The 1153433-nt window shown below is 46.3% G+C and overlaps 3 protein-coding genes, 2 non-coding genes and 1 pseudogene across 7 annotated transcripts; 2 read left to right on the top strand and 4 right to left on the bottom strand.

Annotated features, from left to right (window-relative positions):
* Positions 1–377120: 377120 nt before the first annotated feature.
* On the bottom strand, positions 377121–878394 carry LOC142576615 (uncharacterized). 3 transcript variants are annotated; one of them, XM_075686816.1, is made up of 22 exons: positions 878322–878394; positions 802722–802771; positions 800974–801101; positions 771140–771208; positions 762241–762408; positions 717091–717195; positions 656033–656241; positions 648450–648614; positions 600404–600475; positions 559417–559511; positions 533124–533358; positions 530160–530315; positions 503128–503193; positions 495244–495329; positions 493801–493859; positions 491672–491726; positions 461758–461825; positions 410567–410700; positions 406538–406600; positions 405161–405271; positions 382757–382821; positions 377121–377312 (listed from the first exon to the last, which is right to left on the bottom strand). In XM_075686816.1, exons 2-22 carry the CDS (start codon positions 802769–802771, stop codon positions 377141–377143), a joined length of 2331 nt encoding a protein of 776 aa, XP_075542931.1. In that variant the 5' UTR covers positions 878322–878394; the 3' UTR covers positions 377121–377140. The 3 variants fall into 3 exon arrangements, with proteins under 3 accessions (XP_075542931.1, XP_075542930.1, XP_075542932.1); XM_075686815.1 differs by lacking the exon at positions 878322–878394 and adding an exon at positions 852897–852987; XM_075686817.1 differs by lacking the exons at positions 377121–377312; positions 382757–382821; positions 461758–461825; positions 878322–878394 and adding an exon at positions 852897–852987 and having other exon boundaries at positions 405167–405271.
* LOC142576850 (U2 spliceosomal RNA) lies at positions 727902–728084 on the bottom strand. The gene has a single exon (XR_012826982.1). It is a non-coding gene; the product is annotated as a U2 spliceosomal RNA (small nuclear RNA).
* On the top strand, positions 739356–739537 carry LOC142576819 (U2 spliceosomal RNA; annotated as a pseudogene).
* Positions 852830–930225, top strand: LOC142576616 (monocarboxylate transporter 11-like). The gene is made up of 5 exons (XM_075686818.1): positions 852830–853042; positions 881601–881801; positions 905637–905780; positions 916559–917368; positions 928843–930225. The coding sequence occupies exons 2-5, from the start codon at positions 881606–881608 to the stop codon at positions 928989–928991; spliced, it is 1299 nt and encodes a 432-aa protein (XP_075542933.1). The 5' UTR covers positions 852830–853042; positions 881601–881605; the 3' UTR covers positions 928992–930225.
* TRNAS-CGA (transfer RNA serine (anticodon CGA)) lies at positions 918973–919045 on the bottom strand. The gene has a single exon. It is a non-coding gene; the product is annotated as a tRNA-Ser (tRNA).
* A 32652-nt stretch (positions 930226–962877) lies between the features above and the next one.
* Positions 962878–1002142, bottom strand: LOC142574414 (uncharacterized). Its single transcript, XM_075683503.1, has 4 exons — positions 1001925–1002142; positions 999768–999935; positions 976439–976546; positions 962878–963005 (listed from the first exon to the last, which is right to left on the bottom strand). The coding sequence occupies exons 1-4, from the start codon at positions 1002048–1002050 to the stop codon at positions 962925–962927; spliced, it is 483 nt and encodes a 160-aa protein (XP_075539618.1). The 5' UTR covers positions 1002051–1002142; the 3' UTR covers positions 962878–962924.
* Positions 1002143–1153433: the final 151291 nt, after the last annotated feature.

Genomic DNA, 1153433 nt, shown 5'->3' with positions numbered 1-1153433 from the left:
ATCTGACAGGTAATTTTAGATAAAGAGGCGCACCTGTATGTTGCAATGACTACGCCTTCAGCTATACATCGCTCGTGTACTTCTGAACTGGCTGCCGCGGCCACATTTCTGACTATAGACAGCATTCGTACTGGTTCTTCTTTAGGCTCGATGCAAAACTTAGGATCATGGCTTAGCACTGCTACAACCCTTTCAGGCAAGTCACACTAACCGATGCGGGTAACTTGCTTTGGTGCAACTTGCTGTCGCACTTGCGCTTTCTTCAACGCACACAGCTTTCTAAGACAACTTCTCCACAAAAATTCGGAAGTCCTTGTAGCCTCGCGGTTCAGCGTTCGGAAAAGTGGGTCACCATTCTGTCCCGGCACTAACGAAGCGGAGTAGGTGCGCAGGCAGTTCTGCAGGTGTCTGATCTGTCGCCACAGCTCGGAGCGCATGATCTTCATTATCCTTCTTTGGTGTCGGGCAGATGGGAAGCACGGCGCAAACAGGGCATGAACACCAGGTAGGACAAGACGGTGGTCCAGAGCACACGTGAGTTCTCTTGCATGGCATGTGGTCGCTGCTAAAAGGTTGACAAGGGTCGAGGAAGGGTTTCCGCATAAAGGAGGAGGGGAGAAAGGCCCAATGTACTAGAAAGTATATCGCTAAGTATGGACAGCTGGGCTAGTTGGTTGTGATTAGCATTATGAAACATCGTTCCAGCGCACAATTGAACACGGACGAGAAGAGAAAGACAACATGATTACCGGACTTCAACTAAATTTTATTCATGGAAAACAGGGCTTTATGTACACAGGGGCAGGGAGGGGGGTGCTGCTAGTGCGCAGGACCACCCAAAAAATTCAGCTGAAGTCCGGCGTTTGTGTTGCCTTTCCCTTCTCGCCCGTGTTCAATTGTGAGCTGGAACGATGTTTCATAATGTTAATCACAACCAACTAGCCCAGCTGTCCATACTAGCAAATATTTCAAGCGGGCAACTTACTCCGGGCGTGCAGTTGCAGAGCCGCATCAATTAAAGCGCACCGCAGGGTCCAGGAGACACTACGGAAGCGGTCGGCCGTAAAATAAACACTTCTGTGCCCACCGCGTTAGCTTTGTGCTTTTGGCAATGCTGTGTCATGAATTTGATCCCAATCGCGGCAGCGGCAGTTCGATGGGGGCGAAATAGAAAACGCACGTCCACTTATATTTCGGAACACGTTGAAGAACATCAAGCTGTCGATATTTATTCGGAGTCCGCAACTACGGCTTGCTTCATAATCCGAGTGTGGTTTTGGCACGTACAGCCCCATAATCCCCCAATTCAAGTTTAATACTTCTGCTACAGTGCAATGTGCTAAACCCTCTAGGAGGTTATAAGATATAGCGCACGACAACGCCTGAAGGAAACGCCTCTTCCGGCGTGTTCTGTGTACTACGCAGACAAATAGGGCTGGTGCACGCAACGTAACGTTTTACAATTTGCCACTCTCGTGTTAGCCTAAACGTTGAAAAAATTTGGCTTTAGCCATCAACCACACTGCTAATTATCGTCGATCAAAGCATCCAGCATGGAAAGCTTCCATTACATCGATTCCCACAGTGCGTGGAATCTGCATATTTTTACACCATCGCCTATTTTTCTACTTCACAAGGCTCTACATTTCCCATGTGCGGTCCTCAACACTTTACCTGGATTACCCGCTTCGCTTGTGCGTAACCCGGCTGAATACCATGTGACCTTAGTGCGCGCAGAAACACTAGGTCGTTTTCAGCCCCTTGAGTTGCTTCACATTCTCGATACTTCCAACGACACGGCCTGTAATGAGCTCGACGCCCTCACTTCTCCCGTGCTGCTATGCGCATGTTCATTAACACCATCGCAGTCGTCGTCGCCGTAAGACGTTCTTAAATCTGTCTTCGATGCCCATATGCCTCTTTCGTATGGCCAGCAAGTCCTCGCGCTTCTTCAGAATTTTCGCTCGTCGTTTCATTGCGAGCAAGCATCCGTGGGACGTACGGCGAACGTAATTCACAGCGCGCACATTGGTCCCCATCCCCCATCAGGCCAGCGACCACACTGCGTGTCGGCAGCCAGTCGAGAGATAATTAACGAGCAAGACCACGATATGTCGCACCGTGGCGTCCTTCATCCTGCCCACAGTTTTTGGGCGTGTCGTGTAGTATTAGTACGCAAGAAGGATGGGTCAATATGCTTCTGTGTGGATTACCGTTTGACTAAATAAGACCACTCGTAAAAATATTTCCCTGCTGCCTCGTATAGATGACGCCTTCGACTCTTCATAAGGCGGGGAGTACTTCTCTGCATCTTCACTGCGGCTGCTGGTAAGCCCTGATGGCCGAAGCTGACTATGAGAAGACAGCTTTCGTCACACCCGGTGGCTTGTACGAATTTAAATGTTATGCCGTCCCGGCTATGCAACGTGCCCACTACTTTCGAGCGTATGGTTGACACCATCCTTCGTAACTTCACGTGGAAAACATGTCTGTGCTACCTTCCTTCGCTTGCGTGAGATACTGACCTCCCTAATCTCTGTAGGCATCCAACTCAATATCAAAAAGTGCCGTTTTGCTGCCTGCAAATTAACGACATTGAGACACGCTGTGTCGAAGAATGGTGTGCTTCCTGGCGCAGTGAAGCCACACTCGGTCGCAGAGTTTCCGAAGCCCATAAGGCGATCCGTAGCTTAATAGGGCTCTGCTCTTATTTTCATCGTTTTATGCGCAATTTTGCAACTACCATCGCACCACTGACCAATTTTCTTACCGCAAGGAACAGCATCAGCGCGCTTCACTTCCGTGTGACGAAGCCTTCAAGATACTATGTCGCATACTTACCTCGCCACTAGAATCCCATAGCGCCTAGAGAGGTACACCACGACGCTAGTGGCATCGGGCTTGGTACAGTGCTCACATAACTGAAAGACTGCTACAACGAGTACATCGTGGCGCATGCGAGCCAGACATAATGAAGGCAGAAACAAAAAAGGAGGCTTGGCCGTTATTCGGGGTCTTGTTAAATTTCGCCCATACAATTTCCCCCTTTTGAAATTGTCACCAACCGCCACGCCCTTTGCTGGCGGCCGTCGTTGAAAGATCCGTCAGATCGCCTAGGCCGATGGGCACTTCGCTTGCAAGAATATGACATACGCGTTGTCTACCGATTGGGCATGAAGCACTCTGACGCCGATGCGCTTCCCCGATAGCCGCTACCTTCTGATGTAGCTTCAGTGTCTACGCCCTTCGCATCCATGTTCCCCATCGACGTCACTGATATGCCGGACGAGCAACATAAGGATCCCTGCTTTCAACTATCATGAATTTCCTCCATGATCCATCCGTCACCCCCTCTCCTCGAACCCTTCATCGCCAATCGCCTCACTTCGCTGTACGCGAGAACGTCCCCTACCGCACAAATTATTGGCCTGATGGCCGCAAATGCCTGCCTGCAGAAGCACGATAGTTGCGCGCTGACATATGCGCTCATTTACATGCTGTTCCTCGTAATGGTCACGCGGGCGTTCAGACATCGTGTACTTGACTGAGGCAGCGTTTCTACTGGCACGTCATGTATCACTTCATGCGCTAGTACGTACGCGCTTGCACGGCGTGCCAATGGCGTAAAATTTAACAGCACCTTCCTGGTGAGTTAGAGCTGCTGCCCTGTTCGGCTGGGACCTTCGGTCGCATCGAAGGGTTCTTGCAGCTCCTCGGGTAACCGATGGATAATGGTCAGTGTCGACCGCTTGACGTGCTACGACGAGAGTTGCACCGAAAAGTTGCGTTTTTCATCTTGCAGGACTTCGTTCTGCGACATGGCGCATCACGCGAACTGTTCGGCGACAGGAGGCGTGTCTTCCTGTCCGAAGTAATCCAAGCCCTTCTCGTTGCATGCAGCATCCTTCAACGCAAGCCTACAGCCTACCACCCGGAAACGAACAGCTTGACAGGGATGTTCAACCACACACTCGTTGGCATGCTGACTATGCACGTCGCCTTGAACCACAGTAACTGAGACACTGAGTTACCGCTCATAACCTTTGCATATAATTGGCCCACACAAGCTATTACTGGCTTTCCGCCCTTTACTCTCCCATATGGACCAGAGCCCTAGTGTACTATGGACCGACTGATCCCATACCTACTCGACGCTTCTGAATTCACGTCTGTGTCTGAAGCCGCCAAATACGCAGTACTCTCTCGTAACCATAACGACCGCCACTGAAGGCCACCAAAAGCTGCGGCATGGCAGTGGTGTGCCTGCACTCCGTTTTCTGAGTGGTTCCCTTGTTTGGTAGCGGGTACCACCTTGCAGCCTTGGCCTTTCAACGATGCATAATACAACGAGGAGGGAGAAGCCGAACAAATAACGGCACTTCCACTCCGTCAAGGTAGTGCCATCGCTCGTGCCATTCTCAGCTTAGAAGAGAGAGATTGACACGTGTACTTATATTTAACGGGCGACCACGTTTGGCCGCCTAACAAATGTTATCGCACAGCGCGGGACGCGTCTGCATGTATCCGAAGTTTCTGGAAAGTTATCGATGCTTCTATCCGCTGTCAGTTGTCGCCGAACCTTGTGTTACCTGATTTCATCGCGTGACTCGAGTGTTGTAGAACTTTGTGGAAGGCATGCGGGTCCCAACGATTAGTCTGGAACATTTGATGACTGCTGTATAAAAGCCGACGCACTTGACCCGCTGATCAGATTTTCGACGATCGCCGACCGTGTTCGCCGCTATCGTTGTGCTATAAGTGTATCCTGTCTTGTGGGCACAGGTTCGCCAAATAAAAGTTAGTTCTGTCGTTCACGGTATTGCTACTGTGTTCTTCAACGTCACCACCACGTGACATCTGGTGGAGGTGCTTTTCGTTCATGTACCGGACGCCCCCGACAAGATGTGATCCAAACCCGGACCGCAAAGAGAACACCAACGTAGTCCCGGAACCTCGAGCAAGCCGCCGTCTTCAACAGCTGCCCCCGGAGCACGCACTTCTACCTGAGAAGACCAAGAAGATTGTGGACAAGGCAACCCCAATGGCAGCCTAAGCGTCCCCCATCGTGCCGCAGCAGCCCAGGGAACCTCCGACGTTCCGCGGATCAACATTCCAGGACCCGGAAACCTGGCTCGAGACGTATGAGAGGGTCGCTACGTTTAACAGTTGGGACAGCGACGACAAGCTGCTGCATGTCTATTTCGCACTGGAAGACGCCGCCAGGACCTGCTTCGAGAATTGAGAAGCCACCTTCACGACGTGGGACCTGTTCCGAAGCGGCTTCTTGCAAATGTTTACAAGCGTCGTGCGAAAAGGGCGAGCCCAAGCACTACTAGAAACCACAGTGCAGCTGCCAAACGAGACCATCGCGATCTTCACGGAGGAGATGGCCCTTCTTTTCCGGCATGCCGACCCGGAATTGTCAGAGTTGAAAAAAGTCCGCTTCCTGATGCGGCGCGTCAAGCAAGAACTTTTCGCAGGATTTATTCGTAACCCGCCGAAGACCGTAGCTGAGTTTTCTGCAGAGGCATCGGCGATCGAGAAAACTCTGGAGATGCGCACCCGGCAATATAACCACCAGGGGCTCACACCGCAGTACGCCATCCAAGGACTGGATTCCGACGACCTTCAGGTGACCATCAGGGCCACTGTGCGCGAAGAACTGCGCAAGGTCCACCCTTCTTCGCAGCCCCAAGTGGCTTCGATCGCCGACATCGTTCCCGAGCGGCAACCACAATTACCGCAGCCCCAGCCAGAAGCGATGACATAGGCCGCCGTCGAACGCCGTCAAGGTCCCCCTCCGCGACCACGCCAGGGCCCTGCAACGACGCAATTCCGTCGTCCGCCGCCGCCGCCGCCGCCAGCACACCCACCCGTCGCCCAGCACACCTACGCGAGGAAAACGGACATTTGGCGAGCCCCCGACAACCGCCCGCTCTGCTATCACTGCGGAGAAGCCGGCCATGTGTATCGCCGATGCCCATACCGGGAGATGGGACTGCGAGGATTCGCCGTCAACGCTCCGCGCCCGCAGCAAGGTGAACGCCCTCGCGATATCGCCGACTATCTCGCCGCTACTCAGTGGAGCTCTCGACGACCGTCGCGTTCGCCATCACCAGGCCGCTACCTCTCGCCGCAGCGCCGACCATACACTGGCCCAGCCCGGGGCCGGTCAGCGAGCCCATATCCGGAAAACTAAAAGCAGCAACCGGTGGAGGTGCGGTTGCTGTTCGTCGAACTGACGAAGATCCTCCGCAGCCGACGAAGACGACAAAGAAACCATCTCGACGACCTAATGACGACACGCCGCCGTCCCGACGAAGTCAGGAAGCCAAGACTACACCGACGAAAGACGGCTTGACGACGCGACGTTCCAGCTTCAGTTCAATACGACGCAGCCGTGATCCGACGCCAAGACCCAACTGCAACGCCAGACAAAGAACCACTGACCTCTACGTACTTCACGACGGCCACGCAGTCACTGCCTTAGTCGACACAGGGGCCGATTACTCCGTAATGAGTGGACACATCGCCGCCTAGTTGAAGAAGGTTAAGACTGCATGGGAGGGCTCCCAAATTCGGACCGCTGGAGGACACCTCATTACGCCGACTGGAATCTGCACGGCAAGAATAACCGTTCATGACCGGACTTACCCTGCCACCTTCGTTACCCTCCAACAGTGTTCACGAGACGTCATTCTCGGCATGGACTTCCTCAACCATCACGGCGCAATCATAGACCTGAAGCCAAAATCGATAACGCTGTCACAAGATCAAGCGATACCGCCGGTGAGCTGTCGTAGTCACTACGCCTTGAGTGTGCTTGACGATCAAGTGAGCATCCCGCCTCGCTCGAGCATCGTTGTTTTGGACGGAACCGAAACACCCGCTGACGTAGAAGGCGTCATCGAAGGCGACCAAGGTGTACTGCTAGACCGTGAAATTTGCGTCGCAAGAGGGATCGCTCGACTGCATGGAGGGAAAACTGAAGTGTTGCTGACAAACTTCAGCCAAGAGTTCAAGCACATCAGCAAGGCCACGACGATCGCGTACATCGAGGAAATTCTGGAAACCAGTAGTGCGTTTTTCCTCTCGGATTCCGCCGCATCAACCCGGACGACGATGGTTCCCGAACAAGACTACGACATTAATCCAAGTTTCCCCGTGATTAAGCAACAGCAGCTTAGAAGTCTGCTCCGACGATACAAAGGCTGCTTTTCGACGTCATCGAGAATTCGACTAACACCAGTCGCCAAGCATCGCATAATCACCGAGGAGTGCGCTCGACCACTCCGCCAGAGCCCTTACCGAGTTTCGCCGCGAGAACGTGCAGCTATAAGAGAACAAGTCGACGAAATGCTGCGCAACGATATCATCCAGCCGTCGAAAAGCCCGTGGGCATCCCCTGTTGTCCTGGTAAAGAAAAAGGACGGAACCCTACGTTTCTGCGTCGATTATCGTCGTGTGAACAAGATCACGAAGAAGGACGTATACCCCCTCCCACGAATAGACGACGCATTGGATCGGTTCTGCAACGCTAAATACTTCTCGTCGATGGACCTCAAGTCTGGCTATGGGCAAATAGAAGTCGACGAAAGAGATCGCGAAAAGACGGCCTTCATCACCCCAGACGGCCTCTACGAGTTGAAGGTTATGCCATTCGGACTGTGCTCGGTGCCTGCAACGTTCCAGCGCGTCATGGACATGGTGTTAGCAGGATTGAAGTGGCAGACCTGTCTCGTTTATTTGGATGACGTCGTCGTCTTCGCTTGAAATTTCGTCGATCACCTCAGGCGGCTCGCGACAGTACTAGAGGCCATCAAGTTGTCAGGGCTCACTCTGAAGCCGGAAAAATGCCGCTTCGCTTACGATGAGCTTCTGTTCCTAGGCCACGTGATCAGCAAATCTGGTGTCCGTCCAGACCCGCAAAAGACAGCTGCCATCGCACAGTTCCCGTAACCCATCAACAAGAAGGCAGTGCGTAGATTCTTTGGCATGTGTGCCTACTACAGGCGCTTTGTCAAGAACTTTTCACGCATCGCTGAGCCTTTGACACGTATAACTAAATGTGATGTTGACTTCAAGTGGAAAATGCCGCAGGCCGACGGATTTGAAGAACTCAAACGACGCATGCAGTCGCCGCCGGTACTTGCGCACTTCGACGAGTACGCCGATACAGAAATCCATACTGACGCCAGTAGCCTAGGCCTCGGTGCCGTTCTAGTCCAGAGAAGAAACGGAGTCGAACAGGTGATAGCTTACGCTAGCCGGTCGCTGTCAAAAGCGACCGGTCGCTGTTAAAAGCGGCAACTATTCTACGACCGAAAAGGAATGCCTCGCCATCGTTTCGGCTACAGCTAAATTTCGCCCTTATCTTTATGGCAGGCCATTCAAAGTCGTCAGCGACCATCACGCGTTGTGTTGGCTAGCGAATATAAAGGATCCTTCAGGACGACTGGCGTGGTGGAGCCTCAGACTACAAGTATACGACTTCACTGTAACCTACAAATCCTGACGAAAACACTCCGATGCCGATTGCCTACCACGCGCACCCAGTGACCCGCCGCCGCAAGATGACGAGAATGACGACGCCTTCCTTGGAATTATAAGCGCGGAATACTTCGCTGAACAGCATCGGGCCGACGCGGAACTAAAAGGCCTCGTCGAATATTTGGAAGTGCACACCGACGTTGTCCCCAGAGCATTTAGGCGCGGATTATCTTCCTTCACGCTTCCAAACAATCTACTCGTGAAGAAGAACCTGTCACCAGTCCGCGCCAATTACCTTCTTATTGTCCCGTCAGGAGTTCGTCCGGAAGTACTGCATGCCCTACATGACGATCCGACCGCTGGACACCTCGGATTTTCCAGGACACTATCGAGGATACAAGAAAAGTATTATTGGCTGCGCCTGACCCCCGCCGTCGGCCGTTATGTCAGAACATGCTGAGACTGTAAGCGACGCAAGACACCGCCGACAAGGCCAGCCGGATTACTACAACCAATCGAGCCTCCTTGCCGACCATTCCAGCAGATCGGGATGGACTTGCTGGGACCCTCCCCGACGTCAATAAACGGAAATAAGTGGATCGTCGTCGCGACGGACTACCTCACCCTCTTCGCTGAAACAAAAGCACTGCCGAAAGGTAGCGCAGCCGAAGAGGCGAAATTCTTTGTCGAAAACAGCCTGCTGTGACATGGCGCCCCAGAAGTTCTCATCACCGACAGAGGAACGGCCTTTACAGCGGAGCTCACCCAAGCCATTCTGAAATACAGTGAGACAAGGAACAGGAGGACAACGGCCTACCACCCGCAGACGAATTGTCTTACGGAGGGGCTGAATAAGACCCTCGCCGACATTCTAGCAATGTAGGTTGACGTCGAACACAAGACCTGGGATGCCGTCCTGCCGTACGTAACATTCTCTTACAACACGGCGGTGCAAGAAACAACACAGATCACGCCGTTCATGCTGGTCTACGGCAGGAACCCGACGACGTCGCTCGACGCCATGCTGCCGCACGTCACTGACGAGGAGAACCTTGACGTCGCTACCTACCTCCAGCGCGCCAAAGAAGCCCGACAGCTCGCCCACCTGCGGATCAAGAACCAGCTGAGGACCGACGGCCGACACTACAACCTCCGACGACGCTTCGTCGAGTACCAGCCCGGCGACCGTGTTTGGGTGTGGACCCCGATACGCCGACGAGGACTCAGTGAAAAACTACTGCGACGATATTTCGGACCCTACAAGGCCATCCGACGTATTGGCGCACTGGACTATGAGATCGTGCCAGACGGCATTTCGCATTCACAGCGACGCCGCGCACGATCTGAAGTGGTCCACGTGGTGCATCTTAAACACTTTTACGGACGCTGACGAACTTCCTTATTTTGTTGTTTTCTTTGATGGGAGTGCTTTTCTTTTATTAATTTCGTTTGTTTGCAAAATCGGGTCGATGCTTTTTAAGAGGGGGGTATTGACACGTGTACAGTACTCACGGATTGAAATAGGACAATCGGAGCGCGTAACGGTCGTTACAAGCAGCGCCGCTCGTGGGTGCCCATAGAACCAAAGTGCTGCATTGTGGTATAGCACGAGGGGGAGAACATATACGGAGCAGAATTACTCCTTCCGGTCGCCGAGGAGCCGGCCTGTGGTTTAACATACTGCCAGTGTGGCGCTGCAAGGCTTGCGCGCCTTCGTGTGGCGACTGAAATGGCGCGACGGTGCACACCTGCGCCAGCAGACGACACTCTCATTGCACGCGCTTTGGCGATGCGGCACGCATGCTGTGCAAGCAAGACATGGGATTCAGCTGCGAGATTGCGCCTTGTGTACGTTCGTAGATATGATAAACATCTGCACAAAAGACTAGCTTATTTCGTGCGAACACCTGTGGAGTAGCCGACGAGAAACTGCCGTCTTTATTTCAGCCCCGAAATGATAACACCCGGCATTGTTGGTCGTACTGACGTCAGCAGAAGCCGCGCCACAGGTAGTTATATATGGCGAACACAAGACGCGCCTCCGTTTCAGACACGAGCAGCAATGCCAGGCATATCCATCTCGGAACGGATGCAGATTGTGACGGTCTGCAGCAGGTTTACCGCAGCAACAAATCGCCGATATGACCGTACGCCCCCGCTCGCCGGTGAGCAGAATTGTGCGGGCTTTCAGCACGGATGCTTGCTTGACAAATCTGCCCAGAGGACACCGACCGAAGGTGAGGACCGACTCTAACGACGAGCGTATAGTTGAAGCAGTGAGACGAAACCCGAAGATGACGGTGAAAGAAATACGAAACGACCTGGGGCTAGCAGCCAGCACACAAGTAGGAGGCGAGAAATTTCACACAAGTTGCCTTCGTAGTTGTGTGGCGGCGATTAAGCACTTCATCTCTTCAGAAAACAGGATCAAAAGGCTGCTGTTTGCACAGGAGCATCGGTCCTGGACAGCGGAAGAGTGGCAGAATGTCCTTTTTACGGACGAGAGCACGTTTACATCAAAATGGGACCAGCAGCAGCGAGCGTGGAGGACACGAAGCACGAGGCAGGTGGACTCCTTCATAAATTTGGGGGTTCCACAGCTTCACTAAAAAAAATTCGCCAATGTTTATCTTTTACATTCCCGTAGCGCATGATAGATGGGATAGATGGTAAGTAGCAGCTAGGTATGCGTTTTCATCAAAAACTAGGTTTTATATTCCGTGCACTCCGCTACCGCGAGGACAGAGCGCACGCCAAAAAACTTTTCACCAGCGCCTTGTTTCGTGGGTTGGACACAAGCAGTTCGTAGAAATGGTCACTAAAGGCAGTGCATTCTGCCAACATTCAAGAGCTGGACCCCTGTCGTCGCGGTTATCAATTGCAGTGAAGTGAAATAATTTCTTGTGTTCTTTCCGCTTCGTTCAGCCAGGTTCGACACCACAAATCTGCATCCTGTTGCAAGCAGCGGTCGATGTAGCGTCAATGTGTGGAGGTGTAATTACAAAGACGGCTTGGGTGCGCTTGTACGCCTGGACGGCCGCTTTAATGTCGCAGCATATTTAGACCTCCTCGACACCGTCCTTGTGCCGTACGCCCTGGTTGGCCAATTTAAGGACGGCTTGTTTTACTTCCAGCACGACCGGAGCCCAGTTCACACCGCAGCATCCGGGACTCGCCTGCTGGAATACAAGTGTGTGATGGTGTTGAACTGGCCTCCGCAAGGTGCGGACATTAATATTATTGAGAATGTATGGGCTGAAATAAAGAAGGCCCTGTCTCGTCGGCCGCTCCACAGGTGTTCTTCGGACAACCTGTGGGTGGCTCTTCAAGAAGAATGGGAGAAGCTAGCGCCTTCTTCCTTGGGCGATAGCCTCTACGAAAGCTTGTCACGCAGAATGGCCACCATATTCGCTGCCAGGGGCGAACCAACAAAATACTGAGACTTCGTTTAAATGTTGCACGAGCACAGGCCTGTGACTGCTTCTTTTCTTTTTTGTCGTTACAAAACGGACGAAATAAACTTTCTTTTCTTTTGTGCAAGTGTTGATCATGTCAACGAAGGCACGTACGGCGCTATCACGTAGCTGAATCCTGTGTCTTAATTGCACAGCATGCGTGCCGCATCGCCAAAACGCGCAAGCAAGATGCGCAAGCAGACGCCGCCGCAAAACGGGCAGTGCGCACCGCCGAACCATTTCGGTCGGCACACGAACGCGCAAGCCTTGCAGCGCCACGCAGGCAGTGTGGTAAACCACAGGCCGGCCCCTTGGCGACCGGAAGGAGCAATTCTGCTTTGTAGATGTTCTCCCCCTCGCGCTATACCACAATGCAGCACCTTGGTTCCATGAGCATCCACGGTGGGCGCTCCATGTAGCGACGGCCACGCGCTCCGAATGTCCTATTTCAATCCGTGAGTACTGTACTTATATTTAACGGGCGACCACGTTTGGCCGCCTAACAAATGTTATCGCACAGCGCGGGACGCGTCTGCATGTATCCGAAGTTTCTGGAAAGTTATCGATGCTTCTATCCGCTGTCTGTTGTCGCCGAACCTGGTGTTATCTGATTTCATCGCGTGACTCGAATGTTGTAGAACTTTGTGGAAGGCATGCGGGTCCCAACGATTAGTCTGAAACATTCGATGACTGCTGTATAAAAGCCGACGCACTTGACTCGCTGATCAAATTTTCGACGATCGCCGACCGTGTTCGCCGCTATCGTTGTGCTATAAGTGTAGCCTGTCTTGTGGTCACAGGTTCAACCAATAAAAGTTAGTTCTGTCGTTCACAGTATTGCTACTGTGTCCTTCAACGTCACCACCACGTGACAATATGCTGACGGGCTGCACACAAATTTTATCTACTAACGCCGGCACATCTGCGAAACCACTGCAGTAGCATGAGTTGACGAAACTGACAATGCTCGACAGTTTTGCTGCGCAAGAGGAAGCAATGGCCCATATGGTTTGACATGTACGCGTCGTTGACGTTGGTCCATGTTTGTTGTTTCTCGTCCACGTCTCGAATTGACCACATGCCGCTGACTAAACGCCGCATAGTCATAGAGGAGACCACAAGACTCATTCGACAACATCCGTACCGTGTGGCTCAGAAAGAACCCGAGACACTTAGATAAAATGATACAAGATGATGCCATCTAGCCGTCAAAGAGTCCTTGGGCAACGCAAGTTGTATTCGTAAAGAAAGGGGGAAGGAAAAGGGAAGGAGAGGGAAAGAGGGAAGAAGATCAACCACTGATTGGTTGATCTTCTTTTTTCTTTGTCCGGCCGCTCGTGTTACCACCGGCCAACATCGTATTCCTTGTCGGCCACTCGATGGTGTTTGGTGCTGCCCCTCCTCCGCAGTGTTTTCTCACTCTCGCCTCACTCATGACAGTATGCTACAGCTGGTGCTGTCTGGCACACGGCGTCGGGCCGTGGTCCAGAGCGTGTCTATATATGACAGAAGCTCGAGAAAGACGAATGGCGACGCGACAAACTATTTTACCTTTGCAATGCGTCGAATGTGCAGAATGTGCTCTGGCCCTGCCTGGGCGTCGGTACACTAGCGTTTCGACTGCTTTAATTACCCGTGACGCCCCACAAAACCATTGTAGAAATGGCAGTGCCTAGCCTTCTTCTAACTTGCAAGTCGAGAGAGAAGCACAGAATAGTATAGGAGAGGGCAAATGAGGCTCAGAACGGGTAGCACCAATGCAGTCGCCAGGCGAGTGTTTTATAATGGTATTCCCACTCTTCGGTCGCAATTCCCATACAGGGCACGGGAGTGGGGGAACATGACGTCAGAAAGCAAGGAAACGCTACTACTATAGGCACGACAGCGGTTGTGGGCAACCGGGATAATTTAAGTTCAAAGTAAGGTGCGGTATGTTTATGCTATTTCTGAAAAATAAACAGCACGCGAATGTCTCAAGTGGGCCCCTTTTATGCAGGATGTGCAGAAGCAGAGCCGCAATCGAACGCACCGTAGGGTCTCGGCGACGCTATGACAGCAGTCGCACGTCACATGAACACTCCTGTGACAGCCGCGATATTAATTTGTGGCGTTGCGGCTATGCTATTAATCGAGGTCGCGGGTTCGATATTGAACGGGGGGCAGTGTAATTTCGGCGAGGGCAAAATAGAAAAGGCTCGTGCACTTAGATTTAAGGATACGTTGACGAACGCAGTGGGCTCAAAATAATCCGGTCTGCCTCATACGGCGTTACTCATAATGAGATTGTGGTTCTCGCACGTAAAGCCCTGTTTCTCAGTTAAAATTTATTGCTTCACTCACGATGCGGTGTCAATATGACCAACTCTCTCCTGGGTTATGAAGAATACAGAAAGCTTACCTTGCATCGGTTTCCACAGTGCGTGGGATCTGGATATTTTTTATACCAATAAGTAGCAGTTCACCTGTACTATGTGTCGCCCTCCTAAATGAAAGCTGTATTTATTCCTGAAATGGCAGTTAAAGTACCTGTTCCCTAGCACTTCTCTCGTTGTTCTCTGTTCGGGTCCTTGTTTATGGCTGCTTTATGGCGCTAGGTACTACGTTGTTAGCAACTGTGTTTGTACCATAATGACCCTACTAAGCATTACGCATACCCGCAGGTAATGCGTAATAAATATTGAAAGGATGCGGTTACTTTATTTTTCTTAAATATTATTTTATCTTGGTATGCTTTTACAATACCATCGATGCAATATGACAAGTCATCGGCACCCGAAAATCAAAGAGGCCTGACTGTAATGCAGGTAATGATATCTCAGTTACGTTCGTAACTGCACTACCGAATGAGTGCCACAACGCTCAGTTACATACAGTTAAAACTAGGTAATAGTAATAAGTTAGATTTAATCACTAGTTTCAGCAGATAGTCAACAGCCCTCTCACTACACTGCCTGCAACTAATAAGGTACACTCTTTCTTGGAAAATGCAGGTAGACCGTATAACTAACAACGCTAATCACATGCTGGGAAACTTACGCCGCAATTTTTATCTTTCTTCTACTTCTGTGAAACTACTACGTTATAAATCGTTAGTTCGTACTAAACCTGATAATGCGGCAGCTGTCTGGGATCCCAGTGAAGAGACGCTCATCTATCAACTTGAATCGGTCCAGAACAGGGCAGCTCCCTTTATTCTTTCTAATTATAACCGCAGCTTCAGCGTCACTACTATGAAAGCAAGCTTAGCATTACCATTGCTATCAAAACATTGAAAAATATTCCGTCTTTGCCTCTTCCATAAGATACATTATGACAACCCCATTCTTAAGAATTATTTGATAGCCCTCCTTTGTTACGTTTCTACTCATATCGACTGTCTTCATAAGCGGCGCTATAACGTAAAGTGATTCCAAACATTTCTTTTTGAATTCTGCAATCAGCCTTCCGCAATTGGTCAAAAATTTTTGGGACTACCCCTACTTCTCCTGTTTGTCATGCGACGTCACGAAAACCACGATAGCTTCCCAACCGATATGATGCGTACACCCAGATCTCGCATCATTGGAACCAACAAAACAGTTCCGATTTGACGCCTTTTAGCCATTAAACTTGGGCTATTGGACAAAGGTTTTCGGGCTCCACCCACTTCACCTGCTTTCACGAGACTTCGCAAAACCACGAGGACTCACCGCGTCAAAGTGATGTGTACACGTGAAAGTTGCATGAATATGCTGAGCTAAACTGATTTTATTTCTGAATATCCGCAGGCTGCCTCATTCCAAAAGGAATAAAAGATGGCGGCCGCCGATATCTCAGGCACTGGCTACTCGGTGCTGCCGCAGAGCATAGGTTTATTTGCATGCATTAAATCTTTTTGCGTGGCCGTGGAACGTTCTCGAGCACATTCGGCACGTTTACGACCTCGCTCCACCAACTCTTCTTTGCTGAGGATCTGTTTTAGCGTCATTCTGAAGCTTCCGTTGCACGCCACCGCGAATGTCGACGAGCCACCGCAAGCTCAGTACGAGAAAGCAGACCAATCATAGACGCCGGCACCATCCTCTTCATCTGGTATCGATATTCAGTGCAGTGGCTGTGCTCCATCGAAACTCTCTTCACTTGAGCATGATCCTCGCCTCTTGTGAGCCACTCAGATAAGGCAAGCCGATCAGTGCGATTGTTTTTCAATAAAAAATAGTGACCTCCTATGAACGAGGGGAGCATTTGATTGATTTGTTCAGACAACCCTGCGGGTGACTGTCCGGTGCTTGCGTCGGCGGTTGCGCAAACTTGAAGTCAGGAGATCGGAATAAAAACATATTGCAATAGTTTTGCGTTATACGGCCCCTGGTATACCAAGCTTCGCCGCTCCCATACCAGACCGGGGCACATTCATTCAGGAAAAATAAGCTTTTTTCACTTATAACGACCATTCCAGGCGTTAAAGGTGGCGACCCAGCCAATACGATATAGTCGTTCCATTCAAATTTGCAATTCTATGGCAGTGAAAGCGTTCAGGTGCGCAAGGTGCATCGCGGATGCACGTAAGTAGGCTATTGTGGGTTTCATGTAGCTAAGTTTTGTTTCAAGGAGCATGCGCGTGGCGCAAACTGCGGAACAATTTCTTGAAGACGAGGGCTGCTGCAGTGGTTCTCAACTCCGAGGCAATGGCATTGCTTCCTGCTAGGGTTCGGCGGGGATAGCATGTTGTCGTGTCCACCAGCTTTCCTAGTTTTTCGCAAGATGAAATGACAAGGCAATCAGCATAGAGCGAGCGACTCTTTTTTTCTGGTCAAGAAGCAGCCACCACGAACTTAGTCTTGTATGTTAAGAAAAGATGGTATTACGGGCGAGAAGGATGTCATACATTTAGGTGTATTTTAATATCTACTTATATCTACATCGTTTTCGTGGAGTACTGACGTAATGCTCCTTTGTGTACTACTACTGGTCCCCGTCTCCACGGGTTGTATGTCTGAGCAAGGTATGCGGTTAAAATAGGTCTAGCTTCAAAGAAAAATTGCTCCTATGAGAGTTTGGTCACCTAGTTCATGTGCGAGTGGGGTTGTGGTTCACGTATTAAGGAACAAACAGCCTCCAGTAAAAAGCTGAGGCCTACTCCCAATCCATCGCAAAACCCAATATTCGAAAAGACTGTACTTCCACTTACTTAGCCTTGAGCACTTTTCCCAATGCTCTCTTTTGTGCAGTGTGCACAAAACGGCACTCCGAAAAATTGTAATATGTTGTGCAGATGTCTTCTTCCTAAATAAACAGAAAAATTATTTCAAAGCTTGTTGAAATCTTCATTGCATTTACAACACTTGTGCGCGCGGAAGAGAGAGCTACCTTAGATATTTTTATGTCCTTTAATACAACGGCTAGCAGTCGCAGACGACATCTAGACACATCTAAATCTTTGTTGTTGGCGAGCCAAGTCTTCTATGCATGAACAGTGCTCCTAATTAGGGGGTTGAAATTCCAACATAAACAGCATTTATAATGTTTAAAGGTCGAAGAAAGGAATAAATTGTTGTGATAATGTATGTGGCCATTAATTTTTTTGGATATACATGGTCCATATCAGCTTTACTACTGTATTGTTATGTGGGCAGTGTGTCTAACCATGTGCCCTGGGCATTGAGAAGAAAAATGACAACGAAGAGCGTCCATGAAGACGAAAATGCACTACTTGCCAAAAGATGATGAAGACGAAGAGCACGAAGCAGGAAGACAGGAGGCACAACTGACAACTAGAAAAAAATGAAGATATTGGAAAATTTAAAAGAGCTACGAAGAAAGCTAATCCTGGAGAGACATAAGGACCAAAGGAGATGAAAACAAAGTGTGAGGTTGGAAGGAATAGTCGCTGGTAAACCAAAGAGGAAGGCCAGACACCGAAACGGCCCGTGAGGACGTGCTTTCGGGTTTTGGGACCCAAGCCACTAAACCTTAACACGGCCGGAGCAACCACACCAGGTTCCTTGAACCGCTAGGCCTGTCGACTCAAGTGCTCGTAGTCAGAAGGTAAGCGGTCGGGCTGCAGGCTCGAGATAGCGGACAGCTGCCTGGGCAGGACGTCACTACCGCCTGAAAAATCCTCTTCCCAACTTAAATGCAGTACACTCAGTGGCGACGAACTCAAGTTGCTGAGAGTTGTGTGAGCCTGCTTTTCTCAACAAGAATCCGCATCGGAGGGGACATCAATTTGGGTAGCGTGCACTGCAAACAAATTTTGATTTCTGAACCTAAGTAATCGCAGAAACAGCTGAGCGTTGCTTGAAATGTAAGAAATAACAAAGAGCTGCGTTGGTAGCATGTGGTTGACGACAGTCCCGGGATGCGCGATGAGGGCGTTCACGGACTTTCTTGCGACTTCCTATGGCCTGCACCTTTTCGGCCAACGGTGCTTCCCTCGGTTTGTTGAAGTGATTCTGACATTCTGAAGCCAAACTAATGATTTCCTACTTCTCAAGTGATCTAGGGTGATCGCCTATGAGTCAAGTCTCAATATGTGCTAAATTTCCTAACACTTTCGAAAATTTTTAACCTGTGTGAGTGCGGCCAGAACAGCTAGGACGAACAAACTAGCGCTCATTAAGATGTTATTAAATGGATGTTAAAGTTACAGTTTCCATTGGGTGAATGGCTCCATCAAATGGCTCGAGGCAGGAGCTTACGCGAACGAGTGAAAGCCGAGAGTAGCCGAGTATATCACGGGCTCCACGTACACATCTTGAAGCGTTTTGCAATAGGGCTGATACGTCAGGTGCATGGTAAACTTCTTTTGCGCATACAATGAAGCATGACTGCCTCTGCTGTGATTTATTTTGCAACAATGCGTCAATTGAAGTAAAGCGGTTTGACAGTGTTGTACGTTTCTGTAATTCAGTGCGAGTTCAACAAGTGATGCACAAATTACCTCCTCGCGACTGTTGCCTCTAAGTTACAGAAACAGATCTCAAAGCTGGCGCTTTTTGCCGCTTAAATACGCCTGAAATGATTGTGGAGCCGGAACGAGCTTATGGCCGACTTGTTTGATATCATCTATAATTCTGGGGCTCGAGCGGCGAAGAACAGAGAGCGCGTACTGTGCGAAACCATGCCAGTTCAAGGAAGTGGCGCTGGCGGCCCGCTCATGTTCTACCTTATATAGACAAATCAATCTCGAGACCAGCGTCGAGATAACAACAGAATTTTACTGCCACAGCAAGAGGAAGACTAACGCGAGTCTACAACAGCATTCACTTCCCGCGAAGCAGGAAACGGGTTAGAAACGGCTAGGCGTTTGAACTGTAGCAGGCAGGTCGCGCAGCTCCACGATGGCTGATGACGTAGTTAGCGTGACACAGATGTGGGTGAAAGGCCTTTGGAAAATCTTGTTCAGGAGGTAAAGAAAAGTTTGTAGTGTAGTGTTTTGCTGCACAAGCAAATATTATTTGCAGCAAGACTGTTTCTCGTGAACAGCTACGTTATGAAGATTAGTTGTGTCTAAATGGCACACATGCGTTTAAATCTGCCTCGCGTATGAATCACGTTATTTAAGTTTCCCCTATAAACACAGTGGAGCATTTTAACGATGATTTCTAGAGCCCCTAAGTATCCGCACACATTAAGTTGAGCACGCCTATTAGACAGTACCCCTCCAATTGGCACGCGGTGTGGCCTCCACCGCCGTTACACTTTCTTGAGGAAAGTTGACAGTATTTATTGCATGCAGTTCCTGAAAGATGCCTATAACGCTCTGAAACTTGCCTGCGTAGTTTGCGGGAAAGGCCATACTGCTACTACATATCGACAGGGGTACTTATTTATCTTTTTCGGGTGAACGCTTTTCACCAGCTGACAAAGTTATCGCACTAACGCAGGACGCACCTGAATGTATCGAATGTTTCTCGTATGTTATCGAGGGTTCTATGCGCTGTCTGCTGTTACCGAACCTTGTGTAATCTGATTTCATGTATGCGCGACGCGAACGGTGTAGAACTAACTTTCTGAAAGTCACGCGGGCAGCACCGATTACTCTGGATCATTCCATTACTCGTGTATAAAGGTCGACGCACTTTACCGGCAGATCAGATTTCAACGATCGCGATGCATTCGCCGCTGTCGTGGTGCTTTAAGTCTAGCCTGTTTTGGGGGCCCTGCTCGCCCAATAAAACGCTTGTTTTGTTACTTACCGTTTAGCTGCTTTCTTCACCCTCACTACCACGTGACATCTGGTGGAGGTGCTTTTAGTTCATGTTCCGGACGCCCCGGCAATGCGTGATCTATTCACGGACCGCAAATACGACACCAATGTCGTCCCGGACTATCGACCAAGGCACCCGCTACAACAGCTGCCCCTAGACCACGGACTTCTACCTGTGATGACCAAGAAGGTCGTGGCCAAGACAGCCCCAATGACAGCCGCAGCATCCACCATCGTTCTGCAATAGCCCAGGGACCCACCGAAATTCTGGGGTTCATCGTTTGGGGAGCCGGAAAACTGGCTGGAAACATAGGAAAGGGTCGCTGCTTTCAGCAGCTGAACCTTCGAAGACAAGCTGCAGCATGTGTATTTCGCCTTGGGAGAGGTCCTCAGGATATGGTTTGAAAGCAAAGAATTGACATTGACTACGTCGGACCTGCTCGGCAACGGCTTCCTGCAGACCTTCGCGATCGTCCTACGCAAAGAACTTGCGCAAGCCCTACTGGAAATCCGCATGCAGCTGCCAAACGAGAATATCGCAATTTTGGCGGAGGAAATCACTCGCCTCTCCCGCCATATCGACGCCGACATGCCTAAAGAAAGCTCCTTTCTTGATGCCCGGTGTCAAAGAACAACTATTCGCCAGGTGGATTCGCAACCACCCAAGGATGCCGCTGAACTTGTTTCGGTGGCCACAACCATCGAGAAGACGATTGAAATGTGCACCAGGCAATATAACCGCCATGCGGTAACAACAAAGTGTGCCAAAGCTCAAGCGCCAGGCGCCGATGGTCTGCGCGAAACGATAAGAGCAGTCGTACGGGAAGAGCTGCAGAATTTCTGCCCCAGGTCGCAGCCCCAGGTGGCCTGAATTGATGATATACTAAAGGAAGAGCTTCGGCGGTCATTAGAAGTATCAGAAGTTCCGGCATCAGCGCAACCCCAGTCGGAACTTACGCCATCGTCGCACGCCGTCAACGTCCGTCAACGACTGCGCCAGCACCCTGTAACGCCGCAATTCCGTCATCCACCGCCGCCGCCGCCAGCACACCCACCCGTCGCCCAGTGCAGCTACGTGAGGAAGACGCACATTTGGCGTGCGACCGACCACCGTCCGCCCTACTGTCACTGCGGAGAAGTGGGTGACATCTACCGCCGATGTCCTTACGGCGACATCGAACTGCGAGGGTCCGCCGTCAAAGCACCTCACCTCAGGAAGGTGAACACGCTCGCGATATCACCGACTACCTCTCCGATAACCAGTGGAGCCCTCGACGACCGTCTCGTTCGCCTTCACCAGGCCGCTACCTGTCGCCACAGCGCCGTCGATACACTGGCCCAACCTGGGGCTGGTCCGTCATCCCATATCCGCAAAACTAAAAGCAGCAACTGATGGAGGTGCGGTTGCTGTTCGTCGAACTGACGAAGATCTTCCACCACTGACTATGATGCCGAAAAGGCAATCTCGATGACATATCAACGGGACACCGCCATCCCAACGAAGCGCAGAAGCAAAAAATGCGCCAACAAATGAAGACCTGACGACGCTACATTCCAGCCACACTTCAACACGACGTAGCCATGATCCGATGCCAAAATCTAACTGCAACGCAAGACACAAAACCACCGACCTCGACGCGCTTCCCGATGACCATGCAGTCACGGCGAGATGAGTGGGACGCCTTGCCACCCCGTGGAAGAAAATTAAGACTGCATTGGAAGAATCTCAAATCCGGACAGCTGGAGGTCACCTAATAACACCGATGGGAATCCGCAAGGCAACAATTACGGTTCATGAGCGGACCTGCCCTGGCACCCTCGTTATTCTGCAACACCGTTCATGAAGCGTCATTCTCGTCATGGGCTTCCTGAACCAACACTGCGCAATCATCTAACTGAAGTCGAAGTCAATAACGCTGTCGACAGACCAAGCGATACCACCGGATTGCTTTCGTAGTCGCGACGCCTTGAGTGTGCTCGAAGTTCAAGTGGATATCCCACCTCGCTCCAGCATTGTTATTTCCGTCGGCACTGAAACACCCGCAGACGTAGAACGCGTCATCGAGGGAGATCAGCGCATATGGTTTCGATCGTAAAATGAGCGTGGGTCGCTCGAGTGCATGGAGGAAAACCGAAAGTGATGCTGGCAAACTTCAACCAGGAGAAGCAGGTCAACAGGGGCGCTACCATCGCAAACATCGAGGAAATTGAATAAACGAGCAATGTGCTTGTCGCCTCGATTCCGCCGCATTTACCCCGACGACCGAAGTACCCGATTTAGAGGTCTGCATATAGCCAAGTCACCCCCTGAATGAGCAGCAAAAGCTCAGAAATCATCTCCAACGATATAAAGACTGCTTTTCGACGTCACCGAGGACTCGAGAAACACGAGTTGCAAAGCATCGAATAATAACCGAACAGTGCGCTAGGCCACTAGAGCTATAAGGCAACAACTCGACGAAATGTTGCGTGGTGACAGCATCCAGCCGTCGAAAAGCCCGTGGGCATCTCCTGTAGTCTTCGTGAACAAAACGGATGGAATACGTCGTCTCTGCGTCGATTATCATCGACTGAACAAGACCATCAAGAATGACGTATACCCCCTCCCACTGATAGACGAGGCATTGGATCGCCTCTGCAACAGTAAATACTTCTCGTCGATGGATCTCAAAACTGCCCGCTGGCAAACAGAAGTCTACGAGAGGGATCGCAAAAAGACAGCCTTCATCGCGCCAGGCGGCTTATATCAGTTCAAGTTTATGCCATTTGGACTGTCCTCGGCGCCAGCAACGTTCCAGCGCATTAAGGACATGGTGTTACCAGCATTGAAGTGGCAGACATGTCTTATTTACATGGACGTCGTCGTCGTCTTCACCAGAACTTTCGATGACCACCTGAGGCGGCTTGCAACAGTACTTGAAGCCATGTCATCAGGGCTCACTCTGAAGCCGGAAAAGTGCCGTTTCGCTTACGATGAGCTTCTCTTCATTGGCCCTGTCATCAGCAAGTCTGGAGTCCGCGGCCACCCGCCGAACACAGCTGGCATCGCAATGTTCCCAAAGCCCATCGATAAGAACGCAGTGCGCAGATTCCTTGGCATATGTACCGATTGCAGGCGCAGTGTCAATGACTTTTCATGCATCGCTGAGCCACTGGCACATCTAACTAAATATGATGTCTAGTTCAAATGCGAAACGCCGCGGGCCGACGCATTTCACGAACTCAAACGACGCATGTAGTCGCCAATGGTACTTGCGCACTTCGACGGGGACGCCTATAGGGAATTCCACACGGACGCAAGTAGCCTAAGTCTTGATGCCGTCCTAGTTCAGAGGACAGACGGACTTGAACGGTTGATGCTTTACGCTAGCCAGTCGCTGTCAAAAGCGGAAGCTAATTATTCTACGACCAAAAAAGAATGCGTCACCATTGTTTGGGCTACAGGAAAATTTCGCCCTTACTTTATGGCAGGCCATTCAAAGTCGTCAGCGGGCATCACGCGTTCTGTTGGATAGCTAATTTAAAGGCCCCTTCAGGACGGCTGGCGCAGTAGAGCCTCAGAAAGCAAGAATATTACATCACTGTAACCTACAAGTCCAGATGAAAACATTCTGATATGGACTGCCTATCACGCACGCCCTTTGACTTGCTGCAGCAAGATAAGGAGGGGTAGGCGGCTTCCTTGAAATAATAAGCGCGGACGCCTTCGCTCAACAGTAACAAGTAGACCCGAAACTAAAAAGCCTGGTCGAGTATTTGGAAGGGAACACCGACATTGTCTCTAGGGCATTTAGGTGCGGATTTTCTTCGTTCTCGCTTCAAAACTAGCTACCCGCAAATAACTTATCACCAGTCCACCCTAACTACCTTCTTGTAGTGCCTTCAGCGCTGCGTCGAGAAGTACTGCACGCCCTACATCACAATCCGGCCGCGGGCACCTCGGATTTTGCCGGACGCTATCGAGGAGACAGGAAAGGTATTACTGGCCGTGCCTTACCGCGGACGTCTCCCGTTAGGTCAAGACATGCCGAGACTGTCAGTTACGTAAGACACCGCCGACAACGCTAGCACGATTACTGCAGCCGATCTAGCGTCCTTGCGGACAATTTCAGCAGATCGGGATGGATTTGTTGGGACCCTTTCCAACGTCAACATGCGGAAATATGTGGATCGTCGTGGCAACGGACTATCTCACCCCCTTCACTGAAATGAAGGCTCTGCCGAAAGGTAGCACAGCAGAAGTGCTGAATTTCTTCGTCGAGAACATTTTGCTGCGACATGTTGCCGCAGAAATCCTCACTACCGACATAGGAACAACCTTCACAGCGGAGCTCAACCACTCCATTCTAAAATAAAGCCAGGCAAGCCACAGGAGAACAATGGCCTACCACACGCAGACGAATGGTCTTATGGAGTGCCTCAATAAGAGCGCCCAACAACCCTTGCCAATATGCTATAAATGTACGTCGACGTCAAACACAAGCCCTGGGATGCCGTCCTGCCATACGTAACCTTCGCTTACAATATAAGTAAGAAAGTTCTCGCCTTTCAAGCTTGTTTACGGCAGGAACCGCACGACTACACTCGACGCCATGCGGCCGCACGTCTGCGACGACGAAGAGAATCTTGACGTCCCCACCTATCTACGACCTATACGCCGACGAGGACTTAGCGAGAAGCTTTTACGCCGATATTTCGTACCCTACACAATCATTGGACGCATTGGCGCACTCGACCATATTGTTGTGCCAGAAGGCACTTCGCTATCACAGTGGCAGTGCTCATGGCCTGAATTAGTACATGTTGTGCAACTCAAGCTGTCTTAACAGCGCTAACAAAGTTTGGAGCTTTGCATAGCTGAACTTTGAGCTTTCTTGGATATGTGGCACTTCGGACTTTGTTTCATTGTTTGTTGTTACTTTTGTTTATTATTGTCTTTTTTATGTTCACCCGTCATGTTTGTAGCATCGGGACGATGCTTTTTGAGAAGCGGGAATTGATACGTGCGCTTTATCTTTCTCGAGTGACCATTTTTCACCACCTAGCAAATGTTATCGTGCAGCGCAGGATGCACCTGTATGTGTCGGATGTTTCTCGAATGTTATCTATGGTTCTATCCGCTTTTTGTTGTCACGGAAACTTGTGTAATCTGGAGTACATGTATTCGCGATGCAAATGGTGTAGAACTGTCTGGAAGACACGCGAGCACCACCGATTACTCAGGAACCTTCGATGACTTGTGTATAAAAGCCGATGCGCTTGACCGGCAGATCAGATTTCGACGATCGTCGATGGGTTTGCTGCTACCGTTGTTCTTTAGGCGTTGCCTGTTCTTGTGGGCACAGGTTCGCTATATATAACGCTAGTTACGTCATTAGGTGTTGCCTGTTTTTTGTGGTTACTGGTTCGCTCAATAAAATGCTAGTTCCGCCACTTACAGTTTCGCTGCTTTTTTCACCATCACTACCACCTGACAATATGCGCACTTCGCTTAAATATTTCTCAGAACCTTCCCCTTACTTTAACCTAATATGAAAAATGTGTCTCGTGTGGGCGCCTGGAAGCGCAGGAGAAATGCAATGTGAGCATTGAATTTGCTCGGAAGAAAATGGGAATAAAACACAATGGTAGAGAAAAAAACTCCTGAGCTTTCTAATGTATGTAGAAACGCTTAAATTTTGCACCTCATCAAAGTAATACCCCTTGTGAAGCAACAACAGTAAAGGCAATAGACCACTTTTACACGATTTTGTTGAGCCACCACAGATTTCAACTGGAACGCTAGTCGCGACACACATGAGCCTATTTGAATAATCGGCGGGTAAGCGGCGGCAGCTTGCTGTCTAATTTAACGCGTGCCGTCATGCAGCCGAGACGGACACTAAACCACGAAGTATTGGCTACGATTCGTTGAGACCCATGAGGCTGTTTCTATTTGGAAGTTGCCAGCGTGCTGAACGACGTTTACACATCGATATCAGATGACGGAATTGGGAAGTTGTGCGTGTGTTACAGCAAAGCCGTTTATTTTGTCGCCTGCTCAGCGAGACTTATGTTCCTTAGTACGCGACTGAAAGGAGGCACTATACGCAAAAGAATTACAAGACAGATGTATCGGGAAGCAAGCGGTTCTGCACATATTAAACATTAATTCTTACATTGTACTACGTTGTAATTGCCATAATATTTTGAATTTTTTATTGTGTTGGCGTATTTCGGTACCTGATAAATTTGAGCATGTTGGCATAAAAAAAGTTAAGCTGGTCTGTTTTAACTAAAAGCAGGTGCTGGAGACGTTCTTCTCTCTATTCCTTGTTAATATTGTTTCGTGTGTATTTATAGTATACCTAGAATATATTTTATAAACCTGTATACAAAGCATTTACTTTATTCGAATAATGAGTCTACTATGATCAGATAGGAAACGCAGTGCTGCGCATGTCAAGCATCTTGCTTTTTCTGGTGCTCGTATAGATAAATCAGGATAAACAAATCTATATAAGCATATGGCGTATTATTGTCAGATGCATTATTCCTACAGGTTTCGACAGGCACAGCTTCATAAAATTCCGTTATTTGGTTGGTTGCTAATTCAAACAGATCCAAAAATATGCTGACTTACATTTCTATTTAATTTTGTCTCTTGTTCCCCTATGTCAATATAATCCTCGTCAATCTTTTCCATGTCCTGCAAAAAATCACGCAACAATCAGATCGCCATTTCAATAAAACCTTTTTTCCTAACGGCTGCCGAACATCTCGCGTACAATTTTAATCGCGGTAGTTTGTATTGCAGGGAATTAAGCTCACAAAACAGGATTAGACATACCTGTGGAAGGAGGTGCCAGAGTAACAAACTGTAGTGGGCACTTCCGGTTAGTAGTAGTATGTTTGGATTTCGTAGCGAATGGACGTGCTTTTCGGGGCTCCGTGGCGGCAACGAAATCGTAGGTTTTTGTGCATGCTTCGAGCTTGCTTCTGCTTTTTATTTGTAGATTTTTTGCCTTTGTAATTGGGTGGTTTTGTTTTTCTTTCCTTTTTTGTCTCTCGTATTTCGGGTGCACGGGTGTGCTTCGCGTACATTTGGTTTTGCAAGATGGTTAGAGCGTCCTTTCGTGCCACGTACTACTACACGTGTAGCTGGGTGGGACGTTGAGTGTTTGTAGTCTTTAAATGGTAGCTTGGAGGTGGCAAGATTAATGGCTATTAGGTGGTTTTACTGTGCTTGATTTGGTAGGAAAGTGAGAACGTGGCCGCGTGGTTGAGCGCGTGCGAGAGAGTGTCATACCTTCGGTTTCCGCGGCATTGATTGCTTATGAAACAGTGGTGAGAGTTGCTTTGCGACATTTTGAGCATTTGGAAAAAAGATCACGCACTCTGCATTGATATAGTAGTATAGTATTTGCATCAGTTGTAGCATTATTATGTTATTGTAATATTTGCAAAAAGCCCTGCAATACATGGCGGGAAAGATGGGAAAGGAAGCAGTGCGCGGGGGGTCTCTCAAGGCAGTCAGGAAACGGATGAGAATGGAGAGGGCATCAAATCAACCGGCACAGAATGTGATGTCGATACTAGACTGCAGAAAATGGAGTCTTTCCAGGGAGAGCTTCTCAAACAGTTGCAAGAGCTCAATCAATCAGCTAAACAGGGAGCGTGACTGAAAAGGTAGTTGAAAAGAGACTTGAAGGAGCAGAGGAAATGCTGAACAGGGCTGCCATTGGGAACAAGAATGTGCGTGACAATGGAACGCACACCCCCGACGCGACAGGAAAAAGAGTTTCAGCGAAGTACGTGGAACGCATGCAGCGTGATGAAGGGATAGCTGGAAAGAGCGCTACCTACCTTGAGGCCGCCACGCGGAAAAAGCAGGAGCCCAGGGCACACTCCCCTTGTCGAGTCCGAATCACGCGGAAAACGACAAAGGGAAGCAGGGCGAGGTAAAAGAGGGTGAAAGGATGATTATCAACAGCGACTGAAACCTGGCTGTGTGCTCAAAAGCAATTGCGGAGAGGGTGATATGCGACAAAAGAGTGGTGGTAGGGACATTTCCAGGGCGGACACTGAGTTCTGTCATGGAGCGAGCATAAGAAAAGCTCGTAGAAAATGCCCAAGTGCGTAACCTTGTCATAGTAGCAGGTGGGCTAAATGATGCCCAAAACAGGAATGGCACAGGACTAGCCCAGCGTTTAGTGAAGGGGGTGGACGACTTGCCTGAGCTATCCCCTCAGGTGCAGATCGTGGTGCGTGAGGTGCCTGTACGTGACAGTCACGTACAAAAGCAGTAGTGGCTGCTAATGAGGCAATATGCAAAATGAGCCGATAGAAAGGCTTCGAGGTTGTCGAAATAAGCAGGGAAGTGAGAAGGTGTGGTGGTTTTAAACGAGACGGGATCCACTTCAATTACAGGCTGGCACGAGAAGTGGGCTGGCGACTTGGTGGTCGTGCTGTCGCTTTTTTTTTTTGGGGGGGGGGGGGGGGCCGCGCGCGCTCAGGAGGTCAGAGTAGAGAGTAATAAAGAAGCTCCCCTAGGAGAACATCAGAAGAGCATTGCCATCGACAAGAGAAAAAGGAGGAAAACAAGAAAAAGAGCTCGCCATGCAATAGGCTACACAAACATGCAGGGCGGCAGAGGAAAGGAAAAGTGAGCAGAGATTGAGGAGAAGTTACATAGAGAACAAAAGGGGTGTATGCGGTTACAGAAACGCGCCTTAGAGACTCAGAGGAGCCGCCACGTATTGAGAATTAAATTTAGGAAGAATGCAACAGAACTAAGTCGGAAAGAATGGGAGGGGCAGACGGAATGCTCGTGCATCAGGGAGCCAAAAGGAAAAGAGTAAATTCAAAATGTCAAGAGCATCTTTGGTTATCACGTACAATGAGTGGGGAAAAATTTGGCTGGGCATTACATATTTGCGGACCAGATATATTGGCACAGAGAAGAATAAAGAGTTAGTGGAATGCATAAGCGCTGATATTAGAGGTTTCGGGAATGCTGCGGAAATAGTCCTATTAGGTGACACGAATACCCACATACAGGATTTAGATGGCTACACCGACAAAAACGGGAAGTGAATGCTAGACCTTTGTGAGTAACATAACCTCGTTTTCGTGAACACAGGGCCTAAGTTTTAAGGGCAGCTCACGTGGGAAGTGGGAAACCGGCAATCAACCATTGATTACTGTCTGATGACAGAAGGAATTCATGATAAGTTGAGAGAAATGTTCATCGATGAGGAAGGGCATAGCAGCATACAGAGTGACCACAAACGCATCATGTTGAAAACGGGATATGTAGTTGGGAAAGAGTTGGGAAAATGACCAGTTCAAATTTGAACACTGAATAAATAGCAAATATAGTCACTAGCGTCGAGAAAGAACTTGGCAAACGGCGAAGTTAAAGGTGGGAACATGGTGAGCTTCTAAGGGGAATAACGACAGAAATACGGAAAAAGAACCAACATGTTCATCGGAAAGGAAGAAAGAAACCAAAAAGCTGGTGGAACAGGTAGATACGAGAAGCGATTGCCAGACGACAGAATGCATATCGAGAGCACAGGCAGGCAAGAAGGCACAGTTGCCGCAGAATTAAGTAAACAGTAAATGGTAAATATACCGGGAGAAAAGGTCTATGGTTCGAATAGTGGTACAAGCGAAGGTAAAGGGTGAAACTGAACGTCGGTTGTCAGGAATACGTGAGAAAAAGAAGGTCGCACCTAGAATATTTTGGAACCACATAAAACTATTAGGCAGGAAGTCAACAACACAACAACATATCCTAGACGAAAATGAAAACAGACTGGAAGGAGAAGCGACAATATATTACATACGAAAAGTAACAGCCAAATCTTTCCAGAGCAATGACGAGGTTGTGTTCGAAGAAAAAAAGTGGTAGCTGGTGCTGAGAAATTTCAACTGGAAGAAAGCCGAAGGGAAAATTCTCAAGTGCACAGCCACAGCGCTAGACGAGGTTCCCGTTAGGCTGTAGAATGTACTAGGAACAAAAAGTAAGGAAGCTCTGGTGAAAGCAGTGGAAAAAACTTTAAAACATAGACGAATACGAGACAGTTGGGGTACAAAGTAGAAAGAATTTAATTTATAAAGGTAAGGGAGAGAAAGATAGAATTCACTCGTATAGACCGTTAACCATTACATCGGTAATATACAGGGTAGCAATGCAGGCAATCAAATTAAAGCTTCAAGCATGGGCAGAGGATAATGGCATTTTGGGAGACCTTCAGAATGGCTTCAGAATAGGTAGGCGTTTAGATGATAACTTATTTGTTCTTACTAAGTGTACTAAGTGTATTGAAATATTAAAAGTAGAAAGCAGACCGTTACATGTGGCATTATTGGACCTGGACAGGAGCCTGTGACAACGTAGACCGCAACCTTTTGTGGGATATTCTAGAAGGGGAAGGCTTAGTTGACGATTGTCTACAGCTTTTGAGAGATATTTATCTAGAGAATACCGTTTGCGTTGAATGGGAAGGCATGAGCATTGAGGAGAAAGTTCATATCAACAAGGGACTAAGACAGGGGTGCCCTTTATCCCCACTGCTGTTTATGATGTACATGGTGAGAATGGAAAGGGCTCTATAAGGAAGTAATATCGGGTTTATTCTCTCATACAAACAGGCGGGTACAGTAACAGAGCAGCAGCTCCCAGGTTTATTTTATGCGGACAACGTTGTGTCGCTAGCTAACAAGCATAGTGATCTGCAACGTCGGGTTAATATCTGTGGGCAAGAAGGCAACAATTTCGGCTTGCAATTTTGTGTTAGAAAATCAGGTTTTGTGGTATTCAATGAAAACTGTGAACAGACAGTGGAGATACAGGGCCAAGAAATACCTCGGGTAACAGAATATAAATATTTTGGTATATGGATAAAGGAAGGCAATAGTTATAGGGAAACACAGGAAAAAACAATAACAGCGAAGGGGAAGAGAAATGCAGCCATAATGAAGCACAGAGTGCTATGGGGATACAATAAGTACGAGGTGCTCCGAGTTATGTGGAAAGGTGTAATGGTTCCAGGACTTATTTTTGGAAACGCGGTTGTTTGCGTTAAACCAGTGTTACAATCAGTACTCGACGGGAACCAAAGGTGAGTGGGTCGCCTCGCATTAGGCGCTCACGGGAAGACTACAAATAAAGCTGTGCAGGGTGATATGGGCGGACTAGTTTTGAAGTGAGCGAAGCTCACATTAAAATTGAGCATGAAGCACTGCTGAAGAATATGGAAGAAAGTAAATGGGCTGGGACAGTGTTCAGGTATCTGTACAGGAAAAACATCGATTCACAGTGGAGGAAAAGAACTAGGAAGCTTACCAGCAAGTATGCAGTCTGTAGGGTGGGCAACACAGCAAGAAAGAAGGTCAAGCGGAAAGTCAGAGAGGCTGAAATAATCTCATGGGTCTAGGTAATGAAAGAGAAACCTGCCATGAGTGACTACTTAAGAGGAAAGAACGAAATCAGGAAAGAAGCAATTTATGATAACTCAAAGGAAAGCTCGTTACTTTTCGAAGCGAGAGCGGGATGCCTTAGAACACGCACAATTGAAGCGATATATTAGACGGAAGAACAAGCATGTGCTTGCTGCAGTAAAGCTAGGCAGAATATGGAGCGTGTTTTATTAGAATGTGAAGACGTCTATCCAGCGTTCGATTTAGGCGCCACTGGCCTCCTTGAAGCACTTCAATTCAGCGAGAGCAGTGCAAAAGTATACATCTCCGCAATAGGCATTAGTAAGAGACGGTAAGAGGATTGGGGACAGAAAAGTAGAGAAACGGCAAAGAACGGAGACGTACGCAAGCAAAGTTCGAAACTACACGTACCTATAACAAGAAACCGCATGTTGTGGACGTCACTCCTAACACGCACACACACACAATATATATATATATATATATATATATATATATATATATATACATGACAATCAAACCCCGGCCCTCAGTCCCCAGCAGCAGCTACGAAGCAACTGACCACGGCACTGCAGAGGGAGCTAAAAATCCCTGGATCAAGACGGCCCGCCATTAGAATCTGAACCTGGTGACGTTCAACTATATAACGTTATCTAGGGAGGCGAGTCTAGCAGTGCTAGCGGAGGAATTAGAGGGCAGTAAATGGTATATAATGGGGCTCAGTGAAGTTAGAAGGAGAAATGAAGCATATACAGTGCTAAAGGTGGGCATGTTCTGTGCTACCGGGGCTTAGCGGAGTGACGAGAACTAGGAGTCAGGTTCCTGTTTAATAATGATATAGCTCGTAACATAAAGGAATTCTATAACATTAACGAGATGGTGGCAGGTCTTGTTGTGAAACTTAATAAGAGGTACAAATTTTTGGTCGTACAGGTTTACGCCCCTACATCCAGTCATGATGACCAGGAAGTCGAAAGCTTCTATGAAGACATGGAATCGGCAATGGGTAACGTAAAAAAATATACTAATGGGCCACTTCAGTGCCAAGGTAGGCAAGAAGCAGGCTGGAGACAAGTCACTGGGGGAATATGGCAAAGGCACTAGGCAGGGGAGAGCTATTATTACATAGGAATTATAGAACATAATAATATACAGCTAATCAATACCTTCTTCCGCAAGAGTCATAGCCGAAAGAGGGCGTAGAGGAGCCCGAATGACAAGACTAGAAATGAAATAGACTTTATACTCTGCGCTAACCCTGGCATCATACAAGATGTGGACGTGCTCGGCAAGTTGCCCTGCTGTGACCATAGGATGGTAAGAACTCGAATTAGCCTAGACTTGAGGAGGGAACGGAAGAAACTGGTACACATGAAGCCGATCAATGAGTCAGCGGTAAGAGGGCAAAATAGAGAAATTCCGGATCAAGCTACAGAACAGGTATTCGGCTTTAGTTCATGAAGAGGACCTTAGCGTTGAAGCAATGAACGACAATGTATGGGCATCATTAACGAGTGTGCAATAGAAGTCGGTGGTAACTTCGTTATAAAGGATACCAGTTAGCTATCGCTGGAGACTAAATATCTGATTAAGAATCGTCAATGTATGAAAGCCTCTAACCCTACAGCTAGAGTAGAATTGGCGGAACTTTCGAAGTTAATCAGCAAGCCTAAGACAGCTGAAATAATGAAGTATAATATGGATAGAATTTAACATGCTCTCAGGAACGGAGGAACCCTAAAAACAGTAAAGAAGAAACTAGGAATTGGCAATAATCAGATGTATGCGTTAAGAGACAAAGCCGGCAATATCATTATCAATATGGATGAGATAGTTCAAGTGGCTGAGGAGTTCTATAGAGATTAATAGAGTACCAGTGGCACCCACCACGATAATGCACGAGAGAAGGGTCCAAAGGAATTTGAAATCCCACAAGTAACGCCTGAAGAAGTAAAGAAAGCTTTGGGAGCTATACAAAGGGGAAGGCCGCTGGGGAGGATCAGGTAACAGCAGATTTGTTGAAGGATGGTGGGCATATTGTTCTAGAAGAACTGGCCACCCTGTATACGCAATGCATCATGACCTCGAGCGTAGCGGAATCTTGGAAGAACGCTAACATAATCTTAATCCATAAGAAAGGGGACGCAAAATACATGAAAAATTATAGACCGATCAGCTTTCACTCCGTTGACTATAAAGTATTTACTAAGGTAAACGCAAATAGAATCAGGAACACCTTTGACTACTGTCAACCAAAGGACCAGGCAGGATTCATTAAATGCTAGTCAACAATAGACCATATTCACACTATCAATCAGGTGATAGAGAAATGTGTGGAATATAACCAACCCTTACATATGACTTTCATTGATTACTAGAAAGGGTTTGATTCAGTCGAAACCTCAGCCGTCATGGAGGCATTAAGGAATTAGTGTGTAGATGAGCTGTATGTAAAAATACTGAAGGATATCTACAGCGGCTCCACAGCCCCCGTAGTCCTCCATAAGGAATGCTACAAAATCCCATTAAAGAAAGGCGTAAGGCAGGGAGATACGATTTCTTCAATACTATTCACAGTCTAAAGATTAGTCTGCAGAAGACTAAAACAATGTTTAGCCGTCTGTTTACGATAGGTAGCGAGCCACTGGAAGTGGTAAGGGAATACATCTACTTAGGACAGGTAGCGACTGCTGATCCGGATCACGAGACTGAAATTATCAGAAGAACAAGGATAAGCTGGGGTGCGTTTGGCAAGCATTCTCAGATCATGAACAGCAGGTTGCCATTATCCCTCAAGAGAAAAGTGTACAACAGCTGTGTCTTACCAGTACTCCCGTACGAGGCAGAAACCTGCAGGCTTACGAAAAGGGTTCTACATAAATTGAGGACGACGCAATGAGCTATGGAAAGAAGAATGAAAAATACCAACTGGATCCTCTCGTACCATATCAAATACTTTATTCATGAAGAGTTGGCCAGGCAGCACTCGCTGCGGCCTCACAGCGGCATACCTACGGCAACTTTGCCTCCAACGCTGCAGCAAGTCATCCGCACTCAGATATGTCAAGCGCTTCCTACCAGCTCCTACAAACCACCCACATAATCCTAAGAGTGTACCGCTGTCCCAAACCGTCTTTGCCACTCCCCCCATGTCGCTGCCGCTCAGTTATGCAGCAGTGGTTGCACGGCCACCTGCGCCGACAACTTCCTTTTCATCGCCCATGCATCCGTCTTAATTTGCAGTTGCCCGACTGTCACCACAGTTTTTTCATCCTACCGAGACGTGGCGCACTGACGACAGCCGGCATATCTGCTTCGCCGGCTTCATTGCTGACCATGTGCGCGCTTCTGTCACCGCCGCGCCCCGAATACGCGAACCACCTTTTACACGCCCAGCTACACACCACAATACGCCGTCACGCCTCCATTTTCACCACGACGTATCGACACTGATCGCCGGTCGGAAACTCGGCGTTCCCCTTCCCTTCGTCGGGGTTTGATTTCCCCCCTGCGTCGTCGAGCTCTCACTGAATAGGGAAACTGACTGGTTCAGTTCCTGAGGCAAGAACTGTAAATACATCGACGTTCTCAAGACCTGAATCTTCGCCGGAAAATGTTATTACTGTTGTTGTAGAGGGAGCGGCCGCTGTGGCAATAGTCGATACCGGAGCAGCCGTTTCCGTAATTCACAAGAACCTTTGTCGCAAACTACAAAAAGTGGCTACAGCTACCTCGTGCCTGGTGCTCCCCACTACCAGCGCGGAGCGAATTCACTCTTCAGCTCTATGCAAGGCCCATGTCGTCATCAACGACGTTCTGTACATAATCATGTGTTTCATGCTACCATCGTGCTCTCACGACCTCATCCTTGGTTGGCATTTCCTGTCGCGTCATCATGCTGTCATTGACCGTTCGCGTGCAGAAGTGTCGCTTTTACCAGAATGTGAATCACTGCTGACGAGCTCTCCTCACATTGCCGACAAACTCACTGTTGATGGCGACACAACCATACCCCTGAGTGGTGTATGGCTGTTGACCTGTCGTCTGATGCCGCATCTGACACCACTATAGTGTTCAATCCGGCTGATGTATTTGCTGAAGGCAAGGGCATTGTTCTTCCGTTTGCTGTGCTTACTGTGACATTTGCGTCCACTATAATGCTGGTCGCCAACTACTACCAATACCCGATCAGCCTACTGCGTGGAGAGACAATAGGATACTTCGAGGCGGTCGACTACGTCGACGATCCCGATGTTCCCACCGACTCCCGTTACGTTGAAACCATCGCTTCGGTATCAAGCGCATCACCTTCACTGGATTCTGTCAACGCCATCGACCTTGCTCTTTCCCCATCTCATCGCCGCCAACTTCTCGCTCTCCTTAACAAGTTTCTTTCTTCTTTCGACTGTCATCAGGCGTCCATGGGCCTTGCCACCGGCGTTCCTCACATCATCGACACCGGTTCCCACTCCCCCTTGCGACAGCGCCTGTATCGTGTCTCCGCCGAAGAGCGCCGAATCATCACGGAAGAAGTTGACGACATGCTCAAACGTAGAGTCATCTGTGCCTCTCAAAGTCCTTGGTGTTGACCTGTCGTATTGGTAAGAAAAAAAGATGGCTCTATTCGCTTTTGTGTCCGCTACAGATGCCTAAACAAGATAACGAGAAACGACGTTTATGCACAGCCTCCCATCAATGACGTTCTCGACTGTTTACAAGGCGCAGAATATTTCAGTTCCTTGGATCCCCGCTCCTCCGGGTACTGGCTAGTTCCAATGACCTAACCTGACTGTCCGAAAATCTCATTCGTTAGACACGATGACCTCTATAAGTTTAACGTCATGCCCTTCGGGTTGTGCAACGCGCCTGCTACTTTTGAGCATAGGATCGACACCATCCTTCGCGGCCACAAGTGGAAGACCTGTTTATGTTACCTCGACAACATAGTCGTCTTCTTAACCAATTTTCTGACACAACTAGGTCGTCTGCATGGGATTCTGACCTGTCTCGCATCTGCCTACCTACAGCTTAACCTCAGAAAGTGCCGTTTTGCTGCAAGCAAGCTAACCATATTGGGTCATTTTATCTCAAAATACGGCGTCCTCCCGGACCGAGGCAAGTTGCGCGCCATTGCAGACTTCCCAACGTCCACGTCAAGTTTCATTGGCTTATTTTTCTATTTTCGTCGCTTCGTACGCAATATTGAATCCATCATGGCGCTCTTGGCAAGTTTACTTTCCGCCAGTAACGTCATAGCAGCGTGGTCACCTGAGTCTGATGCAGCGTTTCAGCAGTTGCGCCCCTTGTTGACCTCACCACCGGTTCTTCACCACTACGACTCTGATGCTCCCACGGAAGTTGATACTGATGCCAGTTGGCGTTTGCGTAGTCTTAGCGCAACGGAAAGCTGGCTATGATGAATACGTCGTCACTTATGCCAGCCGTACTCTAAAGAAAGCAGAATGAAATTACTGCGTCACATAAAAGGAGTGCCTAGCGATCACCTGGGCACTAAGCAAGTTTCGCCCATCCTTTACGGGCGTTCTTTCACTGTAGTTACTGACCACCATGCCATTTGTTGACTTTCTTAATTGAAAGACCTGTCGGGACGATTGGGACGCTAGGCGCTTCGCTTGCAAGAGTACGACATCCGCGTCATGTACCGCTCCGGTCGCAAGCACTCCGACGCTGATGCACTCTCTCGCTCCCCCCTGACGCCTGATCTGGCGTCTTTGTCATCTTCCTTGTCCACCATATCACCGTTGACCATCACTGACATGCTCCAAAAGCAGCGCACGGACCCAACACTTGTAATGTTACTTGACTACCTTGCCGCTCCGTCTGATGTCCCTTCGACACGAGCACTGCGTCGCCAAGCAACCCACTTTTCCGTGCGGGACAACATTCTGCATCGCCGCAACTACATGCCCGGCGGTAAGAAATGGCTCCTCGCTATACCTCGTCATATGCGCTGTGACATCTGCGCGTCTTTTCAGGCTGACCCCCTAAGTGCTCATGCCGGCATCCTCAAAACTTACAGAAGATTGCGTCATCGCTATTACTGGCGAGGCATGTATAACTTCGTACAAAATTACATTCAGTCTTGTACTACATGCTAACAAGGCAAGACACCTACACAGCGTTTCACGGGACCGTTGAAACCACTATCATGCCCGTCTCATCCGTTCGACCGCGTCGGCATCGACCTCTGCGGCCCGCTTCCATGCAGCCGGTGTGAAAATCGACGGACTCTTGTCGGTGTAGATGACGTTACTCGCTACGCTGAGACAGCAGCTCTGCCAGCAGCGACAGCCCGTGACGTTGATTTTTTTTCATCCTTCGCAATTTTGTTCTTCGCCACGGTGCTCCCCAAGAACTACTGAGTGATAGGTGCAGTGTCTTCCTGTCGGACGGCATCCAAGCCCTCCTCTCTGAGTGCAGGATAATTCACCGCAAATCTACCGCGTACCATCCCCAAACCAAGGCTCGGACGGATCGTTTCAATCGCACACTTGGCAACATGTTGCGGATGTATATTCCATCCGACCACTCCAACTGGGACACCATACTCCCCTTTGTTACGTTCGCATACGACATCGCGACGCAAGTGACCACCGGCTTGCCCCCCTTTTTCCTTGTGTATGGCCGTGAGCCTTCATCCCCTTTTGACGCCATACTGCCGTGTCAACCTGACGCTACAGAGTATACTCCGCTTTCCGATGTCGCCAAGTGTACTGAAGATAGCCGTCAGCTGGCACGTGCCCTGACTAGTGAGACTCAAGAACTTCAAAAGACAAGGCATGACCGTACTCATCAACCACCACACAATTTTGCTCCTGGTTTGCTTGTGTGGCTTTAGATACCACCCCACAGTCCTGGCCTTTCTTCCAAACTCTTAGCGCGTTGTCACGGTCCATACCGTATCATCGAGGCCACTTGGCCAGCCAACTACATCGTCGAGGTGCTCACAGTATCGCCAGACCTGCGTCGTCGTGGGCGAGAGAGAGTACATGTCAACCGCCTGTAACCGTCTTACGACCCGCGCATCCTCTCCGCGCCCCGAGTCGCGAGGATGGCTACGCTTCGCTCCCGGGACATTGTAATGAAGCATACGCGCCCCTGTGTATGTGGCGACTGAAGAGGAAGGCGAAGGGCCGTGCCGTGATCACGAGCGAGCCCCATGCTACGAACATCCCTTGTAGTGCCTTGATATACCTAGTGCTCGTCAACGTAGTGAACGACAATAAACCTCGTCGCGCTTTCAAAAAACAGTACCAAGTACATTTCGTAATAACTATGGACAAAAGCTAGAGAATTCAGAAGCAGCTAATTATTGGCGCTTTGGAAGATCTCGCTCTAGCTAATGCATTCAATCAGTGCCCTTCCGCGAATCTCGGAACCCGCTGTGGTGGTTAGTGCCGTTGCGATGCTGACATTGAGTTTGCGAATTTGATCACGACCACGGTGGTTGAGTTCCGATGCGGCCATATTGCAAGAAAAGTCTGGAATTGGTGCGTTGCTAGGACGGTAAAGAACACCAGGTGGTGAAATTTATTCCGGACACTGCGGCACGCCTCGTAAAGCAAATGTGGTTTTGGCAGATATATGTTCATAACTATATTCAATTTAAACCTCACGAGCCTTCTACCATAGAATTCACTGCGTATGTCTCTGCATTCGCCAAGTTTATTCTTTCAATTTATAATGGTATACGTACATGAAATAAAAAAGCAAGCACACTCACCTTCATGATGCCTACTTCGAGGTCATATATACGCCCGCCATCGTCTAGGCAGCATGAGCCAGGCAGAAAAGAAGCTACCGTCCTGTATCCTTCTACTACAGTTGCGCGATATCTTGGGTTACCTATGTCATTCGCCCGGCCGATGAACCGTGGTGGAAGAATCTGCAAAAGGCACAAGTGGCGACTTTGTGCTTAAGTAAAAATCAACATGTTTGCGCACTTAATGCCTTCTAAACGAAATGACTGGACGCCATTAAGGTGCAAGCCATTACCTAAACTAGGTTTGGGCCAATGTTGACTCACATATGTAGTGCAGAAAAGCAAAATAGAGGCTTTCAATGCGAAAGCATTATATTGTTGTGTGTGGAAAGAAAGCGTGTGCGAGAGGTACGGGCATCGATACCCAGCACCTCCACCAGAATGTTGCGTGTGGAAAGACACAGACAGAAGAGGCTATTCACAGGGTATTTACACAGGAGCCAGGCAGCCAGGCCGACACTCGCTCGCACCAAGCGTACCGACCAACTTCATTGTGTTTCTCGCGGCGGCTCGTTTCTTGAGCACCGCTCGATGATATCGTAATAATATTTCCTATTAGGCACAAAATTTGGAGTGATCAAGCGATGGCAGAAAAAATGGCTGCTGGCGCAGAGTAAGATCACGTAAGAAATGCTCGGATTGACATCAAAATTTTCAAGGCCGTTCCTGTGAACAAAGCACATTAACGGCTTCGAAGAGAAAACTCGGTGCATTTGGGTCTGGGTGGGAACCAAATCCGAGCCTCCAGGCTGTGAGACTAGCACGCCTCCCCGACGCCTCCCAGGCTCTGCGATTCTGTGTGACTAAAGGGTCGCCTAAACTGCCGTAGTTGCTTAGTGGCTATCATGTTGGGCTGCTAAGCACGAGATCGCTAGTTCAAATCCCTGCCACAACGGCCACATTTCGATGGGGGCAAAATGCGAAAACACCCGTGAACTTAGATTTAGGTGCATGTTATAGAACCCCAGGTAGTCCAGAGTCCCCCCTTACGGCGTGCCTGATAATCAGAAAGTAGTTTTTGCACGTAAAACACCATTATTTCAGTTTTTTTAAAATCGTGCCTAATGCGTGCGTCACTACACACGTCACGTCGCAGCCATGTGGCTGTGACATCGTAGTGAGGAGACTTTAATTAGAGTAAGATGGTTTTAAGGTTGAGTAAAGTGAATTGAGGCGGAATAAAGTGAACGAAAGGCAATGAAGGTTTATTAAAGTGAGTTAAGATTGGTACAAATTAAAGCAAGGTGGAATAAGGTGGACTTCTGAAAGATTCGTACAATGTATGACGTCCCATATAACAGACAAAACCAATTAATTAGTGAGGTCAGAGCGCTTTCGCATTCAAATAACGTCAGGATATTTAGGTTACAGTGAATTTCTTGTTTTGTTAAAGCGGTTTCGTGGTCGCCAGATATTCGAATTCATTATACTTGAACCCTCTTACGTTTTAATTGTTAGTGAAAGAAAACATCAAGCAATTATCATACTCCGCGTCTTAGTGAAGGCTTTCAGATTCGCGCCCCGAAAAAGCATATTTCCAAGTGCGTATGCCGTGCGTCATAGTAAATACCCGAGAAACAGGACGATTTACTGTGTACATCTACTTTAACTGCACTAATGCCAGTGGTTCGCAGGAGGAGAAGGGCTTGCAAGTTTGGGTGCCACTATAATTTTTTTTGATAATATTATTGAAGGATATAAAAGCCTGAAAAGCACTGACTAGTCAATAACGCTTATTCCACGCCAATCGTGTGCTCATGCGAGACATCTTCCAACTACACCAAACTATTACAATTGATTTTTCGCAGTTTTAATGTCTATCCAAGATAGTCACGGTACACAGACATGGTTGATGAATCCAGGTCCACGTGGGCACCGATTTAATTTTCATATTAACTTCAAGTTCTTGTTGTGGGCTTACAGTAATAGAATATGCAAATGCTCTCGTTCTCCTTACACGCACTTAAGAGTGGATGTTTCAAACACGTGCACATATAAGGTGAATGTACACCTTAGAATGAGGCGGCAGGCCAAGTTCTGTTGCCTAATTTTGAGGTGTACGTATGTACCTTTAAGAGAACTTTTAGTTTACATTATCATTTTTTAGAGATCTGCCTCAAGAAACAAATTGTCATGATGAATAAGTAACGTACTGCGCAAAACACAAAAACTAAAGCGGAAAGAAAAATAGAAAAAAAATCAGTCTTGGTGCATATCTTGCAAGAGACCACAGTGAGCCAACATAAAGGCAAACTCATCGCACGCAGCTAAGCACCACTTCTGATACGTTTATTCTGTCAGCAGTGGTAGACGAGATGTGCACAGTTCTTTGACGTGCGAAAAAGAAGATACTAAACTTTAAAACCTATCACGCGACGATTAACTAATTGTGTTTTGCGTGCGAAAACCAGATCCTGATTATGAGGCACGCCGTAGTGGGGGATCCCGGAAATATGGAACACCTGGAGTTCTTTAACGTGCACGTAAATGTAAGTACACGGGCGTTCTCGCATTTCGCCGCATCGAAATGCGGCCGCCCAGGCCGGGATTCGATCTCCCGACCACGTGCTTAGCAGCCTAACACCATAGTTTATACGCAACCACGGCGAGATGACGTAACCGTTATAAAGAACAACAGTATTTGTTTTTTGTGAAAAGACAAATATGAAAATGAAACGATCACAATAAAGACAGAACAGCCAGACTGCGACTAAAACAGCACGCAGAATAGCATTACCAAATATCCATAAAAACTCAAACATGGCTATCGAAAGAATCAGCTTCTGTTACCGGAAGTAAAATGAAAGACATGCTTGCACAAGAGCCAGTATTTTGACTGATAAGAAAACCTAAATAATTCATCTTTTACTTTATCAACTGCTCTTGCCATAATCGTACTTTTTTTCATTTAAATGCGGTCAGCAGCCGCAACTGCTACAGTATGACGCTAAATGCGCATTCTGTTGCGAAAGCAATCTTATGAATACTCCAGGCGCAATTTTACCGCCCACGTTGACATTGTCGTCGTCGTGAAGTTCGGTATAAAGTCCAACGGCGATAAAACCGTCGCCGCGCACCGTATGTAGTACGTACGAGTGGAAGCACGTGAGGGCAGCCGACGATCACTGCTCAATCTGGAGCGCGCGAGGGAGGATGGCGGAGAGGGCTTCCTTCGCGAGAAAGGCCGTGGGGGATGGGAGCACGGTGTCCACCACACTTGAGCATTACGATTGGGCCCTTCCGGCAGCAACTGCGTATTTCGCGCCAGGCGGAAACAGAACTGACAATCGAGGCTCAATGTCATGCACGACACGGAGGAACGTGGATGGGGCGGGGGGCAAAGCGCTGGAGGTGCACGCGGTCCCGCCCGCCTTATCTTGAAAGCGATCTCCACACGGCTCATACCTTTGCGAGTGCAGTTTTGTCGTCATTGTTTTCACTTGCTTGCTGTTGCTGCCGCGCTTGCTTACGTCAGCGATTTGACAGCGAGTATCAGCAGTCATCGAGTGTAATGCAGTCATGTTTGCCTGTGTTGCGCTGACACCCTGCTTAGTTTTGTTAGTGAGCAAATGTTTCTATGCTTAGATGGCCTATAAAACTACTATTCTCGCGTCGTATAGCTGTGTATAATTTCGCCATCCCAATCGGTGCCTCACCTCTGCGGCAAAAGTGCGACTTCCTTTTTACTTTTTACAGGCAAACATTACTTTCGTATGGAATTATCAATACAATAATCTGTTTGATCTATTTCGTTTTTGCACCTGCTCCACAGATCCTTTAATTTCATGTACGTACCAGATGCATACAGCCATTTCTATTTTACACCTAGCACAGAGTACCCGTGAGGGTCTCATTCAAAATTATTAAGATTAAAACAACAAGGAGAAAGAAAGGAACTAGAAGTACAAGCGTAGCAGACGCGGTGCTTTTCTCATCTCAGATGTGATGCTTCCCCTCAAATCACCGTGGATGCTCCAAGCGCAACCATTGGAGCTGTACCTCAGCAAAAAATTGCATTAGAGTGGCACCCTCTAGGATTTTTTTTCTCGAAATCTTCAACTTGTTTCAACACTTGTTGAAAGTGGAGAAGTTCACGTGTTTTGTTATTTAGAGAAGACTCTTGGTTACGTGTACGTGACTCAGCAGCTTGGTCAACAGGCCTACGTGTCCGTATTTAATACCGACATACAGTGCATTAAGGGTGCGGACAGTGTCTCTGCAGACGCTCCATCTAGGATCGCTGCCATCAGCTCGCCTGTCCAAGCAGTAGACTGCGAGAGCTTCGGGACGGCGCAGCTTCAAGAGGTCGCATTCGGAGCATTACGATAAAGTCCCATTTCGGTTCGACTGCAGATGTTACATTACCCGCGGACCACTTTGGTATGACACATCAGCAATCCTTCCGACGCTTTTCTTACCCATAGCCTACAGCCATAGCCTCTGATTCAGTTTTTGCATGATACACACCACCCTGGTATCCGACCTACGCAGCACGTTAAAGCGGAGCGCTACGTCAGCACTCACATGAACACCGATATACGTAACTGGAGTCGCACTTTTATGCCCTGCGAATACGCCAAAGTGACGAGTCACACAAAGTCCCCGAATCATCATTTCCGGTCACTTGGACGAAGCTACGACCACGTGCACATCGCCATAGTTGAACCATTTTCTTGATCACGCGGTTGCAGATATTTGCTAGCAATTGTGGATACACGTTATGCTTTGGCATAGGGCCATGCCTATACGAGATTTCTGAATGAGTAGCCTAAGCCTCCGTGTCCGCGTGAGTATCACGCTTCGGCAGCCCCGCAATTAGCACAAAAGATCACGGGTGGCATTTCAATCCACCCTATTTACGTCGCTCGCTTATTTTCCCGGCACACCTTGCTGCTCAACGACTTACCACCCCTGCGCCAACGGCATAGTCGAGAGGCTACATCGTCAACTGGAGACTGCCCTTTCGGCGGGCGTCGGCCACGAATATTGCGTTCGCAATTTCCCCATGGACTCCTCATTAGACTTCCTACGGCCGATCTCGTTTTTGATCCTCTCTTGCGGCTTCCTGGTCGCTCTTATTCCTCTCAGGACGCTCCACCGCAATCACAACACTACCTCTGGCGCCTCCAGGACTACGTGAATGTTCTACGCCCAGTACCTACTCGCATATCAGTCCTCAACATATTTTTACATCATGACCTCACGTCTACCTCTCACGTCTTTCTCCGGGGCCATAACCTCTAAGGCACCTTTGACGCCTACGCTCGTCGGGCCGTTTCGCATCCATTGGTGAATAGCAAAGACAGCAACCGTTCTTCAGAATTATCTTCAAGAAGTTGTCAGTCTGCATCGCGTAATACCGGCCTACATCGAGACACCTGACCACACGTTACATGTGGACATTGATGCCACCCCACTCACTTCCCCATGCACCGTAGACTTGGCATCGCCTCACCATCGTGTCGGTTTCGTAGGCCAGTCTAGGTGGAAGCCCCTGTAGCACTCTCTTCTCGCAGCTTAAGGACGCTTGCCGAATTACTGAGCAAAAGGGAAAGAAGAAAATAAAAAGGCGCAGTTCATGGCGTGCGCACTAGCATGACTAGGCTGTCAGTTACGTTTTCGAGTTAGACGTCCTGTCATGGAGTGCAGTTCACACAAAAGTTATCCCCATACATATGTAAAATCTCCCGCTTCAAGATCACAAGCCTGCATGCGTTGAAAGTCATAGTACCGGCTTCTTGCCAATAGACGGAAATTCGCTCACTGATGATGAAACAAAAACGTCACAATTTCATCTAAAACGCGAAGGATTCATTGCGATAGGAACTTATTGGACAGTTATACAATTTCAAGTTAGCCGTATTAGCAGCTGTATGAACTGCTGCAAAGATGTGATGGCTAAATTAGAAAGCGCGTTGTCACCCGCACAGGGAACGGCGAATACATCTCATTCGACTGCCGTGGACACTCGCTGTTAGAACGTTAGCGCGATCAAAAGCGGCCAACACCGGTGAGTGAATTCTCCTTCGACACGCTGCATTATGTAACGGCGTGCTCGTGTCTGACCTAAGTGAACCGTTGGGATGCACATGCTTGCTAACGCTCCGAATGGTTGCCCAGCCCTAGTTAGGCATCTGGCTGCTGCGCACGAGGAGTCTCGTTCGGTAGCGACTGGCACAGAAGTTATTAGTCTTCCTTTTCATTAGAAAGACCGGTGGAATAAATACCATATAAACGCTATACAAATTACAAAGTGGGGAAAGGCTCCTATATATGCTAAGTGCATTCAAATTGGCATGATTTGAACCGTGCCACAGAAGACAAAGGACGGAAAGGCACCACGGAGAGAAGCGCTGACTTCCAACTGAATATATCTTTTGTGAAAGACGCATTTTTATTTATTTATTTATTTATTTATTTATTTATTTATTTATTTATTATTCATTTATTCATTTATTTAATTTTAGTTATTTAAAGATACCTTACATGCCCAAGGGACATTTAGTAAGGGTGTATAGTTAACATAATGAAAGCACAAGCAAATTCATTAGTAACAGGGTTACAAAGCAAGTGAACAAGGAAACGCAATGCAACATAGTAAATTGCAAACTGCAAAACAGGGTTCCAACACATGTTAACAGAAAACAAAATACGCAACACAACAGAATACCGTTGGGAAATATGTACTAAACGAGCGTTTGACTGCGAGAAGGAAACGCAACATATCACAAAACAAGCAAAGCAAGCACTTAAACGACGAAAGCACGTTACAGCGCTATTGTAGAAAATTACCTGAAGCTTGTGCCGAATCGTACTCAGGGTCGGCACAACGTTAAGCTATTCCAAGATGTATGTATTCCAGATATTACAAATTGGTCATTACCCTTCTGTTATTGGCCCTAATTTCTCAGGCTGCGCCCATTTTACCTGACAATCAAGCCAAGTCGCGAAACCTCAAAAACCGACACGTAAAAGTAACGTTACCGCACAAATTATGCTTAATAATGGCGAACAAACCCGACAATATGGTGGAATAACTGGCGACTGCCCCGTTCTGTTTAGCATGCGGCACTTCGCCGCTTGTGCGTGGGTGAAGGGGGACGCGTTCAACGCGCCGGACGATCTGTTTCAGCCGCAAGTTCGAAGAAACCAACTGTGCAGTGGGTGTGCGTTAAAGTGGCGGAGGAACTCGGAGGCGTACGTGCAACAACGGTGGAGCGAGTGGGCGCATAGCGCGTCCTCGCCACGGGCAGCTTTCAAGCCTCGGTAGGCACAGAGTGGCGTTAGCCAGCCTGCGGTCAGCGAACGCGTGCTACGCGTGGCCACCGAACACGCGGGGACTCGCAACAAGTGGGTAAACTATAACAAGAACAACAATATTAACAATAATTGTAATATAATAATAATAATTATTATTATAATTTTGTTTTACCATCTCTTCACACATGATGACGCAGGGGGACCGAAGCAAAAGCTGTCTTTCAACAGCTTCACACAGTAACGCCTCCCCTATTGGCAGCAGCATACAAAAGGACGTAAAAAGCTAATACAGAGAAAAGAAACACTGCTCGCGTTGATCACACTAAACTACAGAACATTATATAAGTGTGTTACACAAAGGCTGCATCCGGCACATGTGTTTTGAAAAAGAATTAACACCATACACAGGTGGCAAGAGAAAGCATTCGAATAATTTACATAATGCAATGGCATGACGAAGATATTAAGATAAAACCGATGAATCACTTCTAGTAACGCCATAATTCTGCAAAGTGATTAGGCTTTCGTTGCATAAAGAAACAGCCAAGAAAAGGTTATGAAAGAAAGTAAGCCCAGCCACGAGCGCTGCTTTGCGGTTTTTTTTCAATTCCGCTGGAATGTCTTCATGCGAAAACAAGCAGTGTAAGTTTGTTTCAGAAGGGAGTTCCCATAAGCAAGGTCTGCGTCACGTTCAGAAAGGATAGCATCCCAGTTTGCTCCAGATGCGCGTTGTATAAAAGTCAGAAGCTTTTTTCTGTGATTCCTTATTAAGAGAATCATTGTTTGTTCGTGTTTTTACTTTACCCCCAAACACAAGAATATCGGCAGGTCATCACTGATGTCTGAGATAATACACTACATTTAGCTGACCTACCGATAACATTTGTTATAAACCGATCAATAAGGGACGATCAAGTGGTTATGCACATTGGCAGCTCAATCGCATTAGAAAGCCTACTCCCTTCTAGTAAGAAGTGAATATATTTCTTGTAACTGTTGCGAGCACACATATTCATGTTCACATCTTCACTACAAACCACTGTAAGTTTTTTGTCGGACACAAAAGAAAATTTCCAATAAATTTGAGGAAAACAGAATTGTAACTCTGCAGAGGACGATAACAAACAACAAAACGAGTTTTCCGCAAGTACTAATAGAACTTCATAATCTGCTGTGCTTCGAGTAAACTGTGGTAAGAGTTCAGTTTTACCTTAATTTTTTTATTAACAAACAGACAGCCTCCACAACCTACATTGCGGTTTAAGAAGAATGTTTGATAGTTAGGAAACTTAGGTTCTTCTGAATCACCGCTTTCTGTTATCAGAAATACATTGAATGCCACTTCTATGTATTGTAGCAGGATAGTTAAACTAGGTGCTTTGTGTTTAATTCATTGGACATTTAGATGGATACATTTGAAATAAATTAGAAAAGCTGGGTCAAGGTTATTCGTGAAGTCACTAGGGATAACATATGTATCTGAGACGGAAAAATTGTCAGCTAAAGGGCTGGAAACCAAAAAAATGAGCTCGATGGCTCATGTTAGCTTAGCAAGCTCACTTGTCTCAGATACAACTGCATTCGCACCGTCAGTTTCGCCATTGCTATGTCAGACATGCATGTACCCTGCACTCTTCGCCCAACATTTCCCGTCCCTGAAAAGTTCCCGATTTCTGTTTGTCAAGCCTACAAGTATCCGTATTTCTTCAGTGACATTGATTTGTACACGTCTTTTTAGACTGCCACGCATCTATGACCTTTTGATTCGTGAATCGGTGGATGGTACTAGGAATCTCATTTTTTCTTATAACAGTCGAATGTTAGTAAAAACATCGTTGTCAGATGGAGGTGGCAGCTCATTCTTGGCGGCTAGCTAATTTCTCTTACCTAACAGGTTTTCGTTGTCTGTTTTTGCAATGCCATAAAATTCAAGGCTGTTTTGTCTATTGCGCCATTCGAGGTCATTGAGCGGAAGGGTAAGGCTTTCCAGCTCCCATTCTTCTATCTCGAGTTTTACGATTCTTATCCTCACATCTTTTATGTCATCATCCTTCTGTTCGATACGGGATAAGAACTGAATAATCTGATCGGACACCAACTTAACTGCAGTTGCAATGCTGCCTACCGTTTTTTTAGCGGTAGCAACAGATCGACCTTCACAGCGGGGCTCTTAAACGCTGGGTTATAGCGGTTTCGGTGAGTGGGCAAAAAAGAAGACGGCCACCCCAGAGCTCACGACCGGCCGATCCCGGTGATAACAGTAATGGTTTCAGGGTGTAAGTCCCGTGGCCACTGCTGCTGCCAAATTGTCCTGAGCAGTACAATGACGCCAATTTATAGCCGTTCGCTGCAGCGCACGCAGACTCGGGGTGCAACCTCCAGTGGTTATTCGGTTATGGAGCAAGGTGTCACATGCGTAGTCCACGTAAGCTACCCACGTCACCGAAGCCAGCAACCCCAAACAGGATGCAGTAGCCCAGTTGCGACGATGGATCACGAGTGTAACCCACACGTGTCGTAGCGGAGATCCTTCCGTGCGCAGAGTAGCCCTGTAACCGTACAGTAGTGGTTTTAGGGCGTAGGTTCCGGGGCCACTGCTGCTACCAAAAATGATGCCATGATGATGATTTCAAAGAAAGAGGGGGCCGTGAAAGAAGAGTTCCTTTGCTGCGGTGCAATTCCTGGCGTCATGCGATACAGGGGCGGCAGCCTTAGCGTCATGATCGCACCAATGGGCGAGCAGAAAGCGGCACTGATGTGCCGCAAGGGGTACTATGCCCTCAACACCATATTCATAAGTTAATGTCTTAATTTCTTGTTTAATTTGCCCTTCATAAGAACGTGCTTCCAACGCTCTGCGTTCACTTTCGCCATGTGTGTGACGCAGGCTTGAGAATTTTTGGCATGCGTACTCTGTGACCTGGTAGAGACCAGGTCACAGAGCACGCACATGACTACGTGGTTGCGTCGTCTGCCCCTGGAGGGACGTGGTCAAGGCCGGCGAGCAATTCCTTTGGGAGCAGAGGGAAAAATCGATACTGTTGAAATTCTGGCGGCACAGAGTGCAGTTTGCTCCAGCCGTAAGAGAATTTTCAGACCTGAACTGCTTATGTTGTATTAGCTTAACAAGTGTGTAGGTGACAGAGGCATTGAAGGAATATTGCAATTTTTATTGAGTATTTGCGCGAAAGAATGTCAGTACACACCTGTGAAGTACATGAAACTAACTTTTATTGTCTATGTGCAGTTCGAAGTATAGCGCATGCGTCCTGTCCCATTCTTTTTTGCGCTGATATTCCTTGAAGAATGCCGAACAATAGCCGCCTTGCTCAATGCAAGAAATTCGGATTTTACTATACACTCTAAAAACAAAGAGAGTTCCGGGCACTCTCTTTGAAGGAGTAGCTGCTTGTCCCATATTTCACTCTCTTTTCGAGAATAGATCGACCCTTTTGAGAGGGAGTTGGTCAACTCCTACTGACACAGTTTTGTTACTCCACCGCAAGGGATTGCTAGTACTCTTCCAGAGAGTGATAATACTCTTCCCACAGGGAGCGCTAGTACTCTTCCGCAGAGTGTGAATACTCTCCCCGCAGGGGTAATAGTACTCCGCAAGACCGAGTACTTCTACTCCCCCAAACAGAGTGCTTGTACTCCTTCAGAACAGAGTGCTAGTACTCTTCCCAATACCCTCTTGGCCATGGCCTGGCCAGGCATGCAGGCAGGAAATCAGATCAAATGAGGGCCACTGACAAGTAGTTCCCTAGGCGGCTCCTCAGAGACAGTGGCCCAATTCCAAGCGGCCTTCAGAATAGGCGTGAGCATAGTTACGCAGGATTTTCAAGTCATTTTTCCTGGCTATTTGCTGCCTACCATGAGGCTTGACTGCTCTGAAGCGGCCTATGCGTATGCGTCCCTAACGCCACTGCGGAGAAAAAAAGGTAATTAACACTTAATCCGCAATTATCTTGGCAAATTTCACAATCAGGAGTCACATAATCTAATTAGAACACAATTGTCAAGGGAAACACATACTTATGAAGAATCACAATGCTCTATACATCACGTGGATTCGAACCAGTGTACACTCGCATGTATACAATTCAAAGCACACATCCTAACCATTACACCGCAGCGCCACTACGCCCAGTCGTGTTATTTAGAGGTTATATACGTACCAAACGTATTTGAGGAATCGCCTGCGGTGGGTGGGGTTTCTCTGCAGTGTGCTGTGCTGTTGTGTACTGGAATGCGTTTGCATCATTTCCATTCCTTGCTACGACTAACGAAGGAAGACAACGTAGACGACAACGTGAGAACTATTCACGGCTTGTCGTCACCGCAGGAAAATAACAAATGTGCCGTTCAGCTCACGATCGAGTGCTTCTCCAGTCCATGCATTATATGTTCTCCGAAAATACACGGATACAAAGTATCGCGCCAACCGTCCACGTATGTGAATTTAATTCGCGCGTATACCGGTGAGCATTTTTGTTTATTTTTTCCGCCAGTTCCATTCGTATATGGCCAACTGCGACGCCAGTACCAGGCATTTCGACATGCCTCACGCTGCCGTGTGAGCGTTCTTTTCAAGTGCATTAGTTTAGAGTTTGGTTCAGTCCGCTGTGAGCTGTTGTCCTGCATTAGCAGCGGTTCGTTAGCGTTTTGAAGCGCATGCATTCCGGCATTTGGAGACTGCTTATACCGATAGCCGCGTCACATGTATTGGCACGCATGTTTACATGACTAATGTGTCCACTTGTTACGCGTGCACTGCTCGTATCCTGTGGCAGTGCTCGTTCTAAAAGGTTCGAAGACAATCTACACTCATGCGTATGTTCAATATATATGCACAGGATGGACTTGCCGGCTAGTTGGTTGGGCATTTTAGAAGAAGAAACAGCGCAACACAAGGACGACGCAAAAACATGGACCACACCACAAAGCGCTGGTGTGGTTGATGCTTTTTTTGTCCTTGTATTTGCGCTGTTTCTTCTTCCACGATACACGCACACCACAGGTACGCGAAAGTTCAGGAGCATAGGGGGTTAACTTTGTTTTCCTCGTTTCCTCTTAGTGTCAATGGCACAGTGCGTTGCCCAGAATTGTGCACGCTTACCCCCATATGCAGAACTGCATCATAACTTGAAGGCCATGCTTGACTTGATCTAAATGAAGCAAGTCGTGAACGCACCAAACGAAAGGCAGTGAGCGTCTTGGGGGACGCTCGCACTAGGCGTCCTTTATATCAAGTCAAGCGTGAGCTTTGTATTAAGATACATTTCTGAATACGGGGGTTAGTTATCTGCTTCTCACAGAAAATGTCGAAGAAACGCCCGCCAAAACCAGGCATATTCGTAAACTTAACTAGGCAATACAAAGCTCCATAGAAAAAAGGAAGAGTGGTATTAAACGCTATCAGTATTTTTCTACTCCAAAATGATTGCGCTCTCGTGGCTTCAATGTACAGAGATAGTGCAGCGTTAGCTAAAAGCATGAATTTCCGTACTCCATGCCAAAATAAACTTGTAAAATTATTTAGGTGCTAGAATCCAGGGTTTGTAGCGATCCTTAAAAACCCTTTATTTCTAAAATGCCATTTTCAAGGCATTGAAAACCCTTAATTTTTAGAACTACTGGAAAGTCCTTAAACTTGTACACTTGGCTAGACTTAGCAGACATTGCCAAGCGTTTCTTTTTTTTTCCTTCTGTGACACTCTCTCGCATGTCACAGAGGATTGTCTGTGGAGGTAATAGAAGGAAAGCGACATCCTTAAAGTTGAAATTACAAAGGAGCTGCAGATACCAGTTTTATACACATGGAACCGGCGACAAATGTACTTGGAGGAGCAGAAGCAGGATGCTCAACAGTTGAGGAATTCGAAGAGAAGCCGTGAAGAGTATATCAAGAGCTACAGACGCAATAAAAAGAAATTAGAAATGACTATTGCTTATTTGATGGTGGAAAGCTAAGGCAACAGATGACATCACATACACTGCCAAACCAAACAGTATGCAAAAGCTGCAAACGTTGCAGGTCAAAATAATTAATTCTGCTATTGCAGAAAAACTTTGAGCGCTTTCTTCAAATGCTTCCTTGTGTGCGTTTAGTATGGGCGGTGAAAGGCAAATTAGCAGTCTTTCAAGTGTTTGAAATCAGAGAAATGCAATTTGTTTTGTTTTCTTTTGTTTGCGTTAAAGTTAACAATGTTGTTGAACAAGTTATTGCCTGTCCAAACTACTAAACACATAGCACGAGGTCCTTGAGGTTACTGTGTCGGGGCCTCGAAAGTTCTTGAAAACCATTGATTTTTTTTCAATATTCTACGAACTCAGTAAAACAACTGTCATGGAGTAAAAACCTTGGCTGAACAGGGGCTTATACGCAGAGCACAGGAAGTCCAGAAATGCAGTAGTAGGCATGGAGGGCCCTGAAAAATATGTGCCACATCTGATCGTCTGCCTTATGTTTCTGCAGCGACTGTCACATTTTTTATAGAAGTGCACTTCCTGTTCTACTCCAATACACGCAACATTACCAACTCCAGTGTGGGGCAGTTCTTCAGCGAAAGCAGAACTCTTTCTGTACATCCCAGTCAGCTCTGTCATTTTTCCAGCATTGTAGTACAACATTTGTTAAACTCGTTTAGCAGAACATGAGCAGTATACTCTTAAATTAGCTGTTTCTTTGTATGCACAAGTTCAGGTCCTCAGTTTGGTTGCATGACAAATTGCCATACCTCAATAGATACAAGAAACAATTTTATTAAAATTTAATAAAATCCAAACAGTATAATTACAACAATATAATGATATACATTTCTTTTGGTACGTATGCAGCCCATGTCTTGGCACTGTATAAATTCAACTATGCATCGCAAGTACTGTGTCCTGACCACTATTAATCACATGTGTAAAACCATCACAGAATTCTTCAACAAATATCACAGTGATTAGTGACATACACTTTGTAACTGTTTTACATGAGCATAATGTATACAAATGATCCCTGTGTACCTACACATGACTACTGCCACCCGAGTACTATTACTGACAGGTGTAAAACCAACAAAACAGCTCTTTAAAAATATCACAGCGCTTAGTGACGTACATGCTATAACTCCCTTGTAAAAGCTTAATACAAACACGTGAGGACATAGAAAGCTAGCAGTGGGCTTACATGGGAATACCGCCGCCTCAATACTAATTCACAAGTGTAAAACCAACCAAGCAGTTCTTTAAAGAATATCACAATGCTTAGTGACATACACTTTGTAACTAGCTTAGATAAGCTTTATACAAACATGAGAACATACACAAAGCTAGCGGTGCACCTACATAGAAGTGCGGCCATCTGAACCTTATTATTTGCAAGTGTAGGCTCAACAGAATAGTTCGTTATAGTGACGCACATTTTGTAACTGCCTTATACAAGCTTAGTGCAAGCAGAAGAATGTGCAAAAAAAAATAAATTAAAAACTTGCTCTATGCATACACAAACAGATCAACACAAATCGTAAACACTGCTTTGAAGGCACATGTGACTGTGGCAAAGCGCAGCGCTATGCCGGTTGAAACTGCCATCCACAAAAGTATTGAGCAATGCTTAAACCACAGGCAATAATGTGCTGAAAGACTGCGTCTGTAACGTACCTATTTTAATTCAAATTTCTTGAATGTAGGGCTCTCTTGCAGATAAGGCATCTGATCCAACTGACCTGATTTTACACCTGCTACATGCATACAATGCACTCAGATATAACTGGTAATAATAATTATAAAAGTCACTTAAAAACTTGATAGTATGATGAAGATGCATGACTAGAAAAGTTGTCCCCCTCGTACTTGTTAAATAGGTGTAAGTACGACACATGTTCTTTTTTCCTCAATTTTTGCATTAATGGGCACCCGGGAACCTCGAACCGACACAAAAAACGATACTGCTATGTTAATAGTGTTATTAATAATCTTTTGTGAAAGCTTTTTTACAGACAAGTTGCAGTCTCGTTTCTGGAGGTTGAGCTGTATCATGCAAAATAACATGGAAAGTGGTCACATGGGAGCATGACACTGTGTCATAATGTTTGTTTCAGTTGACTCTCTTGCCCTACAAGTCGCTCCTCACTGTGGCCAGTGATGCAACAGCAGTGTCTGTGTGATTTTCATCACACTTCTGTCCTATGCCACCCTTACCAGAGTTGGCGGCACATACCCAAATTTCGATAGTGTTGCTTTCTCAGGTAGTTGCTTTTGATTTGCTCAATATCATTTGGCACTTCAGCTGCATCAAACTTCTTTTTTACCTCTTCAACAACAACGTCAACAACAATCTTATGACGCCTGCGTTGTCCTTCTAGCTGCCTACAAAGACCAGTCAATCTAGCAACAACACTGACAGTCTCTGCTATCTTCTAATGGAGGAGAGGTGTGCCCTACCATGTGTTCCACATTGTTGTCGCTATTTGGGCTGCCTGGGGAGGCAACAACTGTAATATGTTTGCATTTGCATATCTTAAAGTGATGCTTGTACTGTGTTATAACACCAAACCTAGTCTTGCACTTGCTGCACAAGAACACTGGCTCACAGTCATGGTGAAAAGCTTTTGTATGTTGAGCAAATGAGTTGTATGCACTACAAAAAAAGTCACTGATAGCACACTTGTTGCTCTACCAGGCCTGGTGCGGTTCCTTCTGACACTGCTGCTGATGCTGACGTGCTTCTGCTTGCCTCATACACTGGTGCAGCTGCAGAAGACATGGCAGTCTCTGTATCTATTGCTGCCGTGTCATCTGTCATGGTAACTTCAGGTGGTATCGGGCTCACTTCTGCAACAGAGAGGTCGTTTGCCCCTTGAGGGCTCTCGTCATCGGGGCCAATAATTTCGTAGGCATTGTCTCCTGCATCGAAGAACCAGTAGGAACAGCCTGAATTAATAAACATAGCTCTAAAAAGTACGGACATCAAGACTTAACCACAAGCTTCGCACATCAGTGACCAGGCTTAATGAACAATACTTGCAGGAAGAGTTACACAATTTTGCGTGTACATTACAGTAAAGCCTCATTAGAAGAGATACTCAAGAGGCACGGGAAACTTGTCTCTCGAAACCAAAAATTTTAAGACACTGAGGCGCCAGACTAGATCACTTTATTATGCATCATCACGAAAGTATGTTTAGACATATCTGAAGGAATAATTGCTCAGGGTGGCGTAAAGGGCCCCTAAACCACTTCTCGACATTTTTCAAACATTTCAAGTAAACACGCGTATCGAAATCAGAATGCCATCACAATCGACCATGCCAAACGCCACAGTGCTTAGCACTGCGGGAGCACAACAACATGAAGGAAACGACCCCGTGCGCCTCTCTGGACCTATCCTGCACCCCCCAGTTTGTCCTGACGTCACAGCCATTCTCTGATGATGCCACCAGTTTCCCGTGCTGTCAATTGGTCGAACGAAAGTGTACGACTGCCAGCAAGGCCTGCTAGCAAATACACATACTCTTTCCTCGTCGTGTTGCTCGCGATGCCATTGTGGGCAGCCAATGGGGGCAATGAACAGAAACGCCAACAGAAGGGTCTCCTTATGAGGCTCTTCAACACGAGTCACCATACAGTCCCATTGTATTGGCGAGGTCATTAGCACCACCCCTCGCAGGATGACGGGCCAGCACGGCAGCAACAGAGCTCGTTGGTGATGGCCTGTCCCGTAGCATTTGGGGGTGTACTAGGCGAGCAAAAGACGATACTGTCCAGATAGCGTGTACCAGATGAAAGAGTAAAATGAGCGGGGACTACTTTTCGATAATCAAACACACGTAGCTCCACTATTACTGCACCGTTTCGAAAAATTCTCGTGGCTACGTGTTCGTTGACTTATCGTGTACAACTGCAACACCGCAACTAAATTTCAACCTCGGTGGTTCAGGGGCCCTTTAAAGAAGACATTCACGGCTTTTTAGTGACTGTAGATTGTGTTAGCTTGCTTCCCAACTTCTGGAAGTTAAACACTTCACTTTGCAAGCCTTGTTGCTCCTAGTACCTTTGAGGGGCTCTTAGATGCTCGTCAGCTTCAACTGCCGACACGTTCTGCCCTGCACTGTCCTCGTTGCCCTCTTTTTCTAGTTCATGCTTAAAGAGACATGCGCAATTGACTTGTGTGAGGATTGCGTGATCTTTACGCCCTTCGGAGCATACAAGCTGCACGAAGTGAATGTGTCTGGGTTGCGTCCCTTCGAAGTAGTGAATACTTAAAAAGACATCCTTAGTAACAAAGGTGTCTCTTGTATACAGTGTTGTTAATGTGGCAAACATTGGAAAACCAACCAAACCATCTTCAGATGTCTCTTACAACGAAGTGTATCTTGTAATGAGATTCTACTGTACTGAATATTTTTCATCTATGGATAATCTGCATGTACATATAGTCACAAAGACATGTTGTGTGTAATGGTGAATCAGGAAACAGCTTGTACTCTTACTTTTTGTCCCCAACATAAGCAGCTGATAACAATATGATAAAAAGCAAGCAACGAGGCAAGCCTGAAACATAATCCTTCAGCTCTAAACACTTTTTGGGCCCACATCATTCCCTCATATGACATAAGGAAACAACTTGATTGCAGTAATGGCTGCATGTGATCTGAGTTGATTGACACAAACAATACGTAAGGTTGTCCTGCATGTAATTTTATCAGAGTGCTTTTTAGATGTGCTGCAGGCGATCCTGGCTGCACAATGCTTCTCATGCTTTTTGGCACAATTCCTTTCTTTTCCACTCCACTCTTTTTTCAGGTTTTCTCCCCTTTCCCTTCCCTCTTGTGTAAAATAGCACAACTGAAGTATAAAATCTGTTGAAATAATGTGTGTATCAAACCTGTTAACATGTGCGCTTCTCTGTGGTCTGTGTTGTATTTTTGCGCTGTACAAGTCAATTCAAGATGAAAGATGGAACGTCCCTGCCTTTAGTCTAATTGTATGTATACATACATATATATATATATATATATATATATATATATATGGCAGTGGTCCATCCCAACATGACTATAAATTAGCACATACCGACATGCTGTGAAACAGCTGTTGCAAAGCCACTGGTGCTGGCAATTTCCGCAGCACTGCAGTGGTACAGCCGAGTGCCACTTGTATAGTGACAAATGCATATGCATGTTAGCAACTCAGTAGTTGCTGATGGTTTCATAAGCTTTACACTACATAATAACGTAATCTAGACAACTTGGTTGGAACAAATACACATAATTAGGACACCATTTAAAGACTAACACTATTAATTGCCCCCAATCTCTCACTCACTAAGGGATAATACTACTGAAACATCGGTGGAGAGCTCAGATTAACACAGCCCATAAAGGACAAGCTTTCTTTGAGAAAACAGCTATAACAGCGGTTAGTTTTCTTGATCATTTTATGTGCTAGCTTTGATTTAAATGTCATGCAGTACATCCAGTCAGCCTCATGGTACAACTGATTTTTGCACTGTTTGTGTCAGTTAGCCGACACATACAAAGAAAACCGAATTCACACATTCATATACAGTGCCAAGTGCACTTCTGAAAACGCAGCCACCAGTTCCAATGCTGCTGAAAGGAAAGGATATATAAATTGCGAGACTGCATGGAACTACCACTTATGACTGTAAGTGTATGATCTGCTGATTGGAGAGGTAGTCACATGCTATTTCTAGTCTCCTTTAGAAGCATTACTAAAGGATCAATTAAAATCTATTCATAAGTCACGAATTTCACGCATCCACAGTTTGGTTAAATAATTTGCGAGAAAAAGACATGTTTACCTGGAATAGGAAGCTTTTTTCCTGCTGCAAAACTTTCCTTCGAATTAATGAACTAACTTTACAGCGTCATAATATATTGCGTTTCTCGCAACTACTTGCCGGCAGTGGCGAGTTAATGTTTATATCTGACTCATTGGGCGACAATACTGCCAAACACAAATGCTTCACGAACACGAGAACACGTCCCTCGCAGAGAATAGCAACCATATATGCCTCTGTGAGTCATGATCGCACCTTTGTGGTCAAAATGTACATTAGCACGACATCACCATCTCATTAAAAAAAAGCCTCACTACAAGCCAGCAGCCAACCGCATAATGTGAAATTGCAACTGATGTCCACTTACTGGTGGCCTGTGTTTGAGTCACTTCTGGCAGTTGACTGGGTGCTGAGAAATGCACGTCCTGGGTTGTCCCTACAAAACATACAGCGTTATGTCAAATGTCTCGTGGTTAGAGCGAAATTAGTGTAAATTACGCACTAAATTATGTACCCTAGAAATCTTTTCTTCGAGATGCACTTGTGCGTGCTTTGAATGAGTAGCGTTGTAAAATTTACGTACATGGCAGTTACCATAGTTGCTGAACGCGGATTTCCTTTGCCCTGTGTCGTATACAGTGAGCTACATATATCTGCCCCCCCCCTTTTTTTTTTGTACTAGCCTTACTGCGTGCCAGTGCACCTATACGTACGTCAGTAAACCTCACGACACAGAAATAAAAAAGAAGCGCCAATGACCCATGCCTGCATGTTGTACTGGGCCTAACCTAACCAATCATGGGCTGCTGCTTTTTATAGTAAGCACAGGCACCTGTGCTCATTGCAAGTATGTATCATGACACTAAGCAAATATTCAATTTCATTGTACCACGCTTTTAATCACATGGATCTATCTGTTGAGACGCAAAAAAAGCAGCCACTTTTCAGAACTAATCAGCTTTTTTTAAACACATTTCTAACTTTTCAATGACACTTGCTGCTATGTGGTTGTCTCCTGAGAGCATACTTGATTTGACTTTCCAATCAGAGACATTACATAAATGCACCATGTTAAGTTGACTGCCTAAGCACGTGAGACTTTTCATCTTGGTGTAACATACTCTATCTAGATTTTCTTGAAATTTGGTCAAATGGTACACCCAATATACCCACATACTAGTTTTTGTGTCCAAATTACATGCCAATGCATTTTGATTTTTTTGGCATTCGCTCCTCTGCAATATGTGAAGTCGCGTTGCACTGGCTCTTTCACATCCTCGTGTCCTTGCGATTGCCTTCTTGCGTTATATAAAGCGGGTGCCTGAAAAATATCGTGTGGAAAGTCAACACAAGGGTACGGCGGAAAACAACATCAATACAGTCAAGGCCATGGCAATAAAAGAAAGTCTTAGCTCTTAGTCTTCCTAGTGAAATGCATGCAAAACATCCAAATGACTGCAACAGTCAACTGCTAAACTTCTATTTTTAGATTTAACCAAAAAACAAATAACCAACAGTTCATCCTTGTTTATCACCAATGTTAGAATACTCCTGCTAATAAATAGAATATTGGTCATTTTCAGACGTCATAGATCTGGCATAAGTCTGGTGTATCGCAAACACCACTTGTGACACATCTCAAGCACGTGTCCAGTGTGCCCCCCGCACAATCTCTGGTTGTGCAACTGATGAAGCCATAATTTGAGGATCATAGCTGCAAACATGATGCTCAGTAGGGATGAAAATATTGTCCGTCAATTCAAGGGATATATGGATGTGCCTATAAAAAAGGGCAACAAGGCTTGTTATGGCAAGCTTACCCACATTTCAATACTAACAAGAAAGTTCACTGCGGCCTGCATCTCAGCTTACTAAAAGGCATGAACTTATTTTCATGTTTGAGGTGCGCAATGGAGTTCATTTTTGACAGACCCAACTACTGCTGCAGTTTGAAATCTAGCATTTTAGATTCTTGAAGGCATGTAAAAGTTGCAGTTAAACCGCAGTTATTAGTTTATTACGCCAACCTATTGTTCTGTGTACGACAGACTGGTAACACGGAATTGAAGCAACATTTTATTTTGATGTTTTATTTCTCTACTAAAAATATTCAAGCGATAAAAACATTTTGATCTGCCATGCAGTAGCAAAATGCACAAATTACGCTTGTAACCCCCAGAGGAGGGCTGATTTAGCTGTTCCTATGACATAACTCTGACACGCCAACTCATATTAGCGAATTCACAGGCATGTCCGAAACAATAAGCGTATGCATAGCGCCCCTGCAATTGTAATTCCACACAGCAGCCGTTATATCCGATGCCACTGCATAACGAGTTGCTCGAATATTCACCGAGTTCGTAGACATAAGCATCCTTTCAGTTTCGCACCGTGCTCGAAAACAGCAACAAGAGACAAAACCAGACCTATAATCACACCATTTCGATACATGAGCAAAAACAGTTCAGTCTTAGGAATAAACATTGTGAGACTTATTTAGTGCGCGACGGCGACGAGCGACGGCTTCGAGCGACGGCTTCGAGCGACAAAACAAGCCGTCCCTTGAACAGATGGCTCGGTTCTGGAAATCTAGAAATCGTCGCTCGTCGCCCGAATGGCTATGAGCGACTAGCCAATTGCGCGAAGCCAGAACTGGATGTACATCGCTCAAATACTATCGATTGTCGCGCGGAACGAGCAAATGATTCAATTTTTATACGTGCAAGGATAATAACCTACTGCAAGACCTCCGGAAATATTTTATGCTACTTTATATAGTAAAATACATCAACGTAAATTACTAAAGCACGCGTCACGCGTGATTGCAGCCCTCATACCGGCAACACTGGGGAGGCGTCGCTCAAGATCGACTTGTAGGCGACGAGCGAACACGACAGCCATCTCCATCGCGTCGCTAGTAGCTGCCGTGCGCAAGATCGCTTATATCGTGTTTTTACTTTTTTTCAGCATAAAACATGGATTCCTCATGCGTTTTCAGTAAGTTCAAGATAACGCGCCCAATTGACCTGTTGCAGCATGCAGCTGAATGCCTGCGGCAAAGTTTCTAACTAGCACTGGTGCTGCAGGTAACTTCAGTGGTCGCATATTCCCCCTGGGCGAGACACCGTCAAGCGCACGGTTTATCTATAACAAAAGCATGCTGCCAGCAAAATGACGCCTTCTGTTGATTCCTTATTTAAACAGCGTTCCGTACACAGTAGACTGCCAAACTGAATAAATTCGGACACACAAAAGGCAGGCTAATCACGCTCCGCATAGGCTCGGAATCACGGGCTGGTGAACAAACCATTTTAAGCGTCTTCTCGCCTGGCGTCTTATTGAACATACCATGGTTCTGGCAGCGTTTTTGATTTTCAAAGCTCTTACGAATAACAGCAAAATGATAAAATCACATGCAGTTATCGTGACGACTGGCTTTTTCGATTGACATCGAGAGACACAGCGCGTACGCCTAGTCCGTTGTCAATCGCGTCGGCTAAGCGCAGCGACGATTTCCTGGCAATAGCATGTCATATACGGAGAATGTGCACCTAAGTTAGAATTCACTTACCGTGGAGGATTTGTTGTTATATTGAATGCATGACGAATGACTGTCGTGTTTTCGCGGCGACGCGAGATGGCTGACACACGATCTCCCTTGGATGGCCTTCGTTGCTGCTCGCTGGACGGATCACCTTTCTCCGGTGCTGTGTTGTTCCGCGATCTTGAGCGCGCGCACGCGGTGGAACAACTCCGAGTGAAAAAGTAGAGCGCTCGCTGCTCGTTCCTTTGAACTGCGGCGGCCTGTTCTCTTAGAAGCAAGACGATGTGTTCATTCCTCAGCGTGCATGAGTGATACATTGCCATGTTCGGGGCCAGCCACCTACAGTTGAAGCAGAAGATTACGCTACGTTTTGTTCTCTATTGCCGCAAGAGTAGAACGGGCATTCTACTCTCTCTCTGAAGGGGAGAGTGAAAAGCACATTTCACTCTTTCGTTGGTGACAGTGTGAACAATGCATTTCACTCTTCTCGACATTTTGCGAGAGTAAAACAACGCTTTGAAGAGTAAATCGGCCGCTTCACTCCTGCGATAACATTCCTAGTTTTTAGAGTGTATACCAAGTATTGTTACTTCTGCTTATCAAAGCAGCATCAAGTGCTCAACTTGTACATTCTTTCATTACAGCCTCTCTGTATTGGACATAAGTTACACAGGCTCTTCAAAAGTAAGCTCAATTGTTCTTGGAGGATTACGTACTGGGTGGCACGCGAAGACCACCTGTGGAAATAAGTTGCCAGGGAACACAAAGTGAGAGAATAATTATCGGTGTCAGAAGCCCAATTAACTAAAAGTGAAATATTAACTTTTAGTTGACAACAGTAAGTAGGTATGTTTGCATTGAAAAGTTAGAAGCAGTCGTGTTTGTACACGGTACCGGTTGGAAGAATACCTCTACTGTGGGCGACTTCAAAATCCGGCTACAAATTTTAATTGTTCGCATGATTACGCATGCCAGAGAGTTAGGATCGCCGCAAAGCTTGCCCCTGATGTGACGCGGCTGTTGCGTGCGGCGTTTAGTCCGACAACGGGGCGTAACCAGTAGCAAGGATGATAACTATCCTCTTTCCCCGCTCGGATGGCGAAATAAGAAATCCAAGATTCCGGAAATGCTGTCGCAACACGCGTCCCTGCCACCTGTAACGATTGTGGCAGCTGTCGTGCCGAGATAATGGCGCGAGTGGAGAAGGCGGAGGGCAGTGCGCTTGCGTAATAGCGATTAGACAAGCGGGCATGGTCCTTGCCTGAGCTACGCAAATAAAGTGACTGCTGATCTCCAAGTACTGTAATTTTTATAGAAACGAAAAGCAACAACTCCGCTGCATCTGTCATCTGTCGGCCATCTGACGCTGTCATCTTGATTTCCCCAGCCGAGATGGCATGGGGAACAGTTATTATCTTTACCTATGCCTCCGCCCTGCGGACAAACTAAACCCAGCCACAGCCGCGAGCTTTGCGCCCATCATCGCTCTCTTGCATGCGTAATCATGCGATTGACAAAGAAAATTTGGAGTCGGATATTTCAGAGCACAGCCATACTAGAAGAATTCTTCCAGGCGAAACTGTGCACAAACACGACTGCCTCTAACTTTTGAATACAAACATACAGATTTACGGAAGTGAACAAAAATGTAATTATTCCATTTTAGTAACTCGGGTGATGACAGTGATAATTATTATCTGCCTTTGTGTCCTTCTGGCCGTATAACTTATTTGCACAGGTGGTCTTCGCGTCCCAGTGCCTAGTTTTAAGAAAACCATAAAGCTTAATTTTGAACACCCAGTATAACCCATGCTTCACACACTTAACCTTTTTAAACTCACTTGCTACCATTTTTATAGCCATGTAGATGACAGCGGCTACCCTCTGGAAGCATAACTCCTAACTCCTGTCCCAGGCCATCCCCCCATGCACATTGCATAACAGAGCTACAACACTGCACACACCGCCGTGCACCCGTAGTGAAGCAGCGCATTCGGCTTCTGAAGAGCGGATTCCGCTGCCTGCTGTGTGGCGTTCACTATGACCGGAGATTGCAGCCTACATCGTTGCAGCGTGTTCAGTGTTGCGCAATCTGTGTCTCGATGAAGGTGACACCTTGTTTGATGATGTCGGTGATGGCAGCAACGTCATTGAGGGGTGCACGGATGGCGTACCTCAATGTCTGTGCTTCTCGGGATAATATTATTAGATTATTTGGCACTACTCTGCAGCAGCACCAGTACTGGCTGTAAACTGTGCAAAGGCGGCTGCGCCGGCAGCTGCACCGATAGCAGCGATAAATATCTGCCTGCAGCGTCAAGCACATACCCCGAATATAGAGAAGGAAGCAACGTGAAGAAGTGAGGCCTATTAGTGAGTAGCCTGGTTTTGTTGCCGCAGCTGCTAAATTGTCACCAGTATTTCTACGTAGCCTCGGCCAATGAGCTGTCACTACTGGAAATAATTGCACGCTTCCACTGTGCGACTACATGAGAGAGAGAGAAACAACTTCATGTAGTCGCCTGCAGAACGACACCATTACTAAACGGCGCCGTGACGCGGGCCCTGACGTCTTTTCAGCGGGTGGTCTCCACTCGACTCCAGCGAGTGTTACTCGCGCGGTCGGTCGCCCTGAGGGGCGACGTTCCATCGGTTTCTCTCGGCCTTTGTCTTTCAAGAGCCGCCGAGACCTGCTGGACGGCCCACGTTTGGCTTTCGTGGTCCTAGCATTCCGCCGCAGCCGCGAGTCGCGGCGGAATCGTTGTAATTGTCGAACCTTCGTCGGGGCACTTGGTGCAATCCCATAGGATGTGCTTCAGGGTGGCCCTCTCCCGCTAGCACACGTGGCACACATCATTCACATATAATTTCGGGTATAGATGAGTAATTAACACTGGGGTGGGTAAGGAACCAGTTTGCAATTGTCTGAACAACACCACCTCCGCTCGGCTAAGCCCCGGGTGCGGGGGCGGGAAAGTCCTTCCAGCCGGGCGGTGGAACTGTGTAAGTTCGTTGAACGTCGTCATGCGGTCCTTCGCACTACACCACGTTGGACGGTCGGTTGCAGCGGCGCGGTTGGTTAGCGCTCGCGCCACTGCGTGTGCCGTCTCGTTGTGGTTATCGTGCTTCGCCGATGCATTGTTGCCCGCGTGCGCCGGGAACCACTTGATTCTAACATACCGATTGTCTCGTTGCAGGTCAGCCCCGCACAGAACGCGCACAGTCTCACCACACACTTTGTCCTTAGCACAGAACGCGTACAGCCTCCCCACACACTTTGCCCTTTGCATAATTCCGCACTGCACTTCGCGAATCGCACAACACCGTCTGGCACCCGGGGTCGGCAATGGCCAGGGCAATGCCACCTCCTCCCCCTGGCACGCCTCGCGGACCCGTAAGCTCGCCGCTGCCGTCGTCGCACCAGACGACGCCACGATCACGGCAGCTACGAACGCCGCGCAGTCTCTCTGGTATTCTGCCGCATCGACGAACCTTGCGTGCTCGTCCTTGGCGTGAAAGTCGATGAGGGCCTTGGCCCCTCGCCGCTCTTCTTTCCTTGTTAAACTCGGGGTTCATGTCTCTCGGGATAAGGTCTACCCGAATCCGGCGCCAGGTCCCGCCCAGGACAGAAACATCGCTACTCGTCTTTTTCGCCCCGGGCGTGAAGCCCAAGTATTGAAGTATGCGCCTGCCGGCTTCGGTCATTGAGAGCCGCTCCAGCTGGGCGGTTTGTTGCGCTTCCGCAATTTTCTCGAGGGTATTGTGTACCCCCAGGCTCAGGAGCTTGTTGGTATTCGTACACTCGAATAGTCCGAGCGCCGCCTTGTAAGCTCGGCGTATCAGGGTGTTGATCTTGTTCTTTTCACATTGCATCCAGTTGTGCAAGGCAGCAACGTAGGTGACGTGGCTGATTACGAAGGACTGCACAAGCCGAATCAAGCTTTTCTCCTTCATCTCGGCCTTGCGGTTGGCGACCCGTCTGATGTGACGTATTGCGTTGGCAATCTTGGCTGTAAGGCGGGAAATGGTCTCGCTGTTGCGCCGTCACTTGTCTATAATCATGCCGAGCACCCGAATTTCGTCTACCTCCGGGATCACTTGGCCGTTCCTCGTCACGATCTTAATGGGCTCGTAATCCCTCGCTTCGCTCTTGTTACGTCTTACATACTTCGGTGGTAACACCAGCAGTTCTGACTTGCTCGGTGAGCAGATCAAACCGGAACCGTTCAGCTGATCTTCGATCGCGTCGACGGCTTCTTGCAGCGTGCTCTCAATGTGACCATCGCTGCCTCCCGGAACCCACAGCATGATGTCATCGGCGTAGATGGTGTGCCGGACGTCCTCGACGTGAGAGAGTCGCTTGGCCACCCCGATCATAACGAGGTTGAATAACAACGACGAGATGACCGAGCCCTGGGGGGTCCCGACACAGCCGAGCCTCTTCTCTTGGAGCCGTAGATCGCCGGCGCAGAGCTCGGTAGTCCGCCCCGTCAGAAAGTGCTTGATGTAATTGTAAGTTCTTGTGCCCATGTTGAGTCTGGACACCTGGGCTAGGATCGCAGAGTGCTTCACCTTGTCGAAGGCGCTCTGCATGTCCAGCCCCAGAATGGCCTTGTTGTCTTTCGTTAGGGTGTCGTCGTCAATGACATCTTTCTTCAACAGAATCATCGCGTCTTGGGTGACGAGAAACGCCGAAACCCAATCATCGCGGTGGGGTATAGTCCCGACTCCTCAAGGTAGTCCTGCCACCTACACATGAGGACGTGATCCAACACGTTGCCCACGCCGGACTACATGAGAGCCTTTGAATTAGTAGTTCTTTATGGAGCACCTTGTGGTCAATAGCAGAATGTCGTAGCCACTTTCCTGGGAAAGCGGGTGTTTGCCAATTGATTAGGCGCTGCTGCTGGTGTTGTTGCTACTATCACCTTAATTCATTTCGCTACTGGCATCAGCGACACTGCCACCGCCACCTGCACACTGGGCATGGGGGGATATTGATCTTCGTCTCCTTTATTCCTGTTTGCGCTGCAGCAAAGCACAACACTTTTTGCTCCACCTCATGCACTGTTCACATGTACCTTGTAGACCCTGCGCAGTTTTGCCACACAGCCATGGCACAGTTCTTTTTTGAACTGCCAAGTCTTGCTGAAGATATGGCATGTCAAGAGCATTATTCTCGCTTGCAAGAGTGTTTACTTGTCAATAGTTGTAAAATTGCACATTTACTTGTAAACGTTCATTTCAAGTGCCAGTGACGTTGTTGAATACCATTTATTTATATCGAGAGTCTAAATAAAAGAATGTACCGCACATTCTGTGTGATTTTCAATAAAAGTAAAGAACAATCATTGTTATGCACAGCTGTAAATACACAGGGCACGATTTCTCGGTGACAAAAGCACGCTATGATATCCACTACATGAAATCCAGTACACTGTAAATTGGCAGTTAGCACATAATAAATTGCAGAAATATCTGAAAAAGAGCATATTGAGTTTTTTTAAGCTCATACTTAAACATTCACCTTCACGCAGCAACTTCACATCGCGCATGATTTCGTGAGTGGTGCCTGTAATACATTCAACCTGTGTGTACCTCAACGTATCACTTCTTTTCAATGGGTCCTGCCATAATAAGACCACCACTATAAAACAGCAACCGCTTGAGTTTAAAGAACCACACAAGTGAGCAAAAGCTAAGTCCTTCACTAATCTTTCACGTAACGATGGCTGCGAAAGCAGCCTGGCTGCGAATGTCCTTAAATCGCGGCCATATCTATGGCTACGTTAGCGATATCAAAAACTGTGCTCAACAAAAATGGGGCCTAGATTGTATTGCTACCACCGGTAAGGACACCTGAAATATCAATATAACTCTCACTATTACCAGAAATTTGCTGTTGAAAACATTTGTAGTAGGACCACTTGTGTATTACATAGGCACAAGAGCCTCGAAATTAGAAGCGTGATGCACAGATACGATGAAAATCCTAACGGGGTTTTAATACCAGTTATCACAGCAGGATAGTTATATGCACCTGACCTGCAGCAGATGTGCGGGCAACACTGTTGCGATTAAAATAAAAATGATCACTTAGCGTATATGTTCCTTGAAAAGAAGTACATAGTGAAACATCACGGAAACAGCAAAATGAAAGCACTCACCTAACCAAAATGGTGAAAAAAATCAGACATGCACTTCATACTACCTCTCACCAGGACATAATTGGACGGGAAGTAATACTAAAAAAGAAAAATTAGCATAGACATATAAGACCGCTTACGTGTGGCAGTGCGAAGGCATTATAGTCCCCTTTGCTGAAATGTTTCTTTTCCTCCCGTTCCTTGTCCACGCAAGCTCTGGTCTGGGTTTGAACTGCGCCTTGGTGCGGACAAATGAAAACGTGCGAAGCGCCTCAACGGGGACACTTCATTGGTTCAGTGGCGCAACCACCGTCTGACTGGCGGCGCTGTCAGGTGCCCAGTGACGCAGGCACTAGGCCAGACTGATCAATGTGACGAGTGCACTGACGGCCGCACTAGGCACAGGTTTAGGCAGCCAAAATGGTCGAGCCGCCGTGTCATCTGGCAACCAACCACGTGTTGCACCCAGAGGCTGGGGTTCTATTTTCAGCTATACATTCCAAATGTTCTTTTCTAAGCCATTAGTTTACTTTCTTTACAGGAGCCTCCCGTTTAAATATGAAGTAATTCCGAGCATGTTTGACATGTTTTCTCTTTGTGCGGTCATCTTTGGCACTATCGCTTGGTGGTGATGTCGACAATGCTGGATTTCCGAGTAATGAGGCACATAATGCTTTCGCATTAATATAGTTGGGAAAACTTGCGAAGTATAGCAGCACACATTTTTCAACCTTGCGACGTATTCTGCAACAATCACTACGGCGTTATCACGTTCACGTCACGTAGTGCTCCACCAGCGAATCAGTGCACGCCTGAAGGCGATACTAAACCCAAAAGTGATCATCGTACAATATGACGAGTTTTGTAAGTTGCTGTAGGCCTAGCAATCATATTGTGTTGCCACTGGTTCCCTGTGTGAGCAAACAGTCACATCCTCCTTGAATGCGACATATATAAAGACCTGGGCCATGCGGATTCGTGTTTCAAGGGACATCATGAAACAACAATCGGCTATCACGGTATTGTATGATCTGCATATAATTTCACAAGGCTGGCTTGAGTCGTCAAAGTAATATGTGAAAACATGTGAACACCATCACCAAATGCCGTGACATTGGCTACAGTGGGAAGCGAGGAATCCCTCTCTCACATTCTGTACGCTTGGAGTGTGTTCCTATAATCCTACATTAAGCCATCTGCCTGTCTGTTCCAAGTAACCTAGGCCACAGGATAGGGGGATGACATATGCCTCACCCATAAATTGTGCATTGAACAAACCTCTTTTTTTCTTAGTGACAATGTGTGCTCTTCCTTATTACCAGGAAATGTTCTGTTGTTCACTGCAAAATCAACGTGGTATATGACATTCCCTTTGTTGTGGACAAGATGATACGTGGCAGAGATATTGGAAGAGCAGAATCTAAAATTGCAGGAAGGGAGAAAGCGATTTTTCGCTTTACATTGTAGTCAATGATTGTGGAAGCGCACCGCTGTTGGAACAAGCCTCAGCAAGTGCTAAGCATGCAAGCGACAGTAGCAGATTGTTAACTGAAGCCGCGCCTTTTGCTAAATACAGTTGTGTCCGCAAACATTCCCTCCCCATTGCCGAAAACGGACTTGTTCACCTGGAATGCGCAGGACGTGGTACGCTGTGTTAATCTACGTAGAAAATAGATGTCTTCTTGCTTTGCCAACCATCGTTTGTAAGTGGCGATTGCGATTCCGTGAGCATAATGTGTGTTCCGCGAAAATAAAAATTAGTTCGAAATCAGCGCTTGTCAACGTCGTACCTTTCCGTCCTTTGTTTGCTGCCGCGCTCCGCATATCATGAATTACCAAATTCCTCGGCCTCACAGCTTGCTCTAAACTGTTTCTCAGGTTTCTCAGGAAAGGTTTCTCATTCGCATTTTTAATTTGTATTCTCATAGAAAATTGCTTTTCTTGCTCGATAGCCTGGTTCTTTGCGCAGGGTAGACTGAAGTGATCGATTGCAGAATATGGTTTCACTGCTCCACTTGGTCGTCATCGCCGTGTTACGTTTCTCGGATATGGGGACCTGGTCAGTTGCATTGGAAAGCTGTCTCTCGAGGTTAGCACCTGCTCCTGCAGAGCGCACAGTGACATAGACTCCCAGTATACGCGCACCGTAACTGGTGGTCTCCGTTCGTTCTTTGCTGCTGCGGCCGTGGGCAAATTGTACTTGTGGTCTTCCTTGGCCCGATTTGTTTTGAACAGAGACCAGCATGCGTGCTTACATATATGAAGTTGATAGCCACCTGTGTTGAAAGGGCCACAAAAGTCGCTGAAAAAAGGTGATGCCCACGAAAGCGACTTTTTTATATTGAGGCAAAGTGGCGCACCAAGTGTGAGCCACGCATCAGCGACGCCCCGAAAGAAAAGGAACGTCCAGTTTGAAAAGGAGTTAAATCTAAAGTGCCGGGTTATTCTTGCCGCTGTGATGGCTGCGGCTGCAGATGCCCGAGTCAGGCGATTGCCTCGCCATGCAAGTAGCTTATCTTCTACGGTGACTCTCGATGCAAGCAGTTGGGATACGCTGTCCAATCTGCGCTGTTGGTTGTCACTCGTTACGAGACCACCATCTGCGACGAATGCAAGCGATATGTCCGTAGTCTAATGGCAGAATGTGCCGTAAGTGACCCGGTACGTGAATCCTCACTGTTGTTTAATGGACCTTAGGCAATGTATAATGTATTGTCTGAACCTTATGGGTTATTGATTGCAGCCTCGGCGGATTCAGCCCACGGCCCGCCCTGCTTGCAGCTTTGATCGCCGTGTTGCCTCTTGGATGCCCTTCAGATCCTGCGCCACCTGCTTTATTATAATCTCAGGTGCTCTCCTGACCTGATGCGTACGCGGACTGGATCAGGGTGTCTAGCAAGTTGACATTTCTAAATTCCCTCAGTTTTCCAGGTTTTCTCTGAATGCGTTGATAAATTTCCTGATTGACGCAGGACTATGTTTTATGTCAGGAGAGGTTGAAACAATGTCGCCCGATGCTGTCACTCTGTAGTAAGATTGCGGAAAAAATTTAAAAAACGACCTAATCCAGTTTGAATACTGAGGAGTAGTGTTTATTTTATTCAAAAAGGGAATAGAAGGGAGGGCTTGGTAAAATACACAGAAATAAAACTGTCTTCGTAAAAATTGCAAATCGAGTCGCACATTCTCAAATAAGAATAAAAAGAAGATGCATACACATTCAAATATTATCGAATAAGAGTTATTTTTATTGTGAAGAAGACGCGCCTCGCGGTACAGACACATCGCCAACGCGCGGCTCGGCCCCGCTCGCGCTGTTGATTACTGTCGCCTTTTTTGGACAGTGCTTCGGGCTGTCTCGCCGTTCCCGGTCGCCGCGCTTTTGCCTTAGGAGCCGCCAATAAACCTCTTCTCAATTGGTGGAGGTGCTGGGACTCAAACCCCGTCGCTTGTAACCCTGGAGCTGCGATCACGAACGCTATCGCCCGCCATGACCGACACCTCATCCCAAACGGCGCCGACGCCACAGTCCGTCACTTGCACCGGCGTTGCACGACAACGCGACCCCAAGATCTTCAGCGGTGCAGACGACGAAGACGTAGAAGACTGGTTGGCGTCATATGAACGGGTGAGCGCGCACAACAAGTGGGATGATCCAGCGAAGTTAACCCACGTCATCTTTTATCTGGCTGGTGTTGCCCAACTCTGGTTTCACAACCACGAAAGTGACTTACCCACATGGTCAATCTTCAAGACAACCTTTACAGAAGTGTTCGGCCGACCCGCTGTTCGCAAACTGCGCGCTGAACAACGCTTGCGCGCCCGAGCACAGCAGACGGCAGAAACATTCACGAGCTACATTAAAGACGTCGTGGACCTGTGTAAACGAGTCAACGCGGCAATGCCCGAAGCTGAGCGAATTCACCATATCCTGAAGGGCATCGATGACGGCGCTTTCCAGATGCTTCTCGCCAGGAATCCGTGCACTGTGTCCGAAGTCGTCAGCCTATGCCAAAGTTATGATGAGTTACGGAAGCAACGCGCTTCGACTCGGCGTGCTCTGGGCAGCGACGACTTGGTGGCAAGCCTTGACAGCATGTACGACCCATGCTCATTACTTCAACGGGTCAAGGACTTCGTGCGTGAGGAAGTTGCCCGCCAACTTTCTTTAGTCCCCTTCACTCAGGAGCCCACCTCCCGTCTTCCAAACACGCTCCGCACTCTCATCTCCGACGAGGTCGCTCAAGTTGTCCCTTCCGCACAAAGCAAGCTGAGTGGCATGAGGCCCGAACTTTGTTACAATTGACATTCTCTCAACAGCTCATAAGTCAACTTCCACTATCCTGACAAACTCTCAGCCCACGCACCACACCTCACTGTTGTGTTTAGCAGCTTTAAAGAGTTTATCTTGACTTGGATGAGGGACGCCTGCATCTCGGCATCGGCCAAAACTGTTTTTTCAGCTCAATCTCCTTTAAAACGGCGGCAGCAGGCTTCCTTTCCCGTTTATTTCTTCCACCGCTCGTTCGCCCCAGGGACCATTTGAAGCATTGTCTTGGTCAGTTGTACACTCAACGTTCGATTTTTGGAACTGCCTAGGGGCCGCGGAAACGCCCGAAAAATCGGCCAGTTGGAAAAAATGAATGCATGTCTTTTACTGTCCTTGAAGGGTTCAAACCACCACAGACACATTCGAAAAAGCTCTGAAGGCCTGTTGGTACACTTAATAGGCACATCGGTGCTCGTACTGTGACAGGACATAACGGGTGCACGCGTGTATAATTAAGGAATACATACTGTGTCCCGTGACCATAGTCTTCCCACGCTTGTTACGCTTCGCCGCAATACGTTTACGCATGCTTCACCAAGTAACATTTCTGTAGAGAGGCGAAGCTGACTTTCGGAAACTGACCATTATGCAATTTACCATGCTTTCTGAGCTTCGAAGCCAATCGCGTAGACCACAAAGGCAGAATTAGTGTCGTTGCCAACAACGGCGAATACTTTCAATGAAAAATATGGCACCCAATGGCAAGAATCTTAATAGCGAACGTCGAAGCGGCTTTGCCTAGCAATGCCGCATTGTTGGCTACGGCTGCCAGCGAATCTGCGTCCCAGAGCGCCGTTTCGAGGCTTCGAGGTATTCAGAAGGGTAGCCGTGGTGGCTGGCTTTGAGTATAGCCATTACGGACGTGCGGTCGCGGCAAAAAGACCAGAAAATTGCGCGGCGAAGGGTTCTTGCGTCCGGAATTTAAGATTTTCTGATCCATCGACTCTGTTGGGTACGTGATGGTGCCGCGCAGCCTCCGAATTATTGGCCATACTGAAGATGGGTCGTTGAATGAACGCTGGTAACTCCTCCAGCCGATGACAGGGCGTCAAAAACAATTCGTTACGATTCCTGTCCGTTACTCTAGCCAGCATTACCGCGACTCTCCTTCCCTTTCAATAAGATTACAGCTAATTTTCGCTGATAGAAGCACAAATTCCCCGAGTTTTCCCTGAGTTTTCCCAGACTACACACAATCCGTAAGAGTTGCTGGTTTTCCCGGTTGGTAGGCACCCCGCGGATACATGTGACCACCGGCAGCAGGATGGGTAAAAAATGCAACCTATCGCCGCGATAAACAGCCCCCCACATTAAAGAGGGCACCCCATATCATCTGTAGCGCTAGCGTTTCTGTGCGCGGAGAATTATGCAACGCCAAAGAGGAATCTGCCGCCCAATACGACTATGTCCATATTGAGATAAAATTGGACACCAAGTGTGAGCTACTCATTGGCGGCTTCCGAAACAAACGAAATGCGAAGCTGGGAAAGGAGAACGCTAAATTGCCAGAGAGTCCTTGTGGCTGTTTTGGCTGCCGCAGCAGATGGCTGCGTGGCCCGATTGCTTCGCAACGCAAGTCACTCATCTTCAACGACGACTGTCGATGCAAACAGGTTGTACATTGTCCAATCTACTTGTGCTGCTTGTTGTCGTCGTTACCAGACGGCAATGAGCGATGACGAAGGTGAGCCGATTACGAGCTCGCGGTAATGATTCCATTGTATCTCGACACGCAAATTTTATTTCTGCTCGTGTGTGAGAATGTGCACTAGTTGTCTTCTGCCAATAAAGTCACACATTCCGTTCACTCACTGGCGCCTTGTTCTTTATGGGCGTCAGTAGGGGCTGTTTGGTCTCGAGGCAATAAGAAAACACCAGCTACACGGCAGCCAACGCAGTGACGCCTGCCCTAACGCCTGCAGAGCGAGTACGACCCGTGCCAGCGTATGCAACCGTTGATAAGGGACCGCATTGGATTTCGCTCATTAATATTTTCGCTTTTTGTTTGACAGCGCCATATGTGGTGCACCAACAGAGGTCCCATGCGCTTCCGCTGCTCATTTTGTACCACTAGTGAAGGTATAGTTTCCCTGCTCTAAAGATGGTTTTTTATTCTATGGTGATCGAGCCAGCGAACGCGGCGCAATCTCGCATGCGCGAGCGAGGAAGGCTGGGCGGTAGCGCACCCTCTTCTCTCGAACTATAGGTACTGGGGCGAGGCGATGGAGGAGGGGCGTTTTACGCCGGCAGCTTCTGCTTACGGCGCGGCCGTGCGGGCGTCGTATCGAATGCTATCTGCGACGTGCCCAAAGTGCGCGCCCTTGCGGGCCTCATCTTCAGAGCGATTTGCGATGTTTGCTGAGTGTGTCTAGCGCCGGTAGCTTCATATGCGCTGTGCTTCCAACGTTCCGTTCGTGTTGTAGCGAGAGATGCGCGAAGGTCTATTTTCTCGCTGCCGTGATTCCTCACTCCAGCGTTTTGACCGCAAGTTTCCACAGTTATCGAGCGAGATATGTTCATGTATACTTGTGCATGCGTGACATGGTGCTTGTTAATTTAGTTAATAAAGAAATGTTTACAAGTATATACGGCAAATAAAATGACTATCTTTACTTCGCATACGTGTCTACTAAGTTGCTATCGCAATCGATGCCTCGCCTTTCGGGCGAATCTGCGTATTTTTCGTTTCTTTAATAGTTACAAATCGTATAGATTATCGTGCTTTCAAACTTTCCACTCTGCCCATCAAAATAAGCAGTCAAAAGGAATGGTAAATCACTGTAAGCAGTCAAGGATGGAACTCGGTGTGGATGCATCCAAATAAATGAAAAAAAAATGCAATGAAAGCCGCCCCCATGTATCGTAAGTTCCTACAGGCATCACTTTATTCATTGCCACAAGAAATTTCTAATTCTGAAAGAGGCGCCTAAACAAAAGCTCATACGAAAATAGGATACACGTGACCCACGCGAACAATGCTGCTTTGCGCTTTTTCCTCTAGGATATAATGTGGGTGTAGTTCGGCGCAGAAGTGAAGACTTCCTGGCAAAGGAAACAGGATGATGAACGAATGATACGCACAAAAAAGAGCTTTCAGTCATACGGTGACCAACTGCTATACAAGCCTCACACAAGATTGTCTCGCTTACTATTTTGGCTTATGAGTGATAGGCTAATGTGGTCGCCGCTGAAATATAGACGTATTTTCAGTCGTGCCGTAGAAGCGCCTGCACTCCGACCACAAGAGCACAGAGTCCTCAGTGAATAGAGTGCAGTTCGGGGATTGGAAGTTCGGGAAATAGAGTGTAGCTTGGGGGGCGTTTGACCAGTTTTCCGGCATTGTATATAGTGCTTCATTTTATTTTTATTTTCATTTAGGACTTAGTTTTTGTTCGATATTTACTTGTGTTCACGTTTTCATTCACGTGTTTTGCACAATCTTCTGATGCACATGAAGTTCGCTCTTCTGCTAGGTGTCGCTGTCTTCGCGTTCTTGGAGCCTCCAACACTACAGTGCAATGCTTTGGCTTACACGCTTACTCATATGTTTGTTGGTTGTGTCATGTATGCGGCATTCGGTCTAGACAGTGTGCTCTGTAAGACTGCGCTAATGATATTCCTATAATCAAACAACTAATTGTTACTGCTCCAGAGATTAACTGCGAAGAACAATGGTTAAATTTCGCACTTATTCGGCAGCTATCTGCTGTGCGGGCAGCATAAGTGAAAGTAAACGTATAGCGACATTCACATGCAATGCGCAGACCATGTACTCTAGCCCAATGCATCGCTATGTAGAGTCACGCGAGGGCTGCTAAAGTAGGTGAAAACAGTGAAATACACATGCGCACGCACGGTTGGCGTGTATGTCATGTACGCTAGTAATTCAAAACAAATATGCACTGAGCAGAGACGTGAGGGGGCGCCTCGGCGTACGGCCACTGCCGGACAGAAGACTCGGACCGACGCGCAAAATGCACTCGGTTCCCCCTAGACCAGCTCGGTTCAGACCAAGGCTCCCTGCAACTAATCTCTATGGGCTGCGGGAGAGGGGCCGCGTGAACACTGTAACAGGTGATGATGCATTCCCAAGCTTGAGCTTGAAGTGGAGGACCCACTTTACGATCTCTTGACCTCTTTCAAATCCGACGTGGGGTGGCTTTCTGCAAAAAAGTTGCGGTTTCGCCCGCGAGGCGAAGCATTCATTACGATAGCAAATTACTACATAGCTGTAGGAAGAAAGGATATTAATTTTGTTGGCAGTATAAACTTCGAAACATTCGCTTAATAATTGAATTGCAAGCACATCGTGTGAGTGTGTAAGAGCAAACATAAGCACCTCACTCTTCATGAGCGCGGACGCATGCTGTCGAAACCTTGGTGCCAGCAACGCGGCAACAAGCAGCGAGTGAAATGAACTTCGTGCGGTCTACAGTTTCAACCCAAGAGCGGCGTGCACACAGCGCACACAATCGTGTGAGCAGTCCGCAGATCATGTTCGAGATACGGAGCGCGAGCCCGCGCGCGGCCGCACAAAGTGCACACTTGCCGGCGGAACCTCCCCTATACCGCGCTGCCTCCATGCTTGCCTTAGCTTGCCTGTATATATGGCACGCGACGTTGGGCCACGATTCTGAGTTGCGCCCGGCCGTGAAATGAGCAGTTGCTGCCGGAGCAGAACACTGGTCCCACCCTTTTCCCCGCACGGCCTTTGGCGCAACGGGAAACATGTGCGTTTGCTCTCCGCTGTCCTCGTTCGCGCACGCCAGATTGTTCTCGCTGTCCCCGTTCGCGCACGCTTTCGCTCAGACTTACAGCAAACCACGCGCGCCGAAGGTGTTATCGCCATTGGACTTTACACGGAACATCACGGATACGGCGATGGCAGAAATGCGATTGGAGTGTGCATATAATTGCTATCACAATAAAATATCAGGGGCGCTATTCCTACGGAAAACTGTATTGAAGGACCTTCTTTCATTTCTATAATATTTTGCATTCTAGCTCTGCCTACGAGCTCGGAGATTGAGCCTCTCGAAAATTGTGGTCCATTCATACTCTTCGAACGACAGAAAGCTGAGCTAGTTGGTAAGGATTCATTATGCAAAATAGAAGTGAGGCGTGCAGGCAGGACACAAGAGTAGAGAAGTGGACAACACGAACGCCGACTATCAACTGAAGGGGGCACTGAGGCGAAAAAAGAAAGAAGGCACAAAACTCATCTGCGCATGCTCAGGAAGGGTAACGCCACGTGTCAATGTCCTATCTGCACGCCTCACTTTTATTTTGCATAATCATACTCTTCCTTTATTCCCCTTCACACTCACGTCTACTCAAACCAATAGGTGTTCGTTCACGTTCACACTCGTTCATGATCACGTCTATTTAGGCACAGCTACATATTGGTGCTCATTCGCGTTCATACGTCTACTCACACTCACCGGCCCTTACGTTCGTAGTCAAGTCTACTCACACGCACTGATATTCACTCCCGTTCATACCTACGCCTACTTATGACCATTCACGTTTGTACTCACGCCCAATCACATTCACTGGAAGTCGATCACCAGCCCTCACTCATCCCTCATGGGTACTGCCTCGCGATCGTACTCATGTCCTCTCACATTTACTCACGTTCACGCTCACGGCTATTGAACCGATGTGGCGGCGTAGTGTGTATGGCGGTGCGCTGCTAAGGCCAAACACGCGGGTTCAAATTACGGTCTCGGCGGCAACATTTCGTTGGGGGCGAAATGCCAAAGCACCTGTGTATCCTGCGCTGGCTTGTTGTTAAAGAAATCAAAATTACCCCGGAGTCTTCCACTACCTGGAGTGTCACAATCATGTCGCATTTATGGCACGTGAAAACGCAAATTTCTTTCTCTCTCTCCTCGCACTTACAGGTACACACTCACATTCATACGCACGACCACTCGTGCACACTGGCACTTAAGTTTTAATTCACGCCTGCTGACACTCAACGACACTCACTGACGATCACATTCCCGCCTTTGAAACCAATGTGCGAGCGTACGGTTGAGTGAATATGTCGGCCTATGTATGCTACCACAGTTTCCAGAGCGTGGCTCGTGGCTGGTCCAGGCTTTGGTAGTCCCTCTGTTCAGCCAACAGGAGCTGCTTCAGCAATGACGGCCTCAACTAGCCTATTTTTCTGGTCCAGCTAAGACACTTGGCGAGCCCGTAGCTCATCGCGTTGGTCGGCAACCCGGTGCGATGTGATGGTTCACGTCAAAGTGATAATTTGGCCGAGTTATGTATTGCGTGAAGGGTTTCCATCTAGAAGACATGGAAAGCGCAAGTGTGTCCTGTATCCTTTTCTGTCGCGTCTTTTAGCGCCAGACCGTTTCTCAAACGTTGACAGTTGCAAAAGCAAAAGTGGGAAACGTGTCGAGATAAAACCTCGCGAAAATGAATACACCGCACTTGGGAAATCGTGGAGCCACACATCTGTCCTAGACTACAGAGAAACCAGCTCTCCCCCAACACGAGCGCTACTTTCCGAGACCCCAGCATAACTGCGTCGTACTCTGCCCATTAGACCGTAAACAACCCAGTAATTCAAGTTGCTGCCAAACGGTTTCCATGCGGTCAAACGAAAAAAAAAACAGCGTGGTAAAAAGCAGCGCAAATTGAGCACTGATGGAAAGAAGAAACACACGGACACACTTCCCGTCCGTGTTAAATTAGCGCTGCTTTTTACGGTGAACTTGCCCGAATATTAGCTTGTTACAAGAAGACCTACAAACGTACCGCTAATTGGCCAAGTTTCCATAGGACGGTAATCAAGTTACAAAATGGACGAACTTCGCGCTTGCGAAGATATGCTTACGTGTATTATTATAAAAACATAGCGCTATAAACATACAAGACGTAGAAAAGGAAACACAAACCACACGGACACACCTCGCAGATTCTTTGAGCGCGTGTGGTGCGCGTTTCTTCCGTTTCTACGTCTTGTGTGATTGTAGTGCTTTAAGTTTTTATAATAACACATTACCAAATAGGCCACCTCTCCATCCTTGTGCTTACATGTGATTTCAGCAAATCAATTCACAATGTGGACGCAACGATGCCGGCAAAGATTGTTTGAGCTAGCAGTATTGCACGTATTTGGCGATTCTGACCTGACCATGCAAGACCATTTGTTGGTATACAGCCTGTGTTTATTTCACTCTGTCTTTGAAAGCAAGAGCAATGCGCCATTTGCCTTTGTGCTTGTGATGTTCTGGTGCGTTGGCGTACTGCCACTGTCCCATAGCACGCGAAGGGAAGCTGTAATTGCCGGCGAGTACGAAAGTATGTATACCGTGTTCGCCAAAGGATGAATACAATAAATTTTTAGTCGTACAGATCAATTTAGAACAAAACTGTTCTATTTGTTTTAACAACAATGTCCGCAGGCCACTAGCAGCTGCCAGATTTTAAAAAGTTCGCAATAAATACAACACAAATTACTTCCCTTAAACGGCCCCAGTACACCACCATAAAATCGTGCGGCTTTGCCATATGAACACTGTAGCGGTATTTTGCGTACCGTTAGCGCATTGCGAAATGGAGAATATCCGTATGTTTCATCCGTATCCCAGATTTCATTTCCCAGTGGAAAAAAAAACATTAGTTCGTTGAAATCTTTCAAGGCATCGTAAACGTGACCTGCTTCCGACTCCGGTACCATGTAAGGCTTCGCTCTCGAGCTCTTGTTCCAAGCTTTATTGAGAGCCTCGGCGAATGCCTCTTTCGTCTTCATACCTGCAAAAGGAAAAAAAAAGAAACATTTATGAGCCGAAAAATGCACATGTGCGCTCTAAAAAAACAATAGACCATCGCCCCCTCGTTCTACTTTTAACCGTATGCAGTACAATAGCTTTTAGCGCGTACCTTAGTTTTACCTGAAACTCCAGAAAGGTCACTCTCACTTTGAATAGCACCTAGGATTAGCCCATGCTAACCTAGTTGTGGCGGAGATGACATCAGCGCCTGCGGCTGCAGCTACAGGGCATCGACGATACTTTTCAGCATTTCTCGACGCCTCGGCAGTTCCAACTAGTCCCGCAGTGTATGAAGGTGTGTAAAACGAATAGGTACTGCACAAATTATACTAATTCTCTGACTGAGGAATCTGTACTTACACCATCGTTGTCATCATATATAAAACAGTAATTGCATTCTTCTGTTTTCCACACGAGAGCAAGCTTTTGTTCGACCATACTGATTTCTGTTTACATGCTCCCTCGCATATTCTTATCCTTGCATCTATTAGCAGTGCTCAAATGCTGCACAGGTAAGAGCGTCGCGGGGGCGTCAATTGGAAATGTGCAAAAGTTCTTTCGAGGATGAAACAATAATAAGAGCCATGGTGTTAAAGGGAGAGTGTGTAGTGAACGACATACGCTTAATTGTTTGGACTCAAAGAACTGGCAAATATATGTAAGTATTGTCGCTGTACAATCCGGACCGAAGACAGGGAGACGTTCTTTAAGAAGAACAGGACAACCTGTTAAAAAATAAGAAGAGCTGAGCCATATCTTCTCCGTCTTCACCCAATGTCATTGGCACATTAGACGGAGGTCTTTACTGCCCCCATCATCGTTGTTGTCTGCATAGAATACAAGCGTCATTTGTCCCTCCCTAAGAGAGCATCGCCCTGACGCTAGACCAGAAATGCCACTTGCGCAAGTAAGGGTCTCTCGCATACTTATTCGCTCACATACGGCTTGCGGACAAGGACAATGACTCTGACATCACAGCGAATAAGTTGTCAGCTATTAATGCTTATTAGGGAAAACCATGAGGTATTTCATGTGACGTGACAATACACAAAAGGTTATGGTAGAAACCATCGAATGTGATCCTGAACTTCAGCGGTATTTTTGTTCTCTGACGAAAGCTTATGGTTCAATCAGCATACAGGGCATGGCAACCTCGCTGTTAGCCACTAAGGAAAACGATATGTCAACAGGGGACATCTGTGTGATCACAGCACCTCAGCTTAAAATCGCCAGTATCCGTAGTGTCTTTTGTGCAACATCGTTGCACTGTGAATAACATCATGCAGCAGCGCTCAACTGTTGCAATGCCGCCGGATTGGGCTCTCGTAGAAAATACACGACCTCTCCGTTTCCTTATTCCGCATTGCATGACGTCACCCATGCCCCCAAATTGTGCGCAGCTGTGTTTTTTGGTTCGGACGCTTGCAGGTGGCCGCGCGCTGGTCCTGGCTATACATCCGTCTCCTCTTTCTTTGCTAAGTAAATGATATTAACCTAACATTGCTACCAGGAGTGCAACAGACAGACAGACAACGAACTTTATTTAATCCTGAGGAGCTACCAGGACCTCCTAACGGGAGGCCATTGTAGCCGCTGGCCGCGCCCACGTAAAGGACAGAACGCCGTGGCGCTCCGCTCTTTCCTGGGCCCTCTGGATAGCCTGGGCTTGCTTTCGGAGTACCGTGCTTCTGATGGCCTCCTCCCATTCGGATTCGCTGGAGAGGAAGTCGTTAGGCAACGCGGGACATCGCCAGAGCATGTGAGCCATTGAGCGAAAGGTTTCAGTACAGTCGGGACAACTAGAGTCCACATCCGAGTACATCCTATTGAGGAATCCCCGCGACGGGAAAGATCCCGTCTGCAGCATTCTAAGTGTAGCTGACTGACCTCTACTGAGCTTCGGGTGAGGCAGAGGATAAATTCTCCGACCAAGTTGATAATGTTTAGTGATTTCATTAAATGTGAGGAGTGGATCGTTCTGCTGAGGCCCTTCCTGCCCCTCCAGAGCCTCCAGACCGTCGCGGCGCGTGAGTTCTCGCGCACGGTCGTGGGCAAGCTCGTTGAGGTTTGGGAATCCCTTGAGAACGTTCGTCCCCATGTGTGCGGGGAACCACGTGATATAATGAAAACCGGGGCAAGCCCTTTTCTCTAAAATAGAGGCCGCTTCTCGTGCGAGGTTACCCGACTCGAAAGCTCTGATTGCGTCCCTCGAGTCGGTGTAAATGTAGGAACGCTCTGTATCACACAAGGCCAGCGCAACCGCAATTTGCTCTGCTATACTCGCGGTGGCCGCTCTGACCGAGGCCGAGGACCGAAGCACCCCCCGCCCGTCTACAACCGACAGCGCGAACACTCTCCTGTTCCCGTACTGCGCCGCATCGACAAAGAGCGCGGAGTCTCTGTCATCTCTAACTTTCTTCAATATGGCTCGCGCACGGGCTTTACGTCTACCCTCGTTATGCTGAGGATGTACGTTCCGCGGGAAGGGCCTCACCAGGTAGGTCGCCCTCGTTTCTCGTGTCAATGTTATACGCCGGTCCTCCATTATCCTAGGAGCCATGCCAACCTCGTCGAGAATTCGCCTGCCAGCTTGGGTTGACGATAGCCTAACCACCTGGGCAGTGACCTGTGCCTCTATGATCTCGTCTATGCTATTGTGCATACCGAGTTGATCTAGCTTGTCGGAGCTCGTGGCAATAGGCAAGCCTAGCACTTTCTTGATGCTCTTGCGCATGAGTGTATTTAATTCGATCTTTTCCGTTTTTGTCCACACTAGAGCTGACGCCACATAGTTAATATGGCTCATGAGGAACGCGTTGTACATCCGAAGGAGGTTGTCTTCACCTAACCCCTTCTTTCGGTTGGACACCCTAGCAATTAGCCGCAACATATTCTCTGTTTTGGCTGTAACGTGGGTAATTGTTCTGGCATTACAGCCCCTCGCGTCTATGAGCAGGCCTAGGATCTTAACTGAGTCGACTCGGGGAATTTTCTGCCCATTATTCGCGTATAATGCCACGGGTAGCTGGTTGAGCGGTGTCAGACCCCGAACCCCTTGCCTTGCGGGTCTGTAAAGCAACAGCTCCGATTTACTCGTAGACAGCTTGAGACCCGTGTCCGCGAGGTAAGCCTCCGTCTCGTCCAAGGCCGCTTGTAGAGCTTGCTCCATTTCAGCTAGGGAGCCCCCTGGGCACCAGATCGTGATGTCATCTGCGTAAAGTGCGTGACCTATGCCCTGGAGGCCACCCAGCCTATCTGATAGACCCTTCATGACTATATTGAAGAGCAGTGGCGAGATGACTGATCCCTGAGGGGTACCCCGAGCTCCCAATTCGTACACGCTCGACCGAATCTGCCCCACCTGAATAGTAGCAGTTCTATTCATGAGAAAGGACCTGACGAAGGCCTGGAATTTGACTCCCAGGCCTATCCCGGCCGTGGCTTGCAGAATGTATCTATGAAACACTGTGTCGAACGCCTTAGTGAGATCCAGGGCGAGAATCCCTCTCACGTCCCGGGTGCCGCTATCAAAGATTTGCTTCCTTAGCATTAACATAACCTCCTGCGTCGATAGGCCGGGCCGAAAACCAACCATATTATGTGGGAAGAGATTTTTGCGCTCTATGTACCCGGAAACCCTGTTCACGATCGCGTGCTCCGCTACCTTGCCTATGCACGAGGTTAGTGATATTGGCCTCATGTTGTCCAAATGAAGAGGTTTTCCTGGTTTAGAGATGAGTGTCACTATAGCCGACCTCCATCCGTCAGGCACCTGTCCTGTCTCCCATACCCTGTTGACCTCCTTAGTAAGTAGTTCCACTGCTTTATCGTCCAGGTTTCGTAATAGCCTGTTAGAAACTTTATCCGGACCCGGAGCCGATCTGCTGTTTAAATTGTAGATCACCGCCCTGATCTCCGATTCTTTGAAAGGCGCGTCCAGTTCCTCTACCTTCGCGCACTCGATCTGTGGATAATCCTCTTCCTGCGTCGGCCACATAGGAAGGTATCTATCCGCGATCGCATTCAAAAGTGACTCTTCAGTATCTCCCTCCTGTTTGTGCCGGTGTATGACTTTACTAAGTGTTTGCCTTTGATTATGCTTTGTCTGCGCGTCACCCAGGAGGTGCTTGAGGAGGTTCCATTTCCCTCCTGAGCGCATGGACCCGTCTACTGCCGCGCAGACCTCGTCCCATTGTAGCCTATTGAGCTCCGCACAATATCTCTCAATCTCTCTATTAAGCTCCGCTACCTTTTTCCTCAGCCTACGATTTAACCTTTGTGTTTTCCACCTCATCAGAATTGACGATTTCGCCTCCAACAGGTGCGCTAGGTGCGGATCCATTCTTTGGACCTCCGCTTCTGTTTGCACTACCTTAGTAGCCCTCTCGACGTCCTCTGTTAGCGATTCGATAGCCTCGTCAAACGAGGAAAATGTGCTCGTTCGCTCCTTCCTAAGTTTCCTGAACTCCTCCCAGTCCGTGACTCGAAATACCCTGGCCGGTCGGGCTTCCACCGTCAATGTTACCGCTACTATGAAGTGGTCACTGCCCAGGTTCTCCTGCTTATTGGCCCACGTTACGTTACCTACGTTCCTTACACAGGCCAAATCAGGCGTTGTGTCTCGCGCAACTGACGTGCCCAGCCTAGTGGGGAACCCTGGGTCCGTGATTACCGAAAACGCAAGATCATCCAGGATCCTCGCCAGGTTCTCTCCTTTTAAAGTCCGTCTGACGTAGCCCCATGCATTATGAGGGGCGTTAAAGTCCCCAGCAACTATCAGAGGAGAGTGTTTGGCTATCGAAGTCGCCTTTCTAAGCAGGGAGTTAAACGTCTGTCTCTGGTCCGACGGCGGGCTATAGACATTAAGCACAAAGACGCTCTGCTTCAGACGCCCGTGCGGTATAACCTCCACGAAAAGGGCCTCCATCTTACCCCGTCCAGATTGGATTGGATGTTCAATAAAGGCTAGATTTTTTTTTATCATCGTAGCTAGTCCTCTGCCTCCCTCGTTCCTGACCGACACAGTGTTGAAGCCAGAAAGGGTAGGGTCGTCACATAGTGTTTCCTGTAATAACAAAATCTGCGGTTTTTCCACCTCATTCGCCAAAAGTTGCCGTAGCGGAGCCTTGCGCCTTTGAAAACTAGCGCAGTTCCACTGCCATATTACCAGCTTTTTGTGATCGCCCGCCATGATGCTACAACAACATACCTTGCTCCACCGCCGGAGCAACCTCGGAGTGATTCACTGCCTTGCTTTGCGCTCGGACCTTGGCTTTGGCCTTAATCGCCGCCTTTTTTTCCAGTACGGTCACTCTTTGGACCAAAAGCTTTATGCTTTCCTGATTTTCTCTACTTATCCTAAGTAGTTCCTCCAACATCTTTCTTTGCTGGACCTCTCCCTCAGACGTTTCCGAGTCGCTCTCGTCGTTAGGAAGGGGGGCCTTGCGCTTTGCTTTAGTGAGCCCTACGCGGGGTATATGTTCGACTACCTGTGGCGTCTGGTCGCACGCCTCAATTTCAAAGGACTTTGGGTTTGCCTTGGCGGCTTTGAGTCGGCGTACCTCCTCTCTAAGCTCCTTAACTTCTTTAAGTAATGCGTCCACGTGCGACCTACTACCATGCTCTGGCGAAGCCGACCGCGTTACCTCCGTGGGTCTCTGTAGCTCCTTCTTCTTCTTCCCTTTGACACGATCCGCCCAGGTAGGCTCCTCCTGGATCCGCACACTGGACACCGAGCGCCCTCTTGATCTGGAGCGCTGCCTGATTGCACCGCGCTTATGCGCAGCTGGCGTGCGAGAGCGGCTTCTTTCGGCGCTGCGCTCCTGCACAGCTGGCGTACGCGAGCGGCTCCTGCCGCCCGCCGTGATGACGTCGGTTCCCAGCTTCAGCTGCTCGGCGCGTCGACGTCGCTGCCGCCGTCTTCTTCTGACGATATATGGAACTTGAAATTTGTCCCTACACTCTTTGGCCGCTGTGGGGTGCGGGCCACCGCACAACGTGCATTGCGGATCGCACTGGTGATCTTCCGCCGGCGATCGTTTGCCGCAGGTGCGACACCACTTGCTTCCCGGGTTGGGACACACGTCAGCCCGGTGTCCCAGTCCTCCGCAACCGTAGCAGACTTCCGTGTGGCGTCAGTAGAGCGTGCAGCGAAACATGCTCGCGCCGCATGCCACGTAGTTGGGTACCCTCATTCCCTCGAAAAGTACCACCACCGCTGTAGTGTTCTTGATCCGCCTGGCCTCCAAAGCGCCCGGATTCCGATTATTTACAATTCTCGCTCTGAGTTGAGCCTCGCTGACTTCCACGTCGACTCCTCTTATGACTCCTCTACACGTATTCTCGGGTGGGGCCAGGTACGCCGCCACCCTAAACGTGCCTTCACCGAGCCTGATTTGCTGCACTCGGGCGTACGCGTCCGCGTTTTTCTCGTGAGGAGTACACACAACAAAAATGTTCTGGACTCCGTTGGGACACATCGTGTCCTCTGCGATTGCGGCCGGAGCCAAGGATGCCGCCATGGCCAAGGCTTGCTCAAAGCGTATTTTACTGACCTTGTTGACATTCAGGCCGTCGCGTGGTCTGACAATAATGCGAAAAGTGTCCCTCGGCAGTCGAGGCAGCCTGGAAGCAGCGGTGACGCGTCGTATCGCGTCGCGTGGTGCGGCGGTGCGGCCGCCGTCCCTCCGTCTGCCACTTGTATTTCCACCGTCTTGACCCGAAGAATATTCTTCTTCCCTGCGCCTGCCGGGCCGGCGGCCGTATGCCACCTTCCCTCCCGCGTCGCATGCCTCTTCTCGAGTAATCTCTTCTCCTTCCACAACGTCCATCCTGGATTCAAAGTCCCACATGCGCGGGAGTAGGCCTAAGCCTACCCTCGCCGTGTTTCAAACACTCGCAGAACGGCAAAATGTCCTCCCCCCGACGAAAATCCGGTAACGGCAGAGTCCTCTTGACGTGCCACGTCGATTAAGGCATAACTCGCCCGGTTTCGCAGGGAGATCCACTCGAAAACATTGATGAAAGCTGGAGCCGATGTCAAAGCGTCCGCACTAGTCGACTTCTTCTTCCTCTCCCCAGGAGTGCAACAAGTTTGATTTTTTGTTTTCGGGGAGAAAAAGGGCAGATTTGGTTTCGTATACACCGAAAGTTATGTGTAACGTTACAAGCATTTCGCCACAAACAAGTTATTTATTGATTTTGGATCAGTTCAATGCAATGTATAAGACGGCCCTTGGAGGCCGTAGTTATAAGCAATTCATTTGTGTGCCCCTGTTGGTGCCGCCGTTATGTATGTCAGAGTACAAATTCGTGGTCTGCGAGCTTCACAATTCTGTTGCTGTCATAGCGCTATATTTCAGTTCTTAGAACGGTGATTCCCAAGCGTTTCAATTGTCATTGCCACTTGTTTCACTGGTCCTGTATGGGGTTCTATCCGGTTTGCGCTAATTGCTGTAAAGTCGGTGTATTTCTCTGTGTACGCTGCGCAGAGAGAAATTTGGCGTCACGTGCCAGTGACGCCGAATAAAGTCGCTGTATCTCTGTAAAGTCGGTGTATTTCTCTGTGTACGCCGTCCCCACATGGGTGTCACGTGACAGTGACGCCGATGCTTATACGTTGATTTTGTCAGCGAGACGAGTAATGGTGTCACTACCCATCGCAAAAATATTTTAACGATATAGATAAGGGGCCAACACGCTGGATAAACCATGAACCAAGAGAACCAGACAGAGCTGATATTTCGTTACAGTCTGTACTAGACATTAGCCGACGGGGGCCCCTTAAGACACTTATGAAGACGTACTCGCGAAATCTGTTGACCCTGAACGCCGCCTTCTTTTTTACGTTTGCTTCGGACATAGGCCACGTACGGGACCATGACACATAACGCCGTAGTGCGTTGAATAGCAAAAGCCTCGAAACATTCCAGCGCACGCTGCTCGCGATAAGTGATCCCGACGCGCGCACTTCAAGCATCCGCTCGCACCTACACCTAGCACATTTGGAGAGCCTGACGCGTCTCGATACCAAGTCAGGCTTTCAAGAGGAGGACAGTCTCTGCCGGCGCAATATTGGCTCTCATCTCCGCCGCAATGCCTTGGAGCGTGTATAAAGACTTCCTGATTTTGTAGGAATCCTTCGCATTTTTCCAGAATATTCGAATCATAAGTATTCATTTAGTGAGAGCAAGTATTCTATTTCGTAATATATTGGCATGATAGTTTCAAACACCAAATCAGGCATTTCAAAGAAAGGTTTTCAGGAGCTCCTATCCACAATTGAAGTGGGAAATACACTTCAGTTCATTCAGTTCAGTTTCAGTTTATTATTCTTTAAATGCAATAAATTTTACTTGATCGAATAAATCGTTGTTATCGGCAAGCACTCTGCCAATTCCGGAGACGTTTTTTGCATGTTAAACGCTGCCGATCTCATAAATATGCACGCATACACACCCGCATATATAAAGACGCACACGCGCACACAAGCACGCAATCACTGCCCCCCATTCTGCACACAGAAAGAGACAATTGTAACCTTTTCTGTTTTCTTTTTACTTTTATAGAAATTTACTGCTATGTTTCGTTTTCTACTTCATCGACTGTACACACTCCCCTCTGTAATGCTCTCGGGTCCTGAGGGTAGTGAAATCAATGAAAGTAAGGATGAATACAGGAACGCGTGCACAGGTACATAAATGTGTACACAAAGAGGCACGCAAACTCAAGCACAAGCAAACATGGACATAAGCGCGCACAGGTGCACAAATACACACAAACGCACTTATGCAAAAACACGCACGACACACGCAGACACTCATACTCGAAGTTATAGACTGATACCATAAAACGCAGCACAAAGACGCATGAACGAACATACGCAAGAAAGCACACAATAAGCAACGACAAACACACTAGAACATATACACGCACAATCATAAACGCGCAAACACGCCCGCACGCGCACGAAAGCAGGCACAAACCAGTACATGCATGCACAGATAGACGCACATACGCAAACACATACACAAAACAAGGACGGATGCACATAATACCATGCCCAGAACCACGAAGATGTAGAACCACATGCACGCAAACAAAGACCCACAGGCAGACACGCATAACCAAGCGTAACCCGTACGCACGTACATAAATAACACTCATGTACACAATCGGTATTTCTACGCGCCAACGCGCATACCAATGCACTCAAACACATTTCCACAGTTACAGATACGCACACGCATAAACACGAACACAACATACAAGGCCACACATGTCATGCACGTAAACATGCAAACAACACCAACACGCGCAAACGCTAAGGCCCTCATATGTGCACAAAAGATGCTATCGCAAACGCCCACACACACGCAAACAAGCCTATCCAAAAATACGCTGAAGAAAGGCGTCGCGAAAGAAGCAACACAGTACATGGCCGTGCAAAAGAGAACCAATATGGCTCCGGCACTTTCAAAAGGCGGTATGGACAAGGAAAAACGGTTCTCCCTTGGCGCCTGCTCTCACTCGCCGGTTTCTCGCTAGCTATCACCGCACATGGGGAGTGCAAACGCCATCAAAGTATGTCCGAAGTAATACGAAAAAAAGTACGCAGATGCTACTCTGGAGTTGTCTAAGTACGCCTAATCATTCTGCCGCTGCCTAATCTCCACGCAGCCCGGAGTCATTATCAATGCTAACTTGATCCGACCAGTAAAAACCTTTATCAACAGTTATCCTGCTCAACCTTATCGCAATCGGCCCGATTCTTATGAGCTTCTAGCGCACTACTACGTGCCACAGTGGTCTGGTCCCAAAAGACGACGACGACACGCCCACCACGTTGACGCTGCGCGAGCAGTAGAATCGTCGGAATGAGGCTTCCGCCTGATTGAGCGGGCTCGGCTAAAAATATATTTTGTGGACATAGGCACTAGCGTCTGTCTGGTTTTTCTTCAACGTAACGCCGAAGCTCACAAGCTCCGCCTACATCAAGTGCTCGCAAGACTTAGCAAGTTGGGTCTTGTCGGTAATGGTCGAGTAAAGCCGCGTTCAGACTACGTGCGCAACGTAAGGATCGTGCACACGGATCGTATGCGTAAACACACGAAGCGCAAGTAGTTGGTTCACACTACTGTCGCAATGAGCACAAAGTACGCAACATTCGCAACCAGCCTGGACGTCGATGTAGGAGTGCCCGCTACTTCTACGACGAGCACAGATACGCCTGTTACGACGCCGCCAATGCGTGAAGCAATTTCATTTTGCAACTTCCGTTCGCGGGGCTTCTGGATTCCCCAGATTCCTCAAAGGGAAAACCGGCGAGCTGGCGACGCCATCGGACGCTGCTGCATTCTTGCCTGTGCTTTTGTGTATGTGCACCTCTGTCTGTGTGTACGTGTTGTTTGTGAAGGGATGTGCAGTGTGAAAGAGTCTGCGCTCTGCAGCGATGAGCTGCTGATCGAAGTGCGACAAAGGTCGCTTCTTTACGACCAGCGCCTCAAATGGTATCGCGACAAACAGCTGCAGAACGACGCCTGCCGTGATATAGCGAGTAAATTGAAACAAAGTGGTAATTTTATTCTTTTTTTTGTATGCGGCGATACGTGCGTCTGTCATAGGCTCCTCTGGTGTAGAGCAGTGCAATTTCGGCGCCAAGCAACCTTTGAAAATATTTTCTACGGTGCGCGGCTGGTTCACGCAGCCCGGCCACTATGTCGGCGTACCATCAAGTGCTGTGCCTTCAACGGCACTTCCCTTCTTCTGCTGCCCTCAATCTCAGAGGTGGCATACCATAAAAAAGGTTCTGGGCTCACTTCTACAGCGGCGAGCACATATTATTCCAAATTCAGCCGCTGCGGTTAGCGTGCCTGCAAGCACCTTGACAGAATTTGGCGTCGGTAATTGCATGGTTGAACGTTTCCTTTTTAATTCTGAAGCAGAAAATGAGCATTGCGGGCCATCCATTTGCTTATGTATAATATATTTGATTACAGTAAGGGGTTGACATGTAGTCGTAGAGAAGTTCCCGGGAAATTATTTTACGGCGGTTCTGTTTGCTGGCTTCGCTTCCAATCCTGGTGGTGATGCAGTCTTTGGTGGAATATATATTTGTTATGTTTCCTACTGCTATTTTTGCGACTCTAAGGTGTTTATACTGCTGGAGAGTTGCACGTTTGATACTCAAATTTATTCTAGTTGGGCAGTTCGCTTCGGCGCTTTTACTTGAGTCGTATAGTGCTATAAATTTTTGGCTGTGTGTTTAGTGGTTAATATGTACAGTTGCTACTTGCTTTTTGCCGTGTTGGGTAGTTGCTTAAAGTAGGCTCAGCGGCGATGCATATCGTAAACACAATGTTTGGACCTAAAAATGAAAGGAACGTGAATAGCAGAAGTGGTATTTCAGTAGATGAACGTGTTCTACAACGTGATTTATTATATGTAAACATTTTCTTTACTATGTACAATGCAGCAGGCCAACTTACATATAGGTGGAATTGCCTTCGGCACATGTTTGTTCGGCTGCAAAAGATCTACCACAAGTTTGAAAGCGGCGCAGCGGACGTTGAGAAGTCATGGGTTCTCAGGCTGCCCCTTATGTTCTTGGTCGATGAAATGCAACGCCGAAGGTAAAAGTTTAGTGTGAGCTTTTTTGCTGCACATTGTATAAGCAATGTGAGTCACGCCACAATTGGTATGAGGCGAATGAACACGCAAACACACACACCCAATCAGCAGAAAGAATTTTAATGCATGCCGAAAATATCAATCAAAAACATTTCACCAAAGCAATCAAGTTTTCTTTTTTTTGCGTTTTCACTCATGGTTTTTGCATTTCCACGCAAAACATTGTGCTTTCCGCTTGTTTTTTACTCTTTTCACTGGCGACCTAACATTTCCAAATCACGTGGGTGACATTGCGGTACATTTCTACAGTTACAGAGGACAACCAAGATTAAAGAATACAGGAAAAAATTTTGCAGTCAACACTGTGTACAATCAGCCATCATTGCCTTGTTAGTACAAAGTGGAATTTCCTAAACGGACCCGTGTGACACAACTACAATCAGCTGTTTTCTTTGTAAAGTTCATTTCTTGTGCCAAATAAAACCACATAGAATGTTGCTGAATATAAGAATGAAATGTGTTTTGTTTTCCTGCACAGCGCCATCGGCAACCTGATAAAAAAAGATGGGAGGGGACCTGAGGTGTCACTTGCTCAGCCACCTCAGTCTGTCGCTGACGCAGCGCCATCAGTACAAAGCTTGTGTGGCACATTTTATATAGACAATGCCCAGGAGACATCTCTGTATGAGAAGTTAATGCAAGAATGCCCCTCTCACGAAGTTTTTCCAAATGCAGGTGCTTCCTCTGCACCAAGTAGTGAGGCAGATACACTGCCTGTCGCAGGAGCACCACGGTCGGCAATGTTCTCTGGAGAAGTCTTTTGGAAATCAAGAAGTGCCTGCACGCCCATGAAAAGGCAGAAGAATGACCTTGACGACTTCATGATGTTTACACTTAGAGCAAATCAGCAGATGCTGAATGAATTAACGGCAGTTGCAGTGTCTGCAGACGATGAACACTTCCTAATGAGCTTAAAAGGTTTTATCGGTAAACTCGATGGCCGGAAGAAGAAGGAGGTTAAGCTGCAAATTCGCAGCCCCTTAGTTGAGGCAGCCTTCCCTGGGAAAGATACAGCGCCTTGAAGAAAACTATGTCGTTGACACTTCAGTGCAGCTGGTTGGAGCTCTTGTGGTGTTTTGTGTTTCGCGCAGGTGATCTCAAAAGTTAAGGTGATTTGTGATGAGAGGAAGTGATTTAAGTCATAGGGGTATTCCGGGGTAACTGCAGGGGATCTGAGAATGCGAAGTGTTTTCTTTTAAGCCCAGGTGATATCATAACTCATGCTTTCAGGAGACAAGATTTCTTATTTCATATTAACTTCGGTTGCTACGTAACTGAATTCCCGAATGAAGTTCCAATGTGCGTTTCATTCCCTGTATATTTTATTAGCGTGTAGGAATGTATCATTCCCTGTTTATGCTTACTATATCATCATCATCATCAGCCTGGTTACACCCACTGCAGGGCAAAGGCCTCTCCCATACTTCCCCAAGAACCCCGGTCATGTACTAATTGTGGCCATGTCGTCCCTGCAAACTTCTTAATCTCCTCCGCCCACCTAACTTTCTGCCGCCCCCTGCTACGCTTCACTTCCCTTGGAATCCAGTCCGTTACCCTTCATGACCATCGGTTATCTTCCCTCCTCCGTACACGTCCTGCCCATGCCCATTTCTTTCTCTTTATTTCAAATAAAAGGTCATTAACTCGTGTTTGTTCTCTCACCCAATATGCTCCTTTCTTATTCCTTAACGTTACACCCATCATTCTTCTTTCCGTACCTCGTTGCGTCGTCCTCAATTTAAGTAGAGCCCTTTTCGTCCCGCAGGTGAGTCCTGGTGAGGCTTACTATAATAAGGTTGTCAAATGAACTAACTCAACACTGAAACAGGATGCAGCGCAGAACCATCCAAGTGAAATAAACAATTACCAAAATCATGTGTGTAATGGCGGATGTTTAATACCGCTGACATCAAACTACATAGGTAATTCATAATGCAAAGAAGGGGTAAGGCATGTAGAGACGGACACAAGTGGATAACACGAACGCCGGGGTTCCTGTTGTCCACTTGTGTCCCTGTCTGCATGCCTTACCCCTTCTTTGCATTAGAATCTTCACCAACTAGGTCAACTTTCTGTCGTTTTAAGCAATCCAGCAACACCAAAACTAAACATATCATTTAGCGCAACTTATGATATCAAGTATTATGTTACGGAAAATGAATTGCAAAAAAATTGTACACGTGGAGCTTTGCCCTTAAACCCACTGCCAGCTCACTGAACCAGGGCCATGAAAATAGCAAAGCAGTCTATCACTTCTGCTGCTCTCTTAGAGTAAGTATTAGAGCCTTGCTAATTTATTTGTCCCCAGGAGATCCGTGTTGTTCCGTCATTATCCTGGGATATAAATACCTGCATTGTTTCTACTGTCTCTGTGGGGGGCAGTAACCACGTGGCAGCTTCCCCTACTGCATCAAGTAACTGCGTAGACAACAGCAAGCAGCTGAGATTGCAATCGCATTATCTTGCAGCAGACCCATGCGATTCCGCAGCACCCTCTATCATGGACATAAAATGGCGCAAGTGTTTTCTATGCACCGTCGTGCTATTTGTAGCCTGTAATTATATGCCCTTTTCGTCGAGTTCCGTGGTTGAACTCCCGGGTTTGGTTTCATCAAGTTCACTTCTAGGGGAAAGGCACCGTCTCCTACCATCACAAATGGCAGCACAGGGCCATCATTCGGCAAGGCCGCGGGGGATGGGAACATTATGTCTGCAATGTCAGCAAAGTCTCCTAGACCGGACGTAGAAAGCACGCCGCCGTCGCATTCCCTACCATGACACCCTATGTTAAATGTCGTAAACCTGTAGGCTGCAAGATAGGATGCCATGAGGTGGATACTAAAGCGGTGCTGGTAGTTAATGTACACAGAACCAGAGTTCGGTGGTGCATGCAAATGAAGGTGCTTTCCATCAATAGCTCCGACAGAGTTTGGATAGTTCGCTTCCACGTAAGCTCATCAGCGATTGCCTTTAGCTGCCACTGATCGGGTCGTCTGAGGACTGTCGGTTGCAGAACCTTCCATATAGCCTCGGACACTTCCGGAAATAGCTGTGAGACAGTGGATTTTCCAACCCTGAAGCTGTAAGACAGAGACTGGTGGCTGTTTCCACTTGCCAAGAACCTGGAATAGCAAGAAGTAATATATTGCCTTCAGTTAAGTCAAACATAGGCTCTTTCTTTTTTTTGCTAGCAAAAGAACTGTACGCAAGTAGCACTTCACACCTGCTGTAGAATCCATCACCATTAACAAACAGCGAAGTTTCCTTAGGAAAAAAATAAAAATTCGCCAATACATTTCTTTTGCTCTGCAGTTTCTTTTTCGCCACTACATTACACGACTTAAAACCTTTATAAAGCAGAAAAGCGCCGACAATCTTCTGTCGTAACGGGTTTTTGCCCCGCGGATACTCGCAAGCTCCGCACATGCACTCGTGACAAGGTTAGAAGCACGAGAGAATGCCTTTCAGATAAACGTGTCGCAGTGACTAGAAGAGTAAAGCTATAATTCTACATGCAACAGCAGCTTTATTTTGTCAGAAAACAGATTGGTTCGCTAGCAGCTAGTCAGATAAACGATAAACGTATAAACGCATCTAGCCTGCTGTTCGAGAAACGCGCCTATATCCACGCCTACCATCGGAAGCAGAGAAAATGAGAACCCTTCAAACACTACGCTCACCTTATCGCTAGAGCCAAACGCTCAGCTGATCCTCGCAGTTGCGTCTCTTGAACTGGAATGAGTGGTCTGACAAGGCTTTCGAGGAAATCAAACTGCTGTGGCGACATCCACACGAAGTTGTAGAACAGCGTCGTGTCGCCAGTCCTCAGCCTCGCAAAAAGATTGTGGAAGTCTCTGTCCGGGGATATCTGGAGGAACACTTGGCGAACCCACATATTTCTACGACGCCTATTACTACGTCGGTTAAACTCTTGCATGAATTTAAACTCATTTTAAGCCTGAAGCGCCTGCACGGCGGCGAGCACTCGTTTGCTAATCGGCACCATATTGAAAACTGTGTTTCTCAGTTGTTCGAGAGCGCTGATTGGCCGGTTGGAAAAAACATATCTTACCAAAATAGCGAACTTGAACAGTACGCAGTTTTTAGCGACGTAGCAGCAGTTGCTGCAGTTACGTAAAATGCGATAATTACGACATTCATGGCAGATGCGACTGTAGTCGGAACACGGCTTTAGGTGTAACGAAGTAAGATTTCCTCGGCCATCGCGTCAACGCACACGGCAATCATCCACTCTTGACCCGCGTCACAGCTAGCCGTGAGTTTTCTCAGCCATCCACCGCCAGGCCAGCCGATTGCGCAAATTTCATGGGCTCGCCAACTATTACCGCCGCTTTATGCCTCGCCTATACCACCGGGCCGTTCTTGAAGCCATCCACTCTTTGGCTCATCCTGGCATTCGCGCATCACTGCGACTCGTCACTTCTCCTTATCTGTGGCCGAGTGTCAATGTAGACGTTCGTCGCTCGTCACGCTCGTGCCTAAACTGCCAGCAGCCTCATGTGCTTCGCCACAATGCGACTCCTCTTAGCGCATTCCCATTCCCGGACACCCGCTTCAGCCATCCGCACGTGATATTGTCGGTGCCATTCCTCCCCGCGGGAACCATCGCTACCTGTTAAACTGCATTGGCAGGTTCACCATATCGCTTGAAGCAATGCCCCTCCTGGACATAACGGCGGAGTCAATAGCTCGAGCACTCATCACACTTTGGATTAGCCCCTACGGTGTCCCTTCTGCCATTACGACAGACCGTAGTCATCAATTCGACCCAAAATTGTTCGCCAATCTATCTCGGCTATTCGGCCTCAATCACATCAAGACTACCTCTTACCACCCGATATCTAATGTGATCGTGGAACTTTTTAACCACCAACTGAAGGCTTCGCTCATTGCTTTGACTTTGCCTTCATCATGGACTCTGCGCCTTCATTTCGTTATGATTGGCATGCGCATTGCGCTTCGCAGTGACTCTTCCACTAACGCCGCCCAGCTTACGTTTGGCACCATTCTACGAGTTCCTGGCGAATTCAACTACTCGCCCACCCTACCTGCTGACGTTTTCGGCCACACCTACCGTCTACGCGGCGCTATGTATACTGTCCTCCTCGCCCGCGACCACGATGTTCTTCCCGCGTGTATACGTCAACCCTGGTCTTTAGAACAGCACACACGTCTTTGTGCACCACGGCACTGTGCGTCCTACAATACTGGCGCCGTATGACGGTCCATTCAAAGTACTCAAGCCTGTACCTAAATTCTTTCTATTGCCCATCAACGGCCGGGAATATACGCCCTTCGTCGACCGTCTAAAGCCTGCCTACATGGACTCTGACGCTTTAGCCCCTTCCGCTGTCAGATCTCGTCCAGACCAGGCGATTCCGACTCACCACATGCGTTCTCAGATAGTGCCATTCGTGCTTCGCCTTCCATCCAGCTCGCGGCTTCCTCGGTAGAAGGGGGGGGGGCTTGTAGCGCACTACTACGCGCCACAGTGGATCGGTCACAGACGGCGACTACGACATGCCCAGCCCACTTACGGCTCGCGAGCAGTGGAATCGGCGGAATTAGACTTCCGCCTCATTAAATGGGCTCGGTTAAGAGTATAATTTGTGCATACAGTCACTAGCGCCTGTCTTGTTTTTCTTCATCCACAAACTCTTAGGTGCCCTTATCAACTTTATCAGACATGACCCGACCCTTATCAACTCTTATTGGTCTTTATCAAGTTTATCCGCCTTGATCCGAGCCCTATAAGACCTTATCGGTGCTTACTGATGTTGTGAGAATCGCTCGGACCAATGTAAGCCCTTAGCACTGTTCAAGACTTTGCCTATCAGCGTCAAACCATCATCAACCTTGACGAGACACCTGTAACCCCTCAACACTCTTTAGCAACTCCGTGACTGGTTATATCTCTGGCTGCACTACATGGTGTGCATGGGCCTTCAGACATTGGTAGCATTTCGGTCAGTGGAGGAACGTCCAAAGTGAAGACGCATCCCACAACCACAGAAAAGCATCGGGGATGTGGCGTGCTTGATATGTAATGTTCTAAAAAATAGGAATTTTCCTGACGTCTGCGCACAATGCTCCCAGATCGTTCTAACTATGGTCCTAGAGACGGCTTGTATTCCACCATCATCAAATCTGTCAACAAAGCCTACATAGAAACAGTTCTCCTTAGATATTTGTTTTGTACCGCAGGTACAACACATTTCCGTGGTTCAGACATATTCACTTTCAAAAGCGCGGGTGTTAATGCCAGCGCGTAAGACACTCAGCTTACGAGCTGGGGTCGCAGGTTCGAGCTCACCACCGCCAGCGTTCTTCCTTTCGAATTTATTTTGTTTCACGCATTATTTTCTTTATAGCGATTCGTCCTACGTGACGGAGAGATTTACAAGCTTCCTGTATGGGTAGGCATAAAAATGCTTACGCACTTAAATATATAGGCAGCGTATGACTATTCACTCTGTTAAAGTGCACGGGAATGGAAGCTTAAAGTTCACAGGTCCTGATGGCTTTTGTAACATTTTTGGCACGTTGATGATTACCATTTTCATTCCTGAACACAAGACGCTGCCACTGCAAAAGTTCGGAGTTGGCTTTCAATGTACAAGAAACTTTCAGAAAAAGAGCTATTCTTCTCTGGAGACCTCATTTTTAGGCTTCGAAACCTTACATGTGAAGGAACTGCCAACTTTATTTACGAAAAGCCGTTTTGCCTTTTTCATCGGGGCATTACAAGCTGGTTAAATTTTTCGCTGCGTGTGTGCTTTAAAGAAACGCATATCTTCGGTCATGTGAGCACTAGGCATTGGCTCCCCTCCCCTATTAGGTGCACGCCTCCAGACTGGCAGCGTTTCCGATAACTTCGTAAGCGGCATCGGGGGCACACTATTGTAAACCTTACACAGATTCGCCTGATCGGGGAAAACATGGTTGCGCACCCATCCTTTGGATTTGGTTAGCGAAGTTAATGCAATTAGCGACGTATACATTAGTTGTGTGTTTTACATTACTGGTGCACTGGTTATATTCGATTACCGGTTGCGCATATCCAATGCTACAAAGGGTGCTAGGACGCGAGATACTCGTCCAGCCACAGTAAAATGGCTCGCGTGTTCTAATTATAGGTGATGTAAGTTGTCGTGAAAGAGGTTCATTGAAAAAGACACCTAACAGTGGCACATACCCAGTAACACTAGTGAACGATCAAAAGTTTATTTGAAGAGCGGTACATACCACTGTCACAAAACCAGTGAGCCAAGTATTGTTCCGACTGATTCTGGTTCCCCAACAAATCACCCCCATGCTCTACCCATTAGTACATGGACAACTCAGCAACCTAAACTGGTGTAAAAGAGCTCACCTAAGCACAGACTTGCCACTGCTGCGTAAGGCTCCAAATAATGATAATGAATAAATAAATTTAAATTGAGAAATTCTATTTTTGTAATTTTGTATATTACTGAAGTTTCCCACACATTCTAGAAGGCCGCAGGACGCACCGGAGTTGCAGCAGTACTGGAAGCCTTAAGCACGCTTTGGTACTATGTCGGTTTGTAAAAAATGACAGTTTGCTCAGTCTGATATGCGCGAAGAGCCATTAACGACAGTTCCAAATAAATATTCTGTGCTAGCCGTGTGTGGTGTTCAAACCTCTACTTTCGTTCGCCCAGTCTAGTATTGGCCAAATAGGCCTCACTTTCAACGACCAAGTGTTGGACCGGGGCAATTCGCTGCGAGCTAAAAGAGGCACAAACATGGCTATCCACCACGTGAAGCGTGGATGTCATTGGAAGATTTCAAGTATGCATTTTTGTTAGTCCCACTACGAGCCACGTGTGCCGGAAATTTTCAATTCTTTTGCGATTCAGCGAAGTGCGGCCTCATAGATCAATGCTCCATCTCTCGGGCTCAGCGATAGAGACATCACGTGCTTTTCCAATTAGGACAGGCGCTGTGCATGGCAGTTTTATTGCTGCGTTTCTTTTTTAGCGCGCAGCTCTCGATAGTCCGTTCCGGCGGCGAGCGTCGTCGGCGCCGTAGTAACCGAGCGAATAAGCGCCGTGAAGAATGAAAGTGAACGCAGAGCGCAGCGGTAGCTGAAAGAAAGGCCATAGCGAAGAGCAGAGGACCAATGCGCAGGAGGAGGGTGCAGCGGTAGCATCAGGCTGAAACGGGACCCGCAGCCGCGTGGGCGATCGCACCTGAGCTTCCGACAGGGGGCAGCCAGGGTTTTGTGACCTGGGCAGTGCTACGCTCGACCGCAGCGTCTACTGCTGAGGTCAATCTGCGGTACCAGCGTATGGGACGGGGATCACTGCTCCTGCAAGGGGCGATAGCGAGCCACTACGAGTAAGGCTCTACGTGATGCTCCCATGGGCGTTGTCGTCGCTTACACTGGTGGCACGACTTCTCCGCGACGAAGGGCCGCTCTCGTTCTTGATGAAACGCAAGCTTGCGAGGAAAAGCGTAGCACCGGGCAAGACGGGCTGTGTAGTGACGATGGCAGCGATATGGCGCCCGAGCAGCGCGCGTCGCCTGTATAGAAACAAAGAGCTGAATGACCAGAGGTCTGTCTGCGGTGGCTGCTGTGAATCGCACCCGCGCGTCATCCAGCCGCTGCCTCTCTGGATCTCCGGATTAGCGAGGCAGACGCGTAACGCCTCGCTTCATTTGGAACGTGTCGCACGAGAGAGACTGTCCGCTCCAGCCAATATATCGCAAAATGAAATCACGTATAGAGCTCCACTCAAATTTCCCGTTAGGGAGCATCGTAAGTGGCGGTGAATTTTGTACAGCTTTATCATTCTTTATGTAGTTAACGAAGTTTTCGGGGGCTGTATATCTATCTGTCTACCCATTATATGCATACTTCTTTCTTTGGCTAGGGCTTTTCACTGGCTGATTAGTGGTAAGCGTTATCGTTCGGCGGAGGACACACCTGCATGCATCAGAAGTTACACAAATATATAGCTGTATCTGTTAGCTCATGTCACCAAAGCTTTTGTAATCTGATTATATGTGCGACGCCAAGTGTGTAGGACTTTTTGGAAGACGCGAAGGTACCTGCGATATCACTGGAATCTTTTAATGCATAAAAGCCAACGCGTTTGACCGGCAGATGAAATTTTAGACGATCGCTCACATTGCTCATTGCAATTGTTGTGTTTCAATGCTACTCGTTTCCCTGGTCACAGGTTCGCACAGTAAAAAGGTAAACTAGTAACTCGCAAAATTAACAGTGCCTCGTTCTTACCCTCAGTATAAGGTGACATCTGGTGGCGGTGTTTTCGCGTTCATGCATCTGACGCCCCCGAAAAGCAGTGATTCAAACACAAACAGCCAAAAGAGTACCAACCTCGTCTCAAACCATCGATGTAGTCTAAGGCTACAACAACTGCCCCCAATGGCACGGATTTGTACCCGTGACCATCACGCATACCATGGCTGGAGCCAAGGAAGCCACGATAACGAACCCCGCATCGTCAGCGGTCATGATAATACGACAGCCTTGGGAGCCACAAACTTTCCGTGGATCACCGTTTGAAGACGCTGGAAACTGGCTGGGGACATAACAGAGGACAACGATATTCAACTGGTGTGACGAGGGCAAGCTGCGACATGCCTAGTTTTCATTCAATGAGGTTGCTTGTACCCGGTTCGAGAGCAAAGAGACAAGCTTAGCGACGTGAGAGCCATTCAATCAGAAATTTTGTAAGGCCTTCGCGAGTGTCGCACGCAAGGAAAGGGTCGAAATTCTTTGGGAACTCCGGTAAACCTACGAAACGAGAACATCGCAATAGTCATGGAAAAGATGAGTCGCCTCTAATATATTTCATTTCATTTTTATTTCCTTAAAGACCCCCTGTAGGGGGTTTTACATAAGGGGTGGGGTTAACGTGAGAAAGTAAAACATTTTTTTTTTTTCATGATGACAGGTGGGATGTAACTTTTTCTAGGAAGGTTGATGGACATGTGATAGCTGCAATTTGATGGGGAAGGTCGTTCCAGTCGCTTGCTGTTCGGAGGAAGAATGACTTGGAAAATGTAGTCGTACGGGCACGTTGGCGTGAGACTTCCAGCGGATGACCAATTCGGCGAGACGTGCGTGATGGCGGTGCGCAGATGTATGGCTGCTGTTTGAGCTGGGAATAATAAAATTTGTGAAATAGGCACAGGCTAGAAATACGGCGACGGAGGGAAAGACTGCATAATTGGGACTGTAGCTTGAGAGATGAAACACTAATATAGGATGAGTATGAACGGTGAATGAAACGGGCGGCTCTGTTTTGAACAGCTTCTAAGGAGTCGATGAGGTAAGCTTGCTGTGGATTCCAGATGGCGGATGCATACTCAAGTTTTGGCCTGATTAATGATTTATAAGCAAGTAGCTTTACATTTTGAGGGGCGTCGTGAAGATGACGTTTAAGAAAGCCTAGTTTTTTATTCGCAGATGATATTACCTTTGTTACGTGCTCGCGCCATGATAAGTCATTGCTGATAGTGATACCGAGGTAAGTATAGGACGGAACGAGTTCGACAGGAGAATCGGAAATCTTGTAAGTAAATAAATGCGGGTTGTGACGACGATGGAAAGACATGAGTTTGCACTTTTTGGGATTAAGCGTCATCAACTAGTGATTGCACCATGATTGAATGCGGTTAAGATTGTCCAGAAGGGATTCTTGATCAGCTGCATTAGTAATTGGGGCATAAATAACGCAATCGTCGGCGAACAGACGGACGTGGCATGATAAATTTTGTGGCAGATCATTAATATAAATTAAGAATAAGAGGGGGCCAAGGACAGTTCCCTGAGGAACGCCCGATGTTACTGGTAGACGGTTAGAAGAGTAGTTGTTAATAGTAACAGACTGTGAACGATGTGTGAGGAATTCTTTTAACCATGCAATAATTTCTCGATGCAAGTTTAGTCTGGAAAGTTTTAAGAGTAGACGTTGATGAGGTACCTTATCGAATGCTTTGGCAAAGTCTAAAAAGATGGCGTCAGTTTGTAAGTTAGCATCAAGGTTGGAATGAAGATCGTGAAGAAAGATGGCAAGCTGTGTCTCACATGATAAGCCTTTTCTAAATCCATGTTGGGATGGAGTGAAAAAATTTATAGAGTCTAGATGCTGCATTATCTGGGAGTAGATGACGTGTTCCATCAGTTTACAAGGGATGCTAGTTAGGGAAATGGGGCGATAGTTGAGTGGAGAGTCTCTGTTACCTGATTTGAAAACAGGAACGACCTTCCCCATCTTCCAGTCTTCTGGGATGATACCTGTGGCGAGTGACTGAGAAAACAATAAGCATAAAAACTTGGATGAAATGTCCTTAGTGTTTTTGAGAAACTTAGTGTTAATTTCGTCCGTTCCGGCTGACGATGAAATTTTCAATTTGTCGATTGCGCACGAAATGCCATTTGAATGAAAAATTATGGCTGGCATTGCTAGTTCAGTAATGGATGGTAGTGAAAGGAATGTATCTTCAGGTTCTATCGTGAATACTGATGAAAAGGCAGTATTAAATATATCGGCACACTGAACATCACTAACAGAGTCGCCGTTATCATTAGTAAGGGTGATGTCGTGCGATTCCTGGGGATTTATCACGTTCCAAAATTTTCTCGGGTTAGTTGTTATCATTTTGGGTAAGTCGTTGTGAAGAAAGAAACGTTTCGCGCTTTTCACTTCTGCTAAGTACGCGTCTTCAGCGCTGTAGTACTTTTCCCATGCAGAAGAGCTGGGTCTAAGTTTAGCTGCACGGTACAGCCGCTGCTTTTTATTTTTGAGTCTTTTGAGCGTTTTATTGAACCAAGGATTTTGGGAATCAGAGTTTATAGTGCACTTTGGAATGTATCTGCTCGTTAGATCACTAATTTTGCGTTTAAATATTGACCAGTTTTCGTCGACTGTATGTTGATGGAAGTGAAGTTCAAAAGTGGGTAAGAGGGAGTTTAGTTCATTATTTATTGCGGCGTAGTCGGCCTTATCGTAAAGCTTGATTGTTTTTTTGGACACTTTCCTTTGAACGGGAGTAATGTTAAATGAGGCGTGAATAACTTTATGGTCACTGATTTCCCTCAGGTAAGTAATAGAAGCTAAGGTCTCAGGATGACTAGTTAGAATGAGATCAAGAGTGTTTTGTGAAGTCTGGGTGATGCGAGTTGGCTCAGTTATTAGCTGTGAAAGATTAAAATTGAGACATACGTCGACAAATTCTCGAGGCTCTTGAGAAACGGTAACGTGAGGTTGGTGCCAGTTTATAGAAGGGTAGTTAAAGTCACCGAAAAGAATAATTCGTGCACTTGGATACATAGTTGTTAATTGTAGCAAAACACTGTTAAACTCACGGGGGAAGTCAGGGCTATTATGTGGCGGTCGATAGCAGACACCAATTAGTGTTGTTATTGGCGCAGTGCGGCAAATGAGCCACATAATTTCAAGGTGAGAAGTGATGTTGACAAGCGAGAATGGTAGTTCTCGATTAATGGCGACTAAAACACCGCCACCTCGAGAAGCCTCGCGGTCGTTGCGAAAGAGGCGAAAATTTGGCAGATCATGCAGAACTTCAGAATCGCTGATGTTTTCGTTGAGCCATGTTTCTGTTAGTACAAGTATGTTGCTTCCGGACGACGATACAAGGTTAGATACAAGGTCTCGTTTGGGAAGGAAGCTGCGTATATTTGTGAAAATGACGGAAAGGCAAAGGGTGGTTCGGGAGTTGGTTCTAGGATGACAGGCTGATAGAGGGCATTGTGGGGACCGGCGCCGAAAAGTTATCTCCTATGCGATTTCCTTCACTGAGTTAGTCTTTTCGTCAAAGAAGTAGCGCTTGGGCCCGATATGAAGCGTCTTATAGCGGAGTGAGAATTTATTAGTTGTTTCTTTTGCAAATGCAACCAAGCGCTTTCGAATATTTTGGACGCGGCGGGTATAATCTTCGCCTACACTGAATTTCGTTCCTTTAAATTTGGGCCCTCTAGATAGAATGGTTTCTTTTGTCTTGGATGATATGAATTTCACAATGATAGGGCGTAGATGGTTTGGGGTATGACGGCCAAGCCGGTGGGCACGCTCTATATCTTTGGGATCTAAGGCTATTTCCATGTGTTCTAAGCAATGATCAGCGATAATTTTTTGAGACTCGGCATATGTTTCACGGGGGGATGAGTCAGGCAGACCGTAGAAAATTAGATTGTTCCTGCGGGAGCGGTTTTCAGAATCGTCAAGACGAAGCTGCAAGTCTTGAACCAAAAGAGCTGTCTGGCTAACTGCTGACTGAATTATTTCAACGTCTGATGTAACTGTAGACAGATTCTGGGAACGTTCTTCGAGTTCAGTGAGGCGGGTATTGAAATCGGATATCGTTTTGTCGATTGAAAGCATACGTCCTTTTATATCTTGCAGGTCAGAGATTAGTGTTGCCTGGCCATATGACAGCTTTTTCAATTCAGCCAGAACGACATCCAATTTTTCAGGTCCAGGGTTAGTTTCAACATCACCAGCAAGGAGTAATAAGGACCGTACATTATGACAACATTCGGCACAAATAGTGGTCAAACACTTCGGGCTCGGCAGCTGTATCAGGAAATAATTACTGGATTTCTTAGTAAATAGACTGACCGGTTCACCAACCTGCATGATGAAGAGAGTCAGATGCGATAACCGTGCCGTGGCACAGCTGCCGAGCCCACAGATTGTGCGAGGTGATTGCTGGTCTTTTATAGGTGGCTTGCCAAGTGATGTTGCTGCTGATGGTGTTTCCCAGTTGAAGTCGAGGGTCCAGTTTGTCACGTGTGGTAAATGGGCAGAGTCGGCGATGGCGCTGATGAAGCGGTGGCTGTCTTCGACAGCGCTCCAAGAAAACTCGGTTGGGGCCCGGGAGGTGTCCAGGAGGGTCCGGGAGGCGTCGAAGAATACGGTAAGCAGAAGGCAAGCGGAGGCGTGAAAGGGCAACGCTTCACCAACCTGCATGATGAAGAGAGTCAGATGCGATAACCGTGCCGTGGCACAGCTGCCGAGCCCACAGATTGTGCGAGGTGATTGCTGGTCTTTTATAGGTGGCTTGCCAAGTGATGTTGCTGCTGATGGTGTTTCCCAGTTGAAGTCGAGGGTCCGGTTTGTCACGTGTGGTAAATGGGCAGAGTCGGCGATGGCGCTGATGAAGCGGTGGCTGTCTTCGACAGCGCTCCAAGAAAACTCGGTTGGGGCCCGGGAGGTGTCCAGGAGGGTCCGGGAGGCGTCGAAGAATACGGTAAGCAGAAGGCAAGCGGAGGCGTGAAAGGGCAACGCTTCACCAACCTGCATGATGAAGAGAGTCAGATGCGATAACCGTGCCGTGGCACAGCTGCTATATATATATATATATATATATATATATATATATATATATATATATATATATATATATATATATATATATATATATATATATATATAGTCGCGGGTATAAAACTATTTACACGATGCGTATATATACAGCAGCCCAGAATCCCAAGAGACTGTTGTAACTTCGCCATCTTCACCGTCGACAACCTTGTCCTCTTTTTCCACCGTAACACGACGCCCGCCAGAAAAAGCACCGGGACGGGCCGTCGGTAAGGGCATAGTAAGGCTTAAGCCGAGAGACGTGTACGACGTCAGGTCATGTGGAACGGCGTGGCATGACGGACGTCACGGCGATTATCTTGTGACATTGGTCACATGACGTAGAACATGGTAAGGGCCTTTGTAGCACGGAAGGAGTTTCTCGGAGAGCCCCACTCAGCGGCAAGGGGGCCAAAGTAGCACGAGAAAGCCTGGTGAAAAGTATGTGTCACGATGGCGGCGATTGTAAGCGTGCCGTTCAGATTCCTGCGACGCCAATAGACGAGTACGGGCAAACTGGCGCGCATGGTCAGCGTGGGCGATGGCGCCGCGAGCATACTCGGTCCTCGACTTCAATACCAAGGGAAGTGGAGTGTCCAATGGTAACACAGGGTCACGTCCCAAGAGTAAGTAAACGGGGGAATACCCAGCAGTATTGTAGCGTGATGAATTATAGGCGAACGTGACATAAGGTAGCGCCACATCCCAGTCCTTGTGGTCGGGTGAAACGTATGTGAATAGCATGTCAGTAATGGCCCGATTATGTCCCTCAGTAATGCCGTTGGTCTGGAGATGATAGGAGGTAGCCAGTTTGTGCTTGGTAAAACATAAGCGTAGGATATCGGCGATGACTTGAGAGAGGAAAGTGCTGCCGCGGTCAGTAAGGAGCTGTCGTGGCGCGCCATGTACTAAAATGATATAACGGAGTAGGAAATCGGCGACATCGGTTGCGCCACTCGTGGGAAGTGCCCCAGTGATGTTATAGCGCGTCGCTTAATCAGTAGCGACAGCGATCTACCTGTTGAGGAGCTGGACTCAGGGAAAGGGCCAAGGAGATCCAAACCCACGCGAAAGAATGGCTCAGATGGATAGCCGACTGGCTGTAAGTACTCGGCAGGAAGCGTTGCTGGCTTTTTGCGATGTTGACAGGGCTTGCACGCAGCTACATAGCACTGTATGGAGCGTGCGAGGCCGGGCTAGTAGAAGCGGTGGCGCACGCGGTCGCAAGTGCGAGCAAACCCAAGGTGTCCAGCAGTTGGGGCGTCATAAAACTCCTGAAGCATGGTTTAGCGGAGGTGTTGAGGAACCACAATGAGAAGGGGAGCACCATCGAGATGAAAACTGCGTCGGTAGAATATCCCGTCGTTGAGGACGAACCGCCATAACGATATCAGTAGGAGCAGATTTCATTCGGTCAACGAGGGTGCTCAATGTAGCGTCATGGCGTTGCTCGTTGGCAATGTCCAAAAGCTGGGTAACGGAATAAGCTCTTGCGGAGGCGTCCATGTCGGCGTTGGCCGGCGTGTGTACAGAGTAACGGGACAAGCAGTCGGCGCCTTTGTGTAGGCGACCAGACCAATACACCACCGAATACCACCACCTATACACCACCGATGGTGTTGCAGCCGCAAAGCCCATCGCCCATGTCTCACTGACGCATCCTTTAAGGACGAAAGCCAGCAGAGGGCGTGGTGGTCCGTTACATTAGAAAAGGGCCTGCCGTATAAATAGGGACGGAATTTCGCCACTGCCCACACAGCGGCCAAACATTCGCGCTCGGTAATAGAACAGTTCCGCTACTCAGGTGACAAAAGATGTATAGCATACGCAATGACACGTTCATGGACGTGTCGATTTTATGACAGAAAACTAGGACGTCCTCAATGTAGGATACATACGACTCGGTAGCCGTTTGTGCAGGCGTGGAGAGTTGTTGCTTGGTGGCAAGTTATCGACCGGTCGGATTGTCAGAAACGTCCGACAGCTTCTCTTTGAACAAGTCCCAGCTGCTTAGCTCTTCTTCGTGGGTGTAAAACCACGTTCGCGGTGTTCCGTCGAGGTAGAACATGGCATTGGCAAGCAGCATGGTTAGATCCCACCTGCTCACCTTGCTGACGTTCTCATACATCTTCAACCATTTTTCTACGTCAACGCCTTCGAGGCCCGTTAACATGCCTGGGTCTTGGGGCTGAGGTAGAGGAACGTACTGGGTATGCATAGTCGGAATTGCAGCTGCAGATGGGGTGCCTTCCACTGGAAGCTTGGTTCCAGGCTGGGTGAGACGTCCTCTGTTGAGCTCCGTGGCGAAGACGCGCACCCCGCACCTCCACCAAAATGTCACGGGTATAAAACAACTTTATCGATCTATGTACACGATGTGTATATATACAGCAGCCGGGAATCCCGAGAGGCTGTTGTCGCTTCGTCGTCTACACCACCGACAAAATTGTCCTCGTTTTGCACCGTAACAATATATATATATATATATATATATATATATATATATATATATATATATATATATATATATATATATATATATATATATATATATATATACTCTAGTAAAGACAATCACCATCACCAGCGCTGGGCTCGGGGTTCGCCGCTCATACAAGGACTCATGCTGCTGCTTGACCGCCACTTGAAAACAACCACACTGGAACTAGCATCCCACGCGCAACCGTCTACCACGCCCGACGACGCATCCCTACAGGCCCCTCCTCCTCCATTGCTCGTCTGCTCCATTGTAATCTGCCAAAGGAACCCTGCTGTTTTCAACGGCGCTGATGACAGCGACATTGTGGATTGGCTCTCGTCGTACGAAAGTCTACGCGTCCACAACAAATATGCGATGGCATTAAACTGAACAACGTGCTTTTTTATTTCGCGGGTGTGGCCAGCTTCTGTGTGACGTCATTGATCACTGGAGGGTGCCACCGTGTCGGTCAATAAAAAGGCACGCATGAATGGGCTAGTCAGTGCATGGTATGCCCTCGACTGGCATGTTGTCCTTCACTCGTGGCCTGGAAATTTTCCCCGCCTCGATTATCTGAACTGGTGACGAGCGATAAACAACGGTCACGTCTGCGTTATGCGCTCCATGAATCGGCCATGTCTGTTGTCGTGAAGGTGGAACCATTCGACACGGGTACATCGGATTGGACCGAGTATTGAGAACGGGTCGAACTGTACTTCTCATCGAACGACATCGCTGAGGCGAAGAAGACTACGGTGCTTCTGACGTGCTGTGGATGAGAACCGTGCTCGCTGCTACGGAGCCTGCTAGCCCCTACGAAGCCTGCCAACACCACCTTGGCTAGAATTTTCAATGCTCTGAACAAGCACTACTCGCCAAAGGTATCAGAGGTTGTGGCCATTTTCAAACTTTTTTCTCGACAGTGGCGGGACGGAGAGTCAGCGACTTCATGGCATCACTAAAGGAACTTACCGATGACTATAAGTTCGCATCGTTTCGTGAGCGGATGCTGCGAGACCAAATCGTGAGCGGCATCAGTGGTGTCACAATGCAGACTCGGCTGCTGCAAACGGCAGATTTGGAGTTTCAGATTGTGAAGAAAACCGTCATTGCCATGGAAGTTGCACGGAAAGATTCCCGTGCATTCGGTACTCAGCTACCCCAAGCAACGCCAGTGCAATCCAAGGAGTCTGCGAATATTGTGAAAACCAAGCAGCAGGCAAGTGGGTCTTGGTTCCACTATGGGGTCAGCATCCGGCACCCCAATGCCGTCACGTGAGGAGCATTTGCTTCAAGTGCGAGCAGAGAGGTCATCTGGCCAGAGTATGCCGGTCAAGCACGTCACAAACTGCAAAAGCGAGGTTCCTGAATCGACTATAACCTGTCCACAACCGGAACTACGAGCTGGCGGCGACGGAATACAGGCCGGAGAAGGAGGGAGCGTACGACTTATGGACGCTTCAATCGGCCGGGTCAGAGCCAATGCGTGTTGAATTTTCCATCAATGGGGTGAAGTTGGCGGCGGACGGTCTAGCTCGAGCTAATAGATTCCGGGCTGGGCAGCAGCAGGAGTACCGCGCTAGTTACGCCGGGATCCTCAGTGACAGTTATTCGGAATTACTGCAACACTACAGGGGGACTAGATTCAAGTACCCACCGTCCCATAAAGCGTTGACGAAGGAGGAAGCAACAGGCTGGCGTAGGCTCCAGGCAAACACCTTCCCCAACCTTTTCATATTCAACAAGATGTTCCCAACGCAGTATAGGGGCACCTGCCCCTGGTGCGCGGCTACACCCACACTCTATCACATAACTTGGGAGTGCGAACGAAACGACGCATTCCGCAATAATAAACCCCCGAGTGCGGAGCATTGGGAGAGCCGGCTCGTCAGCTGCGAGCCCGCCGTCCAAAGAAGGTTGGTAAAGCACGCTAGGGACGCGGCCAAACTCAGTGGAGCCCTGGACTGAGGGACCACCCGTGCTGAAGAGGCTTCCCTTCGACGAGAAGACAGCGTGAAGAAGAGAAGACCTCGATCCGCGAGAATTCCATTTTGTGATTCAATAAATGTTTTTCTCTCTCTCTCTCTGGACATGGAGCTTGATACCGGGGCCAGTGTGTCAACTATCAGCGAGAGGAAGTTTACGCAGCTGTTTCCGTCGGCGAGACTGGAGACATCCGGGGTCCAACTCAGAGGATATTTCGGCGACACGAAGCCGGTGGTAGGTAAGTTTGTGGCAACTGTGAAGCTCAGTGAAAGCGACTGCGATCTACCTTTTTACGTTGTGAACGTCCCGTGTCCAACGCGGTTCAGAAGTTGGATAAAAGAATTTCAGCTCGGAATCGGCAAGCCAGAAACAGTCAATGCGGTGATGTCCGTGGGAGAAGTGGGGAGTCAATTCCATGAAGTATTCTCGGAGAGACTGGGCACCCTTGACGGCGTCACCGCCCAGATTACCGTGCAAGAGGGTGCTAAGCCAAGACTTTTTAGCCGCGGGTCGTCCCATTTGCCCTGCGAGAGAGTTGCCGAGGAGTTGTATAGGATGGAGCGTGAGGGATTCAACCCAGTGACGGTGCTGGAATCGTACGCAATCCGTCGCATCGATGAGCTGTTTGCAAGGCTAACGGGGGGACGCTATATTTACAAAGCTTGACCTGAGAGATGTGTACCAGCCGGTTAAGCTGCACGAAGACTAAAAAATTTGTCTCGATCAACAGACCGAAGGGCTTGTACCAGTTCACCCGACATCCGGTTCGGGTGTCATCAGCCCTAGCTTTAGTTCAGCGCGAGATAGAGAACATTCTGCACAATCTTGACCATGTGATGTTATACTTTGACGACATACTGGTGGCCGCCGCCAATGACAGTGACCATTGGGCTAATGTGTGCCGAGCCATGGAGCCACTGAGGAGAGCTGGGCTGCGGCTGAAGCTTCTTAATTCGAGTTCCTGGTACCTAAAGTGTAGTGTCTAGGGCACGTCATCAGTGCAGCCATTCTTCAAACAAACCCAGGGCCTCGGAATAGGAAGGAGCTACAGAGCTACTTGGGCCTGATCAACCTTTATAGACGTTTCATGCCAAACCTTTCTAGCGCGTTGCCCCCCCTCAACCGCTTGCTGGGGGCAGGGGCCCGGTGGTGCTGGACGTCTGAGGAGGAGCAACTTTCCGGAAAACCAAAGAGCTGCTTGCGCCGGCTAGTGTTTTAGCACATTTTGACCCTGCAAGGCCAACTGTACTGATCACAGATGCCTCACCTTACGGGCTGGGGGCAGTCTTGGCACAGTGCGAAACGTCGGGGGAAGAGCGTCCCATTGCTTTTGCGTCTAGAAGTCTGGCGGCTGCAGAAAAGATCTACAGCCAGTTGGACAAGGAAACGTAAGCGCTCGTGTTAGGGGTCGCGAAGTTCAGACAGTGCTTGTGAGGTCGTCCATTCGAAACCGTCACTGACCACAAGCCACTATTAGGTTTGCTCACAGCACAGAGACCTGTCCCAGAATCCTGCTTTCCAAGGGTGCAACGATGGGCCGTGCTGTTGTCTGGGTACCGATATACACTAAGCTACAGGTCTGGTAGCCACATACCACATGCACACGGACTGAGTCGCCTGCCATTTTCCCACAGCAGAGTTTTCCGTGGACTGCCCGGCTGACGTCTTCATGCTGGCGGCAGTATACCCGCGAACGCTGTCGTAAGCTGCTGTTGCTGATGCTACTGCCCGAGATCCAATGGTTTCGCGAGTGAGGGATGCCGTGCGGACTGGCCGCCAGCAGGACATGGGACCTGAAGGGAAACCCTATGATACACGGTTCCGTGATGAGTGTGCAAGGGAACTGCATGCTCTGGGGCAACCGTGTGTTTGTGTTGGTACCTGTGTCACTCCATTGCGACGTCTTGAGGTTGCTTCATGAGGGTCATCCGAGGATATTCTAGATGAAAACTGTAGCCCGGAGCCATTTATGGTGGCCTGCAGTGGATGACGATATCGCTGGTGCCGTCCAGGGGTGCGCAACGTGCGAGGAACAGCAGCGAGCGTCACGGCCAATACCCGTCATGCTCTGTCCTTCCCCGCACAGACTCTGATGAAGACTTCAAGTGGAGTATGCTGGGCCATAGCGGATCACTTACTTTTTTATTGCAGTGGATGCATTTTCTAAATCAATTGAGGTGTTCCCAGTATCTTCGCCATCTGCAGAAGCCACCATTACGTGCTTGAGACTCATGTTCGCGAACTAGGGGTTACCCAACGTTGTTGTGTGCGACAATGGTCCAGCGTTGATTAGTGACATGTATGCAACAATCTCTAAGAATGGGGTGGGACGAATGCTAGTACCGCCATACCATCCAGGGTCTAATGGCGCCGCAGAACTTGCCGTTCAGACCCTAAAGAGGAAGTTGCAGGAGGCTGGTCTTGCGGACCTTCGAGCACAAATTGCACGCTTCTTGCTGACTTATCGATCGACACCACATGAAGTCACAGGATGCAGTCCCGCGGAGCTACTGCTTAGACGAAAACTGAAGACTGCAATGGACCTGCTCCGACCGGGTCTAAGGGCCACCGTACAGCAAAAATAGCTCAAGCAGAAGATCAGATGCGACCAGCGAACGAAACCTCGGATTCGGGGACTGCTTGCGGATCAGGTATTCGCGAGAAACTTTCGGCCAGGGCCTGCATGGGTGCTGGCTGTAGTCACAGCTCAGGGAGCGTTTTCATCGGACCTCCAACTGGCAGACGGACGACGATGGGCGCGCCATCATGATCATCTCCGGCAGGCAAACTCACTACCCCAGGCTGAGCATAACCTACCGTCCAGCACAGTCACGGACCCTGACGTTCCCGCGCCCAGTCCTCACATATCCAAGCCGGCAGGGCGTGTTGTGGCACTTGACTCACCAGATCAGAGTTCTGAATTCTCCTGTCCAGGGGTATCAAATGAGCACCCAAGGCAGCCAAGGGCTGCAGAAGGTGCAGCGTCTCCTGGTCAAACACCTGTCACCATGCCTTCCCAAACGGGCTCCCGGGTTCGTCGGCCTGTACAGCGTTACTCCCCATAACTCAAGTGCTGTCATTGGTGCACCTAATCACGTTACATTTGTTTGGTTTTTATTAACTTAGGGTGGGATGCATGTGACGTAACACTGGAGGGCACCACCGCGTCGGTCAATAGAAAGGCACGCATGACTGGGCTAGTCAGTGCGTGGTATACCCTAGACTGGCGTGTTGTTCATTACTCGTGGTCGGGGAATGTTCCCAGCCCGGATTATGGTGGGTGTGGCCAGCTTCTGGTACAAGAACCATGAAAGGAATTTCCAGACGTGGTCAGTGTTTAAGACCTCTTTCGTAGACGTGTGTTGCCACCCTGCTGTTCGCAAGCAGCGCGCAGAGCAGCGTTCGCGGGAACGAGCTCAGCAGCTGGCTGAATCACTCACGAGCAACATGGATAACATTCTAGCCTTGTGCAAGAGAGTCGACGCGACCATCTCAAAGTCAGACCGAACCAAGCATAATATGAAGTCGACGGTGCTTTCAACATACTGCTTGTGAAAAATCTGCACACTGTGGGAGAAATAATCACACTGTGCGAAAGGTACGAGGAACTGCGAATGCAGCGTTCGTTGACCAGCGGACGTTCTTCGCACGACCAACATCTTGCTGGATGGACTGCCGTTTCCGACCAGTCAGCGCTGCTGGCTAAGATAAAGGCGTTTGTGCGTGAGGGAATCATCCGGCAGCTCTCTTTCACTCAAGCGCGCCATATTCAACAGCCTGCTTCAAATTTTGGGCCCTCACTCTGCCATGCTCTTGAGCAATAAATTGCTGGGGTCTTGCCTCCCCACCGCCTATCGATCCCTGCAATGGTGACTCTCAGTTAAGCTCAAGTCTTCACCGGACCCCGAGCATACGCTGCAGCGGCACCTCCACCCCATAATTACGCCAGCGTGATCCCTAGCCCCCACCAGATGTCGTTGTAACATTGTTTCAGTAGAGGAGAACAGAAATGCAGCCATAATGAAGCATAGAGGGCTATGGGATACAATAGATAGGAGGTGCTCAAGGGTATGTGGAAAGGTGTAATGATTCCAGGACTGACTTTCCGAAATGCGGTTGTTTGCTTGAAATCAGTGGCGAAATCAGGACTCGATGGGAGCCAAAGGTCAATGGGTCGCTTCGCATTGGGAGCTCACGGGAAGACTACAAATGAAGCTGTGCAGGTTGAGAAGGGCTGGACTAGTTTTGAAGTGAGGGAAGCTCACAGTAAAATTGATTATGAAAATCGACTGAGTAATATGAAAGAAAATAAATGGTCTGGGAGGGTTTTGATGTATCTGAACAGGAAAAACAATGATTCACAGTGGAAGAAAACATCTAGGTAGCTTGCATTACAGGCTTGCACGAGAAGTTGGCTGGCGACTTTCTGGTCACGCTGTTGCTTTTTTAGGGAGCCCACGGGTCCTCAGGAGGCCAGATTAAGTAGTTATAAAGAAGGTCCCCTAGGGGAACCTCAGAATAGCTTTGCCGTCAATAACAGAAAAAGGAGGAAAGCAAGAAAGATAGCTCGCCATGCAATAGGCTACATAAACATGAAGGGATGCAGAAGAAAATAAATGTGGGCAGAGATTGAGGAGCAGTTAAATAGAGAACAAATAGGGGTGATGCGGCTACAGAAACGCACCTTAGAGACTCAGAAGAGCAGCCCCTGTTTGACAATTATGTTCGGGAAGGGTGAAACAGAACTAAGTCGGAAAGAAATGGAGGGGGAGTCGGAATGCTCATCCATCAGGGAGACAAATGGAAAAGTGTAAATTCCAAATGTCAAGAGCATCATTGGTTATTCGCTACAATGAGTGGGAAAAAACTTGGCTGGGCGTTACGTATATGTGGACCAGAAATAATTGCACAGAGAAAACAAAGAGTTAGTGGAATACATAAGTGCTGATATTGAGTATCTCTGAAATGATGCAGAAATTATCTTATTAGGTGACATGTATGCCCATATACATGATTTGGATGCCTATACAAACAACGCGAAGTCAATGCTAGACCTTTGTGAGCAACATATCCTCGTTGTCGTGAATACAGGACCTAAGTGTGAAGGGCAGATCTCGTGGGAATTGGGAAACCGGCAATCAACCATTCATTACTGTCTGATGACAGAAGGAATTCATGATAAGCTGGGAGAAATGGTCATTGATGAGCAAGGGTGTAGCAGCATAGGGATTGACCACAAACGCATCATTTTGAAAATGGGATATGCAGTGGGGAAAGAGAGAAAGGAGTGCAAAATGGCAAGTACAAATTTGAACGCTGAGCAAATAACAAATATAGTCACTACGGTTGAGGAAGAATGTGGGCAAAAGGCCAAGTAAGCAGTGGAAATACAGGGAGGTTCTAATTGTAATAACGACAGAAATATGGAAAGAGAAACAGCATGTTCGTTTTTGTATTTGGAAAGATTGGATGCGCTTTGTAGATGATCACAAGGAAGAAGACAGGACAGGTGCAAACAAACAATTGAGTTTTATTCGAGGAAAACTCTTAAATATCAGATCATGCCAGTGCAGGTGCATCAGGGTATCAACAGCAGAAAAGAAGAGAAAAAACACAAAATCAGAAAAACCAATGGCGTGGCTCAGCAAATCATATAATCTAGGAAACGTGCCTCCCTATTGTAAAGCATGACCGATGTGTCACTGATGCAGGCTTGTCCCTTCTTTTTTATATAATATGCCTCTAGAAGTTCTCGTGCGTTTTCGTTACAGCACTTGCGCAGGATCTTAACCTGGTTGAGCAGAGGCCTGCATTTATGATCTAGGCATTGCATGGATAAATGATGCTCACGGTTTTTAATTGACCTTTCGTGTTCTCGGATTCACATGTTCAAACAACGGCCCATCTGGCCTATGTAGGTTTTGCCGCATGTCAAGGGAATCTGATAAATAACGCCAACTTGGCAATCTACATGGGGGTTCTTGTGTTTCACGCCGCAGACACCTTTCTGGAGTGATATCTCCAATGCGGGCGCAAAGGTGACTCAGCTTGCAGGGAGCCGAGAAAACGAGTGGGACACCATCCTTGGTTGCTGTCTTCTTGAGATTGTGTGCAGCTCTATGAATGTATGGAATTACGACTGGCTTCGAAGCTTTGTTGGCAACGCCAGAGCTTACTTATTGAGGCGCTTTTACCCTCTTGTCGCGCGTTTCAAGCACTGCCAGCACAACAACATCAGGGAAGCCACCCTCTTTCAGCCCAGAAATTTGCATGTTGAAGCTGGCCTGCATGGAATGCGTACATAACTTTTTCAGAGGTTGCTCAATAATCTGTTTAGCAATGGCCCCCAAACAGATTATTGAGCAATCTCTGAAAAAGTCATGTACGCATTTCATGCAGGCCAGCTTCGACATGCAAATTTCTAGGTTGAAAGAGACTGGCTTCCCTGATGTGGTTGCGCTGGCAGCGGTTGAAATGCTCGAAAAGAGGCTAAAAGCGCCTCAAAAAGTAAACTCTGGCACCAGTCGTAATTCCATACGTTAATAGAGCGGCACACAATCTGAAGAAGATAGCAACCAAGCACGGTGTCCCGCTCATTTTCTCGGCTCCCTGCGAGCTGTGTCACCTTTGCGCCCGCATTGGGCGATTCCACGCCAGAAAGAAGCAAGGTGGCTGCTCCTGTCTTCTTCCTTGTGATCGTCAACAAAGCGTATCCAATCTTTCCAAATACAATGAACCAACTTGCCCAACAACGCATTCTGCTAAACATGTTCGTTGGAAGGGAAAAAAGAAACCTAAATGCTAGTGGAACAGGAGGATACGAGAAGTGATCGCCGAATGACACAGAGCATACTGAGAGCAAAGGCAGGCAATCAAGGCGCAGTCGCAGTTACGACAGGATGAAGTGGCCAGTAAATGGGAAATATACAGGGCGAAAAATTATCTGGTTCAAATACTGGTGCAACCCAAGACAAAAGGTGAAAGTGAAGAAAGCTGAAGAGAAAATTCTCAAGCGCACAGCCACACGGCTAGACGAGGTTCCCGTTAGGCTGATTAATGAACTAGAACCAAAAAGTAAGGAAGGCCTGGTCAAAATGGTGGAGAAAACTTGAATATATAGTCAGCTAGCGACAAAGTACAATTAATTTATTTATAAACGTAACGAGAGAAAGAGAGAATTCATTCCTATAGACCGTTGACCTATTCGGTAATATACAGGCTAGCAATGCAGGCAATCAAATTAAAGCTACAAGCATTGGCAGAGAATAATCGCATTTTGGGAAAACCTCAGAATGGCTTCAGTATAGGTAGGCGTTTTGATGATAACTTATTTAATCTTACTCAGTGTAATAAAACCTCAAGAGAAGAAAGCAGAACGTTATATGCGTCCTTTTCAGACAATACAGGAGCCTATGACAACGTAGACTGGAACATTTCGTGGACTATTGGGGAAGGGGAAGGCCTAGGTGACGATGGTCTGCAGATTTTGAGAGAGATTTACCTAGAAAAGACCGTTTGCGTTGAATGAGAAGGGAAGAGGAGTGAGGGGAAAGTTAATATTGACACGTGTACTTGCCTTTATCGGGCGACACGTTTCACCGCCTAACAAATGTTATCGCATTGCGCAGGACGCGCCTGCATGTATCGGAAGCTTCTGGAATGTTATCGGTGGTTTCATCCGCTGTCTGTGACCAAACCTTGTCTAATCTGATTGCATGTGTGCGCGATGGAAATAATGTAGAACATTGTGGAAGGCACACGGGTCCCAGCCATTACTCTGGAACATTCGACGCCTGATGTATAAAAGCCGACTCGCTTTACCCACTCATCAGACTTTCATTGCTCGCCGACCGTCTTCGCTGCTATCGTTGTGCTATAAGTGTAGCCATTTTTTGTGGGCACAGGTTCGTCCAACAAAAGTTAGTTTTCTGTTTCACAGAACTCCTATTGTGTTCTTCAACGTCACCAGCACGTGACATCTGGTGGAGGTGTTTTCGTTCATGTACCGGACACCCCCGACAAGCCGTGATCAAAGCCCGGACCGCAAAGAGAGCATCAACGAAGTCCCGGACCATTGAGCAAGCCGCCCTCTTCAACAGCTGCAACCGGAGCACGGACTTCTACCTGAGAAGACGAAGAAGATTGTGGCCAAGGCAACCCCGATGGCAGCCCCAGCGTCCCCCATCGTCCTGCAGCAGCCCAGGGAGCCTCCGACGTTCCGCGGTTCAACGTTCGAGGACCCGGAAACCTGGCATGAGACATATGAGAGGGTTGCTGCATTTAACAGTGGAACAGCGACAACAAACTGCGACATGTCTTCTTCGCATTGGAAGACGCTGCCAGGACGGGGTTTGAGAACCAAGAAGCCACCTTAACGACCTGGGACCTATTCCAAAGCGGCTTAATGCAGGCATTCACAAGCGCCTACGCCGAAAACGAGCCCAAGCACTACCAGAAACCAGAAGGCAGCTGCCTAATGAGACCACCACAATTTTTACAAAAGAAATGAGCCGCTTATTCCGCCACGCCGACCCGGAAATGTCCGAGGAAAATAAAGTCCGCCTACTGATGCGTGGTGTAAAGGAGTAACTTTTCGCCGGAATGGTACGGATCACGAAGACCGTCGACGAGTTTCTTCGCGAGGCCACCAGCATCGAGAAGACACTGGAAATGCGGAACCGGCAATTCAACCGCCGCACTAACTTGACAAACTACGCCGGAGTTTAGTCACTGGCCACCGACGACCTCCACGAGGCTATGCGAGCGGTCGTGCGGGAGGAGCCACAAAAGCTGTTCCCTTCAGCACTGCCTCAAGTTACTTCAATTGCCCGCGCCGTCTGTGAGGAGCTCCAACAACAACTCGGAGTAGCCCCTGAATCGCCGCAGTCTCAGCCGCAAGCGATGACATACGCCGCTGTAGCCTGCCGTCACGTACCCCTTCGCGCCCACGGCAGGGCCCAGTGACGACAATGTTCCGTCGTCCGCCACCACCCCCTCCGCCAGCACGCCAACCCGTCGCCCCACGCAGCATTCCAAGGAAGACTGATGTTTGGCGCACCACCGACCACAGTCCGCTTTGCTATCACTGCGGAGAAACTGGGCACATCTACCGTCGATTCCCATACCGGGAGATGGGACTCCGAGCGTTCGCCGTTAAAGCGCCGAGACCACAGATTGGCGAACGACCTTGCGATATCACCGACTACTTCGCCGCCACTCATTGGAGCCCTCGACGACCGTCCCGTTCGCCGTCACCAGGCCGGTACCTGTCGCCTCAGCGCCGACCATACACCGGCCCAGCCCGGGACCGCTCTGCTAGCCCATATCCGGAAAACTAAAAGCAGCAACCGACGGAGGTGCGGTTGCTGTTCGTCGAACTGATGAAGATCCTCTGTCGCCGACGAATACGACGAAGAGACCATCTCGACGGCATAATAACGACACGCCGCCGTCCCGATGAAGTCAGGAAGCCAAGAATACACCAGTGGAAGACGACTTGACGGCGCGACGTTCTAGCTTCAGTTCAACACGACGCATCCGTGATCCGACGCTAAGACATAACTGCAACGCCAGACAAAGTACCACCGATCTCGACGGCCCCGCTGTGACAGCCTTAGTCGACACAGGGGCCGACTACTCCGTAATGAGTGGACAAATCGCCGCCCAGTTGAAAAAAAGTTAAAACTGCATAGGAAAGCCCTCAAATTCGAACTGCTGGAGGACACCTCATTACGCCGACTAGGATTTGCATGGCAAGAATTACCGTTCATGACCGGACTTACCCTGCCACCCTTCGTTATCCTCCAACAGTGTTCACGAGACCTCCTTCTCGGCATGGACTTCCTGAACCAACACGGCGCAATCATAGACCTGAAGTCAAAATCGATAACCTTGTGGAAAGATCAAGCGATACCGCCGCAGACCTCGCGTAGTCGCCACGCCTTGGGTGCGCTCGAAGATCAAGTGATCATAACGCCGCGCTCCAGCATTATTATTTCCGTCGGCTCCGAAACACCCGCTGACGTAGAAGGCGTCATCGAGGGAGGCCAACGTGTACTGTTCGACCGTGAATTTTGCGTCGCAAGAGGGATCACTCGATTCCACGGAGGGAAAGCGGAAGTTATGCTAACCAACTTTAGTGAAGAGTTTAAGCACGTCAAAAAGGGCACGACAATTGCGTACATTGAGGAAATTGTGGAAACCAGCAATGCATTTGTCCTCTCGTATTCTGCCGCATCTACAGCGATGAGCATAGTCCCCGAACCAGACTTCGAGTAAATCCAAGTCTTCCTATGAGTAAGCAGCCACAGATCATGTCTTCTCCGTCGATACAAAGACTGCTTTTCGACTTCGTCGAGGATTCGACAAACACCAGTTGCAAAGCATCGCATAATAACCGAAGTGTGCGCTCGACCACTCCGCCAGATCCCTTACCGAGCTTCGACGCGAGAACCTGAAGCTATTAGGCAACAAGTCGACGAAATGCTACGCGACGACATCATCCTGCCATCGAGAAGCCCGTGGGCATCTCCTGTAGTCCTGGTGAAGAAAAAGGATGGAACGCTACGCTTCTGCGTCGATTATTCTCGACTGAACAAGATCACGAAGAGGGACGTGTACCCCCTACCCCGGATAGACGACGCAATGGATGGGCTCTGCAACGCTAAGTACTTTTCGTCGATTTGACCTTGCGTCTGGCTACTGTCAAATAGAAGTTGACGAGAGAGATCGCGAGAAGACTGCCTTCATCACGCCAGACGGCCTCTACGAGTTCAAGGTCGGCGCTCGGCGCCTACAACGTTTGAACGCGTCATGGACACGGTGTTAGCAGGATTGAAGTGGCAGACGTGTCTTATTTATTTGCATGACGTCGTTGTCTTCGCAGGAAATGTCGACGATCACCTTAAGCGGCTTGCGACAGTATTAGAGGCCATCAAGTCATCAGGGCTCACTCTGAAGCCGGAAAAGTGCCGCTTCGCTTACGATGAGCTTCTATTCTTAGGCCACGTCATCAGCAAATCTGGAGTACGCCCCGACCCGCAGAGGACAGCTTCCATCGCAAAGTTCCCGCACCCAATCGACAAGAAGGAAGTGCGTAGATTCCTTGCATGTGTGCTTACTATAGGCGCTTTGTCAAGGACTTTTCACCACATCACGGAACCGCTAACACATCTAAACAAATGTGATGTCGAGTTCAAGGGGGAAACGCCGTAGGCCGACGCATCTCAAGAACTCAAACGACGCATGAAGTCGCCGCCGGTACTTGCACACCGATACCGAAATCCACACTGGCGCCAGTAGCCTAGGCCTCGGTGCCGTCCTTGTCCAGAGGAAAGATGTACTTGAACGGGTCATATCTTATGCTAGCCGGTCGCTATCAAAAGCGGAAGGCAATTATTCTACGACTGAAAAGGAATACCTCGCACTCATTTGGGCTACAGCAAATTTGCGCCCTTACCTCTATGGCAGACCATTAAAAGTCGTCAGCGACCATCACGCGTTGTGTTGGGTAGCTAACATAAAGGACCCTTCAGGGCGGCTGGCGCGGTGGAGCCTCAGACTGCAAGAATATGACGTCACCGTAATATAACAGTCCGGAAGAAAAAGCTCATACGCTGACTGCTTATCACGCGCCCCCATCGATCTCCCGCCGCAAGACGACGAGGACGACGACGCCTTCCTTGGAATAATAAGCGCGGAAGACTTCACTAAACAGCAGCGAGCGGACCCGGAGCTAAAAGGCCTCGTCGAGTATTTGTAAAGGAACACCGACGTCTTGCCTAGGGCATTCAGGCGTGGGTTGGCTTCGTTCACGCTACAAGACAACCTGCTCGTGAAGCAGAATTTCTCACCAGTTCGCGCCAGCTACCTTCTTGTTGTACCATCAATGCTGCGGCCAGAAGTATTGCACGCCCTACACGGCGATCCAACCGCTGGGCACCTCGGATTCTCCCGGACGCTGTCGAGGATACAGGAAAGGTATTACTGGCCGCGTCCGACCGCCGACGCCGCCCGTTACGTCAAGACATGCCGAGACTGTCAGATGACGCAAGACACCACTGAAAAGGCCAGCAGAATTACAACAGCCGATCGAACCTCCTCGTCGACCATTCCAGCAGATAGGGATGGATTTCTTCCCAGTTGAAAAACACAAGAGGAAATTTCAGTATGTTGTATTTTGGGACGTTGTTTCTGTAGTTGTTGCCTGTAGTTCTGTTGCCCGTAGTACTGTTGTCTGTAGTTCTGTTGTCTGTAGTGTGACGTCCTGTAGTAGAAAGCTCTGTAGTTCTTCATCAATATTTAATTAAAAATTGACACAGGCCTCCTTAAGGCTATCTAAATTTGTTAGTACAATAATTAAAAAAGTAAAAAAAATCAAAAAGAAACGTTCCCGTTGAGGATTCGAACTTGCGACCTCATGATTCCGAGCCCGGCATCTTACCCCTGCACCACTCCTCTTTTTTTTTTTACCGACATGGCAACAAGGCTACAAAACAAGACATTTTAACAATACACAACAGTCACGACAAAATCTCTGCCATTGGTTGGCGGTCACAGGGCTAAAAACGCTTGAAATTCACTAGTGAGTCATCACACTCAGCCATGTTGGTTTTTCTTTTTGGAAATTATACATTTCCTTAATATGACAAATGCTTTCAATGAAGTATTCTCTAACAGGCCAGCCGTTTACTTCGGCATGTCTCACGGCCATTCTAGTCTTCCATAAACTATGTAAGGACACCAGCATGAACATGTCATAGGGTACTTTGTCTTCATTTAGAGTAGGCAAGAAAGGAATCCCATATGGTGTAATGGGCAAGTCCTTCTTTAGAGTTCTCTTTAAGATGTCCCAATGGAACACAGCATCCCAGCAGTCAAGAAAAATGTGTTCTACTGTTTCGTGTTTCCGGCATAGTAAACAGTTGACGCTCCACGGCACTGAAAGTCCTTTTTCATATAGCCACGGTTTCACAGGTGAAGTATTGGTGTGGAGGTGGAAAAAGAAGGACTTTACCGACGGGCGTACTGGCATTCGTTTTACTCTTTTTAGTACGTCCTTTTCAGGTCCACTGCAAAACATCGAGCGATACAATGGCACCGGCAACATTGTGTCTACCAGGTCCTTATATAAGCGCTTTCGTGGTACCCTACTTAAGTATTCCATGGAAAACTGAACCTTTAACAGCTGAAAAGACAAGACTACCTCTTTTAGCAAACCACGCACTCTGCCTTGACTACACCGATACGACGATACAATAAACTCAGGTATAGCTTCGCTCAGCCTTGTTTGAAACACAGTTTATAAAAATGCATCGTTTTGGTTCCGTAAGAAAACAAACCTCGACACAATCTGCTTAATGAACAAATGTGCCAGACCTAATCGTCCATTTTTAACCGAACGAAAGAGATTAGTGCGACTGGTGCGCTCCCAGCTCGAACCCCACACAAACACTGCGAGTACTCTGTGTAAACGTTGTATGTTAGCCCTTGACATGCACAACGCTTGGAGCACGTAAGAAATTTTAGCAACGGCAAACAGGTTGCACACTGTCACACGAGAAAACATAGAGAAATTGTGGCGTCCCCATTTAAGTGTACATTCACGAACCCTTTCACTTTCGGCATTCCAGTAATCAACGGCGTCCCTGTAGTGCTCAAGCGGCACCCCTAGGTACTTTGCCGGCGTGACTGTCCAGCGGATATTTGCAAACGTACTCGGATGGTCTTCCCAGTTGCCGAACCATACCCCTAGGGATTTATCAAAGTTGATAGCACTGCTTGTCATTGTGCAGTATGATAAAGCCTCTGCGACCGCGATTTCGATGCTTTCTTTATCCCGACAAAACAACGCGATGTCATCCGCGTATGCCAGCACTTTCACTTCCGCGGACTGCACTCTGAAACCCGATATTCTATTGTCATTCTTGATTTTCCTACAAAGCGGCTCTAGGTAAATTGCGAATTAAAGAGGCGACAAGCCACACCCCTGGTGCACAGATGACCGGACGCTAAAGGTTTTGGTAACCTCCTTGTTTATAATGAGGCTGGCGGTACAGTCTTGATAGCACATTCTTAATCCATCTAAGATCAAATCCCTTACTTTTATGTGTTCTAGAATACTGGAAAGAATTTCATGGGCCACACGGCCGAAAGCCTTCTGCATATCTAACTGTAACATGGCACAGTGTTCACCTAGGTCGTTACAGTATTCTAAATTGCTTCTGGCAATATGAATGTTTGTGTAGATAGACCTTCCTTTAATGCCGCATGTTTGATGCGACCCTACTATTCTGGTGACCACTCCCTGTAATCGCTTTCCAAGCACTCTTGTTAATATCTGAGAGTCTACATTCATTAGTGATATCGGCCGGTAAGCGTCGACAGCTAATAATTTTTCTGGGTCCTCTGATTTCGGTATCAGAACTACGTGCGATGTCCGAAAAGAAGGAGGAACCTGTTTTTGCGCTTAGGCCTCCTTAAACAAGCGTAACAGGATCTAACTGACATCACTTTTGAAGGCTTTATAAAAGGCCGCTCCGAGTCCATCAGGTCCCGGGGACTTGCCTAACACTAAATCATCTATGGCTCCTTCCACTTCGGTGATGCTCAGCGGCCACTCCAGGCGCTTTTGAATGTCTTCCTCTAAGTGCGGCATGTTTGACAAAAAGTCCGTCTTGAATTCTTCTGTGACGTCGTTAACAGTCCCGAATAATTTGCTATAATGATCAAGAAACGCCTCTTCAATTTTTTGAGGTTGGCTCGTGATCTCGTTCTCGTATTGAATCATTCTGATTTCATTTCGCCTTGCGTATGCCTTTTCGTCAGATAAGGCTCGTTTAGTCGGTGTCTCACCTAGACAAACCCTTTCAGCTTGTGACTGCGCAACTCCTCACATGTCTTTCAAGAGTACATTTTGGCCATGTCAATAGTACGATGCACTGATGTTTACATTTGCATTTTAAGAGCGAAGATCCGCTATCACTCCACCGCGCCCACTGCCGCATCTCTAGAAGGGCAAAAGTGTTGTTACCATCGACAGGTACATCGTTGAGTGCTAGAACATCAATTTTGATGTATGATATCCATATTAAATAAGAAATTCAGGAATAGACAACGGTGACTGTTGGGGTTGTTACTGCTAATTTTGAGAGTTGTCTTTCGTTCTTTACACTTTTGAGCGCGCACATAATTCGTGTGTTCAATGCAAAATAGCTACCTAAACATTCGTGGATGAGTGTTCTTTCTGACAGCATACTGGTTTCTCACAGCAGCGCTGTACCAGAATAATGAGACCAGAGCGAAACAGCTTTTCAGGCAACTTTAAGGAACAACCCAAGACCTCCTTTTCGCTTCGCAAAAGCTTATGCAATATTTCTGGGAAATTAACTAATGTGTCAGTGTAACGGCACATGCAAGTCCACAGGCCTGTGTGCCACATCTTACCAAATGAAGTAAAACGGATACGCAGCCATTCCAGCAGATGGTATGATTTTGATGAGGCCAGCATGGCGTTGCTAGTGCCTCGTCGTAAGGCACAATTATAACAATTGGCCACGTCGACTTTAATGCCGGTGTCGGTGCTATCATCATTGCCAGCTTCAGAGAAGCACGACTGAATACCGCGCAAGAAAAAAGTACAGTGTACACCGCCAATGTGAAACTGACATACAATTTTAAAGCGTCGCGATGGAACGCGCTTCTGTCGAGGCGTCAGAACTTATGTCGCTGCTACAAAATGTAGCATATTTCTCTGTAGTCTCGACAGAGAGTTCCTGTTGCGACGTCAGAATCGCTGTTGCGATAAAAAGTTCTTGTTGCGACTTCATACACTCTTGTGGTCGTGACCGAACGTTTCTGTTGCGACTACAAAACTCTTGGCCGTCGCTACCGTGTGTTTCTGTTGCGACGTCAGAATTGCTGTCGCAAAGTCAGTCGCTGACACGACAGAAAGCTGCTGTCGTGACTACAGAATTCTTGTCACGACAGAACGTTTTTGTTGCTACTTCAGAACTCTTCGTCGTCGTGACAGAATTTCTGTCGTAACGTCAGAATCGCTGTCACAATAGAAAGTTGTTGTGACTACAGAACTCTTGTTGTCGTGACCGGAAGTTTCGGTTGCAACTTCAGAACTCTTCGTCGTCTCGACAGAATCCTTTTATTGCGACGACAGAATTTCTGTCGTAACGTCAGAATCGCTGTCACGATAGAAAGCTGTTGTAACGATTTCACAACTCTTGCTGACGCGACAGAACGTTTCTGTAGCGACTTTAGAACTCTTGGTCTTCGGGACAGAATGTTTCTGTTGCGACATCCAAATTTCTGTCGTAACGTCAAAAATGTCTGTCGCAACTACAGAAACATCAGGGACTTCTGTCGTACAACAGAAATTTCTGTAGTCGCGACAAGTATTCCTGTTGTCTTTTTCAACTGGGTTTGGCTCGTTTCCGACGTAAACATCCGGGAATGCGTGGATCGTCGTGGCGACGAACTAGCTCACCCGCTTCGCTAAAGCTAAGGCTCTACGAAAAGGCAACACACCCGAAGGGGCAAAATTTTTTGTCGAGAACATCCTGCTACAACCTGGTGCACCAGAAGCAGGGGGGGGGGGACACTCCGTATACATCCCATTGGCCGTTTTCGAGCAGACGCTCTTTCGACGCTAGCGCCAAGGTCCCCTTCAGTTACGGCCCTAACCAATGGGCGACGCATTAAGCAAAATGGCGGCGCACATGACTGTTTACGTTGTCATGGCAACAGCAACAGCAGCCGCGCGGCACCTCCTCTCCCAAACGATTTTCTTTACTTTTTGTTTTTATTATGCCGACCTGCTCCACTCTCTTTCCCCCTTTCCCCCATGCCTCGCGCGCCGCTCACTTTTTTTGTGTTTTTACCGGTAAGCGGCGCGTTTTTTCTTCTTTTTTATAGCGCGCTTGTTACCGCGCGCCACGCGCCAGCTCGCAAGCAATGCGCGCGCTACGCCGCGCATTGGCATTGCTTGCGAGCTGGCGCGTGGTGCGCCGTGGGCTATGCGTTCGCACGCACGCAGTCTTGCCTATACTTATATTATACCAGCATGTGCCGGGACATAAAAAAATTTTCACTTCCAACACAACAGATGTTTAGTCTCGCTTTATTGACTTCGTTTCCGAAAAGAGATTTTTCTTACAACGTGGTGTGATACACACTCAAAAAATGAGCAAAAGTGAGAGGTGCATGACATATACAAGAGTACTAAAGACAAGAGTTCACAGATGGTGAAATAACAAAAGAAAGTGCTAGAAAACGCGAAGGCCATTTCATGTACACACATATAAAACAAGATTTTTATATAACGTCCTCAAGACCGAAATGTAGACGAGCTCCTGATATGTGCACTAAGATATTGCAGAAAATTGGACGACGTGTATGACATAGTCATGACAACTATAAGATAGGAAAACTCACTAGTAATGGCAAAAACAATGACACGCAAAATACCTGAAAGATAGAATAAAATGCTAACATTGTTTGATTGAGAGCCATACCAAAACAAAGCTTACTTATAAATCTGCAGGAGAGTAGATGAAATGCTTGACATGTTCATTACTGCTGAACAAATTGAAAAAAAAAACATGGCAGAAAAAAATAACATTGTACTAAAACCTGAAACACACATCACATTATTTTGCATTTGGCCACAACTTGAGTAACGGTGGCAAGGGGAACAGAAGATAGTCGGCTTTTGCAGCAGCACATAGAAAACATTCGCAGAAAGGCTTATTCCTCATTCGAAGACCAGGTAAAACAGGCCAACACGACTTTTCCTTCTACCCGAATGCAATGCTTAGCAATAAAATTACGTCACCTAAGGCACTAAGTCGTACCTACTGGGCTCTCCCTTGTATAATAAACACGCACTGCAAAAATCTGCATGTAGGACACTTGCAATGCTCATGCTTTCCAGAGGAAAAAAAAGCGTATCATGCCTACACATGAAGGTTGTTCGCGCGGTTTTCCCATCGGGGGTTACTGAGATAGTACACAAACACTAACAGTAATTTTTCAGCTGTTAGTTGGTTTGTAGAGCGTGATACACAGAAAAAGCACTGAGGGCGGTATGGAAAGCTGGGCAAGTTACTGAAGTTGCAGAATGAGACTTGGCACAGAAAAACACAAGTCACAGACCAGGTGACAATGAGGAGGAACATCTATTTGTCAGCTTTCTCTACCGGGAAGAGGCAAGTGTAGCACAATCAAGCTGCAACGACGTCCGGAGCCTCATGGAGTACACAAATGGACAGGGCTGTATTCGTGTACATGCGCCTTCTGATGTCCTTGGGTCTGAGCGCTCACCAGTTGTCTTTAGGCACCCGGAGCAACCTTGCAGGACTTGTTTTTGAGGTATTTGTGCATCACTGCACGACGCACGAGCGGTACGAGTCGTGAAACGGGTGAAACATCGCGGAGCACAAGCACACAGCTACCGAGGACCACAGAACTGACGAAACTAGCCACGTCGGTCAACGCACAGCAGCGCACGCATCTCGATGACAGTAGATAACAAAGCTAGAGAAACGATGGAGCATGTTTTATTAGAATGTGGAGACATGTGCCTAGCGGTCAATTTAGGCACCACTGGCCTCCTTCAAGCCCTTGGATTCAGCGAAAACAGGGGGAAAGTAGGCGTGTCCGCAATAGAGATAAGTAAGATGGCATTGGAAGATTGGTGGAAGAAAAGTAGGGAAACGACATAAACGGAGACCTAAAAGAGCAAAGTTCGCAATAGGTGGTCAGAAAATTTGGTTGTGGGAGTTCATATTAGTTTTCTTCTGTATTTATTTTTAACCTAGGTAGGATATTATGCATTAAAATAGCAAGAGCTTTGTGGCCCAACCCACCGCCCCGTTATGAGGGGAACGCTCATAACATCCGTCCATCCACATCCATCTATCATCGCTCATGGAAACGCAGGGCGCGACTGTATTCGCAGCTGTTCGACTGTATTCGCATTGTTTCAAGTACAATGAAAACTTTTGTAAACGGGGTCTCTAAAGCACTTGTCGCTAAGGGCAACGAGCCCATTTTAGAGGCATTTTTCCTTCGCGGCTATTGCTGTTGAAAGCGCTCGCGTGTCTTCTGCTGCGCCGATGCGAGAGTGCGCGCCAGTTGAAATCCAATGAACGGAAAATTGTCCTGTCACCATTATGTTCGCTGTTCTGAAAGTCGATTTTTGATAGCAGTGTTTGCCACCATACAATGGGAAATTTTGGGCGCTGAAAGAGCCCCGGTGCGTGCTCACGTCTACTCGTTTAGCAGACTGCACGCAAGCCGTGTTTTATGGTCTAAATGGCACGTAATGTGGTTAGACGGCCTCTAATGCAAGACATAATGCGACGTTCCGTTCATAATGTTTTTGAGACGTATATTTGTTGTCACCGCAAGGAAGCCACAGATGGCGCCAAAAAGTTAGGAGCTGTGCCATGTGATTGTATCATTTTGGAACTCAAAGCAGTTAAATCGTGATGGTGAAAAATTAAACAAAAACAGCGCGCTCTGCACTGCGCTTCCTGCAACACGTTGAGCTCTGCAGAACCTGCATGCAGACATTGCTTCTCAAAGGGAGACTGTTTAAGTATCAGTTTCAGTTTATTTCTTTTTAAGGAGGAGACACATGTTTACACAAGTATACAGAAGGAGGTCCCAGAGCATGTGGCTGAAAGGGGACCTCCTGTTAGAAAATATATACATTATAGGAAATACACAGCATAAAACAACAATACAGTTGTCACTAAGTGAAATATTTTATACAAAGTATCAAATAATTATACAAAGAAACCTCGTTAAGGAATTATACAAAGAATCCTCGCCTATTGCTTAATTTTATTTGTGCTGCCAAAGGCGCTGTAACGTAAAGCTATTCCAAACTGTTAATTCAATCTACGCAATTAGCCCTACACAACTGGCCAAATAATTTCGGCCGACCTCTAGATAGCCTGTCTGTCACACAAGGTGACTGGCAGGGCCGTCACATGACGGCCCTGCTAAGTGACGTCACTTCACAACTCTGGAGGGGGCTTAGGCCCCGGAGCACTTCTCCCCCCTTCCCCGTAGTCGGCGCCTATGGATCAGTCATCGAATGTTCCAGAGTAATCGCTGGTGCCCGCGTGTGTTCAACAAGTTCTACACCATTCGCGTCGAACATACGATTACACAAGGTTCGGTGACAATAGACGCCGGATAGAACCATAGATTACATTTGAGAAATTTCCCATATGTGCAGGCGCGTCCTAGGCTGTGCGATTACGTTTGCTAGGCGGTGAAAAGCGGTCAGCCGTAAATGATAAAGCAGTACACGTGTCACATTATAGGGTCTTCGCGGCGAAGTCCCTTCGCGTCGTTTCATGAGAACGTTGTGAGCTGTCCGTCCAGCGTCTACTGCGAGCTTCGGCTCATGCTGGGGCTTGTCTTGCTTTCTACACAGCGGTCTTCTAAGCCCGATGTTGCCTTGTTGCATCCGCGCGCGTAGCTCTGCGATTCTCAGTTTCAGAAGCGATTAGTACCTTGTGAGGAGGCGCCATAACGTATACCGAAAGTAAACACAGATATCCCACCCGTGGCATGGTGCGCAAGGTCGTTTCAAATAGGTCGCGAAGCTTCGGGCGAAAAGCGGTTACGTACAGATTGTCACAGACATCAGCATGGGGGATTATGGGAGCAGCGACTGAAGCACGACTATGTTTCGAGGGAACAAACGTTGGGAAAGAAAAAGCGCTTTTTTAATTCAAGTGGGACACAGATTCATTCAACGAAAATAAAATTCCTAGTCAATTTTATATATTCGTGACGAATTAAGAAAATACAAGTTTAATTTTATTACTAGTAATAAATGCATTTCTTTTCAGCGCCCATCGCTACAGGGAGCGTTGACGCCACTATCACTCGCAATACAATGCACGTCTTGAAATGGGCGGAAAGGCGCACTCGTAAAGTTCACCTGTTGAAATACGCCCCCCTCGCAGTTCGTGCTTTTTTGCTTGTCGAAGTTTGTCTGAATTTGGTGACGCGGGTGGCTTCATCGCTTCTTAATCTGTTCAGTCAAAAGTAGTGAGTTACGACCGCCAGATAATTGTGTAGTTGTTTTCGTGCGACTGCGCTGGCCGACGGACTTGGCATCCGACGATAGGATCAGCGCTCGGCACCTAAAGCTTTCGTCGGCCTCCAAAGAAAGTATGTTCTGTGCAGGGATGCGATTTCGACAACCGTACGGCTGGGCTTTTCCTGCATCGGTTTCCACGCTGACAGCTCGAAACGCCCTTCAATTCGAATGGCGGGGCACTTGAATATATAACTCCAAAGGAAGGACAACCAAACAAATTTCGCGCCTTCGAAGACAAAATGACGTCACTTCTGCTTTTAACGGACATGGCTTCAATTTTTTTTTTCCGCCGGAAGTGTTCCCACCACATACAGATGGCGCAAAGGCCCATGAACCGCCGCTGGACCGCAATGTTTTGAATCATGCGTCTCCCCGCAGGCCGGCTGAGTCCGGTGAACAATAGAAGGCAGCATCCACGTGACCCTGCGTTCCCGGATGTTGGTTCCCTAAGTTGGTTTCCAACTGTCCCTATGCGGCCACTGAATACGTAGTGTGTCACGTGATTGGAGAGGTTTCTTTCCTGTATTACTGCCGGATTATACAACAACTCTAGTGCGTGCAATGACACAGAACCACGTGCTTCCAAACGCTGCCTTTCCGCTTTGGAATGGCGCACGTCTGTGATCGAGCTGCCATCGGCGATGACGATCGTCGCTGCGAATTTTGCAGCAAACTGTTCATACAGAGGAAGAACATGCTGCAACACATCAGGAACGTTCACAAAATGGCCGTGGATGTCAAGAAATTGATGAAATGCGACGTATGTGGCACTTCCCTGCCTACAATGGAGAAGTATTTGGTGCACCAGATCGCTGCGCACAACTTCGAGGCGGACTACGTGCACCTGTGTTCCGGAACAATATGGGTGAGGAACAGTTTTGTTAAGTTTATTCTCAGTCATCGTGAGCAAATGACGTTTAAACGCAATATTATATCTCGGACTGTTTTTAATTTCTTGTTGCGCAGTGTGCCTCCAAAAAGGCAGTTGTTTATGCCTTGTGCGCCTTTGTTTTCTCTTTCTCCATCTGTTTCGCGAAGAGCAGCTTTTGCGCAGGTGCCTAATTTATTTCCTTGCCGTATGTTAAAGTTTGTATCCTCGTTAAATATAATTTGTTTGTTTATCCATCTATAGTATAGTCATGTGTGCGCGCTCCCAGCGATGCGCTACATAACATACGTTTGGCATGGTCTGCTTTCCTGCACAGCAAGTGGAGTGAAATTTGACGTTTGTCCATCTTTTTTTTTTTTTAAGCGACAGGAGTAAGCTGTTCTGCGTTCTGACATTGCTCTGTGCCACATGCGTGTGTGCCCTAGTCTTCGCCTCAATGCATGTTGCAATGCGGCAGAGATGCAGAACCGGGACCATACTTGAATTTGCGGATGTCGCCGGGATGGTTTCCCAGCGTATTGTGGGCAAACTCTTCAGTCGTACATTTCATAGAATAGAGCGAAATGTGACGCTCGCGCACCCCACCCCCCTTTTTCATTCTTAAACGAGAGGAGAGATTTGCTCGGCGTTCTGACGTTGCTCTGCGCTACTTGCGTGCGTGGTGCAGTCTTCGCCTCAGTGCAGGCCGCAATAGGTCCGAATGCAGGCCAACGTAGGTCCCGGACCACACTTGCAATTGCGGCTGTCAGCAGCTTGGTCTCCCGGCGTACTTTGGGAAAATTCTTTAGTAATACCACAGTCCTTCAATTGAAGGGCTCTGGTTGTAGATTTCATAAAATACAGCTAAATTTGACGCACGCGCAATCCTTTTTTGTTTAAGAAGAGTGTGTAAGGAGGCTACTTGGTGAGACATCTTTTTGTGAACTTAAACTGCGCTTGGGAAAAGACACCAACGTAGAAGAAGACAGGACGAACGCCGACTAGCAACTGGTTTATAGAAATCACACATAATGCTGCCTCTTCGAACCAGGCGCACGCCCAAGCGAGATCACAACCGCGTGACGATGGAACACTCCCTCTCCAAGCCCCTATGTACAGTAAAAAATCAAGCTCTTCTTGAAAAGAAGGAGCTTTTCAAGAAGAAACTGAGAGAAGGGATTCACACTGTTCTGGGGCGTAGCTTGCACCACGTGCTCTCAGTTCGTCTTTGTCTTATCGTAACAGCATTGCTGTGAATGTACAGTCTGATTCAATATTGAGGAAGGAGTGAGCATAGATCATGCTTTAGTTTCATATTTGTTTCTTATTGAAACGAAACTAATATGATAAATTTTTGAAGTTATGGCGCATTGCATTTGAAATTAAATTTTAAGAGAAATTTGAGCAATATCAAGGGTGACCTCATTACACATTCGAGTTGAAGGTGAGGGAGTAAAATAAATGCTACTATAGCCCGTCTCCAAAGCCTTCAAAGTGATTATTTTTGTTTGCATCTCTCTTCCTAGAGTGCTTGTCACTAGCTAATGGTATTTTGTGCTATTGTTATAGAATTTAATGAATGGAAAGCAGAAGAAGAGGATAGCCAAAACTGCTGGTTCATTTTGCCCAGGGACCCCAAAAAGGTGGCCAGTGGAGAGACAAGGATCCACTATTACTGTAATAGATCTGGTGAGGCAAGGAAAAAGGAAGGTCATAGTGACCATCGGGAGAAAAGTCAGGGGAGCTGTAGGTCTGGTAAGATGTCTTTCATATATTACCGTCACAATGGACAACACTCAGAGTCCGACACCTGAAGGCACCACCATAAAAGTCAGGTATCAAAGAAACCATTATGGTCATAAACCAGAAATTCGGCACTTGAGAATGAGCGACAAGGAAAAGGCCAGCGTAGCAGAGAACCTAGAAAGAGGTGTGCGCATGAAAACCATACTAAAGCGAATAAGAACATCTGTGGCACCCAAGCTGAGGCCAGTGCACTTGGCAGAGTGCTGAACTCTGCATAAGATGAAACGGCAGTTTAACATTGCTGCTCCTCAACGTTGTCACACTAATGATGCTGTCAGTGTAGACATGTGGGTGCTTGTGACGAAAGTAAAAGGTGAAACACTTGTCCGCCTGTACAAGGCACAAGGTGCAGTGGACCCATGTGGTACATTTTCTTCCGCAGACTTTGCTCTTGTTCAGATGACAGAGCCTCAGAAGGAGCTACTAGAAAAAGTGGGCCCTGCAGGGACTGTATGTCTTGACTCCACACATGGAACTACAGAGTACCAGTTTCAGCTGACCACTCTTCTGGTGCTACATAAAGTAGGATCAGGTGTAGCTATAGCTTATTTCACCTGCAACCGGATGAACGAGCAAACTTTGACATCATTCTTCAAATATCTGGAGTCGACCATGGCCAAAAAAGTGGCCGCTAAGACACTGATATCTGCTGATGCCTCGCAATTATACAAAGCATGGTCCAGGGTGATGGGTGCCGCAAAACAAACTTCTCTGTGCCTGGCATGTGGATAACAATTGGCGTAAGAAGACACTCGTGTGTGTATAGAAACAGCTAAGGCCACATGTTTACGATAGTGTGTGGCTACTCTTATAGTTCCTCGCGGAAAAGGCATTTGAAGATTATTTTAAGCAATTCCTTTCTAGTGAGGAAGAAAAACTGAGGGACTTCCTGAAGTACTTCAAAGACCACTATGCAGTTAGGCCGCAAGAGTGGGTCTATTGCTTTAGGACTAGAGCAGCTGTCAACACTAACATGCACCTTGAGAGCAAGCACAGGACGTTAAAGCATACTATGCTGGAGAGAAAACAGAATAAGCTTGGTGACAAACTAATTTCTGCCCTCGCGGACTTGACAAATCATTTTTAATTAAAAGGGCTATCCAGATGATGAAAGGGGCAAAGGGTAAGAAGCTGAGCACAATTCAGAAGAACCACAGGTCTGGCAGTGAAATGGCAGCTTGTGCCAAATTAAATGAAGATGGCATAAGGACTGTGCCATCTTAGTCTATTAAAGGGCTCTCATATAAAGTGTCAAAAAGTGGGAGATGGTGCTTGCTGTCCTTTGAGGTGCAAGGAATGCGCAGTGTGTGTGCAAGTACACTCACTATGTGGTCATCGCTAATCCAACTAGCAGCAACAAGGCCCTTGAGAGCTCACCCGAAGAAGCATGTGAGGCAAGTCAGGCATTGCACATTGTACAGAGTATAACAAAGCTGGAAGCAGCCAAAGCAGTGTCAAGTTCAACACTCTTAAGAGCAAAAATGGACTCAGTCAGACAGGCAACATCAGATGTTGAAGTCTCTGAGGGTGTGGCTGAGAAGGCAAACAATTTGTTTGAGCCAGTTTTCATGCTTGTTGAAAGGGAAAGTGAGCCAAAACGAAAGATGCCAGACCATTCAAATGAAACAGCCAACAAAAAAGTTGTGCACCTGTTAAGATTTCACTCTACAAAAAACCCTAGATTGTCGCCGCCAGCATCTAGCCTTTCAAGACCCACTGAAGCTCAAAAGGAAGTCCTTAAATAACAGCTTAGGGACAGCAACATAAAACTGAAGAGATAACCACGTCAGCAGGGCACGACTACTGGTAACAAGCCTCCAGTGCAGTTAGGAAGAGAGAAGTGGTGTAGTAGTGCTGTGCTGTCATGCCTTATTGAAGCAGATTGAGGGCTCGCATGTTAACAAACCATGACATGTAGTCTCTGAAGATTAGGCCGTCTGTTTTTGTCTGTGGTGTGCAGCCATATGTCACAGCTGGATGGTATGTGTGTTAGAGCACGAGAGTTGCCTCCATGCTTGTTGTATGAGCTGCTGGTAAGTGTTCTGTGAAAATAGGTACAGACCCAGTGGTTATCTCTGGTATGTGGCAGCTGTTCGATGGTAGTGTGTTAGAGCACGCCTCCATGCTTGTTATATGAGCCGCTGGTAAGTATGTCTGTACATAGATGTAAGGTAGTGCATTGGATGGTGTGTAGTGTTTCAGTGTGCAAAAGCCTCAAATGTGTTTTGCTACTTATAAATTTGTGTAAACACTCAGTAGCGCAGTAGTTAAGATGTTGCACTGCTGAATCGAGCTTGCGGATTCAATCCCAGCAAAGGTGGCTACATTTCAGTGGTGGTGAAATGAAAAAAAGCGTGTAGTTGAATTTAAGTGCACACCACAGAACCCCAAGGTGGTCAAAAATAATACTGAGTCCCGCACTGTGGCATGCCTCATATTTCGATCTAGATTTTGTGTTCCATGTGATGTTCTTTATTTCCCATTTGAATAAACTTTTATTTTTCATATTACCAAAATAGAGGGCATACGCAATGGTGTTGTGTGCAGTCTGGATAAGTTGCTCTGGTCATGAGCACTAAATTAAAGCTTCTGCATATTTCACTGCAGCAGACGGTGTCTTAATGATTGTAAAGAATATGCAGAAAGCTTTAGGCCACTCTACATATCAGATCAGTTTTATATTGCATCCCTTATGGTGCATCTCTTACTTGATTGGGCATAATAACAATTGCGAATGCTCCCTTGCACATTTAATATTTTTCTTTTTTTCTTTTGGAAGAGTAACCTTAGAAGAATAATCTACAACAGTGCTCCTACCGTATTTTTCAATGTCTCCCCATTTCTTTTCTACACTTCAACTTCATTCTACGCACTATCACATTCTCCTCTTCATCCTACATTGAGGGTGCGGGAAAGTGAGCTAAGCGTGCATAAAGATTGCTGTGCAGAACCTAATTGTGGCACTGACGAAGACAAATCTTTGTCAAATGGTTCACTCCAGCTACATTCCCCCTCCAAACACTGTTTATCCCTTCAAGCCTTCATATTCCTCTGAGCTTTTGTCTTGTTTAACAGTTGTAACAGTCATACTATTTATTACTATCAATAGCCAGCATACATTTAGCACTGCAAAGTGCTGTTTAGAAGACGTGCGAGCTTCTACTTCCCTTATGATAAATACTCCAGACATTCAGTCTCTATTTGATGAAAATCTTTCAAACATTGCCAGTGATGACCACCATATGGGTTAATGTCGGCATGGGACTGAGGCTTTCCCGCAATTAGAACATTTATGTTTTGCTCATATCATGTGACTGACAGTTTCTGCTGTAATTTTTGCACTTAACTGCACTGTGAAGAGTTTGTTTCTGTGAATATGTGCTGGCCTGATTCTTCTTGTTCACGCATTTCAGATCTTGTGCTATGAGATGAGGAGGTGCAAAATAAGAACACCGTGTAGATTTCACAATGCCTTTAAGAAACCACGCAAAGCTTGGAGATGAAGCATTACATGCAACTTGAACCAAGTGTCTGGACGCAGCGAGTGAAAGTTGTTTTGTCATGAGCGAGGGTGTCGGCGTTACTTGTAACTACCTTTAAATAAAAGTTTGTTTCAAAACAGTGGCTCAACTCTGTGTTCCCCCGGTAAAAAACAAAACCATTGGGAGTTCCAATTCGCGTTTTAAACATAATTGACCAATATGAATAAAAAAGAACTTGATGAATCAAGATATATACTTGCCATACCATGGAAACACTTGAAACTCCTTTTGAGAAGCTTACGCATACACGAACACACTGCCGCGTCACCACGTCAAGTTTCAAGGCAGATTTTTTTTAGACTCCAGGAAGCTATATGCCTAATTCTATCCATTGTTTATTGCATTGTATTTGATTTTCTATAACAAATAAAATCGAATTCTCCATTGATTTCGCCCACGCTCACGTTATAATTATATGCTAATATTATTGACTAGTCTTTTATACATTTTCTTGGGGGGTGGGGGGCTGCACTGTAAAACTGCTGTCTCTATGTAAAACGTGCTGCCTGCAATATCACCAACCATGGCACGTGACTTTCGTAAGCCAACCAATGTTAAATGCCATCCCTGGATGTGTGCCCCATAGCAAAAAAGGAAGAGAAGAAAAAAGGAAAGAAAAGATGGGGCTCGTCATGCGAGCGTGACGTGAACCCTTGGCTCCGTCATGGGGGAAGATGAAGAAGGAAGATCACTTGGAGTCAAAGGGGTTGAGTGCCGTTGCTTTTAGCACTCGCCTCCTGGCAGAATGAAAATGCAACATTTCAATTTCTTCCAATTCATTTAATAATGAACTAATTAGAAATATTTGTTTGAGAAATTGCTCCTTTGACGGCATATTACAATTTTCAATGTACCTATAACTAAAATTTGCCATAGCGCCTAATGAGAGTGGCTTTTCCAGCCAAAATTAGATCCTGCAGACTATAGTACTGTATGGAAAATATGGTACATGGAACTGTAAAATTTAGTTTTCCACAGCAATTTCTACCTGTGCAGTTGGAGTTGGCTTTGTCGTAGCATAGATGTGAGGACCGTGAAACAACCTTTATTCTCTAAAGATCCTGTCCTGTAGTATATTTGAGCATTTACATAAAGGCATGGAGACCCTCAGTGTGTTGCAATCTAGGTGGCGGCATATAGGTGGTGTGTGCTGCCTGTAGGAATGCCACTGTAAGCCATCTATGTATTGGCGGATTTCTGAATTGTGGATGGGAGAAGGCTCATGGCTGTTCTGCCTTTTCACCAAGCACTGCAGAGCACAGTGCTGAATTTTCTGTTTGTGCAGTTGGAAGAAAATTATTCCTGCAGTGGCAGTGACTACACAGAATCCTACGAGAGTGGACAGAATTCCAATGTGACTGTGGTTTGAAATGGTCCAGCCCCTGTGTATACAAGCGCGGATTTCCCCAGACAAATGTGACGGTGCCTGGCTTTGAATGCAGTGTGCTGCTTCATAAATAGTGCAGCTGCCCAGTGCTAAGCTGCCTGAATTATGTGGTTGCCATAATGACTTCTCTGTACCCGTGGGACAAATATTTGCACTAGAAATAGTGACAGCAGCCATGCATTTCTTACTGACATAGATTTAGGTTCCACAATGTCATCTGATGCATGCACATGCAGGGATGTGGTTGGTGTGGCCATGCTCTTTTTTTCTCCCTTCAAGTATGGTGGTGAACTGCCACTAGTTACAGATGTCTGCAAGGAGTGCACACTGTGTCAGTGCTGCACATGAATTGAAATTACGATCACCACAGTGATGATAAAGAACACATTGAAAAGTAATCTGACAACACTTATCAAGACTGTCTACAAGTTTTCTGTGAGAGATTTCCTCAGGGTTGACAAAAACCATCTTAGGGACCATTTTATGGGGTGTTACCGCCCACATTATGAGATGAAAGAAAAGGAAGCCATTACGATTTTTCTGGTTGTGCAAGATGCTCAAATAGATGGCTTTGAACTGCAATAGACATAAATATTATCATTCTATCTGTCTGGGCACATAACTTCTTCGCCAACGTCTCTGTCATCTCTGTAGCACATTAATCTGGGATAGTAACTCCACTATGACGCAGGAGATGAAAGTGCATGCCAGACATGCTGACCGCACTGACTTGGAGAGTGCCACTTTAATGTAGCAAAAATCTGTGTTTTGGGCGAAATAAGAGCTCATAGGCAATTTTCATCTGTGATAAACAGAAATAAGTGCTGCCAGTGGTCAGACGTCATTGAGGTCAAGCTTCTCAAGCAAGTGGATGCCATCGAGAACACCATAAAAGCCAGTAATAGCCATTGTGCAGCAGCTTCAGATGGTAAAGTCCAGCCGGGGTTTCTCTGCGCAAGGTCACCAAGTGGCATTCCTAAGTAACGGATACTCTTTCCCCTAAACTGCTACCCTAGAGGGGCCAGAACGTGCACCGTTCAATCCAAGCATGCAGCTGTCATCAAAGCTTAGTTTAGTCAATTATTGAGGCTTAAGATGGTTTTAATGAATGTAGATTAGGAAACAATTGTAAAAGAATGTAAAAAAATTTGAACCGTGTTGACTCTTCGGTTGCATACTGTTGCTATTCCTGAAGTCACGTGCTCAAATGACTTATGCTCCAGGTATTTGAGTAAAAACTATGGGTGTGGAAATATCAATTTTTCAATTTCAAAGATAATTCGAATAATGAAGCCTAAGCGCGAAGCGAATATTTTTCGAATATGGATACTATTGGTATTGCAAAAATCCATTGTTTTCACCAACCAGAGCGGCAACATAGTTTACTGCATAGCAAATAGTGTACAGGGATATTATGCTTCGTGGTTAACAAAATTCTCTAATACAACACTTTTGTTTGACAATGTTATAACTGTAGTTACTTAAGGTTTCGTGAAGCAAGGACAACAGCTCAACATGTTTGAAGAGCAGTGACACCTAGTGCATGTCACCATTGATTCAGATATGGAAAAGAGCTTCTTAGAGCGTCTGGTATCAGCAGGTCGCTCTTCGCAAGCCGAGCCAACAGTGGCCACCACGCTTACACCATCGCTCAAACGGATCTTCTTTTTGGCCCAGATTGTCATCATGCAAATATCTTTGAACCTGCGATTGTGGCAGTGAAAATTTCTGCTGGTTGATAAGCTCCTCAGAGTCTTTCCGCAGTGCTGATGTGGAAGTGGCCCCTTCAGAAGCTTTTGTTGTTGAACGTATACTTGGGTTCCTTGGTGTTGAAATTATTCTCTCTTTCTCTAAATCCAAGGGCGAGATCTCGCATTCTGAATGTTTGCTTGCGCTCTCATTATTCGCCTTCACCGTGCTTTCGTCAGCGGTCGTCTGCTTGGTGAAGCGGGAGCACCAATTGAACACAGCCTACTCACTGATGTAGGAGGTCAAGCAAACATTCAGAAAGCTAGAAGCTTGCGCAATCTCATCCCAGGTTTTTAATCCAGTTTGACATTGAAGCATCCTGGTAGTATTAAAGTACTTTAGAATGAGGTTCCAGAAGCATTGCCAAGTTTGCCACTTGATGAAATTTGTAGTTTCCAAACAATTTAGGCTCTTAGCGGGATTAGCAGTGAACACAGAGGTTTTCACATGGCGATTGGTGTTGCCCAAATGCAAGAAGAGGTCACAGTATGGGTACTTAAGCTGATAGTGTCGGATAACCATAAGCACCAGGGCCCCGTGACAGTGTCCCCTTTAACTTCAGGTATGCTTCACTGCATGATGCTAAATATGCTTCGCCTCATAACAAGACTCTGCTGCAGCGAAGGTGACTTAAACTGACAACAGCCGAGAAGGTGCAAATAGCACTGCGCTGCCTGGTTCTTGCTGTTGGTCTTATTTTTCTTCTTTTCACAGTGTCCTTACTGTAAGTGCACTCCAGAGTTACAATGCAGGAATATGCATGTGTGCACAAGCTTTCATTCAAGAGTAACTCCCGATCATAAGTTACATCATCATGGTTTCGTACCATGACACAGTATCATAAGCGAGACATAGTAAAGGGCGCCTCAAAGGCTGCGGGAGAGACTAACCTTTTGTGTGAGATTGTGCTATCCTTGCTGCACACGGTGCAATATTATATGACTCTCATGTCTATAATGGCATTGTCGATTATGAATGTTTCCTTACTGCGTTAAAAAATGTGTAGCGTATCTTTCAGATAATAATGGCATTATAGCTTCAGAGTTGTTTAAGTTTGGGGTGCTTGTTCACTAAAAGCACATTATTAGAAAAGCTTTAGAATGTCTAGGTCATAATTGCATTTGAAGAACTGTAAGTCTTCCTACACATAGCAATTGGTAGCTTACTGTGCGATGTTGAAGGCGGTTTTTATTCATAGGCCCTACGCAGAGAGCAGCAACACAATGCCTGGCATGGGACCAGGGTTCGGAACAGTGTTTGCATTTCCAGTGCTCATAACTGTTTCCAGTCTTAATGCATAAATTTGCTTAATGAATTCTTTGTATACAGAAGGTGCTTGAATATTGGTTGCATGAAAAGCTCCAATGCACACTGTATACGTACAAGGTGTCTTTTATTACCATACAGATTTTCTTGTTTTAAAGTTATGAGCGTGGCAAATGTGGCATTCTTGCAGAGAAATTCCTCTATTTTGGAACTCCACAAATTTGGAGGCAGTCACATATTAATGCACTCTCATTTGTTACAAATCTTGAAAGTTGCACCTAATCATTGCACCATGATTGCCTGACGAGGCAGAGACCTCGTCAGGCAATCATGCCTTTAGTCTCTGCCACCCGCAGGATGATGTGATTTTCCTGCAAATAAAAATTGACTGACTGACTGACTGACTGACTGACTGACTGACTGACTGACTGACTGACTGACTGACTGACTGACTGACTGACTGACTGACTGACTGACTGACTGACTGACTGACTGACTGACTGACTGAATTTCACTGGTAAATCGAGTCAATATTGGAACCGAGTGTGCTGGCAGCGCAGAAAAGAAGGCCCCGCTATCTCATCAGATGGAAACACCCCCGACAACAGGCTGTAGAAAGTCTGAAACAACATCTTGGCCAGTCATTGTAGCTGCTGATACGACACACTTTGCCTGGCAAGCATGTGCGTCAGTGTGCTGTGTCAGGCTATCATTTAAGCTTTGTCTCACACCTCTTGACAGGGCACTGCCGCCAGATGTGGAGGAGGATGCACCAAGTTTTGATTGTACTCAATTGAGTGCGATAATGAGTATTTCGAAATAAGTGCCAGTTTTGAGATTTAGAAAAAGAAAGGTTGTGCATTCACATGCGACTGCCTCCAAATATGCCATTTAGAAGGCTGCGGCCAAGTTACTAATAAAAAAGTGACTGAATTTTTCAAAATTAATTTTCTGAAACTCGCATTATTAGCAGCAAAGTGTGTCCACCTCACCTAGAAACTCCTTTACAATAACGCCGGGCTCTCCATGCTCAAAGCTTTGTGCTAAATATCTGCATGGTTAAAAAAAACTAGATATGCATAATTGTTAATGTATGAAAATCGTGCACTATCACTTTTCAAAATTTTTGTCCTGCTATGCAACACCAGAAAAATTGGAAATAGAAGCTTCAGGTGACCTATTTGATGTGCAAGTTGCATGGCCATGTTATTGTTTTAATTTTTCACTAATACCTTTTACTGTGATGTCACCACTGCAGCAGCTCGATGGCTGTGGATTTTTATTCCAGCTCACAAAGCTGCACCCAGGTAGAGGCAGAATCCAAAGATGCTTGTGTACTTAAGTATAGCTGCACATTACAGAATCCGAGGCTCTCAAGATTCATCCATAGCCCTCTTGTAGCCCACGAGTTCCATATTTTTTATTGGGATTGAAGAGTAACGTTTGTGCTGTATCCCTCTATTTCAGACTAAATAATGTGCATGCAAAATTGTATCTTCATTACTTTACACAATAGCGCCAATATCTGTCATAGGTTGATTTTTTGATGTCTTTGCATTTGCTATAGCAAGAATTTTTAAACATCAGCCACAAAAGAAAAAATAAATGGTCAAGGAACCAAGTGGTGTGTAGCAGCTCCCTTCTTTTTTAATCGGCGGCAAGTTTTGCACCCGTGTGTTAGCAACACTGTTTCGCCAGTTGTGTACTCCAAAAGAAGTGTTACCTTTCTGCTTTGGAACTTTGTGGTTTTGTTCTGCCAGCTGCTTGACCAAAACAAGCAAAATGTACTTCGGATATTCCACAAATTCATTCTGTATGCATTTGATACAAGAAAATTTGTTTCAAGAATGGACAAATGCAGTGATGGTTGCATTGAAAACTGCAACATGCCGATTTTAGTTTCATGCTTCATTAATTTTCTCAAAGCCCTAAAGAAAGCATGCAAGGTATGAAAATGGAGCATGCATCGAAGTGCTGGCCTGCCGTGACATTAGTGCCCTCGGTCTAGAGAACTGATTAATGCTGCACATGCATTGAACATGGTGGCCATGACCATCCCTCATGAACTGGCATTCCCTGCCTAAACCACCTGGCCAACACAGCCTGTTAACAGCAAGAAAGCTGACGGGGCTTCCAAGAATTTCTATGCAGTATTTATTACTATCGCCCACTGAAATTGCGCCATTGCTTTGCTGACAATTGTCTTGACTAAATTGGAAGCCGAATCGGTTGTGTTCGATCAGTTTTATTTACATAGAACCTATTATTAAGTGGACCTTTCTTCGCCTCTTCAATTGTTCCACAGCTGCTGCTGCCATCTTGCACGCCACATCGAGGAGGAGGGGCAATGTACATGCCAGGTGCATGGGAGGATTTTCTAAGGAACTCTGGAAAGCTGTAATGAGATTGTGGGCAAAGTTTAAAAACCCAACTACAAAAAGGGTGTAGAGTATTGTAACCTTGTACATGTTCATCACACCACATGTTTCAGCTACAGCTGTAAGTGCCTTGTCTCATCAACCACACTCCAGTTCTTGCAATGTTCCGCTTTGTGATACTCAGTATGAACTGATCAGACTAGCTGCTATTCTAGTGGTTGTGCAGGCCACAAGGGAACAGTTCCTTTGTGCTTGTATTTGTCAATTTCTCTCTTTCGGTCTCGCCCAAGCCACACCAAAATGTTATCCAGAAGTGTCGTGCCAAAATGGCCTGGCAACATTTCGTACTAAACCGTTTCACCCATTTATTGCACTGATGCACACAGTGCAACCAAATGAAGAAATGACATCGCCTAGGTGATTAGTAAATTACCCTTCTAAAATACCAGAAGTGCAACTTTGCTGTGGCAAGAGCCTTAGCAAAAAGATAAGAGACACAAAAATGAAGGAAAAGCGACACCTTCAAGTTCCTTCACCAACTCATCGTGACAAGCACGGATTTTGACAGTGTCTGCTTGAGCTTAGTTATTTGGAGATACATGCAGTTGAATGCTTTTACGCGCATTGAGATGCCCCACTATGCTAGCTTGCCTTTTATGGCTGTAGAAAGTCGTATACTGCCACAAGTCTGCCTATTGTTCCGATTGGAATCTAGATTGAAGCTGCTTTGAGCAACGGGCGGTATTCTATTTCAGCGCTAATGATACATTGAGAGTAGTGTGCCTGGAAACAATCGACAAAAGCATTGCATAAGCTGCAGCACTTTGTGCTCGCTGAATGATCACACCAGAAGATAAAGCTGCTGTCACAAAGCATCCTTCGTATGGAGTCTCTTTAAAAGAAAAACACAGCTAGACATGGTGACAGTTGTGGGCAAACTAAAAATAATATGATAGTTCAAGGTGTGGTATGGCAGGTTTATGCTATTTCTGAAAAAAATAAACACGGCAAGTGTGTCCATGCCAACAATTGACACAGGATGTGCAGATGCAAAGCTGCAATACAGCACCACGGCGTCAAAACGACAGTATGTAAGTGGTGGTTCAGCATCAAAACTTCAATGTGCCTACACTGCAACACTGGGAGGTCATGTTGCGTGACAGAAGCCTGGGTGGCCAGCAGGCGCTGCTCTGTCGGGCACAGGACGTGGCAGCAACTAGTTCTCCTAAGGATTCAATAAACGGATTTCTCTACCTCACCCGCCATGCGATGCACTCTGTGAGGGAATGACAGTGCCACTACTCTCACAGGATATGGATGGCGCACAACACCACCTTGAGCATTGGAGCGCACGTCTGCCTGTGAGCTCTGCGTACTACAAACACAAGTGGTGCATGCAAGGTAACATTTAACATATCACTGCCAAATGTCATCAATGAACAGAAGCAGCAAAGAAAGCTGGTTACATAATTTTCACAGTGTGTCGGATCTTCATATTTTTACATCCTGTCTGCATGCCGCATTGTTCATTTGTTGGTCACTGTTCAAAAGTGCATAGTTGCATGGTACTTTTTTCGATTTTATGCACTATCTTTTGTCCTGAAAAAATAACCACAGCAGCTATCTTCATAAAAATAAAGCAGATGTTTCTCAAAGAGCCGTAAGTATTAAAGTTGCTCAAAAGGGTAGTTTACTTAATTGATTGCATTTGAGTACTGCAGGCCTAGTTTCTTTCGGTCTTTCTCTTTTAAAGCATCGGCACAAGTTAGCTGAAACACCCTGTATACTGGACGGCTTGCCTGGCTGCCCGCACCACCGAGGCGAAGCATTTAACATTTTTGTGGCGCACTTGCTGCCGTCTCGTGGCACCAGTCGTCCATCCTTATCGCGCACACGCCAGCGTCGTCACCACGCCACCGTCATGTGGTGTTCTGGCTGCGACAAAGCGGACAGCTCTGGCGGGCGGGAAAAAAAGTGGTCCGCGAGCGATCGAGCTTGCCGCCTCTTTTAACGCCTGCTTTTATCCACCTGACCAAGAGCTTTGCCCGGTTTAGCCGCTCCGTCTTCTGTGCGAACGTGCCTTTAGAGTAAAAAATCAACAGCTTACACTTCCACATCTTTTGCTCGGTAGCTTCATTCAATTTGCTTGCTCCTCGTCTTTTATATGTCTAGGCTCCTCACGTTTTAATGTGCCTGAATAGTACACAAATCAGAAACGCGAGTTTCTGTGGCCTAGCCTTCTCACACTTGCAAGGATACCATCCAACATTGACCTATTTTTCTTATGAGGTGTCCACTGATTGTGAGGATGTTGACATCGAAGGATCTCAGTGGTTCTCTAGCATTTTTGTGACAAATGGAATACAGTAATGCCGAGCTACAACTGACTTGATATCTGTCAGCACCAATGAACGCAGTAGTTAGTACTCACTAAATTGAGAGTCCAGCCGAAAAGCAGATGGACACCAGTGGTTTGAATCCCCATGTTGGCAAATTTAACTGGCTGAAATCAACATTTAAAAGACACGTACTTAGTTGCATCCCTTCAATCTGTGAGCATAATGAAGATCAAAGGTCAGGCTATGTGGATACAGCACCTTCTGTTCATGCAGCATACCTTTACTTTTCTTTACCAAGACACTTAGCATGCACATGCCTTGTGTGCAAGCCACATGTATTTACAACAGAAACGGCGCTTTCCACTCGTGAGCAAACGTTAGGAGGTAAAATATGGTAGAATTTTTTATCCAGCCAACGCATGCACGCTGAAATCCAAGTGGTACAGCCAATATGTGCCTGTTCATTCACTGCAATGCATTGAGACACTTCCGACAACGCACGGCTGTACCAGGAAAGGTTTTAATTTTTTTCACTAATGCCATGGACTTACGAACTTTTATGAATGTACCTTCAGCTTTCTTAGGCTTTCGAGTAGCTCGAACGTAAAGTGGCCTGTGTGTTATTGCTACTCAGCCGGAGTGCAATAGGAGCCAGTCAAATTAGTAAAACATGAAGTCAATGTGCACACAAAGACTACATGTACCCTTGCATGACTTTGTGCCACAGGTAGCTAACAGCTTCTAATTCACAGTTCTTGTAATATGCTTGTCGCAGCCATCTACAGTGATCTATTTGATTTAACCGGGATGTGTATGTTGGCTGAAAACAAGAAAATATGCTAGAAAATATATTAACACCGATGGATGCAATATATCCTTTCCGGTAGAGTTTTGCACAGAAAAGTTTGCAGATTCCATGCATATGTGAAAATCGGTTACAAGTGAAGCCTTTGTAATGTTCAGTAAAATATAACCACTCGTTCACTTCTATAGCTCTACACACAATGCATGTCTTGGTCTCGTTCAGTTCATTTTTGTCCATACTCGGTTGCTTTTGATGCTGGCTTTCTGACTTCTCTGTGGCTGACTTCTTAAATTTCCTGTTGTATACTTAATTTCTTGCCTCTTGTTCTACTTGTCTACCCAGTAGTACATGTTGAGCCGCACTTAACCAGTAATCCAAGTTGCTATTTGGACACATGCCAAGCAGCACATATCCAGTGCCATACACAGTGACCAATATTGGCAGGACTGCAGCTGCCACCACCCACTGAGCAAGGAAGAGGCAAAGAGGATTTCATTCTAAAACTATGTACATGGTTTTACCTTTGAATAGTGTGTGCATCTTTCATAGACTCTTTCATAGACTCAAGCAGAGAAAAGACCGCTTTGTGTCCGAGACATTACAAGTGCTTTTTTTATTAAGTATTTTTCACATAACGTAAAATCTCAAAGCTGACAACGATTATGTAATAGGAAAAAGTGGGAATATTACATCCCACTATACAGCCTCAAGGCCCGTTTGTACCTATTCGTGGTCACCTGTAATGTGATTAGAAGCAGTCAGAGTACCGAGTACATTATACATTGTTTGTGCCCGTTTTCATTATACTTACTGAGCATGCTTTGTATGAGAATCTTCAATCAGGGCTTTCCAATATCACAAGGGTTCTTAGAAAAAAGATGCTTCTTGAAAATTCTTGAGGGCTCATATGTAGCAGCTCGCATATGTAGGAATGCGATTTGTTCGCGATGCTGATGATTTGATCGCCTGTTTTGGTAGCTGTGGGCACAAGAAATTTAGACACCTAACCGCACCAAAATTCAGCTATTATGAAAACGCGGAATTTTGATCAAAAGAGTGCATTTGCCGCTGTGGTGGTTTGAAGGAAAGCGATAGAATAAACTAAACAGTGTAGAAAGGGAAGTAAACAATCTGCGCAATCGCTCTATCGCAATGTTTGACAAAGGAATGGACGAAAAAATGTGCTTAACGTGATTCAAAAACATATATCTACACAGGAATGTTCTATTGCAGAAATTACCCTTCACCGCTACAGAGGAGCGAAGTTGTCCTGAAAAGTGGGACCAATATTTTCCGACCGTCCAACAAACGGTGAAGTGCGCACAGTATGTACGGCAACACTTGCTTTGTTCACCGCAGTAATGCCACCCTGTAATGGAGACACAACTACGACAAACAGTCTACATTTCTTCCGCAGCGAGAAAAAGTGAAACGTATTTTTTACCGAGTCAAAAATAAGCCAAGCACGTTCCGGACGGTATGTAAAGGCATGCCGCTGGAAAAGGGGGGGTCCATACCTCGGGGTCCAAATTCTGCAAACACGGCATGCGCTTCAGCGTAGCCGTCAATTTGCGGTTGAGCAAGCGACGTTTTTGCATTTTCTGTTCCGCATCAGCATCTTCTAGGCAGCGAGGGAGCACCTTGAAAACCAGCACGACGGGGGCCACGTCTCGTTGAACAATCAAGGCCTAACGTTTAAAAGAAAACACAACTATTAGCGCTTAATGTTTCGAATTTTGTGTTTTCAGTAGACTTACTTTGATGTTGTCGCATATTTCTTGTGGATCCATGTTGCTTTCAAGGTCATTTCCGCCAACACAAAGAACGGCGAAATCGACACGCTCGAAGCGCATCGTGGATACAGCTTACGCCAGCCGCCCTGCATTGTAGCCAGCAAAACTGAATGTGCAGTCTTTAATAGACTCAATTAGGCGCAGGCGCGACCTATTTAAGAATTTAACCTAACTCGCCGACAATGACGCCGCGCAAGGACGGCATGACTGAACACGATGCAGCGAGGCGTAACAAGACGACTCGAACGAACCTTCTTGAGCAGGCAGAAACCACAGGGATTTAGCAGCAGCACCTAGCAGCGTCTTTCCCTAGGCGTATAAGTGCCTATCTGGGGGCAGGGAGTACGGAACTGGGTCACGTCACATCCGGTTTGCCTCCAAACCGGGTACAGCCGGCCTGCGGGGAGACGCTTGTGTTTTGAACGTATGGGCTCCTATGGAAGCTTCGCCACCAGGTATATTTACCTTGTGGTACGTTGCTGCTGCTGATGATGGTAATGATGATTTATTGGCATCTGTTTGGAAACTGGACCGCGAAAATAGTCACCTAGCCTGCTTGAGTTAACCAGGTCCAGCTACGTGCAGCATGCAACTGTTATATGCAACTACTACACGTCCGGACACCTGGTGGAATAGAATGCAACGGCAATGCAAAGTTTGTAGGTATGGACGCTAGGCGGCGCGCATGTCGAATGGCAGGATATAATGATAATGAGGATGCCGATGATTTAATAGCATTCCCTTCGATACGCGACGGTGAAAAAGAGGCCTAGCCTGCTTGAATTCATCAGGTATTCCGTGGGACTCCTTCTCCGAAGGCTAATGTGTGCTGCTTTCAGCTACTTCAGGTTGTGGCCTGTCTTCTGTGCTGCAGCTTCAACAAGGAATCTGCCTTCTTGTAATGCGAACCAGATGCCTGTACCGATAGCAGCCTGGAAATCAAGCGGTGCGCGTCTGCAATCAGCCTCAGGATTTTTGTCGCCGACAGCATCTCCCTGTTTCGCTGTAATGGAGCCGCATCGCGAAAGACAGCACTATTGCGCAAGATATAAACAATATGGCCAGGCGGTGCTACTTCAGTAGACACGTGAACTCCGATGGCTAATCTTTACTGTCTTCGGTTTCTTCAGGTGCGTAAGAACGAATTCTTATAGGTAAAACACTCTGTCAAACGATCGTTGTTGCTGGTCCCATGTCCAGACCTTCTTCGTGACATTATAATGGATGCATTGATGTTTTGGTAACATTATTGTTACGTTGTATCGGTGTCGAGGTCAATCCTGGTCTGAAACCTAATGGCCCCGACGGCAAGCATACTCCTGCCAAACCTGGGTGCAACACAGAAATACTGCCACATTTGTGATACCTTAAACAGCAGTCTGAGCACCTCATCAGCACATTGGATTTCATACCCAATCATGGTCGCCGGGCTGGCATTCCGCACACTGTAGTCGACGAGCGTAGCGTGGGCTGCCCGTCCTCTACTGGCTATTGATTAGCAGGTAGGCAAGTTGTCGTGTTTCTTCGGCACCCTTCAGATAGGTGGCGACGTCGACCTTGTCTTCATCGGTGACGTGCGGCAGCATGGCGTCGAGAGTTGCCCTCGGGTTCTTTCCGTAAACCAGTTCGAACGGCATGATCAATGTTGTTCCTTGCACTGCTGTGTTACACGTAAGCACGCGCCGCCAGCATTAATTTTTTTTCTAAATCTCCTGAAGAGTACGGGAGAATTCAAGGTGCCCAGCTCTCGGATGGTAATTCCTTGGCGTAACCGTGCGAAGGACCACAGGGAAGGATGAAAGGGTGAATGCGGAGCGCTGCGAGGGTTGCAAGACGGTGATAGGGAAGTTTTCGCGAGGAGGAAAGCGGAGGAGAAGGGTGCCGTGGAGCCATGAGATGGATAGCGGAGGCGGGTATGGCGAGAGCATGAGAATAAAAGCGCGGTGCCACGTAAGACGAGCTCTGCGGCAACGACAGCTACGAGATGGCGCCAGAGTAGCGCACCTTCGTCTGTTCACCGATGGCATGTGGCGAGCTCCTCCAACGATACCAAATACGGAAAGAAGGCTCTTCATGGGCGGAACTTTGTCGGCGATGGCTGGTATGAATTGCCCCCACGCGTCACTGACGCGCTGCAATCTACCGATTAGTGAGGCAGTCGTGCCGCACTTTGCTCCGTTTGCAACGTACCGAACGAGACATATTGTCCCCACCAGGGGCGTTATAACGTAAAACTATTCCAAACTTTTTTATTCCAATTCTGCTATCAGCCCTCCACGATTGGTGAAAAACTTTTTTCGACCACCCCCACTTCACCGGTCTGTTACGTGACGTCACGAAAACTGCGATAGCTCCCCATCTGATATGATGTGTACACACTGATTATGCATGATTTGACAGAAAAAAGAAAAACAGCCATTTCTGATTCGACCCCTTTTCGCCATTAGCCCTCGGCGATTGGTAAAAAGTTTTCGGGCTGCACCCACTTCACCTGCCTGTCACGCGACGTCACAAAACCTCACAAACTCACCGCGTCAAATTGACGTGTACGTGATAAAGATGCATTAATATGCCGAACAAAACTGAATTTTCTTCGGAATAGCCGTCGGCTGCCCCGTTCCGAAAGGAACAACAGATGGCTGCCGCCGATCACTGAGACGCTGGATACTCGCACCTGCCGGAGGGCATGGGTGAATTTGCGTATAATAAAACTTCTTGCGTGGCCGTGTAACGTTTTCGAGCACTTTCGGCACGTTTACCACCTCATTCTGCCAACTCTTCTTTGCTGAGGGTCAATTTTAGCGTCATTCTTAAGCTTCCTTTGCATACCGCCGCGATTTTCGACCAGGCACCACAACCTAAGTAAGGGAAAGCCGACCAATCGCAGACGCCGGCACCACCCTCTTCATCCGGTTATCGATTTTCAGTGCACTGGCTGTGCCCCAGCGGATCCCTCTCCACTTGAGCGTTCTCCTCGCCTCTTGTCAGCCAATTAGATACGACAAGCCGCTCAGTGTAGGCAATGTTATTCGTTTTTCAAACAAACAAAAGTGAGCTCCTATGAATGAAGAGAGTGTTTGATTAGTCTGTACAGACAACCCTGTGGGTGACTGCCTGGTGCTTGCGTCTGTGGTTACGCAAATTTGACGTCAGGAGATTGGAATGGAAACATATTAGAATAGTATTATGTTATAGCTCCCCAGGTAACACATCACGAAGTGAAGACACGTATAGAGCTGCATAAAATTTTTCTTTAGAGTATTGTAATAGTCGTGGATTTTTTCCACCGTAGTATAATTCGCTTCCACTTTCGAAAGTGACCGGCTAGCATAAGCAATTACGTTTTCAACTCCGTCATTGCTTTGAACCAGCACGGTACTAAGCCTATGCTGATGTCGGTGTCAATTTTTGTCTCGCGTATTTGTAGAAGTGTTAAAAAAGCCGTGGTAAGTGCACCCACCATTTCAGCGCCTCTAATGCCTCTTCATTCTGTGTGTGCTATTTAAAGCCGATGTCGGATTTCATGAAATGGGTCAATGGCTCTGCAATGCCTGAAAAGCCTCTGGGAATGCGCCAATAACAGGCACACCGGTCAAAAATCTGTGCATTGCCTTCTTGCCGTCCAGCTGTGGGAACTTAGCAATAGCAGCTCTATTCTACCAATCGGGACGGACTCCAGGGTTGCTGATGACGTGGCCTAGCAACAGAAGTCATTCGTAAGGGAAACGGTATTTTTCCAACATTAGGGTAAGTCGAGATGACTTGGTCGCCTCTAGTATTGTCTCAAGTCACCTGAGGTGGTCGTCGAAAACGTAGACAGGTCAGTCACTTCTGTCCTGGCAAGACTGTGTTCATCATGTGGTGGAGCGTTTCCGGCGCAAGGCAAGTCTGAATGGAGTGGCCTTGAAGTCGAAGAGGAAGTTCGGCGTGATAAACGTGATCTTCTCTCTACCCGTCTCACCGACTACAGTTTGCTAGGAACTAGTGCCGAGATCGATCTGCAAGAAGTTCTTAGCATTGCAGAGCTGCTCAAATGAGTCGTTTATCCATCGGACGGGGTATATGTCCTCCTTCGAGATTTTGTTCAAGATGCAATAATCGACGCAGAAGTGCAATGTTCATCCTGCTTTTTTACTCATACCACAGGAAGCGCCCACGGACACTTCGATGGCTCCATAATTTCCTCGGGCAGCATTTCTTCGACTTCCTGTTGTATGGCTTCTCGTTTCCCCGTCGGAACTCAGAAGGTGTTTTCAGGGTGTGGCCGAGCTCATTGTTCGGTGATTATGCAATACTCAGCAACAGGTATTTTTCGAATCTTTGATGACCCCCTAAGCTATTCTTGGTTATCGCCACGAAGACTCAAATTAATATCGAAAGCTGGTTCAGGAACACGCACCGGCGTTGTTGCTTCTGTAGAATCGCAGAAGACAAATTCACCGCTGTCAGCTTCAACTTCTTCAACGTATGCGATCAATGTACCCTTGTTCTGGTGTTTATATCCTGACTGAAGCTCGTCACCATTACCATTTTCTCCGTTTAGCTGGGCAATACGCTTTGCAACGACGATTTGACGGTCGAGTAGCAGGTGTTGATTGGTGTCGACGAGTTCCATGTCTTTGTCTTCTGGCCAGACGGAAATGAGGACGCTGGCGCGAGGTGCAGTGCTCACTTATGCGTCAAGTATACTCAAGATACGCTGACTGGAAGTCCTCTCTGTAAGTATCGCTTGGTCTGTGGACAGCGTTGCCAGTTTGGACTTCAAGTTTATGACTGCGCCGTGTTGATTAAGAACGTGCACACCGAGAATTACGTCGCGAGAGCACTCTTCTAGAATAATGAAGGTCCCAGGAACAATCTGGCCATCTGTTCTAACTCATTGCTTGCAAATTCTAGTAGGCGTTATAAGGTGTCCTCTATATATCCGGATATGAGGGCCATCCCAAGTAGTCTTGACTTTCTTCAACTTAGCCGCGTTGGATCCACTGATGACCTGAGCAGTCGGCTCCTGTTTCTACTGTGGCGGTGACCACAGAGACTTCGAGAAGTACATCGAAGTCGGTGGTCCTTCGTCTTGCATTGCAATTGGGTCGCACCATCGGATCACGGCTGCACCGCGTTGTCCCACATGCGTTTCGTGGTGTCGGCGGCAGAGGGTGTTAGGCATTTCCACGAACGGGAGCTGCATCTCCTTAGGTTGCAGCTTTCAGGTCTTGACTGAGGGCTGATCGACCGGTTCCGGGTTGGTGAACGTACAGGCGGCTCTGCGGCGAGATGTAACGAACACTTGACGGATATCAGGAATATCGTCGGGTTGCCCACTGGGTAGTCGGTGCTGTCACGAGGTCGTTCGTCAAGCTGTGGTCACGAAGCGTTCACAGCGAGTCCTCGTAGTTCAATTTCGTGGTGACCTGCTTTTCCACAGTGGTAGCAGAGCGGCGAGTGGTCGGAAGTGCGCCAAACGTCAGTCTTCTTTAAGTAGTTACCCTGGGCAACGAGCGGGTAAGCTGGTTGTGTTGACGGCTGCGGGCAGCGGAACTGCGACGTTAGAGGGCCTTGGCGCTAGCACGGAGGGGCACCCTGGCGACGGTCGACAGCGGCGTAGGCCATTTCTTCAGGCTAAGGCTGAGGCGATTCCGGCTGTACCTCAGCAACTCTAAGTGATCGCTGAATTTCTGTGACAATGTCTCCGATTGAAATCATCTGAGGCTGTTACCTTGGAAATAGCTTCTGCAGTTCCGAGTGAAAGCCACCCGGATTGTCTCACACATTCGGTGCTAAGTGCTTGAACATCGCTATTGTTTTCAGTCAGTCTACGCTGGTTTTATTGCCTCGTTCGCATATAGTGAGGTTTCTCCATGGCAGTGACCTCAGAATCAAATGCAGCAATGATGTAAGGCCGGTTGCGTGTCAATTCGGCGAACAGCTCTTAATTCACGACTGGCATCAGAAAGCGAACTTTTTTTCTCTTCTGACATATCCCAGTTCGCATGTATGAACAGGCGAGTCGGCTCTTCTGCGAAAATCGGGATGTTCACGTTCGGTAGTTTCACTCGCGCTTCCAGCACAATTTCGGCACTTTCATTTTGTACGACACTGGTAAATGTGTTCAAGAAGGTGCTGTGAAATATGTGACATGCCGTGACTGTTCACTCGATTTTGAAACACGCTCGAGCGGCGTCATCCAGGAAAAAGAATCCTTATTGACCCCTTATGTAATACCCTGTCAGGGTGTCGTTAATGAATAAAAATGAAATGAAAAGAATGCATTGCGCAGTCTTCTTCGTTGTTCCAATCGTTCAGCTTAGCTACACCGTCGTATGTTTCCAGCCAGCTTTCCGAGTCTTCGAATGAGGAACCGCGGAAGGTAGGGGGCTACTTGGGCCGCAACATGATCGGCGTAGGTGGTACTGGAGCTGCGGCCGTGCGCTTACTGGTCTTCTCGCGGAGAAGTGTGTACTCCGGGGCCAGGTTTTGAAGCCGTAGGCTAGCTCGATGGCCTGTGATGATGTTGGGGTTGTATTCGCTGTTCCGGCTTGTTTCAGGCCCTTGATGACGCGTCCGGTACATGGACGCAAAGCACATCCACTGGATGTCACGTTTTACTGAAGGTGAAAAACGACGCTGTGCAAAAACTGTCAATTAAAAATTTAACTCTTTCTTGGGCGAATTTTCGTCCAGCGAAGCGAGTTACACTCGAGCAAAATGATAGCTGTGATAAAACTCGGCGATCGTCGCAAATCTGATCTGCGGGTGAAGTGCAGCGGCTTTTATACATCGACTCCTCTAACGTTCCATGCTAATCACTGCTATCCGCGTACATTATAGAAAGTACTAAACAATTCACGTCCCGCATACAGCTTCATTACACAAAGTACAACGACAACACACAACGGATAGAACTATTGGTAACATTCGCGAAACTTGCAATGCATGCTGGCCTGACTTGCACGAGCGATAACCTTGAACATTTGTGAGCGGCAGAAAGCAGTCACCGTAGAAAAGGATGAATAAGTAGACGTGTCAATATATATATATATATATATATATATATATATATAAGACGATGCAGGCCTCAATCTTGCAATGAATTCAGTGGGTAGAATATGTGTAATGAATGCTAAGGTACCGAAGCCACCATTTGGTTATGAGGCACGCCATAGTGTGGGACTCGAGATGAGTTCTGACCACAAGAAGTCTAACTTGCCCCGGTGCATGGGACACAGGAGTTCTGGATTTCGCCTTCCACGATATGCAGCCGCCGCAGCTGGGATATGATCCTGCCACCACGTGCTTAGCAGCGCAGCACCAAAGCAGCTAAGCCACCGTGGCGCTGTAAGGCAGATTAGGGCTCAACACTGTTGCCAAGTTTCACAACGAGCGAAATAACGTGTCATGGCCTTAACGACTGAAAAATTAAACTACGGGGTTTTACGTGCCAAAACTACGATCTGATTATCAGGCACGCAGATGTAGGCGGCTCTGGATTAATTTTTACCACTTCTACCAAAAGATGCATGTGCATGCTTAACAAGTAGTTTGGCACAAATCCATGCGCGGGTGCTAAAATGAGCAGCATGGCGGAGGTTGTTTAACGTGCAATTAAATCTAAGTAGACGCGTTGTTTTTGCATTTCGCCCCCATCGAAATGTGACCACCGTGGCTCCGATTTGATCTTGCGATAGCGTGATTATCAGAGCAACACCATTGCCGCCAAGCAACCGCGGCGGGTTTGACCTTACCCATGCTACTATGGAATCTATGCATGGGCACTATGAAGACCATATTTTAAATTTGTAGTTGGAGTGGCGGATGAAACGGAACTTTTCATACATAAAAAGATCTTGTGCAAATCCTCTGCTCCTTCCAGATTGCGTTATAGACCATTGTTTGGACACTTTGTTTTGCTGAAGCTCGTTTTATCGCGACAAAATTGTGGAGCGGCTAATGTTCGGACAAATGAATCTATTGCTCATACCTTTTCGACAATCTTGAAGCGAGCCAAACATTGTTCTAAACCCCCTTTCATCATCAAGGAGATCGCCAACTGCATCAGGCTCCAACTTGTTTAGTTTACGCGTGCCTGAAAAAAAAGAAAAGAACGCAATGGTTATTTAGGCGGACTTCCGGATTGACAAGTACTGCTTATGTCATGGGATTAGCTTGTTCTTTTTTTGCCTCTAGGACCGCGTATCTGCATCTGACTAAAAGAAGCTTGTACAGCTTCTACAATATAATGCTCAATTGGGCCCTATCAAGTGGTTCGTCACGTTTAGCCTAATGAACTTGCACCATTTCAAGGTACCTTGCGAACAAATAATGCATTTGTATAATACGGTATTATTATTTTACTTCACGCTTTTTTAGTTATTGGATTAAATAGCCGCAATTTCCTACAAAAGGCAAAGAATCGATGGCAAAGGCAAATTGGCAGGCAGCTACGCAAAGAGGATAGTAGTTTATCGGTCGTTTGTGCTTGTAAACATTCCTTAATAAAAAAATTAACAATCATGGTGGCACTCGCGCAGGAGCAAATATGAACTCGTCTCCCTCGATGACCGCTGAAGTAGCGCTGGACTGAGGACGCGCGGCAGCAGCAGCCAGCGTAATGACATTCGTGATGCCTTTCGCTTCACCGCGAACTGAGCGACGAAAACACAGCACACACGAAGCCATCAGCACTCAGCGCTCTGGGTTCTCCATCGCAGATCGCTTCGAAGAGGGGTTCCGTGCGGCTGTGTCGTATACGTAGCAGCCACCGGCTTAGAACGCCATCGCCGATGAAACCGCTACCGTCGCATTGAGCCGCCATCGTAGGTTCACCCGCGCACGCTTCCGCTCGCACACACAGCATACGGTGCGCGGCGACCTTGGACATTATACGGAACATCACGACAACACCAACGGTAGAAATGCGCCTGGATAGTCCGTATAATTTATATCGCAATAAAATTAGGTCAGCACTATGTCGAAAATGCAGCGGCAAGCAATAGGTTAAAACATAGACACGTAGACGTGTGCCAAAGAATGAGCGCATTAGGGACCGTTTATTATCAAGATTTACCTGCAGTGCGATTCCTCATAGGGCTTTCTTAGGGGATTGAGGGGCATGTCGATCACATATTTATGTAATCCGCTTGCCGTTAATGGCCAGTGACAAGAGAGTTAAGATTAGAGCGGAAGGAGTTGTTACGCTATACCAGGCTGATTTGCATCAGTTCTGTTCCCCCGCCCTCACTAAGGGGCTAGCATGTAATGAAAGAGTAGCGTTCGCCAATGCTTTGCTTCGTGAAGGGATTAGTTAGCGCTTCTTATTCCAAATCTAAGCTGTGCAGACTAGCATTATAGGAACGCTTGCGAGGTCATACCTGATATGCTGCGAGGATTGCAAACCACAACAAAAAATGAGACGACACTAGTCGCAGTTGGACGTGCAACGAAGGCGTAGTGAAATCGCCTGAGACGGGTACAGACAATCATTCGGAAGAGTTCGAATCTAGAGCTCAGCTGGCACGCGGTAAATGTAAGGAAACTGGCCACTTCACCTGGAACTGTCCAAATAAAATCCCAGTATTCGCTTGCATAAGTACTCATCCGACTAGCATCGATCTTTGAGGTAGTTCATTCATTCACCTTTGAAAACTAGAGATGACGGATCTAATGGTAAATAGCAAAGAGTGTACAGTACTCAGAGGCTCCGTGGCCGCCACGGACGTCGTCCATCTGAAGTATGTGAAAAGTGAAGACTACGTGCCCGAATGCACGTGGATAAGGTAGACCGCCAGCGAGGACTCAGTGTGCCTGCCGGTGGCAAAATTACAGACTAAGGGACCTTTCGGAGATGTCGAGACAGTAGCAGCAGTCTCCAATGGGCTACCAGAAGGATGCCCTTACCTTTCCTCGAATAGCTCAGAGTCGCTGCTGAATAAAAGTGGGTGCACGTTTACTGAAGCCAAGGTCATGGGTTTGTCGAAGTCCACAGCCCACTAACTAGCTCAGCAGATAAGTCATGACGATGATCAAAGTGCGCAAATAGAGAATCAAACCGCTAGTTCCAGAGAAGTAGTTAAGCATTAAATATTTCCGATTTCCCCGAGTGTTGTTCAGGCAGAGGAGCCACCAAGGGGAAGAAAGAAAAGGCACTCGAGAATGAGCACCAGAACTCGTGCTAAGAAAAAGAGGCGTCGGAGATTCAAGAATGGCGAAGAGAAGACAACGCATCCGAGCAAGGCGAAAGCCACGAATACCTGTGGGGAGCGCAGGGAAAGAGTTAAAACGGCGCGTTTGTCGTCTGGAATGTTTCTAGTCATAGCGCGTCCGAGCCGCAGACAAGGGAAAAAGACAGTGAGGTTCGCCACGGAGGAGGACAAAATCCAAGGGGAATTATGTTTCCTCCCCCCCCCCCCTTGACTTCTTTTCGAGAAGCAACCTGTACGACACAAGAAAGCGCGGCGGTAAGGCGACGCGAAACAGTCATAATGGGCAGTGAATTCATAGTACAGTGTCTAGAAGTCATGCTGCCAGTTGGTCAGGTGTCGGGGATCTATAGGGAGTGAAATGGGCTTACGTGCCAATTGTATTCCCTGATTTATAAGACCGCCAAGTGCTTTCAAACTGCGCCTGCTTCGAGCACGGCTTAAAGAGATGGCACAATCATCGGCTATTCGGAATGAATAATGATTATACGCATTTTGTGGAGGCAGCTGTTTGTTTGCGTCTTTATTTTTAAAGCTTGGCTAAAATTTGGCTTGGCTAAAATAGCTTCGTTTAGATTGTTTGTTCTAGAAGCTCACTGATATTCTGAGAAGGATAGCTTGCGTGTGCATAAATACTGGAATTTTTCTTTTCTCGATATATCGTTCTTTCTTTTAGGCAGATAGGTTTCATTTTCTTGTCCAGTTGCGCTTGCAACCCCAACTCTAGGTTGTTTGTTAGAAGCTTGTGCTGGCGCGCTTCAGTATCAGTTCACTTTTCGAAAAGTTCGCGAGATTTATCTTTAAAGGTAAAACGCGTATTTAGAAGAGCCGTTGTTTAACCGCTAATATTAGAATGTGTTTTTACCGTTCATTTGCTCGGCACAGAGAATCAAAGCGTTGATGCGTCTCTAGCACGTGTATTCATAACACAGCAGCGTTTTCAGCATCACTTAGAACGTGCACGGAAATATTTTGAAATAAGACAATACAATACCATATGTTTATTTGACATCGTTCGGATGTTGGGTGTGCCGGAAAAAAGCCAATGAGAAGGCTTGACGAGGCCGACGCACACTGCAGAAACTTGACAGTGGTACACTAAAACATACACAGATCCAGCGTGAAATATTTTCAGATAGCAAACACACGATAACAAAGTTGGCATTGTTTAGCTATACCTGCATCGATTGAGATTGTTTGTTTAATACGTGCCGGAGGGTGCAGCACATCATCTGACAACCACAATTAGTACGGGTCTTAGGTACAAACCATTTCAAGCTAGTTCGTATTGAATGCTTAGGTTATTTACGTTGTAATGCGGACAGCTGTAACATAAAAGTTTTTTCACAACGCTTGCTTTATAGCTTTGGAGCAGTAAAGTTTCTTTGAACTGGGCAAGGGGGGTTATACCAAGTGCCTTAAAAATGGGTTCAGTGTGTTCTAGTTGCGGCGCCTTCACAGTATTTCGAATGGCTTTCTTCTGAAGGAGATGCAAGCTGTTGATATTGGTAGAAGATGTGGTAACCCAAACCAGAAATCCATAATTACCAACAGAAGAGTACAGCGCATTATACAACATTTGCTTAATACAGTTCAGCATTAAGTATTTCATCAAGTATCCAATCTTCGTGGAGTTTTAGGCGCGTAAATTACGCCACATTTTTGGTTATTTCTTTAGTGCGGCTCCTTTGTAGACGGTAAAAAGAATATGTTACAGTGTGAGTCGCACAAAAGTGGAAAATTTGCGAAACCTTACTCGGAATATGTGGATTATTTTGAGAGGAAAGGCTTGGCTTCACGGCCTGTGCTTGTCTCGGCAAACATGTGCAGAGAATGCATTTTCTATTGTGACGCCAGAAACCGTGGTCAAGAGGTCGTTAGCCCGCCAGGACGTTAGCGAACCAAGACACCCCCCTACAATATCACGCATACGGCTCATTCATACAGGTTCATCAGGCAAACAGCTTCGTTGTAAGAGCTGACACCGCGAGAAGAGGCGTTCAGCGCCTCTGAGAAAGACTGCCTGTGCGTAGTAGGTGCCATGTGAAAGCTTGGATAATATATTCGAGGCACAAAAGTGAAGATTGAGAGCGGCCATTACCCACTTGCATGGCTGAAGCAAATGTCAGAAGAAAAAAAAACGGGAAACTGCTAAGATGGAGTCACACATTGCAGGAATACAACTTCGGGTTGACGTATAAAAAAGGCACCTAGAATAAGGGTGCAGACGGTCGGAGTCAGGTATTTTAGACGACGAAGCCAAGGTATTCTTTTTACAAAACGTATTATCCATCTTATCGACAGAGGCAATTTATTTTTCGATTGCCGAGGGCTGACCACGATAAAATGAAAGGGAGGGATCGAGAGAGGGAGAACGAACTTTGTAAAGGGATACTGGCATCATAGCGTCCGATAGGCGTGTGGCTCTGGCATGCCGACCAGTGTGTGTGTGTGTGTGTGTGTGTGTGTGTGTGTGTGTGTGTGTGTGTGTGTGTGTGTGTGTGTGTGTGTGTGTGTGTGTGTGTGTGTGTGTGTGTGTGTGTGTGTGTGTGTGTGTGTGTGTGTGTGTGTGTGTGTGTGTGTGTGTGTGTGTGTAACAACGCGGCAATGACGCGAGTACTCGGACCCTCAAGCTGCAGTGGGTCCTCAGTCATCACTTCAGAAGGAAATCTCGCGCTTCGGGCAACCTCACAGCTGGTCATCCTCAGGTCAAATCTCCTGGTGGAGGAAGGGTCTGTTACGTCTCAACACAGCAAAGGGCATTCATTAGACGTTTACCACGAGGCTCCCCCTCCCCCCAATTCATCAGCGCCTATCCAGAAGTCAACGCAGCGTCGACGCCGACTGTTTACGGGTCAACAAAACACCCCTCTACCTGAAGCTGGCAACCTTAACTAATGATCAAAAGGGCCAACATGGCATGCTATCGTGAGAATTGCTTCGACGTCACATTTCCAGATTGCTATGCGCTTGCTCCATATGCAAGGGCGAAGAGGCAAAATAGGAGGCAGAGTTTGGCGGAACGCTGCGATATCATGGGCTGGATTTTGAGACCGACTAGAAGATTGGGATTGATCGTGATACAGTCATCAGATTTTCTAGTCAAGTCACCTAGGGAAGACGATGGTGTTAAAAGCGGGGACTTTTGCTGCGAGGGGGGCTTGACGGGTCCTGTTGTGAACTCCGTCGTTAATATGCACATGCCTGAAATGGACTTCCATATCTTGAGCCAGTGTACATAGCACAAAATAAACCGTTTTTCCTTCATTCCTACTACCGCACGTACTCATCGGTGGACTTGGTGGACTCCTGGCCCGAGCGCTACCTCCAGGCGCAATAATCTGTTGCTTGGTGGAGTCGAACCCAAGTTTATAAATTCAGACAAGGTTGCCTGAATATACATTGAATTATGCGGCATGCATGAAAAGCGCGGCGGTGCCGCTAGATGCGCGAAACAGGTTCGTGGCTGCAAACACGCCTCGCAAATTAGCCCTTTCGAACGTGGCATTATGGTGTGTCGCTATTTACTTCAGCGCTAATCGCAGTAACGGTTGCATCCATCATGAGATGGGTGCTACTGAAATTCGTTTTGAACGAGACAATGAGTTGTATACTTGTGCTGCCTAAGAAATATCGCTGAAGCTAGAGTAACTAAAGTAACTAAAGTAACTAACTGATGGCTACGCCCTGACTGCATCTGAAACAGTAGAAAGAATTCTTTTTGGATAGTTCTGCGTAGTACTCACCATCTAGCACCTCAATTACGTATTCCATGGCGTAGTCTTCAGCAGCCGATTCTGCGGTTTCGCTTATAGCAAGGCTTGACGCTTCAATTGCACGCCCTCCGCAAGCCCATTCGGAGAAGCCTTTGCATCGGGTCGCCGTCCAGTTGATCCACCCCATCATGCGTATTGCTGTAAAGAAAATGACACCATTGCAATATTCATCAGAACTCAGATCATCACAATCACTCCGTTAGAAGGCATAGCTTTTTTTCACTCTTTCGCCATATTTCATGGTCGGTAGCATCGAGACACCAACCGCCGACGCAAAGCCGCTGACGCCAACGGCGAGTGCTCTCGGCAGCCAAGCACACGAGCCCGGCAGTGGTTCCAGCAGAGTATGACAACAAAATGCCATATCTCGATGACCTCACTTATGACAGCACTCGTCGGAAGTCGGCAGATCAATCAGGAGAATTTAGACATAGCGTGTGTTTGAATTCTGGCCACCATTGGATAGAGTCCACGTAGACAGCTGAAGAGTCACGTTCGTGTCGGAGTAATGAAACACCCACTGAACCACCTAATAGGTGATGGCAAGGCTCTTCTGCAGCGTCACTTGACATCACGACGACAAAAAAATAAAGGAACAAGCTAAGAAAGGGACATATTATTTTTTTCGTTTTAAGAACATGGGCCTGCAAACTTATCAGAAACACAACGTGTCGTCTGCTTGGCACATAGGAAAGCAAGGCTTTATTTTCTTGTGTGCAGACAACCTTCTCATAGTATTTCCAAGCTTCCTGCTTAGCTGCCATCTTTCTTTAACAGCAAAGTGGTCTGCGTCGTTTTTGACTTCGATGCTGTCTTCGCAACACTCGAATTGACGGCTTCGTCAGGAATAGGACAAGACCTTAGAAAACCGCTACCCACTTAGCCGTCTTATTTGACGTCTGTAACACAGCCACAGTGTAGCAACGCAATCATTTCAATTTTGAGTACCCCGAATTTGTGCCTAAACGCTAGCGACCCCCGCGCATTTTCTGCTTCTGTGGGTACCGTCGATGAACTCTGCTGCCAAGATTCGCTGTGAAAAAAAAACGGCTAATGTGAATAATAATTATAAAGGTTATAGAGGCAGTTAAGTGTTTTCAGGTGCATTAAATACCAGAGCGTTCTGACTCTTCCGCGCATTACTTTTGACATGTTGTTGTTCTCGAATCGGGCAAAGACAATTGTGAGGGTGAGGCGCCCAGACTTAGAGGCTAGGCCTCGTCATTTCTGGGAGTGGCTCAGGTCGGTTTCCGTTGTAGGTCTACTCAATTTTCAAATTTGGCAAACTCGATTTTGGCGGTTGGCGGGCGAAATTTTTCAGGTGTGACAAATTAGTTTAGGTTGTAGGCCAGTTTGGTTCTTAACGTCGGTCACCTCAATTTTCGAATTGGCCACAGTCAATTTTGGGGATGGGCGACCAATATCTTGGGGGTGGGCCACGTCAATGTACCAAATGGCCAGGTCGGTTTTAAACGTGGGTCAACTAAATGTTCCAATTGGGCAAAGTCAATTTTGAGGGTGGGCCAGCCAAGTTTCGGTTGTGGAACCATACAATTTTGGCTGTTGGTTAAGTCGATATTGAAGATGGCCTATCTAAATTTCCTAATTATGCAAAGTCAACTTTTTCGGTGTCGGCCACTTCATCCGTCCGACGCCGTGGTTGTTCACCGTGGGATATCGCAGTGCGAACCGCAGCAGGTCCTGCGCAGAGAACGTCACGTCATGGCTTCTTCCCGTGAGTTTTGGTCCCATCGGATGATAAGAACGGAAGCTGGATTTTTCATTCATGAGGAATATACTACTTTCCAATTAAAAGCAATGAACGGTACAGCACCGCATTGGGTCCGCCAGCGTTTCGGGACAATTGCGCCTTTTCATAATGTGACGTGCGCCTCAAGTGGCAGCCTGTTAAAAAACCCAGAATAAAGCACGCCGGCTCTGCTATCGTCTGTCACCACCGTGCATTTGCATCGACGTTGTGACGACTGCAAGTAAAATCAAGCGGTTTCTTGCTTTTTAGGTCAACAAATGCAGCGCCCCCTTGCTGATTTTTGATCACATGTACAAGCATTTGTTCATCGCGCTTCAAAACTCAATAAATCATGTAGATGAGCACATTTTACCTTGTTTCTTACTGTGACCACCGTGGGCAAGGGTCTTATGCAGGGATGTGCGTTTTAATGCACATTGATCAAAAAGCCGGCAACGTCTATAGCAGCAAAACCGCACTTAAATTTCCATTGGACGCGTTGCGACGTCACGAGAGCGCCTCCACATAGCGGAGCGGGCGAGTCGGGACGCCTGCTGCAAAGCTAGAGTGCCAGGCGTTGCGGGAATGGAGATGGCGTTGCCACAACTCCACGTCACCAGCCCGCCTCGACGGAGCGGATATGGCGACGCGATGCGGCCTGTGGACACTCTTGTCTGGTTGCTTGTGTTATCCGCGCGTTTCTTTCCGCGCAAACTCTCGCCTACGTTTTAACTGCGCCTTGGCAAGGTGAAATCAAAACGCGCTGTGTTGCCCGCGAGGAGTTTATAACTCTAAGGAACCTTCCGCGACTATAAAATATACAATAATGCTTCCGCATTTACAACTCATAAGTGGTGAAGCGTATACCGATTTTCCCCTCAAAATGTTGTAAAAAATGTGTTCGAATCCATGCTGTGAAGATGGTTGGCCAGCGAAGCTGTGCTATCACCTGATCCGATAGACCAATTTGACGTAGTCTGGAACTAGGTCCTGCCGAGCCTGGGCACGTCGCCATTGCGCATGGTTACGGTGCTGTTCCTTTCGTCACTCTTCGTGGTCATGCTGCTCTGCAGATGTCCTAACTGTACGTGGCTTTCTCTGGGAAGGAACCGCTGCGTACTGCTTAGCTTGACAATTATACAGTTGTGCATATTGACGTTGTGGTTGCCGTCAGCACTTAGCGTCTCCACGCTTGCTCTTCGGAAGTCCTAACTATACGTGGCTTTCCATAGCACTATCACAACAAAAATAAAATGCGTTTTTATGTTGGTTCTTGTTTTGCATATCATAGTGTAGTGACGTCACCTTATGCTTCATCGCTCCCTTACAACGACTTAGATCCATTCGAAAATTCAGTTGACCCGCGTACAATATCGCCCAGGCTCACTACCAATTGACTTAGGCCACCTCTCAAGTTTGGATGGCACATCCGCAAATAATTAACTTTGCCCAATTGAAAAACTTAGTTCACCCATGTTCAAAACCAACCTGGCCCACTTCCACAATTGACTTAGCCCACCTCCGATATTTGGGCGGCCCACCTTCAAAATTGACTTTGCCCAATTTGATCACAAATGCAAGAGACCACATCATCAGACTAGCCGCGTGACAAACTCAGAGCCGTAATTTGAAATGTCATTTAACTAAGTAATGACCTCCTGCGGCCATGTCAGCCCACATGGACGTCGAAGTAATGTGGACGTCGAAATTGTTGACATGCCCAGGATGTTTTCGCATTCAATGCACGCCAGGACACTTAGGTGCCTTTGTAACTTTTCCACGGGGGAAAAAGAATTTCTTGCACTCATTTCGGATACTACGACATTTCGCTCTTACCTATATGACAGTCCCTTCAAAGTCATAAGCGACAATCACGAATTATGTCGGCTAGCAATATTAAGGGAGCCTTCAGGACGCCTAGCACAGTGAAGCGTCGGACGCAAAAAAAAAATAAGATCACCATAATTTATAAGTCCTGACGAAAGCACTAAGATGTTGGCTGCGTATTTAGCACCCCATCGACCCATCGGCGCAGGGCCAGCAGGACAAGGACGCCTTCGTGAGAACAATAAGCACAAAAACATCACTGAGGCGTAAAGAGCGGAGCGGGTGCGGAGCTAAGAAGCCCCGGGGAGTACTCATAAGGCAAAACCAACTTTCACCTAAGAGTTCTTATACGTTGAGTACCTTCATTTCCCTTGCAATGTGGTGTTCTGCTGAAGAAGTACTCCTCCCCAGAGAGCACCAGTTACTTTCGCTCTATGCTATCAGTACTCCGGTCAGAAGTTCTGCACACCTTGTTTCACGATACAACTGGCCTCTTCAAGTTTTCCCACACACTCCTGGGGATACATGATAAATTATTACTCGCCGCGCCTGACCACCGACGTACCTCACTACGTCAAGACACGTCGAGATTGACTGAGACGCAAGGAACCACCAATAAGACCAGCGGGATTGCTACAGCCAATTGAGCCCACTTGCCGACCATTTCAGTAAACCGTCGAGGACTTATTGGGGTTCTTTCTGACATGACCATCTGCGAATATATGGATCCTCATCGCTACCGACTACCTTACCCGCTACGACGAAACGAAATCCATGTCGAAAGGTAGCGCGGCCGAAGTAGCGAAATAATTCGTCGACAACATCCGTCTGCGACATGCTGCTCTATAACTGCGGATCACGGATAATGAAACAGCTCTTACAGCGGAGCTGACTCAAGCCTGCCTCGAATACACCTATACAAGTCACAGGGCGAAAACGACTACCACCCTCAAACAAATGGTCTTACGGAACGCTTAAAAAAGACCCCTACAGAAATGTTAGCAATTTATCTGCAGCGTGCTAAACATGACAGCTCGACCGCCTCCGTATGAAGAACTAGAAGGACAGCGCAGGCCGGAATTTTCGACGACGCTACGTGGTATACCAGCACGGCGACCATGTTTGGTTTCACGTCAAAGAAAACTTACTAGTGAAAAGCGTTCTCAACGCTTCTGTGGACCTTAGAAGATTGTTCGACGTACTGCTGCACCAAAATATGACGCGGAGCCACATGGAATAGCGCTATCCCTGTGGCGCCGCTCACGACGTTATACCAAGACATTATACCTGCCCTAAGGCACTGTAATAATATATTAAGGCGAAAGCCTTAAGTCGCTGAAGTCTGATTTCCGCCGTTATTGAAATATTGACCATCCGGCCTTATAGGAACAAAATCCATTGGATTCAAACCGACGACCATTGGTGGGAGTCGAGTCCACGACATGTCGTGTTAATTAAGGCGAAGTTGGTTCACCCGTAGTTAAATGTGGTAATTAAGGCACTCGAACCGGCGAGCTTTGGTGTTAAGGCACTCGAACCCATGGCATTTGATGGGAGTTATACCTTCGACCTCTTGTGGGCCCAGAATGAATGGCTCCAAATTAGATAGCGCCAGCATCGATGGTGGAGCTCACGACGCTTGGTGCTACGGAATAATTCATTAACGCAGTCGAACGCGAGGGATTTGGTGCGAGTCTGACCATGGACCTTTAGTGAGAACAAAATTTCATGGCAACAAAATTGATAACGCCACCATTGATGGTCGAACCCATGACATCTGATGTTATCTAACGCATACTTACTTAACGCAGATGAACCCGCGGCCTTTGGTGGGCCCGAAAATCAATGGCAACAAATTGGTGGTGAAACCGTCCATGTTCGGACCCACTACTATTGGGGAAGTCGAACCCATGATCTTTGGTGTTAAGTCATAATTAAGGCAATCGAAACAATGCCTTGTGGTTGGAGTCTATACCTTGATCTCCGGTGAGTCCAAAATTCAATGGCATCAAAATTGGTGGTGCTACCATCGATGGTCGAACTCACCATATCGGCCTACCGGCAATTGTACAAGTTGGATTTCATTTGACATCGAGAAGGCCCAGAGTGAAACCCACGATCTTTGGTGTTAATTAAGGCGAAGTTAATTTAAGGCAAAGTTAACTAAGGGAGAGTTAAATAAGGCACCCGAACTTAGGGCATTTGGTGGGAGAAAACAAGTAATAAGAAGTAACAACGCATTCGAATGAAAATGCGAAGCAGCTTCATTAATGGTAAAACAGACGTTTGGGCAAGTTGGTAAGACATATTTGAAACATAACAGCGCGTTGTTCACGGGGACAAGCGGAGAGAAAGCAAACAAGCGGACGAGCGCTGTCCAGCGCTCGTCCATGCCGTTTCTCTCCGCTTGTCCCCGTGAACACCGCGCTGTTCTGTTTCATTAATATCCCGTGCGCGCACAGGGTCCTCTTCAGCCTATAATAAAGTGAATGAATTTCAACTTTTTATTTGCTTCTTTGTCATTTTATTTGGTACGTGCGCTTTTCTTTTTCGCTCTTCTGTTATGTTTGTAGCATCGGAATAATTCTTTCAGGAAGGGGGCATTGGCATGGGGGACGTGCTAGTTTATGTTTTTTCAGGTGGCCTCCTTTCACCACCTACTATATGTTAAACATGTCGATCAGGGAAGAAGCACGGCGCATATAGAAAATACAGAAGCACAGCGCCTTTGCAACCTCCACTGAACACGATTGGCTAAAACTCTGGCCGCGACACTCTGGTGTCACGGCTAGAGCATTAATGTCGTTGCGTGTCGCCCCCGAAACATTACGCTAGGGTAAGTTATGTATGCGTAAAAGGCGTTAGCTTGGGCGGCGTACCCTCATAGCGGTTGCAAAGAGTATCGAACGTTGCCAGCGCCGTTTTAATCAACCATGTTAAACTGCGGCTGCTTTGGCGCACATGCCTTCTAGATTATTAATATACGCGGTTGCTTCTGTTGTAGTCGAACATTGTGTAAGCATACGCGACAAGAATAGGGTTATACATTGTGGAAGGCACGCGAGCAGCAGCGATTACGCTGGAATCTTCGCCTAGTCATGTATAAATAACCAGCGCGATTAAGCCGCAGAGGAGGTTCTCCGCAATCGATGCGTTTTCTCATCCTTATGGTTCTGCCAAAGTGTAACTCGTTTCCGATGGCACAGGTTCACCTAATGAATAGCTTTGTGAGGCCTTCGCACCACGTTAGTATTCTTCACGGTCGCGGCATCGTGATAGTATTTTATTAGGCCATACCATCCCGGACAAATGAAAACGGGAAATTTTAGATCCACCAAGTACAAGTTCGCAAGAACTTTCCATCGGAGGGAGAGAACACATTCTGTCCGGTGTCGTTTTCAATTCTTGTGACCACATGTTTTCTGCACTTCTAATTTAAGTAAAATAATCAGTTGATAGTATGCGCCGTGTCTGCTTATTTTTTTTTTAATTCTTCCACGTTGCTTCTCGCTGCCCACGTCAAGCTGACCCCCGTAACAGTAGAGTTAAGTGGTGTTGCTTCTTCAGCGCTTTTGAAGGGAAGCACCAGAGGACAAACATGTGTTGACAACAGTCCCAAGGGCAATATTGCGAGCTGCAGGTAGCGTTCGCTGCAAAAGCCGCGTTCTTGCCATGCATAGTTACGTTTTCGGCGTACGCCATCTTCGTTACCATGTGAATGCTGTTGCAAATACGAGCGGCTAGGCCACCGCAGTCAACGGACAGGCATCAACCAGTGAAATACATTAACGTATAGAAAAACGGGGTGGGGGAGAGAAAACGAACAAACTAAAGAAGTATGCGCGGTGTTCCACTGCGCAACAGCAACTGCTGTTTTACAGATTGCCACATTTCTTTTCCCTTAGAATTCGTAACGCTCCACGGGTTTTCTATCACGGGTGGGGGGACGCAGCTAGGGTTGAACATCTATTACGTCTGCTGGCGCTTCCTGAAGGGGTGAGACTGCGTCACTGAACTGCGTATCGGTCTCCTCCATACCATTGTTTGGGACTGCAGCGGATGTTACGTCAGGCATTCGTTTCCGAACCTGGATGCGTCTCGGGGAACAACAGCGTTGTCGGTGTTTCTACCGACACCATTCTAGAACCCGCCGTTAACTTGACGTTGCCCGGGGTCCACTTGTCTCCGGTTCCGTAATTTCGCACATACACAGCATTACCTGGCGCGCACGTCCACTGCGCTCCATCCATCAAATTCGTCGGGTGCGCTGGCACTTTCCTGGAGGTAAAAACACTTATCAAGTCTTGTCCGTAGTTTGCAACCCAGAAGCAATTGAGAGCGTGAAAACCCGAACTCTTGCTGCGCGTTGCGACAGTGGCATAGAAGTCTCGCTAATGATGCCTGCAGGGCCATTGCGCCCGCCTTCTTCAAGCCATCATTTACAGTGCGTACTGCATGTTCGCCAGTCCGTTACTCTGAGGGCGATAGGGCGGGGTATAAATATGAAGGATACAATTTTCTGCATCAACTGAACAAATTCCCAGCTGATTACTTGCGCACCATTATCTGAGACAGCAGTGTGAGGTAACCCGAAATGGCCAGAGTACGCAGCGCTTCGACAGCACTCCGGGATGTTGCCTTGGACAAAGGAATAGCTTCTATCCATTTAGTGTGTGAGCCGATGACTATCAACATCTCTTTGGAATTGGTCCTGCGAAGTCTATGCATAGCCTAGGCCACCTCTCATGCATTTCAGGCCAGCTTCGTGGCTCTTGTGCGGGTGGAATTGGCAGTGCTTGGACGCAGTTTCTACAACTCGAGACGATGCTACAGCACCCCCTGAACAGCAACCCCCGATGAACCCAGACCTCGAGCCGCTTTCGTGGTATTCCGCAAGGTCTGGTTCATAGCTGCTTGATTATCGTGGCCAGCCATCGACGACATACCTGTACACCGAAGAAAGCGTGATGTCAGTCGATGTTAATACTTATAGTTCCTTGACAGCAACAGCCGGCTCGTCCAACTGGTGTAGCATGAGCACGCACTCCATCGAATCTTCCTTGGCACCAACTTTGTCCTGCAATGCTTGAGGCAAACGACTCAGTGTGTCAGTGGTTAGTAGCTTTGTAGCGGGCTTGTAATGTAGATGATACTTGCAAGCACCAAGTGGAAGTGCCCATCTTTGAATTCTTGCTGCGGCCATCACAGGTGTTTGACGGTCCGGTCTCAGCCAGCCCAGCAGAGGCTGGTGATCCGTCACCAGGCTAAATTCTCGCCCAAGAAGGTAATCTCGACAGCTTGTGACACCAAATACAAGTGCGAGTGCCTCTCGCTCAATTTGAGAATACTTTTTTTCGGCAACTGTCAACCTGCGAGGTATGAATCCCATAAGTCGCTGCTCACCACCAATGCGATGGAAGAGAACCGCACCAATGCCGTAGGGTGACACGTCGGTTTCTAACAGGAGTTCACGGCCGGGATTGAAATGGGCGAGCACAGGCGCTGAACAAAGCGAGTCTTCAGCACTCCTAAAAACAGTTTGTTCTTTCGTACCCCACGCCCATCTCGCTTCTCTTTCCAACAGTCTGTACAGCGGAACCAGAGTTGCAGATAAATTAGGCAGGAACTTACAATAAAACGTAATCATGCCTAGGAATGTATGCAGTTCACTGACTTGCCACGGATCCGGCGTTAGCTGATAGCCTGGACGTTTTTCTCTATTGTATGCACACACTTGCCATCGATGCGATGTCTAAGATAAGTTACTGATGGCTCCTGGAAGTGCCACTTGTCTGAACGAATCTCTATACCCTTTTCGCGGAAGCATCGCAAGACCGCTGATAAGTTTTTGTGCTCCCCCTTTCTTCTGCTACGAGAACGTGATCCAGGTACGCCTGCACTCCCGATAGCCCTTGCAATATTGTTTCATTATTTTCTGAAATATTGCCGGCGCTGAAGAGATACCAAAAGGTAGCCTGTTGTATCGGAAAAGTCCCTTGTGTGTGTTGATAACTGTCAATTTCCATGCGTCTTCGTCTAAAGGGATATGATTATAAGCGTCTCTTAAGTCTAGGATGCGGAACTGCTTGCCACCGCGAAAATTGGCAATCATATCGTCGATCGCGGGCAGGGAGAATTGTTCTACCTCACATACAGGGTTCAATGTGACGTTGAAGTCACCACAAATGCTTACCGCCGCGTCTTTTTTTTTGGCCCCGTAACTATTTTCGTGGCCCATTCGGAGTGTGTGACGGGTGCAAAAGTTCCCGCAGCCACCAGCCTGTCTAGCTGATTAGCAACTTTATCTCTCAGTGGAAATGGAACTTTTCTTGCCTTGCAAAATTTGGTCTTGTGCCATCCTGGATCAGCAGGCGCGCTTGGGGCCCGGCCCCTTGACGAGTTCAAGCTCTTCTGTGAACAAATCCGCGAACTCTTCTTTGAGGGTAGTGCCCGTGCTCTTCGGACCGGTCAGTGCAGCGATATGCCAGACAGATTGTCCTTCGGCATCCAGCTTCTGCAGCAGTTCACGACCGCATAGGCTAGGGCCATTGCAGCCTAGCACCATCAAACAGCATGGAACTATGGCCTTGTTGTACGAAACGTGCAATGGTAGTATGCCGAGAACTGGAAGTTTTCCAACTTAGCAAGACAGCGTGATATGCGAATCCTGTAGTGGCGGCCACTGCCGACGGTGGACCTAGTAGACGTCCTTCGGTATAATACAAACTGGAGAGCCGGCGTTAATATCCATATTAATTTCACGCCATTCGACTTGAAATTTTTTCGTAAAGGTGGAACCAGTGTGCGAGCGGTGGTCACGGACCAAATTTGTGATGCTTCTTTGTCGCTTTTGCACTCGCGCCCTGTGCCACCACGACCATTGTTGTGTTCGCGTTTTCTGCAGCCTGCACATCCGAGCTAAATGCCCTTTTTGGCCGCACTTGAAACACTTGCGCTTGCGTACCGGGCAAGTGTCGCCACGGTGACTCGAACAACCACAGCACTTGCACTGCTTTTCGTTGCCACGTTGTTTAACCTTTTCATATGTAGGCTGGTGCTGTTCCTTCATCCTTACAACATTTCCTTGCTCCGGCGACGTTGTACCCATTCCTTTTGCATCTCATTCGGCATTTTCTGCTGCTAATGTAGGGAGCTTCGCATCCTTTAGAGTCAATTATTAGTTTGCAAGTAGCTGCATTTGTAGATTCTTTGATTGCACTCCGCATACAATCCGGTCCCTTAGCATCCTATCCCTCATAGAACCAAAGTTACAGTTTTGCGCAAGCCTCCGAATTTCTACCATGAATGTCTGCACTGATTCACCTTCCGGCTGATATCGGCTGAAAAACTTAAGCTCTCTGCAATTTCAAGTGGTTCAGGATCATAGTAGTCGTTAATTTCCTTCACAACTTCATCATACTTTGCGCAGCTCGGCCTGTCTGGCGCCAGTCTTCCACATAAGGTATCAGTTGTCTTCGTTCCAAGTGCGGCTACCAACAATGCTCGCTTCTTAGCGTCATTATTGATTTCATAATAGGATTCAGCTTTGATAAGGTAAGAAGACCACTTATCTCTGTCTTCGTCGAGCTCCGGCAGTGCGTGACTCATGATGGTGCGTAGGTACATTTCGTCGTCGTGGTCGTGCGTGAGTGAAGTCCTCGTGGCCACTGTTGCAAATACGAGCGGCTAGGCCGCACCGCAGTGAGCGGACAGGCGTCAACCAGCAAAAGACGTGGGTTTATTCCAAACACGTTAACTCATAAAAAAGCGGGGTGGGGGAGAAAAAAGGAACAAAGAAGCATGCGCAGGGTTCCACTGCGCAACCGCAACTGTTGCCTTGCGGATTGTCACAAATGTGATGAGACGAAGAAAGGCATAAGTTTAAGGGACGGGAAGAGAGCGGTGTAGATCAGAGAGCAAACAGGAATAGCCGATATCCTACCTGGCATTAAGAGCATAAAGAGGAGCTGGGCAGGCCATGTAATGCGTTTTGGGCTTACGCCAGCTTTATGACCGTGTGAATACGATGGAACGAAAAATATTAGGAGGAACGTTAAGAGACAGGAATAGGGTGGTATGCATCAGAGAGCTAACGGGCCTAGCAGATATTCTGATTGATATTAATAGAATAAATGAAGGTTGGCAGGCCATGCGATGCGTAGGTTAGGTAAGCGGTGGACCATGTGGATTTCCGAATGGGTGCAAAAAGAAGGCAAGTGCAGTCAAGGACGGCAGAAGAATAGGTTGCGTGATGATATTACGAAATCCCCAAGTGCAAGTTGGGATCGGTTGGCACCGCTAGTTAGAGATCGCAGGGAGAGGCCTTCATCCTGGAGTGACCATAAAGATATGCTGATGATGAATGCGTGATCTGGCATTAGACTACAGTAAAGTGTTCGCTATAATTTCCTGTTCGCTTTTTTTTTCGTCATCATACTTTGATTTTTTAACAGTAATACAATATATGTCGAAGCGCTTGTCTTATACCTTACTTTCGTCGCATTTTTCGAGCACGTACGTGCACACCCACAACTTAGCGCGCTAACTAGCCGGGTAAATTGTATAAAGTGTTATGCGATCACAGATTAGCAGAGCGAATCACACGAACGTTGCCGGCCTGACTTTGAACTTGAGGCTGTAAATAATGAAATTCCCGCAAAACTCTGGCACTATGGCCGTGCGCAGCTATCATAAGAACTGCGTCTCCTACGTAATGTTTCAGGTACTGGCAAGTTCCAGAGGGCCCAGTGATCACAGACTTATTGAGAAGTCGCAAAGAAACATTTAACTAATCTGGTCTTGACGAACAGAAGGGAACATAGGAAAGGTAGAAGTAAGCAGGACAAAGACACTTGCCACGTCACCTGTCGCTCGCGAATTTTCTCCCAAGGCTCTTTGTGTGCATACTACATTACACGGCGAGCAGCTTTAACTTCGACCGTCTGCCATAACGGAGTGATCCGTTCACGTATTCATGCGCAGAAACCAACGAACCCTTTCGATAGTTTCTTGATTTGAAGTTATCCACGCGGGTATACTTGCCGCATTAAGGAAGGCGTTACGAGGTGGCTCAGCACTTCGCAGCGACCATCTTACTACCGCTTTGACGTGTAAGCCCACTGATATGCACCGTGCTCAAGGCCGTACGTCGGGACCACATTTTGTTCTCTCTTTGCGTGGACACAGCACGAACCGCTCAATATAATTTTGAGCCGCGCAATGTTTTCCCCCACTAAATTAGGGAAGCCCACGGAATAAGATACATCGCAGACGAATTCTTTATTCCATGCAGCACTTACCTATTATTTCTTTTCCAAGCACCGCGGCCTAGGCCTACCGGTGTGCGGTATCGCAAGCGGGATTCACTGTCTCACATTTCCTCGCGAGAGCTATATTTCGTGCTGTAAATAGCTGCCTCGACTCGAAACGTTGCACGGCTAACCACAAGGTGGCTGGTTTGGATCGCGACAGTGCCGGCAACGCTGCTATGTGGTCGGCACGCGAAATAGTAGCCCCGTGTACCCCATTTTTCCATGTAACACAATCACATCGTGGATCTCCCTAACTTAGTTTAAATCTTTTAATGCCCTCAGAACCACATCATGCAGCAGGCAGTTACCATTTGGCTCTTTTGCGTTTTCTATAGAACAGATCCCGTACTCACAAATACATCTTACGTTCGAAAACATGCTGTTAATGTTTGGGAAGGAAACTTTTCAGGAAGTGCACATACTGGACCTATAGTTATCAAAGCCGCCAGCTCTATCGCAAACAACACCTACGAAAGAAGAACTTTCTAATTTCGGTACTTTGAAATCAACAACAGGTGTTACATACTAAAGTTAGAAACAGGAACATCAGGTTAAACGTATATGGGATCCCGTAGATGAAATATTATTGTGATAATAACGGTTCATCAATTCACAATTTCGCGTGTTCTCAATGAGTCCACAAGGATGGCTTGGTGGGCTAGTTGAAGCCCGTTAAATACTTAACAGAACACACATAGGGGGCCAGAGGGAAACAAAGCAGGACACAGCTCTAAACTACAACGCACACTTTATTAGAAGGAGAAACATATATATAAGCTCAAACAGCCGAGGCGCAGGCTAAGAAAGCCTAACACCAAAAATTTATTTAACGAAAAAGAAGACTATCATCATATCGCCCTCTGTCCTTTACGTAGCGTCATTCAGATAATTTCTTTTATTGAGACCGTCGCTGATGGTGTGTTACGTAATTATGTTTATCACAATAGATTTCATATGCTTCCATCACCTCACCTGTCAGCTTATGCTTCTCTTTCTTGCTCACTGTACACTCCGCGTGGACCGGTTTACAAGTGCAACTTATATAGCGTAATTACAGGTGACCCGGTGTGACAGTCTTCCCAACCAGATTCTTCTGTTCCTTAAGCCTGTCGTAAACACATCTAAGCGACTAGCCGATATACCCTTTCCCGCAATTCAAGGAGAAACAGTAAACTACGCCTTCCTCGCATTTAATAAATTGCTCTCTATGATTTATTTACCATACTATTTTCCTTCTAGCATAAAGATTGACCACCGAAAAAATGTTTGATAGTTTGTTGGAGGCAGAGAAGCTATCTACTATTTCTATTCCTATTTTCTTGAGATTGCTTGCGATACCGTGCTTATATGGCTACATGACGGACCTTTCTTTCATATATCAACTGTTTTTCTTGGCCACCACGCTTTCATTCTTTGAGGGAGCCACGAACCACTGACATTAGCAGATGAAGTTGGTAGCCAGCCGAAACCAAGCGAGAAATCCCAGCAAACGAACATCTCTCTGCTAAGTGAAAGCACAATTTGTGCAAAGAAATTCTTCAGCAAAAGAAGATAATGTTTTACGGAAGGCCAAGCTGCCAACCTGTGGCCCTCCTGTGAGTGGCGGTGGGTGGTATTTCCGACAGAATGAATCGTCGGTAGTTGAAGCGGATAAGACGACGAGCGGTTTTGGTGTCCTTTTAGCAAGTATAACTTGAGGGCTATCGATGCCATCAACGCCGTGTTCCCTAGCTGAGATGACGTCAAGCTATCCCGTGTTAAAGAAGTAGATAGTCCCGGCGTCTTTGCGACATCGGGAAAATCAATACGCTTGGGTGCATTCTTGTAACCAGAGAAAGCTTAAACGTGAAAGTATGATTTTCTGCAAAAGAAAAATCACAAGATAGGGTTCACTTTCGTGCCATCGTTTCCGGGAATAGAGCGTGGCAAGAGGGCGTTGATATGTTCTTGCGCTATAAACTCAAGTTTCTAACAGAGGATGACCTCTTTACAGCGAAGCTATTGATGCGGACCCGGTCCAGCCGTTTTCGGACTTCGCTAAAAAGGGGTCACGTGACCTGGCGGAAGAGGAAAAGAAGAGCTCAACAGAGGCAAAGGGAATGAACTGGCCCCTTTCCCGCTGTAGAGAATGCTATCTTATACGCGGATCTTATGCGGTTGTAACACGGTGCATTTTCGGCGATCGCGCCAGATCGGCATCAAATTTATCGACGATCGATTCCGGCTAGCCGATAAAGAAACAAATTTTATTCTTGTGGCTCGCGGCCAACTAAAAGTACCCAGCGAATAAAACGCGATACTAGCAGCCTGTGAGATGTGATTTCGCGTGAGACCTGCACGCGAAAAAAACAGCATGGCGAAACACAGACAGAAACCTCAATCCCAAAAAAAGAAAGAAATGGGAGAAGCGCAAAAAAATAAAACACTCCTAAAGCATGCTCACCATGCAAAGCACGCAAAACCGAAAATGAGGTGAAAGAATGGTGGAAAAAAAGGTCTACAATATAGAATCATTGCGACATTTCACTTGCATGGTGTAACACTCGGTATAACTGACGCAGTTTCGCTGTTCCACCATCTTCACGGACTAGAAGGGGCGAGGTTTTTTTCAGTTAAGTACTCTGACCAGCTAATTGAATTTTGAAAGAAAATACTGACGGGAAAGGTAATTGAGCTTTTTGTGTAGATATTGTTACAATGCATTTCGACTGGACCGTGCTCAGAAGGCAGACAGAGAGGAAGTGGCAGACTGCATCCTGTGCCAGCCTGCCCGATTACCACAACCGTTTCACCATGTAAGTAGTATTGTAATGAAGAAGAAGAGCACAAGAACAAGGCCAGCCAGATCGTCTCTTCCATGCCTGCTGTGCAACCAGTGGGCCAGCCGGATCGCCAGTGCTTGGCACGAGTGTGAGCCGTTCGGGCAACCAGCTGTTCCTGCTCTGCGTCACCTGCCTCCTCGGTTACGAAGAGACGTTACTCTCGGAACTGTTCAGTGCACCCATTACAATTGGTGGAAGGTGCTGGGTACTCAAGAACATCTACACCCTGGAACTCCGGCCTCGGACTCTGCCTCCCGTCATGCCTGACTCTCCCCAGCCGACGCCGCCGCCACCCCCCGTTGCCTGCTCTGGAGCTGTCCCGCAACGCCATCTAGCGGTTTTCAGCGGTACGGATGAACAGGACATCAATGACTGGTTGGCTACGTACGAACGGGTGAGCTTGCACAATTGATGGGATGATACTGCCAAGTTAAATGCCTTCATATTCTACCTTGCGGGAGTGGCTCACCTGTGGTTTAAAAATCACGAAGCCGACTTTCAGTCCTGGTCCGCGTTCAAGACCAGTTTCGCTTCAGTTTTCGGTCGCCCTGCCGTCCACAAGTTGCGCGCCGAGCAGCGGTTACGAGAGCGAGCGCAACAACCCGGTGAAACATTCACCTGTTATATTGAAGAGGTTCTCGACCTATGCAAACGTGTGGATGCGTCTATGCCGGAAAATGACAAATTGAAGCACATTTTGAAGGGCATCGCCGATGACATTTTCCAAATGTTGATCGCCAAGAGCCCGTGCACCGTAGCATAGCTCATAAACTTGTGCCAAAGCTACGACGAGTTGAGGAGGCAGCGCGAGTTGACTAGGCGCCCCTCAGTTGCTGAAGAGGCCCTCTCTTCCATGACAGCCTTCTCTGATCGTTCCTCCTTGCTCACACACATCCAAGCTTTCGTGCGGGAGGAAGTTGCACGTCAGCTTTCTCTGCTACCCTTCGCTGAGCTACAGCAGCCGCTGCCGCAACAGCCTCCTACACAGCTCGCTCCTACGCTCCGGCGGGTTATTGAAGACCCAGTTGCTGAGGCTCTACCAATGCAGCATCAGCAGTACCCTGCCGCCGCGCCGCTTACGCATCCGTCGCCGTGCAACCCTCTCGTCAACCACTCGTTTTGCTACATCCTCGGCCGCCACTACCCGTTCATAGTCCCGTTCATCGACCTGCTCCTGCCTTTACTAATCCTTGGCGCACGCAACACAACAGGCCCATATTTTATGCCTGCGGTATTCCCGGCCACGTTGCACGACTCTGCCGCCGCCGCATGCTGCACTCTGATGAGTTTGTGCAGTCGCCTTCCTACGCCAACGTTCAGCCTTTCCACGACACGTATTTTAGTCGACAGTCGAACAGGCCACCAGCCGAACGCCCGGTCCTTACACGTCGTTCACCTTCCCCGCGTCGCCGCACGTTGTCCCCCATGCCTCGGCGCCCTTCACCCACGCAAGAGGAAAACTAAGCGTCGCAGTTCAGGAGGCAAGAACTGCGTCACTATCGATCTGTACAAGTCCTCCATTGTCGCCTTCGAACGTTGTCGATCTTACTTTTGACGGCGTCCCTACCGTTGCGCTAATTGATATTGGAGCAGCCGTGTCTGTCCTAAACGAACGCCTCTCTCGCGCTTTACGAAAAGTTACGACGCCACTTTCTGGGTTTTCTCAACGCACAGCAAGCGCCCAGCCAGTTCAGCCTTCAGCAGCATGTACAGCTAGAGTTGTTATTCAGGGCGTTCTCTATATTGTGGAGTTTGTGGTTCTCCAGTCCTGTTCTCACGACGTGATACTTGGGTGGGACTTTCCTTCGCGAAATAACGCCATCATCAATTGTGCACGTGCTGAAGTCGAATTATCGCCTCTGTGTGACGTGGTCCTCGTCGGCGCCACTTCTCTTCCCGCTAAGCTAGTTCTTCGAGAAGACATCGCTATACCACCGTACTCGCCTGCCGTTGTTCCCGTCTTCTGTGGCGCTGTCTCTGGAGGCGCTGTCCTCTTCACTCCTTCAGAACTCTTCCTGACCCGCAAAGACGTTCCCCTGCCTTTCGCCGCGCTTGACATTTCAGCCGGCTTCAGCGCCATCGTTGTCTGCAATCCACTTCCTACAGCCCTGATGGCTCTTCGCGGCAAAGCACTTGGCCATGTTCAGCCTATTGATGACATCTTTATAACCGAAGTGCGGGATGCTTCGTAGGCAGAGCTCACCGACTTCTGTGCACTTTCGACTTCTGCTCCGCCATCACCGGACTTATTCACACCTTTCATTGCCGATGACCTTACTTCCGAGAAGCGCTCCCAGCTTCTTCACCTGCTTGACCAGTTCCGCTCTTCTATTGATGTCGCTCAGCCTACTCTGGGTCGCTCGTCAACCGTCAGCCACCACATCGACACTGGCTCCAACGCGCCATTGCGGCAGCGCCCGTACCGCGTATCTGCCAAGGAGCGTCAGGTGATCAGTGAGCACGTGGACAACATGCTTCAGCGCGGCATCATTCGACCTTCCAATAGCCCGTGGGCATCACCGGTGGTTCTCGTCACAAAAAAAGATGGTTCCTTTCGGTTCTGCGTCGATTATCGCCGTCTCAATAAGATAACGCGCAAAGACGTCTACCATCTGCCGCGCATTGACGACGCTCTGGACAGCTTCCAAGGCGCTAAATTCTTCTCTTTCTTGGATTTACGCTTGGGCTACTGGCAGGTCCCCATGTCAGCAGTTGATTGCCCTAAAACTGCATTCATTACGCCAGATGGTTTACACGAATTTAATGTGATGCCATTTGGCCTATGAAATGCGCCTGCTACCTTTGAACGAATGATGGACAATATCTTGCGTGGCCTAAAATGGAGCACGTGTTTGTGCTATCTCGACGACATCGTTGTGTTCGCCGCTGATTTCAGCACGCATCTTCTTCGCCATAGGCAAGTGTTGACATCCTTGACCAACGCAGGCCTGCAACTGAACCTGAAAAAGTGCCAGTTCGCCGCGCGCAAGCTCATGATTCTAGGTCACGTCGTATCACAAGACGGCATTTGCCCCGACCCATCAAAACTTCGCGCCGTGGCAGAATTTCCGAAACCTAAGACACTCAAAGAACTCCGCTCCTTCATCGGCCTCTGTTCTTACTTCCGACGCTTTGTTAGCAATTTTGCCTCGATAATATCACCTCTGACACAACTCTTAACTGGCGCCAACGACCTATCCTCCTGGTCTCCTGCATGCGACACCGCGTTCGTGACCTTACGCCGTCTCCTGACGTCTCCGCCTATAATGCGACACTACGACTCCACCGCCCCAACTGAAGTGCATACTGATGCCAGTGGTATTGGCCATGGCGCTGTCCTAGCGCAGCGGAAGTCTGGCTACTCCGAGTACGTCGTTGTTTACGCCAGTCGTGCGCTGACCAAAGCGGAACGCAATTACAGCGTCACAGAAAAAGAATGCCTGGCCATCGTTTAGGCACTCAGGAAGTTTCGCCCCTATTTACACGGCAGGCCTTTCAATGTGGTTACTGACCGTCACGCCCTTTGTTGGTTATCCTCTTTAAAAGACCCGTCTGCACGCCTTGCCCACTGGGCTCTGCGCATTCAAGAATACGAAATACACGTCATATACCGCTCAGGTCACAAGCACACTGACGCTGACGCTCTGTCCCGCTCTCCGCTGCCAGCCGACATGGCCTCCCTCTCCACCATTAAGGCGGTATCCTCGGTCGACATCGACACCTTCGCATCAGAACAGCGCAAGGATCCTTGGGTGGCCTCTCTTTTGGGTCACCTTTCTGGCTCGCCTGCACCTCCCATCTCCCACTCGCTGCGTCGCCAGGCTGTCCATTTTGCTGTCCGGAATAAACTCTTGTATCGACGGAACTACCAGCCCGATGGTCGCAAGTGTCTCCTGGTTATCCCTAGGGCTTTGCGTTCCGACATGTGCGCGTCTTTCCATACTGACCCACAATGTGCACACGCAGGCGTTTTGAAGACGTATGAGCGCCTGCGGCAACGTTACTACTGGCGAGGAATGTTTACTTTTGTCCAAAAGTGTGTCCGCTCGTCCGCGCAATGCCAACGCCGCAAATCTCCGCCTCATCCGGCCCACGGATTATTACAGCTGCTTCCGTGCCCTGCTCCTGCCTTCGACCGTGTGGGAATTGACCTCTACGGGCCGCTACCACTAACACCCGCTGGAAAACGATGGATTATTGTCGCAGTTGATCACCTTACACGCTACGCCGAAACCGCTGCTCTACCTGCAGCGACCGCCAGTGACGTTGCATCCTTTCTGCTCCATCGTTTCATTCTTCGTGATGGCCCACCTCGGGAGTTCCTGAGTGATAGAGGCCGTGTGTTTCTGTCGCAGGTGGTTGAAGCTCTGCTTGCTCAATGCCGCATAGTTCACCGGACCACCACGGCGTACCATCCTCAAACTAATGGACTTACAGAGCGTTTCAATCGCACCCTTGGTGATATATTCGCCATGTACGTTTCATCCGGGCATACAAACTGGCACATCATCCTCCCATTTGTCACGTACGCATATAATACGGCTACACAAAGTAACACAGTATTTTCTCCATACTTTATTCTCTACGGTCGTGATCCTTCCCATACCATCGATACGGTTTTGCCTTATACACCAGACGCGTCAGAATGTGCTCCCGTTTCAGCCGTCGCCCGATACGCCGAGGAATGCCGTCAATTAGCCCGAGAGTTCACCTCCGCTGACTAACAACGACAAAAAGCCAATCGTGATGGCGACGCTACGAATCCGAACTTCGCTCCAGGCACCCTTGTCTTGTTGTCCGTGCCTTCTACCACACCTGGACTTTCGACAAAACTTCTCTCGCAGTATGATGGACCATACCGCATCGTCGAACGGACCTCTCCGGTCAACTATGTCATAGAGCCGCTTGCATCTACATCCGACAAGCGCCGCCGTGGACGGGATGTTGTTCACGTGCGCCGCCTGAAACAATTCTATGACCCGCTCGTCTCCACGTCGTAAATCGCCAGGATGGCTCCGTTTTGCACCGGGGGTAATTGTAATAAAGAAGAAGAGCACAAGAACAAGGCCAGCCAGATCGTCTCTTCCATGCCTGTTGTGCAACCAGTGGGCCAGCCGGATCCCCAGTGCTTGGCACGAGTGTGAGCCGTTCGGGCAACCAGCTGTTCCTGCTCTGCGTCACTCGCCTCTTCGGTTACGAAGAGACGTTACTCTCGGAACTGTTCAGTGCACCTATTACAGTACATACATTTCAGCGTCGGGGTTCCTGTTCGTAATATTTGGTGGAAGTGCAGGGTAACGACTCAGAACGGAGCTTCGAAGTGGACGCCGCTTCGCTTCTTCCCCGATGCTGCAGGAGACGGTGCCAAGTTCGGCAACGCCTCCGTCGACTGTGTCGACTGTCGTACTCACACATCCGCGTGATCCAGGAACGTTCTGTGGCCCTGGTGGCGCCGACGTCGACGACTTGCTGGAGATATATAAGCGGGTGAGCAGTCACAGCAAATAGGATCCCACAGTGATGCTGACAAACATAATTTTTACTTGCTGCGAACTTAGTGAGTGTGGTTTGAAAACCTCGAAGGAGAACTGCATGAATGGGATACCTGCAAATAGAAGCTGCGAGATCTCTTCGGAAAACCACTGAATCGGAAGGTCGTCGCCAAGAAAGAGTTGGCATAACGAGTTCAGACGTCCATCGAAGGCTACGTCACCTATATACAAGATTTGCTGGCACAGTGCCACAAGGCCAACGCTCAAACGCCCGAGTCTGAAAAAGTCGGGAATGTCTAAAAAGGTATCGCCAATGACGCCTTCAATTTACTCATTCCTATGTGCTGTACTTCGGTAGATGAGATGAATATATGAGATGAATATTTACAAATAATATTAGAGTTATAATTATATTCGAGTGCTGATTGCTGTGCTATCGTTGTTAACGAAGCTTTCCCTCAAGTCTAAATATGTTAAGGCAGTTTGTTGTGTGCGTATCATGGCCATGCACGCTTATATCGCCTTCCGTTTCTCTACCACGGCTGCGCTTTAAAACCACGGCGCTGCAATTTCGCTTTCCTTTCCTTCCTTCTCCGCCTTTAAACTGGCTCTCTTAAGTACTACACGCAGAGACAAAGCAACAGCGCGCGCATTAGATCCCATAGATGAGATGAATATTTACAGGTATTATTAGGGTTATAATTATATACGAGTGCTGATTGCTGTGCTATCGTTTGTTAACGAAGCTTTCCCTCATGTCTAAATATTTTAAGGCAGTTTGTCGTGTGCGTATCATGGCCACGCACGCTTAAATCGCCTTCCGTTTCTCAACCACGGGTGCGCTTTAAAACCACGGCGCTGCAATTTTGCTTCAGAGACTTTCCTTTCTTCCTACTTCACCGCCCTTAAACTGGCTCTCTTAACTACTACACACAGAGACAAAGCAACAGCGCGCGCATGCGATCCCATAGATGAGATGAATATATATATATATATATATATGCATATATATATATATATATATATATATATATATATATATATATATAGAGAGAGAGAGAGAGAGAGAGAGAGAAAATTATCAGTCGTAGCTATCGTAGTATAGCCCTCTGGGCCGTTTCCTTTTTTTTTCTTCGAAAATAGTCCTATTAGGGTTATTATAATTACACGACGGTATTTCGCCCTCGTCAGCAGCAGTCCCTGAGGTAGTTATTCTGGCGGCTAGCTTCCCACGCTATGCGTACCGCCCTCGCACCTGTTTAAGCTTTTCCTAGACGCTAGAGTTATACTAGGTCCGCGCAACCTTGAGCGATCGGAAAGCGCGTTTTCCCCTCTTGGCCGGCGGAGAAGGGAGGCTTTGTTCCGGCCGCAGAGTCCTCCCCGTCTCAGTAAGGTGCCTGGTGGTGGTCTCGCGCGGACGATGCCCTCTCGGTGACCGCTTATTCCCCCTCATCTTTTGAGAGGTTCAATACTTACAAGCATTTATCTCACAAGCCATATTTATTTCAAGGGAGTTTTCCACGTCTCAATAATTTCTCTCGTCGTATTCGAGTGCTGATTGCCGCGTTATAGTTTGTTAATGAAGCTTCCCCTTAAGTCTAAATATATTTTAAGGCAGTTTTCCTAGTCTCTAAAGCCGCTCAAGTTCGCTCTTCTCCTCGGGCGGCCATTTTTCCAAGAAAGCATGCCTTCCAAAGCGACTATCGTGGACAAGATCAGTCCCTTTCCACGTAGGTATGAGGCTCGGAGCAGGAGCTATGGCGCTTGAAGGTAACCTGGGGCCTGACGGACCAACCGACTGAGCTATCTTCCCAGGCAACATCCAAGGGTCACGAGTACAAATCACCTCTTATGTTCCTTTTTTGCCCCCAAATTTTTCTTTGTTTTTCTTTTTGACGTCTCTCCTTTATTTTCTCACTGTACGGGAACCCTCCTTCAAAAAAAGATATATATGGTCAATTATATATGGCCACACATGTGCAGGTCATAAATACCAGATTCTCTAGCCGAGTGCCGTCCGTGCGGTATAACCGAGCTCAGATTGGTCAACCTTGACTGGTCAAATAGGGCACCACTGTAGGTGAAATGAGGCGCACAGCTCCTGTGGGACCCGCCGTGGTTGCTCAGTGGCTATGGTGTTAGATTGCTGAGCACGAGGTCGCGGGATCGAATCGCGGCCACGGCGGCCGCATTTCGATGGGGGCGAAATGCGAAAACACCCGTGTACTTAGAATTAGGTCACGTTAAAGGACCCCAGGTGGTCGAAATTTCCGGAGTCCTCCACTACGGCTTGCCTCATAATCTGAAAGTGGTTTTGTCAGGTAAAACCCCATAATTTAATTTTTATTTTAACTCCTGCAGGGACGGTAGGGTATCCGCCTCCCGTGCAAGAGGACGGTGGTTCAAATCCCCGTGCCGCCCACTTCTCCACCGGAAAACACACAAAAAACCGTGTGTTGAGAAAATTGCACAAACAGGCCTGGAGTGCGGCCTAATCCCGGTGACCAGAACCGGTAACGCACTCTCTCACCAGAGCAGGATTGGCCACCCTGGTGCAGAACTTGGCCACAACCTCCTATATGAGTACAACAATCAAACCCCGGCCCTCAGTCCCCAGCAGCCGCGAAGCAACTGACCACGGCGGCGGTCAGATCTGTGACGCTGCAGAGGGTGCTAAGAATCCCTGGCTCCGGACAGGCAGCCATTGGAATCTGAACCTGGCAACGTTTAACGTTAGAACGTTATCTAGTGAGGCGAGCAGTGTTATTGGAGAAATTCGAGGGTAGTAAATGGGATATAATAGGGCTCAGTGAGGTTAGGAGGAACAATGAAGCATATACAGTGCTAAAAAGCGGCCACGTACTGTGCTACCGGGGCTTAGCGGAGAGACGAGAACTAGGAGTCGGATTCCTGATTAATAAGGAAATAGCTGGTAACATACAGGAATTCTATAGCATTAACGAGAGGGTGGCAGGTCTTGTTGTGAAACTTAATAAGAGGTACAAAATGAAGATTGTACAGGTCTACGCCCCTACATCCAGTCATGATGACCAGGAAGTCGAAAGCTTTTATGAAGACATGGAATCGGCGATGGGTAAAGTCAAAACAAAATACACTATACTGATGGGCGACTTCAATGCCAGGGTAGGCAAGAAGCAGGTTGGAGACAAGTCAGTGGGGGAATATGGCATAGGCCCTAGGAATAGCAGAGGAGAGTTATTAGTAGAGTTTGCAGAACAGAATAATATGCGGATAATGAATACCTTTTTCCGCAAGCGGGTTAGCCGAAAGTGGACATGTAGGAGCCCGGATGGTGAGACTAGAAATGAAATCGACTTCATACTCTGCGCGAACCCTGGCATCATACAAGATATAGACGTGCTCGGCAAGGTATGCTGCAGTGACCATAGGATGGTAAGAACTCGAATTAGCCGACTTGAGGAGGGAACGGAAGAAACTGGTACACACGAAGCCAATCAATGAGTTAGCGGTAAGAGGGAATCTAGAGGAATTCCGGATCAAGCTACAGAACAGGTATTCGGCTTTAACTCAGGAAGAGGACCTTAGTGTTGAAGCAATGAACGACAATCTCATGGGCATCATTAAGGAGTGCGCAATAGAAGTCGGTGGTAACGCCGTTAGACAGGAAACCAGTAAGCTATCGCAGGAGACGAAAGATCTGATCAAGAAACGCCAACGTATGAACGCCTCTAACCCTACAGCAAGAATAGAACTGGCAGAACTTTCTAAGCTAATCAACAAGCGTAAGACTGCGGACATCAGGAATTATAATATGGATAGAATTGAACAGGCTCTCAGGAACGGAGGAAGCCTAAAAACAGTGAAGAAGAAACTAGGAATAGGCAAGAATCAGATGTGTGCGTTAAGAGACAAAGCCGGCAATATCGTTAATAATATGGATGAGATAGTTCAAGTGGCTGAGGAGTTCTTTAGAGATTTATACAGTACCAGTATAATACACCAGTATATATACCACGACGATAGTGGAAGAGAGAATAGCCTAGAGGAGTTCGAAATCCCACAGGTAACGCCAGAAGAAGTAGAGAAAGCCTTAGGAGCTATGCAAAGGGCGAAGGCAGCTGGTGAGGATCAGGTAACAGCAGATTTGTTGATGGATGGTGGTCAGATTGTTCTAGAGAAACTGGCCACCCTGTATACGCAATGCCTCATAACCTCGAGCGTACCGGAATCTTGGAAGAACGCTAGCATAAGCCTAATCCATTAGAATGAGGACGCCAAAGACTTGAAAATTATAGGCCGATCAGCTTACTGTACGTTGCCTACAAAGAAATGTAAAGAGAAATGTGCAGAATATAACCAACCCTTATATATAGCTTTCATTGATTACGAGAAAGCGTTTGCTTCAGTCGAAACCTCAGCAGTCATGGAGGCATTACGGAATCACGGTGCAGATGAGCCATATGTAAAAATACTGGAAGATATCTATAGCGGCTCCACAGCCACCGTAGTCCTTCACATAGAAAGCAACAAATTCCCAATAAAGATAGGTTTCAGACAGAGGGATACGATCTCTCCAATGCTATTCACAGCATGTTTACAGGAGGTATTCAGAGACCTGGAGTGGGAAGAATTGGGGATAAAAGTTGATGGAGAATACCTTAGCAACTTGCGATTCGCTGATGATATTGCCTTGCTTAGTAACTCAGGAGACCAATTGCAATGCATGCTCACTGACCTGGAGAGGCAAAGCAGAAGGCTGGGTCTGAAAATTAATCTGCAGAAAACTAAAGTAATGTTTAACAGTCTCGGAAGAGAACAGCAGTTTACGATAGGTAGCGAGGCACTGGAAGTGGTAACGGAATACATCTACTTAGGGCAGGTAGTGACCACGGATCCGGATCATGAGACTGAAATAACCAGAAGAATAAGAATGGGCTGGGGTGCGTTTGGCAGGCATTCTGAAATTATGAACAGCAGGTTGCCACTATCCCTCAAAAGGAAAGTGTATAACAGCTGTGTGTTACCAGTACTCACATATGGGGCCGAAACCTGGAGGCTTACAAAAAGGGTTCTGCTGAAATTGAGGGCGACGCAACGAGCTATGGAAAGAAGAATGATGGGTGTAACGTTAAGGGATAAGAAAAGAGCAGATTGGGTGAGGCAACAAACGCGGGTAAATGACATCGTTGTTGAAATCAAGAAAAAGAAATGGGCATGGGCCGGACATGTAATGAGGAGGGAAGATAACCGATGGTCATTAAGGGTTACGGACTGGATTCCAAGGGAAGGGAAGCGTAGCAGGGGGCGGCAGAAAGTTAGTTGGGCGGATGACATTAAGACGTTTGCAGGGGCAACATGGCCACAATTAGTACATGACCGGGGTAGTAGGAGAAGTATGGGAGAGGCCTTTGCCCTGCAGTGGGCGTAACTAGGCTGATGATGATGATGATTATGATGATGATGATGATGATGATGATGATGACTTCGGTAAATGACATTGTCGCGGAATCCAAGCGTTTGGAGCAGGTGAAAATCCGGCGTACTTATCAGTCATTTGCAAGGCTTCCCAATACGCCTGCAAGATCGTCTTGTGAAGACCGACAGGGCTCTCCTTCGCGGCAGGAGCAGCCTCCAGAGCAGCTTGCGGAGATTTTGCCCTGTTATCCGGAAGCCATGTGTTCCGCTGCTCTGTACCCACCTGTCAACGATACATGCGCTCCTATGGTTCCCCTTGTTCAGGCTATTGTGCGCAAAGAACTAACCAATGTCGGCTTGCAGCTAGTTTGTACCATGGCCAGTTATCGGCCAACTGAATGTCCTTCACTAGTGTATACTGAAAACCAACGGATCCCTCGAAGTTCTTGTAACATGGCAGTGTGCCATACACCGGATGGCCAACCTATTTGCTTCAGTTGTCGCCGCGTTGGTCACGTTGGTCTGATACTCTCGAAACCGCTGGTCCTCGATAATGTTCTCGAAGAGCCCTCGTACAGACGGGGTTTATTGTCATAACTTGTGCGCCACAAATGGAATGACAACATGGCGCCACCCATTACCGTCGCCGAGCAGTCACCAGCGCCGTTCGCCGCAAAGTCGTTGCCCGTCGTGCAGGTCACCTCAGTCCCGTCGCCCATCGCCGACATCCGGACATGGGCGAATTCCATCAGAAAACTAAAAGATGCAGCTCTCGGAGTAGACGCTGCATTGTCGACGTCTTTCACCAAAGCCTCTCGCCCTGCCGAACAGATGCAATATTCTCGATGTAGAAGATTACGGTGTGTTTGTCCTATCGCTTGTTAATACTGGAGCCCATGTTTCGATAGCGATCAACCATCTTCGTTGCCGCCTGAATAAAGTCCTTCCACCTGCCGCATCCGGTGTTGTCAGGGTCGCCGATAGAGCAACGCGCATTACCCTTGGAATGTGTACTGGCCGAATACCTGTTGCTGATTTTCACACTTCTGTTTTATTTGCTGTTCTGTAACGGTGTTCCCATAACTTGATCTTCGGCCTCGATATTTTATAGTACCAACCATTCAGCACTGGTTGGCTACACTGATGGCCTCCTTCCACTCGATCTCTCTATTCACTGCTCTCTTCCACAATTATCTGAGCCTCGTTTATGTTCTGTACACTTCGTACTGTTGCCGCCTCAAACCGCCATGTATATGCCTTTGACGTGCTTCCCATCTGTTCCTGACGGTGATTACGTGCTGACTCCTAATCAGTGGCGTAGCCAGGAATTTCGTTCGGGAGAGGCTCATGTTGCAGCTCGGCCTCCTCATAGAATTTGTCGAGGGATCCAATACATGAATAACAACTGCATTACCATTGCCAAAGATGGTGCAAACGAATTCTTCAATGCCACGCAATTGCACGATAAGTAAAATATGTATTTTTTCATAAAAGCTTTATTTGTATGTCCCAAAAGTTGTGCCAGAAATAGCTTATATCAATGCTTCGACGTTTTTTATCTATTTGTTAAGTAAAAAAAAATATCACACGAACTTTACAACAATTCAAGTTCAGAACCAGAAGAGCAGTTGATGCCGGTGATATGAAAAACGTAAAGGCCAATAAATTAACAAGTTAAAGACAAATATTTCAATGAAACTGTTATTCAAGAACGTTGTCTACATTTTTGTACATATGCAACGGCAAGGAAAAATTTCAATGGCGCTGTCCTTCGTTCCAATGTATTGCGCAGGAGAAGCTGTCACCAGTCGTGTATTGGGAGTAATAGCACCGAATTTACAGTCGCAACAGAAAACACATATAAAAAGCAGGAGTACTGCGAACTATACATTAGTAATGCGAAGATACAATGTAATATACAAATGCGAAGCTACACCTTAATAAAGGGCGATATATACCACTGTAAACAAAGTTACCTGGATGTATACACAAAACCTATCAAAGAAGGTATCTAAATATGCGTATGACTCCAATAAATCTACGTATGTAAGCAAAAGTTAATGTATATAATGCGTCAAACAAGGCAAGCAACCATGTTGCGCAATCACAAATCACAAAGAAAGAAGTAACAAAATCGAACTTTCCCTATGCGATAATTTGCTGCACGGCAACAATGTCTTTTTCTTTTTTTCTTTCGTGGGTCGGGGGCACCAAAATGATAATACGCAAAGGAAAGCATACTGGCCACAACCAAATGCTTAATTTGAACATCTAATGTGCCTACCGAAGGAATATCGAAAAAAACTTTCAGACGCTAGGTTCCCAGAGAAACGTACGCATACTATTCGGTATTCTACACCAGCAACGCAAAAGATCTTCCAAAGAGGTTGCGATCACATCAAAATGAAGATGATAGCCTCAGGCGAGCTCGTTGCAATCCATGGGGTCCCCACAGTGATGGCGGTGAGCGACCATTTTTTTTTCTCGTCTGCTAGCCAGAAAGCGCCCAAAATTCTTCAGGGCCAAACTACACTCGGCGAGAGTAAACGAACGCGCATCGAAGTGCGCCGCGCAGCGGTCAGGGCAACACGAGAAAAACGCAATCGCGCTGGGAGGCTCTACCAGCCCGTGGGTAGCGAGAAGAAAATTGAAGAGCTTCTCATCGGACCTTGCTGCGTGCTTTGTCAACTTGTCTGACTGTTGATTTGGCTTATCTTGTTGTATGGTCCGATGTACGATTATAGAAAAGTTGATGCACAATTGGTACCAAATGTTTATAAGAACACTTTGATGGCTCCACCGCCGCGAGTAATCACTGAAGATTTTAGTGCCTACCAGTATTTCTGCGGAAGCTCCAAGGTTAACTCATGGGGCAGAAGATTGGCGTCCATTGCCTCTTAACGAGAACTTTGTTAAATTATCGAAGCCCCACCTCTCTGCGAGGAACAGAGCAGCTGCCTCGGCCTTAACTTTGTTTCGCGCTCTTTTAACAGAAGGGTTCAATGGCTCTTGAACTTGGAAACGTGGTGATGTGACCACGTCCCCTCTTTTCTCATGATTGAGGGGCTGACTAGCTCCAAGTTCTCAGGAGCTGTCGAATGCGTCGACTGGCCGAAATTTAAATAAATCATGGAAAAACGCTGTTGAGATGACAAACCATCCAGCCTAGGGGACGCAATAAAATGTGTCTGACGTCTTTCCACCCATTCGATTTTGATAAGCTCCGCACGCACTGAACTATACATGAAGTTAGAGAAACTTCGCGCAAATCGCCGCCGTTCGGAACGAAGATATAGGCGAAGAAAGTCGATTCACGATTTGAGATTGGCCAGGCGCACACAGAAGAAAATACGACGTCGTATGAACAAGCTGGGGCTCGGTGCTGTGCCACGAGAAGTCCCCTAAACTGCTGCTGTTCAATATGCAGGTGTTCATCATCGAACTGATCGGCGCAGCTCTGCCCGCTACCATTTAGGCTCTCCGGCACGCAACCTCATACAGTCCGGAACCGTGCCTTGGCTGTACCGCTGCTGTCTTTCGTCGCCTCCCCCCCCCCCCCCACTACAACGCTTCTGCCAGCGCCGTCTGTGGAGAGCGCGATCAACTCTACCACCAGGAAAGTGCCTACGTCCCCAACACCCGTCGCCAGATCAGCTATAGAAGAGCAATGCCTCCGCGCGCAAACCTGTGGGCTCGGTGGCAGTGCCACGAAACAGTCCACTAAACTACTACTGTTTAATGTGCAGGTTAGTCAGTGTGATAGTCTTTACGCTAAGAAATCAAGCGACTATGTTTTGGTAGTGCCGCCGAGCCCTGCAGTGTCTGTTTGCCGTCGCTATGAATTGTATTCATGTCTCGCGCTCCTTGGTGCTACTCTCGGGTGACATAGAAACTAACCCGGGTCCAGAGATTAACGCTGTACTAACGGAAAAAAAGATGTCCGCTGGGCAATCGCAGTTAATTCACGAGATTAAAGGTTAAAAAGCGAACTAGTCGAGACTAACGATGCAATTTCCGAACTTAACAGAAGAATGCATGCCGTCGAATGCCACTGTCAACACATAGAGGACCTGCAGCGACAGGTTGAATCATTTAAGACTTCTGCGTCCGTGATGACCCGGGCAATCTCCGATATAGGAGCAAGGATCCATGACGCAGAAAACCGGGCCCGCCGCAACAACTAAAACTTCTTCGGTATCCCCAACCCAAGCGCATCTGAATCCACCGCTCATGCAGAAGAAATTTCAGTCGGCTATGTGCAGACCAATAAAACATGACTATGACTCCTGAGAAGATTGAACATGCACGTCGCCTCGGCCGCCATTCCGATAACCGAAACCGACCTACAATTGTAAAATTCCTTTTTTATAAAACAACAAAAAATCTGTCTAACGGACGCAAGTTGAAAGGGACTAACCATAGCACTCACGAATACTACTCTCGTACTGTACGAAATGCGTGGAAACATCTTTCGGCTTTTGCGATGACCAAATCATTTGCATTTTCATTATGCTACAAAACTCTGTATACATAATTTGCTAAGAACATGTACGACGAAACTACAAAATGTCTAAAAGAAGTCCTATCGCAAACGCTACATCACGTTATTCAACACAACGTTCGATACAGACAACCCATCCTAACACTACTATTTCAGCAATCTATTGTAACATACGTAGCTTCCTTTCCAAACGTGACGTTGTTTCTAATCTGGTTTTATCATTTGGATGTACTAGTTGATACCAACCGAAAGCTGGCTAACCACTGATGTATCTGACGCGGTTTCCATGTTTTTTCGTAACGATCGCCAGCACTCTAGAGGTGGAGGGGGCTCAACGCCGTTAGTAGTACGATACCCTGCTCCGTTGTTCACAACCTAAGTGACCTTGAAATATTATGGCTACTCTTTGGTGCAACCCCACATCCTATTTTACTTCGTGTTTGCTACCACCCCCGCTACCATTCACTAGCTTTACTAACAAGCTCCACTGCGTCCTAGATGTACTAATGAAAAAAATAGACTTACGCTGAGATTTTGCTCGTCGGAGACTTTAATTACCCTAATATCAATTGAGATAGGTATCCAGCCTCGTCCCATAGTAGAACCGAAAATGATTTCCTCCCCCACCATGGTGGCTCGGTGACTATGGTTTTTGGCTGCTGACCACGAGGTCGCGGCATCGAATCTCGGCCATGGCGGCCGCCTTTTGATGGGGGCGAAATGCGAAAACACCCGTACACTTAGATTTAGGTACACGTTAAAGAATCCCAGGTGGTCTAAATTTCCGGATTCCTCCAGTACGGCGTGCCTCATAATCAGAAAGTGGTTTTGGTACGTAAAATACCATAATTTAATTTAAGATGCTTTCCTCGAAATCTGTTTTAATTTCAACTTAGCCCAGTTAGTCTTAGAACCAGCACGCGTAGTGAAAGACCCGGCCAGCATGTTAGATCTCATATTAACTAACAATCCATCTAGCCTATCTTCGATATCTTATCTCCGGGAAGTTAGTGACCATCAAATATTCCCCACTGTCTTTATCTTTACCTTTCCAAAACGAGAATCGTGGAATAAAATAATACGCTTATAGGACAAAGGCAGCTACAAAGCCATTAACAACGAACCTATGCCCTTCTAGCCCACTTTCAGTGCTGAATTGCACAACCGCACACTCCAAGCAAATTCGTCGATCTTCCAACAAAAAATCACTGACCTTGCTACTTATCACATTCCAGTTATTCCAGTATGGACTAACATAAATAAACCTTAGTTCACAAAGAAATTATCAACGTTAGAAAACAAGAAAAAGAAATATTTTTTCGTTCGGCAAAGGAAAATAATTCTGCTGTGACCTGGGACAAATATTACGAGGCAGCGAAAGCTTATCTCTCGGCTATACGCAGCGAGAAACACTTTCTTCTATGAGACATTTCCTGGTTAAGCAGTAACCCCGTGAAATTCTGGCAATTTCTAAACGCCAAGACACGGGACGCTATCACTATCATCGACCAATACAAATACAGTAATCCCCGAACAAGAGCGCGCTGATGCATTTAACCGCGCGTTTTCATCAGTATTCACCACTGTACCTGATGATACGTTACCTATACCACCTTCCCCTGTGAATCTGTTATTTCACCCATCGAATTCACTGAACATGACAAAACGGCAACAATTGAAAAGCTAAAACTCTCATCGTCATCAGGGGCGTAAGGCATCAACTCTAAACTGCAAAAAATATTAAACACATCTCGCAGCGTACTTTAGGTTAATCATCTAGCCGTTTTTATCCCCCTGTAGGATCCCCGTCGCCTGGAAGAAAGGGCAGGTCGTTCCAATCTACAAATGAGGTAATAAGAACTCACCTCTTAGCTACCGACCAATTTCCCTAACCAGCGTACCATGCAAGATTATGGAGCACGTCATTTTCACCCAAATTATGCACTGCCTTCATACTAACAACTCCTTTCACCCACCCCAGCATGGCTTCCGTAATGGACTGTCGTGCGAAACACAACTTGCTATGTTCGTCGATGACTTACACGTTAATCTCCATGCTAACACCCAAATCGATGCCATTTTTTCTGGCATCGTGCGAAAGCATTTGATAAGTTACCTCACCAACTCCTATTACTCATGCTCTCGCAGCTGAGCCGGCACCCTGGCATCTTAAATTGGGTTATTGAATTTCTCACTAACCGTTCGCAGTCAGTGCATGTAAATAATCACACTTCCGCGCCCCTCTCTGTACCATCTGACGTCCCACAAGGTAGCGTTCTTGGGCCCCTACATTTTGCTAATTATAATAACGACATTCGACTTCATGTTCCTCTCAAATCCGTATGTTTGCTGATGATTGTGCTATCTACCGCATAATTACTAACGACTCTGACCAAAGTATTTTACTGACCTTAACAAAGTGCAAGACTGGTGAAACGATTGGTTAATGACCCTTAACGCCCATAAATGTAATGTGCTTCACTCGCCGCCATCATCCCTTATACCCAGCGTATAAGATTATTAATACCACGTTAGAAGAAAGTGAACGCATTTAAATACCTTGGCGTCACCCTTTCATAAGACTTAGACTCGTCTGCTCATGTAACGCGCTCTGCTGCTTCCGCTAACCAAACATTGGGATTCCTAAAACGTCATCTGCGCCATGCACCACATCACGTCAAACTACTCGCATTCAAGACGCTCGTACATCCGAAACTTGAATACGCATCACCCATTTGGTCGTCACATCAAACTTACCTTATCAATGCACTCGAAAGAATTCAGAATCGTGCGGCAAGATCCTTCATTCTTCGCATTCTTACAACACCAGCGTATCACTACTAAAAGCACAGTTCGCCTTAAATGCGCTACCCTCCCGGCATCGCATTTATTTGTTAATCCTCTTTCATAACTTTTATTACAGCTTTCTCCATCATGCACCATATGTGTTGGCCCCAAACCCTCGCCGTTCTCTGCGTCAGGACGTTCCTTGCGAGTAACCCGCCCACGCCGCCGTACTACAACCTTCTCTGCATCTTTATTTTGCCGATCATCAACCGGCTGGAACGGCCTGCTCCGTCACATAGACGAAATAAGCTGGTCATCGACGTTTGCTGATAAGCTTAATACTAATATTCTTCACTGAACTCATGTGACCACTAATTAGAGTAAACAGCATTTGTAAACCTTAGCCCTTACGTAATACCCCCAGTGAGGGGTCTTTAAGGAAATAAAAGTGAAGTGAAGCTGGTTTCACAGCGATGGATGTCTTTCTGCGTGTCTCTGGATCCGCGAAAGCCTTTGTCTCTTATATAGAGAACTGTTCGTGGCCTACGTGCAACCCCAGGACAGCGCCATCCATTTTATTCCCTGGCTCTTTATCTACAGTGCAGAGAGATTGAAGTCGTAAAATCCTTATGTAGAAGTGCCAGTGAAGCAAGTTCCACTGGAGCGCAGGCTCTCGACCACTCAACATTCGTAGATCATCACTGTATGGAGTGCCTTTTTCCCCTTGGCGAACTAGAGGCTGCGCTTGCTTTGAGCAGGCGTTCCTCAGCGCCTGGACCAGATGGCATTACATACCGCGTTCTGCGTAACCTTGGTAAACGGGCTCAAGAGGCGCTCTAGCTCCTGTACGACTCAGGTGAGACTGGCATGCTTCCACGGGAATGGAAGACAAGTCGCCTGATTGCGCTTCTCAAAGCTGGCAAGTCGCTTTTCGACATTGCGTCATACCATCCGATCACGCGCGCTATTTGTATAGGAAAAGTAATGGAACTGATGGGGACTCTAATGCCTCTGGAGTGGTACCTAGAAAGTATGTCGAATTCCAGAAGGCTTCTAAACGCTCGTCTGCTGCCTTGGTGCTAGATGTTAAAGGGGCTTACGCTAACGTTACCCATGAAGCCGTCCTTAAAGCGTTAGAAGCAATAGCACTTGGTGGCAAGATATGTCTCTGTGTTCGTAGCTAGCTACAGATGCGACCATTCATTGTGCTCACCAGGGATTACAATGGATGCGGAGTACCTCAGGGCGGAGTACTAAGCCCAACTCTTCTTATTCTAGCCCTTGTTGGACTACTCGATGTTCTGTGAAGCATCGTTCGACTCTTTATATACGCCCACGCCATCTGTATCTGGACGTCGGAAATGACACGGCTTCAGCTTCGTGCTTGTCTTCAGAAGGCAGCCTCATCGACATCATGCTACCTTCGTAAACAAGGTTTCTGGAGGTGACGCGGGAAAAGTGCGCAGTGGTGGCGTTTACCCGGAAGCCAATGTCTGCATATTGCATATCAACCAACGGACAAGTGATATCGTCCAGGATAAGTCACAGGTTCTTGGGCGTTGTGAATGACAGAGACTTGTCCTGGACTCCTCACGTGAACCACGTGAGAAAGCAACTGATTGCTATATGTCATCTGTTCAGGTTCCTTGCAGGAAAGAACTGCGGGGTGTGCACACTATTCATGTTGAAACTGTACAGGGTGTTGTTCGTTGGGTTTCTCCGGTACAGCCTACCTGTTATATCCAACATCTGCCAAACCGATCTGCGTACAGCTCACAGTATTCAAGCACAAGCTCTGAGGACGCGCCTTGGATTACCATGCAGTGGGTCAACGATTGGAACTGTTGCCGTCGCTCAAGACTATTCAATCACGATGCACATCGCCATCCACACAATGCGTGCACATGTCAGGCACTTGCTCGGACCCCTTGCCACCACCTCGCCACACTCACCGTGCAAAAAGCCCGTAGTTTTGACTTTCGCGACATCGTTACTGAGAAACGATAGGACGACTCTCTCCGGCTGATCATTGAGCGCTTGACTTCAGGACAATCAGGTCGCTGAACCAAAATATTTGTGCTCCATGAAGTTTTAATCGACGCAATATCATTTCTTATTGATGAGATTTACTGGTAGTTGTCCGTCGTTATCTCCGTTCTGTTGATCTATCTGAGCTCCACGACGCACCCATTGCCGCACACCTTGGCACCTTCCGCACTTACAACAGGGTTCGACGACGCTTCTTCTGCCCAGGCCTTTACCGCTCTGTGCGACGTTACGTTACGGCTTGCGACCCCTGCCAGCGTCGAATGAGGCCATGTAGGCGACCTGCTGGCCACCTTCATCCAATCGATTTTCCCACGGGGCCTTACTTCAGTGTCGGCATGAATGTTGCTGGCCACTTCCCCACATCCAAATAAAGAAACAAATGGCTAGCAATTGCCATAGACTATGCGACGCGCTATGACATTGCACGCGCCCTGCCTACCAGCTGTGCTGCAGATATAGCAGACTTTTTACATCAAGACTTGATCCTTCACCATGGCGCCCCAAGGCAGCTGCTAACAAATCGCGTCCACTACCTCCTGTCATAAGTTGTCGAAGAAACACTTTATTCCTGTGCTACCGAACACAAGCTCGCAACCACATTTCGCCCACAAACGAAGGGACCGACTGAATGACTGAATCGCACCCTTACAGAGATGCTGCCTGTGCACGTTTCATCAGACCGTCACGATTGGGACAGCACTTTACCCTACGTCACATTTGCGTACAATTCGCCACGTCATGATACCACCGGTTTGTCGCCTTTCCAGTTTTTTTTGGGTCACCATTCGGCTCTGCCTTTTAGATCTTGCTACGTTCGGTGCCGCCACACACGAAGAAATACGTTCATGACACCATTGGTCGGGCTCGTAGAGCTCGCCATATTACCTGTGATCGACTTATAGTGGCTCAGGGGTCACAAAAGGCTCGCTAGTATAGTCGCCACTGCAACCTTCACTTCTCACATGGAAATCTCCTTCTTCTGTGGACACCAAGTTGCCACGTTGGCCTGTCCGAAAAACTCTTGTCGCGCTATACTGGTCCCTACCGGCTATTGCGACGATTAGGTCATTTAAATTACGAAATCGGCCCTCTTCAATATACGGCGTCTTCATCCCAGCTCCAAACTGGTGTCATCCAAGTGTCCCGTTTAAAACCGTACTGCTCATCTAGTTCGCTGTGATTATAACATGCACCGGGTTGGCACTACAGCCCCCGCGGGCTATATTAGAAAGTCGTAGACTGTCTCCTGGAGCTGTGACCTTTGGGACGGCCTGCGCGATTACCACAAACTTTCCTTCATGTAAATAGTTGCACATAGATTTCTGGATCGGGCTTCCTCTTCGTAACAATCAGAAATCACCTTTTTTGCTCAATTCTACGATAACAGTCAGTGATCTGCATTCTAAACGCCATTGACAGCCACGGTGTACTGGGCTTTCTGAAAGCCACTGATATCACTGTCGGCGGTTATTTAGAGCTTTAAATTTTTTATGTGTGGCCAGCGTTCATTACAAGTCAAGATGTCACTTCCATGCAAAAAAGGGGTCTACATCTGTTCATGCATTGCGCTCCTCTTAATTGACAATTATCTTGCCTTCTACGGTCAGATTTTAAGTGAGCGCTTAGAAGTGGTCACTGAAACAAGTTTATGGGTATGTCGACGATTAAGTCATAATTTTAATAATTGATGAGGTCAACTTTGAAGTAGTTGTAGCGCGTGTTCTGGTCCTTTTTAGTGACTGTCTGATGCCACTGCCGTTAACAGATGAAGTCTCAGTGGATAACTCGTTAAGTTTCTTGAGTAAAGCTTCATTTTATTGAAGTACATGCATGCTGATTGTTTCAGCCTAGGGCCAGAAGGCCGCTGCTCCCATGCACCTCTATTCAGAAAAAAATATTTTCAAATGGGCATTATCTTGTCTGGTTGAAAAATATTGTTTTGGCGGGTCACATTTCATTTAGCAAAGAACAATTCTTTGCTCAGATTTCTTGCACGCTGCCAGCGCTTCATCTGCTTATATTAGTAGCTCGTGATTTACTCAAAGAATTGAAGGGTGGTGACCAAGACAGGCAGTTGATAAAGAAAAAGGCAGAAAGGTTCATCGTGGTGCCCAAAATGCAGAGTATCGCACACAATCTCAAGAAAATAGGCATGCGCGCTAGTGCAGATATCTTCTCTACCTTCAAAAAACTTTCAAAAATTTGTTCGATGGTCAATCTTGATTCTAGAAAGAAAGCAGTATGCTCAATAAATCACACGGAACACTTTATAATTGGGAGGAAGGCGCAATTTACCCTCTCTTCTTGAATTGCGGGAAAGGGTATGTCGGCCAGTCGGGTAGGTTTATGAACGGCAGGCTTAGGACATACAAGAATCTGGTGGGAAAGACTGTCGTATCGCGTCACCTGTGATCACACTTTAGATGGTTTACTTGTAAACCGGTGTACGGGCAGTGTACAGTGATTAAGAAATATAAGCGCTAGCTGACACGTGAAGTGAATGAAGCCCCCCCATATGAAATCTCGTGATAAACACAATTGCGTAAGCACGCCCGCAGTGACGCTCTCAAAAAGGACACTGAATACGTGAATAACGCTATGTAAGGGGCCGCTGGCGATGTGATCAGTTTCTCTTTCACTTTTTTGCGTTAGGCTTTGTTAGCCTTCCCGTTGGCTGTTTCAGCTTATACGTGTGTTGCTCCTTCTACTAAAGTATCAGTTGTAGTTTAGAGCTGTGTCCTGTTGTTCTTCACTCTTTGCCAGTCTGTGTGATCGGTCGATCGTTTAGGAATCTAGCTGAGCACAGGTGCGCAATTGATGATGAGGCCCTATAGCGGCGTTCTTGCCTAACACCAGCACCGCTCGCGGAATTCGTCATGCCGATTGTCATAATGATTCACTGGCGTCTTCGTATACTAGTTACTGAAAAGAGGATCATTTGAAAGTGCTAGGCATCAAAGCGATCACGAATAAATCTGTCATGCGGTGCGCAGTTCAAGGAAGAAGAGTCAGTGCTTGAAAGTTCTCGTATTTAAAACTAATAGGTGGCAAAACCATCGTTCCGACACTCTGCTAGGCTAAGTTCATAATTTTCTCAACGGAACACTTGTGACACGGGCATGCCTTCATCCCTTCAGCTAAGTTGGGCTATATGTCTCCTAATTAATCGGTGGAAAACAACAGGACACCAAAATACGAATCGCGAAAAAGATGGAGCCCGCGCAAAGCTCAATCAATGCATCTCGCAAAGGCTGTAAGAAGTAGCCTAGACTGAAGTAAAAAAGCGATGTGTCTCACCAAACTGTCTGTTCAGGGGATCGTCGTAGAACTTGGTTTTCCAGTACCGAGGTCGCAAAATTACGTCACCTGTAAACGAAGCAAATGTACTTGCTTTTAGGCTGACACAACGGGTAACCGAGTTTAAAAATGGGCCGTGTCTTCAGTAGACATGAATGCATTTTCCAATCTTCTGTTATGCGTGTTTTCTAAATGCCTCATTTCAGGCTAAAAATAGCCCCTAAAGGTATATTTTATTCCTATATGATTTCCTTTTTTCTTAATTTTATGTAGTGGGAATTTCAGTTAGCAGATCGCACAACATATTCAAGGCAGTCAGGATTAGATTATCGAAGCCCAGACAGACTGCACTGACTCTAAGAAACAACAGCAGCAAGCAGAATACGTAGGAGTACATATTTTACATCGAAACTCGTTTCCTTCGATATGAAAAAGTTTATTACGTAATTGCAGTTTTTAACAGTAAATGCATATTTACTAACGATTGTAAAGCATCCCATAGTCATATGAGCCTATACTTTACTTCAGATTAGTACCCTAAATGCGGTGTCGATAGGCAGGCTCTTCGTGTATCATGGCGTCACAAAAACAGGTGCTACTAGTGCGATATGAAACTCCCGATGCATACAAGCCTATTTGTCTCCTATCGCTTCCGCAATGTGAAAAGGCAGCTTTTCTGTTAGTGTCCGCAAATTTCCAGCAGCTCTTTTGTTCGCGCACTTCAGTGTCTGCATCAACGATGTGCCGTTTATGAACACGCAAGTGAAATGCACAGAGATCCGTAATCGTAATAGAAGATCATTCAAAATTATGTTCAATTCACGCCTCAATAACATTACTGTTTTGTGTTAATAAGATGTTATATTAGCCGCCGCGGGAGCATGCGTTTGCTAACATTGCACAATATCTTGTTCCTTTGTCTCGTAGCTGTGATGAAGCAGTTCAGTCGTCTTCGCTCAATTAACCAATTGCCTGTCAGGCCATACCACCCCATGGCAAACGGTTTAGCGGAACGATTTAACGGCACGCTAAAGCGCACGCTAGGAGGGGTGTGCCAAGAGCCACCTAGAACATGGGACCGTTACCTTGGCTCGCTACGTTTCGCGTACCGAGAAGTGCCGCAGAGCCGCATCGGTTAATCGCCATTTGAACTATTGTATGGGCGCTATGTCCGTGGTCCGATGGCTTTGCTAAAGGAATTGGGTACAAATCCCCGTTCGCAGAACGACACGAAGTCTTCTTATGAATATATCATGAAACTGCGTCAGTGGCTAGAGCATACGTGCGCCCGCGCTATAGAAGAGCTCACGAAAGTGAAGCGGCAACAGAAGACGCATTATGACAGGAAAGCCAAGATGCGAGAGCTCTATCCACGAGACAAAGTACTTGTTCTACTGCCTGGTAAAAGGAATAAGTTCATGCGCATGTGGAAGGGACCTTTCCACGTAGTAGAAAGGAAAAGTTCGTTGGACTATGTTGTTGACCTTGGGAGCAAGCCAATGGTATTTCATATAAATATGCGAGTGACCCAACAGCGAATAAATTCAGCTAACAGCGACAACAGTGGGTACAGATCACGCAACAGATGTAGAGCTTGAAGAGACAACGCCGCATTACCCATCAATCGTCCGATCGCAGACATCAAAAGACGTTGCCATTTCGAACCAACTGACTATAGATCAGGGACCTCAAGCTGAAGCTGTCCTTACAAACTACGACGATATATTCTCCGATCTACCTGGAACGACTGATGTCCTGCAATGTCATTTGAAACCGATTACTACGGCGCCCATACAAGTCCGACAATATCCCACGCCATTTTCAGTCAAACATGCCGTGGAACAAGAAGTCCAGGACATGCTGAAGTTAGGTATCATACAAAAATCAGTCAGCATATACGGCACCCATTGACGTGGTCAAAAATAAAGACGGCACAGCGCGCCTCTGCATAGACTTTCGACTACTTAATCTAACTGTGATTTCCGACTGTGAGCGCATTCCTAAAGCCGAGATGATGTTTGCCAAGCTCACTGGAAGTCATTATTTTCTAAATTTGACTTCACAAAAGGGTACAGGCAAGTACGCATTGCCCCTGAGTCCAAAGACACCACTGCACTATCATGCGACTCTCGACTATACCAATTTAGGTACAACTATTTGGCATTAAGACAGCACCTGCTGTCTCAACCGGTTGATGAGGGAGGTTGTAGGAGACATACCTCAGGTTTGCTATTACTTCGATGACGTTCTTGTGACCACAGAAACATGAAAATGGCATTTAAAGACTTTAAACTGCTTGTTTGACAGAGTGCGCACAGCCAAACTAGCCCTCAAACCTAAGAAAAGTGAAATCGGCTCCCCAACATCATGCCTCTTGGGCCATATGGTAGGACAAGGCGTTCCTTGAAAGGCACCACCAACAAGATCAACACTGCCAAACTACCTGAAAAGGATCTCAGCACCTTCTCTTCTTAGTACTCAGGGGATATTACCACGACTTTGTTCCGAACTACGTTGAGCTTGCCCGCTCACTCACCGACCTTAAGACGAAGAAGGGCTTTCCGAACAGGCTGAATAGGCAGACACCGCACGAAGAGGCATTTGTTAGACTAAAGGAGCTGTTGTCACATTCGCCTGTACTAAAGTCTTCAGACTTGAGCAAACACTTTGTGCTACGATCGGACACCTCTTCGAGAAGTCTCGGAAGAGTTCTTTTGCAAGAACACTACGGGCGTTTGCATCCCGTGTCCTACGCTAGCCGGAAGCTTCAGCCGCGTGAATCTGCCTACTCCACAATTGAGACGGAGTACCTCGCCATAGTGTGGGCGGTACAGAAATATCGTGTGCACCTTTACGGTAAACCGTTCACCCTGCAGTCCGACCACCAACCACTGCCACACCTCAATTCCGCGAAGCACTTGAACAGTCGTGTTCTACGTTGGAGTTTACTGCTTATGCATTGCGACTTTCATGTAGAGTACATTCATGGCTGTGTGAACATTGGTGCCGGCTATTTAAGCAGAACAGCTACACACCCAGAATAATATGACATGAAAGTTATAGCGTGAACTGTCTGATTCTTTATACTCCATAGTGCTACCATCCTCGACTTCTTGAGCTTGGGGAGAAATGTGATAGGTGTTAGCGCTGTTTGAATGGCGCGGCCGAATGGGCGTGACTGCTGTGGGCAGCGACGGACGAAGGGGAAAAAAAGGGCCGGTGTCTGGGCTGAGGTGGCAGCCATGCGAACTGCCTGAGCTGCGTGGCCTGGCCTTCCGTGCCGATTGAGCCGAGCAGTTCGTCTACCCAAGGCCTGTGTTCTTGGGTGTGCTTGCAGAACAGGCCGGGCTGTCCTTGGGCTTCAACCGGCCTGCTCCACTGCTGGTTGAGCAACCGACACCGGCGTTTTCCGGTGCAGCTAGGCCTTCCGAACGGACCACCCTGTGGTGGGCAGACGTCCCAACCCAGCTGTCACCTGAGTGACCTGTCATGTGCCGAGCTTCCGCCCCGGCCTCCAGCCCCTGCGCCACCCGCTGTTCCAGATAGATCGTTGCTCCACTTCGTGCCGTGAGTGTGTGATACCGATACGTGATCAGACGCCTTCCTGCACTGACGCTGTACTTGACTACCCAAGGGGCAGACACTCATTAAGTGAACCATGTGTCTTATCATGTACGTTACCCTAGTCCCGTATCCGTATCATCAAAGCCTCCCTGTGTTCATTGGGTCATCCCTTTGTGTTTGAGGCCTGGGCCCACGCCCACAGTATCCTATCACAGGGACATACATGTAAACGTGCGTGACGACAAGTGCTTAACGCTTACTTCCGATAGGGCAGTTGGCCATTTTGTGCACCGAAGTGCAGTTGTTGAAATATCATCCGGAAGAAAACGTACTGTTCGCTTTTCATGTCTGCAACTAATTTTATCGAATTTGTAGATGAATAATTTTTACTGGCGTTCGATAATCTCTTGGTATTTTCGAATTTGTCTTGATCGCGTCTTCTTTTCAATCTAAGGCCTACGTTCTTGAGTGGGTGAATGAAGGCAATGTGCGCAGATGAATTTGAGATTGTTCAAGAGTATGATCTCGTGCCTCATAGAAAGTTCTAGTACAATTCGTATTGCCTACGAGCACCTGAAAAACACTGCGAATTTCATTCAAGTGGCATTTTTACAAATAAGTTAACGCACCGATAGACATGATTTGCAAAAAAAAAAGAAGTGAATGCGGTTTATTACTTTAAAAAGAAATTCATTACAAAAATCACCTTTTAAAACTACAAAATGTTGCGGCACATGTTAACAGCGGGAAATTAAAGGGAATCGTCATGAAAGTCTAGCTGGAGTTTATGCATTTCAATATTGCCTTGTGCGCCAAAATCAGAGGCGCAAGATATTTGTTCGATTTACCTTATTACGTGCACTGCACCGCAAGCCAGCTATTTTGGCGCAATCGCTCTGTTACGTAAATGTGCGGCCTGAGATTAAGCTGCCGTCGCGCTCCTATATTTCACACGAGCCGATTCTGAGTGCTGATTTCTGCCACTCGCGATTGGACGCAAACCTACTTCCGCAGCCGGAGCACGACAAGGACAACCTAGGAGGTGCTCCGCTAGGAGCTAGGAGGTGCTGCGGGCTTTTGCTCAAAATGCCCAGTTGGAAAAATTGATCTGAGCAGTCGCATGTGGCGCTACGTTGGCTGTTCGTTCACATTTCGGGTGCACGTTCGATCTCTTGGTTTGTAACGCCCAAAGTGCACTTGATCTCTCTATCCCGTTCGTTACCCGTGTCGCCTGCGCAGTATGCTGAGTAGTAGTGGATGGGCCGATTGGACGACAGCAATGTGTAGACTCATCATCATCATCATTAGTTTTATTATTTTATTCATCATCATCATCAGCCTGTTTTATGTGCACTGCAGGACGGAAGCGTCTTCCTACGATCTCCAATTACCCTTGTCCTGCGCCAACCAGTTCCAACTGGCGCCCGCGATTTTCCTAATTTCAAGGCTCCTCCGAGTCCACGGCCGTCCTCGAATACGTTTCCCTTCTCTTGGTACCCATTCTGTAACCCTAATGGTCTAACGGTTATCTAACCGCCGCATTACATGACCCGCCCATCTCCATTTTTTCTCTTGACGTCAATTAGACCATCGTCTACAGCCGTTTCCTCTCTGATACAAACCAATCTCTTTCCGTCTCTTAACGTTTTGCCTAGCAACCTTCGTTCCACCGCTATTTGCAGGGTCCTTAACTTGTTCTCAAGCTTCTTTGTCAGTCTCCGAGTTGCTGCCGCCATGTCGGCACCGACAGAATGCACTAATTCTACACGTCCCTTTTTAATGAAAATGGTAACTTTGCAGTCCGGAGCTGACAAATTAGGTTGGATGCGATCCAACCAATTTTTATTCTTCTATAAATTTCCTTCTCATAATCAGTGTTCCCTGTGATTAATGGACCTAGGACAGGCCGTACCGGACAGGCCACCATTGAAATCTGAACTTGGTAACGTTTAAAGCTAGAACGTTATCCAGTGAGGCAAGTCTAGCGGTGCTATTGGATGAATTAGAGGGCAGTAAATAGGATATAATAGGGCTCAGTGAAGTTACGAGGACAAATGAAGCTTATACAGTGCTAAAAATCGGGCACGTCCTGTGCTACCGGGGCTTAGGAGAGAGGCGACAACAAGGAGACGGATTCCTGATTAATAAGGATATAGCTGGTAACATATAGGAATTCAATAGCGTTAACGAGAGGGTGGCAGATCTCGTTTTGAACCTTAATAAGAGGTACAAATTGAAGGTCGTACAGGTGTACGCCCCTACATCCAGTCATGATGACCAGGAAGTCGAAAGCTTCTATGAAGACGTGGAATCGGGGATGGGTAAAGTCAAAACAAAATACACTATACTGATGGGATAGTTCAATGGGAAGGTAGGCAAGAAGCAGGCTGGAGACAAGGCAGTGGGGGAATATGGCATAGGCACTAGGAATAGCAGGGGAGAGTTATTAGTAGAGTTTGCGGAACAGAATAATATGCGGATAATGAATACCTTCTTCCGCAAGCGGGATAGCCGAAAGTGGACGTGGTGGAGCCCTAACTGCGACACTAGAAATGAAATAGGCTTCATACTCTGCGCTAACCCTGGCATCATACAAGATGTGGACGTGCTCAGCAAAGTGCGCTGCAGTGACCATAGGATGGTAAGAACTGGAATTAGCCAAGACCTGAGGAGGGAACGGAAGAAACTGGTACATAAGAAGCCGATCAATGAGTTAGCGGTAAGACGGAAAATAGAGGAATTCCAGATCAAGCTACAGAACAGGTAATCGGCTTTAACTCCGGAAGAGGACCTTAGTGTTGAAGCAATGAACGACAATCTTGTGGGCTTCAGTAAGGACTGTGCCATAGAAGTCGGTGGTGACTTCATTTGACAGGATACCAGTAAGCTATTGCAAGAGACGAAAGATCTGATGAAGAAACAGCAATGTATGAAAGCCTCTAACCCTACAGCTAGAATAGAACTGGTAGAACTTTCGAAGTTAATCCACAAGCGTAAGACAGCTGACATAAGAAAGCATAATATGGAGAGAAATGAACATGCTCTCAGGAACGGAGGAAGCCTAAAAAGAGTGAAGAAGAAACTAGGAATTGGCAAGAATCAGATGTATGCGTTAAAAGACAAAGCCGGCAATATCATTACTAATATGGACGCGGTAGTTCAGGTGGCTGAGGAGTTCTATAGTGATTTATACAGTACCAGTGGCACCCACGATGATAATAGAAGAGAGAATATTCTAGGAGAACTTGACGTCCCCCAAGTAACGCCGGGAGAAGTAAAGAAAGCCTTGGGAGCTATGCAAAGGGGAAATACAACTGGGGAGGATCGGGTAACAACAGATTTGTTGAAGGATGGTGGGCAGATTGTTCTGGAGAAACTGGCCACCCTGTATAAGCAATGCCTCATGACTTCGAGCGCACCGGACTCTTGGAAAAACTCTAACATAAACCTAATCTATAAGAAAGGGGGCGCCAAAGACTTGAAAAATTATAGACCGATTAAGTAACTGTCTGTTGCCTACAAAGTATTTACTAAGGTAAATGCAAATAGAATCAGGAACACCTTATACTTTCGTCAACCAAAGGACCAGGCAGGATTCCGTAAAGACTACTCAACAATAGACCATATTCACACTATCAATCAGGTGATAGAAAAATGTGCGGAATATAACCAACCTTTATATCTAGCTTTCATGGATTACGAGAAAGCGTTTGATTCAGTCGAAACCTCAGCACTCATAGAGGCATTGCGGAATGAGGGTGTAGACGAGCCGTATGTAAAATTACTGAAATATATCTATAGTGGCTCCAGAGCAACCGTAGTCCTCCATAAAGAAAGCAACAAAATCCCAATCTAGAAAGGCGTCAGGCAGGGAGATACGATCTCTCCAATGCTATTCACAGCGTGTTTACAGGATGTATTTAGAGACCTGGATTGGGAAGAATTGGGGATAAGAGTTAATGGAGAATACCTTAGTAACTTGCGATTCGCTGATGATGTTGCCTTGCTTAGTAACTGAGGGGACCAACTGCAATGCATGCTCACTGACCTGGAAAGGGAAAGCCGAGGGGTGGGTCTAAAAATTAATCTGCAGAAAACTAAAGTAATGTTTAACAGTATCGGAAGAGAACAGCAGTATACAATAGGTAGTGAGGCAGTGGAAGTGGTAAGGGAATGCATCTACTTAGGACAGGTAGTGACTGCGGATCCGAATCATGAGACTGAAATAATCAGAAGAATAAGAATGGGCTGGGGTGCGTTTGGCAGGCATTCTGAGATGATGAACAGCAGGTTGCCATTATCCCTCAAAAGAAAAGTTTATAACAGCTGTGTCTTACTAGTACTCACGTACGGGGCAGAAACCTGGAGGGTTGCGAAAAGGGTTCTACTTAAATTGAGGACGACGCAACGAGCTATGGAAAGACGAATGAGAGGTGTAACGTTAAGGGATAAGAAAAGAGCAGATTGAGTGAGGGAACAAACGTGAGTTAATGATATCTTAGTTGAAATCAAGAAAAAGAAATGAGCGTGGGCAGGACATGTAATGAGGAGGGAAGATAACCGATGGTCAGTAAGGGTTACGGAATGGATTCCAAAGGAAGGGAAGCGTAGCAGAGGGCAGCAGAAAGTTAGGTGTTGATAAGATTAAGAAGTTTGCAGGGACAATATGGCCACAATTAGTACGTGACCGGGGCAGTTGGAGAAGCATGGGAGAGGCCTTTGCCCTGCAGTGGGCGTAACCAGGCTGATGATTATGATGAAACGTACACCGCCACATACTTTAGAGGCTGAGTGGCGATCTTGAATTCTTATTCTCTTTCCCGGATATTCATCCTTATCTTTGTCTTCTGCATATTAATCTTCAACCCCACTCTTACATTCTCTCTGTTAAGGTCCTCCATCATTTCTTTTACTCGTATGCATTGCTGCTGAATAGAACAATGTCACCGAGAAACCGAACGTTGCTGATATATTCGCCGTCGATCCTCACTGCTAACCCTTCCCAGTTTAATAACTTGAATACTTCTTCCAAGCATGCAGTAAATAGCTTTGGCGAGATTGTGTCTCCCTATCTAAGTCCTTTCTTTATATGTATCTTCCTGAGTTTCTTGTGTAGAATTAAGGTAGCTATAGAACCTCTGCAGATATTTTCCAACGTTTTTACGGAAGCGTTCTCTGCTCCTTGATTACGTATTGCCCCTATCACTTCTGGTATTTTTTTTTCAGAATCAAATGCATTCCGTAATCTATGAAAGCCACATTGTGAGGCTTATTGTACTCTGCGGATTTCTCGATAACATGAATAATGACATGAATGTGATACATTGTAGAGTACACTTTCCTCAAGTCAGCCTGCTCCCTTGGTTGACTATAGTGCAGTGTGGCCCTTATTGGTATTGGAAAAAAATTTGGTATTTTGTATAATACAGGAACAAGCTAATGGACCTATAATTTTTCAATTCTTTAGCGTCTTCATTTTTGCGGATTTGTAGAATGTGTGCATTCTTCCAGTTTTCTGGTACCTTTGCAGTCTACAGACGCTTCGTATAAACAACCGCCAGTTTTCCAAGCATTATGTCTCCATCTTTCATTAAATCGACTGTTATTCCATCTTCTCCTGCCGCTTTTCCTCGTTTCATCTCTTGTAAAGCCCTTCTGACCTCATGGCTAGCTATAGGAGGAGTTTCTGTATCCTGTTCTATATTGTTCGCTCTGGGTACAGCACAGGACAGTATAGAATTCCGCTTGATTTACTATACCTTCAAGATTGCTGATCATATTATCCTGCTTGTCCTTCAGTGCATATATTTTGGTTTGCCGGATGCCAAGTATCTTTCTTTAGGCTTGTAACGAAGCTCAGAAAGAGCAAAAAGGAAGGTGGAAGGGGCAATGAAAGGGAACGGAGAACAGAGTGAGCGCTAACTTCTAACTGATGGCTTATTTCGTGACACAGAGGCTACTTATACACTCGGCGAACCATGCGACATCAAGAGATTACACAAAACCGAGCAATAGGACCGAGAGTAACCATGCGAAAACATATTCAGACAGCCTGTGGCTGCAGTCGGAGATACGCCAATTCATTGCTTGATAATGCTAATGATATCAGTTTCCATTGGCGGCCTATCCGGACCCAGGGATTCTTAGTACCATCTGGCGCGCTAAAGGTTTGACCGCCGCCTTGGTCACTTGATCCGCAGTTGCTGGGGACTGGGGGCCATGGGTTCATAGAAGGAATCGTTTGGGAGGTATTGGCTCAATACTGCACCACGGAGGCCAATTGCTGTTCTGGTGAGGGAGTGTCTTTGTTGAAGCTTAGTGGGCCTTCCTAATTTGGTTGTACCTGTATTAGTATAGCCCTACTCGCTCGCGGCATCTTTCGCCGGTGTCAGGTGCCACTCCAAGCATGCAGATGTAATGCACTGGAGGAGTTCAATTTCAAGCCCACTGCCGTCAAATAAAAATAAAACTTATACAAGGATTCTAACTTGCGACTATGGCAATCCAGCATTTCACATACCTCAGTCAGGTAATCCAGTAGGCGGCGAGGCTACCTTATCGCCGACAAGTGCAGCCCAGACAGCTTTGTGCGCCTAAAAACTCATCTGATTTATCCGCGATAGATGTGTTTTCCTGATCGGGATGGCTAACTCAATAAGCAATGATTTCTAAACGGTTCTGGCCTCGTACTTATGGAATCGCACATGGCACTGGCTACTCGCCCCAGCCGGAGAGCATGGGTTTATTTGCGTGTAATAAAATTTTTGCGTGGCCATGTAAGGTTTTCCAGAACTTTCAGCACGTTTACGACCTCGTTCTGCCAACTTTTCTTTGCTGAAGATCCGTTTTAAAGTCATTCTTAAGATTCCGTTGCATGCCGCCGTCATTATCGACGAGCCACCGCAAGCTAAGTAAGAGAAAGCGGACCAATCGCAGAAGCCGGCACCACCATTTTCATCCGGCTATCGATATTCAGTGCAGTGGCTCGGCCACATTGAATCCCTTTCCCCTTGAGCATGCTCCACGCCTCTTGTGAGCCAATCAGATAAAACAAGCCGCTCAGTTCAGGCAATGTTATTACTTTTTCAAGCAATCAAAAATGACCTCCTATGAACGAGGGGAAAATTTGTTTGGTTTGTTTAGACAACCCTGCGGGTGATCGGCCAATGCTTACGTCGGCAGTTACGCAAATTTTACGTCAGGAGATTGGAATAAAAACATATTGGAATAGTTTTACGTTATACGGCCCCAGCCCTTCTCAAATCCTGCCCTCATTAAATGCAGGACAGTTTTCATAAGGAACTGGCGAGGCTTCATGGAGCTAATTATCCGCGCCGGGTCATGGATGTGGCCTGAGCGTAAGAACTGAGGAAGGTGAACGGCATCAGAAGCAACGGGACCATCTCAGCTCAGAGATAAATTAGATCCGCACCAGGGTCCGCACCAGGACATCCATACGATGTCCCACAACATCAACAAAGCGGCAAGTCGGCAAGCAGTGTTACTACCGGTTTTACCAGCGTCCCGTAAACTTGGTCGCTTGTGCCCTTACATTTTCTGCAAAAACTGATAACGTCGATGCCTGAAGAAATGCGCCAGGTTGTAGACGAAAGTGCAACTGGTGTGGCTTTCCGGAAACTGTATGGTGCGCTAAGGCCCAGCAAGGGAGTAGGAATTTTAAATTTAGAATAAGGGAAATTTCCGTTTGCCTGAACATTGCTTGACCTGGAGGTGTGAACCATGGTTTCACGCGCGGTAACCAAGCGCAGCAAAACAACTACTGCAAGCGAACTGTTGGAAGGTTTCCATTCATAAAAATTGTATGGATCGACCGTTGCATCTGCCTATTCGGAAAAAAAATTCTTCGTTTTATTAGTGTGTTTGTTGTGGTGGAGGTATGCGTTAACGCATTATTTTGTAATTTTGTTCTCGGCTGGGGAAGCTAATTAAGCCGGATGTGTATATAGCGGCCGCGGTGCCACTCCTCTGCTCTTTCTGTTGGCCTTAACTGTGGTGCAATAGCTTCAACCTATTCATTGAATGCTTTACCCACTTTCCTGGTTTCAAAAGGGTCTCGAATCCTGCCTCGGGCTTGTTGGAAACACATAGTCGACGGGTAGCACACGCTTCTGCGAACATCTCCGCCAAGTTTTGTAGTCGTGCGCGGGGCGTGGAGCTCGCAAGCGGAGCGCGAAGTAGCGTTTATCTCAAAACATCTCTCTTCAACATAAGCCTGCTTCTTACTTTTTCCTGGGCGCTTTATTTCGGAATAAAGCGCATTCCCATACGCAGCTGCTATTGGCCAAGAGCTGGCGTCATTCAAGAGGGATGTTCGAATCAGTGCGTTTCTTCCTATAGTTACTGTGTATATTTATTGCGGTAGTTTAGTAAGCAGTGCTAAGTTCTTCAAAATAGGCTTTGAAATTAGGATAATAATTATGCAGCTCCGGAAGAAGTCGGGTATCGCCTGCTCATGCTCGGTCGTGGTCTCCCGCGTAGGAAATAAATTGTGGCCACCCTCTTTGTAGAGCCATCGGGTATCGCTAATTTCGACTAGCTTTGAACGCTCGACTGGCCTGGAACCACGGCAAAATTAACGTCAAATTGCATGCACGCATGCCAGCGCGCGCTCACTGTTGGCCACTCCTGTTTAGACCCTATGTCATGCTTATTAATAGCGCTTCAAAAATGCCCAAGTTAGATGTGACTACTGTCCGTGCGCCAAGGTTGTGAAGGGCAAAGCCGGTCCACAGCAGGTAGCACGGATAGCATACGAGCGCTAGAACGCTCTCAAGCCCTGCCATACGCAAACCAAACCCTGTGCACACGCACTACAGTGGCCTCTAGATTGCGATCTGCTACGTAGCGTAGATGCCATGCCGGCGGCGGGGTGCCGCTACAAGTCTACTGGCTAAGCGATATTGTTTTGGAGGCGCTCATCGGTGGTTATTAGTTTGAAAGGACTGCTTGCTATCATATTGTGCAGCCTCCTCAATGGTCTGATCCAGTATCTTACAGTATCTCGTTTGGCGAGCAACGCGTCCGAAACGCATTTATCCTTTGGGCCATGGACCACAGCTACATAGTGTGAATGTCCGCAGTGGCTGTCATTTTGCGTCTTAACCGACTTGAATTGTGGTGTTGTTATCTCAATAAAACTATTTCAATTTCAATTTTACTTTCGTAAACTTGTAGTATATATTTCAAGGAAGACACACACAGATGGTCATAGACTGGATGAGCGTCTTCCAGGTAAGTACATCAAGAAAAATAAAGATAGAAAAACTGCAACAGCATCAGGTTATTGAGACCAACTAAACCAAATTTCAATTATTAGAACACAATATTGCAAACGAACAGAATAATGAAACAAAAACTCTATTTAGTCTACAAAAGTCAATCTGGAATAAACACAATATTGCAAAACACTGGAATTATTAAAACTTAAATATCTGCTCACCAAATTTAACTTTTCGATGAATGAACAGGACCCGCCTTCATACATGCAGGAAATGAATTCAATATTGAAACAGATGAAAAATTAGCAGTGAATGTGTCGTTAACAGTTCTAGGCATATATTAATAGGTAGTTATTTCGTCTAGAAAAGCCGCCTGATCTGCACATGAAACTGTTCAACGTATCTTGATTCCGCTTTCAAGACGCTCCGGCTGGGCTGCAATTCATGTCCCGTGAATGTACTTTGCCCTTGTGGGACCTGAACGTTCTCATCATATGTCGTTTACATTCTTTGTATCCGGAAATACGGATGCACTTACCGCCTGGTTTACCGTCACATCCACAGGCCATGGTGTACCGTATTTGGCTAGGCATTGCATTTACGAACGCATATGCTTTCCTTATTAGAATGGCCAACAACCCCACGTGTGATCCATGCAACGGCGATGAGACGCTCGCACCTATTGTCTGTGTCTCCCCGCGATAAGCGCCCACAGACAAGTGATCTGCAGAGTATTGGACCAGTCGGACAATCGTCCACTATCAGAACTGAAGGCTTTAGGTCAGTGCTCCCAAAGAACATCCGCGCTGAAGACCTTCTTCGCGTTATTAGGGTACCTGCGGTCTAGGGGGCTTCACGATGTATTAAGAACGGTGCCCTCTACCGCTCTATACTGTAAGCGGTTTGTTCATGCTCATCTGTCTTTCTTTCTATCTCCCCCTTTCACTCTTTTTCTCTTTTTGTTCCCCTTAATCCTTTCCCCCGTGCAGGGTAGCCAACCGGAACTACCTCTGGCTAACCTCTCTGCCTTTCTATGCATCATTTTCTCCCTCTCTCTCTCCTGATGTAGTAAAACGAGTCGACGGAACATGAAGAAAGTGAAGAGGGTGTAGAAAATGAAATTAAAGCTTTCTAAGCACGTATTTAAACACCCAAATACTATAAAGGTCACTGTTCAGATTTCGCACAAATAAAATGGTGTGCATAAAAAGTAACCAAGACGCGTTACATGTAAAACCGCTAAGGGATATACAACTATTGCTTGATTCTGAATTCCTTGATCTTAGGCTAAGTGATTCGCGTACGTTTTGGTGACATGTAATAGATTTTTATTAGTATAAAGGCGCAATAGAACGACAAAGAGGTTTTCAAACTAAAAAAAAATTACAAACGTTTAGCAGAATTGTAAGCCACTATGTGTAACCGAGGTTATATTGGCAGGTATAACCTGCTGGAGTATACAAACTGAATGAAGATACAGGCGGCTGCACTTTACGAGAAGGTAAGCGGCGACGCGCGAGGCCGAGACGAACTTCGTTCTCCTCTTCTTCAGTCCCCTCCTGCACCACACCATGTGGCATTCCTCCTCTTCAAAAAAAGAAGAAAAGCCTACGTAGGCTTGACCTGAGAGCGCCGAGAAGGTCTAGGAAGAACACATAGGTTATAGTCACAATCACTGTGGTGTGCGATATAGTCATAAGGCACTGATGGCTGAGTAACAACAAAAACTAACCTAATTGGCTGAAAACGTCGAATATTAGGGGCTATAGTACGGTTTCAACCGCACAACGTGCACTATCTCAGACTGCGGTTGTCGACGTCGGGGAGGCTGGCTTCCGTCAGGAAGGACTTCATAATTCACGTCACTAATTCGCTGAAACACTCTGTAAGGTCCGAAGTAGCGACTGTCAAGCTTCTGGGATAGTCCTTTTCGGCGCACGGAAGTCGAGACCAAAATTTGATCACAAAGCTGGAACTCGATATGTCGATGGCAGAGATTGTAAAGGTGCGCATCGATGCTCTGTTGTTGCTTTATGTGCACTCGGGTAAGGACGGGCTTCTTCAGCGCGTTGCACGAAAAGTTTGCCATCTTGGGTGAGGTCGAGATGATCGATGTTGTTGCACGGCAACATTGCTTCTAACATAGCCTGCACTTCACGGCCGTAAACGAGGTAAAACGGCGTCAAGCGTGTTGTTTCTTGCGTAGCAGTATTATAGGTAAACGTTACGTAAGGGAGTATCTCGTCCCACGTCTTGTACTGTACGTCTACGTACATAGCATGTCAGTTATCGTTTTGTTCAGTCCTTCGGTCAAGCCGTTTGTCTGTGAATGATAGGCAGTGGTCATTCGATGGGTCGTGCAGCTTAGTTTAAAAACGTCTTCAATGAGCTGTGCTGTAAAGGCTCTGCCTCGGTCTGTGATGACGTGCGATGGAGCACCATGCCGTAGGACGATGCTCTGTATGAAAAACTGGGCAACCTCGGAAGCTGTGCCTCGAGCCAGCGCCTTTGTCTCAGCATACCGCATTAAATAGTGCGTGGCCACGATTATCCACCTGTTGCCAGAAGATGACAGGGGAAACGGTCCCAGAAGGTCCATGCCAACCTGGTCGAAAGGTTCGCCAGGTGGGAAATTGGATTCAGCAATCCCGCAGGCTTCACAGCTGGCGTCTTTCGGCACTGGCATCCACGGCAGGCTTGGACGTACCGCTTAACAGAATAGGCAAGCTTTGGCCAGTAGTAGTATTTGCGCACTCTGTCAAGCGTTCGCGTAAAACCCAAATGGCCAGACGGAGGCTTGTCATGACAAGCGAACAACACTTCGGTATGTACGTCTGCTGGAACGACCAAAAGGTAGATCTTGTTGGTGGCAGCGGAGTTCTTGTACAAGACGCCATGTCGTAAACAAAAAGACGACAATCATCGAGCGATATGCCGGGGTATTGATGGGTTTCGTCCTTCCAGATGTTCAAATATAGGTCGTAGTGCATCGTCTGCGCGCTGCCGTGCGGACAAATCAGTAACGCTTACGGCCTCAAGCAAAGCGCCGTCATCCTTAATGTTGTGGTCGGTAGTGTCAATAGGGGCGCGCGAGAGTGCGTCAGCGTCTTCGTGTATGCGGCCCGACTTTACACAACGGTCACGTCGTACTCCTGCAAACGTAGACTCCACCGTGCCAGTTGTTCAGAAGGTTCCGGGGGATTTGCAAGCCAGCTTAACGAGTGATGATGAGTCACAACTTTGAATGGGTGGCAGTAAAGGTAAGGTCGAAATTTGGCCAGCGCTCACACGACGGCAAGACACTCTTTCTTCGTGGTGGTGTAGTTGGTCTCTGCACGCGATAGTGTGCGACTTGCGTAGGCGATCACTCTTTCAATACCTTCCTGCCGTTGTACAAGCACCGCACCAAGACCAACGCTACTGGCGTCTGTATGAATTTCCGTGTCCGACTCCTCGTCAAAGTGGGCCAAAACTGCTGCTGACACCAGACGCTGTCGAAGCTCGATGAAAGCAGTCTCTTGCTCTGAGGACCAGACGAACGATACATCGTCCCTCGTGAGGCGAGTCAGCGGCTCCGCCATGTTCGAAAAATTTTCGATGAAACGCCGGTAGTATGCGCAAAGGCCCAGGAAGCGTCGGACACCTTTCTTATGGGCCGGTGTTGGAAATGAGGCTATAGCGGCAGTTTTCGCGGAATCGGCGCTAACGCCTTCCGCGCTGACCACGTGTCCGAGAAACATCAGCTCTTTGTAGCAGAAATGACACTTCTGGGGCTTAAGGGTGAGGTTAGCCGATCGGATGGCTTCGAGAACTTGGCGCAGTCGTTTCAGGTGGTCGTCAAATGTCGCCGAAAAAACAACCACGTCGTCGAGGTAGACGAGGCAGCTTTGCCACTTCACACCAGAGAGAACGGTGTCCATCATTCGCTGGAAATTTGCTGGTGCCGAACAGAGACCGAGACGGAGTACTTTGAATTCGTAAAGGCCATCTTGAGTGACGAAAGCAGTTTTTTCGCGGTCTCGTTCATCGACCTCTATTTTCCAGTAACCGCTTTTAGTTCGAGAGACGAACAATCCTTAGCTCACCGCGACCTGTCTAAAGAGTCATCGATACGTGGTAGTGGGTGCACGTCCTCCTTGGTAACACCACTGAGGCGTCGATAATGAACACAGAAACGAAGCGTCCCGTCTTTTTCTTGACTAGAACGACCGGGGAGGACGATGGACTGTGCGAAGGCTGAATGACACCATCATCTAGCATCTCCTTGACTTGGGCTTGAATCGCCTCACGTTCGTTCGGCGAGACACGATAAGGCTGTTTTATGGGACGTGCGTCGGCGGATGTCGTTATTCGGTGCTTCGTGATTGGCGTTTGGCCCACCTTAGTAGACCGAGCGAAGCACACGCGGAATTCGTTCAAGAGTTTCTGCGGTGCGCTCTTTTGGTCGTCCGTAAGCTCGGAGTTTACGTCGATGTCTCTCAGCGAACCGTCGTCTGTGTCCACTTCAGAAGCAAAGCACTCGACCATGTCCGTTGATGGTTCGGCGTTGGCGATGGTAGTGCCACGAAAAATGTGCCGATGCTCAAAGGTAAAGGTGGAAACGAAGACCGTTAGCAACAAAGAAATGTTGCCTTCTACAAAGGCTTCACCGTCTTGTAGCTCCTAGGAGTTGACAGGAACCATAACACTCGCACGCGGCGGTATCGTGATGCTCTCGTCCGAAACGCGAAGTGCGCACCTGTGTCCAATGGCATCGGTCTGTGTTGCCCTTTGTGTCGAGAAAGTGACGCACCGCTCGCGGAGGTCAATAATGGCGCCATATTCTCGGAGAAAGTCCACCCCAAGAATTAAATCGCGAGAACACTCGCGTAGAACCAGCGAAGTGGCAAGAAAAGCAGCACCGCGAATGTCTACTCAGGTCATGCATAAACCAAGCGGTGTGATGACGTGGCCGCTTGCCGTACGAACTGGTGCTCCGTCCTAGGGCAACGTAACTTTTTTTTCAGAACGCTCGCCAGTTTTCCACTAAGAATGGAGTAATCGGCGCCCGTATCTGCAAGTGCACTCATGTTCCTGCCTTCGATCAACACAGGTGTGTCCAGTGAAATCTTGTTCGCCGAAACTGGTTGCGGCGTCATCATGTTTTCGTTGTCATGCGGTCGGCACGATACGAGGTCTTCAGCGCGTCACGTATCAGAGGCCCCGCCTCGGAAGGTCGCTGACGTCAGTTTTCCTGGTGTGGACTTGGTTATGGCCCTTGCGTCGTCCTCGAGTTGGTATCGCGAGCAGGGAAATGTCGCCGCGGTGAGGCTGAGCGTGACTGCCGCTGCGATGGGCATGGCCTGCGCTGCTGTTCGAGGAATTCTGCGGTGTCGGGTGGCCTTTCTTCGAACCTTGGTCGAGGTGAATCGATAGAAAAACTCCGCAGTCCGAGTCGTCGGTAGGGGCACTGCCGATACACATAACCGGCTTCGCCGCAGTGGTAGTACAGCGGTCGTAGATCGGGTGCTCGCCAAACCTCTGATTTCCTCGCGGATGTTCGGCGATCGTCGAAGTACGCTAGCGGAGTTGTCGGAGCGGCTTGCGCCGATTGCAACGCGACTGACGGCGCCACATAAGCAGGTCCGAAAGCTTGGACGGGGCTCAGTAATGTTTCTGCGCACGTCTTGCGCCAGGATTCGCTTGGCAGAGGTGGCGCTTCACTGCGGGAAAGAGATGACTGCAGTGCCCGCTGTGCTTCGTTGCGTACGACGCTTGCGAGGAAGCTGACTGGAGGTCGCGACGTACCTTGGTGCATCTGCAGGTCGTAGCGTACCAGTGAGCGAATCAGCTCGCAAAGCAACGCGATGTCGCACCCGAAGCCTACCGGCGTATCCGGAGTGCAGGTGGCATTTACTTGTCGGCTGTAGAAGTTCGACCATTGCTGAAGGGTCTTCTCCATCGCGGTGGCTTCGGTGAGGAACTCCGAAACAGTTTTGGGCATATTCCGAATAAGACCGCCAAAGAGCTGTTCCTTCACACCTCTTATCAGATGAAGCACTTTCTTCTCTTCCGACATGCTCGGATAGGCACGCTGAAAGAGACGCGTCATGTCCTCCACGTACACCGGGACGCTCTCGTTGGACTTTTGAACGCGTGACTGAAGGGCCCGATCCGCTTTTTCCCGGCGATAGGGGTTGGATTAAGTCTCCAGTAGCTTTCGCTGGAACTCAGGCCAAGATGACAGGGCACTTTGGCGCTTCATAAATCACTCCAAGCGCCATCTTGAAGGCTGAAATAGAATTTCCTAAGTTTGGCGTTGTTGGTCCACTCGTTAAACGCAGCCACGCGCTCGAACTCCTCGAGCCAGTCTTCCACATCTTCAAATGTGTCGCCATGAAAAGCCGTCGGCACTTGGGGGTTCAGCAGCGTTAGGTAAGTCGGTGTCACCCGTTCCGTAGAAGTCGCAGTGGTCGCATTCATCACTTTTTCCTGAAGGTTTCCAAATTCTGGGGCGACGCCTCGAATTAGCCGGCTTGTGCGGTGAACTGGAGTCAACTCCAACTGTAGGGCGAGGTTCTTGCTCCTCAGTGGGGTCTCCTACATAAGTTGAGCGCACCCAGCAAACTCCATCAAGTTGTCGCGTACATCCTGCTGGAGTATACAAGCTGAATGGAGATACAGGCGGTTGCACTTTACGAAAACGTAAGTGGCGACGCGCGATGCCGAGCAAACCTCGTTGCCCTCTTCTTCAGTGCCTTGCTGAGCCACATCATGTGGCAATATGATTACTGAATTCCATGTTTTTGTTGAGCTCAGCCCCGAAAAACGCATTACTGTCACTGGCATAGATGAAAATGCTGCCTAAAAAACAGAGGGAGAGCAAGGAATCATTTTATAAGAGGATGAGAATATAAAAAAATTTGATTCACTAGGGTCGACAATAAGTCTGTTCTGGCACGAGTCAGTGACACAATATTATAGCATAATCGTTAATTTTAGTGTTTAGTGCATCCAATTGATTCCCTGCAGTCAGAAAAGGATTATATACAAAAAGTCTGCCGTTAGAGCGTACAAGAGATTGAGGAGGATCATTGCATATACGAGTGATAGAAGTGGATACAATATCGAACCTTGAGACACCCTGCAATTTGAATTTTGGGCAAGAATAAATGTCTGACACACATTCTGCCATTTCACATTCTACTTAGGGATCGCGAATAAGATTTAAAGAGGACCGCTTATGCAAGTAGATTCCAGTTTGTCGGATAATGTGCTATGTACGATAGAGTGAAACGGTTAAAAAAAGTCGAGGGCTAATCCTCCCGCAATATAACCAACATCAACAGCAGCTTTATTTTGTCCATTAATGCTACTAGCGGTGACTCAGCTCAGTATTCTAATCTAAAACAAAATTTATGACCTGAAAGTATGTGACACCATTCAAGATAACTTCGTAACTGATCAAGAACCTTTTTAACGACTTTACAGAAAAAAGATATCGCAATTTGTCGATAGTTGTACATGGGGCATTTGTCACCCTTCCTAAAGACTGGAAAAATTTTAGCTTTTTTTTACTTCTCCGGGGCACAATACAATTTCATATATGATGGTAAATACGTAATACAAACGTCACTGATTTGTAGGATATCAATCTTATGTCATAAGTACCTAAGTTATCAAGGCGAACGCTAGTATTTTTTGAGCAGTGAAAAACCGTCTAAATTTCTTGAGGACAAACGGAGTAAAAAAAGGAGTAGCCTCCATTCCACGCCGCGAAAGTGGATGCACAGCGAAGCTGCTGCCGACGATAAGCACTACTACAAGCGACGTACGTTACGCCCACAAGCACATGTCGGGAAGGGGAGCATGCATCCTCAGTCTTCTAGGTCCTCCACCAAGGGCAAGAACACTAGCGCAACAAGAAAATGCGTCAGAAAAATGCGTAGTATACGACTTACACACAATCAGCAGACCTGATAGCTTCGGATTGTTATTCGAATATACGAGAAAACATAAATCTGTTACGTGGAAACAGAAAGACAAAGCGGTTTTTCAGCTGCCGTTTCACCTGCCGTTTCAGATCCGTGAGTAGGCGCAGACGTTAGGTGGCGGCACCATTAGCACAGCATACATTCTCATTCTTGTTGGCCTTATCGAAATAATTGAATTTGTCGAATACCATGCGTCAGAAAATTTCTAAATTACGACTCACGCACAACCTGCAGATATGAAGCATCGGAGTGTAATTACAATATACCATAAAATTATTTCTGTTAAGCGGGAGCTCAAACACAAAGCCTTAAAACTGCGCTTTGTTTGCGTGGGAGGGAAACAGCCCACGCGGACACGAAAAATCTCGACGAACTAGAGGCTAACAACTTCGTTGTAAAATTAATGCAACGAGCATGAGTACGAGGAACAAAGATGGCCTGAGGGGTGGGGTGCTCGTGCGCTGAATGAGGGGTTCAATGCATTTAACATGTCAGACGGGTTGTCGAACATATAGTTTCAGGAGTGAATTGTGCTTATCGGTGAGTTTAATGTAGATCTGATAAGAAAATAATTGTCTGCTTTCCACTCTAGCTTGCTATCACTACTAGGTCGTCTTATTTCGTCTTAAAAATATTTTAGCGGCTTTGATGAGTATAGCCTATATGTTAGAATAACTTTTATAGCGTATGTGTGGGCTAACAATAAATGAATGCCTTTTTGTCTTCTTATCAAAATTACCTTCGCAGCGCAAGAATTTGGTTGATTCGAAGACATCCAAGGGCAGGCAGAGCTAAATGTTTTTGGAAGGCGCGGCCTATGTGGAGGCTGTATATGCACTGGTAATGGCAGATGAAAATTTCGCGCTAGCAGTTTCAGCATTTTCACAGTCCCCCACTCAAAACCAATCAGATTGTTCAACAAGAATTGGGAATAGCGAACGAATAGCAAATAGCAGGCAGTTCAAAATGTGGACGATCTAGGCAACCTCCGACATCTTCTGCTCAGCTTGTAGACACATGGCCAGCACGTCCTTTATGTACGACAAGTAAGGATCAGTTGACGTCGCGGTAGGTACCGCCAGTTGTGTCTTGGCGGCAAGCTGTCGACTAAACGGGTTAGGTCGCGGAGATGCTGCTTGAATGGGTCGCAGCTGCTGACATCGTCCTTGTGGTTCCGAAACCACAGGCGAAGGCTTCCGCCGAGGTAAAATATGACATTGGCCAGCATTATAGTCGGATTCCAGTCAAGCTGTTTACTGTCACGCTCGTGCATGCTGGGCCACTCATCCACCTCAACACTGTCTGGCCCGGAAACGGTACCGTGATCGCGAGGCTGCGAGAGGACGATAAATTGTTTAGTCGTCGTAGGCGTAGCTGGCGGCGACGTGTCATCATCTGGCGGCATGGCGATAGATTCGAGGTGGCGCCCAAAGCGAAGCTTCGCCATCAAAAGTACCCGCACCTTAATCAAATAAATCTTACGTGGAAGCACAGTATTTAAGCAATTTACACAGTGTGTTTGTAAGGGGTAGCCAGCACTGGCCTACATGGAAGCCAGCCAACATCAAGCAAGGCACGTCATCGTCCTCAGATACGTCTGCGGCCGCTTATCGGTACGTCCTACTAAATCTAAAGGCGCCATCATCATATTCGAGAAGCGCTTATTAATGTTAATCAGGAAAAGTATATTATTGAAGAAAGTCTTTGGGCAGCAGCGGCAGCGCGCGACGGGCACAGCTTAGCTCTGCTCCTAATTCTGCAGCTGCTACCAAGAACTCACAAGGGACCATTTCTGGCCACTGGACCTCTAATTGGATCGCCTTTCTGGTTCTGGTCAACCAGATCAATTGCTGGTCAGCAGCCTAATCGGGAACAATATCACCTACAAGCGAGCGACACCATCGGTCACTGAAACTCAGCAAGGGGCGTTCCCTGTCATTTGGGTAGCCGCGGTAGCACGCGACAGTGAGAACTAAGCTTGGCTCGGAATTTTCTAGGTTGGTAACACTTATTTGCCTTTAAGTGTCTTGCTCTGTGCCGTGGCTGCCACAAGTTGGCTTATGTTGTACAGTGACTAGTAAAGATAGTCATGCCCCAGTTGCGCTGTTGTTTGTGCCGACTAGAAGTTGACGAGGATAGCCCTCAACTAAGCTTCTGTGTGAATTTCTTTTTCATCTGGGTGTATGTTCAGGTGTCACAGTAGAAATGTTCGGTGCAAAAAGTGAACAAGAAAGGCATGTAAATGGAAATGTGGTACATGTACACGTGATAAATGCGAGTTGGATATGGGAAAACAAGGAATTGAAAAAGAAACAGCGTAACAGCTATTCTCGTTGCATAGGATAATCGATGCGCGCCTTACTTTTACCCGGAAAATTTTAAGGTTTGGACACTTCTGCGCAGTTCTTGTCTGATAAGTTGATGAATTTCAGACACTACTGACTACTCATGAAAAACTTACAAAGGATCTCGAGATAATAGTCGAAGAAATTGAAGATAACCCTAGTAAGGATTTCACCCAAATCGAGCAGGACATAAGATGATCTGTAATACCGCATGTGGCGCCTAAACATCGAAATACATGGCATCCCTGTTAGTGAATATGAATATCTCATCGCGAAAGTAAGTGAAGTTGCAATGAACCTAAAGTGCCGCGGCTGACTGTAAATAACCTTACATATTTATACAGGCTATGTGCTTAAGCAGGCAAGACACACGGTGTAATAGTGCGGTTTCAGACCCATGAAGTGCGATATAAATGGCTGTCAAACAAGAAGTCGCTGAACTACGGAACTGATAACTTATAGGTCGGCAAAAACGTCACTAGGTACTCCCGCAACCCATTCAGAATGGCAAAAGAATGGGCAGCCGTGTCAGGCTATGCGTTTCTATGGCACGTCAATAGAATGTGCTAGTGAGGTGCGGAAACGGTGAAAAAGCGGTTGGGATACGAGGGAAGGCAGACCTCTTGCACGCCTCAGACAATCTAATTTATCTATGCGACTGAACACAGCCGTCGAGATTGTAATTTGAAATGTTGCTTTTAGTTTCAGATTTTTCTGATGCTGTTCTAGAGTTCAATACCTATTGTAAACTATCACTGTTTCACTTAAATGCTAGGAGTTTACGAAATGAGTTTAAGGAAGTGCAAATACATCTTTCTGACAAAAACCACCCCTTTGTCTTGATTTATTTCACCGAGACAGGATTCTTTTCCTGCGAAGATTACTTTTCACTTGATGGTTACGACTGCGTCTCAGCATCCCCATCTGGAAAATGGGCTAGAGGCCTGTGTACCTATATCCGCTCTGACTTGGCGTACCGAATAATACCAGTACTTCAAGTAATGAATGAAGGTCATGAATATACAGAGACAGAATGCTTAAATGTGCTGCTAAGAGATTTATTAGCAACGGACGCAGGCGAATGGGTAGCAGTCACAAGCATTCTGCCAAGGGCAGCAACCACGAGATCATACAGGTAGCGATGACACAGGTGCAGGCAATTCTTCCTTACAACCGCCCTCCGCCGAAAAAGGGGCCATGCTGGCGGCTTGAGGCGAAGTATTGGGTCCTAGTACGGCTTAATGCGAAAGACGCAGACAAGTTCGAGGCTGCGATGGCGCAGGTCCGTCGATGGCGTCGGGCGCTCTACGATGTAAATGACGAAGGACGTTTGCTGCAGGACGTAGTAAGTTCCAAGGTATTTTGCGACAAGTTTTGCGGAGAGGCCGGGTGTGGTAGCGGGTACCCTAAGCCATACAAAATAATCAGGAGAAAATGTTGGTACAGAACGGTCGGCAGATTGACGGGATTGCTGCTGCCACTGGTCCCCGGTGGAAAAAGAGTGGGCAAGCTGGCGGCATTCACCGGCATGTCGATCAGCTTCAGATAACAGAGTACTTTCGGACGCGTCGGGTGTATGTAAAAGAATCGCATCGAACATATTAGATGGTGCTCATCGGTATAGAAGAAAGTAAGGGGGAAATCCAGTGGTTGCTTGGGCCGCAGTATTGTACGCATACGTCACCAAAGCGAGAATTTGGCCCCGAGGTTTAATGATCAGAGGCGGTGTACATCGAGAGTACATCTCCAAGAGTACGGTTCATGCGCTCAGTCATGCCGTTAGTTTGTGAATGGTACGCTGTTCTGGTGCGGTGAACGATTCAGCATTCACTGAGTAGGGCCTTCACAGAATCGGAAATAAAGTCACTGCCTCTTTCGCACAGATTCATGAGAGTGACTTGTTGCGCTAGTTGGTACATTGTTATACTAGGAGACTGCCAGCAAACTTGAAAGTAGAAAAAAATCGAGAAGCAGACATACACAAAAAGACAGTAAGGTGGCTGCCACCTTACTGTCCTTTTGTCTGTGTCTGCTTCTCGACTTTTTCTACTTTCAAGTTTGCTGACATTCTCGTAGTATTTCGCTCAGAAGTTCGCAAGGGGCACCGTGGCGAACAACGAGATGCCCTAACAGAAACGATGGAACGTCGTGGGTGGTGGCAATCGGCAGAGCGGCTGTTTCAACATAACGGGTGAAGTGATCCACTGCAACTATAATCCAGTGGTTGCCTGCTGGAGTGGAGGGTAGCGGTCCGTATATGTCAATACCAAGACGATCAAAGAGTCGACTAGGCCATGGAAGGGGTTGTGACTGGTAGTCTTGTCCGGGAGCTAATTTTCGGCGCTGGCACTGAGCACAGGAGCGAATGAACTTGCGGTCGTAGTTATACATGCCGCGCCAATAAAATTGAATGCCTAGTCGAGCATAGGTCTTGAAGAGGACGGCATGCGCGCACTGAGGGTCTGCGTGGAAATCGTCGCAGATAAGGTCACGGAGATGGCGGGCTATCACAAGAAGCCACTAGCGACCGTCAGAAATGTAGTTAGGACGATAGAAAAGGCCGTCGCGATTGCAGAAGTGAGTAGCCTGGCTGCGAAGAACGCGTGATGGTGGAGAGCTGGATGGATAAAAAAATTCTGATGAGAGCACTGATCCAGGGATCCTTGCGCTGCTCCCACTGCATGTTGCGCAGTGCATGACATGTAAGTGTTAGCTCAAGGACGGATGGGCAAGCGCAGATAGCGCAGACTGGTGAGCGAGAAAGAGTATCAGCATCTGTGTATTTCCAGCCGGAACAGTAGAGAACGCGGACATTGTTCTCCTGTAGCTTTAGGGCTCAGCGAGCAAGTCGGCCAGACGGGTCCATAAGGGTAGAGAGCCAACAAAGGGCGTGATTCTGAGTGACGACATCGAAAGGGTGACCATACAAATAATCACGGATTTTTTCAAGGGCCCAAATATTGCCTGAACACTCTCTCTCTGTAAAAGAGTTATTAGCCTCGGCCTTTCTTAGAGGTCGGCTCGCCTAGGCAACGACACATTCATCAAACTCCGGTTTTCTTTGCGCGAGTACGGCGCCGAGTACAACGCCGCTGACATTGGTCTTGACCTCTGTGAGGGCTGCAGCATCAAAGTGGCGGAGGATAGGTGGCGACGTTAGCACGTGGCGTAATTTCGTGAAGGCGTCATTGCAGGCGGGTGACCAAGCGGAAAGTTCTTTGTCGCCACATAGAAGAGCTGTCAGAGGTTCCCTTATGGAATTTCGAATGAAACGTGGGAAATACGGCATTAACGAAGGAAAATTTGAATCTCCTATAACATCTTTGGTTGTCGAAAGTCGGTGACAGCGCGGAGCTTGGCTGAATCCAGAAGGATGCCGTCTCGCGATACACCATGGCCAAAAATGGTGTGCTTTCGTGCGCCGAAACGACATTTTTAAGGTTGAGTTGAAGTCCCGCGTCTGTAAGGCTGTGATGTGTTCGGAAATTAGCGAAAAATAGAACTGCGTCATCCAGGTAACATAGACATGTGTTCCATTTCAGACTGCTTAAAATGTTATCCATCATTCTCTCAAAAGTGGCCGGACCGTTACACAGGCCGAAAGGCATTACGATGAATTCGTATGATCCGTAAAGTGTTACAAATGCTCTTTTGGGTCGATCATCATCAGCAGCAGCAGCCTGGCTACGCCCACTGCAGGGCAAAGCCCTCTCCCATACTCCCATACTACCCCGTTCATGTGCTAATTGTGGCGATGTTGTCCCTGCAAACTTCTCATCCGCCCACCTGACTTTCTGCCACCGCTTGCTACCCTTCCCTTCTATCGGAATCCAGTCCGTAACCGTTAATGACCACCGCTTATCAGCCCTCCTCATTACATTCCCGGCCAATGGCCATTTCTTTTTCTTCATTTCAACTGAGATATCAATAACTCGCATTTGTTCCCTCACCCAATCTGCTCTCTTCTTATCCCCTTAATGCTACACCCATCATTCTTCTTTCCATAGCTCGTCGCATCGTCCTCAATTTAAGTAGAACCCTTATCGCAAGCCTCCAGGTTTCTCCCCCGTAGGTGAGTACTGGTAAGACACAGTTGTTATACATTTTTCTCTTTAAGGATAAGGGCAACCTGCTGTTCATGATCTGAGAATGCCTGATAAACCTACCCGCAGCCCATTTTTATTCTTCTGATTATTTCAGTCTCATGATCCGGATCCGTGGTCACTACCTGCTCTTGCAATCTCAGCGCTGGCCCCAGTTGTTGCAACTGGGCCGCAAGCCCCAAGGATAGCGTTGGCCTGGCGGCCTGGGGCACAACTGGAAGCATCCGAAGGTACTGGCAAAGCATGAGTCGACTGCTAACAGAACAACTTGTTTATTCTAGCATCGCAAAAGAGCGGCCGGTCAGGTCGACCGAAGTGGAGAGACGGGAGGGAACGTTACTCGACGGATGGAATCGGAGCCTCTCTCTCGGCGTCCGGGGGCAGCTGCTTTTATACTCTCGGAGTCGAGGGCAAGAAGGAAAGCCTCGTCAGAGGCGCACGTGACGGCGCCACGGACACGCTGAGAGACACGTTGAGACGAGTGTAGTGACGCATCCGCCGGGCCGGCGCCGCTCAGACCGGCTCTCTTCACACTTGGGGAGCTCCTCTCCCCGGCTGCCGCGCTTTGACAAGCGTGGGCACCAACATGCACACACACACACACGTACACACGAAGACACGTGGCATTGAAACATGGCTGGACGCGCTTGGCGGGGAGGTGTTGCGGCAGCGCTGAACGGGCCAAAATGTCCGCCGCTTTGAACGAAGCCCCGGCGTCCGTTGCATCCGCGCCGGCAATACCGCGCGTCGTAGGCGAAACGTAACAGACCACCCCGCCGGGAGAAAGAGATCCCGATGGACAGGGGACTGCATCCGCTGTCCGGAGGGATGTCGCTCGATGATGCTCGTAACCGGAGTCGGTCGTCCCTCGGCGTTTCTTGAGCGCAGCACACCGAGAAGGCCTCGTTGTCACGTTCAGGTTCACACAGGACACTGCAAAGTGACTTCGGGGGAGTTGCCATTTTTGTTCTCGTTCCGAGCAAGCATTTGAACTACGCCGAAACTCAACCGCTCAGTCAGCAAGCACGGCACAACCCTCAATAAGCCCTGCCAGGCTCTTTCCCCTTTTGTACTGCTGCCTAGTTCTTTACAGTAGTCTAGCAGCACTCAGAACGCGTCCACGTATTGGAAAATTCCACTAGAAAGCACGTCATGACCTTGAAACACTAAACAAAGGCAATATGTTAAAAATCCTGGCTCAGGTAGAAAACATCAGCAACAAACAACTTTGAGGCTGATTCCTACGTTAGGGGCCTCGACTTAAGCCATCTGCGTTACCGTTGAGACTCCCTGTTTTGTAACGCACCTCAAAGGAATATTATTGCAAAGCGAGGCTGCAGCGCAGGAGGCGGCCATTTGTGGAAGAGATGGTCTGCAGCCATTGGAGAGGGCAGTGATCCGTCTCGAAGCATGCGAAGCGGAAACCGCAGCGAGCGACCGTACACTAGCTCAGCTGGCAAAAACCCCGTAGCCGCATGCGGCGCGGTCCTCAATGCAACCATCACCCCAGGCAGACACAGCTCCCAGTCAGTTTGTTGTTCAAACCACAATGCTCTCAACACGCGCTTCATGACGGAGTGGAGCTTATCAACGGAATTCGACTGTGGGTGGTACACTGAGCTGTGTAACAGCTTTACCCCACACCTTTCGAGAAAGGCTGTCGTCAAAGCGCTAGTAAACTTTGTGCCCTGATCTGACTGGATTTCCGCAGGAAAACCAACTCGCGCAAATATGGACAGTAGTGCATTGACTATCTCAACTGAGCTAAGTTCTTTAAGCGGCACTGCTTCAGGGAAATTTGTCGCTGGGCCGATCTCAGTCAAAATGCGTCTGTACCCCGTGGCTGTTACCGGCAGAGGTCCCACTGTATCAATAACGAGCCGTCTAAAATGCTCCGTAATGATAGGTACCAATTTCAACGGCGCCCTCGATTTGTCCCTTGGTTTGCCCACCCGCTGACAGGTGTCACATGTCCTCACAAAGTGGTCTGCGTCCCGAAAACACCCTGGCCAATAGTACTCTTGCAAGAGACGGTCCTTAGTTTTCTTAACACCTAGGTGTCCGGACAACGATCCCCCATGCAACAAGCGCAGCAGATCTTGACGGTAGCACTGAGGCACGATCAGCTGATCGAACTCCACTCCCTTGCGGTCTAGATACTTCCGGTACAGGACCCCACTTCTTTCCACAAAACGAGCATTTTTCTTGGCGATACCTTCCTTGACATTGCAGCGCATGTTATCTAGGCTGGCATCCTTTCTTTTGCTCAGCTATCAAAGCCGACCGGCTGACTTTTACCAACCTATTGAGTCCATCTGACGTAGGCGCGATGAGCAAATCTACAGATAGCTCTTCTAACTTTCCCGTGTCGGGCATTTCCTCTCCAGTATCTGGTCCCTTCAACGCTACAGGCTCAATTTTATTCAGTTCGGACGAGCTCTGAATATCAGCTTGCTGCGCCTCTGACCCTTTTTCATTGTTGGACAACGTCGGCCCCGCAACTACCGCCTTTGCAGCGAGCTCCCGAACTCTCGATCTGGTTAAGGCCTGAACGCTAGCCTCACCAAACAAAAGCCCCTTCTCGTGCAGGAGGTGATCGGACCTGTTCGAAAATAGGTACGGGTACTGGGGGGGCAGCATAGATGACACTGCGGCCGCCGTCTCAAGTGCTCCGAAAGGTCCTTCAATAAGCACTTTTGCTACGGGCAGACACACGCTATGAGCTTCCACGGCTTGCTTGATCCATGCGCACTCGCCCGTGAACATATCGGGTTCTACGTAAGAGGGGTGAACTACATCCATTGTAGCTGCGGAATCACGAAGCACTCGGCACTCTTTCCCGTTCACGAGGAGGTCTCGCATGTAAGGCTCGAGAAGCTTCATGTTCTCGTCAGTGCTGCATAATGACAAAAACACGACTTTTGTTTTTGTTTCTGGACACTGCGCCGAAAAGTGACCCGGCTTCTGGCACGTATAACACACGCGCGCTTGCCTCGTCTCGAACCGCTTTCTGCGTTCGGCTTCGGCTGCCGCTGTCTCCTTACGCTCGGGCGGACTGCTTTCACTCGCATCCGCACTACGTGTGTCCCCCCTTGCCCTCATGGGCGTGAACTTCGGCCTCTCATACTTGGAGCCAAATTCACCCTTTTGACCGTCCTTAGCTCCGCGAGCCCGACGCGTCACGAACTCCTCGGCTAGCTCGGCGGCTTTAGCCACCGTACTAAGGTCGGGCCTATCCGAGACCCAGCACCGCACGTTCTCAGATGACCGACTATAAAACTGTTCCAGCCCGAAACACTGCAGAACTTTCTCGTGGTCACCAAACGCTTTCTCTTCTTTGAGCCACTCCTGCATGTTTGACATAAGCCTGTAGGCGAACTCTGTACATGACTCACTTCTGCCTTTCTCATTTTCCCGAAACTTCCGACGAAACGCCTCCGCTGACAGCCTGTACTTTTTTAGCAGACTCGATTTCACTTGGTCGAAATCCTCTGCCTCCTCCCTCTTCAAGCGAGCGACTACGTCGGCCGCCTCGCCGGGTAACAAAGTGAGCAAGCGCAGTGGCCACGTTTCCCTAGAGAACCCCTGCTTCTCGCACGTTCGCTCAAAGTTAACCAGGAACAAACCAATGTCCTCTCCAAGCTTAAACTGCCGCATCAGGTCAGTCATTTTGAACAGTACTCGTTCTCCTGCACCGTGTGCCTCACTTCCATTACGAGCGCGTTCCATCTCTACCTCGAGACGCTTCATTTCCGAAGCGTGGTCGCGCTCTTCTTTTTATTTCTGCTCTTTTCGTTCGCACTCATCTTTCTCTTTCTGTTCTTTAAGTTCGCGATCCTTTTTCTCTTATTGCTCTATAAGTTCGCGCTCCTGTCTTTTTGCCCTCTCCTCAATGGTCTCAAGGCATTCCGACAGCTCGTCATCCTCAGCTTCTAACTCAAGAATAGCCCTTAGCAGTTCTGGTTTTCTGAGTTTGTCTGAGACATCCAGACCCAACTGTCTTGCAAGCTCCAGCAGTTTCGGTTTGCGCAACGACTTCCAATCCATGGCTGTTCTGAACGCTGCTTTCTCTACTGCCTACTATTATCTTGCCGCAAACTAAACCGGCAGCAACGACAACCACAATTACCAGCTCTGTTTCTGACACTAACAAAAGCCTGGCAAAACTCAGAAGAAGAAAGTCCCGCACTTACCAAACCTCGCAGCCAAGAATTCAGCGTGGTCGTTCCGCTGCAGGCAACCAGTCATCACACAGGGCTCGTTGCTCTGCTCCCGGATGGTCGTTGTGCTGCTCAGCATACAGTCAACCGCATATCTTCGCTGCTGGCCTCCGTTGTCGCGATTCCACCGCTGCCACCAGTTGTTGCAATCTCAGCGCTGGCACGAGTTGTTGCAACTGGGTCGCAAGCCCCAAGGGTAGCGTTGGCCTGGCGGGCTGGGCCACAACTGGAAGCATCCGAAGGTCCTGGCAAAGCATGAGCCGACTGCTAACAGAACAACTTGTTTATTCTAGCATCGCCAAAGAGCTGCCGGTCAGGTCGACCGAAGTGGAGAGACGGGAGAGCACGTTACTCGACGGATGAAATCGGAGCCTCTCTCTTGGCGTCCGGGGGCAGCTGCTTTTATACTCTCGGAGTCGAGGGCAAGAAGGAACGCCTCGTCAGAGGCGCACGTGACGGCGCCACGGACACGCTGAGAGACACGTTGAGACGAGTGTAGTGACGCATCCGCCGGGCCGGCGCTGGTCAGACCTCCTCGCTTCACACTTGGGGAGCTCCTCTCCCCGGCTGCCGCGCTTTGACAAGCGTGGGCACCAACATGCACACACACACACACACGCACACACGAAGACACGTGGCATTGAAACATGCCTGGACGCGCTTGGCGGGGAGGCGTTGCGGCAGCGCTGAACGGGCCAAAATGTCCGCCGCTTTGAACGAAGCCCCGGCGTCCGTTGCATCCGCGCCGGCTATACCGCGCCTCGTAGGCGAAACGTAACACTGCCCTAACAAGATGTATTCCATTTGCGATTACCTTAGTGAATACTTTGTAGGAAACTGTATTTAAGCTGATCGGTCTAGGATTTTTCAAGTCTTTGGCGTCCCCTGTCTTATGGATTAAGATTATGTTGGGGTACTTCCGAGATTCCCGTATGCTCGAGGTCATAATGCATTGCGTATACAGGGTGGCCAGTTTTTCTAGAACAAGCTGCCCACGATCGTTCAACAAATCTGCTGTTACCTGATACTCCCCAGCTGCCTTTCCCCTTTGTATTATCTCCCAACGTTTTCTTTACTTCTTCCAGCGTTACTTGTGGGATGTCAAATTACTCTAGACCATTCCCTTTTCAATTATCGTCGTGGGTGCCACTGGTACTGTGCAAATCTCTATAGAACTGTTCAGCCACTTGAACTATGAGTTATGATATCACCGGCTTTGTCTCTTAGTGCATAAATCTCATTATTTCCTATTCCTAGTTTCTTCTTCACTGCTTTTAGGCTTCCTCCGTTCCTGAGAGCATGCTCAATTCTATCTATAATATATTTCCTTATGCCAGGTATCTTACGCTTGTTGTTAACTTGTAATGTTCTGCCAGTTCTGTATTAGATGTAGGGCTAGAGGCTTTCATACATTCGCGTTTCTTAATGAGATCCTGCCTCTCCTACAATAACTTAGCGGTATCATGTCCAAGTTACCACCGACTTCTACTGCACACTCTTTTATGATGCCCATAAGATATTCGTTCATTGCTTCTGCACTAAAGTCCTCTCCCGGAGTTAAAACCGAATACCTGTTTTGTAGCTTGATCTGGAGTTCCTTTATTTTCCCTCTTAATCTAATTCATTGATCGGCTTCTTATGCAACAGTTTCTTCCGTTCCCTACTGAAGTCTAGGCTTATTCCATATATTAGCATCTTATGGTCACTGCAGCGCACCTTGCTGAGGTTGATTAGATGGTGCCAAAGGGACCTGCCAGTATCCGGAACGTAAATCTAGCGAAGAAAAAGCTCTGTTCCTGCAAACAGTCGGGAGCGTCGTCGATGTGCGGTAACCGGTAATCGTCCTACCGCCTTATCTGACGTCGGTAGTCGACGCAGAATCGAATAGAGCTATCCTTTTTCTTAACGAGAACGACCGGTGACGCCCAGGGACCGTTTGAAAGTGGCACGACGCCACGCTTGAGCGTGTCAGCAACGTGGTGGTCAATGACACGACGCTCATAGTCGGATACTTGGTAAGGGCGTTGCCGTAGAGGTGCATGACTGTAGGTATCGATCTAGTGAAAAACGGTCGATGTGCGGTCCACACGAAAAATATGGCTGCCAAAAGAAGCGCGGCACTTCTGCAAGATAGCGATAAGTTGGCTTCGTTCTGGAGATGACGTTTCATTGTCGATGGAGCGGTGGAAAGCGTCGAGGAGTGTCTGATGAACCGTAGGGTCATAAGTTCGCTAAGGTAAGCAGAAGTAGGAATTGCAGGAGCCTCAAAGATGTAAAAGGCGTCGACCGGTTGAACGAGGCCTAGGAATTCACCATAAAATAAAGGTAAATGGCAGGCCGTGCGACTGTCGACGACCATTTTCGTGACGCCGCTGAGAAGAGTAAGGAGAGCACAGAGCAGCACAGAACATCTGCGGTGAATGAACACCTCAGAGGGCGTAAAGAGAACAGTGCCATCAGAAATAGCGGTGCATGACACAGACACAAGCAGGGAAGAGCATGGAGCGACCGCATTGTCGTCGGACACAAATAGTTTAGCCCTAGAAGGGCGGATTTCGATAGTCTCAATGTCGGGAAGTGTAGAAAGTTCGAGTCAAGCGTGACAACTGTCAATAACGGCGTTATTATTTGCAAGGAAGTCCCAGCCTAATATAATGTCATGCGAACACGAGGGCAGCACGTTGAATTTGATGGTATACAGTAGACATTGAATGAAGACGCGATCAGTACAGGTAGCGAGAAGCGTAATATTTGGGCGTTCGGGGTACGAAGCGAGAAATCGGAGAGAGGCGTCAAAGCCTTTCTTCGTTCGCGGCAGTGTTTGGCAAAAATTACGGATATGACGGCTCCTGTATTTACAAGTGCCAGGACGGTGATTCCTTCGAGAGACGCTTCAATTACGGTGGCTGAGAGGGACGAGGTCTTAGGCATTGCGACGTGGACGAAGTCCGTGCCTCTGGAACAGTGGCCATCAGTTTTCCTGCTCGGTAGACACGGGACGGTGCCGCATCGGAGAAAGCGATGGACGACGTGGAGATGGTGAGTGGCCGTTAGACGGCGGTTGCTCGGTCAGCGGAAAAGGAACAGGTAGGAAGGGTGGAAGGCGAACAGGAAAACTGAGCGGGGAAATGTGGCGCTCGCCGCATGTTCCGAAGAGGAAGAATGCAACGACGACAATGGCGCGCCTCGTGACCAGCACCAGCACAAGCAAAACATATTTGACGGTCATCGAAAGTGCGCCACTGGTGGGCGTAAGGTGCGAGTCCTGGTTGAGGATTCGGAAAATGCTGTCGGTCGGGTGGCAGCATAGGAGGAAAATGGTGTCGGTCTGGAAGCGCAATAGATGGCGGCAAAAATGCCGGCACTTGATGCATAGAGGGGGACAAGAGATTTTGTGGACGAGATCGGGAAACTGCTTCATCGTAAATGAGAGGTGCAGTGACTGGTGTCTGCTCAGTGGCTGGAGGAAGGGCTTGAGAGACTTGCTCTTGAATGAAGTCGTGGATCGTAGGAGGCAAAGCGGTTGGTGGTTCCGCGACAGAAGACATCAAAAACAGCTGCCGGGCGACCTCTGCGCGAACGAACCCCTGAATTTTTATGAACAGACCAGCATCGTTGTCGTCGACTCCAAGGCATGACAGAGACTGGGCTGGCGTAATGCGACGACGCGTTTGAAGCCGTTGCCTGCGAAGCTTGTTGTAACTCCGGTACAATTTTATCACTTCAACGACAGTGTGAGAACTCTTCGATAATGACATTTGAAATGCGCCGTCCTCAATACCCTTCATTATACGGTTGATCTCCTGCTCTGACATCGACGCGTTCACTTATTTCCAAAGTTCAACAATGTCCTCAATGTAGCCGTGAAGTTTTATCCGACTGTTGGAATCGTGTGCGCAAACGTTCTTCTGCACGAAGCTTTCGTACTGCTGTCCGAACAAAAACTTGGGTAAAGCTGGTCTTGAGGACCAACAACGAAATGACGTCGGCTTCGTGGTTTAGAAACCATAGTTAGCAACGTCCGTAAGATAGAATTCCACGTTTTGCAACTTGGTAACGTTGTCCCAATGACTATGGGCACTCACTCGCGTATAAGAGGAGATCCAACCTTCAACGTCTTTGTAATCTCTGCTGGAGAAGATAGGGGGATCTCGGTGATGCAAAGCGCCGGCAAAAACCAGGCTGGGCGGCATCGTTGGAGGAGTGCATGCGTCGTTGGGCATGATGGGGGTACAGTGCGACTCCGAAGTTCCAGAGGGGCCGAAACCCAGCACCTCCACCACTTGTTAAGAGATTTATTACCAACGGACGCAGGCGAATGGTTAGCAGTTACAAGCGTTCAGCCAAGGACAGTAGCCACAAGCTTACACAGGTACCAATGGTGCTAAGGCGCACGCTGCTCTTCTCCGTTACAGTAATATTGTCTGTTGCGTACAGATCACCGTCAACTTCTTTTAGAGATTTCTGGTCCTTCACAGAACGACTGTAAGAAAAATATTCACAGTTAAACCTTCAAACAGTCATCGTAGGGGATCACATTATCAATGTAACCTTAGGTAACCCTATGTGTAAAGATTTCAAGGAGATTTTAGACAGAAATAGATGCTGCAATATAATTAGTGTCCAGAAAAGACTACCACAGACTACTGAAGGAGCACATGACCTCTGTATCACACGTTTTGATTTTGATGATGTAAAAGTTGCTGCTTTAACATCATACATAAGTGACCATTTTCTTCTTTTTTGTTTTCTGCATGTGAATCCATGAGCTCGTTCAAAAAAAGAAAAGAAGAAGAAATTACGGGGTTTCACGTGCCAAAACCACCCTACAATCATGAGGCATGCCGTAGTGGGGACTCGAAAGTTCGAACTACCTGGAGTTCTTTAACGCGCACCTAAATCTAAGTACACGGGCGTTTGCGCATTTCGCCCCCATCGAAATTAGGCCGCCGTGACGGGATTCGAACCCGCGGCCTCGTGCATGGCAGCCCAACACCATAGCCAGACAGCAACCATGGTGGCTTCAAATGAAGAATACTTGGAAAGAATTCCCTTGGAACGTAAGGTTGGAACGTAAGGTTGTAAAGTTTGATAATATTGTGTCAAATTTTAACTGCACTGTTCTAACGAACGAGACTGACTCCAGTGAGTCCTACAAAGTCTTCATATCTTCATTTATGTCCCTATATAACCAGTTTTTTTCCAATCAAGCCTAAAAAATGCGTAAAATCGCTCAAACCGCGGATTACTATTGAATTATACGAACGGATTAAATTTCGCCAACAACTTTTCCAATTATTTCTAAACACAAAAGATGAGAGTCATCTTTTTGAATATAAAATAGACGCACAATAAACTGGACAACAAAAAAGCTAAAGCTGAATACTATATACATAAATTTCATAGTACTGACGGCGATTCCAATCTTGTGGGAGACATTCAAGGAAATAATAAACAGAAAACCCATGACCAGAATTATTCATTTTGATAAACTGGTGCCTCTGAGAAGGATATCTCAGAATTGTTCAAGAAATGGTTTCTTACAATGGGGCTCCTCCTCAGACGTCCTGCTTGATAAACCGTGGAAAGAGTACACCCCTGCAAACTGTCCCTCAACTCTCTTGCTATCTCCAATAGACCAACATGAAGTGAAGGGCGTAGTAATATCCATCAAAGATAATTCCGCCTATGGCCCTAACGAAGTTAAGCCAAAACCACTAAAACTAGTAAGTAGTATAGATTTAGTTCAACTGGTGCCCATTTGCGACCTTATTATGACAACAAGCGACTTTCCAAACAAAATAAACAATGAAGAGTGTCTGCAATTCATAAAGGGGGCTCTTTTGACGATTATACAACTATTGCTGGATTTGTATTCTCTCGTATCATCAACGATAGCAGAACACATCAATAACAAAGGTATAACAGTGTTTTTAAATATTCCCAACATATGCAGATTGGATCAGCACGGCTTATATAAAAATAAATCGGCGAAGAAAGTCTTGAACACATAAAACCTAAAGTGTTCTCCCTAAGCGTCTTTTTAGATTTTGCAAGATGTTTGACTGCGTGCAACGTGAACTGCTCTTACGCAAACTACACTTTTACGGTATGCGAGGCCTAGCACTTGCTCTAATACGAACCTATTTAACTTTCAGGTCACAGTTCATAGTAATACATAAAGTCAAATCGGAGATGGAAGCTATTAAATATGGAGTTACTCGGGGATCAGTTCTGGGACCTGTACTACCTCTACCGGGTAGAGGTGGTGGTGAGTTTGGCGGCTACTAAAGTGGCAATTCGAAGAGTTTATTTGTAGCCCAGAAGCACGGAAAATGGAAAGAATATATGAAAGGCGTTCAAGGTGTCGGCGAGAACAAGATGACGTCTTCGAGTTAACAAATCCATATAGACCACTTAAAGCTGTGCAAGAGCGTGTCCATCATACGCTTGAAGGTGGCTGGAGCATTGCACAAGCCGAATGGCATGACTCAAAACTGATAAAGGCCATATGCCGCAACAAATGCGGTCTTCTCATGGTCCATGTCATCAACGGCAATCTGCCAGTAACCGGAGCTCAGGTCTATCGATTAAAAATACGTCGCACCGTGAAGGCAATCCAATGCGTCGTGTATGCGTGGAAGTGGGTAGACATTCATTGTTATTTTGTTTAGATGGCGGTAATCTATGCAGAATCGCAAGGTGTTGTCCTTCTTTTTACCAAGACAACAGGAGATGCCCACGGCGTTCGGCCTGTGATACACGATAGGGCCGTCTATGAATAGGCGTGTATCGCCGGTATGTAGGCGATGCCTAACTAGGGAAACTTGTTCTGAAGACCGACCGTGAAGGTCAAATATGTCGGCATAAGTTGTCAGCAGATGACGAAGTACGTCAGTTTGCGTGGGGGTAAGGTTCAGCGCTATCATCTTGGTAATGTTGTGGTGTGCTAGAGGCGACGTGGCGGAATGAGAATTGCAGGTGGCGGAAGAGTTGGAGGAAGGTGGAAGAGGCGAGAGGGCAGAAAGGTAGTACTTGTGCGACGATGACAGTGTGGCGAGAGAGATCCCCTTGGGGACTACCTGAGGGCAGGAGCCGAAATTCAGGAAGGTAAGTTTTGTTGGCCGATACGGTCACTACAATGCGTTGGCGGGATAGTTGGTGCGGATGCATAAATACTTCGTTTAGCGCAATACAACGGACAGAAGAAAGGCGCCTTGTCCTGTCGCCTTTCTTGTGTCCGTTGCATTGCGCTAAACGAAGTATTTACGGTCACTACGCTGTGAGGAAACGATACGTCGTGCGAAATTGAGGCACTGAGACAGGGAGTGACGAGATAGTCACCATCCGGTACACAGGCGCTGGACACATAAGTGATACAGGTTAATGCCTGCGGATACAGACGAATAAAGTGGGCGCGACAGAGCTAGATCGGTACAGCGTTGGCAAGGTTGATAACATCAGGGAAATCACCCTATTGCAAAAACCAGCGTCTTCCAGTGAGAAACCAGCGCGCTTTTTGGCGCTGGGTCGCACTGGGTACGCTGGCACTCGCTGGGACTCACTGGCACAGCAGTGAGAACGCTGGATAAGAGCTGGGTCACACTGGAAGAGACGCTGGTTCCACTGCCATGACGCTGGGGCGCACTGGTTTGTGCTGTAAAGGCGCTGGTGCTCGCTGCAGTTCGCTGGTTCGCACTGGAAAATGCGCTGGTTGTGTTTGTGCCGCGCTGGTTCCAGTACGCAAGGACGCGCGCTGCTGAATATTAAATGCTTTATACAGTTTCATCGCTTGATACTAGTCTCTTGTCCTAAATAACGCTATATCCTGGGGTTATAAAACCCTATTTCGTGTCACAGCTTGGAATAAAGGTGCGTGAGCTGCCCTGTTCATTTATGCACATTTGAAACTGAAAATCACTTTGGTTTTCTTTTTTTCATTTTCCCTTTTGACTGGGCAGAGACCTAAATTCTTGAACGAAACCACGTAAACGCAGATGACGCCGCGCTTTTTAGTAGTTCGCACGTAACGTATGACTGGGAGCTGTCGCCGTTGTCGCAGTGTTGTGGAGTGGACATGAAATGCAGAAGTCGTTCAGACGCGCGCGAACGAACCCCGAGTTCGAAGCCTATATCTAGCTGATATTATCGCACCGATAACAAAGCTGAGGTGATTCGTGCGCTTGCACTTTCCCTATTGTACTAAAAAAAGTTCTGAGGCTCAAATACACACATTTTAGCTTTAGCCAACTATATATACCCGCGCCGAGATCGGTCCCCACCGAAGCTTAGGCGTAGAGTATCCGCCGAGTCCATCCTCACGCTATCGGCGCGTCTAGGCTCAGGAATCAAGAACTCTAACAAGGATAAATCACTCTATATTTCAGCTTTCGCATCGGTGTTCTTAAATAAACAATTTTTTCCTGTCCACAGTGCAAGCACAAGAAGCGATGACCGCCGATGTGACACGTCATAAACACAGGTATATGTGCTATCGCCGCAGGCTCCCAGCACTAGCCTGCGCTTCTCTGACGAAGGTATATGACTAGAAAGGCGTGTTGACTGGAACGCATCACTGAACTAAGGAAACGTTGCATATCCTTTGCGTGAAGAACAAGAAACGGCTATCGAAATCGGCAGTAACAGCTCATACACCGTCCCGGGTCGGCGGTTCATTTAGGACTTTTTTTCGAAGTTGAAATAGCAATCGCAAGTGAAAATCGATGTTGTGGCACTTCCAAGCATGCTGCTGAATACGGACAGCAACTTTTTCTTTCTGGTTCAGACGTGAGTTTTAGTTGCTGGGCGATAGCGCATCAACCATGACTGTACGAGACGTAGCTTTGCGAAACAAACTGCTTCTCGGCTTTTACATGGCAAATTATCCATATATTTCTGTCGGCTGGCGTGGCGTTGCGGTAGAGTGCAGGGCTTGTGATTTGTAGGTCGGACGATCGGATCCTGGGCAGAGCAATTTTATTTTCACGGTTTTTTTTGCATTTTTTATTGCACTAAAACGCTCTTTGTTGTTTTCTGTCTTCAAAAAAATATATGTGGCGTCCAGGCACTGCGTATTTAACGCGCTAGAGCTGTTTTTCGCGCGAGTACTGAGTGCCTCCCAGCACGCTGCGCCTTCCCAGCGCCCCAGCATCCAGCGCGCTGCACTGGGCCCATGATCCGGCGCCCTGGGTCCCAGTGGCACTGGGTTTTGCAATAGGGCAAGTTTGATTACACCAGCAGAGCTGTGAATTATAGCTGAGTGGGCCGATAAAAAATGGAACAATACAGATGTGTGGCAACCAGTGACGCTGACACAAGCGGCACACATTCCCAGCACAGAGGGAGTTCCCCCATCAGCGACTCATACGACGCCGGACTCGGCAGGAGTGAACACTTTCTTGAGCTGCTTCTGGAGATCAGCGTTCATGAGCGAGATGTATGCGCCGGTGTCGATGAGGGCAGTGACAACTAGGGCATCAACTTCCACGGAGATTGGGTTTTGATCTCTCGGCAAGGTAAGGAAAGGATTTGCAGGTCAAACTTTCAATGCGGTGTCAGGTCCGGTAGATGCATCCGCAGGTTTAAAGCAGTGAGCGTACAGAAGCGTGGGGTGATGAAAAACGACGGGCCTGGGGCGAGCGGGACCGACGTTTGTACGGCGACCACGAACGGCTCGAGCTTCTTATGGATGCAGAAGGGCCGCGGTGATGGTATGTCGCGTGATTTGGGGCATGAAATGGCTGGTTCTGGTTCTAATTGTGGCGGTAGGAGAACGTGGAGCGTGAAAACGAGGGCTGACGATAACGGCGATAGCGAGAAATGTGCCCCACGCCGCTACAATGGAAGCGTAGAGGCTTGTGTATGGTGTTCGCCATTTGGTCGGATCTCGATAATGTCGAAACGTCGGTGGAGGGCGATGAAGAGGCCCAGGGTTATCCTGAGAGCCTGTGATGGAGCACACGGGTTGAATTACTGCGTTGGCCAGTTCTTCGCGGACGACTGCGTGTATGAGGGAGATCATCCCTTCCGTATCCTCAGATGAGCGCTCTAAAGAAGATGGCGACGCAGCCTAGATTTTGCGCCCCACAATTCCGACAACACGATCTGTAGTAGACGATTGAAGAGCCGAATGAGCGTCTTCGCACGACGACATAGCGGCGGTGTTGGGAAGCCGCACGAAATTTCCGGTGATGCGACGGCTCTTTGCGTCTTCGAAACGTGTGCATTCACGGATAACTTCGCCTGCAATCGAGCAGTCTTTATAAACGAGTAAGTTAAATGCATCATCGGCGATGCCTTTCAGGATGTGCCTAACTTTGTCAGCCTTGGGCATACTGGTATTGGCGCGGTGTCAAATAGCTAGGACATCAAGGATGCACGCAACGTACGACTCGGTACCTGTCTGAGCCCGACAGGATAGGTCTTTCGCAACGGCGCACTTGCATCCAGCGAGCTTGCCGAAGAGGTCGCGAAGTTTTTGCTTGCATACGTCGCAGCTGTTCAAGTCTTCTTCCTGTGTGTCATACCAGGTGCGTGCTGGTCCCCGGAGGTGGCAGAGAAGATTTGCGAGCATCACTGTCGGGTTCCATCACTTGTGTGCAGCGACGCGTTCGTATGTGCTAATCCATTCTTCGAAGCGAACTTTGTCGGTGCTGTTGCCAGAGAAGGTGCCGGGGCCGCGCAGATTGCTCAAGACGATGAACGGTTGTGGGGCCGCGGATGCTGACGGCCCGGGTGCGCCGAGTGTTGACACCGTGCTGAACCCAGCGGCGTGGTCGTCTGTGAGCTCGGTAGGATGACCGAGGACAAGCCCGCTGCGGAGTTCCGTCTTCTGCAATAACCCGCACTTCCGCCAAAAATGAAACGGGCAGAGAGATAAGATTAAATGGGACTGTGTATACTCTGCAGAAGATATGGCCGGTACAACAAGTATGGCCGAATGTTAGGATAACCTCACTACCTCATCTCCTTCGTCTTGTTCGTGATCGTCGTCTTTGTCCCTCTCGTGGCACCGTGACAATATATATAATGTTGCTAATATTAAAGGACGAAAAGTGATGCTGCTTTACAGATATGATACAAATATACTTTTCTCGAGAGTCAACACACATTAGGCATGCGCAGCAGCAAATAAATGGCTTAGAATCTAAATACCTTGTTAATATCAAATAAAATGCAACTAAATATTGAAAAAGATAAGTATCTCTTGTTTAGATTGAAAGGACTGACAATTGTACCAGACTTACTTTTAGAATAAAACGGAGTGACTATCCATCACACATCTTCGATCCAATTTTTAGGACTCGTGTTCCAAGAAATACGAGCAAGCGGAAACGTTCCCTACAGTGAAAGCAGTGCATCGTACTTTGCCAGATATAGCATACTTCAGATAAAGTAATTGGTGAAACAAAAACTACCTCGGGAAGCCCTATGCCAATACTTATCAAACAGAATGAATGTTCAAGAAACCTATCAAGTTAAACCTTCCCCTTAGTAACTATGAAGAGAGCTTAACAATTCAGACCAGATCACGCACAAATTGTGGTTTAGAGAGGCTATCGTCAGAAATACCAGAACACCTCAATAAGTACCCTGACTTATTAAAATCATTAATTCCTGGAGTCTATCCTAAAACAATTCGAGAAGCAAGCTAACTGCCTATTTCTATTGGAGCAGGTGTGATATTTCGACCCCTGAGCCAATTCTTGGTATTAGTCTTGTACTTCATATTTTATGTCAATGTACAATAGCAGGATTTATCTCATTATTTGTGTGCATTGCGTATAAGATTTGATTTTCATTGATTTCCATTCCGCCGAAGAACCGCATACTTCAATGCATCTGCATTGATGTGGGTCCTCATATGATGTCTAATCATCGGTAAATGAGATCTGCTGCCAATGCTGTCAGGGTGGCATAGCCTATCAGGCTCTTCCCAGACCTTTTGCTCTGCCTCCATAGCCAATTTGGATGAAATTATCTCAAACAAAAGAGAAAAGAAAGAAAGAAGCCGCCGGAAATAGCGTAGTGAATGGCATTGTTCAGTATTTGATGGCAGAGAAGTCCAGAATGAAATTGCAGTAAAGAAAGCTGTCATCTCATTGTAGTTAGCATTTACTTTTGGGATGCGGAAGCTCACTATGTTCAGAAAACCGCGTTGTTTTTGTTGTAAAGTTGCGTTGGGGGTAGTAGCTTAATTGGAATTTCACTGTTTCTTCTTCTAAAAAATAGACGACCTTGTTTAAGTTCACATGTGCCGGTAAATGGTAGAATTTTAAGGGCGTGTAATAAATTCGGGCCTACCAGTTCTCAAGGTGTACGGGGGATTTCCGATTTGTGGAACACGTGCAGCCCCACGGGGAAACCTAGTAAGTAAGGTGACTGTTAATCAAAGCACAGAGAAATGACTCCAGAATGTGTTGCTAAAAACAATGTATTAATATAATTAGTGCGTGCATGCCAGAAGCAGTCTTCCTAATTACAGAATTTACAGGAATGTTGTATCTAAGTTTAGGATCTAATGTATTACCTAGAAAAGTAATAAAAGCGTAAGGGGTAATGACGCAGCTATTGATGTACACTTCAAGGATTATTGGCGTTTTTGGGGGGACGAGTAAAATAACATGAAGTTTGATTTAACAGGGTTTACTTTTTACACGTCATTGTCACACGAAGAAAAAACATTCGTGACATCTGCGTTTAACTTTGATAGAAAACTGTTAATCATTTTAACACAACTGCACATCGTTGTGTTATCGGCATGGAGGATGCAGTAAGAATAATTAAGTGAAGATTTCAAGCCATTATTGTAAACGATAAATAATAGAGGACCTAAAATTGATCCGTGTGAAACGCCCTCTTTTGTTATTATTGGACAGGATGAAACACTTCCATAGTTAACAACCTGGATTCAATTAGTATGGTAGCTTTGTAAAAGTGCTAAGGAAAATCCACAAGTTTGGAAGTATTCAAGTTTACCATACAAAATAGAGTGGTTTATAGAGTCGAAAGCTTTGGTTAACTCAATAAATACTGCCCCTGCACAAAGTGCATTATAAATAAACGGCTTTATGCTATCAGATAGTTTTATCACCACTAATTTGGTTGATAAGCTAGCACGAAAAGCAGAATCCTTCTCTGTCAGAAGGCTCTATTTTGTTAGGTGGTCCATTAGGCGATTAATCATGAACTTCTTAATTAGTTTACTAAGTAAGGGGAGGACGGTTAAGGACGGCAGTTAGAAAACGACATTTCGATCTGCTTTGCAGGTCGAAATGCAGGTGTTACTTTCCTTGTTTGCGACTCGTCGGAAAAACTGGTAATAAATGTACACTTATTAACATCAGAATGTACCCAAGATAACCCGAACAACAAGTTTCATTTTGAGATGCGTAACTTAATCTAGGCCACAGCTACTAGAAACACCTACTAGAGCGAAGAATTTCATCTGGTGAAGTAGTTAAAAAAAGGTGAAGAAAGTGTGGCAATCTAGGCCGGTTAGTGACTACGAATGCAGGCCACTCGAAAATTGATGCAATAAATGAACTTGCGACAGCTGTTAGATTAGTTAGTGCGCTCGTGCCGGCTGTAAAATCTTTTATAAGCTTCTCCTACTGCTTAAGGTTTAAAAAGTATTTCATTACGTTCCAATTTTTCTGCAGTGATTCTAATTTTCGAGAACTTTATTTTGATAGGAGATTCTTTTGGCCTCTTTAAATCAGACGCTGAGAGTTTGTGAAAACAGCTTAAAACTGACCCTTAGGCAAGGAAAGATAGTTGGAGCTTTACTTTTTGTAAGGGTTATCCTTTTCATTTAAACTGCGCTGCAGTCCTCTATTCTTCCAGAGGTTTCTAAACGTGGGATACCAACGTAAGATTGAGGATACATACGCACAAGTGCTTATAATATCTTCTAGTTTTTCAGTCAAAATGTTCAGTCCTCTTTGGCATAATATTGTTCAAATAATTGTCACTAGTCAGGGCGGGATACCGTACGCGCAAATTTCGCCGAGTCGAAAGAACACATATTAACCATGTTATTTGATATTTAGTTTGAAGATTTAATAAGCAACCGGATAATGGTATCTCAGAATAAAACTGTCTGCAACAGCTTCTTCATAGGAGATGACGTTCCTAAGCACATGGGTAATAAGCTTACTCCGACCGGAAGGAGTGCATCATGTCGGAAAATCCAGCAGCAATTAGAAGCCATCTCTAATGAAGCACTTCGAGTACTTGACGCGCCAATTTTGGTTAGTATTTGTAATGTAAATGTTAATGCCGCCTACAATTATTCCATTAAAATTAGTTTACTATCAAGTTCACCACGAAAAGTTATCTTAAGATGATGATGGCGAACAGTAAATTGAACCAGTGATAGCTCCTTTGTTACATAGAAGAAAGCCCTGTTCAAATTCAAGTCAAATTAATTCGTATTTGGCCATGGAAAACGCGATATCCCCACACCGTTTATATGATAATATTGCTAGAAATAAATATTGCCGATCCACCGTGGCAGTAGGCCAAACGAGGAAAAAAACGTCAGAATGATAGACCGGTATGCAAAAAAAAATATCAGAACATGCAGATACCCATGTTTCAGTAGACATACGAACAAGAAGTGGAGATCGGTTAAAGTAAAAAAAGATAACCATCTCATCATTGCTCTTGGGTAAGCTTCGTATGTTAGAGTGTATGACGGAAATGTAAGAGGACGAACAACTAAGATGTTGCTTCAGCTTGTGAAAAGTGTATTACGCCTTGGTGGTTCACAGTCATCAAAGCAATAGATAGTGTTTTTCAGTAAAAATGGCGAGATCACCGACACCAGATATGCAGTATGCTCGGCCAGATGTAGGCTTCCTAACTTTCATATCGTAGTTGGCAACATAAAGAAACTACCTTTGCTTTTCATTTTTCAGAGACGATGCTTGAGCAGACATGGGATTGTGCTCTGGACTCAGGTTGTCATTCATGGATACGGGCTTACCTTTATACATTATGCTATAGACCTGCTTGACAGACGCGTCTTCCTAGCCTTTGTAGCAAGATGAGCCTTCTTTTGTCGAGAAAAAAAACACGCATTATTGTACAGGCAGGGAGTGTAGCCGGGGCTCTGTGCACAAGGGATTCACCAAGAAAAGCCGAGTGGTGACGTTGATCATAAATGTCAACCGCATCTCAGCAATTAATAGCTTCTCAGGAAGGGTGAAGAGTATCACGGCCAATAACAGCATAACCGGATGGTAGGAAACACAGACACAAATAAATAGTTAGGGGAGGGTGTACAGGACGACAGCCACCTACTGGTACAAACACACAAATTTGTAAGGTCATTTAGTACTGGGTTAACACCTGCCATCAACAATATTCATGTATGCGCCGCTATGGACCTGCCACTCCGTTTTTCAAACAAACACATTATTCCCCTCGTGGAGTTACTGTCGCTTTCAGCGGCTCTACAGTTATCATATCGATGCAGGAGCGATAGTCATAAGATGTCAAGAGGCAATGTGAGTGCGACACTTTCCTTCAATAAATTTTTCATTTCATGTATATCGTTTTAGCTTGTTTCGACATTTCAAATAAATCTTAATTTTCTCTATGGTTTTGCTGGCTGCCTGAGCTTGGGACTAACGCTATTTAGGCAGTCTTTCTTACGATGACTGCCAGCGTTAAAGCGTGCATCACTGAAGCAGTATCTCTACAAAATCGAAAGCTAAAGACACATTTATTAATAATCTCTAGAGGATAAGTAGAGTGGGAAGTAGCCCGAGAACGTATACACATTAACACCTGTATGTGCCACCGGGCCATCACAGGCTACAGAGTAAGCCTCTTTGGACGCCAAAAGAAGCTTCATCGAACGCGACCTCCAAACAGTAGAAAATTTTCAAGCCATAGCTTTACTGGCCCTGTTAGGCGGAAAATCCTTGATGTCAGTGTTTTCGTGCAATGACTGTGCGTTAGCCGTTAGCGAAAATTTTAACGATTGAAGTGAAAAATAATAATGTTAGCTAACAGCTCAAAAAGTTTTCGTATTCACCCCAAATGTCTCAGGGAGGCTCCTGTAGCCAAAGGAAAGTAATTGAGCAGGAAATCAAATTGGGGTTTAGGTGTAAATCGGACGTAGTACCTTTGGAATGGGAAACGACAATCAAAGCTCGCTTGTTCCAGCTTGTTAGAGGGGGTCGTAGTAAGTGCTTCGCCGTCTTTGACTTAGTGGTGAGAAACAAGAGCATGAAAATCAATCAGATACATTTAGTATGAGAGACCACACAGAAAAAAGCGTGATTAAATCACAAGCCAAGATTGAAGTAACTCTTGTTTCCTGAATAAGGGAGGCCTGTCTTACTTAAATTGTCCAACTACTCCAATCGCCAAACACGGTTCCTTTCATTATTTGGCTGCTAACTCTGGCATAACTTCTGTTATTTCTTTATTTTGTTCCCACTCCTGTAACAGCCTGTCAAGGCTTACAGTATTAATTAATAAATATTAAATAGTAATTATTGTCCTAAATGCCTTAAAGGGCCAGACGCTGCTGCAATAAGGAATTATTGAATTGCTCAATTGAGTAAAGCTTTCGCACTTATGTAGCCAAATGCGGTACCTTTGAATGAACGCAATGTGATGAATATTAAGGAACTAATGTCTCAGGAATTAGCAATGAGAAAGAATTGCACATTTAGACAAATTTATTTGCAAAGTGCGTCGTAAATTCAAAAATATTACATCAACTTTTGTCCGAATCTTTAGCACACGTCTCTGTATGAGCGATGAACATGAAACTTTCATTTCAAAATATCCATTCAGAACAGCAAAATCTTCTTTTCAGAAAAACACAACCGAATGTTCCAAACAATGTGAAAGATGTCAAAAGCACGTAGATGCCTAGCATGCACCAGGTTCATAGCTGGGGCCCCCATGAGATGCACTAAAGTCCCTTTTTGTTCGTATGGTTGCTCGTCAACAAGGCAAAGTGAACATAGTGTTTATATATATTTATATGAAAAAATAGTGCTGATTCTCAGAACCAATGCAATGGGTTTTCGGATTCTCAATACGAGAGTATGGGGGGTTCGAGAACTCTCTAAACCTTTGAGACTAATGATGATAGGAAGATCATTTCTGTTGCAAAATGGTTCATAATGTTTGGGCATGCTCAGAATGTAAAAAAAGCATAAATAAATCTTGCGCAAGAAAATTGAGTTTGGAATCGTGCTGTACTCTTAATAGCGAAGCTTGAACATGTCCCAAGTTTTCCTGATGGGAATGAAGAAATAATAAAGTTCTTCAATTTGTCAAAATATGTTTGCATTCACCCGAAATTTAACAGTGTATTTCCTGTAACCAATGGAAAGTAATTGAGCTGGAAAGAAAATTGGGGTTTAGGTGTAAATCGAACCCAGTACCTTCGGAATACCGAACGGTCATGAAAGCTGGCTTGTTCTAGCTTGTTAGGGAGGTCTTTGACTTAAACGCTTCCCTAATCGTGACCCCCCTATACAGCCACTTTTCTCAAGCCGCGACTGTAGAGTTCGGCATGCCCGCATTTGAATGAACTTTTACCTGATTACATAAGTATTTATATGTAAAACTTTTATTTATTGTTAGAAAGAAGGGTGGACGTTCTGCCATTTATCTGTCGAATATTTAAATGTGGAGTGAACTGGCTGCAATTTAAGGCTTAGGAAAAAAAGCTGGAAGGCGTATCAACCTCCACTTCAAGTCCATGAACGACAATGTCTTCCTGAGGAAGTACGAGTGGACGTAGGGGCAGATCGAGTCACTGCGCACATCATTTTATTGCGTCCCTCCGCGCGTGTCGCAGGAGTCGGAGGAGCATAGAAAGCTTTTACTGCACTATCTTGGGATCAGCACACATTTTGACGTTTAATCACGAGCTATGCCATTTTAAATAATTTGACATGTCAGAATTAAGATCCGTTCATGAGGCATGTCGTTATGGCGGAAAAGTGTCCTAAAGGTGACAGTATCAGGTTATTGTGCAAGAAGTCCCCTGTTAGAATCCGCCCGTTGCACAACTTTATTACAGCAAAGGTGTCACTTCTGGTTGGTCGTGATTTTTCGCAGCGCCATCGTCACAGAAAAAAATATATTTCTGGGAATTGAAGGAAAAAAATGCATGCATCCTTTGGTATCACGCGTGCAACGTACATCCCAACATTCCTTTCAATAAAGAAGCATCCAAACCACACAACTCACAATAGGGCGCTGCTGCTAACAATGTAAAGCACCAAGCAATCCCCATGTACGTTTCTCGGTAAACATTACAGTTGCACAAGCTGCTATCGTTGCTAGTGACGTCACTAGCCTTGCAACTCATTTCTCTGTTGCAGCACCGCTGTTGGTAGGCAACGCATAGTGAGGATTGCCGAGGAGCAGCGTGAATACGAGGAAAGGCAAAGGGAAAAGAAACGCCAATTGGACCAGAGGCGGCGAGCTCCCGCTGGCCTTATTGCCGTAGAATCTAGCGCAGGGGAAGTCCGCACGTCCACATTGTCCTGTGCCTGAATAATGCCACGGAGGATGAATATAGAAATAAAGCACTGTATACCCTCCACAAAAGTTGTAGTGGTGCTTTTCAAAGGGCTCGCTGGACATATATTTTCGCAAGGCCCAGATGGCAAGTAAATTTTTTGGTTGATTTATTTTAAAAAAATATATTTCAGCTTAAGAGCTAAACAATGGATGCGATAGCAACTTGTTACAATTACACGAAATAAGGCTCTCTGAACACTTTATCAATAATGCGTTGTATTGCTTGGAGAGGTGCACAGGGTCATCTCTTGCTCCGCTCCGTTCATCCTTCCGTTTCGCGTCCCAGAATACCTGTACTGGCACCTATCTTTCGTTAGGTTAATTTTTCTTAATACGCAAAATTCTGCACGCTTACCGCGACGTACTTGTGGACGCACACACCTTCAAGGCGATATGTTGTCAGGCAGCTTGGGAGTGATGGTATAGTGCATACATTTGCCTAAGCATCGTCCGTCTGGCTTCAAATGGCTTCGTGACCTCATCCTTTCAAACCAAGTACTGTTTTATAAATATTTCAATACATGATATTGAAATTATCCGATGGCAGGATTTTAACGCGTGACCTCTCGTACAGAAGCCCGATATTGAAACAAATACACCATAAGGCTCTTTAACATGGCACGATTGGGGCGAAAAAAATCGTTCTGGCGTGCCCGTCGCAAAGCGGTTTTCGCCGATGGCTTTCACACGCGTTTGCAGCAGCGCGATTTCCGTCGCAGTGATGCGCAAGGTTGCCCCTGCTCACAAAGTATCCATGCCTACATCTTTAAATAAAAACAACAAATAAAGTAGTCAAATATTCGAATTTACCTATTATTATTCGACAATAGAATAAGTACACCATTTTTTAACGGTGACAAGCGTTGAGACCTTACGACAGCTTGCAGATACGGGGAATGAGGCGCTGCGCAACACCGCAAGTATGAGCGTGCCGCTTCTGCGGCGTCGGGGGAAGGGGGCGAGGTGATTTCGTTTAGTACATTCTAGTTTCGTTGTTAGTATGGAAGTCATAACTTTCTTCCTGGCTGAGTATTTGCTTTTGCAGAAGAACAAGCCACTCTAAATTGCTATAGCCACTATACACTGCTGTTTAAACTGCTTAAGGACGTACACTCTCGTTCACTGCAGTCTTCGAAGTGTCAAACCGAACTTGTTTCAGATGTCAAAGCCATTAAAAACAGACAGAAAAACATTAGAACTAAGTTAGCATGTATCAAGAAAAGTCTTGACGATTTAGAAGAAAAATCAAAATCCCTTGACCGTTTCGACACTAACCAAACACGCATGCAAGACAACGTAGATAGCCTCGCTGCTCAGAACAGCTCCTTATTAACGCGTCTGGATGATCTAGAGGACAGGTGTCGTCGCGATAATTTAATATTTCATGGCCTACCTGACTGGAAAGAAACCTGGCAACAGAGAGAAGAAAAACTAACCTCAGTACTTAACGCAGCTCTTGGCTCTTTTCCCAGCAATTCGATACAGCGTGCCCACCGGTTCGGCACTTACCAAGCTAACAAGTGTCGCCCCATAATTGCTAACTTTACTAACTACAAAGCGAAAGAATCAGTACTTTCATCACGCGCGCAGTTAAGACCTAGCAACACTGCAGTTAATGAGGACTTTTCACCCGCAACTCGACTTACACGTAAAAAACTAATTGAGTTTGCTAAATCACAACCGCACTCGCCACAGTTTAAACTCAACCACAAGAAACTGCTACTAAACAACAAATGTTGCATGTACCATTCTAACTCGAATAGTATTCAGGAGATACCAAGACGGAACGTTGGCCTAAACCATGTTTCAGCTGCCTCGCAACACGTTCCTACTTAGGGACACGTGAGGGGCAGTGGGCATGCGCAAAATAATCAAGTCAGCATCCTTTATACTAACAACGGAAGTGTTCTGAAAAACCGTGACTCATTATTATCCGCAATCGGCACGTGTTCAGCCCATATAGTAGCTTTAACTGAAACGTGGCTCTCGAATGACATTCAAGACTCAGAACTGTTTGATGATAGCAAACGATTCACGATATACCACTGTGACCGAACAGAGCGCCGTGGTGGCGGCATACTTCTTGCCCTTTCGAAACGCATCCCATCGTCACCCATTCACATCAGCACCAATCTAGAATCAGTGTGGGCTACAGCAACTCTGAACCATCAAAAGGTAATTTTAGGCGTTTGCTATCGTCCACCTTCCTCGTCATCCGCATTTACCAATGAATTGCAAGATATATTTAGTAGCATTACGACAAAGTTTCATTCTACACCTCTTTTCTTATTTGGTGACTTTAATTTTCCTAATAAAGTTTGGGACAGTGATATACCTATTATTGTCTTCTTCTGATTCAAAAGATTTCTTGGGTATTTGTACTACATTTTCATTAACTGAATTAGTCACACAAGCCAAGAGATTAACATCCACTTCCGCAAACATTCTCGATTTGATCTTGACCGATCGTCCCGATTATGCCTCTGCCATCCATTACTTACCGGGTATCAGTGACCACTTATTTCTAAATATTCACTTTAATGCTGCGTTTGTGAAACTTCCGAAGACTAAAAAAATAATTAGGGACTATGACAGAGCTAACTTCGAAGCAATAAGTAATGAACTCAGTCTATTAACATATTCATGAGTGATGTTGAATATCGTAGCGTGCAGTCAAACTGGAATATGTTTTCAGCAGAGGTAAATCGCTTAATCAAAACACATCCTAACACGTACTATAACATGCAACCCGCGCGCGCCTTGGTACAATAATCATTTAAAGGGACTATCCAACAAAAAAAGACGACTGTATCGTTCCGCGAAGCAATTTCGCACTGACTTACGGTGGAAAGCCTACACATTAGCATCTAACACCTATGTAGCCGCACTCAAATGGGCTAAAGAAACATTCTTATCAACCACATTATCATCTATGCTATGCTGATAACACTTCATCCAAAATTCATGTCGCTACCATATTACTTATCTCACCGTTCTGATCACCATCATAAAGTTAGAATTGGTGCATGTAACACGACACACTTTTTACACTCATTTTTGCCACGTACGTCGAAAGATTGGAATGAACTTCCTTCTGACATTGTTTCCATTAATAACAATGATCATTTTCGAAAAGCACTAGCTAACAAAGTACAATAGCAAACATTTGTACGAACTGCTCTTAGTGTTTTCCTTTTTCTTGTTTAATGTTACTTTTATATGTCATGTTCTATTACTGCATTTATCATACTTTCAGCTAACATTGTATAATTGGCAAATATTGTGTATAAGCTAATGATTTCCTTCTTATTTGTTGTATACCCCACTCCCCTCTCTAATGCCGAAAGATCCTGAGGGTAAATAAATAAATAAATAAATAAATAAATATTAGGTGTGCATGTATAACCAGCCGGCACAATTTGTAGCGATGAAGAAGTTGCGGCGGTGGCAATCGAGTGGAAAGCCTGCACATTAGCATCTAACATCTATGTAGCCGTACTCAAATGCGCTAAAGAAACATTCTTCTCAACCACATTATCATCTGTGCTGATAACTAACGTAACAAAAATTTTGGCGCGTCATACATCCACCTTCCGATGATTCTATCACTCTTAACCCTTGCTCTGGTAACATAAGGTACGTGCCTTATGTTGAAGCGGAGTCCTTCTCCCGACGTAGATTGCGTGAAGCTTCTCCTTTTAAACGAACTGTGTAAGCGGAAGAGAAGAAAAGTGTTTATGAAGCTCCTAAGCCGCAAACGCTGGTGGGTACGCCCTATTAAAACGCTGTTAAAACTGGCGCGCGACATTGCTCCACAGAGCTACCAACACGCGGTAAAACAGGAAAGCGCCTATTTTGACGGCGCTTTGTTTCGCCACACATTGCCCCACGCACATCTCGCCGATCGCTGCGACTCAGCGCGGGCGGGACGAAATTGTTGGAATGCAGTCGCGGAGAGCCCACGACGTCGCGGCGGTCGCTGAGCGACGGAATTCGCTGTGTCACTAACGGAAAATCGCACCATGTGAAACAGCGCATAGACACATGAACCGATAAGCTGCGTGGGACGCCCCTATGAATTCCTCGCGGGCAAGCGAGCGCATTCAGATAAACTTTGGAGCGTTTCCATTTGGCCTTGTCAAGGTGCGGTTAAAACGCAGGCGTTAGATTGCGCGGACAAGGCACGCGGAAAACGCAAGAAGCGAGAAAAATACATTCGCAACAACGGAACAAAGCTGCTGATGAGGACGCGTTGGAAGCTGGCGAGCGTGCTGGCTGGCAAATTATCAGACAAAAATTGCTGGATCTCCCATAATCAAGAGTGGATGTAAGCATAAAATGGCAACCGGTATAGCAGATTGGTTAGAGATGATACTAGCCGCAATCTTAAAATGAGTGTAACGCATGTTCACAACGGCACGCCCACCCTACCACACCGCACAACGCCATACTGTGCACGGGTTCATACTGACGCTGCCCAGCTAGACGGAAAAAAGCGGGTGAAGGTGGGCACGACAGACAGCGAAAGACGCCAGGGAGACAGAGCGCAATGCCCAGCTATAATAAGAAAAGCGCCTGAAGGAGGCGCCACGCTCCTTCTGTCGAGGCGATGCAAAACCTGAAAGAGCGTAAGTTTGCGCATGTTCGTATTCCATAACTTTTAGATTTTTAGCACACGCAAAGGGACGAGGGACAGAGGTGTCCACATTGTACCTCTGTTCCTGGTCCCTTTGCGTGCCCTAAAAACCTAAAAGTGATGCAAAACCCATCATTCCAGGCGACGCAAAGCCAGCGCCGCAGAACTCTGGAATTCAAAAGAAGACAGACAGCCTTATGTAAGCGCCGATGATTACAATGAAGTGTCCGGTTTCCTGGATCTGCCTTTTGAACATCGCTATTGGAAATAACTAATAAAACTTCAGCGTACTATAAGTTACAGTTTGAGTGATATTGTGAGCAAACTTTAGCAAGAACACTGAAGCAACATTTTTTATAAGTTGTTTGGGAAATATCTAGCGTATGTAATGTGGTCGTGCGGAAGGGATTTGGGGAAGAGACCGCTTTTGTTTTTAGGTTTTCATGGGTTGCATGGATGATTTTCATGGTTGCTCACAGGGACAACAGTTCTTGTTGTTATGCGGGCAAGTATCAGGGCTCCATATGACTTGAAGGTCGCAGACAACGGGACCTAAAACATTACACCCGTAAACATTATGCGGATCCCATATATTGCATTACCACGTACAGGATACCCACGTACAGTAGGAATCCAGGTAAGCCAAGTGTTCTGCCCTGTTTTCGTTCATTGAAAATATTTAGCGGTGGTGTTGACGGCAAAGTTTTAATTTCTTGAGCGTTTAGCGCAATACCAGAGTGGTGAGTTGATTGCAAATGTTACCTTGCATGCGCCAAACACGTTTCCCTGTGCGCCACACAGGGAAACGTGTTTGCCTGAGGCGCCCCTGTGGGCCATTATTCCTAAACCTCCGAGAATTTTAGTATTATCATTCCCTCACACAGCACATCGCACCGTGGCAGAAGTATTAAACATTAATTATGGGGCGGTACACGCGAAATCCATAATTGCAATATGAAGCACGTCGTAGCGAAGACTATGGATTATTTCGACCCCCTTGGGTTCTTTAACGAGCAGATAGACATAAGTACACGAGCGCGTTCCTGTTTGGCGCCGTCGAAATCTGGCTACCATGGTCGCGATCGAACCAACATTCTTGAGAAAAGCCATAGCCGCAAAGCTATCACGGTGGGCGCAGAAGTGTTGAAGTCATGTGCAATGCCTAGAGCGGGGGTGGGGGATTCTACGGTGCTACGATGTCGCCTAGACGCTACAGTGCCTTTAGTGCCTTTGGGACGGTACATCGTGTATCAGTTGTACGCTTCACAAATTTCCATGCTCTTCATTTTCAGAAATAGAGGAAACGTGCTTTACTGTACCTCGAACGTAAATTTATCCAATTTGACTGCAACCGTTTTCGTGTCTAATAGTAGCAGTTCCTAGCCTTCTCACGTTCCCGTTCTGCTCTTCCGCCCTCCCCCCTTCATGCGTGTCGCCCGCGAAGGGTGCCATGGTTATTTTTTATTCACTCGTTTTGTGGTTACGTTGGTTCTATCCCTTCTGCCTACCCTCCTCTACGTCCTCTCTACCATTAAATCCACCTCCGCTGTGAGCGATTGAACGTTGAAGAAAGGTAAGTGCTGCAGTTTCTGAAATGCGCTTGCATTAATGAAGCATTGTGGTGACGCCCATATAGCGCCCGTAGGGCATTGCGCACAATCGGCATGGTGCAAATGTCCTGAAAAGCTTCTCGCGTCGTTTTTCCTCTCTCCCACGGTCCTGTCATGTATACGCTCGAATGCACGCTCTCAACCACCTCCCGACGCGGCGTTCAAAGTAGTAGGAGGAGGCAAAAGGGAAGCTTCGTTTCAAAAAGCACTACAACATTTCTTTCTTTTACGAAACACCAGATTGAGGGTAAAAACGAGTTTACTGAGGAGATCGCCATAGCTTGCGCACTACACTTTAGAGTTGCCATTCTCCTAAGAAATGGTAGTCTTGGTTTCATGGGCAGGATATAACATTTATAAGTAATGAGTACCTAGAATGCTGCACACTATGTGACAATTCCGTAGTAGGAAATCATATTCTACTTTTTTTTGCATGTCCATTATATATATTCGAACATCGCGGCGACCAATGGTTTCAGGGACACATACACAGTAGCAAATATTGGCCCACATGTTTCGGCCGCACAACCACTGCGATAAGCCCATGCAGGACGCTACGAACATACCCGATAGCTAAAAGTGGTAGTAAGTTGCTCAGAAAGCATATGTCGTTAAAATATACTAATAATTCCTTCAATGCCACTGAACCCTTCAAACAAACACCTCTCTAGCCGCTGTTCGCTGTATGACTGACATGGTCACACTGACCATAATGCTTGGTTTCTAAGAATACTGAAATAATTAAGAACCATGTTCCGCAGTTTCTGTTCTGGTGGAATGATAGAATAATTTTCCGTAATACTGTTCTGTACAGCGTCCAATGATGCAACTACTACTACGCCATTACCGTAGAGCGAAAACGGTAGTTGAGCCAGGCGAAAGCATCACGTTGACTTTCCCCCTGCCAAGGACATAAGGGATTTTGTCAACATAGTCTAATGCACCTAACGACAGAACAGACGAGTATCTGAGCTTTCTCTGTAATTACGGATGTGGCATTTATTTCAGAGCAGGCTGATGACCTGTCACAAGCTGGAGTGCCTTGATGAGTGCTGAAAAAATTCAGTGCCCTTCCACTCTGAAGAAGGATTACCAGCGAAGCTCTGTATGAGGGCCTCTTAATGGCGAACTGCACTTCCGCCGTGGGTCGGCCCGGTATTGCACTATCTCCGCGATCAGGCCACTTATGGGGAGTTTTTTGCTTACAACGACAGGAAATTTCCTTGGACGGTAGATGTATACAGCTTCGCTGTAAAACTGGCCCGGAGCGCGCATTCCTGGACTACAGAGTATTTCGGCTCCTTGACTCCGAGATCATCCTGGACCGTTCATCCGCAACACCAGTAGTACAAGTTGTAGCCTCTCCACCAAGTGCTGTCTCTCGAGCGTGGCGGTCAATGACGCCTTCTGTTGTCTGTCGAGTTGCTCGCCAATGCCGTTTCTGTGTGGGTGGTGAGCCGTGGTGTTACGAAGGCGCGTGCCGAGCATTCTTGCCAGGGCAGAAAAAACCGAGCTTTCGAATCTCGAGCCCCGGCCACTAGTAATGCGCAAAGGGCAACCGTAAGCGACACCTACGTAGCAACAAATGCTTCCGACACGGTTTTCGCCGTGATGTTCTGTAGAGGCGTCGCCTCAGGCCACCATGAGTACCGTTCGACACACGTGAAGAAGTACCTGAAATCTTGGCAAGGCGAAAGAGGCCCCACCAAATCTAAATACACGTGATCGAAATGGCTCTCTGGTGCTCGATACGGCTGCACCACTGAACGCGTGTGCCAGGTCACTCTCATGGCTTGAGAGGCTTGGCAGCTTCCTCCCAAGCTTCAAACATCTTTGTTGATCCCTTGCCAGACGAAGCAGTCTGTGATAAGCCTCTGTGTCGCTCTGATACCGGGATGGCTTAGCCCGTCCAGCGAATCGAGTATTGGCCGCCGAAAGTGATGGGGCACGAACAGATGAGGAGCTGCCTGCGATAAGTTGCACATGGACAATGTTGTTTTGTAGGGAAGCGGCAGCCTCGGAGTATGCTGTGACGAGTCTGTTTCGTGTAATTGGCTCAAATCGGGGTCGTTTTGCTGGGCGAAGCATATCCCATGGAAATCGACAGGGCCAGCAAGCAGAGTTGCGATCGGCAACAGCGCGTTCGCTACCTGATTTTCGGTCCCAGAGATGATGGCGGATGTCTCTAGAAATTCGGCGACAAGGGAAAGTTGCCGAAGCACATGTTCTGAGTGCGAGGAAGTGTCGTTCTTGAAAACGAAGGTTAACGGCTTGTGGTTGGTTAGAATATAACAGCGAAAGCCTTCGAGAAAAAAGAACTGAAGTGGTTGACAGCGCCATATATGGCGAACAACTCCCTCCCAAAGGAGCCGTAGCGAGCCTCTGTAGGTTTGAGGCGCTTTGAGAAGTCCAGCAGCCTGCAGTCTTTGCCATCGGGCTGCAGCACTACTGCACCCACTGCCATCGTCGACGCGTCTACCATAAGGCGAGTTGGCACGTCGAGCAACGTATGAATCAGCAACACTGCAGTTGCCAACTGCGTTTTGGATTCCTGGAAGGAGTGTTCGTGCTCCGAGGACTACGTGAAGGTACGCGTTTTTTGTAGTCACGACGCAGCATGTCGGTAAGCGGCTGAAGAACCTGCACACGAGATTGTATGAAGCGCCTGTCAAATTTTATCAACCCCACAAACTCGCGCAACTTTCGGAAAGAGGTTGGAGATAAGAAGTCCTCGATCAATTGCACCCGTGATTCCAGTGGCTTGATGCCTTGAGGTGAATTGCGACAGCCAAAAAATCCAGGGCTTAAACTCTGAAATTGCGTTTCTTGGACTTTAGGATCAGGCCCTGTTCATCCAGTCGCGCATATAAAAGTAGAAGGTCCTCTTTGTTATCTTCGTATGTGCTGCTTGCAATGAGAATGGCGCCAATGTAAACGAAAATGAACGGCGTCCGCGCCTAACTTTGTTCATGAACCTTTGAAAAGTTTCCGCACATTATTCAAGCCGTAATGCATACGGACTTACGGAAATAGAACTGATACGTTAGTGACTTCTGTATTCGGAGTGTCACTGGGTTCGACAGGAATTTGGTGGTACACGCCGATCACATCGATCTTGCTGTATATTTTGGTGCCTGCGATATGAGCGCCGAAGTCATCTATGCGGCGAAAGGGATATTGATCAGGAGTAGTGACGGCATTTAAAGCTCGGTGATCACCACAATGCTGCCAGTTACCACTGTCCTGCTTTCGAAACCGATGGTGAGGTGAAAACCAATTGGTAGAGGAAGTACGAATAACGCCGAGCTGAAGCCAGGGTTAGAACTTACGACCGGCGACTTCCAACCTCCGCCCAGTGAGCCTCCATGGCTGCCTGGCAACAGGTGGGCCGGTGGTGGTGATATGATGCGCCCACTTGTGTTTTACGGGTGGCGCATCGTCTCGGGGCATCGTGATTTGGGGATACTAAGAAACTGTCTCATCGTGCGTTGAGACCCACCGAAACATGCGACTACCAAATGAGGTGACGTTGGACTGCAGGCCAAGTATAACCAGGGAGGTGACGTTATCCTTGAGGTGCCGATCACGCACACATACATCTAGGATGAAATGGCTGACGAAGTCCGCTCCAATTCTGGCGAAGCTGACGTCGGCGATCACAAACGCCTATCTGTGTAAGCGCCGTAGTCCTATGTCTAGCGTTATTGACCGTAGCCTATACGGTGCCATGGCAGTTTTGTTCACTGCCTAGAGCGCAGGTGTGGACTTGCCGCATTGGCTATCTGCGGCCGTGGTGAGAATGACCGACAACTTGGCTCCGTTGTGGACGAGTTGGCGGGTGCCGGTAATTTTATCAAAGTATGGGGTTTTAAGCGCCAAAACCCCTTTCTGACTATGAGGCACGCCGTAGTGGAGGACTCCGGAAAATTTGACCACCTAGGGTTCTTTAACGTGCACCTAACTCTAAGTACACGGGTGTTTTCGCATTTCGCGCCGGTAATGCAGTAGACTAAGAAGAATAGGCACCTTGCGCGAGGGCCGATATCGCATACTGCCGTTAGCGACTTGCATGTGCGTTTCGTGTCGACGAACAGGGCTAGGTTACTGGGAACTTGCTTGTTCACGAAAGCGACGGTGGTACCAGCACAACTACCGCGGTAAGTCTCTAGTACGCTGTGAAAGCGTGAAAGCGAATGGTTGTCCCTAAATTGGTTACCGGTGTTGCCACCGGTCCTTAGCTTCTACAGTGCACTGGTAGTGGGGTCGACTCTCTACCAGGCACGAGAGTCGGTCTGCTGTCTCTGAGGCTCTCGCAGCAGCGATAGGTAATTGTATCTCAGACTAGCCGTCGAATATGCGGTTAGCAAGTGCAGCTAGCTCATCGAGACTCGACTCGTCGCCAAGGCCAGTACCATGTGTACAAACTGTGGGAGACGTTGCAAGAACTGCTCGCGCAAAATTGGAAGCCGTCTCTCGTTTGCGGCGTGCTCACCGACTAAGTGACGCAAGTGGTGCTGGAGTTGACGTAGTACTGCTGCGGAAACCCGGAAGGTGGAGAGAAGTCATGAATAAAGGGAAAATCAGACATCCACCCGTTCGTAGCAATTGCTACAAAGGAAACCCATACGGGTTCCTCGGAAGAACGGTTGGGTAGCTGAAGCTCTGCGGCGATAACAGGAGACGTAATCGTGGCGTCGTCTGTATATTCAAGAGTAGCAGCAGCGTCGTAGTTGTCAAGCTTTCGAGAATAAACGCAAATGTCCACGGTCGCCACTAGATGGGAGTTCGGTTTGCCAGATGCATGTAATGCACGTTTTGACAATTTAGGAACGGAAGTTGATTTTCTTTATTCGAGCATAAAAGCAGGTTTGCTGAGTGGCAGTGGTGGTGCCCCAGTTGGGTAGCCCCTCTTCGCTTCCAAGAAAGACCCAGCAGCAATGGCCGCTACGCCGATGCAAACTAGATTTCCGGAGCAAGGGGCAATGACCCCCTCTGCGGGGAAAACGAAGTTACCGAGGGTCGCTACTTATCTATCCATGTGTGTCCGTGTTTACCTGTTTTCTTGGCAACTTCGGTCACGAGGAAGTCTTTCGTCTAATGGGTAAAGCAAGAAGCTGCTGTGCTAAGAGAACTGATTTCGAAACCAACCGCCAGAATATCTTGAGTCACCAGGTATGTGAAACTGGCTAGGTTCCGCTCATCAGCCCCACCGTTTAAAGCTAACTCATATTGCTCGACATGTGCTGCTGCTTATGTGCCGCCATTCACTGAACCTCTTTGACCGCCAACTTGCGTCACTTCGCATATGCCACTGGGTACGCGCCACCTCATCAGTCATAGAAAAATAACTTCGGATTTATCCGGTGCTTGACCGAAATCGATCCTGCGTCATATATATTTCAACAAACTTATCTGAATATGACCTAACACAAGCGCAGCCTGTGGACATCGCTGTCGGTGAGGCTGAATGACGCGACACGCTCAGGGCGAAGCGCAAGAGCCCGACTGTATGTACGATTCATGTATGACGCGTCTTTTGGGGAGAAATACGTAGCGCGGGTACTTTTCTAATCCCAGTGCCGACAATATTCAGCCTAACACAGCAACTGCTGTGTTATGAACACTTCAGTGATGGCTGTTTTAGGGCGACGATTAAGAACACTGGTGCTCCCTGAACACCACTCTTCTTTTACGATCAGTTTAGTAGGGAAGCGTAAGCATCGCAAGTCAGGCTTGCGCCATTCCTCTTTGGTAACGTTTGCGTGCTTGCCTTGGGGTTCCGCCTTGATAAGCACGTAGACGAGGAGGGCCATGATACAGCCTAAAACGACCATGATTGTTATCAAGAGGCAGCCTTCTAGTTTGGTTCGGTTTGGATTATCCGTGACCAAGTCATCCCTGCGAAAGAAATAATTGTTATCAGAATAACGTTGAAAGCAGCCATATTTCTAGTGACTGTGGCGATAAGCAGGAACGCTCATCGTGTAGTACCACGTGAAAACTGCTTCAGTAATGCATCGCTGGTTCGTAGAGCGGTATATGAATTTATTCTATTAGAACCTGCATGCCGATTCTAGATAACTGAGATCTTCTCCCCGTTTTACTGCCATTGCCAGTGCCTTACACACCAATAAATCTTGCCCTTGATGCGCTGGACAGCCCATTGAAACAGGCAAATAGAGCTTCGTACGTATATCCTTTTTATATAAAGCAGCCTCACAAAAAGCATGTAAGTAAGCGAAAACTCTTTCAGTTTTCTTGTAGAATGATGTCAATCTATTTTGGTGTGTCTTACAGTGTTCGATTACAGTGGGTGCGGACGCATCTATACGCAGCTGCAGCATTGTTGAAATAAAGAAAAATGACATATTGCCACATCCGAGATGCTTTCGACGCCGTAAGAGCAACGTGATTGCGTAGAGTGTATTTTTTGCCACTTGGGGGGAAGGGGGGACAGGCGGTTCGGCTTGCTGTCTGCGCCACTGGTTACGGCCAAGTTCTGTGCTTGCATCGAAGGCATCTAATTGGGCGAGGTACTTTCATTCACTTTATTTCCATAAATACTTCTCCAGGTGGCATCGCATAGAGTGTTAGGTTACAAACAGATTGCCGTCGCAGTTCGGTTTCAACGCACTCCAATTTAGTTACGGCCCAGTTAAGGCTCAGTTCCGGTTGGGAGAAACACATTCTTAGAACTAATTTCTGAGCCGTTTCCAACATTGAACCAGCTCAGAAACCGAGTGGGTACAGTAAACATTATCTTTTCTTAGGGTGGCGACACGCTACACATCTCCGCTGCAGTAGAAGGCGACAGGGGTGGTCGCATAGCGAAATTTTCTAAACAAATCGAATACAAATATTGCCCAAAAAGGAAAGTCAGTTATCGAATATCGATTATTCGCAATTTTATACAACAAAGATGGATTAAAAGTCCCGTGTATTCTGTTTCACACCAGAATGCCTGCTTCCATTATTTGACAGATGAAAGATGTGGTATAATACAATCCCATCTGGTGCACGATGACAACGAAACCTATCTAAAGGAGAACACCATGCCCTAAATGCATTATATAGAGCGTATTTCTCGCTGAAAGTAGTATAGCTAAACGTTATACTACGGCATCACGCATCATTTTGAAGCAATCCCATGTTCTGAAATTGATGAAATGATAAAAGGGGCTCTCTAGATTGAGACAGCGAATTCACAGGCGACCTAATACGAGACCTGCTTACTCGATGACCGGTGACCTCATTTCAGGCGTTTGCAAAAGAACTCGATCACCTGTGGAACAACTATGGTCCTGCTAAACCAAATCTATTCAGACGAGTCTCCATTTCCATCGGCCATTTTTTGTAGGCTGCAAGAACGGCTGTTTCCTCTGTATTGTTCGTAACAAAATATAAATTTTTGCCTTGAGCATGCACCACAGTTTCAAGCATAGAGATACCTACAACGCACACAGCGGCCACGCGGTTCCGGGCCAGACGCCTTTTATTTTTCTTGTACACGTTTGTACGTTTTCCTTCGTAGGCAAGAGCGCACAATGACATCGTATTTCACTAATTACAACTCCTACTTTCTGGTATGTAGCAAGGAAAGAAACTAGGAGTCAACGTTTAGCTCAGTTTGCTGTTTTTTCTTTCTTTTTCGTAAATACAGGTTAAACCTTCATATTTCTCAGCGATGAACGATGCAATTTGTACGAAGTATAGCGACGTCCTTTCTTACTCAAGTGTACGTGGTGCAGCCTTGAGCTGATAAAGCGAGGACAAAGATTTAGTAATTCCCAACAGTATGCCTGGGAACGATTGAAAAATTGGAGAGTGTCCTAAATTCTTGGAGGCGCCAAGTGTAATTGAAGCACTGACAACTCGTTGGTGTTACCAATTTTATGTTCGAGAACGTCATCAGTCTTCGTCGCCATGTGTCCTATCGTGTACACAATATGGTTGATCTAGTAATAGTTGCAAGCCGACATAAAGACAGTTTTTTTCGTGTGGGCGCTGCCATACTGTGGCACCCATGCGGCATTCGGCATGCTGCCTTGGGAGAGCGCTCCGTGCTATTCGTAAAATCTTGATGAAGGCTAGTTGATTGACATTTGTTGTTCATATTAGTTGGTATTTGTTTCCTCGTTTCCTTGTTTTACTCGCGCTGTTCACCCTCAGTTCTGCGTGTTATATTTCAGATAAACGCTGAGCGGGAGCCTGTGCCACATATTTCGGCGTCGCGCAGTTTTTTAGTATCACGTGGCGTCTTGAACATGGGAAATGCTTCTGCGAGACGTACTGAAGTAATTTAAGTGCATGGCTGAAGTTTCTGCAGAGTTGAGCCAGACGAAGCACTCAGTGCGATGTGTGCGCGCGTTTGAGCCTACAATGAGCCTTGCAGATAAATTTTATATTTCGGAAAATTTGTTTCACTAATGTGGCTTTACTACAACATTCTCAATGTAGTTCTAAGCTGCGCTTTAGCAGCACTGATTAGGTCCGAAACATATGGCGATCCCAAGAGCCGGGGGGCTGTTTACTTTGAGAGGTGGTTAAATTGTTACTGGGGGTTTCCCCGCACAGGTGCGAATCCTATCGGCTGCGCCACTGTAAGGGACCGATAGAGACCACACCCGGTCGCCGGGCTGGCTGTTCTATTCTGCTTCTTTGACGTCTCTCCTCGCACTCACTGTGCGAGCGCGCTAGGCCAAGTGTGCACTTCGTCTTCACAGTAGACAGATGGCGCGACTGCCCGGTTTTTTGAATGATGCTTCCGCGTACGAATAAACTGGTTTTGCTTAGATAAAACAGTATACGCTGCAGCGTGCATTACATTCTTTGACTGGTCGATTGCCCATCTGTGGACTGCGGGAGCACCTGAAGCAGTGGTAGATGCTTGGTTATGAATACGTTTCTTTTCAGTAGCACATTGTCTAAGCCTGGAGCATGATCATTCGAGGTTCTTCATTGGCGTTAGCACGTCCTTTTCTGTTTTTGCAAAAGAAGAGGGTAATAATAATCTCGTCCTCTACGACGCACTCACCAATCTTAAGGAAATTGTGCCTTAAAAACATCTTATGCGATCCCCTTCGCATATTACAATTTTACGGGGCGGGAAGGTAATTGCGAAGCACTAAGCCTCAAGGTCATGTTGGCATACACACCGCAATAATTGCGGTGCTGAGTGATGGCATCAGTATCATGCAGGAGGCTAGCATACTGGTGCTGGTGGCTGACGCAAATATTACAGCGACGCTGTTAAGGGCTAGTTCCCTCAGGATTGTGTCCGTGTCAATAAAAACATTCCAAAGGTAGCGCCATGCCGAGCCGACCCGCGGCGGATGTGAAGCAGGCGTTACTCACACCACATACGTGGGCCGACCATAAAGTTAATGCAATACCGGGCCGTTCCGCGATGAAGGTGAAACAAGCTTCAACCACTCTCCACACCTGACGCGATACCGAAGATAGTGAAGCATCGGTCCGACCGGCGGCGCAGATGAAACAAGCTTTAACCACTCTCCATACCTGACGCGATACCGAGGATAGTGCAACACCGGTCCGACCGGCGGCGCAGGTGAAACAAGCTTCCACCACTGTCCCTATCTTGCGCGGTACCGAAGATAGTGAAACACAGGTCCGACCGGCGGCGCAGGTGAAACAAGCTTCAACTACTCTCCATACCTGACGCGATCCCGAAGTTGTGCGACACCGGCCCGACCGGCGGCGCAGGTGAAACAAGCTTCAACCACTCTTCATACCTGGCGCGATACCGAAGATAGTGCAGCACCGGTCCGACCGGCGGCACAGGTGAAACAAGCTTTAACTACTCTCCATACCTGGCGCTATCCCGAAGTTAGTGCAGCACCGGTCCGCCCGGCGGCGCAGGTGAAACAAGCTTTAACCACTCTCCGTACCTGGCGCAATCCCGAAGATAGTTCAGCACCGGTCCAACCGGCGGCGCAGGTGAAACAAGCTCCAACCACTGTCCCTACCTGGCGCGATACCGAAGATAGTGAAGCACAGGTCCGACCGGCGGCGCAGGTGAAACAAGCTTCAACTACTCTCCATACCTGGCGCGACCCCGAAGATAGTGCAGCACCGGTCCGACCGGCGGCGCAGGTGAAACAAGCTTTAACTACTCTCCATACCTGGCGCTATCCCGAAGTTAGTGCAGCACCGGTCCGCCCGGCGGCGCAGGTGAAACAAGCTTTAACCACTCTCCGTACCTGGCGCAATCCCGAAGATAGTTCAGCACCGGTCCAACCGGCGGCGCAGGTGAAACAAGCTCCAACCACTGTCCCTACCTGGCGCGATACCGAAGATAGTGAAGCACAGGTCCGACCGGCGGCGCAGGTGAAACAAGCTTCAACCACTCTTCATACCTGGCGCGATACCGAAGATAGTGCAGCACCGGTCCGACCGGCGGCACAGGTGAAACAAGCTTTAACTACTCTCCATACCTGGCGCTATCCCGAAGTTAGTGCAGCACCGGTCCGCCCGGCGGCGCAGGTGAAACAAGCTTTAACCACTCTCCGTACCTGGCGCAATCCCGAAGATAGTTCAGCACCGGTCCAACCGGCGGCGCAGGTGAAACAAGCTCCAACCACTGTCCCTACCTGGCGCGATACCGAAGATAGTGAAGCACAGGTCCGACCGGCGGCGCAGGTGAAACAAGCTTCAACTACTCTCCATACCTGGCGCGACCCCGAAGATAGTGCAGCACCGGTCCGACCGGCGGCGCAGGTGAAACAAGCTTCAACCACTCTCCACACCTGACGCGATCCCGAAGATAGTGAAGCACCGGTCCGACCGGCGGCGCAGATGAAACAAGATTTAACCACTCACCATACCTGGCGAAATCCCGAAGATAGTGCAACACCGGTCCAACCGGCGGCGCAGGTGAAAGAAGCTTCAACAACTCTCCTTACGGGGCGCGATAGTGCACCGGTCCAAACGGCGGTGCCGGTGAAACAAGCTTCAGCAACTCTCCATACCTGACGCGATACCGAAGATATTGCAACACCGGTCCGACCGGTGGCGCAGGTGAAGCAGGCCTTAACCACTCCATATAGGTGCACCGATCCCCAAGACAATGCCAGGACGACCCATGGTGGAAGTGGAGTTCGCAATTATGGAGCACACTTACCCAGCTTCGCTGGTGAACCTTCTTCACAGAGTGGAAAGGCACTGAGTTTTATTATGCCAATTGGTACTTTGATGTTTCGGGTTTGGATTGGCTTGGCCATACACGAGCATTCATTTTTCTGTTTCAATTGCCACGCCATGGTATCTTATAGAGAGAATATATTTTCAATTCAAGGTAGCAATTCAGAAACCGCAATTCTCTTGTTCGAGTGCATACCTATATAGCGAAAACAGTTCGCAACACATACGCCCACTGTGGTTGACGATGGACGTTGCATGTTCGGAAGCCAAGACAAATTTCCCCTTATTGTAGTTACCGCTCCACGGAAAGGCTGCAAATGGTTCTTCGATGACATTACATGAACTCCTGACTGTTCGACGGCACGCCTTTGGCAGGACATTCAGGCAGCGCCGCACCTGCTCATACAACAGTGAGACAAGAAAAGGCTCGCTTAGCGTGGTTTCCTCCTAGCCGGATGAAAAGCTCTATTAGCCGCGCCATCCATATATGCCTTAACAACTGCCGCCGCATTAGTGTGTACAGACGTTCGATGATCTCGCGCATTGAAATTTACGAGACAGTGTTCCTCTGTGAACAATTTGTCCAAATTTTCTAGCAATGAATGGCCCTGATTGCCGTTAGCTATTGTTATATTGCCCTCCAATGCCATAGTATTGCACGAAACGCGCACAACGTCTCGATTTACTTGAATGAAGCTCAAGCTCTCACTAAACGGGGCACTGGCACTCACTTAGAGTCTCCGTTCTTGGCACACTTTGCAGGAATTTTTGTGTATGTTCAGCTTGCGTACCACCTACAATGTTGTCAGTGTAGCGCTAGTTATTTATTACTGCAATATTTGCAAATGTTGCAGTGGTTTAAGAAAGTCAATTCCTGTACAATTAGGTTAATGCAGCATGTGTAGCAAGTAAAGTAGCAACTTCTTTTCTTTTTCCTATTTTTATTCGCTCTGAAATGCAAACAGGCAATGAGCTCAATTAAATAAGCTGGAGCAGTGTGAGTGACAGTAGGCTAATAGGATCATCAGGTTGATTAGGACAAGATTGTTTTTATCGCCGTGGCACGGTTACGTGGACGACCGGGATCTGAAAAAGCTGTGAATATTTCAGGACGTAAAGTTTATAGCTAATTTTATTTCATCTAATTGTGGCCACTGCATTGCATCGAGCTAACAATGAAGAACGAAAGGAAATTAAACAAGCGGCCATGAATTCAGTGCTGTGGCGTCCTCCGTCTCCTGAATGCCGTGTCACAGGTGATGCCCGTATAATAACTTATTTTAGCTTTACTTTTGTACGTAAAAATTATAGTACAGAAACCCACGATCTAATTGGGAGGCAAAAATAATTCAACGCAGTGGCATCAGAAGGACACTCTAAAAGAACACGTCCAGTGGAATAATCACTATTTCAGTGCCAGTCACTTATCGCACTTATGACAATGCAGTTATCGTAATATTATCCCTACGGCATCAAACGTGATATTAGTCCATGCTTATGACAATTTTTTCTACTGTTGCGTGATGTTCACAGAACCCCGGTCATATTTCTTGGTATCACAGAGATGGTGGAGTGATCAACATATCCTGACAAATCACTAAGACGGGGTATTCACCTCCGGCTGCTACGACTTAATTCCTTTTAACAAGGTAAACGTGGTTTTCGTGATGTTCTCGAAGCAAAAATTGATAAAAATCCAAGGACGTATAAGCACTTAGGAGTTTTGAGTGCGAAAGAAATCATTAATGTTCATTTGAACGCCGCTGAGCAATCTTTCTAGCTTTGCTCTCGAATAATGTATCATAGCAGTACGTGCTGCCGCAGCTAGCAAGCAGAAGCAACCTGTAATGCAAATGCCACATGCCACCGAAGCCCTGCGCGACGAGATAGCGAGGAATTAGCAGCGACCACCAAAGCTGGCAGGCGTGGTCAGAATCTGAGCCCAGTGGTGGTGACAGATATGGATAAGGACCGTGCGCCGGCTTCCGAGAGCGAGTACTAGGGAGCAACGACGTCGCGGTGATACCCTCTCCCCTCACACAACATCCGGGGCGCTGTTAGCCCAGCAGGGGTCCCCTTTTGCCCACTGTGCTCCGCTGAGGTATGCTCGTAAGATGGTGCTGCTGCCAATGCGAAATTAGGCGCAGTTTCTCTGCTGCAGAAAATACGACGGTCTTTTCGCACTATGGGCCATTTGGCGCTTTCGCATCCATAAAACTGATGTTACGGATGAGGCGTGTTTATTTACAAATAATGGATGAGATTCTCGCAAAACAGTCCAGAACCGGTTTTGTTCTGCGCTCGGCACCAAAAGATCCGTCGTCCTCTTCCTTTTTCCTTTCGCTTTAATCAAGGCGTCACATTTCCCGTTTCGCACACCAAGCTCACCTTGGGAGCTAAGGCTGAGTGTTTGCGTGATATCGCTTGAGGCGTGTAAGATGCCCGAGTTGAGTGGCGCTGAAGTGGCATCCTGTGGCCTTACACGAGCGACCATGTACGTCAAATCACTAATGCGATCAATGACTGTGAAGGGACCGGTATACTGAGCCAGTAACTTTCGGCACAACCCACGCATGCGCTGATACGTCCACAGCCAAACCAAGTCACCCTTTTCAAATTAAACTGAGTGAGTGAGTGAAATAACTTTATCCGGTCCAGAGAAGGCGCAGGGGAGACCCCGCGCCACCTGGTTAGTCCCACGTAGGGACCGCCAAGGCGAACTTGACGGTCCGATCATGGGCACTGTGGACGGCCATGGTTTGGTCGTTGAGTTCGGGGCTGCCCAAGAGCACAGCCTAGTTATCCTCGCTGAAGGAGGAGCCAATTGTTTCACACTCCAACAACACCTGATACAATGTTGCCGTTAGGCCACAGGCAGGGCAGTCCGCACTGTGATACAGTTCAGGGTATATTGCATGAAGAACCGAAAGGCTGGGATAACCACGGGTTGTAAACGTCAAAGGGTCACCGTCCGCGCCCTGCATAAGGCAGGTTGCGGCAGCAGGAATACCCGTCTTGACAGATAGTACTGTTTCTTATCTTATTGAACGTGAGCAAGGGTTCCCCGCGGGGCCGGGGTACTACGGAGGCGGCGCTGTCAGTGAGTCCTCCCTCTGTCTTGTGGGCGCCTTCGTTAGGGTTAGAGAGAGGGCCCTCAGTCGACCCCAAGTTAGTGGCAAACGAAGTGTGAGAATGGGGAGAAATACTTTTAGCGCTCTGGAGAATGCGGGGGGCCTGAGGGGAGGCCATCCTTGTTTTGTAGGCCCTAATGGCTGCCTTCGAATCGTTATATATTGCATCCCTGCGACTATCGAGCACAGCCAGCGCGATTGCAACCTGTTCGGCTACCACGAACTTCGAAGTGCGTACCGTTACTCAGCAAGTGAGTCTGGCATTGGAGTCTACGATGGAGACGGCGAATGCCTCTTGTACATATGCCGCGGCATCCACGAAGCTAGCCTCAATGTGGTTGTTACGGACGTGCTCGAGTAGGGCTATACTGCTGGCCCGACGTCTGTCAACGTTGGTTGTGGGGTGCATTTTGCGGGGAATGGGGGCGACGTGCAGTTGAGACTTGATGTCACTGGGATTCCGCACGGCGTCGGTGCACTGGTCTACAGGATTGAGGCTGATCTTGCGAGTATATTGTGGCCCTCCGGTGTGCCGGATAGCTAGAGCAGCTGTGAGCTCTCTTGCGCATCGATTATTTCTTTGAGCCTGTTGTAGACTCCAAGCTTCAGCAAGTTTTCCGTGTGAGTGATTAGAGTTAAGGCGAGGGCTAGCTTAATGACCTTTCTGATGAGGGAATTTGGCTTGTTCCTCTCTGCAACATGGAAATTATGGATGGCCTCCGAGTATGAAAGGTCGCAGACTCAAAAGCATGCGTAATGCGTATGAGATTGTCGTACTTGATTTCGCGGTACCTTTGGTGATCCTCGGGATGAGGCCGAGAGCACTCTCCGTCTCGGCGGTCATCTTTCTGAGGGCGATTCCATTGGCACCGTGGCTCGATATATATCCCCAATATTTCGAACGAGTATACTCTGCGCACCGGGGACCCGTCACTAGAGAAAAGCTGTATTTCGCCTTCAGACGCCTGTTTCCAATCACGATGGCCGCCGCCTCTGGGTCTCTTCTTGTAGAGAAGTAGTCCACACTAAGATGGAGAACATCTGAGCCTAGTTGGGCGGAGGAAGCGCTCGGTCTCATCAATGACGCTCTGCATGGCGTCCTCAACTTGGTAGTTGCTCCTGCCGACACACCAGGTGGTGATGTCATCTGCGTAGGTTGTATGGTTGATTCCTTGAATCTTCATGAGCTCCTTGGATAGCCCGATCATTTCCATGTTGAATAGCGTTGTGGAGATGATTGAGCCTTGAGGCGTGCCGCGTGAACCGAGGGTGATATCTTGGAAGAGGTATCCTTCGATCTTGACCTTGGCAGTTTTCTCGCTAAGGAAGGATCGGACGAAGTCGTACGCCCTCTTCCCGATCCCGAGGCCGGCAGTAGACTGGAGAATGGAGACTGGAGTCGTCATACTGCTCATTCGAGCGATCTTGTGATGCCAGTGTACGCGGACATGCAGTTTGTCGGGCTTCTTCAGCACGGCACAAAGTTTCGCCAACTGAGCCTTCTGTATGGAGTCTTCCACGGCACTGGCGACGAATTGGCGACCACTATCGCTGATGGTTACGCGAGGCGGACCATGGCGAATAATTACATAGCGTAACAAGCAGGAAGCAACGGAAGCGTCTGTGGAGGAAGATACCGCAGCTGTTCCGCGTATCTTGTAAGGGGAAAAAAGGCACTGCACAGCTGCGCGGTGCCCGAGGGTAGCGCAAGTAGAAGAGAGTGAGTTCCATGGTTTCGCGCTTTGCAGTACTGTAGGCATAGGTAATAAACGGAAAGATGTGATCCCAGTTCTTGTGAATAGATGATTGATACATAACCAGCATATTGGTCAGAGTGCGTTCAGTGCGTTCGAAGAGGTCATTCATCTGGGGATGATACCATGTTGAGTGGCAGAAATGCGAAATGCTGGTTCTAAGCGACTCTTCCACGGCACTGACGACGAATAGGCGACCACTATCGCTGATGGTTACGCGAGGCGGACCGTGGCGAAGAATTACATAGCGTAACAAGGAGGAAGCGACGCAAGCGTCTGTGGAGGAAGTTACCGCAGCTGTTCCGCGTATCTAGTAAGGTCATAGACGCAGACGATGGCCCAGCAATGATGGTTCGAAGATCGTTGAAAGGTCCCTAGCAGGTCGACACCAACTTGCTCGAAAGATTAGTAGGTGTCGCTACAGGATGAAGAAAATCTTGTGGAGAGCTTGTGGGTCGCTTGTGACGGTGGAACTTGTCGGAGCTCGACACGTACTATTTAGTAGAATGTCGTGTCTTATGCCAGTAAAACCACTCCTGCGTTCGATGTACGGTGCAAATGAATCCACGATCGCCTGACATCGGATCATCATGTATGACACGGAGAACATACTATCGCAGGCTTTTGGTATATACTGCGCGCCACTTGCGGAGTAATTTGTTTTGAATGAAAATCACTCGCAAAGAAAGAAACAACCCCTGACCTTGAGACTGCAGCCGCCCAGAGTGAGTCCGGACATAACTAGTGCTGTTCCCGCTGGAAAAAATGGTGGCGTCAGGAAGCGTGTGAGAGAGCAGAAAAGCAGGTGTCGAAATTGTCCACGTTATACTCCGCTGTGGACAAAGGAAGACGAGCAAGACAATCAGCGTCGGCATGGCGCCTTCCACTTTTGTATGAAACCATAAGGTCAAATATTTGGAGCCGTAAAGCCCAGCGTACTAGGCGACTGGAGGAGTCACGGACGGTAACAAGCCACCATCAGGAGTGATGGACGGTTACAATTGTGAATGGGCACCCGTACAGGTAGCAACAAAACATCTGAACAGCAAACAGAGCCTCTAAGCGTTCTAGCTCTGTCACAGTGTGATTTCGTTAAGCCCTGCTGAAAAAATGGCTCGCATAGGCGGCTACATATTCATAATTTTTATGGCGCTGCACAAGCACTCCTCTGAAGGCGATTCGTTTGGCGTCACTGTGCACTTCAGTAGGAGCAAGTCAATCGAAATGACGAGGAATGGGCTCTGATGTCAGCAGAAACTTGATTCGAGAGAATGCTGTGTCGCATTTAGGTGCCCACTTGTATGGACTGTCTTTTCGCAAGAGACTGGTCAATGGGTAAACGATGTCCGCGAATCTGCAAAATAACCGTCGAAAGTAGGACCCTAATCCCAGGACACTGCGGACTTATTTTAGTGAATGAGTTGGCCTAGAGGCACTGACTGCTTCTGTTTTCTGGGGGTCTAGTCTGGCACCATTTTTGTCATTCAGGTGACCAAGGACTAGTACTTGTGGTTCGCCGAACAGGCACTTAGAATTCAAAACGAAGCTGGCCTTTTCGACACACTCTAATCTAAAAGTTGACTTCAACGGTCGTTATGCCTTTCGAAAGTATGCCGAAAAATGAGAACGTCATTTAGATATTAGAAACGTCCTCCACTTTTAGACCACGATGAATCGAGTTCATAAATCCTGCGAAAGTAACCGGAGCGTTGCAAAGCCCAAAGAACATAACATCAAATTTGTACAGACCATAAGGCGCCACGAATGCAGTCTTCTCCTTGTCAGCAGGGTGCATGGGGATCTCTGCCAATGCCTCGATAGTAGATGCAGTGAATTAAAGTAGGTAGCCAAATGCAAGCAGTCGATGACACCGTCCATCCGAGACAATAGATATACATATTTTTGGTGAGGGTGTTCAATCGTCCGTAATCAGCGCAAACCCTCCCAGAACCATCCTTCTTTTTAACCGAAATGACATGTTGCAATATTCTTGAAGGGCTCCACGATTCTTGCACAATGCCTTTCTGCAAGTCATCCTGAACTTGTTCGGCAATAAATTTCAGCTCCGATGGCTATACTAGGGAGGGTTCTCGCCACACTGGATGGGCAGATTTGTGTCGATCGTGCGCTGAGCTTGAGAACAAGGCAAATATGCTCGCAGCTCCTTTTCAAAGAAGTCAAACACAGAAGCATGTCTTTCCAATAGCGTTACCAATTTTTGTCGCTCGTAGGACCGTACGTTCTTACTAAACATGAAGAGAATCTGCGGCTGGTAGGAGCAACTGCATTCGCAAAGGGTCAAGAGTTTTTGAACTTCTTCGTCATCAAGGGCAGCGATAGAATTTTCGATAGCATCATGGAATACGGCGACCTTCATTTCTCGAGGAAGAATACCAAGCACTGGCGAACAGTTAAGTGCCCACCAAAACGTGGCTCGGTTGTTAATCGACACAATAAAGTGAGGCACTAAGATATCTTTCTTAGTACACTTCACAGGTCAAAGGGGGATACGGCAGAGGTGGAGGCGAACAAGTCAACGGGCCACATGGGCCATAGTGACACCTTCAGTTCATCGCAAACAACCTGTGTGTATTCTGTGCGCGGCAGCTCGTTACCGAGGGCACCTCTTCAGCTTCACTGCTGACTGAAAGTTCACCGGTGCCACAGTTGACCAAAGCAGCACACTCGACTAAGGCACCACACTCTTGGAGAAAGTCAATACCGAGAATACCTTCGTTTGTACACCGCTGCAGAACTACGACATCAGTTAGTAACCCCTTTCCGGCCAACAACACGCTAACAACGCTAACTGCAAAAGGATCAAGTATTTTCCCGGTGACACCAAGAAAGTTTGTAGATTCACGCCAAGAAAACATAACTTTTCTATCAATGCGGCCTTTGAAGAAATATTTTTAAAAACACTTTGAGCGCAAAACAAACTGGGACGAAGAAAAGGAGCAACACAAGGACGAGCGCATTTCTAACGTTGTGTTATTTCTAAGCTTGTGCCGTTCGTCCTTCTGTTTTTCTATTTCTTCGTCCCTGTTTGTTTTGCGCTCAAAGTGTTTCTAAAGATGAATCTTTTCCAACAACGCCGACTCGCAGTTATGCTTGAAGGAACGACCCATAATATTATTATGGTTGCACCAGAGCCAACTAAAGCCGTTGCACATAGTTTAGAAGAACTTTCTGTTGGGCGAGTTGGTGCATGATTACGTTTTAGAAAGAGGTGCGCCTAAGAAAGAAGAAACACAGGAAAAACGAAGTGTGCCTCTTCTTTTCTGTTTCTTCTTTCTTTCGTAGGCGCAACTCTTCCTAAAGCATTACTGTTGCACATGCTCCAACTATTACCATTTTGTTCTTAAGCATGTAAACTGTCGCAGACATCTGAGGTAAATTAGTTTGTGCGACCGCACCTCCATCGGTCGCGCTGGCTAGTTTCCTGGTGGTGGCGCCGGTGGAAGCCGCCTTCGCGGTGAAGGCGAGCAGTGCAGTCAGCCAGACAGCGGTGTCAAGCTACGGGCAAAAGCGGAAGAACTTTTGCGCCGATTTGGTTGCCGTGAGCTGCTCCTTGAAGAGGCGGACAAGAGATCGTCGTTGTGATCATTGCCGGCATGAGGAAACGTTGGTGGCAGATCGTACTGCCATACTACCGAGTTCCACCCACCTTCCGAGGCAAAGCGGGGGAAGATGCCGACGAGTGGCTCGTCCACTACAAACGAGTGAGCAAGTCTAATGGGTGGGGTGCTACCGCTCAGCTCACGAATGTGGTGTTCTCCCTGACTGATACCGCACTCGTGTGGTACGAGAAACACGAGGACGAGCTGTCGACGTGGGAACATTTTGTTGGCGAGTTAAAGGCGTGTTTAGGGGACTCAGTCGCCAAAAAGAAGCGCGCGGAGCAGACACTGTCGCAAGGGGCGCTGCTACCAGGTGAGACATGCACCATATATATCGAAGAAGTACTAAAGCTGTGCAAGGTAGTCAGTGCTCGCATCTCGCTAGAAGATAAAGTTGGACATTTACTGAAAGGAGTAGCTGAGGATGTGTATAATTTTGTGATTAGAAAGGAAAACCTCAGTTCTGTGTCCGACGTCATTCGGCATTGTAGAACTTTTGAAACGCTCAAGATGCGCTGGATTACGCCAATGTTTGGTCGGTTGGCAAACGTTGCGACGAAGATTCAAAGTTCTGTGGAGTGAGTGGCGATCCGTTGCGACCTATTGCGGTGCGTAGGGTAGACGTGTTTTTGGGAGGCCATGTTATTACGACAGAGTTTGTAATTATTCCTCGGTCGACCCATGATGTTATTCACGGTATGGACTTCTTACGGGAGTGTGGTGCTACTGCCGACTGCCGCACAGGGAAGGTATTCATAGGTGGTAGGATTCCGTCAGGACTCCTGGAGAGCTCTGAAGATCGCGAAACTACACTGTGTTCAGTAATGTGGAAAGTTGGACTAGTTGGTGATTAATCATCATACCTTGGTGAAGCAGCGCACTGACACGGACACAGAGAGGATGCACAAGACGACAATTGCTGCACTCGCAACTATTTTATTTCAGAACACCTACTTCATATTTATATACCTGAGCACCCTCAGGTGTCAAAGAAAATCAAGGCAAGATTAAAGGCATTTTTAAAAAATCATTTGCCCGCGCATAGTCGGGCGTCAAAGGTATGGCACCTATATATCATGGTGTGCAATCCTATCGTATTTGTTACACCCCTAACAAACATTTTAACGCGAAAGTGTTAAAGAGCTCGTGTCGCAGAAAAGCCGGTGTCGTCGGCGTTGGTGGCGTTGGCCGTGAGCGAAAAATCCAGGCAGGCAATTCATAAATAAAAAGAACTTGCAAGGTGGCTGGGTGGGAATCGAATTAGGGTCTTCGGAGTTCGGAACCAGGGTCTCCAGGGTCTCCGGAGCCATGAGTTCGAATGGTTCAAAGCGGGACAAAAGCGCCTCTAGTGAATGCGGTGTTGCCTTAGAAAAGTGCCGTACAAAGTTATACTGCGGTGTATATTGCTAATTATGAGCAATAAATTACAGAAGTCGCATTAAAACGAGTAGCGAGGTACGTTTCCGCTACATTTCTTCTGCGCTTGGCACACACGCAGAGCCATCTTGCGGAAAACACAGAAGGCCCCCTCCTCGCAATGTACGGCGCTGCCCAACAGGTGGTGCGCCACTGGCCCGCTTCTCCCCTTCGTCTCGTCAAGAGCATGCCGGGCGTTGCGAATGGGGTGTGATAATGCTAGCGCGTTCCACTCTTTAAGGCGAACCTTAAGCGTCCTCGAATTTTTTTTACAGAGTTCTTTTCTTTTAGTGTACTTCCAAAAAGGCAACCTCACCATGGCTTAGATGTACAGATGGCTGACTGATGCAACCCTCTCCCCTCTTGTGAATGTGAAAGGCTTCTACTATTTCCCTGTTCAGCTGATCCTTATGGTGCGATAAAACTGTTGTGTCGTTGTAAAGCCGCCAGCACCCATGTTGTGAGCAGAGCCCTTTAATGTGGGAATGAGAGTTTCCCCCCCGTGACCTTTTGTGTTCCAGAAGTCTTCTGTTTAAACACCGACCCGTTTGGCTGATATATACTTTTCCACACCATATGGGCAAACAGTAGACAACGGACGCCCTGCACTCGACAAATTTTTCCTTATGCTTGACTGCGCACTTACAACCATTTACTTTTATTTTTGTTGAAACTCTAAGATCCAGTCCGGCACATATTTTTCCGAGTTTGTTAGGTGCTGAAAAAACCACTCGTAGACCTTATCTGCCACCTACGCTTTTTAAGGTATGCGCAATTCTGTGTGCATATGGTATTGACACAATTTTTTTTACTGACCATCTTTTTTCGGTTACGATTTTTCTGATAGCCATCAGTGGTAGCCATCAGTGGCTGAACTTACATGTGCCGGAAGAACCTGACGGCCACAGTTCGGAAACGGTCCTTTTGTCAATGATAAAGCAATCAATCAATCAATCAAAAAGTGAGCTTTATTTAAACAAATCAAGTAATGTGTACAAAAATAGTTGGACCATTAGCCGATGTGGCTAGTAGCTGGTCCAATACACAAAAGTGCAGTCAACAGCAAAAGTTGGCGGGATGCGCGAGCGCGTGGCAAAGCGACCCTCCTCTCCTAGCGGTGAACCCCTGGTGTCGAGACCGACGCCTGCAGGCATGCGCGTCCCTCCGAGACTGCAAGTGTGCATGCTTCCGCGCTTCCTCCTTGCGCGCCGGTGATATCCGAATGTAGCCGCAAGGTAGCCCACTTGCGATATGCGCTGTGGCGGCTTCGACGGGCGAAACTGTGTGAAACGTGTTTAGAAGCGTGAACTTGCGGGCGCCACTGCGGCCGCATTTTGTCGAGTCACGAGCGCTGACGCATAGGTCTGGGCCGGTGGCGAACGCAACAAGTCATTTTTTTTCTGGGCTGCACCTTCTCGTGGCCAATCTTCGTTCTTTCTTTGTTTCTCCGAACTATGCGTTTTACCACTGAAGAGCGTGATAGAAGACGTGCTTTATAGAAGGAGACCGGCAAGACGAAAATGTAAATTTTCGTTGTATAAACGAAGTTCTGCCTATCGAAGCCGCCACGAGGGCTACCTCGCGGCTACATTCGGATATCGCCGGCACTCAAAGAGGAAGCGCGGAAACATGCGCACTTGTAGTCTCGGAGGGACGCGCATGCATGCAGGCCTCGGTCTCGACACCAGGCGTTCACCGCTAGAAGGAGAGGAATGTCGCTTTGCCACGCACTCGCGCATCCCGCAAACTTTTGCTGTTGACTGTACATATGCAGGTGAACCAAACACATATCTCCTCGGCACGAGTGAATAGATCGCTCAGCACGAGTGAACGCCGAACGTTAGTGGGTGTGCTTTCGAAGCACGTTTCGGTATTGGACGTTGCGCAGAAGGACAAAATACCTGCAATTGGCGCGTCTCGAACACGACATACCAGTAACACGGGTTCGGCAAATCCAATTAGACTAAAACCATATCCCGTTTCGCCATCAGAGCGCCAGATTATGAACGAACAAGTGCACAATAATGATGAAAAAGGGAGTCGTACAAGAGCCAGCGAGTTGAGGGAAGCTCCAGTGATTTTTGTTAAAAAGAGATGGATCTTGGAAATTTTGCGCCGACTATCGCCGTTTGAATGCTGTAAGAATAAAGCACGCGTACCCACTCCCATGTATTGACGACGCAATAGACTGCCTTCCTTCCGCCTCTTACTTTTCCTCACTGGATTTACGATCAGGCTATTGGCAAATTCCGATGCATCCTGACGACAAGGAGAAGGCTGCCTTTGCAACCCCTGATGGGCTCTTTGAATTTAATGTGATGCCATTTGGACTGTGCAACGCTCCTTCAACTTTCGAGAGATTTATGGCCAATGTTCTGCGCGGCTTGACGTGGAACATCTGCATGTGCTACCTTGACGACGTCGTCATCTTCGGCCGCACATTCAGCGAACACAACTCGCATCTGGATATTGTCCTGAACTGCATCAGGAACCTTGGCCTAATTTTAAACTCCAAGAAATGCCACTTGGGAGACCGCCAAACCCTCGTGCTTGGGCACCTCGTCGACAAGAATGGCATCCGCCCTGATCACCAGAAAACAGCGGTCGTTGTAGCGTTCAGTGCACCGCGCTCTGTCAAGGAGCTCCGTAGTTTTCAGGTGCTTTGTTCCTATTTTCGCCTCTTTACTCCTAAATTCGCCGACGTCACGTATCCGCTGACATGCCTACTACGAAAGGACGCCCCTTTTAAGTGAACTCCGGAGTGCGACTGTTCTATTCATCAGTTGAAGTTTCTGCTGACGTCACGACCGGTTCTCAACACTTCAGTCATTCAGGTCCGACGAAGCTCCATACGGATGCTAGTTGCAGAGGTATTGGTGCCGTCCTTGTTCAATGCTACGGTGACCGCGAACACGTGATCGCATATACAAGTCGCTCATTAAGTAGGCCCAAGCGGAATTACACTGTCAGAAAACAGGAATGTGTCGCGGTAATATTTGCGGTTCAACGGTTTAGTTCTTACCTGTATAGACGCCCCTTTACAGTTGTCACCGACCACCACTCATTATGTTGGCTTGTGAATCTTCGTGACCCTTGTGGCCGCCTCGCGCGCTGGTCGCTCCGACTGTAAGAACACAGCTTCACCGTCTCTAATAAGAGCGGTGAATGACACGCTGATGCGGAATGCCTCTCGCGTATGCCACTTAGCATTACGGACGGTGACGCCGACGACTTCGATCACCAGGTGGCTTCTGTATAGCCACGTTTTCCAGACTTCGACTGTTTCAAAGCTGAACAGCGAAAAGGCGCTAAATTCACCGCTACGACCGCCTCGACGACAGTAAACCGTTTCTGTGTACGTGGTGGACTGCTGTATAAGATAACTTTTTCAGCACTGGCGCACGTTTTCTGCAAGTGCTATGGACTAGCAGAAACCTAGAAGTGCACTAGGAGTGCACTCCTAGTTTATGCACTAGGAGTGCTATGCACTAGGAGAAAACTAGAAGTGCACTAGGGAGTGCACTCCTAGTTTATGCACTAGGAGTGCTATGCACTAGGAGAAAACTAGAAGTGCACTAGGGAGTGCACTCCTAGTTTATGCACTAGAAGTGCTATGCACTAGGAGAAAACTAGAAGTGCACTAGGGAGTGCACTAGGGAGTGCACTCCTAGTTTATGCACTAGGAGCGCTAAACTATGCACTAGGAGTGCCATGCACCTTCGTAGTTCTTCTGAGTGCTATGCATGACAACCAGACGTGTGGCCATTTAGGTTCGGCGAGGACACTCTACCGGATTCAGGAACGCTTTCATTGGCCTGGAATGTGACAGTCTGTTGAAACCTATGTGGCCAGCTGCATGCAGTTTCAGCGCCACAAACGGCCATCTAATGCTCCAGCTGCTCTCCTGCAGCCGATCCCGCCTCCAAACACGCCTTTCCAACAAGTGGGCATTGACTTCGTGGGCCCTTTTCCAAGAACAGCAAAGGGAAATCGTTGGATAGTTGTTTGCATTGACTAGCTCACACGCTACTGCGAGACGGCGGCCGTGTCCTCCGCAACTATCACTGACGTTTCAACCTTCCTGCTGCCGTATGTCATCCTGCGACATGGTCCGCCTCACGTGGTCATCAGCCAGCGTGAACGACAATTCACAGCGGATGTCGTAGATGAGCTGCTTCATTTGTGTGAATCCCACTTGCGTCACTCGACACCATACCATTCACAAACAAATGGGCTTACGGAGCGCACCAACGGAACAATTGTAAACATGCTGGCCATGTATCTTTCATCCTACCAGAAGAACTCGGATGACGTACTGCCTTCTATCACGTACGCGTTCAACACCGCCAAGCACGAGACTGCCGGCTACAGCCCGTACATCCTGCTGTACGCACGGCAACCCCAGCACACAATCGACACTATTTTCCCTTTCTATAGTCACGAAAATCCCACTGTCGCCGAGACTCTCTGCCTTGCCGAAGAAACTCGTCCTATTGCTCGTTTTCGCACTTTGGCATCGCAGAACCGATCAAAAGCGCGCGACGACATTCTCCACCATCCGGTAACCTATCGCCCTAGTAATTTAGTCTGGCTGTGGACTTTAGTACGGAAACGCAGATTATGCCAAAAGCTTTTGGTCACCTACGATGGACCGTTTCTTATCACCAAGAGACTCACGGAAGTCACCTGTAACATAGCTCGCCTCACGGCAAGTGGTAGAAGAACTGCAAAGACCCAAGGGGTCCATGTCGCCCGCTTGAAATTGTTCACGTCAAGACAAATGGGTTGACTCGCCCGGCGGGCTTCGTCTGCGACTATAGGAATGTTACGCGTGAGGAAAACGAAGACCGGTGAACGTGCTTGCGGTCCGGAGCGGGAAAAGAGGAAGAGGATGACGCTGAGTTGATCAACTTGCTGGCCACTCTCGCGCTTACCTTCACGACCTAAAGTAAACGGTCTCCTTCATATGTAAGAGTGATAAACGGTCTCCTTCGCGCGTAACAATATGAAAGACACTTCATGTCAAAACAATTATTAGTGACAGTATCTGCGTGAGGATGTGTTTACTGCAGGCGGGCAGCGGCAAAGGACAATGACAAAGCTAGGGTTGAAGTGGTTACGACGGACGCTTCCGAAACAGCAGCTTTGAAAAGCGGAGGAAAATCCACTGCAACGCCGACTTCACCCAAGCCCTATCGCACCCTCTCAAACACCACTTTCTCGGACGCAGAGCAACCACCAACTGATTTCGTTATATGCTATTTCTGTAAAGTTCTTGGGTTCCTAGCGGGCGAAGCCTCACATGCGCCACTATCAAGAGTGTGTTTCAAGTTTTTTCGCCAACTGGTCACTGGGTGGTACCGGACCCCTTAAGACTTCCTCGGTAAGGCTTATTACCAGAACTCCAACTTGACGTTGTACGGTGATCATTCGGCTCACGGTCTAAACCACATGAAAGGTTGCATAGAAATGCAAGCGATTTAATATATCGATAACGGTCTCTGAAGCCCCTTGAAGTGGCGTTGACCAAGCGGTCTGAAAGTTGACGAGCATAGTAGGGGCCAGCGCAGAAACGACGCGGCGTGGCGAGCAAGAAATTTATTGAGGAGGAAAAAATTGCTTATATCTACGTACGGATTTAGTGGTGTTGATAAAGATTAGGCATAGACTGCTCGACAAAGTTGATCATATCAAAGAACAAAGGTGACGGATCACTGCTAAAGCATGCCAAGCATTCCGTCTGAATATAGCTTCTCGGTAACACGACCGCCGAAGGCTGCGAAGGAACGGGCGTCGTTGGTGTTCGGCCAACTTGACCGGATGCCCCGTGTAGGGAACGCTTTCTCAAACTATGGGCAGTGTGGACTTACCATTCACTCTGCACGGACATTGACATCGACCCCTCCAACGCCTCATCCATCTGCAAACGAGAAAGCAGAAAGTTGCGATGTTCCTGCAATTGCCGTGTTTTCAAGCACAGCACCAACCTGAAATATTTTGCATTATACCTTCTGCAGTCAGGCTACATATACACTTAATCACAACAATGCGAGGTAGTAGAAAAAAGTTTCGAGAGTGACCCTGTTTTAAAAAAATTTATTTATTCGTGTGCAATCAAATCCAGCTTTCCAAACAATCCTCTTGCATGGGATTACAGCGCTACAAGCGATCCTTTCAATTTTCTAATATGTCCACGCAGACACTTTTCCGGAAGTAGTCGAACAACCTCCTGCGATTTGGTCTCATTTAAGCAATCGTTTAAAGACTCTCTTAGACCACCTAGCACGTGGACACCTGAAAACGAACAGTGCCCAGACCTCGATTTATACTTCAAACTGATATCAAAGGAAATTGATGCGGCATTGCCGGAAACGCAAAAGTTTGACCCCTGCTCAACACCAAATCCTTAAAGAACTTGCGAAAAGGAATGATATTGTAATAAAACGAGCAGACAAAGGCGGCAGTATCGTAATCTGGCCTATAGAAAAGTACAAGAATGAGGCCTCTAAACAACTGAACAACCACACCCATTACAGAAAACTTGACTCTAACCCAACCTCAGATTACAGCAATATTGTGTTAAGCACAATAGCGCAGCTCCGGTCCAGGGAACTAATCACGCAATCTGAATATCGCTTCATGATGCCCAAAAACAAAACAGCAGGCCGCTTTTATCTTCTTCCTAAAATACATAAAGTTCCGGTCGAAGAAATATTTACAGCAGAAATCCCAGGTCGGCCTATTGTGTCTAATAACAACACTCCTACTGAGTCATTATCTAAATTCTTAAATCACCACCTGTCAAACATACCCACCACCCTCCCATCTTTCGTTCAAGACACGCCGCACTTCCTTCGAATTATCGACGGCATCAACGCCAACCAAATCCTTTCCGACCGCGCTATTCTAGTCACTTTGGATGTTTCTGCCCTTTACACCAACATTCCCATGAGTGAAGGAATTCAAGCCGTTTCTAGATCCCTCGCAATCAATTCCCAAGCGCACGCTCCTGAAGCTTACTTATCGCTCCTTAGGTTAGTTCTCACGCTCAACTATTTCGAATTCGATTCTATTCCCCACTACCTGCAAATTTTCGGCACTAGCATGGGTACGCCATTCGCTCCCACGTATGCGAACATTTTCATGGGACAGCTTGAAGCAGACCTGCTGAAATACTACCCTTTAAAACCCCACACCTATCTTCGTTACATTGACGACATATTTATAATATGGGAACACGGCACAAGCGCCTTAACCAACTTAATTAGCCATTTCAATCGCTTTCACCCGAGTATTAAATTTACTGCTCACCACTCTCCTAGTCAGGTCATGATGGACACGATGGTCTTCCTGGACACGATGGTCTACATAGAAAACGGAAAACTGAGAACGACACTTTACCGGAAGACTACAGATAGCCAGCAATATTTAGACTACAACAGTCATCACCTGCGACATTGCAAGCAAGGAATTTTTGTCGGACAAGCGAAACGTATAAGAAGAATCTGCAGCGAAGACCATGATTATATCCACCACCTAAATGACCTTAGATCAACGCTAGCAGAAAGGAACTATCCCCAAGTTGCTCTCGATAGAGATTATGATGCCGCGTCAAGATTGGAGAGACAGTCGGAATTGGCGAAGAGACAGCCCACATTAAAATCTGACAGACCGCCGGCCTTTATAACAAAATATTCTAATGCACTCCCAAACATAAACAACATCCTAAGAAAATACCACCCAATATTATCAAGTAACGAGCGTCTGCGAAAAGCGTTCCCTGATGTACCCAGGGTTACCTATCGCCGAAACAAGAACATTAAAGACATGTTAGTGCACGCAAAAGTCAGCCAGCAGCATTCCCCCTAATAAAAGCATGTTGTCGCCCTAGGTGCAAAACCTGCAGGCACCTTCAAAGTGACATTAACATTAAAAGCGCCGCAAATAATTATACACATGAAGTCAAATCTAGCTTCACTTGCACAAGTTCGGATGTGATTTATATGCTTGAATGTTCCTTCTGTAAGAAACAATATATCGGTGAAACAGGACAATCAATGAACGTCAGATTAAACGGACATCGCGCGGACACAGCTAAAAAGCTTCCCAAAGCCGTCGCCGAGCATTTCAACCAACCAGGTCATAACTTTGATGAACTTAAACTCTACATCTTACAGTCAAATTTCCGTTCTGAACGAGAAAGAAAATACAGAGAATCATACCTTATCCATAAGTTCAAGACATTGCAACCAATAGGCACAAACGTTTCAAAGGGAGCTTTAGAATCTATTCGCTATGCTAAACCTCAAGCTATAGGCAACAATACTTAGTTTGATTTCTTGGCGTATCCCCTCCCCACTTTCCCTTTTTCTTCCCTCTTTTCTTCTTTTTTTTGTTTGTCAGCTGGCGTGTCAGACGCCCTGGACAAGCCGGCTAACGCGCGTGGGTTGACAGACTGGGGTGAGGGGAGGGGGGGTCCTGGCTTTGACCTTGTTCCTTTACTAATTCGACACGCTAACACACTTTCCCTCGTTTCCACGCGCTCCCGTCTCACAGCCCCTCCCCTTTAGAAGAACCCCACCTATATATACTGTGGCGAGGAAAGCATATGTCGCCTTGAAGAAGACAAGTCCACTTGTCGAAACGTTGGCTCCTGCATTCACCTTGTTCACGTTTTGCTCATCGTCTTGAATTGCCATCTCCCGCATTCCCCGTCTTTTCTATATGCTCAAGGAATTACACAAGCATTCGCAAACGACTCTACTGTCGTCAGTGAACTGGAGTACATACGTGCATAAAAGATTGGGTGGGGGGCAGGCTACTGTCGATAAATGAGAGTAAGCCTAGAATTGAAAACCTTGTCCAGTGCAATACCTGTAAGAAAACCCATCTAAAATTCGGTAAACATCTATTCGTTCACTGTTTCAACAAAGCTTTTTTGCGATACTCGAAAGGTCGCACTGAAAATATTGAAAATCCAACTTTTACACGTAGAACGAACAATGCATGAGACTCACTTGATACCCACTGCCGTGTTTGCAAGCTCAAAGCTAGCGCCATTCCCCAGTAGCCTTATCAAAATGGTAGCCTAAATTTGCCGCGTCGTAAAACACAGTAACAAAACCATGAGATTAGCCCATTCCTTCCTACAGCAGTTACAGAACAATTATTGTTATTGGATCAGTAGACAACCACTCACGTATACATAGAGCACGTGTACACATCAATATTGAGTAGAAATCGTTTGAGCATTACGAAGCAGCGACCTTCGTGCACTCTAAACGGCAAGGAAATGAAGAGCCGTCGTTCTTACTTGAAGAGCGACAGACAAGATCACTGCTTCGCGAATGCCTACGACATCATAAGCCGGAGGAAGATTGATTGTCTGCAGGCTAGTCGCGCGCATGGCAGGTACTTGTGCATAAGGCTGGCACCGGCACTGCACATACGGCGGGTGTACCCTCGCGTTGGTGCGCACATGAGGACAGCAGCATCCCTCCATATGGCACGCTGGAACAGCTACCACCCATCAAAACGGGCTGCCTAGCGGGACAAACGGCACTTTCGTCAACCAGCAGGCACTTGCTATCAGAGTTCCCCGAGTGGGCAGCGCTGCTACAAATGCATCGGCCGCCAGTGAACCCCACCGAGGGAGGGATTATCCATCAGCGAAAACGGACTCCCGTCCTGCAAGCGATGCGCGCCTTTGCTGTGTAACTGAGCATTTGCGCATGGTGTAACCGAGTGGGGAAGCAGTGTTCGGTTGCTGGCCCTGTCGTCATGTCCGAATTGCCCAAACCCATTCTCGTGGGAATCAGCATTAGAATTTATTATTGAAAGATGAGTAATATTACAACTATTTAGTCTGGAGAATCGGCTTTCATAGACTCTATCGGGACTTCCTGTCGAACAACAATTATCGTAGTTAAAATCTCAAAGCGGCAGTAACACAGCATAAGTTAGAAGACAAGCGAAAAAGAAAAGAACGCTGACAGAGCAAAATACAGAATTCATTCCATAGAATAACAATATTTAGCATATCTCATGGTAGGAAGAAAAATTATTTGGGAAAATATAACAGTTTATTCGCATTGTTAGACGACCAAAACGAAGAAAGAAAAAGAAACCAACAAAAAATTCGATACAGTAAAACTTCTCATTAGTCTGTCAATATTAAACGTATTTTTGGTTATCTTTGGAACTAGTGTATGAGATCATCCTTTTTTTCATTATGAATAGAAAAGCGTTTCACATTGATATGGAAGTGAATTCTACAGTTAGCATAGTTAGTGCGGACTTCAGGTAAAAACCGGTATTGAACACAAATCTGGAGCTACTTAATAAAGCAGCTTGTAAAAATGTGATCAGTGGTAGGTGATCCCCCTCAAATGCTAAGCTATTCACTTACCTAACCTATATCCGGTCAAACCTTGAATATGCTTTCGTTACATGGGATCCCTATACTAAAGTCAATGTCAACAAACTTGAGAGAATACAGAGAAAATCTGTTCGCTTTATTTATTCCAAGTTCAAAAGTTCGGATTCGCCGTCAGAGTTGACGTTAGCTAACGACATTCCTTCGCTTGAACAAAGAAGACAGAAACACGGGCTAGATTTTTTACTTAATCTAATTAATCGCAAATTGGGTCTGGACCCTTCACTATATGTAAGTCATCTCTCCACAAGGTATACATGACACCATCGCCCGGATACACTGACGCCTATATATGCTAGGACAGACAGCTATAAGTTCTCCTTCTTTCCCCGGCCCATTTCTGAATGGAATTCGCCGCCAGCCCCTTACAACATGTGCCTGTGTTTTGTGTAATTTATTATTGTCTTTCTTTTTTGTTTTTTTCATAGAATGTGTTCTCCTTGCTGTTGAATGAGCAAGGCAAGTCCTCGGTTCTCAAACTCCCTTGCCTGTTTTTTTTTTTTACATTGTTCTGTTTGCACCACGGATTGATTAATGTAGTTTGTTTTGATCTTTTGCACGAAGTGTTTCTGTAAACAATATATCATTGTAAAGTATCTCGCTTTCTCTCTCTCTCTCTCTCTCTCTCTATATATATATATATATATATATATATATATATACCAGTCTCGGAAGAGAACAGCAGTTTACGATAGGTAGCGAGGCACTGGAAGTGGTACGGTAATACATCTACTTATGAAAGGTAGTGACCGCGGATACGGATGATGAGACCTAAATAATCAGAAGAATAAGAATGGGCTGGGGTGCGTTTGGCAGGCATTCTCAGATCATGAACAGCAGGCTGCCATTATCCCTCGATCCCTCGAGAGAAAGGTGTATAACAGCTGTGTCTTACCAGTACCCACGTACGGGGCAGAAACCTCGAAGCTTACGAAAAGGATTCTACTTAAATTGAGGACGACGTAACGAGTTATGAAAAGAAGAATGATAGGTGTAACGTTAAGGGATAAGAAAAGAGCAGATTGGGTGAGGGAACAAACTCGAGTTAATTGCATCTTAGTTGAAATCAAGAAAAAGAAATGGTCAGCACATGTAATGAGGAGGAAAGATCACCGATGGTCATTAAGAATTACGGACTAGATTCCAAGGGAAGGGAATCGTAGCAGGGGGCGGCAGACAGTTAGGTGGGCGGGATATTAAGAAGTTTGCAGGGAAAACATTAGCCACAATTAGTACATGACCGGGGTAGTTGGAAAAGTATGGGAGAGGCCTTTGCCCTGCATTGGGCGTAAACGGGCTTGTGGCTTGTGATTATATATATATATATATATATATATATATATATATATATATATATATATATATATATATATATATATATATAATGAATGTCTAAGAACATTGCCTGTACATCTCTGGTACTCAATGGCTGCCCGTCCTGCAACGACCACAATGTGGTCTTCAGTATGAAATATTGAAATAAATGAATAAATAAATAAAGAAATTCAGAAAAAATAATTTGGTTGTATTAGAAAGCGCAAAAATTGTAATGTCGCTATATTATAGTAGCAGGAATTTGAGATTAGAAATGCGTAAACTGCACGTAATTATACTTAGGAGTTGGTTCTGAACTATCTGGAGAGACGAAATAAGAGTATTATGGGTGTTGCCTCAACATATTACATCATAAGTAATATGAGAGTGGAGAAAACAGTGGTGAAATGAGAGTAACTTGGTACGTGTAAAGTAAGAGCGTGTCTTAAATAATATGCGTATCCGCAAGCACGTTTTTATTTCTGTGGGAATAATGTGATTCCGATATTTCAAATTAGTCTAGTGGACTGCCAAAGAAACATCAACATAAGCTTGGAGGAAGACAATGGGGACCAAAAGTGCAATGTGACATGGATGCTACGTTCCGCTGATGGGAAAGAATAACACAAATTTAGTCTTAGTTGCATTATTAGATAACATGTTTACATTAAACCACCTTAGAATATTTTTAAATGAGCATTTCGGTTAGCAATCAGGGAATAAATATCTTTAAGAAAGGTGAATTTAGTGTTATTGTCAGCATAGAGAATGCATTTTTAGTAAGGGCACTTTGTTAAATCCATACTAAAATGTTAGATGTGTTAGACATTGGCACACCGTACCTTACATATATCATTAATTTATGTTTGTCCAGTGCAACTTTTCCCAAAAGGATGCAAATCGCTAAAGTGAGTGTTTTATTTAAAAAGGGAAACAGAAATTATATCCAAAATTATAGGCCCATATCCATATTGCCTATCTTTTCTAAGGGCCTGGAAGAAATCCTACATCGCCAATTCAATAATTTTTTCGAGAAGAACAATATAATAGCACATGCCCAATTCGTCTTCAGAAAGCTTAAATGCACCGAATATGCACTTTTGGAAGAAAAGGAATTCATCTTATCCCAGTTCGAAGAAAGAAGACTTCTGCTTGGCGTCTATGTGGATTTTTGCAAAGCATTTGATAATATTCACCATTTAACATTGATTGAAAAACTTCATAGCTATGGCATTCGAGGTTATTCTTTAGCACTAATTAAATCTTACCTAGCAAGCAGACAGCAATTTGTTCAGATAGACATGCATTGCTCAAGTATGAAGCCTATTTCAAAAGTAGTTCTGCAGGGAAGTGTTTTGGGGCCCCTTCTTTTTAACGCCTATATCAATGATGTAACGAATGTTTACCTAAACGCGAAATATATCCTGTTTTCTGATGACGCCAGTATATTTGTTTCTGGAACAAACTGTACAGATATAGAGTATCAAACGAACCTCATGCTCTCTAAGCTGAAGGACTGGTCAATAATGAACCAATCAGAAATTAATACAAACAAAACCAAAGCTGTGTTCTTTAGGCGTAAAAGTAAGCCAGTGAATTCAAATATTAACATTATGTACGGGGAAAAAACGATAGAAATGGTTACTGGTATGAGAACTCTCGGCGTAACGCTTTCGAGTAATATGCTTTGGGACGAACACATTGACGAAGTCACAATCCAGTTATCTAGGGTCATTGGCATGACGTGGAAATGTAAATCGCTATTGCCGTTTAAAGTTAAACTTCTCATTTATAACTCGCTTTTTTATTCGTACCTCTATTATTGCTTATTGGTGTGGGGTAGAACCACCTTTGTTAATTTGCATAAACTACTTGTCTTGCGAAAGAAGTTTGTTCGGCTGCTCTTTAATGTCCCCTACAACTCCCATACTATAAACGTATTTCAGGAAGCCAACATAATTTCTGTGTTAAAGCTATACCAGTACAAGTTAACAACTGCATTTATGCGGGAAGTAAAACTTAACTGCTCCTTTCTACGAGAACTTTGTAACCTTGAACTTAATGACAAATTTTATGTTAGCCGTCATAAAGAGATATGGCGGGTGGTCACACCAAGAACAAATTATTTAAGGGAACAGCTGTCACACACATTGCCAATGCTTCTAAAGAATATAATATTCTAGGCGTGGATATCACCCAAATAACGGCCCTACAACTGAGAGACTTGTATGTGCAGGATTGTTAAATTACTGGTTAAGTGTACAACCTCTCGGCTAGTATGTATATAAAGTGTACATATATGCTTCTGTATATGTGTAAGAAACGTAAGAAAACGCATAACGCAAACGTAAGAAACAGCAATGATTAGGGTACACTTGTTTCTTCTATTCAGGGGTATGCACCCTCCACCAGAATATAGTTCTTTTCGTCTTCCCCTTCTACCACATTGGAATGTGAAATGGGGGGGTGATTTGTAAGGTATACTCTTGCATAAACTTATGAGAATTTCTTCTTGTCTGTGCCACAGATCATTGTTGCTACTACTGTAAAAGCAGGGTACCTGTTTACAGCACCTGTAGGGAACAGTTCGTGAATCTTTAACGAACAGTATTGATAATGAATAATCGAATAATTTTTAGTAATTTTCAACAAATCTAGCACTCTTTGCTTTCCACTGTGGTGTTTTTCAAACTCTAATGTTGGCACAAGGTTTTACTACAGGATGTCATTTTGTGTGAAAGAGTGCACTTGTGTGCATAACACTTCATCGGCAACATTCTGCTGCACAGAATGTCATTAGCTTTCGTATGCATTGGTCACTATCTCACAAACCGGCTGCTCCTTTGTTAGTTGGAATGTAGCAGTAATGTAAAGCACATTTGATGTTCTAACAAAAAGAATTGTGCCCTCTTGTCCCCTAATTCTCCTCACTTGATGCATAGTGTTATAATTGTTGACACCATGAGAGTCAGTGTAGTGTATAATTGTGCCCTTGGTGGGGTGGGGGGTGTACAATAACTTAAGCAACTTTTCCAGATGACTTGAATCAGTATAGTGGAATGCTGGTTTTGTTCACTCACTGTTACCAAGTTTCACTTTGGTTGTAGAAACAAGTATAATGTAGTTTGATAGCGCTCCTGCCAACGCATACAACGTGCAGGCATCTGTGTTGAAAAGAAGACCAGCTAATGGTTTGCCAGGAGCTAAAGTCCATTTAGGTCATTAAATTTTGAGCTTACAATGGAAATAACTCGTGAATGAAAGCGCACCCAGGACAACCGCCCACAATATTTTCTTTCATTATAATAATGCTGAAGCTTTGAACTGCATTTGAACTGACTTTTTTAAAAAATGACCCATTTCCTTGTTCAAGTAAGACAAAGGTTCCACAGGAAGCCAGAAACTTGAAGCCGTCAACAGCAGCATGAATATAAACAGTGCTCGACATTTTTCAATCTTGCACCTGGTTATCATATTATCCATCCCATTTTTTCCACAGGCTGTTCTACTGTTTTATGGTCATACCGAGTTTAATTTTAATGTCCCTATTTTTTAATATTTCGTTAATATATCTTTTCTTCATCGGCTTTCAACAAAATATGTATTTATAATGTGCCTTCATTTACCATTTACAGTGATCTTAACCAGATGCATCTTGATACAAAATTTATTTTCCTTAATTCTTCGTTTCCTTTTTCCAAAAGTTCAAACTGTTTATCTTGATACCTTTTTGTCTTCTGAGAAGATTACATCTACTGGATTAATGACTGCTTACATGTGTACATCGTTTTCTGTTTTGGTCACCCCTACTCTTTGCAAGAACTCACAGCAATGCTCATACCCGCTCATCACAATCACCACTGCTAAGCACACCATTCCTTCCTTTATTTTAACAATTTGGCTTCTCTTGACCTATTATATGCACCAGCTTCTTCTCCCCCAATGACGCTAGGGGCCAGTGAGCTATGCACAATCCAAAACAACACAGCCAAGGAAAACATTTGCTACCCTGTGGCAAGCACCTATGTCGAAATGTTGGCTACAGCAGCATCCCCTGTTCCAACAATGTTGGTCTACTTACATGTTTTTCTAACACAGAAGTTACTGCTTCGTCGTGTTCTGTGGAATATACTTTCTTGGCGCTTTCTTTAGGATGGATATTCACGAATACTATATGTTTCTCTCAACAGCAGCAAGTTTATGCTTGCGAGCGTTTGTGGTCAAGAACAACTTTCACCTGACAAAAGTGCAAGACGAGTGATTGAAGAAAATAAAGTTGCTTCTGTGTTCTAAGAACTTGAGGACTGAAATGTTGCACCTTTTTGTATATATGCTATGCAATGCATTCATATCACAAAGTGCAAAGTGTTTTATCTCGGCAGCCATGTCAGTGTGTTGGCAAGACAATTTTCTCAATGGTGACCTGCTGTTTCGGCTATGAGCTGTCTTCATGACATTTGCATTAAAGAATATGTACTATCGTGGTCAAAAGTACCCTGGATGTGCGAGCATTGACCAAATTCCATTTATGTTCAAGACCGCTGAAAACAGTGGGTCACGTATGCACATTCCGAACCCAGATGTTAGCACGGCTGATCCTAGCAAATAGTGCGCCAGAAAATTCGGTCGACTCTCGCACGTCCTGGGCAATTTGGTCCCCGATGGCACATTCTCCGAACAATGGATCTGCTCTGCAAGAGGAAATACGGGAAGCACCTGTACTTTAATGGATATAGTACAGGTTCAGCATACGGAGTCTTGCGTTTTCTGAATACGGCAAGCACCTGTATTTTCACGGTTATAGTACAAATTCAGCATACAGTGTGTTCCGTTTTCTGAATACGAGGAGAACCGTACTTCAACGGTTATAGTACAGATTCAGAATATAGAGTCTTCCGTTTTCTAGATACACAAGCACTCGTATCTTGTATTACGGTCTCTCTTTTACAGTTGTCCGTTCTACGGAAATGACCGTTCTTAATTTACGGAAGAGTGTTCGGTCACAAATTACCAGCAGATTGTCTGTAAAGTAAGGCAAGTTTTTTTACAGTGTATGTAATAAAACCCAGATTACCATAGCTTCAGCAAATGGTTAACAAGCAAGGATTACCGGTTTTAGTATGAATAGCATAATTGAAGAATTAAGTGTACCTAAATAGGAGGCATATGTAAAAGCACTGTAGGATTATCTCGTTAAACACTAATAAATTAACAGCATACATGACATAACGCACAAAGCATAATTGGCGAACTCGAATATATATCATCAAATAGACATCAAAGAGAAATCTAATAGCATGACAATGAAAATGAGATGACGGAACACTAAAACAACGGTTGTGACTATGAACTAGGCATCATTATTCGACAGAATACATTTTTTTAGTTTCTGGAATGCATGAATTTTAGATTTTTTTATATTTAATGCGTGTGTCCGAGAATGTGGCATATAAATATGGATGCTCTGCTGGTCATAATATGCATTTTGAGTAAACTGATGTTCCTATTTTGTGCAAACCTGGTAATATTGGTATTTATTAGAGAAGATGGTGGTATCAAGCTATGGCATCGTAATTCATTAGACCGAACAAAAAGGTACCGGGGTTATATTTAACTAGTTTCCTGACGGAAAGAATGATTATTTCATAATATATATGCGGCGTTGTGGTTCTATGAGCTAAGTATAATTGCCCTAATAGCCTCATTCTGCAGGATTTGCAAAGAGTTTGAATGGCTTACCTAAGTGTTGCCCAACAAGTAACGCAGTAGTTAATGTGGCCATGAATAAAGGAAAAGTATAAGAATAGTACTATTTGATGGTTAAATATGTTTCGTGTTTTTAATTAGAAGTACCCTGATCTCGTAGGTAATCCTCTGTTTTAGTTGTTATATTGATTTCATACATTTTAGATTTATGTTCACTTCTGTACCAAGATAATTCCAAGAAAACTTGCAGGGATAGGACTGGTGTCAGGAAAAATGCTGTCTAGCAGCCAACCCTTAGGCTACAAAAAAAGAACATGTATGTAAGGTTGAAGCTCTGCGACAAGCCAGCTGTCTGTGAATATAGAAGCTTTAATAGGAATAAAGAATAATGAAAATAACAATCATAAATAGGGATAAGGAATAACAGTTGTGAATAAAGAATACTGAGGCAAAATATGTTTCACTGCCACATCTAAAGGAATTAGCATGCTTTCATTTGATCTCGCTTACGCGATGATACCTCACAGCAGGCACTTTGTTGCTGCATTCCTCATACAAATTAATTGTGAGCCTGTAGGTATTTGCAGGCTTCCATTTCTTGCATTGTGATTGGCAGCTCGTCAGGTTATGAAGTTTCTTCCAAACCAATGCACTGTTTGCATGAGCCTATATAGCCATGCATGCCGACATTTTCGTTATAGCAAGTCCAAGTCAATCATACAAATTCCTCCTTGTACAAAGGCCGAAATTTGCGGATTCTTACTTTTTCTGGCAGGTTTTATTGTTGTACTCATATAGGAGGTTCTGGCCAAGTACATGCACCAGTGTGGCCGTGGCCAATCCTGCTCTGGTGAGGAATTGCGTTACCGGTTCTGATCACCGGGATCAGGCCACACTCCAGGCCTGTTTATGCGATTTTATCAACACGTGGATTTTTTAATCCTGTGGAAAATTGCATGGCACCGGGATTTGAACCATGGTCCTCTTGCACGCGAGGCGGTGCTCTACCTCTACGCCACCGCTGCACCACTTAGGACGGCGCAACGATGGAAAGAAGAGTGATGGGTGTAACGTTAATGGATAAGAAAAGAGTAGATTGGGTGAGGGAACAAACGCGAGTTAATGACATCTTAGTTGAAATCAAGAAAAATAAATGGGCATGGGCAGAACATGTAATGAGGAGCGAAGAAAACCGATCGTCATTAAGGGTTACGGACTGGATTCCAAGGGAAGAGAAGCGTAGCAGGGAGCGGCAGAAAGTTAAGTGAGCAGATGAGATAAAGAAGTTTGCAGGGACAACATGGTCACAATTAGTACGTGACCGGGGTAGTTGGAGAAGAATGGGAGAGGCCTTTGCCCTGCAGTGGGCGTAACCAAGTTGATGATGACGATGATGCCTTTTTCCATTGCACAGCTCTTAAAACCCAAAATGTGCCGAATGTATGCACTTATGATGAACAAACAGCAATGCCAGCGAGGTACACGGCAATGGCGCATGGTCAGGACAGATGGGTGTAACATCACGTGCAAACTATGTATGCTGGTTTGTGGAAGCAGGCTTTTGATGATCAGATGAAATAAACAATAAAAATATCCCTGTGTTGATACAAGTACATGTAAATCACTTTGCACCGACGCCTAGTCTGTGGCTGTATTTTTTCGTAATGCATGAAGTGGTGCGTTCCACTCGTGGCTAAACTCCCTGTAGCAAAATGGGGCAAAGCAACAAATGTGTAGTGAGCGAACAACGCTGCCAAGTTACGCCTTTATGATTGTATATTTTTTTCTTCACTGTGCATATACACGAGTATTTTAGTGCAGTTAAAATAGGCACTCTTTTTTGGAGCATGTCCATCTCCTGGTCACGTGACATGCGGCCACGCTGCCGTGGCTGATGGAGTTCTGGACTGAGGACTCCACCCATGCCCAAGACGCGTCGAAAGACCTGCGGATTCCCTTTTCTTTAAATAAATAATCTCTTTCGGCAGAGACTAATAACTAATGAGACTAATGAGACTAAGGTACAGACTAACAGCTCCATCAAACTGTGGAAGATAGACCTGCCCTCAATGCTGACACAAAATAATTTCTGCAGACCGGTTTAGTTGATCGACCCATCTTTCGTTATGGTCTATAAAATGAAAAACTCCCAGATTATCTGGGAGAAAATTATAGGCTATAATAGTACTCAAGGTAGTGGCGATGAATAATTTTTAGTAATATGCATCTGAGTGCCTCTGCAGAAAATCATACTGTCTTTCTCGTTGCATCTCATTGTGTTTCTGAGGGCCCACTTCAGAGCAAACCTATCAAAACACTTCTGCGTCTCTTCGCTTTCAGCAGTAGCCGACTCTCGCCAGTGAGAGGAATGGTTTTAGCTGTACGGCATCAATCTCATTGACACCTTTTGTAATTCCTCAGCAAACATTCGTAAATTCCATGACATACACTTGCAGCGCAGCTTTTTAAGGCTGCATGAAATATTCATCAGCGTTACAATGAGCCTTCACACCGTCAGCCTCAGGCCCTCGCCTCCGTTGTGAGCCATCAATTTTAAACACGCCTTGCTTTCTATTTTCACAGAAAATAAGCTGAAAAAGTATGGCAATACAATCGAACACCACACGCGTGGTTAGCCTCGGTGGGCGCTTCTTAGTAGTCTATGCAGAAAGTCTTCCACAAAGCACATTCCGATGATTCCTAGGTGAGGCACAGAGAAGCTATTTTCGACGTCTGGATAGGTGGGCCAACGTAGCAAAAATACAGATTTGTTCTCTCGGCGATGACGGAGCGGTGCTTGTGGCAATTCATACAAAAATGCTTGTTTTCATGCGTGCTTAACTACGCTTTCTAAAACTCACGCAATACGTACTAATCAATGAAACACTCTAGAAGCACGCTTATAGGAATAGCACAGTGAACACAAGAAACAATTATCAGATCCGGTAACTGTAGTAGTGCCCCTTGCGAACCGATGAGGTGTTCTTTCTTGGACACGAAGGCAATGTGCCTACTCGGTTAGAGGGCCAGACAACGTACTTTGCTTCTTAAGGCACTATTTGGATCATTTCGCGTACCCATTGGCACTACTACTACAACAATCGGCTAGTTCACGATTCTTGTTGACTCAACACATTCATCCACAGACCTAGTCCTGCAACGACAATATCATGATTTGTCGCTGCGTTCACTTTCAAAATATGCATTCATTATTTGCATATAGTGTAACTTTATACTGTCACATTCATTGAACAATAACATAATACGTTTTTTTTCTGTGCTTCTTGTTTAATTTAACGCTCCTCCACAACAACGAAATAGGTTCGTTGCTGTCGAACAGAAACGCCGCTTCACAAGAAAGGCAACGTTTCTCTGAGATTTGGCAACGTTTCCCAATAGGTGGCGCCCAAGTCGCACGAACAACTTTCTCTGAGTAATAATAGCGGATCTCAAAGACTGCTTTGGTATAACGCCAGTGCCGGAAGCGACTAACGCACCGGAAATCTCCCTGGCTACCATGTTGGGAAGTTTTCGAAGAACGAAAAGGAAATGTAAACGCGCAAGTGATGAGAACCAGGCGTGGCGTGGAGCCCTTCGTTGGGGTTTCAGCGGCAGTTTTAGTCATCACAGCTCTACAATGAACATGTTTTAAGCTTCATCGTCAAAAGCCTAGTAGATTCTTATACGTTCATCCGCTCGTTTTGTGCGCTGTCTCTTCGCAGATACATAAGGAAGCAATTTTCGACGCGCACTGCCCAAATTGCAAAGTACCGGTACACACAAGAACTTTCAATTCACACTCGCACCCGATACGGGCTGAGGTCGATAAAACACACTGTTGCTCCACCGGTAACTTCGATCATGACCTAACTCCGGATCCAGTCAATCACAATCTCTGCGTCGCGATCGGTCGCATTGACTGATGTGTGCACCCCAATTGTAGCTGTAAGCAAATTCGTTAGGACCTGCTCGTCGATACCCTGCGCGACAAAGCTCGGCCAGCTCGATCCAGATTGCTGGGTCGTGTAGTAGAGAACATTGACAATCACGATAAAAAATTTGTTCTCGTTGCTGCTCGATGGCGGTCGTGTGTGTTCGTCTGACATCGGCTTACATGGGAAGAGCGCTTGCAAACTTCGTGCACACTTCTGTCCTTAAGTCAGCTGCTTTCATTTTTGCTCCGAACAGTTACTGTAATGATAGACGTGCCCAGGAACTTGGGTGCATCTTGCAGGGCAAGCTGAGTGCACAGTCTTTAGTTCCTTGGCCCATGGGCGTTTTTGAAGGCTGCTTTTGTCACTTGTCGAGCGGGACATTGAGCTCTCCAGCAGGTATGCATCGATGATTGAGCTACTGCTTTCGAAAGAAGTGAGGACCGGATGCACAAACGTGAGAATGTTTACTCAAATGAGTTAATGCCTACTAGCAAGAGCAATGCAAGGTTTTGGCGGAGGTCTTCTTTCTAGAACCATTGTACATCTATGTTATGTTTCGATTATGCTTCAAGGAGCATTGAAAAGAAACCGACATATTTATGACTGCATGACAATCAACACCTTGTCGACTTTCTTGCACAAGAAAGAACCAATAATATTGTTTCCTTGCACCATTAAGCATCATAGCGCTCGATGCATAATAACAGGCCGTTTTATGTAACTGTGGACAAAACATTGCACAACAGCCAATAGACGATTACTGAATTCAGGATTATACCTTATAGCAGTTTTTTTTATTTGTCATTGTATATCGTTTAAATGCCCCATCGTGAATGGCTTGTGAAAAGGAAGCAAATGGCGGTGAGCAGGTGCTGCAATGTAGTTTCGCCCCTCTAGTAATATCCCTGCATACGCCTGTGATCATAATGACTGCAGGATGAGAACACAATTATTCATCACTGCGCTATTGTACCCGCTAGCGAAATAAAATGTGAAAGTTGCAACAGCAGGTGGCTATCACAAATAGAGAAAAGGATGTGGCACGACCGATTTTCCAGCAAATTATAACGCCTTGGTGAAAATTCAGCACTAAAATGACCAAGGATGAAAGATAGACTGCACAAAACAAACATTAACTAGTCTTCCTACATTTTTTCGGTAGGATTGGTTAAAATAAAAAATAAAAGACAGGTATTGTACCCACAGTTCAATTAAGCAGTCAAGCTAACTCTATCAGACACTTCTGACCGTTATGTTTTGCAAGCAGCTTTAATTTGCTTCATGGCTTCTCTGTCTTTATGGAACTTCAGTCGTAAATAAAGTTGTGTATAGTCAAAGCAGCTAGTGTGTACCACTCTTATTGACAGATAATCATTAGGCATTTCGAGTAGTGATTTGTTGGACACATACTGTTTGGAATGATATTTTAACCCTAATTTAAGAGTTTCTTGCAGGATTACTACTTTGTAGTTTTTATTAACTAAGAGTTTCTTAAATATTGCGCTAATGATCGATTGAACCTTGGTTGAATTCGTGACTTTTTCTTGTGTCTGAAGAAACAAACAAGGAGCGGTGCAGTTTGATTTGCAGATAGAGTAGAAGTGGATTAGCTGGTGTAATTGCAACTTTAGTGGTTTTTGTCCTTGATTGAGTGTTTTCTCCAAAGCCGCTGAACCGTAAAAGGAGAGCACATGCATGCAAACATCACCCAAAGCCAAATCAAGTGCTGCTCCAAAGCGATTTGTGGGAGTGCGGGGATGCATGCGTGTTGTCCATAAAAAAACTACTGACAAAAATCAGTACTTAAAGCGGACAGCTCTGCTGGTTGGAAAATGGACATTTCGTGCATTACCATCACTTTAAGTAAGTATGAAAAAATAGGAGGAAAGACTCCAGGACCATAGTACGCTGGTTTTCGAGTGATTTTAGCAATTGAAAGGTGCGGGTACAAAGCTGCCCCTTTTGTTGTGTGTAGTATTGGGGTCATTTACTACATGCCCTGTCATGTCGAAAATATTACGTTGGCCAGACCGGTCACTGCATTAATGACAGATTGCGTGAGAACTAAGTGCCAGTCCGGGCACTAGCGGGATCTGCTCACTTAGCGTATCATTGTAAACGATGCCACTGCACATCTATATTTAACAGCCTGCGTGTTATAGGCAGGTGCAAAGATGAAAAGTGCCGTCTCAATCTTGAAGCCTTTCGCATTCAAAAAGAAAGTAATAACCGTGTGAGCAGAACTTCTATCACACTGTCAATGAAAAAACGTGATTAACTGTATCAAAACCTGTCTGCCCTGAATCTCTGATATGTGGCTTCAAGCATACGCATGATCAATGGATGTCTGTATATACCCGCACCTTTTCATGTACTACAATCAGTTGAAGACCAATGTCTTTCCTGTTCTGGCGTCTCTCCTTTTCTCTTAATCTTTCCTGTTCCTTTAAAGTGCAGCAAATGTATGAAATGCTGACAAACACACCTCATGCAAATCACAAGATCACGTCTCATTAGGCAATGTCAGTGTTAAATAAAACTCACTATTGTACATTTTTGTACAAGATTTGTAATTCTAAAACAATCACTTTGCTTTTTAAAAAAATATGGGGTTTTACGTGCCAAAAGCACTTTCTTACGATGAGGCACGCCTTAGTGGAGGACTCCGGAAATTCCGAATACCTGGGGTTCTTTAACGTGCGCCTAAATCTAAGTACACGGGCACTTTGGTTTTTAATTGCATCTGTGCTAACATCCACTTACACTAATCCGTGTCACTGTATACTGCCATCAGTATTTGATGAAGTTTTGCTCTTTTGTGATAATTCTTACACAGTGAGCACTATGTTCAAGGTGGGTCCTATAAGAGGAAAAAGGTATTTTATGCTCCATACTGTTGAATCAATGAAGGGAGCTCTTTGTTTTTTTTCTAAATCCTTGGCTATTTCCGCTGTTCAACCTAAAATTAGGGCACAATATTTTAAGCATTACAGGAGACAAAGATGCAACTTGCTGACAAGCATGCCGCTCCTGTTTTCATGTTGACTGCCACTGTCGTTGTGCGATTGAAGATGATGATGATGGAAGTTTATTGGCGCATTGACATCTCAGGCCAAAAAGCGCCAGGACATGTGTTTTGGTTTAGTAAAATTGCGAGTTTAGGACAACGCCATAAAATAAAGGCTGTATAGAAGCCTACACGTAAGATAAATCTATGAATACTAGTGCATCAATTGTGAAATAATTACTAAGATAAATATAACGCCGTAAATGCGTTGATTACAGTCACACATGTTAAATTATTCTTGATTGTCCGAGTCCCTTGCTGTACAATTCTTGCCTACGCAAGAAGTGCAAGAGGTCAGGCATACTTTGTACATCAGATTGTACCTCACCTGTGAGGCACAATCTGATGGTTAGGATGGAATGAGATAATTTCTAGAATGTTAGCTTCGGCAAGATGACTAAGCACTCTTTTAAACTTAAATAGTGCATCCTCTGATAAAAAACATTGAGGGATGGGGGGTACATGATCTGAGAAAAATTCCCTAAAATGAGCCACTCGCTCTCGGTGAAGTTGAGGACATTAAATGAGGACATGTAAGATGGTTAAGTTCTCACCGCAACGTGTGCACGTCGGTGGGTCAGTTGCAGTCAAGTGGTATTTGTGTGTGCCGTAAGTGTGTCCTATTCTGAATCGTGCCAGTGTGACTTCAGTGTGTCTATCAAGCTTCAATGGGAAAGATTTGGTTATCTGCGGTTGAAGCAGCTGGAGCTTATTTTCAACTGCCTTGTCCCATTCAGCTTGCCAATGATTACGGAGCGCCTCTCGTCCCACAGGTTTCCTGTCCACACCAGGTATCCAGCTTACATCAACGGAATTCCGATGAGCGGCTTGTCCAGCATTTTTGACCGCCATTTCATTGCCTGCGATCCCAGAGTGGCCTGGCACCCAGCATACAACAGCAAGGTTTTGTTTATACGCTACGTGAATGTGTTTTAGGAGCCGGTTAATTACAGGGTTTTGGCTTGCTTTGCCACAAGACAGGGCTGTGACAACGCTTAAGGAATCTGTGTATATTATAAACTTTAGTATCTTCTGTTGTACTATGTACTCAACAGTGCTCAGGATACTGTACGTTTCCACTGTAACGATGCTGCTATGATTATGCAAGGTTTAGAGTTGGAGAAGTTTGGGCCATTGGCTGCGCATGATACCGAAGTGTCAGAGTTTGAAGCGTCAGTGAAAAATGCCATAGAGTTATACTTCTCTTCAAGGGCCAAAAAATGTTGCTGGATGAGGGCACTTGGACAACTCCTTTTGTTAAGTTCTGTAAAGGAGAAGTCGCAGGTAACTGTACATTGCTCCCAAGGCGGGATGGGTCCAGCATTGTCGCTTTCCTGCAGATCTGTGAAAACTACGCGTTTTTCCGCAACAGACTTTACTGCTAACGGGAACGGCGGGGCGTCTGAAGGCCTGTTTAAATACAACTGATTTGTAGACTGATCACTTATGAGTGCTTTACATGGGTGTTGTTTTAGCGACATGGTTCTTATTGCATATGTGACTCCCAGATATGTACTTTGATAATCCAGCGACCACTGATCCGATTCTCCGTATAGACTTTGGACGGGGCTCGTACGAAAGGTACCAAGTGCTAGGTGGATACATAAGTGATAGACAGGATCGAGCAACTTAAGTGTCTTTGAAGCCGACTGGTAAAAAATACATCCATAGTCTATGCGTGACAACACAAGGCTTTTAAAAAAGAGATAGCAGGCAATACTTATCCGTTCCACACGACTGGTGAGATAAAATCTTTGAAAGGTTCATGGTTTAAGACATTTAAGCTTCAGCTGTTTTTTATGCTGCATGAAGGTTAGCTTACTACCGAAGATTACGCCCCAGAAATTTTTGTCCTTTGGTATTTACCAGGCTTCTCCCATGCATCGTAAAGCAATGGTCAGGACATACCCTTCCTACGTCTGCAAAACAGCACACAGGTAGTCTTCCCTGTACTGAATCTAAAGCCGCTTTCGTCTGCCCGTTCGCGGGCCGATTAACACTCAACTGTATCTGGCGTTCACATACGGACAGGTTGCAACATTTAAAGCTAATTTAGATGTTGTCCACATAGACAGAATAAGACACCATGGATAGTGTAACAGAGCAAAGAGAGTTCATTTTAATTATAATAGGTGTGCAACTTAGCTCTCCTCCCTGTGGTACACCATTTTCTTCAACAAAAGTGCGCGATAGTACATTGCCAATTCTTACGCGGAACTTCCTTTCAGATATGTAATTTTGCAAAACGTTCAGCATACTACCACAAATTTCATAGGACGGCAGGTCTTACAGAATACCGTATCGCCAGGCAGTATCATATGCCTTTTCAAGATCAAAGAATACAGATAGACAGTATTGGCTGTGTACAAATGCAACACGTATATATGACTCAAGCAGAACAAGATTATCAGTTGTCGACCTCGCCCTTCGGAAGCCAGATTGGTGAGGGTCCAATATGCCAATATATTATTAAAAAACACAAGGCGATGGTTAATAATTTTTTTTCAAATACCTTAAGCAAACAGCTAGTGAGTGCAATTGGTCTGTCACTATTAACTAAGGAAGGGTCTTTGCCGTGTTTGAGTATTCGCTTGACTATTACCTTCTTCCAAGATGAAGGTATATCACCAGTTGCCAAGATATTATTGTAAAGAAATAAGATGCAGTTTAGGGTCTCACACGGCAGATTATTATTTCATATGTTATTTTGTCAGCACTTGGAGCCGAGCTGCCACAAGAGCCTAGGGCAAGCTTGAGTTCTTGAAATGTTAGTGGTTCGTTTTATTCTTCTGATGACTTGTTCGAACGTAGAGGAATGTTTTCAGCTATTGTTTTATGGCGTAAGAACATTTCGGAATAATTTTCTGAGTTTGATACCCTCTCAAAGTGCTCGCCAAGAGTGTTGGCTTGATCTTCTTTTTTTTCACCAGAGCCAGTGACGAGAGGCAAAGGATTTAGACGTTGTCTTTTTAGTTTACGTACCCTGTTGTGTACTTTGCTAGCATCCGTGTATGAGTTTATTGATGATACGTAGCGTATCCAGCTTTCTCTTTTGGATATTCGGTGGATACGGCGGCCATTTGCTTTGCACCGCTTAAAATTGATTACATTTTCTGTTGTTGGGTAGCGTGAAAATCTGTTCCATGCTTTGTTCTGGCGTTTCTCTCCAATTTCACAGTTTTTACTCCACCACGTTTTTGGATTGACTTTATCTATGCAGGACTGACGAATGCAGTTTCGAGCAGAACAGATGACTTGTTCAGTGATGTAGCTGGGCAGTTCCTCTACACATAGGCGGTCCACACAGTTTACTTATGTTTCTAAATTTCGACCAGTCTGCACTATGAAGTGTCCATATTCGGGGTAACCTGGTCCATCGTTCCACTTTGTTGTTTCAAGGAGCATTGGGAAGTGATCGCTCCCATATGCATTACTAATAACTCTCCTTTCCAGGTATGGAAGAAGTGATGCTGGACCCTATGGCTAAGTCTATATACGAATACGTGTTGTGTGTGACTAAATAGTTGGCGCTGTCTTGTTAAATAGACAGGCTCCAGATGAAAGAAGGAACTTTTCTATTGCAGTCCTCTCGCATCACATCTTGAGTCACCCCAAAATGGGCTGTGAGCATTAAAATCTCCAATTACTATATAGGGTTCAGGAAGCTCGTCAATCCGCTTTTCGAATTCCGCAATGTAAAACCGTTTATCAGGCAATATATTGTCACGCGCTAAGGCAAGAATAAGCAGCAGGATCAGCAGCCAGACACGAAAATGTCAGACACAAGGAGGACGGTTCACCAGCTGGCGCAAGATCCTTGACTTCGTCGTCTTCAATCACCGTTTTTGCTGGGCACGCAGCGCTGGCTCAAAACACCAGGTGGCATTATTCCCCCTCCCAACGGAGCATCGACTCGATGCGCAAACACAAAACGTACATGGAAACTACACAAATTAGGTAAGACAAAAGAAAGTGCGGGGGGGGGGGGGGACGCGCTAGCACACATACGGAAATGCACACGGAAAAATGTGTTCTGTGGTCGGGAACAAAAAAAACGCTTCACAGTTCTTTGGAGGAAGACGCGAGGACAGCGAAAAAAAAGGTTGTTTCACTAGTACACTTCACCGTGTAAAATACGGCTTGAGGCGGACCACATGTACAGTCTCTGCGCGTGGTAAACAGCGCTTGGACGATGGCAGGTCTCCATCTGGGATCACTTCATAGTTCACGTCGCTTACACGCCTTAGTACTGTGTATGGTCCGAAGTACTTGCTGAGGAGTTTCTCGCTGAGGCCTCGCCGTCTAATGGGTGTCCAAACCCAAACTTGGTCACCAGGCTCATAGGTCACTTGTCTATGGTGGAGATTGTACCTTATTGCATCGGTACACTGCTGCTGTCTTATGTGCACGCGGGCCAGTTGACGCGCTTCCTCGGCGCGCTGAATGTACTCCTCGACGTCAGGAGCGAACTGGTCGAGCTGGTCGGTATCTTCATATGGCATCATGGCGTCTAGCATAGTTTGGACATCTCGACCATAAACGAGGCGGAATGGCGGGAAGCGTGTAGTTTCCTGCGTGGCAGTGTTGTACGCAAACGTTACGTACGGTAGGATTTCGTCCCACGTCTTGTGCTGCACATCCACGTACATAGCGAGCATGTCTGCCAGTGTTTTGTTTAGTCTTTCTGTCAAGCCGTTAGTCTGAGGGTGGTATCCAGTGGCCTTTCGATGACTCGTGTAGCTCAGCTTGAAGATGTCATCCAGAAGCTTCGCCGTAAATGCCGTCCCTCGGTCAGTGATGATGAATGACGGTGCGCCGTGCCGAAGCACAATGTGATGCATAAAAAACTGGGCAACTTCAGATGCTGTCCCGCGTGGTAGTGCCTTCGTCTCAGCGTAACGCGTCAAGTAGTCAGTTGCGACAATGACCCACTTATTGCCGGAGGAAGACAAGGGAAATGGTCCAAGAAGGTCCATTCCAACTTGATCAAACGGCGTACGCGGAGGGTCGATAGGTTGTAGAAGGCCTGCAGGCTTGCAGGGTGGTGACTTGCGGCGCTGGCATTCACGGCATCCTTTCACGTAGCGTTTGACGCAAGCAGTCAGTCTAGGCCAGTAGTACAGTTGCCGTACCCTGTCCAGAGTCCTTGAGTAGCCCAAGTGACCAGATGTCGGCTCGTCGTGGCAGGCTAATAGGATGTCGTCGCGAAGGGCTTGAGGTACTACTAGCAGATGTGGTTTGTCGCCGGCACCTGTGTTTCTTTTGTATAAGATGCCCCCTCGTAGGCAAAATGACGACAACCGTCGCGAAAGTGGGCGAGGAATGGACGCGATGCTGCCTTCTAAGTGATCGATGACGGGTCTTAACTCAGCGTCCGATCGCTGTTTAGCGAGCAGATCCGGCCCGCTGAGGGCTCCCAGAAAGGCGCTGTCGTCTTCCTCGTCAGGATTCTGAGATTTAATAGGTGCCCGTGATAACGTGTCAGCATCTTCATGTTTCCTGCCTGACTTGTACACGATGGTGATGTTGAATTCCTGGAGTCGCAGACTCCAACGTGCCAATCGTCCAGAAGGGTCTCGGAGGTTGGTCAACCAGCACAAAGCGTGATGGTCGGTCACAACTTTAAATGGCCGCCCGTAGAGATACGGCCTAAACTTTGTGGTAGCCCAAATAACCGCGAGGCACTCCTTCTCTGTGGTGGAATAATTGGACTCTGCACGTGACAGAGTGCGGCTCGCGTAGGCTATAACTCGTTCAGTGCCGTCTTGTCGCTGCACCAGGATAGCTCCGAGACCGATATTGCTGGCGTCAGTGCGTACTTCTGTGTCGGCATCCTCATCAAAATGACCGAGCACGGGAGGAGAAGACAAGCAACGTTGTAGCTCCGCAAAGGCGGTCTGTTGTGCATCAGTCCAGAGGAATGGCGTGTCGTCACGCGTAAGGCGAAATAGTGGATCTGCAATCTTCGAAAAATTTTCAATGAAGCGTCGATAATATGCACACAAGCCCAAAAATCGTCTCACACTTTTCTTATCGGTTGGAGCGGGAAAAGCTGCTACGGCAGCAGTCTTCTCAGGATCAGGCCGAACACCTGCCGCGCTTACCACGTGACCAAGGAACTTCAGTTCCTCGTAACCGAAATGGCATTTCTCTGGCTTGAGTGTAAGGTCAGCCGATCGAATGGCTTCGAGTACATTCCGAAGGCGTCGAAGGTGCTCGCAAAAGTTTCCGAAAAGACAACGACATCATCGAGATAGACGAGGCAGCTTTTCCATTTGAGGTCAGCGAGAACGGTATCCATCATTCGCTGAAATGTGGCTGGAGCGGAACAGAGACCGAAAGGGAGTACTCTAAATTCGTAAAGGCCGTCCGGAGTTACGAAAGCAGTTTTCTCGCGGTCACGCTCATCTACTTCAATTTGCCAGTAGCCGCTTTTCAGATCAATAGAGGAGAAATACTTCGCGTGCCTCAGCCTGTCCAGAGAATCGTCGACACGAGGCAACGGGTACACGTCTTTCTTTGTGACGTTGGTTAGCTTCCGGTAGTCTACACAAAATCGAAGCGTGCCATCTTTCTTTTTAACAAGGACGACTGGCGATGACCAGGGACTGCATGAAGGCTGGATTACGCCGTCTTGAAGCATTTCCTTCACCTGCGTTTGAATAGCATGTCGTTCGGTCGGGGAAACACGATAAGGCTGTTGCCGTATGGGGGGCACGTCGTCATAGGTGATGATACGGTGTTTCGTAATCGATGTTTGACGTACCTTTGACGACCGTGCAAAGCAAGAGTGGAACTCAAGCAACAGCTCGCGCAGGGGTTGTCTGTTCTCTTCAGGAAGCGTTGGACTAATGTCGACGTTGCGTAGAGGTGCTTCAGCAGTGCCGATTGCCTCGGAAACAAAACACTCAGTGACATCGGCGATCGGGTCGGCGTAGGCGATGACAGTACCGGGGAAAAGGTGCCGGTGTTCGTAGCTGAAGTTGGTGACAAGAACCTCACAGTGGCCATCGTGGAGATCGACAAGGCTTCTTGCTACGCAAACACCATGAGAAAGCAGGAGAGACCGATTGCTTTCTACGACTGCTTCACCGTGTATGAGCTTGTCACATGCCACTTGAACCAGGACACTTGCACGCGGTGGTATTCGTGCCGTGCACATGCCGAGTGGTGTGACGATGTGCCCGCCAGCTGTACGAACTGGCGTTTGATTCCAAGGCGTGGTCACTTTCTTCAGAAGGGTGGCCAGTTTTTCGCTGATTATAGAATAATCCGCTCCAGTGTCCACTAAAGCAGTCAATTCACGACCGTCAAGCAGTACAGGAATGTCCAAGGAAATTCTTTTTCTGGAATCAGCAGGTACTGTCGTCGTCGATGTATCGTCGGTCCGCGTACGCGTCAGTGGGGGTCCTTGAGCACGTCCAGACTGAGCGGCCTCGCCCCCAAAGGTCGCTGTGGTTAGTTTTCCCGCCGGGGGCTGGGCGACCGACCCTGCACCACGCTTGCATACGTACGGCGAGTCGGAGAAAACCGCCGCGGTGAAGGGGAGCGTGACTGGTGTCGAGCTGATGGAGATCCGCGCTGCTGGGCAACGTATTCTTCAATTGCAGGAGGACGCTGGCCGAACCTAGGTCGCGGCGAGTTCGCTGAGAATCCGCGTAGTCCGAGCTCTCGATAGGAGCACTGTCGGTAGACATGCCCAGCTTCGCCACAGTGAAAGCAAAGGGGACGGCGATCAGGTGCCCGCCACACGTCTGATTTCCTCGGGGCCTGTCGGTGGTCCTGGTAATACGAGGCAGCATGGACGGGCTCTAGCATGGCCGGGCGCGCGGCGTGATGCGGGGAGGGAGGGGGAGCAGGTTGCCTCAAAGCTTGCGAATATGACATATGTGGGCTGTCATGTCTTAGCGGTCGAGCTTCTGTATTGAAGGGTGGTTCTTTTAGCGCATGCTGAACTTCGTCACGGAGAACGCTGGACAAGGAGCTGAGCGTCGGCTGTGAAGGTACCGACAGTTTCTGGAGTTCTTCGCGGATCACGGAACGAATGAGCTCTCGAAAGAAATCGACGTGACCCCCGAGAGCTCCGAAGAAGTCCGTAGGTGAGGCAGTGTTCACTTGACGTTCGTATGATGGTGTCCGCTGGCGAAGAGTCTGCTCCATGGTGATGGCCTCGGAAAGAAATTCTGACACAGTCTTGGGAGGACTGCGCACGAGACCGCCGAACAGCTGCTCTTTCACTCCGCGCATCAGGTACCGCACCTTCTTTTCTTCCGACATGCTGGGGTCGGCTCGTCGAAAGAGACGCGTCATGTCCTCGACGTACATTGCGACACTCTCGTTCGGCTTTTGGATACGGGACTGGAGATCACGCTCAGCTCGCTCTCGGCGATCAGGGCTCGCATATGTCTCAAGAATCCGCCTTTTGAATTCTGCCCATGAAGTTAAGGCATCTGCACGGTTCTCGTACCATACACGTGCGCCATCGTTAAGGCTGAAATAGACATTTTTCAGCTTGTCTGCGTCATCCCACTTGTTGAACGCGGCAACACGTTCATAGTGCAACAGCCAATCTTCAACGTCCTCATGTATGGCGCCGTGGAAGGGATTCGGCGTTCGCGGATTGAGTAGCATACAATGAATCGGCGTTGTGCCTTCCATACCGGTTGGGGTGGTCGGAGCTGCCATTTTCTCTGGGAGGAGTCCAAACTCAGGGGCTTGTCCATGGATCCTTCTGCTGGCGCGGTGTACAGGCGTAACCACCGGTACGGGGCTGGAGCTCCTGCTGCCCGGAGGGGTTTGGTGCATAGATTAGATTACCCCGCACCTCCACCAGTTTGTCACGCGCTAAGGCAAGAATAAGCAGCAGGATCAGCAGCCAGACACGAAAATGTCAGACACAAGGAGGACGGTTCACCAGCTGGCGCAAGATCCTTGACTTCGTCGTCTTCAATCACCGTTTTTGCTGGGCACGCAGCGCTGGCTCAAAACACCAGGTGGCATTATATATGGAGCAAATCGTTATAACCTTATTGAACAATATAGCCCGAACAGCCACTGCTTCAAATGAACTCTCGAACGAAACATGCTGGCATGCTACTGACATTGGACTATGATTACCACACCACCTGAAGAAGAATGACCATTATTTCTATATTTACAGAAAACTATGTATTGTTTAAGAAGTTCTCGTGTATCGACTTTAAATGTGTTTCCTGAACACAGAACAGTCCTGGCTGAAATTCCTCTAGTAGATCTTTGATATCATCTAGATTGCGAAATAGGCCCCTGGCATTCCACTGAATTATTTGTGTAGCCATATCGAGGAAGCTTTTTGTTGTCTGTGTTCAAGAGCACGTGGTAAAGATAGATGGATATGTATACAAGGGCAGTAACCGTTTAGGTTACCGGTCCCTTTCTCAGAGCAGTTACAGGAATTATATCCCTCCTAGCGCGCTCCTCAGAGCGCTCATCTTACGGCGTCGATGACGCTGGGGTTCTTTGATCGACCTCCATGACCTTTTTTGAGGGGCTGGAAGACCTTTCATGAGGTACTGGAACTTGCGTCCCAGGTCGTGGAGTTCGGTTTAGCTTTGGGGCGTGCGGAACCGAGGTCTGCAGGCCCACCTTCGATGATGATGGATCAGCACTTGCTGCAGCCAGCAAGGGGGCGGTTGGAGTTTCTACAGAAGTACCAGACGTGGACCCTGTAGACTCCTGAAACCCCTGTGGCGCTGCCCACTGCCGCGTCACAGTGGCATAGCTTACTTGAGGTAAGTGCCCTAGCCTTTTCCTCGCTTCGTAGAATTAACTGTTTTTCTTTACTGTGATTGCGATTATTTATTTTTCTCTTTTCCAGCAAGGACAGCTCCGCGAATAAGCAGGATGATCACCTTTGCAATTGACACATAGTGCGGGAGCATTGCAGTTATCAGAAGGATGGTCATTGGCGCTAAATTTCGCACATGTTTCTTTGCCTCTGCATGATTGTGCTGCATGCCCGAACCTCTGGCACTTTGAAACACCGCCTAGGATTCGGTATGTACGGTCTGACGTTGATTTTCAAATATCCTGCGTAGAGTGGACTAGGGACAGTGCTGCTACCAAATGTCAATATCACATGTTTTGTCGGGATTTGTTGGTCATTGCGTCATAGTGTGATTCTCTGTACCTTCATTACGTTTTGCTCCTGAAATCCTACGAGGAGCTTTTCATCACTGAGGTTCAGGAAGGCTTCTTCTGATATAATACCTCTGTTTCTGTTGAGTGAGCGGGGTGGAGAGATTGTCAATTAAATGTCACCGATACTGGTGAGTTCGGCGAGCTTTTCTACTTGATCTTTATTGGTCAGTTCAAGGAGGAGGTCTCCGCTAGCCATCTTCGAGGCTTTGTAACCAGGTCCAAGTGTGTTTGCTAGGCATTTCGAAACTATAAATGGTGACAGTTTTCTTACGGCTGTGTTGCCTTCACTGTGAAGAATGGGGTATTTCGGAAATGAGTCTTCGGTTAGCTTTAAAAAGAACTGCAATGTAGCTTTGGTGCGACTTTTTTTCAGAGGCCGATCTGAAAGTAGCGGGAACGCTTCTCCCATTTGATGGTATGAAAATTCGGCAGCTATGGTAGCCACCCACCACCGAGGCCTACAAGGGGACGCTACAGGTTCCAAGAAACCTACGCTTGCCAGCTATACACCGCCACTAGAACCTAATGTATATACCCAAGGTTAAATTTATGACACACGGTTAACCCTTGCTGCCCGGAAATACGGAAGTAAGAATAAGTGAGTAGAAAACAGGAAAGATTGAAAGCCAGAGAGACAGAAAAAGAATGAACAAGGGGACAGGAAAAGGCGACTGCCGATTTCCCCCCGGTGTGTCAGTCCGGGGTTGCGTCTATGTGAAGCAGAGGCGAAAAGGGTGTGTTGCCTTCACCGGGGGGCCTTAAAGGTCCAAACACCCAGCATCAGCTCAACCCCCAGGATCCCCCTTTCCCCAGACACGGCTAAGCCGCACACGGCTACACGCGGGAGTGTCCAACCCTCGTATGATCGGGTACGTGGTGTCGCAACACTCCAAATGCCTCCTTACGCAGACGCCCCTGCGGGGATCGTTGTGCGATTGACATGTTGGTTTTCAGCGCTCGTTTTAGTTATGTATTTCAACTTTGGAAGGAAGGTTGAGACTATTCCAGTAGACTAAGTGAAGCAACCGCCCTGAGGGTTGAGTATTTGATCTAGGCGTAGGCCAACGCGTAACACTCTCCACAGCACTTCCAGATTGCTTGTTTTATGAGAAGAGCACCCGCCGCATTCATCACCAGGCGACGCTTGCACAAAGCAATTTACAGACAGGCCAATTAACCAAGTGGTAAAAAAGATACCTCAGGTCTCTATGTTGACACTCCGCGGTATTGAGCATTGGATCTGGTCTTGGGCTTCTCAATAGCTCGTTTGCATGGGGACAACTTTAAACCTTCCTTTTGTTAGTAGTGTACGAATATTTTTCGAAGGCAACTCCACTTTAACCTGCAGCTTGTTATTCCCGACCGCTGCTTGTTGAGCTCTCGACATTGATTCTATTGGCCTGAGCCTACAACAACCTCAAATACTTGTAGAGTAAATTGATCCAGTTGTTGTGTTTGTAAATGAAGAGTTTCGATGCCGTTTCAGCTTTTACTCAGATGGCAGCATTTTCATTTGTGAGCTTTTGCGACGGTACCTTGAGCTGCGTACGTGAAGCAGCATGGCGAGCATGACTACCGATTTTGCTATACGTGATCAAATTACTTGTCCCATTGAGCACGTTATTGCTTGTAATAACACAAAAGATGAAGGTTGTCCACAAATCAATGGCATTTCCACAATATGTGCCGTGGGGCTATTCTCTTGGAAGAAGTGGCTTCATACGCCGATTTATTTTCATTGCTTACGCATGAGGAGCATCACCGCAGCCTTTACCCACTGTGGGAACATGGACGTGGACTTTTGTTCATGCGTCTTTAGGCTGCAGCATCAGGTAGTTCTCAAGAAAATTCCTCACTATGTTTCGTTTACGGAAAGGAATGAAGCATTGCTTAAATTCACAAACGAAAACATGCAGTTTGCTGCTGAGTATCAAAGGGGACAGTCTAGCTTTTACTGTTTTCTTCTTTAGCTTAGTACATAGTTTTGTAGTGCATAGCTGAGCAGGCATTTTATTAGGGTAACGACGTTTCCAAACGTATTTTCAAGTCCGTTCGTTTACCCGAGAAGGAATCATTATGGCAAAGTGATATACAATACATACTAAGGAAAATAAAGAAAGTACTGCCTCTCCTGTTACCTAGCAGCAAACAGTGTGCTTATATTTGTGGGCACATGCTACTGCTTAATATTGCAAATAGGTATGCTTTGTTCCCATCACCGCAATAACAGTAAGAAACTATATTGAGAATTACCCGATGAATTTAGTAGGGCTGCAGTTCTGTCTCTCACATATTCCAAGTAAATATAGCTCAATTTTTTAATTGCACAGTCGACTTAGTCAAGGCAAAGGATATGCAACACACAATACAAAATCCAGTTCAGCTGTGGGCATTTATGATATTCAGTGCCATGATGATAAAACTTCTTGTCACAAAGTACTGCCAAGCAATGGTGACTCCACGAAATATCGACCCAGTCTCTCTAGCCATCCTGCTTTTCGTATGCAGCTCAATGTCCTCCTGCAGCAGCTTGTCGATAAATGTGATACTGTCATCTTGTTCTATTTTAGCCGTCATTTTAGCTTTTTATTAGCGTACCTTCTACCTGCTTTTGATTGCAGACACAGACGGAAGAACTCACTAGTAGAGCTACATGCCTTTTACGCCTCTATTTAAAATTATCTACGTGTGTCGGTCTTCCCTGGCGTGTTCTCATTGGCATGCGCATTGAAGTATCTGAAGTAGTGTGTACAGAAATTTTACGAAAAAAGAAAGCGACACAAAAAGTAACCAAGCTCTCACCAGAGCTCCTGGCTTCTAATCCACTAATCGGAATGTGAAAAGATGACACGATGTACACAAAACTGAAATTGATTCTTGGAAGTGGGAACACAGGTCTGCTTTCATGTCTTCGGTATGTTAGGACTAATTTTGTGTTAAAGACTCATGCAGCACATGCCAAATGCCGTAGCACGACAGCCGCTTGGCTGTGCAAAGGGCCATACTGAAATATACCACCCATCTCGCAGGGCTCAATTGTATAAAGATATAAGGCTACGAACAAAAATTAAGATGAGGTGCGAAAGGGAAGAGAGCCGGCTTACCAATACACTTTGGGCCAATTTATTTGGACCGCCTTAGTTTAACCAATCTTTCCGAAAATGTAGAGTGAAACCGATACTGGTGTTGTTAAGCCAGGTGTAGAGCTTTGGGCGTTATAGTGAAATCATTACAAACAAATAAACCATAGTCTTGCCATTGAAAAATGTTTGCACAAATTTGGTGCCCCCTAAGGAACCCCAAAACACTTTTTGAACATGGGAAAAAATTTTTCCAATCTGTAGAAGAGCCTCCCTTGAACATGTGAGCCAAATATTATTACACTAGATTCAGCAGGGAATTTACGATCTCGTGTAGAAACTGAAAAATCGCCTGCTCTCTCGTTGACAATCTCGTCCTCCAGCTACATCTCAAGCAGCCAAGCGAACCAACAGTTACAGATATTGGCTTAACGTTCTCAGTAATACTACGATTGCTATTGTCGGCTTAAATGAAGGAAAAACGCCAGTCTGTTATTTAAAAAAAAAAACAGAAAATGTATTTCATCTTTGCGCTACTGGTCTACGTATGCCAGTTGTGTGTAGCTGCCTCTGCTGAATGTGGCCTCCGAAGTCTGCCTGCATCCTAAATGTTGGTTAATATATACGTAGCACCGTGAATGCAAGCGAGTGCGTTGTTGACGCGCAGTGAGAAGTGCAGTCGACTCCTCTGATTCTACCATTGCAGAACGCCAAGCATTGGTTGAAGTGGCAGAATAAAAACAGGTATTTTTATCCCCCGAGGTTGTATGCAATGTTTTCCTGCTCGCTCTTGAAGCACAACCCATGCGGCATGCACCAACAAGCGCCAACATGTTTAAGAAGTGAAACAAACAAGAAACTGCTTACAGCCGCGCGCAAGAAGAAATCCGAGGTAAACTGGCAGTTCGTTTGGACATCAAAAGGACGGATGTTAGCACGGAAAACTAAAACTTCAAGGGTGATTCGCATAACTTTCCTAAATGACCTAGAAAAAAATGGCTTAGAGAGCGAATAGGCTACCAGGAACGCATACACTACATCTAAAATTATTTTAAGGTGGGATTTGAGTTAGTCAACGGCACTTAATTATTATGATATCCTTCGTATCAACAGAGAAACCACAGGTTTAAAAAGTTTTTCGACTATGCATATAAATGCCAGAAGTATAAGGAACAAGGTAGACGAAATTCAGAATATGATGTCGACAATAGAAAATAAAATTGATATTATATGTTTCACCGAAACATGGTTATCACAAAACGACCACATACCTATTCTTGATGAATATCGCTCGCAGCACATAACTAGAATCAGTCAAAGGGGAGGTGGTGCAGCTATGTACATGAAAGAGAGATTGCATTTTACCGTAGTGGAGAAATTCTCTGTAATTACTGAACACGTAGAATGTCTTACTGTATATATAGGAAAGACCATGACATAGGTAATATATAGACCTTCTGGCGGGAAAGAAATATTTTGCAATTTTTTAGTCACGTTGCTATCGCAAGCCTGTTCTAGCAATGAACCTGTGATAATCATGGGAGATATAAACATAGACATGAGCCCACATGACACATAGGCGTGGCATCTGAAATCAATTCTAGCTTGCCACGCCTGCACAAACCACAGTAAGTTACCAACCAGAGTTACAGAGAATAGTGATACGTTGATTGACATCTGCGTTACAAACTTAAATGAAGATGAAGTACTTGCTGGTGTTCTTACAAGTGATATAAGTGACCGTTTACCCATATTTTCTTTTACGAATTCCACTAACATTCGCGCTACCCGGACACCTTGTCATCATCGAATAATAAATAATTTTTCATTACAATATTTTCAGGAATTAATTGTAGCTGTAGACTGGCAGGCGGTCTACAATGAAAGTGATGTTAACGCAGCTTATGAAGCGATATGAACGTAGCAGAAAGAAGAAAGTACGAAAACCTTGGATAAATCGTCATTTCTACAATGACATAGAAAAGAAAAATAACCCGCCGTGGTTGCTCAGTGGCTATGGTGTTGGGCTGCTGAGCACGAGGTCGCGGGATCGAATCCCGGCCACGGCGGCGGCATTTCGATGGGGGCGAAATGCGAAAACACCCGTGTGCTTAGATTTAGGTGCACGTTAAAGAACCCCAGGTGGTCAAAATTTCCGGAGTCCTCCACTACGGCGTGCCTCATAATCAGAACGTGGTTTTGGCACGTAAAACCCCAAATATTATTATTATTAAAAGAAAAATACGATGTACCACCTTTTCATAAAAACACGTGATCAAGATCAGTTGGTCATATTCAAAAAGTTCAGAAATCACCTACAAAGCAAACTGAAGAAAGCGAAACAAGATTACTATCTACAAGTGTTTTCTAGCATACGTAATGAACCAAAACTGATATGGAACGCAGTGAATAATATAACAAGTAGAAAGTCGAATGTCACGTCCCAGATACCATTACTGCACAAAAGTCAAATGACGAGCATGAACGAACATTTTGTTCATGCTGGTTCACGCACGTCGACGGGAGGCGAAAGAAGAGTGGTTTATGCAATCGGCATCCCACTGGTGACCAGCTCCATTTTTTTACAACCCACATATAGCGTTCAGATGCAAAATCTATTACACACAATGAAGAGCACAGCCTCGTCTAGACCCGACGGAATTCAATCGGAGCCGATCAAATATGTCTCAAACGAAATGAGTGTCCTTCTAGCTTACAGTTAATTTGTCCATATCTTCAGCAATTATTCAGGATGCGTTGAAAACCGCTCCCATAACACCAATCCATAAAGGTGTTGCGAAAGATTAAGTCTCAAATTACAGAGCAATTTCGGTCCTAAGTATATTTTCAAAGCTTTTCGAAGGCGTCGTGGTTGACAGGCTGTGCTCTTTCTTGACTAAACACAATGTAATCTGAAAGTACCAATATGGTTTCCAAAAGAATATGTCAACAGTGCAAGCCCTTCTACATATTAAGGACAAATTAATTGAGAACATCGAAAAACAGGAGGTTACACTTGGCCTTTTTCTAGATTTGCGGAAGGCCTTTGACTCGATCGATCATACAATATTCCATAAACTAAAAATCTACGGAGTACGCGGCGTCGTTAATGATTTAATAAGAAGTTACCTAACGAATCGAAGCCAATTTGTACTGATAAATTCTATTACCTCTGACATTTTGCCTATAAAACAGGGTGTACCTCAGGGCTCAAAACTTGGCCCACTATTGTTCTTAATTTATGTAAATGATACTGTACGAATACCCTACTCACCTTACTTGGAAATGTATGCCGATGATACCAACGTGTTTTTTTTTTTTACATTCAGTGACACTTCTGAACTTTCTGTCAGTGTTAATGCCTATCTAAATCGCTTATCAGTTTGGTTTAGTGCAGATAGTCTTGAATTAAGTACTGCAAAAACAACATACATTTTATTCAGGGCTCGTAAAAGAACATACCTAATGACATCTACATTAATTGCAATGGTACTGCAATTAACCATGTCTAAGAACAAAAATTCTTAGGCGTTTGGTTTGACGAACATTTATCTTGGAGTTCGCATATAAGGATGCTATGCAATGACCTTTCTAAATCTGTCGGCATCATTAACAGGATAACCCAGCTGTTACCGCTTTAGCCCAAACAACAGTTATACAATACTCTCCTTTACACTAAACTCTGCTACGGGGTCCTGGTTTGGGGTAGAACTTCAAAAACAAACTAAAACAAGTGAATTCTTTTACAGAAACGAATCCTTCGTATATACTGCAATTACCACGGCCGTATTGTACACCTTGAAACAGCTGCATTATTTCAACGCCACTCCCTTCTTCGAGCAGACAGAATATATTATAAGAAACTTATGATCACCATACACAAACAAAAATTGTTCACCAAAATAGACTACGATGAATTACCTCGTTATTCACTGCGCCGGAATACCAGACTGTTACCAAAAACAAGAACAAATTATGGTAAACAAACATTCATATATCAGTCGACAGAAATAGTAAACAAGGTAGGAGAACTGGTAAACTTTAGTGCTTCAGAATGCTCCTACAAAAGACAGCTTAATGCATTATTACTCGCCGATGACATTTGCTTTGACTAATTATAAACATTTTCATTTTATTGCGTCTGTATGTAGGCATGTATGACCTAACAAAGAGTACATATTGATCGAATTTGTGCTGATGTTTATGCGGCTTACTGGTTCTAACGAACGATTATTGTAATAATTTTTGTTACTGACATTATGATCTCTTGTGCGAAATGTATGTACGTTATATGTGTATTCATTTCTACTGATTTTATCCGCTGTTGTAACCGTGGGGTCTGTGACCTCTGTCAGGCCTACGTGCCTTTAGTCCCAGTCTCCCGTCGCTCGGACGAGAAATAAAGTACATATGATGATGATCAAAACACTAACTATGTGTTAAATTCAGCGAGCACTGAGTTTTCAAGAAAGCAAACGCAAACAATATTTATTCTTGTGGCAGAAAAGAAGAGCCAAAGGGTGTAAACTTTTTACGAGTGTGTCATGCAGACTGCACTGCTATGTTTTGCTATAAATGATGTGCAATTTTATTTGAGTGTTGCTTTAATGCCACAAACATGCATTGCGTGAAAGCTGAAATTACACGAGTCAACATCCAGGTTAGGCCGTCAAAAAGTTGCATTGATGCCAATGTCATGAACGTGCTGCTCAACGCTGCCACAACGTTACGTACCAGCGTTGTCTGTTGATCAAAAAATCGAAATTAGCATCATGTAGGCAACGTTATGGGTCCTCATTTGGGCACATTCAAAAAACGTGACGTCACCATTTTGCGTCCCTTGGGCTCCCAGATGAAGCGTCGACTGCTCGGCGCACAGTGCCGAGGGCAGCAAAATGCAGGTATATTTTGCGTAACGCTCTATCAGCACCTGCATTGAGGTTCGCCTGTGCAGGTGTTTATGAACCTCGAATGGGCACTGCTCAAATACTTCGTGCTGTCGCGATTACTGCAAGAAATAGGCCACAGTTGAGTAACATGTCTTTTAATATGCACAAAAGGAAGTTCTCACTGAACAGGAAATCGTAAAATCAGAATTACGCATTCTTTAATAACGTACGTTCTGCGTGCCAAAAACGCACTATGCGATGTCAAAAGCAGGAATCACTGACCGTCAAGGCGGTCATTGTATACATTCCGAAACGCGTCTGTTTCGGCCTGCGATGGCGCGTTAGCATCACGCAGCCGAAGAGGGCAGAATCTTCCGAGGATATTCCTTCTTCCGTTGCCGTTGTTGCGGCGCGGCACGTTGCGTACATCGTTGCATGCGCGTTAATTTCACGACCTTTAGTTCATCCTGTTCCACCTGGTCACAGCAACATTCGGCAGACAACGGTCGAGATAACACAACAAAACACGAAGACTAACGCAAACCTGCCCACACAACGTCTTTGCCACAGTAAGAAAAATACGGAGCGACACGTGTAAGCGGAGAGACCCATAACAAAGCCGCCATTGTAGCACCAAAGCCTGGCCGCTACAGCAAAAGGAGGAGAACCTACCGCGCCACTTCCTCCACAATTTTCTACTAGCGCGCGCAGGTGATTGGGGCTAGGTTTCTTTTTTTCCTCTGTGGTTACGCGGAGACCAGCGCCTTGCCTCTAATATTTTTGTGAAGTACAAATAGGCGTCCGCAACAGCAGCGCAGACTGCTTCCCTAGTAGGCCGACTCGAACGCCGAGGTTGCCTCCGTTACGCGACCACGCACCTTCCGATGGCGGAAAGCGTGCTACTGGCGGTTGCGTTTCCGCAGTGGCAGGCATGGTGTCCTTTCACAATGCCTGCCACTGCAAGCTTAGAACGCAGCGTTCTTGCGTCGTACCGCATCACAACAGCCTCTACAACACAATACACTGATACCCGCCGATCCGCCCATGAAACACTGCTTATTTCAGGAAAAATCGCTGATAAACAAGCGCCGAGCTGTATCCGGAGAAAAATGGCGACTTTGTTAGTACGGAACATTCGTTAGTTCTGCGCACTTTTCTGCACAAAATATTTGGCGACAATCTCGCCGTTAGCATGCGCCAATATAATGACAGCGCAGTTTCAAATTGTGAGCCTACCCAGAAGATATAGCACTGTCTAAAAAACTGCGGCGATCGCCGAGGGCACTGGGTATGTGCTGCTAGGTATGTTCAGCTCTTGAAGGAATGTAGTGCCGTTGGGTATCACAACTTCAAATATTATATTTATGTGAAACGTATGGCAAAGCTGGCTAGTGTATCATAACGCAGAAACGGAGTATAGCGAAGTTGTGTACGCTGCTAAGAAGCACTCTAAGTGCCACATTTTGCCTGATTTCTTTTTAAGGATCCCAAAGCAATTTTAGAACGTGGATGATTGCACTGAAAGCCAGGACCTATCGAGCAATGCGGACTTTGGTGAATGAACCCCTGTAGGCATCTGAATTCATATTCTTTAAAAATATGTTTTCTGACTTGACGACTGTCTCATGATCTTGAGAAAGCAACAGACTTCGAAATATTGAATAAAGGGAAAATGAGACATCCACCCGTTCGTAGCAATTGCTACAAAGGAAACCCATACGGGTTCCTCGAAAGAAAAGCCTCATAGTTGAAGAAAAATTCGTCCTGGTCCGGGACTCGAACCCGGGACCACCGCCTTTCCGGGGCACCCGCTATACCATCTGAGCTAACCAAGCGGCTAGCAGATGGCAGAGCGAAGTCGAATTTGTCGACAACACGAAGCAAAGGCAAGAGTTTGACGTAGTAGTTCTGCGGAAACCCGCAAGGTGGAGTGAAGTAATGAATAAAGGGAAAATGAGACATCCACCCGTTTCGTAGCAATTGCTACAAAGGAAACCCATACGGATTCCTCGAAAGAAACGCCTCATAGTTGAAGAAAAATTCGTCCTGGTCCGGGACTCGAACCCGGGACCACCGCCTTTCCGGGGCAGCCGCTCTACCATCTGAGCTAACCAGGCGGCTAGCACATGGCAGAGCGAAGTCGATGTCAGTTCTGCGGAAACCCACCTTGCGGGTTTCCGCAGAACTACTACGTCACAAATGCTACATTTTCACAAACACTTTGTTCAACCTGACAACACTTTGCGGAATTCCAAACAATGCTGCACATCAAGCTGCCTGCGAAATGCATAACGTTGGGTCCTATGGTTCGTGGGATCAGCACTTTTTTTCGTTAGTGTCTGCACGCCTCACATTTGTAGCAATTGCTACGAACGGGTGGATGTCTCATTTTCCCTTTATTCATTACTTCTCTCCACCTTGCGGGTTTCCGCAGAACTACTACGTCAAACTTGGAAATATTACATATTGCCGATAAGTTTAAATTCACCTTAATTAGTTGATACCTATACTAGAGTTCAAGGAAGTTCTAAATCAGTTAAACTCTTTTTTAAGTGATATGAGCGCAAACACATATTCGGAAGTCGCACGGGGAATCTCCGAACACCATGCCTTTTTTTTTTCATAGTTTGAGATGTTTTCCATAATCCGAGTTGTGCAAATTTCATATCACCCAAAAATTGCAAAGGAGATGATATATGAATATTACACGAAATTTATTTTCAATACAACAATTTCGCTTACAGCTCATATAACATGCTTCGTCTCTTGGAGTGGTTTATGAACAGTGGGCTTCTTCGATTTTCCACTTCTGGCTACCCGCGGGCTGCCAGAGCCAGCCAGAGCGTCTTCGTTTTTCTCGGTTTGCTCCGCCCACCGCAATACGCACTTCCGCCGGGTGTTCGTTTTGCTCGGGCTTGACGGTTCTGGCTTCCCGCGGGCTGCCAGAACCGGCCAGCGTGATTTTGGTGTGGCTGCTCTCTGGAAGTTCTCTGACTAGCAGAAGAGTAAAAGAGGCGATGGGCGCTCGCCACCATCTTTGCCGGGCGCTTGAGGACTTAAATTTACCTCGCCCAGCCAACTGTCTACGGTCATCTTCAGATTTTCTTCTAGCATTATCTTTTTAGGTACTAATGCACCGTTCTACCTTGCGAAGCGGTGTGACACAAGCAGTGGTAAACCGCTTGAAGCTTTCGAGTGTGTATCTTAGCGTGTCCCCAAGGCTTCTTCGCGGCGGTAATCAGCGCGCCGCTCTCTCATGCGTGCATGTCATGTGCATCGTGTTCCACGCAAACTGTGGACACTCATTCACACATATTGCAATACATTTCCGCTTCGTCTTTCTCGGGTCATGTTCCTTTTCCCATATCTCGCGTATGTATGCGGAGATATCTCCTTTTTCTGCATTTAGTAATTGCGTTGTAGCTAGCCGTGTTCGCTCCGTTTCTCCCTCGTATGCTTGAGTGGCAGCTCGAAACCGATATGCGTCCGAACTGCTGGGCGTTGATGTAAGAATTCACTGGTTGAGTAACAGGCACACGTACATTGGCTTATTGCTCGCATGGTCACGAACAATGTTGTTTTTCGTGTGAAACGTTTCGCTGGTCACAGGCAGCGTGCATATTCAAGCGCCAGCCGCGTCCCCAGCTCCTTAGCTTCAAAATGAGAAGCATCATCAGCCACGACAAACTTTCGGAATTCCAAGTTCAAGCAGGTCGGCACGAAATTTTATACGCATAAGACGTACTCAATATCCTGCTTTTTCATGTCTTGTGAAGTGATGACACAACGCTAACTCATCAATGTCGTCGGTGGGCGACGTTATTGCTACGAGCAGGGATCCTCGAGCTATCGCTTTCGAGAATACAATCACTTACGCACGATTTCGCCTCTTGTCACTGGACGCTCGAAGGCCATCTGTTGCGCTGCACAAGGTGAGGTTGGGCCAGTGCGCGTCCTGTGCCGAGTTGCGCAAAATCGCGCGAAAGTTATCGTATCTCGGGATACAACTATATATTTTGAAGCTGGCAACGCATATATGGGCCGACTATGCCGAGCGCGCGCCGGCCTCGCCGGCCTCGGGAGGTTCTGGTGGTCTTGGTACTCCAGTCCACGTGACATGCTATCAGGACCGGAAATAGCTGTCTGCCATCTGGCTACCCGCGGGCTGCCAGAACTCGGAAAATCGAAAAGGCCCAGTGTATAGGACTACACCGAATCTTTTTGTAAATATTATCACCCAGAAAAGAAAAAGTAAGAGCCTCCAAGGTTTTAGAAAGCGAATAAAGTTCCAAAAGAAGCTTAAAGCAAGTCCCGAAAGCTACCGTCCCATATCACTAACCAGCATTCCCTGTAAGATTCTGGAGCATACAATATATTCCCACATAATTGATTCTCTTGAGACGAACTCTTTTTTTAACAACAGTGAGTATAGCTTTAGGAAATCGTTCTACTGCGAAACGCAACTAGCTTGCTTTACTAACGACCTCTTTTCTAACACCGACTTAGGATTTGACACCGATTGCATCTTTATCGATTTTGCCGAAGCCTTCGATATCGTGTGCCATAGCTTACTAATCCATAAACTTAGTCTTCTTAACATTGACCCGCTAGTACTGGACTGGATTAAAACTCTCTTGCTAATAGAACACAATACGTAATCGCGAACAATTCGTCGTCCGCGCTCCTCGCGGTAACGTCAGGCGTGCCGCAAGGGTCGGTTCTAGGTCCTCTACTTTTTTCTAATCTATATTAATGATCTTGCTTCCTGTGTGAGATTTTCAACTATTAGGCTTTTTGTTGATGACTGCGTTCTATATCACAAAATTATTGACCTCTATGATTCCCGTAAACTTCAAGACGACATTATACGTTTTGTTATGGTGTATCAAGTGGTCTATGAAGCTTAACTTAAGCAAATGTAAATGCTTGCGCGTATCACAGCGTACCAATGCTAATCTGCATACATATTTCCTAAATAATAGCCCTCTCTCAGTTGTCTCATCGTACAAATACTTTGAACTAAACATCACCAGCACCCTTTCCTGGCACATGCATGTCGACATTATATGTAGCAATGCCAATCGCATATTGGGTTATTTGCGCCAAACCTCCACAAAACGTTAGTTCGCTCCAAACTAGAATACGCATGCCCCATTTGGGACCCGGCTAACATTACACTCATAAACAGCCTAGAAGCCATTCAAGATTGTGCAACGCATTTCATCCTGACTACTCCCGATATGCTAGCGTTACCTCAATAGACAGCTTTAGTTTAGCGTACGCAACTATAGCGTACGCTATACGCTGTAATACAGCGTACGCTAAGCAGCGCACATTTTCTACAATTTTAGTTGTTCGGAGATATTTTTGGATCTCAGAGGCAATATGCCGTCGTTGCGGCTATTTCGCGCCTGTAGCGATAGGTGGCGCTGATATCTTGAATGCTTCTTTCGTTAAGCTTCGACTCGTTCGAAACGAGAAGTGATCTCGAAAACGCCACGAGGTTATCCATAATACTATGTCGTTGAAGCGGCCTGACACTAAGCGAAAGCCGTTTACACAGTCATTTACTACGAACGAAGTGCATTTTACAAAAGCAACACCAAATTCAATTCGAAGTGGGCAGCCGGGACCGCCGTCATGTTTCCCGCAAACTCCTCAAACAATGCAAAAACGCTAACGCTAACTCGTTTGCGTTGCGTACGCCCGCTATACCCGCTATTTCGTTTAGCGTTCAGCACATGCGCAGTGATGACCCGCTATATTTAGCGTACGGAATTGTATAGCATACGCTATACTAAAACTCTCTAATGAAAACCACACTTAAGTTGCCAGAAATTTCTTTCCGTCGTAGATGCTTCCGCATTTCGCTCTTCCATAAAATCTACCACCACAACCCTTTGTTGAAAGAACAGCTTATCACCCAACCGTCATACATATCAACTCGCTCTGACCACAGTTTCAAACTTGGTGCGCCGTCTTCAGTCTTCACGTACTAAACTTTGCAGTAATGCATTCATCCCTAGCACGAGCAATGATTGGAACCACCTTCCCACCACTGTTGCAGCCATCCTGGATACCGACACCTTCAAAACTACCATTCATAAAACGCCACGTTGAATACGCGTTTCTATATTGAATATTTTTTTTGCTATGCCCACCCACTCCTTTCTGTAATGCCTTTGGGCCTTGAAAGTATCTCAAATAAATAAAAAATAAATAAAAAGAGGATCGAGAAACGTTTGTCTAACAACCGGAACTATGAATAAAAATATTAAGGTATCCTTTCAATTTAAAGAAAAATCATAGTTCTGTCCGAAAGGCAAAGCACTTATTGCGATAGCAAATTAACCCTTTGAAGGTTAGCCGTACATGTACGGCCGCGATTTTCTGTCCCGCAAGGTATTCGCCGTACGGATACGATTTCGACCCTCCGTTTGAAATTTCGCGCATAATGACGATGCGTGCTCACTGGGAGGTGCTGCCACCTCTTAGGACTTATCAGAAGCGTTTGAAATACGTGCTTCCTTCTTGGGGAGATAAGCGGAACTGATTTCTAGCTTCAGCGCGTCGTGCAATGCGGCAACACCCCTCTTGCGGTTTCGGTTTAGCGGCGTGATTGCAACGGAGGCACGCGAAACGTCATTTTTCTTTTTGTCGGCACTCTCTTGCAGAGGCGGTGGAAGTCGATTTCTATCTTGATTGGCGCTGCTCTTAGCGTGTTTATAAATGGCGTTCGGGAGGTATACTCGCTCTCAGCGGCAACGCGCTTTCGCGGTTTCGGGTCCCGCGTGAGCGCAACAGAGCCGCGCGAAACGTGATTTTTCTCTTTGTCGTCGCGCTATCGCAGGGGTGTCGGAAGTTGATTTCTATCTTGATTGGCGCTGCTCTTAGCTTGTTTATCACCGCTGCTCACGAGGTATTCTCGCTCTCTGCGGCAACACGCATACGCGAGAGGGTGCCTCAGACCTCTGCCCAAGGCAACCGCACGCAGAAAAGATGTCATGTGTGCACCAACACAACTCGTCACTTACACGCATTTTAGGTGTGCAGACTGCGATAAGGCGCGCTGCGGAGACCCGTGTTTCAAGGAGTACCACACTCAGAAATACTATTGAACATTTTGCAGTTCTGAGTGATGCCGACACCAAAATACTGTTCCTAATTTTTTTTACTATTAATTCCAGACTTTATACATCTTGTACATTCAAGATCCGCAATAAAGTAATTTGACCACGTGGGAAAGTTTTTTTCAACGTCTCAAAGGGTTAATAGACAGCTGTACGAAGTAAGGATAGTTGTTTTATCGACCGTATAAACTTGTAAAAATTGCCTGACTAACTAAATTAGCAGTCACAGGTGTGTGTGACTCAATGAAGACGTACAAAGAAACAGACACCCAGAGACAACGTTCTCTTTGTGTGTGTGCTCCTTTCTATGTCCTTGTTCAGTTGCGTTGACGCATTCTATCATGAATTCAAACTAACTAGCCCGTTAGCGAGTTTTAACTAAAATAACCTGTATGGTGTCGCACGCGCACAGGTACACATTAGAGAGTTTTAGCAGAGCATTTACCGTCTGCTCCGCTCAGACCGGCCTATCATAACTTGCACACACCCGCTGGGCAGAACGTTACCGGGAACATTGACGCGCGTGCGCACAGGGCGCATAGCGGCAGCGGAACGTGGAACGCTAACCCCGTTCCGCTTGGAACACGATTTACCAAAGTGTCAGGGTGCGTCCAGCTGCTTTCGTAATCGTTTTCAGCCAAGCTGAAAGCACCTCACTTGCATCTCTGGGAGACGCGCTTGTTAGGTAAGTGAAATCAATGCATTCTATGCAGCCACCGGTGCGCGGGAAATGTCTGGGAAGCGGAGCGTAAGGAACGCTCTGCTAAAACTGTCTATTAACGCATCTGGCCAACGCCACACAGAGGTGGCTTTGATCAGGCTCGATGAGGGTGGAAACTCGCTGTGAAAATTAGGGAGTGAGGAATCGCGGCAGCAGCAGCCAAATTCAGTTTCATGCATGTCTCGATTCAGCGCGAAAGAAACGTGGAAAGCACAGCGCATACGAATGTGCTGGCGCTACGCGCACTCTGCGAACACCGCAGATCGCTTTGAAGATGAGGCCCACGCGGGTGCGCACTTTAGCAACGTCGCAGATCCCTTTCAATGAATGAATGAATGAACTTTATTCCCCTTTTACGAAAGGGGAGCGGCCGGGGGGAGAGAGGGAAGTCTAAGTACTCCAGTCCCAGCAGGCCTTCATCACCACATTATGTGGCTAGAAGTCCGTCTACCAGTCGTTGTAGGCCTCCGCTACCTCCTCAGCCCACCTCAGGACTCGGTCCTGCAGGGTGGGATCGGAGCTGCGCAGGGCAGCCTCCCACAGCTCCTCGCTACTAATTAATGGTTTGAGCGTGCAGGGGGGAGTTTTGATGGCGCATTGCCTCATGATATGGGAGAGATCTGCTATGGGGACAATGCAAAAGCGACACTTGGGTGTCGGGTATGTGGCGGGAAAGAGTAAGTGCGAAGTGCGCGGGGTAAGAAAAGTGCGAGTTTGTTGTTGTCGCCACAGTATTTCTCTCCGGCGCGTTCTAGACACAGAGATAGGTGGAGACAATAGGCGTTGTTTTCTGTAACGTGTGCAAATTTCATGGAATGTGACGAGTGTGTCTTTATAGGTGTGTTGTTGGGAGTCATTAGGTTCTAGAGTTACGCCCATATTTGCGGCCACTCGGTCCGTGAATCCTCGAGCACCGGCATGAGCCATTTCGTTGCCATGGAGTCCTTGATGTGCTGGAGTCCATACGAGAGCGATGTCTTTTTCTGGTGGGTGAGCTACAAGTAGAGAGTGCGCGAGGTTGGTAATGTAGCCGTTACTGAAGTTCCGCATAGCAGTCTTGGAGTCACTAATAATGACGTCGCTATCGGGTAGCCCCGATGCAAGTGCAATGGCGGCCTCTTCCGCGTCACCCGCCGAGGCGGTCTTGACTGATGCTGAACAAACAGTGTTGCCCTCGTTGTCTACGACCGCTAGAGCATAACGATGTTTAGGGGTGTAGGCTGCAGCGTCCACATAGTACACTCCTTCAGCCTGTCCATAGCTGCGTTGTAGCGCCTTGGCTCGAAGTTTGCGGCATTTGACGTGAAATTCGGGGTGCATGTTTCTGGGTAGGGGCTGGATGTGGTATTGGCCGTGTATGTTCGGAGGAAGTTGATGTCGCTTGCTCTCGTTGAATGGTAGAGCATGATGAAGTTGTCTCAGGATCTCACTCCCAGCTTCAGTGGTGGTGAGGCATTGCGATGATAGATGGGCTTCGGTTAATTCTTGAAGGGTATTTAGTGTGGCGGAGGCCATCACCCTCTGTGTGGGTGCTCTAATTGGAACACCAAGAGCGACTTTGTGTATCTTGCGAATCAAGCAATTCACGGTATCCTCTTCCTGCCTAGAAAGTGAGAGATACGGTAGTGCGAAGGTGATTTTGCTTAAGACAAAAGCCTTGATTAGCTGAATTAACTCCTTCTCTCGAAGCCCTCCGCGTTTCTTGAGATCCTCCCTATCAGGCGGAGCGTATTACCTACCGTTGTTTGTAGTGCTTGCAAGTTATGCTGATTTGCTCGGTTGCAATGGAGGTGTCCTAAGACGCTTATCTTGTCTACTTGGGGTATAGGGTGCCCTTCAATCGTGAGTTGGATATTCGGGGTGAAGTCCTGAAGCGTCTTGTGGGGCGCAGAAGGAGAAGCTGTGATTTGGTGGGGGAGCACCTGAGATTCATCTCGTGACCTACTAGTTCGACCTGATCAATTGCGGGTTGGGGAGTGTCTTGGATGTGCCCGTCAGAACCTCCGGTCATCCACAGCGTAATATCGCCCGCGTACAGTTTGAATCGGAGGTCAGGAATCTTCTTGAGAGTGAAAACTAAAGGTCGTATAGCCAAATTGAAGAGGACAGGAGAAAGTACTGCCCCTTGGGGCGTGCCAGTGCTTCCTAAACTTATTTGGTCGGATTGTTCGCTGCCTAATTGTAGCGTTGCAGTGCGCTTCGTGTGGAAGCTGCGTATATAGCGGTAGATTCGCTCCCCGCCGTTTATATTGCTAAGTTCGCGTAGTATGGCCAAGTGGGACACGTTGTTGAAGGCGCCCTTGAGGTCGAGGCCGAGCAACGCTTGTGTCTCACGTGCGTCGCTGGGTTCGAAAATGTCTTATTTGAGCCTTAGCATGACATCCTGACAAGAAAGAGATTCGCGAAAGCCAGTCATTTCCGTAGGGAACAAGTGATTATGTTCGATGTATTGGAGAGGCGTGGGTGGATTACATGCTCCAAGATCTTCCCTATGCATGAAGTCAGAGAAATTGGACGGAAGTTATCAATGTGAATTGGCTTATGCGGCTTTGGAATGAAGATCACTTTGGCTGCTTTCCATTGTTGGGGTATCTCCCCCTCTTCGAGACAGTGGCTCTAAGTCTCGGTGACTTTGCTTATGCATTGCTCATCGAGGTTGCGAAGCGTTTTATTGGTCACAGAGTCTCGGCCTGGTGCCGTGGCGGTTCGCACTTGGTTGAGGGCATGTCGGACCTCCGCTTCTGTGGTAGGGCTGAAAAGCTCTTCATTTGATTCACCAGCATAGTCGGGCATGGGTATTTGCGTAGGAGGGGGCATATGTTTGGAGGCCAGGTTGCTGAACGTGGCCGGCAGGTCGGCTGCATGTTCATGCAGCAATTTATTCATCTGATGGTTATTGTGCGCCCTAGACGTGGTGGGGTCGAGCAGGTGCCGGAGAAATTGCCAGGCCTTTTTAGTGCTGAGATTACCATGCGCTCCTTCGCCAGCCCTGAGTCCATTGCTGCACCGCCAATTTGATAGCGCATTGTTGGATGTGAGAGTCTAATTTGGCGATGCGGATTCGGAATTTGTGATTGTAACGTGCTGTTAGCCATTTCCTAAGTAAAGCTTGCTTCAATTCCCACATGTGTAGTAGCTTGGAATCAATTGTGGCCAGGGGTGTGTCTAGCGGGAGAGTGGTGGTATGGGCCTCTACGTCTGCCTGCAAGGCGTTCGCCCATCGCTCAATGTCGGATGGTGTCTTCGTTAGTGTTGCAGCGAGATTGTCTGAATTCCATCCAATTCGTAAGCCTTAGTGGTTTCGTGACTAGAGGTCTGTGCTTAAAATCTACACGGAGTTCGAGGATGTAATGGTGGCTTCCCAAGTTGTTTTGGAGGTTTTGCCACGTCGCCTGAGTGATGCGGTGAGTTAGGGTGAGGCCGGGATGAACCCCTACTGACGCTATTTCCTAACCGGTTAGGAAGAGTGAAGTCATTGTAGATGGTGAAACCTTGATTTTGTATGTGCTGCCATAGAGCTCTTCCCTTAAGAGTGGATGCGGAGTGGCCCCATATTTGATGGGGGGCGTTGAAGTCGCCCGTTACGACTAGCGGCTGTTTATTGGCGTCAGCTTTGGCCTGGGCAAGCATGTTCTCAAAGCGGTGTTGTCAAGCATTGGGAGGTCTATAAACATTCAACACGCACAGGGTCGGTTGTGTGTGGCTTTGAGGTAGAATTTTGATGAAATCGTGGGGGATTTCAGTACTGCTGAGTGTGTCCCGTTTAACAGAAAGGTGTCGCCTTACAAGTACGGCAGTGTTGGCTTGTCTATGAGAGGGTCTTGAAAACTATTGTATCCAGGTAGCGTGACTTTCCCGTGTGTTTCCTGCAAGGCTATAATGTCAGGGAGCTCGTTAAGACTCCGTAGAAATAGTGTTAGACATGCGCGCTTGTTGCGGAACCCCCTGCAGTTCCACTGCCAGATGACTAGACTACGGGCTGGCTTCATCATTATTGTCATTTTGAAGGATGCAACTTAAGACATCGCAGAGCGTCTTCCCCAGCTGTCGATTAGCTCTTGGAACCGGCAAAACTGCGCAGCTGCCTCACAAATAAATGCATCAAGCTTGCTTTGTAACCGATTTTCAAGGGCAACAAGTTTGTTTTCCAGGATGTTCATGCGGTCAGTGAGGACAAATATGGCGTTTTCAATGGTGTTCTCGGTGTCTGTTATTTCGGCATTCTTCCTTTTTGCGGGTGGGGGCTGCGTGTGTGATGAAGGCAGCATCGGAGTTGCGGCTTCTGTCGTAGCAGTGGATGCAAGAGTGTCCATTTGTTCTGTCGGAGGACGTGTGAGTGTGGGCGCAAGCGTTTGTGGGAGTGGTTTGGAAGTAGCAGCAGGAGTGTCAGTGATATCGATGGGGGGGGGGGGAGGGTGGAGCATTGCTTTGAGCTGCTTGATTTCCTTTTTAAGCATTTCGTTCTGATTTAGCAAGTATTTGATGAGAGAGCTATCAACATATTGTGAGGAGCTGCTATTGTGGGAGACTACTCCTGCCCAGTTCACCTTTGTATGGTTGATGGGCGGTGTCTCCTCGTTGCATGGAGTCAGCGGAGGCCAAGCTTGCTTCGATGATGGGAGCTGCGCCGCTGTTGCAGTGTTCTTGCGGCCAGAGCTGCTCTGCGGCGTCCCTTGTCCAGTGCGCAGATTGGGGGCCTGTACAGTGTTCCTGGCCGGAAGTGTCAATTTAGACTCTGGAGGTGCCTGGGGCGGTGTCCGTGGTTCGTAACGAAGTTTGCACTCTGAGGAACCAGTCTCGTGTGTTCCGGTGCACATGATGCAAGTGGGAGTACAGCTGCGGTCCTGAGGAGGACCTGGCGTGCCGCATTTTGGGCAGAGACGTATGGTCACATTGGGGCAGACGTCTTGGCGATGGCCAAGCTGCCGGCACCTAATACACGCCTCCACTTTTTGTCGATATGGTAGGCAGCGGAGGTCTGTGCGGACCTAGTCAATGTAGAAGGGGACCTTTGAGCCTTCGAAAGTAACCAGGATGGAGTCTGTAGAGCCCATTCTTCGAGCAGCTGGGATGTTGATTAGATCGCTTTCAAGACAACCGGGCGCCGGCAAAGCGTCCCTACGGCGTCCGCCACAGCGTCTACTTAGGCGACCGCGATTCGCGTGGCCAACGCCGTAGTAAATGCAGCGGTTGTCTCCACTGTGTACAGAGCGGCGGCGAGGAGGACAACGAGACATTGCAGTAGCCGCCGGAGAAGAACGCCTCTCCTCCCTCACCTCGCCGCCCTGCCGCGCGCGCCACAGGAGAGGGCACGCATCCGGGCCGCGTTCCCCGCTTGCACACGTGAGATTGAACCGCGTTCGCCAGCTCACCTTCCCAGTCTTTCACTCATACGGAACCTCACGGCGACGACAGAAATGCCCCTGGAGTGTCCATATAATTGCTATAGCAATAAAATAAAGTAGGCATTTAAAAGAAAAATTATTATGACGAATCAGTGCCTAACCTTATTGCAACGTAATCCGAGAAGTTGTATTGTACGGTGTCAGCAAAACCAGAGGGTTACGACTATTTCAAATACCGCGCAAACGAAATATTTACTGCACAATAACATCTGACGTTTACAATGACCACTCGGAATCTGTCTTTGCACGTGATAACAGCCGCCGTAATGGCTTAGTGGCTATGGTGTTGGACTGCTAAGCACAAAGTCGCGGGACAGAATCCCGGCTACGGTGACCGCATTTAGATGAGGGCGAAATGCGAAAACACACGTCTACTTAGATTTAGGTGCACATTAAAGAACCTCAGGTGGTCGAAATTTTTTGAGCCGTACGTGGCGGCGTACCCTGTAGGGGACCTCTTCGCGGTAGCCGCCGTGAACGGGAGAGACAACTCCTTGACCCTCGCGGCCTCCGTAAGGGCAGAGACCCTAGCTGCAGCTGGAGACCATAGCTGCGGCGCTGGTAATAAAGCAAGAAGACAGGGTATACAGGGAAGTCCATGTCGTTACCGAGTCGCAGCAGACCTGCCGTAACTTTACCAACGGACGAACACCGCTGCTGGCGGCTCAGATTCTAGGCCCAAGGCTGCAAGAATACCATCAAATTACGTGGACGCCGGGCCACGCGGGTCTGGAGAGGAACGCAAGGGCGAACGCCCTAGCTCGTGCGCTAATCAACCGAGCGGGGCAAGACCAATCGTCTCATCAATCCCCGCCCTTTACCTTCATGCCCCTGCCGTTCAATTACTGCGACAGACTCGAGATCCAGCGGCTCAACCGCAGCACAGAAGATGCCGTAGCTCTCCGACTTATTGAGACCAACATATTTCCAAACCTACACAGATACAGTAAAATGCTCCCACATACATATCGCGGCATCTGCCCCTGGTGTGGCGACACATGCCCTACACTCTTTCACATCTCGTGGGGGTGCAGGGGCAAACCTCAACACTTAAAGACGCCTAGCACGTCATTTGAGCGGTGGGAGGTACAGCTGACCGGCGATACCCTGGCGCGACAAGAAGCTCTCGTCCAGCAAGTACGTCGAGCAACCATGGCCAGTGAAGTCCTGGAATGAGGACACCACCCAATCGACCTCAAGAGCAACCACCTGGATGGTCCGAATAAATGTTTTCTCTCTCTCTCTCTCTTCCGAGTCCCCCGCTATGTACGGCATGCCTTTAACAAGTGATAACAATTATGCACCTAATTCATTGCCTCTTTACCAGCTATATCGAACGTCACTGTCACAGAGAATGGTATCCTGAACATACTTTGTAAAGTACACTTTACAAGATACCCTGGGTCAAACTACAATACCAATGCCTTTGTGAAATGATGTGCTGAGATGCAAAAGTATCCTTAGATTTTGTTGACTCGGTCAATAAATAGAGGTGAACTCCTGAAAGATTGGTTAAGTGCCAAAATGAGACCAATGCATTAAGAAGGCAAAACATATATTTTATTTATTACCGACCTATTTATTTTACTTCAACAAATTCAAAAGCGTTGAAGCACGTAATTCATAATGAAGGGAAAGTTTCTACACAGCACACGCATTTTTTAAATGACACTTACTTAGTACCCTTGCGTGATTTGAATGAGAAAGCGTCATTACTTGTGTAGTTAATTCGTTACGACCAGAATATGCGACATCCTACCTTCTAGCCCATCCTTCCGAACTGCACCATAACCTACCTTGCTCTACTTTGTAAAAGCCTGAATCCACTTTATGCCACCTTGCTCTAACTTTTGCCAACGTTAACCCACCTTGCTGTAATTTGTATGAACTTTAATAAACCTTAATCTACTTTAATGCCGATTGGTGCACCTTGCTCTAATTTGTACCTGCCCCAATTCACTTTATTCCTCTCTACGTCACAGCCGGATGGCTGTGACGTGACCTGTGCAGAGGTCCACGCACTAGTCGCATCCTGCGTCAGCAAGTACCGTGGAGAAGCCGTGATGTCGGGGAAGCGTGCGCGTGTCGCACCCAGCAAGACCGTGTTTGATTCTCACCCAGAACTAAGTGTACCAAATTTTCTCATTTACTTTGTTTAGACGAAAACCTCTGAGAAATTTGACGTCAATCTGTGAATTTTTTACATGTTTTTACTCTTTTCGCCGTCGGCCATATTCGTCCTACCGTCGCTTGGTTACGCCGGATTTTGTGCCTTGGGGCCTATAATGCTTTCTCATTAATAAATACCAAGGTAGGTATGAAAAATTCGTGTAAACCAACAGTCAGGTCATCGAAAGAGTTCATGATTTGGCAGAAACAATGAATAATGGCATAGAGGTGGATGTTTCTGCGGATTTTGATGTTTCACGCAATGTTATTTTTAAATTAGGCAAGATCTTTCACGATTATCCGTTAATAAACAAATTGCAGCGTACCTGACACTAATACAGTAATGCGTATGTTTCCTTGATCACTGTTCCAGACCAGTTTAAATCTTTTCGGGTGTTCCCCAAGGTTCCATTCTTCGCTCCTCCTTCTTTGTTGTATATATCAATGCCAATGGAAAACATACCGCTTAAAATTAAAGTATATGCAGAAGATTGCGTTTGATATCCGGAAATTGATACAACGAGCGACCAGTCGCTGTTATAACAAGCATTGCAGAAAGTTGCTTTGCGGGTGCGAAGAGTGGCAACTCATTTATGATCAATCACGACAGAACAGTGTTTACGAAAAAAAAGAATGAGGACGAAATAAGCCATGCACTTTAAATATGACACCCAAAACCTGTATCGTTCGTCATTGTATGCAGACTTTTTCATATAATCCGCATGACTTTCATGATTACTGGGTTTAAAATAATTTATTTTCAAAAACTTTCCGCCGTTAGACCAGCGCTTGCAATGTCTCCTTTATCGTGTTGCTTTTGTGCTTGCGCTGTCCAAGAATGCAAAACCTCGTGCTTCCCAAATTAAATATTTATAAAAATTTAGGTCCTTGGATATGGAGCAATCTTAATTGAATAAGCATAATAATTATGTTTTAGCCAATGAAAGCTCCACACTTTCATTTTCTGAAGTGACCTCGAAGGTTACCAATTATTTTAGTGCAGCTTAAGTCCGAAATTTCTTGTTTGAGCAATTCTGCACTATGCTGCAGTAATTTTGGACCCTTTAACCATGTTGACACGAATGCGCTCGAAAAAGTACAAAGATGTGTACTTGAAATTTTCTTCCGGGCATCAATGACAAATACCTTGCAAAATCCTGTCTTCAGGCTTTAGAAAAAAATGAGATTGCTGCTCTAGCCTGATGATTTTATACCTATTGATCAAGATATATGCAACAAAAATATTTTACTTTTATACGGAATACGCCACGACACAGAGACGATAGCTGCACAATCACTCCATTACGCAAACGCAGCACTACATTAAAGTATTGCTTTTTTCAGGCACAACAGTAGGCTGGAATAAGCTTCGTAATAATGCGGAGACAGAACAGTCATGATGGGGTTTTTCTTCTATCTAGAAGCCTGTAATTAAATTTCTTTAAATAAACCGTCTTTTTTATGATATTTAGTGTTTATAGATTATTGGTATTAAATAAAGCTCAAAGTTCAAAACTACGCACTCGTCTATTGTATGTTCATTGTTTTGATGTACTGAGTTTTTCTACTCTAGGTGATGTACAGTAATTATCGCATAGTGCAGTTTTATGGTTATACATACTGCGGGTATTATACTGCTTACTGTGATTATCCTATGTTCATTTCCTCTTTCAGCGGTGCGAACAATTCAGTGCGCCCATGTGCACTACAATCTTTCAGGGTTAAATGCAACTAGTGTGACTTTCTTGCTCTGAGTTGGCATTAGCATGAGCCCATTTTGTTCACAACATGCTTTCCACTGATGCATGACTTTGTTATACCATACTGCTAAAATCACTTTTGGTGATCACACTTTCTACGAAGAAATAATTAAAAATAGCAATGAAGAACGCTGAGCCTGATGAATCAACGGTGTGCCGCGAATATTGTTCTCCTACCTGTTGTGTTGGAGCCCGCTTAAAATATTAAAGCAATTTCCTCCTCGGAAACATCGTCAGCATGTGGTGCTGGCATCATGACTCGAATGTTCTGAAGCCCACGACAGTAACGATGCGGGGGCAGCAGAGGGGCTCAACAGCCATCGTCTGCGCGTTACGGACATGGAGGATGACACCACTCATACATATTCCTCTCTTTTCTTCAGCAATCTTCTTTAGCTTACGCTTGATCAAGAAATCTCATGGATGCATTGAAAAATTAGTGGTACCAATACAACAGGTCAACAGTAAGCATCCTGTGAACAGCCGACTCATTTCGATCGAAAGCCTTCCTTGTAATCTTGTGTAGCAGATCTTATATTTGCATATAGCTATATCTTTAGAACCCCGTGCATTTTTGCAGCAGCACAATCTGACTTTTGGTGAATATATTTCTGGAAAACAAGTTCATTCTATTCACTGATCATTTGCGTCCCATACTTGATGAATATTGCAAGATAGACTACGTCCTTTTGGACTTTGGTAACATTACAGAAAAATTCAGTCATGCCTGATCAATTCCTAAATTTCTGTAATTATAAACATTGGAATACCTGCACCGTTACTACAATACAGCCCCGCATTCACTCAAACTGCTTCTTTGGAAAACTCTTGTGCACTCAAAATTAAAACACGCACCCCCCCCCCCCCCCCCCAATCTGACGTACTCATGACGCTTCTCTATTTACGTCTATTAATAATTTAGAAATAACGTCACAAGTATTTTTGTCCAATTACCACCATGCGTCAATTATTAAATCATCAGCGAACCACATTTTGCCACTGCCAGACATACCAATGCACCATCAGTTTCAGCGCATTTGCCCTGTTTTCAAAACGTATACCACGATTTACCAATGCGTACTGAAGTTGGCATGCCATGAATTTATCCCTCATTCCGCACTCATGATTAGCGCAAGGTTACATGGACATTCAGCACTCTCTGCTGCTCATTTTCTACGCATCATTGCTGTGATGATCCTGTATTATCATTATGTGCATACTCCCCCAATTTGTTCCTTTTTCGTTTTAACAGAAGTTGCCATTTCTATGACTGTTTGACATTTGTACTGGTGATTTTCCTATAATAGTGTATGCTATGCCGTGTTTCAATATTCTATGCTGCTTTTTATATCCCGCAACCCACTTTCTTCTACAATACCTCGGTGAATGGGGCTTTGTGAACCTCTTTGGTACAAACTAATCACGTGAACATAAATGAACCTCTTTGACACCCACTTTTGTCAGTGGGCAGTGTGCACGTTCTCTCGGGTATATACTGCTCGAACTAAGCCAAAGGGGCCGAGTGCATGTGCCCAGTAATATGAATGTGGGTTATTTTTATGGGTATGTGCCAGCATCTATTTGCTGCTTTTCAATAAACCTCTTTGACCCCAACTTCTCGTCTGGCAGAACTAGGCCGCCAATCGTGCCTGCGCTACAACCACAGCTCGACGCCTAGGCCTCCTTACTTCATAACATATCGGTAAACTCATGTAGAAAAAGCACGATATAGCTGCTCGAAAAAAACGTCGAAAAAAAGCGTAGTGCAGCGACGATGCCTACGAGATGGCGCCAGAGTTGAGCGCGTCGTGCGGGACGTCTGTCCGCGGCTGCTGCTGTAAATCAATCCCGCCCGACACCCACGTGCTGGCTCTCGCGATCTCAAGATTTGCGAGCAAGTCACGCCACATTTCGCTCCCTCTGCAACGTGCTGCACAAGACATTGTACGCGCTAGTCATTAAATGGTGAAATGAAAACATGTATGGATCTGCGCTCAAATTTCCGATTAGAGAGTATCTTAAACATCGGTTGATTTTTGTCGTTCCATCCCTCTTTGTACAGTCCTTCTCTTGTTCTCTAGCTGCTATGAAAGCTGCAAGCTTCTGCCCGGTATGTTAGCAATGGTAAAATGCAATGATTGTACACTTTTCAGCGACAGTTGCAAGCTCCCAGGCAGTACTTGGTAATGCCTGCCGTACGCACTGTAACCAATTATTGCGATGGCAATAGTTTGGACGCTCCAGGTGAACATTTACCGTCGCCGTGATGCCCCCCAAAGGTCCAAGGGCGTTGACATCGTCGCCGCGCGCCGTATGCTTTATGTGCGAGTGAAAGCGTGCGAGTGGAAGCCTCAATGGCGGCGCATTCTCACGCACGCAAGGGGGGGGGGGGAAGCGGGGAGGAAGCGAGCCGTTTTCTGTCGCACGCAAGGCACCGGGGGGAGGAGAAGGAAGTGGGTGCTCTACTCCGTTGGCAGCGGCGTACGGCGAGGCTGCGCGTCGCCCAGCGGACCTTATTTTGAAAGCTGGCTGCAAGAGGGACACAGTGCGCCGAGTGCTGATAGCTTCTCTTGCGATGTTTTTTTCCTCGCTTAGTTCGCGCTGAAGTGAGAGAAAGCAAGAAGATCAATTCACTCGCCCCTCCTACCGCGCTCCCTCGCTCTAGCGAATTGAAAACGAGTGTCCGTGGTCGTCGACGGAGATGTGTTTATGCTTGCTCGAATGCGCGAGGCGCCAGGCTTGTTATTTAGTTAGTAAGCGAATGTTTACAAGTTCATACGACCGATAAAACTACTACCCCTACTTATATACATCTCTACTAATTTGCTATTGCAATCGATGCCTTTGGTGTGAAGCTGCGATTTTTTTATTTTCATGTAATTTTATTCTCATAATCAGAGCCCCTCTGAGTAATTGACCTAGATAAACTACTCCTGTACTGACTCTAAAGATTGGCGATTAGAAATCTTGTTCACTTGCCAGAATAGTCAACATTGCCTTTCTCTTGTGCTTATTACTTTTCAAACTTATGCTTACACTTGCTTGGTTAGGGCGCTCAGTTATTTCTTTCTAGTCTTTCCCATAGTTGCTGAAGAGGGCAATCTCATGTGAAAACTGCAAAACCAAAAGTTATTTAAAAATTCGCAGTTGATCTTGCATGCAGTCGCAGAGAAACCGTGGTTGGCGTCCATCGTCGGCATCCTGTGAGCGAAAATTGCTGTATATATTCTATTGGGCCCTAAAGTACTTCTTCTATCGCTAATGTTGCTAAACTCCTGGCCTTACATTGCTAACAAACTTATTCCTCGGAATTTTAAGAATGAGGACCCACAAACGATTGTCATCAAAGCGAGAGACCGAAGGCGACAGCGCAGGCATATTGTTACGGAACGATGAAAGAAGACAGAGGACGAAGAAGATTGGAGACGCTGGCTGCTGCGGGTTGTTGGTGGTCAGCCATCTTAACTACTCTCACTCAGCCTATATATATATATATATATATATATATATATATATATATATATATTGTAGATATAGTATTTCTATACTCTCATCTCCGTAATATATTGGTTGGTGGAGGTGCGGGGTACCATGGCAGGAAACTGAGCTCCGCAGTCGTCCTCGCATCACCGTCCGCACCATGAACGACGGTGAGCACGCGGCATCAGCGTCGTTGCCACCTCCGACGTCCAACGTCCAAGAGAGGATGGCTATGTACGAACGCGTGAGTGGAATCAACAGATGGGACCAAACGCTAATACTAGCTAACCGGTTGTTCCACCTAAGAGGCACGACAAAGGAGTGATACGAAAACCACGAATAGGAGTTAACTAACGGGGACCAACGCAAACAGAAGATGACAGAGTTGTTTGACAAACCAGCCGGCCGTAAGATTTCCGCAAAAACGAACTGGCCCCCCGTGCGCAATCCCCCGCGGAGTCCTATGTCTCGTACATCAAGGACATGCTGGCACTTTGTCGTAAAGCCGATCACGACATGATAAAAGCTGAGAAGGAGGGGCAGGTGCTTAAGATCATTGCTGACGGCGCCTCTAATCTGCTTATGTGCAAAAGCTGCCATACAGTTGATGCTATCATTAAAGAGTGCCGACAATTCGAGCAGGCCAAAAGCCTACGCGTCTTGCACCCATTCGTGAGACTTCCAAATAACGCCACAACATCGACGCGCGAAGATTAACCCGCACAGCAGCATGCATCGCCATCAGAGGACCTGTGGCGAATCTTCCGACGTGAACTGGATGCGATGGCGCCCGCAGCTATCTGTTAGCGTAGACCTGATGCTACCACATTTTCCGTTCCTCTCGTACAAGCCATCGTTCGCGAGGAACTTGAAAACATTGGTTTACATTCTGTATGCGCTGTCGCCAATCCCAGATCTAACGAACGCCCTTCTACTATTTTCGCTCCGCCGCGACGCTTCTTTCAGCGTTATCGCAACCCGACTGACTGGAGAACCTGTGCACGACCAGCCGATCTGTTTCACCTGTCGCCGCACTGTTCATGTCACCTGGCTCTGTCGCAACTCGTGACCCTCACCTTGCACGGCCACCAACCTGAGCCGTTTCGATGCAAATGCGCGCAATGTTTCGCCCACCGCCGAGTGAAACAGCGCCGACAACTCTGCTAGGAACACATGGCACAGTCGCTCAACATCGCCGAGCGGACACCAGTATCGTTCACCATAAACACGTCGTCCATCTTCCCGTTCGCCACAGCCACGTCGCCTTTCGTCCCCTGGGGCGTTTGGCCCGACCCTTTCGGAAAACGAAGAAATTCAGCTGTCGGAGGTGGTGCTGCATTGCCTACTACGGCAGCAAATCATCTGTCTGCGCCCACAAGAAGTGTAATAGACGTTAAAAGAGACGGCGTACCTGTCCAAGCACTCGTCGACACTGGAGCCCACGTATCTGTGATGAGTGCTAGGGCCGTATAACGTAAAACTATTCCAATATGTTTTTATTCCAATTTCCTGATGTCAAATTTACGTAACCATCGACGCAAGCATCAGGCAATCACCCGCAGGGTTGTCTGAACAAACCAATCAAACGCTTTCCTCGTTCGTAGGAGGTCACCTTTGTTTACTTGAAAAATGAATAACATTGCCTGCACTGAGCGGCTTGCCTTATCTAATTGGCTCACAAGAGGCGAGGAGCATGCTCAAGCGGAAAGGTATTCGATGGGGCCGAGCCACTGCACTGAATATCGATAATCGAATGAAGAGAGTGGTGCCAGCGTCTGCGATTGGTCCGCTTTCTCTTACTTAGCTTGCGGTGGCTCGTCGACCATCGCGGCGGCATACAACGGAAGCTTAAGAATGACGCTAAAACGGATCCTAAGCAAAGAACAGTTAGCAGAACGAGGTTATAAACGTACCGAACGTTCCCGAAAATGTTACACGGCCATGCAAAACGTTTTATTGCACGCAAATAAACTCATGCTCTGCGTTAGGGGCGAGTAGCCAGTGCCGGAGCGATCGGCGACAGCCATCTTTTATTCCTTTCGGAATGGGGCAGCCTGCGGCTATTCAGAAGAAAATGCAATTTTGTTCGGCATATTAATGTATATTTATCGCGTACAAATCACTTTGACGCGGTAAGTTTTTGCAGTTTTGTGACGTCGCGTGAGAGGCAGGTGAAGTGGGTGCAGCCCGAAATCTTTTGACGAATAACCGAGGGCGAATGGCAAAAAGGCGTCGAATCAGAAGTAACTATTTTTTGTTTTGTTCGGTCAAATTATGCACAATCAGTGTGTACACGTCATATCAGATGGGGAGCTATCGCGGTTTTCGGGACGTCGCGTGACCAACAGGTGAAGTGGAGGTGGTCCAAAAAAAGTTGTTGACCAATCCCGGTGGGCTGATTGCAGAGTCGGAATAGAAAAGTTTGGAATAGTTTTACGTTATAGCGCCCCTAGTCTACTTAGACGTTTAAAGGAGGTCCTCACCCCAGCAGCTGCCCGAGTGCTTTGTGTGCCCGAGGGCGGGGTGCTGGTTGTTCTTGGAATGTGTACTGCGCGTTTTATAATAGCAGGCCGCCATGCTTCTATTCTCTTTGCTGTGATCGACAACTGCCCTCACGACGTCATCCTTGGATTGGAATTTTTATGCACTAATTCTGCTCCCGTCGACTTTGCGACGTTCTTCAATTGGAACTGCCTCAACTCACCGATGCTCCGAGCAGCGCCACACCGCAATTATGTTCGCTTCACGATGTGCGTCTGTCACCCGAAGGAGCTACTTACGTCACTTTGACCGCCCAGCCACTGGTTTCTGACGGTGAATATCATCGACGTGCTTTTGAACCCCATCATCGACGTGCTTTTGAACCGGAACGTTGCTGTTCCGCATACGTTGGTTACTAATAACGACGTCGTTCTACCGCCGCTGAATTTGAGCCTGTGCCCTCAAGTGATTCCGGCCGGCATCTTCTTGGCCAGCGCTTTTCTGTCGCTACCCAGGGCCTTATGAATTCCTACGCCAAGATAACAACGTAAATTACGAGATTTTGCCGCTACACTTTGGTGCATCCTAAAGTCATACACATGTTGACGGCGTGCCCGTTTCGCGGCTGAAGCCATACTTCGGTTGCAATTCTTTGCCTACCATGCGCCGAGACGGCACTGCGCCACCAGGGGGTCCTTTTACGGAAGGATGAAAGAAGAGAGAGGACGAAGAGGATCGGAGACGCTGGCTGCTGCATGTTATTGGTGGTCAGCCATCTTAACTACTCTGACTCAGCTTGTATATATATATATTGTAAATATAGCATTTCGATACTAGCCACATCCTCGTAACATGTTAATTATTCTCACACTGAAATATTAAAAGTGTGTAGCAATAACAGAAGATCGAGCCACGTGGGATGCCGCGTTTCCACTAGAAAGCTCGCCTTCGTGCATAGCATTCACCGCCAGTGTCTCCCGGTAAACATCGCGGTTACATAAGCAGAAAATACCGGGAGGCGTGAGCAGCAGTTGAGGATCTTTGAAATCTTTCGCGTTCCACTCTTAAAGGCATGACTCCTTTCTTGATAGGTAATTTTCTGATTTTCTTATCGAGAAAGCTACGCATAGTAGTCTAAAGGTGTGGACCGATTCCAAAGATAGTACATTCTAAAGATGTGGACAGATCCGAAAAGTATTGCTGTTATAAAACCGCAAAGTGGGCCCTGAGTATATGTCCCCTGGGGCCGCTCGGTGTGTGTCTCTTCCACAAATCTCATTTTACGTCCCCTTGGGTCACTGGTTATCACAACAACAAATAACAGAACCATGTGTTACAGTCCCCACCAGTTAGCAACGCGTAGTATCTGGCGTTCGTGGCCAGGCTTGATTAAGACAGAGCCGAACCATTCCCTAGCTGAACGTAAATGCTTCTTGTAATGCAAATGTCAAATGGATTACGGTCTGCCTGAATTCTTTCTGATACATTTCCTTCCAGTAAAACCCCACAACCAGTTCGGCTATCTTATAGTTAATAAAAGCTTGCTCGCACTATCACCGAATCTAGTATCAGAGATGTTTCGACATACGTCCGTCGTTGCAGTACATTTCAGAGTCGCAAGAGACCAAAGAAGAACGATTTGGGTTCTTGTATTCCCTGCCGCCGGCAGAACAACATATTCGGAATATTTGTATTTGCGAAGAACATGCTTTCCTCATTTATTCCTGAAAATTGTTGGTTCAATATATTTTTCTGTCATGGGAGTACACATACATAACTTAGTTACTGTTCCAATGTTGCGAACGCTGACGGCAGTGCTTGATTATAGCTTGAGTATCACCTTTATGCGATCCCATAGATGAGATGAATATATATATATATATATATATATATATATATATATATATATAGAAAATTATCAGTCGTAGCTCTGGTAGTATAGCCCTCTGGGCCGTTTCCTTTTTTTTTCTTCGAAAATAGTCCTATTAGGGTTATTATAATTACACGAAGGTATTTCGCCCTCGTCAGCAGCAGCCCCTGAGATAGTTATTCTGGCGGCTAGCTTCCCACGCTATGCGTGCCGCCCTCGCACCTGTTTAAGCTTTTCCTAGACGCTAGAGTTATACTAGGTCCGCGCAACCTTGAGCGATCGGAAAGCGCGTTTTCCCCTCTTGGCCGGCGGAGAAGGGAGGCTTTGTTCCGGCCGCAGAGCCCTCTCGTCTCAGTAAGGTGCCTGGTTGTGGTCTCGCGCGGACGATGTCCTCTCGGAGAGCGCTTATTCCCCCTCATCTTCTAAGAGGTTCAATACTTACAAGCATTTGTCTCGCAAATCATATTTATTTCAAGGGAGTTTTCCATGTCTCAATAATTTCTCTCGTCGTATTCGAGTGCTGATTGCCGTGTTAAAGTTTGTTAACGAAGCTTTCCCTCAAGTCTAAATATTTTAAGGCAGTTTTCCTAGTCTCTAAAGCCGCTCAAGTTCGCTCTTCTCCTCGGGCGGCCATTTTTCCAAGAAAGCATGCCTTCTAAAGCGACTATCGCGGACATCAGTCCCTTTCCACGTAAGTATGAGGCTCGGAGCAGGAGCTATGGCGCTTGAAAGTAACCTGGAGCCTGACGACCCAACCGACTGAGCTATCTTTCCTGGCAACATCCAAGGGTCACGAGTTCAAATCACCTCTTATGTTCCTTTTTTTTCGAAATTTTTTTCTTCTTTTTAATGTCTTCCTTTATTTTATCACTGTACGGGAACCCTCCTTCAAAAAAAGATATAAGAGGTCAATTATATATGGCCACACGTGTGCAGGTAATAAATACCAGGTTCTCTAGCCGAGTGCCATCCGTGCGGTATAACCGAGCTCAGATTGGTCCACCTTGACTGATCAATTAGGGCACCACTGTAGGTGAAATGAGGCGCACAACTCCTGCGGGACCCGCCGTGGTTGCTCAGTGGCTATGGTGTTAGACTGCTGAGCACGAGGTCGCGGGATCGGATCCCGGCCACGGCGGCCGCATTTCGATGGGGGCGAAATGCGAAAACATCCGTGTACTTAGAATTAGGTGCACGTTAAAGAACCCCAGGTGGTCGAAATTTCCGGAGTCCTCCACTACGGCGTGCCTCATAATCAGAAAGTGGTTTTGTCACGTAAAACCACATAATTTAATTTTTTAATTTAATTCCTGCGGGGCGGTAGAGTATCCGCCTCCCGTGCAAGAGGACCGTGGTTCAAATCCCGGTGCCGCGCAATTCTCCACCGGAAAATACAAAAAAAACGTGTGTGAGAAAATTGCACAAACAGGCCTGTAGTGCGGCCTGATCCCGGTGACCAGAACCGGTAACGCACTCTCTCACCAGAGCAGGATTGGCCACCCTGGTGCAGTACTTGGCCACAACCTCCTTTATGAATACAACAATCAAACCCCGGCCCTCAGTCCCCAGCAGCCGCGAAGCAACTGACCACGGCGGCGGTGAGATCTGTGACGCTGCAGAGGGTGCTAAGAATACCTGGCTCCGGACAGGCCGCCATTGGAATCTGAACCTGGCAACGTTTAACGTTAGAACGTTATCTAGTGAGGCGAGTCTAGCAGTGTTATTGGAGGAATTCGAGGGTAGTAAATGGGATATAATTGGGCTCAGTGAGGTTAGGAGTACAAAATAAGCATATACAGTGCTAAAAAGCGGGCACGTACTGTGCTTCCGGGGCTTAGCGGAGAGACGAGAACTAGGAGTCGGATTCCTGATTAATAAGGAAATAGCTGGTAACATACAGGAATTCTATAGCATTAACGAGAGGGTGGCTGGTCTTGTTGTGAAACTTAATAAGAGGTACAAATTGAAGGTGGTACAAGTCTATGCCCCTACATGCAGTCATGATGACCAGAAGTCGAAAGCTTTTATGAAGACGCGGCATAGGCGATGGGCAAAGTCAAAACAAAATACACTATACAGATGGGCGACTTCAATGCCAGGGTAGGCAAGAAGCAGGCTGGAGACAAGTCAGAGGGGGAATATGGCATAGGCTCTAGGAATAGCAGAGGAGAGTTATTAGTAGAGTTTGCAGAACAGAATCATATGCGGATAATGAATACCTTTTTTTCGCAAGCGGGTTAGCCGAAAGTGGACGTGGAGGAGCCCGAATGGTGAGACTAGAAATGAAATCGACTTCATACTCTGCGCGAACCCTGGCATCATACAAGATGTAGACGTGCTCGGTAAGGTACGCTGCAGTGACCATAGGATGGTAAGAAATCGAATCAGCCTAGACTTGAGGAGGGAACGGAAGAAACTGGTACACAAGAAGCCAATGAATGAGTTAGCGGTAAGAGGGAAACTAGAGGAATTCCGGATCAAGCTACAGAACAGGTATTCGGCTTTAACTCAGGAAGAGGACCTTAGTGTTGAAGCAATGAACGACAATCTCATGGGCATCATTAAAGAGTGCGCAATAGAAGTCTGTGGTAACGCCGTTAGACATGAAACCAGTAAGCTATCGCAGGAGACGAAAGATCTGATCAAGAAACGCCAATGTATGAAAGCCTCTAACCTTACAGCTAGAATAGAACTGGCAGAACTTTCTAAGCTAATCAACAAGCGTAAGACTGCGGACATCAAGAACTATAATATGGATAGAATTGAACAGGCTCTCAGGAACGGAGGAAGCCTAAAAACAGTGAAGAAGAAACTAGGAATAGGCAAGAATCAGATGTGTGCGTTAAGAGACAAAGCCCGCAATATCGTTACTAATATGAATGAGATAGTTCAAGTGGCTGAGGAGTTCAATGGAGATTTATACAGTACCAGTGGCACCCACGACGATAGTGGAAGAGAGAATAGCCTAGACGAATTCGAAATCCCGCAGGTAACGCCAGAAGAAGTAAAGAAAGCCTTAGGAGCTATGCAAAGGGGGAAGGCAGCTGGGGAGGATCAGGTAACAGCAGATTTGTTGAAGGATGGTGGGACCACTGTCCTAGAAAGATTGGCCGCCCTATATACACAATGCCTCATGACCTTGAACGCACCGGAATCTTGGAAGAACGCTAACAGAACCCTAATCCATAAGAAAGGGGACGCCAAAGACTTGAAAAATTATAGACCGATCAGCTTACTGTCCGTTGCCTACAAAGTATTTACTAAGGTAATCGCAAATAGAATCAGAAACACCTTAGACTTCTGTCAACCAAAGGACCAGGCAGGATTCCGTAAAGGCTACTCAACAATAGACCATATTCACACTATCAGTCAAGTGATAGAGAAATGTGCAGAATATAACCAACCCTTATATATAGCTTTCATTGATTACGAAAAAGCGTTTGATTCAGTCGAAACGTCAGCAGTCATGGAGGCATTACGGAATCAGGGTGTAGATGAGCCATATGTAAAAATACTGGAAGATATCTATAGCTATCTATCTCTCTATAGATAGATAGATCTACTTATAGATAGATATCTATCTATCTATAGGTTACGGACTGGATTCCAAGGGAAGGGAAGCGTAGCAGGGGGCGGCAGAAAGTTAGGTGGGCGGATTGCATTAAGACGTTTGCAGGGACAACATGGCCACAATTACTACATGACCGGGGTAGTTGGAGAAGTATGAGAGAGGCCTTTGCCCTGCAGTGGGCGTAACTAGGCTGATGATGACGATGATGATCACCTTTATATTAAATACAGAATACAACATTCATTTTCACCTCTCCTTTGATATTCTGCCCTCTGAGATTAAACACAAAAGTCTAGAGTAAGATATTTGTTTAGAAGAATATCAAAATAAAATCACCACTTGGCAGATATTCTGCTTCCGATATCTTCATTTTCAACACATGCTACTTCTTCAATATTCTTGAATGTGCATGAATTGCCGGTTGTATATTTTTTACTGTCGAAACACTGTATTTAGTGTACTTTTACATTGTAGGTAATTATGTACGAGTATTCCTGTAGGCGTAACGCTCAGCGACCTGGGTGACCGGTAAGGTCTTTGAGGGACGAATCCAGCAGATCGCTTGGTGGTCTCTGTATACAAATGGCCGACCATATAAGTGAGGGCGGAATTTCGCCACTATCCAGACAAGTGCAACACACGCAGATTCTGTGATGGAATAATTCCGCTCAGCTAGAGAAAGCAGACGACTGGTGCATGCAATCATGCAGTCGTGGCCTCGTTGACGTTGCGATAAAATGGCATCGATACCATTACCACTCGAATAAGTGCGGACTTCTGTTCGAGCAGTCTGGTCGAAGTGCGCCAGATTGGGTGGAAATGTCAGGAGAGACATACGATTCAAGAAGGCGGTTGCTTGTTCAAGGCCCGAAGAAAATGAAACGTCTGCCTTCAAAAGAGCTATCAGAACAGGCGGCTTCCGCTGAACTGTGGACGAACCGGTGGAAGTACGAGCAGAGGCCTGCGAAGCTCCAGGTACCTTTCTGTTCAGTATGTACATCAGACGTGTCTTCCTGAGAACGGACGTGTGTGTGGTGGACTTCTTTGCACTGGACGCACGAAACACAGCACAAGATGCACCAAGTCGACGGCTTGAAATATTTTTTATTGACATTCGCGTTGAAGACCATACACTTCGTGCAATACGTCTGCTTCTGTCGGCGATCACAAGCGCTTGTGAGGTCTGAAATGGTACACCCACTTCCTACCTTCATATTCTGTATTTGTAGGTGCTGATAATTCTATGAAAAAATAACAAGAACTATAAAATGAACTGTTTCAATGCAGCTGCAGCCTAAGGCTCGCGCCCCAGCTTCACTTCGCTTCTAGGAAACACCATGTTTGTCGTGAAGACATCACACCTCATCCGCCTCGGATCAGCCAATGAGAGACCAGCCGGTATAGGGATTGAGGCCTTGCGCACGTTTCTCAAGACGTACGCTCAGAGTATGCAAGGCTGAACGGAGCACCTGAATGTAGTGAGGGCGTGTGTGACATAAACGAATCGCCGACGTAGTAATGCCCCGTGTATCGTTTATATTTCCAGGTCAGGCGAGTATACGTGCACCGTGCGGTGAGGACACGCAAGAGCGGCGGCGACATGCTCAGGACATGGACAACGGGCAAAAGCCGGACGTTAGGAGTCGGTGCCGCTAGACCAAGTCAGGAAAGTCGTCGGAAGTAAACGCTTCGGAGTCTCGGAAGTTCAGTGCGATGTGCGCGGATCGAAGAGTAGGCAGGGAAACCACCGAACGCGAAAGAAGGCCGTACAGCCCAATAGATGAACCTAGCAGGGTACTCGGTGCGGAGTGACGTGGATGCATGTCTCTTGGCAGTGATGCTCAAAGAGCTCTCTAACCTTGTAGGAACGTATCAAAGCGCCACAGAACTGTGATGCGCACACTCGTATTTTCAAGGGACACGTCCCGTGAAGTCTGTACTTTAGGAGAAGCTAGCCTTAAATTTTTACTAGCGAATTTTTGCTATAGGCACCCTACCAATCACCAGGCGGCGCCACCATTGGCAATCAGAAATCGCCTAAACATGGCTGTTCTGGCGTTAGTTGGGGCATTTCCTCCGAGATCAGGCAACACGCGATATTAAAATCAATGGTTGGGAGGATGGGGAGGGCGAGACGACCGGGTGCTTTCAAAACTTTGGCACGCGAGGTTGGTGCGGTGCTTGTTATGGCAATTTAAAACATAGCCGTGATCAGAACTATAAGATTCATCCATCTGCGAGGCTTGAACGCGCCTTCTTCAGGCGCTAACCTCAAGAAGAAAACACTCATCTTCCTGTTATCTGAAGAGCTCTCAAGCACTTTCTTCGCTTTCGTGCACAGCGTAACTAACAGGAACAGTGAACGATCGAGGAGGAACTTGCTTGAGTTAGGCAATTTCTGAGCTAACTTCTTCGGTTCTATCGTCGCAAGATGCTTGGAATGACAACTTGAGTGCGTAAAAATATTGTAGCTACGTAAACCTCTTCTGCATGGCGTCCTCACTAGATTGTGCTTGCTATAGCACAAGGCCAGCATGCCCAGCAGCCCACATCTTGTTACAGGAGTACGGAATCGTGCTTTTCTCCAACATATTATACTGGTTGAAGTGTGGTATTTTCACAGGGTTGCAATCAGTGTTTATTTTCTAATGCACAGAAAATTTGAACTTCTTCATAGTAGTAAACGTAGCCGCTGTTGCATAGCGCATGAAGCACTTCTTCCGCATATTAGTTAGAAGTCTCCGCAAATATACCATGTTTTGGTGGGTGTACTACGTAACGGTCCAATCGCTTTTGCCACTTCCTAAATGAGGGAAACAATACTTGAATTATTCGCACTGTACACCTTAGCGATAAATGGAAACACATTCTGTTCATTAAAATGAATGCGGAGATCTAACGATATAGAGATCAGGAACAAAAGAAAAACATCACAAATGAGAATAAGACATCTAAACCACATAGCAGACTACCATGCAGAGCACCTAAGGAATTATTAGAGCGCAATTAGTGTCGCAAAAATTCTATTTCAGTGGTACAGAAGAAGGTAAAAACTCGCTGCGTTACAAGCGTTCGCAGGCGATGTTTGTACGTCGTCTGCTACAACCGATGGCATAAACTGCTGCGGCTGATAACATGGCTGGCGAAGAAGGAAACAACAAAGTGCGTGCTCGCGAGCACCATGTTGCAGAGAAACCCGCAAATAATCCTTGTGAAGATTCAAGCTCGTCACGTTTAATTTTCAGCTCCGTACGAGCACGCAAACTTTTGATGCCGAATAAAACTCTGGTGAAACCAAGTAACCGAAAGACCCCCACCACTGCCCCCAACCCCGCTCCCGGCCTTAGCGGCGGCGAACATTCATTGGCAGATCTGTTCCAATTACTGCGGCGCGTCGTCGGAGCGCCTTTCTGCATACAGTGTGGTAGTAATTTTAGTAGCCTTGGCGGCACCAAAATTACATCAAGGTATCTCTCTGAGCGTAAATTTGGAAGCGCTACTATAACGGCGATATCGCAAGCCGGCCGGCCTCTGAACAATCGGTGTCCATCTCCTCGCGGTGGGCGACGATTGAACGCATGAGGAACGTGGAACCCTACGTAGCCGCTCCAAATGAACGGAGAAGGAGAAGCGTCGCTCACCTTTGCTGCTTGTGGCGACGCGTCGCTGTGCGCCATTGCTCGCTCCCGAGTTCGGCTTTGCAGAGCTTCCGGCCGAGACATTGGAAATTGGGTGCTGCTGCTGCGGTCTACGAGGAAACAATGGTGATGATAGTCCGCATTTATGGCGCGTTGCCACTATGGGGTATATGCCAAGAATCGGGCGGCAGAAGGTAGCATAAAGAATTCTGATACTAAACGGAGAAACAGGAACAGTTACAGAGTGAGCAGGCAGGGCAACTGGAACTGAGTTACGAAAAAGTAATCAAAAATAGAGAAGATAAAAACTCCCTAAAAAAGGATTTGTAGAACTAATCTCAATGACACGAAAAATGAATGGAGAAGAAAAATCTAAATGGAAAAATCACCTCGGTAAATGTATTGCTTCACTTAAAGAATTGCCCTCAGGGCAACAAACATCCCTATGACGTAGCCGAGTATATAGGTCCCATGTGATAGTATTATCGTAATACGTTACCGTATTCACATCTAGGGCAGCGAAACTTCAAGTAACCACTTTCATTGAATTTCATAATGTCGGCAGTGTAGAAAAGGGCCTCTCCATTCAATTTTATTCCGAGCTTCAAGTAGAGAAAATATAATCGCACTAGCTTTATTATTAGAAATAGAAATCTTGGATTGCGTGGCCTACATTGCCGTAAGAAATTTCAAATTAGTGAAGAACGCGCTATTCTTTTTTAGCATGAACTATGTTGAAACCCCGATGACGTTTTCAGCGATATTATGCTTAAATTTATTCGTAAGGATCATTTTATATCTTCACGTGCAGAGCCACCTGAGCTGTATGAGGCAAAACGTAAGTCCCCCATATCAGGGTCTAGCAAATAAACCCATCGTTTTCTTAAAGTGCAGCTTTATTTGCATCTTCCTTCGACTTTCCCACTGCTGCTGCTGCTCCTGCTGCTGATGTTGCTGCTGCTGTCTGCCACAACGCGTCGGGTAGCGGTTCAGATTGAATAGAGGGGCTTCACGTTCAGAGCGTGTCCTTAGAAGTCAGGAGCGCGGCAGAGAGTAAAGGCGACGGCAGAACTTCGTTTGGACCTTCGCACCGATGGATGGATGGATGGTTGGGTGGATCGATGGATGGATGGATGGATGGATGAATGAATGAATGAATGAATGCTATGAGCGTCCCCTTTACAACAGGGTGGCTGATTGTGCCACCCAGATGTTGTTAAACTGCCTGATGTCCTACCTATGTTAAAAAAGCAAAAAGAAAACAAAAAAAAAAGAAAAAGCACACCAAGAATTCCAATAAGCAAACTTTCTGAAACCCTATTGGAAGCTTTGTTTTTGTACGCCTCTTCTGTTTGTCGGTTCTCTACTTTTATTCCATCACTCTTCCAATCGTCTATTACTAATTTATGTTGCGGACTTGTTTACTTTCTCCTGCTCTTACTGAATCCAAGGGCTTCGAGGAGGGCTGAGGTGCCTAATTCAAATGCGGGCAGATAATTTCAAATTCTAATAAAATGTGCTCCAGCGTTTCCCTAACTTTACCGCAGCACGCACATGCTTGTTCTCCCTTCTTTATATTTCCTGTATAAGTGCGTGTTCTAAGGCATCTTGATCTCGCTTCGATAAGTAATGAGCTTCCCTCTAAGTTACCATAATTAGTTTCTTTCATGATTTTCTTTTTACCTCTTATTTAGTTACTCATATCAGATTTCTTTCCCAATGCCACCACCAATGAGATTACCTCTGCCTGTCCAACTTTTCGCTTGACGTTCTTTGGTGTCATGTTACTTACCATAAAGGGTGCATGCTTGCTGGTAAACTGCCTAGTTGGTTTCCTCCACTGTGGATCCTGTACAAATACCTCAACACTCTCCAGCACATTTACTTTCTTCCATATTCCTCAGTCATCCTTCATAATCAATTTCACTTTGAGTTCCCTCACTTCAGAACTTTTCCAGCCCATATCACCCTGCAAAGCTTCATTTGCAGTCTTTCCGTGATCGCGTAATGCCAGGCGTCCCACTGGCCCTTGGTTGCCTTCGAGTCCGCATTGTACACCTGACTTCAAGCAAAGAAGCGCATTTCCAAATGTAAATCCTAGAACCGTTACAGCTTTCCACATACCCCGGAGCACCTTGTACATATCGTATCCGCACAGCGCCCTATGTTTCGTTGTGGCCGCATTTCTCCTTCCCTTCGGAGTTGTTGTTGTTTGCTGTGTTTTCATGCATCTATTACCTTTGTTTATCCATATAACAAGGTATGTATATTCTATGAGGCGAGGTATTTCTTGGCCTTCACTTTAACAAAGAAAGGAGTGACCCTTGCTCGTTTAAAGGAGGAACGGCGATGTCCCCTATGTTCGTCTTTAAATGGAGCAAGTTTCCTGCGTCATCCATGGGAGCATCGGTTTCTCCCTCTCAAAAACCAACATGGCTGACTCCAGGCAAGCGAAGCGATGGATGCGACTAGGCCTTAGAACTCTGCTAGTTTGCAGCTGGAAAATAATGCACGCGCCATCAGCATAGTGTACGTTACTGATGTTTGCAAAAAAGAAAAAAAGACAATCTCCCTAAGCATTATTTGGGGCATACAAGCAACCAGGTGCAAGAAAGACAAACTTTTGTAGCGTTGCCTTCAGCTCGACTGCCAGGCTCATCACCCACCGTTGACGGCCGGCTGATCATGTCGATAACGCGGGCGGAGCATCGCTGTAACCCCTGTAGCAGCACGAAAAGGAATGCCATCGCTAGAACATCACGGCGTTGACCGCACGTAAACATAGAGATATCCATACATTAATCTGTCGCACCCGCCCACACACGTACACACACGTATATGCGGATGGATGGATGGATGATGGATGGATGGAAGATACGAGCGTCCCCTTCGGGGCACGACATCACTTTGGGTATATTCTCACACCCGTTCTACGCACAGGTTTCGGCGCTGTCCTTCCTGGAAGGTTCCTTCGCGGCCTTCGCTCCGCTGGGAATTCCCTTGCCACTGGTGCGGCTTTCATGAAGCCTCATCGATGAAGATGCGCTCGTTGAGTTTCATCGCTCCCAGCCAATTTCGGGCCAGCATCCAAATGTGACTGCGACCTCTGATCTCACGTGGCGACCAAAGCCTACCAGCGTCTCGCAATCCAAGAGGGGGGTACACTTAAGCAGCACTTCTCAGCTGAGCGTCCGGTGCACCATATCGCTTTGGCTATGTTCTCACACCCATTCTGCGCAGATGTCAGCTACTTAAAACCTGCTAAATGTTATCGTAGTTCTAATCGCTGTGTAGTAGCGGTGTCGTGCCCCACCAACTTGCTATATGTTTCAGCTCTTGTTGCTCTTGTTTCAGTTGGTTTCAGCTCTTGTTGCTATATTGAGTGTTCTGTTATTGTTCTCTGGAGATATTGAGAATAAAACTGACACCAGAACCAATGCAGCACCTACACTTTCTGACAGTGCCAAAATCGCTGAAAATTTTAAAGTCGTAGAAAGCTTGGAAATGAATCACGCGAGGTTTCTTCACGAAATACAATCTGTTAAAGTACAGCAAAATGCACTGAGCACGTCAGTGCAAGCACTTGTTAGCAGGATGAATCTTCTGGGAAATGATTTGCATTCTCTCAACCAGATTGATACGCGCAGAGCAGCCTCCGCTCAGAGCGCTCTTGACGCCCTTCGTCAAGATATGGTGAAGCCCAGGGCTTCGCTTGATGACGAGAGCAACAGATCCAGAAGAAAGAACCTCATTATTTTTGGCCTGTATGATTCATCCGATGAGACATCGTCTGAATCGGGGGGAGAAGTATTGTTTCTTCCAAACGAAACTTGGTTAGCAGATTACTCCAGAAAGTGTAGAGCGCGCTTACCGCCTTGGCAAATCCCACGAAAGCAAAAGAGACCTGCCATTATTAGGTTTGTTAACTTCAAGGATAAGGAACGTATCCTATCTCGTCGTATCAGGCCTAAGGGTGCTAACTTTGCAATCCGTGAGGATTTCAGCCCTGACGTCGGGCTGAAGCGGTCTAAACTTGTAAGTTATATAAAAACATTAAATTGTTCTTTCAAGCTTTGCTGGGATAGGCTATTCGTTAATAAGAAGTGCTGCGTATATGATGGTACTTAGGAGATTGTTCTTTAATTGAAGAAGTAGCAAATAGGCCAGTGCCTGACCAATGAGTCCTCAAAGCAATGTGGTCGCGCAGGATGTTTTGTTCATCCAATTTAAGAGTTTACCATTCTGGTCGTGAACTGCAGAAGCGTAAAATACCAAACCGATAAATTTGCACCCCTGACCTCTTCACTGAAACTTCACGTTATTATAGGTACGGATTCTTGATAATAGGTACTTGATTATAGGCTCAACAAATCTGTTGGTGGTTCCGAAGTTTTCCCGCCGGGTTTTCAAGTCTACCGTTCGGATCACAAAGCCCATGGCGGTGGAGTCTTTCTTCTTGCTGACTTGTGCTTCCAATCGACTCCCGTGTTAATATCCCAACGGATCGTCCCGAGTTGGTTGGGTGCATTAACAGTTTTCCAACTGTGCAGTTGCTGGCAGTTGGCTCCTCTTACCGTTCCCCGCTTCCACATCGCCTGAGACCATCACATCCCTTTCGGAGTTTCTCTCTACAATTAATAATGACTATCTTATTGGCGGTGATTTCAATATGCCTGACGTTAGGTGGGTTGACAATAAACCTGTCCTCCTTAATTCATAATGCCAATCACAACAAACTAGCCTTGCTGTCCATACTTAACCTTCTTAATTCATCCGCTCTATCTATAGCATTCTGCGAGGCAATGGTTACCAATGATATTTATCAGTTTGTCACAAAACCTACGAGGTGTGGTCCGATAAGCTCTTCTGTCGTAGTTCTGCTTTTTTCAAACGAGCCATTGCTTATGTCTGATAACGACGTCATTCCCGGTATTAGTGACCATGGGCGGTATAACGGAAAACTATTCCAAACTTTTCTTTTGCAGTTCAGAAATCAACCTTCTGCGATTGGTGAAATACTTCTTTGGACCACCCTCCTTCACCTGCCTGTCACGCGACGTGACGAAAACCGCGATAGCTCTCCATGTGATATGACATGTACAAAATTCTGCATGATTTGACCGAACAAAAGGAAAATAGTTATTTCTGACTCGACGCCCTTTCGCCATTACCCCTCGGCTACTGGTAAAAATTTTCTGGCTGCACCCACTTCAACTGCCTCTAACGTGATGTCACAACACCGCAAAAACTCACCCCGTCAAAATGACGTGTACGCGTGAAAGGTGCATTGATAAGCCAAATAAAACTGCATTTCTTTATGAATAGCCTCAGTTTGCCCCGTTCTGAAAGGAATAAAAGATGGCTACCGCCGATCGCGCTGGCACTGGCGTTGATTTGTTCGCAAAGTGCTTGGGGGACACTGTAAATTTTGTACTCTCGTGCGTTGCGTTGCTTTATTTGTGTTTCAAAGCACTACCCTTTGCTTGTTGCGAAAGTTATTACTAACAACCGCACCCGGGTGCATTCGCTTGTTGTCTCGTTGCAGAATTACTTCATTGATCCCACACATGAGGCTTTCGAAGCATTCGTGTAATATCTGTGGCCCTCACCTTGTTCTGTAATGTCCTATGCGCCTTTCTTCTCTGTTTCTTCCTGTAATGCCATGCATTACAATGAGAAAGTGGGCTGGGGAGGGAAGTTCCCGATCCGACAGTCTAAAAAACTGCAAGCGTATCTAACTTGCTGCGAAGTGAAGACAGCTTGTATAAGCGTTAATGTTGTTTTTAGATTTTTTTTCATCAGGGATGCTTTTCCTCAGCAATATCTCAATATCACATTGATGGACTTTCTAGGCCAATCTCTAAAGCTACTCCAGCACGGGGCGTTATCGGCAATAAATTTCCATTAGAGATTATGTATTGCGACGTGGTTGCCAAGTTCATAGATTCTCAATGATAGCCGCGGTCTCGAAAGCTCTGCCTTTCTCTCCTGAATGCTACATCGTTATCTGAGTACATAACTGTGGTGATTCAAAGAACATGCGGTAGAGAAATGAAAAGATAACTGTCTTCAGAGATCATAGATCCTTTAGGGCACGTATCTGCGACGGGACATTGAAATCTTCGAAGATCGTTGGGTGATAGAACCACTTGTAAGTCGAAGCGTCATTGCACATGATCCTAAACAATCAAGCCATCTTTAGCAAACTATCAATATACATTTCTCAGGACATGACTGTAACAGCTTGTGGATATTGGAAGTCCCGCGATCGCCAACGTGCGTCGCCGCTGAAAACGTAGCGAACGTACGTGAGCCTGATTATCTTGGTTAGGGTGCCGTTGTTGTGAATGAGTTGCCTGCAATCTGTTTAGAAAAGAAAAGGCTGCACAGACGCCTATGCTGTCTCTCGAAAAGTTGACTATTGCCCTTTTGGAGTCGCTTATGATAGTTTGCACGGAGGGATTCATGATGGCCAAAGCAATGGCAGTCTCTTCCGCTTCCACGGTGGACGCTGTTTTTATGGTTGCGGCGTTGAGGATACTTCCCTCTCCGGTCACGATGCTCACTACTTAAGTTTGGTGATTTTGCTTTGCTGCATCGACATAAGCGGTGTGCTGGTTGCTTTGGTACCTTTCTTGAAGGGCCTTGGCTCTGGCAGACCGCCTCTTGTCGTGTCTCCCAGAGAGCATGTTTTTTGGTAACGGTTTTATAACCAAACCACTTTTGATCGCACCGAGTAATGTTGTTCTTCCTGCTGAATTCATAACGGGATTCAGCCCGAGTTTACTTAGAATAACCCTGCCAGTTGCGGTGCGGGAGAGTCGTTCACGTTGGGCTGTTTTATGGGCCTCCACGAGTTCGTCTAGGGTATTGTATATACCTAGCTCAAGTAATCGTTCAGTGTTCGCATACCTCGGGAGACCAAGGGCAGCGTTATGAGTTGTGCGAATGACGCTGTTAACCTTTTCCTTGTCAGAAAGGCGTAGGTGGTAGTAAGAGAAGGAATACACGACGCGACTGATCAGGAAAGCCTGCGTCAAATGGCAGAAATCAGCCTCCTTCATACCGCGGTGTCCTGTGGCTACTCGTCTGATTAGGCCACACATTTGGCGGGCTGTCGTCCGTAATCGGACAATCGTCTCAGAATTATGGGTGTTATGTTGACTTAACATGCCCAGGACTCTTATGGTCAGTACGGACGGAACTGGGCCGTCTTCCATACTGACTCGTATAAGGAGGGGGCGTCCCTTTCGGTGGCGTGATTGGTTGATTTATCACGGATGACGTGAAGCTCCGATTTTGTCGGCGAGCACGCTAGACCATTCTGTCGCACAAAATTTTGTACGGTATCTGCGGCCGCTTGTAATGCTTCCGTTATTTCTCCATCGGAGCTGCCATTTGTCCAGATGGTGATATCATCGGCATAGATGGAGTGTTTGATATGCGGGATCCTTTCCAGTAATGGAGGCAGGTTTCGCATGGTCACATTGAAAAGGAAGGGGGAGAGGACCGCACCCTGAGGGGTGCCCCTTCTACCTAATTGAAATTGTCCGCATTTAATGTCCCCAAAATGTATTTCTGGAGTGCGATCCTTGAGAAAGCTTGTAATATAGCTATAAGTGCGCTTCCCGACATTCATTTGGACTAGATTTGGGAGTATTGAAGCCTGTGACACATTGTCGAACGCTTTACTCACGTCCAGCCCTAGAATTGTATGGGTGGCTCTGATAGGGCCCGGATGTAGGATATCTTGCTGAATTTGCCACATAATGTCTTGAGTGGACAGATTTAATCTGAAGCCTATCAACGTATGGGGCAGCAGCCCATTGCTTTCAGTGTACTCGTTTAGCCTGTTAAGATTGACGTGTTCCATAACCTTCCCCAGGCAAGAGGTTAAGGAGCTAGGGCGGAGATTCTCTAGCTCCAGCTTCTTGCCTGGTTTGGGTATGAAAATTACGTTTGCATCTTTCCAGCTGGTGGGTATAGTTCCCTCTTTCCAGCGGATGTTGAAAAGATTAGTGATTTCAGTAACCGACTGATCATCTAGGTTCCGTAGCATTTTATTGGTGATGCGGTCCTCGCCAGCCGCCGCTGTTGTTTAGGACAGCACGTACTTCACATTCCATAATTTCGCTGTCTAGTTCCCTGTTTTCCTTTCCGGTATAAGCTACGGGTAGAGGAATATCGGTGCTTGTATTAAAGTAGCGGTTTTTTAGATCTTCAAAAAGGGCATCATTATCTCCCGGGAAAGAGTGTATGATCCTCTGAAGGTTCTTTTGTGAGGCTGTTTTAGTCTGACTGGGGTCAAGTAGGTGTTTAAGCAGGAACCAGGTGTTTTTGCATCCTAGCTGGCCATTAAGGCGGTCGCATAGCTGGTGCCAGTGTTCCTGACTGAGCTTTCGTGAGTATTTCTCGATATCCCGTTCCAGTTGCGCGATGCGTCTGCGTAGGCCACGGTTGTGTTGCTGCGCGAGCCAGCGCTTCTGCAAACTCTGCTGCGCAGACCACAGGTGGACCAATTTAGCATCTGGAGCCGGGCCGTCCACCTCCTGGTCTACCTCCGTGGTCGAGTTAGCTGCGCCTTTGAGAAGAGTGGATATCCATTCTTCAAGGTTTGTAATTGTTGCGGGTTTGCGTCTATTGCGAACGTACCGGAAAGCGTCCCATCTAGTGTGCTTAATTTTCACCTTATTTCGCTTGTAGCCTCTGGAGGGTACCGTAATGGAAAGAATGTAATGGTCGCTACCAACGTTTAGTTCGGTATTCTCCCAGATGGCATTGGCTATGTTCCTGGTGAAGGTCAAACCAGGTGAGGTGTTTTGACTCGCGCTATTGCCTATGCGGGTTGGTCTTTCATGGTCAACAAGAAGAGTAAAACCAAGGTCTTGAGCGGTCTCCCAGAGTTTAGTGCCCTTCTTTTGACATTTTTGGTAGCCCCAGGCCGAATTGTGCGCGTCAAGATCTCCCAGCAGCACGAGTTATGCATGCTTTGCAGCTTTATATGCTTTGCCTATTAGTGTAGCTACTGCTAGGCTTTTATCCCTAGGGGGCCGTAAACATTCAGAATGTAGAGCGTTTGGTCCGATCGTCGTTTTGGCAGGATTTCAACGAAGGTATATGACACCGCCGTGAATTCAAGGTTTAAATGGTTGGCGGTCAGACTTCTGTTCACCATGATCGCCGTGGCCGGAGAGATATCTGGAGCGGTAATTTCGTTGTAAGCCGCAAAACCTGATAATTTTGCCGCTATCCCAGTTTCCTGAAGGGTAACTATGTCAGGTTTGGTTTGGTGATTTTGAAACGTGTATGCTGGTATATACGGAATTTGAGCGAAAGTAGAAAGAAGGTGGTTGTATCTTACATGCACGGGATGTCAAAACACGTTGGCGGGCTAGTTGGTGTGAATCCATGATGCAATGTGTAAGCGCGACTGAACCAGGACGTAGAAAGACACAGACTCTGTGTTTCTGTCTACGTCCTCGTTCAGTCGCGCTGACATATTGTATCTTTGTTAATTTTTTTAATATGCAAATGTTTACAAGCTTATACCGACTCTAAAACTACTATTCTTACTTCGTAAAGCTATCTACTAATTTGCTTTCGCTACCGGTGCTTCGTATTTCGGGCAGTTTTTTTTAAAGTGTGATTTCAGAATTGTAGTACTCGCACTTACACCGAACCGGAAAAGTGAATCACTGGAAGGAAACTGTAATCGGTGTGTAAGAGGTGCGTTTAGTGTTACGCCCTTGAAGCCAAACAAAACATATCGCCCAAAACAAATATGTCCCCGGCTGTTACGCCAGAAATACACACATCGTTTTCTAATATTCTTCATCGCAACTTGTTCAAGCTTCCTATTATAATTATGTATGAAATGTATTTGTCTTGAATTGAATTCTGGGATTTTACGTGCCAGAACCTCCATTTCATTATAAAGTATGCCGTAGTAAGACACCACGGATTAATTTTGACCTCGGTGGACACTGGCGTTTTTGCATTTCACCTTCATCGGAACGCGGCTGCCACGACCGGGATTTGATCCTGCGACCACTTGTTTAACAGAGCAACACCACAGCCGCTAAGCCACGGCGGTTGGTGAAATATACTTGCCTGTGTTGGTATTACGATGACCTTGTTTACCTTGCGTAAATACTCACATCCATGAGATATGCATATAGATTTCCGCCCTATCTACACATTGTACGCCGATATAGTTCTCACGGACAAATGTTTTAATATAACACGACGTTCGTAGACATTCTGATTTATCTTCGAACAGTAGTGCAGAGCCCATCAAGTTGTCGGAGCCGTACTTTTTGAATTCGTTTTTTCGCAGTTCATTAAAACGTTAAGGCTGTCTGCTTGTGACGCTTTACGCTTAACCTTGTGTTACTTGCCGCTGGCCCCACGTGTCTAAAATATAATTTTATGGTCTGTATTTTGCTTTTTCTTGTTACACTGTGACTCAACTTTTCTCTACATTGATACTTGAAATTCTTGGCAAGCCTACATAATGCCGCCATCCAATTTTTACACACCAAACTACTTTTCACTGCTGTTAGTATTATCATCCTCGGGAAAAAAGATGTTGCTTCCCATGCCTCCCCTCATCCGAAGCTGGTGAAGCGCGCTATCGCAAAACTGTTTTGTTAATGCACTCCGGAAATCGTGGCCTCTCCGGATGCCTGGGAGCTTATTGAGGCAAAAAGAGCGGCTGCTGGAAGCAAGGTACCCTGTCCCACGAACTTCTGTCAGCGCTGAAAAAAAAAAGCTAGGGAAACCGGGTTGTACATGCAAGCGCTTTCGCGAAAGTAGAAAGAAGGTGTTTGTATCTTACATGCACAGGGTGTCAAATGGTTTAAAGGACATTAAAGGCAAATACTATGTCGATGTGGCCTGTTTAAATACCATTCCAGAATCCTCGCAACGCTTGTTTAGTGCCAAGAAAGGACAGTTTACGAGAAAATTGCATCTGAAGTGTCCCAATACCTTTTTCGAAGTTCAAATCTCCCGCCACCCAACCGGGATGTGGTAACGTTGCACACTCCTTTTGCTTCCCTCGGTGAGTAAAACGGCGCCCGACGGACGGCCGTAGCGAACCAAGTTTGGATTTGCCGCTGCAGCTGCTTTTTCGCCAAGTGACGTAGACCGTTCAGGCCTCCCGCGACACACGTATCATGGAAGTTTGTTTCTCTGCTACTTGCAGTTTGTGCCAGATCGCGAGCCAGCAAAACCAGCGCAGCACTATGCGACAACGAAACTAGTGAAACGCGAAAGCGTGTGCGCTGCAGAGTCGAGTGGAAACGAAACCTTGTGAACGGTAATTGTTTCGTCTCATAATACAATACAAGTGTGTTTTTGCAACAAGTGGTTGAGTGCTGGTGAGCACTCAACCACTTAACTGTGGAGTGCTTTCGTCATTGGATAAGTGCTTGAAAGTCCCGGAGGAATATCTAATCATGTCCTGCATTTGCCTCGATTTCTCGAGTATTAACGCCCTGATCGCGATAACATTGACACCTTAAAGATTCTCCAGCGGTAATCTATCACTTTAGCTTGACTTAATATTTGCTTTTAGTGTCCCTTTAAAGCAAATGGGCCGAACCCCTATGAAAATAGTAATGACCTTTATGTTTCCTGTATGTTTCCTTCTTGTGCCCTGTGTGACCTTTATGTGAACTTGAGGAAACATACTATGTGGTTACGGCATGTTTACTCATTCTTTTTTAGAACTCGGGAAAACGAACTTTATCTTTCCTGTAGGATGTGTCCTTTGTGTTTACGGCAGGACGTTACCTGTGTGTGCACTCTATGTTACCTGGCTGTGTACTCCCTCTCTGTTTACGGCAGGATGTTACCTGTGTGTGCACTCTATGTTACCTGGCTGTGTACTCCCTGCAGCGCACATCCAGATAACATATAGTGCACCCAGTGATTATCTTTTAACACATCCTAGAGATAGATCATCTACCTCAAAGATGTATTATCTATTGGCGTATCCAAGTAAAAAAAATGGGAGGGGGCGCCTGCCTCCCCTTCTCTATTTATCTTGGCCACATCCGATGCATTGACGGCCACGCGCCATCAACAGTACATACGTACATCAAAGCCTCATGCAGAGAATTATCTCTCACGACAAATAACGATTGCGCGGCGGCTGGAGACGCGGTGCCAGGACGCGCAGTATTCGATGACGTGCGCTACATGACCCGAACAAGAAGCGGACGCCTCCGGGGCCAATCCGCCGCTTTGCTATGAGCGTATATGAATATACAACGTGCCATTTAAGTAGCTCTGCGTGGTGCTATATTGGTTTCATGATAGCGTCAATACACATAAATATAATACGTCCGTTACGATTGTCTCTATATTACGCTCCCTAAGATTTCTTTGCAGCCGTAGTGCGGCGCTGCGGCAGTGTGAAGGTTAGGTTGCCTCGGTTGCCTCGATGTGCGCCCGCTCTCCGCGGCATAGAGTTTCCGACAAAAATTTTTGTAGGAAACTCTATGCTCCGCGGGCGCACAAGAAAATGGCGGCCGCGCTAGCAGACAACGTGGTTGTCCTCACCCATAGAGTTTCTCACTATAACTACCTAGAGGGTACTCTGGCGCCACCGTCTATGGGAGTTTCTTAAGGGGGCACCGTGCCGTCATGGGAATGACGGTATATGTGTCTGCGAGGCTCGTGTTGGCTGGTGTTGTAAGAGGCTTCGTCTAAAACGTGGATATGGCTACGCAAATAACGCGTTCTCAAAGTAAAATCTTCAAATGTTTTCATTCACGCATATTACATCTTTACTCACCCACGATGGATGACCAAGCGAAGAAAAGCAAGAACAAACGACCAATTGTTTCAAAGCGAGCGCGAACCTTGTCGTCTGTCCTCCAACTTTAGCAGCCCGCTGATACTTTTTACGTAACATGTAGTCGTACACACAATAAAAAGTTCTCATAGTTAAACAAAACATGTTTTCGCGTAATAATAAAGCTAAAACAGCTTTTCACGTGCTGTTCTAGTAGGAAATTAATCATTGTGACAGACGGAACGGTACTTGCCAAGCGCGTCTTCAAGGTGTCCTGTCTCTACGAGAACGATGCCAATCCGAATCCACAATATACCGGCATTCCCATGCATACCACAGCGCAGCAGCGCCAGATTTCCCTCTAGGTAATGTAGTGGGAAACTATGTCCTCACCCTAAACGGAGAGCGGGTGCGCGCGCATCTAGGCACCTTAGTGACGGTTACGCCCGGTAAAATTGAGCTGGGCCACGTTGCGTTTGTGTGAGCGGTGAGAGTGCTCGTTGCAGTTAGACGGTAATTAAATCGTCTTTTAGATGTGCATAAACAAAATGTGTTCCATATCGTGTGCATTAACCATCAGGAAACTTCTGGACTCGTGTAACGCTGTTAGTTTGCCTTATGTTTCCTGTGATAAGTCAGTGTCTTCCGTCTACTACAGCACCCGTCCGAGCTGCCTTTGTCCTCGCCTGTCCGCGTTCGCTCGTGAAATACCTGGTACTCTGGCTTCGAATTATGGTGCGTGGAAGAATTTGTTGAAAGTTGTGCTTTCGTGTGCTGGTGTTCATCAACAATTCGAGACTGTTCGCGCTAGAAAGAGCGTCGTCGCGTGGTGCCTGCGGGACGAAGGAGCGTTCGCTGACCACATGTTGAAGGTAAGCAAGTCTCACGCTTGCGCGCATTCTCGCAGCTTATGGTTCATGTAGTAAGCTTTGTGCACTGACAACAGATCTTTCGGAGCGTATGTTCTCCATGTTGCTGTGCACATTTAGGAAACCGTTTCACGATGGAAGTTTCCGTGAAATGTATTATTTCTTACCGCTTATTTGCTTTCTGCAATGATGTACAACCAGCGCTGATTATTGGGAGTGTATGGGCAAACATTTACGTAAATGCTGAAAGCTACTGTTTCCCCGGTAGTTTCCCGGCAAGAAATTCTTCCGTGGATATGCAGTGCCGCAAGTTACATGTGCAATGTATGTCGATGTGTCGTGGGCATCGCCAGTTGGCACACGGTTACGGTGTTTGACACTTTAACAGATATTAGCTTGTGTGAAGATTATTTTATTGATAGTGTTCTGTTTGAAGTCCAGCTTCGCGAGAACTTGTCTGCATTGCTTGTGTTCTTCGACGTGCTTGCGTATTTGTCTTTCATATTGTAGGGTAAATATAGACCGACATTACAACAGCGAAATTTCTTTTTAATTGAGGCATATCATCAGACGCGCGTTTTCATTAATGTTTTCATCCGAAGAACAGGATGTGAGTTCCCGCGATTGTTAAAGACAGTGGCTTGTAGCACTGCCTAATAAGAGATGCGATTTTCTTGCGATGCTTTGCCCTCGATGTTTGCCACTCTTATAACCCACCTTCCACGGCTGGCTGTTCTAGTTAATAACGATAGCGGAATGTCGGTCAGATCAATGAGGAAAAGATGTAGCATCGGAAAAGGGATCGGTACAAAATCGCGGCCTAGGTTTTAGACCATTCATAATCGATTGTTCGTTTGATTTATTAGACATTTAAGTTTTGGTGATAATTTCCCAGGTAGTCTGATGTTTGCTGCTCGTTTTATTCCCGCCTGAATTTTACCATATACCAGTGTAACCACTTAAGATATAACTACGAGACATCTGTACAAGCAGGCACACAAAGGTAGCACACGAAGATTTATTGGCCAGTTGCCTACTCCTAAAGGTCATGTACTACTTCGCAGCTGCTGCAATAATGTTTAAAAGAATTTGTGAGCAGTTTAATACCTGAGTGGATTGGCAGCCCAGTCTGTTTCAAACAACAATCAGTTAAAAGCTTGTTTGTTGCCCTGATCTTTATATGTGATATTTCTGACTGCTGCAAGTTTCTTAGCTACCCGCCGTGGTTGCTCAGTGGCTATGGTGTTGGGCTGCTGAGCACGAGGTCGCGGGATCGAATCCCGGCCACGGCGGCCGCATTTCGATGGGGGCGAAATGCGAAAACACCCGTGTGCTTAGATTTAGGTGCACGTTAAAGAACCCCAGGTGGTCAAAATTTCCGGAGTCCTCCACTACGGCGTGCCTCATAATCAGAATATGGTTTTGGCACGTAAAACCCCAAATATTATTATTATTATTAAGTTTCTTAGCTGTGTGGAAACAGGTCAAGCTGCTCTTGCTTATATAAATATTTTTGAATAAGTGAAAAAGATTGGCTTTTGTTTTGTTTTTCAGGTGCCTTGTGAGCTCTCACCCAAGCACCACATTCCAGAGGTCTGCTGTGAGCAGACGTGGCAAATTGAAGTAACCTTCAGATAGTCCAATAAACTGTTCGTAGTTTCAGACAAACCTTTGCAAAGTATAGTTAAAGCATTCTTTTAAAAGTGCGAGCACTTATCCAACCTGATCTTTCCATCCAAACATTACATATTATATTAGTCACAAAGACATAACTAGAACAGCAGCAGCACTGCAGTGAGGAACGTACAGTGGTACTCCAAGTGTTAGACTGAAATAATCTATGAAGTCTAATTAGTTTGTAAATTTAGAACAAATTGGCATGAATTTCTGTGCCATAGCTGAGTTCCAATCCGTATGCTGCATCACGTAGGGAACAGTTACCTTACAATGAAAACCAATGCGAAACTTTTAAACTCAGAAAAAGTTTACAAACATAAAATGTGTACACGCAACTCTTCATCTATGCATATGTACATAAAATACAGGATTTAATCACTGCGGCCACATAAAGGATGCAAAAAGTTAGGACACACAAAGGAAACATAAAAGCAGTGGCCAAATTTCAACATGGAGGAAACAAAGAACGGTAACATAGGGGATACATAAATGGAGGACACATGAAGGAAACATCAAAGCAGTGGCCAAATTTCAACATGGAGGAAACATAAAGTGAGGCAACATATGGGATACATAAAGAGAGGACATATGACGGAAACATAAAAGCAGTGGCCAAATTTCAACATGGAGGAAACATAAAGGACATTTCCTGATGTGAACTGCGGGAAACATACAGTAAACATAAAGGACATAAACATTTTCATAAGGGAAAAGTAGAAGTGGACGCCGTAATTTATCGCTACACAAAAATATGTCAAGCTTTTGTGGCACTTTTGTAAGGCTACCGCTTCGCTTAGAAAGGATCGCCGAGGATGCGGGAGGAATAACCCCGGCCATTTGGGCAGTGCGTACAAGGTGTCTATATCGCTTCCCTTTCTCGTGCGGCAAGTGCACTATCGTGAGCAGTATGAGCGCCTACAGAGCAGCGCGTGCCCGATAGCCTCGAACCCTGCAATTGGTGATACGCGGAGGCCGCCGTCGGAAACAAAGTGGAAAGGAGGACGCGGTTGTAGCTGTTGGCACTCCCTCCATGGGTATCTTTACGCAAAGCGCGGAACTCGCATCGCCAGCGCACATTGATAAAGCTGCTTGATATTGCCGTTACTGATAATTTTGCACACCGAAGCGTGATCAATAGCAGCACTTTCTTGAAGCGTATAGAGTAGAGAGCTACTTCCCTGGGAATTCTGTCCGTCTCTCTGAAAAGCCTGACACGATGCGCTCCATAAGATATGCATCAGTCCTATGGGGACCTCAAAGTACCTTCCGCTAAACGCAGGAGCTGGGCTCTCTCTAAAAAAAAAAGTATGACTGAAAGAAAAAAGACTCCCTGTAAGTTACACGTAACCAAATTATCGGTTATCGGCGGCCAGTGAATTGCCGTAAGCTGCCGTTTTTGACAAACGCCGGTGTTGTGGGAGTGACAACAGTTAGCGGAAGTGCGACCCGTTTTCCACTTTGTGTTCGACAGCGCCACCCGCGTATCGCTTTAACTTAGTTTCGAGGCTTTTTGTCATGCGCTCACGTGTTCCCTCTCATATTGCTCACGACAGTAAATAGGACAGACAGGCAGATGCCTAAATGACATGTTAAGGGAACATAAGCAACAAAACTGAACTGGTATCGAGATGGGCATCTATTCGTGCACTGTGACGATTGCAGATAAGTATACGCGGGAAATTACCGAAGCAAGCTTGATTGCAAAAGAAGCTATTAACTGCGTAAGCGCCCCGTCCAATACTCTGATCTCCTACCTTACTCCTCCCCCCTTATCTAAAGACAGATTACTCCTATCTGGCAAATGCTGGGTTGCACGTGCGATGATTTCTGTTGGTTCTGTCAGTTTAAGTATCATGCACTTAGGAAATAAAATCAGTTGATAGTTGACGTCCTGCCGTCTTTCTTGTCCGTGTGAAACCAGCGTTGTGACCTCAATTCCTGCAAGAAACCAACTAGCCCAAAAAGTTACTCTTCGAATTCCATTTATTTTCTTGAATATTCTCGAACACTTTTGCAAAGCAGATGCTGCTCTGGATATCCCGTGGATCAAATGTTGGCCACCTAATGTGTGTCTGCGCCCGCCCATCTAAGATCTTCCCATGCGGACGTTTTCGGTAACCATCCTAGGCTTCCAGTAGTGCACTTACATTGAGGTTGGCCAACTCTGAGCGCTTGATCCATCAAATGCTCACCCATTAACCAATCCTCGTATTCCCCAAAGACGCTCGACTAAACACTATTCCTCCACTCTGCCGAGTAGAGCAAAGCGCTGCCCTTCGGCTTCCGAATAGCTATGGCCTCTCAACGAAGTGCGGTGCTCACGTCTCTCGAGTAGCGGCTATAGCTATACACTTCCTTGAGACAAAATGCTGTGCAGAAGAGGAACGTTCCAGAATACGGGCAAGACTACCGAGGAGCAGGCGGGACTTTTGGCTACGATTTGCAAATTATTTTCGTTGCCACTCAATGAAGCCAAGATTTCAGAAGTAGTTCAACGCGATGCGCATTCTCCGGTAGTGAGATCAGCGAAACGCAAGCACGCACATGAGGAAGCGGCTGAACGCGTACAACACAGTAAATGAGAGTGTATTTTTCGCAAGTTACATATCTGTGAAGCAAGGCTCACACGGGCTATTTGAGCGACTGGTATGCGCTGTAATTTACAGCCTTCAGTTAGGCAACGTCAAAATTAGCTGACAATATAAATTGACACAGAGAGCCAACACAAAGAGGTAGCATAACTTGAAGCAAAAGATACAATGATCATATGTGCTTTTGTGTATATCCTATATAACCATAGGCTAAAGAGCCCTAAAAGGTTGTGTACGAGTACCCGCATGCATTACAGACGCGTCTGTTGTATTTATTATTCCCGCCACATAAAAACATATCCAAAGACTGCCAATACTCGTCTAGCACCACCCTGACTCTACCGGTTCGAAAATATTTGTAATAAAATATGCTCAAAATGCATTTCTCATAGATATGAATTTTGTTAGCAAAAGATTCATTTTATAATGTCACGTGGTAGTGACGGTGAAGAAAGCAGCAATACGGCGGAATACAAAACTAGCTTTTATTGGGCGAACCTGTGCCCACAAAAACAGACTACACTTATAGCACAAAGATAGCGGCGAACACGGTCGGCGATCGTCGGAAATCTGATCAGCGGGTCAAGCGCGTCGGCTTTTATAGAGCAGTCGTCGAATGTTGCAGACTAATCGTTCGAACCCGCGTGCCTCCCACAAAGTCCTACACCATTCGCGTCAGGTGATGAAATCAGATAACATAAGGTTCGGCGACAACAGACAGCTGATAGAAGCTTCGATAACTTTCCAGAAACTTCGGATACATTCAGGCGCATCCCACGCTGTGCGATTGCATTTGTTAGGCGGCGCAACGTGGTTGCCCGATAAAGATAAGTACGCGAGTCAATACCCCCCTCTTAAACACATCGTCCCGATGCTACAAATATATGAGAGCGAAACACAAAAGGACACTTATTAAACATAAGTATCAAAATAACGAAAAGAAGCAAAGTCCAAAGGTCAGGTACGCGAAACGCCAAAGTTCATTAACGCTGGTAGTACGGCTTGAATCGCACAGCGTGGACTATTTCAGGTCGTGAGCGGCGCCGCAGTGATAGCGAAATGCCGTCTGGCACGACCTCATAGTCCAGTGCGCCAATACGTCCGATGATCTTGTACGGTCCGAAATAGCGACGCAAAAGCTTCTCGCTCAGTCCTCGTCGGCGTATAGGGGTCCAAACCCAAACACGGTCACCGGGCTGGTACTCGACCAAGCGTCGTCGGCGGTTGTAGTGTCGGCTGTCGGTCCTCTGCTGGTTCTTGATTCGCAGGCGGGCGAGCTGTAGGGCTTCTTCGGCGCGCTGGATATAGCTAGCGACGTCAAGATTTCCCTCGTCAGTGACGTGCGGCAGCATGGCGTCGAACGTCGTCGTCGGGTTCCTGCCGTAAACCAGCTTAAATGGCGTGATCTGTGTTGTTTCTTGCACCGCCGTGTTGTAAGCGAATGTTACGTACGGCAGGACCGCATCCCACGTCTTGTCCTCGACGTCGACGTACGTTGCTAGCATGTCGCGAGGGTCTTGTTCAGGCGCTCCGTGAGACCATTTGTCTGAGGATGGCAGGCAGTTGTCCTCCTGTGACTTGCCTGGCTCTATTACAGAATGGCCTGCGTGAGCTCTGCTGCAAAAGCCGTTCCTCTGTCGTTGACGACGACTTCTGGAGCACCATGTCACAGCAGGATGTTATCGACGAAAAACTCCGCCACTTCGGGCTGCGCTGCCTTTAGGTAGAGCTTTAGTTTCAGCGAAGTGGGTGATACAGTCCGTCGCCACGGCGATCCACTTATTTCCGGATGTTGATGTCGGAAACGGTCCTAACAAGTCCATGCCGATCTGCTGAAAAGGTCGGTAAAGAGGCTTGATCGGCTGTAGAAATACCGCTGGCCTTGTCGGAGGTGTCTTGCGTCGCTGACAGTCTCGGCATGTCTTGACGTAACGGGCGACATCGGCGGTTAGGTGCGGCCAGTAATACCTTTCTTGTATCCTCGATAGCGTCCAGGAGAAACCGAGGTGCCCAGCGGTCGGATCGTCATGTAGGGCGTGCAGTACTTCTGGACGCAGCGCCGACGGAACAGCAAGAAGATAGCTGGCGCGGACTGGTGAGAAGTTCTTCTTCACGAGTAGGTTGTTTTGAAGCGTGAAGAAAGATAATCCAAGCTTAAATCCCCTAGGGACAACGTCGGTGTGCCCTTCCAAATACTCGACTAGGGCTTTTAGCTCCGGGTCCCATCGTTGTTGTTCAGCGAAGTCTTCCGCGCTTATTATGCCAAGGAAGTCGTCGTAATCCTCGTCATCTTGCGGTGGCGGGTCAATGGGGGCGCGTGATAGGCAATCGGCATGCGAGTTTTCGTCCGGACTTGTATGTTACAGTGATGTCGTATTCTCCACCGTGCCAGCCGTCCTGATGGGTCCTTTAAGTTAGCTAGCCAACACAACGCGTGATGGTCGCTGACCACTTTGAATGGCCTGCCATAGAGGTAAGGGCAAAATTTCGCTGTAGCCCAAACGATGGCGAGGCATTCCTTTTCGGTTGTAGAATAATTGCCTTCCGCTTTTGACAACGACCGGCTAGCGTAAGCTATCACGTGTTCATGTCCATCTTTTCTGTGGACTAGGACGGCACCGAGGCCTACTGGCGTCAGTGTATATTTCGGTATCGGCGTGCTCGTCGAAATGCGCAAGTACGGGCGGCGACTGCATGCGTCGTTTGAGTTCTTGAAATGCGTCGGCCTGCGGCGTTTCCCACTTGAACTCGACGTCACATTTAGTTAGCTTTGTCAGCGGCTGTGCCCAAACCTGTGCCCACAAAAATAGACTAGACTTATAACACAATGATAGCGGCGAACACGGTCGGCGATCGCCGGGAATCTGATCAGCGGGTCAAGCGCGTCGGCTTTTATAGAGCAGTCGTCGAATGTTGCAGACTAATCGTTCGGACCCGCGTGCCTTTCACAAAGTTCTACACCATTCGCGTAAGGGGATGAAATCAGATAACATAACGTTCGGCGACAACAGACAGCGGATAGAAGCATCGATAACTTTCTAGAAACTTCGGATACATGCAGGCGCGTCCCACGCTATGTGATTACATTTGTTAGGCGGCAAAACGTGGTTGCCCGATAAAGATAAGTACACGTGTCAATAATGAGCCGAATGTGAATTATCACATTGCCGGCATTATGGACAAGTGTAAATATCGGTGTTGCAGGCACTTCTTACAAAGCAGACAAATCCAGAGTAAGGCCAGGTTTGATTTTTTCTGTTGCATAAAAAAACGGTACGGACCCCGATTGCACCGTTCTATGAATACTTGTTAATTCTCACCAAAATTTGCCTGTCTGGGAATTCCATAAATTATGGCTAGTCCAATTTATTTACAAATTCATATTATGTCCATTGCTTAACTTGATTTAAAGATTCCTCGATAAACTATGTTATTGTAATGTCATTTAGATGTTATCTAAACGTCGCCGTGCCAATACACTACTGCTTAGAGCAATATTCGCACAAGACTTGCTGCGCTGTCAAGTGCGAAAACTTATGACCAAATTGGATGAACGCTAAGCCTCATTACAACGTCCAAAGCCACATGTGCCTCGAGGCTACACACTAAAGTTATTTAACTGTAAGATTACGACAGGTAGCCGTGCTTTTGCTTCAAAAACAGAGCAAAATGTGACAGCACCTGTCTTGAGTGAAGGCGCCAACATACATACAGTACGGGTACAGAAATGTATTATCTGGGCCAATATGCACCAGTCGTTGAATGAATTGTGCTGAAAACGCTTTATATCACGCGTTGGTCTAGATCTGGCATCACAATTCGGTATCAAATGAAATACAATTTCAGGGAGTCTTTCTGCAAATGCACAGTACGTGTTACTACGAGCAAATACCGTTTGTAAATTGAAGGGAATCGAGGGTTGCCTGTGTAAACAGTGCACGCATCATTGAGACAATACGTCAGAGGACTGACAGTTCTCGGTAAATGCTAATTTTTAATTCGACAAGACTTTCTTGGCATTTCTCCAGCTTTCCACAGTCCACAAAGCTTCGTCAACACGCTGAAGTTCAGGGAAGAGACCACTGCATGGTGGCTTGAAAACTTCTCGCTGTTCGTTGCACAGCATGCTCTGGCCCAAGAGTTTGCTGTACAGCAAGGAATTCACCCTATATGAAAAAGAAAAAGAAAAAGAAGCATAAAAAGTGTTTTGTGATGTTACAGATACTTTGACATTTCCAACCTAACATATTAGTGTTATTTTGCAGCTAGAAATTAAAAATGAAGATTGCGCTCCAATCTATGCTATAAAGGTGGTTAGCCAGCGAAGATGTGCTATCGCCTGATCAAACAGGTTAATGCGACGTAGCCTTGAACGATTGAGTAATTGACTACTTGAAATATTTTACAAGACAAATTCTCTAGCCTCAGCTCGACGTCGTTGAGCACATTGACGTTGTTGTTCCCGTCACCATTCTTCGTGTTCGCGCTCCTCTTCGGGAGTATTCATGCGTGGCCTTCCCGTAGCACTATCACCACACAAATAAAAGAAGTCACTACGGGCGTTCTCCTTTTATATATGAAAGTGCAGTGACGTCACTCGCTGCTTCGTCAGCTGCAGTCGCCGCTTATCGGCAACTGCAGCTTATCCAACCGCAATCTTTACGGGAAACGCATGTGGCAAGGGCTACATACTTCGCATTGTTCGAACGCGCCTTATGTATGATGTATTTTTGACACTTGTTTTGTGCTTTTCTTTATTAAACCAGCACTGCGGTGTGTCGTGCATGCGTAAATACTATGGATAATGGCATTTTCAATTCAATTCATGGAGTGGTTTCCCGCTGAGGGTTCTTTCAACGAAGGCGAACAAATCTCGGGCGCCGACTCATATACACCTTCGGTGTAAAAAGAAGGAGCAGGTCATTTTTTTTATCTCACAGCTGGCTGATTATCGTAGTCATCAGAGTACACAAAATAGATTCTATTACAGCGAAGCTATAAGCATGTATTTGGGAGGGAGTCTTCGTCGAGTGCGAACCCAAAAACAAACGGCTGCTTGAAGGCTTCGTGCTTCCCTTTCCGCGTAACAGAATTATTTGTTCTCGTATAGTATTCGAATGACAACCGATGCTATCATGTCTGCAGGTTGTGCATAAACCCTAATTTACGATTTTTTGACACATTTTACTTTGGGGAATTCGATTAGTTCAATAACACACTTGCTCTGGGTGGAGGGCCTACAAGAATGGCGATATATTCGGTGCTAATGGTACTACCACCAGGCTACCGCTGCCCCTCGGGCAGACCTGGAACGACAACTGGGAACAGGCTTTGTCTTCCCGTTTGCGCGCAACAGAATAATATATCTAAGTTATATCTATACCATATATATAAGAATCGGAAGCTGTCACGTCTGCAGCTTGTGTGTAAGTCGTACTTTACTCGTTTTCTGACGTAATTTACATTTAAACATACATTTACTTCAATAAAGCACTTGCGCTTGTCGAAGAGCCTAGAAAAATGAGGATGTATGCTGCACTTCCTTGCACGTGGGTGTGCGCGTGCATGACGTGCGTGGCGTGTGGTAGCAGTACTCCTGTAACGTCGTCTAACGTTGGCAACAGCTTCGCTGTGCATCCGATTTCATAGTGTGGACTGGAGGCGGAATGATGTTATGAAGTGCGATTACTAACGAAACGTCCACACGAAGTAGTAGAGAATAACTTATTCGTTCTGAATAGACGGACACAGTTTAAACTCGTGTGCCATTTCTGGATAAGAATTATAGCTGCGGCGCGTGTCAGCGTTATTGACAGTTCATGTCATGCATCATCATCATCATCATCGTCAGCAGCAGCAGCAGCAGCAGCAGCAGCAGCAGCAGCAGCCTGGTTACGCCCACTGCAGGGCAAAGGCCTCTCCCATATTTTTCCAACAACCTCGGTCATGTACTAATTGTGGCCATGTCGTCTCTGCAAACTTCTTAATCTCATCCGCCCACCTAACTTTCTGCCGCCCCCTGCTACGCTTCGCTTCCCTTGGAATCCAGTCCGTAACCCTTAATGACCATCGGTTATCTTCCCTCCTCATTACATGTCCTGCCCATGCCCATTTCTGTTTCTAGATTTCAACTAAGATGTCATTAACTCGCGTTTGTTCCCTCGCCCAATCTGCTCTTTTCTTATCCCTTAACGTTACACCTTTCTTTCCATAGCTCGTTGCGTTGCCCTCATTTTAAGTAGAACCCTTTTCGTAAGCCTCCAGCTTTCTGCCCCGTACGTGAGTACTGGTAAGACACAGCTGTTATGCACTTTTCTCTTGAAGGACAATGGCAACCTTCTGTTCATGATCTGAGAATGCCTGCCAAACGCACCCCAGCCCATTCTTATTCTTCTGATTATTTCCGTCTCGTGATCCGGATCCGCCGTCACTACCTGCCCTAAGTAGATGTATTCCCTTACCACTTCCAGTGCCTCACTATCTACTGTAAATTGCTGTTCTCTTCCGAGACTGTTAAACATTACTTTAGTTTTCTGCAGATTAATTTTTAGACCCACACTTCTGCTGTGCCTCTCCAGGTCTGTGAGCATGCATTGCAATTGGTCCCCTGAGTTACTAAGCAAGGCAATATCAAAAGCGAATCGCAAGTTACTAAGGTATTCTCTATTAAATTTTATCCTCAACTCTTATTTTGTACGTATTTCACTTTGTTGAAGTAACTGACTAGAAAAATAAAGAAACAGGAAAGAACGTGATCCATGCGCTCATTTAGTAATTTTACGTTGCACATTACTACATTTCTCTATCACATGACTACTTTCGCGCATTTCCGCATTCGGCAAGACTGTTTTATTTATTTATTTATTTATTTATTTATTTCCATTTAGCTATCTTTTTGTTTATTTATATATGCTGTGATCTCTATCATGGGGGGCTATCTGACGGAGAAACACTGTTTTTGTTGAGGCCACTGGCGGATGTTCTTCCATATACAAGTTTTGGATGAATTTCACAGCATTTTCTGCATTCTGTCTAGTTTAATAATGGTATTGCCAATATATGGGTCCCAAATAATTACTCTCTTACCACTTCCAGTGCTTCCCTACGTATCGTAAACTGCTATTCTCTCCCAAGACTATTAAACTATAATTTTCTGCAGATTAATTCTAGAGCAACGCTTCTGCTTTGCCTCTCCAGGTCAGTGAGCATGCGTTGCAGGTGTTCCCCTGAGTTACTAAGCAAGGCAATATCATCAGCGAATCGCAAGTTACTAAGGTATTCTTGATTAACTCTTATCCCCATTTCTTCGCAATCCAGGTCTGTGACTACCTCCTGTAAACACGCTTTGAATAGCATTGGAGAGATCGTATCTCCCTGCCTGACGCCTTTCTTTATTGGGATTTTGTTGCTTTCTTTATGGAGGACTACGGTGGCTGCGGAGCCGCTATAGATATATTTTAGTATTTTTACATACGGCTAGTTTACACCATGATTCCGTAATGCCTCCATGACTGCTGAGGTATCGACTAAATTAAACGCTTTCTCGTAATCATTGAAATCTATATATAAGGGTTGGTTATATTCCGCACATTTCTCTATCACCTAATTGATAGTGTGAATATGGTTTATTGTTGAGTAGCTTTTACGGAATCCTGCCTGATCCTTTGGTTGACGGAAGTCTAGGGTGTTCCTGATTCTATTTGCAATTACCTTAGTAAATACTATGTAGGCAACGGACAGTAAGCTGATCGGCCTATAGTTTTCAACTTATTGGCGTTCCCATTCTAATGGATTAGGATTATGTTAGCGTTCTTCCAAGATTCTGGTGAGCTCGAAGTAATGAGGCATTGCGTATACTGGGTGGCGAGTTTTTCTAGAATTATCTGCCCACCATCCTTCAACAAATCTGCTGTTACCTGATCCTCCCCAGCTGCCTCCCCCTTTGCATAGCTCCCAAGGCTTTCTTTACTTCTTCCGGCGTTACATGTGGGATCGCAAATTCCTCTAGACTATTCTCTCTTCCATTATCGTCGTGAGTGCCACTGGTAATGTACAAATCTCTATTAAACATTCAGCCACTTGAACGATCTCATCTATATTAGTAATGATTTTGCCGGCTTTGTCTCTTAACGCATGTCATGCATAAAATTAACATTAAAACAAATTCGTCTGAAGGCGAGCATCTTAAAGAAATGTTTTAATACATTTCTAATCACATTCGTTTGAATGGCAATGCTTACACTTGTTTATCTCGGAAACGTATTGTTCTTTCAATGAGGCAAATGGAGAACACTAGTCTCTATTATTCCTATTCTTCAAGACAAATTTGATAATACCTGCTAGAAACACAATAAAGTTTTTGAAGTTTGACGATTTTCTGAGCGCTGAGAGATTTTTTTCTGTAATTTGAACATGAGCGCTAAGGATTCCAATTACTGCGGTGTATACGCGCTAGAGAGGCTATACATTCTCTGAGAACTCGAGAAGTCTGTAGCTTCTATAAATTTTGCTTAACGAATGACATCCAGTACAGTTTTATATGCACTTTTGATTCCACAAATAAGCTGGCTGTTTTAGTCTGTTTTGTCTTGATTTTGCAGATTATGCCACAACATTGTAAAACTGACTGGGCTAGAATTGAGGAAAATACCGAAAGAGGGAAAAAGGTTTTAATAATATTTGCTCGAAACAACCATGGCGATGGCTTGACATCCACGAACTACAAGTAGAGAGGCCGTCGTTGTACTACCATCTACTAAATGCGCGAATGCTTGAGAAAAAAAAAACTATTATTGCTAAAAAAATATTACACTCCAGTTCAATTGACAGAATTATTAAAGGCACTCTAAACTGAACCGCTTCAAAATTGAAGGGTTTTATTAAACGAGGTTTGATGCTCTCACTCAAGACGATCTCTGCAGTTACAGGTATTCTGTAACTATTGGCACAGTCTATACAGCAGCCTCTTGCGATGGTAGAGAAGGTTGAACCCCGTGATCGTGATTTTCTTTGAATTAAGTAATAAAACTAAGTTTTCAGGCGGACATGTTTTGGTACACTGCATGCTGTGGGAATTCACAGTGGTGGAAGCCTTGCGTGTCGCACTCTTGTTGAGATTTAGAAGCTGTGTGAGCGCGAATAATAATGTGAACGATAGCGTGATATTTACATTTAAGTTAGGTCTTCTATGCAATTAACAGCAACGTACGCGCAACTTCATTTCAATTCTAACACGCGAGTGGAGATAATATTCCGCGGAGCATTACCGATTAAAGCCACAAACATGAGTAAAAAAAACCGCGCCCGAATTTTTTTTCAGTGGTGGGTATATTAGTGTGGCTTCTATCCCCTGAATCAGATGTGAAAAAAAAATCCCGCATGCCGGGTCACTAGCTATCACCTCTGTACATAATTAAAGGTACATAAAATGAAGCCCGCGAATCGCCCGTACGATGAGAGGGAAAATTTTCTGCATCAATGTACCACATCTGATGTCCTTTGCTTTTCCTTAACAGCAGCAATGCGGCCAATGTTTCCCAGAAGCCTGAACTACTCTCGCACTGAGCACGACATTCTAGGCGTGACACTAATGACTGGAAAGTGATGTTACCTTTTCGGTGCTAGTTCTTGCTCTTTTTTAGATGCGAACTTGGGGTTTGCGGTGTAGCAATGACCCTGCACATGAAACAAAATAATACAAGGTGTTCACACAGAAAGACGAAAACTAAGCAAAGGTACAAAGCGCTGGTCTCATTGCAAATGAAACGTTTATCACCGTTGTTGCGATACTATAACCGAAACATTACATGGATCCAATGCTCATCTTGGAAACCATACGCAGCGAAGGTAGCGTGTCCAGATGAAAGTTTTCCCATTTCATGTGCACGTCTTCGGCGTAAGGGCGCTCGTCGACGCGCTCTCAGGCAGACAGCCGCGGCGAACGTGCGATGGTGGCTGAGCGGTTCAGAACATTCGGCGGCTGTGCTGGGGGACTTCGGTCGGGCTGCACTATCTGACAGGTATTTCGATATTTTCCATGCATGGGCTATTCGACAAAACTGCACCAGCACTCAGCAAGGAAGTTACGGAGGGCTCGAAAAGAAAATTTCCCATAAAAAAATGAACGCGTGAATACTGTTCTACCACAGCCTTTGCTACATTTTCGAGAATAGCTCTGCGACAACAACGACAGTGAACCGTAATAATACCTGCGGCAGGCTACGTTGTTCGTCGGACAAAGATACTCTTAACACACGTCGGGACTAATAACAGTGAGTGACCCTTACGTTTTCACGGCTACAAGCACACACGCACATACTTCGGTCGTCATCTAAAGCTTCATTCGCACGCTACAAAGCCGTAGCCGCGTGTAGCTAGACTTTCCATCTGTTCCTCTTGGCATTTGAAAAGAGTGACACCAATCACTGCCTCTGCAAGCCGTTGTCAATGCGCACCATTCCATCACTTTTAACTTTTCCATAAAATTTGGAACTCAAAATTACTTATAGGGTCGTCTTCCCTTAGTGGTCTTTTCGACCAAAGCAAATGTTGCCAACAGCAAAATGCGTTAATTCATTTAGAAAACACATACTCTTAGAGCTTCCCATGGATACGGATCTATTTATCTTACATCTCTCATTTTAGAAGTAGTAATAAAGTGAAAAGCAATTCAATTAATAATATACGCAATGGTACTTAAAAACGCTGACATAGCAAAATCACTGTGAGGTGCTAATAAATTGGCTAATTTTTGTAAATCTTTAACAAGACACCACCGCACCAGTGAGTGATTTATTGCGTTCCGCTAAAACAACGCTGACAAGGACCTGCGTTCTCGCAATTTTATTTCGGTATAATATCAATCCCACGGGCAGCACTGTTACCACGAATGGATGCACAGTACAATGTACACGCACTCCTGGGTACATAAGCAGTGCATCCGATTAAAAAAAAATTCTTGGAGTAAGCATTCAAACGCTGTGTTATAGTATACCGCAGCTCACTATGTACAAGCGGTAAGTGTTCTTAGAAGAGTATAGAGAATAAAAGAGGAACAGGTCCACCAGCACCATGACGTAAAGCAGGGTTTGGGTACGGGCTAGTCGGTATTGCACTGCAAATTTGACTACAGCGCTTACATGGATAAAAAAGACCGAAGGAACGAAGATAACAACCGCTTGTCGTGATCGTTCCTTCGGTCTTGTTGCCGATGTGCGCGCTGTAGTGAAGATAGCGATGGCCGAAACCTGGTGACGTGCCCGTTTCTATTGTCGCTGCCCAGTGATGTAGTATTGCGTCGTTTAGTCCTTGAGCTGCGTTACTTGAGGAATTATTCGAGAAATATTTCTCCTCTGCAACCGGCGGAGTGGTGACCTTATCTGACAAGCGACGTATTGGTGTGTACTCTTCGCCGGTTACAACGGAACATGTTTGTTTCGCAGTAAACACTCGTAACCAACAGAAGGTCCTTATGCGGATTAGGGAAGGTAGAATAGAAGAACATGCGTTCAAAATATTGCCCTAGTGCTTCCTCGGTGTTAAGGAAACACTAGCGATGGAAAAATAGTGATCTCTGGTACAAAAAAAAGGATGGAAAACAAGCATAATTTTTCTTGACTGGCAAAAAAAACTGCTTCATTAGATTGTCATTACGGTAATATGAATACATAACTTGCAGCTGTCCTCAATCGGCGCCTCAACTCGACATCATTGGAGCGCAAAATGCCGGCGTCACGCATGTCGGGGTTGAAGCCTTACAGACAGTAAAACGCGTTGTAGCTGAATTGGTTTACGGGCCACTGGTACGAGCGTGCCAGCGGAAATGGCGGCGAAGAGCCGCACGAAAGGAAGAGGGTTAGCTCAGCAATTCTTCGCTTGGTCTAGTGAACAGCAAATGATCTGGCCTTTTACTATATATATATATATATTGCGAATAATTATAACAATAAATGCCTGGAAATGCTTCTGTAGGATTTATTTATATTTTACAGACAAAGACGAATTTAAATACCCCGCATAATAAACTACGGGGGCCCGAACATTGATTCGCATGTGCATTTATTTCTTGCCACCATATGAAATCTCAAGATGACACGTGGACAAAACGCAATGAGTGCCCCACAGACGTGCCGGCTACCGCGCAGTATAGGCAGTACAGCGCACATAAAATGTACACATTTGCTACAAACACTTTTAGTAAATAAACAAAGTGTTGTACATAATGTTTAAGTGTACTGTCTAAATGAATCACCAGTTGAAGTAATAATATTGTCGAAGTTATACGCAACGAAGTACTATCAACATAAATTATTTGCAATATTAACATTACCGAAAGACAGCAGATGTGTGCGACCTTGGAGAATTACAACCAGATTTCCAGCGAAGCCCTTTCATTCGAACATTTGGAACACTTGGAAGTCTGTTTACGAGTGGTGAAAGACTTAGACGGCTGCGCTGGTATAATTACAACTACAAATGAGATCAAATTTTTGCGAACATACGGGGATCGATTTGCCAAGTTGTGTGGATTGCTAAATGCATTTAAAAAATGTACGCAAGTGTTCAAAAGTATCACGCAGCTGTTATTAGCCAGGTTTTCCAATGTCCTAAGAAAACACTGCGTTTCAGATATTTTATACTTTGAAGGAATAGGCAGCATTTTAGCTGCAATGTGTCGCATACGGCTCCGTCATGTGCTAGCTAAGTTAACTACGGTGAAATATGCAAAATCATTAATATTCACTTTACGTCCAAGTGCATTTCGTGTATTGAAGAGGGGGTTGAGAAACGACCGATCCAGTTTTTTGTGGCAACGTACATGCTACACTGTATATACAGGTAACGTTTTTATGTATGCGATATAACTACATGAAACTGAAGCTTTAATTCCAACTGTTCGAATGAATGGGCTTCGCTGGAAATCGGGTTGTAATTCTTCATGCTCGCACACATCTGCTGTCTTTCGTTAGTGTGAATATTGCAAATAATTTATGTTGATAGTACTTCGTTCGGCTAACTTCGACAATATTATTATTTCAACTAGTGGTTCATTTAGACAGTATACTTAAACATTATGCTCAACTCTTTGTTTAATTACTAAAATTGTTTGTAGCAAATGTGTGCTTTTTATGTGCGCTGTACTGCTAATACTGGCGGCAGCCTGCACGTCTGTGGGGCACTCATTGCGTTTTGTCCACGTGTCATCTTGAGATTTCATGTGGTGGCAAGAAATAAATGCAAATGCAAATCAGTTTTCGGGCCCCCGTAGTGTATGATGTGGGGTACTTAAATTAGTCTTTGTCTGTAAAATATAAATAAATATTGTCCTTGTCGACCACTTCTGTGCGTATTCTACTGGAAAATGTGAATTTATCCCGCCCATTTGGAACGTTGTCTACACATTGGCCATACCATCACCCTAATTGTCTCCAGATATAAATGAGATAACTTGTTCAGCCTACCGAGGACACTGGAGGAACAAACTAAGAATCTCTTATGATGCAGGCGAAGACATGGAAAACGGGCATTTAGTAATTAACTACAACATTTGCATATAAAGCAGCAAAGTAAAAGTAAAAGCCTGGGATACATGTTGATTACTGGCAGTATGACACCGCGGAAAGCTTCAATGAGTAACTTTCTACAAAGGCTGCAGTGAACCTTCCCAGAATTTTGCAGCATTAATAGCTGTGAATGGTATATCACAGTGCTTGTCTCTAGCTTGCACAGGAACAGAACCATGCGGACTTAGTTCCCCGCGTACAATTAGACGAACAGTGAAGGAAAGGTGGGATGGTAGTGAATTATAGCATACATACGCTAGCGACCGTCGTGACGTTGGACGTCCAAACTTCGAAGTGATGCCACGTGTTTTAAGGGCCTCGAAGGTTCGACAGTGATTAATAACGTCAGCCACTGATTCCATTCTCTCCGCGCAAATGAGGACAAGATAAACATCCTCGGCAATACCTTTGAGAATATGTCCCACCTTTCCTTCAGCCATGTTCGCATCCACCGGCTTGCACAACTTCAATATTCTGGTATAGTGTCTCCCCCTGAGAGATCTCCTGTTAACTGTTCAATCATGTTGTGGTCGAGCTTGGCTAGATGGCGCACCCCCCTTGGGTCACTTGTTGGGCATTTTACCAAGGGTAGTTTTCGGGCATTAAACGGCCGCTTGCCAGCCCACTCCTTTATGTGGTTTGCTCAAGAGCCGTCGTCTCTGCGCCTCCCTGTCACGCGTCGTCGGGCGCTCGCCTCGCACCCACCGGACGCCGGGCCGCCGCCGCCTGCCGCTGCCGGCAGAATTTTTGGCGACGAGGATGGGATCCCCGTTCCAGTTCCGACTGAAGCTCCGGGGGATCAACGACTTTCGTGAGTGAAGCGTTTCTTTCTCGTGTCCGCACGGCATGCAAGCGTCGCCGACGCACTTGGCCGCGCAAGGCTCCAGCGCCTAAGCCTTCTTCGACCCCGCTGCTCTTGCCTGCTCTGTTGCTGCTTCAAACCCCAGCTTGTCCCCTACCTGGCATGGCATCTTTCGCTCTGAACCCGCCTGTCTTCCTGGAGTTGCCTGGACCGCCGTCTATTTGGTGGTACCGATGGTTAAAAAATTTCCCAGGCCAACCTTGAAGCGGCTGGCAGTGGCGACTGCACGAACGCGCGGCGAGCGTCCGCGCTCACCGTTCTCGGACGAGGACAGCGCAAGTACTTCGTTGAGGAGGAGCAGGAAGCAGCAAGACAATCAACTGAAGTAGCTTCAGCATCAGCCGATACGGTTCCGGCCACGTCGGAGTTCCAGAAACTCGTGCAACGTCTTGACCGGCTGTTCGCCGCGTCAACGAATGTATTAGCGGAAAGGCACGAATTTACGAGCAGGAAGCAATTTGAGGGGGAAGGATTTCTCGAATTCCTTACGGCAATGAAGGAAAAGGTAGTCCAGTGCAATTTCGGCACAACTTACAACGAGCGCGTCCGAGATCAGATTATCCATGGAGTAGCGAACGCCAGCGTTAGCCCATGTTAGCGAAGCCACTGTTAGCCCATGGTGAACACCTTTCCCTGGACAAGGCGGAAGAAATTGGCCGCTCATTAGAAGCTCTGCATCGAGCGAACCACGCGATGGGCTCTGAAAATGTTCAAAGGATCGAAGCACCCCAACATGGCGTTCCGTCGACGGGCAAAGATGGCAGACTTCATCCAGGAGGACGCCAAGATGGCCGAATTCATCCGCGAGACGATGAAAATGACCGACATCTTCCGGGAGGCCGCCAAGATGCCCGACTTCTTACGAGAAGCCGCCAAGATGGTCAACATTTCGCACGAGGCTCCTCCGGGAACAGTGGTGCATGCGATCGGTTTGGCAGCACCAAGCATATCGCGTCTTACAAGAATTGTCCAGCAAGAAATCGGCGCTGCAACACCTGCCACATGTTCGGCCATTTTGCTTTAATATGCCGAAAAATCCGAACAGCTGTGCAATACGTCTCTTCTGCAGAAACATTGTCTTCGTCAACTTCCGCAGGGCAGCCGTCCGCGCCAGTTTTGACGGTAGGCGCTTTTGAAACTAAAAAAGATTTGGAAGTTCCGGCCGTAGTTAGCGGCGTCTACATGCGACTGCTGGTGGACACAGGAGCATTTGTAGCTTTGATGACTGCCGAAGATTTTAGAAATCACTTTGGTGGACAGGACACGCTGTCAAAAACAACAGTGGACTTGAGAACTTTCTCCAAGCAATGCATGGACATTGAAGGTCTGTTTCAAGCCACTGCCCTGTTTTTACAAAGATCGTGCTTCGTCACGTTCCACGTAACGACTAAAGGGACATCGCTGCTCCACGCCTGGGTATACAGATCGACGGTACGTCGCTGACAGGTCGTCTGGCATCGCTTCCTTCAGTACAGAGCCCCTCAGGTGTACCTCCGGTTTTTGATCACCTCTTCAGTGGCGAGTTGGGTCTCGTCGAAAATTTTGTGCGCCGAGTTCATCGGTGGCAAGGTATGAAACCAGTATCTTCAAAGTTACGCAGGCTACCCCTGGCTCTCCCTGACCAGGTCACAAATGAACTGCGACGTCTCGAGGACCGCGACGTCATCGAGCGCGTCGAGGCTACTGAGTGGGCGTCTCCGCTTGTTGTGGTGCGCAAGAAGGCTGAAGCCATCCCGCTCAGTGTAGACCTACGGGAACGGGACAGTTTTCAGCCTCAAGTTGAAGAAAGGATCTCGGAGAAACAGTGGCAAACTAAACAGTGTGTAGACAAACGTAGAAGAGCTCAGGTAAGTCGTATCAAGGTGGGACACACCGTCATAATAAGACTTAACAGGAAAGGATTTTTTAAGTACACTAAATCTCGTACAGTCAAGGCCCAGATAGGACCATCTACTTTAGTACTCAGTGATGGGAAGACGTGGAATGCGTCTAAGTTAACCCTTGTAGTAAAGAATTCAGAAGATAGTACATCGTCTACAAGTGATGGACTTTTTGTAGTCATATTCAAACTTGGATAGTCATCCCGATGACTAGTCTACAGTTACACCGTCTCTTCATAGTAATAAGCATCAGCTAATTAATTCGTCTGACTGTATCACTTTCGAGTCAACACAGTCAGCAGTCGTCTCTGATTCCGTGGGGGAATCGGTAGCCTCCCAGGACTTGTTGGGACGTCGAGAGGAGCTTCCTGGGCAACCAGCTTTGTGCGACACCAACATTCAAATGTCAAACCAGGGGGTCTTCGAAGTCGACCGGTACGCGTTGCAACCCCCAAAGTCCGTCTGGGGTACGCACACGTCCTCATCGTAGCAAGAAACGGCCTCCGTGGCTCGATTATTTTGTTTCTAAAGTGTAGGGCGTATTGCCATCCCTGAAGTGCCAAGGCTAGGGGCCTCGCCCTGACATTACAGAGATAGGTCACGTGTTGCTTTGTTCAATACAGATGTACAATGTATTTTCTCCGGTTCGGTGCAGTGAGACTTGTACCCTGTGTTGCTTATCGGGTTCTGTGTTGGTTTGTCTGCAGCGCAGTGTGACACATGCATATTTCTTTGTGCAGTGCCAAACGCACCGGAAGCACGTCAATGACTGTGTGTTATTGTGCCTCCAAAGACTGGTGCGCGTGTGTGTGAACTTGGCGGGACGGACAGCAATTATTTTGAGCTTAAGTACGTGTGCTTCGTGTGTGCGTTTCACTGAATAGTTACTCTTCTTTTCCAGGGGGGCTTGATGTAGTATAGTGCCTCCCTCTGAGACATCTCCTGTTAACTGTTCAATCATGTGGTCTAGTTTGGCTAGATGGCGCACCCCCCTTCGGTCACTTGTTGGGCATTTGACCAATGAGGTGGTGACATCTGGCTGGAAAGTCTTCGTGCAATAAACGGCCTCTTGCCGGCCTAGTCTTTTCTGTAGTCTGCAGAAGAGCGGTCGTCTCTGCGCCTCCCTCTCTCGCGTCGTCGGGCGCTCGCTGCGCGCTCTCCGGACGCCGGGCCCCCGCCAGCTGCCGCTGCCGACACAACAAATATTATTTTAATGTACGTTCTGCAAGTCTTGCCGATGATTTGAGCCCTCTGCGACAACGTCTACTCCCCACGTTTTTTTCTTCGTTGCTGGGTTTTCAAAGCATTTTCTAATTTCCTCCACAAATGGTTCCCAGGTTGCCTCAGTCTCTTCATGGTTCTCAACCCATACCAGCGCAGCAAAATCAAGGAACAGCCCCACGTTAGACAACTGGCTCGCGGTGTTCGAACCGTTGCATGGGCTCACCCGCTGATCTTAGCTGAGCCATTCATCCGCATCGTCGGCGGGTTTTCCTATGTAGGTACGCGGTTCGCTGTAATGTTAAGGAGATGCCCTCGCGGTCGATTGCTGGGTGTCTGCGTTCGAGCTCATTGCTTGAGGTAGTTCTGCCAGACCCGAAAGTCGACGGCTACTGTGAAGCTCGTGCTGTTGCATTCCCGTCGTTGGCAGACGGGAATACAACAGCCGCCTCAGGTAGCCCTAGGTAGAAATTGGCTTACACCACACCTTCCACAATAACTCCGAAGACGGATGGCGTTTATTTACAAGATAAAAAATGCAAAGGTATCGCTCAGCGAAGGCTTCTTGCATCTTTTCAGCCAATTCGATGAGAAAATCTGCTCAATTTAGGCAATTCTATTAGCTTTAAAAATAAAAAGGTTATCTCCTTTTTTTTAAAGTGAGCGCGTTTAATTGGGCTATTCAAACGAGGCTGCGGGTTATCGCCTGATGCTGGTGTCAGTGGTTACGTAAATGTTACGTTAGGAGATGCGGATAAGAGCAGATCGGAATTGTTTTACGTTATAGGGCCCTCCCTTACAAAAATGACTTTAGACTTTCTATAGAAAGTCTATAGACTTTTTATAGACGACCTTGCCTTTCTATAGATTTGGACTTTTGTTGATACAAAGTCTGTAGACTTTCTATAGACGAAAGTCGATACAGCGTCTATTTAGTTTTCTCTGTTATTTCTCTAGAGATTGTCTGTAGACGAGAGTCGATAAGATTGTATATTTCTTGTCTATTCACACTCTACCTAGTTCTTTACAAACACGCACTTGCACACATTCACGTACACCGCACCCCCATATATATATATATATATATATATATATATATATATATATATATATATATATATATATATATATATATATATATATTTTTTTTTTTGTTGCGTGACCGGCGGCTCGAGTCACATTGCGTGCGTGTAATCGCGGGCTTCTTCACGCTCGGACTAACACTTCTGTGGAGCTCGTATGGAGCAGCAGAAAGCTGTATCGGCAGTTTCTACTGTTGCTCTACATGTTTTTCGTTGAGAATATTCACTTAATTAACATAATTGAGAAGTTAATTAACACTAATTATCTAATCAGGGGAATGCAAAAAAAATAATCTGAGTATCTCCAAGCGATGGCAAACAACATTACCTTGGTTCTCTCCAGCTACGTAGCAATTGCATATGTTAAAGTCTGGCTAAAATTAAGTGAAACATCCCGTATACTTCTTTGCAATTCTAATTATTCTTCACGGTTTGCTATATCACAGCCGATGAAGGCCATAGGGTGGGACGTCACCAAAGGTCATGTTAACATGTGCGAACAGCCCGTATACCGATTGTGGTAAGGCGTGAGGGGAAGTATGAAACAACCGATATTGTAAAATTCTTATTCCTTCAGGTTTACATGCCGTCTATAGATTGAGAATAGACAAAAATCGTTAATCTGGGCCCAACCGGTGTACGCTGTAACCAAGCGCAGGTACCGGTGGATAATACGGAGCTGCGTTTGATATAGGACACTGAAGTTTTATACTGCTGAAATTGATGTAGAGCCTATTTGTAGACTTTAGTACACATACTGTATACCTCCGCATTTGTTAAACACATGATATGATCTACGTAGTCGCTCTCGGCAATCCCAAGACAGTCGTCACAGTTGTCATATTATGACTTTTGCGGTAGTAGAATAAAGAAAGGAAAACGCCGATCCGATTGTGATAATAGATGGTATGAACGCCAACTATACTTACAAGAGGACTTTGTGGCCGTGCGATGAACCAATGTCGCGCATGTGGTGTGCGCGTTGTGTGTCGTCCAATTCTGAGATACTTTTCACATTGTCTTCATATCCCGGCTGCATCACTAACATCGCGCGGTTTTTTGTTGACAGATATCCTGCACTATAAATCGAAGTTTCTCTTTCACTTAAAATATGTGCCAACTTCGCTGAGCCCGCCCAGTATTTCGCGGGCGGTACTGCGCGGCCACCCATATGGGTACCTCATTGCCGTACTGATTGCTTTGACCTATCATCGGAGCGGAAAATGAGCACTAACGTACGTTCGGGCATGACATTTGGCGTTACGCTGGGAGATATGCTACAAATGCGCTGTATTACTCATCGTCGCTGGCGATAATTCAAGCGCCTGAAGGGCCCTGTAACGGCTTTTACAAACAGCGCATTTATCCATGTGGGCGTTCTAGTCTCATACGATAGCCCACAGCGTTTGTACCTGCCAGCGCATTTACTTCGTTCATGAAAAAAAGATGAAAAATGGAAAAGAAAAGCAACCAGTTCCTGTGCGCTGGCGCGCAGAGAGATAGAGAAAGAGAGAGAGAGAGAAAGAGAAAAAAAGAAAAAAAGAAAAAGCGCTCACACTCCTCGGAGCACGCACGCCCGGCGTTCGGAGCTCCTGCACATGCGCGGAGCTCTTGCGCATGCGCGGCGGTGCGCCGTCTGTCCGCGTCAGTACGAATTCTCAACGAGTGCGCCAGACACGTAAACACTTGTGGCGGTGTGCGGTGTCTGCCTGAACGTAGGTGTCTTCTTTGTGGCATCACGCGTCAACCACACTGAACGGTAAGCTTTAGCAAAGATGTTTTGCGTCAATAGATGATAATTAGGTAAGCGCATTTCGTAGCGCGAACCGGCTGCATATAGCGTAGGCGACTCGGGTATAGTGTGGGCTTGTCGTTGACATGATTTGATAACGCGCTCTTGTTCCCGCTTCTACTATACGGAATGTTTTACGGCGAGCGATCACTCGGACTTGTTGGTTTAGCGTTATAGTTTAGGTGCGCAAATAAAGGAAGTACACCGTGTTTTAACTTGATACTGAGCTGCCACTAAGCGGATTGTGATTGCTGAGCAGCCAGCGTGGTAGATCTCATTTCGTGGCGCTCGATGCGGCCGCGATGAATACTGCTGCCCTCATGTGTACATGTGTAGTGAAATTCTCGTGACACGCTTTACGTATATATCTCGAAATTGTGTTAGCATGAAGAATTTTCAAACTGACACGTATAGTTGAATAACTGCTAGCGTACTTGGATGAAAGGCCGTGTTTGCGGGGCATGCATCAGCAGTGTGTGCGCTGCCATTTTCGTATAGTTTAAAATTAGCAGTATTTTTAACGCTCCTGGCAACCAATCTAAATAATTTTTGGAAGTTACCGCAAGCAAAACACGAGGTTTGAAGAAATGTCTAGCAGAAATGTCTAGATGCACCCAATCTATTTATATGCAACCACAACCGCTTTTGGAGCATGAAACCTGCGATAAGCTCAGTCACTCGCAGCTTCATAACTTAGACGAAAAAATTAGAGAACAATAAATTAGTCGCTCCGGGAAGCACCTTTACACGTTTCAAACTGAAGGCATTGGGTTTGACGGTAGTTGGAAGATTTGTTTTTTGTCTCTTTTATAAACAGCTTAGCAGCAGAAGTTATCTTTCGGGCTATATGAAAAGCGCTAAGCGCCTTTCGATGCTTCGGCGTTATGCAGTTTACGTGCTGTTAATCACTAGGCAGCTGCTGGCGCGGATTCGTATTGTGCCAGTCGTGCATGGCATGAAGGCCTTGACGTGCGTAATAAGTGTTCCGGTTTTATTACCGTTGCATGTAGTGCCATCGTCTTGGACAGACTGTATACTAAATGCGCTGTACAAAAGAAAAAAGAGCCACATTATTATCCATTTGGTGGTCTTTTCTTAGTAAATAACGCACAGATTATTCAAATAATTTAGTGGACATTGCATTTCTTCTACCCTTATCAACACACCTAAGAGAGCGTAACATGTTTTAGTTGATACGTAACCTTATCAATACGCCCCTATTCATGTGCATTCTACAGAAAGTGTGGCAAATGCATTCATGTCGAAGTATGAGTAAAGAAAAAATTGCAGACTATTCGAAACGGAAATAACTTGCAATTCTCAACATGATTGTTCAAAACTGCAGTCACTATGCTGAGCATGTTCGTCTAGCACGGGCATATTGCATTAACACCTGAAAAATGTGCACAGTCCAGCTGGGAATCATTGTTTCAACAATTACTATTATAGGAATAGTTTGGGATTCTCGCATTTCTTTTATTTAGATAAGTGCACTGTGTGTCACATGAACCTGTCTTTAAACGAAACGAACCGTCGCTAGCACCTGCGACCATTGCGGTTGTCTAAATGCTTATCATACTGTAACATAACGAAACGTCACAATGGTACTGATTCATATTCCCATGTAGTCTTTAGTCAGAGGTAAACAAAGTTAACTAGAGGCATAAGTGATGAGAATAAATTATATAGAAAACTACTATTGAACCGTAAAAATAACTCATTGAATAGTTTTCCCTTAGCTTGTTGCATTTGCTTTACGTGTCTGTCTCTGTGTCATTGTCTTGCGTGCTGTACTCGTGGGGCCATCAATTGCGAACTTGCCCAAGCCCTTGTCAGCTTTATTAAAGAAGGGATTCAAGTCAGTTGGATATAATAGTGCATGTCAAGTGACTGACGTGTTATTCATTTTGTGTAAATATTATAAACTGGCAGTACTTGGCAAGCATTAAACCACAATAATTTTTTATTGCACTTAAGCTGCGGGCATCATAGATTGCCAGAAAATTTTCATGAGAACCGCCAGGGAAGGCTTGGAAAAAGATCGGCAAATTTTAAAATGGCCACATAGGTATGCTGTTTTGTTATCTGTCATACAAAGTTTCCAGAGAATCTTTCTGTTAAATATATTTTTAAAACGTTTCACTTCACAGGAAAGTTGAGGGAAATTGGTTACATTCATTGAAAAAAAAAAAGTCGAGCATACTGACAAGCCATTTGTTATTGAATTTGTTTTTTGTGTTAACTAAAGGTCCTGAACCTCGAAACCCTAGAAAAATTTTTCATTTTTGAAAGCACCTTAAATAATTTACTGGGATAGAATTCATTCGAACTATACTCTCAGTTCAGTTTCCTAGGAGGTGCATATCTGTCGTGCCATGACACAAAGTGCTCGCGTGGTATTTCGGGTGCTCATGTGGTGTACCTAACTTAGAAACCTGTTAGCATGCCCAAGAGGCCTCATTACCTGTAAGAAACTAAGTGACCGTATTAATACAATTAATCTATCTGCCTTCTGTTGAAGTTATAGCCAAAGACACATTTATTTAAGGGTAGGAGAAAGACATTTAAATGTGTATTAAGCAAAATAAATTACAATCTGGCAGAATACTGTGAATACTCCAGTCCCGTCTTCTGAGCATATCCCTCTGCACGGGCATACTTAACTACCAGGGAATAAAATGTACAGACAGTCTAACTGGGTAACATTTCAGAAATAAATATAGAGATCATTTGGGATAAGTACACTAATGCATCATATATCAACTTCTCATAAAAGGGAACATACTGTTGCTGGCACGAGCAGCAGTTGTGACTGTTTAATTGCTTACCATACCACAAAATAAAACATTGTATAAAGGTACTGATTTGTATGGACAAGCATCCCTTAGTCATAGTTAAACCGCTTTAAGTATTGACTTAGATGGTTTGAGCAAATATATTATGCCGCTTGATGAACATACAAAGAATGCACACTTGTTATTTTTGTCTCATATTGCTGCATCTACTTATTTGCAGCATACACCTGCGTCACCTTTGGGTCTAATGACACAAAAGTCAAGGCAAGCCTGGCGACCATGCTCGCCAAGGGGAAGTAGTGTAAATATTTATACTCTTTCCATAGTAGCATAAGACATGTATTTTAAGAAATTCGTCTGTTATAATGCGCAATAAAACAGTTAATTAATTGCCGGGGCAGTTGTTTTCTTTCTTGCGCTGCATGATTCAGCACTTAATTCTTTATGTTTATGCAACAATATATGAGAGTACAGCTGGTTCAGGAGCACACGTATTCTACCAACATTAACGCATATGTGCAGATTAGAAGCAACAGCTGCACATGCATAACACATTCAAAATTTTATTGCTACGATATGTAAACACAAATGTAAACTAACTTGTAAATAGCAGATACCTATGGACTTATGGCCTTATACACTTTTCGTAGGCTTGTCTATAAAATGTCTGTGTCTATAGATTATAGAAAATGCATGTTTGTTGACAAATGTCGGCAGAATATAGAAAATGTGTATAGGATTATATATTTCTGTTTTTGTTGACTGAAGTGTATAGAATATCTATACACCATCTATAGACATCTTATAGACATAGTCTGCAAAAGTAGAACTGTATAACCCAATATGCTTTTGTATATAAACATTCTGCAGACATTTGTGTCAAATATAAATTTTCATTTATCTATAGAAAGTCTATAGACTGGTCTATAGGAATAGTCTATAGATAGTCTATAGACATTTGTCTATAGACGTTCTATATACTTCAGTCTACAAAAGTAGAACTAAGCCTATACACTTGTTCATAGACATTCTGCAGACAATTGTCTACAAACGTGAATTTTAATTAATCCATAGACACTCTATAGACAGTCTATAGACTCAGACTTTTGATAGACTAGTCAATAGAAAGTGTACGGCCATAAGTCTATAGACTCAGACTATTTATCGACTAGCCTATAACAAGTATATGGCCATAAGTCTATAGACTGTCTGTAGACTAGTCTAAAGAAATGTCTATAGATAGTCTATAGACTTCAAAGACAAATGTTTATAAACTGCCTGTGGACTTTATATAAAAAAATTTTGTAAGAGCTATCACTCAAGCACTGCGTCGATGCCGCCGAAACCAGTCATGCACAAGGCGTGGACGCTGTGGGTTTCCCACACGTGCTCTTGGGACAAAGGAAAGACAATACAGTAGTGCAGACAATCACAAGGGCATTTATTGCACCTTTCATAAATCAATGCCTGCTAGCTCGGTTGCTATTCACAAAACATGCCGATGGGCGCGCGGCAAACGAGCGAATATTTTCGCCCCATGCTGGACACGAACACCTGGTGGCCAGGTCGTTCGCGCGTACAGTCACGCGAACGGTGGCGCGTTCGAACGAGGCCTCGCGAGACGGTCTCGCAGAAGCTTGCATTGGCGCAGGCGCGGAATGTCCACGCTGTTTGCGAATCCCAAACTAAAGAGGAAGAGCGTTCTCTTTTCCGCGCGCAAGTAACACCGCTGTTACGTGGCGTTAGCACAGCCACACTCGCGCCATCTCTCGCGATGCGCTCGAACCACACCGACTGCCGCGGGCATCAAGCCACGCGGCGCAACCGGATTACAGGAGGCGGGAGCTACGCGGGAAGACAACATATCAGGGGACGGGTGAGAGTCACGCATCCCCACAATGCAAAAGCGCTCTTTGACGCTTTCCATTAGAGAGGTGGCACCCTCTCGCCGCGTCGCTGCAAAGTCGGCATGCTGCAAGTGTGTGAACATGTATTTGGACGAAATTGCGTGGATTATATAACGCGAGTTCCATTCCAGCCAGCACTATATAATTGTTAATGCATTTGTTTGCCGTTGAAGAACGGCGCATAGCTGGTGGCCTATTGGCGTCGAGAGCCACCACAGGAGCGAGCGGCGCTGCAATCGCTGTGACGTAGTAAACGACATCATGTGACTCGCCTTTGGTGCCGCCAGCCACGCCAGCGCTGCTCGCTGCCTTTCATCTAGAAGGCAGTAATTTGGTTTGTAGTTTCAGCACGGTTTGCTGCTCGGTGCTACTGTGCCCAACGTATTGGACGTAGCCCAGTGCGAGTTTTCATGCGTAGCACAAAACTAAGCTGAGCCAAGAAAGCAGCCCAGCATTCATTATTGCGTGTTTTGTAGCAAGCACTTCCACGAAGAAGATTTTGTTTAAGGCGTTGGAGCAAAATGTTCGGATAGTGCAACGTGGAAATTCCCGGGAATGTACGTATTACAATTTACGAAGTTTATTCGCGCCAGGATGGAAAAGACGGTGCCTTGTTTCCGGAGCAGTGCCATCGCAGAACTTTCCTCTCCGCCCCTTGGACTATCCAGAAAACACCGAGCTTCGCCGGAATCGGGGAGCTGGAGATAAGCTCGTGGCTGATTTCCTTCGGGTTGCATAACTTGTGGGAGGTTACGCGCAACGTTCAATGGAGAACCTGACGCTTTGCTAGTCTTTGTGAAGCACTCGGTGTGATTTAATTACGGAAATCTTTTATTTCGAGAGCAATTATATGGACACTCGAAGCGCACTTCAGCCGTGGCAGTCGCTGTGACGTGAAGGGCAATAACACCGTCACCACGCGAAATTACGCAAAACTGCCGCGGGACTGGTCCTCGAGGCACTTTGCGTGTATTCGCCGTCTTCTTTCGCGCTCCGAAGAACACTTATGTAGCACGCATTGAGCGACAGAAAGCTGTAGCAGCAGTTTTTCATGTTGGACCTACAATTTTCTCATTTACACTTTTAATCGAATAACAATATTATAGGAGTTGGTTAATTAAGTAGGAGTAATTATCTAATTGGGCGCAATTACTCATTATGATGTTGTTTTACGCTGGATATTTGAACATGGTCAGCCTCACGTACTGCCTCTCCTTCTGTTAGCAGTCGTGATGTGCTGAACAGCTGGCCAACGAATGCTAGAGACCGGCATAGTCAGTGCAAACGAAACATGCTGATCATAATTAAGAGTCCAGCAAGCGATGCACACTGGGCTTGCAGCGTGCTCAATTGATATCACGTCGATGAAAATACCCTGCGCAGCGAAGCGCAAATAGTGTAAGCATGGATTGAGGACAGAAAAATATAATCGTTTGAAGTTCCACTTAATAAAATATATCGGTGATAAATCATCGTTCAAGAAAATCTCCCAAAAGTTGCACGCAGCACTCACCACGACGAAAGCTGCTAACAGTATTGTTATTACGCCAAGAGTGCATATGGCTACCTTTAATAAAGGTCATGTGAACTCAATAACCAATATCAATGCGTCTTATGCGTCGCCAGTTTAATTACACGCTATAAACTAGGGCGAATCATTGCCGTGAATTATGTACGGCAATCAACGGAAATCGAAATCTGACCTCTCGGCCGCGCACCATGCGCGCAAAAGCAAGAGATAGCGGCGCGCAATCACGCTTGCCTTAGTAAACATAAATGTACACGAGATGTGCGAGTTCTTCGAGTTGTGGATTACTAGGTAAATTTCATAACAGCTCCCACATACGCGAGTGGCGTCTTCACGTTCGTCGTCTGTGGCGCCGCGTGCACACGCTCCGATGAGAGCGGCGAATGCCGTACATTCGACAGTTTTAGTTAGACGTACGTAGAGGCTTTGCGTACGTAGAGCTTCTACGTGTGAGCAGTGCGCATGCGTAGAACGTAGCGGGCGCGCGCGCATCTCACGGACGTACGTGAGATTCAATTCTTTACCCGCCGCGGTTGCTCAGTGGCTATGGTGTTGGGCTGCTGAACACGAGGTCGCGGGATCGAATCCCGGCCACGGCGGCCGCATTTCGATGGGGGCGAAATGCGAAAACACCCGTGTGCTTAGATTTAGGTGCACGTTAAAGAACCCCAGGTGGTCAAAGTTTCCGGAGTCCTCCACTACGGCGTGCCTCATAATCAGAAAGTGGTTTTGGCACGTAAAGCCCCAAATATTATTATGAGATTCAATTCTTTGCGTGCGTTTCTTGCGCACGTAGACAGCTTCGCGCGGGAGTTCCGCAAGATCACGAACAAGCGATAGAGGGCCGCGCGCGCGCAGACGGCTCGCATCGAGACACGGCGACAGGATTGAATTGGCTACCGCCGTGTTTACATTTCCCGATAGATGGAGCTACGGGATCCCTCTTGGCGTGCGTCGCGTACGTGTAGCTTTAAGCGTTTCAGATGGCGTGCACGTAAGGTACGTAGGCTTTTCACGTTTGCGTACGTGAAGCCTCTACGTACGTGTAACTAAAACTGTCTATTGGCTCGATAAGTACCTTTGCGGGTCTGCACACCATGTTTGCAGCTAAGACGCAAAAATGAAGCGCTTATAACACGAAAACAACCATGGCTGAACGGGCTGAGCTACTGGAGACGTCTAACACTTCACAATCGCTATCACGTGATGACGTTTTCTACGTCACGCAGAGATTCCGGCAGACGGCGCCACGCTATGTCCTCGACGCCATTACCTAAATGAACCAGCTTGGCGTCAAAGGGGTTCGTGAAGCACGGCACGTACACACATTCACAATGCTCGGTGACTAAGTAGGTTCGACTGTTTGCTTGGAACTTTGTTCAAAACAGACCGTCCATAGACAACTGTATTCCACGTACACATAGAAACCAGAAAGTTGGTAAAACAACTCAAATACCCTAGTTCAATAAGCAGTCTTTAGCATTTTAGCCCAATTTATGTCCGTCTGTGCCTACCCTCGTCGAACCTCTCACGATATCATGGGATATGCGGTAATCCGTGGTCATTAAAATGGGTGTATGTAAGGTGGTTCACGTGGAAAGAGGGAAAGTACACGCTATTTTCTCCAGATGTGTTGAAACCGAGCTCACGCCCCCGTTCCCACAGAGAGAGGAAAAAGACGGGGAAAACAGCTGCTGCCGTTGCTCCTGTGCTGAAGCAACCATCGGGCCAACTTGGACAACTACGTATGCACAACGGTATATGTGCCTCTCTTCAATGATCAAAAAAGTATCCTTCAAAATTTTGTGGTGCTTGACGAAGTGAACTTCGCGTGACACATACTAAAACTCGCGCCGACATCACGACGACGCCTCTAGATGGCCAAGTATTTCCGTAGGGAAGAGCGAAAGAGGAGCTCTGCTGCAGTGCATGCGTCCAACATTACGGGTTTCGGCGGTGGTCGTACGGTACCACTACGTTGATATTTTTAGCTTGCGACAGTTAAGCATAATGTAGTAGGAATTTTGTCGTTTCAATGTGCTAAACGTTATATTGAAATAAAAATGTGCTTTTTTGACGGTGTTGCCCCTTCCTCACACAGTCACTCTTTCATCTCAGCTGTGACAAACACGCTTGCTGATAACGCTGACAGTTCGTGCTTCAGCGCTTTTCGTGCAAAGCTTGGCGACCGTAAGGTCTGCCCGAAAAGTAATAATACTTTTTCCCGCAATGCACAGCAGCTGAATTGCGGCGCCGGCAGGCAGTACGGGTAGTGGAGTCCAAGGAACGCATAAGTGTCATTAAAGTAGATGGTGAGATGCGCCTGGGACAAAGGTTGACTCTTATATGAAGTATCTTTGTTCTTCTTGGACGGACTTCCAACACAGCGTACCTAAGAGCAACGGGATTTTTACTGACTGGCTAATGTTCCGACTACACTTCAGACAGAAGTAGTCAATCGCTTGACATAGAGGCTTCAACCCAAAGCAAAATGGTACTACATGGGCTTTCTGTCACAACAATACGCTGAGTCAAGAATCACTGATATTGAAGACGTATTTTGAGAAAAAAAAAATTGGGAACATTGCCGAAGCTCCTTACATTCCAGAGCTTTCCGCCACCATCTCCTTTTTGTCCCGTCGGACCAAACACCGCTCGAAAGGACAGCATATTCAGATCGTTATCTAAGTCGAAGTAGCCGCGATGTAGGCAGCAAAGAAGTGTCTTTAGCAGCCACCTATCCAGTAGGTGCAGTAATATTTTTCACAAATTCTGACAATGGCATAGCGATGTCCAATGTGCCTATTTCGTGGTGTTTCTGTTAGAAAAGTACAAATATGTTACTTGACAACCTGCACTGCAATGGTAGCCTGCAATGCGGCATTGCAGTGCCATTCGAAGGATGTTTGACAGCCGCCGACCTTAAGGGCTTGAACACCACTTCACAGCAGGACACAGAACGTTGTATCAGACATTTTTTTGCCAATTAACATCTCAGTGCGAGTCAGATTTAAGTAATGTTTGCTTACAATACCCAATTGCGTATTCAGTCCGTCATTCCACAGCTTCAGTGGCTGCGCAGAGAGAGTAACTAAAGGGTCCCTCACGTTTTAACTCGCAAAACATACGCCTAAAACTGGCACATCTTATTTTAAACACACCGAGCAGGGAACATTGTGATGGACTACTCATGAAGAGATTTCAGCACATGCGTGTCGCAGTTTAGCTTCATGCCCAACCATGATGGTATTGCCTGCTGTTGTTGCTTAGTGGCTTCGCTGCTGCGATGTGAGCACAAGGACTCGGGCTGAAATCCTGACCGTGGCGGTCGCTTTTCGATGGGGGCTATATAGAAAAATGCCCGTTTACAGTGCGTTGGGTGCACATAAAGACCCGGGTTGTCATAATTAGTCCAGAGTACCCCCCCCCCCCTACTACGTGCTTCACTTTGGTATGGAAAATTTGGTATGGAAACGTTAAACAATACAGATATTTTTTAAATGCGTAAGGATTTCTATGCCTACCCAACAAGGAAACCTGCCCGTCACGTAAAACAAATCGCTACAACGACAATGTTATATAAAACAATAGTTTCTATGAACTCTTTCCTATAAGATTTGGTGGTAGTAGGATAACAGCCATATCTAAAACCGCATGTAGAGCCGACTTGATGCATTGTAGACATCAGGAAAATTTCAATTTTGCGAAAATGTAATGCCAAACGCGCCAGATTCCTGTTGTGCTTCAGTGATTGCAGGATGCGCCTTCCGTTGGGGCGTTCTTTCACCGACCAAAATGCCGGCTATCTATAAGGGTTCATGCACTACCCGTAGGGCCACACAGACAGATAAGCAGTCGATCACTTCATAAGGACGATAATGATGATAAGAAGTGATTAGCGATTATATGGGTCTCACCATGGTTGATAATGGTTCGACGCGGATTATTCGATCAGGTGCGAAAGAGTGACTAGGGCTTGTAATGATCGGAGCAATTCTGATATTATTATTAACTGATAATGGTTTACATAGCTCAGATCAAGTCCGATAATGTGGAGAAGGACCAATAAGAGTTGGAAAGAGTAGAATCAAGGTCGATAAGATTGATAAGGACCGATAAGCGTTCGTAATAATCGGATCGAGTCCGATAAGGTTGACAACAACCTATAAGAGTTGAGAAGAGTCATATCTATTGCGACATGGTGCATAACGACAGCTAAGCGTTTATAATATTTATACTGGTCAGATCAAGTTTCATAACATTGATAATGACACCAGGCGGCATGGATATGAGCAAGTCGCGCAATGCTTAGGCATGCTTGCACAACTTCCATAGGAGTTGCTGTGTGTAGATTTTAACGGACGATATGCAACCTTCTGCTGCATATGGTCCAAAATTATTAACTATTTTTACTTAATAGTGTACATGCCATTCGAAATTTGTGGAGGGGTGCCACTTCGTAACTTAGTAGTGGCGCATACTGCGAGGGTGTGTTTGCAGGTTTGCACAAGCGGCCAAGGAAAGCTTGCTCAACGTGAAGAAAATCACCGGCGATTACGACAAATACAATACGTTAAAGATATTTCCGTTGCGCAATTTGGTATTATGATTATATTCGTACACGGTTTACATTAGGACTTGATGCTGTGACTAGCGTGGCTGGCGCGTCAATGCGTCTCGTGCGGCCCACTGCGAACGAAGCCACGTGTGGCGCCTCACTACTCGAGAGGTCGCGAGATGCACCGCGTGGGTGAGGGTGCGATTCCCAGCAGCCGTCGCAGACATGCCTCCGCTCATGCGGCGCTTTGGTTCCATATATGACATCGGTTTACGCCGTCGCCGCATGCCTTATTGATGGCGTCATCGGTGAAGCGAAGATGGGGCACTACTCTGGCGCCACCTCGTAGTGGTCTTCCCCGCAGAGCCCGTCTTGCCTTGTACTATGCTTTTCTTCCCACGCGCTTGGCCATACCCTCCTCCCGCGTTTTGCGCGTCATGGTTACGCTGCACCATCCCCCTTGCGCTCTTTTCTATCACCGTCTTTCAAGCCCGGTCCACTCCATGCTCGCTCTCTCACCCTTCGCTGCCCTGGTTCGCACGGTTACGTCGAGAACGCCGACGCTCCACGATGGAACGGGAACCTAAGAGCTGCGTTATAAAAGTTCGGCTATTTTCAACAATCCCTCTCCAGGAGACAGCCGTTGCTATGTATATGGTTAATTGAAAAAGCTGTGGTGCACATCGAAGAACACTGTCAAACACTATAGATAAAACCTCCTCATTAGAATCAGCCAACTAAGGTTTAGTTTAGTTTGAAATATGCATAGCACACTTGCCAGTTATCTGCATGGTCTCATGCCACCGTGTACTGAACATTTCACTTACGTTAGCTGCCGTTACGAAGAATAGCATTTCTTCGCTGAAAAACTTTATGTATGCGAGTCGCAGCTGCGTGTCCTTGTTTACGGTTTCATGATTGTACGCCATCCTCCACACCTGCGAAGCAAAAATACTGTGTTATAACTAACGCAAGATAGCCAATAACACTAATTACGTCACTTAACATCATTTACCGCTTGACCTCACAACGATACGTTATATTTTCTCTGGGAGCGAATAATCGAACGTCCCTTGAGGTTTCCCTTACATACTACTTGCACTAATTGGAATTGCGCATTTATTTTGATAAAGAACTGATCTCAATTTCCTAAATGTTCTAGCACTGCCTTCATCAGCAGGAGAATCTACCAGTCTGCTTCAGTCAATTTTTAAGATTATCAATTTGGCTTACACAATATTTTGCAGCAGCCCTCAACATAAGCATATGCGCAGCCCTTGTGCCACAGTGCTCTCTATTTTCTGTCACCTTTCAACGATACTGCGAACTGCCGTAGTTGAATAACTACCGCAGTGAACAGATCCAGTAGTTGATCTACCGTAGTTTAAACTGGGGGCATCTCAAAAATGTTACAGATTTGGTCCTACTATATTCGTTTAAGGCGAGGTTTTAGTTGACTGTGGAAAACTGCAGCGAAGCATATATTTTAAGGTTATTCTATGAGATAGTGATATGAGATAGGCGGTTTCCGGTATTTCCCACCTTCCTCACAACTTGGCCCAGTATACAGCGTATCGCCAAACAAGAACACCAGCGGTAATTGGCGGAAATCGTCGATTTGCTTTTGAATGTTGTTGCATAATGCTCTACTTCTTTCTACTGCGCAAAAATCGCTATGTTGGTACAATGCCACGCTATTAAACACAAGTACAGTGCACTATCCTTACACTTTGTTATTTTTGATCATTAGGTATTTGTTGTAATCCAATCTTTGCGGAATTGGATGACGTGGTTTGATAACTTTCATAAAAACGGACAATAAACCATATTTAGAACTTATTGAGCATGTGCAAAAAACGTTCGGAGAATATGTTCTGATATTGGCGCATAGAACTCTACCAGGATCTAAAAAAAATTTTTAGGGGATCGTGATCTTTCCCATAGGATTTAGGTAAAATGTGCTTTTGCCCTATCGCACAGTAGACGCTGAAATAGACGTACTTAGGGTTAATATAGTATTGAATACTGTGCATAACGCAATGTGTGCGACCTAAAAGGAAAATAATCAAAACTTTTTTGCCTCTTATTCTATGAAAACCTTTAAAAATATTAGCGACAAAGATGAAAATAGCGAACTTGTGCAAATTATCATGGAAGGGAATTCACATAGAATATTGTGCCATATTGATAAATTCAGAACTTACTTGGTAGGCCAGCTGCACAGCAGACTTTTCATAGAAGAGGTCCCACATCCTGTCTTGTCCATACTATTAAGAATAAAAAATAAATACATTTGGGTAAAATGAGTCTGCACCCGGAATTTGTTTGTGTGCGTAGTAGAAAATGAGTGAAATCAAGCCTCTACCGATATATCATCTATTCGTTATGAATAACGCTTTCCGGATGCACTAACAGGATTGTATACAAACGTGTTGCTTTCTTTTCATCACTCACGGTGTTTTGTTTTGCGTTCGAACATTGAGCCACTTCCCTCTCTACTGCCTTTACCATCGACGATTAATTTTAAAAATACGCACTAGTCACGGAATGGTTGAGCTGAGTACTGCATTACTGCTACAACTTAGGTATAGACACAACCTTGCGTCTGTGTTCTTCATAGTGTATACGCTTATTGTCTAACTAAGCTGCACAGAAAGATGCAATGATATACGTTTAATATTCAAACAATTAGCAGGCACAATTCTTTGCAGGTATTGTGCGCGTAAAACACAAGTCGTAATTACAGTCACACATCCGGCCTGTATATTGCCTTATAACTTTATTCCGCACACGAGAACTAATACCATTTCTAGCTACCACATTATGTGTGCCTATGCGCTAAAAGTTCGCTGAAATCGGGACAAGCAAACTTGAATATCCCAGTGATTGACAGCTTCCTGAACGAAGTACACACTTCGCGTGAGCCAAATATGGGCAACAAAAAGAAACACAAAGAAAAAAACATGATAAAAACCGGCTAAGGTTCCCGCAGTCCATTAATCTGGCACTCAAACAGCCCTCACACCGGGGCAACGCACGTTTCCTGATAAAGAACGCCCGCGCAACCTTTTTGTTCCCTATGCTCTGCGTGGAGGTATATTGATAGATGCTTATTGCGTGTGGCCGATGCACGCAGACGCCCCAACGAAGACTAAGCACCCTCCCACGGTCTCGAACTGTCGGCTGAACTGGCTAGCGCTTCAGTATCCTTTGTAAATACACATTGTTAAATAGTCTGCAGTTCTTATTCCTTCGTTCGCGTAACAATATCATGTGTGAGAGCTTGCCGTGTGAAAAGCTATCCGAATCTCGTTAGGAGTTCGTAAATACTTAGCTGTGATTACGTGAGTGGGTAGAGAATCCGTTTGATACTACTATGGATGTATGTTTAAAATCCGCGATCGCTAGCGCAATTAGTATTTGCTCGGCGGCAGAGACAAGGAGAGAGCGGGCTTTATAAACGAAGCAAATGAAAGCATTTTTCGTTCTTATGGGAACACAGTTAAGCTCTTCAACTGGAAACATTGGGACAAGCCATCGCTTTGCTGATTGAGGAGACGGCCTGAACAGCTGCAGGCTTGAAAATGTCAACGTTCAGGTACTTTTTAAGATTCCTTGGAATACTTATGCGCACTCATGCCTGCGAATGCATCGTCGCGTTTGCTGGTACGATACCTGAATGCACAATACCTGACAGCACAAAACCTTATATTTTTCATGTAGAAGGCTCTGTTTTGTTCTATTCAATTGTATTTTTATACTACTACAGTGTTGTTGCGAAGAGGTCTAGACCGAACTGCTACTACCTTTACCCACACATAAAAAGACGCTCTTATACATTTTTATGCTAAGCTTTTTGTAAACGGTAGGTGAAAAACCAAATAACACTGCAGAATGCAAGAAATATAGCTGATTATACACGTACACCGAATGACCGTTCCTCCTCTTGCAAAGTCCACAAGTCTCGGAAGTCAACCGCTGACTTGCCTGGTAGCATTAGATAAGCGGACACTAGATCACGAATCTATCGTCATCAAAAGGGCAAGTGTTATTTGTGTTTCACCGCAGAAGTGGCCAATAAGGTTGAATGTGATTTTAGGATACAAATGTAACTCTTTAGCAAAGAAATCCAGTGTGTTGGGCTTAACAGGTGCAGGGGAGGAGGACAATTCTGCTGTTTCACTCAATGTTTCATAAGATAAAAAGATGCATGCAAGTTCCATTATGAAATCATAGTCGCGAAAGTCATGACCACATGCAACGCGCGGCAGCTACTAAACCGACCCACAAAATGCTGGTGGCTTCGCAGTGCCCTCCGTGTAGCCGCGCCTTTCTCAAAGAAATGCAACAAATGTGACCATCAAGTTGCGGTGCAGTACAGAAAATCCTCGACCCGCCGTGGTTGCTTAGTGGCTATGGCATTGGGCTGCTGAGCACGTGGTCGCGGGATCGAATCCCGGCCACGGCGGCCGCAATTCGATGGGGGCGAAATGCGAAAACACCCGTGTGCACGTGTCCCGTGTGATTTAGGTGCACGTTAAAGAACCCCAGGTGGTCAAAATTTCCTGAGTCATCCACTACGGCGTGCCTCATAATCAGACAGTGGTCTTGGCACGTAAAACCCCAAATATTATTATTAAAATCCTCGAAATTTCTCAACAGGCTTAATGTCAAACTCCTGCTCTCTGTTCACCGTGTTTGCCACAGAGGCTGACAACGCCTGATTGCGTGTGGATCGTGTTATTTTGCAACCGACCTTCCTCCCGCAGAACCGGCATGTACGACAGCTAGGCAAATCAGGCTGCTTGTGCCGGACATCACTGGAATACTTTATAGCATTTTGTGACAGCACACCTTCTTCAGACAGGCTTCGTCTGAGCAATGACTGACTTTAGAAGCACGCGGCTTCTTTTTCTAGCCCAAGGAACACTCATTTTTCAGCTCAATATATCATAATATTCCAGTTGCAGTGCTAAATGGAAGGACATGGACAGTTTTTAGCGAGCTAATGTATGGAAACAACAGAAGGCTTTTGAGGGGTCTGACATGCTGAGGCCGAATTTCTGTTAAGGCCTTGCGCTTTGGCGACTTAAAATTTGTTTAACCCGCAGAAGGTGCTTGAAAGGCGTGCACTATGTAAGTGGTTCATATTCAAGAGTAATTCTTTCACGCTTGAGGCTTGCTTCTATTTGTTTTTGTTCTTTTTTATTTGTGTGTTTTTAAATATAGCGTGTCATGATCATGACCACGCATTATCAATGAGCCGCGATCAATTATGACTAGCTTTGTGCATGCTCTACGGACCGCCCGTGTGGAGGCCATAATTTACAAGTTAGCTTTCGTGTGCGCCACCCTTTTTTGTCAGTCCCATGTATCTAATGCTATTATGACTTAGCGATATGAATGCTTGGAGTAAATCAAGCCGCACTGTAGCCTGGAACACAGAGGGTACTGCATTAATTTCGGAACGCACTGAGGCGCCTTAATAGCGACCCTCCTTTACCATGAAAAAATCGTAAGCGATGGCAGAGCTGACAATTCTGGCAGTCGTAATTACTGCGCAGGGCAATTTAACCAAAATGACCAACCCCCCCTACTGGAAAATGGGGGCAAGCAAAGCTTGTTGTGCGTGTACCTGACTTTCGTCACGGTTAACTCAGCCAAAGGTAACGATGCCGGATTTCTTCGGCCTCCTGCTGCCAGTGCTCGCGATCTTCTCGTTGCTGTCGGATTGCTTGGTATCGGGCGGCTGTAACGGCTGGATCGGCGCGCCGACGGCAAGTACTTTCACGGGAGAGTTCTCGCCGCCACTCTTCGAAGGCTTCTTTCTTGTTCTGGGAACGCACAACTCGTGGGCGTCCCATCCGTTTTTCGAGAGTGAACTGAACGGAAACGAAGCCCGTACAGCGCGCGCGAAACCATTTGCTGCAGTTTTCTTCCCAAGTGGAAGCGTAATGGCTCCGATTGGCTGTGTGCGTGGCGTCAGCGCGCGCCTATGCAACTGGAATCCTTGCTAACCCACGCTCAACTTACCTTACCGCCCTTTCCAAGTCAACTTACCAAACCGCCCTTTCCTGCAGCTGTTCTGCTGCGGGAACAACTGGGTTTCTTGCTTGATCACAACGCCATCAAAACGAGTGAGCCAATGCAAGCTTCTCTTGAAAAAGCGCAAGCTCAAAGCGAACGGAAAATTTTTTCTTGGGCTTCAGGACTACGTTAAAATGCTCACTTACCGCTTTCTTGAAGCACATGACTTGCTTCACCACGTAAGATGCAATTGCGTCGACGCTCTTTGACGGCAAGGAGTCTGGTTTGCTCGAAGGCTCCTGTTCGTAGGCTCTTCTGGTTACCTTGCTCACGGACAGGACTGAAATGAAATAAGAACAATTAAATAAACGTTCCCCACTTAGACATCATTGTTTCGTCTCGTCTTGTACTATTGAATACCAGTCCAATGCTTGCAAACTAACTCTGGCTCTAGCAATACTCCTCTTCGGTGTGATAGGAGTGTATCAGTGTACTGAGTTTTACATTTTCTTGTATTGTCTGGCTTTGCTGAATACCTTTCGAATGCTTGCGAATTAGCTCTGAATCTAGCAATACTCCTCTACGGTGTGATGGGAGTGGATCAGCGTACTGAGTCTTAAAATCAACTTGCAACTGAGAGAACTAGGTTTTTGGTAAAATTCGCCTAGTCGCCAGCCATAAAGTAGTAGTAGTAGTAGAGACGTAGTAAGTAGTAAAGTAGTAGCTCGTTGTTCGCAATTAGCTATGTTGCAGACGCAAAATTCCAGTTTGTGAAAAGCTCTGTAGATATTTACTGTTATCGAAACTCATTGCATAAAATCAACGTTGGCGTCAGGCTTGTGGCGGTTCATGGGCACTGAGCAGGATGACCGTGAAGGTGGGAGATGAATGGCGTGCGATGTAAAGTAAAGAGAAGGTTCCTGTTTACGCCATGACCTTTTGGGCACTCCAACATCCTTACCCGAAATCACAAACATCTGCTTAATATATCCTAGAATGCCGGAAAAGAAGATGACTACCTTGTGGTCAGATGGCTGCGCTTCCTTAACGCAAAGGCGACAACTGTAGTACGGCTTTAGCAACCACCTAGGTAGACATTCCGCTGGTAATTTTCGGCCCCATTGTATCTTCGGAACGCATCATGGATATCATCTTGGATCGTGTTGTGACACACGTAGAGGATTCATTCCGCCGGTTCATACATTGCCACCAGAAGAAATGTGAACATATCATTCCGTGTTACAAAAAGGAAGCACAACTTCACCAACTCGCCGAACTGAAGGATGTACCTCCATAAATGCATCTTGCTACAAAGACATGAACACCCGGAAGGAGGCTTGGCACTTCACTCAAAGCAGAGCCGTCTTTCAACGTTCACAAAGAGAAGCTATGGCACAAAGTGATCCTGTAGCAAAACGAAAAGCCTCAGCTGAATTATACCTGTGCCGCCCGGCAGATAGTGTAAGAGTGGAGTTGAAGATTAATATGCAAATTACAAGGAGAATACAATGTTATGATCGCCAGTGAGCCTCTATAATGCACAGGAGTATGTTTGTCTTAGTCAATTACTCACAGGATACCGCAATCCTGAGAAAGAAATTCACAAAGTAATAAAAATGGGTTGGAGTGCATCCGGCAGATATTACCAAACCTTTATTAGGAGCTTACCACTGTCGTTAAAAACATAACTTTACAATCATTGCTTTCTACCAGTGCTAACATATAGGGCAATAACTTCGAGAATAATAAAGAAGCTGGAGAACAAGGACCGCGGAAAGAGCGGTGTTACGAAAAATGTTAGGCGTAACGGTATGATACAGAAGAAAGAGTGGCGTGGATCAGTCAGCAAACGGGGAAAGCCATTATTCTATTTGACATTAAGAGAAAAAAATAGAACTGGGCAAGCCATGTGATGCGTAGGGTAGATAACCGGTGGACAATTACAAAAAGTTACAGAATTAATGCCAAGGGAAGGGAAGTGGAGTCGAGGACGGCAGAATGTGAGGTGGAGCAATGCAATTAAGAAATTTTCAGAGGCTAGCGCAAGAAATATATCCAGAAATTGGGGATTGCAAGGAGAGAGGTTCTGCGTCCTGCCGTGGACATATGAGCATAGGCTGATGATGATGAGGGTTTAATAAAGCGAATAACTTTCTATGCCTCTTTTGACCATTGCCATTGTTGGGCGTGTTGAAATGCGAATTGTATAGTATTTTAGTGCAGACTAGGCAAATAACACGACATGTACACCAGTACGTGTTATCGTGGACTACGGGACATCACCGAGGACTACGCTTCCACCTTCCTGTGCAATAAAAATGGCGAATTATGAATATACGTGCGGCTTTGGACGACATGTGCACGTACTTTAAGTTCCGCAGTTTCCCCACCTTCCAAGTGTCGCGCCACTCGCCACAGACGGTGCTGAGCAGCGCGGCACCGCTGCTGCTCACTGGCACCGCCTGTTCACTGGATGGTCTGGCCACCGAAGCAGGCGAAGAGAGAAGAAGCCTTCAGCGGTAATGGATGGCCCGTTTATTGCCTGCTGCTGCTCAAACGATGTACCACGTCTATCAGCGATCGCGCATCGCGCTTTGACGCAAAAACTCTTCGAAGACGATGTCTTCCGTGACTATAAAGACAACAGCCGTACGTAAACATTACGTCCTGTTCTTCAGTTATGCTAATTAGTGAAGTCGTGAAAATGTCGCCTGTATCAACTACTTCTGCGCAAATTTTAAGCATTTATTATTAGCACGTCAATAAAACGAGGCAAATATCTGTTGTGTAATAAGAATTAATTTTTTTTGTCCCGGCGCATGATGGCAAGATCACCAGTTTCGCGTGAGCGCACAAGAAAAAACGTCACAGTTTCGCTCGAGAGGCGAAGCATCGATTGCGAGAGCAAATTAGTAGATAGCTATGCCAAGTAAGGATAGATTTTCTGCCGCACAAACTTTGCAACATTCGCTTGCAAACTGAATACCCAAGCATGGTGTCAGCGCACACGAGTAAACATGAACACATTACATTCGATGAGCGCTGACATTCACAAATTAACTAGCATAGTGTCAGCGTGCACAAGCTAACATGAACACATCACATTCGATTAGAGCTGACAGTCGCTTCGGAAAGGCTGGTGTGAGCAAGCGTGGCAGCAGCAGTGAGCGAAGGGACCTTCGTGCGGTCTACCACTCCGGCGCAAGAGCGGCGATAACACGGCGCGCACAAACTTTGAGCCATCTGCATATCCCATTGAAGATACGGCGTTCGCGACCGCACGCTGCCTTGCAAACTGCGCAATATCTGGCTGAGTCGAAGCCGCCTCGCTCTCCCTCCTCCCGTGTTGCCTCTCCGCTTTCCCCCATATATGGTGCCCGATATTGAGCCGCAACCGTCAGTTCCCCTTGCGCCCGGCGGACCTTCTTCCCGTCACAGGTGACTTTCAATATACAGCGACCCGGGGCGCAGAGGTTGCCCGTAGAAGAACGTGCCCCCTCCCTTCCTACCCTCCACCCGGAGCCATGCGCGTGACGGATGACGGCGCACTTTCTCTCTTCGGTATCAGAATCAGTTTATTCAAGACAAAGACTTATTGCGCGAAATTGAGCCACGATCACCGGCTCGCCAACGCATGCTTTCACTCACGCATACAGGACACTGATCGCGGCGACTATTTTATCGGTTTTCCTATTTATTCGTGCATGTGTCTGGAATAAACTTGTGAGTTAGCGCTCGTCCTTGTTTTTTCTCGGCTTCTACTCCTGTCTCCGCGCAAAGATTTTATGTGTTTTATTGCCCTTCGGGAACCTCACAATTTCGATGACGGCAGAAACGCGCTTGGAGTGTCTATATAATTTTGATAGCAATGAAAAAAAAACGACGCAAGATAGGCGCGGCAGGGAGAGGGGGGAGAGGGCGAGCTGCCATAAAAAGAAAAAAACAACTCAGGGTGGAAGCGTCGCGTGGTATAACAAATGTTAGATTTAAGCCGTTCAAATGAACCGTTCGTTTCAGCAACGTGAGCTGTTCCTAGCCGCTCACTGAAGTGAGCTGCTTTGCCCACCCATATTGCTCGGTAGTCGAAAAAATTCAAAAGCGTAGAGGGAGACTGTACAAGGGATCGAAACCTTCAAGAGCGTTGTAAGAGACGGGAATTATTGTTGCGCATAGTTGAAGGATGGCGCTAGTTTTTGTTGCCGAGGAAGCGGCAGAGTAAGTGAAATGCGCTTTCTTAGCGCATTGGTAGCGTCTCTGAGTGAACATACAGAAAGCATCTCCGCGAAGCCTCATGTTGGCGCTAGTAGTACCAGCGCACGAGGCGAATTGAAAGAGCAGGGCTATTCCTTTTTGCCTACACTGGCTACACTAGTGCAGATAGTGTAAGAAGTCGCCTTTTTTCTTTCCTTGGTGTAGCAAATTGTAGCCCTAATCACCTACACGAAGCTATTTCATAGCACCAGTGCAACATGAAACCTATGCTTTCTACACCTGCGGTTTCATAGGCAGCAGCCTAGCGTTGGAAATGCGTGGCATAATTTTCTGTGATGCTGTTCGCCCTGATATAGCAACGATATTGAATATGCAGTGCAAAGACGGTAGCGAAGTGCTGGCCTGACCATGTGTCACAGTAACACGTGGTCTCATCTTCCAAGATAAAATTATCTTACTCGGTGTCAGGATTGGATACTCAATCCCATTGCTCGTAACCCGCTCGCAAGATTTGAGTCCGGCATGAATTAGAAGGTAGCCGGCCCATGCCGTCGTCCAACTTATCCACGCTGAGGACGTTGATGAAGGGAAGGACTGCTTCTCATCGAGAACGAGGAATATGGGTTTAGTTACATATATATGGTTTAGTTACAGTTTACATCGGTTTAGATTTATATGCAGTTCATCAGTCTAGCATGATTCTGAGAGAAAGTACGTCAGTCTAACACGACTGCTTGACAGAGTGTCTCAGTCTAACATAACTGCGTAAGAAAGTGTCTCGAGCATCCGCACAACAGCGCCTCTCCCCGGGACGGGTTACACACACACACACACACACACACACACACACACACGCGCGCGCGCCCGCACGCACGCACGCACGCACACACACAGACACACACACACACACACACACACACGCACACGCACACACACACACAGGAGCATGGTCCGGAGGCGACGTCAGAGGGGCTTCGTAAAACTCGGAGCCGACCCGGGTAGCGCGTCCGAGTAGCACATTGTCTTGCGTCTTGGTCGGCGTGTGGGAAGGAGCCTATGACGACGTTCCCGCGGCAACTCCCCCGCCCGTAGCAGATCAGGTCCGCGTTGGGGAGTTCGGTAACAATAGTTGGCCCGCCGAACTCATTCAGTCACAACGGCGACGAGGCTAGAGCGTAATGGTGGCGGTTTCAGCACAAAGCCTCCTTCGTCAAACGCGTCCTAGCTGAAGCGACGGAGAGTGGAGGGCGCGCGTATTGTTCCCGACACAAAGTCGACTTAGTCACGCCGTGGCTAGAGGTGAGCGGCGGCGTTCCAAGATGAGGTTGCCACCGCTGGCGTAAATGGCTGGCAAACTTGCACTGCAGCTGACCGTTCTTTACAGCGCCTCCGTGGCCCGGAAAATCTCGACTGTCTAGCGCAGATAACCGCTGGGCAGGAAGAGAACGGTTGGTGGCCAGGGGGTGATGTCTTGGCTCGCAGTAACCACTTGTGCAATGATGTTACTGCCCCAAAACATCCAACAGGGACAGGTAACTGCAAAATGAACCCCACAACACGACCCTGCGCCGAGATGACGTATAATGGCCCTCACTTGAGACCCACTAGGCTTCAAAGAAAACATAAGTGCAGAAACAAAAATGCTGCACTTCGCTATGCCAATTTGTGAAGCAATTTCGTGCTGGAATATTCAGCAATCATGGAGGGAATCCTGCTAAATGAGAGGGGATCTTCTTGGCTTAACCAAATTACCACTAGTAACCCTAAGATTCAGGCGGGACCCTCAAACCTAGAATTCAAATTAGCCTGCTCAAACCATCCGCATTGCTATGCAACTTTCCCTTCTTATATCTAACGGAGAAGTTGCACTCTTGGAGAGTGAGGCTCCATCGGAGCAAGCGGCCATTCTTGTGTGACATTTGATTCAGCCACTTCAGAGGACAGTGGTCGGTCTCGAAGATGAACTTCGCTCCGTACAAGTAACACGACAACTTCTGGGCGGCCCAAACTAAACAAGCGCATTCCTTCTCTGAAGCGCTGTAGGCTTGCTCTCTTACATTTAGTTTACGGCTCGCATAGAGGATAGGATGCTCCTCGTTATCGTCGCCGACCTGACTAAGTACCACGCCCATACCTCTGTCGTTTGCGTCGCATTGAACTACGAATTCATTTGTGTAGTCTGGCGCGCGAAGCACAGGACGAGAAACCAATAACGTTTTCAAACTTTGAAAGCGTTCTCTTTTTCCTTATCCCAGTGCACGTTACCTGGTGCTCCCTTTCGGAGGGAGTCTGTTAATGGACTGGCCATTAGCGAGTAGTTCGGAATGTACCGTTCATAGTACCCCACAAGTCCCAAAACATCAACGAAGGTTTGTTTTCGTGCGCGGCTGAGAAAATTCTCCAATCGTAGCTACTTTCAGCTCGGCCTGCCGTCATATGCCCTGGCCGACAACACGGCCCAGATAAGTAACCTGCGAACAACCAAACCTACACTTTTCAGCTTTCATCGTTAAGCCGGCTTCCCTCAACCGTGAGAACACCTGTTTGAGGTGCGATACGTGTTGTTCCCAGCTGTCCGAAAGAATTGCTACATCATCCAGATATGGCAAGGCGAACTCCTGCAAGTCTTTTAGGACAATATCCATTAACTTAGAGAAGCTAAATGGCGCACTCTTCTGTCTGAAGCTGAGTGCGAGAGGGCGAAAAGTGCCTACAGGTGAGATGAATGCCGCATAGAGGCTGACGCTTTCTGAAAGGGAAACTTGCCAGTACCCCCGCATGAGATCTATAGTTAAAATGTATTTAGCTGCGCTAACTCCTTCAATTCGTTCCTCAATGTTGAGTATCGGGTACAGCTGATCCCTAGTGATGACATTTAACTTCCGGTAGTCAACACACGGACGAGGGTCCTTGTTAGGAGTTTCTACCACTATTAGTGGTGACGTGTAGTCACTCTCAGCGGGCTCAATAACTCCCAACTCTAGCATGCGCTGTATCTCTGACTCCACAATTTCTCTCTGTCTTGGAGACGCCCTGTAAGGCTTTGATCTTATGGATTCGATTGATGTCAGCTCTATTTCATGCGTTATTAGTTCGGTTCCACCTGCCCTTTTGCTAAACCTGTCGATACATTCCCCTAACACCCCGTTTAGCTCATGTAGCTGCTCGGGTCTTAGAGCGTGCGAGCTTACCGAATGGTTTACTACTTCTTCTAGCCCGATTTGAAGTTGGAGGGTGCCTTATACTCCTTAAACTTGGTACTAGTGCCATCCTGCTGTTTGATGGTATAGTTGACTCCGCTAGCTCTACATACGGCTTCATTAAATTGCAGTGATATATCCTGACCTCCTTCCTGCGACCGGGCATTTTCAGAGCACAGTTAGTATCTGAAAGTTTGTGCAACACTTTAACGGGCCCGTCCCAGTGATATTCAAGCTTGTTCTTTCTTGAAGGTTTGAGGATCATTACCTGGTCTTCGGCGTTAAACGTACGAATCCTCGCATTGTTGTCATAATAGAATTTGGCGTTCTCTTGAGCTACTCCCATGTTCTTTTCGACTAGTTCTTGGGTTGCGCTTAGCCGTTCCAGCAGATTTAGCACGTATTCAACCACTGTTGGACTCTCCCCTTTTTCCTCCCGCATCTCTCCTAACATTCTCAGTGGAGAACGGAGTGTCCTCCCATACACTAGTTCAGCTGGCGAGAACCCTGTCGCTTCATGTGGAACCGTTCGCAATGCAAACAAAGAGGCCGGCAGACAATTCTCCCAGTCCTGCTTATGCTCGTAACAGAGCGCACGCAAAACTGGCTTAAGCACTGAATGCCACCTCTCTACACTGTTTGACTGATGGTGATAGACAGAACTGTGTATTAACTTTACCCCGCACTTTTGCAAGAATGTGGAAGTCAGCGCGCTGGTGAATACTGACCCTTGATCCGCCTGAATTTTGGCTGGAAACCCAACTCGTGCAACCACTGTCAAAAGTGCGTCTACTACTTCGGTGCAGCTGCGCTCTTTCAGAGGGATTGCTTCTGGAAGCTTTGTAGCCGGACACAGCATGGTAAACAAGTACCTGTAACCTGATTTTGTTTTTGGTAGAGGCCCTACCGTGTCTATTACAAGTCGTCTGAAAGGTTCTGTTATTAAGGGCACTACCTTTTAGTGGAGCTTTCCATGTCTCTCCTGGTTTACCAGAGCGCTGGCAGGCGTCGCATGATCTTACAAAGTTTTCTACGTCTTTGAAGCAGCCTGGACAGTAGTATCCCATAAGCAATCTTTCCTTTGATTTGTTTATGCCTAGGTGGCCGGACCACCTATTTCCATGACAGAGACTCAAAAGGTCCTCCCTGTACTTAGTAGGTACGACTAACTGACCTAAAATCCTACCCTTTCGATCTCTGTAGTGCCGATACAACACTCCTCCTCTCTCATGTATCGTCACGTTGCGCCTAGCAATGCCTTCTTTAGCTGTGTCATGTAATTTAGCTAAGCTCTCATGATTCTTTTGCTCGGCTGCCAGTGACTCTCTATCCACGCGTAAGAGCTGATCAAAGTTCTTTGAGGCCGGTGATAATAACGACCCTGTCTCGCTTGCGATTGCGTCAGCTTGCTCTTCCTGCAGGCTTGAACTTTGACACTCCAGTGCTACGCTCTCATTGAGCTGGTCAGCTGGCAGGCATTCCTCCACTGATTTGTTGTCCCTCGGGCCTAGCTCGGATTCGGGTATAGATGTCATACCTTTTTCTGCTTCCGCTGGAGCAGCTTGTGCATTTTCAGCCGAAAGCGACACGATTTTACCAGCTTGGCCGCGGGTCAATACCTGTACTATGCCCTCTCCCAGTTTAAGCCCTTTGTCAAGCAGTAACTGGTTCGAACGATTCGAAAAGATGTAAGGGTACAGCAGTGACAAAAATTTGGAAACTGCAGCCTCGGTCACTAGCTCCCCGAATGGTCCATTGATTTTTACTTTGGCCATGGGCAGACACACGCTGTGTTCTTCTACAACCTGTTTGATTCATGCTACTTCTCCGGTGAAATCATCTACCGTCACGTTAGACGGATGGACAATGTCCATCTTGGCGGCACTGTCTCTTAGCACTCGGCGTGGTTTGCCATTAACTTGCAGGTCGTGAAGATAGGGGCTTAAAAGTTCCATATTCTCGTCTTTTTCCTCTACGTAGGAAAAATCTACGCTAGGCTTCCCGCAGGTTAGAGCTATAAGTCCCAGTTTGTGGCATATATAACAGGGGATCGGCCTAAACGATTCGAATTTTCTTTTCTGTACCTTTTGTGCGGTTTCCCCGTTCAGTTTCTCCTGGATCTTTTCTGCGGACCTTTCCTCCACGTCTACACGCTCCTATCGTCTAGTCTGCGAACCCTTTTTGAAGGGAATTGGTTTCCGCGGTCTATTTCGACCGTCCCAGTTTATGTCCTCGGCGTTCAACTTTCTACGGGTTTCGCACTCTTCGGCTAATTCAGCCGCCTTTTCCACTGTGTTTACATTCCCTCTGTCTTGCACCCACAGTTTCACAGCTTGGGGGATGGTATTGTAAAACTTCTCTAGACACATGCATTCAATGATCATGTCTCTGCTGTCGTACGCTTCCGCGCTTTTCAGCCACTCGAGTAGGTTGGCCTTTAAGCCGTATGCAAACTCCGGATACCCCTAGCTATCTTTTTTGCCTGTGTTTCTAAAGCTTTGAGAAAAGCTTCGGCTGAAAGGCGGTATTTCTTCAGAAGACTGGCCTTGACCTTCGCATAATTCAACTAGCGTTGTAAATGCGTGGCATAATTTTCTGTGATAATGTCCGCGCTGATATGCACGGATATGATTTGCACTCAGCGCTACCGTCTTTGCGCTGAGTGCAAAGACGGTAGCGATGTGCTGGCCTGACCATGTGTCAGAGAGAAACGTGGTCTCATCTTTCAAGATAAAATTATCTTACTCGGTGTCAGGATTGGGGGCTCAATCCCATTGCTCGTAACCCGCTCGCAAGATTTGAGTCCGGCATGAATTAGAAGATAGCTGGCCCATGCCGTTGTCCAACTTATCCACGCTGAGGACGCTGATGAAGGGAAGGACTGCTTCTCATCGAGAACGAGGAATATGGGTTTAGTTACATTATTTATATGCAGTTCATCAGTCTAGCATGACTGTGAGAGAAAGTACGTCAGCCTAACACGACTGCTTGAGAGAGTGTCTGAGTCTAACATGACTGCGTAAGAAAGTGTCTCGAGCATCCGCACAACAGCGGCTTATAAGCACTCGGTCCCCCTTGATTCCAAGGGGACGGGAAACGTTCTTTCATTCATTGCAAAGACGCCGCCTCTCCCCGGGACGGGTTACACACCCACACGTACACACACACACCCACAAACAGGTGCATGGTCCGGAGCCGACTTCACAGGGGCTTCGTAGAACTCGGAGCCGACCCGGGTAGCGTGTCTGGGTAGCACATTGTCTTGCGTCTTGGTCGGCATGTGAGAAGGAGCCTATGACCACGTTCCCGCGGCAACTCCGCCGCCCGTAGCAGGTCAAGTCCGCGTTGGGGAGTTAGGTAACAATAGTTGGCCCGCCGAACTCATTCAGTTACAACGGCGACGAGGCTGGAGCGTAACGGTGGCGGTTTCAGCACAAAGCCTGCTTCGTCAAACGCGTCCTAGCTGAAGCGACGGGGAGTGGAAGGCGCGCGTATTGTTCCCGACACAAAGTCGACTTAGTCACGCCGTGGCTAGAGGTTGGCGGCGGCGTTCCAAGATTAGGTTGCCACCGCTGGCGTAAATGGCTGGCAAACTTGCACTGCAGCTGGCCGTTCTTAACATAGGGTAGTGCGAGTCAGGTTGAGAGGTTAGGAGTTGTGGCCTTTGGGGTCATGCTTTTCTACCAGTTTTTTCGGATTGTGTTGGCCTGCAATGTCGCCGCGGTCATTCAGCACTGCATACGCGTACCGTCACGGAAATTATGCTGAAAGCGCTGACGGCGTCTACCGAGCCAGTGCGTAGAGAGATGACGAAACACACCTGGAAAGTCTTACTTGGAAGTCAGCCGCGGTGGCGCGGCCCTAATTTACGGAGGAAGAAAATTCTGCTGTGTGTTTTTCAACGCACGTTGCTGTAGAGAACCACCAACCAGCAACTGTTAGCTCAAGCGGCATGACGGGGGGAAACCGGCAGTGAGGAACTGGAAACGCTTCCGGTGTTTGACGAAATAAGTTGCTCCCGTAGGGGTGGGTGAAAGCAGGCCCACTCAAAGAACGTACGTATTTTTGTAGTGGTTGTTTGGCCGACGAGACCAAGCCTTTAAGAACGGGCGCTCGGAATGACACGAGAGAGTGTTCGGGGCGCAGCCCAGTCGGACGCTTTGGCGAGTAAATAAAGGATGTCCTCCACCAGACCATGGCTGTTCCTTCGCATTGCCTCAGGCCCTCTGGCCATCGAGGGGCGCCATCTCGGACAACACAAACCAAGAGCATCCATGTCTAACTGGCGCAGTCGACTTCCCGATCTGTAAGGCATACAGCGAAGGAGACAACGGAGCCTTCGTAGAGGTGAGCTGTTTTGCCATCGTGATGACCAGGCCGCCTTTTAAGGCGTTAGTCTGCCATAGCAAGAGAGGCGTGAGAAGGTCCCTGCCTCCAAGAACCTTGGGAGCGTGTTGGAACAGCTTTGAACCGCGAAAATGACCAGCAGCCTGAAGAAGCCTACGGGGAAGGTGGCGGGCTTACAGCGGAGCGAGAGCGAATCAGAAACGAGCGCCTGCATGTGGCAAGTGCGTCTTCACGTGATCAGCGCTTCGGCGAGGACAGCGTCATCAAGATAACTGCGACAGCAGAGGGAAGGCTTGGCGCAGTGAACAAGCCGACCACATCGGAGCACGGTGGATCAGCCGTACGTAGTTGCGGTCGGCAACAGTATTGTGTGTGAGGGCATGCACTCTTGCAATGCTTTATCGCCCCATCCAGATTCAGCGCCATTGCGAGCCTCGATACTTTTGAAGTGGAGAGACTTCGAGTCAAGCAGCGAGAGAATCAGGTGGCAGCGAGCGTCACTTCCTATGGTGAGATCCGTTTCGTGCTCTGTGTTGGTTCTCACCTAAGTGCATTTGCACTCCGTCACAACCTAGGAGCTTGGCAACATGGATGACACAGATAAAAGCTCGGATGCTAGTGGTAGCTCCAATGAATCGGGTCGCACCCACGAGTTGAAACTAGAAATCAAGGCCCTTAGGTTTCAGCTTGACAAGACGCAGACGAGTCATAGGGAAGCCGGCTAAGGAGTTACCAGCCGTCTTCGCTCACATGCCCACGAGCGAAACCATGTTCCCGAGGTGGTCTAATAGCGCGTTGTTGAAGACACTCCGTATTGCCGAGGAAATGCAGGGTGCTCTTATATTGCCTTTGCTTAGTGATACCGTAAGGAAGTACCCTTTCTCACATAGAACTCAACGAGAAGTATACTTGAGCTCAAAATGACTTTTACAAAGTACTGCAGACGATTCCAGGACATAGCAAAGGAAACAGGCAAGCCATAGTGTGAGCTAGTTCCGAGGTTCCAAATCAAGTTGTGCTATTATACACAGAGCAGAGATGAGTCATTTGAGCAGCTGAATGCTTTGCTTATCGCGGATAGACTGACGCAAGGCCAGGTGAAACGCTAGGTGCAGGCGAACGGTTTAACTGTGGGCTGCAAACTTTGACGAAAGCATGCGCCATTATGTGAATACAAGCTACCGGAAGACTATGGTAGCAAAAGAGCTGCCGCATATTCAACAGGGCGACATTATGCGAGTAACTTGCGCACGTGGCGCATGCTGAGCTTCGTTTGCGGAGAGTATGGACATATTCAAATGGATTGAAAGTGGCTGGGTGACATCAGACCTAGAAACATATTTCGCGCATAGCCACAAAAAGAAATGAAGGCGCATGGGAGATGACAACCCCTGTAAAGCACTCTGAATGTCTCACAAGCAATCGCATGCAGCTTGAAAAGAAGCGAAAACGGATTTTCGTTCCGGAAAGTCTGCACAGATCGTATTGACTCTGGTGCGGGCATCATGTAATAAGGACAAGAAAGGCACCAAGTGAGATCACATCACGGTGCATTTGGTCAAGCTGGTACTGCAGACGCTATGTACATTTCCCTCGACCTCCCGTGTCATTTGGGTAATGCTGCTCAGCGCGTACCTTTGCTCTGTGTAGTGACTACGGAATTAGCCACGAGCACTCACTTGATACTGCCTTCAGACGAATATGAAAGTCTGTCTCGCCGTAGACGAGTTGTGGCGTGACCTCAAAAGCGGTTAGTGCGGATTAGTGGAGCGCTCGCCGGAGCAAGAGTGTACTATTGCGAGGGTAAACGACGTAGATTCCACGATCCTACTGGACACGATAACACAGCGCGGCATGCTGTCGGGGAGGAGCCGAATAGAGCCATTTAGGTAGACGCGTTCAACTAGGCCAACGTAGGATTAGGAGATGAAAAATAGTACGATGGAAGCAGTGAGATCACCGAACAGGAGGAGGTGGAACCGACTTGAGAGCACCGAGGAGAGCAGTTAGCGTTGCTAACATGGGCACCGCCGGAGATCCGTTGCAGATGGATCGCACAGCAGAAAAAGAGCGACTTCGTGCCAGGGCCCGTTCATCCCTGCATGTGTTTGGAAGAAAACTTCAGTTACGATTTAGCGCACATCCTTGTTTTCTTTCTCAGCGTGTCCTCGTGTCCCCGCGCAAACGTTTTCAGTATATTTACTGGGAGTAATTTTCCGAAAAGACAACTGGAAACTGAATCGCTTGCAGATGCATACCACAAGGCAAAGGACAGGACACACGGCACGGTTATTCAGGGCCAGCTGTTTTCTCACCGGGAGTCTTTGGGCGACAAACAACATCTGCAACTAGTTGTGCCAAAGCATCGTCACATTGAAGTAATAAAATTATCAGATGGTAACCCGTGCGACGGTCATTTCTCAAAAAAATAGGAAAAAATACACCAAGCGCTTTGGCTTCATGGCTTCACAAAGTTGACTGCCCAGAACAATTGTCTCTCTTTCTATGTGTGTCGCGGTATGCAGATAACAGTAAAGCTCAAAGATGTGTTTCAGGAGGAATCGATGCGTTGAATCGTGGTAAAAGTACAGTGCCACGTATATCGTCAAGCAGTATAGCGTCGACGTTGCGTAAACATGACCTGTGCTTTCGCTCTTCTGAAAACGAAGGAGGGTTTGTGGTATTGACAAGGACCAAATGTGGTAAAATGGCCTTAAAAGCAATTTCGGCCGTCATGTGCTGGTCCTAAAATGTTTCGCTGAAAAAACAGCAGTCCGCAGGAAAAAAACCTTTGCGAAAAGCTTATCCTTAGCAAGTTGCGCCATACATTGACAATATTTCTTTCTTGAAAGTCACGTTCACCGTGAAAACCAACAAAGTGGAATTCGCTCTAAGGGTAATCATCTTCGAGAACGGCACGTGGTAGAAATCGGTTGCACTCTTTTTCAGAAGTAATTAAATTTTCTAAATAATTGACGACCCCTTCCAAATAAAAAATTCTGAGAAGGTGCTAGGTTTTTGGAAAATAATTCTGACAAAGCTTTTCCGGCCTGGTCGTTGGACATAAAGGATTTGTACAATTCTTTGCGCCAGACAAACTCTTCCTTTGCGTAAAAAAAGGGCATTGATAGCTTTGGCTCGGTAGCATTTCAGAATGCCGCAGGTATGTCCATAGAAGGTTTTTTTGAATTGCTATGCTTTTACCTGAAGACCACGCATGTTGAATGGAATGATCAGATCTTCCTTCAGAAGGAGGGGATCTGTTTAGGCTCATGCATAGCTCTTGTTCTTAGCTACATTTTAGCCCATTGTGACAGACTAATTTTTCACCGTCTCAAAGACTTTAAATAATCCGAATGTATTTAGATATGCGGACAATTTTTAATTTTAATGCAAGGAAGGAAACATGGTTTTGCAACCACTATAAATCAGCTCCTAGCGTTCTTTCGCGAATGTTCCAATCCTTTAAAATTAATTAAATTCCAGAAGACGGTGTTTTACGGTTTCTTGATTTGAAGCTTGAACTCGCTAATCATTATTTGTGCTGGGAGTACCATCCAAGGGCATGTAAACCCCTATTACCTTATCATTCATCCCTTTTGAAACTTGTCAAAGAGCAATAGCTGGACAATGCATAGATAACGCCCTGAAGAAATGTTTCATTATATGGCAAGAAGCTGGAAAAGGCAAGTGACATGATCTCTGTCGGAAGGGTATCCTGACAGTCTTCTAGTATATATAGCTGAGGGGGAGTTGAAAAAGAAACAAAAACAGAAAGATGCTTTGAAGAAGGAAATCGATTACAATACCTAGCACCACCTAAAGAAGAGAGGCAATCGTAGCAATATCGCTGTAGTGCTTGCCGCCCCTGGGAAACTAGGGAAACTTTGCCAAATGACTCATCCTTTCCTGAAAAAGGAAGATTCGTACACTGTCAAACACCGTCATCCCTTTGTAACGTGCGTCTGGCGTGGCGTATACAGTTCCCTTATCGTGTGGTTCAATCTATATCGGTCAGAGTGGAAGGTGTCTTAATGAAAGACTTCAAGAACATGGGTAGAAAGTGGGTAATTACCTCGATGGGAATCTTTCTGCACATTGTCATGACTGTGAAATACAGAACAGGAAGCCGTGTAAACCCTTGTTCAACATGTGTCGGATAGTAGCCAGAATAAGAATAAGGATGTTAGAGAGATAATTGAAGCAGATTGCATTTGAAAGGTGAGTGTGTCGTGCGTCAGCACACCTTCTGTTTTTCTGTCGTTCAATGAAACAAAGTTTCTGAGTATGGCCTCCTGATGTCGGCATTTCGGTCTTGTAACGTCCTGAAGGAATGATGCAATTTGTAAACACACGATCAGTTGGAAATTGGCGTTCGTGTTGTGTACTCCTCACTTGTCCTTGTGTATGCGCTCTTTACCGTGACTTGAAATTCAAATCCCCGTTTCCCTTTTCTTTTCCCTTTCTGGTCTCTGCATTGGGGGCGACAGCGGTAGTGAGTTTTGACGGCTTTGCAGTTGCACTTAAATTAAGTGTCGTGAATTATCCCCATTAAGTGGCAAAAAACAATTAAGTAATGAAATGTCTTTGCTTTTGAACTTTATTCTCATTACTATTATGTTATCTTCTACAAAAATTGGAAAGCTAATTATTTCTTCAATGTGCATAATTATTGCCACTTTCGAATTAACCTTATGTGCTATAATCTTGTGTTCTATAGGGAATCGAATTATTTTATTTGCGTATGCATGTGGTCCCTATACTGCAGAAATGTCTTGTCTGTGTTCTTGACAAAATTTTAGTGATTCTGATGCTTTATATGACGGTGCTATATTTGCTTGTATGATGTCTAATGTGTCTGATCTAGGATGTGCTGGAAGTTTGGTGTTAAAAGCGTTAGAAGCCATGTTTGCGGTCCAAAGTTTTAGTTAAGGCGTGCAATGATGCTCTTTTTCTCTAGTTCATTTTTTGAGACATAACAAGGACACTCCCAATACATCATAGAATGTTCAAATTCCTGGATTCCCTCACCCTCGACGATTCTGCATTGGGGGTCGTCCTCACTGTCGCTCTATTGGTGTCCTCTTTGCCCACAGTTGGTGCAACGAGAAGGCCGGTCACATTCAAAAGCCGTGTGCCCATGGGAGGCACACCTGGTGCACCTGGCGAAGATGTGGTCGAAGATAGAGCATCTTTACCAACCGATGTTGAAAAACCGCTTATTTCCGACGGCGGAAACACCATTGCGGTTTAGGGCGAAGACGACTGTCGTTCCTTGTCTTCTTTTCCACTTCTTTTTTTTTATTTCGGTGTCCTCTGGAGTAGAGGACAGATGGTTTTGCGTGATTACTCTTTCTGGGTGAGTTTCTATGTCTGTCTGTTCTTAGAGTCGGACAACGTTGATTTGAAGTCGATTTTCTTTAGGCAACTTTGCTTTCAGTTTTTTGAGATCAGTATTCTTTTGAAAATGGTTAAGAAGCTTGTTGGACGCTTCTTTTGATGAGGTCATAACCACAACACCTTCTCACCCATTCCTCATAGTCGCATCCTGCAATCAAAGCGTCACAAGATCAAGTTTCTTTCTGATGAGAGCGGCAACTTCATTTTTCTGTAGTGACCCAGCCGAGACGACAAGGGCGTAGGTCGGTCTTGGGCTTGCTTCTATCGACACACTTTCTTCTTTTCTTGTTAATGAATCCTTTCTTTCCATTCTTTTATCCGAGGACCTGCGCTCGAGCTCTTCAATCGTCCCTTTTTGGTACGCAATCTCTCTTTCTTGCTCGATGATGATAGTTTTAATTTTTTACTTTTCTGTGAGGATTGTTTCAATCAGTTGCGCGACCTTTTCGTCTCTTCCCGTTAGGGTGAAAATCCAGATCAGCGCCTTCATTGTAGTTTTGTCTACCTTTGAAAGTCTTGAAAGCGTTGTCACCTTTGCTGGTTACCGTTGAGATCTGAGAAGCTCTGGCTTCCCAGATCTTGGCTTCAATATATCCAATATTTCTTCTTTGTTGCCGTCATTTTTAGCTTGGTGCTCACTTTCGCCATCCCATGTCGTTACTCCTGAAACACCGTCTTCCTGTTCGGTTTCATCGAAGTCCTGGTTTAGCCTTTGTCTTCTTTCATGGGGTCCTTGTTTTTTTGGTTGGGGGTACTCGTCGCACCATTCCCCTTTCTCGGTAGCTCATCCTCATGCACATCCTCAGGAGCGTCCTCTTGGGATGCAATTTCTCCTTCGGTTTCTTTTTGTTTGGCTTGATTTTCTTTGAACTGCTACTCTAGCTTTCTTCTGACAACGATTCCCCACCAAATGAAGTGCGGCGGAACGTTTTTGCCATGGGCTCTAAGACAGAGCTGCCAGCTGGCAGAGTTCCGCGAGTTTCTTCACTCTTGGATGCATCGCATTTCTTCTTCTCATTGCTTCGGAGCATTTTGAAGTTTCTAAACTTTACACAGCCGTCAACTGCTTGAAAAGCCTTCCCCTCAAGCAAATGAGGCATGCTTCACTTCTTTAGGCTGTTAGGAGTTTTCTCGAGCCGTTTTTAGCGTTCCAGGGCCACTTGTGCCAAGAAGCGGCTATTCCGCCAAGTTTAGCCAGACATGACAAAAGACACGAGCAACGCTGTGCATTCTAGGACAGCTATTCGATTTCTAAGCTTTCCTTTGCCTGTACAAGGCCGTTGTTTTTCCACATTGTTCTTCCTAATTTTCTGAATCCAACGGTATGTTTGGCTTTCTCGCAGACCAAAAATTGGCGAAGTTACAGCCGTTTACATTGCTGGAGGTAACCAAACGACATAGCGGCCCCCACTGGTGACAGCCCAGGAGGAGCGACTTTTCTTCACTATGAACCCTCAAGAAGCTTATAACACCCTGTGGTTGAACAAAGAAGTTGCCGGGGTCCCTCTGAACGCCCTAGGGCAATTTTAGCCGGTGGAGTTGGCTTTTCACGTTGTTTACAAGCTCTGAGTACCTGTGCTGCACCCTTACAATATGGCGGCGCCCATGCCGGCGGGAAAACCACATCTAAAGAATGCTTTTTTCACAAGATTTTTGCTCTTCGAAGCGTTCTCTTTGCTTATGGAAAATTCCTCGTATCTTCGGGCACCTCGGCACTTCCTTTACCCCCAGTTTGAGCTGCAAGAAGGCTTGATTATGCCGTTTTTCACTGGGGTGGTGGTCAAAACAAGGATGGCCGCCCAGGGAGCCCAAAATGTGCCGAAAAAACGCTGATATCTCGACTTCTAGGCCGTTTTAAGCGGCGATTCCTGCGTCCAGAGGTGCGTGAAATGTTTATATATGAGGAGTACGAAATTTGAGAGTTGTTCTCGCTTTTTCTTGCTTGAATGATGAGAAAAACCCGCTCCCGGGCGAACCAGTGGCCGCAGGTGATGGAGCCGACGAGGATGATCAACCGGCCTAGACAGCAGGTGTGTACAGTCTGCTTCCAACTGGGCCGTCGATCTACACTGAGGAATGCTCTGCCCCGGATATCCACCTCGGAAAGACCAGCGGTGCTACCAACTCAACACCGAAACGTGTTTGCAATACACAGTATCAATGCTCCAGGCGCGACAATGCAACTACGGGCGAGAACTTTGGATCCCGCGTCAAGCTCCTGCTGACCAAGGACTGGGCGCGTCGGGCACATAAGCAAAGCGAACCAACTGAGAATCCGACATCATAAGAGGCGGCCCCACTAGCCAAGCCAGAGAGGCGCTCGCGGTCCCGATCCCGATCACTGCACCAGCGACTCCAGACTTGGTCTGGCACCGGCTCCCGTTCAGCCAGCAAGAAGGTGCCATGCTATGCCAGCCGAAAAGAGCACCACGTCCCAAAGAACAGACTGGCCTCGGCAAGCCACAAATCACCTCGCCCCGGGAGGTATGTTGCACCATGGGCCCGCCCAAGCTTTTCGCTCATCCTACCGCCCCGCTCTCGCTACACACAAAACAACTAGTCACATCACAGCTTACTGATCCTGATCCCGACACTCTACGCGCGGACTTGCGTCGGTAGAAACAGCAGGCCTTGCCGCGACACGTTAATAGCTCTGACAAGAAATAATAATAATCACCATCAGCAGCATTTTTGTGTTTATTGCAGGACGAAGGAATTACCGCTGCACTGTTCGAACTGAGTTCCAACGAGTGCCCACGAATTTCCTAATTTCATCGGCCCACCTAGTCCTCTGCCGTCCTCGACGGAACTTCCCTTCTCTAGGCACCCATTCTGTAACCCTAATGGTCCACCGGTTATCTAACCTGCGCATTACATTGTCATTAAGCGAAAAAAAATGGAGCTGGACAGGTCAATTCAAACATTGGCTATAGCCGTTTGCTCTCTTATACAAGCCACTCTCTTTGTCTCTTAACTTTATGCCTAGTATTCTTCGTTTCTTCGCTCTTTGAGGAGTACTTGTTCTCAAGCTTCTTTGTGAGTCTATGTCCATATGTCAGCACGGGTAAAATGCACTGATTGTACACCTTCGTTTTCAATGACAAAGGCAAGATTCCAGTCACGAGCTGACAATGTCTGCCCTATGTGTCTAAACCCATTTTGATACTTCTGTGAATTTCTTCCTCAGGATCAAAATTCCCTGTGAGTAATTTACCTAGGTAAACGTGCTACTTCACAGACTCTAGAGCCTGACTGGCGATTCCGAACTCTCGTTGCCTTGCCCGGCTATGCATGATTATATTTGTCTTCTCCACTTTAATCTTCAACCTCACTATTACACTCTACCTGTTTAGGGTCCTCAATCATTTTTTGTAACTCGTCTGCAGTGTGGCTGAACAGGGCAATGTCATCTGCAAAACAAAGGTTGCCGAGATATTCAACGTTGACTCTTACTCCTAAGCCTTCCCAGTTTAATAGCTTGAATACTTCTTCCAAGCACGCAGTGAATAGCGTAGGAGAGATTGTGTTTCCTTGTCTAACCCTTTTCTTTACAGGTATCTCCCTACTTTTCGTGTTTAGAAATAAGGTAGCTCTGCAGATATTTTACAAGATATCTATGTAGGTGGCCTGCACTCCTTAATTACGTAAAGTCTCTATTAGTGTTATCTCTACTGAATCAAATGCTTTTTCGTAATCTACGAAAGCCACATAGAGAGGGTTATTGCACTCTGCGGATTCCTCGATTACCTGAATAATGGCATGGATGTGATCCACTGTCGAGTATCCCTTCCTGAGCCGAGCCTGTTCACTTGGTTGTAAAGTCCAGTGTTGCCCCCATTCTATTGGAGATTATTTTGCTGACTATTTTATATAATACTAGGAGTAAGCTATTGGGCCTATAATTTTTCAATGCTTTAGCGTCTCCTTCTTTAAGGAGTTGTATAATGTTTGCATTGTTCCAGTTTTTTGAGACCATTGAAGTCAATAGACACTTCGTATAAAGCATTGTGTCAGCTCCACCTTTAAGTCAACTGTTAATACACCTTGTCCTGCCACTTTTCTCAGTTTCATGTCTTGCAAGGCCCTTCTGACCTCATCGCTAGTTATAGAAGGAGTCTTGGCAACCTGTTTATTACTGCTTCGAATGGACGTATTGGGGCTTCTCTGGTTACTATACAGGTCAGTATAGAATTTGACGGCTGCTTTTACTATACCTTCAATATTGCTAATGAAATTACCCTGCTTATCTTTGAGAGCATACATCTTGGTTAGTCCTATGCCAAGTTTCTTTCTCACTCATGTTATGCTGCATCCGTTTTTACGACTTCCTCAGTCTTTCTGATGTTATAATTTGAATACCCCTTATTTTCGCCTTGTTATCAGTTTTGATAGTTTTGTGAATTATATATTATCGCTTCAGTTTGACACGATCATTCTTTGTATTTTCTTTATTAGGTCTTGGGAGAGCTTGCCTACTGGCTGCCTTAGTGTCATAGCGCCCACTTCAGTTGCTCCCTCTGAAGCCAGCCTAATTACGATTTCATTACGGTTACAAGAAATACTGAGCAGCATTACGGAAGCCGTTACCACCATCCGCTCACGTTGTTCGAACAAACACTCCTAGACATCAAGATGGAGCTTCATCAACAAATGCAGTAGATGTTCCAACAGTTGGCGCCGCAACATTTTCCCGCACCGTCTCCAACAACATGCAGCATACAAACTCTACCCTACATACCTACCCCTTCACCCAAAAATGATGATGGTGACGGGAACTAAGATGAAGTTACGAACTGCAGAGGATTGAGGTGTCAGCGGAGTTTCCTGCAGCAGTTCGTTATCCATGTCGCAAGACGCAAGCGACCCTCTAACCCTCTAAGAAACACATTGACCACCCATACAGTTTGGGCGTTCGTGTTCAAGCGCCTCACGGCCTTAACGCACTTGATCAACACAGATATCTTCAGTCCGATGCTCAAATATCCCGCAAAATACCACGCGACTTATCCTTCAACTACACACATTACCGCGCTCGCACCACCACACTTGCCCTTACATTTTCATCAAATTAAACAACCCAACAATTTAGCAGCTTATATGTAAAAATTTCAATGGCCACCATGTCCTCTAGGGTTACCCTAGGGGCACCCTGAATGGAACGAGCTGTGGCACCTCATATGCAAGCTGCGCTACACCCTCATAATAGATCCCACACAACAGACGTGAGTTGCAACGGTGCCAGTTGCGACACTTTCCCGGACCGCATTATGGTCAAAGGGATCGGAGCACGCAACCAGCGGTGCACAATCAACTAAATCCTCAGCGGCAACCATTGCGTGATCGACATTGCTCTCCCACTCGAGAATGCACGTAGCTCAGAGAGAAAAATAAGACTCACGGACAGGCATCAGTTCCGACCGCGGCGCGCGTTCCCTCTCCGGTTCCTCTCTGGAATCTACCGCCGCCTCCGTCATCGACGATGGCGAACAAATCAAAATATTTTCGTCCGCGTTTTGTCCTCCTGCTACCGATGGTGGTTGCATCCGAAGGGTCCACAGTGACAATCGTTGCACAACACTATGCAAACGTGGCGTAGTATTGTGCTTGCACCTTGCGCAAGCACCTCCGATCTCATACCTCGCAGCCTTGGTTGTCCTAAGCGTTACTTATCAGAGCATAGTTCGACAAAGGTAACAGTTTCTAAGTGCGGAACGCCCCCTGCGTCGTAGCCCGATGTCGCTTGTTTGACAAGGCTGTCGGAGGAGTCTATAGTTCGTTGCATACAAAGAAGTCAACACTGTGGAAGCTAGAGAGATTTCTTGCAGTGGCTTTATTCGCAATTAAATATGGCTCGAAGTTTTTAAAGCGAAAGCTTTTGTAAGCGCGTCGAGCCGCGTTTCGCCATCGTCAGCAGTTTGACCTTCGTTTGACCACAGGTGGGCCGTTGCCTTAGCAACGCATCACGTGACTCGCCGCGCCGAGCTCCAATGCCACCGCCTTGGCGCATGCGCTCTCCGCAGCTGGCTCGCCGCCTGACCAAGTGTTTCGCCGTGCGCCTGGCTAAGAGGAACTCGCCTAGTCAGAGCAAGCTGGCCCCGAACACTTTCAAGTTCAACGAATGGACACAGAGGGCGAAAAAATCGAGCGCGCGGCGCTGTTAAAAAAACAGGTATAGTACACCAATTAAAAAGGTTCCCCACTGAGCGCACTCTCTCCCGCTAGAGGTGCCGTAGTAAGCGCAATTTAACCTCCAAACTTTCTTTAACAATAAACGAAGCGTTTTTATTACATGACACAGAGTACAAAATTATCATTCATAATTTACATTGCACTATTTATTACCAACTATGTGGCGTTTTTGCCATTTTAAACGCAAAATAGCGTTCAGCATCATTGGCCTCCCACGTGACCTCTGGGCTGGATTTAAAATTTTTACCGGTATGTTCACGTGCACGGCAGGTATGGATTCTTTGGTTCGTGCATCGGTTGGTTATTTTGTGTTAACACCAGTTTATTGCGCTTCGATATCTCGCGTTATTTAACTTCGGGGGTAAGCCCGAAAACTAGGTTTCAGTCGTGAGCCATGTGCAACACGTCTTCATTGAAATGGGAGCCGAATGCTGCTGCGACTGGGGCGGACATACCGGTGAGTCGTTTAACATCGCTGCTTCAATCGCTATGAAATATATTCGTCTCGGTAACTTACAGGCGGGTGCAAATTAATGAACTAGATGCTGCATTACATATGGACACTCAGGACCCTCTGTTGCTGTTTCCGAAATAAACTTTCAATTGCGAGGCCATCATTATACACACATTCACGTAAGAGAAAGCGATATTGGAACGCGCGTCACATTTTTCATCTCGTTGTAGGCGTAGCCATGGGTGACTGAGTAGCCTTATCAATATATGTTTTTTCGAGTCCGCCGGCAACTTCTTTCGTCCACAGAGCTGAATAACCATTTGATAAACTGAAACTTAAATACAGAATTTAATGTATTAAACAGTTTCACGCATGATAATTCACCTATATTTTGTACCTGTTGGTTCCAAATGTTCTTGCTGTTCAGTTTGGTCTACCTCGGAACATTTATTTTTGCAGCACTGAAACGGTGCATCACGTTCATGCAGAAAAAGAATGCGTCATTTCTAAAAGCTCCATGTCTTTCATCTGCTTGTATCTGGCACCAGCAGTTGATATATGCTGCTCTTCTAGTGTATAAACGAGCGCACAAATGTTCTCGTCTGTGATCTTAATGATACTTAAGCTGTTGACATGCATTGTAGTTAGGCAGAAATAAACTTTACGGGGAGTAACAATATTTATTCACCATACTGCGTAAGCACCCTAGAACAAACAGTGCACATTTGCATGGGTTCTGTAGTCACCAACCATTACAATGTATATGTCACACCTTTTCGCATTTTATACTGCAAAATTGTGCTTATTCAATTTCTGATGCGGTCAAAATTTCTATTCCCCACATGCAGTAATGAGGACGGCACCAGTATAAAGCAACACGCTCCATGCACTAAACAGAAGCTGCTGCCTGCCACAACAAGGTCATTGTGTGGACTTTGGCTGCTACTACAACGTAAACACCTGGTTTAGAAATAAATATGCTTGATATATGCTGTATTGGCTTGCTAGTCTTGAGATACATGTTATGAACGTTTGTTCCTCTTTACAGTTCAGTGTATTTGTTTCGAACATAAAAGAAAACACTACATGAGTATGGATAATCTCTGCTGTATCTCATGTGTCACGGTTCTGCCCCAAAAGAGTCTGTAACAAGTACATCTTGGCCATCACTGGAGCTCCCATCTACACCAACAGGAAGGGCCTGGAGTCGAATTCGCAAGGCTTTACACCACGAACAAAGAAGCCCATTCCAGAATTATTTGGATGAAATATGAAGTCTACGGACGACTGCGTCAATAGTGAAAAGAGCCTCCGCCATCATTCCACCCGCACGCATATTGGCCGAGTGATCCAGGTATCTCAACAACAAAATTTCTGTGTCTTCAGATGTACCTGCAACCTGTGAACAAGCACAGACGACGCTGGCCAAAAGAGTTCCGTCAGCTTGCCCTTAGTGAGATTCCTGGCCTTGCGAAATTCCATTTGTGCCAAGCTAATTTTTCTTCAACGAATGCAAGCTTCTTCATTCCACATTCTTGTTAGAGATCATTCCTCTTCCTCATCCAAACATTAAAGGTCAACCGATTCCTTATTCATACAGTCCCTGATTCTTGTTAGAGATCATTCCTCTTCCTCATCCAAACATTAAAGGTCAACCGATTCCTTATTCATACAGTCCCTGTCTAGATGCATAAAATATCTCTAGCAGCATCTTCTAGTGTATGTTGCCATGTGTAATTCCTCTCCTGAAAGAGCTGATGCGGCATTGGCATGTGTCTTGTATTAATCTTTACACTGTGTGCTATGTAGCATTTAACTTTTCCTAATGTTTATGGCTTTCAGTGCTTGCAAGGTAGAGTGGCTTCTTTCTTGATGGCAAGCTTTCTGATTCCCATATTTATTTGCTAGTCACATTCAGGATTTCTAGTCTTGCTCGACACCCTGTGTTTTTGCGCAAGCAACATTGAAGTGATTTATTGCAGAATTTGGTTTCGCTGCTGTAAGACTTGGTACTTGTCACCGTGTTACGTTTCTCGTATGTGGGAGGCTGAGGAGTGCCATTGGGAAACAGTCTCTCGAGGCAGGCACCTGCTCCTACAGTCCGCACAGTGCCATTGACTGCGAATTTACACGCACCGTTATTGGTGCTCCCTGTTCCATCCTTTCATGCTGCTGCCGTGTGTAGATTTTGCTTGTTGCCTTCCTCGCCCATTATTTGGCGTCAGCGGAGACTCTCATACGTATGAAGTTGATATCCACGTGTGTGGAAAGGCCTGCAAAAGTGGCTGCAAAACGGTGATGCCCATATTGATAATGTGGGGCACCAAGTATGAGTTACACATTAGCGACCTTCGAAAGAACAAGAAGAAACATGCAGGTTGGAAAGAAGGTAACGCTAAAATGCGGGTAGTCCATGTCGTTGTGTTGGCTGCGGCAGCAGATGCCTTGCGTCACCCCATTGGTTCGCAATGCAAGTTACGACGACTTTCGATGCAAACAGGTGCAGGTGGGACACTGCCCAAGTTGCTGGCGCTGCTGATTGTCGCCCGTTACCAAACCGACATGTGGGACGACGATAGTGAGCAGGGGTGCAATGCAGGATGCGCCGAGTTTGGCGAAACTCGGGATCTTCACGAGCTCTGGCGACACCCCAAGATGAAAGCACAAATGGTACCGAGACACAGTTTATCTTTCTACAAGCCTCCAGTTTCATTGGTTTATCTAGATTCACTCTGGGTGGCTATCATTCCTTGGACGTTGCCTTCTGGGCGGTCGACAAACTGGGGCTCACGTGATCATACCGTCGGTGCATGGTCGTGCCTTCTTTCACTTGTTTGTCGTTCCACCGAGTGCATTACACGCACAAGCGAGTTATAAAACAAATGCATCTAATACAATATTATTAGTTAGTTTGACGTGGTTTAAAAGTATTTTAAAGCTTACAAAATGTACACTGAATGTGTATTCGACTAATTTGTAATTTAGTACGCTTCGCATTATACCACGAGGGAACGCTGTGGTGGCGTCATCACATACATTCATCGGGCGAGCATGGCGGCTAAACATCGAAGAGGCCCAGTGTAAACAAACTCGTACAACGAGCTTGCAGTGCGCGACGTAGTGATCAGGCTCGACAATGACCACTATTTCTTGGATAGTTCTGTTCCTCCGTGAGCAATCTTTCCGTGCACCCCGAAAGACTGCGAATAGCTTAGGCGATTTTACAGATCGCAACGCGTACCTACTGTTCACGGCACAATCCTGAACAAACAACTTATCCGGTGCTGCTTCTGTGAGTGCGCTGAGTTCCTCCACTCTGCGTGACTGCGAGCGTCACGAATATTGCATAGTGTGTGCAAAAGGAAGACAGCCGATATAGCTACGATGCGACAAGGAGGTGGTGCCGACGATGGATCTCGCAACCAACACAGTGACGGAGGCATCGACAAACTGCAGATGAGTATATTTCTACTGTTTCATATTTAGCATAATAATAGTGCACGGATGAAGTCACTTTCGTAGTAACGAACTAAGTGTCCAGCAGATTAAAAAAGGCATTGAGAGCCAATGAGTGTTTGTGCTTTTACATGTACGTGGGCCCGCGAAAATATGGAAAAGATAAAGGTAACCTTCACTAACTTAGTGATATAACAGAAATTCATCAGTGACATTCAGCCCGCAGAATCTATGGAAGAGTATCTTTATCCAGGTAAAATATCAATAGCAGGTGCTGCTATAAAGCAGGAAACTTATACAAAAATTTCATGGGTTGAACAGCACATGGGAGGCATTCCCGAATCGTGATCGCCATGTTACCGATATCCTTGAAAAATGTTTAGAGTCGTTGCATTCTACCGGTTATGCAATATGGGACATAAACCTGGAGGTTAACAAAGAAACTTGAGAAGTCGAGGACTGTGCAGAAAGCGATGTAACAAAAATTGTTGCAGATAGCATTAAGGCAGGGAGACAGTGGCGTAGTAAACCGTGGCAACTGATATGCTAGTTGAGATTAAGAAAAAAAATGGAATCGGTGGGCAGGCCATGCACGTCTTCAATCACTTGTTGCCAATTTATAACAGCCGATTACATAAGCGTCACAGAATGGATGTCAAGGAGAGACAACTGCAGCCGAGGATGGTAGAAAATTACGTAATGGGACAAAAATGTGATGTTTGTATGCATAGGATGCAATCAGCTCGCATAAGACGGGATTGTAGGGAGCGCCATTGATTTTGCAGCGAACAAAAAAAGGTTTGTGGTGCTGACAGTGGAGACTCGTGAAGGTTCGTGGACACCTCAGCTGTTGGCACACTAATAAACATTACAATCGGCTCTGAAAAAAACAACCCGTTATAAAAAATAAAGCAATGTTGTGCCGACAAATTATTTTATTATGCATACACTAAAGGCCTCCACAGTTAAGGGCAGTTAGTACCAATAGTGCAATAAGCATTTTTATTTGTAAATAATGGTTGGTTTATATGCGGTTGATTCATTCCAACAATCCACTTTTTTTGCAGCAAAACATTCTGCTGCTGGAGGCACTCAACCGCCTCTTGGCAGTAGGCGAGCGCCAGGCACATGCTCTTGAGAGCGTGGCAAGGTCCAGAGGGCTGCTCTGCAACAGTAGGATCAGTGCACTCACTGCTTTCCAGTCGAGCCCCCAGAACACACCTTATAAAGGAGCTTTCAGTTTATTATTTTGTTTATTATTCAAGAACATGAATAAAAATATTGCAGTAAAGATTGTGCTGTGCATATTGGGACACTTGTAACATGCACTTGATGTCTCTTCAAAATGGGCAAACACGTAAGAACCTGGACCGTGTAAATGAAAAAGACACTAATGCAGCATATACGTCATTGTGCTGTTTGTTCTTTCTATGTGCAAGAATACAGTGGGTGTTGATTAGCCACAAGATGAACGGTGTGTGTATTTCGTAATGAAACAACAGGAAACGGCATGACTTTAATAATGCTATCACCTATAGACTGTGCACATGAATGCAACAATCCCCAATTTAAACGTGCCATTACATGCATGTTCGATACCACATATTCTTTAACAATGTCATATATTTGCATGTACTAATTTTCACACAGCTTAAGCCCATGCATAGCTCACTTGTGATGTATCCATTTCATAGGCCAAATAATTGTACACTTTGTCCTTTTGTGTTGTATGAAAAGCGGCATCCTCTAGTCGGATACAACTTCACAAGACAGGAGAGGCCCCACCCAGATGACCAAAGCGCCGCAGCCGATTGCCTCCACGTCTAAAGAAATAGTCCCTCTCCAATGAGCGGGTATTAGTGCGTCCAGCGGCACGACGTCAGTGTAGAGTGTGTGCCCATTGGTGCAGGCTTGTGTTCACCTGCCATTGAAGTGCAGATTCTGCGGCCTCCTAAAGTTGTATCCGACTATAGAATCACCTAATGCCTTGCACTGGTTGCATAGACTTTAGCAACTTGAAAGCACACAATGATCAGGAACAGAAATCTATAAAGGCACCCAAGTAAAGCTGGCTGGCCACACTTCCATTATGAGGGGCTGTAAACAGTTCTCGCCAAATATTCCCATGACATCCTTGAAGAAGAGGTGGTGTTTGGCACTTTAGAATCAAAAACAGATTACAGTGAATGTTGTGTACCTCATTAAAACAAACTGAGCTTGGTTATCTGCACAGCATGTAATGAAAGCATGTGCTTCACATAGCAAACAAAGTACTCTGTCCAGTACAATTGTCGAGTTCGCTGTAGCACCTATTATGTCATTAGTGTCAACATACAAATTTTCAAAGGCCATTCATTTCACCATTATTTTTGTATGTTGGTTCTATCAATTAGTGCTTGTATTACATGAGCAGGTGGATTTGAAAGCAAAGCTTTGTTTGCAAACCTTCAGACTTCCATAATTGTGTGGCAAAGCACTGGCATGGTGTCGAATAGCTCACACTTCCTCGGTCCTGCACCAAAGACGCCCAATGCTCTATTTGAAGTTAGATCGCGCAACAATTTGATGGCACACAAAGAAGAGTCACACACAGCAGAGCGTTCTGCTGTGTGTATTTCTCTTCTTCGGTCCTGCACCAAAGAGGCCCGATGCTCTATTTGAAGTTGGATCGCGCAACAATTCGACGGCACACAAAGAAGAGTAACACACACAGCAGAGCGTTCTGCTGTGTGTATTTCTCTTCTTTCTGTCCCGTCGAATTGTGGTGCAATTCAGCTTCAAGCTTCTATACCGATACAACGAGTCTTCAACCTAACCAATGATCTAGTTATTAAGCCACAATGGCGCAAATCTTTGAAATGTCTCAACACGAATTAGCTCTCCAACAAATCACCACAAGCATAAAATTTTGCTGCACAGGTGTATGCACGTGCCATATTCTGTACCACTAAACTCGCAAAAATCGAAGGGGCAAGCATTAACCAGCCTTACTGCTGCCGTTACCATCATAACCATGACACCAATAGAAAGACAGTGCTGAGTTTCAGTAAAGGGAGTGCCGGAGGGAAAGGCGTGATAGCGAGGCTTGAGGCTTACAATAAAAATAGCATTTACAAGACATGTCCAATGCCAAAATATGCTGCATATCGCTCATCCTACTTTGGCATTGTGGCAAGCTTTTACGCGTTTGAGCATGTCACAGTTTGTGTAATCATTGCTCTAAAGCTGTACAAAAGGTCTATTCGCTCTGCAATCTTTATTTTTATCATGGTGGGTTAAAGACCCACTTTTCATTGGCATCTGCACCACATTTCTCCCTATATGTAATTTTGCCTTGGTGGTTCACGACATCTTCACGCACACTAGGTTCTGCAGAGCATTGGATCTGCACTGTTCTACTGCTGAAGAATTGGAGCCCCATTATGAGACGAAAATATACGATTTGTCCATACAGAATAACGCTGACACCCCCCCCCAAAAAAAAAAGAAAATACACTGAACCACTGGCACATGCACCAACAATGAACACAGCAAACACTCTGAAGTATTTTCTTCATGCAAGCCAGCACACTAAGATTCTCAATGCATTTTCATTTTGCCATAAATGCATAGGCACAACCGCATCTCACACTGCAACGAATTGTGCAATGCCTTGCTGTTTCATAGTGCGGCCGATACATGACGCATGACCAAAATTCAGCATTATGCATACTAAGTAATTTGTGCTACGTACTAGGTAATCTCATAAAAAACACCAAGTTCTTTGTGAGATTAGCATTCACAGGGTACTTCACACAATTTGTGATATCCATTTATCTACTTATACTTCATTAACCTCCTTCCCCAAAAAGTGAGCCATATGGAAGGCACCCTGATAGACAAGTAGAACAATCGGTAAAAAGTCAGCAACCAGCGAGAAAGTCAGTATCATAGGCTGCCGCATGTGTGACGTCGGTAACACAAAATTTAAGTCGGCTACACAGAAGTGACAAATTTGGCAATATGGTGCGTCTAGACATTGCTTCAATGCTAATCACAGTAACGCTGACATTGAAGGCACCTTAGGCACCTTAATTCCTACGTACGTTCCGTGGACATGTTTCCGCGAAGTAAGAAGCGCTCTTTTATAAATGCCCGCTCAGCCGCAGTCTTCGGGAAAGCCAGCCACCGCTTCCGCACTGCCGCATCAATAAGCGCATGAGACATCTCTGACACAGAGGCTCACAGTAGTTTGATGAAGTCCAATGTAACGTTCGGCGCCGACGCTTCCCTGAAAACTCCCAGTCCCGTAGAAACGGAGGGCGCAGAGGACTTGCTCTTCAACGGTGAGCGAATGAAGCCCGCCACGCTGTCTCCACAGACGAGAGTCTTCGCCTAGCTCGTCACACAGCCAGCACACTGATGTCTTCGACAGGCAAAAATGACGCTGAAACTCCACGGCGGTCATGTACGCGAACGGGTCCAGACGGTCATACTGACGCTTGCTGCCGCTGGCTGCAATAACACAGGCTGCTGCTGCCGCCGCCATGTTCCCGAGTTGAACTCGGAGGGGGTTTCGCGATGTACGAGTTTAGCACGAGTTCGTCTGTCAATCAAAGCCAGAGGTCACGCCCCGCGCGAGGCACGTAACTCTTGTGCGCGCACCCACCACGGTTGGGCTACGCCCAACTTATCTTTCGGCAACAGCGACGCGGTGCCGAGCTGAGAGGCATCAACAATATTCACCACCGACATAAAACACGCACAACGCACTGTCATCGGTGATGTACTGCGCACTACTATCAAAAACAAAGCGTTGACTGTCGCTGGCTTATGCACATATCTTCTCGGGCTGAGAGGGCCCCACAGCACGGTTTCATTGCCTGCATTGTGGCGACGTAGCGCACAGTAAATAATTATCGGCACGTCACTGTAGCTGCTTGCAAGGCGTCGATGTGCCGAGGGTGACGACGATGCTGAGGAGTGCGCATCGCAGCAGTCGTTTGAGATGGCTGCTCTGTCATCGGTGATGTATCGGAGCCACAACGTCGTAAACACGATCAGCGTCCGAGAATCGCTCGCTCTTCTAGACCCAGTGCAATGGCATTTCTTCATCACAAGCACTGCGCACTGAACAGTTCCAACACCTTCCTCAGTTCGAAGTCTCATTTCATAACCGCACACAAGAGCCCTCACCTGCCAAAATGCGATTGCTGCGGTGTCGTTATGATATCCTTCTGCGATCGCGGCTGGCTCCAACATAAGTAATCCGCAAGCACCTTGGTGCGCACAAAACACTAAAATACTGCGTACATGCGCTCAGAGGCACTTTCACTGGGCAAGCGATGACAAGCGATGAATTGTGTCGATGGGAAGCACGCACTTCTTCGCAATGCATTGCCGAGGCTTCGCGCACAAAGATAAACTGGTACATTTTCACTAAACTGCGTCACTACGGGCACTACGGACCGCCATTTTGCATCGACAGCCGTTGCTGCCGTATTTATGACTAGTGTATCGTTTTTAGTTGGTAAAGTGGAGGCCTTAAGGCACCTGCGATGAACAGCCGTATCACGGCGCTGCGTTTCTATTCCCCTAAAAGAGAAAGAGTGCTCATGATTAACTTTATTGAGAATAGCACTGCAGCGCCCCTAGGCGACTTCTCACCGTATGAACTGCCTCGTGCGTGCGACCCGCTTCAATGTATCCTCTTCTAAGCTTTCGCCTCACTGTCGCCACTCGCGGCAAGAAGTGCAAAATTTAATAATTTGCTCGATCTCCGTTTGTCATCACAAATTTCTAGCATTCAAAACGAAAAACAGACACTTAAAGAAATAAAAATGTTCGTTATTTTATTTGCTGTATTTTAACGTATTCGTTTGAGCGAAAGCGTAGGTGCAAGAATGCGCCGCATGTACCCTGTTCGCATTCGATGGAGGATAGAAAGATAGTTGCCGAAAGAAGAGGCACGCCCTTAACGCGCCCGGGAAAGGCGTGGCAAGCGGCTCACGGCAAGTGTGCAGATAGACAGCGGGACAGTCACAGTATTGCTAAGTTGCGATAATCCGTTGATAACAATACGCGGCGCTGGCGCGTTTCGTTGTGCAGCCTTCTGCGCTTGAAACGTGGAAGCAGCGTGCCGCGCAGGGTGCGCTCATGTTGTCATACGCGGCTTTTTGTCTACATAATTCTTTGCCTGTAGCTTTTGCGCGTTCTGCGCTATCTCCGTTCACTGACTGCCGTCTAGCAAACTCGGGTAAAACTCGGGTGAACGAGAAACTCGGCTCATCCTGCATAGCACCCCAGTTTACGAGCTCACGTTAAAGGGAAGCTGAAAGGTTTTCCAGAAAAAATGAGTGAACATGTGTACATAATGGTTTTCAACCCTCCGAATTCGAATATCGTATCGACATTGAGCGAAAGAAAGCGCAAATATATTTTATTTCGACAAAAAGTGCAGCAGCGGACACGCCCAGCTCGCGCGTCTCGTTTCCGCCTGTGATTGGTCGGGCGCCTTGTGACGTCCTCTCTAGTGACCGACCGCTGCCGCTACACATGATGCGCGGTGCCAGGTAGTTTGGTGCTTTAATGGAAAATTAAGAGTTAATGGAAAATTTAGAGAGGCTGCGTTGTTCTAAGGAGTTCGGCGTTACTCCGTACATGTACGAGCCGATTGCGAAGAGCCGGCCTCTCGAAGAAGCAAACGATGCCGGTGCGAGCAGTGCTTTGGACGCGAACGAAAGTGAAGTCTTGGGATCTCCTCGTGTTGGAAATGCTCTTTGGTGAGTATGTTTTTTGCAAAGCGATCTAGTGATCTCGCCGATCTTTCGCCGATCTAGTGAGCTCGTTTCCGGTCAAACAACTGTAGTGTTGTGTTACTGCATGCCTCCTCGTGGAACGTAAGCGGGGATGCGATCGTTGGCATTTGTGCGCTGTCCAAAGCTGTCGGCAATCTACAAAGACGGTTTAAACGCGTGAAAAGCTTCCCGGTTCATGCAGTACTTGTAGCGACCTTCATCTGTGCGCCATCCGCACACTACTCGTAACCGAAGTCGTAAAGGCGGCGAATTCCGTCGCCTACGTGAGAGGGTCGGTTTCTCGCTGTGCGCGAGAGAAGGGGGGAACGTAGCGTCCTGGCGTGCGCCGGCTTTCCAGCACATGCAAACTCTACATTTGCACTGCGCTATGGTAGCTGCATGCAGGCTGTTTTACAACACACGGGCAAATAGAAAATTCGCGGCGCTTTGCGACGAAACCTGCGTCAAGGGCGGGAGATAAACATGCACCTTCCATTCAGCGTGCTAACACGAAGGAGCTCGCAGTAAATCAAAATCCAGGTTTGGGCGAGTTCGTGTATTCATAAGGCCATCCAACGCCAGTCATCATCAGTCAGTCCGCACTCGTGCCGTCTTTGTTTTCGTTGCTCCGATCTTTTCGCGCTGCGTTTAGAAATCCTGCTAGTGGTATGTAGTCCTTTCTTATTCTGTGGCCATATACAGCAACTGCGCAGGCCGAATTGCAGGGCTGGCCGTATACTACCACTCTACATACACGCAGACGCAGCAACAAAGGAATGCAGGGTCGATCGAAGCAGATTACGATGGCATGCACGCAGAAACAAGCACGGTCAGGCACGGTCGCGCAGGCTGCGAAGGAACAAAACACTGGAGTTGACGTCACAACACCGCGGTTTCCCGTCTCCGCTCGCATCGTCAGCGTCAGCAGCAGCGCGCGGCATTCAACGGGGGGCGGTGCTACAGCGCAATTTTAACCGACGATTACGTCGCTCCTAATTGAAAAAAGAAACCCCAAATTTTACCTACATGGTTTATAAGGTTCCGCATCCGTATATGAGCGTCTTATTGAATTCGAGAGACTCTTCAGCTTCCCTTTAAAGGTTTCAGCGCACCTCGGCATGCAAATTTTATTTCTGCTATGTACTAGAAGAAGCACTGCTTTTCTTCTGCCAATAAAGTCGCACGTCCTGTTCCCTGACTTGTGGCTTGTTTGTACGGGCGTCAGTAGAGGCTGTTTAGTCTCCTGGCAATTAAAACGAGGCAGCTGAGGCATGCCGCAAAGCCAGCAAGGCGAGCATGGCGCGTACCCAACGTACACCTCCGGTAAAAAACGGCCATATTGGATAGCGCACTAAAAATGTATTTCCGCTTCCTGTTTAAGTAGCGCCATCTGTCGGGATCCCCGCTAAGTACCATGCACTGCCGCTTCTTTTCTTACCACGGAGGAAGGTACAGTTTCCCTTCTCTAAATTTGGTTCTTTATTCTATTTTGCTAGCTTGACCGTGGGTGACAGTGAGGCCGGGCCGTCTTCTCTGAGCATTGCGCGGGAACTGGAAGCTTTGAGCCGTCGTTGCCAAGTGGCGTCTGACCACCCCGCGCATATCGCCCAACGAGCTCGTTCACTGAATAGGGTCCGGAATGCTGGAGGCGTCGCACCGTCATGATCAATCTATCTACTGGGTTCGCACCCTATCCGTTTGTGATTCTACGCTGCGCATGTTTGCGGCGTCCCTTCGCTTGTCTAGCACTTGTCCTTTCCCTGTGGCACACAACAGGCGGGGCACCGTCGAACGGTCCGTGTCTACCCAAGCTTAATCACAATCATATCTAGCCATCGACCTAGGCGGAGCATTCATAAGTAAAATAATTACAGATAAATCAAAGGTTAAGCAAGGGAAATCAAGACTTGACCAGGCTAAACCAAGCTTTCGCTCTGCATATCTAGGGCTCGCCGAGCTAAGCCTAGATATGCAGTTGCCTAGATTGTAAGACAGCAATTGTGCACAACTGTTCTTTATGTAGGTTCAGCATTGAATGAAACAATGTTTAACCCTTACGAAAAACACTGTAGTATACAGCTGCTAATGCGTTGTTTTAGATTGTTTTTATTTTTTGCTGTTCTTTTCCAGTTTTTTACTTGCAACCCGTCGCGAGAGCCTCTCGTGCATGCTTGCGCGAGGGAACGCTGCTGGCGTGCAGCGAATCACGGGCAGAACGCGCGGAGTGACAACTCTTCTTGACCGAACTTCCTCCGTACCTTCCACAGCGTTGACTCCTATGTCCGGACGGAGTGAATACGCAGATGGATACGCAGCTTCAGATGCCGTTTCCTTCATCGCAGCCTAAGGTTCCTCGATTGCCAGCGTCGTACGCGAGCAGGTCCAAAAATCACTCCGAATACCTCAATCGCCGCGGCCTCAGGGGGAAGCGATGGTGTAAACCGCCATCGCGCGCCGTCAAAGTATTCCTCCGCGCCAGGACGCTGTAATGTCCCGTCCGCCGCCGCCGCCAGCTCGCCCGCCCACCCACCCACATTTTGCCCAGCGCAGCCACCCGAGGAAGACGGACATTTCTCGCTCCCCCGACCACCGCCCGCTCTGCTATCGCTGCGAGGAAGCCGAACATGTCTATCGCCGATGTCCATACGGCGAAATTGGCCACTGGATGTTCGCCGTCAACGCTCCGTGCCCGCAGCAAGGTGCACACACTTGCAATATTGCCCACAACCTCACCGCTACTCAGTGGAACCTTCGACGACTGTCGCGTTCGCCGTCACCGCGCCGCTACCTGTCGCTGCAGCACCGACCATACACTGGCCCTGCCCGGGGCCCGGTCCGTCAGCCCTTATCCGGAAAACTAAAAGCAGCAACCAATGGAGGTGCGGTTGCTGTTCGTCGAACTGACAAAGATCCTCCGCCACCGACGAAGACGCCGAAGAGACTATCTGGACGAGATAACAACGACACGCAGCCATCCCAACAAAGCCTGGAAGCAAAGAATGCACCGACCAAAGACCTGACGTAGCGACGTACCAGTCACCCGTCAAAACGACAGTGCCGTGATCCGATGCCAAAACCTAACTGCCACGCACGACATACAACTACCGACCACGACGGCCCCACAGTCATCGCCTTAGAGGGCGCACGAGCCGACTACTCTGATGAGTAGAGTAGTCGCCGCCAAGCTGAAGAAAGTCAAGACTGCATGGGAACGCCCTCAAATTCAGGCAGCTGGAGGACACCTGATAACGCCAACCAGAATCTGCAATGCAGCAATTGCAGTTCATGGCCGGACCTACCCTGCAACGCTCGTGATGCAACAGTGCTGCCAAGACGTAATTCGCGGCATGGAATTCCTGAGCCAGCACGGCGACATCGACCTGAGGTCGAAGTCGATAACGCTTTCCACAGACCAAGCGATACCGACCTAAGGCCTTCTAGTCAACGTGCCTTAAGTGTACTTGAGGACCAAGTCAACATCCCGCCTCACTCCAGCACTGTCATTTCCGTCGGCAGCGAAACACCCGCAGACGTAATGGCGTCATCCAGGGCGACCAACGGATACTGCTCGACCGGGAAATTTGCGTCGCAAGAGGAATCGCTCGACTGCACGGAGGGAGAGCGAAAGTGATGCTAACAAACTTCAGGGAGGAGTTCAAGCACATCAACAAGGACACGACAATGGCATACATCGAGGGAATTATGTAAGCCAGCCATAGGTTTGTCCTCTCGGATTCTGCCGCATCTACCCAGACTACCATAGTTGTCGAACCAGACTTCGACATAAATCCCCGTGAGTGGGCCCCTTAGTAAACAGCAACAGCTGAGAAGTTTTCTCCGACAATACAAAGACTGCTTTTTGATGTCGCCAAGGGTTCCATGAACACCAGTTGCAAAGCATCGTAGAATAAGGGAACAGGGCTGTCGACCACTCCGCTAGAGCCGTTATCGAGTTTCGACGCGAGTGAGTTAAGCTATTAGGCAACAAGTCGACGAAATGCTGCGCGGCGACATCATCCAGCCGTCGGCAAGCCCGTGGGCATCTCCTCTAGTCTTGGTGAAGAAAAAGGATGGAACCCTACGTTTCTGCGTCGATTATCGTCGACTGAAGAACATGACGAAGAAGGCCTTCCACGGATAGACGACGCATTGGATCGGCTCTGCAACGCAAAATACTTCTCGTCGGTGGACGTTGAGTCTAGCTACTGACAAATAAACGTCGACGAAAGAGATAGCTAAAACACCGCCTTCATCACCCCAGACTGCCTCTGTGAGTTCAAGGTTATGTCATGTGGGTTGTACTCGGCACGTGCAACATTCGAGCATGTGATGGACACGGCTTCAGCAGGATTAAAATGGCACCGCTGTCTTGGTTACCTGGATGACGTCGTCGTCTTCGCCGGAAATTTTGACTATCACCTTAGGCGGCTTCCCACAGCACTAGAGGCCATCCAGTAATCAGGGCTCACTCTGACGCTGGAAAAGTGCCGCTTGGCTTAGGACGAGTCCGCCCCGACCGGCAGAAGACAACTGCCGTTGCAAAGTTCCTGCAGCCCATTGACAAGAAGGCAGAGCGTAGATTCCTTGGCATGTGTACCTACTACAGGCGCTTTGTCAAGGACTTTTCACGCATAGCTGAGCCACTGACACATTTAATCAAATGTGATGAGTTCAAGTGGGAAACGCCGCAGGCCGACTGATTTCAAGAAATCAAACGACGCTTGCAGTCACGGCCGGTACTTGCACACTTCGATGAGGATGCTGATACCGAAATGCACACTGACGCCAGTAACCTAGGCCTCGGTGCCATCCTAGTCCGGAACAAAGGCGGTCTTGAAAGGGTGATGGCTTACGCTAGCCGGTCGTTGTCAAGAGCGGAAAGTAATTATTCTTCAACTGAAGAGGAATAATAATAATAATATTTGGGGTTTTACATGCCAAAACCACTTTCTGATTATGAGGCACGCCGTAGTGGAGGACTCTGGAAATTTTGACCACCTGGGGTTCTTTAACGTGCACCTAAATACACGGGTGTTTTCGCATTTCGCCCCCATCGAAATGCGGCCGCCGTGGCCGGGATTCGATCCCGCGACCTCGTGCCCAGCAGCCCAACGCCATAGCCACTAAGCAACCACGGCGGGTTGAAGAGGAATCCATCGCCATGACTGTGGCTACAGCACACTTCCGCCTATTCCTATGTATGGCAGGCCATTGAAAGTCGTCAGCGACCATCACGCGTAGTGTTTGCTAATGAGTTTAAATGACGCTTGAGGGCGACCGGCGTGGTGGAGCCTCAGAGTTCAAGAATATTACATCACTAATCTACAAGTCCGAACGAAAACACTCTGATGGCCATTGCCTATCACCCGCCCCCATCGACCCGCCACTGCAAGATGACCAGTATTACGACAACTTTATAATAGTAAGCGCGAATGACTTCACTGATCAACAACAAGGAGACCTCGAACTAAAATGCCTCGTCGAGTATTTGAAAGGGAACACCGGCGTTGTCCCTAGGGCATTTAAGCCAATATTGTCTTTGTGCTCGCTTCAAAACCTACTCGTGAAGAACGAGAAGAAAGAGCTTTAACGCAGGGGCCCGATTTTTATTAGTCATATCATCAGATGCGAACCAACACTGACAGAAATGACAATATAGGGGAAATTAGTTGTGCTTAATAAATGAAGAAAAGAAACGATAAATTATGGAAATGAAAGTGGATGATGAAACTACTTGCCGCAGGTGGGTAACGATCCCACAACCTTCGCATAACGCGTGCGATGTTCTACCGATTGAGCTACCGCGGCGCCGTTTCCCCGTCAACTTTCTTGGGTACTGATGTTTCGTAACTCCTGGGAGCGTTAGCCAGCGACACCACTCACAAACCTTGGTGACGGATGGGTAATATCCTTTTTGCCGCGGGCGTCACGAGACCGTTATGTTTTCGGGTGAAGGCAACCGATCAATAAACCCACACATGCTACCTGAAGGCATCAATGTTGCCAGATTCGACACCCTCGTTATGTACTGAACGAGAAGAAAGGAGGTTAACCGAGTGTCCCGATTTTTATTAGACATATCATAAGAAGCCAACAAACACTCATACAAAGGACAACATAGGCCACATTTTATTTTATTTATTTATTCATACTGTCCGCACAACCAAGACAGGAGTTGCGGTTACGTTGCTGTCATCAAACTAGACATAGTCGATGTTTAAACAATTCAATACAATGCAATCAGGATAGGAAGGCACAGCGTATGAACAAATATGAAGCAATAAACATGAGTTACAATGAATAAGTCATAGCACTATATGGGTCAACGAAAAAGTAACGCACCGAAAGAACTGCAACCGACAAACTGCTAACAATGAAACGTATTCTCAACCGTTTACAAATAATTAGTAACAGCCTTTACAAAAGATCGTAAGTCAGTATATTCTGGTATATCATGTGGCAAGTTGTTCCAATCGTCTATGCTTCGAGCCAGGAACGAATTTTTGAAGGATTCTGTTCTATAATTAAGTGGTTTGATATGTTTTCGATGCTTTGTTCTGGGGTTAGCAGGTCTCGCTAGTGTGATGTTTTTCTAAGTCTACGTTATACTCTCCGCTTAATATGTGAAAAAAGAATGTCAGCCTGTTAAGCTGCATTTTTTGCTTGACGGTCATGAGGCCAGCTCTATTTCTCAGTTTGGTGACGGACTGGGTTCTTGCGTATGTGTAAAAAATAAACCTCAAGGCCCTGTTTTGTATGCGCTCACATTTTAGTGCGTTTTGTTGAGTGTACGGCTCCCAAACATGGCTTGCATAAGTCAGTACAGGAAGTACAGTCAAATTGTAGGCCATTGTTTTTACCTCTGGGGTGCGTCGTGAAGTTTTCGTCGTAATGACCAAAGTGTGCAAATGGCCTTATTACAGATGTTGTCGACATGTACTGACCAGTTCAAATCATGTGTGAGATGAATTCCTAGGTATTTAAATTCCTGACCCTCAGCTGATTCGGCTCCGCTAATGCTGTAGGGAAAATTAAAGGATCTTTTTTACGCGTCATACGCATACAAACAGTTTTTGATGCATTCAATTCCATTTGCCATTCATCGCACCAGAGACTGTCTTTTTGTGAATGGTTACTAAGCTCTTCTTCATCATTAGGAGTGCATATTTTAGCATCTATAATGGTGTCATCTGCATAACGCTTGATGGATATTTGCGGTCAAAACACCTGCTCCCATATCACTAATATAAATGAAAAAACCAAAGGGCCTATAACAGACCCTTGTGGCACACCCGATCGAACTGGTTTATTTGTACTGCAAACAGAATTTAATGAAACAAATTGTTCCCTTTCTGACAAATATGCTTCAATCCATTTTAATAGCTGGGTATTACCTAAGAAATGAGAGAACTTCATAAGCAGCTTTCTATGGGATATTCTGTCAAATGTCGGAAGTCGATAAAGATCGATAAAGATAAAGATATCTATTTGACCCCTTCTATCAATACATTGACCGATTTCATGCGCAACTTCAGTGACAATAGTGAATGTGGAGTAGCCTCGGCGAAAATCACGCTGGTTTTTGCCCAAAATCTCGTTCTCTTCCACAAATTTAGTTAGCCAGCCTCCAGTCTCTCGGAACGTCGCCAGATTCTAGAGATTTGGTATTGATATCCAAAAGGGAACATGAGTAACACTCGGCGTATCTCTTTTAAAAAAGCGTTGGGAATTTGACCAGGGCCAGGACATTTTTTCTCATCTAGTTTATGGAGCAGGTTCAAAATGCCGTCTTGTCTAATAGTTGGTTCAGATATACAGTGCCTAATGGAATGTAGTGTTTTGGGTGTAGAACCATCCTCCCATGGGAAGAACGATTCAAAATATTCATTGAAGAGGCAAGCCATTTCAGAGCTGTTCGTGATAGTCTTCTTTTCACCTGTCAGAAATTGAATGCCGGATTTGGGCCTTGAAAAGTACTTCCAAAATTTTCGCGGAGAGGATTTAATAATGTTGCTAACTGTTGTATTCATGTAACAATGTTGCGCTTTCATAATTTCCATTTTAAATTCCTGTGAAGCGGAATGAATACAGTGACGTGTTCTTGTAGAGAAATTCCTAGACCTCATTCATTTCTGGAGACGCTTTTTATGAATTATTTTCCGTGTAATCCATGGGTTTTTTCTGTTAACTTTCTTGGGGTGCTTGGCAACAAATAGTTGTATTGATTTCAATACCACACTTTTAAACTTCTCCCAAGCATCATTTACTGACGTAGTAATTAGCGAAATGAAATGGCTGAAATCATTATAAACTTCTTCTAAATGGTCCAATACTGCAACATCATCTGCTTTAGAGAAATCGGAGACTAGCAAAGCTTTATTCTTTTCTGCTCGGGTATATATGGTAGAGAACTACGTGATCACCATATTGTGGTCAGAAATCCCTTTTAAGACTTAACACCAGCACTTGGATTTGGTGACAGATCTGCTTAGGGATACCAAATCAACTAGCGATTCTCCCGATTCGTGGGTTCGTGTTAGCATAGTTGCTATTTGTGTTAAGTCAAGGGAAAAAGTCAGATTCAGAAGAACACGAGACACGGCCTGATCATGTTGTCCTTCCCGATAATGTTGGCCCTCGAAGCCTACGTTCACGCCGAACTTGATATCCGACTTATCCTTCTTGAACATAAATGCCCGTAGCATATTAAAAAACGGATTCCCTTGAAGCCTTGATTCTTGGATATGAAGCTGACTTTCTAACACTAACAGAAACCTGGCTAACAGCTGATGTTAAAGATGTTGAGATAGCTCCTGCCAACTACGCTATCATCTGGAAAGACCGGACAACACGAGGCGGTGGCGTGGCCATTCTAGTGAAGAAATCCCGTTTTTAATCTTACCCGATGTTGCGGGCGTTGAGGCTATCTTTTGTAAACTGCGCTTCGCATCATACTCTTGTCGTAGGCTGCGTCTATCACAGTCCTTCTTCCGGCCTCGACAATGTGCGCCGATTGCATGAATATACTGAGCAATATGCATCAGCGTCCAGATTAATAATCACAGGTGATTTTAACGTTGCCGAAGTGAATTGGCAAACAATGCAGCATCACTCACCCTGTCCGGATGTGTTACTTGACTTTATGTTATCGTTCAACCTTACACAAATTGTAACTGAACCTACACGTGCACAGGGATCCAGCTGTTCCATACTAGATCTAATATTCCTCAGCAATCACTTCATAAATGACGAAACAAGATTAAGTTGCTAGATGGTATTTCGGATCACAAAATTACCCATTGCACTATACCCCTTCATGACAGCGTTACCCCTCAGCAAATCATCGCTTACACCGACTATAGTAAAGCTGACGACACTAGTATACTTGGTTACCTGATTAATGAATAGCACACGTTATTGCAACTTTTCCATAACAGCACTACAGACATCGATACATTGTGGCTCGCATTTACCGTCATTATATCTCATTGTATAACGAATTACATACCAACTAGAAAAAATAAACTTACTAGGCGTAATCCATGGATAACGCGTGACGTTACACATGCGAAACGTAAAGTAAACCGAATGCGAAAATTGCTGAAAACTAATCCATCAAAATTTACGCATGAAAATCTCAGCGCAGCTATTCAACTTATGAAATCAAAAATTAAGACAGCCGAACAGTTCTACTTTACTAATGCACTCACAAACGTTTTGAAAACTGCTCCCACAAAGTTCTAGAGCTACATTAACCAAAAGAATCCTAACGACAACGAAGCCTCAAATGAAGATAACAGGAACTCTGCTAACTTGCTTAACGACTAATTCTGCTCCGTTTTCACTGAGGACAACGGCACACTACCTCAAGCAGTCTTCTCTAGAAATAAGCCACTAGAACCACTCACATTAACCCAAACAGGCGTACTTAACCTACTGCTTAACTTACACCCGAAGAAATCACCAGGACCTGATAATATTGTCACGTTGTAGTGACGTTAAAGAACACAGTAGCAGTACTGTGAAAGACAAAACTAGCTTTTATTGGGCGAACCTGTGCCCACAAAACAGGCTACACTTAAAGCGCAACGATAGCGGCGAACACAGTCGGCGATCGTCGAAAATCTGATCAGCGGGTCCAGCGCGTCAGCTTTTATACAGCAGTCATCGAATGTTCCAGACTAATCGTTGGGACCTGCGTGCCTTCCACAAAGTTCTACACCATTCGCGTCACGCGATGAAATCAGATAATACAAGGCTCGGCGACAACAGAGAGCGGATAGAAGCATCGATAACTTTCCAGAAACTTCGGATACATGCAGGCGCGTCCCGCGCTGTGCAATAACATTTGTTCGGCGGCGAAACGTGGTCGCCCGATAGAGATAAGTACACGTGTCAATACCCCCCTCTTAGAAAGCATCGACCCGACGCTACATACAAGCGAAATAAAAACACCCGTAGCAAAGAAAACAACAAAAAATAAGGAATTTCGTCAGCGTCCGTAAAAGGGTTTAAGGCGCACCACGTGGACCACTTCATATCGTGCGCGGCGTCGCTGTGAATGCGAAATGCCGTCTGGCACGACCTCATAGTCCAGAGCGCCAATACGTCGGATGACCTTGTAGGGTCCGAAATAGCGTTGGAGTAGTTTCTCACTGAGTCCTCGTCGGCGTATCGGGGTCCATACCCAAACACGGTCGCCGGGCTGGTACTCGACGAAGCGTCGTCGGAGGTTGTAGTGTCGGCTGTCGGTCCTCTGCTGGCTCTTGATTCGCAGGCGGGCGAGCTGTCGGGCTTCTTCGGCGCGATGGAGATAGGTAGCGACGTCAACGTTCTCCTCGTCAGTGACGTGCGGCAGCATGGCGTCGAACGTCGTTGTCGGGTTCCTGCCGTAGACCAGCTTGAACGGCGTGATCTGTGTTGTTTCTTGCACCGCCGTGTTGTAAGCGAATGTTGCGTACGGCAAGACGGCATCCCAGGTCTTGTGTTCAACGTCGACGTACATCGCTAGCATGTCGGCGAGGGTCTTATTCAGCCGCTCCGTAAGGCCATTCGTCTGCGGATGGTAGGCCGTTGTCCTCCTGTGCCTTGTTTGACTGTATTTCAGTATGGCTTGGGTGAGCTCCGCTGTAAAAGCCGTTCCTCTGTCGGTGATGAGGACTTCTGGGGCGCCATGTCGCAGCAGGATGTTTTCAACAATGAATTTCGCCACTTCGGCTGCGCTACCTTTCGGCAGTGCTTTAGTTTCAGCGAAGCGGGTGAGGTAGTCCGTCGCCACGATGATCCACTTATTTCCGGTTGTTGACGTCGGAAAGGGTCCCAGCAAGTCCATCCCGATCTGCTGGAATGGTCGGCAAGGAGGCTCGATTGGCTGTAGTAATCCGGTTGGCCTTGTCGGCGGTGTCTTGCGTCGCTTACAGTCTCGGTATGTTCTGACATAACGGGCGACGTCGGCGGTCAGGCGCGGCCTATAATACTTTTCTTGTATCCTCGATAGTGTCCGGGAAAATCCGAGGTGTCCAGTGGTCGGATCGTCATGTAGGGCGTGCAATACTTCTGGACGAACTCCTGACGGGACAACAAGAAGGTAGTTGGCGCGGACTGGTGAAAAGTTCTTCTTCACGAGTAGATTGTTTTGAAGCGTGAAGGAAGATAATCCGCGCTTAAATGCCCTGGGGACAACGTCGGTGTGCCCTTCCAAATATTCCACGAGGCCTTTTAGCTCCGGGTCTGCCCGTTGCTGTTCAGCGAAGTCTTCCGCGCTTATCATTCCAAGGAAGGCGTCGTCATCTTCGTCATCTTGCGGCGGCGGGTCATCTTGCGAGAGGTACTGGGATCGATACCCAGCACCTCCACCAGATGTCACGTGGTAGTGACGTTAAAGAACACAGTAGCAGTACTGTGAAAGACAAAACTAGCTTTTATTGGGCGAACCTGTTCCCACAAAACAGGCTACACTTAAAGCGCAACGATAGCGGTGAACACAGCCGCCGATCGTCGAAAATCTGATCTGCGGTTCAAGCGTGTCGGCTTTTATACAGCAGTCGTCGAATGTTCCAGTCTAATCGTTCGGACCCGCGTGCCTTCCACAAAGTTCTACACCATTCGCGTCACGCGATGAAATCAGATAATACAAGGCTCGGCGACAACAGACAGCGGATACAAGCATCGATAACTTTCCAGAAACTTCGGATACATGCAGGCGCGTCCCGCGCTGTGCGATAACATTTGTTCGGCGGCGAAACGTGGTCGCCCGATAGAGATAAGTACACGTGTCAATATTCCAAATGCATTCCTTCGCAGATACGCTGAGTGGATGGCCAAGTACTTATTAATAATCTTTAACAAATCAATCTCCTCAGGTACCCTCCCTAAGGATTGGAAAACAGCTAAATTGAAACCAATTCATAAATCGGGAAGTAAAAGAGAACCCGCTAACTACAGACCAATCTCACTAACATGCACTGTTTGTAAACTACTAGAACACATTATCTTAAAGCACACAACCAAACACCTTGAACAGGAAGAAATACTAACGGATTGCCAGCATGGTTTTCACAAAGGAGTTTCCACAGTCACACAACTAATTGAGCTTGTCCACGATGTATCGTTAAGTATTGACCAACAGAAAGAAATCGATGTAATCTTTCTAGATTTTTCAAAACCTTTCGATTGCGTAACACACAAGAAAAAAATTTATAACCGCGAACTTACCTTGGGAAAGGGCCCTATTCTGAACTGGATCAAGGACTACGGATCAAGGACTACCTTACTAACCGCACTCAATTTGTAGAAGTTAACCAGCAATATTGCATGAAATCTAGCGTAAGATCCGGAGTTCCGCAAGGAAGTGTTCTGGCTCCAGTTTTATTTCTCATATACATCAATGATCTGCCTTCTAATATTCCAGTCAATGTTAGACTTTTTGCTGACGATTGTGTTCTGTATCAAGTAATCAATTCGCATAATGACCATGTGGCCTTGAACGACGCTTTGTCACTTGTGTACAAATGGTGTAACGAATGGCAAATGATTCTAAATATTAAGAAATCAGCTATTTTATGAATTACTAGGAAAAAACTCGCATCAGAATTTAACTACACTATAAATAACGCCACACTTAACAAATTGAAGGAGTACAAGTACCTTGGCTTAACATTAACACACGATTTCAGATGGGAGCGTCATGTTAACAACGTTACCTCGACCGCACAAAAACAAAATTGTTTTTCTTGAACAGACGTCTTAGACTAGCACCCCCAAACACAAAACTACTAGCATATAACACATTTGTCAGATCTGTATTAGAGTATGCTAACATTGTTTGGTTTCCTTTCACCAAAGAACTCATTAACAAACTAGAAGCAATTCAAAGGAAGGCACTGAGATATACTTACAACAAACATAGGTTAACAGACTCACCCACAGAATTGTCAAAATAGGCCGTTATACTGACCTTACAAAAACGAGCCAAGCTTGCACGATTAAAATTTATGTATGAACTTATTCATAATGAATTGAAAATAGACAGTTCCAAATACTTATCTTTAGCACAAACATGGCTCACCCTACATAAACATTCACTATCATTAAACGAACACCCATTTCATACGGAAAGCCATAAGCACTCGTTCTTCCCTTTAATGACACGTGAATGGAATAAGCTGGACCCTAGTATTAAGGACAGCCCATTGTTAACAATTTTTTTGACATTAGGCGAAAATGAATTGCGTGCTTCTCAATTATGATGTACCTGTGTCACCATCTATTTTTGTGCCATTTTATTTCATTAGATTGTGTACATCATCACAATTTCTTTACCGAAACCTTAAACGTATCTTATGGGTTACTACCTTTTGTGTATACCTCACTTTTATAACTTGTATTACTTGCCATTATTAAGTACTATTGTTTATTTATGCAAATTGTTTACTTCTTTTCCTGTTGTAATTATTGCTTACCGCCATTGATATTTGACAGACTACCTCATTACCCCTTGTTACTCTTAAATTTAATGCTATGTATTATTGTATAATTTATGCGTACCATTTTGTTCACCTTTGTATATTTTCTACCTTTGATTACCTGTTTTTTTTCGTAACATTATTACAGTGTATAGCGTTACTTTTCTGCCTACTACATTGTCTGCCTCTGCTAAATGCATGTCTAATAAGTCTAATCTTATTATTGCGCTAATTATTATTGTTACACTGCAAGATAACTATGTATGCTCTTCCTGTTATGATCCCTGATGGGATCGACAGTATGAATAAATAAAGTAAATAAATATACCCAGTCAATATTCGGTAAATTAAAATCTCCGGCCAGTATTATCTTACAGGTGCTGTTGCCAAACTTTTCAAGTAAGAAATCATTCAGCAATAGCATGTATTCTTCGGAGGTGCCAGGGGGGCAATATACTGCAACAATTGCAAAATACAGACCACTGATCTCTGAGGTACCCACAATACACTCCAGTTCTGGAGGGGATGAAATTTAACGAGTACCATTGAAGTTTTATAAACAATAGGAACACCACCTCCTCTGGATCGTCTGTCTTTGCGACAAGCCGTATAGTTCGGAGGAAGGAAATCAGCACTTTCGATTAATTTATTTACCCAGGTTTCAGTTACAACTACGATATCCGATTCATGTTCCAAGAGGACAGCTTCCAAAAGTGAAGATTTCTTGCATATGCTCCGAGCATTGATGTTTAAAACTGCTAGTCTGTCAGGGACACTCGGGACTGCTGTCAGAGCTGCTACCCCTCTCGTAGGGCATTTCTCTGCCGCCTATGTTGCTACTTTTGTCATGACAATGCGGCTCCCGACAGGGCCTACGTGTGGAACTATTATCATCCCAGTAATTCGCCTGGCCGTCCACCTAAAGCATGTCATAAACGAGGCGCACTCGCTTCCCACTTGATTTCTCATTTTTAGCGTTTTCCCATATCCACCTTCTCCTGTGCACCACGCTCTTTGTGAAGTCAACGCTTATCGAAACGTTGGTGCCTTTTAATTTGGGACAGTTCCGCATAATTTCCAGTTTTTCCTTGAAGTCATACAGCCGGAAAATCACTGGTCGTGCTTTTGACTGCGTTTTTCCAAGACGGTGCATGCGCTCAATGCTCCGGGGAGAAGTACCAATAACAGAAAATATTTTGTTCTGCATCAGTTTCGATAAATCTGCCTGTGTTTCATTGTCTTGTTCAGGCAAACCGAAGATGATAAGGTTATTGTGGCGCTGGCGATTTTCCATATCGCCATCTTTTCTAGATACGACTGTTCATTCAGATGAGACATCGTCCGCTGTGTGTCATCAAGTTAAGAAAAAGAAGATTGAAGTTTAGTTAAGCGGTCTTCAATAAGCGTCATGGCGGCACCATTCTCTTTCACTTCTTTTTGAACTGCTCTATGATCATGTTTAATGCCACTTAATGTCTTGCTCTGGTATTTCAACGTTTGCATAATCTGTTCAAGTTTTTCAGCTTTAGTCAAACCAGGGCCCGGATTTAATTCGACATCACCACTTGTGATGACCTTGAGACATACAGAAGAACAATCACATACAAGCAGTGCTAGAGTGCGGGGCCATATGCCTCATATATATATATATTATATATATATATATATATATATATATATATATATATATATATACATACATATATAGCGAAAATTGAGGCCTTTAGTTTAGCTCAAGAAAAAGAAGATTACGATCAGTAAGGAACGAAGACATAAAGACGTGATATCAGTTCAAAAGGAAGTCATAGCCAGAGCGAAGCACAGCAATACCTGCGAGTATACACGAACGAAAGACAAACGCAAGCGCCCACTAAGATAACCTGAGTGTGGCAGAAGCGTAATGTGCAGCAATTATGCAACAGAGTCATTTGATGTTATTGTAAATATTGGGTGGCGTAACGAATCTTGAAAAGGGTGACGGTGCCAGCGCGAACGTTTGCAAATGCTATTCTGTACTTAAAATGGCACGTCTTCTCAGAGTTAGAAGTCAACCAAAGATTCTTGTTCCGGTTGGCTGTGCGGCCCTTAGTAAGCCCACTAATGAGGCAGTCCCGGCTGATATGAGTTGGACATGCTTTTTTGAAGTTTTGAAGTTTTAACGAAGAGAAACAAAATTAAAGCAATCAAAGCGAAATGCTAAAACGAGGAGTGTGTATATTATGCTTGACTGGCTGATCTACGTTAAGTGACTATTTGTAGCCGCGTAGTTTCTAAGGGAATGCAAAGAGATAGTCATCATCACCATGTTTATTTTCCAACTTGATTCCTTTCTGATAGTCTTTGGAGCGGTTTCATTTCATGTGCATCCTGCCGTAATAGATGTGAGTCGTACAATTCGGGTAGAGTCGGATTGATGAGTGCGACTGAGATAAGGGATACTTGAAGCATACCTCTAGCGAGATATCGAGTTTCAGACCTTTCGCCGCATTTTATTATGAAACGAATAGTGGGTCAAGTTCCACTTGGTTATGCCACCGGAAGATCCAAATGCCCCAGGTATTTAATTGCAGGAGTAATCTGTTTTCTATGAAGTTTTGGTAAGCACAGCGCATATAATGTTTTATTAACGTGGTGTGTAGCGTTGCCGCTTGCTGTCTTCAAAAGCCTATGGTTGTTAGACAGCCTGCTGCTAGTTATGCGCCCGCAAAAGCCATGGAGCCGCTATTAGCAACAAAAGGTTTCCCTCGCAACGAGTCAAATAGCAGGTAGATTTTTCAACTTTTAAGGTGCTTTATGTGTTTAGGATGTAGGGACAAATTTACAAATAGCTCTTGTGCTATACCTGTTTTTAAGATCACATGCCAGCCAATTGTGACGTTGGATATGATATTAAAGAAGGTGTCTGACCGATGGGAAAGTGCACTTGGGGACGGATACTGCGAATTCGGATACAAACTTATAGTGGTCCTTTGCCGGACTTAGTCTATCGCCGTCCAGCCTTTTTCGATGAAGGCAGCGAGCTGCTGCCGTGGTTGTGGTTGCTTGGTCAGCTTTGTTCAAGTCACGTAGTCTGCACGTGGCATGTTTTCTCACTCGCGATTTTTTAGGAGCAGGCTAAGCATTACTTTGCATCAAGGCATCAGCTACTATTGAGCCAACGATGCAGCGGAATCTCAATGTGTGGCCACAGTAATATTCAGCAGCAGAAAATAGCCCTTCAACACGTCCCGTCTTGATGAACTGCAGTAGAGCGCGTGCCCTGCTTATGTTACTTTACCCACCATATGTTCATGCAATAGCTGAAATCCTTCAGCTTATCTTATATATCTTTAACTATAACAAATACGCGTTTCTGTAGCAACCAACTACCAGAAACACAAGAAAATAAGTGCATCTTACAGTACTTGACAAAGCGTTGAAGCATAGCCTTGAAGATCTTCGGCAAGAATCCAGGAACGGAGTGTTTTCTGAAATGTAGGATACGGTTCAGTATTCCTTAGGAACGTTACGCTTTCCTACATGCAAAAGCTGTAGAACAAAGATATGTCGGTGTTAAAGACGTTCATGTAAAAAAATTATCACAAGTCGCGAAACGGCTGTGGTGGTCCACGCATGACGACATAGCTGAGGTCCCCAACTACGGATATAGAGGAATGGCGGTAGAGGCAGATTGTGTCCCGAAACGGACCACACCTCATAATTATTTTGCCTTTGCAAACAGTAAACAGCCGCCCATACTACTGCGAAAGGCCACTGCGCGGAGAGAAAAGAGCTACAATTTCAAACAGAAGCCTTTTCTCTCGAGGCAGCTATGCTTCCAGCCAAAGAGCATAAATGCATTTACGTAAAACGCACTGCCTCAGTGTGGCTAATTATCTCACAAGAGTTCGGTACACCGTCCAATGCAAAACGCGTTACGCTGTCAACGGGAGTGCGCCGTGCAGCAAAGAGATAAAGAGAAAAAGAAGGCCGAGAAATAGTTTAGAACATGATTGGACTCTAGTATATTACAGTAGAGTATAGTATACTATACTTGGAGCGTAGCCGTGATCATGACACAAAGTCGTCCAATCAATGTTGGACAGGTTGTAGTTAGCCGAAATTCTGACGCTGGCAGGCGTTTAATCACTACAATAAGCATCGATTAAAAGGTTGTGGCTTTCATTGCAATCAACCACGCTCGTAAATTGTTCTGGGTTCCTTATTTGGATATGCCGCAATTTATGACGTAGAAAGCACTTGTTAGCAGCGTACACGGTTTTGGTTTTCAATGCAATGTTTCATCGTACAGACCGATTAGTTGAACAAGCATAGACTGTAAAATACTGAAAGTATTGGCTAACCGGTTGCCAACAGTGCTCAAATATGTTGTTGGTGCTCATAACCGTGCAGAATAAAATTAAGGACAATTATGCCAAATATACACATAGCACCATCGATCCATGATTGCGGAGACGCAATGCAGCTTAGCGCAGCCATGCTGTAAGTTGACCTTGAGAAGTAATTCAACCACTTGACGCCCGATTTGCTTCTTTCTATACTTGACTATCTGGGTGCAGTCAATGTGATAGTGTAGGTGTGCGGTTGTCTTACGCAGGATGTACGACGAGGCTGATAAGAAATGAGTAGGTGACTATTTACCAGGGCAGTGCTCAGTCAGACAAGGGTGCCGTTCTCACCGCATTTCTTATTTTATATATAAATTCAACCTTCCTGTCTAAGTATATTTAGGAACAACACGATACGAGGTGAAGAAGCCTTCTTTTTACGCTACGACATTGCAACTTTCTGTCTTAATCATGAAAGTGTAATGCATACTGTCAATGCTGTGGAAAGCTTTTGTCAAGCGATCGCTAGTGCAGGAAATGGGAAACTTGCCTTGGGTTTGGCAAGACGAATGGGATATCAGGTCCCATTCCCAGGGTATTTATGACTTTCAAATGGCAAGAAACAAACAAAATACTTGCTGCAGTACTACTGCTACAACGAATTTTATTGGAAAACAAACAACTGGAGGCTCAAGCCCGGTAATTGAGATAGCATATTGGATTCACAGTTACAATACTTCCGCGCCAGCACAATGGACGAAGAAGTACACGACACGAGCGCTGTGACAACGCTCGTGTCGTCTACTTTTTTTGTCCCTTGTATTTTCGCTGAAGTATCGCAACGGGATGCGTTAAGGAAAAAGACACAAAAATGAAAAAGCTGGGATAAGTGAATTTTCACAGGCGCCACGACTCGCAAGTTGTTTCTCGTAAGCGACCTATGGTATCTGCTGCATTATTTGCATTGAAGTAAGTTATATGTACAAAAACGCACAGGGGGCTTCGCGGTCCTTATTCGGAGCTCTGTATGGGAAAAAATGAGCTGTACAAATGTTTTAATGACAGCGTGATGGAGAAATTGGTTGGTGGAATCTGTGTGTAAGGCAATCCGTCAGTCGATTTGTTTTCTTTTTTTCCGTGATGTAGATGAGACGTTTCTGAGAGCTATCACTCATGTGAGGCTGGCTAAATTGCTAGCAGAATTTTTTGTGTAGAACGCTTTGTTACAAAAACCAGTCACTAAACACAAAAAACCAGTCACTAAACACAAAGGACAAAGCTGTATTTCGTGCGTGTGCGAGGGTCAGTACGGCTATATCTGAAATAATTTGTTTCATCTTTCGGTTTCCTCTCGGCTCGTATTTATTTAGAATATCTCAACCAGAAGTCACGCAATAAATTGCAGAAAGACCTAGTCGATGTGTTATTTCCTCTGCTATGCTACCGTGCACAATATTGTCCAGACCCATGAAAACACGTTTTGAAGTGCGTTAAAATGCTCATCGCGCCAAGGACCAAAATCTTTTTTTAAGCTTCACACAGTAAGCTTACTCGTCAAAACATTGTTAGAAGATAGGGGTTTATTTATACGTTGCGGTACTCTTGTTTATTATGCAAAGAAGATCAAAGACAATTGAACACGGGTCTTTAGATTGCTGGAGGGGGGTGCTTCTCTGGCACTATATAGAGATGTCATTAACTCCGCAGAGAACCCGTTATCTCATGGTTCACAACAACGATCACGTGCCTTTTGATCTCGTTATGCTCCTGTGCCTGCACACGATATGGCGAACTCGGACGGCTGTACATAATGCAGACATTGATGTTAGACCTCTTTGCGAATATTTTCGCGAGTCTCTGTCCCACTTTGTTGAAGTGCAGAAGGTGGGGACGTATGTACGGGAATCGGCTCCCAGATGGGAAATTTTCTTAGACATGCCGAAATACTGATGACATGCAGTCAGCAAATCGCTGACGGTTCATCGTAGTACAATTTTGTTAGTCCGTTCTTTGAGTTCGTGAGCGCTGTGGCATGTGAGGCAATAAAGGAAAAAAGCGTCCGTGGCGTAGTGGTTTGTACACCGGCTTCTGTGCAAGACGTTCTGTGTTTGAATCCTGCAGTCGGGCAGTCTTATTCGTGTTTATGTGACTATTTATGAAACAGTACTTCTTTTAGAATTAGGAGTTTCCAAAGGCATTTCAAGCGAGAATGCAGAAGTTTTCGTAGGTCTATGTAACTACTCACATTCCCATGCTGGCTCAGCGACCTGGAGTTTCTATAGACGCTAGCGCTCTACTATTCATTGCATGAAACTTTTATGGTATGGGCTTTGGGAGAATGATTCCCGGCACCTAGCAGATTTCTGACAAAACACCGTATCGGAGGTGCATCCAGCCACAAGCAGGCGGAGGTAAAAGTGTATAAGTTTTTGTATTCACAGAAATGAACCTATTGAAGCCTATATGGCGCTACTGGTTTTAAAACCGAAGCTTTTCTTTGTGAACCATGCCGGTTTTTGTGGCCGTAGGGGCTGCCGCCTTGCTGTTCTCTTGCCGAATAGGCGAACCACTGGCAGCGGAGAATGTGCGCCACTCCGTTCTTTGAACCACCATCATACGGCACTCGCTTCCACGCACCGCGGAATATACTGGGATATTCTGGAAGGGGAAGACACATTCGACGACTGTATATAGCATTTCAGAGAGATTTACCCAAAAATATAGAATTTGCGTTGAATGGGAAGGGATTCGGAATGAGGAACAAGTTCATATCAGCAAGGGACGTAGACAGGGGTGCTTTCTATTCCCGCTGCTGCTTATTGTGTACATGGTCAGGATGGAAAGGGCGCTAGAGCGAATCAATATCGGGTTTATTCTCCTATGCGAACAAGCGCACCATATCGCGTACTCGGACGGCTTTACACAATGCAGGCATTGATATTAGACTTGTTCGCGGATATTTTCGCAAGTCTGCGCCTGCGTATGTGGCAAACCTGCCGCAGCTTCCTATCTGTCTAGAGGAATGCGAGAATTTGTTCCTAAATTTAGCGTTACAATGACCAGGCGCTATGGTATTCGATGAAAACAGTTAGCATACAGTGTCACTAAAGAGCCTGTAAATACCTCAGGTAAAGGAATATAAATAATTTAGCATGTGGATAAAGGAAGGGAATAGAATATAGAAACACAGGAAAAAACAACAGCAAAGGGGAAAAAAGGCTTCTATAATTAAACACGGAGCCCTATGGGAATACAATAGGTATGAGGTGCTCCGGCGTACGTGTGAAGGTGTAAGGATTTCAGCACAAATATTTGGAAATGCGGTTGTCTGCTTGACGTCAGGGGCACTATCAGGACTCCGTGGCAACCAAAGTTCAGTGGGACGCCTCCCATTTGGCGCTCACTGGAAAACTACAAATGAATTTGTGCAGGTTGACACGTGCTGCACAAATTTTGAAGGGAGTGAAAGTCATAGACAGACAGAACTTGATCAAGGTCCTCATGTACACAACCGCTGACGTCAGTAGAGACGCCCCCACGTCGGGACGGGTAGGCCGAGCCTCACCGCCACGTCGTGGGCCCTCTGGACAGCCCTGAGTTGATGGATAAGGTCCGAGCTCCTGAGTATGGAGCTCCATTCCTCTTCGGTGTTGCGTTGAGGACCCTGTAATGAGGGGCACTGCCAGAACATGTGATTTAACCTACAAGACTGGAGCCCGAATATCCCTCAGGCTGCCGAGCGCGGTGAGTTCGTGTGCTCGGACGTGGGCGATGTCATTCAGGTTGGCTATGGAGGCCAGATGTGAGCCGAATTGAGCCGGGAACCAGCTGATTCTGTGAGAGAAAATATCCCTATGACCTAAAATGTGAGTTGCTTCGGCCGATCCCGATTCGGACGCAAAGGACCTGACCGCTGTACGTGAATTAGTGTAGATCTGTCGCTTAGAATCGTCAAGGAGAGCGAGCGCGCTGCTCAGCCTTTGCGGGAGTGGCGTTCTTGGCAGAAGCGGAGTGGAGAACAGAAGCTGTGTGATCAATCGTAAAGGCCGAGAAGTTGGTAAATCGACCTATGTGCTTCACGTCTACGAAACATGCACACTCCGGGTTTGCACGAACATCATTGAGTAGGGCTTCACCACTGGCCTCCTGCCTCCCCGCATTGTGCTGTGATTGCAGGCTGCAAGAAAAAGGGGAGACCGTAATGTAAGCTCCTTGCTGTTTATTGAGATTATGTTCGCGTTCACCTTCCAGATCTGGACTACACCCCGGGACGGCCAGGAGGCTCCTGCCCGCGGCCGAGGAGGACAGCCCGGCCATCTGAGCCATGTGCTGTGCCTCGATTCTCTCTTCCAACGTTTTGTGAATAGCCAGTTACATGAACCGGTCCGTGCTAGTACACGAAGGGATCCCTAGCACTCTCTTGATGCTCTTGCGGATCAGCAGATTGAGCTTAGCCTTTTCATGACTCTACCAGCACTGCATGGCAGCAACCTAGATAATGTGGCTGAATAAAAAAGCGTTGAACAACCTTAATAAATTGTCCTTCCTGAAGCCACCTCGAGAGTTGGAGGCTCTAGTAATAAGCGAAACTATGCTCTCCGTTCGAGCTGTGATATTCTTAAGGGACTGCCAATTAGTGCCATTAGCCTCTAGAAGCATGCCAAGAAATCTGATGACCTCCACCCTAGGGATGAGATGACCAGAGCTGGTGCAAAGCTTTATATTGACGTCCTAGAGGCAGACACTTAGGTTTGACACTCTCTCTCTTGGGTCTTTACAGCAAAAATACCGACTTGCTCGGAGAGAGTGGGAGTCCGGTTCCGCTAAGAAAAGCCTCAGTCACAACCTGTTGGGGTGCCTCTACTTTACCCTCGCTGCCGCCCGCACACCAGATGGTGATGTCGTCGGCGGAAAGGGTATGATGTATGCCCTCAAAATGCGATAGCCTCTTGGAAAGCCCACAGAGAGCAATGTTATAATACATAGAAATGCTATAATCAATACATAATACACTGAGGAATATGGAAGAAAGTAAATGGGCTGGGAGAGTGGAGATACTTGCACAGAATAAACATAGACTCACAGTGGAGAAAAAGAACTAGGACCCTCCCTTACCAGCAAGCATGCGACCTGTGTGGCAGGGAACATACCAACGACAAGCCTCAAGCTCGGAGTCAGAGAGGCTGAGACAATCTCACGGGTGGCATCAATGTAAAACAAACCTGCTATGGGTAAAAAACGAGAAGAAAGGGGGTTAACCGAGGGTCTCGATTTTTATTAGTCGTATTATCAAAAGCCAATGAACACTCACACAAAGGACAACATTGGGGAAATTACTTTTGCCTAATAAATGAAATAAAGAACGATAAATTATCGGAAATGACAGTGGATGAAAAAACTTTCCGCAGGTGGCGAACCATCCCACAACCTTCGCATTTCGCATGCGATGATCTACCAATTGAACTACTGCGGCGCCGTTTTCTCATCCAATTTCTTGGGTATTTATGTTTCCGACAAGAACCCTGGGAGTGTTAGCCAGCGCCATCACACAAGAGACATTGGCAGCGGATGTAGAACATCTCTTCTGCCACAGGCGTCATGAGAACGGGATCTTTTTTGGCGGGTGAAGGCAACCGGCCCACCAAAACCGCAACCCACACATGCTACCTGGAGGCAATGTTGCCGGACTCGAGACCCTCCTTATGTAATACACGAGAAGAAAGGGGGCCCAATTTTATTAGTCATATTATAAGAAGCCAACGAACGATTACACCAAGGACAACATAGGGGAAATTAGGGGACGACAATAGAGGAAATAGGGGTACAACATAGGGTAAATTAGGGGAGCGCCACCACACACCAGCGCGGATGTTCCACATCAGCGCCGATGTGTGGCGGCGATCGCTAACACTCCCAGGGTTCTACTACATACCAGCCACAGGTCAACGTGACGTAGCCGTGATCCGATGCCAAGGCCTAACTGCAACGCAAGACAAAGAACCACCGACCTCGACGTGCTTCCCGACGGCGACGCAGTCACCGCCTTAGTAGACACATGAGCCGATTACTCAATCATGAGTGGATTCATCGCCGCCCAGTTGAAGAAAGTTAAGAATGCATGGGAAGGCCCGTCAATTTCCACCGCTGGAGGACACGTCATAACGCCGACTGGAATCTGCACGGCAATAATTACTATTCATGACCTGATTTACGCTGCCACCTTCGTTATCTTCCAACAGTGTTCACGAGACGTCATTCTGGGCATGCACTTCTTGAACCAACCGGCGCGATCATAGACCTGAAGTCGAAGTCAATAACGCTGTCGGACGATCAAGCTATACCGCCGGAGAGCCCTCGTAGTCACCACACCTTGAGTGTGCTCGAAGATCAAGTGAGCATCCCGCCTCACTTCAGCATTGTTATTTCGGTCGGCACTGAAGCACCCGCTGACGTAGAAGGCGTCGTCGAAGGCGACCAACGTCTACTGCTCGACAGTGAAATTTGCGTCGCAAGAGGGATCGCTCGACTGCACGGAGGAAATACGAAATTGTTGCTGAAAAACTTCAGCCAGGAGTTCAAGAACAACAAGGGCACGACGATCGCATACACCAAGGAAATTCTGGAGACAAGCAATGCCTTTGTCCTCTCGGATTTGGCCGCATCTACCCCGACGACCGTAGTTCCCGAGCCAGACTTCGACATAAAACTAAGTCTCCCCGCGAATAAACAGCAACGAGCGGACTCGGAGCTAAAAGCCCTCGTCGAGTATTTGGAAGGCAACACCTTTGTTGTCCCTAGGACATTTAAGCGTGGATTGTCTTCGTTCACGCTACAAAACAACCTGCTCGTGAAGAACTTCTCACCAGTTCGCGCCAACTACCTTGTTCCGTTAGCGCCGCGTCCAGATGTACTGCACGCCCTACATGACGATCCAACCACTGGGTACCTCGGATTCTCTCGGACGCTGTCGAGGATACAGAAAAGGTATTACTGGCCGCGTCTGACCACCGATGTCACCCGTTACGTTAAGACATGCCGAAACTGTCAGCGACGCAAGACACCACTGACAAGGCCAGCAGTTTTACTACAGCCGATCGAACCTCCTTCCCGATCATTTCAGCAGATCGGGATGGATTTGTTGGGACCGTTTCCGACTTCAACATCCGGAAATAATTGGATGGTCGTGGCGACGGACTGTCTCACCCGCTTCGTTGAAACTAAAGCTCTACCGAAAGGAAGCGCAACAGGAATGATGAAATTTTTCGTCGCGAACATCCTGTTGCGATATGGTGCCCCAGAAGTGCTCATCACTGACAGAGCAACGGCCTTTACAGCAGAGCTCGCCGAAGCCATTCTGCAATACAGCCACTGAAGGGCAACTGCCTACAACCTGCAGACGAATGGTCTCACGAAGCGCCTGAGCAAAACCCTCGCTGACATGCTAGCAATGTACGTCGACGTCGAGCACAAGCTCTGGGATGCCGTGTTGCCGTACGTGACCTTCGCTTATAACACGGCGGTACAAGAAACAACACAGATCACGCCGTTTAAGCTGGTTTACGGAAGAAACCCGACAACGACGCGCGACGCCATGATGCCGCACGTCACTGACGAAGAGAATCTTGACGTCGCTGCCTATCTCCAGCGCACCAAAGAAGCCCGACAGCTCGCCCGCCTACGGATCAAGAACTAGCAGCGTACCGACAGCCGACACTACAACCTCCGATGACGCTTCACCGAGTACCAGCCCGGTCACCTTCTTTGGATTTGGACCCCGATACACCGACGAGGACTTAGTGAGAACCTATTGCGACGCTATTTCGGACCCTACAAGGTCGTCCAACGTATTTGCGCACTGGACTATGAGACCGTGCCAGACGGCATTTCGCAGTCATAGCGCCGCCGCGCACGATCTGAAGTGGTCCACGTAGTGAGTTTTAAACCCTTTTACGCACGCTGACGAGCTTCCTTATATTGTTGTTTCTGTGCTACGGGTGTTATTTTATTTGTCGATGCTTTTTAAGAGGGGTGTATTGACACGTGTACTTGCCTATCTTTATCAGGGGACCATGGTTCAACGCCTCACAAATGTTATCACACAGCGCAGGACGCGCCTGCATGTATCCGAAGTTTCTGGAATGGTATGGATTGTTCCATCCGCTGTCTGTGACCGAGCGTTGTGTAATCTGATTGCATATGTGCGCGACGCGAATAATGTAGAACTTTGAAGGCGCGAGTGCCAGCGATTACTCTGGAACATTCGACGACTGATGGCCAACGCGCTTGACCCGCTGAGCAGATTTTCACGATTACCGACTGTGTTCGCCGTTGTCGCTTTTCTTTAAGTGTAGCCTGTTTTGCGGGCCACTGGCTCGCTCAATATAGGTTAGTTTCGTTTTTCACAGTATTGCTATTGTGTTCTTCATACGTCACTCCACGTGACAATATCGGCGATCCCTGTTTGCTCTCGGATCTACACTGCTCTCTTCCTGTCTCTTAACGTTACACCTAGTATTTGTCGCTCTATCGCTTTTTGCGTAGTCCTTAACTTGTTTTCAAGCTTCTTTGTCAACTCCCAAATTCTGCCCCTATGTCAGCATCGGTAGTACACACTCATTGTACACCTTTCTTTTTAATCATAATGGTAGGCTTCCAGTTAGGATTTGACAATATACTGCATCATAACGGCAAGTTGGGCCAGTTGATTGGGATGCATGGTAACGTTTGTAATAGCGCATCCAAGACAAGGACAACAGACGGAACAACAGAAGGAATAAAACGATGACAGGACGCAGCGCCGTGTCGTCGCTTTATTCCATCTGTTGTTCTTGTCTTGGGTGCGCTGTTACAAACCTTGCCAGGATTTGACAATGTCTGCGAAATGGGCTCCAACCAATTCACCTAGGTAAATGTACTCCTTCGCAGAGTGTAGAGGCTGACTGGCGGTCCTGAACTTTTTTCACCTTGCCCGCTTATTGATTATTATCTTTACCTTTTGAATATTAATCTTCAACCCCACTCTTATGGCCTCTCTGTTAAGGTCCCCGATCATTTGCTGCAACTCGTCCCCAGTGTTGCTGAACAGGACAGTGTTATCTGTAAATCGAAGGTTGCTGATATGTTCGCCGTTGCTCCTTACTCCTAAGCCTTCCCAGTTTAATAGCTTGAATACTTCTTCCGAGCCCGCACTGAACAGCGTCGGAAAAATTTTGTCTCCTTGTCTGTCACCTTTCTTTAAAGGTATCTTTCAACTTTCCTTGTGCAGATTTAAGGTATTTGTGGAACCCTTGTAGATACTTTACAAGATATTTACGTAAGTGACCTGTAATCCTTGATTACGTATGGCCTCTATAACTGCTGCTCTCTCTACTGAATCTATATACAGATACTGATTGTACTCTACGTAATCTGGATAACTTGATTGATGACATGGATGTGATTGTCGAGTATCCCTTCCTGAAACCTGCCCGTTCTCTTGGTTGACTAAAGTCCAGTGTTGCCCTCATTCTATTGGCGATTATCTCGGTAAATATTTTGTATAATATTGGAAGTAGTCTAATGGGCCTATAACTTTTCAATTCTTTAACGTCTGTCTTTTTTGTAGGTGAGTATAATGTTGGCATTCTTCCAGTTATCTGAGACCGTTGAAGTAGACAGACCGTGTAAAAGGCCGCTGTGCGTCTGTCTGTCGTACATGTTATTCTAGTCCGCGTGCTTGTAGTGCTCTTTTCTTCAAAACGCCGCTAGTTTTTCAAGCATTCTGTCCCCTCCATGTTGGAGTAATCGACTGGCAGTCCAACTTATCCACCTTTTCTCCGTTTCATGTCTTTCAAGGCCTTTCTAACTTCAACGCTAGTTATAGAAGGAGCCTCTGTAACCTGTTTATTGCTACTTCGAATGGAAGCATCGTGGCTGCTTTAGGTAATGTACAGGTCAGTATAGGGTTATCTCGCTGCTTTTACTCTATCTTCGAGATTTCTGATGATATTACCCTGCTTATATTTAGGTGCATACTTCTTGGTTTTTCCGATGCCAAGCTTGCTTCTCACACTTTTCAGGTTACGTGAATTTTTCGCTACTTCCTCAGTATTTTTGTGTTATAATTTCGAATAACCCTTATTCTCTCCTTGTCGATTAGTTTCGACAGTTCCTAGAATTCTATCTAATATCTTGAGTTGGACATTTTCATTCTTAGTCGTTTCTTGGTCATGTCCTTTTTCACTTGGGAGAGCTTACCTATTGGCTGCCTTTGTGCCTTACTCGCCACTTCAACTGCTGCTTCTAAAGCCAGGCATTGTTACGGTTTCATTCATTGCCTCTATGTCACATTCACCTCTCTGTTATAAGGCTGCATATTTCTTTGCAAGTGCCCACCTAAATTAATCTGCTTTTACCCTTACTGCATCTAGGTTCGCCTGCTTCTTCTTTACCACCTTATTCTTTCTCTTCAAAATAAGGTGAAGGTTAACCCTGAGGCAAAGAGGCAAGTTGGCCTCTTTGTGCCCCCGGATTGTCTCCGGCGAGGAAGGCGTGCGAGACTGCACGAAACGTCACGCCACCCAGTTTGTCAGGTGTTCGGTCGGGGCTGTGTATGAAATTCCCCTGACATGTGGAAAAGTTTACATTGGCCAGACGGGCCGTTGTATAAATGAACGACTAAGGGAACACAAGCTTTCTATGGTTAATGAAAAAAGGGTCAAATTTGCCCTTACATTGCGGCGCATGCCCTTTGGCTACGCCTGATAAAGCATGCCAGCCTTTGCTGGCTAGAACCAAAATCTTAAGGCGCAGTCGTAACCAGGTAGCACGTGAACTCGCAGAGGCTTTTTACATTGATAAGTCAGGTGATGAATGCGTAAGCGAATCTAGTATCAATTTGTATAAGAAAGAGAAAACGTTCTTGGCATGTGCGCTTAGGCAATGATTGGATAAGAATCTAGGTATATATGTATGTTCTTTCTGAATAAAATCAGTCGCGAGTTTGTGCCCGTCCATGTCCTTGCTCGTCCGTGTCTTTTTTAGCGCAGTTCCCTTCTTTAAGTAGTTAACCCTGACTAACCAATGATCATTGCACTTTACCCTACCTAACACTTCTAAATGCTGCACTATGCTGGCATTGGCGGAAACTATCAAATCAATTTCTTTTCTTGTTTCACCATTAGGGCTTTTCCAGGTCCCCTTTTTGCTTGAACGTTTCCTGAAGGAGGTTTTCATTATTTGTAGGTTATTCCTTTCTGCGAATTCTACCAACTTTTCTCCTCAACTGTTGCTAGAATCCACGCCATAGCTGCCAATTGCTTGTTCACCAGCCTGCCTTTTCCCCACTTCTTCATTGATGTCGCCCATTACTACAGTAGACTGAGTTTGCACTTTTCTTATCGCTAAATAAACATCATAAAAGCGTTCTATTTGTTTTTGTTTTGATTGGAGTTTGTAGCGTAGGTTTGTGCTACACTTAATCTATACCTCCTATTCAGCTTTATTAGGACTACTGCTACCCTCTCATTGCAACTGTGGACTTCGTCATTGTTCCCCGCTATGTCTGTGTTGATTAGGAATCCTACTCCGAACTACTTTTTATCTGGTAGTCCTCTATAGCAGAGGACGTAAGCATTTGTCAGCACTGTATAAGCTTCATCAATTCTTCTAACCTCACTAAGGCCAATGATACCCCAAACAATGTCTAATAATTCCTATAAGAGTACTGCAAGGCTAGCTTCACCTGCGATGGTTCAGGTGGTAAACGTTACCAGGATCAGTTTCCATTGGCGGCCTGTCCGGTTGCAGAGATTCTTAGCACCATCTGCTGCGTTACAAAGCTGACCGCCACCTTGGTCAGAGCTCCGCAGCTGCTGTAACTGGGGTTATTGGTTAATCGAATTGGTCATTTGGGAGGGAGTGGCCGAATACTGCACAAGGGGGTCAATTCCTGTTCTGGTGAGGGGGTGTCTTGTTGCAGCTTAGTGGGTCTTCCTATGTTGGCTGTAGCTGGATTAGTATAGCCCCTCTTGCAGGCTCTTCAAGCCTGGAGATGTAGTGTACGGATGTAAGTGAATTCGAGCTTCCCACCTTCAGAAAAAAGAGACGCGATGATTCGAATTTCTGGCTGTGGCAACCGATCATCCAAGCTAGCTAAGTCAGATAACCTTGCGTGCTGTCAAGCCACCTAATGTCGTAGAATTCCAGTCCAGCGGATCCTACGTGCCTGAAAACATGCTTGAATTATCCGCGGTATACGTGTTTTGCCGAACGCAAGAGGTGGCACAACATAGTATTTCTCAATAGTTCTGACATCGTACTTTCAGAGTCTCCCGTACGCATTCGGCCATGAACGCAGCTTGGCACACGAAATATTTTGTCAAATTAGAACACAACCTTAAACGAGTGTGAAAAGTGTGTGAAAAGCAGAGGAAAAAGCGAAAACGTTCAGTGCTTACCGGAAAGTCCCAGATGGACTGAGGTGCACCAAGCAGTTTACAGTCGCGTCTGCGTGTCTTTCGCATAGCAGAAGTCTTTTCGAACGAGACGGAACAAATACTTATGTGCCGCTGAAGGCTGCGACGTTATGCATAAATATGCTGTGGAAAACTGAAATTTTTCTGAATAGCCGCAGGCTGCCCGTTCCGAAAGGAAGAAAAGATGCCTGCCGCCCATCCCTCATGCACTTGCTCTCCGGCAGGTACGAGTGTACCTGCCGGAGAGCAAGGGTTTCTTCGCATACAATAGAACTTTTTGCATGGCCGTGTAACGTAGTCAAGGACTCTCGGAACGTTTACGATCTCGCTCTGCCAAGTTCTTCTCTGCTGACGCTCCGTTTTAGCGGCATCATTTACCTTGCGTTGCACGGCGCCGTGATTTTCGACCAGCCACCGCAAGCTAAGTAAGGGAAAGCAGACCAATCACCGACGCCGGTACCAGATTCTTCATCCGGTTATCTATATTCAGTGCGCTGGCTCAGCCCCATCGAAACGCTCTGCACTTGAGCCTCCTCCTACTCGCCTCCCGGCAGCCAATTACAAACGAAAGACCGCTCAATGTAGGCATCATTTTGAAAGCAAAGTCACCTCCTGTAAGCTAGGAGAACGTTTGATTTGGCTGTTCATTCGTTCAGGCCACGCTGCGGGCCACGGCCTGACGCTTGCATCAGCGGCTACTCCCATTTGACGTCATGGGATTGGAATAAAAACATAATGAAATAATTTTACGTTATAGGGCTCCAGGTAAAATTAGTTTTAAGCGTCCATGCAGAATATCGGTATTTACACTATTGCTATTGGAGAACGCAGGATAAGAGCTGGGCCACATTGAAAGAGACGCTGCGGCGCACTGGTTTGTGCTGTACAGGCGCTGGCTGTCGTTGCAGTTCGCTGGTTCGCACTGGAAACTGCGCTGGTTGTGTTTGTGCCACGCTGGTTTAAGTACGCAAGGACGAGCGCTGCTGAATATTAAATGCTTTATGCAACTTTATCGCTTAATACTAGTCTTGTCCTAAATAATGCTATATTTCGGTGTCGAAAAATCCTCTTTCGTGTCGCAGCTTGGAATAAAGGTGCGTGAGCTGCCCTGTTTATTCATGGACATTTGACACTGAAGATCACTTTCGTTTTGTTTTTTCAGTTTCCCTTTTGACTGGGCAGATAGCTAAATTTTTGAACGAAACCACGCAAACGTTGAGGACGCAGTGTTCTTTAGTAGTTCGCACGTGACATATGACTGGGAGCTGTCACCATTGTCGCAGTGGTGTGGAGTAGACATGAAATGCAGAAGTCGTTCAGACGCGCGGGAATGGACCCCGAGTTCGAAGCCTATCGCTGACTGATATCGCACCAATAACAAAGCTGAGGTGATTCGTGCACATCCACTTTCCCTATAGTACTAAAAAAAGTTCTGAGGCTCAAATACACACATTTTAGCTTTCGCCAGCTACCCGCGCCGAGATCGGTCCCCACCGAAGCTTAGGCCTAGCGTATCCGCCGAGTCTGTCTTCACGCTATCGGCGCGTCTAGGCTCAGGAATCAAGAAGTATAACAAAGATAAATCACTCTATATTTCATCTTTTGCATCGGTGTTCTTAAATAAACAATTTTTTCATGTCTAAAGTGCCAGCACAAAAAGCGATGACCGCCGATGTGGCGCGTCATAAACACAGGTATATGTGGTATCGCCGAAGGCTCCCAGCACTAGCCTGCGCTTCTCTGACGAAGATATATGACAAGACAGATGTGTTGACTGCAAGGCATCACTGAACTAAGAAAACGTTGCATATCCATCGCGTGAAAAACAAAAACGGCTATCGAAATCGGCAGTAACAGCCCATACAGGGTCCCGGGTCAGCGTTTCATTTAGGACTATTTTCTAAGTTAAAATACCAATCGCAAGTGAAAACCGATGTTGTGGCACTTGCGAGCATGCTACTGAATACGGACAGCAAATTTTTCTTTGCAGTACCGGCGTGAGATTTAGTTGCTGGGCGATATTGCATCTATCATGTCTGTGCGAGACGTAGCTTTGCGAAACTAAAATTGCTTCTCGATTTTCATGTGGCAAATCATCCGTTTACATTCGTCTGCTTGCGTGGCGCAGAGGTAAAGTGCCCGGCTTGGGATCAATAGGTCGGACGATCGAATCCTGGTCGGAGCAGCTTTATCTTTACGTTATTCCTTTTCTATTTTTATTTCACTAAAACGCTCTTTGTTGCTCTCCGTATTAAAAATATATATATGCGCTGTCCAGGCACTGAAAGCACTAAAAGCAAGGCAGACGTCAGTGCCTATCTAATACGAAATTCTATATCTGATATACTACAACAGGAGTCGCAGTGCCATTGCAGGTCGGAGACAAGGAAGTATCCTGCCAGTACAAGAGGGAGCAACGCCACGAGCACATGCTTGAACCTCTCGGGGGCCCGCACAAAAAAGTTCCTCTTTTTGAACTGCCGGCTTACAGGAAAGGCTCTTTGTCCTCAAAAAGAATCTGATGTGGCTTGCTGGGCAGGCCAGACGTTGGCACGCACAGCACGACGATTTTAGCCGTTTCGTTACTAAAATACTTAAGACCGATCAAAATAAGGTACTCGGCAGCAAACCCTTTCGGCTTCGACGAAACACCTCGATTCGACGCCACCAACGAGAAACGCGTAAGCGCAGCACCAAGCAAAAGAGCCTCCGTGAACCTGGATGTCGTAGCCATCTTTGTTTATTGGACAGTGTTGCCAGTATATCTGACAGATCTGGAGTTGCCAATAGTACGAGAGGAAGGAATTCCGCTTACGGACACTAAATAAAGCAGGAGGAGAGAGTGCTTGCGTTCACAGTGAAGTTCGCCTCCTGGTACACAGCCACCTGACATTTCTCTTTCTTTTCATCTTTTCTCTTACATCGTTCATTTTCCAACCAAATTAAACATTTTTCTATGGGAGGACCTACACTATGATCTGCCACAATTAATACCGAAACTTCTAAGGAGAATTCCTGCAATGCCATCGTTAACCATCAAAATACACTAGAGTGAGTGTGCTGCCTTCTAATGAATAATTTCCTCAAGAAACTTAGGATCGACCGGTAGCGGCAAACATGCTACTAAAGCCCTTCTTGCTTTTCGCCCAGTTTTTAGGGGTTGTCTGCTATCGGCGAGAATGCAGGCATGTACCCAGGGGGTGCCAGGGCCCCCCTCCCCGAAATTATGTAACATACGCCCCCGTTGCACGTCCACGCCACCACTCAGCCACGGGTGGGGCCGGCATTGCACCATCTTCGGGATCGGCCAACGTATGGGGTGTGCTCAATGCCTGCTTCACCTCCGCCACGGGTAAGCCCGGCATTTGACTACCTTCGGGATCAGCGCACGTATAGAAAGTGCTTAACGACTGCATCACCTCTGCCGCTGGTGTGCCCGGTATTGCACTACCTTCGGTATCGGCCTATGTACGGGGAGTGCTCAATGCCTCCTTCACCTCCACACTGCGGTGTGCGCGGGTACGAGCCACCCGATGGCTACAGTGCTTTTTAGCGTGCCGATCTTTCCCACAGATGGAAATTTAAACATGAATGAAAACGCGTACGAGCGCATACGGCTAGTATTACAAAATCGTGACCCGGGGCCCACCGCTGTTGTTGGAAAGTGTACAGTAATTCCATCCTTCCAGTACTATCGTATGGGGCAGAAACACGGAGATTAACATTGAAACCCAAATAAGGGATGAACAAGAATGTTAGGCCGAACGTGTCGTAGTAGTCGACATTAAGATGAAAAATTGCGACTGAGCAGGGCACCTAATTCGGAGGGCAGGTGGCCCATTAGAAATACAGAGTTGGTTCTAGAGCAAAAGCAAGCGTTGTTGAGGACGGCAGGAAAACTGCTGGGACTAATAAATAAGGATGATTTGAGGCCCAGCTCGTAATCAGCTAGAGTAGGTCAGCAGTAGTTAGAGATCTGTGGGAGAGGTCTTCGTTCTGAAGTGAGAATAAAAATAGGCTGATGACGTTTCAAAGCACCCGGAATTGGTCCGAAATTTTAACGCGCTCTTGCTCTGGGCAACTGTTCGATTCCTATTGCAAGGTCACGTTCGTAGGTTAACAGAACGGTGTTTTTCGCGTTTTGGACACCACTACCCTCACTTTGTCCTCGTACAATATGCGCAGTGACTGCTCCCAATAAAGTGCTTCATTGTAGGAAAATCGACAACTTGAGCCAACTTTATTCGAAACGAGCTAGAATGTCGGACCGTCATGTAATTTGTGTACAGTGCTGTCCAGTATACCGATGTGCACGTTAAAGTGTGTTCTTTCGGTGATGGTAAATTTAAGGGGAACTTGGTGCTGATCATTATGATTAGGTTGACTGAATACCTTTGACTTGTTTCAGGTGCCCCTTCGCAGTGACAGACAGCGTACTTAGCTGCTCCTGGGCCTGCCGTCACCAAATTATGATTACTGGTCTTCAAATTTCAAGTGTACGTTCCTTTGGGCATTTCGCCTCTGTCAGAATGGAGCCGCCTGAAGCAGCAGAACATAATTTTCATCTCGTGTAGGGCATTATCCTGTTTCGTCATCTGAGGAGAAGCCAAGAAGCGATGAATGCTGATACGATGCCAAAGTGTGATAGGTTGTGAAACTTGCACGTGCGGAGGTTACGTAGTGGTTTTCTGTTAGAATTTCGGTGTGTCGATAGCCACAGCTTCTTTCTGCATTTGTATTTTAGTGCTGCTTTCATAGCTATCCGTGTCGACGACAGGGATGCTATGCGAAGGAAGCGGGTATTTCATCGTCGGTTGACGCTAAATGACACCATCGACCAGCCCCTTATAGAGTTCCGGATGCGGAGGGAGCTGATAGTGAGCCTAGGCGCGGTGTTCCAACCGCTCCTGCAACCGTGAGCAGCGCGATCCCATACTGTGCCAGTGAACGCACGGGTGCTGGACGCTTTGTCTTGAGGTCAAATTAGCTGTATGTTATGCAGCTTCCTTTCCCTTTTATTCTCTAATTAGCGTGGAAAGAGAAGCATTTAGACGTTGTATAACTTGGTGGTAGTGTTAGCCAGGCAGACATGTCTGGCAATTACTCCTCTTGACTGTCTTTTTTGTGCACCATGCATGCCACCATATGTTCATCAGTCCTGTGTCTCGCAGAAAGGCGTGACGATTCCGTTATCATCAGTTTGACGGCGGGGCGGTGAAGGGACGAGCGTGGTTGCGGTTTTCGGTGCTGTAGCAGACACCCGGAAAAAGAAGCTGTCGAATTTGGATGTGCTATAATTTGCCGTGAGTATATGGCGTCACCTACAGATGCATGTGTGCGATCATGATATCAGTTTATCTCACTTTTTTTTCATTCTTGTCGCTTAATCCGAGCTCTACTACTTGCTCGCTCTCACACGGCGCCGCAAGTTGAATGCGCTGCCACTTCGGTTGCACGATTATGTTATTGTAAGATCGTTTTAGCTTAAATTCCGTACGAACCGCACAGCATACTGAATTCCGCCCTGTTTTTATGCGAAAAAATGCCAATTATTGATGTTATCGCCCCGGTCATGCGGTGGCGGAATTTTGATCGTTAATCTGACCAGATTTTTTTCCTATGGTCTTGCAATAAGTTCAAAAGTTGAAATGCTTTGCGTTTTAATTCGCCTGCGCCACACGAAAAAAAATTTATGTGCCTCGTACATGGCACCGAAAGCCAACCGTTATTTCTCCTTGATGACTTAATTTTCCGACTAATACATAGTGTGACCATCTTTCTCTTACCTCAACTAATTCAGCAGAATGTTCAGGGCTGTTTGGGTTATGGTTAGCTTTCAACCTATATAAGTTAGTAAATGAGCCAGCTCGTGTTTACACCTCAATTCGCTTATATATCAGAACGTGTCATGACCTCTTCTCCAGAATCTGTCTTCTTTCGGTTTCTTGGATTAAGTGATCATAACACAATACTTTTTACACTACCATTGAAGCTACCTCGTGTGCCTAAGGAAATTAAGTTTATCCGCGACTATAAAAATGCTAACTTCTCAGTTATGAACGTCAAATCGGAATACTTTGTTAATGAATTTCCCCCAACATCTGGGCATGATCTATTCCTGAAAACTGGTCACATTTTATAGGAAAGCTAAATGATCTAACCTAAAAATTTATTCCACTTCTTCGCACGACTTGCCTTAGGCGGTCATTGTGGCTTAAGATTTCCCCGAGACAATTACAAAAGAAAATGAACGCATCTTTCTTCAGTGGAAATTTCTTAAAACAGCTCAAAAATGGTCTATTTACCTCAAAGTTGACGCTCACTATAATTGCGCCTCGGCGGTGCCAAGCACACTTCCCGTTTTTTATGACACACTTCCTTCTTTAGCAGCCGCTAAATACGGATATCTTGGAGTACCATTACTAGGTCCGCAAAGAAAGACGAACCTCAAATGGGATAATAGCGACACCATTCCACGTCGCGTGGGCTGCGTCATGTTGAACGATGCCTTTTCATAAAAATTTTCTCATATTAATTACACTGGCCCACCTGACAGATTACAAGAACTTCTTGCTTATTGAAGTAGCAGTCCACTCCGAAGGAATTCTGAACTTCATTGAAAGAACTAGGTTTCATCAGCTGGAGTATCTACGGCACTAGTTTAAAGTTACTTGGAATTCATCTTGAATTGTCACCTTGTCAACATGGCTTTCGCAAACGCCACTCCTGTGAAACGCAAATAACGGCGCTCACAAATGACGTATTTTCCACTTTAGACTGGTTCTGAGTTGATTGCGTATTTATTGAATTTGAGAAAGCCTTAGGTATGGCCTCATATTCCTTGTTACTATTTAAACTAAGCCGATTTAACTGTGACACAAATATTCCATACGCATCGAGTGCTTTCTACATGGTAGGACTATTTCTTCCGTCGCCTCTGGTTTTCTTGAAGAAGCAGTACTAGGTCCTTTAGTAAGACGATTGGATGTTTTTCATCATAACATTTCTTGTTCAATTGTAGGCCTCCTGCGAGTCGAATAACTTAATTGTCGAAGGATAAGGTCACGTATACAAGTGTTCAATCCTTTATATGCCAAGCTCCTTTAGAGACGCAATCAATTTCTGGCGAAAAGGCTGAGCTTTCAACGTTTTTTGTTCATCATAGTTCACCGGCTTGTATTTCTCCTGCATTCAGGGCTCCCCGGGACATACATTTCCGCTTTAGTTTCGAGGGAAATCTTAGTATCCAAGCTGTAACGCGGTGTATTAGCGCAAAACAGCTGTATTTGTGAATGTCCATAAATAGTGGTTCCCTTGGCATGACCACTTGTGAGGATGGTGTCCGATTAAGACGTTCGTCTACGACAATCTGTGTAAAATGGGTAGAATTCGGTCTACGGTGTGGTGGCCATTCATCCTCTTCACACTTAAGCCAATGAGGTTCTGTTTACCAGACTGAGTTTCTTGTTAATCCACAGGCCAAAGCTCCTCTCGTCAAAAAGTCAGCAGGGTTCTGCTTTCAAATTCAAATTCAAGTTTATTTACCAAACAATATGCTGGAAGGTCCGCTGGGCTAAAAGCCGTAAGAACGGCTTGACGGGGCCCAGGTAACCGTTACAGGGCAGTGGCTATACAAGGTGCAGAGGAAAAGGTCTAAGATACGCCGTTACAAAGGCAAAAATGAAAAAGATGCAGATTACAATGCATAATATAACATTCATAAATCACACAAATACATTTGACATACGATGCACATGAAAATCCATATGCAAATTTCGACATATGGTACCACATTTTTACCACTCACACTAACACACTAAAGATGCTGCAAAAAAAATTTAATGTTGTTAATAACCGATTAGCAAGCAGCATATATATTATATATAGTAGATATTTATAGATACTCAATCTTTTACTAGCAAACAATAGAACAAAAGAAAGTACGTAACTGTTTTTTACTGCAACTGGTTGTGTTTTCATATGTGTTTAGTTTTGTTTGGACGTTGTATGCCAAAGTTTGATACTCATAAGTTGTACGAAACCGAGGTATAGACCATATATGAGTGTTTCTTGTAGGTACTGTAATAACACGACGCTCTAGACATGATAAGGCTGTAATAAAGTCCGAGAGTTCTCTGTTTGAAAAGTAGAGTGTTCAACAAGCGGTATGAGTATAATGTTGTCAACTCAAACTATACTGAACCTTTCAAATGATTTGCATGTGGTTCCCAGACGTTCAATGTTTCCAACGTAGCGAATTATCCTTTTTTGTAGAACAAGTATTTTATTTGTTTCTTTATGTTGTTGTGCCCCAAATCAGCGCACAATAATTTAAATGTGAGTTAAATAATGCGTGATATATAGGTAGTTAACGTGAGCATCCCAACATAAGTTCGATAAAAAGTAAACCCCCAGTATTTTATGCGTATGAACAATATCTATTTGCTGTGAATCAAGAAATAACGGCTGGTGAGTAGGCACTATTTTATTTTTAGCATGAAATATAACAGCTTTTGTTTTATTTAGATTAATCTTTAGTCTACTGATTTTTGACCACGAGGAAATCTTCGAAAGTACGTCGCCAGCTCTGGATATTAGATGAGGCAGGTTAATGTCAGAGATAAGTATCGTTGAATCAGCTTCGTATATTACGTACTTAACTACACGGCAATGCCTCTCCAATGTGACGTTCGTTTTGCTCTGAATCTCCGTTACCCTATGGAGACTGAACACTTCCATTCGGATCGCCGGTAATCCAGTACAGTGCTACAATTGAGTCAGTCCGAAACTACACTGATGCTATGCCCTCGGCTAGCTCTTGGCGCACGGACTTGTATATTCGTGCTCAGACGAGACAGGCTAGCAGTTCGAGTGCGGCAAGGCTTGGCTCCTTTATTGGCTCCACCCTGGACTTGCACAAGCCTCTCGTTGATCATTTGTCGATCATATTTTCTGCTGTGCAAATGTGGTACACGGCGCCGTAGGCTGAGTTACTGGCGTCCGCGAAAAAAAATGCAATGCGTCCTTGCCGCCAAATCCGTTTACGCCCGGTAAGTATAACAAGAGAATTTCAATGTCACAGCTGCGAAAGTTCATTGCGACAATTCTGACATTCGTGTAGAGTATCCAGTGGCAGCAGTTCGTCCCAGTCAACACACTTCTTCCACAGCTTCTGAAAACAGATCTTCACCTTATTGCGAAAGAGGTAAGCTTGTCGAGAGGGTCGTATAGGCGAGGGGTCGTATGTAGCACGAACCACTTGGTATCCGTTACTTGTTAAACGAATTCCGCAGAGTGTCCTGGACTAAACGACAGTACGTGGCTATCAGGATGCCATCCCACGACTTTGAGTACTCCAGGCGGTCGTTCGACGTCGACTTGTGTAGCTTCATAGTGGCACTTGTGAATATCGTGGTGGCTGCTGACCGCAGCTCGGACGCGTTTTCAATGGATTCCGCTCCGGTTAAAATGTCAACATATATGCAGCGCTTCCCGTATCAGACTTCTTGCAGATGACAGATACAGAAAATTTTCTAGCCACTCAGACACCTTCGTTCTTGATACCGGCTTTGACAAGATCTCCAGCTGGTGCAACACATTACGTATGTGCCTGAATGATAAAAAATCCAAAGCGATGAGAATTGCACGAAAGACTCACCCGCCGGACCCACACTCACATACAACAGCGATGCTCGCCTCTTTATTCTGCTAATAAGACTTCGAATTAACATTACTAACAATCTCACATGGTAAACACACTTCCAGTTGCAAAATGCTAACCTTACATCGCGTCATCTTCGCACGAATGTCTCTCCTGCTCCTGTCCAACTGAAGCTACTTCTCTAAAAGTCACTACTACGGTCCAACCTAGGGCGCGCTTAATCTATTTTGGACCAGAATACGAAATCACTCCCTAAAACTATCGAATTCATTCAGAATATATATGTGCCCTTCATCACAGATGAATATTTTCGCATGTCTAGTAACAGAACTATGAAAACAATAACATTAGGCTTCCCTAATTTTTCACTCGTCGGCTCACGAGTCGTCTGTTTTTTCCAAACATTTATTTTTTGCCCAGAACATGAAACTGTATCTTTATTGCTCCTAGCCATGTATATGCGCGGGTCCATCACCATATGAAAGCTTGTATTCCGTGGTGCAGTACTAACAGGTACTCTGTTTTCGCAGACTAGTCAAGATAGAAGCCACTTCACCACTACCAGCGTCTCCAATGTGGACGATGACCACTTTAAGTCCTGAATTATCGGTCTTTTTTTTAATGTGCATTTTGTGAATATATATGTATTTTACCCACTCCCCTCTGTATAGACTAAACGGCCCTGAGTTAATAATAAGTAAGTACAATACTAATAACCAAGATGAAAAATCAAAATCGACTTTCGTCTTATCACATCGTTAACCCTCAATTGTAGCTCCGTAATAGCAAACACCTGCACATGCGTTTACCGTAAGCGGAGCGATTGGACTTAGCGTCTTGTTTCTCACAATATTTACGTAGTTTAATAATATGCCTGCCTAAGCACATTCTTTGTGTGCGCGGCTGGGGAATACAAAGCGTTGTGCAGACCTAATACCTTAGCCTTGTGATATTTCAATTTCATCAGATGCGTATATTGCAAAGTAAAAATAAACAATATCAAGAAATATCTTAAGGCCGCAATATGGGCAGAAATCACATCAGGCAATAGGGAATGAACTAGCCTTGCAAGAAAGGTACATATTTCTGTTAATTGGCTTCTGTAACGCTAATTTGCGCGATTAGTAAATATTCTGGGAATGAAGTTTCTGTTTGAAGGGGGGTAGTCGTTATAAATTTGAAATTTTAAGGACATCTGAAAATAATGCTTGCATAACACATCTAGTACGAACTGAGAAATGTGTCAGTGCGGCACAGAAGCTGCGACAGTGCGGGCGAGACGCGTCCCGCTGTGTCCAGGTTTCCTAGAATATTACGGCATGCATGCATGTGGCGAACGGCAGGGGTCTATCACACGTCGCTCTACATGAAACGCGTTGGCCTGTTCTCCCCTAAGCGGAAAATGAGCAGTGCTTTCGGAAGTCGCAGGAACATGAAAGGGATCGGTCATGTGACATTGTAGTTTCCTGTTGCACGTGCTTGAGTACTTATCTCGCACGATCACAGCGGAATTGACTACAAAATAGTAATTATTTGATTACAAAGTCCAGTAGACGTTGCACGAGTGTCTTCACATTGTCTGTTGCAAAACGAATTTAATCTCACAGTTTAGATTTAAGGGAACTGGGTATAGGCTATGCTTGTTTATTTCAAGCGTAGCTCTTATGGAAGCATTTATTACGCGCAACAAACCAATACAAAAAAGTATGTAAGTAGACAATTGAAGCAAAGAACAACAAAGTAGTCAATATACAGTACGATACTATACAGCATACAGCAAAGCTAACCAACGGCGGCGATGGCGCAGTTGTGCGTCCGAGCGGCCATCTAATTCCTATCGAAGCAATAGCGAATCAGAAGTAAGTTCGCAAAAAATTTCATAATGAGTGATGGAGGCAATGCCTGAGAACATCGTTCCAACACCCAAGGGGGTCAATGAAACAAGATATTCTGTTCTAACAAGCATTAAGCTGCGACTGGAGGAAGCTCAAAGAGTAATCGAAAATGCTGTAAGGTGGTAAGGGGCTGCATGAAAACTTTGTTTTCTACCTACGTAGATGCGTTATACGACGCACCTTAAAGCTGCCGCACTACCATGGAAGAACATTTACGCGTCACCCATATTCAATCCTGGGAGGATAGCGGGCGGTGCGTACCGAAATTTTTAATTATGAAGCGTTTCGTGGGTGCCTGGAAAAAATTACCGAATAGTCGTTCTTTTGAAGAATTTACATTTGGGCAAAATGGTACTATCTAAATATGTTGAAGGGGCAGCGCAAGACGACAAAGAAAGAAGGCAGGAAACACACACGAAAGCGCTGAAGTCACAACAAACTTTATTAGAAGGCATACACAAAAATAAATACTACAACCTATACCCACATGCTCTCCCATTTATGGCGTCATTATCAGTACACAGCGAAATCATGTAATCTAAACCTACACTATGATGCGGTTTAAAATGCAAATTCACTGTGAGACAAATTTCATGAAGGCATGCTTACACAAAGCCATCCATTTTTCCTGATACGGTATGCCTCAATAATCTTCCTCGAAGTCTGATTTCTCTGTTTGTGCACTGATAATGACGCTATGATAATGACCACGTGGGTATAGGTTATAGTATTTATGGTTGTGATCATCATCATCACCATCAGCCTGGTTAAGCCCACTGCAGGGCAAAGGCATCTCCCATACTTCAACTACCCCGGTCATGTACTGATTGTGGCCATGTCATCCCTGCAAACTTCTTAATCTCATCCACGCACCTAACTTTCTGCCGCCCCCTGCTACGCTTCCCTTCCCTTGGAATCCAGACCGTAACCCTTAATGACCATCGGTTATCTTCCCTCCTCATAACATGTCCGGCCCATGCCCATTTCTTTTTCTTGATTTCAACTAAGATGTCATTTACCCGCGTTTGTTGCCTCACCCAATCTGCTCTTTTTTTATCCCTTAACGTTACACCCATCATTCTTCTTTCCATAGTTCGTTGCGTCTCGTGCTTAATTTAGGTAGAACTCTTTTCGTCCAGGTTTGTGCCCCATACGTGAGTACTGGTAAGACACAGCTCTTATACACTTTTCTCTTGAGGGATAATGGCAACCTGCTCTTCATGACCTGAGAATTATTTCAGTCTCATGATCCGGCTCCACGGTCACTACCTGCCCTGAGTAGACGCATTCCCCTACCCTTTGTAGTGCCTCGCTACCTATCGTAAACTGCTGTTCTTATCCGAGACTTAATAAACCCACCCTTCTGCTTTGCCTCTCCAGGTCAGTGAGCCTGCCTTGCAATTGGTACCCTTAGTTACTAAGCAAGGCAATATCATCAGCGAAATCTCAAGTAACTAAGGTATTCTCCATTAACTCCTATACCCAATTCTTCCCAATCCAGGTCTCTGTATACCTCCTGTAAACACGCTGTGAATAGCATTGGAGAGATCGTATCTCCCTGCCTGACGCCTTTCATTATTGGGAATTTGTTGCTTTCTTTATGGAGGACTACGATGGGTGTAAAGCCGCTATAGATATCTTTCAGTATTTTTACATACGGCTCGTCTACACTCTGATTCCGTAATGCCTCCATGACGGCTGAGGTTTCGACTGAATTTAACGCTTTCTCGTAATCAATGAAAGCTATATATAAGGATTGGTTATATTCCACACATTTCTCTATCACCTGATTGATAGTGTGAATATGATCTATTGTTGACTAGCATTTACTGAATCCTGCCTGGTCCTTTGGTTGACAGTAGTCTAAGGTGTTCCTGATTCTGTTTGCGTTTACCTTAGTAAATACTTTGTAGGCAACGGACAGAAAGCTGATCGGTCTATAATTTTTCATGTATTTTGCGTCCCCTTTCTTAAGGATTAGGATTATGTTAGCGTTCTTCCAAGATTCCGGTACGCTCGAGGTTATGATGCATTGCGTATACAGGGTGGCCAGTTTTTCTAGAACAATCTGCCCACCATCCTTCAACAAATCTGCTGTTACCTGATCCTCCCCAGCGGCCTTCCCCCTTTGTATAGCTCCCAAAGCTTTCTTTACTTCTTCTGGCGTTACTTGTGGAATTTCAAATTCCTTTATACTATTCTCTCTTCCATTATTGTCGTGGGTGCCACTGGTACTGTATAAATCTCTATAGAACTCTTTAGCCGCTTGAACTATCTCATCCATATTTGTAATGATATTGACAGCTTTGTCTATTAACGCATACATCTGATTCTTGCCAATTCCTAGTTTCTTCTTCACTGCTTTTAGGCTTCCTCCATTCCTGAGAGCATGTTCAATTTTATCCATATTATAGTTCCTTATGTCAGCTGTCTTACGCTTGTTGATTAACTTCGAAAGTTCTGCCAATTCGATTATAGCTGTAGGGTTAGTGGCTTTTGTAAATTGGCGTTCCTTCATCAGATCTTTCGTCTCCGGCGATAGCTTATTGGTATCCTGTCTAACGGCGTTACCACCGACTTCTTTTGCATACTCCTTAATGACTCCACTTCTTTAAGTGTGTGTACGGCCTATAATAAAGTTACTTGTAAGTTCAGCGCTGTCCTGTGTGTTTCTTGCCTTCTGTCTTTGTCGTCTTGCGGTGCTTTTTCAAGATGTTCAACTATTTCGTTCCACGTTTTCGCCCGTTAAAATGCTTATTTCGCTTTCGTAATCTTGTCGGCGAACGATACTTTCAAAATAGGTTGGTTATAATTGGATCAAATGGAGAGAATAATGCGTGTGAAATGCTATCGCAGAATAAATTGCATAGTCCACTTGCAGTTTCTGCTGATAGTTCTGTGTGCAATGGTTCCAGACTGTCAGCAGCGTAGAATTACCAGCCACGTATGATGTTTGCAGCAGGACTTCAAAGACCTCTACTTGAAGAAATAGTGGCAGCCTTATGTTTGACGTGCGTGCAAAGTACTGAAAGCTCCAGTTTATTGGGGAATTCGCAAAAAGTTTGTTGCTGTAGTGCCTGAAAGTGTTAAACGGTCGTTCTGCACAATGATTTGCAGTAACTTAAGAGAACTGTACAGGACCATGAGTTTACATTCGGTGCAGGTGCGAATTATGTCAAGAATGATCTGTGAAGCGTGTTTATAGCATCCGGTTATTTGCGGTCCTCGCAGAATTTTAATGTATACTCGTTTTTGCGTATTTTTGTGCATTCAACGAGATACATAGTAGGTTTTCCCGGTGTCCACAGTTAGTAAAGAAGACGCATCAATATTTAGTAAAAATAAAGGGCCTGCATATAACGGCCTTTGAAATGAATTGCGCATGGAAGCATGGTTTAAGTATGCTGACAGAACTGTAACTGCCACCAACATGAAGGTTGTTGAAGGTGCAGGCGAGGGTGTGGCTAATGTATATGTGAAATGGGTGAAACAACGAAATTACTGTAATAACTGTTTAAAGGGACTGCTCGAAAGCGACTGGTTCGCGTACTGGCGCACTGTGCCGACAAAACACCGAGTTGACATTTGATGAAATTGGAGGCACGTCAGGTGAAATGCGTAGCGGAAAATAACATTTTTGGCTGAAAACCGACATTTGTAAATACTTACAAAACCCTCGTTTATTATCATTTTCATGCGCCATGAAAAAATTTTCCGGTGTCCTTAATAAACTAAAGAAGTTAACCGCTGTATTTTTTGTACAGATATTTATCCACGTCGCTAGTATTGTCTATATTGTCTATATTTCGCAGAGCGTTATAAGTGTGCTTTACGGACTCGGTAGGGTTGACCTCGCTCTCCACAATGAGTATAAAAGAGACCTAAATCAAGTTTCGTGCCAGATAGGGGCATACGTTGTATGATGCACAAGCAAAATTATATGTGGCCAACGTTTTAACTATGTGCTTAAATTGCAAGCCTGTGTAATGCTTAAACTAATGCTAAACAGAAAAATGTTTTGAAATGTATTAGTAAATTAGCTTTCTTCAATACAACAGGAATTGCCATCGTGAAATGAGGCTTGCCAAGCTACAAAGATACAAGAAAAGCTCGCACATGGCGACGCCACCTTGAAGTTACAGCTCACTGCCGTGACGTCAGGAATTTTGAATAGTAGACTATTGGGCCCGTTAGTGGATTATGTGTCGTTGTGCGCAATAAGGGCGGAAAGAAACGATGTGAACATGACAGACACTCCACATGGCTTCTGTCTGTTTTTAGTTCTCTCAAGGACGCATCGTCATGAAATTAGAGTGATTCCACTCGCGTCTATTCATTTTCTGTCACGGATAATCGACTGCATTGCGTTCTAAATAAGCAACACCTGAACTCAACCAGTTATATTAAGACGTCTTAGGAGCATCGAATGAGACAGAACAGGCCAAATACAAAAAAGTACTTCGAAAAATAACGCTGACATATCGGCGCTCGTGTTTTACAAAATAAAAACAAATGGTTTTGTTTCTATAATACAAAGTACTACTAAAGTATTTAAATCAATGTTTTAAAAGAGTACGATAATCGCGATAACTGATTGAGCGTCCCTTCCATGTCTCTTTATTGCAAGTGTACAATTCCAACAGCTTCGCTATTACTTTGCTGCCATGCTGCGATGCACACTAGTGTTTTTTTCTTTCATTGCATGCGCCCCGCCCCCTCCAAAAAAAATACGATTCGGTTCTCCATTCCAGTGAATAAATCACCACTCCTAAAGTTCACATGCGCTCACGTCCTCATTTATAAAGTGGACACTATAGTGGTCGTTGTCATGTTCCAATTTCGTGTCTTCGACAAATTCGCCCCCCCCCCCCCATTATCGTGTTCCGCAGTCCTCTTCATTCACACTAACAATATATGTCTTGCCTATAAGGGGCATGTACACGCACAGGTGGGGTTTTATTAGGCTCTACTTACATTTTATTAGTGTCATTGTGGTAGTACGGTGGCACTGCCAAGCCCAGAGGAACATCTAAGAGAAGAAAGGAAAAATGTGACCTATAGCGATAAACTAAAACGGAAGCAGTCAGCGCCCTACACTAGTTCAACTCAGTTCTTCGGCAACACGCAAAGTGGATGAGCATTCATTAAGAAAAAAGTGTCATCCACCCGATTCTTGCATGAAGCTGCAATGGAAACCAGTACAGCTTTCTCAGACACGTAGCTTCACAGTTGAATAAAAATTTGTCCTGGCCCAAGGTTCGAACCCAAGACATACAGCTTTCTCTGTCGGTCGCTCCACTGTCTAAGCCATCCAGGAGGCTTGCAAAGTGCAGCGCTTGCACTGATAATTCCATAACAAAATGTATAGCGAATCTATTTGAAGCGGAGTGACTCTGACAATGACAAATGGGCAATGCAGAAGCCTGAGATGGGGCAATGCTCTTGAAAGCGAAAAATTGTCTTTTACTCAACTGTTGCGACAAACTACAAAGGAAACGTGTCCGGGTTTCACAGAAAGGAAAGTTCATGCTTGAAGGAACATTGTTCCTTGTTTAGGAACCGAAACATGGAATAGCTGCTTACTGAAGCGACTGATCTACCATGTCACGCAATTAGGAGGGTAGCAGATCGCTGCGCAAGGGCGAATTAATCTCCCGCCTGAGCTACAACACTCAGTAAGACAAATCATTTCTTTGGCATCCTGCAAGATGATAGAAGGTTCCTGAAAGAGATGGATAGTTATTTACCAGGCTATTGTACGAATGCATAGAAGACACCTGTACAGATTTCTAAGAAATAAAGGTCTAAAATTAAAGGAAAAGTTTCTTTGCCTAGGAATAAGAACAGGAACTTATGCCGATCTGAGTCAATCGCTCTACCATGTCAGCTTACCATAAATTTAGCATATTTCAGTGCAAGCGGGAAATAATCGAGCGCTTGAACCACAACACCAAGCGTGACGCATAGTTCTCCGGAATCCCGTAAAGAGGAGAAACTGTCTTTAAAGCAGAAATGTTGATTAAATTAAAAAAAAATTGTGATTTGCTCAACACTTGCACAAAGTCACTGAGGAAATCTGTAAACATTTCCTAGAAAGAAACGATCATTTTTCAAATAAAATGCTGCTTTGCCCGGGGATCCAACCAGGGTCTAACTTTTCCGGGGCGATCGCTCTACCATGTCAGCTCACTAGAAGGTTACGAGATCGCAACGCAAGGAGAATTAGGCGACAACTCGAAGCACATCAACACTGGGTATGAGAAAAACAGTTCTGCGAGATCCCGCAAAGTCGAAGAACGCACAACAACGTTAAAATTTTCAATGGAGCGACTGTTGCACTATGCCACAAAGGAAAGCTGTTAGGGTGTCTCAGAAAGAATAGGTCATTGTTAAAGTAACATTTCTTCTTGTCAGGGGATTGAACCGGGGCTAACACTTTTCAGCAGCGATCTCTCTGTCATGCTGGATGACCAGGAGGCATGCCTATTGCAGCAATATGTCGAATTATTCTACATCTGGCAGCAAAAGGACACTGCGTATGACAAATCAGTACTAATAACGTAAAGTGGAAGAAGACTCATGAAAGGAAAAAAAATCATTTACCGGACGGTTGTACAAAGCACATAAGAGACCTGTACAAAAAGAGGAAAAGTTCATATTGAATTTTCTCTTTGTCGGGGATCAAACCAGTGACAAATTCTTCCGGTACCATTGCTCTGCCATGAAAATCAACCAGAGGCTACCATATCCCAGCGCATGGTAGGATTATTCGGCAGGGCTCAGTGTAATAACAGTGACATTCTGGTCATTTACCAGAATGTTGCAAAAAGCTACAAAATAAACTTGTACAGATTTATCAGAAGTAGGCTTTTTATTTGAGGTGATATTTCTTATCGCGCGATCGACCCAGGGTATAAGGCTTTTGTAAGAGCAATAAGAGCAATAATAAGACAGACGGTTTGGGATAGTATTCTCATGTTCTCTACAAGACAAGCTCTATAAAGCGCAAATACTGTAGCCAAGGCAGCATTACCACTGGCAGATGGTGCAACATAGAAAGAATAGGCTGCTGCAGGCGCGTTGGGTATTTTTTCCTTACTTACAGATGCGATCATTCAACGGATCCTGCCAAGCTTCTCCACGGAAGATTGATCCGCTCCAACTGCACAAAAATACAGCGAAGGACTGTGTATTGTTATAATGCTTTGCGTTGAGTCTTTCAAGTGCTAAAACAATTTCAACACCATGCGGTCTTGTTTATTCTGAACAAGAAAGGAACCTCGAGAACTTTTGTTAGGGAGAACAATAATCCGCTAAACGAAAGAAAAAATAGCATCAGCGTGAGGCAAAGGCTTACGCGGTTTCGAAATTGAAATATGTTTCCAGTGATGTTTTGTACTATTACAAAGAACGAATTATGTGTTTGTTTCGACACATCTTTGGTACAATATAAACAAAGACTAGAGAAGAACTAGTGCACGTTGATCGAGCTCCGTTAGCAGGACAGGCAACAACCTTGGCACTCCAGTGAGCGCCTCTAGTGTCAAGGGTTCTGAACACTCATTTACTCGCGATTTTCTGTGGGCAGTGTTAAAAACGGGACGAGACGTGAAGGGTTCTAGGTCTTTACAACGACCATGACGTTTCCGACATTGCGTGCTTTTTCGAACAGATGAAGCACCAACTTGTATGTTTGCCGAACTGGCATTCAGCTTGTATCTGCCGCAAATTTTCCTTGGTTATGACATTGTAGTTCCTGTGAGGGACCAGGACACTGACAAACATTCGCACCAAATGGCAAGGTTTTCGGGCGGTTGTTTATAGCATATATCGATTGTCCCACGATACTTTAGCAAAACGTGAAAAAGAAAGCTTTTTCCGGGCGTGAAAGAAGCCCGCAAACACACGCAAAATTGCCGCGCGACTGACCGCTCGAGGCACTCTGCCTGGAGCGGTCATTCGCGGGCTTTCACGCTCGGAAAAGCACTTACGCAGCATCTATTTAGCAACAGATAGCTGTGTGAGGACTTTATTGCACTACAAGTTTTTGTCCGCAAGTAGCCACACCGGGCCTTAAAGAGCGAGCGCTGCATTTTGTGCTATCCTTCAGATTTTCCATCCTCATTTCTTTCCTTCCATTCGGGCAATCTCCACGGTTTTTTTTGTCGAGGATTTACATGCAATTTAGCACTATGCTGTGAACAAGCTTTCTTCGGGAGCAAAATGTCTAAGGTGATCCTTCTTGATTACGTCCTCATTTCTGCTATTAATAGTTATCTCTTCGATGCGAACTGCGCACCGTCATTTTTTTTTTTTCATCTTTTGGAAAAGAAAAACTTCTTGCGTACCTGAAGGCTCAACAAGTATCCGTCGCTAAGAAATCAAAATTGTATTTATCGTTCTTTAATCTGGTCTCATTATACGTTACTTTTATTCGTATTTTAAAGCACTTTCTCCTATAATAAATTCCAGTGCTTTGCAAATGTTAAACACCTTTATGCCACGGCAAGGCAGTTTATTATGATGTAAAGATAGGTAAATATTACCTCACTGCTCCTTCGTCCATTGCAACTTTCAACGTTTTGGCACGATTAAAAATAAGAGCAAATGGCGCAAGCTGCGCATCTGTTGCCTGAAAGATAAACACAAAGTGGTGTTAATAATGATTGTAAAAGATTGCTACGGAATAACAGAGCGGTTATTTTGAACAGCTAACTTCTAATAACCAAAGAGACTGAAAACTACAAGATTATTCAAGAAAAACTTGCAACAGATGGCATTAAAACACGCTAATACATACGACATCACGTCAAAACCTAACGGGATGCATACAAACAAACAAGAGCGATTTCTGTCAACAGTTCCGTTTGCATGCAGGTGTAATTGTTCTACGTGTGCTGTTACACTTTGATTTTCTATCAGAAAAAGAGGTTAGACATGTTCTTATTTTTGTTTTTTTATAGTGGAGCTGTTTACCTGACGAACCTCTATAAACGAGGCGCATTCATCTTGGCTGGCTAACGTCCTTAAAGTGATCATAAAAATGGCGGCACTGCGTGGTCTCGTGGAGGTGTATCTGGGCACGCTAATGTGCGTAAAAGAAACAAAATATGGCGGCGCTGCGTGGTCTCGTAGGGGGCGTTATCAGGGATGTCTAACGCTCGTAAAGTGAGCAAAAAAGATGGCGGCGCTGCGTGGTCTCGTAGGGGGCGGTATCTGGGATGGCTCCCGCACGTAAAGAGAGCAAAAAAAAAATGGCGGCGCTGCTTGGCCTCATAGGGGGCGGTATCTGGGATGGCTCCCGCACGTAAAGAGAGCAAAAAAATGGCGGCGCTGCGTGGTCTAGTAGGCGGCGGTATCTGGGATGGCTTACGCACTTAAAGTGGGCAAAAAAGATGGCGACGCTGCGCGGTCTCGTAGGGGGCGGCATCTGGGATGGCTCACGCAAGTAAAGTGATAAAGAAAAGTGGCGGCGCTGCGCTGTCTCTTTGGTGGCGGTATCTAGGATGGCTAACGCCCGTAAAGTGGGATAAAAGGTAGCGGCGCTGCGTGGTCTCGTAGGGGGTGGTATTTGGGATGGCTCACACACGTAAAGTGAGCCAAAATAATGGCAGCACTGCATGGTCTTGTAGGGGACGTGCCTGGGATGGCTCACGCCTGTAAAGTCGGCATGAGAGAGTGGGCATGGGAGCAGCGATACGATGTGGTTCACCAACGTCTTTCGTTTTTTCATCTATCTGTGTCCGGTCTTCTTCACTGGCAGCGTCGCTTGGTTTCAGTTCTGTGCTACGACGGAATGCTATCGGTGCTTTTTGACGGGAGTGCGCCGGCGTCAAGTGACAAATACTCCTGCAGCCTATGGAATGCTTGTAGTGCAATCTACAGGCTTGGCGACATGTTGCTTATTGCACAGTCCAGGTGTCCAATTCCTGTGAAGCTGTTTCGCTACGTTGAAGATTTTCTGGTGATCCTTTCTGCCCACCCTAATGAAGCCACAACCCTGTTCGATCAAGTGTTTGAAAAATTCAGGAGCACTTATAGAGCTTTGACGCTGACAAGGGGCCTGAAAAATGCCAGATCCGCTTCCTTGACCATGCACTACACCTCCATGAGGGACATACTTGTTGGATGTATGCCCCGCGTTCCAAAAAACACATTCTCCCCTACCCATGCAATCATTCAAAAGTGATGAAGCGCTCCATTCCCCTAGGGGCCCTTAGAAATGCGGTCGTTCGCTCTTGCCCCCACTCGATGTCTTGTAGCTTCTCCAATCAGGTCCAGCGGCTTAAAGCAAGTTGCTATCCTGCACAACTGCTGCCATCCTTGACGGAAATTTTATTATAAGAGGTTCGTTCCCCCAACAAACAGCGCGAAGCGGTTGATGACATAACCAAAACTGTTGCGATCCCGTATATACATGGTGGTTCCATCGCATCATGAAAGCCGCAGGCCGGACCTGTGTAAAGGTGGTGTTTACCGCGCCTAAGGAGTTAGGAAGGTTGTAAAAAAATTAACGAAAGCCGGAAAACACCTGGACTGTGCAATAAGCAACATGTCGCCAAGCCTGTAGATTGCAGTACCAATGCAGTGTATTCCATTCCCACCTCTTGCGGCTGCACATATAGGGCAAGCAGGACGTTGGATCAATGATCGTTTGCGTGAGCATGCGCACTGTGTCAAGCTTAAGACTAGCAGTAATCTGGCCGTTCATTGTGCAAAGTGTGGCTGCTCACCCCTCCTGGACGACACACATGTGTTTAAAAGGTACAGCAATCAAATGGCCAGAGAAATCTTTGAGGCATTTTCAACGTGTCAATTAGAAGCCGCCTGTGTTAGTTACCCTTCCATAGCTCTTCGTGACAAAGAACTTAAGGGCAAGCTGTAGCTCGGTCCCAACTCCAACGTGGTCTATTCAAGTACATGTTAACGCAAAACGTTTTTCTGAGATAACCACTTGACCGATTTTGATGAACTTTGTTGCATTTGAGAGAGAAATTTGAATTCTAGTGATTGCTGGAAGCGGAATTTCGATTTAGGGCTTGAGTATTGTTAAAAAATTCAAATATTCGACAGTTTGAAAATAGAAGCACGAAGTTTACAAATTCATAGCTCTGCATCATATCGCGGTTCTGTAAACGGCATCCATTAGATCATTCAAAGGGGACACATTCGATATGTCATTTTAGATGTTACGTTAATTTATTACGTTGGTTGCAAGGGTTCTGCAAAAGCTGTATTTCCATATTACTAAACTTTTTGATATTCATGTGTAGCATCAATTTTGTCCGCTTTAGATGTACTATTAGATGCAATTCACGGAATTGTATAATCATTTTTCGTTCTTGAGTTAAAGAGTTGTAAAGTTGATAGTTTCGTTTCTTGAATATTTAACATTTTTGCCAATATTCAATAAAAAATTGACCACAAACTAAAAAAATTCAAAACCAGCAGTCACTAGAATTTAAGCTTTTCTTTGAAATGCAACAAACGTCGTCAAATTTGGTGCAGTGGTTGCCGAGAAAAACGAATTCTCCTTTTACATGTATTTAGATAGGAGCACCCGAGCGAGAGCTTCCGCTTAAGTTCCTTAGAAGTTAATCAGTTTGGCCTGTGTCCATTATGTATATGGTTACATTTGTATTGTTTAATGTTATTGACGCATGCGCAGCAGGAGTTCACCGATGATGACTCTCCTTCCCTTTGTTGTTTTGCTCTCTTTATGCCCGTTGCGAATTATATATATTTGCGCAGGCTTCAATAAAGGTGTTGTTGGCAGTCAGCGCTTGTCCTGTGTCCTCCCTTGTCCGTGTTTTTGACGCTGTTTTAAATAGGAATGATCTGTACCAACTTGCTCGCACCCAAACCCTTCTGAGAATTTGCATTCATCTTTTTTCTTGTTTTCTCACGCATCAAGCAACTCAACGGTATTTAATATCAGTGGCTCACTTCGGCCAAGACTAACTTCTCGTAATATGAATTTGTTCACGAGTTGGGTCAAATAGTTTTTGAAGAGAAAACAGCCTTAAACGTCATTCATGCAGCTGCCTGATATGGACATTGGGCGAAAAAGCCGGTGCCCGTAGTCTGTGCTAACGTCGCATTGCCTGCGGCACCACGTCATGAGCTGCGCCTCGACGGAGCAGATCGGGAGAAAAAAATTTAAAACACCTCCTTCCACGCAAGTGCGCCAGGTGTTGTGTGAGGAAATAGGGCATTGCCGGTGACGCCATGCCACCCTCGCTCTCGAAAGCCTGCGTTATCCCCGCGCGTTCCTTGCCGGCGCAAACTCCCGCCTGCGTTTTAACCGCTCCGCGGTAGTCCCTAAAAAAGCAATAAAGTATTAAAAAACGCAAAAAATTCGAAAGGAATAACGTTGGCGGTATTGAGCTTCGAACTCATGGCCCTGCGCTCAGAAGCCGACTGTCTTGTCCAATGGGCTGAACCAACGCTCTTTCTTTCGTTTATTATAACCACATATATATATATATATATATATATATATATATATATATATATATATATATATATATATATATATATATATATATATATATATATATATATATGAAATTTCTGCGGCTGTTTTGCAGAAGAGAGTGCCCCGGGCGAGCGCACATCATCGTTATGCAAATTCTCTTTTTCTAAGAACGCAAGTGCCATGCATTCCAGAGTTTTTCGCTGGTTTCCTAACATAGAGTGAACGGGAATCGGGCATATACGTAGAGACCATCTCTTGCTGCAGACGCTTCTGCCAAACCTGCCATCTCTTGCTACAGACACGTTCGCCATAAAGCAGTGAACTTGCATCACAAAAGTGGGTCCACGCCTGTTTCGCGCTTTCTAGCGCTAGGATGTAGTCATTTCGCATCTCTAAATTTTAATACAAGCTTAGTAATATCAGCGTTTGAACACTGGTATTAATAATATAGCGGGCTTGCCCCCGGCGTTAAGGTGGTAGTCCAGATACAAAAAGTCAGTTTTTTTTCACAACATTTATTTGTTGTTGGTTTTTTACTTTTTAAACATGGCAACACATTTAGCACTATGTTGCAAAAATCATCTTCCCCTACTCATTAGGGCGGGATCGGAGTTTTTCAACCTGTACCCTCGCATTGCGCAACCGAAAATCAGTACTATTTCTTGTATATAAATTTTAATGAAAATATTTTCTGTTTTTGTTTTGTGCTCGAGCAGGCAGAAAACAAAAGGAGACTCCCGTGCATACCGTGGGGGCTCCAGCTATTAAGCTTGTGCATTTTAGGCCTCTGTGTAGTTTTGACACCTTTCACGTGGTTTAAACATTCGTTTACGTTTTTCTCAAAACAATGTTTTGCTCCATGTCATGTTACGCAAACTCTAGTACATCTTTTTTTAATTATTATTTCAATAAGAAATCTTGCAGGCTCATTCCTCACATAGATATGTGTGCAATAAACTGGGACACAACAATTTGTGCAGTATTTTTGCATTTGCAGCTTACTTTGCAAACAAATTTCGTCCATATTGGCATTTTTTCACTAGGCTAATTTTTTTTCAGATATTACATTACATGATAGATATTTATCACATTGTATTTATCCCAGCTCATTGCACAGGTCCGCGACATAGCCACATAAATGCCAAAGCTTTACTCCATTAAACAAACCATTAGTTATTAGTTATTTATCACTGCTGGCGCGACAAGTACTTTTACTACATTTTATGAGAAAAATCACCTTCCAAATATAAAATTAACAATTTTCTGCAATTTCTGTAGTTGCGTAAGCTAAGTAAGACTTGCTTATTTAGCAAAGATGGTTCTTTTAATTCTGGCTTCCGTCTTAAGGGTTTGTGTGTGTGTGTGTGTGTGTGTGTGTGTGTGTGTGTGTGTGTGTGTGTGTGTGTGTGTGTGTGTGTGTGTGTGTGCGTGGCCTATCACCTTAAAGGGAAGCTGAAAGGTTTTCCAGAAAAAAATGAGTGAACATCTGTACATAATAGTTTTCAACCCTCCGAATTCGAATATCGTATCGAAATTGAGCGAAAGAAAGCGCAAATATATTTTATTTCGACGAAAAGTGCAGCAGCGGACACGCCCAGCTCGCGTGTCTCGTTTCCGCCTGTGATTGGTCGGGCGCCTCGTGACGTCAACACTAGTGTTCGTCCGAACCTACCGCTGCCGCTACACATGAAGCGCGGTGCCAGGTAGTTTGGTGCTGTTTTTCTGAGACGGTAATGGAAAATTTAGAGAGACTGCGTTTTTCTAAGGAGTTCGGCGTTACTCCCTACATGTACGAGCCGATTGCGAAGAGCGGACCTCTCGAAGAAGCAAACGATGCTAGTGCGAGCAGTGCTTTCGACGCGAACGAAAGCGAAGTCGTGGGATCTCCTCGTGTTGGAAATGCTCTTTGGTGAGTATGTTTTTTGCAAAGCGATCTAGTGATCTCGCCGATCTTTCGCCGATCTAGTCAGCTCGTTTCCGGTCAAACAACTGTAGTGTTGTGTTACTGCATGCCTCCTCGTGGAACGTAAGCGGGGATGCGATCGACGGCATTTGTGCGCTGTCCAATGCTGTCGGCAATTTACAAACACGGTTTAAACGCGTGAAAAGCTTCCCGGTTCATGCAGTACGTGTAGTGACCATCTGTGCGCCATTCGCACACTATTCGTAACCGAAGTCGTAAAGGCGGCGAATTCCGTCGGCTACGTGAGACGGTCGGTTCCTCGCTGTGCGCGAGAGAAGGGGGGAGCGTAGCGTCCTGGCGTGCGCCGGCTTTCCAGCACATGCAAACTCTACATTTGCACTGCGTTATGGTAGCTGTATGCAGGCTGTTTTACAACACACGTGCAAATAGAAAATTCGCGGCGCTTTGCGACGAAACTTGCGTCAAGGGCGGGAGATAAACATGCACCTTCCGTTCGCCGTGCTAACACGAAGGAGCTCGTAGTAAATCAAAATCCAGGTTTGGGCGAGTTCGTGTATTTATAAGACCTTCCAACACCAGTTATCATCAGTCAGTCCGCACTCGTGTCGTCTTTGTTTTCGTAGCTCCGATCTTCTCGCGCGGCGTTTAGAAATCCTGCTAGTGGCAAGTAGTCCTTTCTTATTCTGTGGCCATATACAGCAACTGCGCAGGCCGAATTGCAGGGCTGGCCGTGTACTGCCACTCTACATACACGCAGACGCACAAACAAAGGAATGCAGGGTCGATCGAAGCAGATTACGATGGCACGCACGCAGAAACAAGCACGGTCAGGCACGGTCGCGGAGGCTGCGAAGGAACGGAACACTAGTGTTGACGTCACAACACCGCGGTTTCCGGTCTCCGCTCGCATCGTCAGCGTCAGCAGCAGCGCGCGGCATTCGACGGGGGGCGGATCTACAGCGCAATTTTAACCGACGATTACGTCGCTCCTACTTGAACCCCCCCCCCCCCCCAAATTTTACCTACATGGTTTATAATGTTCCCGCATCCGTATATGAGCGTCTTATTGAATTCGACAGACTCTTCAGCTTCCCTTTAAGATGTCATGCTGCTTGGACCGAAATTAGCAAGCCCCGATTGACGAAAGCAGTGGCGCAAAAATCACTGTGGCTTACACGGGAGCGCCTCCATTAGATTCCATGGCAGTCTGACAAGGTAGCATGACGTCACAGATCAAAGAGTGCCGGCCTTGCGGTATCTAGGAGGCGTTTTCCTGGCGTCTCAACGCGCCCGGCTTCCCCCGCGAGGGGATCATAATTCTATGCTCCACTCGGCGGCGGTCCTTTGGGCATTAATGCCCTCGCATTCACAACTGATAAGAAGTGCTTAGGTGTCCTCTGGACAAGCTACACTCTAAGAAAAGTTTACACCCTTTGGAGTTTTTTTTTTCCAGACGACAATATTCGTCATCTGCCTTGCCCACATTTCCTTCCTTGAAAACGCTGCGCTTGTTACTTTCCTGTCGGGAATGCTATGTCATGCTGATAACGCGCGCGCCATTCGTTACTGGAAAGGAACGGGCTCGCCGCGTTAAAGAAAGAAAATGCGGACAAGACAGATGACGTTTATTGTTGTGTGGCAAATATACACCCCAAAGGCTGCAACTGCTTTTTGAGTGTAGCGTGGACATTTGGACTACTCCGACATAGATGCCCTATACTGGGCGAAGCCCGTGCGAGCACAAGCAGTCAATTAATTTCACTTCTTTTCCAACATCTTAACTACCTGTGTTTTAATTGCGACACCTTCGCAAGTTCAATTCCAGTTGATGTCCAGAGATGCGCCTCGAATGCGCCACGCTAGTAACGCATCACAAAAATGTCCGTGGTGGCGTCTGCAGTTACCGTTACAATGGACATTAGCATCCGCCTGAACTTACCACAAACTGGCGTTTTTAGGCGCTCAATTCTGTTAGAGATGGCACAAAATACAACCTGTGCATTGCTGTACACAAACGTTAGTTCTTACACTGTTGCTGTTCAATGTTGCGGTGTCTGGATGAAAAAATGTCAATGTCTCCAATCCAGCAGTAAACTGGAAAAAAAATTTAAGGGTCATAAATGCACTGCACAATACAATGTATCAGATATAAATGGACACAAATCTATTGGACTGACGCGATTTAGGCGACTTCTTTAATCTGAGAATACCTATTAAACATACGAAAAAAATTTTTTTTCGGCTTTCACTGCACTGATGTTGACGGGGCTTGCTGCTTTGTAAAAGAAAAAACAAAGCCACGTGCGGAGGTTGTTTGAAGTAGGCTGTTGATTTAGGTAATCAATGAATAACACAAGTTTTAAAAATCGAAAAATCGAAGAAAAGGGTAAAGTCCAGTTTCACCATTACAAGTGATACGGAAATTAAAATTCGTCTACATAAATATAGAACGCCCATCACACATCCCTCTTGAGTTATACTACTAAAATTTTAAGCAGATTTTTGCGAAATCCTTGTAAGGTGACTAGAAACTTCATATACATTTAAACCAATATATCACACACGAGTGCTTCAGATCGTTACCTATCATCGCGAATTTTTTAAAAAAAACACACAGGCGCTAAATAAACAGTCCGTTTGCTGCAGTTATAGAAGCTGACTTCGTGTTCTAAAAGCAAACACACATTTTTTTTATCGGTGGCGCTCATTACTCAATGCATTTTCACGCCTCATATGTATTTGAATATGGAAATCTTAGTTGGCTTCGAGGTAAACCGTCCCCTTAGTGCACGTTGAATTCTCTGACTGAAGTTTGACCTGGGTAGGCTCGTACAATGTGTTTTTGGTGATGCGATGAAAATTGCTTCAAGCACTAACATGCATTTCACAGCAGGATAAATTTGGTCGCCTCAAAAGGTCACGGTGACTGCACACTGGACGCCTTTCCTTCAGCCAGTGTAATAAAGCTGGTGTGGAATGTCCACTGTATTTCGGCCTACAAAAAAGCTGTAAAGCAGTTTCTCGTTACCATTAAAATGTTCGGGGTTAATTGTTTCTCACGACCTGTTTGCATCTTACCATGTAACACAGTGCTTCAATATTGCTAAAAGGGATTTAGGTTATTGTGGCTTTAATAAGAGTTCACAAGGGTAAAATGAAAAAAAGTGGCGGAATAACCCTTCAGTGGTTCGGTTTTCTCAAATCGCGCGGATAGCGTGATCACGTTGTAGTTGCAGTGAAGATACAGACAGTAGAAATACCGAGCGCGACTTCACTGCTTTATTTGGCGAACTTGTGCGCAGAAAGACAAGTGACACTCAAACCACAGCTATAGCGACGAACACACTTGTTAGGCATCGGAATATACTATTTATACCTCACTCATCGTTTATCCCATCCTAACATTTAGTGCTCGCGTACGCTCCAGAATGTACAAAACTGTTCGCGTCTCGTACAAAATGAAACTAGACAAAAAATTATTTCGCTAAACAATGCCTGCCGTCATTCCCGAGAGCTTTTGTACATGACGGCGAGTTTTCCGCTGAACGATTAACATTGTTCAGTGGTAAAACCGTCAAAAAGGAGCACTTGGAAACAGAAACGAGCTATGCGTGTAAGTGCCCTTTCTGAAATGTTTACCTGAAGCTGCACGCAGACCATGAGTGCGAAAGAAGGGACACGAATAAAAAGGAAAATTTTGAAGCAATCAATAATTAAGCACCAGAGTGCGTTAGCGTGCGCACAATGGTTTCAGGCCCATGGCATGTGCACGACTTGAGGTTGTGGGCGGTGCCGCTGTGATTGCATAATGCCGCCGAGCAGGACTGCGCTATTGCGCCAAGATATTGGACGATTTTCTATGGTCCGATATAATGTCGCAGTAATTTTTCACGAAGTCAACGTCGCCATATTCGTGTACATACATAAACGCGCTTGACGGGCTTGTATTCTACATAGAGTCGTCGGATATTACTGGTTCGGCTATTAATTTTTTTTCTGGTTCTTAATGCGCAGCCATTTGAGCTCTCGGGCTTTTTTCGAATCACCAAAAGTTTATTTCACGAAACTCATTCGCATGGCCAACTTATCTTGGAATTGGCGCCAACGATTCCAAGATGCGCTAAAAGGATAGCTATGTTGAGGTAAATTTTTTTTCGCTGATGGTCGATAGTCTGGGGTGCCATAACTTGAAACTGTTCAAAACTTTTCTATTCCAATTCTGCAATCAGCCCTCCACGATTGGTGAAAAATTTTTTTGGACCACCCCACTTCACCTGTCTGTCACTCGACGTCACGAAAACCGTGACAGCTACCCACCTGATATGACTTGTGCACACTGATTATGCATGATTTCACCGAACAAAAGAAAAATAGTTACTTCTGATTCGACGCCTTTTTGCCATGAGCCTTCGGCTATCGGTCAAAAGCTTTCGGACTGCACCCACCACTTTCACCTGCCTATCATGCGACGTCACAAAACCGCAAAGACTCACCGCGTCAAAGAGACGTGTACGCGTTAAAGATGCATTAATAGGCCGAACAAAACTGAATTTTCTTCTGAATAGCCTCACGCTGCCCCGTTCCGAAATGAATAAAAGATGGCTGCCGCCGATCGCGCAGGCACTGGCTACTCGCACCTGCCGGAGAGCATGGGTTTATTTGCGTGCAATAAAACTTCTTGCCTCGCCGTGTAATGTTTTCGAGCACTTTAGACACATTTACGATCTCGTTTTGCCTACTCTTCTATGCTGAGGATCCGTTTCAGCGTCATTCTCAAGCTTCCGTTTCATGCCGCCGCGATTGTCGACAAGCCACCGCAAGCTAAGGGAAGGCGGACCACTAACGGACGCTGGCACCACCCTCTTCATCCGGTTAGCGATTTTCGGTGCAGCGGCTCCCATCGAATCCCTCTGCACTTGAGCGTGCTCCTCGCTTCTTGTGAGCCAATTAGATAAGACAAGCCGCTAAGTGTAGGCAATGTTATTCGTTTTTCAAGCAAACAAAAGTGACCTCCTATGAACGAAACACCATTTGATTGGTCTGTTCAGACAACCCTGTGGGTGACCGCGCGATGCTTGCGTGGGCGGTTACGCAAATTTGACGTCTGCAGAGTGGAATAAAAACATATTGGAACAGTTTTACGTTATAGGGCCCCTGGGGTCAAACGTAATCGCGCGGGTTGCTCCAATGGCGTCAATGGCGTTATTTCCTGCTCACCCTTGTTAGAGTCAACAGTTATGTACAAAACTACGGCATTCAATGTACTGTGGTCCACGTGGAAGTGCATCGCTAGTATACCAGCGTTTTCTTTCTTCATGCGCTCCGTAATGCTATTCGTCTGGCAGTAATGGGCGGTTGTACAGCGGCAGCTTGTCTGGCTGTGTTGTATGATCGTCTGATAAAGTTTCGCTGTACAAGGTGTCTCTCTATCGCTGATGAGGACACCGGCAGCACAATGTCGTCGCAGGAAGAATTTAAGCCTTCCGACCGCACTGTCCTTGTTCTGGCGTTTTCCTTTCGGTGTAGCGGTAATGTACTCAGTGGCAAGGACAACTGAAATGTTTTTGAATGCTGACGCCCCAATCATTGAGTCCATCCCGATTTGCTTGAACGGTTGGCATGGAGATCGACTAGGCTGCGGCAACCCGTCGAACACGACAGCCTCGTCGTGTCTTGATTTACTGGGGGACGTCGGCGGTCTGGCGCGTCTATTATTTATCATCATCACCATCATTAGCCTGGTTACGCCCACTGCAGGGCAAAGGCCTCACCCATACTTCTCCAACAACCCCGGTCATGTACTAATTGTGGCCATGCCGTGCCTGCAAACTTCTTAATCTCATCCGCCCACCTAACTTTCTGCCGCCCCCTGCTACGCTTCCCTTCCCTTAGGATCCAGTCCGTAACCCTTAATGACCATCGGTTATCTTCCCTCCTCATTACATGTCCTGTCCATGCCCATTTCTTTCTCTTTATTTCAACTAAGATGTCATTAACTCGCGTTTGGTCCCTCACTCAATCTGCTCTTTTCTTATCCCTTAACGTTACACTTATCATTCTTCTTTCCATAGCTCGTTGCGTCGTCCTCAATTTGAGTAGAACCCTTTTCGTAAGCCTCCAGGTTTCTGCCCCGTATATGAGTACTGGTAAGACACAGCTATTATGTACTTTTCTCTTAAAGTATAATGACAACCTGCTGTTCATGATCTGAGAATGCCTGCCAAACGCACCCCAGCTCATTCTTATTCTTTTGATTATTTCCGTCTCATGATCCGGATCCGCCGTCACTACCTGCCCTAAGTAGATGTATTCCCTTACCACTTCTAGTGCCTCGCTGCCTATTGTAAATTGCTGTTCTCTTCCGAGACTGTTAAGCATTACTTTTGTTTTCTGCAATTTAATTTTTAGACCCACTCTTCTGCTTTGCCTCTCCAGGTCAGTGAGCATGCATTGCAATTGGTCCCCCGAGGTAATAAGCAAGGCAATATCAACAGCAAATCGCAAGTTACTAAGGTATTCTCCATTAACTTTTATCCCCAGTTCTTCCCAATCCAGGTCTCTGAATACCTCCTTTAAACACGCTGTGAATAGCATTGGAGATATCGTATCTCCCTGCCTGACGCCTTTCTTTATTGGGATTTTCTTGCTTGCTTCATGGAGGACTACGGTGGCTGTGGAGGCGCAATAGATATATTTCAGTATTTTTACATAAGGCTCGTCTACACCCTGATTCCGTAATGCCTCCATGACTGCTGAGGTTTCGACAGAATTAAACGTTTTCTCGTAATCAATGAAAGCTATATATAAGGGTTGCTTATATTCCGCACATTTCTCTATCACCTGATTGATAGTGTGAATATGATCTATTGTTGAGTAGCCTTTGCGGAATCCTGCCTGGTCATTTGCTTGACAGAAGTCTAAGGTGTTCCTGATTCTATTCGCGATTGCCTTAGTAAATAGTTTGTAGGCAACGGACAGTAAGCTGATGGGTCTATAATTTTTCAAGTCTTTGGCGTCCCCTTTCTTATGGATTAGGATTATGTTAGCGTTCTTCCAAGATTCCGGTACGCTCGAGGTCATGAGGCATTGCGTATACAGGGTGGCCAGTTTCTGTAGAACAATCTGTCCACCATCCTTCAACAAATCTGCTGTTACCTGATCCTCCCCAGCTGCCTTCCCCCTTTGCATTTCTCCCAAGGCTTTCTTTACTTCTTCCGTTCTATTAATAGGGATCTCGTAACCTGGCTAGCGTACAGGAGAAATCAAAAGGCTCAGCGTCCGGATCATCATGTATGGCGCGCACAACCTGTTCGGACAGTGCGGTGGCACAAAAAAAACCTAGTGATACAGCCCATTCACGTATTCTGAAGAAGGCGCTTAGTAGGACGACGAAGATGATCGAAAAAGCACGTTCGTGGTTGTCGCTATTCTGCCATATTGGCTGTGGCTCGTGCGTATATATTTTGTAAATATGAGTTTGCCTACTCTTTATCTACGTCACACTTATAGCAGAACTACGGGGTAAGAACTGGTTACGATGGAGCTCCGCAATTGCCATCCCTTGATTTTTACGCAATGGCACGAGAGGCGACCTCTTCCTCAGAAGCAGCGCCGCCAGCGGTTGTGCTTGCGCAGCAAAGGTATCTAGGCACGCTTTCCAGAACCGATGACATAGATATTGAAGGCTGATTGGCCATCTACGAGCGTATAAGTAACACCAACCGATGGGCGAAGGTTATATCTTATAAACAAGAAACAGAAGAGGTCTGGTTCGGGAACTGTGATGCTCAAATGGAAAGTTGGGATTCCTGCAAGCAAAAGATGCGTGATCTGTTTGGAAAGACCATTGGTCGTACGGCCGCGGCGAAGAAGGCGCTCGCGTAACTTGCTTATACACCTACGAAGTCCTCCGTTTCTTATATGCTGCACGTGCTGTGCTTTGTGGCGAGGGGAGGGAAATGATGGAATCAGAAAGTCTGGGACATTTTTTTAAAAGGGATAATAGATGATTCATTCAATATGCTATTTCCGAAGACTGAAATAGTGTCGACTACGCCATACGAGAGTGCAAGCTTTTTGAGAACGCTAATAGCTGACGCATCATCCACCAGTTTGCGCGACTGCCCAACAAGACAACAGCATCGTCGTGTGGAGACGTACCTGCGCCAAAAGTGCCACTAGCTATGGAGCATCTGACAAAGATTATTCCGCGCATATTTGATGCTACGTCTCTTCCTTCCACGTACACTCGCGCCTTTGAGTCTGCGTCCCCGATTTTGCCGCCAGGCCACGCCATTGTTCGTCAGTTGCTGTGGAGTGTTCGCCTGGACGCGAACAACTTTCACTTTCTCTTGTGGTCAAAATGAACAAAAATCGACACTAAGAAGTTGGCTCTCTTAGTAAATACTAGACTTTTTACATTACTATTCACCGTTGACCCTAAGTTCGTCATTCTTCATTTGCCCATCTTAGTGCGTAGGCGTTAGCACAATATTACGACTGCGTTTCAAGAGGTGACTTCTGTTGTTGCTTAGAATCAGCTTTCGTCCTTGTAAAGAAAAAGGATGGCAGCTGGCGTTTCTGCGTCGACTACCATCACTTGAACAAACTCACACGTAAGGAAGCCTACCCACTGCAGCGGATTGATGACGCCCCCGACTGTCTTTCCGGGTCTACCTACTTCTCATCCATTGACCTCAGCTCAGGATACTGACAGATATATGTCGACGACCTGGACCACGCAACAAGATTTGTTACACTGGACGTTCTTTTTTTTTCAATTTAAGGTTACGCCTTCTGCCTTATGTAATACCCCCGCCTCGTTTGAGAGAACGATATGCTATCTGCTTCTTTGCTGGAATTGCTTGACACACCTGTGTTATGAGGATGACTTCTTCGTTTTTCTACCAATAGTTCAGAGACACCTAACTCCCCTATCAGCAGTGCTTGGCATTTTCCGACGAGCCGTCTAATTTGAACTCTTCGATGTGCAAGTTCAGCTGTTCTAAAACATTTCCCTGTACCGCGTCCGGGCAAAGACGTCCAGCGCATTATTAGCTTGTGTTCTTATTTCGCACGTTTTGTCAAGAACTTCACCGACATTACCTGTCCTCTAACACAACTCGTCAATAAGGAAATCGCATTATTATGGGTGCCTGAAGAAGCCGATGCACTTCGCAGGCTAACCAGATCGCTGACAACTCATTTTGCCATTTTGGCGCATCTTAAGCCCACAGCGCCTAGAGAAGTTTGCCTAGAATATGGAGACAGTATCCCCGCTGTTCTCACCCAGCGGCTGCAAGACCAGGAACGCATGGCGTACGCCAGTCGCCTCCTCTCCCCTAAGGACCGCACGCTCTCAATCACTGAATGCGAATGCCTTGCTCTAGTTTGGGCAGTCACAATATTTCGACCATACTTGATTGACAACACTGTTTCAGTCATCATGGACCACCATGCGCTGTCCTGGCTCTCTTCACTCAAATAGCCGACTGAACGAGTTGGTCGCGGAGCGCTAAACCTTCAAGAATGCAGCTTGGATCTCCTTCACAAGTCCGGCACCATGCACCAGACCGCCGATTCACGATCACGTCATCCTGTGGAACCTCTAGACTTCACTACTCCATGATTCCGACACCCGCGTCCTCGCCTTCTCCGACTTAAGTGATATACGGAAGCAACAGCTCAGCGGCGTAAAGTTGCAGTTCATCATCGGTTGTTTACGCTCTAATGACTTTGACCCATCGCTCTACCCGTTCGTGCTCCGCGAGAATATTTTCAACTGTCGCAATACCAATTTCTATGGCTCACAGCTTCTCCTCGTAGTACCTGCGACGCTCCGTTCTACTCTTCTCCACCAGCTCCATAATGCTCCATCAGCCGGCCACCTCGGAGTATCCCCCATGTACGACCGTGTGTGGCATCGGTTTTTCTAGCGAGGGCTTTACGTTCTGTGCTCTGGTACGCTGCTGGTTGTGAGCCCTGTCAACGCCTCATGCGTTCGACCGTGCAGCGTGAAGGCTAACTTCAGCCTATCGACATCCCAACTAGTCCGTTCTACCACATAGCCCTTGAACTCGTTGGACCATTTCCCATCTCGTTTTCACGGAACAAGTGGACCGCCGTACTCTCTTAGTCAAGTCATGCATAGCGTCCTCCATATAAGCGGTAGATTCTCGGTTCATCCCAGATCATCGCATATTAGCATACTTTAAAGTGAGATCTAGCGTTACAAAACGCGGCCAATGTGCAAACGCAACGTTTATGTGGTGCCCTGGGAATTCGGCGCCCAAAAATTGCACAGAAGCATCGAGAGAGCGTTACAAAGCGAAAGTTGTAAGGAGCGATGAGGAAAAAACTGTGAGAGAAAAAGGAAAGCTAAAGGCAAAAGGAGAGAACGAACAGCCTAAGAAAGAACTCATCGCTTCTGTGCGTAGCTTTGATGGCGGAGGAGGAAGACTGCACCGGCCGGGAAGGAGCAAAAACATAGCGTGAGCCGGTGGACGAGGCGATTCTTTTGGGTGTCAATTATAGTGATTTCTTCGTACCATCGACATTAAGCGACTGTGTTCGCGCTGTGAAGGCATCTGACCGCGTCGATGAACTCTCTCGGTGATCTAAGTGATGTTCAATTCCGCCGATGTTATGGAAACTGCAGAAGTCAGTGCAACTTCAACAACTCGTGGGAGCGCGACTACAGAGCGACAATCAGCAACAGTGAACGTCAATGTTCGCTGGATCAACGGACCCTGCAGTGTTTGGTGTACAGCTGTGAAGAAGTGCTGATTCGGTTGATTTTTGCTTACCATACTGCTATATTGTCGCAAGCTGCGTATAGTGCCAGCGTCGGAAACGCTCAACCACTTTACACTACGCATGCGCTCATTGTATTAAGGTGCCCTATAACGTAAAACTATTCTTATATGTTTTTATTCCAGTGTGCTGACGTCAAATTTGCGTAGCCGCCAACACAAGCATCGGGCGGTCACCCGCAGGGTTGTCTCAACAAACCAATCAAATGCTTTCCTCGTTCATAGGAGGTCACTTTTGCTTGCTTGAACAACGAATAACAGTGCCTACAGCGAGCGGCTTGTCTTATCTAACTGGCTCACAAGAGGCGAGGAGCACGCTCAAATGGAGAGGGATTCGATGGGGCCGAGTCACTGCACTGAAAATCGATAACCGGATGAAGAGGTTAGTGCCGGCGTCTGCGATTGGTCCGCTTTCCCTTACACAGGTTGCGGTGGCTCGTCGACAATCGCGGCGGCATGCAACGGAAGCTTAACGAGGATGCTAAAACTGACCCTCAGCAAAGAAGAGTTGGCAGAACGAGGTTGTATACGTGCCGAAAGTTCTCGACAACGTTACACAGCCACGCAAAAGGTTTTCTTACACGGAAATAAACCCATGCTCTCCGGCAGGCACGAGTAGCTAGTACCAGTGCGATCGGCGGCAGCCATCTTTTATTCCTGTCGGAACGGGGCAGCTGCGGCTATTCAGAAGAAAATTCAGTTTTGTTCGGCATATTAATGCATCTTTAACGCGTACACGTCACTTTGACGCGGTGAGTTTTTGCGGTTTTGTGACGTCGCATGATAGGGAGGTGAAAGTGGGTGCAGCCCGAAAGCGTTTGACCAATAGCCGAAGGCTAATGGAACAAAGACGTCGGATCAGAAATAACTAGTTTTGTTTTGTTCGGTCAAATTGTGCATAATCAGTGAGTACACGTCATATCAGATGGGGAGCTATCGTGGTTTTCGTGCCGTCGAGTCACAGACAGGTGAAGTGGGGGTGGTCCAAAAAATTTTTGACCAATCGCAGTAGGCTGATCGCAGAATTGGAATAGAAAGTTTGGAATAGTTTTACGTTATAGCGCCCAAGATTTAGTAGGGATTAACAGGAACGGACATTGCTGCTAATAATGCCAGTGTAATTTCAAATACAGTGCGGTAAATTGAAAAGTCGGACACATTCGCATGTCATTCACTATCGCACTGAAAAATCTGTGGATTTCAGTACCTGCGTCATTTCATAATGTTTTCAGAAAGCAGCGCTGCATTGTTAACTATATGAAAGAATAAAAACACAACAAGCTGGATATTTCGCTTACGGCTAGTGATTGCTATGTAGTGTTGATTATCAACTGTGAGGTGCGCACTGGCCCAAAATAGGCCTTCGTAAGGCTTTTATTCGGAGCTTTTGTGTCTCGGCTTATGAAATGTCCGCAATTTCTTTTTATTCTCAATGATCATATTTTTTTCTATACAGGATTAAAGTAGGAGAGGTGGACATTAATAACAACGCCACCAAATAAATCGAAACCCCTGGCTCTCCAGTGCAACTATAGAGTGGACAACAGCGCCGGTAAGCGAAAATCAGCCCCGTAATATCCGTTCATTGCAGTGCCCAGAGATCATACGTTTATGATGAAGCAAACGAAGAAAAAGCAGATATTTTGCCAGCGGAAAAGTGTGGTGGAGCGCAGAAAGAGACAAGACAGTATTACTCGAAATGGAATGACATTCAAGCCCTTGCATGCGCTGTGCTTTCACTACAAGTAGACACATTAACGCACCCTCTCACTAATTTCCGCCGATTTCGCAAGAGTGGAGAGTCCTTGAGTATGTTTGGGCGAATGTAAAATGCAAGTCCAATGTAATGCCAGTAAGTGGCAGGGACACAAATGAGTAGCCCTGAGCGCCTGGTGACAATGTGGGCCAATTAGTTGTTACTTGCAAGTGCGAAGAAATACGACTGTGAAAGAAACCATAAGCCCAAGCACACTGAGTTGATTTCGAAGAGGACAAGAGTATGTGAAATGTGTTTGGACAATGTGGTCTACGCAACTGAGTGAATTTTTTTTACTTTAGTTGCTTGCTCAGAGCTCACCCAATTAGTCACTAACGCTACCAGAATCTCTGTCAACACAGCCAACACTTTAGATTCGATCCTAACCAATCGAGCCGACTTCTCTTCAGCCATCACCTATTTACCTAACATAAGCGATCGCTCTTTGTTCATTTTCAACATTAACACTGCCTCTCCTAAACCTGCAAGAATGAAAAAGACCATACTAGATTATATTAGAGCAGACTTCGATGCCATTAACAATGAATTATCAGTTTTTACTCAAAACTTCTTCAGAAACTTTAACGAACGCTGTGTGCAAACTAACTGGCATATGTTCACGGCCAAAGTTCACGAAGTAACTCAAAAATATGTTCCAAGACGCACCATCACTTCTAATCCTCAAGCCCCATGGTATACCACCCATATAAGACGCCTATCTAACAAAAAAGCGCCGATATCGTACAGCCAGGCTATCACAATGTAACGCACACTGGGACGCATACAAGACTGCCGCTGATGCCTATATAACTGCGCTTAAGCAAGCAAAGGATAACTTCCTCTCTAACACTTACCATCGATGCTATCTACCAGCATGAAAAAAATTTGGCGCGTCATCAACCCGCATACCGAAGAATCCATTAACTTAACTGACGCGTCAGGTGACCCTATTCCGGCTCATTTATGCGCATCAGAACTTAACGAAACCTTTGTTCTGAACTTCTCGCGCACAACAAACACCAAACATCCCGTTCCACTACGGTATAATTTCCCAACTATGCCTCAAATTTTAATCGATTCATCTGGCGTTGGTAAACTCATTGATGCCCTAAAATTTCATTCATCGCCCGGTATTGACTGCATTCATGCTAAATTTTTAAAAAATACAATTGTCTACAGTTCCTTAATACTAACAAAGATATTTCAGCAGACTCTCGATAGTTCCGCTCAGCCAACACAATGGTAAGTCGGGAAGGTGGTTCCATTATTCAAGTCAGGAAATAGAACATCCCCTGTAAATTATCGCCCCATCTCTCTCACTAGTACTAGTTGCAAACTATTAGAACATGTGATCTTCACTAACCTTGTGAACTTTCTCGACACTAATTCATTTTTTACACCCGCACAGCATGGCTTTCATAGGTAATTTTCTTGCGAAACACAACTTGCCAGCTTCACTATCAAACTTCACCATATTTTAGATCGCGCATCAGAAGCTGACTGCATTTTCCTAGATTACTCGAAAGCATTCGACAAGGTATGTCACCGCTTATTATTTTTAAAGCTAACGGAACTGAATATCGACTACAATGTTCTGAAATGGATTGAATACTTTCTTCTTAACCTATCGCAGTTCGTTTACGCTAATAATTTGGACTCACCTTTCAGCGAAGTTTACTCGGGCGTGCCACAAGGGTCAGTGCTTGGACCCCTTTTATTTCTTATTTACATCAATGATCTCCCTTCCATTGTATCATCTAACATTCTTTTGTTTGCCTATGACTGTTGTTTTCCGCGAAATAAAATCCCCGACGATGCTGACAGTCTTCAGCGTGACCTCTCTAACATTTCTCTTTGAAGTAATGAATGGCTTATGAAACTTAATACTAATAAGTGCAAAATTATACGAATATCAAGAAGCGCCAACTCTCCGCCTGTATACTACCTAAATAACGTTGCGTTAGAAGCGGTTACTTCATATAAATACCTGGGTGTTCATATTTCTGCTGACCTTAACTGGACGCGCCATATTGAATACATTACTAACAAAGCTAACCACATGTTGGGCTACGTGCGCCGTAACTTTTCCAAAACTCTTTCTTTGAAATTACTGCTTTGTAAAACACTAATACGTTCTAATTTGGAATATGCCGCCGCGACATGGGATCCGCATCATGAAAAACTGATAACTTGAGCTGGTTCAATATAAAGCTGCTCGTTTTATCCTGTACAACATTACCGCAACTGTAACAAGCATGAAAGCTAATCTTTCTTTTTCTCTTCTAGCATCCCGCCGGCAGGCAATTCGTTTGAGCTTTCTTCATAGACTGTACCATCACCCCATGCTACGCGATTCCCTCATTTTGTCCCCCAGATACGTGTCAAATCGCATTGACCATCGTCACAAAGTTGGCATTGAAACATGTAACACAAACTGCATTTGAGTCTTTCTTGCCTCGCACATCACGCGAATGGAACCGCCTTCCCGCCGATATTGGCGACATAATTGATAACCAGCATTTTCGTTCTTGACTAGCTAACATTGTATAACAGGAGGATGATAATACTTGTTCTGTAATATGCATTGTATATATTTATGTATTTCTGTTTTGTAACCACTCCCCTCTTTAATGCGTTTGACCCTGATGGTTCAATAAATGAAATGAAATGAAATAACGTGTGATCATCTATTGCCACAGCTTGAATACTTTATTTACACTACGTATACGCACATAGTATTCAGATTGAGTAGGGATAGAATTTCGTGCTAATAAAGCCAGAGACATTTCAAACACAATGCTGTAACTTGAAAGGTCTGACACATTCGCATGTTGTTCACAATGTCGTGATGTGAAGTGTGTGATACACCCCCCTCCCCCCCCAGAATGCTCTGCTTCGTGTCGTAAATCATCGCCAACTAGTTTCACAATGCTAAGAAGGAAAACTGGAATTTTTGGTAGGTGTGATCTGATTTAAAAGGCGCAAAGACGGCAAAGAAAGAAAGAAAGACAACACACACAAACCGGGCGCCTTATTTGCTTCCAACAATGTTCAATCAGGAAAAAAGAACGACACTATTTTATACAAGAAACACTATCACTGTTCATCTGTGCACATTCGCGTTCAGGTTTTTTTTTTTTTGCGATAATGAGTTTGGTGCAGCATTTAAGCAGTCATCACCTGCCTCAATGATCTTTTTTGCCTGGATTAATAAGTTAACCCATTCGTCACGGCTCCTGGCAGGCATAAAAATTTGCCTTATATTTGCAATCTCTGCAATAACTGGCCAGGTGGCCCTCTCTCGCGTTTCTAACATTGTTTTGATGTTTCTTCTGCCTATCATTCGCGCATCGCTCGGCTTGTCCCATGTACTTTCTACCACATGACTAATAAACTTCATAAACGGCTTCTGCTGACAAGGTATTTATTTTCGTTATTTGAGACAAAGGCCGGTGCTTTGCGAAAAGAGGGTTGTCCATTATGCAAGTCTTTGAAACCTTGCGCGGGGCAGAAAACACCATCATTACATTAGCTTGCTCGGCAATCTTCTTCAAATTATGCGACATGCGATGCATGTAAGTACGACGACTGCCTTTTGTTTTTAGCCTGGTGGGTCCTGGGACAGTTGTCCGGTTCACAAGTTCTTCGGGATTTTTACTGCTACGAAAACTGGCACCAGTTGTCGGTAGCCAGCCTCTATTAGTCGTTAAATTTGCCTAAGAAAACTATCCGCAGCTTGAGGCGGGCGACTTGAAAACGTTCAGCAGGCAAAGTTAGCCATATTGCGTTTGACTAGGCAGTCCAGATTGACTGCCTAGTCAATCTGGACTAGATTGTCCTTCGTCTTCTTTGCATCTTTCGCATCACATCAGTTTTATATTGGTGACACATGCTCTTGGAGGGTAGGAGGAAGGAAGATAGGCAGGTTATCAACCGTAGGCACAAGCGAACTACTCTTTGTTGGGTGAAGGGTATATATAAAGAGAATGAGAGGAAACGGAAGAGCCGATATTTAAAAAGAAAAGAACGTGTGCACATCAATGGGATGCAGCACACTTTATGAACAGCCCGCATTTCATGTCCTAGGACGAAACAAGGGTGTTGAGCAAATCCCGGACACTGGTTCTTTCCCCCACAAGGTGCGATTACGTGCAATCGAGTTTCAATTTCTAGCCACACCACAATGATGGCAGTCACATAAGAGATCTCGGAACGTTATCTCACGGCCTCACAAGCTTACGGTTAACATTGAGACCTGTTTAGTCCAAGATCACTTGAACAACTATTGAACAAGTCATAGCCCTAACAGGGCCAAGATGAAATACTTTTTGGAGTTGTCTAACATTAAGTGGGAATGTCCTTTTCCTTCCAGGTGCGACGATCGACTAGAGGCCCAGGAGTCATGAGGACAAATAATTCAGTACACATACGAAAGATACCTAACGTGTTTGTGACGACGAATCAATTACGTCATTATGAAATACATATTTCAAAAGGCCTATATTTTTTTCTAATTGGCAATGTATACACAAAGAACTTCACTTGCATCACCCTGCATTCATCCAAACACTTCCACAAGTATACGGAGTAGGCTCCACAGGACAAAAAATATGTTGCTTGGTTCCCACAACCGTTCCTCCATTCTAATAGGTACATTTTCTTGTAGCACTTTCATTCGTTCTTTTTTCATGCTAGTCCTTGATAGCTACCTTTTCATTTTCTGCGAACGCGTCGCTGTCTAAGTTCGACATTATATAACCTATCTCTAAAAATGTGACCTTAGACTAAGCTTGGGACTTATGTGTGTTTGGTTCCTAATATTGTATTATGTGCGCTTTGACGTAATTTTGGTTCTGAGAAAACTTTTATTTTGATGAACGAGGATTCGACGAACTGAGAGGCACAACTTTTATTGGTCCCAACCGAAAGAAGGTCGATCATGTTCATGCGTTATGCTTATTTCACATTTTAAAATGTGTAAGCGCCAGCACAGGTTGTCCGCTTTTGTATTTCCTGTGCCTTTCGTCCTTTATTTTTTACCACCAGTGCTTGGTATATAAGTTCCCCTTCTGTGTTAGGAACATCATGTGAAACTATGCTGCACAATTTGTTGTATTGTAAATAAATCATTCCACTTTGAAAAATACGTTCTGTGTCTAAGTCTACATGAACACCTCTGCATGAATACCCAGCATGCTTTCAGATTTCATGCACAGATGAAGTGGACATTCTGCTAAAGCATATTTTAGGTGCTTATGCTTTGTTTACACTACGTAGACGCACATCGTATTCAGATTAAGTAGGGATGGAATTTCGTGCTAATAATGGCAGTGACATTTCAGACACAGTGCTGCAACTTGAAAGGTCCTGTACATTCGCATGTTGTTCACAATCTCTTGTGAGTCATAAGCTTATGAAAAACATATGCTTTTAATAAATGTGTACAGTTGATATAGCAAATATAATGAAAGCAGAGGCACTTAACTATTGTACACGATACCTAAATCATGATAGCCTTCGAATCAATAGGGTATGCAAGCGTGCACTCTCTCACCTGCTTGCAACCACTGCCTAGCACACCTTACTTTGAATGACACACAGCACAAAGCGTCGCGCCCGCTTAATACCGCGCGTCCACTTTAATGCAGCTGACATTTAACACAGTTGCACTGACTGACTAACACTGACTAGCACTGACTAACACAGTTGCACTGACAGTACAACGACAATACAGCTCCACTATTCGGAGACGTCGAATCAGCTGGCGGGATTTTGCCAGAACGTCGAAGTTTGTTGAAGCGAGGAATATCTCTATTCACTTCGGCTGGCCGCAACAGGGATGCCTATATGGCACAACTAAAAGTATTTTGTGCATTAATACGACTCGTCTCCCGCAGAAAGTGCTCATTGCTGTGGTGCTGATCATAGAAATGAAGCACAAGACAATGGGCACATCATGTTTATTCCAGGTTGACTTTGCGTCAAAGCCATCCACTGAAATGGTAGGAATGGAGCCGTTGTCAGCTTCGATACGCAGGCAAAATTGCGCCTCGTTATACATTTTCAAGCAGCTCAATCGTTATTTTGACAACAGTCGCCTCGATAACCCGGTGACTCTAGCGCTTCGAACCACTTGTCGAATTCCGACGAAAATGCCGAGATGGTTGTATCCCCCTTGGGTGCGCTGTAATTAGCCGCAGCTAGTCACAATTTATCCGGAGCTTTCCATTACTGCGTCACTCGTAATACACAGCAGTCTCGGGTTGCTATGTCCGCAATATAAATTCCTAAATCACGCAGTGATTTCTTCCCTCCTCCTTTCCCGACGGCACTGCAGGTATGACCACGGTAGCTAGTCGCAGCCTCACATGCGACGGGCAGGTAAATCGGTGAAAACAAGCTAGCGTGCGCAAAGTAATGAAGGTAAAGATTGTTTGCAATACAGTTACGGTCGGCTCACGATACGCTCACGCCTTGCTGCTTCTAAATAAACCCCGAATGATTAACTACAACGGAGCGGCATCAATGGCACGGTTCGAGAGCATTGTTTTCGTACTCACAAAAGCTATATCTGTCGGTCTTACGGACGGGGCATCCCTGTTGCGACCTGCGGAAGTGAATAGAAATATTCGTTGCTTCAACAAACTTAGACGGGCCGGCAAAACACCGCCAGCTTATTCGACATCTCAGAATAGCGGAGCCATATTGCCGTTATACCGTCGAGGCAGCCAACTTTGAAGCAACTGCAGCTACCTATAGCTGCAGGTGTGCACGTTGGCGGCGAATCATATTTGACCGAACCATGTGAACGACGTGTAATGTTTCTCAGACAAGGCCAAATTCCTGCTGAAACAGCGACTGCAGCGAACAATCCCCAGCATAGCGAATAAAGACCAAATATTGAAGAATAACGTTTACCTAGCGCAGCAGTTTTCCTTTTCTTGCAGCTTCTATGCTTCGTAAGCTAACCACTTTTGGCCTTCTTAGCGCCCATAACAGGTGCTCAAAGCGGAAGTCGCACACTGGTACACATTTAAATGCATTTTACCAGCCAACCCCATAAGCATCTGCAACACCTACACAAAGTCTATTGCCATATCCATTTTGCGGTACGTAGAGAAAAACGAACATCTCGAGCATTTCAGAAGAGAAGACGAGGTCCCTGCGTCTTAGTTATGCCGTTTGCCTGCAATTAAAGTGTCCTGCCCTGTTTCATTAGTTCGCTCTGCTTGTGAATCGTGACATTGGTGGAGGTGCGGGGTAAATGTTTGGGACGCCTGTCAACGGCCCCAAATCAAGCGCATGGCGTTTTCCGCGTGTCGAAACACCCGTTCACCGCGCCAGCCGTCGCCTACTAGGCTTAAGCCCAGAATTTCGTCCCCTATAAAGAAGTTTGCTTGTTACCACGAGCGCCCAAGCCAGGGCAGACCCAGGCATTGCACAGGTGACTCTTTTGACTCCATCTCCCGTGAGCTCCCACGGCAACGCCTACGAGGATGCAGAAGACTGGCTCGAGGAGTACGAGCGCGTAGCCAAGTATAATGAGTGGCGTGCTGGAAAGAAGCTATCCCATCTGTATCTCTAGAAGAGGGAGCCCACACATCGTTCGTAAATCGAGAGGGAATCTCGCCAAGCTGGTATCAGTTCCGCCGCCAGTTCCTCCATACGTTCGGGAGCACCGAAACGTGAGTCCACGCGCAGCATCTTCTCGAATCATGGATTCACAAGCCGAATAAAACGGTGGCCCTCTTCGCTGAGGACATGGCTCGCCTTTGTCGTCGTGCAGACCCCGATATTTTTGAGGCAAAAAAAAAACTGCGCCACCTCATGCGAGGAGTAAAGGAGCAGCTGTTTGCCGGTCATGTGCGGAACCCACCGACGAGCGTCAATTAATTTATTAAAAAATCGACGGCCATAGACGGCGCGTGACACCTACGCCGCCGCCAGTATGTTCACCTGACCAGCACGGGACCGGCAAGTGTCGCAGTAGTGACGGTGACAGATGAGCGTTCCTTGCGCCGGCTGATACGCGAAATTGTTTAGGAAGAAATTAAGAAGATCACTGCTATGCGAAATGAATGTACAGCTGCGTCCGTGGCTGTAGTTGTGCGTCAAGAAATAAAGCAAGCGTCTGCGGCTCCCGGGTCACATTCCCAAATGTGGCAGTCCAGCTACGCAGGTGTTGTCCTTCGACTGCCGCCTCCGATCCATACATCGCAGTCACATTCGCAGACATGGCAGCCCAGCTACGCTGACGTTTTCCGTTGACCGCCATCTCCGATGCAGACGCCTCAGTATCACCAGCAGTCAGCACCGGCATCACCTTGGTACCATGGGGAACAACCGACGCGACCATCGCTTCGCAGAAGAACCATTTGGCGCATAACTGACTAGAGGCCCTAGTGCTTCCAATGTCGGGAAGCGGGCCACATCTGCTGGGTGATTCCACGAGAGATCAACACGGGTCAAAAATTTTATATTTTAGATTTCATTGAATATTTTATATTTTATGCGCATATCACTAGGTAGCACTAAAGTGAACGTGGCTTCTTTACCAAATGAATATTTTAGGAGGAAAAAAATAACGAGATTCTTCAGTGTGGAGGTGCCTATTTAATGCACAAGGCGTTTTCACAAATTTACAACGATGTGAAATACAGTATGTTACAGCTACAAAGAATACATTCTTATGTGTAAATGCTAGACGTAAAGAAGGGTGAGCTAGCACTGTTTCAGGCTTCCATGCAAAACGGAAGTGTTGTAAAAATATTGCTTAATTTGCTACAATCTTCAAAAGTTGCTATATTTACGATTTTTTATCAACTAGACCATTACATATAGCCTTCTGAAATTTTCTGGACTGCGAGACCTTAACCGATTCAACAATTGTGCTGAATATACTTGCTCTATCACAAATTACCATTTCTACAATTCGCCTCAAATTTGAAGTTTTGACAAAAATGAACGCTATTTAAAAATCAAAATAAAAAAAACCCCATCGTAAATTTTTCTCAAAATCTCGTAAACAACTATTCACAGGCACGTGAAAAAGGATATTAAAAAACATGTTGCATTATTTTGTTTGTAATCACAATACAGGTGGTAGAAACGAGAGCTTTGCCAGAATGCAGCAAGGTGCTGAGGAAAAGGAACATCGGGGTAAAAAGAGCGTGCATAAGGCTCTGACTTGCCTAAACTTGACCGTAATGGCGACGTAAAGCCAGTTTTGACCTTATAATTATTACTTCTGCATAAAAGTGCGTTTAGTACACTACTTCTACGCTTGAATGGGAATAACGAAGCGTCAGCATAACAATTACGTGGCTCACTTTATTTAACAGCAAGTGCGTGCGCCTTGCAGCGTAGATAATTTGTGCCTTCTATTAATGCAGGGTGTTTATTTCTTTGTGTGCTACAGAATTAACAGTTAACTCTGTATAAATGTACACATGTAACAGAATGTGCGGCAGGTAAATGCCTCTAAAAATGTCGTACTGGTCAGTACATGAACGTCATTATACAACCTAAGAGGCGGTGGTGGGAGTGGCGATGCGGTTGATTAAGGCAGGGTTAGCTGGCAGATAGTTCCAGCGATTGCTTATTTTACCGCCTCTGAAGAAAAAGAAAAAGAGGAACTGTTAGAATACTATATAATAAAAAGTTCACAGTCCCTAAGGATCACCACTTGTCGGAAAGTTCAAAGTTTCTTAGAAAAGCTGGAAAGAAGCAAGACACTTCCTCTTTCAGATACTTGGGTCTTTTGCGAAACATTACCTGGTCCGCGCACTCTTGAGGAAATTGCCTCTGTGCAAAGCCTCAAGTAGAGCATTTATTTCTTCACTGAAGTATTGGCAGGGCCACATGAACTCTCGGCCAAACTTGCTGGTATACAATGTATGGGATAGTTGTTGAAGCACCACTGACGAATGCTAAACGATGATAGCGTGCTGAGAACACGTCCTAAGTTTACGAAGCGCTGCAGTACTGGCAGCTCTTTCCGCATTTTTCTATAAACCAGCTGATCCAGAGGGCCAGATCACGCAGTTCTAATGGAGCGAATCCAGTACGCAGTGGCACAGTTGCTTGCCTGTTGACTTACTGAGCTGTCAGTGCACACTTGTTCATGATCCGCACACGCCGCATGGAAGCAGGGAGAGGGCGCAAGGAACTTCGAGCATACCCGCTGTATACGCTCAGAAAGGCTTGATCCTTTTCCAATCACCTGCAGCAGTGGGAGACACTAATACAACGCTATCGAAATTGGTGGCGTCAGGCTCGCTTAACCAAATGTGCCATAACCGTATGCCCGGAACACGTGGCAAAGATTTCCACTGGTTCCTTTTGAGGCGGCGAAAGTTCTCCACTTCATCCACATCTGCATAGAGCAGTTTTACGTTTTCCAGCGTTGCGGCTATCTGCGCCACCATTTCAGAGGCTGACCTAATGACTGTAGTGCTGTCTGCTCCGAGATTGTACAGCGAGGCTTGGTGCTTTACTAAGCAACCAACACCATCGCAAGCGTTTTTGCCATGTCCTGTCGCCGAAAAAAAGCCACTTTGTTGACGCGTGCTCCTTCTGTGACAGCTGCCAAAGCTGATACTTGTTTTGAAATGGCTACTGGCGCCGTCAGACACGTATGTAGCATGTTTGCCAAGCTGAAGTTCTTCCTTCATGCACTCATAGATTTTTTTCCAGCGCAAAGCAAGCGTGTGCAGCATCATGACATACCTCATCACTGAGAACCGCAAAACATTGAATGGATCCTCTATTCATGACGACACACGTAACTAGCGAGACCTGTTTTTTTGTGCCAATGGTATGATTGTAGGTCCTTCGGTACAACAGCTGTCCAATTCTCTGCAAAGTCAAAGACACGGGATCCGTGCTGTTGATTCCGTTTGGCGTCGTGTATTGCTGATACTTGAATGCCCTTATATAATCATGGGTGATCCACTTGACAAGCCAAGCACCAAGCTCCTGGAGAAAGGTGCTGGAGAAGCTCCTGGAGGCCTCTGCTGCCTTTTTGACGAGGTCGCCATTTTCCCATTCCGCATTGTTTACCTCTGTCTCTTCAGGGATTACCAAAGTTGTAGTAGTAAAAGTATCCTCATTTGGGGGGGGGGGGGCACAATAATCACAGTCGCCCGGGAAAGAATCGGTCGTGGGCGAGGTGCAAAGACATAGTTCTTTGAGGTGGGTAATTGTGTAGGCACCTTCAATGAGTTCTTCTAGCGCGGAAACACACTGTGTGGCGTTGGCGCAATACATGCAAAGGTACACTTCTTGTTGTGGAGCAAGAACCCATTTCGGCCGGAGAGAATAAAGCTTTGAGAGCCTAATGGATGTATCCGGATGGGCTTCCTTAAAGAGACCATATGTCTCCCGTACTGAGCGGGTCACGAATCTCTTGGTAGCATACTGTTTGTTTCCATCAATCGAAACAGATACTACGTCCTTTTTGTTGGGAGTCTGCCGAGCATATCCATGCTCGTCTTTGGTATAATATTCCACGGCGGTCTAAACGTCTGTTGGGTTCAACCGTGTTCTCTCAGGTGCGTCTGATGCTGACCATATTCCACATTTCTGGCGCCAACGTCGGGATTTGTATATCATGTAGGCTGACAAATTTGGAATGAGAGCTTGAACGTTTCGGCGCTCCAGCTGGCTTCGCAGTAGAGTCAACAAGCGCATTCGCTTTTGGTACGAAGAGCACATGTCATAGGTTTCTATAAATTTGGCGAACCATTCGGTGCACATGCCGCATTTGGTACCTGAGGGGTCCAAATGGCGCTTGCACTATACGAAGTAAGATTTGGACCTTGCAGTGCCACCGAGATGAATTTGCTTTAGCACCGGGCGAAAGTTCCTTCGTCGAGAATCTGATTTCTGCTGACGAACGTGAGGTAGTTTCAAGTGGCACTTCTTTCTACCTCCCAGTTCGTCTTCTTACGGTAAGAATTCATCGCCTCCCGTGGGTTCACTTCCCGTTCTTCTACATCTATCAACTCAAAAAAGAGACGATTTTTGCAGCAGCCGCACCTGAAAGCGTGAACTAAATATGATCGCCAATGATGGCCGAGGAGAGGCATGACTCCACGAATTTATGCCGGAAATGCAGACATTTTAGAACGGCGTGGTCGAAATAATTATAGTTTACCAAAACTGGCTTTAGGTCGCCATTACGGTCAAGTTTAGGCAAGTCAGAGCCTTATGCACGCTCTTTTTACCCCGATGTTCCTTTTCGTCAGCACCTTGCTGCATTCTGGCAAAGCTCTCATTTCTGCCACCTGTATTGTGATTACAAACAAAATAATGCAACATGTTTTTTAATATTCGTTTTCACGTGCCTGTGAATAGTTGTTTACGAGATTTTGAGGAAAATTTACCATGAGGTTTTTTTATTTTCATTTTTAAATAGTGTTCATTTTTGTCAAAACTTCAAATTTGAGGCGAATTGTAGAAATGGTAATTTGTGATACAGCAAGTATATTCAGCACAATTTTTGAATAGGTTAAGGTCTCGCAGTCCAGAAAATTTCAGAAGGCTACAGGTAATGGTCTAATTGATAAAAAATCGTAAATGTAGCAACTTTTGAAGATTGTAGCAAATTAAGCAATATTTTTAAAACACTTTCGTTTTGCATGGAAGCCTGAAACAGTGCTAGCTCACCATTCTTTACGTCTAGCATTTACACACAAGAATGTATTCTTTGTAGCTGTAACATACTGTATTTCACATCGTTGTAAATTTGTGAAAACGCCTTGTGCATTAAATAGGCACCTCCACACTGAAGAATCTCGTTATTTTTTTCCTCCTAAGATATTCATTTGGTAAAGAAGCCACGTTCACTTTAGTGTTACCTAGTGATATGCGCATAAAATATAAAATATTCAATGAAATCTAAAATATGAAATTTTTCACCCGTGTTGATCTCTCGTGGAATCGCCCCTGCTTTCGTTGCCTTTATCACGTCGAAGGGTACCAAGCATTTCCATCTGCTGCTTCTCGTCGTGCTTTTGACGACAGCCGAGCAAATATCGACGCGAATTCGACGCGCTGACAAGCCGATTTTTCTGGTTACCGGTTGCGCTCCTCTTCTCCGGGACATCGTTTTCCAGCTGCAAGACGCAGTTCCGAAGACGCGGCCCGAGGGCGATCTCCCAGACCACGCCGGGGAAACTGAAAGCCGGGACCTCAGGAGGGAAGGCCGGAACACGTGGAAGTGCCGAAAATCCCCCATTGCCGTCGAACGAGAAGCCGATACAGGAGGACAATTTGACGACAGACGAGATTGCTGGCGCCGATGTTACGGTATCAATTGACGGCCACGACGTGACGGTGCTACTAGACACTGGTGCCGGCTTTTCTATGGTAACTAAAATATTGGCGGACGGACTTCGTAAAGTGAAAGTTGAATGGTCAAGGCCGCATATTAGAGGTGCTAGAAGCCAACTACTGACACCGACTGGCAAGTGTACTGCAAAATTTAACATAGGGGGATTCGTCATTCGTCGCAAATTTTGTTCGCGACTGCTCCAAAGATGTAATCTAAGGTATGGACTTCTTACGCGAGTATGGCACCGTCATCAACATACCAGAAGGTATACTAACCTTTTCTGGGGACAAAAGTGCATAACTATAATCCAAGTCATTGCGAATCATAGAGGACCCAGTCCCATCGTTATCTTGCCGTCTTGTTACTGTCTGGTGCGACACAGAGTACGACGGGGAAGGTAAGGCCTTGCAGATAATTACGCATTTGGTCACTCAAGATGTTGCCCCACCCACAAGCCTCATCACTAATTAATGACCAAACAGAACTATTGCTGACAAACTTCAGCAAGAAACAAGATACATTGCAACAAGCGCAGCAGTTGCTTACCTCGACGGGATGGCGGAATTCGGCGAATGCTTTGCATTACAACAAGCCGAAGCAGAGCAAGTCGCGTGGGCAGTTATGAATTTTCGCCCATATCTCTATGGCTGTTCCTTCAGTGTGGTCAGCGATCATCAGTCACTTTGCTGGCTGACGAACTTGAAGGATCCGTCCGGTAAACTGGCGCGTTGGAGCTTAAGGCTTCAAGAATTCGATAAGACAGTGGTGTACAAGTCCGGACGAAAGCGCTCCGACGCCGACTGCCTTTCAATGTCACCAATTGAGCAGGAAGTCACAGAGGATGACAAAGACATGGCTTTTATAGGTGTTCGGGACACTACCATCATTGCCTGTCAGCAGAGGGAAGACAGCGAACTGATTGCGCTTATTGATTTTTTGAAATGCCATGTTACAACTGCGCCCCAAACATTTGCAAGAAGGGTGTCATCATTCTGCTTCCGAAACGATGTTCTCTACAAGAACAAGTTCTTCTCTGCAAACGGAAGCAGCCGCCTACCTGTCATCCCAACGTCCCTCCGTCATGAGGCCTTGCAAGCCTGCCACGATGAACTGACATCTGGCCAACTCGTCTACACTCGAACACTGGCCCGAGTCAAAGAGAAATATTGCGGGCCAAATATGGCCACCTTCGCGAAGCATTGCGTGCGCACGTGCTTCGATTGTCAACGGCGCAAACCACCACTTATGAAACCCGCTGGGCTACTTCAACCAGACCACGTGCCGACGAGCTTATTTCCCCAAGTCGGGACGGACCTTCTCGGACCATTACCGACTTTCAATAATGGCAATAAGTAGGTAATAGTTGCCACCGATTACCTGACACGCTATGCAGAAACGAAGGCCCTTCCAAGCGGCACTGCAGTCGAAACAGTGCGATTCTTTATTGAAAAAGTAGTTATGAGGCACGGTACACCAACGGCGATGATAACGGACAGAGGGACTGCCTTTCGTCTGCACTCGTAAAGACAGTGCTTAGCCTCAGCGGCACGGCTTACCGAAAGACCACAGTCTATCACCCGCAAACAAACGGCTTAACAGAACGCTTGAACAAGACTATCGCGGACATGCTGAGTATGCGCGTAGACGTGGAACACAAAAAATATGGATGACATTCTACCATACATCACATTCGCACAGCACGGCTCAACAGGAAACTACACGAAAGACGCGATTTAGCCTTCTTCATGGCCGTGAAGTGACGACGATGCTCGATGCGATGTTGCAACACGACCTCGGCCAGTCAGGAACGTATGCTGAAGCTTTCGCTCAACGGGCTGAAGAAGCGAGACACCTCGCCCGCGCCAGAATCACCCGACAACAGGACTACGACGCTCGACACTACAGTCTACAGCCCCGATACATCACCTCTCATCCAGGTGACAGAGTCTGGGTTTGGAGTCCCATCCGTTGGTGAGGGCTTTCATAAAATCTCCTCGAGTGGTACATTAGTCCGTACAAGGTTGTACGGCGCCTAGGCGACTTGAACTATGTGGTCATCCCTAACAGTCCTGCTTCCTCCAGGTAGAGGCATCATCTACCAGAAGTCCAGCACATTGTGCGCATGAAGCCCTGTTGAGCGGAATGAAGCGTCCACGCCTCGTCTGACACATCTTCGTGCCGCTAGGTGAGCATCGGGAAGATGCTCTCTCTCTGGAGGGAGGCAAATGCGACATCCATGCACATGGCACGTTTCGGCGGTTGCAATCCGGTGTATGGGTACATTGCGTCGAGAATATTGGCCTAAAGTCAACAACCATTTAGGTTGCTTCTCCCGGAATTCTTGATGGCCAACTGGTTGGTTTCAAACGCACGTGGGTCCACAAACAGGCTCGGTGTAAGTTTCTAGCCAGACGGATACACATGGGTTCAAAAGCGTTTGGCATGGTTTGGTGATTTGAAGCCACACGCTCAATTCAAGGAAGGCTGTTGTGGCATTCAAATTTCTTGAGTAGCGCCATCGTGTCGCTTGCCAAGTTTTGACTTAAGTCATGGAAAAATGTCATGGAAATGCATGTTCCATTTTTTCCATAACTTACGCCATGGAAAAAATGGAACATGCAATGGAATATTACGGGCCAAATATGGCCACCTTCGCGAAGCATTGCGTGCGCACGTGCTTCGATTGTCAACGGCGCAAAGCACCACTTATGCCACGTTGCCGGATCGTGTATTGACGAATAAATGCTGATATGCGAACTGAGGGCTTTTGAATTGACAAAGTGGTAGCCCTTCCTTTTAAATTTGGGAGGCGATCGAGGTAATGCAGGGCTAAATTTTTCATTGGTGTAACAGACGTTTGAAGCCAAACAAAACGTGGGTAGAGATTGCCAATTCAACTGAACAGTGGCGTAAGCGACAGCGTCTAAATTGGGATACTATTCTTGCATGCTACGTGCAAGAACGCAATGCTTAAATGGATTTGTCCTGTCACTTAACACAATTCTTTATCACGGCTGACCTTCATTCACAACCCCAAGCTCTTTGATGTCTGTGATCGTTCATTCTTCGTATTGGTCTAATTGTTGCATTTACAGGTCATGAACATCGCATTATTAGTTTGTTCGTCTGCGCATGCACGTTCACAATGATCACTTACGAATGCTGCGATGTCGTCTTTCTTCATCAGTTCAGGTGAGAATGGGCTCTTTGGGTAAGCAAGCTGCGTTGTGAACAACGTAGTCGGGGCTGCACTCTTTCCTGATCCTCCAATGGTGCTCAGTGTGCCGTTGAGCTTACCCGCAGCCTCTTTCATCTGTAATGGAGCAAACGTATTACGGTTTTCTGAAAGAAAACATGTCCCGCGTTACGTCGGCAATACACTGACTGCACATCAATATATTGTCACACGTAATGATCGCTCCATGTCTGTCTGACCCTCACTCTTTGACCGTGTTTATTGATATAAAATAGTCTGCCAGAAAATATAGCTGTCTAGCTTGAGGATATGGAGACAGCACACTCTCGATCTCGCACGAAATAAAATATATGTTTCAGTGGCAAACTTCTTTGAGCAATGGAAGACTTCTTTTTTATCGCGCAGTCAATTTTCAATTCAATTTAGGATAATGGTTATCCGCCCCATTCAAGAAGGAGAAGTACTATGCTATCGACATTTATCGCTTCCAAATCCAATTATCGTATGTATCATGAAAAATGCATTTCTTAAAAAATGTGCTGCTTTATTTTACCGCTAAGTAGAAATAAATAAACATTAGTGATATTTTTAAGCTAGGAATTACGTGCACATCCTAATATATATATATATATATATATATATATATATATATATATATATATATATATATATATATATATATATATATATATATATATGTGTGTGTGTGTGTGTGTGTGTGTGTGTGTATGTGTGTGTGTGTGTGTGTGTGTGTGTGTGTGTGTGTGTGTGTGTGTGTGTGTGTGTGTGTGTGTGTGTGTGTGTGTGTGTGTGTGTGTGTGTGTGTGTGTGTAGGCGCGTGTGTGTGCGTGTGTGTGTTGAGTGTGTATGCAATTTTGACTCGGTTAAGTGTCAGAAAAAAAGCCGCCGCGTCACTGAGCTGGCCAGATATAACTGCTCTGCACCTGGTTTTCCGAAAAAGTCCTAGTTGACAGCCATGGGTAGCTGTACATTTATATCATTTCTGCAATATATATCCACTAGAAAGCATAGATTCATTACGTTGCTTCAACACTAGCCCGAACCACAGCCCTTTCCCGACCAGCCTGCGGTTTTCTGTCTGCAGATACTGCAACATGTTGTGATAATTTCTAGACAAAAGCTACATTTACGAAGGTATTTTAAGTGTTGTGCAGCACAGCTGCTTACGTAATGACGTAGAACTGTCTTAGAAAGATTTGTGTTAATCGGTATCTTTTGCCATTGGCCGGTCTTCTTCGCTGATACGTGCAGTGTTAGGCATGACCAGAATGATTTTTCATAAAGCTTCTGTCATAAAGGCTTCATAAATATACGTGTACTGATGCGGTTACCATAGTCGTTTACGCTACGACCACTTATATTGAGTTATTCAGTTACAACGGCAGTAGGTACCTTCAAGCACCCGTGATTTTGATTGCAATCATTCAGTAACATTAATCTTAAAAGTGCAGAGCGCCTAGTTTGTACTTCTTATTTGACACAAGGATGGCCTCATGCCCGAACAAGTTTGGAGCTGTGCGATCAAAATTCGGGCTTCGGAAAGTTCATAAGCGTGGCTTCGATGCCAGCGTCCTGGCACAGGCCGTGAAGCGCCACACTTGCGTAGCCGCCCCATTCGACTTCTGCGTCTTCTTCTCAGCAATGAACTCTCTTCCCTGGCGCTACGCTTCCTATCCCTTTATCAGAGCTGCAGTTGAGAGAGGGCATTACATTCCCCTCTCCCTCTAGGAGTGTCTTCCTCCTTTCTTTGGGCAAACCACTGGCGGCCGTAAGAGTACCGCAGTGTGCCAACTTTCGAATAACTCCCTTAGAATCAGTACTGTACGCTTCCACATTATGCCCATTTTAATCAGGCTTAAGACACCGTGACTCCTAGAGGTCGGACGGGTAGAAGCAAGCACATGTGATATTCCTAAGCAACAATGACTTTTTCATTGCTACTATCCTCATCTCTTAAAAGGTACTGCAAGTTAACAAATATAAAGACAGATGTTAGCTTGGCTTCTGACTTCTGAGAACCCGATTAGTGCCACCGGCACACTAAAAGGTAATTCCTATCTTTTTTTTCATGTTTACGAGTCGAGGGCTGGCTGTGCGACCGGACTCATTGCGATAGCTTTATATTTCACCAAGGAGAGTCTCTCGTGGCTCCAGTTGCTGCGGTGAACTTCTTTGCCATGCGTTGAACGTTGCTTCAGTTAGATTTTCATAATAGCGTGCGGCGCGAGCAAAGGCACGAAGAATTTGTCACTGTTGTGACCGCCGGTGAGAGTGTTTTGCAATATCACTGGTATTTAGCAGAAGACCAGCCCCTTCATTCTACCGCTGACATAGAGGCCCTCGAGGCAAACGATGCGGCGAGCTCCGGTCGGGTCTCCTCGCTTCAATAATTAGCAATGTTTGGCGAGAGCAGCCTGAAAGTCGCCACGCCGCGGCTTGTTTTGCTCTACTGATTTAAATATTTTGTGCACAATAAATTCTCTGGCTTTATACCACATTTACGTGCCTGTGTCCTTTTCAAGCACTCCTTGCTGTTGATGTTCGCACTACGCCAGTCAATTATCCAGGGTATGATTTGCGGTTTCTCGCAAAACGGTCTTTCGCGGGCAGCAAACTGAGGAGTTCGCGCCAGAAGGTAACAGGGACGGGGCAGAACCTCATAAAACCCACCTGCCTACGCCCATGAGCTATGGTGCCGTGTCAATGCTGATATAGTTACCCGTTAACTTTCTTTGCCATATTATGTTGCATTGCTTCCGATAGCAAAATGTTTCCACAAGCTGTCAAGCTTGTGGAAGCATAACGTCATCACAAATCGAAGCATAATAAAAGCTGCGGTGCCAAGACTGTCAAGTGATCAATCATGCTAACAAAAAAAAGGATAAGAAATCACGGAACTCTTACCATTTCGGTGACAGCCTTTAAGTGGTCGGTTTTGCTGAAAACGTATAGTAGTGTGTCCCGGTAATAGTGCTCGAGGAGGTGCATGCACAGTATGTCTTTGTGTGGCATCTCTGCCCTGCCGTGGTACATGGCCACCAGGTTGTAAATAGGAACCAAATCTGTATCGTCAGATGGTAGGAACGGCGAAAGCAGGACCATCAATTTTGTTAAAGCCCAGTTTATATAAAGACTGCCCCTGAAATAAAGAATAAAAGCCTTTATCAAACAATGATTGAATTATTGGGTTTTACGTGCCAAAGCAATGGTTCGATTCTGACGCACGCTGTAGTGGAAGACTACAGGAAGACCACCAAGGCATGCCTCCAGTGCACGAGACACGAGCGTTTTTGCAAATCCTCCCCGTCCAAATGCGGCCGCTGCGGCCGGGAATTCATCCCGTGACTTCGTGCTTAACTGCGGAACCCCATAGCCGCTAAACCATCGCGGCGGCCTATCCTGCCAGAGATAGCTCAGTACTCGCATACAATGTACGGAGCAGGACAGACGATTACCATTGGTCGAAACAAACAGCACGGCGATCTTTTTACCTTCTAGCAGGAGGAGTCGCGCATATCCTAGTCTCACTTTTCTCTATAGCAGGCAGCTTGCATCAACGGCCAAAAAGTACTTTATCACGCACGAAGAAAGATGTTAAGGTTCAGAACTTTACGTCACAAACTATTGCGTATTTATTAGGCGCAATGTGTATAATATCCGAGCCTATTTACAAACGAGCGAGTGGAGTGAAAGGTTCTTGCGCTCGCGACCAGCTGAGCGTGCAAATGGGCAGAAATTACACTAATTTTGACCTAAACTTGCGCCCACAAGTTGCTGTTTCAATATCATCACAATCATCATCATCATCATCATTATGAACCTGGTTACGCCCACTGCAGGGCAAAGGCCTCTCCCATACTTCTCCAACTACCCCGGCCATACGATAAATGTGGCCATGTTGTCCCTGCAAACTTCTTAATCTCATCCGCCCATCTAACTTTCTGCCGCCCTCTGCTACGCTTCCCGTCCTTTGGAATCCACTCCGTAACCCTTAATGACCATCGGTTATCTTCCCTCCTCCTTGCATGTCCTGCCCATGCCCATTTCTTTCGTGATTTCTACTAAGATGTCATTAACTCGCGTTTGTTCCCTCACCCAATCTGCTTTCGTCTCATGCCTTAAAGTAACACCCATCATTCTTCTTTCCACAGCTCGTTGCGTCGTCCTCAATTTAAGTAGAACCCTTTTCGTAAGCCTCCAGGATTCTGCCCCGTACGTGAGTAGTGGTAAGACACAGCTGTTATACACTTTTCTCTTGAGCAATAATGGCAACCTGCTGTTCGTTATCTGAGAATGCCTGTCAAACGCACCCCAGGCCTTTCTTATTCTTCTAATTATTTTAGCGTTGCAATATATGAAGAATTTATTTCGCCCAAAACATATCATTTCTTTAACCCCGGTAAATGCGCAAGCGGACGGGTTCTCTAGCGCACATTAAGCTATCGGCCTTCGGCACGGGTGACGGACAACACGGTCCCCATCGCAGATCATATTTAAGACAGGGCTCGCGCGGCCGCGCCATACGCCGCAGCCGCCGGACCGTGTTGTCCGTACGCCGCAGCCGCCGGAGCAGAGCTATCCGCCCCGTCCCGTCCAGTGGAAATAATGGCATATTGGGAGAACGTCAGAAGCGCTTCAGAATCGTAGGCGTCTGGAGGATAACTAATTTGTCCTTACCGAATATATTGAAATATCCAGAGAAGAAAGGAGACCTCTACATGTGGCGGAGTACAAAAGTACTAGGCTATAGAAGGGCTATTTTCGGAGTGTGTGACAACGTAAATGGCACCATACTGTGGGATATTCTGGGAAGGAGAGGCATCTGCAACGACTCTATACAGCTATTGAGAGAGATTTACGTATAAAACGCATATTGCGTTGAATGGGAAGGGATGAGGAGCCAGGAGCAACTTGATATCAACTAAGTACTGAAACAGGGGCGCCCTCTAACTCCGTTTGTGTTTATGCTGTACCTGGTAAGAGCGCTAGCAGGAAGAAATGTCGGGTAGAGCAAAAGCTTTCATGTTGGTTTTGTGCGAATGACGTTGTGTTACTCTCAAACAAGCAAAGTGATATGCAACGTCTGGTCAGTATCTGTGGTCATGAACGCGAGAATTTAGGGATGAAATTTAGCGCTAAAATTCAGCTATTATGATATTCAACGAAAAGTGTGCAGTGTCAGTACACAGCCTGAAAATTCCTCGGGTGAAAGAATATTAATACATCGGTATATAGATAAGCGAAGTCAATAGATATATGGGAACAGAGGAAAAAGTAACAGCAAGAGCGAAAAGAAATGCGTCCATAATAAAACACAGTGTAATAAAACATAATATAATAATAATAATAATAATAATAATAATAATAATAATAATAATAATAATAATAATAATAATAATAATAATAATAATAATAATATTAATAATATTAATAATAATAATAAAGTAATATTAAACATAATAGAACAGTGTAATTGGGTGTTGCATCTCAACACGGTCAGAGGCGTTAATTAGACGCTTGCCACGAGGCGACTACCACTCATCCACCAGCGCCTACCAAAAAGTCAACGTGGCATTGACACTGACGACTGACGGGCCTACAGAAGGCACCCCCCCCCCCATAACCTGAGATCCTGAACTAATGTAGAAAGGGCCAACGTCAAGTGCAAACGAAGTCCGGCGCCGACCATGGATTCCCAGGTCGATATCCTGTACCCTATTCTATGCGTCAGGTGAGCGGAGGCTTCAGAGAGGGGGATGCATCGGAGCGTTGCGATAGCATGGGTGTGTTATCGCAGCTGATTCGACAATTGTGATTGGCTGCGATACAGTCCTCAGTTTACCCTGTCAACTCGCTTAGGGAAGGCGACGGTATTAAAAGCGGAGGCATTTCGTGCAGTAAGGCCGAAAGTCCCGATGTGAACTCGTACGTTCAACTTGCTCGTTCATGGAGTGGGTGTCCGTAACTGGAGCTGTGTAACGAACCCAATAAACCATTTTTCCTTCATTCCAACTAATGGACGTACTCGTCGATGGGCTTGGTGGATTCCTTGCCCCAACGCCCCCTCGAGCCGCAACAAGGGATACAATAGTTGCCAGTTGCTCCGGTGTATGTGGAAAAGTGCAATGGTATACCAGGGCTTACATTTGGAAATGCTGTTGTTTGCTTGAAGTCGGGAGAGCAATCAGGACTCGATGGCCACTAAAGGTCAGTAGGAGACTCGGACTGAGCCATCACGGGAACGCTACAAATGAAGCTGTGCAGGTTGACATGGGCTGGAGAAGTTTTGAAGGGGGGAAGCTCAGAGTAAAATTGATTATGGAGAACGACTGAGTAATATAGAAGAAAGTAAATGGCGTGGGAGTGTGTTCAGATATTTTTGCAGGAAAAAGAATGATTCGCAGTGGAGCAACAGAACTAGGAAGCTTACCAGCAAGTACGCGACTGGCAGGGTGAGCAACACAGCTCTTTAGTTTTCGAAGCGAGATCGCAAAGCCTAGAACACGCAGTTATCAGGCGAACTACAAGAATGAAGAACCATGTGTTTGTTGCGGTAAAGCTGAGGAAACGATGGAGCATGTTTGATTAGAATGGGAAGATATCTACCCAGTGGTCGATTTAGGCGCATCTGTTATTCTTGAAGCCCTTGGTTTCAGCGAGAGCAGGGGGGAGCAAACATGTCCGAAATAGAGATTAGTAAGATGCGATTGTAAGATCGGTGTAAGTAGGGAAACGACAAACAACGTAGGAGTACAACAAGAAAGTTCCCAATAAGGGTTGAGAAAGTTTGTTGACTGGAATTCTTAGTGGATTTCTTTCTTTTAATATGGAGGACATTAGCGAATATGATAAGAGCTTTGTGGCGCAACCCACCACCTCGTTTCAAAGGGGACACTCATAGTATCCATCCATCCATCATCACCGCGCTCCTTCGTACTTTCCCCGGTGCACGATAATCCACCTCCGCTTCCTTCATCGCTTCGAAAGAACATTTGCCGATTGTGCTAGCTGCCCATTTACGTTTGCACGCAAGAATAACAGCATTGGCTGACGCGCAGTGTTAGATATCTATTAGTGCACTACTTGCACCGTTTCGACAGCGTTGCCTGTGAAGTGTGGAAAGAAACATAGCACTGCATATTTGGGTTACACATATCGCCCATGGATTGGGCACGTGTTGTCGGCAGCGTTATCGTGTCAGTAGTGTCAGTAGAACGCTGTTAGGTACACTAGTGCCGCTAAGTCCTCTAGCAGACACAACTCGAGCCGTCAAACAGCCTAAAAACCTGGCAGAACACATAAAAAAATTTCATTATGGGGTTTTACGCGCCAAAACGACTTTCTGATTATGAGGCACGCCGTAGTGAATGAGACCGGCAATTTCGACCACCTGAAGTTCTTTAACGTGCACCTAAATCTAAGTGCACGGGTGTTTTCGCATTTCGCCCCCATCGAAATGCGGCCGCCGGAGCCGGAATACGATGCCACGACCTCGTGCTCAGCAGCCCAACACCGTAGCCACTGAGCAACCACGGCGGGTCAGAACTCATGATGACTGTCCGCATCGACAGACAAACGGAGACAGACCGAAAGAAAAACAGACGGGCAGACAGACAGACAGACAGTCTAAAGTGCAAAAGTACACAAAGAAGCCTAGCAATGCTCATCACAATAGAATGAGTTACTTGCACCAATTATAAGGTAACTTCTGGAATATTCAATCACAGTATGGTTTATATTTGAAACGTAATAATAATATTTCAATATGACTTCATATCCTCAAGCATTGCTTCCTGTGATAGATAGTTATTGAAGTATTATTGCGCAACAGAAAAGACACGGACGTATGAGAAGAACACACTCCAAGGGCTTGGTTTCGCGCTTGGTGTATGTTGCTTTTTCTTTTACGTCCGTGTGTATTATGTTGAGCAATAATACTTCAGTAATGGATTGCCAACTTGCCTGGAATGCTGCTCTCATGGAAACTTACTTGAATTTATTTGAATCGACGCTTTAATCGACATGAGCACCACGGTCGCACAGACAGGCTTGGTCGTGCGCTGCTTGAGCGTCTTCCTATATACGCCGCGAAGCACGGCGTCACAAGCTTCATGCGATACGTTGACGGGGCCAACTGCTCTGTAAACGTAGTCGGTATGGTGCATGAGTAATGCCGACGTTCGTCAATGAATGCTCTTACTTTGTCTAGTCTGCGTAGAACTTGGCGACACTCTCGTCATCGCTGCCCACGTCATTTATCCCAGAACTCTCACGTGGACGCTTCTTCTATGACGAGGCATTGCATTCGAAACATCGGCATTCACCAACTGAATGCGCTTTGGATTACATAGGGGGTACGCGGTTGCTCCGTGAGGCCAGCGTTTGCGTCCAACAGACGAGGCAACCCTGCAACAGCTGCACCGATCGCTTCCCAGGGGGAAATCGAAACGTCGAGGGTCGCGTGCAGTCGGGGTAACTGCACTGCTGTTTGCTTTGGAGCGCTCACTACTCGCCGATCCGTTTTCCGATGGCAAGCGTGGTCTCGTAGACCTTCGCCTGCAGCGCAGTATTTCTGTGCCGTTCAGCGTGACAACGGATTTTTCTGGCGCATGCATTCTTTTCATCCGTGTGTCATGATAAATACTGTTGTCTTTGCACGTGCAGCCATAAATATTTGCAAGGTACGCACGTTTACGGCAGCGTCGCAAGTGTCCGCTTACAAGCTGATAAAAAACATTGCCGAGATTACGTGCGAAATACACGTTTGGTAAAACGACGTAGTCACAATAGCACGTGCTACGCAGCAGTGATCTGGTCTGATTTTTATGCCCGGACATCAAGTCAATGACGTGGTATTATGACGTGCACCAATGGCGAGGGCAGTGTTATCCTCTTCGTTACCAGTGTTCCCATTTTTGTGGCCACTTCTTCGAAAGCCAAGTACGCCTCATAGATGAGTTCGGAGGCATTAATCGCACGTAGTAATTTCCCAGCTTCAAGGCTTCTCTAGCTTCTGAGGACAGCGCCCTATGTAAGCTCAGGCGGCATTTGAAAAGAAAATACCTCCGAATATCGCATGAGATCATTTCGCAACTTGTGTTTACGTTTGGGTCGCGGCTTTCAGGCCCCAACTGGCTTTTTAATGCGTTAGAGTTGGAACTGTCAAATTGGGAAAAAAGTTGTACGCGAAGTTTTGGAAGCCGGTCACGTGTTAAAATTAGAGAGCGGATGAGGGAGCTTAGAAGAGCATATACATATAGAATTGACCTGACCGTGCTGTGGTCTGATCCAGCGTCATTTTGACTACGCTCCTCGAAGAGGCAGGTCGTCTGTCGAGTGAGCTCCTGGGCAACACTTTGCGAAGTGGTGAACGTGGTTGAAATTATGTATCTCTTTCCTCGAAGAGGTGTGAAGTAAGGCTTATGCATTCTTCGCGCATTTACCGCTAAATCGTCAGTAAATTCTTGTGTCGCCATTTTCTTACTCTGAGTTCCGGAAGTAGTCTGAAATAAAGTTTTAAACATAGTTACTGATTTGCTCGTCGTAGCGTATTGTTGGCCTGGCTTCTGCACTACAGCGGTGAACTGCGTCAGAGAACACACGACTGGCAAGAATACGATAATTGCCTGTGGTCGTCGCCGCCTCCTTCCTTGTCACGCGTGTGGTCTGGCTGCGCTTACCGCGATGATTCGCTTGGAAACATTTTTTTAGGCAGTCATAAAAGTAAATGTGACGAATGTGTTCATTTAAGGACGGACAATTGCAAAAATTAGCACGGATTTAGAGAACAATCCCACAACCTAGTTCCCCACCTGCGGCAAGTTGTTTTTTCATCCAGTTTCATTTCCATTAAGTTATCGTTGTTTATTTCATTTATTAAAGAAAAGTAATGTCCCCTGTGTTTTCCTCAGTGTCAGTGCTTGTTGGATTCTTATGACTAATAAAAATGGGGCCCCTCGGTTAGCCCCCCTTCTTCTCGTTTACAGGAAATTTTAACTGTGAAAAGGGGCAGACATTTCGTTATCGAATCGTAATATGTTGCAAGCTAGAGAACTAAAGCATAGACAACATATATTTCAAGACGGTTACACTTTTACTCCGAATCTATACCGTCTCTCACACGTAGTTTTGGAAAAGCTGAATTTATTTATTCGCTTGCTTAACGCGAATGAGTGCATGGTAATTTAGACATCTTTTACGGCTCCTTGCAGTAAGTGTTCAACTTGATTTTTTTCACCGACGTTGATTAGTTGATACATAATTTATAAAAATGTGTTTTCCCCAATTTCTTGCTTTTGTTTGAAACTGGGTGTCAAAAAAAGGCACAAAACGTAAGTCATGCGCCTTTTCTTTTTTCTTAAAATACAGAAAAACACTCCAGCGTCTGTAAATTTAATAGAGAAACATCTCTTGGTGATATTTTTGCGAACATGTGGTACTATACTGCTAAGAATAAAGGTATTCGGTGTTGTCTCAGAATTTTGATCCGCTGGTCAACGGCGTAAGTAATTATGCAAGTCAACGACGTGCTTTCTTTTTATCAGGCAAAGAATTTCACGGCGGCTGGACGCGATTGGAGTAACGCACGAGGAGACAGACCATTATCGTAAAAAGGCACTAATCAGAAGCTATTATTAGCAGTGGCACAGCCAGAAATTTCGTTGGCAGGGGGGGGAGGGGGAGGGCTCAAGTTGCAGCTCGGCCTCCTCCTTATAGAATTTCACACTGCATAGCAATTCTTCAACGGTACGCACTTCCAAGAGAAGTAAGATATGTAGATTTTTCTGAAATGAATATATTCGTATGTCCCAAAAATTGTGGCAGATATAATGGATATAAATGCTACCATATTTTGTCTCTTTAGTAAGTAAAGAAAAGGCCACGCGAACTTTAGAACTATATAAGTTGGAAACCAGCAAAGCGGTGCATGCTGGTGATATGAAAAACCTAAAGGCAATGAATCGAACAATACTTTCAAGAAACTTTTCATTCGAAAACCTTGTTTACATTTTTGTACGTATGCTACGGCCAGGGAAAAATCTCAATGATGCTATCCTTCGTTCCAATGTAGTGCGCAAGAAAACTGTCACTGGTTGTGTATTGTGAGTAATTGCACCGATATTAGAGTCGCGAAAGTGAGCACATAAAAAGCGTCAGTTATGCAAAATATGCATTAGAATTGAGAAGATACAATGGAATATACAAGTCCAAAGTCAAAGCATGATAAAGGGCTAAAGGGTGTCATTGGAAACAAAGTTCACTGGATGTATACAGAAGACCTCCGGACTAGATGTTTAAATATACGTATGAGTCTTCAACAAATCTATATGTCTAAGCAAATGTCACTATATAATGCGTCAAACAAGTAAATTTTCGTGATGCGCAAAAGCAGATTCACAGATCACAGAATACTAATGACCGCCCCCCCTTCCCTCCATGAACCCCCCCCCCCCCCGGTGCATCGCGCGCGACGGAAGGCGCCGCACTTCCTCCACGCTTTTCCCCGTTACGCACACAAGACTGAGCCACCATGGTCGGCGCACCCATCCCCCTCCCCCTCCCCCACGCTTTCACTCGCACATACAGCGTGCCGCGCGCGGTGACGATGTTATCGCGCTTGCACTTTGTACGGAAAATGACGGTGACGGCAGAAATGCGCCTGGAGTGTCCGCAAAATTGCCATTGGAATAATATAGTAAAAGTATCCAGCAACTGACGGGGTAGTATTACTTTGCGCAATAGGAGTAACAGAATCGAACTTTCACTATGCGACAATTCTCTGCGCCGCCACAATGATTCTTTTCTTTTTTTTAGTGTGTGCGGGGCGGAGGCACCAAAATGAAAGAAAAAACGCAAAGGAAACCATGTTGGCGTGAATCGAATGCCTACTTTGTGCATCTAATGTGGCTACTGAAGGAATGTCGAAGAAAGCGTGAGACGCTTGGTCCACAGACGACGATGCCCATACTACTCGGTATCCTACAACGGCCAGACAAAATACTTTCTAGAGAAGTTGCAATAACATTGAAGCAGGGTTGCCAGGTTTACTTATATGTACCCAAATCGGGCTACAGAAAAGAACTCAGTGCACTTCCATTCTGTGAAGAAGGATGACCAGCGAAGCTGTGTACGTGCACGGGCCCCTTAATGGCGAACTGCACCTCATCCGCGGGTCGGCCCTGCGCTGAAGTATCTTCGGGATCGGGCCACGTATGGGGAATGCTTAGCGCCTGCTTCACCTCCGCCGCGGGTCGGGCCGGTATTGAACTATCTTCGGGATCGGCCGACGTATGGGGAGTGCTTAGCGCCTGCTTTACTTCCGAAGCGGTCCGGGCCGGGATTGCACTATCTTCGGGATCGGCCCACGTATAGGGAGTGCTTAGCGCCTGCTTCACTTCCACCGCGGGTCGGGCTGATATTGGACTATCTTCGGGTTCGGCCCACGTAGGGGGAGTGAGTGGTCTGCGCCTGATTCACCTCCACCGCAGTCCGGAGCGGTACTGCACTGTCTTCGGGATCGGCTCACCTATGGGTAGTTTTTTTTGCTTACCACGCCAACAACACGAAAATTTCCTTGGACGGTAGAGGTGCGCAGCTTCATTGTAAGAAATGTTTGGTGTTGACTTGTCGAGTTGGCTATGTTACCATGTTTGGAAAACTGAAAATCTGCGACATGGCTTTGTTTGGGCAATACGTGCACATGGCGCGTAACCCACGCATAAGAGGTGCCTGTTATCGAATAGAAACAAATCTCGAAGGCCATGTTTTAGATGGCTAAGCCAGCAGCGGGGTTGTGCGTGTGTTTTGCGCGAAATGCCCCCCGTCCTCTTAGTGCACTGCTGTCTTAGCTGATGGTTTCGCTTTTTGATGCACCTGAAGTTAGAGCACGCTTCACCGTGCTAAGATCTGCGCCAGCAATATCGGCTAATATTTGTCTTATCATCTGACAACCGATTACCGGGCATTGGAATGAGGATAGGAGTAGAGGGTGTTTCACAGTACACTGTACAAACGTCGCTATGCTCAGAAAGGTAGAGAAATAACATAATGTCGGGCAATCATGGCGCCGGCATGAATAAAGGGAAGCACGGGTAGAGGACATGCTCAAGTGTGTTCATGGCCATCCTTTCTGGGTGAAGTATCGCACGAGGTACCACTTTCGGTTTGCTCCATGTTTCTCACTGTAAGGTTTACTGCCATTTTCCTTTACCTGAGAGAAGAATTTTAACGCAACAGCGTTAAATGTTGCAGAAAAGTTGGTGTCGGCGCTCAGTGTCGGCGTCGCTGTCCGCATGAGAAAAGTCAACCCGAGCAACGGGATATTAAACAAATTATTGTCAAAGTAAAACGCGTCAAAAAATTTGTTAAGTTCGATATACACGCAACCAGTAGGCACAATAGCGTCGGACTGTAATTTAAATAAATGAGAAAACATTTATCATATATATGAGAAAACATGACAACATTTCTGTGGCGCGGAAACTCAAACAAAAACGCCCTTTCTCGCTGCCGTTTCAGTCTCCCTTGTGGCGAATTCAGCGAATCGTACCGCCGCGCACCGGTCTACCCTGGGGCGACGATGATTGCATGAAACGGACAATAGGGGTGGTGCCCCAGGGTGCAGCAGCACGATTTGCCGAATTCAACATTACGGGGAACTGTGCGCTCGATTCCTTGCAACACCATCCGGATGGCGTCCGCGGCAGCGGCAGCGCCCGCCGTGCCGGGGACAGACAAAATAAGAAGGCTCGCTTTCATGCACAGCGTAAGCCGACAACGTTTTCAGGTAAACATTGCAGTTATATAAGCTGCAGCTGCCGGGAGGCATGAGACGGAATCGACGATGTTTGAATGTTATCGTTTTTCACTCCTAAAGGCCTCCTACATGTTTTTTTTTATTCGTGCTTACATTCGAGATTCCTGTCGTTGGGTTGGCCCTCGGCAGCGATTCGCCGGAGCCAACCAAAAAGTGTTCTGTGTCCAAGTGTGATGTCCATGTTGATGTAAAGAGTCGACCGTTACGGATCTTTTTATTTAACGATGGGTTGCACAAAAAGGGATTGCCGTAGTCGAATGAAAAAATGTATATCAAATAAAACCGCAAATAAGTATGGCTATATTTGTCTACAATCTCTTTCGCTCTTGTTTGTATTTGTCTACATTTGGGCTCCGATTTCTCTAGCCTTGGGCTACGGCGCCTTGTCCGACTTGGCAATACTGCGTTGAAGGTAATGCCCTCAAACGAATGCGTTGCAGTACCTCGAGTCCCAACGGGGATGGCGGCAAACCATTCTTTTTCTCGTCTGCTAGCCTGAATGCATCCAAAACTCTGCGAGAACAAAATCCACTCGCCCGGAGAAAAGTGAACGCGCACTGAAGTGCGCCGCCTGGTATTGGGGGCGACATGAGAAAAGCGCATGCGTTCTTTCTGGCTCCGGCAGCCCGTGGGTAGCGAGAATAGGAAAATTCAAGTGGCTCAATGTGGGGTCGTCGCGAATAAAAGTGAAGAGTACACGGCGGCCGCATTTCCATGGGGGCAAAATGCGAAAACATCTGTGTACTTAGATTTAGGTGCAGGTTAAAGAACCCCAGGTGGTCAAAATTTCAGCAGACCTCCACTACGGCGTGCCTCATAATCAGAAGGTGGTTTTGGCACGTAAAACCCGACCCTTTAATTTAACAGTAAAGTATAAAATTTAAATAAGAACGTGGTCACCTTTGCTTGCTTTAATGTCTTTACATGGATGCTTTGGCGCAGGTGAAAACAATGTTGATATCCTTTTCTGTGACTGACGACACAAACGAACCACAACGACGCTTAGTCTCATTGGACCTCGGTGCGTGGTTTGCCAGCTTGTCCGACAGTGTGTTTGGTTTGGCTTGGCTCATTGAGTGGTCCGATATGCGACTTCATAAAAGTCAATTCACCTTTGGTGTCAAATGTTTATCAGAACATTAAACTCAAAGTTCCGGAATTGAAATTCCAAATCATGACTTTGGAAATATTAACGGATCTTTCGCATCAAACGTTTGACAACCTTATACCCATAAAGTTTCGGAATTGAAATCCATGTGCTCCGCAGATTCCGTGGCCTAGCGCGACATGCCGTGACGAACCCGCTCACCCCGAAAAGCCCTCGAAACTTTGTGCTTGGATGGGGCTCCTTGGACGATGTGACTCCCGGTGCATGGGCGTTGCCATGAAATCTAGCCTGAATTGTCAATGTTCACGCCAAAATGCCTTGTCGAGCGTGAAAAACAGGTTCTATATTACATCCAATGTGATTTCCGGTTTACTGCTCGGAGGGTTGTTTGGTCGGTGGTGCATGACAGCACGAAAAAACTTCGAGCGCGGAGCTGAACCCCATAAGCTCCCTCCCCCCTTGCCCTGGCTACGCCCCTGCCCCTCTAGTGCCCCACTGGGCGACCTTGAAGGCGACATGGCTGGTCTGCGTCGCGTGCTTCTCGACGCCCTAAAGGGAATCTTGTTCCCGAGCGGCGAAGTATCCCCAACTGCAAGAGAAGAATGAATTCCTTGGTAAGGACCATTCCCGTGGCGTGGAACAACAAACTCAAGTCGTCGCGTTCCTCCGAGTGGAGGTGCGTTGCCAGCGCGATGAGCTGCGCCGTCGTGCATGTATCACACCTGGGAAGTCGCTTGTCGACTCCTACCTCGAGACATACCTACCTGTGCTTGTACACCCTGCAGCCCAACGAGCCGCCGTTTCTCCACGTGATATTGTGCTTGAGTCATAGCCCTAAGGCGTTCAACATTGTCTGTAGCTCAGCAGCCACAACGACCTAAGGCTATTTTTCTTTCTAAGCTAAACACAGAAACAACTTCCAACCTGGCGAAACACTCGAAAGCCTTCGATATTTCTGCCTTCTCTTGCCGGCGTCTTAGAACAAAATGTCAGTCGTATTCTTCTTTTCATGTAGCCGTCGATGATGAAGCCCTTAGGTGCCCTGTCAATGTGGCCAATGGGATGCGTGTTCAAGCCGCCTCGTGGGGTGCTACACGACGACATACTTCATGCTTCGGAGATAACCCGAAGGATCAAAGTGGCGTGTAATCTGGACATCTTTTTTCAAAACGCTCGTGGACATCACAACAAAGCGCATGATGTTTTTATGCAATGTCATTTCCAATTGTTTTCCTATTTTTGTTATTCCTGAAACACTGCTCTGCAATAAAATTTCCACTTCCGACTTCTTTCCACCCAACTGCAAGGTCTCCCGCAGTGACCGTGACTTCAGTGAATCTCATCCAAAAGGTGGTGACATACTGGTAGCTGTTGACAACTCGCTGGGATTAGATTCGGGGCAAGGGCAGTGAGATGCTACTTGAGTTAATTTGTCAAGAAGTCAGCCTAGGATTTGCGGAAAATCTTTGATTAGATCTTTCTAAGTACAGCCGAATGTTTCACCTGTGTTGTTTGATGAGGTCATCTCTTCTACTGAAAGAATATCTTCCCATAATATGTACAAAATTATCCTGCTTGGTGATTTTAGTGCAGCTCGAATTGATTGGAAGATGCTTAGATATTCTCCATAAAATCGTTACGTAGGAAAGAAATGCAGCGAGTTGTTGGACTTTCTGTCCTCCTGCTCTATTCAGCAGCATAACTTGATTAATTCATGTGGCCAGGTTCTGGACCTTTAGATATCGAATGCTGAAGTTTTAGATGTCTCTTGTTCTGACATGTCCCTAGTGCGTGCCGATAAGTTTATTTCCATCACTTCAGGTAACTCTGCGTCGCCTCTGTGTCATTGCTGAAGCAGAGCTCTTCCAGTGGCACAAATGAATCCCTTTCTTTGCCTTTAGGCGATGTGATTATCATGGTTTATGTGATTTCTAATCCCCTAGACATTAGCAATTTGTTAAAAACAAAACTAGTGTTGATGACCAAGTAGATCAGTTTGCATAGCCTGATTTGAGCAGTATCCGCAAACAGATTCCCTAGTACAGAGCTAACACTCTAAATATCCCCACTAGTTCACGCCTAAACTCATAATTGCCCTTAAACATATTGATCCCGCGCCCCCCAAAAACTAAATCCCAGTGCGTAAGGAGCGGAGAGAATTCCGCTTTTGTTTGGCTCTCCGCAAACGCCCCTACTAGCGGTATCAAGAATCATATATTGCATTCTTTCAAAAGGACGCCGCCGACTGGCGGCGTTCTTTTGTACATCCGCCAGCGCTCTAATATACGTGGATAGTGTTCTCGCCTGCTTGACTTTAGAGGAGTAGAAGTCCAAGCAGTCGCAGATTATTTTGCTACCCATATCTCATCATCATATAAAGCTGCAGGTGGCCGCGCTGGAGTGAGTCTGCGGCACACGACGGCTCCAACATCTAGTGCTGTGTTGTTCGACGAAAAGCTCATCCTCAAACGCCTTAAGCACTTGAAGCCTTCCCTATCCTGCGGCCCCGATGGTATCCCCTCCACAATTCCAAAAGGTGACGGGAGCATACGTGCTCCTGTATTTACATGTACATTTAACAAATCTGACTGCTTCCACTTTCCCTCAGACGTGGAAAACTGCTGGCGTTTTTCCTGTATTTAAGTGTGGTTGTAAAACCGATGTCTCGAATTATCGCCCGATTTATCTTCTCTGTGCCTCATCTCAGGTTTTGGAGCTTGTTCCTCACAACATATTGTAGTTTACTGTGAAGAACTCAGCCAATCCGAATCATCATGATCTCACCAACCGCTCCATTATCACAAATCTTGCAAGTTTCATGACACAGAAATCCGCGCCGGTACTTCAAAGGGGGAAGTTGGCGCCGTTTACTGTGACCTGAGGAAAGCCTTCGATGTGGTCTGCCACTCACTCACTGTTTCTGAAAAAGCTTAAAGGGACACTAAAGGCAAATACTAAGTCGACGTGGACTGTTTAAACACCATCCCGGAAACCTCGCAACTCTTGTTTCGTGTCAAGAAAAGGCTTAGTTTACGAGAAAATTGCATCTGAAGGGTCCAAATTTCTTTTTTGAAGTTCAAATCTCCCACCACCCAAACGGGGGAGTGGTGGCGTTGCATACGGCATCACCACCCTTTGCTGCTTGCCGTAAGCGAGTAAAACAGCGCCTGATAGACTGCGGTGCCGAGCCAAGACGGAGCGGTAGATTTGCCGTTGCAGCTGCTTTTTGGTCAAGTGGCGTGGACCTTTCGGGCATCCCGCGACATCAAATGGAAGTTGAACTCTTTGCTACTTGCAGTTTGTGCGAGTTTTGCGAGCCAGCAATTCAAGAGCAGCACTTCGCGATCAGGGAAGTGCTGAAGCGTGAAAGCGTGGGTGGCGCAGAGTCGAGTGCAAATGAAACCTTTCGGCCGCCCACGTCGTTGTCAACGGCGATTTCAATGACTTCTTTTTTCTAAAAATTATACAGAGCTGGACAAGGAGCATTTTATTTCATATTATAATACAACACAGGGACGTTTTTTCGCAACGAGTAATTGAGCAAAAGTGACAGAATTTAACTGAGGAGTGCTTTCGTCATCGGGCAAGTGCTTTGATGTTCGGGCGAGTCTGTAATCATGTCTTGCATTTACCTCAATTTCTGCATAAATAAGGCTCTGCTCCCAATAATATTCACTCCTTAGAGATTCTTGAGCACCAATCTAGCACTATAGCTTGACTTAATATTTGCAGTTAGTGTCCTTTTGTAAAGCATTGGGATGTTGAGTCGTCAGTTAGATCTCTTGCGCAGTTATCTTTTTGATAGATCATGTTATATTAACGCCAAGGGCCAAACGCCTTCTTTTTACATGGCACCAAGCGGTGTCCTTAAAGGATCAATATTGGGACCACTACTTTATAAAATTTTCAATTATGACGTTAATTCCGTTATTCGGAGCTCTTCTTTCCTTCGATATGCCGATGACGTCAAAATTTTAAAGAAACTTCACACTGTTGATCAGTGTTGCATCCTCACGTCATACCTGCTTTGCTTTTCTATCTTTCTGCAGATTTCTTTCTTATTCTGCAGATTCTGCACCGTTGTGCAATGTCTCTGGGATCAATAATATTGGTGTACTTTTTAATGCAGCCTTAGGCTTTTCTGCTCCCACTAAACGTGTTGTTATGCGGGGTATGCGTTCACATCACTGTTTACCGGCTATCGAAGCAATTGAAGTCTCCTACACCGTCCGCAAAATGTTCACAACTGTATGTCTTCCTCAACTTCAATATGCGTCGGTTGTCTGGATTGGCTTTTCCAGATCCAACAGTGACATTATTGATCGGGTCCAGAAAAAAGCTTTTAAGCATATAGTATCATCGCTTTGCAAACACTGACATTGTAGCTTGTTCAAACAATGTTAGATTATTGTCATTCTCCTTACTTCTCTCCCGACGTAATCGCGGTGACCATCTGTTTCTCTTCAATGTCCCTATCCCTCACTCACCCCGAGCTCCTCAGCTGTATCAAGAATTCCGCTCAAGATCACAAGAGAACGTACACCTTTTCATGTCTCTGCCTATCATCAACAACACGCAAACTTCCACACAAGATAGTGCCTTTTAATGCTTATCTTCATGATTTTGATATTTTTCATAACTCGCTGTTATCGTTCCTGTCTGTGCTTTGCCTTGTTTTGTCATAGTTGTAAGCATGGTTAAACTGCTCTTTTCCTCTTTTTTCCTCTTGCATTTACGTTGCACTTTGTCGTATATTTTTGTCTTTTGCAGATTTTTCTTTTATTTTTTGCTTTTTTAAATCATATCACCCTGCAGTGTTTTCGTTTTGTTTTTGGATTTCAATATATGCATACGCCAGCACTCAGATCTTAGGTTTGTTCATGGGGACGTTACATGAACATAATTGATTATTATTATTATTACTATCATTATTGAAGTACATAGACAACGAATACATCTTATGACTGTGGACTGATTTACTCATTTTTTTATGAAGTAGTGACATGTGCAAGTACCATTGAATCGCCAGACGAAAATTCCCCAATAATAACAACTTCACTGGGAACTAACTATGGCAAGTAGATGAAATTTGACGTAATGGTTAAATCATCTTAGCGGCAAATTTTCGTATGATTTTTTTCCGAGATACCCTCATTATATTGAGAGCTAGAGCATTCGCAAGAAACTCAAGACAGAGAGGCAGTTGGGAGCTGCCTAGCCGCGGTGTCGGAGGCACCTGTCCGATTCCCACGGCTAACTTTTTATGCTGGCGTGAGGCATAGACGGACAGATATTGACCACCGCCGGAGAGTAACTATATGCTCCTTCGCTGTAAGAATTCACAGTTGCGCCAAAAAGGCGGAGCACTGTTTGCGATAGCAAATAGACTGCTACACGCAGCAGTTATGTTATCGGTCGTATGAATATTCGCTTATTAACTGAATTAACAAGCATGATGTCAGCACGCAAGAGCAAACATGAACCCATCAAACTCAATGATTATGGACACCCGCAGTCAAAACACTGGCGTGAGCAAACGCAGCCGCAGGAGTGAGCGACGTGTCCTTCGTGCTGTCTATCGCTTCAACAAACTGAGTGGCAAGAACCCAGCACGCACAAATGTATGAGCCGTCGGCACTTAATTTTCGCGATACGGCGCGCATGACAGCTCGCGGCCGCGCAAAGTACGTAGTTGCTGGCGAAGTAGAAGCCCTCCCCCCCCCCCCCCCCCGCGCCTTGACTGCCGTGCGGTCTCGCCGCTTTTCGCCCGTTCGCTCATGAGTTTGGATCATGAGTTTCCCTTGCACCCGTTCGCGAAATACGCAGTCACTGCCAGGCCACAACGAGCATGCTGATACGTCTACATGTCGTCATAAATGAAAATGTATTTGCCTTTTACATGCTGGCATGACTGCAGCCTGTATGGCCGATAGTCAAGTGTAGGAGCCAAACGTCGTCGTCTTCGTCGGTCATTCTGCTCGCAGCACCGTGACATTACCTGGAGCAGCGAAAGGGCGCACCCGGCGCCAGCCATAAAGTGGCCGATTGGCATAGCTGGACGGGGGCAAGGTGAGCAACATCTTTGTGCAAGCATCGAGTGGGGCAATTTCTCAAGTGACTTTCCTGGCTGACTGGAGGTGGTGACAGGGGCCAGAGTATCGGGAAACAGCTTCTCTATTATTTTTAACTGAGGTTCTATAGCACGAATAGTTAACTAACCCTCACCAATATTTTACTTTTCTGATAGGTCCACATGCCGTGAAGGACTCGATGGAAGAATCAGTCGCCCAAAAGTGGAGTAGAGGTCTTGATGATGGTTACCACAAGGGACGTTGGTCATGCCTGCGATGCAGCGAGACGAAGGCGAGCAACCTGGCGGGCGCTTGCCGCTATTGCTATGGCGTCGCGAGTGTAGTGAGACAAGGACTTTGCAGAGGTTCGATAGATCATGTAGAAAGGCAACGTTCGTGCACGTCCAACGCGAGGACAGAAGTGCGAGTGGCAAGCTGTGTCACGGCATGAGAAGTTGTACGTCAACTTCACGAAGCAGAGACAATGTCCTAGTCACGACGACCTGAGCAAAAATACATCGCCACTAAATGAGTGATCATTTGATTAAGGCGCTCAGTAAAACCATGCAATTGCGGATGGCGCTATGTTTAATGTTTGTGCTTAGTAGCACAAGAACTAAGCAAATCTTCGTTAACCCTATACAAGAAGTAGGGTTCGCGGTCTCGGAGAAGCTGTCAGAGAGCTGCATGGCATCCAATGATTTCTCGCAGCAGGAAGTCAGCAACGTTTGCAGCGCAACTTGTCAGGCTAGTTCGTGTGATGGCGTAAGAGGTCAGGCAATCCGTAGCTACGACAACTCAATTATTTCCGGCAATTGAGATAGAAAAAGAGCCTAGGCATTCAACACTATCGGGCCAAAATAGTTCTGCAGTCTTATTACATCGCTTGTGGAGTTGAGCAGTAAGCAAAGTTGGCCTTTTACGACGTTGACATGACTAGCAGGCAGGGATATAACTTCGTACAGAACGGTAGAACCCAGGCTAGAAAAATCATCGGCTGACATGATCGTGTGCATTGCAGACATAAAGGTGGACAGCAATGGGCAAATGGTGGATTGCGTGAGTACAGCCTCTTGGAAATGAGAGGGAAGGACAATCAGCAGTTCGCTGCTCTCGGGGCGCATATTCAAGTGGTATAAGGTGCTATCCAGGACGAACATGCGAAGTGCAGGGCCGGACGCAAGCGAACACAGGTGCCTACTTAGATCTCGTAAGGTTGTATCGCGCTGCTGTACATCGCTATGTGCCCAAAGGCAGAGGGCGTGAAAATGCTGGCAGCTGCGTAATTCATGTCTGGGGTGTCCATAGGGTGCCGAGACAAGCAGTCAGCGTCCTGATGTAACCGGCCTAAGTTGTAAACGACATTGTATGTGGGCTCTTGATGACGGAAGCCCCAGCACCGTAGCCGAACCTGAGGGTCGGTGCCCAACAAAGATCGTGGTGATTGTTTGTAATAGTGAAAAGTCGACCATGTAAGTAGGAGAGGAATTTGCTGATTGCCTGAACAAGTGCATGAGCGCGGATCTCCGAAGGCGCCTAACGAAAGTGCTTACACTCGTATTTACACCGTAAGTACAAGTGTAAGCACTTTCATTGTGCGCGTTCGGAGATCCGCGCTCATGTCGGAGATGTGCGCATCGGTGTCAATCAAGGTAGTGACCGGTAAGGCATCTGTTCTGACGGCGCGTAAGTTCTGATGGAACGGCAGGGTAAGGAGAGGATTTGGAGGTTGGCGGTCCAACGCAGCATCACCTCCGGAATATATAAATGCCGGGGATGATCGTGGAGATAGGTGTAGTGACGCTGAATGGCTGGAGTACCTAGTCGATGTACGAGCGTGATGGTACACTAGGTCATTTCCAGTGACAAGTATCAAAGGGCAATAATCTTGAAATGGTAGTAAAATGGGGAGCCAGGAGAGGCGGGATGCCTATAACGATCACAATGAGAAATGCGATGCGGGCCACTGCATTGAAAGCAGGTCGGCCTATGCTCGGGCTTTGGCCCTTGGGCCGCATCCCGAAAGTACCAAGACGTCGCTGGTGATCGAGGAGGTGAAACAGTCGAGCTAAATCAAGGGCGAATAGCAAAACAGACAGGTGGGATCCTGCATTTGCCCGTTCTTCCTGGACAATAGCCTGAATCCTCAGAAGCGCGGACGAACGTGAAAGATGGCGATACCACCTGGATTTTGCGACGCACAATCCGCACAAGCCTATTAGCTGTGGATGACTGAAGGGACGGATGAGCGTGTTCGCGTGATGATGTAGCATCGGTGTTCGGAAACCGCACGAGCTGTTTGGCGATGCGACGGCTCTTCGCGTCTTCACAACGTCAGCAGTCTTTGGTGATTTGGTTAACAGTGGAGCAATTTTTCAACTTGAAAAAAGTCAGCGTAAAAGAAGCATCTGCGGTGCCTTCCAACATGGGGCTTACTTTGTCAGCCTCGGACTTATTGACATCGACGTGGCATTGCAGAGCTAGATAATCAAGCTTATATGTGATATAGGATTTGGTAGATATGCGAGCACGAAACAAGAGTTCCCGAGATGCGGCGTGCTGGCGACCAGTGACCTGACCGAAGAGACCACGTAGCTTTTGCTTGAATAAGACCCAGCTGATCAGCTCCTGCTATTGAGTCTTATACAACATGTGAGCTTCCCTCTGGAGCAGAAAAGCATGTTTACAAGCATCACGGTCGGATCTGAACAGTTCTGTGCAGGAATGCCCTCGTAGTTACCGAGCAAATCATTGATGTCCATGCTTGCAGTTCCACTAAGGGTCCCAGGGTCGCGAGGTTTGGAAAAGATGACCGACGGTTGCGGCGTTGCGGGCGCTGTCCGCTGCGGAGTTCCATTTGAAGCCGAAGCCCAGCTCTTCCACCAAAATGAGTTTATAAACGAGCATGGGCGCATCAATATGGCGGAATGTCTAGCCTAGCAGTACTGCATCGTTTCGTCTTATGCCCGCTGATGATCGTCGTCTTCGTCCATCGTTCTGTTCGTAGCACCATGACAATATGACTCGAAGGAACGTAGCCGGCTTAATGTATTTTAAATGAAGCTAAGAAGATAGTCACGTCAACCAAGTACGCAATGCACGTTTGCCACTTCAAACCTGAATGAACGTTGTCTGAATAAACGTTGCCCATTAGAAGATGAAAATTGCCGGTGCTGAACAGAAACCAGAATGGAGTACCTTAAATTCGTAGCTCCAGACGGCACGAAGGCGGTTTTTTCACGATCTCTCTCTTCAACTTCTACCTGCCCATGGCTTCTCTGTAGTTCCATGAAGCAAAAAAATCTATGTGGCACAGCCAGTAAGTGAATCGTCTAAGCTTGGTAACGGGTAGATGCCTTTCTGGTGTTATCTGGTTCAACTTACGGTTGTCGATACAGAAGCGCAAAGTGCAGTCTTTTTTCTTGACCTACACCATGGGGGACCCGCTAGTACTCTTCGAATCAGATCATGCTCAATCGTTTTCTTTACTTAGTTTTCGTGTTTCTTCACGTTCTTTCGGGACCATATGGTACGGATTTTGCCGAGTTGGTCTGTGGCATCTTCCTTAATAATCTGATGCGCAGTAACTGTTTTCGCTTGACCTTTGACGTGGAGGAAAAGCAACCCTTGTACTCTTGTATGCAGTCCAGTAGGTGCTGCCTTAAAACTTAAGGCCAAGAGAGTGGAGGTGAAGCTGACATACATTGTTGCCGGAGCCAGAAAGCCCGTGATATAACTGCACAGTGAAACAGTCCTTCAATTGTGTGATATCTGCAGCACCCAGTGATGGTTCACTTTGGGATGTGAACGCGTTACTTGATAAAATTCATAGGGAGCACTTCTGCAGTTCTAAATATTTGTCACAAATTCCCTTACAATTGAAGCGCATTGTGCGATGAGTAGTGTGCTGATCTCTTCCTCTATTGCATCCTCATAGTAGGGCCTCTCGCAAGATATGTACACAATGCAACACGTTCGCTGTGGGATCGTCATGCCATTGGCTACTCATAAATACTTCCTCTCTCTCTGATTGTTTCTATCTACATCAAGGCTCGCGGGAAGTGTCAAATCTTCCACGAAGTTTAAACTGCACCATAATCCAGCAAGAAATTTTTGCCCAAGGTGAGTTTCTTGAGGCAATCAGGGAGACTGAAAAACTTGGCAACAAAGCGGCAATCACCGATACGGAGGCTCGCATTGCATTTACGTATTTATGTGTGGCCCTGCCCATAGTATTTTCACCTTTCTAATACGGTCAACGAGATTCTGACGTATAATCCAGAGGTCTGCGCGGGTTCTCAGGAGTGTTGTCACGAGGTGTCCGTTGTGAAGATGGTATGATGTGTGGTGCACGACATGGTGCGGTGATTGGGACAGACAGGAGCAGACGACAAGGAATGCACGCACCGAGGCGAATGCCGTGCTGGAAGTAAGAAAACGACGACGCCGAAGAGCATCCAGCACGTGAACGCGCGGCGCAAGAAGAGCAACTAAAGGAAAAGCCAACCAATTAGGAAAGACCACGGGGCATCAGGCAGCCAATCGGAAAATGACTAATCGGCCAGAGTGAAAGAAAAGGCGAGGCGCGCTGGCGTAAGGGGGGAGACGCCGGAAGAGTGCCAGGAAGCGACGCCAGAGGGTCGGCCACCGGACCGGGAGTTGAAGACGGCCGTCGGGTTCCGGACCCGAGCCAACAGGACTTCACCCAACCGGGGCCTCCTGCCAACCCGTTCCTGCGCTTCGCCAGCCTACCCGAGCATGCCGCCAGCTGCTCAAGGGCGGTGAGCTGCGCCGTGGGCAGGACGAGAGCAGTTGGGCTACGGGCCCGAGTTCTACGCCAGCTGCCCGGCCAGAACGCCGCCCCCGTCTTTCGTGCCGCCTGCTGCCCGAGGCCGGCGTTCGAGCTTCCGTGCCCGTGGGCAGGACGAGAGCAGTCGGGCTACGGACCCGAGCTCTACACCCAGCTGCCCGGCCAGAACGCCGCCGCCGTCTGCTCGTGCCACCAAGCGGCCTGCTTTACCTCTCCAAGCCAGAGCTGGCGTGCTCCGGTCGCCCGGTCAACCAACTTACACCTCGACCTTTGGTGAGACCGGCGCAACTCTTTTCGTCAGCTTGTCGCCGCATCGCCGCGTCGAGACTGTTATGTGTCCCTGCCATCGTGGCAAGCCCGGACTCGCGCACTAGTTCGCTTCATACTAGCCCCAAATATGTGTCTTACTGCCGTGATGTCCATTTGAGTGTTTATTTTATTCTTTCTATTTATTTAGTTCTATCATTTATTTTACGTTTCTAATTTGTGATTTGTGAACCAATTTGTGATGCAACGTACGTGTACTCAAAGGTTTTAACGGTTCTCTGAGGCGGAGCCTCCGAGAAACCAATTGAGGACAAAGCCGTTGGTTTGAAAAACACACACAAAGACTTTTAATCAAACTAGAAGCGTAAAATAAATGAAAGAAAGAAATAGAAAGAAATAGAAAGAATAAAATAAACACTCAAATAGACGTCACGGCAGTAAGACACATATTTGGGGCTAGTAAGAAGATAACTAGTGCGCGAGTCCGGGCTTGCCAAGACGCCAGGGACACATAACAGTCTCTACGCGGTGACGCGGCGACAAGCTGACAAAAGGGGTTGCGCCGGTCTCACCAAAGGTCGTGGTGTAAGTTGGTTGACCGGGCGACTGGAGCGCGCCAGCTCTGGCTTGCAGAGGTAAAGCAGGCGGTTTGGTGGCACGAGCAGACGGCGGCGGCGTTCTGGCCGGGCAGCTGGGTGTAGAGCTCGGGCCCACAGCCCGACTGCTCTCGTCCTGCCCACGGGCACAGAAGCACGAACGCCGGCCTCGGGCGCCAGGCGGCACGACAGACGGGGGCGGCGTTCTGGCCGGGCAGCTGGCGTAGAACTCGGGCCCGTAGCCCGACTGGTCTCGTCCTGCCCACGGCCGCAGAAGCTCACCGGCCTTGAGCAGCTGGCGGCACGCTCGGGTAGGCTGGCGAAGCGCAGGAACGGGTTGGCAGGAGGCCCCGGTTGGGTGAAGTCCTGTTGGCTCGGGTCCGGAACCCGACGGCCGTCTTCAACTCCCGGTCCGGTGGCCGACCCTCTGGCGTCGCTTCCTGGCACTCTCCCGGCGTCTCCCCCCTTACGCCAGCGCGCCTCGCCTTTTCTTTCACTCTGGCCGATTAGTCATTTCCCGATTGGCTGCCTGACGCCCCGTGGTCTTTCCTAATTCGTTGGCTTTTCTTCTTTTAGTTCTTTTTCTTGCGCGACGCGTTCACGTGCCGAACTCTCTTCGGCATCGTCGTTTTCCTCCTTCTAGCACGCAATTCGCCTCGGCGCGCGCACTCCTTGTCTGCTGCTGTCCGTTCCAATCACCGCACCATGTCGTACACCACTCATCACAGATGGGTAAGGTCGGAACGAACATGTTTGACAGCTTTACTATTTGTCCTAGTCGTAGCGTCTTCTCGCTGCAGTTGAGGGGGGGAGGGGGTTTTCGGCTTCTCGAGATTTCGCAACCATGCCGCCAGAAGTTGCTGCTTTTAGAGTTCACAGCGTGGACTGCGGGAACGACCTTATGCGTAAACGAAAGACTGGCGGCTGTGGGAATGATAACGCACAGGTGACGCAGACTACTAGCGATGACGCTGCGAAGAGACATGGTTGGACGACAGCTGACCCCCAAAGCGTGGGCAAGCTAGATTTAAAATTCCCCGATGGACAACTTCTCGATGAGGCCAGCAATGAGCAATGAGTCACGGTTCCACGCATTAGACGCTGAGAGATCTATGGGCGACCGTGCGCCATAAGTCTGCTCGGCGAATAGGCTGTCGTCTCCGAAGGTCCCGTTGCCATAGGCCGTGCCAATAGGTCTTGGATGAGAAGGTACTCTCAGCATTGAAAATGGAGGACGACAAACCACATCAACATACAGCACGCGTGTTTTGAAACCCGGTGCAGGCGACGAAATGGCTTGTCTTAACTACTGGCTCACGACATCAGCAACAGAAAAGACTGCCGGCTCGGTAGAAGGAGCAACCAGGGTTTGTGGCTCATCGCGCAATATTGTGCGAAAGAGCTCCCGAAGAGGGCGCTCTCCAGTGGAGGCATTCTGAGCGGGGCACTCATCGGGTGTGTTCTTGGGCATTCTTTCGAAGTACTGGCAGCGTGGTTGAAGCGCCCGTTTGATTTCAGTGGTCTCTTCTATAAAATTGGCTACAGTGGTTAGCAGGCAATGCAGGGATCAGCTCAGTGCGAAAAACACGCCACATTCACCGCAAATATGTCAACGCGTTTGCTGCGTTTCTGAACACGCGCTTGGATATGTTGTTGGGAATGCTCCCACTGGTTTAACCTACAGAATGTGTTCCAGGAATTTGGTTGGGAGTCGATTCTAGTTTCGAAGCTTCCCTCCCTGTTGCAAAACCATGTGCGATGGCTGTCTTCTAGAAAGAGATACGTGCTTGCAAGTTTCTGTTCTGCGCTCGAGTGGTTCACCTTAGCAACCTATTCGTATTGGTGAAGTCACGCCTGAGTGTCTGAAATGATGTCTGGAAGATGTCTGAAAGATGTCTGGAACGCAAGCGTGTCGAAAGGTCACCTTGGAAATGCTTGATTAGATTTAGAAAGAAAGGAGGCTTGCGGATGTAAGAATTTCTATGGTAAGAGGAAACAGAACGGCGGTCAATTCGGGGCTCAGGCCTAGTAGGCGGTGTCTGAAATCGAAACAGCAGTAGTGACGGAGGGTTCTCCACTTATACGTAGCTGGTATAGTAGGAGCAACAGCATCGGGGTGCAGGCTGTTGTGACGTCGAAAAACAAGAGTACTTATAAACAAGAACAGAGAAGGACGGCCTTTTATTAGTGCGCGTTCTATATTTACGTCATGTTTCCTTTATATGCAAATAACTGACCTTATCGTCATTTGTTTTCTTCATATCCAATAAATTGTCTTATTGTCATTGTCGGTATTGCACTATAGACGCTGCAATGTGTACAAGTGCTTGCTACGCCTATAAAGACCCCATATTTATTTAGTTCAGTTATGCTTTACGAACATGCCTTTACAAGATTTGAAGAAACACTCTTGCTACAATGTCAAATTTGCGCGTCCTGCGCAAGCAACCTGTGAAAAAAAGTCCTGCCTCTACGACAAGTACCAGTACCATTAGACGCACAGTAGGAGATGAGTTTACTTTTACTTACTTCAATTTGAGCGTAGTTCCGACTACTTTCCTTACGCCGGTGTGCAGGAACCGGCACTTTTGCTTCCCGTAGACTAACGCGCAGATGTCGTCCACCTACAGAAATAAAAGATTGTTTATATATAACTTTTCGAACGTTTTCCAACACTTGCGATCTGACAGAACGAAGGTCTCTGGAATCAGACACTCTGGAATGTTCTTTCCATCGCTGGTAAAAAAAAAACGTTTCTGTGTCGCTGACAACGTGCGATACATGAACATTGTAAAGTTGACAAGGCATACAAACTTTATATAATCAGTGTCTGTATTTAGGTTTTTCAAATGCGACAAGGACACGGAATGGATTTAGTACTTTTAGATTTGAACAAAGGCTTAAACCATTGGCGAAGTTTGGAGCAATAACGTAGCTTACATTCGGTTATCTTCCAGAAGGGGGAGCGATGTCCACAAATTGATATTAATACCTCGTATAATGCACATGCAATAAATGTTTGCACAGATGGAAAATGTAGATTTTCTATTGTGCACACAATAAGTGCACAAGTTCAAACACCATGTGTTACTATTTCATGTGAACTATATAAAGGCAGCCCTGATGCAAAAAAACTGGCGTCTTGCACTAACTTCCAGCATGAAACGAACGCATGTTTTGACACAGACCTACACTGGTGATCCTGGCGCTCGCTGGGAAACACTGGGACTCCATTGATATCTGTGAATAAGAGCTGGGTCACACGGGACGAGACGTTGCTTTAACTGCTTTGATGCTGGGGCACACATTTTGTTCTATACTAGTGCTTGTTCTCGGTGGAGTTCGCTAGAGTTCTCTAGCTGTTACTGGAAACCACGCTGGTTTTGTTTGCGCAGCAATGGTGTCAGTACACACGGAATATAGGCGCTGTTGAATATTAAATTATTAATGCAGGTATAGCCAGATACTAGTGCCTCGTCCTAATAACGTTATATTTTGGAGTCGTAAATGCCTGTTTGGTGTCACAGCCTGGAATATAGATCCGTGAACTGCTCCGTTTACACAAGCATGACACACTAAAATTATTTAGTTTTCTGAATTTCTATCTCCACTGTGCAGATAACTTATTTATTCTTGAACAAAATTGCGTAAACACACACTGCCTCGTTTTTTAGCGGTTTTTATATAACCAACTACTGATAGTTGTCACCGTAGGCGCTTTGTTGTGGAGCTGACACGATACCCAGCACTCCTGTAGACGCGTTCGAACGCACCTCATACCGTAAACACAAATTAGCCCATACGGGCGTTTTAACTGCTGACATGTACTTTTTCTTTACCAGCTCAAACTGAGTACTCCCACGAGAAGTAAAATAAGCTAGAACCATGATTTGACCCCCGACCTTTATTAGACGAACATTAAGGCGCATTGCAGTTGTAAAGTTGAGCTTTTAAGAGAATAACTCTGGCTTAGGGTAGTAGGGAGTGTGGACATTCGCCCATATCTGACATGAGCAAAACAGCGAAAAGAATAACTCAGCCGTGACTAACATGCCTGTCAGTACGAGCGACAATCTCAGTAGAATAATTTTTGGAGTCAGATTCGAAATACCCCGCACAGTGTGTTTCCGCGCTGTTTTTCTCTTCGGAGTGGCCGCGCCTTGGCGCTGCAGAGGATGGCGAAAGCAGCCGAAAGCCAAAACTATGTGCGGAGGGGCACATGCAGCACAGGTCTCCGGAGCGCGAGCGCTAAAAGGGACAAGCGGCAGCCATCCCCAGTAACGGTGCATTTTCACGCGATAGCGTTAAACTGCCAGTGTCGCAGAATAGCCTCCAGGTGGGGCAAGGAATTTGCTGAACTAATTGAATTTCTCAAGCTAAAATGCGTGGAGAAATTGTAAACCATGACTTACACAGAACCTACAGAAAGAATGGCTCTCGGATTGCAATCTGACCAATCGATAAAACGTAATTATGTTACGTGAAAACTCGAAGAAACCCCTTTTCCAGCGTTTCCACCATTCACAAACCACCCGCCACGGCCATTTGCGCGCGCCGGCGACCGTGTGTCTCGGGGGCCAAGGAGCGGCGTGCCCGGTTTCTTGCAATACCTCCGCCAGGCGCTCGCCTCCGGCGCATCGCGGCCCACGCAAGAGGCCGCGCTTCTGCCAGAAAGGCCGCCTTAGTGCATAGCGTTTACGGCCAGCGTTCCCCGGCAATCATCGCGGTTACATGCGCTCCAGTGACCGGCAAGAGTGAGCAGCCGTGAGAGATTTTTGAATGATATTGCGTTCCAATTTAAAGGCCAACTTTCAGCATCCTCCAAATTTTGCTACCACTGTTGGACCCCCCCAAGATTCCACGGTAAGTGATTTGCAACGACCATTGCTCGTTCTATGAGTGCGTATGTGTTCCAAGGGAGCAGACGTGCTGATCTAAGTTACTGAAGGCCTCAGTGGATAAATTGGCCATATAATAACGTTATTCACAATTACTGTGCGAGCTTTGTCGTGCTAGATGCGATTTGAGTGCTTAGACTGAAGCAAAAATACTTAATTGTCATGATTTTGGATGATCAGGGACTTTGCCACGACTTTTAGATCTGGCTATTGAATGGCTGTGAGCCTTCGACATGTGCATGCATTGCGAGGTAAGCTAAGCTTCGCCGCCTTACCTTGCGTTATTAAGATGAGTCACCTCGTTAAGTTTACAGTGAAGCGCGTTTGTGCGCGTTTGTACAGCGACCACTTGAGGAAGAACCGGCGGCACTCTTTGTATGCGGTATTTGCTAGCTGTCGCGTACATGGTGCCAATCCGCGGCCTCGTATGATTGTGTGCAGCAGGTCGCTTACTAAGCGCACACTGTGTAGATTTGCCAGTATGCTCCCATCGCGCCCCCGTGGCTGATTGCGCATGCAGTCCACGATTACGGCACGCAGCTGCGTATTCTGGTGGGCCTGCACCCATCGTCTTTGTTCTGCAGTCGACAAATATCGGCTGCGCATTTGTGTTATGAAGAGCGTTTTGTGATTCCAACGGCACTACGGGTCAACGCCGAACGAGCTTCCCATCCAGGTTGTGGAGATGGTGTCGTGATGTGTTCAAGAAACTTTTCATACGGAGCGCGCTGTTTGAGGGCAACAGGCATTCTGCTTGAGTTCAGATTAAGGATACACCGCCACTCGACCCTCGGTGGCCGGCGAAGGTGAGTACCGGTGGTGCCGGCACCTCGAGGGGCACAAAACTATTTGGTTGCCATGACAAGACAAATCGATTTGTGCGATAGCTTTGGCGGCGATAAGTAATGCAGGTGCACGGTTCGGTGGCTGTGTTGTTTCCTGAGGCTGTCACTATGCCTCCTGTGCAAATACTATGCTATATGTATATAGCCATTGCCTGCACAGTGTTATTATGCAACAGACGACTCTGTGCACTGGACTACTCGACTTTCTTAAAGTTCAATTATTTTGCTGCTGCCATTGAGTACAATTATTCAGTTATGAGTCCTGAACGCCAAATTAACACAAAGAAGTTGTGTTTCTAGCTGAGGCTCATATCACACTTCACAGCGTCATCCTACCTTGCGTGAGTATTAATAACGAGACTTATACTACTAGTAAAAAAATGGCCGGCAGATCAGTCCAAATCTGAGAGATAAATGTGCTTTAGATCCGCCATTGTCAATTGTAAAAAGGGATAGTGCCATTGTACCCAATATCAGTAACACTCTTTAATTATGCATCCTTTTGGCTCAAGTAATTTGTCTTAGAAGTCAAGAAGATGATAAGTAAAGATTTCGTGGCTTAAGTGCGTAAGTCTATAACATAGGTAAAGGCTTTAGTATGTAAAGGGCAAAGCCTGTTAAGATATAAAATTGTGGCAAGCGTAGTCTATAAGTAATGTAAGCTGAGCAACACACAAACTCAATGTTGCAGCGGAAGTAATCCAATATAAACTTGCGGCCAGCTGTTGCGTGCACTATGTGATCATCGCAATGTCTGATTTTGCCCCTGTTATTCAGAACTGCATCCGTTTCATTGCCAGCTGCGAGGATGAAGCTGTTTCATAGCCAGAAATGAGGCGCCTTCCAGCAGTTCCCCTTTGCATCAACAGACACCTTGTATGCTCGTGCCTAGAGTATTTTTTTATCGTGTGTGTTCTACATGCAATGGCTAGTTTAGCGGCTGTGACACCTGTTTCATGGGAAAGAACATATACAGAGTGTCTCACGTAATTTTAGCCGAACTTTAAAATTATGCATGTGCCACGTAACTGGATAGAACCAAGGTAATGTTTGCCACCGCTTGGAGATACTCAGATTATTTGCATACCGCCTAATTGATAATTGAATAATTAGTCCAAATGTATCAACTTCTCGAAAATTAAAATGAGATGAAAAGTGTCAATAAGAAAATTGTAGAGCAACATGAAAAACTGCAGATAAAGGTTGCTGTTGCTGAATACGTGCTACAGAAATATGTTTTTCCGAGCGTTCACGAATTCACGCAAAATTGCTACAAAATGTGCGTATTTGCGGGCTTCTTCCATGCTTGGGAAAACACTTGTGTAGCACGTATTGAGCACCAGAAAGGTGTATCAGGACTTCATGCTGCTCTACAATTTTCTCATTGACACTTTTCATCTAATTATCTTTTATGAGAAGTAGGTTAATTAACACTATGCAATTCGGCAAACGCAAAAAATAATCATTGTATTTCCAAGCGAGGGCACACAACATTACGTTGGTTCTGTCCAGCTACTTGGCATTTGTATATTTTTAACGTTTTGCTATAGTTACATTGGACAACCTGTATAGGCATCTGTATTCCAGTAAGAAAATAAATATAATGAAGGAGCCAAGCATGACATAATTCCGGACAAGTGTATCATGTGACAAAAATGAAGAACTAACCAACAAAACTTGGCACACCGTAGAGGGGTGCAGGTGTGCGCCTCCGCTTAACGACGAACACCTGGTGCAAGTTTATCAGAAGCGCTCACTAAGTTGTTTTCTGTCACATTATTATTGCAAACCTCTAGCATTCTAGTGTTGCGCGGTTTAAAACACGGTTCCAATACATCATTTGCCTTCGCCATTACACCCCCAGAGAATAGAGGGGAATTGTTAAAAGTGTAATTTACATCTTTGACTCATTTTAGGTCCTTCTCAAGTTTGCCCAGCTTTCTAACAGTATCATGAACACCTTGCAGGGTTTAGAAGCAGATTGAGCACATCGTGCGAGATTGTGCAGCTGAAGAGATCACAGTACCTATAGTGGTGCCCGGTATATGCAGTTTTCTTTGGTGGCGCATTATGGTTAGTACCAATTGGGTTAAGTCATCGTTTCCGCAAAACGTTTGTTTTCGAGGTTTATGCGCTTTGGTTTGTGTTCACTGAACCGCACTTTTAAACAGGTGATCTTAGTTTAAGTTAACTGTTCCTTGTTATGAAATACGTGTACGTTGGACAGCATAGTGTTTGGCGTTCAGCAGAAGGTAGTATTGGCCCATTTACATAAAGTATCGTTAAGAGAAATGTGAAAATACAAGTGATAACAGGATACAGTTGTAGTAAAAATTTACATATAAGCCAATCGTTTGATGCAATACCTAGGAAGGTAAGTAGTTATATGACAATGTGCTTATGTGATAAACGCAGCAGGCTTTTTACTGAAATACACCATAGGAGTTGATTATTTAGCATTATAAAGCTACTTGCCTTCTTTATGTACAACTGCTTTGAATTCGAAAATATTTGTTGGTTGCATTAGGAAGGTTTCGCAAGTCTTTAGTCACAGCTACAATTAGATATTTAATTGCGGGCGTCGTATGGTTGATAAAGAAAAAGCATTCTGGAACCAGGTGACTTTCGAAGTATGTCGAGTGTGCGTGTTAGAATAGTCACGCGTATTTTCATTGCAGACATGGATAGCGTGTGTATGTAGACGTCGTGAAGTCACAGGCTGTGAAAACCTAATCAAAGGTGTCATTGTGTGAATATAGGTTTTTCTGTAAAGCATTGTATACAATTAGCAGTGCATTAGGGTGCAGTGAGGCAAAAAAAAGGATATTGTTAAAACAAAACGCTTAAAGAGCCTGAAGCACATATGGATGATTTTGCAGCATGTAGCAATGCATGAATGGGAACTGAGGTGCGTGATTTTTATTCGAAGCTACCACATGGCTCCAATACACGATTAAGACAAAAGAGGAACCGAAGTGGACCAAACGACAACTCGCTGCTGATGGGAGTGCATTCACATCTGCATGATGCGTGCAATCTTTGATTATTTAGTTACAACAGCAGCTGTGCTGTTCACTTCTTTGGACATTTGTGTGTGTTGCGTGTGGTTGGACAACGTTAGGCAGTGCCACTCGTGGCCTTGGCGCTGGCTGCAACACGTACTTCTAACCACAGGTGTCACGCATTACGTTTGTTTAATTATTCCACCCCGCAAAAACTGCGATTGAAAGCATGTGCCACAGTCGCCACCATTGCCACGAGTACCACTGCCTCACATTCCTTGGGTTAGGCATTGATTATTCTGGTTCAACCAATGTACAAAACTGATTTACACACAAACGTGGTAATTAGTATGCATGCTAAAAGCCTAGCAGAATAAAATATTTAGTGCACATCTTACAATCCTTATTATTTTTCTTATACTCAGGATGCCATTCTACTTGTGCTGCTTTGTGTAGCTCACCACTCCAAGGATCACAGCAGAATCATTACACAGGTGCGTACTTTTGTGATTCTGGGAACTAATATTTTTTTAGTTTATCTTTGGTGTAATTGCACAGACGAAATGAAAAATAGGTTAGAAGATGAGTTGACAGGTACTCTCACCAAACTTTTTTTTTTTGCAAGGAGAAAGCTTATTAACAGTTGTTACAGCAATACGAGACAGCGTGCACATCAAAACACTCGTTTCTAACAAGCTACAGCAATGTACCATAGAAGAAACGAAACCATCATACAAAAACTTGTACTAAACTAGGGACTGTGTGAAGATGTTATGAGAAAGACCATTCCTTAATGGGGCCTTGAACCACCCCTCGGGCCTGCTGAAATAACACAGTCCACGGGTAGCATACACGGACGGCTGTGAACATTTCAGCCAAGTTTTGCTGTCATATGAGGTGCGCGGCGCTAGCAAGCGGATCGCGAAATCTGTTTTTTCTCAAACGCTCTCTTTTGAACGGACGCCTCCCTCCTTTCTCAATTAACAGGCAGACTTACGCATTACTTCGCAATAAAGCGGATTCCCATTTGCGACTGCTATTGGCAGCTGCGGTCGGTTACATATCGTAGATACCGCGGCCGCCGTGGGATGCCGCCACGGGTGCACTGATTTAGCGCACTGCGGCTCGCCGAGGACAACCACGTTTGCCTTATGTTTAACGCGTCGTAGGCACCAGAACCGGAAGTCACGGCGTCCACGTGAGCACGGAAAGTAAATCTTGAACTGCGCGCCACGGTGACATCTCGAAGGCGGAGCGTTGTGGGCATGCCCCACTGCACCATAGCCTTTGCAGTGCAAGGCATACAAGAAGAAATGGGAGCACAATGGAGGCCGTGTTTAATTGCCAGTAACAGCACTTCTCCTGAGCGCATTGAAGTACTTCTTGGGGCAAAGTATTTCTGAAATAGCCTATTTTCACTTCAAGTGGCTTTCTCCACTTCGATAGTAAGTGGTTCACGGCCCCTTTAAGAGTGGCAATATATGTGTTGGAGGCTTAAACTATTCCTTGGGTTACTTTGTCTCACCTCTTGAGCTTAACTCATGAGCCCTGCAAAAGCAGTTTGGACTCACATTTGATACAATTGGCAGCAAAATGTGAACAAAGCGGCTTCGATACTCTAAGGACCTATGATTGAAGTAGCGATCAATCTGCACATTGTACTGCGCCCTCATAAAAATGAAATGTGGTACACTACGCCACATACACAGGCAGCAAACTTTATTCTTTACGCATTGCTTGTACAGGACGGCATAACTAACTGGCTGTTTGTTTCTGACCGAAACAACTACATGTAGGTTGTATTGGGGAGCCGCATTATTTTTCTGTCAGTGTAATAGCCTATAAACGTGTGGTATTTCCACGAACATTTTGTCTGCCACGCTTTCCGCCGTCGTTTTTCCCACTCCTGCCTTGATGGCTGGAAGACAATTGTTGCCTGCTGAAGAGGCACTGGTAGCCTAGTAGTTGCAAAGTTATTTTGATTTATTAACTTGCCTTGGCCACGGTGGAATGGACGCAGCAACATGCTATTGACAAGGTTAGAATGACTTCGAAAGAAGTTTACCAGGTTTTTATTAAAGGGCATCTGTCTGCTAAGACCAAGTTATGTCAGCTTTTAATAAAGCAACGCTCAGGTTAGAAAACTAGAAGGCTTGGTGGGCGTACAAACACCATCACTGTTTTACCTAGCTGAAGTGCATGTATGACATCAAGGCAGAAGCGAAAGACATGGCAAAGCAAAGCTTTGTGGACATATGGCTCTTGGTGGAAACTATGTAGGTTCAAGGACTATACATATCATTGAGTAAGAAAATGTCTTCTTCAATGCAATGTGAGCATAGCGTTAATGCTCAAGAACGAACTACAGAGTTCTACATAATCACGTGGACAAAAAAGCGAACCGTATTGGCCTCGACGAGAACCACTGGAGAGATCGACTGCTATCGCTGTGACGTAAATCGAAGCCTTGATTGTAAGGTTGTGCTAAATATTGTTTCATTCCCAAGGCGGCAATATAGTTGCCCTTTCTTAGAGCATAGTTTGCGTCCGCAGTGCCGCACGTAATTCGCCTGAGCCTGATGCGAGTTCTCATGCGTACCCCAAGTTCAAGCCGCCGCTAGATGCTTAGTTGATAAAGCCCCTAAAAATAAATTCGGTCATTGAAAGGGCGGACCAGGGGATGCAAACAGGGCTTGTAGGGTGATCGCTTGGTATGAAATCACTCAAGACGCCTTGTAAAGAATGCTAGGAGAAGCGCGGCAGGAGCGTAGATTGAGCAGAAAAAAATATCAGCTGTTCAAATTCCGAATATATAATACACCGGTAATTATTCATCCTTCAGCAATAATTCAGCCCAAAGTGGTAAACAGCGCTCTCGCGACGTATGCTGGGAACAGCCCTGTTATTGCAACAGAATGCCTATAGGTACTTTTGTGAAAGATAATGCGAACTGAACAACCAATATAAAAGCGTCTGGTTCCTCCGCTAAATGGCTTTGATGTCCCTACACATCAGACTGCGATATAAGATCTAGGTTGTTTTGCAACCAAGATGTCCACATGTCACGCTTGAAATATGACAACACTTGGAGGTGACTTATTAAACTGCTGGAGGTTAAACACTTAGCAGCCCGTATAACACAATGTTGTTTTCTATACCAAGGAAAGATTCCAGCAGATGGGCACCACAATATCTCGATGAGGACAATACAGATACAGGGTGCCAGCGAGCACTAAATAAACATTCTTCCCTCTGCATGTATATAATGTTGTCCACCACATTTGTTTATCGTGTGGGCGCAGTCTCATAGCGCTAACACGTCTGTGCCTGAATATTTGCCGCAAGGAGCACTACAGCCTTCTTAAAGTCTTTTCAGCTTGATACAGTCCGTAGCTTAGTATGGGTGCATATGCTGTGGCTTTTCTTGTAATCAGTTTTTTAGAAGGTCATTTTCCCTTTGAGTGCGTTTGAGAAAGTAAGTCTCAAGGAAGTGGCGACTATATTTTGATTTCAGTAACCCTTTATGTGAGATGACACAATCATTTCGCACGTTGCAAGCAAGCTTTTTCTTTAAACGCATGCCTTGCTCCCAGCATGAAAAAAAATCTCAGGTGAAACAAGGCGAAAACTGCTGCCTATGCATTTGTACGGTATTTCGACTGAGAGGTGAAAAATAATAAAATGTTCAACGCTTTTTATATCTTATGTACAACAGTATTAATGTAAATGAAGTAAATTTACTCGTTTGCACTGCTTGGAAGAGAAACAAAAAAATAACATGACAAACTTAGCTACCAAAGTGGGCTTCAGAGGGGCCCAGTTGTGGGCAGTTGGTGTGCGTTTCTACTTTTTTAGCGCAGCTGTTACTGCACATGGCTGCCGGCACAGCTGAGCACATATGAAGCCTCCGCACCCTGTTCTAGAGGTAATCTGCGCCGTGTGCAACGAGTTGACATGCTCACATGGCGAGGCACTATGTGCATTGTCTTCCCGCATGCTCAAAACTGCAGGTTGCATAATCGAAAGTTTCAGAGATGCTTCACTGGAGGTTGCATTACCTAAAGTTCCACAGATGTATCAAAACGAGAGGCAGATGGAGTATTCGCCCCCAATACCGGCGCTTTTCATAACAGCATCATCCCATTGTGTGTGGCCGTACCGGGGAGTTGCTGCGTTGCAAGGTTTGCTTCATACTGCTTATATCGAGGTATCGCTGACACGGCATGAAACAATATTCTTCGTCACCGACTCTCAAATTTAAAAATTCCTTGAAATTGGCTTTTTCTGATTGCGGCCCCTTCTATGTGAAAACAATCCATTGCTGATGTACTGATTTGACTAAAAAGTGGAAATTGCGTACAACAAAGCAAACTGCTGATTGAACTGCTGATGGGCACGTGCGACCAATAATGTCATCTGGAACTTTTGTCCTGTGTGTGTGCTAAAGTCAATAGAGCACGAACCATTTTAATCCTGTGAATTGTTGCATTTGTTTTCTTGTTTTAGCACACATGATCAGGCTAGCTATGTGCACAAATAAACAATTAGACTAAATATGAATATGTTCCAACTAGGCCGACTCGCAGTTATGCTTTAGACTATGAAAACGAAATCCATCCAAAGATGTCACCGTTTTTCTTATAGTTAACCTATTTCCGCTGCAGAACCGACATATTCTCGCATGTTGGTTCAAATAGAACGCATCCTTTTGTTATTCTTAGTTTTTAGGAGGTGAGAGCACTGCTATCGACAGAATGCGAGTCCACCTAGACAAATGGCTTGGCGCAATCTGTGCTGACTGATAACTGATTTGGCTTTGCAACAGACAAACAATTAAATACGCAAGAGCGCTTTCTCAAAAGCATGAAACCACGTAATGAGGCAGGGGGTAATCACAGACTATAGAGTACCATGCTCATAGTGTCGCAAACAAGCATGCCATTTTCTTGTAAGTTCAGAAAAGAGATGTTGCACTGGCACATTTCTCTTTGACTGTTGTTATTCTGTGGGGTCCGATAACTTTGTTGGTTAATGGTTGCTGTTTTTGCTAACGCGCGGTACTTGTGAAATTCATGCCGGAGTCTGAACTGCTTTCGATTTATGTACCCTAATGGTCACATTGTAGTGTTGCTCGATCCTGAAAGGCTCTCATTAAAATCTAGACTTCTCTCGTCTACATGTGCTTTTCCTCATGCCAAGGAAATAAAAATAACGTGTGTTAAAAGGAGCAAACTGAGACTATTGTTTCCTATTGCATGTAAGACTGTGCTTAGTTGTGTTAACATATTTGCATAATCTCAACAACGTATTCAGTGCAATTATATCAACTGCAATATTCCAGTTGGCTTACCCACATCATCATCATCATCATCATCATCAGCCTGGTTACGCCCACTGCAGGGCAAAGGCCTCTCCCATACTTCTCCAGCAACCCCGGTCATGTACTAATTGTGGCCATGGCGTCCCTGCAAACTTCTTAATCTCATCCGCCCACCTAACTTTCTGCCGCCCCCTGCTACGCTTCCCTTCCCTTGGGATCCAGTCCGTAACCCTTAATGACCATCGGTTATCTTCCCTCCTCATTACATGTCCTGCCCATGCCCATTTCTTTAGCCACATATGTGTAAGAAAACAATGTGAAAAAGTAAAGCATTGCGGTGGATTAACTTTGTGCTCTTGATTCTTGCTAGTTTCTTGGCTTGGCAGCTTTTCTGTTCTTTTATTTTAGAAAAGCATATGTATAAAAGCATATCTTACCAGATAGGCTAATGTTTGCAAGGCTTTGCGAGCACCACTATAAGGTGCAAAAGCAGTAAGTGGACGTTTGGCTATAACAATTTTGGTGTAATGGCACCATAGAATTGAACCAAGAAAGATATGTGCACATATGAAAGCACCAGCTCTCACCTCATGCTTTAAAATGCGGAAACAGGCAATATTTAACAACACATGGTGACCATGATGTGATGTTTTCTGTTAAAATAAATTTTTTCTGCAGTGCAATTGATGAATGACTGATGCATTTCTCTTTTTTTAATGTCGCCACACACATTCACCTCCATTTTGTCTGGTCGTAATATCTGGCTACTATGCGAGTTTTCTGGAATGCAAGACCGCAGCCACATTTCTTGCCATGTGTCACGATGTGTGAGGGAAGATAGTTCTACACAGGTTACTGATGCTCCCTAAATCGTGCATTAATACAGCGTCTCATCTGTCCGGCATAGGCACAAAATTATGATCGCAGAATGTACACAACACATGTGGCCTAGTTCGCCGGATGCATGTTATGCTGGAAGCCGCAACCAAACTTTTTCATTTTTTGGCTTCTGCCTTTTATTGTTAAAGGACAAACGCCTCCTAATAAGCGCCTGCGAAAAAATTATTGCCTCAAATAACTGATTGAGATGAATCAAGTAATACTATGGTCGCAGTTGTTTCGTACGCTTTCGTGATTCTCACGGGTAATAGTGCAGCTAGTCCCTATGGGCTGTAATTTATTTTCTGTATTAAGCATACGAAGAGAGATTTGCTCTGACGTGATAAAATAAAGCCAGCAAACCAAACTAAACTGCTTGTTACGTGTGGCACCATTCGCAGGCCGTGCCCTGTCTAACGGACGTTGTGTACTGTCTGTCCTTGCCATCTGGTTGCGCCTACATTGCCTAGACAGACGTTGTATTAAATTGATTTTGGAGCTAATCGCGCTGTTTGTGCGCAACAACTCTCGTCCGCTCATTTCAACTCACTGCAAAAAATGTAGGTTCATTCCTGTGTTCTACCAAACTTCGTTATAGCCAGAAATCATGACCAGACAGTACGTAAGACAATTAGGCTTTGGCAGGTTCACTACTAAAAGGACAAATCTATCAGTCATTCTTGGTTAGATTGCTTGAAGAATTTGTTCTTGAATGAATGACGTCACTTCATGTCACCACGTGCTATATATTGTCTTATTAAAGCTAGATTTAAGAGTAGGCTTTTGTGTCCCGCATGTCTCTGTCTTAATTAATTATGGGGTTTTACGTGCCAAAACCACTTTCTGATTATGAGGCACGCCGTAGTGGGGGACTCCGGAAATTTCGACCACTTGGGGTTCTTTAACGTGCACCTAAGTCTAAGTACACGGGTGTTTTCGCATTTCGCCCCCATCGAAATTCGGCCACCATGGCCGGGATTCGATCCCGCGATCTCGTTCACGGAAACCCAACACCATAGCCACTGAGCAACCACGGCGGGTGTCTCTGTGTTCGTTTACTTTCTGTGGTGACATTACGTCAGAATAAATCCGTGACATGAGCTGCCAGTCCATGTAGTTATACATTGCGCTCGTACGTCGGCTGGCTTGAGTTGTACAAGTATGAGTTGGCAGTAAGAACTTCAGAAGAGTAGAATTGTGGACCAGTTGGTAATACTATAGTGTAGCGAAGATGAATAGATAGGATAATAATGGGATAATGGATAGAGGGATAGGTAAGACAGACGCGACAAGCCTTACTGACAACAGTGAACGTTTATCGAAAATTTACACTGCATCATGACAATGTGAGTATGCGGCCAAGAAACCCCGAAACCAACGAGTGGAGCAGGCGCAAGAACCAAGGAAACACAGCGAAAATTGCAAGCAGCACGTGCACAATCTCTTCATGAAACTTGATAACTGGGAAGCATGTGTACGCAGTGCTCACAACTGCACAAGAGGCATAAAAAAATAGGAGGACAAGCTTAGCCTTGGCTACCTATGAATTGCGCTTCTTTGTTTGAAGTGCACGGTAGTCACACAAACGCACATATATGATCCATAATTTTGATTAACACTCCTTCCAAAAGATCACGTTATAACTGTTTTTCCACAGCCTACAACTTGCAAATTCTTCAACGATGGATAGCAACGACAACTTCTGCAGTGTAAGGAAAGATTCGACCCTTCTCCTGATTTCAAGCACCTAAGTTTTGTTGTAGCCTGTCGTTCAGCAATTGGCCGGTCTGTGAAAAGTAAACACGACCGCCGCTAAAGGAATTTTGTACACTACAGATGTAGCGCATGAGGCCTACTAACACTCATGTTTTGTCGTACAGTATTGCCATACTTGACGACCCGCAATGCGTTCACATAGCTGTTCTAACTTTCATGGCACAGAAACACGATTCAGCCATACTTCCTCGCGAGTTTCCTTAAAGAGCTCCTCCAAAGGTGTGGCCATTTTGAGCTGACAAGCGCAGAGCATACATGTGCGCTAACGATCGTATCTGCAAAAAAAAAAAAACATCGCAACGCGCCGAGGTAAGGCCTGAAATTTCAACCCGAACGCCGTTCTTCCTTTCACTCGCGGCGACCGCGCTCCAAGCTGGACGGTCATGTACTCATGTCCCCGCACCTATGTACTTGTGTTGGCAGTGTGACGTTTCTCGGTGACACGTGAATTCAAGAATTATTCACGGCAATATCTATTATTTGTGTCATCTGTTGCTTCTATTGAAGATATGAGGTAGGAAATATGCCGCTAGTCATGTGTGTTTGTTTTACATTGCACTGTAAGAAGAGAGATGTACTTCAGCTGCTGCGTCTGCTTGCTCAACGGTCTTGCAGTCACGTGCGCAGGTACCGAAACTATGCCATTTTCTACCGTGTTCCAGCGCTTGATCATGCTCTGAGATCCGCTTGTTCTGCCTCAGCATTCATGTAGGAAATATACCGCTAGTCAGGCGTTCTTGTGCACAGCGCGCAATATCGTGCGCTGCGAGAAACCAGACAATCAGAACAGCTCGTGCGCAACGCCGTCAGTGGAAGTGCGCAGCACCATAAAAAAACACCAGAAAAAAATTAAGGCGGGGCCCGTGACGTATGCGTCACGCGATCCTGGAGGTCAGGTATGGAAAAACGCAGCGAAGGAATTTCTCTTGCGGAGGCTAGACGGGGCGAGTGAAAAGAGCTTCTTACTTGGCAGTGGAGCTCGCCTCCCGAAATCACGGGTGCGCCGCGCTGAAATATTTCTATCTCGGCTATTAATGAGCCGACTTGAATTTTTTTTTTGCGGCAGAACGCTCCGTAGATGGCACGTCACAACAATAGCGTATAACAAAAATTTGCTATCGGCCCTGTTGAGGGACCTTTTAGGTTGTGTGAAACCTTATGCACATATAGCAGCAGCTTGAGCCTACAACTTCCCCCCGCTTGCTCAGCTTATAAAGCAGTGTCTCCTCAACAGCTTTAAGCAGCGCACAGCGGAAATCATCATCATCATCATCATCATCATCATCATCATCATCAGCCTGGTTACGCCCACTGCAGGGCAAAGGCCTCTCCCATACTTCTCCAACAACCCCGGTCATGTACTAATTGTGGCCATGCCGTCCCTGCAAACTTCTTAATCTCATCCGCCCACCTAACTTTCTGCCGCCCCCTGCTACGCTTCCCTTCCCTTGGGATCCAGTCCGTAACCCTTAATGACCATCGGTTATCTTCCCTCCTCATTACATGTCCTGCCCATGCCCATTTCTTTTTCTTGATTTCAACTAAGATGTCATTAACTCGCGTTTGTTCCCTCACCCAATCTGCTCTTTTCTTATCCCTTAACGTTACACCTATCATTCTTCTTTCCATAGCTCGTTGTGTCGTCCTCAATTTGAGTAGAACCCTTTTCGTAAGCCTCCAGGTTTCTGCCCCGTAGGTGAGTACTGGTAAGACACAGCTATTATATACTTTTCTCTTGAGGGATAACGGCAACCTGCTGTTCATGATTTGGGACTGCCTGCCAAACGCACTCCAGCCCATCAGTTTGCCGCAACCTTGCTACTTGGTGACTGAAGCTTTCCGTTATGCTCTGGAAGCAAGACTTCAAAAGAGCCCACTTTAAACATTTCTGATTCCCCTTTTAATTAGTTTCGGATGTGAGGAATCGAAAGCTAGAACCGCTTTATTGCATCTTTGTATGTAAGTCCAGCAGATGTGGTCACTTTCAGTAAAAGGTCTGCGGAGGTCTGGAAACTGAATGGAATAGGCCTTCTGGAGCTGCAACGTCAACTTCAGTGAAGACGAACACTTGCTAAATACCTCTATGACTGACATAGCTGGCAATGTTAAGCGCGCCTTAATCTAAAATGAGTAAAAATCATCCATGTATTTAAACACCTTTACTAAGCCTTGTTCAGTTGCATCGAGCTTGTCAATTGAGGGTCAGGGTTGGCGAGAAAAATTTGACACACGATCTACGTAGGACCCTATACTGATGTCGTGCTCATGCTTGTACAAGTCGTTATCGAAAGAACTTTATGTAGTACCAAGATAACATTTGAAAAGCTGCATTCGTTTTGAAAGGCACCTGTGCAGGAAAATTCAATGAATTCGCTCAAAGCTGGAAACAGCGTGTCGTGTAGGATGGAGCGAAATAGTGTCTGGATGTCGATGGACACACCACACTTTGCTCCTCAGATGCCGCAGAGAATCTATCACGCGTTCGGAGATCCTGACTTTGAAGGTATCTTCTGGTGACAACTTCTTCAGATGCTTTAGCAGGTAGCTGCTCAGTATACGCGACCAGCACCCTTTCTCGGAGAAAATGATGCTCAAGAGGTGTTTCCGTCGAGAAAAATACATTTAGAGCCCCTGATTTAACCTGCTTCACATGCTTCTGCAATGCATGGAGATAAATTTTATGAAGGAAAATCAATGAAGCTGTTTTAAGTTTGGTTGACTTAAGCTTCGTTGGCAAGAAAGTCTGGTTGCCGGCTTCTGCAGCTTTCTTACAAAACTCGCTGGCAGGACCATGAAACCTCGCTCTTTATCCGAAAACACCATGCCAGTTCTTTGTCATTAAAGTAACGCGCCACTTCCTGGATAATCGCGCCGCTGTGCGATTCAACGTCTCTAATGTTTTTATGCCACTTGTCCCTGTTGTGCGCAGTTGACAGGGTAGGCATAATTCTCAATTATCACGTTTCATGAAGAGATTGAGCACGTGTTATAATTTCTTGCGCTATTTCTTTTTTTTTTTGTTTCAGCTGCTCGGTTCGTTGCTGGTTTGCGGGAATCTTGGGCGCGCATTGTCCAGCTGCAGCGAAACTTTCTAATAAATAAACAAAGCCCACTGAATTACCCAAGTGAAGGAAGAATGTTTTTGTGTAGATCCTGGAACGCGATCGCAGATCGTTGTTTGAAATGCGCGTTCAGCTTGTGTTCAGTTTGCCTCACGCGATCGGCCTAGGCCGGCTGACGACGTGGGCGCGGCCTAGGTCAGACGCGTGAGGCGAAAGTGAAGGAAAGCTGAATGCGCGTTTCGAACAACAATCTCCGGTGACGCCGCTGTTTTTTAAGTTATACTTGCCTGCAAACCGATGACCAGCGCCGGCATCGCGGCCTGACCCAATCTAGGCCAATGGTGTAAAGCGAAACCAAACGTCAGCTGTTCGAACGCGTACAAGATAGTGACTCTGGTGCATTTCTTCATGCACACACATTATTATGCGTAGCCTCTTCCTGCGTCTCAGGTGTTTTGTGGCTTTAGGAAAAATTCTTGAGTACTTAGCTGTTCGTCTGTCGTAAAATTAAATCAAATTGCCAACCAACAGTCTGGAAGCTCTTAATTCTTTAGTGTCTTTGGTGCTGTTCCCACCAAAATATGAATAATTAAGGGCCCTATAACGTAAACCCATTCCAATATAATATCATTCCAATCTTCCGACGTCAAATTTGCGTAACCCCCGACACAAACACCGGGCGATGACCCGCAAAGTTGTCTGAAAGACCAATCAAATGCTCTCCTAGTTTATAGGAGGTTACTTTTGTTTGCTTAAAAACGAATTATGTTGCCTACACTGAGCGGCTTGTCTTATCTAATTTAATGACAAGAGGCAAGGAGCACGCTCAAGTGCAGAGGGATACGATGGGGCCGAGCCAGTGCACTGAAAATTGATAACCGGATGAAGAGGGTGGCGCCGGCGTCTGCGATTGGTCCACTTGCCTTACTTAGCTTGAGGTGGGTGGTCGAAAATCACGGCGGCATGCAACAGACGGTTAAGACTGCAGCTAAGACGGATCCTCATCAAAGAAGAGTTGGTAGAGAGAGGTCGTAAAGGTGCCGAAAGTGCTCAAAAACGTTACACGGCCACACAAAAAGTTTATTGTACGCAAATAAACCGGCAGGTCCTCTCTGGCAGGTGCGAGTAGCCACTGCCTGAAGGATCGGCGGCAGCCATTTTTATTCCTTTCGGAACGGGGCAGCCTGCTTCTATTCAGCAAAAAATTCAAGTTTTGTTCGGCATGTTAATGCATCTTCAACGCGTGCACGTCACTTTGATGCGGGGAGTATTCATGGTTCTGTGACGTCACGTGAGAGGCAGGTGAAGTGGAAGCAGCCCGAAAACATTTGAACAATAGCCGAGCGCTAATGGCGAAAAGGCGTCGAATCTAAAAACTATATTTCCTTTGTTCGGTCCAATGATGCGTAATCAGTGTGCACCTTTCATATCTGATGGAGAGCTATCGCGGTTTCCGTGACGTCGCGTGACAGGCAGGCGAAGTGGAGGCGGTTAAAAAAAGTTTTTGAGCAATCGCGGATGGCTGATTGCCGAATTTGAATAGAAAATTTTGGAGTAGTTTTAGGTTATAGCGCCCCAAGTGGCCATTTTATTTCTGAATCTTTAGAATTCCTTCTGACCGCAGGCTTGGTGTGAAAAGAACGAATGGGACTCCACATGCATACGGACCTTGTTTTACCCTGTTTCATGCTGACTTGTTGGCATAGTTAGTATGTCCTTCTCCATTAAATTCTAACGAAGGTACCAAGTCATTCATTCATTTAAAAAATTGTACTTGGAGACACAGCCACGCACAAAGCCCTCGAGGTGATTACTATTTTTTAAAGTAACTGCAGTTTCCGTGTGCAGCAATCGGTTAATTAAGACGAGGGTAAACAAATATGACGACATTAGTCATAAATAGTTGTCCAATAAAGTACATCTCAAGCTGGAGCCGACATCATTACATGGAAACCAAATGAATCCAGCCTGAGGCGTTCCTTGTTCAACCTGACAAGTCCCCTTGTCGAAACATTTGCTCTAGCCTGAGACATACATCCTCTGTTCGACCACCCTCGATCAACAATAGCGCTACAAGATAGAGAAGTTTTCAGGAAGAAAGATTCAAATTTATACAAATATTATAGAATTAAAAACATGCTTAGCATACCTGAACAAATCAAGTAGGCTAGGTGAATATTTATCATCGCCCCGTTTCAAAGGGGATGCCAACACATCACCAGCATCATCATCATCATCATCATCATCATCATCATCATCATCATCATCAATCTTTTCAACGTTGACAGCAGCAGCTGCAGTCAAGAGAGGCGCGCAGGTGGGTCCGGAAAGGAAGATTCGCTTTAATAAGGCAAGAATGCACGCATTCAACCTTTGCAGTTCAGTTGGCATTTTTCCTTCGAAAATGCAAGTGGCGAGTGTTGTAACGTTGTATATGACGGGAGATGAGCAAAACGCTTCTAACTGTCAACCACTGTCGAGTCTTCCTGTATTTTCTAATGGCGTTGAAGATCTATTTAACCATCTTTCTTATTTTTGTATAAAACAAACTGTCTGAAAAAAGTTCACGCTAAATCAGAGTGTGGTTTCCGAAAAGATAGCAGAGCTTGTTCTGCTAAAGTGAATGGAACACATTACACATAAATTAGAAGCAAAAGAACATATTGATGGAACTTCTTGCAGATTTTGCTCAAGCGTTTGCTTAGATGCCATGTCGTCATGTTTAAAAAGTAAACCACTGCGCTATCCGTAGGCTCCATCGTAATTACGTAAATTACATAAATTACAGTCATCAGTACGATTTAATTCGTAAGCTTGTGTCCAACCGACCGCCAGTCATTTCAGAGGTACGACAAGCATTCTCGGGCCTTGACCGTTTCGTTTATATACAAATTATATAGTATTTATTGCTTCTAATCGTAACATTATTGTTTGCGCGGACTATACAAGGAAATTTCTTTCTTTTTTGCATTATAAAAATGTTTTCAAGAACGGAAATGATGCCTTATGAAGACAAACGTCTGGACAACCGATAAGAAGTTAAAGGTAAACACTACTGAAACAAACGATGTCATTTTGCATTCGCACGGTGAGCAGGGGCGGAATTCACTAAGCTCCGTTGCTCGTACGCAATATAATAACCAATATAATAACTGAGCTAAGGACGCAGCCTAAGTGGCAGCGCAATTACCTGGCGGCATTGTGTGAGAGTGAAAAGGAAACAAAGCTCGCATTAAAGGACAAGAAATGAAATAAGTGTGGTCAGCTGGTAGCATGATCGCAATGATGCATGCGCAGTTGAGGCTATATTCTTGGGGCAAATCACTTCGCACCCCTATTCGGCAGCTTCCTTTTCCGGATATCTGCTACAGCGCCAACAAGCACAATCGCCATCGCCTGTTTACCGCGCTCCATCTGAAGCATTGCAGTGGACGTGCTTCGCCCTCTTCTGACATTTCTACCAGAGACAGGACTGATGACGCCATCATGACACATTTGGCACATAAAGAGAGCCTCCCTTGCAGCAATTGCCGGCCAAGTTTGACCGGCTAACCCCCCTCTCCCCCTGTATACATCACCACCGCCGCATTACAGAGCGACTAACTCTCTATATTTTGATACTAATTAAGGAAATGAAAAAAAGGAGCTGCATAATATATAGTTCTATAGGCTCAAGGCAAGAGGCCCAGCACTCGTGCGTTCAAGGGTATGATATGTGATTGCGCTGCACACGGTTGCAAGTGCGGTTCTAATGCCGCCGCGCATAGGCTCAATATCGCATCCCTCGGCAGCCGGTACTGACTATGAGGTGCTGGTCGGCGATGTGGTCCACTGCCAACCCACGACGAAACGCGCGCTCTCTGTCACTGTCGAGTAGACGGAGAACTATTAAAGCAGCCCTAAGAAAGAAATGCTGACAGAAACCGTGGATACCGAACCCCCCTACTCACAAATTATGACAAAATTCCATTATGTCATACCCACACCGACAAATTTCGTTCCCTATCACACTTCGACTTCGTATCAGCATTCGTCGCTTCTTCTTGGCTTCTCCTCAGATGATAAATCTCGATGATGCCTCGCACGTTGTCAACAGTTTGTTTTGCAGGTTGAGGCGGCCGCAGTCCGAGAGGCGAAATCCACAAAGCCGCGCCCACATCAATTTTGGAGACTGGTAATAAATGATAGGTTGGTGACGTCAGGGTCTGGAGCCCCTTACTACGCTATCACAACCAAGTGGCACCTCATAGAAGTCAAGGCTAATCAGTCAACACCATCCCAATGCTCAAGTGCTCGTCAGAGTATTCCACAGCACTGTACTCGAAGCAAATAGTGGCTCAACATTATAGCTGGTTTTGGATCAAATCGGTTCCAGTGGTCGATCTTGCAACACCAATACACTTGTTTCACAGCAGTCACTGCCATATAGTATGGTGCCAAGGTGCGAGTGGCGGTATCCAAGCGGCGCCCGACGCCGTTTTGTAAACTTGCGAATGCGGCCTGGCCGTACCAAGTGAACGGCGGCTCCAGAGTAACTGTCCGTTAAAATTTCTGACCAGTTTTGGATGTCGTAAAACGTCATCAACGAAGTTTTCTTCTCAGTAAAAGACGAAGGCTTCTCCTAGCGATCTATAACTACCCCTGACCAGCACTATATGATCCCAAGTTATGCCTGCAGATTTCCTTATTTCGTTTCCCCACCTAAGTTTGGCCCTCTTGCACAGTGCCTCTTTTCTCCTAGCACCTACTCTGTATTTATCATGGACCACCAATTATTTGCCCCACGGATTACCTGGCCTGCCCAACTCCAAGCTTTCCTGTTAATTTCCACCACCCCTACCCCAGTTTAACCTCTGATCCACGCCTCTCTTTTCCTGTCTCTTAACCTTAGGCCCCACATTCTTGGTTTCATCGCTTGTTTGAGGGTTCCTCTACTTGTTCTCCACTTTGAGTCTTAGCATCCAAGTTTCTGCTCCTTATGGTAGCCCTGGAAGGATGGATACATTGAAATTGAGAATGTGAAGGAAGGCCGTCTGGGCGGGATGATACGTACCTAAATGGAAGAGGTGCGTGAGCAAGGATAATTGCGACAAGGCTTCCGTGTGGGAGCCGAAGCGTAAATATATATTTTTAAATTATTTTGGTCGGTGCACTGACCTCTTCCTTTGAAGCAAATAGAATGGTTGTAGACTTTTTTTTAGAAACCATGGTGAGAAATGTTTTGAATAAGGCCAGCTGTGGAGGCTCCGACATATTTTCGTTCGTCTGTAAATTTCCTTCTCATGATCAAAGCTCCGCACATGTAATTAACCTAGATAAACTTGCTCCTACGCACACTCTAAAGGCTGACTGCCTATGAGTAATTCCTTTTCGCTGGACGGATTAGTGAACATTAGATTTGTCTTCTGCCCAGTAATCTTCAACCTGCTTTTACACTTTCTCGGTTAAGCTTCTCAATAAATAATTGCAAGGTGTCCCGAGCGTTGTTGAACAGGACAATGGCATCGGCAAGTTGGACGTTGCTGAGACATTCGCTGTTGATCGTCGCTCGTTATCCTTCCCAGTGTAGCACTTTGAATATTTCTGCTAAGCTTGCAATAGATATTGTCACGTGGTGGTGACGTTCAAGAACACAGTAGCAAATACTGTGCAAGACAAAACTAACTTTTATTGGGCGAACCTGTGGCCACAAAGCAGGCTACACTTAAAGCACAACGATAGCGGCGAACACGGTCGGCGATCGTCGAAAATCTGATCAGCGGGTCAAGCGCGTCAGCTTTTATACAACAGTCATCGAATGTTCCAGACTAATCGTTGGGACCCGCGTGCCTTCCAGCAAGTTCTACACCATTCGCGGCAGGCGATGAAATCAGATAACATATGGTTCGGCGACAACAGACAGCGAATAGAAGCATCGATAACTTTCCAGAAACTTCGGATACATGCAGGCGCGTCCCGCGCTGTGCGATAACACTTGTTAGGCGGCGAAACGTGGTCGCCCGATAAAGAAAAGTACACGCGTCAATATCATTGTAGAGTTGATGTCTCCTTGCCTGACCACATTCTGGATAAGTATTTTTCCACTTTTCTTGCAGATGTATAAAACATGTGAAGCCGGAACTAGCGCTAACGCAGAAGCGAAGCCACAGGGGTTTCAGGTGCATGCGCAGTGGCTTTACGTATTTACACGGCCTTTACAAGGCAATTACCACGGCCTTGATGTAGAATTCCTTCAGTCCTTCAGTACCATCCACACTATATGCACTTGCACGGCTAATTACACGCAGATGTCGTAGCCTCGTCCAAGAGCACTGAAAATGGAGTTCGAGCCGTGCGCCGCCGGGATAACAGGCGAGGCCGCATAATTCGAGTGACGTTAGACGCTGACCTTGCTGATACGAAGCGTTTCAGGGACCGCGCTGATCGTAGTGCAGTACAGTAGCTAGCTGGGCGAGTTGGAAAAGTGCACGCTTCACATTGTTCCCTTCGTAACACCAGACCCCTGTGACCGGCTCTTTCCTCCGTCATTTAGACCTGACTACTGCGCAGCAGGCACTTGAGCTCCGTAAGACCGCCACCAGATGGACGAAAATCGTTGCGCTGAATTCATAAACGCCTATGAAGGCATGCTTAGGTGAGAAAAGGAAGAGATAGACTGATGTTAGTCAGGGTTTTAGAACATAAAACGACGACGAGGACCGTCTGCTGTCGCTTTGCTTTGTCATCAGCACTTCTTATGGTCTGCTGTCTGTTCTACCTTTGCGCACGCAAAACAATAACGTACAGCGTCTTTATAAGCGTTCTTTGTGTGTCTCTCCAATGGGAAGCATCAGAGGCTGTGTGTGTGTGTATGTGTGTGTGTGGTGTGATTTGTGTGCGTGATTTTCATCAAGTAAACAGAAAAATGTAGCTGCGTCCATTTATTTCTTCTACATTTACACTGATATTCGTTTTCACATCTATGGCGGATAAATCTAAGTTTTCAGACACGTAGGGCCCTCTTGGCTGTACCTGTCGGCGATAAGCTAGCCTCGCCGCCTACGGGATTATACGACTGAGCCGTGCTAAGTCGTATAGAAGTTCGAATCCTTCTGTAAGGTTTTGTTTCTTTAACTTGACGATGGTGAGTTTGAAATTACCTTCCTCCAGTGCACTACATCTGCAGGCATGGAGTGACTCCTGACACTGGCAAAAGATGCCGAAAGTGAGTGGGGCTATACTATTCCAGGTACAACGAAACTAAGAGGGCCCACTAAGCTTCAACGAAGACACTCCCTCACCAGAACAGGAATTGGTCTCCCTGGTGCTGTGTTCGGCCACTACATCCCAAAAATTCCTACAATTAACCCATGGCCCTAAGTCCCCAGCTGCTGCACAATACCTCACCAAGGCGGTGGTCAGACCTGTAAGGCAGCAGAGGGTGTCAAAAATCTCTGGGTCCGGACAGGCCACCAATGGAAACTGACCTTGTCAAACTTTAATCGCCGAACTCTGTGGAGTGACGCTAGCTTAGCAAGAACCTTTGAGTAACTATCAGACGTTGTTTGGGATATAATTGGCCTAAGGGAGATTATAAGAACTGGTGAGGCTTATACACTGCTGAATAACGCCCATGTCCTCTGCTGCAGAGATCTCCCAGATACGAAGCAATACGGGGTTGGATTCCTAATCCATAAGGACATAGCGCGCAACATTGATGAATTCTACAACATTAATGAGAGGGTAGCAGTAGTCGTAATGAAACTTAAGAGGTATAGATTAAAAGTAGCACAAGCTTACCCTCCAACATTCAATCACGATGAGGATGAAGTAGATGAGTTTTATGAAGATGTTGAATTAGCCATGAGAAATTTACAAACACAGTATATGAAGTAACGGGCGACTTCAATGCAAAAGTGAGGAAAAAGCAGGCTGGTGGACAAGCAATCGGCAAGTATTCCGAGGATTCTAGGACACACGAGGAGAGATACTGGTAAGATTCGCAGAAAGGAATAAGCTTAAAATAATGAACACCTTTTTCAGGAAGCGTAGCAACAGAAAGTAGACTTGGAAAAGTCCTAACGGTTAGACAAGAAAAGAAATTGATTTCATACTTTCAGCTGATCCCAGCAAAGCGCAGTATGTAGAAGTGATAGGTAGGGTAAAGTGCAGTGATCATAGGTTAGTGAGGGCTAGGATTCACCGTAATTTGAAAAGAGAACGAGAACAATTGGTCAGGAAGGTCAACCCAGAGGCAGTAAGGGCAAAATCAGACAACTTTAGGCTGGTACTTGCAAACAAATATGCATCCTTAGAACAGAGAGATGAAGATAACATAGAAATAATGAATAAAACCATAACTAGGCTGGCTTCAGAGCCAGAAATTGAAGTTGGAGGCAAGGCACCATGACAACCAGTAGGCTAGCTCTCCCCAGTAACAAATGACCTAATAAACGACAAAGAATGAAAGTTTCCAACTCAAGAGATAGGGCGAAATTCGCGGAACTGTCAAAACTGATCAAGGCGAAAATAAATGGTATTCGAAATCGTAACGTGAGAAAGCCTTGAAAAGTGGACGCAGTTTGAAATCAGTGAGAAAGAAACTTGGCATAGGACAAACCAAAATGTACGCACTCAAAAATAAGCAGGGTAATATCAGCAATATCGAAGATGTAGTAAAATCAGCGGAATAATTCTATATTGCACTATAGAGTGCCCAGAGGAGTCAGCATACCTCCATTAGAAACAGTAATGAACAGGACACAGAAACTCCTCCTATACCAAGGGATGAGGTCGGAAGGACATTGCACGACATGACACAAGCAAACGCGGCAGGAGAAGATGGAATAACAGTGCATTTATAAAAAGATGGCGGAGGATATGACTTGGAAAACTGGCGGCTCTTGATAAGAAGTGTCTATTGACTGCAAGTGCACCAGAAAACTGCAAGAATACAAATGTTAAACTAATCCACAAAAGGGAGACGTTAAAGAATTGAAAAAGTATGGGCCCATTAACTTAATCCCAGTATTATATAAGATATTTACCAAAATATCCTCCTATAGAATAAGGGCAAAACTGGTCAACCAAGGGAACAGGCTGGCTTCAGGAAGGAATGCTCTACAATGGATCACATCCATGTTATTTATCAGGCTATTGAGAAATCCGCTGAGTACAATAAGCCCCTCTATATTGCTTTCTTAGGTAACGAAAAACATTTGATTCAGTAGAGATACCAGCAGTCATAGAGGCATTACGTATTCAAGGAGTACAGACCGCTTACGCAGATGCCTTGGAAAATATCTACAGAGGTTCCGCAGGTACTTTAATTCCACACTAGAAAAGCAGGAAGATACCTATAAAGAAAGGGGTCAGACAAGGAGACACAATCTCTCCAATGCTATTCACTGCGTGCTTAGAAGTATTTCTTTCAGCTAATAAACTGGGAAGACTTAGGAGTAAGGATTGACGGCGAATATCTCAGCAACCTTAGATTTGCAGATTATATTGTTCTATTCAGCAAGACTGCAGACGAGTAAAAAAAATTTTTGAGGACCTTAACAGAGAGACTGTAAAGGCGGGGTTGAAGATTGATATGCAGAAGACAAAGATAATGATGAACAACCGGGCAAGGCAGCAAGAGTGCCGGATCGCCAGTCAGCCTCTAGAGTCTTGAAGGAGCACGTTTCCTCCGTCAATTAATCACAGGTAACCCTGATTATAAGACGCAAATTCATAGAAGAATAAAATTTGCTTGGATCGCATACGGCTGACTTTTCAGCTCCTGACTGGAAGCTTATCATTATCATTAAAAAGAAAGGCGTACATTCAATGCATTCTATGGGTGCTGTCATATGGGGCAGTAACTTGGAGGCTGACAAATGAGCTCGAAAACAAGGTCCGCGCATAGAGCGATGGTAGGCATAACGTTAAGAGACAGAAAGATTGGCTTGGATCAGAAAGCGAGCGGGTATAGCCGCTAGTGTAATTGACATTAAAAGAAAGAATGGAGCATGGTAGGTCACGTGGTGCGCAGGTTAGATACCGTTGAAAGATTAGGGGGACCGAACGGGTACCGAGAGACCGCAAGCTCAGTCGAGGATGGCAGAAGGCTAGGGGGGCGTTGAAATTAGGAAATTCGCGGGCGCTAGTTGGAATCGTTTGGCGCAGGACAAGGGGGATTGGTGATGGCAGGGAGAGGACTTCGTCCTATAGTGGACATAAAGTAGTCTGATGATGATGATGATGATGATGATGATGATGATGATGATGATGATGATGATGATGATGATGTTGCGTTTGTTCCGTTCCTTCATCTGTCATGGAGATGTATATCCGCAAAAGCGTGGGAAAATATAATCATCCGTAGCCCCATGAGTGAGCGAAATTTCAAACTAGAAAAAAAAAATGCCTAGAAGGTATGAATGACACACGTGTCAAGGGCGGGCACTATGCTTCTATGTACTACTATGCCCAATAGAGTTCGATGATATGAAAAATCCGGCTTATGTGCGCGTAACGAAACAGCCCATCAGACATACAGCAACGCTCGCAGCGCAGCAATAATCTTACTGTTTTGCGCAGAACTGCACGCTCATTATAATTATACACTAAAACTGCTCAATGCGTTTGAGTTGAGAAATCAGGGCGCACCAGAAATTATACATACGCGCCAGCCGCGGTTATCAGTTCAGGCCTCTGGCCAGGAGGCCGTTGCAGTGTGCTCCAACGCTTACCCGCGTAAGTTAGAGCTATACACATACACATAATTTGGTTCGTAAGACTGCTATCCGCCTGTCATAGAAATTTCTTCTGAAGTCGCCATCCGCGACGGCTGTTTAGGTTTTGTGAATCGACTTACCAACCCTTACTGTTCTCCCAAGTACTGAAGTTTGCACCTGCACTAGCATTACATGCATGTCTTTTTTTCGACTACAGCGTTTGTTTTTGCCGCGGCGGATGTCGGCGCACATTTTAGCTTGGCGAAAATGTTCTTTTCGCAAAATAGTTCTTAAATCAAAATTTCTTCGATAGTTCGTTTAGCGAATTCAGTCACTGGTTTTTTTCGAAGGTAAAGTTTCTGTTCGGGACTGAACGACACAAGTAGGAGAAAGCGCTTATTACAGAAAATTTGTTGCAATCGAATAGTCATGCGAGTGCTGTTTCTAACTGAAGTTACCCTTTACCTTTTACGGGTCATTTTAAAGCAGTGCCTGTGCCTCATTCGGAACTTGGCGAAATAATTCATATATAGTATTGTCACGTGGTGGTGACGTTAAATAACACAGTAAGCAATACTGTGAACGACCAAACAAACTTTTATTGGGCGAACCTGTGCCCACAAAACAGGCTACACTTATAGCACAACGACAGCGGCGAACACGCTCGGCGATCGTCGAAAATCTGATCTGCGGGTCAAGCGGGTCGGCTTTTATAGAGCAGTCGTCGAATGTTCCAGACTAATCGTTCGGACCCGCGTGCCTTCCACAAAGTTCTACAACATTCGAGTCACGCGATGAAATTAGATAACACAAGGTTCGGCGACAACAGACAGCTGGGTAGAAGCATCGATAACTTTCCAGAAACGTCTGATACATGCAGGCGCGTCCCTCGCTGTGCGATTACAGTTGTTAAGCGGCGAAACGTGGTCGGCCGATAAAGATAAGCACACGTGTCAATACCCCCCCTCTTAAAAAGCATCGACCCGATGCTGCAAACAAACAAAGTTCATAAACAAAAGCACTCGTAGCAAAGAAAAGACGAAAAATAACGAAGTTCGTCAGCGTCCGTAAAAGGGTTTAAGGCGCACCACGTGGACCACTTCAGATCGTGCGCGGCGCCGCTGTGAATGCGAAATGCCGTCTGGCACGACCTCATAGTCCAGAGCGCCAATACGTCGGATGACCTTGTAGGGTCCGAAATAGCGTCGGAGTAGTTTCTCACTGAGTCCTCGTCGGCGTATCGGGGTCCAGACCCAAACACGGTCGCCAGGCTGGTACTCGACGAAGCGTCGTCGGAGGTTGTAGTGTCGGCTGTCGGTCCTCTGCTGGCTCTTGATTCGCAGGCGGGCGAGCTGTCGGGCTTGTTCGGCGCGCTGGAGATAGCTAGCGACGTCAACATTCTCTTCGTCAGTTACGTGCGGCAGCATGGCGTCAAGCGTCGTCGTCGTGTTCCTGCCGTAAACCAGCTTAAACGGCGTGATCTGTGTTGTTTCTTGCACCGCCGTGTTGTACGCATAGGTTACGTACGGCAGGATCGCGTCCCACGTCTTGTGTTCGACGTCGACGTACATTGCTAGCAAGTCGGCGAGGGTCTTGTTCAGGCGCTCCGTGAGACCATTCGTCTGCGGATGGTAGGCAGTTGTCCTCCTGTGGCTTGTCTGGCTGTACTGCAGAATGGCTTGGGTGAGCTCTGCTGTAAAAGCCGTTCCTCTGTCGGTGATGAGGACTTCTGGGGCACCATGTCGCAGCAGGATGTTCTCGACGAAAAATTTCGCCACTTCGGCTGCGCTGCCTTTTGGTAGAGTTTTAGTTTCAGCAAAGCGGGTGAGATAGTCCGTCGCCACGACGATCCACTTATTCCCGGATGTTGATATCGGAAACGGCCCCAACAAATCCATCCCAATCTGCTGGAATGGTCGGCGAGGAGGTTCGATCGGCTGTAGTAATCCTGCTGGCCTTTTTGGTGGTGTCTTGCGTCGTTGACAGTCTCGGCATGTCTTGACGTAACGGGCGACGTCGGCGGTCAGACGCGGCCAGTAATACCTTTCCTGTATTCTCGACAGCGTCCGGGAGAATCCGAGGTGCCCAGCGGTTGGATCGTCGTGTAGGGCGTGCAGTATTTCTGGACGCAGCGCTGACGGTACAACAAGAAGGTAGCTGGCGCGGACTGGTGAGAAGTTCTTCTTCACGAGCAGGTTGTTTTGTAGCGTGAACGACGACAACCCACGCTTAAATGCCCTAGGGACAATGTTGGTGTTTCCTTGCAAATACTCGACGAGGCCTTTTAGCTCCGGGTCTGCTCGTTGCTGTTTAGTGAAGTCTTCCGCGCTTATTATCCCAAGGAAGGCGTCGTCGTCCTCGTCGTCTTGGGGCCGGGGATCGATGGGGGCGCGCGATAAGCAGTCGGCGTCGGAGTGTTTTCTTCCGGACTTGTATATTACCGTGACGTCATATTCTTGTAGTCTGAGGCTCCACCGCGCCAGCCGTCCTGAAGGGTCCTTTAAGTTAGCTAGCCAACACAATGTATGATGGTCACTGACGACTTTGAATGGCCTGCCATAGAGGTAAGGGCGGAATTTAGCTATAGCCCAAATGATGGCGAGGCATTCCTTTTCAGTCGTAGAATAGTTGCTTTCCGCTTTTGACAGCGACCGGCTAGCATAAGATATCACCCTTTCAAGTCCTTCTTTCCTCTGGACTAGGACAGCACCGAGGCCTAGGCTACTGGCGTCAGTGTGGATTTCGGTATCGGCATCCTCGTCGAAGTGTGCAAGTACCGGCGGTGACTGCATGCGTCGTTTCAGTTCTTGAAATGCCTTGGCCTGCGGCGTTTCCCACTTGAACGGGACATCACATTTGGTTAGATGTGTTAGCGGCTCCGCGATACGTGAGAGGTCCTTGACAAAGCGCCTATAGTAGGCACACATGCCAAGGAATCTGCGCACTGCCTTCTTGTCGGTTGGCTGTGGGAACTTTGCGATGGCAGCTGTCTTCTGTGGGTCGGGGCGTACTCCTGATTTGCTGATCACGTGCCCTAGGAACAAAAGCTCATCGTAAGCGAAGCGGCACTTTTCCGGCTTCACAGTGAGCCCTGATGACTTGATGGCTTCTAACACTGTCGCAAGCCGCCTAAGGTGATCGTCGAAATTTCCGGCGAAGACAACGACATCATCCAGGTAAACAAGGCACGTCTGCCACTTCACTCCGGCTAACACCGTGTCCATGACGCGCTGAAACGTTGCAGGTGCCGAGCACAGTCCGAATGGCATGACCTTGAACTCGTAGAGGCCGTCTGGCGTGATGAAGGCAGTCTTTTCGCGATGTCTCTCGTCGACTTCTATTTGCCAGTAGCCAGACTTGAGGTCCATCGACGAGAAGTATTTAGCGTTGCAGAGCCGATCCAATGCGTCGTCTATCCGTGGAAGGGGGTACACATCCTTCTTCGTGATCTTGTTCAGTCGACGATAGTCGACGCAGAAGCGTAGGGTTCCGTCCTTTTTCTTTACCAGGACTACAGGAGAGGCCCACGGGCTTTTCGACGGCTGGATGACGTCGTCGCGCAGCATTTCGTCGACTTGTTGCCTAATAGCTTCACGTTCTCGCGTCGAAACTCGGTAAGGGCTCTGGCGGAGTGGTCGAGCGCTCCCTTCGGTTATTATGCGATGATTTGCAACTGGTGTTTGTCGAATCCTCGATGACGTCGAAAAGCAGTCTTTGTATCGTCGGAGAAGACTTCTGATCTGTTGCTGCTTACTCATAGGAAGACTTGGATTCACGTCGAAGTCTGGTTCGGGGACAATGCTCATCGGGGTAGATGCGGCTGAATCCGAGAGTACAAAGGCATTGCTGGTTTCCACAATTTCCTCGATGTATGCGATTGTCGTGCCCTTGTTGATGTGCTTGAACTCTTGGCTGAAGTTGGTTAGCATAACTTCCACTTGCCCTCCGTGGAGTCGAGCGATCCCTCTTGCGACGCAAATTTCACGGTCGAGCAGTAGATGTTGGTCGCCCTCGATGACGCCTTCTACGTCAGCGGGTGTTTCAGTGCCGACGGAAATAATAATGCTGGCGCGCGGTGGGATGCTCACTTGATCTTCGAGCACACTCAAGGCGTGGTGACTACTACAGCTCTCCGGCGGTATCGCTTGATCTTGTGACAGCGTTATCGATTTCGACTTCAGGTCGATGACTGCGCCATGTTGATTCAGGAAGTCCATGCCGAGAATGACGTCTCGTGAACACTGTTGGAGGACAACGAAGGTGGCAGGGTAAGTCCGGTCATGAACGGTAATTCTTGCCGTGCAGATCCCAGTCGGCGTAATCAGGTGTCCTCCAGCGGTGCGAGGTTGAGGGCCTTCCCATGCAGTCTTAACTTTCCTCAACTGGGCGGCGATGGGTCCACTCATGACGGAGTAATCGGCTCCTGTGTCTACTAAAGCGGTGACTGCGTGGCCGTCGAGAAGCACGTCGAGGTCGGTGGTTCTTTGTCTTGCGTTACAGTTAGGTCTCGGCGTCGGATCACGCCTGCGTCGTGTTGAACTGAAGCTGGAACGTCGCGTCGTCAAGTCGTCTTTCGTCGGTGTAGTCTTGGCTTCCTGACTTCGTCGGGACGGCGGCGTGTCGTCATTAGGTCGTCGAGATGGTTTCTTCGTCGTCTTCGTCGGCGGCGGAGGATCTTCGTCAGTTCGACGAACAGCAACCGCACCTCCATCGGTTGCTGCTTTTAGTTTTCCGAATACGGGCTCGCTGACCGGCCCCGGGCTGGGCCAGTGTATGGTCGGCGCTGCGGCGACAGGTAGCGGCCTGGCGATGGCGAACGCGACGGTCGTCGAGAGCTCCACTGAGTAGCGGCGAGGTAGTCGGCGATATCGCGAGGGCGTTCACCTCGCTGCGGGCGCGGAGCATTGACGGCGAAACCTCGCAGTCCCATCTCCCGGTATGGGCATCGGCGATACACATGGCCGGCTTCTCCGCAGTGATAGCAGAGCGGACGGTGGTCGGGGGCTCGCCAAATGTCCGTCTTCCTCGCGTAGGTGCGCTGGGCGACGGGTGGGCGTGCTGGCGGCGGCGGCGGCGGACGACGGAATTGCGTCGTTGCAGGGCCCTGGCGTGGTCGCGGAGGGGGACCTTCACGGCGTGCGACGGCGGCGTAGGTCATCGCTTCTGTCTGGGGCTGCGGTAATTGAGGTTGCACCTCAGGAACCCCAAGCGATCGCTGAACCTCATCTTTCACGATGTCGGCGATCGAAGCTACTTGAGGCTGCGACGAAGGCAGGACCTTGCGCAGTTCTTCGCGCACAATGGCCCTGATGTTCTCTTGAAGGTCGTCCGAACCGAATCCTTGGATGGCATACTGCGGCGTGTGCCCCTGGCGGTTATATTGCCGGGTGCGCATCTGCAGAGTTTTCTCGATCGTCGATGCCTCTGCAGAAAACTCAGCCACAGTCTTCGGTGGGTTACGAATAAGTCCGGCGAAAAGGTCTTGCTTGACGCCGCGCATCAGGAAGCGAACTTTTTTCTCTTCCGACGTTTCCGGGTCGGCGTGCCGGAAAAGACGGGCCATCTCCTCCGTGAAGATCGCGATCGTCTCGTTTGGCAGCTGCACTCTGGTTTCTAGTAGAGCTTGGGCTCGCTCTTTTCGCACGACGCTTGTAAACGTGTGCAAGAAGCCGCTTCGGAAAAGGTCCCACGTCGTTAAGGTGGCTTCCCGATTCTCGAACCACGTCCTGGCGGCGTCTTCCAATGCGAAATAGACATGCCGCAGCTTGTCGTCGCTGTCCCAACTGTTACACTTAGCGACCCTCTCATACGTTTCGAGCCAGGTTTCCGGGTCCTCGAATGTTGATCCGCGGAACGTCGGAGGTTCCCTGGGCTGCTGCAGCACGATGGGGGACGCTGGGGCTGCCATTGGGGTTGCCTTGTCCACAATCTTCTTGGTCTTCTCAGGTAGAAGTCCGTGCTCCGGGGGCAGCTGTTGAAGACGGCGGCTTGCTCGATGCTCCGGGACTACGTTGGTGTTCTCTTTGCGGTCCGGGCTTGGATCACGGCTTGTCGGGGGCGTGCGGTACATGAACGAAAAGCACCTCCACCAGATGTCACGTGGTGGTGACGTTAAATAACACAGTAAGCAATACTGTGAACGACCAAACAAACTTTTATTGGGCGAACCTGTGCCCACAAAACAGGCTACACTTATAGCACAACGATAGCGGCGAACACGCTCGGCGATCGTCGAAAATCTGATCTGCGTGTCAAGCGGGTCGGCTTTTATAGAGCAGTCGTCGAATGTTCCAGACTAATCGTTCGGACCCGCGTGCCTTCCACAAAGTTCTACAACATTCGAGTCACGCGATGAAATTAGATAACACAAGGTTCGGCGACAACAGACAGCCGGGTAGAAGCATCGATAACTTTCCAGAAACGTCTGATACATGCAGGCGCGTCCCTCGCTGTGCGATTGCAGTTGTTAAGCGGCGAAACGTGGTCGGCCGATAAAGATAAGCACACGTGTCAGTATCTTCTTTGCTTGCACGCCTTATATATATATATATATATATATATATATATATATATATATTATGATTACGAGAAAGCGTTTGATTCAGTCGAAACCTCAGCAGTCATGGATGCATTACGGAATCAGGGTGTAGATGAGCCATATGTAAAAATACTGGAAGATATCTATAGCGGCTCCACAGCCACCGTAGTCCTCCATAAAGCAAGCAACAAAATCCCAATAAAGAAAGGCGTCAGGCAGGTAGATACGATATCTCCAATGCTATTCACAGCGTGTTTACAGGAGGTATTCAGAGACCTGGATTGGGAAGAATTGGGGATAAAAGTTAATGGAGAATACCTTAGTAACTTGCGATTCGCTGATGATATTGCCTTGCTTAGTAACTCAGGGGACCAATTTCAATGCATGCTCACTGACCTGGAGAGGCAAAGCAGAAGAGTGGGTCAAAAAATTAATATGCAGAAAACTAAAGTAATGCTTAACAGTCTCGGGAGAGAACAGCAATTTACAATAGGCAGCGAGGCACTGGAAGTCGTAAGGGAATACATCTACTTAGGGCAGGTAGTGAAGGCGGATCCGGATCATGAGACGGAAATAATCAGAAGAATAAGAATGGGCTGGAGTGCGTTTGGCAGGCAGTCCCAAATCATGAACAGCAGGTTGCCGTTATCCCTGAAGAGAAAAGTATATAATAGCTGTGTCTTACCAGTAGACGGAAATAATCAGAAGAATAAGAATGGGCTGGAGTGCGTTTGGCAGGCAGTCCCAAATCATGAACAGCAGGTTGCCGTTATCCCTGAAGAGAAAAGTATATAATAGCTGTGTCTTACCAGTACTCACCGACGGGGCAGAAACCTGGAGGCTTACGAAAAGGGTTCTACTCAAATTGAGGACGACACAACGAGCTATGGAAAGAAGAATGATAGGTGTAACGTTAAGGGATAAGAAAAGAGCAGATTGGGTGAGGGAACAAACGCGAGTTAATGACATCTTAGTTGAAATCAAGAAAAAGAAATGGGCATGGGCAGGACATGTAATGAGGAGGGAAGATAACCGATGGTCATTAAGGGTTACGGACTGGATCCCAAGGGAAGGGAAGCGTAGCAGGGGGCGGCAGAAAGTTAGGTGGGCGGATGAGATTAAGAAGTTTTCAGGGATGGCATGGCCACAATTAGTACATGACCGGGGTTGTTGGAGAAGTATGGGAGAGGCCTTTGCCCTGCAGTGGGCGTAACCAGGCTGATGATATATATATATATATATATATATATATATATATATATATATATTCTACATAAAACTGCCCTGGCGCTGGGTATCATATGGTGGGTGGGTCGTTAAATTTCTGCGAGGTCTTCGATGAATGACGTGGCTAGATTTGGAGTGGTGGAGTATGTGCGTAGCGACGATCAGCAGATGATTCCAGTCGCTCCCTGTTCGAATGAAACATGAGTTCAGATGCGCAGTAGTGCGCGCAGGCGGTAGGTAAACAGCTTTAGAATCATAGATGCGGAGCGAAAGGCGAAGAGCAGGTATGATAATCGAGCCGGCAAGAGTCGAGTCATAATACTTGTGGCAGAGGGACAGGCTAGTTAATTTTCTCCGCGACTGAAGAGTGGGAAGATTAGCTCCATGTTTTAGTTTACAGCCGCTAGAATAGGGACGATAATCTGAGAAACTAAATCTAAAAGCGCGGTTTTGGATGGACTTAAGTGGTTTTTGCAGGGTTATCTGATGCGGGTCCCAAACTGCGCGAGGATATTCCAGCTTGGGGCGAACAAACGTTTGGTACGTTATAAGTTTTACGTGAGAAGGGGAAAACCTAAGGTTACGCCTGACACAGCCACAAACACGGTAAGCTTCGTTTGTTTTACTTGCTATTTGATGCGGCCAGCAGAGATCCTGAGTCACTGTGACCCAACAGGTACTTGCATGATGATACTGAAGGTAACTCAGGGCTGAAAACGACGTTCCTATGTGCTTTGTAGGAAGCTCGTTCATGGAAAGAGATCTCAAAGTTTTCCTGGCATTCAATGGCATTATTCATGCTCTACACCTGTTTTCAACCAGTAGCACATCATTTCGAAGCGAAATGTTAGAGAAGCTATGGATAGGACGATAAAAGGCACAATCGTGTGCCAAAAGGTGAATACGTAGGTCATTGATGAATATTAGAATATGTGATGGCCTTAGAACGGTGCCTTGACGCACTTCGGATATAGCAGGTGCTAACAGGAAGCATGCCCAATAATACAGACAAACTACTTCATGTTCTTGAGGAAGTCAAACAGCCAGTCAACGACAAACGGGTTGATTTAGGTACGAGAAGTTGAGGGATAACCATTTGCGGGCCAGGAACAAGGCGTCTATGGGAATATTGTGATCAATGCTTGAGCTGACGTCATGTTGAAACGTCTTTTTCAAGCACTGTGGTAAAGTGGTCACGGTGCAGCGCATAGACGTCAAGGAAAAAGAGTTTCGTAGGAGTGTACCCTCATGATACCCTCATGGGTATAAGTGAACTAATATTAGCGTAATGGTAGTAATAGTAATAATAGCGTTAGTAGTATGAATGTTGCGGTAATTAAGTTATGCAAAACCGGGTAGCTCGTCATTTCGTTCAAGGGTTAAACAAATAAAAGTACCAATGAGTACATTAGGAGCCTCAGCTTCAGCAAAAGGTTTATTGTGATCGTTGCAGAAGAGAGAGTTTTATGATGGCCTCGTTTGTTGATATCGAAAATTGTTCTGGATTATGCGGTAACATTTTAGGTAACCTCGTCGAAAGAAATGATTGCTTACCTTCCGGTGCATAGCGCTGGAATGTTTGTTCCTGCCGCATTGTTCCTTGCCCAAGCACACGCGTTGTTTAGGCAGCTCTAAAACGTCCCTTCTGTTGTTCAGACGTTTTATGTATTTATTGAATGAAGGGGACAAAACGGTGTCTATTTATATTTTGATAATGCCCCTTATCTTGCAGTGTCAATCTATATTCCTTTTAGTGCGTAATAGCGTGCAATTAATGGAGCCGTGTAATATTACGTGATCACTCTACATTACATAGCTTCATTACTGTTTCCTGGTTTAGCGAACAACTGCGACAAATTTGTCAAGGCGCCTTGTAATGTAAACGGTTCTGAGTATTTCATAACGCATTCAATTTACAATCAACGACCATGCTGTTGAATAAATTTGAAATAATTGCAATAACTGACCCATATTAAGTAAAATGTTGCGTGAATATTCAATTTGTTGCAATTGCTCATGATCCATTATTGAATGAAAAAATTAATATCCGCCTGTGTTGTAGCACGAAGCTACAATAGAAACCCCTATGGATTTTCCAGAAAGAAAGCTTCGCAAGTTATGAAAAAAATTTGCGGCGATTTGTTATTATAACCCCGGACCAACGCCTTTCCGAGGTGGTCGTTTTACCATCTGTGCTAACGAGGGTGCTAGCAGATCGCAGAGCGAGGGCAAATAATCGACTACTCATAGCATTCGCAGACTCACCATGGAAAATGAGTTCAGGTGAAGCTCGCGAAGTGGAGGAAAGCTATGGACGGATAACATGAAATCCACGCGTCTTGTAGCCACGAAGCTGCAAAGGAAACCCATACATGTTTCTCGGGAAGTAAGCTTTAAAGTTGAATACAATTTATATTAGTCCCGGATTCTAACATGGGACCAACGCCTTCCCCTGCTAAAGACAGGTAGATGTCAATTTTTTCCCGTCAAACTTTCCTCCACCACGCGTGGTTTCGCAGAACCCGTCTAGGCATGTCCCACTTTCTTGATATGGCGAACCCTTGTTTGGTAATAAGTCTTACGTTAGAGCAAAAAAGGAAACTGCATCCTGTAGAAAGAGGGTGTCCCAGCTGATTATCAAGTTTAAAATATGCAAATGCCACGTAGCAGGACAGAACAAAGGTAATGTTGTTTGCCGCCGCTTAGTGATACTATTTTTTCTTGCACCTAATTAGATTGTTATTCGTAATACATTATACACCTTTTCAAATGTCATAATTATATTAAAGCTGCCTAAAATACGTGCTACATAAAATGTTTTATCCGAGCGTGAAAGAAGCCCACCAATACACGAAGTGCCTCGGGTGGCCAGTCGCGCGGCAAGTTTGAATGCATTTGCGGGCTTCTTTCACGCTTGGAAAAACGCTTATGTTGCACGCAACAACAACAGAAACATGCATCGGGAGTTTGTTATGTCGCTCTACAATTTTCCCACTCAGACTTTTCATTTAATTACGGCATTACTGAAGTTGATTAAATGACTTGGAATATCTCATGAGGCGGAATGAAAAAATTGAGTATTTCCAAGCGACAGCAAACATCATTACCTTAGTTCTGTCCAGCTACGTGGCACTTGCATATTTTGAAACTCTGGCTAAAGTTGGCTGGGACACTCTGTATGTGTTTATATTCAAATCATTCGAGGAAATGCACAGCGTAATGCTTTATAGCCATGGGGGATACCTTGTATTTTCCATGTGTTACCTTGTTTTCTGGCTTCTGCCTGTGTTCGAAGGAGGAGGAGGGGAGGGAAGAACATTTTAAGCCCTCAGCGAACGGTTTCCTTCTCTCACCTCCTTTCAAATTTCAAACATACTTACGCGTTCGTGAGTTTGTGAGCAATAAATGTTGTTTCAGTCGGGTCGAGGTAGAAGTTCACGGGGGAAGAAAAGCTAAGGAACTCAAAATCGTTCCACATCAAGCGGTAGTGTAATTAATAAAGATTTTACATTGATATAGCTGTATTCGGGAATATGCAACAAAACTGCAACTGGTACTTAGAATCCACGTTTTACTTCCATGTTAGAACCAACACCTTTTAAAGCGGGATGAACAAGATTTTTAAGACTGCTTTCAAACAATTTTAACTGCGTGCGCAGCTTAGAGCACGCCACGAGTTGTAACTAGATTTGGCCTGTGTGGCTGTTACACAATTCTCAAGACAGTGGGCTGTACTGCACGCCCTTCCTTAAACGCACTTGCATACTGGTACTTGTATGCGTAACTTACTGCAATGGTCGTGCATTACCATCAGATTCTGTACTAAACCTACACATTTGACACACCATCTTATTTTAACCAAATATATTCCCGGTATAAGTTTTGTTTAGGACAGCAAGGGGACCGGTAAAACACAATGCCAACACAGTTGAAGCGCATAAAGTAAGAGAAATAACGTACTTAGTTTCATAAAACAGTAATAAATGTCCCAACGTAACCAGGATCGTTCAAATTTTGCCGCTTGGTATAGTTACCAAATGTAATGAAGTAATGCCAGTACATGTCATTAGCACATGACTGGAGTAGATGGAGAAGTATGGGAGAGGCCTTGGCCTTGCAGTGGGCGTAGCCCGGCTGTTGATGATGATGATGAATGACAGTACCGGACAGTCTACTTTCACATAGTTCTGCTGATATTTGCACTGGCCCCTTGCTCTAAACTGTTCACCTCTTTGGAAAGTGGAGTGACGTGCGAGAGGGCGCCTGTGCCTATTTGTGTGACCGTTTGTGACTGTTTGTATACCTAGTGACTGTTTGTCACTCGGTATACAAAGCACGTCTTCGCGCGGTCGAGGCGGCGAATTAACTATGAGTGCGCGGCTGAAGTTCACGGCCGCCTGCCACCTTGGCGTTTCATAAGGAAGCTGGCAGCGTGTCACCAAAATGTGCGCACCGCAATCGGCCAACGGAAATAAAATCTTATGCGTGTGATGTCATTCCGATACCGGCATACTCGGCAAAAGCTTAAGTGCCAGAGCACGTGATACAAGGGCGGCATTATATGGCAAAAGGAAACGACGTTGTTACATGAGCGAGTATGTGGCGCTTCCGAGTACTGTACAATGTTTCCTCACTTGCATGTTAGAGTACAAATACATTCGCGGAATTTTATTTGCGTTGTGTTCCGATGCGCTGCTATGCTTGTGACGTGGACAACTTTCTTACGAAACGCAAACCACGTCTATTTTGAGTAAACTTATTTGCAAGACAGTTTTATATATGTATTGGTTACGCACATGGCAGATTTCAAGCACTTCTTTAATTGCCTGCCTAGAAAGCTAGAAATGTTTTATGAAGGCGTGCAGGAAACATTTATTTTTTCGAAGAAATACCTTACCCTAGTCAACTAAAAAATGCTCAACTGGCTCTCACAATGTGTACAGTATCTGTTTTGTCAACGCGTGCGAGAATAATATACCTTGGCCGAGTAAACAGTGTACTCGAACTAGCTAAGAAACACGCAACTGGGCAAGTTCAGCATCCTCTTTCACTTCATACTCGCATACATCTTGGGTCTTAAACATATCTGAGTGAGTGACTCATCAATGCCACATAGAAAGTAAATGTGAGAACAGTTAGAGAAAAAGAATAAACCAGTCATTAAAAAAAGGCTCGATAAAAAGTATTCTTACAATTTGTAGTGATTTTACACCTTCAAGCATTTTCACCACGCGTTTAATTGTTTGCCCAAAATTATATAGAGACTTACCTTTCTATCCACCTTGGTCACTTCCGGTCCTCCAACGTCATAAAACTTATCGTCTTCCTCCTTTTCCAAGTCCTGCAAAAGATGAGTACTAGAGGTAGAATCATATAACACTACAGGCAGCATAGACCAGTACCTGGCGCATTGGTCATTCTTCAATTCGGCTAGAATGTTAGCTGCGCTATACTTTCGCGTAAGTGGGTTGGCGTATGAAGACGCCTTCTTTCAAACGAAAGACGAAATCACTGCTACGTTTTTTTTTCCGGAGCGTGTGGTAGGAATGATTTCCAGTGAGCTTGCTGTTCCTGCTTTTTATTTTTGTATTTTTTGTGTTCCACATTAGATAGCTTGACACATTATGTTGATAGAGAATGTGCCAAGCTGCCGCTGTGTGGCTTCAAAATCCGGTGTGTAATGGCTGTTGTGTGGACGTCGCGGATAGAAATCCGCGGGCTGGGCGAAAAGCACAATTTCCGGAAGTTTTTTGTTCGTTTTTTTTTACGAAAGCCTTATACTCTCATAGTTCAAGGTCGCTTTGGGAGGTACAGAAAATATCACGTGATTCAAGAAAAGCCCGAAGCGAATAGAAGCATGTCCAGCCGTGTTTAGGACATCATTAATGATTAGCAGGTATTTACTGATTGATGAGTGATTGGATCAATGTGGATTAGGGTGGATTAAGGCGGGTTATGTGAATGAAGGAGGATTATTCGGATCAGGGTGGATTAAAGAGGATACAGGGTGATTAAGGTCAATTCGTTCACAAGGCTTTCGCGTTCACCTTCGGCTATAGCTAAGGACACCTGCAATGAAACGAGGAAGAAAATGAGGGGAATTGATGTAAAGAATGCAAAAGGTATGATTAGTGCCACATCATGACTAAAAAATTCAGCGACATATTATATCATCCAGTTTGTGCAGCATTTTCTTTTATGATTGTGGTGTTATATCCTTTGTTTGTTGCTCAGAGAGGCAACTTGTACATGCGTCAGTTATAGCTGGCCACAGGATCTTCCCTTTTATGTATAATTACATAGACACTCCAGGCACATTTCTGCCGTCACCACTGCTACACTGGCGTGTGCGGCTCGCTGGGCGTGGTTGAGCAGAAAAACAGGGAAGATGCAGAAAATCAGGCTTGAGAAGCTTTTCACATGTCTTGCCTAGTCTGTTCATAAAGGCCTCGTTTGGGACGCTGAGTAAAATCTTCCATTTTATTCGCATAGCAACTACATGACTACTTTAGATGCATTTCTGCCGTCGCCGTCGTGTAGGAGTAGTAGTAGTCGTAGTAGAAAACTTCTTTCATTTTGGAGTAATCGGGCAAAAATAGACGGATCACCTAGTCCACTGTTCCGCTGGCTTGTGAGGCTCACTGCGGTTGGTCGAGCAGTGAAAAAGTGAAGACAGTCGTGATAGAATATTGTCCCGTGGTAGTGACGGTGAAGAAAGCAAAACGCTGAATCTCGAAACTAGCGTTTTATTGGGCGAACTTGTGCCAACAAGAACTAACAGTCAAAGGAGAGCAATGCCGGCAAACACGATCTGTGGTCGCCCGAAACTGACCAACGGGTCAAGCGCGCCCGCTGTTATACATCAGTCGTCCAATGATCCAGAGTAATCGCTGGGACCCGCGTGACTTCCCCAAATTTATACATTATTCGCGTCGCGCATACATGCAATCAGATTACACAAGATTGGGTGACAGACAGCGGATGGAACCATCGATAATTTTCCAGAAACTTCCGATACATCCAGGCGAATCCAGTGCTGTGCGATAACATTTCTTAGGTGGTGAAACCTAGGTGGCCCGATAAAGATGAACAAGTATACGTGTCAATACTCCTTCTTAAAAAGCATCGACCCGATTCTGCAAACAAACGAAAGTAACAAACAAAAACACCCGTCGCAAAAGAGACAACATAGTAAGGAAGTTCGTCAGCGTGCGTAAGAGGGCTTAAGACGCACCACGTGGACCCCTTCAGGTCGTGCGCGGCGCAGCTGTGAATGCGAAATGCCGTTTGGCACGACTTCATAGTCCAGTGCGTCAATAAATCGGATGACTTTGTAGGGTCCTAAATGGCGTCGCAATAGTTTCTCGCTGAGTCTTCGTAGGCATATAGGGGTCTAAACCCTAACAAGGTCGCTGGCCTGGTACTCGACGTAGCGTCGCCGGAGGTTGTAGTGCCGGCTGTCGGTACGCTGTTTGTCCTTGATCTGTAGGCGGGCAAGCTGTCGGGCTTCTTCGGCGCGCTGTAGGTAGGTGGCGACGTCAAGCTTCTCTTCGTCGGAGATGTGCGGCAGCATGGCGTTGACAGACGTCGTCGGGTTCCAGCCGCAATCCAGCTTAAACGGCGTGTTCCTTCTTGTTCCTCGCACCGCCGCGTTGTAAGCAAAGGATACGTATGGCAGCACTGCGTCCCACGTATTGTGGTCGACGTCGACGTACATTGTTAGCATGTCGGCGAGTGTCTTGTTCAAGCGCTCTGTGAGACTATTCGTCTGCGGGTGGTAGGGAGTTGTCCTCCTGTAGCTTGTCTGGCTGTATTACAGAATGGCTTGGGTAAGCTCTGCTGTAAAGGCCATTCCTCTGTCGGTGATGAGGGCTTCTGGGGCACCATGTCGCAGGAGGCCGATCCAATGCGCCGTCTATCCGTAGGAGGGGGTACACGTCCTTCTTCGTGATCTTGTTCAGTCGAGGATAATCGACGCGGAAACGTAGGGCTCGTCCTTTTTCTTCACCAAGACTGCATGAGATGTCCCACGGGCTTTTCGACGGCAGCATTTCGTCGACTTATTGCATAATAGCGTCACGTTCTCGCGTGGACACTCGGTAAGGGCTCTGGCGAAGTGGTCCAGCGCACTGTTCAGTTATTATGCGATGCTTTGCGACTGGTGGTTGTTGAATCCTCGATGTCGTCGAAAAACACTTTGTATCGTCGGAGAAGATTTCTGATCTTTTGCTGCTTACTCATGGGGAGACTTGGATTTATGTCCAAGTCTGGTTCTGGATTTAATGCCGTCAGGGTAAATGCGGCAGAATACGCGAGGACAAACGTATTGCTGGTTTGCACAATTTCTTCGGTGTATGCGATGGTCGTGCCCTTGTTGATGTGCTTGAACTCCTGGCTGATGTTTGTCAGCATGACTTTCGAGTTTCTTCCGTGCAGTCGAGCTCTCTTGTGAGGCAAATTTCATGGTCGAGCACTAGACGTTGATCACTCTCGATGACGCCTTCTACACCTACGGGTGTTTCGTTGCCGACGGAAATGGCAATGGTGGAGCTGACATGAGTCCTTAAGTACACTCAAGGCACGCTGACTTGAAGGCCTTTCCATCGGTATCACTTGGTTTGCGGACGCCGTTATCGACTTTGACCTCAGGTCGACGATTACGCCGCGTTGGTTCAAGAAGTACGTGCCGAGAATTATGTCTCGCGAGTACTGTTGTAGGACAACGAAAGTCGCATGGTAAGTTCGGTCATGAATTGCAATTATTGCCGTACAAATTACCGTCGGCATTATAAGGTGTCCTCCAGCTGTCCGAATTTGAGTAATCGGCTCCTGTGTCTACAAAGGCGGTGACTGCGTGGCCGTTGACAAGCACGTAGAGTTCGGTGGTTCTTTGTCTTGGGTTACAGTTAGGTCTTGGCGTCGGATCGCGGCTGCATGCCGTTGACCTGAGGCTAGAACGTCGCGTCGTGAGGTCGTTTTTCATCGGCGTATTCTTTGTTTCCAGACTTCGTCGGGACGGTGGTGTGTCGTCGTTGTTATGTCCTCGAGATAGTCTCTTCGGCGTCTACGTCTGCGATGGAGGGTCTTCGTGAGTTCGACAAACACAAACGCACCTCCATCGGTTGCTGTTTTACTTTTCCAGATATAGGCTGACGTACCCGCGCGGGGCTGGGTCAGGGTATCGATGGCGCTGCGGCGACAGGTAGCGGCCTGGTGACGGCGAACGGGATGGTCGTCCAGGGCTCCACTGTGTGGCAGCAAGATAGTCGGCGATGTCACGTGGGCGTTCGTATTGCTGTGGGCGTGGTGAGTTGATGGCGAGCATTCGCAGTTCCATCTCGCGGTAAGGGAATCGGCGGGTTTTGTGTCCAGATTCTCCGCAGTGATAGCATAGAGGACAGTGGTCGGGGCGCGCCAAACATCTGTCTTCCATTTAATGCTGCCTGGGGCGACGGGTTGCTGTGCTGGTGGCGGGGTTTGTGGTGGACGACGGAGCTGTGTCGTCACTGGGCACTGTCGTGGGAGCGTGACGGTGGGCTACAGCGGTGTGTGTTATCGCTTCCGGCTGAGGCTGCAGCGATTCTGAGGCTACTCCAAGTTGTTGGAGCTCCTCACGTACGATGTCGGCAATCGAAGCGACTTGAGGCTACGAAGAAGGAAACTTCGTAGCTCCTCCCGCACGACCGCTCGATGGTGTTGGCGATGGTGTTGTCCTCGGGCTTCGGGCTTGGATCGAGGATTTGTTTGGGCGTCAGGTACATGAACACACAAGCACCTCCACCATATGTCTCGTGGTAGTGACGGTGAAGAAAGCGAAACGCTGAATGTCGAAACTGGCGTTTTATTTGGCAAACTTCTGCCCAGAAGCAAGTTACACTCAAACGAGAGCAATAGCGGCGAACGCGATCGGCGGTCGTCCAAAAACTGATCAGTGGGTCAGGCGCGTCGGCTTTCATACATCAGTCGTCGAATGTTCCAGAGTAATCGCTGGGACCCGCGTGTCTTCCTTAAAGTTCTACACTATTCGCTCGCGCGTACATGCAATCAGATTATACAAGCTTCGGTGACAGACAGCGGATGGAACCATCAATAACATTCCAGAAACTTCAGATAAATCCCGGCGGGTCCGGCGCTGTGCAATAAAATTTTAGGCGGCGAGACGTCGTCGCCTGATAAAGATAAGCAAGTACTAGTGTCACTATGTTACAGAAAAACAGTTTTTTGGACGCTCTTCAGATGTGTTGCCCAGTCTGTTCATGAAGGCCTCGCTTGGCACACCGAGTAAAATCCCTCGTTTTATTGGGATAGCAATTACTTAGATACTCCAGGCGTATTTTTGCCATCGCCGTTTTGTAGCCGTAGTAGTAGTAGTAGCAGAAACTTTATTTTATTTAGGGGTAATAGGGGCAAGAATATGTGGATCACCTAGACCACTGCTCCACTGGCCTGTGCGACTCATTGAGGCTGGTCGAGCAGAGAAATGGGGAAGGCAGTCGTGATAGACGACGATACAGAAAACACAGGATTTAGAAGCCTTTCAGATGTCTTGCCTAGTCCATGAAGGTCTTGGTTGGCACGCCGAGTAAGATCTTTCGTTTTATTGCGATAGCAACTACATGAATGCTCTAGACGCATTTCTGCCGTCGCCGTGATGTAGGAGTAGTAGTTGTAGTAGAAGAAACTATTTTGGGGCAATAGGGCGAAAACTGCTGGATCACCTAGTCCACTGCTCCACTGGCCTGTGCGAATCACTGGGATTGGTCGAGCAGAGAAAGCGGGAAGAAAGACGTGATCGACTATGATCCGGAAAAACAGGCTTGTCTTGTCTGTTCATGAAGGTCTCGATTGGCACGCTGAGTAACATCCATCGTTTTATTGGAATAAAATTCCAAAGGTACACCAGGCGCATTTCTGCCGTCGCCGTGACGTAGGAGTAGCATTAGTATAAACTATTTTATTTTGGGGTCATAGAGCAAAAATAGGTGGATCACCTATTCTGCAGCTCCACTGGCCGGTGCGGCTTGCTGTGGTTGGTCCAGCAGAAAAACAGGCTTTAGAATGTTTTCACATGTCGTGCCTAGTCTGTTCATGAAGGTATCGATTGGCACGCCGAGGTAAATCCATCGTTTTTGTGGGATAGCAATTACATAGATACTCCAGGCTCATTCCTAACGCCGCGGTGATGCAATCTGTAGTAGTGGCAGAAACATATTTTCGGGTAATAGGGCAAGAATAGGTGGATAACCTAGTCCATAGCTCCACTTGCCTGGTTGGTCGCTGGGTTTTGTCGAGCAGTGAAACACGGAAGACAGCCGTGATAGAATATGATCAAGAAAAACTGGCTTTAGAAGCTTTACACATGTTTTGCCAAGTCTGTTCATGAAGTTTTAGGTTGGTTCGCCGAGTAATATCCATCGTTTTATTAGGATAGCAACTACATCAATACTCCAGCCGCATTTCTGCCGTCGCCTTGATGTTGTTGTTGTTGTTGTTGTTGTTGTTGTTGTTGTTGTTGTTGTTGTTGTTGTTGTTGTTGTTGTTGTTGTTGTTGTTGTTGTTGTTGTTGTTGTTGTTGTTGTTGTTGTTGTTGTTGTGGTGGTGGTGGTGGTGGTGGTGGTGGTGGTGGTGGTGGTGGTGGCGGTGGCGGTGGCGGTGGCGGTGGTGGTCGTGGTCGTGGTGGTGGTGGTGGTGGTGGTAGTAGTAGTAGTAGTAGTAGTAGTAGTAGTAGTAGTAGTAGTAGTAGTAGTAGTAGTAGTAGTAGTAGTAGTAGTAGAAACTATTTGATTTTGGGGTAATAGGGCAAAAATAGATGGATCACCTGGCCCACTGCTCTACTGGCCTGTGCTAGCTAGTCACAGGGGTTGGTCGAGCAGAGACACAGTGTAGACAGTCGTGAGAAATAATCATCCAGAAAGACAGGCTTTAGAAGCTTTTACGATGTCCAGCCTTGTTTATTCATGAAAGTCTAGCTTGGCACGCTGCGTAAAATCCTTCGTTTTATTGTGATAGCAATTACATAGACACCAGGCGCATTTCTGCCGTCGCCGTGTTGTAGGAGTAGCAGTAGTAATAGCAGAAATTACTTTCTTTTGGGGTGATAGGGCAAGAATAGGTGGATCATCTAGTTTTCTGCTCCACTGGCCTGAGTGACTTACTGGGGTTGGTCGAGAAGAGAAACACGGAAAACAGTCGTGGTAGACAATGATCCAGAAAAACAGGCCTTAGAAACCTTTTAAATGGCTTGCCTAGTCTGTTCATGAATATCTCGGTTGGCTCGCCGAGTGAAATCGTTCGTTTTTTGGGATAGCAATTACATTGATACTCCAGGCGCATTTACACCGTTGCCGCATTGCAGGAGTAGTAATAGTAGTAGAAAATTCATTTTATTTTGGGGTAATAGGGCGATAACAGGTGGATGACCTAGTCCACTGCTTCACTGGCCTGCGCGGCTCACTGGGGTTGGTCGAGCAGAGAAACAGGGAGAAAGACGTAATGCACTATGATCCAGAAAAACAGGCTTTAGAAGCTTTTCAGATGTCTTGCCTAGTCTGTTGATGAAGGTCTCGGTTGGCACGCCGAGTAAAACACATCGTTTTAGTGGGATAGCAATTATATTGATACTCCAGGCGCATTTACACCGTCGCGGTGATGCTGGAGTAGTGGTAGTAGTAGAAACTTTATTTTATTTTGGGGAATAAGGGCAAGAATAGGTGGATCAGTGGATCACCTAGTCACTGCTCTACTGAACTGTGAGGCTCACTGGGGTTGGTCGAGCAGAGAAAGAGGCGAGACAGTCGTGATAGACTATGACCCAGAAAAAACAGGCTTTAGAAGCTTTTCAGGTGTGTTTCCTAGTGTGTTAATGAGGGTCGTGGTTAGCACGCCATGTAAAATCCATAGTTTCATTGGGATCGCAATTAAATAGATATTACAGGCGCATTTCTGCAGTCGCCGTGGTGTAGGAGCAGTAGTAGACGTAGAGAGATCATTTTATTTTGGTAAAATTGTGCAAGAATAGGTGTATCACCTAGTCCACAAATAGACTGGCCTGTGCGACTTGCTCGGGTTGGTCGAGCAGAGAAAGAGGGAAGACAGCCCTGATAGTCTATGATCCAGAAAAACAGGCTTTAGAAGCTTTTCAGATGTCTTGCATAGGCTGTTCATGAAGGTCCCGGTTGGCACGCCGAGTAAAATCCATCGTTTTTTTGGGGCAGCAATTACATAGAGACTCACAAAAGCAAACATCGAATGTGCACCTTAGATTGGCTACGACGATGGAATGCCTGGTGTGCCACAGGGAAAGCGCACATTACTACACATGCAAAGAAGGAACAAAGCGAACGTGCACAGCGGGCACCGCGACGTCGAAGCACAAAAGGGCGTGAACGCGGACGTTACCTTGATCTCGAAGGTGCAATACCAGGTGTGCCGCAGGGAAAGCGCATCGTGCTTCACATGCAATGAAGAGAGGCAACGAAGGTGCACAGCGGGTACCTTCGCATCAAAGGCACCTTCACAGCGTCAAAGCACGAAAGTAAACGGCGCGAATGTTAACGTTACATTAACTACGACGGTGGAACATCTTGTGTGCCAAAGCAAAAGCGCATATTGCTTCACATGCAAAGACACGCAGCGAACGTCCACAGTGGGCACATAGCTGTCAAAGCACAAAATTAAACAGTGCGATTGTGGACCTTACATTGACTACGACGGTAGAACGCCTGGTGTGCCATAGCGAAAGCGCATATTACTAGACATGCAAAGAACAGACGCAGCGAACGTACACTAGGGGGACCACGGAGTCAAAGCACGAAAGTAAACGGCTGAACACGGACGTTACATTGATCTCAACGGTGCAATACCAGGTGTGGCACAGGGAAAGCGCATATTGCTTCAAATGAAAAGAAGAGACGCAGCGAACGTGCACGGTGTACACCACGGCGTGCAATCGCAAAAGTATACAGCGCGAATGTAGATCTTGCATTAACTACGACGGCGGAACACCTGGTGTGCCACAGGAGCAGCGTATATTGCTACACACGCAAAGAAAAGACGCAGCGAACGTACACAGCGGGCACCGCGGCGACGAAGGACAAAAGTACACGAACGCGTGCGTTACATTGTTCTCGGCTGTGGAAAGCCTGCTGAGACACAGGGAGAGCGCATATTGCTTCACTTGCAAAGAAGAGACGCAGCGAACGCACCCAGCGGGCACCGCGGCGACGAAGGACAAAAGTACACGAACGCGTGCGTTACATTGTTCTCGGCTGTGGAAAGCCTGCTGTGCCACAGGGAGAGCGCATATTGCTTCACTTGCAAAGAAGAGACGCAGCGAACGCACCCAGCGGGCACCGCGGCGACGAAGGACAAAAGTACACGAACGCGTGCGTTACATTGTTCTCGGCTGTGGAAAGCCTGCTGTGCCACAGGGAGAGCGCATATTGCTTCAGTTGCAAAGCAGAGACGTAGCGAACGCACACAGTGGGCACCGCGGCGACGAAGGACAAAAGTACACGAACGCGTGCGTTACATTGTTCTCGGCTGTGGAAAGCCTGCTGTGCCACAGGGAGAGCGCATATTGCTTCACTTGCAAAGCAGATACACAGCGAACGCACACAGCGGGCACCGCGGCGACGAAGGACAAAAGTACACGAACGCGTGCGTTACATTGTTCTCGGCTGTGGAAAGCCTGCTGTGCCACAGGGAGAGCGCATATTGCTTCACTTGCAAAGCAGAGACGTAGCGAACGCACACAGTGGGCACCGCGGCGACGAAGGACAAAAGTACACGAACGCGTGCGTTACATTGTTCTCGGCTGTGGAAAGCCTGCTGTGCCACAGGGAGAGCGCATATTGCTTCACTTGCAAAGCAGATACGCAGCGAACGCACACAGCGGGCACCGCGGCGACGAAGGACAAAAGTACACGAACGCGTGCGTTACATTGTTCTCGGCTGTGGAAAGCCTGCTGTGCCACAGGGAGAGCGCATATTGCTTCACTTGCAAAGAAGAGACGCAGCGAACGTACAGAGCGGGCGCCGCGGCGACGAAGGACAAAAGTACACGAACGCGTGCGTTACATTGTTCTCGGCTGTGGAAAGCCCGCTGCGCCACAGGGAGAGCGCATATTGCTTCACTTGCAAAGCAGAGACGCAGCGAACGCACCCAGCGGGCACCGCGGCGACGAAGGACAAAAGTACACGAACGCGTGCGTTACATTGTTCTCGGCTGTGGAAAGCCTGCTGTGCCACAGGGAGAGCGCATATTGCTTCACTTGCAAAGCAGAGACGTAGCGAACGCACACAGTGGGCACCGCGGCGACGAAGGACAAAAGTACACGAACGCGTGCGTTACATTGTTCTCGGCTGCGGAAAGCCTGCTGTGCCACAGGGAGAGCGCATATTGCTTCACGTGCAAAGCAGATACGCAGCGAACGCACACAGCGGGCACCGCGGCGACGAAGGACAAAAGTACACGAACGCGTGCGTTACATTGTTCTCGGCTGTGGAAAGCCTGCTGTGCCACAGGGAGAGCGCATATTGCTTCACTTGCAAAGAAGAGACGCAGCGAACGTACAGAGCGGGCGCCGCGGCGACGAAGGACAAAAGTACACGAACGCGTGCGTTACATTGTTCTCGGCTGTGGAAAGCCTGCTGTGCCACAGGGAGAGCGCATATTAACGCAACAGCGTTAAGGAGCTCATCTCGCAGAAAAGCCGGTGTCGTCAGCGTCGGAGTCGGCGTCCGCGGCGTTGGCCGTGAGCGATAAATCCCGGCAGGCACTTCATGACTAAAAAACAACTTGCAAGATGGGCTGGGTGGGAATCGAACCAGGGTCTCCGGAGTGTGAGACGGAGACGTTACCACTCAGCCACGAGTTTTTTTTTTCTTTATTACCGACATGGCAACAAGGCTACAAAACAAGACATTTTAACAATACACAACGGTCACGACAAAATCTCTGCCATTGGTTGGCTGACACACGGCTAAAAACGCTTGAAATTCGCTAGCTCAGTCATCACACTGAGCCATGTTGGTTTCTCTTTTTGCAAATTATACATTTCCTTAATATGAAGTATTCTCTAACAGGCCGGGCATCGACATCGGCATGTATCACGGCCATTCTAGTTTTCCATAAGCTATGTAAAGACACGAGCATGAACATGTCATAGGGTACTGTGTCTTCATTTAGAGTAGGCAAGAAACGAATCCCATATGGTGTAATCGGCAAGTCCTTCTTTAGTGTTCTCTGTAAGATGTCCCAATGGAACACAGCATCCCAGCAGTCGAGAAAAATGGGTTCTACTGTTTCGGGTTTCCGGCATAGTAAACAGTTGACGCTCCAAGGCACGGAAAGGCCTTTTTCATCTAGCCACGGTTTCACAGGTAAAGTATTGGTGTGGAGCTGGAAAAAGAAGGACTTTACCAACGGGCGTACTGGCATTCGTTTTACTCTTTTTAGTACATCCTTTTCAGGTCCAATGCAGAACATCGAGCGATACAATGGCACCGGCAACATTGTGTCTACCAGCTCCTTATATAAGCGCTTTCGTGGTACCCTACTTAAGTATTCCATGGAAAACCGAACCTTTGACAGCTGAAAAGCCAAGACTACCTCTTTCACTCAGCCACGAGTTCAATGCTTTAAAGCGGTGCAAAAGCGCCTCTAGTGAATGCGGTATTGCCTTAGAAACGACCCATAGAAAGTTATACTGCGGTGTATATCGGTAATTATGAACATATAACTTACAGAAGTCGCTGTTACACGAGTAGCGAAGTGCGTTTCCGCTACATTTCTTCAGCGCTTTCCGCACACGCAGAGCCATCTTGCAGCAAACACAGAAGACCCCCTCCCCTCAATGTACGGCGCTGCTCCGACAGGTGGCGCGCCACGCGCGCATTGGGGTTGTGCGGGGAAAGGTGCGAGGCACGTCGCGTCCCGGACTCCTCTCCCCTGATGACGTTTCTCCTTGCTCCCTCACGTGTTGCAGAATCAAGCGTCCTTCCATTCTTTAGATCACTATCTGTCTATCTCTCTGCCCGTGCCGATAACGACGTTTGGCTGGCGTGCATCGTTTCCCCGTGGCTCTGAGACACCGAGTTCTTTGGTTCATTCAGCTTGCTCAGGCGTACGTTTCGTTGCTGCGCCGAACGCTCCGTTGCTCGACGCTCACCGCGTCCGATGCGGGGCGCCTCGTAAGTGATCGCTGCGCCGTAGCCCATTGTCTTACACCCCTTGGCGGGTCGACGGGAACGCTGTCGTGTTCCACTCTTGAAGGCGAAGCTTAAGCGTCCTCCAATTTTTGCTTCACTTGCAAAGAAGAGACGCAGCGAACGCACACAGCCGGCACCGCAGCGTCGATGAAAAAAAGTCAATGGCGAGAATGTGAACGTTAAATTAGCTGCGACGGTGGAACGCCTAGTGTGCCACAGGGAAAGCACATAATGCTTCAAATGCAAAGAATGAGTGAATGTGTGGTTTTTTTTATTGGCGCAAGGGCCTCGTCTGGCCAAAGAGCGCCATGCGCAAATGCAAAGAGACGCAGCGAACATCCACAGCGGGAACCGCTGCGTCGAAGTGCAAAAGTAAACAGTGCGACTTTGGACCTTACTTTGACTACGACAGGGGAACGCCTTGTGTGCCACAGGGAAAGGGATGTTGCTTCTCATGAAAAGAGACGCAGTGAACGTGCACAGCGGGCCCGGCGGCATTGAAGTACAAAAGTGCGTGAACTCGGACGTTACATTGATCTCGACCCTGGAACGCCTAGTGTATTACAGGGAATGCGCATATCGCTACACATGCAAAGTATAGATACAACGAACGTACGCTACGGGCACAGCGTCGTCAAAGCACAACAGTGATGTGCCCGAACGCGGACGTTACATCGATTTAAACGGTGCAATACCCGGTTTGCCGCACGGAAAGTGCATGTTGCTTCACTTGCAAAGACGAGACGCAGCGAACGTGCACAGCAGACACAGCGGCACCGAAGCACAAAAGTAAACGGCGCTAATGTGGATGTAACTGACTACGACGCTGGAACCGCTGGTGTGCTACAGGGAAACCGCGTACATTGCTACATATGAAAAGAAAAGACGACGCGAACGCGCACAACGGGCACTGTGGCGTCGAAGCACAAAATTAAACGGCGCGAACTTAGACGTTACATTGTCTACGATGGGGGTACCCCTGGTCTGCTACAAGGAAACCGCGTATTGCTACATATTGACGAGTGTATTCTATGCAGACGACAACGAAGATAGGGACATTACCGGCCTTCATCTAGTGGGTCAGTGAGATTCGGCGAGAACGAAGAAGACGTGTCTCTGGCCTGTTTTGTTTTGAACAAGTTGTCCTGCGGTTATTGAACGATTTCTACCGGCCTATTGTCTGCGTTGTACTGCGACACTGCTGGAGGTGTTGGGTACTGACATAGCCAGATGCTCCGGAGTCCTTCTGGGGTTCGTTGCTCTAGCTCGGACGCGCTATCACCATTAGCGACACCCATGCATCGCTTTAGTCACCGACTGCTGGGCCTTGACCCCTAGTTCTCCGTTCTTCAATTACATCTATCCTGGAGCTCCACACATCTCGCAGTGGCCGAAACCAGCCCACTGCAAGCACCCAAAAGCAGCTGTTTTTCCTGTCCATCGCAAGTAACCGTTCTGCATGCTCTGGTTCGCGATCGCAATCGTGGTGCGGTCTTCGAAGACATTGAAGACTGGCTTGACAAGTATAAACGAGTGGCACAGATTAATCAGTGAACTGAGCAGCAAAAGTTCTCCCACGTCTATTTCGCCCTTGACGACAGTGGCCGTACTTGGTACGAGAACGGCGAAGCTAGCCTAACGACATGGAATTACTTTCGTCAGAAAATCACGGATATTTTTGCGAGTGCCGACCGATGCGACCGCGCCCAGCAGATGATGGAGCTACGGGAACAACAACCTACTGAGTCGGTCACAATGTTCGCTGAGGACAGGGCCCCCTCTTTCGTAGAGCCGAACCGAACATGACTGAAAAAATTGCGCTACCTCATGCGAGGTGTAAAAGAGCAGTTGTTTGTGGGGCTTGTGCGGAGCTTGTCACCGTCGCTGACTTTATCAAAGAGGCTACGGCTATTGAGCGGGCCCTTCATCAGAGATGCAGGCCGTACGATCGACTATCCACCACAATCAATGCTGCCACAGTGACTGGCGAGTGTCAGAACCCCTTGCGGGAACCGATCAAAGAACTCGTCAGGGAAGAAATTCAATATATTCTGACACCGACAGTGGATAGACCCGTAGCGTCAATCGCCGGAGTGGTGCGTGACGAAATCAGGCACGTCTTACCGACAGCCGATCTTCAATATCACCAGCGTCCCATGACTTTCGCAGCCGCTGTCCGATATCTAACACCCGTTACAACCGCACCGCCCTACCACCAACCTCCGACAGTCGCTCCTTGGTCGACGCGGCAAGAGGAGGCTTCGAGGCACGCACTCTTACGCAGCTACAGTCGTACCACCAGCCGCCGTTCACAGCGCCTCGGTCAACGCCGCAAACCGACACCACTACGGGACGGCCGCAATTTTGGAGAACCGCTGCATGGCGCACCGTGGATAGGCACACTCTGTTGTCACTGCCGAGGCGCCGGCCATATTTCGCGTCATTGCTGGCACCGCGACAGATCATTTCAACCTTTTCGTCCGTGGTCCTATGGTCGACTCGCAAATGACGACTCCATGCTACACCTCGGCGAACCTTTTCTTCAGGGACCTCCAATAGCGCACCCGAATGACGAATCTGTGTCGCATGTTCTGTCCGATTTCGGCCGTCGGTCGCGCTCTCCAACCACTCCACGTGAGATGCCTGCCTTCCCCTACTGGACCTACTTTTCCTGACTTCCGAGGACGAAGGTCTCCCAGCCCACGCCAGGGAAACTGAAGGCGGTGACATCTTGGGGTAAGGCTGCAGGCCCCACCGCAAGACAATAAAAAGCCCCCAACACTTAGGCCGAAGAACCACGGGAAGCCGATAAACCCCGACACCGAAGAAATTGGGAGCGCCGACATTGAGGTTTTGGTGGATGGACAGCCAGTGACAGCGTTGGCTGACGCTGGTGCCGACTTCTTTATAATGAGTCTGGAACTCGTCCTCCGCCTGAAGAAAGTAAAGACGCCACGGACAGGACCTCACATAATGACGGCAGGTGGGCAATTACTGATGCTTACTGGAAGATGTACTGCTAGAATTAGCAACGGGGATTCTTCTTTCGTGGCCGCTTTCATCGTTCTTCCTGTGTGCTGTAAAGATTTGAATATTGGAATGAATTTCCTGAAAGAATATGGCGCCGTAATTAACATCCGAGGCCGCATGGTCACGTTTTATGAGAGGGCCCTGGTTTAGTCCATTGCTTATCGCCGCAGCGCTACTCCTTTCGTCTAGTAGAAGACGATGTCGTCATCCCACCTCAATCATATGCCCTTGTTTCGGTAGCATGTGACGCATCGTTTCATTGCGAGGGAGTTGCCGACCAAATAAGCATGTTGTTGCTTAGTCACTGTATCTCGGTCGCACGAGCAATCGTAAATGTCACCGACGGGCGCACGAACCTATTAGTACTAACCAATTTTAGCACAGAGTGACGGTACCGTCCAAAGGGCACGGCTGTGGCTTGTTTTGATGGTGTTGCGGATGTTCGCGGCTGCTGTTCACTACTCGAAGAAGCACTCACACAAGACCCAGCTTCTGCACTTGACGTCAGCACTGCTTTATCGCAATACGAACGAGAGCGCCTTCTCACGCTATTGTCGAAGTTCAATAACTGCTTTGCGTCGACGTCCAGCTTTCGACGGACGCCTCTAACGAAACATCAGAAAATTAAAGAGGATACGGCAAGACCAATTCACCAAAATCCTTATCGTGTGGCTCCCAGAGAACGTGACGCCATACAACAAGTGACACAAATGCTGGAAGACGACGTGATCAAACCATCAACGAGTCCCTTGGCATCTCCTGTAGTTCTAGTTAAGAAAAAATATGGCAGCTTGCGTTTCCGCGCGGACTACCGAAAAGTAAATCCGGTGACAAAGAAAGACGTGTACCCGCTTCCCCCTATAGATGATTCACTTGACAGGTTTCGTCACGCGCGTTGCTTCTCTTCAATGGACTTAAAAAGCGGCTATTGGCAAATCGAGGTAGATCCAAGGGACCGTGAAAAAGCTGCTTTTGTGACGCCAGATGGCCTATACGAATTTAAAGTCTTGCCTTTCAGCTTGTGCTCTGCCCCTAATTCACTCAACAGGTTTTGTCACGCGCGTTACTTCCAACGCCTCATGGATACTGTGCTTTCGGGTCTCAAGTGGAAAACCTGCTTAGTTTACCTGAATGACGTCATCGTGTTCTGCGCAACGTCTGAAGATCACCTCGAAAGGCTTGAAGTGGTTCTGCAGTCCCTCCGGTCCACCGGCCTCACCCTGAAGCCGGAGAAGTGCGACTTTAGCTTCCCGGAACTACAGTTTCGCGGTCACGTCGTCAGCCATGCAGGTTTTCGCCCAGATCCAGGGAATATTGCCGCCATAGCACAGTTTCCCATATCATCCGATAAAAAGGCTGTCAGGCGCTTCCTGGGCCTCGGTGCCTATTACCGGCGGTTTATTGCGGACTTTGCTCACATTGCGTCGCCGTTAACTCGCCTGACGAGAGACGACGTTGCTTTTGTATGGGGCGACGAAGAGGAAGGTGCATTCAACGACTTGCGGGAATGTCTCCAGACACTTCGTGTTTGCTCACTTTGATGAGACCGCTCCTACATTGCTCCACACTGATGCCAGCAATGTTGGCTTGGGAGCTGTTCTTGTGCAGCAGCAGGAAGGCACAGAAAGAGTACTTGCCTATGCAAGTACAACACACTCACGCACAGAGGCTAATTACTCCACAACTGAGAAGGAATGCCCCGCCGTAGTATGAGCCATTGTGAAATTTCGCCCATATTTGTATGGCCGCCACTTCACAGCTATCAGCGATTACCATTCACTATGTTGGTTGACAAACAAAGATCCTTCGGGAGGACTTTTGCGTTGGAGCCTACGGCTGCAAGAGTTTCACATTACTGTCAAGTACAAGACGGGGAAACGGCATACGAATACTGACTGCCTGTCTCGATCGCCGATAGAGTCGTCTTCTCCACCCGAAGACTCGGCATTTATTTGTGTTCTGGACACATCCACCATCATGCAACAACAACGGGACGAGCCTGAGTTGCTTGAACTCATCAATTACTTAGAGGGCAGATCTGCGAAACCACCTACAGTTTTCGCAAGAGGACTGGTGTCGTTTTGTTTGCGAGCCAAAGTCTTCTACAAAAGCAACTTCTCTTCGACCAGGTCCTCCTATCTGCTCGTCATTCCTGCAGCTCTTCGTACAGAAGTACTTCAAGCCTGTCACAAACGAGGTGACTTTTGGTCACTTAGGCTACACGAGAACGTTGGCCAGAGTGCAGCAGAGGTACTACTGGCCGATATTTACCACCACCGTCAAACATCATGTCCGCACTTGCCTCGACTGCCAGAGGCGCAAGTCGCCTCCGTCGAAACGAGCCGGCCTCCTGCAACCCGTCCAGGCTCCTCGAAGACCTTTCGAACAAATCGGAATGAATATACTGGGCCCACTTTCTACTTCTACTACAGGGAATCGCTTTGTTATCGTCGCAACAGACTACTTCACACGCTACGCTGAAACAAAGGCAATCCAGAGAAGCACAGCAGCCGAGGTGGCGCGGTTTTTCGTTGAGCACATTTTGTTGCGATACAGCGCACCAACCGTCGTAATAACAGAACGAGGAACCGCATTCACAGCTGCGCTTTGAGATCACGTCTTGCTGCTAAGTGGAACGGTTCATCGGAAGTCAACCGCCTGCCATCCACAAACCAACGAATTAACACAACGCCTAAACAAAACAATTGAAGACACGCTCTCCAAGTACGTGGATGTTAAACATAAAAATTGGGACGACATCCTACCTTATATCGACTTCGCATATAAAACGGCGAAACAAGAGACGACGCGCATGGACTCCGTTCACCCTTGTTCATTCATGGACGTGATGCATGAACGGTGTTGGATGCGATGCTTCCACATGATTTTGACGACACTGATACGGACGCCAATGTGTTTGCACAACGCGCAGAAGAGGCTCGATAGCTTGCACGCTTGCCTATCCGCCAGCAGCAAGACTACGACGTAGGGCGCTATGATATTCACCGTTGAATAGTAATCTATGACGTCAGCGACAGAGTGTGGGTTTAGACACCAATACGGCAACGAGGCCTCTCCGAGAAGGTGTTCGGACCATAGCGAGTATTGCGCCGACTTAGTGATGTCACGTAGGAGGTCGTCCGCGATAGTCCCAATTGTACGCGGCGCCGCACGCACCGTCCTGAACTTGTGCACGTTGTCCGCATAGAGGCGCATGTAAGCGAATAACTATGCGAGAGACCCTTACTTCCACAAGTGACGCTTCTGGTCTAGCATCTGGACGATGCTCTCTTAGGGAGGGATAAATGACGCATGTATTCTATGCAGACGACAACGAAGATAGGAACATTAAAGGAACACTAAAGGTTACTATTAAGTGAACGTGGACTGTTGAAATACCATCCCAGAAACCTCGAAACGCTTGTTTCGCGCCAAGGAGAGACTTATTTTAAGAGAAAATGCGTTCTGAAGCGTCCGTGTACCTCTAGCGCAGTTCAAATCGCCCGCCCTCCGATCGAGGAGTACTGACATCATGGTCTCATAGTGACGTTGCGCCATCGGTGAGTAGAACGGCGTCCGCAGACGGTGCTACGGCTTTTCTGCGAAAAACGCAAACGCGCGGCCAGAAACAGAGCCAAGACACAGCCGACAGCAGAGCGAAAGCGGGAGTATGGTGGCTAGCGGAAGGAGAAACGCGCGACCATAAGATGTTACTGTATTCTATGACGCAAACTTCGACGCTCGTCGCCATGGACCCTGACAACGACAGATTGGCTCGCGATGCTAGGCTCAACTTCAGCGATTTGAGCACTGACGAGCGCGACCTGCTGCTGAGGGCTCTCGCTGGCGGTGTCGTTGCTTACTACGACGGCGGCCTCGACACCGGCTCTCCGGAGCGGGCAAGCAACGAGGGCTGCCCACGACATCACAAGGACGTGGCATTCTCACTGCTTCTTCGAAATGAAAGTTTCGCGAGCCAGCAGAACCCGCACTGCACGACGCGTTAACGAAACTACTGAAACTCCAAAGCGTGCGCGGCGCAGAGTCGAGCGCTCAGAGTCGAGCGAAAACGAAACCTTTCGACCACCCATACTACTGACGGGTAACGTCAAAATGTTATTTTTTCTTAGAATCGAATAGACGTAGACAAGTAGCATTTTCTTCCGTCTTATAATCGAATGAAATGATATTTTTAATGCGAGTAGTTGAGTATTAGTAACAGAAACTATGAGAAGTGCTTTCGTCATCGGGCTCGTACCGGAATGTCGCGGGGGGGTCTCAAATCGTGTACTGCATTTACCTCAATTTATCGGTTATTAAAGCTCTGTTCGCGATCAGATTGCCGCCTTAGACGTTCGAGAACATTGCTCTACCACTTTAACTTGACTTTCTGGTAACCTTTAGTGTCCCTTTAACGGAGTTTATCCAGTGGGTCGGCGAGATTCGGCGAGGACGAAGAAGACGTGTCTATGGCCTGTTTTGTTTTGAACAAGTTGTCCTGCAGTTATTGAAGAACGTCTCCCGGCCCACTGTCCGTGTTGTACTGCGACAATATCCAAAGAAGAGACGCAGCGAACCTGCACCGCGGCGTCGAGACACAAAAGGGCGCGAACGCGTACGTTACATTAATCTCGGCGGTGGAGCACCTGGAGCGCCACAGGGAAAGCGCACATTGCGACATATGCAAAGAAGAGGCGCTGCGAATGTGCACAGCGGGCATCGCGCCGTCGAAGCACAAAAGGCCGTGAACGTGGTCGTTAGTTTATTAACGCCTACTGATGTAACATCTGGCACGATGCCGCAGCACTTGCAGTCACAGGTCACTTGCCACTACTGCCTGCGTGGAGTAGATTGTGGTGTTCGTGCATCCTGCCAGCTATGAATCGGCCTGTCTTGCTGATGTGACTCGGCCAAATGACAAAGGTACTCTGTAGACCACCGACACAGAGCATTTTGTCATCATTCTGGCAAACTTCTTTCGACAAATGTTGTTAAGGTTCGTTTTGCTTGAAGCTGTGCACGTCCACAGCCTGGAGAAGTTACATGGCGCAGATAGCACACGTCTTTATCTATCCTTGAGGCTACGTTCTGTCCGGAACGAACGAACGGAACGTAGCCTCAAGGATAGATAAAGACGTGTGCTATCTGCGCCATGTAACTTCTCCAGGCTGTGGACGTGCACAGCTTCAAGCAAAACGAACCTTAACAACATTTGTCGAAAGAAGTTTGCCAGAATGATGACAAAATGCTCTGTGTCGGTGGTCTACAGAGTACCTTTGTCATTTGGCCGAGTCACATCAGCAAGACAGGCCGATTCATAGCTGGCAGGATGCACGAACACCACAATCTACTCCACGCAGGCAGTAGTGGCAAGTGACCTGTGACTGCAAGTGCTGCGGCATCGTGCCAGATGTTACATGAGTAGGCGTTAATAAACTAACGACCACGACAGGCCGCCATTGGAATCTGAACCTGGCAACGTTTAACGTTAGAACGCTATCTAGTGAGGCGAGTCTAGCAGTGTTATTGGAGGAATTAGAGGGTAGTAAATGGGATATAATAGGGCTCAGTGAGGTTAGGAGGACAAAAGAAGCATATACAGTGCTAAAAAGCGGGCATGTACTGTGTTACCGGGGCTTAGCGGAGAGACGAGAACTAGGAGTCGGATTCCTGATTAATAAGGAAATAGCTGGTAACATACAGGAATTCTATAGCATTAACGAGAGGGTGGCAGGTCTTGTTGTGAAACTTAATAAGAGGTACAAATTGAAGGTGGTACAAGTCTATGCCCCTACATGCAGTCATGATGACCAGGAAGTCGAAAGCTTTTATGAAGACGTGGAATTGGCGATGGGTAAAGTCAAAACATAATACACTATACTGATGGGCGACTTCAATGCCAGGGTAGGCAAGAAGCAGGCTGGAGACAAGTCAGTGGGGGAATATGGCATAGGCTCTAGGAATAGCAGAGGAGAATTATTAGTAGAGTTTGCAGAACAGAATAATATGCGGATAATGAACACCTTTTTCCGCAAGCGGGTTAGTCGAAAGTGGACGTGGAGGAGCCCGAATGGTGAGACTAGAAATGAAATCGACTTCATACTCTGCGCGAACCCTGGCATCATACAAGATGTAGACGTACTCGGCAAGGTACGCTGCAGTGACCATAGGATGGTAAGAACTCGAATTAGCCTAGACTTGAGGAGGGAACGGAAGAAACTGGTACACAAGAAGCCAATCAATGAGTTAGCGGTAAGAGGGAAACTAGAGGAATTCCGGATCAAGCTACAGAACAGGTATTCGGCTTTAACTCGGGAAGAGGACCTTAGTGTTGAAGCAATGAACGACTATCTCATGGGAACCATTAAGGAGTGCGCAATAGAAGTCGGTGGTAACTCCGTTAGACAGGAAACCAGTAAGCTATCGCAGGAGACGAAAGATCTGATCAAGAAACGCCAATGTATGAAAGCCTCTAACCCTACAGCTAGAATAGAACTGGCAGAACTTTCTAAGTTAATCAACAAGCGTAAGACAGCGGACATCAGGAACTATAATATGGATAGAATTGAACAGGCTCTCAGGATCGGAGGAAGCCTAAAAACAGTGAAGAAGAAACTAGGAATAGGCAAGAATCAGATATGTGCGTTAAGAGACAAAGCCGGCAATATCGCTACTAATATGGATGAGATAGTTCAAGTGGCTGAGGAGTTCTATAGAGATTTATACAGTACCAGTGGCACCCACGACGATAGTGGAAGAGAGAATAGCCTAGAGGAATTCGAAATCCCACAGGTAACGCCAGAAGAAGTAAAGAAAGCCTTAGGAGCTATGCAAAGGGGGAAGGCAGCTGGGGAGGATCAGGTAACAGCAGATTTGTTGAAGGATGGTGGTCAGATTGTTCTACAGAAACTGGCCACCCTGTATACGCAATGCCTCATAACCTCGAGCGTACCGTAATCTTGGAAGAACGCTAACATAATCCTAATCCATAAGAAAGGGGACGCCAAAGACTTGAAAAATTATAGACCGATCAGCTTACTGTCCGTTGCCTACAAAGTATTTACTAAGGTAATCGCAAATAGAATCAGGAACACCTTAGACTTCTGTCAACCAAAGGACCAGGCAGGATTCCGTAAAGGCTACTCAACAATAGACCATATTCACACTATCAATCAAGTGATAGAGAAATGTGCAGAATATAACCAACCGTTATATATAGCTTTCATTGATTACGAGAAAGCGTTTGATTCAGTCGAAACCTCAGCAGTCATGGAGGCATTACGGAATCAGGGTGTAGATGAGCCATATGTAAAGATACTGGAAGATATCTATAGCGGCTCCACAGCCACCATAGTCCTCCACAAAGAAAGCAACAAAATCCCTATAAAGAAAGGCGTCAGACAGGGAGATACGATATCTCCAATGCTATTCACAGCATGTTTACAGGAGGTATTCAGAGGCCTGGAGTGGGAAGAATTGGGGATAAAAATTGATGGAGAATACCTTAGCAACTTGCGATTCGCTGATGATATTGCCTTGCTTAGTAACTCAGGAGACCAATTGCAATGCATGCTCACTGACCTGGAGAGGCAAAGCAGAAGGGTGGGTCTGAAAATTAATCTGCAGAAAACTAAAGTAATGTTTAACAGGCTCGGAAGAGAACAGCAGTTTACGATAGGTAGCGAAGCACTGGAAGGGGTAAGGGACTACATCTACTTAGGGCAGGTAGTGACCACGGATCCGGATCATGAGACTGAAATAACCAGAAGAATAAGAATGGGCTGGGGTGCGTTTGGCAGGCATTCTCAAATCATGAAGAGCAGGTTGCCACTATCCCTCAAAAGGAAAGTGTATAACAGCTGTGTGTTACCAGTACTCACATATGGGGCAGAAACCTGGAGACTTACGAAAAGGGTTCTGCTGAAATTGAGGACGACGCAACGAGCTATGGAAAGAAGAATGATGGGTGTGACGTTAAGGGATAAGAAAAGAGCAGATTGGGTGAGGCAACAAACGCGGGTAAACGACATCTTAGTTGAAATCAAGAAAAAGAAATGGGCATGGGCCGGACATGTAATGAGGGGGGAAGATAACCGATGGTCATTAAGGGTTACGGACTGGATTCCAAGGGAAGGGATGCGTAGCAGGGGGCGGCAGAAAGTTAGGTGGGCGGATGACATTAAGACGTTTGCAGGGACAACATGGCCACAATTAGTACATGACCGGGGTAGTTGGAGAATTATGGGAGAGGCCTTTGCCCTGCAGTGGGCGTAACTAGGCTGATGATGATGATGATGATGATGAGGCTACGTTCTTGTGCCTATCAGAAATCGCAGTTGAGTTGAACGCGTATGTGGCAACGGCTAAGTTATTTGCTCCATACCTTTTCTTTTACGCGCAAGTGTGCGTGCCTACCCAGGTCTCCAGATCGACGAATTTAAGTTTGAAGCCGCGAAGCAAGCGAACGAGGAAGGCGCTTGCAGGTGAAGAAAATAGAGGAGCTAAAGGAATGTTCACGTAACGTTGAGCGAAAGAGGGGAGCAGAGAGAACAAAGTAAGCGCGAAGAGTCGCGGTGGACCATGGACAGAGCAAAACTCAGGAGAGGCCCTACCCCTTCCGGGCACTAGGAGAAAAGTGTGCAGGCAATGAGGTAGTAGGTAGTAGTAGGTAGTAGTAGTAGTAGTAGTAGGCTGTAGCGGCCACGACTTTCGGGCCCCAATCGCTGCTTTGTTATGGTTCTGTGCGCTCACACGTGTTGCTCCGTAGGTTTGGTACCGTGGCAAACGCGCCGTGTGGGCAGGTTTGCGTTGGTCTCCGTGTTTTGTAGCGCTGTGTTATCTGGATCGTGCTCTCGTGGTTGTTGCTGTGGCCAGGTGGGACAGGAGGAACTAAAGTTCGTAAAATCGACGCGCATGCAACGATGTATGCAATGTACCGTGCAACGGAAAGGCAACGGACGAAGGAATATCCGCGGGAAATTTTGCCCTCTTTCGCGGAATCGTACTAACGTAAAGGGTTTCGGCCTGCGAAAGCAATGTCTTTTAGAATCTGTACAATGAACGCATTCCAGGTCAGTGATTCCTACTTCCGACAGCGCATGGTGCACGGGCGGCACGTAGAACGTACGCTATGCAAGAATGCATAGTTCATGTTCAGTAACAACTTGCTTTTGGGCATATTAAAACACATGTTGCTTAACTGTTGCTTGTTTCTCGCAGTACTCGCGACAGCACGAAGTCTCTTAAGCAGAGCGCGTTCAAGCTTCACAGGGGTACCTCAATACACGTGCTCATGGAGCATTACGCAGAATATTTGCATTTGGCTATCCTCGGCACCGTGCGCCGGCCAGCCGGCGCTTCATCCTGGAAGATGGCAAAGAAGCGGCTTCTTTGACTTAAGGAACGCATTCTACCACAGACGTATTTTATCTGAGTGCGCAAGAAGCACCGGCAAGTGAAGCTTAACGGATGCGCTGCGAGAGTGAGCAATTCCCGACACAACGTACTCCTGCGACCACATCAAAGGGCTGTTCCATAGGCGGACGTAGGCCCTTTCTACCTGAGTACTGCTCTGCACCGTGCAGCGTCTATCGCGAAACTTTGGTTCCGTGAAGCTTCACTAACCCATTTAAGAAGGCAGCTCAGCTGGCTGCAGTCAACGAATCTAAACGCGGAGTTAGAAATGACACTCTGCCTGCTCGCCGGCGCGCTGTCGCCGTGGTGCGGGGCTACCCGAAGTTTGCTCAATAGCGCACGACAATTCCTCAAGCCACAGCCAGAACATGTGTTTGTGCTCATAAACTCCAGATGGATCGCAAATGGGTCGGTGTGTCGTACATGTCTCCAGTGAATTCTTGTAGAGCGAGTGAGAATGCGTACATCTTTTTTGTATCGCCAGTCGTCTAGCTCGCAAGTCCTTCTGAGGCCCCCAGGAAGCCCAAGCAGAGAAAAACAAGTAGACGGCAGTGATAAAGTGACCATTTTTAAAAGCAGGCAAGAAGTAGGCAGCAGCCGGTCCCTGCGGTTGATGAGAACGCTTCAGTTGGCTGCCCTTATAGGGCATGTTTATTTTCATAAAAGCCGATTGAAGGAGCCGATTCGACCTCGCGGCCCAATTTGCGAAGTTCACTATGAACTTCTTTCAACATGACTTCGGCAAGGGTAATGAAATGAGACATCGCTCGTGGATCCTTTTGTTTAGTATTGCTGCGGAGCGCGCGCGTCCACAAAGCCCAGTAGCGCGCAGCGCGGCGTGGTTTCGCGAGAAATGTAAACAAGAGAGGAGAACTGTTCCGATAAGCGGCGCAGCGCCAACTTCAGGCTTCATTTAGCTTTACGAAGAGTGACGTCAGGGCCCCTCCGCAGTTATCCTTCCTCCATGCGAAGGACACAGGTAGGCAGAAATGCGCCGGTTTGACCGGAAACCCCATAAACTTCATAAAGTAGCGACACTGTCCTCCTGGGCTTTCACTTCTCGATTCTCCTCTGGGTCATTCCACGCCAAATCAACCAGCGTTTTTTCACCCACTACTGATATAGCTGAAAAAATGTCCACATGTTCGTTGGAGTTCAAAAACTCATCCTCCATGTTTATTTTTCCTTGCAAAAATGTTGTAGAATTTTGAGGACAATTTGTTTTTCCTGCCAAGCTGAACTAGACGGCATCGACCAACATTTTTTTTTCAAAGGCACCACTGTATGATCCACTCCTTCATATTGCGTTTGTGGCAACCGAAAGATGCGATGTGACTGCAAAAATAGCAAATTTTATAAATATTTGAATACTTCGATTGGTTCGGCCCTAGTAATGCATGTAAAATTTCAGTTTGAGCTTTTTTCTCGGAACGTATAAAAATCTGGAAGTCACATATAAAATATATACTAGCAGCCCAGTTACCATGGTACAGCGGAAACATATTTATAGTACGGAAGGTTTAGCCGTTCACATGGAAAAAAATTGTTAATTCAATTTTTTTGCAAAAAGCTCCACATTCAAGGTAAAAAAAACGGGCCTTGGTGTTCAGCCTAAAAATATATGCATTACATCATTAGATAGCCCTACGTGTCTACTATGCATGTTGGAAGCTATAAAAAGGTATTGTTTTTTAAACGCAAGAAATTATTTTTTGAATTTTCGTGAAAGCACCGGCCTTTTTCCGACGCCAGTCAAGCTAGGTAGAGCACTGATTCCGGTGCCCCGCGGCCCAGGCTTGCTGGCCTGGGATCCAGATGACAAAGCTAGCATCGTCTGCAACGCAGACGAAAGCGAGACGGTGTGATCATCTGCATTTCATTGCGAAGAGACGCACGCTTCAGTGCAATGCGGCTTGTGCTTGGTGTGTGCCAGGTAAAGCATCCTCCAATTGCACATGGAACTTCACGACCACTTAATTTCCCCAGAGAGTCCTGCACATTTGAAAGGCATGTTTCATACATTCATAAATTGACATAGTTACACATAAGTATAAATTAAACGCAGAAAGAGCGCTCGCAACGTTCACGCAAAGCATTATAAATAAAATCTCGCCCTCAAATCGGTGAACTTATTTTCTATTTTCAGATGAACACCTTTTGCCCTGCTCACTGGGACCCAAAGACTGTCATAAGACGACACAAGTGAAAAATACCTTTCTGATTAGAACTGACAGCCTAGATGAACGTGAACTTAGTCTTCTGGTATTGCGCGGGAAAAGCGACAAGGTCGGTTTAGAAACAGTATGCGCACATCATTATGCTTGGGCCCGAATAGGGCCTGCAGTATTTGTAAATAAAAATAAAATTATTACATCTACATTAAGAAGCTCACGACACTATGTGCGTCAAAAATGTGCTCGGACCCTTTCTCCGACCCATGGGTCAAACCGTCGGGGTACGTGGGTCATATCTCTGGGCCTCGCTACAGCAGTGTCTCTCTTGGGGCTGGTTCCTGGTGAAAGACTCTGTCCACAATGTAAAGTCAGGTGTTTCCGAATGCGGGTACAGTTAGACGCAGCGAATAAGAGCTTGGCAGATTGTGAAACAATATGAGAGTCTCCATTTGAAGGGAATGCATCCACCTCAACAAGCTGTGCTTGTTGAGGTGGATGCATCCTCGTGTGCTGCACCTTCCAGTCCCATCTCGTGTGCTGCACCACGAGATGGGACTGGAAGGACTTCGAGCAGAAAACGGAAGCGCCATGAGGAAGAAGCGGCTGTTGCAGGCGGCATCTTGCCCAATGAGGATAGTATGGATGCTCAAGTGCAAGGCGTAGCCTATGAAATGGCACCAACCACCGCTCTTGATGAAGACTATAAAAAGCTTCTTGAAGACGTCAGTGATCGATTCGTACGAGAAAGAAAATGGTCGAAAAAGCTTTCCCTTCTGGCATTGGCGCCTCGTTCAGGGTCCCGAAAAAAAGTTGCTGAGTACTTTGGTGCATCGGAAAGTCAAGTTTGCATTGCTGTGAAAATTAGGCAACAGGGAGGAATTTTGGGCTCTCCTACTTCAAAATATACTTCAAATTATACCGCTAAACGACAGAACAATAAGAAGCATAATAAAGTTCTATGAGGATGAACATACATCCGTCTGTCTTCCAGGCAAGAAAGACGTTGTCCGAGGCAAGCAAAAAAGATTGCTGCAAATGAATCTTAAGGAAGCGCACGAGGAATGGAAGAAAAGTAACACAGAGCTGAAGTGCGGCTTTTCTAAGTTCGCCTACCTGAGGCCACGCCACTGTTTACTTGCCGGTGCTCCGGGAACGCACTCCATTTGCCTTTGCATTTACCACCAAAATGTAAAATTGACGCTGCAGTCCTTGGGCATTTTACAAACAATCGATTCGCTCCTTCAGATGACTATGTGTGAGATAACGAATGAGTGCTGTATGACCGGTATATGCAGCTATTGCCCAGGAGATTCGTCGCTCAAATCGCTGATATTGAGCTCTCCTGCACTGAACCGGGATTTGGCAGCAAGTATTTCTCTCCGTCAGTGGGCTAATGGAGGGCGCTGCCGATCGGAAACACTCTTGTTTACCTATAATGACTTCGTAGACCGTCTCCTTGAGATGATAAGCGACTTAAAATCGCATCACTTTGTCAGCAAGCTCGAAGCTCGGCACCTACGCAATCTGAAGACCGCTCTCACGCCTGCAAAAGCCATAATTATAATGGATTTCTCTGAAAACTACAGCTTTCTCATTCAGAGCGCCCCACAGTCAATATACTGAGACAACTCTCAAGCAACAGTACACCCCATTGTAGTCTACTCTCGCTCGACGAACTCTTCTGATGAACTACATGTGCAATCGTACGTAGTGATATACGACTGCCTCGACCATACGACTGCCGCTGTTTCGACATTTCAGCAGGTGCTGATGGAACAACTTAAAGTAGACATGCCACTGGTAGAACATGTGCACTACTTTTCGGATGGGGCTGCTTCCCATCTTGCTACTTGTCATTTTTTTGCTACATCGAACGGAAAAAGTGCCTGTGATGGGGTGGGTGGCACCCTGAAACGGTTGGCTGCCAAGGCAAGCCTACAAAGGCCTTTCTCAAGGCAGATTTTGGCACCGTTCGAGCTGTATGACTGAGCACGTGAAAGCCTTTTACATATAAAACCAATTTGAGTGCCGGAGAGCACAATATCTAAGCGGGAGGTAAAACTGTAGTCCAGGATTGCGAACGCTATGCGCATTAATGGAACCAGGTCTTTACATTAATTTTCATCCGACGTCACTTTTTCAACTAAAAGTTACATTCACGTCTTCGCCGAAGACAAGAAGTGTTAAAGCTGTTCGACAGCCGGAACCTGCGCGGATGTAAATGTGACACGGGCTATGTTCAGGCTAATGTATTCAAACGCGGTTGACAAAAATTTTCGTAGCCATGGGCAAAAAAGTCAGCGATACGGCGCTGGAAATCGCCTGTCTTGGTTTGCATACAATAAAAAAGGCACAAGCTCCTTGCTTAATAGTTTCTTGGGCTCAGTTTGTTGCCAATATGTCTTTGCAGGACGGCTACGCTTCATATCTGTACGCTGTTTACGTGATCCACGTACTGATAATTAACAAAATTCATTTCTTGCGTTTAAAAAATAATACCTTTCTATAACTTCCCTCATGCATAGTAGACACGTAGGGCTATATTATCAGATAATGAATATATTTTTAGGCCGAACTCCAAGGCAGCTTTTCTTAACTTGAATATGGAGCTTTTTGCAAAAAATAGAACTTTACAATTTTTTTCCATGCGATTGGCTAAACCTTCAATACTTTAAATATTTCCAGTTGTACCAGGTTAACTGGGCTACCAGTATATATTTTATATGTGACTTCCAGGTTTTTCTACGTTCCGAAAAAAACTCAAACTTTGCAATTTTACGCGCTTTTCCTAGGGCCAGAAGCAATCGAGGTATTCAAATATTTATACAATTTGCAATTTTTGCAGTCACGTCGCATCTCTGGGTTGGCACGAACGCAATATGAAGGAGTGGATCACACAGCGTGTCTTTGAGAAAAAATGTTGATTGATGCCATCTAGCTCAGCTTGGCAAGAAAAACAAATTGTCCTCAAAATTCTACAAAATTTTCGCAAGGAAAAATAAACATGGAGGATGAGTTTTGAACTCTAACAAACATGTGGAAATTTTTTCACCTTTACCTGTGATGGGTGAAAAAACGCTGCTTGATTTGGCGTGGAATGACCCCTGTGTTTCCGCTACCTCCTCCAACGCGGCGCCGCGTATACACCGCTCGAGCATAGCAGACGATCTTTCGCAGAGTGAATGCACAAAAAGCAAGGCTCTTTAGGCGCTCGCGTTGGCTTTCTAGTTCAGAGTAACTTCCTGTAAAGCAAATAATTTCTTTACGGATGGTTATACAAATTCAGTGACGGCAGCTTTTTGTCCTGCTTCGATATTTATTTATGTATCTGAACGAGCGCTAAAACTGTGGCATGACGACTTCGTGTGTAACGCAACATTTGTCAAGTGAGTGTCGCAAGATGCGTTGCGGATGGTTGTAAATAACACATTTACGGTCGAATGCCAACATACTGCCCTCCACGAAGCTCTCAGTAGCCTAAATATTCCGCGCCGTCCTTACCATGTGAATTCGCGGCGCATATCAGCTATGGAGTAGAAAGGCCGACAGAGCACGAACATTTGCTGCTCCAACGTTCGAAAGAGTATTACAGGCTACAGTGCTGCAATTTGCGTGATTGTCAATCTTTTAAGCACGCTCAAAGGGTCTTAGATTTGCGATGGTGCTATTACGTTTCTCGTGCCTCAAAGTCTACAGAAATACGCGCGGCCGGTCATCGAGAAGGGATTCTGCGTATATTGAAAATGAAATCAGTATTTCATTTCATCAGTATATCATTTCAGTATTCGTTCGCGAAACGCTAATGCGGTAACAGCGCTTCATTCAGGCTCAAACAAGTGCACTAGTTTTCAGGTTAGTGACTCATCACGAATAACATTTCATCGGGCGTTAGCTCGTCCGTTCACTAAGTGACTTACTTGTCGCGAACCGAGTTGCACTAAGGTGCATGCATTGAGGACGGTTACGCTCCCTCGAAAATAACATTTGTGAGATATGACCTTAGTGCAGTGGTGACCGCGCAAAGAAATGCCGCGCTATGAGGCGGCCGAACGTGATCAGTGGGCCCAGTGGCTTCGAAGAACGAAAGTAAACGGCGCGGACGTGCATGTTACATTGACCACGACGGTGGAATGCCTGGTGTGACACAAGGATAGCGCATATTACAGGAACACCTAAAGCGCATTAAGTGAAATGATGTAGTCCTTCAATTGAGGCTCAATTTGTTGTCTCATTACGGGTGTCTCACAGACATAGTGGTCGAACGAGCTAATAGTTGAACTAAGAAGTAAGCGAACGGCTAAAAGAACGAGCGAGTGGCGACTAAACAAGCCAGTGCATGAGCGGGCGACCGCACGTTTTCTTTGCGAGTGTTCCACGACTGCATCTTAACCTACACAGACTTTAAAGCTGACACGTATTACCGCGTACGTCTCAAAGACTTACGATGCTGTCGTTCGGCGACGAACGTGGTTTCGGGATAGCAATTAAGCACGCTTTTCCTTTGTATCGCAAATCTACCGGGCGACCTCCAATGACGAACACGAACAAAAGAGGCAAATAAAGCTAATCACTTTAAGGAGGGCTAGTCAGTAACCACAACGTGCAGAGGGTTGCTTTCCTAACATGAGTTTTCACGCTCGAGCCTAAAATTTTGTTAAAAGGAATGCGCTGAATCCAAAAGGTTTCGTAATCATATTTTCGCACACAGCCTCGCGTGCCCGCGAAGTCGCGCCTGTTGGCGTACAATATAATTAAGCGCGCCAAATACGACCATACTGCTTATATGAACAAGGTACACGTCGCGTAGGAATTTACTGTGAGAGACTCGCACCTACCTCGTCTAGTCTTGTGAAGAATGTTCGTCTGAAGTTGTCCCTCCCAATTCGATGATACCATGTCATCCTAACCCGTAGCGCTAACTGGATGGTAATGAGAAGAGCTTCTTGTGTTTGCTGGAACTATTTTCGCATACGAAGGCGCAGCAGGTTATGGTGATAGAAAATTCCGGGAAGCGACGTCGCACTTGGCACGAAAGTTCACGGCGTTCGCAAACGAAAATCACACAGAAGAGCAATGGCTCCAACATGTGTTTCCGGCCACCCCGTAGACGCTTCAGAAGCGAAAATGGCGCTCAAATGCGACTGTAAACAAACGAAACCGGCGCGAGGGCCCACGCGAGGGCATTAGGCCAATGGCGACGCGGCGTTGGCCTCGATCAGAGCGCGCGAGGAGAGCGTGGCACTCTTCGAAGAGGGGCGCTACATTATGAAGGTTAAGAAGCTTTACGGTTGACCTCCTATGGCAGTTCGTACAGTTTTTTGTTTGCAATAGACACATACTAGGATAACATCGTCTTCGCGCTTTGCACGCTGTGTGTGCGAGTGAAAGCATGCGACAGTGAGCCGACGATGGCAGCTCATTGTCGCGTGCGCAAGGGTGGTAGCGCGCCGTATTCCGTAGCGCCTATGGCACCGGTGGATGGGAGGAAAGCAGAGGGTTGTACATCGGCCGCGCGCAATCAGACGGGCTTTATCTTGAAAGCGATCTGCATTGGGGGCATTGGGGACTAGGCGGGCCGATAGCTCATTTGTTTGCGTGCACTGTATTCTCACCTCTCACATTGCATTGAAGCGTCACTCACGCTAGCGTTCTAGCAGCGAATGTCCGCAGTCATCCAGTGGAAAGTGCTCATACTTCCCTCTGCGCGCTGACACCGTACCAGGTAACTTAATTAGTATGCGAATGCATACTAGGGGATGGTGTACTCCGGCGGCTGCGTACGGCTTGACCTCGTGAGCCCTGTCTTGAATACGATCAGCGATTCGGACAGTGTAGGCGTTTAGGCGCAACGAGGGCCGATAGCGTCGTTAGCGCTATAGCACCCATACGCTTGCGCGTAACCCGCGTTCAAGAAGTGAAAGGTCACTGTAACTTCTTTCTTCATGATATTAAACTTAGGCTGCTGAGCACAAGGTCGCGGATCGCATGCCGGCCACGGCGGCCACATTTCGATGGGGGTGAAATGCGAAAACACCCGGGAACTTAGATTTAGGCGCACGTTAAAGAACCCCAGGTGGTCAAAATTTCCGGAGTCCTCCACTACGGCGTTCCTCATACTCAAAGTGCTTTTGGCACGTAAAACGCCATAATTTAAAAAATGATATGAAACTGGCTTTCAGCCACGGCCCTCAACAAATATTCTGGGCACCCTGCGAAAATTAGCCTGCCTAGTTGCTCATGAAAACTAAACTCCATGGAATTGGCACAGCTTTTCTTAAGCATGCGTGAGGAACACGTAAACAACGCCTCCCTTCACAAGTTTTACGTGGCAAGATTCCATAGCAGCGCTTTTTGGTTCTCTTGTGAGAAACGCCAACAGATAGGGCTCTCCCTATTAAAGTTTACCAGCAGGTCGAGAAACCACATTGAGGGATTTCAGCAAACTTTTAAAGTGAACCAGCGATCCGGAGAGCATCTAGCAAAGTCATTAAAATTTCTTCGGCAGCTGAGTCAACGTTGTGATTTTGATTAAGATTTAGAGGCACTACAAACCGTCAAGTTACGTAAAATGCACGCAAGCTTTTCATTCTGTAACCTGCTAATAACCATCTTGCTATTTTAATAAACATATCCTGCATATACTTTGAACGTAGAGAGAGTAATTAAATGAAACCAAGGAGTTAACGAGTTAAGGAGTTAAGGAGCTCAATAAAAAAACTACTGTTAAACTGCAGGAGGTGATAAATTTGGCCTTTTTCTTGTTCAATTAGTCCTGAAATGCCAAATCTAGTTGAACTGTTGGGATAAAATATGTCGCCATACTATACATGGAATATGTCGTGACACGAGAGGTACTTTTCAAAGTGAATCAATGAAGGCATTGCCCCCGAAGACGTTATAGGGCTCTTTGGCGCACTGTAACCGTCGATAGAGCACAAGAAAGAAGTGTGCCGGATACTCATGTCTAAACGTTAGAGAAAGCTTAGTGTTTTGCCTGAGTGGCTTCAAGTGTTTTGTCTTTAAAATTACAAGGGTCCCGCAAGAGTCCATAAGCTCGGCGACCTGCGACGTTTGGCTGACAATCACCGACGTGCACTGCACGGACGTCCGTGAGAAGTTCCCAACGAAATCAGCAGTCCAGAACGATGCGACGGGTGTCGTCTACCTCCTTGGCGCACTGATTCCCACAGAGATGGATAGACTGCGGAACAAAGACAAAAAAGTTCAATTTGGTGCCAATCGTTACTTCAACAGCGTGCCACAGTTCGTCAGGTTGCAGAAAAGATCCACGTATATGAGAAGGAAGATGCCTGTCTGACGGAGTGGACGTCTCCAAGTGGAATGGGGGTTCTGGACCTATATAGAGAATACTGCAGCCCGTTGTAGAGCACTTCGCGAGCAATCAGACTTGCGTGGTGCACTCCGACAAGTGGCTTCGTTGTCCTCAACGAGTGCACGAAGAAAAGCAGTTCAAGCTACTCAGATCTGCATGCCGGTAGGAGTTGGCAAGAGGAATACAGGCACAATCGATCAAAATTTTACAGCAGTGGCCTGGTGTGGCCAAGAGCGCGGTTGACTGCAAAGAAGGCGTTCGCATCCTTATTTCTTTCTGCGAGGATATGAAATCCAGTGGCAGAACGCGGCTCGTGGCAGAAGGGGGTGAGCGATTTCCTATAGACTGCTTTGAAGAGCTAGGTGACCACAGACCCTTTCGGTGTTGCGTTCTCTACTCACGTTGTTTAAATGTTGCAACCGATAGAGCTCTGTGCCAATGCTGCGTTGTCAATTTACATTGAACGCTTATTATATCAACAGGTGAACTGCTTTTTCAGTTCGTGAACTAATTGAAAAAGAAAGAGAGGTCCTGTATATCAACTCTTGCTCTTTAACTTTCGATTCCATTTATGGGCTTATTTCGTTCTATCTGGCCAACACTGTGACTGTTTCATTTAATGACTCGCTCATGTTCGAAAAAAAACGAATTTGTATACGCTGAAATTAGTTCACGCGCTTTGCAGAGATCTATCAAAACACAACACCGTGGTATTGCGTTCTCCAGGGTAGCGTACCCCATCGCTGCCGAGTATTTGCGACGCCTGTTTATCAAAGCTTGACCGACATTACTATTGGGTAGCGTGGCGTTGTCGGTGGGCTGCAGGCATCCGGTAGACCATGGCGACCAGGCAAGGACGAGACGATTTCTAGTGGGAAACTTGCACGGTTTATCCAAGGGTTGGTGGAAAATGAGAAGAGAATGAAGTGCAAAGGTACATGGTGGGGCGCTATAAATGGGCCTACTAAAATTGTGGGTGGGAACTTGCTCACGTCAACGTCACGTGATATGCACTGAATCCCACAGTGCATGGCGGCGGCACCCACTCACCCGGCGACCTCTCACGTGCCTGCCTCCGCAGGAGCTACCCACGGAGTTTTGATCGAGGATAGACGGCGGTTCCCTTTTCCTTCGCGCGGCGTTGATTCGCAGAAAGGGCGTCTGGTTGCGGATAGGCGGCTGATCCATGGTCCCAGTTGACGTCTTGAGGAACGTTGCTCCGCTGGCGGCAGTGCGCGGCCCTGCGAATCGTAGACAGCTGATGACTTCTCTTTCGCGCGTTGCTGGTTCGTGGAAAGGGCGTCTGGTTGTGGATAGGCGGCTGATCCATTGTACCAGCTGATATTGTAAGTCCTCGTCATGGCTTGATCCTTTCATCTAGGCGACGTTGGTTCGCGGAAGTTCTCCTGTAGAGCTTGACAGTTCGAGGATAGGATACCTCTAAAGTTGCACACACACAAAGGGGCCTAAGTAAGCACTGCGGGGTGTCAGCCAGACCGGCAACTCCTCGAGACAGCCACAACAAATTGGGACTGCACCCTTCGTTTTGACGAAACATGGTGCTCGAGCATCCTTTTTGCCCGTGGTGTTACACGCCAACAGCAACACTGGTTAATAGCTGGTTACAGAATCAAAAGATTGTGCACGTTTTGAGGTATATTGATGATTTTCAGTGCCTTTAAATCTTAAACAAAATGAGAACATTAACTCACTTGCCGAATAGATTTTAATGATATTTCGATCATGCTATCAGGTTCATTTGCAAACTTTGCCAAGATCACTCGGGTACGGTTTCTCGACCTACTGGTAAATCTTAATAGGGATTTATAGGTGTTACGCATCTGTTGGTGCTACACACAGGGAAAAAAAGAACTTCCCCTTCCCTTTTTTTTTAATCTCGTGCATCCCTCAAACCTTGCAAAGAAAGGCATTGTTTCTATGTGCCCCACGAATGCTGTAACGAAAAGTTCCCATTCCATGCAGCTTAGTTTCCATGAGCAACTAGCACGGTGTAAGAGTAGTTTAGGTGAGAGAACGCCCGCGCCCAGCGCCCTGTCATAACATTCTACTTTTGGAGGCAGCCGACAGATGGCGCGACCAACTTTTCCCCCCTCCGCGAGCGACCGGGCCACACCGGCGCGAGCGCTATGCGTTGCGTTGGGCCTGTATTTCCTTCAACTGCGTGGTTAACAGGCCTTAAGATTTCCTCTTCTGGTATTCTACTTTGGGGATGTAAAGTGTCCTTTATTTACACAAAAACATTTCACCTCTTTTAAACAAAGCGTCGAAATCAGTATACGAGGGCCTAGCGCGACGTGGCGTTGATGGCATGCACATGCATTTAATAAAACACTGTCTTTTATTTCGCATTGCAGGCTTCGTACTAACTCTGCCAGTTATTAGATATTGCCGAACATTAACCCTGTGCAAGGAAAAGACCCATACCAATGCCGAAAAGATACACGGGCGCACCGCCACGGATGTTAGCGTGATATTACGATAACATGAATTATATCCATACTCGCCCCGCAAAGATCATGAAGACGCTTCACTCCATGAAAGTCAAAGCTCTTAGAAATTTATTGAACCATTCTGACAGAAGCACAAGTCCGGAAACAACTGGTTAATGTGGGAGAATAAAGTGAGGGAAAATATGGCACGGTAAAGTAAATTTCAGCGCTCATGCAGTCGCTTCGAACCACGGGCTCACACAACTTTTGACAATTTTAGCAAGTCCTGGCTCTTTTTGTCTTTCTGGCTTTTCAACTGCCTGCAGTATTGACGCATGCGCAAGCACACGTAGTAGTGGATCAGTTTCGCAAGCATGTCTTCTTTGTGAAGACTGCATGGGAATGTAAACTGGAACTTTTCCAGAACGGCATCAATTGTCCTATCGAACGCATGCCTGTCACTCGCATATTTTTCAAACTTCTGCTCACAGTATTTGAAGAGATCAAAAAGATGCATATTCGGGTGCGTCAGCCTGCCTCTCGTTTTCAAGTTCACCAGGTCGGCTTCAGGCACGTTTGCGATCCCTTTTGTTCCCTCAAGCGCCTCCTTGCAAATCGTACAGGAGGCCTCATTTGCGAGTTTTCTTGAGACAAAGCCAGTGACGTAGTATACAATGCAGTCTACAACGTTTGCGTCGCAGTCGTTTAGCTCAAATATGTCATCACATTCCCAGCTGCCTTCTTCGATCAGCCCATCAAGCTTCTGCTTTAATTCTTGCAGTTTATTTGGCTGCTCCATACCTGAACTCTGATATATCTCCCTTAAATCCGCCAGAGTAACAACGGCAGCCTGACTGTTATCAGGCGCTGCACAGTTTCCAAACTGCGGAGGTTTTAACAAAGAATACATGCTTAGCATGCGGTATAACTGCAAGAATGTGGGAAAGGTCGGATGTTCATTTTGACCTCCCGCCTGTCTGATTATTCCGAAAAAGCATTCTAAGGGGTCCTGGTTCATTTTGGCCGTCAACGCGTACTTGAAACCGCAGTCTTTTAGAAGGTAGGTAGAAAGTTGTTGGACAGATTTCAGCCTAACGCGCAAACCTTCGGCAGTCGACTGGGTCAAAAAGAGGTCTTTTGGAATGTCACCCTTTACAACCTGTTGTTCCCATGAGTCGAGCCATTCAGATGCAGTTTGGAGAGTAGTGAAATATCTGCTTCCTAGTCGAATGCCCTCTGCAGGGTACCGGTGGTTTAGAGCGCCGAACAGGTCGTTCAAAAAAAGTGTAAATTTAGCTGTCGGTTCCGCATCAGCCAACCTTGGCGCACCTCTGCGTGCATAAAACATGATTCCTTTGGCAACAGAATTGCTGAAAAGCTGTGTGGCCAGCTTTACCCTAATCTTCAGCATGTTCGACGGGTTTACATGGTTGTAAGTAAGCTAGGGGCAGACTCGAAGCGCACCAGTGTTCTTGCTGTCGGCAACAAACATAGCGTCGTAGCACGACCATCTAATAAAGTGGCCATCTTTTTTGAGAACTTTCTTGTCGTGCAGACGGTTCCTAATGCACTTAAAGAGATGGGGTGCGTCGGAAAAAACGTATACCTTTCTTGAAGTGTCCGTTGGGTGCTCAAAGCAGTTGACCACTTGTCCGAGTATTCCACTGATGCCGAGCTGTTTCCACATCGCGCGGTTCGTGGAAGCGCCGTCGCACACAACTCCGTCGACAAACAAGCCGGCTTTCTCTAAATGTACAATACACTGAATCAAGAGCTAAGCAAGGAGCGTTCCCTTTGTTGACCCTTTCGATGCAAACACAGCCACAGGCTGTAAATAATTTTCTCCGAAAGGAGAAAAAGCAAAAACAAGACCATGATCCGCCAGCTCAATGCTTTGATTTTCTCTCTCCCCATTATCGACGAGACCAGCGTAGGTCATCGTTTTTGAGTTTACAGCCATTTCTTTTCTCACTTGAATTTCATCCATTATCAGCATTCCTCGGCGATGAAAGGGAGTTTTCTTAGAGACTTTCAGCTTCAAGGCTTGGAAGAAGTTTTCATCGAAACCACATTTCAAGCCCACCATGCCGATGTACTTCCTTACAGTACTAACACATGGCAAAGGCAAAATATCGTTGCTTCGCAAAAAAGAGTACGTAGCAGGGCTGCGTATGTGTAGAAGGAGACACAAGAGAATCCAGTCATCTGTGTATCGCCGGTTTCTTTTTGTTGTGCTCTTGGCTGCCGAAATGCATTCCTCTAACAAAAGCAGCTGCGCTGGTGGCATATCCAGTGCCAGGAGTTTATCTTTGACGTCTTCATCCTGCAATTTTGTTAGCTCTGTCCTGGTGTCCTGTATCTGCTTGATCAACAGTTTGTTGCGCTTAATAAGTCGCGCTCGTGACTGCTGGAGCGCTGATTTTGCCCGGCGCAAAGCTTTGAGCTTTTCCTGCTGGGAAGGCTGCAAGGAAAGCCTGATGCGTTTCCATGGTCGCTCGTCTTTCGCTCTCGCAGCTTGGCGGTCGGCGTACAACCTCAAGGTGTCAGCGAGACCGCTGCAGTGATGACATATGGCTCCTCTTGGCAATAGTAGTAGGCACGTGTTGTGTCTCCAGCTCTTCTGGGAGTCTACCGAAGCACACTCCGGGTGCACACTCGGGAAGTCCTTTAAACTCGGCCCTCCCCGGCACACGTTAAGGCTATCAATGGTTTTGAGCATGACTTCGATATCAGATGGCGACGTGGCAAACAAATTTACACCAACAGCAGCACAATCAATGGGCCTGCCAAAGACATGCACCTCAACTGTGAGGTCACTCTTCACATGCAAAGTCTTTCTATTGAAAATTACGGAAGAACCGTCCCTTTGCCTGTGTATTACCTGTGCGTCAATAAACACAATGTCTCTCACCCCTTCAACGTCGGTGCGATGTGCTGCCCATGAATGCTGAGGTAAGCAAATGCTGCCCGCTTCGTTGAAGAGTGTTTCAAACGGCGAGGCCTCGCAGGACTTCGCAACGCAGTCGCTTTCATCGGAAGAGGCCACAGGTTGAGTCGTGTCGGCGAGCAGTCTTGATCCAACTACGCTGCTGCTCTGTTGATAGGCTGAAGAAGAAGCTGCGCGACCAGATAGTCGCTTCGCTGTCTTGCGAGGGCTCTTGATCCGCTTTGAAAGGTAGCTCGGCGCTCCTTCGAATATAGATGGAATGGCATCTTTTGTAAGGCCCGCTCTTCTCTTGCCGGACATTAACACGTGGCCATCAACTTCCGCTGACCACGTCTTCAAGATGAAGTGGGGAGCAAAATGCCTTTCGCAAACACGATCTGTTATTTGTAGTACACGGTCCATACGAGGTATTGCTCGCCGCCACGCTTCGAGCCTTGCGTCATCCTGGGGTGGCTTGAAAAGCGAGTACTTCTCCTTACACGATTTGTAGCCGCTTCTACAAAATGGCACGAAGCACTTCACCATCGCACAGCCACATAGAATAAGTCGATCCGGGAGTTAGATTTGACTAAACGCGCGCGCGAAAGCAGGGACAAGCCGAAGCAGACAAAAACAATCGAATGGCGCGAAGGCGAAAGCGGGAGACGGGGCTTTATCGGGGAATACCGGGGAACAGTCAGTAGCGCCCTCTGTTGACCGCCGTGTAAACAGAATGCTCCGACCTCCTTTCTGCGTAGCGGCGCGCCCGCGCCGTTCCCTCGCCTAACCTACTCTTACACCGTGGCAACTAGCCAGGCTAATTCACACAGGGTACCCACCCTCTTTGTTGATAGCCGTGGCTGAACCTGAATTTAATGCCATGAAGAAAAAGAACAGGTATGGAGCGAATAAAGCAGCCATTGCCCGAAAAGCGATAAACACAACAGTGCTGCCATATGTACATGCATCTGTCACAGCCTCAAGGAGGTGGCCGCAAGGGGCATAAAACATGTGCTATCTTCGCCGTGTAAGCTCTCCATGCTTTGGAAGCTCATCGCACCCAGCAAAAAGGGCCCCAGCAGCATTTGCAGATAGCAGCATGGCAATATGTGCGGAAAATGCGCTGGATCGGTCGTCTACCGAATGGTGTTGTTATATGGCCGTGTCTACATAGGTAAGACCGGTCGATGTATGCATATTCTGAGGAACTTCTTTATTCTCCAAGACCCCACGCCGTGACGACAAAGTCGTGGCTTTGATGATTATGTGCACAGTTATGATGATGACATGAGTCGATAACGATATGCACAGCTCAGGAAGGTGCGATGCGAATATTGTGCTCACGCTGATTTCCCGCTCTGGGTAGAAGCTGCCAGCCTGGCCGCAAAATTGTGCTATGAGACGTATCCTACCTGAGGTTTCGTCTGGATAATATCGTACAGACAGCAAAGGAAAGTCTTCCATTTGAGGCAACGCAAGACACTCTGTCATGCGCTCGAATATGGCAGGCGTGTCGCATAGTTCGAAAGGCATCACATTGAATTCGTAAAGAACGTCCGCAATAGCAAGTGCTGTTTGCTCGTGTTCAGATTCCTGCATTAGCATTTACCAGTAGCCAGATCGAAGATCTAGACTGGAGAAGTACTAGGCACCCTGCAGAGAGTCCAACGCCTCATCAATTCGTGGCAGGGGATAAACGTCTGTGCGTGCGATTTTGTTGAGGGTGCGGTAGTCGACGCAAAAGCATACTGATCCTTCCTTTCTTTTGTAAGAGAACCACTGCAGACGACCAGAGATTTGAGGAAGGGCATATTATATTCCGTTCAAGCATGTCAGACCTTTTTTTTTTTTGATAACTTCGAGCTCAGTAAGGGACACTCTATATGGACGGCGGTGAATGATGCAGGAGCCATTGCTCTAAATGGGATAAGTGGCAACAGGCGCCTTACTGAAGACGGCTGAATGGATGTAGAACAAGGCACCGTATATTTTCAACAAATCGAGTAGATCTCCAGTCTGAGTAGGTTAAAGGTCTGGGCTGGTGGAACTTGTTAGAACAAAGCAAGAAGAGTCGAGAGGAGGCAGAGTTGACTCCGTCGCTGCAACACTCAAGGAAACGAGGAGAACGGATTGAGTATCAGCAGCGCATGGGATAGTGCATCCATGCGGCAACAGTTGTGAATCGGAAGTAGTATTTAATGCAATAAAGAAAGCGCACCCATCAGTAAAACAAAGTAGGGTGGGAGGGATCACAATTCCCATGGAAGAAATGCGCCCATAAGGGTAAATGAACATGTCGAGGTTTACAAGCTCGGAGGAACGAACGGCGATGACTTGTTCTCGAGGCGGCCAAAGCCCATCATATGCAGCTGTTACAAAACGACTATGCGCATCATCTTCAGAATTACATTGCTGAATGGTGTCGGTCAGAGATAGGAGGCGCTGGCGAGAACTGATAAACGCGGAGGCGGACGACAAGAAATCCTAACCCAAAATGAGTGTGTGTGTGCGCTCACGTAACACCGCCAATACTATGTATGTGATGACGGTGCCATTGATGGAGGCACGTACTCTACATTACACGATCAGATGAATTGTGTCATTGTTTGTACCGTGCAAAGGACCGCCGCAGTATGGCGTGGTCACATTTCATAGTCGGGACCAGTGTCAATGAGAGCTTCTACATAATCACCTTCCGCCAATACTAATAGATTCGACGGGTGCTCTGGAGAAATAATGGGCAGTCCGATCCATGCAGTTTCCAAATCTAAATCTTCAGCGTGGAGTTTTCCGAGCGGAGGTCTGTGAGGTGAGCCGAATTGGGGACATTGAGCGACGGCGAAAGGAAGGCAAGCGGCGCAGAGATCAATGGTAGGTGGAAGGCACATCGGCAGCGCATGGGGGAGACGCTGAATCGTGCCAAAAGGTGGGCATGTCATCCGCTGGTAAGTCATAGGTTCACGGGTATTGGAGCGTTCTTGAAGAGCTAAACCGCGCATTTTCCTGTTGGTCCTGTCTGCAGAACCTGGAAATGTGTCGTTGGCTCCAGCAGTAATAACAAAGAAGACCAGTAGGACGCCAAGCAGCGTAGGAAGCTTGGGCACGAATCTGCACCGATAATGAAGACACGGATGTGTGTGTAGATGGTGTGGTCCCAGGCGTAGCCGTAAATAGAGACATCGCGGAAATGCCCGCATAAGTCGTTAATGCAGGAGCGTCGGTTGCGTCAGAACACAACGCATGAGGACTAGAGGCGAGCTCTACTTTAATGATTGCACGCAAGCCTGTTGCAGAAGCGGAAGTGACAGTGCCAGAAGCAAAGGAAGAGCACCGCGCACGGAGTTCCTCACGCATGATGGCACGTATCCAAGTACGCAGGTCCGTAGCCTCAGAGAGACGACCGTCATACGTATCTGTGTAAGGGCGTAGGGATCGCAGTTCCTCAAGGCACTGACACATGGCGATTCCATTTGGCACGGTGCTAGGGTTCTGTGTAGCTAGGGCATTGAAACCAATAGTGTTAATTCCCTTGATGGGACGGATGCGGTTGCTTTCGGACATAAAGGAGTTTACACGTCCACACATGCCGAGGACATCTTCAATGTAAGATGCGTACCGACTCTCTAGAAAATTGAACGCGCTAGTCGAACCTCTTTTTCGCAATTTCAACGCAACAAAAACGCCAAACACAGCAGGAAACTTCTGCGAGAAAGTGTTTAAGCCAGGGAAGTCAGACTAATGCTTGAAGAACAAAGCTTTAGCGACGCCAGAGAGGGAGAAAGCGACGTTGTGAAGTTTATGAGAATTGCCCTGCTATTACAGTCGCTGACTCGATCGTAGTTCTCGAGCCAGTCTTCGACCTCTTCATCGCGTAAGGCAGCGAATACTTGGAGGTCACGTTGACGGCTGTCGATTTTTCTGACGGAGGAACACTGGGCATAGATGGCGGCGTTAGCTCTGCAGGGTGGGTCTTGGACCCTTCACCACACGGATGGCTGAGGCGGCGACCTGAGCGCAGCTTCAGGTAGAAACGATGGGAGGACCCGGGGAACGAGGTGCATCCTCCACTACTTCTAAGAAAATTCTTCATTCTCGATCCCGCGCTCGACGACAAAGACGTCGCGGCTCAGATGATGATTTGTGCAGATGAAAATGCGATGTGACGATTGTGCGCAAACCTCGGTAAGGAACGTCGGTAAATAGGCGTAGAACATCGGCAAGAATAGAAGTGAGGAAGACTGCAGCGGTCGCTGAGAAGAATGCGCGGAGCGCCATGGGGTAAGGAAATGTTGTGTAGAAAGAAATCGGTGACTTCAGCAGCAGTCCCCGATAGTTAAGATGCTGTCTCCGCGTAGCGTGTTAGTCTACGGCCGTTACAATCCAACGATTACCATGTAATGTCGTGAAAAGAGGACCGTCTTCGAAAAGCGAAGCGGGACAAGATAGAGGTTGTAAAGAGCCACAAGGAGCTGTTGTCGGTCGTTTGCGACTTTGAGAATGAACGCGGGATAAAACATACGTAGCAATGGCTCAAGACAGGCCAGGCCAGAAGCAGCGACTTCGTATTCTGTCGTAAGTCTTGTGGTAGCCTAGATCACCGGCCGTCAGATGATCGTGAGAGGCTTCGAGCACCTCACGTTTCAGAGAACGTGGTATTAACGGGACACATGTGGTTGCCATCGACGTGATAAATGCAGCAATGTAAGGCACCACTGTGCAGCTTGAATTGATTAAGTTTTCGACAAAGTTGGGCGGTCGGAGCTGACGAAGAACCTTCCATACGTTAAAGAATAGTTCGGCAGTATGGCTCGATACGTTAGTGGGACACAAGGACAGATGGGCCGTCAAGTCTTAGGCAATCGAGTGTTGTGATGGGTAAAGCCCATGAACAGGGCTCGGAACATACGATAGTACGGAGAGGCGATGGCGAATCGTCATGATTCGGCAGAGGAAAGCGAGATACAGCATCGGCGTCTTGATGCTTATTGCCATCCCAGTAGGTGGCATCGAAGTCGTACTCCTGTAGGGGAAGCACCCAGCGACCAAGGCGACCCGATAAATTATTTAGCGATGAAAGCCAGCCCAGTGCGTTATGGTCGGTAATGACTGCAAGATGGCGGCCATGCAGATACGGGCGAAATTTTCGCACTGCCCAAACAGCAAGGCACTGCTGCTCAGTTATTGTGTAATTATTCTCTTCAGTGGTTAGCGAAGGGCTAGCGTAAGCAATCACTCGTTCGCGGAAGGTGTTGTCACGTTACAGTAGAATCGCGTCGAGACGATGACTGCTAGCGTCAGTGTGAAGAGTAGTGGGCGCGGTCGGATCGAAGTGGCACAGTACTTGGTCCAACGTCAGGGCATGTTTCAAAGCCAGGAATGCACGTTCACATTGGGTGGATCAAGCGAAGGACGCATTACTGGCGAAGACTTAATGGAGCGGGGAAGTTGCGTACGAAGCGCCGGAAGTAAGAAGCAAGTCATAGAAAACTGCGCAGGCCTTATTGGCGCCACGGACCGCAAAATGCGAGGACGGCAGCAAGCGTCTCAGTCTCCAGTCAAATACCTTCTTTGCTCATTTATTGCCCTAGAACATTGATGGTGTTGTTGGCGAAACTGTATTTTTTGTGTTGAGCTGTAGGCCAGCGTTTTCAAGACAGAAAAGGATATCATTAAGATGGTGCAAATTTTGTGAGAATGGGGGTGAAGACACTGCAATGTCGTCGAGGTAGCACAGACAGGCTTTCCATTTCAAACCACGCAAGACATTAACGATCATCTGTTCGAAGGTGGCAGGTTCATTGCAGAGTCCAAAAGGCATCACATATAACTCGTAGAGCCCATCAGGAATTTGCCGGATTCGGACATCGGTATTTTCCAGTAGCCTGATCTAGGGTAAAGGCTAGAAAAATATTCGGCGCCGTGGAGCGAATCTAGTGCATCGTCGATCCGTGGCAGGGGGTAAACATCTTTGCACGTGATTTTGTTAATCGCGCGGTAATGGACGCAAAAACGCTCACAGCCGTCTTTCTTCTGCACTAGAACAACTGAGGAGGACCAGGGACACGAACAAGGTCGTATGATGTTTTGTCTAAGCATGTCTGATATTTTTTTCCTCGGTGATTTTGCGCTCAGTAAGAGACACGCAATATGGGCGCCGCTGAACAATGCGGGAGTCATGAGTCTGTATGCTGTGAGTAGCGGTGGTAGTCTTACAGAGGACGAGCGAATTGACGTCGAACAAGGAACGGTGTTTGTTCAATAGCGCGAGGAGATCATGACTGTGGGCAGGCGTTAGGTCAGGGCTCATGGTTGCCGACCATGGTATGCAAGAAGCATTATTGGCGGCGATCTTGACTCTGGTGGTACTGTTGAAAGTGTGACAATTGGAGCGGGATGAGTGTCAACAGCGCAAGTGACATTTGATCCACGAGGCAACAGTTGGGGTTGGGGAATTTGGTTTAAGGCGGTAAGCTATGCAGACCCTTTAGAGAAGCGAATAAGGCCAGGGGTAATCAGAATTCCTCGAGATAGGGTAAGGCCGTAGCGTAGAATGAGTACGTCGCTATCCACAATGTTGCAGGTGTTGACACTTATGAACTCTTCTATAGATTGCCAAAGAACGTGATCGGAAGAAGTGGCGAGACGAATGCGCTCTTGGTCATTAGCAAGAGAATAGCCGGTAGCATGCAGTTGTATGAGGCACTGACGACAAGACATAGAAGCGGACGCAGAAGACAAGAAGTCCCACCTTAAGTTGAGTTCGTGGGTAGACTCATGAAACACCGCAAAAACAACGTGGTGACGAATTTTGTCTATGGACACTGCGCGATTGAACGATTAACAGTGTTAGTCGCTGCACGAAGAGAAGGGCCGGAGTAAGGCTGGTCACTTTTCAGAGGTGGGAAAAAAGTCAGCACAAATAATCGAAATTGCAGCACCTGTATCAACGTGAGCTTCGACGTATACACCTTCTACAAATAAAGACAAGTTGGACGGTCGCTCCGGAGGACTTGTAGGCTGTCCAGTCGATGCAGTTTCCCCGCATAAAACTGCATCGGAGAGTTTCGCCAGAGGGCGTTCGTGACATCAGAAGCAAGTCGGAGCGGCGACACTGGACGACGACGTGGAGACGGCGACCTCCGGTGAGATTCACGAGAATTCACTGGCATATCGGTTGGGTAGGCAAGAGGAGGTGATTGGTGATAAGAGAAGCAGTAAGACGTGCGCTCATAGCCCAATTCTGGATGGATGCTAGTACGTTCCTCTGGAGCGTAGCCACGTTGGTCATCATGTTGATGCCTTCCACAAAATCGGGAGATGTGCCCTCGACAGCCACAGTAGTAGCAATTGGGTTTGGCAGGACGCCGAGCAGAGTAGTGACGCCGTACACGTACTGGCCGCGACAAGGAGGACACTGTGGAGTGGTCTGCTGGTGTGGGCAGAGGGGCTACAATGGCTGGAGAGAGCGTCGCAAAGTCAGCATACGTTGGTACCTGATGAGCGCAGGGGCCGTCGAAGCACAGTTGACGCGATGCGGACTCTTGCCGAATGATGCCGCGCAGGCCGGTCGATGGAGAAGGGACGGCACTTTGTAGAGCGCAGGAAGAGCACCTGCCGCGAAGCTCTTCCCGGACGATGTCGCGGATAAGCGTGAGCAAGTCCATAGTCTAGGGGAGACGAATGTCGGAGGTATCATGGCAGTGCCGAAGAGACTGAAGCTGCTCAAGTCGCTGGCAAATAGTTATGACATCCTGGATGGTAGCAGGATTTTGCGTAGCAAGGGCATTAAAGACGACGGTCTTTATGCCTTTGTTACTGTGGGTTATTCGGTCGCTCTGGGACATCGCGGCGTTCACACACTTGCATAATGCAAGAACATCCTCAATGTATGAGTGTACGATTCCGCAGCGAATTGGATGCGCTCACCGAGCTGCTTCTTCGCGGCCTCAGCGCGAACAGCTGGGGCATCGAAAATCTGCCGAAGCTGCTGCGTGAAAGTTGCCCTGTCAGGAATATCTGGCTCATGGTTTATAAATACATACATAATTATAGTAATTACATTTATTAACATTATATTATAAGGTAATAAGCGTCATTGCGCTAATTGAAGATTTTGATTTCTCGTAGAAATAATGACCGCCTCATCGATCAATTTAGATGAACAGTTAGAATTGTGCTCTCTGCCATAGGCAATATTTGAAAATTTGGAGCAGCTAAATGAACACCCTGCACAATATGCACTATAATAAATTTTGCACTATTTACATTACATGACTAAGAGCTAGAGTGCGCAAATATTGTTTCTCCTAGAAACAGCCAGGGGCGTCCTTGAACGCCGCCGCGAGCGTTCGCTTCTTCGTTTGAGCGCGGCCATGAAAGAACAAAGGCGTGGAGGTGGGCATTCTGCGACATCGAGTGCACACGCGATTCTTTTTCACGTAAAGCCCAGAACTTTACTCAATGTAGCACTAGAATAATGTGGAGGTCCAGCACTTATCACGGAAGTACAGCACTCGCGAACATTTCTGCGATCAATGAAGAGCAGCTAACGGGTGAATTTCCGGCTCTGGAGATGGGGCATTAATACGGAAATGCAGGGCGCTTCAGCTAGCCAAACTCCATTTAGTGAGGAAGCAGTTGATCTATTGGGGGTTTTTGCGCGATCACATCCAGTTACTGCATGTGACTAATATAATACGACCTTCACTTAGGCCCGTTTCTTTTTTCCCTTATATTCATTGCCATTCTATATAGGAAAAAATAACAAGCGCACTTACCTTCATTAAATCTACTTCAAATTTGTGTAGCAGGCTGCCGTCGTCAGGGCAGCAAGACTGAGGTAGAATATGAGTAACCATCTGCCTAAAGCCAGTTGACACAGCTTCAAGATATTTTGGGTTGCCAATGTCAATTGCCCGGGCCAAGAATCGCGGAGGAAAAACCTATAAAAAAGCACAAGTGGCAACTGTCCATTCCCATAGGGATTCTGTAGTTTTAGCACATTCAATGACTATATGCTACTGAAGTACTATATGCTAGCAGGCTACAAGCACTTACATCAGCTTCGCTTCAGCCAGTGTTGGCCCAGGGAAGCTGTGCAGCAAAGCACAATACTGGTTCTTTAAACAAAAAAGGTTGCTGGACTTCTTATTTGGGTAACTGTCAGTTGCATCAGCCATGCGTAAAAGTATAAGTTCGACACACAGCGAAGCACTTGGTAGCGCTACTTTAGCTGCTGAAGGGGGAAAAGTGGAGAGAGGAGTAAGATGTAGCTTGCTGATAATTACGCTTTGGTATACGACTAGCTTTACTAGAGTTTATAGAAGACCACTACAGGTAACTGAACTATTGCGAAGTTTCATTGCCGAACAGCCAGGATGTTGTCGAAATGAAGCTGCATTATTGTACTATTATTCTAAAAACTCGTGGTTAGGCTAGCTTATGCATAACTGAAAGCCGCATAAAAGACAAACTACATCACCTAGAAGCTACAAACAACTTTTATGGAAAGGCAGTCAGGTACACTATATCTACATTTAACATTTCGCCGATGCATTAGCGACGACGTACCGACACCAATAGCGTTGTCGAAATCGACAACGTAACTGGAAAGTCAAAAAGCTATTCTGCTCTTTATACAGCATACGTCTGACTCACACGTACGTAACTTTTATTTTTTATGTGAAACAGTTCCAAAAGCTCACGGGCCGTTTTATCTTCACTTTTCCCGGATCGTAACAATATTAAATCTCCGTTCATTGTAGCCATTCGTTCTCTCATCAAATAATTCATGACACTATGTCACTGTGTGTCTTTGACGGCTACCACCCCTTGATCTAATCTACACCGCTGTCTTACTTTCTGTTAATGTTACGCCTAAGATTTTCTTTCCGTCGCTTGTTGCACATTCCTCAAATTCTTGTCATACTTCTTAACCTTCAACCTCCTGCCCGATAGAAACACTAAAATGCAATGATTGTGGCCCTTTAGGATACTGGATAACGGTATCTTGCCTAAGCGCTGATATTTCTATATCCTACCTGATACTGTTGTGCATGTTCACACTAGTCTCTGTTGGGCTACTTCGTGCGTATCTATGTCAGCATTACTTTCATCGCGATGACAGTGGAAGGAGACTGTTGCTGTAATTTTCTTCATTATCATTGCCACTCATAATTTCCTAATGCCGGCCGTATAGACATCAACCCAAGGTAACCTTTTGTAATTTTTTTTATCCGTTTCCCCTGGGGGTTACTGATCTGGATGTACGTACACTTGCACATGTTATAAAGGTTGAATGTGATCAATAATTCTTTTCTTGCCGGGGTATTCAATATTTGCTCCCCCAAGTAACAAACTACCTAACAAAAAAAAAACTGCAAAACCGAAAACTTTCTTACAGACAAGGTGACATCGATATCAATGAACTCCCAAAGCTGATAAAGAAGAAATAAGAGATATTTGAAATGGTATTCTTAGAAATATAGAAGAAGCAGATAAATAATAAGGCAGAATGATGTCTTTGAGAAGAAAATCTGGTACGGGAAATGGCAAAATTTTGGATTGAGAGGGAAACAGGCTGGTGTGATCAGCAGTTTCTTTGGTAAAGTAAGGGCATCAGAGGCGTTCTATATTGATCTGTACAGCACCCATAGCGAGTACTTAACTTTACATACATACATGACTTTATTAGGTGCTATTATGGTGGCGTATATGGCACAATCGTATGTAAAGGACAGGTCAATAAACACCGGACATACATTGAGACAAATGGTACATTGCCATGAAGTTAACAAGCCAAACATTGGCAAAAGGGTGTTTAATAATATATGACAATGGGAGCGGGCGTACCACGACGCACTTCATCGTTCTCGTTCATGTGGCCGGCAGCTGCAATTGCCAGCCTACCTCGCGTCATTTCTTGCCTCTCAAATACGACAGTACCGGTCGACTGGTTGAAACTTAGTCTGTAAAGTGATAGCAAAGTTCTAATAGCAAATGTGGTTACGGACATCAAATAATAACCACAACACTGAGCAGAACGACGAAAGATTTCAACGGTGCACTTGACTTGTGGGCCTATTACAGCTTCACCCTTACTGCATGTGCAGCTTCAGGGCGGGGACATCATCCGCTCAAGCGAGGATCAGCACTTTAGGGCACGACCTCGTAATTCAAATCGCCAAAGGTGCACACTGCCTCGTATGGGCCACAGTATCGTCGCAATAATTGGTGGCAGGACAAGTTTGCACAGATGTAGGTAGTCGCTGAGGTCGTACTCGACATTCTGTCGGCCCTGGTTGTAACGATGGGCGTCGGTTCTGTTATGGCAGCGGATGAGGTACCGAGCAAGCTGGCGAGCTTCCTCGGAATTCTGGATGAAGTTATAAGTGCTGTCACTTGCCGTGGGGCCGTCGTCTACTGGGTGCATGGCGTCTAAAAGTATCTTGGCGTGACGTTGACGAAAACGATTACAATCTACGTTTACGCCATTTCGAACCAAAATTAGTTCTGCCTTCTAAGCACTCAGCAATGCTTCTTAGCTCCGCATATGCTCGCTGCGGCTGAAGTCGTCGGTGCTTACAGTGCTAAGAAAGAGGTCGTGGTGTTGGTCGTTTTGCGCTGGCGGGTCGATGGGAGCGCGAGATAGGCAGCTGGAATCAGAGTATTTCTGTCGGGAATTTTATACCACAGTGGCGTGAAATTCTAGGAGTCTAAGGATCCACCCTGCTTGGCCCCCTGTAGGATCCTCTAAATTTGCCAGCCAACACATTGCGTGATGGTAACTCAGGAATTTAAAGTGCCCAGATAGGTAAGGCCTAAATTTTGTGGCAGCCCAAACGATGGCAAGTCATTCCTTTTACTTCACGGAATAATTGGCTTCTGCTTTGCACGTTTTTTTTTTCCATCGCAATGTACGGCACCAAGGCCTACGCTACTTGCGCCGGTGCGGATTTCTGTGTCGACGCTTTCATCGAAGTGGGAGAGTGCTTGTGGTGACTGCAGGCATTGTTTAAGCTCTTGGGATGCTGTGGCTTGCGGCGCTGGCCACTTGAACTCGACGTATGATTTCGTGAGATGGGTCAGTACCTCGGCAAGGCGAGAAAATTCGTTGAGGAAGCGCCTATAGCAGCACAGAGGCCAAGGGTTCGGCTTTCCACTTTCCTGTCGATGGGCTACGGGAATTTCGCGATGGTGCGCCTGCCTTCTTCGGGTAAGCACGGACTCCGGGCTTGTTGATCACGTGGCGCAGGAAAACACGTTATTCGTACAGAAAGCAGTTTTTTGCACATTCAGGGAGAGTCCAGATGACCTAATTACTTTGGGAACGGTTTCAAACTCACTGAAATAATCGTCAACGTTTCCGGAAATTACACGACCATGCCGTCCAAGTAGGCAAAAACGACTGTTATATTAGTCCTACAAGCACCGTGCGCATCACACGCCGAAATGGTGTAAGTGCCGGGCAAAAGCCGAACGGCATGACCTTAAATTCGAGGAAGCTATCTGGCATAATAAAGACAGTAATTTGTCTATAACTCTCGTCAACTCTATGTGCCAGAAACTAGTGTTAAGATCCATCGAAGAAAAGTATCTTGCAACGCAAAGTCCTTTCACTGCGTCGCCTACTAATAGGAGGGGGCGTACGCACTTCTTTGTGACTTTGTTGAAAGGACAATAATCGTCGCCAAAATGCAGACTTCCATCGTTTTCTTCATGAAGACAACAGCAGACGCCCACGGGCTTTTACAACGGCTGGTTGATTTAGTCCCGCAGCATTTCTTCAATTTCTCCTGGTGTTAACAGCGCAATACGTAGACGGGACACGAGACGAGAAGACCATATCACAAAGGCTGTTTATTTGAAAGAATCGCGGCTTCTTATAGGTTAGCCCACACGTGTCACAGGCACGTAATTGCACATTATGTGAAACACGCACTTTTTTGCACTTAAGATAATGATTGTCGTGCAAAAGCTCAAGTTCTTATTGTTCGTAACAGGGACGGCGTTCCAATGCATTGGTGATGCATTTGTTGCTTGATAGCTTCTTCTCCTGCCGAAAGTAGGTAGGACCTCTGGCACAGTGGCCGAGCTTTTTTTTTTGCGTTAGCGTGCGATGTTTATCACTCGGCATTTTCGGTTTCGGAATCTAACGACGGCTAAAAGCATTCTTCGTATTGGTGTAGTAGAAGACTTCGAACCCTTGCTTGTTTATGCGTCAGAAATCACGAATTTATGTCGAAAGTTGTCGCGGAAGCTAGGTAAGTCGGGACAAATGCGGCGGGATCGGAGAAGACCATCTTATTGCATCCTTCCGCAATTTCCTCGACGTGTGTGATCGTGGTGCCCCTGTTGACTTGTTTTTACTGCTGGTTGAAGTTTATGGGCACTACTTTCGGTTTTCGCCCATGCAGTTGAGCGATCCCTCTTTCGACGCAAATTTTACGGTCGAGTAGTTGTTCATATACGTCGTCCTCGATGACACCTTCATGCCTGCGGGTGTGTCGGTGCGACGGAAATTATCCAATTGGTATTGGTGAAATCATGTATTGATTATTGAGGCTTATGATTACAGCCAGGCCGGTTCGACATCGCGCTGGGTGGCCAGGAGCTTGTAGTTCTCCGCGACTCCTAGAACCCAGCCTACCAGCTGTTTTTGTGCAGAAGGGTCCAAGCTGGATACCGCGATCTCCCATCGCTCTATGTCGCTGAACTTCAAATGATTCAGGAGCGAGGCGGGGTGCCGACTTGATCTTGGAGCACACTAAATGCTTGGGGACTCGGAGAGCTCTCCGGGGATATTGCTTTGTCTTCCAATAATGTTGCCGACATGCACTTCAGGTAGATAACAATGCCATGTGGGACCTGAAGTCCATGCCGAGAATTACGTACCGTAAGAACTTTGGGCGCACGAACATTAGCTCTGGCGACGAACGTTATTTCTTGCCATGCACATTACAACCAGTGTTATCAGCTATCCTCTGGCTGTAGGAATTTAATAGCCATCCGACGTAGTGTCGACCTTTGTCAATTTTGCGGGAAAATATCGACTGGTGACGGAATAGTCGGCTTCTGTGTCTACAAGAGGGCGACATTGTGACTGTCGAAGAGCACGTCGACATTAGTTGTTCTTTGGCTGGCGTTGCATTTGCAGCGCGGCATCGGGTCATGTATGTGTCGCGTTCTTCCCTTGCTGTATCTTCATGTCTCCGAATCTTTATGCGGCACTTTCTTGGCTTCACAGCGTCGTCTGGATGGTGGTCATTTATTGCGGCGTTGTCGAAATGTATCTTGAAAAGTTGTCGCCCGCGGCGGAGGATCTTGGGCATTTCGACCAGCAGCGATCGCACCTCCACCGGTTGGAGCTTTGAGTTTTACAAATATGCGCTTAGTGGCCGGCGAGGGGCTGGCCCGGTGTGTGGCCGGCGCTGCGGCGACAGGTAGCGTATTGGTGAAGGCGAATAGGAAGGACGTCGGAATCTCCACTGAGTGGCAGGAGCGTAGTCGGTGATCTTAGGAAGTCGTTCGCCGAGCTGTGGGCCCGGCGCGCTGGCGGTAAACTCTCTTAGCCCTATTTCCCGGATGGGCACCGGTACTAGAGGTTGCCCCTATCTCTGCAGTAGTAGAGTGGCTGGTTATCGGGACCACATTGAAAGCCTGTGTTCCTTGTGCTGCGCGGGCTCACAGGCTGCTGGCGGTGGCTGGCGAAGGAACTGCGGCATCATCGCACTTGCAGCTGGCGCAGAAGGGGAACTTAAATTTGACGGCGGATGACGGAGGCGTAGGACATTGCTTCCCGCTGAGGCGGCATCCGTTCAGGCCCTCGTAGTGGCTGCACGATCTCCTGTTGGGCGGTGTCAGTAATTGAGGACACTTGAGACAGCGATGAAGGAAAAAGTGTCTCCTGTTCCCCCTTGCACGACCACTCTGAATATTTTGCGCAAATCATCGATGCCAAGTGCTTGATCTCCGGCACGGCTTCCTATCAGTAAAGGTTCCCTTGTGTTGCGTGCTCCGCAGGCCCAGGGTATACTCTATCATAGCGGCCTCTGAAGTAAATTAGGCGAAGTCTTTCGCGGTTTTCATTGGAATCCGGCAAATAGTTCGTTTAATGTCAGGGATCAAGAAACAAACCCTGCTTTGAACTTTCACTTGTAAACTTTCTCCCGTCATGTTTGGGTAAGCATGGCAATACAGGCGAGTCACTTCTTCCATGAAAACCGCGACAACTTTTGTGAAAAACTTTGGGAAGTTATCATGAAACGCCCCACGCCGCTGGTCGTCTCAGTTCCGTGCTGCGGGGCTAGTTTTGCAGTCTGCGGCTATCTCAATGGTCCCGGACGATGCTGCCGTTCTCGTCAGGGTTTGGCTTGGTGGGGCAGTACGCTACATCAATGCAAATAAATCTCCACCACATGTCATCTTGTTGTGACGATGAACAACGACAGTGCCAGAACGCAAGTCGCAAAACTAAATGTTTATTGGTCGTACATGCACCCAGCAAAGCAAATAACAATCCGTACAGTTATAGCGACAAGCACACTGGACAAAATCTGATCGGCGGAACAGATGCATTAGCTAATAATGTATGGCTCAATGAATCTGCCAGCGTAATCGCTGGTGCTCGGATGCCTTCCACAAAAGCACAACCCTACTTGCGTCGTGCTGCACTCTGATTGCACAAGGCTCGTCGAGAACAGCAGATAAAATCGATTATGACATTTGACTAAGTTACAAACAGTGCTGTCGCATCTGGCGCTGAGGGCTAAGTTGTTAGCGGGTGAAATGTGGAGCCCGTCGAAAGGATACACAAGTACACGGGTCAATATGTTTTTATTTAGCTGCCTGGTTCTTCTCTTGCAATTACTTTCGACTCTGCGCAGCATATGTTAGATGGTAGTCAGCGCCCCAGTCACTTGTTTCCTTAATTCTTAGTCCCATTCGCAATATTAAGCCTTCATACAAGCCACCCCGCTACCACTCGCCCAGATGTAAAGACATTGAAAACTTCCGGTGCCGGCAGTAGAAGGAGCCAGGATACTGCGTTTGGCGTAATTTCTCGCGTATGACTTCTGCGGCAGTCCTACAAGTTCAGCGTCAGTTTTGTACGTGCTGTCCTTCATGTCGCTCTTATAGCCATCCTGTATATCAAAAGGCGAAAAATAACATCTTAAAAATTAAATTGTTTAACCAAAACTCTGAATTCTTTTTCGAGCAATATTACACACACCTAGGACTTTCACCAAAGTAAATAGCAAAAACAACGTTAGGAAAAATATTACGCATAGCGCTCAGCAAGAACAGCAGTGGAATCATGCAGCTAACTTTCATTAGGTTGCTATAGTAGCAGTTTGGTTACCGTAAGAATGTCGCTCTGTGTGCCCCCGGCAGTTTTCGCAGTGTAGTATTGATCGCCAAGTGGGAAAAAATGCAGATCATCGTGAAAGCTTTTTAACATCTCAACAACTTGACCTCCTTCGGAATTCGGAATCATTCCAGGTTTCGCCGCCCAATCTGAATTCCAAGCTTTTTGGAGACTTTCCTTGAATTCCTTCGCCGTCTTCATACCTAGAAAATAATAAAAACATTGACGCGAAAACTGCAAAAATTGCCTGATAAAAATTGGTACACTCCTCTTTCAAAGAAATTGATCATTTGAAAAGTCAGTCTGAGAATGCGCGACACAGGTATTTTTAAGCCAAAGGCGCTTGTTTGTACGTTCCAGCTTTTTTCAAAAAATGGAATCAGTAGTATATTTTTTTTATGTTGGAACACAATAAGCGACAGACCATAGATTAAAAGCGAGCATTCTAGCCGCCTCATCGCTATCTTGTGAAGTGCAACTTACTCAACCAAACGCGGATGACGAATGCGCGGTCAAAGATTACCTATATAATGGTTGTAGAGATTAGCCTTGATTTCGAGCCAGAATCTGTAAATCGAGCAGAGCAAAGATGTGGGCATGCACTATACTGAGGTCGTACATTAGTGATAGCGGAAAAGTGACATGGGTATTCCATCAACAAGGGGCAGCTTCCTTGCCCATTCACAAATACAAACCATAAATGGGCAGTTTCGCTGGAAGGGCCAAGCAATGACAGCAATAGCAAGCTCGCTAGGCCTGTGGTGCTGCACACAGTAAGCAGCACAGATATCGTAACAGGTCATAGGCACAGGCACCTATGACCCGCGAGTGACTGTCACCCGAAGTGACGGTCAATCGGTATGTGCCGAGAGTGCGTCGGCGACACAGGCACAAACGGTCATCCTAAATGTTTATTACGCAACGTCATCCTTAAATATAGATACACAATTCGTGCGCGCGCTGATTCATTAAAGAAAATAGAAGAAAGACTCTCCTATGAATATACGCTTCGAGGAATTAGCTTTATTTCGCTTACAAACAAACAGAAGGCCCACCCATAAAGTATAAGCCTTCTGTGTTGTTTGTCTGCACCACTTCTAGTAAGAAGACTGCTTTCTCAATGCAACTCCTGCCAAAAATATTTGTTCAGGAAATGATCCCTCGCACCCGAAGTCCAGTGGCTGCGTTCTTCTAATGTGTATCACGTGCGCCCAGAATGGGTCGTTTAAACACCTTTTCGTTTAAACGGCGTAATTTTCTCACATGACAGAGCTTTGTAAAATATCGTTGGGATAGATGGAACATAAAGCTTAAGGAGGAGAACATTGACATGGAGGAGAGGACAGAGGCACGGGCTTGCGCAAATTTCCAGCTAATTTTATTTCCGTCCGGCTTTTCAATATAAGCACATTATCGCACACGAGACCGTACACTTTCAATAAACATGAACGAGATCTAATGTGTCCTCCTGTAATCTATATACAGCAAAGCTTAACGAGGCACCGTTCACGAGCACCTTCTAATAATACGTATGAATACACGCTGCACCTTTCGACAAAGGTTCATTTTGTTCTACTGACTACGTTGTCGCTTCGTCGGTCCAGCGTTACTGCGGTCACGCCATGGCGTCGCCCATTTAGTGAAAGTCGACCCTGAACATGATCTCACGCAAAACCAAGTAATCAAGGCCTTCGTGGCTCACCACCTTCTTGCGCGCTTCAAAGAAGGCAAAGTGGAAGTCCTACCTCATACAAGTAGAAGCATACTTTGAAGAGGATACGATTGAACACTCGGCTAAGAAAATAGCATTGCTGGTTTGCGCGTTAATACGCATACGATGCAAGTGCTGGCAGGGAAGGTCGCTCCGTGCAAGCCGAATGCGTTGATGCCCGATGAAGTCGTCCAAGTTTTGTGGGATCACAACAGTCCCAAGGGACACAAAATCACCGCAAGCTAGAAGTTCTTCATTCGTTGTCAAATGGAGGGTGAGCCGATTAAGGAATTCGTAGTAGACATTCGCCAAATTGCTGACAATTGCAATTTTGGCATTGGTTTGGGTCGCATGCGACGAGATCGCATTGTGTGTGTTATCCGCTCTGTTGCAGCGCAGAAGCAGCTACTGGAAAACGAGAATTAACGCTAGAAGACGCTGAAGAGATAGCCCTTGCCGGTGAGGCGGCAGATAGTGATGTAAAAAGCGTGATCGGATCGGCAACGACACCCGTGTTAAAAGTGCAGGCGTGTGCCGAAAAAAAAACACTGCAAGGTGAGAGGAGGGATATCAGATGTCAAGAATGCGCAAGGTGCGGTAGTACGAAACACAGTGTGACCTGTTACGCCTGGCCTAACGCTCGCTGTTACCGCTGTGGACGACTTGGTCACCTTGCAAGGAAATGTGGAAGCCACGGAGCTCGTGAACAATGCACAGCAAGGACGGCACAAACATTCTTGGGGAAGGAAACCTCAGCAGACGAGGAGCACGAAGTAACGCACATTTGGTATCAGAATCAAAAAGCTGTCTGGAACCACCGATTCGCCGAACATTCACTTGATGCGGTGTGCAGCTGACCTTGGAAGTGGATACCAGGTTGCGCGTTTGTGTGATCCCGCGTCAACTGTACAAAGTGCACCGCGACCAATGGCCGAAACTGAAACCATCCAGGGTAAAATTAGCCGGCTACACATGACGCATTCCAGTACTTGGGGAGCTGGCGGTCAAGGTTTTTCATAAAGGCGTGACAGTGGAGTCTGCGCTGACTGTGTTGGACTGTGAGGACTGCAACACGAACCAACGTCGCAAGTACTCCGTTGGTTCGTGTTGCAGATGACTCCGCGTCGAGGAAAGGACCAAGCGAATCCAGCGTTAACGGTATATTCAACGACTACCACTAAAACGTTTTCCGAGGAACTGGGCCTAATCAAAGGCCCTTCAGCCAGCCTCCACCTAAAGCAAGGCACCGTGGCCAAGTTCCGTAAGGCCATACCCAGCACTACGCGAGCGAGTGTCACCTGACGTTGCAGACCAGGTAACGCAGCGCAACGATAACGCAAAGAAGGTTTGCGACATTGATACGCTAAAAGGGCTATTTTGCTATAATCGACTTCCTTTCAGAATAGCCACCCCGCCCGCGATATCCCAAAGTAGATGAAGTCTTGGCCGACCTTCCAGGAGCAGAGGCTTATCTTGACGATGTGCTTACTACAAGAAGAGCGAGCGACGACGGCGAAAAGCTGAAAAAGGTCTTAAGGCCAGAATACATCGAGCGAACTTTCACAACGAAGTTCGGGCGGCAGACAATCTGCCCCGGCGCGACGCCGTTTGTTCGTCGGGCTGCGCTATATAGAGCGAAGGCACGGCGGCCGCCGCCGGCGAGTCCCTGCGTTGTTATCAGTGTGGCTAGACGAGGCAAATGCACTGTAGTGAAACACATGACACACGAAAAAAAATTTTAACGACAACTATTATCGCTTTTGAATTGCGGAAAACTTTAAAACGCGTAAAATTCTGTTTAGAAATGATTTCTAGTGTTTTTTATGTGTTTGAGACATTCATGTGCCGACGTAGTTTAAAGAAAGCGGCGATGCTATGCGTTGTGGTAACACTGGGCGGGTAAACAACTTTCGGCTCCTCCGACTCCGCGGCTCTGCTCTGTGGCTCAACGCGCGCGCGCACGCTTCTGAACAGCCCAAATTAACTTGTCGTTAAATTCCAGCCACGCCGCTTTGGATGCCATGAATACAAAATGCGGGAGACCGTCGTGAACGATAGAGCAGGATCGGGATACACGGACAAGCGGGGAAGCTGGAAGTCGGGGCGGATAGTGAGACCTGATTGGCTCGCTTTGGGGCGCCGCTCGTTTGCCGCTTCCGGTATTGTCGACGCCCGACGAACTTTTCTGAGCCAGCTATATCGGCGGCGAACTATGTTTTGTCCGCCGCCGTGCGTCGCGCGTACGCCGTCGGGCGTCGAACGCCGACTATACGCCGCGTGTTCGCTCCATGTATTCTGCCCTTCAGAGCGCTTATGAGAGCGCGGTGTAAAGTGAGCGTTCGATAAGTGCCCCTTACACAGCCAAACAATACCTTTTCTCGGACATCGCATCGATCGTGACGGAATTGATCCAAAAGAAAAAAAGAACGACGCTATCATGCCGGCACCGATCCCCTATAATGTCCGCGAGCTACGTGCTTTTTTGGGAATGATTACTTTTTAAGCAAGGTTTCTGCTCAACAGGTCAACCACATTTTGTCCATTGTATCAGCTGATTGAAAAGAATGCACGTTGACGATGGAAACAGCCTGTAGAGCTCGCGTTTAATCTTGCCAAGCAAACACTGAAACCAGCCAAAGTTCTCGTTCATTTCGACCTTTCAGAGGAACTTAAACTTGAATGTGACGCGCCTCCGTACGGTGTGCGAGCTGTCTTGTTTCACACGACCGGTAACGTTCACAGGCCCACCTGTTTCCGCTTGCGAACATTAACGCAGGCAGAAGGCAATTATTTACACCTCGAGCCAGAGGCACCGGCAATGGTATTCAGCGTTACGAAATTCCGTGACTACCTTCTAAGTCGGGAATTTCCCTTCGTAATTGACCACCAGCCGTTGCTGGGCCTGCTGATATCAGACAAGCAAACCCCCACAATGGTCGCCGCACGGACATAACGTTGGGTGCTCCACCTGGAGGCCTACCGATACCGGCTACAGTACTCATTAGGACGACAAGTTTTGTTGGGTGACTTTAATTCTGTTTGTCGTTCGGTAGACCGTGTAAAAGGTTTACCAGTGCGAGATAAGAGTGCGGAGGTCCTGAATGTCGTAATTCACGACCATAACTTAGAAGATATCGGATGCGTTGTCACTAATACTACGCGTCCGCAATTCACACATCTTCAAGGTGATAGCCATGCACGATTGGACAGGCTGCACGTGTCGCTTGAACTCGTGCCACTTTGCACATCGTACGAGGTTAAGCCAGTGTCTTTCAGTGACCACTGTTTAGTTATTGCAACCTTTGGTAAAAAAGAAAGCAAAAGGTACTTCAAGTGGGAACTTTGGAAACTTATTGCGAAATTGATGGAGGATCAGGGTTTTGTTAAGGATGTAGATGAGAAGCTAAAGAAGGTACTTGCAGTGCAATCTTTAAGTATTGGTGTAGAGTGGGAGAAGGTTGAGCAAGTAGTAAAAATGAAAGCCATCGAAAGAAGTAACACATTGCGGTATGAAGACGAAAAGAAACACTGCTTCGTGAGCAACTTGAATTTCTTACGGGTATAGGATGATCCCAACCAGGTAATTGCACCAACGAATTAAGTAGCATAAAAATTAGGTTGGACAGAATTGATGCAGAAAAGTTCGTGCGCGGGCCGAGAAGCTGTGGGCCGGTGAAACGCCCACAAAACGTGCGTTATCGGACGAAAAACAATACGCTTGCAATAAGGAAATACGGCAAATAAGAAGCGGGAATGACGTTTCGGTGGACCGCAGTGTAATCGAACGCGTTGTTGCTGATAGTTGCAAAGAATTGCTCGATCAACCCCGCTCCATTATAAGGCGCTTTAAAGCGGAATTTCTGTAGTTAGTGCAAAAACTGGATGAAGAAGAAAGAACGCGTCTGGAACAGCCAATTTCTGTGAAAGAAATATGGGATATAATAAATGCACTACCTGTTGGCAAGGCACCCGGCCCTGAGGGCCTAGGAATAGCATTTTATAAAACAACAAAACAATTATAGCCCAGATTCTACTGAAGGTTATCAACGAATCGTATCAGCAAAAACATATACTACTGTCCTTCACAACTTCGCACATCGTTCTCATCCCAAAAACTGACGCACCTGAGAAACGTCAGTTGGTGGGGTCTTATCGCCCGATAAGCCTGACCAACGTCGACTATAAGATTATGAAGGTGTTGGGCAAAGGATTGCAGTTTGTGATAACGAGGCTGGTTGGCACGCATCAGACCTGTGGTATAAAGGGTAGAAACATCGCCACGAACATACACGTAGCTCGAAGTGTGCTAGGATGTTGTGATGTATTTGGCGAGCGAGTGGCTATGATGCAACTAGATCTCGCTAAAGCCTTCGACCACGTTTCCCACGATGTTCGCTTCGCCATATTAGAGCATTCCAACGTAGGAAGCGTAATAACAGACAGTGTCAGGATGGCGTATGCTAACGGCTCAACTCAGGTCATTGTAAACGGGGACCGACAGACAGCGTGCAAGTGCTGTCTTCTGTGAGGCAGGAATGTCCGCTGTCGCCCCTGCTATTCGTGACTTACCTTGAGCCTTTGTGCAAGGCCATCCTAAACAATGAACGGATAACTGGCTTTAGGTTACAGTGAACACAGGTGAAAATATTGCCGCATGCCGATTACATCGCCATATTCTGTTCAAATAGAAATAGTATTTGTGAGGCCGTGGCGGTAGTTGGAACCTTCTACAAGTGCACCGGGCGCAAATAAACTGGGAGGAGAGTTATGAGTTTTGGCATGGTGAATGGGAAGAAACGCCTGACTACTTCGCTCGAGTTCGGTGGTCAACCACTGCAACAACCTACCTAGGCGTGCCTCTCGACTCTTATCGCCACTCTGAGCCGTACTAGAATGAACAAGTGACGAGAGCAAATGCAAAGGCTAACACGTGGCAAGGGCGACAGCTATCGATGTTGTCGCGCGCCACAGTCTGTAACCTGTTTCTTGCGTCCCATATATGGTATTTCATGAATGTACTGTGTGCTTCGCGACTCAATATCCAAAAAATCCAACGTTTCTTTGCCGTTTTCATATGGGCATCAACTTGGGAAAGAACCAGCCGCACAAACTTTTTCTTGCCATTGAAGAAAGGGGCCATTCGGTAGGCACATTTATTTGCGTGACAAGTTGTGTCGCGCTTTATGTATCTTCGCGATCAGAATTGTGTGTTCCTTCGCACGGTCATGCATGTGCTTTTATATCGTCACCTTCCAGAATGTGTTGTACGCTCGTGTGAAGCAATGCATGGTGCCATTAAAGGTTACCTGCGAGAAGTCGTGCTTGCGTACAGAATGTTCCATGTGCAGTTTTCAGTAATATATCTCGCCAATATTACTGGGAAAAAACGGTATAAGGACCTAATTGACGCTATGCTCCCTGTACCGATTTACCGTATGTCAAACCGTGGAGGCCGAGGAGATGTCCTCAAAAGGGTTAAAAGAATGCCATACACCCTTCGGTAAAAACTTTCTTCTTTAAACTACACACTACCCCATTATCAGTTAAAACATGGTTGCATAACAAGGGTATCTTTGTCCCGTGGTCCACTAGCTCCGTCTTATGCAAGAAGCCTTAAACGATAGAGCATGCGTTTTTAGATTGCTGGGATCCCATCTTTTTCTGGGATGTGCTACAAAAGACTTTAAAGAAAGAGTTACCTTTAGATCCACATGGAATAAGATTCTTACCGGTAGAAACGGAGGCGTTTCCGTATGAAGCTATAATGCTCCTGGGCCTCCACAGTTTGTGGAAACCTAGAACGCAGTTCAACAATGCTGATGTAAATTCGCGACCTACACGTGATCACTAATTGAATCTGTAGTACGGTTCAAGGATGTCCATCCAGCACTCCTTGAACAGCCAACATGGTTTGACATGCTAGATAAACTTGCAGCATTGAAAAAGTTTTTATATGTCGTGCCTGCAAAATCCTTGTTGACATGTTTTATCTTTTGTGTATTGTTTGTTTACGTCAAACCCGGCAATAAAGAAAAAAAAAGATGCTGACCGCTGTCACCCTGAGCCGACTTCCGCAGCAAACTCTGGAGTCTGACGATGACAGTGAGCCGCCCGAATACATGCTGTCGTTATACCAGCTGAGCAGTGGGCAGCTGAAGGCATTAGGGTGAGGGTGAAGGTTTATTTGCGTCTATTACAGAAACGGGAGCAGGAGCAAAAGGCTACAAATGCCTAATAAATGGCTCCCGCTCCTATTGGCATTCAGCACTGTGGTACATAATATGGAATACATTGGGGGGCATCACATCCAATTATTGTTACTTATGCAGTACGGAGGAAAACTTATCACTCAAATAAAACAAAAAAATGAGTAGTGCGAATTACAGAAGAATTACATACAATAATGAAAAATGATACAGATTGACTATGACTCTGTAGATATAATTTCCCGAGTCCGGGAAATAACACGGTAAACAAAATAATGTATTGTGTAATTGAAATAAAAAAAACATCACAATGTGTTACAACATAAAGTGCTAAAATATACACATAACCTATATTGCATGTCATGTGTTACAATGCGCAATTTAATGGATATCTTAGATAATTTACTGTAATCAGGTAAATTTAGGTGACTCAATAATTGATGAACCTGGTGATTCAAATGCTGTCTGCCAGAAATTGTTGGAGACTTTGGAGTTCAATTTCCAAAATTCTCTGGTTTCCTTGCGTAGGCAACAGTGGGATTTTGATTCAGATGATTTTATGTGTACAGTTTCTAAGTTTTTATATGTTGCAATACCCTATAATAGTATATATTGTTTGCTTTCAGCAGAGCCTGTTTGATGAATAGAGTACGCGTTGTCAAATCTTCAGGCCTACCCCTGTTGTTTTCAAAATATCTAAGGACTCTCTTTTGTAAGGCTATCAAGTGTCGGTAATTTTGTGAATATAGTGTACCCCATGCAAGTAAACAATATGTAAGTCGTGAATAAAACATGGAGTAATATATTACCTTTTTAAGCCAAAGTGGAATCAGATCCCCGATTCTCTTAAAACATCCTGTCATTTTGCTAACTTCAGCTTAATTTTTCCACGTGTGTCTTCGAGAACATATCACCTTTCAACCAAACGGTCAGAAAGTACGAGCACCATCTACTTGTTCTATCTGTACGTCTCTGAACCATATTGTTAACTTAAAATGACCAGCTTCTTACCCTGTCATGGTCGATGTCAAACGGTACAGACTGCATGGGTGACCCAGAAATGCAAACATGATGGCACGGGCTATCCTGTCATTCTTTTTACCTAAGCTCGAACTATCGATAGCATAGGTGTATGGGGAAAGAGCATTATAATACCAACCGAAGCTAGAGGGCGAGTGCTGCATCTTCTACATGAGGCGCACCAGGGTGCACCAGCAATGACATCGGTTGCACGTTCTTTGTTCTGATGGCCAGGCCTAGACAGGAATATTGCAGAGCTATCTGCTCTAACCAGATCTGTGTACAAAAGCGGTCGATGTCAACCGCAGCGTCCGTCTTTAACTGGCCTGAAACCGGCTAAAGGTGGTCCCGTATGCACATCGACTGCACGGGGCCGATCTTCCACAAAATGATACTGGTAGAAGTTGGCGCTCACACATAATGGCTCAAATCAATATATTTGTCGCGTGCGTAAACGGAGACTGTCATTAACTATTTGCGTGGCATTTTTACGAGGTTTGCAATACCACGCACGATCATTTCCGACAACGGGACCCAAGTTTCCACTGAATATTTCGCCTTGTACTTGGCAAACAGAGTACACCTTCGATGCGCTCCCTACCATCACAAGTCCAATGGTGCAGCGGAAAGGACAGTACGTACCGTTAAAAAAACTCAGCGCCCTTCCGCTCTGTGAAGAAGGATGACCAGCGAAGCTTTCTATGTGGGCCAGTTTATGGGGCACTGCACCTCCGCCGCGGGTCGGGCCGGCATTGCAATATCTTCGGGATCGGCCCACGTATGGGGAGTGCTTAACGCCTGTTCACCTCCACCGCGGGTCGGGCCGGCATTACGCCGTCTTCGGGATCGGCCAACGTATGAAAGGGCTTAACGCCTGCTTCACCTCTGCCTCGGGTCCGCTCGGCATTGCACAATCTCCAGGATCAGCCCACTTATGGGGAGTTCTTTGCTTACCACGCCAACGACACGAAAATTTCCCTGGGTGGTAGAGGCATATAGCTGCGCTGTGAAATGGCCTAACAAAAATGAGGAACGGAAAAGTGGAAGAGAACGCAGCTCGGTTGCTTTTTAACTATCGGACAACTCCGCGAAAATTGGATAAACCACAACAGAGCTCGCTTTGGGTTATCAAATATGCTCACGCTTGGACACTTGCTTTCCTCCAGCTCTTCCAGGCTCAACAAAGAACCAAGAGGACTGGCTGCCGCTACCTGGAAGCAATGTTTCTGTCCGCAGTTACCGTGCAGCGAGCAAGTGGACGTCCGGCGATGTGCAGTGATAATGGTGACCGTCGAAACACTGGACGGAGTCGTTCAGTGGGATAAACCGCCAGCAACTCCAACCGCCACACATGGCAGTGAGTATAACCAAGCAACGCCCCTACAGCATCCAGAAACGGTGAGCCCCGATGCAGGCATGTATGTTTGACGCATCCCAAATGGTGCCGGTTCCCCAGATCTTGCGACACCAGAGTCCGGTTGCTCCGTTGAATAACGGCTTTGCCCAGCAAACCCTGAGGCACTCAACAAGAGCACGTAAGCCAGTACAACGCTTTCATTTCTAAGGAGGAAGGTATCCTGCAGCTACACGTGTGTTTGTTAAGTGCGCGTTCATTTTATCGTCACATCTGGCGATCCTTCAGCGCATCGGACTATCCCATCAGCATGGAGGTGCGCTGTACTGCTGTTTCTCAAACGGTCATGGTCTCTCGCGTGTTCATTTATGCAACGTCCAATTAACTCAATGAATGGCATCCCACAATACATCAGAATTTCATAAACAACACCCATCGTGCATTTTTTAAACGCCTAAGCATATCCTAAAGACACATTTAAGTCTATGATTGTAGTCGGCTATTTTTTTAAGTAGCTTGTTTTCGGCGTTCAAAAGTCTGTTTATTGCATTTGAGCCACTTTCCAGAGACACAGAACGAGCCTGCTCATTACGCAGGAGCTTCTTATAATTCGCTTCAGTTGTTAGATTTTCGGCTTATTTTGCCTAGTGATAGTTTGTAGGTTTCACAGCCCAAAAACGAAGTAGATTCTTGCACTTGATTCCGCCTCGTCCAAGTAAATGATGAGTACCTAAGTTCGGCCTGAGATCATCTTTCAAGTCCCGTTGCCGACATATTTTGCAGAAAAGTTCAGTGAACCTGTTGGACGTTTGTTGTCGGCTGTCTTCCCTTTCGCGGTCTTGACGGCGGTCACGGGGGCGCTTCAGCGCGAAACAACAGGTGCAACCGTCGTAGAGGCGTAGTCGCTTTGACGTTGCGTTGCTGAGCCGGAGGGCGCGGGATGGGGACAAAATGTCAAGAGCACCAGTGCATTGGTGCACGTTAAAGAGCACCAGGTAGCTGAAATGTGTCTTGAATTCCCGATTACATCTTGATATGTTTTGACGATGCATCAGAGTGCCATCATAAGCTCAATAGCTAATAATTTTTAAGATCAAGTTGGCAGCAGTCACTCAGTAGAGAATACACATCACGATTTCTGCAGAGAAAACTATGAAGATTTAAACCTATGTGCCTGCTGCATAAACACTGGATGCATTTTACATCAAGTTGGCAACAGTCACTCAGTAAAGAATGCACATCGTTATTTCTGCAGAGAAAGCTATGCAAATTTTCAACTTATAGAAAGCTATGCAAATTTTCAACTTGTAGGCCTGATGTATAAACACTACAGACATTTCACATCGAGTTGTCAACAGTCACTCAGTAGCGAATACACTTCACGATTTCTGCAAAGAAAGCTATGGTGATTTTCAAGTTACATTCCTGATGTATAAATGCAAAAAGTAGTTACAACAGTCACTCGAGGCAGAATAAACATGAGGATATTTGTAATTGTAATATAGAGGTTTTTGTAACGTTTACTGATGTATAAACACATCATAGATATGTGGTTCAACCATTGCACGCAGTGTTCTAGATTATATTTTTAAGAACTGATATTAGAATTGATAAAGCCGAGTTTCAGAGTTTTGCTTCAAGTGTACTTGCCGCGATTTTTAATGAGCGGACCACAGATTAACGATTTTTTTGCGTCTGCTTGTTCTTACCCCCCTATCGAGATACTTCTATATGACGACGTTCGCGTCGTCATATAGGTTACATATAAGGTTGCATAGACTATAGGTCATACACGGGTCACATAGGTTACATAGGTCATATAAGGTTACATGCATGACATGGCAGGCATGTAACCTTATTGCAACAAGTGCTCAGTCGGAAACAATGGCTCTGCTCACGTACGTGGCACGCGCGAATAGAGTGGGCGATAAGCGAGCACCAGTGTCAAACGTCTCGCCAGAACGGCAGCTACGCTACGAGAAATGGAACTCGACACCAGCGCGCGTGGTCGCCGATGAACCGCGAGACAGGGACACGCCCGCACTGGCCCACCAGCGACACGAAAGCATGGCATCGTAAAATAATTTCCGCTTGAAAAGAGTTGCGTAAATTGCGCATTTCATGACAAACGACGTCAGCGGTGAAGCGTTGAGCACCAACCAGAGCTCAGATATTTGTCCAACTCAGCTGCAGTACACAACGACCTACGGCCCAGGCGTGGAGACATCGCAGTCGACAGCGCCGGGAATAACAGCGTATTTTCTTTGTGTGAAATTATTGCGAGGAATCGGTAAAGTGGCAACAACGGTAACAAAGTATTGCGGTTGTTGACCATCGGTGAGTCGTTGCGAAGCGCTGTTAGCCTTATATAGGTGAATTACCACAGCAAGCTGGGCGAGTTGGTGACTGAACATATTCCTAGGGGTGGGCCCCGGCCGAGGGACAAAAGGAAGTACACGATATTACCGCACACTAACGAGTTGTTTATTTTTTTCAACAACGTAATTAAATATACAGAGCATGTGATCATGTGATGAAGTGACGCGCACAAGTGGTGAAAGGGTGTCAACCCATCTTGCCATTCGAAAACTCCGTTTCTTTATAATGCACAGAGATAGAAGTCTAGCTGACGCATGCGCCTGAGTTTACATGCATGAAATAGGCTTTCACATTCTCGCGGTTGATTTGATTTCCATTTTTACACAATGCTTCGGTTTTTTTTGGAACAAAGGTTTGCATGGGCAATTTCGACATTGCGCGGCCACATTCGAGCCTGTTGCGTTCCTGATGCCATCTTGGTGCTCCTAAGGCGGATGCCCAACATCCGCCGCGTACTTGGTGTACTTCCATACATCGTGCACTTCCCTTTGTCCTTCGTCTGCGTTGCGCTGCCAAACTCTAAGGATATGTTTTTTATATACCTTCCAAATGAACTGCAAAAGGCTTAGCGACGATGTCGGCGCTACCGTGCGCTCACCGGCGGTGAAGGCTGCCGGCGATATGAAAGAGTGAGCGCTCTTCTGTCGCTTTTGGACCAAATCGCTGTGTGGCTGACGCAGATAGTGAGGACCATCTCTGGCCGTTCGCGATAAAAGGAGCGATCGAATGGTTGCCCGCGAACGACAAACGGCGTGCGGCGAGGTGCCGTGCCCAACGTGAACGCACCTGTACACCGCGAGCGCCGGCTCGCGCACGTACCCCTTTCGCAGTGCTTTACGTACGCCGCTGAATAATCGGAACCGCTTTTTATTTCGGTACGAAACTAGGCAAGAAAATTTTACAGTATCTGAACGGTATGAATTTTCTAAACACCAGCGGTCTTTTTTTAGGCGCCTTCTATCGGCGACTGCTTAGAAGCAAAATATCTTAAACAAGCTTACGTCATCGTCGCGACTGTGCTAACTAGTGGTCCCTAATTGAAATGCGTTCATTAACGCGATTTTATAATTCAAATTCTGTCTTTGTTCTTTCTTTGTGCGCTGTCTCTGTTAGCGCTTCATTTTTTCAAATCTATGAACCATCTATCCCCACAATGTGTTCTAATTATAATGAGAAGTATCTGTCCTGTCGATGTGCTTACTGACTCACTGTATTGCAACAAGCATTTTTCGTGATTTATTGTTTATTTACGTACAAAAGAGACTCTCCTACTGGCACCACGCTATGTGGTCAATAGAGCATGGTCACATATGATTGTTAGCGGGCACGTTTGAATGGGCAATTCATGCAGCGTCTATGTACTCTGTTAGGATTACTTTGTGCATAGGAATGTTTGGGTGAATTCGAACACTGTTTCTGTGGCAATGTATTGATGCTCTCTTAGGATTCCTTTGTGCATAGGAATGCCTAGGTTAAAGTAAAATGGGTGAAAGATTTCCGTACCGTAAAGAAAAAATGTTTGAGAAAAAAAGTTTTTTTTTCTTTTAGCGACATCTAACAGTTTAGCGACGTCAACTGCGTTTAGTGGTTTTCAGCCTCTCCGAAATGGGGTAATCAAGAATCACCGCAAATGCAGTATTTACGAATGCACCACAAATGAAGTAATCGGGAATGCAATCAGAAAGGCGCTGGCCAAATACATGCAGAAAGTTATCAAGCACTCATCACAATGTAACCACAATTTCTGTCAGCTTTGATGAGAATTGTACACAGCTAATTATCACAATTTCAGGAAACCTATCTATAACGGATTCGAAATTTCTGACTACAACGTGTCTCATAATCGTGTTGATTTTACAAGAACCACCGCAGGAATATTTTTTTTTTTTTGAAGACAGAGTTGTCCGTATCAAGCAGCACGGATTCTTGCAAAAGGTAGAGTAGGAGTGGTGCCCTATATGCTTCAGGTATCTCGCAATCTCCAGAATGCAGCCAGCCAGGTACAATCTGAAATGGCTGCGAGAGGGGAAAAGAAACGGTGCGTGCTGCAAGAGACACGCTTTGCAAAATCCGCGATTGGTGTAGTTTATGGAATTGCGATGTCTTGTAGGATGCCATACATAGGGCAAAATTGGACGTTGTATCATTGAACGTGCGAAATACCATAACCGTTTTATCAGAAACAGCAGTAGAGTGCGCCCATAATAATAAAGCACGTTTGAGAGATACGTAGTTTCTTTAGTAGCGAGGGCAGCTTCCTGCGCGCCGTCTTGTAGTGACGCAATTTTGTTGTATGGTTCCCCATGCCTTTTCAAAGCGAAGTTTTTTTCGGACCACGCAGGACTTTCTTAACCGTGGCTGCTGCCTCCTACTGCTTTATCATCGAATAGCTCACACTTGGGTGGATGGATGGATAGATGGATGGATGGATGGATGGATGGATGGATGGATGGATGGATGGATGGATGGATGGATGGATGGATGGATGGATGGATGGATGGATGGATGGGTGCATGGATGGATGGATGGATGGATGGATGGATGGATGGGTGCATGGAAGGATGGATGGATGGATGGACGGATGGATGGGCGGATGGATGGGTGGATGTTATGAGCGCCCCCTTTGGAAGGGGTGGTGCGTTGCGCCACCAAGCTCTTGTTATACTGCGTAATGTCCTACTGAGGTTAAGAAAGAAAATAAATAGAAATAAACTATGAACTCCCACAAGCAAATTTTCTGATCCCCTATTACGAACTGTGCTTTTGTGCGTCTCCGTTTTTTGTCGCTTCCCTGCTTTTCTTCCACCAATCCTCCAATCGCCTGTTACTAATCTCTATTGCAGACATGTTTAATGTTCTACTGCTCTCACTGAACCCAAGGGCTTCAAGCAGGCCAGCGATCCCTAAATCGACCGCTGGGAAGACGTCTTCACATTCTAATAAAACATGTTCCATAGTTTCCCTAGCTCTACCGCAGCAAGCACATGCTTCTCCTTCCTTTTTATATCTCGCTTTATAGGTGCGTGTTCTTTGGCATCCCGATCTCGCTTCGAATAGTAGTGAGCTTCCCTTTGAGTTCTGATAAATTGTTTCTTACCTGATTTCCTTTTTTTGTCTCTTAAGTAGTTACCCATGGCAGGTTTCTTTTCCATTACCGCCAGGCATGAGATAATTTCAGCCTCTATGACTTCCCGCTTGACGCTCTTTGTTGCTGTGTTGCCCACCCTACAGGCCGCATACTTACTGGTAAGTTTCCTAGTTCTTTTCCTCCACTGTGAATCAATATTTTTCCTGTACAGATACATCAACACTATCCCAGTCCATTTACTTTCTTCTATATTCCTCAGTCGTTCTTCATACTCAATTTCACTGCCAGCTTCACTCACTTCAGAACTAGTCCAGCCCATATCACCCTGCCCAGCTTCATTTGTAGTGTTCCCGTGAGCGCCCAATGCGCCCTGACCTTCGGTTCCCATCGAGTCCTCATTGTACCCTTGATTTAAAGCAAACCACCGCATTTCCAAAAGTAAATCCCTCGAACCATTACACCTTTCCACATACATCGAAGCACCTCGTACCTATTGTATCCCTAAAGCGCTCTGTGCTTCATTATGGCTGCATTTCTCTTCCCCTTCACTGTTATTGTTTTTCCCTGTGCTTCCATATATCTATTGCCTTCATCCATATACCAACGTATTTATATTCTGTTACCTCAGGTATTTCCTGGCCCTGTATCACCACTGTCTGTTCACTGTTTTCATTGAATACCCTAACACCTGATTTTCTAACACTAAATTTGAAACCTAAATTGTTGCCTTGATGTCCACAGATATTAGCCAGAAGTTGCAAATCAGTTTGCTTGTTAGCTTGCAACACAATGTTATCGCATAAAATAAACCCGAAAGCTGCTGCTCAACTACTGTACCCGCCTGTTTGTATGAGAGATGATACCCCATATTACTTCATTATAGCGCCCTCTCCATCCTCACCATGTTCATCTTAAACAGCAGTGTGGATAAAGGGCACCCCTGCCTCAGTCCCTTGTTGGCATGAAATTTCTCCTCGCTCTTCATCCCTTCCCATTCAACGCAAACGGTATTTTCTACGTAAATCTCTTTCAAAAGCTGTAAACAATCGTCACCTAAGCCTTCCCCTTCGAGAATATCCCACGAAATGTTGCGGTCTACGTTGTCATAGGCTCTTGTGATGTCTCAGAAGGCTACATATAACGGCCTGCTTTCTACTTTTGATATGTGAATACATTGAGTAAGAACATGTAAGTTATCATCTGAACGCCTACCTATACTCGAAGCCATTCTGAAGTTCTCCAAAATGTCATTATTCTCTGTCCATGCATGAAGCTTTAATTAGATTGCCTGCAGTGCTAGCCTGTATATTACCGATGTAATTGTCAACTGTCTATACGACTGAATTCTATGTTTGTCCCCCTTACCTTTATAAATTAAATTCATTCTACTTTGTCGCCAACTCTCTGGTATTCGTCTATCTTTTGAAGCAGAAGTTTTTTCCATTGCTTTCAACAGAGCTTCCTTACTGTTTGGTCTTAGTTCATTTATCAGCCTAACGGCAACCTCGTCTAGCCCTGTGGCTTTGCGCTTAGGAATTTTTCTTCGGATTTCTTCCAGTTGAACTTTGTCAGCACCAGCTTCTTTTCTACCTGGGTCTCTTTCGTAGTCTTTTTCTTCAAATACAACCTCGGCATTGCCTTTGAAAGATTCGGCTGTTAATTTTCGGATGTCATTTATTGCCGCTTCTCCTTCCAGTCTGTTTCCCTCTTCGTTTAGGATATGTTGTTGCTTTATTGTTGACTTCCTGCCTAATATTCTGATGTGGTTCCAAAATATTCTAGGTGTGGCCTTTTTCTCACGTATTTCTGATAACCAACGTTCACTTTCGCCTTTTATCTTTGATTGTACCACTATTTCAACCATAGACCTTTTCTCCCGGTATATTTCCCATTTACTGGCTACTTCATCCCGCGGCAACTGCGACTTCTTCGCTGCCTGTGATTTCGGCGATCACTTCTAGTATCTCTGTTTCACCAGCTTTTCTGTTTCTTTTTTCCTTTCCAACGAACATGTTTCTCTTTCCGTATTTCTGTCGTTATTAAACTTAGAAGCTCATTATATTCCCAATCTTTATTTGACCATTTGCCAAGTTGTTCCTCGACTCTAGTGACTATATTTGTTGCATGCATGTTTAATTAGGCTATTGCATGGCGAGCTCCCTTTCTTTTTTCCCTCCTTTTTCTGTTATTTACGGCGGTGCTATACTGAGGTTTACTCAGGGAACCCCTCTTCATTACTGCCTACTCTGGCCTCCTGAGCACCCGTGGGCCTCTTAAGAAACAACAGCGGGTCCAGCAAGCCGCCAGCCCACTTCTCGTGTCAGCCTGTAATTAAAGTGGATCCCGTCTCGTTGAAAACCACCACACCTTCTCACTTCCCTGTTTACTTCGACAACCTCGAAGCCTTTGTCTCCGCTCATTTTCCATATCGCCTCATTAGCAGCCATTACGGCTCTTTGTACATGACTGTCACATGCATGCACCTCCAGCACCATGCACACCAACAACTGCACCCGAGGGGACACCTAACGCAAGTCGTCCACCCCCTTCGCCAAGCGCTGGGCTAGTCCTGTCCCTTTCCTGTTTACGACGTCATATACCCCACCTGCTACTATGAGAAGGTTGCGCACGTGGGCATTTTCCGCGAGTTTTGCTTTTGCTCGCTCCATGGCAGAGCCCAGCGTCCTCCCCGGAAATGTCACTACCGTTACTCTTATATCGCCTTTCACCCTCTCCACAATTGCTTGTGGGCACCTAGCCAGGTTTGAGTCACCGACGATAATCACCATTTCACTGTTTCCTGCCTCTCCCTGCTTCCCTTTGTCCTTTTAACAGTGATTCGGTCTTGAGAAGGGGCTTTGACCCATGTGCTCCTGCTTTTCCCGCAGTGCGGCCTCAAGGCAGGTGCCGCTCTTTCCAGCCAACTCCTTACCACGTTGCACGCATCTCACATACTTTGCTGGCACTCTGTCTCCTGTTACGTCGGGAGATTGCATTCCATTGTCACGACGATTCTCGTTCACAATGGCGGCCCTGTTAGCTTTTCTTCGTAGGCTTCATGTGTTTGTTTGCGCTACCTTCCGTGTTTCACGCTCACTATTTAGCTCATTTTTGAGCTCTTCATTTTGTTTGACAAGCTCTTCCTAGACAGCCGCCGTTTTCTCCAGCCAAGCATCGACATCAAAGTGTGCGCCAATTTACTCGGTTGCCTCTCCATTCCCATCCGTCCCCTCATTGCCTTGAAGGACCCTCCGTGCTATGCCTGCTTTCTCGGCTTTCTTGCCATGTATTGCAGGCCTTTTTCTATTGCAAATAATACAATACTGTGTTAATGCATAGCACGTGCCTTTTAGCAAAAACCGATACGCACAAGATCCAAATCCTCAACATGTCGCAAAGCGACTCTCACCATTGTTTCAAAAGCGATCAATGCCACGGAGACCCAAGGTATAACACGCTCTCGCATGCGCTCAACCACTGGGCCACGCTCTAACTTTCCTACCAAAACACACAGTAAAATTACTAATATCTATTAGTTATCACCTAAAGGCTACAAACACTCAACGTCCCATCCTGCTGCGCGTGTTGGAGAACGTGGCGCGAAAGGAGGCTCTAACCATTCTGCAAAACCAAATGTACACGAAACACACCCGCGACCACGAAATACGAGAGACAAAAAAAAGAAAACCTCCCAATTACTATTGAAAGGCTACAAAAATCAGCAAATCAAAAACAGAAGCAAGGTCGAAGCATGCACAAAAACTTATGATTTTGTCCCCACCACGGAGCCCCGATAAGCACGTCCATTCGACACCAAATCTCAAGCCAAGCTCTTAGGCTGCGGGACGGTGGCGCCATCTATGAGCCACGGCTCACCCTACTTCGCTCGCTGCACTGGTAGGTAGAGGGGGGAAGGCAGCCTGCGCATGCGGGTCGTTGGCCGCTGATGAGAAGGCGTGGGGCACGAGGCAAACAGCCGATATGAGACCGGAGATAGGTCATGGGAGCAGATGGAGTCACGTTGAGCAGGCGTTGAACTGCCTGGCAATCGCGTGGACTGTCGCATGTGCGCCTCCATGGGGGGGGGGGAGGGGGTAACCAAAGCAAAGGAAACAAAAAGCGAGCTTGCCTAGCTCTTCAAACTGATTTATCGCTGGTTGCGTTCAAAGAAACATCGATGCGCAGTGCTGCTGTTTCAGGGATTCCTTGAGCCATATTAGAAGGTGCGCGTGAACACTGTCTGCTTAAGCTTTGATGTATGTAGATTAAAGGAAAGCACATCGCACCTACTTCATTTTTATTGAAAGCGCGCTGTGTCATATGCGATAACGTGCTTGTATTGACAAGCCGGACAGAAATAAAATTAGCTGGAAATATGCACAAGTTCGTGCCTTTGCCCTCTCGCCCGTGTCAATTTTCTCCTCCTTAAGCTTTGTGAGCCTTCTATGCCAACAACCATTTACGAAACTGCCCTGTGGGAAAGTTACACCGTTTAAACTAAGAGGCGTTTAAACGACCCTTTCCGGGAGCACATCATACACATTGAATAAATGAAGGCACCCACCTGGTGCCGCACATGTATTTGGGATTGCGATGCATCGTTTCCTGAACAAATATTTTTGTCAAGAATTGTGATGAGAAAGCAGGCTTCTTAATAGAAGTGGTGCAGATAAACAAAAATAAGGCTCATACTTTGTGAGAGGGCCTTCTGTCTGCAGGCGAAAAAAAAAACTAATTCCTCGAAGCATATATTCATAGTAGAGTCTTTCTTCTATTTTGTTTAATGAATCAGCGCCATAGGCGCCTGTGCCTATGACCTGTTACGCAATCTGTGCTGCTTACTATGTGCAGCAGCACCACATGCCCAGCGAACTTGCTATCACACTCATTGCTTGGCCCTTCGAGCGAAACTGAACATTTATGGACTTGTATTTATGAATAGGCAAGGAAGCTGCTCCTTATTCTTGGAATACACGTATCACTTTTCCGCTGTCACTAATGTACTACCTAAATATTGACACAAGATGATTTCAAATTACGCGCGCCAGCCGCCTCCTGCGTTCGTCCAGTTGTTTACTGCTACCTGCGAAATATAGCGGCAGTGAAGCGGGCAACACAGGCTCGCAAGGCACGCGCAATCGGAGCAGCGTGTCATCAGCGCGGGACACGAGGGAAGAAGAGGAGGTGCGGGTCTCTTGCGAAAAGACTGTGGACGTTCCTGTGAGGCTCTTGTTTAGCTGTTTGTCGGGCACAAGTTCACCCAAGGTAAAGCGATTAAAGCACCATCACTCAACTGCGCGTTACAAATCTGGTGGAGGTGCGGGGTATGATTTCAAGCCCTTTTCAAGTCAGAGAAAGGAGCCCGGACTCACGGCAATTTGGACCCATCGAATTGACTCCTGTTCACCAACGCAGCAGTCGTCGCCTACGTGGTGAGCCCCCTGAGTTCTTCCCTTTGCCGGATTCTATCGGAGCGTCAGCATCTGCTAGCGGAAACGCTACCGAGATGACAACTCAAACCACGCCAACTCATATCGTAGTCAACTCGCCAATGACGCCAGAGCCTTTCCATGGCGACACATTTGAAGACGCAGAGGACTGGCTGGAACGCTTTGAGCGCGTCGCTGAGTTCAATGGGTGGAGCGGAGAGCGCAAGCTACGAAACGTTTACTTCGCATTAGAGGACAGCGCAAGAACGTGGTTTGAAAACCACGAAGCGACATTTGTGTCGTGGGATGCTTTCCGACGGGAGTTGCTGGCAGCTTACCCGAGAACCGACCGCAGGGAGAGGGCCGAAGCTGCCCTGCAAGCTAGAAACCAGCGTAACAACGAAAGCGTGGCCATGTATGTAGAAGACATGTCCCGCCTATTCCGCCGAGTGGATCCGAACATGAGCGAGGACAAGAAACTGCGCCATCTAATGCGGGGCGTAAAACAGGAACTGTTCGCAGGGTTGGTTCGGAGGCCGCCGCGCACCGTCGCTGAGTTTCGTTCAGAGGCGACGACTATGGAAAGCACGTTGCAACAGCGATCAAGGATGTACAACCGGGAGATGAACATCACCTCTGTAGACGCATTTCCAGCCGTCTTCGGAAACAGCGTGGAGGTCATGCGAGAGCTCGTGCGATCTGTAGTGCGAGAAGAGCTTCAGAGGCTACGGCTTGACCAGAAGGTTCCAACGCCCTCTTCGCTGGCAGACCTCGTTCGCGAAGAAGTCAGACAGGCGGTCCGGGAACCACAGCTCAGTGCGCAGCCCCAAGCGCCAATCCTGCGCCAACCGACCCTCTCATATGCCGATGTGTTGAGGCAAACTCCCGGACGTGCTGACATCGCAGCCACTTCCGCTATGAATAGCTCGATGGCTCGAACTACGCTGCCGCCAACCGAGAGAAGATTCAGGAAGGCCGATGTATGGCGCACTCCTGACCGAATACCCCTCTGCTACCATTGCGGTGAGGCTGGCCACCTGTACAGGATGTGCCACTATCGTCAGGCAGGGCTTCGTGGTTTTCCGGTGAACGCACCTTGCCCTCGAAATGGTGAGCGTCCCTTGGAAATCGAAGAGTACCTGTCCACTCGTCAAAGCTCTCCATACGCCTACCAGCAACACCAACCTCGGTCAACAGCGCCGTTGAGGCATCGGTCACCGAGCTCCCGCACGTCTTCAAGCTCCCCAAGACGCCGTTCACAGAGCCCGCGTCGGGAAAACTAGTTAGCGACCTCGCGAGGTAAGGTCGCTGCCAACGCGAAAAGAGAAGAACCTCCATCGATGACTCAGAGCGACGGCGAGGGACTCAGAAACCAGTGCTGTAAGAGTGACGTTGCTTCCGATTTACGTGTGTTTGTTGACGGTTACGAAGTAGACGCATTAGTGGATACAGGCGCAGATTACTCGGTAGTAAGTAGTGAGCTCGCCAGGAAACTGAAGAAAATGCTGACTCCTTGGAAAGGGCCACAAGTTCGCACAGCAGGAGGACACCTCATCGACCCGACGGGCAAGTGTACGGCTAGAATAGGAATACGAGGCTTCACGTACGTCGCCAGCTTTATCGTGCTTTCCGACTGCTCAAGAGACTTGATTATTGGCATGGACTTCTTGCAGGATAATGGCGCTATAATCAACTTGCGGGAATCATGTGTTTCCTTCTCAACCAAGCACGCTGTCGCAGCATTCGACACTGAAGAAAAATTCGACGCCCTTTACATTGCCGATGACGACGTGATGCCTCCTCCGAGATCCAGCGTAGCCGTCACAGTCAGAAGCGACGCGTTCAGCGACTACGAAGGAATTGCAGACAGCAACACCAGTCTCCTTCTCAAAAAAGGGCTCTGCATGGCAAGAGGCCTTGTTCAGCTGCGTGGCGGATGTGCCAACGTTTTCCTCACTAATTTTGGGAATGAGGTTCAACATGTCGCGAAGGGAACCGAAATTGCCACCCTTAATAACTTCGTCCAAGTTACAGATCTCAGCATTCCAGAGTCTTCACCATCGAATTTTCAAATGTGGATTCTGTCCTTGCAGCCATCGACATCGAACCAGGCCTATCGCCCAGACAGAAGGAGCAAATAGAGAAGAGAATTTGCCGAATGTTTTTCAATGTCATCCAAAGTCCGGCGGACATCTATTGCCAAACATCGGATAATTGTTGACGAATCAGTGAGGCCTATTTGCCAGCATCCCTACCGAGTGTCACCAAAAGAGAGGGAAGCCATCGGAAGTCAAGTTAAGGAAATGCTTGAAGACGACGTGATTCAGCCGTCGGCAAGTCCGTGGGCGTCGCCTGTGGTACTTGTAAAGAAAAAGGATCAAACCTTGCGCTTCTGCATTGATTACCGAAAGCTGAACGCCGTCACAAAGCGGGATGTGTACCCACTTCCAAGAACTGATGACACTCTAGATAGACTACGAGATGCCAAATTCTTTTCCTCCCTGGACCTCAAAAGCGGCTACTGGCAGATAGAAGTGGACGAACGAAATCGTGAAAAGACGGCGTTTGTGACGCCAGACGGACTGTACGAGCTCAAAGTGCTCCCATTCGGCCTTTGTTCCGCACCTGCCACATTTCAGCGGATGATGGACACTGTGCTCACCGGTCTGAAATGGCAAACCTGTCTCGTTTATCTTGACGATGTCGTGGTTTTTTCTACCACCTTCGAGCAGCATGTAGAACGACTGCGGGCTGTGATGGAAGCGATTAAATCAGCAGGCCTGACGATAAAAACACAGAAATGTCATTTTGGCTTTCGCGAGCTTCTTTTCCTCGGCCATGTCGTCAGTTCAGAAGGCGTTCGCCCGGACCCTGAGAAGACTGCGGCAGTGGAGAAATTTCCGAAACCAACCGACAAAAAGGCTGTTAGGCGATTCTTAGGACTTTGCGCCTACTACAGACGCTTTGTGAAAAATTTTTCAAGGATCGCCGAACCACTAACGCGGCTAACAAAGGAAGACGCGCCTTTCGTCTGGTTGAATGAGCAGGAGAATGCTTTCAATGAGCTCCGAAAGCGCCTTCACAACTACCCAGTTCTTGCTCATTTCGACGAGGAAGCCGAAACTGATATTCACACAGACGCAAGCAATTTAGGTCTCGGTGCCGTCCTCATTCAGTGGCAAAACGGGGAGGAACGAGTCATTGCGTATGCCAGTCTAAGACTTTCGAAGGCTGAGGTGAACTACTCAGCGACAGAAAAAGAATGCCTCGCGGTGATATGGGCCATCAGCAAGTTTAGACCATACTTATATGGACGACCATTCCCAGCTATCAGCGACCATCATTCGTTGTGCTGGCAGGCGAATCTCAAAGACCCATCTGGACAGCTGGCAAGATGGAGTCTACGGCATCAGGCATACGATATAACGGTCGTATACAAGTCCGGTCACAAGCACAGTGATGCAGGTTGCTTGTCCCGCGCCCCGATTGAATACACGGAATCTACGCTTAGGGAAAATGAACAGGGTTGCCCTTTCCAAGGAGCTATGACAACTTCACAAATGGCTCAGCATCAGCGATCCGACGCGGAGTTACGCCTGCTCATTGATTACCTAGAAGGACATCCTGTCGACATTCCACGAGCTTTTTTCCGCAGCTTGTCGTCGTTCGTCCTGAGAAATAATGTCCTATAAAAAGAAATCTTGAACATAGTGCAGAGACATTTCTGCACGTCGTACCTTTAAAGTTACGACTCCAGATATTGGAAGCATGCCACGACGACCCATCAGCAGGACATTTAGGAGTGAGAAGAAGATTCGCACGCATCCGCATGAAGTATTACTGGCCAAAGTTATTGAATTCTGTGCAACACTACGTAAGAACCTGCCGGGACTACCAAAGACGTAAAATACCACCATTCAAGCCAGCAAGTCTGCTACAACCGATACAGCCACCAGAAACTCTATTCACACAAGTGGGAATGGACTTACTTGGCCCCTTTCCGACATCGTCATCAGGAAAGCGTTGGATCGTAGTTGGAACTGACTACCTAACTCGATATGCCGAGACAGGGTCTCTTGTCAAGGGAACGGCCAGTGAAGTAGCAGATTTTTTTGTCACTAACATAGTACTATGGCATGGCACTCCTAAAGTTCTCATCACGGACCAAGGAACCATATTTACTGCCCACTTGACAGAGGCCATTATGAAATTGACGCACGCCAGTCACCAAAAAACCACCCCATATCATCCGCAGACAAATGGACCGACTGAACGACTGAAAAGAACGCTGACTGATATGCTGTCAATATACGTGGACATGGAGCACCGAACATGGGACAGGATACTACCGTACGCAACGTTCGCGTACAATACCGCTGTGCAAGAGACGACTCAAATGACACCTTTCCAACTCGTTTTTGGCCGGACCGTCAACACAACCTTAGATGCAATGCTACCACTAGATGAGACCTCCGAAAATGACAATGACGTCAGCAACTTCACACAAAGAGCTGAAGAAGCACGGCAGCTGGCGCCACACCGCATCCAGCAGCAACAGCAAACCGACGCGGACCGATACAACGTGCGACGAAGAGACGTACAGTATGCACCTGGAGACAAAGTATGGGTGTGGACTCCCGTACGGATGCGCGGCCTATCCGAGAAGCTTCTTCGTCGTTACTTCGGCCCGCATAGGATAAATCGCCGAATTAGTCCGTTGAACTACGAAGTTGCTCCAGAAGGTCAAGTAACCTCATCACGACGGCGGCATAAAACAGAAATCGTCCACGTCGTCAGAATGAAACCGTAATACGACAGGCAATAACTGCTTCCACCTACAAGCATTGCGAAATCATGACAGTCTAGAAATCACCGCCCTCTGTATGAGCATCGGGACGATGCACTCGTGGAAGGGGGACAATGGCACAAGATGATTTCAAATTACGTGCGCCAGCCGCCTCCTGCGTTCGTCCAGTTGTTTACTGCTACCTGCGAAAGATAGCGGCAGTGAAGAGGGCAACACGGGCTCGCAAGGCACGCGCAATCGGAGCAGCGTGTCATCAGCGCGGGACACGAGGGAAGAAGAAGAGGTGCGGGTCTCTTGCGAAAAGACTAGTGACGCAGCGCGTCATGGCAGATAGCTTCCAGGCAAAACGTACTATGCCAGTATCTGTCGCAACTAAAGCCTTCTCTTCGCAAAGACCGCGGCATTTTTAAGACGAAAGCCTGAAGTAGCTCATAGCCACGATCGTCTGGAACAGAAGCATGCGGTGGAGAAAATTACGTCAGCTAGCCACGTGCATACACGCGCTTCTGTCACTGTTCGCGGGTTCATCGCCGTTTTTCACAGCTGGCTCCGTTGCCGCTCATCATGCCAAAAAGAGCAAATTAGGATAGAGTCAGTATATATATCACACTAAACATTTTACACCCTTATGGGTGTTAGTAGGGTTGCTTTCGGCGTTTACACCCATTCCAAACCCTTTTAGCACCCTTTTCGGCCAAAGCACCTTATCACAAGGGTGTATACCACACATAAGGTGCGACTTTGCTCGAAGAAGGGTGTTAAATCGACGACTGAAGGGTGTTGAACGCCTTGATGCATAAATCTAAGTAACCGTGTACACGTCCACGCATTGAGCAATGTGTGTATGTATTGCATTTTCAATGCGAAAACAGTTTATGGCCTTTCAGGTAGGAAAGCTGGCGTTCTCCGCAACAACAGTCCATACGGGACCCTGCTCATGCCAATCTTGTCATTTCCCTTGAAAGCATTCAGAAAGGATTCAGAACCGCGCCGCCCTTTTATTCTCTCAAATTTTTCACGTCATTCTAGCGTCACGTCCACGAAAAGAACATTATGTCAACCTGACCTTTGGTTACGTCGTAGGCACTTTCGTGTCTGTATAATTCATAGAATATTGTACTTTAACCCTTCTCTTAAAGAAAATATTTTCACCACACCAAGTTATATCTCGTCTCGCATCGACCATCAACACAAAATTGATATGCCATTCTTCCTTTTTGCCAAGAACAGCCACTGAATGGAACCGCCTTCCCGCATCCACAGTCTCTATTTGTGACACCACTAATTCAAGATCGCCGTTCAAGTTGTCTTACAGTTTGATTTTTTATTCTTGCCTTGCACTGCGAATATTGCATATTTTCATGACTTTTTTCTGTTGTGCCTACTAGGCCTTGAAAGTATGCATAATAAATAAATAAAATGTGACGTCATCAGCGTCTTATATGACGTCAGTATTGATACAGACGGTAGTAAATAGAACAACATTAATTATGAGCAATTATGGGTAAATAATGTGAAATATTGCGAATTAGGGTGGAATAAATTGGGTTAAGGTTCGTACAAACTGTAGCAAGGTGTATTACGGCAGATGAAGGTAGAATTGTGAAGGACACGTGACAATGTATGGACTTACGTATCACGGTCACGTGATAATTGCAAGCGTACATCCGTGAAGTCATTAAGTTTTCGCATTCCTAAGTGACTGTCGATCTTTTTCTAGGATTCTGATGTTATTGGCATGACGGCCACACCAAAATCTATCATCGAGAAAATGTACGCACTTTCACTTACAATTTAATTATCACTCTATCTTGTGCTCACAGTAATATCATGCATTTAAACACTTCTGAGACAAACTGCAGTAGCAGAATGAAAAGGCGTGAGCAACTTGCACAATTCTACACGAATATTTCGGTGCCCTTAAAAGCCCAACAAAAAGTGGCGCAATTAAAGAAGCTGTCGGGATACATTGCTGAACAAACAGGGATGTGCTGTTAGACGAGCCTCTACTGTACAATGGCATCAACGTACAATTTGCTTGGTGAAGCCATAACGAAGACATTTATAGCGGCGAGATCACGCTGGAAGTTCTCAAATCCGTATCTCCACGTACCTTGCCCAAGTTATTCAGAGTTTTCCTAAGCCACTGGTCTGCTTTCTAAGCGCATCCTCGGACACAGTTTGTAAGCCTCAGCCTATATATTAGGGGCTGGTGTCGTCAAAGCTGTAATGGCTTACCACAGCATACGCTCTTACAAACGCATTCTTCAGTCGCATTATGAATGCTTACGCGTCGCTGTCACACGGCCAAGATGTGAGGGTCTTTATCGAGCCAGGATATCGCTGTAACTACGCTGTGACCTCGCAAGGTTGCTTCGTTCGGACGCAGCGAATAATCTAATGGGACCAGCAGAAGAGCGCCGATCGTCTCGCTCACGGTCCCGATTTGTGTACTGTACCCTCAGTCATGCAGCACAGACTGCGCCCCCCCTAAAGAAAAAAGATGCTCGGCACGAAACGTAGTAGCAACTACCCACCTCACCGCTCTTAGAGACCACAACGAAGCAGCAGCAAACTGGCGACAATGCGAGCAAGCAAACCTGTCAGAATAAACGTTCAATTTGCGCGGCCTCCCCCTGCCCAATGAAAAGCGACCGGAAGTGACGCGACGACGTTGTAGTTGGCTGCACTTCGGCGCGCGGCAGGACGGGAAGGCGGAAGCTGCGCCATCAATTGCATTCTTTTGCTCGTTTTCGCCGGCGTTCGCGTCTCGCGCTGTGCGAAATAATTTTAAACGTGTGATTAGTTTTGTGCGCGGTGTAGAAAAAGATATGGCCCGTGCTTTGTGTATTACTCGTGCCCCACTTCAAAGCAAAGCGTTCGTACGCTCTGGAAGATGGATCCACGAAGGCTGAAACGAGAAGTTGCAACGTGCCCGGTTGGTAGTACTGGCATAATGGCAATCTTCAGGCAAGTACCCATTTATTTGGTATTTCTTTGGTGGCTTACGTGTTTTTGTTCGCTCTAGAAGTATCTGACTGTGATCTCGTAGCATAATTCACTAATGTAAGAGCAAGAGCAGCTGCACTCCTAGTAGGGCAAGTTAACTACTTCGATCGCGCCCCGTGTGACTAATGTTTGTCGGACCTACATCGGGCGTGGTGCGCCTGTATAGTTACGCTTTGTTTCTCAGCGCTTGAACGTTCACAGATGTGATTCTTTTGTGCGTTCAGCGCGGCTTCTTGTAATACGGTCGCTCGCACTTCAGTTAAATGTGGTCGACCACTTTTGCGTCGCGTAGAAAAAGGACGACTGACTTTGCCACCTTTCGAAAGAACTGGCGCGGTATTGGTTCTCCCTGATGCGGTAGCGTGCTGCTGTTGCTGCTTGCCGTACGCCTTCAGCATGTTTTCGGCTCGCTTTGTCTGTGCGTGTGTGCGTGCTCGCGCTCGGCTCGATTCGTGTGTGTGCGTGCGTTCAGCTCAGCTCGCTTTGTGTGTGTGTGTGTGTGCGTGCGTGCGTGCGTGCGTGCGTGCGCGCGCGCGCGCGCTCGCGCGTACATACATGCCGGTTTGTATGGGCCGGCGTGTTTGCGTGTGTGTGGTGCGTGCTTGTTTTGTGAGCGTGTCTGTGTGGGTCGCTGTGTGTGCGTGCACGTGTTAGCGTGTCTGCCTGCATGTATGTGTGCTTGTTTGGGTTTATCAATGTGCGCGTGCGTGCTTTTGTGTCTGCGCTTTAAGAGTGCGTATATTTGTGTGCGCGCGAGTACGTTTTGTGTGCGTGCGTATGTATTGCATAAGGCCGGTAGAGTTTTACTCGCAATAAAACTCTTCCAATTTGGTGCAGCGAGTGTTGCCGCCTGAAAGCCGACTTTGGTTTCAAGCCAACCTGGGCAACTGCTGTACAAGGCGCCGTTTCTCAGGAGGATCAGTGGGAAGGCGTCAGGTATACGCTTCCTCCTTTTTCCCTCCTCTGCCCTGATCAATCGATATCCTTGATTGTTATTCTAAAAGGAACGTTACATCCAGAGCATAAATAAATGATTAAGAAATCTGGTAGTGTGTTTCGCCATTAAACTAATTCTGATCTTACAGACGTGGATTTCCCATTAGCCCACATTTCCGTTGATGCAGACAACCGCTGAAATTGTGAATGGCAGGTTATTCGAGACGTTCTACGTATATATCAATTGTCTGCAGGTGCTTTAATCAATTTTAAGAATTTGAAGTGTTGTGCTTTAGAGGTATATGCAAGCTTTAGGTCTCTCCGGGTAGTTTGCATGCCCTTCGAGAGCTGTCGCCTATAGCCCTATTGAAATTAGTAACTACAGTTTGGAGCACTGGGGAAGCTAGAAGGCTTGCCCTGGCTTTCGAGAAAGTGTTTTAAGCTGGAAGTGTAGGTTGACGAGCTTGGGGTTGGTAACACGAAGGCTTTTTTATAGAAGGATCGACATTTGGGCGAATTGGTACTGGTTGAACATCTTGAAGGGGCAGCGCAAGAAGACGATGACAGAAGGCAGGAACACCTGTTCTTGCCTTCTGTCATCGTCTTTTTGCGCTGCCCCTTCAAGAGGCTTTTTTATGCCTTAGCAGTGGCAGTGTCAAAGGATAAAAAATGCAGTGTGTCAAGCGTGGGAAGCTGCTTATGTGGTAGAGCCTTATGTGCGTGCGTGCGTGCGTCCGTGCGTGTGTGTGTGTGTGTGTGTGTGTGTGTGTGTGTGTGTGTGTGTGTGTGTGTGTGTGTGTGTGTGTGTGTGTGTGTGTGTGTGTGTGCGCGTGTGTGTGTGCATGCGTGCGTGTGTGTGAATTTGCTCCTAACAAGTGAGTATGTGTGTAAGTGAGCTACTTCTTTGCTGGTGCTATTTGCGAAAAATTGGCAAGAAAACAATAATCAATATAACTTGAAATAATAAGCTATGCAAAGCCTGCTGGCACAGTAGCGACAGCAGCATATGAGCATACAAACATGCAGCTGTGTGACAATCTTAATGCATGACTGCAACATCTAGAAGGAGGCTTGCTTCTTTTTGAGTAAGCAGCACAAAGTCCATATTTTTTGCTTTTCTTGTGCAAACCAAAACGAGGCTCATTGCCAGTGATCTTGTCTTTCATTCTAATAACATTTGTTTATCTTGAACTTAGAGCGTTGTTTCTCGCAGGTCATGCAGATGATATGAATTTCACAATGCCCAGCATTGGTGCCCTCCATCAAGAGCAAGCCACTTGCGTTCGCCTTCAGGCAGATGGTTGATGTCTTCTAGGAAGCAGTTGGGAAGACAACATTGTAAGTAGATATAGGGGTGTAGTGTAATATAGTAAGTCAAGTTATATTTTAGAACTCTGAGGCTCCTTGGCGGCCTAAGCTTTATATCATGTGCAGTCGTGTGTGGCTGTAAATATTGCCGATGGTACATGCATACTGGAGGCATGACTCCTGATCCAAAGTATACACTTGCATTTTCTTGATGGCCTTTCATTATGAGTATTTTCTTTGTGCAAGAATATTCATAGACTGGGGCATTCCAGCATGATATTCTTTATTGTGCATTCAGTGCTAATTTCGTATGACCTTCCTGCTACCAATGTTATTGCAGTAAAGGAATATTTCTTTACTCTATGCAATGAGATTGTTATTTGGTCGTTGCTTTACTCTTCTACCTTTAATTTAATCCCATATAATTCTCAAAACCTTAAAATTTGAGCTGTTTTGAGTTCAAATACAATATCAAAATCGAAATGCGCCAGATTGCAATCTAGACTGCAAGGGATTTGAAGAAATTACAGGAAACCAGGACCTCTCGTGGTTGTTAAAAAACATTTCCGCAGGCATTGCGCCTATTTCTTGTACTGAGCTAGCTGCTCATGAAAATTGCAAGCATATGTCATTTCCCACAGTTTTGCAGGATATAGCAGGCCTATCATTGTCTCTAAGCACAACCTTTCCTCATTTGCCACATGAAAATCTGCCTCATGCTTAATCTGGCACAAGTCTTGAATGAATGTTTCATAATTTTGAAACTACACAAAGTATTGGTTGGGGCTTGGAAGTTTCAAGACGACCATGTTGGACCCAGCCATTACAAGACGAGAAAAAAAACATGCACAGGAGGACTCATTCAATCAAATGCAGTGCTTGTGGTCATTTTCCATGTGGCAAAATGTACTTTTAGACGGGAGAGGGCGGGTAGCCAGTTTACAACCATTGCAACTCATGCAGGTAGTGGCAACACAGGACGAGAAATGGTTGTGGCTCTGAGGTTCATTGAATATGAGAACACTTATATACAATCCCCCCCCCCCCCGCCAAGTTAGGGATAACCGTGAAATATATTTTGGTCGGTAAAGATGATTTTTTTAGGAGACCAGAAATTTCAGGTTCTTGTTGAGAGGCTACAGAAAGAAGGACCCTGTAAGTATTCGCAGATTAACATAAACTGCCTAGTAGGGGTATCACAGTTTAGAGCATGTAGAAAGTGGGAGCATGACGAAGAATCATAAGTTTATTAAACTTTTAATCTTTGGGAATACTACTTGTCACCGTATTGCCAAGCTAAACCATTGAAAGAAAGGGGCGTGCTCTAAGGAAAATAGTTAACACATGCTAAATTTTCAAGGAAAGTATGCCGAAATGTAAATTCTTACTAAATTAGTAAGTAAAAAATACACAATAAATTTTAGGATACAGAAAGGGTCTAATAAGCTAAATTGGAGATTGTTAGGCTGGATGCATCTATTGCAGGGCAAATGAGAATGCCAGTGGGGGTTCCCTCATTTTCATTTTGTGTGCACTCTCTGTAAAACTTCTCTTTGTCTCCTAGCGTAATAATGTTGTGTAAAAACAGCCATTTTTTAATGTCTTGTGCATGTCAGTCTTAATGTGCCACTTCCCATACGGTTCTCAGCTGCAGTACTTATAAAGTGTAATGCAGAGATATATTGCAGATTTCATGTCAATTTTATATTAAGGTCACGTACACACTCTTGGACAAATGTATGTTGTTGAAAGATGTCATTGGTAGTGTCTTTGAATTTTATTCACTCTTATTTTTTATGGTGAGAAGGCTACTGTAAATTTATTTGCTTTTGCTGCTGTATGTGCCTTGTTGTATTCACAGTGACAGTGGTTTAGTCTTCACAGTAAATGCAACTCCTACATTTGCAAAATAGAAATTTCTCCTACCTTTCACTTGTCTTGCCCAGTTGTCTGAGCGGTGCGTTGTGCCCAGTCACATTAAGTTTTTTTACTTTCAGGAGCTTGTTGCCTTATCAAATTTTCCGCAGTGTACATGTGTAATTGAACAAACTGAACTCTCATGATTCACTTCTTATATTGCTAATGCAGGATGCAAGATTCCAGCAATGCCATGCGCTGCATTTATTGGTCAAGATGCTCAGAGAATGGAGTCCCTGCACCTCGTGGTTAACTGTGAACATTTCTTTTTCTTTTGGAAAGCTAAACGTCATTTGCTGCATCAATTGCATTTTTGCAGCTCAGATGTGTACTATATTTTTTCTAATTTTGAATCAAATAATATTCACTGTTCAGTATAAAAAAAATTACCGACGATTACGTTACTTCCTAATGCGAAATTTGAGCGCAGCAAATAAGCTGTTTCACCTTTTCGATAGATTGAGGCAAAGAAATCGAGCAACACATGTATGCGCTATCACAGATATTTTATATATTTATATTTTTTTATATTTCCCGTACTCCTGGATCATCTCGACGGCGGCGACGGTAAGCTTCTGCTTCGGCGGCACGCACCTCTGGATTCTGACGGCGACGGCGCTGGGCCTCTGCTCTGGCAGCTCGTTTAGCAGCAGCAGACGGAGGACTTCCATCGGTCGTCTCGCTCATGGCTCAGAAAGAACTGGCAGATAATTTCGCAGTGGCGAACGGCAGCGGCAATTTCGGCTCGGGCGGTACACATACAGATCCGCCGCCACCGATCTGGCTCTCTGATTGCCACCGCACAGGGCGAACGGCAGCGGCAATTTCGGCTCGGGCGGTGCACATATACAGATCCGCCGCCACCGATCTGGCTCTCTGATTGCCACCGCACAGGGGTTGCATTGGAGGAGGAGCGAAGAAAGGAATTAAGTTCGAGCCGGCGCTTTGACAACCGGAGACTCGCAGGAAGAGGGGGAGGGGGGCGGCGTGTACACCCAGCGGCAAACGATGGGGGCAGAAGCGCGCGCAGCAAGCGGACAACACGATAAAGGGAGGAGGGAAGAGATAGCAGCGACTGACTGATGCCGCTGACGCCGATAGTGAGTCAGCCCCAGCTGCGGAGTTGGTTTCAGGGACAACGCCGCCGATGCCGACACAAACAATATGATACCCTCGCTTCCGCAGCGCTAAGAACCAGGTCTAGCCGTGGGAAGGTGGTCACGTATTCGTCGACGTGCCGGGGCCTACGTGAAATAACCGGCGCGTCGGCAACTGAAGAGCACCCTATCCGCCACACCAGAACAGGGGGGGGACCCTTTCCTCCTCTTTCTGCATGGCGGCGACGGTGTTCTATGCAGTCACGTTATCTTGACTCTAGCGGCGTCAGCGGCATCCAGCGGTATCAGTCGGTCGCTGCTAGCGCTGGAGGGATGAAAGGGGGGCGGAGCTGGTTACGAGGCCGACGACAACGACGACGCGAAACCCAGGAACGGACGCCAAAGAGCTGCGCTCTAAAATGACATACAGTGTGAAGGACAAGGACTGCGAGAGATGACACACACTGCGCTGACTTCCAACAATATTTTATTGCGTTGCCATATTCTGTGTTTTTGCACAAGAGGGGTCATGCGCAGAAAATGAAAGGCAGTCACAAGAGGTGTTCTAACAGCAAGTCATTGTACTAAGAACATGGTCACTTGAAAAAAAAGTCACAATTTCTATCTGTTGAGATACAGGACTTCACTAGGAGTCAACGCGATAGAGGGGGCACTAACGCACACACTACCCAGTTTTCTGGTGAAATCAGCTTCAATAATGTACCGGGTGAGCTGTGTCTCGCTAAAACTTCCGTATCTTCAAAGAGGGGCACGCAGCCGCAGTCCCAGGGCAATGGATGCCCTAGTGGCCTTGAACAGTGTTATGGACGTTGTAGTGCTCTCTTAAACGATCATTTATGCACCTGCCTGACCGTCCAACGTATTTACTGCCTCAAAACAAGGGAATATGGTAAAGCACATTCACTGCACATATCGCAAAACGTTTTCTGTGCCCGACATAGCAAGAACTCTCACGCGATTTAGGCGCATCTACACGCTTACAGAGCTTTGCCAGCTTTTCTGGGGCTGAGAAAAGGACTGCGATTCCTGGAGGTTGCCGAATCTTGTTTAGCCTATCGGAGACATCATGCAAATACGGTAGCACTGCAAACCTGTGTCTTTCAACGGGCTGGTTCCTTGACTGAGTGCGCTCATCACGTTTTGTGCCCTTCAGAAGCTGTTCCGCTATGGCAGAAATTAAGGCCAAATGGCAGCCAGCCTAAGAAAGGCGATCAACCTGTGCAGCAAGACTGTCTTGCATTTCATGTGAGCAAGATTTATTGAGGCTGTTAAGGAGGCAAATCTTTACAATACCTCGTTTAACAAGCTTTGAATGTGCAGAGTTAAAGGGCAAGAGTGACTTCGTACTTCTCGGTTCAAAGCACTAGCACACCTGTTTGTTTGCAAGGCACTGCCTGAGATCTAGAAAGCGCAAAGAATCATCAATGGGGACCTCATTTGTTAGTTCTAGAGGCTGCAGCTCTTAAATATCTCCAAGACTTCCAAAGCAGCAGGCTCGAAAGCGTGATCAGTGCAATCAATAAATACCAGGTAGTCGTCCAGAAACCTGCACACTTTGACAACGGGAGACGCGTCTAGGTGACCTTGAATATTTCAGTCATGATTAGCTAGATAAATATCACGTAGTGGCGGCACCATGCATGATCCTGTACAATATACAAGGAATACTGTTTGTATAGGATCATGCCTGGCGCGGCCACTAAGTGATATTTATCTAGCTCATCATGATTGCAATATTGAAGGTCACCTAGATGCGTCTCCTGCAAAGTGTGCAGGTTTGTGAATGACTATCTCATATTTATTGATTGCACTGATCACGCTTTCGAGCCTGCTGCTTCGGGAGTCTTGGAGATGTTTAAGAAAGCCTCTAGAACTAATGCATGAGGTCCCCATTGATGATTCCTTGCACTTTGTTGATCTCAGTCTGGTGCTTCAAACCGAGAAGTAAGAAGTCACTCTTGCCCTTTAACACTGCGCATTCAAAGCTCATTAAATGAGGTATTAAAAGTTTTGCCTCGTTAACAGCCTCAATAAATCTTGCTCGCACGAGATGCAACAGTCTTGCTGCACAGGTTGATCGCCTTTCTAGGGTTGACTACCGTTTGGCCTTAATTTCAGCCATAGCGGAACAGCTTCTGAGGCGGACAAACCGTGATGAGCCCGCTCAGTCAAGGAACCAGCCGGTTGAAAGACACAGGTTCGCAGTGCTACCGTATGTGCATGATGTCTCCGATAGGCTAAACAAGATTCGGCAACCTCCAGGAATCGCAGTCCTTTTCTCAGCCCCGGAAAAGCTGGCAAAGCTATGTAAGCGTGCAAACGCGCCTAAATTGCGTCAGAGTTCTTGCTCTGTCGGGCACAGAAAACATTTTGCGATATGTGCAATGAATGTGCTTTACTATATTCCCCTGTTTTGAGGCAGTAAATACGTTGGACGAACAGGCAGATGCCTAAATCATCGTTTAAGAGAGCACTACAACGTCCATAACACTGTTCAAGGCCACTTCGGCATTCATTGCCATGGGACTGCGGCTGCGTGTCTCTTTGAAGATACAGAAGTTTTAGCGAGACACAGCTCACAGGTCATCCGGGAAATTATAGAAGCAAATTTGACCAGAAAACTGGGTAGTGTGTGCGTTAGTGCCCCCTCTATTGTGCTGACCCTAGTGAAGTCTTGTATCTCAACAGATAGAAATTATGTTTTTTTTTTCAAGTGACCACGTCCTTAGTACAATGACTTGCTGTTAGACACCCCTTGTGACTCATTTTCTGCGCATGCCCGCTCTTGTATATGTACACACGATGTGGCAACGCAATAAAATATTGTTGGAAGTCAGCGCAGTCTATGGTGTCTCTCGCAGTCCTTGTCATTCACGCTGTACATCATTTTTTCTCATTAATTGCCAACTATCCCAAGAAAGCACCTTTTTTCAGTATATTTATAATGTTTGATACAACCGTTTGCTGGCAAATGTTAACAGTGGATATTTAGCTTGAACTTTTGCATGACTGCCTTTGCCTGTGTTCTTTTAGTAACCAGAGTATGGCTAATTTATTAAACCATATTTGCTAATTTGCATACTCGCATGCTACACCAAGCCCTAATCTTGTATTACTGCATCTAAGTGCAAATAATTTAGAAATTTACTATGTATTTTAAAACACTGTCCACCTTTTGTGCTCAGCAAAATCATTTAATCAACAGTGGTTCGCTTTTATCAGGCCTCCTACTGCACTTTGCACCCACACAATAGTAAATGTGGAATATTCACTCTTGATTTATAGTAAGAAAAGAACCTATTTTCAAACTACATATTGTATATGTACCAGTGCCTTCGGGTTACAAAACAAAAATTTATAGAAACTGGAATTGTAGTTAGAAAATCTGCTACACAGCACCTTTAGCCCAGAGAACTCTCGTTTCACAAAAGAGGACAAGCTATGTAGGCACTAAAAAATTTTCATATTTTTCGCGCTCAAGTAATCTTGTTGGAAAGAGAAAATTAGCAATAATGCTCCTGGCTTAAACCTGACTTAAAGCACGTCTGTGCTTGGGAAGTATTGTTTCAGTCCGAAATACGTTGGCCAGTTATGTTTACATCGACTTTCCAAACTTTTCATAATGCTTTGCGATTACATTAGTGTACAAAATAACAGGTATCTTGTGCGTTTGCTCTGCATTTCAATTACTTCCCTAATTCACCTTTGCAAGAACCCTTTTTTTTTTCAAGACATCAAAACTTGAATTTTCGTTCATTGAGCCTAATACTGAAAATTTATTCCTTTATGTGGCCCAAAACACTGCGAGGTCAACTCAGGCTCTTTCAGTGCCGCTATACGTAGTTTCTTCTCTAACAAGATTTGATCAATACATATATTTTAGATACCTTTGTAGGAAATGTACATGTTCTTGTAGTTACCCATGTGTTTGGTGATTGTGCATGTTTATATTTCATGTGATTTATGTATATCTTGTACTCTATTGCAGCAACCAATAAATATATTTACATTTTTCTTGAATATGCAGCATATATCGTATCAGTCTGTGTTGCATGTTATGTGGATCTGGAAATCGTGATAACCGTTGGTGTTGATATACGTGCTCAAAAGTGTCATTTGCTAGGTTGTATTTGTGCACCAAAGACAGGTTTTGGAATATACACCATGAATTACTAATATGTAATGTGATCCACATGTATAGGTGTTGTGTATGCCCATCGAAGCTTCAAGGCCGGCTGTGCGACGGTGCTTTTGGTAGCCAGACTTGAACCTTCTGGCACACACGAGTTACGCGTGGATCGCTGCACATAGTAGTAATTGAAGGCGTGTACTGACGAACCTGCCTTCCATACACACTAGAAATAAAAGGATGTACACCCTTCCAACACCCACATAGATGGGTGTTAATATGGACTTGCACCCTTACACCCTAAATTTATTTTGCTGGACACCCTTCCTCTAGGGTGCTATAATAGCACCCCATCTGTAGGGTGTAGACAACAGCACCCTTAGGGTGTTCGTCTGGCGACAAACTGATTTACACCCTTAAGGGTGTTAAAATGTTTAGTGTATACAGGCCCTCGAACCCACGACCTTCCTTGGGATTTGAACCCTCGACCTTACGCGAAAGTCCAATACACGACTTTTGGTGTCAATTAGGAAGTTAATTAAGGCACATGTTATGGTAGCGTCAATTAAGGCTCTCGAACCCACGACCTTTGTTGGGAGAAAACACGTGACCTAAGTAACAACACATTCAAATGAGAATGTCAAGTAATTTAATGTTTCGAGCCCACAGGCTTTCACCATCACGCTCTTTGGCGCATGCTGAAGTGACTGAATTTTTAATCACGGAGCCTTTCCGGCCTGCCTAAGAGTGGCACTGCCCTTTCTGCACGCACACTACATGGGGAGTTTCTTTCTTTTTTCATTATTGGTTAGAATGAGCGTTATTATTGCTTGAATATTCATTTGTATTTGGCGCAATTTGGATAAATTAAAGACAGCACGTACAATTAATTGGCGATCAACTACCATTAAAGGTTCAAATAAACGTTATTCACATTTTCTTCCATTCTGAAACTCGCGTTATTATCGACAAGGCTTGTCAGCCTCGCCAAATAATTTCAGAAATTCAGGACACAAACACAGGTGCGGACGAAAAAAAAGACAATCATTATATTAGATACATTAAAGCAGATTCAAACATTACACGGGGAAAAACTGAAATGTGAAAGTGTAAATCAATAAAGACATTTGATTAAGCGTAGGAGGAAAATAAGAGCTGTAGGTGATTTGCTGAATTTCATATTCTCAGTGAATTCCGCCACATGTATAGATAGGGTGAATAAATATTAAGTGCTAAATACATCAAGGTAAATTGCAGGTACTCGTAGCACGAAATAGAAATTTCTACCTCGCATTTATTTTTCAAATGGGTTCCAAAAGCAATATTTTATACGACAGCCAAGTTTCATACAAACAGAAGATTGGTTAGTAAGGTTTAGATAGATCTGCCTTATCATTATAAAGATTAAATAGTGCGAAGGCTGTTTTTTTTTCTTCTGGGCAAGCGAATCTGGTGCGTAAACGTGACTGGTGCAACGAGCGGCTTTGAGCGAGCACCTAGTCAGTGGATTACAGCCCATCAGCTTGTCTACTCGAAGAGACGGACATTGGTTGGAAAAAAAAGCTGAAATGTGCTTTGGAATAACTAACAAAATGCACTAAGTATTTTTCTTAACTGATTACGTTTGACACATATTGCAATTTACAAATTCTTGCGAGTGAGACTGGAAGGCGTATCTACTTAGAAATAGTTGTGCGGATGACAGTGTTTACAAATTATGCGCCGTTAAAGTTGCAGCAAAATGCACTGTCGTTCCACGTAAGTTCTTAAAAGAACGACGCTTTATGCATTCCGAAACGAAACTGGAAACCCATTGGATTTCGACGCAGCGGAATAAGCATTTCGAAACGAATATCCTGAAAATTCGGTCCAAGTGGATCCATCGCCTTGCGAGCTCCCCCGCTAGAACATGTAAATATCAATATGCGCCACGAGTGAATTTAAAAACTTAATTAGTGATTTTTTTATTATTCGATCATGGATTTATTTTTTTGGCCTGTGTGGAAGTAATGATTGCCTCTTGGAGTACACGAGCCCATGAACTGGAATTGTGCTATCCGCTACATCCAATTTATCGAAAAAATTTGCCAGTGTGTGCTGAAACACCCGGTGGTATCATAAGGTAGCGCTAAAGAGGACTTCTGATTATCGATGCATCATAAACGATTAATCGAACAGCGTTTTGTAAATGTTAACAATATACAGCTCACTTGCAAGTTTTACTATAAATTGCGTGTGATATAAGTTCATGGGTATTTAAAGAAATCTACAGATGTGCCACGTAGTATTCGGGTTTACAAATGCAAGATATTGCGAGCGTTAAACAGCATAAACTGAGATTTGGGGGTGTGAATCCCTTACCGCATTGTGTATCGCATCTTACAAAAAGAACGACTTATACCGCAGTATAATTTATAGAGAGAATCAGCCCATCTGCAACAGTATTGGCGTCATTTCTAACAACAAAATTCGGAGTGCTTGTAACTCTCGTGATCATTTGTATTTAAAGTTCTCTTGAAGTATGTATGGTGTCAGCTGATCGCACAGTGTGAAGAAATGCCGTAAACAATAAGGTAATTTTCTTACTTTTTACACTTAAAAGCTATGCAGATAAAATAAAGTATTTTTTTGCACTTTGTTACTCGTCTGTGACATTTTGAGTAGATTAGACGTTACGGTGGTTCTGTTAGACAAGCATTAATTCTTGTTTCAGGTATAATACAGCATGCAGTTGTGGCTTGTTTTGTTGCGAACACCCACTATGGGGCATTGACCAAGACACGGGTGGATAATTTGAAGAACGACAAACTTTCACGACAGCTACCGAATAAGTGCTGTAGTAAAGTTAAATTGCTCGTTAAAATCAAAGCAGTAATAGTAGAAACAACCTACAATAATCGCAAAGCCTAAAAATATTTAAGACATACTCAAAGGACAATTTGTCTAGACTTCATTAAATTCCTAGGGTGCGGAGCAAAGAACTCTTGCTGGATACCAGAGTAGAAGTCATAAGCGAAGCTGCGCGAGCGCGAACTTAGGTTCGCGCTCGGGCAGCTCGGGCTTAGGTTTCTGGAGCTTGTAGCGTTGAGCAACACTACAAGCCCCAGAAATACACTGATGTCGAAGAGGAGGCGGAGGAGGGGGTACCAAATGCTTAATAATTGCGTGCTAAGCCGAAAGGGCGCACTGCAGTACAAATAATATTACATTCATAAAATGGCTTCGTATATCTGTGTGAAAACAATGTTTCAATCAGTTCGGCAATGTTTCCCTATTGCAAAACCCAGTGCCACTGGGACCCAGTGCGCCGGATTATGGGCCCAGTGCAGCGCGCTGGATGCTGGGGCGCTGGGAAGGCACAGCGTGTTGGGAGGCACTGACTAGTCGCGCGAAAAACAGCTCTAACGCGTTAAATATGCGGTGCCTGGACGCCGTATATATTTTTTTAATACAGAAAGCAACAAGGAGCGTTTTAGTGCAATAAAAAAAACGTAAAAATAAAACGTCCGACAGGGTTTTCGATCGCCCGGCCTACAGATCTCTAGCCCGGCACCATACCGCTACGCCAGGCCAGCAGACGGAAACGCAAGGATAATTTGCCTTGTCAAAGCCGAGAAGCAGTTTGTTTCGCAAAGGTACGTCTTGCACAGGCGTGGTTGATGCGCTATCGCCCAGCAACTAAAACTCACGCCTGTACCAGAAAGAAAAAGTTGCTGTCCGTGTTCAGCAGTTTGCTTAGAAGTGCCACAACATCAATTTTCACTTGCGATTGCTATTTTAACTTCGAAAAAAAGTCCTAAATGAACCGCCGACCCGGGACGGTGTATGGGCTGCTACTGCCGATTTCGATAGCCGTTTCTTGTCCTCACGCAAAGGATATGCAACGTTTCCTTAGTTCAGTGATGCCTTTCAGTCAACACGCCTGTCTAGTCATATATCTTCGTCAGAGAAGCGCAGGCTAGTGCTGGGAGCCTTCGGCGATAGCACATACACCTGTGTTTATGAGGCGTCACATCAGCGGTCATCGCTTCTTGTGCTGGCACTGTATACATGAAAAAATTCTTTATTTAAGAACACCCTTGCGAAAGCTTAAATACAGAGTGATTTATCCTTGTTATATTTCTTGATTCCTGAGCCTAGACGCGTCGATAGCGTGAGGACGGTCTCGGCGGATACGCTAGGCCTAAGCTTCGGTGGGGACCGATCTCGGCGCGGGTAGCTGGCGAAAGCTACAATGTGAGTATTTGAGCCTCAGAACTTTTTTTTAGTACAATAGGGAAAGTGGAAGCGCACGAATCACTTCAGCTTTGTTATCGTTGCGATAATATCAGTCAGCGATAGGCTTCGAACTCGGGGTCCGTTCGCGCGCGTTTGAACGACTTCTGCATTTCATGTCTACTCCACAACACTGCGAAAACGGCGACAACTCCCAGTCAAACATTACGTGAGTACTACTAAAAAAACGCGGCGTCCTCTGCGTTTACGTGGTTTCATTCAAGAATTTAGCTATCCGCCCAATCAAAAGGGAAAATAAAAGAAACGACAGTCATTTTCGGTTTCAAATGTGCATGAATAAACAGGGCAGCTCACGCACCTTTATTCCAAGCTGTGACACGAAAGAGGGTTTTATAACCCCAAGGTATAGCGTTATTTAGGACAAGAGACTACTATCAAGCGATAAAATTGTATTAAGTATTTAATACTCAGCAGCGCTCGTCCATGCGTACTGGAACTAGCGCGGCTCAAACACAACCAGCGCAGTTTCCAGTGCGAACCAGCGAACTCCAGCCAGAACCAGCGCCTGTACAGCACAAACCAGTGCGCGCCAGCAGTGAAACCAGGGTCTCTTCCAGTGTGACCCAGCTCTTATCCAGCGTTCTCACTGGTGTCCCAGTGAGTCCCAGCGAGTGCCAGCGTACCCAGCGCGACCCAGCGCCAAAAAGCGTGCTTGATTCACACTGGAAGACGCTGGGAGACGCTGTTTTTTGCAATAGGGTTGACAGTAGTAAGTGCCTTTGTTCACGTGACATCGCAAGTGTGGAGTTTCGCTGTTTTTTTTTGCGACAAAAATAGGCTGTACCTTGTCTACATGGTGTTACGACTAGATTGAAAAAACAATTCGCGTCGCGCCGCGAGATTTATTTACGTCGAGCCGTTCACGACCGTTACTGCACTAGCTTCCTAGTGGCGCATGACACAGAGTGCGTAAGCATTCTTTCCAGCAACTCACATAGCACATATATTGCTGGTGTATGGGAACGCGTCTTCCGGAATGAAGGCAAGGTTTGCCAAAATAATTACATATCTACACAATAAAGCGTTATATGAAGTCAACACTTAGCATCTTCATGTCGACAAATAGACATAATTAGTCCCATGACAACATATGCTTAATTATTTGTGAATTAAGTTTGATTAGTTTAACCTTTGTCACTCTTCGTTAACAATTTCACTCCTAATATTATTGTCCTCGCTATCCTTAATTTGAATTCTTCGGCAATGCACCTAATTTCATCGTAAATAATACTTCTTAGGCTTCCTTACGTTTCATTGATCTTAAGAAGCCTTATTTATGCTTGATTCCTTTGTCGTATTAATCCATAATAACTGTTATTATTCTGAAGTGCGGCTCATATATCTTCAGTGGTCACTACGTAGTCATATGGCATTCTCATATATGTATACCCCTACTGGACCCCTTGTTCACTTTTCGGGTGCATCGAGTCACGCGTTACAGACCGACGGAGAGGTCAACCGACATATTTCCGACGCAAGTAGCCCTAAAATTCTCACGCATTAAAATGCCTAGCAGGCATCAATGGCTAAAAAAAAAATCAGTGTGTGCACGCACCCTCGCCTCCTCCTCGGGGCGCGCAACGCCGTGTCGTGCGCGCGCCATTGCGGTCTACCGTCACGGAGCGAGAGGTTCAGTGGCGTACCAACTATTACCAGAGTGGGGAGGGGGTGCAAACTACGAACTAGACAAATGTCACGAACGGCGCCGCGGTAGCTCAATTGGTTAGAGCATCGCACGCGTAATGCAAAGACGTGGGTCCTTCCCTACCTGCGGCAATTTTTTTCATCCACTTTCATTGTCATTTATTATTCATTTCCTTAAGTAAATCAGCAAGTACGAGTAATTTCCCCCATGTTGTCCTTGGTGTCTTTGCTTGTTGCCTTCCGATGATATGATTAATAAATATTGGGGCTCTCGGTTAACTCCCTTTCCTCTCGTTCATTACATAGCGAGGGTCTGGAATCCGGCAGCCTTGATTCTTTCAAGCAGCGTGTGTGGGTTTACTCACCAGTTGCCTTTACCCAAAAAGTTCACGTATAGGTATACGTGACCTCTGCTGAAGAACGGATGTTCCACATCCGCCGCCAAGGCTTGCGAATGGTGACACCAGCTTCCACTCTCAGAGTTAGTTCTATTAGATAAAACAAATACGCCCTAAAGTGGATGGAAAACTGGTGCCACGGTAGCTGAGTACATAAGAGCAACACGCGTAGTTCGCAGATTTGGGTTGCTATCCCACCTGGCGCCAGTTTTTTTCATCCACTATCACTTTCATTAATTTATCATTTGTTTAGTTTACTTAAAAGTACACGTAATTTCCCATTGTTTGTCCTCGGTGACCTTGTTTGTATGCGTTTTATCTATGGAATTCACACGTATATATTCGCCGGTGACGGCTTTTTGCCGGTTAACCAATGTTAAACATTATCGCTCTGCACAGAAAGCACCTGCATGCATCGGAAGTTTCCCAAATGTTATATATAGTTCTACCTGTTGTATTATATCACCGAACTTTCTGTAATCTGATTGGTATGAACAATGCTCATCGTGCAGTACTTTCTTGAAGACTGGCGGACACCGGAACCTTCGATTACTCCTGTATAAAAGCCGACGCGCTTTACCCGCTGATCAGATTTTCTACGATCGCAGACTGTGTTTTCTGATCTGACTGTGCAGACTGATCGCGGATGGTGCGTTTGCCTGAGACGACCAGGAAGATTGTTACGAAGTCAACGAAGAGAATGGCAGCCCCAGTGTTCGTCGTCTTTCTTCAACAACCATTTGCTCTCTCATTTGCCTATTCATTTGCTCTCTGGCTCTCAGCAACTGAGAAAGCCACCTTCTTTCCGTGTATCTTCTTTCCGTGTACTCTCGAAAGGATATCGGCCTCCAGGAACGGGACCTCTGAGCTACGCCATGTTCACTTCTCCTTGGCAGTCGCAGCGAGGGCATGATTCGAGAACCGGCAATCAACCCATAAAACCTGGGACCTGTTCCGAACAATTTCCTGAGGACGTTCACGAGAGTTGTCTCACAAGAAAGGTCCAAAGTTCTATTGGAAGCCGGAGTCCAGTTATCTAATGAGAACTTTGCCATATTTACGGAAGAAATGAGCCGTCTATTCTGTCATGCCGACCAGGAAATGTATGAGAAAAAGAAGGCTCACTTACTCATGCGTGGTGCGAAGCAAGAACTTTTCGCCGGAATACGAAACCCACCGATGACCGTTGAAGAGTTTCTTCTAGAGGCCACCAACATCGACAGAACACTCGAAATGCGGAACCGACAATTCAATCTCCACACGATTTGACAAACTACGTCGAAAGTCAACGAGCTGCGCGAGACCATCAGAGCGGTCGTGCAGGAGCAGCCTCAGAAGCCTCAAGTGACCTCGATTGCCGACGTCGTACGCGAGGAGGCCCAAGAACCATTTAAAGGCCCGCAGCCTCAGTAGGAAGCGATGGCATACGCCGCCGTAGCCCGCCGGTGCGTTCCCCCTCATCGCACGCGCCCGAGCGCGGTAACGCCGCAGTACCCTCGTCCACCACCGCCGCCACCCCCACGCCAACCCGTCGCTCCGCGCAGCATTCCCAGGGAGACCAACGTTTGGCGCGCCCCCTACTTCCGTCTGCTCTGCTATCATTGCGGAGCAGCCTGCCACATCTACTGCCGACGTCCTTGCAGCGAGAAGGGGCCACGAGGGCTCGCCGTCAACGCACCGCTCCCGCAGCAGCGTGAACGCTCTCCTTATACCGCTGACTACCTTGCCGCTACTTAGTGGAGCCTTCAACGACCGTCCCGTTCGCCTTCACCAGGGCGCTACTTGTCCCGGCAACGTCGACCATACACTGGCCCTGTCCAGGGGCCCTATAGCGTAAAACTATTCCAATATGTTTTATTCCAATCTCCCGACGTCAAATTTGCGTAACCGCCGACGCAAACATCACCCGGTGACCTGCGGGGTTGTCGGAACAAACCAATCAAACGCTGTCCTCGTTTAAAAGAGGTCGCTTTTCTTTGCTTTAAAAACTAATAACATTGCCTAGACTGAGCGGCTTGTTTTACGTAATTGGCTGACAAGAGGCGCGGAGCACGCTCAAGCGGAGAGGGATGCACTGAAAATCGGTAACCGGATGAAGAGGCTATTGCCAGCGTCTGTGATTGGTTCGCTTTCCCCTACATAGCTTGAGGTGGCTGGTCGAAAATTGCGGCGGCATGTAACGAAAGGTTAGGAATGCCACTGAAACGGATCATCACCGAGGTTGAGTTGGCAGAGTTATGTTGTAAACATCCCGAAATTCCTTCAAAAGGTTACCGTCCGTGAAAAAGTTCAATCGCATGCAAATAAACCCATACTCTGCGGCAGGTGGGAGTAGCCAGTGCCTGAACGGTCGGCGGCAGCCATCGTTTATTCAGTTCATAACGGAGCAGCCTGCGGCTATTCCGAGAAAAATTCAGTTTTGTTCGGCATATGAATGCATCTTTAACGCGTACACGTCACTTTGACGAGGCGAGTTCTCGCGGTTTTGTGACGCCGCGTGACAGGCAGGTGAAGTGGGAGCAGCCCAAAAACATTTGGTCAATAGCCAAGGGCTATTAGCGAAAAGGCATCATCATCATCATCATCAGCCTGGTTATGCCCACTGCAGGGCAAAGGCCTCTCCCATACTTCTCCAACTACTCCGGTCATGTACTAATTGTGGCCATGTTGTCCCTGCAAACTTCTTAATCTCATCTGCCCACCTAACTTACTGCCGCCCTCTGCTACGCTTTCCTTCCCTTCGAATCCTTTCCGTAACTCTTAATGACCATCGGTTATCTTCCCTCCTCATTACGCGTCCTGCCCATGCCCATTTCTTTTTCTTGATTTCAACTAAGATATCATTAACTCGCGTTTGTTCCCTCACCCAATCTGCTCTTTTCTCATCCCTTAACGTTACACCTATCATGTTGCTTTCCATAGCTCGTTGCGTCGTCCTCATTTTAAGTAGAACCCTTTTCGTAAGCCTCCAGGTTTCTGCCCCGTACGTAAGTACTCGTAAGACACAGCTGTTATAAACTTCTCTCTTGAGGGATAATGGCAATCTGCTGTTCATGATCTGAGAATGCCTGCCAAACGCACCCCAGCCCATTCTTATTCTTCCGATTAATTCAGTCTCATGATCCGGATCCGCAGTCACTACATGTCCTAAGTAGATGTATTCCCTTACCACTTCCAGTGCCTCACTAAACTGCTGCTGTAAACTGCTGTTCCCTTCTGAGACTGTTGAACATTAGTTTTCTGCAGATTAATTTTTAGACCCACCCTTCGGCTTTGCCTCTCCAGGTCAGTGAGCATGCATTGCAGTTGGCCCCTGAGTTACTCAGCAAGACAATCTCATCAGCGAATCGCAAGTTACTAAGGTATTCTCCATACACTCTTATCCCCAATTCTTCCCAATCTAGGTCTCTGAATACCTCCTGTAAACATGCTGTGCATAGCATCGGAGAGATCGTATCTCCCTGCCTGACGCCTTTCTTTATTGGGATTTTGTTGCTTTCTTCATGGAGGACTACGGTGGCTGTGAAGCCGCTATAGATATCTTTCAGTATTTTTACATAAGCCTCGTCTACACCCTGATTCCGCAATGCCTCCATGACTGCTGAGGTTTCGACTGAGTCAAACGCTTTCTCGTAATCAACGAAAGCTATATATTAAGGTTGGTTATATTCCGCACATTTTTCTATCACCTGATTGATAGTTTCAATATGGTCTATTGTTGAGTAGCCTTTACGGAATCCTGCCTGGTCCTTTGGTTCACGGAAGTCTATGGTGTCCCTGATTCTATGTGCAATTACCTTAGTAAATACTTTGCAGGCAACGGACAGTAAACTGATCGGTCTATAATTTTTCAAGTCTCTGGCGTCCCCTTTCTTATGGATTAGGATTATGTTAGCGTTTTTCCAAGATTCCGGTACGCTCGAAGTCATGAGGCATTGCGTATACAGGGTGGCCAGTTTCTCCAGAACAATCTGCCCACCATCCTTCAACAAATCTGCTGTAACCTGATCCTCCCCGGCTGCTTTCCCCCTTTGCATAGCTCCCAAGGCTTTCTTTACTTCTTCCGGCGTTACCTGTGGGATTTCGAATTCCTCTAGACTATCCCCTCTTCCATTATCGTCATGGGTACCACTGGCACTGTATAAATCTCTATAGAACTCCTCAGCCACTTGAACTATGTCATCCATATTAGTAATGATATTGCCGGCTTTGTCTCTTAACGCATACATCTGATTCTTGCCAATTGCTAGTTTCTTCTTCAATGCTTTTAGGCTTCCTCCGTTCCTGAGAGTATGTTCAATTCTATCCGTATTATACTTCCTTATGCCAGCTGTCTTACGCTTGTTGATTAACTCCGAAAGTTCTGCCAGTTCTAATCTAGCTGTAGGGCTAGAGGCTTTCATACATTGGCGTTTCTTGATCAGATCTTTCGTCTCGTGCGATAGCTTACTGGTATCCTGTGTAACGGAATTACCACCGACTTCTATTGCACACTACTTAATGATGCCCACAAGATTGTCTTTCATTGCTTCAACACTAAGGTCCTCTTCCTGAGTTAAAGCCGAATACCTTTTCTGTAGCTTGATCTGGAATTCCTCTATTTTCCCTCTTACTGCTAACTCATCGATCGGCTTCTTATGCACCAGTTTCTTCCGTTCCCTCCTCAAGTCTAGGCTAATTCGAGTTCTTACCATCCCATGGTCACTGCAGCGCATTTTGCTGAGCACGTCCAAAGTATGAGGTCTTATGAGGTCAGTATGAGGCCTCTCGTTTTCCAGTATGAGGTCAATTTCATTTATAGTCTCGCCGTTCGGGCTCCTCCACGTCCACTTTCGGCTATCTCGCTTGCGGAAGAAGGTATTCATTATCCGCATATTATTCTGTTCCGCAAACTCTACTAATAACTCTCCCCTGCTATTCCTAGTGCCTATGACATGTTCTCCCACTGCCTTGTCTCCAGCCTGCTTCTTGCCTTCCTTGGCATTGAAGTCGCCCATCAGTATACTGTATTTTGCTTTGATTTTACCCATCGCCGATTCCACGTCTTCATAGAAGCTTTTGACTTCCTGGTCATCATGACTGGATGTAGGGGCATAGACCTGTACAACCTTCATTTTGTACCTGTTATAAGTTTCACAATAAGACCTGCCACCCTCTCGTTAATGCTATAGAATGCCTGTATGTTACCAGCTATGTTCTTATTAATCAGGAATCCGACTCCGCTAAGTCTCTCCGTTAAGCCCCGGTAGCACAGGACGTGCCCCTTTTTAGCACTGTATATGCTTGTTTTGGCTTCCTAGCTTCACTGGGCCCTATTATATCCCATTTACTGCCCTCTAATTCCTCCAATAGCACTGCTAGACTCGCCTCACTAGATAACGTTCTAGCGTTAAACGTTGCCAGGTTCAAATTCCAATGGTGGCCTGTCCGGAAAGGCCTCCAATCAGAAATAACTATTTTTGTCTTGTTCGGTCCAATCTTCCATAATTACTGTGCACGCGTTATATCATATGGAGAGCTGTCGCGCATTTCATGACGTCGCTTGACAGACAGGTAAAGTGGGGGTAGTTGAAAAATGTTTTTCACCAATCGCCCAGGGTTGATTGCAAAATCGAAATATAAGTGTTGGACTAGGCTTTACGTTAGTGCGCCCCAGGGACTGTCTGCGAGCCCATTTCTGGAAAGCTAAAAGCAGCAATGAATGGAGGTGCGGTTGCTGTCCATCGAAGTGACGAAGATCCTTTGCCGCCGTCAACAAAGACTGCGAAATGACTATCTCTACGACATATAAACGAGACGCCAAGACGCGTGTGCGCCAAGCGCAGAAGAAATGCAGCGGAAACGCACTTCGCTACTCGTTTAACTGCGACTTCTATAATTTACATGCTCTTAACTACCGATATAAACCGCAGTACAACTTTCTACGGTACGTTTGTAAGACAACACCGCATTCACTAGAGGCGCTATAGTCGCGCTTTGAACCATCGAAGTCATGGCTGAGTGGTAGAGTCTCCGTCTCGCACTCCGGAGACCCTGGTTCGATTCCCACCCAGGCCATCTTGCAAGTTGTTTGTATTTATGAATTGCCTTCCGGGATTTGTCACTCACGGCCAACGCCGCCGACACCGGCTTTCCTGCGGCACGAGCTCCTTAACGCTGTCGCGTTAATACAAGTAAAGTACTATTGGCGGCGCCGGACCGCCGACGCCGCCTACTGCGTTAAAACGTGGCGTGACTGCCAGCGACGCAAGACAGCAGCGAGAAGACCAGCGGGTTTACTGCAGTCGATCGATCCTCCTTGCCGAGCATTTCTGCACGTCGGGATGAACTTGTTGGGGCTCCTTCCGACGTCAACAACTCGAAACAAGGGGGATACTCTTGGCCACCCACTACTTTATCCGCTACGTCTAAATAAAAGCCCCGCCCAAAGGTAGTGCAGCTGAAGTAGCCAAATATTTCGCCCAAGATATCCTGCTGCGACATGGTGCCCCTGAAGTCCTCATTACTGACAGAGGAACAGCTTTTACAGCTGAGTACACTCACGCTATTCTGCAGTATTGTCAGACCAGACACCAGAGGACCACTGCCTACCACCCGCAGAAGAATGGCCTATAGCTTAAAGACTGAACAAGACGCTCGTGGACATATTAGCGATGCATGTTTACGTGAAACAGAAGACATAGGATGCCGTGCTTACAATACGCAGTGCAAGAAGCAACACCGATGAAGCCGTTCAAGCTGGTTTAGTGAAGGCATCCGATGGCTAATCTCGACGCACGAAGAAAATGTCGACGTCACCGCCTACCTCCAACGCGCCGAAGATGTCCGACAGCTCGCTGTCCAGCACATCAAAAATCCGTCGCTAACCGTCAGCCAGCACTACATTCTCAACGACGCTACGTTGAATACCAACCCAACGACGGCGTTTGGGTTTGGACCCCGTTACGCCGACAAGGACTCAGCGAGAAACTATTGCGACGCTATTTCGGAGCCAACGAGATCGTCCGACGTATTGCTGCACTGGACTATGACGTCGTGCCAGACGGCATGTCGCCATCCCAGCGGCGCCGCGCACTCTCCGACGTGGTCCACGTGGCGAGTCTTAAGCCCTTTTACGTCCGCTGGTGAACTTTGTAAATTTGTTGTCTTTTTGCTACGTGTTTTTCGTTGCGCTTTCACGTTTGCGGCGTCGGGACGGGGCTTTTTAAAAGGGAGGGGGGGAGAGAGGGGTTGACTGGTGTGCCTTTTCTTCCTTCGCCCGTGACAGCTTTTCGCTGGCTCGCAAATGTTCAACATTATCGCTCAGCGCAGGACGCGCCTAGATGCAGCGGAAGTTTCTCGACTGTTATCGATGATTTTACTAGTTCTCTGATGTCACCAAACCGTGCATGATCTGTTTGCATGAGCAACGCGAATTTTGTTGTACTTTCTCGCAAACACGCGGGCACCAGCAATTACTCTGGAACCTTAGATGACTCATGTATAAAAGCCCACGCGCTTGGCCCGCAGATCAGATTTTGCACGATCGCCAATGTGTTCGTTGATATCGTTGTGCTTTGAGTTTAACTTGCTTTATTGAGCACAAGTTCGGCCAATAAAAAGTTAGTTTCTTCGTTCATAGTTTTGCGACTGTTTTCTTCGTCGCTCTAACGTGGCAGTTAGTGGAAGTGCTTTTGCGCTCATATAGCGGACGCCCCGGTTAACCCCACACACCCAAGACAACACCAGCGCTGTCTCGGGAACGCAAGCAAGCCGCAGGCTACAAAACCTCCCCCAGAGCGCGGTCTTAAGTCGACAACAACAATGGCAGCCCAAGCATCGCTCATCGTGCTGCAACAGCGCAGGGAGCCACCGACCTTCCGCGGAGCATCATTTGAAGAACTGTAAAAATCGCTCAAAACGTATGAAATGGTTGGTACGTTCTAAACTCGAACAGCGACGACCAGCTGTGCCATGTCTTCTCATTTCAAGATGCCGCCAGGACATGATTTGAGATTTCAAAAGCCGGGCTCAACAATTTGGGAGCTATTTAGCCACGACTTCCTACCTTCACGAGCGTAGTGAGCAAAGAGAGTGCAAGCTCTGCTTGAAACCCCAGGGCAACTGCCTAAAGAGACCACAGCCAGCTTCACGGAAGAGATGAGCCGTCTTTTCCCTACACGCCGACCAGGAAATGTCCGAGGAGAAAAAGTCTGCTTCCTTATGCAGGGCGTAAAGCAAGAACTTTTCAACGGACTGATCCGCAACCCCCCCCCCCCCCGAAGACCGTAGCTGAGCTTTTGATAGAGGCAACGGCTATTGAAAAGATGCTGGAAACGCGCACCCGCTAATACAACCGGTAGGTTATTTCGAAAAGAGCTAAATTCAGGCACTAGGCACCGACGAGCACCGAGAGAAAATTAGAACCGTCGTACGCGAAGAACTGCGGAGGAAGTGCCCTTCTACGCAGCCTCAAGTGGCATTCACTGCTGACATCGACCGAGAGGAGATTCAGCAGTCACTTGAAGTCAGAAGGAAGGAAGGAAGGAAGAAGAAGCACATGCTTCTTCTTCCTTCTTATATCTCGCTTTATAGGTGCATGCTCTAAGGCATCCCGATCGCGCTTCGAAAAGTGATGAGCTTCCCTTTGAGTTATCATAAATTGTTTCTTTCCTGATTTCGTTCTTTCCCTCCTAAAACGTTACTCATGGTCGGTTTCTTTTCCATTGCCGCCGCCCATTAGATTAGTTCACCCTCTCTGACTTTCCGCTTGACGTTCTTTGTTGCTGTCTTGCGCACACTACATGCCGCATACTTTCTGCTAAGCGTCGTAGTTATTTTCCTTCACTGTGAATGAATGCATTTCCTGTACAGATACCTCAACACTCTCTCAGCCCATTTACTTTCTTCCATATTCCTGAGTCATTCTTCATAATCAATTTTACGGTGAGCTTCCCTCACTCCGAAACTAGTCCAGCCCATATCACCCTGCAGAGCTTCATTTTTAGTCTTCCCATGTGCGTCCGATGCGAGGCGTCCAACTGACCTTTGGTTCCCATCGAGTCCTCATTGTACCCCTGATTTAAAGCAAACAATTGCAGTTCGAAAAATAGGTCGTGGAAACATTACACCTTTCCACATACCCCGGAGCACCTCGTACGTATTCTATCCCCATAGTGCTCTGTGCTTCATTATGGCTGCATTTCTCTTCCCCTTTACTGTTATTGTTTTTTCCTGTGTTTCCATATATCCATTGTCTTCGTTTATCCATATACCAAGGTATTTATATTCTCTGACCCGAGGAATACTCTGGCCCTCTATTGCCACTGTGTATCCAAGTACACATCGCGCTTCAGCAGCGCTGTACTGCGGTTAACCAGTGAATGTAGCCTCCGAAATCTACGTTCGCTTCTAGGGAATGGAGTGTGTAAAAGCACCGCCTTCGGGACTCAATTTCGTTACGAAGAGGATGTCATAGCTTGAAGGAAGGCCGATATTTAAACACCATTTATTGAGGTCAGAGTGCCTGGGTGTGCTGCCTTTTTTTTATAAAGCATACACAGGGTTTTCCGCTGAACTATGCTCGATCTTTTGCTGGCGGACACGAGCCAGTCAGCGCGCAGCCCGTGCAGCTCCGTCTGCTTGCAATCGCGAACCGCCTACACGAGCAGCTACGAGACCCGCCGCGCAGAAATTCGTGATCACCGCGCACGTACAGGCTTCTTATGGCGCCATATCTCGCGTTTTAGAGAATTTGGGACCTCATTTTGAATCGGTGGAACCATGTATCATCGTAGCGTAAAGAATAAAGACGACAAACGTGGGGATGGCTCGCGTGCTACGGTAGCTAGGGCAACGGCCGAAGTGAAATAACCATACTGCTTGCATGTAAAACAAATACGCTCATGCTCCGTATGCAAGTTTCACTACTCAGCTAACTGACAATTCTAAATTATTCAGTTGTGCCCCCAGGCAAGCATTTACGGGATCCGCGCTGCTGTACTTCTACCCCTACTAATGTCAACAGAGGAAGCAGACGATGTTTTTAAGAGAAATTCACTTCGTGTAGCGACCGCCGGGTCTGCATTTGTTAGTTAGCGAGCTTTAGTGCATAATTTTCGTAGAGTATAGCAGAGGAATGTTATAGCATGACCGAGGGTCGAAAAGGCCGAACCCCCCTCCCCCCTTAATTTTTTTGCTTGGATACGCCAGTAAATAATACGTCTCAGAGGTAGATGAACTATCTGTAGCAGGTGTTAACAAATATTCACTGTCTGCTATCTATGTTACCTGGATGTGCACTGGAGGGAGTGCACAGCCAGGTAACATAGAGTGAACTCACCGGTAACATCCTGCCTAAACATAAAGGGAACATCCTACAGGAGAGATTAAGTTTGTTTCCTCGTGTCGTGCGAAATGATGACTTAAGATGGAGTACAGATGAAGTAGGTTTCCTGAAGTTCACATAAAGGACAAGGAAACAAAGGTCACATAGGGCACATGAAGGAAACATACAGGCAATAAATATCATAGCCGTTTTCATAGGAGCCCTGACCTCTCACATTAGCAGCAGTGCGGCGCATATAGTTAACTTTGCCGACGATTGAGAGAAATGCCCCATTTTAGCACAGCTCTGTACTTTCACTACGTGGTACATTGGCTGACGCGGACAATCTGCCTCGTGTTGCGCGTTGCAAATACAGCTAGACGCGAAGCGATTGCCTCGTTAACCTGGAGATCGCGAGAGCGAGAGCGCGCACGCGTCACCCACGCTAGAGTTACTGTATATGCTACCGCAGGTAGCACAGTTGCGCGTCTGTTTTATCACGCCGCTAGCGCCCCTATTGGCAGAGCGTCATCACGTGGTAGTCAAGCAACCGTGCATTGCGGAGAAGCAGATGCCCGGGCCAATTTTTGTATTTCCCGACGCCGCCGCTGCTGCGCATTGGATTGACACAAGTTATCGCCAGTCAAATTCAAAGCGAATCCGGCCGATCTTGGCGTTCGCTGTTCGCGTGCGCACTAGCTGCGGAGAAACAACACAACGTGCGCAGCGCATCTCACAGTTGGTTCATCGCAGTGTCCGCGCAGTCCCATCGGAATGATATAATGACCGGGTGCTCTGCTCCCGTCTGCACGAATCGCTCTGAAAGCGAAAAAGCTTTTTATTCGATCCCATTCAAACCCACGCACCACACTGCTTTCACAGAACTGTCAAAAAATCCAGCTCACATTTTCAGGATAATGCACTGCTTTGGTTGCTGTTTCTGAACATAAAAAGGTTACACAACTAAGTAAAGATATTTCATCTACTACTGCTTATGTGAAGCAGGATGCAAGAGGAATTAATGTCGTTATTTACCATACGGTAAGGGCCTTTACTGTGTTTTGCATTATTACCCATATTGTAGCTATGTCAATCCTGTGAGAGAAAAACTTTCACTACACTCCCACAGAAGGTTACTTTTCGAATCCCTGCAGTGAAAATGCACATAATGAAGTGGCACTTGAAGGTGTGGCTGATATCCAGTGCCTGCTAGTAGGTGGGTACGTTTCTACAGCAAATTTAATGGAGTACCAGAGTCGAAATACTAATGGTTGGTCATTTATTCACCAGTAATATTTAAGACTGCCTACACGTTGAGAGCTTTGGCACATAAGCAGGTATGCCTATTGCAAAACCCAGTATCCAGTGTCCAGTGCAGCGCGGATTATGGACCCAGTGCCGCGCGCTGGATGCTGGGGTGCTGGGCAGGCGCGGCGTACTGGGAGACACTGGGTACTGGTGCGAAAAACAGCTCTAGCGCGTTAAATACGCGGTGCCTGGACACCGTATATATATATTTTTGAGAACAGAAAGAGAGAGCATTTTGGCGCAATAAAAAAACACCAAAAAGCTCCCACCAGGATTCGAACGTCGGACCTGCAAATCCCAAGCCCGGTACTTTACCACTACGCCACGCCAGAAGCCGAGCATCGGCGCATGATTTTCTACGTCAAGGACCAAAAAGCAGTTTTAGTTTCACAGAGAGAAGTCTCGCTCAGTCATGGTAGATGCGCTATCGCCCAGCAACTAAAGCTCGCGCCTGTACCACAAAGAAAATTTAGCTGTCCATATTCAGTAGCTTGCTCGGAAGTGCCACAACACCTATTTTCACTTGCGATTGGCATTTTAACTTCGAAAAAAGACCTAAATGAACCACTGACCCGGGACGCTGTATGGGCTGTTACTACCGATTTGGATAGCCGTTTGTTGTTCTTCACGCGAAGGATATGCAACGTTTTCTTAGTTCAGTGATGCCTTTCAGTCGACACGTCTGTCTATTCATATATCTTCGTCAGAGAAGCGCAGGCTAGGACTGTGATCCTTCGGCGACAGCACATATATACCTGTGTTCATGACGCATCACATCGGCGCTCATCGCTACTTGTGCTCTTTGTGCGCTCATGCTACTTGTGTTTATTTAAGGACACTGATGCGAAAGCTGAAATATGGTGATTTATCCTTGTTAGACTTCTTGATTCCTGAGCCTAGACGCGCCGAGAGCATGCAGATGGATTCGGCGGATACGCTTGGCATAAGCTTCGGTGGGGACCGATCTCGGCGCCTTTTCTTGACGATCTTATTCAGTCAGCTGTTTCGATGCACTTTGCGATTAGGCGGAAAAGCGGTCCACAAGCGATGCAAAAGCGCCCACGGTCGATCGACAATACGGTAGGCAAGTCGCCTGCAAAAACAGAGTGCGGCTTCGCCGCATAGATTTGGTTGCTTGCCAGGCAAGATGGCGGACCTACGCGCAACTCTGCTACCTGTGGTAGCATATACAGTAACTCTAACCCACGCCGCAGCGCAGCAGCCTCTGCCGACAGACCTCGCAGACGAGTCGCGCTACTCTGGTGCCAATCTCAGAGCCATTGTCGTTTCACTAGGCTTTCCTTGTGGCGCTTTCTCCAAACCCTGCTCCGCTGTCCAACTCACGGTTCCGCTGCACCCTCCTCTCCGCTTTCCTTCTCATGGCTTTTTTGTCAGCATCACTTTTACTTTTCCTCCTTGCAGTCGGGTGATTCCGACGCCAATTGCACGTTTTAGCACTAAATGTTTAAAGCCCTCGGCAACGGCTTCTGCGAGTGTTGCGGCGCCGACGGAATGGATGTTACGCATGCGAAGCGGGATGCTAACCATCGAGCACACTCAAGACATGGTTATCCACATGGACTGTGGAGAAGTCCATGGCAAGAATTACATCTCCAGATCACTGTTCGAGAATAACGAAGCTGGCTGGTTAGGTACGGTCATGAACGGTAATTCTAGCCGCGCAGGTTGCTGGCGGCGTTAAAAGGTGTTATTCAGCTCTCTTCACTTGGGAGCCATCCCACGCTATACTGACTTTCTTCAACTTGGCAGCGTATGATCCACTAATGACGGAATATTCTACCGATGTGTCTAAAAGAGCTGCATCTCTGTGGCTGTCGACAACAACGTAGAGGTTGGTGGTACTTCGTCTTAAATTGCAGTTGATCACGGCGTGAGGCCACCGCTGTATCACATTATCCCGTTGCTCTTGCGTCCTGTAGTCAGGTCTTCTGTAGGCGGTGCAGTTTTGCTTCGATTCTTCATGTGGATGGCGGCATCTCGTTGCTTCGTGGTTGATTTGGGTCCTAAAGCGTCGGCGGCGGATGTTCGGCATTTCGACGCACCAACATCAGTTGCTGCTTTTAGTTTTCCGGATAGGGGTAATTTATTATTTTTTTTCGGATATAGGCAGCGCAGTCGAGGGCGGCAGAAGACTAGGTGGGGTGATGAAATTGAGAAATTCGCAGGCGCTAGCTCGAACCGGTGGGCGCTGGACAGGGATAATCGGAGTCGCAGTTCGGGTCCTACAGTGGACATAAATTATGATGATGATGATGACAGGCCACGGCCTGAGCCAGCATGCGATCGTCGCCGCGGCACGCACGCATGCGAGGATTTGCGCTGAATCCTTCTAGTTCCATCTGGATGTATTGGGCATCGACGGTAGACATGGCCCGCTCCACCGCCGTGATAAAACAGCGGACGGTACACAACGGAAGCTCGCCACTTTGCCGATTCCTTCTGGGCGTCGCACCGGTCGACGAGCGCACGGGGTGGCCGCATCTGGTCCAAGTTAGGTGTCAAGCTTGGTTGTGGCATCATAAGACTTTTTACGCGAGTGTGGATGGGGAACCTTGTGGATGGTGACGGTGGCATAGGTCGTTTTCGGCATAGAATGTGGCGCCTTAGTATTTTCAGTAATTGTTGAGTTTCCCCACGGACGATGTCAGCAAATGACGTCACTTCAGGCTGCCACGATGGGAATATCTTGCGGAGCTCTTCCCACGTGATGCGCCTGATGGTTTCCAACAAATATTTGGAGCAGCTTCCGCGGGTTTCTGCGCAGTTCGGCATAAAGCGGTGGTTGAATTGCCTGCTGCGCATTTACACTATCTTCTCAAGCGATGAAGGCACTGTAAGAAATTCGGTTATGGTCATCGGCTGGTTGCGCATCAACCAATAGAAGAGCTCTTGCTTTACACCGCGCATAAGGAACCGAACCTTGTTTTCTACGGAGATATCGGGGTTGGCGTTGTGGAATTGCGAGTCATTTCTTTGATGGAAATCGCGACGGTCTTATTCCGTAGCTGCATCTTGGCTTCCAGGAAAGCTTGAGCTCCCTCTTTGCGCACGACACTAGTTATGACCTGCAGGAAGTCCGTACGGAACAGGTCCCTTGCAGTGAGAGTGGATCCTCGGTTTTAAAACCACGTGCTCCCGGGTCTTGCCAAGTAGAAGTACGTATGGCGCAACTTCTCCTCAGCGTTCCAGACTTTAATGTTGAGATCCTTCCAGAAGTCTCAAGTTAGTTTTCTGGGTCGTCTGACGAGAATCCGCGGATAATGGGTGGCTGTCTTGGCTGCTGCAGGACGATGTCAGCGGGGTACCCTGCATCTGTCATCGTGGTCAACATGGCCAACATGGCCTGTCAACATGGCCTTAGTTTTCCTGGTCCTCTCAAGTAGAAGTCCGAACCTCGTGGACAGCTCTATTCTGCAGCTAGCTCGATCATCTGTGGCGACGCCGGAATTGTCTTCGTAGTAGGGCATGAATTACTGCTTTGCTGGGGTGACCCATACATGAAACCGCAAGCACCTCCACCAGGCGTTACGTGGTGCTGGCGGTGGAGAATGAAGTAGCAAATACTGCGTATCACAAACCTAACTTATTATTGGGCGAACTAGAGCCCTTAAAAGCAAGCGACATTCAAAGCACAGCAATAGTAGTAAGCCCAGCTGGAGATCGTCCAAAATCAGATCAGCGGGTCAAGCGTGTCGGCTTTATACTTGACTCGTCAAAGGTTCAAACGTAATCTCTGGTACCCACGTGCGTTCCAGAAAGTCTCGTGAAATTCGCGTCGCGCATACAATTAGATTACACAATGTGCGGTGGCAGCAGAAAACGAATACAACCATCAACAACAAACAAGAAACTTACGATAGACCCAGGCGCATCCTCAGCTGAACGTTCACGCTTAACAATTGTTAGCCGGCTAAGAGCGGTCATAATAACAAGTTCCTAAGAACAAGTTTTGCACATCGATTTCACAAAAACGGAGCTCGTATTCTAGTTTTCCAATACGGGTCTTCCTCACTTTTTCATTGTTATTTTGCACCCAAGATAACTCCTTAAATCATTTCATTTCGCAGACACTACAGGCCAGGTTGAGCTTGAATACATGATGGCGCGCACAAGCATGTCGCCACACACCACTACCAGCTGGAGTGTGCACGGGGATTTCGTCCAACTTGATCCATCTCACTACGTCCATTCTTATTGAACAATACGAACGAACAAGCACCTTATGTAACCACGGAAGTAGTTATGGTATCACGAGCCAGTTACTGAACACAATGATCAGGCTGCAATACTAGCTGCGATTTTGAGACGAATTTGGCGGGCAGGTTTAGACGTCGCACTGCTGCTTAGTCTAGCACAAGGCGACCATCAAACAGATATGCCACGCTTTCACCCACGCTATTATCCAATCCATGAATGGGCACTAAGATGACCCTTTTCTTTACAGCTGTGCTACAGCATGAGAGGAGCCTGAAATTTTAACATATAGAAGTTACGCAAGTGCATCGCTCCCCCAATCAGCGTATCTTTGTGCAATCTCGAGTACGCAAAAAAATAACTGCATTGACACACACAGCAAATGCACTTTCGCTGCTTCTGCTAGACTTGCTTTGTTTGACGAAAAGTGACAAATTTCGTGGTACAACAATTTGATGAACTTTCAGGACATACCTCGTCGGCACTGCTTGAGAACATTTGTCATGGCTCTAAAGTCGTATTTCCCCTCTTCATCAAAGTCATCATGGGTAGGTTCATTTTTGTGCAGTTTCAAGTTGCCTGAAAAAAGAAAATGCGATTTTTTATGTGCCCTTTTCAATAAACTCCGACTGGCTAGACATAATATGTGCATATATGATGTGTAAGCATTTGCTTGTTTTGTTTTCGCCTCCATCACAACTCATCTGCATCTGGATGCAGGTTGTGCTGCTGACACTGTGGACCGCTCTAATCGGTGAAGTAAAACGGCTTTCGTGGTATTTAGCCAAGTGGATCACCCCTTCCTGCGCATATCGGAGAAATAAAACGATTTCTGGCCATGCATTGACGTAATTGTTGCCATTGGCTGCGACTTGTCACTTTTCCACTAGTGATATAAAGATCAGGTCACTGACAGGAATAAAACGGAAAATACACTGAAACAGGAACGTATAGATGGCGCCAGACGACTGACGCATTCTGGACTTCTTTAATGTGACGATTGCACTCTAATGCGTTGCTTTTTCGCAATGACCCAAGCGTCGCACCAACCATTCATTCTCGTTATCCGCTGATCATAGATGGAAGTTTGTGAAAAATACATTAACGGAAGAAATTCTGACATTACACGGGCATTGGTGTGTCTCATTTTCGAACATTACCCTCTCTAATTGGATATCGTGTCGTGATTCAGAGGTAGGGATACTATTCCTGAGTACATTTTTATTTTGTGCGAATTGATTACTGTGTGCATCTATGAGCGATGATGAGGTTCTAGGTATACTCCGGAGGCCAGGCTTGGTAGATTATGATGATTTGTGTCGTTCAGATCAATCTCTCCTTAGCAGTCATTCATGACCGGCTGAACTCGGTGATAGCATAAGCAGGTCAGCGCTCAGCCTACTAAGGAAGTGCGAAAAGCATTAGAATTGCATCAGCATTCAGGTCTGCAATATCGCATTTTTCATTTGAGCACTTCTGCAAGTGCAAGGAACACAAAGTTTGTCGTTGCCCAGCATCATCGGTCCACTTGTCGGAATGTTGCCAGCCCGTGCATCGGCGAACCACTTAAGCAGTGCGTCCTGTATGTCCACATAGGTGGCCTTCCTCTGGCGCTTTCTCTTCGTCGAGTCTGCGGCCGAGCTGGCGATCTTGCTCTTTAGAATCGTCGAAATGGTTGATTTACGCACGTTGTACTTCTTCACCAACTGGCACTCTTTAGCAGCCGGAGACATTTCCTTCAATACTGCTCGCATCGTTGCCATGTTCAGCGCTTTTCGTTTCGTGACCGCTGTACGCACGGCATTCCCGTCCGCCATCCTGTGCAGCTCGGGCCGGACCAGAACGAAGCGCAGAAGCGAGGAAGCATGGTGGCTTGTGTGGATAGGCCTACTTCACGGTAAGGGCCAAAGAACAAAACTAGTGAACTTCAGCCGGCGCCTTAGCGCGCACGCGCCGAGTCAGCGAGGAAGTTGCAGGAAGGAGTGAGGGGAGGGGAGCGGAGTTGCGAGGACGGGCGGGAGGGTGATCTTGGAAGCCACACGCCGACACTCGTGTGCAGCGCGTCACGGCGGGGCACGAAACGATTAAGTTCCCATGAGAGGAAGCTTGGAAAAACAGACCGCGGGCGCAAACGGGTCGCAGGTCGTCGTTATTGCGCATCGCAGCGGCGGGTTTACGCCGTCCGTTCGCGGTAACCGATCGGCAGAGCTCAAAGGTGTTCGTTAGACATGCGATTTTATGCCATTGAATTAGTGTATATTTTGACGGTCACGTGGCTCGCGTACGTTTTAAGCGAAAGTTCGTCTTAAGTGGGGCCTTTCTATGTGGACTCGACTGTGCTACGCTCCTCTTCAACTCTCGCATGGTCTCCGGCGTCCTAGGCATACATTGGTTCAGTTATGTAGGAAGCAGCACCCTGAGTGAGCAACTGCTGGTCCCACAAAGAGATAGATACTACCGTTGTTTTATAGGCATTCGGCGGTTTGCATTGAACTACAGCGCTTTGTTCTGGTGACAGTGTGCTTGCCGTCTGTCTAACGGCGCGGTAAAGTCCGGAGTAAGGTCGGCGAAATGCAAGGGCACTTTGGTCTTAAGGCCATTATGTAAACATCTGTTATATGTGTGTACATGAAAAGGCCTTCGCGTTTTCTCGAGTTTAAGTTACTTATTCTTGTTATTTCACTATCTGTAAACTTTTGTGGTGTACATGTCATGCATTTTTCACTTTTGTTTATTTTCTGAGCGCGTATCATACCGAGTTATGCAAAAATATTTGTCTTCAGAAACGGAAGTCAATAGAACGAGGCCAGAGACCTGTCCTGCTGGAAGTGGAATTTATATACCTTCTGGTATATGCTGACATACTATAAGTATGGACAAGACTGCGTGTGTGTTAACGCATAAAGAACCCACGGCGCACCACTCGCCAGTTCCCAAACAATGGCTGGGATAGCCCACACGCGGAATAAAAAAAAGAACGCACCGCGGACAGGCAAAAAGAAAGCAAAAGAAAGCAAAATAAAGGCGCGCGGGGCATGCAAGTGTGGAGATGGAAGGGAGCGGGTTGGCATAATAAAAACAAAAGGAAAAAATACGGAAGGGAGAGGAGGCGCCGCGAGGCTGCTGTTCCTCTTTCCATGACAACGTCAACAATCATGGGCGCCGCCATTTTGCTACAGCATCGCCCTCCTGTAACGGCCGTAACTTGAGGGGATGTTGGCGCTAGCGTCACAACAGCGTCTCCTTCCAAGAGCCAACAGCAGCCATGCGTAGATTCACCCCTGGGGTGCAGCAGCTCGTCTTTGTTTTTCCCAGGGCAACAGTATATAATTTGTTTTTTTTAATAAGTAATCGTTGTATGTAATGCCAGTGCGAAACTGTTCTCAACTGGCACATTCAAAATGTCCACCTTTTCCTCACTCTTTCTGTGGACCTCGCTGGGGGCATCAAAACTTCTCAACTCATTTAAACGGGTAACGAACGAGGTGGAAGGGGGTGCAAGGCTACTGGTAATTTTTCCGGGACGTTAGGGCCGCTTTTTATGCTCGCGGTGTGTCAGGAAAGACCGGACAAAACGCTGCCCGATTTTGTCACTCTAAGTAGTATCCGTGGCCCCATCCTACTCGACGATACCAAGTGCATCTTGTTCACGATCGAGTAGAACAGCCGCAAGCAAATTTTTGTTGACGGCATTTATTATATAATTTATTTTTATTTTTAATTAGCTATTATTGTAATTACTTCCCTGAATGCTTGGATGCCATTAATTCGTAGAAAACTGAAAGAAACAAACTTGGCATGCTTTCAGCCAAGGTGCATTAGCACAAGATCTTGGACCAGTTGGTGCATGATGAACTTGAAAAGGGGGGTACCATCATCATCATCATCATCATCATCATCATCATTAGCTTCTTTAGGTCCACTGCCAGGACGAAGGCCTCTCCCTGCGATCACCAATTACACCTGTCCTGCGCCAACCGATTCCAAGTGGCGCCCGCGAATTTTTTTATTTCATCGCTCCACCTTGTCTTCTGCGGTCCTCGACGGCGTTTCCCTTCTCTTAAAACACATTCTGGAACACTAACAGTCCAACGGTTGTCTAACCAGCGAAATACATGACCTGCCCAGCTCCATTTTTTTCTGTTAATGCCAATTAGAATATCGGCTATACTCGTTTGCGCTCTGATCCATACCGCTCTCCTATCTCTTAACCTTATGCCTGGCAGTCTTCGTTCCATCGCTCTTTGCGCGGTCCTTAAATTGTTCTCAACCTTCTTTGTCAGTCTCCAAGCCACTGCCCCCTATGTCAGCACTGGTAAAATGCTCTGATTGTACACCTTCCTTCTCAATGTTAATAGTAAGCTACTAGTCAGGAGCTGGCAGTGTCTGCCGTGTGTGATCCAACCCACTTTTAATCTTCTGTGAATTTCCTTCTCATGACCAGGCTTCCCTGCGACTAATTCACCTAGGTAATCATACACCTTCACAGACTCTAGAGGCTGGCTGGCGTTCCCGAACTATTGTTCCTATGCACGACTATTCATCATTATCGTTGTCTTGTGCATATTAACCTTCAACCCCGCTCTCACACTCTCTCTCTTTTAAGATCCTCCCTCATTTGTTGTAACTCATCTGCATTGTTGCTGAATGGAAGAATGTCATCGGCAAACCGAAGGTTGCTGAGATATTCGCCGTCGATCCTTACTCCTAAGCCTTCCCAATTTACTATCTTCAACACTTCTTCCAAGCCCGCTGTGAATAGCATTGGAGAGATTGTGCCTCCTTGTATTATCCCATTCTTTATTGGTATCTTCCTACTTTTCTTGGGCAGAATTACAGTAGTTGTGAAATTTCTCTCGTTATTTTCAAATATATTTACGTAAGCGGTCTGCGCTCCTTGATAACGTAATGCCGCTACGAGCCATACAGAGAGGCCGATTGTACTCTGCGGATTTCTCAATTACCTGAATAATGGCATCGATGTGATCCATTGTAGAGTATCCCTTCCTGAAGCAAGCCTGTTCCCTTGCTTGACTAAAGTCCAGTGTTGCCCTTATTCTATTGGAGATTATTTTGGTAAATATTTTACATAATACTGGGAGTAAGCTAATGGGCCTATAATTTTTCATTTCTTTAACGTCTCCATTTTTGTGAATTAGTGTAATATTTGCATTCTTCCAGTTTTCTGCGACCCTTGTAGTCGATGGACACTTCATATAAAGAGCCGCCAGGTTTCCAAGCATTATGTCTCCTCCATCTTTGATTAAATCGACTGTTATTCGATCTTCTCCTGCCGCACTTCCTTGCTTCATGCCTTCGAAGGCCCTTCTCACCTCATCGCTAGATATTTATTTATTTATTTATTTATTTATTTATTTATTTATTTGTACATACTGCAGCCCCATAGGAGGGCTATTGCAGGAGTGGGTAATAACAGTGTTGAACAAAAATAAAGTAAAATCAACAATGACTCTTACAACATCGTTACAATCGTTTACAAAATCTTACAAATGGTTTTCATCGATTCATAAAAAGCAACGACACAGCAACACGCACACATAAAGTATAAACTAAACCTGATTTAAGTAGTTACCTATACTGATTTTCATAGACAGCACTTTCGAATTCGCTTATCGGGAGTGAACGAAGGCAGCCAGGCAAGGAATTCCATACTTCTATTGTGCGGGGAAAGAAGCTGTACTTGAAGGTATTTGTACGGGCATAGAGAGGGTTAAGAATAAGCTCGTGGAAATTACGCGTGCAAGAAGGCTTGGTGAAAGATATGCAAGCTGTGTTTGAAGTGTGGTATGACTTGTTAATTATGTTGTGCAAAAATTTTAATGATTCCACATCACGACGTACTGAAAGTAATGTTACATTCAGTGTAGGGAGAGCAGACGAGGGTGAAAAATAGCGGTCATACCGATGTAAAATGAAACCGACGGCTTTTTTCTGCACTGCTTCTAGTTTGATTATGTTGTTTTGGTTATGTGGTGACCAGACCGTTGCGGCATAATCGATAATGGGCGAACAAGAGTTTTATACATTAAAGGTTAGGAGGAGTTTCTCTATCTTGTTCATTACTGTTTTTAATTTAGGTATCCTGACTCCTCTGGGCACTGTACAGGTCCGTACAGAATTCTTCGGCTGCTTTTACTATGTGTTTAAGATTCCTGATGATATTGCCCTCCTTATCTTTCCGTGCATATCCCTTGGTTTGTCCGATGCTAAGTTTCCTTCTCATTGATTTCAGGCTGCGTCAATTTTACGACTTCTTCAGTCTTTGTAATGTTCTAGTTTCGAATATAACTTATTTTCACCTTGTTGATGAGTTTTAAAAGTTCCGCGAATTCTATCTTCTGTATTGAGATCAACACTTTCATTCTTTGTCGCTTATTTATTAGCTTCTTAGTTGCTTGGGAGAGCTTGACTACTGGTTGCCTTGGTGCCTTGCCTTCCACTTCAAATGCTGCCTCTGAAGCCAGCCTAGTTACGTTTTTTTTTTCATTACCTCTGTGTGATCTTGATCTCGCAGTTCTAAGGCTGCATATTTGTTTGCAAGTGCCAGCCTGAATTTGTCTGCTGTTACCTTTACTGCCTCCAGGTTGACCTGTTTCTTCTTGACCAATTTTACTCTTTCTCTCTTCGAATTGAGGTGAATCCTAGCCCTCACTAACCTATGATCACTGCCACTTCAGCCTACCTAATACTTCTACATCCTGCAATATGCTGGAATTAGCAGAAAGTGTCAAATAAACTTAGTTTCTCCTTTCACCGTTAGGGCTTTCTCTTGCTACGCGTCTTCAAAAAGGTTTCATCATTCGAAGCTTATTCCTTTCTGCGAATTCTACGGGCATCTGTCCTCTAGTGTTCTTAAAATCAACGCCGTAGTGGGCAATTGCTTGCTCACCAGCCTGCTTTTTCCCCACTTTTGCACTTTTCCCCACTTTTGCCTGTGTCGGGCGTCACTCCAAGCGTGCAGATTTGCAAAATGCGGTACCAGCGAAACAAAAACGACGCGCACACAAGGAAAATGCGTTACACGCGGACTGACGCTGTCCGTCATGTCTAACACCTTTGCCTTGTGTGCGCAACCATTGTGTTTCGCTGGTACCCCTTTTTTCAGTTTCAGCCAAGTGCTTTTGGCGCGTTTGTTTTTTCCCGTATGACAAAAAAAGGCCACGATAAATGACGAATGTAACGTGGGTAGCCGTCCGCCAACATCAAAAAGGAACGCCCTCAAACGCGCTTCACATGAGTTATTGCACCATTTCTTAGCCGGGTGCCATGATGTTAATAAACACCATGGAGCTGCGCTGTTGTGGGCATATATTCTCATACAATCCCCGGAGAGAACTGTTGCGCTAGTGTCTTCTGGAGCTGCAAGCAGGTAGTTCAGCGAGCATGGCAATGATTGGTAATACATGGATTTGTTTAAACCTCGTCCACTTGGCTTTAAATTGCTTCGTGACATTGCAAAGTGACCGAGCTATAAATATGCGGTCAGCAAGGATTTATCTGTAGTGGTTCCCTACTACCACAGCGTTTCGCACTGCCTGAAAAAAGTGGCTAACCGGTACAACATGCCGCTAGTGTTGTCAGCTCCGAAAAAGCTAGCCCAGGTAAGCCGACGCATAACTTGCGAAGACCAAAAGCTGGGCTGTCAGAAAAGGCATGGCCAGTGTTTGATAAAGTGTGCCACAAACGTCGTTTATTAAATTCCCCTGCCCTGCGGAAAAAACGTATATTGGATAGACGGGGTGTTGCGTGAATGACCGATTTAGGAAAGTTGCGAAAGATATATAAAATAAGGTTGGCGAACGGCTAGTAGAAGACTGCACGGATTGCTCTAACAGCATTCCACGGTTCCGAAATGTGAGGATTTTGGTTAGAGGCAGGCAACAAATGGTTCGTGAAACTTTGGAAGCTTTCTACATTGGCAAAGCTGCTCCGAACTGTGTCAGTAACACATCCGTTTTTTCTGTACGAAGCCGAGCAGAAATGTCTCGCACGATTACTCCAACAACGTGTTTTCTATTCGGAATCTACTTCGTGCCTTGCGTGCGTACGAATGTGGTCTGGTCTACGAGGGCTATGCATGCAGGATTCTTTTACGCTCGTTTAACAGTTGAAGTAAGCGCCCATGTCGTTTCCTTTCTTGTGTGTGTGGTCTTTGCGCAAAACTCGTTCATTATATTGGATAACGAACCAGCCCAGCATTTCACTGTTTTTAAGTATATTCAAATAAAGACTACTAAAATTGCCCGATAGCGGGATTTGTACATAACTCCTCTATCATAGAAACCCGATATTGAAACCGTTACGCTACGGACTTATATGCAGGTGTAGCCACTGCATGAAGCGATTATGCGTGATGGCAGAGTCTTATTACTGTCTATACTGCGTGCAATAAAATAAGCATAACTTCCTTTGAAATCTAGGCCAATTTAGGCCCAGTTAGAGCGCAATAAACGTAGCCACAAGAACGTATGAAGTGAAGGTCTGACAAATCCCTGTACTGTCCATCGTTGCCATGGTGGCTGAAATGATACCGGCGCCACAGAGTTCCCTCTAGCAATTGCAGGAAACTTTAAGGTTGCGGCCGGGCCACACAGGATGAAGCGAGAGCTCATCTAAAACTGCTATGAAGCTTCTTTGACGACAATGCTTTATGAGGCAGGCGGATGGTTAGTTACGTAAATTTTGTTATTTCTTGCGGTCTTCATCAAGTGAAAAAAAAAGGGAAAGATGTACCCGGCTGAAAATTTGGCATTTCAAGCTTTCAATTTCCAGCAATTTCTTCTTTGACAACATTGCATTCAGAGCACTGATGAAAAACTAAGTGAGGCGTGCAGACAGGACACAAGAGTAGAGAAGTGGACAACACGAACGCCGACTATCAACTGAAGGGAACACTGAGGCGGAAAAGGAGAAGACACAAAACTCATCTGCGCATGCTCAGGAATGATAACGCCACGCGTCAGTCGGGTACACGTGCCGGTCTGCGTGAGAGATAACTGTTAAAGACACTTAGTCTCTTCCTTATGTAAAGTAATCGAAGGCTGACTCACGCACGCACTTCCACCAATAAAGATATGTCATGCCTCTACCATAAGACGCGTATCTTCATTCTTATGCCTGTACAATATCGCGCATTCATCTAACTCTGACGTGAAGTTACAATCTCGGCAATGTAGCGAAAGATTAGAAGGCGACCCACCGGTTAACGACCTTTTATGTTCCATTAGCCTCTGATTGACACACCGTCCCGTTTGCCCTACGTAGAACTGGCCACAGCTAAGGGGAATTTTATACACCACACCCATACGACAGTCAGTAAAAGTGTTGTTCTTATTGTGCTTCACTGGACAAATATCTGTTCATTTTTTGCCTTTTACCCGCTCCTTTTTATTCTGTACGGCAGCACATATCTTACCTAGCTTATTGGGAGCAGTGAAAGCAACATTAACATAATATCAACTTGCAATTTTTTTAAGCCTGTGCGACACTGAATGAATATACAGAATAGCCACTACTCATTTTTTTGCTACTACTTCTTTCTGTAATCACGTCCATACCTCTTGAAACCGTCTTCTTTAGGCACTCAGCCACAGTGGCCACAGTGGCTCAAAGGTTGCCCCTATTCTTAGCAACATTTACCTGAGTAAGGTTGACAACTGCTTAGAGAAAGCCTTAGGTGATAGCGTTATCAAGATATTTCGGTACGTTGATGATTACCTGATTTTATGCAATAGGGAAGAATTCGATTCCGCTGCTATCTCAGTAAGTCATCAATTTAAACTTTATGGGGGAGTATTAAAGTTTACCAAGGAATTTCCTCAGCGACGCGTAATTCAGTTTCTTGACATTTCCTTGATCTTCGAACAAAACCATGTTTGTTGGCAGTACTCCCCAAGATCTTCGAAGCCGTTGCTAAACTTTCAATCCAAGCATTCTAAATTAGTAAAAAACGGAATTGCCATGTCGTGCCTTAAGTCTTCCCTCATCAGATCCTGCACGCACAAAATGAGCGCCAGTTTTAATGCGCAGGTCCGGCGCCTATTAGAAGCAGGTTATCCTAGTGTAGCGGTGGCCACTGTGGCTGAGCGCCTAAAGAGGTCGGTTTCGAGAGGGACGGACGTGATTACAGAAAGCAGTAGTAGCAGAAAAAGAGTAGTGGCTATTCAGTATCTTCATTCAGTGTAGCACAGGCTTAAAAAAGTTGCAAGTAGATATGATGTTAATGTTGCGTTCACTGCTCTCAATAAGCTAGGTAAGATATGTGCTGCCGTACAGAATAAAAGGAGCGGGTAAAAGGCAAAAAACGAACAGATATTTGTACAGTGAAGCACAATAAGAACAACACTTTTACTGACTGTCGTATGGGTGTGGTGTATAAAATTCCCCTTAGCTGTGGCCAGTTCTACGTAGGGCAAACGGGACAGTGTATCAATCAGAGGCTAATGGAACATAAAAGGTCGTTAACCGGTGGGTCGCCTTCTAATCTTTCGCTACATTGCCGAGATTGTAACTGCACGCCAGAGTTAGATGAATGCGCGACATTGTACAGGCATAAGAATGAAGATACGCGTCTTATGGTAGAGGCATAGCATATCTTTAATGGTGGAAGTGCGTGCGTGAGTCAGCCTTCGATTACGTTACATAAGGAAGAGATTAAGTGTCTTAACAGTTATCTCTCACGTAGACCGGCACGTGTACCCGACTGACACGTGGTGTTACCATTCCTGAGCATGCGCAGATTAGTTTCGTGTCTTCTCCTTTTTCGCCTCAGTTCTCCCTTCAGTTGATAGTCGGCGTTCGTGTTGTCCACTTCTCTACTCTTGTGTCCTGTCTCCACGCCTCACTTCTTTTTTGCATAATGAATCCCTACCAACTAGCTCAGCTTTCTGTCGTTCTATGAAAAACGAATTAGGTAATTGTAAATAATTACACTGAATGACAGAAAAAATACTATTGACAGCTACTCTACTCAACTGGAATCAATATCCACTTGGGGTATCCGTGTATAATGGTCTGTCTTTTTTTTTAGAACGCGATGCATAATTGCCGGACATTCTGCAAATCTCTTTAGTGTGGAAGTAAACGCCCGAATATACCTGAAACTTTGAGATCATGAAAGCTTCACCAGGATTCAAATCATTTTTCTTCATAGTATATACAAAAAATCTTTCAATAAAGACACTCTACAGCAAAGCTCTATATGGCTAGGTTTCGATGAAAACTATGTCCTTGGTCAAGAGCCGTGTAGATCGAGAATTACTCGCCATACGTTGGTCGATCCCGAAGATAGGTAAATACCGAGCCGCCCCCTGGCGCAGGTGAAGCAGGCTTTAAGCATTCCGCGAACTTGCAAAAGTAAGTTTGATATCTTAGGTTCCAATACAACCAGTAATGGATATTGTTAAGCTGATAAGAACAGATGCTTCACATTGACCTGCGTGGGCCATGTCTGCGTTCGCACTGCCCTCTCTTTGTCGGCATTCCAAGCGCTTGTGTATCTCCTTTTTTCTACTTCCACTCTCCCGTGGTGGCGGTGCCGGAAGCGTGCTGGGCGCCAGGACCACGATGCGGGAAGAAATTAAAACCATCCATGTGGCCTCGACTCCGCGAACTTGAAACGTTTCACCGGAACAACTACTAGGTTTCAGAAAGTGTTTGTGGGGAACCACTTTTGAGTGGCGCGTGTTGTGTGTGACCACTTGTGGTTTTTCAAGTGACCTCAGAACCCTTAGTGCACTGCGGGACGTCGACCACCGCATGATCGCCCTGGCTTCGGTGAAGCAGTGTGTGCCCTCAGAGTGCGGTGAGGTGCGGGTTTGTTCTTCGTGCTGGTATTCGTGGAAAAAGGTGTCGTGCCTCGTTGTGCAACAATACGTGGGTATGTATATCCCTTAGCGGCTCATCCCCTTCCGAGGCTCAACATCGTGAAGGAGGGACTATTCGCGCCTCGCCTTCCATTTCATATGCACAGGGTGTTTCACGGACGGTAATGGACAGTTCGCTATTAAGAGGCCCACATACAAAGCTTCGCTTGTCATCCACTTTCACAAAGTGGAATAGAACATAATTTTTTAGACGAAGGTGTTTTCTTGTAGTTCCGTGGTGAACACATCTTTTATTCTTTAAATAACTTGAAACAATTTAACATGTTTATTTACATTGAAGGGAAAGTCTGTATTAAATGTTTTACAAAGGGATGTTAAAGGAGAATTACCGCAAGACTGCCATGGCGCTACTTATCTGATGATCGATAGATAAAGTAAGGGTGCCTAAATTTAATAGTGTTCCTTAGCTTGCACAGCTCATGGCGCTTGTAATACTGTGCCAAGACGAAGTTTTTGCATGGAGGTGCTTTCGAGAAGGCATCAATGCCTACATGGAGGCACAGAAGGCGCCATATTGCACTCCGAATGGTTGTCAAGTTTACAACCCTTGAAGCACTTAAGGGAATCCTAATATGGCTACTACAGCACCATAGGCATATCTACCGGGAGGGGAGGGCCGGGCAGGGGGCGCACTTGTACCCACCCTTACGAATGGGGGGGGGGCAAAGTAGGTTATTTGCCCCCCGCCCCATTGAAATCCGGGAATATATGCGCCTGGGGTCCCAACCGAGATCACTCAATTCTACAGAAAGTCGCTTGAAGTACTGATACGAGGGTCTGGCTTCTCCACCAGCTGCTGGTGGAGTCTAGGCCACATTGGTTCTTCAGCGCACTCATCACTGGTCTTATATATAAGGAAGTCTACTCGGTAACAGTTCGTAAATTTCTCCACCTCTGCAAGTCTGCAGTAGTCTTTCAAGTCTTCATCTATACATTGACTTGGGCTACTGGTCGGTCAATAGTGCCATTGAACCTCAATTGTGCAATTGAGGTTCGTAGAACTTTCAAGACTGCTTTCACCTATTTGGTCGTGAAAGGTGTTCTCGCGACTAAACCGAGGCAGCACGAAGTGTTCGCTTCTCGCTGCTGGCGGTCTACATCACGTCAGCGTTGTGACAGCGAGTGCTCGTGGTCATCGAGTGAGGTGTGTTTATATTTGCCTGTACATGTGTGAAACCTCGCTCGTCTTAGGTGTATCTACCTGTTCGGGGGGTGGTGTGCCCCTCTCCCCACCTTCAGAATTGAAATGGAAAAATAGGCCATTTATCCGCCCCCCATACGCAAGCACACTTGTGAAAGTGGGCGCTGTCGGCTGCACACTGCACGAATATAACGAAGCAACAGTTGGGGCCAAGTTTTCTCTCTGGATTGGACTCACATAGCTACAATTTATTTATTATGTATCCCCTGCTTTTGGGTCACGGCTCCACGTGCTGTGGCAGAAAAAGCGTTACTCCGTACTTTTCCGCTGCCAGATGCCGGCGGGACGTGCCTTAATTGCAAGCCTGCATTCCTGAGAAAGCTTTAATTGAGCTGTCCAAGAAAAGTTTAATCTACCATTCCTCGCATGACGCCGTGTTTGTTGGGGCCCTCTAAGCTAACCATCTTTGAAAACACAAAAATTTGCTTTCGTAATTTACCGGCATTTAGCAGTGTTGCCATTTTAGCAATTTCGACGCTAGATTTTGTGACTTTTTTGTCTGTTTACGGCAAAGTTTGCTATTTAGCAATCAGTGACTTTTTTAGTGACTTGAATGAACTGTTGGCGATATCTTAATGACTTATAAGTTCGAATGATTGCTTGGAAAATGGCCTTGAAGAACATACTTTGATATTCAAAAGCCACATGCAAGTAGATGAAGCTCGCTGTACGACAATAGGCCCCGTGACCATGATGAACCAACGGTTGCCTTCGCATCGGTAGCCTTCACATTGTGATAGTGCTCCACAGCACACTAGTTTCCATAGCCTTGGCATTGGGTCACAAAAATGAAGTTTATTTATTATTTACGAAGCCTACGGACGGGCATATAATTGAATATTACAAAACCTATGTGAACCGCTAGCGTTTAAACGCTGCGGGTTCAGCGGTGTCACTAAATTCATTCGATTAGTAGGCGCTTGGCAACCGTGTCAGAGAACTAATTTAGCAAAACCAAGTGGATATTTTCTATTCAGATTTCGCACAAAGTAGATGAATAAGACCTATCGACTGCGTGAAAGCGTAAATATCAGAACGGGTTTGCTCATTCACGTGCGACTGAACAAATCGCTTCCGTTTCTCGCACCTTTCGGGCCACTCAGTACTTCGCAGCCGCTTTCAGCTGCCGAAAAAAAAGGGAAAACATATGGGCGAAAATGTGGCATTTACCCTGTACAAATTTGGGTAACTATCATTGCCATGTTAACAACATGCGGCCAAGCGCGCTCCACAGAATGTAGTTCTGCTACCAGGAATGTCGACAAGCAAAAAATATTTAGGGATAAAATTAAGCCTAAATGCATTTTCATGCCAGAAAAATAACGTTCCCTGTGTTCTTTGGAAACGTGCTGTATTTGCGACCTTCCAATTTGAAGATAATGAAATATATAAGCTGTCATAAATCAGTATGTAAATATTAGAGGTAGACAATCAAATATCGACTTTTTCAAATACAAATCGAATACGAATAGTAAGTATCGAATATTGAATAGACGAACGCAGACGCACATATCTACAGCCGGAATATTTGTTTCAGTATAATTAGGCACAGGCTTGCACTGAATAGACAGTCGTGATAATGACTATCACGCACAATTAAGATCGTTTTCAATACAAGATCACAACAGTAAGGAAAAGAATTCCACAAATAGCCGCTTGATACCTTTAAGCGATGTGGCAAAGAAGCTTTTGAAGAATGGCAGGCATTTGAAACTGACCAATTTTTCAAGAACACATAATAAATAGTTATGCAAAAGGAAAATAAAACACCAAGGAGGCATTTGTGCGCCCTGGAAAGAACAAACAGCCTTTTACAAAAAAAATATCACTGATTGTAGCGTAAGAGATAAAACTCCTACAAGACTGGGCTGCAAGAAAGACTAATTGGTAGGCCAAAAGCCCAATATAGCCAAATGTCAAGTATTGGACGAAAAGAAGGGGAACCGAGGGGCTCGGTTTTTCTAAGAACGCTCGCACGTATTTGTTAGAACCACATGAAAACAACACGTAATGAAGAATCGAAAGCATAGGATAAATTATTTGTACTTTAAAATTGAAGTACAAAAATGAGAATATAATGGGGAATGAAGGAAAACAACTTGGAGGCTGACGGTGAGAGCCGAATCCGCAACCTCGGCGTGTGTTGCAGTACAAATTGTGCGACGCCGACGACGGCACTTGCCACGGCCATACAGTCTTGGGTGTTTATGTATGTATACAAGACCTAACCGAAGGAGTGTTGACCAGCGAAGAACTACCACCGCAAAAAAAAATGATTATGGGGTTTTACGTGGCAAAACCAAGGTCTGATTATGAGGCATGCCGTAGATTCCAGGCCTCCGGATATCTCGACTACACCTGGTGTTCTTTAGCGTGCACCTGTATCTAAGTGCACGGGTGTTTTCGCATTTCGCCCCCATCGAAATGCGGCCTTGTTGCCAGGATACGATCCCGCGACCTCACGCTTAGCAGCGCAACACCATAGCTAATGAGCAAACACAGCGGGTCCCGGGAAACTAAAAACATAGCATGTATTAGCAATCGTGTTTTACTTCTGATATGTATATTTAGCTATACTTTGTTCAGCAGCTGGAGAACAGTAACCTGATTTGAACAGTCAGTTGTTGCGAAATATTTGGTTAGTGTTGATATTAGAAACTAGCGATGTCTGCATTATCGAATACGAATAAAATATTGCACACTAAGGATTGATATTTGATACTTCGATATTCGCCTATCCCATAGCAAATACATTACTAAAGCTAAAGGCCTCTATACTCTGTTGGTAAATTCACTGTTTTACTTCATCTGCCCGAAAATTAAACCAACATGACATGTCTAGGTAAATTATTTACTTCACGCAAGCTTAAATTAGAGTCCTTCAAAATATCTACATTCTTAAAATTCACTTGACAGTTACAGCGAGAGTTTTAGTGACTTTTGTCTCCCTTTATTGAAACATTTGCTAAAATGTCGACAGCCCTAGACTTTAAGGGTTAATAATGTCCAATCGAAAACTAGATCTCTTGATGACAAAGATAAGCTTCACTGACGCATTTTCACTCTTTTTATTGCAATGGCCATCGGGTAATTCGCAAGGGAGGCGAACTTTTCAATATTCGTGCCACCTCGGCCTGCTCTGAGTATGCATTCTCCGCCCAGTAGTGTACGTGGTGTATAACCTGCATTGAATATTTTACAACAAATCAACATGTCATTAACACATTACACAAAAGAACGTGTCATCATTTATTGGTCTCTGGCCGCTGAAGCCGCAGCTACCTAACCTCGCTCCACCCGGAAGGAACCGGGTGGGAGAGACGTTAAGTAGATGCCGCTAACCGAACCTCTGAATCATGTTTTAATAATTGCGTGCGTGTGCACGAAAAATAATCAAGAAAAATTATGATGATGATGTATGGGATTTTTTGGCGCAAGGGCCAGGAATGGCCAAAGAGCGCCATGTCTGTGGTAGTGGGTGTGCAGTGTAACTATGATTACTATGAAATTGGTGTGACGTGGCTGTAAAGGGGCCTTAAAATATACGCTCTACAGTGCGTAAAATCTGTGTAATAAAATTATGGCGATGACATATGACCTGTGCTATGAACATTTCGATGCACTTAAAAAGAATGATACAATAGGTAAAATATATCAGATTATAATAAATGCTAGAGCACTACTGCCTCCTTAGAGCCCTTGAAACACAAGGGTCTGGAGGCATGTGCTATACCGTACAACTATCCCAGCGGCATCCTCTAAAGAGAGGAAGCGCTAGGAATGCATGGGGCTAATAACATGTAGGACCACATCTCTCAGAAAACCTAGGACTGTGTCTGTGTTAAAAAGTGGTTCTGGGCCAAGGAACATTACTGGATGAAGAGGGATGTGCTGTCTGCAAGCTAAGAAAAAATGTTTCATTCTTTCAGATTCGGCTTCCCGACACTCCAGAAGGACGTGGAGCACGGTCAGCCTCTCCCCGCATCTACCACAGGTTGGAGGTTCACTTCCAGTAAGCAGATAATTATGGGTGCTAAACGTGTGTCCTATTCTGAGACGACAGAATAGGACATCTGTTCGGCGCGATTTTGTAGTAGAGGGCCAGAATCCTAACTGTGGTTTTATCAGGTGGAGCTTATTATTCGTTTCCGCATCCCACATGCGTTGCCAGTGGTCCCGCAATCTCCTTCGCAAGAAAGGCCTCAGATCTGTGACAGGCACCGCAGCGGTAGGCTGAACAGTTTGCGATGCGATTGACGTGGCCATCTCCTCCGCCAGAACGTTACCCTCAATGCTCCTGTGGCCAGGCACCCAGCATATAATGATACGCTGATTAGATATGTGCGCTTTACACAAGACGGTGTAGAGTTCACTAAGTACAGGATTTTTGTGTTTGTAGACTGACATCAAGGCCTTCACGACGCTTAGGGAGTCTGTATAGATCGCTGCTTTTGGAAGTTTTGATTTTCTTATATGCTTCACAGCAGAGAGTAATGCGTAGGCCTCAGCCGTAAATATGCTTGTTTCCGGATGCAGTACGTCGGATTCCGAAAAGGATGGGCCGACGGCTGCATAGGATACCCCGGCATTTGACTTCGAAGCGTCTGTGTAGAACTCTGCACAGGAATGCTTGTGCTGGAGTTCTAGGAAATGCATTCTGATTTCGGCCTCAGGAGCGTGCTTTGTAACTTTTATAAAGGATATGTCACATTGTATCACCTTCCACTCCCAAGGAGGTAAGAGCTTGATTGTGTGCATTAAGCGATGCTCGAGGAGTGGGACATGCATTTCATTGCTAAGCTCCTTCACACGCAGCGAAAAAGGCTGTCTTATGGAGGGACGGTTGCTGAAAAGTGTAGCGCACGTCATATCGGTAACGGTATCAAAACATGGGTGTTCAGGATTGGAGCGTACTTTAAGGAAATATGTAAAGCTGTTGTATGATCTCTGTAGGTGGAGAGACCATTCATTCGATTCGGCATATAAGCTTTCAATTGGGCTTGTTCTGAAAGCGCCCGTGGCTAAACGGATGCCTAGATGGTGAACCGGGTCTAGCATCTTTAGCGCGCTTGGGGCGGCAGAGTTATATACCATGGCACCATAATCTAAACGTGACCGGATGAGGCTCTTATACAGATTCATTAGGCACTTCCTGTCACTACCCCACGTAGTCTGGGATAGAAGTTTCATTAGGTTCATTGTTTTCAGACACTTTTCTTTGAGTTGTTTAATGTGTGGGACGAAAGTGAGTCTATTGTCGAGTATAATACCTAGAAATTTGTGCTCTTTGTTTACAGGAATCTGTTGTCCACACATTTGTAAGCAAGGATCCGGAACTAGGCCTCTCTTCCTTGTAAACAGGACACAAGAACTTTTTTGAGGATTGATTTTAAAACCATTTTTCTCTGCCCACCCTGACACCTTGTTCAAACCATGCTGTACCTGTCTCTCGCATACTGCGAGGTTACAGGATTTGAAGCCTATTTGAATGTCGTCCACATAGACGGAATACAAAATGGCTGGTGGTAAGGACGCACGAAGCGTTGTCATTTTAACAATAAAAAGTGTGCAACTGAGCACGCCTCCCTGGGGTACACCAGTTTCTTGTGTAAAAGGACGTGACAGCACATTGCCGACTTTCACCCGGAAGGTACGACTGGACAAGTAGCTTTTTATTACGTTTAGCATATTACCATGAATGCCCATTTCTGACAAATCTCTCAAGATTCCGTAGCGCCAGGTCGTATCGTACGCCTTCTCCATATCGAGGAATATCGATACGAAGAACTGTTTGTGTACAAGCGCGTCACGAATATGTCCTTCAATACGTACAAGATGGTCGGTTGTGCAGCGCCCTTCTCGGAAGCCACACTGAAAGGGATCAAGCATTTTGTTTTGTTCAAGAAAATGGATGAGTCGCCGATTTATCATTTTTTCAAATACCTTACACATGCAGCTTGTGAGGGCTATCGGGCGGTAACTTGCCACTAAAGAAGGGTCTTTCCCTTCTTTCAAAACAGGGACCACAATGGCTTCTTTCCATGCCGTTGGAAGGTACCCTGCGTCCCAGATAGTGTTGAAAAGTGTAAGTAGTGTTACTTGCGTGTCATTGTGTAAGTTTTTGAGCATTTCATACATGATTCTATCGGATCTCGGTGCAGAGCTCTTGCATGCGCTCAAGGCAGCTTTCAACTCGGCAGCACTAAAAGGGCAATTGTACGGTTCATTCTGTCGGCATTTATTGACGAGTGGCTTGCATTCTTCTATTTTTTTATATTTTCGGAAGGATTGCGAATAATGTTTTGAGCTTGATACACTCTCAAAGTGCTCCCCAAGTGAGTCGGCCTGATCTTTCAGTGTACCGCCCTGTGTATTTACTAGAGGGAGTGAATAAGTTTGTCGTCCTTTTATCCTGTTAACCCTGTTCCAGACTTTCCCCTCCTCAGTATAAGAGTTGATACCCGATAAAAACTTCTGCCAGCTCTCTCTTCTGGCCTGTCGGCGTTCCCCTTCCTTCAGATTTTGCTTTTTTAAAGTTAATAAGATTCTCCGCGGTGGGAGAGGCACGCAGCAACCCCCACGCTTTGTTTTGTTTCTTACGGGCGGTCCTACACTCGTCGTTCCACCACGGGACGCGCCGTTTGCATGCGAAACCACTTACTTCAGATATGCATTTAGACGCGGCATCTATAATGAAGGCTGTAAAATACTGAACGGCAGCATCAATTTCTAAAGAGGACATGTCATCCCATGAGATCCTGGTGAGAGTTCGGAATTTCTCCCAGTTGGCTGTATCGATTTTCCACCTGGGAGCCTGTGGTAGACATTCGTGTTCTTTATATGTTCTTAGTAGTATAGGGAAGTGGTCGCTTCCGTAAGGATTGTCGTTTACTTCCCATTCAAGTTCAGACAGTAGTGACGGGGAGACTAGGCTAAGATCTATTGAAGAAAATGTTTTGTTTGCGAGAGAATAGTATGTCGCTTCCTTCTTATTCAGAAGACAAGCACCAGAAGAGAAAAGGAACTGTTCAACGAGACGACCTCGCGCGTCTGTACGAGAGTCGCCCCACAGGGAGCTTTGCGCATTGAAATCGCCGAGAACAACATAAGGTTCTGGCAATTGATCTATATAGGATTGAAATTCTTGTTTCGTTAATTTGTGATGTGGGGGTATGTAAAGAGAGCTAATGGTGATGAGTTTGTTTAGGAGAACAGCTCGAACCGCCACTGCTTCGAGAGGCGTTTGTAGCGGGAAAAGTTGACACGCAATGCTCTTATGGATAATAATGGCGACACCGCCCGATGATGCGACAGCATCATCGCGATCTTTACGAAAAGTTATGTACTATCGGAGAAAGTTTGTGTGTTTGGATTTTAAGTGTGTTTCCTGTAAACACAGCACTTTTGGATTGTGTTGGTAGATGAGTTCTTGTAGATCATCGAGATTCCTAAGAAGACCTCTGACATTCCATTGAATGATTTGTGTATCCATATTAAAGAAAAAATTGGTGCTGTGTTTACGGAAACGGTGGTGATGTCTTAGGTTACAGAGCTCTTTCGAGGCCCTGTAACGGGAGTTCTGCCCATTTTGAAGCGTTCGAGGGATCCTCGCCGCTCCTTAGGCGCTTGGTGCGCCTTGAGGATAGGTGTTGTGTCCATTGCCTCTTGTGAGGCGCCGGACACGTGCTCTTGCGAGCGAGAAGTTACAAGAGAGAGTCCTGCCTTGGAGGGCAAGACCCCTGCGCCCACCAGCCCAGAGGTCGATGGGGCACCCTGCGGGATTTGGCTACGTCGGCTGTTGCCAGCACTGGAGGGGACCAGGGAGGTTGGGACAGCCTCGGCGGCGGCCACCTTCGGGGTCGATGGTCCCTCAGTCTGGGTCGACGGAGCAGCGCTAGCTGCAACCGCCGCGGGGGCAGATGGCGTAACTGCCGACTCACTGCCTGTGGGTCGGACAGTTGGCGGAGGCCGTTGTGGCGCTGCCCCCTGACGCGCCACTTCGGCAAAGGTTTTCTTGGGCAGGTACGATACCCGCCTGCGTGCCTCCTTGAAACTTATATTTTCCTTTACTTTAACTGTTACAATTTCCTTTTCTTTTTCCAGGATGGGCACGCACGCGAGTACGCGGCGTGCTCCCCATCACAGTTTACACAGTGGAGAGCATTCTCACAAGCTTCAGATGTGTGTTCGTGGGCACTGCATTTTGCACATGTTTGGCGGCCGCGGCAGCTCTGCGAACTGTGGCCGAAGCGCTGGCATTTGAAACATCGCAGTGAATTTGGCACGTACCGCCTGACACGGAGCTTGATGTACTCGGCCTCGATTGACTCGGGTAGGACACTTGAATTGAAGGTGAGTATTATGTGTTTGGTCGCAATCTCTTTACCGTCGCGCCTCATCTTTATTCTTTTCACATTGACAACATTTTGCTCACTAAAGCCCTCCAAGAGCTCTGCGTCTGTTAGCTGAAGCAAATCATCGTCTGAGACAACGCCGCGGGTAGTGTTCATAGTGCGGTGCGGAGTCACTGTCACTTGAACGTCCCCAAATGAGACGAGGCTGGGTAGCTTTTCAAATTGTTTCAGATTCTGGAGCTCCAAGAGGAGATCTCCACTTGCCATCCTTGTTGCCTTGTAACCTTGACCAAGAGCCTCAGTTAAAGACTTTGAAACTAGAAATGGGGAGATTGTGCGTACTTGTGTGTCTGACTTTTCGGAGTGAATCACGTGAAATCGTGGGAAGTTGGGTCTTTCACGACCAAAGAACTTGAATACATCTTCGGTGCGCCCTCTTTTCTGAGGGCGATCAAGGAGGGGTGGGCAGGAATTTGTCATAGGAGAACTTAATTTTCGGCAATAACGCCAGCCACCCACCGTGGAGCCCTACAGGGGGACGCTACAGGTACTGTAAAAAACAGGTCCTGTAAACGCCAGCTGTACGTTATCACTATAACCAAATATGAGATAACCTAGGTTGGCTATTCACACAAGGTTAACCCTCGCTGCCTGGAAAAATTGGAAGTAAACGGAAGCTAGGAGAAGACAGGAAAGATGAAAAAGTAAGAGAAAGACGAAGGCTGGAGGGAGAGAGAGACAGGAAAAGGCAACTACCGATTTCCCCCGGGTGGGTCAGTCCGGGGGTGCCGTCTATGTGAAGCAGAGGCCAAAGGGGTGTGTTGCCTCCGCCGGGGGGCCTTAAAGGTCCAAACACCCAGCATCAGCTCAACCCCCAGGATGCCCTTTTCCGCAGACACGGCTAAGCCGCGCACGGCTACACGCGGGAGGGTCCAACCCTCATGTGCTCGGGTACGTGTTGTCGCAACACACCAAACGCCTGCTGACGCAGACGCCCCTGCGGGGAAGAAAAATTATGATTCATTCCACTCTGTGTACGTGGATGACTAGATGAGCTGTTTAGCACACGACACAGAGGTGACACAGAGTTTTGAACAAAGGTACGAACTCGTTGAACGTGATCTCTAATTACATGCGCGTGGGTGATGTGACGGCCGCTTCAAGGAGCCTGAGGAAATTGGACACGCGTGACGTTTCGACGGGACGGCCCCCACTGGAGCGAGGTAGATACGCAAGCGCTTGGAACGTCGACAAGGAGAGGGCGGGGCGAACCTAGACACGGCTGGCGCGGGTTAAAGTGCACTACCTCTTCTTATCAGCCTAATATCTGATACGGGTTCTGTTTTGACCCTAGATAGTTAACGAATTTTTGCAAGTTGGCGGAGTGCTTTAGGGCCTGCTTCACCTCCGCCGTGGGTGGGCCGTGCTGTTGCAACTTTTGAGGGATCGGCCCACGGTTTTTGCACACGCGGAACAGAAATGCATGTACTCCTACCCATAAACAGCTTCTCTGTGAAAGAAGGCATTTTACGCACAATTTGATGAAGCCTCTGCCAACTTGTCTTGGGCTTGTTTGACCCGAGATTGTTTGCACAGGGGAAGAGAAATGGCGCTACAGCGTCGCTTTTGAGAGTGGAACGCCCCCGATAGCATTCTAATATAGTTCAAAAGCGTTACCTTTTAAGCGAGTTGATTTTACAAGGTTTTGATTAGACTTTTACGTCCACAAAGACAGGACGTCGAAGGAAGAAGGGACACACAACATGCGCAAACTTTAACTGGCTTTTATTGTGACAGCGAGATATATATGAGCTTCCACAATCACAAAAAAACGGGATAGCAAGAAAACAAAGCCACGTGCAAAACTGCACAACTATAGGTGCCGGCGAAACCAAACGTTGTCACCGTCATATCTTTTCACCTTCCATAAACCTCACTTTCTTATCACTTAATGCTACAGACGGGGCACTAACGCAACTCTGATCATGCCGAAGAATTTCTCTAGCCTCAACTATCTCCCTGGTGGTGCTTTATGTGACACAATAATTTCGTGCATCTGTTAAAGATAGAATAACCCCTATTGCATGACTGGCAGTGTTCTTCCATGTGGCCTTCGATGCCTTGCTTTACGTTGCGGCGATGTTCTGTTAGCCTCTCGTTTACGCATCGGCTGTTTTGATCGATATAACCCTTGCCGCATGACAAAGGAACCCGATAACTACACCTTCGTTGCATGCAACGAACTTGAGTTGATGCTTTATCTTGCATCTTGGTTTCTCTTTCTTAATTGTGCAGCTTTTCTTGCAAAGTCTCGAGTTTTTGGGGAGCCGAGAACACGACTTTCACGTCAGAGCGAATCTTATCTTCTTCAGGTAATGTGAAATTTTATACAAGTATGAAATGACGACCATTTTTTACGCCGCACCCTCAGCCGGGGGTCAAAATACGTCGTGGAGCCAAGGAAGAATGCACATGAAATGCTGACAGTAGTAAGGCAAGTGTCGCAGCGTATTCCCGTGAACTCAACTGAAGCTTGCTTGTCACAAGGTGTAGAGGTGCTGACGCGGTGTAGTCAGTCAAAACTGGCGCATCAATTCCGCAAATAGCAAATGCCCTGAAAGCACAGAGGTTGTGTTTACTAAATTCAGACAAAGAAGGTTGTTTTGTTGTTTTTAGCCACAACCAGTTCTTGTACAAAGCCAAACTGGCAGTGGAAACTTTGTTAACCAGAGTCAACCGTGCATCTATCCCGAAGGCAAAATCCAGAGCATAGAAGGTATGCAAACAGCTATAAATTATTAGGCCGGTACAGAGCATAGAAACAAAGCAAAAGAAGGCAGCTTAGATATGTTTTTTACGGGTATGACGTATAAGGCGGCATGCCCTTTGCGCGTGGTAGTGTCTGAAGAAGATACGTGGCAAAGGTTTATTGCACTATTTTGGATTGGAAAAGACAACATCTTTAGACTTAAGTAATGTGATGCGGTTATGATGCTCTCAGGGCAAACGACGGAAAGCAGCTGTATGCATTTTCAGTCGACATCAAAGATCTGTATTATTCGTTGCCACATCATGAACTAATTTCCTGTGTGGAGGAGTGTATAGACCGTTTAGGTGTAGTAGCCTTCCAAAATGTCCCGGATATAAGCTCTGGTGCCTTTTTAGAATTATTGACTGCGTATTTAACGTCCACGTCTGCTACATTTAACAATGATATTCACCTGCAAAAACAAGGCCTTTGTATAGGCTCCTGATAGCTAGTTTACTAAGTGATGTATTTTTATCCCAGCGTGACAGGGTCATATCCACTGTTGCGTACTCCAGGGTAGCGTATCGTATTGCTGCCGAGAAGTAGCGACGCCTGCCTATCGAAGCTCGACCGACGTCACTAATTGGGTAACGTGGCGTTGTCGGCGGGCTGCAGGCATCCGGTAGACCTTGGCGACGAAGCAAGGGCGAGACGATTTCTAGTGCGAAACTTGCACGGTTTATTCAAAGGTGGATGGAAGAAAATGAGAAGAGCATGGAGTGATCAAAAGTACATTTCGGAGCCCCTTAAATAGGATCTCTACAATCGTGGGCGGGACCTTGCTTCCGTCGACGTCACGTGACCGGCACAGAAAGGGGGCCCCTCCTCCTCTGGTTATACCGAGCCTGCTGAAAGGAAGAGGTCGTCCCGCCTCCTTGAATTGTAGACGCCTGTCTGCCTCTTCTGCGCGCAGCGGGTTCGTGGAAGTTCTCCTCTAGGTCCAATTCGTGAAAAGGGTCTCTCTAAACTCGCACACCCACACACACATACACACACAAAGGAGGCCTGTACACTGCGGGGCTTCCAGCAGACAGGCAGACACTCGAAATGGTCATGGCGAATTAGAAAGTCACGCTTCAATTCTTCGAGGCCTGGTGGAAGAAGGTCGGGGGAGAGAAAGTTCTTTCTGCATGTGGAGCGGGACGACAACAGCAGCAGGCGAAGTCACGGCCCATTTCGACGAGGCAGGGTGAGATGGTCGGTTGAAATTCCTTTCAACACGCGGTGCAGACGCCAACCCTAACACCACCAGCATTATTAACCACGGTGTTGTCAAGGTGCTTCGTTTCGGGGAAGATTTTTAGTTATTTTAGACAGAACTTTTAAGAACACTGACCCACAAATAGAAGTATTTTAACATGTTTGGGAAGGTGTCCAGAGCCTTTGAGTATAACTCATGTAATGCCCGAGTGCAATAGCATCACGTTTCTCGACATCAGAATTGTCTTTGAACGAAATCAACCGTGTTGGATGTATGAACCAAAAACAAAAAAGCTTCTACTTCCATTTTCATCTGCCTAATCAAAACTGGTTTTAAAAAAGTGTTGCACAATTATGTTTGTCGCAAGCGCTTGAAAAGTTATGTGATCACCTAATGAACTAATGTTTTCACTCGCAGGCTTTGCGGTTAAAAAAGGCAGGTTTCCCGAAACAGGTTGTTGCAGCTGTCGCTGAAAGCATCTCCCGGAAAAGAAAAATGAGGCAAGTTTGAAAACAGACCAACGAGCCGCATATAGCAAAGAAGACAGAAGAAAAGAAAAAATGGTTGTTATTCCATACTTCCATAAAATTTCCCATCACCTAAAAAAGATAGGATCTCGTTCTGACGTCAAATTCGTGTTCTCGACTCCCCAGAAACTTGAATGACGTTGCAAGAAAAGCTGCCCAATTAAGAATCAGAAATCAAAATGCAAGATAAAGTATCAAAACAAATTCGGTGCATGCAACGAAGGTGCAGTATATCGGGTTCCTTTGCCGTGCGGCAAGTGTTATATCGGTCAAACCAGCCGATACGTAAACGAGAGGCTAGCAGAGCATCGCCGCAATGTGAAGCGAGGCGTCGAAGGCCACATGGCAGAACACTGCACGTTATGCAATGGGTGGTACCCTATGTTTAGCAGATGCACGATATTATTTTCTCCCATAAATCGCCTAACCAGGGGGATAGTTGAAGCCAGATAAATTCTTCGGCATGATCAGTATTGCGTTAGTGCCCCGTCTGTAGCATTAAGTGATAAGGAAGTGAAGTTTCTGGACGGTGAAAAGTTATGACAGTGACAACGTTTGGTTTCGCCGGCATATGTAACTATGCAGTTATGCACGTGGCTTTGTTTGTTTTCTTGCCATCCCGGTTTGTTTTATGATTGTGGAAGCGTATATATATATGTCGCTGACACAATAAAAGCCAGTTGAAGCTTGCGCATGTTGTGTGTCACTTCTTCCTTCGACGTCCTGTATTTGTGCGCGCAAAGTCAAGTAAGAACCATTCTAATATGGCTGACTGTTTCTGACGCATCGCGGCAACTGTATATAACGTAACGGTAATTTACAGCGAGTAGCGCTGGCGGCGAACATGGATGGGTGCATGGATGCTACGAGCGTCCCCTTTGGAATGTGGCGGTGGGTTGCCCCACCAAGCTCTTATTATATTGCCTAAGGTACTACCTATGTTGAAAAAGAAAAAAAGGAAGGGAAAAAACAACTCACGATGAATTACCATAAACAAACCTTCTGAATCCCTATTGTGAACTGCTTTTCCACGCCTCCGTTGTTTGTCGTTTCCCCACTTTTCTTCCACCAATCTTCCGATCGCCGCTTACTTAGCTCTACTGCAGACATGCTTACTTTCTCCCTACTATCGCTGAACCTAAAGGCTTCAAGTAGCCCAGAGAGGCCTAGATCGAGCCCTGGGCAGATATCTTCACATTCAAATAAAACATTCTCCATCGCTTCCCTAGCTTTGCCGCAGCAAGCACATGCTTCTTTTTACAACACGTTTTATAAGTGCGTGCATCTTGTGCACCCTAACGTTGCATCCTGACGTCACTTCGAAAGTAATAGGCTTCCCTTTGAGTTATCACAAATTGTCCACTACCTGATTTCGTTTTTTTCCTCTTAAGTAGTTACTCATAGCAGGTTTCTTTTTCATAGCCGCCACCCATGGGATTATCTCATCCTCTCTGACTTTACGCGTGATGTTCTTTGAGGCCCTCTTGCTAATTATACAGGTCGCATTCTTGCTGATAAGCTTCCTAGTTCTTTTCCTCCAGTGCGAATCAACGTTTTTCCTGTACAGATACCTCAACACTCACCCAGCCAGTTTACTTTCTTCCATATTCCGCAGTCAATCTTGACAATCAATTTTATTGTGAGCTTCACTCACTTCAAAGCTTGTCCAGCCCATATCACAGCTTTCTGGCATAAACACGCCTTTTCCGTTGGACAATGCCAGATGTACTGCACAGCCCCGTCAAAAAATGACATCATTTTGAGGTTTCAGTTATTGTTTCGCTTCTTTATATTTATGTCTAAGAAAATTTACCATTGCAGGAATGCGCTGTCAGTATTTTGTTTCGTCAAATTTGTTTGTGGGCTGTCATTCTCGAAATTCAGTGGAATAACTTCGTCAAGAATGTAAAGCAAAGTAGGAGCAACATAAGCGAGATAATGATGTGGTCCTGTAGCCCGCAATACCGTATATCAGATAGCAAGGTGTGACACACGCACACACACATCACATATATATATACATATATATATATATATATATATATATATATATATATATATATATATATATATATATATATATATATTTATACACAGTGAAGTAGACGCGCGTATGGAGCGGTTTATTGACGTTTCGGCAGGGGTCCGGCCTTCATCAGAATACATTGCATGGTGTCAGTACAGTTAATATAGATGTGCCTATCAACCAAATGAAGATACGTTTACATGAAAAGCGAATAAAATGGGCGAACAAAACGCATCCGAATCGTTCAAAGAATAGCTTACGCGTGTATAGACCGATGGCGATTGGAAACGTATCATCTAAAATACAAAGCATAAGAACATATCGAAATGAATTGTAAAAATCAATCGCCACGTGACAACGAAACGTCAATATGTGCTCAATATGTGCTATGTTATCAAGCAAACCCAGACACAGAAAAAGCGGAATAGCGACGTACTCGTAGAAGGGACAAGTGACGGACTACAAAGACAGGCAACTCAATTTTCCTACACATTCATTCATACCACTTGCGTCGGTATCAAACTTATAGATTAGGAAGGTTTCGCGGGCTTCCCTATCATAATTTGAACGAAATCCAGATTCAAGCAACTTGACTCTGTGTTTATCAAATGAGTGGTCAGAAGATGCACGTGTCTTGAGATGGGCAGGTTGAGCAAAGTGTTAGCGTGGGATTTATGATTGTTAAAGCGGAATCTGAAAGGCCCTTCTGTTTGTCCGATGTACCGTTTTTTGCAGAGGGTACATTCAAGCATGTATATTACGTTTTTTGTGTCGCAGTCGAAATCGCCTTTGCTTTTTAAGCAAAAGTTTGAAGACTTACTAGTAACCTTTTGCGATGTGACCATGTAGGGGCATACTTTACACCGCGGTTTTCGACAAGGATGGCATCCGATGGCATCAGGGCAGTCAGTCTTAGATGATGATGCTGGTATGTCTCGAATATTTCTAGCTTTACGGTATACTCCTTTAGGCGGATCAGAGAATATGTTTTTGAGGCGTTCACGTTGCACTAGAATATTGTGGTGTTTTATTACATGCGAAACACTTGAGACTGACGCAGTGTGGGTTAGGACAAGATTTGTCTGCGGTAAGGAAGTCGGTTTGTTCTTAATGCAAAGAAGCGTCCTTCGGTCACGCACGTCTGCGCGTTTTATTGCATCGTAAATTAATTGTGGTGGGTAATTTTGTTTGGCTAAAGCGTTTTTTAGGGTACCGCAATTCTTTTGAAAATCTGATTGCTAAGGACAAATTCCTTTAAAACGTAAGGCTTGGCTATAAGGAATGCTAGTCTTGATATGTTTACCGTGACTGCTATCGAAGTGCAAATCTTGACAACTATCTGTCGGCTTTTTGTATAGGGCAGTAGATTGTTTATCATTTAGCACTGAAACGCTGACGTCAAGGAAGTTAATAGTAGATGCAGAATACGTGTGAGAAAATGATATGGATGGATAGGCATTGTGAAAGTGTGATATGAAAGAAAGCAGTTCCTATTCCCCATGAGGCCAAATCAGAAAAACATCGTCAATGTAACGTTTCTAATAAAAAGGTTTTAACGTTCTGGTTAGCAAAAATTTATTTTCTACCTGACCCATGAACACATTGGCGTAGTTCGGGCGAATTCGCGTACCCATAGGCGTCCCACTAACTTGAACATAGTGCTGTCCTTCAAATTCGAAGGTATTTAGTTCTAAAATAAGGGCTAGCAAAGTTGTCAATGTGTCGCTATCGATGAGTTTCTCGGGTGATACACATTCGTAGCAATTGACGACTGCCATATGTGGAATGTCAGTACACAAAGATGCTACATCAAGTGTGACCAAAAGAGAACCTTCAGGAATAATGAGATCGATTATACCAGACAGGAAGTGGGTAGTGTCTCTTACGTTAGAGGCAAACGTAGCTGGGATATGACTAATCAGGGAATCTACGAAGCTGGACAAATTTTCTTTGACTGTACCTATACCAGAAATGATGGGACTACCTGGATTGTTTATCTTATGTATTTTAGGTTAAAGGTAAAAACGACCAGCAACAGGACTTAGTGGAATTAGAGAATGAACCGCATTGTCAGGCACCTTTTTCTTCTTGACGAGATCTAGCACTGTGCTCTTGATCAGAGATTTATATTGCTCAGTGGGGTCATGATCAAGGCGTTTATAAAACGTCGCGTCTGCTAGCTGTCTGTGGGCCTCTCCTGCGTAATCGGACTTGTTAATTATGACAACGGCACCACCTTTGTCAGCAGGCTTAATGACGATGTCTTTGCGAGAGGACAGGGTATCTAGTGCTTTCATTTCGCTGGCGGATAATTTACGGCGGAAGGGTGCTTGTTTTTGCTACAATTGTAGAACGTCTCGTTGTACTGCTTCGATATACATGTCGAAAAATCTATGGCGCTGTGTAGGAGGGACCCAGCGCTTGCCAGAGGGTAACGCGTGTTTCGAATAGCTTGAATTGGAGCGGTCATGGAAGTATTCGCGCAAGCGTAAGTTACGGGCGAAATTATCCAAATCTTTCAGTAGTTGTAATTCATTATGTCCACCTGTTGGACAAAAATTAAGACCACAACGTAGAACACTGCACTCCTCAGATGTCAGCTAAATGTCCGAAATATTAACAATATTATTCTGCTCCTCATGGGCAAATCTACTAACAGATGATGACGAAGAAGTGCCGGAGTGTACTTCTAGAAGCTTGGTTTGAAGAGGGGCAGAGTTGAATACCTTGTCCTGGCTTCCAGAAGAGCACAAAACACCGTCACGGGACAGTTTCTTGGCTTTCATTGCGTAGATTTCATTCCTTTTTTTGGTTGCGAATGCCTCTAATGCGGCTGATTGGCTAGAGGACAAGTTTAAGCTCGCAGCAATTTCACTTTCTTGGTTCATGAATTTCTCACTGGAAGAACTTACTGGAAGTGCTAAATGATAAACAATCTACTGCCCTATACAAAAAGCCGACAGATAGATGTCAATATTTGCACTTCCATAGCAGTCACGTTAAACATTGCAAGACTAGCATTCCTTATAGCCAAGCCTTACGTTTTAAAAGAATTTGTTCTGCGCAATCAGAGTTTCAAAAGAATCGCGGTACCCTAAAAAACGCTTTAGCCAAACAAAATTACCCCCCACAATTAATTGACGATGCAATAAAACGCGCAGACGTGCATGACCGAAGGACGCTTCTTTGTATTAAGAGGAAGCTTTAGCTCGGGCCCAACTCCGACGCTGCCTATTCAAATACATGTAAAACGCAAAAACGTTTTTATGAGATAACCCCTGGACCGATTTTGATGAAATTTGTTGCATTTGAAAGAGAAAGTTAAATTCTAGTGACTGCTGGAAGCGGAATTTCGATTTACGACTTACATTTTCTTAAAACGATTTTCAAATATTTGACCGTTTGAAAAAAATAGAAGCACGAAGTTTACAAATTCATAGCTCTGCATCAAGAACTGATATCGCGGTTCTGTAAACGGCATCCATTAGATCATTCAAAGCGGACAAATTCAATATGTCATTTTACATCTTACGTGAATTTGTTACGTTGGTTACAATGGTTTTGCAAAAGTTGTATTTCCCTTCGTTAAAATTTTTTTATATTCATGTGTAACATACAAATTTCGTCCGCTTTAGATGTACTATTAGATGCAATTCACAGAATTGTATTATCATATTTAGTGGTTGAGTTACAGAGTTGTAAACTTGATAGTTTCGTTTTTTGAAAATTTACGATTTTTGCCAATTTTTAATAGAAATTTAAGACCTAACTCAAAAATTCGAAACCAACAGTCACTAGATATTAATTTTGTCTTTTAAATGAAATAAACCTCGTCAAAGTTGGTGCAGTGGTTGCCGAGAAAAACGAATTCTCCTTTTACATGTATTTAGATAGGAGCACTCGAGCTAAAGCTTCCTCTTAAGAACAAACCGACTTCCTCACTGCAGACAAATCTTGTCCCAACCCACACTGCGTCAGTCTCAAGTGTTTCGCAAGTATTAAAGAAACACCGCAACATTCTAATGCAAAGTGTACGCCTAAAATACATATTCTCTGATCCGCCTAAAGCAGTACAGTAAACTCAGTTGTACGAACGTCGGTTTATCGAATATTTCAGAATAACGAACTTTTTAAATGTCCCCGGCAGTTTTCTTATAGATTCTATGTAAAAATGTTTCACTTAAACGAATTTCGGAACAGTCAATATTTCAGTTTAACGAACTCGCTCAGAGGACCAAGGCTTATTTTTACGATCAAAACCAAGCCCGCCCTCATCAAACCACCGCTCCATCGGTAATGTAACGTCGCTGGCGCTACAGCGCCCCTGGGGCAAAGCGGCGTCGCGGAAAACGAGCGGCAATGAGTCATGGCCTCTCAGATCGCCCGCACAAAACGAGCAAGCATGTAATCTCGGAGGCCATAAACAAAGTAACATCGCTAGTGCTTACAACGCCACCAGAGCAAAGCGGCGATCTGTCGCATCACAAACCACGTGGTGTGTTTTTTTTTTCTCACCGGCTAGTGGTGGCATTGTCGTCGTCTTTTTCTTTCGAAGAAGATGCGAAGAAGCCGAAGAAGAGGCAATTGTCGAGCCAGTTTCAAGCCCTATAACTCTAGCTGAGGTTGTAGGGTACATTGGGAAGTTGACAGACTTCGTGTCTCAACAGCAAGCTGTGCCAGAAGAAGTGTACAAAAACAGTGACTCTTTGGACAGTTTGGTTACTTCCTGTGCTTTAAAAGTACAAGTGCAGAAAAAGATTAGATTTTTTTCCAAGTGGAGAAAGGCAGCATTATAACTGTTATGAACCTTGTACTTGTTGATATGTACAAATTCCATTTCACACATTTCTAACACTATGGATGTCATGTATTTTGCTCCATGAATTGCACTTCATAATTTTGACTATGTATGCCATGTCTTATGTTGGTCTAGTGAATATTCAGTTTAGTGAACTTTCAGTTAAGTGAACTATTTCCTTCGGTCCCTTGAAGTTCACTCAAGTGAGAGTTCACTGTATACCGTAAAGCTAGAAATATTCGAGACATACTAGCATTATCATCTAAGACTGACTGCCCTGATCCCATCGGATTACATCCTTGTCGAAAACCGCGGTGAAAAATATGCCCCTACATGGTCACATCGCAACAGGTTACAAGTACATCTTCAAACTTCTGTTTCAATATCAAAGGCGATTTCGACTGCGACACAAAAAACTTAATATACATGTTTGAATGTACGCTCTGCAAAAAACGGTACATCGGACAAACAGAAGGGCCTTTCAGATTCCGCTTGAACAATCACAATTCCCACGCTAACCCTTTGCCCAACCTGCCCATCCCAAGACACGTGCATCTTCCTGACCACTCATTTGATAAACTGAGAGTCACGTTCCTTGAATCTGGATTTCGTTCAAATTATGATAGGGAAGCCCGCGAATTCTTCCTTATCTATAAGTTTGATACCGTCGCGTGTGGTATGAATGAATGTGTAGGAAAATTGAGTTGCCTGTCTTTGTAGCCCGTCACTTGTTCCCGCTACTAGTACGTCGCTATCCCGCTTTTTCTTTGTCTGTGTTTGCTTGATAACATAGCACATATTGAGCACTTATTGACGGTTTGTTGTCATGTGGCGATTGATTTTTACAATTCATTTCGGTGTGTTTTTATGCTTTGTATTTTAGATGCTATGTTTGCAATCGCCATCGGTCTATACAGGTGTAAGCTATCCTTTGAACGATTTGGATGCATTTTCTTAGCCCATTTTATTCGTTTTTCATGTAAACGTATCTTCGTTTGGTTTATAGGCACATGTATATTAACTGTACTGACACCATGCAATGTATTCTGAAGGCAGGAGCCCGGCCGGAAAGTCAATAAATCGCTTCATACGAGCGTTTACTTCACTGTGAATATTTACCCGGACCCGGAACTGCTTTTTTTACTGGTATATTGCAACAATGGCTCCGGAGAAGAGCGCATTGAAGCACGTCTACTGGAAGTACCCAAAGAGAGCTCCGTCAGTGACCGTTGTAGGTGACTGCCAGACGAAGCATATTTACCAGTACTTCGATCCTGCGGTGAAGGAAACGCCAGCGTTTGTGTCTCAGTGCGGTGCATCAATCAGTGACGTACCAGCACTATTGGATTTCGTCCCCCAGAACACCACAACAATCGTTCTTCATGTAGGCACCATCGACCTAGCTCGAGTATCAGCCCGAAAAGCTTTCCAATGTCACTGTGAAGTCATCGATCACTTCGCCAAGGAACGTCCTGAAGTCACCAGAATCTATGCCACTCTCATACTACCAAGGACCAGGAACCGCCGACGAGGGTACCGCAGCAACACATTTGTTCGCTGCTTTAACCAAGAAGTGTGTTATTTCAACACCCTGTTGAAAAAATTCTGCAGTCGCTCTCGATAGTATTTTTCCTGGAACATGGGTTCGAATGGCTGCCCCCGCACCGCGTGCTCGCAGCTGATGGTTTACACCCGAACTTCGAAGGCGTCTCACTCATGGCCTGTCACATTCGGAACCTCTGTTACAAGCCGTCCAGTGCTATGTACCATTCTTGGTTAGACAGTGCTCCCAGCAATCCGCCTCAGCACTGCACTAAGGAACCGAGAGTTGAAGGCCCATCTTTTGACCCGGCGTTATTGATAGGACAGACAACGAATGGTAGCCCCTCTCAAAAGGAGTCATCACCCTACAATGGAAAGACACAGGTCCATCGCAAGAAGGCTGCTTCAAAGAATCGCCCAAAGAACGCCGCAGTGATAGCTCCGTCGGCTGAACAGTCGCCTTCAGCACAGGACGCTACAGGTTCCTCCCCGAAAGGTCCCCGCTACGAGTTTCGCAGAGCCCACACGAAAACGGTGGATGATGCACCGGCGAATTGACTAAAGGCTGTGTCTCCGGGTAACAATATTTCTTACCTCTGTTCAAATGAATTTCTAAGGCTAAGGAAGGTTACAGAAAAAAGAATTCGCAATGCTCTACATGTAGATACGCTAAATACCTACCTAGCTGCGGCTGTTGCGCCAAAGGGTCTCCGTATTGTTGTAAAACCAGCTCTATCGGACATGTGTGAGCGCAATATAGCTAGATGGGATAACATACTAAAAAATGCTTCACTACAACTCACCCGTGACGTGTTAGATCACTATCGTTCTTCCAGTAAGAAATTAATGAACCAAGAAAGTGAAATTGCTGCGAGCTTAAACTTGTCCTCTAGCCAATCAGCCGCATTAGAGGCATTCGCAACCAAAAAATGGGATGAAATCTACGCAATGAAAGCCAAGAAACTGTCCCGTGACGGTGTTTTGTGCTCTTCTGGAAGCCAGGACAAGGTATTCAACTCTGCCCCTCTTCAAACCAAGCTTCTAGAAGTACACTCCGGCACTTCTTCGTCATCCTCTGTTAATAGATTTCCCCAGCAGGAGCAGAATAATATTGTTAATATTTCGGACATTCAGCTGACAGCTGAGTGCAGTGTTCTACGTTGTGGTCTTAATTTTTGTCCAGCAACAGGTGGACATAATGAATTTCAACTACTGAAAGATTTGGATAATTTCGCCCGTAACTTACGCTAGCGCGAATACTTCCATGACCGCTCCAATTCAAGCTATTCGAAACACGCGTTACCCTCTGGCAAGCGCTGGGTCCCTCCTACACAGCGCCATAGATTTTTCGACATGTATATCGAAGCAGTACAACGAGACGTTCTACAATTGTATCAAAAACAAGCACCCTTCCGCCGTAAATTATCCGCCAGCGAAATGAAAGCACTAGATACCCTGTCCTCTCGCAAAGACATCGTCATTAAGCCTGCTGACAAAGGTGGTGCCGTTGTCATAATTAACAAGTCCGATTACGCCGGAGAGGCCCACAGACAGCTAGCAGACGCGACGTTTTATAAACGCCTTGATCATGACCCCACTGAGCAATATAAATCTCTGATCAAAAGCACAGTGCTAGATCTCGTCAAGAAGAAAAAGGTGCCTGACAATGCGGTTCATTCTCTAATTCCACTAAGTACTGTTGCTGGTCGTTTTTACCTTTTATCTAAAATGCATAAGATAACCAACCCAGGTCGTCCCATCATTTCTGGTATAGGTAAAGTCACAGAAAATTTGTCCAGCTTCGTAGATTCCCTGATTAGTCATATCCCAGCTACGTTTGCCTCTTACGTAAGAGAGACCACCCACTTCCTGTCGGGTGTAATCGATCTCCTTATCCCCGAAGGTTCTCTTTTGGTCACACTTGATGTAGCATCTTTGTGTACTGACATTCCACATTCTGATGGCATCATGGCAGTCGTCAATTGCTACGAATGTGTAGCACCCGATAAACTCATCGATAGCGACACATTGACAACTTTGCTAGCCCTTATTTTAGAACTAAATACCTTCAAATTTGAAGGACAGCACTATGTGCAAGTTAGTGGGACGCCTATGGGTACGCGAATTGGCCCGAACTACGCCAATCTATTTATGGGTCAGCTAGAAGATAAATTTTTGCTAACCAGGACGTTAAAACCTTTTTATAACAAACGTTACATTGACGATGTTTTTCTAATTTGGCCTCATGGGGAACAGGAACTGCTTTCTTTCATATCTCACTTTAACAATGCTCATCTTTCCCTAACATTTACTCACACGTATTCTGCATCTACTATTAACTTCCTTCACGTCAACGTTTCAGTGCTAAATGATAAACAATCTACTGCCCTATACAAAAAGCCGACAGATAGATGTCAATATTTGCACTTCGATAGCAGTCACGTTAAACATTTTAAGACTAGCATTCCTTATAGCCAAGCCTTACGTTTTAAAGGAATTTGTTCTGAGCAATCAGATTTTCAAAAGAATTGCGGTACCCTAAAAAACGCTTTAGCCAAACGAAATTACCCACCACAATTAATTGACGATGCAATAAAACGCGCAGACGTGCATGGCCGAAGGACGCTTCTTTGCATTAAGAACAAGCCGACTTCCTCACCGCAAACAAATCTTGTCCTAACCCACACTGCGTCAGTCTCAAGTGTTTCGCATATATTAAAGAAACACCACAATATTCTAATGCAAAGTGAACGCCTCAAAAACATATTCTCTGATCCGCCTAAAGTAGTATACCGTAAAGCTAGAAATATTCGAGACATACTAGCATCATCATCTAAGACTGACTGCCCTGATGCCATCGGATGCCATCCTTGTCGAAAATCGCGATCTAAAGTATGCCCCTACATGGTAACATCGCAATAGGTTACTAGTACGTCTTCAAACTTTTGTTTAAAAATCAAAGGCGATTTCGACTGCGACACAAAAATCGTAATATAGATGCTTGAATGTACGCTCTGCAAAAAACGGCACATCGGACAAACAGAAGGGCCTTTCAGATTCCGCTTTAACAATCATAAATCCCACGCTAACACTTTGCCCAACCTGCCCATCTCAAGACACGTGCATCTTCCTGACCACTCACTTGATAAAGTGAGAGTCACGTTGCTTCAATCTGGATTTCATCCAAATTATGATAGGGAAGACTATCTATAAGTTTGATACCGTCGCGTGTGGAATGAATGTGTAGGAAAATTGAGTTGCCTGTCTTTGTAGCCCGTCACTTGTCCCTTCTACTAGTACGTCGCTATTCCGCTATTTCTGTGTCAGTGTTTGCTTGATAAAGTAGCACATATTGAACACATATTGACGTTTTGATGTCACGTGGCGATTGATTTTTTACAATTCATTTCGGCGTGTTTTTATGCTTTGTATTTTAGATGATATGTTTGCAATCGCCATCGCTATATACACGTGTAAGCTATCCTTTGAACGATTCGGATGCATTTTGTTCGCCCATTTTATTCGTTTTCCATGTAAACGTATCTTCATTTGGTTGATAGGCACATGTATATTAACTGTGCTGGCACCATGCAATGTATTCTGCTGAAGGCCGGACCCCGGCCGAAATGTCAATAAACCGGTTAATACGCGCGTCTACTTCACTGTAAACATTCACCCGGACGCAGAACTGCTTTTCTTACTGTGTGTGCGTGTATATATATGTATGTGTATATATATGTATGTGTATATATGTGTATATGTATATATGTGTGTATATATATGTATATATATATGTATATATATATGTATATATATATGTACGATATGTGTTCGTCCGTTTGAGCGGTCCGTCATTGGCGGTTGTCCGCGCTCAAGTGCTTCAAGCAAACCGCGTTGGCCTCCTCCGCATGGTGACGGCGAGCGGCTTTGCCGTAAGAAGCCTTGGCGTTCTACCGAGCCAGAAGCAGCTTTTTTTTAACAGCGATCGAACGAGGCCTGTGGAGCAAGGGGTCGACCATGCTGGAAGTAACATGAAAAGCAAAGCTGAACCGATTTCAGTTGCACCCTAACCAAACCGTTGTTCTTCCGCCATCTTTCAGCTGAACCCGCACCGGAACCTATAGAAACAACCGTTCCAAACCGCTTCGACGAACAGCAATGGTCTGAGGACCAGTGGTACCGTAGTTACTTGTCAGTGAAGTCAGCGACATTCCTGTGTATTTAGCGAACATTTTCTAAGACATGACCGGTGACTTTTCTTAGCGACGTGACAGAACAATTTCGGATAATTTAGTAACTTCTATATTGCCAATGTTACGGAAATAGCCTTCGTGTAGTGCACTTCATTACTGAAAACTTGCACGGAAGCGTTCGGAATTGCTGATGATACAACGGTCGCTTTCATATCGGCTGTATTCATAGGACTTCAAACCGCGGTGGACTTCACAATATTCCCACTGCGCTTAGGAAATGAGCTTTTGATTGTTCATTTTTTACACAAGCGTTTAAAATGGGTCTGAACACTGCGAGTACAACACATTCTTATTAAGTGAGATGGTGAGCATTTGCAAGGAAGTAAGTTTGCCAAAGTATATTGCGCTAAATTTTAAGGCGCGAATTACAACGCAGTAGGTGAACGATAAGACTTCACAAAGGCTTAGATATCGGAGCGGGGGGGGGGGGGGGCACATTCAGGATAATCTGAAGACAGTGCTTCTTTCATTGCTTTTATTCAATTTGTTTCGCAAGGAGCTTTCACCTAATCAAAGTGCGGAAGCGCACTAGTTGACCTGTATATATGTCACGTAATTTTCATTGCCAGTATCACTGTGCTAACAAGCACGTTTTGCAGTATTAAGAAACCCTTTCAGGAGTATCAAGGACTGCAATATTTGCAGGAATAATGAAAGAGGAGGTGCTTTTTTTGTTTCTGGAAAATCAGCTAACGCGTGTTAAAATGAACGCTGCTGTGACCGCACAATGTGAAGCCCAAGGCAGAAGTTCCGCAGTGACCATCCGTTTTTATTGAAGTATAACAGTAATGCAAAAGTACTTCACATCTTGCTAGTAAATTCGCTGCGTATTCCTCACCCGCATGGACATTATACCAATGTGAAGCATTTTGGCGCATAATTTGCGCCACGTTTGCTTATATTTATGCGTTTAAAGAACACTGCTTAAACACGCTGTTAAAATTCGTTCAAGAGCTTAAACCGCTATATTACCAACGTTGCCGCTAAATTCTGCGATTTAAGTGTCTCACTTTAGCGAATCACCCAAAATAAATAAAGAATTGGCAGCACTGCTGTGGACCCTCTGCCAGGACACGTCAGAGGGGTAAAGTTGGAGAAAGGCTCGAGGCCCCTTGTTGTCGGCAAATAATTCCTTAAATACAGGCGAGAGGTAAATACGTTCACCTCCACTTACTTGTGGCCCTCGTTATGTTGTATATTATTGCGCAACTAAGGATGATTTAAGAGACCTTGGCCATAAGACAATCGGTCTCCGTCAACTATACAACCAACTACAAAACTGTGCGAAGCTCGTAGCGTGAAGAGCGCGCTAAGGAGGCACTGACACGAATATGTGATAGACGCGTCCAAGTTTCGGTACATTGGAATTAGAGAACATACGCAGGTGCGTCGTTACAGCTCGGTTGGAGGCTGTAGTAGACGAAAAGTCCTCGTAAAACCAATGCCTCTCCGAACGTGCATGTGTCTTTACGAAGCCTTAATACAGCTACAATTCGACCTAATGAAACTCGATATTGTGATGTTCCCGGTCTAACAAAGAAATTCCCATTCCCCGGCAAGTACCATTAAGTTTCAGTGTTGTAATAAACCCTAATTAACCATGCTAGCTTGCTATAAACCCCCTTTAACGAAGCCTTTCCCAAAATAAATGAGTAAAAAAAGCTATGATGTCTTTCTAATTTTGACGCAGACGGGTTTTTATTCAAGCGCGCACTCTAACGCTATCGCGTTAAAACATCTACGCACCCTAGTCAGAGCTCTAGCTTTATTTTGACGAGGCTACACACCGCGCCCATGCACGGAACAAGGGTCTGAGCATAGCGTTCTTACGTAGCAGGCGGTGCTAGCGGCGGCTGGGCCGCCCTCGCGGACTTTTTACACGCGCAGGCATTCGTTAGCGGCAAGCACAATGGCGCGGTACCGTTTGGGTATCGCTACGTAACAATTTTAGATTTCGAAGGACCCTAAATTCTCTTACTAAGTTTTTCCAACTTTTTGATTTAACGAAACAATTCGAGCGTTTTTACCACTTCGTTAAATCGAGTTTCAGCTCTACATCATTCTCACAGTGGCCCACTGGGAGCGCGGTGGGCGCGGGTGCACAGAAGCTTAAAAGTGCAACAATGGAATTTGTTTTCAACCCTTCGGATGCCTTGAAAAACAAACCCCCAGTATACCTGCGCGCTTGCAGTCACAATGTCGTCAATCTGGTGCGTAAAAGACACACCTGTACATCAGTCTGCATCACGCAATAGAATAAATACACTACTATTCGCTTCGATAAAAGCCGTGCCAGAAGCTTACAAGTTCTGTCTTGTCCGACTTGAGGTTTTCCTTAATTCCGAAAGGCTACGAGCCCCTATGAACGGGTTCACACCGACTCGAACCGTGATTGAGCCGCCAAGAAGTATGAACAGAAAATCTTCTGGTTCGACATTCTGACGTTGAGTTTTGCCCTGCGTGTGCCTACTACACAAGTCCCTACAAACCTACAAAAACTAAAGTAGCGCCATTCTTTTCATTGCGCAGGCGCCTCCTCTGTTGTGAGTTTTGTAGATTGTAATTCCAGTTAGTTGATACGCGAAGCCCGGAGAGCATGGTCCTTGACATGAAAGATGGGTTTGCTCAATTACACCGCTAAGGTACTCCAGAGCGGTGCGGTTCAGAAAGGTGTTGTAGGAGACGTTCGAGAGAAGAAACTATGCGAAAAAGCAACGGTCGACAATGAAATGCAGGTAGAAGCAAGTGTCGCGATTTTTGTCGTGTGTGAGGATGTGTTAAACTATGCGGAATACAACCAGCCAATACACAGAAGTGCTCGAAGTGTGTTTAGATGCATGACATAAAGCACCCTGAAAAGAGAAACCTATTTTTCTACGGGTCTTAAATTTACAGGTTTGTGTCGATGGCGGGGTATTAGTTGTTCACTATTTTAGGGGTACACCGTTTCATGGGAAATTTTTTATAGAGGAGCTGAGTGAACAAAACGCTTCTGCTCGCAGAAAACCAATCCACGCAAACAAGCAGGGCCGGACGGGAGTGCGGTCTGCATGCACACGCGCTCAGCGTTGAAGCTGCTGAAGGCCGCTCCATTGCGTTGGCAATGGACATCAGGGTAAGCTCGGCGGCGCAGAGAAATCTCAGGTTTTAAAACGTGGCGCACTACGTTTGAAGAAGTTGAAGCAAACGCCATTTTGAACGAACCCTAGCTTTCGTGTTTAGTCGATCGGCAACGCAGCATGCGCGCCAAGGGAACGGCGGCGAAGTCCTGTGATGATGGCTGCCTTAGAAGTGCATGTACAAAACCAGAAAACGCCTGGTTCCGTAAATCTGACCTTCAAGTTAAGGCAAAGTCAAACAGGGAATTAGCTTTCTATTACCGGCGGCTGCTGCGTGCGCCGCGTTAGTGCCCATATTTTGAAAGCGACTTATGATATGTACAAAAGTGCGCTGAGTGCTGGTAGCTAGGCACGCGTTTTGCTTTCGAGGCTTAGTCCGAATTGAAGTTAGACAGAACATGAAGGTGAATTCGCTCGTTGTAGCTGCCGCGCCGAGCAGCGCCTGTGTGTTGTTTGTGGTAGATTTGTAGATGTGCTAGTTGCTGACAGTGCCGAGCAGCATTTGTGCCCTTTGCCAAAGGAAGCAAAACCGTACTATGACTCGACAAACTTGGTTTAGCCATTTTCAACCGCAGCAATTTTTGTTCCTTGCAGTTCCTTGTAGTCTACTCGGCCAGTAATAAAGGCGAATGCCCTATGAATTGTTAACCCGAGCAGAATCATCTGTTCGGCATCTATTTGTAGTTTGCTTGCCATTGTAATATAATAATGTACCTTAATAAAACAGAGTAGTAAATTAACGATGCCGTGATGAATACGCTAAGGAAGCCTCTATGGCGTTCCGCATCATGAACGCACGACCTGTGTGAATGCTATGATGCCACCTGCTCAATTAAAATCAAATCACTGTTACGGCTCGACGCCAGCAGCATCAAAACGAAAGAACTATAAAGTAAAACTGTTTTAATCTGCTTTTATTACAATCAGCTAACGTCAAACTTTCGTAACCGCCGATGCAAGCATTGGGCGGTGACTTGTTGCGTTGTTTCTACAGCCCAATCAAACAGTATTCTCCTTATGAAGCGGTAACTTTTGTTCGCTCTGAAACCGAATGGCATTGGCAACCTTGACAGTTCCTTCTTATCTATATGACAGCAGCTGAGGAACAGCTGAGCAGCTTATCCTATCTAAATGACAGCAGCTGAGGAACACGTAGAACGGCAGAGGGCTGCGATGGGTCCGAGCTACCCAACGCCTCCTAGTAACACAAGACCTCCTAGTAACACAAGACCTACCCGCCAGGACGGCTTAGCGGCTATGATGTTTCGCTGCTAAACACGAGGTTCCAGGATCACATTCAGGCCATGGCGGCCGCATTTAGACGGGGGTGAAATGCGAAAACCAGCTCATCCCGTGTATTGGGGGCACGTTAAAGGTGGCCTGGTGATCAAAATTAATTGGGAGTCTCCCCTACGGCATGCCTCAAGCAAATCGTGGCACGTGCCACTCCTAAATTCACCATTGTACAAGGCCTGTCACTTCCACTCATGACGTCTTGCTACCTTGCCCGACTGCCATAGATCTAATGGGAAAGCTCCCGAGTCATCTGCAGCAATATTGACCGCAAGGCTTGGCAATAACATTTTTGGTTCAAGTACGATGATATCATAAATTAGTGAACATGCCTGCTATGTAGGAGGCGTTGAGCTAGCGCACTTGAAGTAGATAACCAGATGGGGAGGTCGCTTCGGGCGCTTGCTAGTAGCCCGCTTCGCCTTTCGTAAGTTGCGCTGGCTGGTGGGAAGTAACGGCAGCGTGCAACAGAAGGATGGGGCTACAACGGATCCTAAGCGAAGTTGGCAGAGCGATGTTGTGTACGTGTCGAAAGGGCTCAAGTACGTTATACTGCCGCGCAATAAACAACAAAAAGAAAACGTTTATAACACGCAACTAAATTCATTCTCCCCAGCCGTTCCGTGTAACCAGTTCCAGAACCATAGGTGGGCAGCGATCTCCTATTCCTTTCGAAACAGGGAAGTCTTTGGCTCTGTCGAGAAAAGCTTAGTATTGATCGGTGTATTAAAGGGCCCTGAACCAACTCTCGGGCTTGGTGAAATAACATAATCCCCGGGTAGCCTACACTGCTGTGAATATCTCAGCCAAGCTTTCGTCATCAGAGGCTTCATTTCGTCATTTCCTTTGACGGATGGTACTGGCCGATCACTGATATCAAGCTGCGGTCGGCTGAACGCCATAGATACTGCGGCTGCCGTGGAGTGTCGCCACGAGTCCACTGGCTAAGGGCACTGTCGCTTGCTGAGGACAACCAGGCTTGTTTTGTTTAGCGCGTCGTAGGCACCAAAGGAGGAAGTCGTGGCGTCTACGTTAACATTCAAAATGAAACGAACTGGGTCCACGGTGACATTTAGAAGGCGGAGCGTTGTGAGCACGCCCCACTCCGCCGTAGCCTTCGCCGTGCAAGGCATTGAAGAAGCAACGGGGATCACCGCAGAGGCTGGATTTGATTGCCAATATCTCTGCTTCTGCTGAACGCATTGCAGTACTTTTTGCGGCAAAGTACATGTGAAATGGCCTATTTTCACTACAGATACCTTTCTACAATTCTGTAAAAAGTGGTTTAGGGCCCCTTTAATGCATTCTATAACTTACAGGTCCGTTTGACCTGGTCAGTTGTCGCGGTTTTGTGACGACACTTGACAGACAGGGAAAGTGAGCGCAGACTGAAAGTTTTTGACCAAGATAGCAGGGATCAAGGTGAAAAAGGCGTGGAATGGGAAACAATTTTTCTATTGTAGAGTCGAATTATGCATAGTCAATGTGTACACGTCACAGGAGTCGATGTTCACGCGGTTTTCGTGTCGTCCCGTGACATAGAGGTGAAGCAGGGGTGGCGCGAAACATCTTTACCTAATCGGGGTGGGGGGGGGGGGGGTAGGTATGTTTCTCGTGATCAGGACAAAACATGCCTAATGCTTTGTGTTTACATTGGAAGAAATTAAGCGAAGACGCATTCTACCATTTATTTTTTTCCTGTCAGGGTAGAGAGCCAGTAGCAAGCGCGAATTCGGATCCACGTGGGCGGTCGAGGTTGCACGGGCGCTACCATGTTTCTACGTAATCACGGTTAGGGTGGATTTTACGGTTACCGACGGTAAAATTCATGGTGATTCTCGGTATACGACATGCATATGCCGATAGACTAGCATGTCAGGTATCGGTGCATCCTATTAAGAAGCGAAAATAAAGCTCTATAATATGCGAACATTCAGGCACGCGCAACTACATTACGCTGCACAAGTATATTGGACTTGTAGATAAACCGAAAATTATGTGAAGTTCCCGAATAACGCTAATAGCAATTGAAGTAATCTAAAAAGTTTACTGCATCAATATAAGAGATGCAAGTGACAACGTCTGAACTGTGCGAAACTTAAAGAAGTATTGCAGGAGATTCCACCTTTTGTTCAAACAATGAGAATTCTGCGCTTAACATTTTAGGAAACGTTTGCGTTGGATCGAGTAATTTTTTAATTATGAGGTTTTACATGCCAAAACCACGTTCTGATAATGAGGCACGCCGTATTGGAGGACTTCATAAATTTCTACCACCTGGTGTTCTTTGACGTGAACCTAAATCTAAGTACAGGAGTATTCTCGCATTTTGCCCCTATCGAAATGCGGCCGCCGTGGCCGGGATTCAATCCAGCGACCTCGTGCTCAGCAGCCCAACACCATAGCCACTGAGCAACCACGGCGGGTTGCGTTGGATCTGCATTTTCTGGCAAGGGAATATGCAATTTGCCATCGCAGTCCGAGAGATAGTGCATCAGCGCTGGCTACGTGCGCTGGCAGGGACGTATTGCACCTTCACGGCGTTAGCGATATTGCCAAGTTTTTTTTTTCTGGCGAGCTGTGCGAAATACGTACGGTCTATCAATTCTATTGCGTATTCCATGGCGTAGTCTTCGGCTGCGGTTTCTGAGGTTTCACGTATGGCAAGGCTCGACGCTTCAATTCCACGTCCTCCGCAAGCCCAATCGGAGAAGTCCCTGCAGCGGGTTGCTGTCCAGTTTATCCATCCAATCATGCGTATCGCTGTAAAGAAAATGACACGATCGCTACATTTTCCACGACGCAAATTATCGCAGTCACTGAATTAGAGGAAATGGCTCTCTTTGGCTGTTTTGCCTTTTTTCGTGGTCAGTGGTGGTTGGATATTCACCATCGAAGCATATGCGCTGACGCAATGGAGCGTCTTGCGCATCATGCGACGCAAGGCTTTCCTCGCCTAACGCTATCGTGTGTCCCTCTTAGAAAAAAGGTTTGTTTCAGTTGATGCCACAAAGATAACTACGACTCTACTAAGGGAAGTTATTACCGACGCTGGTAGCTCTTTTGCTGGCCAAAGAAGGCTGTGCATGCCACCAGCAGAGCGCGTCAGTTTACAAACTAGAGATGGTCATGGCACTGGCATACTGGCATTTGCCACCCCACAAGTAAGTTAGAGCGGCCTTTTTGGTTTACAAGTGGCACTTCTGCCAATAAACAATTAGGTATATCGAGTTCTATAGAGCGGACTATAAATACTACTTTTTTGATGGAGGTGGCACCAGTCAAGCTGCTGTTATGCAACTTTTATTCTGTTATGCTCACCGCTTATGCACATCAGTGCACTCATGTGGTAAAAAAAGTAAAAAAAGAAACAGTGCTGCTATAAATTCGCATGCGAGAGTAGAAAAACGAGAACGGCGTTGCAACACAGTTTAGTGGTTGCATTATAACACCTTCAAATAATCGCACGTAAGGTTAATCACAGGAAGATAAGGCTGAGTGTGATAAACTGTACTGCCCAAAATTGAACGACAAAATGGAACAACGAACCCCATAATGCAACGATCATGATACTTTGCGCTATATGTTCTTAAGAAACTACTTTATGAGCACATATAGCCACAACCTTCAGAGGCACAGTGTTAACGGGAGTGCGCATGATAAAATTGATATGTCGAAAAAAAAACAAAGTGGCCTTTTTATTTTACATAATCTATACACTTTACACATATGTGTCACACAACGCAGGACTTAGCTATTACTCGAACATAACCTTCAAAACTCACGAACATTTATCCGCAAATTTGCAGTTGAAACATTTGTTAGCCCTAGACTTGAGTTCGCCCTCGACTTTAGTTCACCACTCCGGTCTGGTTTCCCCACCAAAGCTACTTTAACATGTTGAAATCAAGCCAAAATGGAGCCACACGTTTCATTTTTCGGTATTCTAACTATCGTACTAGCGTAACTGAAATAATGCTTCACCATTCACTTCAGCTGCTGAGTAATCGTCGCGACGTAGCCCTTTTGTCATTATTTCATAAATACGCCCACCACAGTAAAAACGCTCCCTACACCTAGAAATGTCATCGTACAAGTCGCACAGATTACACTATCATCATAGCTTCACGCGCATCTATGGTTAAACTGAAACATTAACTCGTCTGCAATTCCCCGTACCATTAGTCTCTGGAACAGCCTCCCCGACAGCATAGTTGCCGAAACTGACCATGAAAAATTCGGGAACTCACTCAATTCGATTAACCGTCGTTAACCGTTGCTATCGTACTCACCGTTTGGTTTTATTTTTCCTACTTTCTTCTTGCACTGTAATATGTTTGTTATAAACTTATAGGATTTCTTTTTATTGCACGCATACGCAGATGTATGCAGCTAATATGTTTCTTCAATTTTTAGGCTGTGCACTTGGCTGGTGTTTTTTTTCTCTACCTTCATATTCTTACTAGATTGTATGTGCCCACTTGAGTCTATGTCCCCCTTACTCAATGCCCCATGTAGGGGCCTTGTGAGGTATACTACAAATAATTATAGAAGAACTATAGCTTATCTAAACTTTGCAGTAATACCGCAGCAACACAGCGTAATAGACCGGAGGCGACGGCACTATGATTACGCCCTCTTAGCTGGTTTGTTGAACCTACGAGCTGCTAAATTAAGGCCCCACTTACTGTAAGTTTGAATTATTGTAAGTAGTGAAGTCCTAGTAAATAGTCGTATCATTGGATAGTAACTTTAGTGACTGAACCCGTTACTGCCTCTTTACTTCAGTCTTCCAACATTGCAGCTCAGAGGTGCATTTGCTGCCGAAAAAGACCTTCGGGGTGTCATAAGGTTTACACGCTCTTGTAGAGCACTCGGGAAGAGCGACCTATTTTTCTAGCAGCCCTCTCCCCCTGGGGCAGTTGCAGGCGCCGGCGTTCGCGAGGCTGGAGACAGGGCAGGTACGACGAATCAGCACGAATCAGCTCTCCATGTGCAGCCACCTATACAACCCCTACCGATGGGCTCGTTAGCAGCTCGTTCTCTACGAAATGTTCCAGAACGCTTCCAGTATATGACATTTCACTCAGTGACCACGGAAACGCAGTCGCAATGCCAGCACAGTGCATGAAGTCACATGGTCTTTATATTCTTTCCCCATTGCTGAATAGAGGTGGTAGTTGTACTGCTGTTATCATGCTTACGTTTGGCAAGTCATAATAAATCTGCGTAAATATTCGCGAGAATGGTTGTTTATTTGAAAATATCAATTACATGTGAGACTCGCAATTCCGGACATGTTCAGTTATCATTCGACAATTTCTTGGAATGTGCTTTCTTATGGAACCAATCCATTCGTTTCTTATTATTTTTAGACTCAGCGATAAAGACATCTTTTTGCTTGAGGTAAGAAAGGCAATTTAACGGTCCAATTTCCAGTAAATTTTTCCCACTTTTAGCCAGGAACATCTTGACGTACTTGACTGATGTTATATAATAATAAATAATAATAATAATGCTTAATTGATGACTTGAGAATCATACAGTGGAAGAATCGGGCCTGCCAAAGCCTCAGTGGGCTTGAACGGCAGTGCCTGGCAGACAGCGACAGAGCCATCAGTAACACGTTATTAGACAACAGTGAGAAAAAAAAATACACACACATGACAGGCTTGGCATCACGCATTAATGTGCCTAAGAGCCTTTCTAAGACCATATTTCGTTTTCACATCTTGTATGCTTTGAGGAAGTAACTTAAACATTGCTGGGACATAATAGTTACGGAGTCTTCGACCATATCTTGTCTTACAGCTGGGCGTAACGTAAGGATTCTTTGGTCTCAGGGAATGAACAGGCAAATAAGGAATTTTATACCGAATTATCCAAAAATGCTTTAAGATAACAGTTTCTATAAATCCTAATTCCTCTGGAGATAGGCACAAAGATGGCGCGCTAACGCGCGTGCTGCCAGCGCTTGCTATGAGATCAGCTTCGATATTCTCCCTTCTATGTTGTGAGCGGCATTTTTTTAGCACATGCACAGTAGCGACAGTGAATTCCTAAGTGGCCCTGTATACCTCGGAGCACATTGTAATCGTGTTCTTTTAGCCTTTCATTAGGCCGGCGACCAGTTTCGCCTATATATCGCTTCCAGTCTGATAGTGGAATTCAATGAGGAACCCCAACAACGCAAGACCAAGAACGCTTCTTGTGCATGATCCAACACAAAGTAGCGCGCGGATGGAGTGCATTTGCGACAGTACAGAGCCTGCGTAGCGTAACCGGCACAGAAAGCACTACTTCTACATTGCCCTTGCGGCCAATCTTTTTGAATCTGTGAGAGACGTTATGCAAATATGGTATTACTACCGGCCTCTTTAGTTCATTATTTCTTTGTTAGGCTTCCGTGTAATTGTCTTTTAGCTGCTTTAATAGCTTTTCAGCTATGGCCGAGCGTAGTGTGGCTGGGTACCCGGAACACAAAAGTCGATCAACTTGACCTGCAAAACTGCAGATCTGCAGAAACTGTGATTTCGCTCTTCAAGCCGCCAAGCAAAAAGCTTCCAATCAAGAACGTTGTGGGTTAATTTGAACAGCACCCCCTTGCTCTTTTGCTTTCAGACAAAGAAGGTGGATTTGCGGTTTTGCCTAAATCTTGTTTCCTCACGAAAGCTACCACTGCCGTCAATTCTGTCTTTCGACCCGTGGTTGCCATTTCGTAGCCCAAATTTAAATCCGGAGCAAAAAAGAGGTGCTATGCGTTGGGTTTGAAAGACACATAAGACTGCCTACCCCTTGAGTGTTATTGTACCACAAAGAGGAACGTGCCAAAAATCAGTCACACTGTGTTTACAAGTGGTATAAAGTTCGTAAACAGGGATAAGGTGCCTCAGAAAGGCTGGCTGTTTTTAAGTGCCTCAGAAAGGCTGGCCAACATTTCGATAGGAGGACCCATCTTCGTCAAAGCGGCCTCGTCATCCTCGGAGTGTTAGATTTAAAGGGTTAGTGTAGTGAAGTCACGCGCGGGTGTTGTCGCTGGCGGCTGGTTTTAAAGAGAGAGACTGCCAGAGGAAACAAGCGCTGTCGTCCGACGTCTGTGAGCTTCGTTTCCAAGACGAGGGGACAAGAGCGTGAAAGTGGGCACGCGGGGAGAAGAGAAAAGAAACAAAAGCAAAAAAAAAAGGAAAAAGAAAAAAAAGGGGGGGAAGCGAGGGCGGCACCAAGACAGAAAAAAAGGGGGGAGAGGAAAAGAACAAGAAAAAGAAAAACAAAATTTTAAGATGGACGGGGGCTAGGGAGCGTGTTGGGGATGCGAGAGGTTAGGAAGCATTCAGGGGGAGTCGTTGGCGGCATGTTTTTGTGGCATTAGAAGGGCCGCTCAGGCGGTCAGTGCGCGAGTAACACAAAAGACAAAAAAAAGAAAAACACGCACACACACAAAGAGAAAAAAACCATGAGTTGAAAGAGTGACTTGAGTAGCATAGGCCGCAATACGTCGAGTCATCTTGAGATAGTTAATATGGCGACGAGAAGTCTACGGTGACTGAAAGGCAGCGGCATGGTCTTTCAAGGGGCATTGCCCCAGTCGCTCAACGTAGGTGTCGTTACGGCGGCATCCAGAAATGGCGATGCAGTGTGCTATTCCATCTGTCAGCCCCTTTCTTGTTTTTATGTTTACAAGAGAAACTTAAAGGGCCCCTCAAACGGTTCGGACAAATTTTGTAGACGCGTAGGGTACAGCTTAAGTGGAAGATTCGCACCACAATTTAAGTGAAGCGTTACGTATTAATGGAGCTACAAGCGATTAGAAGCTACCCTCCTCCCTAGCCATGCTTTTCCTCCTCAACTCGCTCGCCGAGCGAGTGGGGCTAAGCTCCGCCTTCACTGGTTTAGCGTCACGATGCGACGTCACATCGTCCACTTCCGGTTGTTTTGGAGCCCGTCCTCGCCCGCGCGAGACTGCTTCGCTAGCCGCTTGGCCGTCGACCCCAAGCGAGAGCTATCGAAGCAGCGTGCGTTGCGAGCATGCTGTCGTAGCGCCGAACGTGTCTTGTATTCCGGTAACCACAGGTAAGCTGGTCATTTCGGCAAATGACTGCAGGCATAAACTCAAGCTGATGAAGGAACTTTAGCGTAGACGTACGTGAGCGGCCTGATCGGTCTGCACGGTCCATACACTTGTTGGGGCAGCGCTTAACCAGCCAAACAAAGCGCTAATATTGCTCTAACCAAGTGTAAAGCATTTTAAACATTTATAAAAACAACGCGTTCATGATTACACTCCTGCGAAAAATACACACCAGCAGCAAAGAAGAATGCACTTCGTTGCTGCTACTGTGTATGGTTGAGCTCTGTGCCACCAGGTGGCTGCACCGTGCAGACCATTCGCATTTGCCCTTCTGCTCATCTCATGGCTCATCCCGTTAAGGCAAAGTCAAGCGGCCAGACTCTGTCCCCTTGCGCTTGCGTTTTCCCTAATACCGGACTCGGGAAACGCTATTGCGTTAGTAATCTTCCGGTGTAAAGTGACGGCCACAAACGCGCAAATCCTGGCGCCGATCAGATAGCGGCAGTCCGATGCGCAGCAGCCAGTTCGCTCGTACGCTGCCTTGCAGAGGGACACGATGTCGCAGCTTGACATATTGCCAGTCGCTACGTTTGCAGTCCACAAGGCAACAAAGTCGAATCATAGTGCTCGCGAAAAGACTGAGACCGACTCTGACCGCGGAGCTCTCTTCAAAATGGAGTACGTTGTAACACAAGCAGACGACACATGCTGTGTGCCGGAAGTGCTTAAGTGTACTGAAAAATTATTCTTGTGCATTCTCTTTACGTTAATTTCTTTTCATAAAAACAAATTAACTAACATTCCAACTATTACGAAGATCATTTGTTTACCATAAAGTTGGAAAAATTATCGATCACGCGCCCTTGTCAGCCAATCGGATAGCTCGCCCCACTGACGTCGTATGGGTGATTTCGGTCATATGGGTAGGGGCGGCTTAAAATTCCGCCGAGCAGTGCGCTGCGATCGGCAGCGATGTGCATATTTAAAACCTTATAATAAATTACACGCTTTACGCGGAGCACTTAGATGTGTCAATTAATGATCAGAAGGACCTACTTTAACGACTCAATACGTTTGTAGAAAATCGTCAAAAGCGTTTCAGGGTCCCTTTAAATTGCTTACTGTTGATGACCCTATTTTAATAAGGAACTCGGACGCTTTGACAAACTTTCTCAAATAGAATAGCAAGGGTTTAACAAGATTTTTCAATAGACATAATATATTTATATTATTCTTTACCGCACGACAAGTTGTTGCAGTGTAGTGAGGAAGCCATTGATTCCTTTGGTGCAATAGGTTTCCAGAATCGCACCGGTGTTCTTAACAGCAACCTCACTGAACTATTATCGTTTTACCTAAAATCGACTTTTGTATCTTTTAATGACCGGACCTATATTCAAAACTGGTGCGTGCATTGGGTAACGCCTGGCCTCTGTCTTAAGTGGCATCTATCTTGCTCATCATGGACGGCGGCTATTGAGCATGCTAGATAAACGAAGCGCCGTCAAAGAATGCTGCCGATTTGTAGATGATTATTTGGTGTTGTAGATTACCACAGCGCTGCTTTCCCGCCCACATCAGACTAAATTATGAAAACGTTTAACAGTTGCGCTCATCCGTTTGTTTTCACCCATGAGATGCCCATTGACAACAGCTTACAATTTTTGGGCCACAATTTACTTCTTTCACGTGACCATGTATGCTGGATGTACGAACCAAGAAGCGGGAAACATCTTATCATTTGACTCAGCCTATTCTAATCTGGTTAAGCGAAGCATCGCTAATCTTTGTCTTACTAATGCCCTCAGGAAGTCCTGTCATCATACCATGCAGCGCAGTTTTCCAGCTAAACTTGATCGACTTGTGTGCCGGGTACCCGGCCACACTACTGTCGGCCATAGCTGAAAAGCTATTCAGCTAAAGGACAATGACACGGAAGCCTAACAAAGAAATAATGAACCAAAGAGGCTAGTAGTCATACCATATTTGCATAACGTCTCTCACAGATTAAAAAAGGTTGGCCGCAACGGTAACGTGGAAGCAGTGTTTTCTACGCCGGCTACGCTACGCAGGCTCGGCACTGTCGTAAACGCACTCCATCCGCGCGCTACTGTCTGTTGAACCATGCACAAGAAGCGTCTTGTGTCTTTCGTTGTTGGGGTTGTTTATTCAATTCCACTATCATGCGGGAATAGATATATAGGCCACACTGGCCGCTAGCTAATGAAAGGCTACAAGAACATGATTACAATGTGCACCGAGCTATAGAGGGACACCTAGGAATTCCCTGTAGCGACTGTTGATATAAGCCTAATTTTTATCGGTGTGAAGTGCTAAAAAAGCACCGATCACAACTTACGCGGGTGATTACTCAAGCTGATCTCTTAGCAAGGGCTTGCAGCACGTGCCTTAGCGCGCCATCTTTGCGCCTATCTACACAGGAAGTAAGATTTCTTGATCAGTTTGACCTTGCAGGACAGAATTGCGCGTATACTGTGACTCATGATAGTGTAGCCTTCTATCGCTGTGACGCTTTGTGAAGTGTTGTGACGACATGTCCTGATGGTTTCTTGCAGGTATATATTTCGTGCAACTTGCCAATAAACCACTTGGAAGTCACGCTGTATTCCTTCATCTGGCAGGCTCGGCTTGCTTCTTCCTTTCTGTGTTGCGCTCTACCAGTTTTAGAATGGGGCTATATAGACCTGTGTCACGAGGGCTTCGGTGTGCGGAGCAAAAGCGAACCTCACTCTCTAGAAATTAGCAGCCACGTAGCTGTGTATGCGCACTAAAGACGTTCGTAAGCCGCGTCTTACTATGTTTAAGTGTGAATCCCTTCAACCCATCATCATCATTCTAACCCACGAAATTGCGGCCACTGCATTTGAGAGTCGTACCGCGCCATTTCGCTCGGCAAAGAAATGTCCTAGTCTTGGATATGGCCCGGCGGTGGCCTTTCCTATCGTTAGCGCCATTCGCGTTTTGCTGTAGCCATCGTGGTCACCTTACCATGGCGATCACCATAACAATTGACGGACGCCTGGGTATACTGCTCAATCACATAAGAATTAGGTTAAATTTCTGAGCCCCAGCTGAGGCGGTGTATCAGCCCGGTGCGTGGTCTACGAGACCAAAAAACAAATGTGGAGAAAGTGTTTAAAATACCAAATCGTTGGTGGAACATTCGCTCGAAGTGTCCGCTAAGCTACTTTCATAACCTTCCGAACGGAGCATCTACGAACGTTGCAACACCTTATTTCGGGGAGTTATTTTGGCTATAAGTCACCAAATGAATACCTGTGATACCCATGAGCGTGAATATAATGAATTGCGAAAGAAAAAGAACCTGCGCGATGCTAAATAGTGCAGTTCTCAGAGGTTTATATAAGAAAGCTTGGACACAAATAAAAGACCTGAGTATCTCACCAAACTGCCTGTTTGGGGGGTCGTCGTAGAAAGTCGTTTTCCAGTATGGAGGTCGCAGGCCAATGTTACCTGCAAAACCAAGAAAATTTTCCTGTTTTAAGACTCACAAAACACGTGGCACAACTTTAAAATGCACTGCGTTTTCAAATGCGCCACTTTTCGTATGCACAATCTTTTGTTTGACGCATGCTCTATAAATAGCATACCCTAGCATTTTAGAGTAGTATCAACATCCCTTATTTACATCTGCGGTGGTCTTCACTGTATTTCTTATATCACGATTACTTGTAACAATTACGTGATCACTCTCTGACTTAGAAATTTGTACAACCTACTGATCGCACTATAATCAGGTTGTCAATGCACAGGCCCATCGCAATGAGAAAACAACACCAGCAAGCGTATTGCGTAGAAGAATCAGCCCACCTATTTTCCAACCAAATACATGTTACAAGATAAAATATAAAGAGCGAATTATGGGAGCAATTTTATAATAACCTATTTATTACTGTTACTTGTCAGTTGTGCGAAATTCATCTCAGACCCTTCGTTGAAATGAATTCTCGGAGACATTTCGTCTTCGAGTGGTGGAGCAAACGCAAGTCACGTGCCTATGAGGTGAAACGTGCGATGCGAGTCCTGCAGTGACTCTCTGTTCGTTTGCATCGAATTGCGAGCACAATGTGAAAACGTATCCTTGTTTGCCTATATCTGGGTGTCTCGCTTCTTGGTACTTTTTGAGTTGTTCGCTTTAATTTATCATCTATGAAACACCTGGCATCGACGAACACGCAGGTGGCCCGTGCAGAGATCCGCATCCGCGCTATGAGGCAGTATGAAAAGTGCATCTAATTCGTACGTCAAATACACGATCATTTTGCGTTACTTCACCGGCTTATTTATCTCATTGTTAACATTGCACAATACTTTGGTCTCCCGTATCGTCCGCCGAATGAAATATTTCTCCAAAACAAAATAATAGACGAGAATGTGAACAAATTGCACACATTTCCTAAAGTACACCCTACCACATACTACTACAATTGCATGTAAAGATATCGTGGAGAGAACGTGGTACCAAGTGAGTTCGTGAGTGGCAGCACTTTACCTCCGAAGTAATTTCTTTGTGAATCCATTTCATTTCTGTAGCCACCATTAGCTATTCGCGTACTTTGATTGTAATCATTGCAGGCATTCAGCAAAAAATTCTTTTTGAAAGGTTTTTACTTGGCTATCTTTACGCTGGTTGTTTGTCCTATAAGTTACTAGGTTTTATGTAAGCCGCAACGTTACGGACAAAATTGAGCTTTTTTGATGCACTGGTAACTTTACCGATGAAAAGTGTAGCCAGCAGAAGGAAATTGTATTGGTTGCATTTCTGAAAACAGTTCAGTTACCCTTTAAATGCTTTATTAGTGTGACTAAATGTGTCCTTGTCTTGCTTTTTTAATTGCTTGTATTCAAACTTCACTAGATCAATAAATCTTTAAAGCATTTTAGACCAACTTGCTATATGTAAAACGCTATGCCATGGTTGGGACATGTCAATGTCGTCTTCGCTTTCCGAATCATTGCTATCAGTAGATAAAGCAACAAGACGACCATCATCTTCCACTTCGATTGCAGAGCAAAACTCTAGTGCATCGCCTTTACGTCAAAGACACAGCAGCTTTATCTTGCACGCGCGATGCACTTTGCGCGCCGTCGATGCCAGACGCCATCGTCCCATATCTCCTAAAAGGCGCCTAAAGCGCGCGTGTACAGAAACGCGACATTGGAGCGCTGATATCTTGCTGCCATTTATAGAGTAGCAAGCAAAGACCGCAATAAACACTCCTCTCCAGCACTGATAAAGTGGCGAGCATCTAGAATGTAGAACTGAATCAGCGCGACTTTCGACTAGCTGAAAAAGGCTGATGTATACAGAGCAAAATGAAAAAGAGCGAAACAACCGCGGATTTTTAAACCCTGTTACTACAGCCATGTATGCAGTAGAAGAAATACTAAATAGAGATACTGAGTTTGCCCAAAAGACTTTGAAAACTTAACTATTGCGGCTGACGAGCTGTGCTTTTCCGAAACATTTAAGTGGTTAAGACTAGCACGAGCGTAATGAGACATACATGTGCCACTCCACAATTTTAATTTGAATAGAACAAAGTGTCATAGAATATATACACAACGAGCCTTCATATTAGGCCACTATCATTAAATTACCATCATAAATGTAAATCAGTTTAGTTAATGAATTGTTTGGTAGGTTGTTTGAGGTACAGCACAATTTTAGTGGTAATATTCATGACTGTCGGACCAACGCCGTTTTTCTTATATTAAATGACTTGACGATTTCTCATTGGACTAAAGATGTTATTCATTCATTATTGACGAGGCTTTATGTTAAGTGCCTAAAAATACGACTTCAAAACAGGGAGTTATATTTACCTTAATACCGTAGTAGACATCGGGTACCAAGAAATTCGCTGAGCTGATTTATGCGGAAAACGGTGCTACTAGCGGACATTGCAAGACATCTACAGACACTTGCGAATATCTGCGGCAATGCAGCGAGTAATCTAGGCCATAAAGTAAGCACCGCGAAATTGGTAATTATGATCTTTATTGAAGAGAAGTGTTCACGTGCTATTTCAACAGCGAGTGCGTACATAATGGGAAGCAAAACAAATACCTTAGTGTATAAAGAAAGGAAGTGAAGACCTACTCAAGCATCTACACCAACCTTAAAGATAACGGGGAAGCGGAATCCAACAATAATGTAACATAGCCCTTTGGGGCTACTGTAGATGAGGTTGTTCGAGGAAACGAGGGAGGGAGTGATGGTGCAAGCGCTAACTTTGCTAACACCATTTTGTGCTTAATATGAGACGTCGCGTTGGTGTTTCAAATTAAGCAAAGGTAGGTGCGCCGGATGCCTTTTCACAAATGAAGCAGTGCGTGGAGACATGGGTTGGGCCTTTTTTTATGTCGCAAAATTACTTTTGAAAAAAGGCCTAATGAACATGGATGAAAATGACTGGTCGGCTGAAGTTCACGATGAATTGTGTGTCAGAAACGTGGACACAGAACGAACGAGGTTGGCAGCAAGGTACAGGGCATTTGAAAGTACAAGAATAAGTCATCAGAACGAAAGCGAGAAAAACATAGCAAATTGTATGCAACAGATGGCAACAAAGAAGATCAAAAATATTTATGAGAATGAAAAAAAAAACGAATAAGAAAGGGAAATCTGTGGTTAATGTCTAAGACAATCAATCAATCAATATTTATTTTTGCCAAAATCAAATACCAGATGGGTATAAGTACACATTCGGAGGTCCCGAAGTAACAATTGTCGGGGGGACCTCCTAAAAAGATATGAAAAAGGGATAGTAGGATCGTGGCAAACAGTGAGTCATGTCATATATTATACAATTTCGATATCATCATCGGAAATAAACGGTATGAGAGAAAAAAATCTATTAAAAATATCACAAGTATATTCACACAGGTAAAAAGTAGGAAAATAATTGAAGAAATCATAAAAATAACATGCAACAAATCGAACGAGGATAAATCGCGCGTAAAGCTAACAACGAGGAGAAGTATCAATTAAGGCAACATTCACTAACTCGGTAATTGAAAAGTACATTGCGTAATGGTAAAGCGAACAAAATCTAGTTAATTCTAAGTTTGTTAAAATTTGCTACGCGTCAGATAAAGTATTCATGAAATGCTCCTTCGTTCTACGCTTGAATGATAACAATGTAGATGTCTTCATATCAGATGGTATTGAATTCCAAACAGAAATGCCTGTAAACGCGACGGTAAATTTCCCATAGTTAGTTCTTGCCTTTGGAAGGAGAAGATTGAGTTCTGCTGAAAATCTTGTGTTGTTATAATTGATGAGGCTAGAGCGACTAAAACCTGGAATATTAAACTCGGTATTTATAAGACTGAACATAAGTAGCGACAGCTTATGATTGAATAACATGGGTAGAGGTAAAACATTTAGGGAACGGAATTTGGGAGAAGAGGGAGATGTATGCGATTGGAATCCAAGTAATCGTAATGCCTGCTTTTGCAAAAATAACTGATGAAGATGTGTGGTATTTGTATTACCCCAAGGTGACAGGCAGTATGAGAGATGACTGTGTATATACGCGTAATATAAAGACATGAGAATGGTTTGCTGAAAAAAAGAGCGAGTTTTTATTATGATGTGAATGTAAGAACGGAAGAAACTGGCACATAAGAAGCCGATCAATGAGTTAGCGGTAAGAGGCAGAATAGAGGAATTCCAGATCAAGCTACAGAACAGGTATTCGGCTTTAACTCAAGAAGAGGACCTTAGTGTTGAAGCAATGACCGACAATCTTGTGGACATCATTAAGAAGTGTGCAATGGAAGTCGGTGGTAACTCCGTTAGGCAGGATACCAGTAAAATATAGCAGGAGACGTAAGATCTGATGAAGAAACGCCAATGTATGAAAGCCTCTAACCATACAGCTAGAATAGAACTGGCGACAGCTTTCGAAGTTAATCAACGAGCGTAAGACAGCTGACATAAGGAAGTATAATATGGATAGAATTGAACATGCTCTCAGGAACGGAGGAAGCCTAAAAGAAGTGAACAAACTAGGAACTGGCAAAAACCAGATGTATGCGTTAAGAGACAAAGCCGGCAATATCATTACTAATATGGATGGGATAGTTCAAGTGGCTGCTGAGGAGTTCTATAGAGATTTATACAGTACCAATGGCACGCACGACGATAATGGAAAAGAAAATAGTCCAGAGGAATTTGAAATCCCACAGGTAACGCCGGAAGAAGTAAAGAAAGCCTTAGAAGCTATGCAAAGGGGGAACGCAGCTGGGGAGGATCAGGTGACAGCAGATTTTTGAACGATGCTGTGCAGATTGTTCTAGAGAAACTGGCCACCCTGCATACGCAATGCCTCATTTCCTAGAGCGTACCGGAATCTTGGAAGAACGCTAACATAATCCTAATCCATAAGAAAGGGGACGCCAAAGACGAAAAATTATAGACCGATCAGCTTACTGTCAGTTGCCTACAAAGAATTTACTAAGGTAATCGCAAACAGAACCAGGAACACCATAGACTTCTGTCAAGCAAAGGACCAGGCAGAATTCCGTAAAGGCTACTCAATAATAGACCATATTCGCACTATCAATCAGGTGATAGAGAAATGTGCGGAATATAACCAACCCCTATATGTAGCTTTCATTGATTAGGAGAAAGCATTTGATTCTGTCGAAACCTCAGCAGTCATGGAGGCATTACGGAATCAGCGTGTAGACGAGCCGTATGTAAAAACACTGAAAGATATCCATAGCGGCTCCACAGCCACCGTAGTCCTCCATAAAGAAAGCAAAAAAATCCCAATAAAGAAAGGCGTCAGGCAGCGAGACAAGATCGCTCCAATGCTATTCACAGTGTTTACAGGAGGTATTCAGACACCTGGATTGGGAAGAACTGGAGATAAAAGTTAATGGAGAATACCTTAGTACCTTGCGATTCGCTGATGATATCGCCTTGCTTAGAACCTTAGGGGACCAATTGCAATGCATGCTCACTGACCTGGAGAGGCAAAGCAGAAGAGTGGGTCTAAAAATGAATCTGCAGAAAACTAAAGTAATGTTTAATAGTCTCGGAAGATAACAGCAATTTACAATAGCTAGCGAGGCACTGGAAGTGGTAAGGGAATACATCTACTTAGGGCAGGTAGTGACGGCGGATCCAGATCATGAGACGGAAATAATCACAAGAATAAGAAGGGGCTGGGATGTGTTTGGCAGGCATTCGCAGATCACGAACAGCAGGTTGCCATTATCCCTCAAGAAAAAGGTGTTTAATAGCTGTGTCTTACCACTACTCACCTACGGGGCAGAAACCTGGAGGCTTATGAAAAGGGTTCTACTCAAATTGAGGACGACGCAACGAGCTATGGAAAGAAGAATGATGGGTGTAACATTAAGGGATAATAAAAGAGCAGATTGGGTGAGGGAACAAACGCGAGGTAATGACATCTTAGTTGAAAAAAAGAAAAGGGAATGAGCAGGACATGTAATGAGGAGGGAAGATAGCCGATGGTCATTAAGGGTTACGGACTGGATTCCAAGAGAAGGGAAGGGTAGCAGGGGGCGGCAGAAAGTTAGGTGGGCGGATGAGATTAAGAAGTTTGCAGGGATGACATGGCCACGATTTGTACATGACCAGGGTTGTTGGAGAAGTATGGGAGAGACCTTTGCCCTGCAGTGGGCGTAACAAGGCTGATGATGATGATGATGATGATGATGAATACCCTAGGAGATTTTTTTTGAATAAGTGATTGAATATGGCACTGGAACTTTAGGTTCTCATCTAGTACCACACCAAGAAATTTAGTAGACGCGGATCTTACAAATACATTATTAGAGACACTACAATAGAGTCAATGTGCAAAGTTTTTGAAGAATGGAATACCATAAATGTTGTCTTAGATAGATTAATGGTTAGCTTTTTTTTTACGCACCAGGAAGGAACATTCGTTAGGTCAGCGTTAAGTTTATCCTGCAATGCAAATAATTTTTTTTCAGATGCGATAATAGTGGTGTCATCAGAGCAAAGAAGGCAGTACGCATGTGTTAATATTTCTGGCAAGTCATTAATGAATAAGAAATAAAAGTGGCCAAAGTATTGATCCCTGAGGGGCACCTGTATTTAAAGTTTTTGATGAGGAGAAGACACCGTTAACTTCGACTATATATTGTCGGTCAATTAGGTAGTTGCGAAGGATTTGTAAAGGCGGCCGAGAAATGCCATAGGATTCAAGTTTACCTAAAAGAATACGACGGTTAATTGTATCAAACGCCTTGGTGAAATCAATAAAGAGAGCACCAACCTTAGTTGGTGCTCTCTTAGGCCTTGATCGATGGCTAATTTAACCCTCTCATAAAAGTAATAACCGCAAATTCAGTTGAAAAATTGTCACAATAACCAAATTGATTAGGAGTTAAAAGATTAAATTTGGATAAGTATTTAGTTAAGCGATTATGTATAAGTTTTTCGATGACCTTACAAAAGAAAGACAAAATGCAGATAGTGCGATAATTACTCGTGCAGTTATGGTCACCTTCTTTAAATACTGGGATTATTTTACCTGTCTTGAGGCAATTAGGAAAGATGCCTTTTACAAATAGTCTATTTGCTATATGTGCTGACGCAGCTGAGATTTCGTTAGACACAAGCTTAATGCTAGAGGGGCGTACCAAATCGATGCGCGGACCGGTTGTTTTAAGAGAATTGATAGTGTTACATACTTCTAGCGATGTTGTGGGGAACAGGTAAAATGAATGAGAACAGCGCGGAAAACAACGTTGAATCAGGCTGACTACCGTCTGCAATACTAAAATGGTCACTGAAAACATTAGCTATGTCTTGAGGGTCAGTGATATTAGCAGACTCGTGGTTCACACACGATATGTGATATTTAGTTGTACTGATGTTTAAGAGTTCTTTAATAACTTGCCAGTTTCGTCTAGTATCACTTCCATTTTTTCTTATTTTATTTTCGTAGTTATTACGCTTGGCATTTCTTAAAGTGGCTTTTAGAACATTTGAATATATGTGGAAGCGCAATCGCAACGCATTATTGAATGGCTGGACTTTTAAGTTTCTTACGAAGATTATCTCTTTCTTTAATGGACCACATTAAAGAAGCACTAATCCAAGGCTTTCTTGGCGAGCTAAACCACCGCGTCCCAGTAGTGTTACTTGTACATAAGTTAGAGCATTCGGATATTTTTGCGAAAAAATATTCAAAAGCCCTTTCGCCACATTGCTCTTCAAGCACGTCAGCCCAGTAATTTGCACGAATCATACCGGTGAATTTATTAGAATCAAAGAAAGTCCTGATATATTTTGCTGCTTCAGAAGGCGTTAAAGAACCTATGCAAAAAAATAATGGGGTATGGTCTGTTACGGCATATTCCACTATTCCAGCTGTGCAATGGCTTGCTACTTAGGCCTGAACTGGTTGCCTCAAGGCAAAACCTACCGCGGCAAACATTCCCAGCAGAATGAGGCTTGTGTGCGCTGAGGCGGAAATGCGCAGGCAGTTCAGCTCATCCTCATCATTCGTGCACTCATCACAGTGTAAGACATGCAATACACGACGTGCAGACCTCCATCACATTATATGGTCATGTTCATCAACAATATTAGACACAGCATAAACCCCGATGCTAAAATAAGAACCCCTCTGCAGTGGGAGGCTATAGTGCTCAGTGAATGCCCAGAAGACCAGCACTGGGCTGTACGCGTGGCGGAGGACGCCGCTACGCTTCAAGGCCTGGCCTGCGTCTGGCGGAAGGGGAGCCTTACGGGGCTAGCCTCCCAGCCGATCCGTTCCCATTTCGAACCCAAGTAGGGACTCTCTATAAAGATGTTTTATCTGTCTCTCTCTCTGTCTCTCTCTCTCACTCGCTATCTCTCAGCACATTATTAGAATCACATTGCATTGCTGTGTAAAAAGTTGAGCAAGGCTTCTTTTATGCTATATAAATGCCGTTATTACTTCGACCCTGCCACTCTGAGAACAATTTACTTTAGCATATTCCATAGCCATCTATCCTACTGTATTGCATCGTGGGGTAATACATACGTTACATATGTTGAGCCTATCGTACTTCTTCAGAAAAGGGCCTTGCGATTTATGACTTTTTCGGACTACAATGCTAAATCAATGCCGCTGTTTCAAAGTTAAGTATACTACCTTTTAATTTATTACTGAATCTTAAAACTATATTGCATACTCATAACAGCATAACCACTAACTGTCCTTTGAGTGTATCAAATTTTTTACATTCCAGAAGCAATACACGCAGCGCACTTAAGGGAAATTTTCTCTTGCCGAAAATGCATAATGTATATGGAAGGCGAAGGTTAAGCAACACTGGAGCACTCCTATGGAAAGGCCTACCAACAGAAGTAAAACAAGCAAAATGTTTTTCACTATCAGTGAAATCCCATTATCACTGATAGTGATAATGGGATTATCTTCATAGTTTTCATCTGGATGGTGTACACAGTTTACCTTTTTCACTTGCAGTGTATAATTTACTAAATACAGATTCCTTTCTGTGGGTTTCTCGTAGCTAATACACGTACCCTGCCTCGTGCTTTAAATGAATGTTTATGTATATATGACTTACTTATACTTCGTATTGATGTTAAGATTGTGCAAAATAACGAGCATGGATCCCAACTAGCCTTGAGCTAGGGATCCAGATGTCCTGTACAACATTTCCTGTGTGCTTTCCTATTTTGAATAAACTTCAATTTCAATTTCAATTTCAATCCTAATGGAGTGCGAAGGTATTCACAATGTGAAACCCGTAGGTAATATTCACCTTCCAGAAGCACTGGGTTTAAAAGCAGAGACGTGTTGAGTATTGGTGGACAAAACGCAGGAACAAATTGATGAGGTTTCATGCGCCGCAGGAATACAAGGCAGAAATAGGTGTTTGAAGGAGCAGGTAAGAGTAAGGATACATAAAAGAAAAGATAGACAGATTAACGTTTATGCAATTCTAGATTAGCTTAAGCAGGCTAGGCGCCTATTCGTTGTCGGCCCATTTAATGGAGATGCCAATAAATTCCGATCATCACAGGTGACGTCCCCCGCATACAGACTGCCACCGACTAGATTCATTTATCAGCCGCTGCAGGCCTTGTAACTAGTCATCATCGTCATTAGCCTATTTTTAGGTGCAGTGCAAGATGAAGGCCTCTCATAGCGGTTTTTAATTACTTGTGTCTTTTGCTAGCTGATTGCAGCTTGCGCGCGTACATGTGCTAATTCCATAACCCCACCTAATTTTCTGTCACCCGCAACTGCGCCTCCCTTCTCTTAGGAACCTTTTATTAACTCTAATGATCCACGGGCTATCTGTCTTGCCCATTACCTAACCTGCTCAGATTCACTTTCTTCTTCTATTGCCAACTACAATATCGTATCTCTCCGTTTGCTTTCTCATTCACTTAGCTGTCTTCCTGTCTTCTAACGTTACTCAACACAACATTGCTATTCGCGCAGACCATAACTTGTTCTCGAGCTTCTTCGCTAAGTGTACCTTTAACCACTCAGTAACGGATACGGAGAATGCATTTGAAATTAAAATACTTTTTTTTCAGAAATAGTTAGCCGCAAAAATTATTTCAATGCGTTCAGCAGAAGCGAAATTATTGGCAATGAAACATCCCGTACGCGGTTCTTTTGCTCTTTCTTCAATTACTTGCACTGCGAAGTCTACGGCCGAGCAGGGCGTGCGCACAACTCACCCCCTACTGAAGGCACCTGGGCGCGCAGTTGAAATTTGATCTTGGATGTTCACGTAGATGCCACTTCTTTCGATTTTGGCACCTACGACGCGCCAAACGCGGATGTCCGCAGAGAGCCGTTTGTTCTTAGCCAGCGAAGAGAGAGAGAGAGAACAAGCATGGTTTGTTACATAAAGGATGCTTTCGAGAGGACTCGTCGCGGCACCCTACGGCACTCCGCGGCGGCCGCGGTATCTGTGCTACGTAGCAGTCTACATACAGATGCTACATACCAATCTGCGGACGCAAAATTTACTAATCTACAACGCAGGCATCGGGCGGTGACCCGCAGCGTTGTCTGAACACTCCAGTTAAACGCTCTCCTTGTTTACAGCAAGTTACTTTTGTTTTGAAAGCGAATAAACTTGCCTGCGCTGAGCAATTTCTCTTATCTAATTGGGTTACAAGAGGCGAGGAGCACGCTCATGTGGAGAGAGTTTTGAAGGGGCCCAGCCGGCGCAGTTAAAATAGATAGTTGGAAGGTAAGGGTGGAGCCTGTGCCTGCGATTGGTCCGCTTTCCTTTAGCTTGCAGTGGCATGTCGAAAATTGTGGCGGCATGCAACGGAAGGTTAAACATGTCAGTATAGCTGATCCTCAGCAAAGAATAGTTGGCAGAGCAGCGCGGTACACATGCCGAAATGGCTGGATAACGTTATAATGCCACGCTAGAGTTTATTGTAAGCAAATAAACCTATGCTCTCCGGCACGTGCGAATAGCCCGTGCCCGAGCAATCGACGGACGGCCATTATCAATTACTTTCGGAACGGGGCAGCCTCCCACTATGCAGACAAACAAATCAGTTTTCTTGTGCATATGAACGAATCTTTGACGCGTATGCGTCACTTCGACGTGGTGAGTCTTCAGAGCATTTTGACGTCGCATGCCAGACAGGTGAAGTGGGCGCAGCACGAAAACTCTTGGCCAATAGCAGATGGCTAATGGTGAAAAGGCGCCGAATCAAAAATAAGTATTTTTTTCTTTCGTTCAGTCAATTCATGCATAATCAATGTACACTACGTGATATCAAATTAGGAGATATCGCGGTTCTCTTTACGTGGCGTGACAGGCAGCCGAAGTGGGGGTGACCTCGAAATTTTGACTAATTGTGGAGCGCTAATTTTAAAATTGGATTAGCATTGCGTTACAGCGCACTAATTGGTTGTTCAAAACTCCTTCAAATTAGCGAGAGCCAACGGCTGCGGCACCCTTAAGCAAGGCGGCCAATATTTTATTTATACACGGGCGGGCGCAGTCGAGCGTGAGCAGGCGATACTCGGCGTGTACCGGAAATACGTGTATATTATCTAATTCGAATGAACACTTTCGCCTACTTCCTGATGTTTATAAACTGTGTCAATAAATATACACAGTAAGAGTAGGTAGAAGTTCACTGATCAAAATACGTTTCTTGATATCAGCCTTTGGCCAATTGTAGCCGCTTAGGGTAATCCGCTATATTACGAAATAGAGTGTCCAGGAAAGAGTGAGGAGCAGGCTTCTGTTGAAGAAAGAGCGTTTGCAAAGAGCGCTCTCTTTGCAAGCTACACGCGTCGCGCACGGCTGCAAATTGTGGCTGAGATGTTCGCAGCAGCGTGTCCTATCGGTGTGTCCTATTAATTCAATTAGTAAGTACAAGTAATTTCCCCTCTATTATCATTGAAGTCTTTGTGTGCTAGTTTCTTATTATGCAATGATATATTGTCACGAGAGGAAAAGGCAGGCAGTCAATTTCAAGCGAACGGCCGTTTACTGTTCGCTTCTGCAGCAGCTACTACCACACTTCATCATCGGTTTCGAGCGTAACTAGCACGTGCCATTACCCCTCCCTCCAAAACAACGAAAAGAAGAGTGAATACTCCATGCGACTAGACGAAAGGTAGCCCCCCCCCCTCAAATAAAAGAAAAGAAAGGAAAGTTGGGGATATTTTAAACGCCGCAAGGAGAAAATAAAAGAAACAAGAAAGGCTACGGACGTGACGACAGGGGTCGCACCACAAAGTTTGTAGATGATAGCCAGCGCGAGTGGTAGGACTTCATCCTGCTAACGTGAACAATGTCAGAGGAACGTGGTCTGCTGGAGTGGTTCGAAGTTTCGGCTGGAATAACTTCGTAGTTGACGGGACCTAGACGATGCAAAGCTATGTAAGGTCCAAAGTATCGGCGCAATAATTATTCTGCGCGCCCTCGTTGACGGATAAGGGTCCAAACCCATGCGAGATCTCCGGGAGCATAACTGCGAGTTGGCCTTGTTGGAGCAGATTCATCTTAAAACTTTTTGTGCGCAAACAAACAGGGACGAAGAATAGGAGCAACACAAGGACGAGCGCTCGTCCTAGTGTTGCTCCTATTCCTTGTGCCTGTTTGATTGCGCACAAAAAGTTTTGAGAGATCTCCCGGGTTGTATGTGACGTCACGATGGCGTATATTGTATCGACGAGCATCTTGACTTTCTCGGGATAGAATTTGTTGCCGTGCAAGGTGCCGAACTGCTTCGGCACGCTGAACCAAGGCGTCTGTATTTGGTCTGGTAGGTTGAGACGAAGTTGGTAGGAGCATCACGTCGAGCACAGTGGTGACGTGGGGTCCGTAGACCAGAAGAAAACGAGGAAACCCGATGGTTTCTTGAAGCGCAGTGTTATACGCGAATGTCACCTACGGGAGCAGTTCGTCCTAATTTTTATGATACATACATATAAAGCATACCCGCAATCCTTTTCTTGAGACGCTCAGTAAACCCGTTTGCCTGTGGGCGACACGCAGCTGCCGTACAGTGCGTTGTTCCACTTAGCTGCAGAATATCACGGACCAACTAGGCGGTGAATGCCGTACCACGGCCTGTGATGACGACAGCGGGAGCACCATGTCGACATTTTTGACAAAGAAATTGCTGCATGTGAAGCAGTAACTCGCTGAGGGGCTTGCGTTTCGCAGTATCGAGCGAGGTAATCGGTGGCGACGACGATCCAGCGGTTATCAGCCGAAGACTTGGGAAACGGGCCCAGTAAATCCATCCCGACTTGTTCAAAAGTTGAGCAAGGAGGTCCTACAGGCTCAAGCAGACGGCTGGTTTCAGTGGTGGAACTTTGCGACGCTGGCAATCTCGACAACTTCTGTCGAACTGCTTCACGGTTTTTGTGAGTTTTCGCCAGTAGTACTTCTGCTTGACCCTTGGCAGAGTACGCGTGAAACAAAGATACGCATTAGTTCGTCGTGGCATGCACGTAGAACGTCGTCGCGGAGAGGAGCGGGAACAACGAGCCGGAAAACGGTTGACGTAGGGTGAAAGTCTCGCTTGTATAGGATGTCACCGCGTAGGCTCAAAGAGGACAAGTGACGCGCGAACTGCCGCCAGGGTTGTGGGCGGCTTCCTTCAAGGTATTCAATCAAAGGCTGGAGCTGGGAATCTTGGCGTTGCTGTTGAGCTAGGTTTGAAGACAGAAGAGTACATAGAAACCAGAGACGTCGTCAGTATTTAGACTGCCAGACATTCCTTTTCAGCTGCTGAGTTTTTTTCCGCAGCAGACAACGTTCGGCTGGCGTGCACAATAACGCGTTCAACGCCAGCTTGAAGCTGTGCGAGTGTCGCTCCGAGACCAATGTTACTAGCATCAGTATGGACTTCTGTGCCTGCCTCGGTGTCAAATTGACCAAGGATCGGTGGTGTCTGTAGACGTCGCTGAAAGTCGTAGAAGGCGTCGGATTGTGCCGGGCTGTAAACAAATGTGACGTCGTTCTTGATGAGTCGTTGCAAAGGTGCGGCAATCTCACAAAAATTGGGCACAAAACGGCGGTAATACGCACAAAGCCCTAAAAATCGGCGGACATCGTGTTTTGTCTTCGGTATCGGGAACAGAGCAACTGCCATGGCTTTGTCAAGGTCAGGGCGCACACCGGCGCTGCTGACCATATGACCTAGAAATTTAAGCTACTCGTAGCCAAAGTGATATTTTTCAGGCTTCAGAGAAAGGCCGGCGGTGCGGATTGCTTGAAGAACCGCCTCAAGCCGCTGGATGTGTTGTTCCAACGTGGTGGAAAAAACTACATCGTCTAAGTAGACTAGAGTGCCACTTAAGGTCAGAGTACACTGTGTCCATCATACGGTGAAATGTGGCAGGAGCGAAACAATCCAAACGGGAGGACCTTAAATTGATAAAGACCGTGGGGTGTTTAAACGTCGTTTCTTCCTTGTCCCGTTCGTCAACTTCCATCTGCCAGTACCCACTACGCAGATCCATTGAAAAAAAGTAACGGGCATGTCGCAGGGGATCCAAACAGTGGTTAATCCGAGGAAGTGGTTATACGTCTTTTTTTCGTGATCTTGTTCAGTTTGCGATTATGGACACAGAATTGTAGTGGACCATCTTTCTTCTTAACGAATACAACAGGTGAATCCCAAGGACATGTCCATGGTTGATTGACATGGTCGTCTAGCACTGGTTTAACTTGATGACGAATAGCATCCTGTTCTCTCTGTGACACGCGATAACCGTGTTGGCGAACAGGTTGGACGTCCGGTTCAGTGATTATTCGGTGTTTGGTTAAAGGAGTCTGTTTGACCTTCGACGTGGCGGCAAAGCAGTCGCTGAATGACGATAACAGAGTAAGGAGCCTCACCTTTTTGGGTTGGTTTAGCTGTGGATTGACGTTGATGCGACTGGTCAAGTCCGCATGGCTGGGTTCCGGAATCGAGATTGTCGATACTGAAAGCACAGGCGCTGGACTCGGTCACCGTTTCAAAGTAGGCCAAGGTGGTATGCCTCGCAAAGTGCTTGCATTCGCCATTGAACTCAGCAACCATGATCGTGGTCTGCCTATTTTGGAGCTTTACGAGACCTCGTGCGACGCCGACTTCTCGATCCAGCAAAATGGTAAGGTTACCTTCGGCGATGCCTAATCCTAGTTGGTCTTGGGGGCATTCAACGAGGACGCAGATGCTACTTTGAGACGGTAACGTCACGCAGTCATTGGCCACGCGTAAAGCCGCACGGTGATGTTCATCATCCGCACTAGAATCCGAAGAAACAGTTAGAAAAAGTCACGAACAATTCCCGGTGGGTTATGATCGCCCATTATTCCTAGAGAAAATCTATGCCCAGTATAACCAGCCGAGAACACTTGGGCACCCCAAGGAAAGACGCTACGAAAGTCTAAGTAGAAATTGCAAGTCTATCAGTGCCTAGTCCAATGGGTGACATGTAGTGCCATTCAGCCGTAGTCAGACGTCATGCTGTCAGCACCTTGCGTAGCCGACTGGCCGGTGAGGCACTCATAACCGAGTAATCAGCTCCCGCATCGACAAGTGCAGTTACTAGATAACCGCCGATGGAAGCAGTAAGAGCAGCGGACATTCTTTTGTCAGTTTGGAATGAAGGCGTCAGCGGTTCGTCGTGAGGGGGTGGCGTCGGCGGAGGACATCTGACGGTTTGCGTGACAGCGGCCTCATCCCCGGAGGTCGCAGTTTTCAGTTTCCCCGGCGCGGGCTTCCACCGTTGACTCCAGTGGAATCAAAGGTGGGTCGAGCGCGGTTTGGTGACGCGTACCGACGAGTTGATGGCGACCGTAACTGTCTTCACTGCGAGGTAAGAGAAAGCCGATTACTTTCTAAGTATTCCTCGATTACGCGCGGGCGTTCGCCATAGTGCGGGCAACGGGCGTCCGGGTGGTATCCCCGCAGACTAATCCGTCGGTACTGGCAGTCGCGATACATGTGACGAGGCTCCCCACAGTGGTAGCACAACGGACTGTTGTCAGGCGGGCGGCATACTGTAGAGTAGCACGGACCAGGATGAAAGGCTGCTGGCAGATTCGTGCGGTGGATTGGACTTGAGAAGCGTCGAGGAATTCCAGCAGGCGGCTGTGAGAAACGGCCCGTCAACGGCACGCAAACCCGAAGAGCATCCACGTAGGAGAACGTGGGGGGTTCGGTACGTATTGGTGGGGAGAGATGAACCACTTTGCCGATTTCTTCCCGAATGACTTCCGTAAGAGCCGTGGCACTAGGAAGTGCCGGATCCGAGAATATGACTTCTGCAGTTCACGAACTTGCCGTATTACTTCGGTAAGGGACTCCCTGTCATCATTTGCAGGTACGAGAGAGAATGCAGCAGCCATGGTGGCCTGGCGTTCATGCTGCGAGAGCCGCTGCCCCAGCATCCGTTCCATAACTGTTGCCTCATGAACGAACTGAGACACTGTTGTAGGAGGATTGCGCACGAGTCCCGCGAAAAGCTGTTCTTTTATGCCTCGCATTAATAGACGCACCTTCTTGTCATCTGGCATTAGTGGATCGGCCCGACGGAACAAGCGCATCATGTCTTCAACGAACGTGACAACGGTTTCGTTCGGCACATGAAACCTAGAAGACAATGCTTCTACGGCTCCTTCTTTCCTTTCGGGGGTGCTGAACGCGTCGCGAAGAAGTCGGTAAAACTTTTGCAAGCTGGTAAATGAGGCCCTGTGGTTCACGTACCATACTCTTGCCGCGTCCAGAAGGGAAAAGTACACGTTCTTCCGACTTACGGCGATCGTTCTAGTCGTTAAGGCGGCGACCCGGTCAAAATGGTCCCACCAGTCTTCAACGTCCTCAAAAAGGCGTCACTGTGAAACTGGTTAGGCGAGCAAGGCGACTTGGCAATGCATGGTACAGCAGCATTTGGGATCACTTGGTTTGGCTTGCGATTGTTTTTGACTTCTTCCTCACCGAGCTTGCCAGGGGACTGTATTATGGTGAAAGACGTCGGAGGCGACGGCCGCTTCCATGGATTTCTGCCATCCTTGAGCTACTGACGTCGGTAGCTTCTGCTACAGGACCAGTAGGCATACGTTGGATGCGCACCCCGCTCCTCCACCAGTTTGTCGCGAGAGGAAAAGGCAAGTAGTCAATTACAAGTTAATGAACGTTTACTGTTCGTTTCTACAGCAGCTACCACGCACACTTCATCCTCGGCTTCTAGCGTAACTAGCGCGTGCAATATAAATATCATTAAATAATAAGAAGCCAGCACACAAATACTGAAATAACAGAGGGGAAATTGCTTGTACTTACCAATTGAATTAAAGAAATGATAAATTATTGAAAATGGAAGTGGAGGAATAAACTTGCCGCAAGTGGGAAACGAACGTGTGTCCTTGCATCCTGCGTGCGATGCTGTACTAAGGGAGCTGTCGCGGCGCCGTTTTTCCATTCGCTTTCTAGGGTAGCCATGTGCTGCTACTAGAACTAACACAGGTAGTATTATCCAGCATCACCGCTTACAAACCTTGACCACCTTCGTTTTGTATATATATATATATATATATATATATATATATATTGAAAGGGGGTTTATTGCAGCTCGTACGAGGGATCGCAAGTCGCTCTTGATCGCGAGTCCTAGCCGTTCGTATCAGCAGCCCGAGCTCGGGTCTCGCGCCGCAGCGGTGGCAGTTCGCACAGCGCCACATGCATGTTACCCACTACAATTGCCCCCACGGCGAAGAGGAGCCATCCTGGCGACCTAAGGTGATGACACGATAAGGGGGTCGTGGTACGGCTTCAGGCGACTGACGTGAACCGTCTCGCGGCCACGGCGGCGTTTGTCCGAAGATGGCATCACCGGTTCGACCACATAATTCACCGGCGATGTACACGCGACGATCCGGTACGGACCCTGATATTTCGGAGCAAGCTTTGGGCTAAGGCCAGGGGATTGGAAGGGCAGCTGAAGCCAGACGTGAGAGTCCACGGCGAAGGACTGTGTGGGCTGCCCGTTGTCGCGTCGATCTTTGTGGATACCTTGGGTATCCGACGTAAACGAGCGAGCCAGTTGGCGGCACTCTTCAGCATGGCGAGCAACTTCGGAAAGAGGGGTGAATTCAGAGGCATCCGGATGATATGGTAGCACGGTGTCGAGGGTAGTGGATGGTTCACGTCCATAAAGAAGGAAAAATGGGGAGAAGCCTGTGGTAGCCTGAACGGCGGTGTTATACGCGTACGTCACAAAAGGGAGGACATCGTCCCAATTGGAATGATCAGACGCAACATACATGGTGAGCATGTCACCCAGAGTGCGGTTGAACCGTTCCGTGAGACCGTTAGTCTGTGGGTGATACGCCGTAGAGGTGCGGTGAATAGTGCGGCAAGCGGCGAGTAGCTCATTAATAACTTCGGATAAGAAGACACGGCCTCGGTCGCTGAGCAGTTCTCGCGGTGCGCCATGCCGTAAGATGAAATGCCGTAACATGAATGCGGCGACGTCGCGAGCAGCAGCCGAAGCAAGTGCAGCAGTTTCGGCATATCTTGTGAGGTGGTCTACTGCAACAATTATCCAGCGATTTCCTTTAGCAGTGGATGGAAGAGGCCCATAGAGGTCAATGCCAATCCGATCAAAAGGACGTGCAGGACACGGCAAAGGTTGCAGAGGGCCAGTCGTATGAGGAGATGTCTTGCATCGCTGACAGGCTACACATGACCGAATGTATTTGCGGACATAAGAATACATGCCGCGCCAGTAGTAGCGCTGACGGAGCCGCTCGAGGTTTTCAGGACGCCAGCATGAGCTTGTTGGGGGTCGGCCTGGAAATACGTGCATATGTCGGAGCGCAAATGGCGAGGGATGACTAGCAGCCATTTGCGACCATCCGGCTGATAGTTTCGGCGGTACAAGATGGCGTCCCGTAGCACGAAATGGGTGGCTTGGCGACGAAGGGCTCGAGGGCATGTAGCCGTCGAAGAACTGTGAAGAATGTCAATGAGAGACACAATCCACGGATCTTTCCTCTGTTCAGACGGCATGTCAGTAACAGCAAGTGTAGCAACCGGGCACTCTACGGGGGAGGGTGGCGTTTCGTCGGATCTCAAGGGCGATCGGGAGAGTGCATCGGCATCAGAATGTTGGCGCCCGGATCGATAGATGACGCGAATATCAAATTCTTGGAGCCGAAGAGCCCAACGTCCAAGACGGCCTGACGGGTCCTTCAGTGACGCAAGCCAGCAGAGCGCGTGGTGGTCTGTCACAACATCGAACGGATGGCCATACAAGTAAGGGCGAAATTTGTGTAACGCCCAAACTATAGCCAAACATTCTTTTTCTGTGACAGAATAATTGGTTTCTGCCTTCGTGAGGGCCCGACTCGCATATGCAACCACATATTCCGGAAAGCCAGGCTTGCGTTGCGCAAGGACGGCTCCAAGACCAACGCCACTGGCGTCCGTATGAACTTCGGTCGGTGCAGTCGGGTCATAGTGGCGTAGAACAGGTGGTGAGGTAAGCAGACGACGCAAAGTGGTGAAGGCTTGGTCACATGCCGGAGTCCAATCGCGAAGGTCACCTGGGCCAGCCAGGAGCTTCGTCAGAGGAGCGATGATGCAGGCAAAATTGCGTACAAAGCGTCGAAAATACGAGCAAAGGCCGATAAAACTTCGGAGCTCTTTCAGTGTAGTCGGCCGCGGAAATTCTGCGACAGCACGAAGTTTGTCAGGGTCGGGAAGGACGCCGTCTTTGGAAACGACATGTCCAAGTATGGTCAGCTGGCGGGCGCCGAAGCGGCACTTTTTCAAGTTAAGTTGAAGGCCGGCGGTGGCAAGACAAGTAAGGACGTCGCGTAGACGAGAGAGGTGAGAGGTGAAATCAGGGGAGAAAACTACCACGTCGTCTAAATAACACAGGCACGTCTTCCATTTGAGGCCTCGCAGAATATTGTCCATCATTCTTTCGAATGTCGCTGGCGCATTGCAGAGGCCGAATGGCATTACCGTAAACTCATACAGGCCATCAGGCGTAATGAAAGCTGTTTTCGAGCGGTCGGGTCTCGCGCCGCAGCGGTGGCAGTTCGCACAGCGCCACATGCATGTTACCCACTACAATATATATATATATATATATATATATATATATATATATATATATATATATATATATATATATATATATATATATATACATTGGCATGGGGAATAGAGTAGCCGAAAGAGACAGGAATTTATATTTACAAAATATATAGAGAGAAATACGGCTGCAGGCTAGATGGCAGAACAACAACACGAGCGCTACTCTACTCGTCGTTTTCACCGTCTTTCTGGCGCAATCTTCCGTGGTCGGCAGGATGCGGGCTTCAGTGCGCGGGAATAGCGCGCAACATAAAACCTGGGCGTCGAGAGCGTCGTCTCGGCGCTTAAGGAGCAGTAGGATCGTGTCAGGAAACATTAGGCTTAAGTCGAGAGACGTGCACGATATCAGTGGCGGACGCGGCAGATGGTGGACTGTCCAATATAGCGATTTGGAACGTGACAGCAGAGATATGGCGTAGTACCCTATAAGGGCCGGAGTAGCGGGAAAGAAGCTTGGGCGACAAGCCAACGTGGCTGCAAGGCATCCAGAGGAGGACCAAAGAATCCGGAGAGTAATTAACGACTGTGTGATGGGCGATCGTAGCAGGCCTTCCGGGACAGCTGGAAGGCATAGAGGCGATCTCTTGCAATCTAGCAAGCCGTTGCGGCCCGACAAGCTGCAGCGCGGGCGTAGTCTGAAACCGGGTGCACAGGTGATGGTAAAAGAGTGTTGATGGGCAATGTGGGATGCGGCCAAACAAGAGATAAAAGGGGGGAAAAGCCCGCGTTGTCATGGCGCGAGGAGTTGTAGGCAAATGTCACATAAGGCAAGGTGCTCTCCCAATCACGGTTGTCTGAGGAAACGTACATGGAGGGCATTGTGGTCCCTGTGAGTTTGAGGCGCTCGATAAGCCCATTGCTTTGAGGATGGTAAGCAGTTGTCAGCTTGTGACGTATGGAACACGAACGAAGAGGGTTGTCAATGGCTTGGAACAGAAATGAGCGACCATGCTCGGTCGGCAGCTGCCGTGGACCGCCGTGGTGAATAATAATGTCCTAAAGGATAAATTACACAGCGTTAGTGGCACAGATTGTCGGCAGTGCCCGTGTGATAGCATATCGTCTCGCGTAGGCCGCAGCTACGGCAGTCCACTTGTTCCCCGTCAAAGGTGTTGGGAATGGCCCGATGAGATGTAGGTCGACGCGGTAGAACCGGACACCAGGAATGTCTACAGGCTGAAGAGGACCGGTAGGCGACAAGGATGGATGCTTGTGGCGCTGGCGGGACTCAAAAGCAGCAACATATCGGTGCACAGAGCGGTGGAGGCCTTGCCTCCACCGCCTTGCCTTGGAGGCCTTGCCTCCAGGAGAAGCTCTGGGCTATCGGAGCTGGTGTCGCGTCTGTATAAGATTCCGTCACGAAGCCGAATAATTATAGGGGCGCAGCAGAGTGAAGAGAGCGTAGACGGTGAATATTTGATCGCAAATTGGCATCGAGGAGCTGTTCGCTGCTAATGTCGGTTAAATCGGACATCGCGAAGACGCAGGCGTCCGAATCGTGCGCTGACAAGTCGGAAGGATTCATTGGAAGACGGGATAGGCAGTCCGCATCCTGGTACAGTCTGCCAAACTTGTAAGCGAGGTCAAAGCTGCATTCTTGCAGTTTATGTGCCCAGCGACCAAGTCGTCCAGTCGGATCTTTGAGGGAAGACAACCAGCAAAGCGCATGGTGTTCTGTGAAGACCGAAAGGGTGCGCCCGAACAAGGGTGATCGAAACTTGTCGAAAGCCCAAACTGGTGCGAGGCACTCGGGCTGAGTGATCAAACATTTTCACTCTGAGTGGGAAAGAAGATGACTGGCATAGGCAGTGACGCGGTCTCGTCCTTGTTGCTGCTGGGCGAGGACAGCACCGATGCCATGCCCACTTGCGTCGGTGTGCAGTTCAGCGGGGGCTGACGGGTCAAAATGGGCCAAGATGGATGGGGGTGTAAGTAAAGTCGTGAGCGTGTGAAACGCAGGGGCCTGTTCAGGACCCCAAGAAAATGACGTCACCTTCCTCAAAATTTGCATGAGTGGGCGGGCAACATCGGCGAAGTTCTTGACAAAACGTCGAAAATAGGAGCACAAGCAGGCAAATCTCCGCGCGTCTTTAGTGAAAGTCTAGGGAAGTCTGACAACACGAATTGTTTCTGGGGCAGGTTGTATGCCTTCAGCACTCACAAGGTGGCCAAGCTCAGTGATTTCGATGCGAACAAAACGGCATTTAGCAAAGTTGAGCTGAAGACCTGTGAGAAGACGATGACATCGTCTTGGTAACAGAGGCATGCTGACCATTTGTACCACGAAATGCGGTGTCCATCATCCTTTCAAATGTGACAGGGGCCTTAGACAGTGCAAAGTGCATTACCTTAAAGTGGTAAAGTCCATCGTTCGTAACAAATGCGGTCTTTTCACGCGCTTGATCATCGACGGACATCTGCCAGTATCGTGACCTCTGGTCTATAGAAGAGAAGTAGGCAGAGCCGTGTAGACAGCCGAGAGCGTCATTGATCAGCGCCAGAGGGTAGACATCCTTGCGCATTACTTTATGTGCTCGTAGTCTACGCAGGAGTGCCAGCTGCCATCTTTCTTCTTGACTAGGATGACCGGAGATGCCCAAGGACTGCATGAAGGTTGAATGATGTCCTTGGTAAGCATCTTGTCGACTTCACGCCATATCACTTCTCGCTAGGCGTAGGACACGCGATAAGGACGTCGTATGATTGGACTGGCGTCCCCAGTATCAATCTTATGATTTACCACAGATGTCTGTCCCAAAGAACGGTCATTAAAATCAAAGATGTCGCGGTAGGATTTCAATATGGGCCGCATATCGGCTGTCTGAGCAGGAAAGAGGTCAGATGCAACCATCTTCTCAATATCACCGTCAACGACATTGTTCGAGGAAGATGAAGGGGCAGAAGACAAAGAAGTGTCTTTGAGGAATGTAGAAACGGCACACTCATCCATAGAAGAGATCTGGGCAAGAGCCATGCCGCCTGGGATAAGTTGCTTGCACCAGCTAAAGTTCATTATGGATAGAGACGTTCGATTATCCGTAAATGTAATAAGGGTTTGAGGAAGAGCGACGTTTTTGGTGGATACGACGTCCACGATCGGGGTCGAGATGTATTCGCGATCGGGAATGTGAGAAAGAGACCGCAAATTTACATACATAACGGCTTGAGGAAGTAAACGACGTTAATCCACTGAGCACAAGCTCGGTTTGCGTGCAGTAGAAGCGTCATCGTGCCACGGTAAGTCTAGCTGAAGCAAGCCGGTTCCACAGTCAATAAGGACAGAATGAGAAGACAGAAAATCCATACCGAGGATGAGTTCGTGGGAGCATTTCTCGAGCACGGCAAGTAGTACGCTTTTGGATCGGTCAGTAACACTTATTCGAGCGTAGCACATCCCTAGCACAGTAAACGTTCCGCCATCGGGGACACGAATGAGCGGTACTGTGGGTGGCGTTAAGAGCTTCTTATAGCGGTGACGAAGCTCCGAATTCATCACTGCTATCTGAGCCCCAGTATCATCCAGAGCAACAACATGTGTGTCATCCAGTTTAACGTCTATCAGGTTCTGGTCTGCAGTGTAGTCAGAGTATTTGGCAGGCGAGTTGTCGATGAAGCATCACCTCTGGGAGCTGCATCGTCAATTTATCCCGAAAGAGTCGTTCAATCGGAGACGTAGGGTGGCGGAATTGGAGCGAGCGAGACGACTGGCGACGAGACAACGGCGAACGAGACTGGTGACCACGTGGGGATAGTGAACGACGATACGACATGGAGGGAGCGTCATCGCCGGTGGTTTGGGGAGGGTCTTGGTTGGGCTGAAATTGGCCATGATCCACGTCAGGGCGATGGTTGTGTTCATAGGGCGCCTGATACCAGTACCACTGGCTGTTACAATGGCGGGCCACATGCCCAATACGATGGCAGTTAAATCAAATCGACAGTCATCAGTATTCCTCGGCTGGATTGCGAGAACGGAACGGCGGCCTTTGACCTTGGGCGTGCGAATTGAGGAACGGCGATCGATCGGCTGGTAAGGATCTGGGCGCACACAAAGGCCTGGCTAGCATTGGATAGCTCCTCATGAAAGATTCGACAAGTGGAATCATCTGAGAGCTATGGTCCCAGGTACGGCCGCGCGTAGAAGCAAGAGACACAGCGTCAAGTTCACGGCGGACGATATCCTTCACATGTTCTACGGTCAGCGGCGCCGACAGCTCAGGTATGTCTTCGCACGACCATGTTGCTGCCATGTCCGGAAGTCGAGCGAAATGATGGGCAATGCCTCGATATTTGGCGGCCTCAAAGTGCTAGCCCTCTTAGATGATGGCATCGATGGGGTCGCGGTCTTTGCAGATTAGCACATTGAAGACATCATCTGCTATGTCCTTTAGCACGTGGCCCACTTTCTCAGTCCCCGTCATGCCGTCGTCGGCGTTGCGGCAAAGGGCAAGCACGTCTTGTATCTAAGTGAGGTATGACTCTCGCTATCTGCGCACGAGATGCCAGCTCGTTTGCTGCTGCCTTCCTATCTGCAGACTAGCCGAACAGTGAACGCATCTTTTCCTTGCATGCATCCCAGCTCCCAATATCGTGTTCATTATTCGCAAACCACACCTTCGCTATTCCTTTCAGGTGGAATATGTTTTCCAACAAAATCGTCTAATCCCAGTGATTATTCTTACTTGCACGCTCGTACAGTGGTAGCCAGTCCCCGATATCGACGTTGTCAGTCCCGCAGTGCTTGGGTCTTTTAGCTGAGACAAGATGACCTTTGTCGTTGTAGTCGCCTTGGTGGGCGCCAATCATCCTTCCCCCATCGTGGAGAAAGCCAAGCATTTCGCTGCGGAGCTTCGTTTTACCCTGTGGGTACCTCGCACCTCCCACCATAATACCACGGGGATGAGGGTAGCCTGAACGGTTAGCAAATGGTATTTACAAAATATATAGAGAGAGACGGCTGCAGGCTCGATGGCAGAACGACAACACGAGCGCTACTGTGGTCGTCGTCTTCACCGTCTTTCTGGCGCATTCTTCCATGCTAGGCAGGATGCGTACTTCAGTGTGCGGGAATAGCGCCTGAGAATATTGTAACCTAGCCGAAGATCAAGCGACAAAAGTCATTCCGCAGATGAAGTGGGTAGCTGCGATGAGCTGAAATAAACAGGAATGGCCACCCTGTCGGTCCAGTTACCTGTTCTCTTACAAATTTGGCGCAGTCGCGTATCAAACCTTGAGCTACTTGCCTGAGCCGTACCGATTTTCCATGGACGATGTGCACCAAGGTTACAGTTTCCCGTGATAAGCCGGTGAACGTTGCACACTGCGTCTACAGTGTAGAGTGGTCCTGTTCGGGTGAGCACTTGCCATATTGAACTCTTATTACTGCAACTTGTCTACCTGAAGTCGAGCGCTGGCGAGGAATTTCAATATTGCCATGAGTGATCTCCAGCATGACGCAGACGCTATGCGTTCTTAAAAGCTTCGCAGTTCCACCGCAGCAAACCCAGTCTTCACGAAAACGGAAGTAACATCTCGTAACAGCAATTTGAAGGAACACAGTGCAAGTGTGCTGATTCACGATATAATGAAGTTAATAGCCAGCATCAGCAGCACATATTCGATTATTTTTTTGCGAGCAAACTTTCGGCACATGAGGAAGACTCCCATGCAGCTTGCCAGGCCGGAGGTCTACGACTCGTCGTACACAGGAAGTGTCCCGGAATGGCTCGATTTTTGCGAATACGCCTGTGACAGGAATTGCTCGCGAGAGCATAAAGACGAAGTTATGGAGATGCATCTGTACTTAGGAGCGAGCGCAAATATTTGGCACGAGCTTCGAGCTTCTGAAAAAGGTGAATGCCCATGGAATGAGTGGAAACATAGCTTTCTTCTCTGATTCGGAGAGAACAAGCTTCAAAGTTGGGATAATGCTGTGTCTTACAAGTACAAGTCCGGGCCGGTTCTTGACTATTTCTTTGAGAAATGGAGACAACTGCATTTAGCTGACTGCTCTATCGCAGGCTTCATTGGTCGCGCTCATTTTGCTGGGACTTCAGGAAGACATGCGGTGTCATGTTCAGCTTCGAAAGTCAAACACAGAAGAGTTACTACACAATATAAAAGAGCTGTATTATTATGTTGTGCAACCTGTGAGCATATATAGTAATGTGAAATCCCAAGATGAACTTGCCCAACCATATAAACAAGTCGCATATCAAGAAAAGAGCAGTAAGGCAGCTACACACACCTCTGAGTACAATTCACCCCGACCACAACACAAGATATTTCTTGTTGAGCGCACCAACTTGGCATATGTTCTGGTGCATATAAATGGAAAAGGACTCCGCGCGCTCGTCGACAATGGAGCTTCCATCACCCTTGTGAACAAGGAACATATTCCGGACTTGAACCCAGTGAAAGGTTTTCCAGTGAGTGTGTGTGGATGCGACGGGAAAAAGCAAGTGCACTATGAGCGGGCGGAGGTAATCGCCACGTGTCAGAGCAAGAGTATCAAGACCAAAGCGTTGGTCCTCAATGGAGTAAAATATGAAATTATTTTGTCACGCGCAGTAATGCAAGAGCTCCGTCTAAATCTATATTGGGGATGGCCAAGTTACTACTCAATATGATCCTCAGTTATCATCGTTCTCCTTATATAGTGAAAACCTTCGGTAGCCCACTATAGCGGATGATTACACCAGGATGTACCAGGAGCTGCTCTGTGTAGGAGGTTATCCTGTGGCTACATCCAACTTTAAAGTACCGTTAGAGCTTCGAGATACAACAGTTGTGAAACGCAGGCCGCACAACATGTCGCGAGATAAGAAGATACGGCTCAAGGTAGAACTGCAGAAGATGCTCGACGTTGCTGTTATCCGCCCGCCCAGGCCTACCTTTCCACCACGCATCACTATAGCACTGAAAGAAGACTGAACGTACAGAGTTTGCACCAATTACCGTCAAATCAACAAACGATTTCAAATGTTCCATTTCGCGATGCCACACGCCGGCAATATTATCAACGAAACTGGCGGTTGCAGCGTATTCTCTCGCTTGGATCTTTGGAAGGGCTTTTGGCAAGTGCCTTTAGTAAAGGCGACCAAAAAATTTTCAGCATTTATGACACTTTTTTACATATATGAATATGATAGACAGCGTTTTTGTTGGAAGGATTCGCCAGCTTGGTTTCAAAAGATGAATAATTATTTGAAGCCATATCTTGGACGCTTTTGCAACCTCTACATTGATGACATTGTAGTTTACTGGAGGTCCATCTATCCATCAGCAAATGGTCTAGCAGAGCCAGTTATCCGAGATATAAAACAATGTTTAAGTATGTACCCAGGATTCTCAGGAGGGTGGACGTGTTCTCTGCAAGCAGCTGTGTTGCACAACAATAGATTTCATACGAGCACTCTAGGATGCAGTGCTCTATACACCGCCTTTGAGGAGCCTGCATAATTTGCCTGCGGCCGATACACTTGGAATAACAGAGAAGCGTAACTTGAAGGAAACGAATAAATGTTCAGAACAGCAAATGAAGCAGAGGGAAACGATGAAGTGAGCATTTGACAAACGTCATAACAATAATATTCCCGCAGTTGCATATAGCGATATGGTTCCGTTGCGGAAAAGATATGGCGGTACCAACACAAAACTTGAAGCCCCGTTTATAGTGGTAGAATTGGCTAAAAAATTTGTAACAGAACAGGTAACTGGGCCGACAAGGTGGCCATCACTGTTTATTTCAGCCCATCACAGCCCTCTACTTCTTCGCCTTCGGAATCAACTTTCTCGCGTCTTCTTCGGCTAGGTTATAGTCACGTGGTAGTGACGGTTGAGGACACAGCAGCAAAACTGTGAATGGCGAAACTAACTTTATTGGACGAACCTGTGCCCAGAATAAAGCAGGCTACACTCAATGCTCAACCAAAGCGGCGAACACAGTCGAATCTGATGAACGGGTCAAGCGTTTCAGCTTTTATACATCAGTCCTCGAATGTTCCAGAGTGACCACTGGGACCCGCGTGTCTTGCAGAAAGCTCTACATTATTCGCGCGCGCATACATGCAATCGGATTACACAAGGTTTGGTGACAAACATCGGATGGAACCATCGATAACATTCCAGAAATTCCGAAACAAGCGGGTGCGTCCTACGCTGTGCGATAACATTTGTTAGGTGGTGAAACGTGGTCGCCCAATAAGGATAACAAGTACACGTGTCAATACCCTCCTCTTAAAAAGCATCGACCCGATGCTGCAAACAAACGAAAGTGATAAACAGAAACACCCGTGGCAAAGAAACAACAACAGTTCGTCAGCGTGCCTAAAAGTTTAAGACGCACCACGTAAACCACTTCAGATCGTGCGCGGCGCCGCTGTGAAGGCGAAATGCCGGCTGGCACGACGTCATACACCAGTGCGCCTATATGTCGGATGACCTTGTATGGTTCGAAATAGCGTCGCAATAGTTTCTCACTGAGTCCTCATCGGCGTATTGGGGTCCAAACCCAAACATGGTCGCCGGGCTGGTACTCGACGTAGCATCGTCGGAGCCGATAAAGCAGCGAGGGTGCAGATAAATCACCAAAGCCACTTTGCGGACTGCGCAGAAGCCGTAGTGTATTCGATACCTTCGAAATGTTAGAAAAAGTATGTAGGGCAAACTGGAAGATGCACAAACGAAAGTCTCAAAGAACATAAACTGAATGTCGAGCACGCGAACAGGAATTTAGGCATCCACGTCAGGTATTGCCCTTCCAAAGCGTGTGCCGCAGAATTCAGGCGCTTTGAAGTGCTGGAAAAACAAACAGCTGGTTCAGCAGATTATTCAGGCAACTGACATTGCCAGACTTCGTGACCAATGTGTTAGCGGGCCGTGCTTGTTGCTAATAAAAAAGGAACTTGAGCACGTGCAATCATTTTATTGAGTGTACAGAAGTGTGTGTGTCACATGATGTGTAACGACGGGTCTGTGACACGTATGATAAAATACATGTGTAAGAAGCCAGGTTTGTTTGAACTAAACGTTGTTGAAAGTCAGCGCTCGTGGTGTCGTCTTCTCGTATCGTCTGCCCGTCTACGCTTTGAACTGTTTACTGCAGGATGGAAAACAGACAAGCCCAAGCTGCTGTTCTAGCAATATTTCTCGGATGTATTGAAGTGTATAAAGTTGTAAGTTTGGATGGAGCGAAACATTTCAAACAATGATTTGAAACGGTCATAGCGGATGCATTTGGATATTCTCTGGACAGTGGCACACCAAACTCTCTTGTCTTCAAAGTGGTGCGATAGCTCGCGTGCGCAGATTGCCGGTCTTTGATGTTTCATATTTCGAACTGGAATCAGCCAATTTCAATAGCCAAGTGCGATTTTGCTGACTGGAGCACAGATGCTGCTGTAAACGCTGTGCAAGACTGCAAAAGAAATATAAGGCTACTATTTTAGTCATGACTGCTTTAAGGCAACAATTAACACATTCGTCCTCCTCGAGTAGCATTCTTTTTGCGATAGCATGGCGGCCAAGCGTAATCATCCTATGTCACGCGCACAACATTCCGAGGGACTAGCTTTTGCGTGCTTGCCTTGAGGTTGCAGCTGAACAAACACGTAGACAAGGAGGGCGATGATGCAGCATACGACAAGCATGATTGTAGTCAGGAGACAGCCTTCCAGTTTGGCCCGGTTAGGATTCTCCACGACCAAGTCCTCCCTGCGAGAAATATTATTGTCAGGACATAATGACGCACAGGTATCTTCCAAGCAGACTCAACGATTCACAGAAATATTTGTAGTTTTGGGGGCAAAAATTAGCTGACGTCATGCGTGGCGCCTTGAGGAAGCGGTATAGCCTGTATTATTAGAAGTTACTAGAAATCCCGTAGCCCTAATCTCGGTGTTTAATTCTAGTCATACATTATCCTGGGATATACATATTGAATACGCATTGAAACCACTCATTTTACTCTACATTAGAAATCTATTTGTGCTGTCTCACTGAGGAAGACTGTTTGTAAGCTCTTAGAATATATTATTATGTAGGGCTTAACAGTTTCCCCTTCTGCGTATCCTTACAAGTCCAACTCGTAAAACAATTTTCTACGTAAAATAATACTTTTTCGGCCCTATGCGAAACATTGTGGAGAAGATCATCAGACATTATGCACTACTTCAGTATACTTGTTCGTAAACTATTCGATGCTATAGGTGGAAGCTACTGCTCTAGTACGCTGAAAATATAAAATATAAAACCAACACAACTAAACACATATTCCGAAGTATTACCTACCACAGGCATTCACAAAATACGGAAGGAATATGGGTGCTTTTTATATTCCATTTTAGTTCAGTTACTTGCAATCTAGTTTTTCTAAAGATTTGTTAAACAAATTCCAAATTTTATGAGGTGGTTTGCGACACATGCGGACATATAAAGTGAAGTGTGGAGATGCAAATCATATGGTTACTACACGCTCATACAATGCTGCACGTTGTTATCAAGAAACCCATCTACACTATAATCTTTAGAACGTGTTTCTATTGCCGGAACTTTTTTAAAATTATGAAGTCTCTTTTTTTCATTTTTCTCGGTACTTGTATGATACTGATGTCTATTTCGTTCTTTTATTTACAGTGTTTTATGCATTATTCACATTTTGTCGCACGGTTAGGTGTACATCTCTTTTTATATCCTGTTGTGAAAGTGTTGGCAAGCTTCTGAGTAGGCTGGTGAAATTGTCATGTCTGCTGTGTTTTTACTTTCTTTACTGATGACCGGCATTTCAGCAAAATTAGGTGCTCATGAACAAACGCTGCCCATTCACGCACACAAGCCACACGGCGTTTGCAGATCGGAATTCACTAGGGTATATTTGTACCGAAACAAAGATTCTATTCTGTCGTATTCACAGGCCCATTCTGGTAAATAATGACGCATTTTCTCCGTGTTGCTCTCAAAGCTTAGGGTACCAATTGTACTGTTCCTCAAGAAACGCTTTCGATAGGAGAGTGAAAAAGGCCAGCCAGTATTTCGCGAGATTAGTTGCAGTCTGTGTTCACACAGTCGTCTCTTCCGACTGCGTCAAGGTTAACCTCAAATGGCGCCTTAGGCTTTCTTCGCGAACAGTGAGCTGACGCTTTTATTCGTAGTCGATTGGCGTACGCTATCCAAGCTACGTCCACTGTTACGTGAATAGTCTCTTGTGAAGTAGTTGCAAGCGTATGCGAGTAACCCCCTCAGATGGACGACAGTTTGCGGCCACTTTCAAGAGCGAATATTCCAACTGATTTTATCGATTGAAACCGCGTTTATGTATGGGAATGTCGAACTTACCATGCACTCTGCACGGACATGGACATGGACATCTCCGACGTTTCCCCCATCTGCGAAACAGAAAGCAGAAGCTAGCAATGTTGCGGGTGCTTCCTCACATCCAATGTACCGTAACCCACTCCCTTCCCTCTAATGGTACATTCGTTCCGTCAAATTCCTAAACGTCCAGATAAATATAAACTTCCGTCACCATAACATCAACTTTCCGCAGCTGATATTAATGCTCTACACCCTGCACAGTAGTCGCAAACTGTAAATAATTTTATAGTACAGTCGTCCATAAAAGTTTACGAAACACGCGTACCACGGAAAATGGGAATCTTCTGGTGCTCCTAAATTTATGTCTAGTCCTATACTATGTCTAGTAGACTAATTCAGACCATGCAGTTGCGTGTGTAATTGTGCGTAAATTGAGCTATGAAGCTGAGATATTACCTAATTAGGTCAAGGCCACCCAGTTGAAAAACACAGCAGGAAATTAGTCTGTCATATTTTTGGATGTTCTGTTGTCTGTTGCCTGGCGTCCTAAAGCCTCACGTTCTGTGTTTCCTGATGAATATTCATTTAAAAACTGACAGAGATGTTTCGCTAGTGACAGAAAGTACCAAGTGGAAGTAAAAAAAAAAGGAATTAAAAAAATATTATCAGCCGAGTGTCGCCTAACTTCTGACCCCACTCTACTGAACCCGGTGTTCTACCGCTACACGATGGCCAACGAGCTTGCTCGTGTAAGTTTTGACCATGCCAACTTTAAAAATTCGTCTGCTCTGATGTTTGCATTTGTATATTAAGAGCCAAGGTGCGCTTTCACTCCGCCACGCAAACTGGGGCATATCTATAATACCAAAAGTGTTACCATCGGCAATACTTCGTGAAATGCTAGGACATCAATTTTACTGCACAATATGCATAACAGTTATATTCAGAAATAGAGAACGGGGATCGGGGACACTGTTAGGGTTGCAATTGTCAATGTCTACAGCTGTCTCTCGCTTTTGAGACTTTTGAGCTCGCATAAAATTTGTGTGCTCAGTGCAAAATATCCACGTAAACACTCGTGGATATGTGCTAATTTAAACAGTGTACCGGTTTCTCAGGCAGCGCGTGCCAGAATCCTGACACTCGAGCGAGACAGATTTTCACGCAACATTGTGAAACACCGCAAAGCTGCTTTTCCACTTGGCAAAAGGTTATGCAATATTTCTGGAAAATTAACTAATATGTAAAAGTAACATGTAAGCGTAACATGTAAGCCATGTGGCACACATTCCACAGGCCTGTGTGCCACACCTAATAAAATAAGATAAAATAGATCGCAGCCGTTGTCGCAGATTCTACATTTTCGATACGTGGCCGATTTTGATCAGTAGGGCGACAGGTGGTGCCTCGTTCTCACGGCACGATTACGAAAATAGGGCAATGTCATATTTATTGCCGGTATCGGTGCTATTAGCACGGCGGGATTCAGACAACGCAGCATGGTATACTGCGCAAGAGAAAAGTATAGTGCACACTACCGACATGAAGTTCACATACAATTTTGAAGCGTTGCGACGGAAAGCTCTTCAGTCCCGGCGTCAGACCTGATGTCGTTGCGATATAAAATAGTACATTTCTAACGCCACAACAAAGTGTGTGTCGTCACGACAGAGTTTTCCTGTTGTGACGTCAGAATCACTGTCGCGATAGAGTGTAGCTGTTGCCAAATTATTGTGGCCGCGACAGAGCGCTTCTGTTGCGACTTCTGTACCGTTGATCGTCGTGACTATAATCCTGCTGCGACGTCAGAATTTTGGCCGTAACGTAAGAAATGTCTGTCGCAACTACAGAAACGTCAGGAACTTCTGTCGTTTCCCGGGTTGCAATTTTGTTGTCTTTTCAACTGGGCAACGTCACGAATATTATAGCTAGTCAATTTATTGGTCAGAGGTTTGTGATTAATGCAGTCAAACTCTTTCGTTAAACATTCTTACAGGGTGTGTAGAAGACGTTTGTTTGAGGGAGCCGCTGGGCAATAGGGTGTAGGTACTGCACGGTGTATTTTTCTTCCTCGCTGCCCTCATAGTGTTGTTGCAGCTGTTGCTGCTGCTCCACTACTTTTGACACACTCTAACCCAGTTTCTCTCGCAGACGAATCCCTCCGGGCGAGAAGTCAGTAGGGCTTACGTTGAGTAAACGGCTTCAGGCGTGCTACATGCGTGATGTCAATCTGGGATGAACGTCTTCTAGTGGAAGCGAGGCGCGCAATTCTATAATTCACCTCGCTGAGGCGCTCAAGCACAATGAATGGTCCAACACAGTCGGCGAGCAGTTTTTGACATAGGCGGCGTGTACGCACGGGAGTCCATAGTCACACTTGGTCACCCGGATTGTGCGTGACATGCCGGTGTCGACTATCGTATCGGGATTTGGACTGCTTTTGTGAAGCTAGAGCACGTAATCGAGTGAGGCGCCGAGCCTCCTACGCTCGGCAGAGGGCTTCCGCGATACAAGCATCCTCGTGATTGCCGAAAGGAAAGATAGTGTGCAATGTGTACCTCGGCCGACGAGCGTAAAGGAAGAAAAATGGACTTTATCCGGGGTCTCATGTTGCGCGGTGCTGTATGCGTAGGTAATGAACGGCAATACTTCGCCCCAGTAATTATGGTCCGAGCTTACGTACATGGAAACCATGTCCACAAGTGTTCTTTTTATTGCTTCAGTCAGACCGTCGGTCTGCGGGTGATAATGCTTTGAGTGTCGCTGGTTGGAGGCGCACAAACGTAGAAGTTTTTCAACATCAGCTGCGAACTGACGGCTACGGTTGCTAACGATCCCTCGAGCGGGACCATGACAAAGTATGATGCAATGCAGTCTAAATTTTGGAACCTCGCCTGCGGTTGCAGATGGTAGTGCTGCCGTCTCGCAGAACCGAGTCAAGTAGTCGGCACATGCTTTGATCCAGCGGTTGCCTTTGGTAGAACTTGGGAATGGTCCTATTAGGACGATGCTTACTTACTCAAAGGAGGAACTGGGTGCCACCACAGGCTGTAAGAAACCGGCTGGAGCTGCAGTAGGCCTCTTGTGACTTTAAACATTCGGCGCAGCTGGCTACGTATGTCTCTGTTGTATTGCGCATTTGAGGCCAGCAAAATTTTCCTTTGGCATGATGGAGTGTCCGCGCGGACCCGAAATGACTGAAGTTGGATCATCGTGCACGACGTGCAAAAGAGAAGAGCGGAGGGCTTCTAGCACCACTAGACGAAACCGTGTGGAACCGTGTGTACCTGTCGTGGAAAAATTCTTATTCAGCAGCCCATCCAGAACACAAAAACTACATGTCGACTCTTTCGCGTCAAAGAAAAGTGGTTCTAAACTCGGATCATCATGTTCTATTCCGAAGGTTCTGGCACATGGGATATCACGGTGTACGGATGCAATGAGCTTTTCAAATTTGTCCGCATCGCATTCCGTCGTACTAAGAGGCATCCGGGAAAGGCAATCGGCATCAGCATGTCGTCGGCCGCTCTTGTAGGATGCAGTTAAGCTGTACTCTTGCAGACGCAGGGCCCATCGTGCAAAGCGTCCAGATGGATCGCGAAGATTCACGAGTCAGCACAACGAATGATGATCGGTCACGATCGTAAAGTGACGCCAATACACGTACGACCGAAATCGCTGCGCCGCAAAAATAACAGCAAGACATTCCTGCTCAGTCACCGTGTAGTTACGCTCGGGTTCGCTTAATGACCGACTTGCGTAGGTGAAGACGTGTTCTTTGTCATGCAAACGTTGAACCAGAACAGCACAAAGACCTACACCACTCGCTCCTGTGGGAACTTCTGTTGGTATGGAAGTATTGAAGCGTTGGAGGATTGGTCGTGACCTCAGCAGAAAATTCTGCTGTGAAAAGAAAGCAGAACAATCAGGCGCCCACTCGAAAGCGCCGTTCTTCTGCAGGAGGCTTGCCAAGGGATAAGCGACGTCAGCAAATGAGGAATGAACCACCTAAAATAAAAGTAAAGCCCTAGAAAGCTGCGAAGTTGTTTTACAGAGTGAGGTGGTTCAATTGCTTCAACAGCCTCTGCCTTCGCAGGGTCAGGCCTGACACCGTCTTCGTCCACAAGATGACCCTACACGATGACTTGGCGCTCACCGAAATGACATATTTTTTAAAAGTTGAGCACAAGACAATCCTTCTGTATGCAGCTGAGGACAATACCGAGACGCGTGTTGTGCTCGTGAAATGTGCGCCCAAAGATAATAACATTGTCGAGGTAGCACATGCATATCTCCCACTTTAAACCTCGCAGAATGGTATCCATGAATAGTTCGGAGTTAGCTGGTGCGCTGCACAAGCCGAACGGCCTGACATTGAATTCAAAGAGTCAATCGGGTGGTACGAGCGCTGCTGTTTCCTTATCCTTGGCATGCAACGGGATTTGCCAGTGGCCGGATGTCAAGTCTACAGAAGTATGAAACCGAATTAAGGCAGTCTAAGGCATCATCTGTACGCGGTAGTGGATAGACATCTCTCTTGTTAACGTTCTTTATCAGCCGATAATCAACACAGAATCGCGAACTCCTATCTTTCTTTTTAACGAGAATGACAGGTGCAGCTCAAAAACTCGCGGACTACTGAATTATCCCATTCTACAGCATTTCAAGAACTTGCTCGCCAATTATATTCAACTCAGTCGTGGATACTCTCTACGGCTTCTGTCGTATAGGGTGCCCTGATCCGGTATTTATGCGATGGCGTATTCGAGACGTAGCAATTTGGGACGTCCTGTCAGTCTGTGAAAAGTCAACCACTTGCGAGTGCAAAGGTAGAACATCCGCAGCGACTTGCTCTTCATCTAAAATAGTTTCTAGTCCGATGGGCGGGGATGGAGGGACTCGTCTGCAGCTTCAAGTGCAGCCAGTAAGCCGATGTTTCTGCTTTGCAGAGAACGAGCTTCATGCCCGAAGGGAGAAGTATGGGCTGAGTCGCGTAGTTCCTTGCCGATAATCCATAGTGTCCATCTACCGACACTAAACAAGGCGGAACCAAAACGCTCTTTTTACACAGGCCGAAAGAGAGGCTCCGTTGCGGCATCAAATGTGGCGGAGTTGGTTCCAGCGCAAATGACCGCAACGTATACCGCGTATAGTCGGGGAATGACGATGTCCTCATCAACACAAAAGGCACTGTCTTGACGTGGCGAGTTCTCCACGAGTCCTGTCATAGCCTCGTGTTGTGCCGAAAGCTTCCCAGTTCGACAGTCAACGGTTGCATCACACTCCTGCGAAAAATCAATGCCTAAACGAGCCTGCTGCGTGGATCGAGGAAGAAACGGCGAATTGACTTCTAGATACTTTGCCACACAAACACACATAGGCAGTACAAACGCCGACATGGCACAATATGTCACCTCTAACAGTACTAGAAATATTCCAAGAAAACATCACTTCATTGTCCAAGAAGGGCTTTAAAATCGACACTCATCCCGAAGATTGTTTCCCCGTATCCACAAGAGCCATTGTAGGTATATCGTCAAGCACGTGAACATTGTTTTTTAGTATAAAAAGTGGCGGAGGAAGGTCTGTTGGCAGCGAACATTATCCATGGACCTCACCCCCATCGGCCGCACTACTTAGTTTTCTGGTGATGGAAATAGCAGATCGCCGCGGCGATGGAGGCTAAGGAGCACGTGGAGAATGCGGTGGCGTTATACTGTGATCGCAGGCTGGTGATGGGTTCCGGAAGTTGACGAAGTCCACGATTGGTTGGCGGGCGTGGAGGCCATGACGTGGATCAGGGTCGGTAATTTGACTGGAACGTCAGTCGTGGAGGTTCTTCTCGGATAGGTCGGCGGCGGTCGCAAAACCTTGCGATGTGGCCAGAGACACCGCAGCTACAGCCCACTGAGGAAGCCGAAATTCACGGTTCTGCTCAAAGCCTTCACAACCGCCAGCGAGCACGGGATACCTGTCATGATCGTCGTTTTCTTTCTATCCTGAATAAGTGGTACGGTACCGCTCACGTTCGCTGCATTATTAGATTGTGGCCACAACGCAGGTGGTAGTCCGGGCTCGCTGCCTCGAGAGTCACCGCTACCACAATGGCCGATTTCGTGGCATCGGAGGAGCTCTTCCCGGACTATCTGTCGTATCGCCGACGACAGACCGGATGGTGTGCTCGCGTCAACGCAGCTCAGTGTCGACAGATTAGCCAATCGGCCAAATTTCGGTTCCACTTGCTTTAAGTGCTTCAAACGTACGGCAATGTTGGATTACGTCGGCCACAGATGTCAGGTTTTCTTTGGCTATCAAGAACTGGTATACATCTTCAGCTATGCGCTTGCGAAGATGACACACCTTACCTACATCGGACATACTAGAATCCACGAGTCTAGATAGCTTGAGAACCTCTTCTATTTATAGTGTACAAGTCTCGCCAGCGAGTTGGGCCCTTCAAGACAGAGTCTGTTCAGCTCGCTTGTTCCTCGTTGCGCAGTCTCCAAAGCACTTTTTCACTTCTTGGACACACGTATCCCACTTCGTAAGCGTGTTCTCGGGGTTGTCATGCTACATGAGAGCAGCGTTCCTGAGCGACAACATAACATTCGACACCTGAGCGGTGGAGTCCGAGCCATAATGTTTGCTCACCCATCGGTACTGCTTCAACCACTCGTCCAAGTTTTCACTGCCAGTCCCGGTAAAGCTTGGTGGCTCCTTGTACAGTTGTGAAGAGCCCGTCGGCACCGGAGCTTCAGTTTCTTGTGAAATGCCTGCTGTTGAGGATGGTGGAAGTCCCGCCAGACGACGACTGCGACGAGGTTTAGGTGGTATCGATTCCGTCGTTGGATGCTTCATATTCTTCACAGGTTACATTGGCGGCAGCGGCAGCATCAAGGGAATTTCGCCTAAATCAGTACCTGCTTTTTCGCAGATACCCATCGGCCCTCTTTAGACGACCTTCATAACACTTTGGCTGCTGCTGACGAGAGGGTGCGGAAGTACGTGGTAAAACCAGTCACACCTTGCCGGATCATGCCATATCTGCCATCAAGCGCCACTGTCTGCGAACAACTTATAAAGCGGCCCAAATCAATCACTGTGTCACATTGGTGGCAGCGGGAGCATCGAGGTAACTTTGCCTAAATAAGTACCTGCTTTTCGCAGGTTAGTGTTTCTGAATCCTTATTTCCCCTTGTTGCTTTGTACTTGATGCGGCTGCTGGCAAATAGTGAACATGACTTCCAATGTGTTATGTTCGACTTGTGAGATAGAGCTCACTGAGTCGGATTCTTTTTGTATGCAGTGACTGTACTCTTTGTTTCCACACCGTGAAATGTTCAAGAATCTTTGATACGGGGCTAAAAACTAAGGGGGAGGCATACCGTCTAGCTTGGCGCTACACGGATTCCCGGCGACAGAAAATTCGAGTATAGCCACAGAGTGTAAGTGAAGAGTCTGAGCAGCAGGACATTCGGATTATGTTAAAGAATATAAGTTCTAAGCTTGGCCAGTTGTTGCCGCTGAAGAAAGTAGTTGAATGCTTTCAGGACTCTTTGCAATTCTGGTCGGAGCAGTACAATGAACTGCGACAACGCACAAACAGAAAGGAACAGGAAATTGAAGAACTAAAGTGACGAACCGGAAAACGAGAGGAAAACGAGAGCGACGTCAGTCAGCTTCAGGCCGAAATTGACGCCATTGAAAGGAAGAACCGCCGCTTTAATCTTGAATTCCAGGGTATCAAGCACGCGGAATAAGAAAACCTGATTGACGATCCAAGTGTGCTTGCCTCGCAGCTTGAGCTTCCAGAGCTAAAATATAATACCGTGGTTGTTGTTCACCGTCTTCCGTCAAAGAAAGAAAAAATCCCAGGTATTATCTGTCCTTTCGCTATAGAGACTGATAGGGACCGTTGGTGGCAAAGCAGAAAAAAAAACTACATGATGTGGAGTACGAGGTTTTCATTAGCAAATATGCAAAGAAAAAGACACATGCTTTATTGCTCGAAACAAAAACCTGGCCTAAAAGGTCAAAATACAAATATGTGTGGCACAATAACGGTCGTGTTCTTGCGCGCAAAGCCGACGGTGGACAGGCGGTGACGATGCTCACCGTCGGTGATCTAGACAAGCTCACCTAAGATACCTGGCAGTTGCTAATAACTATATGGCAGACGACAACAGGGAAACCTACGTATTACCACAAGTATGTGAGCAGTATATAGGAAAAGATTTTCTGAAATCTTTAAATGTTCTCGCCTCCAAATCCGACGAGTACTAAATAAGAAAGCTGAACTTTGTTTTTTTTGAACAAATATATCTTTCATTCGATGCAATATTAATAACAGAAACATGGTCTACTGTCGATGCAGATGTTTTCCGCTTTGCACCCTATGACACCTTTTATCTAAATTGATCCTATCGATCGATGCATACCCCACGCGGCGGTGGGGTATGCATCTTGATTAAGAAAGGACTTACTTGTAAACTATTGCCTGAACTCTCTGGATGTGCACATGACTGCGAAATCTTGTCAATTAAATTACAAAATATCGTAATAACTGTCTGCTATCGTCATCCCAATGGCACTGTCTCCTCTTTAACTATCTAAAATTGCAGAGTTTGTAAACAAAAATCATTTTGATTTTATTTGTAGTGGAGACACTAATATAGTTATGATGAAGAAGAGTTTTTCGAAGTTGGAACTATCTTTTACTTACACCGAGTGGCCTAGTGAATGTAATTAACCCACACTCTCGAATCACTCAGCATTCTTCATCTTTAATTAACATTTTTTACAAATAATAATCATGCGAACGTCAAAGCTGGTGTGTTCGCTTATGGTATCAGTTATCACCTACTTTCATTCCTTTGCTGGAAGGTAAGTGTGCGTAATAAGCTGCAGAAATTAACTCACTCTATACAGAAAATTACACAAGAAAACGGGTCCAGATTTCTTGAACATATGGAATATATTTTTTTTGCGAAGAATTGTCGATGCAGCGACGCCGACGGGGCCTATGAAATATTTCCTCGTAGTCTAAAACCAATATATGCAGCCAGCTTTCCTGCTATCCCGGTTAAGCAAAGGAAAAAAAAATCGAAAACCTTTCATAAGCTCAGGCATCCTTGTAAGAATCGAGGATAAGAATAAACTGTATCGTAAGTTTATTCATACTAAACACGCTGAGCTCTTTCCTCAATTTAAATCATGCCGGAATCGTTTGGATAAGGATATCAAAAAAGCAAGACGGGATTACTATGAAAAGTTCTTTGATGCTGCAGTTGGATGTTCGAACCTTATGTGGAAGAGGCTTATCATCATCATCATCAGCCTGGTTACGCCCCCTGCAGGGCAAAGGCTTCTCCGATATTTCTCCAACAATCCCGGTCAAGTACTAATTGTGGCCATTTCGTCCATGCAAACTCCTTAATCTCATCCGCCCACCTAACTTTCTGCCGCCCCCTGCTACGCTTCCATTCCCTTCGAACTCAGTCCGCAACCCTTAATGACCATCGGTTATCTTCCCTTCTCATTATATGTTTTTCTTGATTGCAACTAAGATCTCATTAACTCGCGTTTGTTCCCTTACCCAATCAGCTCTTTTCTCATCCCTTAACGTTACACCCATCATTCTTCTTTCCATAGCTCGTTGCGTCGTCCTCAATTTAAGTAGAGCCATTTTCGTAAGCCTCCATGTTTGTGCCTCGTAGGTGAGTACTGGTAAGACACAGCTGTTATAAACTTTTCTCTTGAGAAATAATGGCAACCTGCTGTTCTTGATCTGAGAATCCCTGCCAAACGCACCCCAGCCCATTCTTATTCTTCTGATGATTTCCGTCTCATGATCCGGATCCGCCGTCACTACCTACCCTAAGTAGATGTATTCCCTTACCACTTCCAGTGCCTTGCTACCTATTGTAAGTTGCTGTTCTCTTCCAAGACTGTTAAACATTAAAGTAGTTTCCTGCAGATTAATTTTTAGACCCACTCTTCTTCCTTGCGTCTCCAAGTCAGTGAGCTTGCATTGCAATTGGTCCCCTGAGTTACTAAGCAAGTTATTCTCCATTTATCTTATATCCCCAATTCTTCCCAGTCCAGGTCTCTGAATACCTCCTGTAAACACACTGTGAATAGCATTGGAGAGATCGTATCTCCCTGCCTGACGCCTTTTTTTATTGGGATTTTGTTGCTTTCTTTATGGAGGACTACGGTATCTGCGGAGCCGCTATAGATAGCTTTCAGTATTTTTACATACGGCTCGTCTACGCCCTGATTCCGTAATGCCTCCATGACTGCTGAGGTTTCGACGGAATCAAACGCTTTTTCGTAGTCAATGAAAGCTAAATATAAGGGTTGGTTATATTCCGCACATTTCTCTATCACCTCATTGATAGTCTAAATAGGGTCTGTTGTTGAGTAGCCTTTACGGAATCCTGCCTGGTCGTTTGCTTGACAGAAGTCTAAGGTGTTCCTGATTCTGTTTTCGATTACTTTAGTAAATAGATTGTAGGCAACTGACAGTAAGCGTATTGGTCTATAATTTTTCAAGTCTTTGGCGTCCCCTTTCTTACGGATTAGGATTACGTTAGCGTTCTTCCAAGATTCCGGTACGCTCGAGGTCATGAGGCATTGCGCATACAGGGTGGCCAGTTTCTCTAGAGCAATCTGCCCACCATCCTTCAACAAATCTGCTGTTCCCTGATCCTCCCCAGCTGCCTTCCCCCTTTGCATAGCTCCCAAGGCTTTCTTTACTTCTTCAGGCGTTACCTGCGGGATTTCGAATTCCTCTAGACTATTCTCCCTTCCTTTATCGTCGTGGGAGCCACTGGTACTGTACAGATCTCTATAGAACTCCTCAGCCACTTGAACTATCTCATCCATATTAGTGATGATATTGCCGGCTTTGTGTCTTAACGCTGCATCTGATTCTTGCCAATTCCCAGTTTATTCTTCACTGCTTTTAGGCCTCCTCCGTTCCTGAGAGCATGTTCAATTCTGTCCATATTATACTTCCTTATGTCAGCTGTCTTACGCTTGTTGATTAACTTCGAAAGTTCTGCCAGTTCTATTCTAGCTGTAGGGTTAGAGGCTTTCATACAATGGCATTTCTTGATCAGATCTTTCGTCTCCTGCGATAGCTTACTGGTATCCTGTCTAACGGAGTTACCACCGACTTCTATTGCATACTCCTTAATGATGCCCACAAGATTGTCGTTCATTGCTTCAACACTAAGGTCATCTTCCTCAGTTAGAAAGATGACCTGTTCTTTAGTTTGATCTGGAATTTCTCTATTTTCCCTCTTACCGCTAACTCATTGATTGGCTTCTTATATATCAGTTTCTTACGTTCCCTCCTCAGGTCTAGGCAAATTCGAGTTCTTACCATCGTATGGTCACTGCAGCGCACCTTGCTGAGCACGTCCACAGTATGACGTCTTATGAGGTCAGTATGCGGCCTCTCGTTTTCCAGTATGAGGTCCATTTCATTTCTAGTCTCGCCGTTCGGGCTCCCCCACGTCCACTTTCGGCTATCCCGCTTGCGGAAGAAGGTATTCATTATCCGCATATTATTCTGTTCCGCAAACTCTATTAACAACTCTCCCCTGCTATTCCTAGTGCCTATGCCATATTCCGCCACTGACTTGTCTCCAGCCTGCTTCTTGCCTGCTTTGGCATTGAAATTACCCATCAGTATAGTGTATTTTGTTGTGACTTTACCCATCGCAGATTCCACGTCTTCATAGAAGCTTTCGACTTCCTGGTCATCACGACTGGATGTAGGGGCGTAGACCTGTACGACCTTCATTCCGTACCTCTTATTAAGTTTCACAACAAGACCTGCCACCCTCTCGTTAATGCTATAGAATTCATTTGTGTTACCAGCTATATTATTCTTATTAATCAGGAATCCGACTCCTAGTTCTCGTCTCGCCGCTAAGCCCCGGTAGCATGGCCGTGCCCGCTTTTGAGCACTGTATATGCTTGTTTTGGCCTCCTAACTTCACTGAGCCCTATTATATCCCATTTGCTGCCCTTTAATCCCTCTAATAGCTCTGCTAGACTCGCCTCACTAGATAACGTTCTAGCGTTGAACGTTGCCAGGTTTACCTCTGTCAGGAAGAGGCTTAACTCTGTCTTAATGCATAACGCGGCTCCTGATAAAATTACGAAGCTAGAAGTGAATAGCAAGGTACTTTGAGGTACACTGCTTGTAGGCGCCTTTAATAAACACTTCAGTCGTTAACGTGCCCGTTGTACAAAATCACCTACATAACCTAGCCTATGTGACAAGCACAATTTTTTAAAACCAGTAAATGAAATTGAAGTAAATGGTAAGATTAATAACCTTAATAGAAGTAACACAAAAGACATCGATGATTTCCAGTTTAAACCTATTAATTGTGTTGCTGATCTTCTTGCTCCCTGTGTTTCTTATATATGTAACCTCTGTCTTAACCAGGCTGTTTTCCCTCGTCAAATACAAGTAGCTCGTGTAATATTCTTCCACAAACTAGGTAATAAAAAGGAGAGGGATTATTATTGCCCCATATTTATCCCTCCTGTATTTACGAAAATTCTAGAAAAAGTTATTTGAAATCGCTTCAATAAATTTGAACGAAAACACGATCTGTTAACGCCGTTCCAGTTTGGTTTCCATGAGGGTCTAAGCACTCAGCTTGCGTTATTAGCTCAAAAAAATTAACCTTAACCGCTGTTGACGAGGGAAAATCGGTCTTGGAAATTTTTGTAGACTTTACCAAAGCCTTTACCATATAAAACCACTCTCTTCTAATTGAGAAACTTTTACGCTATGGCTACCGCGGCAAAGCGGTACACCTGATTAAATCATGTTTATAGTACCGTGGCCAGACAATGGTGTATCGCAGTGTACCATCCTGGGCCATTTTCTTTTCGATCTTTACACCAATGACATTATCAATATAAACTGTGCGGCGAGTCATGTAATTTACGCAGATGACACGAGCATATTTTTAATAGGAAATTCAGTTGATGAAATGATTAATGAAGCCAATTTAACGTTACACAAATTAGGTGAATGGACATATCAAAATAGTTTAGGCTAAATGCGGAAAAGCGAGAGCTATGATATTTCGCAGTAAAAATAAAGAGGTTGTCGTTAATGATCCCATACTATGAAATTCTTCTTCTATCATTATCGTACCCAGCTTTTGAACATTGGGTATCGTCTTTCAAGAAGCCTTATCCTGAGATACACATATCGATTATTTAGCAGTAAAATTGTCACAGGTAATTTGGTATTGTTTACCTTAATTGTCATATACTGCCACAAAAAGTTGTGATGATGATTTTCAATAGTTTATTTCAACCTCGACTTAATTTTTTCCATTTTGTTTGGGCTATTCATAGCGTATTTACAGGAGGTATTCAGAGATCTGCATTGGGAGGAATTGGGGATGAGAGTTATTGGAGAACACCTTAGTAACTTCCGATTTGCTGATGATACTCCTTGCTTATTAACTAAGGGGACCAATTGCAGTGCATACTCACTGACCTGGACAGGCAAAGCAGAAGGGTGGGTTTAAAACTTAATCTGCAGAAAACTAATATAATGTTTAACAGTCTCGGAAGGGAACAGCAGTATATGATAGGTAACGAGGCACTGCAAGTGGTAACGGACTACATCTACTTTGGGCAGGTAGTGACCGCGGATCCGGATCATGGGACAGAAATAATCAGAAGAATAAGAATGGGTTGGGGTGCATTTGGCAGGCATTCTGAGATCATGAACAGCAGGTTGCCATTATAACTCAAGAGAAAAGTGTACAACAGCTGTGTCTTACCAGTATTTACCTACGGGGCAGCTAGAAACCTGGAGGCTTACGAAAAAGGATCTACTTAAATTGAGGACGACGCAACGGGCTATGGAGAGAAGAATGATGATTGTAACGTTAAGGGATAAGAAAAGAGCAGATTGGGTTAGGGAACAATTGCGAGTTAATGACATCTTAGTTGAAATCAAGAAAAATAAATAGGCACGGGCAGGACACTTAATGAGGAGGGAAGATAACCGATAGTCATTAAGGGTTACTGACTGGATTCCAAGAGAAGGGGAGCGTAGCAGGGGGCGGCAGAAAGTTAGGTGGGCGGATCTGATTATGAAGTTTGCAGGGACAACATGGTCACACTTAGCACATGATCGGCGTAGTTGGAGAAGTATGGGAGAGGCCTTTGCCCGGCAGCAGGCATAGCCAGGCTGATGATGATGATGAAGTGTTTGGGCTACTACTACTCAATAAAATCTGCAAAACTTTTATGTCTTGCAAAAAAAGTTCCTAAGGGTAATTGAAAATGTACCTGGTTATTTTCATACACTTCCATTTTTTTGTAAAATATAACGTAATGCAAATCGAAACACTGTACGATTATCGACTGTGCAGAGCTTGTAAACAAGCGTTAAGTCTGGATCGAGTTTTCTTATCCAACTTGCAAGTTAAGAAACAATTGCACTATTATATGCAACACGCCATAAGGAACGCTGGAAAGTACCAACAGTAATAAATAAATATGGGCAACAGGGGGTTCGTAATAAACTGCAAAGATTACTAAATATATTACACGACGAAATGATTTATCTGGAGAACACTACCGTTTAAGCTATTCGTAGTTATTTCAACTTAAACCTAGACAAATTTCTTTCATTTTCTTTCTTTTCCATCTCTATAGAAGATTACATTTGTCTGTGTATGAAAATATGCTTGTACTTCTTGTATACCTGTATGATTGTGCAAGTTTGCATTCTGCTACACAAGCATGTTTTGTTATACGTGTGTTTTTCTGTACAATTTTTCAGAAGTTATAAACTGATTGTGTTTGTTTTTGCTGTAATCACCAATGCGAAAGCCTGTGCTTTTTCAAGCTGTCGAAACGACAGCTTTTTCCGCCTGCCTCTTCGTATCATTGCACTGTACTGATGCGAAAATAAACGTCATTTCCATCGTTAGATACCCAGCACCTCCATAACTCTTTTACGGGGTGTGTAGAAGGCGTTTATTTCAGGGAGCCGTACGGCAAGTGGGTGCCTGTACTGCACATCATATTTTTCTTCCTCGCTGCCATGTTAATGTTCTTGCTGCTGAAGCTGCTGCTCCACTACCTTTGACGCACTGTAACAATATAGTCGTACTGCAAGTGTGAACAAGCGCATTCAGTGCTTCCGAGAATAATTTCTTTGATTCAGCAGGTCAAGCTGAGTTGACTGGTATTTAAGGAAGGCGTACTTACAGTGTCTCAAGAAGTTATTATTTTCCATAGATGTACAAAGACATTGAAATATAATAATTTCTAGTCCCTTTGAGAAGATTGACCAAATGGATATGGGCGTGTAATTTGACATACGAGTCCTGTCACTACACTTCAATAACATATTTACTTTAGCCACTTGCATCTTATGTGGGAAGATTCCGCCGTTGAGGCATAAGTGGTGTATGTATAGCAACAATGGTCAATGTCTAGGGCATACCTAATGGGCTTTACTTACAGATTATGTACGTCCAGGCTACGACTTTTGCTCAGCTCAGAAAAAGGCATGTTAGTTCTGATTCATTGGTTGGGTGCAGGAACATAGCGTCTGAAACACTTTCTTGTGAAATCGCTGGCACCTATGCATACGGGAATGTCTATTACTCACTAGATAATCATTAAAGGCATCAAGTGGTGACTCACTAGCTAGATGAACACCATTGCTTGTAATCTGCACAGGTGGTTGGGAAACAGGCAAACATTAAGCTGTTTCCATGTCATCTGTCTGTGCACTTCACATGATTTGAACAAATCAGTCTCATAACGGTTTTTCGAACTGCGCCGCTCATTGTTGATGCGTTTGCGAAAAGCTTGAACTCTGTCGTGTGGATCTCGTAGCCTAATAAAATCATCTCAAAGCCTGTTTTTGCTTCTTTATTTTATTGAGAAGTTTTTGTGAACGATGGCTTGCGAATCCTGGAAGGTTCATTTTTTCTTAATACTAAAGGTTACATGTCTGACAGCAAGGAGAACATATATCGAGGAAGCTGTCATAAGCGACATCCGGAATTCGTGTGGCATGAACATCTGCCCAGTCCGTGCTTCCTAATTTCTCACGGAAATCTTTAACCCATTCTGCGTAATCACTTGTATGAAGGTATCAATAGCAGTTGATCGGTGATATGTCTGGTCTTTACTTAAAAAATGTGTGCATATCATCACTAAGGCCACATGAAACACCCCCGATTTAATCTTTCAAAGCAATGTTTGTAATGTATAGGTCGATACACGTAGATAGATATCTTATGAGTAGGTCTGGTAGGTGTTGATATGACATTGAAGCAACCATGTGTGTTTATAAATGCCTCAAAATATCGTTTCAAAGGAGTGTGGAGAATCATATTGATTTTGAGATCGCCATCCCACACGAGTTCGAATTGAAATAAAGACAGCAAAAATGAACCGTTTTAGAATTAAAAAAATGGTCTAAATTTCCGCTTGGTGGACAGTATAAATGAGCAGACAGTTCGACCACTCCGGACTGAGTGCTGGTCATGCCACGTTCCAGACAACGTGATCAAATAAAAATATATCGCGACATCAGAACTCCAAAGCAGCTGCGTTCAAAATTACCATTAGGAAGAACTGAAATTGTTGCTGAATTTTTTATTGATATTCCGGTACGGAGTCTCTATCACAAAGAAGACTGGATCTCGCCGGTAGGAATCCAGCTGCTGACAATGAAGCCGGTGATAAAGATCTATGTGGACGTGCTGCTACCTGCCAGAAGAATAAACGTAATGCCACTTCTTCCGACGTCTCACTAGAGGTAGCCGTAACACCGTCAGAAGAAACGCGTTTCTTTCAACGTGATTTGGCGCTAGCAAGGATAAGCACACGGGTCCCCTGTTTACAAGGTGCAGATATCTCGCTTTCCTGATTTATTGCCTCCTACAAGGTCCACTTACTGTGCCCCTTGCAATTGGCTCACGAGTGGTGGCACGACAGTAAATAACGCTTATCAGTTCTTGCAACGAGACGCTGGCTTGAGATATGAATGTTCGTGGCGCGTCTCTGGAAAACCTTCGTTGGCTCGAAATGTACAGGCTGAACGTTATAGAGTGTGAGTGTAGGCCAGTTAGCGATTCATGATTTGGGAAGTACCACGAGACGATTAAAGGGACAACACGGTGCGGCATCTATGTTCATTGAGGGGCGACAGTGTGCCTCAGCTGGGGCTGTACGCTGCGGGTGCTTCGCAGAAGAAATCTACATTAGGCTCAGTCGGAGCTGTTGTGCTGTCAGCCCTGCTTTAACGGGTAACCTTCTCATGCGCCAATTTTACCCTCAGGCGTTTGAGGTTCTTATCATCATTTCCAAGATTCCGGAGGAAGACAGGGCATTTCAACGCAGTCGTCGCCTGCAACGATAGCCACCTGAGTTCTCCCTTCTCTCACTTGACTTGAGAGATGGTCGACCACAAAGGCAAGTCACACGCTAGAGTGTGACGTGGTACAGTTTGCTTCTGTCCCAATTGTCCATTGTCCGAGCATCCAATGCCATACCATGGCAATACCGTCGAGGGCGTGGAAGATTGGATCAACCACTTCGATGAAGTCCCTGCATTCAACGAATGAGATGACTGTAGGAAAATACACAACGTATATATTCCCTGTAAAGTTATGGTCGACCGTGGTTCGAGAATCATGAGGCCTCTATTTAAGCTAGACAGAATTCCGACGGCAGTTGAATTTAAGACAAGCAGAACACCGAATGAAAGGGGGAAAAGTGGATCTCTCTCTTTTAGAGCGATTTCTCACAACAAGAGAGAGAAACTGTTTTCGAATGAGCCGTGACAGCTTTGTTTATTATAGTTTCGCCCGAAGGGCTAACGAAAAACTACGACAGCAAGCACGCCAGGCCAATCACGCTGGGCAGCGTTTAGACCGTCCCGAAGGTTACCCGGCATCATAGTCTGCCGCGGGGGCGCAATGGCAAGCGTGTTGCACTGCTAAGCCTGAAAGTGCCGGATCAAGTCAGGGCTGTGAAGACCACATTTCGATGAAGGCGAAATCCAAAAGTCCCGAGTACTGTGCATTGTATACGAGTTAAAGAACTCCGGGTAGCCAAAGCTAGTTCGGAGCGCCCCCACTATGACGTACCTCATAATTATATAATAGTTTTGGCATATAAGATCCCAGGTAGTACCTTTCACCACGCATCTTAGGTATACCGTACACAACGGCGTGGGTATATGGGGTGAAACTGCGTAGTTATAGCTCCAGCTGTATCGCTCGAGCACGCCAGCACAAGTATTCCATGATAAGCAAACGCGTTGCCACCAAGCATCGTTGGAGGTGACGATTGCGCGGATGATTTTCAAAAAAACGCCAGGAAGATTCCGGCCATATATTCTACAGAATTAGTCAGCGTAAGACAACCAATATCTAAATATGCTGACTGCATCCAATATGCAAATTCAAGAGAAATGACTAAGAACTAGTTTTATAACCACTCTATGCCAATTTTTTACCCATTAGGAATGTACAAATTGGCACAGTCACCCCTGCGAGTGATTTACAAGCACTGCTATTTTTACTAACAATAACGGTCGTCTTTTTTAGAGCGCAGCTCTTAAACGCCCGCCTTCCTGCGGCGGGTGTTACAGGGGCGCCATTTATTAAATGGTGAATCTTTCAACTTAGCAGTGATGCACGAAATTAAAAATATCATTCAAGATGCTGTGTAAACGTTAGGAGAGCAGCGGGAATTTTCGAAGCAATAGATAAAAACGAACGCAAAGCAATATCCTGCATTCTAGTATTCGAATCCAAAAATAAAAAGGAAGTGCTTAATGTGGCGCTTGAAAAGCTAATTTTACGTGAATGAGAAAAACCTGGCATGTATGCCGAAGATCCGCGTGATGTCAAACAGAAGCTATAGCTTTATGATGAGGCGCGTTATCGCGAAGTACAAACAGAGGCAATGCATGGCTTTAAGTGAAAGTGCAACAGAACGTGCACTTGGAGTCGAGAAAAGTCGAGTCCGGTGGAACCATAAGGACCTAATTGAAGCTATTGGGATATAAATTAAATACCATTGCAACATAGGACGTGCGTTTGCTAAAACCTACTAAGTTCTTTTTGCTTCTGGGCCGGTGTGGATGAACATGGTTTTAAACAGGAATTTCTTAAGCGAATCCCACGGTTTCCCAATGAAAAAACAGTTTTAGAATGCCCGGTATGAGAAATTGAAGTAAAAAACCCATAATTAACTTGAATCCCGGCAAGTCGCCAGGGCCCAATGGTTTCTCAATAGGTGAAGCGCCAATATTGACAGCACACAAGAAGCAATACAGACAGGACAAGGTGCTATTCTGCTATACTGCTATACAGCAGGATATTTAAATAAGCATTATCTCATGTGATTAGAGTTGTCCTTATCGAAGCATATGAAATAGCTGCCTTCTCTCGTTGATTCCGTGAAGTAGGTACTTTAATAATAACAAAGACAGAAGAGAGCGAGAAGTTAAAATTGGTTTCCTCATACAGTTCTGTAAACTAATTTTGATTACAAAAACTTGATGAAAGTACTAGCATGGCGACTAGAGAATGTCATTAAGGAATTGGTCGTCACCAAACATGTGGCCTCATGGGACGTACCATTGTGACGAATATACACACGATGCGGCACCTGATTGAGTGCTGTGGCATTCAGCAAGCACGCATTGCAATTCTACAGCTCGATCTTGAGAAAGCGCTTGTTTGTATACAGTTTCCAATCCATCTTTTTCTGCCGCGAAATTGTGGTATCTAACGTAGGTATTGCTTTGTTAAAGGGTGAATATATAGAGAAGCTGCACAGAATCTTCGCAGTATTCGTGTTGGCTTTGCATTGGGAATGCTGCAGCCACACGAATTTCTTCAGTCGAGTTAGGACTGAGACATGGAAATGGCGCACACCTTTATACGACAGGTAATAAAACGGTTCCACTTTTTTCCGCAACTTAAGCTTAGGCCACGTGAGGCTATGGAGCTCGTTACGTTGCTGTGTCGTTGGTACAGAGGCCCATTCCTGCTGCGGAATGGGCCTCTTTAGAACTCTTTAGAAGAAAACTTTAGAAGATCGTGTTCTTTTTGCATTGAAGGTCACAATGGCTTGGCGAGGAAGAAACCATAAATTATAGATCACGTATCTACACATAGTTGGGAGGGGGTCTATTTTTGGGATGTATTTCAGAGGACCATTAACAAAGATATTCCGTTAGATCCATAGGGTAGTAGGTATTTACCTATATAAAATGATGATAGACTGCGGTTTGACCTTATGCTAACTGACCTTCAAAAATTAAGCAGTTTCTCTTGGCAAAACTTAGATCTTATGACGCACGCCGTCGTGGGGGATTCCGGAAATTTGTATCGCCAGGGGTTCTTCAACGTGCACCTAAATCTAAGTACACGAGTGTTTTCGCATGTCGCGCCATCAAAATGCGGCCGCCATGGCCTTGATTCAATCCCGTGACCTCGTGCTTAGCAGCCCAGCAACATAGCCAATATGCAATCATAGCAGGCGCATAACTGCACAATGGTCCTTTGATGCCTATGGCACTCCCGTATGGCGGGATGTGCTTGCGAGCCGGATGCTCGGCCTGCACGAATGTATTTTCAAGAATTCGTGCCCACATTTGTAGACATTCAGAAAGCACAAGACATTGTACTGGTGTAGCTGTCGAGGCTGGAACCCTTGGAAGCGCTCAAAGAATTCTGAAATATTCAGTTCAGTAAGGATGACACTTGGTGTTGAAAACTCACTGTTATATCTTGTTTTCTCTGCTGCTAGTTATTGTTTAATGAGCTATTACCAAAGAGTCAACAAAGCAAAAAACGAAAAGAAAGCCCCGTTGGGGTTGGGGAAGATTGCTCGTTTCGCACCTTGGTGTCCCGGGTTCGATTCCCACCGAGACAAATTTTTCAAATTTTCTTCTCAAATCCTATAAATCACATTGTTTTCCGAAATCTCCCTGAGCAATTAGACGTCAATCCGTGCATCTTGAACGTGTTTTTGCTCTTTCTGTCTTCGGCCAATGGGGCATGTAATGATTTCCCCATTAAAATAATTCATATTGCAGCGCGGATAAGAACACGCAACTGACAACTTTCCGCCGGAAAAGTTTGACATGATTTCCAGTACGAAGTCCCCATGGAATAATTAGCCTTTTGAATTGGCCAATCAGCTTACCCTTTCAGCATTCGCGGAGCGATCCATCCCCGTCAAATGAACAAGCGAGGAGTTGCGAAAAACTTCGCGGGCTGCCTAGTTAGATGTAAGATATTCGAGACCTCCGCGTCAGCGGGGCGACCTAAAACCGTAGGGCCGATGCCGGTGAAAGTATCACGTTTATTTGACACGCTATTATTGCCTGCTCCATATATGAAATTTAACAATATTATTGTATCATTCTAAACTAATTTAGCGCATCGTATTAAAGACCTGCACTATATAGAATGCATTTCTACTTCATTACCGGGGACATGTATATGATAGCAGGATGACAAGCATAGTGCGCCCATATGACATGCCCGAACAATGATGTCGCCAACTGCTGGCTAATACTTATGCTTTTTAATTGCTGGAAATGTTCAAATGCCCGAGCAGCCTTAAATTCTCCAGGGTGTATATTTCGCACCGAACACCCTTTAGAACCCTGGAAATATTGTAAAGACGTAGTAAGGGTTGTCTGTTAACTTGCACGCATATTCAATATTTTCGGGGACAGCAAGGATGCCTAAAGGGTATTCCGACATTCAGGCGTCCCTCGAGGAAATGGTTTTCTCGAATATGTGCCGCACCGAGCGTTGGCGTGGTGGAAACGACGGGAATTGGTGGATTCTCGGAAAGGGCGTGAAGGAATTGACGGAAATGAGAGGAGTACATAAGGCGGAACCATCCTTGTCAATTTTGTCATGGGAAGCATTTCTGGAAGGTATACACGACAGTAAATGAGTGCGAAGACGCTTATTTCAGAAGTGCCATCCTGAATTGTTTCCTTTGATGTTTTTACAGCCGCATGGATGCTGCGCACTGTTATTAGCAATGAACTGCGTGTACTGAAGTACAAGATGTGCCTGAACGTGGCAAGAGTGAGCCCTCCGGTCAATATGTTGTGGGTGTCATTGCCACAATGCGTAGCGTACTTTTGAGGTGTTTATGGCACGACGTTACGCGTGCTCTGCGTAACGTTGGAATCTGTTTGGCCGTGTTCGATGTCTGGCCGGTTTGACTGAAAGCGCGTGCAGGCGAGTGGAATTTTTTTTAAATTCTGCGGTCTTACGTGCCGAAACCACGACTTGATTATGAGGCACGCCCTATTTTAGGTCTCGGGAATAAGTTCGACCACCAGCGGATCTTCCGACACATGGGACACGGGCGTTCTTGCATTTCACCCGCGTCGAATTGCGGCGGCTGCCACCGCCGCCTCGAGTTGCTCCTAGGAAATCGTGCTTAGCTGTGCGACACGAGAGCCACTAATCCACCGCGCACAGAGTAGCCAAGAACGAGGGGACCTTCTCGTGACGTGAAGCCTGATGACCATGGCATGATGACGCATGCAGCAGTGGTGACGATGATGGAGCCATATCTTTATGTGGATCATTGGATGACGCCGCTCCAGTCCCGACGATGGTAAGGCGACGGTGGCGGGACTACCGCCGCATTATGATGATGATGATGTGACGGGGACTGCATGACGACTATAATATGACGACGATATGATGCATATTGTGTGGCGACAATATAATGACGGTAATAAAATAGTTACAATGGTACGAAGGCGACGGCATAACTGCAATAGCATTACGACGACGGTATGATGAGGACGGTGTGTCGATGCTGGCAGGACGACGAAGGCATCCCGAAGCTCGAGTCATTAAGGCAGTGAGGCGGCAAAGGTATGACGATAATGGGTTGACGAGAGTACAATCGCTAAGACAAAGTGAAAACGGTGCAACGATGACAACGGCGTGGCGACGGCATTGTGATTATATTTTATGTTTATTTCTTTCAAACGAAAGGGTTAGCCAAGGCAAAAGGCGGTAGGCCTGATTGAGCCTTGGTTCCTTGTTACAGACAGCAGCACACACATCCAATGAATATAAAACAAAATGTGCGTGTAAATCAAATACCCAACTTACATGAAACAACAGAAAATACATTGGTTATGTACATCGAAAACAACTATAACGAGGCATCGATACAATAACTGAATATTTATAAATTTCGAAAGCACCACACAAACAAAACAAGGTTGTCTTACACCATGTGCAATACTACAGCCAGTACAACTATATAGGTTATTCATTCAAATATTGCTTGATAGTATTTTTAAGCGCCTTTGCCGAACTCGACAATTCCACATCCAGTGAAGTTTCATTGACGAGAAATGGTACCAGAAAGGCTAATTTTTGTTTCCCGTAGCTAATCCGTGGGATAGGCACTAATTTTCTACGTGTTCGCAGATGGTACGTTATGGCAGGCCTGTCAGGTAGCGGGGTGTAAAGTTTGTTCTTGTGAATATATTGCAGTACAGGATAGTAATAATTTTGATGTGCACGTAAAACTGCATGTTTCCTGAATAAGCGTTCTGTAGAAAAATCCAGCGGTCAGCCATAATAACCTTCTATGGATGGGAGAGGTTTTTTTTTTTTGCAGAACAAGCAACCTATTCCAGTTTCCAGAGGAAGGTTCCCCGCACACGAATACAATATGATATATTGGAATAAAAAAAGAGCATAGTACATAGAAATTTTTAGCCATGTGGGAATTAGTAACATTATAAAGACATCCTATATTTTTACTTAAATCTTCTAATAAATTAAAAACACGAACACTCCACCGAAAGATTTCATTAAACCTAACACCTAGAAACTTGTTACTGGCAACGTGTTTTATAATATTGTGTATAATTACACTACTTTGTTCAGTTGATTTGGTCAGGCTAAATATGTGTGTAGTTTTTGCAAGACTCATGCGAAGCTTGTTTGCCATCAATCAATTTCCCAATATATTTAAATAATCATTTACCCTTATAATTTCGTTAAGGAACAGTCAGTGAAAAAGGCATTAGTGTAATCAGCGGACATAACCAGATCGGGTGAGTCAGGAATATATCTTATATTGTTAATATGCACTATCACCAATAATTGCCCCAAATTTGATCCCGAAGGAACACCACGCTGCATAACCATGGAAATAGAAGAGCAGTGACTGAATTACAAATTGAAGCCTGTTGTCCATATGACTTCTTAGTAAAAGCAAAGGTTTACCACAAACTGCACAATCAGCAGATTTATACAGTAAACTATGTTGGACACAGTCAAAGGCTTTCCGAATGTCAAGAAATAAACCAAGATTATCTTTCCGATATTCAATATTACCAAATATTTTCTCTTTAATGGACAACAATCCTTGTTTGGGAAATCTTCGCTTCACAAATCCATTTTGTGAGCAGGTTATAATGTTATATTTACAAGGAAAGCTTTTTAGGCTAATGGTTATTGCTCCCTGAAACATTCTATGCAGCATTGGCAGTGTAGAGATTGGGCGATAATTTGATATTTAATTTCTATTACCACCCTTATACACAGGACACACACGCACTACCTTTGAATGATTGGGAAACGTACGAGTTGTAAACATGATGTTACTTTCTGACGTTCCCGGCATAGTGCAGGATGCAGAAGTGTTAGGTAGGGTAAAGTACAGTGATCATTGATTACTGCGGGCTAGGATTCAACTCAATTTGGTCAAAAAGGAACAGGCCAACATGGAGGCAGTAAGGGTAAAAGCAGACGAATTCAGTTTGGCACTTGCAAACATAGATATAGCCTTAGAACAGAGAGATGGACATGACATAGGGGCAATGAATGAAACCGTAACTAAGCTGGCTTGAGAAGCAGCAATTAAAATAGGCGGTAATGAACTAAGGCAACCATTAGGTAAGCTCTCCAAAGTAACAAAGGCCCTAATAAAAAAACGAAATAAATGAAGGTGTCCAACTCAAGAGATCAGATAGAATTGTGAGAACAGTCAAAACTGCTCAATGAGAAAATAAGGAATATTCGGAATTTTAACCCGAAAAAGACTGAGGAAGTAGTAAAAAAATGTACGCAGCCTGAAAAGAGTGAGAAGGAAACTAGGCATCGGACAAACCAAGATGTATGCACGGAAAGATAGGCAGGGTAATATCATCAAGATATAGCAAAAGCAGGGAAAGAATTCTCTACTGACCTGTACTGTACCCAAAGCAGCCACGATGCCTCCAATTGAAGTGGTAATGCACAGGTTACCGAGGCTTCATTATGACTATAGCGATGAAGTTAGAAGGCCTTGCAAGACATGAAACGGGAAAAAGCGACAGCAGACGATGGACTACAAGTCGATTTAATCGAAGAAGGTTGAGACATAATGCCTGCAAAACAAGTGGCCTTTTCTACGAACTGTCTATTGCCTTCAAAGGTCCAAGTAAACTGAAGGAATGCCAACATTATACTAACAACAAAAAAGGAGACGGTAAAGAAATGAAAAATTATAGGCCCATTAGCTTAATCCCAGTATTATATAAAATATTTACGGAAATGATCTCCAATATAATAAGGGCAACACTGGACTTTAGTTAACCAAGAGAACAGGCAAGTTTCACGAACGAATGCAATACAGGAGACCACATCCATGTTATCAATGAGGTAAAGAACTCCGCAGAGTACAGTCAGCCTCTCTATGACTTTCAAAGATTACGAAAGCCATTTGATTTAATCGAGATACCAGCACTCATAAAGGTATTGCGTAATCAAGGAGTACATGATGCTTACGTTAATATCTTGGAAAGTATCTACAGAGATTCCACAGGTACCTTAATTCTCCACAAGCAGGAAACCTTTAAACAAAAGGGTCCTACAAGGAGACACAATCTCTCCAATGCTATTGACTGCGTGCTCGTAAAAAATTTTCAAGCTATTCAACTGAGAAGGCTTAGTAGTAACGATCAACTGCAAATATCTCAGTAACCTTAGATTTCCAGATGACATTGTCCTGTTCCCCAACACTATCCACGAGTTGCAACAAATGATTGAGGACCTTAAAAGAGAGATTATAAGAGTGGGCTTGAATATTAATATGCAGACGACAAAGATAATGATCAATAGCCGGGCAAGGGAGGAAGAGTTCTGGATCGCCAATCAGTCTCTAGAGTCTGTCAAGGAGCACGTTTACCTAGGTCAATTACTCACAGGAGACCCTGATCATGACAAGGAAATCTACAAAAGAATAAAAATGGGTTGATGCACTTTCGGAAGACATTTTCAGATCCTGAATGGAAGCCTACCATTATCATTAATAAGAAAGGTGTGCAATCAATGCATTCTACAGGTGTTGACATATGGGGCAATAACTTCGAGACTTACAAAGAAGCTCGAAAAGTTAAGGACCGCGCAAAGAGCGATGTAACGAAGAATGTTAGGGATAACATTAAGAGACAGGAAGAGAGCGGTGTGCATCATAGAGCAAGCCGGTATAGCCGATATTCTAATGGAAATTAAGAGAAAGAAATGGAGCTGCGCCGGCAGGTTAGATAACGGTTGGAAGATTAGGGTTATAGGTGCAAAAGAAGGGAAGCGGCGTCGAGGACGGTGGAAAACTAGGTGGGGTGATGAAATTAGCAAATTCGGAGGCGCTAGTTGAAATCGGTTGCCGCAGGACAGGGGTAATTGGAGATCGCAGGGATAGGACTCCGTCCTCCAGTAGTGATAAAATAGGCTGATGATGATGATGATTTAGTTTTTTCCCATATCTTTTGCATTTTGAATAAAAGCCCACCATCCTTCAACAAATCTGGTGTTACCTGATCCTCCCAGCTGCGTTCCCCCTTTGCATAGCTCCTAAGGCTTTCTTTACTTCTTCCGGCGTTACCTGCGGGATTTCGAATTTCTCTAGACTATTCTCTCTTCCATTATCGTCGTGGGTGCCGCTGGTACTGTATAAATCTCTATAGAACTCCTCAGCCACTTGAACTATCTCATCCATATTAGTGATGATATTGCCGGCTTTGTGTCTTAACGCTGCATCTGATTCTTGCCAATTCCCAGTTTATTCTTCACTGCTTTTAGGCCTCCTCCGTTCCTGAGAGCATGTTCAATTCTGTCCATACTATACTTCCTTATGTCAGCTGTCTTACGCTTGTTGATTAACTTCGAAAGTTCTGCCTGTACTGTTCTAGCTGTAGGGTTAGAGGTTTTCATACATTGGCGTTTCTTGGTCAGATCTTTCGTATCTTGCGATAGCTTACTGGTATCCTGTCTAACGGAGTTACCACCGACTTCTATTGCACACTCCTAAATGATGCCCACAAGATTGCCGTTCATTGCTTCAACACTTAAGTCCTCTTCCTGAGTTAAAGCCGAATACCTGTTCTGTAGCTTGATCTGGAATTCCTCTATTTTCCCTCTTACCGCTAACTCATTGATCGGCTTCTTAAGTACCAGTTTCTTCCGTTCCCTCCTCAGGTCTAGGCTAATTCGAGTTCGTGCCATCCTATGGCCACTGCAGCGCACCTTGCCGAGCACGTCCACATTTTGTATGATACCAGGGTTAGCACAGAGTATGAACTCGCTTTCATTTCTAGTCTCGCCGTTCGGGCTCCTCCACGTCCACTTCCGGCTATCCCACTTGCAGAAGAAGGTATTCATTATCCGCATATTATTCTGTTCCGCAAACTCTACTAATAACTCTGCCCTGCTATTCCTAGTGCCTATACCATATTCCCCCACTGCCTTGTCTCCAGCCTGCTTCTTGCCTACCTTGGCATTGAAGTCACCCATCAGTATAGTGTATTTTGTTGTGACTTTACCCATCGCCGATTCCACGTTCTCAGAGAAGCTTTCGACTTCCTGGTCATCATGACTGGATGTAGGGGCGTAGATCTGTACAACCTTCATTTTGTACCTCCTATTAAGTTTCACAACAAGACCTGCCACCCTCTCGTTAATGCTATAGAATTCGTGTATGTTACCAGCTATATTCTTATTAATAAGGAATCCGACTCCTAGTTGTCGCCTCTCCGCTAAGCCGCGGTAGCACAGGACGTGCCCGCTTTATAGTACTGTATATGCTTCTTTTGGCCTGCTAACTTCACTTAGCACTATTACATTCCATTTACTGCCCTCTAATTCCTCCATTAGCATTGCTAGACTCGCCTCACTAGATGACGTTCTAGCTTTAAACGTTGCCAGGTTCATATTCCAATGGCGGCCTGTCCGGAGGCAGGGATTCTTAGTACATGGTATCTGAGAAACCTACGACCTACGAATATAGCATCAGCAGCCTGTGAACTGTTACAGAATACTAAACACGAAAGCCCACCATTACATCGGCATTGCATTACACCCAGCGCAGCGCACTATTCCCTGCAGACGCCATGCTAGAAAACTGGCACACCGTTACCTTAGTTAACGAGTATATCATTAGATGCCTACTGTTTTCCAAAGAAGAGCAATTAATAAATTTGTAAAATAAAGGCGCGGTTTGAAGTCTCAGAGCATATTACTTGGATGGGAAGAAAATATAATACTGAAAACCCACTACTTGTATGTGAACGCATGTCTTCATTTATATGTTTTTGAAATCATATAAGCAAGCGTTTTATTACACAATGTCTTATATCAACTAAAATCACAGTAGCTCCGGAGGTTCTTGCAGCGAAGTGGGCTGCCGGTCTGCGCAGTTCAAACCTCAGGACACAGGAGTCGGCAGTCCAGCGGTGCCGAGAGGCGACGACGAGGAAAGGCCTCGAAATCCCCTCATGGGATACCTGAGCCTGGGTCGTTTAACTTTTCCGGAGTTACAATGAAGTTGTTTCCATCCATTCATTACACAATGGAGGAAAAAGCATAATCAATGCAAAATGTCCCTCCGAATTGCATGCAACGCCGTCGCTCGACTTGTCATTGAGACCAAAGAGGGCGTTTGTTTTTCTGTCATACACACTTGGTCTTTATTGCTGCATTGGCGATAATGAATGACCGCATGTGGTGTCTACTCCTGAGCGCAGAACTATCGCAAATGAGTATTTTCTTAACGGAGGCAGTGATTACTGATGCCACTAGCCTGGGGCCTACGTATTGCTGTAGCATGCACTTCACTGCCTGTATCAGAAGGTCAGCAGTTTTCAAGTGATCGCATCCCTTTTTTCTGGAAGTGAGGGCACATCTTTCGATACCAGTGAATCCGTTAAAGAAGAAAGATTATCTTTTCCTATACACCTTCTGAAAGCCTACACCTATCTTTCACAAAATGTTATAGTCCTCGCAATTATGCGATCCCGCTAGCCTTGCCCGCGGTTTCTTACGTGTTAAGCCATCACGGCATGTCTTGATGTCAAGGGTGACATCGGTGGTCAGGTGCCGCCCATAATACTTCTCTTGTACTTTTGCTAGCATAGGGGAAATTCCGAGGTACCCGGGTCGTCGTGCAGGGCGTGCAGGGCTTCTGGTCCCAGTGCTGCAGGCATAACGAGAAAATAGTTTGCGCGGAAAGGGAGAGGTTCTTGCTCACTAGAACGTCGTTGTGTAAAGAAAACGGAGACAGTCCTCGCCGAAAAACTCTAGGGAATACGTCGGTCTTACCTAAGTACTTGACAAGGTTGCATAACTCCGGATCTGCTCCCTGCTTCTGCCTGAAGTCGTTTGCGGTTATTTGTTTTAGGAAGGCGTCGTCGTCGAGCTCTCCTTGCGATGGCAGGTTAATACGGACACGCGACAGGCAGTCGGCGTCAGAATGGTTCCTTCCAGACTTATACACCACGATGATGTCGAATTCCTGAGTCTCAGACTCTGGCGTGCAAGGCGACCTGAAGCATCCTTTAAGCTTGCAAGCCAACACATGGCGTGTTACCGTAGCCCAAATGATGGCCAGGCACTTTTTCTCCGTTGTAGAATAATTCGCTTCCCCTTTCGACAGCGACCCGCTAGCATAAGCTATTACGCTTTAAACCCCGTCCTTTCTTTCGACTACAACGACACCCAGGCCTATGCTACTCGCGTCGCCGTGGATTTCCGTTTCGGAGTCTGTCGTAGTGTGCAGTACGGCTGGTGACTGCAGCCGTCTTTTGAGCTCCCCAAATGCGTCTTACTGCAGTGTCTCCCACTCAAAGCCGACGTTAGATTTCATGAGATGGGTTAATGGCACCACAATTCTTAAACAGTATCTTAGGGAGCGCCTGTAAATGGCACAAAGGCCAAGGCATCAGCGCACTGCCTTCTGGTCAACCGGCCGCGGGAACTTGGCGATGGCAGGTGCCTTCTGTGGGTTTCATGTTATTTTGACGAAAAGTGCTTGCTTCACAATAGGCCTGAGTAGGTGGACTTTCTTCTCGTATATTTCCATGTGGGCGTGGCAGAATAAACGGCTCACTTCATCTGTAAAGATGGCAACGTTTTCGTTTGGTTGCTGAACACGGACTTCCAACAAACTTGGACCCTTTCTTTCCGGACCACGCTCGTGAAGGTCCTCAAGCTGTTTCTGCGGAACAGGTCCCACGTTGCGAAGCTAGACTCCCGCTTCTCGAACCATGTCCTCGCGGCGTCTTCCAAGGAGAAGTTCACATTGCGCAGCTTGTCCTCAGGGGTTCAGTTTTTGGAAGGGGCGATCCTTTTGAATGTGCTGAGCCACGTTTCTGCATTGTCCGACGATGCTCCACGGAAAGTAGGTGGCTCCCTAGGTTGTTTAAGTACGAAGGGGGACCCTAAAGCTCCTATAGGTGTTGTTGACTTGGCGACAATCTTCCTGATCGACTCAGGCAAAAGTCCCTGGTCCGGAGCCAGTCCTTGCAGGCTGCGGCTAGCTCGCCCGCCCTTGACGCCAGTGTCGGCACCACTTGACAATGCGCTCTGCGCGAGCCACGCGTTCCAGTGTTCACGCTTTCTTTCTCAGGAATAACGAAGCAACTGGCGGAAATGCTTCGTCTACTGCTGCTTCCGAACGAGCTGCCCGAGCAGAGGCTCAACCACGCCGCCGAGAAGACTCTGTTCTTCAGAATCGAAAAGCTTTCCACAATATATCACGAATTTCAAACACCTAAACAGTTGCGCTCAATATTCGCATTAGAAAGTATCGTAATCATCGGTGAATTTTTTTTTACTTTACAGTTGCTAAAATGCTTGCTGCAACGGAAAATGCACTATGCTATCTGCTACCGGTGCTTGACCGCCATAGATATCTACTGATTCGCTCTCTGGGGGTTCGCACTGGACGCCTGTGTGGGAACGCTGGATATCTGGTTAACAGAAGCGACCTCTTCGTCAATATAATTACGCTACATCTCGGCAGCTTATTTCTGCTTCATCTATATACGAAAGGCTAGGGGATAAAGAGCAGCGTATTTCCGGCAAGGATTCTTCTTGCTCAGCACCAAATAGAACACATTCTTTGACTGCAGTTTCCTGTGAACCTAGGCTTAGCTTTCTGACACGACAAGTATCAACATAATCACTTCGAAAGAAGTATTCGCTGCAGACTAAGGTTGATGGCAACGTTTCATTTATCGTAGCGCTTTCTCAGAAGTGTTTTTTCATCATTTAGAGCAGAGCGCTTCATCGACAGGTCAAAAGATGCGGCAGGCATCTTCACAGGTCAAGCTTAGCAGAGCATCACGTAATAGTACACCAACCGTGCGAAGTAAGATACAAGACTGCGACATGACAATTTTCGCAGAAAAACACCAGAAACTTTCATGATAAAAGTCCGCGCGCACAATTCCCTCACATCGTCATGTCTGCGCACAGTTTCTGGGTGTCACCATATTTGAAAACGGAAACGTTCCAATGTGACCATGAAAATAAATGCAAAGCAGCCTTTCGATGAAGAGCGCGTGTACATGCAGGATTATCCAGGTGGCCGCGTGCGGAATGCTCCTGCAGCTGTTTTAGCTGGGGTTAGAGTCACACTTACTTTGTCTCGAGTCAACGCATGATGCACACGCGTTAGGTGCTTCAGCTGTTCTCCGAAAACAGCCTGCGGCCCTCCAAGGGATAGCAAAGTCCGTAAAGGAGGGAAACGTGCGCGCCGTCCAGTGCGAGCGTGCTTGACATTGTTCCAATGCGAAAGGATTATATCCCGCTATACGAAAAGCTGTGGTAGTCGGGGACATGACCAAGTGATGGTGCCAAAAATGATTGGCGGAGCAAAAACACATCAAGGAATGCTCGCATTGCCATCCAACTATTCAAGGAGGTTGCTGCGAATTGTTAAATTAATGGCTTCGAAAAGAAAGCTTGTTACATAGCCGTGGTTGGGCATCAAACCCGAGCTTCTGGGGTGCTAGATGAGTACGCTTCTCCGACGCCGCGGTGGCTCTGCGGTTCTGGCTGACGAAATGAGTGTCTAGTACGTGCGTCATTGCACACGCCCCGTCGGAGCCATGCAGCTGACTAAAGCTGTCGCCTGGTCCGCGCCTAATTGGGCACGTGAAGGCAGAGTCAGTGGGGAGGAGGTGGCGTCGCAACATGAGTGTACAAATGAGCGTTTTAAATAAAACCATTTCACCAAAGGGGCTATAATGCCTTTTCATTGCCACACATAAGCAGTCTTAAGTCTCTCTGCTGAATTTTATATATTGCGACTGTACTTATACAGACTCTCGAGGCACGTGATACCGTGTCGTTCGAGCACACGCTGTCTGCGCGCGCATGTTTATAAGGTCTCCAGACACGGTAAAGACACACTTTCTATTGGGTTGCATAACAGATGACGGGAAGGCAACGCACCTCGACACTATCCGCAATCGCCTTTGCAGCGAAGCCTGGGCAAATCTCTGCCTACCACTCCTAGCATAAGCGCTTATGTGCCCAAGCATTAGCTTTATATCTTTGCAGTTGTGTGCTTATAACATGGTGCATACAGTGCTCTGAGCGAAATGGAAAGTATCTACATTGGAACAATGATTTCCTTCAATATAATCTCTGCCGTACCATTGAGGTGCAACGCCTGCAAATTATATGATTCTAGAGTCTCTGGAGGCACTATCATGATTACATTGTGAAACGCCTGCTAGCTCCGAAGGCGTTCTGTTGCGCAATATCACTCGCCTTGGCTACAACTTCACTCAACATATCTCGCCCACGTAGTTTTAGATTAGGGTTAGAGGAGCTTCAGTGCAACGCTAAACCTGGGCTCCGCTTCTGGTGCTTTGTCAAACGGGCAAAAGTGCTCTAATTTGTTCTTTCCTACATATGTGAACGACACAAATCGCGAGAAATTTAGGTTCTATGTCGTCCTGGTTGCTTTCACGTTGTGAATATTTTTCGCCGTGAAGCGCCGCTTAGTCGCCACTGCCTATCGGTCGCGCGAACTCTGTTCATAAAGGCTAAACCCCATGAGAGCGATGCTGTGCGCGACGGCCACGGGCGACGGCTTCGAGCGACGAAACGGACCGTCGCTTGAACAGATCGCTCGATCTTGTAGTGGCGGCGCGTAGACAGTCGAAGGTGAGGGAGTTGAGAGGGTATTACGAGAGAGGGCGTAAGGAGAGGAGTTGGGCGGGGAGAAGGGCTTGGCCATCGGGATCGGCGCGCGTGCGCGCGACGATCTACGAGGCCATGCAAGGGAAACGAATTTTCGCGTCGCCCATTACAGAGATGGCGCCAATTTCCTGTGCCACCGGAACCGGGGAGTGTCCCCCCCCTGCTTGTAGCCCGATCACCCGGTTCTGAAAATCTAGGATTCGTCGCTTGCCGCCCGGAAGTTCCACGAGCGACTAGCCAATAACGCGAAGCAGGAACTGCATCTACATCATTCGAGCACTACCAATTGTCGCACGGAACCAGCAAAGGAATGAATTATTAGGTGAAAGGATAAGAACCTACTACAAGACCCTCAGAAATATTTCATGCTGCTTTTCGGCAGTAAAACACGTCAGCCTAAATAACTAAAGCGCGCGCCACGCGAGTTTGGCCGCGTATTTGTGGCCCTCATACTGGCGACACTACGGAGACGTCGCTCTAATTCCTAGCTCGCATAGGTACAAATTGTAGGCGACAAGCGAACGCGACAGTCATCTCCATCGCGTCGCTTGTCGGTGTCGCACGCAAGATTGCTTGCGTGGAGTTCATGCTTTAAGGCCGATGCGAGTACCACCTTAGTGAAAAAATGTCGCTGTCTTCGCAGTTTTAAGGTGGTTATTTTCCTAGCTGACCGAGGCGCAAGTATCCAGCTACAGTGTAAAAGAAAACAGCGTTTAATGCGTAAGAATTCCTTGGCAAGCTCCCCAGTGCTCTCATGCGAAACGTGCAATGCACTGTAGCTGCACAATACGCAATTTGCAAGGACATTTATTCGTTACATTAGTGTATATGTAGATGATTTGTACCTTTTAAGCGATATAAACGGAGCAGCTAAAGCAAGAGAATAAAATAAATAGAATACACATAAGGTTCTTTAAAAATAGCCTGGGTAAGATTATAGTTGGGGTGGGCCAATTGAAATTTGGAGGTGGATCAACTTAAATTTGGGGTTGAGTCAATTTATCAATTCAAGTCAAATACTCAGTAAATCAGTCAGTTATTCAGTCAGTCAATTGTCAATCAAGTCCATTAGTGAAATCTGACGCTCCTCCAAAAGCAAGCGCTACCAAGGCTTGGGGCTCCATCGTCTTTGGGCCCCAATTGCAAAACTCTCTATCAACATCTCGCGGGCAAGCAATCGCGTTGGGACGCTTGGCGAATTTTGATTTGGCCTTATCATTGCCTCGCCTCCGGCGATGGCCTTACCGCGGGGCAATTAGAGCGTCGGCAAGAGCTTGCTTGGACAGGAAACGCGCGAATAGCAAGGCTTGCGAGAGTGACCGCGAGGGTGACATCGCTGCGATGCCGTCTGCCCTTACGCAACGCCTCACGTGCTACAGCGGCAGCTGGTGTTCCGTATTGATCGCTCGGCTCCATTGAGGCGCGCTGGTGCCCGGCATTCCGGCTCAATTGGTACGATTCCATTGAAAGGGCTGGACGCGGCGAGAAAATTTGAGCTATCGACAACAGCTTAAGCATTTTTCGCCGCCTGAAAGGTCAACGGTAGACGCGCACAAGCTAGGAAAATCAAGTAAGCAAAACTAAAGAAAAACGAAGTCGCAGCCGAGACAAGCAATGCTTATGCATTAGCAGACAGTTCACAAAATTTCTGTAGCTTTTTATTAGCTTTCCTCCTACCACTGCCGCCATAAACTACAGTATGAAAAGCTTTTGTCGGTTCTATTAGCCAGTTGGCTTCTACAAGCGACGTGACTGTTACCAAAAGTGTCGACTGCCCTATAATAAGCGCAAGCTCCGTAGGCATGAAGCTCAGCGACTACTTCTGCATCAAAGCCTGCTCTTAGACATAGTTGAATCGTCACAGAATGGAGTTAGATGACGTCTGCACACCATTCTTTCCACTGTGCCTTTATTTTTTCAGGCGGCTCTTTCTCCCTTGGACTCTTTAACCATAAGCGATGAAACGCTACCTTTGCGGTCCCAGTAAACGCGGAGACTATGCCAAGGGAATCGAAGAGTTTGGAAACAGTGTTTGAAGAATGTGCTTCGCGTCTCATTGGACTTTATTCAAGTGTTGGAATGGGGAATTTGCAGACAAATCAAAGAAGCCATTTGCAGTGCCCCAGTGCGTACAAAAACGTACGTTTCTTGCTCACCTTTTTGTTTATCATTGCGATCAAACACGTCTTTCAAACGTTTGTCCTTGGAGTTACTGTTAAGGAAGCTCATGCCTGCGTCTCTCGTGATTGCCTGCGACCTCTTGTAGATCTGCAAACGTTCTCCGAAAGTGTCTCCACCAACCAGCAGATCCTCACAGTAAAGACTTTCCACAGCATGGAGGTTCATGTTTTGTCTTCACAACGTAGTGTGTCCGAGTGATTATAGATAGTCGCTATTAGCAAAAACAAACTAGATGATCCAACAGGCACCCTAGTCATACGTCATTTCACTGGGTTATTACTTCAGCTACCCGGGACTAGTTCGAGTCAAAGAAAACGGAGTACGTCTCGATCAGGTTCATGTATCTCGATTTGCAGCAACATTTTCTCGATCTCCGAATTGATGGCTATGAGGTACCAGCGAAAGCTTATCAGGGCCTGCAGCAGTGCTCGATTAAGATTATCCCCTACGTTCCGACAGTCATATGGGAGAGCTTGTGCCTGCCCCCACGCACCAAACACTACTCAGTGTCGTAGTCAGTGATTTCTTTCTAATCACTTCTCAATGAGGCATATAGTAGACAGCTCGTACATTAGGAATGCTTTCGGGCGCAAACTGCGCGTGTCCGAATCATATATATTGCCTTAAGAACGTGTCGTTTATTGCTGTTGTTGTAAGCCATATAATGATAGTCTTTTAACCAGCTCGCGTAGGCGAGTGAGACCTGTATCGCCGGTTACCTTTGAGCAAATGAAAGGCCTGTTCTTGCAGTTGCGCAGCAGTATAGTTGCCATTAGATTTGGTGATCGTCTCGCGGAATCTTTCTAGAGACGTATGTGATTGAGTTGTTTTATAAGTTATACGGATTACTTCGAGTGGACTTTGACTGCAAAGTCTATGAGGTCGCTTCATCGTCAGGAATACCCTCCACTTGTTGCCCACACACCAGCAAGTTCGTATCGCGTTTGAACAGTGCTTTGTATAGAGTCAGTCCTTATAGTGTTCATCTGAGTATTGAATTTATTACAATTCATCCATGCATGTCTGTGCTGTGTTTGTGTTCTCCGATCAACTCTTTCCAGAGATGGTCTGATCCGGTTTGTAAATACAGTCTAAATTCGGCGTATGCTCCGAGAAATAACCGTCCATTTGCAAGAAATTTGCCTTTAAGTCGCAGCTGTTTCACTAAGTTGTGGATGCATGGTGACGAAACACTGTGGCAGATAAATGGTACCACGATTGCTTGTACAGTGCAGATTTGAGCATTGTGCTAGCTAGGCACCGGAGCTTCTAACGATTTTATGTTTTTCAGCACTTGGTGGAGTCCCAATTCCAAGCGTGTTGAAAGCCATTTTTGTGTCAACAGCAATCTTTAGTCTGAACCTTATTGCGAGATTATCTTTGATGAATCTTCGTCGGCTGCCACCATCCAAGATAGTTCCAACATATCGGGAGAGCGACGTGACCGACATAGCACGCAAAGTTTGAAGGTATACTCTATTGTCTGTCCTAGCAAAACTGCCTGATGACTCGCTACTTCGGAGTATGCGGTTTTGCGACACAAATTCTATCGTGCTGTCAGCGGATCTTGCTGTGCTCTCTTACTCGCGGTAGTTGGGGTCACACATTGTGGATGCATGTCTGCCGTTGCAAAAAGAACAAGTGAGCTTTAAATGACAAGGCATTGACTGGGGACCTTGGGATCTAGACCTGACGCAACGATGGTCCTAGCTGTTGTTTTTTCTCAGCCAGAGAAAGCATAGCATAGCAGGTGCGTGGGCCAAACTAGCTCTATTAGTAGAATAATCAATCGCGTCTTGCGAAAGGCGCATTATGCTGAACAGAATGGGTGCTGCGGTCTCGTGGCTTTTTGGTGTGCTCCTTTTCAACGCGTGCTGTCGCTTTAAAAGACTGGTCCCGGCTTGCTAATTCTACCCTGGTGAAGTTAAACTGATCTTTGAACTTGGCTTCTGAAGGCGCCGCCGCCATGGTTTACCGGAAACATTTACTGGGGGAAGGGGGGGGGGAAGGTTGGCAATGGTAGCTTCCGTTAGTGCCTCTCCGTTTCTCACGCACTAATGCAGGGCAGTGTCACATGGCAAGGCGGTCCGCATAATATCTACCAGCAGTGCCGAAAAACTAATGGCTGGTGCGTTCAGTGCAGTCATGCAAGCAATATGCAGTTGCTCGGCATTGCACACCACCCGGACCTCATAAATTATTTCTCGACAGGATATGCGGAAGGTTTGTTAACGCCTGACAACTGATACTGATCTTTTTTCTGTCACCAAACTCTTTCGTAAAAAGCTCGATGCCGGCTGCACAACAGGATTCTGTGGTCGCTAAACCATGTATCCATGCTGTCACCTCTCACGCGAGGGAATTTGTGCATGTAGTAGAGCTTGGCCATGTGCAATAGTGTCTCGTTCAGATAAACAGTTTTCTAAAACTGTTCCCAAAATTCTCACATTTGGTGTATGTCCTCCCTAAAATTGGAAAGGTTGAGCTTAGGCCATCGTAATCTTCAGTGCGACGTTGCCGCGTTAGATGCCGCCGGATTAGGTTGGGCAGAAACTGTGGGCTGCGGTTCGCATTCACTTTGTCCCAAAATGGCAAACTGACAACGTTATTCGGCCAGCACGCCTATGCCTGATCGGCATAATCTGCCGCAACGCTATATTTTGTTGAAAGCACGTTGTCGGGAACCTGCTATACGATAGCCGCATTAAGACTTGACAGATCGAGATTGCTGAAACTCAGGCGGTAGAGAATATCTGTGAGCTTGGTAATGTCGAGATCGTTCGGGTGATCTGGCCTCCTTTCTTGGTGTTCTGGGCACGTCGAGCTGCACGTTTGTTCTTGAGATGGTTCATCAGGGAAACTCTTCAGCTTACTTAAGCAGGCTTTCGGCTTCCACGGTGATGCTCGGTGAAGCATTCGTCCGTCTGTTGATCCTCACCGCTCGCGAATTGAAGAGCTCGACTAGTAGGTTCCAAACAAACAAAGCGTTCCGCACGGGTTGTTTGGCTCCATAAATATAAGAAAACTATAAGGACATGCGCGAAGTCAGACACCTAAAAATTTTCCCTGGCGTGCTGAGCTTCTTTTTCGCGCAGTACTAGGCTGCTCATGTTTATTCTTTTTTTACAAGCGTCGTATTTGTGCAAGTTTCTCTACTTGCCTAAGCGACAAAGCTGGAACATCGAAGACAAAGAAAAACATAGCAGGCCTTCGTACTTCTTCTCGGCTTTCCGTCTTTCATATTTCTGCACTTCGACACGGCTTGACACCGAGTGACACCTTGTCAGCGAGCGCCGGCAAAAATGCTGAATCAGGTGGCACGGCGCAACTCGAAGCTCCGCAACCATTGTACAACTCACGTTCTCGCGCATGCAACAATCGATAGGACAGGTGCGATGAGATTTCGCGTACTTCCGGAAGGCTGTGGCTATTGAACTGATAAGACGAGCGCACCCCTCCTCCGAAGACGATTGACTTGTATATGAACAGCAATAACACGTCGGTACACGTTCTCAATTTTCAAGGCAATGATAAGAAAATCGTAGTGTTAAACGCACGCCAATGTAGGCAAAGGTGAGTAAGCTAGGCTGTCAGTGAAGTTCCGGCGATGACATTTCATACTAAAGAGGTTTTGCATAACGTCAGCAGGCGATAACCACTAAATCAAGAAGATTGGGAACAGTCAAAACAACTGTTTGAAATTTGAACAACTAATGAAAGCCTTGCTTTCATTATAATTTATTTTGAGTACTGGGCCTGTCTTCTAGGCTTATGTATATGTTGGCTCTTGGCGGGAACGTATTTTGAAATGAATGTAAGTCGCTTCCGCGTGGACGAGGTTGCCTGCGATAGTCGCGACTCTCGCGTTCCATCAGTTTAACGTGCTTAATTCCCTACTAGTGCTCCTGTGTCGTTGAAGAGTTCGAGAGATAATTAGCTGTTGAGGGTCCTCATTGCCTGCCCAAATTTAAGACGTGCTAAAGAACCAAAGCCGCTGTGGCTTTTTATAACACTTGCCATATCTGCGTGCACAACCGTGTGCAGCTCGAACACCTAGCTCACTTTCAGAATCGCCATATTGATTCGGGTATTTGCCCAGAGACCCTCTCAAGTGTTCATAACATCCCTAAAACCCGGCCATACGCATTAGAAAATTAGAATGAAAGCTTGTTTATTTCGAAACTATTAACGTCATTTACACCACAGGGAGCTAAGGTGCTTATGTGCAACAACAATACCACGTCAACAGCAAGATCAGCGTAGTGATCGTTCTCGCGAGTCGTTTGAACAGTGGACGCATAAAGGGAGCTCCAACTCTGAGACGACGTTTCAACAAGAGCACATCATTACACAGACGCGCATTCGTCTGACCTGATGCAGCTTGCAAAACGTTCGCTCCGGGCTCTGGCTTCCCTTATCCACACAGTCATGTGTAAATCTACTTTCAATCTTTCTTTGACCGCTGTGTTTTGTCTTATATATTGATAACGCCGCAACTTCCTGCAAGGCAATATGGCATTGACCTACACTTAAACTAAAGTTAACTTTACACAAGCGCTATACTTCCTAAGCAAAACCTGCTTGCACAGGTGGTTTAGGCGCTCTAGCGGAGGCAATTTTGTGGCAAATTAAGCAATCGAATGCACAATTAACAAAACGTTTTCGAGTTTTGTGCTGTCACGAATATGGTGTATATTATTTAGCTTGGGAGCTCCTATCTAAAGAGATGGAAACTCAGAAACCAATTTCCTGGGTAACCGCTGCACCAAATTTCGGGAGGTGTGCTGTAGATAAAAGAGAGAATTAAAATGTAGCGGCTGTTGCAAGGGACATTTGCGCCCACGCCTGCAATTTATGATAATTGTGAAAAAATGCTAATTTTTATAAAACCCCGCTATATGCTTTACAGCTGTTTAAGGAACGAGTGGAACTTTTGCGAAACGTTTGTAAATATGGCAACAAATTCACGTCAGGTATACCTTAATATATTAAATTTGTTCACTTTAGATGTTCTAACAGATGCAAGTCACAAATTGCGACTGCTGTTCTCGGTGCACAGTTACAAGTTTCTAAGCTTCTTATTACTGTTTTCTAGCTTAGCAATTTTCCGAACAGCTGTAAAAACATTTCATGCTTTAAACAATTATTCTGCTTAGTACATAAACTATAATTTATTATTTCATCCCAAATGCAGGATCTATAACTGAAGTCGGTCAAGAGGTTGCCTTATAAAAGCATTTCTGCGTTTTGCATATATTTGAATAGGCGGCATCGGAGTTCGGCGCAATCTAAAGCTTCCGTTTTGGACAACCGCGTGTCAAGATAAGTTCATTTTGTTTACTTATCCTTGAGCGCTACTTCTTACAAGATATAAGTCACCCAATTTTGCACTAACTCAGCTAATTTCTCATTCCGGTGTCTTGTATCTCGACGAAACGTCAAGCTCCTATTGTGACATAGCTTATTGCATGCTGCCCATCGTTTACAATCCGGGCGAAGATGTTAACAGCTGCACTCTTGCTATCAGTTGGCGAAAAAAACCGACGATTTAGTTTTTTTCATCGTGTCCGTCATGTTCGCTGCAGCGGGATTGTCAGGCTCGACAATGTGCTGCGATCCACGCCTCTCAATACGAAATTAGGTGGCTGAGTGTTATTTTTGGTCTTGAATATCTCTGAACATAGGTGGAGCTCCATTAGAAAGAAAATGGAAATGTTTCAAATATAGATGTCTCAACGATCCACTTCCACACATGTACCATAATCTTTTCATCAAAAAGTTAACATGTTTTTATTTTTTAATATGTGTTTTGGAACTAAGTTGCCATGAAACTTGTGTCCGCAAAAGCGCCTGGGCCACCTGCGCAAGTAAGTTGTGCGCCGCTGTCATCGCCATTCTTTAATTAATATTACCGTTAGCGTAACTTTGAAGCATACGACATGCATGCCTTTATGTAGGCGTCTTTGTAAATAATTGTATACAGCATTAAATGCTGTTCACAGTTCAAGTTATTTAAATGAATGGTTCGGTGTTATAAGGGCCGTAACTACACGAGCATTGTCATGACAAAAGCAATATCAGCGACCACCATATCTAGGCCCCTATGAAAGTAAAGTGGAGGAGCCGTTATGAATGGTTTCCAGTGCTGAACACAGGGACTGACGTCTGTCGGATGCGGTTTGTCCATAGAACAACGCAAGATGGCGCAGCCACGAGCCCTCGACTCCCACGTTCTCCGCCTCTTCGTCTTCTTCAAGTTTCGTCACACTGCAGCTGCGGCGTTTCACACGGGCTCCTCTAAGGTCTTAGACTCGTTGCACAGGACGTCGGAGCTGCTGATCGAGAGTACAATGAGGAACGACCGCGCAGTGCCATCTCTTCCTGAACCAGCTTAACGACATGGCCGATCTTCCAGGGTTGCGGCGGTGGGTCTACGTCGTGACGACACGATCGTCGGGCTGTTAGTTTGAAGACAGCCTCCGCGTGCTGCGTTAAGTAGAGCGTAGGAAGAGGAAGCAACCCTCCTTCGTTTCCAAAGTCGTCGAAGAAGTTTTTTGAGGATACCGGACTCGTCCACGTGGCGGCTGCACCAGCAAGGACGGCTGCAGATTGCGGCCCTTCTCAGTGATAAAATTGTCATCGTTACTCAAAACCATGAAGAGAGTGAACTCGAGACTGCGGTCCCGAGCAGTGGATCTCTGTTAATGTTCGGTTTCCTCACTGCCATGGCGGTTGGAGTGGTGATGATGGTGCCACCGCAATTTCCGTGTCTCTCACACTTTGTTCCCGAGTAATCATAACAACTTTAATAACTTCGCGAACCAACATGACTTTAGGAAGTGTTTATCGTACGACACGCAACTATTTGAAGTCACGATTCAATTACATTTTAATCTGGACAACAACCTGCAAACTGACTGCATGCTTTTTTTTAGATTTTCTAAAGGCCTTTGATCACGTAGCTCACTGCCGAGTAATTTCTAAACTGTCTTCTTTGTCCTTACATTCACTAACGCTATCTCGGATTTGGCAATTTCTTACCAAGGGAAGCACTTCACCGTGGTTAACAATTTTTCCTCCCGCTCGCTAACGTTTGCTCCAGTAAGCCAGAGCGCAGTGTCATCAGTCCACTACTTTTCCTGATATATATTAACGACTTACCGAATAACATATCTTCTAATGTGCGAATTTTCGCTGACGATTGTATCATTTACCGAGTAATTGCTAGTACTGATTACCGCGTAAAAATTCAATAAGATCTTGACCTTATTAGCAGTCGGTGTAGCACCTGGCTAATTTCGCTTAATCCAGATAAATGTAATGTTTTTCACTCGCAAACCTTTCCTTTCCAACTTTTGATACTACATTATTAATAGTCCTGTGTCTGTAGTTACTTCTTTCAAATATCTAGGCGTAACCCTGACACCAAACCATTTGTGGCCTACACATATTAAACAACATCTGCGGAAATGCCTCCCAATCCTTGGGATATTTACGCCGGAACCTCCGTAAGACGCCGACTTACATCCGCAAATTAGCCTATCTTACATTTGTTCGCCCTAATCCTGAATTTGTTGCTTCAATATGGTCACCTCATTATATTTATTTAACCATTATGCTAGAATCAGTTAAGAATAGAGCTCCTCGATTCATCTCGCACAATTACAACTGAAACGAATGTATAACGCAAATTAAAAGTAATTTATCAATTCCTTGTTTGAACAGTCGTCCTCATGTGGCCCATTTATTTCTGTTTCTCAAGTACGCTCACCGACAAAGGCCATCACCAATAGCTCTGCAAGTTTCTCCATTCACCTCACGAAGTTAGCATAATCATCTTTCAAGCGCATCTATGATAAAACACGTTTTTAACTCATCCGCGCTTCCACGTGTCATCCGCTTGTCGAACGACCTTCCGGATATCCTTGTAGCTGAAGCTAACCAAGAAAAAATCAGTGATGACATAAACATTCATTTCTTACTTGAAATAACTTCTTTTCTGGGTTTCTTCTTGTATGCCTTTCTTTTTCTTTTTTGATATGGGGATATTAGAGTTTCTGTAAACTTGATTCCTTCCTTGTATTATTATCACCAAAGCGCTTTAGGTTGTGTGTAATTGTATGCTCCTTATACTATGTAAAATTTTTGAAGCTTCCCTTACCCAATGCCCATTCTTCGGCCCTGTAAGGTATTTTGAATAAATCAGTCAATCAATCGGGAGAATGTACCCATTATATAGGTCGACTTGCATCCATTGACTGGCCTTTGACGTATGACCGCATTTCGATGGGGGCGAAATGCCAAAGCAGACACTGCGTTGCGCAATGGCTGCTTTGGCGTCCTGTAGGACTGTCGGAGTAGCAGAGTGCTTCAGCAACTGGGGTGCCTATAACGTAATACTATTTGAAACTTTTTATTCCAAATTCTGCAATCAGGCCTCCACGATTGGTCATACACTTTTTTGAATCACCCCACCTAACTTGTCTGTGACGCGACGTCACGAAAACTGTGATAGCTCTCCATCTGATATGACGTGTGCACACTGATTATGCATGATTTGATCGAACGAAAGAAAAATTGTTATTTCTGATTCGACACCTTTTGCCGTTAGCCCTCGGCTATTGGCCAAAGTATTCGGCCTGCACCCACTTCACCTGCCTGTCACCCGACGTCACAAAACCATAAAAAACTCACCGCGTCAAGGTGGCGTGTACGCGATAAAGATGCATAAATATGCCGAACAAAACTGAATTATCTTCTGAATAGCCGCAGGCTGCCCCGTTCCGAAAGGAATAAAAGATGGCTGCCGCCAATCGCCCAGGCACAGGCGACTCGCACCGGCCGGAGAACATGGGTTTAATTGCGCAAAATAAAACATTTGCGTGGCCGTTTAACGTTTTCGAGCACTTTCGGCACGTTTACGACCTCTTTCTGCCAACTCTTCTTTGCTGAGGATCCGTTTCAGCGTCATTCTTAAGCTTCCGTTGCATGCCGCCACGATTTTCGACGAGCCACCGCAAGCTAAGTAAGGGAAAGCAGACCACTGACAGACGCCGGCACGAGCCTCTTGATCCAGTTATCAATTTCCAGTGCAGTGGCTCGGCCCTATAGAATCCCTCTCCACTTGAGCGTGCTCCTCGCCTCTTGTCAGCCAATTATATAAGACAAGCCACCCAGTATAGGCAATTTTATTCGTTTTTTAAAGCAAACAAAAGTGACCCATGACCGAGGAAACGGTTTGAGTGGTCTGTTCAGACAACCCTGCAGGTGACCGCCTGATCCCTGCGTCGGCGGTTAGGCAAATTTTACGTCAGGAGATTGGAATGAAAATATATCGGAATATATCGCTCTTTTCGAAGGCTCGTCTCCATCACAGTCACTCGTCCCTCGGCAATCTTCGTTGAGTCTACTGTCTTGCTTAGTGAAAACGCTGTTTCCAACGATGGTCACGTTCATCGTGGACCTGTGGCTGGTCTCCGTAACTCCGAACGAGTGGTCCATCTTGGTGGACCGCATTGGCGACTCGCTCAGGTGTGGCGTGTTTTCGAGGTGGATGGTCAGATTGAATTTAAATTTCGAGCAAAGGCTGCAATGAGGCTAACTGTTGTCGTCGACCTTCTTGTTCCTGTCGTAGGAGGCCGGTGTCTCTTCGTACTCTCCGACTTTTGATACAAGTTGAGTGGTGTGGCTCTTTGTGGCGTTGTCACATTGATTGCAAAGTACACAGCAGGGATGGTCGCTCGATGCCAGTCCTACGGCCAGCCCTAACGGTTACGGTACCAGAAATAGACAATTAAGGTTGGCATTGCCCATGTCCTGCGGGTTGGGTTCTCGGTAGGTGCTGTGAACGGGAGGCCTGACTGTTTTCTGGTCTCGACTTGCAGCTGCAGGGACTTCACAACGTTTCGCACTTCCTCTTGCCACGTCCTCGGAGTAGCGCCGCCGTCGACCTCAGCCTCCTTCGAGCATCGACCGTAGATAATGGCGATATCTTCGAGGAGTGATCGCATAAGGACACTATGAAGTTTGACCACGTATTCTCACCTTGGAACTGCGAGGCTGTCAAGGTATCTTGTACGAAAGTGCACCTTTTCGCACAGTTCTCGCAGCTACTATTTGAGGTAAACTAGCAACGGACGCGATGGTAAGCAAACTGGCAATGTAGTCATTAATGAGCGTGGTAGGATGACCGAACCTCCCTACCGCGTAGCTGGCATCCGCCAGGTGCACAGCAACGATTCGCTATTCCAGTTAAGTACGATCTTAAACACGACAACTTCTCAATGTCGGACGACTCGCGGTTGGTATGGGTGGCGACCTCGAAATTTCCCCAGAAGCCCTGCTACTAGCGAATGTTACCGGAGCAAACAGGTACCTGCAGCCTTGGTAGGGCAACTTGTTGCATCGGTGCTCGGAAACTTGGTTGAGTGGAGACACCTTGGGTGATGGGTTCGCTCACTAGGCTCCGGGTCGCGCTGTCTCCGGCCCTCGCAGCAGAATTCAAAACAAGCGCACCGGGCTCATGGTGCTGTAGATTTTTTCGCGGTACTGGAGATCTATCGTGACTTCCGCCTCATACCCGTCACCGCTGTTGACCGCAGCAAGTGCAAAGCCCTTCTCCTCCAGATCATCAAATCATATGCAGGTTGGACGGCGAAGGATACTCGGCTTGTAGCGATTCTGCGGCAGTCGAGATGAGCCTTGTAGCAGTGGCTCGAAGTATGCCTCTGCTGCGTCGCAGTCGATCCATCGTCGGTGTAGGACGTCAGTCTTCTCCAAGGTTTCACGGTCCCCAAAACGACGTTGAAGACATACTGACGTTCATAAGCTGCGCACGATGGCACTGGCCCGAGCCCTTGCCTGTCGCGTTCTCCACCTCTACGCTTTCTTCAGTTTCCATCTACCACCAGCCGAAATTTCTCCCGCTTTACTATACATGCTGGCAACATTTTGTGGCTATGAAGGAAAATCTACAAAGGCAAAGCGCGCACAAATGAGAGCGCCTCTGGAAAGACTCCCGCGTTTTAGTCAACATTAGTTTAGGCTGGGGAAGAGAAAACAAAATGAATTACCAACTAGCCCAAGCAACCACCCTAGTTCACCTCATTAGCAACAGTTAAACAAGACAGAACACACGACGGAGTGTAAAGGTTTACTTATTTTGAGGCCTTCCCCTTCCGCGTTTGGGGAAACGTGAAACCGTCGCACGTGGAAACTGCGTGGATTCAGTGCCTCTTCCGAGCAACCAAAGCACTGTCAAACGATGCCATACAACTTCGCGCGGTAACACATGTGCAGTAGCCACCCCCCGTAACTCTCACTTCATAACCACAGAAAGTTGTCCGCGAGTATATCACAACATGCCGGAAACAATTAAATTCGTGGTTTCATTGTTTCTGACGTTATTTTAGAAGACGCCAACGGTGCAGAAAGAAAAAAAAAGCCGAAGCTCGAGTGCTGACAACAGGGAGCACCTGAATTAAACTCTGGCTGATTAACTGCAGATAAGTGGGGAGTGGATGGTCATCTGCATTTATGTTCTGCTTTGCTTTGATGCCATATTTGAACAGAATGTTCACTTTATCGACGAAAACCCTATTTACTTTTTTGTGTATGTTTCTTTGGTGATTTCATTTAGCTTTGCACAATTTTGAAGTTTGTTCGTAGAGAAATATGTGTGCTTCAGTTCGCGTACATGCGGTGAGCGGGACAATGCTGTCCCTCACGGCGTTTTAAAGCCTACATATAAACCATCACCTGCCGTTCTTTTTTTCAACCACGAAGTATGGTTCCTCTATTGTAGAAACCGCAGCTTTACATCGTGCCAACAGCAGACCTAAGTAACAAGAGCACATAGCGATAACCTTTGCGAACGTCGAAGGGCTAGGAAGAGAAGCGGCTACAAACACGCCAAGATATGCGCGCCGAGCAAACACAGCGCGCGTTGGTCTCCTACTGCAGTGTCGTTCCCCCCGTCAACGTAGTTTGATAGTTTATGTGCAGGCGTAACAATATTTCCGCGGCACCCATTTAGCTAAGTGCCGCCGAACCAGTTAGCACTTCAACTGCATAAACCTGTAGCAGTAGTTTGAAATTTATAAACAAGATGTTGTACCGAAATGTTCTCAATTGTAATAGAACAGAGCCACGTAACTGTCACAACATGCCGGAAACAGATTCGTGGTTTGGCTGTCTCCGTGAATATCTTGCAGCAGACATTGTTGTTGTGAACATCATGGGCCCTATAACGTAAAACGACTCCAATAAGTTTTTGTTCCAATCCCCTGACGTCAAATTTGCGCAACCGCCGACGCAAGCATCACGCAGTCACAGCAGGGTTTTCTAAACAAACCAATCAAACGATCTCTTCGTTCATAGGCGATCACCTTTGTTTGCTTGAAAAACGAATTAAATTGCCTACTCTGAGCTGGTTGTTTTATCTAATTGGCTGAGAAGAGGCGAGGAGCAAACTCAAGTGGAGAGGAATTTGATGGGGCCGAGTCACTGCACTGAAAATCGATAACCGGATAAAGGGCATGGTGCCGGCGTCTGCGATTGGTCCGCTCTCTTTTGCTTAGCTTGCGTTGGCTGGTCGAAAATCGCGGCGGCATGCAACGGAAGCTTAAGAATGACGCTAAAACGGATATTCAGTAAAGAAGAGTTCGTAGAACGAGGTCCTAAACGTGCCTAAAGTTCTCAAAAACCTTAAAAGGCCACGCAAAAAGTTATACGCAAATAAACCGATGCCTTCCGGCAGGTGCGACTAGCCAGTGCCTGAGCAATCGGCGGCAGCCATCTATTCCTTTTGGAACGGGGCAGACTGCACCTATTCAGAAGAAAATTCAGTTTCGTTCGGCATATTATTGCATCTTTAACGCGTACATATCATTTTGAGGCTGTGACTTTTTGAAGTTTTGCGACGTCGCGTGACAGGCAGGTGAAGTGGGTGTCACCCGAAAGCTTTTGACAATTAACCGAGGGCTAATGCTGAAATGGCGTCGAAATCAGAAACAACTGTTTTTCTTTTGTTCGGTCAAATCATGCACAATGACTGTGTACACTTGATATCAAACGGGGAGCTATCGTGGTTTTCGTGACGTCGCGTGACAGGTGAAGTGCGGGTGGTCCAAAAAACTTTTTCACCAATGGCGGAGGGCTGATTGCATAAATTGAATAGAAAAGTTTGGAATAGTTTTATCTTATAGCGCCCAATGATTACCACAAAGTATTGTCTGCCACATGCTCGGGTACTGTGTACAATTATGCGGTCACTTTGTGAAAGCGTTGCTCAACTATAGGGTGACGTTTCACTACAGTGCAGGAACTGTCCGCTTCACGCCAGCGTTGTTAATCGCGCTGCCATGCGCTATAAACAACTAAATCTGTTTACCTGCAAAGGGCGCAATATTGAAACATAATACGTAAAAATAATATTGCCATACACTAAGATTTCTGGCATCCTTTATAGAAACAACTGGCATTTAAAGCAACTATCCTGCTACTGCGCATGTCCTAGTCACATAGGGTATAAATTTACTTAAGCTACTAAGACTTTGCCTTCTTTGTGCGCATGGATAACTTTTGTTCTAACATATACTCAAGATATATGAATAAATGGGGCGTCACTAGAAAAAAGCATGTAGACACATCACAAATAAGGCATGGTCATGCAAATATGATCTAAGCTATGAAGTCCATACGATATAATCTATGCTGGCTTTACTCTTGTCCTGGGAGTTTGCAATAGGGGTTCAGCTAGCACGTGTATGATGGTTAGCACATAGCTTCGTAGTTGAGGTTTGGGCTTTTTCTTCACCTTTCAAGCTTCGAACGATTTTCTGGCATCAAAAATTCTTTATTTCAATAAAATACAGCGTTACTAATACAACCGTTCACAGCTGTAATGGATGTGTTCACCATCTCAGTGTCCTCTGCGTGCGGAAAAGTTGCACTTGAATTAGCCAGTAAATGTCAATGCTAAGAAGTAAAAGCCACGTGAACATCGGAGGCCACAAGGCCCAGGATCAGACAAAATCCGCATACTAACCATCATTCCCGTGCGAGCCGGACTGTCGCAGCGTCTGAGTTACCACTACTAGTAGAGTTAACTGCTGGGCTAGTTGACGACCTTGCATACTGAAAAATGTTGCCCCAAAAAAGAACGCACACAAGGTGTGTGTTGTTTTTTGGCACAAAATCTTTTCAGTATACCACTACTAGTTTTGCTCGGAAACTGCGTTCCTCACCAAGCTTCCCTCCACGGCTTATCTCGCTGCGCTAGAATGAAAGCGCTGCGGTGGAGGCGGCGTCGCACGGAAGCCGGCCACTGAACAAACCGGGCCCTATCGCCTCGCGCCACGTCGCGATGTGACACCTCGGCGGCGGATCAGCTCAGGCTGACAGCGCTTCGGAAGAGCGCGAAAGGAGACGCGCCGCTTACCTTTGCAGTGCCTGGCGGCGCGCCGCTGTCCCCCGAAGTTACTCAGCAGGCCGGAGGTCCTACGCCAACGGGGGTCGGCCTTGCAGAGCTCTCGGCCCGGACCTTGGAACGCCGCTGCTGCTGCTGCCGCCTCCGCCGCCAACACGGTACGTCGCGAGACTCCCGCACGAGCCGGGGCCACCTCTTCCTCTTCGACGTGCTAGGCTCGTTGGTTTGTTTGCTCGCTCATTCCGTGTAGCGTGACGCTTACCCACTACCGGGATTTCACTCATTCACTCGCGTGTCAATGTCCGTTTTTTTAACCATGCGAATCACTGTCACCCTCCCCTCCCCCCTTCTAAGTACGCGCCACAACTATTCCGCTGACCAGCTCCAACCACTTGTAAGTGAAAGTAGGACAGAGCTAATTATTGTGCAGTTTTCGTGAATTTTGCTGTTGTACTGCCACGCTCGAGGAGGAGGAATAAAAATTTATTGTCGGGAGGGAAAAAAATGACGGGAATGGAGCGCTGCAGGGTGGGTCCCTATTCAAAGACTCACAACCCAACACAATCTTGTCCAAACTCGAGAACGCGTCTTCAATGCCGGTTGAGGCAGCTGTCATTTCATTGTCAGCGATATATATGCAAAAGCTATCGGGTACTTACATCTCAATGAACTCAAAATTAGGTGGACGCTTAAGCTTCGCCTTTAAGAGTGGAACACCACAGCATTCAAACATCTCTGACTGCTTCTCACACCTTCCGGCAACTGCAGCTTACGTACCTGTAATACCGACTGCGAAACTCTGCCGGCGTCCGCTATGCACACGCAAGCTTTCTGATAGGCACGCGGCCTCTAGCGCGGGTTGCGCGGGCAGATTCCTGAGGTAGTGCACAGCGTGGAGAAAAACAAATATTAACCCAATTTCAGGTTTCTGATATTGTTTCGCGCTTTTAATAATAATATCTGAGAATCATTATCATAAAAGGCGTACTGTTGGTGTTTTCGTTCATGACATTTGTTAGTGGCCTGTCATTCTCTAACTTCCGAGGAATAACTATATCACGAATATGAGACAAGGTATAAGCAAATGTAGTGATAGAATGGCGTGGCAATATTGCCCGCGTATACCGTATATATATATATATATATATATATATATATATATATATATATATATATATATATATATATATATATATATATATATATATATATATATATATATATATATATATATATATATATATATATATATACACTGTATGTTTCGCTCACGGAAAACTTCGCCCACGCCGTGACTGACACCGTATTTTGGTGACATGGGGCCCTTGGCTCTATTGTGCTACAAACAGAGTCTCATAATGAGAGCATGGTGCAGAATCGGAAAAGCCAAAAAGGGAATTTATTGGATTCTGGAAATAATACAAAAATTTGCAAGTGACAAACTTCAGCGGGCCTGCATTCCTATTTTTTGGAGAAAAAAGGTTTCTTTAACAAAAGGGCAGCAAGTTTGGGAGGCATTAAAATGAATTGGAATGGCAATGCACATGCTTCTTCTTGGGCTATTACATTTCAATGTTGGGCAATGGTTTTCAAAGCCGAAATTGAAATAATATGTGAGAAAAGACGAAGAGTAAATTCGAGAAAGAAGATGGAAAGACTAGTCATCGTTCTCAGTTTACTCTTGTATCTCCAATAGTTCATCTTCATCCCCAGGTGAATTCTCCTAAATGCATCGGAATCACGCATGGTGGGGCGCTAAACTGAAGAAACCACATTGAAAAAGTCGCGTCTAAGGCACGTAGTGCCATGGGTTGGTTGCGTAAGGTCAGTAATCGACGATATTGGCAGCGAAGACATACATTATTTAGGATGTACAAAAGGTATGCCCGACCCATCATGGAATTTGGGTGTGTCTTGTTTTCCGGCAACGTAGATTATAAAATTCAGCCTCTGATTTTATTAAAAAGGGAATCTCTGTGATTGTGCCTTGAACCCCCTAGGTTTGTTCCAAACAGAATTCTGTATATAGATGCGAGAATACCATGTTTAGAAAGTAGATTCAGGATCTTTACAGTCCAAACGTACCTAAAAATTTACGATTCTCTTTAAAGAAAAACATTATATGGTTTCATTATTAAAGCAAGTTCATTTTTTAAGAATCACTCGTACAGTCACTGCTAAAACCATTGAATATGCAAATTCAACGGGTTCAACCAACAGGTCAATCCGCGATACACATAGAATTTGACGATATTTTCTCCTCAAATGCTAAACTAATGCCATACCAATAAATAAATGACTAATTACTAGTTTACCTTTCTCGCCAGGAAATAAGTAATATAATACCCACTGATGCTTCACTGTCTGAAGAGAAGGCCAGGCGTAGGCATTTTTTCTCATTCTCTTTGGTGGTCCTTTTCTATTCGCCTTCCCGTTTACAAGCTTGTTTTGATACCAGAATTATTAGCTAACGTTCTAGCGGTGCTCAAAGTTCCCGCTAATCAATCGTTAGCTCTCGTAGTTACAGATTCTCTAATGGCATGTGTGTCGCTTTCCACGGCAACAAATACAGCTATCTCAAGAACGTTTCCAAATTTAGTCCCTATAAATTAAAAAAAAAGAATTAATTTGCTGTGGATTCCTTGTCGCCGTGCTTTATACTTAAACGATATGTCAGAATTGTTAGCCAGAAAGCCTTTAAGCGGACCTTTGGCTCCTGTTTTGCCAGATACAGCTTACGTCACTGCATCAAGATACATAAACTTTCATTTGCGAAATTATTTAAGCAAAGTATCGGTGATACCATCCAGACTTTCAGCGTTGCGGCTTTTCCAGGAATAAACAGTAGTGTCATTCTCGGCACTTGGAAGTTACCCACAGGAGACTACGCTGACACATCCCGTAACTGATATAGAACTGTTCTGACGACGTCTCCTCTATGCCACAATTTTAAGGAAATTGAATCAGTGGACTACTACTTTTTACCGTGGAGACGATATTCGCACCAGAGGAAGATATTACTCGAAGCTCCACTCTGTAAACTTGGTTTAGGGTTGAGTATACCAGTGTTATCATCTCTGGACCTCGTCACTAAGCTGTAGTCACAGAGACTTTTGCTCCGCAGTATCTGATTATTTATCTGAAAGAAAACAATTGCCCTGCTAATTATTGTATCTTTATTCTAGATATCAAATATGAATTATTTGATCTAAATTCGTTTCTCTAAATTCTTTATTTACAATAATTTCTTCTTCATTGTAGCCTCTTTCGACATTCACCTTTGAGTTAGTCTGACTGCTCGCTCGCAAGCCAGTCTAGTTGTTGCAACATCTCCTTTTTTATTTTTGTTTCTTTTATTTTGCGTTTATCGTTTCAAATAAGAATTTACACCAGTTATACCATAATGGGCCTATACCCATTTGTGGATGCGAGCTATGGCAAAAATTCATCATCATCATCATCACCTGCCTCCTTTATTTTTATTTACTTAAGATGCTATATGGGATGCCTCAATATCGCAACGCCATTTTTTAGGAATATGGTTATCACATCGAGAACCAGGTATATACGTGTCTCAAAGAGGTCATGCATATGTTCCTGCAGCTACAGCCTAATGTAGAGGCAGAGGAGATGATATTTTATTCATCTATAGGAATACCGAAATTCGAAATACTTTCTTTCGCTGCGACATGCAAATCTGCGGATAGTTACTAAAGCAAATTGACCACTACGGAATTCTATGCAAATTTGCAGGGCTCTGTGCCATTCCCGACCTGCGTCATTCCCGACCTCCTCCATCTTGCTTGATGGGAAATAAACATTATTATTATTATTATTATTATTATTATTATTATTATTATTATTATTATTATTATTATTATTATTATTATTATTATTATTATTATTATTATTTACGTGTAGTGCACCATAGAATGAGCAATAAGGAAAGTAACGGCTTAAAATCGCAAGTTTTGTAGAATCTAGGAACTGCCTTTTTTATCCCGGCCTTTGCAGATAGCTTTTTAAGGTTACTAAGAACTCTTGGCCGAGAACGCCCGTATGACAGGATATCTGTTATGGTGCACTAGTGTCCGAAACTAAGTGGCTCAAATAAATAAGTGTGTATAATGAGAACAAGTACAACGGTGCTTGCTAACTTAAAACGCTCGTTGCGTATGGGTGGTCTCACGTCTCAAAGCAACATTGGGGCTACGGGAGGCCGCCAGGGCAGTGTGCGCGCTTAATTTCGACAACCTGGTGTTGTTTAACGTGCACATATTTCATGGTAGACGAGCGTTTTTCTTGCGTTCCGCCCCCAAGAAAACGCGGCAAACACGGCCGGGAATGGAACCTTAGACCTTATGTTCAGCAGTGGAACGCCATAGCCACCACGACGGGTACATTGAAACGCCTCTGCTGTTTTCCCTTGTGTTGTCCTCAGTGCTTTTATACCTGCTTTAATAATCTTCGACAGGTCATTCCTATGTTGCTTGCGTCAGCAACGGTGTTGATAACGCTAAAGAAAAAAAGAAATCACTGTAAGGAAAGCATATTGCTACAAAAGGGGCCCGTGCTCTTGGATTATTACGATCGCTCAGCAATAATCGGTCCGGCATGTGAAGAGACGCACTGCTAATGATATACAGCATGTACATCACGCCAAGATTAGAACTTGCGTGTGTTCTACAGGGTAGCCAGCTGGTCTTAGAACTGGCTACCTCCCTGTCTTTCCGTCTGCTCCTGCTGGGTCTGTTCTGCTCGCTGGACGTACCCCTTACAAGATTCGTCCACTTGTTCTATTAAGAACAAGATGCGCTTCGCTTTTGCCTAGGCCTCCCCGAAGTCATAGCGACTGCTGTGCTACATCTGAGGCGCGAGTGTTTTGGATAATGGATAGGCTTCTGCAGCTAACAGTCGAAACCTTTCTGCCACCGCACGAATCCAATTTTGGAAGATATCAGGCAGTGTTTATTCGTCAGCCCACTTTATTTTTGAATGTCCAATATGTGCGAGCGAGAGCGTGCGAGTGGAGCCGGAGAATGCGGCTTAATCTCGCCCGCGCGCAAGGGAGGAGAGCGGGGAGGAAGTGCGCCGTCGTCTGCCGCGCGTGAGACACCCAGCGTTGCGAGGCTCTGGGATGAGGGCATGCACAAGGGGAGGAGCGGGGTCATTCTACTCCGGCTGCAGCTGCGTACGTGGCGGCTGGTGGCGCGGCCGTATCAAAGTGCGTTTGGGGTAGAGTATAGTCGCTTCTATGCCTGCTAGCTTTGTGCGTGCTGAGCGCTCTTGGTGCTCACATTTTCTTCAAGCGATAGACAGCGCGAAGGTAACTTCTTCCGCTGCTGCCGCGCTTTCCTCACGCCAGCATTACGACAGCGAGTTTCCGCGGTCACCTAGTGCATTGTGTTAATGTTTGGTGTGCGCGCTGACACAATGCTTGTTAATGTAGTTATCAATTGAAAGTTTACAAGTTGATAGAGCCAATAAAGGTGTCATCCTTCCGTTGTGGGGTTGTCTGCTAAATTGCTGTCGCAATCGATGCTCCATCATTCTGGAGAAATTATCACTTTTTTATAACATCTATCCAAATTCTGCCAAATCTTTATCTTGAGGATTTCTCAGTGACTCGTTGGATGGTCACTATATGTGTAGTCAGACCAACGCTATAATACCTACACATGCCTGAAATAGCAATGAAAAGGCAAGTATATTAATCTTTTCGCATGTGCAAGGTTGGTCATATTCTATTAGACTTCCTGCTTTTACTTATATCTATCTAGCAGTATTCTTAGCTCTCGTATTCGCACTGCGCAAATTGAACTCTCATTCATCAGTCGCTCTTTATCACGGACTCATCCTCCCTTTGTTCATCGCATACAATGAGTAAGGATTAAAAAGCTTTGCAAGCTATAATTATCTTTGCTTCGTCTCATTTGCGTTTACTTTTCTTTAATTTGGGTGCCTCGGCGCAAAGGTTTGCTTTTGAGTGAGTGTGCGGACTCATTAGCAAAAGTTTCCTTAGGTGGCCATTAATTCCTGACGTTACCCCAACTGCCTGTATTACTGCCGCAATGCTTAGAGACTTAAGAAGGATGGACGATTTATATAAAGCTCACCTGGCCTCGCATTCTGACTACCACCGCCTACTATACCCTTGGAGTCGTAAAAACTGCCCTAGACACACATTAGAAGTTACACAAACGAGAATACAGTGCCGCATCCCAACACGAAAATTTTTATATACACAGCGCTGGTTTGGCGGCGTGCTCTTTGTGTATGCAATGTGCGGAACCGGAAACTGTAGACCACTTCTTCCTTGAATGCCGTCCATTTTCCTCAGTAAAAAAAAAAAAGGATGCTCGAGGTTCCTATAAACAAGCTTGGCCTCAGTCCCAGCCTCGCTATCCTTCGAGCTTCCCCTTTACAGTAAATCTACCAGACTGTTTGCACAGCCCTGAAAGACTTCATTCCTAACACCAATAGGCTACCTTACTGAAAGAGCCAATTATAATAATTATTTATCTATTTTTCAGTTCCTTTAAGTATGATGACTAATCCAATTTGAGCACCGAGTAGAATATATATTACCCAACATTTTTTTTCTAGGCTTCTATCGTCCATTTTCTCAAAACCACCCAATTCTTGGCCGATCCCTTACGATGAATATGTGCCACTTGTGAAGAGAAAAAACAAACAAACAAAAGAAAGCAAGCGGGTGAAATAAGTGTGGATGAAGTCAGAAGCTAAAGCGCTCCGTGTGCTTAGACACGCGGTCATATTCAGCCCTTTCAATCTTCGGTCATCTTCAGCCATTTTTTTTTTCGGCATGGCACATCACCTCGCAGAAAAAAAAATGTGGGCATATCCCACGTACCTCGCTTTTGCTAAGTGAAAAGCTTAAGAGCGGCTTTTAGTGCCCAAGCATCGTTTCGCTAGTACCCCAAGAAGATTTGTCCGTTTCGTCATAAGTGATAACTGCAAAATAAAAGCATATTTGGCCAAGTTTACACATGCAATTGTTATACAAGTGTAATCGGGAATGAATGGTAGCGGTAGAAAAGAAATACTTCGTACCGAGATTCTTATCATGCACCACAGCATGACAGGCCGTTGTCAATGTGAGCTACATTGATTGATAGGCTTAGCAAAAAAAAAAGAAAAAGAAAGCTGGTAACGTTGCTTTCGCGGCATCAAGGTCTTAACAAAAAAAGAAAATAAAGAAGTTAACACATCTAATGCTTACAATAGTGCCGTAGTATATGACTGGTCACGGTAAAAAAAAAACACAAAAAGTGGTTACGTCGCCGTCTGCACGTGAAGGTCGTAAATAGAACAGACAGACAGACAAATAACTGTAATTACAAGGTCCTGAGAAGCTTTTCCCTAGAGCAGAAAAGAAAAGCTGACTCATGTAATCATTTTATTAGGGTAGTAGTATGTGATTGGTAGCGTTAGACAAAAAGAAAACAAAGACCTGTTACGTCGCTGCCGTCGCGTGAAGGTAGTAAAAAGAAAAGAAAGCAAAGAAGTTAGCATATGTAATGGCTATAATAGGGTTTATAGTAGGCCATTGGTAGCGTTAGAAAAATAAAACAAGAAAACCTGCTACGTCGCAGTCACCACGTGAAGGTCATCAAAAGAAAGGAAAACAAAGTTGACACATGTAATGGTTGTACCAGGGTAATAGTAGGCTATCGGTAGTCTTAAAAAAAGGTAACGAAAAAAAAGCTGCGGCGTCGGTGAGAAGAAAGCAGAACAAAGAAGTGAGCACATGTAATGGTTGTAGTAGGGTAATAGTAGAAGATTGGTAGGGTTAGCAAAAAAGAAAGAAAGGAAAACGTGTAACGTCGCCGTCGCCGCGTCATGGTCGTAAGCAAAAAACGAAAATAAATAAGTTAACATATACAATGGTTATAATAGGGTAATCATAGACAATTAGTAAGATCAGAAAGAGGAAAAAAGGAACGGTTACGTCGCGGTCACCACCTGAAGGTTCTAAGAAAAAAGGAAAATAAAGAAGTTAACACATGTAATGGTTATATTAGGGTAATAGTTGACGATTGGTAGGGTTAGAAAAGACAAAACAAAAATAAACGTCTTACGTCGCCGTCGCCGCTTGAAGGTCGTAAGGAAAAAGGTAAGAAAAGGAAGTTAATCCATGCAATCGGTATAATAGGGTAACAGGAGATGATTATTAGAAAATAAAGGAAAAAGAATCTGGTTACGTCGCCGTCGCCACTTCAAAGTCACAACAAAGTGAAAAATAAAAAAATTGACACATTTAATCCTTATCATATTGTAATAGCAGATAATTCGTAGTGTTTAAAAAAAAGAAAAGCTAGTGACGTAGCCTTTGCCGCCTCAAGGTCGTAACATAAAGGAAAATAAGCAAAAGCTGTTTTCTGTGAAAAACAAACGATTGCCACAGCGTTTCGGCTCATTTGATAAGATATATCTGGGAAACAAATGCATAATTGGTCAACACACGTAATCGTTATAATAGTGTAATAGTAGGTGACTGGTAGCGATGGGTTGAATTGCATACGCTGGCCAAATATCAAGTAATAGGGAAGTAGCAGCCGAGTCAAACAATGCTTACGCGTTAGTAGACAAATCTCAGAACTTCTGCAGCAGTTTTTTATCGCGACCTATGCTTGTTTATTTTTTAAGCAGCACAGTTCCGCCTGTCATAGGCAGCGTAGTTCAAGTTGGCTGATCACTTGCAAGCGTTTCCATTTAAATGAAAAGACAGCTATTTTCAAGTTTCTTTTATAAAGTCGAAAACCTTCAGTCTTCTGATATACGTATATGCCTACAGAAAATTTTGCAAATAAGAAGTTTACTGATGTAATGTTAGGCTTTGACTTTTCATGCAAGTTATGTTCGTCTAGGGAGATAATTTATGCATACTGCCGGGATTCAAGAAAATATTAAAGTATTTTTACGCGTATGCATTGAAACACAGATTTTATGTTTATGCTGACAGCATTGCGTTGTTAGCTTTGCAGTTAACTATAGGTTTCTCCAGGGCACATGATTATCTTACCCCCCTTGACCAATAGCGGTGGGCATTTACTTTTTGTGAAATGTTATAAAAAGATTGTCGATATCTTTTCGTTACAAAATTCTGTCTACGCATCTAGGGCATATCATATGAAAGTCACTTCCCACGTTGAGCAGACTCTGCTTATAGAGTAACTTATTATAGTTAACTTAACTGGCTAACGCCGTGCATGCTCCTGCAAATGGTGGCCGTGTTCTCGAAATAATACGCCGACTGGGGGATTTGCGTCCTGAAGGTTTATTTGCGCAAACTCTGAGTTTCAATAATGGCGTTAGGAAGCTTCAAATTTACATGTCTTTTCAAGTACCACGCTGAAAAAAGTCGGACAGGGAGGTGCTTGGACATTTTCATACTTAATTATAGAAATAGAAATTATAGGTGTTTCGCATAATTTCTCGGTACTACATTGCCCAATAGGTAAGCTCAGCACGACAACACAAAGAAGAGGCGCACTTCAATAGGTATTTTTTTATTTATTTATTTTAAGTTCCCTAAAGGCCAGATTGCTTTACAGAGAGGAATGGGAGAGAAAAAATACTTAAGGCAGAGCCCGTGATGTGAGTGAGGGAGGCATCAAGATGGTTCCATTCGCCACTTGTAATTGCGCATCAGGAATCGCTAAACAAATTTGTACCGGTGGCAGGAACTTCTTTGTGCTTGTGGTCGGACCTGGATGAAGTGCGGTTGGGTGTGGCAAAAATAACTTCTTTTATAAGAGGGCTATAATGGTAAAATTTATGGAACAGGCCAAGACAGGACCACCGGCGACGCACTGAAAGATTTGGAAGCTTAAGCCTATCGTCCTCGACGTGAGGCTGGCATGACGTGAATAATTATAAAGAATAAGATGAGCGGCTGTGTTCTAAATACACTGAAGTGTGTTAATAACAGTGAGCTGAGCAGTGTCACAAATCGCAATGGCGTATTCCAGCTTCAGTCTAACAAGTGCTCTGTAAAGAGAGAGTTTAAGAGAAGATGATGCAGAGTAAAAACTCAGACGCAGATAGCCAGGCGTGCGCTTAACGTTGTTAGAAATCTAGTCTCTGTGGAGGCGCCTTGATAGATGGTTAGCGATTTGAACTCCAAGGTACTTGTTGCATATGACGGGTGACGCACAAAGTTCGTCCAACTAAAATGTATTCAAAAAATAAAACGTGTGACTGACTCCAAAAAAGAAGTTTCATGGGCGTCTGGAAAAGCTGCTCTTAGGAAAACGTTTATATTGAAATGCATTTGCTGTGAACAAATCTACTCTATCTAAACATGCATGGAATATCTGACTAAATATTTCGAATCCCCAGAGATCCTTTGGAATGCTATCCAGAAAGCAAGAGGCGTACATTAAAATGGAGATAAAGTCACAGTACACATATCTAAACAACTTTCATTCTTTGATATATCAGAAACTATGTTTTTAAAATATACGAAATTATTCATCTTCTACATATTCTTCCTTAATATAATAATTTTTTTCGGTTACTCCATTCATGCCTTACGTCAAGCAAGAAATTTGTAACCGGTGGCTTTTTTTTTTTTCATTGCTTTATGGCCGGCGAGTGCAAGTGGTTCAGAAAAACGCAGGCAAACAAAAATAAAGTGGCCATCTTCGCTGTAAGACAATGCTGGTGTCGCGGTGAGTTCATATCTGAAGGAATTGAAACTCTGACGCTTTCTTTATTTTTCCTTAGATTGTGTTGAAGTAGGCTTCCGAAACCCATCAGCTCAACTATCAAGTCACAGTATACCAGGTGGCTCACGAAATTCCTGCGAAATCCGTAAAACATAGGGAAGATAAGATAAATGGAGTCCTCAAGATTTTTTTTTAACACAGAGTCACATATTTGAAAATTAGGCCACGTAATAGATACCAAGTAGATAAAAAAGTTAGATAAACAAACTTTTGAAGCAAGGGATCGAGCCATTGATCTCAGGGCGAATATTTGAAGCGTGCCCTCCTAGAAATTCATAGCTGCTTCCAAAGTTACAAAAAATGCTCATGCTGCTAATTATTCCAGCGTAATTAATTGTAAGTAATTTCACACACATAATCAAGACGAAGTATGATTATGAGTATGATGACGAAGCCTTGACGACAATGGGAAGGCCTTATCGAATTAATGAAAATGGTAAAATGACAAGGGGTCGGCGACAGCACGACGACAATGGTATGACGCGATTGTATTATGAAACCTGTACTACGTCGACGGCGTGAGAACTACATGTCAAGAGTGGGATTGTGACGCTTAAGCTATGGTAATGGCAGAACTACGACGGCATGAGGACGACGTTCTCACTAAGGATGCATGATAGAGACTTTCTGAAAACGACTACGTGACAATGACGGCATAATGACAATTGCATGCTGAGGGTATGATTAACGTATAATGAAGAAGAAAATTGACGTTAAAGGGAAAAGCAACGGCGATGGCATGACGACAACGCAACGACGGTTACTGAATGTGCTGATTGCGGCTAATCAACAGCTTAGCGAAAGCTGATGATGTAATGACTCCATGGAGGTATGAACACTGTGTAAAGACAACAGTATGAAGTGGCGGCATGAGGACAGTCTGGCGACAAAGTTGGAATGACGACAATGGAACAACCGTGACAAATACATCACCATGGTCGCGTGAGAATAAATGCACGACAACTACTGACGGTAATAGTATGGCGTTGGCGGCGTGACGAGATTGGAATAGGAAAAGTCGGATGATGATGATGCAACGACCACCACGGCATCACGATCACATACCCAGTGGCCCACGCTTTTTCACAAAATAGGCCACTGGTTCGGCGTAGAAGGTGCAACGACGATGGGATGAGCAGAGTCCGATAACGAAGCTGGAATGATGACGATGGGACGACAACGAAGCTATCACGGGGAAGAGAACTATTCAGTGGTCCAAGCGGCTAGGCAACTTTGGCCTCGGGATTTGCGCAACAGGCTAGGTATATAAATAGATGTAAAAAGAGACCGACAGACAGACAGACAGATCATCATCATCATCATCATCATCATCATCATCATAAGCCTACTTTAGTTAGCGTGCTAGAATTACCCCTTCTTTGCTCTAGCTTATGCAAACTTGCGGATGAAAATTTCCGAACTCTACACGAGCGCCAGCAGACCTGCCCGACGGCATCGGAAAAACATAAAACGACTTCCTGAGCCACTACCGACTGGGTAGGAGGACCCACAAACCCCCGCATCCCAAGTTAACAATAGAAGAGACGGTAATCATCCGCAAACTAGGGACCGGCACATTCCCACACGGCACCCTGCTGCACGCCATGTATCCTGCGAGGTATACTTACAAGTGCGCCTTCTGCTCTGGGCTCAATACTTTCTACCACATGGTATGAGAGTGTGGGCACAACGCATCGATACCACAGACAATCGGACCAGTCGTCGAGCAGTGGAAGGCCCAGCTGACAAGTCCGAGCCCTGAAGACCAGCATTGTCTGGTGAGCAGGGCCAAGCTATCGGCTCAGGCCCACGGCATCCTGGACTAGGTACGCCGCCCACCTCGGATGACTCCGTCGTAACCTTATCCTTACAATTAAAGTTTATTTCTCCTCCTCTCCGCCCCACATAATTTTTTGTGCCCTCGACTGCACTTCCCTTCCCTTGGGATCTATTCATTCAGAGGGTAAAAGGCGAAGATAGATATAAAAACAGATCGATTCTACGATCTATTGAAGGACCCGCTTCACGTGAAAACGTACAGGCGTCGTATATGTCAATACAGACCTGGAAAATTTCAAGCATCGTATTTGGCGGACTGAATCTCGCACCATTGTAGTTTTGAAGGAAAAATGGTACATAAGTCACACTGATATAGAACACGCAAATACTTTCACTCGAATTTAAAGGCGCAAGTTGTAATCAGCGAGTGTAAGACACACAGAGTGGGATCGCAGGGAGAGGCCTTCGTGCTACAGTGTACCTAAAAATCGTCTGGTGATGGTGACGATGACGCGTTTTACTCGGTCACCATTAGCAAACGATTTACACGTGTCCACTAATTGAGAAAAGCGCAGCTTACTAATTTCAGATCACTAAATTTCCGCAGACAACATGTTTCCCAGCGCCAATTCCAGCAGAAAACAGTTTTCATCCAATGCTCTTCTTGGACGCAGTAAACCGCAATAAATTGCATTTCACTCGAAGTCATCGAAGACCTTGTCCTCCGAAGCACTGTAAAATACTTGAGCCACGTCGAACGGCAGCATTACTGTGTAACTGTCGTGTGCGTCTCAATAACTTTTAATCGACGTTATAAGCCCATCACTGCCATTGCCTCTGTGGTGCGGCGTGCTCCGGACGAACACGCGAACGATCAGACCACACCTGAAACTGCACGAAAACATGAATACAAAAAGACAAAATGGCGCACTTTGCTAGAAGCACTGCAACTTCTCGCGCGGGCAGGAGATCATGATTATAACAAAGCGGTGCTCATTCTAACGCGCAAATCTCAGGAGCCACTTTGTAACAGTAAAAATTGGAGCACCCATTTAAGTAAGCTTTATTTCTGCAGTTTTAGATTTTCATTAGAAAATACTCAACTATGTCGACACGCTATAGCGTGGCCTCCAGCCCCGGAAGCAGCTATATCGCCGAGCTCACTCTGGCGGCCTTCACAGCTGCTGCCCTACAGCTGACACCGCGGTGCCTACACACGGCGAGCCCCAGGAGCTACGTTCTGTATACCAGCGCTCGCTCCACTATTATGGCAAGAATATATTTCTTTAAGAATGCTGCGGCGCACGGCTTCTGGTACTCGCAGAAAAAAAAAACTGAACACATATCCATCGTTCCAGCCTGCATGGATTTATGAATGTTGAAGTGGATGAGACCCACCTACGAAAATTCTGTAGACTGCGACTTATAAACGAGAAAATGCGATAAGTCATCGCACGTAAAGAAATAACTTAATTTCTCAACATGGCCTGGGAAGGCTTTTAGCGACCTGTCAGCCTGAAAATAAACCAAATTCCTGACGTGAGCTGAAAATTTTACAGGAAAATGCGATGAATACGTAAGGTTGAGCTAAGATAGCAAATAAAAGGCAGCTTGCTTCTTCCAACTGCCCTATTCAGAATCATAACTATGAACGTCACTTTATACTTCACTTACGCACTACTATTACAGCTGGTGGTTCAGTTGTTAAGGGTGAGGTCATTGACCTTAAATTTATTTTTCTCTACTAGCTGCGAAAGAACGTGAATGCCGCCTATTGGTAGAATTTACTCTGTCAACAAGAAAACTTCAGCATGTTTCCGAATTGACACGTTTACAAAGAAGGCGCCAAATCGAACTCGGCCTCCAGCACGGGCTCGAGGCAGTACACGACACACAGCATATGATAGATTACACGCAGTTTAGAATTTCACCATGGGGATTCGGTGGCTCTGGAAGTCTATAACTTTTAAATACCTTAACTGTGCAAGCCAGTCGAAAGCCAAATATAGCTCGAAACGACAAACAAATAAGCGTGGCTCATAGCTTGTATAACGACCTAAAATGGTTTAAAACGGTCAAAAGCAGGCGTTTCGGTAATGCGTAGCTGCAAAATATGAGTGTTTTTCAAATGGAGTAATGAAAATGGGAACTTTATTCCACGGCGCCGTCTCTGTGCGCTCCGCATTAGCATGTGCCTCGGCGGCCGTCATAGCTGCAGCGTCCTAGATATGCCGCACGCTGGCTGCGACAGGTGTTTCACTACGACTACGCAAAATAACCGTTCGCGTGGGCACCACTCTGAGGTATGTACCATAAGTTTTGTTCTTCAAAAGCGTTGAAGGCACACTTTGTTGAGGACGTGTTGAAATTAAGTCAAATTTTCCTAATGACGACCATTTATTTATCTTAATATTTCTCTTTTTACAATTTCTGGCGTCATAAGTAAAGGAGAAACCAGCAAATGGACCCCCCACCCCCACATTCTACGCTATATATTTCGAAAAACTATGCGCGTCTGTACTATGCTGCTATGTGTTTAGGCTCCCATGCGTAATAATAACCACACTTCTACGCCTGAAACCCGCCCGAACATCAACGTGCACTGCAGTCTGCAGACAAGGACACAAAACAATGGGCCGTCCAGCAGGCCCGGGGTGCGCTCGAAAAGCACAAGGCTCATGACCCACTACAAATGGGCCCAACTGGGCTAGTGCAGAGTAGCGTATAACACCGGGTCGACGCTTGGACAGCGTCACGACACGTTAAACCGTCATTTGCCGGCACTTTATTGAAGTTATCTCTATCCTATCCTACGCCTGTAAAAATCGTAAACGCACCTAGTCTTCATTTTAGGCACTGCGATGGTAGTTCACTACGCCGTTTACTTCGACTTGTTTGCTGAATCCCGTGCTGAGAACAGTAAAAAAGATGCGGAATAACTACATTAAAATGCAAACGTTGATGAGGAACAAAAGGAACATTGATAGAGTTCGAATAGCTTTGCTTTCGCTTTGGCTGACCTGCTCGAGCTATCAACTTTTTACAGCCACTCCACAGCCATTTGATTTCAATACTGCATCTACATCCGCAAAGATGAAATTTCAATGAAATGTGCAATGCACCGGAAGCCTAACGTGACCCAGCAATGGCGAGGACGTTTTGCATCGTACTTTTCCATGGGGCCGAGGAGATCGCGGGGCAGAGGACACTCTCTGAGAGTTCCTTTCCAACCTAAGTGATCTCTCGTCGAGCAATGAATTGTCGGATCATTGAGCAACATTTCTTGAGCTGATCCTTTCATCAATTTCTAACTTACTGCCACTCTCGCCAGCCCAATCTCGCGAGGCCAACGGAAGCAATTCGATTCCCGTCGTCACGAATATCCGGCGCAAGTTGTGCAACCAAGGTGAAGGCCGGCGTCGAGCATCAATTAAAACGGCTGAACAGTGTTACTACTCGCCAGCCTGCTCGAAAGATCTTAGCTGAGGCATGCTGTACGTTATCAGCATGTTTCACATGTTAACGGCGTCTGAACATGCCATTACCAGCTGAAGCTGGCGTCAAATTTATTTTTCCTTCTGTTGAAACCTCATTGGTTCATACCATGGTGCGAACTCTGATGAATATGAAACTGCAACAAGCATATCACGACATTTATAAACTGCCAGATTTGTGTTCTTTATCAGTTGTGATTTTTTTAATGCGTACAGTGCCTTTTTTTCTTTCTTTTGCAAGATCGGGAAGGGCATGAACAAACAGCTGCGTTGTGCAACTGAATGCCTTAAGAGGAAGCTTTAGCTCGAGTGCTCCTATCTAAATACATGTAAAAGGAGAATTCGTTTTTCTCGGCAACCACTGCACCAAATTTGACGAGGTTTGTTGCATTTAAAAGACAAACTTAAAATCTAGTGACTGTTGGTTTCGAATTTTTGAGTTAGATTGTAAATTTTTTATTAAAAATTGGCAAAAATCGGAAATTTTCAAAAAACAAAACTATCAAGTTTACAACTCTGTAACTCAACCACTAAGAATGATAATACAATTCTGTGAATTGCATCTAAAAGTACATGCATAGCGGACAAAATTGATATGTTACACATGAATACAAAAAAAATTTAATCATAGGGAAATACAACTTTTGTAAAACCATTGTAACCAACGTAACAAATTCATGTAAGATGTAAGATGACATATTGAATTTGTCCGCTTTGAATGATCTAATGGATGCCGTTTACAGAACCGCGATATCAGTTCTTGATGCATAGCTATCAATTTGTAAACTTCGTGCTTCTATTTTTTTCAAACGGTCAAATATTTGAAAATCGTTTTAAGAAAATTCAAGCCCTAAATCGAAATTCCGCTTCCAACAGTCACTAGAATGTAACTTTCTCTTTCAAATGCAACAAATTTCATCAAAATCGGTCCAGGGGTTATCTCATAAAAACGTTTTTGCGTTTTACATGTATTTGAATAGGCCGCGTCGGAGTTGGGCCGAGCTAAAGCTTCCTCTTAAGTCATCTTGACGAAGGATTCCACAGCAGCAATGTGGTCCGTGTGGATGCACACCTGAATTGCACTGAAGCAGGCACTTTAATTAATCCGCCGTGGTGGTTTAGTAGCTATGTTGCTGGGCTGCTAAGCACGAAGTCGCGGGATTGAATCCCGGCCACTGCGGCCGCATTTCGATGGGGCGAAAAGACCTGTGTACTTAGATTTAGGTGCACGTTAAAGAAGCCCAGGCGGTCGAAATTTTCCGAGTCCCCCACTACGGCGTGCCTAATAATCAGAAAGTGGTTTTGGCAGGTAAAACCCCATGCTTTTTTTTCATTTTAATGAAAATTATTTCAGAAAGCTCGTTTTGCACGATGCTTTTTACCAGTAGTGGTATTCTTCAGAAGCTATGTGGTTCTATTTGTGTGCACGGCGTCGCCGTTTAAAGTGCCATCTCACAGCGTTCACGTTTAAAAGAGGACGCAAGAAAAATTCTCTCGTAATAGTACAAGAGCGTTCTTTTAACTTGCTCTATTTCAGAAAAATATGTGTATGTAGCCTGGATCAGACTTTGTCTCACTCCGCCATATAAGCAGAAAATAATGCTGCACGAACGTATTTTTCTGTAGGAAATCAGCTTTTTTAGCAATACCGGTAATATTCGACGCAACGTGCAAATTATACGGATAACTCGGAAGATCTTCCCGCGTAGTATGTCGATCTCTACCGGTCAGTTTAGTTTTTCTGGGTATAAAACTTAAAGGAACGTGTGCAAGGTAACGTAGTCAATAAGTTGTCCTTCCAAACTAATCGCGTTTTCCCTGTCAACTATCCCATCCCTCATTCCAAATGAAATACACTTTGTTTTCTCGACTTTAAATTTAACATATACACCTTGGTCATGTAGACAACTTTGTAACCGAAGAATCGGCTGCGACTAAAACTCAAAGTATAGCACAGAGGAAAACACGCTGGTTTTGCCGTCATACTAAATATGGCGGCGAAACAGCATTCTAATGAAAACGCTAATGCTAGAGGTGTCATTTGAATGTTGGTGATACACAGTCTAAATTACAGATGGCCAATGAAGGACACTTGTGTAACGTGACTTGTAATTTGATCCATGTTAGGTATTGCATTGCCGATGCTGGTGCACGACAGATGGCTTTACTAGTACCATTTCGCCATGCCTATAGTTCTTCGCATAACCACGTATGTAGTATAGGCTAAGCAATAATACATGACACTATATAGAATTAAAAGCTTTCGCGAAGTAAAGAAGTAATGAAGCAGAACAGCGGTGGCGTAGAGGTAGAACACCCGCCTCGCGTGCAAGAGGTCCGTGGTTCGAATCCCGGTGCCGGCAATCTTCCACCGGATTGAAAAACAAATCCGCGTGTTACTAAAATTGCATAAACAGGCCTGGAGTGTGACCTGATCCCGGTGACCAGAACCGGTAACGCACCTCACCAGAGCAGGATTGGCCACCCTGGTGCAGTACTTGGACACAACCTCCCATATGAACACAACACTCAAACCCCGGCCCTCAGTCCCCAGCAGCTGCGAAGCAACTGACCACGGTGGCGGTCAGACCTGCGACGCAGCAGAGGGTGCTAAGAATCACTGGCTCCAGACAGGCCAGGCCGCATTGGAGTATGAACCTGACAACGTTTATTTAACGCTAGAACGTTATCTAGTGAGGGGAGTCTAGCAGTGCTATTGGAGGAATTAGTGGGCAGTAAATGGAATATAATAGGGCTCAGTGAAGTTAGGAGGCCAAAAGAAGCATATACAGTGCTAAAAAGCGGGCACGTCCTGTGCTACCAGGGCTTAGCGGAGAGAAGAGAACTAGGAGTCGGATTCCTGATTAATAAGAATATAGCTGGTAACATACAGGAAAACTATAGCATTAACGAGAGGGTGGCAGGTCTTGTTGTGAATTAGTCCTATTATCATTAATTTGTGTTTTAGGCTGGCTATCATTTGATCTTTCATGTCGAGCAAGGACATTTATGCGGGTTCTTTTTGCCTTTAGATAGCGTATTGCATTTGAAGATGTTCTTTTGCTGAATCAAATTAATTTGCTAATATTTGTTTCTCACACGAAATCCCTCATTGGGTAAAGGGACCTCAAAAGTGTACACGTTATAAAACCTTGCGTAAAAAAATGTGCAGATCCCACGCACTGTGAGAATCAATGTAAGCGAAGCTTTCCGTGTTGGATGCTTTGATTGACGATAATTAGGGGTGAAGTTTACGGTTAAGCTTAATTCCTTCAACGTTTAGTCTAACACTACAGTGGCGAGTTCATGTTAAACGTTCCTTTGCGGACGCCAGCGCTGTTTGTCTATGTAGTACACAGAACACGCAGTGAGAGGTGTTTGCTTGAGGCGTTGTTGTGCGCCGTATTTCATAGCCTCTTAGAGGAATGAGGATAGTGATTGCCGCATATGGCATATCGCCTTGTGGCAGAACTATTAAACTCCAATTGGATTATGAGAGTGTACGTGCCAAAACCCCAATCGGATTACGAGACACGCCGTAGTGGCGGACTCCTGGTTAATTTTGACACTGTGATACTCTTTAACGTGTCCCAAAATATAAATGCACGTGCGTTTTCTATTTATTACGGGACAACTGTGGGGCACTCGTTGCCTTTGGCCTGCTATCATGTTGACATTTTATATACTTGCAAGAGATAAATGCAACTTCAGATAATTTTTGGGGCACCCAAGATTCATAATATGTGATTGATAATTAGTTCCGTGTCTGTTAAATAATAATATAAGTGACAGAAGTATTTCCAAGCTATTTCACCTAATGCAATAGTAATTCGCAACATATATATATATATATATATATATATATATATATATATATATATATATATATATATATATATATATATATATATACCGACAACAAAAGGTCAGATCGTTTGTGGTTTGCCCCCACTCTACAAATGATACGCCACTGGCTCTCATGGTCGTTTCGCTAACTTGGTATCTAAAAAAATTCTCATAGTATGACAAGAGCGTATGAAGAACATAAATGATAGGTCATGACATGCGTGCCACGCGGGTGAAGAAACAACCACCTACGTATTGGTAGGTACGAAAATTGGCATTTGGCATAGCATGACAAGAGTCATGTTATACCAAATGCAGAGGGGGAAGGCAGCTAGGGAGGATCACGTAACAGCAGATTTGTTAAAGGATGGTGGGCATATTGTTTTGGAGAAACTGGCCACCCTGTATACGCAATGCCTCACGACCTCGAACGCACTGGAATCTCGGAAGAACGCTAACATGATCCTAATTCATTAGAAAGGGGACGCCAAAGACTTGTAAAATTATAGACCGATCAGCTCACTGTGAGTTGCCTGCGAACTATTTACTAAGGTAATCGCAAATAGAATCAGGAACACCTTAGACTTCTGTTAAGCAAAGGACCAGGCAGGATTCCGTAAACACTACTCAATAATAGACCATGTTAACACTATCAATCAGGTGATAGAGAAATGTGCGGAATATAACCAACCCTTATATATAGTTTTCATTGAGTACGAGAAAACGTTTGATTCTGTCGAAACCTCAGCAGTCATGGAGCCATTACGGAATGAGGGTGTAGAGAAGCCGCACATAAAAATATTGAAAGACATCTATAGCGGCTCCACAGCCACCGTAGTCCTCCAAAAAGAAAACAACAAAATTCCAATAAAGAAAGGCGTCAGGCAGGGAGATAGGATCCCTTCAACGTTATTCACAGCGTGTTTACAGGAGGTATTCAAGGACCTGTATTGGGAAGAATTGGGGATAAAAGTTAATGGAGAATGCCTTAGTAACTTGCGATTCGCTGATGATATTGCATTGCTTAGTAACTCAGGGGACTAATTGCAATGCATGCTCACTGACCTGGAGAGGCAAAGCAGAATAGTGGGTCTACAAATTAATCTGCAGAAAACTAAAGTAATGTTTAACAGTCTCGGAAGGGAACATCAATTTACGATATGTAGTGAGGCACTGGAAGTGGTAAGAGAATACATCTACTTAGGACAGGTAGTGGCGGCTGATCCGGATCATGAGACGGAAATAATCAGAAGAATAAGTATGGGCTGGGGTGCGTTTGGCAGGCATTCTCAGATCATGAATAGCCGGTTGCCATTATCCCTCACGAGAAAAGTGTATAATAGCTGTGTCTTGCCAGTAGTCACCTACGGGGCAGAAACCTGGAGGCTTAGGAAAAGGGTTCTACTCAAATTGAGGACTACGCAACGAGCTATGGAAAGAAGAACGATGGGTGTAACGTTAAGGGATAAGAAAAGAGCAGAATTGGGTGAGGGAACAAACGCGAGTTAATGACATTTTAGTTGAAATCAAGAAAAAGAAATGGGGCCTGGGCAGGACATGTAATGAAGAGGGAAGATAACCGATGGTCTTTAAGGGTTACGGACTGGATTCCAAGGGAAGGGAAGCGTAGCAGGGGGCGGCAGAAAGTTAAGTAGGCGGATGAGATTAAGGAGTTTGCAGGGACGGCATGGCCACAATTAGTACATGACCGGGGTTGTTGAAGTATGGGATAGGCCTTTGCCCTGCAGTGAGCGTAACCAGGCTGATGATGTTGATGATGATGATGATGGTGATGATGATGATGATGACAAGAGTGTAAACGGACATAAATGATAGTAAATGATAGGTGTTGAGATGAATGTCATGACATGCCTGTCGTGTACATCATAAAACCGCCATCTTTGTCTTTGTGCTATCGTGGTCGTTTCATTAACTCGTATGCTCCCCGCACACAGCTTCGCATAACACGATTCCCACACAGCGTGGGATCTGCCGGCATTTCTAATTTTTTTTTCGCCTTCAATGTGGCTATTGCACTGCTTAGGCGCATAAACTTTACACATGTGTTTTTTGTCTTCAGAACTGATTTTCCACGGAAGGTCGGGAAAAATGGAGGCAAGGAGTTGGATAATAGTTTAAGCGACAATGCAGGAGGACAGAAGGGACATACTGACAACACAATGAGCTGCGCGCTGTCATTGTCTCCCTTCTGTCGCCTTGCATTAGCGCCAAATATTATTCGAGTACCCACAAGCTCAACATGCTGCAGTACTACAGTGCAAGCAGTGTCCAAGAAAATAATTACTCGTTATGTGCTACCAAATATTTTGGTTCTTTCGTGACCTATGATGGGCTGTAAGCTCATCACTCATTCGTTTATTGATATTAATATTCTCCTAGTAATCATTATGTGTTGAAAGTCAGCAACGCTACAGTGTGTGGCATGAGTGACGCTGTAGACGAGAGCCCCGCAGTCATTTTTCTTCACCACCTGATGCTCGGGAACTCTTTCGATACCACGCCTGTTCAGATCGACCAGAGGTGAACCATGCTATATCTCAGCAATTGCGACTTGTTGGAGCCGTTTCATATCCATATAACGCCATCCAGTTGTTAGTACAGGCACTTTACTTCCAGAATCAGTTTTCATTTTCGCACTCCGGCGATGTCGTGATTTTGGCGGATCTTTTTGCGAACTAATGTGCGTATGTTGCAGCGAAAAGAGTCGTGGCTGTCACCTTCGGCCACGCTCGACAAAAAAGCATGCCACTCACGGTGACACCACATTAGCATGAAACTTTCCTAATCAAATGACTCCCAGCACGTCACGAATTACATTTTGCCGTCCAGCAGTGCTGAGCGGTGATAATTAACCGAAAATGAAGCCATCGAGCTTTGCTTTGGAGTCCACTAAAGTGTACTTATGAAGGTCCTCCGCATGTGGACCTTACTGTTGCAAACGGTTTCCAAGAGTTTCGGCGACGACTCTCTCCTATAAAGTCCGGGCAAGGGGCGCTGCCGGTGTCAGTAAGCAGTTATCGAAAGCCGCTCTCATGGAGTCGTCCTGCGTGGCTGCGTAGGGAGAAAAGCATCCTGCTCGAAACTATGCTGCACCTGTACTTGAATTCAGTGATGAGGACTCGAGGTATTATTCCGGAGATGACAGTAAAGCAGGTGCAAGCTCTGATGACGACGATGTTTTCAGTTAGTATGGGACATCCGCAACTATTCGCCGGCGAGTTTCTTTTACGGCCTTGAGCGGTGTCCTTCCTTGTGCGCACTTATCTGTCAATATTTTTTCACGACCTGAGAGCTCTACTGATTATCTTTAGGGTGCATACTCCGCTTGGTTATGATGTGCTACCATCGACAGCAAAAAAACTTCCGTTCACGCCAAGAAGGCCGCCCGTGGCACACCGTGGCAAGCACTACGGATTAGCGCAGGACAGTTTACAACGGGGTGGGAGTTCTTTCTACTCTTCTTCTCTGCAGAGCTGATAAAGATATGGTGTAAAAATGCAAACAGATATGCTTGGGTGCATAATCTTGTAGTTGCCCAGGTATACGCTGAAAACGATCACTTCTGGAAGAAGTGCATGACTCTAGACGAACTGGTGAAGTATACGTTCTTTGGACTTCCCATCGGATCATCCTCAGAAGATGCCGAAAAGCGAAACTGCAAAGTGTGTTACGAGGACCACAAAGTTGAACAAAAACCTTGCGTATTGTATGAAAATTGTGGAGTGCACATATGCTTCACAAAATCCAGGAACTGGTTCATCGTATGACATGAGCGATCAACTGGTCTTAGTTTCTTTTTTGTATCGGAAGAACGGCCGTGTACTGAGCATTTATTTTTCAGACAGTATTTCTGCGTTATTTATCTTTGAAATCGATATTCTCAATTTTCTTTGATATCAATATATTTTGTAGATATCAGTTTTTTGTTTTTGTGAACTGGCAGCAAAATGGCCATTTCTCAAATTTTTATATTCGACCTAATAATTTTTTCGCAACATTTGCTTTTGGAAAGACCATTTTATTATGCACAATATGCTTTGCTGCAAGGTGTGCTAGAATTTTATTTGTAATGGTAAATAATTTTTGTTGCGAAACCTATAAAAAACGACCATTTTTTTTTGTAGCATTTTCTGCGAACGCGTGGATGTCTGATTCTCCCTTTATTAAAAACTTCTCTCCACCTTGAGGGTTTCCGCAGAACTATAACGTCAAAATCTTGCCTTTGCTTCGAGTTGTTGACAAATTCGACTTCGTCCTGCCATCTGCTAGCCGCTTGGTTAGCTCAGATGGCAGAGCGGCTGCCCGGGAAAGGCTGTGGTTCCGGGTTTGAGTCCCGGACCAGGATAAACTTTTCTTCAACTACGAGGCCTTTCTTTCAAGGAACCCGTATGGGCTTCCTTTGTAGTATTTGCTACGAATGGATGGATGCGTGATTTTCCCCTTTTTAACAACACACTTTTGTATAAATGCTTCGGAAAAAGTTTACCAATGGTGAATTCAGTGCATTACCACAAGAAGAAACTACCTAACCAATGTCAAGTGCACAAGCGGTCGAATATTTTCAGGTCACAGGTTAGGAATTACTTCTGAACACGAATAAAAGCTTTTCGGAAACCTTGGTACGACATATTACGAAACACATGAGACGACGTAGCGCTCAGAATGGCTTACGTAGTAGCAGGACGTGCAGATGAGCACAGGTAATCGCAAAAGAAAGCGTTATAATTGCCATTCACTCTTCCTTTAGGCGGTCGCAAAAAAAAGAAAGACTCGAGCAAGTAATACGTATTACCAGTAATTGGTCCGGGAGAAACCAAAAATGAAAATATTTAGGAAACTAAGGTGGTCGTCACAACACCTTGTGGCTTGTATTGTGCTCTAGCACCAGATCACTGGTAGTTTGCTTCGTGCTGGGCTCGTAGAAAATGGGTTATTCATAATTAAGATGGCAGAATGGTTTGCTACACAAAGACCTGCTTTTGTTGCCACTTACATATTTTTACATATTCGAGGAGATACGTCCAATTGCGCTATATTACGCCAAATAGTTACCTGCGAAGGGACACTTATAGGAATCGATTCTATACGTTCGCTATCCTTCCGCTAGCAACAGTCCAGACGTCGTTAACGACCCTCTACCACCATATAGAATAACCTTTCTTGTATCATTCTTAGAATTCAAGTCCTCACGCAGCAACCTTACATCCTCAAGTAGGAAGACGTGATGTCACCTACGTGTATGGTTGGGTGCTCGTGTGAGAAGTATTTACCCTTGTGAGCTTTCGTAAATCTGTCAAGTGTACAAGTTTCAGGGGTTGGTGATCCGCAGCAGACGTAAATACAGCACAGAGGACAAGGACAAAGGAAACGGTGCATTTGTGTTCTATCTTATTCTTATCTTGAGCACTGTAACGGCCATAAATCAGACGCTAGCAAGCAAGCCTGCACATTTCCCCCTTCGGTTTCTGCCTCTAGTGGGTGATATCTTATCGACGAAGTGACTTGCACTTGGATTGTACACCCGTGACAAAAAACATACGCACCACGAGAGCGCAGGCCAGACTTCATAGACGCGCCTTCTGTTGGCGGGCATCTGCATTCGGTGACCTGGGCTGACCTGGGCCGCTATCTTGTACGCGTTCGAAAAGCCCACGTTTGATTTCGCCTGACGCGATTGGACAGATTGGCCTAGGCCGCGATATCGGCGCAGCCTGGACAATCGCTCGAGGCGAAATCGAACGTCGGCTTTTCGAACGCGTACAAGATAGCGGCCTAGCTGCACACATTGCGCTGCTCGTCGACCAAACGTCAGCCGCGTGCCGCTTGTTCTTTTCTATCGAATGCTCGCCGCGGTTTCACCGAGTGGGTGCTGCAGAGCTGGCTCGCGCGTCCGTCGCGCATCGCAGTTCCAGTGTTAACGCGCGGTCTACTGCCTACTCTCGCGCCATTTCGCGACTTGCTAAAAAAAGCTTTGTTTTTTTGTTGGGGCGCTATTTCAATCGGTGACCTTTGTCGCGCAGGTTGGGTGCGACAGAGTATCAACCTTCTGTATCTGAAAGCTACAGAAGCGCGTCATTTGCCGTAAGAATCCTCAAGAGACGAATCTTCCACTTGTATCCTTTGCCCCCACCCCCCCCTCCCTAATTGAGGAACGTAGTCTACTCTCCGGGCGCAAATGTCAAATAAACCCTGTAGCAACGTGCTGCATATTACTGTCTTGTTATATTTCGGACCGTGGCATTGTTCCCGCGGTGGTCTAGGGAGACCTGCGCGTGTATTACTTGCGGCCGTCTTCGCTTAACCGATTTAGGGGTAATTAACGGCTGTACGATCCCCGAGTTCCCTTCTTCGTCTGAAGCGGTTCATGCGCACGCTATTCATACGGGGTCGCACTGCATTTGAGCGACAAACAACATTGATTGCGAATCCTTTATTGATAACGCGGCAGCGAACGTTGGAAGCGTTTCCGTTTATTTAACGCCGCCGTAGTCGGAAAGAAATCCTGCGCGAGTCATCAAAAAGCGCCAGTGGAGGTTGCTAGCCGCACGACATTCGAAGGAATCCATTGCGCGACAGACGTGCAATCCCGCTTTGCCGCAGCCACTCACTGACAACGGCTCAGATGTGAAGGGCCAAAGAAAGCGAAGTCGACGAGCACCATAAGCTTGCCAGGGAAAGCAATACGACACACCTGCGGATATGATGGGACGCCCTTGCACACCGCTGATTTGGCGTCATTCTCGACAGCACGCGCAGTGTCGCCTGAAGGCGTGTCGATGCCATGCGCTCCCACGTTCCTTATACATTTAAGGCCTAAGCCTTTAGTGGCTCAGGAGTGTCCGTGCACAGTCCGCGGTGGATGCAGGAAAGCGGTAATCAATCACAGCCGGGGACTGCTGTCACATTTCTTGATGAATTACCCTAGCTGAACAATCATATATAGACTTTCGCCTATTGCAGGTTAGCTCAGCAAAGTGCCCATAGATTTTTGCTCATGGGTGTGTATTGAATTTCTCCTTACTACACACAATTTCGGAGCGCTAAGTACGTTCTTTTGACAGTTGTCCCATGTTTTACTCGTTGGGGGGCATTTGTGTCGAATAAATTCAATTTTTATATTTTATACGCCCCATTTAGAAGCTCATAATGAGAAACTTCATAATAGGGGAGGAGGGGGGCGGGGCTCTGGATTAATTTTAATGACCATCAGTTGCTTAACGTGCACGGAATGCATGCGAACGATCGTTCTTGCATTCAGGACCGATTGGTTTCGCCAGCTGGGAGCAGATGGAGCCCACATCATTAAGCTCAGCTGCGAAATGCCATGTAGCATAGCTATCATGGTGGGCTTTCAGCCAACCAGACCATGTCCCATTGTTATCCACGGTGTACTACCAAACTATCAGAAGCTATACTACCAAATTTCTCAAGGCAGAGAGTTTGATAATACAAATATACAATACTTTCCGTCGTGCAATGAGAACCTTGTGCCTACTGTATGATTTCTACATGCCTCCTTACGCTTTCCTTTAGCTTGCTTTATTTCCTTGGTCTACCATTTTCGTGGTTGTTGCTCTCCGCTCCAAATATATGTTATAGTTGTGTAGGTCTTATCTCCTGCTGCATTACGTGTACTAGTTGACAACTTGTTCCCTGTATTCCTAGACTGCTGTAGGAAGCGGCTCTATTTCTCAATGCTTTTTATTATCTGCGATATTTATTCTTCATTTTATTGCAGACATTCTGATGCATTTTGTTTCTGTCTTGCGTCGGTTTCTCTAAAGAATTTGGACGTGATCGTCGTTTGGTCTAGTCATTTATAGACGATTTGTGACAGTAACACCTAGCGGGTACTTATTTGTCTGCTTCCGCGTTGCCACGTTACCTGTCTGAGATTTGTCCTTCCGGCTAACTACTATACGTCTCTCTTCATCGCACAGATTCAGCGATATGGAACAGTTGCAATGAGTACATCCGACGGAAAGCTACGTGTCCGCATTGATATGTCCTACTAATATCACCTGGAGAAACTTACTGAACTGTTTAATATAGTTTCTAGTATAATCATTGCAGGCTTTATTTTCGCCAGTGCTATACCTAGCTATGCAGAGGAAACCTACTTCCAGCCGCGTCTTTTTCTTTTTATGTGTGAGTTAATCGATGTGTTCAGCACAAGTCTATTTTTCACTTTGCCACTTAATACCTCTCCTATTTACCCAACATGTGCCTAATTGCACGATTTCCCCTTTCCAGTCATTTCCTTGAACCTTTTTCCATGCTAAATTGTCCATAGCAAGCAGCTACTCCGAATCTTCTAGATACCTTTCGCTCAATGCGTATACCCTAATATTTTCATTACTCAGCTATGCTTGAATTTTCAGCCATTCACCCTGCTTGCGACCGCCCCACATGTTTATGTGACACATTTTCCGTTCTCCATGCTTATTTTTGTGTGGCGTTTCTTAACACCCATTGTTTTAAGTTTGCTTAGAGCTATTATGTCGCTACATTCGATACTTAGTTTGCAAGTCTAATAGCCTGCAGTTTAGTTATAAACGAGTAACTCTCATGGGAAAAACATTTTCTCTATCATCAATTAGATTTATATGAAGTAATTGTAATTAAAAGCAGGCGCCTTTTTTTAATGACGACACTTATGTGGAGCGTAGAAATCATCGATAAATTTTTGTACTGCTTCTTTTACTTCCGTGACGAAGACGTGCTATACATGAAATGAGAATGATTTTTTGCGGTCCTCGCAATACTGAAGCACTGTGTCTTACTCGCATAATGAATAACTGCCCTCCCCCCGTCTTCTCCAGGCCCCATGATGCTGAAGGTGACGAACAGCGTGGATGGTCGCTGGGATATTGCGGTGCTGGCCGGACTGGTCAGCTTCTTTGGCATCGCCACGAACCGAAACTCAGGGTGGTTTTTTGTCACCTTCATGGAGGAGTTCCAAGTAGACCGAAGGAGCGCCTCCTGGCCAAACAGCGTGTTGACGATTATGTTTAGATCGTCGGGTAAGACATATAACCTCGGTAGTCAGTGGCGAAATATTGTATAATTTTCACGTCAATTCACCTAACCCGTCTGTCCTTACCGTCCGCCATTGCTGGGTATCTCGCTTGTATCGCTTTCTATCGCGAATATGCGTCTTCGACGTTTACTTCGACGCATACGTGCGTCAAGGTTACCGCCGCAACTTAGAAGCCTCGAATTTCGCCCTCCGTACTTGATGGATTTCTGGGACTAACGCGGCCTGTATATAAAGAAACAGTCAACATGCGTGACAGCGTGGACCCGTACGAACTGCCTTCAGATGCAGGTCCGACTTCATACCCATAGATACTACCAGTCAGACACAAGAGTATATGATTATTATTGCATGCTGCTGTCTACGAACTCATTCACTCTGTAAGAAATGAAGTGGTGCAAATGGATACAGATTAACAATTATTTTGGGTGAGGGACGTGGCAGAGAAGGGCCTGCCATTAGGTTGTGTTATGGTAATCAGCGAGATGAATAAATACCAAAGCTGTTTCTTCCCGCGCATTTATGCAAACCTTCTTGCCTCATTGAACTTGAAGCTTCTTCATTTACACACCGCCTGCTTCTCGTACAGGCTGAACCACTTCATGTACATGCGTGAATGTGTGTTTGTGTCTGTGTGTAAGGGCTGGGCAAAGATAATTTAAAATTGTACCATGATACAGGTGCTAAATAATAAGTCGAGAAGTATTTCAAATGCATGTACAAGATACCAAAAGATTGAATGCATTGATAAGATACTCGCCAACTCTATATTAAAATACTTCGTTAGGTTAATTATCTCCTCAATTACACTTCGCTGTAGCGTGCACTGCAAGTTTACTATAGTTGGCATGCAGGTCTTTTCATCTCCTGTCGGAAGACCTCCTCCATTGTGAATTTCCTTTCATTACGCTGGAATCTCCGAGTTTCGTATAATTTGCAATATGTCAATCCACGTACGCTGGGCGATCATTACTTTGTTTTTCTGCTATAATCGGTACCAAGTACGCTCTGATGACAATGTAGGTCAGTGTCTAAAAGCAGTACGTGTTTTAAAAATAATTTCTTATATTGCGTAATTGTCTCACATCAAATTTTTGTACGTATTCTGTAATTTATGCATTGAGCAAGTTCGGAGGTATAGTGTAGACGTAAAGTATTCAAAAACAATGCGTCACGATAGATGGTTTTCGTTTCGACGGCGCAATGAGCTTGCACTAAATTTGTAAGTCCTCGTCAAAATAGGCGACCATTAAACTGTCGAACGTGCATATTACTTCGCTTTGTCACCGTCGCATAGTAGAAACTGTACTTCATGTAACAGCCGATAACATTGTATCTCATATTTCTGTTCCACCTAATGATAGTGACAAAGATAATCATCTATCGATGATGATGTTCCATCAATCGTATTCTGAGAACGCGGTGCCAACTCTCATTAAGCACGATGAGCTGTTCGTTAGGAACCTTCTAAATAGGCTCACAAATGGGGCAGGATATCTGATTGAACACCCAGATTTAGCAAGAAACTTACCTTTCGGATTCCGGATTCTCATCACAGGCCGTTGGGATAATATACAAAGAATGTTGTCTACTTTGGAAGAACGTTCACTCACACTTGATACAATGTGCACAGGTGTCACCTAACTAACCAGCAAACATTAGGTTTAAGGACGGGTGGACAGTGACAGCAAAGAGTGTTAAACAAAAGCATGCAGAAACGGCATTCTGGATGGGCACTATATTGCCGACAGCAAAGCGTAGAACCAAGAACGACAAAATATTTATTATTATTGAAATAGCTGGGCACCACAGTAAGAAGTCATCTAAGGGCGTGTCATTTTGAGAAACCGAAGATATAGCAAGAAGGTGTCCATGACGACTCTTAATTTACAACGCTCGCAAATAACGCAGATAACATTGAGCATTGAGCCTGTCAGATTATTCTGCAAACACAAATAAGTTTGTAGTTGCCCGTCGAATAACTTAGAATTAAGGATAGTACGGAGGAGATGGATGAATTTGGCGCTGGTGAATGGCAAAAGGCGACTGAAGTTGTAGAGAAAGTAATGCACGTACGCTGGAATGTAAGCAGGGTCCGCGTTATATTGTACACCTCGCGCTGCTCACTAATATTCAAGGCAGCCAGGTTGTTGTGTCTCAGAGTACACAGATTATTCCTGATATAGCGAAGAGAAACACTATAGTGGGCCAACCTCTCCAGGGCTGTTCTCGGAACGTGCCGCTCGTGCTGAGTGTCCGCGCCCTCCGGTGACGCCCCCCCCCCCCTCAACCGCTGGTGGCTAATAAACACCTTTACAAATGGTGGAGGTTGCTTCGGACTACAGCATCAACCCTAGAACTCCGACACCGTACCCTACACTCAACTATACATGACGCATGCAAGCAAACGCCTCCTACTCTATCACAGCAAGCGCCTCCTCAGTCTCTCCTGTGTTCTGGTGGGCCTATCCACAGGAACTCTGCCACCTTCAGGGCCGCGTACGACATCGACGTCGAGGACTGGCTGACAATACATGAATAGGTGCGCGCCCACAATAAGTGGAATGCTCCTGCCAAACTGAGTAACGTGCTCTTCTATCTAGCGGGTGTCGCCAGTCTTTGGTACAACAACAATGAAACCGACTTTCCGACGTTGTCCTAGTAGAGGACCTCTTTAATGGCAGTTTCGTCGCCCTGCCGGGCACAAGCTGCGAGCGGAATCGCGTTTATGAACACCTGCACAACAGGCGGGTGAATGGTTTACCAGCTACATTCAACATGTACTGGACTTGTGTAAGAAAATCATTGCGACGATGTCAGAGTCCCAAAAAAATTAGTAGTGTCCTAAAATGGATAGAGGACGATGCTCTCAACATGTTACTTGCCAGGAATCCTCAGTCTGTGAAAGACATCGTAACTCTATGCCAAAGCTACGAGGAGCTACACAGGCAGCGCCCGTTGAGAAGTCGCGCTTCCTCTCGCGACAACCTCAAACCTGGTTTGGCTACCAACTCCCACCAGTCAGCGTAGTTGCTGAAATGAAAGCGTTCATTGGGGAGAAAATGGCACGCCAGCTCTCCTTGATATCCAGAGCCAACATCTTGCGGCTGCACCACTCAGCTACGCTGAAGTCGTCGAGAACACCCACCAACACTTTTCAAGTAGGCCTTTCCGTTCTGCCGACTTCGTGCCTAGACCCCTACTGCCACCCACCGTGCATTCATGCCCCGTACAATGCGTCCTGTGACATGGATGGGACTTGCCCTGGCGAGCCGATGGCGCACTGCCGACAAGCGGCTATGCGTGCGACTACACCGGTCACGTCGCACGTTTTTGCAACTGTGCAGGCGCCTAGCACCGCACCACTCGTGACAAGCCATTCAAACCGTCCATATTACGGCCCCCCGTCAGCTATGTCGCCGAGATTCCATTCGACAACAACTACCTGCCACCCACCTTCTCAGCGCTGTCAATGACTATCACCGATGCGACCGCGTCCCGTAACTCTGGACAAGGAAAAATAATCGTCGCAGTCCAAGATGCAAGGGCTTGAATGGTGAAAGTCCTCACCGCAATCCTTAGAACATAATTGAAGTGTTTGTTCGCGGTGTTCGCGCATCTGCACTCGTGGACACAGAAGCTGCCCTATGTGCTATGAGCGAAATGCTTCGCCGCTTACTTCGGACTGTCCCTCAGTACAGTCAGTGCTCAGCATATTCACCCCTTGGCGGATTGCACTGTGCGTGTTCTCATTTCCGAGGTTCTATAGGTCACATTTTATTACACTTTCCTCGTGCTCTGATTACGCTATCCTCGCAAGGGATTTTCCCTTGCACCACAACGCCGTTATTCATTGCGCACGGGCCGAAACTCTCGCCGCGGTTAGAGTTGCTGCTCTCCGACAATGCTTGGCTTTCGAGAAAAGTACTTGCCCAAGCTGACACCCACATTCCTCCGAACGGCTCAACGGTCGTGACCATGTCCTGCAGCGGAATCTCAGACGCTGTTGCGCTACTGTCTCCATCTGAACGCTTTCTCACTCGGAGAGGTCTGCTGCTACCTTTTTCGACAGTGATTACCACACAGGGCTACAGCACCATTTTCGTTTGCAACCAGTTTTCATACACCGTGTAGCAGCTCCAAGGGGAACGTATTGGCGATGTAGAAGTGGTGGAAGACGCGTCAAGTTATGGATTTGCCCAGTGACTATTACTGTGCTAGTTCCAGTGCGCTCAGTGCTGTTTCTATGTGTCACTTATCGCTCAGTGATAAGTTCGGTTATTCTATTGTCGATGCCCTTACACCTGTCCAGCGGTTTCATCTTTTGTGCCTTCTAGAAGAATTTCGTTCTTCTTTCGATGTAGCGCAATCTTCCCTGGGCCGGACACCAATTGTTACACATCGCATAGATAAAGGCCCACAACCGCCATTAAGACAATGTCCGTATCGCGTATCTCCTGCAGAAGGTCGTGTAATCAACGAAAAAGTACACAACATGCTTCTCCACGAGGTGACACGACCTTCCAGCAGTTTATGGGCGTCCCCTGTCGTGGTAGTTACGAAGAAAGATGGTTCTGTGCGCTTTTCTGTGGACTACCGCCGTCGAAACAAGATCACTCGCAGGGATGTCTACTCTCTCCCACACATAGTTGACGCGATTGACAGTCTACAATGCGTAGAATTTTTTTTTCATCTTTAGATTCGTCGTTAGGGTACTGGCAAGTGCACATGGAAGACGCCTATCGGCAGAAGACAGTTTTGGCTCACCTGATGGCTTATGCGAATTTAACGTAATGACTTTTGGTCTTTGTAATGCGCCTTCAGCGTTTGGGCGCCTGATGGACACAGTTCTGCGCGACTTGAAGTGGCACACGTGCTTGTGAAATTTTGACGATGTTGTTTTACAGCGAAGCTGTTAAGGGCTAGTTCCCTAAGATTGTGTCCATGGAAAGACACAAAACTATTATCAGGATTGGTGGCAGCACCGTCGCCTTCTTCCACAGCTGGCTTGTTGGCGCCCCTCGGCGCTACCGCGCGAACACGCTCGTGCCACTGCTTCCGCGTTCGTCGTCGTCATTAATTAATTACCTTTTTAATTAACTATTTTAGAAACACCAATAGGTAACCAATTTTACAGCAAATTACAGCGAAGCTGTTGAGGCCTAGTTCCCCCAGTATCTTGTGCGTCAGTAGACACAAAACTCCCCATACGTGGGCCGACCCCGAAGATAGTGAAATGCCGCGCCGACCTGCGGCGAAGGTGAAAGAGTCGTTAAGCGCACGCCATACGTGGGCCGATCCTGAAGTTGTGCAATACCGGGTGGACCCGCGGCGGAGGTCACGCAGGCGTTAAGAACTCCCCGGACGGGCGCAGATACTGAAGATAGGGCAATGCAGGGCGTTTCTCATAAAAAATGCTTTGTGGTTCATCAGCGCCACCAACCACTCGGACACTGTGTCGTCACGCTCAACATCTCGTCATTGGCGACAACTTGCCTCACCGACGCAATTATAACCCCGTAGGGCGCCAGTAATTAGTACTACCTCGCAGTCGCCGTTCCGACATATGCGCAGCTTTCCACAGCGATCCGCAGTGTGCACACTCGGAAGTTTTTAAAACTTGTGAGCGGCTTTGGCGGCGGTACAACTTGCTAGAGATGTACAGCTACGTTCGGAAGTTCATCTGCTCTTGCACCCATTGTCAGCGTTGGAAATCTTCGCCCCGCCTCTGGCCAACCTTTTTGCTACCTTTACTTTGTGCTACTGGGCCCTACTCGGCATCGAGTTGTACGGGCCCCTTCCCCTGACATCGGCTGGAGACCACTGGGCCATTGTGGCGGACGACCACCCCACGTGATACGCCGAAACTGCCGCCCTCCCTACAGCTACAGCGCGCGATGTGGCCTCCTTCCTGCTTCGTTGACTCACCCTGCATCATAGACCACCTCAAGAAGTGCTCAGTGGTCGCAAACGTGTCTTCCTATCCGAAGTAGTTGAAGCCATTATTTAGAAGTTCCACGTTGTTCATCCCACAGCCATGGCAAACAATCCTGAAATCAAAGGCCTCAGAGAACGCTTCAACCGTATGCTCGGCAACATGCTTGTACGTACGTCGCCCCCGACCACACAAATTGGGACGTCATTCTGGCCTTCGTAACCTATGCGTACTACACCGCTACTTAGAACCCCGTTATCGTAAATACAGGGCCTAAGTGTGAAACGCAGATCACGTGGGAAGTGGGAAACCGGCAGTCAACCATTGGTTACTATCTGACGACAGTAGGAATTCATGATAATTTGAGAGAAATGTTGATTGATTATGAAGGGCATAGCAGCATAGGGCGTGACCATGAACGGGCCATTTTGAAAATGGCATATGTACTTGAGAAAGAGAGCAAGGAGAGCAAAATGGTCAGTCCAAAGTTGAAAGCTGAGCAATTAACAAATATCGTCACTAGAGTCTAGGAAAGACTTCCCAAATGGCAAAGAATGGGAATACTGTGAGCTCCTAAGTGTAATAACGACAGAAATACGGAAGGAGAAACGACATGTTCGTTGGAAAGAAAAACACACGCAAACCTGGTGGAATAGGGAGATATCAGAAGCGATCGCCGAACGACAGAGAACACCTCGAGAGCACAGGCAGGCAAAGAAGGCGCAGTTACCGCAGGGTGAAGTAGCCATAAATCGGAAATATACCGGGAGAAATGGTCTCTGGTTCAACTACTGGTGCAAGTCAAGATAAAAGGTGAAAGTGAACATTGGCTGTCAGAGATACGTGAGAAAAAGAATGCCACACCTAGAATATTTTTGAACGACATGAAATTATTAGGCAGAAAGTCAACAATTCAACAAAATATCCTAGACGAAGATGGAAACAAACTTGAAGAAGCGGCTTTAAATTACATTCGAAAAGTAACAGCCTAATCTTTCCAAGGCAATGACGAGGTTCTATTTGAAGGAAAAAAGAGCATGAAAGAGAACCAGGTGGAAATGGAGCTGGTGCAAATGGAGCCGAAGAGAAAATTCGTAAGTGCACAGCCACAGGGCTTGACGAGGGCTAGACGACGGGTTAGGTTGATTAATTTATTAGGACCAAGAAGTAAGGAAGCTATGGTGAAAACAGTGGGAAAAGCTTTAAAATATCAAAGAATACCAGACAGTTGGCGACAAAGCAGAATGAATTTCATTTATAATGGTAAGAGGGAGAAAGATAGAACTCACTCGTATAAACCGCTGACAATCTACAGGCTAGCAATGCAGGCAATCAAATTAAAGCTGCAAGCATGGGCCGAGAATAATAGCGGTTTGGGAGAACTTCAGAATGGCTTCAGAATAGGTAGGCGCATGGATTATAATTTCTTTGTTCTTACTCAGTGTATTGAAATATCAAGTGTAGAAAGGAGACCGTTATATGTGGCCTTTTTGGACATTACAGCAGGCCTAGGGGCACAACATTTTGTGGTATATTTTAGAACGGGAAAGCCTAGGTGCCGATTTTCGGCAGCTTTTGAGAGAGGTTTACCTAGAAAATACTGTTTTCGTTGAATGGGACGGGATGAGGAGTGAGGAGAAAGTTGATGTCAACAAGGGACTGAGGCAGGGGTGCCCTTTATCCCCACTGGTGTTTAGGATGTACATGGTGAGGATCGAGAGGGTGCTAGAAGGTAGCAGTATCGGGTTTGATCTCTCATACAAACAGGCAGGTACAGTAGTAGTGCAGCAGCTTCCGAGCTTATTTTATTCGGACGACATTGCTTTGCTAGCAAACAAGCAAATTGATTTGTAACGTCTGGCTAATATGACAACGCAGAACAACGCAACCAAGACATGCGTTGATAGTTTCCATCCCAACTCGACTAAAAGATATAAAACGACGGAACCGTTGGATTAATCGACATATCATTCATATTAAGCGCAAAATAAAGCGCTTACACAAAAAGCAAGGTATCTCCGCCGAGGTATCGAAATTGCGAAGGGCATTGAAAACAGCTCTGAAGGAATCAAAAGAGCAGTTCTTTAACCAAACAAAAAATACTTTTATGAAAACATCACCACAAAAATTCTGGCTTTATCTGAATGATAAAAAAGAACAAATAACCAAGATCCAAGTTAACAATGTAATAGTAACGCAAAAAGCAAATATTGCGAGTTATTTTAATAATTTCTTCCAATCAGTTTTTTCAGCGCCTAGCAGCAACTGGGCAAACGCCTGTCTGCCGTCTTCCTTTTCATGCGGGATGGAAAATCTTGTCACTCAAGCAGGCGTGTTTAACCAACTGCTACTTTTAGATTGTAGGAAGGCTAGCGGGCCGGATGGAATACCAACCCAATTTCTAAAGCGATAAGCGGAGTGGGTGTCATTTTTCTTAAATAATATCTTTGTTAAGTCATTGCAAACTGACTCGTTGCCACAAGACTGGCGTTGCGCAGTCATAACTCCTGTTCTTAAAAACGGTAACCGATTGCTAATAAATAACTATCACCCAGTTTCCCTGACTAGCGTCCGTTGTAAAGTCTTAGAGCATATCATAAGTAAGCATATTCTCGTTTTTCTTGAAAATAACGACTTTTTTTATCAGCATCAACATGGTTTCCGAAAGGGACTTTCTACAGTAACCCAGCTCGTAGAAACGATCCATGATTTTACTTCAGCTCTAGACGCCCAAGGACAAATGGACGTCATGTCCGTAGATTTTGCGAAAGCCTTCGACAAAGTTTCACACAATAAATTACTTTTCACGTTGCATAAAGCAGGAATAAATCACACTATTCTAAAATGGATTGAAGCCTACCTACACAATCGCAGGCAGGTTGTGCGTGTGGACGAGTGCTTGTCCCCTGCGTTAGAAGTGCTTTCTGGTGTTCCCTAGGGGTCCGTTTTGGCCCCGTTGCTGTTCTTGCTTTACATTACCGACATTACAGAGATTGTCGAGTTCGCTGTGAAATTGAAGCTTTTTGCTGACGATTGTTTAATTTATTCTACGGTAACACACATTGACGACCAAATCAGAATTACCCGGATTCTTCTTTCCCTTCACCTTTGGTGTGAAAAATGGGACATGGAAATCAATTACAACAAATCGACTTTTACACATGTTACTAACAAAAAAAGTGTGGTACCATTCTTTATTATATTGCAAGCAACAAACTATGAAACGTTGATACATTCAAGTATTTATGTGTCACAATTTCACATAACTTATACTGGCGTAAACATATCGATAACCTGTGCTCTACGGCTTCACAAAAACTGTATTCACTGAAGAAAAAGCTGGAACATGCAACGAAGGATGCCAAATTAATTGTTTAAAAACCTCTCATACGTCCATCTTTGGAATACGCTTGCGTGTCTGGAGCCGCCACCAAAAAGATTTAATTGACAAGCTAGAAAGAACTCAGAAAATGGCTGCTCGTTTTATTGCTGCAAGGTACCGAAGGACTGACTCGGTAACAACAATTATGCGTTCGTGTGGGCTTGAGTTGCTGGAAACCCGAAGGAAGAAAGCCAGACTTAAGATTTTTTCTCAGATACTTCAAAGGGTTTTGAAGATAAAAAGGAAATAGATGTCCCGTTTCCTGCAAATCGTAGCGAGAGAATAAACCACAGCAGAGCCGTCAAGCCTTATAACACACGTGTTGATGTTTTTCGCGCTTCTTTTTTCCCGGATGTAATTGAAATGTGGAATGCCTTACCTGATGTTGTTGCCGATCAGACGGATGTGCACAAATTTGAATGCTTGATTGATATTTTGTATCGTGAGCACCCAACGTGGTGCTATGAAATGTCAAATTTGCTTGTGTTGTACTATTTTGCCTCCCTGTAACAACCCTCAAGCGAGGGTTAACAGTATTAATAAAGAAAGAAAAGAAGAACAGGAAGGCAACAATTTAGGTTTCAAATTTAGTGTCAGAAAATCAGGTGTTATGGTATTCAATGAAAACAGTCAGTGGCAATACAGGGCAAGGAAATACCTCGAGTTGCAGAATATAAATACCTTGGTATACGGACAAACGAAGGCAATAGACATATGGAAACAGAGGAAAAAACAATAGCAGTGAAGGGGAAAAGAAATGGAGCCATAATGTGGCACAGAGCGCTATGGTCATGCAATAGGTACGAGGTGCTCCGAGGTATGTGGAAAGGTGTATTGGTTCCAGGACATACATTTGCAAATGCGGTTGTTTGCTTTAAATCAGGGGTACAATCAGGACTCGATGGGAACGAAAGGTCAGGGGGTCGCCTCGCATTGGGAGTTCACGGGAACACTACAAATGAAGCTGGGCAGGGTGATATGGGCTGGACTAGTTCTGAAGTGAGTGAAGCTGGCAGTGAAATTGAGTATGAAGAACGACTGAGGAATATGGAAGAAAGTAAATGGGATGGAACAGTGCTGATGTATCTGTACAGAAAAAATATTGATTCACGCTGGATGAAAAGAACTAGGAAGCTTACCAGGAAGTATGCGTCCTTTGGGGTGGGCAACACAGCAACAAAGACGTCAAGTGGAAAGTCCGAGAGGCTGAAATAATCTCATGGATGGCGGCAATGGAAAGGAAACCTGCTTGAGTAATTGTTTAGAGGAAAAAAACGGAATCAAGAAAGAAAGAATTTCTGATAACTCAAAGGGAAGCTGATTACTTTTCGTAGCGAGATCAGGATGCCTTAGAACACGCACTTATAAAGCGAGATATAAGAAGGAAGAAGAAGCATGTGCTTGCTGCTGTAAAGCTAGGGAAACGATGGGGCACGTTTTATTAGAATGTGGAGACATCTGCCCAGTGGTCGATTTAGGCACCACTGGCCTCCTTGAAGGCCTTGGGTTCAGCGTGGCAATGGAAAAGTAAACATGTCGGCAACAGGGATTAGTAAGAGGCGATCGGAGGATTGGTGGAAGAAAAGTAGGAAAGGGCAAAAACGGAGAAGTACAAAAGCACAGTTTGCAATAGGGGATCAGATAATTTGGTTGTGGGAGTTCATAGTGTTTTTTTTCTTTTTTTTTTTGTTGTTTAACCTAGGTAAGACATTAGGCAGAATAATAGCAACAGCTTGGTGGCGCAGACGACCGCCCCGTTCCAAAGGGGATGCTCATAACATCCATCCCTCAACCCATCCATCCTCAATCCATCCATCCATCGGTCAATTCAAATCTTTCAGACCCATCCGCAGCGATAGGTGCCGCAAACTCGCACATATCGCTGTGAAGCGCAGGAAGTCTAGAGTAGATTTCTCCAACGTAGACGAAACAGACGTGAACATGGAACTTTTAAGTCCATATCTTCACGAGCTACATATTATTGGAGAACTATGCCGGCTGCCAGTAAACAGTAGCGCCACCATGGACATTCTCAATCCATCTTAAGTGAAGGGAGACGACTTCACCGGAGAAGTAGCGTGGATTAAACAGGTTATGGAACAGAACAGCGTGTGTCTACCGATGGTGCAAGTGAACATCAGTGGGCCGTTTGGGGAGCGCGTAACCAAGGCAGGAGTTTCCATATTCCTGTCGCTGCAGTACCTTTACATTTGTTTTTCGAATCGGTAGGATCAGTTACTGCGTGAGAAGGGGCTGAAACTACGAGAGGGGTAGTATAGGCATGGACGCGATCCGAAGCTCGTCAAATTGCGTCGCTTTCATCTGAAAATGCAAGAGCCACTCCAACAGAAGTAGCAAAAGAGGCAGCCTCGGCAACCGAAGCCAAGCTAGGCTCGAGGGATGAAAGAAGCGGTTGGGGAAAATCCTGCCGGCTGACCAGCTCAACGAGAGCGCATCACACGGCATTTGTCCAAGTTTACGCTGCCGGAAGGGCTAGCTGACGTACTCGCAAGCGAGACAGGGTCGTTACCATCACAGGTCTCAAAGAACTTTGATCGCCTCTTACGTGTGGACAGAGAGTCACTGGCCGCCGAGCAAAAGAATGACGTCAGCCTAGCTAACTTACATGTAACAGCTGAAGAAGGCCTTGCTAGGCGCAACGTGACGATGCAAGGGAAATGAGATGTGGTATATCGGCACAACAGAGGCCGAAAGGGCAAGATTCTGAATCTCTTAGTCGTGCCTACTAAGTACAGAGAGGACCTTTTTGGTCTCTATCATGGAAATGGGTGGTCTGGCCACTTTGACATAAACAAATCGAAATAAAGATTGCTTCTGGAGTTCTACTGTCATGGCTGTTTGAAATAAAAAGAAAACTTTGTGAGAAAGATCATGCGACGCCTGCCAGCGCTCGGGTAAACCAAGAAAAACTTGGTAAGCTACGCTCAAGGTAGTGCCCTTAACATCAGAACCCTTCAGATGACTTGTGATAGACACTGTGGGGCCACTATCAAAGACAAAGTCTACTCTTGTGTCCTGTCTGCACGCCTCACTTCTATTTTGCATAATGAATCTTTACCAACTAGCTCAGCTTTCTGTCGTACAAAGTCGGGTTACACGTAAGTGCTTACAATGCTGTGTCCGGCTACAAAGTTTCCGGAGGCAATGCCTCTGAAAGAACTCAGCTCCACCGTAGTAGTAGACGAGCTCTTGACAGTATTCGCCCGAGTCGGGTTTCCAGCCGAAATTCAGGCGAATCCAGGGTCAGTATTCACCAGCTCACTGACTTCTACATTCTTGCAAAAGTGCGGGGTAAGGCTAATACACAGTTCCGTCTATCCCCCTCAGTAATATACTGTACAGAGGTGGCATTTAGTGCTTAAGCGAGTTTTGCAGGCGCTCCATTACGAGCACAAGCGGGAGTGGGAGAATTGTTTTCCGGCTATTTTGCTTTGCGAACGGTTCTTCATGAGGTTCAGGCTTCTCGCCAGCAGAACTCATGTATGGGAGGGCACACCATTCCCCACCGAGAATGTTGAAATAGATGTGGAAGGAAAGAGGAGAGAGTCAAACAGTCGTAGAGTACGTGCTATATCTGCTCGAACGGCTAAGCGCTACACAAGAACCAATCCTAAAGAACATAGGCGTGGCACAAAAGAACGCCAATCTATATTACGAAAGGAATTGGAGGCTTCGAACGTTTAAGGCTGGGGACCAGGTAATGATCCTCAGACCTTCAAGAAAGAACAATGTTGAAGTTCACCCTGACGGACCCGTTAACACATTGTATGGAAATTCAGATACTAACTATGGTCTGAATGTGGCCGGTTGCAGGAAGGAGGTCAGGATATGCCACTGCAATTTGATGAAGTCATACGCGGAGCGGAGTGGTCAACTTTACCATCCAAGATCTGGATGACATTATTACAGAGCTTAGTGAATGTAAGGCGACCTCCAACCCTCAAATCAGCCTAGAAGAAGTTGTAAACACCCGGTAAGCTCGGACGCTGTTAAACACGAGCAGCTGATTGAGCCAAACGGGCTGCTAGGGCAATATCTCGATAGATTCAGCAATCGGCCGAATAGAAGCGAAATAATTACGCATGAAATAAACCTGACATCAACCGAACCCTAAAGATTAAATTCTTTCAGGGTAAATTATGGAGGCAGAGCCACACCGCATGCTAGAGTTGGGAGTTATTGAGCCCAGGCAGGAGCCCAAACGGGACCAGGCAGGATTCCGTAAAGGCTACTCAACAATAGATCATATTCACACTATCAATCAGGTGATAGAGAAATGTGCGGTATATAACCAACCCTTATATATAGCTTTCATTGATTACGAGAAAACGTTTGATTCTGTGGAAACCTCAGCAGTCATGGAGGCATTACGGAATCAGGGTATAGGCGAGCCGTATATAAAAGTACTGAAAGATATCGATAGCGGCTTCACAGCCACCGTAGTCCTCCATAAAGAAAGCAACAAAATCCCAATAAAGAAAGGCGTCAGGCAGGGAGATACGATCTCTCCGATGCTATTTACAGCGTGTTCACAGCAGGTATTCGGAGACCTGGATTGGGAAGAATTGGGGATATAAGTTAATGGAGAATACCTAAGTAACTTGCGATTCGCTGATGATATTGCCTTGCTTAGTAACTCAGGGGACCAATTGCAATGCATGCTCACTGACCTGGAGAGGCAAAGCAGAAGAGTGGGTCTAAATATTTATCTGCAGAAAACTAAAGTAATGTTTAACAGACTCGGAAGAAAACAGCAATTTACAATAGGCAGCAAGGCACTGGAAGTCGTAAGGGAATACATCTACTTAGAGCAGGTAGTGACGGCGGATCCGGATCATGAGACGGAAATAATCAGAAGAATAAGAATGGGCTGGGGTGCGTTTGGCAGGCATTCTCAGATCATGAACAGCAGGTTGCCATTATCCCTCAAGAGAAAAGTGTACAATAGCTGTGTCTTACCAGTACTCACCTACGGGGCAGGAACCTGGAGGCTTACGAAAAGGGTTCTACTCAAATTGAGGACGACACAACGAGCTATGGAAAGAAGAATGATAGGTGTAACGTTAAAGGATAAGAAAAGAGCAGATTGGGTGAGGGAACAAACGCGAGTTACTGACATTTAATTGAAATCAAGAAAAAGAAATGGGCATGGGCAGGACATGTAATGAGGAGGGAAGATAACCGATGGTCATTAAGGCTTACGGACTGGAACCCAAGAGAAGGGAAGCGTAGCAGGGGGCGGCAGGAAATTAGGTGGCGGATGAGATTAAGAAGTTTGCAGGGACGGCCTGGCCACAATTAGTACATGACCGGGGCTGTTGGAGAAGTATGGGAGAGGCCTTTGCTCTGCAGTGGGCGTAACTAGGCTGATGATGATGATGATGATGATGATGATGATGATGATCCCCCTGACAGTTACTTCACGTCACCGCTAATACTTCTGGAAGCCCCTAACGAGGACGCTCGTTCATGTGTTGACTACAGGAAGTTAAGTGCCGTCACCTTAGATATCAAAAAAACAAATCTAAAGAGTCAGCGCTCTAAAATACATTTCGACTCTAGATCTCGTGCGGCGATATTGGCAATTTCCGCTCTCAGAAAGTGCCAGCTGTTTTGCCGCATTATTATCGCCTGTAGGAACTTTTCGCTCCCTCGTTCTTAGCTTCGGGCTGAAAAACACGCCGTTATGGATATCGTTCTAAAAGACTTGCAGGAGCTCGCATTGCTATATCTTGATGATGTCGCAACTTTTTCTGACAGCTGAAAACAGCACGTAGCGCACCTCAAGCAGGTGTTCTCGTTAGCAGTATGTTCAATGGGGCTGGTTGGTTCATCTTTAGAATAAAAACATGTACGGAGCAACAAAGGGCAAGCTTGTAAAGAGCACAGGGCAGAGCACTCTGTCCCGTGCTCTTTACTCTTTCGTCCTGTGTTGCGCTGTTCTTGTTTTAATGCGACAGCGTTAAGGAGCTCGTGTCGCAACAAAGCTGGTGGCGTTGGTGTCGGCGGCGTTGGCCGTTAGTGAAAAATGCCAGAAGGCAATTCATAAATAAAAACAACTTCCAAGATGGGCTGGGTGGGAATCAAACCAGGTTCTTCGGAGTGTGAGACGGAGACGCTACCACTCAGCCGTGAGTTCGATGGTTCAAATGGCGAAAAAAGCGCGTGTAGTGAGGGCGTTGTTGCTTTATAAATGTGCCATAGAAAGTTATATTGCGGTGTGTATCGGTAATTATGATCATGTAATTTACAGAAGTCGCCGTTCGAGTAGCGAAGTAAGTTTCCGCTACATTTCTTCTGCGCTTGGCGCACACGCAGAGTCATCTTGCGGCAAACACAGAAGACACCCTTCTCGCAATGTACGGCGATGCCCCCAGAGTTGGCGCGCCACTCGCCCGCTTCTCCCCTTCGTCTCGTAAAGAGCATGCCGATCGAATGAGTGGGCGGTGCGATAACGCTGTCGCATTCCGCTCTTGAAGGCGAAGCTTAAGCGTCCTCCAAATTTTTGTCCTAAAGGTGTTCTCGTGTTTGAGGGAAGCAGGCTTAACAATGAAGGCGGCAAAATGTAGGTTTGGCTGCTTCAAGGTTATTTATCTTGGCCGCGTTGTCATCAAGGGCACGAGACGGCTGGACGTGCTGAGAACAACTACGTTTGGCGATATTTCATAGCCGCACAGGAAAATAGATATTCGTTCATTTTTGGGGCTTGTTGAGTGCTATCAACGGTAACAACGGTAATTATTCTCAAATAGCGAGTTCTTTAGCGGACGCACTCCAAAAGGGACCACAGAGTAACCTGCACTGGGTTAAGAACGAAGGGAACGGTTCGCAAGGTTTGAAAAAGTTTAGATTCACGTCCTGTGCATCGCGCGCCAGACTATACAATCGAATTCATAGTTCAGTGCGACGGAAGCGACGGGGGAATGGGCGTGGAATTAAGTCCGGTCGGCCATGCTAATGAGGAGCATTCTTTTCACTATGCCAGCAGTAAACTAACTGTGAGAAAAGAAGCCACAGAGCGAGATTCATCTTTGAGACCGACCGCTGCCCTTCGACATGGCTTAATGAAGTATCACAAAAAATTATCGCTTGCTCCGATAAAGCCTCACCCTCCAACAGTACAACTTCTCCGTGAGGTATAAGAGGAAAAAGTTGCATAACAATGCGGATGGCTTGAGCAGGCTAATTCGAAACTGTTCTGCTTTTAGGCATCCCAACTAATGTTTTTGTTGTTTTTTATTTTATTGGCTAAGACGATCCCCTTTCATTTAACAGGACTCAATTAATGATTTCTAACTTTGTTGGCACGAAATTCAATATTTGCATAGCGAAATGAAGTATTTGCTGTGGCTGCACTCGTGTTTTCTTTGACGCCTTGGCGGTCAAAAGCAAGATCCAACATACTTCATCGCTGCGCAGAGCCGTGTTGTGGGGTTTGCTTTGCTGCGGCCTGTCATTGTGAGACGTTTTGGGGTGTATGTCAGCACTTCACAGCCGGCTGTTTCAAGCCATCTTCCCTGCCACGAGGCATCCTTTCCCTGCCCAGCGGTTATCAACTCTGGCTGGTTGAGCTTTTCCGGGCCATGGAGAAGCTCTTATGATCGGTGAGCGGGGATGGTGACCGTCCAGCTTCTGCTACCCTCCCACCCCACTACGATGAATCGCTTCGCGAAGCCAACAATGCATCGCCTTCGGACAGGTGTGCCGTGCCATTAAGGCGAGACACGTTTGGAGGACCCAGTATTCTTTCTTGGTTCGCTATCGCCTTCAGTGACAAATGGGAGCAAGGAAACTCCTGAAAAAGGGTGGTCTACGGCGTTTCTGCACGGTCACCGGTAACTGCCCCGGTCGTTTGACAAACGACGCAGCTAGCAGCTGTATCGTCCCAGGAACCAAGACGCGGCAGCTTGAGTCAAGCGCGACAACCCCTGTCTATGAACTCCCCTTCTTTTCTGTGTGTTCAGTAAATAAAGGTGTGGGAGTGAATGTGTGAACCCTCTGCCTCAACGGGGGTCCTTCGACGACTTTGGATGCTCGGATTCGACAAAGGTTGGATAACAGATTTTCCTGGCCTAGGGATCCAGGGAGGACAGAGGGTGTTTGCGCGAACTTTTTCGGCTCCTCGGAGTGCTTCACTTTAGTCGTGCTAGACTGATAACACGTAATGTTTTACGCTCTTCATGTAGATATCGTAAATAAACCCAGTACTCATCGTTTTCGATGAGAACAGGCTCCTCCCTTCAACAACGTCCTTAGCGTGGATGAATCGGACGATGGCATGGGACAGGTACCCCTTTTGACATGCCGGACCCCAGGTCTTACGGTGCATACCCGAAGTGATAAATCAAGGCCCCGCCGCTCGTTGAGCAAACGATTGCTGTCGCCACTGCCCGTGTCCCCTGCAGTGGTTCGTGCCCTCCGCACGGATGTGCGAGGCGCCTACATTCATGTTACGGCCAACATTGCTTCGCGAGTTCGGGGGCTCGCATCCATTAACACCACTCCGGAGGAACCTGCCACTTGTGCCGACGACGGCATGCCGCTCGCAGCTCGGTTTCGTTTTGTAAGAGTCACCAATGTTGACGTCTAGCCACAGTATTCGAGTAATGTCACAGGTGTCGCCTCGCTCTACCCGACGCGTGAGGCTTAGCGTCCCGAAGCAGCCCAGTGGGTTATGAGCCACGCCGTGTAGTGGAGCACTCCGGATTAATTTTCACTCAACCCCTGTTGTGCACCCAAATCACGCTAATTGGTTGGAATTTCATTACGGAGAGTCTGTGCGAGTATTAACAGTGACTCGATCAGCGCTCACAATGTGTACTTGAGTACTCAACATCCGCAGCTAAATGCATCGCTTTTGGAGATTACACATTTCCTACTGTGAAAAATTCTGCAAAGAAGCAGTGAGCTGGAACATAAATGCCTTTCACGAGACATGTTCAGTTCGTATTGCTCAGAACTGGCTCTAAGAATTAAATTTGTAGCAACAGGCTGGCTTACTTAAATTCTGCTCTCGCACCAGACCTCTAAAGGACAACAGTTATAAAGTTAATCATGAACCATAGTAAATTATTAATACTAGCACGGAGGGGAACCCATATTTTCTGAATTATATTTGCGTAAGGAAGTATTAGCATAAAAGTGTCCTTTCTTTGACCGGGAATTCTCTGCCGTCATCGGGAGCCGCGATGCGAGGGCATTTCGCCGGCAGACAGCACACACTGACCGCCTGAGTGAGGCTGCTCGCTTCGCTTGCACGTTTGCCCTTCGCAACGACTGCGGCGAATAAACCAATTGTATTTAATTATGGGCGACCTAAGTGTACAGTGTTAATTGTTTTCGGAAAAATAAGCGCTCTTCGACGAGCTCGGGTTGGATCGCAAGCGCCGTCGGCCGCAGCGTCCGCGTAGCTAAGCCTACCGGCCCTATCGCTGGCTGCTCGCGGAGCCGTCAGTGAACAACGCGCCCTCGTGAAGTGTCCTGTCACTCGCAGGGGCATAATTTTATTTACAGTGTGCACAGTTGGTGAATTGCGTTTGCCGACGTGGATATGAAGTCAAGCTGCGGGGGGGGGGGGGGGGGGGGCTGAATCTGGACGGAGCTTACGCGTTGCTCGTTCTTTCAGATGCACGCACCGTCTGCACCCAATCGTAGTATGCCGCATGCCGGAGCATTCAGCGTGGCACGTTGGATCGGACGCCGCATCGTAGCGTGTGTCTCCTGCTTTAGGGTCCCCTTTACTAGCAGGCTATATCAATTTCCTTGTTTTTTCGCCCTTCGTTATAGGCTCGGACTTGATTCCCTAGCTGCCGCGCTGCCGCTGTCACTGCGATCTGGCTCACGGTTCGTCGCGTGGTAGAAGCAATGGAACTTGAGGTCGAACATTACAATATACGGGCCCTGCATTGCCTGCGTGAAGTAAAATCTAAGAGCGTCGTGCTGACGATGCGTGCTGTGCCGTGCAAGTGAGAACGAAAGTGTGGCACTCCCGAACTAGACCAAGAAGGGCAGCCAAATAAGAGATCTCCAAAATATCTTCACGAGCTGACTGTATAATTTTATCATCCAAACGACGGAAGCGCTGAACCAGCCTAGGTTGAACCCTTCTGATTGCTGAATGTCATCTGCGAGCAATTCACGCTGGCGATAGCACTGCAAATTTGTTCTGACCAGGCAAATATCTCCTTGGCATTGGCTATGAAGCAGAGGTCGCGGGAAAGCTGACCGAGCCGTTCTACTGGCTAACACAGTAATTGCGAGAGGAACTTCGTGGACAGTGTCGGCAACAGAGATCTAGGCCATTCCGATTAATGCTTCGCTGCCGACCGATCTCTGGGAAGTGCAGGCCGGTGGCGATTAACCGCAGAGAGCAATTCCTTCCTCTGCGTGGAATGACCACTGGTACACTTGCACCCGAGTCTCCTCAGCGTAGCCTCCAAAAGGTCTACTTAGAAAGCCGACAGGGGCGGTGCAACTCATTATCCGTCATCTCTTCGAACGCGTATTGCACTTCCAGCCGTGGTCGACACTGAAAGTACAACGCCAAGCAGACGACAAGGTCCAGTGATAGCCTCCGAAGCAACCAATGCATCCGCGCGACGCCTGTCTCCGGGGTCGCGCGACAGGCGCGCGCGGCCAGGGTCGCAAGCCAACAGCCAAGCCATAGCAACGGAAACCAGAGCAGACAACCGCTTCGCCGATTCCGTCCTTAGCCAACGACAGGTTGGCTTTGAAAATGATTGACAGACGCAAGACGTCATCATAAGTTACGGTGCCATAATCATAATGTTGACCAATCAGGGGAGGCCAACTGAACGGTTATGAAACTGTTATAAGGTTCAGCCGCTAAGAAAATACCTCGTTTTTGTTTGCGTGCGTGCGTGCGTGCGTGCGTGTGTGTGTGTGTGTGTGTGTGTGTGTGTGTGTGTGTGTGTGTGTGTGTGTGTGTGTGTGTGTGCGTGCGTGCGTGTGCGTGCGTGTGTGTGTGTGTGTGTGTGTGCGTGTGCGTGCGTGCGTGTGTGTGTGCGTGCGTGCGTGCGTGCGTGTGTGTGTGTGTGTGTGTGTGTGTGTGTGTGTGTGTGTGTGTGTGTGTGTGTGTGTGTGTGTGTGTGTGTGTGTGTGTGTGCGCGTGTGTGTGCGTGTGTGTGTGTTCAATTGTTTGGCAATTCTCCGTTCTTGATTGTTTGGGCGTAGCCGCGCAAGCTGGACCCGATGCACTCGGTCCAAATTAGCTGAGCTAAACATCTCGTCGCATTCTTAAGACGCGAAAAAGCGGCAAATTATTTTATATTATGGATTGGTCGCAGCGAAATGGAGGGAAAGAACGAGCCGACAAGCACGTACCGCGCTAGCGCCAGTGCCGCAATTGTCCCCTCGCTTGCTTTGTTTTGAGCCGTGGCGCTGTACCCCTCAGCCATGTAATCATTCCTAAAATATACCAGGGATTCATACGTGTTCTGGAGTTTATTGCGATACATGCCAGGTTAGCCACATGCACCGATCTTTGCCCGACAGCACGATGCTGTCGTGCTGCTCTCTTTGGTTAGACAGTGCTGGCTGCCTAGCTCATCGTAGTTTCCCTTCTTGGCAGCGTTTCTTCTTGTGCACTAACCGAAAATTGCGCAGATCGGACTGGTGCTGATGCGAGTAGCTACATCGGATCAACAACAACGTATACTGATAGCAGCACGGTGTCCGGAAACTTGCTGACATGACACCTTGTGACATATTTGCGAAGAGGACCCGTATTGACGAGCGTACAAGCTATGTAAAATGGGTTTTAGCGTAGCTTGCAACCGGCTACGCAGTATTGACACGTGTACTTAACTTTATCGGACAACCACGTTTCGCCGCCTAACAAATGTAATCGCACAGCGAGGGACGCGCGCCTGCATGTATTCGAAGTTTCGTGAAAGTTATAGATGCTTCTATCCGCTGTCTGTTGTCGCCGAGCCTAATGTTATCTGATTTCATCACCTGACGCGAATGGTGTAGAACTTTGTGGAAGGCACGCGGGTCCGAAAGATTAGTCTGGAACATTCGACGACTGCTCTATAAAAGCCGACGCACTTGACCCGCTGATCAGATTTCCGACGATCGCCGACTGTCGGAAGATAACGCGATGCCGCCGGAGAGCCCTCGTAGTCACCACGCCTTGAGTGTGCTCGAAGATCAAGTGAGCATCCTGCCTCGCTCCAGCATTGTTATTTCGGTCGGCACCGAAACACCCGCTGACTTAGAAGGCGTCATCGAAGGCGACCAACGTCTACTGCTAGAGCGTGAAATTTGCGTCGCAAGAGGGATCACTCGACTGCATGGAGGGAAAATCGAAGTGTTGCTGACAAACTTCAGCCGGGAGTTCAAGCACATCAACAAGGGCACGACGATCGCGTAGCTCTAGGAAATTCTGGAAACCAGTAACGCGTTTGTCCTCTCGGATTCCGCCGCATCTACCCCGACGACCATGGTTCCCGAACCAGACTACGACATTAATCCAAGTCTCCCCGTGATTAAGCAACAGCAGCTGAGAAGTCTGCTCCGACGATACAAAGGCTGCTTTTCGATGTCATCAAGGATTCGACAAACACCAGTCGCCAAGCATCTCATAATCACCGAGGAGCGCGCTCGACCACTCCGCCAGAGCCCTTACCGAGTTTCGCCGCGAGAACGTAAAGTTATAAGAGAACAAGTTGACGAAATGCTGCGTGACGACATCATCCAGCCGTCGAAAAGCCCGTCGATTATCGTCGTCTGAACAAGATCACGAAGAAGGACGTATACCCCATCCCACGGATAGACGACGCATTGGATCGGCTCTGCAACGCTAAATACTTCTCGTCGATGGACCTGAAGTCTGGCTATTGGCCAATAGAAGTCGACGAAAGAAATCGCGAAAAGGCCGCCTTCATCACCCCAGACGGCCTCTACGAGTTCGAGGTTATGCCATTTGGACTGTGCTTGGCGCCTACAACGCTCCAACGCAGCAGGATTGATGCTGCAGCAGGTTCTTGATGCTGCAGCAGGTTCTTGATGCTGCCATGATCTGTCTATTTTTGCGCAGCTTCTCTTCCAGAAACAGATCAAGAACAATTTGATTTCCACATTCAAGCATTGGAGGGAGGCTTGAACAAAAAATGAAAAATTAGTACTCGACGAGCGTTCAAGCCCCCCTTAACAAGGCTGTTCTGTTACTGAGAACAGCAGTTTGGGCGTTCTCATTGGCATAATGCAAAATTGGATACTTATATGTACGCAAACCTTTGACGTAGTAGACGGTCTAAAACCGTGTTATCACACAGTGATTTGATCACACGTGGTATTCACTATATTAAAACAGAAGTGCTGGCCATGTAATATACAAGATCATTACACGCGAAATTAGAAGTCACACAGCCATTTCAAAAAAAAAAAAAGAAACCACACATTGATATTGAGGTATATAAGTGTACGATCAGTCTAAAATTGCAAAGTTTAAGTTTAGTGTGCCTTGCATTTCGACATTCAAATTTACATCCATGTGGTTCGTTTACCGAGCTAAGACTAGCACATTGAAAGATATCCAATCTGGCAGTTCGCTCTAATCTTAGTCATTGAATATCGACGTCCTTCACTTTAGCAGCCTCGATGCCATCAGGTGGCATATCAGGATTTGCCGCATAGTTGTTTCCTGCTATGTTAACGTAGTACGTGTGTCGTGCTTAATGTTAAATAATTTCGCGTATGTTACAATTAATTGTCTTTTACCTCGCTTTCACTTAATTTTTTCCTTATATATGGATGTGTTTCAAATAAATATAACAGTGAAATTCTTCCATAGGCTACTTGGCTTCATTATGTGTATACATATATGCCCCTAAGGACGACGAAACTGTCGAGTCATCCTTTCTAGTCAATCGCATTGCTATTGTATCGTTAGGTATAGGTTAATTTGTATTGTGCTACCTCTAAAGATACACTGCACTAAATCACCTTCTTTTTGATGAAGAGGAGAAAATCCGTGCAGAGTTACTCGTTAGCAGTGAAACGTCAGTTGGGTATTGTTCTTGCACGATGTCTGAGTACCTGGTAAGGATAGAAACGCACGCAAAAGAAAGAACAAGCAGGGTATCCCGCTTTTTTTACTGGTAAACGATGGCCATCAGTGTTTTTTTTTTTTACCGTTGTAATCTTCTACCTGTAGGTCAGGAGAACTAAAGTTGGACTGCGCTTTCTTGCGTACGTTTATACTTTATTAGGCATATATTAGCGATATTCCTGCAAACTTTGGCCTTCCAGCAGTACATAGAGCACGTCAATCTTGCTTGTAGAAAAGACATAGGAATGAAGTGCTGAATATAGAAAATAATGGTGCAAGGAGCTGCTGCTTTAATTACGTCTTTTAGTATTCCTCTTGTTAGAGTGTAGGTATTGCAACAATCGATCTAACTAACATGTTTGTAAGGAATAATCAAGTGCCCAAATATATTATGTATTCTGCGTTGCAGGTCTTCTTGTGGCGTTGCTGCAGAGGTACATGTCCCTTTTCCACGTCGGTCTCATCGGGAGCATCTTCCTTTGGGGCGGCATCATAGCGTCGGTATTTTCACCTAACATTACTACCATAACGGTTACTCTTGGCCTACTGCACGGTAAGATACGCGGTGGTTCTATGTTTAGAAAAATTGTGACATATTTTACTCTTCGGCTCACACGAAACTCTTTGCGATTGTCAAAGACGTGGAAGAGCATGTAAAGTGATTACAACAAATCATCATTGCATGAATAGGTACACAAGTTCACACTAGGTGCAATCACGAGACCAATGCTAAAAACTATGATTACTGACACGTTAAATACTAATATTAGGCCTAGATTCTCACCATGCAGTACAAGGGACTCATTATTCCGATTTATTCTATCTTATATGAGTACAGAAAAACGTATTTCTACGTGTAAGGTGAGAGCTTATGTGATATAAACTACATTGTGTCTGTAACAAGTTGCGTTTGCTTTCGCAAAGCAATGACAGATGCTGTATTGAAAAAGATGCTTTAATATTCAGATCTTGTAATGTCTTAATATCGACATGTAAGTTTTGTATTAAGTTTATACAAAACTCACATCTTATTTTAGCTTCAAAAGCTAAGTATATTTTTTCGCAGCCCTCAGTGAACTACACAATAGCCAGAAGATTCGCATGGCAGCAAAAAGTATGGGGTGCCGTGAACTAGGCAAAAATGTGTTGAGTTATTGACTGTATTTCGGAACTAAGCACCATATGGCGGTTCACCTTGTCGGTACATTACATGGAAGTGGTGGTGTTTCACTCTTTCTATATTTATAACCTCACAAAATTCGGCTCCATAAGCTAAGACGTCTGAAGGTTCGCAATTTTCGGCGGACCATCTAAAAGATACCACTTAGACTTTGCAGCTTCGTCATCTGCATCGTGCACGTATTCATCTCAAACGGCTACAAACTTCGAAAGAGCGATACATGGACGACATTGTCGACTCAACTATATGCGGGAGACATTGCTTCAGAAGCAGTAGCAATCGATTTTTTTTCACCACCTATTGTAGAGTTATGCAAAGAAAACGTCGATATTATTCCTGCACAGAGCTTTGAGCCCCAACTTCTAAGGTTTGCTATGAAATCACGCAGCCTCACAACTCCCCGTATGCCATGTGACATCAGAGCAAACGTCGAAAGAATAAATGGCACTGATTAAAGGAAACCTAAAACAAAACGTTAAGCTTAATGAAATCACTCGAATATTTTTTTCCATATCTACCGGCATGTTTTATGTGCCGATATGTGACCTGGTTATGAAGAAAATTGCCACTGAAGCTCCTGCGGTTGCGGGTCACATTGAAACGACTGCAAAACGTAAGAACTGACGTGATCTCTACGTCATTGTTCTTTCTTTCGTTCTCTCTCAATCACATGTGCTCACGACAAATACTGTAGTCCACAACAAGTGGCGCTAATTACGATTTTTGCCATTTTCTAGAGCTCTGTTCGCGTTACGAATTACGATATGGTTATTATGTAAGCCTGATTCTACCATCTGCCACTACATAATATATTCCTTAAATGTCATTTACCCGATTTTTGTTTCTATGCACCAGGATAATTAAAATATACAGGCCACCATCATGCACACGTTTGCATGCATGACGAAGTCACTGGGAAATTGAGCGACTTCGTCGCTCAATTCTCAGTGCCAAACTGATGAATGACGAAATTGAGAGAAATTCCTGACCGGGCACCTCTTAGTTCTGTGTCTTGAGGTAACCTAGATTTGTGCCATATACAGTTGAAAGATGCCGCAAGCATTAACTAGAGCGTGAAAACATATTACACTAGAAGTAATACAGTTCTTCAATGCTGAGACGGCCTGCTGGGGCTTCCTGTATACGTCCTGATCCTCGGAGTTGCCGCTGCACCGTCAAAGGTTGCCGGACTTAAAGATGCACTCCAAGAAAATTTGTCAACACGGATAAACCTTAGCTTTAGGCAGTAGCAATATAAAGGAGCCTCTATGCTATTTTTCGGTCAAGTTGACTGAAATATACTTCAAACTTCAAATTGGACGTTTGAAATTTGAAGGAAAGCGCCATGAGAAGCTGCACAAACAAAGTCGTTTGATGCCGAAGCTGAGAAAAACACCGCCATTCTCCGTCGCTGGAAGTGACGAGTTAACTTACCCACGACATCTGGGTGTAACCTCCAACGTCAGCGCTTGTTATTGGCAGCTCTTCAGCCTGCAAAATCTGAATTTCGCTTCAATCTGTTGGTACAGCCGGGAAAGGGCAAAGCCGGTTCGTACCACGTTGCACTGGCCAGAGAGCAATACACGAGTGCGACGTGATACTCCAGCCGCTGCGCCTAGCTGCATCTACCTGCAACCGCTGCGTACCCAAGATGCCACAGCAACCGCGCATAAAGTCGCCAGATATTTTCCCAAGAGCCGAAAGTCTCGGGACAGTAACCGCATGGTGTCCCGACAAGCCCGCCATCCTTCGAGACACTCGGGAAACCGCTTGTTCCGATCAGTCTGCGTGCGTGACGTAGTTCCAAGCACGTGTCTATGCGAACCAGCCCGAGTGCCTGGCGTCGGTGGCTGCCCCCGGCGCGTTTAAGCTTCTCGAAAGTGGCTTGTTCTACTTTACATCATTGCGACAACCGCCAGGTGCACGCAGCTTCTACTTAGGGAATGTTTATAAGCTGCTAATATGAAAACAATATAGCCATTAGACCTGCGGCTTCCCCAACATTGGTACAGCGGTGTATACTCATTACTTTAGCAAGTTTAGTCAGATACATTATGTCGCTGGCGACGTCTAAGTGCCAGTTTTAGCTCGTATGCTTCTGTTTAAATACGTGAATACGACAAAATCGTTGTTTGTAGAGATAATTACGCAAAATTCTCGAGGTTTCTTGCTTTTAATAGAAGATATAGTCCAGTCATTGTACAAAGCATTTTTCTTATTTTGGCAGCCAGGCAAACATTTCTGCATATTGCACAATTTTAGTATACCCAGGGTATGATGTTTACAACCCTCTATGTTAGCAATAAAGAACGCTATTGCAATTTTTATTGGGTAAGCATCCTTTCGCGAGTGCCCCAGTCTGGTTACGCGTAAAGTGTAATGCTTTTTATCTGCACAAACATGCGTATACATTGAATGGTACGACATTTAATCGTTATAATAATGTAAATGTAGATATTCGTTAGCTTTATCAGCGATGATTTACACCTAATGATAAGTATATCAAAAGCGAATACACCTATAATACATGAGGCTTCTTAGAAAATGCAGGAGTAAGCACATAGTAGGGGTGGGCGGAACGAAATTTGGGGGAGCGTTAACTTGAAATTTGGAGTTGGGCCAACTGAAATATGGCGGTGAGTCAGCTTGAAATTCGGAATTGAGCAAACTTGAAATTTGGACATGAGTCAAACTAAACTTGGCGGTGGGCCAACATGATCTTTGAGGGTGGGCCAACGTAAATTTGGGAATGGGCCAACTTAAATGGCGAGGAGGGGGCGCTCAACTCAAATTTGGGGTGGGCCTACATAAATTTGGAGGATGGTCAACTTAATTCTGGGAGAGGGCGAACCTAAACTTGGACGTGGAGCAACTGAAGTTTGGAGGTAGGCAAACAAATTTTTGGGTGGGCGAACCTAAATTTCGGGCTGGGACAACTTGAAATTTAGGGTTGGGCCAACTTTAAATTTAGACGTGCGCCAATTTAAACTTTTGGGGTGGCCCTACTTAAATTTGGACGTGGTGCAACTGAAATTAGGGGTACGCTTGCTCATACTTAGACAATTTCCCTGCAGTTTATGCTTTTTTTTAACAGCTCACACCTAACAGTACATCTAAATGGATAAAAATGAACTATTATACACAAATTCGACGTATACTGCTAACTTGTGATTATGTGCTTTGTAAATTCTTCGTAAACGTTAGAGCATGTTTACATAGTCCATGACATTATAAATCGTATTTCCACTTTCTAGATGCCCCAGGAGATGCAGTTTGCAGATGCAGATGTAATTCAGGTTTTGATGCAATGTTATGGACTTGTAAATGTCATGCTTTTTATTTTTTATACACGTCAACTCTTTCAAACCTTTATGCAATATTTGAAGGAATAAACCAAAATTCTGGTTTCTTCTTTCACTGTGCAATCTAGCTTTCTTTGTCAAATGCGAAAAAAAATCAACTGGTTTAAAGTTTTTTCTTACGGAAGCATTTATGCATAGTTCACCTATTTCTGTGGACGGTATCGAAAATGACACCCGGCTAAACCTTCGACTAAAGTGGAGACCTCAATTCACGTTGGAATTGGCGCTCGATATAAGATAACAGTAATACCAGCTAGCTCGCGAGCCATCTAGGCATGTGAAAAGGAGCTTAAGGACATCCCAACAGACGCCTTCCTAAAGCTGCGTTCGTTTTTTTAGGCCTTCGTTTTCATGTGAATTATTTATTATTTCCTTCATCTACTGGGCAGAATATTTGGGCTATTATTCGCGATATGTCTTTAACGTTTAGTTGTGCTGTCTTCAGTGAAGGAATTGTTCCGAAGAAGTCTCGAGGAAATGCCCTTTACCAAGTTATCAAGTGCGCATTGTTAAATATATGTTTTGGTTAAGCAACCTCGCACATGCAGGCAGCGCATGCATACTGTCAGCAGTAGAAAGCTCTATTTATCTTCTTCTGATTGATTTTGCACAGGCTGCAGTTACAGTATGCTTTTCTAAAGCAGAAATGTTGATGGATGAATCTCCCGCATGCTTTCTGTGTTATACCGGAACAGAAACTCTTAATTTGTCCGGCATGGTGGATCTTTGCTTGCCTACTTAGGAGAAGTGGTTAGCCATTTGTTCCGCGCTTTCTCCGTTCAAGAAAAATGAATGCCGTGGTAGACGCTCACTACCCTCCAATATTATCTCAGTAGTGAAGTTCATGAGTTATCTAAGCAGTCTTGTTGAGCTTGGTTCTCGATATGAAGAGATTAACGCAAAGTTAGGGGACAGCGAAAAACTGACGTAGAAAGGACGAACGTGGCGCTGCGTTCGTCCTTTCTTCGTCTTGCGAACTGTCAATTTTGCGCTTCCCCCTCCCCCCCTATTTTAGCGCCATGAACCAACAAGCCCAAGCCACAACCGTAACAAGTAATTAACGTTTCGAGTATGATTACACAAAATTCGCTTGCCACTTCACTAGCTGGGCCGGCGTTGGTTCAGGCAGCATACGCTATATGATGTTCTAATGTTATTCTCGCCCTTTAACTAGGGTATCCTTAACCTTGCTATCATGAAGCCACTTTGCGTTGTTTGTGTGTTTATCTGTCCGCGCGTAACATTTTCCGCGCCAACTCTGATCACTGAGTATTCCCGGATCCTACGGTAGATCATCAGGCTTCAGTGCTAGGGTAACCGCGTTCGAAAAGAACGGTTGGACCAACTTGTGTTACTGAGCAAGGGAGATTGGGTATGCGCCACTATTCTATGAAGCTTTTTGACGGCACGTAGAGTCACTGGATGTTTCCACGTTGTAGTTATAATGAATGAAACAATTGCGAAACCACGAATGATGAAGCTTACTTTCTATTGGGCGAACCTGTCCCCCAAAAGCAAGTTACACTCAAAGCACAAGGATAGCGGTGAGCACAGTCGGCGAAAGTCATAAATCCAATCTGCGGGTCAAGCACGTCGCCTTTATATATGAGTCATCGATGGTTCCAGAATAATCACTGGTGCCCGAGTGTCTTCCAAAAGTTACAACACAATTGTAGCCGCGCATGCAATGAGAAATCACTTGCTTTGGTGACAAAAGACAGCGGGTACAGCCATCGATAACATTCGAGAAACTTCCGATACGTGCAGAAACGTCCTGCGCTGAGCGATAACATTGAACCTTTGTGAGTCGGTAAAAAATGGTCACCCGAAAAAGACAAACAAGCACACGTTTCAATGCCCCCTCTTAAAAAGCATAAACGGAGAGCGAAAAAAACATGAACTCGCTTGGTAAAGAAAAAATAACAAACAGAGTCTCAAAGTTTGCAAGCACTGGTAGAACGGCTTACGCCACACATTAACATTTTACGTCGTGAGTGGCGCCGCTCTGATAACGAAATGCCGTACAGCGCGACCTCATAGTCCGGTGTGCCAGTTGATCGGACGATCTTCTATGGTGCGAAGTTAGTTGCGTCGCAAGAGTTTTTTCACTAAACCATCGTAAGTGTGTTGGGGTCCAACCCAAGTACGGTCGCCGGGAAGGTGCTCCACGTATATTCGTCGGAAATTGTAGTGCCCCCTATCGTCCTCTCCTAACTGTTGATGTACAGGCGGGCAAGCTGTGGGGCTTCTTCGGCGTGCTGGGGATAGGCGGCGACGTCAATATTCTGATCGTTGGTGACGTGCGGCAGCATGGCGTCGAGAGTCGTAGCCGGTTTCCTTTCGTAAACCAGCTTGAATGTTGTGATCTGCGTCGTTTATTGCCACGGGCGTCGTATAAGCGAAGGTTAAGTACGGAAGGACGGCATCCCAAATCCTGTGTTCGACGTTGATGTACATTGCCAACATGTTGGCAAGCGTGTTGTTTAGCCTCTCCGTGAGACTATTCGTCCGCGAGTGGTACGTGTTCTTCTGTGGTTTGTGCGGCTGTGTTGCAGAATCGCTTGCGTGAGCTCCGCTGTAAAGGCCGGCCATCGGTCGGTGATGAGCACTTCCAGAGCACCACGTCGTAGCGGTATATTCTCGATGAAAAATTTCGCCACTTCGGCCGCACTGCCTTTAGGCAGGGCTTTCGTTGCCGTGTAGCGGGTAAGGTAGTCGGTAGCCCAAACGATTCACATATTTGTAGATGTTGACATTTGAACTGTCCGCAACAAGCCCATCCAGATTTGTTGGAATGGTCGGCGAGGAGGCTGGATTGCTTGTAGCAGCCCTTCTGGTCTTGTTGGGGGTGTCTTGCGTCGCTGAGATTCTCAGCATGTCTTCACGTGACGGGCGAAGTCGGTGGTGAGGCGCTGTCAGAAGTACTTCTCTTGTATTCTTGCGAGCGTATGGCAAAATTCTAGGTGCCTGGCTCTCTGATCACCATGCAGGGCATGCAGAATCTCTGTCCAATGCTAGGGCCACAACGAGAAGATAGTTTGCGCAGACTGGGGAAAAATTCCTCTTTAAGACGACGTCGTATCGCAGGGAAAGCGAAGACAACCCCCGCATCAACGCTCTAGGGAAAACGTTGGTGCAGCGTTCCAAATACTCAGTGAGGCTTTTTAGCTCCGGGTCAGATCATTGTTGTTCAGCAAAGTCTTCCGCGCTTATTGCTCCTAGGGAGGCGTCACCATCTTCGCTATCTTGGGTGGCGGGTCAAGGGAGGCGCGTTAGGCCGTCGGCATCGGAGTGCTTCCGCTCGGATTTGTAGACGATCGTTATGTCAAATTACAGATGTTTGAAACTGCGACGTGAGAGGCATCCTGTGGGGTCCTCTAAATTTGCCAGCCAACACGAGGCATGGTGGTCGCTTCCGACTTTGAAGGGCCTCCCGTAAAAGTAAGGACGGAATTGTGTGATATACGAAATGCGTCAAGGCATTCCTTTTCCGTCATAGAATAGTTTGCTTCCGCTTTCCACAGCCACGGACTGGCGTAAGCAATAGCCCTTTGAAATTTCCCTTTCCACTGGACTAGGATAACGCCGTGCCCTAGGCTACTTGTCTCCGTATGAATTTTGGCGTCGGCGTCTTCGTTGCAGCGCGCTAGTATTTACGGTGACTGCAGGAGTTGTTTAAACGCCCGGAATGCTTCGATTTGCGGTGTTTCCCACTTAAACTCGGCTTCTGATATTGTGAGAAAAATTAATAACTCAGTCATGCGCGAAACGTTATTGACAAAGTGCCTAGAATACGCACAAAACCAAGAAATCTGCGCACTCCTGTCTTGTTGGTGGGCTATTGAAATTTAGCGATGGCAGGTGTCTTCCGCGAGTCAGCCTGGACTCCACATTTGCTGATGCCATCGCCCAAGAACAGACGCTCACCTTAAGCGAAGCAGCACTTTTCTGGCTTTAGAGTGAGCCCTGATGACTTGATCGCCCCTGGTACTGTTCCAAGCCACCTAATTTGATTGTTCAAATTCACGGCGACAATGACGACATCATCCAAGTAGGCAAGACTGGTCTATTACTTCGACCAAACTAACACCATGTCTGTCACGGACTGGAACGTTGCAGCTGCTGAGAACAGTCCGAATGGCATGACCTTGAAATCGTAGTGGCCGTCCGGTGTGGCGAGGGCGGTCTTCTCACGATCTCTCTCATCAACTTCTATTTGATAGTAGCCGGTCCATATCCATCGACGAGAAGTACTTAGCGCCGCAGAGGCGATCCAATGCGTCGTCTATATGTGGGAAATGGTATGCATCCTTATTTGTGACTAAACCGACGATAATCGACGGGAAAACGCAGGGTTCCGCCTTTTTTTTCCACCAAGACCACAGGAGATGCCATCGGGTTTTTGGATGGCTGATTGATGCCGTCAGGTAGCATTTCATAGAATTGTTGCCTTATAGCTTCACCTTCATGTGTCGAAACTCTGTAAGGGGTCTGGCGTAAACGTCGAGCGGTTTCTTCGATGATTATGCAATGTTTTGCAACTAAGTTTAGTCGAATCCATGATGACATTGCGACCCAGTCCTTGTACCGTCGGTGCAGACTTTTAAGATATTGCGTTATGGTTATGTTCTCATTTTTGGTTAGTGTCCTAGTATGGATATGCAAGGTGACCCATGATTATGTAGCCTTTAAAAAGTAGATTAAAAGACAGCACCCGATCTGTAAGAGACCTGTCAACGTCGAGCAGTTGCTTAGCCAACAGAAATTACAAAGATGTTGCAGCAACAATACTAGAGATAATGGGGGTCACTACAAATATTCAATTAGGCTGCAGTGATTGCAACCAGGTACACTGTGTCAGTAGTAGAGGTAGTAGTACCATGTAGGTAGTGAAGGGCATTGTGGTTGGCGGCGACATTAGTAATTGTTGTGCCTGCTAATATGTCAATAAGGTTTCGTGATTCAATGACTGCATTTTGGAGATTCACTGATATCGCATGGCCATACAATAAGTATCATCGCCATCGTCATAACCCATAAAACAGATTATTACTAAGTACACACTCATCACAAGGGAAATTCCTAATCCCATCAAAGTTGCCAGGGTCGTGCAAAAATATTAATGAGCCAAGAATCATTTTCTTTCTTTCGCCTTGTACTGTTCCCCTTACCTTTGGATGTGTGCTAACTAAGTGCAATATACGTATTTAAATATACGTTGTGATAGGAAATGCAAGACAATAATACCGAAAGAAAAATGCAAACCTAGCGCGCATAGTTGATTCTATGTTAAGCCAAGCTTTTTTCAAGCGCTATTTAATAGGACCTATATCTAAGCGCGATGCGTACAATTTGTGTAAACTATTGAGTATGGAACCTCATTCATTAAAGTTCTCTACAATAAAGATCACACCAGTAGTATTACGCAATTTCTATGTTCAAGCATACATTGCACACTCTAGGCTGAAATGCAAACACAAAATCAGGCGAATGCAGAGTGTGAGTCGTCTGCGTAGCGATCTCAGGAGTAGGAAGGCGATATATGCTGCTTGGCAATGATAAAAGAAATGAAGAAGACAAGCGCATGCACTGAGAAGTAGGGCACATATCAAGCTACAAGTAAGAATCGTGATCTTATGTCATATCGGTACCTACATATTCGTGACAACGGGTCAGGAATATGCTCAACTAGTCACAGGCACCAAATGGCTTATCGAAAGAATGAGATAGAATGAAATAGATCAAAGAATCACTTGTCTATAACTGCATATTCCGTTGAAAGGTCGGTGTGCTTAAAGTATAACTATGAACCTAAATTGCATGCCTCTGTTTTATGCAGGAATTATCATTTTCATTGCGGATAAAAGAGGTTAGCTTACAGGCACTATTTTGTAGATCAGCGCACGGACGTTGAATATCACTTCTGCGCGTACTTGCGACCAGCGCAGATATAACATTGCTATACATATTTAAAAACGTTGGACGTTACGAGTAAGGACTGCCATAAATTAAAAAAATGTGCAAGTGGAATGCAGCTGGATAGAAACATGGTAATATTGTTTGCCTTCCTTTGTAGCAAGTCCGACTATTATTTTTATTTGACCTAATATAAATAATTAATTATTATTCATTAAAAAATTACTCAAAGGAAATGTTTATAGCAAAATAATTTAAAAGGAAATTCGCGCGTAATATTTTGCGTTTCTACGGCATTCTTTTAGGATCACAAAAAGCTTTCTTTTTTTGTAGTACGTATTGCACAACAGAATGCCAGATTTTGAACTTCGCAAGATGGCCTAGAATTTTATCCTTGAAACATTTGTTTTCAATTGAATATTTGACCAATTGAATAAGTAAGTATACCTTATTATGTTTAGCCGGGGTGGAAAGATTGTTTAGTTTGCTCCAAGCGACAAGCAACATTGTATTCAGTCTGTCAAGCTACGTGGACATGAATATTTAAAAAAATTTCACAAGTGCGACACATGGTACATTGCCAGAGACACAGATCTACCTAGCAGCAACGATGCCTAACTTGGGTGTGTATCAAACAAAGCTTCCCTATAAATATTTAAAGTAGATGTCCCCGATCTTGTATAAGCACAGAACGCTATTTTGTCTAAAACTAGTGCTTGCCGCTGATACTATTCTGTGTTAATGAAAATGGCCCGTTTCTCCTTCATTCTTAGACAAAGTCATATTGAGACAGGTACACAATAAACGCTAATGTGGCATCTGGAAGCGTCCTCGACACTTTTATTTTCCTTTCTGTTTTCGCATGTCTTCCAGGGCTCGGAGCAGGACTTGTTTTGATGTCCAACCTTGTGGAAATCATGCAGTACTTCCAAAGGTACCGTGGCATCGCCTCCGGTATTAAGTTTGCGGCCGACCCCACAAGCGCCATTGCGTTCCCAGCGTTGCTGTCTTACCTGAGGACCACGTATGGTTTCCGTGGTACACTACTCATATACGCAGCGCTCACTATGCACGTCACGGCATTCTCAATCGTCCTCAAGGAGCCCCCCTGGATGACGCAAGGCTCGACGGCAGCCGTAACAGCGGTTTCAAGCCCACCACCTAAGGAAAAGCGCCAAAATCACAGCAGCTTAGTTACGAAGATTCGGCATACGATGCAACGCGCACCGCCAGAGCTTCTGATGCCCAGCTTCTATGCTGCCGTCTTGGGATCCGTGTTGCTGGACTACGTGAACGCCGTGCACTTGTCAACTCTAGTAGACTACGCCCTCGACAGCGGCGTATCTCGGGCGCACGCTGAGTTAACGGTTACCTACGCTTCAGCGCCGGAGATCGCAGGACGCGTTCTGCTGCCGCTAGTCGCCGATGTGGGCCTGGTGAGCCGACCGGCTCTCGCGGCCGGAAACGTGGTGGCGCTGGGTGCCTTTCTCGCCTTGACGCCGGAGACCAGAGGCGCAGCACACGTGGTGCTGCGAGCAGCATCGTCGGTGGCTCTCGCTACGCTGATGACCATGAAGCACGTGCTAGTGGCCGACTACTTCGGCCCGGACGCCGTCGCCCTGCTGTCCGGCGTTTCTGGGGTCCTCCTGGTTCCCGTGCTGCTCAGCAACCCTTCCATTATAGGCCAGTGCCCACGTATTTCGTATTCCAATCAAGTGCACACATTCCCTGTATAATTACATGTAGCAACCTATATCGATACGTTCATCCTTAAATATAAGTTCTCTGCAATACAAGCATAAAAACAGAATGTGTGATGCCAGGGATAGCTCTTTATAACCAGGCATTCTCTGTCTACTTACCCGCCATGGTTGCTCAGTGGCTGTGGTGGTGGGCTGCTGAGCACGAGGTCGCGGGATCGAATCAGGGCCATGGCGGCCGCATTTCGATGGCGGCGAAATGCGAAATACCCGTGTACTTAGATTTACGTGCACGTTAAAGAACCCCAGCTGGTCAAAATTTCCGGAGTCCTCCACTACGGCGTGCCTCATAATCACAGAGTGGTTTTGCACGTAAAACCCCATAATTTAATTTTATTTGCTTTGTCTACTTTAGTCCACTTTCAGCCCGCCTAAGCCAATAGAGTGCCCAAGATGTCTTCTAGCTTGGGCCACTAAATATGGGCTCGTGGCCATGATTGCAACGCGCTATTTTCTACATGGGTATATACCAGATATTATAAACGACCTGGCATGAATGACATGGTAGATATAATGTGCATTCCTCTCATGAAGCGTATCTCATGATATGAATATGAATAATGTGACCGATGTAACTGGCATGTTCAAAGCGGATCCTTTTCAGCGAAACATTTATATGGCTTTCTTCTTGCTTGACTGACGTGTTTACTTTTAGTAGCACGCTCATAGATTTATTCAGAACACTCTTAAATGTTGATTAGATATCGCCATTATTTCGGAACATGAGGAAACCGCTTTCTTGGCGCCATAATTTCGTTTACAACATACAAAAAATGTTAGCATACATGCACACGTGGTAAAATTGACGATGCTGGTTGTACCTTGCGATCTCAATTGCCACGGTTTCGAAGAAAAGAAAACAAGGAAAGCGGTCTCTTTTTTTTATATTCTTCTTGCGTAGCTGTGCTAGGCGAAATAATCTTTAAAAAATAGTCTAGCGGCATAATGAAGAGGCATGGACAAGAAGGGACGACACAAGCGCTCTCTTTGATCTGAACAACTCAAGTTTCAATGACTCTTGACAAGCCCACACACTCACGAACAGACAGACACACTGCGAAAGAATCCTCGGGTTTTACGCACCGAAACCACAATTTTATTATGAGGCACGCCGTAGTGGGAGACTCCGAATTAATTTTTACCATCACGGGATCTTTAAAAAACCCAGCTGCACAAAACACGGGCGTTCTTGCATTTCACCTCCATTGAAATGAGGCTGCCGCGGCCGGGTTTTGATCCGCGAACTCCAGCTCAGCAGTGCAACACTATAGGCTTTAGGCCGCAGCGGCAGGTCACACACACGAACACGCGTACACACAGGCACAGACACGCACGCACACACACACAATATATATATAAACGAGAAGAAAGGGGGTTAACCGAGGGGCCCGATTTTCTTATTAGTCATATCATAAGAAGCCAACAAACAGTGATACCAAGGACAACATAGGGGAAATTACTTGTGCTTAATAAATGAAATAAAGAAACGATAAATTAATGAAAATTAAAGTGGATGAAAAAACAACTTGCCGCAGGTGGGAACCGAACCCACAACCTTCGCATTTCGCGTGCGATGCTCTACCAATTGAGCTACCGCGGCGCCGTTTTCCCAACCACTTTCTTGGGTATTTATGCGTCTTAGTAGAACCCTGGGAGAGTCACGTTGCATATGTGGGTTTATTGACCAGTTGCCTTCGCCCAAAAAGATCACGTTCTCGTGACGCCTGCGGCGTAAAGGACGTTCCACGTCCGCCGCCCAGGTCTGTGAGTGGTGGCGCTGGCTAGCACTCCCAGGGTTCTACTAGGACACATAAATACCCAAGAAAGTGGATAGGAAAACGACGCCGTGGTAGCTCAATTGGTAGAGCGTCGCACGCGAACTATGAAGGTTGTGGGCTCGGTTCCCACCTGCGGCAAGTTGCTTTTTCATCCACTTTAATTTCCATTAATTTATCGCTTCTTTATTTCATTTATTAAGCACAAGTAATTTCCCGTATGTTGTCCTTGGTATCAGTGTTTGTTGGCTTCTTAAGATATGACTATATATATATATATATATATATATATATATATATATATATATATATATATATATATATATTTATTTATATATATATATATACAGTCAAATTATCATATGCCGAACACAGAATCACCCGAACGACAACATCAGAGCAATTAATTCCAGTTCTTAGCTCAAATAACAAAATGATAAATGAATCCAAATGAAAGTGCACGAAAACAAATTACCTGCCGGTGAAATAGGAAACCACGTGTTCGCGCTACGCGACATGCGTTCTATAGATACATACATACATTTATACACACACACACACATATATATATATATATATATATATATATATATATATATATATATATATATATATATATATATATGTGTGTGTGTGATGCGATATGTGATATGTGATGCCAGGGATAGCTCTTTATAACCAGGCATTCTCTGTCTACTTACCCGCCATGGTTGCTCAGTGGCTGTGGTGGTGGGCTATATATATATATATATATATATATATATATATATATATATATATATGTTATAAAGGAGATTTATTGGGGTTCGTAGCGAGCGCCGGTTCTAGGATGCACCGAGCAGTTCCCGAGCTCGAGCCTCTGCTGCTTGCTTGATGCTGCTGACTGTGTGCGCACGTTCGTTATCTTCCTTACAATCGCCTCGCGGAAATAAAGGAGCCATCCTGGCGATTTAGTTTTCTGGAAGGACGGTAGAAAGGTGATACGGCTTAAGACGCTGAACGTGAACTACTTCGCGGTTACGACGTCGCATGTCGGACGGCGGCGTTAGCGGCTCAACCAGGTTATTAAAGGGTGATGTTCTCTCGAGAACGCAGTATGGCCCATTGTACTTCGGAAGGAGTTTTGAAGCGAGCCCAGCCGTGCGCTGTGGCACTAACAACCAGACGAGAGCGCCCGGGAGAAAAGCGGGAGTCGAGTTCTGGGCATCGTGAACGGTTTTTTGACGGTTCTCGTCATCCGAGGTGAATCAGCGGGCCAGCTGGCGACATTCCTCGGCGTGTGTGGCGGCTTCCGAGATCGGCAGGCATTCGGATGGGTCCCGCCGATAGGGCAGAATAGTGTCGATTGTGTGCGAAGGATGACGGCCGTAAAGAAGGTAAAAGGGCCAGAATCCGGTAGTGTCCTGAGTCGCGGCGCCTTAGGCGTAGGTGACAAACGGAAGAACTAGGTCCCAGTTAGAGTAATCAGGTGAGACATACATGACGAGCATGTCACCAAGAGTTCTATTAAAGCGTTCCGTGGTGCCATTAGTCTGTGGGTGATAAGCAGTGCATTTACGATGAACAGTAGCGCATTCAGCTAGCAGTTGTTCGATGACTTCAGATAAGAAGGCGAGGCCTCTGTCGCTTAAAAGTTCACATGGACCTCCATGAAGAAGAAAGAAATGGCGAAGTATGGAATTGGCGACCTCCTGCGCTGTAGCATTTGGTAGCGCAGCAGTCTCCGCATAACGGGTTAAGTGGTCTACCGCAACGATTATCCACCTGTTGCCGGTAGGAGTCAACGGAAGTGGCCTGTAGAGATCCATGCCCACGTGATCAAAGGGTCGGGATGGGCGTTGTAAAGGCTGGAGTTCACCCGCGGAGTTGTGCGGTGGCGCTTTGCGGCGTTGGCACTTTCGAACGAAATTGCACATTCCGCGCCAGCAATAGCGGTGTCGAAGTCTTTCGTAGGTCTTGAAGACTCCCGCATGGCCACACTGAGGGTCGACGTGGAACGATGAGCAGAGCTCTGATCGCAAGATTCTCGGAATGACGAGTAACCAGGTGCGTAATCTGGGGCATAGTTGCGTCGATATAGTAGCTGGTCTCGAATCACAAAATGAGGAACTTGGCGCCGAAGCTTACGTGACGCCGGAACTTTCGACGTATCCAAGAGAAGGGAGAGCAGAGATGCAGTCCAGGGATCATTACGCTGTGCAGCAGCGATAGTGTCAACGTCCAGAGAGGATGATGCGCACTCGCAGGAGGAGTCGCGACTGGCCTTCGGGAGAAGCGGCGATCGCGATAACGCGTCAGCCTCGGAGTGGTTTCGGCCGGAACGGTAAACCACGCGGATGTCATACTCCAGGATTCGCAATGCCGAGCGGGCAAGGCGGCCCGGTTTACCTTTGAGCATCGACAGACAACATAGTGCGTGATGATCGGTCACTACGTCAGACGATCGGCCGTATAAATATGGGCGAAACTTGTGAAGCGCCCACACAATGGCCAAACACTCCTTTTCTGTAACGCTGTAATTGGTTTCCGCCTTGGTTCACGTGCGACTCGCCTATGCTACGACGTATTCTGTGTGGCCAGGTTGACGCTGTGCCAACACAGCGCGAAGGCCCACACCGCTTGCATCGGTATGGATTTCGGTTGGCACTTGAGGGTCAAAATGGCGAAGAATGGGTGGCGTCGTGAGAAGACGGCCCAAGGTTGTGAAGGCGTCGTAACGCGCTGGAGACCATGATGAGAGATCTCTAGCGCCACCAACCAACTGCGTGAGAGGCGATATAATTGACGCAGAATTTCGAACGAATCGCCGGAAGTAAGAGCAGAGGCCGATAAAACTGCGTAGCTTTTTCATAGTGGTAGGTTTTGGGGACGCAGTAACCGCACGTAGCTTCTCGGGATCCGGGCTAATACCCTCCTTTGACACGACAGGGCCTAAAATTGTGAGCTGACGAACAGCTAATCGACACTTCTTCAGGTTAAGTTGCAAACCGGCGTTGGTCAAGCAAGTGAGTACGTGCTGGAGGGGCAGCAGGTGCTTTGCGAAATCAGGGGCGAACACCACAATGTCGTCAAGATAGCAAACACAGATTTTTCATTTGAGGCCACGCAGAACATTATCCATCATTCTTTCGAACGTAGCAGTGCGTTGCAAAGTGCGAAAGGCATGATGGTAAATTCATACAACCAGTCTGTTGTAACAAACGCAGTTTTCGGGTGATCGGTCTCTGCCATCGGAACCTGCCAGTAGCCTGACCGCAAATCCAGCGAAGAAAAGAACTCCGCTCCCTGCAAACAGACCAGAGCATCATCGATTCGTGGTAATGGGTAGACGTCCTTCAGCGTGATCTTGTTCAACCGTCGATAATCAACACATAAGCCGATGGAACCGTCTTTTTTTTTCTGACGAGGACCACGGAAGAGGCCCATAGGCTTTAGAAAGGTTGAATGACGCCTCGACGGAACACGTCATCGACCTGGTCTTCAATGACACGGCGTTCCGTAGCGGACACGTGTTATGGTCTTTGTCGCCGCGGCGAGTGAGAGCCAGTGTCGATGTAATGCTCAACCGTCGATACACGGGCAAGAGATGTTTGCGCAACGTCGAAAAAACGGCGGAAGTGCTGAAGGATTGCGAGAAGTTGAGATCGCTGCGAATGCGTCAGATCTTCGGTGATGAATGGGCTGAACACACCAGTCCATGTTGAGTCCGCTGCGGAGAGGGCACTCAGTTCATGGAAGGCAGTAGCAGGCACTTCGTCGTGGACGCAGACAATTCGTGTTGAATCGACCGACTCAACGTAACCAAGGCAATCGTGGCGGAGCAGTGATAGTGGCGATGAAAGATGATTTTAAATGGGCATCGTGCTGAGACCGGCGGCAAGGTGAAGAGCTGCAAAGGGCAAAAGAAGCGCTTTTCTGGTAACAAAGTGATGAGAGGGCATGAACAAGACCATCCCGTCGGATATGGTACTACGCAAGACTGGTACTAATGCTGAAGAGCACGGGGGAATACAGGTGTTTTCTTTCACGACAATTTTAGCGGCAGGATGAGCATCGACGGAGGCCATGTCACCAAGGTGGAAAAGTTGAATCTCGGCCCGAGCGCAATTGATGATGGCATTGTGGCGTGAGAGAAAATCCCATCCTAGAATAATGGCGTGGGAGCACGATGAAAGGACTGTGAATTTAATCGTGTACAAAACGTCCTACATGGTCACACGGGCAGTACAAGCAGCGGTAGGGCAAATTGGTTGAGCACTCGCCGTTCGAAGCGACAATCCAGACAGAAATGTCGTCACTTTACGAAGCGAGCGGCAAAACCTGGCATCCATAACTGAAATAGCCGCACCGGTATCGACGAGAGTGACTGTAGCGACATCGTCTATAAACACATCAATGACATTGGCAGGTAAAGGAGGAGGGCTTAGGAATGTCGACACTTGCGCAGTTGTTGCCTCCGGAACTGCGTCGTCTGGTTTCCCTATTCGTTAGAGACGGGTCGTCGACGCATAGGGGAAAGCGATCGGCGACGTGGGGAGGTTGATCGGAGGCGTTCGAACCGAGGACGGCGATCAGTCTGGGAGCGAGCTGGTGATGGGTCGAAGGGTCCGTAAGGAGCATTTGAATCAGGCGGCACATAGGGCGCTCGCTGATCGTCATTGAACGCCTGCGATCTACGGCGGCAGAACCTTGCGACATGAGCGGGATACCTACATGCGAAGCATATAGGGCGATTGTCCGGCGTACGCCACGGGTTAGCGACGGCAGTGGTGGTCCAGGGGACGGGAGGGTGAAGGCGCTGCACAGGCTGCTGTAAGCGACGCACGGGCACAGTGCGAGGTGCCATTGAAGCAACCGTAGCATAAGTGACTGGTGTAGTCACGACATCCTGCTGGTGAACAGCCGGCAGCGCTTCCGCGAGCTCTTCATGAATCACGCTACGGAGATGAGACGGCAAAGTGCTGGCAGACTCCTGAGTGACGGACACCAGAGACAGCTGTCCTGCGGCTTCTTCGCGCACAAAATCCTTGATTTGGGTCATCAGAGAGGCTTGTTCTGGGCCGCTGGTCAGGCTCCAGAGTGACGCCGCATTTGGTGCGGGATGTCGCCGTGCAAGAGCTCGCTACTTGTGTAATTCATCATAGCTCTGGCAGAAGCTGATGACGCCTCCAACAGTGCGCGGGAACTTGGCCAGAAGCATCTGGAACGCGTCATCATCGATTCCTTTCATGACGTGCTTGATCTTTCCCGCTTCCGTCATGGCAGCGTTCACGCGCCTGCACAAATCGAGGCCGTCTTCTATATAGCTGGTGAATGTCTCACATATGTCGTGTGCGCGTGTACGCAAACGCTGCTCGGCTCGGAGTTTCCTGACGGCGGGTCGGTCAAATACTTCTGTAATCGACGTTTTGAACGCGGACCACGTTCGGATATCCCTCTCATGATTTCGAGAACCAGAGACTGGCCACGCCCGCGAGGTATAATGATACGTAAGCCAGTTTGTCCGAGTCATTCAATTTGTTGTCAACGCTCACCCGTTCGTAGGACGACAGCCACTCTTCAACGCCGTTGTCGTCGGTTCCGCTGAAGATAGGGGGCTCCCGCTGGCGAACGGTGCCAGCGCAAGGGACGGGTGGTGATGGAAGAGTCTGCTGGTCGGCGTCCGGCATGGCGGAGGGTAGCGTCCGAGAACGAAATTCCAGAATGGTAGATTGGAACGTTACCGAGCACCTCCACTACTTATAAAGGAGATTTATTGGTGTTCGTATATATAGCGAGCGGCGGTTCTAGGATGCACCGAGCAGTTCCCGAGCTCGAGCCTCTGCTGCGCTGTAAATATATATATATATATAGAAGTTCTTTGGAGGCGGCATCACATGAATCGTAACTATGTTACATGAATGCGCAGTTCATATTCATGTAGGCGCATGCGCGGTCTACACTGCTTCAAATTTATAAAATCGGTTTCAGCGGTACAACATACTTAGTTTAAAGATTTCGCTTGTTGTGTCGTCCTCTCTTACGCCCGTGTCGTTTTTTGTTGCACAATATCATTTGAGTAACGCATTTTTAACGCCCGACGGGTTCTTTGAATTTAACATCATGCCTTTTGGACTGTGCAACGCGCATAAAACATTGGAAAGGTTCATGGGCACTATACTGCGCGCCTTGAAATGGGAAGTTTGCATGTGCTGTGTGGACGATGTTGTGATCTTTGGGCGAACATTTAGTCAGCATAACAAGCGTCTGGAGTTGGTGCAGAACTGCTTGGAGAAACGCGGGCTTGTCTTGAATTCGGAGAAGTGCCATTAAGTTGAATGACAAGCTCTTGTGCTGGGACATCAGGTCCAAGAAAATGGCATACGACCAGGTTCACAAAATACTACGGCTCTAGAGACATTTGAAGAACATCACGGTGTCTAGCAGGTACGAAGCTTTTTAAGATTATGCTCCTACTTTCACGATTCATTCCTAGATTTCCCGACATGGCCCATCCTCTTACACGCCTTCTTCTGAAAGGGGTTCCTTTTGAGTGGACGGCAGAGTGCAACTCTTCGTTTCGTCGATTAAATTTCCTCTTGAAGTCGCAGCCTATTCTTCGCCACTTCGATCCCTCAGCACCAACAGAGGTTCACACAGACGCGAGTGGTGTTGGCACCGGCGATGCGCTTGCTCAGCGCATAGGCGGAAGTGAGCACATGATCTCGTGCGCTAGTCGCTTCGTGAGTCGCTCCGAGCGCAATTATACAGTGAGCGAGCAACAGTGCTTGGCGGCCATCTTTGCAGTGCAACGGTTTCGTTGTTACCTTTACGCGCACCCCTTCACGGTGGTCACGGATCACCATTCACTGTGCTGGCTCGTGAACCTTCGGGAGCCTTCTGGTCAACTTGCGCGTTGGGCTCTACATCTGCAAGAGTACGATTTTGTTTTTTTCGTACAAGAGCGGTCGACGACACGCAAATGCTGATTGCCTCTCTCGGATTGCTCTTCCAACAATCGAATGCGATACTGACAACTTCGATCAATACATGGCCTTTGAATCCCCGGAATTTTCTGTTATGAGTACCTTTATATCCGAACAACAGAAGGACGACAGTTTGCAACCACTGTTCGCGACCACACACGAGCCTTCAGGAAACAGCCGCTTTCGCCTGCGTGACGGCGTCCTGCATAAGTAGACCTACTCGACCACTGGCGCGCGTTACATTTTATTTGTCCTCTAGAGCCTCCCTATTCAAGTACTATGAGCCTTGCACGACGATCTAAGCTCTGGCCAAATCGGCTTCGCAAGAACACCCTACCATGTTCAAGAGCGCTTTTACTGGCCCAAGATGCGTAACGGTACCTACTGGTACGTCGCCTGGTGCACCGAATGCCAGCGTTACAAATGACCTCTAAGCACACCGCATGGTCGACTTCAGCCAGTTCTGTCTTCCAGGGCCCCTTTCGAACAAGTTGGTTCAGATCTCCTGGGCCCCTTGCTGAGATCCTCAAAAGACAATCGTTAGATTATAGTGTGTGTAGGCCGCCTGACCGGTTATTGTGAGACGTTGCCATTGGCAACAGCAGCAAAAGTCTCTCTTTCTTTATTATATGCGATCCTTCTTCGACATGGGCCTTGTCGCTTTATAATCAGCCATCGTGGGAGACAATTTACCGCAGACGTTGTTGAAGAGGCCCTTCGTCTATGTTGAGCTAGCTTCCGGCATTCGACGCCATACCATCCACAAACTAATGGTCTGGTTGAACGTACAAACAGAACGCTTGCCAACATGTTATCAATGTGTGTCGATTTTGCACATAAGAATTGGGACAGTGTCCTGCCTTTTGTCGCCTATACAATCAACAGCTGAAGACATAGAACCACCGGTTACTCACCGTTCTTTCTGCTTTATGCTAGTCCACCTCGCTACACGCTCGACATGTTTCCTTACTTCGCTCATGACAGTGATCCTGCTACCAAGATCCTCTGTCGAGCCGAAGAAGCCCGACGCCTTGCTCGGCTACGCACCCTGGCTTCGCAGGACCAATCAAAGATCCTCTACGACGGCCGTCACCTACATGTATATCAAGATCCTGGTCACCTTATATGGCTCTGGACGCCATTACGGAAGCGCGGATTCTACCAAAAGTTTTTGGTCCACTGCGTTGGACCTTACGTTATACTGGAACGCATCAGCGAGGTCAGCTATCGCATTGCACGCCTCCCAAACAGTGGACGACACCCGTCCAAAACCGAAGTCACACACGTTGCCCACCCGAAGCCTTAAATCCACGAGAGACTAAATGACTTTCCCGGCGGGCTTCGTCTGCGAATGGAAAAAATGTCACGAGTTTTGGTTACAAAGGGCAGAAGGAGCCCGAATGACAAAAAGACGGAGCGTTGAGAAAAAGGATGACGTTCGGCGGGCTACTTCAGGACCACACCCGGAAAAAGTCCAACTGTTTGCCTTTATCTTCCTTGCATATTTAAGTCAATGGTTTTAATAATATACATAACTATGGGGTCTTACGTGCCAGAACCACTTGAAGTCCGGCCTCCGTGGCCGGGATTCGATCCCACCACCTCGTGCTCAGCAGCATAACACCATATTCACTGAGCAACCACGGTGATTTAAGGAAATGGTTCGCGCGGAACATTATATATATATATATACATATATATATATATATATATATATATATATATATATATATATATATATATGTGTGTGTGTGTGTGTGTGTGTGTGTGTGTGTGTGTGTGTGTGTGTGTGTTTGTGTGTGTGTGTGTGTGTGTGTGTGTGTGTGTGTGTGTGTGTGTGTGTGTGTGTGTGTGTGTGTGTGTGTGTGTGTGTGTGTGTGTGTGTGTGTGTGTGTGTGTGTGTGTGTGTGTGTGTGTGTGTGTCCATGCCTGTCCGTTTGTTCAGCTGCTACACTAAACGCATTACAACTTATCCAGTGCAATAATATTTTTTCGCAGTGACAATAATACAAATGAAGTGACTGTTATTATTAATCATGTAAACGTGTGAAAATGCCTCTAGTACAAAAAGACAACGGGTTCTCACTTTTCTTCATAAAGGGACATGCGCCTACTTGCTCGCAGAGGAGACACAAAAAAGAAAGAGAAGGAAAGCTAGAGAAAATAAAGAAAGAGAGAAAGGCACACCGCAACATATCACACATTCGCACGCATAGTACAAACGTTGCCGACGATAATCGAGTGTTGTGGTTGTCACGAATGCAAGCATACATTTGTGAGCCTCAAAAGAAGTGGAAGCATGGATTTTCGGTAAGATGTCATTAAGCGCTCTGTGAGCAAGATTAATCGTTGGAAATAGCATAGCAGCACATCGCGACAACTGTTCAAGGTTGATTATTGCAGTAGCTTGCGTTGAAATAAGTACAGCACGCTCAGTTTAATCCAACGCAAAAGTAAATAAGAGCCCTTTTAAAGCAGAACACCCACCCTGTCTGTGCGATTATTAAACTCTGAGGTGCACCATCTCAGAACACAACAGGAACACGCCATCTATCTCTACACAAACAAGAAGCTGTAACAAAAGTGCACATTTCATTTTTCCTACTGTCTGATTGTTTTATAAAGCGGCAATTTGTGATCGTTGCTCTTATTCGCAGGACATTTCCGGGATGTCAGTGGCGCCTACGACAATCTCTACAGAATACTGGCCGGGATGGTGCTTGCTATGGCAGTCGCGTTTCTAGCATTCATATGTTCCTCTAGAAAGTTTGTTTCACTACCAACTGACGATATTCAAGAGGACTAAATAACGTCGGTTGTCTGCCTCCTATGGGTAAAGCAGCAGGGCTTGATGTAGATGACAAAAACGCTATCCTAACCTCAGTTATGTGTACTACGCACTGTAGCAGGTTCACGCCATTCATGAGGGCTGTGAATATGGCTTCCACAGTCTATTTCGATCAACTTCTTCATACTTATTGAAATTTCTTTTCCTGAATAACCTCACACGCGACCCCGAAGTAGCAGAGAAAGTGGCCATAGCTCTGGCAATGCTCGAGGACAAGCGAGAGGTAATATTGAGCGGCTAGAGACCGGCCATCAAAGCGTTCGAAAGAGGAGTGTCAGCGACCAGGCGTTACGCTTCCTCCACGGCGCTGATCCGAGCTCCCTCAAGCACCACACCGTCATCTGGTTTCCCGTCCACCTGAGTCGGATCCCGGGCGCCCCGCCCAACCTAAACGATACAGCCCACGGTGATGCGCGCGCTTACCGATCGCGCCGTCACCCACGGGCAACCGCGACTCGACGAGTTGGAGCCGAACAGGGACGCCACAGTAACGTACAACGAAATCACTAAATACTTTTACTTGGGACGACGTCTCTTTCCACACCCACACCCCAAATTAAACAGGCCACAGGCGCTAACGCTACACTTGTTACAGACACGTGCCTCTCCCAACCCCGCCACGTTACACATCATCTACCCGGACGTCAACCCCGACGTTGCGTGCCCCTCGTGCGGCGACACGGTGACACTCGCACGTGCTCTGGGAGTGTAGAAACGCTCCGCCCCACTCCACCTCGGCCAAGGGAGAGAAGACCTTACGAAGCCCGCTACTCCAAGACCAGCAATGAATGGACCATCCAGCAGGCCCACGCAGCGGCCTCCAGGTATTCCCTGTCGGTCCCTGCGTGGGAGACGCACACTGAGCGCTGAGGTGTGTCCTGCAGGACATTTAATAAAGTTAATTTAATCCAATCCAATCGTGCACCAATGAGACATTTCTGAACGCCACCAGTGAGCATTCCTGCACCCGCGTTTTTCTATTCTCAAATGAAAGTAGAAAAAACACAGCCTAAATGATAGAGGTACAACACCTGCTATTATGGAATAAACTACCTTACGCATTCAGTGCCTCGAAGAGTGTATGTCACAGAGGACATATTACCTCAAGTGCGCGTGCTTCGCATTGCAATAAGAAATGTATCTACCATTACATTTATAATGTCCCTTCTGGTACGCAAATGGCCCCTCAGGTAAAACCATGCTAAGGTATTAAGCCAGTATAAAAACTACCTATTACTTCTGATATGTGTATTCACCAATGTTTGTTTACAGTTATTTTATACTTATTTTTTCTTGTTGGTGTATCAAACTACCCGGTTCTTCGCCAATCCCACAGAGTGGGTAGGTATCATTAACATATAGGAAAGCGGGGGGGGGGGAGGGCTCTACATCTACGAAAACAAGCTGTATTTGTTGCACGTGTCCTTGTCGCCTGTCTTCGTTGCACCACTACACTGGTGGACATGCTGGGTACGACAACCCGGTACTGCGGACCGCTCCTGGAAGCCGTTCGTTGAGCCCGGACACTCTCCCGCACATCGCAAGGCCTACGCATCATTTCAATCGTAGATTGCAAAGACTTGCTCTGGAGCTCACCCGCGTACAGGAACCTTCGTGTAAACGTTACCCATCACCGCCCACGAGTAACACCAGCCCACCACAGGAAACCGAAATCATGCGTTCGTCTAGCATGCCTCAGGTAACCCTTCTTCATCCACTGATTCCGTATCGCTTTCACGGTGACACCTGTGAAGACGTCGAATACCCCCTGACCAGTTTGAGCACGTCGGCAAAATCAACGAGTGGAGTTTATAACAAAAGCACCCGTCCTAAGCTCGACATAGAAGAGATGCATCGACATCATAAGTCGGTTGCAGGCCCTTAACCAAGCGCCGAATAATCACTGAAGACACGGCCAAATCAACTCACCAGAGCCCTTATCCTACGGCTCTAAAATAACGTGAGGCGATACAGGAGCAAGTAACTAGAATGCTAGAAGACGACGTAATTGAATCGTCAGATAGCGCCTAGGAATCGCATCTACTTTTAGTCAAGAATAGGGACGGTAGCCTGCGTTCTTTTCTTAATTACTGCCAGCTAAATTGGGTTACAAAGAAAGTGGACTACCGACTCCCCCGTTTAGATGACACATCCAAGTGGCTTTGACATTCTCGTTAGTTCTCTTCACTGGGCTTGAAAAGTGGATACTGGCAAATCGAGGTGGACACGAATGACCGTGAGAAAACCGCATTTGTGGTGCGAGTTGGACTGTACGAATTTTAAAATTTTGCCCTTCGTTTTGTCCTATCTGCGCGCCACCTTTAAAAGGCTCATGGATACTGTGCTTTCGGGGCTGAAGCGAAAAACCTACGGGGTCTATCTCGATGACGTCATTATGTTTTCTGCGACAGGAATGCCAGTTTTGCTTCGAGGAACTGCAGTTTTTTGGTCACGTCGTCAGTCATGTTGATATTCGTATACAATCGGATAAGAAAGCGGTCAGGCGCTTTCTGGGCCTCTGCGCGTAATATCGTCGGTTCATCCCACATTTTGCACTCGTTGCGTAACCACTCACTCACCTCACTAGAGAGGACGTGATATTTGCATGGCTCGGATCACAGAAAACTGCATTTAATGAGCTGAGGCAACGGGTGCAAGCCCGTTCAGTACTTGCCCACTTTGAAGAAGCAGCCTGTACGCAACTTCACACTGATGCCAGCAATGTCGGTCTGGGAACAGTGCTCGTGCAGTTGCAGGACGACGCTGAAAGGGTGATTGCCCAAGCATGTAGAACGGCCCTCGCGCCCAGAAATGAATTCCGCGGCAATCCAGAAGGAATTCCTTGCTGTGGTATGGGTTATGAAAATTCGGTCAGATTTTTACGGCCGTCCCTTGAAAGTTACCAGTGATCATCAATCACTATGCCGGCTGACGAACCTGAAAGATTCTTGCGGCTGATTTGCGCACTGGAGCCTCAGGCTACAAGTGTTCAACATGACGGTTATCTTCAAGTCGAGGAAAAGGCATGCCGACGCTTATTGCCTCACGCGGTCACTGACAGAGTCGATTACGTTACCGCATGAAGACGAGGCGCCGTTCCTCGGTGTTCGTGATACGTGCGGCGTAGCACACCAAGAATGTGATGAGCCTCAGTTGCTTGTGTTTAATTTTTTAGACGGATGAACCAAGGTGCCTAGAATTTTTTCAAGAGGGCTCTGATCGTTTTGTTTGCGCAGCGATGTTCTCTACAAAAGGAACATATTGTCACCGTCTTTCTGTTGAATTCTTTAAGAGTGTTTTTCTTGTGAGCATGAAATGTCTTCCAAATGTGCGCTTCAAAGCAGTTTTCTAGTTACTTTTTCATGTCTTCCTAATGAATCTCTAATGAGCTTATACATTAGACTGCTGGTGCTCACAGCACTGCTATAACGAAATTGGCCACCACGTGTGGTAACATTTTCTTGTGTCCCAATGGCAGTCAGACCTTATTCAAATTGTTGCCTGTGTGTGACTGTCCTTCTTGCCTAATACATGCAGCCTCTATGCATGTAGCTATGTCAAGCGAAGATGCAGCACTTTTGACAACATATACGTGGGCCCGTACATATGCTGCTTGTTAGACATTACTCAACGAAAGAAATTTAACAAAAACATTTATTGGGCATATCAATGAGGTTAGATTAAAGGAAAACAAAGTTTCAGTCTGCATACGGATGTGATATTTTCCTTTCTTTTATTATAGCTACTTATCATTGAGGAGAGGCTGTTCTCGAGGTGGAGGATCGTCGTCTTGAAGTGAGCGCACGTGTACCCTGCATGGTAGAAAGGACAGAAAATTACCAAAACTTGGCAATCAACCACAGATATACACGCTGTATCACTTGCTGCAGAACGATCTGGATATGTTATAGCTAGTTCTGCGAAAATTTTATGTCATGTTGGGTCACACAAAGTTGTTGAGGAACCAATGTGTGGCCTATGGGTGCAGCGGTAACTATAGTAAGCAGAAATTTCTCTTGGCTGTACCAACGTGCAACGTGGACAAGCTGTGGTGTGTATACATGTTGTGAACTACTTCGGCTGTATCGGTTTCTACTTGACAAAAAGGACACCAGTCTGTGGACTACTAGCGTGAATTGGAAAATCTTCTCACTATCTCATTACTTGGGATGGAAGTGAGCATAGGAGTGCTCGTGTACGGGCAATGCAATGCATCCTTGAGACATGCAAGTGCCAGTTGTCATAGAATACTTGCATCAGCTACTGACAGAGTTATCGTACATTTCAAGCCTACTGTCATGCCTGTGTTGGCCACCGGTATGATGGCATATATTGTAATTACGAAATACGCGCCAGGCACGTACCCAAGGCCCCCCCCCCCGAAATAAAGCGGCACCCCCCCACCATTATTAACCCACGCCACCACTCCTCAGACACATTCCTAAAGCGCCGATCAATCTACTTGGTGGTCAACATTTTGCCGCCTTTTACAGAGAAAGCGGTGTATGACTAACTTTTTTTTTCGGCATCCGTTAACTGAAAAAATCATCACGTGGGCCGATCCTGGTTATAGTGAAGAAAGGGTCCAATATCAATGGCACAGGCCCCTTTGGACTCGGGAACCTACAACGCGTCCTTCGGAGTCGTCGGGATCGGCCTACGTATGAGGAGTGCTTAACGCCTGCTTCACCTCCGCCGCGGGTGGGCCTGGTATTGCAATATCTTTGGAATCGGCCTAGGTATGGACAGTTCTTCATGCCTGCTTCACCTCCGCCAGGAGTCGACCCGGCATTGCGCTACCTTCGGGATCGACCCACACATGGCGAGCGCTTAACGCCTGATTCACCTCCGCCACGGGTGGGCCTGGTATTGCAATATTTTAGAGCGCAGCTCTTTGGCGTCCGTTCCTGGGTTTCGCGTCGTCGTCGGCCTCGTAACCAGCTCCGCCCCCCTTTCATCCCCCCAGCGCTAGCAGCGACCGACTGATACCGCTGGATGCCGCTGACGCCGCTAGAGAGTCAAGATAACGTGACTGCATAGAACACCGTCGCCGCCATGCAGAAAGAGGAGGAAAGGGTCCCCCCCCCCCTGTATCGGCGTCAGCGGCATCAGTCAGTCGCTGCTATCTCTTCCCTCCTCCCTTTATCGTGTTGTCCGCTTGCTGCGCGCGCTTCTGCCCCCATCGTTTGCCGCTGGGTGTACACGCCGCCCCCCTCCCCCCTCTTCCTGCGAGTCTCCGGTTGTCAAAGCGCCGGCTCGAACTTAATTCCTTTCTTCGCTCCTCCTCCAATGCAACCCCTGTGCGGTGGCAATCAGAGAGCCAGATCGGTGGCGGCGGATCTGTATATGTGCACCGCCCGAGCCGAAATTGCCGCTGCCGTTCGCCACTGCGAAATTATCTGCCAGTTCTTTCTGAGCCATGAGCGAGACGACCGATGGAAGTCCTCCGTCTGCTGCTGCTGCTGCTGCTGCTAAACGAGCTGCCAGAGCAGAGGCCCAGCGCCGTCGCCGTCAGAATCCAGAGGTGCGTGCCGCCGAAGCAGAAGCTTACCGTCGCCGCCGTCGAGATGATCCAGGAGTACGGGAAATATAAAAAAAAATTCTGTGATAGCGCATACATGTGTTGCTCGATTTCTTTGCCTCAATCTATCGAAAAGGTGAAACAGCTTATTTGCTGCGCTCAAATTTCGCATTAGGAAGTAACGTAATCGTCGGTAATTTTTTGGTATCGGCCTAGGTATGGGGAGTTCTTAATGCCTGCTTCAACTCCGCCGGGAGTCGGCCCGGCATTGCACTACCTTTGGGATCGGCCCACGTATGCGGGGTGCATAACGCCTGCTTCACTTCCGCCGCGGGTCGGCCCGATATTGCACTATCTTCAGGCCGACCGTAGCGGACGTGAAACACTTTGCTTTTCGTTCGAGAGCTTTGACTGTCATCGGCTTTCGCTGCCATTCTATCTTCATAGAGGGAAATTGTCAATTTTTGCACTCCTTTTGGATTGCGGTAGTTATCGGCATCTCCTTGGGTATGGAGACCAGTTTTCTCATCGATTCGGTGCTTGCGCTACTAACTGAAGATGAATTGAGTTGTCACCATCTGTTTCAGCAGGCAGGAAGTAGTTTATTGTTGTAATTATAATGGTTCTTTTTCTTTATAATGCCTAACAAAATTTTTATCTGACCATCTATTTAACGATCACGCGCATCGCTGTTGCTTCGTTAGTTCAACCTTCCTTATTTAGAATGATCCAGGGGCCAGGAAATGGACTCGGTTCGTAGTCAGGTGGTCTGTATGCTCGAGGAAAGAGTTATTGCCGGAGAAAGTGTCAGTTGCGTTTAACTTTTCCTTTTACTTCATTATTTCCTCGAGTGATGGCTCGCCGCGACGGCGGCAGATCTTCGGTACCATATATCCGCGATATGGGTTAGATAAGGTGGAAAATTAGATATTGCGAAATAGCGTCCATCATCAGACCCTGCAATAACCGCTAAAATCATAAGCAATATGGCTGTCACGCGTTACCTCGTCTGGTTTTTCCCTAATTGCACAGCATGTTTCGTGCAAAATTGGCAACTGGAAACAACAGTCGCAAGGAGATGAGAAATTAAGCGACCTACTAAGGGAGAAAGCCACGGCAACAGCCAAACAGGGAGGAAAAGCGAAAATTGTTGGTGAACATATTTATGGATCTATATCTCTTTATTTAAAAAGGAAGTAGAGAAAACGCCAGCGAAAGTTGAGAATAATTCCGTGTGTTGAACGACGCTTCTACAGTTGTGAATCGAGCCACTTGACGCATCCACTTCGCTGCTGTGCTAATGGGCGTGTTTTTCTAACCTACCGCGGTGGCCTCAGTACGTCTAGAGCCCCACAGCGTCCTGCGCTCTACGCGGTTGTACGCGACTTGGGACCACGAATAGTTACGCAACTTCCCAAATTACAACACGAATCGGTTTTGGCACTTGGTGGAGCAGTAAACGAGGGATGCAACAGAACTGTGATTGTTCCGCAAATATGCATTTCTCTGTAATTATTCCAGAACTAATTCGAAAAACGCTACTAGAAATCTTTATTTGGCACTTTCGCTTAACTTGTTCTTGCAAGGTTCTTCCTGCGCATCTTTCATGCGCGAGTCCATTTGATGTGGTTCTTTGTTTGCCAAATAAAGAAAAGGTGTATCCCACAGCTGTACACGTTATGTAATTGATACTGTGAGATACACGTTATTTCAATACTCTTTTGCGGGTTTACGCGTCTTTATGGCGAATGGGGGGCATTATTCCCATTTGTACTAGTAAAAGTACCCTGCCTCTCATTTGCATAGAAATGTTACCATGGCTTCCCCCCCCCCCACGAAAAAAGTACTGCGTGCGTGCCTGCGCCACACCATGCCTGGTTTTTTTTATCGTTTACACCCGAGCGATGTTTCAGAGGGAGGGCACAAGTTTAACAACAAAGGCATAGAAGCATGACAAATAAATAAAAAGAATTTAATAATTAAGTACGGTGATTACTATTCCATATCATTAGAGAGTATTCCTCTTTCTCATGCAATCATAATGAGCGTTGACTGACGCACGTCCCATTTTTAGATGTGGTATTCCTCCCTGATTTGTTGTATCAATCGGTTGCCATAGGCAAACAAAACAGATGAACAATCTAAATACAGTGCACAGCTGGTCGTGTCAATGCATGGTAAATGGGACGAGCACACTGGTCCTTTGAGTGAATTATGGTGCTCTCATAGGCGCATGCTGAGGCACCGGCTAGTCTGCATGCCTGATATACAATGGACCAAATATGCACGTTATTAAAAAGAATAGACTACATTACCCCTGACAAATACGAAACAAATTTTGTGTATCTTTAACAAAGCAAGCCTCCAATGCCTGGGTGCCTTTCACAATTCACTTGTGTACTACTGCTATGCACATATATTTCTAGCAAAAATATAGTAGGCAGCATATGCCCAACAGTTCACAACTGAATTGAGAAAGGCAGGCGAGGCTTGCTTGGTTAATGATAGCACCAAAATTTTCCAGTACGTGTCAGAGGCAGAGTACTGTATTCCTTTCACATATGGTCAAATGTACATAGGGCAGACTGGCTGGTGCCTAAATATGTACCTATGAGATTACCATATTTCACTCAAAAGACCAGTATGCTCGTCAGATTTGGCCACACATAGCAGCAATGGAGCTTCAGGCCGGATTAGGATTGTTTATCTGTTTTCACCCATGGTTGAAAATTGGCAGGAGAAATCAGTCAGGTACACCACATAAATAACAATAAGTGTGAGCCAGCCCCCATCATCAACGCATGAAGAAAGGCGTCCTTTCTAGATTACAAGCGATATAAATTAGACTATGCCTGTTTACTTACTTTTTTATCCAAACCCCATTTATTGCGACTAAATGCCTTTGTATTACAACTTATGCCTTCCCTCTAAAATTAACTTGTGCACAAGACAAGCCCACATCCAGTGCTATTTTTGTTATTCCTTCCATCAACTTGAATAGTAAGTTGTTACCCCAGGACATGTTGTATGGTCTCCTTTCCCTCGCAGCGTAAATTTTCTCCTGAAAAGTTACATGAACTGACCGGCAAATTCAAATTGACGCTACAAGTTTCGCCGAGTGGACATGGCTGGTTTCCAGAAATGCACGAGAACAGTGATGGGTATCTTTTAGCAACCTGTAGTGTGTGCAAACTAGCTGCGACATTGCTGCAGTAGACACACTCACAACTGCTATAATGCCCACTAGCATGAATTGGGGCAGCTTGCAAAGAATATGAAAAAGTGAGAGAAAATACAGCAAGCTTACCAGAAGATAACTTACCACTTAAGTAACTGCAGCACAATGAATACTGACCTTCCTATTCCATTTCAAGAAATTCGAGCTCATCAAACGTGTATTTGTCTGTGGCAGTTATTCTGAGAACAAGACAGAAATAATTGTAAATATCTATGTTAAACAATGGTATGCACACTGCGGGCTCAGACCTGCGACATATATGGCACACTACACTTCAAATTTTACATGGACAAAAAGTGCACATGTGTAGCATAAGCAGACAGAAAATATGGAAATATATGCTACATCATAGGAAACAGTTACAAACAAATAAAACCAAAATAATAATTATATCTACCGTGTAATAAGCGAAAATAAAACTGAACTTGTAGACAAGCGATTGATGCGAGAAAAATACTCAACGTCAGGACATGTGAGGTGTAGCTCTAAGTGAACAAGATATTGGGTGCATAATGTTACAAACACATATAAGCAGCAAGTGGAATAAAGTTGTATAAATATTTACGATATTTAGCAAGCTGCATTAAGTAATATATCGATAAACTTATCCACTAATGATACCGAGATCCTACTTTTGTGAACACATACACTTAAAGCATACCTGACATGTCCATCTAGATTACATGCCAAGCTGTTGCACCCATGGCCACGGGTTATGTGGACATTGTAGGGGGTCACGGCTTCACCACTAAAAGTAGAATTATGCGTTAACTTATATCTGTGGCACAATAAGAGTGTCACATCGTGAACACATGCAAGGACCATGTAAAAACAGTCACGAAAACAATGCCTGCAGTGGTGCAGGGTAGCAACAGAGCACAAAGCCGAAGTCACTGATGAAAGTCACGATAACAGGGACCCCTTCAACAAAGCAAACTTTCGTACACGCACGCAGCAGCAGCAGCGCATTACATTAATGTTTGTTTAAATAACAATTCGAGATTTTCTTTCATGAGTGTAAGCAACTTTCCCTTGCAACGTTTAGTTATGTCAAAGTTATGGCAACACCCCTTGAAAACAAACTTGTACCAGCAGCAAACTGTAATTGCTCAGATTTCTTCCCTCATACTGCTCGTAAACCGAAAACCTTGTAAACAGAGATTATTTACAACGTCGAATCATTTGTAAGCGAGGAAACGTCATTGCAGTAAAAATCGGTCAAGAGGCAGATGGGCCGTTATCACGCGACTTCAGCAGAAAAGCGCGAGCTCACGCACAAGCGCGCCCGATCAACACGATTATTTCCGAACGTAATCTCTCTCATCGGAAGAAAATGCTTATCAAGATTTTCAGTTCCGCATTATCGCAATAAATTTGCGCAACTAAACGCAAGCATCGGCATAGGTTTCGCTGTTGTCGTGGGAGTTCTCTTCCGTACGTTCGCAAGGCACGCTATGCCCACACGAGAAGCACGCACAACACGTGTGTAGTTAGCAAGAATGGTTACTCACCTTTTTAATGGTGCGACGCGGTCGAAAAGCGCCCTCCATGTTCCGGTGCTGCGATGTTACTCCCAGCATACATGCCGGTACAGAGTGGACGACCAGCGGCACGCTAACAATACGCATTATTTCTTTGCGACGTCCACCCAACTTTGCACGACAACCAGAGACAAAGGGAACGCACTCCGCGGCACGAACGTCGTTGGTCCACATTTGGCTGGCGCGCCACTCATACGGCGAGTTTGCAGCGAGACACAAGCTGTCTATGGCACTTATGCGCACGCGAACTAAGTCACATTTCATTACAGCAAACACAAAACACACGATCAAACAAGCACATCGTTGCAGCTCGCACACCCTACCGAGTCGTAAACAGAGCGGCAGGCTAATGGATGGATGCTATGAGCGTCCCTTTAGAAACGGGGCGGTGGGTGACGCCACCAACAGGTCGCACGGGGCCAGCCAATGCCTCGGCCAACGTCATCTGAGAACTTGTGCGGCTACCTAACTGCGCATACCTGTTTGAAGAGAAACAGAACCACAGATAAGTCTATATTGTAAGCTATAGCTTAGCATAGAAAGAAATTCTATGACGCATTTACAATTTTGCGTCGCTTCTGCTATCTGCTGCCAGCAAAAGAATGGCCTTCGAGATCGGAAAAATATTATCACTATAGAAAGCCGTCGCTGTGGCGTTATTCGAACAATTTGCACTTCGGTTACCTCTCTTAAAGCCCGTGAATTATGTATTTCGCTCCTGGCCGTGCTACCTGTGAGGTGACTTAATATTAAATAACTTCCTGCTGTCGTTAACATCAACTGTATGGCCTCAGACATCGTTTACGCGATCTCCGAGGGACACATGTGCAGTGTGCGATGTTTCAGTGTCCGTTGCAACACTGTCAGATGGAAAGCATCAAATCTCTCTCGTGTGATGCAGCTTACACCGCTATCATCCGTATCTTGCTTTCGTGTTAGTGTGTTTAATGTACACGGGTTGCACTCCTGTCGTCTGTGCCTTTTGTTTTGATTGCGCCCACGAAGATTCCTCGCAATACCCACATGTCTCGGCAGCGTGCATTTGTCCTATGTGATATGTGCCAGGAGTGTGCACTGGCGTACGATGTGCTTGCAACCAAGTACTACAGTGCGTTCCAGCGAATAGACGCTGCCGCTTACGGTTAGTTTTCCTTGTCACGAACATGTCAATCTGCACAATTCTCGGTTGCCACTTAAAGACAAGTAACACAGCCGAGAAATCAAACTACGGAGAAGAAGGCATACGCTATCTGTTTGCACTGTTTACCAAATGTGATAACGGGGTAACACGAACTCACAGTGCTCTGTAAAAAAGAAGAGAAAAATGACGTCGCTGTTTTGTGCCTAGCCCTGATAAATCGTAATCGTTTCCAGAGTACTCGGCGCTCCCGCTGTGTTATATCGTTTTCTACATTTTTTGTCTCTTAGACTGCCCCCCAACGATAAATCTGAACCACTCCCACCAAAGGCCAAGGGTCCGAGCGCCTTAATTAATTATATACTAATTAAGGGTACCTTAATTACCATAGTCTTCATTGACTCCAGTGGTCATAGGTTCGCCTCCCACCTATACTCATGGGTGCAAGTGCTTTAAGTAAATCTTAATTAACTATTCATTGTTTAATACCGCCTTCGTTAACACCAAAGTTCGTGGGCACGACTCTCACACAAAATCATGGGTTCAAGTGCTTTAACTATATAATAATTAAATGGGCCTTAAGTGTATAAATTATTTAACTGTGCATTAATTAACATCGCCTTCATTAACACCAAAGGTCGTGGGTACGAGTGCCTTAATTTATTATGTAATAATTAACTGCTCCTTAAATAACCCTTGCCTTCATTAACAACAAAGGTCAAAGGTTCAACTTCCACTAAGGGTCGTGGTTTCTAGTGCATCAATTAGCTATATCATAAATAACTTCCTTCATTAACTGTTCCTTAATCAACACTGAAGGTCGTGTGTTCGTAGCCTTAATTAGCACCAGAGGTAGTGGGTTCGACTCCCATGAAAGGTTGAGAGTTTGTAACCTCTTAGTGCATCGTGTGCTCAAACCGACAATGCCGGATTTTCCGCCACATGAGCCATTTAATGCTATCGCATTACAAAAAATTTTTCACGACTTGGCATCGTACACATGCATATATGATGTACTTTGACATTACAAATAACGCAAAAAGCTGTATACTCTTCTCATCAGAAATCATAAGGTGCATTGTCATTTGAATCTCTGATGTACTTGTGATGCCAAAAAACATTGGACGATGCACTTGTTATGAATGTCTGTCATATTGGGAACACATAACATTCTCTACAGAAACTCATGGTTCATTTTCATAAGAGCACAAGGAGAATGTCCCGCCGGAAAGGCATTCCGTGAAACTTGCCTCGACTTCCAGAATCATCATCACTATCAGCCAACTTTTTTAATTTCCACTGTAGGACGAAGACCTATCCCTAAGATCTCCAGTTACCCATTTCTTTCGCTAGCTAATTCCAACTTGCGCCTGGAAATTTCCTAAATTCATCACCCAAACTAGTTTTCTGCCGTCGTCGACTGCATCTCCCTTCCGTTGGCGCCCATATTGTCACTGTAATGGTCAACGGCTTATCAATGTTACGCATTACATGGCCTCCAGAGCTCACTTTTTTTCCTTTTTATGTAAAGTAGAATATCGGCAGTCACTGTGAGCTCTCGGATCCACACCGCTCTCTTCCGTTTTAACTTGACGCCAAGCATTTTTGTTCGATGGCACATTGCGCTGTCCTTGACTGGTTTTCGCGATTCTTTGTTAACATACAAATTTCATATTCGAATAATAATCATATTTTGGTTATGGCAGATAAAGCCCCAGGATTTATTTTACTTAGAGCAAATAGTATATGCATGAGGAAAAATGCCTATATAGAATCTTCTGAGGGTAGCTACATTTGAAGAAAAAAATTACATACTTTCGAAAGCAAGAAATTCTAAGATGATTTGAACAAAAATCTACTTATGCCAAATTCTTCTATTACTTTCATACGCCCATTCTGCCTTACTTTCTCTTTAACCAAAATATATATGCACAGCAGGTGTTCGCCATGCCTGAAAAATTAGTACTTATCGTTAAAGTGCATGGTATTGTTTCAAGCGACAGCACAAGTTGTGTTTGCGATTGTTAGCCTCTGCAAATTATTTTCAAACTTCTTGAAATGATCGACTTCAGGACAGGATAACTAGTGACAATTGGCCCCTTTTCATCTGTTGTTGTCCAAAAATTTGGGCTGATAAACACAACCTGAGTTCGCAATCTTTAATATATACTGTTTCATAATGATGAATTTAGGGTGAATGGCTCAAGTGAAGCCACAAAAGTTCCTGTTCTGGCAGGTAAACTCGTGGTTCTTGCTTCAAAAAGAGCTTATTGGTGGCACCGTCCACGGTTCAGATCGCTCTGAACCGTGGAAGGAGTGAAGGAGAAAGACAGCTGACCCAACGCGACGCCAGAAAAGAACCGTGAGCCGTGGCTTCGCATGCCACCACCAGGGGCCGTCTTCTCATGCGGGGGCGCGCTGTCGGGGTCCTAGGCACCGCCCAAGGAAGGGCACTACAGCCCCCACCTCCTTGACTGGAAGTCGAAAGCGGACTAAGGGCTGGCTATGGCACTGAAGCACGAGGTCAGGCGGCGATGCGAGGCTTCCCAACCATCGCTGTCTACAGGTAAGACGATACATTTTCATTCAATGAATGTTGTTTTGTGTGCATTTGCTCTTTTGAGGAAATAAGTTATTCACAACTTACGTTGATCTCGTAAAAAAAATGAAAAATAGAGAAACTTGGCTATTAGCAGGGGATGTACCGAGAGAAAGAAACATTTAAATGCTTGTTATTCAGCTTTCATTGCAATACAGAGAAGGAAAATTCAAAAAAGGTTCCCTCGGCATATTGAAAGTCCGTCCGCCTCCTAAAAGGCTAACTTGAATTCCTTCTTTGCGTGCTCACACCGGCCAGACGGCGCTTCGTATTGCAGGCCCTCGATATTTGACCAACAGTCTATTCTCCCGGCTATTCTCCCGAATATTTAATTTCGGGAAGGCGTATTACACAATTGCCTTTCACGCCGGTTGAAAAGCACACAATAGACAGCAAGGGGGGTCGTAGCTCAGAAAGTCACGTACAAGGGTGAGACAACAGGACGTGCTCTAACTTGGTGTTTATTTCCAGAAAACCGCTGCATTTGTGGGCTCGCACAGTGAAACTGCCCAATCACCGCACATCAACACCAGCCGCTTCCAGAAACGCCAGTTGACGTGCAGTCATAGTAACTGAAGGGGAACTGAGTAGTTATCAGTGGTACTCGCTATCAAAGCAACTTCAAGAACTTTTACCGTAGCTTTATCTACATTTCTGTACAAAACAGAGCACTTCTTAAACGAGGGTTTACACCCACAAACGCAGGAATGCACAGACAGAACCATCCCGGTATCGGTTCAATTTTACAGTGAAGCTGTTAGAACCTCGCTGGGTTTCTCTTTACACCCGCAGCTTCGCCGAGCTGACAGAGAGATGAGAGAGAGTGAAAGCAGAGTATAAAAATAGCATTGCGCAGTATAGCGATGGCGGGTGGAGCCTAGCGGGGGAGAAAAATCGGCGCGACGGGGCAGCAGGTGGTGTGATTTCATTGTTCTCCGATAAAAACCCGCGCACTCGCTTCGGCGGTCCTCTTTCTCGCAGTGGCAAAAAATTATGCGTGATTCTGCTATCGCGAACACCAGAGACCAGTGGAGCTGGAGGGAGGCCATCGATAGTCAGAATAAGTGGCGGTTTGGCACTACTTCACTGGCCTTCCTCCAACTCCACTTTTCTCTGGTGTTTGCGATAGCAGAGCCATGCATAAGCTTTTGCGTTTTGTTTAACCTGTCATGCAGGTATCGCCCAGTCTGTCGAATGTAAACCCTCCTACACGGTAACGAAAGGCGATACACAACAATCTTTACGCGTGAAACAAGAGGGGGCCGATGATTCTTTCCACAACTGCGCATTTTTCGGCAAATGAATCTGTGCCACAGTGAAACCTGAGCAATTTTTGAGGAGCGGGAAAGACTAAATCTACTGTAACCTTATGTATAAATTTCTTTAGTGCGTGTTCTACGTTACGCAGATGCGACACCACCACCCTTTAAATATTGTCACAACTGCCCATGTGCCTGTCATTCTCTCTTTTTGAGTTCAACGCACTTTTTTCTACTGAAACAAGTAAATGTTCAGGGTAACCTGCGTACTGTAGACGCTCTTATTGTAAGTCGGAGCTTCTAGACATTTTCTGGTGGCATGATTTCCGGAGCACGTTGTCGATATGAAGGTTAGTGATTGCTATTTTCGCTAGCTTCGAATGAGATGAATGATGCGGGCGCAGCATCTTTTTCTCACGAGGATGGTATTCCGAACAAATATATTTCTCGAATAAAAAAATTTTTAAGTCTGAAAACCCGACGAAATTGTTGACTCGTAATTCACGTATTGTCATCCACTGTCAAGACAGCGAGAAAAAAGGTTAACTACATAATTTGCCTATTGAGCATAAACAAACATTCCTAGGCAATCGTATACATATCTAAACATTTTCGTGATCCTCACTTCAGACATACAAACTTCTATGACCTTGTTATAACGTGCGAAGTAAATATCAGTAAGTAGGGGCACCAAACACGACCCAATGCAAACCCCCCTCTTTTTAAAAGAGATGTGTCCATCACATTGAATGAATGAATGAATGTGTGGGTTTTATTGGCGCAAGGGCCAGGTATGGCCAAAGAGCGCCATGCAAGTGTTAGTGATTTCGCAGTGGAGTTGTGAATTCTGTGAAGTTGATGTGACGTGGCTGTAAAGGGGCCTAAAATATAGTCACTGTGAAGTGCATAAAATGTACGTTTAATAAAATTATGGCGGTGACAAATGACGTGTACTATGAGCATTAAGGTGCATTGTAAAATAGTGATACGATATAAAATAATTCATAGGTTTCTAAAGTTAACTAGAGCACCATGGCCTCGTTAGAGCCCTTGAGACACAAGGGCCTGGAGGCAGGTGCTATATAAAACAACTATCACAGCGGCATCCTCTGGAGAGAGGATGCGCTACGAATTTATTGGGCTCATAACATGTAGGACAACCTCATTTAAAAAATTGAGGACTGGTTTGGTGTTGAAAAATGGTTCTTTACCAAAAAACATAGCTGGGTGAAGAGGTATGCAATAACGATATGCAAGAGGAAAATGCTTCTTTCTTTCAGGTTCGGCTTTGCGACACTCCAAGCGGACGTGGAGGACGGTCAGCCTCTCACCACATCGACCACAGATTGGCGGTTCATTTCCAGTAAGCAGAAAATTGTGTGTACCAAATGTGTGCCCTATTCTGAGGCGGCAGAATAAGACATCTGTTCGCCGTGATTTTGTTGGGGAGGGCCAAAAACCTAGCTGTGGTTTTATAACGTGAAGTTTATTGTTTATTTCTGCGTTCCACATGCGTTGCCAGTATTGTCGCAGTTTCTTACGCAAGAAAGGCTTCAAATCTGTCACCGGGACAGCAGCTGCAGAAAAAGTGTTTAGTGATGTGAGTGATGTGGCCATATTATCAGCCAGTACATTACCCTCGATACCTCTATGGCCAGGTACCCAGCATATTACTACATGTATATGTGATATATAAATACTGCATAAGAGGGAGTAAAGTTCAATGAATACAGGATTTTTAAGCTTTTGTAATGAAATTAACGCTTTTACGAGACTTAGCGAGTCTGTGTATACAATTGCTCTGTCGAGTTTTAATTTCTGTACATGTCTTACTGCAGACAGTACTGCATAATCTTCTGCAGTGAAGATACTTGTTTGCGGGTTCAGTAAGTCAGATGTAGAAAGAGAGGGACCAACAGCAGCATAAGATACACCAGCATGTGATTTAGACGCGTCTGTGTAGAATTCGGAGCACCTGTACTTCGATTGAAGTTCGCGGAAATGCATAGCGATTTCGATGTCGGGTGCGTGTTTTGTGACCTCTACAAAGGATACGTCACAGTCTATCACCTGCCACCCCCAGGGCGGTAATAGCTTAGTTGGAGGCATTAGTCGATGTTCTAGAACAGGGACATCCATTTCCGTGCTAAGCTCTCTTGCACGCAGTGAGAAAGGAAGTCTCATGGAGGGTTTATTATTAAAAAGTGTTTGACACGTTAAGTCATTAACAGTCTTGAAACACGGATGTTCTTTATTGGAGCGCACATTGAGAAAATAAATAAAGCTGATGTACGTTCTCTGAAAATGTAGTGACCATTCGTCTGACTCTGCATATAGACTTTCCACCGGGCTTGTTCTAAATGCGCCAGTGGCCAGGCGGATACCCAGATGATGAACGGGGTCTAACATTTTTAGCGCACTCGGTGCAGCAGAGTGATATACTACGGCACCATAATCTAATCGTGATCTAACTAGGCTCCTGTAAAGATTTAGGAGGCACCTCCTGTCGCTACCCCATGTAGTGTGGGATAGAACTTTAAGTAAGTTCATGGTTTTTAGACATTTTTCTTTAAGATATTTTATGTGTGAAATGAAAGTGAGCCTGGAGTCGAGAATAACACCTAGAAATTTGTGCTCTTTCTTGAAGGGAATTTGTTGTCCACCCAGTTCTACACAGGGATCAGGTACCAGGCCTCTCTTTCTTGTGAAGAGAACACAAGAGCTTTTGTGCGGGTTGATTTTAAATCCATTTTGGTCTGCCCACTTGGACACCTTGTTTAGGCCCTGCTGTACTTGTCTTTCACACACAGTAAGGTTGCAAGATTTGAAACCTATCTGTATATCATCTACGTAGACGGAATAAAAAATGGCCGCTGGCAGTGAACGACGAAGTGTGTTCATTTTAACGATAAAGAGAGTGCAACTGAGTACTCCTCCCTGGGGTACACCTGTTTCCTGTATAAAAGGTCGCGACAATACGTTGCCGACTTTCACGCGGAAGCTACGATCCGACAAATAGCTTTCAATTATGTTCAGCATGTTTCCACGGATGCCCATCTCCGACAGGTCTCGCAACATCCCGTAACGCCATGCCGTGTCATACGCTTTTTCCATGTCAAGGAATACCGATAGAAAATACTGCCCATGTACAAATGCATCGCGGATATTTCCTTCAATGCGCACCAGATGATCGGTTGTCGACCGCCCTTCTCTGAATCCACACTGATAAGGATCGAGCATAATGTTGAGCTCAAGGAAATGTATAAGTCTACGATTTATCATTTTTTCAAAAAGCTTACACAGACAATTAGTTAGAGCTATTGGACGATAACTTGATGCTAGAGAAGGGTCTTTTCCCTGTTTTAGAACAGGAACTACAATCGCTTCTTTCCATGTGGACGGGAGGTATCCTGAAGCCCAAATAGTATTGAAAAGTGTAAGAAGTGTAACTTGTGCGTCAGTATGTATGTTTCTGATCATGTCATATAAGACTCTGTCAGGTCCCGGTGCAGTGCTTTTACATGTGTTCAAGGCAGCTCTCAACTCGGCAATACCGAAAGGCCGGTTATACGGTTCATTCTGCTTGGACTTTCGTATGATTGGCTTACGTTCTACTATTTCTTTATGTTTAAGAAAGGATTGGGAATAGTGCGTTGAGCTCGACACTTGCTCAAAGTGCTTCCCAAGTGAGTCTGCCTGATCTTGCAGTGTATCGCCCTGTGTATTTACCAGAGGGAGTAAATATGTTTGTCGCCCTCTAATTCTATTTACCTTGTTCCATACTTTCGCCTCATCTGTATAAGAGTTTATACTCGATAAAAACTTCTCCCAACTTTCTCTTCTAGCCTGTCGGCGGGTTCTTCTGCCTTGGGACTTTATTTTCTTAAAGTTGACAAGATTTTCTGCAGTGGGGGAAGCGCGTAGCAACCCCCACGCTTTGTTCTGATTCTTACGTGCGATTCTGCATTCATCGTTCCACCACGGGACATGCCGTTTGCATGCCGAACCACTTACTTCACGTATGCATTTAGATGCGGCATCTATTATGAAGGCTGTGAAGTACTCTACAGCAGCATAGATTTCTAAAGAAGACATGTCATCCCATGATATACTAGTTAAGTTTCGGAATTTCTTCCAGTCTGCTGTGTCAACCTTCCACCTAGGAGCCTGTGGTGGATATTCATTTTCTTTAAGTGTTCTTAATAGTATGGGGAAGTGATCGCTTCCGTAGGGATTGTTCGTAACTTCCCATTCGAGTTCAGGCAGTATGGACGGGGAAACTATGCTCAGATCGACTGAAGAAAAGGTATTATTTGCAAGACAGTAATAAGTGGGTTCTTTCTTATTTAAAATGCACGCACCAGAAGAGAAAAGGAATTGTTCGACAAGACGTCCTCGCGCATCTGTACGAGAGTCGCCCCACAGGGAGCTGTGCGCATTGAAATCGCCAAGAACAGCATAAGGTTCTGGCAATTGGTCTATAAACGATTGGTATTCATGTTTCGTTAATTTGTAGTGTGGGGGTATGTAAAGCGAGCAAATGGTGACGAGTTTATTGAGAAAAACAGCTCTAACCGCCACTGCTTCAAGGGGCGTTTGTAGCTGTAAACGCTGACAGGAAATACTTTTATGAATAAGAATGGCAACACCGCCTGATGATACGACAGCATCATCGCGATCTTTGCGGAACTTGACATACGGTCGGAGAAAGTTTGTGTGTTGTGGTGTTAAGTGTGTTTCCTGTAGACACAGCACTTTTGGATTGTGTTTTTGGATAAGCTCTTGTAAGTCATCAAGGTTCCTAAGAAGACCTCTGACATTCCATTGAATTATTTGTGTAGCCATATTGGAAGTAAATAAGTGCTGTGTCTATGGAAAGGGAGGTGATGCCTTAGGTTACAGAGCTCTTTCGAGGCCCTGTAACAGGGGTTCTGCCCTTTCTGGAGCGTTCGAGGGAGCCTCGACGCTCCTTAGGCGTTTGGTGCGCCTTGAGGACAGGTGTAGTGTCCATTGCCTCTTGTGAGGCGCCGGACACGCGCTCTTGCGAGCGAGAAGTTACAGGGGAGAGTCCTGCCTTGGAGGGCAAGACCCCTGCGCCCACCAGCCCGGAGGTCGATGGGGCATTCTGCGGGATTTCGCTGCACCGGCTGTTGCCAGCGCTGGAAGGGGCCGGGGTGGTTGGGGCAGCCTCGGCTGCGCCCACCTTCGGGGTTGATGGTCCCCCTTGCAGTGTTGACGGAGCAGCGCTAGCTGCAAACGCCGCAGGGGCGGATGGCGTAACTGCCGACTCACTGCTTGTGGGTCGGACAGCCGCCGGAGGCCGTTGTGACGCTGCCCCCTTACGCGCCACATCGGCAAAGCTGCTCTTAGACAGGTATGACACCCGCCTACGTGCCTCTTTGAAAGATATGTTTTCTTTGACTTTGATTGTCACAATCTCTTTTTCTCTTTTCCAGGACGGGCAGGCACGCGAGTATGCGGCATGCTCGCCATCACAGTTCACACAATGTGGAGTGTTTTGGCACGTTTCGGAGGAATGTTCGTTGTCACTGCACTTGGCGCAAGTCAGCCGGCCTCGACAGTTCTGTGAACTGTGGCCAAAACGTTGGCACTTAAAGCATCTGAGAGGATTGGGAACGTATGGCCGAACACGAAGTTTGATATAACCAGCCTCGATGGACTCGGGAAGGACACTTGAGCCGAATGTGAGTATCAGGTGTTTCGTCTTGATCTCTTTTCCATCTCGCCTCATCTTAATTCGTTGAACATTTATAACATTCTGGTCACTGAAGCCCTCCAAGAGTTCAGCCTCAGTGAGCTCCATCAAGTCATCGTCAGAGACAACACCACGGGTGGTGTTCATCGTGCGGTGCGGGGTTATAATTATTTCGGTTTCCCCAAATGACACTAGTGTTGACAATTTATCATATTGTTTTTGATCGCGGAGCTCCAAGAGGAGATCGCCGCTTGACATCCTCGACGCCTTATATCCAGGACCAAAGGCTTCAGTCAGTGACTTGGAAACAAGGAAGGGTGAGATAGTTCTTACTGGTTTATCTGGTTTTGCAGAGTGGATGACATGGAAACGCGGGAAGGATTCTTTTTGGCGGCCAAAAAATTGGAAGACTTCATCGGTGCGCCCTCTTTTCTGAGGGCGATCAGGTAATGGAGGGAAAGAGGTAGCCATGAGTGGACATGTAGTTTTCGGCAGCAACGCCAGCCACCCACCATGGAGTCCAACAAGGGGACGCTGCAGGGCCTGCAAACGCCAGCTGTACGTTGCCACTATAACCCAATATGACATAACCAAGGTTGGCTACTCACACAAGGTTAACCCTTGCCGCCAAGAAGAAGGAAGTAAATAGAAGAGAGAAGGAGACAGGAAAGGTGGAAAGTAAGGGAAAGACGAAGGTTGTAGGAAGAGAAAGACAGGAAAAGGCGACTGCCGATTTCCTCCAGGTGGGTCAGTCTGGAGGTGCCGTCTATGTGAAGCCGAGGCCGAAGAGGTGTGTTGCCTCCGCCGGGGGGCCTTAAAGGTCCGAGCACCCAGCATCGGCTCAACCCCCAGGATCCCCTTTTCCCCAGACACGGCTAAGCCGCGCACGGCTACACGCGGGAGGGTCCAACCCTCGTGTGCTCGGGTACGTGGTGTCGCAACACACCAAACGCCTGCTTGCGCAGACGCCCCTGCGGGGATGTCCATCACATTCCGCGTAGGTTGAATTCAAATATAATGTAAAGAGTTGTAAGGACCCACTCACTAAAGCAGTAGTGATCCGTGTGCAATTGTCCCCCTCAACGGATTTACCACCTGCTGTGACAGAGAGCTGCTCTACTTCGGAGCCTTTTCTTTTTTCAGACGAAGTCAGATTTATATTTTGAAGTGTTGCACCCTCATTTGTTCACGCGATGACAATCAGCTAAATCCTTAGGTCTGAGTGGCAAAGGTAGGCCCGCATTTAGATTTACGGGCTAGCTGGCTAGCCATATACGACTTGGCTGTAATAAATTGGTGGACGCTTAAGCTTCGCCTTTGAGAGTAAAACGCGATAGCATTCATAGATCCCTGACTGTTTCTTACGTTTACCGGCAACTGCAGCGTACGTAACAGAGATATTTACTGGGAAACGCTCGCGGCGAACGCTACGCATGAAGGCGCGCTTTCTGGTCGAAACACGGCCTCTTGCATTGGCCGCGACGCAGTAAAACACCTGAATCTCCAAAAGCAGCGCCATTCACTTCCCTCCTCCTCCGCTCGGCGCGGCCTCGATGGTGGCGCCGCCGGTGGTGGGCCTGTCGTAGCAGATGACGGCTAACACGCTACGGGAGGAAATCCGCAGAAAAGTTCGTTCGAGCCCTGCGGAGCAGTTTTTTTCAATCGAGATCTTTCTTCGTCAGTCGGTAACTGGCCTTTAGAATTTCGTGTTGGAATTGCGGAAGAAATAGAGAAAAGGACCATTATTCAAGGCGTATTTAAAGGCGGAACCGCATGGCGCGATTTCAGGCGCCATTGACGCGCGGATGGTGGAACGCGCGCATCATTTTGACGCGTGCCCAGCATGTTCCGTCACGAAATCGCGCCGTCGCGTGCTGCTGCTCGGAGTAGAAAAAAACGCGTCGCGCGGCGCGTCCACCAATCAGAGTTCAGGTAAGTCACGTGGTGTTTGGTCACGTGGCATTTTGGTTCTTTTTTTGCCACCAGATGGCCCTGCTCTCTGCGCATCTCGACGGAACCTCCTTGGCGGAATTTTTTTTTCTCGCAGAACTGGCGCGCGCGTCAAGGAAAACGTGTGCTACCGTGATTTCGTTCGCGCATCGTGTTGGTTCGCGCATCGTGTTCACCTAAAATGAACAAAGCAACCTTCAACGAGGCCCTAATAACTAAAGTGGAGAAGCGTCGCGTCTCATCGCTAATACTGGCACGACAATTTGCTAATAATATTACCAGTGTGTGGTGCTCGCTCTCTTCTCAACCAGGCAGGCCGCACCCACATGTACCTCCTGACCCGCCTTTTTTCTTGCTTCAGTATCAGCATCCCCCTTAATAGTAGCAATCGCCTCTTCTGCTCGGTAGTAAGCGGCCGGCCCTCCTTTTTATACGTTTATTGTAAACAAGCAGTGGCTTCTCAGTATGCGGACGGTACATAGTCGCAGTTTCGCACACAATATTGCTGCGTGAAATTAAGCTTGATAAATACACTTCGGAAAGAAATGTCGCTGTCTAATTACACTCAGATTATTTTTATTGCAGTGTTCTGTAAGTTTAAGGGCATATTATATATGCGCTAACAGAGACAATACATGTCGTTGAGAGTTATGTTATCTGGCAACCCGGAAAACGCGGCGCTTTCGCGCCGCTCCTTTTTTTCGTACGGGTGCTCGCGCGTCGGCGGCAACGCGGGCGTTTGCCGCCCGTCGCGTTTTTCGCTCGCGAAAAACGCGCCATGCGGTTCCAGCTTAAGGCGTAACGCGCGCGACGTTGAGAGTTCGTGTTGCTGAAACACGACGCAAGCTCGCGGTGTACTGAAACACGCGCGTAATTACCAAAGTTTCAGGTGTTTACAGGGTGAAAGTATGTGTACGTGGTTTCGTAGGTTCATTAACGTACCTGCAGGATACTTTTGTTCGGCCGGTGCGTGAGGGATTGCTGACCGCACAGAGCTGGAATGGCTGTGTGCGGCTGTGTGAACAAGTACTGCTCCAGGGGGGCAGATGTAATGGCTAACGGAGGCCTCTGAAGAGCACGTGACATTACAATAATGCAGGCGTCGCAGCGAGTGTTCACATGCAAAATTGGCTGTCCGCGATTTTATACCCCGTTGGCATGCATAGGCAACGGCGAGCCCCATCCAGCCCTGCTTCTAGCTTTGGTGTTCCTGTTGCCGCTTTGGTGCCCTGGAGGCGCCGTCAATAATCCGAAATGATGACAAGGTGTTACAACTAGTAAATAAAATTTATTGAAGAAATACAATCGCGCCGAGGTGCCAACTTCTAAAGCAGCGCTAGCGCGCCCGCGCGAGTATTATGAAACGCCATCGAAGAATTTACCGGCCCACGTACCACTCTACGATCAAAGTGCACGTTAAACACTCCCAGGCGAGCTAGATAAAGTTATCCGGAGCCATCCACTACGACCTGCATACTAGCTTTAGTCGCTTCGGAACGTTAAAACGTTAATCACCACAAACCAAATCAATACATACGAGCGTACATTCGAAGCTAAAAGACTGCATCGTAAGTCATACTGAGCCTTGCAAAAGCGTCGAGAATGTGCTAACTTCTAGTGGAGCTCAAAACATACCCTGAATAAAGTCGCTTTTATGTCATAGGCCAGCTGACTATGCGTGCATTTTACCGCAAGACGAAACTACATGAAACAAAGAGAGCACATTCGCAAAAAAAAAGTCACACGACGCGCTAAAAACCACGCAGAGCATGAACACACACTTTTTCGAAGCGGAAGCCGTGAACTAGGCTCGAAATAAGGGGTTGTGAGTAGCCGTGGCCCTTACTTCACTAAGCCGTGCGTTCTTTGCCACTTCCTCGAAGTCAGCCCGCTTGATCCTGCGAATCCACACTTCTTTTTGCGTTGCGACCGCCGGACGGCAAAGCAAAAAACTTTTTGCCCTCGCTGGGTCTGTTGCGGCAACCGAAGGCGCAGCAGCATGGCATCGCAATTAAGTTCTCGGCCCTACACATTATATTACGCTAACGCACTCCGTCAGTCCGCCTGCCGTACTTTCGTCGCGCAGGCCCAACAATGGAGGTCGGCGCGCGCTGCAAAGAAAAAAAAATATACAAAATCGCGGCGACTGCTCCGCGCTGGAAAGAAAAATACACAAAAGCGCGGTGCCTGCTTCCACGTGACACAGATTGGCCAATGGGGGAGCGGAGGAGGCCGGGGCGACAGGAGGCGTGGAGGAGGACGCGCCAGGGTGAGCAGGGTGGAAGAAAGATCTAAGAATGGCGCTACTTCTGAAAAATTGAGGGGATTTACGACGCAACGGAGGCGAGCGCCATCTGGAAATGTTTCAAGGAAGCGGGCGCTTCACTGCATGGACTCGGAGATATTGGCGTGCTGGCGTGCGCAAACGGCGGACGCCATTTCTGCCCTATGCATTGTATGATCGCTGGAAAAGAAGTTTAAGTTTTCTCGTAGCAGAATTACGTTTTCTCGTACATTCAAATTAGAATCCGAAAGATATCGTGTGTGTACGTTGTAAGTCGTAGTTTACTATTTGTATAGGTATTTTAGCTTGATAAATTCAATTAGTTCAGAGAATGCGTCACATGAAGGGCTTTGATAGGTGTGATTCGAGAATTTGTTTGCCGAAATGACGCTGGACGTCATCGCGGAGAGCGGATTGTCTGCGACACGGGCTACGTAACGTTATCGCATTAAAACGCCCAGGTAGTAAAAAAGAATCAACGGCACCCTTTTGTGTCATGCGTAAAGAATGTGGTGCGTAACCTTCTGTTATCGTGCGGTAATGTTTACATTGGGTAGCCTGGAAGATGCCTGAATGATAGGTTACTAGAACATAGCCAAAAATTTTACCGATACCGGCATGGCTGTGTCGAGGCTTTGAAGTGATTGTGAGTGTAAAACATTTTTAAGAAGTGCTTTGTTTTGTATATAAATGTTGACAAAGGTGCACGACAAGTTGTTTCAGCTACTTTGATAGCGAGGGCCACTTAAAACTGCATCAATTTCCCTTCAGTTGCTCTGACTACGAGCGAATTTGCGTTCCTGGAAGCGGCTGGTTTTCATGGGCGGTGATCGGGCCTTCTGAATGTGCGAGCCTACAAATACCCCTCCCCCCCCCCCCCCAGTGGTTTTCTGGAAATAAATTTAAAGTTAGCGCTCATCCTGTTGTCTCGTTATTGTCCGTATGTTCCAGCGCAAGGATCCCCATTGCTGTATCTAACCAACTAGCCCAAATAACCATACTTCTAAACGCAATGTAAAGAAGTGGTTTGTCAACAGCGCCTTTTGTCCAAAACCACGAGCAACCGCAACTCCCCTCATTTATTCTTATGTCGCGGTCATTTGGGGTAAGATACGAAATGAGGATTATAGGTTCACGTAACATAAGTCCACGAACAGCGGCGTCCCTCCAGCCTTGTTATGTTTCATTCGCTTCGTGCTTTACTCTAGGACATCGGCGATCGTCCATCGATAAAAGAAATTGCAACGTCACAACACATCGGAGAGAAATGGTTGGGAAAGCAATGATGTTAAAAAAGGACGAGTCCTTTTCGCTACCCTACAAATGGGCAGACAAAGAGAATGTGCGGGGCGATAATCAGCCCCAACGCTGCCGCGAACGCTACAGTGCGCCCGTCCTGAGTGGTCACATACACTTGGCGCTCCCCGAGACCACCGGCACTATTGGTGGCGGGATACAATAAATTGTAGTTGCGGCGGCTTCGCCGTGTCAGCCGCCTACACGAGAGAAAAAATACAGATCACGAAACAAAAAACATAGAAAAAGACAATTGAGAGGTAGCCAGAGTGAAGACAATCTCAGACGCATTATCACAAACAGTCTTTGGTTAAAAAGGCCAGTCATCTTCAAGAAGCGATGCCGCTGTGGTCCTTCAGTCGTTTTCACTGCAGCTTCGTGATGTGACTCGTCATGCTGCCGTCATCAGTCCGTCTACTCCGATCCATTGGTCAAAGTTCTCTAATAGATATGGCCACTAGATATGGCCACTAGATATGGCCGCTATAACGTCAAACTATTCCGAATTTTTAATTCCAATTCTGCAATCAGCCCTCCGCGATAGAACAAACATTTTTTTCACTTCACCTGTCTGTCACGCGACGTCACGAAAACCGTGATAGCTTCCATCTGATATGACGTGTACACACTGGTTATGCATGATTGAACCGAACAAAAGAAATATAGTTATTTCTGATTCGACACCTTTTCGCCATTCGCCATCGGCTATTGGTCAAAAGTTTTCGCGCCACACCCACTTCACCTGCCTGTCACGCGACGTCACAGAACCGCAAAAGCTTCCCACGTCAAAGTGACTTGTAAGCGTTAAAGATGATGCATTAATATGCCGAAAAAAACTGAATTTTCTTCTGAATAGCCGCAGGCTGTCCCGTTCCGAAAGGAATAAAAGGTGGCTGCCGTCAATCCTTCAGGCCATGGCTACTCGCACCTGCCGGAGAGCTTGGGTTTATTTGCGTATAATAAAGCTTTTACGTGACCGTGTAACGCTATCGAGCACTTTCGACGCGTTTACGACGTCGCTCATCGAACTTTTCTTTGCTGAAGATACTTTTTAGCCGCATTCTTAACTTTCGTTGCATGGCGCCGCGATTTTCGACCAGCCACCTCAAGATAAGATAACGCGGACCAATCGCAGACGCCGGCACCACCCTCTTCATCTAGTTATCGATTTTCAGAGCAGTTGTTTGGCCCTATCGAATCCCTCTCCACTTGAGCGTGCGCCTCGCCTATTGTAAGCCAATTAGATAAGTCAAGCCGCTCCGTGTAAGCAATTCGTTTTTCAAGCAAACAGAAGTGACTTCCTATGAAATAGGACAGCGTTTCATTGGTCTGTTCAGACAGTCCCGCGGGTGACCGCCTGATGCGTGCGTCGGCGGTTACGCAAATGTGAGATCACGAGAATGGAATAAAAACATATTGGAATAGTTTTACGTTATACGGCCCCTGTTCTGGACTGTGATGATGTCGTAGTCGCGTCGTTGTCATTCAAGGTTATTCATCCGACTCTCGTCATGCCGTCGTCGTAACGCTGTTGTCTTATCATTGTCGTCACTCCAGTAACGATATCCTATAGTCGTCGTGCAGACGTCGTCATACAATCTTTTTCCATCGACGTGAATTTTTCTCCGTCATTGTAATGCAATCATCCTGGCATCATTCAATTGGATTATACCGCTCTTATCCTCCCGTCATATTCAGATAGTCGCTATCACGACTGCATGGTGAGACCGTCGACGTATTGCCATAGTGGTCGTGCCATTATGGTCACGCCACCTTCTTCTTCCGACGGTCGTCATGCCGTTGTCGTTACATCATCGTCGCCATACAGGTTGTGTGATACACCAATTGACACGCCGTTGTCTTCATTAATTAGTCGTCATTGCATATATTGCGTGATCATTGTCCCCAAGCTTTTGTCATGTCATCGTCGTAACTGCATCGCCGTCATACCGTCGGGATGCATTCATTGTCATGCCGATTTAGGGATGCCATCGCGGTGGTTTTATACTCATGAATGTAACTTCGACAACTTACTGTCGTCATGCCATCGCTGTCAGGTTGTCATATTACTATTGTGGCCACTTCCCTATCGCCATCCCATCAAAGTCACGCAATCGCAGCCATGCCACCTTCGTCGATACATCACCATTATTCCTTGTTCGTTATTTTGTCGTAATAACGGTGCGTGTATTCTACCGCCTTTACGCCGCTCTTTTCACGGCATCATCGTCATTGCGTCACCGTAACAACAGCACTATCATGCATTCGTTGTCAGACCGTCGTCGTCGTGCCATCTCGATCGCGCTATCTACGTCGTTCCCGCTTTTATGTCCAGTTATCGTCATACCGTACTGGCCATCTCATTGTCCTCATGTCGTCGTCAAGTTGTCATCGTTAGGCCACAGTCATATTTTGAAGAACTACATCTTATTGCCGTCCTGATGTTATCGTTACACGCCTTTGTCGTTCGATCGATATCATAGCTTCGTCATTCCATCGTCACGGCCTGGGCGTCATACAGCCGTCGTCACGCCTCCATACTTGTGATTCACTTTGACATGCGAGTACCATAGTAAAGCGGGACGATATTGGAGTATCTGGTATATTCAGTGGCGTAGCTAGGTCATCGGGCACCCGGGGCCCATAGGTCTTCTGTCATCCCCCATTGTCCATTGTAGTCGAGGAAGGCGAGCATATCGACAATTTCCGGGTTTCAGCACCAGTACAGGCGCCTTGGATACCGCGCACGTTCCCCGGATCCCCCTCTCCTTCGCTTCCTTTCCCAGTGATCGCGAATGCAGCAGGTATTTGGCGGCGTGGAGTTACGGAGTCCCCATCTGTCGGAAGCGCCTCGCTGGCGTAGTATCAGGGATCACGTGGCGCGCTCCTCATAGGTTTCGCTCTCAGCGCTCACTGAAAACACCACGCGGGAGCTCTCCCGGACGTTTCTGTAAGTACTTTCGAAACGAGAGAAGTTTTTTACTGTCTAAATAATAATCTTGGGCAAACTGAAAGCACAGAATCGTTTACAGACGCGATCCCTTTACCGAATACTTACAATGAACGCCACTGTGCGTGGTCGCCGCGATGGAGTCTCTCGAACTGGCTTCTTGCGTGAAAGGCAGACAAACGCTGAGAGCAAACTATGTGAAATATGTTCTTATAGTGTTTGTATAACTAAACAGAGCGTAATAGAATGAAGCCTCAATGCAGCGACCGACTACGCGCCTGCATATGCTTGTACGCGCACTGTATCGCTTTCGCTGCGAGCGCGTTTTCGTGCCGTGCCATGAGCTTTAGGCCGCAGAATATGAGCATTTGACAGTATACGAGCAACCATTGTTGCGTGGGCGCTATCAGAGCTGTTAAAAAATAATTTCATTGTAGAGACTTTGACTCCTACGGGGAGGGGACTGTGATGTGCTGTCGCGACGATTCAATCTTTCTTTTTTCTAACTTCTTGGATGTTTCGATATTATTTCTCGAGTTGCGTCGTACTACATGTTTATCAGTGTTCTCAGCGTGCGATTTCCCGCTGCTTCTTTTTTGTAATCCAGTGCATTATTTCATAACACAAACTTGACAATATGCCATGCTTATTTTTAATGTGCTTCTAACCACTCCCTTTCCCCTCCAGTGAACTTGCCAGTATCTATAGCATCGACAAGTTCATAGACCAAACCGTCATGACATTAGTCAGGCAGCGGACTCGGGCGAGCGTCTCATTGCGCGTTTTTCGAACATCCCAGACCCGGCGCCGTAGCATAAATCTTCCTCGCGTCTGTACTTGCTGCATACCCGAGTTGTTGCCGATGACGGTTTGCCGGTTTTATGTTTCGCGAGCCAAGCTTCACGCACCTTCTTGTCCTGCGGCTACGTATGAATAAGGCTGACAGCGGGATCCGTTGCGTACGTCCGGCACTGCGGCACCGAGCAGTAGCCTACCATGTTGCGCGCCTTCAAAGGCAACCACTACCTATTGTAGTGCTTTCAAGCGTTGTAAAGGAGACACTCGAAGCGGGAAAATCTCGGCACTAAATGAGGACCACAGCGTACGAGGGAACTGAAACTCTAGTTTTCCGATCGCTTCAGCGCTTCCGAAGCAGCAGACGCGGCCGCTATGTCCACGTAATCCCTAATAGCACGCCACGCCGACGGTGGCGCCAGTTTTTCCAGTGGTGCAGCTCGAGGCCAGTACACGCTGTTTTTTCTGCGCCAAATAACACAGGGTGCTGCACTGATAACTTGTGATAAGCGCATGTGCACATCTTCTGTCAGACTGTAAGGCTTGGCAACCAATACAAATGCGGCATCGTGGTAAATACGGGTCACGTCACAAGTAAAAAGAAAATTATAAAGTTCTAACAACCAATTTTAGCGGCAACATTTCATTTGCATTTTCATTTGCAAGGCCGACATTCATATCTTGCCCAAGAAAAACTTCACAAAAATTGTCGTAGGTACTATGGCCCGCAGTATTTTGGCTGTGGGCAGCCTTGAACGAAAACGAAAATTAAATTGTGCGTGAGTGACGCTGATCTCCCCACCATATTAGAAGAACTGAACACGCCACCTGCCTCCCTGCTGCGCGGGCGCCAATGTTATGACAATTACGAGTTCTCTTCGTTCTGATCAATAAAGCCTTGTTTTTATTTGCTACTATACGGACAAACGTGATTATCCGAGCTGCTGTACCACCAAAAGATTGGGAACAGAATAGAGCACGCTCCGCGTCGATTCTTGGCGTCACCAAAAAAAAAAAAGAAAAAGACCGCGATGAAGCCCGTGCCAGCGAAACCTGTTGGTCCGCACTCGCAATGGAGAGGTTTGAGGGATCAACGTTACTGGTCCACTATTTCGTATTTCTTTCGCTACTGTTATACTGGGCGCCGCCCACAGTGCCAAAGTACTGTAGGTTGTTGCACCCAAAACAATTTTGTTTAAGAAGCTTTTTTTGGGTTAAGAATATGACTTTGATTCCTCAATTCTGGAATTGAAGTGCTTCCTCTATAAGTACTAATTGAGGGATTATTAAGGATATGGTTATTGCTTACCTGCCATATTTTTCACGCTGCCGGATTCCTAGTAATCACAAAGACACATAACTTCATAGAATATCGGGAAATATCTTTACAAAATTCGAGTTTTTTTGTAAAATTCTGTGCAGCTGACACAGACACTGTACTTGTGACATGAAGTCGCACAACAACAACAGTTTTCTTAAACTTTCGAGGGTAAGAAGGAAAGCATGATACTTAACGGCAGGTTTTGCAGCGGCTTCTCGGAGCGAGCGGGAGAGGGGAATTTCTTCAGCCGCACCGAGTCTGAAGACGATCCAGAGAATCCCATTCGCAACTTTTGACGGCCGCACTTATGCAACATCGCTCTCAACGAACGCTTCGCGGTAAACGCGGGAGCCGGGCGCGCTCGTTGAACGCCCTCTTGCTGCTGTCTTTGTTCGTCTTCGCTGCGCGTTCTGAACGGAAGAGGGACCCAAGAGCCTCAACGCCTTACAACGCCTCACTGTATATTTAGCGACTCCTGCTCCCAGCATGAACGCACGGCATGAGCGCACCCCACATGAAACGTTCCGCTAAGGCGAATAGTTTAGCGACCATTTTGCGAATTAAATATTTTAGCCCACACATTAGTGCAATAATTTCTTGAAGTGTTGATAGAGCTGCAGCCGAGAATTCTTCGGCGCAACGCATCGGGTACATGAGATCGGGCTACTGGATACCGGAGCATTCTTTGCCATTTGCGCCCAGTCAAGCCGGCGGAAAGAGGAGCGTCTTCAGGCGTATGACAGCCCCCCCCCCCTCTGGCCCCTTGCACCCGGGGCCCAAAGCCCCCCGCCCCCCCCCTCCCCCTGTTGCTACGCCACTGGGCATATTGCCGAAGAGACGAAAATTTGATAATGAGCCCTAAACGTGCCTAACAAACGTCCATTTAAGGATACAATCTGTCGCTACATTGCTGGACTGATACTCACATTATCATTGACATCCATGGTGCGAGCAGTTCTGCCGCAAATTTTGGGGTTAATTTTGTTTTCAGAAAGCCATAATCCTATTCCTGCAGTGTGAGTTGTCTCGTGGATTTAGATATGGGTTCAAATAAACTCTTTAATGAATGGATGTCTGATTTTACCTTTATTAATTTGTCCATTTGTGTCCTAGAGTAGGTGTAAGCAGGAAAATGCTCGCACACACAAAAACACACAGATGCATGCGCACACATGCATGCAAACACACCTTCACACGAACGTTTTCTCGCACATGAACAAACATGTTTGCCCACGTTCATGTTTACACGCGCGCCCACCCATGCGCGCACGCTCAAAACTGTATGCACGCATACATTCACACGGAAATGTACGCATACACAAACGTGCCTATAATTACACACGCCTGCACACACACGCACACGCGCAAATACAAAAACGGAGACCACAAACACCCGCCCACACGCGCGTACGCGTACAAGCTTGCGCAATTGTACTCAAAGCCTGCACATGCATAATCACTCTCTCACTCTCTCTCAATAAGTTCTGGCTCCGAAAGACCTGCATCTTCTGACAGACATAACGGCAATCGCTTCACCATTACCACTCCAAGGCCAGCTGTAACAAATCGCGCTATAGTTCGAAGGTGCCCTGTGCCGGGAGGATGCAAACAATTTGCACCTGTCGTGTAATTTCACTGCTCATCCTTGACAAAAAACATTGGTTTCACGCAGCGGCAATGTTGCGACTAAGCACCTTAAATGTCTATTCTTAAAAGGGCGCCGTCAGCTTTTCCAGATGAACCTTGTCGTTACACGGCCAATATATTCAAATATACGTTCCTAATAATCGGACCGCTTCATTTACGCTTGTGCATTGCCGTCAAGTTCCATAGAATTGGGAACGGCTAACATCCAGAATTCCTAGGTATGGTTAACCTAAGGTGAGCTATCGGTGTTGCTGTTTACCTGCCTTACCCGTGCCCTGAAATTGGTTGCTTCATCGTTGCAGAAACGTTACTTGAGGCAACATGTAGCACACATTTATTTCCATATGTTTATTTAATATTTATGTCTATTCGTTTCCACTGTATCGGTAACTGATGATGTCAATGGGGAATGTTGTATCAGTATGGTATGGTATGAATAACTTTATTTAGGTCCTGAGGGATCAGTGACACGAACAGTTTTCGCCGCGATGGAATATCTACAACGATCAGTGAAGCTTCTGAGCCTCCCTTGCAGAAGGACATGCTTAGGTCGGCAGCTTCAAAGGCATCAGATTTATTCAGGTCGATAGATAGCTCGAAGCCGCCATTGTCGAAATGCTGTATGCTGGTTGCTATTTAGCGAGCTGGCACCAATCCCGTCTTGCTCCAGAACACAGCATGTCCAAAATGCAAGCACATGCAAGCCAGTGCCAACACCTGTTGAAAAAAACAACAGAAGTACTAACCAAGTTTTTAAATTAGCCCAAAAAAGTTATCCACTTATTTATTTATTTCACTTACTGTAGATCCATCATGTGATTATCACAGGAAAGGCAACTACAACGTTAGGAGTAGCGAACAACAAAATAAATATAAATAGTGCTTAATTAAATGAGTCTTATTGCAAAATTTTTTTTCTTAGGCTGACACGTTAGAATATGAAGACACCAGGACATGTTCAAGGTATGAATACAAGCTACGGTTACCTCGATGGAACTAATGTGAAAAATAAAACATTCTAACCGAGAAAGAAAACTAGTAACCTTATGTCATAAATAATGTGTGATATACACGATAAACAGAAGGCACTCGGACATATAATGCGTTGTATAAAACCTCTTTGTTGCTTGAAAAGCACTTGTGGAGAGAATGAACAGATCTCTTTAAAAATAGTAATAATTTGTAGGTAACCAGGTATGCAATATCCTTTAGAAAGAGCGTGTTTAAAAGGAGTATGACTACAATGTTGATAACTACGAAGCAACTTAAAGAAAGTAAGGGAAATGCTAGCCTTGCAAGATCATTGACAAAGCTGCAAGGTGCCTAGACTTTTTTCCATAGAACCAGAAAATGCATCCAATGAGCTACTGCTACTCCTAGACACCCTCAGGTTATTCTACTCGTTTATCGATAAAGGAAAAGCGTGGAATATACAACCAGTCCGTACAAATATGACATTCATTAATTTTTTTCATACATGTGGCGCGTGAGGTGTTCCAGGTCTGGATATGTGTATAGAGCTATCAATGTTGAACCGGATGTGAAGAAGCTGGTACACAAGCTTAGAACGGGCTAGTACTGCTCGGTTTTGTTAAGATTCCAGCTTTCTTAAGCTGTTCGGTGCGCGAGTCAAATTATTCTTGCTGTATGTATGGCCTAGTGCTTTCTTTTTTACGCTATCTAGTTTGGTAATTGGTTTCTAAGTTTACGGGAACCAAACATTTACGTACTGAAGGAAAGACCCGACGAAAGTTTTGTAAGCTATAGTTTTTGTGATGGGTAGCAATAGTCAGAGGTCTCTTCGAAGAACGAAAAGGCTTTTCCTTGCACTGGAATTAACTTCGTTAATACGGGGAGTTCCGTGTTACCACGTATGGTAAAGTTAACCAGAAGTACTTGCGTTGTTGAACTTTCGCGAGCTGTACGTCATGAACGGTACACATAAATTTCGATTTACTTTTTTTCTAGTGATTGGCAGAACAGCCGATATAATTTTCGGTAATGATGGTCATCTCCCATTCGACACACTATTGAAATAATGATTTTAAGTCGTTGTTTATTGCTATGTGATCAGTGTGCTAGGTAATACACAAATAAACAATGAAGTTGACCGTAAATATTATAATGTACACAATGATTTCTTTATTGTAGGTAATCGCTGAATGTTAGAAATCATACTGTAACCAGAGCGTTTCCTTGTGGTAACTACGGTGCTGAGAAATATAATTAAGAATACAGATTTCATAAAAAAATTCCCATACGATTATGATAATCCGTAATCCCAATTTCGAGTGCAGCTGCTCGTAATTCGCGATATATTGTGGCCAAGAATTTGATTCTCAACGACAAGCTCCTCTCGGCGACGGCGGCGCTGAGCTTCTGCTCGGGCGGCTCGTTTAGCAGCAGCGGCAGATGACGCATTTCTACCTGTTGCGTCACTGATTGTTCAGAAAGAAAGCAACGACACAGGAATGCGTGGCTTGCGCGGAGCGAATTTTCCAGCAGTGACGCCTCAGGTGAATTAGCGCATGCGGAGTGGGTCCGAAGCCCAGGCCAGCCCCTTGTTTCCGCGCTCGTCGCATGCCTGGTCGCCGCCAGCGTACCACTTTTGTCAATACCCTTCCGCCATACTCTCCTCCTCCGCTTTGTTCCTCACGCTTCTGCTTTGGCCTCCTTCTCTGCTGTTCTCATCGCGCTCTCTTCGCTACAGACTTCTTTCATCTTCTGCTACCCTCCGCGTTGCCGTACATCCTTTGCTGTATTCGTTCGCTCAGTTACGAGGGACAACGCCGACGCTCGCCGCAGGAACGTGTGCCTAGGGGCTGCGTTCGAAAAGCCTGCAAAAAACTTTCTTGGGACTGTTGATCATTTCTAGAAGCTTTCAATTTGGCAGGACAAATACGCAAAGAAGGCACATTCAGCTATTATTCCCCGTTCATCATAAAGAGGATTGTATGCTTCAAGCTAGGCGTACTGCGGCAAGTGGGCAGTCTCCTGTTTCACCTGGTTTCCGGCCCCACAACAAAGCCGGCAATATCATTAATAATATGGATGAGATAGTTCAAGTGGCTGAGGAGTTCTATAGAGATTTATACAGTACCAGTGGCGCCCACGACGATAATGGAAGAGAAATTAGTCCAGAGGAATTCGAAATCCCTAAGGTAACACCGGAAGAAGTAAAGAAAGCCTTGGGAGACATGCAAAGGCGGAAGGCAGCTGGGGAGCATCAGGTAACAACAGATTTGTTGAAGGATGGTGGACAGATTGTTCTAGAGAAACTGGCCACCCTGTATACGCAATGCCTCATGACCTCGAGCGTACCGTAATCTTGGAAGAACGCTAACATAATCCTAATCCATAAGAAAGGGGACGCCAAAGACTTGAAAAATTATAGACCGATTAGCTTACTGTCCGTTTCCTACAAAATATTTACTAAAGTAATCGCAAATAGAATCAGGAACACCTTAGATTTCTGTCAAGCAAAGGACCAGGCAGGATTCCGCAAAGGCTACTCAACAATAGGTCATATTCACACTATCAATCAGGTGATATAGAAATGTGCGGAATATAACCAACCCTTATATATAGCTTTCATTGATTACGAGAAAGCGTTTGATTCTGTCGAAACCTCAGCAGTCATAGAGGCATTGCGGAATCAGGGTGTAGACGAGCCGCATGTAAAAATACTGAAAGATATCTACAGCGGCTCCACAGCCACCGTAGTCCTCCATAAAGCAAGCAACAAATTCCCGATAAAGAAAGGCGTCAGGCAGGGAGATACGATATCTCCAATGTTATTCACAGCATGTTTACAGAAGGTATTCAGAGACCTGGATTGGGAATGGATGGATGGAAAAACTTTATTTTCGTCAGAACGCATATGCGGACGATTCCGTGTTAGGTGGCCATCAGCTCATGGCTGACGGCGACCTGGGTGGCCCACTCCACGGCCCTGGTCTGGACGACCGGGTCTGAGCTGGCCAACACGGCCTCCCACTGCTCGAGAGAAGGATCACGCATAATATCCGCCGGTGGTGGCGCTATGCTACAGCTCCATAATATGTGGTCATAGGTGGCCAGTTCCTGGCACCATTTGCATTCCGGCTGAACGTCCGGGTAGATTTTGTTTAACACGTATGGGTTATAGAAAGATCTCGTCTGCAATCTTCGCCAGACGCTTTCCTGCGCCTTCACCAATTGCTTGTCCGGTGGAGGGTAAATTCTCCGCTCAAGTTTGTAATGGTTAGTAATGTCGTGAAAGGACACCAGCCCATCTCTCGTGGACGTCCCTGGAACGTCCGGCTCACCTGCTCGGCTGACGAAACCTCGAGCATTGATGTGAGCCGCCTCGTTCCCAGGGTTCCAAGAGTGGGCCGGTACCCAGACAATTTCCACCTCCGTAGTCCCTCGCCCCGTGGCCCGATTTAGTAATCCTGCCGCTGTGACAGAGATTCTGCCCCTCGCCAAATTTCTGATGGCTGTTTTAGAGACGCTGAAAATCAGGTCAGCTTCAGTATAACCTATAGCTAGCGCTATCGCCTCCTCCTCTGCAGTTTCTGAGGAGCGGGTTTTGACTGATCCAGAGGTGACTAAGCGTCCACGCCCGTCCACCACCGCAACTGCAAATGCGTCCTTGTTCTTATACTCGGCGACATCTACGTAGACTGCCCAGTTGTACTTCCCGTACTTAGCATGTAAAGCTCTGGCTCTTGCCTTCCTACGGTTCTCGTGATGTATCGGATGCATATTTTATGCGAAGCATATTACTAGACTTCAACCCAGCTCCTCAGGCGCGGCGGTGTCGCCTTCAATACCACGTGACACCGTGACGTCACGACAGAGGAGAAACGGGGCTCCAACTCGCGCCGTCGCTCGCGGCGTCGCGGCGGTATATAAGCAGCTGCGCTTGTTTCTAGGTGGCTTTGGCTCAACTCTTGCAAGATGGGCTGGGTGGGAATCGAACCAGGGTCTCCGGAGTGTGAGACGGAGACGCTACCACTGAGCCACGAGTACGATGCTTCAAAGCGGTACAAAAGCGCCTCTAGTGAATGCGGTGTTGCCTTAGAAACGAGCTGTTTCTAAGGCTCAGGCGTGCGTCGCTTGCTCAGGCGCACATTTCGTTGCCACGCCGAACGCTGCGTTGCTCGACGCTCACCGCGTCCAATGCGGAGCGCGTAGTCGCTGCGCCGTAGCCCATTGTCTTACACCCCTTGGCGGGTCGACGGGAACGCTGTCGCGTTCCACTCTTGAAGGCGAAGCAGAGTAACGCATGAGTTGTTTCTTCGTCTAGCCGAACCAAATATAGCCAAGCAACAGCAGTTCACCAGGCTAAACAGTGGTTCAACAACTAAAATAAAGGCTAGTATGCTTCGCATCCTGGGCTTAACATTAGCTAAGCCACAGCCATTTTTTTAGGTAAAGGTTTTATGTACAAGCCCTTGTGCATTTCTCGCTTCACCTGAGTTTTCATGTCCTCAGCTGGAGGATCAACTCCAATGCCGATCCCTTCCAATATATCCCTCCCTACTTTCGTTTTGGAAAGTCTACTGAGTTGCATCGCCAAGTGTGCCTCCCGCAGTACTTCCAAGGTGTTATGCACCCCTAATCCCAGCAGCCTTTCGGTAGAAGTATTGTTAGGCAACCCAAGGGCCGCCTTATACGCCTGTCTAATCATAGCCTCCACCTTGCCTTTCTCCGTCGCGTCCATCTTCATATAAGGCGTCGCATACACTATTCTACTGAGCACAAACGCCTGTACCAGCTTACACAAGTCCTTTTCGTTGACGCCTTGTTTACGATTGTCGATTCTCCTGATAAGTCTCACGGTAGCATTGACAGTATTTTTAAGCCTTTCCAAGGCCTCCCTATTCTTCCTGTTAGTCTGCAGATACAGCCCCAGGATCCTGATCGTTTGGACCTCAGCGACCGGTGCACTCCCCACTTTCACCTTCAGCGGTAGTGGCGGCACATAGTGCCTCGCATGTATCCCTCTTGGTTTATGCCTAAGCACAAAAAGCTCGGACCTGGGCTGAGAGCACGAGAGTCCTGACTCCCCCGCTAGCTCCTCCACAATATCCACTGCCTGTTGTAAAGTTTCCTCCAATTGTGCGTCGCTTCCCCTTGTTACCCATAGAGTAATGTCATCCGCATAAAATGTATGTTTAAGTCCCGATATCATTGCCAGCCTGGGCGGTATTTTGATCAAGGCGATATTAAACAAGAACGGCGATAAAACCGACCCTTGTGGTGTCCCCCTGCCCCACAACGGGAAAGGATCCGATTTAAATTCTCCGACTACAATCTCCGCAGTCCTATCCTCCAGAAATGATCTGATGTATCGGAAGGTTCTACCGCCCGGTCCTATGTCCGATAGGTTTCTTAATATTGCCTCATGGGTGACATTGTCAAAGGCCTTTGTGAGGTCGAGCCCCAAGATAGCCTTGGTGCCCGTGCCGTACCCAGGATCAACCACGTCCTTTTTGAGCTGTATCATGACGTCCTGCGTTGATAAATTAGCCCTGAAGCCAATCATCGTTTTAGGTATCAACTCCTTGTCCTCCACATAACCCTGAAGCCTGTTGAGGACCACATGCTCCATCAATTTGGCCAAGCAGGACGTCAGCGAGATGGGTCGAAGATTCTCAATACAGATCTTCTTCCCTGGCTTAGGAATAAATGTAATCCTAGCATGCTTCCACTCTGCCGGGATCTCCCCGGCCGCCCAATATTTGTTCATCAAGTCCGTGAGCGCCCCCACTGACTTGAAATCCAGGTTCCTCAGCATTTTATTAGTAACCCCGTCGGGACCCGCTGCCGACGTAGTACGAAGCTGCCCCATTGCAAACTCCACCTCCACCACCGTAAAGTGCGCATCTAATTCGAGGTTTTCCTCTCCCGAGTAATCCGGCAAGAAACCGCCCGCCTCGCCGTTTATGTAACTACTTCGGAGTTCTTGAATGAACTCCCCAGTCGTGCCTTGATACTGATGAACTAACCTAGCCATTTGACCCTTCTGCGCCGATTTGGTTGCCGCCGGATCTAAAAAGTGCCTCAACAACTGCCATGTTTTTTTGCATCCGAATTGCCCATTCATCCTGTCACAAATCTGCCCCCATTGTTTGCACTGCAAGTCCAACGTGTAGGTTTCGATTTCTCGTTCTAGCTTGGCCACCTTCCTACGGAGGACCCCATTATGCTTTTGTTTCTTCCACCTCCGAACGAGACTCGCATGCGCTTCCCACATGTGCAACAGTCTAGAGTCCGCCGTAAAACCTTCTTCCACCGTTGGAACCTCTTCTGTGGTACCCTTCACGTCCTGCTTGAGCGCCTCAACCCAGGCTCCCAAGTCCTCAATTTCCCCGCTCACTGTGTCTTTCCTGACTTTCCGAAATCTGCCCCAATTCGTCACTCTAGTTCCTTTTACCCTGTCTTTGTGCAGCACTAAATACCGTGGAAAGGATATAGTGATCACTGCCCAGTGGCTGTCCCGTGTTTACCCACTTTGCATCCCTAATACCTTTAACAAATGTGAGGTCCGGAGAGGTGTCTGTGCTAACGCTGTTGCCTATCCTCGTATGATCTAGCGGGTTGTTCAAGGTTGTCCATTGTAGGTCCTGAGCTACCCGCCAAAGCCTATTTCCCTTTGGAGTGGCTCGGATGTAGCCCCGCTCCGGATGAGGCGCGTTGAAATCTCCAACCACGATGAGTTGAGCCCTAGCCGCTAGCCGTTGCGTCTTTATCAAGAGGTCTCGCAAGCCCAGCCCTTTATCTTTAGGAGAAGAATATACATTAAGTACAAAGAGACTCTTATCGTCCTTTCTTTTGGGCAGAACCTCTAGCAGGACGTAGTCCTCTCTGCTGCTATCTATGGTATGCTGGATCGCCGTGGCGTTGCGATGGACTAGCACGGCCGTGAAGACGCTCGATACACCCCCCCCCCCCCGATCAATCTCTGGCGGTGTAAATGCCTTAAATCCCGCTAATTTCACCCAGCCACTAGCCTCTTGCAAAGCTATAATGTCAGGCTTACTGTCCAGATTTTGTATGTGCAATTGCAGGTTCCCCCGCTTGCGACGGAAGCCCCTACAGTTCCACTGCCAAACCTCAATTTGCTGGCAAGGGGCCATGATTAGGCACTAGGTTCACTAACATCGGCGCTTGGCCGACTACGGGAGGCAATCTAGCCTGTAGCGTAGCATTGAGCTGTTGAAACATGCCCATAACCTGTGTTTGCAAAGCCCGCATGTCATTGGTGAAGGCGTCAAGACGCTCCTCAATCTTGTCTAGTCTGGCTTCGATCCTGTCGACCCGAGCTTCCAACCTATCCTGTCTTTCCTCCAGTTTTCCTATTCTGTCCGCAAGGGCAGACATTTCCCCCCTAAGACTAGTGACTTTAACGACTGGCTGCGGCGTGTCCGCCGTTGAAGTTTCTGTCACTCTTTTTGCATTAGCTCCCTCATCCGCCGATGGCGGCCTCTTAAGCTTCCCCCGATTCTCCACCTCCATAGCTGTGCTCTCGCTCGCGCGAGAAGCAGTCGCCTGTGCCGCTTTCAGAGGGGCCTGGACCACCGGCGTCTGTACCCTTTGTCGTTTGTCGCTTTTAAGCGCGTGTTCCATCTCTGCCATCCTGACTTCCATCTTTTTAATCGTCCCAGCCTGCTGCTGCACCTGCCTTTGTAGCTCCTTCCCTCGAGTCTCACTCTGGGAGGCCACGTAGGGCCAGCTCACCTTTTTTCTCGTGGCACTGGGACTTCTTCCATGACTGGAACCCTGTTCTCCTTTGCCACGCTCCGGTCCGGGCAGTGGTGGGAAGGAAGTGGACCGGTCCCTGCTCTTGTTATCGTCTCTCGCACCGCTGGATGACCGCTTCCTGGGCCTCGAGCGCCGCTCCTCCTTGTCAGTTTGGCCGTTGTCCTCACTGCCCTGCTGCAGGCCCGTCGGCTGCTTACGGGCTAGATGAAACTTGCAGTTCCTGCTCCCCGTGTTGTGCGCCCCATGGCACACAATGCAGTCCGGAGTGCAGGTCAGCGGCTTTCCTTGCGGTGGCGCAGGATGATCCTTTCCGCAATGGCGACACAGAGTAGTCTTCGGACGATAACAAACGTCCGCCCGATGTCCCACTCGTCTGCAGTTATAGCAGGTCTCGACTAACTCTCTGTACGGAATCACCACGTACAAACAGTTCCAGTAAATAACCTGCCAGGGAACATGCTTCCCCCCGAACGTTATCTGAATCGCCTTCGACTTTCCCAAAGGTCTGGCATCCAAAATTTCTATGCCGTCATTCCTCTTCAAGAATCCCGCCCGAACTTCTGCCAGTGGGCATCCGTTGTACGCGTTGTAAATGACTCCGCACACAGAGTTCTCCGGCGCCGCCACGTACGCCGAAATCTCAAGGTCATGACCGCTCAGCTTGAGCGTCTTTACATTCGCATATGCCCCACAGCGATGCATACACGGCGTGCTCACCGTCATCGTGTTATTTGTCTCGTTCACCCGCACCAGGTCTTCCTCCGCCGCAGTCGCATTCGTCAGCTCCGCTGCCGCTCTCAAGGCATATCCGAGTTCCCTCGACGTCACCATACTCAAGTCCCAATTCTTGGGTCGGCACACAACCTTGAAGTCCTTGGCTGGCATCTTCAGAAACGGTCCCCGTTTCTTCCACACAGGCGCTTTCCCGCGCTTGACTTGTTCTGCTCCGTGCGTCTGGCGCCCGTCGCTGGCCGCCGGCTTCTCGCTAGGCCTACTCTCGGGATGATTCCCGTATACAGATTTCTTGAATCTATCTTGAGCCCGCAAAACCCAGGCCTATTCTCCCGCCTCGAACTCTTCGGGCGTTATAGTCTCTCCCTCAACGGAGTACTCCATTGTCTTCAGCCTCACAGAGGCCCACAACCACAAGTCACCGCCCCGGAGCCCGGTGCCGTCGGCGGCGGCTCGGCCTAATGATGAGGCCTAACTTTTCCGCGCGGTGGTTGAGCACGAAAAGCGTGGAAAAACCCATAAAAAGGGGGCAAACTTGCCGAAATTAGGTGTCCGCAGGGAGAGGGCAACTTCCTGTGGACAATCCCACCAAAAGCAAGTCCACAGCACAGGAAGTTCCACCGAAAAACGGTCTCAAAGCGGTAGCCCATGCGAAGCACGTCCACAATCTTCGACTTCGTCGTCTTCCCCCACCTGGATTGGGAAGAATTGGGGATAAAAGTTAATGGAGAATACCTTAGTAACTTGCGATTCGCTGATGATATTGCCTTGCTTAGTAACTCAGGGGACCAATTGCAATGCATGCTCACTGACCTGGAGAGGCAAAGCAGAAGAGTGGGTCTAAAAATTAATCTGCAGAAAACTAAAGTAATGCTTAACAGTCTTGGAAGGGAACAGCAATTTACAATAGGCAGCGAGGCACTGGAAGTCGTAAGGGAATACATCTACTTAGGGCAGGTAGTGACGGCGGATCCGGATCATGAGACGGAAATAATCAGAAGAATAAGAAGTGGCTGGGGTGCGCTTCGCAGGCATTCTCAGATCATGAACAGCAGGTTGCCATTATCCCTCAAGAGAAAAGTATATAATAGCTGTGTCTTCCCAGTACTCAGCTACGGGGCAGAAACCTGGAGGCTTACGAAAACTGTTCTACTCGAATTGAGGACTACGCAACGAGCTATGGAAAGAAGAAGCGTAGCAGGGGGCGGCAAGAAGTTAGGTGGGGGGATGAGATTAGGAAGTTTGCAGGGACAACATGGCCGCAATTTGTACATGACCGGGGTTCGGCGGAGCAGTATGGGAGAGGCCGTGGCCCTGCAGTGGGCGTAACCAGGCCGAAGGTATATATATATATATTATATATATATATATATATATATATATATATATATATAGGTCGTCATCATCATCATCATCAGCCTGGTTACGCCCACTGCAGGGCAAAGGCCTCTCCCATACTTCTCCATCAACCCCGGTCATGCCATGCCTGCAAACTTCTTAATCTCATCCGCCCACCTAACTTTCTGCCGCCCCCTGCTACGCTTCCCTTCCCTTGGGATCCAGTCCGTAACCCTTAATGACCATCGGTTATCTTCCCTCCTCATTACATGTCCTGCCCATGCCCATTTCTTTTTCTTGATTTCAACTAAGGTGTCATTAACTCGCGTTTGTTCCCTCGCCCAATCTGTTCTTTTCTTATCCCTTAACGTTACACCAATCATTCTCCTTTCCATAACTAGTTGCGTCGACCTCAATTTAAGTAGAACCCTTTTAGCAAGCCTCCAGATTTCTGCCTCGTACGTGAGTACTGGTAAGACACAGCTGTTATACCCTTTTCTCTTGAGGGAAAAAGGCAACCTGCTGTTCATGATCTGAGAATGCCTGCCAAACGTACCCCAGCCGATTCTTATTCTTACTACTTCCAGCGCCTCGCTATCTATCGTAAACTGCTTTTCTCTTCCGAGACTGTTAAACATTACTTTAGTTTTCTGCAGATTAATACTTAGACCCACCCTTTTGCTTTCCCTCACCAGGTCGGTGAGCACGCATTGCAATTGGTCCCCTGAGTTACTAAGAAAGGCAATATCTACAGAGAATCGCAAGTTACTAAGGTATTCTCCATTAACTCTTATCCCCAATTCTTCCCAATCCAGTTCTCTGAATGCCTCCAGTAAACGCGCTGTGAATAGCATTGGAGAGATCGTATCTCCCTGCCTGACGCCTTTCATTATTGGTATTTTGTTGCTTTCTTTATGGAAGACTACGGTTGCTGTGCAGCCGTTATACATATCTTTCAGTATTTTTACACACGGCTCATCTATACCCTCATTCCGTAATCCATTCATGAGTGCTGAGGCTCCGACTGAATCAAACGCTTTCTCGTAATCAATGAAAGCTATATATAAGGATTGGTTATATTCCGCACATTTCTATATCACCTGATTGATAGTATGAATATGGTCTATTGTTGAGTAGCCTTTACGGAATCCTGCCTGGTCCTTTGATTGACAGAAGTATAAGTGTTCCTGATTCTATTTGCGATTACCTTAGTAAATACTTTGTAAGGAACGGACAGTAAGCTGCTTGGTCTATTATTTTTCAAGTCTTTGGCGTCCATTTGCTTTGGATTGGGATTATGTTAGCATTCTTCCAAGATTCTGGTACGCTCTAAGTCATGAGGCATTGCGTATACAGGGTGGCCAGTGTTTCTAGAACATTCTGCCCACCATCCTTCAGCAAATCTGCTTTTACGTAATCCTCCCCAGCTGTGTTCCCCGTTTGCATAGCTCCCGATGCTTTCTTTACTTCTTCCGGTATTACTTGTAGAATTTCAAATTGCTCTGGACTATTCTCCCTTCCATTATCGTCGTGGGTTCCACTGGTACTGTTTAAATCTCTATTGATCTCCTAAGCCACTTGAACTATCTCATCCATATTAGTAACGATATTGCCGGCTTTGTCTCTTACCGCATACATTTGACTCTTGCCCATTGCTAGTTTGAGAATTTTAGGCTTCCCCCGTTCCTGAGAGCATGTTAAACTCTATCCGTGTTATACCTCCTTATGTCAGCTGTCTTATGCTTGTTGATTAACTTGGAAAGTTCTGCCAGTTCTATTCTAGCTTTAGGGTTAGAGGCTTTCATGCATTAACGTTTCTTGATCAGATCTTTCGTCTCGTGTGATGGCTTACTGGTATCCTGTCTAACAGAGGTACCACAGACTTCTATTGCACGCTCCTTAATGATGCCCATAAGATTGTCGTTCATTGGTTCAACACTAAGGTCCTCTTCCTGAGTCATATCCGAATACCTGTTCTGTAGCTTGATCCGGAATTCCTCTGTTTTTCCTCTTACTGCTAACTTATTGAGCGGCTTCTTATGTACCAGTTTTTTCCGTTCCCTCCCTCCTCAAGTCTAGGCTAATTTGAGTTCTTACCATTCTATGCTTACTGCAGCCCACCTTGCCGAGCACGTCCAAATCTTGTATGATGCCAGGGTTAGCACAGAGTACGAGGTCTATTTCATTTCTAGTCTCGCCATTCGGGTTCTTCCACGTCCACTTTCGGCTATCCCACTTGCGGAAGAAGGTATTCATTATGCGCATATTATTGTGTTCTGCAAACTCTATTAATAACTCGCCCTTGCTATTCCTTGAGCGTATGCCATATTTCCCCACTGACTTGTCTCCAGCCTGCTTCTTGCCAACCGTGGCATTGATGTCGCCCATCAGTGTAGTGTATTCTGTTTTGACTTTACCCATCGCCGATTCCACGTCTTCATAGAAGCTTTCGATTTCTTGGTCATCATGACTGGATGTAGGGGTGTAGACCTGTACGACATTCAATTTGTACCGCTTATTAAGTTTGAACACAGCTGCCCCCATCTCCTTAATGCTGAAGAATTCCTGTATGCTACCAGCTATATCCATATTAATGAGAAATCTGACTCCTAGTTGTCGTCTCTCCGCTAAGCCCCGGTAGCACAGGACGTGCCCGCTTTTTGGCACTGTATATGCTTCTTTTGTCCCCCTAACTTCATTGAGCCCTACTATATCCCATTTACTGACCTCTAATTCCTCAAAGAGCACTGCTAGACTCGCCTTACCAGATAGCGTTCTAGCGTTCAATCGTGCCAGGTTCAGAGTGCGGGATCAGGCTGGGATCAGGCCGCACTCTAGGCCTGTTTATCCAATTTTGTGAACACGCGGATTTTTTTTAATCCGGTGGAATAGTGCGCGACACCGGGATTCGAACCACGGTCCTCTTGCACGCGAGGCAGAGGCTCTACCTCTACGCCAACACTATATATATATATATGTGTGTGTGTGTGTGTGTGTGTGTGTGTGTGTGTGTGTGTGTGTGTGTGTGTGTGTGTGTGTGTGTGTGTGTGTGTGTGTGTGTGTGTGTGTGTGTGTGTTTGTGTGTGTAGGATGTTGGGATAAAACCAGGATCTCCAGTGAAATGGGTGACACTCTATGAATTGGTCCACAGGATTATGGATACATCTCTCGTTCATGCCACCCCTAGCGTTTTGGGACGGCTGGTGCGTCAGCAATGTTATGGAGCAAACTTTCTTTTCAAGTTCTAGGAATTGACACCGAACATAAGCGATCTGTCCGCTCATGCACCCCAGTCTTTATGCGATCAAACATACGCCGAACAAGCATACCACGCTGATCAAGGACGTCGTTGTCTTGAAAGGGTTCATTCCAATGGAGACGGCAAATATCGCAGACACCAGGTACACAGTCGCGGCGCCATAGTTGAAGCAGACATACTGTGAGGAGAAAATGAAAACATTGTATAAACATTTTGTGGTACTCATACATAAATAAAGCAAATTGGATGAAATGTGATACAGAAACCATCGGCAATATTTGTCAACGTAACCGAATAGCGCCAACGAACGAGCGAGCGATATTACCAACTTTCCTGACCACCGGTACTTGCACACTGCGACGAGGACGCCGATACCGAAATCCACACTGACGCCAGTAGCCTAGGCCTCGGTGCCGTCCTAGTCCAGAGGAAAGACGGACTCTAACGAGTGATGTCTTATGCTAGGCGGTCGCTGCCAAAAGCGGAAGGTAACTATTCTACGACAGAAAAGGAATGCCTTGCCATCATTTGGGCTATAGCAAAATACCGCCCTTACCTATATGGCAGGCCATTCAAAGTCGTCAGCGACTATCACGCGTTGTGTTGGCAAGCTAAATTAAAGGAACCTTAAGGACGGCTGGCGCGTTCGAGTCTCATACTGCAAGAATATGACGTCACGGTAATCTACAAGTCCGGACGAAAACACTGTGACGCCGACTGCCTATCTCGCGCCCCCATCGATCCCCCGCCGTAAGACGATGTGGATGGCGACGCCTTCCGAGGAATAATAAGCGCAGAAGACCTCACTTAATAGCAACGAGCAGAACCGGAGCTAAAAGGTCTCATTGAGTATTTGGAAGGGAACACAGACGTTGTCCCTAGGTCATTTAAGCGCAGATTGTCTTCGTTCACGCTACAAAACAACCTGCTCGTGAAGAAAAACTTGTCACCAGTTCGCGTCAACTTCCGCCGCTTCGCTAAAACTAAAGCTCTACCGAACGGAAGCGCAGCTGGAGTGGCGAAATTTTTTGTCGAGAACATCCTACTGCGACATGGTGCCCCAGAAGTCCTCCTCACCGACAGAGGAATGGCCTTTACAGCCGAACTCACCCAAGCCATTCTGCAATACAGCCAGAGAAGCGGCAGGAGGACAACTGCCTACCACCCGCAGATGAATGGTCTCAAAGAGCGCCTGACAAAACCCTCGTCGACATGATAGCAATGTACGTCGACGTCGGGCACAAGACGTGGGACGCGATCCTCCCTTACGTAACCTTTGCTTACAACATAGCGGTGCAAGAAACAACACAGATCACGCCGTTCAAGCTGGTTTACGGCAGGAATCCAACGACTACTCTAGACGCCATGCTGCCCACGTCTACGACGAAGAGAATCTTGACGTCACCACCTATCTCCAGCGTGCCGAAGCCGGACAGCTCGCCCGCCTGCGGATCAAGAACCAACAGAGGACCGACAGCTGACACTACAACCTCCGACGACGCTTCGTCGAGTACTAGCCCGGCGACCGTGTTTGGGTTTGGAGCCCGATACGCCGACGAGGATCGAGTGAGAAACTATTACGGCGCTGTTTCCGACCCTACAAGGTCATTGGACGTATTGGCGCACTGGACTATGAGGTCGTGCCAGACGGCATTTTGCATTCACAGCGGCGCCGCGCACGATCTGAAGTGATCCACGTGGTGCGTCTTAGAACTTTTATGGACGCTGACGAACTTCCTCATTTTGTTAGTTTCTTTGTTACAAGTTTTTTTCTTTATTGCTTTCGTTTATTTGCTGCATCGGGTTGATGCTTTTTAAGAGGGGGGTATTGACATGTGTACCTGTTTGTCTTTATTGGGCGACACGTTTCACCGACTAAGGGCCTTGCAAGACATGAAACGAGGAAGAGCGGCAGGGTAAGATGGAATAACTGTCGATTTAATCAAAGATGTAGAAGATGTAATGCTTGGAAAACTGGCGGCTCTCTATACGAAGTGTCTGTTGACTGCAAGGGTCCCATGAACTGGAAGAATGCAAACATTATACTAATAAACAGAAAGGGAGACATTAAATAATTGGAAAGTTGTAGGCCCACTAGCTTACCCCCAGTATTATATAAAATATTTACCAACATAATCTCAAATTGAGTAAGGGCAACACTGGACTTAGTCAACCAAGGGAACAGGCTGGCTTCAAGAAGGGATAATCTACAATGGATAACATCGATGTCATTATTCACGTTATCAAGAAATCCGCCGAGTACAATGAGCCTTTCTATTTGGCTTTCATAGATTACGAAAATGAATTTGATTCAGTAGATATACCAGCATTCATACAGGCATTTTGTGATCAAGGAGTACAGAACGCTTACCTAAATACTTTGGCAAATATCTACATAGGTTTTACAGCTACCTTAATTCTACACAAGAAAAGCAGGAAGACACTTATAAAGAAAGGGGTCAGACAGGGAGACAGGGTGTCTCCAATGCTGTTCACTGCGTGCATGGAAGCAGTACTCAATCGATTAAACTGGGAGGGCTTAGGAATAAAGATCGATAGCGAATATCTCAGCAACCTTCAGTTTGCCGATGACATTGTTCTATTCAGTAACAATGCAGACGAGTTAGAACAAATGATTGAGGACCTTAACAGAGAGAGTGTAAGAGTGGGGTTGAAGATTATTATGCAGAAGAACAAAGATAATAATGAGGTAAAAATTAAATTATAGGGTTTAACAAGCCAAAACCACTTTCTGACTATGAGGCATGCCGTTGTGGAGGACTCCGAAAATTTCGACCACCTGGAGTTCTTAACGTGCACCTAAATCTAAATACACGGGTGTTTTCGCATTTCGCCCCCATCGAAATGCGGTTGCCGCGGCCGTTAATGGTGAGTAGGCGGGCAAGGAAACAAGAGTTCAAGATCGCCAGTCAGCCTCTAGAGTCTGTGAAGGAATACGTTTACCTAGGTCAATTATTCACAGGGAACCGTGATCATCAGAAGGAAATTCATAGAATAATAAAAATTGGTTGGATCGGATACGGTTGACATTGAAAGTTCCTGACTGGAAGCTTACCATTATGATTGAAAATGAAGACGCACAATCACTGCATTTTATCAGTCCTGATATATGGGGCAGAGACTTGGAGACTGACAAAGAAGCTTGAGAACAAGTTAAGGACCGCGCAAAGAGTGATGGAACTAAGTTTGCTCGGCATAACGTTAAGAGACAGAAAGAGAGCGGTTTGCATCATAGAACAAACGGGTATGGGCGATATTTCAATTGACATCAAGAGAAAAAGAAATGGAGCTGGGCAAGTCACGTAGTGTGCCGGTTACATAACCGTTGGACCAAACGTTACTAGTCTACCTTCAGTTGTAAAACTCCCCTCCCCGCCCGCGCCCTTACAGCCGCTGTCGCCACTTCTGTGACAGCCGCCAGATGGCAACGCTGTTCCATCGGGCTTAAAGTGCCTCTATAATTTTCAAGGTAGCGAGATCTGCCGCGCGCGCCACCTAGGAAGTTCCTGTGGCAGACGGCGCCCACGCTAAACTGCGGCGCCGTGGCATTCGTGAGGTGAAAAAATATCTACACACGTGCGGAAATAAAACCTACTGGTGCCTGACTGCGGTGAAAAACGAAACAAGGGCCCGAACTGCTAAATGTAGTCCTTTAATTTCAAATGAGCGATGAAGGAGAAACGCTCAAGAGAATGGAATGAGGGCTTGATCTCCTCGATTCCGCTTGTTTACATTTCGTTCGTTTGCGCTCAATCACCGCGCGAGCCTTGGTGATTGCTTGCACTTAATTATTACCTGTTAATTATTTTGCTTGTAAGTGTGCTGCGTACACATAGCGGTTACTTTGAACGAAGAATTCGTGTAAAAAAGAAGGCTGATAGTCGCTTGAACCGAAAGACTGTCGACATAACGTCGCTGAAACGTACGACCCTCACGGTAACTAAACATCTTCTGTGTGTGTGTGTGGAAACGAGTGCGCCAACAGTCTTCTTGACGCTGAGTGTGTCTGTCGTGTAGCGATTACACGACACCTATTGTGTTTTGCGGTTCAATGCTACGAGGCAGTGCAACTGTCGTGACATTCTGAAGCGGCGGTATAGTGTCAGCGAGTCTCCTCGATCGTGTTTGGGCTGCCAGAGCGATCTAATCTCGCGGCGCACCAACATCGAGCGTAGTGTGTGCGCGTCAGTGAATGCGGTTGACTGTTCTCGTGAACCGTGCGACGTCGCCACGTAAACTTGAACCATGACGCGCATTGTTGTGTATGCCTTTTCGCCTCCGTGCACCGCTAAAGCCCCGTGAAAATTAGAGGGCCCTTATACGAAACGCACGCGGATTGGGCTAGCTATTACTGCACTGTGTTTTGCTAGCAATCCGTGTATCGGTTCTGGCGTTTTTCTTACGTTAATTTGCAGTTGTGTGTTCTTGAGCAGTAAAATTAATGGCCTCGTTGATTATTCAAACATCTTCGAGTGTAAGGGAAACTTGGAAGGAACGAGCTCGCAGCTGTATGTAATGTACTTTGATAAATTGTATTACACTTTATTATTTGATGGCCAATAGCAGTAGCTATGCAGAATTTGTTTTCAAAAGGAGAGTAATGCAGGCACTTAGGAATATATTTATTTACATACGCAATGCACCAAATACGATTAGGATATGCAGAGTTGGATGACTTTTTGGACATATTGTGAAGTGCAGTTAATAACGCGTGCACAAACACAGGAAAGTATAAAAGTAGAATTCGCTGCTCAAATTTGCTGAAATTGCGCACGTAACGCCATGCGGATATTTGTCAGGGAGTTAATGCACTTCTGCCCCAGTTTTTACTTGCATGCTAGGTCATACTGCACATGCTAAGTCAACGGGCTCATAATGCACTGAGATCAATAATCTCCACAAACTTCGGCCGTCAACATTCATGCGCGCGAATGAAGTACTATCGCAGCTCTGCACACACACGTGTATAGTTTCTCTCGCACCTTCGTATCGCTATACGTTACTTTCCTCGCATAGTCGTGCAGTTACCGACGGTTCAGTCTTTCCGTCCAATTCTATGCGACCACATTCATCTTCTGGTTAGGTTTCGTTTGACGCGCGGGATGCAAAATAACTTCTTGCCGTCCTCCGTCTGATCTCGGCACCCACCCGCACAGCAACAAGGCATTTCGGTCCTTCGCAACCTAGGTCATACTGAGCTATTCAGCGGGCTCATAACGAACTAAGATAAATATTTACCACAAATTTCGGCCGGCAACATTCATGCACGCGAGTGAAATACTATCACAGCTCGACACACGCACGTGTATACTTTCTATCGCACCTTCGTATCGCTCTACGTTACTTGCCTCGCATAGTCGTGCAGTTAGCGACGGTTCAAAGTCCTTGCGGTAAATTCTGTGCAACCACACTTTTCTTCTGGTTAGGTTCTGGTTGGCGCGCAGGATGCAAAATAACTTCTTGCCATCCTTCGTCCGGTTTCGGCACCCAACCGCACAGCAACAAGGCATTTCAATCCTCCCGGAACGAAATTATCGCAGCACATAGCAGAACAGGCGAAATGCGCGCACTTCGCCCGGCGCGCAGGAACTTTCATGGCGGCAAAGGGGCGGAACAAAGTCACATGTCACCGATCAGCCTATCGCTTGCGTCGTCGGCTGGATCAAAGCCTGTCGATACTTTGAAATTATTGAGGGATTTTAATCGGGCTCCACTGCAGACGCCTCGTCACAGCATTAAGCGCGTGCGGACGGGCAGTTTGCGCGTGTTTCACGCTCGCTGGCGTTCTACCTTGTCCGAATTAGTGATACCACGAGAAGGCGGTATCCACCTACAGCAATAAGATTTATCGCGCCAGTTCGTTAATACTGAAAGAAGGGTAAACTGCACGAAAGGAAGAAACGAATACAGCGAAGCACAGAAGCTGCGTTTCTAAATGTCGAGTGTTTCTTCCTGTCGTCTTAAGGTTTCGCGCAGTTTAGGCCCACGAGCCTGAATACCTGGCCAAAGTGTGTGATTGTAGGATGATCTTCATCCCCAGCGAAGCTTCTCACCACGCCAAAGAAGAGCTACAGAAAGAAAGATGAAGTCGGTCTTTGTATACACAAGCCACAATAAAAAAGTAGTCAGATTTTTCATTCCCTAAAGATGGTTAATAAGCGAAGCTGAAACGTGCGGCCCTTGTGTTTATCACTGGGTTAATCGCGAGGGTTCATTAAACTATTTCTCAGTTATGAGGTTACACACACAATCGGCTGCAACGGAGAGAACCACGCCACTGACGGTATGCCCGTAGTCCGCACTTGTCGCTTCCGTTCGATGTCTCGAGTTTGCTCGGCGGCGTGGTTAGCAGCCTTCGCCTGCAATTTCACGCTTGTGATTCTTCGAAATGAAATTTCTTCAATATTACATCTTTCCGTTACGTAAGACCATGAGTGACTCATACTCCCTTAAGCAATGGCTCATACGCCCGTAAACGTGGCCTCCCCATTAGACGACAGAACTGAAGTGAAATTCTACGCTGGAAAGATGAACGGCCACGCGGGCAGCTGTGGAAGACGAGGACGAACGCGGGAGCACTGGCACGAGCGCGTGCCGTTGATTTCGCAGAGTTCCCGGTAGGCACGAGGAATCGCTCCGTTTCACGCCGACCGAAGCGTTGCATTGGTGGGAGCACACAAAAAGTGGTGCGCCGAACTGTCGACATCGTTCCGATAGCGGCTTATGCAGCCAGGTACGCAGCGCGTCGTCATCGTCTGCCGATATTCTTACGAAACTCGGCGAAGGCTACAGTTTCACGGATGACATGCTTGCTGAAATTCGCCGCCAACAACCAACCAAGGAATACACCAACGCTGCGCCGCGTGCTTAGTCCGGCCTGCCCGCGTACCCGGCTAGTGAGGACGTGAAGCCGGGCGCGACTGCAGCGCCATGAAGGCGCGGGCGGGTGGCGGTTCCGCGCAACGGCGCCGAGTTTTAAAACTGAAGCTAGTCTAGTAACGTTGCGTTGGACCGTTTAACACGCGGTGAATTGTGCGCGCCTGGCTGCGCGTCACGCGTCTGTGAGGACCTACGCGCCTGTCCTACGCGTCTAGAGAGGGCAGACGCGCAGGAAACGCGCGCGTCAAGGAAGTCTTGATCTTGGGCGTCATTTTGAGCGTACGCGACGGAAGTGGCAGCTTGTGCACCGACGTCACGTGGGCCGCATGTACACTTCCGGCGGTTCGGAAAGGTTGTTGAAGTTTCAGAATCGTGCGGAGACGCCGGGAGTCGCTGCTGGTTTCAAGTCGATAGAGCACAGAGGCTATGGAGGCGATCAACAACGAAGCGCTGATCGCCTGCGTTGAGGCTCGACCTGCACTTTAGTAGCAGGCGAAGCACAAGCGCCACTAGAACAAGCACTTGACAAGCTGGTCGTAGATCGTCATGCCCAACGCTGCCGAACAGGTGAGTGCTCGGAATTTTATACGCGCGTCATACCGGAGCAGTTTCAATCGCGATCGAGCCCGATCTGTGTCGGATTTTGTGATCACGATTGCCTCTACCGCGCAATCTGCGTAGAACCGACCGTGATCGAGAAATTTGATCGCGCTCGATCGCCATCGAAAGCCTAGCTGTGTGGCACTGGTATAAGCTGCCTCTATCATTAGCCGACTCGCAGATGTCGAAAACGCGTTTCATCTGTGCAGATGACGTTATCACAGCGCTGCAGAAGTGATGGAAGTCCCTGGGGAATAAATTTCGGCGCCTGGGAAGACGTTTCAGAAAGAAAAGAGCCGCGCCGTGCAAGTCGACGTTCACTACGACGTCATCTGGCTGTTTTTCGACAAGATGATGTTTCTGCGCTACACAATGGAGTGTAGACCGTAAGTGATCTTGAAGTTCCCATCTTAGCCGGCATGTTAAAAATGAAACACGGGATTTTAGTGCTTTCCTTTTACCACGTTGACCGGCGATGCCGTGTGTTTGTATTACAGCTGGCAATGCACCGCACTTATGGGAATCGACTCAAAATTGTGCTTACACAAGCAAGTCGACGCACAGTATGCATTATATTCAGCTTTGTCTGATTGGCGATAAAATATTTGTGCTGCATCGCCGCTCCGATTATCGCATATTTGGTTAAATGTGATCCGGTAAGGGGACATACAAGCAGTACAAGAATAGCTTTGTATATTTATTTATTTAGGTGCCCACGAAGCCAGTTTGGCTTTGCAGTGGGGAGCAGAGAAAGGAGAAATACAGGTACAAAATAACAAGTAAAATAGCACTCAAAAACCTAACAATAAAGCATAAGACAGAAGTACAGAGAACATCACATACAAGTTAGCAGGATGAATAAAAAGAAAAGGGCTTGCATGATGCACACACAAAAACAAAACACAAAACATGCAAGTAGTTTTTTTTATTCTGTGCACTGATCCTAGAAGGCAGCGTGCAAGTCAATGGCCAGTATTTAACTGAGTACTGAATGTTGCTATATTCACATGTACCTTGGGCACTTCAATGCACAGTTTTAATTTTGCATTTTGTTGCTTGCCAGCAGTGTGCAAATCGGTGCTTCATCACAGACCCTTAAATATTACCTAGCTTGCTGAGGGATTCATTCAGTGTCATCATGCTGTAGGAATAAATGCGCCATAGTACTGACGACATTATCAGCTGTGTAATTGATAATTCTTTTTGTGTCTGGTCAGCAGTGTCCTTACCTAATTATCAGCCTGCGTTAATTCTGCAGATGCAAGGTGCTGTGGTTACTGGTTTAAGCGAAGCATTCACGATGTTTGTGGAGAACGCTGTTACTGCTTAGCAAAATTTCCAAGGAACGACTAGATGATTCAGTTTAACACATTCGCACTGTGCAAAAAATGATTATTGAAATTTTACATGCCAAAACCACGATCTAGTTACATTATTTTAATTGGTATTTGCATTACGTCCAGTACTGGTCACTTGTGCAATACAGTAGCCAGTAGTCAGCTGGGATGACAATGGTTCAACGACTGCATTAATATCAGTATGAGGCGAGCTATTTGGCAAGACAGTAGGGGCAGTGGTAGGAAAGTCCAGAGAAGAGGCAAAAAAGGCTTCGCTGTAAGAAACGTTCTGGAAAGGTTTGCTCGCTAAGGTCAGCTTTGCTGGGCCAAAACACCCTTGGCCAAAACAAACAAGAGGACAAACATTATTAGACGTAACTTCCTAAATACAAACAACAAATGCACTGACTACTACGTACACAGCTTCACACTGTGTTTAGACGTACATTCAGTTAAGAAAAACAGTTTAGAATGAGATGAAGTTTACAAACAAGTGAAAGGAAAACAAAGTTACAAGCCAAGAACGTTTCAAGTAGAAAAACTAGAACAGGAGAGAGCCTTATGCTAAAGCAAGACCTAACAGTACCACTACTCTATGTTTAGAAAGTGCAAGCATAGGTCTTTCAACATGAAATTTATGAAGTGGTTTTTCTGAGTAAATGTAGTGGAATGCTCCCTGCTAATTATTTCAAAACTGAAACATTTCAAATATCATGCACTGTTTTGAGTTGAAGTAATCACTAGGCTTTAGGCATGCAGATATCGTAACTACTGATTAAATGCATCACAAGCAAAAACAGAAAAAGATACAAAAGCTACACTTACGCGCATGCAGAAACTGTTCATTCTGGTTGTGTAGGCAAGCCACTTTTGTTTCTACAAAACTGATTCAGAGCTTCAGTGTATTCTAATAAAATCACACACTAAAACAAATGTGGACGGATTTGAGCCTTCATATATTTTTGCATCCAGACTGGCACATTATTTACACATTGACAGTATGTGCAAACCTTATTACGCTCACATGCAGGATGTCCGCCTACCTTCCACCAGTGCCCCCATCGAGTGAGGAGGGAAGTGCTGCAGACATCTTAACAAAACATGTGCCAGTTTTCCGATCTGGCAACACTTGAAGTGCCATCACCGTCAAGTGAAGAGTCACAAGCGCCAGCATCGACTCTGTCTTCGGCGTCGCATGAGTCTGTGAAGTGTCAGGACATTTTGGAATCTTTTGAATCACTGATGTTTCAAGAAGTTCTGGTTCCTGAGGATTCTGAGGCACACCACAGCGGTCCGCAGTCAGAACCATCGCTGGCTTCAGCAGGCAGTCGTAGGTTGGATACGTTAGGAAGCATTGCTTCTGAAGCAAAGTCAAGGAGGAGGAAAAGGAAAAACAAAGATTAGAGTCAGTTAATATTAGATGAATTAGGCAATGTTTCAAGTGCAATCAAAAGATGCAAACCACAGGACGACCTCGAACTTTTGCCGTCTCTCTGCTCAAACACATTAGAGAGGTCAGTGAGGATACGCATTTCGACTTGAAAATTAAATTGATGCAAGTAGGAGAGTAATTCAAAGATTAATGTTTTTTAATGTATACTTTTTATATAATAAAGCCAAGAGACAATGAAACAAAAGGAAATCATTGATGAATTTAATTACTTTATATCGAAATGGAAAAATAAGGAGGAAAATGAAAGTATATAAAAAGTAGCTTCCCACTAATGGGAGACGAACCCACAACCTTTGAATTATGCTTGCATTGCTTTACCAGTAGAGTTGCAGCAATGGCTATCCCTCTGCAAACTTTCTTGGGCCTGCATGTGCATGTACTAGATCTCACCCTGGTAGTGTTAGCCAACGCTACTCGTGCAAGAACACTCCAAGAGCCTAATCTAGTATACATAAACATTCTATGCAATTGATGGTGGAATAGCCTCCAGCTCAATTGGTTTTGGTTTTAGCTCCCACCAGTGGCAAGTTGTATTTTGTCCACTTTCATTTCCCTTCTTGTGATGTTGACTTTACAAATAAAATGACAGTTATTTTCCTTTATGCTTTATATACGTTTCCTTGTCTGTTGTTGTCATGTCAAAGCCCCTCAGCTCTTCTTTTTTGTTCATTTTACATTGTGTTGTATCCATATTTTTGTGCGGTATTCAATAATTTCATAAAGTTGATATCTGTGGGCCTGGTTGGCTGGCCATTGCTGCTGTAGAGATGTGTGAACATGTTTTAGCAACACCCCTATGACAAAGAAGCACTGACTTGCAACTAAAGGTTTGTTGTTGCAAGACAGATGTTTATCGCTTTCATCTGTGTTTACTCATTCAGCCTGTCTTGCAGCAATGAACCTTTTTGAGTTCACCAGCTGTGCATGTAGAGTTTGTACATGCATGTAGAGATGCCTGTACATGCCTGTAAATAAAAACAAATGTAGTGTACCTTCAACCAGACCCCATCGAAGATTTCGGTTATATGCTGCAAGTTGTAAAGCCTGTCGGGGCGTTCTAGCAGCGCAAGCATGTTTCAAATTGTTTTATTATTATTCGAAGAGGTAGCAGAAAGGGAAAAGTCTTGCCACCATATAGCCAGGAGGCGAGGTTCACTGCCAACATAGACAACCTCTACCTATCCGACAACTATCATCCACAAGCCAGATTCCCTGCATTTTTTTTCTTTGTGTTCCGTGGCTCAGTTCCAGAGTTGGTTTTGCATGTTCTGCATTGGATGTTTGGCCAAAGTCTTTGTACGTAATCAGTGACATTGAAGGCAGTGTGTAAATGAGACATTTATATGTATGACTCTGTTTCACTGGCAGGAAGCAGGGCTACGTGACGGGAGCCGTGAACAGCATGTGAGCTTTAAAAAATTTCTTAAGCTGAAAAAAATGTAAGAAATTTCTTCGGCTGTCGCGCTGTTCTGCAGTTGTTTAATACTTTGCAGGCACGATCGCCACTATATGACTTACACACCACTGCAGAGTCTAGCCGCCTCAATCCCCACACAGTAAGTCAAGGCAACGTCTTTTATGTCTTACCGGGATGCCAAGTAGCCTGAATGCAAGTTGAAAAAAAATTAGTACGCATGTCTCAATTGTTTGAATACTTATTAAGATGACATGATTTTTCTTTACAATGATCTAGATGGCTGTGGGGGCCGTTTTCGGGTGACATACGATCAAAATTCATTTGTGTAGGTTAGCTACCACCTTTGTTTAATACTACATGTGCAAGCATACCTCAGTGCATGTTTTACAGGTTGCGCAAGGCCAAAAGCACTGAGGTAGCTTTTGTTCGATACCATTCGATGGCAGTTTTTTTTAGAGTTAGCCGTAACTGTTACACTGGTGATGCAGTAAGTGGAAACTTTCAGTCTCTGTGATCATGCGATCATTTTTTTCTTGTATTTCTTTTCACGCGCATTGTCAGTACCATCATTACTATTTCTCGTTTGTATCAGCATTTCTTGTCCCATTTTTTATTTGTTGATGAGTTAATAAATAGTTAGTTGTGTATAATTCTGCATTCTGTGGAAAGAGAGAAATAAAGGTGATTATTAATATATTATTATTATTATGTATTATTACTTTTATGCACGCTCATTGTCAGTCGTTTCCTTCTTTCTTTTGTTTTGCTTCAATGTATTGTGACTCCTTCCTGATTTGGCTTCCAAAAGGCGGCGGGCAGTAATATGTAAATAAAATAAATGATACATTAAATGGCAAAGAAACAGTGTTCTGTATTCCTCCAATCGCACATTATTACTCTAGGGGCAACTGTCCTTTACGAACCTCAATGCTACAGCAAGTCGTTCTCCAGGCTGCAGGGGTTTCTCGAATGTGGTGCTGCCGTGTGAGGTCCTCTGCTAAAAAGATCAATAGCTTGTCCAAGAGCTGCGGCGCCTTGCGAAAGAACTTGTAGAAAAATCCGTGGTCATCCTGACGTATCCGTTGCATCTGTAAAAAATGGTGCATTGCCTGGCAGCAAGACCATGCCCTGCCCACATACACGCGCAGGTACACGCTCCTGATACGCGCAGGTATCAGGAGCTGTACACTTTTCACTGATACACACGTATAGACACTAGCCATCATTAATTTTACCCCCTGCTTTGTTTATGTGCTTGAATACAAACACTGGTTCGGCAAAACAGGAGAGCCAGTCAACAGTATATTAAAATCGTGCGGCCACTGCCAAGACGCTTCCGAAATTAGTCGCTCAGAAATTTATCCTGCCCTCCAGGTCACAATTTAATTACATTACACTTCATATTCTACAGTCACACTTCTGAGAGACAGAAAATATAGGAAATCGTATCTCGTCCACAAGCTTCATATAAGACAACCAACATGTGTAAAAAGGTGTTCTTGAATCTATGTGCTATACTAATGGCAAAAATATAACTAGCAGTCCTTAGCTTTTTGTAGGGGTGTGCTAATACCAAAAAGTAGATTTGGAATCGAATCAAATGAAGAAAAAAAGTCTGGATATCAAATAAAATATCGAATAGCACAAAATGTATTACAAAACTTAATCCTTACAAATTTTGTGCAAGAAAAGAGGGTGCTACACAAGCTCTGTGTAAACAGTATGGTCTACTGTTAATAATGAAGGGAGCTCGAAATTAGTATTACAGATTGTCTGTTAAATAGAATCAAGCGCTTCTTCCCCTTTGAAGCTGAAAACTTAATGACCGTATGTCGTACAGCATACACGGGTTAGACAGACGGCGGTTGAAACGTCGTGAGGTGTCGTCACCGAATATGCAATATACTATCTGTATGCTTCCGGCGGCTAATCAGCCAGATCTTCGCCTATGCTTTCGCGCTTTCCGAACTACACCCTGCTCTTGTCGTTCCCCCTGCGTACGTCACGTTATCGTTTCGATCGGTGCTGTCAACCTGGACGAACCTTGCACCGACGACGCGATGCTGTTCTGCGAATTGGGCGTTCGCGCGCTGCGAGTACGATCCCCGCATTGCTACTTTAACCCTTTCACTTGTGCGCGCACTCAAAAACGCTGATAAATAATTGCTGTCCTAACGAAGATAAGTCCCCATGTCCAAACACTGGCTCCTAGTTCTACCACTGTAGATCATCGAAAGAAAAGAAGTTACTCACAGCCGTAAAGTCCTTCTTCTATACGCAGTTGAAAGACTGGCCGGACCCACCAACGTCGCCGCAGAGGCCGCAGACGCTTTCTGCGCTCCCGCAGCCTTTGCAAGAGCAGCAGCAGCAAAAGCTTCTTTCTCATGTGGTACATTGCGGGGAGAGAACGCTGATGCCGGCGAAGCAAGCGGCTAAGCAAGAGCTCGGCAGCAACGTCGTGCGTGGTCGCGCGCAGATGTCAGCTGCAGTTGTGAGCAAGCAGACGCTATCGCGCGTGATGTTGATAATCGATGTAGCTTTTATTGCCATAAGGATGTATTGATACGAACAGCGTGCATTTCTCAACTTACAAAACAATGTACTAGCTCTAAAATTGATAAATGAAATAAATATCGCTAGCCATAATGAAATTAAAGATAGACTTTTCTCAAAGCCAAAGACGACCGTTTCCGCCATCGCTGGGCCGCTGGTCTGTCAGCCCTGTGCTACGCGCAGCGAAAGCGCACGTGTGCGCGTATCGTGTGGCTGGACGCCCTTCCCTTCATCACTCGCGTACGCGCACGAAGACGTGTATGCTTACGTGTACGCGTAGCGAGACGCGTATCCCGGGCTGCGTGTACGCGTCTCGCTACGCGTACACGTAAGCGTACGCGTCTTCGTGCGCGTACGCGGGTGATGAAGGGAAGGGCGTCAAGCCACACGATTCGCGCATGCGTGCGGGCTTTGCTGCGCGTAGCACAGGGCTGACAGACCAGCGGCCCAGCGATGGCGGAAACGGTCGTCTTTGGCTTTGAGAAAAGTCTATCTTTAATTTAATTATGGCTAGCCATATTTTTTTTAAATTATCAATGTTAGAGCTAGTACATTGTTTTTAAGTTGAGAAATGCACGCTGTTCGTATCTACACATCCTTATGGCAATAAAAGCTACATCAATTATCAACATCACGCGCGATAGCGTCTACTAATTGGTCTACTTGCTCTCTACTGCGGCTGACATCTGCGCGCGACCGCGCACGACGCTGCTGCCGAGCTTTTTGCTTCGCCGGCATCAGCGTTCTCTTCCCGCAATGTGCCACATTTGAAAGAAGCTTTTGCTGCTGCTGCTCTTGCAAAGGCGGCGGGAGCGCAGAAAGCGTCCGCGGCCGCTGCGGCGACTTTGGTGGGTCCGGCCAGTCTTTCAACTGCGTAAAGAAGAAGGACTTTACGGCTGTGAGTAACTTTTCGATGATCTACAGTGGTAGAACTAGGAGCCAGTGTTTGGACATGGGGACCTATCTTCGTTAGGACAGCAATTACTTATCAGCGTTTTTAAGTGCGCGCATAAGTGAAAGGGTTAAAGTAGTAATGCGGGGATCGTACTCGCAGCGCGCGAACGCCGAATCCGCAGAAAAGCTTCGCGTCGTCGGCGCAAGGTTCGTCCAGTTTGACAGCACCGATCGAAACGATAACGTGACGTACGCGAACAGGGGGAACGACAAGAGCAGGGTGTAGTTCGGAAAGCGCGAAAGCATAGGCGAAGATCGGGCTGATTAGCCGTCCGAAGCATACAGATAGTATATTGCATATGCGGTGACGACACCTCACAACGTTTCAACAGCGGTCTGTCTAACCCGTGTATGCCGTACGACATACGGTCATTAATTGTTCAGCTTCAGAGGGGAAGAAGCACTTCATTCTATTTAACAGACAATCTGTAATACTAATTTGGAGCTCCCTTCATTATTAACAGTAGACCACACTTGTTACACCCTCTTTTCTTGCACAAAATTTGTAAGGATTAAGTTTTGTAATACATTTTCCGCTATTCGATATTTTAATTGATATCCAGATTATTTTTTCTTCATTTCATTCGATATTCGATTCTAAATCTACTTTTTGGTATTAGCACATCCCTACAAAAAGCTAAGGACTGCTGGTTATATTTGTGCCAGTAGTATAGCACATAGATTCAATAACACCTTTTTACACCTGTTGGTTGTCTTATATGAAGCTTCTGCACAAGATACGATTTCCTATATTTTCCGTATATCAGAAGTGTGATTGTAGGATATGAACTGTAATGTATTTAAATTGTTACCTTGGGGGCAGGTTAAAATTCTGTGCGACTAATTTCGGAAGTTTCTTGGCAGCGGCAGCACGATTTTTAATATACCGTTGACTGGCCCTCCTGTTTAGCCGAACCACTGTTTGTATTCAAGCATATAAACAAAGCAGGGGGTAAAATTAATGATGGCTAGTGGCTATACGTGTGTGTCAGTGAAACGTGTACAGCTCCTGATACCTGCGCGTGTATGTGGGCAGGGCATGGTCTTGCTGCCAGGTAATAATGCACCATTTTTTTACAGGTACAACGGATACGTCAGGATGACCAGGGATTTTTCTACAAGTTCTTTCGCAAGGCGCCACAGCTCTTGGACAAGCTATTGAGCTTAGTCGCAGAGGACCTCACATGGCCTCACCACATTCGAGAATCCCCTCGAACCTGGAGAATGACTTGCCGTAGCATTGAGGTTTGTAAAGGACAGTTGCCCCTAGAGTAATAATGTGCGATTGGAGGAATGCAGAACACCGTTTCTTTGTCATTTAATGTATCATTTATTTTATTTTATTTACATATTACTGCCCGCCGCCTTTTGGAAGCCAAATCAGGAAGGAGTCACAAAACATTGAAGCAAAACAAAAGAAAGAAGGAAACGACTGACAATGAGAGTGCATAAAAATAATAATACATAGTAATAATAATATATTAATAATCATCTTTATTTCTCTCTTTCCACAGAATGCAGAATTATACACAACTAACTATTTATTAACTCATAAACAAATAAATGGGACACGAAACGCTGATACAAAACGAGAAATAGTAATGATGGTACTGACAATGCGCGTGAGAAGAAATGCAAGAAAAAGATGATCGCACGATCACACAGACTGAAAATTTTCACGTACTGCAGCACCATTGTAGCAGTTACGGCTAACTTAATAAAAAAAGCTGCCCTCGAATGGCATCGCACAAACGTTACCTCAGTGCTTTTGACCTTGCGCAACCTGTAAAACATGCACTGAGGTATGCTCGCACATGTAGTATTAAACAAAGGTGGTAGCTAACCTACACAAATGAATTTTTATCGTATGTCACCCGAAAAGGGCCCCCACAGCCATGTCGATCATTGTCAAGAAAAATCATGTCATCATAATTAGTATTCAAACAATTGAGACATGCATACTAATTTTTTTCAACTTGCATTCAAGCTACTTGGCATCCCGGTAAGACCTAAAAGACGTTGCCTTGACTTACTGTGTGGGGATTGAGGCGGCTAGACTCTGCAGTGGTGTGTAAGTCATATAGTGGCGATCGTGCCTGCAAAGTATTAAACAACTGCAGAACAGCACGACAGCCGCAGAAATTTCTTACATTTTTTTCAGCTTAAGAATTTTTTTAAAGCTCACATGCTGTTCACGGCTCCCGTCAGGTAGCCCTGCTTCCTGCCAGAGAAGGAGGGTCATACGTATAAATGTCTCATTTACACACTGCCTTCAATGTCACTGATTACGTACAAAGACTTTGGCCAAACATCCCCCAATGCAGAACATGCAAAACCAACTCCGGAACTGAGCCACGGAACACCAAAAAAAATGCAAGGAATGTGGCTTGTGGATGATAGTTGTGGGAGTGGTAGAGGTTGTCTATGTTGGCAGTGAACCTCGCCTCCTGGCTATGTTGTGGCAAGACTTTTCCCTTTCTGCTACCTCTTCTAATAATAATAAAACGATTTGAAAAATGCTTGCCCTGCTAGAACGCCCCGACAGGCTTTACAACTTGCAGCATATAGCTGAAATTTTCAATGGGGTCTGGTTGAAGGTACACTACATTTGTTTTTATTTACAGGCATGTACAGGCATCTCTACATGCATGTACAAACTCTACATGCACTGGTGGTGAACACAAAAAGGTGCATTGCTGCAAGACAGGCTCAATGAGTAAACACAGATAAAAGCGATAAACATCTGTCTTGCAAGAAACCTTTAGTTACAAGTCAGTGCTTTTTTATCGTAGGTGTGTTGCTAAAACATGTTCACATATCTCTACAGCAGCAATGGCCAGCCATCCAGGCCCACAGATATCAACTTTATGAAATTCTTGAATACCGCACAACAATATAGATACAACACAATGTAAAATGAACAAAAAAGAAGAGCTGAGGGGCTTTGACATGACAACAACAGACAAGGAAACGTATATACAGCATAAAGGAAAATAAATGTCGTTTTATTTTTATTGTCAACATCACAAGGAGAAGGGAAATGAAAGTGGAGAAAATATAACTTGCCACTGGTGGGAGCTAAAACCAAAACCAATTGAGCTGGAGGCCATTCCACCATCAATTTCTTAGAATGTTTATGTATACTAGATTAGGCTCTTGGAGTGTTCTTGCACGAGTAACACTGGCTAACACTACCAGGGTGAGATCTAGTACGTGCACATGCTGGCCCAAGAAAGTTTGGAGAGGGATAGCCATTGCTGCAGCTCTACTGGTAAAACAATGGAAGCATAATTCAAAGGTTGTGGGTTCGTCTCCCATCAATGGGAAGTTACCTATTCATATACTCTCATTTTACTCCTTATTTTTCCGTTTCGATATAAAGTAAATAAATTCATCAATGATTTCCTTTTGTTTCTTTGTCTCTTGGCTTTATTATACGAAAAGTATACCTTAAAGAACATTAATCTTTGAATTACTCTCCTACTTGCATCAATTTAATTTCCAAATCGAAATGCGTATCCTCACTGACCTCTCTAATGTGTTTTAGCAGAGAGACGTCAAAAGTTCGAGGTCGTCCTGTGGTTTGCATCTTTTGATTGCACTTGAAATATTGCCTAATTCATCTAATATTAACTGACTCTAATCTTTCTTTTTCCTTTTCCTTGCCCTTGATTTTGCTTCAGAAGCAATGCTTCCCAACGTATCCAGCCTACGACTGCCTGCTGAAGCCAGCGATGCTTGTGACTGCGGCCTGCTGTGGTGTGCCCCAGAATCCTCAGGAACCAGAACTTCTTGAAATATCGGTGATTCAAGAAACTCCAAAATGTCCTGAGACTCCACAGACTCATCCGACGCCGAAGACAGAGTTGATGCTGGCGCTTGTGGCTCTTCACTTGACGGTGATGGCACTTCAAGTGTTGCCAGATGGAAAAACTGGCACATTTTTTGTTAAGATGTCAGCAGCACTTCCCTCCTTACTCGATAGGGGCGCTGGTGGAAGGATGGCGGACATCCGGCATGTGAGCGTAATAAGGTTTGCACGTATTGTCAATGTGTAAATAATGTGCCGGTCTGGATGCAAAAATATATGAACGCTCAAATCCGTCCACATATGTTTTAGTGTGTGATTTTATTAGAATACACTGAAGCTCTGAATCAGTTTTGTAGAAACAAAAGTGGCTTGCCTACACAACCAGAATGAACAGTTTCTGCATGCGCGTAAGTGTAGCTTTTGTATCTTTTTCTGTTTTTGCTTGTGATGCATTTAATCAGTAGTTACGAGATCTGCATGCCTAAAGCCTAGTGATTACTTCTACTCAACACAGTGCACGATATTTGGAATGTTTCAGTTTTGAAATAATTAGCAGGAAGCATTCCACTACATTCACTCAGAACAACCACTTAATAAATTTCATGTTGAAAGACCTATGCTTGAACTTTCTAAACATAGAGTAGTGGTACTTTTAAGTCTTGCTTTAGCATAAGGCTCTCTCCTGTTCTAGTTTTTCTACTTTAAACATTCTTGACTTGTAACTTTGTATACCTTTCACTTGTTTGTAAACTTCATCTCATTCTAAACTCTTTTTCTTAACTGAATGTACATCTAAACACAGTGTGAAGCTGTGTACGTAGTAGTCAGTGCACTTGTTGTTTGTATTTAGGAAGTTACGCATAATAATGTTGGTCTTCTTACCATCTGGCTTGTAAAAGGTGTTTTGGCCCAGCAAAACTGATCTTAGCGAGGAAACCCTTCCAGAAGTGTTTCTTACAGCCAAGCTTTTCTTGCCTCTTCTCTGGACTTTCCTGCCGCTGCTCCTACTGTCTTGCCAAGTAGCTCGTGCTGAATGCCTCATACTGATATTAATGTAGTCGTTGAACCAGTGTCATCCCAGCTGACTACTGGCACGAGTGACCAGTACCGGACGTAGTGCAAATACCAAATAAAATAATGTAACTAGATCGTGGTTTTGGCATGTAAAATTTCAATAATCATTTTTTGCACAGTGCGAATGCGTTTAACTGGATCATCTAGTCTTGAAAATTTTGCTCAGCTGGAACAGCGTTCTCCACAAACATCGTGAAAGCTTCGCTTAAATCAGTAACCACAGCACCTGAGATCTGCAGAATAACCGCAGGCTGATAATTAGGTAAGGACACTGCTGAGCAGACACAAAAAGAATTATCAATTACACAGCTGACAATGTCGTCAGTACTATGGTGCACTTATTCCTACAGCTTGATGACACTGAATGAATCCCTAAGCAAACTAGGTAATACTTGAGAGTCTGTGATAAAGCACCGATTTGCACATTGCTGGCAAGGAACAAAATGCAAAATTAAAACTGGGCATTGCAGTGCCCAAGGTACAGGTGAATATAGCAATATTCAATACTCGGTTAAATAATTGCCATTGACTTGCACGCTGCCTTCTAGGATCAGTGCACAGAATAAAAAAAAACTACTTGCATGTTTTGTGTTTTGTTTTTGTGTGTGCATCATCGAAGCCTTTTTCTTTTTATTCATCCTGCTAATTTGTATGTGATATTCTCCGTACTTCTGTCTTATGCTTTATTGTTAGGTTTTTAGGTGCTATTTTACTTGTTATTTTGAACCTGTATTTCTGCTTTCTCTGCTCCCCACTGCAAAGCCAAACTGCCTTTGTGGGTACCTAAATAAATAAATATACAAAGCTATCCTTGTACTGCTTGTATGTCCCCTCACCGGATCACATTTAACGAAATATGCGATAATCGGAGCGGCGATGCAGCACAAATATTTTATCGCCAATTAGACAAAGCTGAATATAATGCATACTGTGCGTCGACTTACTTGTGTAAGCACAAATTTGAGTCGATTCCCATGAGTGCGGTGCATTGCCATCTATAATACAAACATACGGCATCGCCGGTCAGCGTGGTAAAGTGGCAGCACTAGAATCCCGTGTTTCATTTTTAACACGCCGGCTAAGATGGAAACTTAAAGATCATTTACGGTCTACACTCCATTGTGTAGCGCAGAAACATCACCTGGTCGAAAAATAGCCAGGTGACGTCGTCGTGAATGCGACTGGCACGGCGTGGCTCTTTTCTTTCTGAAACGTCTTTCCAGGTGCCGAAATTTATTCCTCAGGGACTTCCATCACTTCAGCAGCTCTGTGATAACGTCATCTGCACAGATGAAACGCGTTTTTGACATCGGCGAGTCGGCTGATGATAGAGGTAGCTTATACCAGTGCCACACAGCTAGGCTTTCGATGGCGATCAAGCGCGATCAAATTTCTCGATCACGGTCGGTTCTACGCAGATTGCGCGGTAGAGGCAATCGTGATCACAAAATCCGACACAGATCGGGCTCGATCGCGATTGAAACTGCTCCGGTATGACGCGCGTATAAAATTCCGAGCACTCACCTGTTCGGCAGCGTTGGGCATGACGATCCACAACGACCTCGTCAAGTGCTCGTTCTAGTGGCGCTTGTGTTTCGCCTGCTATCAAAGCTCAGGTCGAGCCTTAACGCAGGCAATCAGCGCTTCGTTGTTGATCGCCTACATAGCCTCTGTGCTCTATCGACACGAAACCAGCAGCGACTGCCGGCGTCTCCGCAGGATTGAAACTTCAACAACCTTTCCGAACCGGCGGAAGTGTACATGCCGCCCACGTGACGTCTGTGCACAAGCTGCCACTTCTGTCGCGTACGCTTAAAAAGACGCCCTAGATCAAGACCTCCTTGACGCGCGCGATTCCTTCGCGTCTGCCCCCTCTAGACGCGTAGGACAGGCGCGTACGGCCTCGCAGACGCGTGATGCGTAGCAAGGCGCGGACGATTCACCGCGTGTGTTTGGGCCATTAGGGTAACAGAACAGGTACCAAGAGACCGCAAGCGCAGCCGAGGACGACAGAAGACTAGGTGGAGCGATGAAATTAGGAAGTTCGCGGTGGCTAGTTGGAATCGGTTGACGCAGGACAGGGGTAACTGGAGATCGTCCTGCTATGAAAATAAAACACGCTGCGGCTGCTGCTGATGATGTTGGTCGTATCGTAATTGTCGGTGAATTTTTTAGATATTGTCTGACGTTACAGCTAGCATTGTTGCTGTGGTTTATGATGAATCCGAGTATTCCGCCAAGGTCATCGTTTGTATCGGTTTGCCTAATAAGCTGTGTTGGCGGAGTGTTTGACGCCCGATTCGCCTGCGCAGTAGATTGGCCCTGTATTGCACATTCTCCGGGATCGGCCCACGCATTCCTGTCCACACACCGTGATACCGACGTAAGCCAGCCAGGGCATCTTTCCTGGGAACACATGCGGGGGATGCATACGGAGGCTAGAGGTAAACAGCGTCGCTGAACAACACATTCTAATAGTTTTACGTTATTCCGGTCCATTTTTCAACGATCGACATATGTGCTCATCACTATCGTTCTGCGCGAGTATAACTTGTTTTTGTGGGAACAGCTTCGCCCAGTAAAGAGTTAGCTTCGTGACTCTTGGTTTCGGCTCTCTGTTCTTCACCGTCGAAACAACGTGACAATATAACATATAATTTTTCTGTTGTGTACACTTTGGATCAAATAAAGCGAAGAACTTGATAACTTGATTGGCAGTAGCTTGGCCCTGGCAGCTCGTTGGGCAGTATGTTTGTGCGACGAATTCGCGGAAAAGAAACGGACAGTTCTTTATGAATTACGCGCTTTCAATACTTGTGAGACGCACTTTGTTGTTTTCCTACGGCGTTGTGTTTGACAACTTAGAACATGCAAATGAGCCAGCCAGGGAGCGAACAAACGAGTGAACCCACGAAAGAAAAGACGTTCTTCTTGCGGAGCGCCATACAAACACATCTAAACGTCTAAACATTCAAAAACATTATAGCTCAGTCGCAATAGAACTCGATATCCCAATACGATGCCCCAAGAGCGTAAGTTGATGCTCACTTCGCACCGATATTCAAGGCCGTGCGTCGACCCAGCTCCAACCGAACGCGCTTGCCTGGTTGCTCCTCTCTCCTTCCCCGAGCGGAACCAACCAACGCTTCAGATATTCTCATCTTTGACTACATCTTGCGGTAGTTGTCGGCTGCATGCCACGCAGAAATGAAGGGGATAGAAAAGACTGACCTCAATCGTAGACGAATACATCGAAATAAAAATAATTCATGAGAGAGTATACAACGTAAAAGTGCTCACGTATATGGTATTTGTAATGACGTAAGTGAACTGTTCGCTGATGAGTCCTACGCAGAGCATGTGCAGGCCTTGCAGGCTGTACGTGAAGGACGCCAGTTGCAGGACGCTCAGGTTGCTGTAGCTCGATCCTAGAGCACTGATCAGCAGGAAGAGGCTGGCCGCGAAAATCTGCGAGTAATGAAAAAAGTACAATGTGTTTATTTAGTTGTTTATTGTTGTTTAGTTTACTAACGCATCATAAATGGACGTGGTCTAGAACATTGTTTGATTCATAAATAGGGCATCGAGTTTTAAGGAACACCGATGAACGGTAGTTGTTGTGTGCTGGTATGCCCGTGTGGAATAAAGGTGCGTGAACAGTTGAAACTTTATTTATTGTTTGTACAATAAATTAATGCAATAATGTGCATAGTCCTAGAGAGCTTTGATGCGACAAAAGCTGCTAAACTTGTTCATCCAACTAAGTAACACACCCAAAATCAGATGCATACTACTACACAAAACAGGTGCCTCTTAATTGCAAAAGAACACAAACTAAAAGTAGATTACAAGAATGTAGGGCTTTGCACTGTGTGTAATGGGAAAGCGGCTTGTTATATGTAACGACGATGTGGTGCTCTGTTATGTTCGATGCTTTAGCTAAAGCTGGCATCGTGACAAGGCATTATCTCCTGGCACTGTAAAACACGCCGTCAGTTCTTGCACGAGTTCACCCCTCATAAAACATTTTCTATGTTTATCTGGTATGCTTGGTCTGCAGACGTGACGATGGCAAGCTCCGTGTGTACAAAGAAGGGTTTACTAGCATGTGTGTCTGATACATAATAATATCATCAGAAGCCAACAAACACTGACACCTTGGTCAGCATAGGGGAAATTACTTGCACTTAACAAATGAAGTAAAGAAACGATAAATTAATGGCAATTAAAGTGGACGAAAAAACAACTTGCCGCAGGTGGGCAACGATCCCACAACCTTCGCATTTCGCTTGCGATGCTGTACCAATTGAGCTACCGCGGCCCCTTTTACCCATCCACTTTCTTGGGTGTTTATGTTTCATAGTACAAACCTGGGAGCGTTAGCCAGCGCCACCAGTCACAGACCATGTGGATGTGGAACATCATTTCTACCGCAGGCGTCACCAGAACGTGATCGTTTTGGGTGTTGGAAACCAGTCAATAAGCCCACACATGCTACCTGAAGGCATCAATGTTGCCGGATTCGAGACCCTCGCTATGTATAAACTAGAAGAAAGCGGGTTAACCGAGGGGCCAGATTTTGGGATGCAAAGGTTGTGGGATTGTTCCCCACCTGCGGCAAATTGTTTTTTCATCCACTTCCATTTCCATTAATTTATCGTTTCTTTAGTTCAATTGTTAAGCACAAGCAATTTCCCGTGTACTTGGTGTCAGTGTTTGTTGGCTTCTTATGATATGACTAATAAAAATCGGACCCTTCGGTTAAACCCCTTTCTTCTCGTTTATTATACAACGAGGGTCTAGAATCTTGCAACATTGATGCCTTTGGGTACATCGTGGGTTTACTGACCGGTTGCCATTACCCAAAAAGATGAAGTTCTCGTGACGCCTGCGGTAGAAATGATGTTCCACATCCACATGGTCTGTGAGTAGTGGCGCTCGCTAACGCTCCCAGGTTTCTACTATGAAACATAAATACCCAAGAAACTGGATGGCGAAACGGTGCCGCGGTAGCTCATTTTGGTAGAGCATCGCTCGCGAAATGCGAAGGTTGTGGGATCGTTCCCCACCTGAGGCAACTTGTTTTTTCATCCCCTTTCATTTCCATTAATTTATCATTTGTTAAGCACAAGTAATTTCGCCTATGTTGTCCTTGGTGTCAGAGGTTTGGCTTTTTATGATATGATCAATAAAAATCGCACCCCACGGTTAACCCCATTTCTTCTCGTTTGCTACACAATAATGAATGATATGGATGCCATGGGTCAATGTTCCTAAAGAGGTAGTTGTACCATCACTGTGAATGAAACGTCACAGAGTTGATGTCAGATTGAACGAGCCAGTATTGATCTTTGTCTTTAGATGACGTTTAACATGGCTAAAGGACGGTAAATCATGCGCTTTGTGTAGCCTAATGTTATCTGGAACAGCGCAATAACAACTGCTTATTATGCGTACCACTTCGAGGGCGTTGAGTGCTCCGCTGGGGGATGTGACGTAGGCACTACTGATACCCACTTGGGACCAAACGTGCTGCAGGCTGGACGTGTTCCCGGAAAGGATGTCTTGCAGTGTGTCAGCCATTGCCTCAGTTTGCCTGCTTGCTTTCTGTATAATAGAGCGTACCCCCAACGGGAAATTGGCCAAGAAGCCGGTGGTTTAACCGGTAGCGCAAGGCGAACACTCATTTCATGATGATGATGATGATACCGGAATTAAAGACAGAAACCCACTATGGGGGATAGACCACGAATCAGGTGGTAATGGGATGATGATGATGATGATGACCTTGATGAGTTTCGTGCATACCCACTCACGGGTATCGGCGAAGAATCAGGCACACTTTGCTTGTGTGTTCAGATAATGAATTTAAAATTCTGTAATGCTGTTGCACAAGTTGAAGCGAGGAAATTTCAAAATAATTCAGTAAACGGTCGCCCAATCAGGAGAGAATATTATATGTAATATAAATGAAGCATTAAAGAAGGAATGAAAAGAACAATACAGTCAACAATGAAATTGGTTTGATTGTTGAATAATGAATTTCTTAATGAATTTCTTTCTTTCTTCTTTCTTAATGAATTCCTGTGTTAGTGTCTAAGCACAGACGTTCCGAAAGACGGCAGTACCAGGATATTCAATGGGAGGCCGAGCTTTCGCAGTGTAATTTCAAGTGTCATTTTTCTCAGGCAGGAGAAACGCCGGAATTCCAGTAAGTAGTGTTCGATCGTCTTTAGTAAGTTGCAAGAATAGCTCAAAGGGGATATTGCCAGACCAGATCGGTGCATGTATAAATTTAGAAATGGGACTCGACAACGCAGTCTCGTTAATTTCCCTTCCGTTTGTCTTGTTTTGCAAAATTCCCGCCTCCAAGGAAATTGTAAGTGGTGTAGTTCCTAGGATGATTTAAGATTTGATTTTGATGTTAAAAGGAAATACCTTCTTATCCTAAGAGACGTGATATAATCCGTCGTTGGAAGAAGGGCAAGTACCGGGCCACTCATAAAACCCTTGACCAAGCTGTCTGCCACCTAATTCATAAATATGCGGGGTGCAGTTTAGGAAAGCAGAATGTTCAATTTACTGAAAGATTAATGTTTTTTGCCTATTCCTTGCAAGCACTGCACAATAATGGCAAACATAAGGGGTTAAAACATTGCTTGGTACCTACAAAACCGGACTAAATCCGCCCGACACTTAGCCAAAACCCCGAGAGCTTACTGTTGCGATACGAACCAGACGAACGGCAAAAACCTTTTTCTTCGTCGACGACCTTGTGTCGTGGTGGCCGCAGGATGATGATGATGATGATGATGGCCTCAAGTTATGGCTCATACCAACACTGGGGGATTGGCCAAGAATTGCGTGCTGAAACGTTCACCTATTCTTTTGAAGTGCTACTTATTCGATGATAAAAAAAAGATATAATGAAAGAGAGATAAGATGACATAAAAAAATACAAGACAAAAGTTAAAAAGTTATTCGTTTTGTTGACTGTATGTAACTGCAAACGGCATCAAATACGTCCCTGTGGCTGACCCCTATAACTGACGCACCGAAAGATAGTATGATTTCTGGTGATAACATTAACCCTAATTTGGCAGGTCTATAACGTCTTCTTCTTTTGGTGGCACCCCACCACCTCGCGGAAAAGCGTTGCTCTGTTAGTCATGAGAAAAGTATGAGAAAAATAATTTAGGATTTAAGACTCCCTAAAAAGGCGCCCTCGTGCATTCTTTCAAACAACGACACAAAGGGTCCCAGTAATATGCGGTGGGCCTGGTACGGTGGGCCTCTTCAACGCATATTATTACAGGTGAGCATTCTATAAACTGTGGAAAGGGGCAGAGGTATTCGAGCTGCCATTGGAACTCGGTTATCTCACTTTGCTTTGCGTTGTACTTGTTGGGCCTGCATGGACTGGCGGGAACAGCAAACATGGCACGGCCCTTCTCTAGCGTAAGAACTCGTTCTCAAAGCGCACATTTGTGCAAGCTTTTATTGGCACGTCGACAACTGGCCAGCGCTTGGTTAACCACACCACTTCGCAAGTATAGGAAGTCGGTGCAAGTGCGGTAGCCTGAATAGTAGTTGGAAACAGAGGACTTCATGACGACAGTTGCAAGAAGTTACTTTTAGATTCCAGCTGTGTTACACATGTTCTGCACATCGGAACCTTCGCGCACATTGGCTGCAACACAAGTTCTCAGGCTCGGCGCAGATCACTGAAGCTATCATAGCTATTATCGCGGTGTCATAGTGTAACGCTGAACCCAGGGTGTGGGAATGCGAAAGCAATATGCGTTTATACACATCCGAACGTCACGAACGCGTTCCTTCTATACACTCCAATCAGTCAAATGTGTATTATAGTGCCCTGCAAAAGCAGCGGAGCGTACGTACTGGTGCTGTTAAAAAAGTTATACACGATAAAGAAGTACGAAGAAGAAAACTGTGTTATACAAAATAATGCGAGATAGCGAAACAGACACAAGCTTGGAACATATCCTTACGTGGATGCACAACAGGGAACCTATTTACAAAGTGTATTTATGAGGGGTAACAAGCAATGATCAACATTGAAACCACCTATCAAGCAAGGCACGTCGTCGTCCTCAGATCAGACAGATGCCGATTTTAGGTACGTCCCATTATGTCCAAAGGGCGACATCTTCTTCGAGTAGTCCGTAGCATCACACCCAGCGCCAGGAGCGCCTTCCCGATGTCACTAAGGGTCCAAAGCAGAGGACGGATGGTAAAGCTTTAGTCGCGAAACATAGATGACGTTACTGGACAAAGGGGCAGATGATGTAGTGGACTGCCGGACGCAATCTCGTACGCGCCGTCATCACTCTTCGAAGGAGGCGGTATGGGCGCGTTTATCAAGAAAGGAGATTTTCAGAAAGGCCCACAAGTTGGGAAGAGGTCCTAAGTAGCACGAAGGCACGTTAAAATGAAATTATGTGCTTTTACATGCGAAAACCGCAATCTGATCATGAGGCGCGTCGTAGTGGGGGACTCCGGAAATTTTGAGGACCTGGAGTTCTTTAACGTGCACATATATCTAAGCACACCGATGTTTTGTCCCCATTGAAATGCTGCCACCGTGATCTGGATCCGATCCTGCGACCTCGTGCTCAGCAGCCTAGCACCATAGCGACTAAGGAACCACGGTGGGTAATAAGTACTATGTGCCCCATAGTCCAATTGAACTTTGTCCCACGGTACAGCAGCACAATGTTCGAATCATTAGGCCGCAACTGCACGCCGAGGGCACAAGGTAGAAAACTTTCGTCCCGGTGTCGCTAGTCTTTAAGGCGCTTTGATGCAACTGGGAAACAGAAAGTCTACTGCTGGCTATCTGCCGCGCATAATCAGCCCGTGCAATGGCGTCGCGTGCTGATTGTCTTGTTGAAAATGGTGGGGAATGAAGAAAAGTGTCCGACAGTAATGTTCGTTCACGTCCGATAAAAGGCAAAATGGAGAGTATCCAGCCGTGTCATAGCGGAAGGAATTAAGTGTGAACGACACGAGTGGCAAAACAAGGTACCAATCACACTGGTTAGCCGATACGTACTTTGAATGAATGTCTGTTAACGTGCGATTCAAGCGCTCGGTGAGCGCGCTCGTCTGGGCATGGCATGATGTGGTAAATTTGAGCTGCGTAGAGCAACCGTCCAGGATGTCGTCGATGACCTTAGACAGGAAGGTACGGCCTCGGTCAGTCAGCAATTGACGTAGCCCACTGTGTACTAAAATTACGTCATGGAGGAGAAAGTCCGCCACGTCGATAGCACGGCTGGTCGGCAGCGCTCGTGTCATTGCGTAGCGCGTCGCGTAGTCAGAAGCGACGGCAACCCATTTCTTTCCTGCAGCACATGTAGGAAAGGGTCAGAGAACGTCCAAACCGACAGACAAGGCCTCGGGCGGGACGTCGATGGACTGAAGATACCGTGCAGAAAGCGCACACCGCTTCTTTCGGCGTTAACAGAACTCCAGGCCAATAGAGCGCCAGGCCTGGGGAAGCGACGGAGCATGCGGTCATATGTGTGATTGACACCAAAGTTACGAGTGGTTGGGACGTCTTGAAGCCCACAAAGCACTGTGCAGCACAGGTGTGATAATATAATTAGAAGCAGGTCAGGACAGTGAGGGTACAGGTGACGCCGATATACGGTACCATCCTTCGGGGAGAACATGCGCACAGAGGCGTCACTGGGAGACGATTTCAGGCTTGCGATTATTATTACTAAGTAGGCATCCTGAAGCTGTTCTTCAGCGACGTTAAGCAAATGATTCAAGGAAAAGGTACGCTCGAGTGATTCAGTGCGCGAATAACCACAGTCGGCCGGCCATAGGGTAGCGGGACAAACAATTCGCATCTTTCTGCAGGCTCCCTGTCTTGAAAACGACCGTGTAGGTGCACTTTTGCAGGCGCAGTGCCCATCGGCTGAGTATATCCCTGTAGCATCCTTCTAAGAGCGCGAGCCAATAGAGAGCTTGGTGGTCAGGCACTAGTGTGAACGGTTGGTCGAAAAGATAAGGACTGTTTTTCAACTGCCTATACAAGGGTGAGGCACTAACGTTCTGTAATTGATTAATAAATAGAAAATCAGACATCCACGCTATCGCAGCAATTGCTACACAGGAAACCATACGCATATGTGTTCGAAAACTTCCAACATTATTCTAAACCGGTGTCTCTGCAATTTTAATGCCGTTGCTATGACAGGGCTCTGTCTTTGTACCACCCGCCGTAGTGGCTTAGCGGCTATGGTGTTGTGTTGCTAAGCACGACGTTGCGGCATAGAATCCCAGTCGCGGCGGTCGCATTTTGATGCTGGCGAAATGCAGAAACGCCAGTGTCCCATGCATTGGGGGCAGGTTAAAGATCGCCCACTGGCAAAGATTAATCCGGAGTGCCCCACTACGTTGTGCCTTATGAGTTGTGGTTTTGGTATGTAAAATTCGACGATTCCGCCTTTGGACCATTCCCTTTCTTCTCTTTGTAAATGACGTATCCAAACTCACAGAGCACTCGTGTTTCTTGATTTATGAGCAGGACATTGAACTATTGTCATGAAATGACGCCTGAGGATCTGCAGAGCGTCGTCAAGACAGAGAGCTGTACAAGATGGGGTGGATAGGTCTAAAGAATTGTGCTCAGTATGTACTTCCTATTTTTTAATGCCCGTAGCTTGCAGCGCGTGCGTCCAAATTATTATATGTATATACATATTTTTTTTAGAGATGGCTCCTGACATTTTGTGGCAATATTCAAAACAATTCTTAGCCGTCGTGACTGCGCTGTACTTCACTCGGTGTGTGCCAATTCGTGTGTGCAAACCAAACTTTCTAATTGGCTGAAAGATGAAAATAATGTCATGTACATGCAAGCAAGATGAGCTTCGTTTCCCCTACTACCTGGGCAAAGCCACACTCTCTCGGAAGCACTTAGTTACTGGCCTTGGAATCATCTCTGATTCACCCGCCGTCGTTGCTCAGTGGCTATGGTGTTAGGCTCCTGAGCATGAGGTCGCGGGGTTAAATCCTGGGCACGGCGGCCGCATTTCGATGGGGGCGAAATGCGAAAACAGCCGTGTACATAGATTTAGGTGCACGTTAAAGAACCCCAGGTGGTCGAAATTGCCGGAGTCCTCCACTAAGGCGTGCCTCAAATCAGAAAGTGGTTTTGGCATGTAAAACCCCATAATTTTAATCTCTGATTCTAAGTTCAACTTCTCACGCTGCATAGAATCTACTGTAGCGCAATACGACGTGCCACAATGGTCCGATCACAAAAGACGACGAGAAGCTGTATGCCGATGACATGACCATCTGGGCTAAACACGGCTCGGTAGGAGAAATGGAGGCCAACCTGCAGCAAGCGGCGGACATCGTAGACAACTATTCCCGTCGATGCGGCCTTCAGTGCTCCCCATCCAAGTCTGAATTTGTGCACATAAGCCCCTCACCAAAGTTCGCCACCAAAATCGACCTCTCCCTTAACAGTGGACCCATACCCAAACACGGCAAGATGCGAGTACTGGGGCTCTTTATTCACAAAAACCGAAAATCTGACACAACATTGGCCAAATTGCGTAAGGGGTAATTGCGTAATTGCGTAATTGCGTAACAATCTATTGATTCAGGATGTGTTCCTAACGAATGGAAAATAGCTAAAATAATTCCAATCTTTAAGTCCGGCGACCCGTCATCTGTCTCAAACTACAGACCTATTTTACTGACCAGTATTCCATGTAAACTTTTAGAACACATTATATCATCAGCAATTATGAAATACCTAACCGATCACAATCTCCTCTTCATTAACCAACACGGGTTCCAACGGGGTCGCTCATGTGAGACGCAGTTATTCGAGCTAGTCTCTGACCTGCACCAAGCTATCAACGACTCCTCACAAATAGACGCCATATTTATTGATTTTGCGAAGGCTTTTGATAAGGTAGTTCATAACCGTTTATTATTAAAACTTCGCCATTTTAACATAAATAGTAGCATTACGAATTGGATTAGAAATATTTTAACTAACCGGTACCAATTTGTAACTACTAATGAATTTTCTTCTCCGCGATCACTAGTTAAATCCGGAGTGCCGCAGGGATCTGTATTGGGACCGATTTTATTCCTGCTATACGTAAACGACATCAGCAATAATATTAAATCTACAATAAGTCTATTTGCAGATGATTGCGTAATTTATAGACGAATAATTAACTCTTTCGACACTGAAATTTTGCAATCTGACCTCGCGAAAATTACCGACTGGTGTAAACAGTGGCAAATGGAAATAAATGTTTCAAAAACTAAGGCTATAGCCTTCACTAGATCCAGTAACCCTAGGGTTACCCGTTACGTGATTAACGACATTAGTATTGCACATGCGCAAACAATAAAATATTTGGGAATTCATTTATCTTCAAACGTTTCATGGAATCATCACATCGATGCGATTACTAGCAGCGCTTGTAAACCCCTTGGCTACATTAGGCGTAACCTTTACTCGGCAAACAAGTCCACTAAATTATTAGGCTATACGACACTAGTTCGTTCGAAAATGGAGTACGCGTCTTTTATTTGGAATCCGCATCAATCGTACCTCATAAACAAGCTCGAGTCGGTCCAAAACAGAGCAGCCCGCTTCATCACGAAAAATTACTCTCGAATGTCTAGCATCACTAACATTAAAATGTCTCTAAATCTCCCCTCGCTAGAAAATCGAAGGCTGATAGGACTTTTTTCCCATTTTCACAAGTTATATCACTGTAGGGGAGGTATTCTGTAAAGGTCCACTTAGTGGACTGTCCATTTAGGCCGCTGCTGATTGGCTGGGGCCGCTCGTCTCCTCCTCGCTCGTACAGCTGCATCCAATCAGCAGCGGCCGTAATGGACAGTCCCCTAGGTGGACTCTTACAGAATACTCCCCCTGGTCGTCTTTCAGCGCCCGCCACATCAGGCCCGCCCATCGTATCTTCCCGCGCCTTGATCATTCCTTTAAAGTGCAGCCCGTTCTTGCGCGCACTAACTTCTTGAGACACTCGCCCCTCTTTCTCGCGATATATCATTGGAATATGTTACCACATGAAATCGTATCAGCTCTAAGTCACGTTGATTTTCTAGCAAAACTAAAACAGTATTTTAACGTACTAACATAGTATTCTCTTGCTCATTTTTTATAGGCATCACTGTGTTGTTGCGCGCCTTGTATTTTTTTCCCTCACCATATTTTGATGTTCCTTGCGCAAATGGTTTTGCTCTGGATTAGCGCAGGGTCACTTGTACTGGATAAACTTTGTTCTGCTTGTGCTGTTCGTTGTTTCATGCTGTATCTCCTTGTATGCGTACGTTTTTATCAAGTATTTTTTCTTGTATAAAGTGACCAAGTTACGTTGATTTTGTGTAACACCCAGTTTAAATCTATATTTATCTTCAGCGTTTAGGACGGATCGGTGTATTGCTCTTACTGGTTTCTTTTTGCTTGTTTTCCTGTTTTTCCGCTTGTGTTCTTTTTATTGTAGCATGCATTATCTGTGTAAATGCGTATACTGTAAATATAACTAATTCATTGTAACACCCCTATGTAATGCCCGCATGGGCCTTTAGGGTACTTGAATAAAAAAAAAGTGGGCTGGATGGCCCGCCGGGTTTCGAATAAGCACGGGGAGTTACGATGCAAAGACGCTTTGCGGCTGGTGCATGCATTTGTAACCAGTCGAGCCCTATACTCGGCTCCATACCTCCACCTACGCAAATTTGACGAGAATGTACTCGAAGTCATTATCCGTAAAATTTACAAGCGTGCCATCAACCTCCCGGTCAGTACCTCCAACCAGCGCCTCCTGGGCCTGGGGATGGTGAACGCCTTTAAGGAAGTGGGAGAGGCACACTTGATTAAACAATACACGAGACTCTCTAAAACGCCCTCGGGTCGCCGTCTCCTTGCCCGACTACACATCCATCATTCAATACATACGGAAGAGCACGTACATATCCCATCACAGCGGAGGCATGCGCTGCACGTGTGCCCTCTTCCCGTCAACATGACACGAGACGATCATAGGGACAGACGCCTCGCTCGGGCGGAAGCCTTGCCTCGCCACAACGGACACAACCACGGAGTCTTCTGCGTGGACGCCTCCGGCCCGTACTATGGGGGTTAATACACGGCCACAGTCGTCCAACAAAAAAACAGTAAACAGACTCACTTTCCGTGCACACACCATTACACACGCGGAGGTGGTTGCCATCGCACTCGCCACCACAAATCAACACTCGCGGGTCAACATCACCGACTCGAGGGGTGCTTGCCCAAAGCCACCGTTGGCTTGCCGCAATATTGAGCTGGGGCACATACCATACCTTACCTAAAAAGTTTTGCAAAACAGCGACTATCTCCGTGCCCCTTCGCACCGTACGATTATCCGGACTCCGGCTCACACGGGCCTTGAGGGAAACGAGACGGCCGATGCCGTCGCCCACGCGCTTACTTTCCGGGCATCACCTTCGTCCCCCACCGATCCGGACCCGGAACCGAATCCCACCAATACTTTCAAAGAGATTATTCAGCTCTGTGAATCTGGCCATGCCATCTGTCCCAAGCCCTGTAAGGGCCTCACAAAGGCGGAGGAGCGCATTCTCCTTCGCTTTTATACCAAAACTCTACTGTGTCCGGTAGCCGCTTGCACGGGGAAGGGCCCGCACTGTGGGGAAAAGTCCCCAGACATCTTCCACATGGTGTGGGCATGTCAAAAAACCGGAAATTTAACCCCCCTACCCGACCCTTCACGGGAGGACTGGGAGGCAGCCCTGCTCGGCTGCTCTGACCTGACGGCCCAACGGGCCTTGGTCGAGCGGGCTTGGGAGGCGGCCGACACCAATGGGCTCCCGTAAGGGGGAGCCCACCTAGTGTTGGTGCAAAACTTATGTAAATAAATGTTTTTCAGAGAGACAGAACACGACCAGCACGCTGAAGATCCACCGCGAGTAGTGTAATCGCCGGAATCTGGATTCAGCCTGATTGAGCGGGCTCGGCTGAAAATGTAATTTTTGGGCACCAGGCACCAAGGTCTGGCTGGTTTTTCTCCACCCAGAAATTCGTGACTGATCTTCGCGTCATCGCTCTTCGCTCAGGGTACCTCAGGGGCTTCGCTGGGCCTATGCTGCAAGCAGCATGAACACCGATGTCTTCGCAGTCCACCTTCTATCCAGTCAGTCATGGCCTCGGACTCTGCCGCTCCAGTACTGCAGTCAGTGCCACTACGCTGCGATCTCGAGGCCTCCGCTGTGAAGCTCCCTGAGTTCTGGTCGTCGCACTCGGAACTTTGATTCATTACGATCCAATCCAGCTCGCAGTTGACCATGTTCGCCTACATCGTTGGAGGGCTTCCACCTACTAGCGCTGCGATTGTTCGCCATGTTCTACGCTCCCCCCCCCCCCCCCCCCCCCGTCAACCGTTCTTATGACCAACTTAAGGCGACGCTCATACAGGGAACCACTGAAACGACGCAGCATCCATTACAGCAGCTTCTTACATTGAAGGTGTTCAGTGATCGCAAAGCTGCCGACTTAATGCGTCGTATGCAAGCTTTGGCTGGAGACTTGGCTCCGTCAACTGACGGCGCACTTATCTGGGAACTTTTCCTGCGACACCTTCCACCGCATGTGCGCATGATCCTGACCACGTCTTCATTCTACACGTTGGAATCTCTGGCCCAGTTGGCCGGAAATATTATAGGTGTCGGTTTTCCCTTCGTGGCCAAAGCTGATCGCGCTCCTGACCCTCTGTCCGACGGCACAGCCGCTGGCGACATTTATGCGCGTCGCCTCGAAGCTAACGAGGAGCTCACACGGCAAGCAGGTCTACTGACAGCTGAGGTCGCTGTCATCCGAAAGCCAGAACCACGCCGCCCCAGCCCCGATCCCCTTGAGCGCCGTTCTTCGTCGCTATGGATCTCACGAAAACGAGTACCGCCAGCCCTGCTCCTACGCGAGAAATGGTTGTCCCGAACAGTGACGGCGACCGCTATTCTCGACTTCAAATTCAGTCCCCTTTTTCCACGTCACCGACAGCGTCACGAAACTTGGCTATCTCGTCAACACCGGCACTGAGATTTGCGTCCTTCCTCCTGCGTTGGCTGAGCGCCACCGTCCTCCCGACTCTCCTCCTCTCAGCGCGGCTCCCCTCCTCTGCATCCAGACCGACGGACAATAGTCGATGACGACACGGCCGGCACACTGACGTTGCGTGAGCAGTGGAGTCGGCGGAATCAGGCTTCCGCTGATTCAGTGGTCTTGACTAAAAATATAATTTGAGCACGCCAGGCGCCAGTGTCAGCCTGGTTTTTCTTGAGCCACGGTATCACTGAGCGCGGCCTGCGCGTGTAGGGCAGAGCAAGTCAAATCTCGAGAGAACTCAGAAATGCAGGTGTATTTCTTAAGCTGTAGATTACGCTGCCATTGTCTACAGGAATATGCCACTGTCGTTGCGAACAGTACTGACTGGCTTAACAAAGACCAAGTAGACACAGTTCGGAGGAAATTTATCTTTATACATCGATGTCGATGCTCTGGTAGGTTGGCCTTGAGCAGCAGCCCCGCTCTCAGCTCTCGCTCGGTCAACAAAACATGCACTCGAGAGGCACGAACGCTTAATTAACTTTGTTGTTGATGCTATAAAACGGTTTCATTGATTCTACAGAAATCTTGGATAACGTTAGCAATGAATTCTGATAAAAATAGCTATTGTATGTTATATTGCAACGTAGATTGAAGACAGAGTTTTACAAAATAACGCTTCTGTTTAATGGCGGGCCAGGAGCAGAACATGCAGCTCACGCGCTTCGTCGTCTTTCATGGCGCCGACCTTTGCGCGCACCGTCCCGCGGTGCGGGAGCCCCTCATCATTGTGTCAATTGCCCCCCATGGAAAAAGCGACCGTCTCCGTCATGTCAAAAAGTTCTTTCGGCGACAAGAAATGGAGCTCCTCAGGTGCATCTCGGCGTTCACGCACGCGCATAGTAGGGTTTCATGCGCACTACATCAACAAGTTCCGCGCGAGGACGACGACGGAGCGAACCGGGGTCAGAACTGCAAGGGACGACTTCGTAGGTTACGTCACTGAGGTGGCGTATAATCTTGTAGGGACTAAAATACCGGCGGAGCAGCTTTTCTGAGATTCCATGACGACGGATGCGCGTCCAGACCCACACGAAGGCGCCGGTATTGTAATGGACGTCGCGTCGACCCTGGTTGTAGCGAAGGGTGTCGGTATGCTGTTGGCTCCGGATACGATGCCGAGCAAGCTGGTGTGCTGCGGCTCTTCTGGCGTGCTACGAATTCTTCTGCGTGTTCGCTGGGCGGGCTATTACCAACCAGAGGTAGCATGGCGTCAAGTGTTGACGTGACGTGGCGCCCGTATACAAGTTCGAACGGCGTAAACTGTGTAGTCTCCTATACAGCAGTGTTATACGCGAAGGTTACATAGCGTAAAATCTCATCCCACCTCTTGTACTCTACGTCGACATACATGGAGAGCATATCAGCCAGCGTTCTGTTCAGACGTTCAGTTAATCCATTGGTTTGAGGGTGATACGCAGTGCTCTTGCGGTGAGAGCAACGGGTCAGCTGGAGAACGTCCTCCATAAGTTCGGCTGTAAATGCTGCACCGCGGTCCGTGATGAGAACAGACGGTGCACCATGTCGTAGGACGGTGTGGCGTACAAAGAACTTGGCCACTTCATACAAGTTCGCTTGCGGAATACCTTCGGTTTCAACGTACCGCACTGAGTAGTCGGTAGCGACGACTATCCATCTCTTGCGCGAGGAGGTCACTGGGAATGGCCCAAGTATATCCATTCCTATTTGTTGGAACTGTGCTTGAGGAGGGTCCAGAGGGAGGAGAAAGTCAGGTGGTTTAACTGGTGGTTTTTTGCGGTGCTGACAATCATGGCACGTCTTAACATACCGTTGAACAGAAGAAAAAAGCCGGGGCCAGTAGTACTTTTGGCGTATCCTTGCTAATGTCTAAGCGAATCCCAGGTGTCCCGCACATGGCTCATCATAAGAGGCTTGCAAAATGTCTTGGCGCAGCGCCGACGGCACGACAAGTAGGTACGTATTTGGACCACTTCTGCAGTTTTTCAAGTAAAGGACGTTGTTGTGCAAAGAGTATGATGATAAGCCGCGTACGAGCGACCGAGGTAAGACACCTTCCTGTCCTTGAAGGTGCTCAATCAGTGGGAGCAGCTCAGGGTCAGCGCACTGGTGCTCAGCCATCTTTATGGCGTCGATAACGCCGACAAATGGCAAGACATGGTCAGGGTCCGAGGATGTCGTAGGGAGTGGTGCGCGTGACAAACAGTCGGCGTCGCTGTGCTTCCTACCAGATCGGTAGACAACTGTAATGTCGTACTCTTGTAAGCGCAGGCTCCAACGGGCTAGTCTGCCTGAAGGATCTTTGAGGTTGGCAAACCAGCACAGGGCATAGTGATCGCTGACAGCCTTAAAGGAACTACCGTACAAGTAGGGTCGGAATTTACCAATTGCCCACACAACCGCTAAGCATTCTTTTTCAGTGGTTGAGTAGTCTTTCCCAACCTTGTTGAGACTGTGGCTTGCATAGCAATGGGGCGTTCCACACCAGCTTGTCACTGCAGAAGAACTGCGCCGAGACCCGTAGTGCTGGCGTTAGTATGAATTTCAGTGTCAGCGTCTTCGTCGAAATGAGCAAGCATTGGGGCCGCTTGCAAACGCTTGCACAATTCATTGAACGACTGCTGCTGCTCGTCCGACCAAATGAAAGGTACATCGTCGCATGTGAGCCCTGTCAGAGGCTCAGCTAGTCTCTAGAATCCCTCGACGAAGCGCCTATAATATGCGCACAAACCAAGGAAGCGTTGGACAGCCTTCTTGTCTGTGGGTGGCGAAAACTCGGCTGCGGCAGCTAACTTGTCGGGGTCTGGTCTGACGCCCTCAGGGCCAACGACATGGCCGAGAAAATTGGGCTCTTGGAACCCGAAGTAGCATTTTTCAGGCTTGATGGTGAGGCCAGCAGTACGGATCGCCGCGAGGACACTCTCGATTCGTGCGAGATGTTCGTCAAACGTGCTCGAGAACACGACGACGTCGTCCAAGTATACGAGGCAGCTGAGCATGTGTTGGTGGGCTAGTTGGTTGAGCATGACTACAAAGACGGCGGCGCCGAATAAAGCAACACACGAAGAAGGGGGACGTGCTGTCTCATGTCCCCTTTCTTCTTGTGTTGTTTTATTCGGCGCCGTCTTTGTAATCATACGAGGCAGGTTTGCCATTTGAGTTCAGCAAGCGCGGTATCCATGATCCGCTGAAAGGTGGCAAGTACGGAACAGAGACTGAAGGGGAGAACTTTGAACGCATAAAGCCCGTCAGGTGTCACAAACGCTGTTTTTTCACGATCCTGTTCATCGACTTCGCTTTGCCAATAGTCTGATTTAAGAACCAACGAAGAAAAGAAATTGGCATGTTGTAGACGATCCAAGGCGTCGTCGATGCGTGGCAATGGATAAACATCGCGCTTTTCGACACGGTTCAACTTTCTAAAATCTACACAGAAGCGTAGTGTGTTGTCTTTCTTTCTGACTAACACTACAGGGGAGGCCCACGGGCTTGTGGACGGCTCGATCAGGTCGTCTTGGAGAATCTCTTTTACCTGATGCTTGACCGCTTCCTTTTCCACTGGATACACTCTGTAAGGATGCTGACGAGCAGGACATGCGGACTAGTCCATTATAATGCTGTGCTTTGTGATGGACGTCCGCCGTACTTTGGACGACGCTGAAAAACACTCCGCAAATTCATTCACGAGACTCAGTAGACGGTCTGGCAGAGCAGCCTTAACGTGAATTCGTTTTTTTTAGGCTGGGTAATTGAGATTGCTGAGACGATGCGATTTCCAATGTGGCAATGTCAGTAACATCAATTATTTCGCGAACAAATGCGATTGTCGTTCCTCGCGGTGCATGCCGATACTCGTTGCTAAAATTTGTTAGCAAGACGACTGAACCTTTGTTCCGCACCTGAAGAAGCCCTCTGGCTATGCAAATGTGGCGCTCAAGAAGCAGGGGGATATTTGCCTCCGCAATTCCTTCGGAGTCATCCTCCATGTCGCATCGGACAAGGGCAAGTACGGTGCTCTTGGGTGGTAACGTGACGTGATCGTCAGCTACGCGAAGCGCGATGTCACGGTCGTTGCCATTCTTGTTCGCTATGGCTTGCGTAGTAGCAAAGCTGACTCTAGACTCTGGAAGTCGATGATGGCACCGTTCGCCTGAAGGAAATCCATGCCGAGTATAAGGTCCTTTGAACATTCAGGAAGAATGACGAAGTCGCCGATGTACGTGAAGCCTCGAATGTTGACTTGTGCCGTGCACCGGCCCATTGGAGTTATGAGGTGCCCTCCTGCAGTACGAATCTGAGTCCCGGTCCATTGCGTTGAAACTTTGTCCAGGATACGCGGGAGATTCTGGCTCATAACAGACGTGTCCGCACCCGTGTGACTTTGTGGTCATCTATGGTAACTGGTACGTGGCAAGATACTGAAACCAAACTACACTGCTTTCTCTGCGTCTCAATTACGTCATCTCGCGGTCGTCTTATTGGAGGATCTTCAGCGTTCGCAACTTCAGCGACTTCACCTCCGCAGGTCGCTGGACACAGTTTTCCCGGGAGGCAGGGCTGGGTGCGCGACGCCTTGTTGCGCTCGGCGTGAAGATGGGGCTGGAAGACCTGTTTCGGGCGGGTGATGGTGACCGGGGGACACGGAATCGTGGGGAAAACGAGGTCCTGGCGTCCGCGAGGTAGGCTTCAATCTCCAGGGGGCGTTCACCATTGCGCGGGCACGGCGCATTCAGTGAAAATCCACGGAGCCCAGCTCGGTGGTCCAGACACGCCCTGTAGAGGGGATCGGCTTCACCGCAATGAAAACACAATGGCCTGCGGTCTGCAGTGCGCCATACATCACTCTTGCGGGGTGGTCGTGTTTCAGACATAAATAGCGTGCGGCGAGTCCTGAAGTCGCCAGTTGCTTGTTCAACGGCGAGCACACCATGAAAGCCCGGGACGTCGCGCACATCGTAAAAAGTCGGGGTCAACGAACTTCTCGCAGATTCCGCAGACGACATGCGAGGCTGTGGCTGCCGTACCTCGTGCTGTGGTGTCTCGCTTCGCTCCGGGACTTTTACTGCTTGCCTGATTTCCTACCGGACGAGCTCCGCCAGAGCGAGTCGTGGTACCGATACCGGAGCCACCTGAAGCTTTTGAAGCTCTTCTCGGACAACAAGCATAACGAGCTCCCGCAAGGCGTCGGTATTGTCCAAGGGTATAGCGAGAGGGTCACGCGATAGGGTCGTCACGTCGCGGTTGTACTGCCTTGTTCGCTGCTGCAGTGCCTTTTCCATGGATATGACTTCCACGAGAAACTCTGCAACGGTCTTTGATGGGTTGCATATAAGTCCACCGAATAATTGTTGCTTTACGCCGCGAATCAAGTTTCTGATCTTCTTTTCTTCCGGCATGGATGGATCCGTGCGTCGGAAAAGTCGGCACATATCTTCCACAAACATTGCGACGCTTTCGTTCAGCCGCTGCACTCTCGCCTGAATTGCAGATTGAGCTCGCTCCTTGCGATCGAGGCTGGCGTATGTGCTGATTAGCTGCCGTCCGAATTCGTCCCATGTCGATACGGCCACCTCACGGTTCTTCAACCATGTCCTCGCATAGTCCTCGAGGCCAAAGTAGGCGTTGCGTAGCATGCGCTCTGGAGTCCGGCCATTGAATTCTGCGACACGCTCAATGTGATCGAGCCAGTCCTCAACATCTTCGAAAGTGTGCCCATGAAAGGATGTGGGGATTCGCGGCTGGTTAAGGACGACCTCGGTCGGTGCGGTTGAGGAAGAAGACGGAACTGAGGTACTCATTCTTTTGACTCGCTTGGGTAGAGGCTCGTGCTCAGGCGGCAGTCCTTGAAGTCGACGGCTTGTCCATACGTCAACTGGAGTCAGCTCAACCGGACTTCGAACTGGGCTTGTAGGCGGTGTTCGATCTGGGAGTGGTAGCGTGTACCCAGCACCTCCACCAGAAGAATGTAACGTAGATTGAAGACGGAGTCTTACAAAACAACGCTTCTGTTTCATGGCGGGCCAGGAGCAGAACGTGCAGCTCACGCGCTTCGCAATCTTTAATGGCGCCGACCCTTCCGCGCGCCGTCCCGCGGTGCGGGAGCCCCACATCTTTGTGCAAATATTGTGCGTTAGATTCTACGTTATACTTTGCTGTTAAGTTATGTTATGCTGTGATGTTAAGTTGTGTTCTTCTCTGCTGAGTTATATTACCTGTGTTACACATTCAAACCGCATTTGTATGGTATGTTCGCGTTTCGTTCCTATTTGTCGATTTAGGCCCATGTGTGCACGTTATAGCATTTTTCACGTGTGCCAGTGCGAACACAACAAGGTTGTTCCGGCTCACGTTAATAAAGTTCATTTATATAATTTTACATAAATAATGATTTCTTTATTATTGCATATATCCCTTACAAAAAATTTTAGTAACTTTTCATAAACCGTCTTTAGACACCGTAACAACTTCCTAGTAACCTCCTACCAACTATTGGCCACTGATATTGAATTGAAAGTATAGATATAAAATATCGATAGAATTCTTACCGACTGCTTATTATCTTATGTCGATAGGAAGTGTCAAATGTGAAGCAACTATTTATTAACCATATTAACCATATTTATTAACCATACCTCCTAACAACTTGCTAGTAACATCCTGTCGACTATTCGCCACAGATAGATAGTTGACAGGATGTTACTAGGAAGTCGTTAGAATGTATAAAGGCGGTTAATAAATAGTCGCTTCGCAGTTTTTAGGAAGTACATAAAATTTTATTCAGAGATAATTACTTTTGCAAATATGTAGTGCAAAATAACCTTTCATTATCGCTGAATAAAATTTTTAATTTACTTGCTAAAACTGTGCAACGACTATTCATTAACCACCTTTATATATCCTAACAACTTGCTAGTAACATCCTGTCAACAATCTGTCTGTGGCGAATAGTGGTTGCCAAGTGGCTAGGTGTCGCATGCAACTGAAGAAGACAGGATTACATTTGTGCTTAAACACATCCATTTAATATCCCCGAGCTAGTAATGAGGACGAGTTGTGCAGCTGCCCTTGAAGTACGCTGAAATGGTGCGTTGTCTATAAAACAGAAGAAAAAAAGCAAGATATTGGTTTTGCTACAGTGACATTGCAACACACCATGCATCTGTTTCTGAAAAAGGAAGTGCGCAAGACACAAGTTTTCAACCCTGTGTGCTCTAAACATCTCCACCTGTTTTGTGCAAAGTCCTAAAATGCATGAAATGGCTGAATTAGTGCATTAGAGCTGGGAGCGTGCTGCATGTGCGTAACATCAACAGATGCACGACACATAATCATACCAATTGTAATCTACAAACAAACGCTGTAAATCAACTTCAGTTTAATAAACTTCGATATTCGTATTGTGACCCGTACAAGAAAGTTTCATGTGTGAATTATGTAGCGTCCCTAGCTAAAGGACACAATAGACGGAAAGTATTGCTGTGGAACTGGCGTCCATCTTGTCTACCATTTTATTCTCACTTCCTTCTTCTCTTCTCCTGAACCCCGACTCCTGCGCTGCTTCATTTTCTATTCCAAGGCTCATACCGCTTCACCCTTCCAGGTTTCTTTTGCTAACCCCTCCTGGGGTAATACTTGAAAGCGTTTCCAACCGAAGCACATTCAACTGAACCACGTTCGCCAATGTACCACACAGTCTTCAATATTCCTTTCTGAGTGGCTGTCTGTCACAGAGTAAGGACCACAAAATGTTGCACTGGATTCTCTTACTCCTTTCCTAACTAGAATGAGGTCGGTGACTTGAATGTCTGGGATATCTGAGCAATGTCTCTTCTCAAAATTTTTTTCATTCGTTTACGGTACCTCTCCTCCTGCGATTTCTGTTTCCTCTCCTCGACGATCTTGAGATTTTCTAACAGCCCCAGTTCACGGTCCGCCCGAAGAATAGGGGTTTCTCCTGAAGAAGCGAACTGCGGGCTGCATCCCAAGCCACTGGTGTAGGAGCGATTGTGATGTCTTACAGCTGCTTATAAAGAGCATTTCCAACCACCAGGGAAACTATCGTAGAACCTAATGGATTGTTTCACATCTCGTATAGCACGCTCAGCAAGCCCATTCGCTGCGGGATGGTATGGCGCACAGAACTGGATCGATATATTGTGGTCTCGATCCCATCTTGCTAGCTTTTCATTCTTGAACGCTGGATCGTTGTCACATACAATTGTCCTGGTTGTCCTAAACATATCCCGTTCGAGAAGGGCGATGACACTATTCGCATCTTCTTTTCCTGCCCGTGCCGCGACCATCCTGGTGCATTCACGTATGGCCAGAAGAAAAGCTTGCGTTTTTCGGACTCCTTATCGTTTCTTATTGAGCTCGGCGAAATCCCGGTGCATAACTTCAAAAGGCACGTTCGAGTGGCAAGGTATTATCATGGCGTCCATAGGCTGCTTATATTTCACTTTCTTGACTTGAAAAATGTGGCATGAACGAACGTATCGATTGACGTCTTCTTTCATGTGAAGCCACGTAAATCTCTTGACTAGCTTGTTGTAGGTGCGCCAAAATCCGTCGTGTCCTCCAGATTCTGGGCTATCGTGGTACAAATAAAGCACCCTGGAAACCAGCGTTGGCGGGACTTGATAGCGACCTTCCATAAAAATCAATTGTTCAGTGCCTTCCCACAATTTAATTTCATTGATTCCTTCTGATTGTTCGTTGATGGCCTGCATCATCAGTCTAGACAATGCATCTGCATCAGTCAAAAGGGGTCCAGGTCTGTGGGGGATGGTGAAAGCGAACTGCTGCAACTAGTTCACCCATCTGGCGATACGTCCCTTAGGTTGGGTCATATTCAAGAGATGAGTTAGGGCCTGGTGATCGGTGAACAAAGTAAACTTCGCACCTTCTAGGTACGTACGGAAGTGCTGAATTGCTTTAAGGACTGCAAGAGCTTCCTTTTCAGTAGTGGTGTAGCTGACTTCAGATGGCTTGAGGGTGTAGCTGTAGTAACCTACTACGTTTCGCTTTTCTCGGCCGGATGCTTCTGGACATTTCTGATACAAGACTGCACCTGTCCCATAGTGTGAGGCGTCGGTATTCAGTTCAAAGGGTAAAGTGAAATCTGGTATGCGTAGAATAGGGTCAGCAGAGATACTGTGCTCCAGATCACGGTAGACTCTCTCACATTCCTCATCCCACTCAAATGGAACTTCTTTGTGCGTTAGGCGAGTGAGGCACCTTGTTTTGATGTCAAAGTCTTTTATGAAGGGTCTGAAATGTCCTGCTAATCCCAAAAACACACGCACTGAGTGGACGTCATATGGTTTTACCAGTGGGGATATCCTCTCGACGGACTCTTATTTCGTGCTTTTGGTAGTCCCATCAAAGACTCTTCCAAGAAGCACAACTTTTCTATGAAATAACGCGCTTTTCTTAAAATTAACCTAGAGGTGTGCCAAGCTCAACGCATTTAATACCTGGGACAGGTGTTCCTGATGCTCCTCCTCTGTTTTGGAGAAGACGATAATATCGTCTATGTACACGTCACAAAAGACACCTAGGAAAGGCTTCAGGACTTCATTCATAATCTTCTGGAACCATGCTGGTGAGTTTTTCCAGCCGAAAGGAAGCCGGTTATACTCGTACAGGTCGAAGGGCGTGAAAAAAGCAGTGCACATTTTTGTTTTTTCGGTTAGCGGGATCTGCCAGAGACCTTTGCACAAGTCAATACGTGAAAAACATCGGCAACCACCTGTCTCATCTATAATCGCGTCTATCTTCGGCATGGGAAATGGTATAAGTTCTGTGTGTCGATTGATAACCCTGTAATCTGTGCACAGTCTGAAAGTTCCATCATCTTTCGGCGCAATAGTTATGGGAGAGGCGAAGGGTGACACCGAAGGCCGGATTATATTGGCGTCTAGCATGTCGTGCAATTCCTTCTTCAACCATATCTTGCGCTCTCGTGACATGTTATAAGGTGATTTTCGGATGACGGTCTTGTCGGCTAGTTCGAAAGGCACCTTGTGTGACGTCATCGCTGGTGGATAGCTTCCTATGCATACCAGTTCAGGATAAGTCGTTGCAATATCCTCCGCGCACTTGACAACTCGCAGGTTATATTTTCTATCCGGCTGTGTCTCTCGCCTGGATAGTCCTTCCACTAAAACCGCATCATCCCAGTATACGTTGATTTTTAGTTTCTTTATATCTGGTCTGGATAGCAGAAAGCCATACGTCACCCTCTCAATCACCAGTACTTCACTCTCTATTTCATGACCTTGGAACTCGATGTTTACTGAGGCCCATTGATTATGCATTGTCACTTTTCCATCGTAGCCTTGCACCCGTAGTACTCTTCCACTATGTAGGTGACTTGCATCTACCAGCTTGGCATTTATTATAGACACAGAAGCACCGCTGTCAACGAAAGCTATCAAATGTCTGTTTCCCACTTTGACAGGGATGTGATGTAGGCTAGAACAAGTTAAATAAACAGTCTTAGTTGTGCTCATCGGGTCGGACTGATCACCTTTGTTTATCAGGTTTTTTTCGTCGTCGGAGCCTCTTCAGCGTCCGAAACTAAGGGGACAGGGTCGCTGTCGACGTTATTCACCCGACCTCTGGGAGTGCACCAACCCTAGTTCTGTGTGCCGCCTGCAAGGCGGCGCGGTTCTCGCTGATTACGGCTTGACCAATCCGCGCCGGACCGTGTGAAGTAACTGCTTGAGCTAGCGCTTATATTTTCTTCTGAAGTCAATGGTATGTCGTGAAGGCCCTCCAGGATCCCGTCCATAGTTTTAGGTGACCGTATTTGCAATTGCTTCAGGACTTGCGCGTGCAGTCCGTGCATTATTAGTGCTACTACGGCAGAAGGAGGACGCATAGGCTCGGCCAGCTTTAAAAGGCGGCGTTTGTCAAAGAAATATTCGATGAGGGAGCCTTGCTTGAACTTGAAATTAAGCGCGGCGTCCCACCTTTGCACTGGGTTGCTTCGGAATGTCGTCAAAAATTTTCTTTCCGATGATTCCAAGAGTGCGCCAGCCTCTTCAATAATGCGCAAATCATACCACTTCCGTGGAACACCGCTTAAGTAACTACGCATGTTAGTAATCTTGTCCTCATTAGAGTGCCAATTGTTCTTCCCAGTGGCATATTCATAGAATTCAAGCCAACCTTCTGGACTTGAAGACATGCCGTCGAATGCATCGGGTTCTACAAATTTAGTCACCGGGTTCTCAGCGTTTAAAGAGCTTATAAGCGATGTCACCAGCTGGCTTTGTTGCAAAATCTGTTCTTGTTGTAGCCGAAGAGCTTTCAAAACGAGGCTCACCTCTTCCGTCGACGACTGTGATCCAGAGTCATTCGACGCATCGGTTGAAGAACTAATTCGTCGAAGATCGCCAGACACAAGTTCACTTTCACAGCACCCTTCCGAAGTAGTTCATCATTGTCCATGGAAGCCTTCTCTAAAACCAGGTTCGCGAGTTCTGCCATGTTGAGGTAGTTCTACCGCTGGTTCATCTTCAGCTTGGTATCTCGAAAAGATTATCTTCTCTGCGGAGGTCTCCTCAAGCAAAAATGTCACATACATGTTAGACTCTGCTGTCGGCTGCGCCAAAATAATGTAGCGTTCCTAGCTAAAGGACACAATAGAAGGAGAGTATTGCTATGAAACTGGCGTCCATCTTGTCTACCATTTTATTCTCACTTCCTTCTTCTCTTCTCCTGGACTCAGACTCCTGCGCTTCTTCATCCTCTATTCCAAGGCTCATACCGCTTCAAATTATCTTTGGAAAGGCAAGGTGCCAGTCAGAACTGTGCTGCAGCTTTGCTTGGGCACAGGTGCATAGACGAGTTGACTTTTGTGTTGCACTTAAGAACCACGAAATTATAGAAGCAACATGTAAGCAGTTGAACAGGCACTATGGACGTTCTACAGCAAGATTAGAAAATGCCTTTGCTGTGCAGGTAGACATTGTCAAAGTGACCTTGTTACTAAACATGTTAGCTTTCCACAAGACATGATATTATATTATCAGTGCATTCATATGACCAAGGCCTCTATCACAAAAATAGATATGCCAACAGTAATGAGAATTTCGTAGTTATGGTGGCAAAGCTTGTATTATAATGTGCTGTTATAATCAGGTTAATAGCTATTTTAGCAGGAAAGAAAGTTGTATACCCTAACATACCACTGAAATTGCCATGAAAGGAGTTTTGTTGGAAACTGCACAAAGAATATTAAGATGCTTCTTTGTGACACATCCCTAGTATGGCGTTGACCTTCTTGGAATCCAACGGATCATTCTTTGGAAGGCATTTGACAGCCGCCCAAAGAAGGACCTCCCTTCAACCTCTTCCTTTGAAAAAGGAGGGTTAAGGAGGCCCTCCGCGAACAGAAAGCCTGAGTTGTTAGCATCCAGGCGCAGCCTCTTCAGCAGGCCCTTTTCAACATATACACCGTCACCGATGTATACCTGTGAAACAACAAGCACAGATTCATTTTATACACGCTTGATCAACGAATGGTTAGGAAATAGGGTAAGGTTTGCAAAAACGGAAGTAGCTGCTTCTTGTTGATTCGGTTTAAAGAACAAAGCAGCCTTACGTATGCCATACATGCATTGTACTCAGCTGTGTACTTTCACGTAAGACTAGAAAGTATTGGGAACTTCAATACGAAAGAAAGACATGCATTTGCCTAGATCTAAGCAAATGTGTGCCACCCCTTGACAGAGTGAGATCTTGTGCCATTCTAGCGATTAGCAGACATTGAAAGCTTCAAGCCTGATTGAGTATTGGGCCAAGCCGTGCTCGATTTGTGAGGCACAAGTGCTCTAGAACTATCAAACAAGATGCAATTGCCTTCAAATACAATTCTGACTTGCCCTTGCAGACATGCAGGTTTAAATTTACCGACTGTACTTGGGTGTAAAGATTTTGTCTAACAGAGTGAATAAACCACATACACAAGCAGCATTCTCATAGTTAGCATAGTCTTTAATAGATACAGATACCTTCAATTTAGAAAGCCCGTTATATAGGGCCTCATCAAACTAATTTCATAAAAGGTTTGTCAAGGTAGAAGCATAGAATATAAATCATTAGAAGAGAGGCGAAAGGAGTTCATTATTGCAATTATTACTGAAAATTAAATTTTAGACAGCTCATCCCAATGAGAAATTGATGTAAGCAGTTTGTACATGCCACATAAGCATTTAGTTATCAAAAATATTGATAAGAGAAAACCTTCGCTTGCAGGTTCATCAGTGCAAGCAGCCATGCCCTCGTGGAGACAATTTTTTTTTCTGTAGGCAGAAAGAGGCTCGAGTATTTTGTTGACGCATATATGTGTCCATGCATATATGTTATCTCTGTTGTAAACCTTTTTTCATGTATATGCAAGGTGTGTATATAACATCTTATTGTGCACAAAATCAAATCCATAAGAACCTGACAAGAAGCTAATCAAACAAGAGAGCAATCCCAGTGACAAGCCGTGCTAAACCAACGAGACAGCCATCCCGATAACAAACCATATCAAAAATTTCACTGCCATGAATTCTGACCTTTGAAACATAACGTGTTCATGAATGTTATGTACATTTGGGCGATGCGCAACTTTAAACAATGGTTACGGCAACATCAGAACGATGTGGATAAGAAAAGAGTGGCATCAAATGCTTTGACAGAGCATGCAGCAATGACTAAACACAATAGTGACTGGGTGAACTCTAGCATAATCGGCCAGGAAAGAAATTGGAAGCTATGCCTGTACCCGGATTCGCTAGAGATGCAATCAACACGACACACGCTATCTGAAACCAAGGTGCCCTCCCCCTTCTAATGCTAAAGGATACTTCTATATGCACTTCTACTTTTTTTGCCCCATTGTGAACAAGGCTTCCATATGGAAGCCAAAATGTATTGCTTTTAATGTTGTATTTGGTTGGTACATGTGTTTCTTTGTCATGTTTCATACCGACCACACAGGCTTCCGTGAAACTCTTGATGATCAACTTTTGTGCGAAAGCATTGCTTAAGGCACTTTTGCCTAAACCCTGTTTTTAGGTGGTAGAACATATTTTTCTAGGCGCTCTAGATCACATTATTCTCAGCAAGAAACCTCAATTCGAGGTTCTTAAAAAGGCAATTCGGCTCGATTAATATAGAGTCTATATGGAGTATATCAGGCGTAATTACTCAAGCCCCCAATTATATTTAACTCACAGGAGGCAACTTTTGGTAAGCTCATTAAACAGAGGGCAATCCACCAAAACATAAAATTCTTGATCAGCCAATAGAAATCGTGAAAATGGCAATTCAGTAAAATGAATGCATATTAGACAAATGTATCCTACAACTCGAAAAATAGCGCCAGTTTTGTACACACCTTTGTGAAAGCACACAGATCAGGTGCTTTATGGTCGTGCTGTCCAGCTTCCAGCAATGCAGCAGGTTCCTGCAGGATGCAGGGATGCCTCCAGAATTCGCATAGCCTTCAAAAGAAATATTTAATTTATTGTGCTGTGAACCTGAAACTTTGTGATTTGCCAGAGTCATGTAGAATCAAAAATAGTGCCTCACACAGCCAGCTGCATGAATTTGCGTCTGGTTTGCTAAGAGATGGTGTGGGCAAGCAAAAAAAGTAGAAAGAAACGTAGCTCCGACATTTCGAGAAAATCCTTACCTGGCCTGTACACGAGACCATTAAGCCGTAACATTATTACTAACTTACTCTAAAGTGTCTTCTACTTTCACACGCACTAATTTTTACACATACCCATTTTTACCAGAATGCGCATACCGTTGGAAATTATCGCCTCAATTCATATTCAATGCGTTTGGCATACTTCACTGAGTAATATAAGAATACTTGAAAAATATTTTCTTCTGCCCCTTGAATTTCGCATTAGAAACCATTCCCTGTTAATGTGTAATGCAAGTAGGCAAATTCCAAGCACTGAACAATCCTTTCATTTTTTACCCTCTCTTACAGCTACACTGTTTGCATAAAGACTTCAATACCATGTAGAATCATCGTACACTGTACATTCTTCCCTCTTATTAGTTGTGAACACTGCATATCGCTCCTATTGTGCCAAAGTTGGCTTGTAGAAAAATAAATAAATAATTCATTTATTTGCACGCTAATACAAAGAGCTCGTGTATAAAAATAAAGATGTTTTTGTTTGTTTGAAGCCGCTGTGGAGTTGGCAAGGCAGCTGCATGATGAATTGCAGGAACCTCATGCGGTGTTTCCCTCATTTGTCAGAGTTGCAGGTTCAGTGCATCTGACAAGAACAGACGCCCGGCTCTTGTTCATTCCCATATTCTTGTTTTCCGGGCGACCGCATTAATTCTGCTACAGCGAAAGCTTCACTATTTCTGAGGTTTGCCGTTCGCTTTGTTCCAAAAATGGTTTCAGGATTGCAAACATGACATTGTCATGAATATCTCGACGGATAGTTTGACAAGGAGCGATGTCGCGGTGGCAACGGCACCGCAACGGCAACGGTGTCAACGGCACAGCGAGCAAATTGGCATGCCACCTGCACCTTTCAGCAATTTCAAACGTGATTGCATCGCAACAGAAGCCAAGGTAGTCGTAAAATATTCACGGCACGAACCAATAGAGTAGGATCAACTTTAAGAAGCAGTCCGGCGTGCATTTTCTCATTACCTTCACACCAGATCAAGGTTCGAGGTACGCACACTTCCGTCCAATGCTACGTACATCCAAATCGTCAAATGTCGCAGCAAGCTTACTTACTGGATTGGTTTCAGAGTACTGTTATTAGCCCCAGTGAAGTAATTGCATACTTAGAACAGTTTCTTTTCTTTTTATGCAGAAAGTTGTCAGATAGCTTCTGTCGCCGTTGAAACCTCATTTGATCAATCAGTTTCTCTTTTTTTTCAGCGTTGGGCAGCTCAGGTGCACTTCACGGTGCCCCACTGTTGCAATAAACATGACGTCCTTTTGAAGTTAATTTTCTTCGTGCGACTGACACCCAACGTACGTACTTCGTACGTACGTTGGGTCTTGAGCAAAACAAATTAATCCAAACGCGGACGTTAACTTCGTCAACTGGTGCGAATACCCACTGCGCATGCAATTTGCGGTCTCGCTCCTCAATGCTACGTGTAAGACCAACTCGGCTGATGCATATATACGCCTTCTTTGAAACGTTTCGTGGCGTGTGTGACCCGAAGTATTCGTCGCAGCACAATGTTCTTCGTTCGACCATGTTTATTCACTCAACTGTCTTCGCTTTGCTGCTCAGCGCCTTGTCGTTCGGAGCCTGTTTCCAACTTCCGGACCCTTCTAGAAAGGCCCATCAACTTCTGGACCAACTTCTGGAAAGGCCCTGAGCTGGGGCCTTTCCAGGATAATTCAGCGGTGATTTGGCTTGTCCCAGAGAAACTTCTTGCACATCCCGCGGCTAGAGAATCAGTGCAATGCAAGAGCACGTGACAAAGTTCAAGCAAGCCTAAATTTAAGATTGGCTCTTCCTTGTCGAGCTAGCAATAAAAAGGTTTCAATTTCCACAATAATTAAAGCGTACAATTCATCGTGCCATATTTCATACCTACATTACCTATGGCCACCTTGTCTTGGGTACCTTAGGAAAGACTAACACCCACACACCAATTAACCCTGCAGAAGAAAGCTTCAAGCCTTATTGCTGGCGCTGCTTAAACAGCACAGAGGAAAAATTTGTTCATTCAATACAAAGCCTTACGCATATATGTGCCTTTTAAATGACATCTAGTTTGTAAGCTGATTTTCTTCCCAATGGGTTTGTGATTTCATAAAACCAATCTTCACACTAACACCTAAGAAGAAGCGTGTCGCAACCGGCAGTACAGAGGAGCGTACGAAAACCAATTACGGGAGGCGAAGTTTACATTTTGTTCTTTCTAACAGAATAAATATACAGAAGAAAAGCAATACAAACGTTCTTAGATTGTTCCGAACACACTTTAAACTACACTTCCTTCAGAAAGTAGCGTAGCTGGTGGTATCTAGTGCGACTTTGTATACCATCATTATTTCCTCAGTGCTATGAAGTGTGATTTCGTAGTGTAGTCACTTATAAAAAGTTACTTCACGTTTTGGAATGATATAATTACGTACCGCTTTGCCTGCACCGACTTTCTTTACACAGTTTGTGCTTTCTCTGTTATATGGCGATCATAATTTTATTGATGGGATGGGCGGAGGGCTCTTTTTCTTTCTTCAAAGAGTGCTAGTACACTCGTGCTGTGCTGCTCTTTGCCTTGTCTGTTGTCGGTCCATGGAGCACTTTAAAATCACTTTCGTGGCTTCTAGTTGCGTTTGACTTACATGGATTATCATGTCTTATAATACCAATTCATGGAACCTGAAGACGATAACTGTACACTCTAAATTTGTTCGCGCTTAGCAAGCATGGGTGTCGACGATTATTTGCATGCTTGTTCTAATCGTGGTGTGCTTTCGCGCTGAAAAATCACACTTCCTGTGCCTCACTCGCGGGATACGTAACGGTTGCGAAGCGTGACTGACTACTATTTTTCGCACGCTCGTTTTAGGCGTGGTGCGCTTTCACGCCAAGCTCTCACGCTTGCCATCCGTGACGAGCGACCGCCGTAACGCTTCGCGAAGGTGAAAGATATATGATTTTTGCTTAATTGCTTCGGCATTCTCTCCCTCTGTGAGGTGCCTTTATGACTCGCTGCCGATCTTGAGCTGTGCGTAAGCACGCAATATGTGCCGTTAGGTACAACATGGAGAGTAGCCAGTGAATTAGTGAAAGCCTGTCTCATATTGTGTGTACTACCTGTACTACAAGCTGCATTCCATATTTATAGTACAGCTAGCAAGCTCATGTTACGCGGTCGCAGTGCAGTGTTCTAGTTTGCACATTTGCAAGGTGGATATTGAAAGTTGATTTTTGTAATTAGCTATTTAATGACGGTCATCAGTACACTCTCCAAGCAGCCGCCACGCCCATAATTGCGGCACAGCAAATATTGTCTTCTTTGAGCTTTCTTTTTAAATTATTTCTGACGGTCAGAAAAGTACCTTGCAGGGAAGGAGAATGCTGGATCAAGTAAGTAAAAATCCTAGCACTTTCACTAAGCGTTAGGAGGTCGCCAGTCACGGATCGACAAGCGTCACATTGGGATTGCGATGTTAAAGCTTCGTTACACAGGGCTCAAAACTGAGTAGCGTTAGCTGAATGAAGGCGTTTTAATTTGCCTCTGAAACTTCGGTTGTGACAAACCGAAGCACCGTTCCAGGCATTGCAAGACAAACGTTCGTAATGCATCTTGCACAAGTGCACCTAGCGAATCCTAGAATAGTAAAAAAATAATAAGTGAGGATTTATGTGAGGATTGCTATGACGCTTTGCGTTTTGAATCAAAGCTGATGAGCAATATAGAACGATGAAGTGAAACGAATTTTAAGTTGGAGTGAAACATTTTATTCACAATAACTTACAAGAACGTTTCCTTATATAGAAGAACAATCCGAAAATAAAAGACACCATAAAATAGGCTCCAGATGAACTCTTGATGTCGGTTTGATGCGGCACGTGAACTTTGCTATGTACGTCACTCAAGCGAAGTGTAGCTTCGTCAATAAATCCCGTAGCCTGTATTGCGCCAATGGAATTTTGTCGATGCCGACACATCTCACAACTGCTTTAGCGAAACCTAGCAACTACCCGAAAGCAGCAGCATACGTAACGTTATTTACGTAATACGAACTCAAACGAAGCACCATGGCTTTTTCCAGTGATGCTGGCAGCTGGCACGGCTGCCAGCTGCAGCTGGGCGACGTGAAGCAGCTGTCATGCGGCTCTTTGCCGCATGCCAGCTGCTTCACGTCGCCCCATACAATGCCCGCGCCAACGATGTCCGCGCATGGAACCTGGCAAAGATAAAATAAAAAAAAATAAAGTGGAACCTGACGGAATGAACCGCTGACAAATTGAATTTCGTGGAGAACTACAAATTCATTAAAATTACTTTATCGGCAAGCCTCACACTGCGAGTGCGGCGTTAAATATTCATTATGCACGGGTCAAAATTGAGTAGCGCTAGCAGAATGAATGCGTTTTGGATTGTCTCTGAAACTTCGGTTTTCACAAAACAGTTTACTCACCGCTAAAATTAGGGCGCTTTTTGTGAGCCTTGGCCGTAGGTACACGTCGACGCCTGTGTATGATGGCTCCACTAGGGATGCAAGTGTCGCCGCTGCTGGTAAGACTTTTCTGTGGTGTTTTACATTGCATACGACAATGTTTGGAGATCTCAACTCACATTAGAAGGCAAGCTTAAAGAGAAAACATGGAAATAAACTTCACTAACACATATTACAGTGCATAATCAGCAAAAAATTGAGACTCTTTGTTGGTTTAACTATAGCGCCATTGTGGGCCAGCAAGTACAGTACAAACGAGTTCTTCGTAGCGTACGCATCGACTGTGGGAATCTGCGGTATACAATATTTTTCGTCATTTTCGAGGCACACTGTGGAAGACGGAGGGAGCAAGCGCTTTTTACCCTCACGCACGAGAAGCCAGGCGCTTCCTTCACCGGCAGCGTTGCGCCTGCTGCATCGAAATTGGCCACCGACGCGAACCCCGACTTGGCCGCGAAATTTGGCGCCAACGAGCGAAAGCTGACGAGCCAAAGACGCCGGGACCGGCGGAAACCGAGCGGCGAACGAGATAAGGGACTCTCAGCGCCGGAAACGACAGTAACACTCCTCCGTTCTTTCTTGTCAACTTTCTCGGTCGAGCTCACGACCAGAGTCAAACAAAAGCTACATAGAGAACTTGCATTAACACTAATGCGAAGTTCAGAGCTCAATAAAACATCTACACAGTACACTAAAAATGTTGATGTTCGGAAAATAGTTCTGAGACAATAATGAGCAAAAGCATTGGGAAATAATTTGCTTACCCATATATTTCAAGAGACTGTGAATGGCAGGTGAGTGCCAACAGTAAAAACACCATCCGGCCGGAATGTTGGCGTTCGTAGTGAGCGGCGCCGTGTTACGCGACCACGGAGGGTAGTCATACTCGGCGTTCTTGCACCAATACCGCGCGGCGCACCACACAGGTGAATCGATGTCAAATTGCTTATCACGTTGTTCCTTCTTCGCCACTTTTTACCATCAGAAAGCCAGCACTACGCACAGTACACACTTGAAAGGCAGGCAGACACGAAGCAAAATTTGGAGGACGCCTCAGCTTCGCCTTTAAGAGCGGAACGCGATAACATTCAAAGATCCCTAACTGCATCTCACGCTTCCCAGCTACTGGAGTGTATGTTACCGCAATGTCTACCTAGAAACGCTTACCGCGAACGCTATGCACGAAGGAGAGCGCTGTGGTCGCACCACGGCCTCTTGCGTGAGCCGCGATGCGGAGGGGAGCGCCTGGTGGAGTTTACGCAAGAGAGAGAGAGAGAGAGAAACAACTTTATTTGCCACTGCAGGGTAGGAAGTTAGGGCAGGTAGGCCTAGTGTGGCTGCCAGGTGGGGGCGACGTCTTGGGCCCACGAGACGAGTGCCAGTTGCGTTTTCTTGTCTGCTCTTGTCAGCAGCTGGTTCCAACCCTCCTCGGAGGGAGCTGGCAGTAATAATTGTGGGGGAGGGTTACCCTCGCATCCCCAGAGAATGTGTGCCCGAGTGGCGAACACTCCATGGTCGCACTTAGTACATACGGGGTCGTAATCCCTTCCAGTGATTAAATAAAGCCTAGAATGACTGAGAATTGAATCAGTCTGCAGTCTGCGAAGCATGGTGGCTTGCGCTCGTTCGAGGTCGGCGTGGGGAGGCGGGTACACGCGTCTCGTCTCCTTGTAGAAGTTTGTAATTTCTGCATAGGATTTGGGGGCCTCTGCGAGCACATTTGGGTTCGAGGGGCCGGCCTCCTGGTTAGTTAGGCCTCGGGCTAAACGGTCGACCCCTTCGTTCCCAGAGTTCCCCGCGTGAGCAGGTACCCGCACTAAGCTTACAGTTCTGTCGAGAGCGCAACCGCGGAGGATGTGTGCGGCGGGGAGACAGAGTGAGTTTTTTGAGAAATTTTGGATGGCTTGTTTAGAGTCACTGAGAACCGTGCTTGTGCGGGGGTCCGCGATGGCTAGCGCGATAGCGACCTCTTCGGCAGTGGTGGAGGAGTGCGTGGGCACTGTAGCGGCACTGATGAGAGTGGTGGTTGGCGTCGCTACGCAGGCTACGTATGTGTTAGAGTCGCATTTCGCCGCGTCCACGTACATGGCATGTTTATGCGCCGACACAAGCGCATAATCATTCTTGTTCAAGGAAAATTCATACTCCCAAAGTCTTACATTAATGCACCAGCCCATTTGCCCTGCGTACACTCGCCCACACTTAAGCGGGAAATGGTCCACAGAATTGGTACTGCAGGCTAGTTATTTATTAACATAATTCACTTTGCACCCTACATTAGAATTACGTTTTGCTCACCTTGCTCCGCTTTAGGCCACCGGACAAATAGCATTCAATTTTCCAGGAGCCGTACAGTCAACTTGCACCCCATAACAACCTGCAACGTTTTTGAGGCCATGGTACAAGCGATATGTGTAGGGTACAGCTACCACAGGCTTCTTCCTGCATTTTTCTTCGGCTTCCTGCCTCCTCGAGTTTTTTCACTCATTTAATCAGCTTCCCACCGCTGCCCGTTATTAAGCTACTCGGGTAACCAGCTTCCTCTACCTTGGCTACCTGAACTGCAAAGGCATCGCCCATTGCATGCACACGTGTTTTTACAAGGGTGGCCCAAAGTCCGAAGATGCAAATGGGATTTTTGTCTAATTTGGAATGGCCTGAGGTAAAGTGCTACAGAGGCTTCGGAGAATGGGGAAAATATTCCCAACAGACATGGTTGTCTAAACAAGTTAGTCTAAGGTCAACGTATTTCTGTTCACCCTCTCTGGCTTGCTCCGAGGTGAACCTTAACGCCTGATCAAGTTTGGTCAGGGTTTGAGGGTCAGGTCAGGGTCAACGCTCGTCCTGGGTTCTTTCCCCTGGTCTGTCGTTCCGCTGTTACCATTATGAATGCATAACAACTCGGCCACTTTTCCATTTCCGTAATATACAGCAGCACTTGTCGTCTATTCTATCACAGAAAACTAAACAAAGCGTAAACTGCTTACTCTGTGACACTACTGACAGGCGAGAGAGAGGGTCCAGTTTTAGAGAGTTCGGCTGTCTAAGCGTGGTTGGTCATATTGTTGCTCCATGACCACCGCTTCTTTGCGGCCTTGTTCACCATCATATTTTGCAGCTATTCATGCGTCTTGGAGTAACATGCACGCTGGGAAGTTTCTAAATCACCGAAGCACAGGACTAAAGAGTCCCTCGTATCCCTGGCGCTGTGTCGCGAACGGGGATCTTATACGGTGTGATTGGCATCCAAGCTGAAGTGAGCAGTTCTCCAACCATAATGTTTGGTGTGACATGAACGTTAACATTATTTTTACAATGTGTAATGATGCCTAACTTGATGGAGCGCGAAATAAGTTTATGCTGAGTCGCTGAGATATTCCTAATTTGAAGCTAGTGAAATTTTTGTTATGCAGGAAGGTTTGCCCTAGTTACAAGTACTTGAAAGCGGAGAGGCTTCTGCACTTCTTGATTAGATACAAACCAACTACCTCATATACTAATCAACTGCCTTGTTGTGCTTATTCGAGCGAACAAGCCTACTAGCATGACGCTACAGGGGGCAAGGGGGCATGGCGACACTCTTTAGCATGGTAAATAAATCATACTACACAGGAGAGAATGCTGCCGTAAACACCAAATAACGAATATGACGGAAGTCCGTGCAGTGGGGAATGCGTAGCGACGAGGGTGGCGATATGGGCTTGTTGGTCGATCCTTATTGAAAGGTATCTGTAAAGCGAACGAAGACGAAGACAAGCGCTGACTATATAGTTAGCGCTTGTCATCCTCTTCGTTTCTTCTTGTGTCCTTGGTTTGTTGCGCTATACAGATACCTTTCAATGCGTAGCGCCTCTGAAAAAATCGGTCATGCATTCAAATGACTCGATCCAACACCCGCCATCTCAACTGAAAATAATGACTTTATGGCGCCATCGCGTGGTAATTGGTTGAATGTGAAACATCACGAGAAATAATTTTATCAACAGTCACAAAAGTGCTTGCAACGGTAACAACGTCCGTGATACTTGGCGCATTAAAAGTACGTCAACTATCACACACTGCGTTCAGAATGCTAACGCAAAAATTCAGTTTTGTCGTTTGGATACTTCCGGGCTTTAGGAAGGGCCAATAATGCGATACCCACTTATTAGAATTCCCAACAAAAGTATATTCCAGTATGAACAAGTATGAATAACAAAAAAAATTGAGAGCATAATTTAAGATTTCGCCAAGGGACTTCACTGTTTAGATCACTGTGGCGTCACACCAAATTTATCTGCCCTTCTACTCGAGCCTTTATCATGGTCTTGGTTGAGAATTTCTTCGTGCCTTTGTGGCCAACTTCACCTCACCCTTTCAGAGGTAACTTCTGGTGACCCACAGGGTAGTGTGCTACGCCTACTCCGTTTCTTATTCTACAATGAAGATCTGCCCACTAGCATTCTGTACTGGGTGCGACTATTTGCTCACGATTGCGTAATTTATCTTGCCATTGATACTTCCAGTGACCACTAAGCCTTACAACATGACCTTGATCTTCTCCAGCAGTGGTGTGTTCGATGACAAATGACATTAAGCACTTCCAAATGCAAAGTTCTTAAAACTAGCCGTAAGAAAGAAACCTCTGATATTTCCGACGCCATAAATACGGCTCCAATGCCTCGCGCGTCTTCGAATTAATTTTTTCTCGTTCATCTTACTTCTAGCCTATCAGTGCCCACCCAGATTAAACAGATAACCGCGAAAGCTATGAAAACAGCTCTACTCGCGCAGCGGCCCATGTGACATTAGAAAAATTGCTTACTTGTCATTTGTTCACCCTCAGCTCTATTATGCCTCGTCTATTGGTTTACCACATCAGGAATATTTATTCTACGCTATTGAAGCACTGTAAAACCGTTCTATTTGGTTGAGAAAGCGCAACTGAGATCAACACTTCAGAACACAAAATTAAATTACGCACATTTCCCTTCAACCTTCAGAAATGCGCCTTTCTCCAGCCATGTCGTTCCTTTTTTGCAACGAAGCCAGTTGCCTGTATCCCTTGTATGCAACCCCTGCATGCGTTCGCAGGAAGTACCCTGGTGGCCTTACGTCCGTATGCGAGAAAGCAATGTTTGCGACAATCCCGGAGATAGTGCAATACCGGGCCGACCAGCAGGGGAGGTGAGATTTTGTTCAACATACACACACTAAGCAAAATACGCACATCCCAATACGATGACTGCTGTCCTTGGTATGGTGACACACCAGCCCTCAAGCGCATCACTTGGCATTGCAAACAAAGACCACCTGCGTTTAACTAACTTCTCGTCAGACGCAACGAATTTGAAATATCGTGGGAGGAGCGACTCGCCCGGCAGGACCTGGGAAGCCAGCAAGCAACCTTGGACCAGGCCGAACGAGCCAGTAGAGCAAGTGGGGCCCTGGAATAAGGGCTCCGCCCGCAAGAACCTCAGTCCTCTGTTTAAATCAAATGTGTATTCCTCCTTCACCGCGCTTCAAGCACTCCGCCAGCTACCAAAGATAAGTGCAACATCTTGGATTCAAATAGAGCCACGTGAATTCGGTGTTGTAGGAGAAACCCTCTCTCTCTCTCTCTCTCTCTCTCTCTCTATATATATATATATATATATATATATATATATATATATATATATATATATATATATATATTGTTACGAGCACGGGGAAAAGGGGTTTATTTAGGCGTGCGAGGGCAGGAACGGCAGGCTACGAAGAACAGGAATGGCCGCTGCACAGTCTTCGTTCTCCTCTTCCCCTCTCTTCTTGATCCCCGCGTCCCTTTGACGCGCTTGGACGTAACATACCTCCCCTCGCAGACAAAGCCCCCTGGGCGAGTCAACTAGCTTGTCGTGGCGTACATGATTTCAACCGTGCGACATGCGCGACTTGTGTCCTAGCAGAACGTCTACCAGTGTTCGTGAGGCGCGCGAGAGTATAGTTCACTTCGCTGACTTTGTCGATGACAACATACGGTCCATCGTAGTTTGCCAGCAGCTTTTGACACAAACCGCGCTTCCTTGTGGGAGTCCAAAGCCAAACGAGATCACCAGGGTGATATGTAACAGGCCGATGTCGTGCGTCGTAGCGGGCTTTGGAGTTTTCTTGTGATGCCAAAGTCCGCAGACGCGCAAGTCGCCGAGCCTCTTCAGCGAGGCATAGCGTATCGGCGACCGTAGGATTTTCGTGGTGGTAAAAGGGGAGGACAGTGTCGAGCGTATACTGGGGCAGCCGAGCATATAGAAGGAAGAAGGGGCTGTAGCCGGTTGTCCCGTGCTTGGCGGTGTTGTAGGCGTAAGTAATAAACGGTAAAACTTCATCCCAATTCCTGTGATCGGACGCAACATACATGGAAAGCATATTGGTGATTGTTCAATTAGTGCGCTCAGTGAGGCCGTTCTTTTGCGCTCGCGTCTCCTACTGGAAGCCGGCCTCCGCTACAGTGTGACAACCAGCTATGACCGCTGGATACATGACAACAGATTCCACAAAACAATGCTCCAATTCATACACAACACAGGCCTCACAGCACACATATAATACACATATACAGTCCAAGAATTATGCCTTAAGGGCAAGCCTTATCGCAAAAAAAAAAAAAGTTTGCGGATGATACGGCGTCGAGTGCCGGAGGTGCGAGTTACATAAACGCACAAGCTCTTCCACGATATCCGCCGTGAATTGACGTCCCCGGTCGCTTATGATAACACCAGGCGGTTCATGTCGTAGAACAATAGCGTGAAGTAAGAAAAGCGACACTTCGGTGGCAGTTGCTGATAGTATAGCCGCCGTCTCGCAATAGCGTGTGAAATAGTCGGCGCAGACAATTATCCAGCGGTTCCCCTTAGATGACTTTGGAAAAGGGCCTAACAGATCAATTCCAACTTGCCGAAAGGGTGAGCTGGAAGGCGGCACAGGTTGAAGGAGACCAGATGGGGCAGTGGTTGGGCGTTTCCGACGTTGGCACTGTATGCAGCTGGCGACATAAAACTCAACCGAATGTCGCATCCGGGGCCAGTAAAAGCGTTCTTGAATGCGATAAAGTGTGCGCACAGTGCCTAAGTGACCGGAGGTAGGGTCATCGTGCATAGCCTGAAGGATTGCTGGCCGGAGACGCTCCGGCACCACTAGAAGGAAGCGTGCACCCGTGCTTGAGTAGTTCTTTTTGTACAGGAGCCCGTCACGTACACAGTAGCTGCTTGTTGCACTTGAATGGGCAGAAGTAAAGAGTGGCTCCAATTTAGTGTCTGTCCGTTGTTCTGCTTTGAATGCATCGATATCAGGAAAAGCGGGTGTCACAGAAGGGACGAGATGATCAAAATCGTCTGCGTCGCAGTCCGTCGTGGCAAGCGGCATACGGGAAAGGCAGTCTGCGTCAGCGTGTTTTCGGCCACTCTTGTAGGAAACAGTGAAGTTATATTCCTGCAACCTCAAAGCCCAGCGCGCAAGGCGACCACAAGGGTCGCGAAGGTTCCCGAGCCAGCACAGAGAATGGTGGTCTGTGACGACTTGGAATGGGCGTCCGTACAAGTACGAGCGAAATCGCTGAACCGCAAAGATTACAGCGAGGCATTCTTGTTCTGTCACCGTGTAGTTGCGTTCAGGTTTGCTTAATGAGCGACTTGCATAAGCAATCACGTGCTGACGGTCGTCATAGCGTTGGACCAAGACGACACCCAGACCAACGCCACTAGCATCTGTGTGGATTTCTGTTGGCGCAGTATGATTAAAGTGGCGAAGGATAGGTCGGGAGGTTAACAGGAACTTCAGCTGACGAAATGCAGAATCGCACTCGGGTGTCCACTCAAACCGTGCGTCTTTATGTAGCAGATTTGTCAGAGGATAAGCGACGTCAGCAAAACCAGGAATAAATCGGCGAAAGTAAGAGCAAAGACCCAGAAAACTACGAAGTTGCTTCACTGACTGCGGTGCACTGAATGCCTCGACAGCTGCCGTCTTGAGGGGATCAGGCCGGATACCGTCTTTGTCAACAAGATGACCCAGCACAACTGTTTGACGGTCACCAAAGTTACATTTCTTGGAGTTCAGAACCAGGCCAGCGTTTTTGATGCGGTCGAGGACAATATCCAGGCGCGTATTGTGCTCATTGAATGTGCGCCCAAATATAACAACGTCGTCAAGATAGCACATACAGATGTTCCACTTTAACCCACGTAGAATGGTGTCCATGAACCTTTCAAAGGTTGCTGGAGCGTTGCACAACCCAAATGGCATCACATTGAATTCGAATAATCCATCCGGGGTTATGAAGGCTGTTTTCTCCTTGTCTGCCGGGTGTATCGGGATTTGCCAATATCCTGAGCGCAGGTCCACTGAAGAAAAATAAGAGGCCGAATGCAGGCAATCAGTTGCATCATCAATCCGGGGCAGGGGGTAGACATCCTTCTTAGTCACGGCGTTTAATCTTCGATAATCGACGCAAAATCTCCAGTTACCGTCTTTCTTGCTGACAAGTATGAGCGGAGCTGCCCAAGGACTCGAGGACTCTTGTATTATTCCATTTTTCATCATGTCATTCACTTGTTCCCCGATTATCTTCCGCTCGTTAGGCGACACGCGATAAGGCTTTTGCCTGATCGGGCGCGCAGATCCCGTATCGATAGTATGGCGTGTTCGTGACTCGGGGATCGAGAACGCTTTGTCCCGCTGCGCAAAGTCAAGCACTGACAGATGCTTAGAAAGCGTATCCACCAAGGTATGGCGCTCCCTTGTGCTGAGTGACTTGTTTAGCATAGACAGAAGCTTTTTGTCTGAGACGTGGCGAAGGTCAGCAGGTTCACACGGCCGATCTGTTAGTACGGCTACGGACGAAGACGTGTATTCTGTAAAGTAGGCGAGTTTCAAGCCGTCTGGAAGCAGGATGGGTTCTGCCGAGCAGTTGGCCGTCCACAAGCCAGCACGCCCGTTGCCGATGGATACCACACAATGAGGGACAAAAACGTTCTTCTTCATACAATTGAGATGCATTGGCTCTACGGAGGCATCAAAACTGTCTGGAACTTCACCGCGACACACAACCGGCACGCACACAGAGGTGGACGCAGGCACAACACTATCTGCAGACACACAAAGTTCACCTTGACGGCAAGTCTCCTCTAAGAGCCCGGACGAAACATGGCCATCGACGCAAACTTCCCCCGTGCGACAATCGACGGTCGCACCACACTGTCGCAAAAAGTCGATGCCCAAAATCACTTCGTGCGTCGATCGGGGAATAACTACAAACTCCGTCGCGAAAATTCCACCAGCCAAGGATACGTCAGCAGTGCACACACAAACAGGGCGCAACGACTCGCCGCTCACTCCACAAAACGTTGCAGCCTGGTCCCACCGAAATACAACTTTACGCCCCAACCGACCTTTAAAACCGAGACTCATTACGGATACAGTTGCTCCGGTATCCACTAAAGCCATTGTAGGAACACCATCAACAAGTACATGCACTTTGTTCTTAATCATAGCAACTGCGGGGGGCATTTCTGTCGATAGCACGTGTCGAGCGACCTCACCCCCATCGGCCGCGCTAGCTAGTTTTCCGGTTGTGAAGGCGAGGAGGAGCGGCGCACTGGCGATGGCGATTGACGTAAACGCGGTGCACGAGAAGTTGGCGGTGGCGTCAAACTCCTGTAAGATGCCGGCGAGCGGCTCCTGAAGCTTCTCTGCCAGTAATCGTTGCCAGGAGGGACGCCAGCTGACCAAGAGGTGGTTTACGGCTCTTGAGTTGTCCTCGTAGGAGATGTGGGCTTTGTTGAAAATCCGGATCGACCATTCCACGTTGTTGGGCGACGATTGCAAAACCTCGCTATGTGGCCCGCGACACCGCATTGGAAACACACCGGCAGATGCCTCGAATTGCGATGTTCTTCCATGTAGTCGCGCATGTTGCTGTCGACTGCATAGACAGCAGGTGGGTGACATTCATCGTGGCTAGGCATCGGCCGCCGGGAGGCCTGCGTGCGGCGTGGGTGTTGGCCGTAGTCATGACCTTGATAGCTCATGGTCCCTCTCGTTTGTGGGGTAGACCTATACTCCATGGTCGCTGAGTGAACCGTGGGTTGCCATGCGGTCGAAACGGCCGTGTTTCTCATCTCGTGTGGTGAGTACGCGCCAGTGATGCCGGGTGTGCAACGGTACATCTCTTCCTGATGGAGCAACTCTTCGCGAACAATCTGCCGTATAGTGGGTGGAAGGTCAACACACGAGCTCGGGTCTACACTCGCCACCGTCGTGACATTAGCCAGGCGACCAAACTTCGGTATTATCCGTCGCATCTTCAACGTCTCAGAGGTCCTGCAGTGGCGAATGACGTCAGACACGGAGTCCAAGCTTTCCTTGCCGATCAAAAAATTGTAGACGTCTTCGGCTATTCCTTTCAACAAATGTCCCACTTTGCCATCTTCAGACATCTGAGAGTTGACTATTTTACAGAAGTACAGCACTTCTTCGATATAAGTCGTACAGGTCTCGCCGCGAATCTGAGCTCTTTGCGAAAGCGTCTGTTCAGCGCGTTTCTTTTTTGCGCTAGAGTCTCCAAAACACGCTCTGAGCTCCTCGACGAAAAGCTCCCACGAAGTGAGCGTGTCTTCGTGATTCTCATACCAGACGAGCGCTGTGTCGGTAAGGGAAAACACAACATTGGACAACTGTGCGGTCGAGTTCCAACCGTTAGACCGGCTCACCCTTCGGTAGTTCGTGAGCCACTCGTCGACATCTTCTCCGGCTTTTCCTCCGAAAGTGAGTGGCACCCGGTAGTATTGCCACGGAACACCAGGTGTTGGCCTTGAAGCCGCGTCAGATCCTTCGGGAATCTGGCAGGCGTATTCAGGCATGGCAGGTGAGGGTGGCGGAAGTCCGGCAAGTCGACGGCTTCGGCGAAGTTGTAGCAGCGTAGGCTCCGTGATTCCGAGGTTTACCCCGCACCTCCACCAATTTGTTACAAGCACGGGGAAAAGGGGTTTATTTAGGGGTGCGAGGGCAGGAACGGCAGGCTACGAAGAACAGGAATGACCGCTGCACAGTCTTCGTTCTCCTCTTCCCCTCTCTTCTTGATCCCCGTGTCCCTTTGACGCGCTTGGACGTAACAATATATATATATATATATATATATATATATATATATATATATATATATATATATATATATATATATATATATATATATATATGTAGGGCCTATAGCGTTGCAAGTTGGCCTTCACGCGCTTTATTTGTTCTAAATACTGTTTGACCAACAATGAGAGGAGCAAAAATGTGGCGATGGCGCTTGTGCACTTTTTGAGTGGGCTTCGCGTCGGAGGACCCAGGGAGGATGCAGCAGCAGTGGCGCCATATTCATGGGATGTGTGGTGAACGCGGCTGTGCTTGTGTCGGCGTACTATGGTGCGGTATTAAAAAAAATACATGATTTGATAATGCATGCAGCCCATGTATGCAGAGTAAACAGCTTCCGGCACAACGAACTTTTTATAAGTACATCTGTAGGTCACGATCATTTAGCATCCCGTTACAAATACCATCACGCGCGTCTAGTCGGCTTCACAATCACTTCAGCTGTAGTCGCCTACCGGGCCGCACGCTGGCTTTCAATCTTTCTGCATTTCCGCGTGCTATCCGCCCTTGGAATAGCCTACCGGGTAACATAGTTTCAATACCCGACCCTGTGGCCTTTCGGGAAATACTGCAGCGGCATTTCTTTATTATAAAGGTTGCAGTTGATTCCAGAGAAATGCTAGTGATTAGTTCTTGGTGTGAAAATTCGTGCAATTTTTTTAGGGTGCAAATGTAATCATAAAACACGAGACATCGTGTATTCTATTCATAACGTGGAAAGTCATCGCTGTAGTGCACACCAAAAAAAATATCTGTAGTGTATGGGGACACCTTCGTTTTTTCCCGCATGTAGCTTGGAGCAGCGCAGATCAGACTCACGAACAACGTAGCACGTTTACATGCATATGAGGGGCCGGCACAAAGCAGACTGGACGGTGACAACCACCACCGCAGCCACGCATGATTCCTACTTACAAGCACACAAGCCGGCGGCACGCGTGCGCCAACAGCGGTATTAATATTGAGCCGCGGGCGCGATGCGTGCACGAGGCGGCGGTGCCTACGTACGGGTAGCGTGGGAAGCTCGCGCTAAAATTCATCATGAATAACGACTAAGGAATATGGAACAAAGCAAAGGGGCTGGTAAAATGTTGAGGTTTTTGTACGGGAAAAAACATTGACGCTCACAGTGTAAAAGAACTAGGAAGCTTACCAGCAAGTATGCGTCCGGTATGGGGAGCAACATGGCAACATAGAACGTGAAGCGGAAAATCTGATAAACTGAGATAATATCATGGGTGGCGGCAATTAAAAAAGAAAAACCTTCCATGAGTAACCATATAAGAAGAAAAAACGAAATCAGGAAAAGAAACAATTCATGATAATTACAACAGAAGCTTACTACTTTTGCAAGCGAGACCTGGTTGTCTTAGAACACGCGCTTAGAAAGCGAGATACTACAAGGAACAAGAATCATGTTCTTGCTGCGGTATAGGTAGGGCAACGGTGGAGTATGTTCTATTACAATGTGGAAATTTCTGCCCAGTGGTCGATTTAGGCACCCCTGGCCTCCTTGAAGCCCCTGGGTTTCACGAGATCACATAGGTGATGCATTCGACAAAAGAAGATAGAGTTTCGTGGCGCAAGCCACCATCCTGTTGGAAAGTGGAAGCTCATAGCATCCATCTATCCATCCATTCCAATCTCAAACAAAACTGCTGCTACCACATCTGTCCCTTCATTGATTATTTTGCGACTATCTCAACTAAGAAAGTACATGTCGCATAATATTTATTATAACGGTACGTAGCACAGCACCTTTCAAAATTTCACTCCTTTATTGTGTCTAATATTGCAGGAAGCAAGAAAAAAACAGCTGTTTTCCTAATGGTTTCTTTAGACAAGTGTCACAAACAATTTCCATAAATCCTCTATATTTCTTTCAGCGTAAGGCATGCTTACCATGTTACCACTGCTTCTGTATCGAGTCCGTACTTGCTCTTATTCGTCGACTTCTACGTGATATTTAGTACACTGAGGCCATGCAGGGAAGTTCGCGGCGCTGCTGGAAACATTTACTGCTACGTGACAATGGCACCTACACGCAGCGCCTTCTGGAATATTATGCTACTTCGGTAATACGATCGATCTGAGCCATCCTAATAGACAACGTTAGCACCGATTTATTGCCAGTAATGCGCATTGTGCGTAGCGCATGAATCTTTTCCAGTCAGAGGTAATGTGTTCGCAAAGTAAACCTCTCAATCTCAATATTGTTACGTGTAGCTGAAGCTGAATGCTATTTACAGTTTATTTACAAGAAAGCTAACGGGGGCCAAAATGGCGACGCTATATCAAGCCGGCACACACGTCGTCTTCTTTCTCCTCAGCGCAGCCACACTGTGGCGGCTGTTCCGTAGCATCTACCCCGGCTGTAGAAGCACCGTCCCGGTGCTTAATCTACACATCCGCGGTGAAAGGCGTGTGGTATTGGTTTAGCCTCGCCACGTGAACGATGTCACTTGAAGCTGATGATGAGGCTGAGAGGTCGGCGGGGATGATTTCATACGCGACATCGGTCACTTGTCGCACCACACGGTAAGGGCAAGTGTAGCGCGACAGCAGCTTTTCAGAAAGGCCCACACGTCGAATGGGTGACCACAGAAGCCCCAGAGAACCCGGAGAAAAGTGCAAGTCGCGATGGCGGCAATCATAGAGGCGTTTCTGATGCTCCTGTGAGGCCTCGAGACGGGTGCAGGCGAGCTGGCGCACGTAGTCGGCGTGTGCGATCGCGTCGCGGGTGTATTCAGTGGCTGAACGTGTGGCCGAGGGCGGCAAAGTGTCCAAGGGCAACGCGGGTTCTCGGCCATACAGGAGATAGAATGGTGAATAGCCGGCGGTGTCGTGACGGGATAAATTATACGCGAACGTCACATATGGTAAGTGAAGATCCCAGTCATGGGATCTTCCTACTGAATCATTCTCTTAGCAGTAATGTGTCTTTGTGTAACTTGACAGAACCTATCTTGAACTACCCTATATATTTTGCCTCATCGACAAAATAGATGGAGTTCAGACAATTGTAAGATATCTCACTTGTTTTAGGTACAAGGTACTTCCTATTCTGCGGAAAAAAGAGTGGGTAGGGGGAACGAATTACACGGCAATTGCATGTTCTATAGAAACGTGCTCACAACAACCTACTTCCTTTCTGCAGCATAAAGTATGAAATGCCTCGCACAGCTGAGGCGTGTTTTTTATTTTACAGAAATACAACGTTCAAGCTGATGTCTTCGCCTGGTCACACAGCAAAAAAACATTCTCAACATGCAGCCCGTTGACGGTAAGAAAACTTTCATTCTGGCATATTGTGAATACTTGGAAGAAACACGAGTGGGCGTTAAGCTATTCTTTTGAAATAATTATTTACAAAGACAAGCGAAAGCGAATCCGCAAATTTTCGCAACCCCTCCGTAACTGTGAACTCAATTGCTGTGATAGCAGCCTAGAAAACGCATTCTTACTGACCTACATCATCGCCTTTTCTGGCCTTCTAAATGCGTGAAAAATACTAAGACTCCCAGAGCCTCTCTGAGGCGCGAAATCCTGGACCCACTACCAAAGAAGCGTGAACATGGCGCATAAGCCGAGCGGTAAGCGCTTCCGCTTCCCTAGTGAAAATATCTTATCATTTTGATTCCGAGTAGGGGTGCGGGAAGGGTGAGCATCGGGCGAAGTTTTATCCTGTTGCTTTAATAATGTAGGCCAAGCTTACAATAAGGCGTTACTACCACGACCAGGCGGGCTCAGCTGCCATACCTGTACCTTCCGTTCGCGTAGCTGGGGTTACATGTCCGGCCGTGGTGGTGTAGTGAATACTGCGTTGAGCTACTAAGACCTACTGCGTGGGATCAAATTCTCGCCGCAGCAGCGCGCTTTCGTTGTGGGTGAAATGCAATATAACCCCTGTGCTGTGCATTGAGTGCAGGTTAAAGAAGCTCATGTGGTCAGTATTATTCCGGAGTCTCCTACTACGGCGTCCCTCATTATCATACCATGGTTTTGGCACGCAGAACCTCAGAATTTAGGCTGGTGTTCCTGGCGATGTAACAGCATAGGTTCGAAATAATAAATCTTCCTGCAAAGCATTCGACTTTCGTGCGAAAAATAAACCTGCTTGAAAAATAAACAGGTGGATAAATTATAATAAAGGGCACTAACGCGCCAACACTAACACGCACAACAGCTATAACAAAAGACGGATCAAGAACAACGGAGGCGAATCACTGCATGAAAGCGTGTCCAGTAGTTCCGGCACATGTCCATACTTGCAAAAAAAAAAAGAAGCATCTGAATGCTTTGAAAGTTGCCTCGTCCAGGCCGCTAACTGGCTGCGGTGTTAGTGTCGTCTCTAATGGCAACGCACGCTTTCCCACTATCCTCAGCCAGCAGGGCTGCTGCTGAATTGGCTGGGCACACATGGGACAGTACAGCGACACATAAGCCGTGTATCAGTGCCGTAGCCGAACTACCAAGTTCAGAGGAGCATGAGATCGAATTCTAGTGGCAACGATGAGGGTTGGTATCATTTCTTATTTGTTTTCCCTGCCATGCGCCTGAATCTAAGACTAAGCAGGTGACCTGACGGAAACAACAAAACTTTGCTGTCGACCATCGTCGGCGCAATAGGAAGGACACATTCACAGAGAAAACCGACCTTGGAGCTTTCAACTGCTGTCGCACTAAAACAACGATTTATTAGCGCAGGAGGAAAGCATATTACCAATCGTAAATTTGCGTCTACAGTGCCACATGATGGTGGTCTTAAGACGACGTATGGAAGAAAAAGAAGTTTAAAATGTTGTCTACACACAATCGCAATATCTCTACAACTAGTAAAACCCAAGGCTTCCCTTTGGTCAAAAGCCTGCATGACAAATTCGTGGAGGTTCTAGGTACAACGACGTACACCAGCCCTGCAGTTGTGGACACCCCATTTCATGGGGCAAGATGTTGGAAACGAGGCCTTCCTGCAGAATGGTAACTCCCGGCCGAGAGGGCGACGACATGAACTCGAACCGCCTTGAGATACCAAACGCAGACCTAGGGTACCATTAAGAACCAGCGGACGCCCAACACCTTTAACGGAGAAGTATTTGAAGATTTGGAAGCTTGATTCGTTAACTTTCAAAGTGTCGCTGATTTAAATCTCTCGGACGACGCCGGAGACCTCTGCAACCTCTACTTCAGCTTATACGGCGGCGCACGCAGCTGGTTTCAAAATAGAGAAGGTGCCTTAACATGCGAGCATCAATTACGGCTTTGGTTCCTCCAGTGTTACGCAAGCGTTGATCATCTACAAAGGGCTGAATGTACGCTCCAGTCCCCTGTTAAACTACGGAATGAGTCCGTTAAGATACAAGTCAGGTGCATGACGCGTCTCCTCAAGCGAGTGGATCCTGGGATACCAGAGGAGAATAAGCTGTGCCGCCACGCTGGAGCCGTAACAATGGAGATAATACTTCATCAGCAGTTTGGCCTATTTCACTGTAAAAAGAACGCAGTATCATGTCCCGACATGTCCATAGCCTTCTGTAACAGCAGCGCCCACTGGGTGAGCCAGTTCGCTCTGTAAAACGCGCGGAAATTCGAAACTTCTATGAAGCAAGCTAGCCTGCGGTTGGTTCCAATCCCAGTGTTATCTGCAATGAGGTCCAGCAAGCCCTCAGAACTTCTTCGCCTAGCGATGTGATAACGGCGCTTGTGCTCACAGCAATTCAACGCCTGAAATATGAGTAAGCCGCCTTGCGACACTTCGTGTCTACTTTTCGCTCCGAAGTCGCAGTCCATAGCGAAGGTCCAATCTCGATCCAACCAGCCCACGCTCCTTTAGCCTTCGACGGCCGCCTTGCGTCCACGTAAAATTCTGATATCTGGCACACTTCGAACACACGACCACTTTGCGACAGTGCGGTGAGGCCGCTCACGCCTACCACGAGTGCCCATACCGATAACTCGGACGGGACAATTTTTCTGTAAACTCGCCGTCTTCCGTAGTTGACTGGAGGCCAAGGGAAATCGAAGAATATTTCGAGCACCAACGTATGCAAGTTAGACGACGTCACTAGCTGTCTGCCTCTGCGACGTGATCCTCAACCATTTGCCGACGTTTCCGAATGGTGGCACTGGGCGCTCGCCAAGCACTTGTCTGGAAAACTGAGGGGGCATCCGGGAGTTAGGTGCTGACACTCGACGTGCAGAATACCTTCTATTGAAGCTTGCATGAAATGACGAAGTTTCAATGAAGATAACAGGGTTTACACGCTATGAAGACAAATCATGCCAGCTTCGGTGCCGTGACCATGAATCACCGATATCCTCATCAGAACTTCATGACTTGGTCTCTCTTCACATACGTGTGCTGATGGACAGTCTTGAGGTCAGCGCTTTATTGAATACGCAGGCTGAATATTATGATACAAGCGGGAAACTGGGTGAAGTTATTAAAAGGTTATCATCCCTTGGAATTTATCCCCCATGTGCACAGATATCGATTACATCGCTACACCGTCGGGCTGCCGTATGGCCAGAAAAAGCATTCGTGCGTCGTCATTTGGAATCACCTGCCGCATTCTGTGGGACTGGTCTTCAATTTATTCTCGGGAGGGCCTTTTTTCACAAGTATAGTGTAAATGTAAATAACTGTGCGCGTATCATGACCTTCTAAACAGAGTGTGTTTTAATGAAATATCGGATTTGTTTTGCCCCTTCGTATAATATTTGCGAAGCACCACTCCCCAAACATCGAATTTTACCGGTGATTAGGGTTTCACTATTCTACGATAGCCTTTTCGCGTCTCCGCTAAAGACCCCGAGGCCATTCATGCTCAAGTAACGGAAGTGCGCACTGTGGCATGATATAACCATCCAGCAGTCCGTGTTGTTCGCTCAATGTTCTTGTTAATAATAAAGTCGGAAGATTGCACTTCTGTTTATATTACAGGAAGCTAAACAGTGCAGCTAAAATAGACGTTTACCTTCCCACACGTGTCAACAACCGCTTACGCAGGCTTCACCAGTATTTAGGTAGTATTAAAGGAGTAATTGATAAAGGGAAAATCAGAGATCCAACCGTTCGTAGCAATTGCTACAAAGGAAACCCATAAGGGTCCCTCGAAAGAAAAGCCTCACAGTTGAAGAAAAATTCGTCCTCGTCCGGGACTCGAACACGGGACCACCGCATTTTCGGGATAGTCGCTCTACCATCTGAGCGAATCAGGCGCCTAGCAGGTGGCAGGGAGAAGTCGAAGTTGTCGACAACACGAAGCAAAGGCAAGAGTTTTATTTCATTTCATTTATTATACCCTCAAGACCACAAGGTATTACAGAGGGGAATGGGGTAAAAAAAAAGGTTACATAACAAAGAAAACAAAGAAGGCAGCAAGTGACGTAGTCATAGACATGTGAAGCCCGAAGCGATGGTGTTCATTATGGCCGTAAGAAATTGTGCCAGGTCTTCAATAGCAATCAATGTGGCGGGAAGGTGGTTCCATTCTTGACACATCCTAGGAAGAAAAGACTCATGACAAGCTCTAGCGCAACACTGCAAAACTCCAACTTTGTGACGAGGATCAATGCGAGGAGAAAAGTGGGTTGGGGATGACATAAGACGTAATTGCTCTGCGAAAACCAACAAGATGGAGAGAAGTAATTAATAATGGGAAAATCGGACATCCACCCGTTCGTAGCAATTGCTACAAAGGAAACCCATACGGCTTACTCGAAAGAAAAGCCTCACAGTTAAAGAAAAATTCGTCGTGGTCCGGCACTCTAACGCGGGACCAACCGCCTTTCGAGGGCAGCTGCTCTACCATCTCAGCTAACCAGGCGTCTAGCAGATGGCGGGGCGAAGTCGAATTTGTCGACAACACGAAGCAAAGGCAAGAGTTTGACGTATTAGATGAGGTTTTTCGGTTGCGGCTGTAAATAATTTTGGTGAGTATTCTCATCGATTGAGGTAAGTGGCTATTGGCGGATTGTGGTCGATGAGCGAAACTGAGTAATGAGTGCGTTTGTAACTCCGGAATACCTCTAGACATTACCTAGTTCTTCCTTTCGTCCCCTGTTTGGCTCCAGCCACTTTCCAGTGAATGATGAATACTGTTCTGGCGGTCTTGGGAGTAGCAAATCGGTCTTGTATACCCCGTTCATGAGGTTTTCTTCTAGAGCTTCAAAGAACATCTGAAGCGCCTAAGAGCGGTTCTTGAAGTCATCCTCTCAGCTGACGTCACTGTGAGACCTCAAAAATGTCATTTAGGCTAGTTATGACCAGAAAATTTTTGAAGAAATGTTGAGTTACGATGGAGTTCAACCCGACAACTGTCATCGCCGCCTTTCCTGTTCCATCATAGAAAAGAGCAGTACGAAGTTCCCACGGCTTGCACGCTTAATATCGTGGAATCATTGGCAACGCTTCTAACATAGCCGAGCCACTCACTTGGCTAACTAGAGGAGCCTACCCTTTGTGAATACCATAGAGCAAATAAGTGCCTTCAGAGGTCTACGACCTCGCTTGCAGGCAGTAGCTGCATTTGCCCATTTCGGCGAGGAGGCCACTATAGAGGTGCACACAGAAGCAACCAGCGTCGGATTTGGAGCTGTTTTATACAGCAGCACGGTGGCCTTGGACAGGTCATACCCTATGCCAGTCTCACTCTCTTACAAGCTAAGTCTAACCAGTTTACTTCAGAAGAAGCCTGCTTCGAGGGCGTGTGGACCATGACAAAGGTCCAGCTTCACCGATATGGATGCCCCATCAAAGCGCTGACAGATCACCACTCACTGGGCTGGCTGGCCCGTCTCTGAGATCCGTCGTGACATATAGCTCGCTAGACTCTGCGCTTGCACAATATTAAAATCATGATTGGGTACAAGTTTGGGCGCAAGGATGAAGATGCCGTTGCGCTTTCCTGCAAACCCGTAGAAAATCCCGCCAGATGTTCAGTGATTTTCTCGGTGTCGGTACTGATTCTGACGTCGTGGCTGCGACGGGCCTAAGCGTTACAGCCAGACACTGACCAACTAGAGGGCCGAAAATGTAAGTTACTCGCCACATTCATCTCACACTGTCCTCTTCGTGTGTTTGTAGAGGCGTGCTTAATAAGAAAAACGCCCATTGCAGAGACGAAGACTATCACCTCATCGTGTCCACTGGCCTCCGGCACGACAAGCTTACATCGAGGCACTCGGGCTTCTCGAGGACTATCGCCAAAGTGCGCCGGCTGTACAACTGGCTAAGGCTATTAATTATAGTTCACCACTTATGAAATTCTGTCTAGAATGCCAGCGTCGCAAGTTACCATCTATGAAGGCTACTGGGTCACTTCAACTGATTGAGCTTCTCACTTTTTGACCTCGTGGGCATGGATCATCTCCTGGGCATGGACATTTTCGGACCCTTACTTTTGTCGTTTAAGGGAAACAAATGGATTGTAGCGGCAACAGACTACTTGACTTGTCTAGTTCAGACAGAGGGCTTGCCTCGTGCTCTGCAGCCGAAGTAAGCTAATTCGTGCACCGCATCATTCTACGACACGAGACTCCGTCTCACATAATCAGAGGTGGAGGAACTGAACTCCCAGCACTTATGATGGAAGGCATTTGCAAGCTGAGCTGTACCAGCCACCGCAAGACAACCGCTACCATGCACCCACAAATGGGCTGACAGAGAGATGAAATCAGACAATTGTATACATGCCTATAAAATACGTGGGTGTCCAGTACAAAACTTGTGACGAGATTCTTCCGTACATCACGTTTGCATGCAACACCGCAATGCAGAAAACAACAGGACGCCTTTCTACCTGGTCTATGGTCGCAACGTGCAAACCATGCTCGGCTCTATGGTATCATGCGACAAATATAGCAACCTTACCGGATATGTCGCGCGATATGTTCAGCGCGCTGAAGAAGCCCGTCAGCTGACTCGAGAGCTCATCCGTTAGCAGTAAGATCAGATATGTCACGTTACAACCTCCATCGATGTGACGCCGCTTATCAGCTCACCGAGCGGGTCCAGGTTTCGACCCCTATTCTACACGCAAGCTTGTTCCAGAAGCCCCTTAACCGTTATTTTGACGGTATAAGGCCTTAAGACGCCTCACTGATGTCGTGCATGAAGTCATTACAGACGCTGCCTTGTCTCCGCGTCGATAGCGTCGAACCGAAATTGTGCATGTTGGAGGCCTGTAGTCGGACTCCACATAGTAGCGTGCGTGCGTTCGCGTTTTTACATGTGTGTGTGTGACAGTGGGGAAGTTATCTTCCCTTCCTGCTATGGTTTTGCATATATGGATGTATGCAGCTGTATGATTAAGTACTGTTCGTTTCTTCGTATTTTATTTCTCTCTCTTTCTTTCTTGAAACATCCACTGTCTCTCGTGCCCTGTTTTCAAGAGGTGTGTACGTATGTGTTTATTGGGCAAGCCCAGAGTCGATGGCCCGAAAATAGGGGCTGTGTGCCTTCTGTCACGTGGTGCTTGTTTTAAAGCGGTATATACGGTGAAGACGAGATAGCAGAGGAACTAGTACACACGTTATTGTCAGACTTGAAAAAGCAGTAAAACCCCAAAGAATTACATTTTCTCATTACTTTGCGTACGCATATGTAATTAGATGTACGCCGTTCCTTCGTCAGTAAGCCACGAATTTCAGAGAAGTTTTGTCGGATTCTGCACAACAGTTACTGAGCCACAGACGAAAAGTTTACCCTGACTACCTTGCTCTTTCATTCCCTTTCGTACCTGGAATCCAGCATAAATCGAACAAAAGGGTAGCGGGACTGCCTCTAGGGCAAAGTGATACGGCATAGCTATAATAACGAAGGCGGGTATGCTTCTTTATCCTGCGCATAAGTGTACACAAAGCCTCCGCAAAGTGCATGCTACAGCAAAGCAAGAATAAATAAATGCTATTGATTGATTGACTCCTTGAAGGAACCTAACGTCTTAAAACAATTCTGTAGCTATGAGAGGTGCCTTAGGGGGAGAATGGTGGCTACAGCGATCTTGCAATGCCAAGGTGACCCATTACTAACAGTGGCAATATTGAAAACGACAAAGTCTTCTGGAGAGCCGGCGCCACGCAGCTCCTTGCCAGATTCAATAAAGAGTTCTAGACCCGCCGTGGTTGCTCAGTGGCTACGGTGTTGGGCTGCTGAGGACGAGGTCGCGGGATCGAATCCCGGCCACGGCGGCCGCATTTCGATTGGGGCGAAATGCGAAAACATCCGTGTGCTTAGATTTAGGTGCACGTTAAAGAACCCCAGGTGGTCAAAATTTCCGGAGTCCTCCACTACGGCATGCCTCATAATCAGAAAGTGGTTTTGGCACATAAAACCCCAAATATTATTATTATTGTGAAAGAGTTCTAGCTTGTCCGTAAACATGTTACGGATTGCGAAATGCTGGATAACTGGTGGTGTGTACGAAAGTCAAAACGTTAGTAATGACATGGCGTGGCGCAAAATTGAGTCATACGGCACGGAAAAATGACATTGCGGTAACCTATTATCTTATACGCCAGTTCGGTTGACGGCAGCATGATTATTAACTTACAATTGTGTTACCATACTGTACTTTTATAATTTTACTCCAACGAAAACAGTCATTCAACACAAAAATCTTTAAAGAGCATTGTAATTGCGCCAAGAGTCACGAGATGTCGCTACTAAATTTGCTACTGTAATTGAAAGTGTAAATATACAACTAGGACGAATCCAAAATTACGTGAGAGAAACAGAAATAGTGAGTTTGATGCGAAGCAAGGAAGCAAAAGAGATTATGGAAGCTTACAAGAATGAGAAGGAAAAAAAACTAAAGGGAGAGATCTGTACGATAACAGAAAGGGCAGTGCCTTGTTATTTGAGGCTCCAGTTGGTCGTCTGAGGAAAAGAACAAGCCGTAGCAAATATTCGCAACTAGATGAGGCAGGGATATGCTGCAGCGAAATTCCAGAGATCACTTCAATATGTCCTCACGAAATTCATCCGATTGGACTCGTAGGTAACGTACTACATCCAGGAGCGCTTCGATACAGCACAACAGTAACAAACTATTTGGGCACACGCAACGCACGTACAGGCTTTTTCTTAAGCTACAGAATATATTTTTCGCGTCCATCTCTACCTCTCTTTGGTATATTCACAAATGACCACGGTCTGTGAACATTGCCATGCCTTCAGTGAAAAAGGGGGTGGGCGGGGTGCTTTCTAGGTGTTTAAGCAATCTTGCGTGACGTTCTTGCTTTCCGTCTTTGAATGTGTAATCCACTGAGGGAGGCTGTTGTGACTTTTTTGTAGTCCTAATGTCTTGTTGGACGCGGTCATTCACGGCGCAGGAAAGAATGAAATAACGCCGAGAAGAAATCGGAACTGGTGAAGCAAAACCTGTGTTTCTTGTGTCCACTATCATGCTTCTTGAGTGGTGCCAGCTACTATGGCTGGCTGGCCAATGAAGATTCACATTTCACATTTAGCCTATTTTGACTTTTCGGCGTTGCTGGCGCTCTTCACAGCTTCCTCGTCGGCTTCCTTATGGTGATGAATGTCAGCTATATAGCGATAAAGTTCAGGACTTGAGCAGCGGCGCCCCCGCTGCTGCTGCTTCGATGGCATTTGTCCTCACTGCCCTTATGCTAGCGTTGGCATTTGGCGTACCTCCATGTTCTTCTGCTCAAAAATAATGGACTTGAAAGTTGATGTCTTCAAAATAACAACACGCAGTACCTCCACAATAATGTCGCTACTAATAATGCGGGTAGGGTCCTATCTTTGATATGTTCGAAGCCGCATGTCTGAAGAAAATATTTGCGATCTTTACGTAATGCTTTAATTAGGCGACCCAGCTGCCTTCCCACAGTTTCTATTGCATAGGTGCAGTGATACCGGAAAACATCTTCCAATTGCCAACTTTTTTCAGGTTCTGCAGTACAGGCACACTTGCAGCTGCGCTTTCGGTTAAAATATTTTAGAAGTATTTAGGTAATGTGAAAAAAATGTGTATTGCACCATCAATTGGCAGTGGCATTTCTTGTGCTAGCGTAAGGAACGAATACCTGCAAAAAAAAAAAGATACATTCTTGACGTTACCACAAGTAACCTGTAAATACTGAGACATTTACGGCTTGTAATCTTGACCTATCCGTGTTCTTTTTTTTTCGACTAGAGAGCCCAGAACGCCTAGGAAGTCTTTGTTCTAGACAGTAAGTAATTTAGCCCTACACATCTATGAGCAAATGGTGTTTCTGTGAGTCTGTGACCCTGTATGATAACATTGTCATAAACAGAAGAGGTTGCAGGAATTGCATTGCCTGTCCATATTACCGAAAGCTTTCATATTCACAGGCGTGTCGTAGCTGCATCATATTCATGCAATCGGCAGCGACAGTTTCGGCGAGGCGAAAGGAGAATATGCTGGATCGCGGTGCCTCTCGGAAGCATTTCTGCAAAAAAAGGGGCGGTGTGCAGCGATTACGAACAGACCAAGAACATTTTTATGGTGCCCAAGCCTAGTGCTAATTTTCAAATCATATTGAAGTTTAAAAAAAAATATGTTTACTTACTTGTTGATGCTACCATATATTCAGTATCCCTCTTTGCCATGCGACTAACATATAGAGGAGGCACTTTCACCGCGGAAAGGTCCTCTGGCAGTGAACAACCACTTCATTTTAATATGAAAAAGAAATCGTTTACTGTTTTGTAGGATACACTGGGCTTCTGATGACAAGTGCGCTGAGGTCAACAGTGTCTGAGTAGCGGCTGTCTGTCGTAACCGATAAATATTGAACAACGTAAGGCGGGCTGTCAGCGCGCAAGAAATTATTCTTCGTCGAACTTGAAATTTGTCGATCCTGATGTTGTTTCCACAAACAACTGATGTCTTATTAGTTGTTATTAGTTATTATTAGTCGGGAAGCTGCCGGCAGTGAGGTGGTTCAGATTATACATACCTCCAAAGTTAGGAATGCCGCGATGTCCCAGACGGTGGCGTGCGTCGTAAGATTGCAAGGAAGCGCTCTTGTACGCAGTTCGGAAGGTTAGTGTTAAAATTAATGCTCGTCAGCAGCAGCGAAACATGTCGCTGGCAAAAGCACATGGAAGCGGGGCCTCAGCAGTTTGACCTTTACACAAATGCTATACAATACCAGCGTTTCTCAGTTCTCGGAGTTCTTTGTAGGGTAACATTGCAAGGTCAAGAACACTCTTATTTGGGGCTAAGTACGATTTTTTGCTTGCGTAGTCGTTTGTCGCAGGATAAAGTTACACAATTTTCTTGTTAAAGAACAGGCTTTATTTCCTCCAATAGATTTTACAATCTCTCATTCAGTAAAAGTAGATGAGAGCCAGCGGGTTTTATTAATACGGATAGTGTTCTTTTCCTACTTCAGCCGCCTTGAGCCTGCCTATCTGCCTACCTATTACGAGATCTATCTATCTATCTATCTATCTATCTATCTATCTATCTGTCTGTCTGTCTGTCTGTCTGTCTGTCTGTCTGTCTGTCTGTCTGTCTGTCTGTCCGTCTGTCCGTCTGTCCGTCTGTCTGTCTGTCTGTCTGTCTGTCTGTCTGTCTGTCTGTCTGTCTGTCTGTCTGTCTGTCTGTCTGTCTGTCTGTCTGTCTGTCTGTCGTGCGTCTTATGCCTACCCAGCGGCACAAGTTGTCTAGATGGCTGGGCAGCTGGGTGGGCGTCTGCTCCTGGCCAAGATGTCGTCGTGGTCGTTCCATTGTCTTCATTCCAGCCTCGTGATCTTACTGTCGTCATGTCGTCATCGTCACGCCTTCTAACCAAACCTAGTCACCTGAGTTGTCTAATAGCTTGGACCAATAAGTATGGACTCGTGATTCTGATGGCATTGCTGTCTCTGTACCGCCGTCAGTCTAGATTTGTCAACTCAGTCATCATGCCGTCGTCGAAACGCCATCGTCGCCATGCAATCCTCGCGCATTTGCTGTCACACTGCCATAGTGTGCCATCGTTGTCATTCAATCATCGTCACTCCGGCTTCATGATCTAACTCTCGTCACTCTGTTGTCATCGCGCATTATACTCCGACCCAGTAGACCAAATCGCCTGGGCCCTAGCAATATGTTCGTGGTCGTGATGCAGTAGTGGTGAGTGCATCGGTGTCATTCTCTCATTGCCTCTAGGCTCTATTTATGCCAGGCTCATCACGACATCGTCATCATAGAGTCGTCGTCATGTCGTCGTCGTCATGCTGCCATGACAATAAGTAACATCAACCCATAATAGTTATGCCGCCGTCCTCGTTCTATCCACGCCATTTTTTATTTGTGAGTGCATCCTAATTACACTGGGGCCATTCACTCGCAATTATGGTGCCCTTGTCAGGCCGTCATGGTCAGCGGATATCACGCCGTCACCACCATACAGGTTTCGTGATACAGTCGTTGTCTGTAAAACAGTCACTGCAATTGACTTTCATCGTTCTCTTTAAGTATGATCACAATTTACAGGTTTAAACTGCTGGAGCTAATATAAGGAGTTTCGATCGCTTCACCATGGGCTTATTGAAATGGCTGCTTTGCAATTCCGAGTGTGAACGTTATGTTTATCACCACAGCAATTTCTTACCACGCGATAACGTCCTGCCTTTTGATCCAATTGAAATATTTAGAAATAATAGGCTTGGACATTTTCGCATTGGCAACACAACGCACACTTCGGAACATACCAGTAAATACATTTCTCAGGTTATTTTATCAGGTCATCAGTATTCGCTGCCAAATGAGCTTATTTACGCAAATGGGTTGTATAGAAGACCGTTGCAATATGCCAAGTATTTCAAACTTTTAGTAATCACTTTTAGTAATTTTAGCACAATTCAAGTCCTTCAGCTGGTGTACTCGAAGAAGCGGACAACACATGTGCAATAAAATGAAATAGATCAACAAATAACGTATAATAATTCACTAATTGCACTTTTATTTTGTTACGGGGACGTTGAGAGTATAGAAACACTGTATTTATAACATGTACACAAGAAGAGTCAGTGTAGTTAAAGATGGCTGACAAGCAACAACACGCAGCAGCCAGCGTCTCACGATCTTCTTCCTTCCTTTTCTTTAATCCTTCCGTAACAGAACCCCCGGGTGCTGCGCCGTCTCGTTGCATGGTAGGCGAAGAATTGCGAGCGAAGTATGGCTTCAGCCGCGAAACGTGAACGATGTCAACAGGCTTCAAACTTGAGGATGGATCAAACTGTAACGGCGAAATCTCGTAATTGACATCGTTAACTTGAAGTAGGACTTCATAAGGCCCTGTGTAGTGAGAGAGAAGCTTCTTGTAGAGGCCGACCGGATGGAATGGTGACCAAAGGAGCACCCAAGCAGCTGGGGTGAACTTAACATTGTGATGGCACCGGTCATAACGCTCTTTTTGTATATGCTACGAGGCTAATAAACGAGATCGGGCAACTTGACGCGCCATGTGAGCGCGATCAATGGCTTCACGAGCGTAATCAGTTGAAACACGTCTCACAGAAGGGAGGATGCTGTCAAACGTTAATGTTGGGTCACGACCATACAAAAGATAAAATGGTGAATATCCGGCGGTGCCATGTCGGGACGAGTTATACGCCAATGCCCGCATCCCAGTCGTGGTGGTTGTTGGATACGTGCATCGAAAACATCTCTGCGAGTATTTGGTTGAGACGCTGTGTAAGACCGTTCGTTTGTGAGTGGTAGGCGGAGGACAGCTTGTGTTCAGCGGCACAAGAACGGAGGAGGTTGTGGTCAACTCAAGACAAGAACGAGCGGCAGCGGTCTGTAAGAAAGTGTCGAGGTGCACCGTGGTGGATAATCATGTCGTGGAGGAAAAAATTGGCGACGTCAATTGCGCAACTAGTCTGCAAAACCTTTGTGATCGGGCAGCTTGTCGCGTAATCTGTAGTGACGGCTATCCACTTACTCCTTCTAGTCGTCGTCGGAATAGGGCCAATCAGGTCAAGGCCTACGCGATGGATTAGATGGATTAGATTAGATGAATTAGATGGATTCGCCCGACAGGTGGCAAGGAAGGTTTCTTCCGGTGCTGACACAATTCGCAAGTAGCGATATAACGAATCACAGAGCCAGCAACAGAGATCCAACCAGACGAACCGGCGTCGTACGCGGTGGTATGTACGGAAGACTCCAAGGTGATCCGCCGTCGGTGCATCATAAAGTTGTTCGAGAACGGAGGATCGCAGATGGCGAGGAAGGACAAGGAGCGACCCAGCGCCATCAGGTTTTATATTGTGGTGGTAGAGGATGCCGTCGTGCAGAAAAACATGCCGCACGTGCCGTCCGTGGTGCCAGATTGCACTCCGGCGAAGATGGACTTTAAGAATTCGTTGCGTTGTTGTTCAGCGTGAATGTCGGTTATGTCAATAAAAGTAATGACGCAGGTCGCGGATCATGCGCAGCAGGATCAGGAGCATGCACGGGGTGATGATAGAGGCCGTCGCAGTCCTTGTGGAGACGTACAGGCTTGTAATAGACAATAAATGAAAATTCCTCGAGCCGCCAAGCCCAGCAAGCAAGCCTTCCTGTCGGGTCCCAGAGGGAAGACAGCAAGCAGATGGCGTGGTGGTCTGTAACGGCCAAAAACGTGCGACCGTACAAATATGGCCGGAATATGCCGACAGCCCAAACCAAAGCCAAGCGCCCACGCTCGTTGATGGAGTAATCGCTCTAGGCAGATGACAGCCGGCGGCTGGTGTAAGCTACCACGCCCTCGGTACCATTCTGTTGTTGGGCGAGAACAGCGCAGATGCCATGGCCGCTTACATCAGTGGGTACTTGGTCGGTGTAGCTGGATCAAAGTGGGCAAGTATGGGAGGGCTGGTCAGAAGGCCGATGAGAGCGGCGAACGCGTGAGCCTGCTCCGGGCCCCATGTGATTTCTGTCAAAGGCCGACCAATATCGGCGAAGTTTTTGACGAAATGGCGAAAGCTTGTTGATCTTGTTTAAATGGCGGTAATCGACGCAAAAGACGCCAGGTACCACCTTTTTTTCATGAGGACGACAGGCAAAGCCCAAGGGCTGTCTGATGATTCGATCACCCCTTTGCGGAGCATTTCGTCCAGTTCTGATTGGATGACTCGACGTTGAGCATGCGATACACGATAGGGGCGCCGACGAATAGGATTCGTGTCTCCAGTTTTATGCGGTGGTGAACAAGAGGTATTTGGCCTAAAGTCCTGTCGCCGAAATCAAAGATGTTACTGTACGATTGGAACTGGAGAGATATGTCCGGGCCTGTGCAGTGGTGAGGTCAGGTGTAATCATTTTGGCGAAGTCATCCATTAAGGAACCAGAGCTGTGAGCTGCAATTTGCGCTAATTAACCAATCTCGGCATTTAGACTCTCAATGTCAAATTAGGAACTACTAGAAACGCTGGCCAAGAACATGCCGGCTGGAAGCACTTGAGGGCACAGGTTGAAATTCACAAGCGGTAGAAGGACGCCGTTATTAGTAACCTTGACCAGCGTATGCGGAACAGCAAGCTTCCGGTTCAAAAGCACGCCGACGATGGGGTGAAGGTCATATTCACCGTCAGGAACGTGCGGCTGTGCGGTCAAAGTGACGTAAGTGACTACCTGGGGTGACAGACGCACATCGCGAAGCGATCACACGTGCTTGGAGCATCGGCGAGTTGAGGCAGTTCTAACTGAAGAACGCCGGTTGCGCAGTCGATCAGATCAGAATGATTGGATAAAAATCCAATCCAAAGATAACGTCGTGAGGGCAGTTGTCGGTCACAGCAAAGGGAACAGATGTAGGGTGGCCAGCTGTACCTAAATGTGCAGTACACATTCTGAGAGAAACGAGCACGCCGCCGTCGGCCACACGAAGTACTCGGGCCGCTGCTGTGGTGAAAATCTTCTTAAACTTCTACGTAGGCTATAGCTCATGACAGGTGCGTGGGCTCTAGCGCCGAGGAGTTCTTGGACAGGTATGCCGTCTATTTTATCGCCAATTACACTTCTCTTTGTGGGCGCAGACAGATGACTTGCTGCAGTAGTAGGCAATGCAGCACCACCTCCCAGGGGCTACGTTTCTTAGTTTTCCGAAAGGGTGCGACCAGAAGTCACAGAGGATGAATGGCGACGTGGCTGCGGTGAACTGGAAGATGGGCGACGCGTTTGCGTTGATCGAGACTGGTGTCCGCGAGGCAATGGTGAGCGACTGTATCACGTGTTCCTGGCAGAGTTGTCGGCTTTGTTAGAATCGGCGGTGGGCGAAACATTGGGGGCATTTCCATCAAAATGGCTCAATTGGTCGGCGTGCGAGGTGTTGAGGGCCACGAGTCGCGACAGTAGCGGGTGACATGACCAATTCGGCGACAGGTAAAATATATTGGCTGGCCGTCCGCAGTTGTCCACTCAATCGGGTTGCGATAATGCGGAGAGAAGCGTCGGGGTGGAGCGAAAATAGTAGAATGGCGTTCGTTGACTCTGCGGCTGGCGACAGCACAGACAGAATGCAAACCAATGTTTTCAAGATGCCGGCGAACGATGGCTCGTACTAGGGGAACTGAGAAAGGGATAGCATCAGGGCTACGCAAACAGAAAGAGGCGGGCGCCATCGCATTCAGGGCCCGTCGAACGATTCGCACCATCACCTCTGACGGCGACGCATGCTGCTGTGCGGGTTGATAGTCACACGACGACGTTGTGGAAGTATTAGGATGTCTGGATAAATGCTGCAAGACGCGTTGGTATTTTTTGCCTGCTCGAATTGCCGCCACTCTTTGATGATGGCATCAACTGTCGAGCAGCTTTTGCACATTAGCAGAATAAAGCCATCGTCAGCGATGCCCTTCAGCACGTGCCCGACCTTCTTATCTTCTGTCATGTCGTGATCGGCTTGACGACAAAGCGCCAGGATGTCCTAAAAGTACGTGACACAGGATTCCGTGGGGGATATGGCACGGGAGGCCAGTTTTTGCTTTGCGGAAATTTTACGGCCGGCTTGTTTGCCAAAGAACTCTGTTAACTTCTATTTGCGTTGATCTCCGCTAGTTAGCTTCTCTTCGTGGTTTCGTACTACACCTTTGCCGTGCCTCTTAGGTAGAAGAACAGGTTAGCTAGCATAAGCTTAGGATTCCATCTGTTGATTTCACTCACGCGTTCGTACATCGCCACCAACTCCTCAGCGTTGCCGTCATCGGTCCCGCAGAAATTTCCAGGATATTTGGGTTGCATAACCACAACTGAAGGGGACAGCGACGTAGCTGGCAACGGTGACGTTGGAGGCGGCAACGTCGTTGCTCGCACGTGCTTATCGTCATTCATGGTAATGCGAGGTCCACTGTGGAGCTCCGTTTCCGACCGTCGTATCCCGCACCTGTCACCAATATGTGCCGGGGATGTTGGGAGTATAGAAGATTCTATTTACAATAATATATATATACATATATATATATATATATATATATATATATATATATATATATATATATATATATATATATATATATATATATATATATATATATATATATATATATATATATACAGAATGAGTCAGAGCAGTTAAGATGAGTGACGACCAATAACACGCAGCAATATTACCGATCATACAAAACGAACATGGGGAGGGTTGAGCTCGCTAATTGGAGGCATTTGCGCGCACTCCACATTCATGAGGAACAGAAGGCATGCTGAGTCATGCAACATCACTGAAGCCCAGGCAATCGGCCACAATATAATAAGCAAAAGGCTGCCTGCTGCACCATAAAAACATTGGCAATGCCAAAATCAAACGTATTGACGAATTCAGAGAGGCATGCAGCCCTATCACAATCACTACCATCGAGAAGGGAAGCCACATGCTGATAAGCATTGGCAAGTGCAACACAAAACAAGTTAAAGACTGCGGAACAACTCAAGTCGACGTCGACCTCTTCTATCTCAGGGAGGCTTGAGAGATCATGATCAGAAGACGGCTAAGGCTAAAATCAAGAAATCACCGAGGGAAAGATCACCCAAATGGTCAACCAAGCGGCTTAGTTTGCAGATAGCCTGGAAGGAAGCACTGTGGCAAGTTTTGTTATTGTGATAGCAATTATATTGTTACGTTGCAGGAGTCAGAGATAAAGATCTGTTTACAATATTTACAAGAGAGACAACGATACATAAGCAAGATGGCTGTGCAGACCGATTCCACCTCTACACGTCGAATTTTCTTCTTCTGACTGGAGTCACTATATGCTGCTCCGTAACAAAATGTAGACTCCAAGTGCATTTTTGCTCCAGCGGTCGCAATCGGGGTCGCCGTGATGTTCTCTGTAAAGTACAAGGCTGACAACACCGTCGCCCTATGTCCTATGCTCTACGTCCGAGTGAAAGCACGCGAGAGATGCCGGCATTGGCGGCTCGATCTGCCGGTCACGAAGGAGCAAATGTGGGGAGCAAACGCGCCTTCTTCCGTCACCGTCGGGGGATGAAGGGAGGGAGGGGGCGGCGTTGTGCTCGTGCAGTAACTGCGTATTTCGTGACTAGGCGCAAGGGGTACTGACAATCGCGGCTCAATCTCGTACATGATAGGGAGGACAGCGGGGAGGAATTGCAGGAGGGAAGGGAGGCAGCTTCGACTCCGTCAACATGTGCGTACTTTCAACGGCCGTGTGTGGTCACGCGCAGTATTTTGAAATGGATACGTGGTAGGCTCATAGCTGTATGTAAATTGTGTTCCCGCAGCTCTAGCGTTGAAGTGATAGACAGCATGAAGGTCACTTCGCTCGCTGCAGCTGCCGCGCTTCCTCACACCGGCGTGTTGACATAGAGTGTCTAATTCTCACCGAATGTGATGTGTTCCTGTTTGCTTGTGCGCGCTGACACAATGTTTGTTAATTCAGTTATAAAGTTCAGTATAGAAAGACTGTTTATACAATATATACACAAGCAGAATCAGTGTAGTTAAGGGCGGCTGACCAGCAACAACACGCAGCAGCCAGCGTCTCGCGTTCTTCTTCCCATCGTCTTCTTTTATCCTTCCGCAAAAATATATACACTTTATGGAGCATACTATAATTTACAAACTGTAGCTGATAAGACTTGAACGCATGTCCGCCTAAAAACATTCTGCGGATGACGATGGTCAAAAAATGAATGCCATGAAACTTGCAGTAAAAAATGCGCTGCTGTTCCACTTACTTACGGTGTACATTTGTCGAATTCGACATTTAGGTAGGGTTTGTCTCGTTGTAAAATTCTGTATTGAACAGAGCTTGCAATCTGCACACCTGTAGGGATAGTTTATATGGTTGCCCGTATACGCTGACACGATATATGTATGCTACCCTGTGTTGACGTAGTTACCGTGAAAGGGAAGACTACTGGCTGCTTCAAGGAAGAAGTCGTAGTTTCTCGAGAAAGGCGAAGCATCGATTACGACAAAGAATCAATAGGCGGCCTTAATAAGTAAGGTTAGTAGTTTTAATGGCCGCGTAAACTTTTGAACTTTCGATTACTAACTAAATTAACAACCATGGTGTCAGCGCGCATAGGCAAACATGCGCACATCGCACTTGATGACCATAGACACTCGCTGTCAAAATGCTGCCGTGAGGAAGCGTGGTAGCAGGTCTATCGCTTGAACGCAAACTGAGTGGCGAACAGAACACGCATAGCTACGATCCGTCGGTGTACCAAGACTAGGCACCCAATGCAGATCGCTTTCCAGGTAAAGGCCACTCGACCACGCGAGTCCACGCCATACCCCGCTGCTACCGAAGTACCACGCTCCCCTCCCCCTCCCTCCCTCCTGTTCTGTCACGGCTTGTCAGCCGTTCGTTGTCGGCGCAAAGTCGTCGATGGTGTATACAAGCCGGTTGGGCCTTCTGTAGTCAAGCGAACACAACGAAGGAGTCAGAGTCTGGAGAACGAAAAAAAAAATATTTATAGAATGGCCATGACAGACCAATTAAAAGAAACGCAAAGAACACAAGAACACTAACACGTGCATTTATTCTAGATTGGTGATGAAGACAAAGGAAATAGAAGGAAGAGTTAACAGTGAATACAGAAATTAACACTACACAAACCAAATTTCATGGTGGTCTTCTAAACAGAGTTCAAAAGAAAACAAATGATGGCGTACGCATGGCAGGGCAGCAGCAAGCAGCAGCAAGTCCATAAAGCATGGAGTGAACGGCAGAGCTTTCCCTAAGGGCGCTGGCAAGCCAAGTGGACGCGATTGCTGGGCTAGGATTCGTCGGAGTCTAGGTCTGACGCCTTCCCTCGAGCAGGTTGAGCTGACTTGAGAGGAACTACCGCGAGCTTCGTTGCAGACGTTGGTATGTTGTACGTTATGCCAATTTGTAACTAGCAGTTAAGGCGTGGCTAGGCAGCCCAAGCGATACTGGACGGCATTAACTCCTTGAAGCTTCTCACCAGATTATAGGTTCAGGTTCTACACTGCTTAGCTCGGTCTAAAGCCTGCGTTTAAATAACTTCTCCTTTGACTAGTTCCATGTGTTGGGCAACGGCTGATATTGGTGACGATCCAATCAAGTTCACCCAATTGTATCCCGGCTCCTCTCAAGGTCTTGGGCAGGCCCCTTTTAATTAGGGGTCAGAGAGCTGGTGATTCCCCCTTGCTCATAGAGGTTGCGCACTTCTATTGCACCACGCACGCACACCCTTGAGTCCACCGTGGGGCTCTATTGTTCGTTCACATGGACAGGACAAAGGACGGCAACCGGCCATATGGCCCTGTCGGCACATATACGCTGTCAGCAATTCGTGGACATAGGATCACAGAGAGCCACAACGTATTTCGGAGTGTTCGCACCCCTACTTTCTTAGTAAGCTTCTAAATGCACCCGTAGGGCAGAAATTACACGGGGGTTCCTACAAAAAACTGTCGGGCCATCACTGTCGCGCCGACGACAAAAAGACAATAATCTCTAAACCTGCCTTCGCCTTCTTTCGGCCGCTTGCCCGAGTGGCTGGCAACAACCGTTTTGCTTGCCGGTCCCTATTTCGACCACCTTCTATCACCCGTTGATCGGTGCTTCGCCGAATCTAATAATGTCGCATCGTGACAGGTTCCTTGCGCGTGACGAAAGACAGCCCAATTACGCCCCGCTTACCTCCCTTTCACGCGTGAGATCGAGCCGCGAACGTCGGCTCACGCTTGCGCGCTTTCACTCGCACACACAGCATACTGCATGTGGTGACTGCTTTACCACCCTTGGACTTTCTACGGAACACCACGGCGGTGACGACTGCAAAAAGGCCCCTGGACTGTCCTACAGTTGCCATAACAAATAAAAAAAGTTTCAGAGGCAACCACACTAGAGCGACGTGAATGGTTCCAGGAAAAATTGCAGCGTGTTTCGATTACATTAAGTGCGTAAGATACGCAAGGAAGAATTATTGAGGTTGGTACAGTAGAGAGCGTGGTTCTCTTTCAGTCACTGCGTGTGGATTTCGAAAGATCAAATGTCTGCTGACTGCTCACTTCGACTTTCACAAGTGCTTACTTAGTTTCAAAGCCATGGAGCCATGAGGCCATGGATTTAACCTGTTTAAATTTGTCTGGTGGTGTGTAAAACCATCCTCTACACAATAATTCTGTACAATATTTTGGAAAGACAAACATAATTCTATCATTGAGCAGTAACGCACGGTCGTGGTGGTTTTTCATGAAGAGCGGTCTTTTACTTTGGAGCATGTTCACAATGAAGAAGTGATTGTTGCTATTCACAGGAGAGCGCAAATGTTCTGACGAACTACGCAGCAACAATACGGTGGGAAATATTCCACAGCAGTAGGGGTGATCTTTCCCAGAGAAATGTCAAAAATGGCGGGTGATACAGCATGCGCTCAGTCCTGTTATGGTGTTGGCTATACCACTTGAACGTTTGAAGGTTTTATTGAAAAATATTTCAATGCAGGAAAGTATATGGTACATATTAGTACAGAAGGAAGAGCCCAGAGTTTAAACTGCCGAGGGGAACTCCTGTTCTAAGTACAAAAAATAATCAAATACAGACATGCAGTGGTGTTGCAGATCAGTTAAACAGTATTAGTAAAGACAAATTAAATAACGCGAATACATAACTTCATTAGAAAATTATACAGAGAAATGTACACAAAGCGAATTAAGTACTTAAAGGTTACACATAACGTAAAGTCTAAAAAGCAAAGCACGGTTCATTGTCAATAAAGGTCGTTTATTACTAACAGGCTGTCGACCACAAATGAATTTTCAATGCGTTATGGAATGAGTGTTTCTAATTGACGCACGTTATGTTCATGGGCAATGAATTCCAAAACATTATTCCCGAAAAAAGCGCTGTCTGCTTGCCGTAATTTGTGCGTACTTTAGGTAATAACGTATTATTTTGCTCCGGGAATCTTGTAATATTACGGTTGAGTTGTTGGGGGGCAGAAATATTATTAACGACAGTACCTTCATTTCGGATGCGATAAATTAAAAGACCAAGTTTCAGTGGTAGCGAATAAGGGAGGGGAAGGATTTTTAGATTTTGGTAAAGTGGGAGGGCAGATGCCAGGTGAGGACTAAATATAATCAGGCGTATCGTTTGGTTTTCTAAGTGGTGAAGGCATGACGTGTGTGTTTCATGCGTGTTTCCTCATGAAGTGAGGCAATATAGCAGGTGACCATATATGAATGCGTAATATAGTGACTACAATGTGTGCTGCTGAAAGTAATATCGCGATTTGTTTATTACGCGCAAACTAAAACCAATTTTTCAACAAGTGATATGGTATGTTTGTTAAATTTCGGAGGTGAGTCAAGAACGACGCCAAGAAATGTGGTCGTATCAGGTGGATAAATTATGTGGTTATTGAGATTAGGACTCGGAACTAAAGAGGTTTGCTTATGATGAGTATGAAAAATCATGAAGCATGTCTTTGTGGCGTTTTGTTAAGTTATTAAACCCTTTATCTCCAGCAAATATAGTTGCATCTTCAGCATAAAGTATGCAATCTGAATTGTTAAGGCAATTAGGCAAGTCATTAATATACAAAATAAAAAGGAAAGGGCCTAAAATGGATACTTGCGGAACACCTTGATTAGTCGTTATTGGCTGCGATATGGCATCAGCGAATTGGACAACCTGGGTACGATCAAATAGATAACCCTATAAAAGGGTTGGAGTAGGTCCAGCGATACTAAGTGATTCTAACTTAGAAAAAGTACTGTGTGGGTAAGTGTATCAAGTGCCTTAGTAAAATCAAGAAATAATGCCGCGGCCCAGCACCTGTTGTCAATGAAATATTTAAAATATTTAATGTGGTCCGTGAATTCTATTAGGGCAAGTTCCGTCGAAAAATTAGGGCGGGAACCAAATTGATGCGGTGTCAAAGGGTTACATTTTTCAAGGTACTTCATGAGGCAGTTAGCAAAAAGTTTCTCGATTAGTTTACGAAAGAATGGTAGGATCGTTATCCGGGGATAGTTACCTAATACGCTTGGATCTCCTTCTTTAAGAACAGGCACTACTTTTCCTTGCTTTAGTACGGAGGGAAAAATACTTCTGGTAAACATATTATTTATAAGGGTAGCAAGAACACCCGACTGCCCATAGCGACCAGTTTAAGTTTAGAGGGGTGTATGAGGTCTAACCCTGGGCCAGTGCATTTTAGACCACATAAAACACAAAAAACCTCATCCGGTAACATAGGTCGTAAATAAAATGATTGGGAGCAGCGAGCATAGGGCGAAATATGAGTCGGTTGGTTTGAGGTCACCGTTGAAGAAACCTTGTTTAACGTGTTAGCTATATGAGGAGTGTTAACGAGACGCCGGCCAGCATCATTAAGTCTCTGAAGTACTAAAGCGCCAAACAGACGGCACAAGAAGCGACACGGACGAGCGCTTACTAACAAATGATGCTTTATTGACGGAAACACGCAATATATATATATACGCAAATCTGGCGGCGCAACTCACACGTTGTCGAAAATTACATGGTAACAGGCAAAAGGCGATAAAACGATTGTAAAGGTGGCGTTCGGGACAACGATACGTGGTGTATAGGGCCAAATGATCATAAATGATAATGGTAACGCGATAGACAAACCCCGCCACAAGGGAGTACCCCTTTTAAAACTAAAAGATTAAGATTTTTCACCAAGCGCAGGCGGCGCAGCAACATGCTCAGTTCTAACTAAGGAATTCTGGTGGCAACATATGCTAAACAACACACTCAAGCCCCCTGACAAGAAGGCCAGTGGTGCTGTAAAAAGTCCTGGGACAAGTACAATTCCCGGATGAAGTGAAAAACTTGCTGGTGAAAGGGCCGAAGTTCAGCCTCGAACCTGAAACAGCAGCGCATGAACTACTTTCTTTGAATAGGCGTGTTGCCGAGAAGGCGCCACCTGAAGACAAGGAAAGGTGCCTATTGGAACGAGTAGACGTGCTGTCAAGGACAGTTTCGAAGAAATCCTCGAACAACCGACTTGGAATTAACAAAGTAGTCACCTTCTTCAAGGACAATGGCCTGCTCCTTTTACAGGCTGACGAGGAAGGAGGCTTCGTTGTGGTCCCGCAAGGAATTTACAAGGAGAAGGCCTGCCGAGCTGTGGAAAAGAATTTCGCCGCGTCAAACCTCAAGCCGGCTAGAATGAAATCTCAGGATGTGTCCCTCTGCAAGGAACTGGAACTAGGAAAGATAGCAAACGCCATAAGTAAGTGCAAAAATAAGACTTTGGGCATGTTTTTTGCCACCAAGACCGACAAAGAACAAGTTCCGTTCCGGTGTATCGTGAGCGAAACGGAATCTTTGCAACGTCATGTTAGCCAGTTTCTCTTAAAGCATTTGAGTTCACTTAACATATAAGATCCTTTCGAAACAAGAAACAGCAATGATGTCGTAAGATTTTCGCTGTCCTGCGGTGCGGCAGGTAGTTTTTTCTCGGTCGATGTTAAGGATCTTTTCTATTCCATCCCACACAAGGCGCTGTTTTTAGCCGTCCAGGCCTGTTTTGAAAAGAAAGGCACTATTTCATTTCAGAGTTCTGTGGGCATGTCAGTTCAAAATTTCATTAGGTTTCTGAAGTTTTATCTTAGTTCCACGCCAGTTCAGTTTGAAGATAGGGTTTATGTTCAGAAGAAGGGCATCTGCATAGGGTACTACGTAGCCCCTATCTTAAGCAATATTTTTCTTTCAGCCGTTGATAGCGTTTTGCACAGCATGCTTGACAAACAGAAGGTTTTGAAAGTGTTTAGATATGTAGATGATTTCCTAACTGTGTTAAACAGACAGGATCCATCAGTCCACCAAGAATCTGTCAAAGAAATGCTAGATATTTATAGAATATAGCCATGGTTTGGAATGCACCTTTGAACTACCAAAGAACAATAAGTTACATTTTTTAGACCTCGAGCTCAGCCTAGGAGCTGAAGTGCACTGGAAGTACCACCCCCGAGCACAAAAAGAGCTATTGTCTTATGAATCAGCTCACTCTAAGATAGTAAAAAGAGCGATAGCCACAGGGGCATTGGAATCGGCTGCCAGGAAATCATGTAAGCATGGTATACGAAGCAGCTTCCAACTGAAGATTGAAAGGCTAAAGGATGCGGGGTTCCCACAGACAGTTCTAAGTTCAGTAGTAGAGTGTCTGCTCCAGAAGATAAAAGCTAAAGTAAGAAAAAACACGCAAGAACAAACCAGGAGATTAAGACCCGTAGTCGCACCATACTCTCACCGCGTAGCTCCCAACCTGAAGAATGTCGCAAGTAAATTCAAAGTCCCGGTTGTTTTCTCAGCCCCTTCAAAACTTGCTACTTTGTGCGTCTGCGTTACCAACCAAAAAACAGTACGCGCGACCTGCGGAACTCAGCATACCAATCCACTTGTCAGTTGTAAGGAAGGGATGGTTTATCAAATTCCGCTCTCATGCAGAAAGGTTTACATTGGACAAAGGGGGCGTTGTTTAAATGAAAGGCTAAAAGACCACGAACGCTCACAGGAAAAAGGAACTGGTTCCAATATGGCCATCCATTGCTAACAGTGCGCGTGCAGACCTCGCCTAAGAGATACCATTGTTCTGCACAGAAGACGAGACAGCGTTGCCCGTGGGCTGAAGGAAGCCTTCCACATTAAAAGGAAACGTCTTGAATGCGTCAGCGAACCATCAAAAATTCTGTATAAAAGTGAAATGTCCTTTTTAGAAACCCTTAGTTAGAACTGAGCATGTTGCTGCGCCACCTGCGCTCGGTGCAAAATCTTAATCTTTCAGTTTTAAATGGGGTACTGCCTTATGGGGGGGTTTGTGTATCGCGCAACCATTATCATTTATGATCATTTGGCCCTATACACCACGTGTCATTGTCTCGAATGTCACCTTTACAATCGTTTTATCACCTTTTGCCTGTTAACATGTGATTTTTGACAACGTGTGAGTTGCGCCGCGAGATTTGCGTATATATATATATATATATATATATATATATATATATATATATATATATATATATACATACGCAAATCTCGCGGCGCAACTCACATGTCAAAATCAAGACACGGACGAGCGCTTACTAACAACTGATGCTTTATTGACGGAAACACACAATATATATATATATATATATATATATATATATATATATATATATATATATATATATATATATTGTGTGTTTCCGTAAATACAGCATCAGTTGTTAGTAAGAGGTCGTCCGTGTCTCTTCTTGTGTCGTCGGTTTGGCGCTTTAGTACTTCAGTAACATGCACCAACTAGCCCAACAAAAAGTTCTGCTGGAATATAATTAAGTTTATCTGCTACAGTTCGTTATTTAGTAATGCTCGAAAATTATTTTATTAGTTCCTAATATTTTCATTTATTGTTCACATTTTTATTAATCTCATTTTAGTAATATCCTCGTTTAGCGTTTTTTTTTAATTCTGGATAATGTTTGAGTATATTTGGAAGCGATTTTTCAAAGCCAGAAAAAAATGGTCGCAATTAATCTTTTTTTTGTAGCTTATCCTTTTTACAAATACACCGCAGTAAGTTAATAATAATAATATTTGGGGTTTTACGTGCCAAAACCACTTTCTGATTATGAGGCGCGCCGTAGTGGAAGACTCCGGAAATTTTGACCACCTGGGGTTCTTTAATGTGCACCTAAATCTAAGCACACCGGTGTTTTCGCATTTCGCACCCATCGAAATGCGGCCGTCGTGGCCGGGATTTGATCCCGCGACCTCGTGCTCAGCAGCCCAACACCATAGCCACTGAGCAACCACGGCGGGTCGCAGTAAGTTGTTCGTGATCCATGGGTTTCTGGGGTCCGAGTACTATATGTGTGTAAAAGAAAATGACGAGTACGAGCTAATTGTTTCCGTTATTTTAGCACAAAAATTGTTAAAAGCTGCTTCAACATTCGGTTCGTGAAGAAAAACGTTCCAGTCAGTGTGCGAAATTCTCTGTTGAAACAACTTAGCATCGCAGAAATTCCTTTTTGAATTTCTTATTTTGCATTGGTTGTGCGATTCGACCAACAAGAAAATGGGTAATGGTCCGTGATATCAAAGCTAACAACGCCAGCAATCTGAGGAGAAATGACGTTTGTTAGAACATGATCAATGAGAGTACCAGGGCTGTGGGAGATGCAACGTGTAGGCGATTGTAACAGTGATTTCATTCCATCCCAGGTAGCACAAAAGAGATACGTAACGTTTTCGTACCGTTTATCCAAGACGATAAAAACGGGTTAAAGAAGACACGAATGAGAGAACTTCGGCGGGAAAACGTCGTATATCTCTGCTAATGTCCGGCTTAATTACTTTCTTGAGACGATCTAGAACAGGGGTGCTATACAGGATGCGCCGAGTTTGGCGAAACTCGGGATCTTCACGAGCTCTGGCGACACCCCAAGATGAAAGCACAAATGGTACCGAGACACAGTTTATCTTTCGACAAGCCTCCAGTTTCATTGGTTTATCTAGATTCACTCTGGGTGGCTATCATTCCTTGGGGATTTGCCTTCTGGGCGGTCGACAAACTGGGGCTCACGTGATCATACCGTCGGTGCATGGTCGCGCCTTCTTTCACTTGTTTGTCGTTCCACCGAGTGCGTTACACGCACAAGCGAGTTATAAAACAAATGCATTTAGTACAATATTATTAGTTAGTTTAACGTGGTTTAAAAGCATTTTAAAGCTTACAAGATGTACACTGTATGTATATTCGACTAATTTGTAATTTAGTGCGCTTCGCATTATACCACGAGGGAACGCTGTGGTGGCGTCATCACATACATTCATCGGGCGAGCATGGCGACTAAGCATCGGAGAGGCGCAGTGTAAACAAACTCGTACAACGAGCTTGCAGTGCGCGACGTAGTGATCAGGCTCAACGATGACCACTATTTCTTGTATAGTTCTCTTCCTCCGTGAGCAATCTTTCCGTGCACCCCGTAAGACTGCGAATAGCTTAAGCGATTTTACAGATCGCAACGCGCACCTACTGTTCATGGCACAATCCTGAACAAACAAATCCGGTGCTGCTTCTGTGAGTGCGCTGAGTTTTTCCACTCTGCGTGACTGTGAGCGTCACGAATATTGCATAGTGTGTGCAAAAGGAAGACAGCCGATATAGCTACGATGCGACAAGGAGGTGGTGCCGACGATGGATCTCGCAACCAACACTGTGAAGGAGGCATCGACAAACTGGAGATAAGTATATTTCCACTGTTTCATATTTAGCATAATAAAAGTGCACGGATTAAGTCACTTTCGTAGAAACGAACTGAATGTCCAGCAGTTTAAGAAAGGCATTGAAAGCCAATGAGTGTTCGTGCTTTTACATGTACGTGGGCCCGCGAAAATGTGGAAAAGATAAAGGTAACCTTCACTAACTGAGTGATACAACAGAAATTCATCAGGGATATTCAGCCCGCAGAATCTATGGAACAGTATCTTTATCCAGGTGAAATATCAATAGCAGGTAAAGACATAAAGCAAGAAACCTATACAAAAATTTAATGGGTTGAACAGCACATGGGAGGCATTTCCGAATCGTGATCGCCACGTTACCGATATCCTTGAAAATGTTTAGAATAGTTGCATTCGACCGGTTATGCAATATGGAACATAAACCTGGAGGTTAACAGAGAAACTTGGGAAGTCGAGGACTGTGCAGAAAGCGAGTAAAATTTTTGGAGATAGCATTAAGGCAGGAAGACAGTGGCGTAGTAAACCGTGGCAACTGATATGCTAGTTGAGATTAAGAAAAAAAAAATGGAATCGGTGGGCAGGCCGTGCACGTCTTCAATCACTTGTTGCCAATTTATAACAGGTGATTACATAAGCGTGACAGAATGGATGTCAAGGAGAGAGAACTGCAGCCGAGGATGGTAGAAAATTGCGTAATGGGACAAAAATATTATGCTTGTAGGCATAGGATGCAATCAGCTCGCACAAGACGGCATTGTAGGGAGCGCCATTGATTTTGTAGTAAACAGAAATAGGTTTGTGGTGCTGACAGTAGAGACTCGTGAAGGTTCGAGGACACCTCAGCTGTTGGCACACTAATAAACATTACATTTGGCTCTGAAAAAAACAACCTGTTATGAAAAATGAAGCAATGTTGTCCCGACAAATTGTTTTATTACGCATACACTAAAGGCTTCCACAGTTAAGGGCAGTTAGTACCAATAGTGCAATGAGCATTTTTATTTGTAAATAATGGTTTATGTGCAATTGATTCATTCCAACAATCCACTTTTTTTGCAGCAAAACATTCTGCTGCTGGAGGCATTCAACCACCTGGTGGCAGTGGGCGAGCGCCAGGCACGTGCTCTTGACAGTGTGGCAAGGTCCAGAGGGCTGCTCTGCAACAGTAGCATCAGTGCCCTCACTGCTCTCCAGTCGAACCCCCAGAACGCACCTTATTAAGGAGCTTTCAGTTTATTATTTTGGTTATTATTCAAGAGCATGAATAAAATTATTGCAGTAAACATTGTGCTGTGCATATTAGGAGACTTGCAACATGCACTTCGTGTCACTTCAACATAGGCAAAAACGTAAGACAACCTGTGCCACTATTGGACCGTGTAAACGAAAAAGACACTAATGCAGCATATACGTCATTGTGCTGTTTGTTCTTTCTATGTGCAAGGATACAGTGGTTGTTGATTAGCCACAAGATGAACGGTGTGTGTATTTAACAATGAAAAGACAGGAAACGGCATGACCTTAATAGTGCTATCACCTATAGACTGTGCACATGAATGCAACACTCACTGATTTAAACGTGCCATTACATGCATGTTCGATACCACATATTCTTTAACAATGTCATATATTTGCATGTACCAATTTTCACACAGCTTAAGCCCATGCATAGCTGACTTGTGATGTATCCATTTCATAGGCCAAATAATTGTACACTTTCTCCTTTTGTGTTGTATGAAAAGCGGCATCCTCTAGTCGGATACAACTTGACAAGACAGGAGAGGTCCCGTCCATATGACCAAAGCGCAGCAGCCTCCACGTCTAAAGAAATAGTCCCTCTCCAATGAGCGGGTATTAGTGCATCCAGTGGCACAATGTCAGTGTAGAGTGTGTGCCCGTTGGTGCCGGCTTGTGTTCACCTGCCGTTGAAGTGCAGGTTCTGCGGTTTCCTAAAGTTGTATCCGACTATAGAATCACGTAATGCCTTGCACTGGTTGCATGGACTTTAGCAACTTGATAGCACACAATGATCAGGAACAGAAATCTATAAAGGCACCCAAGCAAAGCTGGCTGGCCACACTTCCATTATGAGGGCCTGTAAACAGTTCTCGCCAAATATTCCCATGACATCCTTGAAAAAGAGGTGGTGTTTGGCACTTTAGAATCAAAAACAGATTACAGTGAATGTTGTGTACCACGTTAAAACAAACTTACCTTGGTTATCTGCACAGCATGTAATGGAAGCTTGTCCTTCACATAGGAAACAAAGTACTCTGTCCAGTACAATTGTCGAGTTCGCTGTGGCACCTATTATGTCATTAGTGTCAACATACAAATTTTCAAAGGCCATTAATTTCATCATTATTATTGTAGGACGGTTATTTCAATCAGTGCTTGTATTACATGAGCAGGTGGATTTGAAAGCAAAGCTTTGGTTGCACACCTTCAGACTTCCATAATTGTGTGGCAAGGCACTGGCATGGTATCGAATAGCTCACACTTGCTCGGTCCTGCACCAAAGAGGCCCAATGCTCTATTTGAAGTTGGATTGCGCAACAATTCGACGGCACGCAAAGAAGAGTAACACACACAGCAGAGCATTCTGCTGAGTGTATTTCTCTTCCTCGGTCCTGCACCAAAGAGGCCCAATGCTCTATTTGAAGTTGGATTGCGCAACAATTCGACGGCACACAAAGAAGAGTAACACACATAGCAGAGCATTCTGCTGTGTGTATTTCTCTTTTTTGTGTCCCGTCGAATTGTGCAATTCAGCTTCAAGCTTCTATACCAATACAACGAGTCTTCAACCTCACCAATGATCTAGTTATTAAGCCACAATGGCGCACGTCCTTGAAATGTCCCGACACGAATTAGCTCTCCAACAAATCACCACAAGCATAAAATTTTGCTGCACAGGTGTGTGCACATGCCATATTCTGTACCACTAAACTCGCAGGAATCAAAGGGGCAAGCATTAACCAGCCTTATTGCTGCCGTTACTATCATCATCATGACACCAATAGATTCAAGATTCAAGATTCATTTTATTTCTCCAAGAGAAAAAGGCCGGGGACAAAAAGCTGCCTTGAAGCAGCTTGACGGGGTCCGGGGCCCATTTACAAAATGGCAGCAGTGAAGGGAAAAAAGTACAATTTGACATATATCATGAATCAAGGAACACAATGCAGAATTTCAATTAAGCCTAATGCAATACAAGGTAAAAATTCAAATATGCAATGCACTGAGAAGTAACAAAAAAGCATAATACATCGTTATAGCAGAAACAGAAGGAGTAAAACGTAATTGCATTTCAACATTACGATATAATATATCAAGTTCAAACAATACATAGCAGCATTTCTTTTTATACAATTAAAAAAAACACTATTAGCCTAATTTGGGTTTGAACCCACCACATGTTCAAAAAATTGCTGAACAATTGTTTTTCTGTTTAGGTTCATATTTTCTGTGTACCATTTGTTTGTGTTAAGGGTGTTCGGAACCAGGAAATGCAACATTTGGGAGCCATACGTCGTGCGAAGTCGGGGTAGATGCCATTTCTCTTTGCGTCTGGTGCTTGTATGAGTGTGCGTTTGTGTCACCGATGAGATGAGAGTTGGATTATGAACTTAGCCCGAGGCAAGCTGAAGTTATTCAAGGCGCGAAGAATGGTAAATGACACTAGATGATGAATGGGAGATATTCCATGTTTAATAAACAGTGGTCTGGTGTGACCTAGGTAATCTGAGCCAGAAACTATGCGGATAGCTTTTTTTTTGCAGAAGTACTAGTTGGTTTAGATGCACGCGAGCTGCAGTTCCCCACACAAGATGGCAGTAGATTATTTGAGAGTGAAATAATGAATGATATATTAATTTTTTAACTTTCACGGGAAACAAGTCGCGACCTCGTGAAAGAGCTCCTATAGATTTCGACAAGCTTAAAGAAAGATGACGGAAGTGATCAGCCCATTTAAGATGTTCGTCAAATATTACGCCAAGAGATTTATATTTACTTACGATTTCGATAGCGTAGTCTCCAATAAGCAGTGGGATTGATATGGTTACTTTCCGATTTATCGAACGAAAAATAACCACCTTTGTTTTATTATGATTAATCTTTAAACTGTTTAGATGTGACCAGTTATGGAGGCTTTCCAATATGACGTTCGCTTCAAAGAGGAGTTCATTGGATGAGTTTCCAGATAAAAATAAACTAGTGTCGTCGGCATATATTATAAATTCCGCCTTCTTGGAAATATGGACGAGATCGTTTACATATACGTTAAAGAGGAACGGACCTAAGATACTGCCCTGCGGTACTCCGCATCTTATATACTCAATACTGGAGCTACAACCATCAACACATACGGATTGCTGCCGTTTTTCAAGGTATGACTTTATCAACTTAAGCGGATTGCCTCTTATACCGTATGCATAAAGTTTATCTAAAAGAATGGTATGATTAATGCAGTCAAATGCTTTGCTGAAATCGACAAAAATGCCTAATGTTAGAAGCTTATTTTCAATGTTTTGCAAAATTAGTTCTTTTTGTTTAAGTAGCGCAGATTCCGTACATAAGCCTTGTCTAAAACCAAATTGGGAATCTGTAAAAAGGCGATTATCGTTAAAGTAAATTTCCAAACGCTTAAGCAAAATTTTTTCTAGTGGTTTCGAGAAAATTGGCAGAATCGATATTGGTCGATAGTTGCCCATGTCTTGTGTCGTCCCAGATTTATGGATAACAATCACTTTGGCTAGTTTTAGTCTGTCTGGGAAGGCAGATGAAGATATTGATAGGTTAAATACATACGATAAGTGAGGCGCAAGAAGGTCAGCTACAAATTTTATTGGTTTTACTGACAGACCCTCTGCGTCAAGGCTGGAGCTATTCTTTAAGGCCATTAGTGTAGCAAAAACTTCGGATGGGTGCGTAGGGTGGAGAAAAAAGGAGTCAGGTGTCTGTACAGAAATTAGGCAGGTAGCATCTTTGTTGTAGTCTGTTTTAGGGAGACCAATAAAATGTTTGTTAAACCTATCCGCTAGTTCATTACCCATTAAGGTTACACCGTTCATTGTAAGACCTCCTATAGACCCACGGTATACCTGATGACAATTAGTCTCTACGTCAGGCGTGGACATGTAAATGAAACGGCCGCTGAGGTAGCTCACAATCCACAGGTAGAAACGGCCGCCAATTCACAAGTTATCTAGGGCATCGAGAATGGCTTCATGAAGGATGTTGTCGTAAGCCCCTTTGATGTCTAAGAAAACAGAGGCGACGAGTCGGGGTCGATGTTTCTCATGTTACACTGTGGTAACGAAGTCAACGACGCGGCCAATCGAAGAGCGACCCCGCGGAAAACCGGTCATCATGTTCGGATAAAGATCATTTCTCTCCAGAAAGGATTCGAGCCTCACCAGGACCATTCGTTTCAATAACGTTTCCAACACAGCTGGCTAATGCAACTGGCCGGTATGAAGTAAGCTCGTAAGGAGTCTTTCCGGTCTTCAAAAGAGGAAGCAGGCGGCTGATCTTCCACTGCTCCGGAACAATACAGGAAACCCATGTGTCATTGTAATAATTGTGCAGCGCGGTGCGACCAGCCCTGCCAAGGTGAGAGAGATACGAATGCGAGATCCCGTCAGGGCCAGGGGCGGATGAATGCCGACACGACGCAAGAGCAGCCTCTAATTTAGGCATCGTAAAGAGGAAGTCGTAGTGGTCGCCTGGGGAAAGTGACGAAAAACTTCGAATTTGATTGCGGCTGGTTGAGTTGTGCCCACAATCATTTTGCAGAAGTTGTCCGCTACCTCCACATCAGTGCAGAGTTGGTAAAGGGCCAGAACATTGAAAGGGTACCTTTCTTGTGAGGAATACGTAGGCTCCTGACCACATGCCAAATACGTGACAGCGGCTTGCGAGTATCCAGTGATGAGCCGAACTTTCTCAAGCGCTTCCTTCCTAATTTCTCGAGATGGCGCTTTATTTCTCGTTGAGCTCGGCGACAAAGGGCGAGATCGTACGTCGATTTCGTCCTTCTCCATTTCCTTTCAGCGTGTCGTCGGACTGCGCGTAACCTCTCAAATTCCACGTCGATAGGAGACCCCGATGTAGGTGCACATATGTTCCGCGTGGCCTCACCGAGGGCGGACGTGATCAATTCTATTTGGAATAGTGAATCGGGATCCGCACAGGAATTCTCCCTGAATGTCTTAAAAGTGAGTCAGTTTGTGCACCGCACTTGAGATGAAGTGGTAGGTGCTAACCACTTTACGTAGACATACTTTGGTATGTGATCACTGCCATATGTTTCCACATCACTGAACCAGCTAATAAAGGAGTGTAGACGTGAGAAAACAAACGTCAGGTCCAAGCAGCTACTACAGGACGTGCGACGCAGAAACGTAGGAGAGCCATCATTAATACTGACGAAATCCTGTGAGTGCATAAAGTCGGACAGGGCTTTGCCTCGGTTATTCATTACTGCACTTCCCCATTGGGGGTGATGAGCATTGAAATCGCCCACAATAAGATGAGGAGCTGTACAACTCTGGGTTGCTGAGGATAGTTATGAGAAATTAATGTGATCACAGGGTAGAATGTAGCCGCAGATTATCGAGAAGACCCGTCCTTTAAGCGTTAACGTCAAGTAAATGTAGTGGCTCGTGTTGTGGGGCTAGAGGACATGGCAGTAGTGAAATATCGCAGCATATGGACACTAACACCTTGCTGGTTTCATCACCTTCTCAAGACCACAGAAATACATATCCAGAAAGGCGGAAAGCAAAAGGCATGTTGGGCACACATATTACAATCACAGGGAAGCGGTATTTCTGGACGCGCTTTCGGAAGTCACTCAGGCGACCACGCAGGCCTCGGGCATTCTACTGCATCACTACACTGCGACGTATGTGCATCGACACAGAGGAGGCGCTGTGTGGTAGCGCTTTAACGAATTCCTCCAGTGCCTCCAAGAGCGGCTCAATTGCGTCCGAAAAGTAAACAACAACCCTTGCTCTTGGCGTATGGAGGCCTGAAAGCAGCGTGCGCATGGATTGTACAAATTGGTTCAGAAGAACGTTCACCTGCTGGTCTTCCGGCTTGTCCATATTGTCCGCTGGAACGTAATGGAATGTTGGACGCGTTGGTTCGACGACCTTGGACGACAGAGCAGGCCATTCCACATCAGAGGAAGTGGATAATATACCCGAATCTTTCTGAACCACCGTGGTAACATGGGGCGCTGCAGGAGGCGGCGTCTTATGATCTGTGGCTCAAGATGTTGAGCCAACGGAGCTGAGAGTTGCTGTGACGGTGGCTGAGGCAAACTAGTCGCGTATGACTCTGGGGGTGAGCGTCGGGAACGACGTTTGCGGTGACGAATACACGCGGCCGCTTCTTGGTGACTTGAGTTGTCTTTTACCATCATCTTTTCTCAGGATGAGCCTCTCGTTCTTCATCCTAGGATAGTCTTTAGTCGTCGCCTCATGAGCGGCGAAGAAGTTGGTACACTTGACAGTCTCCGTCTTGCAAGTATCATGCTGGTGTGAGCCGCCGCATCGATGGCACGATATTGCGTTTCTGCAAACAGCGCTCACATGGCCAATCCTGTTGCATTTGTGGCATTGAACTGGCTTGGGAACATACAGACGGACAGGATGCCGCACATACCCCACCTTGACGTGGGATGGGACAGAGTCGCCTTGAAGAACTACTTTACCACCCCGTGATCGTCCGAAACAATGAATGTCGACTATCCTGGCCGTAGAATTGATGAGTGTCCGCAAGTCGCTGTTTGTTATATCAGGGTCTACATCTGTAATAACTACAGCGGAAGTCCGTTTTCCATAAGCGAGATAGGGGCGGACCGGCATACCTAACACTCCAATTTCTTTCAGTTTGCCCACGGACGCCTGAGATTTCACATCTACCGTAACAAAATTTTTCCATGCGTTGATTCTGACCTCTTGCACTTGTCCCGGAATCACCTGGTCAACAAATTGGGTCAGCTGCTGTCTGTTATTGTTATTCAAATTAGCCGTCTCCGTTGTGGCTACGAAAGCCACAGAGAACCCGTCAGGTTCGTCAACATTCTCTGTAGGCAACTCGCTCGCTGCTGATGTCTGGCGCAACGTGCCAGGTTTGTCAAGTCTTTCTAGTCGACTCACCAGCTGCTGATGGCCGGCACAACTTCCTTTTCAGGCGGCGCGATAAAACAGGCGTGAAGCTGCTACTGTCGGAATCCAACTGTCACCGTGGAGTCATCTGCCGAATCTGGAAGATCCACGTTGGTGACGGCCGTAGCGAAGAAGGCATCAAGCGGCTGAGCAGCAGTTCGGTCGACTGCGCAGACGGGAAGCTGCACGGGACGTGTGCCCGCCACCCCGAAGGGTGGCGGGCACAATATAAGGGTGGCGAACACAATATTAAAAAGCTATAGAAAAGTGGAAGAGCCGAAAGCACAGATGTTCTCTTTCGCCACTTCTTCCAAAAGATAAACAATTGCAATCCCCAGCATGGTATTGTAGTTCGAGTTACTATGCAAACTCACTCGCTCGTAGGAGGAGGTACAGTTTATACTAACTTTGTCATGTGTGCTGGTGAAGATAGAGGGATTTCGCTCAGGCAAGGCACTGGCACATACCAGAGTGGACGAGGCCGCTGGAGGAGCTGCGCTTGCCCCGTTAGTCTTCATGGAGGGTAGCGTGCGACTTCGGAGTTCCAGATTGAACGAGGCCCAGTACATCCACTACTTGAGAGGACATTTATTGCAGCGGGGTGCGGGCAAACAGGTTCTAGCGGACATATTTAGCCAATTGCAACAACCACGACCTCATGCATGTACCGATACTGCACAGCTACTAACCACATTCCTACGCAACGCTTTTCAATTGTCCGTTGCGCCTTCATGTCTCTCGCTGGATTCACAGTGGTAATTGTCCTGAGGAAAGAATGCTTCATTTTAAAAGTATCGAAATATGGTTACAAACATTGTTATAGAAAATACCTCACTTGCTGCTGGCCTAAAAGGATGCTTTCTGCATACACACCTACAAGATGCAATTACTTTGCAGTAATTGAAGAAAAATTTTATTCGCATGATGCCAGCAAGAGCATTGCTACTTTGCTGCAACACAAAATCTGTTTGACTTCAAGAATATCAATAAATAAACACCCCGTCTGCATCAATACCGAAATTTGAACCTCGGTCGTCTCGTGAGGAGTTAGGAGCTAAGGTCGAGTGTAAACGTACGGAGCTTAAACAAATACTGTGTTGCTGTCTTCAAAGAATGCCCTTACTTTTGCCGGTTTCTTCCGGCAAAGATCATCCCAACCCTTGAGCAGATCATAAATAACATGATATAGAGCGATAAATATTTATAACTCTGTGTTATTCTATTTTTTCACCCCTGTTACGTGTTACAAAAACGCCGTTATGAGAAATCAAGTTTCCACAACTTCTTTTAGGAAGCCGCACAACTTGGTTGGCGGAAGAAATGCTAAAAAGTGACGAAAATTGGATTGCGATGAGGTAGTACATGGTGTATTAATTCAAGGACGACGGCATTCCATTATTCCCCAGTGGTATAGCACGGCTCAATAAAGTACCACACGAATACAGGACGGTTGCGGTCATTGTATACCGTGATACAATTCGCTTGCATTGCGCGTTCTATGCCCCAACCACGCAAGCTAGAAATTACACTTCGGTAATGCATAATATACTTGAGTAATCATATCACACCATTACGAAACCGCCCGTGACATTATGACAGACTGAATTCATCCTCAAAAACAGTAGGCTATGCACTCAAGGCTCACGATGCAGCGGCAACCCTCCCGAGGAATGCAGCATGCCGAATCAAAGCGCACAGCAATAATAAAACCCCTTTACCTTTGGCTTAAAATTATTACTATCGCAGGTTGGACTTTTAAAAAAATGAGAATAAATGATACCGTGTGACATGTTTTTCACGCTGCTCTCGATAACAGTCGTCTTGCAACAGCCTCTTCTAGTACAGTACTCGACCATTTTTGTTTCTTTTTCTTGTGAACAGATTTCTGTTCAAAGAGAATAACAGGCATTCTGTATATGTCTAATACATTTTCTACAAAAATGCTTGTCATTTTACGCAAATTTTGTGGAGTTCCATAAATTGATCATCATCATCAGTATGTATGCCGAGCACAGGGCAAATTCAGCTGCAAACGATCTCAACTTATTTCTGTGTTGCTTCAGAGGACCATGCCCTATGCCTGCACATTTCCTATTTCCTGACACCACCTAACTGTTGTCTTCTACTGTGCTTTCCTTCTCTTGGCGCACTTTGTGAGCATATAATAGTGTGTAACGAAGAAGAGTAGCCTGCCTGCGCCGCAACACCCGACGCGTTTCAAATGTTATCGAAGAGTCCTCACACTGTCGCTGGAGTGATATAATTGTGCCAGAGTTACGACGAGTTGCGCAGGCAACGGCTTCACACCCGACGTCCCACCCCGCACGCCGACTCACTGTCAAGCCTTGGAGTCGACGACAACTATGCTGCTCTGTTCGTAAAAATTCAGGAATTCGTTCGCGCAGAGGTCGCCCGCCACCTATCTTTGATATCTTCTGTCCAGGAACCACCACCTGCTTTGCATCCTACGGTCCGCGACTTCATTCAAGAGCAAGTATCTCAAGCCGTTCCTCCAGCCGCTGAGCAGACACCAGTCACGGCACCTCTCACTTACGCTGAAGCAGTTTCAGGATCTCGTCCAAAAACGCCCTTGCCGCCCTCTATGCATCGACCACCGACATTTTTTCCGCCATCTATGCCGCTTCACAACCGACGGCATTTTCCTCCTATGCCGCTACCGGACTGACAGCATTTTCCGAATCCTCAAGCACGACTCGGACATCACCCCCACCAGTGGCGCACCTTCGATGACCGCCCAATATGTTTTGCTTGCGGTGGTGCTGGTCACGTGGCGAGCCATTGCCGTCGTTCCATGCTTCCTCTTCAGAAGATCCGGCGAGCGCCGCCTTTCCCCGCTCCGTTTTCCTCTTCGCCTTCCAGCCTTCCTACCTCTTCCTTTTCCCCTGACCGCCCAACCGCCTCTACCCGCCGCTCACCATCTCCCCGTCGTCGCTCGCTTTCTCCGAAGAGTAGCCTGCCTGCGCCACAGCACCATCGCTACCGGCATGAGCTCCTGGTTGCTGTCCTTCGCCGACTGCTTGTGAGTGCTACCCGTTCGCGCCCGTTGCTATTAAACCTCTTAGCAAGAGCACCAGTCATCTCCTCCGCTCATTACATGGCCTAACTGTCTCAATTTCTCTTAATAAAATAAAATATTGTCTACTCCCGTTGGCTTTATAATCCACATCGCTGTCTTCTTGTCTGTTACAATGATGGTAAAACCTTCCTTTGTCGTTTTATCCCTGGTAGTGTTATCCTAACTCCTTCAGCAGAGTTTATGGTAACGTCCAAGTTTCTGTCCTACGTGTTTGTACCGGAAAAATATGATGTACTCTATTCATTCATTCATTTACTCACATACTCACTCTGAGTCTTTGCATTGCGAACAACATAAAAGCAACCATATCTAAAGCAACAATGGTGAAGTCAGTTTTTGTAACGTAATAAGTTTCCTTCCAACGACAGCAAAAAGCAGCAGCCGCTGATGGCTTGATAATACCAGAGAGAGATTCCGAACAATGTTTATTTTTCTGTAAATTTCCTTCTCACGAACAAAGCCTACAGGGAGCAATCGTCCTGAATAAACATAATCTGCCACAAATTCTAAAGACTGACTGCTAATTATGGATTCTGGTTCGCTTGCCTGGGTGCCGAATAGTCACTTTGTCTTCTTCACTTCACTTTATTACCTCAAGTACCCCAATAGAGATATTACGTAGCGTGTTGTTACCATGCGCGTACAAAAAACCAGGTAGGTATGGTGAAACACAAGTGGGAGTAATTTCCGAAAATTCTTATTTACAGGTATTGGTGGCTGTATTGCAAGAAATGTTGTTCCATTCATTAGGCGGCTGATAAAGAAATCACACCTAAAATGAAACCATTCCTGTGCGAGGACGAGTGACTTCTAGTGTCCGCGGACGCGTGATGAGGCCGAGTGATATCTATATAGTTACCGATATACTGTGATACGCTCGAAGGCAGCATGATGTATGGTTGTTGATTCAACTAAATGTAGAATTTCTGATAGATAGTGGACTGTGAGGCAGTGCTCGACGGTGTTGTACAAACACGGCGGCGCCATGCACGACTTGATGTCGTTGATGTAGTGCGTCTTAAGCCGTTCTGCGCGCACTTGCGAGCTGTGAAAGTTTTATTTACCGCTTGCTTTTTAGTAGCTTTTTACTACATGTTTTTTTCGGGGCTTTTGTTTTGTTATCAGGATGGGCTCGTTGCATTTCAAGTGGGGGGACGGTGGCATGGGCGCGCTTTTTCTGGTGACCACACCTTCCCATGCTAAGTTAAAATCAACGCTCTTGGCTTGTCGCCACCATTTCTTGTCATTTTCTATATTGTCACGTTGCAATGAAGCTCAAGGACGCAGTAGCAACAATGTGAATGACGAAGCGAGGTATTTATTACGTGGGTTCGCGCTCCTAAGGGCAAGTTATATTCAAAGCACCAAAATAGCGGCGAGCACATTCGGCGACCAGGCAAAATCTGACCAGCGGTTCAAGCACGTCGGCTCTTGTAGATGACTCGTCGAAAAATCCAGAAACATGGCTGATGCCCGCGAGCCTTCCAGAAAGTACTACGTCATTCCACTAGCGCAAGCAATCACAGGCCCTATATCGTAAAATCATTCCAATGTGTTTTTACTCTAATCTGCTGATGTCAAAATTACGTAACAGCCTACGCAAGCATAGGGCGGTGACTTGCAGCGTTGTATGAACAGCCCAATGAAATGCTGTTCTCGTTTATGGGAAGTCACTTTTGTTCGCTTTCGAAACAAATAACATTGCCTACACGCAGCGGGTATTTCTTTCTAATTGGCTGACAAAAGGGGAGGAGCGCGCTCAAGGGGAGAGGGACTCGATGTGCCCCAGCCAGCGCAGTCAAAATAGATCACAGCATGCACAGGGTGGTGCTGGCGTCTGCAATTGGCCCGGTTTCGCCTACTTATCTCGCGGTGGCTGCTCGAAAATCTTGGAGGCGTGCAATGGAAGGTGAAGAATGCTGTTAAAATGGATACTCAGTAAAGAAGTGTTGACAGAGCGATGTCGTATACGTGACAAAAGGGCTCGATAACTTTTACTGCCCAGCAAAAATGTTGATTATATGAAAATAAATCCATGCTTGCCGGCATGTGCGACTGGCAATGCCTGAGTGATCGCTGAGCAGCCGTCTACGATTCATTTCGGAATGGGAGAGACTCTGGCTATTCAGACGAATTATTCATTTTGTTTGGACATACTAATGCATGTTTAACGCGTACATGTCGCTTTGACACGGCAAGTTGCCACGATTTCGTGACGTCGCGTGAAAGACAGGCGAAGTGGCCGTAGCCCGAGAACGCCTGACCAGTAACACATGGCTAATGGTGCAAATGCGTCGAGTGAAGAATAGCTATTTTTTGTCCGATTTAATCATGCATAATCAGTGTGTATGAATCATATTATTACGGTGGGAAAAAGGACAGCTTTTCTGGATTTCTCAGTTGCTGTTTATGTATCTTGTAAATACGTCGTGTAAATAGTTTTGTACCATTGACATTTTGGTGTAGGTGCGGGGTATACGCGTCTTCGCCACGGAGCTCCGCAGCGGACCTCTCACCCAGCCTGGAAACATGCTTCCAGCGGAAGACACCGCGTCTGCAGCTGCATTGCCCACTACGCATACCCAGTACGTTGCTCTACATAAGCCACAAGATCTCGGCAAGTTCACCCGCCTCGATGGTGTGGACGTAGAAGAATCGTTGGCGATCTATGGGCGCGTCAGCAATGTTAGCAGGTGGAAGCCGACCATCATGCTGGGCAATGTCGTGTTCTACCTCTACGGAACACTGTGAACGTGGTTTTACACACACGAGGAAGAGCTAATCACCTGGGAATTGTTTAAAGGAAAGCTGTCGGACGTTTTTGGCAATCCAGCCGGTCGACAACTAGCCGCCAAGCAACCACTAACAATGCCTGCCCAAACTGCTACCGAGTCATGTCTTCTACATTCAGGACGTCTTCATCCTCTGCCATAAAATCGACACGTCAATGCCAGAGGCGGACAAGGTTGGATGCATTATCAAAGACATCGCGAAGGACGCATTCAACCTTCTGCTCTTTAGAAGCCTATCGACTGTGACGCCATTATAAAGAAATGCCGCCGTTTCAAGCAGCCGAAGAGTCGTCATATATACACTCAGTTTACAGGGCATCCAAATACTGCAGCGACCTCTTCTTGTACCGACACCACCGACCAATCTAGCTCACTGCCACCAAATGAATACATGACTCGTATTGTACGCCGCGAACTCGAACCACCGTTTCCTGCCTTGCCTCAACAGACGTCTTGGAACAACACTACCGAGGCGATATCGCTGGTCCAGCCCGTGGTTCGCCAGAAATGCCTAGTATAGATCTTCCCAGCGCCTGCTCCTTGAGCCGTCCTGATACCGGCCCGGCTTCTATGCCTCCGTCCTATCGCAGTCCACCTTACTGTGTCCCTTATCCCTACACTAACAGGAATCCATCGGACTGGCATACATCTGACGACAGGCCAATCTGTTTCTGCTGCGGCCGAATCGGTCACGTTTCCCGACACTGCCGGAACCGTTGGCCGTCCCCGTCGCGAAACAACTGCTGGAATTCAAGTTTGCCCCGAAGTTCTTCCCCCCCGTCGCTTCTACGATCTTCCGACGCCACTACCGTGACCGGCCGATATGCTCGCTCACCCTCACCTCAACGTCGCTAGTCTAGTCCACCCCTGCTTCACCGCTCGCACTCGCCGACCTCCCCAGGACAGTCCCAGCAGGAAAACTAGGCAATGGGGCACCTTCAGGTGGTGTTCCAATGTCGGATTCGACACAAAATACTCCTTTGGCCCAGTTTACGAGACATAACATCCTTGAAGTCGAAATCTATCGCACACCAGTCACAGCGCTCATAGACGCCAGAGGACACATAATTATGACAAGCCGCCTTTGCCGTTATTTAAGCAAAATTGCTGCGCCTGCCGTTACTCGGTTGGTACGAATAGCCGACGGTAGCACGATGGCGTCGTCGGAATCTGTACTGCACGTATGAGCATTTCCAATCGCCATACTGTCGTTCTTTTCACTGTGCTTGACCAATTCCCCCATCACATCGTACTATGCCTAGATTTCCTCTCTGCCCATTCAGCGCTCATCAATTGTTCCTCATGTACTGTGCGTCTTGACCTGCCGCTACTGGACGTTCCTCCGACACCACACGAAATTCGCCTAACACCGACTGATTTTGTTCACTTTCCACCACATGTCTTACCATACATCGAAATGTCGCCTTCTACGCCACTTTCCGATGGTGATTATATCTTCGCTTCTATAATTACCATCGTTCTCACCCACAACGTTACCGTCCCGCACACAGTACTGAGGGTCACAGAGAGAGAGAGAGAGAGAGAGAGAAATTTATTTACAGAAAGGCAGAGAGGTCGGCCTGAGCTATAACTTGCTCTGGCCTGCTACTCTACTCTGGGGAAAAGGGACGGGGAGGGAAAGGGCTGATGAATGATGATGGTATAAGGAAGAGATGCGTATATACAAATTCACAGAGTTGTATCTCTAAAGGCGTGCGTCCAGCCCAGTGGCTTGGAGAAAAGCTACAGCGGCTCTTGTTACCAGGGCTGCTCTGGTTGCATTAGGCTAAGGACCTAAAAGAAACTCGTCCGATAGCGGTCTCTCACGGATGTTTGCTATGAAAGAGACAAGTTGCTGTCATTCTTGCGCGTACGCGGGACACACGCAAAATATATGTTCAAGTGTTTCTGGCACCTCACAGCATTCACAGTTTGGGCTAGTATCACTGGCACCTATCATATTTCTATAACGGTTGGTGAATGCGACACCAAGGCGAATCCGGTGCACCATGCTCGTGTGGTTTCTATTGAACTTGTGAGGCATACGAAATCTCATTTCTTGGTCCCATTTGTGTAATCGCTTGTGTCGTCGATCTGGTTGGGCCCAGTGTTCCAACGTAGAGTTGCGGTTTACGCGACGAAGTAGGGCGTTTGTGTCTGTTCGTGAGAACGGAATGCGTACTTCACAAGCATTATCTAAAGCAGTTTTCGCTTCAGCGTCTGCCTGTTCGTTCCCTATCACGCCACAGTGTGATGGTATCCACTGAAAGGTGACATTGTGGCCATTTCTAGTTGCGTGGTCGAGATACTCTGTAATTTCTATAGCCATAGAATAATACGGGCCCCGTCTGAGGACACAGTCAATGGTTTGCAGAGCTGGCTTGCAATCGCAGAATATCGTCCATGCGTGAGGAGGCTCCTCGGAGAGAAATCGAAGTGCTTCCCGGAGAGCAACAAGTTCTGCGGCAGTTGATGTTGAGCTATGGTCTAGTTTAAACTGGCGAGCGATGACCATATGTGTAATGATGAAGGCTGCAGTGGAGGCATATGGTGTGACAGAGCCATCGGTATACACATGTACAATATCTCCGTACTCTGTAGAAATGTGCAACAGGGTGAGTTGCCTGAGGCCAATAGATACAACGAAAGACTTTTTAGTAATTCCATGGATCTGCAATGTAACGACAGGTTTAGGCAGAAACCACGGGGGTGTTCTCGGAATACAGTCGGGAGAGAATCTCGACGGCAAAACACTCTGATGCCGCGATATAGTCATTGAAAAGCTGGAACCTGGGTGTGTGGTAGGGAGCGATGACAGAGGATGGTGCCTGTGTCGGGTCAACACGCGAAGGTACAGTCGAAGAGGCTCGCAGAGCAAGTACACCCGAATAGGACAAGTACGAGCTTCCGCTATTGTTCAATTGGCTGACGTGCATCGTGGGAGGCCCAAACATGTGCGCAATGCTTGAGCTTGAATGCTCTCGAGCGCGCGCACACAACTAAGTCCCATGCTTGAGAGCGCCGGCATGCTGTACCGTATATACCCTACGAATAGTGCTCGGTACAATTGGAGTAATGACGACTCCGAGGGGCCCCATCTTGTTGCTGCCAGGACGCGAAGGACCTGAACAAAACTCTTCAGCTTTGACTTCAGTGCGGCGACGTGTCTTGACCAAGATAATCCCCGGTCTATGACTAAGCCAAGGAATCTGTGGTGTGTAACCGTAGGTATCGCTACGCCGTTAACAATGATCGGATACCTGGTCATACGTTTTCGCGTGAATGTAATCACAGAACATTTTTCAGTTGAGAGTCGGAGGCCTTGACGCCGAAGATACTTAGCTGCGATCGTCACTGCACGTTGAAGCCTAGCACGCATTTGGGGACGGGTGGCTCCAGATGCCCATATGCATATGTCGTCGGCATATGTGCTAATCTTTAGCGTGCTAGGAAGTTCGGATGCAAGGCCAATCAATGCAACATTGAAAAGAGTTGGACTGAGAACTCCCCCTTGTGGAACACCTCGATGTATATGGTACTGTCCAGTGCCACCATCACTTGTCGACATATACACCGTGCGGCCACTGAGGTAGCTAACAATCCATGTATATAGTCGGCCACCGATGTCTAAATCTTCCAGTGCATCAAGGATTGCATAATGGAGTACATTGTCGTATGCACCCTTAATATCCAGAAAGACAGCTCCAACTAACCGACGTCGACTACTTTCCTGTTCAACAGTGAAGACCAAGTCGATAACTCCGTCAATCGAAGAACGGCCTCTTCTATATCCGTGCATAAAATCAGGAAAGCAATTATGTCTCTCTAGAAACCATTTCAGTCTTGACAAAACCATTCTTTCCATTACTTTGCCGACTCAACTGGCTAAGGCGATCGGTCTGTAGGAGGAAAGCTCGTTAGGGCACTTTCCCGGTTTAAGCAGCGCTACAACGCGACTGCATTTCCAACCATCTGGAACATTTCCTGTCTCCCACGTCGTATTATAAAAAGATAGGAGAAGACGTCGTGATTCGGTGCCAAGATGGCAGAGTGCAGCGTACGTGATTCCGTCTGGTCCTGGTGCCGATGAGCGTCGAGAAACTGAAAGCGCAGCGTCAAACTCTTGCATCGTAAACGGTACTTCGAGTCGCTCATCAGGTGACGGGGGTGCGATGGTGACAAGGGATGAAGTCACTGCATTAGATGCGTCCACAATCAGTTTACAGTAGTCCTCTGCTACCTCCAATTCGGTCCGGCGTTGATGTAGAGCCACCGCATGGAATGGGTGTCTTTGTTGTGCAGTTGCCTAGAGACTTCGTATTACCCGCCAGATCTTAGATAGAGGCTGTCTTGGATCTAGGGATTTACAGAAAGCCCTCCAACGCTGTCTGTCAAGCTTCTCCAGATGTCGAAGAACATGTCGTTGAGCTCGGCGACTGCTCGAAAGATCGGACGGTGACTTTGTTCTTCTCTATCGCCGTTCCGCGCGGCAACGGATGGCACGAAGGGCCTCATATTGTATGTCGACCGATGACCTGTGCCTCGGTATGCTGACTTCTCTAGTTTTCTGCCGCAGGGTAGAGGCAATGATCTCTTCTATATCGGATGGAGATGTCATACTCTGACAGGCGGTGTCGACAGAGGTCTTAATTGCAACCCAGTCTGTTTGACGAATGCAACGTGAGGCTGAACGGCGAAACCAGATAAAGTGAACGTAAGTGGGGAGGTGGTCACTACCATGAGTCTCTAGATCCGTCGACCAGGATGCTGAAGACAGAAGGCTCCTTGATACAAACGTTAGGTCAAGACAACTGCTGTAGGACGTGCCACGAATAAATGTAGGAGACCCGTCATGGAGCACATTTAGTCCCCGACTACACATAAAGTCAGCCAAATATTTGCCACGAGAATTTATCCAAGTGCTACCCCACAGGGGATGGTGCGCGTTAAAGTCACCAATCACAATATGAGGACCTTGCGATGCTTGCAGCCGAGACATCAGGTGCGAGCAATCGATCCTCGCTCTTGGGTGGATATATCCTCCAATCACTGTAACCGTGCGACATCTGTGTTTTATGGTGAGGCATACGTAATCATTAGTAGTATGCGATGGGACGTCATGTCTGAAATACACCAGGTCGTGACGTATACAAACGAATACTTTGCTCGAGGTTTGGTCGTTACGAGACCACATCTGGACATAACCAGAAATACGGAAAGAAGAATCCATATTAGGTTCACAGATAACAATAACTGGAAATTGGTATTTAAATACCCGCTCTCGGAAATCCGACAAACGACCACGCAGACCTCGAGCATTCCATTGCATAACAAACGATTGGCGCATCCGTTCTTCAAACATTATCGCCATACTTGCTTAGAGAAGAACCACTAGCAGTGGTTCCAAGACTTCAAGTAGCTGCACGGCAGCCTTGGCAGCCGGGGTATTTAGACCGGAAAGAATCCTGCGCATCATCATCATCATCATCATCAGCCTGGTTACGCCCACTGCAGGGCAAAGGCCTCTCCCATACTTCTCCAACAACCCCGGTCATGTACTAATTGTGGCCATGCCGTCCTTGCAAACTTCTTAATCTCATCCGCCCATCTAACTTTCTGCCGCCCCCTGCTACGCTTCCCTTCCCTTGGGATCCAGTCCGTAACCCTTAATGACCATCGGTTATCTTCCCTCCTGATTACATGTCCTGCCCATGCCCATTTCTTTTTCTTGATTTCAACTAAGATGTCATTAACTCGCGTTTGTTCCCTCACCCAATCTGCTCTTTTCTTATCCCTTAACGTTACACCTATCATTCTTCTTTCCATAGCTCGTTGTGTCGTCCTCAATTTGAGTAGAACCCTTTTAGTAAGCCTCCAGGTTTCTGCCCCGTAGGTGAGTACTGGTAAGACACAGCTATTATATACTTTTCTCTTGAGGGATAATGGCAACCTGCTGTTCATGATTTGGGAATGCCTGCCAAACGCACCCCAGCCCATTCTCATTCTTCGGATTATTTCCGTCGCATGATCCGGATCCGCCGTCACTACCTGCCCTAAGTAGATGTATTCCCTTACGACTTCCAGCGCCTCGCTGCCTATTGTAAATTGCTGTTCTCTCCCGAGACTGTTAAGCATTACTTTAGTTTTCTGCAGATTAATTTTTAGACCCACTCTTCTGCTTTGCCTCTCCAGGTCAGTGAGCATGCATTGCAATTGGTCCCCTGAGTTACTAAGCAAGGCAATATCATCAGCAAATCGCAAGTTACTAAGGTATTCTCCATTAACTTTTATCCCCAATTCTTCCCAATCCAGGTCTCTGAATACCTCCTGTAAACACGCTGTGAATAGCATTGGAGATATCGTATCTCCCTGTCTGACGCCTTTCTTTATTGGGATTTTGTTGCTTGCTTTATGGAGGACTACGGTGGCTGTGGAGCCGCTATAGATATCTTCCAGTATTTTTACATATGGCTCATCTACACCCTGATTCCGTAATGCCTCCATGACTGCTGAGGTTTCGACTGAATCAAACGCTTTCTCGTAATCAATGAAAGCTATATATAAGGGTTGGTTATATTCTGCACATTTCTCTACCACTTGATTGATAGTGTGAATATGGTCTATTGTTGAGTAGCCTTTACGGAATCCTGCCTGGTCCTTTGGTTGACAGAAGTCTAAGGTGTTCCTGATTCTATTTGCAATTACCTTAGTAAATACTTTGTAGGCAACGGACAGTAAGCTGATCGGTCTATAATTTTTCAAGTCTTTGGCGTCCCCTTTCTTATGGATTAGGATTATGTTAGCGTTCTTCCAAGATTCTGGTACGCTCGAGGTCATGAGGCATTGCGTATACAGGGTGGCCAGTTTCTCTAGAACAATCTGTCCACCATCCTTCAACAAATCTGCTGTTACCTGATCCTCCCCAGCTGCCTTCCCCCTTTGCATGTCTCCTAAGGCTTTCTTTATTTCTTCCGGCGTTACCTTCGGGATTTCGAATTCCTCTAGACTATTTTCTCTTCCATTATCGTCGTGGATGCCACTGGTACTGTATAAATCTCTATAGAACTCCTCAGCCACTTGAACTATCTCATCCATATTAGTAATGATATTGCCGGCTTTGTCTCTTAACGCATACAACTGATTCTTGCCAATTCCTAGTTTCTTCTTCACTGTTTTTAGCCTTCCTCCGTTCCTGAGAGCATGTTCAATTCTATCCATATTATACTTCTTTATGTCAGCTGTCTTACGCTTGTTGATTAACTTCGAAAGTTCTTCAAGTTCTATTCTAGCTGTAGGGTTAGATGCTTTCATACATTGGCGTTTCTTGATTAGATCTTTCGTCTCCTGCGATAGTTTGCTGGTATCCTGCCTAACGGAGTTACCACCGACTTCCATTGCACACTCCTTAATGATGCCCACAAGATTGTCGTTTATTGCTTCAACACTAAGGTCCTCTTCCTGAGTTAAAGCTGAATACCTGTTCTGTAGCTTGATCTGGAATTCCTCTATTTTCCCTCTTACCGCTAACTCATTGATCGGCTTCTTATGTACCAGTTTCATCCGTTCCCTCCTCAGGTCTAGGCTAATTCGAGTTCTTACCATCCTGTGGTCACTGCAGCGTACCTTGCCGAGCACGTCTACATCTTGTATGATGCCAGGGTTAGCGCAGAGTATGAAGTCTATTTCATTTCTAGTCTCGCCGTTCGGGCTCCTCCACGTCCACTTTCGACTATCCCGCTTGCGGAAGAAGGTATTCATTATCCTCATATTATTCTGTTCCGCAAACTCTACTAATAACTCTCCCCTGCTATTCCTAGTGCCTATGCCATATTCACCCACTGCCTTGTCTCCAGCCTGCTTCTTGCCTACCTTTGCATTAAATTCACCCATTAGTATAGTGTATTTAGTTTTCACTCTGCCCATCGCCGATTCCACGTCTTCATAGAAGCTTTCGACTTCCTGGTCATCATGACTGGATGTAGGGGCGTAGACCTGTACAATCTTCATTTTGTACCTCTTAAGTTTCACAACAAGACCTGCCACCCTCTCGTTAATGCTATAGAATTCCTGTATGTTACCAGCTATATTCTTATTAACCAGGAATCCGACTCCTAGTTCTCTTCTCTCCGCTAAGCCCCGGTAGCAGAGGACGTGCCCGCTATTTAGCACTGTATAAGCTTCTTTTGGCCTCCTAACTTCACTGAGCCCTATTATATCCCATTTACTGCCCTCTAATTCCTCCAATAGCACTGCTAGACTCGCCTCACTAGATAACGTTCTAGCGTTAAACGTTGCCAGGTTCATATTCCAATGGCGGCCTGTCCGGAGCCAGTGATTCTTAGCACCCTCTGCTGCGTCGCAGGTCTGACCGCCGCCGTGGTCAGTTGCTTCGCAGCTGCTGGGGACTGAGGGACGGGGTTTGATTGTTGTGTTCATAGGAGGTTGTGGCCAAGTACTGCACCAGGGTGGCCAGTCCTGCTCTGGTGAGGGAGTGCGTTACCGGTTCTGGTCACCGGGATCAGGCCACACTCCGGGCCTGTTTGTGCAATTTTATCAACACGCGGATTTTTTTTTAAATCCGGTGGAAAATTGCCGGCACCGGGATTCGAACCACGGACCTCTTGCACGCGAGGCGGGGGTTCTACCTCTACGCCACCGCTGCACTCTATCCTGCGCATGGAGCCCATCAAATTTTTCACCATACTCGTGACGTCAATGTCATCCATCTTTTCATTTTCTTCAGTACGTATAGGAGCGGTGCATAAGGGCGTTCCCACAGGCCTTGATGGTATCGAGGGCCACTGAGTCTCCGATGTGGCTAGTGCCGATGATGGCTCGCCTTGTACTTTCGCGGCATACAAAGGCTTTGAGGCACGTGCTTCTTCATTCCTGAGACGAAGAGGGGGTGGATGTTGCACTTGAGCTGTCGTCCCTCCAACGCGAGGAGGGCGGCGATCCCGTTGATGTCGGGTTCGTGAACGACGTCTACGGTGGCGGATAGCTCTTGCCGCTTCCCTGTGCGTGGAACGATCTCTACCCATCTTCTTCAGAATACCCATTTCCTTCCTGATCTTTGGGCACTCTTTTGACGTTGTGTCATGAGCACCAGAACAATTTGGACATTTCGCAGCAACGTTGAAATTGCTGTCTCCGTGAGGTCCACCACATCGTTTGCATGTTAATGCACCCTTAGCAAACTGCACTGACATGCCCAAATTTCATGTACCTGTGACACTGTAAAAGCCTCGGCACCTAAGGACGTACCGGATGCCTCACATATCCAACCTTGACGTGTGTTGGCAAAGTTTCCGATTGGAACACTAATTTCACACATCGGGAACGTCCAACACGGTGAAAGCTGAGCACAGGAGCCGACGATGATAGTAGTTTGGCCAGGTCAGTGTCCGTAATGTCAATGTCCACATCGTAGATGACGCCTGTCGTCGCTTCCTTGCCGCATGTGGGGAATGCGTGAACAGGGATGCTTCCCAACTGAGTGATGTTTTTCAGTGTCTCCAGTATTGTCGGTGTATTGACTTCCACCGAGAGGATGTTCTTTCAAGCGTTTACACGTATTTCTTCTACTTGACCATGGGCAGTTAGTTCAAAATATTCCGACAGGCTCTGCCTGTTCAGTGAGTTGAGGTTGTCTGTTGTCGTTGTTGGTACATATGCAACAGTGTTTGATTGCTTGCCACTTGCCTTTTTCGTCGCCTGGCGACTGGTCGGTGATGTTCTTCGTATCTTTCTCTTCAGACGTCGGCTTGACACCACGGTAAAATCGCTGTCCGAGCCCATCTCATCAGTAGAGGAGCCATCAGATGACTCAATCGGGACCATGCTGGGGTCGAAGCGGTCACTCACGCCACCGGCATAATGAACTGGCCGTTCAGGACGAAACTGCCGGGCGGCGTTTGGGTCCCCCATTGCAGAGGACGACGTCCCCTAGTTTTCTTGTCACTGATTGCAGAGATCACAGAAAATAAAATAGAAAATGCAGAGAGCTCGAAGCTGAAGCTGCTCGCTACGATCACTTCTTCACGTGCGATGGTCACAGACCATCGCACGTATCTCCATGTGGTGAATTTCGGGCTCACTAAGCAACTTCTGCTTAAATATGTCGGCCTGGCTACTATCAATGCTTTAGACGTTAGCTGCGTTGAAACTTTGGCCGTCGATGCTTCCTGTGAGCCTTTCCGGTCTGCCAATTGTACTGACGATGCCATTCGGAAAACGATCGCCCCAAACCTCACACCTGTGGAAGCTGAACAGCTCTGCAGTCTATTTCTTTCGTACAAGGATATATTCGACCTGTACAACAGACCCTTAAGCCAGACGCCACTTGTCAAACATCGTATACATACAGGCGATAATGCACCTATTCATCGGCTACCCTACCGAGTTTGAGCTTCCAAGTGCCACGTCATCAAAGCGGAAGTAGACAAAAATGCTAGCGAAAGACATCATTGAGCCATGGTCAAGTTCCTGGGCGTCACCTGTCGTGCTGGTCAAAAAGAAAGGCGGCGCTTGGAGATTCTGCGTAGATTACAGCCACTTCAACCGCATAACGAGAGGACGTGTACACCCCCGAAGGGCCGTCTGCGTCAGCAGGCGTTATGTGTGTTGCGACACCACGTACCCGAGAACACGAGGGTTGGACTCTCCCGCGTATAGCCGTGAGCGGCTTAGCCGTGTCCGGGGAAAAGTGGATCCCGGGGGTTGAGCCAATGCCGGGTGTTTGGACTTTTACGGCCCCTCGGCGGCGGCAACACACCCCTTTGGCCTCGGCTTCACGTAGACGACACCCCCGGACTGACCCACCCGGGGGAAATGGGTAGTTGCCTTTTCCTGTCCCCCTCTCCATTCTGTGTCTTTTTCTCTTCCTTTCAATCTTTCCTGTCTTCTCCTCTCTCATATTTACTTCCGACTTTCCTGGCAGCGAGGGTTAATTTTGTGTGGGTGGCCAACATTGGGTACTCCAGATTGGGTTATAGTAGCACCGTACAACTGGCGAGGGCTTGTCTTACTCGTAAGACCTGCTCCGTCCCCATGTTGGGCTCGGTGGTGGGCGGTTGGCGCTGCTGCCAAACTCATGACCTCTATATGGCTTCTAGCAAACCAATTTCCCTTGATCGCCCTCTAAAAAAAGGGCGCACTGATATAACCTTTCAATTCTTTTTGAAAAACAATGAAGAAAATTTTGCTAAATACCGTGTAATTCATAGTGAAAGCAACACGAGGGCACGTAAATTTTCCCCCTTCTTGGTGGCCAAATGCCTTGACAACACGATAGGAGCTGGCTACAAAGCCACAAAGGTAAGCAATGGAGACCTGCTGATTGATTGAAGGATAAAGCTCAATATGATAAAATCAATGAATTTATCTGTCAATGAAATGCATAGGTGGTGTAGCGGTCACTGTGTCCGCACATCGAACCATGAACACGAGCCGTGGAGTAATCTCCGAAGACGACTTCATGGACCTTAGTAACGATGAGTTGCTTGAAGGTTTTCAGGACCAAAATGTCATCAAAGTAGAGCGAATTCTAATACGCAAGAACAACGGACAACTTCGAACAAAGCACATTGTACTAACCTTTGGTACCAGTGTGTTGCCCAGTACAGTGGATGCAGGCTATATCAAAGTACGTGTAAGGCAGTACATACCATATCCTCGACGGTGCTTTAACTACCAGAGGTATGTTCACGGATCCCAGACATGCCGAGGAAGGCAGACTTGCGCGAAATGCAGCTCGAACGATCGTCCATCAGACACTTGCGACTCATCTCCTCATTGCGTGAACTGTGATGGAAGCCATCCAGCCTACTCTACAACGTGCCCTAAATGGAAGGAAGAAAAAGAAATAATTGCTTTAAAGATCAAAGAAAATATAACATTTCACGAAGCAAGAAAACGTCTGTCACACTTTAATCACACAAGCTTTTCCGGGGTGGCGCGACGGCGGGCAGCATCACAATTCCTTCGGGAGTCTACCGCGGTCACTCATAGTAGTCCGGTAATCACTCCGCCTGCCCCCTCTGTGGCTGCAGCAAGTGCTGCTCCATCAATATCGAAGGTGGACCTGCCTACTCCGGTTCCGCAGGTCCCTAAGCTAATCCGCACTCCACGGCCTGGGACGCGTGTTTCAGCGCCTAGTTCACGATCCTCCAGCTCCTCCAGCGCCTCCAGCGCCTCTGAGAAGGTTATGGAGGTCGATCAAAGATCCCCGGCGTCATCGACGCCGAAAGACCAGCACTCTCAAGAGCGCACTAGAAGAGATAAAATACCTGTAACTGTTCAAAGAAAGGGACCGGTAACCTAAGCGGTTAGCGCCCTAGTATACATATCCATCTATCTTTACCACATGCTCTTGAACACAGACAACAAAAATCTTCCTCGATATGGCTACACAAATAATTCAATGGAATACCAGGGGCCTATTTCGCAATCTAGATGATGTCAAAGATCTACTAGAGGAATATCAGCCACTACTGTTCTGTGTTCTAGAAACACATATAAAGTCTACACACAAGAACTTCTTAAGACAGTACATCATTTTCCGTGAAGATAGAAATAATGGTAATTCTTCTTCACGTGGTGTGGCAATCATAGTCCAAAAGTCAGTAGCATGCCAGCATGTATCACTTCATAGTCCATTTGAAGTAGTGGCTGTTCGGGCTATATTGTTCAACCAACTCATAACTATTTGTTCCATATATATATCGCCTGATGAACGGTTTGACAAAGCAGAATTTGAAAAACTGATTGACCAGCTTCCCGAACCCTATATAGTAATCGGAGACTTCAATGCTCACAGCACATTCTGGGGTGACTCAAGATGTGATGCGAGAGAACGGGCAATAGAAAACTTCCTTCTTTCTTCTGGAGCCTGTCTATTTAACAAGGCAGTGCCAACATATTACAGTTCCATGCACAACACGTATTCATGTATAGATTTAGCCGTAGGGTCAGCATCACTTCTTCCATACCTGGAATGGAGAGTTATCAGTAATCCATATAGGAGCGATCATTTCCCTACACTCCTAGAAACAAGAAAGTAGCACGATGGACCAGCTTACCCCAAAAAGTGGAAACTTCATAGTGCAGACTGGTGGAAATTCAGAAACATATGTAAACTGTGCCTGGAAGATGTGGAACGCCTAGGTGTAGAGGAACTGACCAACTACATCACTGAACATATCCTCGTTTCTGCTAAAAACTGAATACTTCAGTCCTACACAGATAAAGTAAATCCAGAACCGTGGTGGAACAAAGACTGTGAAGCTGCAATGAAACTCTAAAACAAAGCATGGAGTAGAATTTCGCGCTACCGAACCACAGAAAATCTCATTGAATGTAAGCGGTGCAAGACAAATGGCCGCCGTATCCGCCGAGTATCGGAAAGGGAAAGCTGGACACGCTACGTATCCTCCGTAAACTCATACACGGACGTTAGCAAAGTGTATAATAGGCTACGTAAACTGAAAGGGCAACATCTAAATCCGTTTCCTCTCATCACTGGCTCTGGCGATACTATAGAAGACCAAGCAAACACCCTTGGTAAGCACTTTCAGAGGGTATCAAGCTCAGAAAATTATACTGAAAAGTTCTTACACCATAAAAAATAGCTGAAGATATCCCTCTGTGTCCAACCAAGTTGTCATCAGAAGGATACAACAAATCACTAACAATCCATGAACTCAAGCTTGCCCTACGCTCTTGTGGCAGCTCGGCTCCAGGTTCTCACACAATAACATGAAATAATCAAGAATGTGCCTTGTGAGACCCTAAAATGCATCTTAGGTCTCTATAATAAGATTTTTGCAACAGGTCATATACCTTCATCTAGGAAGGAGGCAATAGTCCTGCCAATACTCAAACACGGCAAAGACCCTACCTTAGTTAACAGTTACAGACCGATTTCACTAACAAGCTGTTTACTTAAGGTATTTGTAAAGATGATTAGCCGTCGCCTTGTGTTCTTTTTGGAATATAATAGTATAGTGGATTCTCCACAATCTGGCTTCCGAAGAGCAAGGTCTACAACCGATAATCTTGTTCTCCTTGAGTCATATATACGTGATGCATTTGATGTCAATACTGTCTATCTGTATTCTTTGATCTTGAGAAGGCATATGATACTACCTGGCGATACGGTATTCTGCAAGACCTGGCGTCCTATGGAATTGGTGGTTATATGCTGAAGATATTGCAAAATTACCTGTCTGCAAGGAAGTTCCGCGTAAGAATTGGCAGTGTACTTTCGCGCACTTTTGTTCAAGAAAACGGCGTACCACTGGGAGGAGTGCTAAGTTGCACACTTTCCCGAATTAAAATGAACTCTCTCCGCTCTGCTATACCATCCGTGGTGTCTTATTCTGTCTATGTGGACGACATCCAAGTCAGCTTTAAATCTTGCAATCTGTCCATATGTGAACGCCAGATACAGTTGAGTGTTAATCGGCTCGCCAAATGGGCACACGTAAACGGTTTTAAATTCAGTGCAGAAAAGACTACCTGTGTGCTGTTTTCCCGACGAAGAGGGGTAAGTCCTGACCCTTGCATTACGATGAATGGGAGAATCCTGGTAATTAGAAAGGAACAAAAATTTTTGGGTGTAATCTTCGATACCAAGCTAACCTTCATGCAGCATTTAAAAGAGTTGAAGCTGAAATGTGTTAAAACAATGAACCTTTTAAAGATTTTATCTCACCAGTCGTGGGGAACAGATAGGCACTGTCTCCTATCTCTTTTTAAAAGCCTTGTGTTGTCACGCATACACTATGGATGTATTGTTTATCAGTCGGCTTCAAAGACAGCACTTAAGCTACTCAATCCTATCTATCACTTAGGTATCCGCCTAGCACTTGGTGCCTTTCGTACCAGCCCTGTCCAAAGTCTCTATGCAGAGTCGGACCAGTGGCCACTGGATTATCAGCGTACATATCTCGGAGTCACCTACGCAATAAGAACCATGTCCCTAAAGCAACATCTATGCAAAGCACTCATAAGCGATCAGTTCACATGTCAGTTGTATTCAAACAGGCCTTCACACGCACCGCCATTCCCGTTAGCAGTAAAATCCGTTGCAGAAAAACTCGGAGTAGATTTGATAGATCTGCAGGAAAGCGACTACGTTGAACCCATCCCACCTTGGGATGAATGTACAGTCCCCTGTGACTTGTCCTTTACAGAACTTAACAAAAAGAGTTGTCCAAATGCCCTCATTCAGCAACATTTCTTGGCCCTTGAAGACAAGTATAAATCTATGGCATTTTTCACTGATGCTTCAAAGTCTGCAACTTCGGTATCATGTGCAGCCCCTTGCCCAAACTTCTCCAACTCTAAAACCTTACATAAACATAGCAGCATCTTTACAGCGGAAGCGTACGGTATCCTGATCACTATTGAGTATATAGTACAACACCAGGTAGAAAAGTCTATAATATACACAGAGTCCTTAAGCGTTGTAACAGCCCTCTCCTGTGGCAAAGCAAGCCGAAACCCTGTAATTACCCACCTCCTTTAAACAGATCCACCTAGCGCATAAACAAAACCTTGTTCTTGTTGTATGCTGGGTGCCAGGCCACTCTGGGATCGCAGGCAATGAAATGGCGGTCAAAAATGCTGGACAAGCGGCTCATCGGCATTCCAATGATGTAAGCTGGATACCTGGTGTGGACATGAAACCTGTGGTACGAAAGGCACTCCGTAATCATTGGCAACCTGAATGGGACAAGGCCGTTCAAAATAAGATCAACCTGCTTAAACAGCAGTTAACCAAATTTTTCCCACTGAAGCTTGATAGACACACTGAAGTCACACTGGCACGACTCAGAATAGGACACACTTACGGCACACACAAATACCTCTTGACTGTAACTGACCCACCGACGTGCACACGCTGCTATGAGAACTTAACCGTCCTGCATGTCCTCATTCAATATCCTGAACTTCACCGAGAGCGAGTGGCTCATTGTAGAGAACTTTTCTCAAATCATATACCCCCCCCCATCCCTCAATGTTTTTATCAGAGGATGCATTTTTTAACTTTAAAAGAGTGCTTGATTATCTTGCAGAAGTTACCTTCTAGACAGCATCTCATATCATCCTAACCATCAGATTGTGCCTCACAGTTGAGGCACAATCTGATGCACTAAAGTATGTCTGAGCTCTCTTACACTTCTTGCGTAAGCAAGAATTGTAAGAGAGCTCTAGGGACCCGGGCAATCCGCAATATTTTACCATGTGTGCCTATAACCGATACATTTAAGGCTTTATATTTATCTTAGTAATTATTTTACAACTCATCCACTAGTATTTAAAGATGTATCTTACGTGTAGGCCTCTATACAGCCTTTATTTTAAATCATAGTCCTAAACTCACAATTACTCATCCAAAACACATGTCCTGGCGCTCTTTGGCCTTAGATGCCCTTGCGCCAATAAACATCGATCATCATCAGAGGACATGTACACGCTACGTCGCGTCGATGACGCCCTCAATTGCCTATACGGGGCACAGTAGTTTTCGTCCATCGACCTACGTTCCGGATATTGGCAAATCGCTGCGGATGACCTCGATCGTGAAAAAGACCGCCTTTCTAACGCCTTATGGTCTTTACCACTTCAAAGTTTTCGTTTACGCCAATGCGACGCTCCGGCTACCTTTGACCGTATGATGGAGTCATTACTCCAAGAATTCAAGTGGTCGATTTGTCTCTGCTACCTAGATGATGGTACTGTGTTCTCGCCCACATTCAGGACACACATTAAGCGCCTTTCAGTCGTACTTGCTGTTTTTCACAAGGCCGGTCTTCAGCTCAACTCCAACAAATGTACCTTGGGCCAACCTGAAATTACTGTCCTTGGACATGTCGCGATATCGACTGGCATCCGACCGGACTCAGAGAAAATTTGCTACGTCAAACAATTTCCTTTTCCGCAGTCTGCAAAATATGTCCGAAGTTTCATGGGCCTTCTACTTTCGCCGCTTTGTAAAATATTTTGCCACTTCAGCACATCATCTAACAGATCTGAAGTAAGCCGTTTTCATGGGGAACCTCTCAGGCTGCCGCTTTTTCTCACCTTACCACCATGCTCACCACTCCACCGATTTTAGGACACTTCTCTCCTTCAGTCCCTACAGAGGTGCGCACCGATGCCAGTGACCATGGAATAGGTGCCGTCTTGGCACAAGTTCAACATGGCCATGAACGTGTCATCGCGTACGCTAGCCATCTTTTGTCACATAAGGAGCAGAATTACTCTATTACCGAGTGCGAATATTTGACCATTGTGTGGGCAGTAGCGAAATTCCACCCCTATATATATGGTGCGCCCTTTCCCATTGAAACAGGCCACCATGCCCTCTGTTGGCTTTCGTCCTTAAAATCTCTCACAGGGAGGCTTGGATGAAGGGTTTTGCGTTCAGAAGCGTATTCTTATTCTGTGGTGTGTGGGTCTGATTGCCTACACAAATAAGCCGACTGCTTGCCTCGTTACCCTTTACCCGCGCCCGCCAACGCCGACACGGACACTTCCGCAAGTTTCCTTTCTATTTCACAGCTTTTGGACATGGCCAACGAGCAACGCTATTGCGCTACCTTGAGGGCCCTCACTGGCCGAATAGCATCTGCTTCTACTCATCCATCATTACGGTGGTTCGTGCTCAGCGACGGGATAGTGTACCGACGCAATTTACATCCTGACGGTCCTCCACATCTCTTTATCGTTCCTCAACACCTCCGATCAACCATGCTTCAAGAACATCATTACGCCCGAACTGCTGGACACCATGAGGTTGCTCGCACTTACAAGTGGCTGCGCTGCCGCTTGTACTGGCCTGGCCTCGCACGCTCCGTACCGACCTCTGTAGCTGCTTACAAGCCATTTTTTTCTTCTTCTTTCTCCTTTTATTCCCTTTACCCCTTGCCCCAGCACAGGGTAGCCAGCCGGTGCTTACACTGGCTAACCTCCCTGTCTTTCCTCCCCTTTGTCTCCTCCTCCTTGCAAGCCTTGTTAACATCGGAAAAAGCCAGCAATACTTCCTGCCGGCCACTTACAGCCGATCGATATTCCACCAGTCTCAGTCTTTCGCGTGGGTTAGGATCGCCTTGGCCCGTTCCCTGAGTGCAGCTCCGACAACAGGTGGATCGCTGTCGTTACTGACTTCGCGACGCACTATGCCATCACTGGGACACTGCCCATGAGCTGCGCAACTGACGTAATGACGGAACCGCGGCGCACCGGACCCTGGCGCTGGTGCGGATGCGGAAGGTGACGGCGGGCTACCGCAGCGTCATTTATTCCTTCCAACTGAGGACGCGGCGATCCAAAAACTCCAAGCGACTGCTGGATCTCCTCTCACACGATGTCAGTCACAGGTGGGTCACCTTTTCCGTGTACATGGCAAAGTTCCCGTTTTGGAGTTGTGCAAGAGATTTCAGTATTGCTTTATACCTCTCTTTGCGGACGGCGCTCGTTAAGGCTTTCAAGAAGGTGTTGCACAAGAGGTTCCACGTTGTCAGGGCTGACTTACGATTCTCGAACCACGTCCAGGCGGGATCTTCTAAGGAGAAGTATACAAACCGCGACCTGTCGTCGCAGTTCCAGTTGTTGGATATAGCTACCCTTTTGTATACTTTCAGCCAGTATGCAGGGTCTTCAAGCGATTATACGCGGAAGGACGGTGGCTCCCTGGCTGCTGCAGCCCTATGGGTACGCTGGGGCTGTTATTGTGGTCGCTGACTTGGCCACGATCTCCCGAATCGTCTGATGTAAAAATCCGTACTCCGGAGGCAGGCTTTGCTGCCTGCAGCTTGCTCGAAGCTCCAGTGTAACGCTTCTTTTGTCTTCAGTGTGTGGGTGGCGCCCGTTACATGAACGCATTAGCACCGCCACCAGATGTCACGTAGCGTTAGCTGTCAAAACACCGTAGCAACACTGGTAATGCGAAAGGAGCTCTTCATTTGGCGAACATTTGCCTTTAAAATCAAGTGACACTGAAGCGTCAAAAACCGATAGGCGGGTCGAACCCGTCGGCTTTTATAGATGACTCGTCGAAGGTTCAAGCGTAATCTCTAGTAACCGCGCGCCTTCAAGAAAGTACTACACAATTGCGCAGTCTATGCAATCATTTTACACAAGGCTCAGTGAGAACAGGCGAATAATAGATCCATTGTTAACATTCGTGAAACTTCCGGTAAATGCCGCCAATTGCAGCGTCGACCGATAACGTTTAACATTTGTTAACCGGTGAAAAGTGATCACCGGAGAAAAATAAACAAGTACACATGTGAGAAATTGGAGTACGCTTAAGCTTCACCTTCAGGGGCACAACGCCGATAGCATTCAAAAATACCTGACTGCTTCGCACACTTACTTGCAACTGCTTCTTATGTAACTGTAATGTTTTCCTGGAAATGCTTACGGCGAACGCTATGCACGAAGCCGACCTTTCCTGGTTGTCTTTTTTTGTCCCTCCATGCGCGCGTCGCTGTTGCCGCGGATGTGCGGAGGCGAGTGCCATCTGAATGGCGTAGCAAGAATCCGAGCGGAGTGCGCTGCTTTTACTAACGCAGGCCTCAAACAGCGGCTGGAAAATGGGTTTGTGTTTGGTTTCCTGGATAGCCGAATTATGCTTTGTCATACGTAAAAATTACGATGTGATGCTATTATGTCTGTAAGTTGTGTGCAACTCTTACTCTGCGAATTTTCTTACGCATATTACTTTGAAAAACTCAATTACTTCAGTTACGCTATAGCACCACGAGTAGGGCCTGCGTGCTTGAGACGATTTCTTTCATGTGAACAACGGCGCCGACGTTGACACCGGATTTTCTCAGAGACGGGACCCTTAGCATTATCGCATTCATAATGTTGGTGATTGTACCTGCTGTACATGTTGTCGGCCCGAATGTGTAATTGAGTTCCACGCCTAGCGCGAATAGTGCTGCACATTATGGAAGAGCACCTGGGCATCAGCGATTACGCTGGAATCTTTTACGAAGCAGTCATTAATGGACATTATTCTGAGTTTGCGGATCGACGCGTGTGCTCTGCGCTCGGGCTGCGCCACAGCGACAAGTGCTTCTGTGCGAACCGGTTTGCCCAGTAGAGAGCTTGTGACACGTCCTTGTGGCATGGTCTGATTATTCACCACCACGACGAGATGATATTTCAGTATAGTTTTCAGTTCGCTGTGATAATATCTTTTCTTTAGCGTTGAACGAGTGCATCAATATTATATGTGTGCCTTTTGAGAAAATGTATAACGTTATGTTTGGCACATCTTGATTACACGTACTTAAGCTAGCAAAAACCATAATGTGCAAGGCTGGAGATAAAAATCGTTCCAGAAAAATGCTGTCCTATCTGCGTTTTAGGCTTCAGAAATAACTTGTTTGAAAAAGTAAAAGTAGAAGAAAGTATGTCATTCCTTCACCATCAAAAAAGTTCGGCAGCCTGTTACACTTCTGTAACACGTAAAGACGAAAGTGTTACGATTGTTAATGCATGATGTTGTATTATCAGAGGGTCAGATTTCTTGCAAGGCATAACTAGCCATACATTGAAGTCCACGTGTGGGAAGGCGTTGTCTGCGAGCTTCGGGCTCCTCTCTACGTTGCTGTCTCGCGTCATTGCGTTCCTGCTGTCGCAGTTAAGCCAGGCCTCGCAACTCTCCAATCCAAGCGCTAAAATCAACCGCGGCGCGCTCTACCATGTAGCCCTTAAGTGAAGTTACTGTAATTTTGTTGTATGCTTTAATTCGTAATTTTTCGGCTAGGGGCACTCAACGCGGATAAATATTTGATCTATAATTGTACATATAACAACCGACAGGCATATTTACATGGCATCGCTTTACAAAGAAAGCAGACCATATTATTATTGGAATGGTGCTAATAAAGTGTCTGCTTTATTACTTAAATAAAGCTTTTGAGACCTCCGTGACGTGTGATAAGTAGCAAATCACTGGTATTAACAAGAGTTTAGGCAGCTTATTTGTTCAAATTGTTTGGCGTTAATATTCTCAAATGGCGTGGTCGTTCTCTTTGAGCAGCATCGAGCAGGTTCTTTTTGAAAACTAACAATATTATCTCAGCCAGCTCATGCGTCCATCATTCGATAGCCGCCACTGAAAGCGAACATCTTTGAAGGCAGCGATGTTTTTTCACCTGCGACGTTCCATTCGTCAGTGATACGCCATGCGTGGACAATGGTCACGTAATGACGTCAACCCTGCAGCCTCTAGATGTGTGCGCACGTCAGTTAAAAGAACGTTGCTTCCCATTCTCAACATCAAATTTCTTTGCGTGCTAAGCGGATAAACCAAAATACTCTAATGATTTCATAAAAGCGGGTAATAATTATAATGTTATTGCTCTTCAAAAGCAATTCAAACGATGCTGTTGTTATTTTTGTTAATTTCTAACATACAGTACAGCATCAATCATAAATCGTTTTGGATGTTTCTGCAACATCATACACTGCAATAAAGTCACTGCAGATTAGCGACAAGTGTACTTGCTGTGATACAGGCACAATAATGGTATTTCAGAAGTAATAAGGTGACTGTCTATTACCTGGTACTTGTACTTGGAAGAAAAAATGCCATCTTATTGAGGCTTCACTAAACAGCCCACACGAAGACACCATTTAAAGAAATGTACAGGCAAGCCAGTGTTCGGTTTGTGTTTTTCTGTCATGAAACACTTCCTGCGCTGCTCTTTGTCATACATTAATCACAATCTCACTTATACTTCCACCAAAGTAATTGTGGCTCTTTTTTTCTTTCGAATGTATTCCTGTCATTCTTTTCTGCCACATCACCCCGTGCTTATCCTGACATCCCGTTTTCTGATTACATTTCTATGAAACCTGTTTCTATTGATGATGTTGGTATTGCTAGATTGATTACAAAGATATAAATAAAGCTCTCGTGCAGCAATTGATAATATCATATTGATAGGATCAATTTTCTTAAAAGTTTCTTAAAACAAGGGGATGTATTCTACTTCAATACTGACACACATTTTCTCTCGCGCACTAGAATCATCCACCTTGCCTCATGATTGAAAGAGAGGGAAAGTTGTTCCACTGCATAAATGAGGTCCCACTTACTTTTCATTTAATTACAGCCCATATCAGTAACCAGCGTACGCTGCAAGGCCATGGAAGATATCCATTACTGGCATCCTATTACTTTTCTGGAATCAAAGTCCTTTTTTACTAACGTGAGCATGGCTTTAGAAAACTAATTTCATGTGACACTCAGTGCATGGATTTTACTAATCATTTATTTAGTGCTGCAGACAAAGGACTAACAATAGATTGTATATTCTTGGACTTCCCCAAAGGTTTCCGCTCCATGTCTCACAAATTGCTTTTCCTTCAGGTGCGTAAACTTATTATTGATGCCAATATCTTGGGCTGGATTGTGTCCTAGCGTTCTAACCGCTTCCGATATGTGTCTGCTAACGGACATGATTCTTCCATTACTTTTGTGCTGCGTGGTGTGCCTCAGTGCTCCGTTTTGGGTACGCTACTTTTTCTAATTTTTATTAATGACCTCGCCAAGTTCGTTACTTCTCCTATAAAACTTTTCGCCGATGACTGCGTGGTCTACCACGTCATCACAAAGGGCTCTGATCATGCTGCCCTGCATGTGACCCTACCGTCATATTTTCTTGGTGTTCCGATTATTTAATGACCCTTAATATTAATAAATGTAAACGCATGCGTGTCTCAGGAACTTCATCTTACCCGGTTCGCATTAAAAATACACCATTAGCCTCTGTAGCTTCTTGCAAATATCTTGCTATGCATTTCACTAGTAATCTCTTGTGGAACGTAAGTCTCCAGATAATATTTTACGAAGCGGACCCCACGCTCGGTTTCTTAGGTCGCAATTTTTCCAATGCGACTGTTCACGTTAGGTTACAACTTTATAAAACATTGGTTCGTCTCAAGCTCGAATATGCCTGATTAATTTGTGACCCTTCACAAGCTAATCTAACAAACCTTCTTGAATCACTTCACAACAGGACCGCCCGTTTCATTTTATCAAATTATGCACGCCACACAAGCGTATCATCAATGAAACTGACGGTTGGTTTGCCGTACGTCGTAAGTTTACGCGCTTATGCCTCTTTCATAAGATTCACCACACAAATCTCGCCCTTAAAGATCAGTTGTTCCTTCATCCATTCTATATTTCACCTCGCGTCAATCAGCAAATCAAGGGGGGGAGGGGTACCACCGTGCAACTCCAACTTTTCATCATCATCATCATCATCATCAGCCTGGTTACGCGCACTACAAGGCAAAGACCTCTCCCATACTTCTCCAACTACCCCGGTCATCTACTAATTGTGGCCATGTTGTCCCTGCAGACTTCTTAATCTCATCCGCCCACCTAACTTTCTGCCGCCCTCTGCAACGCTTCCCTTCCCTTGGAATCCATTCCGTAACTCTTAATGACCAACGGTTATCTTCCCTCCTCATTACGTGTCCTGCCCATGCCCATTTCTTTTTCTTGATTTCAACTAACATATCATTAACTCCCGTTTGTTCCCTCACCCAATCTGCCCTTTTCTTATCCCTTAACGTTACACCTATCATTCTTCTTTCCATAGCTCGTTGCGTCGTCCTCAATTTAAGTAGAACCCTTTTCCTAAGCCTCCAGGTTTCTGCCCCGTACGTGAGTACTGGTAAGACACAGCTGTTATCCATTTCTCTTGAGGGATAATGGCAATCTGCTGTTCATGATCTGAGAATGCCTGCCAAACGCACCCCAGCCCATTCTTATTCTTCTGATTATTTCGGTCTCATGATCCGGATCCGTAGTCACTACCTGTCCTAAGTAGATGTATTCCTTTACCACTTCCAGTGCCTCACTACCTATCGTAAACTGCTGTTCTCTTCCGAGACTGTTAAACATTACTCTAGTTTTCTGCAGATTAATTTTTAGACGCACTCTTCTGCTTTGCCTCTCCAGGTCAGTGAGCATGCATTGCAATTGGTCCCCTGAGTTACTAAGCAAGGCAATATCGACAGCGAATCGCAAGTTACTAAGGTACTTTCCATTAACTCCTATCCCTAATTGTTCCCAATGCAGGTATGTGAATACCTCCGGTAAACACGCTGTGAATAGCATTAGAGAAATGATATCTCCCTGCCTGACCGCCTTCTTTATTGGGATTCGGTTGCTTTCTTTACGAAGGACTACGGTGGCTGTGGAGCCGCTATAGATATCTTTCAGTATATTTAGATAAGGCTCGTCTACACCGATCCCGGAATGCCTGCATACCTACTGAGGTTTCGACTGAATCAAACGCTTTCACGTAATCGATGGAAGCTATATATAGGGGTTGATTGTATTCCGCACATTTCTCTATCACCTGATTGGTAGTGAGAAATTGGTCTATTGTTGAGTAGTCCTTACGAAATTCTGCCTGGTCCTTTGGTTGGCGGAAGTCTAAGGTGTTCCTTATTCTATTTGCGATTACTTTAGTAAATACTTTTTATGCAACGACAGTAAGCTGACGAGTCTATAATTTTTCAAGTCTTTGGCGTACCGTCTCTGAAGGATTAAAATTATGTTGGCTTTCTTCCAAGATACCGGTACGGTCGAGGTCTTGAGGCATTCCGTACACAGGGTGGCCAGTTTTTCTAGAACAATCTTCCCACCGTCCTTCAACAAATCTGCTCTAATCTTATTCTACCCAGCGGCCTTCGCCCTTTACATAGCTCCCAAGGCTTTTTTAACTTCATCCGGCGTTACTTGTGGGATGTCCAATTCCTCTTGGATATTCCCTCTTCCATTATCGTCGTGGGTGCCACTGGTACTGTATAAATATCTATAGAATTCATTATCCACTTGAACTATCTTTTCCATATTAGTAATGATATTGCCGGCTTTCTCTCTTAACGCATACAACTGATTCTTGCCTATTCCTAGTTTATTCTTCACTGCTTTTCGACTTCCTCCGTTCCCGAGAGCATGCTCAATTTTATCCATATTATACTTCCTTAAGTCAGCTATCTTTCGCTTGTTGATTAACTTGGAAAGTTCTGCCAGCTCCATTCTAGCTGTAGGGTTAGAGGCTTTCATGTATTGGCGTCTCTTAAGCAGATTTTTCTTCTCCTGCGATAGCTTAACGGTATCTGGCCTAACGAAGTTACCACCGGCTTCTATTGCACACTCCATATGATGCGCACAAGATTGTTGTTCACGGCTTCTACACTTAGGTCGTCTTCCTGAGTTAAAGCCGAATACCTGCTTTGTAGCTTGATCCGGAATTCCTCTATGTTCGCTATTACCGCTAACGCATTGATCGCCTTCTTATGTAGCAGTGCTTTTGTTCCCTCCTCAAGTCTATGTTCATTCAAGATCTTACCACCCTATGGTCACTGCAGTGCACCTTCCTGAGACATGATACATCTTGTATGATGTCAGTGCTAGCGCAGAGTATGAAGTCTATTTCATTTTTAGACTCGCCATTAGGGCTCCTCCACGTCCACGTTTGGTTATCCCAGTTGCGCAAGAAGGTATTAATTATCCGCAAATTATTCCGTTCTGCAAACTCTACTAATAACTCTCCCCTGCTACACCTATACCCTATGCCATATTCCTGCACTGACTTGTCTTCAGCCTGCTTCTTGCCTACACTGGCATTGAAGTCGCCCATCAGTATGGTGTACTTTGTTTCGACTTTACCCATCGCCGATTCCCCGTCTTTATAGAAGCGTCCGACTTCCTTGTCATCATGACTGGATGTAGGCGCGTAGACCTGTACGACCTTCAATATGTACCTCTTATTAAGTTTCACAACAAGACCTGCCACCCTCTAGTTAATGCTATAAAATTCCTGTACGTTACCAGCTATATCCTTATTAATCAGGTATCCGACTTCTAGTTCTCGTCTCTCCGCTAAGCCCTGGTAGCACAGGACGTGCCCGCTTTTAACGCTGTATATGCTTCATTTGTCCTCTTGACCTTACTGAGCCTTCTTAAATCCCATTTAGTGCCCGCTAATTCCTACAATAGCACTCTTAGACTCGCCTCAGTAGATAAAATTCTAGCGTTAAACGTTGCCAGGTTCAGATTGCAATGGCGGCCTATCTAGATCCAGAGATTCTTAGCACCCTCTGATGCGTTAGACCTCTGACCGCCGCCGTGTTCAGTTGCTTCGCAGCTGCTGGGGACTGAGGGCCGGGGCTTGATTGTTGTATTCATATAGGAGGTTGTGGCCATGTACTGCACCAGGGTGGCCAATCCTGCTTGGGTGAGGGAGTGCGTTACCTGTTCTGGTGACCGGGATAAGGCCGCACTCTAGGGCTGTTTATGCAATTTTATCAACACGCGGTTTTTTTTTAATCCGGTCGAAATTTGCGCGGCACCGGGATTCGAACCACGTTCCTCTTGCACGCGAGGTGGAAGCTCTACCTCTGCGCCATGGCATGCAGCCATGGCTTCTATCAAACTTGAGGACACAAAAGCTCTTCAGGTGTTAATACTAACTCTCCATGAAGTTTATGGTGGGTCATCTGGTAATAAAATTGTTATGACAATAACTACACTGCTCAAGCATCGTATTGGTTTGCATACCAATATAACGAAAAGTGAGACTGTATTGCATCGAATTTCCTGAGATTCTTTCAAAAACGCGTTTTGGAGACTCTTGCATACATGAATGAAAGGTTGAAATCATTCCTCAACTGAGCATTTCGATTATCTAATGCTAAAGATACATGCAAATCATCATCATCATCATCATCATCATCAGCCTAGTTACGCCCACTGCAGGGCAAAGGCCTCTCCCATACTTCTCCAACTACCCCGGTCATGTACTAATTGTGGCCATGTTGTCCCTGCAAACGTCTTAATGTCATCCGCCCACCTAACTTTCTGCCGCCCCCTGCTACGCATCCCTTCCCTTGGAATCCAGTCCGTAACCCTTAGTGACCATCGGTTATCTTCCCTCCTCATTACATGTCCGGCCCATGCCCATTTCTTTTTCTTGATTTCAACTAAGATGTCGTTTACCCGCGTTTGTTGCCTCACCCAATCTGCTCTTTTCTTATCCCTTAATGTCACACCCATCATTCTTCTTTCCATAGCTCGTTGCGTCGTCCTCAATTTCAGCAGAACCCTTTTCGTAAGTCTCCAGGTTTCTGCCCCATATGTGAGTACTGGTAACACACAGCTGTTATACACTTTCCTTTTGAGGGATAGTGGCGTCCTGCTGTTCATGATTTGAGAATGCCTGCCAAACGCACCCCAGCCCATTCTTATTCTTCTGGTTATTTCAGTCTCATGATCCGGATCCGTGGTCACTACCTGCCCTAAGTAGATGTAGTCCCTTACCCCTTCCAGTGCTTCGCTACCTATCGTAAACTGCTGTTCAATTCCGAGCCTGTTAAACATTACTTTAGTTTTCTGCAGATTAATTTTCAGACCCACCCTTCTGCTTTGCCTCTCCAGGTCAGTGAGCATGCATTGCAATTGGTCTCCTGAGTTACTAAGCAAGGCAATATCATCAGCGAATCGCAAGTTGCTAAGGTATTCTCCATCAACTTTTATCCCCAATTCTTCCCACTCCAGGCCTCTGAATACCTCCTGTAAACATGCTGTGAATAGCATTGGAGATATCGTATCTCCCTGTCTGACGCCTTTCTTTATAGGGATTTTGTTGCTTTCTTTGTGGAGGACTACGGTGGCTGTGGAGCCGCTATAGATATCTTCCAGTATCTTTACATATGGCTCATCTACACCCTGATTCCGTAATGCCTCCATGACTGCTGAGGTTTCGACTGAATCAAACGCTTTCTCGTAATCAATGAAAGCTATATATAACGGTTGGTTATATTCTGCACATTTCTCTATCACTTGATTGATAGTGTGAATATGGTCTATTGTTGAGTAGCCTTTACGGAATCCTGCCTGGTCCTTTGGTTGACAGAAGTCTAAGGTGTTCCTGATTCTATTTGCGATTACCTTAGTAAATACTTTGTAGGCAACGGACAGTAAGCTGATCGGTCTATAATTTTTCAAGTCTTTGGCGTCCCCTTTCTTATGGATTAGGATTATGTTAGCGTTCTTCCAAGATTCCGGTACGCTCGAGGTTATGAGGCATTGCGTATACAGGGTGGCCAGTTTCTCTAGAACAATCTGACCACCATCCTTCAACAAATCTGCTGTTACCTGATCCTCCCCAGCTGCCTTCCCCCTTTGCATAGCTCCTAAGGCTTTCTTTACTTCTTCTGGCGTTACCTGTGGGATTTCGAATTCCTCTAGGCTATTCTCTCTTCCACTATCGTCGTGGGTGCCACTGGTACTGTATAAATCTCTATAGAACTCCTCAGCCACTTGAACTATCTCATCCATATTAGTAACGATATTGCCGGCTTTGTCTCTTAACGCACACATCGGATTCTTGCCTATTCCTAGTTTCTTCTTCACTGTTTTTAGGCTTCCTCCGTTCCTGAGAGCCTGTTCAATTCTATCCATATTATAGTTCCTGATGTCCGCTGTCTTACGCTTGTTGATTAACTTAGAAAGTTCTGCCAGTTCTATTCTAGCTGTAGGGTTAGAGGCTTTCATACATTGGCGTTTCTTGATCAGATCTTTCGTCTCCAGCGATAGCTTACTGGTTTCCTGTCTAACGGAGTTACCACCGACTTCTATTGCGCACTCCTTAATGGTTCCCATGAGATAGTCGTTCATTGCTTCAACACTAAGGTCCTCTTCCTGAGTTAAAGCCGAATACCTGTTCTGTAGCTTGATCCGGAATTCCTCTAGTTTCCCTCTTACCGCTAACTCATTGATTGGCTTCTTGTGTACCAGTTTCTTCCGTTCCCTCCTCAAGTCTAGGCTAATTCGAGTTCTTACCATCCTATGGTCACTGCAGCGTACCTTGCCGAGTACGTCTACATCTTGTATGATGCCAGGGTTCGCGCAGAGTATGAAGTCGATTTCATTTCTAGTCTCACCATTCGGGCTCCTCCACGTCCACTTTCGACTAACCCGCTTGCGGAAAAAGGTGTTCATTATCCGCATATTATTCTGTTCTGCAAACTCTGCTAATAATTCTCCTCTGCTATTCCTAGAGCCTATGCCATATTCCCCCACTGACTTGTCTCCAGCCTGCTTCTTGCCTACCCTGGCATTGAAGTCGCCCATCAGTATAGTGTATTTTGTTTTGACTTTACCCATCGCCGATTCCACGTCTTCATAAAAGCTTTCGACTTCCTGGTCATCATGACTGCATGTAGGGGCATAGACTTGTACCACCTTCAATTTGTACGTCTTATTAAGTTTCACAACAAGACCTGCCACCCTCTCGTTAATGCTATAGAATTCCTGTATGTTACCAGCTATTTCCTTATTAATCAGGAATCCGACTCCTAGTTCTCGTCTCTCCGCTAAGCCCCGGTAACACAGTACATGCCCGCTTTTTAGCACTGTATATGCTTCTTTTGTCCTCCTAACCTCACTGAGCCCTATTATATCCCATTTACTACCCTCTAATTCCTCCAATAACACTGCTAGACTCGCCTCACTAGATAGCGTTCTAACGTTAAACGTTGCCAGGTTCAGATTCCAATGGCGGCCTGTCCATGCAAATGCCCAACTTTAAAAAGAACGCAGATCTGTGCTATGAAACAGTACAGTACGTCAACTTCGAGCAAGGCTGTGCCTTTAAAAGTTGCACAAAAAACGTCAGTTGCGTATAACCGAACTTTGTCGTCGACAAAAATACGCGCGTATGATTCGCCAAGTTGAAAATTTTGGCAGCAGGCTAAATTTTGCGCTGCCTGTAAGGCACACCAAATGCTCCTAATCACTAGAATACATTAGTAAACGCTAAGGTAGTGTTTATTTAGTCACATCGGCTTTCGCCTATACATTGCTATTGTTAATATTATTATTACTGTATTATATAATCTCGAGTGCACCAGCATCAAGAGCCTCGAGGTTGTTCATGAGCACTTTAACACCTTTGATTGACTGATTATCGATATCATTATTATTAGTACTGCTTTGCATCAGGACGCTCACAACAACGAACATGGTCATAGTTATGAACAATGTTTCCACTCTGTAGTACAGTACCGGCCAATTAGACGTTTATTACTTTGACTTAAGAAAAGCATTTCATGCACTTTGCTATGGGCTCCTCCTTCTAAAGCTCACGCAAGCGGACATACCATATTCCATCACTGCTCTAGGATCTACTTACCTATTCAATAGTATTTGCTTAATTGGCATCAATGGACAGAGCTCTGTCAGCTATGAAGTTCGTAGCGAGGTCGCTCAAGCATCCGTTCTTGGCCCTATTCTCTTCGTGCTGTTCATAAATTACATTTTGTGAGGAATTCAACGCTCTTCATTTCTTGTATACGCTGACGACTTAAGAATCTCAACAGATTTAACAGCAGCATTGACCTCCAAAGACATTGTTTTTCGTCTCAAAGTGGGGCAAAGACAATTAGCTACTCCTAAATTTTGCCAAAGCTATGGTATTAAGTTGTACGCGGAAAAGACACCCTGTATAATATGTATGGTCCCTTCGGGATGCCCAGAGTCAATGAAATAAAAGTTCTTGGCGTATACTTCGACAGAACGTTGTCTCTTCGCGTGCTAAAATTCAAAACAATGTGCCCCTCGCGTCCTTGCTAAAGTTTGATGTATATGGCATGACTTCCTTTTCACTTTTACTTTACTAAAATTGTGTACTACTGTGTGCCTTCCACTAGAAGAATAAAACTCTGTAATTCGGGGCAGAACAAGCCAATCTAGTTCTGACCTTATTCAAGGTGTCCAGAATACATTGATATCCGTTCTGGCGACTCTAGTCCACGCCTCTGAATTGTACTTCACCGCACAACTCTAAAATTAAAAGGTAATAAATCAGACCTTCTGTTCTTCTATAAGGTGGTCCGTGACACTATATGTTGTGCAATGCTTCCTGATCATGTGAAATTTTCTCTGCCGAATAATGTATACCAGGCAGTATTGTGCTCCTTCTGTGCGGCCTCGTTGCACAAGAGACTATGCTATGGCTGGAATATCAAAACCGGCAATAAGTATTCTGCCTGTATTTACATTTATTTTTATTTATTTATTTATTTATTTATTTATTTATTTATTTATTTCAGTACTCTCAGGGCCAGATGCATTCCAGAGAGGAGGTGCGTACAAGATCGGCGGCAGTTTTCTTAAATTTGTTGATGTCGGTGATGGACAGCCATGAAGGCAGGCTGCCATGACGAAATAAAGCCTGCAGAATAGAGTGAGGACAGGACCTTATTTTGAAAAGAAAGCGTTTGATAGAAAGATGACTTCGCGATCCGCTTGCGAGTTACACGCACCACGTAGGACAGGCAAACTTGGCTGAGATGTTCAGAGCAGCGTACGCTACCCGCGGAATATGTTATTTCACCACGCGTGAGGTCTGGCTCATGGATGGAATAACTTTAATGAAAGGTCCTGTGAGCTACGGGGCGCATGGTCCCATAGAGCGGGCTACTCCCACGTTGGAACTCCTTGGCCGCATCGTGGGCTTGCTGGACGGCCCAGAGCTGCTGCGCCAAGTCCGTGCTGCGTAATGCTTCTTGTAGCCTGGCGGAGTTTTGATCCTTGTTTGCGTGGGTCCGACCACACGGCCAGAGCAAGTGATGTACGTGTAGTGTGCTATGGCAATTTTCGCAATATGATATTTTGTATAGGTCAGGCATGTAGTGATGTAGTCTGTTCTGCGTGGGGTACGTGTTTGTTTGAACTGTTTGTCTGGCTCATGGCCCCTTTAAAATGCAGTCCATGATAGAAGCATGGTCCCATGCCGAAAACAAGTCATTGCTATAGAGAATGAATTGAGCTTCTCACGAGTGATATGTTACGTAGGAAGACACCGACGAAAAGCTATTTACAAGTATATTTACAAGGCTACAAGGCAATATGCTGCGCTTGGCCAAGAGGCAACAGCCCGCGCTAGCTTGTAGTCGTCGTCGTCGTCTTCACACTGCTCGCCTTTCGTGACCGCACATACTGTGCCGCAGCACTACCCCCGGCGGCAAAAGCGCCGTCCCGGAGCGACTAAAGATCGGACTCGGAAGCAGTGTAGTAGGCCTTCAGCCTACTGACGTGTACGACATCACTAGATGCCAGAGGAGTGGACGAGGTTGAACCCACAGGAGCAATTTCGTAAGTCACAGGCGTCACCTGGCGCAGCACGCGGTAGGGCCCTGTGTATCGCGAAAGGAGCTTCTCTGAAAGTCCGACGTGACGAGTGGGCGACCACAGGAGCACGAGCGCACCAGGCGAAAACTGTACGTCACGATGGCGGGCGTTGTACTGGCACTGCTGAATGGTTTGTGAGGCCGTCAGTCGAGCACGGGCAAGCTGGCGTGCATGGTCGGCGAGGGCGATGGCGCCGCGCGCATACTCGCTTGTGGAGACCGAAGCAGGAGGAAGTGCCGTGTCTAAGGGCAAGGTAGGTTCGCGACCGTACAGTAGATAAAAGGGAGAAAATCGAGCGGTGTCGTGCCGGGAAGAATTGTACGCAAATGTTACGTAAGGAAGGGCAATGTACCAGTCGTGGTGGTCCTTGGAAACGTACTTGGCCAGCATATCGGTAAGAGTACGGTTTAACCGCTCTGTCAGGCCATTGGTTTGAGGATAGTATGAGGTAGTCAGTTTGTGTTGAATGGAGCAGGAACGCACAATGTCAGCGATAACTTTCGAGAGAAAGTTTCGACCACGATCAGTAAGGAGCTGGCGCGGGGCGCCATGAAGCAAGATAATGTCACGCAAGAGAAAGTCCGCGACGTCAGTGGCGCAACTGGTAGGGAGAGCCCGAGTGATAGCGTATCGGGTGGCGTAATCAGTCGCGACGGCTACCCATTTGTTCCCAGAGGATGACGTGGGAAAGGGACCGAGCAGGTCTAATCCAACACGAAAGAACGGTTCCACAGGGATGGTGATCGGCTGGAGATGACCGGCAGGTAGCACCTGAGGTGTTTTCCGACGCTGGCAGGGATCACAGGCAGCAACATAGCGTCGAACGGAGCGAGCGAGACCAGGCCAATAGAAGCGGCGGCGGACGCGGTCGTACGTGCGGGTTACCCCAAGATGTCCTGCTGCGGGTGCGTCATGCATCTCAAAGAGCACAGTCTGTCGTAGTTGTTTTGGCACGACAAGAAGAAGGTCAGAGCCGTCAGGGAGGAAGTTCCTTCGATACAGAATGCCGCCCTGGAGGACATATCGGCGAACGGACATATCAGGGCGATGGGCCGAGCAGATGGTGTGAAGACCCATGTTTTCGAACTCCTGGCGGACAACTGCCTGGATCAGTGAGACCGTGACTGCAGATGTGTTGGTGGGACTGGAGTCGAAGGCAGCCGGATAGGCGGCCTCGATCTCACGCCGGACGATCCTGGTAACATCAGCAGTGTTGTTGTGACGAGCAGCGTCGGCACAGGAAGATGTCGCTGGGGTGTTGGGCAGACGGGCAAACTTCGGGTCAATACGTCGGCTTTTGGCGAGTTCCAGGCGGCGGCACTCTTTTATAACAGCATCCACCGTCGCTACGTTGTTGCACACGAGCAAGTTGAAGGCGTCATCGGCAATGCCTTTGAGGATGTGGGAAACCTTGTCTGACTCAGTCATGTGGGTGTCAACTTTGCGGCACAGAGCCAAGACGTCCTGAATGTACGTGACATAGGGCTCTGTTGACGTCTGCACACGGCCGGAAAGCGCCTTCTGCGCGGCAAGTTGGTGACCGTAGGGGTTGCCGAACAAGTCTCGAAGCTGTGTCTTAAGTGAATCCCAACTGGTGAGCTCATCTTCGTGCGTGCGATACCAAACTCGAGGTGTGCCACCGAGGTACAAGACTACGTTGGCGAGCATAATAGTAGGGTCCCACCGGTTATTGCGGCTGACGTGTTCATACAGGCTGATCCAGTCATCGACGTCTTCCCCATCTTTGCCTGAGAATACGCCAGGATCACGGGGAGCGGGGAGAGTGATGTAGGTCGTCGAAGTGGCAGGAGGTGTCGGAGCCGGCGGAGTCGGGTTGTCGTCGCCGGGAGCCATGAAGGAAGGCACGACGTACCGTCCACTGCGAAGCTCCGTGACGAGGTACAGGGAACGTCCACCTCCACCAGATATGTTACGTAGGAAGACACCGACGAAAAGCTATTTACAAGTATATTTACAAGGCTACAAGGCAATATGCTGCGCTTGGCCAAGAGGCAACAGCCCGCGCTAGCTTCTAGTCGTCGCCGTCGTCTTCACACTGCTCGCCTTTCGTGATCGCACATACTGTGCCGTAGCAATATTATCTAAAGTCATGCTGACTGCTGTGAAAAATTTTGTTCAGCTGGAGAATATTGATGAGGCTGGAGTACATTATTTGTTGATGAAGCTTGTGCGGGATATTCTTCAAAGTATACGGGCTGTATTCTAATGCGTCTGTTGCATTACCTAGTTTTGAAGCAAGTATTACCTTTTCAGCGTTTCAATTGCTTGGCAGTGTTGCTCAATCCTATGAATTTCTAAATGAGGGCGAAAAAAAATTATTTATCAATAAATGTCTGTTTCTTTTGGAAATTGAGGATTGATTCCGTCCGTGCCAGGGGCTAATATATATACAGGGTGCCTCACTGCACTTGAGCCAAGCGATAAAAATATGCAAGTACTACCTAGGTGGACAGCGCCAAGGTTGTGCCGCTTACCGTCGTTACGAGACATACAAATTAATGTTTGCTTTCCGCCTAACTCGACAATAAGTGATAATTATTTAATCAACTTCTCAATTATTATAGTTAGCTGAAAAATACTAATCAGGAAATTCTAGAGCAACATGAGAAACTCCCGATAGAGCTTTGTGTTGTTAAATGCGTACTACGTAAAGGTGCTTTTCTGAGCGTGAAAGAACCCGGCGAATACACGCAAGGTGCCTCCAGGCTCCAGTCGCCAGTCGCGCGGCACTTTCGAGTGTATTCGCGAGCTTCTTTCACGCTTGGAAAAAACAATTACCTAGCACGTATTGAGCAACACAAAAGCTTTTCAGCAGTCTTTCATGCTGATGTACAATTTTCTGATTGACACTTTTCATCTAATTATAATATTGAGAAGTTGATTAATTAATAAAACTAATTATCTAATGAGGAGTAATAGAAGAAGTAATCTGAGTATCTTCAAACGACGGCAAACGACATTAGCTAGGTTTGTTCTAGCTCTTAGCACTTGCATATTTTTATAGTTTGGCTCAAGTTACGTGAAACATCTTGTTATGTTTGTGTTAAAGGGCCCTTCACCAGGTCTAGCCATATTGACCTGACAAGCAAATAGCATACATTGCGCAATAACAATCGTGTTTGCAAACTAATACATCGCTACGCGCCGCGGGAAGATCTGAAATTTGAAACCAAATGCCGTTTTTCCTTCTCGTCGCGGCCGCCGCTCTCCAAGCCGGACGGTGACGTACTCGTGTTCCTGCGCCTACGTATTCTTGTCCGACAGTGCGACGTCGCTCATGGTGACACATGACTTCTAGAATTGTTCAAGTCAACATGTGTTATCTGTTCGATCTGTTGCTGAACTGTCGAATTGAAGTATAGAGAAATAATAAAACACACAAATGGAATGTCTGCGTGAATCAAGAGAGACCTACTTCCGCTTCATCTGCTTTCCCACGGTCGTGGGATCACGTGCGCAGGCACCGAAAGTATGCCATTTTCTACCGTGTTCCAGCGCATGATCGTGCTCTGTTATCCGCTTGTTCGGCCTCAGTATTCGTGTAGCACTGAATTATACCAGTAGTTATTTTTCCTTGTGCACAGCACGCAATATGGTGCGCTAAACGAACGAGTCAATAGCTGGCACGCGAAGGCGTCAGCGGAAATGAGTAGCGCCGAAAAAAAAACCGAGGAGAGAAAAAATGAAGGTGGGGCGATCCTTTTGGTCCGGTATGGGAGAACGCAGGGAATGAATTTCGCTTGCGGAGGCTAGACGGGACGAGAAGAGAGAGCGTCTTGCTTTGCACTGGAGCACGCCTCCTCGAATCATGGGTTCGCGGCACTGAAATATTTGTATCTCAGCTATGAATGGGCCAATGTAATTTTTTTTTGCGGTAGAACGCTCCCTAGAGGACACGTAACAACTTCCAGCGTGTAACCAAAATTCGCAATTGGGCCTGGTGAATGGCCATTGAAGCACGATATGAAAAAGCTTTAATTCATCTATGCCATGGAAGGAAGGCCTGGCTGATCTAGAACAGGTGTATCGTTAAAGAGGCCAATAGAAAATGCATCTTCATAATACATTCTGCAATAATTCACAGCATCTGCCACCTGGGGTGCTATGCAGGATGCGCCGAGTTTGGCGAAACTGGATCTTCACGACCTCTAGCGACACCTCAACATGAAAGCACAAATGGTAAAGACACAGTTTATCTTTCAACAAGTCTCCAGTTTCATTGGTTTATCAAGATTCACTCTGGGTGGCTATCATTTCTTGGGTGTTGCCTTCTGGGTGGTCGACAATCTGCGGCTCACGTAATCATACCATCGATGCATGGTCGTGCCTTCTTTCCCTTGCTTGTCGTTCCCCCGAGTGCATTACAGGCAGAAGCAAGTTATCAAACCAATGCATTTAGTACAACGTTATTACTTACTTTTCCGTGTGTTAGAAGCATTTTAAAACTTACAAGATGTACACTGAATGTGTATTGGACTACTTTGTATTTTAGTACGCTTCGCATTATACCACGAGGGAACGCTGAGGTGGCGTCATCACATCCATTCACCGGGCGAGCATAGCGGCTAAACATCGAAGAGGCCCAGTGTAAACAAACTCGTACAACGAGCTCGCAGTGCGCGACATAGTGATCAAGCTCGACGATGACCACTATTTCTTGGATAGTTCTGTTCCTCCATGAGCAATCTCTCCGTGCACCTCGTAAGACTGTCAATAGCTTCGGCGATTTTACTGATCGTAACGCGCACCCACCGTTCACCGCGTAGTGCTGAAGAAACAACTTGTCGGGTGTTGCTTCTGTGAGTGCGCTGAGTTCCTCCACTCTGCGTGACTGCGAGCGTCAGGAATATTACATAGTGTGTGCAAAAGGAAGACAGCTTATATAGCTGCGATGTGACAAGGAGGTAGTGGCGACGATGGATCTCGCAACCAACACAGTGAAGGAGACATCGACAAACTGCAAACTATATTTCTACTGTTTCATATTTAGCATAATAATAGTGCACGGATTAAGTCACTTGCGTAGTAACGAACTGAATGTCCAGCCGTTTACAAGACGCATTCAGAACCAATGAGTGTTCATACTTCTACATGCACGTGGGCCCGCGAATTATTGGAGAAGATAAAGGTAACCTTCACTAACTTTGTGAGATAACAGAAATTCATGAGTGACATTCAGCCCGCAGAATCTATGGAAAAGCATCTATATCCAGGTGAAGTACCAATAGCAGGTACTGATATAAAGCAGGAAGAATATGGAAAAATTCCATGGGTTGAACAGCACATGGAAGGCATTACCGAATCGTGAACCCCACGTTACTGATATCCATGAAAAAAGTTTAGAACCGCGTCACTCTACCGGTTATGCAATATTGGATATAAACCTGGACGTTAACAAAGAAACTTGAGAAGTCGTGGATTGTGCAGAAAGAGAAGTAGCGAAAATTGTTACAGATAGCATTAAGGCAGGAAGACAGTGGCGTAATAAACCCTGGCAAATGATATGCTAGTTGAGATTAAGAAAAGAAAATGGAATCGGCAGGCAGGCCATGCAAGTTTTCAATCGCCTGTTGCCAATTCATAACAGGTGATTACATAAGCGCGACAGAATGAATGTCAAGGTGAGAGAACTACAGCCGAGGAGGGTAAAAAATTGTGTAATGGGACAAAAATATTGTTTGTAGGCGTAGGATGCAATCAGCTCGCATAAGACAGGATTGAAGGGTTAGGCATTTGCTTTGCAGTGAACAAAAATAGGTGTGTGATGCTTACAGTAGAGACTCGTGAAGGTGCGGGGACACCTCAGCTGCTGGCACACTAATCAACATGACCATTGGCTCTTGAAAAGAGAACCCAAGTTATAAAAAATAAAACAACGTTGTCCCGACACATTGTTTTATTATGCTACACTAAAGCCTTCCACAGTTAAGGGCACTTAGTACCAATAGTGCAGCGAGCACTTTTCTTTGTAAATAATGATTTATATGCGATTGATTCAGTCCAACAATCCACTTTTTTTGCAGCAAAACATTCTGCTGCTGGAGGCACTCAACCACCTGGCGGCAGTAGGCGAGCGCCAGGCACGTGCTCTTGAAAGTGTGGCAGAAGTCCAGAGGGCTGCTCTGCAACAGTAATATCGGTGCCCTCCCTGCTCTCCAGTCGAGCACCCAGAAGACACCTTATAAAGGAGCTTCTAGTCCATTAGTTTGTTTATTATTCAAGAAGATGAATAAAATTTTTGGAGTAAACACTGTGCTGTGCATATTAGAACACTTGTAACATGCACTTGGTGTCTCTTCAAAATGGGCCGAAACATAAGATAGCCGTAGCACTCATGGACCATGTAAATGAAAAATACACTAATGCAGCATACTTGTAATTGTGCTGTTTGTTCTTTCTATGTGCAAGAATACAGTGCATGTTGATTAGCCACAAGATGAACGGTGTGTGCAATTCACAATGAAAAGAGAGGAAACAAAGGAGCTTAATAATGCTATCACCTATAGACTGCGCATATGAACGCAACACTCCTCGATTAAAACGTGCCATTACATGTATGATCGATACCACCTATTCATTAACAATGTCATATATTTGCATGTACTAATTTTCACACAGCTTAAGCCCTTGCATAGCTCACTTGTGATGTATCCATTTCATAGGCCAAATAATTGTACACTTTGTCGTTTTGTGTTGTATGAAAATCGGCATCCTCTACAGTCGGATACAACTTCACAAGACAGGACAGGCCCCACCCAGATGACCAAAGCGCAGCAGCCGATTGCCTCCACATCTAAAGAAATAGTCCCTCACCAACGAGCGGGTACTAGTGTGTGCGGCGGCACGACGTCTGTCTAGAGTGCGTGCCCATCGGTGCAGGCTTGTGTTCACCTGCTTTTGAAGTGCAGATTCCGCAGCCTCCTGAAGTTGTATTCGACTATAGAATCACGTAATGCGTTGCACCAGTTGCATAGACTGTAGCAACTTGATAGCACAAAGTGATCAGGAACAGAAATCTATAAAGGCATCGAAGCAAAGCTGGCTGGCCACACTTCCATTATGAGGGGCTGTAAAAAGGTCTTGCAAAATATTCCCATGACGTCCTTAAAAAAGAGGTGGTGTTTGGTACTTCTTGATTTAAACAGATTTAAAACATGATTTAAAAACAGATTACAGTGAATGTTGTGTTCCATATAAAAACAAACTGAGCTTGGTTATCTGCACAGCAGGTAATGGAAGCTCGTGCTTCACATAGGAAACAAACTGCTCTGTCCAGTACAATTGTTGAGTCCGGTGGGGCACCTATTATGTCAGCAGTGTGAATATATAAATTACACTTTTCGAAGGCCATTCATTTCACCATTATTTTTGTATGAAGGTTCTGTCAATCAGTGCTTGTATTACATTAGCAGGTGTATTTGAAAGCAAAGCTTTGTTTGCAAAACTTCAGACTTCCATAATTCTGTGGCAAAGCACTGCCATATTGTCGAGTAGGTCACACTTCTTCGGTTCTGCACCAAAGGAGCCCAATGCTGTATTTGAAGTTAGATCACGCAACGATTCGACAGTACACAAAGAAGAGTAACACGCACAGCAGAGCGTTCTGCTGTGTGTATTCCTTTTATTTGTGTCCCGTCGAATTTTTGTGTAATTCAACTTGAAGCTTCTGTACCAATACACCCAGTATTCAACCTAACCAATGCTCTAATTAGGCCGCAATGAGACACATCTTTGAAATGTCCCAACACAAATTAGTTCCCCAAAAGATCACCACAATCATTAAATTTTACTTTACCACTAAACTCACAGGAATCAAAGGGGAAAGTATTAACCAGCCTTACTGCTGCCATTACCGTTATTGTCATGACACCAATGGAAAGACAGTGCCACGTTTTAGTAAAGGGAGTACCGGAGGGAAAGGCGTGACAGCGAGGCTCACAATAAAAATAGCAGTTACAAGACATGTTCAATGCCAAAATATGCTGCATGTCGCTCATCCTCCTTTGGCATTGCAGCAAGCTTTTACACGTTTGAGCATATCACGTTTTGTGTAATCATTGCCCTAAAGCTGTACAAAAGGTCTATTCGCTCTGCAATTTTTATTTTTAGCATGGCGGGTTAAAGACCCACTTTTCATTGGCATCTGCGCCACATTTATCCTGATTTGTAATTTTGCCTTGGTGGTTCATGACATCTTCATGCCCAGTTCGGCAGTGCATTGGATCTGCATTCTTCTACTGATTAAGAATTAGAGCCCCATTATGAGAAGAAAATATGTGATTTGTCCATCCAGAATAACGCTACCCCCGCCCCCCCCCCCCCCCCAAAAAAAAGGAAGACACACTGAACCTCTGGCACATGCGTCAACTGTAAACAGAGCACACACTCTGAAGTATTTCCTTCATGCAAGCCAGCACACTAAGATTCTCAGTGTATTTTCATTTCGCCACAAATGCATAGGCACAACCGGCTTGGCGGAACATCCGCATCTCGCGCTGTAACGAATTGTGCAATGCCTCGCTCTTTCATTGTACGGCCGATAAATGAAGCATGACCAAAATAAAGCGTTATGCACACTAAGTAACTTCACCAATGAAGAACCCCAAGTTTTTTATGAGATTAGCATTCATTGGGTACTTCACACAATTTGAGATATCCATTTCTCTATTTACACTTATTTAACCTCTTGCACAAAAAGTGAGCCACTTGGAAGGCACCCTGAAAGACAAGTAGAACAATCGGCAAAAAGTCGGCAACCAGCGAAAAGGTCGGTATCAGGCAGCCGCATGTGCGATGTCGGTAACAGAAAATTTAAGTCGGATACACAGAACTGACAAATTTGGCAATATGGTGTGCCTAGACATTGATTCAATGCTTATCACTGTAACGCTAACATTGAAGGCTCCTCAATTCCTGCCTATGTTCTGTCGACACACTCGACTACGTTCGTAATGTTCCCGCGAAGTAGCAAGCATTCTTTTATATATGCCTGCTCAGCCGCAGTCTTACGCTTACGCACTGCTTACGCACCGCTTATACACTGCCGCATCGATAAGCGAGTCAGCCATCTCTGACACAGCGGCTCACCGTAGCTTGATGAAGTCCAATGTAACGCTCGGCGCCGACGCTTCCCTGAAAACTCCCAGTGCAGTAGAAACGGAGTGCGCAGAGGACTTGCTCTTCGACGGTGAGCGAATGAAGCCCGCCACGCTTTCTCCACAGACGAATCTTTGCCTAGTTTGTCACACAGCCTACGGACATGTCTTCGACAGGAGAAAATGACGTTGAAACTCTACGTCGGTAATGTATACGTGAACGAGTCCACACGGTCATAGTGACGCTTGCTGCTGCTGGATGCAATGACACAGGCTATTGCTGCCACCGCCATGTTCCCAAATTGAACTCGAAGGGGGTTTCGCGATGTACCAGTTTAGCACTAGTTTGCCTGTCACTCAAAACCAGAAGTCACGCACCGCGCGAGGCATGTAACTCTTGTGCACCCACTCGTCACTGTTGGGCCACGCTCAACTTATTATTCGGCAGCAGCGACGCGGTGCCGAGCAGAGAGGCATCAGCAATCTTGACCGCCGACATAAAACACGCACAATGTACTGTCATCGGGGATGTAATGAGAACCACTAACAAAAAGAAAGCGTTGACTGTCGCTGGCTTATGCATATGTCTTCTCGAGCTGAGATGGTCCCACAACACGGTTTCATTGGCTTCATTGTGGCGACGTAGCGCACAGTAAATAATTATCAGCACGTCACTGTAGGTGCTTGCAAGGCGTCGATGCGCCGAGGGGGATGACGATGCTGAGGAGTGCGTATCGCAGCAGTCGTTTGAGATGGCTGCTCTGTCATCGTGATGTATCGGAGCCACATCGTCGTAAACACGATCAGCGTCCGAGAATCGCTCGCTTTTCTAGACCCAGTGCAATGACATTTCTTCATCACCAGCACTGCGCGCTCAACCGTTCCAAAACCTTCCTCCGTTCGAAGTCTCATTTCACAGCTGCACACAAGAGCCTCACTTTCCAAAACGCGATTGCTGCGGTGTCGTTACGATATCCATCTGCGATCGCTGCTGGCTCCGGCAGAGGTAATCCGAAAGCACCTTCAACTGCACAACACACTCAAATACTGCGTACATGCGCTCCGATGACAAGCGATGAATTGTGTCGCTGGGAAACACGCACTTCTTCGCAATGCATCGCAGAGGCTGCGGGCACAAAGATGAACTGGTACATTTTCGCCCAACTGCGTCACTACGGAACCTAAAGTAACGCACCGCCACTTTGCAGCGGCAGTCGTTGCTCCCGTATCTATGACTAGTGTGTCGCTTTTAGTAAGTTAAGCGGTGGCCTTAGTAGCATAGTGAAGCGCCGGCGATGAACAACCGTAACGCGGCGCTGCGTTTTCAGTCCGCTAATAGAGAAAGAGCGGTCATGAGTTATGACCGACTTTATTGGATGGATGGATGGATGGATGCATGGATAGATGGATATGAGCGTCCCCTTTGGAAAATAGCAGTGGGTTGCGCCACCAAACTCTTGCAATTATACTGCCTAATGTCCTACATAGGTTAAACAATAAAAAAAGAAAAAGGAAACTATCAACTCTCACAACCAAATTTTATGATCCTTATTGCGAACTGTGTTTTTGTGCGTCTCCATTTTTTGTCGTTTCACTACTTTTATTCCACCAATCCTCCGATCGCCTCTTACTAAACCCTATTGCGGACATGTTTACTTTTCCACAGTTCTCGCTGAACCCAACGGCTTCAAGGAGGCCAGTGGTGCCTAACCACTAAGAGAATATCACTGCAGGGTCGCTAGGCGACTTCTCACCTAATGAACTCTCTCATGCATGCGACCCTCTTCACTCTATCCGCTTCTAAGTTTCGCCTCACTGTCGCCACTCGCGGCAAGAAGTGCAACAGTTAATAATTTGCTCGATCTCCGTTTGTCATCAGAAATTTCTGGCATTCAAAATGAAAAAGAGATACTTAAGGAAATAAAAATGTTTGTTATTTTTGTATTTTAACGCATTCGTTTGAGTGAAAGTGTAGGTGCAAGAATGCGCCGCATGTACCCTGTTAGCACGATGGAGGATAGAAAGATAGTGACCGAAAGAGGAGGCACGCCGTTGACGCACACGAGAAAGGCGTGGCAAGCGGCTCACAGCAAGTGTGCAGATAGACAGCGGCACAGTCACGGTATTGCTAAGTTGCAATAATCCATTCATAAGAATACGCGGCGCTGGCACGTTTCGCTGTGCAGCCTTCTGCGCTTGAAACGTGGAAGCAGCGTGCTGCGTAGTGCGCGCTCATGTTGTCATACGCGGCTTTTTGTCTACAAATTTTTTTGCCTGTAGCTTTTTCGCGTTTCACGCTATCTCCGTTCACTGACTGCCGTCGAGCAAACTCGGGTAAAACTCGGGTGAACGAGAAACTCGGCACATCCTGCATAGCACCCGTGGAAAACAGAACCACGATCGCCACAAAACTGTACATCTAGATTTTTCGGAACAATCGCCATGTTGCTGTATAAAAGAAGGAAGGGCATCTCTGAAAAATCTACGCTTTGCTATTGGATATGCATGTATATATTCGGTCATTGCACTGTGATACGCTACCAACGTTTTCGTGGTATGAGACGATAAAGCGCTGCGGTTCAGCTGCTTTATTAATAAGTAAACGAAGAAGTGATAACGTCAAACATAGTCAACGGAAATCTGCTGGAATGCACGGGATGGTAGCAGTTTAATAATGAAATAATCTGGTTTCGGAGTGAAGTTGTTAAGAGCAACTCTCCCTACTACTATGTGCACGTGTAGAAAAGTAGATAACTAAGTGCAATGCCGGGTCGACGCTCAGCGGAGGTGAAACAGTCGTTAAGCACTCTCCATATTTGCGCCAATCCCGAAGATAGCGCAATGCCGAGCTGATCCACGGCGGAGGTGCAGTTTGACATTAAGGGGCCCACATACATAGCTACGCTGGTCATCCTTCTTCACCGAGCGGAAGGCAACTGAGTTTTTCAACAACACGAAGTCATCTTCTACAGAGTGATCTGAAGCACCGTGCATATGTTTTTGCAGTCAAAACTTAATGATCAGCACAGATAGACACATAACGATCAGGTTTGCATAATCCTTTATCACTTTTGTTGAACGCTGTGAACGTTGCGGCTGAAATTCACAAGTGTATTTGGCCACTGATGCTGGTAAGTAATTAATAGAATAAACAATGACAGTTAGTTCTGAGAAACAACTCTGCTACATTGAAAGGAGGTGTGGTGAGCGTGGGTTCGGAAATAATCCGGTTTAAATTGATGTCAACGTAGAATCCCGAAACAGACCTCAAAACTTGCACAGTTTCTGCGGGACGGGGAGCTGGAAAAGATGGCGTGGATCTTCTAAACGCTACGTGCTAAGTCTCCACGTCTTTCTTATCAGCACCCACATCTTTCAGAGCGTGCCATCGAGTCGTTACTTCTTTCTTAGCGCTGGCTCGTGACACTTGGTGTGATCACTTTTTCGCCACGAAAAAGGCATCGACTCGATGCTGACTAAACCAGAAAGTGCAGAAGAGCAGAGCGGTCTGCGTGTAGGAACAGCCGAACAACATTGATCGTTCTGCAAAGTGAAACTAGAGAAGCCGCGTGGAGGTCAGTATTGCGACGCATGGACTATCTCAGAGGGGTGCTCTGTACCCTAAGGTTACGCGGCACCATCCGGAATGGTGTCCTTCATGTCACTGACGTGGCGTAGCACTTTCACTCCTGGCGACGAATCCGATTCCACAACAAGACTTGGTCACCTGGCTGGTATCTGACTTGCCGATGCCCGAGATTCTAGCACCGGGCGTCTGTACTGTGCTGCTTCGTGACAAGTACGCGCGCGAGTTGACGAGCTCTTCCTCTGCGTAGTGAGTAAATTTATCGGCGTGTAAAGTAAGTGAAGCATCATTGTCGTGCGGAAGCATGGCGTTTAGCATGTTCCGGGCCTCACTCAGGTGTAGAAGAGGGAACGCCGTGAATGGCGTTGTTTCTTAATGGCGGTATTGAAAACAAATCCGTCGTATGGCAAGACTAGATAGCATGTTTTATGCTTAACGTCCAGGTACAGCGACAGCATGTCATGGGTGTCTTGCAGCGAAGCTGTCAGCCTGCCGTTGGTCAGCATTTCGTGTACGTGTCCCTGGACGAAAATGTTGGCCGATCCCGGAGGTAGTGCAACACTGAACTTAACCACGACAGAGAAGGAGCAGGCTTCGAGTACTCAGAAAAGTGAAGAAAAAAGTGCATATATTCTTTGGAATCACGCATGCAATATAGAAAAAAAGCATCTGTTTAATAAAGAACATGTACAAAACAAGCATCCGAACCACATATTTTAAGATAAGAGGCTTCTGATAAAAATGCGAAGCACGTAGCGCACCCCGAGCGTTTCCCTGTAAAGATTACTGTTGCGCAAGCTGCCACAGCCACGGCAGCTTCTGACATGGGGAGTGACGTCAATTCTCGTTCGTATATAAAGAACCAGTCCAGCAACTGATGCCATTGTTGTTGTGGCAGCGTTGTGGGTTGGTATGGCAAGTTAGGATTCCCAAGAAGCAGCGTGAATAGAAGGAGCGCCAAAGGGAAAAAAAACCGTCAATACGACCTGCGGTGGCCTGCTGTCATAATCACCGTTACTCCCGTCACAACGATTGCTCCTAATTACCAATACTATCATTACTGAAAGGAATAAAGCATTGCGTACCCCCCCCTCCCCACACACACACTTATAATGGTAGCTTTTAACAACTTTGCTGGACATCCACTTTAGCAGGGTCGAGAAGAAAGCTATTTTTCTTTTTAACTGTTCTGTCAGTCCGTTGGTCTGTGAAAACACGTATTGCAGATGTTAAAAATGTCGCTTAATAAACAATCTTATCAATCATCTCCATCAAACAGAGATCTGTGTCTTTCTTCCTTTTCTTGGGCATTGAACTTCTTAACAACATATATACTGGCAAATGATCACTTACATCTCCTGCAAATAAGTCTGCTTGTTAGAGGCAAAAAGTCTAATAAGGTGTTCTATACATCAGTTATTGTAGTAGCGCCTGCAGTAAATATATAAAATTCATTTGCAGTAACAATAGAAATAAAGAAATTTTCCTTTCTATTATTCTACAGTATAATATTGTTAAAGCTACAGCCAACCACATGCCCAATCAACACATGCTCAAGAAATACCAAGAAATTATTGAAACATCCAGCTGGAGATCGATGACAAATAAGCGCACAGGAAGACACACACGAACAGCCGAGAAAGGCACAGAACAGGCGCTAACTCACATCTATTTTATATGCAGCCGCGCCAGCAATTATATGCGGAAAGTATAACATGCACTCTCCGTAATAAAAAATCCTACCCGTCCGCACCAACAAGCACCTACCTGTCGGCTCATTGGAAAACAGTGAACAGAGCCATCGCATACCAATGCTTGGGGTCTGCCATCACGAAGTCGTGTCAGCATGCAGTGCAGAATAGGTTTCATCCACAAATATTCTGACTAGAGACTGCTGGGTACCCAAGCGCGGTCATTGTGTCTGTAACAGAAGCCCTTTCAGAAAAAACCTAGCAAGCCATGTTTGGGAAGGAGACCATATTGGAGAAGAACCCGGTTAAACCTGTTGTGGTTCCGTATTTTCACAAGGTGGCCAACTACGTGAAGAAAGTGGTGAACCAACATGGTGTGCCTGTGGTGTTCTCTGCTATCTGCTACAAAGAAGATCGCACAGCTGCGCTCGGGCATTTCGCGAGATGAAATGCTGAGCGAATGCAGAAGAAAGCATGCCAAGCAGTTTGTTAACTGCTGTAGGGGGGTCATGTACGAAATCCCATTGACCTGTGGGATGGCTTACATAGGCCAGACTGGCCGCTGCATTAATGATCGCGCGGGGGATCATTTGTGGACTATTAGGGCAGGTTGGACAAATTGAGGCTAATCATTGCGCCAACTGCACAGCGTATTAACTGAGACTAAGTGACATAATAATCTTAGGCAATGGTCGCGATAAGACTGCGCGTGAATTATTGCAAGCCTTTTATATAAAAAAATGGAAGATATAAGTGTGAGCGATACGTCTGTGAAACTCTTCAGCGCAGAAATCGAGCTTCTTGTACGTTTCTCGTAGTTTTATTGATTTGGGGTGCCTTGTCACTGTTTTTGCATTGCTTTGCACTGCGCATGTCATCCTTTCCGCGTATATTTGCTGGCGTGGCTGCAAATAATATAGACCTGAGTTGGCGCCTGCCCTTTCTCTTTCTCGGCTGTTCGTGAGTGTCTTCCTGTGCGCTTATTTTCCGTCGATCTGCAATGCACCATGTTGCCCTTCTGCAGGTGTTGTCAAGCTATCCAGCTGGAGGTATATACAAGCCAACGAAGAGATACCTTACAGAGCGCACCGCTACTGTTTCATAATCACCTGTTAGGACAGTGAACTCGCCTTCAATATTGGACTTAAAAATGCTTTGAACGCGAACTGAAACGCCGCCTTATCATTTCCCAGATCATGTTACAAAATACTAAGAGCATCTGGATGGCATGTGCATTCCCAAATGTGCTTCATGCCCCGTTCCTATTACTATAATTGCAAAATCTGAAGTTTGAGGGCATAAAAAATATGGTTACATCATCAACTTTGGAACGAGCGGAACGACAGTTCAAGGTTATGACGGAACAAGAATTCGTACACTGACCGGCAACTTGGGAAATTCATCTAAAACAACGACAATATGCCAGGTGTTCGTATGCACTCTACTTACGAGCTTACTTACAAGCTCTTTTACGATGTTAGCTCGTTTAAATGCATTTCTCATTTAACAATGATAGCAGGATCGCCCGAGGCGTTCCGCAGGAGAATCCTACCATTTGAGTGCCAAACAGGAAGGTGTTCATTTTTTTTCAATTATTCTTTGGTCCTTCTTAGTAGCACGCGATTGTAATTTGTCAAATTTTTAAAGGTGAAACTCGGCTTTTTGTATTCCTGCGCTTTTGACGCTTGGCGAGCCAGACGTCCCGATCTGACTGGCCGTGTAACGCACTATTATTCGAGGCGTTTTATCTGGTTTCGCGGGAACCCGATGAATAGGCGCTACGTCACGTAGTGCAAGACAAGAAATCTCAAGATTGGGAGTCAGCTGTTTCACTTTTTGTAGCAAATCCTCACAACAGGGACACATATTCCGTGAATTTCTAAGTTAAGATACCTGCTGTGTCATTCGCGGTCATTTACGGCCTCTTGGAGCATTTTTGTGCGTTTTACAACTTTTTTTATTTTTCAACCATATCTATCCGCTTTTGGATATATTTTATGTATCATTATTGTTTATATAGGCCTTTCATCACAGCATCGAACAGATCGGACAAGCGCCCGAGCGAGCGCTCCATCTCAAGGACCGATGCTCTAATGAGCAACAGCTGTTCCAGATTTTCATTTATCATGAGAAGCTTTGTTGCTATATCAGCTATGTAGACGCTTTGAGAGGGTTTGCTGCTTTTCGTCAAAGCGTTCTTTGTATTTTCAGTTTTTCTTATCTATCTTGGACATCAGTGGTCGATCAGCTGTTTCGCAACAAGTACTCATGTGGCAGGCGTAATTGCACATGCTAGACAAGACGCTATCAACTATTGCACAAGGCTTACTACAAAATGCACTCAGTTGATTGGACATGGCAATTCACACTTTCAGGCAGCAGCGGCCGGCAAAAACGGCGGCGGCTAAGCTAAGCTAACCCTGGATATGCAAAGCGATAGCTTCGTTTAGCCCGGCTAAGTCTTGGTTTCACTTGGTTAACCATTGATTTAGCTGTAATTATTATATTTGAGTATACAATCATAGTTAAGCCAGGTATGACGGCTGTGCCTAGGTCGGTGGCTAGACATGACTGTGATTAGGCTTGGGTAGACACGCATCGCTAGACGGCGCGACGCCTGTTGCACCACAAGGATAGCGCGAGTGCTAGACATATAAAGAGACGCCGCGAACATACGCAGCGCCAAAGCACAAACGTAAAGGGCGCGAACGCGGTCGCTACATTGATCTCGACGGTTTCACGCCTGTTGCCTTCCGTACCCTCTCCAGTGAAGCAGCTCACCGGGCGTATCCGAGGGAAGGTGAGACGCCACTTGGCGACGACGACTAAACGCCTCCTGTTCCCGCGCAACGCTCAGAGTATATGGCCCGGCCTCTTTCTCATCCATGGCAAAATACGCACTCATGGTGATGATACTGGACCAAAGAAAGGAAATACACCCGATTCTGACACCCTAGAGGGAGCACGGCGAAGCGCGACAGTGGAGATGGATTGAGAAGGGAAAGATTATAGATAAGGAGGGACTATGGGGCCTAATAGACTACACTATGCGCGACAGGTGGCAGACCTCAGTAAAGTGGCCAGCGTCGTAGCGGGCGCTCGCATGGTATCGATTCCAGTGCAATTTATAGACTCCAGAAGGCTTCGCAGCGCAGGGATCAGGGGACACACCGGGAACAGCAGGTCATTCTATTTAGCCACTGGAAGGCCGTGACATCTGTAAGCGTTCATCACTATGGAGTGCTCTTGCGCCAAGAATGGGCAGGCACAGAGAACATTCTCCAGAGTCTCAGGGTCGCCACACCTCTCACGGGCACCTGACGGGGCGCGGTCCTAGGCGTACAGCCGGTCCGGAGTCCAGGTGCACCCAGCTTGCACTGACAAGGCGAGCGCGACGCTCCTCTTAGCCAGGCGCGCGGCGAGTCACGTGGTAAGGCGGCGGCTTGCGCACGCGGTGGCGCCGGAGCTCGGCGCGGCGAGTGACGTGATGCGTTGCCAAGGCTAAAGCGCAGCTGGGGTTAAATGAAGGTCAAATCCGCGGCGATAGCGAAACTCAGCTAGCGGATAGCGAAACTCGCGAGTCCCGACTACTGGTTTTGGTTTTACGAATATGCATGTGAGAAGAATGGATGGCTCTCTGACGAAAAGAATATTGAGAATGTGCATCGCTACCTTGGTGGCACCACCAGAATTTGGTATGATATACATTTTTTGGATAAGCTACCAGCTTGCTGGAGCACTTGTAAATTTTTTGGCGGCTTTCCATCAAACCCTGTTGAAGGTTAGGTTGCGGCTCTACGCTTTACATACCAATGTAGTTCTTTACTAGAGTTATTACTCGAAAAGCGTCGTTTGTTGTATGAAGCGGTACCTAAGCTCTCATCGTCAGCCGTTACAGCTTTATTTACACAAGGGCTATCTGTAGGTGTACGAAACCAAGTTCAGATAAACGCACCAGTGACATTTGAAGATCTTCTCCAATGCATACAATTCTTGTTACCAATAAGGGAATTGGCGCAAGAACTAGAGGCCAGCAGAACAAGAGATATTCCTAATTCGAGTGAGCTGAATGCAAAAGATGGCTTCACCGCCTATCCACAATTGGTTGCTCCACCCAGCCCAACAACTAACTTAAAAACAAGTTCGTATCCCCTTACCGATTGTGTCGAGGGGAGTAGTCAACATGCCGCACTGCAGGATCTGACTATACGTCAATTGTTGCCACAGAAACAAGTCAGTGTCGATGGAAAGCATCAAATGTATGATACTGTGTGCATAGTTTCCATCTGCTTGCTTCACATCCCTGTCAAAGTCTTTGGCATTGAAATGAAAGTACTCCTGGGCAATCGAGCCTCTGTGTGCAAAATAAATAAGTCTTGTGCACGTCAGCCGCCTGCATAGTGGCAGGGCCCTGCTCGTCCAGGCATACGATGAGACTGTGAGCTCACGTAATGAGTGGGCGAGTGTAGTTCTGAAATATGAAGGTCACAGCATTCACACAGACGTATTAGTGTTGCCAGTTGTAAGTTATGGCTTTCTGATTTCCCGCCTTGATACGAACAGGTTAAAGACGAACATCTATTGGGACGACAATGTCTTGATTGAAGACAACTTAACAAGAAAGAACTAGCTAGAGGTACCTGGACACCTAAAACACATCTGCTGTGAGGATGACGTAAACACGGCATTGCCAGAGCTTTTCAGCAAAAGGAACTATCCACCAGCGATAAAATCTCATGCGGCACATTTCGACCTCGCAGACAGTGGTTAGAAGAACTCCGTATAATATGTCACGAGAAAAGAAAATGGGGTTCAAAGCAGAGCTATGGTGAACGATGGCAGCATTGGACCGTCACTGTCGCCATTTTCTTCGCCTGTAATTATTGCTCCGGAAGAAGATGGAACTTTCCGTCTTTGCACAGATTACAGAGCTATTAATCAACAAACTGAGCTGATACCTCCCCCAATGCTGAGCATTGATGACATAATTAACGAAACCGATCGCTGTCGTTCGCTCTCAAGATTACACCTTTGCAAGGGCTTGTGGCAAATTCCATTGAATGATAAAGGAAAAAATGCACTACGTTCACTACACCATTTCACTTATATGAATATAATCGACTACCTTTCGGCTTGAAGAACTCCCCAGCGCGATTTCAGAAAATTATGAATGAGACCCTGAAGTCATACCTGGGCACGTTCTGCAACGTTCACATTGATGATATCAATCGTTATTCAAAAACAGAGGAACATCAGAAGCACCTTTAACTGGTTTTGAACGCTCTCATTCGTGCACATCTGAAAGTGAACTACAAAAAAGTGCCTTCTTCCAAGAAAAGGTGGTGTTCCTAGGAAGAGTTTTTGATGGGTCCACGAAAAGTACAAAGCAGGAATCGGTTGAAAGAATTTCAAAGTTGGTGAAGCCCTATGATATACACTCATTGCGTATTTTTCTGGTCTAGCCGGACATTTCAGGTCCTTCATCAAAGGCTCTGCCATTAAGACAAGATGTCTCACACATTTGACGCAGAAAGGTATACCTTACCAGTGGGATGTTGAGAGTGAGACTGCGTGCGGTGAACCTGTGAGAATGATATCCTCAGACCCTATCCTACGGATATCAGACTTTTTGCCGTTTGTGCTGAATACATATGCGTCACATTACGCGACCGGTGCCGTTATCTACTACAAATCATCGTAGTCTGACGACCAAAAGCATTATCTAGCCGGGTACTACCCCTATCCACTGAAGACAGCAGAAATAATCTATTCCACAACATAAAAAGAAGCACTGGCTGTCTTGAAAGCTGTGCAGTATTTTCAAAGTTACCCAGAAGGCACAAAATTCACTCTTTTCACAGATCACCGGGCACTGACTAACCTTCTCGGCATGACACAACCAAGAGGACGCATCCCAAGATGGGTAAATTATCTTCAACAGTTTCATTTCGTTATTTCCCGTCACCCCGGTTATTAAACCGACGCTGATGCACTGTCCAAGTTGCTGGTACCGAACACATTTGACAACCCTCAAGAAATTATACATATGAAGCTTTGGAAGGGCACCGAACAAATAAAGTTTATCGATGGCAAATATCGTGTTCCAGCCCCAACTGTTTCCAAAATACTGCATCTCTACCATGACACCCCATAATCCGGTGGGCATGATGGTTTCTGGCTCACGTACAATAAACTGCTCAAGAGATGTACGTGGCCCGGTATGAAGGATGATATAAGAGCCTACATCCGAACGTGCAATCTGTGCCAGACAAATAAAGTCAAGTTCAGGCAGCCCAAAGATATAATGAAAACCATAGAGCGCTAAAGTATACGGTTTGAAGTCTTTCATTTGGATTTCGCGGAGCTCAGAAAGAAAGGGGAAGGCGTCACGAAAACACAAGCTTTCTTGCTGGCTATTCATGAATGTACAAGAATGTTTAAGGCAAAGCCAGGAAAAGAAGACGCCAATAGCCTCATCGCTCTTCTTAAGAGGAAGCTTTAGCTCGAGTGCTCCTATCTAAATACATGTAAAAGGAGAATTCGTTTTTCTCGGCAACCACTGCACCAACTTTGACGAGGTTTGTTGCATTTAAAAGACAAAATTAATATCTAGTGACTGTTGGTTTCGAATTTTTGAGTTAGGTCGTCAATTTTTTATTAAAAATTGGAAAAATCGTAAATTTTCAAAAAACGAAACTATCAAGTTTACAACTCTGTAACTCAACCACTAAATATGATAATACAATTCTGTGAATTGCATCTAATAGTACATCTAAAGCGGACGAAATTTATGTTACACATGAATATAAAAAAATTTTATCGAAGGGAAATACAACTTTTGCAAAACCATTGTAACCAACGTAACAAATTCACGTAAGATGTAAAATGACATATTGAATTTGTCCGCTTTGAATGATCTAATGGATGCCGTTTACAGAACCGCGATATCAGTTCTTGATGCAGAGCTATGAATTTGTAAACTTCGTGCTTCTATTTTTTTCAAACGGTCAAATATTTGAAAATCGTTTTAAGAAAATGTAAGTCCTAAATCGAAATTCCGCTTCCAACAGTCACTAGAATTTAACTTTCTATTTCAAATGCAACAAATTTCATCAAAATCGGTCCAGGGGTTATCTCATAAAAACGTTTTTGCGTTTTACATGTATTTGAATAGGCAGCGTCGGAGTTGGGCCCGAGCTAAAGCTTCCTCTTAAGGCTGGATGTTTTCGAGACACAAATACCTTAGTGTGTGAGAATGGACCTGCTTTTCGGAGCAACAAGCTTGCAATGTGGGCGGGAGATAAAGGAATGACAATCAAGTTTTGTTCACCATATCACCCAGCTGCTAATGGCCTCACTGACCGTGCTATATGAGACGCGAAACAGTACATAAAAATGTACCTGAAATTTGCAGGTGGTTGGAAGTGCTGCCTCGAAGCCTATGTAAGACGTCACAAGCGTTCTTGCAAATGTGGTCTTGGACGCAGCCCTCGTTTCGCTGCTTCAGGGTCTGTGTCCATGCTTCCGCAAGGTTTGGGTAGGGGCTAGTTGGTATTCAATTGTTTAAAACATCACATACAGTGCATACATCGCGAACTGGGCCTTCTTAATAACCTAAAGCTTTCTGAGAGCAAGAAAAAGGCGAAACAACGAGAGGCATATAAAGATCGAATGAAGAGAAATTTTGACGGAAGACACATCAGTGACGTACCGGACATGCAACCCGGCGACAGCGTTTTAGTACGGAAAGACAGTGGAACTTCCAACGAAATGTTTTAAGGACGCTTTCAAGTAATCAAGGCTGCCTCGCAGCGTGGTATCCGGAAAACCATCTGGTGCTTTGGAGACTCTGGGCAAACGGAGTATGCCTCCATCAGCAATGTGTAGAAATATTACACCAGGAGATGTAAACAATGAAGTCCGGAGGAGTGAAGTGTTCTGCTCCAGAATAGTCACAGAAGAAGATGAAGAGGAAGAAGAAGAAGAGAAAGAGAAATCACTAGGGTGGAGGAGATTAAAATGGGAGACGACACCCGTCTCTTTTCATATGTGTCTAAGTGTATCAATTTAGGAGCATTACATTACTCGATGTGCTCTTTTCACAGCTGCTTCTTCCAATGACGTAGTCCTTGATTCCGCTGGTTTATACAAGCCGTCCTTTACTGTAGGTGACGTGGTATTCCACGTGACGCAGCTCAGTGCTGGCTTCAGTGACTGTCTGTTGGTTTGCGCATCTGTCGGCGCATCAAGGCTCAAGGCAGTGTTGTTCCAAGGCAGCTTTCGAGTGGTAGCGATGCGGTAGGCAATACAAAATACTAACTTGAAGCTTATCGCTTTCGATGAAAAGAAAACTCTACAAGCATTGCACTCTACCGATGCTAACATATGGGGCAGAAACTTGGAGGTAAGACAGCTTTTTCAATCTTGAAAGAATGCAGGAGTAGAGTTTGATGGTGCGTAAGGTACTTCACATAGAAATCTAGTTTTTCCATGATACGTTTTACAAAACATTCGTTCGTTGAACAATACATCCACTTCGGCGTCTTCGCTGCCACGGTCTTTCCTGCGCACGCAGTACCCACAAGTAACGAATTCATTATCCTTTATAGGATTGTCAAGCCATGTTTCTGTGAGTATAAGTATTCCTTTTTTATATTTCGGAGACTTTGCTAACGAAGTTTGAGCAGTTGACGTTGTGTATATTACTCACCTCAGGCTTTCATTTATGGCATAACTTCTATCTTTCTTTTATTTCAAGACGCGTATCTCTCTTGTGATGCCAGACAAAGAGAACTCTGTCTATATACAATTTTTAGGCAGTAGTTTTCTTTATGAGCCATTATCTCTTTTGGCGACGGAAATCTTCCAAAGCTTTCTTCAAACTTATGGGAGTCTACATGAAAATGATTCTGACATTGATATAGCAGTACTCGTCACCTATAATGAAGACTTCACAATTGACGGTTTTTAGCAATACTCAAAAAGCTTAAGTAGGACTGGTCCAATGTAAGCATATTTTGGCGCACCCCCAATTCTGGCGCACACCGAAATTTTAATATCGCGTGCCCCAAATTTAACTTGACCCACCCTCAGGTTTCAAGTTGGCTCATCCACAAATTTCAAGTTGGCTTATTTCCAAATTTAAGTTGGCCCATCCCGAATTTTCACTTGGCCCACCTCCAAATTTCAAGTCCGCCAAATTCCAAATTTGAAGTTGACCCACCCACTTCTTCCAGTTAGGCCACCCCTACTATAAGCTTCCCCGTGCATATTCTAAGGAGTCCTGTGCACCTATATGAGTATTCTTTTTATTTATCTTTTTCAATTGTTCATTATCGCTTATAAAGCTACCAATCATCTACATTTGCAATATTGTAACAATTAAATGTCCTCACATTGCAAATAATGTATTTTTGTGCAGATACAAAACATAAAGCTTTTCACGTAATGGGGCTTGTTACTCGTCAAAAATGCTTACTCATTAAAAATGATTCCAGAGTTTGTTGCTCGCTTCGCTACTGCATCGCCCATTCCATATTACGTAGAGATTAACGCTTGTATTGACGATATAAATGAGTAGGGCTCAGTAATTGGTCCCATAACACAAGTATTATTGTGTAGTGGTCTTGTGCAATAAAGGCCCATCGTATCCAAACAGACTAGCAAGATATGGATAAGGTCACGGTAAGGCCACAGGGGCTGTTAGATTGTAGGCATCGATGCCATAGCTAAGAACAACAAGCTTGAAATGCGGTGAGCAATAGGCCATCCATATTTGTTGTCGCCACGCTGGCGGTGCTTTAAAATTTTTTTTTCGTTGGCTGTTTCGCTGCAGCTTTCCCCGGCTCCGCATTGTGTGCAAGTTCAGGACCGTGTTTGCGATACAAATCAGGAGGTTTTGGTAGTTGCTCTCATTGAGCTAAGAATTGCAGAGCAGTGGTCTCATGCGACAAAGGGACACTATTTGCAAGTTACGTAGCCGGACATAGTTAAGGCAAGGGCTGGACCACAAGGGCTGTTCTACCATAGGTATCGATGACGGAGCTCATCACAATGAGTATGAAATGCGGTGAGCGATAGGACATTCATATTTGTTGTGGTGAGACTGGAGATGCTTTAAATAATCACGAGTATCCGCGATGCTGCATTTACGCACTTTGCGTATGATTTTAGCAATATTTTTGATCCCTAGTCAAGTTTTGCCGCTGCTACATGGCTCGGAGAACGGCTTCTACGAGTTTCAGCTTCCGGCGCTCATTCGTATGATGGGTGCACGGTCTTCGCATTAGTTATTTTGGTTCAGCATACGGCTTTCATTGAAATTTGATTGCGATGAACGTTGTATAGCTGACAGCAATGACTTTGTCCATAGAAAAGCACAGGAAAAGGCATTAAGTTGACCATCACATCCCACACCAGGCAAGGTGAGATGCCAGTGAGACCCACCATGGTTGCTGAGTGGTTATGGTGTTGGGCTTCTGAGCACGAGGCTGCGAGATCGAATCCCGGCCACGGCGGCCGCATTTCGATGGGGGCGAAATGCGAAAACACATGTCTACTTAGATTTAGGTGCACGTTAAAGAACCCCAGGTGGTCGACATTTCTGGAGTTCTTCACAACAACGTGCCTCATAATCAGAAAGTGGTTTTGGCACGTAAAACTCCAGAATTTTAGAGATGCCAGTGGGAGCCTGCAACTCTCTCTATATAAGGTGACAGCGTAACGACTCGAACAGAGTTTTTTTTTTCTGCGGTTCAACATGCTCCGTGAAAAAAGGGACACAGTTTCAAATCTGAGCAGCAGGGAATCATTGGAGACAGAAAAAAAATTAGCTGCAAAAGAGACGAGAAGGCGCATAAGGTCAATTCCAACGATGGGCGTCAGAAGTGACCGCAGGGTGCATTGGGCACATGTAAATTTTATCACTGCCTGAAGTAATGAGACTAACAAAAGTTCAGAGTTTAACTTTAATAGACTCTATTTTCATGACGTGTAGGTCAAACATGCATCTGTGCCTTAAAGGTCAAATTCAAATAAATTTTCGGCCGCATAAAATGCCCTGTTTCGGAAAATATAGATATGCAGCAACCTCTACAGAAATTTCTACGCTTTATGTGCGGGTATGTACATCATAGATCCCTCGAGAATACTATTTTTCTTACAGAAACTGAGAAAAGGCCACAAATCTCACGCCCTGTGGGAGTCGATGTTAGGCGAACCAGTGCGCGGGTAAACTACCAAGTTAATGAAACGACCACGAGAGCACCAACACGTAGACGACTGTTTCATGACCTACATGACACTATTGTAATGACCTATCATTTATTTTCGTCATACACTCTTATCATACTATGCGAATTTTAGTATAGACCAAGACATAGGTGGTTGTTTCCAGCCCTACATGACATGCATGTCCTTATCCGTCATTTATCTTCGTTTGACGTGATAGTTCTGCAGCAGCCTGCAAGGTGCAGAGAAGTAGTGATTAAAGGGAAAATCAGACATCCACCAGTTCGTAGAAATTGCTACAGAGGAAACCCATATGGGTTCCTCGAAAGAAAAGCTCCACAGGTGAAGAAAAATTCGACCTGCTCCCGGACCAGGACAAATTTTTCTTCTCCTGTGAGGCTTTTCTTTCACCTGTGAGGCTGCGCAACCACTTTCCGAAACGCAAAGGTGGTTGCGCAGCCAGCTATAGAAAAATACTACGCATAGCGTTGGTACCCAAAATACTTGGTATCTCTGCAAATTTTAGGGAAAATACTAAACAACCCTCTTGAAATTACGGTCCACAATAATAGGATGTAATAAAAATATATTTTAAAAGTAGTAAGTAGTCGCCATGTTACTATCAGCATTCGTGTTTTTAAATAGCGTTCTTAAACAGCGCTATTCATATCTGCTGAGAGTTTTTTTCCAAAGAGGCCATCATTCCACCCTAAGGCCACCTCCTGAAAAACGTAGACTGCGATCAAAATTTCCCCCAACCGTATGCAGAGGTCTAGAAGTAAACAAAATAAAACGAATTTAAAAACACACTTTTAGTTATTTGCGCAACTGCAGAGTTGTAGTACGTATATATAATCTCATTTAATATATGTGACACTAGGGACGTGCACATGGGCGTTGAACTTTCCCACATTTAACATAGCGTGGCTTAGCCATGCAAGGTTCGAGGAAAATAGGATCCTGGGAGTTGAGCCAATGTTGATTTTTTTCGACCTTTAGGCTACCAGCGAAAACAGCACACTCCTTTGACCAGGGCTACGCGTAGATGGCAGTCTCGAACTGACACGCCATGACTAAACCGGTAACTGCCTTTTCCTATCCTCTTCAAGCTTCGGCTTTCTCTTTCTCATTGAAAATTTCTTGTCTTCACTTCCGTATTACCTGGGATTTCTCATAAGAGAGGGTAAGCTTGTCTGAGGTAGCCATGTTTGGTTATACCATAGTCAGGGATAATCGTAACGTACAACTGGGTATCCAGGGCCTGTTTTTACAGGTCCCGCAGCGTCCACTTGTTGGGCTCCATTATGATGGCAGGCGTGCACCGAAATATAAGATACTTTGTTGGATAGTTCTCCTCCAGCAATCCTAGATAGCTCCCAGAGCATGGGGCGCACCGAAAATGCCTTCTAGCTCGTTACAGGTAAAAAACAGAACCTTCCTCGGTTCCAAGCCATTCATTCTGAAAACCCAGGCAAGCCAGTGAGAACGATCTGACAATTTTTTGTTGCAAAATCCCTAATTGAAGCTTTTGATACAGCTTATAATGTATCGACGATGGCTAGTGATGATCTGCTTTTGTAGTTCCGCGCTCAGAATCGACACAAACATCTGCCCACTATAGTGCCATAAGGAGAAGTTCCACTGACAGTGCACTCCACCGTGCCAGCCGCGGCATCACATTCTCTGATGATTTGTTAGAGCTGACTTGGCTAAACTTCTACAGGACTGGGGTGATCAGCATGTTATCATTGGTAGACGAATGAAGAGCAGGCGTGCCGGTAAAAAATTGAGACCTACTACTTTCGACTAAAGTGCTCGGTCCCAGACCGTCGATGCCTCGTACATCAAGATTTAGTGTCCGCCCATAAGTGCCAAATCTTCGCAGATGTTCCATATACCATAGGTTGGGCCATAGTTCGCAGTATGATTGAGGCTGGTTACATTGCGCAAAGTGTAGTGTCGAAGAACACGTATCTGAGATAAGCCAGAATAATCAACATTGTGCAAAAAATGAAGCGTATTCGACCGCATACTCGCGGTCCTCCCTGTCATGAAAAATGTAAAAGGACATTGCGACAATTAAACGAAAAATTAAATTGTTTAAGAAGGCAGAATGCGCCTACTATACCTGTCAAGGACGAGCTTTACCAAAGTGGTACGTCAAGGGGCAGCGCCACAACGATTTCCGCCAACTGTCCGGCTCACACGCACAGAGTCGGTCGGTGGCGTCGCCATCCGCCCAGACGCCATATCCGGCGGCAGCCAGAACTGCTCCGTCATCGCGGAAGAATGGGTCATAAGTCTCTGGTGGTCTCACGGGTGTCATCCTTCGAGATGAGGTCATCACGACAAAAACACCATTCTAAAGAGCACGTGTCCAGCGCCTCGCGAAGTGTGATGAACACAACAGAGTCAGACGGTGGAGGCAGCGGCTACAGAACACTGCGATTCTATCAAGCGCTCCAAAAAAGGCAACCCTTCCGTCATGGGGCCTTCATAAGGCCCCGCGAGGTAATGATATTGTTTTTTAACACAAAGCACAAAATGATGTCTTATCATGGAGACACAATTACCACAGTGTAATGTAAGAGAGCTTCTCCATATACTCCACGATCTCAGAAACTGCTATATAAATATCGTTCAAAGGTTGTGTGGTTGTGTGCGTTCAAGAAGTAAATAAAACCGTCACATACACATTTTTTCTCACAAGACGCCTTTTTTTGAAAAGGCCATGATTAGACTACAGCTATATCCAGGGGTGTATAAATAAGAGAAGTCAAGTCTGCGCTTGTCTGCATTGACCACATTGTACACACTTCGAGTCAATGTTAGGTCGAGCAATAGTTTTCAATGAAGTGGTTGCTGTTAGTTTTTTATATTCCTTCCCAGCATTAAACTCAGTAGGAGATACTTCTATGACCGCATTCGCCAGCTTTGGGAGCCTTACGTACTCGTGCCCCCCCCCCGCCCCCCATATCTCAACTCTCACAATACGCTGTGGGCAGACCCCCCTTGCGACGCGAGAGGTCGCCTCATAGGACACTTTCTTATAAACCCCGTGGCATCCTTTTGTAATGGCAGCCAATATACTACAATCTACAACATATTTCGCATTCATTCATACATTTAAGCGTTGGCTCTGTCCCCACCCACCTGACCTAGGCTAGATTGTAATGAAGAATCTCCTTGTAAGTTAACACCTACCTGTGACTCAAAGCTCAACATCTCGACAAAAATTTCATCCGCATGGCCGTCGCTCAAAATTGTCATCCGCCGATTGAAAGCGTTTCAAAGAATGTACCTACTTGCCATGAAATTTTGTAAGCGATTTCACTGTTGTTTACATGGTATCACATTTTACTGCTTTTTTCATTGACGCAGTAGAAAAGTTAATTGTGCAAGCATATCGATTTGCAGGTTAAGGACGTATTCCGTGGTGGGATGAAGACTACAGAGAAGCGCGAAAGAAAAGAAATAAAGCTTGAAGAATACTGCTCCATAACGGAAGTGCAAAACAGCTCGCTCAATTTAAACAAGTAAAATCACACGACAACGCGAAAACGTACGTTACAACAGTCGAGGAGGGCAAGCTGGCAAGGTTTCTCCCGGGCATTACATCTTACACAAAGGACTCCTCAGCAGGGAGCGGCCTGTGATGGCTAAAGCGCCACGAAAGCCATGCATTCTCCCTTGTCAATGAACAAGAGAACAGCTTCGAAAACCAAGCCAGCGCTTTTGGTGATGAATTTGAGTGTAAGTGTAGTTTGACCAAGTATTCTGAATACTTTTTTAAACACAAGGAAACAGCTGAAGTCAAGGCACTCAACCCCAAATGCCAACAGAATCAATATTACAGCCTTCCTTCCAGAATCGCTGAGCTAAGGCTTCCTTGAATCGATGCAAGGCTTCGACACCGGGAGCCGACATAATTATGATTGACATGATCAAACATCTCCACACAGACGCGCACAGAAGGCTGCTAAAACTCAGAACGACAGAAAGCTGAGCTAGTTGGTAAGGATTCATTATGCAAATAAAAGTGAGGCGTGCAGACAGGACGTGTTGTCCACTTCTCTACTCTCGTGTCCTGTCTGCACGCCTCACTTTTATTTGCTAAAACTCTCTAATAAAATTAGGACTCCCAAGTAGCCTCCAGCTACATGGAAAGAAACTGTACTTCCAATGATCGAACACAATAACGAATCCTCCCCAGTAGTAAGCTACCATCCAATAACGCTTACGTGTTGCCTCTTTAGGCTTTCTCAAAAAATATTCATGGCTGTCCTGTACATTTTCTGGAATCTAACAAACTGATTCAACTGGGCCAATGTGGTTTTAAGGAAAGCCGAGCATCTTTTACGAATGATTGGAAGCGTTAGCGCTGCCTTCATTCACAAACTGTTTCTCTCGGTAATCCTCGATATGGAATAGTATTAGATACCACGTAGCATTACGAACTATTCCACGACCTCTGCGAAATGGGAATCCGTGAAAACATGTTTAGCTTATTTGAAAACCACTTTTCAAAGAGGACATTCCGTGGCAAAAACGACAACACTTTCCAAGTGGTTCTGAAAGAGGTTCTATTGACACCACCTCTTCGGAGATTAATTCGCGCTTTTTGCAGGTACGCGAAACAAACGCCAGGGAGAGTATTGACACGTGTAATTGTTTATCTTTTTCAGGTGACCACTTTTTTAACGCTCAGCGCAGGATGCGCCCGCATGTATCAGAAGTTTCTACAATGTTATGTATGGTTTTATATGTTTCTGTTGTCACAGAAGCTTGTGTAATCTAATTCCAGGTACGAGGCGATTTGAGTATAACTATCAGGAAGACACGCAGGGCACCATCGATTATTAGGGCACCTTCGATGACTCATGTATAAAAGCCAACGGCCTGACCAGCAGAGCAGATTTTTGAAAATCGCCGACTGTGTTCGCCACTTTCGTTGAACTTTGAGTGTAGCCTGTTTTTCTGGACACAGGTTGGCCGAATAAAGTTAGTTTCAAAATTAGCAGTTTTATTACCATGTGCTTGACCGTCAGCACCACGTGACACTAGCAAGAACCAAAGCTTTGTGGAGTTCTCTGCAGAAACCGAGTGCCTCAGACCTTTGTATCTTTCTTTTTCTAAAAACATTTGTACACAAGCCGGTCACTTCCATACGAAAGGTTATGCGCAATATTTCAGTATGAATATTTTTATCCTGCTGAAGATGTCTACTTTTCCTCCATTATTGCTCACCTTCTCTCAATTCCGCAGAAGTAAATTCGTGTGCTATTATCTGGTTTGTGTCTGTACAGCAAGCAGGTCGATGTTGAAGGAAAATGCCACAAGACTTATTTACAGTACTCTCTTCCACGAGCCGTGTTCGAAGTGAAACTTATCCAACAATTAATTTATACCACCCTCAAAATACAATTTAAAAATTAAATTATGGGGTTTAACGTGCCAAAACCACTTTCTGATTATGAGGCACGCCGTAGTGGAGGACTCCGGAAATTTCGACCACCTGGGGATCTTTAACGTGCACCTAAATCTAAGTACACGGGTGTTTTTGCAGTTCGTCTCCATCGAAATGTGGCCGCCATGGACGGGATTCGATCCCGTGACCTCGTGCTCAGCAGCCTAACACCATAGCCACTGAGCAACCACGGCTGGTCAAAATACAATCGCTCGATTGTTGCGCTGCATTACAGCTTGGAATATAGCAGTATCAACTTATCAAATGCTTTGGCTCACAGTGAGACAATTCGCAAAACCTAGACGGAGGCGCAAGCTTTTGCATCAAACCACTCAAAGAAGAAGGTAAGCTTACTAGTAAAAAAACTGAAGTCATCACTTCCGAGATTCACCAGCTCGCGGCAGCCGCCTAAGAAGCTGCGTTATTTCACCGATTGCACTTCAAGGGCTGGGAAGCAATGTGCGCCACAGGAGCCTACCGTAGTACTCGCTCTTAACAGCTTAATAACGCAAAAGCATCAAATGGCCCATTGAGCAAAGAAGCCGTCATTGTTAGCAGAGAAAGGGTGCCTGAATTTCCATTGGATGCGGCACCGCGACCCATGTGCGCTTCGACGGTGCCTAGCGGGCACAAGGGAACACCGGTTGGCACACTGGCACGCCAGGTGTAGCGTGATAGGAGAGGGCATAGCTGCACTACGTCAGCCTCACCCTCCTTGTCGGAAGCCTGAGTTATCCGAACGTCCCTTGTATGCGAAAACTGTCGCTTCCTTTATAAGTTTGCCTAGGTAATAGCTACAAAGAAATTCCTGTATAAAAAGCAGAATAAATTCGAAAGGAAAAACGTTGCCTGTACTGTGTTTTGTGCCTGCCACCCTAGGCTGATTAGGCGAGTTTCTTCCCCACCGGGCTAAACCAATGCCTCCCACGTAGCATCTCTGTACACTCTGCGTTATGCCATCATGCGACTTGAAACAATATTTCCATTGCCAAGCCGGGCGTGACAATAGTAATGATGTCAAAATCACCGCAGCTTTCTCCAGAGCTTTCCGATTAGATTCTAAGGCAGTCAGAGCAGGCGCAATGACGTGACGGATCGAAGTGCACCAGACTTGTGCTATCAGGAGGCGTTGTGCAAGCATTTCAACACGCTGGCTTTTGCGCGAAGAGTTAATAACTAGAAGGACCGCTCAGCGGCGTTCAAATGGACACTAATGCTTCCCTATTCAAGACTTAAGAAATTCCTAGGTTTCCTCGTATTTCTTTAGAGCACTGCTCTTAAGCGCCCCATCCTTCTTTAAGCGTCGGTGACATTGGTGTAGCCGAGCGATCGAGCAGACGGAAGGATAAAAGATTGAACGCGGAG

This window comes from Dermacentor variabilis, chromosome 3 (assembly GCF_050947875.1).
Source record: "Dermacentor variabilis isolate Ectoservices chromosome 3, ASM5094787v1, whole genome shotgun sequence".
NCBI lineage: Eukaryota > Metazoa > Arthropoda > Arachnida > Ixodida > Ixodidae > Dermacentor > Dermacentor variabilis.
The sequence above is the reverse complement of the archived record's forward strand: the minus strand, read 5'-3'. Positions and strand labels throughout refer to the sequence as shown.

Coding starts and splice junctions, on each gene's coding strand:
- LOC142574414 (XM_075683503.1), bottom strand. CDS start 1,002,050: ATGGCTGACACACTGCAAGACATCCTTTCCGGGAACACGTCCAGCCTG. Junction 999,936..1,001,924: donor CACTCAACGCCCTCGAAGTG/GTACGCATAATA, acceptor CATTACTCGCAG/ATTTTCGCGGCCAGCCTCTT. Junction 963,006..976,438: donor CGACGTCCTTGATCAGCGTG/GTATGCTTGTTC, acceptor TTTTTTCAACAG/GTGTTGGCACTGGCTTGCAT.
- LOC142576616 (XM_075686818.1), top strand. CDS start 881,606: ATGATGCTGAAGGTGACGAACAGCGTGGATGGTCGCTGGGATATTGCG. Junction 905,781..916,558: donor TACTCTTGGCCTACTGCACG/GTAAGATACGCG, acceptor CATGTCTTCCAG/GGCTCGGAGCAGGACTTGTT. Junction 917,369..928,842: donor CAGCAACCCTTCCATTATAG/GCCAGTGCCCAC, acceptor TCTTATTCGCAG/GACATTTCCGGGATGTCAGT.
- LOC142576615 (XM_075686816.1), bottom strand. CDS start 802,771: ATGGGGGAAACGTCGGAGATGTCCATGTCCATGTCCGTGCAGAGTGCA. Junction 491,727..493,800: donor TCCGTTGAATGATCGCATCT/GTAAGTAAGGAA, acceptor TTCTTCTCTTAG/ATGTTCCTCTGGGCTTGGCA. Junction 377,313..382,756: donor CAAGAACTAGCACCGAAAAG/GTAACATCACTT, acceptor TTTTTCATATAG/GGTGAATTCCTTGCTGTACA.